At 42.7% G+C, this 1125859-nt stretch overlaps 12 protein-coding genes, 3 long non-coding RNA genes, 3 other non-coding genes and 8 pseudogenes across 82 annotated transcripts; 13 read left to right on the top strand and 13 right to left on the bottom strand.

The window, feature by feature from the left end:
• Positions 1-21491: 21491 nt before the first annotated feature.
• On the bottom strand, positions 21492-22344 carry LOC143674803 (uncharacterized). The gene is made up of 3 exons (XR_013171218.1): positions 22256-22344; positions 21717-21844; positions 21492-21633 (listed from the first exon to the last, which is right to left on the bottom strand). It is a non-coding gene; the product is annotated as an uncharacterized LOC143674803 (long non-coding RNA).
• Positions 22345-35131: 12787 nt separating this feature from the next.
• On the top strand, positions 35132-36118 carry FAM43B (family with sequence similarity 43 member B). The gene has a single exon (XM_077137905.1). It carries the CDS (start codon positions 35132-35134, stop codon positions 36116-36118), a length of 987 nt encoding a protein of 328 aa, XP_076994020.1.
• A 34177-nt stretch (positions 36119-70295) lies between these two features.
• CDA (cytidine deaminase) lies at positions 70296-91936 on the top strand. Of its 2 annotated transcripts, none has more exons than XM_077151015.1 (4): positions 70296-70600; positions 80794-80905; positions 84504-84561; positions 89736-91936. In XM_077151015.1, the coding sequence occupies exons 1-4, from the start codon at positions 70447-70449 to the stop codon at positions 89973-89975; spliced, it is 564 nt and encodes a 187-aa protein (XP_077007130.1). In that variant the 5' UTR covers positions 70296-70446; the 3' UTR covers positions 89976-91936. The 2 variants fall into 2 exon arrangements, with proteins under 2 accessions (XP_077007130.1, XP_077007131.1); XM_077151016.1 differs by lacking the exon at positions 70296-70600 and adding an exon at positions 71151-71382.
• Positions 91937-108487: 16551 nt separating this feature from the next.
• Positions 108488-123803, top strand: PINK1 (PTEN induced kinase 1). Of its 2 annotated transcripts, none has more exons than XM_077151012.1 (9): positions 108488-108952; positions 113101-113388; positions 113983-114083; positions 115870-116052; positions 116616-116779; positions 117828-117955; positions 118328-118564; positions 119489-119751; positions 123782-123803. In XM_077151012.1, the coding sequence occupies exons 1-9, from the start codon at positions 108557-108559 to the stop codon at positions 123786-123788; spliced, it is 1767 nt and encodes a 588-aa protein (XP_077007127.1). In that variant the 5' UTR covers positions 108488-108556; the 3' UTR covers positions 123789-123803. The 2 variants fall into 2 exon arrangements, with proteins under 2 accessions (XP_077007127.1, XP_077007128.1); XM_077151013.1 differs by lacking the exon at positions 123782-123803 and adding an exon at positions 120301-120871.
• Positions 121760-131195, bottom strand: DDOST (dolichyl-diphosphooligosaccharide--protein glycosyltransferase non-catalytic subunit). The gene is made up of 11 exons (XM_077151014.1): positions 130973-131195; positions 130629-130739; positions 125854-125940; positions 124895-124998; positions 124654-124748; positions 124266-124359; positions 123832-123980; positions 123278-123425; positions 122499-122619; positions 122267-122373; positions 121760-122176 (listed from the first exon to the last, which is right to left on the bottom strand). Exons 1-11 carry the CDS (start codon positions 131124-131126, stop codon positions 122027-122029), a joined length of 1320 nt encoding a protein of 439 aa, XP_077007129.1. The 5' UTR covers positions 131127-131195; the 3' UTR covers positions 121760-122026.
• Positions 131196-133250: 2055 nt separating this feature from the next.
• Positions 133251-246687, bottom strand: KIF17 (kinesin family member 17). Of its 12 annotated transcripts, none has more exons than XM_077151001.1 (15): positions 246099-246685; positions 243001-243147; positions 241885-241986; positions 236447-236636; positions 235610-236062; positions 231190-231299; positions 225014-225161; positions 223473-224029; positions 222416-222496; positions 221064-221278; positions 218826-219093; positions 138213-138471; positions 136975-137045; positions 134994-135111; positions 133252-134143 (listed from the first exon to the last, which is right to left on the bottom strand). In XM_077151001.1, exons 1-15 carry the CDS (start codon positions 246327-246329, stop codon positions 133965-133967), a joined length of 3129 nt encoding a protein of 1042 aa, XP_077007116.1. In that variant the 5' UTR covers positions 246330-246685; the 3' UTR covers positions 133252-133964. The 12 variants fall into 12 exon arrangements, with proteins under 12 accessions (XP_077007123.1, XP_077007116.1, XP_077007113.1 ...); XM_077150998.1 differs by having other exon boundaries at positions 134994-135114; positions 246099-246684; XM_077151000.1 differs by having other exon boundaries at positions 134994-135114; positions 136975-137042; positions 246099-246684.
• On the top strand, positions 183591-184441 carry LOC143664228 (homeobox protein NANOG-like; annotated as a pseudogene).
• Positions 246688-246753: 66 nt separating the features above from the next.
• Positions 246754-248065, top strand: LOC143664222 (uncharacterized). The gene is made up of 2 exons (XR_013166383.1): positions 246754-247044; positions 247802-248065. It is a non-coding gene; the product is annotated as an uncharacterized LOC143664222 (long non-coding RNA).
• A 1878-nt stretch (positions 248066-249943) lies between these two features.
• Positions 249944-255903, bottom strand: SH2D5 (SH2 domain containing 5). Its single transcript, XM_077137879.1, has 9 exons — positions 255780-255903; positions 255362-255442; positions 254844-254918; positions 253720-253866; positions 252321-252569; positions 251963-252137; positions 251455-251563; positions 250712-250871; positions 249944-250168 (listed from the first exon to the last, which is right to left on the bottom strand). The coding sequence occupies exons 1-9, from the start codon at positions 255864-255866 to the stop codon at positions 249965-249967; spliced, it is 1287 nt and encodes a 428-aa protein (XP_076993994.1). The 5' UTR covers positions 255867-255903; the 3' UTR covers positions 249944-249964.
• Positions 255904-269426: 13523 nt separating this feature from the next.
• Positions 269427-321768, bottom strand: HP1BP3 (heterochromatin protein 1 binding protein 3). Of its 7 annotated transcripts, none has more exons than XM_077150991.1 (13): positions 321646-321768; positions 316357-316549; positions 315816-315915; positions 312853-313006; positions 311413-311572; positions 308917-309060; positions 307038-307118; positions 305560-305714; positions 300482-300572; positions 284768-284927; positions 282957-283068; positions 271719-271835; positions 269427-271230 (listed from the first exon to the last, which is right to left on the bottom strand). In XM_077150991.1, exons 2-13 carry the CDS (start codon positions 316450-316452, stop codon positions 270936-270938), a joined length of 1665 nt encoding a protein of 554 aa, XP_077007106.1. In that variant the 5' UTR covers positions 316453-316549; positions 321646-321768; the 3' UTR covers positions 269427-270935. The 7 variants fall into 7 exon arrangements, with proteins under 7 accessions (XP_077007106.1, XP_077007107.1, XP_077007108.1 ...); XM_077150992.1 differs by lacking the exon at positions 321646-321768 and adding an exon at positions 321094-321213; XM_077150993.1 differs by lacking the exon at positions 321646-321768 and adding an exon at positions 319519-320985.
• On the bottom strand, positions 278355-282950 carry LOC143674796 (coiled-coil domain-containing protein 90B, mitochondrial pseudogene; annotated as a pseudogene).
• On the top strand, positions 294230-295153 carry LOC143655066 (fasciculation and elongation protein zeta-2 pseudogene; annotated as a pseudogene).
• Positions 321769-339414: 17646 nt separating the features above from the next.
• Positions 339415-712668, bottom strand: EIF4G3 (eukaryotic translation initiation factor 4 gamma 3). Of its 18 annotated transcripts, none has more exons than XM_077150955.1 (36): positions 712555-712668; positions 669323-669398; positions 642594-642722; positions 572976-573071; positions 571539-571652; positions 568043-568075; positions 547328-547519; positions 546663-546777; positions 538782-538879; positions 538159-538281; positions 497025-497133; positions 491520-492356; positions 462815-462903; positions 458370-458616; positions 456108-456241; positions 445539-445658; positions 440135-440305; positions 420897-420965; positions 416475-416672; positions 405524-405670; positions 404871-405107; positions 403690-403794; positions 402191-402323; positions 399409-399503; positions 391030-391123; positions 389906-390023; positions 388327-388547; positions 387240-387358; positions 374127-374299; positions 368426-368551; positions 367102-367183; positions 365232-365330; positions 348112-348258; positions 344493-344574; positions 340365-340511; positions 339415-339951 (listed from the first exon to the last, which is right to left on the bottom strand). In XM_077150955.1, exons 4-36 carry the CDS (start codon positions 573003-573005, stop codon positions 339770-339772), a joined length of 4986 nt encoding a protein of 1661 aa, XP_077007070.1. In that variant the 5' UTR covers positions 573006-573071; positions 642594-642722; positions 669323-669398; positions 712555-712668; the 3' UTR covers positions 339415-339769. The 18 variants fall into 18 exon arrangements, with proteins under 18 accessions (XP_077007070.1, XP_077007072.1, XP_077007076.1 ...); XM_077150957.1 differs by having other exon boundaries at positions 387240-387355; XM_077150961.1 differs by having other exon boundaries at positions 389906-389966.
• LOC143655055 (DNA replication licensing factor MCM6 pseudogene) lies at positions 451733-455801 on the bottom strand (annotated as a pseudogene).
• On the top strand, positions 582650-582712 carry LOC143675347 (U7 small nuclear RNA). Its single transcript, XR_013171574.1, has one exon. It is a non-coding gene; the product is annotated as a U7 small nuclear RNA (small nuclear RNA).
• Positions 712669-713036: 368 nt separating the features above from the next.
• LOC143674792 (uncharacterized) lies at positions 713037-746292 on the top strand. Of its 16 annotated transcripts, none has more exons than XM_077150984.1 (6): positions 713037-713902; positions 714097-714238; positions 715911-715996; positions 717999-718091; positions 729252-729409; positions 729616-729770. In XM_077150984.1, exon 1 carries the CDS (start codon positions 713208-713210, stop codon positions 713598-713600), a length of 393 nt encoding a protein of 130 aa, XP_077007099.1. In that variant the 5' UTR covers positions 713037-713207; the 3' UTR covers positions 713601-713902; positions 714097-714238; positions 715911-715996; positions 717999-718091; positions 729252-729409; positions 729616-729770. The 16 variants fall into 16 exon arrangements, with proteins under 16 accessions (XP_077007099.1, XP_077007097.1, XP_077007093.1 ...); XM_077150982.1 differs by having other exon boundaries at positions 715906-715996; XM_077150978.1 differs by lacking the exons at positions 715911-715996; positions 729252-729409; positions 729616-729770 and adding exons at positions 741145-741261; positions 745453-746279.
• An 8256-nt stretch (positions 746293-754548) lies between these two features.
• On the bottom strand, positions 754549-870972 carry ECE1 (endothelin converting enzyme 1). Of its 6 annotated transcripts, none has more exons than XM_077150948.1 (19): positions 813413-813529; positions 813076-813162; positions 803737-803878; positions 797889-798101; positions 784471-784592; positions 781973-782119; positions 780869-780934; positions 779476-779667; positions 773444-773586; positions 771775-771889; positions 767865-767975; positions 766535-766633; positions 765981-766058; positions 764339-764442; positions 761510-761620; positions 760783-760850; positions 759881-760071; positions 757738-757833; positions 754549-757080 (listed from the first exon to the last, which is right to left on the bottom strand). In XM_077150948.1, the coding sequence occupies exons 1-19, from the start codon at positions 813464-813466 to the stop codon at positions 756904-756906; spliced, it is 2316 nt and encodes a 771-aa protein (XP_077007063.1). In that variant the 5' UTR covers positions 813467-813529; the 3' UTR covers positions 754549-756903. The 6 variants fall into 6 exon arrangements, with proteins under 6 accessions (XP_077007063.1, XP_077007069.1, XP_077007064.1 ...); XM_077150949.1 differs by lacking the exon at positions 813413-813529 and adding an exon at positions 870864-870972 and having other exon boundaries at positions 754550-757080; XM_077150952.1 differs by lacking the exon at positions 813413-813529 and adding an exon at positions 813841-813859 and having other exon boundaries at positions 754550-757080.
• On the bottom strand, positions 761754-761824 carry TRNAA-UGC (transfer RNA alanine (anticodon UGC)). The gene has a single exon. It is a non-coding gene; the product is annotated as a tRNA-Ala (tRNA).
• Positions 830344-830415, top strand: TRNAD-GUC (transfer RNA aspartic acid (anticodon GUC)). Its single transcript has one exon. It is a non-coding gene; the product is annotated as a tRNA-Asp (tRNA).
• Positions 870973-895590: 24618 nt separating the features above from the next.
• On the bottom strand, positions 895591-896646 carry LOC143664216 (transcription factor A, mitochondrial pseudogene; annotated as a pseudogene).
• A 57859-nt stretch (positions 896647-954505) lies between these two features.
• Positions 954506-955584, top strand: LOC143664211 (uncharacterized protein C16orf52 homolog B pseudogene; annotated as a pseudogene).
• Positions 955585-967712: 12128 nt separating this feature from the next.
• Positions 967713-968393, bottom strand: LOC143655044 (BCL2/adenovirus E1B 19 kDa protein-interacting protein 3-like pseudogene; annotated as a pseudogene).
• Positions 968394-972129: 3736 nt separating this feature from the next.
• LOC143664210 (small integral membrane protein 10-like protein 3 pseudogene) lies at positions 972130-972335 on the top strand (annotated as a pseudogene).
• An 18056-nt stretch (positions 972336-990391) lies between these two features.
• On the top strand, positions 990392-1036267 carry ALPL (alkaline phosphatase, biomineralization associated). 5 transcript variants are annotated; one of them, XM_077150943.1, is made up of 13 exons: positions 990392-990501; positions 998874-998935; positions 1017176-1017341; positions 1021761-1021880; positions 1022240-1022355; positions 1023644-1023818; positions 1024494-1024669; positions 1027700-1027843; positions 1029705-1029774; positions 1031890-1032024; positions 1033935-1034126; positions 1034526-1034645; positions 1035322-1036267. In XM_077150943.1, exons 3-13 carry the CDS (start codon positions 1017281-1017283, stop codon positions 1035588-1035590), a joined length of 1578 nt encoding a protein of 525 aa, XP_077007058.1. In that variant the 5' UTR covers positions 990392-990501; positions 998874-998935; positions 1017176-1017280; the 3' UTR covers positions 1035591-1036267. The 5 variants fall into 5 exon arrangements, with proteins under 5 accessions (XP_077007058.1, XP_077007060.1, XP_077007059.1 ...); XM_077150945.1 differs by lacking the exons at positions 990392-990501; positions 998874-998935 and adding an exon at positions 1013416-1013569; XM_077150944.1 differs by lacking the exons at positions 990392-990501; positions 998874-998935 and adding an exon at positions 1015543-1015651.
• Positions 1036268-1051121: 14854 nt separating this feature from the next.
• Positions 1051122-1102688, bottom strand: RAP1GAP (RAP1 GTPase activating protein). Of its 5 annotated transcripts, none has more exons than XR_013171214.1 (26): positions 1102618-1102688; positions 1100503-1100538; positions 1081734-1081827; positions 1073666-1073701; positions 1072606-1072653; positions 1071543-1071581; positions 1070942-1071127; positions 1067774-1067877; positions 1067451-1067529; positions 1066034-1066087; positions 1064865-1064948; positions 1064543-1064643; positions 1064285-1064414; positions 1063241-1063396; positions 1062642-1062713; positions 1061945-1062031; positions 1061422-1061559; positions 1059652-1059783; positions 1057664-1057741; positions 1056610-1056719; positions 1055378-1055491; positions 1053499-1053622; positions 1052385-1052487; positions 1051966-1052100; positions 1051694-1051739; positions 1051122-1051339 (listed from the first exon to the last, which is right to left on the bottom strand). XR_013171214.1 is itself a non-coding variant. In XM_077150940.1 (26 exons), exons 1-25 carry the CDS (start codon positions 1102659-1102661, stop codon positions 1051731-1051733), a joined length of 2262 nt encoding a protein of 753 aa, XP_077007055.1. In that variant the 5' UTR covers positions 1102662-1102688; the 3' UTR covers positions 1051122-1051339; positions 1051694-1051730. The 5 variants fall into 5 exon arrangements, 2 of the variants coding, with proteins under 2 accessions (XP_077007055.1, XP_077007057.1); XM_077150940.1 differs by having other exon boundaries at positions 1051966-1052069; XR_013171215.1 differs by lacking the exon at positions 1057664-1057741.
• LOC143674787 (uncharacterized) lies at positions 1088280-1089873 on the top strand. Its single transcript, XR_013171217.1, has 3 exons — positions 1088280-1088342; positions 1088774-1088835; positions 1089749-1089873. It is a non-coding gene; the product is annotated as an uncharacterized LOC143674787 (long non-coding RNA).
• Positions 1102689-1125859: the final 23171 nt, after the last annotated feature.

Raw genomic sequence — 1125859 nt, 5'->3', positions numbered from 1 at the left:
CACATGCTACCTGCAGTTATATATTTATGTGTATAATTATTTGCTTAAGGTTCATCTCCCCTTCTACATTCTAAATTGAATGAGCCCAGGAACTGTATCCATCTCAATAAATACCTCTGTATTATCTCAGTAACTGCTGTACTATCAGTGTTTAGCACAGTACCTGGTATACAGTTGGTGCCCAATAAATGTCTGTTAAATAAATTAAATTAACAACCCAGTCCAAACTTACTCCCAATAGAAGCCTTCCCACACTGACTCCGTGAGGGTCATCCAGCCTTTGCTGGAACACTTCCCTTGGTGGCGAACTCACTACCTCACCAGGCAGTCTACTGCCCACCATCTGGTACCCCTGTGCTTCACCTCCTTGCCTGGTTCTGCCATCCAGAGCCTTTGTCCAACCTGAGCAAAGGGCTGAATATTGAGCCCTGCAGGTCATTAGTAACTGATGACATAAAGAGAGAAAGACAGTGGTGCCTGGAAAAGTTGCAAGTCAAATGAAGAGCTCTTTCTCAAGATGGGAGGAAGCTATATATATGCTTGAAGCAGGCTGCACAGAACCAGAAGAGAAACCAGAGTGTATACGCTGGAAAGAAGGGATAAATATAGGACCCATTCTTCTTTCTAGGGGTTGGTTTAGGGATGGGCTTGTGGCCCACTTTTGAGCAATGAGATGGGAGGGAAGATCTGCTTAGGGGCTTTAGGGAAAGTTCTCCTTTTAAGAAGCACAGATGGGAAGAGGAAAAGGTCCCTTTTCTGCCTCCAGCCAATGTCTGGATGTGATGCAACTGATGAAGCCACATTGCTGCCACCTGAGGGACAAGACGGATCTGTGGAAAAAAGCAAAGCTAAGAGAATCAGAAAGAAACGCAGCCAGTATTTTGGTCAAACTGTGCCTGAAGGTGCTCCATCAATGACCTTGTTAGTGAGATGTTAGACTCTCCTATTGTGTAATCCCAGTGAATTTGCCTTTGGTCAGTACCAACAAGAATATCTTGGCAGATCCACACAGTTAAAGAACTAACTGCATTAACAAGGGCTCTTTCAGTGGCAAGCAAAGAAGCCCAATTTCATAAATTTGTATCAAATGCCTGCTCCAGAACTATGGAGTTTGGACCCTTTCCTAGCAAGAAGTTTTTGAGCAAGGGCATACCAGGGTAAGAGGAACGGCTCTGAGTAGCCTCCAGACCACCTGGCCATCAACTCTCAGGGTTGGCAGAGAGATAACCAGGCTCACCTGCAGCCCACGGCCAGAAGGCAATGGCAATCCCCTGATGCACACATCCTCCATGCCCTGCCCACTAGGCATCACTTGGGGCATGATGCCGAGAACTCCTCAGAGTCGTTCCTGACACACCCGGTCTTAGTTTCCTAGGGCTGCCATAGCAAATGACCACAAACTGGGTGGCTTAAAACAATACAAATGTATTCTTGCACAGTTCTGGAGGTACAAGTCTGAAATCAAGGTGTAAGAAAGACCATGCTGTCTCTGAAGCCTGTAGGAGATAATCCTTCCTTGCCTCTTCTAGCTTCTGGCGGTTGCCACAATCCTTGATGTTCCTTGGCTTTCAGCTGCATCACTCCAATCTGTCTCTTGTCACATGCCCTTCTTCCCTGTGTCTCTCTCTAAGTTTCTCTCTTCTTATTATTATTTAGGGCTCAGCTTAATCTAGTATTATCTCATTTGAACTTGATTTTATCTACAAAGACCCTTTTTCTAAATAAGTCACATCCATAGCTTCCAGGTGGACACTACTCAACCCAGTACATTCCCTCATCCTCAGATCAAATGAATCACAATTTTCTGTCTCACTATTCCAGCCTCCTTTCCATTTTTCCTTCCAGGCTCAGCCCAGATAGAATTCTCCAAGTGTGGACCATTGGAACAGTCTCTTAACCCATCTGCCTCCCACCAGCCACTCCCTGCTCCAATCTTTCTTCCCAAATCCTATCAAATTTATTCACCTTAAAATAGACCGGGTTGGGCTACGGTGGCTCAGCAGGCAAGAATGCTTGCCTGCCATGCCAGAGGACCCGGGATTGATTCCCGGTGCCTGCCCATGTTAAAAAAAAAAAAAAAAATAGACCTGGTCATATCACTCTACTCTTCAGAACTTTCCACTGCCTGTGGGAAGGAATCCAGCCTCCTTAGCACAATACCCTTGGCCTCTAGCCTGCATCTCCTGCCTCATCTGCTCTCTCCCCTCCAACCCAATGCTCTGACTCTGGCCAGCGTTCAACATGAGAGGTCCCTCTCCCTGGAATACTCAAATTCTCTTCCTCTCTTTCTTATCATATGGATTCTGCCCAAAAGTTGTCCCCTGCCCCCTCCTCCCCCAGCTATGTCTTTAGGTAGTAAACTGACGACTTCTCAGTCCATACATCTGGTCTACCCCTAAACTGTTGAATATCTCTGTTTTGTTGCCTAACAAGTCTGTAAACTTCTCAATAGCAAATAACTGTTTTCTATTTGCATTTGAAGCCCTAGAAACTAGCCAGGAGTATAGTAGATAAATAAATGTTTGATGCATGAATTAACAAAGGTAGCCCAAACTCTGTGGAGTGTGTACATTTCTTGTCTGGATGAGTGTAACGGTTCACCAAATGGCCTCCCTGCCTCTTTCCCACAAACAGCATGATCTTCTTACATATAAATAGGATCTTATCACATCCTTGCTTAAAAGCCTTTGGTAGCTTCCAGTTGCATTTGGAATAAAATCTGATCTTTTTACTGGGGCTGTGAAATGCAGCATGATCTGGCCCTGCTAAAAGAAAGAAAGGGAGGAAGAGAGAGAAAGAAAATGGAAGAAAGGAAAGAAAGAAGAAAGGAACAAAGAGGAAGGAAGGGAGAGAAGGAGGGAGGGAAGAAGGAAGAAAGAAAATAACCAGGGAGGGAGACTTCCTGGAAGATGGCGGCTTAGTAAGACGCGCGGATCTTAGTTTCTTCTCCAGGACACCTACTAGGGGAGTAGAAACGATACAGAAAGCGCCCAAAGCCACAACAGAGATAAAAAAGACAGCGTACCCCATCCTGGAACGGCTGGCTGAGAGAAGCAGCTCGGGTGAGATCGCCGAGGCGCGCGGGCCTTACCGGGCGGGGTGGCAAGCGGCCGGAGTTACTCCCTTCCCCCTTCCCGGGCCGGCTGGGAGAATTGGAGAGGCGGTCCCCTGAAACCAAGGCGGCTGGCGCCCACACCACGCGCAGCCCCTGGACCAACTGAGAGAATTGGATCGGAAACCCCCAGGCCGTGGAGAACGGTGACCCCGTGACTCCCGGGGAACGTGCACTCTCTCGGGCGGGCCGCTGCCGCTGGCGCCCTCCCGCCACGCGTGTTGCCCAGGGCCGACTAGGAAATTCGGACGGGCTCTTTCCCTGGCTGCGGCGACCAGCAACCCTCCCTGCGTTCGGACCCCGGGCCGGCTCCAGCCGCTTCGGCTAGCGAACCCCCAGGACGGCGAGAGTTTTCCAAAGTTTAAGGTCCCACAGCACCTTTTACTGGTGGGACCCGCAGACAAACGTGTGCCACGAGCGCCACCTACTGGGCAGGATAAGAAAAACAGAACCCAGAGATTTCACAGAAAAATATTACAACCTTGCTGGGTCCAACACCAAGAGAAATCTGAATAAATGCCCAGACGCCAGCAGCAGAAGATAACTGTCCACGCTCAAAAGATTGAGAATATGGCTCAGTCAAAGGAACAAACCAATAGCTCAAATGAGACACAAGAGCTGAGACAACTAATGCTGAATATACGAACAGAAATGGAAAACCTCTTCAAAAATGAAATCGATAAATTGAGGGAGGACATGAAGAGGACATGGGCTGAACATAAAGAAGAAATAGAAAAACTGAAAAAACAAATCGCAGAACTTATGGAAGTGAAGGATAAAGTAGCAAACATAGAAAAAATAATGGATAGCTACAATGATAGATTTAAAGAGACAGAAGATAGAATTAGTGATTTGGAGGATGGAACATCTGAATTCCAAAAAGAAACAGAAACTATAGGGAAAAGAATGGAAAAATTTGAACAGGGTATCAGGGAACTCAAGGACAATATGAACCGCACAAATATACGTGTTGTGGGTGTCCCAGAAGGAGAAGAGAAGGGAAAAGGAGGAGAAAAACTAATGGAAGAAATTATCACTGAAAATTTCCCAACTCTTATGAAAGACCTAAAATTACAGATCCAAGAAGTGCAGCGCACCCCAAAGAGATTAGACCCAAATAGGCGTTCTCCAAGACACTTACTAGTTAGAATGTCAGAGGTCAAAGAGAAAGAGAAGATCTTGAAAGCAGCAAGAGAAAAACAATCCATTACATACAAGGGAAACCCAATAAGACTTTGTGTAGATTTCTCAGCAGAAACCATGGAAGCTAGAAGACAGTGGGATGATATATTTAAATTACTAAAAGAGAAAAACTGCCAACCAAGACTCCTATATCCAGCAAAATTATCCTTCAAAAATGAGGGAGAAATTAAAACATTCTCAGACAAAAAGTCACTGAAAGAATTTGTGACCAAGAGACCAGCTCTGCAAGAAATACTAAAGGGAGCACTAGAGTCAGATACAAAAAGACAGAAGAGAGAGATATGGAAAAGAGTGTAGAAAGAAGGAAAATCAGATATGATATATATAATACAAAAGGCAAAATGTTAGAGGAAAATATTATCCAAACAGTAATAACACTAAATGTCAATGGACTGAATTCCCCAATCAAAAGACATAGATTGGCAGAATGGATTAAAAAACAGGATCCTTCTATATGCTGTCTACAGGAAACACATCTTAGACCCAAAGATAAACATAGGTTGAAAGTGAAAGGTTGGGAAAAGATATTTCATGCAAATAACAACCAGAAAAGAGCAGGAGTGGCTATACTAATATCCAACAAATTAGACTTCAAATGTAAAACAGTTAAAAGAGACAAAGAAGGACACTATATACTAATAAAAGGAACAATTAAACAAGAAGACATAACAATCATAAATATTTACGCACCGAATCAGAATGCCCCAAAATACGTGAGGAATATACTGCAAACACTGAAAAGGGAAATAGACTCATATACCATAATAGTTGGAGACTTCAACTCACCACTCTCATCAAGGGACAGAACATCTAGACAGAGGATCAACAAAGAAATAGAGAATCTGAATATTACTATAAATGAACTAGACTTAATAGACATTTATAGGACATTACATCCCACAACAGCAGGATACACCTTTTTCTCAAGTGCTCATGGATCATTCTCAAAGATAGACCATATGCTGGGTCACAAAGCAAGTCTTAACAAATTTAAAAAGATTGAAATCTTACACAACACTTTCTCGGACCATAAAGGAATGATGTTGGAAATCAATAATAGGCAGAGTGCCAGAAAATTCACAAATACGTGGAGGCTCAACAACACACTCCTAAACAACGACTGGGTCAAAGAAGAAATTGCAAGAGAAATTAGCAAATACCTCGAGGCGAATGAAAATGAAAACACAACATATCAAAACTTATGGGACGCAGCAAAGGCAGTGCTAAGAGGGAAATTTATTGCTCTAAATGCCTATATCAGAAAAGAAGAAAAGGCAAAAATTCAGGAATTAGCTATCCATTTGGAAGAACTGGAGAAAGAACAGCAAGCCAACCCCAAAGCAAGCAAAAGGAAAGAAATAACAAAGATTAGAGCAGAAATAAATGAAATTGAAAACATGAAAACAATAGAGAAAATCAATAAGGCCAGAAGTTGGTTCTATGAGAAAATCAATAAGATTGATGGGCCCTTAGCAAGATTGACAAAAAGAAGAAGAGAGAGGATGCAAATAAATAAGATCAGAAATGGAAGAGGAGACATAACTACTGACCTCACAGAAATAAAGGAGGTAATAACAGGATACTATGAACAACTTTACGCTAATAAATACAACAATTTAGAGGAAATGGACAGGTTCCTGGAAAGACATGAACAACCAACTTTGACTCAAGAAGACATAGATGACCTCAACAAACCAATCACAAGTAAAGAAATTGAATTAGTCATTCAAAAGCTTCCTAAAAAGAAAAGTCCAGGACCAGATGGCTTCACATGTGAATTCTACCAAACGTTCCAGAAAGAATTAGTACCAATTCTCTTCAAACTCTTCAAAAAAATCGAAGTGGAGGGAAAACTACCTAATTCATTCTATGAAGCCAACATCACCCTCATACCAAAACCAGGCAAAGATATTACAAAAAAAGAAAACTACAGACCAATCTCTCTGATGAATACGGATGCAAAAATCCTCAATAAAATTCTAGCAAATCGTATCCAACAACACATTAAAAGAATTATACATCATGACCAAGTAGGATTCATCCCAGGTATGCAAGGATGCTTCAACATAAGAAAATCAATTAATGTAATACACCATATCAACAAATCAAAGCAGAAAAATCACATGATCATCTCAATTGATGCAGAGAAGGCATTTGACAAGATTCAACATCCTTTCCTGTTGAAAACACTTCAAAAGATAGGAATACAAGGGAACTTCCTTAAAATGATAGAGGGAATATATGAAAAACCCACAGCTAATATCATCCTCAATGGGGAAAAATTGAAAACTTTCCCCCTAAGATCAGGAACAAGACAAGGATGTCCACTATCACCACTATTATTCAACATTGTGTTGGAGGTTCTAGCCAGAGCAATTAGACAAGAAAAAGAAATACAAGGCAACAAAATTGGAAAGGAAGAAGTAAAACTATCACTGTTTGCAGACGATATGATACTATACGTCGAAAACCCGGAAAAATCCACAACAAAACTACTAGAGCTAATAAATGAGTACAGCAAAGTAGCAGGTTACAAGATCAACATTCAAAAATCTGTAGCATTTCTATACACTAGTAATGAACAAGCTGAGGGGGAAATCAAGAAACGAATCCCATTTACAATTGCAACTAAAAGAATAAAATACCTAGGAATAAATTTAACTAAAGAGACAAAAAACCTATATAAAGAAAACTACAAAAAACTGCTAAAAGAAATCACAGAAGACCTAAATAGATGGAAGGGCATACCGTGTTCATGGATTGGAAGACTAAATATAGTTAAGATGTCAATCCTACCTAAGTTGATTTACAGATTCAATGCAATACCAATCAAAATCCCAACAACTTATTTTTCAGAAATAGAAAAACCAATAAGCAAATTTATCTGGAAGGGCAGGGTGCTCCGAATTGCTAAAAACATCTTGAGGAAAAAAAACGAAGCTGGAGGTCTCGCGCTGCCTGACTTTAAGGCATATTATGAAGCCACAGTGGTCAAAACAGCATGGTATTGGCATAAAGATAGATATATCGACCAATGGAATCGAATAGAGTGCTCAGATATAGACCCTCTCATCTATGGACATTTGATCTTTGATAAGGCAGTCAAGCCAACTCACCTGGGACAGAGCAGTCTCTTCAATAAATGGTGCCTAGAGAACTGGATATCCATATGCAAAAGAATGAAAGAAGACCCATCTCTCACACCCTATACAAAAGTTAACTCAAAATGGATCAAAGATCTAAACATTAGGTCTAAGACCATAAAACAGTTAGAGGAAAATGTTGGGAGATATCTTATGGATCTTACAACTGGAGGCGGTTTTATGGACCTTAAACCTAAAGCAAGAGCACTGAAGAAGGAAATAAATAAATGGGAACTCCTCAAAATTAAACACTTTTGTGCATCAAAGAACTTCATCAAGAAAGTAGAAAGACAGCCTTCACAATGGGAGACAATATTTGGAAATGATATATCAGATAAAGGTCTAGTATCCAGAATTTATAAAGAGATTGTTCATCTCAACAACAAAAAGACAGCCAACCCAATTACAAAATGGGAAAAAGACTTGAACAGACACCTCTCAGAAGAGGAAATACGGATGGCCAAGAGGCACATGAAGAGATGCTCAATGTCCCTGGCCATTAGAGAAATGCAAATCAAAACCACAATGAGATATCATCTCACACCCACCAGAATGGCCATTATCAACAAAACAGAAAATGACAAGTGCTGGAGAGGATGCGGAGAAAGAGGCACACTTATCCACTGTTGGTGGGAATGTCAAAGGGTGCAACCACTGTGGAAGGCAGTTTGGCGGTTCCTCAAAAAGCTGAATATAGAATTGCCATATGACCCAGCAATACCATTGCTAGGTATCTACTCAAAGGACTTAAGGGCAAAGACACAAACGGACATTTGCACACCAATGTTTATAGCAGCATTATTTACAATTGCAAAGAGATGGAAACAGCCAAAATCTCCATCAACAGAAGAGTGGCTAAACAAACTGTGGTATATACATACGATGGAATATTATGCAGCTTTAAGACAAGATAAACTTATGAACCATGTAATAACATGGATGGACCTAGAGAATATTATGCTGAGTGAATCCAGCCAAAAACTAAAGGACAAATACTGTATGGTCCCACTGATGTGAACGGACATTCGAGAATAAACTTGAAATATGTCATTGGTAACAGAGTTCAGCAGGAGTTAGAAACAGGGTAAGACAATGGGTAATTGAAGCTGAAGGGATACAGACTGTGCAACAGAACTAGATACAAAAACTCAAAAATGGACAGCACAATAATACCTAATTGTAAAGTAATCATGTTAAAACACTGAATGAAGCTGCATCTGAGCTATAGGTTTTTGTTTTGTTTTGTTTTGTTTTGTTTTGATTTTACTATTATTACTTTTATTTTTTTCTCTATATTAACATTCTATATCTTTTTCGGTTATGTTGCTAGTTCTTCTAAACCAATGCAAATGTACTAAGAAATGATGATCATGCATCTATGTGATGATGTTAAGAATTAATGATTGCATGTGTAGAATGGTATGATCTCTAAATGTTGGGTTAATTTCTTTTTTTCCGTTAATTAAAAAAAAAAAGAGAGAGAAGGGATAATTGGAGATGAAGGGATACAGACTGTACAACGGGACTGGATATAAAAACTCAGAAATGGACAGCACAATACTACCCAATTGTAATGCAATTATGTTAAAACACTGAATGAAGCTGCATGTGAGGTATAGGTTTTTTGTTTTTGTTTTTTTTTGCTTTTTTTTCTTTCTATTATTGTTTTAATTCTTATTCTGTTGTCTTTTTATTTCTTTTTCTAAATTGATGCAAATGTACTAAGAAATGATGAATATGCAACTATGTGATGTTATTAAGAATTACTGATTGTACATGTAGATTGGAATGATTTCTAATTGTTTTGTTAATTCTTTTTTTAATTAATAAAAAAAAAAAAAAAAAAAGAAAATAACCAGGGAGGGAGGGCAGTAAGAAGGGAGGGAGGAAGGAAGGAGGAAGAGAAGAGGAGGGAAGGCAGGAAGACAGGAGAGCAGAAAAGTGGGAAGACACACCCCCATCAAGATTCTCCTTCAAGCCTCATTTCACATTGAAGTTAAAATAAGTAGAGACAGAACATCAGACTAGGCTTTCCAGGGGGACAGTACCTTGGCATGGTCACCACATTCCAGCATCTTTTTAAGCTTCTGTGGTTCAGAATCTTAAACTCAGTGCACCAAGGGACTGATTCCCACCAACCTCCTCTCCAAGATGCTGCTTTAGACCAGAAAGGCAATTCACTAAGTTACAAGAAATCTACCTGTCATGGGAACCAGACCATGCCAAGTGATCACTTCTGTTGGGTTGTACAAACAGTTACTGGGCAAGGAGCCCAAAGTTGAGCAGAAAGAACAGAAACATGAACAAACAGAGCCCAGGCAGGAGCTCTTGGACTTGATCCTGTTGGCAGCCACTGGTGGTTTTTAAGGAAGAAGAAAAGATAGTTTTAAAAGAGCTTTAGGAAGGAGCGTGTGATGGTTAAATTCATGCGTCATCTTGGCCAGGTTATGGTACCCAATTGTTTGGTCAAGCAAACATTGACCTGATTGTTATTATGAGGGTATTTAGTGGACTTATCATCAGTAAATTGATTGCATCCATGACTGATTATATCTACAATCAACTGAGATTGCCTTCAACAATGAGAGAAATCTCAACCAACCAGTCGAAGGCTTTAAAAGGAGAAATGATGATTTCAACAGTCAGTTGGGAGAATTTCCATCTCTACTTCAGTCAGCCAGCTTTTCCTGGGAATTCATCAAAAACCTTCATCAGAGTTCCCAGCTTGTGGCCTTCCCTATGGTATCTGTGCTTGCCTATATCCACAGTCATGTGAGACAATTCTTATGAAAATCTCATAATATTTATGTATATCTCCTGTAGGTTCTGTTTCCCTATAGAACCCTGACTAATACAGCTTTGGTATTGGGGGTGGTTCTTGAGAAACAGAATCTTAAGGACGTGATTTCTAAATTGGTTCTGGGATTTTTGGAGTTGGTTCTCTAATCTGATTAGATTAAAAGGCATTAATGACTATTTCCAACAATCAAATTGGAACTGATACCCATGGCATGAGTTGGCAATGGAGACATGCAAAATATCACCAAAGGACATGGCTACTCAAGTGCTTATAAGAGGCAAGGCTCCGGGTTAGAGTGTTTTTGACACCTTAACAGAGTTTTGTAGAGTTAAAAGGTTTAATGATATTGGCTGGCTGTTCCTAAATATGCTGGATACAGCTGTAAAATAAAGGATGAACTCAGAGCTTCAAATTCTCAATTTAAGCACCGCATGAAAGACGTGAAAATTTCTATGTGTGCCCTGAACGAAGCTCTTATTTCATGTAGCCGCAAACTTGAGATTTCTGAAAACCAGACTGAGAATTTCATTGTGTAAGTGGATAAATTACAATGCAAACTAAATTCCCAACCTTGAAGGGTATCTGCTGTTAAAGTCAGGGCATTGATTGGAAAGGAATGGGATCCTGAAAATTGGAATGGGGACATAAGGGTTGACAGTGATGGTGGTGGGGACACTGAAACCCTAGATTCTGCCCAGTGTTTGCCAGGTAAACCTGTAACGGTCTGCCCTGAGGAATCATCCATCCAACCTCCACCTGCAGAGATTAACCCTGTTGTGCCTGATAAACCTGTAGCCACCTCCCCTAAGCAAACAGCTCTCACTCCACTGTCTGAGGAAATTAATCTTGTTTCACCAGATGAAATTGCAATGGAATGGCCTGAGGTAGTTGGCTTGCAAGACATTTCTAACACTTCTTGTGACCCACCCCCACCCACCCCTCTTTTCTTCCAGTCCTCTTATGAGACTGAAGTCCCAACAGGTCCCAAAAGATGATGTACAAAGTATGTCCCATGAAGAGGTGTGCTGTACTACAAAAGCATTTCATGTTTCCCCCAATTTATATAGACAGGAATCAGAGGAAGGATCCTGCTACAGTGCCAAAAATTTATACTGTCTATCTTCCTTCCAGCCTTTCCCAAAGAGATCTATGGGCTTTTACCGAGGTAGCCATGCATTGGGGAAAAAGAAATGATCTGACATTTCAGAGATTATTAGACACTGGCTCAGATGTAACATTAATTCCAGGAGATCCAAAAGGCCATTGTAGTCTACCAGTCAGAGGGTGGTGATCAATGGAGTTTTTACTCAGGCTCACAGTGGGCCCAGCGGGCACTAGAACTGCCCCTACCTAGCAAAACAGTAAATCAGAAGCAATGCAGGATTCCTGGGGGCTTTTCGGAAATCAGTGCCACCATCAAACTCTTGAAGGATGCATGGGTGGTGATTCCATCACATCCCCATTCAACACTCCTATTTGGCCTGTGCAGAAAACAGATGTGTCTTGGAGAATGACAGTGGATTATCGTAAACCTAACCAGGTGGTGACTCCAATTGCAGCTGCTGTTCCAGATGTTGCTTTAGCAAATCAACACATCCCCTGTGTATTAGTTTGCTAATGCTGCCGGAAAGCAATATGCCAGAAATGGAATGACTTTTAAAAAGTAAATTTAGTAAGTTACAAGTTTACAGTTCTAAGACCATAAATATATCCTAACTAAGGTATCCAGAGAAAGATAACTTGGCTCAAGGAGGGCTAATCTGGGAAGGCACATGGATGGCATCTGCTGGCCCTTATTCCCAGTTCTGTTGCCTCCAGCTTCTGAGGCAAGTGGTTTCCTCTCTAAGTGTCTGTGGGCCTTCACTTTGCTCCTTCAGGACACAACTTTGGGTTCTGGCTTGCTTAGCATCTCATGGGAAAGCAAATGGTGACGTCTGCTGGGCTCTGCCTGTGTCTAGGCATCTGCTCTCTTTGTCAGCGCTCCAAGCACCTCCAAACATTCGTGTCTCTGTCAGCTCTGAAGCAACTGTCCTCCAAGTATCTGCATCTGAAGTTTCTTAAAAATGTTTCCCTTTTTAAAGGACCCCAGCAAACTAATCAAGACCCACTTTGAATGGGTGGAGTCACATCTCTGTTTAACTAAAAGGCCACACCCACAGCTAGCAGTACTGAATCTCCATGGAGATAAGCTAATCAAAAGGGTTTCCGCCCTACAATATTGAATCAGGATTAAAGGACATGTCTTTTCTGGGGTACACAACTTTCAAACTACCACACCCTGGTACCTGGTGTGCAGCTATTGATCTGATAAATGCCTTTTTCTCAATTTCTGTTTATAGCAAGGACCACCAAAAACGGTTCGCTTTCAGTTGGCAAGTTCAGCAATACACCTTCATTGTCCTACCTCAGGGGTATATCAACTGTCCAGCCCTATGTCATAATCTAGTCCACAGGGACCTTGATCATTTCTCCCTCCCACAAGACATTACACTGGTTCATTATATTGATGATGTCATCTTCGTTGGACCTAGTGAGCAAGATGTAGCAATTGCTGTACACTACTTAATGGTAAGGTATATGCATGTCAGCAGGTGGAAGCTAGATCCCACAAAAATTCAGAGGTCTTCCACCTCAGTGAAATTTCTAGACATCCAGTGGTGTACGGCATATCAAGATATCCCATCTAGAGTAAAACATATGGATTAAAAATAAAAAAATAATGGGGGAATAAATGTTAAAATAAATTTAGTAGATTGAAATGCTAGTGATCAATGGAAAGGAGTGGTAAAGGGTATAGAAAAAAATAGGGGAAACAAAGACTAAAATATATTGGGTAGATGGAAATACGAGCAGTCAATGAGAGGGAGGGGTGAGGGTATAGTATGTATAAGGTTTTTCCTTTTTCTTTTCATTTCTTTTTCTGAACTGATGCAAATGTTCTAAGAAATGATCATGGTTACGATATTGTGAGTTTGATTATATACCAAGAATGAAATGACCCTATGGTAACAATGTTCGTGTTTGTATGTTGTTATGTTTAAAAAAAATTTTTAAAAAAAGGATATCCCATTTATGAATAAGCTGTTGCATGTGGCCCTTCCTACAACCAATATATATATAACACAAGGCCTAGTTAGCCTTTTTGGACTCTGGAGACAACATTTTCCTCATTTGGGTGTACTACTCTGGCCCATTTACTAAGTGACCCATAAAGTCACTAGCTCTAAGGGGATCAGAACAAGAGAAGACTCTACAACAGGTCCCAGACTACTGTGCAAACCGCACTGCCACTTGGGTCATATGATCCAGCAGATCCAATGGCTGGAAATGTCAGTTGCAAATAGAGATGCTGTCTGGAGCATTTCTCAGGCCCCTATAGGAGAATCTCAATGCCAACCCTCAGGATTTTGGAGTAAAGCCTTGCCATCCTCTTCAGATAACTTCTCCTTTTGGCCTGTGTGATAATTAGGTTCAGGTGTCAACTTGGCCAGGTGATGGGGTCTAGTTCTGTTGCTGTGGACTTGAATCATTAGCATGTGAAATTCATCTGTGGCTGATTACATCAGCAGCCAGCTAAGGGGAATGCTTTCCGCAATGAGTGATGTTTAATGTAATTAGCTAGAGGCTTAAAAGAGAGAGGTCAGAAGAGAGCTCAACACAGCATAGCCCAAGCAGCTCAGCATACCTCATCCCAGCACTTGCAATTCAGCCCAGACGTTTGGAGATGCAGAAAGGAATTGCCATAGGGAAGGCCGTTGGAACCCAGAAGCGGGGAGAAAAGACCAGCAGACATCACCTTGTGCCTTCCCACGTAACAGAGAAACTCAAATGAAACCTAGCTGCCTTTCCTCTGAAAAACTATAAGTCTTTAAGTAAGTAAATTCCCTTTATTAAAAGTCAATCTAGCTCTGGTGTGTTACATTCTGGCAGCTTTAGCAAACTAAATCAGCCTGCTACAGGGCCTCAGTGAAGATGGAATGCTTAACCATGACCCACCAAATCACCCTGAGATCTGAGTTACCTACCATGAGCTGGTATTCTCTGACCACCCCCAAGCCATAAAAAAAGGGCATGTACAGCAGCACTCCATCATAAAATGGAAATGGTATATATAAGATAGGGCTCGAGTGGGTCCTGATGGCATAAGTAAGTTACATAAGGAAGTGGCCCAAATGCCCATGGCTTGCACTCCTGCCACATTACCTTCTCTTTCCCAATCCACAGCTATGAACTTGTGCTGGTTTGAAACTGTTATGTACCCCAGAAAGCCTAATCCAATCTTGTGGGTGCAAACTTATTGTGGGTGGGACCTTTTGATTAGGTTGTTTCCATGGAGATGTGACTCACCCAATTCAAGGTGGGTCTTAATTATTTTACTGGAGTCCTCTATGAAGAGAATAAAAGGCAGAAAACATAGTGAGAGCTCAGAGCTGACAGATGAAACCAAGAAACAAATGTTTGGAAATGCAGAAGGAAAATGCCCCAGGAGATACCAGAAGCTGAGAGAGCCATCTGAAACCAGAATCTGGGAGAGAAGGACCACAGATGCCACCATAAGCCTTCCCATGTGACAGAGAAACCCAGATGCCAGCCGCTTTTCCTCCAATAAGGTATCCTCTTGTTGGTGCCTTAATTTGAGTGTTTTCACAGCCTTATAATAGTAACTAATAAATCCCCTTTATAAAAGCCAATCCATTTCTGCTATATTGAATTCTGGAAGCATTAGCAAACTGAAATATTCCCCTTGGGGGGTTCCTACAATCATTGACTGACTAAGGAAGAGAAAACTCAGGCTAGGTTTACAGATGGTTCTGCATGATATACAGGTACCATCCAAAAGTGGACAGCTGCAGCACTACAGCCCCTTCCTGGGACATCCTGAAGGACAGTGGTGAAGGGAGATCCTCCCAATGAGCAGAACTCCAAGAAGGGCACCTGGTTGTTCATTTTGCTTGGAAGGAGAAATGGCCAGAGTTGTGTTGTATAGCATTTATGGGTTGTGGCCAATGGTTTGGCTGGACGGTCAAGGACTTGAAAAGAATATGATTGGAATATTGATGACAAAGAGGTCTTGGGAAGGGGTAGTGGATAGAACTTTTTAAGTGAGCCAAAAACATGAAGATATTTGTGACCCACATGAATGCTCAATGGAGGGTAACTTCAGCAGAGGAAGATCCTAATAGTTAAGAGGATGAGATGACTCATTCTGTGGATACCAGTCATCCTCTTTCTCTAGCCACTCCTGTCATTTGCCCAACGGGCTCATGAACAAAGTGGCCATAGTGGTAAGGACAGAGGTTATACATAGGCTTAGCAATATGGACTTCCACTCACCAAGGTCATTGCTGAATGACCAATCTGCCTGCAGCAGGGACCAGCACTCTGTCCCTAACATGGCACTATTCCCCAGGGTGATTAGCCTGCTCCCTGGTGACAGGTTGATTACATTGGACCACTTCCATCATGGAAGGGGCAACATTTTGTTCCAACTAGAACAGATGCATCCTCCAGATATGTGTTTGCTTCTGCCAAAACCATCATCCATGGACTTACAGAATGCCTTATCCACCATCATGGTATTACACACAGCATTGTTTCTGGTCAATGAATCCAGTTAGCAGCAAATGAAGTATGAGAATGGGTCCATGCTCATGGAATTCTCTAGTTTTATCATGTTCCCCACAATCCTGAAGCAGCTGGATTGACAGAATGGTGGAATGGCCTTTTGAAGGCTCAGTTACAGCACCAACTAAGTGGAAATGTATTGAAGGGCTGGGGCAGTGTTCTCCAAGAGGCTGTGTATGCTCTGAATCAGCGTCCACTCTATGGGGCTGTTTCTCCCATAGCCAGTATTCATGGGTCCAGGAATCAAGGGGCAAATGGGAGCGACAGCACTCAATATCACCCCTGCTGATCCATTAGAAAATGTTTTGCTTCCTGTTCTTGGGACGTTAAGCTCTGCTGGTCTACAGGTCTCAGTTCCAAAAGGAGGAGTGCCTCCATCAGAAGACATAACAATGATTCCATTGAACTGGAGGTTAAGACTGCCACCTGGCCAGTTCGGGTTCCTCATGCCTCTGAATCAACAGGTAAGGAAGCAGATTCTCTAGGATATCTCTTAGTACTACCATGCCCTGTGATTAAAGTCAACGGAAAACTGCAACAATCCAACCCAGGCAAGACTACCAAGGGCCCAGAAACTTCAAGAATGAAGGTTTGGGTCACCCCACAGGCAAAGAACTACAGCTAGCTGAGGTGCCTGCTGAGGTTAAAGGGAATATATAATAGGTAGTGAAATAAGGTAATGACAAATATAAGCTATGACCATGTGACCAATTACAGAAATGAGGATGGTAATGATATATTTCTTCCTTGGTTTATTATAGTGTGTTTGGGCATGTGTGTATGTGTGTGTATATAGCAAATATCTTTATTTTCTTCCCTATCTTATCCCATTATCAAATTACATTATATTAACTTCACATCATGGTATTTAAATTATGGGATATCAAGTTTAAGAGTGAATATTGTCCAAGGACTTGCTCCCTATTCTCAGGAAAGGTAGTGTTTTTACAATTATATCAGGAGAATTGAGTACTGATAGGCAAAAATATGACTCTTACTGTTTTTATTTAGAGATTAAATATGATTTAAGATGTGTATGGTTAAATTTATATTTTGACTAGTGCATTTCCTAATATAACTTATGTAGATAGTTTGATTGAACACCATGAGTACTTGGAATCTCAGGTAGGACATGAGATTTTGTTGGTTTGTCCAGAGTGATGCCCCAATGAATCCCAGAGTGATTCGATCAGTGAGTGGAAAAGTATTTGCAAAGCCCCCTTGGGGGAATGGTGAGAACAGGGAGAAATTCAACTTCCCCAAGTTGAATTCTTGATATTCTCACAAGCAGTGTGGACAACCAAAGCTATAGGCTGAGCCCCCAGTCTTGGGGTTTGTTCATATGAAACTTAACCCCAAAAAGGATAGGTCAAGTCTACTTAAAATTTAGGCCTAGGAGTTACCCCCAAGAAGAGCCTCTTTTGTTGCTCAGATGTGGCCTCTCTCTCCAGCCAACACGACGAGCAGTCTCACCACCCTCCCCCTGTCTACATGGTACATGACTCCCAGGGGTGTGGACCTTCCTGGCAACGTGGGACAGAGATCCTGGAATGAGCTGAGACTCAGCATCAAGGGATTGAGAAAAACCCTAGAATGAGCTGAGAATTAACAGTAAGGGATTGAGAGAACCTTCTCTACCAAAAGGGGGAAGAGTGAAATGAGACAAAGTGTCAATGGCTGAGAGATTCCAAACAGAGTCGAGAGGTTATTCTTACGCATTAAGTAGATGTCACCTTGTTACCCAAGAGGAAATGGAGAGGCTGGAGGGAACTGCCTGAAAATGTAGAGCTGTGTTCCAGTAGCCATGTTTCTTGATGATGATTGAACAATGATATAGCTTTCACAATGTGACTCTGTGATTGTGAAAACCTTGTGTCTGATGCTCCTTTTATCTACCATATCAACAGACGAGGAGAATATATGGAATAAAAATAAATAATAGGGGGAACAAATGTTAAAATAAATTTAGTTTGAAATGATAGTGATAAATGAAAGCGAGGGGTAAGGGGTATGGTATGTATAATCTTTTTTTTTCTGTTATCGTTTTATTTCTTTTTCTGTTGTCTTTTTATTTCTTGTTCTAAATCAATGCAAATATTCTAAGAAATGATGAATATGCAACTATGTGATGATATTAAGAATTACTGATTATATATGTAGAATGGAATGATATGTTAATGTTTTTGTTTGTTGTTAATTTTTTTAATAAACAAATTTTTAAATTTATTTAAAAAATAAAATAAAATAAAAAAAGATGTATATGGTTGATAAGTTGACAAGGGGTGGACTGTGATAGTTAGGTTCATGTGTCAACTTGGCCAGGTTATGGTATCCAGTTGTTTGGTCAAGCAAACACTAGCCTGATTGTTACTATGAGGATATTTCATGGACTTAAATCACCAGTAAGTTGATTGCATCCATGGCTGATTACATTTACAGCCAACTAAGGAGACTGCCTTCAACAATGAGAGGAGTCTCATCCAACCAGTTGAAGGCTCTAAAAGGAGAAGTAATGATTTCAGCAGACAGAAGAGAGATTTTCCATCTCTACTTCAGCCAGCCTGCTTTTCATGGGAATGCATCAAAAACCTCCATCAGGGTTCCCAGCTTGTGGCCTGCCCTATGGAATTTGGACTTGCCCATCCTCTCAGTCATGTGAGATAGTTCTTATAACAATCTCATAATATTTACATATATCTCCTGTCAGCTCTGTTTCCCTAGAGAACCCTGACTAATATGGGGTGTGATGTAGAGAGGGCACTGAACTTGGAGGAAAGGTCATAAGTGCTTCAGGGCAGCTGAACGACCAGGGGTCACTCGGTCCAGCTGTGAGCATGTACTCTCCCCCTGCACCCCCCCACCCCCACCCCCACCCCCTGCAATCACCAAGACCTTATCCTGGAAAATGCGAATCTCCATGGTTAGGGCTCTGGCTCTGTGGCTTGTCTTTGCACACTGGATTTTGCATTTGGAACTAGCTCATGGCTGGTCCACGCTTTCCTGACTTGGCCACATTCCAGTCCTTGTTTCTTCTACCCTGTTCTTCACAGACCCATTGTCCACCCAGGCCCCACCTCAGGTTTACCAGTCCTAACTCTGCTCATTTCAAGGCAGACCCACCCTCACTCAAAGCCCACCTAAGTTCTACCATGTATTAGTCCTGTGGCCATAGGTCAGCCTCCATTACCCCATTCACTCAATGTTTACGCTGTACAAATAGCTCCCAAGTACCCACATATTGAGAAAAGTTTGCATCAAATATATAGCTAATATTCAGAGAAGCTTAGCCTACCTGTAAATATGCCTAAGAGTCACCTCTGGAGGACCTCTTTTGTTGCTCAGATGTAGCCTCATTCTCTCTAAGCCCAACTCTACAAGGGAAACCATTGCCCTCCCCCTTATGTGGGACATGACATCCAGGGATGAAAGTCTCCCTGGCACGTGGGAAATGACTCCCAGGGATGAGTCTGGCCCTGGCACCATGGGATCAACAATGCCATCTTGACCAAAAGGGGGAAAAGAAGTGTAACAAATGAGGTTTCAGTGGCTTAGAGAGTTCACATAGAGTCGAGAAGCTACACTGGAGGTCACTCTTAGCATGCTTCGGTTAGACATTGCTACCTCTCATAATTTGCCAAACCTTAACCCAAACCATTCCTGACAATCCTAAAGAATACCTAGGACATTATATAAGAGTCTACAAAGGTTCCATGCACTAAGGTAACTTTTCAAAATCTAACACCTCCAGATGGGTCCCTGGACCGGAGAAGTCCTGAAATTCAGAGGGGCTAGCTGTTCCAGAACATCAACTAGTTCCACCCCCCATCCCATATTATTGACAGCCCCTTCCAACATTTTAAAGTCAGAATGGGCATAACCCAAATATCCCTAAAGAATGGGAGAAAGATAAAAGGTGATGGTGGAATTATACAGAGAAGATCAGGTTTGACAAATGAATATGAATGCCGAATCATTACACTGGTATTTCTTTTAGCCTCCAGATCCTTAGAGCAGTTAGAAATAAAAACCTAAAATTGTGGAATTGTAACCCATACCAAACTATGAAATTTGTTCTGCAACTAATTGTTGTGATATACTTTGAAACTTATTGCTCTTATGTATATATGCTATTTAAAGAGAAGAAGGAGTATAACAGAGAAGGTAGGATTTAACAAATGAGTATCACTGCTGAGTCATTCTATTGATATATCTGTTGGTCTCCAATGTCTTGGAGCAGCTAGAAGAAAAAGGAAAAACTTGTGGGACTCTAACCCATATCAAACTTTAAAATCTGTTCTGTAACTACTTGTTAACATATGCACTTGGAAACTCATAGCTTTTTTGTATATATGTTATATTTCACAATAAAAAAACATTTAAAAATATAGCTAATATTTATTGAGTGCTTATTCTATAACAAATATAGAATTTGTTTGCATGCATCATCTAATCAAATCCTTGTGATAAGCTGTGGCAAAGACAGCTAACTGTACCCCAATATTTGCTCTGTTCATTCTTTTGTGGTAATAGGACCTCCAATTTTTGGCTGGGCATATGAAAAAGTACATTTCCCAGCCCTCCTTGCAAAGAGATATAACTATGTGACTATGTTCTGGCCAAAAGGATATAAGGCAAAGTGTTACATGGAACTTCTAGGAAATGTCCTTAAAGGGAAACAGGCACATCCTTCTACACGCCTCTCTTTCTTCCTGTTGGCTGGAACGAAATCAAGATAACTGGCGCTCCAGCAGCCATATTGAACCATAAAGTAAGAAGCCGGGTATTGAGGAAACAGAGCAAAATAAAAAGAACTTGGGTCCCCAGTGATTGTGAACTCACCCGGACTTCCTACATTTACAATAGAGAGAGGAATGACCTGTCCTTTTAAAGCCACTGTTGTGTTGGCTTTTAGGTTATTCTCAACTAAACCTAATTTCAACTGCTAATCTTAAGTCCCCTGCACTGGCTGTCCTTACCTGCTTTGCTGCTTTATTTTTCTCCCGACACTTATTACTATCTAATATAGTATATTTTAATATTTGGCATTTTTATCATCCATGTCTCCCCTATTAGGATGCTCATAAGGGCAGGGATTTTGTGTGTTTTATGCACTTTCTCATCTCCAGCTCTTTGGTAATGCCTAGCACATAGTAAATGCTCAATATGTGTTGAACGAGTGATCTGAAGGAAATCAACCCTAGAGGCAAGTAATATTACCATCTTATAGATGAGGATGATGAGGCTCAGGGACAGCCACATAGCCAGAAAGTAATGGAGACTGCATGTGAGCCCAGGCAGTCTGGCTCAAGAACTCACACTAGCCTGCCACCAAATGCAGAGAAACCCCTCAAAATCCTCTAACTGGAACCACGTCTTGTCTCTAGGAGGGAAAGCTGCACTTCCTCTGGTAGGAAACGCAGGCAGGTGTCCAAGGCCAAAGAGATTTTCTGATGTCTCAGGTTTGGTTATTAAATGAGTATCAGGAATAAAAAGTGGGGAAATTCCGTGTTTCCTTGATTCTAGACACCACTGCTTATAAGACAAAAACATCAATTTTATTGGAGGTGGGGAAAGAAGCACCTCATTAAATATATACATTCATCATAAGATATATCCTGATTTTAGAAACTTTTAATCAGGGGAAATGTGCACCTTCAACTGAGACAATGAAGTAGGCAGATGTCTTTGAGAAACTTGTTAGAGACCTTCTGAAGTCTTCCTTGAATGAATACAGTTTGGCTAATCTTTTCCTTTAAAAAAAAACAAAACAGGGCTGTGTTCTCTGACTTCCACACCGCCCCCCCACCTACACTCCTTCCTTCCTGCATCTTACGCAGTCGCCTCTTTCTTTCAAGCTGCAGTGTGATTTAAATGTTTACTTCTCTCCTCTCAAGACTGGGCTAGAGAACGAGGAGCACACCCGAATGCATCCTGTTTACCAGGGAGGCCTGAGCCCTAGGCCTGGCACATAAGAGACACTTAGTGACTGCTGAGCGAGGGAAGGCATGGGTGAATCAGAGGGAAGGCACGGATGGATGGATGTGTGGCGATGGCCACACCTGTCAGATCTGCAGCCAGCAATTGTATAGATCTGTGTGTTTGCGTGTGTTCCTGGTGGAACCCAAGCAAGTCTCCTAGGATTTGGCAGCATCAGAGAAGGTAAGGGCAAAAGACTGACCTCCTTCCAGGCCAAAAGGCAAAGGTACTTGACCTTGCTAAAAAAAAAAAAAAAAAAAGAAAGAAAAAGAGGGGCTTTTTCACTGGGGGAGGGGTCCAGCCTCTAACCTGGCTATTGCCAAAAAACCCAGGGTCTTATCAATTCAGAAAGGAAACCTGGTGCTGCTAACCTCCCCTTCCCCCTTCCCAACTCACAGGCAGGAGGAAGGCAAGACACATTTTCTCCCCAAAATATGCAGAATGGTGGTTGCCATGAACACCGGGATCTGCTCGTTCGTTACTTGACATGGTTTTTTTAGAAGTTCCGTTTCCATGGTAACAGAATGCTGTTTGTGAGACTGAAGATGAATCTCTGGTTCATATCTGAGGGAGACACAGCTCTTTCCAGACATCTCCTGGAGTGGTGGAGCGGGACTGAGCCTTCCACCTCCGGACTTAATACACATCCAGGAATTAACCAAATTGCACTGAAGCAGCTGATGAGAAATGGTGGATGAGAAGTGGTCGATGGAAGGGGAGTGCGGCTCCCAGCCAGCCTGCCCAGGTTGAGGGGTGCCCGGCACCCTCCCCGCAGTCACCGCACAAACACTGCCCACCAACTGCTGGCAGGTCCTTTTGAATGGCGCTTGCTGTTGTTGACAGCAAATATATCAAAATCAGGCAAACACAGACAAAGCCAAAAAAACAAAAACAAAAACAGATGTTCATTAAAAATATATATTTATTGAGCATCTGTGATTAGCCTGCATTGTTTTAGGCACTGGGGATGCAGACAAAATTCCTGCTTGAAGAGTCTAAATTCTGGCCTCAAAAATTCAGACGACTGACAAATAAAGAAGTAAAATATTTCTCAGAAGGTGTGGTGTGCAGAATAATAGCCCCCCAAACTATCCATGTCCTAAAGTCTGGAGGCTGGGAATATGTTCCCTTAGGTGATAAAAAGGACTTTGTAGGTATGATCAAGTTAAGGGTCCTGAGGTGGGGCTTAGCCCTGGATTATCCAGGGTCCTTAGGAGATGGAGGCAGGAGGTCGGAGAGAGATATTACACTGCTGGCTTTGAAAATGGAAGAAGGGGATACAGGGCAAGGGATAGGGGCAGCCCCTGGAAGCTGGAAGTCAAGGAAACAGATTCTTCCCTAGAGCCTCCAGGAGGAACAGAGTCCTGGGGACCCTTTAGACTTCTGACCTTCAGAATAGCAAGGGAATAAACGCGTGATCGTTTAAGCCCTTATGTCTGTGGTCACTTGTTACAGTAGCAATAAGAAACATCTAGCAACAATGGCTCTGCAGAACAATACAGCAGAGAATGCAGCAGGGGGTGCTGGTGCAGGGGTACAGAGATTGCAAATTTGAATGCAGTGGTCAGGAAGATGCTTCAAGTAGGTGGCATTTGTGACACTGGGGCTGGGGGTGGGGGTGTCTAAAGAACATTCCTGGCTGTAGGAATAGCCAGTGCAAAGGCCCCTAGATGGGAGTGTGCTTGGAGTGTTAGAGCGCCGGCAAGGAGGCCGGTGTGGAGCCATTGCTTTGTGGGGGACGAGAGTGAGGACTGGGTCAGAGACATTGCAGCAGGTGGAGGGAAGTGGCCCATGCAGAGCCTTGACCATGGAGAGCCAGATGAGAGGAAGGGAAACCAGTGAGGTAGTTACTGTGTGATACAAGTGAGAGGTGATGGTGGCTTGGGCCAGGCGGTGCGAAGCTTTGGAGGCAGAGCCAACACAAATGGGGAAAGCCAAGAGTCAAGACCGATGCTAAAGTTTTCGTCCTGGTCAACCGGGAGGGCGGCACTGCCATCTCTGGTTTTGGTCATTTTAATTTTGAGAAGTTAATTTGACCTCCGAGTGGAGGGCAGGAAAGAGTCCAACTCAGAGGCAAGGTCCAGGCCATGCATACGAATTTGGAGGTTGCTAACTTGTAAGAAGGTATTTAAGGCCAAGCTCCTGGACAAGATCACCAAGGGAGAGCAGGGGCAATCCAGCATTTAGAGGTCAAGGAGATGAGGCAAGATCAGAAAACAAGTGGGGAGGTAGAGATAGCACATTCAGGAGGAGGGAGCCGTCAGCCTGACAGATGCCTCGGGGGAGAGCTCCGGGAAGGTGAGGATATGGCAACAAGGGAGGTCGGCAGTGACTTTGAGAAGAGCCATGGAATCCACCAGAGTGAGGGAAAAGGATCCAACAAGCAGAAAGTGCTTGTTCAAGTTTTGCTATAAAGAAAGGCAGAGAACTAGGGCTTGGCAGGAGAGGGGTGTAAGGTCAAGAGAGGGTTTTATTTTGCGCATGTTTTGTATGATGGAAGAAATGACAGAGCATTTGCATGCTGCCAGAAAGTACGCGGTATCAAAGAACAGAGGCTCTCGGGGCGTCGCCCCTGCGGAGGCGAGCGGGGGTGGGGCCGGGCACGCGTGGAGGGGCCGCTGGAGGTCGGCGCCCGGGCAGGGAAGGCAGAGAGTCAGCGGCTCAGCGCAGATGCAGGTGGGCGGGGAGAGGCGGGCTCCGTCTGGGGAAGTTCTCAGATCGCTCCAATTTTCTCAGGGAAGGAGGAAGCAAGAGCATCCGCTGAGAGGAAGGACCGGGAAGGACGCGTGGGGGGTTTGAAGAGAGAAGCAAGGTGTGAAATCATTATCCAGGCAACAGGGAGAATGAATGAACTAGGGAAAGAGAGTAGAATTGCCTGGCAGTCCTAAGGTTTTAGAGTGAGTGGTGATTTCTTTCTCCAGCCCTTATTTGGCTGCTCGGGCACAGGTATGGAGTAGGGGGACGGTTGGATTAAAGGAGGTTTGGGATTTTGCTCAGGCTAGTAAAATAAACTGGGGTGGGGAGGGGTGAAGGCCCTTGAGGGGTTTATGGGAAGCAGAATAATTGTTCCCCCCTAAAGAAGCCCCCCAGTACCAATGACTATATTAAGTTACATGGAATGAGAATGAGGGTTGCAGAGGGACTTAAGGTTATCTTAAGGCTCCTGGTTCCTCTCCCGGTCAAGCCACCCAGTTTCAGTTGAAACGACCTCCTCAGGCAGGTTGCCCCTCTGGAGGTTTCTGGTCTCCCTGCATAATTATGTCATTCTTTGCATAATAGTTTGTTTACTGTACCTATTCCCACGACACAGAGCCCCCTCCCAAACCAAACTATAACTCCACGAGGGGAGGGATCACACACCCCAGGGCCTCACACACAGCCCGGCACACAGTAAGTGTGCAGAAATCACTGCAGGATTGGTCAAGTGAATTATCAGCGACCATCGGTGGTCAGATTAGGGGCCCAGGTGGAGGGGTTCTCTTTGAGACTGGTTTCAGCATGAATTGAACTCAACCTCAAAATCCCTCCCACTGGCGCCTTCCTTGACCCCACCAGTTCTGGCTCAGGGGCCTGGCCGGCTGCAGGTGTCTCCTCTAGCCTGCATTCCTAGATCCAACTGTATCAAATGTTGGCCTTTGTTTCGATTTTCTGTTATTTGTTATGCAAATGTGATTTTCCTTTGAACTGGACTGTAGTTGATGGATGCACCAATAGCTTATCTCAAGAGCACAGGTGTGCTGCAGTTAAGATCTTCATCCGTCAGCTTTGCTAACCTCCTGCATGCACACCACTCAGTATTTGGGCATTTGGTTGTAGACTAATGCTATCCTAAAGGCTACTTAATAGTTAAATTTCTTCGGAATGAAATGTGATTTTTATCACATTCCTCATTTCATTTGTTTTCTTAGTCACAAACACACACACAAAATTTTTCCAAAGATTAAGCACACACCAGATAGATTTTAGTTATATCTCTGCCACTTACTAGCTGTGTGAGCTTAGGCAAGTTACTTAACCTCTCTGTGCTTTAGTTCCCTCATCTGTAAAATGGAGATTATAATGGTTCCTACTTATAGGATTGGCTATGATACAGGAAAAGGTTTTGCACAATGCCTAGGACAGAATAAGACTTAAGTAAAATAGGTATGCTATTATTAGAAATGAATACCATTAATGAATTAGAAATGAATACAGGTCCAAACAAAGTCAAACAATTACTGCTTCCAGTAGGTCAGCAGCAAGAATTAGTATGTTCACAGGCATTCTACAGCAAACACAGACTCTTTAAAAAATTATATGCGTTGTTGCTCAGATGTGGCCTCACTCTCTAAGCCAACTTGACAGGTGAACTCACTGCCCTCCCCCCTACATGGGACATGACTCCTAGGGGTATAAATTGCCCTGGCACTGTAGGACATGACTCCTGGGGATGAACCTGGACCTGGCATCATGAGACTGAGAAAGCCTTCTTGACCAAAAAGGGGGGAGAGATATGAAACAAAATAAGGTTTCAGTGGCTGAGAGATTTCAAACAGAGTCAAGAGGTCATTCTGGAGGTTATACCTATGCATTATATAGATATCCCTTCTTAGCTTTTAGTGTATTAGAATAGCTAGAAGGAAATACCTGAAACTATTGAGCTGGATTCCAGTAGCCTTGATTCTTGAAGGTGATTGTGTAACTATACAGCTTTTACAGTGCAACCATGTGATTATGCAAACCTTGTAGCTGACACTTCTTTATCCTGTATATGGACAGATGAGTGAAAAAATGAGGACAATAAATAAGTAAATAATGGGAGGAGGGGTATGGGATGTTTTGGTTGTTCTTTTCATTTTTATTCTTATATATTTTTTGAGTAATGAAAATGTTCAAAAATTGATGGTGGTGATGAATGCACACTTATATGATGATACTGTGAACCACTGATCGTACACTTTGGATGATTACATGGTATGCAAATACATCCCAATAAAATTGCATTCAAAATGCAAATAAAAACAAAAAAAAACTATGCACACACAAATGTATGCCAATCTGGCCCCACAGACACACACATACGCACACAAACACTCACACGTTTATAACTGAGCTACATCCACACAGTAAATCATAGCTCATTTCTACTCATCACTTGTATAATCACTCACAACCACCTGGATGGATATTAAGAAAACTGTGCTTTGAGAGCACTGAAAAACCCTGCCAAAATCTCTCTAAAGGAAGCAGCTCCCAGCCTTCAAGAGAAGCGTGGTACTAATTGCTCCCTAACTTTCTCAGAGTAGAAAGGCAAGCTGCCCAAGGTCACAGAATGAGGCATTGTCGGAAGTGAAGTTTTTGTGTTTTTCTTTAATAAAAGTGTATGTGCAAAATGGCTACATAGCATTCTGTATTATGGCTGTACCATTATTTATTTAACTATTCCCCTATAAGATATTTCAATTTTAATTTTCCACTAATTAAAGGAAACTATTATGAATATCCTGTAAAAAAAAAAAATGCATGTGCTGTCCTTTAAGAATAATGTACTGATCTGCCATCATTTAAGGATTTGCTCTAAGCTGTTTTCCTCTAGTGGAGATGAAGAAAACTGAGTCAGATAGTGGGAGCAAATCTCATTCGGCTATTCAATCAATAGCTTTTGTGCACCTACTATGTTCCAGATGCTGTCAAGGGCACTGTAGCTTTAAGCAGCGTATAAGACAGATGCAGTCCCTGTCCTTGGAGTGTTTAGAGTCTAAAGAGTTGAGGGAACAGACATTAAATAAATGATTGTACAAACAATTAACTTCTGATAAATTCTTCAAAGCGTACCTAGAGGGGCAGGACCAAGGAAAGTCAGTAGGAGGCAGGGAACTATTTCCTAAAGCAGTGACATTTAAGCATAAACTTGAAAGACGGGTAGGCTAGAAGAAGACGAGATGGGGAGAAGGAAGTGGAGGCAAGAGGAAACAGCATGTGCAAAGTCCCTGAGGTTAGAAGCTGGGCTCAGTGGTGAGAGGGACTGGAAGGATGCTGGAATCATGGGGGCAAAGAGATGAAGGCAAAGCAGGGCTCAGAGGGAAGCTGATGGAGGTGGGGGCAATCACTCAGGGCTTTGGAGGCCAGTGTAAGATGCAAATTATCCCAGAGCTTAACGACTTAAGGCAACAATAAATATTTATTATCTCACAGTTTCTATGGTGCAGGAATTTGAGGCTTAGCTGGGTGGTTCTGGCTCAGGTTCTCTCCCAGGTTGCAGTCTGGATGTAAGCTGGGACTGCAGTCATCTGAAGGTTGGACTGGGGCTGGAGAGTCTTTTTCCAAGTAGGTGGACTCCTGTGGCTGGTGAATTTGTAGAGCCTCGGTTCCTTGCTGGCTGCTGGCAAAAGAGGACAGTTCCTTGCCATGTGGGCTTCTTGAGTATCCTCATGACATGGGAGATGGTTTCCATCATAGCGAGTTATCCAAGAGGGCACAAAGCGGAAGCCACAGTGGCCTTCATATCCGAGGCTCAGAAATCACACACTGTCATTTCCACAGCGTGACTGTTTGCTTAGGTCAGCCCTACGCAATGCGGGAGGCATGAATACTAGGCGGAAGTCATCACTGGGAGCCACCTTGAAGTTTGGCTACAACGTGGTGTCTTATAGATCTCTGTGTGCCCTAACAGTGTCTAGTTTTGAACACAGCACCCAGTTAGTAACGAAATCCCCCAAAGTGGTTGAATATCCAAACCAGAAGTGACGGTCAAAATTCATCCAACTTCCTCATTTAGCAGCAAAAATGGTTGCTGAATGGATAAATAAACAAATTTGAATTAATCAACTGATATGCACTGAGGCATTTTTACATTCCCAGGAAGAAATGATAATGAGATGAAGCAAATACATGACACAAGTCTGGAGTACAATTATGAACCATCAGAAAACAAGTGAGGAGAGAATTCCTGTTAGAGATGGCAGATTGAGATAAATCCTCCATTCCCTCCCCAAGCCCCACTAAAATGACAATAAAGGAATCAAAATGGCATAAACTGACAAGCAAAAAGACAGGAGAGGATATGGCAGCAGCCGAGAAATGCTAACACAATTTTGGAGAATGGAAGGCACGTGGACAAGGAGTAACAAGCTCAGCAGGGTAGAGAGAACTCTGAACTCCAATTTTTTACAGGGAAGGATGCAGGTAAGTCATGTCACGCTGCAGAACCATGGAAACCTGGGAATTCCAAGGACCAGATATCTCCAGGGATGGGGTGTAAGTTGGAAATAAAAACAGAGGATCAGTTGAAAGCCTGCAGGGAGAACCCCAGACACCCTCCCCTATCGGGTTCCCAGCCAACCCTCTCCTCCTGAAGATTTCTTCTCTGAGGAGAGTGAACCACAGAGACTCTGAACTGAGGGCACCAGGTACAGGTGAAGGTGAATGAGGCTCCTTGGTGAACACAGAGGATTAACTGGAAGTCTGCCTATTCGTCAGTGAGGTCTCCTGCCCCCCATCTCCATTCTACTCCCAGAATGCTGGCAACTGGGGGGTTTATGTACCTCTTCCCCACCGGCAAGAGATTCTAGGTGTTTTCTCTGCGGACACTGATCAGCCCAAAAGAAAAGACCTACAGACGTGAACATTTGGAAGTTCCCTTACAAAATGCATGGGCATCTGAGCAGATAATGAAGCCCACACGTGACAAATCCTGTTCATCCCACACGCACACCACGCACAAGACCTTCCAGTCAGCTTCAGTGCCTCTTAGACAGGGCTGGACAATTGTGGTCACCAGTCATTAGAGGGAAGCCACTACCATGAGAGTCAGAAATGTCATTTTTAATTCATTAAAAACAACAACAGGCAAAAACTCTGAGGGAGCAGAGCAATACATGGAACTGAGAAAGACTTTAAACAATAACTATATAATTAATATTCTTAGAGACATAGGAGATAATGTTATGTCCATGAAACAAGAATAGGATGCTATAAAAAAAGAGACAAAAGATTGCCTGTAGGAGTGAAAAAAATGAGAGAAGACCAAAAAAAAAAAAAAAAAAAGACTAATAAAAAGGTTGAAAGATAAAGTTGACATAAGGTCCCAGAAAGTAAAACAAACATTTAAAAAGGAAAAATTGAAAAGAATGTTTGAAAGAATCAGAGGATGACTCCAAGGGGTCCAAGGTCCAGTGAAAACAGATTCTGGAAGCCAAAAACAAAAATAGAGAAAACAGAATGGAGGAAATCAACACAAAGTAATTTCTCCCAAATTGAAGAGATTAATTTCCAGATGAAAAAGCTCATCAAGTGTTCCCAGCGAACATACAGCATTTTGAAATGTGAGACCTCTGGAAGATCCTAAAAAATTCCAGCAAAAAAATCAGGTCATACACACAGGATCAGGTAACAGAAAGTCATTTGACTTTTCAACAATGACTTTTCAAAATTCTGAGGACAATTAATTTCCAGTATAGAATTCTGCACCCAGACAAATTATCAGTCAAAGCTACTGGAGGTGTATGGACAGATGAGTAAGAAAAAAAAAGACAAAAATTAAATAAACAATGGGGGAGATGGGGGTTGTGGGATGTTTTGGATGTTCTTTTTTACCTTTATTTTTATTTTTGGAGTAAGGAAAATGTTCAAAAATAGATTGTGATGATGAATGCACAGTGATATGATGATACTGTGAATCACAGATTGTACACCTTGGAGGAGTACACGGTATGTGACTATATAATATATCTCAAGAAACAGGAGGGGCAAAAAAGCTGCTGGAGGACATTCTCTGTCAAAACAAAGAAATAAACCAAGATGGGGAAGAAAGCGAAGGATCCAGAATATAAGACCCAACACAAGAAAGAGGCAAAGAAATGCCCAGGATGATTGAAGGGCAAAGTCCCAGGACAATAGTCTTGTAGGTCAATATGGTGACCAGTTCAGACTGGAGCACGGGACAGTGCCTCTGGTAAGGGTGTTTCCATGAAACACATGGCATTGAAAGACAATTTGGTGTGTGCAATCTACTGAGAAGAGTTTTGCAGTTCTGTTGGAAAGTTTGGGGATGAACTAATGATAAGTGCATACAGAAATTTATTTTTTTTAATGAGGCAATAACTAACTTCTGGAAAAGCAAAAAGTTGTCCAATAAGGGAAATGGAATCATAGCACTCTTCAAGACACAGCTCTGAACAATATTTACATAGTCATAATTATTAAACAGCAAATACTGATGCAACAGTGATAAATTTTTAACTAAACCGGGAGACAAGGAGGGAGAAAAATGTGTGAGGCAGAAATAGATAAAAAAGCATTCAATCCTCACCTTCCATAGCAGGGAAGCATTAGATAATATTTAAAAGAACTAGAAAATCAGAATTAGATGTGCAATTTAGAAACACAGAAGTATATAACAGAAGTACCATCTAAAATGTGTAAAAGAGTTGTCTTAGGGAGTGAAAACTGAGACTGGGGAAGCGTATGGCAGGGGACTGATTTACTATTATTATTACTATTATTATTATTATTATTATTATTATTATTACAAGCCTACAATAGACCAGCTATTGATTTTTAAAACTAATATAGGTATTACTATTATAGAGGTAAAAATTAAATTTATATAACCTGGCAAGTGCATTTCTAGGTATATACCCCAAAGAACTGAAAACAGGGACTTGGAACAGATATTTGTACATCAGTGTTCATAGCAGTGTTTTTCACAATAGCCAAAAGGCGGAAGCAACCCAAGCATCCATCAAATGATGAATGGGTAAACAACATGTGATGTAGACATATAGTGAACTATTACTCAGCCATGAAAAGGAGCGAAGTTCTGATCCATGCTACAACATGGATGAACCTTATTCTATTGAGAGAAATAAGCCAGACATGAAAGGACAAGTATTGCAAATACTGTCAGATTCCATATAAAATATCTAGAATAAGCAAGTTCATAGAGACAGAGAGCAGATTAGAGGTGACCAAGGAACCCGGGGGCAGGGCAGGGATGGGCCATCACTGCTTCGTGGGCACAGAGTTTCTGTTTGGGGTCATGAAGACGTTTTGGTGATGGTAACGTAACACTGTGAGTATAATTCCCACCACTGAACTGTACACACAAGAGTGGGTAAAATGGAAAATTTTGTGCCTCATATAGGTTACCATAATTTAAAAGTTTTAAAAAATTAAATTGGAAAAGAAAAACAAGCCAACTGCCCACCAGCCCATGAAGGAGCCATGAGTGGTGTGAAGGGAGAGGCACTTACCAAGGATTGAGGGAGGGGGACTTAAGGAGAAGACCCCTTGCCTTCTGCCTTGATGAATGGGGCCAGGTGGGCTAGAGAGAAAGGATGGCAGGAGCTCCGAGGGCAGCTGAGTGCCCCGAAGGAATGGGTTAGAGGAAGAACAGAAGGCCTGGACCAAGCCTGGGGATGTCAGGAGGAGCCGCTGCAGGAGAGGGAGGAGTGGACAAGGAGGAGGAAGAGAAATCGGGGAAAAGCAGGCCAGGGAGGCCACAGCGAGCTGTTAAACACGGCAGGTCAACGACACCTGCCGAGGTCAAGGACTTATAAGAAGGCATTATTGAACACTGTGAGCCAGAGAGGGTTTTCAGAAAAACCACAGGAACAGAAGCCAGGCCACTCGGATTCGGGAAAATGAGCCTGCCTGGGAAGGGGGTGGAGGAATGAGGTGTGCACACACCCACCTGCCAATCTTTCCTCTCAAAGTTCTCAGGCTGGAGGCTTAGGGTTGTCAGATAAAATACGTGCACTATTTTGAACATGCTTGTACTAAAACTGTACTCGCTATTTCTCCGAAATTCAATGGGTGTCCTGTGTCTTTATTTTTTTAATCCAACAACCCTAAGGAAGCTCTGCCTTCAGACAGAAGCTGGGGTTATGTCAGCCTCACAAACTGAGACTTTGCCTCTGGCTGTTCCTGCCAGCCCCTGCCATTTGGAGGGAGGAGAACGACAGTACAGCAAGTCCCAGAGGGTGGACCTAAGAGAGACAAAAGGCAGAATTTTTAAAAGAGGTGCCCTTCAGGTCAAAACCATACAAAGTCCTTTCTCTAAAGGGATTTGGTTGAGTTCAGGTCTCCACTGACCCAAGAGGCCGATTGGTACCATGAGAAGTGCTAAAAGGATCACTTTGCTTCTCAGAGCCTGGTCTCTCCTCTGGAAATGAGGCCACCTCTAAGGGGTGGGGATAGTGGGAGACTTCTGTGTCCTTCTTGTGTGGATTTTTACTGTGTATTACCTTTTCCTAACAGGCAAAAGGCAATAAAGTCATTTCCGTTTTGAAAATCAAATGAAAGGGCTGTGGCCCAGGTGATGTGTGAAGCCCCTCCAAGGCTAAGATCCTGCAATTTTAAGTAATTTCCTGTTCTTTCTTTGTAAAGACTTCAGTGACACAGCTTTATTGAGGTTTGTTATTTTCCTTTTATTCCCCCGTAGATTCTGCACCCAGAATCTTCTGCACCCACTCACTACTCCTGCTGGCTGGTCCTGAATGTTTCCAAGCAGCTCTGGAGCACGCCCTCTTCCCGCTGCCCTCACTCCAGAAGGCCTTGTGGTTTGACTGGCCTGGCCTGGCCGAGCCCAGGCATCGGGTTCCAAATTCAACCACAGTCCAGACCGGGGCTTCTTCTCCCAGAAGGCGTGTTCTGAAGCCAAGGAAAGAGCTTGGGTGTTTGGCTCTATCAGAGCCCAAGGCGATGAGACTTGCCCACATCTGGGCAGCCCCAGGATTCTAGAGAGCTTGTGCTTTAACAAATCCTGAAAGGTGAAGAAGTAGCCCCATACCCAGGGACAACTGTCTCTCTCCCAGTACTGCAGCCCTTCCCCGAGAAAGGCCATGTTCCTCCCCATTTGGGCTCCCAGAAGAGAATGGAGAATGCCCCATTCATATAGGGCATAACGTGCTCATCGGGGACCCCGGGGTGGCTCACCATTCCCCCAGGCCTGTGTGGATCCCTAGTTTCACCTCCACAAGCCTGTGACCTTGAGCAAGTCACTTACCTGAGCCTGGGTCATCCTGAGGATTAAATGAGACAATGAATGCAAAACCTCTGGGGTGTGTGTCAGGAGCACAGGAGGAGCTCACAAACAGGAGTTTTATCTGTTGAATCCTCAGAGAGCCCAGAGGCCCCCCTTTGTCCAGAAGGAGCTTTACAACCCGCCATTGCCACAGTCCCAGGACTGCTCTGGAAGATTCTCCCACCCTCAGAGAGTACCAGGCTTCAGTCCAGGCAAAGGGCAGTGTCAGCCGCTGGAGCAGTGACCCGTCTCCCAGTTCAGCCACAGCTGCGGGGCCCACGACCTTGGAGGAACCTGGGCGGAAGCCTCACCAAGCGACAGTACTTTTCCACTCACTGCTCGGCCACCTCAGCTAGCTTTCTGCACACAGGAGGCAAAGCGTGCTAGGCCGGCCCCTAAAGCCTCTAACCTGCCCACCCCATAAGAAGCCTACCCCGTAAGAAACCCACTCCAAATCACTCCCAAAGATGGGGTAGGGGCAAGCTGTGGGTGAGGGGCGGCACGAGTCCTAGAAAGGAGGGGATCCCGAGTGTGCCAAGGGGAGCTCGGAGACCCCTAGTGAAGGCAGACGAATTTGCATTGCCAAGTCCTCCGGCGCATTTCGGGAGACTGGTACCCCTTAACCGCCTTTCCCCCCTACCCCTCCAATAAGAAAGATTAAACCCGTTCCACCGCGCCTGTGCTGGGTCCCGGGCGAGGAGCAGCGCTAGCCGGCGCGGGGGGAGGGGTGCGGAGAGGACGAGGGGAGGGGACAAGAGAGCTAGCGGTTCCGCCCGGTGATGTAGACAAGCCCCGGGAGGTGGAGCCGCGACGCCTGAAGGAGTCCCCGCCGCAGCCGCTGTCTCGGTCCACCCCACCGAGCACCACCAGCCCCGGCGCTCTCCCTGCCGCCGCAACCTGGGCGGCGGGGACTGCGTGATCCCCCCCTGTTCGGGCCTGGGGGACACCTCCTCTACACCAGCCCCTGCCCCTCCTTACTTCCCGGACGGCTGGAGCGACTCCCAGGGGAAGCTGTTCCCGGCCGCTCGGCCACCGCCCGGGCATCTCGGCTGCCAGCCTGGCCGGGCAGCGGGCTTCTGCGAAGTCAGCCCCGCCGGGCACTGGGCATCTGCAGGCACCGACTGTCTCCGGCGCCACCCAGCTTCTCGCGACCCCGGGGCCGCCGGCTTCTGCGCGCGCTCCCCTCCCCCGGCCCCCGGCCCCCGGCCCCCGGCCAGGACGCCCGTGAGCTCCCTGCGCCCCCATCCCCTTGGGCCGCCGGCGCCGCGATGCTGCCCTGGAGGCGTAACAAATTCGTGCTGGTCGAGGATGAGGCCAAGTGCAAGGGGAAGAGCCTGAGCCCCGGGCTCGCCTACACGTCGCTGCTCTCCAGCTTCCTGCGGTCTTGCCCGGACCTGCTGCCGGACTGGCCGCTGGAGCGCCTGGGCCGAGTGTTCCGTAGCCGGCGCCAGAAAGTGGAGCTCAACAAGGAGGACCCGACCTACACCGTGTGGTACCTGGGCAACGCTGTCACCCTGCACGCCAAGGGCGACGGCTGCACCGACGACGCCGTGGGCAAGATCTGGGCGCGCTGCGGGCCGGGAGGGGGCACCAAGATGAAGCTGACGCTGGGGCTACACGGCATCCGCATGCAGCCGTGCGAGCGCGGAGCCGCTGGAGGCTTGGGGGCCCGGAGGCCGGCGCACGCCTACCTGCTGCCGCGCATCACCTACTGCGCGGCGGACGGGCGCCACCCGCGCGTCTTCGCCTGGGTCTACCGCCACCAGGCGCGCCACAAGGCCGTGGTGCTGCGCTGCCATGCCGTGCTGCTGGCGCGGGCGCACAAGGCGCGCGCCCTGGCCCGCCTGCTCCGCCAGACCGCGCTGGCGGCCTTCGCTGACTTCAAGCGCCTACAGCGCCAGAGCGACGCGCGCCACGTGCGCCAGCAGCACCTCCGCGCCGGGGGTGCCGCCGCGTCGGTGCCCCGCGCCCCGCTGCGCCGCCTGCTCAACGCCAAGTGCGCCTACCGGCCGCCGCCGGCTGAACGAGGCCGCGGGGCGCCGCGCCTCAGCAGCATCCAGGAGGAGGACGAGGAGGAGGAAGAGGAGGCGGAGGAAAGGGAGGCGGGAGCCCCCCAGCACGAGCGGCCCGAGGTGCTCAGCCTGGCCCGGGAGCTGAGGACGTGCAGCCTGCGAGGCTCCCCGGCGCCTCCGCCACCCGCGCAGCCGCGCCGCTGGAAGGCCGGCCCCAGGGAGCGCGCGGGCCAGGCGCGCTGAGAACCGAGCGGGCGGGACTCGTGGCCCCAGAGCGGGCCGGCCAGACTTATGGTCTTCAATCCCTGTCCTGCCTGCTTTGTCTCCCCCCGGCCCCCTGCAGCCCTCGTCTCTCTCTCGTGGTCTCTGTTGTCCACCCCGCCCTGGGCTCCTGGCTGCCCCCCTTTATCCTGGTTCAGGGTGACACCTGAGAAGCCCTTCACTGCTGGGGAGGGGATGTGCAGCAATGTTCTCTACCCCCCTCCTGGGGGTGTAGCTTCTGGGTGCCCACCAATGTAGGACTGCCCCCCACGCTTTACACCAAGTCTTTTTGCCGGCAGGCCCCTTCTCCCTCCCTCTCCATCCTCAAGAGAAGGGATGAGAAGTTCCAGAAATCCAGGAAGGTGAGCTTGGACCCTGGCCAGGATCGAGGTGGTGGCTCTGCCCTTGGTTCTTCTACCCTACCTCCCTGGGATGAGAGTGACCCAGAAGAGGCATTTCATAGAAGAATCAAATGGCCTGGGAGAAATGAGGCCAGACGCAGGGTGGGAACTGTTTTGTCTGCCACCAGACTCTGTCTGCCACCAAACTGGGAAGAATCCTTGGGCCCTGAGTCCACAGGGCTGCCACGGAGGAGCACTGGGATGATGCTCTGATGGTGCTCCCAATAGTCAGAACAAGAGGTTAGGCCGGGTCCCAGCTCCCTGCACCAGGCAGCTATCCAAGCCTCTGCCCTCACAATTGGCACCTTGCATACAACCCCCCCACACACACACACACAGAGAACTCCTCACCCACCCCATCTCGCTGCAGATGTTTGTACGTGGTGCCCCATTAATACCCCCCCCCCAAACCAGGACCAAGATGTGGCTTCCAGAGGAAGTAGGGAGAACCTTTGGCAGGAGCTTGAGGCACTGACTACCCAGAACGTGGAGACAGCAGAGATACCCCCAAGTTGGAGCTTGTCAGAGCAAGAGGGTCCCAGCAGCTGGATTCCGATAGCAGGATGAGTATGAAGGATCCATTAACCTAACAGAGAGAGTGGGCCCCTGCCAGTTGTCTTCAGCAAGGCCACCAAAAAGCCCAAAGATCTGTGCTGTCACCAACCAATCCTTGTAAATAAAGTGGGCCTGCTTTTTCAGCCCTGCCACCACTCCTGTGTTGTGTTTGATGCCAGGCCAGAGCGGGCCTGGATGGGAAGCTAAACCTGCTGGGTGGGGAAAAGATTACTGTCGAAACCCTGAAGGGCAGGGGAAGACCCCAGAAAGTGACCCTGTTAGCAGGTGGAAGCCAACTGTCAGGATGGGGGTTGGGAGGTGTGCCAGAGCAGTTCCTTAAATGGAGGGGAGGAGGCAGTAACATTTCCCTTGTCTGAACATCACACAGCGCCAGGCCCTGGAGGGGTGTCAGCAGTCTGTCTCAGCCTCCCAGAATGTCTGCTCCTCTGATCACTCGGATGCAAGTGTTTCTAGGACAATTGGCAGAGAGGGGGTATTTGGCTGGAGGCCTCTTATTAGGCCATGTATCTTTGAATAGGTTCATCTGTCTGTCAAAGCATCTGTCTGTCAAAAACACCCCGGGGGCCTCCTCGGGGTGGGGGTGGGTGGGTGAGAGGGATGCAGGTTATAAAGGAAAGGACTCTTTCAAAGGAGCTGGAGAAATCTGCCCAGACCTTCATGACAGCCTGAGTCTTGAGCTGCGCTCTCCTTTTTATTCCTGTTTTGAGCTGGGCACTGAGCCCAGAGTTATCCAGAGCCCAGACAAGTAGCCTCTGCAGTCAGCAGCCATCAGAACTGCTGTTTCCCGGAGCTGCCAGAACAGAGGGCACCGCGGCCACCTCGCCCTGCAGGAACCCGGGCAGAGTCTGGGCTGTTGAAGGGTAAAGCGGGGGTTGACTCCACAGGTCGTGAGGGGTGACGAGGACCCCGCTGGGCCAGGATGTCCCTCATGTTCATTGCTTCCCAGTCACGCGCAACCAGGGGTTTTGTTGGTGTTGACCCTCATTTGCCGAAGGAGAAGAGGAAATGGTCAGAGCTGGGAGAGGCGAGTGGGCTACGAGGACGCCTTGCCGTGTTCGGCTGAGACAGCCCCACCCAGAACCAAAGTCACAAGCTCTGTCCTCTTTAATCAGATTCATGCAACAGATACTTGCCAAGTACCCACCCTACATGGGCCCTGAGGCGCCAGGGTCCCTCCCTCGGGGCTCTTACATCCTCAAGTGAGATGCCTATGATTATAGGAGCAGTTATTACCTGGTAATTCACAGGCGTACTCCCGGCCTCCACCGGCTTCTCCACTTTCCTCTGGCAGCACCCCAAGATGTAGACACACACACACTCATGGGAGTCTCTCTCCTCCACTCATTCACGCCCTCCTGCTCTCCATGTTGGGACACTCAGCCTCGGGAATATGGGGATAATAGCATCTATCTTGCAGGGTGGTTTTAAGAATTCAGTGAAACTGTGTTTGTGGAAAAGTGCTTTTAGGAATAATCAAATGCCCAGCACATGTGAGGGGCAGTCATCGTACCCATAGGGCCGTCCTAATGGGTGAGGATTTGGGTGGGCCTCCCACGCCTCCCCTCCGCCTGCCCCGGTGGGGCTGGCCCACCTTCTGATGCTGGCTGTGAGTTGTTTCACTGGCTCTATCTCCGTCTTCAATGCAAGCGATAGCAGGAGGACACAGCCCGGCTTCCCTCCTCGGGCGGGTTGAGGGTGAGATAAGCCACAGGCCAGCCGGCCCATTGCCAACCACCAGCAGGCCAGAGTGGGGTGTTTGGGGCTGACCCAGGCCCCAGGATCCGGTGGGCGTGAGGGAGGCATGTCCTGGGCGCCACGCCCACCTCCATCTATATATATACTTAGTGTGGCGTTTGCCTCTGACCTTAGGCCCCAGGTAGAGAAAAGAGACCCGAACCGGTGGCCAGACCACCTAGCAGGTCCTGCGTTTCCTCCAAGCCCTGGATTTCCCAGGGGTACCACAGGAGCTGCCGTGGCGAGTGATGGGGAGCTGAGGGCAGAAGCCCCACATCTACTTCAACCAGAATAGTTGATCTGTTTTTGATTTGAGGTCTCTATGAATCCAATTAATAATGTGATTCCAGAGAATTCTTTTTTTTAAGTTTAAGTCATGGACTGAGTTGTCCTTTAAAATCTCCTCCCAGCCCTGCTGTTTGTGTCTAAATTCTGTCTAGGCCTAAAGAGTAAAGTTGGAGAACGTGAGGCATTCTCAGGCATGGCAGTGGAGGGGTTTCCACGAGCTGCAGGCAGCCAGGGGCAGTGAGGGGAGCGTGTCCTCAGCTAGCCCAGCAACTCAAGAGTTTAGACCTTTCTGTGGCCCCAGTCCTGACCCCACCCCAGAAGGGCTGGGCTGAGACTGCCCTGATGTGTTGTGCACCTAGTTCGCAGAGGGAAGCCAGCTGGTCCAGGCCACCAGTGCCACCCTTTCCCCTCTGCTCATCCCCCACACTGCAACCCTGCCCCAAGTGTCACTCAGGGTTCCACCGCCAGGCGTCTGCCCGTGCTGGTCTCCCCACCCAAATGCCCTTCCCTGTGGCTACACAGTTTCAACTCCTACCCTTCCTTCAAGGTCCGGCTCAAACGCCACCTCCTTGAAGCTTTCCTTGGTGTACACCGCTCCCTGGTCCCCTTCTAAATCTGGGGGACAGTTCTCCCTGCTCAAACTCACACAGGACTTTGTGCTTCTCCTGCGGCCCTCACCATGCTACGCTTTGGCTTACTGTTTCTTATTGAATGTCTTGTTTCTCATATGGATCCATCATCACGTCCCAGCCCCCTTCGTGCCTTGTCCATGCAGGACAGTCAGTTAGTGCTTGACTATAATTTGTTGAATGAGTATGTGAATGAATGAGCCAGATGGAAAAGTCATCTGTGGAGCTAAACCAAATGGGTGGAGAAGCATCCCTCTGCCAAGCGTCTGCCTGCGATGCGGGAGGAGGAAGAGAAATGTCCTCAGGTGCCCTGTTCACAAGGATGGCTATTCTTGGGGAGAAAATCATCAGCCTAAGAGACAAAGCCAGGGCAGGAAACTGAAGGCTCTCTCCCTGGGAGCTGCTCTGAGTTCCAAAGCCCCAGGATAGAGCCCTCTCACTCTGTAGGTAGTCCATCCCCAGCATGGGGTGGATACTCAGTATATGGAGCAGTTTCTGGCAGTGCTCATCAAACTTCCAGCCGCAGTGGCTGGGATTTGCAGACGTGGGGTGGGCAGCCAAAGGACCATCTGGACCAAGGCTGTCTCTAATTTCACACACAGGTGAACCTGGGCTTTGGTGATGGGCAGCATTGAATGCCATTAATGGCTGCTTAACTTTGGGCAGGTTTCCGAAGGCTTTTGGAACCTTGGTTTTGCATTTGTGAAAAAGAGATATGGTGAGTTCAGACCTTAGATGATAGTTGTGAGAATGAAGAGAGACATTGCACCATGCCTAACACACTCAGTAAGCGTGGCTGCTGCTGTGTGTTTATGGTTATGGATTTATTTGGAGCGCTTCTGGCTGACAGCACTAGGATAAAGAGCTCAGAAGCCTGCTCCCTGATATACTAAATATGTTGTTTGTTCATGCCCCAGGGTGGCTTCCAGTCTGACGTCCCATTCATCTCTAAACCATGTAGAAAATTCAAATACAGCTTGTCTTATTTTATTCTCTAATTGTTCCAACTGCATAAGCCTGGTCATCTTAACACTGCATCAGAGCCAGTATCTTAACCTTCTTGTGTATCCCTTTCTTCTCTGTACCCACTGCCAGGCGTATAGTGAAAGGCAAACTCACCAAGAACAAGGCAAGAATGAAGGAGTTCAGGGAAAGGTTTTATTTCAGGAAGAGACTGAACCACCCGATCAGCACTCAGAGGAAGCAACTGCGCCAGAGCGGTGGGGGACAGGGTTTCTATGGCTTGGGTGCAAGGGAGTTGGTGCAAAAAAAACTTGGCAACGGCAGGCTGATGTTAAGTCTCTACTCTGCTCCGTGACATTGTTTCTAGGGCAGACTGACCATGTGTGGTCACAGAGGGTGGTCCTAGAACCATGGGTTTCCATTCTACATTGTTTTCAGGGTAAGCTGACTGGTTGTGGTTGCGGGGGTGGACCTAGGACAATGCGTTTCAGTCCTGCTCGGTTACGTGATCTTGGGAAGTAGAGGGAGGTTTTCTGTCCTCCAGGCCTAACACAGAGTGAGCACTCTGAATGAATGAATGATCAACGCGTGAGTGAGTGATCGGTTGCTGCCAGCAGCATTGCTGGAACACAACCTTCCCAGCTAAGGGTTTCAGAAAGCCGGGATGCCATTCTTTTCTGAATAATGGGCCAGCTTCCCTTCCTGGTCTCCATTGCCTTTAGCTAGCTAGCTATAGGCTAAGGAGAAGAAGAAGATGCTGGTTTAGGTTCCAATAGATCCCTAGGAAAGGACAGCTGAAAAGCCTTGAGGGAGCTAGGATACAGATCTGGGGAGTGTCTGAGGCTCAGCTGTCCTCTCTGGCCCTTTGCTGCACTACCTGCCTGTCCTGGGAGCTCGTACAGGCTCAGTGGCTGATGAAGAACCACTGAGCAGCAGCATCATTCAACTTAAGAGTCTGAAGGCTAGGCAGGCGTCAACTGGGAGGATAGGGCCAGTAGTCTCAACAAAAAAGGCTGAAAGATTTGGGCTATACTGGAAAGCTTGGGTCATGGCTGTCATGTTTGCCTGCCCAGCATCCATCCATTTCCTTTCTATGGTGAAGACTCCATCCTCTTCCTCCTGAAACTCTATCTTTCATTCTCCCTGCATCTGTGTGGTCATGTGACTGAGTTCTGGCCAATAGAATTGAGCTGTAGCAATATAAGCCATTCCAGAACTGGCCCATAAAAAAACATGACCTTTGCCTTAATCCCCTGCCTGCCTGCTGGATTCCAAGGGAGTCTTTGGAAGCTAAAGAGTCTCCACTGGCCAAGGTCCTTGAGTGCCCACATGAAGTAGAGTCTTGCCCCCACCTCCAATGGGTATAAGAAATAAAAGGTTATTGCATTAAGGCACTGACATGTAGGGGCTGTTCATTACAGCAGGTAGCTCACCTTAACATGTCTTCTCATAACCCAATACCTTGTTCCTTGTGAAACTACTCATTCCCCATTCTCAGTCTCTGGGGTTCTAGTGGAGTCAACTCCACTAGATGGGTTCCAGAGGATGACATGTGATTCAGACCTGATCAATCAGTCCATCCCATCTCCTTAGCCACAAGGATTGGTTCAAGGATGGGCTTGTGATATGATCAGAGCCAATAGAACTTAGTTTTAGGACTTTTGTTGAAAATAAAGGTGATCGCTCTCTGCTGTAGTTGCTGAGAGGATGTAGGATAGATCCAGTGCTGCAGGCAGCTATTTTGCCACCATGAGGAGAGAGCTTTCCTGAGAAGGAGAATAGTTCCATGAAAAGCAAATTGAAACAGAGAAAGTGAGACCAAGGTCCATGACATTGCTTGACTTCTAGATTCCACCAGATCTGTCTTAACAGTTTTCAGTTTCTTGAGCCAATCATGTTACCCGACAAAAGCCATGGATTCTTTTCCTTGACATACTTAATAACCAATTCCGGAGACACTGGGATTTCAAAGAGAGAAAGAGTTTATTACTAGGCACGTGGCAGGAGAGCAGATGACCTATTGGCCCAAAATCTGTCTCCCTGAGTTTAGGGGGTTCAAGGTTTTTATGGATTTTGGCAAGGGAAGATGAGGTCATTTCAATTTCAGATAGCAAGTTCTGAGCAGAAAAGTAGACAATACTGTCATTATATTTCAATAGGAGAATGTAATCAGAAAGGAAGGGAAGCAGAGTATCATTTCAATACTAAAGGTGTAAGCCAAAAGGAAGGGAGACAAGTTGTCTTTTCACTGCAGAGTCTAGCCAGCCTATAGGATTTAAAAATGTATGGAGGGGGTGCAGGGTGGCTCAGTGGTAGAATTCTTACCTGCCATGTGGGAGACCCTGGCTCCATTCCAGCCCATGCACTTCCCAAACAAACAAAGAAACCAACAAAAGCAAACAAATCAAAAAATTCAACAAATGGTGCTGCAATAACCGAATACATACATGGAAAAAGAATGTAACGTGACCCCACTGTACAGCATACAAAAGAAAAAAGTGTAAGAGGCCGAAACTAGTTAATGGCTGACTTCAAATTTTTCATTAACATTCCGGCCTTTGCCTTAAGAGAAAATGACCGGATAAAGGAAATAATAGCTCTTAAAATCACAAAGGTACAAGATAAGGGCTTGTACAACCATTTCAGATATCAGGGCAGCTGAATTATAGTTTAGGGATTTCAGGTATTCTCCTCTGTCTACTCCAATATACCAGAAAGCAAAAAAAGAATATCTATACAGTGATTCAGTAATCAAACTCATCCCTCAAATCCTGATTTCTCAGTTACAATAAACGGAATGTTTTGTTTGGGCCCATATTTTGGGCTTTCTGTCCCTTGCATCTGGAAGAGCTCTGGCTCTTTCATCGCTGTTCTCATCAGGTCCCCCAGTTCTGGAAAAGGGGGGTCATTGAAAGGTTTCAGGGCCAATTAATTAACCCCAACTGGGTTCGCAGGATCTGAAGGGGGCAAGGCCCACCTCTGCTTCATTGTCTTATCTTCCTGGCTGCTTCTCACGCCTCTGCCCAGCTTCCTTCCCTGTTCACAGCACCTGTCAATCGTCGATTTCAGCTGGCACGTGGTTCTGACCCCAGCTCCACGTGCCTCTTCAGTTCAGGCCAACCAAAGCCTTCGTTCATGTGCTAGAGGGAGAGGCTGCTGGGTGCAGCCCTGCTTCTGAACCATCACCCCCAAATCATGAGTGTACCACCCTGGTCGACTCAGCTGGGATTGAAGAGTAGGCTCACAGGGTGTGAATTTGGCCTGCTAGGAAGGGGCACGTCTGAGGATGGAGCATGGGCTGGGCAGGCTGACCATAGAGACAAAGGTCTGGGACTGCTTTTTATTCCTTCCGGGAACTGGAGCTACCTGCCCTGAGTCTCCGTTTTCTCACCTGTATTATGGAAGCAAAACCAGCGGCCGTTTCCATCTCAGAGGATGGATCTGAAGGGCCAACCAAAGGGGATGGGATGTGGGAAGGTTTTGAAAAGCATTGAGTACCATTCAAACATCAGGGGCACGGTGATCCTAAGAAAGCTGAAGGGCTCCTGTTCGGAAGATGGAGCTCACAGACTGCAAGGAGGTGCGCAAGGAGGGAGGTTTAGAATCAACATCAGCAGAGACTTCCTGAAGGGAAAAATGACATGACCAGGGAACAGCTTGCTGAGTTCAGACAGTAGACCCCTGCCGATGGGCTTGGGGGGAGGCAGAGGCACCACCCAGGAGGCCTCAGAAAGCAGTTACTGCCTGAGCTGCCTCCGAAACTCCAAAGCAGAACTAGGGAGAAGCAGACTACAGCATCTGCTTCCCCTGTGATAATCAGGCCTGAGATCTCATACCCCAAGGCCCTGGAGAGCTCTAGGGTATCTCCTGCCAAATGTGATCACCCAAAAGCCGCTGAAATAGGGGCCCAGAGGAGAGCAGGGACATTTCCATAAGATTGAAGTGGACACTACCAGCTCCTGCTCCTTTCCACCTTCCTGGATCCCCAAAGCACAGTGGACGCAGTGGTCTAACACATCATCAGTCCCTCCATCCAAATCCCATTGTTGTGTAAGCTCAGAGGGCAGCTGCAGGATGGGTCCTGGCAGAGCACCTGCTCTTCTTAGGGGAAGCACACGCTGAGATAGGAACCATGGGGCTAAGCAAACCCAAGGAGCAGCACGCTGTTAGTGGCAAGTAGATGTCTGCAAGGATGTGTTCCCCAGCAGCTGGCACCCTAGAGATGTGTTAAATTCCTCCAAGATTATAAAGGCAACAGGGTTTTACTTGAAACTGGTGAAACAGCAAAGATGTAAGAAACAATATTCTCCCCCCAGCCCCTCCCTATTTCCCTATCCTCCGCACACACACCCTCCTAGGTAACTAAGGTTACAGACTGATCCTTCTCCATCCTCATATGAACAGAAACAAACCCACAGGCACACAGAGAGGATTTGTTGTTTGCTTTCACAAAAATGGAATCATTCTCGAACAAGTTATTCTGCAACGAGCTCTCTTCTCACTTACAGCCTACACTTCCCTCCAGGTCAGTGGATTTAAATCGACCTCGTTCTTCTTTCGATAGCTGCAAAATTTATTCAGCCATCCCCTGTTAGTGTATGTTTGGGTCATCTCTCATTTTTATAAGCATCTAGTAAATACCTGGTGTGTGCAGAGCGTGAGAGTATGTGTTTTGCGAGAAGGAGCAGACATAGGCTGAGCGCACGTTATGGGCTAAAAAGAAACAGGCTCTAGAAGCGTTTAACTGAATTTCTGGTGCTGGGATGTCTCAGCCAGAAGGGCCCTTAGAATTCGTGGTGCAATCCCTACAGATGAGAAAAGGGACTTGTCCGAGGTCGTACAGCCTGCCCCTGGAAGAGCAGGGGAGAGAATTTAGGTCTCCTGCCTCCCAGACCAATGGCCTGTCTTCTGTACAAGAGGTGTTCAAACAGATGTAGAATTAGGCTTAAAAAAGGATTATTTTAACTCACAGATGCCCAAACTTGAGTGGTCCAATGAGTGGACGGGATGAACATTCCTACAGAAGGTTAATGGCAAGGGGAAGAGGCTTCCTTTTATGCCCTTCCACCTGCTACCCCCCCATCACATTTGCCCCAAGCACTCCAAGCTCGTTTGTCCCTCAGGGCCTTTGCATTTGCCATTCCTTCTGCCAGGGCCACATTTCCCTCAGATATTGGCAGGAATGCCTCCTTCTCACACATGACTCTCAGCTCAAACGTCACCTCCTCAGAGTCCTTTCCCCTATTTCCACTCTCTGCCACCACCAGCCCCAACCCCGACAAATATTGACCCATTCCAGCCATTGTCTAACCCGTTACCCTGTGTATTGTCCTCCCTGGATTTACCATCATCTGGAACGACCTCGATTATTTGTTTACTTTTCATTAGCAGTCAGCCCCAGCCCCCAGCCCCGTTAGAATGGAAGCTCTGGGCAGCAAATCCCTGCCCTGCTGGGCCGTGGCTGACCACACTGGAAAGGTTGGAACGGATAAGCCGGCGTCTCCTGACTGCTGGTCTATTGATCTTTCCTCCACGCCAGAGGTGTCTGCTCCACCAGAGCCGCAGAGGCTGGTGGCCCTCGTCCTGGAAAGGGCACTGGCTGCCGGCCTCCACGGACGTTTCATTTTGTTTTGTCTTGTTTGAAGGGGATGGAGGTGGCAGTCAGAACTGTAAGGGCTTGGATGTGGCCAATCAGAATGATGCTCATTCTTCACCCTGAAAGCCAGGACCAAAGTCCCTCCGAGTCCTCACCTGGACACTCGCAGGCCACCACCTTAACGCTACACCCACCTTCCTCTCCTTGTGGTCCCTGATCCCCGACTTATCGATTGAGTGCCTCCTCTACGTCAGGCACTCTCTTGGGTGCTGAGATGCTGGTGAACAAAACACACACAAAGCCTTGTCCTGTGGGTCCTGCTCCAAGTGGGGAAAGACCACCAACAAACAAATCACATAATAAAGTAGTAAATAATATGAGAAGGCGATGCACGCTATGGAAAAAAGAGTAAAATTACGGCAGCGTCAAGAAAGATGGTACGTCCTTGCTCTCCCAGTCCTGCGAGATGGAAAATCCCCAAATTATCCAACCTCTGGGGTAGAAAGGAGAGTTCTTGCAGAGACTTGCTAGATGCTCACCAAACCCATCACCACTTCTTCCGGAGCCATAGTTACACATTTCCCCACCTCCCTTGCTGCTGGGTGTGACCACATGACGAAGGTCCAGCCCATGGCATGTGAGCCACTTTCAGGCTCAGCCTTAAAAGCTTCCCTTGAGCAAACCTTGTCTTCTCCTATCTGCCAGCGGAATGTGGCAGGGGTCTGGATCTCTGAAAACTGAACAGAGGCAGCCTTCTACATACCCCCACTTGATCAGACTTCACATGAGCAGGACATCAACATTTTTACGTAATAAGCCACTGAGAGGTGGGGGTGTGTTTGTTACAGCAGCTAACATCACTCACCCTTAAGTCCACTGGTCTCCAGTCTGATGTGAGTACAATTGGGGACCACAGTGACAAGCAGGGCGCCCGAGTGGGTTTTACACGTCTTCACCTCAGCTAACTGTCAGACCAGCCCAGGAGGTGTCATTGCCTCCACTGGACAAATGAGAGATGACCAGTAACTTGCCCGCGGACAGATGCACAGTTGGAAAGGGGTGGAGCTGGGAGTGGAGCCCAAGAGTCTTGCTCCAGAGCCAGGCCTGTTAACACCACCCTGCGCTGCCCTGGGCACTTCTGTTGGTTCATCCTCCACCAGGTGAAGAAGTACCCCAGTTGACAGAGCCCTGCGCTGAAGCAGGGAGAGAAGAAAAGGAAACGCTAACAAATACTTGGGACAACATCCCAGTGAGAAGGGAGGGAGGAGAAAGAATGTTGGTTCCAGCCTTTGGGGAGCGCCTGCCCACCTCCTGACTGAGAACTAGTGCTGTTTCCTGAATAGCATTGTATTCTCCGTGGCCAACCCAGGGTGGGCATCAGTAAATGCTTGAATGAGTGAATGAGTAAGTGAATCAGAGAGTGAGTCACATCAATCCCTCCCCTAGATCTGACACCCCCTTTATGAATGCTGTAATCAAAGACACACACACACACACACACACACACACACACACACACACACACACACACACCATGCCTCCTTCCTGGATGTCCTGGGCATTAGCAAAACAGGGAAGGAGCTCAGAGGCCACAGCTAGTCCCCTCTGTAATGGCCCTCAACCTCTCTGCTCTGACACTGCAAAATACAGGATTCGCAGCGAGGGCAGTGCGATTAGAATAAGAATAATGGCTGGCAGGATGGTTCATACTGTTTCCACTTCTTGAGCGTCTATAGTGCTTGTGTGAGTGAGTTTGGTTGTTAGTATTAGTGTGATGATATATAACACTAGCATGCTGATTAGAAACACGATTATTAGTGTGTGGTCGTGGAAGTGGAGAAGTTCTTCTATGATGGGGGATGTGGCATCTTGAGATCCTAGCTGTAGTGGGTAGGCCATAGAGGAGTAAAGGGTTTGAGCCTATAATTTGACTGTGAGCTCACTCGCTCACAGAGCATTCCATCCTGGCTTGAACCATTCAGATAGTTAGAAAACTCTTCCTTAAGAGGATCCAAAACCTGCCTTCCTGTGGCTTCGACCCTCGAGCCTGGCTATGCCCTATGGGTTTGAATAGAACACAGCCTCTTCCCCCTCTCCCTGCCAGCCCTCCAGGGCCTAAAGTTAATCCCGATTAAAGATGTTTCTGGTTCTCTAACAGTCCTGTCTGCCTTCCAGATTGATCTGAAAAGATCGTGTTAGAACCACCTTATCCCTCCACTCCCCTTTCGAATGTCAAAGAACCAAGACAGAGATCAGTGGACCTGCTACCCTCCCATAAGCAGGGCACTACACCTCTAATAATGCAGCCTAAGAAGGCATTCATTTTCCTGGAGGTGCATTATATTCTTGGTCCAGATTGGGTTTGGAACCACCTAAAACTCCAGCTCCAAGGTTAATAAACTCCACCAAGCTACATTTATAGGAATTTGCTTTGTGCTAGACCCTGTCCTAAATGCTTCCATACCTGATCTCATTCGATCCTCACAACAAGACCATGAGGCAGGTACATCATCATCCCCATCTTGCAGAAGACACCGCGGATCAGAGAGGTAAGAAAATTGCCAAGACACCCTGCCAGGATGTGGCAGGGTCTGAGTTCAGTCCAGATCATTGTTTCTCTACCCACACAGAACACAACTGGCCAAAATGTGGCTTCTACAGGGTCACCTAGAAAATGAGGGGCAGCACCTTGGGCTCCTCTGGGGGTAGGGAAACTGGCCAGCCCTGTCTGTAGAGCCTCGTCCTTGGAAAGCTGGCTGGAGCCACGGACTGGATTCCCAAGTCTTTAAGGACAGTGGGTGGAGGGAGCTGCTCTTCGGTCCTTCCCTGTGGGGACACCCCTGTCAGAGGCAGCCAGACCTGCTTCAGGGCCCTGACAGGTGTGCTGTGTGAAGCAGACATGTGAGTCAAAACCCCACAAAAGCTCTCTTGGGACTTTTTTTGGCAAACAGTGGAGTTTGCAAAATTGTTGCCAAGACTCAGGGTTCATTAAATACAGAATAGACTAATGTCCACAGTTGTTTGTTCTGGAACTGTTCAAATAGAATCTGTTCCAGTTCGGGGTGGGGCGGGGTCTTCCAGTGGCCAAGGGTAATGGCAGTGAGAACGAGAACCCCTCTAGATCTGAAACTGGGGGTGCTGGGGCTGTTGGGGCACAGACAGGGAGTGGGGGACCATTGCAGCTCCCATTATTGAGCACTTGCTGGGTGTCAGGAAGTGACTGGATGCTCTCATGCATTAGTCCCTGAGCCCTCACGACAATCCTGAGGACAGTGTCATTAATATTCCCATTTTACAGATGAGGAAGCTGAGGCTTGGAGAGGTGAAGTGACTTGCCCAGGGTCACACTACTAGGAAGGGATGGTGTAGGGATTGCACATAACTCTGCAAACCCTGTCTCTATGGCAAGTCCCTGACTCCTGACATGGAGGAGACTGTCCCAGCCTAAGGGACTCCTAGGAGCAGAGAAGGTACATGGTGCAGCTCTGTGTTCTATCTAATCCAGTTGCCAGCTGGCTGGTCAGTTTCCCCCTCCGAGTCTGCTCTGCCCACTTCGAGGGCTGCTGCAAGAATCAAATCACTTAACAGAAGAAAAAGTCCTTTGCCAACTGGAGAAACTTCACAAGAGTGGGATGTCCCTCTCTCAGCCTCTGGGAAGATAGCAGCCTTCTCAGGGAAAGGTACGAAGTTTCTCACTGAGACCCCATCTCAGAAATTGCCTGCAGCAATTCTCCCAACCTCCCCAGCAGCAAAGCCTACAGCTCTGAGTCTCAGTCCTCTTCTCTGTAAAATAGGGAAAATAAGAGGTACCATTTTCAGGTGCTGACCCTGTGCCAGGCACTGTTTAGGCACTTTTCTCACACTAAGCTGTCTAATCTTCATGACCCTGGAGCCTGTCTGCCATGGTTCAAATTCCAGACCTGCCACTTGTCAGCTGTGTGACCTTGGACAAGTCACTTAACTGCTCTGTGTCTCAATTTCCTCCAAAGTAAAATGGGAATAACAGTCTGGTTGTGAGGACTCCGTGGGTTAGGATATGTGGGGTGTGATGTACAGTAACCTCTCAGTAATCAAGAGGTTTATCATCATGGACCCCTCCCCTACCCCACACAAGGATAAGAGTTTGTGGGCCCAGCTGTGGCTGTTGTAAGGAGAATGGGGTGGCAGGAAATTGGCAACACAAACAGGAAGACGGGACTAGACGCTCCAGCGGGAAGAGGAGGCCAGGGCAGGAGCCGAGGGTGCTGGGCATGAATCTCCCCTCGCGGGTTCTGTTGGGAGCTTGATTCTCCCCCATGCCACCTTGGCCTTGTGTGGACTTCAAACGAAGCCCCTTCCCTTTCTCCCCAGGTCCCTGAGTCTCTCCCAGTTGAGAGACTGTGGAATTGAGCAGAGCCCCAGGATTAGCCAGTTTGATTGGCAGGGCAGTCAAGGGAATGGTTGTGTCCACCAGATCAACACCCAGAGTAGCTGGGGCCACAGCGGCACAGCGCCTAAAGGAGGTTCTAGAACATGCCACTTTTCAGGGCCGTGGTACACCCCTCCATGCCCTCACAGCAGCTGTGAGGCGGGGCGCAGGAGGAATCCTTGTTAGACAGATGAGAAAACCGAGGCCCAGAGAAGGGAAGGGGAGTACCTGGCCCAGGAAGCTGAGCTGTGCAGTCAGTCAGTCCATCAACAAACACTATGCTCCCACATGGGCCAAGCTCTGTTCTAGGCACTGAGGTTACAGAACTAAGCAAGGCAGAGCCTCAGTCCTGGGGTGCTTCCTGCATTCTAGAAGGGGAGACAGATGGTGAACACAAGCAAGCACTATGATTTCCGAGAGCGATGGATGCCAGGAAGAGGATAAGAGGAGGGATGAGCATTACCAGGAAGTGTCGACTCTGAGAGGAGACGTTTGGGTCTGGGCCTGAATGGTAAGAGGAGGCAGCCACATGGAGAAGGACCAGCACCTGCAAAGGCCCTGAGGCTGCAAGGAGCTTGGCGGGTACAAGGAGCAGCAACAAGCCTGTGTGCCTGGAGCTGAGTGAGGTCCGGCGAGGGGATCGAGTCCAGGAGCCTGGAGTCCTTTCTGGGGATACAGGACAGTCTGATGTGCGCATTTAGACCAGCACTGGCTGGGAGCTTCCTAGGGGAACAAGTTCAAATTCTCAAAGGCACTTCTTTCTGTCCCTTTTTCTTCATCAGTTTTTTCCTCACTTTCTAGTCTGGAGCCCAAGAGAGAAAGAGGTGAAAAGACTAAACGTCCCTCCGCGCCAGCGGGGAGAGGCCCTTGGGCCCTGCGCCCTGCTCGTCAAGCCTGAGAGCCAGTGTGTGATGAGAAACCGCAAGTGTGAAGGCCCCAAAGCCCAGCCTGCACTGGCGGGTCTCATCCCCTGCTCCCTCACAGCTGCCCTTACTTCCCCAGAGGCATTGCCCTGAAGGCTTAGCCTGCATTTTGGATCATTCAGATTCCTGAAGTTCAGATTAGGAAAACTATTTTCATGGCCCCTCCGACCCGGTGTCCTGTTCCCCGGGGTTCAGCACGCAGGCAGGGGAGGGGGGCGGACTCAGCGCAGGGCTGGAAGCCAAGCGAGGGGCTGGCGCCCCACTTCAGGCAGAGAGGAGAAGCCAGGGGCTTTTAGCTTTTCCAAAGATCTCTCAAAACCGTGGCTCTATTCCTATCTTCTCCTACCTGTCCTACTCCTGATCCCCACTCATTCAACAACTATTTATTGAGCCCCTACTATATTCCAGGCACTGTTGTAGGCACTGGGGATAGAGCAGAAACAAAGCAGACAAATATCCCAGCCATCAAGGAGCTTCCATTCTATAGTAGAGTGAGAGCAGATAATAAACAGAATGATAAGAAAAGAGGGCACCATTATACACCCATTCTACAGATGAGGACTGCGAGGAGCAAAGAGGTTAAGTAATTTAAGCTAATTTAATTTGGACTGACTGTAATAAAAGAAATGCAGCCAGAAGCCTGTTACCACCGTCTTGGCATCTTGTTCTCTCACAAGATGGGGCATGGTTCCTCCAGGCAGGGACATAATCACCTTCGGAAGGCAGCGGAGATGCTGAGACTCTTGAGCCAAGGATTTGTGTTCTAATTCTACCTCTTCATAGCTGTGCAAACTGGGACATGTCTCTTGCCCTCTCTGATCCTCAGTTTCCTCATATGTAAAGCATAGATAAAATTGTACCAACCTCTTTGGGAGATTTTCAAAAATAACCCTCGATGGCGTGAATCTCCCTGGCAATGTGGGACGTGACTCCCAGGGATGAGCCTGGCCCTGACATTGCGAATTGAGAAAGACTTCTGGACCAAAAGGGGAAGAGAAATGAAACACAATAAAATTCCAGCGGCTGAGAGATTTCAGATAGAGTTGAGAGGTCATTCTGGAGGTTATTCTTACGCAGTATATAGATCTCACTTTCCAGATTTTGGTATATTGGAGCAGCTAGTGAGAGGTACCTGAAACTGTTGAACTGTGATCCAGTAGCTTTGATTCTTGAAAATGATTGAACAACTATAGAGCTTTTAAGGTGTGACTGTGTAATTATGAAAACCTTATGACTGGGCCACGGTGGCTCAGCAGGCAAGAATGCTTGCCTGCCATGCCAGAGGACCAGGGTTTGATTCCCGGTGCCTGCCCATGTAAAAACAACTTAAGAAAACCTTATGACTGACACTCCCTTTGTCCAGTCTATGGGTAGAGGACTAAGAAAAGAAAAAAAGGAGATGAATAATGGGGGGAGGGGAAGTGGGCATGTTTGGGGTGTTCTTTTTTACTTTTTTCTTTTTACTTTTATTCTTATTTTTATTATTCTGGAGTAATGAAAACATTCAAAAATCAATTGTGATAACAAATGCACAGCTATATGATGATACTGTGAACCACTGATTGTAAAATTTGGATGATTATATGGCATATGAATATATATCTCAATAAAATTGCATTAAAAAAAATGGCCCTTGATGAATGATTTCTCCCTGTCCCCACGTCCCCATGTTGCCTCCTCTCACATCGACTCTGGGCTTGGCTATGTGACTTCCTACGGTCAGTGGGACATCAGCAAATGATTCAAGAAAAGGCTTGAAAAATATTGCTCATCAGCACTTGTTCTCTTGGAACCTGGCCATTATGTGCAGGCAGCCCAGGCTGGCCTGTGGGTGACATGTGGCTCCGCTGACAGTGGGCACCAGCCCAGGACCTGCAGGTGAGGCCATCGCAGACCTCTCGGCTCCTCGGGCCATCAGATGACTTCACATCAGTGATTCCAGACAAGATTAGCCGACGAACCGCCCTGCTGAGTACAGCCCAAACTGCTGCCCCACAGAATTTCAAGCAAATTACATGCTTGTTCTTTTAAGCTGCCAAGTTTGTTACATAGAAATAAATAACTGATGCAACCTGGAGGGATGTTTTTGAGGAGTAAACATGGAAATAATTTAAAATCCTGTTAGGCACAAAATAATAGCTCAATAAAAGGTGGCTATTATTATTTTCTTATTATTTGGAGGCTCGTTTCTTTGTTTGGGGAACCCTCCATGATGGCTTCTACGGTTATCCAAATGTAAATTGAATTTGGTACTGGAAAATTCTGGAAGGGCTCCTTAAATCTGCCTGCTGTGGCTGCAGATTGGGAGGTTAAGGGTTCCCTTGGCTGGACTTTAGCCCGACAACCCTTGAGTGGGAGAAGAAAGGAATTTTAGACAAAGGCTGGGCTTCTGGTGACCTCAGCTAAGGGTTGCTTAAGATTAAGTAACCAGAATTGGAACGTTTGGTCTTTTCTGGGGTTGTGGAGTTTGCCCTGAACTGTACTTCGGGAGTTCCCTCCCTTCCTCATTCTGCCTTGGTTGTTTTAGCCTCTGTTGTATGCCAAGCTCTGTTCTATGTGCCCAGGACTCAGGAGAGTACAAGATAGACAGCCATGTATGTGGAGACTGCAGAAAGACAGAACTAATGTGCTGTCAGGTCATGATAAGCTCTCTGAAGAAAAGGAGAGATTGATAGAGTGGGGAATGGGCTGCAGTCAGCCAAGACTTCTCAGTGGAGGGGTCTCCCTGGGAAGAGTCATCCAGGAGGAGAGAACAGTCCGGGCAAAGGCCCTGTGGCAAGAGCCACCTGGGTATGGCTGAGACCACCTTGGGGCTGGATGTGGTTGGGGACGGTGAGAGATTAGCTAGAGATGAGGCCTGGGGCAGGTGGGGAGAAACCCCGTAGTGCCTCACAGGTCATGGTGAAGACTTTGAGTTCTGTTCTAAGTGGTGGGAAACCTTCAGGATATTGTGTGTTTCGGAAAGATCACCCAGGCCACCATTTAAAGGATGGACTTGGAAGCTGTGGTGGGTGGTGGGGTGGGGAGTGGGGGACAGTGGAAGAGGGGAATAAGAGAGAAAGCAGGAAAAGCAGGTAGCAGGCCACGTCAGGGGTCCAGGTGGACTAGGCATGTAGCAGCAAAGATGGTGAGAAGTGGTTGGATTCCAAACATTTTGAAGGTAGAACCAGCAGGGTGGGGTAAGGGACTAGACGTGGAGATGAAGGAAACCCATCTTCATCTTCACGGTCTCTGGACTGAATAACTGGGTCATACCTTTAACTGACACATATAGCTGGGTGGGAGAAGAAGTCAGGGGTTGGGTACGGAGAGAAACAGAAGTTCTGTGTAGATTTGCTGAGGTTAATATGCTAACCCCAGTGGGGAGGCCAAGGGGCAGTCAGATGCATAAGTGTGTGTTCAGGGGCTGTTTCAGTTTCCCAGCTGCTAAAACAAATGTCCTACAATGAGTTGGCTTAAACAATGAGAATTTATTAGCTCACAGTTTGGAGGCTAGGAGAAGTCCAAACTCAAGGGAAAGAGCAGAATGTGGGCTCTGGGGAAAGGTGACAGGACAGTGATGGTTTTGGAGTCATGTAGAGTGAAGGAAGATTCGAAAGAAGAGGAGGGAGGAAGCTTCCCCTGCTGCAGGGGGATTTTCATCTGTGGATCAGCCTCAGCCAGGTGATACACGGACTGTGCAGACTTGCATCTTTGAATCCTGCTTGCAGGATGGCGCTGTTGCCGGACCTCTTTCCCTGCTCCTGCTAGGAGCACCCACCCAGGGGTCCACTCACTGTCTCTTTCTCTTATTCCTTGGCTTCCCCTGGGGTCTCCCCAGACACAGATGCTGGAGGAGGTGGGCACAATGGGTCTTGGGTCCAAAAAGGTTCTGATCTGAATGCCTGACCCCATGGCTGGTGGGACACAGGGGCCCTCTGCACCCATCTGTAACCACTCCCCACTCCCCCATAGCAGGAAGCACCACTCTTGAAAGGACCAGTACTTGCTATGGGATGGCCCAGCCTCAGTAAGTTGCTCAGAAGGAAAAGGCCTATTTGTGTCATGTGCTTTGGGGCCCAAATATATCCTCTGTTGAGTCTGTGTTCTCTCTTTTAATGGGAAAGACACTGCTAGGGTCAAAGAAATCTGGAATCAAATCTTGATTCAGCCGCTCTTGCTTGCTGAGGATTTTGTGCGGGAGATTTCACCTCTTAGCACCTTGATTTCCTCATCTGTACAATGGGCAGCACACCGACCTTGCAGGATAGCTAGGAGGATGGCAGACAAGGTGTCACAGCTCCCAACTCAAGGCCTGACACTGGATGGGTACCTGTCTTACTCTGAAGGTCTCCTTTCCCTTCTTTTCATAGCTGCCCAACCCAGCCAATCAGTTGGGATGTCTTTTCCCTGGGACTGGCCATGGCCTGGGACAGCATCCCTTGACATTTTAGAAGTTTTACCATTAATCTTTCCAGGGAAACAGAAGAGTTGAGGAAGGGTAGAGTCCCTCTGAGCTATTGCTCAAGCTGTTCTATCTCCTTGGAATATCTTTCCTTGCTCAACTCATTGGTGAATTACTCATTCTTCAAGATTAGCTGCCATGTCGCTTTCCCTCTGTGACTTTTCCTCTGCCCTCTTCCCAGGTAGACAAAATTCCACTGTCCCTCCCTTGTCTCTTCCTTGGACCCATGACCAATGAGGGAAGAGGGGACACTACTGAGACAACTCCTAGCTCCCCTTGGTCAGAGGTACCCAAAGAGCAACCACAGAGGGAGCACCCTGGGTTCTGACCCCCCTGCTCCCTTCCCTCCAGGCCAGACTCCATCCCACTGGACCCCAGGGAGTGATCTCCGGGGTGGGAACTTTGCCCTTTGGATCCCCCTGGACCATGCTAAATATTAATCTACAAGTGCCTGGTTCTGCCCTGCTGGCCATTCTACAGAGAGTTCCAGAAGGAACTGTCCCTCTCTCACCAGTCCTGCCCTACTCCTCAGTCACTAGGCACTGAAAAGGGAAGGACTGGCCTGGGACTCTTGAATCTGGGGATGTTTGGATCATAGGGCTATTATCCTTGGGCTCAGGGCTTGGAAAGGGAGTAACTCAAGGAAAGTGTAGATGGGACAGGAAGATGGGACTTAGCCAAGCAGGTCTCAAAGCCCCAAAATGTATAATAATTACGTCATCATCAATAACAGTAACAACAAAAATGACAATAACAGTGAACATTTATTGAATGCTAACTAGGTGCTACTCCTATGCTAAGTCTCTCCCATGCCTTATTGCTGTGACCCCTACAACAACCCTGTAAAGGAGGGGCCTTTGTCACCCTGTTCAAGTTTGTTAGCTGCTGGAATGCAATATACCAGAAACAGAATGACTTTTAAAAGGGGGAATTTACTAAGTTGCAAGTTTACAGTTCTAAGGCTGTGAAAATGTCCCAATTAAAGCAAGTCTATAAAAATGTCCAAGCTAAGGTATCCAGGAACAAATACGTTGGTTCCAGAAGGCTGATGACGTTCAGTGTTTCTCTCTCAGCTGGGAAGGCACATGGCGAACATGGTTACATCTACAAGCTTCCTCTCCAGGCCTCTAACTACATGAAGCTCCTCCAGGGACGTTCTCCTTCTTAATTTCCAAAGGTCATTGGCTGGTGGACTCTGGCAGTTCTTGTAGCTATCTTATCGTTCTCAAGCTTTCTCCAAAGTGCTTCCTCCTTTAGAGAATTCCAGCAAAGTAATCAAGACCCACCTGGAATGGGTAGAGACACATCCCCATCTACCCACACTTGATTGAGTCACATCTCCGTGGAGATAACCTAATCAAGTTTCCAACCTATAGTACTGAATAGTGATTAGAAGAAATGGTTGCTCCCACAAGACATGTTAGGGTTAAAACATGGCTTTTCTAGGGTACACAAATCCTTTCAAGCTGGCACACACCCTGTGCTGGTTTAAAAGGAAATATGCCCCCTAGAAAAGCCATGTTTTAATCAAAATATCATTTCATAAAGGTAGAATAATCTATATTCAATACTGTATGTTTGAAACTGTAATCAGATCATCTCCCTGGAGTGGTGTTAAACTGGATTAAGGGATGACATGTCCATTTGGGTGGGTCTTGATTGGTTTATTGGAGTCCTATAAAAGAGGAAACGCTTTGGAGAATGGGAGATTCAGAGAGAGCAGAACGATGTAGCCATGAGATGCAGAGAGTCCACGAGCCAGCAATCTTTGGAGATGAAGAAGGAAAATGCCTTGCAGGGAGCTTCATGAAACCAGAAGCCAGGAGAGAAAACTAGCAGATGATGCCATGTTTACCATGTGCCCTTCCAGCCAAGAGAGAAGCCCTGACTGTGTTTGCCACATGCCTTCTCACTTGAGAGAGAGACCCTGAACTTCATCGGCCTTCTTGAATCAAGGTATCTTTCCCTGGTTGCCTGTGACTGGACATTTCTATAGACTTGCTGTAATTGGGGCATTTTCTCGGCCTTAGAACTGTAAACTAGCAACTCATTAAATTCTCCCTTTTAAAAGCCATTCTGTTTCTGGTATATTGCATTCCAGCAGCTAGCAAACTAGAACACTCCCCCATTTTATAAATAAGGAAAGTGAGGCTCAGAGGGAAATTAACCAAGTAGCTCAAGTTACACAGCTAGTCCACTGGTCCCCATGTGTTTCAGCAGTGAACCCTTTTTTCAAATAAAATAACCCTAACGCATAAAATTAAAAAAAGAAGTACTTTACCAGTGTGTAGCTTTGTTGGTTCATCAACCTTAAAAATTTATTTAATCTAAAATTAATGAGAACGATGATGTGATTAAACCAAAATTTGGTGTTGGCAGTCATGGCTGACATGTTCACTCTTACAACAGTTTTAGTACCCATTTGACACCTATGTTTTGTTACAAATAGGCAATATCAAGAAAATCTCATTCCCACAGATAAGCAGTTACAAAAGTAACAGTTTGTGAAGGGGGAAAAGCAGTGTAACTAATAAAGTATCAGTGGCAGAGAGAGTTCAGATAGAATCCAGAGGCAACTCTGGAGGTTGCTCTTAAGCAAGCTTCAGGTAGACCTTGCTATCTATCATGACCTGCCAACCCCCAGCCAGGACCATTCCAGCCAATCCTAAAGAACACCTAGGGCAACATATAAGATTCCACAAGGGTTCCAGGCACTAGAGTAACCTTCCAGAAACCTACAACCTCCAGATGGGTCTCTGGTCCAGATAAGTCCTGAAACCTCACCCAACCTCTCCAGAACATCAGATAGTTCCATCTCCCTACCCCATATTAGTGACAGACCCTTTCAATATGAAAAACTTAGAATTGCCAAAGCCCAAACACCCCTAAAGAGAGAGATGGAAAGATCAAAGGTGATGGTAGAGTTATACAGAGAAGAAAGGATTTAACAAATGAATGTGAATGCTGAATCATTAAATCGATACCTTTTTTAAGTCTCCAATATCTTAGAACAGCTAGAAGAAGAAACCTAAAATTGTGGAATTGCAATTCAATCCATGTCAAACTCTGAAATATGTTCTGCAACTGATTGTGGTGCTGGGCTTTGAAATTTATAGCTTTTTTTTGTATATATGTTATTTTTCACACAAAAAAGAAGGGAAAAATTGATTGTAATGATAAAAAAATATTTAAGCCCTCTAGGCTCCTATATTCTGGAGCAGCTAGAAGGAAAAATATGAGGGGATCATATAGTAGCCCATGACAAACTGTGGGATCAGTCCTGTAGTTACTTGTTGAAATGTGCTTTGAAAACTATTGCTTTGTGTATTTCTTTGCTTTGTACATACGATATACTATACAATAAAAAAAGTTCAAAATAAAAAAGTAATAGTTTATGAATAGTTTACCTGCAATATTTAATTCTTCTGACTCAGAAACTGAAAAGAGGTATAATAGGTACATTTTGTTTCAAATATGAATCAATGCTCTAAAAGCCATTCAAATTCCTAACAACCAAGAGCTATCCGAAGTGCACCACAGGCAGTAAAATGTACCTGATACAAAAGGTGACCCGTTGTAATTAAACTCTATTACCTGAAATTTAGTAAATAGAAACCTACCTAGGTATTTCAAGCAGAAAGGGATTTAATATAGGGAATTGGTACTTAGGAGATCATTGAGAGGGCTGGAGTAATAGAAGTCAGGGATCTCCTTGGTTTCAAGGTCATACCACATTAGATTCAAAGGTCACTGCTCCTTCCATTGTCTGCCACCCCTGAAGAGGGTGACTAGACTTCAGAACATGAGTCCAGCCATACCATCACAGTGGTCAGTATATCAGCTACCAGGGACATGCTTATCAGCTACCAGGGAGATGATTGCAATCTCAGTTCATTCATATGAGTGACTCTCATTGGCAGGAGCTACATTTTATCCAGAACCTCAGCTATAAAAGAGCCTAGAAAAGGTAGTTTTTAAATAATTTATCCACTGATGTCAAATGTCAGTCAATAATATCCAACCTACTGTGGTGCAGGGCACACCCTTTAAAGTGTAATGGCCAAGACTTGCCTGGTATTTAATTAGGCATGGCAAGTATCGGGTGCTAGAGTGTGTACTTGCTTGTATAATTTGATATGAGCAGAAAGTTGAGGGCCTGAATTCAAGAGAAAAAGAAGAATGTTTCTCAAATGCATCGTTAAAAGTTGACATGCACCGGGCATGCTCCAGGTTTTAGGACCCCTGCTGTAGCTCTTCTCTCTTTCTAGAACATGCTCCCTTAGACATCAGCTGGGCTTCCTCCTTCACCTCCTTCAGGTCTTTCCTTCTCAATAAAGCCCACCCTGGCCACCTGCTTCAATACCACAACCTGTCACTCCTTTCCCTTAGCATTTCCTGTCCCTTTAGCCTCCTCTACTTTTTCCATAGGACTTATCGCCTTCTAAAACTACATGCTATACTCATCTATTATAATCTTTGTTATTAACTTTCTATCCCCGCTTGGATGTAAGTCCCATAAGGGCAAGAATCTTTGTCTGCCTTGTTCAACAGCAGAAACAGTATTTGGCACATAGTAGTTATTCCAGAATGATTTGTTGAATCGTTGACTATACACATACAGAGAAGGCAGTAGAAATTTAATTTCAAGGCCTATAGAAAAACAAGTTAACCTCGCACCACTGTAGCATTAGTGTTCTCCAATGTGCCAGCATTCTTAAACAAAACATTTAGAAATTTGTTGTTCTTCAGCATTTTTTAAAGCGTTAAATACATCTGTTAGGAATGCTACACTTCCAGTTACTGATACAATGACAAAGGGACAAGACCTGTTTGCCTCCCACCTCAGATCTTGCCCTGGAGGCCCACAGAAAACCAACTTAGTAGTGGAGTGAGATGGACAGAAAGAGGTAAGAAAACACTGAAGTGCTGTCTTGTTGGGAAGGAAACTATGAATATTGATATACTTAAGAATTTAACAAAGGAATTGAACTAATGTAAGGGGAAATCCTAACATGTATGGGTAACCACTAAAAAAGAAAAGAAAATTAATAATGTTCAAACTAATAGAAGAAAAACTATTTATTTAATAAAAGGCTGAAAAAGAAAGGGGAAAAGAAGTAAATTAAAATACAAACAATAAAAATAAAACAAAATGCTAAGGTGCAAACCTAAGTGACTTTGGAACTGAACGGCGTCTGTAAGACTGAATGCAAAAGGAACTGTACACAAGCACTGTATTCTAGTTGATAAATTGGTTTCCCGTGGGGGTATGGGAAAATAAAATGAAATGAAATAAAATTTTAAAAAAGAAATGAAGTTATATAAAAATAAATAATAAAATATTTATATAAAAATAAATAATAAAAATAAAAATATATACAAATAAATAATAATAAAATTAAAATATAAAATTTTTATTATAATAATAAAAATAATAATAAATAAATAATAAAAGTAGAGAAAATACAGTGGATTGGTCAGAGCTCCATTGCAGACCACAGAGACCACCCAGCAGGTTTACACAGGGCAGGTTGACCCTGGTGAGGAGGCTGATCTCAGACTCATGAGAAGGGCTGAGGAGCAGACTCTAGGCTGAGGTTCCAGGAACAAACCCGAATTTCATTGCAAAACCAGCGTGACACAGGAGCTTCTGCCACCGCTGCCGCCACTGCTAGTGCAAAACCTTGCTGCCCGTGCTGCAGGTGAGAAAGGCGCCAAGTCAGAAGCTGCCAATGCTGCTGCTCAGCTTCAAGCAGCAGGAACTAACCTGACACTCGGACTTCTGCTGTGGCGGCCTCAGAAGATCCAAAAGCCTCTACAAGGTGCATCCAGAAGAGCCACAGGGCCACTACCTCCCAGGGTTCTCTTCTACCTTCCCCTTCTGGTTCATCTGCATCTTTGTATCAGACTTCAGGTGACACGTGGAAATCCTCACTGCAAGAAAGTCTGGGAATGTCATCTCTAGCCTTCCAGCCTCTATTGTACAAGCAGTCATAATGGAAGGAGGTTTGGAGGGGTGCTAAGTCAGTCCAGTCATTGTCACGGTCCACTCCTGTATTACCCAATGTCCGCTTCCATCCTACTTTCCATCTTAAACTTCCATCAACAAACCACAACATGCTACCACCCTAATGCAAATGTATCTCAGAAAAGAATATGCAATGACCCAGCAGTTACTGCATCCAGCTCCGGCTCCAGGGATGTCCGAATGACACTCACCTCTTCTCCAGTTTGGTCACAATCTCATCTTGATATTCTGTAACCTATGTAAGAAATTGTAAAGTTTACTACCAACAACCACCCACACAAAATGATAGAGGAAAGAATGATGGAAAATTAGCACCATAAATATGTGTGACATAGCAAGGAAAGAAGAAAATATGGATAATTACTATAAATATCCTTTCTACCACAGGTCATTTATAAGACCCTTCCTCTACTACCTATTCCATTCTCCCTTTACCGTTAGCAGACACTTCATGTGGTCAGAGGTTTTTACCTAGCGGCTCACCCAAATTTCATTCAGGAAGAAGCTAAGCCCATGCTCATTCTCCCTATCCCAGGTTGCTGTCATCTTCCGTTAACTGTTATGATCAAACATAGAATTAAAAGGCTCTCGAGAATTTCATGGGATCAAAAGATATGCTTATCCCCTGTGCTGGTCTGAATCTGTGGTGGACCCCAGAAAAGCCATGCCCTTTGATCCTCATTCAATATTGCTGGGTGGGAGCATTTTGATTGTTTCCATGAAGATGTGACCCACCTAATTGTGGGTGGTAACTTTTGATTAGATGATTTCCATGGAGGTGTGTCTCCACCTACTGAAGGTGGAGTTGCTTGTTGGAATTCTTTAAAAGAGGAAACATTTTGGAAAGAGCCCCTTTTGGTAGAACCACGTGAGAGCCAGCAAACGCCGCCATGTTTGCCATACGCCCTTCCAGCTGAGAGAGAAACATTGAATGTCGTTGGCCTTCTTGAACCAAGGTATCTTTCCCCGGATGCCTTAAATTGGACATTTCTATAGACTTATTTTAATTGGAATATTTTCTCAACCTTAGAACTGTAAACTAGCAATTTATTAAATTCCCTTTTTTAAAAGCCATTCCATTTCTGGTATATTGCATTCCAGCAGCTAGCAAACTAGAACATCCCTCTTCCTATTGTGCAATGGTAATTCCATTTCCCCTTGATAGACAGACTCAATCACTCCAGCCAACACAAAATCCTCCACCCCCTTCATTTTGCCTGTTTATGCAATGGCCTGAGAAGTCTGAAATGACCAGACGTTAGTCTCAACTTCCAAATCAGTGGAAACTCTGTAGTGCTATCTTCTGGAAACATTCTTCCTCTGGATATTCAGACCTCTAAGCTAGCAGAGCCCAAAGTCTTGGGGAAGGGGAGCAAAACCTTTGTTATAAGTTATCCAGCCAAGCTTACCAATCCATAGATTCTGGCAAATGGAGAAACATCACCTTATATTGAATCAGAGCATGTGTCAAATTCAGAGCATCTCCAATTCCTAGCTGGCACTTTAACCAATTCTTAATAGGCCATGTTACCACCCCACAGCACAGATGATGCTGATGATAGAGCATATGGCAACATCAGAGAATCCCATGCCCACCTGCCAATTTATTAACTGCTTTTGTTGAAAAAAAAAAGGTTTTCTGGACAGAATCAACATTGTTTGGACAATTAAGATTGTGAGTAAGACACTAAATCCACTAATGATGTTGCTGGCAGAGGCATGGCAGGCAGAGAATGCAAAACCACAGCTAGAATAAATGTCTGTTGTAGTGAGGGCAAATCTATGGTGTCTCCACAATGAAAGGAAACCAACATAACCACCTGCCACCAGATGGCAAGCTCGTCTTCTCAGGATCAGATACCATCTAGAAGGCTCAGAGCTGCTGCTGTTGGCAGTTGGGCACTCACCCATGATGGAGAAGCTGAAGCAGAGACTAATAATAGCTACCCAGTATTTGCATCCTCGTTTTCCTTAGTAACAGAACCTGGATTTTAGTCTTCAATTCAGGCCATTGATGTATCTAGCCAAAAGACATTTCTCAGTTTCCTTTGTCTAGCTTGAAATCTAAGTGGAGCTGCACTCTTTTTACCTTTCTGCTATTTTTCCTTCCCGCTGCTTGCAGTGAGGATGTGAAGACTAAAGCTCAAGAAGCCATCTTGGATCATGAGATGAACCCGAGGATGGAAGCTACAAGCTAGGAACATGGAAACAGGGTCTCTGATGACGGTGGTGCCACTATACCAGTCCTAAACTGAAAGAGAAGGAAAATTCTTATTTAAAGCACAATTATTTGAAATTTTCTATAATATACAGTTAAGCCTAATACTAGCTGATGCATATAGTAAATAAGATGGCAGGGAAGAAAGTCCAAACCTAGCAATAACAATAAGCATAAATGGGCTGAACTGTCTCATCAAGAAACAGATACTTTCAAAAGGGATTTTTAAGGCAAAAATATAAAGTGCCAAAAAAAGAATTTATAACAATAAAGGAAAATCAAAAGATTGAAATAAAGTAGAAGCTCTTAGCTTAGGGCCCATGGACTCCTAGTGAGTTCTTAAATAGAATTCAGGAAGTCCTTGAACTTAGAAGGAAAAAGTATGCCTTTATTTTCACGAACCTCTAGCTAAAGTTTAGCATCTCAGTCATTTATAAATACAAACCACAAGTCACAGTATTATTAAGAAGTGTTTGTGACTATCATAAATATAAATCATAAATATTTTCGCGTCACCTTACTGTATCTCAAAATATCTTTTACTCTTATCACTACTTCAAAATCACAGCACTTATTAGAATTTTGCTTAGATCTTGTTATTTAAAGCATTAATTTTTAAAGCATACATAATATCATACATATTTTAAATATTCTGATAACTACTTCAATTTCAATGCAATTGGTTTGCTTTATAATTCTATGCATTTTATTTTATGTATAGAAAACCATTACTTTGAAAAGAGGTTCATAAGATTCACCAGGCTGCAAAAAGGGATCACGGCATGATAAAAGCTAAAAACTCCTGAAATAAAGGGATTCCCAGGCTGTTAATATTAATATTAGAAAAAAAATAGGATATAATGTTTTTTTAAAAAAGCATGACAGACAAAGATCACATTATATATCATAAAAGGAACAGCAGATCAAGACACAATGATCACAAACATATATGTGCCTAATCATATAACTTCAAAAGATATAAAGCAACAACTGAAAGGAATATATGGAAAATATATAAATGAATAATTGTAGTCAGATTTTGACAAACCTCTCACAGAAACTGATAGATTAGACACAAGTAAGAAAAGTATAGTTTTGAAGCGCACAGTTAATTTCAAACATTATTAGAACTTTATACCCAACAAACCTAAAATATACAATTTTTCCTGTACCTAAGGAACATTCACAAAGATAAACCATGTACTAAGTCACAAAAACTGATAAATATTACAAGGTCATGTATAGATAGACTACCATGCATAACTTCATGACAATAATGTTGAAAATTTAGATGAAATGGAAAAATTTCTAAAAAAACAAACTGGTTTACCAAAACTCACTGAATAGCCCCATAATACTTAAAGAAAGTGATTGACAATTTGTTTTTTCTTAAAAGAAAACACCTTGCTTTGGAGAGTTTTACAGGAATATTATTCCAAAGCATCAAGAAAAGATCATTCCAACATTATACAAATTCATCCAAAGGCTGAATAAGAGGATTTTCAGAGGAACTTGAAAAGATGATGCTAAAATTCATAGAGAAAAGCAAAGGCCCAAGATTAGTCAAGACACTTCTGAGGAAGAAGAAAAAGGAGGACTATTTGGCCTCCAGAAATCAAAACTTCTTATGAATCTATAATAGTAAAGACAGATGTGGTAGGAGTACAGCAATGGGATAAATTTCAGCAATGGAATAGAGAATCCAAAAACCATTCCCACTCATATATAGAAACTTGAAATTTGAGATAGCAGGCTTTGCAGACCTCTGGGGAAAGGAGATTACCATTAGTGATGCTGGGACAGTTGGATATCCATATGGAAGAAATTAAATTGGATCCCTACCTCACACCAGACATAAAATTAATTCCAAATTAATGAAAGACTTAAAGGCAAGAAACAAAATTTTAAAACTTTTCAAAAAATATCTTCATACAAATCTCTTTAAGGATACATGTGAAAGTTTATTTTTTTACCTAGGGTTGGGATCACTGGATCTCAAAGTAAACACATACTGAATTTCACTAAATTTAGAAAGCTGTACCAGTTTGGAATCCTAGCAGCTATGCATGAGAGGTTCAGCCTTTATTTTTGCCAGCACTTAGCATTATACAACTTTTTTTTTTCTTTTTGCCATTCTCATGAGTACAAAGTGACATTTAATTGTTGACTTAGTTTCATTTCGGTAAATAGTAGAGAAGTTGAGCAAATACTTCCTGGCCACTTGAGTTTCCCCTTCAGTAAATTGCCTATTCATACTCTTTGTCCATTTCCCTCTGGGGTTTCCTGTCTTCCACTTGTTGATTTCCCAAGCATTCCTTACATAATCTTTATATTAATCATTTGCCATTGAAAATATCTTTTTCTGTTCATTCAGTTTTTCAACCTTCTGCTAGAAATACTCTCTATGAAGTCCTGAATTGAACAAAAATCCTCAATATTTATGCAATCAGATTGAAAGTTTATAGAGAAGTTCTTCCCATCCCCATTTCTTCTGTTGAATGCCTATTTAAATCATTTGCTTGCTTTTCTATCATGATGCTTGTCTTCATCTAACTGATGTGTAATAGTTTTTTATGTATTATGACTCCTAATTCCTCCAGGAGGTGTTAACCCCATGACATTTCTGTCCAAGCCTAGGCATGGACTAAGCACCTTCCTGAGCCCAGGGAATTCTTAAGGTAGGAGGTCAAGGGTACACTTGGGAACTAGTCACTAAAGCTGGAAGTGGTCTCTGAGGTGGCCAGGAGGTGTGGGTGAAGCACCAACAGTATCTGCTACACCCACCTTGTCCGCTATGAGCATCCATTTGTCATTTAAGACCCATCCTCTCAGCCTCCTGTCATCTGGGAAGCTTTCCCCAGCACACCTGCCTCATCTCTCCATGCAGACCGTTACTCAACACCATCTCCAGGAGCTGGTACCTAAGCAGGTGTTACTGTATTTTGTACCTGTCTGTTGACCTGTCTGCCTTCTTCACTGGATTGTGAGATCCTCAAAGGCAGAAACCCTCACCAGTCGATTATATTATCTCCCCATAGGTTTTGGGCATGGGCAGGAGCCCAGGATTCAGACACACGCAAACAAACTCGGGTTTGAGATCCAATTCTGAGACTCTAACCTCTATGAGCTTAAGGGTCCTGTTCAGTAAAAGATGGGCACTAACAGTATTCATCTTGCAGTGAGGTCTGGATAAAATAGTTCAAAGAATGCATCTCAGTGCCTGGAACACAGAAAGTATTAAATAACAGTTATTATTATGAGTAACCATTCCTTGAATGAATAAGTGAGTGGATGGTATCTGGACATCCAAAGTAGAAGCTGGTGAGGTCTATCAGAGGAAAGGTCCAGGAGGGAGAAGAGGGGAGCTTTGAGGGGGCTTTGGGCCCTTGATAATCAGCACCACCACTCATAATATTTTTTTAAAAGGTATGTGATTATTCTCTCTATAATTTCAACTTTTTATTATTTGAATATGGAACTACTATTCGGTAAGTTAAGCCTACAATTTTGCTAGCCCTCTTATAGTCTCATTTTTAAAAAAAACTTTTTACTATAGTAACAAATATACAACTCAAAATTGCCCATTTTTACTATTTTCGAGTGTACAACTCAGTAGTATTAATTACGATCACAATACTGTTCTCCTAACACCGTTATCTATTACCCTTACCTTTTGCCCCTTTAAACAGAAACTCTTTCCCCATTAAGCTATTACTCACTCTTCCTTCTACCTGCCCCCCTGGCCCCAGTAGTCTTCTTATTTTTTATTCTTTGTTGACATATATTATATATTCGCATACCATGTAATCATCCAAAGTGTACAGTCAGTGGTTCACAATATCATCATATAGCCGTGCATTTATCATCACAATCGACTTTCTTTCTCTTTTTTGTGAAAAATAACATATATACAAAACAAAATAAGTAAAACTCAAAGCACATCACAATGATGAGTTGTAGAACAGATTTCAGAGCTTGGAATGAGTTACAATTCTGCAACTTCAGATTTTTACTTCCAGCTGCTCTAAGATACTGGAGACTAGAAGAAATAACAAGATAATGGTTCAGCAACTCTTTGGATATTCTTATTCTTTAATCTGAGCAATTAACTTTTCCTGGTTTTATGTAAATTGGATCCGAAAATGCTGTTAATATGATTGATCTCTAACAGCTGTGAACAAGTCTCCAAGCCCATTCTCTCCTTCTACTCGATGACCACCCAAGCCTCTTCTAGAAGGAATTCTGGAGCCAACCCGGCTCCCAAGCTCCGTAGAGCTGGGTTTGCAGTGGCCACTGTCCCTGTTTATGGCCATCTGTGGTTAAAGAGCTTTGAAAGTGCTAAAGGCCGTAATTAGCTGGGAGGGTATCCAAGTTTACCTGGCACTGTGGAGTCAAGGTGTCCAGTCCTTGGCCTGGGCAGGGCAGGGGAGGGGAAGGCCACAGCAGGGCAGGGGACAGGAACAGGACTATTTATAAGGGCTTGGCAGGCCAGCAGGGCACCGTAAAACTCTTTTTCCAAGTTGCAGTTATACTCCTCCCCGCCCCCAAAGCTTTAGAATTAGTCCCCAAGTCGTGTAGGAACACACTGTCCCAGAATGTCCCTTGCCCTCACACCTTGAGGGAGCCTTTGGGATTCCCGGATGGTGTGGGTTGAAGGAGGATAGGGAACACTCCCATTGCTTACCCTGCCAGCCCCACCTCAGACCCAGGAAATCAAGTCTGGGAGGAAAATGCCCCTGGAGGGCGTGTGGGGCCCTCAACCCCAGCAAGCAGGAGGGAAGCTGCAGCTCCTCTAAAGATTGCGTGGGGAGGAAGGAGAAATCAGAGGGGAGGAAGGGAGGAGACAGGAAGAGGAAATGAGGCAAACAGGGGCCCAGCTGGCCAAGGGTTGCAAGACACAGAGTTGCCCCTTATTTCCTCCACCCTTCCCCTTGCAGCCCCCCAGGACCCCATCCTGCCTTCAGAGAAGCTGCTGATTCCCACTAGCCTGCTGTGGGGTCAGGCACATCTCGAAGCCTCTGGATGCTCTAGCTGTGATTCTGCACCTCCAATGTGACCTTGGCCAAGTCATTTAATGACAGTAGTCCCATCTGTGTGACATCAAAACGGACACTCACGGACTCACAACCAAGCTCACTCAACCCATATTGTCTCATTCAATCCTCACAACTCTGAGATACTGTTAACGCACCCATTTTATAGATAGGGAAACTGAGGCTGAGAATGGTAGTGTGAACTTTCCAAGACCACACGACTAATAAACGGCAAACCTGGGATTCAAACCAGGGTCTATTAAACTCCAAAGCTCAACCACTTTTATAATCCCAGGATGTGAAACAGGGATCATCAACATCCCTACTACGGAGCTATGAAAGTGATGCCTGAAACGTGGTACCACTGGAAAGCGGTGGAGCCCAGATGCAAACCCATTTCTTTTACCACCAGGCCCCCTTTGCGAAATGATCTGAAAGGTACCCTCCAGCTGGGATGCAATTTATCTCTTGGTTGGCAGGTGGGGGCATGGGCCACAAGTTGGAAGGAAATAAGTATAAAACAAAGAAGCCTTCTGTCTTATTGCTGCCCTACCCTGGTGCAAGAAGCTACTGCCGCTGCCTCAGCCCTGCCCTTTCAGCCTTATCCCTTCCCTGAGTGATGGAGAAAAAGTCATTCAAGAAACTGAGAGCAGTCAACCTTTGGAGTTTGTACCTGGGAGATCACACATGGATTCACCCAGCAGCCTCCTCCCTGCGGGATGTGTGTCCACAGCCACCCACAGTGGCACCCATCCCTTGACCTATTCATACTGGCCCAGGCCCTCGCCCATTCACCCATCAGCGTGTCAGCAGTGAGAGTGGTCCCTAAGCAAGAGGGTGACGCATACACAGTCACTTCCTTCCACACTGCCAGCCCAGCCTGACGCACCACCCACACCTCTGACCCCATATAACTGAGCACAGCTCTCGGTGCCCCGGTCCGGCCGGCATCCCCGCAGGCCATGCCTCTGGGATCCTAGCGGACCTCGGCGCGGGGACACACCCTGGGGGAGGAGCCGCCAAACCGGCCACCAGCTCCTGTTTCCGTTCCTCGGCCCAGGAGACCGACATGGCCCAGGAGCTCCCCGCCGGCGCCCCGGAGCCCGAGCACATCCAGCGGCTGCTGCTCTCCTGCCGGGAGGCCAAGAAGTTGGCTTACTGCCCCTACAGCCGCTTCCCGGTGGGGGCTGCTGTCCTCACCCGTGAGGGGAGGATCTTCTCAGGTGAGGGCGGGTGCTGCAGGCTGGGGCGGGACCAGGAGGGCACTGCAGAGATGAGGGAGGCTGCAGCTGGGAGAAGGGCCCAGCTCTGGCCACCTTTCCTGGGATCCCGGCTGTGTGCCTCTGACAACTGCCCCTGCCCTGCCTACTGCAGGGGACTTTCAATTCTTGGAGTATGGGAAACCCCAGGCAGGAGGAGGAAGTTTTGCAGGGGGAGGCAGGAAAGGCAGGCCATTAATTAAGCATCAGCAGTCCTGAAGTGCTAGGAGGGAGAGGGTTAATATTTTCTGTGCCCCCACCCCCCACTGTGTGCCTGACCCCCTGCTAAGTCTTCCACCAGCTATACCAGTAAGTTCTCACTGCACTTAGCTTGCCCAATGTCACATAGGGCACTAGTCGTGGACCCAGGGCTGGGTCCCCAAAACCCTGCTCTCTCCGCCCTACACCCCCTGTGCTGGAGGTGGGGGGAAGGGGAAGTCCAGGTTGGGGTGACTTAGTGGGGCGGGGATCTTGCAGTGAACCTTGAAGTAAAGTCAGGCAGGATTTGGGCGTCCAGCAGTGATGGGAGGTAGAGGTTAGGGAATCTGAGTCCACGCTAATCTGTGTCTAAGTTCCTTTTCTTTGGTTGGTTGGTTTTGTAGAAAACCTCACTTGGAAAAAAAATAAATTGACAATTGTTTTTGCTAAGTTCAGGGGCAGCCTCATGTTGGAGAGCAGGGACCCGGTGTGGAGGCAGTGGGGAAGCCATGCCCCCAAGCTGAGAAAAAATGGGCCCAGAAGGACAGGTGAGAATGCCCAGTCCAGCATTCTAGAATCTTCTTTCTACTTGGTGGCAGCAATTTAAAGGGCCTGGGGCTCATGCGTGTACATCTACTTGGAACTAACCCTCTAACCCAGGCTGTGAGGGCATGCAGCCCAAGCCTTCCCTTAGAGAGCCTCCACCTGGATATTCATTTTTTCTCTTGCTTATTGAGGTTCTGTTCAGTTTCATGAGTTACCTGAGTCTTGAGCATCTTTGAGCAGCAGAAGTGACATCGATTATGCGCTGGCCTGTGACTGTGACTAATGTCATGCATTGTGTTAGTTGCTAATGCTGCCAGAGAGCAATATACCAGAAATGGAACAGCTTTTAAAAAGGGAATTTAATAAGTTGCAAGTTTACAGTTCTAAGGCCATTCATATGTCCTAACTAGAGTACCCTGAGAAAGATACCTTGGCTCAAGGGAGGCTGAAGGCACATGGCTGGTATCTGCTGGTCCTTGTTTCTAGTTCTGTTGTTTCCAGCTTCTGATGCCAGTGGTTTCCTCTCTGAGCACCTGTGGGCCTTCACTTAGCTTATCTGGGATTCAATTCTGGGTTCTGGCTTGCTTAGCATCTCATGGGAAGGCATATGGCAGCATTTGCTGGGCTCTGCCCATGCCTAGACATCTGCTCTCTCTGTTGGTACTCCAGAGCATCTCCAAACATCTATGTCTGTCAGCTCTGAAGCAACTGTTCTCCAGGTTCCTACATCCGAGGTTTCTTCAAAATGTTTCTCCTTTTAGAGTCCAGAATAGAATGAGGGCCTTTAATCCTGTATAGCCTAATGTAATGCCTGGATACATCCTAGAATATATTAAGAAGATAATCAAAAAGTACTGGCAAAGTCCCTTGAGGGATGGGAGAAAATACATGGAACTATTAAACTTTACCACTGAGGGAAACCCCTGATATTGTGTCAAACATTAGGGACACCCAAATCAATAGGCCAAGCCCTTGATCGTGAGGCTTGCTCTTGTGAAGCTTATGTATATAGTGAAGAAGCTTAGCTTACCTATAGGTATGCCTATGAGTTACTTCTGGAAGACCTCTTTTGTTCCTCAGATGTGGCCTTATTCTCCCTAAGCCCAACTCGGCAAGTGAAATCATTGCTCTCCCTCCTATGTGGGACACGGTATCCAGGGGTGAATGTCTCCCTGGCAGTGTGGGAGATGACCCCAGGATGAGTCTGGGCCCTAGCACCCCAAGATCAACAAAGCCATCCTGACCAAAATGGGGATAAGAAGTATAACAAGTAAGGTATCAGTGGTTGAGAGAGTTCAAATAGAGTCATGAGGCTACTCTGGAGGTCACTCGTACACAAGTTTCAGTTAGACATTGCTACCTATCATAACTTGCCAAACCCAACCAAAACCATTCCAGCCAATCCTAAAGAACACCTAAGGCAGTATATAAGATTGGTCAAAGATTCCATGCATTAGGGTAACTTTCCAGAAAACTACAACCTCCAGATGGGTCCCTGGACAAGATAGTTTCTGAAATCTAGAGAGCCCAGTCTCTCCAGAACATCAGCTAGTTCCATGTCCCTACCTCATATTATTGACAGCCCTTCCAATATGAAAAAGTTAGAATGGGCATAGCCCAAATACCCTTAAAGAGTGGGAGAAAGATCAAAGGTGATGGTAGAGTTATACAGAGAAGATAGTGTTTAACAAACATGTATGATTGCTGAATCATTATATTGGTATTTCTTTTTTTTATTTTTATTTTATTTATTTACTTATTTTTGCATGGGCAGGCACTGGGAATCGAACCCGGGTCTCCGGCATGGCAGGCGAGAACTCTGCCTGCTGAGCCACCACGGCCCACCCCTGATGTTTCTTTTAGTCTCCAGTATCTTAGAGCAGCTGGAAGTAAAAACCTAAAATTGTGGAATTGTAACCCATACCAAACTCTGAAAGCTGTTCTACAACTAATGTGGGGATGTGCTTTGAAATTTATTGCTTTTTTGTATATACGTTATTTTTCACAAAAAAGAGAAAAAAGTCAATTGTGATGATAAAAAATGATTTATTCCTTCTAGCCTCCAATGTTCTGGAGCAGCTAGAAGGAAAACTCTGAGATGATGGAATGGTAGCCTGTGACAAACTCTGGGATCTGTCCTGTAACTACATGTTGAAGAGTTCTTTGAAAACTACTACTTTTTTCTTTCTTTGCTTTATATATATATATATATATTATGCAATAAAATTCTTCAAAAAAGTTTCCCTTTTTAAAGGACTCCAGTAAACTGATCAAAACCCACCCTGAATGGGTAGAGTCACATCTCCATCTAATCAAAATCACATCCACAATTGGGCGGGTCATAACTCCATGAAGATAACCTAATCTAAAATTTCCACCCTACGATATTAAATCAGGATTAAAAGAAACAGCTGCCCCCACACACTGGATCAGGATTAAAACATGGCATTTCTGAGGTGCATAATAGTTTCAAACCAGCATATGCATTTAACCCTTACAACCCTGCAAGGCAGTTTATTTTATTGCCACTTCAGAGAGGAGGAAACTGAGGCTCAGAGAAGTTAATGTCTGAGACCTACGTAGGTAGGATTTGAACCCAGAGTTGCCTTACTCCAAAGTCCACTGCTCTGTAAGAAGTTAAGTATCTCTGAGTGTCTCGCTGAAATTCTGGCCTGACCTGAGAATTAAACATTAACCACCACTGCAAATAATGTTGCAACCTACACAGCCCCATGGCTACCTAGAGGAATCAGCCATGAATTCTTTCAAAGCCCCCCACATCCCCTACAGATGACGTGCAGGCTTCCCCTATTTGCGGAAGGCACATGGCAGCATCTACGGGTCTCTCCGTTCTTTTCCGGGTTTTGCTGCTTTCAGCTTCTCGCTTCGTGGTTTTCTTTTCTCTTTGTCTGAGTTTCATTCTCTTATAAAGGACTCCCTAAGAGGATTAAGACCTACCCTGAATGAGGTAGGTGACATCGTAAGGTAAGATCCTGCTCACAAAAGAACCTGCTTACAATGGGCCCACATCCCCAGGAATGGACTGACTTTAAGAACACCCTTTTCTGGAGTCAATACAGCTTCAAACCATCACAGAACCCCTGGGCGAGACCCTTCACCCTGCTGCTGGCAGCTTACACATTTGTAAACTGGGGATCATAATGTCCCCCCAGTCCCTCCCCACCTTCAGATTTGCTGCGAACCAGGCGGCATTCAGCCGGTTTGCCTGGCACGGGGTGACTGCCTGTGCCCATGCTGGCTGGCCGGTGCCCGCGCTGTAGCAGCCATGGAATGTGTTGACTCTCGCCCCTGGCTGTGAGGCTTCCAATGAGCTAATGCCTGTAAAGTGTGTGCCGCAGGTCCTGGGCCACATGCGATGTTACAGACGGCAGCTGCTCCTCCTTCTCCTTCTCTTAATAATAATAATTATGAATTTTTGCAGACAGGCTGTGGAGGACTCTGGAAAGCCAAGCAGAGACATTGGGATTTGACAAGGTAGGAAGTAGGGAGTCAAGGCATGAGGTTGAGACCAAGGGTAACATAAAATTAGCATTTGAGGACAAATCTATCTGACCGATACCCAGGGAGGGCCAAGGACACAGTGTCAGGGGGATACTGTCTGTTGTTTATTGATGTGTCCTGCCTATGATAGGTCCTTGGTTAGGGTTTTTTGAATGCATGAGTGAATGGCTTGGACTGGGACTGGGACAGCTGGAATGCAAAGGAAGACCTGAGAGGTGTTGCATGGGACAAACGTACTGGGTCTGGGGTGAGCAGTGTTAGAAATGAAGGAAAGGAACGAGTCATGCATGGTTCTAGGGTCTCCAGCCAGGTGGGCCAGGGGATTGATGAGGCACAGCCAAGGTGAGAAGCTGAAGGCAGAGCTGGCTCGTGTAGCCAGGTGTCACCTGCATCCATCAAAGCCTTTTCAGTTGTAAATGATGGAAAACAACCAGAACCAGAATGGGTAAGGGTGGATCTTAGTTTAGGAATGGCTGGATCCAGGAACTCGAAAGTCACCACACCCTTTTCTAACCTTCTGGGCCCTGTTTCCCTCCTGTCTTGAAGGTGGGCTTTCTCCAGGTATCGGGAAACATGGGCACAGCCAGCCTCTGGTTGACATTCTTCTGGCCTCAAAACCAGAGAAGACAGAAGGCTTCTCCCTACAAGCTCCAGTTGGAAAATTCCAGGGAAGGTTTCTGATTGGTCCATCTCCAGTCACATGCCCATCCCTGGGCCAATCACTGCTGTCATGATAGGGTAGAGTGATTGGGCCAGTGGGTTCACAGATCATCCCTCCTTTATGGGGACTGGGTGGGCCAGTTACCTGAAGAAGGGAGATAGGGGTGCCAAGCAGAACAATCAATAGTCAATACACCCATGTTTTATAAATGCAGTAACAGAGACTCAGCTTTACCTGATTCCAAATCTGCTGTCCTCTGCTGTAGGGTGGGTAATGCAGAAGACGCACAAAGAGTTGTGTTGAAGAGAGGCAGACAAATGGAAGGCATTTGCCCAAATTCCTGGACCTCCTTATTAAAACAGGAAGTGAATCTAGGTGCAGGAAAAATGGGTAGATGGCACAAGGTGGGGCTGGGTGAGGAGAGTACAGTGAACAACCAGGGGCAACCTGGTAGGGCATCATGGGGTGAATTAAAGATCATTAGGAAGTAGAGAGGGTGCAGTTGAACAGACTCCAAATTTACAGCAGACAGGTCTGCCCGGTTCTGTGACTTTCCCCAGCAGCACAGGAGAACAGCCTCCACGGAGGCAGCTGCGGTCCCGTCCAATTCAGAAGCAAGTCTATTGTACACCCATCGGTGTACAGAGCAGCACTATTGAGAACAGCCGAAAAGTGAAAACAGCCCAAATGCCCATCCAAGGATAAATGGAAAAACAAAGTGTGATAGATCCATAGATTGGAATGTTATTCGGCCGCAAATAGAAATGAAGTTCTAATCCATGATACGATATGGCTGAACCCGGAAGATATTATATTGAGTAAAATAAGCAGGACATGGAAGGGCAAATATTGCATGATTTCGCTTATATGAAATATCTGGAACAAGCAAATTCATAGAGACAGGAAGTAAATTGGAGGGTACCAGGGACTGGGCTGGGGGAAGAGGAAATGAAGAGTTATTCTTTAATGGGTACAGAGTTTCTGTTTTGGGTAACGAAAAAGTTCTGGTAATCAATGGTGGTGATGGTAGCACAACATTGTGAGTGTAATTAATACCACTGAATTGTACAGGCACCCCTCAGGTTCAGTTCCAAATCACTGCAATAAAGCGAATATCGCAATAAAGCAGGTCACAAATTTTTTTGTTTCCCAGTGCATAGTAACAGCTATGTGTACATTATACTGTATTCTATTAAGTGTGCAATAACATTATGTCTTAAAAACACATGTGCATACCTTAATTTAAAAATACTTTATTGCTGAAAAAATGCTAACCATCATCTGAATCTTCAGCGAGTTGTAATCTTTTTGGTGGTGGAGGGTCTTGCCTTAATGTTGATGACACCCGACTAGTCAGGGTGGTAGTTACTGAAGGATGGGGTGGCTGTGGCAATTTCTTAAAAGAAGACAATGATGAAGTTTGCCACTTCCATTGACTCCTCCTTTCATGAGAGATTTCTCTAGCATCTGATGCTGTTTGATAACATTTTACCCACAGTAGAGCTTCTTGCAAAATCGGAGGCAATCCTTCCAAACCCTGCTGTATCAACTAAGTTGATATGATATTCTAGATCATTTGTTGTCATTTCAAGACTGTTCACAGCATCTTCACTGGGAGTAGATTCCACCTCAAGAAACCACTTTCTTTGCTCACCCATAGAAGCAACTCCTCATCTGCTAAAATGTTATCATGACATTGCAGCAATTCAGTCACCTCTTCAGGCACCACTTCTAATTCTAGCTCTTTTACTCTTTCCACCACATCTGCAGTTACTTTCTCCACTGAAGTCTTGAGCCCCTTAAAGTCAGCCATAAGGGTTGGAATCAGCTTCTTCCAAACTCCTGTTAGTGTTGATATTTTGACTTCCTCCCATGAATCACAAATGTTCTTAATGGCATCTAGAATGGTGAATCCTTTCCAGGAGGTTTTCAGTTGACTTTGCCCCGACTTATCAGAGGAATCAACTATTTATGGCAGCTGTAACCTTCTGAATTGTATTTCTCAAATAATAAGATCTGAAAGTCTAAATGACTCCTTGATCCATGGGCCAAAGAATGGAATGGATGTTGTGTGGATAGGCCTAAAAACAACATTAATCTCATGTACGTCTCCATCAGAGCTCTTGGGTGACCAGATACATTGTCAATGAGCAGTAATATTTTGAAAGGAATCTTTTTTTCTGAGCAGTAGGTCTCTACAGTAGGCATAAAATATTCAATAAACCATGTTATAGAGAGATGTGCTGTCATCCAGGCTTTGTTGTTCCATTTATAGAGCATGGGCTGAGTAGATTTAGCATCACTCTTAAGGGTCCCAGGGTTTTCAGAATAGTAAACGAGCACTGGCTTCCACCTAAAGTTACCAGCTGCATTAGCCCCTAACAAGGGAGTCTGGCTGTCCTTTGAGGTTTTGAAACCAGTCATTGACTTCTCCTCTCTAGCTAAGAAAGTCCTAGATGGCATCTTCTTCCAGTATAAGTATGCTTCATGTACATTGAAAATCTGTTATTTAGTGTAGCCACTTTCATCAATTATTTAACTAAATCTGGATAACTTGCCACATCTTCTACATCAGCACTTGCTGCTTCATGTTGTATTGTTGTGATATAGAGTCAGCTTCTTTCCTTAAACTCATAAGCCAACCTCTCCTAGCTTCACAGTTTTCTTCTGCAGCTTCCTCACATCTTTCAGCTTTTACAGAATTGAGAAGAGTTGGGATCTTGCTCTGGATTAGGCTTTGGCTTAAGGGAATGTTGTGGCTGGTTTGATCTTCTATCCAGACGTCTGCAACTTTCTCCATACCAGCAATAAGGCTATTCTGCTTTCTTGCCATTCATGTGTTCATTGGAATAACACTTGTAATTTCTTTCAGGTACCTTACCTTTGCACTCAGCACTTGGCTTACTGGTGCAAGAAGCCTAGCTTTTGGCCCATCTTGGCTTTGACAAGCTGAATCGTTTCTAGCTTTTTATTTAAAGTGAAATATATGTGACTCTTCCTTTCACTTGAACACTTAGAGGCCATTTTAGGATTATTAATTGGCCTAATTTCCATAGTGTTGAGTCTGAGGGCATAGGGAGGCCCAAGGAGATGGAGAGAGCCAGGGAATGGACAGTCAATGGAGCAGTCAGGACACACACAACATTTATTGATTAAGTTCACCATTTTGTATGAGCGTGGTTCATGGCACCCCAAAAACAATTACAATAGTAACATCAAAGATCACTAAAATCACCAAAACAGGTATAACAGTAATGAAAATTTTGAAATATTGCAAGAATTACCAAAATGTGACAGAGAGACGCAAGGTGAGCCCAAGCTTTTGGGGAAAAATGGCACTGATAGACTTGCTCAATGCAGCGTTGTCACAAAACTTCAATTTGTAAAAATCACAATATCCGCAAAGTGCAGTAAATGAAGCCTAATAAAACAAGGTATGTCTGTATTTCGTAAAATGCTATGAGGACGATTAAAGCAAGATGAATGGATAGAGAGGGTTGGAGGTGGTCGGGAAGAAGGCAGTTGAGATAGAGTGATCAGGGAAGGCTTCTTTGAGGAGGTGACATTTGAGCAAAAATCTGAGTAGGCTGTGTCATGTGCATGTGAAAGGAAGAGAATTCCAGGCAGTGGGAACAGCCAGTACAAAGGTCCTGTGGCAGGAGCCAGCTTGGCATATTTAGGGATTAGCTGGAAGGCCAACAGGCTTGGAGCGTGTTCTAGTTTGCTAGCTGCCAGAATGCAACACACCAGAAATGGATTGGCTTTTAATAAAAGGGGGTTTATTTTGTTAGTTCTTCAGAGGAAAGGCAGCTAACTTTCCACTGAGGTTCTTTCTTATGCGAGAAGGCACAGGATGGTTTCTTCTGGCCTCCTCTCCAGGCCTCTGGGTTCTGACAACTTTCCCCAGGGTGATTCCTTTCTGCACCTCCAAAGGCCTGGACTGAGCTGCAAGTGCTGAGATGAAGAATGCTGAGCTGCTTGGGCTGTGCTACGTTGAGTCTCTCATTTAAGCACCAGCCAATTAAGTCAAACATCGTTCATTGCAGCTGGCATGCCTCCTAGCCGACTGCAGATGTAAATCAGCAACAGATGAGGTTCACGTACCATTGGCTCATGGCCACAGCGACAGAACTAGGTGCCTTCACCTGGCCAAGTTGACACCTGAATCTAACTACCACAGAGAGCAAAAGGAGATGAGAATCAGATGAAAGCCCTGACGTTCATGCAATTAACAGCATTAATGGTAACAGCTACGGAATGCTTACTCTGGGCCGGGCATTGGGTTAAGTGTCCATCATGCATGATCTCAACTCATCCTCCTGGGAGTCCTATGGGAAAGGCACTATCATTATCAACCTTCCCCAAATTTTATAAGCCAGTGACGGCAAAATGGCACCTAAGGGTTTTCTTTCTACCAAGTGCTTTTTGAGCAGTGGGCATGTCAGTGTGCTCTCCTTACTAGGCATGTTGAAATAGTATATAGACAACAAGAGATGATTTTCTCTGTTTGAGGCTATTCTGAACTTCCAACACAGACACACGCAATTGTAATGAGAGCAAGGGCTTCTACAGGTGTGGCACATCAGCTAATCCCAGGATTTGGGTCAGTTATGGGAAAAGTGTCAGGCCTGAGTCAGGCATGGAGCAGGGCAGACTGGAAGGCCAGGACGGGGAAGTTTGCTAGTGGGGAGTAAGACGGACAGGATCGGTAATCCAGAAGAGACAGGAGTGAAGGGAAATGAGATCAGCAGAGGTGGGAGGGGTGGACAAGTATGGGCAGGAAAGGGCTGTGTTTAAAGGAAACCTTTAAACAGAAGGAACCAGGGACCAGGGCATGGAGAACAGGTACCAGAGAGACTCACTCATTATTTATTCAACGTGTGCTGATCTAGCAGAGAGACCAAGGGAAAAGGGGCTAGTTATCTCAGCACTCATAACTCACATTTTAATACTAACAATGCTTGGCAGGAGTAGGCATTAATGAATGTTGTCACTATTTTCTGGGTTGCAACTCTCTGATCTTTTCTTGCCCTGAATCCCAACAACTGATTTCCTCATTGGGCAGGGTGCTTGCAAAGGATAGAAATAAAATGTGAAATATTCTCCTTCTCCCCACCCCGTTCAGAGTAATGGGCCTCTCCCTGCACTGGAATGGGGTGAGCTTCTTACCCAGAACATGCAGCAGGAACTGGTTCTAAAGGACGTCCATTGGGCTCTCCTCTCTCCTCAGGGTGCAACGTAGAAAATGCCTGCTACCCACTGGGCATCTGTGCTGAAAGGACTGCGATCCAGAAGGCCGTCTCAGAGGGGTACAAGGATTTCAGGGCAATTGCTATTGCCAGGTGAGTGGAAAAGCCAGGCTGCAGTAATATGCATGCATCTATTCAGCCAACATCCACAACAAACCTATTATTCATTCATTCATTCCTTCACTCATCTGACATATGTTTAGTGTGCACTTTCTATGTTCCAGGCACTGTATGGGATTCTGGACTGAGGACTGAGAATAAGGAGATAAGTAAGTGAACTGTGCCCTCAGTGAGCCTACAGAGCAGCCAACCAGCCACGGCAATGCTAATACAGGGGCAGTTGTGTTCTTGCTCTACCAACAGTACAAAGTGCAGCAGAATCCCTACGAAATGCAGTAGAAAGGTGGTGTAGAACTCTAAAGCTGGTGGAACTAAAACCCAGCCTGCTATAGACTTTCCTGCCACAATCCCCATTTTACAGTTGAAGAGACTGAGGCCCAGAGGGGTTGAGCAACTTTCCCAGGAGTTAGTGGTAGAGCCCAGGTCTTCAGAGACCCACTTTGGATCTTGTCTCCCTGTGCCATGCTGTGCCAGGAAGTAAAATGCTTTTCCTGGTTTTCCTTGAGCCACGGCCTGGATCCGGGGTGAGCAGTGCAGCCTCGTGGACTCTGACATTTGCCAACACTACCGACCTAGTTTCCTGGGTCCAACGTGACCAAGTGCCACAAACTAGGTGGCTTAAGACAACAAAATCTAGTCTGTCACTGTTTTGGAGGCTAGAAGTCAGACCATGCTTCTCTGAAGTCGGCAGGGAAGATTCTGCTCCGTGCCTGTCTCCTGGCTTCTGGTGGTGCCATACCAGGGCGTTATCCCCTCTGTCCCTCTGTCCCCAGTTCTCCCCTTCTTGTAAGTGAGGTCCATTTCCAAGTGAGGTCACATTCACAGGGCCGGAAGTTAGGACTTGAACATGTCTTTCGGGGGGACACAATTCAATCCATAGTGCCCACCAGTGCCTCCATGTGCCAGGAGCCAGGATACCAAATCAACCAGGTGAATCCTGATTATACGTCACACTCCTCAGATTCCAGCCAAGTTTCCTGGCTGAACAAGAGCACCCGTCAACTCTCTCTGGGTGCCCCAAACGTAAAGTATCCTGGCACCCACACGCTCACCCTCTGAGTGCATGTGTCCAGGTCTCGCTGGCCCTGAGCGCAGACTCAGTGGCTTATGGGTTTGGTTTTCTTTTCCTATTAATTTGGACCCCTTATGCTTCTGATTTAAGAGATTCCTGCCATGTATACCTGCACATTGTCTACAAGAAAGGGTTTTCTTAGCGACTTAACGGTGCATGAAAAATGACACTGGAAATATTTACCCACATGGCCACCCCGGTGTCAGCCTTTGGGGATATCTGGCTGCACAGGTCACGCACTCTGAGCAAATTAGCTCTCACTGTGGCGGCACTGCAGGCCCCGCTGGTGGCAGAAATGCAGTGGTCAACATCGAGGCCAGTGGGAGCCAAGGGACAGCAGTGAGCCCACATTTCTTTGATAAAATCCTAAGCTTTGCCTTGGTGGGGCCCTGAGCTGGTCCAGTTTGTTGATGGCTGGTTTTTGAGTACTTGGAGCCAGGGGTGCACTGGTAGAGAAGGACCCCTGCCTCTGCGGCCTCCCTGGAAGCGAGGTCTGCCCTGGCTTCCCTCCAGCTTGGGGGGGAGTAAATGAGGCCGCGCTGGGAACATTTTGTGCAGATGAGCAGAGAGCAGGATGTGAATTATCCTTTATGAAAAGAGGAGAAAATAACTAAATTTCAAGCCTGATCCAAGAAAATAATGCTTTTGGGGGGAAAATGAGGCCAAAGTCAACAAAAGGGTAATGACACGGTGGCCTTGTCCTGTTTCGAATTTTCTGAATGAAAGGTTTTTTTCTCCTGGTCACTATCTACTCTTAAACCTAACTGGGTGCAATGAGGAGCAAATGTCTGTATTTACGCAAAACCTGCATTGTTCCAGCATCCACAGCTCTACTCTTGAGTATCCAACCTGCACCAGCAACCCTAAACCAGAAAAGCGGTCACTATTGCACTAATGATTTGTTAAATTGAAGGTGAGGGGCTGGATGGGAAATGCACCCTCCTTGTTAACATGGGATGGGTCTGAACAGGCTGATAGAGCCTATTCTCAGAGCTGTAAGGATGGAGTCTGCTCTCAGGATAGGCATGTGTATCTGCAGAGCCCAGGAGGGATTTTTGTAACCGAGATAAGCTTGCCCCTTTGGGATCACAGCTGTAGCCACCAAAGTTGATGAGTTTCCAGCCTGTCAAGGCTGAAGGCTGTGCTGACTGAGGTCAGCACAAACCAAAGAAACTTTACTCTCCAGCAAAAGGCAGGACAAAGTATAGGGCGAGGGAGAGAGAAAAAGTGGGAAGCCTCTAGGGCAAGTCCTGATGTGCCCAGAATGTCCCGGAATGCATTTTCCTCCCAGCTTTTCATTCGTACTTTTGGTAGGGGTATTGAGGAATGGTTAAGAGTCAAGGCTCCAAGGAAAGAACTGGTTTCAAATCCTGCCCCACTATTAACTTACCATGTGACCTCAGGCACATTGCTTAAACTGAGTCTGGTTTTTCACCTGTGCAATGGAAGAGAGCAGTACTACCCATGTGGGCTATGGTGAGGACCCACTGAAGTAATCTCTGCAACATTCTTGGCACAAAGGATGCAGTGCCTTAAAGCTATTGTCTTTTAAGTTACAATCGTTACTTCTGCAAGCCGCACAACAGTCAAAGGCAGAGTGGTCTGGGTTCAAATCCTGCCTCTCCACTTACTAGTGCTTCGGCAAGTCACCTGACCTCTTGGTGCTGTGTTTTCCTCATCCATGACATGTGGATAGTGAGAGTAGCTGCATCGTCCCTACCCCCCAGGAAGGGTTAGGGACTGAGATGGGTGAATGCACATAAGGCCTGGCACCCGGCAGTCCTATGTGAGTTTAAGCTATTAGGAGGTTGGGCTCCCTCCCAGTCCTTGGGCTGTGCTCTCTGGGTGCCCCAGATTGCGACCTTCACAACTGAACCCCAGGCCAAATCCGATTCCCAAGGATATGCGTGGCTGGCCCCCCTGAAACCCTAACACAGATCAACGCCTGCCACAAGAGTGGGAAAGTAAGTGGCGAGCTCTGCAGCGACCAAATCACACAGGATCTTATAGGCCCTCATGATTTCTTATTATATATTAACAAGAAGCATTATACTCCTTAATGTTTGCTCTGAAAAGCACTTTATTTGAATTACATCAGTTCAATCGACAGGTATTGTTGGATGCCTGCTGCATGCCAGGCAGTGTTGTTGGTGCTGGAGATAGGGCAGGAGCAAAACAGAAGAAAATCTTTGCACTTGGGAGTTTTTAGTCTAGACTGGGGAGCCAGAGATAAAATCCCCTTAACCTTTGTATCCCCAGGGTGTGGGTGACAGTAAGTGCTCACGGAAGGCTTATGGTTGAATGTGCTAATGAAAACAACGTTCGGCCTGGGGCCCTGCCTCGTGGACGTGAGGGAAGCACGGTGCCAACTTCCTCCCAGCCCCTAGGACATGTTACGACCTCATCTGGAGCGGGGCAGGGACTCAGGGCCTGAAATCTTAGCACTGTCCTTGTGCCCCCAGAAGGGACTGAACTGAGTTTGATTTTCTGCTTCCCTAGTGACTTGCAAGATGATTTTATCTCTCCATGTGGGGCCTGCAGGCAAGTCATGAGAGAGGTAAGCAGCTTCTCTTTCTTTCTGGAATATAATGGGAGCAATGCCAGGCTGCCAGCGAGGAGAAACAGCTAATATCCTGCTTGCTCAATTAGCCAGCTTCTAAGGTTTCCCAAACTTGCATCACTCATGACTAATGAGTGAGTGTCTACTCTGTGCTAGGCATTCAGCTGGTTCCAGGCATAGAGCGTTCCAGGCATAGAGCGGTGAAATGACAGGCCAGGCCCTTCCCTTGGGGAGCTCATAGTCTAGAGCAGGGGACAGACAATTAATAAGGAGGAAAATAAACTAGAGTTTCTGAGTGTGATGAGGGCTGTAGAGAGGAGAATGCAGGACAAGGAGTTCAGAGTGACTGAAGGAGTATTGGATGAAACTCCAGACTGAGGTTCAGCAAATCGTGGCTCTCAGGCCAAATCTAGTCTGCTGTTTGCTTTTGTAAATAAAGTTTTATTGGCGCACGGCCATCCGTCTTCATTTACATCCTCCCTTGGCTGCTTTTGCCCTACAATGGTAGAGTTGAACAGCTGTGACAGAGACCAGATGGCTGGCAAAGCCTAAAATAAGTACTGTTTGGCCCTTTACGGAAAAAGTTTGCCAACTTCTGCTTTAGATGGTCAGGAAGGGTTTCTCTTTGAGGATGGCATTTAAGAAGAGAAATAAGAAATGAGAAAGGGTGAGGTGGACAAAGGGCTAGAGAAGGAGGTTTCCAGGCAGTTCAGCAACTTTAATGCCTAGATGCTGTGTGAGTTTGATAAGTAGCAAAAAGTCCAAAAGGGCTAGAAAATGGTAAGTGAGGAACATGAAATCACAGGGCCTTGGAGGTCAAGGGACAAAGGGTCTATGTTTTTGTTGTTGTTTGTTTTTGTTTTGCTTCAATTTCAAGTATTTATTAAAATTCTGGCTACTCAACAGTCATACACCTGTTCTGATGCAAAGTCCCAGCTCTGTGTCCTTTCATGGGCTCAAACCAACTGTACATAAAAGGCTTCAATTGAGATAGAAGAAAAAGTATTTTAAGAGCAGGATCAGATCTCATGATCCCTTGATTCAGGGATTGAGTGAAGGATCAATGCAGAATTTTGATTCAGGTTCCATTTTTTTATTGTCATATATTAACATATTCACATACCATGTAATCATCCAAAGTGTATAATCAGTGGTTCACAACCTCATCATATAGCTGTGCATTTATCATCACAATTGACTTTTTATTTTCTTTTTTGTAAAAAATAACATATATACAAAAAAGCATTAAATTTCAAAGCACAGCACAATAATTAGTGATATAACAGATTTCAGAGTTTGGTATGAGTTACAATTCCACAATTTTAGATTTTTTTTGTCTAGCTGCTTTAAGATACTGGAGGCTAAAGGAAATTTCCATATAATGATTCAGCACTCATACTCATTTGTTAAACCCTACCTTCTCTGTATAACTCCACCATCACCTTTGATCTTTCCCCCACTCTTTTGGGCTATGCCCATTCTAAGTTTATCATGTTGGAAGGGGCTGTTGATAATATGGGACAGGGGGATGGAAGTAGCTGATGTTCTGGAGAGGCTGGGCCCTCTGCATTTCAGGACTTATCTGGCCCAGGGACCCATCTGGAGGTTGCAGGTTTCTGGAAAGTTACCATAGTGCACAGACCTGACAAAGGGTCTATTTTATTCCAAGAATAAAGGGCAGTCCTTAGATATTTTTAGAAGACCTGACCGACTTTTTACAAAGATCACATAATGATCTTTGATTTGCTCAACTCTTAAAAACAAAGGGGTGGATTAGATTATGATTCTTAATCTACAGTCAGTGGACATTTTTTGGGTGTCTCTGCACATTGGGTCGTGTTGATGGCTTTCATGGATTCTCAAAGTGGTCTGTGTCCTCCAGAGTCCCAAAAGATTAAAGCCACAAGCTTAGAGACTCCCACAGGCCCTTGAGCTCTGCCATGCCATCCTCAGGGCCTTTGCATTACAACGTCTCACTTACCCCCACCCCAAGCCTATGAGGAGAGGGTTACTGCTATCCCCATTTCCAAATGACGACCCTGGAACTCAGAGGCATGGACTGACTTACTACAGGGCACACAGTTAGGGACGGAGCTGACACGCATGCCCAGTTCAGGCTGCCTCCAAAGTTCACTGCTGCTCTGCCTCTATGATTCAATAAATTGGACAACATTCTTTTTAGCCATGGAGGGAACATAATGGTTCTTTGCAAAATGGAAGCTGCCTGCCCCATGGGGGCTTCTGTTTTGGGAGTTGTTTATATTTGGGGATGGGGTTCAGCTTTGTTTTTGTGCCTTGGGGTTGTAAAGCTTCTGCCTAGCATACAACCATCTCTAATTTCCCTCTGCCCCTTACCAGGACTGCGAAACAGACACAGTTAGCAGAGCTTATTTCCCAGATGCAGATGAAAATGCCACCACGAAGGCCCTGAATTTAAAATAGGGAATCGTTTCATCCTAGAGGGGCGGGAATACCCACACAGCAATGTGGCAGGTCTAAGGTCAGATAAGGAGGCCGTCTCAGCTGGCCAAGGCCCTGGCTCGCCAGGCCCCAGCTTGGTCCGTTTGCTCATTGCTGCTTTCTCTAAACAGATTAGATGTCGGCAAACGAGAGCAGGCGAGTGAGAAAGCTGAAGGCGGGAAGGCACAACAGAAACCAGGATGTGAATAAGGAGAGATGAGACTTGGGGGCCCGGGCTGAGGTGCTTCAGCTTGGCTCTGTTCAACCTCCATCCCTTGGGCAGAGCCTGCCATGCCAAAACAATTCCTTCCTTAAAACGTTAATTTAAAAAACACCACAAATCTACCTTAATGACAGATGAGTAAAACATATGGGTTAAAAATAATTAAATAATAGGGGGAACAAATGTTAAAATAAACTTAGTAGATTGAAACGCTAATGATCAATGAAAGGGATGGGTAAGAGGTATGACATGTATGAATTTTTTTTCTGTTTTCTTTTTATTTCTTTTTCTGAATTGATGCAGATGTTCTAAGAAATGATAAATGATGAATATACAACTATGTGATGAGGAAAAAAGAACGTTCATATTATATGTTGATTGGTTTTATTAATAAAATTAAAAAAAAAACAAAAAAACACCACAAGACTGATTGTGCCTGGTAATGACATGGCGAGTCAGACCTAAGCCTGGAGAGACAGCAGGCTGCAAATCCAAGCAGTCACAAGCCATCCACGTAATCGACAAAAATGGCTTCTTTTAACTGAGCACCTACTATATGCCGGGCACTGCAGGCAGGTACTTCCCACCCATCATCTCTAATTCTCACAACACACTCTGGCCAGGTAAAGCCTGTGTCTGTTGACTCCAACTCCAGGGCTCTTTCCATTATACCACACTGATCGAAGTTTCTGCCTACCTTCCCACGTGGGACAGTCTCCCATCTCTAAAGCCATTTCACAGAGCAAGATGCCAAGTCCCATATTATTTAACCACTTGTCCCTGGTAACACAGCCAATGAGTGGTGGCTCCTGGTGGTTTTCTCCAGGTTCAGGAGAAAGATGAGAAATGGATGTGGGCTAAAATTTCTCCCCCACTGGGCACAAATGAAATCAGAAAGAAAGATAGTCGATAAAGATTGAGATGGTATAATCTAGGAATGCCTAGAGTGTATAATGACAGTGACTAAATGTACAAATCTAAAAAATGTTTTTGCATGAGGAAGAACAAAGGAATGTCATTACTGCAGGGTGCTGAAAATAGATGGTAATTAATATTTAAAAATTTCAACTTATGTGTGAGACTAAAGCAAAAAATGTTTATTTGGTACAAAATTTATATTTTGACTAGTGCATTTCCTAATATAACTTATGTAGATAGTTGGTTGAACAACATAAGTACATGGAGACTTGGGTAGGACATGAGATTTTGTTGGTTTGTCCAGAGTGATGCCCCGATGAATCCCAGAGTGATTTGATCAGTGAGCAGAAAAGTATTTGCAAAGTCCCCTTCAGGGAATGGTGAGAACAGGGGAAAATTCAACCTCCCCAAGTTGAATTCTTGATATTCTCACAAGCAATGTGGACAACCAAGCTATAGGCTGAGCTCCCAGTTAACCCCACAAAGGATAGGTCAAGTCTACTTAAAATTAGGCCTAAGAGTCACCCCCAAGAGAACCTCTTTTGTTGCTCAGATGTGGCCTCTCTCTCTAACCAACACAACAAGCAAACTCACTACCCTCCCCCTATCTACGTGGGACAGGACTCCCAGGGGTGTGGACCTTCCTGGCAATGTGGGACAGAAATCCTAGAATGAGCTGAGAGTCAGCATCAAGGGATTGAGAAAACTCTCTGACCAAAAGGGGGAAGAGAGAAATGAGACAAAGTGTCAATGGCTGAGAGATTCCAAACAGAGTGGAGAGGTTATCCTGGAGGTTATTCTTACGCATTAAGTAGATGTCACCTTGTTACCCAAGAGGAAATGGAGAGGCTGGAGGGAACTGCCTGAAAATGTAGAGCTGTGTTCCAGTAGCCATGTTTCTTGAGGATGATTGTATAATGATATAGCTTTCACAATGTGACTGTGTGATTGTGAAAACCTTGTGTCTGATGTTCCTTTTATCTACCTTGTCAACAGATGAGTAGAACATATGGAATAAAAATAAACAATAGAACAAATATTGAAATAAAAAAAAAATAGTAAGGAAAAAAAGAAAAAAAAAATTTCTCCCCCACTGATTTCCCCCTGCTAAGCCTCAGTTTCCTCTAAGGTAATACGTGGATAATAATAGCACACACGTCTGGTGGATAAGGAAATAACTTATTTGCAATATCTGATGTGTAATATAGCAGGCATGCAACTTGTGGGAACGAGGAGTAAATGACATACCATAAAGGCAGCAGACGTTAGTTGTTATTTGTCCAGCAGGAGGCCTGGAGGCCTGTCCTCAGAAAGCCCTTTGTGCATCCGTGCGTCAAGGCACTAAACAGTTCCTGATGCGTTGCCAAGGTGCCGCGCTCAGGGCTGGTAACACGCATTCTCTCATAAAGCCCTATGAGCCTAGTGCAATTATCATCCCCATTTTACAGATGAGAAGACCAAGGTGCAGAGAGGGATGCTAGACAGGAAGTGGTAGAGCCGGCCTCAAACAGGCTAGACCCAACCCGTGGGCCGCCATGCCTCCCTCACGGTGCCTTTGCCTCTTTTCCAGTTTGGGACGGACTGGGCTGTGTACATGACCAAGCCGGACGGCACGTATATGGTCAGGACAGTCCGGGAGCTGCTGCCCTCCTCCTTCGGGCCTGAGGACCTGCAAAAGCCAGTGAAGGCCGGAGACCTCCGCACCCTCGGACAGCCTGGGTTCCCTCAGGCACTTCAGGAGTGGTCGCCAGGGGAACTTCATGAAGACATTTGCACAGGCCTGGGGACCACTTCTGTGTGGGCAGAATGACTTTTCCAAATAACATGCAAGCACCACAGTTTACTACTGAATAGATAAAGAGTCTTCACCCCAGCCTGGGCCAGAGCCACAGGCTACCCTCCACCCCAGCCACCCACCTGCCCTCCCTGAGCTCAGAGTGCCCCATCCCTTCCTTTCCTTCCTGTGGGTTCTTTTTAAAATTCCAGCCAAGTCTGGGCTGCTTCCCCATCAGCTTTCCCAAGGTCCCATCCTGTCCCGAGTGACTTTTCTAATTATAAACCTCACAGAACAGCCTGATTTGGAAGAGCGCGTTTCACTCTTTGTCTCTCATTGCTTGCAGCTCGTGGGAGGGACAGGGTGATTTGTCTTTGTACAGAGGCATGGACACTTTCCGCTGGGAGAGGAAATGGGTGTCTTGGAATTGTTCACCCTTGGGTGTGGAGAGCTGGCCCTGAGGCCTCTCATCCCTGCATTGTCCTCACGGACGGCCCCGGGCAGGCCTGGCTGCAGGAAACCATTTCTAGGCTGTTCTTGGGGTCAGTTCTAGACCCGGGTGCTGGATGCCATCCACGGCCACCCCACACCCCACCCCCGGTCATGGCTGAGAGAGGCTCAGTCTACAGGGATAGGCCTGGATTTTTCTGGACGGTGAAACAAAATGTTTCTCCACGGACCTACTGTGTATCAAATCTTTCATGTGTATTTTTTATTTAAAGTGCTCCACAACTCCAAACAGTGGCTCTCTCCTCATTCTTCAGAAGAGGGTGCCGGGTACGGGAGAGGCAGAGTAACTTGCTCCAGGACTTTGGCAAAGCTCAAACAGAAGCCAGGTCCCTTAACTGCACCATGGTCTGGAAACAGGGCCCTTTGCGAAGAGAAACATTCGCTTACCTGCTCTTTGCCAGGCACTGAGTTAAGGTGTTTGTCATCTATAAACCCATCTCGCTCTCATTTACCAAGCTGAAAGGGAAGTATTATTGCCTTTACTTTATTGATGGGCACATCGAAGCTCAGAAAGGTTAAGTCACTGACCCAAGATCACACAGCTAATAGGTGGTGGAGTTGGATCTCGAACCGGTCTGTCTGAGTCCAAGTATTTTCTCTGCTCTCCCACAGCAGATGTCTGGCTGCCTTTATTTACTGAGTATCTTTTATGTACCAAAAGCTGTCTCTATCCTTGAGGAGCTCACAGTCTGATGGGGATTGTGTGCGTGTGTGTGTGGTGAACACAGGCCCCATGGCAAAAATGCACAGTGTGATTGAGGATTGAGGTAGGTGTGGAGGGCGGGGCGGGCATAGTGGGTTGCGCTGCTCTCTGGGGTGCGAGGAGACGGGGCTGTGGGTACATGGGCTCCTCTCGCCCCACCCCCAGCACACACAAGGAGGAAGGTCAGTACTGAATAAAGGGAGGGGTCAAGGCCGGCCTGCTGCGGCGAGGGGGGGGGGGGGTGCCGACAGGGCAGGGTGGCCTGCCCGGGAGGACTTGGCCTTGGGGCTGGCCTCAGTGATTGTGGTAATGAGCGAGCGTTTTCCAAGGCAAGCAAGGGACCTGGGGGCACAGGAAGTGACAGGTAAATCGCCCTTCCCTGGAAGTGCTGTTTCCACCCCATCCGGATCTCCTGCTGGCATTGACGTCAGATAAAACTGGTTTTCCCACAACCCGCTCTGACCTACCTGCTGCCGCCTGGAGAGGCGGAAAGGTTATCCCAGCATCCCCGCAGGAGGCCCGAGGCTTCGCTGGCCCTTCCTTGCAAAGGACTTCTGGGCCCGTCAGCATGCTTTTCTGCATGTTCTCGGAAAAGGGGGAGAAGAAAGAATAAAGCAAGAAAGCTACAAGAAATATGCCAAGCTGCTAATGCCTGTTAAAATTCTGCTTGATGGGAATATGGACGGTTGATGTATTTTTTCTTTGACCATATCTGTATTTTTTTTAATTTCCAGAGCATTAAAAAGTTAACAATAAAAAATATAAAGAAAGAAAAGTGGTATAGCATAATGGTTAAAAGTTTGAACTTTGGGTAGGGACAGCCTCTAGACTGTGTGGCTTTGGGCAAGTTATTTTGTTTCTCTGAGCCTCAGTTTCCTCATCTGTGAAGTAGGGGTGAGAGTTCCCATTCCACAGCATTATATGGAGATTAAATGAAATAATATAAAATTGAGAGCCCAGTGTTTGAACCTCTAAGCTCTCGATAATTATCAACTGTGACCCTTACTAAGGGTGACAAATTTTAGTCCTTTATGGATGGATTTGATTTTTTTTTTGCAACCGAGCAAGTCATCGACAGCCCCTCTGTTCATTCCTGTAACTGTCATTTATCGAGCGCTCACTGTGTGCCGGGGCTGGGGCAGTCCTTGGGGACACAGTGCTGACTAAGTTTGACAATATCTCTACCCTCGAGAAGCTTTCAGTCCCTCTGGGGGGAAATGAGATCTAAATGATTAAAGTACTTCATGATGCTAATACCCAAGGCGAGTAAAGCATTCTGGGAGCAAATAGCAGGAGGGGCTGTGCTTGTTGAGGCTCGGCTCCGCCACCCCCAGGGAGGGATGCTTCAGCCAGGGGTGAGAAGGGCCGTCCACTTAGGGCATGGGATTTGGGGAAGGGTGAAAACTAACGACTGATGGATGATGAACGAAGCCCAGTGTTCTCATCCTCCCTGGAAATGAACTGAAAAGGCAATCCTCAAAGAATTCTGGGAAGGATTCAAACAAGGTCTGTTTGGAAGAACAACACTCATTCGGCTGTAGAGAGGCTGGGATGTTTGTTTAAAATACAACGCTGTCATTTTGCAACTCCACTGGCCTGAGGGTCTGTGATTTCAGAGCAGCACATTCTTGATTGTTCAGAGCTGTCTGTGGCTTTGGAAGCCCTAGGCAGAGTCCCAGATTCCCGTGGAAAGAAATAGAAATGCATATTTCTGTGGTTCTCACCAGCTGCTGTTAAGTTGCTTATGTAAACTGTGCAGTTCTTTAGGATTTCCTTTTGGCGAGGAGGAGGCCACATATAATTGACAGATACCAGGGGTACTTCAGGGGGTCTGTGTTAGAAATGACGCCAGAAAACACTGTTCAAGAATAAATAATGGAATGGCCTCATAAGTCCAATTCATGTTTAATATTTTGGTATGATTATATGGGCATAGAAACAAGTGTGGAGAAACATCCAGTTTGTGAACATGACTTTTGATGAATATGGGGACAGGGGAAGTGGAGCGGGGGGAGGAAGATTTTTTTAAATCCTGTGGCAGAAGGAAAAATCATCCTATGACTGAACAGAGGGTGGGAAATGATGTAACGTTTGTATCCGTCATCTATGGCTGTGTGTGCCAGTTTGAAGCTATGATGTACCCCAGAAAAGCCATGTCCTTTAATCCTCATTCAATATTGCTGCCTGGGAGCTTTATGATCGTTTCCATGGAGATGTGACCTACCCAATTGTGGATGGAAACTTTTGATTAGGTGGATTCCATGGAGATGTGTCTCCACCATGCAAGGTGGGGTTGCTTACCGGAGCCCTTTAAGAGGGAACCATTTTGGGAAAAGCTTTAGAGCCACCAGAACCGACAGAGCCCACAAGACCAGGGACCATTGAAGAAGCCTGGAGAGAAAGCTAGCAGTCATCACCATGTGCCTTTCCAGCTGAGAGAGAAGCCCCAAACATCACTGGCCTTCTTAAACCAAGGTGTCTTTCCCTGGATGCCTAAATTTGGACATTTTTATAAGCTTGCCTTAATTTGGACATTTTCACAGCCTTAGAACTGTAAATGTGCAACTTAATAAATTCCCCTTTTTAAAAGCTGTTCCATTTCTGATATATTGCTTTCCAGCAGCTTTTACAAACTAGAACACTGTGTAGCAAATTCTCTCCAAATCTGGCAGCTTAAGAGAGCAAACATTTATTATCTCAGTTTCTTACAGGTCAGGAATCTAGGCTGAGCTGGATTCTCTGACCCAAGGTCTCTTACAAAGCAGTAATTAAGGTGTTAGCCAGGGCTGTGGTTTTATCTGAAGGCTCAACTAGGGGAGGGGAATTCACTTCCAAGCTATTTCATGATTCAGTTCTTTAGGAGCTAGGCCTGTGGGTATTAAGGTTTTCTTGCTACGTGGTCTTCTCCATCGGGAAGTTTACAACAAACAAGCAAAAGAATAGGCGAGAGCAAGCAGGACTGATTCCAGAACCTTTAGGGACCTGACCACAGAATTGACATCCATTGCTTTTGTCACACTCCATTTGTAAGGAGTGAGTCATTAGGTCCAGCTCACTTTCAGGGAGAGAGGACACAAGTACATGAATTCCAAGACGTGGGCACTCTAAGAATGTGAAAATTGAAAAGGCAAATGGACGAAGAAAAGGAAGTGGAATAGTAGATAAGTGGGGGCAGGAAGGTCAGAGGAGCAGGCCTGCCCTTCTGGAGGAGGTTGGCGTTATTCCAAAAGGCCCCAGGCAGCCGTCGGTTTCAAGCAGGGAGTGACATGGTCAGCTCTGGGCCTTAGATCAGTCTGCTAAATCGATTAATATTGATTTCTTGATTGAAGGAAACTATCGGAAGAAATACCTAACAGAGAAAAGTATGGTTGCCCGGGGCTGGGGACTGAGTTTGGAGTTAGGACATCAGACTTCGCTTTTGGTTATAAACCCATCCATACATTATCCTGTGTTCTCATTTGCTAGCTGCCAGAATGCAATATACCAGAAATGGAATGGCTTTTAAAAGGGCAATTTAATAAATTGCTAGTGTACAGTTCTAAGGCTGAGAAAATGTCCCAATTAAACAAGTCTATAGAAATGTTCAATCACAGGCATCCAGGGAAAGATACCTTGATTCAAGAAGGCCGATGAAGTTCAGAGTTTCTGTCTCAAGTGGAAGGGCACATGGCGAACACGGCGTCATCTGCTAGCTTTCTCTCCTGGCTTTCTGTTTCATGAAGCTCCCTGGGAGGCATGTTCCTTCTTCATCTCCAAAGGTCGCTGCCTGATGGACTTTGCTTCTCGTGGCTATGTCATTCTCCACTCTCTCAGAATCTCTCTTTCTCCAAAATGTTTCCTCTTTTATAGGATTCCAGTAGACTAATCAAGACCCACCCAAATGGGTGGAGACATGCCTCTACCCAATCTAGTTTAACAAGCACTCTCCATTTAATCACATCTCCAAGGAGATGAGCTAATTACAGTTTCGAACATACAATGCTCGACAGGGATTAGAAGAAACAGCTGCCTTTACAAAATGGGATTAGGATTAAAATATGTCACATCCTGTTACTGTTTTTAAAACCATGTACACATATTATATGATTTAAAGGCATTTTGATTTTAAAACAGGGAACAAAAAGAAAGAAATCATGGAAAAGAAATTCATTTAGCAATAATGTATTATAAATTCTAGACAGCAAAGGCAGCAGTATGTTCTTTTGGTGGTGGAAGGTGAGTTATTCACCCTGTTTCCTCCCAGCCTCTCTCCACCCCTCCATCAATTCTCCCTGAAAGTAGGCATGGCTAACATGATTGGTGAGATTGAAAGTATAGCCCAGCTGCTTTGTGTCTCCTTCCCCTGGGAACAAGCCACTGAGGGCTTATGTTCCCAGGTGACTCTCTAAACAAGGGCTAAGGATCCAGCAGGCCCCATGCTAGGTGCTGGGGATACAAGGTTTAAAAACCATTGTCCTAAAAAAACACAAAACAAAACAAACCATAGCCCTTAGCCCTTCAGAACTCACAATTAAGAAGAGGAGACAGAGAAAGGACCTCTAACCAGTATAGAGAAGGTCAAGGAAGGCTTCCTGGAGGAGGTGACCTCAAGTACAAACAGGGATTCTTTAGTAAGGTAAAGCAAAACAGAAGGATCAGGGTGATGCTTGGGACAACTGCAAATAATTCAATATTGCTGGTCCACAAAGGGCAGGACAGGGGGACAGCAAGAAAAGAGGCTGACACCAAGTACTGAAGATACTTCTGTGCCAGGTTAAGACACTGCACTTTATTCTGGGGGCAATGAGCAAGGACCAAGAGGCTTTACAGGATTTTAAGCAGCAGGTAGCATGACCATGCTTATATTTGAAACAATCACTATAGTGCAGCAAACTTAAGGGACTGCATGAACCACAGAATACCTGAATTTCTCAACGGCACAGTACCTCCTTACTCCACGGCCACCACACTTCCCTCCATACTCCACGGCCACCACACTTTCATCCTTCTTGCCTAGGCATAATGGAGGCACTTCGTTGTCTGATTTTGACCTTCAAAAACTACAGCCCAGGAGTTTCAGCTAATAGAATTTTGACCTGACAACAGCTTTACTCTGTCAACAGTTTTAGCAAAGACTCCTTCCCTCTCTGCTGGCGGTTTGGAGATAGCATTTCTGAAATAGTCTATGGATAAAGGATGCTGCTGCCCTGGGAAAACGTGTCTGTCTCCTGCCTGCAGGAGACAAAGAGTGCTGTAACCGTGCCAGAGGACGCCGGCCAGAAGGAAAGGGCAAACAACCTGCAACGCTGCTCTTTTATTTGTCTTGCCTTTGTCCATTTTTACATTAGCATCAGCTTTTTTTTTTTTTTTTTGTCCTGTATCTTTTGGGGGAAGGTTAAATGGTGCTTCTTAGGAATATTAGGTATTTTGCCAAAACTACGCAGTCTTGCCTGCCCAGAGGGAAAAGAGTATAATGAAGACACAGGGTATGTACAAGAAAAGAATTCTATGGCTTCTCCACCAACTCTCCATCATACTCCTCAAATTCCTAGTACCTGAGCATTTCAAAGCCTGCCGGGTACCTGGTAGATGTTTAACAAATGCTCTAGGAATGAATGAGACTCTCATGCAGAATATTAAATGTGAAGTGTAAACACATATCTCAGCAGCAAACCCTATACCATCTCCCAAAATTCACCTCCTAGAGGTGAATTAGTCAGGGCTCTCTAGGGAAGCAGAACCAACAGGAGAGATCTGTAAATATTATAACATTTTATAATGGTGTCTCACCCAACTATGGGATGCACAAGTCCAAATTCCATAGGGCAGGCTGCAAGCTGGCAACTTCAATGAAGGTTGTTGTGTTGTTTTTAACTTTTTTTATTGTATAATATAACATATATACAAAGCAAAGAAAGAAAAAAGCAATAGTTTTCAAAGCACTCTTCAACAAGTAGTTACAGGAAAGATCCCAGAGTTTTTCATGGGCCACCATACCCTCATCTCAGATTTTTCCTTCTAGCTGCTCCATAATATAGGAGGCTAGAAGAATATATATATATATATTTTTTATCATCTCTTTTTTCTTTTTTTTGTGAAAAAATAACATATATACAAAAAGCAACAAATTTCAAAGCACAGCACAACAAATAGTTGTAGAACAGATTTCAGAGTTTGTATGGGTTACAGTTCCACAATTTTAGGTTTTTACTTCTAGCTGCTCTAAGATACTAGAGACTAAAAGAAATAGCAATATAATGATTCAGCACTCATACTCATTTGCTAAACCCTACCTTCTGGTGTTTAACTGGTGATGTTATCTGGACTATGTCCATTCTTCGATGAAGGTTTTTAATGAATTCCCCGGGAGAAGCTGGCTGACTGAAGTGGAGGTGAAAGTTCTCTCTTCTGACTACTGAAGTCATCATATTTCCTTTTTTAAAAAAATGGTTTTTTTAAATTGTGAAATATAGCATATATACAGAGCAAAGAAAGAAAAAGCAATAATTTTCAAATTGCACCTCAAAAAGCGGTTACAGAACAGATTTCAGAGTTTGTTATGAATTACCGTTCCACTATTTCAGATTTTTCCTTCTAGCTGATCCAAAATTCTGGAGGCTTTCATACTCATTTGTTAAATCATACTCATTTTGTTAAATCCCATTTCCTCTGTTTTATCTCCTCCTTCTCCTTTGAACCGTTTCCCAGTCTATAGGGATCTTCAGGCAATGTCCATTTTGACTTTTTCATGTTGAGAAGGTGTGTCAACACTAAAGGACGGGGAGATAGAATTAGTTGATAATCTTGGAGAGGTTGGATTTCAGGATTTATCTATCCTTGGAACCTCCGGGTTCCAGGAAAGCAAACCTAGTACTTGAAATTTTATAGCGTCTTAGTTCAAACCCTAGGTGTTCTTAAGAGTTTACAAGAATGATACTGGTTGGGGTTTAGAAAACCATATGCCATATTAACATTACGTTAACTGAAGCTTGCGTAAGAGTAGCCTCCAGAATAGCCTCTTGACTATATTTGATCTCTCTTAGCCACAGATGCCTTACTTTATTACACTTCTTTCTTCACTTTTGTTTCAGAAGGCATTATCGATCCTGCAGTGCCAGGGCCAGACTCATCTCCAGGAGTCATGCCCCACATTTGTCCCGTAAATTTTCACCCCTGTATGTCGCGTTCCACTAGTGGGGAGGGTAATGATTTTCCTTGCAGAGTTGGGCTTAGAGAGAGAGAGGCCACATCTGAGCAACAAAAGAGGTTTCCTGTAAGTAACTCTTAGGCTTTGTTATACATAGTCTTGGCTTCTCCACTACAGAAATAAGTTTCATAAGGTGGCAAGCCTCAAACTCAAGGGCTTGGCCTATTTTCTTGGGAGTCCCCAGTGACTGAGAGGGTACCTGGGGTTTCCCAGATGAGAAAGTTTAATAGATACATTTTTCCCTCTTCAAACCCTCAAGGGAATCTATCAACACTTATTAATTATCAGCCCACCATAGTCTGAGATGTATCCTGGTATTACATTAAACTATACAGAATTACAAGGCTTCATTTCCATTCTGGACTCCAGGAGTTTGGGTTGTTTAAACGAACTATCCAGACAGGTTGATATAAATTATGTGTTATATAAAAAAATTTAAGTTCTAGACTTTGGTCACATATAGTAGGTGAAGGTCTAGAGTACATAAACTATCATCTATTATTACCCTGTATTCTGAATTGACTTAGTTCCAGCCAGATTGGCTTTGTTTATAACTCTAATTGAGGCCTGATATTTTAGCTGTTATTATATATAGGTTTTTTGGTTATTTTAACTGTTATTATATATAACTATGTGTCATGGTTAGGCTCATGTGTCAACTTGGCCAAGTGGTGGTACCTGCTTGTCTGGTTGGGCAAGTGCTGTCCTGTCTGTTGCAACGAGGACATTTGATAGAATTAAATCATGAGCAGGTCAGCTGCATCTACAGCTGATTCTATCTGTAATCAGCCAAAGGGGAGTGTCTTCTGCAATGAGTGATGCTTAATCTAATCACGGCAAGCCTTTTAAGGAGGATTCAGAAGAGACAGGCTCTTCCTGCTTTGGCTGGCGAGCCTCTCCTGTGGAGTTCATCCAGACCCTCCATCACAGTCATTGGCTTCACAGCCTGCCCTGCGGATTTTGGACTCTGCGTTCCCGCGATCACGTGAGACACTTTTATAAAATTTATATTTGTGAGTGTTCCCTGTTGATTCTGTTTCTCTAGAGAATCCTAATACAGTGTGACTGCCACAAGGACTTATAGTCTAGGCTCCATTTTCTTATAAGTATTTTCTGAAAGAGACTTTAGCATATTTGTTCTTTTATTTCTGGTTCATTTAGCATAGCACATTGCCCCCCAGGTTTATTCAGTTTGTTGTGCGCCTTTCGAAATCCTTCCTTTTTGTGGCTGCACCATATTTCATCATGCAAATGTATCACAATTTGCCATTCTGCTTCTCAGTCATTGTACCCTTTGGCTCTCTCCATCTATTAGGCATTATGGAGAATTTTGTCCAAAATAAACAAACCATGTCTTACAGTGTCCTCACTTGGTTGTACAATCAGCAGCACTCTCAATTTTAGACGATTTTCATTGGTCCATAGAGACAAAGAAACAACAAATACAGCGTCATCAACTATCAAATCAAAACTACCCCGATCACTTGTTCCCCCACCCCAATTTGTTGCCCCTGGTAGTGCTGTGGTACAGATGATGTCTTCCTGTTGACTATTGGCCATAGCATGCAGTTTTCGTTTTTTCCCTATACCCCTCTTCTATTGACTCTTTGTCTACTACAAAACCTTTAAAACAGTTCATGCGAGAGCTTATTTATAATTGTAGATTTAATCAGTGGGATACATGGCAGTATACATCTGCTTCCAATCACATTCAGCTTCGGTATGGCAATGTTACTTATAACCCACTAATTAGTTGCCATCACTTCTATAATTTTCCTTGCATTTAGGTTCAACCTCATTAGGTAGCCTTTACCCCATCTCTAACTTCTGTATATTCTAGGTCTGCTATATTTTACAGTGTAACCTCCAAGATTACCTTTACCAGAATCATAATAGCCAGATAATACAATATGTCCTTTTGTGTCTTGATTTATTTCACTCAGTATTATGTCCTCAAGGCTCATCCATGTTGTCATATGCTTTAGGACCTCATTTTGTCTTACTGCTGTGTAATACTCGAACGTCTGTCTATGCCACATTTTATTTATCCACTCATTTGTTGATGGGCACTTGGATTGTTTCCATCTCTTGGCAATTGTGAATAATGCTACTATGAACAATTGGTGTGCAAATGTTGTTCATGTCACTGCTTTCAACTCTTCTGGGTACAAGTGAATCAATTTAAATATATATATATATTATTGACAAATATTCACATATATACAGTCCATACATGTTGTAAAATCAGTGGCTCATAATATCATCACATAGCTGTGTATTCATCACCATGATCATTTTTTGGAACATTTGCATCACACCAGAAAAAGAAATAAAAAGAAAAAACTCATACATCCCATACCCCATACGCTTCCCTCTTATTGACCACTAATATTTCAAAGAACCAGTTTTTAATTTTTCTTGATTCTTTCTATTAGTTTGTTGTTCCCCAGTTCATTTACTTCTATTTTAATCTTTGGTATTTCTCTTATTTGCTTAGGGGTTAGTTTGCTGCTCTTTCTCTAGTTTCTCTAGGTAGGCGGTTAAGTCCTTGATTTTTTGCCTGTTGTTTTTTGTTTTGTTTTGTTTTTTTGCACGGGCAGGCACTGGGAATCGAACCTGGGTCTCTGGCATGGCAGATGAGGACTCTGCCCGCTGAGCCACCATGGCCTGCACTTATTCTTGTTTTTCAATATAGGCATTTAGGACAATAAATTTCCTTCTCAGCACTGCTTTTGCTGCATCCCGTTAAGTTCTAATACGTTTTATAATCTCATTATCATTCATTTCCAGATATTTACTGATTTCTCTAGCAATTTCTTCTTTGACTCCCTGATTATTTAAGAGTGCTTTTATTTAATCTCCATATATTTGTGAAAGCTCTGATTCTTTGTGATTATTAATTTCCAGTTTCATTCCATTGTCAACAGAGAAAGTTCTTTGGAGAATTTCAATCTTACTAATTTATAAAGACTTATTTGTGTCCCAGCATATGGTCTTTCCTGGAGAACATTCCAGGTGCACTAGAGAAGAATGTATTTCCTGGTGTTTGGGGGTGTAATGACCTATATATGTCTATGAGGTCTAATTCATTTATCATATTGTTTAAATTCTCTATTTCCTTGTTGGTCCTCAGTTTGGTTGTTCTATCTGTAGCGGAGAGTGGCGTATTGAAGTCTTCCAGTATTATTATTGATATGTCTACACTTACCTTCAGTTTGACAAATGTTTGCTTCATACTTTGGAACTCCTTGATTGGGAGCATAAACATTTATGATTGTTATTTCCTCTTGGTGAATTGTCCCTTTTATTAATATGTAGTGTCCTTGTTTGTCTGTTATGATGCCTTTACATTTAAAGTCTATTTTGTCTGGTATCACTATAGCTACTCCTGCTTTCTTTTGGTTACAGCTTGCATGGAACATCGTTTTCCATCCTTTCACTTTCAATTTGTTTGTGTCCTTGGGTCTAAGATGCATCTCTTGTAAACAGCATATAGACGGATTATATTTTTTTAATCCATTCCGCCAATCTGTATGTTTTAATTGATGAGTTGAGTCCATTAGCATTCAGACTTATTACTGTAGAAGCAGTTCCTGAATCTACCATCGTATCCTTTAGTTTTTATTTGTCAGATTATATATTCTTTTCCCTCTCTATTTATCCTTTAAATCACTATTACTGGTACTCTGCCATTCTATGCCCTCTTTCAGACCACTCTCTCTTATTTTTTGGGTTTTTTTTGGTTATTTCTTTTTCAGCTGCCAGGACTCCTTCTAGTATTTCTTGTACAGCAGGTCTCTTGTTGACTAGTTTTCTCAGTCTTTCTTCGTCTTTGAAAAGTTTAACCTCTCCCTCAATAGTGAAGGACAACTAGGCTGGATAAAGAATTCTTGGTAGGAAGCCTTTCCCATTCAGGGTCTTAAATATATCACACCACTGCCCTCTCGCCCCCACGGTGCCTGCTGAGTAGTCCGAACTCAGTCTTGGCTATTTTTCCTTATTTGTAGTAGATCCCTTTTCTCATGCTGCTTCCAGGACTCTCTGCTTCTCCTCAACATTTGACAGTCTGATTAGTACGTGTCTAGGAGTAAGCCTATTTGGATTTATTATATTTGGAGTTCATTAAGCCCCTTTCACTTGTGTATTTATATCTTTCACAGAGTTGGGAAATTTTCCCCAAGTTTATCTTCAGCTAACCTTCCCAGCGCTTTACTCTTCTCTTCTCCTTCTAGGAAACCAGTAATTCTTATATTTGTGCACCTCTTGTTGCCCATCATTTCCCTAAGATCCAGTTCCATTTTTTCCATCTTTCATGCCATCTGTTCTTTTGTGCACTCTAGTTAAATTGTTTGTCTTCTAGCTCACTTATTCTTCCTTCTGCTTCTTCAAATGTGCTATCGTTTGTCTCTGGTATATTTCTAATTTGGTCTACTGTATCTTTCATCTCCGTGAGATAGGCCATTTCTCTATTTAATCTTTCAAATTCTTCTTTATGTTCTCTTAGTGTCTTCCTATTATCCTTTATTTCTTTATAAACATCTTTGAGTAGTTGTTCCATATTCTGTATCCCCTCCAGTGTTTAGATTTGATCATTTGGCTGAGACATTTCTGCTTGGATTTTCCCATGCTTTGTGGTTTTCTGTTGTGTTTGGGGCATTTGATTATCTTAATAACGTTATTTTGCAAGTTGGCTTCCTTCACTCATCTAAAATTTTGCATTTACTTGATTTTGCATTGAAGGGTCCCTTTTGAACTTGGTTTGCCAGTAATTCCCTGTCAAACCAAGGCCCAGATCTCATGTAGGGGGTACAGTTCTAGTTGAGGGTTTATTAAAAGCTAGGCAGGGGTGCACAAATAGCTCAGTGGCAGAATGCCCAACAACCACATGGGAGACCTGAGCTCGGTTCCCAGCCCTTATACCCCAAAATAATAATAATAAAATAGATATTTTTAAAAACACACCTCGATAGTAGTAGGGCCCAAAGTCAGAAGGAGACACCCCAAGATATACTGGGAATGAACTCAAGACTGGGGCCCGCAGAAACGAAAGAAAATAAATAAATAGAAATAAAATATTTTAAAAATAGAAATAAAATATTTTTTAAAACTATAATTATATAAATAAAATTTTTAAATCAAAATAAATAATACTATTAATACAAATATATAGAGAAAATATATTTAAAAACAAAACAGCTTGGCAGATGGTGAGTTTGGCAGCCTGCACTTACTGCTTCTTCCCAGAAGGTGGCACTTCTGAGGCACCGCCTCCCCTCAGGTCCACTCCTCCCCACCTGCCGCAACCAGCTGGAAGTGCTTGCAAAGGTGGGCAAGTCAGGGAGTCTACTCCCCGTTCCCAGAAAGGGGGCAGCTAGGCCCACTTCTGGGCTCCCCATGGGCATCACCAGCTGCAAGCCACTCAGGGAGGTCTCCCCAGCCAGCAGCTGGGGCAGGCTGGGGCAGAGGAACAGTCAGTTCCCTTGGATCTGCATTTCCCACGTGCTGCCATCTGCCCCTAGTGGGGCAGTCAGGCCCGCTGTGCTCTCACCATCCAAACCCTCCCACCTCTGTTCTCCCCAAGAATCACTGAACACCCTCTTCGATCACTCATCCGTCTGGGACCACAGTACCAGTCATTCTCTCCCTGCTCCATATCTTTTCCCATGGAGCAGGAGTAATTCAATCCACTCCTCTCTGCCATCTTCCTGGAAGCCTCCCATCATTTCCCCTTTTAAAGCCTTTCAACTGATTGGATGAAACTTTTCTCATTGCTCAAGACACTCTCCTTAGTTCTTAGTTGACTGTAGATGTAATCAGCCATAGATGCAATCAACTTACGAATGATTTAAGTCCATGAAACTTCCTTGCAGTAACACGTCAGTGCTTTCTTGAACAAGCAACCAAGTACCATCAGCTGGCCAAGTTGATACATGAACTCAACCATTACATGGGGAATCACTAAAGGGATGAAAAATGTTATGGGTCAACCTCAGGCTCTTCCCATGAGACTGGAGACCCTTGGTGCCACTGTGGAATGACCGTTCTATCTCAGAAGAACCAGTAAGGACAAATAGAATCAGGATCAGTGTCCCTAAGGAGGGATTCTCTGTGTCCCCCACCACAATAAGGCTGCCTCTTTGCCTTGAGAAAGGAGAACATGGAACCAGTGCAATCCCTGCTTTAAGCCTCTTTGTTTAGAAACCCACTTGCCTGACCTTTTAATATAGTTTTCTGCTGGAGAATAAAAAGTTTCATGCTGTGCTTGGTTCAGACCTGTCAGAAGCAATGTAGATTTTTCTGCAGATGAGAAATGAACCAGTCAAGCTTGGTTTGTGGATGAAGAGAAGCTGCCCAGCCGACAAGGGAGAGTTAATTGACCACAGTCTGGAGAATTCATTCCCAGCAGCTGGGTTAGGCATTGCTGGTTCAGGAACTCACATGCCATTTAGCGGGGGGGAGCCAACCCTAGGGCTCGCGATGAGCACACTCGTCAACTCAAGAGAACTGATGAACTGATGTGATATCCTATAGTGGACATGCCACACAAGCTGTGGCATCATCCTAAACCCTGTGGAAAAATATCACACCCTGGGAGATTAAAGAAAGCCTTGTAGTTACAACACTAAATATCTCAGAGAGTCTTTTGCTCCTTCTCAGTAAACATTAAAGAGAAGAACTGTAGTGACGATAATGAGACACCATGAGCAAAGCACATGAGTAGATTTAAACTGTAAATGAGCCCCCATCTAAGTTTCCACCAGTGGGTCTGTGGTGCCTAGAATGCAAAGTTTTCCAAACTTCTTCCTTATCTTTCTCCAAAGGACAATTTCAGCAGAGTATTTAAAATGGTAAGTCGAATGTCTGAAATTGATTAAAAATAAAGACAATAATCTCTGGCTTCCATGTGCCTCTATAAATAAATTAGAAAGAAACTCTATTTATGTTTCTCCCAAATAAATATGATGGGAAATCACAGTAACCCTGCTATTTCTCCTTTAAGGGAGGAAGAATCCACCCCATGGCCAAGTCAGCCTGGGGGCCAGAACTCTTAGACCATTAAAGAATCCCTTCCCTACCCCCGGCTACTACCTACATGTCCCTGGACAGCATATGAGGAGGAAGAAAGGGATGTGAAGCCTTTTGCTTGTTCTCTCTCTTGGTGTCCTGCCTTTTCCACTGAGCCATCATCAGAAGAATTTAAGTAAAAACTGGCTCAGAGAGAGGATGCCCCCCAATGTTGGCTGGCACTCAACAGTGGAAAGTAGCCTCCTCAATGTTTTAGAAATAGGCTGCTTGAGACATACAACACTGGAGAGCAAAGTACCATTCAAGCTTATAATGTAACAAAGTACCACATCAAGCTTAATTATTAAAATGTATTTAATGATAATTTCAATGATAATTAAGTAAACTTTGAACTTTAATGCACCATTCAAAAGTAAGTTCATTTAAAAAAATATCTGAGACTATAATTTAGACTGAATTTTTAAAATTTTTCATTATATTAAAAAGCTTTATTATGTAAAAATGCTTATTGAAATACAGCATACACACAGAAAAGTGCACAAATCAGAGTGCACAGCTAGATGAACCTTCGTGCTGTAAAAATATCCAGATCAAGAACAGAACATCCTCCAATCACTTCTCAGGCAAGCCCTGCCACCTGTCCAAAGCTTGGAATTGCCCCAGGGCCTGAGGCACCCAGGCTGAATGTGCAGGTCCCAGCTATGGGGAGAAGAGGCATTTAATGGACTTTGCCCTGTGGGTTTTCAAAACTGTATGGGTCTGGTGACCCCTGTTCCTTCCTCCCTGTGGAAATGGGTATACGTATCCTATGAATGTTCCTCCTTTGTATGTTGGCAGCAAATAACTTGTTTTGAGTTTTTACAGGTCCAGAGCCAGAGGAGAACTTTGCCTTAGAACAGACCATGCCTGTAACTAACTTTGATACAGTCTCTAACTTTGCATTTCATTTGAATTGCTACTGAAATGGTTGAAGGTCCTCCGATATTGTGAGGGAATTAATGTATTTTGTATATGGGAAAAATATGTCTTTTTTAGGGTCCAGAGGGTGAAATGTGCTGGTTTGAAAGGATATATGTCCCCTAGAAAAGTCATGTTTTAATCTAAATCCCATTTTGTAAAGGCAGAATAATCCCTATTCAATACTGTACGTTTGAATCTGTAATTAGATCATCTCCCTGGAGATGTGATTTAATCAAGAGTGGTTGTTAAACTGGACTAGGTGAAGGTGTGTTTCCACCCATTTGCATGGGTCTTGATAAGTTTCTGGAGTCCTATAAAAGAGGAAACATTTTGGAGAATGAAGGAGATTTGGAGAGAGCAGAGAATGGCACATCACCACGAAGCAGAGAGTCCATGAGCCAGCGACCTTTGGAGATGAAGAAGGAAAACGCCTCCCAGGGAGCTTCATGAAACTGGAAGCCAGGAGAGAAAGCTAGCAGATGACACTGTGTTCGCCATGTGCCCTTCCAGCTGAGAGAGAGAAACCCTGTGTTTGCCATGTGCCTTCTCACATGAGAGAGAAACCCTGAACTTCAACAGCCTTCTTGAACCAAAGTATCTTTCCCTGGATGGATGCCTTTGATTGGACATTTTTATAGACTTGTTTTAATTGGGACATTTTCTTGGCCTTAGAACTGTAAACTAACAACTCATTAAATTCTCCTTTTTAAAAGTCAAAAAAAAAAGAGAACGGAACATCAAGAAAGAGAACATCACCAGTTCTCCCCTAAGCCAGCTTGTGTCCCTTCTAGTAACTACCATCCCAAAGACAACCACTGTCCTGGCTTCCAACACCATAGATTTTGTCTACCACTGAACTTCATGTAATGGAATCGCACCATATTGACTTCTTTCTTTAGATAAATGGCCAAAAAGCACATGAAAAAAAAAAGCTCTATATCATCAGCTGCTAGGGAAATGCAAATCAAAACTACAACTAGATACCATTTCACAGCCACTAGAATGGCTATTATTTAAAAAGTGGAAAATTACAAGTGTTGGAGAGGGTGTGGAGAAACAGGAACATTCATTCAGTGCTGGTGGGAATGTAAAATGGTGAAGTCACTGTGAAAGACAGTTTGGTGGTTCCTCAGAAAGTTAAGTATGGAATTACCAGATGACCTGGCAATCTCATCCTAGGTATATACCCAAAAGAATTGAAATCAGGGCAGTGGACAGACATGTATAGGGTACCTTGATGGAAATGTTTTGGTAATGGATGGTGTCATAGTAACACAACACTGTGAACATAACAGCACTGAAATATATATTTACATAATTTGAAGGTGGTTAAAAGGGTAAATGTTAGGTTATATATGGTAACAGAATAAAATTATTTTAAAAATATAGGACTGTATCCACAGCGAACCCTATTGTAAATGATAGACTATAGTTAATAGCACAGTTACAAAAATGTTCTTTCTTGAATCATAACAAAGGTACCACAGTAACGCAAGGTGTTAATGATGAGAGGGGGGTGTAATATGGGAACTCTGCATTTTATGCCCGATTTTTCAACTTCTTTAATAAAAAAAACGCTCCAAAAATTAAAAGGAGTTCTTAACTCAGAGACAGATGCAGAAGTATTTACTAATGAAATAATATGATGTCTGGGACATGTTTTAAAATAATGGGGAGTAGTGGAGAAGTAGGGAGGCGTAGATGAAAAAGATAGGAGCTGTGCCTCTGTAGGAGCGGAAAAGCATTGGGGAAGGCAAGGACACAGGTCAGGCCAACATATATTATAGATGTATATGTATTTTCCCCCCACGTATATTTTAATCCCAACTCATGACCTCGAACGCCACTGCCCCTTCTATGGCTTAGTTCTCTTATCTATAAAATAAGGCTGGTGAAGGGAAGATTAAATAAATTAACATATGTAAAGGGCCTCGCACGATGGCTGGCAATAAATAATAAATATTCGTTTCCTTTCCCAATTTCTCGATTTGCCCAGGACCAGCGACGTTCACCGGGAGGTTGTGCCTGGACACACAACCAGCCCCTACCCTGGGCCTGGTCTGCCAAAGGCCGAGAAACACTGGCGGGCTGCTGCGCGCACAGCGCCCCCGCGCGCCGAGGCGGGGAACCGCCCCCCGCCCCAGCCGGCCCCACTCGCGCCTGCGCAGAGGGCCGTCCCGGGGGTTTGTTATTGTTGTGACCGGCATCCCGGGACGGGGTCGCGGCGCCGCCATGGCGGTGCGACAGGCGTTGGGACGGGGCCTTCAGCTGGGTCGAGCGCTGCTGCTGCGCTTCACGGCCAAGCCAGGCCCGGCCTACGGCTGGGGGCGAACCGAGCGGCCCGGCCCGGCGGCGGGCCGGGGCGGGCGAGAGCGCCGGGGCCGGACCGCTGGATCGGGCGCGGAGCCGCGCAGGCTCGGGCTCCGGCTCCCCGACCGCTACCGCTTCTTCCGCCAGTCGGTGGCCGGGCTGGCGGCGCGAGTGCAGCGGCAGCTCGTGCTGCGGGCTCGGGGTGGCGCGGGCCCTTGCGGCCGGGCCGTCTTCCTGGCCTTCGGGCTGGGGCTGGGCCTCATCGAGGAGAAGCAGGCGGAGAGCCGGAGGGCGGCTTCGGCCTGTCAGGAGATCCAGGTGAGCGTGGCCGCAGGCGGCGCCCGGAGCCACTCGGCCCTGCGGGTGGGGGCGTGGCTTGCGTGGGCGGGGTCAGGAAGGGGGTGGGGCCGGAGAGCCGGTCCCGAGCTGGAGCGGGAGGGGTCAGGGCGATCTGTCTTCTTTGGACCGAGGGCCTAGATCTACCATTATCCCAGCCGAAAATGCCTTGGAAATCACCAATTAAGTCTCATTTTCGCATTATTGATCAACTGATACGGATGGAGCCAGCAACTCACTTTTTTTTTTTAATTTATTTTAACATTTGTTCCCCCTATTATTTATTTTTAATCCATATGTTTTAGTCATCTGTCCATAAGGTAGATAAAAGAAGCATCGGACACAAGAGTTGCAAAAGCTATATCATTATACAATTATCTTCAAGAAGCATGGCTACTGGAACACAGCTTTCCAGTTTCAGGCAGTTCCCTCCAGCATCTGTTATACCTTAACTAAAAAGGTGATATCTATTTAATGCATAAGAATAACCTCCAGGATAACCTCTCGACTCTGTTTGAAATCTCTCAGCCATTGACACTTTATTTAGTCTCATTTCTCTCTTCCCCCTTTCAGTCGAGAAGGTTTTCTCAATCCCTTGATGCTGAGTCTCAGCTCATTCTAGGATTTCTGTCCCTCCTTGCCAGGAAGGTCCACACCCCTGGGAGTCCTGTCCCACATAGACAGGGGAGGGTGGTGAGTTTGCTTGTTGTGCTGGCTGGAGAGAGAGGCCACATCTGAGCAACAGAAGAGATTCTCTTGGGGGTGACTCTTAGGCCTAATTTTAAGTAGGCTTGACCTATGCTTGGTGGGATTAAGTTTCATATGAACAACCCCCAAGATTGGGGGCTCAGCCTATCAGCAACTCACTTTTATTTTACTGTTTTTCCCTTCTTCAAGCAATATGTATTCTAACATTTAATGACAACTAAATCTAACTCCCATCCCTTGAGGTAGTTGCCAGGCCCAATTTATGAATGAGGAGATGTATTCAGAGAGTGCAGTAACTTACTCATAGTCACCCAATTAATAAAGGGCTCAGAGTCAGATTCCAAAGCCTGTGCCCTTTACCACTGATCCAGGCTTCCACTGTCAGTGATAGCCTTGAAACCACCAATGAACAGCAGGAGGAAACATCAGACCTAAAGTTTTAGTTAACCTGTGTAGAGTTACTGTGGGTGATTGGATACACAGGGTTTTTCAGGCTTTTTAAATGCTTAAAATAGTCCAGAACCTCTGTTTTTACTGAATCTGCTTCCTGGGAGTTGGAGCCACTGACTGATTTAGTTCAGCCTGTGTTCACAGGTTAGGGCTGAGATGGGGGGAAGGTGACGTGACTTACCCAAGGACACAGAGCTGGCTAAGGACCTAGGGGTATTTCCCACGTTTCCTGGTTTCCAGTCCAGTTCTAATTTCTCACCACTAGATTGCCTCATGTTTGCGCTCTGGCCATTTTGGGTTGTCAGATGACATCTGGACTTGTCCCCTGTCCTTGCCTTCAACCAGGCTTAACTGGCAGAAGTCCTGCTTAAAACTAGAGGGGCTTTTTTTTTTAGATGACTCAGCACATGCCCTCTTCTCATACTTCACCCTCCTATGTCCTAAATTTTTAATTAGTTGCCAATTAATTTCACATTAAAAAAAAAGTGAGATGTTTGACTTCTGAAAAAAATCACAAGAGGTGGCACTCTAGTGTTTAAATCCATATAGTATCAGACTAGAGTAGAATAGTGGCTGCTCCGTTTAGATGAAGACATGCAAGAAAACTAACAATTCACTTATAAAATAGGCAAAAGACACGAAAGACATTTCACCAAGAAGAGATGCCAAATGAGCACATGAAAAGACATGCAAAATTGCTAGCCATTAAGGAAATGTAATTTAAAACCACAAGATATCACTTTATACTTATTAGAACAGCTAAAATTAAAAATAGTGATAATTCCAAATGCCAGGGAGGATGCAGAAAAACTGGATCCCTTACACGCTACTGTTGAGAATATAAAATGGTACAGCCACTCTGGAAAATAGTTTGGCAATTTCTTACAAAGCTAAACATATACTAACCATACAACCCAGTCGTTGCACTCTTGGGCATTTACCAAAAAACTTGTACAGGAATCTTCATAGCAGCGTAACTCATAATAGCAAAATAGAGGAAATAGCCAAATGTCCTTCAAAGGGAAAAAGCTAAACAAACTCAGGTGTATCCATACAATGGAATCCTACAGGACAATAATTTAAATGTGAAATTAATTGGCAACTAATTAAAAATTTAGGACATAGAGGGTGAAGTATGAGAAGTTATTGTCATATGGAGTCAACTACTGATATATGTCATAACTTACACAAACCTCAGCGACACTCATGTACTTTGAAAATAGCCCATCTTAAAAGGTTTCATGTTGTGTGATCTCATTTATATAATATTCATGAAATGATAAAACCATAGAGATGGAGAATGATGAGTGGTTGCTAGAGGACAGAGATGGGGGTAGCGAGCACTGTAATTGCAGGAGAGTTGCAGGGATGAAACAGTTCTGTATCTTGACCGTGGTTGTCATTACTTGAATATGTACATGGGATAAACCTGCACAGAGCTGCACACACCCAAATGAATCAATGTAGGTGAAAAAAAAGGTGACAACTGAATAAAGTTTCTAGTCAACAATAGTGTACCAAAGTCAGCTTCCTGGTTTTGCTATTGTACTACAGCTATATGAAATGGCACTGTTCAGAAAAGTTTCCACAGAACACTACTATTTTTTTGCAACTTCCCATGAGTCTATAATTATTTAAAAAAAAAAGTTAAAAAATATATATTAACTCTCAAAATCAAGGTTGATAAAGGATTATCTATAAAATGTTGCTTCCACTCCAGGGAGTGTATAAATTAGTTGACAAGGCAAGATAGACTTTCATTTTTTTGTAGAAGTTAGAAGTTATAACGCACTGTATATTAGTTTATAGCTACTAAGTACTTTAGGAAACCTCTTTCCCCAGAAGAAGAGGTTACTGTGGCCTTGGGTCGTGGGGGGCAGTTATGAGGGAGGAGGTCCTTGGGCTCGGACTCGGTGGATGAGTAGGGATGAGCCAGGCCGAGCAGTAGAGTAGAAATAGAAGGAAGGAGAAGAATGAACAAAGGGTCAGAGAGGCACAGGGAAGGTCAGTACACAGCACACAGACCAGTTGGGCGAAGCTATCTCCTTGTGGGAGAGTTGGCTAGGCTTTTGATCCGAAGCCTGTGGGAGCAGTGTGGTTTAAGCTGGTTCAGGCCAGAGAAGGAAGTTGGAGTTGGGGGGAGCCTAGAGATGGGTCCCGGTTAGATTGCTGCCCTTGGGGGTCTACAATGCTGTGATCCTGGAGCACGTGGGTGACAAGCCGTGGGATTGGAAAGAAAGGGATCAGCAGATCAGACAGGATTTGAGGAGCAAGGTGGAGCCTGGGTGACCGGAGAAATGCTGTTACCACTGCCGAAAGTAGGCAAGACCCTGTTTTCAGGCAGGCGGGCTCTTTCTCCCGGGCCCCCCAGCCCCACCATGCCTGCACTTCCAACCTGTTTTTGTCAGCACTCTGGTACTTTTGTTTCCTTTCCAAGCGGAGTGGGCCTATCAGCTTCCTGAGAGGAGAGACAAGACAGGACTTCATACATCTCTAGAGATGCTCCTGATTTCACCTCCTTGCGTGCAAAATCAACCTGAGGTCACTAACAAGTGAAGGGTTTGACCGTTTATCGTATGCTCCTGCCCAATCACAGCTCCTGGTAACTGTCTTTGCAGAGAGAGTTCTTGCTGTAATCAATCACCATAGTTGTGTGGGGAGAGAGACAGGCAGCAAAGGAATTTGGAAGTTCTGGTCTCTTAACTAATATGCAATGTTTAGTCTCTGATTGCAATGAAGTGACAGAGTTTGAGAAAAATTATTCTGAATAATCAAAGAAAGTCAGGAACCTTTTCTTTTCTTTTTCCTTCCTGAGCCCAGGAGGGGCAGTCAAACTCAATCTGGATGTTTTTTTATTGGGCTTGACCTTGGCAGTAAAGACTGCCTCGCCATACCTCTTTCTCATTTCCCTTTCTTTCCTTGAGCCTTACTATAGGCTCCCTGGCTCACTGTGCATTCTTTGTTCCTCACAGGCAATTTTTACCCAGAAAAATAAGCAGCTGCCTGACCCACTGGACTGTAGACACTGGCAGGGCTTCCGGCTGGAGGAGTATCTTATCGGGCAGTCCATTGGCAAGGGCTGCAGTGCTGCTGTGTATGAAGCTGCCATGCCCTCAGTGCCTCAGAACCTGGAGGTGGCAAAGAGCATCGGGCTCCTTACAGGGAGAGGCCAGGATAGCATTCCACAAGGGGAAAATGAAGCAAGAGCTCCACAGGCCTCTGCCTTTCCCTTTGCCATCAAGATGATGTGGAACATCTCGGTAAGGATGAGGCTTTCATCTTTAAAGTAGGCATTTCACAAAGTACCAATCTTAGTGGACCTGATGGGCTCTTCCTACTGAAAGATAGATAGGACAAAAGGTAGATAGGAAAAGACCCAAATTCTCCACAGCAGGGCATTTATAATTAGGTATATTTACCCTCTTAGCAAGAAAGTCTGTCACCTTGTGTCTCAGATTTTAACATGTCCGCGAATCACCTGGGGATCAGGCTAAAAGGCCGAGTCTGATTCAGTACGTCTAGGATGGGGCCTGGGAGTCAGCATTTCTAACAGGTTCCCAGGTGATCTGCTGCTCTGTGACCACACTTTGAGTAGCTCAGACCTAAACCATTGATTTCTAACCTGTCAGTCATGGCCAGTCAGTTCCTTCTAGGTCTGCAGTCGCCACCATCCCCTCTGCTTCATAAGACCTGCCTCACTGGAGAGGAGGAGCCATGCCCCTTTCCTCCAAACTCACCCTTCAGTCCCCCCTCCAGATCACAGGGATCCTAGTCACCTCCCTACTCTCATATCTTGGAACTTGCTCCCCTGCTTGGGTCTGCATAACTGTGGGCTCATTATACATCTGTTCCAGGCCGGCTCTTCCAGTGAGGCCATCTTTAATGCGATGAGTCAGGAGCTAGTTCCAGCCAGTCGAGTGGCCTTGGCTGGGGAGTATGGAGCAGTCACTTACAGGTAAGCTCCTCTGGTCCATCTGCCCACAGACTGACCATGACTTATTTGACAGCAAAATAGTTATCTGTGTCCTCGGCACAATGACTGACACACATAGAGATGTTTGCTGAATCACGCAGTTAATCGGGGATTGTCGGGTGGTGGGTTATCTAGCTTGAGAAAGACTGCAGATCACCTGACTCCATCTGATGATGCAGATGGTAGCTTCACATTGGAGTTGGGGAGAGAAGGCCATCTACAAATGCCCGATTCAGTATGTTGGAAAATTGACCTGATTTCTTTGCTCCTCATTGGAATGGTGAGGACTGAGTCACAGAGAACACACAGGTGGAGCACCACCTAGCGGTCCCACCTGAACTCTGCACGCCCCCCCAAGAAAGTGACATGCGTCCCACTAAAAGTTACAGTACACCTGCTGTGCCAAGCACTGATCTAAATGCTTGCAGCTTGTATTAGAGATGTTTTTTTTTAAAATGGTCTCTTCTCCAGAAGTTTCCCATATGGCAGAGCAGCCAGAAAGTCCAGAGCAGCACTGAGTGACAGCGGCTAGGACTGCATGAGCTCAGGGCACCGAGGAAGCCCAGGTTGTGGGTATGGGGGTCATTCAGAAAGGTGCTCAGTGGAAGGGGCAGTTTATGCTGCATTTGAAGGACGAATAGGCATTACCCAGGCAAAGGAGGGGGAGAAGAGGTATTCTTAGGAGGGGAAAGAGCAGGTGAGCAGCTCATGGCAGAAAGGCCACTTATGCTCACTTTAATACCTGTTGTATTATTTAGGGTTTTCTAGAGAAACAGAATCAACAGGATATATCCATAGGTAGAAAATTTATAAAAGTGTCTCATGTAACTGGGAATGTAGAGTCCAAAATCTGTAGGGCAGGCTGTGAAGCTGATGACCTCAGTGGAGGGTCTGGACGAACTCCACAGGAGAGGCGCGCTGGCCAAAGCAGGAAGAGAGCCTGTCTCTTCTGAATCCTCCTTGAAAGCCTTCCATTGATTAGATTAAATATTACTCATTGCAGAAGACACTCCCCTTGGCTGATTACAAATGGAATCAGCTGTGGATATAGCTGACATGATCATGATTTAATTCTATAAAATGTCCTCATCATAACAGGCAGGCCAGTACTTGCCCAACCAGACAAATGGGTACCACCGCCTGGCCAAGTTGACACATGAACCTGACAATGACAACCAGGAACTATAAGTATTTGATAAAGAAATGAGTGAATCAGTGAATGTCAGTGTTCTAGTTTGCTAGCTGCTGGAATGTAACACACCAGAGATGGACTGGCTTTCAATAAAAGGGAATTTATTTTAGTTAACGTACAGTTCTTCAGAGGAAAGGCAGCTAACTTTCAACTGAGGTTCTTTCTTACGTGGGAAGGCACAGGGCAATCTCTGCTGGCCTTCTCTCCAGGCCTCTGGGTTCCAACAACTTTCCCCGGGGTGATTCCTTTCTGCATCTCCAAAGGCCTGGGCTGAGCTGCAAGTGCTGAGCTGCTTTTGCTGTGCTACGTTGAGTCTCTCATTTAAGCACCATCTGATTAAATCAAACATCATTCATTGCAGCAGGCACGTCTCCTAGCCGATTGCAGGTGTAACGAGCAACAGATGAGGTTCACGTACCATTGGCTCATGGCCACAGCAATAGAACTAGGCATGTTCGCCTGGCCAAGTTGACACCTGAACCTACCATAGTCAGTTTTATTGTGGCTTTAGATTATCTATCCATCCATCTGTTGTATCTGATACTGAACTCATGTTTACCCCACTTGACTGAATAGAAAATCCAAGGGCAGTCTCAAGCAACTAGTCCCTCACCCCAACATCATCCGGGTTCTCCGTGCCTTCACCTCATCAGTGCCACTGCTGCCGGGTGCCCTCGCTGACTACCCTGATGTGCTGCCTCCACACCTCCACCCCACTGGCCTAGGCCATGGACGGACACTTTTCCTTGTTATGAAGAAGTAAGTGGTGGGGTTTGGCAGGGCACTGGAGCTGCTTCATCATTAGAGTGGGAGCTGGTTCCCCCACTCCCACCTCTCACATGGGTACCTTAGCATGGGGTTTCTGAGAAGACGCTCATCACACTCCGGGAAATAATACCACACAGTGGGAGTGCATCAGCCGTAGAGAGCATTTTCTCTTGAACATCATTTTTCTTGAAAACAAAATCTCATCTTCAGCCACAACATACAGTCCTTAATTTTACCCTAGTAATTTTGGCATATTTGACTATCACTCCTTCGCAATGACTTATCTATTTTCAACATACACGTGGTTTTCCTCCTCACCCTTAACATTATTGTAATGGATGTTTGAAAAAAATGGGTATTTGTACAGTTACTTCCAATATCTGGAGCCCAGCTCTTCTTAATTTCAGGATGGTGGGAGGGTAGGAAGAGAAAGGATGCTTTGGGGGAGAGGAGGAGCTCCAGGAAGAAGAGGAAAGGTCATCATCCTAGTAGGGAAAAAGGTGGCAGGATGGTTGATATGTGATAGCCAGAGGCCCTGTCCTCCTCTCCTGCAGCTATCCCTGTACCCTGCGCCAGTACCTTCACATGAAGACTCCAAGCCCCCACCTGGCCACCATGATGACCTTGCAGTTACTGGAAGGCGTGGATCATCTAGTTCAGCAGGGCATTGCCCACAGAGACTTAAAATCTGACAATATCCTCGTGGAGCTGGATGCAGGTGAGTGCCCTGCTGCAGCCTCAGAGCTATCCTGGGTGCAATAGAGTTTAGGTCTGGAAACATTTAGGACTCTTCAGGTCTTTTGTGGGCTTTACGTACTATTACAGGTCACTGCATCTTAATTTAGCTCTGGATGCAGTACATGAGCAACATCTTTCAAAATGGAAGCTTCCGTTCTCTCAGTCGGATTTGTGAGGTGATAGTTCACAGCTCTCAAATGGCTTTCTGTTGCCTACTTACAGAACAAAAATCTCAGTGGTGGAAGTTTTCTTTAATAAAGTAGAAAGGATGGTAAACTTTAGCTCATTTAAAGAATTTTCAAACAGTGAAAGCTGTCCAAGTGTAAAATCAGTTTTTGGAAACAAGGAGTTCTGCATCACTCTAAGCATTCAAGTAAAAGCTGTATGGCCATTTGGGGATATAGTAGATTCATCTGATAAAAATTGAACTAGAAGACTTAACATAATTAAGAATGCAATTAGTGCCTGTCACGGTGGCTTAGCAGGCAGAGTTCTCGCCTGCCATGCTGGAGACCCAGGTTTGAGTCCCAGTGCCTGCCTATGTAAAAAAAATTTTTAAAAAAAGAATGCAATTAAATTACTGGAGAAACTGATTTTTGAAAGGAACTGTGTGTGACTCCTTTTATAAGTAACTAATTCCCTGTGTATCTGTTTCTTAGGTTTGGAATTAGGGGTTTCAAGTTTGTATCAAAGACTTGTAGAGTGAAAGGGCTCTTAGAGGTCATTGAACCAAGCACCATCTGAGGAGCGCATCATGAGCAGATCCTTTGGTCTTGGGATGGCTCCAACTACCAGAAAATGATTTAAATTGAGCTAAATCTTTTATCAGTTTCTTGCCTGGGGGGCTTTGATTTCTTGGCGGCACTTCCATAGTCATGTAGCTGGCCCTCCTGGGCCAACACTGAATCCCTGATAGTCCTTTTCACCCATGTCTTGATGACAGATTTAATAGAGACATAGGAGGACCTCTAAGAGGGAAGGAGGTGGCAGGAGCATCAGTTGTTGATCTCTGCGGCTTCCTTTTCCAGATGGCTGCCCCTGGTTGGTGATCACAGACTTTGGCTGCTGCCTGGCTGATGAGAGCATTGGCCTGCAATTGCCCTTCACCAGCTGGTATGTAGATCTGGGTGGAAACAGCTGCCTGATGGCTCCTGAGGTGAGTCCCACTGAGTGTGTCATCCATCATCAGATGACATTTTTCCATGTGATTCTCATTACACGATAGAATGAAATGTGATACCTCATTACTTATTCAATACCTCCATCTTTTCTGACTCATAATCTGACACAGATCCCTTCCCTGCCACTTTGCTTTCATCTGGATCTCCCTAATGTTCCCAGGAGAGGCAAGTTTTGTGAGCATACACTAGGCAGCCTGAGCAGATTCTTCTGCATCTGAGCCATAACTAATTCACATTCTGGGCCCCTGAGGATGGAGTTCAGATGAGCACGTGAATCAGGTGATGTGCAAGATGGTGTTTAGATTAGAAATGCCGGCATGACTGACCTCCCATTGCTTTCTGAACAGGTATCCACAGCCTGTCCTGGCCCCAGGTCAGTGATTGACTACAGCAAAGCAGATGCCTGGGCAGTGGGAGCAATCGCGTATGAAATCTTTGGGCTCTCCAATCCCTTTTACGGCCAGGGCACAACCCACCTTGAAAGCCGTGGTTACCAAGAGGCCCAGCTGCCTACACTGCCTGACTCAGTGCCTTCAGATGCAAGACAGCTGGTGAGGTCACTGCTCCAGCGAGAAGCCAGCAAGGTGAGGCTGCTCTTCTAGCTGTCAGGTTCTGCAGGCGTTGTGTGGCTGGAAATCTCAGTTCATGTTCCAGGGGGAAGGTCAGGTTGGGACAAGCCTTTCAGTGACCTACAGAGCCTCTGGCTTAAAGGCCAATTTCAGTAGAACACATAATATATTTTAGTTTAAATAGGAGTAGGGGCTCTAGCCACTAAATCACTAGTCAGAATCCCAAAAATTCAACTCATCTTGGCTTTTTGGTTGCTTACAGTCAGAAGAAAAAGGATGTACTTTTGAAAAATGTTTAATGTAGATGTAGCTTGTGGAAACAGCTTAGATCTAGTCAGACAGACAGGAAAACATCTCCTGAGAGCAGATCTGGACATTTTTAAACTAATAAAAAGGAATTTAAAGGCTACTATATTTGAAACCATCATTGAAGTGGTGGTGGTCAAGTGCCAGTGGCCTGCTTAGTGGAAAAAGCACAGAGAGACCTGGGTTCAAATTACCGTTTTAGCACTCAGCACTTCCTTCTTACTGCACATAGCATGTTATCTTGATGCTGGTAGCTGTTGCATGAAAGTCTGTTAAAATAACCACTCCCAGTGAGTGAGGAATGAGAGACAACTACCTGACTTAGCATTAGGGGCCAGGCAGTGCACGTGCACAGGAGGCAAGTGAACCTACCATGATGAGCAAGGAAGTTCCAAATGATGCAGATGGCCCCCATGCAGATGGGTACATGAGAAAAGCCAGAGGTATGGGGAGAGAACAGCCAATATTTGTCAGTTTAGTGAAGGGTACCAGTAGGAGAGGTAAGTGTAAAGGAAGAATTTGATTGGGGTCAGATAATATGAGACCTTGCAATGACAGTCTGTTAACAGAATGGGTTGTGGGCATAGCCTTTATTATAGGTGTTTTCAGCTTCACCTTCCCTTCCTATTTCAGAGACCATCTGCCCGAGTAGCTGCCAATGTACTTCATTTAAGCCTCTGGGGTGAACATATTCTAGCCCTGAAGAATCTGAAATTAGACAAGATGATTGGCTGGCTCCTCCAACAATCAGCTGCCACTTTGTTGGCGGACAGACTTACACATAAGAGCTGCGTGGAAACAAAAATGAAGATGTTGTTTCTGGCTAACCTAGAGTGTGAAACCCTTTGCCAGGCAGCTCTTCTCCTCTACTCCTGGAGGGCAACCCCACTCTGCAAGTAGGTAGTGAATTACTAAAGGAACTTAAAAGCATTTGTGTCATGATGATATCTAAATGCAAAGGGAGGGAACTCTGAGGTGCAGGAAGGAGGGAGGCAGGAGAAAAGATGGCACAGGAAGGGCTGGTCAGCCAAAGAGAGGACTTCTGGCTTGGCAAGTGTGGAAGGAACATCTGGAGTCAAAGTTCACGGTCTATAGCTACTAATTCAAGCTGGGTGATTTTGGATGAATCATATAACTTCTGTGGACTAAAGTTCCTTTACCTGTAAAATCAAATTGGTCTAAATCAGTAGTTGGCAAACTTTATTCTGTAGAGGGCCAGGTAGTAAATTCTGCAGGCAGTCACAACTACTCAGCTCTTAATATAGCATAAAGGCAGCCTGAAACATGTAAATGAACTAGTGTAGTGTTCCAATAAAACTTCACTTACGGATACTGACATCTGAATTTAATGGGTCACAAATACTCTTTTGTTTGTTTGTTTGAACTATTTAAAACCATGAAAACCATGGTTTTAAAACTGGCTTGTTTGCCAACCCTTATTCTAGATGAATTCAGAAGATCTAACTCTGGGAAAAAAAAAGTGATCGGTATCTCTGTGGACAAATCCAAAGGAATGAGTTCTCTGTGCCAGGTGAGAAGATTTACTCAGGTGTAATTGCAGACCCAATTCTAAACCCCAGAGTTCCACAGAACTCTGGAAAGTTAACTGTAATGGCTGAGCCGCTCCATTAGAGAAGGTTGGGCAGAGGAGGGTGACTCTTGAGTCCCACATTTTGAGGATCCAGGCTGAGGTAGCGGCTGCTGGCAGAGTCTTACTGTGACATCAGCCCCAGCATGGATTGTCACTCACTTGAAAGGAGCAGCCCCCAGCTGCAGCAAACATCTAAGTATGGCCTGAGAAGTAGGGAGCCTCCCTTCACACTGAAGTTACACATTGGACGTGGGGGTGTTTTTGAGAAAGTATTTCTAAAGAGCGTCTCTGACTACTGAATTGAATCTAGCACAGTGATAATAATTGATGAAATAGAAGTCAACAGTGTGGTTTTAAGCTTGATCTTCCTTTTGACTAATATGTCTTATAGGAATTGTGAAGAATTAAATGCAAATTTACAACTGTGTGTGCCTTGAACTATCCTGTGTGCCTAGAACTGAATATGTGATTTTGGTTTTAGAAGTGATTCTTATTACACCCCAAAGACCAGAAGATTTCATGGGCACATGCCAACAGTGGGTACAGGATTTCACATACTTTTATGTTTTTAGTTTCCTAGGCAGCCCCTGCAAATACCATGAGATGAGCTGGCTTGAACAATGAGAATTTACTAGCTTAGTTTTAAGGCTGAGGAAATGTCCAAATCAAGGCCCTGTTTTCTTCCTAAAGACCAGCTGCCAGTGATCCTTGACTCCTGTCACATGGTAAAGCACATGGCCGCATCTGCTGGTCTCTCCCTTCTGTTCCAGGTTTCATTGCTTTCAGCTTCTTGCTTCTGTGTCTCAGTCTCTCTGTATTCATTCCATTTATAAAGGATTCCAGTAATAGGATTCATATCCATCCTGAATGAGGCAGGTCACACCTTAACTGAAGTGATCTCATCAAAACATCCTACTTACAATGGGTTCATACCCACGGGAATGGATTAAATTTAAGAACATATTTTTCTGGGGTACATACAGCTTCAAACCTCTACACTTACATGCTTTTCAGGGACAGAGTCATTGCCTAAAGTAAGGTGAACATATACTTAAGGTTATTTTCAAACAAATAATTCTATAATTTTATTATTAATTCAAGCACTGTGATCTTAGATCTACCATTTTAGCAGTGCCCCCACTTCGTGCATTATTAATCCTACTATATCCCTTAAGAAGCTAGGCTACTCTATCATTTCATAGCTAAAGAAAATAGAGTCCAGTCTTGGGCAAAATTAGAAGCCACTTACTATTTTGTATCCAGTCATTCCTGAACAGCATCCCCACCATTAGCAAAACACAACAGGAGCCAGATGAAGTTTGAGGGTGATGTTTCTCTTTATTTTAGAAATGAAGGTGACTATACACATGAAAAATGCCACACAGCAATTCAAAGGGGAAAAATTTACATAAGAATCCTTACCACCACCCCCACCCCCCCACCCCCCCCCACCCCGCCTTGGTACTCAATCCTACATCTCCCACTGAGGTAAGGCTGTGCCATTTTCCCACGGCTTTAAAAAAAACCCACCTACTAAAAACTCTCCTCCCATGCTAAAGGAGTCCTGGGGCCCCGGCCCCTCAGTCTGACTTCTCCTTCTCCTTCATGTGTAAGAAGACGAGGCTGAAGATGAAGAGCCCTGCCATCATGGAAAAGGCACTGGCATAGTAGGGGTAGGCTGAGGGGATGAAGCGCTCGTACTGTGTGTGCTGGAGAGGCCTCACCGACACCTGCAACAGGACAGAGGTGGCAGTCGGGTCACCGAGGAGTCCAGGCGGACAACCGTGGCTGGTGAAAGGGGACTGACCCCCTGTGCTTACCTGAGTAGAGGAGTACAAGTGCGTGTAGCCCAGCCGGTTGTAGTCCACTTTAAACTGGAACACACCGTACACATCAGGCAACTTGAACTGGACACTGTATTTGCCACCTGAGGAAGAACAAACACAGATGACTAGAAGGGGGTTCCCAGGGTGCCTTCCTGTTGGGCCTCGAGAGCAAGCAAAGAGATGAGACTGTCTTCCTGCAGCATCTTCTTGCAAGAATTACATTTACCTTTCTTCTTCAAGAAGGTCCTCACAAAAGGATCAATGCGGAAAAACTCCAGCTGAATGTCATCACCATCAAAAGGGACCCATCTGCCATCTGAGAGCTGTTCAATCACAATGCTGTATTCCTGAGATAACAGGGTGGCCAGAGACTGGATGAGTGCTTTCACCTCAGAGTGGCACTTAATTCCCACCCCAGGAAAACAGCAGGAACTCCCACGAGCTGTGGAAACCTGTGAGGACCCTACCACCTATCCCTGAACGGGAGCTGAGGATACTCCTTGGGAAGAGAAACTTACATAACTCAGCATCTATCTTTTTTCACAGGCCCAAACTCCTTAGCGTGGCCCATCAAAACCTGGACCCAAACCACTCCCCACTCCCAGAATATGCCGAGCACTTTCAAGCATCTCTGCTTCCATATATACAGCTCTCTTGCTTTTTCCCCACTTTCCTTGCCTGACAAATTCATCCTCAAGACCCAACTCAAATGCTGCTTCTCTTGTGACTCCAATATCTGGGCAGAGATCATTTCAGTGAAGCCCCACCCATGTCTGCACTCCTATGGCAACACCTATAGCTCTTCAAAAGAAGGTATCCTGTCAGAATATGGTTTGTGTGCCAGGCTCTGCATCTAAGCTAACTTTCTTAGGGGCAGAGGTGAACCCATTCATCCTTATTTATGCCCTTAAGCCCAACACAGAAGTGTTTAATAAATGCTCATTGGGCTCAGCTGAAGCAATTGAGCTGAAACTGCAGTGTCCTCCTACTCCAAAAAGCTCTTACCACTAGGTCGGTGACAGTGTAGGCATTGGGTGGAGCTGTCTCGCCCACCCGATGATGGGACACAGGCCCCACGCGGAGGACGCCCTCCTCCTTGAACACCCAACGAGACAGGGCCACAGCTAGCTCATAGTTGCCTGTCTGGGAATACCTGCAAAAGGGGAAAACGAGGGCCTGCAGCCCAGAACCAAATTCCCTCCCATAGTGTCTAATCAGCAAGACGACTCACTCACTGTCCCCCAGGATGAAATGCACTAAGCTCATCTCTGCCTTTAAGCCAAAGGGAACATGGAGGAAATGGGGGAAGTATGGGGTGGTGTTGCCCTGGTGTTACCATCACAATAAATATTCACATTTCTAAAAAGAATGACAGAATGGTATTCTTTACAAAGTTTGGAGGGCCAACATCAGCAATGGAGAAGCAAAGTAAAGTCTTCAAATAACTTTAAAGCACTTGAAGATACTTAGCCTCTGACACTGAGATAAAAGGCTCCTTCCTCCCCATAGGCACTGACCCCACCACCTGCACCACGTGCCCTGAAGCCTCCTTAATCTACCTCTGGGAGCCAGGTGTGGCCTTCTGCACTGCTGAGTTGAAGAAGGCATCACTAAAGAAGTCGAGGGAGCCGCTGAAGATGACCCGGGCGTTGTTCCTGGCCTGGAGCCCAGCAATGAGGAGGGTGTTCTTCCCCACTGCATGGGGATACTGGGAACAAAGTGAGGTTGTCATCCAAGGAGCACCAGCGTAAAGGAAAGCAACTGGCCTCTGAAGCAGGAGGACAGCAGGCCAGACCTAACCACCTTTACCTAAGCCCCGCCTAAGAGAGGAAAGAGGAAGTTGAGATGGCTCCTGCCTACTTCTTTTCCTACCAACTTTTCATTTCATCTGCTTCACCCAAGTGTGCTTTCCTGCTCTGCTCTCATTTTCAAATAAAGTAGTTTGCTACTGAGTCCAGGAGTTGGAGACTTAAAGGCTACAAAGGCCTCTCACCTGGGTGATTGGTTTATCCGGAAAAAAGGAATAGGAGGTGGAAGAGCCTGTCAGGATGTCCAGTACCAGAGGATTGTCAGGATCAGCCACCATCCTGTTAAAGGAGAAGAGAACAGCCCAAACTTGACCCCACAGCTTAGCCCAAAGGATATGGAGTCCCTGAAGGCCATTTCTTCCCAGGTTAAGCCCTGCTTTCTTAAGAACCAAGCACTGAGGCACTTTTCTTGCTGTAACAATGGAGTTTGACTCTTAATGTCATAAATTAATCTCATCCCCATCCTCTTGGGAAGGGAATGCTCCAAAATAATCACAGGTTTGGGAGGATTTCTTCAAGAAAGTAACCATTCTTCCCCTAGGTTTCTGCTGGCCTCTCTCCCTGGTCACTTACCCAACACCTCGGAAGAGGATGGGATTTAGAGATGATTTCCCCACAATGGTTGGAGCCTTCAGCAAGTTCTCTGTGTCCGCCACAATGAGTGTATGCTGCAAAGAGCAGAGGGAAAGACAGGTGGTCAAGAAAAGTTTCCCCTGAGCCAGGGAGTCCCTCTTGCTCTCTCTTGGTCTCTGGGATAAGTAGACCTCTGCTGCATGTGCCTGGCGCCAGAAAGTGAAAGAGTAGGCCTGATTACCTGGCCAAGGTCTGAAATGTCATAGTTGTGGTGGTCAATGACAGCCGTTTTCTCCTCATCAAACTCGATCCCGCACTCACTGCCCAGCTCTCGAAGAGGGTCACCTGTATAGACCCAAGAGATGTTTGGCTGAGCCCTTATGGGAGACCTGGACCAAGCAGGGTAACCTGATCTGGCATCCTTGAGTCTCACTCTAACCATCAATCCCAGAGCCCTGCAGCTCCGACAGGCTGGGCTCAGTCCCTGGCTCAGCCCCTGGACAGCAGCACAGTATTTCACTAACAAGGATTAGAATCTGAATTGACAAAATAAAAACAACAACCTGGCCCCCTCTCTCCACAAACACAAAATGACCCTTGTTCTACTACAAAAGCCCCTTCAAGCAAGGTCATTACCTCAGGAAGACTTGTCCCAGTAAGTCTGGACTTACAAGGTTTTTTCCTCCTCACTATCGCCCCAGCAAGAAACCCACCTCATTAGAAGGAATATGCTTTTAAAAATTGATATAAAATTGTCCAAGTGTGGCTAATTATCGAATGTGGTCCTTTAAGGGGCTGGGTAATAGGTCACAGGGGTTCAGTATGCTATTCTCCTACTTCTGAATATCTTGAAAATATCCAAAGTAAAAAGCAAAAGAAATAAATCTATCAAAGGCCTTGGGATCTGTCTAATTAGCCTCCCCCTACTTGCTGCCTTCTTGTAAGGGGAAGAGCCACCAAAACCCAAAACTAGACCAACCAACCAACCAACCAAGCAGAGATCCCAGCCCTTTACAGGACCACACCTCACTGCCTCCGGTTATGGGGAAGCACAAGAGGGACCAGCTGGCTTGGCAGCTCCCTGCCTGAGTCCCTCCAAGGCCTGCCTAGAGAGCACTAACTGCAGCTTCCATCTGTCAAGCTCTCCAAGTGCCCATGAGAAATGGTGGAAAACACCAGAACTTCCCACATCAGACTTACCAATGTCTGAGCTGGCAGCTACCAGGACACTGCCTCCACCGTCAATAAAGGCACTGATGGTTTCCACATTGATGTTGCCCCCAAAATCTGAAAGAAGGCACCAAACACAGTGACCCAGAAGGTGTCCTCACTGTTCCTGACATTTGAGGGAACTGCAGACCCACCACAAGCAACCACAGAATAGCGCCCTCCAGAGGCCCAAAACAAGAGCAACATTTACCATTACTTTGATAGCAATTAATGTAGATGAATTAGTCAAACATCTAATTATATTTATCAAATTAGTGATATAGATTATGTTCACTTAGAAATGCTGCACTGTCACACTGACATTTCATTAAACAATTTTATTCAAATTCACTGCTTGCATCTTTGACATCACTATTTTTGACACCACTAGCATCACCATTAGGTCACGTAACAGTTTTCCAGAGTTCATCAACTTCACTTCTAAGTTGTTTGAGAAAGAGCATTTCTGAGTCCGACATTCATAGAGTTGATTTTTCTATTAGTCCTATAGATTTATATCTATGATATCCATAACAGAACCACTTAGTATACTGCTTATTTTAAAGTGATAACCAAAAAGACTCATTAATTTCTAACATTTGTAGTCATGAGCTCATACTGGTCAATCGATTTCGTCAGGTGACTGCCATAAGCATCCCAAAAAACACCGTGGGATTTTTTCAGCTCAAGAGTCTTCCCCAGCATGTCCTCTAATGTTCAACATAAAGTAATGGGGGGAGTGCTCAGTAATTTATTAAATAACTAAATGAGTAATTATTTATTATGTGTTGAGAAGGTAAATAAATGGGACAATGGAGAGGGGTGTATTATACAAACGTTGGTCAGGGAAGGCTTCTGGTAAGTGACATCTGAGAAGGTGTGAGAGTGAGTCGGGCAGTATGTGGGGTAAGAGCATTCCTGGCATAGAGGATAGGTGCAAGTCCCCACAGGGGGTGAACATGCTGCCCAGCAAGAAGGCAAGTGGGGCTCAAGTGGAGAGAGAGAAGTGGCAAGTAGCAGTGTGTGAGGCCAGGGTTGAAGCAAGGAGGGACGTTCATGGAGGGCTTACTGGCCGTGATGAGCCACTGGGGGATTCTGAGCAGGACAGAGCCATGGTTTAATTTATATTTTACAAGGATGACTTTGGCCATTGGGTAGAGAGGGTGATGAGGGTAGAAGCAGAGTGAACAGTGGTTTAGAAAGCTACCATAATAATCCAGGCAGGAAACCATGGTGACTGGCCCTAAGCAGTAGCTGTGGAGGGGAGAAGGGGTGGAATTCTGGATATACCCGGAAGGGAAAGCTGGCAGGACTTGCTACCGGATTGGATGTGGAGTAAGAAAAAATGAAAGGCATCAAGGATGTCTGGCCTGAACAACAGGAAGAATGGGAGCGCCATTTACTGGGACTGGATGCAGAAACCTGCCGACTAGGCAGCTGGATATGAATCCACACTATGACTCTGTAAAGATCTGAAAATGAAAACAGCTCTCTTTCTGAGGAATAATTTTCAAGAAAAATAACCCCCCAGGAAATGCCTTACCATTATCATCAGACGTAGAACAACTTGCATCAGGGGTTCTTTATCTCACACCACATTTAGAAATCCACCTATCTACTCCCCTAAGAGATACCAGGTAGTCTTAGAAAACTCAAGAGTGGCTATCTGGTATAACGCAGGGTTCTCCATGAGAGGCATTCTGCCCCCCAGAGGACATTTGGTGGTGTATGGAGATATCTCTAGCTGTCACACTGTGGGGAGAGGGTGGCTATTGGCATCTAGTGGTTAGAGGCCAGGGATGCTGCTAACATCCTACAGTCCACAGGACAACCCCCACAACAGAAAATTATCTAGTCCAAAGTGTCCACAGTGCTGCTGTTGAGAAACCCTGGTACAACGGAAGGAACACAGGCTCTGAAATGAAGACAGCTGGGGTCTTTCTGAGTATGTTTCCTTTTCTCTAAAGCAGGGATCTGGTTTCTACCTTGTATAGAGATTGTGCTAATGGTCCTGTCTCGGCAGCCATTACTGCATACAACTTGGAGCCTCCTGGTCCTGAGACGGCAAGTGTGTCAGTTTGCCGCTATTATGTGCCCCAGAAAAGCCATGTCCTTTAATCCTCATTCAGTATTGCTGAGTGGGATCTTTTTTGTTTCCATGGAGATGTGACCCACCCAATTGTGGTTTACATGGAGATGGATCTCCAGCCATTCAAGGTGGGGTTGCTTTCTGGAGACTTTTCAAACGGAACCATTTTGGAAAAAACTTTAGAGCCACCAGAAACAAAAGAGCCTACAGAAACTTCAGAACAGAGCTGACTCAGATGCCAACACTTAGAGAACAGAGACACAGATGTCTGGAGATGCTTGGGGCCCAGCAGACGTCATCATGAGATATTAAGCAAGCCAGAACCTGGAGAGAGTCAATGGAAGCCAAGAGATGAAAGCCAGCTCTGGAGAAGCAAAATGAGGAACCCCTACAGGAACAGAGGCTAAAGGCAATGGCGCCCAGGAGCAAGGGATCAGCAGCTGCCAGCCACGTGACTTCCCAGCTGAAAGAGGTCTTCTAGACCCATCAGCCTTTCTTGCATGAAGGTAACCTCTTGTTGGTGCCTTAATTTGGATATTTTTATAGGCTTAGAACTTTAAATGTGTTATTAAAGTCACCTTTTTAAAAGCCATTCCAGTTCTGGTATATCACATTCTGATGGTTTTACAAACTAAAACAGCAAGGAATGTACGAACACATGGAGAGGGAAGCCAGCCAGCCTCCTCACACCTGAGAGGGTTAAAGGTAATCACGATGCCATGGAAGGGTGCTCAAAGCAGGGCCCAGACCTCTACCAGGGACTCTCAATAGATGAAAGCCTTCTTCCCAGGACTGCCCAAGAGAGGATTTCCTGCAAAAGGGTTTCCCAAGTCACTGGGGGCACAAAAAAGGACATTAGTAATATAGGAGCAGGGTTTTAAATAACACTGAATCTCTGGGAAAGTTATTGCATTCCCAATTATTTTTCAAGCTTTCTCCATCAAAGAAAATGTCTTAGTTTGACACTAGTTTCAGTACATCTCTAACACCTGCTGATCTCATATTTTGGGAGAAAGCCTCAGGCTCCAAGCCTTCAGCAGGCAACTGTATCTGTAGAATTTAACCACAGTATTTAGCTTTTATTTATTCTATCTATTTTCATATATTCTACTTCTATCAAGTGATACTGGGTTTCCATTTTCAGTGGCAATACTGGGTTCATTATTGATTTCCTTTTAAAATGTTTATTTTAATTTTTAAAAAGTCGATTTGAAGCAAAATATTATGTAATTATTAGAACAGGTGATATGGAATATGAAAAAATCAAAAAGGAGGTACAGAATTGACTAACATTTGGGAAACACTGTTTTAGGCTCTCTGAAATATCTCCCCACCAATAGCCTCTCTCAACCTTCTCCCAAACCATCTAACCCAGGGTTTCTTTCCTTCTCAGCAAGCTCCAGATCCATCTGCAAAAGCAAACTTCTCTATGTCTTGCACATCCCAACAAAGTATCTGGTAATTCATTTCGTGTCTTTATTTTTATTTCCGCAAAGACAAGACTACTCAAGGGCAGGCTCTCTGCCCTTAATGTCTCACCCAGTCCACTGTTCAGTACCTACCTGAGAACTCTAAACACAGCAGAAACTGGATAAACGCCCATTAATCAGCTGAAGGCTCCATTTCACCTACCCAGTACAATCTGGAATCACATCCACCCAACTACCCTTGCTGAATGCAGTCTCATATGAACTAAAAAGAATAAAGCAGCTACCAATGAAGCAAAAGATTTCTTAAGCATCAAGGACTGAAAGGAGATAGCGCTCCTGTTTTAACGCAGACAAGAACAGCTTAAATCCTTTGAGAAAAAGGTAAACTGAAGCAAATAAAAGGAATGACTAGGATGCTCACAAAAAAGCAGGACAAAAGAGAAATGGCCACAGGACCTGGGGCTATTTAGTCTGGAGTAAAAAATAACTGAATAGGCTATAATTACTTTGCAGGCTATGTTTCTAAACAAAATAAACATTAGACAATAAATCTAATTCACTCTTATTCTAATTATAGAATAATTCTTAGTCTAATAAGGCCCAGGGAAGTGAAATCCATTTCCTATTCACCCTTCTCCCAAAATAAAATAAAAAAATAGGAGACAACTTTCAGTAAACATAAGAAAGAACTTAATAGAATGGTGTTGAGGACGAAGTGGTGGAATGGAATGTCTCATAAGACAGTAAGCTGTCTAACACAGGAATATAGAAGCATAAATCCAATAATCTGAAGATGTTTATTCTGGTCAACAAATATCAAAGACTTATTAAATGTCAGCCCTGTGCTAGGAGCTGGACCTATCCCCACGCAGTGTTACAGGGGAGGCTGGACTGGATAATCGTTATGGTTATTTTTCAGCCTGGGACTACAAATCTATTTGAATTCTTAAGCTCAACTGCCACACTGCCTCTTTACAGCAATACGTATTTATAACATGCATTTTCTCTTTCTAAACAAGCAAATCCAACCAGGGAGGGCTCCATCTTTTCTATCGAGTCCTTCATGGAGAAAACTCCCAACAGAGCAAAGCAGCAGGGCACCAGGTTAAAAATGAACATTTTCCTTTTCCCTGCTAGCTGCAGTGCTCACGGCTGGTAACCCATTCTGGTTACCATGCCGCGGAACCGCAGAAAGGGGTCGAGAAGTCCCGGGCGTCGAATCCCGGACCTGGAGGCGCAGTCCTTACCTTCTACAGAGGGGGAAAAAATGATGAGATTGTCATAGAGGAACTCTCCGTACTTAATGAGGGACAGGCTGGGGTCATCAGCGGTCTTGAATGTGAGTTCAAAGCCCCGGCCTGGACGAGAAGAAAACAGGTGGCTGAGGCAGACGGGACGCAAAGAAAATTCCCGCTGAAGAGGTCACGACACGCCGCGCGCGCGCGCACTCACACACAGGCGGGAGGCCAGGCCAGGACGGCCCGCTCGCGGAAACCGACGGGGAGGAACCGTGGCCGATGCTCTTGGGCTCGGGAGCCTTTCCAACCCCAGACCCTCCCTCACACATCGCCCGCTCGGACCCGGGTCTCACTCTTCAGACTCCGGAAGAAAAGCGAATGCGTCTCCCGCACATTGAGGTTGTCCAGCAGCACTAAGGTGCGGGGGCCGCTGGCGCACACCGCGCCAATCAAGAGCAGAAGCAGCCACGAGCAGGACCATGAACGCGCCGCGGAGCCAGGCTCCATCTTCCTCTGTCCGGCACAACACCCAGTACCTGGAGACCGGAAATGCCCTCTCTCTGGCCGCCCAATCGTGTCTCGCGGTCGTGGAGTACAACCCGGAAGTGATCGTGATAGGTCGAGGCCTAGAGCCGCTGCTTTGGCAGTGAAGGGTAAGGAGCAACGCCGGAAGTGCCTAGTTGGAGGAAAAATCGCTGAACTTTATTGGCGGACAGGGAGTGAGGCTCCGCCTCTCCCACGGTAAAGACTCAATCCTAGCGAGACAGCTCTGCAACCGCGGCCAACCAACAAGACCGAGCGCCTTTGACCCCGCCCAGACGGGGTTCCCACCTTCTGGTCCGGAAGTGTCTTGCCGCAGTGACCAGAGATGTGTCCGGCTTCTCCGCTGCACCCGCTTTGGCCTTCCCGGGCTTGACTGGCGTGTCCCGGAAGGGATCTGGGGCGGTGTCGGCGGCCAATTCGGATCACGTCCTCTATCCTCACTGGCGATGTCCCATAACGAATCCCAGGACAGACTCGGGACTAGGAATCAGGGCTCCCCTCCACCATCTCCAGGGAGGAAGGGGCTGTAGGAATAGGATCAGGGACCGGGCGTTATGAACCTCATGGACCCGGGGTCTTGCGACAAGGCTGGTCTGGCCTGCCGGGTGGCCACGCTGGAGGCAGCGTAGACTAGCGGCAGGTCTAGCCGTGGAATCAGTTTCCAAGCCCCATCACTCACTAGTCCTGTTACCGGGCATTCCGCTTCTCTCCAGGCCAGATTCCTCATCAGGAAGTAGGGATAATAGCTCGGTCCAGCACTGTGTGTGCCTTTGGGATGGCCATTTAATTATCTCCTCTCTCGGCCCGTGTGAGGACTAAAGCAGGTTTTGACGCGTTAATGCCAAGTGAGACTAAGCATCCCCTCCATAAAATGCTGGCTCCCACCCCATCTAGGCTGACAAAGAGACCGCCCGGCTCACCTCACACAGGTCGAAGTAAAATCTACCATAAGCAGCTCCAAGACTTAAGCTGTTCTGTGGGTCCCAACTACAATCTAGGGGTGGATGGTGAATGTTATTGTGGCGAGAGAAAGTGGCAGTTTTCTGACCTGTTACACTTGTTCTGCAAGAGTCTCATTGTACTTCCTCCCTCCTCTCACTAGGTAACCCCAAAATAGGTCTCTCACCCCTAACTCCTGCACAGTTGCCAAGCTCTCCAACTCTTCTGCAGACGATCTAAGATCAATCCAACTCAAACTCAGCCCCTTGCTTAAGATCCTGCCAAAGCTCAGCGGCCCCCACAGGCTCTTCACTTTTACTCATCTTGATGAAGTGATGAGTTCCACACATCCGTGGAACAGGTATCCTCCAGCCTCCTCCCCACCTCCAAGCTTCTGCTCACACAGCTCTCACTACCAGAAGCACCCTCCCCACACTCCCACCCTGTATGGGAGCCCAGCCAATGCTGCTCCCTTCAGAAGCATACTCTTTTTTTTTTTTTTTTTTTTTTTTTTTTGGCATGGGCAGGCACTGGAAATCGAACCCAGGTCTCCAGCATGGCAGGCAAGCACTTTGCCTGCTAAGCCACTGTAGCCTGCCCCAGAAGCATACTTTTTATTCTCCATAAAGACCTGATACTGCCTTGGCCTGGCCCTTTGGCTCAAAGGAGGCTCTGCAGCCTGCCTCTAAGCACTTTCCACCCTAGCTTCTCCAGAGTGTGAGTGCACTGGTCCAGACGTGCCTTGTGGGGGCCTATCACAGTAATGGACCTAAAATAGGGAGAAGGAATGAGGGGAGCTAAAGTGGTGCACCTACTATGGGCCACAAGCTTTACCTACTCTTTTAACTCCCACAATAATTCTATGAGGTGAGTATAATCCGCATTTCACAGATGAGGCTCAGAGAGTAAAGTGAGGCTTCGGGTGGCACAAAAGCCCAGGCTTTTCCCTCTGATAGTGAGACAGCCCACTTAGCAGGCCTGGGATACACTGGGCAAGGAGAAGGGTGTGTCCTAGGCATCTGGGATGGCCTAGATTCGTTTCCGGTTGTAAGGACTGTCAACCCCTAGGCCTTTTCCTGGCCTTAGCAAGACATGGCCTCTATTTTCAAAAACAGGGTCTCTGCTTTTCCTGGGTCATGGGATCCTTTGAGAATCATCAAACAGAAGTTCATATGCTCTCCCCATAAAATATATACTTGTACTCGGTTTGCAAGTGCTTGCAGACCCACTGGAGCCCCTGTGTTCTAGAGGCTCCAGGGAGCTAAGAACCCCTGCTCCACACACAGCTTCCCCACAAAGGCCAGGCAGCCATGGCTGGGAGGGGCCTGTCAGAGGGTCAGGGAAGGGCAGTCGTCCTTAAAAGGCAGTTTATTGGGGCAGCTTAATGTGAAGTGGCCTTTGGCCGCAGACTAGCCAGCAGCAGGCAGAATGGATCAGTTGCTCCATGATTTCTGTTGGAAGTAACAATTCTCAATCGCCAAGATGTTCTGCTGCGTCAACACTGGAGGGGCCGCACGCTGTATGGGGCTGCCGGTGAAGGCCTGTGGTGGGCTCAGGTAGGGCCATGGTTTCTGAGCCCATCGAGGCAGAGATCAATACAGTGGCACAGACAGCAGGCTCGGCAGGTGGGCAGATGGAACACTGCTGTGGTGTGAAAGCCAGAGCAGGCCTCTCCAAGGGGGTTTCTGCAGAGGCTTAGCCCTGGGCGAGCTCTCTGGAGCACAGGGAAGGGAAAGTATCTTCCCAGGGCTGAGGGTTCCCCTCTGTGGTGGGCAGGTGTGGGGAGGCCTGGCTGGGGCTGCCCTGGGAGGGCCTAGCAGTCTCAAGGAAGCTCCAAGGCAGGGCAGCAGCGGGCAGCTGTGTTCACAGAGGCTCACTGCCAAAGTTGCTTTTGCTTTTTTTACGCTTGGCCTTGGTGAAGGGGATGTCGAGGGATTCGAGGCGGAAGGGCCGGGGCTGGGGCATCTCGGGAACCTGGGTGGGTGAGATGGCAGAACTGCTGCTGAGCGGGGAGCTGAGGCCTGGTGGCGAGTTGTGATGCACTGTGGAGAAGAGGGGCAGAAAGTGCCAGTAAACCAGGAGTGCAGGCAACAAAGACGAAACATTCCAGCCCCACCCAGCCAAGGGCCCCAGACCCTGCACTGCATCTGCAGCCAAGGAGCTGGGCTGGGAGTTTGACTCGTAATGCCTCAGCATAAGGCAGCCTGTAACCTAATGCCGTACAAGCCTAGGTTCAGAGCCCAGCTCCACCACTTCCCACAAGCATAACTGTAGGCAAGTTTGCTTCACTTCTGAGCCTGTGTCCTTGTCTGTAACATGGACCCAAAACCAGGCACTCAGAGGATGCCAGTTTCTTTCCCGTCCTGTTTTTCCCCCTTGTTCCCCAACTCCATCCACTCTGTCTCTTCAGTAAGCTCAACAGAGAACTAAGATTTGCCTTTTAAATGATATGTTGTTGGAAGTTCTGTGGTCTTTGGTTTTAATTTCAAAAGCAGAATAATGAAGTGATTTTCCATTCTTGCTTTTAAAACTCTGTTTTGCTTTTGTGGCCTTTTCATCCCCTCTTGGCTCAGTGGCCCGTGACAGAGGAAAGTGAACCTCCCTCAGGTGGAGAAGGCCAGCCCTGTGCTAGGGTCCTGAGCCATGTTTCGAGGGCCTGCTGTGTGCTAGGGACCCGGGCAAGGCTGGCACAGCGCTGCCTCACGGACAGGAAGGGGCAGAGGCAAGAGGAGAGTCTGCACCGAAGGCCTCGCTGGGCCAGCTCCCGGCCCCATCTCATCTAACCCTGGGGAGTCATCCAGCCCGTTGCTCCTCTCCTAGTGAGTGCAGGGCCGGTGGCCTGGTGCCAGGGAAGGGCTGGAGAAGAGGTACCTGTGGGCAGGGGACACTTACTGAGGCTCCTCATGGGGTCTGAGCTGAGGATTTGGCTGGCCCGCTTGGGTCGGAAGTAGTTGCTGGCAATATTTTCACTGTCGCTCCGACTGAGCATCAGCTTGTAGCGGTCTTCTTCCTGCTGAGGTTACAGAGCCTTGTGGGGAAAGGCCACCCGCCTGTGCAATCCTAATCTCAGCTCCTAACCTCAGGCTCAATAGTCTCTGGAAGCCCGGTGAGAGGAGGCTGCCCTGAGCCTCTCCTAGCCTGTGTCCCGGTGCTGGAGCAGTCACGGCCCTATCACCAACTCGAGGCTCCTCGGCTAGAGTCTCAGGCAGCCCAGGGCAGGGGACACACAGTATCCAGCCAAGCCTACGCCCCAGCTCCCAGTCCTTGGGATGGGAAGTGCCTTGTTTCCTGGTTGAGTCCTCTAAAGTGCAACCAAGAGCAAGGGTGACACTACACACCCCAAACCTATTTATAGAATAGGTAATGCAGTACTCAGCTCACAGGGACACTTAGCACCATTATAACTGGAGTCCCAACCTTTTTGTCACCAAGGATTCTTCTTTGCTGCTGTAGTGGAATTGTTTTCTTCAGCCTGTCTCTCTTCCTTTAGGGAACGACCCCTCTTGCACTTGACAAGCTTTAGGGAACTATCATTTACCCTCCCATCCCCCTTTGCTATGCAGGTGGGCATCTGACCCAGACAGACTGAGCTTACACAAAACTGAATCTTCCTGGACATGGTAACTGGTCCAAGAGGAGGCCCATGCCCAGCAGAGCCAATCAGTATCTTTACACACGCTCTGGTTTAAGGATGCTTTAAGGGGATGGATCTCTCTTCCTTTTGGCTCATGAACAGCTGGCAGCCACCGTTCCTGCCTCGTGGAGAAAGCCTGCAGGAGCTGAAGCTAGCATACCAAGGGAAGCAGAACCAAGAGGCAAGGAAAGTCATAGAACTCTGATGTTGCTTGAGCCCTTAGCCCAACCATTCCTGAAACTAGCCCAGTTAGATGAACTGCTGTGATGAACTGCTTAGATGAACCAACAAATTCCCTATTTTGCTCATGATGGTTTGCTTTGGGTATCTATCACTTGGAACTATAACTATTTTGAATACTATAACCTTTGTGGCCCCAGGTTATGACTTTTTTTCCAGCAACAACTTCTCCTTATTTATGAAGTTAAGCTATCAAAAGCAGCAATCAGAGCTTTAGACGAGCATGAGAAATTTCTTGTGGCCACCCTAAACTGAGATGCTTGGCTCAGGCAGAAATGCTCGGCTGGGATTCACTAACCTATGAATGGCCTTCTCATGACTGTAAATGTGCACTCTGTGGGGAACCATCTGGAATGGTGTAAGGCAGGGATTGGGAAATTACAGATCAAATCTGGCCAATAGCCTGTTTTGTGAATAAAGGTTTTTTGAAATACAGCCACACCTATTCATTTATGTAACAAATGTAACTGTATTTATGATATAAGTGTAGAGCTGAATACTTGTGACAGAGTATAGGGCCCACAAAACTGAAAATATTTACTGTCTGGCCCTTTATGGAAAATGTTTACCGAGTATGATTTAAATCATATTGGTTTAAGGACATATATTTCTTGTGTAATACAAAATATGGGAGCTATGAAAATAAAATGAAATGAAATGACTTGAGGATCCCAAATACTGCTTAAAGAACCCTTTGCAGACCTTCCTTGGTCTGAGGACACCAGAGGGACCCAAGGAACAAGGACATGCTGCTCGTCCTCTGGTTTAAAGTAGAAGCCACTGTCATTCAACAAGATGGACCACCTTGAACCATCGGCCTTCCCTCTGGTCTTTAGGCCCTTAAGTGCCCTAGAATGAGGGCCAGAGGGGAGTCAGGGTCTCAGTGCCAATGGGGTTACACAGAACAGGACCCAGGCCCATCCCCATGCTTTAAGCCTTCAGCGGGATAAAAGGAGAAGCCCAGTTCCCTTACCACTGGCCCACTGTACTGTGCCTTACCATGCCTGGTTCTCCGTTGTCTGCTGCAGAGGTTTTACGGACTGGCTTGTTCTGTGGCCCTGTTGAAACTGCTATGAGAAGATAAAAGCTGAAGTCACTGCCGCCAGGTGCCCGGGGCAGGATGGCAGGTTAAGGGGCAGGACTCTCCCCGAGGTGGAGGGTCAGGACTCTCCCCGAGGTGGAGGGTCAGGACTCTCCCCGAGGTGGAGGGTCAGGCCCCACTAAGCTTGGAGGCCAGTGGTGGACATATCCCCAGCCCACACCAAAGGATGACTTTGGGAAGCAGACCACAGCAGGGTGCAGGTGCCAAAGAAGCCGTTCCCTGCTTTCAGGCAGGACAGGAGGTTGGCAGGGGGCCATGGAAAGGTATGCGGCTACCCAGAGCTTATGGGCAACTGAGCTGTCTGGAGTCTCAGCAGGGATGGGTGTCAGTGGCTATCAATAAACATTAGAGATGTAGGACCAGATGAATCCTCTAAGCAGGGAGGACCGATGGGGACCCTGTGGGATGTAGGAGCCTGCCACTCCCTGATAGGGCAGAGCCAGATGTGTGGCTGGAGAAAGGGTCCCAGCAAGGTCTGCCATTACTCTCGAGACTCATCGGAGGCAGGGACCTTCAGTATCACTTTGTCCAATCCCTTCTTTGTAAAAATGGAGGGGATGAAGCTCAGAAAGGGACAAGGCCAAACAGGAGCTCAGTGGCAAAAGCAGAAGTTAAACCAAGCCTGGACCTCTGAACGGCTGGCTTCTACTCCCAGTTTACAATTCACTGCTGATTGGGACTCTGGATATGTCACTTAACTCTCTGAGATTCCATTTCCTCATACATAAAACAGGTATAATAATCTTTGTTCTCTGTCCCTTGTAGGATTCTTAGAGAATGAAATATAGACAATGATGATAATAATAAATGGCACTGAGCATTGACTCTGTGCCAGGCACTGCTCCAAGGGTTCCACATTTATACGTTAATCCTCCCAGCAATCTCCAGGGAACATCCTGCTATTAACCCCCAGTTCCGAGATGGAGAGTAAGCCCAAAGAAGTCAGGAGGGAGGGGTGGAGCCAGAATTACAGCCCACAGAACAACCATTCCCTCAGGTCTCCACCATCTCGGGTACCCAGGATCACGTGTCTGCTGCACCCACCACTGCAGGGAGGGCCTAGGGCTCCCTGTCGGTCTGCAGGATAGAGTGGGCGGGGGGACTTGAGGACTCTGGGGACGGCCAAGCTCCTGACCTACTGGGAGGCTGGTTTTTATGATGATGGGCTCAGGGATCTTCCAGAAGCCATTGTCCTCATCCCAGGAAGACTCGCGCCTAATCTTCTCCAGGTTGCTGTAGTTACAGTCACGGCGGATCAGGGGCTGCACCTGCTCCAGCAGCTGCTGGAAGAGCAGGAAGTCACGCTCCTGCCTGCGGATGGTGGCCAAGTAATCAATCTTCTCCAGCTCAAACTCTGACTGCAGATCTTTGATCTCCACCTCTGCTGCCCGAAGCTGAAAGCAAAGAATGGCGAACAGTGAGAAGGAAAAAGACACCTTGCCCAGCCATCTGACCATCCCATCCACTCACTGTTCTTCCAGCCGGCCACTCATCCTTCGTTCTCTAATCCACCCCTCCACCCGTTCTTCCCATCCATTCCTCCACCATCCTGTCCACCCACTGATCCCTCCATCCACTCACTCACCCTCCTTTCTCTCCACCCAGAACTTAGATGACCCCCTGTTGTGTCCATAGTTCTGCAAAAAGCCACCCCTCCATCACATTTGATTCAGGAGGCTTTTAGAAGTACCCCCAAAACACTGTAGCTACCACAGTCCTAAAAATCCCCATAGAGTTGCACAGATGGTTTTTCTAAGGGGAGGAACAGCCATAAACTCTCAAGACTCTATCGGTGTCCTGCCAGGTCTGCCAGACTGGCCCTCCATTCTCTCCTAGTCCCAGGGGACTGCCAGCTCCAACTGCAGCCATACCTTCCCGGAGCCCTAACAGCCCCAGGTACTCAGTCCATTTCCTCACAGAGCAGGTACAGTCAGATTAGTAAAGAAAGGTGCATTCAATTCTTGGGAATGATCATCACCAAACTGAGAATAGAGGATACTTGTTGGGGTACTGGGCGATGGTGGGGTAGGGGAGCCATCAGGGAGGGGCTTCAACTGAATCGAGATTGCTCCATTTCTTCAGGTGGGTTGTGGATACATGGTGTTCATGGTAAACATCTTTATGTAGTTTTGTATATCTGAAGTCTTCACAAAGATTTTTATAACAGCTTTATTGAGATACTATTCGCATATCATAAATGCACTCATTTAAAGTTTATGGTTCAATACTTTTAAGTATATTCAGAGTTGTGTAGCCATTACTACTTTACATTTTAGAACACTTTCATCACTTCCCCTCAAAAAAAAAAAAAACCCAATATCTGTGAGCAGTCCCTTCCCATTTCCTCTTCAACTCCCACTTTCTGCCTACTATATATCTACAACTAATCTACTTTTTGTCTCTATAGATTTGCCTATTCTGGCCATTTCATATAAAATGGAATCAGATACTGTGAAGTGTTTTGTCACTGGCTTCTTTCACTTAGCATAAAGTTTTCAAGGTTCATCCATTCAATGTGTGTCAGAACTTCATACCTTCTGTTCTAGTTTGCTAGCTGCCGGAATGCAATATACCAAAAACAGAATGGCTTTTAACAAGGGGAATTTAATAAGTTGCAAGTTTACAGTTCTAAGGCCGAGAAAATGTCCCAATTACAACAAGTCTAAAGAAATGTCCAATCTAAGACATCCATCCAGGGAAAGATACCTTGGTTCAAGAAGGCTGATACAGTTCAGGGTCTCTCCCTCAAGTGAGAAGGCACATGGTGAACACAGTCAGGTCCTCCCTCCCGGCTGGAAGGGCACATGGTGAAGACGGTGCCATCCGCTAGCCCTGTCTCCTGGCTTCCCCGGGAGGCGTCCTCCCCCGGGAGGCGTCCTTCCCCTTCATCTCCAAAGGTCGCTGGCCTGTGGACTCTCCGCTTCGTGGTGCTGTAGCATTCTCTGCTCTCTCTGAATCTCTCTGAATCTCTCATTCTCCAAAATGTTTCCTCCTTTACAGGACCCCAGAAACCAATCAAGACCCACCCAAATGGGCAGAGACATGTCATCCCTAATCCAGTTTAACAACCATTCTTAACCAAATCACATCAACCAGGGAGATGATCTCACCACAGCTGAAAACATACAGCATTGAATAGAGACCACTCTACCCCTAAGAAATAAGATCTATACCAAAACATGGCTCTTCTTAGGGGGCACACTTCCTTTCAAACCAGCACACCTTAAGTGCTAAATAGAATTCCACTGTATGGGTATGCCACATTTTATTTTTCCATTCATGAGTTTATTATTTCCACTTTTTGTCCATTATGATTAATGCTGCTATGAACATCTGTGTACAAGTTTTTGCGTGGACATGTTTGTTTTTCTCTTGGATATATACCTAGGAGTGAAATTGCCATGGTAACTTACAGTAACTCTCTGTTTAACCTTTGCCAGGCTGTTTTTCTCAGCAGCTGCATCATTTTACATACCCAGCAGAAATATATGAGGGTTCCAGTTTTTCCATATCCTCATCAACCTTTGTAAATATCTGTCATTTTGATTATGATCACCTCCTAGTGGATGTGAAGTGGTGTCTCATTGTGGGTTTGATTTTCATTTCCCTGGTGACTAACAATGTTGAGCATCTCTTCACCTGCTTATTGACCACTTGTACATTTTCTTGGAAAAATGTCTATTCAGATCCTTTGCCCATTTTTCAGCTGGGCTATCTGTCTTTTTATTATTGAGTTGTAAGAGCTCTTTATATGTTCTAGATCCAAGTCCCTTATCAGATATATGATTTGTGCATATTTTCTTTCATTGTGTGAGTTGTCTTCTCTTTCTTGATGGTATCGTTTGAAGTACAAACGTTTTTAATTTTGATGAAGTACCATTTACTTTTTCTTTTATTGCTTGTGCTTTTAGTATCACACCCAAGAGACCATTGCCAAGTTCAAGGTAATGAAGATTTACACCTATGTTTTCCTCTAAGAATTTTAACTCTTACATTTAGGTTTCTGGTCTATTTTGAGTTCATTATGTATATGATAGGTAAGGGGTCCAACATCATTCTTTTGCACCTAGAAATCCAGTCTTGTCCCAGAACCATTTATTGAATGTCGTGGCAACCTTATTGGAAATCAGTTGGCTGTAGATGAGAGGGTTCATTTCTGGACTCTCAATTCTATTCCACTGACTACATGTCTAACCTTATGCTAGTGCCACATTGTCTTGATTACTGTAGCTTTTTAGTAAGTTTTGAAGTCAGGAAGAGAGTCTTCCAACTTTGTTTGTATTTTACAATATTGTTCTGGCTATTTGGGGACCACTGCATTTTCATATGAATTTCAGGATCAACTTGTCAACTTCTACAAAGAAGCCAGCTGGAATTTTACTAGGAATTGCACTGAATCTATAGTTCAATTTGAGGAGTATTACCATCTTACCAATATTAAGTCTTCTAATCAATGAACAAGGGACATCTTTCCATATACTTAGGTCTTTAATTTCTTTCAACAAAATAAATTTTTATAGTTTTGGGAGGGTATGATTTACACTTCTTTTCTTAAATTTATTCCTAAGTCTTTTGAAAGTTTTATTGTGGGAACAGGTACTATACCAGTTTGAAAGGATTTATATACTTTAGAAAAGCCATGTTTTAATCCTAATCAATCTTGCAGGAGGAATGGATTCTTCTAATCCCTATTCAGTACTTGGAAACCTGATAAGGTTATCTCCATGGAGATTTGACTCAATCAACTGTGAGTATTAAACTTGATTAGATGGAGACGTGTCTCTACCTTTCTAAGTGGGTCTTGATTAGTTTACTGGGATCCTATAAAAGAGGGGACATTTTCAGAGAGAATGCCTTTGAGAATGACGAGAAAGCCACAGCAGAGCCAAGCAGAGCCACAGGTTCGAGAGAACCACAGAGCCCACCAGCCAGCGACCTTTGAGATTCTGAGAGCAGAGAATGACGACACAATGACGTAGCCACGAGAAGTAGAGAGTTCCTTTTGAGAACGAGGAGAATGCCACAGAACCATGAAGCAGAGAGTTCGCCAGCGAGTGACTTTTGGAGATGAAGAAGGAAAACACCTCCTGGGGAGCTTCATGAAACAAGAAGCCAGGAGAGATCGCTAGCAGACTTCACCATGTGCCCTTCCAGCTGAGAGAGAAACCCTTAATGTCATCAGCCATCTTCAAAGGTATGTTTCCCTGGATGCCTTAAATTGGACATTTCTATAGGTTTGTTTTAATTGGAACATATTCTCGGCCTTAGAACTGTAAACTAGCAACTTATTAAATTCCCCCTTTTTAAAAGCCATTCTGTTTCTGGTACATCATATCCCGGCAGCTAGCAAACTAGAATAAGTACAGAACATAAAATTTCCCATTTAGCCACTTTTAAACATACAAGTCAGTGGTATTAAATACATTCATATATTGTGCTACCATCACCACCATTCATTATCAAAATTTTCCATCACTCTCAAGAGAAACCTGTATCCATTAAACATTAGCTCTCCTTTCCTCTCCACCTCTACCCCTAGTAACCTGTAGTCTACTTTCTGACTCTATGGATTTGCATATTTTAGTTATTTAATAGAAGTGGAATCATACAATATCTCTGAACATTATGTCTTCAAGGTTCATCCATGTTGCAGCATGTATTAGAACTTCATTCCTTCTACAGTTCAAAATACTCCCCTTTTGGACACACCACATTTTGTTTATCCATTCATCTGGTGATGGGCACTTGATGGGGGAGGCTTCACCTTTTGGCTAATGTGAGAAATGCTGCCATGAACATTGGCAGGTATCTGTTTGAGTTCCTGCTTTCAATTTTGGGGGGTATATCCCAGAAGGGGGATTGTAAGGTGGTAGTTCTATACTTAGCTTTCTGAGGAACCGCTAAACTGCTTTTCACAGTGGCTGCACCATTTTACATTCCTACCAACAATGTACAGGATTCCTGTTTCTCCACATTCTCTCTAACACTTCCTACTTTCCATTTTGTTTTTTTAAACAGTAGCCATCCCGTGGGTGTGAGGTGGTATCTCATTGTGGTTTGATCTGCAGTTCCCTAGTGACTAGTAATGTTGAGCATCTTTTCATGTTTATTAGCTAATTGTATATTTTCTTTGGAGAAATGTCTTTCAAGTCCTTTACCCATTTTTAATTTGGGCTGTTTGTCTTTTTGTTGTTAAGTTGTAGTTCAAGGATATTAAATCCTTATCAGATATATGATTTCCAAATATTTTGTCCCATTATGCTGGCTGTCTTTTCACTTTCTTGATAATGCCCTTTGATGCACAAAGGCTTTTAATTTTTGATGAGAAAAATTAAGTCCATTTTATCTATTTCTTTTTCCTTTGTTGCTTGTGCTTTTTGTGCAAAGGCTAAGAATCCATTGCCTATAGAAGATCTTAATGATATTTCTCTATGTTTTCTTCTTTTTTCTAGTTTTGACTCCTTTTTTTAGGTCGTTGATCCATTTTGACTTTAATTTTTGTATATGGTGTGAGATAGATTCTTTTTGATGCTATTGTATAAAGAATTGTTTTCTTAAATTTATTTTCACATTGTTCAATGTACGTATATAGAAACACAATTGTTTTTTTTTTTTTTAGCTTGTGTCCTAGAACATTGCTGAACTTGTTTATTGGTTCTAATAGGTTTCAAAAAGTGGATTCCTTGGAATTTTCTATATGTAGAATCATGTCCCCTACAAATAGAGTTAGTTTTACTTCTTCCTTTCCAGTCTGAATGCTTTTTATTTCATTAACTTCTTAATTGCCCTGGCAAGAACGTTCCAGTTCAATGATGAACAGAAGTAGTGAGAGAAGACATCTGGTCTTGTTGCTGATCTTAGGGGAATGCATTCAGTTGTCCTTCGTTAAGTGTGATGCTAACTGTGGTTTAAATACCTTTATCAGGCTGAAGTTCCCTTCTATTCCTAGTTTTTGAGTGTACTGAATTTTGTCAAATGATTTTTTGTGCTTATTAAAATGATCATGTTTTTTATTCTATTTATTTGGTGTATTACAATAATTGATTTTTGGATGCTAAGCCAACCTTGCATTCCTGGTATAAAATCAATTTTATTGTGGTGTATAATCCTTTTAATATGTTGGATTTGTTTTCCTCATATTTTTGAGGATTTTTACATCTATTTTAATAAGAAATATTAGTCTGTAGATTTCTTTTTTTTGTAATGCCTTTGTTTTTGGTATCAGGGTAATAATAGCCTCATAGAATGAGTTTGTAAGTGCTCTCTCCTCTTCCATTTCACAATGATTTTTAATGATACCCTTGCAAATCAATACCCTTCATTTTACAAAAAAAATCCAGTTAGAAATTATAATGGAAGAGAACACCTATATGGGAAAGCCAATAAAATAAAATACCTAGGTGTAAAAATTAACAAGAAACGTCAAAATATCTATGAGGAAATTTATTAAGCACTTCTGAATAACATAAAAATTGCCCTTAACTAATAATAAAAATACCATGGTCCTGGGTAGGAAAATCCAATCTTATAGGGATCGATACTTTCAAGCTAATGTAAAAATATAAATTGATTGCCTCCAAATTTCATTATTCCTTTATTTTCTTTCGAACTAGCCCAACTTTTTATAAAGTTATTTTGGAGAAAAAAACAAAAAAGAATATCCAGAGAGGCTTGGAAAAGAAAAGCATGTGGGAGGATAGCCCTATGAGATCATGAAACATATTATAAAGTCTCTGTATTTTAAACAAAGTAGCTGGTATTGGTACATGTCTAGATAGAGCAAGAGAACTGAATTAAATATCCAGAAATGCATCTAAGTGCACTTAGAAATTTAGTATACAATAAAGGCAACATCTTAAGTCAGTGGGGGAAGAAAAAAGGACTTTTGGAAAAATGGTGTTGGGATAAATGGATAGCCATATGGACAAGATAACACTGAATCCGTTCCTCATATACACTGATCTTAGGGGAATGCACTCAGTTGTCCTTCCTTAATCCCGAATGGATAAGAGATTTAGATATAAAATACATACAAGTTCTAGAAAAAAATATGAGTGAACGTTCAACTCAAAATATATATTCAATAACGAAAAAAAGTTGATCAATTTAACAAATTTAACAAAATAAAAAATTTAAAATTGCATGACAAAAATACCATAAAGCATAGTAATGCTTTATGGTATGCTTTATTGATTTGTCAAGAAAGTAAAAAGACAGCCTACAAAATGGGAGACAATATTTGGAAATGACATATCAGGTAAGAGTCTAGTATCCAGAATATATAAAGAGATTATTCAACTCAACAACAAAAAGACAAAAAACCCAATTACAAAATAGGCAAAAGACATGAACAGGCACTTCTCAGAAGAGGAAATACAAATGGCTAAAAGGCACGTGAAAAGATGCTCCACTTAATTGGCTATTAGGGAAATGCAAATCAAAACCACAATGAGATATTATCTCACACCCACCAGAATGGCCATTATCAATAAAACAGAAAATGACAAGTGCTGGAGAGGATGTGGAGAAAAAGGCACACTGATCCACTGTGGGAATGTCAAATGGTACAACCACTGTGGAAGGCAGTTTGGTGGTTCCTCAGGAAGCTATGTATAGAACTGCCATATGACCCATCAATATCATTGCTAGGACATGAGGGCAAGGACAAAAATGGACATTTGCACAACAATGTTTATAGAATCATTATTTACAATTGCCAAGAGATGGAAACAGCCCAAATGCCCATCAACAGACAAGTGGCTAAACAAGCTGTGGTATATAAATACGATGGAATATTATGCAGCTGTAAGACAGAATAGAGTCATGAAGCATGTAACAACGTGGATGGACCTTAAGGACATTATGCTGAGTGAGATTAGCCAGAAACAAAAGGACAAACACTGTATGGTCTCACTGATATGAACTAACACTAAATGAATGAACTTGGAGACTTTCAATTAAGAATAGAGGCCACCAGGAAATAGAAATAGGGTAGATATTGGGTAATTGGAGCTGAAGGGATACAGATTTTGCAACAGGACTGATTATAAAAATTCAGAAATGGATAGCAAATACTACCTGATTGTAGCACAATAATGTAAGTACACTGAATGAAGCTGAATGCGAGAAGGATAGAGGGAGAAGGGCACATATGAAACCAGAAGGAAAGATAAACAATAAAGACTAAGATGGTATAATCAAGGAATGCCTAGAGTGTACAATGATAGTGACTAAATGTAACAAATTAAAAAATGTTTTTGCACAAGGAAGAACAAAAGAATGTCAATATTGCAGAGTGTTGAAAATAGATGGTCATTCATTATTTTAAAAGTTCAACTTCTGTGTGAGACTAAAGCAAAAAGTGTTTACTTGGTACAAAAATTATATTTTGACTAGTGCATTTCTAATATAACTTATATGGACAGGTTAATTGAACACCATAAGTACATGGAACCCTGAATAGGGTATGCAATTTTGTAGGTTTGTCCAGTATGAGGTCCCAATAAATCCCAGAGTAATTTGAACAGTGAATGAAGAAGTACTTACAAAGTCCCCTTGGAGGAATGGCAAGAAAGGGGGAAAATTCAACTTCCCCATTTGTAGAATTCCTGATATTCTCACAAGCAGTGGGGATACCCAAATCAATAGGCTGAGCCCTCAATCTTGGGGTTTGTTCATATGAAACTTATCCCTGCAAAGGATACGCTAAGCCTGAGAGGGCCAAGACGGTGGCTTAGCAACATGCGTGTTTTAGTTCATCTTCCAAAACAACTACTAAATAATCAGAAACCATACAGAACAGCTCCTGGGGCCACGTCAGTGACTGGACACACAGCGTACCCCAGTATGGACCAGCTGGACCGGCTGCGAGCCACCCCAGAACCATGAGTTCCCCAAGCTGCAGCAGCCGGCACCCCTCCCCAACTGGCTGCTTCCCAGAGGGGAAAGGAAAGGAACTTTACCAGCAGCAGAGGCTGAGCCCAACCAAACACCAATCGTGGAATTAATTAACAAATTCTGAGTACTAAAAATAGGCCCCCAGCTCAGCTGAACCTGGTCAAAGCGGAGGTCACTCATTTTTGCCCTAGCGCCAAGGCAGCATGGCTGACGGAAAAAGAAAAAAAAAGGAAACAGAGGTTTTGTGGCTGTGTTTCTAGAAAGGCTTGACTGCATTTGGATACAGAGGCAGGACTTCTCAGGCTGCAACTGCCCCAGGCATAGGCAGAAACAAGCTCCTTTGAGGGCTTGTCTGGAGCCTGTGCCTTCCCCAGGGGAGGGGTGAAGCCCAACTCAGGTGAAATCCCTCCCTTAAGGAATTCAGACACCAGGGCTTGGTAATTTGAAGCCATTAAAACCAGCCTACAACCTCTCCTCTGTCTCCACCACGCCCCCCCCCCCCCCCAGGGACAGTCTGCCAAAGTTAAAGGTACCGCATCATCTTATGCTGGTGGGACCTGCAGGCAGACAAGCACCACATACCAGGCAGGATAAGAAAAACAGAGTCCAGAGACTTCACAGGAAAGTCTTTCAACCTGCTGGGTCTCACCCTCAGGGAAAACTGATGCAGGTGACTCCTTCCTCCTGACAGGAGGCCAGTTTGACCTGGGAAAATCTGGCTGTGGTCTATAATACCTACATAGACCCTCCTAAGGCTGGGGGGACAAAGGCTCCATACAAGCACAGCAAGAAACAAGAAAACAAGAACTGAAAAATTCTCCTCTGTTAAACAAAATCTAAGCTAGAGGTCCAGAAAAAGCTGAAGTGAATGTCAAAGAACAGATAGACAACAAATTCATCCAGCAAGAAAACCCTAGGTAAAAGAAGTGAAAGAAATCTCCAGAATAAACTAGTTAAGGTAATTAAATGTCTAGACACCAGCAAAAAATAACAAATCACACCAGGAAAATTAAAGATATGGCCCAATCAAAGGAACAAACCAACAATTCAAATGAGATACAGGAGCTGAAACAATTAATTCAGAATATACGAACAGACATGGAAAACCTCATCAAAAATCAAATCAATGAATTGAGGGAGGATATAAAGAAGGCAAGGAATGAACAAAAAAATAGGAATGGAAAGCCTGAAAAAACAAATCACAGAACTTATGGAAATGAACGGCCCAGTAGAAGAGATGAAAAAAACAATGGAAACCTACAATGGTAGATTTCGAGAGGCAGAACATAGGATTAGTGAACTGGAGGCTGGAACATATGGAATCCAACAGGAAACAGAAACTATAGGGAAAAAATGGAAAAATATGAGCAGGGACTCAGGGAATTGAATGACAATGTGAAGCACACAAATATACGTGTTGTGGGTGTCCCAGAAGGAGAAGAGAAGGGAAAAGGAGGAGAAAAACTAATGGAGGAAATTATCACTGAAAATTTCCCAACTCTTATGAAACACTTAAAATTACAGATTCAAGAAGTGCAGTGTACCCCAAAGAGAATAGATCCAAATAGACGTACTCCAAGACACTTACTAATCACAATGCCAGAGGTCAAAGAGAAAGAATCTTAAAAGCAGCAAGAGGAAAGCAATCCACCACATACAAGGGAAATCCGGTAAGACTATGCATAGATTTCTCAGCAGAAATCATGGAGGCGAGAAGACAGTGGGATGATATATTTAAATTACTAAAAGAGAAAAACTGCCAACCAAGAATTCTATATCCAGCAAAATTGTCCTTCAAAAATGAGGGAGAAATTAAAACATTTTCAGACAAAAAATCACTGAGAGAATTTGTGACCAAGAGACCAGCTCTGCAGGAAATACTAAAGAGAGCACTAGAGACAGATACAAAAAGACAAAAGAATGAGGTGTGGAGAAGAGCGTAGAAAGGAAGACTATGAGTAAAGGTAAAAAGAAGGGAAATTAGATATGACATATAAAATCCAAAAGGCTAAATAGTAGAAGAAAGTACTACCAGTACAGTAATAGCACTAAATGTTAATGACATAAGGTCCCCAATCAAAAGACATGACTGGCAGAATGGATTAAAAAACAGGACTCATCTATATGCTGTCCACAGGAAACATATCTTAGACCCAAAGATAAACATGGGTTGAAAGTGAAAGGTTGGGAAAAGATATTTCATGCAAATAACAATCAGAAAAGAGCAGGAGTTGCTATACTAATATCCAACAAATTAGACTTCAAATGTAAAACAGTTAAAAGAGACAAAGAAGGACACTATGTATTAATAAAAGGAAGAATTCAACAAGAAGACATAACAATCATAAATATTTATGCACCAAGCCAGAATGCTCCAAAATACAGGAGGCAAACACAGAAAACACTGAAAAGAGAAATAGAGAGTTCCGGAGAAGATGGCGGCTTAGTAAGACGCGCGGGTCTTAGTTCCTCCTCCAGAACAGCTACTAGGGGAGTAGAAACGATACAGAACAGCTCCCGGAAGCACGACAAAGATCAAGAAGACAGCGTACCCCATTCTGGAAGGGCTGACTGGCTGGGAGAACCCGCTCTGGTGAGATCGCCGAGGGGCGCGGGCTTCCATGGGCGGGGCAGAAGGCGGCCGGACTCCCTCCCTCCCTCCTTCCCGGGCCGGCTGGGAGAATTGGACAGGCGGTCCTCTCAAGCCGCAGTGGCTGGCGCGCCCCTGCACAAGCGGCCCCCGGACCAGCTGGGAGAATTGGATCGGAGATCCCCAGGCCGTGGAGAACGGTGACCGGGATCCCTTCCAAACACGTGGCTTCCCGGTCCGGCTGGGAACAATGCACTCCCCGGGGCCACAGCGACTGGCACCCTCCCGCCACGCTTGGCGCCCCGGGCCGGCTAGGAGATTCGGACGGGCGCTCTCCCGGGCTGTGGCGGCTGGTGACTCTCCCCGCGTTCAGATCCCCGGGCCGGCTGGGAGATTCGGATTGGCACTCTTCCAAGCCGCTTCGGCTGGTGAACCTCCACCACGGCGAGAGTTTTCCAAAGTTAAAGGACCCACAGCACCTTTTACTGGTGGGACCCGCAGACAAACGAGTGCCAGGAGCGCCACCTACTGGGCAGGATAAGAAAAACAGAACCCAGAGATTTCACAGAAAAATCGTTCAACCTGTTGGGTCCAACACCCAGGGAAATCTGACTAAATGCCCAGACGCCAGCAGAAGATAATGGATCACACTCAGAAAATTTAAAATATGGCCCAGTCAAAGGAACAAACCAATAGTTCAAATGAGATACAGGAGCTGAGACAACTAATGCTGAATATACGAACAGAAATGGAAAAACTCTTCAAAAACCAAATCAATAAATTGAGGGAGGACATGAAGAAGACATGGGCTGAACAAAAAGAAGAAACAGAAAAACTGAAAAAACAAATCACAGCACTTATGGAAGTGAAGGACAAAGTAGAAAAGATGGAAAAACAATGGATACCTACAATGATAGATTTAAAGAGACAGAAGATAGAATTAGTGATTTGGAGGATGGAACATCTGAATTCCAAAAACAAACAGAAACTATAGGGAAAAGAATGGAAAAATTTGAACAGGGGATCAGGGAACTGAAGGACAATATGAAACGCACAAATATACGTGTTGTGGGTGTCCCAGAAGGAGAAGAGAAGGGAAAAGGAGGAGAAAAACTAATGGAAGAAATTATCACTGAAAATTTCCCAACTCTTATGAAAGAACTAAACTTACAGATCCAAGAAGTGCAGCGCACCCCAAAGAGATTAGACCCAAACAGGCGTTCTCTAAGACACTTACTAGTTAGAATGTCAGAGGTCAAAGAGAAAGAGAGGATCCTGAAAGCAGCAAGAGAAAAACAATCCATCACATACAAATGAAACCCAATAAGACTTTGTGTAGATTTCTCAACAGAAACCATGGAAGCTAGAACAGTGGGATGATATATTTAAATTACTAAAAGAGAAAAACTGCCAACCAAGACTTCTATATCCAGCAAAAGGGTCCTTCAAAAAATGAGGGAGAAATTAAAACATTCTCAGACAAAAAGTCACTGAGAGAATTTGTGACCAAGAGACCGGCTCTGCAAGAAATACTAAAGGGAGCACTAGAGTCAGATACGAAAAGACAGAAGAGAGAGGTATGGAGAAGAGTGTAGAAAGAAGGAAAATCAGATATGATATACATAATACAAAAGGCAAAATGGTAGAGGAAAATATTATCCAAACAGTAATAACACTAAATGTTAATGAACTGAATTCCCCAATCAAAAGACATAGACTGGCAGAATGGATTAAAAAACAGGATCCTTCTATATGCTGTCTACAGGAAACACATCTTAGAGCCAAAGATAAACATAGGTTGAAAGTGAAAGGTTGGGAAAAGATATTCCATGCAAATAACAACCAGAAAAGAGCAGGAGTAGCTATACTAATATCCAACAAATTAGACTTCAAATGTAAAACAGTTAAAAGAGACAAAGAAGGACACTATCTACTAATAAAAGGAACAATTAAACAAGAAGACATAACAATCATAAATATTTACGCACCGAACCGGAATGCCCCTAAGTACGTGAGGAATACACTGCAAACACTGAAAAGGGAAATAGACACAAATACCATAATAGTTGGAGACTTCAATTCCCCACTCTCATCAATGGACAGAACATCTAGACAGAGGATCAATAGAGAAATAGAGAATCTGAATATTACTATAAATGAGCTAGACTTAACAGACATTTATAGGACATTACATCCCACAACAGCAGGATACACCTTTTTCTCAAGTGCTCATGGATCATTCTCAAAGATAGGCCATATGCTGGGTCACAAAGCAAGTCTTAACAAATTTAAAAAGATTGAAATCATACACAACACTTTCTCGGAACATAAAGGAATGAAGTTGGAAATCAATAATAGGCGGAGTGCCAGAAAATTCACAAATACGTGGAGGCTCAACAACACACTCTTAAACAACGAGTGGGTCAAAGAAGAAATCGCAAGAGAAATTAGTAAATACCTAGAGGCGAATGAAAACAAAAACACAACATATCAAAACTTATGGGATGCTGCAAAGGCAGTGCTAAGAGGGAAATTTATTGCCCTAAATGCCTATATCAGAAAAGAAGAAAAGGCAAAAATTCAGGAATTAACTGTCCACTTGGAAGAACTGGAGAAAGAACAGCAAACTAATCCCAAAGCAAGCAAAAGGAAAGAAATAACAAAGATTAGAGCAGAAATAAATGAAATTGAAAACATGAAAATAATAGAGAAAATCAATAAGACCAGAAGTTGGTTCTATGAGAAAATCAAGAAGATTGATGGGCCCTTAGCAAGATTGACAAAAAGAAGAAGAGAGAGGATGCAAATAAATAAGATCAGAAGTGGAAGAGGAGACATAACTACTGACCTCACAGAAATAAAGGAGGTAATAACAGGATACTATGAACAACTTTATGCTAATAAATACAACAATTTAGATGAAATGGACAGGTTCCTGGAAAGACATGAAGACCAACTTTGACTCAAGAAGAAATAGATGACCTCAACAAACCAATCACAAGTAAAGAAATTGAATCAGTCATTCAAAAGCTTCCCAAAAAGAAAAGTCCAGGACCAGACGGATTCATATGTGAATTCTATCAAACATTCCAGAAAGAATTAGTACCAACTCTCCTCAAAATCTTAAAAAAAATCGAAGTGGAGGGAGAACTACCTAATTCATTCTATGAAGCCAACATCACCCTCATACCAAAACTAGGCAAAGATATTACAAAAAAAGAAAACTACAGACCAATCTCTCTAATGAATATAGATGCAAAAATCCTCAATAAAATTCTAGCAAATCGTATCCAACAACACATTAAAAGAATTATACATCATGACCAAGTAGGATTCATCCCAGGTATGCAAGGATGGTTCAACATAAGAAAATCAATTAATGTAATACACCATATCAACAAATCAAAGCAGAAAAATCACATGATCATCTCAATTGATGCAGAGAAGGCATTTGACAAGATTCAACATCCTTTCCTGTTGAAAACACTTCAAAAGATAGGAATACAAGGGAACTTCCTTAAAATGATAGAGGGAATATATGAAAAACCCACAGCTAATATCATCCTCAATGGGGAAAAATTGAAAACTTTCCCCCTAAGATCAGGAACAAGACAAGGATGTCCATTATCACCACTATCATTGAACATTGTGTTGGAGGTTCTAGCCAGAGCAATTAGACAAGAAAAAGAAATACAAGGCATCAAAATTGGAAAGGAAGAAGTAAAATTATCACTGTTTGCAGACGATATGATACTATACGTCGAAAACCCGGAAAAATCCACAACAAAACTACTAGAGCTAATAAATGAGTACAGCAAAGTAGCAGGTTACAAGATCAACATTCAAAAATCTGTAGCATTTCTATACACTAGTAATGAACAAGCTGAGGGGGAAATCAAGAAACGAATCCCATTTACAATCGCAACTAAAAGAATAAAATACCTAGGAATAAATTTGACTAAAGAGACAAAAAACCTATATAAAGAAAACTACAAAAAACTGTTTAAAGAAATCACAGAAGACCTAAATAGATGGAAGGGCATACCGTGTTCATGGACTGGAAGACTAAATATAGTTAAGATGTCAATCCTACCTAAATTGATTTACAGATTCAATGCAATACCAATCAAAATCCCAACAACTTATTTTTCAGAAATAGAAAAACCAATAAGCAAATTTATCTGGAAGGGCAGGGTGCCCCAAATTGCTAAAAACATCTTGAAGAAAAAAACGAAGCTGGAGGTCTCGCACTGCCTGACTTTAAGGCATATTATGAAGCCACAGTGGTCAAAACAGCATGGTATTGGCATAAAGATAGATATATCGACCAATGGAATCGAATAGAGTGCTCAGATATAGACCCTCTCATCTATGGACATTTGATCTTTGATAAGGCAGTCAAGCCAACTCACCTGGGACAGAACAGTCTCTTCAATAAATGGTGCCTAGAGAACTGGATATCCATATGCAAAAGAATGAAAGAAGACCCATGTCTCACACCCTATACAAAAATTAACTCAAAATGGATCAAAGATCTAAACATTAAGTCCAAGACCATAAAACAGTTAGAGGAAAATGTAGGGAGATATCTTATGAAACTTACAATTGGAGGCAGTTTTATGGACCTTAAACCTAAAGCAAGAGCACTGAAGAAGGAAATAAATAAATGGGAGCTCCTCAAAATTAAACACTTTCGTGCATCAAAGAACTTCATCAAGAAAGTAGAAAGACAGCCTACACAATGGGAGACAATATTTGGAAATGACATATCAGATAAAGGTCTAGTATCCAGAATTTATAAAGAGATTGTCCAACTCAACAACAAAAAGACAGCCAACCCAATTACAAAATGGGAAAAAGACTTGAACAGACACATCTCAGAAGAGGAAATACAAATGGCCAAAAGGCACATGAAGAGATGCTCAACTTCCCTGGCCATTAGAGAAATGCAAATCAAAACCACAATGAGATATCATCTCACACCCACCAGAATGGCCATTATCAACAAAACAGAAAATGACAAGTGCTGGAGAGGATGTGGAGAAAGAGGCACACTTATCCACTGTTGGTGGGAATGTCATATGGTGCAACCACTGTGGAAGGCAGTTTGGCGGTTCCTCAAAAAGCTGAATATAGAATTGCCATATGACCCAGCAATACCATTGCTAGGTATCTACTCAAAGGACTTAAGGGCAAAGACAGAAATGGACATTTGCACAGCAATGTTTATAGCAGCGTTATTTACAATTGCAAAGAGATGGAAACAGCCAAAATGTCCATCAACAGAAGAGTGGCTAAACAAACTGTGGTATATACATACGATGGAATATTATGCAGCTTTAAGACAGAATAAACTTATGAAGCATGTAATAACATGGATGGACCTAGAGAACATTATGCTGAGTGAGTCTAGACAAAAACTAAAAGACAAATACTGTATGGTCCCACTGATGTGAACCGACATTCGAGAATAAACTTGGAATATGTCATTGGTAACAGAGTCCAGCCGGAGTTAGAAACAGGGTAAGATAATGGGTAATTGGAGCTGAAGGGATACAGACTGTGCAACAGGACTAGATACAAAAACTCAAAAATGGACAGCATAATAATACCTAATTGTAAAGTAATCATGTTAAAACACTGAATGAAGCTGCATCTGAGCTACAGTTTTTTTTTTTGTCTCTCTGTTTGTTTGTCTTTTTTTATTATTATTATTATTTTTATTTTTCTCTATATTAACATTCTATATCTTTTTCTGTTGTTTTGCTAGTTCTTTTCCTAAATCGATGCAAATGTACTAAGAAATGATGATCATTCATCTATGTGATGATGTTAAGAATTACTGATTGCATATGTAGAATGGAATGATTTCTAAATGTTGTGTTAATTTCTTTTTTCTTTAATTAATTAAAAAAAGAGAGAGAGAAATAGACACATCTACCGTAATAGTTGGAGACTTCAATTCTCCACTCTCATCAATGGACAGAACATCTAGACAGAGGGTCAATAAAGAAACAGAGAATTTGAATATTACAATAAATGAGCTAGACTTAACAGACATTTATAGAACATTACACCACACAACAGCAGGATACACCTTTTTCACAAGTGCTCATGGATCATTCTCGGGGATAGAACATATGCTGGGTCACAAAGCAATTCTCAATAAATTTAAAAAGACTGAAATCATACAAAACACTTTCTCAGAACATAAAGGAATGAAGTTGGAAATCAATAATAGGCAGAGTGCCAGAAAATTCACAAATATGTGTAGGCTCAATAACACACTCTTAAACAACCAGTGGGTCAAAGAAGAAATTACAGGAGAAATCAGTAAATATCTCAAGGCAAATGAAAATGAAAACACAACATATCAAAACTTATGGGACGCAGCAAAGGCAGTGCTAAGAGGGACATTTATTGCCCTAAATGACTATTTCAAAAAAGAAGAAAGGGCAAAAATTGAGGAATTAACTGTCCACTTGGAAGAACTAGAGAAACAACAGCAAACTAACCCCAAAGCAAGCAAAAGGAAAGAAATAACAAAGATTAGAGCAGAAATAAATGAAATTGAGAACATGAAAACAATTGAGAAAATCAATAAAACCAGAGGCTGGTTCTATGAGAAAATCAATAAGATTGATGGACCCTTAGCAAAATTGACAAAAAGAAGAGAGAGGATGCAAATAAGTAAGATCAGAAATGGAAATGGAGACATAACCACTGACCCCACAGAAACAAAAGGAAGTAATGACAGGATACTATGAACAAATTTATACTAATAAATATCGCATTGTAGATGTAATGGATAACTTCCTAGAAATGCATGAACAACCAACTTTGACGTGAGAAGAAATAGATGACCTCAACAAACCAATCACAAGTAAAGAAATTGAATCAGTCATTAAGAAGCTCCCCAAAAGAAAAGTCCAGGTCCAGATGGCTTCACATGTGGATTCTACCAAACATTCCAGAAAGAATTACTTCCAATCCAGCTCAGGCTCTTTCAAAAAATTGAAGAGGAGGGAAAGCTACCTAATTCATTCTATGAAGCCAACATCACCCTCATACCAAAGCCAGACAAGATATTACAAAAAAAGAAAACTACAGACCAATCTTTCTAATGAATATAAATGCAAAAATCCTCAACAAAATTCTAGCAGATCGAATCTAACAACACATCAAAAGAAGTATACATCATGACCAAGTAGGAATCATCCCAGGTATGCAAGGATGGTTCAACACAAGAAAATCAATTAATGTAATATACCATATCAACCAATCAAAGCAGAAAAACCACATGATCATCTCGATTGATGCAGAAAAAGCATTTGACAAATTCAACATCCTTTCCTGTTGAAAACACTTCAAAGGATAGGAATAGAAGGGAATTTCCTTAAAATGATAAAGGGAATGTATGAAAAACCCACAACTAATATCATCCTCAATGGGGAAAAACTGAAAACATTCCCCCTAAGATCAGGAACAAGACAAGGATGTCCACTATCACCACTGTTATTCAACATTGTGTTGGAAGTTCTAGCCAGAGCAATTAGAGAAGAAAAAGAAATACAAGGCATCAAAACTGGAAAGGAAGAAGTAAAGCTCTCACTGTTTGCAGATGACACGATACCATATGTCGAAAACCCTGAAAAATCCACAGCAAAACTACTAGAGCTAATAAATGAGTACAGCAAAGTGGCAGGTTACAAGATCAACACTGAAAAATCTGTAGTGTTTCCGTACAGTAGTAATGAACAATCTGAGGGGGAAATCAAGAAACGAATTCCATTTACAATTGCAACCAAAAGAATAAAATATTTAGGAATAAATTTAACTAAAGAGACGAAAGACCTATACAAAGAAAACTACAAGAAATTGTTAAAAGAAATCACAGAAGACCTAAATAGATGGAAGGGCATACCATGTTCATGGATTGGAAGGCTGAATATAGTTAAGATAATACAAGTTAAGTTCTACCTAAATTGATTTACAGATTCAATGCAATACCAATCAAAATCGCAAAAACTTAATTTTCAGAAATAGAAAAACCAATAAGCAAATTTATCTGGAAGGGCAGGGTGCCCCGAATAGCTAAAAATGTCCTGAGGAAAAAAAATGAAGTTGGAGGTCTCATGCTGCCTGACTTTAAGGCACATTATGAAGCTATAGTGGTCAAAACCGCATGGTACTGGCATAAAGATAGATATATTGACCAATGGAATCGAATAGAGTGCTCAGATATAGATCCTCTCGTCTATGGACAATTGATCTTTGATAAGACAGTCAAGCCAACTCACCTGGGACAGAACAGTCTCTTCAATAAATGGTGCTAGAGAACTGGATATCCATATCCAAAAAACAAAGAGGACCCATATCTCACACCCTATACAACAGTTAACTTAAAATGGATCAAAGGTCTAAACATTAGGTCTAAGACCATAAAACACTTAGAAGAAAATGTAGGGAAATATCTTATAAATCTAATACTTGGAGGTGGTTTTATAGACCTAACACCCAAAGCAAGGGCACTGAAGACAGAAATAAATAAATAAATGAGAACTCCTCAAAATTAATACTTTTGTGCATCAAAGAACTTCATCAAGAAAATAAAAAGACAGCCTACACAATGGGAGACAATATTTGGAAACAACATATCAGATAAAGGTCTAGTATCCAGAATTTGTAAAGAGATTGTCCAACTCAACAACAAAAAGACAGCCAGTCCAATTACAAAATGGGAAAAAGACTTGAACAGACACATCTCAGAAGAGGAAATAAAAATGGCCAAAAGGTACATGAAGAGATGCTCAACTTCCCTGGCCATTAGAAAAATGAAAATCAAAACCACAATGAGATATCATCTCACACCCACCAGAATGGCCATTATCAACAAAACAGAAAATGACAAGTGCTGGAGAGGATGTGGAGAAAGAAGCACACTGATTCACTGTTGGTGGGAATGTCAAATGGTGCAACCACTGTGGAAGGCCGTTTGGCGGTTCCTCAAAAAGCTGAATACAGAACTGCCGTATGACCCGACAATACCATTGCTAGGTATCTACTCAAAGGACATAAGGGCAAAAACACAAACAGACATTTGCACACCAATGTTTATAGCAGCGTTATTTACAATTGCAAAGAGATGGAAACAGCCAAAATGTCCATCAACAGACGAGTGGCTAAACAAACTGTGGTATATACATACGATGGAATATTATGCAACTTTAAGACAGAATAAAGTTATGAAGTATGTAACAACATGGATGGACCTTGAGGACATTATGCTGAGTGAGATTAGCCAAAAACAAAAGGACAAATACTGTATGGTCTCACTGATATGAACTTACATTAGTGAATAAACTTGGAATATTTCGTTGGTAACAGAGACCACCAGGAGACAGAAATAGGGTAAGATGTTGGGTATCTGGAACTGAAGGAATACACAGTTTGTTTAGCAAGGTTGTGCAACAGGATTGAATATAAAAACTCAGAAATGAACAGCACGATACTACCTAACTGTAATACAATTATGTTAAGATACTGAATAAAGCTGCATGTGAGGATGATAGAGGGAGGAGGGCTGGAGGCATATATGAAATCAGAGAGAAAGATAGACATTAAAGATTGAGATGGTATAATCTAGGTATGCCTAGAGTGTATAATAATAGTGAAATAAATGTACAAATTTTAAAAATGTTTTTGCATGAGGAAGAACAAGGGAATGTCATTACTGCAGGGTGCTGAAAATAGATGGTAATTAATGTTTTAAAATCTCACTTTATGTGTGAGACTAAAGCAAAAAATGTTTATTTGGTACAAAATTTATATTTTGACTAGTGCATTTCCTAATATAACATGTAGATAGCTTGACTGAACACCATAAGTACTTGGAATCTCAGGTAGGACATGAGATTTTGTTGGTTTGTCCAGAGTGATGCCCCAGTGAATCCCAGAGTGATTTGATCAGTGAGTGGAAAAATATCTGCAAAGTCCCCTTCGGGCAATGGTGAGAATGGGGAGAAATTCAACTTCCCCAGGTTGAATTCTTTTTTTTTTTTTTTTATTAATCAAAAAAAAGAAAAGAAATTAACACAACATTTAGAAATCATTCCATTCTACACATGCACTCAGTAATTCTTAGTATCATCACATAGATGTATGATCATTATTTCTTAGTACATTTGCATCGATTTAGGAAAAGAACTAGCAAAACAGCAGAAAAAGATATAGAATGTTAATACAGAGAAGAGAATTAAAATAATAATACTAATAAAAAATATATATATATAAAAAAAGGAAAAAGAAAAAAACAAAAACAAAAGATACAAACAAACAAACAAACAAACAAAAAACCATATTTCAGGTGCAGCTTCATTCAGTGTTCCAACCTAGTTACATTACACTTAGGTATTATTGTGCTGTCCATTTTTGAGTTTTTGTATCCAGTCCTGTTGCACAGTCTGTATCCCTTCAGCTCCAATTACCCATTATCTTACCCTGTTTCTAACTCCTGCTGGTCTCTGTTACCAATGATATATTCCAAGCTGATTCTCAAATGTCGGTTCACATCAGTGGGACCATACAGTATTTGTCCTTTAGTTTTTGGCTAGACTCACTCAGCATAATGTTCTCTAGGTCCATCCATGTTATTACATGCTTCATAAGTTTAGTCTGTCTTAAAGCTGCATAATATTCCATCGTAGGTATACGCCACAGTTTGTTTAGCCACTCGTCTGTTGATGGGCATTTTGGCTGTTTCCATCTCTTTGCAATTGTAGATAATGCTGCTATAAACACTGGTGTGCAAATGTCCGTCTGTGTCTTTGCCCTTAAGTCCTTTGAGTAGATACCTAGCAGTTGTATTTCTGGGTCGTAATCCATTCTGCCATTCTATGTCTTTTGATTGGGAAATTCAGTCTATTAACTTTTAGTGTTATTACTGTTTGGATAATATTTTCCTCTACCATTTTGGCTTTTGTATTATATATCTCATATCTGATTTTCCTTCTTTCTACACTTTACTCCATACCTCTCTCTTCTGTCTTTTCGTATCTGACTGTAGTGCTCCCTTTAGTATTTCTTGCAGAGCTGGTCTCTTGGTCACAAATTCTCTCAGTGACTTTCTGTCTATAAATGTTTTAATTTCTCCTTCATTTTTGAAGGACAATTTTGCTGGATATAGAAGTCTTGGTTGGCAGTTTTTCTCTTTTAGTAATTTAAATATATCATCCCACTGTCTTCTAGCTTCCATGGTTTCTGCTGAGAAATCTACACATAGTCTTATTGGGTTTCCCTTGTATGTGACAGATTGTTTTTCTCTTGCTGCTTTCAAGATCCTCTCTTTCTCTTTGACCTCTGACATTCTAACTAGTAAGTGTTTTGGAGAACGCCTATTTGGGTCTATTCTCTTTGGGGTGCGCTGCACTTCTTGGATCTGTAAGTTTAGGTCTCTCATAAGAGTTGGGAAATTTTCAGTGATAATTTCTTCCATTAGTTTTTCTCCTCCTTTTCCCTTCTCTTCTCCTTCTGGGACACCCACAACACGTATATTTGTGCACTTCATATTGTCATTCAGTTCCCTGATCCCCTGCTCAAGTTTTTCCATTCTTTTCCCTATAGTTTCTGTTTCTTTTTGGAATTCAGATGTTCCATCCTCCAGTTCACTAATTGTAGCTTCTGTCTCTTTTGATCTACCATTGTAGGTATCCATTGTTTTTTCCATTTTTTCTTCTTTGTCCTTCACTCCCATAAGTTCTGTGATTTGTTTTTTTCAGATTTTATATTTCTTCTTTTTGTTCAGCCCATGTCTTCTTCATGTCCTCCCTCAATTTATTGATTTGGTTTTTGAAGAGTTTTTCCATTTCTGTTCGTATATTCAGCATTAGTTGTCTCAGCTCCTGTATCTCATTTGAACTACTGGTTTGTTCCTTTGACTGGGCCATATCTTCAATTTTCCGAGCGTCATCCGTTATTTTCTGCTGGTGTCTGGGCATTTGATCAGATTTCCCTGGGTGTGGGACCCAGCTGGTTGAAAGGTTTTTCTGTGAAATCTCTGGGCTCTGTTTTTCTTTTCCTGCCCAGTAGGTGGCGCTCATGGCGCTCGACTGTCTGCGGGGCCCACTAGTAAAAGATGCTGTGGCTCCTTTAACTTGCCAATCCGAATCTCGCAGTTGGCCCGGGAAACTGCGCGTGGGTGGGGGGGGTCACCGGCCGCCGCGGCTTGGGGGAGTGCCGGTCCAAATTGCCCAGCTGGCCGGAGACGCCAAGCGTGGCGGGAGGGCCCCGCTATCCAACGTTCCCAGTCAGACCGGGGAGCCACGTGCGTGGTGGGGACCCCAGTCGCCAGCCGCCCTGGCCGGGAAAATGCGCGCCCCTCGGGTATCTCACCGCAGCGGATTCTCCCTACCCATTCAGCCGTTCCAGAATGGGGTACACTGTCTTTTTGGTCTCTGTCGTGGCTCCGGGAGCTGTTTCGTATTGTTTCTGTTTCTTTAGTTGCTTTTCTGGAGGAGGAACTAAGACCCGCGCGTCTTATTAAGCCGCCATCTTCTCCGGAAGTCCCAGGTTGAATTCTTGATATTCTCACAAGCAGTGTGGACAACCAAAGCTATAGGCTGAGCCCCCAGTCTTGGGGTTTGTTCATATGAAACTTAACCCCACAAAGGATAGGTCAAGTCTACTTAAAATTTCGGCCTAAGAGTCACCCCCAAGAGAACCTTTTTTGTTGCTCAGATGTGGCCTCTCTCTCCAGCCAAGACAACAAGCAAGCTCACCACCCTCACCCTATCTACGTGGGACATGACTCCCAGGGGTGTGGACCTTCCTGGCAACGTGGGACAGAAATCCTAGAATGAGCTGAGGCTCAGCATCAAGGGATTGAGAAAACCTTCTCAACCAAAAGGGGGAAGAATGAAATGAGACAAAGTGTCAATGGCTGATAGATTCCAAACAAAGTCGAGAGGTTATCCTGGAGGTTATTCTTACGCATTGAGTAGATGTCACCTTGTTATTCAAGACGTAATGGAGAGGCTGGAGGGAACTACCTGAAAATGTAGAGCTATGTTCCAGTAACCATGTTTCTTGATGATGATTCATTTAATCAGTTGATTCACAAGCAATAATAAACACTGCATTTTTTACATTACAAGGAAAATCATTTTGTATGATAGCTACACGATATGCCAATTTTCTCAAAATCGCTTCTGTGATGGCATTTCATTAATGCTCTGGGGTCCATAGGTTGAATCAATGAAGTCAGAAAGATAGGCAGGAAGGGATTAGAAGAATCAAATATTTACTGACTACATACTAGGCACACTATACTAGGTTCTACACACTTAAATGTGAACATAAATTCTAGTTATCTATTAATAGAAAAACAATGTCGTCAGGTAAGATTGTGTTTTAAAGGCTTTCACTTTAAATACAAATTATGAACCTTTAGCAAAGATCTTTGACCAAAGAAGCATGTCAACATACACAAAAACATGTTTTGCATTTCCAAAGATTTTATGCAAGGTTGCAACATTAGCACTTGGGAACATTCAATCTATATTACTCAATTTAAATCTGGAGTTGTTTTATTCCCATTACTGGGTACCATTTGGCCAGCATCACAATTCCCTGGTTTATCAGCTCTATTAAATCTTTAGGTAGGAAACAGTGTTCATGGGGAAAAAACAGCAGACGATTTTTTTTTTTTTTACATAATAAATCTAAAGCTTTCAAAAGTAGGACCTAATTTTAAAGTACTAAAGCTGTCATTTAAAGAAGAAAATGGGCTGAGCGTGCCACGGTGGCTCAGCAGGCCACGATGGCTCAGCAGGCAAGAATGCTTCAATTCCCAGTGCCTGCCCATGTTTAAAAAAAAAAAAAAAGAAAATGTACTTGGCTTAACCAGCTCTAAAGTGAAGCTGTCATTGCCTTTTCGACAAGCCTTAAATCAAAGTGGATTATTTTCCAGAAAGCCAATTGATTCCCAGCGTGTACTGCCCAATTTTCAAAAGGGCATACTTCTACCTTCCCCAAATCTAAACTGACCCCTCACTCCTCCAACCAACGCTTAGTTTCTACGGGCCCATTATTTTCTTGCCAAGCTGTCTGCTCCCTGCTCTTTTTGCCACCTATTTTCTCCTTCTACCTCCCTCAATCTACACCTAGAAAAAAAGACATTTCTTTTCTGCATGGTCAAGTATTGACAATCACCACTAGAATGCTTTGAGTTTCAGATCCTATTAGTAAGACTGACCAACTGTCAGGTTTCTACTATTCATCCTCCCCAAAAGCACTAATGTGTCCTGATAATAATAATAAACGTATACCAAGAGTTCTCACAAACCTAGAAGGTACCTGGAGGAAAAGTCCTTAAATGTTGGAGCCGCCTAGCCGGACATTCTAACTCACAGGTGAGAATACTCAGGTGAAAGGACATGACAGGCCCAAGGCTAGGTGGCTAACTAGGGGCAGAAGCTAACCCTGTATTTCAAACTCTTTCCACTATACCACAACCACCACACACACACACACACACACACACACACACACACACACACACACACACACACACACACACACACACACACACACACACACACACACCCTAGGTTAAGGTAAGAAAGGCTAGGAAGTAAACCAAGATAAAAAACCCAGTACAAAGGAAAAATCTCTGGGGTCTCTCCACAGACTTTTACATAGCACAAAGTCAATTTGAACACCGAGAAATGCTGCTCCGTTCAGCACACAATACCGAGGACGCTTATTCTCAGTTCTGAAACGGAATCTGTGTCAATATTTGAGAACAGAAGGTCCCACCAGCTCCTTTCTTTTCAGTCTTCGGCCACAAGCTCACGCCTTACTCTCAGTGTCCAACAAGATAAATGAACTAAGTTGAATCAGGATCAAAGAAGCTCACTGAAGATAAACACAAGGGGAACTTTTTTTTTTATAAACTGGTCATCCCAGTTACCTTAAAAGATACACTTCAGATTAATTTACAGAACTGTGACAGAACCAATACGTTTTCAGTGGAAATCAACACAATAATTAGACATTAACAAAAGATCAGTTTGGAAATACTAAGCAAGTCAAGCATAAAAATTTCAGAGTATTAAACAGCAAGTTTCTGTTTCTTTCTTTGCTATCGCAGCCTGTTCTTAAAATTGCAGCAACTCTGTCTCTTGCAATACCCGATGGAAAGGGCCCCCACAGCCGCAGGGCAGTGGCGACTGCGGCGGCAGCAGCCCACTAAGGAGCCATCAAACCTCAAGGGGGACAGCGCTGCTCCTCCTGTTGACACCTAGGCCTGAGACTACAAAAATTTCATGCACTAGGTTTGCTTTCCTGAAACCTATATTCCAGAAGGGAGTTATAAATCCTAAAAACCCAGAGGGACCAGCCTCTCCAAGATCATCAACTAATTACATCCCCCTATGTTTTAGTGTGCACACCACCCCTTCTCAACATGAAAAAGTCAGAACAGGAATTGCCCAAAGATCCCTATAGTTTGGGAGAAGGATCAAAGGTCAAGAGGAGGAGATTTAACAGAGAAAATAGGATTTAACAAACGAGTATGACTGCTGACTCACTATATTAATATTTCTTCTAGCTGCCAATGATTTAGAGCAACTAGAAGGAAAAATCTGAGATGGTGGAATGGTAGCCCATGACAAACTCTGAAATCTGTTCTGTAACTACTTGTTGAAGCACTTGGAAAATTATTGCTTTTATTTCTTTGTTTTGTATATATTATATTTAACAATAAAAATGTTTAAAATGAACTAAAGATGTGTACATCATCCAGAGAAAAACTTGCAAATGTCCCTAAAATATATGAAAAAAAAAATGGGAAACTTCACTCATAATAAGAAAAATGCAAATTAAAACTATACTGAGGGTGGTGCACAGGCGGCTCAGGGCAGAATTCTCGCCTGCTGTGCTGGTGACCCGGGTTCGATTCCCTGAGCCTGCCCATGCAAAAAAAAACTATACTGAGATGTAATTTCTCATCTATCAGAATGGTAAAACTCCATGTGTTTTTCCCATATGCTTTGCTGGCAAAGCTATGGGAAATGCTCTCATATATGCTTGAGGAAATGCAAAGTGATACAATCCCAATGGAGGAGAATTTGATAAAATCTAGCAAAATCACATATGCATTTACTCTTTGTCCCAGCACTCCCTGTTGGTAGAATCTATTCCAAAGAAACCTATCCAAAAATCAAAATTAGTAATACTGGCTGTTCACTACAGGGCTCTCTATAATAATAGTAAACAACTGGAAACAACCCAAATATCCATAAAAAGAGGACTGATCAAACAGACAATAATACAACCTCAAAATGGAATACTATATAGTAGTGAAAGGGAAGAAGGTTTAACTGCTATGGAGAGATCTTAGGATGTAGCATAATGTAAAAGAAATCTAAATAAGGCAGTGCAATGGTGGCTTAATGGCAGAATTTTCACCTACCATGCTGGAGACCTGGGTTCGATTTTCAGAGCCTGCCCATGTCAAAAAAAAAGCCAAGTAGAGAAAAGTCTGTGATTTGGACCACCTTTATCTCAAAAAGGGGGAAGAGAGAGATAGATAATAGAGATAGACAGATAGGTAGGCTGACACACATACACACACAGACATATTTGCTTATATATATTTTAAAATACAGAGGGAGAGGCAGGGCCAGATGGTGATATAGGGATTTAGTTTGTCCTCTAGGAGAGCTAGCAAATAACCAGGAACTGTCAGAACAAATGTTCAGGGACTTCTGTGACCAGATGTACATCATACACCAGACTGGAATGGGTGAGAGGGCCGAGACAATGGCACAGAACAGTAAGTAAATTCTTCCACGCAGTGAAGGCTGGTGCCCCTCCCCACTGACAGGGCAGGCTGTCTTGGAGTCTCTCCCCAGTGGAAAACAGAAGCTCCCTCTACTAGGAGCAAGAGAAGGAGAGCTCAACCAAGCTCCAACTTTAGATACAATTAACAGAGTCAGACTGCTGAATTCAAGCTCCAAGCACAGATAAAACTATAAGGCAAACATGAAAGAAACTAGGAGGTCTCTCCCCAGCAGCAAAAAGGCAGGGCTGACATGAAAACACACGAGGCTTTTGGACCTGCGCTCAGCCAGAATACTGAAAAGGACTGTACCCCAAGAAAGGGACGCATAGAGTCGGGTACCAACTCTGGCTTTTGATTGGCAAACCCAGGAGGTTGGGGACTGACTCTGAAAAGGATTTTTATTTTCTTCCCTTCCCCTTACTTTTTAGCAGCCCATTAAAGAAAATAGCAGGCAGTTCCAGTTTTCAGCACTGCCCCAGGCAAGGGTAAAATTAAGGAATGACTGAGACAAAGTAAACAGGTGAAGGAGATAGTTCCCTAAAAGGCATATCTTCCACAATAAGAGGGGGGTGGGAAGGATGGGGAGGGAGGGGGTAGGGAGGGGGGAGGGGTGGGGAGGGGGAGGGTGAGGGGGGATGTGGCAGGCAGGGCCCAGCACAAGTGGCAGCTCTCATTCAGAAAATTTAGATCCCTGGGCCTGGGATATCAGCAGCAGTTTCAATCTACAAAAAGTGGAATCACACATATTCCTGGCAGGTGGGGAAAGGGGGACTGCTGGAGAGACCTCTAACTTTTCCAGCCTGCAGGGAACAGAGGACTGAAGAGCAGCTCCCAGCTCCACCCCCCAAAAAAGATGGGGGATAAGGCCCAGCATAGGCAGTGACTGTTTTTTAGAGAATTCAGACCCCAGGAACTGGAAAAGAGAAACAATCTAAGCCCACCTTCAACCTCAACCTCTGTCTCAAACCACATCCTGGAAGGGACAAGGTCTACTGAGAATTAGAGACATAGTGCCACTTTACACAGGTGGGGAGCAGTGGCCCGCAAGCACCGTCTCCTGGGCAGGACAGGAAAAGCACAGAACTAAAAGGCTTCACAGTAAAGACCGGCACATAGTCTGGATCTCATCCCCAGGGAGCCTTCATACTAATTACACCCTCTTTGTGAGTTCTGGGCCTGTCTTGTCTGGGAAAATCTGATTGAGGTCAATCCTATCTGGGGGGGACCTTCCTCCAGGAGCCAGACCTCCAGGTAGAAGTTGCTAGAGGTAATGAAAGGAGTGTTAAAAACATATGGGGAGACTTCCGGAGAAGATGGCGGCTTAGTAAGACGCGCGGATCTTAGTTTCTTCTCCAGGACAGCTACTAGGGGAGTAGAAACGATACAGAAAGCGCCCAAAGCCACAACAGAGATAAAAAAGACAGCGTACCCCATCCTGGAACGGCTGGCTGGCTGAGAGAAGCAGCTCAGGTGAGATCGCCGAGGGGCGTGGGCTTCACCGGGCGGGGCGGCAAGCGGCCGGAGTCACTCCCTTCTCCCTTCCCGGGCCGGCTGGGAGAATTGGAGAGGCAGTCCCCTGAAACTGCGGCAGCTGGCGCCCACACCACGCGCAGCCCCCTGGACCAACTGAGAGAATTGGATCGGAAATCCCCAGACACGGAGAACGGTGACGGGCGGGGGAGGCCCCTTCCAAACCCGTGACTCCCCGGGAATGTGCACTCTCCCGGGCGGGCTGCTGCCGCTGGCGCCCTCCCGCCACCCTTGTCGCCCCGGCCCGACTAGGAAATTCGGACGGGCTCTTTCCCGGGCTGCGGCGGCCAGCAGCCCTCCCTGCGTTCGGACCCCGGGCCGGCTCAAGCCGCTTCGGCTAGCGAACCTCCTGGACGGCGAGAGTTTTCCAAAGTTAAAGGTCCCACAGCACCTTTTACTGGGGGACCCGCAGACAAACGTGTGCCACGAGCACCACCTACTGGGCAGGATAAGAAAAACAGAACCCAGAGATTTCACAGAAAAATATTCCAAACTTTTCGATCCAATACCCAGGGAAATCTGTCTAAATGCGCAGACGCCAACAGACGATAACGGATCACGCTCAAATAATTGAAAATATGGCCCAGTCAAAGGAACAAACCAATAGTTCAAATGAGATACAGGAGCTGAGACAACTAATGCTGAATATACGAACAGAAATGGAAAACCTCTTCAAAAACGAAATCGATAAATTGAGGGAGGACATGAAGAAGACATGGGCTGAACATAAAGAAGAAATAGAAAAACTGAAAAAACAAATCACAGAACTTATGGAAGTGAAGGACAAAGTAGAAAAGATAGAAAAAACAATGGATACCTACAATGATAGATTCAAAGAGACAGAAGAGAGAATTAGTGATTTGGAGGATGGAACATCTGAATTCCAAAAACAAACAGAAACTATCGGGAAAAGAATGGAAAAATTTGAACAGGGTATCAGGGAACTCAAGGATAATATGAAGCGCACAAATATACGTGTTGTGGGTGTCCCAGAAGGAGAAGAGAAGGGAAAAGGAGGAGAAAAACTAATGGAAGAAATTATCACTGAAAATTTCCCAACTCTTATGAAAGACCTAAAATTACAGATCCAAGAAGTGCAGCGCACCCCAAAGAGATTAGACCCAAATAGACGTTCTACAAGACACTTACTAGTTAGAATGTCAGAGGTCAAAGAGAAAGAGAGGATCTTGAAAGCAGCAAGAGAAAAACAATTCATCACATACAAGGGAAACCCAATAAGACTATGTGTAGATTCCTCAGCAGAAACCATGGAAGCTAGAAGACAGTGGGATGATATATTTAAATTACTAAAAGAGAAAAACTGCCAACCAAGACTCCTATATCCAGCAAAATTGTCCTTCAAAAATGAGGGAGAAATTAAAACATTCTCAGACAAAAAGTCACTGAGAGAATTTGTGACCAAGAGACCAGCTCTGCAAGAAATACTAAAGGGAGCACTAGAGTCAGAACCGAAAAGAAGAGAGAGGTATGGAGAAGAGTGTAGAAAGAAGGAAAATCAAATATGATATATATAATACAAAAGGCAAAATGTTAGAGGAAAATATTATCCAAACAGTAATAACACTAAATGTCAATGGACTGAATTCCCCAATCAAAAGACACAGATTGGCAGAATGGATTAAAAAACAGAATCCTTCTATATGCTGTCTACAGGAAACACATCTTAGAGCCAAAGATAAACATAGGTTGAAAGTGAAAGGTTGGGAAAAGATATTTCATGCAAATAACAACCAGAAAAGAGCAGGAGTGGCTATACTAATATCCAACAAGTTAGACTTCAAATGTAAAACAGTTAAAAGAGACAAAGAAGGACACTATATACTAATAAAAGGAACAATTAAACAAGAAGACATAACAATCATAAATATTTACGCACCGAACCAGAATGCCCCAAAATACGTGAGGAATACACTGCAAACACTGAAAAGGGAAATAGACACAAATACCATAATAGTTGGAGACTTCAATTCCCCACTCTCATCAATGGACAGAACATCTAGACAGAGGATCAATAAAGAAATAGAGAATCTGAATATTACTATAAATGAGCTAGACTTAACAGACATTTGTAGGACATTAAATCCCACAACAGCAGGACACACCTTTTTCTCAAGTGCTCATGGAGCATTCTCAAAGATAGACCATATGCTGGGTCACAAAGCAAGTCTTAACAAATTTAAAAAGATTGAAATCATACACAACACTTTCTCGGATCATAAAGGAATGAAGTTGGAAATCAATAATAGGCGGAATGCCAGAAAATTCACAAATACCTGGAGGCTCAACAACACACTCTTAAACAACGAGTGGGTCAAAGAAGAAATTGCAGGAGAAATTAGTAAATACCTCGAGGCAAATGAAAACGAAAACACAACATATCAAAACTTATGGGATGCAGCAAAGGCAGTGCTAAGAGGGAAATTTATTGCCCTAAATGCCTATATCAGAAAAGAAGAAAAGGCAAAAATGCAGGAATTAACTGTTCAATGGGAAGAACTGGAGAAAGAACAGCAAACTAATCCCAAAGCAAGCAAAAGGAAAGAAATAACAAAGATCAGAGCAGAAATAAATGAAATTGAAAATATGAAAACAGAAGAGAAAATCAATAAGACCAGAAGTTGGTTCTATGAGAAAATCAATAAGATTGATGGGCCCTTATCAAGATTGACAAAAAGAAGAAGAGAGAGGATGCAAATAAATAAGATCAGAAATGGAAGAGGAGACATAACTACTGACCTCACAGAAATAAAGGAGGTAATAACAGGATACTATGAACAACTTTACGCTAATAAATACAACAATTGAGATGAAATGGACAGGTTCCTGGAAAGACATGAACAACCAACTTTGACTCAAGAAGAAATAGATGACCTCAACAAACCAATCACAAGTAAAGAAATTGAATTAGTCATTCAAAAGCTTCCTAAAAAGAAAAGTCCAGGACCAGATGGCTTCACATGTGAATTCTACCAAACATTCCAGAAAGAATTAGTACCTACTCTCCTCAAACTCTTCAAAAAAATCGAAGTGGAGGGAAAACTGCCTAATTCATTCTATGAAGCCAACATCACCCTCATACCAAAACCAGGCAAAGATATTACAAAAAAAGAAAACTACAGACCAATCTCTCTAATGAATATAGATGCAAAAATCCTCAACAAAATTCTAGCAAATCGTATCCAACAACACATTAAAAGAATTATACATCATGACCAAGTAGGATTCATCCCAGGTATGCAAGGATGGTTCAACATAAGAAAATCAATTAATGTAATACACCATATCAACAAATCAAAGCAGAAAAATCACATGATCATCTCAATTGATGCAGAGAAGGCATTTGACAAGATTCAACATCCTTTCCTGTTGAAAACACTTCAAAGGATAGGAATACAAGGGAACTTCCTTAAAATGATAGAGGGAATATATGAAAAACCCACAGCTAATATCATCCTCAATGGGGAAAAATTGAAAACTTTCCCCCTAAGATCAGGAACAAGACAAGGATGTCCACTATCACCACTATTATTCAACATTGTGTTGGAGGTTCTAGCCAGAGCAATTAGACAAGAAAAAGAAATACAAGGCATCAAAATTGGAAAGGAAGAAGTAAAATTATCACTGTTTGCAGACGATATGATACTATACGTCGAAAACCCGGAAAAATCCACAACAAAACTACTAGAGCTAATAAATGAGTACAGCAAAGTAGCAGGTTACAAGATCAACATTCAAAAATCTGTAGCATTTCTATACACTAGCAATGAACAAGCTGAGGGGGAAATTAAGAAACGAATCCCATTTGCAATTGCAACTAAAAGAATAAAATACCTAGGAATAAATTTAACTAAAGAGACAAAAAACCTATATAAAGAAAACTACAAAAAACTGCTAAAAGAAATCACAGAAGACCTAAATAGATGGAAGGGCATACCGTGTTCATGGATTGGAAGACTAAATATAGTTAAGATGTCAATCCTACCTAAATTGATTTACAGATTCAATGCAATACCAATCAAAATCCCAACAACTTATTTTTCAGAAATAGAAAAACCAATAAGCAAATTTATCTGGAAGGGCAGGGTGCTCCGAATTGCTAAAAACATCTTGAGGAAAAAAAACGAAGCTGGAGGTCTTGCCCTGCCTGACTTTAAGGCATATTATGAAGCCACAGTGGTCAAAACAGCATGGTATTGGCATAAAGATAGACAAATCGACCAATGGAATCAAATAGAGTGCTCAGATATAGACCCTCTCATCTATGGACATTTGATCTTTGATAAGGCAGTCAAGCCAACTCACCTGGGACAGAACAGTCTCTTCAATAAATGGTGCCTAGAGAACTGGATATCCATATGCAAAAGAATGAAAGAAGACCCATATCTCACACCCTACACAAAAGTTAACTCAAAGTGAATCAAAGATCTAAACATTAGGTCTAAGACCATAAAACAGTTAGAGGAAAATGTTGGGAGATATCTTATGAATCTTACAATTGGAGGCAGTTTTATGGACCTTAAACCTAAAGCAAGAGCACTGAAGAAGGAAATAAATAAATGGGAACTCCTCAAAATTAAACACTTTTGTGCATCAAAGGAGTTCATCAAGAAAGTAGAAAGACAGCCTACACAATGGGAATCAATATTTGGAAATGACATATCAGATAAAGGTCTAGTATCCAGAATTTATAATGAGATTGTTCAACTCAACAACAAAAAGACAGCCAACCCAATTACAAAATGGGAAAAAGACTTGAATAGACACCTCTCAGAGGAGGAAATACAAATGGCCAAAAGGCACATGAAGAGATGCTCAATGTCCCTGGCCATTAGAGAAATGCAAATCAAAACCACAATGAGATATCATCTCACACCCACCAGAATGGCCATCATCAACAAAACAGAAAATGACAAGTGCTGGGGAGGATGCGGTGAAAGAGGCACACTTATCCACTGTTGGTGGGAATGTCAAATGGTGCAACCACTGTGGAAGGCAGTTTGGTGGTTCTTCAAAAAGCTGAATATAGAATTGCCATACGACCCAGTAATACCATTGCTGGGAATCTACTCAAAGGAATTAAGGGCAAAAACTCAAACGGACATTTGCACACCAATGTTTATAGCAGCGTTATTTACAATTGCAAAGAGATGGAAACAGCCAAAATGTCCATCAACAGACGAGTGGCTAAACAAACTGTGGTATAGACATACGATGGAATATTATGCAGCTTTAAGGCAGGATAAACTTATGAAGCATGTAATAACATGGATGGACCTAGAGAACATTATGCTGAGTGAATCTAGCCAAAAACTAAAAGACAAATACTGTATGGTCCCAATGATGTGAATCGACACTCGAGAATAAACTTGGAATATGTCATTGGTAACAGAGTTCAGCAGGAGTTAGAAACAGGGTAAGATAATGGGTAATTGGAGCTGATGGGATACAGACTGTGCAATAGGACTAGATACAAAAACTCAAAAATGGACAGCACAATAATACCTAATTGTAAAGTAATCATGTTAAAACACTGAATGAAGCTGCATCCGAGCTATAGGTTTTTGTTTTGTTTTGTTTTGTTTTGATTTTACTATTATTACTTTTATTTTTTTCTCTATATTAACATTCTATATCTTTTTCGGTTATATTGCTAGTTCTTCTAAACCGATGCAAATGTACTAAGAAATGATGATCATGCATCTATGTGATGATGTTAAGAATTACTGATTGCATATGTAGAATGGTATGATTTCTAAAAAAAAAAAATGGACAGCACAATGCTACCTAATTGTAATGCAATTATGTTAAAACACTGAATGAAGCTGCATCTGAGCTATAGTTTTTTTTTCTTATATATTTTTGTATTTTTATTTTTATTTTTATTTTTTCTCTATATTATCATTTTATTTCTTTTTCTGTTGTCTTGCTATTTCTTTTTCTAAATCGATGCATATGTACTAAGAAATGATGATCATACATCTATGTGATGATATTAAGAATTACTGATTGCATATGTAGAATGGAATGATTTCTAAATGTTGTGTTAATTTTTTTTAATTAAAAAAAACATATGGGGGGGACAAACAAAAAGGGCAATCTCAAAAAACTTATGGATAGGCAAGGCAAGAACCAGAAAAACAAGAAAAATATTCTGAGCAGCTAAACAGAAGCTATGCTAGAGGTCTAGAATAAATCGAACCAAATGTCAAAGGACAGGTAAAGACCAAAGCCTACCAACAAAAAAACCCTAGTCAAAAGAGAGAAAATAACCTCCAGAATAAACTAATCATGAAAATCAGATGCCTAGATAAAATTACAAATCATACCAGGAAGCACAGAGGTATGACCCAGTAAAAGGAAAAAATTAATACTTCAAATGAAATACAGGAGTTGAAAAAATAAAAGATGTTCAAACAAATTTTCTAAATCAAATCAACAAGTTGAAGGGAAATGTGGCAAAAGAGAGGAGGATATAAAGAAGACACTGGGTGGCCATATAGAAAAACCCTAAAACTTGCAAATCAAATGTCAGAACTCATGGGAGTGAAAGGCACACTAGGAGAAATGAAAAACACAATAAAAACATACATTAGCAGATTTGAAGAGAAAGAAGAAAAGATTAGTGAACTAAAGCGCAGGACATCTGAAATCCTACATACAAAAGAACAGAAAGGGAAAAGAATGGAAAGATATGAGCAGGGTCTCAGGGAACTTAATGACAACATGAAGCGCACCAGTACACATGCTTTGGGTGTCCCAGAGGAGAAGAGAATGGAAAAGGGGTAGAAAGACCAATGGAAGAAATAATCACTGAAAATTCACCAACTCTTATGAAAGACATAAAATTATACACCAACCAGAATAGATCCTAATAGACCTCCTCCAAGATAATTACTAATCAGACTGTCAAATGTCAAAGGCAAAAAGAATTCTGAAAGGAGAAAGAGGAAAATGATCCATCACATAAAGGGGAAGCTCTATAAGACTAAGTGCAGATTTCTCAGCAGAAACCATGGAGGCAAGAAATCAGTGGTATGATATATTTAAAATACTGAAAGAAAAAAATTTCCAACCATGAATTCTATATCTGGCAAAAACATCCTTCAAAAATGAAGGAGAGGGTGGGCCATGGTGGCTCAGCAGGCAGAGTTCTTGCCTGCCAGGCTGGAGACTTGGGTTTGATTCCTGGTGCCCCATGGGAAAAAAAAAAATGAAGGCAGTGCGAGGGTAGTTCAGTAGTAGAATTCTCACTGCCATGTGGGAGACCTGGGTTCGATTCCCAGCCCATGTACTTTCCAAAAAGCAAACAAACAAAAATTCAACAAATGGTGCTGTAGTAAGGAGATACTCACATGGAAAAAGAATGAAATGTGACCCCTGCCATGCAGCATCAAAGAAAAATAAATGAACCAGAGTTTTAAATATTTTCAGACAAATAGACACTGAATTTTTGAACAGGACCTGCTCTACAAGAAATACTAAAGGGAGCACTACAGGCAGATAGGAAAAGACAGGAGAGAGAGGTTTGGAGAAGAGTGTAGAAATGAAGATTATCAGTGTGGCAGTTAGATTCAGTTGTCAACTTGGCAGGTGAAGGCACCTAGTTCTGTTGCTGTGGACATGAGCCAATGGTACGTGAACCTCATCTGTTGCTCATTACATTTGCAGTCAGCTAAGAGGCGTGCCTGCTGCAATGAATTATGTTTGATTTAATTGGCTGGTGTTCAAATGAGAGAGCACAACGTAGCACAGCCCAAGCAGCGCAGCATACCTCATTTCAGCACTCACAGCTCGGCCCAGGCCTTTAGAGATGCAGAAAGAAATCACCCTGGGGAAAGTTGTTGGAACCCAGAGGCCTGGAGAGAAGGCCAGCCCTGTGCTTTCCCACGTAAGAAAGAACCTCAGTTGAAAGTTAGCTGCCTTTCCTCTGAAGAAGTAATGAAATAAATCCCCTTTTATTAAAAGCCAATCTGTCTCTGGTGTGTTGCATTCTGGCAGCTAGCAAACTAGAACAATCAGTTAGGATAACTAAAAGGGTAAAGAAGAGAAAGAGAAAAAAAAAGATATGGTATATAAATCCAAAAGACAAAATGGTTGAGGAAAGTACTGCCTTTACAGTAATAACATTAAATGTTAATAGATTAAACTCCCCAATCAAAAGACACGAACTGACAGAATGGATTAAAAACAAACAAAGAACACCAGGATCCATCAATTTGCTGTCTATAGGAGACTCTCTTAAGACTAAGGACAAAAATAAGTTGAAAGTAAAAGGTTGGAAAAATATATTTCATGCAAACAATAATGAGAAAAGAGTAAGTAGCTATACTAATCAGAAAAATTAGACTTCAAATGTAAAATAATTAAAAGAGACAAAGTAGGACACTATGTATTAATAAAAGGGACAACTTATCAAGAAGACATAACAGTCATAAATATTTATGCATAGAGCCAGAGTGCCCTAAAATACATGAGGCAAACGCTGACAACACTGGAAGGAAGAAGTAGACACATCTACAATAATAGTTGGAGACTTCAACACAACACTCTCATCAATGGATCCAATATCTAGACAAAGAATCAATAAGGAAACAGAGATCTTGAATAATATGATAAATGAACTAGACTTAACAGACATTTACAGAACATTGAACCCCATAACAGTAAGATATACATTTTTCTTAAGTGTCCATGGATCATTCTCGAGGACAGACCACATGTTAGTTTACAAAGCAGGTGTCAATAAATTTTAAAAGATCAAAATTATACAAAACACTTACTCAGATCATAATGGAATGAAGTTGGAAATCAATAACAGACAGAAGCTGGAAAATTCACTAATATATGGAGGCTAAACCACACACACAAACAACCAGTGGATCAAGGAAGACATTACAAAAGAAATATTAAATATCTCAAGGTAAATGAAAATGAAACAAGCACATAAAAACTTAAGGGATGAAGCAAAGGCAGTGAGAGGGAAATTTATTGCCCTGAAAGCCTATGTTTAAAATGAAGAGCAAGAATTGAAAAATTAACCGCTTTCCTGGAGGAACTAGAGAAAAAACAACAAACCCCAAAGCAAACAGAAGGAAAGAAATAACATAGAGCAGAAATAAATGAAATTGAGGACATAAAAACAATAGAGAGAATCAACAAAACCACAAGTTGGTTGAGAAAATCAATAAAATTGATGGACCCTCAGCTAGGGTGACTAAGAAAAAAAGAGAGAGGATGCAAAGAAATAAAACCAGAAGTGTGAGGGTGGATGCAACTACTAACCCTGTGGAAATAATGGAGATAAAGAGATGATACTGTGAGCAACTGTATGCTAAGAAACTAGACAACTTAGACAAAATAGAAAACTTTCTAGAAAAGCATGAACAATAAACAATGACTGGAGAAGAAATAGAAGACCTCCGCAAACCAATCACATGAAAAGATTGAATCAGTCATCAAAAACCTCCTAAAAAAGAAAAGTCCAGTTCTTCTTGGAAGATGGCCAAATAGACTAGCTTGAGCTTAGCTCTGCTCCACGGAAAAGTTAGAAAAGGGACAGGAGGGCAATCAAGGTGGCGATTCGGGAGTGCAGCTGACCTGGGAGGGCCTTCGGCACCACAGGCAGCAGACCTGATTGCAGAGGCGGAGGAACTGAGAGGCAGAAAACAGGACCTGGCTCAGAGCTGAGGAGCCTGCAGGAGTGCACAGACGGGAGCCCAGGTCTAAGAAGTAAGCCAGACCACGTTCCTTGGGCGTGCTACCCTCATCAGCACAGTCCCATAACCAGTGACTCACCCCATACCCCATGCACCTGAACCCCGTCATCTGCTCACATTCCCCGCGCTCCAGGTGCCCCCCCCACCAGCCCCCAGTGCATGTATCTATCCCACACCCCCACCCCAAGTACAGCACAACCCACCTCTCTTGCACCCTTCCTGAGCATTACCTCCCCCTCCCTGTTCCCTGCAGGCTGTTGCCAAGCTCCATACCTAGGCTACCCCTGCTTTTCCCCTTCTCAAAGGGTTGCACAGCCTCACTCCATCCATGCCTGAGCTCTGCACATCCGTTTACGGCATTCCCAGGCCCATGCATGCGCATGGGCCCCCAATCACATCATTCAGCTCTGGGAACCGCACTTTACAATAGTCCAAGAATCACGCCTGCGCACGGCCCTCAGCCACACTTCCCAGCACTGAGAAAGTGATGAGCTGTACAGCCGGGTCATATCTGCCCCCAGTCCACAACGCTGACCTGCTGCCACAGCTCTATGCATGCACACAAAGGGCCCCATGCCTTAGACCAGCACACACCAGGGTTAGGCCCCCCAGACTGGTGCACCCACATAGCTACATCCTCCCTGGCCGCTGGGCACCCACATTCACAAGCATCAGCATAACATCCCCAACCTGCACCCATACCTGTCCTGAAACAAATCACTGTACTGAGTGCTCCACCCCTTGCCCTGCTCCCTGCTGTACAACCATTCCACAAACACAAGGCCTTAGACTACTGAAAGAAATCAACTCCCAAAGTAAATCAAGATATTTACATGCCACAAAGACAGCAGAAGATCACTAAGCATATCACAATGTAGACAGATATAGCCCTACCTAACGACCAAATTAAAACACCAGAGGAGACACAGATGCTAGAACAACTAATCAAAGATGTTCATACAACTCTACTTAATAAAATAAGTGGGATAGCAAATGACATATAGGAGATCAAGAAGACAGTAGAAGAGCATAAATAGAAATTTGAAAGAATAAATAGAAAAACAGTGGATATCACAGAGCTTAAAGACTCTGTTGACCAAATAAAAACATACTAGAGGCACACAACACCAGATTTGAAGAGACACAAGAAAGAATAAGTGATACAGAGAACAAGATAATTGATTTCAAAGACTCAAAACAGCAAATGGCAAAAAAAAAAAAATGGAAACAATTGAATGGGAACTCAGGGAAATGATAGACAAGACAAAGTGCACAAATAAAAGAATCATTGTTGTCCCAGAAGGAGAAGAGAGGAGTAAAGGGCTAGGAAGAGAACTTGAGGATATAATGGGGGAAAACTTTCCAACCCTCATAAAGGACATAAATATACAAGTCAAAGAAGCCCAAAGAACTCCAAACAGAATAAATCCAAACAGGTCTTCTCCAAGGCACATACTAATCAGTCTGTCAAATGTTGAAGAGAAGCAGAAAATCTTGAAAGCAGCAAGAGAAAAACAATCTACTACATACAAGGGAAAGCAAATAAGACTGAGTTCAGACTACTCAACCAGAACCCTGGAGGCGAGAAGGCAGTGGCATGATATATTCAAGATCCTGAAAGAGAAAGACTTCCAGCCAAGAATTCTGTACCCAGCCAAACTGTCCGTCATTATTGAGGGAGAGATTAAAGTTTTCACAGATTAAAGACAAAGAAGTACTGAAACAATTTGTCAACAAGAGACTGGCCCTACAAGAAATACTAAAAGGAGTTCTGCCAGGTGAAAAAAAAAAAAAGACAGGAGAGGGAGGTCTGGAGGAGGGCACAGAATTGAAGAGTACCACTAACAGTAATTTAAAGAATACAAAGAGAAAGAGAGAAAAGGATATATAGATCTGACAAATAAAATAAAAGAGATAAGATAGTGGAATCTTGAAATGCCTTTTCAGTAATAACTTTGAATGTTAATGGACTAAACTTACTGATTAAAAGATACAGATTGGCAGAATGGATTAAGAAACATAATCCAGCTATACGCTGCTTACAAGAGACTCATCTTAGACACAAGGATACAAATAGATTGAAAGTAAAAGGACGGAAAAAGATTTTCCACACAAGTTGTAACCAAAACAAAGCAGGAGTAGCTATATTAATATCAGTCAAAACAGACTTTAAATGTAAAGACATCATAAGAGACAAAGAAGGACACTACATACTAATTAAATGGTCAATTTACCAAGAAGATGTAACAATCATAAATGCTTATGCTTCCTATCAAGGAGCTCCAAAGTATATGAGACAGACCTTGGAAAAACTGAAGGGAGCAATAGATGTTTCAACAATAATAGGAGGAGACTTCAATACACCACTCTCCTCTATAGACAGAACCAGACAGAAGATCAACAAGGAAACAGAGAAGTTAAATAAATTGATAAATGAATTAGACCTAACAGACATATACATAGGTCATTGCACCTGTTCTAGTTTGCTAGCTGCTAGAATGCAACACACCAGAGACAGATTGGGTTTTAATAAAAGGGGATTTATTTTGTTAGTTCTTCAGAGGAAAGGCAGCTAACTTTCAACTGAGGTTCTTTCTTATGTGGGAAGGCTCAGGGTAATCTCTGCTGGTCTTCTCTCCAGGCCTCTAGGTTCCAACAACTTTCCCTGGGGTAATTCCTTTCTGCATCTCCAAAGGCCTGGGCTGAGCTGCAAGGGCTGAGATGAGGAATGCTGAGCTGCTTGGTCTGTGCTATGTTAAGCTCTCTCATTTAAGCACCAGCCAATTATGTCAAACATCATTCATTGCAGCAGGCACACCTCCTAGCCGAATGCAGATGTAATCAGCAACAGATGAGGTTCACGTACTATTGGCTCATGTCCACAGCAACAGAACTAGGTGCCTTCACCTGGCCAAGCTGACAACTGAATCTAACTACCACAGCACCCCAAAGCACAAGGACATACATTTTTCTCTAGTGCTCATGGAACATTCTCCATGATAGATCTTATGCTAGGGTACAAAACAGGTCCTTATAATTATATAATATTGAAATTATTCAAAGCACTTTGATCACAATGGGATGAAGCTGCATCTCAATAACCAGTAAAGAACGAGAACATTCACAAATATATGAAGATTAAATAACATACCCTTAAACAACCAGTGGGTTAAAGAATAATTGCTAGAGAAATCAGTAGCTATCTGGAGATGAATGAAAATGAGAATACAACTTATCAGAACTTATGGGATATGGCAAAGGCTATGCTGACAGGGAAATTTATTGCCCTAAATGCCTATATTAAAAAACAACCTACTTTGAAGATTTGGAAAAGCTAACTACCAAATTCATCTGGAAGGGAAAGAGACCCTGAATAGCAAAAAGCATCCTAAAAATGAAGAACAAAGTGGGAGGATTAACACTCCCTGACTTTAAAACCTATTATAAAGCCACAGTGGTCAAAACAGCATGGTACTGGCACAAAGACAGAAGCATTGACCAGTGGAATTGAATCAAGAGTGCAGAAACAGACCAGCAAATCTATGGTCAAATGATTTTTGACAAGGCCCCCAAATCCTCTGAACTGGGACAAAATGGACTTTTCAATAATTGGGCATGGAAGAACTGTATATCAATAGCCAAGAGAATGGAAGAGGACCCCTATCTTATACCCTACACAAAAATTAATTCAAAGTGGATCAAACACCTAAATATAAGAACTAGCACCATAAAGCTTCTAGAAGAAAATGTAGGGAAACATCTTCAGGACCTAGTAATAGGAGGTAGCTTCCTAAACTTTACACCTGAAGCACAAGCAACAAAAGAAAAAATAGATAAATGGGAACTCCTCAAAATCAAATGCTTCTGCACCTCAAAAGACTCTGTCAAAAAGGTGAAGAAGGAGCCAACTCAATGGGAGAAAATATGTGGAAATCACATATCAGACAAAGGTTTGATTTCCTGTATATACAAATAAACCATACAACTCAACAACAAAAGAACAAACAACCCAATTATAAAATGGGCTAAAGATATGAATAGGCATTTTTCTGAAGAGCAAATACAGATGGCTCAAAAGCGCATGAAGAGATGCTCATTTTCATTGGCTATGAGGGAAATGCAGATCAAGACTACAATGAGATACCACCTCACATCTGTAAGAACGGCTGCTATTAAACAAACAGGAAACTATAAATATTGGAGAGGATGTGGAGAAACTGGGATACTTATGCACTGCTGGTGGGAATGTATAATGGTACAGCCACTATGGAAGACTGTTTGGCGGTTCCTTAGGAAACTAAACATCGAGTTGCCCTATGACCCAGGAATAGCACTACTTGGTAAATACCCAGAAGAGCTGAAAGCAACAACACAAACAGACATTTGCACACGGATGTTCATAGCAGCATTATTTACAATCACCAAAAGATGGAAACAAACCAAATGCCCATCAATAGACGAGTGGATCAACAAAATGTGGTATATACATATGATGGAATATTATGCAGCTTTAAGAAAAAAATGACATCGTGAAGCACATGACAAGATGCATGAGCTTTGAGGACATAATGCTGAGTGAAATTAGCCAGACACAAAAGGATAGATACTGTATGAGTCCACTTTTATGACCAGCATAACGGTATAATCAGAGGCTTATAATACAGTATACAGGAGACTTAGAGATACATAGAAACTAGAAGTGGGTGAACCATTAGCTAATGAGGTTGAACTCCAATATAAGGGAATAGATAGGAGTGAAGGTGATTCTCTAGTGGGTCTAGAAGTAATATTACCATATTGAAGATGAACAAGAGTGAAAGGGGTTGTATAGACCTACGGGTCCCACTGACTCAAACTAGAAAAATGAATTAGTTCTCGTAAGAATTACTTTAAAGATATGATTCTCGTATAAAGAGTGTTTAAGTCCAGGGTACAGGGGAAAACTGCTATTGCATGCTGTGAGCTATGTTCAAAAGGAAACCATCAGCACTACCACAGCAACAGCAGAGGTAAGTAATGTGGTGAGGGACAAGAGTTAAGAGGAGGTTCAGATTTCCTATTTGACGAGGGTTTGTTTATTGGTTTTCTTTCTCTCAGGAAACAATGAAATTATCTAGAATTGAGAATGTTGATGCACTGTGGACTTTGGGCCCTCCACATCATGCATGATAAATGCAGGGACTGAAGGATGCACTGACGGAGAAGTAGATTGGTGAACAATGGTGTATACATATGAACGAAGGTTGTGCTGCTACAAAAAGGAACAAAGTCGTGAGGCATGCAACGATGTGAATGAACACGTGAGACATTCTGAGAGACAAGATCAGCCAGAAAGAAAAGGACAACAGCGGTATGGCCACCTTTAGAAAATGCTGATAAGAAAACAGGGGCCTAGATTGTAAGCTTTTAGAGCAGACACATTAAGTCCGGAATGGTGATTAATATTTCTGGATTTTGAGAGGCTGTTTTATATATATAACCTGATATTTAGAGAGAAGAATGAAGTTGAACAGGTTGGGGTTAAAGTAATTCAGAACACAGGGGTAAGGAAGACAGTGTCTATATTTAGAACCACACTTACTCTTTGAGACCATTGGAAGAAAGGTTTATTTGATCTGGAAGTGAAATGTTCTGTAGTGTATAATCTAATTCAACCTATCTGTATAGCTCATTTGAACAACTGAAATACAGGGAGCACAGAATAAGAAAGAGGTCCTATATAGCTCCTGCTGCATTGGACTCTTTGACTATTGGTATTGTGGAGGGGGTTCCCCTCGTCTCAGCCTTTTAATACTTTCTTCCCTATAGACCTTCAAGTTTTTCTAAGATCTTCCACCCAAATAGTCTTTTAAGCCTTTCTTGGCCGCTCTCACTATCTAAGTGTTTGAATTTTTTTTTCTCCTCCTACTCAACAATATGAGTGTAGATCTAGCTTTTCCCCAAAGCCTTCCCTTGCCCTGAAACAGATGGTTCTAGCAAGTCTTCACCAATGCCTGAGATTTATGAGCTGAAGAAAATTATGTGTGCCTGCAAATGTCATCTGCTGAGGTGCAACAGTCAGAGACAGTCTCTCCTCTTCCTTCCTCTATGGATCTGCTTATTCAGGATAGTCCCGACTCTTCCACCAGTCCCTACGTCAAACTACCTGCTTCTGAGAAGAGTCCAGGGAAGAAGGGTGAGGGCCAGGTCAAGAAACAGAAGATCAGAACCGTGTTCTCCCAGGCCCAGCTGAATATACTCAATGATAGATTTCAAAGACAGAAATACCTCAGCCTCCAGCAAATGCAAGAACTTTCCAACATTCTGGACCTCAGCTACAAACAGGTTAAGACTTGGTTCCAGAACCAGAGAATGAAATGTAAAAGGTGGCAGAAAAACACCAACTGGTCAAAGAATGGCAACAGTTTGGCCCAGGGCTCAGCACTTCTGGTAACCTTCCGATGTGGAGCAACCAGACCTGGAACAACCCGACCTGGAGCAGTCATTCCTGGAACAGCCAGATGTGGTACGCCCAAGCCTGGAATAATAACCAAGCCTGGGACAACCATGCCTGAAACAATCAGTTCCAGAACAGTGGAGAGGAATCCCTGCAGCCCCAGGTCCAATTCCAGCAAAATTCTCCCACCAGTGATTTGGAAGCCACCTTGGGAAGTGCTGGGGAAAGCCACAACGCAATACAGCAAACTGTTAAATATTTCAATACCCCACACGACATGGATTTGTTCCCACCAAATTACTCCATGAATGCCCAGCCTGAAGACGTATGAAGACAAGGGTGAAGATGGGTATATGATACAATCTCAATCTGGGCACAGGCTGCATTACATCCTTCCTTCCAGAACTGACTTGAGAGCTGTGTATCTTACTTTATCCTGGTTTTTCTTGGGTAACTGGGGGATGCTTGTAGGTGGTGTGAGTCTAACCATGTTTCAAAAACTCAGCAGCAGTCCAGATTGCTTTGACTGTTTTGAGCAACATCAAATATGAGTTGTCTGACTATAGAGAACTAGAATATAATAGTTTGGATATCTTTAGGATTTAGCCTCAAGGATAGGAAGAAAAATAAAATGTGTGCTGGAGTACTCATGGGATTTGGGAGGCTTCACTGAATTGTTCAGATGGAAGGGTTAAGCTATCACGTCCTGCTTCACTGATTCCCCTACACTACCTCTAATTTGTTCGTTACTATATTTGTTGATAAAAGTTTTGTTTTTGCATCATGGTAAGACAGCAGTTTGACTAGTTGATTTATACATTTTACAGGTAAATAAAATATATCTTTTACCTTTAGCTAAAAAAAGAAAGAAATAAAAAAAGAGGTCCTATAATCCTGTATAGACTATTGTAATGCCTGGAAACATCCTAGAGTATATTAAACAAATAATCAAAAAGTATTGGCAAAGTCTCCTGAGGGAGAGGAGAAAGAATATGGAAGTATTAAACCTTACCATCAGGGAATCCCCTGGCACTGTGTCAAACTTTAGGGACACCCAAAGCAATAGGCCATGCCCTCAATCATGAGGCTTACTCTTGTGAAGCTTATGTAGGTAGTGGAGAAGCTTAGACTACCTATAGGCATGCCTAAGAGTTACTTCTGGAGGACCTCTGCTGTTGCTCAGATGTGGTCTCATTCTCTTCAAGCCCAACTCTGCAAGTGAAATCACTGCCCTCCCCTCTACGTGTGACATGACTTCCAGGGGTGAAAGTCTCCCTGGCGACGTGGGAGATGACTCCCCAGAATGAATCCAGACTTGGCACCGTAGGATCAACAATTACATTTCCCCCGATGAAAGGGGGGGAAAGAAGTGTAATTAATAAAGTATCAGTGGCAGAGAGAGTTCAAATAGAGTCTAGAGGCTACTTTGGAAGTGGCTCTTACACAAGCTTCAGGTAGACCTTGCTACCTATCATAACCTGCCAACCCTAACCAGGACCATTCCAGCCAATCCTAAAGAACACCTAGGGCAATAGATAAGATTCCACAAGGTTTCCATGCACTAGAGTAACTTTCCAGAAACCTACAACCTCAAGATGGGTTCCTGGTCCAGATAAGTCCTGAAACCTAGCCCAGCCTCTCCAGAACATCAGATAGTTGCATCTCCCTACCCTATATTAGTGGCAGACCCTTCCAATATAAAAAATCTAGAATTGTCATAGCCCAAACAACTCTAAAGAGAGGTATGGAAAGAGCAAAAGTGATGGTGGAGTTATACACAGAAGATAGGATTTAACAAATGAATATAAATGCTGAATCATTAAACTGGTATCTCTTATAGTCTCCAGTAATTTTAGAGCAGCTAGAAGTAAAAACCTAAAATTGTGAAATGGTAACCCATGTTAAACTCTGAAATATGTTCTACAACTAATTGTGGTGCTATGCTTTGAAATTTATAGCTTTTTTGTATATATGCTATTTTTTCACAAAAAAAGAAGGAAAAAAAGTCGATTGTGATAATAAAAAAATATTTAAGCCCTCTAACCTCCTGTATTCTGGAGCAGCTAGAAGGAAAAATATGAGGCGATTGTATAGTAGTAGCCCCATGACAAATTCTGGGATCTGTCCTGTAAACACTTGTTGAAGAGTGCTTTGAAAACTACTGCTTTTTTATTTCCTTGCTTTGTATATATTATATTATACAATAAAAAAGTTAAAAAAAAAAAAAAAAAGAAAAAGAAAAGTCCAGGTCCAAATGGCTTTACATGTGAATTCTACCAAACATTCAAGATTATAATCAATCCTACTCAAATTTTTCAAAAAAACTTTGAAGCAGAGAGAAAACTACCTAACTCATTCTATGAAACCAACATCATCCTAATACCAAAGTCAGGCAAAGATACTACATGAAAATAACATTACAGACTAATCTCTTTAATGAATAGAGATGTAAAAATCCTCAACTAAACACTTACAAATTGAATCCAGCAGCACATTAAAAGAATTGCACACCATGACCAACTGGGTTTTATTCTAGGTATGGAAAGGTGGTTAGACACAAGAAAACCAATTTATGTAATACATCACATCAAAAAATCAAAGGAGACAAACCACATGATCATCTAAATTGATGCAGAAAATGCATCTGACAAAATTCAGCATCCCTTTTTTTTAGCAATTTTATTTAGATACATTATATATCCACATACCATACAATCATCCAAATTGAACAGTCAGTGGTTTACAGTATCATCATAAAGCTGTGCCTTCATTATCTCAATAGACTTTTGAACATTTTCATTATACCAAAAAAATAAAAATAAGAATAAACATAATAATAAAAGTAAAAATAATGGATATACTCTTCATCTTAATGCTGCCTCTTGAATGCCAGTGCTCCTTTTGCCCCTTTGAGGCTATTATTAACAGTGTTAAATAAACAAACATAACAATGAACTTAAGAGAAAGAAAGTGACTGTCTATAAGAGAAAAACTTAAAAACAAAATGTGTCTTTAATGTTAAAGGCTTGCATCAATTTTTTGGTGGTCTTTGGCTGTCCATTGTCAATTAAGAGTAAAGGACAACAGGTGATGATTGAAGCCTGTCGAATGGTAGGATTTCATTTAGGATTACTGGACTGGTGCCTAACCATTTTGTTGGAGTGAACCAATAACTGAAGGTCTCTTTTCTTGTGCCATGCTATTTCTCTTAGGAAGATCCTCTGACCTCCTACCTGAGAGTATAAATCTGGTCACTGGTGTCCCAAGTTCCAACAAGGGAAGTGGGCCAAGACTCTTTTCAGTGTTTGGGTTTTAAATTAGAATGCCCATTTTTTGTTCCTTGCCTTATCCTCATTCTTCACTGTGTCTGTTATTCCCAAGTGCAGAGCTTTTAGCTCAGCTGTGTTCGGCACCTCGTTTGCACCACTTTAAATCCTCTTTGCCTAACTAATGCCAGTCACTGCCGTGGTGACAAATTGCACCCTGATGGCAGCTCCTAGCCCTGCTCTAGAGCTTCTCTGGTGCCTTAGCATATAAACCCACTCAGAATTTACACATGTGCAACCCGGAAGGAAAGGGAAATTGATTCCACTGATCAGTGCTGGAGGGGAGGTGATGAAAAAATGCATCTCACTTTTCTTCCCCAGGGAAGATGGTTTTGAGACCCATTTCATAAGCCTTCTGAGAAGATCCTAAGGCACCCAGCAATCTGTCGCCCACAGCACTGACTAACATGATAACGATCCTGTGTTTGGTTTTCCCTCCTTCCCCTCTCTACTTCTACTGCCCCTTAACTCCTGCTTCTTTGGATCATATTCTCAAAGAAACCATTCATACATAAACTTCTGTCTCAGGTTCTGCCTTCCAGGGATCCCAGGCTTCTTGTCCTCCCAAAAGGTATGCATTTGTAGGTGGTGGTGGGGTGGTAGGGCAACTTGGCCAGCTGTCTGGGTGAAGGGGTAGGGGGTATCTGGGGTTCTAAATATTCCTCATACAAACTGATCCCACACTGTGTTTAGCCTACTTCTCAGCCCTATTTTCAGAGGTACCTGGAGTGTTCAATTCATGAGGCTTTTTCAGTTTAGAGATGTGAATCTGTGTTTTATTGCTTACTTTCTCCTCAGGAAATTAGGTTTCAGGCTTTTCCAACTCTGATATATTATTTACCACCCATGTATCTGCTTTGCTTTTTTCAAAATTTTGTTGACATCTCTCATCTGCTGCCATTTCAACTGTTCTCTCTCTTTTTTCTTTTCCCTTTTTTTTTAAAAAAAATATTTTTATTGAGAAATAGTCACACATGTACAGCCCAACCATATTATACAATCAGTGGCTCATGATATCTTCATATAGTTGTATATTCTTCACCATGATCACCTTTAGAACACTAACATCACTCCAGAAAAAGAAAAAAAAAAGAACTCACATATCCCATACCCTTCCCCCTCCCTCTCACTGACCCCCCATATTTCAATTTATAAAGATAAATTTTTACCCTTTATCTCCCCCTATTATTTATTTATCTTGTATTCTTCTTTTCTTTTTACTCCTCTGTCCATACCCTGGATAAAAAGAGCGTTAGACACATGGTTTTCATAATGACACAGTCACATGTAAAAGCTATATAGTTTTACAGTCATCTTCAAGAATCAAGGCTACTGGAACACAGTTCAACAGTTTCAGGTACTTCCCTCCAGCTACTCCAATACACCATAAACTAAAATGGGATTCTATATAATACATAAGAATAACCTCCAGCATAACCTCTCAGCTCTGTTCGAAATCTCTTAGCCACCGACACTTTATTTTGTCTCATTCCTCTCTTCCCCCTTATGGTCAGGAAGGCTTTCTCAGTCCCATGCTGCCGGGTCCCAGCTCATCCCCGGGAATCAGTCAGCATCTTTCTTGTTAGAAACACTTCAAAGGATAGGAATAGAAGGGAACTTCCTCAATATGATAAAGGGGATATATGAAAGACCCACAGCTAACAACATCATCCTCAACGGGGAAAGACTGGAAATTTTCCCTCCAAGATCAAGAAAAAGACAAGGATGCCCACTGTCACCACTGTATTCAATATTGTGCTAGAAGTTCTAGCTAGAGCAATTAGTCAAGAAAAGGAAATAAAAGGCATCCAAATTGGAAAGGAAGAAGTAAAACTTTCACTGTTTGCAGATGACTTGATCCTATATATAGAATATCCCAGAAAATCTACAGCAAACCTACCAAAGCTAATAAACAAGTACAGCAAAGTGGCAGGATACAAAATCAACACACAAAGATCAGTAGTGTTTCTAAACAGTAGTAATGAGCACTTTGAGGAGGAACTCAAGAAAAATAATCCATTTATAATACCAACCAAAAGAATGAAATATTTAGGAATATATTTAATCAAGGACATAAAAGACCTACACACAAAAAACTGCAAAACATTAGTAAAAGAGATCAAGGAAGACCTAAATAAATGGAAGGGCATGCTGTGTTCATGGACTGGAAGACTAAATATAGTTAAGATGTCAAGGCTACCCAAATTTATTTATAGATTTAATGCAATACCTTTTAAAATCCCAACTACTTACTTTGCAGAAATAGAAAACCCATAATCAAATTTATTTGGAAGGTCAGGGTAGACCAAATAGCTAAAGAGATACTTTAAGAGAGGAAAATGAAGTGAAAGGTCTCACACTACCTGACTTTAAAGCACATTACAAAGCTATAGTGTTCAAAATAGCATGGTACTGGCATAAAGATAGATATTCTGACCAATGGAATCAAACTGAGTGATTTGATTCCTCTCATCTACGGACAATTTTTTTTGATAATTTTATTGGCAAATCTTCACATGCATACATTCCATACATTGTGTACAATCACTCACAATATCATCACATAGTTGTTTATTTGTCACCAGGATCATTTTTAGAACACTTGCATTACTCCAGAAAAAGAAAAAAGAAAAAACTCATACACACCATACCCTTTACCCCTTCCTCTCATTGACCACTAGTCTTCCTATCTACCCAATTCACTTTACCCCTTATCCCCCTATTATTTACTTATTTATTATCCTTATTTTTTTACTAGTCTGTCCATACCCTGGATAAAAGGAGCATCAGACACAAGGTTTTCACAATCACACAGTCACACTGTAAAAATTATATCTTAATACAATCATTTTCAAGAATCAAGGCTACTGGAACACAGCTCAACAGTTTCAGGTATTTCCCTCCAGCTACTTCAATACCCCATAAACTAAAAAGGGGATATCTATATAATGTGTAAGAATAACCTCCAGGATAACCTCTCGACTCTGTTTGAAATCTCTCAGCCACTGAAACTTTATTTTGTCTCATTTCTCTTTTCCCTCTTTTGGTCAAGAAGAATTTCTCAATCCCTTGATGCCAGGTCCCAGCTCATCCCAGGAGTTTTATTCCATGTTGCCAGGAATATTTACACCCCTGAGAGTTATGTCCCATGTAGGGGGGAAGATAGTCAGTTTACCTGCCAAGTTGGCTTAAGAGAGATAGGCCACATCTGAGCCACAAAAGAGGTTCTCTAGGGGGTGATTCTTAGGCCTAATTTTAAGTAGGCTTAGCATAGCCTTTGCAGAAATAAGTTTCATAGGAGCAAATCCAAAGATAGAGGGATTGGCCTATGAATTTGGTTGTCCCCAGTGCCTGTGAGAATATCAGAAATTCTCCACATGGGGAGAATATTTCCTCCTTTCTCCCCAGTCACCCAAGGGGACTTTGCAAATACTTCTTTATTCACTGCCCAAATTACTCTGGGATATATCAGCGAATCACACTAACCCGGACAAACCAACGAAATCTCACACCCTGTTCAAGATTTCATGTACTTATGGTGTTCAACTAAACTGACCATACAAGTTAAATTAGGAAATGCATTACCCAAAATACAAATTTTGCAGCAAATAAACATCTCTCCCTTTGGTCTCATACAGAAGTCGAGGTTTTAAAATACAGATGATATCATCCTTTACTCTGTATTCGGCTCTACCTTAGTCCTATCCAGATCAGCTTCCTTCCTATCTCTACTCAAAGTCTGATCCTTTATTCAATTTTTTACACAGTTCCTGCATGGGATACTGCTGACATTCATAGCTTCAGAGCTCTAACTATGAGTCTCAGGCGCCACATAAATATTCAATTTCTGGGAACGACCAGGTTATAGATACAAACATCTTAGTATCTCAGAATTTAGAAATAACAGTTACAATTCGTAAATATATGTGACTGCTGTTAAGAGCTTACAATCTAGGACCCCTTACAATAGGCCCCAACCTGATAACCTATGTTCTTGACTTTAGTTCACTGAGTTTTTATATTATAGTTAGTTCATATGATTGAGGCATGATAATATTGGACAATTTTTTTTTTAATATTGGACAACTTGACTTTTGATAAGGCGGTTAAGTCGACTCAACTGGGACACAGCAACCTCTTAGACAAATGGTGCTTGGAGAACTGGATATCCATATCTTATACCTTATATAAAAATTAACTCAAAAGAGATAAAGACCTAAACATTAGCACTAAAACCATAAAACTTGTAAAAGAAAATGTAGGGAAATAATCTTTAAGATCTCGTGGTAAGAAGATGGTTTCCTAGACTTTACACCCAAAGTATGAGCAATGTAAGAATAAATAAATAATGGTATCTCCTCAACACTGAATACTTTTGGACAGCAAAGGACTTTGTCAGGAAAGTTAAAAGGCAGCCTACACAATGGGAGACAGTATTTGGAAACCACATATTAGGTATGAGTTTAATATCCAGAATATAAAAAGAGATCAACAACTCAATAACGAAGAAACAAACACCACAATTTAAAAATGGACAAAAGACATGGATAGGCATGTCTCCAAAAAGGAAATACAAATGGCTCAAAAGCATATGAAAAGTTACTCAACTTCACTACTTATTAGGGAAATGTTAACCAAAACCACAATGAGAGTTGGTAACAGAGACCATCAGGAGACAGAAATAGGGTAAGATATTGGGTAACTGGAGCTGAAGGGATACAGATTGTGCAACAGGACTGATTGTAAAAACTCAGAAATGGACAGCACAATACTACCTAACTGTGATACAATTATGTTAAAACACTGAATGAAGCTGAATGTGAGAATGGTAGAGGGAGGAGGGCTGGGGGCACAAATGAAATCAGAAAGAAAGATAGATGATAAAGACTGAGATGGTATAATCTAGGAATGCCTAGAGGGTGTAATGATAGTAACTAAAACAAAATGTACAATTTTAAAAATGTTTTTGCATGAGGGAGAACAAAGGAATGTCATTACTGCAGTGTGCTGAAAATAGATGGTAATTAATATTTTAAAATTTCAACTTATGTGTGAGACTAAAGCAAAAAATGTTTATTTGGTACAAAATTTATATTTGACTAATGCATTTCCTAATATAACTTATGTAGACAGCTTAATTGAACACCATAAGTACATGGAACCTTGGGTAGGACATGAGATTTTGTTGGTTTGTCCAGAGTGATGCCCTGATAAATCCCAGAGTGATTTGATCAGTGAATAAAAAGTATTTACAAAGTCTCCTTTGGGGAGTGGTGAGAACAGGGGAAAACTCAACTTCCTCAAGTTGAATTCTTGATATTCTCACAAGCAGTGTGGACAACCAAAGCTATAGGAAAAGCCCCCAGTCTTGGGGTTTGTTCATATGCAACTTAAACCCACAAAGGAAAGGTCAAGCCTACTTAAAATTAGGCCTAAGAGTCACTCCCAAGAGAACCTCTTTTGTTGCTCAGATGTGGCCTCTCTCTCCAGCCAACACAACAAATAAACTCACCACCCTACCCCTGTCTACATGGGACATGACTCCCAGGGGTGTGGACCTTCCTGGCAACGTGGGACAGAAATCCTAGAATGAGCTGAGACTCAGCATCAAGGGATTGAGAAAAACCCTAGAATGAGCTGAGACCCAGCATCAAGGAATTGAGAAAACCTTCTCGACCAAAAGGGGGAAGAGGGAAATGAGACAAAGTGTCAATGGCTGAGAGATTCCAAACAGAGTCAAGAGGTTATCCTGGAGGTTATTCTTACACATTAACTAAATATCACCTTGTTATTCAAGATGTAATGGAGAGCTGGAGGGAAGTTCCTGAAAATGCACAGCTGTGTTCCAGTAGCCATGTTTCTTGAAGATGATTGTATAATGATATAGGTTTCACAATGTGACTGGGTGATTGTGAAAACCTTGTGTCTGATGCTGCTTTTATCTAACTTGTCAACAGAAGAGTAGAACATATAGGATAAAAATAAGTAATAGGGGGAACAAATGTTAAAATAAATTTAGTTTGAAATGCTAGTGATCAATGAAAGGGAGGGATAAGCAGTATGGTATGTATAATTTTTTTTTCTGTTCTCATTTTATTTCTTTTTCTGAATAGATGCAAATGTTCCAAGAAATGATCATGATGATGAATATGCAACTATGTGATGACATTGTGAATTACTGATTATATATGTAGAACAGAAGATCAAAATAGGAATGTTTGAGTTTATTTGGTGGTTTTTTTAGGTATTAAAAAAAATAAAATAATTATGAAAAAAAACCACAACTAGATATCATCTCACTACTAGAATGGCCATTATCAAAAATAAAAATATAAAAACAGAAAACTACAAGTGCTGGAGAGGATATGGAGAAAGAGGCACACTTAGTCATAGTTAGTAGGAATGCAGAATGATGCAGCCGCTCTGGAAGGCAGTCTGGTGGTCCCTCAGGAAGCTAAATATAAAATTGCTATATGATCCAGCAATCCCATTACTAGTGAAATACTTGGAAGAACTGAAAGCAGGGGCACAAACAGACATTTGCAAATGAGTGTTAACAGCAGCATTATTCACAATTACCAAACATGAAAACAGCCCAAATGTTCATCAATGGATGAGTGGGTAAACAAACTGTAGTGTATGTATATATATATGATGGAATATTACACAGCTGGAAGATGGAATAAAATCATGACACATGCAACCACACGGACAAAGGGGACATTATGTTAAATGAAATAAGCCAGAAACGTAAGGATAAAGACTGCATGGTCTCACTGATAAGAGCAAACTCAGAGTTAAAGTTGACAACACAGATTATCAGGAGATAGAAAGAGGTCAGAGATTGAGAAATTTGATGCTGAAGGAATACAAAATGTTCAAGAAGAATGACTGTAAAGATTCAGAAATGGATAGTACAATATTGTGTGCTGGTAGCACTATATTGTAAGTATAATGAACAAGGCTGAATTTGAGTATAGTTAAAAGTGGAAAGCTAGGAGTATGTATGACACCAGAAGGAAAAACTTGTACTGTATAACTTAGCAAAACCTAGAGTAGACAATGATGGTGATTAAACATACAAATATGAGAAAGTTTTTACATGTGGGAGAATAAATGAATGTAGCCATTGCAAAGTGTTAAAAAATGGGATAGTATATGGAAAAAATATAATTAATGCAAACTAGGTTCTATGGTTAACAGTAACATTGAATTTTCCTTCACTAATTGTAACAAAGGCAATATACCAAAGTTAATTATCATTAGGAGGGGGTATAAGGGAGGGGTATGGGATTCTTGCTGTTGTTGTTTCTCCTTTTTTTTTTTTCCTTCTTCTTCTTTCTTTGTGGAAGAAATGGAAATGTTCCCATATAGACTGTGGTAGTGAATGAGTAACTGTGTGATTATACCAGGAGCCACTGATTGTACACTTAGGATGGATTATATGGTGTGTGAATAAAACTATTTAAAATAAACAGAAAGATACAAATGCTGGAGAAAATATGGAGAGAAAGATACACCTATTCATTGTTGGTAGGGAAATAGAATGGAGCAGCCCCTCTGGAGGGCAGTGTGTTGTTTCCACAGGAGGCTAAGTATAGGGTTGCCATATGATCCTTCAAACCTGTTATTAGGTATATACTTGAAAGAACTGAAAGGAGGGACACAGCAGACACTTGTACACTGGTGTTTATGGCTGCATTATTCATGATTTGCAATGGACAGAGGCAATCTAAGGGAACATTGACTGTTAAAAGGAAGAGCTGTGGTTACATACAATGGAATATTGAACGGATGCAGGAAGGAGTGATGTCATGAGGCATGCAACTAGGTGAATGAAACCTGAAGATATTATGTGGAGTGAAATAAGTCAGAAACAAAAGGCCAAATATTGTATAGTCTCACTATTATAAGCTAATAATAACGAGTAAACACTGAGAATTGAATTCGAAAGCATAGGTTATCAGGGGATAGAAAATGGGCACAGATAAGGCAATTAATGATTAAGGAGTACAGAATGTTCAATAAAGCTCATTGTAAGGGTTCCTGGATCACAAGCTTTTACAACAGTCACATCTATTCCTGAGTTTTAATTATTTATAAATTTTGAGATGCTGTGCTCTTTGTGTATAACCTGGTAGTTTCCTGGAACTTTGGGTATCTGTGTGACACCTAAGAATCAGAGTTAGAGTTCAGGAGCTCTGAAAGTCAGCATTACTCCATACAGCAACTGTTAAAGACGCTGAAAAAGAGATCAGACTTCAACCAGAGATATGAATGAAGACAATCTGGTTAGGACTAAGGTAAATCAGAATACAGGGTAAAAGATTATATTAAAACCTCGACTTCTGCATGAAACCAAAGGAAGAGATGTTTATCTTGTTCAAAATGTAAATTTCTGTAGCATACACTCTAATTTACGCTGCCTGGTCAGTTTATTTAGACAACCTCATTACATGGGACCTAGAATAGGAAATGAGATTGGGATAGGTTAACATAATACCTGGTACACTCCAGAGTATTGGGGGCAGAAAATTAAAAAGTATTTCCAAAGGCCCCTCGAGGGACTGGGAAGAATGTGAAGCTATTAAACTTTCCCACCTGGGGAATTCCTGATATTCGCTTAAGTATTAGGGACTCTCAATTTAATAAACCAAGACCTTAACTTGAAGTATACCCTTATGAAATTTATTTCTGCAATGGCAAAGCTAAGTCAACACATAATTATGCCTGAGTGTCATCCCCAGAGAACCTCTTGTTGCCCAGATGTGGCCTCTCTCTCTAAGCCAACTCTGCAAATAAATTCACAACCCTTCCCCCCTACATGGGGCATGACTCCCAGGGATGAACCTGGCCCTGGCATCACGGGATTGAGAATGCCTTCTGACCAAAAGGGGGAAGAGAAATGAAACAAAATTAAGTTGCAGTGGCTAAGAGATTTCAAATAGAGTCAAGATGTCATTCTGAAGGTTCTCTTATGCAAGCTTCAGCCAGACATTGCAAATTGCCACAGAAACCAAGTCCCAGCCAACAGTATTCCTGAAAACCCTAAAGAATTCCTTGAGCTCTATCTAAGATTCCATAAAAGCTTTTCTTAGTAACTTTTTCAGAAATTTAAGAACTCCAGATTGTTCGTATGCCAGATAAGTTTTGAAACCCAAAGATACCAGTCTCTCCAAGAGCATCGACCATTTTCATTCTTCTGCCCCATAAGGTCAAGACCCCTTTACAGCATAAGGAAATTAAAATGGTCATTGCCCAGATATTCCAGAATTCTGAAAGAATGATTAAATGAGAGGGAGGAGGTGTAACTGAGATATTAGGATTTAATAAATGATTATGACTACTGACTCATTATATAGATACTTTTTAGTTTCAAGTGTATTAGAATAGCTAAAAGGAAATACATGAAGTTTAATTGTAATCCAGTAGCTTTGATCTTTGATAATGACTGTATAACTATATAGATTTTATCACGTGACCATGTGATTGTAAAAATGTTGTGATTGACACTCCCTTTATCCAGTGTATGGGTACATGAGTAATAAAATAAAGACAAAAAATAATAGGGGGTGTGTTAATTTGCAAGCTAATAGAATGCAATATAACAGACTTGTAATGACTTTTATAAAAGGAATTTAATAATTTACAAGTTTACAGTACTATGCTCATAAAAATGTCCAAACTAAGGCATCCAGGGAAAGATACCTTAATTCAAGGAAGGCTGATGGGTCAGGAACACCTCTGTCAGCTGGCTGTCAGTCACCTCTGTCAGTCACGTGGATGGCATCTGCTGGTCTCTTGCTCCTGGGCTCCGCTGCTTTCAGCTTCTGTTCCTGTGGGGGTTCCTCACTTTGCTTCTCTGGGGCTGGCTTTCATCGCTTGGCTTCCCTTGGCTCTCTCCAGGTTCTGGCTTGCTTAACATCCCATGGCAACATCTGCTGGGCTCCAAGCATCTCCCACATCCATGTCTCTGTTCTCCAAGTGTTGGCATCTGTGTCAGCTCTACACTAAAGTTTCTGTCAGCTTTTTCTCTCTGTGGGCTCTGAGGTTTCTTCACAATATTTCCCCTTTTAAAGGACTCCAGTAAACTAATCAAGACCCACGTTGGATGGGCAGAGTCAAATCTCCGTCTAATCAAAAGGACACACCCACACCTGGGTGTGCTGCAGCTCTGTGGAGATGATCTAATCAAAGTTTCTGTCCCACAAGATTGAATCAGCATCAAAACATGGCTTTTCTGGGGCTACATAACACTTTCAAGCCAGCACATGGAGGATAAGGAGTATGGGGTGTCTTGGGTTTACTTTTTTCTTTTTGGAGTAATGAAATTGTTCTAAAATTGATTGTGATGATGAATGCACAACTTTTGATGATACTGTGAGCCACTAATTGTATACTTTGGATGGGTTATATGGTATGTGACTACATCTCAATTTAAAATTGCATTTTTTTAAAAAAGAGAGAGTTCTGGGTGTCTCAGGATAATGATACCCATCTAAATCTGAAGCTCTATACAGACAGCCTTAAATACATGCGCATACACAGAACAATAAGGAGAGAAAAAAGAAAATAAAACCATCTGTGCTGGTTTGAAAGGATGTATGTCTCCTAGAAAAGCCATATTTTAATCAAAATCCTATTTTGTAAAGGCAGAATAATCCCTATTCAATACTGTATGTTTGAAAGTGTAATTAGATCATCTCTGTGGAGATGTGATTTGATCAAGAGTGGTTGTTAAACTGGATTAGGTGATGACATGTTTCCACCCATTTGGGTGGGTCTTGGTAAGTTTCTGGATTCCTACAAAAGAGGAAACATTTTGGAGAAAAAGATACAGAGAGAGCAGAGCAGAATGACATAGCCACGAGAAGCAGAGTCCACCAGCCAGTGACCTTTGGAGATGAAGAAGGAAAATGCCTCCCAGGGAGCTTCATGAAACAAGAAGCCAGGAGAAGAAGCTAGCAGATGATGCCGTATTTGCCATGTGCCCTTCCACCTGAGAGAGAAACCCTGAACTCCACTGGCCTTCTTGAATCAAGGTATCTTTTCCTGATTGGACATTTCTATAGACTTGCTTTAACTGGGACATTTTCTCAGCCTTAGAATTGTAAACTAGCAACGAATTAAATTTGCCTTTTTAAAACCCATTCCGTTTCTGGTATATTGCATTCCAACAGCTAGCAAACTAGAACACCATCCTTAGTCCAAGTGTATAGCCTGACCACGCACAGAGAAACCAGAAGCTTCAAATAACAGATAAGGATTGAAATAAGCAGCCAAGTCCAGCAGAGGCAGCTCCTGAGCCCATGCCATGGGACAGAGAAGTGCAGAGCACACAAGGAAGTGTGTGGGGGGTGTGTGTGTGAAGAGAGGCAAGAATATGCGATGCAGATAAAATCACTCCCCAAAAGAGAAAGTCACAATCTCAGTGGGGAAACACTGAGCAGGCCTGAAACCTGATCCTGGGCAACTGAAAGGAAGAGACCTAGGTATGTAGCAGAGGGTTAGTATGTAGAAGGCCTTGCTTGGCACAGGCGGGGATGGGGGTGGAAGGAGGGCAGCATTTAGAAGTGGAGGTGAGAGGTAGAAATGAGAAGTTCTGCAGAAACAAGAAAAATCACAAAAGACACACTGACATTCCCACCAAAAAAAGGCTTGTGGTAGGCAGGATTTGGGCCCCATTTCCTTTGCTCCCAGTATTAGGCCCTTGAATATGTTACCTCACATGGCAAAAGGGTCTTCGCAAATGGAATAAAGGATGTTTATTAGTTGACCTTAAAATAAGAAATTATCCTGGACTATCCATGTGGGCCCACTGTGATGACCTGGTGTCATGGTCAGGTTCATGTGTCAATTTGGCAAAGTGGTGGTTGGGCAAGTGCTGGCTTCTCTGTTGCAATGAGGACATTTCATAGAATTAAATCATGATCATGTCAGCTGCATCCACAGCTGATTCCATTTGTAATCAGCCAAGGGGGTGTGTCTTCTGCAATGAGTGATGCTTAATCTAATCACTGAAGGCCTTATAAGGAGGATTCAGAAGAGACAGGCTCTTCCTGTTTCGGCCCGTGAGCCTCTCTTGTGGAGTTCATCCAGCCCCTCCACTGGAATCGTCGGCTTCACAGCCTACTCTACGGATTTTGGACTCTGCATTCCCGCGGTCACGTGAGACACCTTTATAAATTTTATATTTGTGAGTGTTCCCTGTTGATTCTGTTTCTCTAGAGAACCCTAACTAATACACCTGGTGATGACCTGGGGCCAGAAGACGAAGTTGGGGAGGCTCGCAGGAAAGTCATGGGAGAAGAGATGCTCAGAGAGAAGAGCAGAAGGAGCAGACTGAGCAGGAGGGGACTGCACCGCCCTGGCTGTCACTGAAAGGGGGCCTGAGCCAGCAACTGCAAGAAGCCTCTAGAGGCTGAGAATGATCTGGGGCCAATGCCAGCGGGGAAACCTCACTCCACCAACTACATGCAGCTGAGTTCTGCCAACAACCTGAGGGAGACCAGGCGGCGTCTCCCCGAGAGCCTCCAGAGAGGGAGGAGTCTGCCCGCATCTTGGCTCTGCCGGGAAGGTCTCTGCAGGGAAGCCGGCCAGCCTTGCTGCACCCGGACTCTGGCAGACAGAACTCTGAGGAACTAGATTTGTTCTGCTTTAAGCGACTAAATTTGTTACGAAGCAAAGGGAAACATATACACAGCTCTATTTAAAACTCTGCCCTTCCCAACAGAAGAGTGTTGTATTGAATGAAGAAAGCTGGAAAACAGGCTAAAACCCGTCACCTCTGCATGCAACTGTTATGGATAGTTCAGAAAAATAAGGTATTACAAAAGAAAAACAAAAGAGCAGATCATCCATCAAACCTACTGTAAGAAAGAAAATGAAAATCAAAGCATTTCAGTTGAAGAAAATTATCCCAAATGAAAAATGTAACACAACATCCCAACTTGAGACTCTGTCAGGCAAGACAGCAGCTTAGCGAGGTGTGGGATTTAGTTCATCCTCCAGAGCAGCTAGTAACAGCCAGAAACAATACAGAAAAACTTCTGGGGACACATCAGTGACCGGACACACAGTGTACCCATCTGGACCAGTTGGACTGGCTGCGAGCATCCCCAGAACCGTGAGTTCCCCAAGCCGTGGTGGCCGGTGCCCCTCCCCCACAGGCTACTTCCCAGGGGGGAAGGAAAGAGACTTTACCAGCAGCAGGGGCTGAGCCCAATCAAATGCCAATTGTGGAATTAATTAACAAATTCTGACTACTAAAAATACGCCCCCAGCTCAGCTGAACCTCAGGTCAAAGCAGAGGTTGCTGATTTTTGCCCCAGCACCGAGGTGGCAGGGCTGACGGAAAAAGAAAAAAAGAAACAGAGGTTTTTTGGATCAGATAGCATGTAGTACTTGAAAGGGTCTGGCCCTGAAGGAAAGGAGAGGCATATGGGATCTGAAGGTACACAAAGCAACATACCAACTTATGCTCTTGATTGGCAAACCCAAGGAACGGGGTCCTGCTCTGAGAAGGATTTTTCTCTCTTTTTTGTGCCTGTGTTTCTACAAAGGCTTGACTGCCTTTGGATACAGCAGCAGGACTCCTCAGGCTGCAAATGCCCCAGGCATAGGCAGAAACAAGCTTGTTTGAGGGCTTGTCTGGAGCCTGTGCCTTCCCCAAGGGAGGGGTGGGTCCCAACTCAGGTGGAATCCCTCCCTCAAGGAATTCAGACTCAGGATGTGGAAAATTGAAGTGATTAAAACCAGCCTACAACCTCTCCTCTGTCTCCACCACACCCCCAGCAGGGAGAGTCTGCTGAAGTTAAAGGTACCGCATCACCTAATGCTGGTGGGACCTGCAGGCAGAAAAGTGCCACATACTGGGTAGGATACGAAAAACGCAATGTCTAGAGACTTCACAGGAAAGTCTTTCAACCTGCTGGGTCTCACCCTCAGGGAAAACTGACCCAGGTGACTCTTTCCTACTGACAGGAGGCCAGTTTGGTCTGGGAAATCTGGTTGGGGTCTATAATACCTAAGTAGACCTTCCTAAGGGTGGGGGGCAGGAAAGGCACCATACAGGCAGGACAAGAAACAAGAAAACAAGAACTGAAAAATTCTGCTCTGTTAAGCAAAACCTAAGCTAGAGGTCCAGAATAAGCTGAACTGAATGTCAAAGAACAGATAGACAACAAAGTCATCCAGCAAGAAAATCCTAGGGAAAAGAAGTGAAAACAATCTCCAGAATACACTAATTAAGGTAATTAAATGCCTAGATGCCAGCAAAAAATAACGAATCACACTAGGAAAACTGAAGATATGGCCCAGTCAAAGGAACACACCAACAATTCAAATGAAATATAGGAGTTGAAACAATTAATTCAGAACGTTCAAACAGACATGGAAAACCTCATCAAAAATCAAATCACTGAATTGAGGGAGGATATAAAGAAGACAAGGAATGAACAAAAAGAAGAAATCGAAAGTCTGAAAAAACAAATCACAGAACTTAAGGGAATGAAAGGCACAGTAGAAGAGATGATGAAAAAAACAACAGAAACCTACAATGTCAGATTTCAAGAGGCAGAAGATAGGATTAGTGAACTGGAGGACAGAACATCTGGAACCCAACAAGCAACAGAAAATATAGGGAAAAGAATGGAAAATAATACGAGCAGGGACTCAGGGAATTGAATGACAACATGAAGCGCATGAATATACATGTTGTGAATGTACTAGAAGGAGAAAAAAAGGGAAAAGGAGGAGAAAAACTAATGGAGGAAACTATTACTGAAAATTTCCCAACTCTTATGAAAGACATAAAATTACAGATCCAAGAAGTGCAACATACCTCAAACAGAATAGATCCAAATAGACATATTCCAAGACACTTACTAATCAGAATGTCGGAAGTCAAAGAGAAAGAGAGAATCTTGAAAGCAGCAAGAGAAAAGTAACCCATCACATACAAGGGAAACCCAATAAGACTATAGGTAGATATCTCAGTAGAAACCATGGAGGCAAGAAGACAATGGAATGATATATTTAAATTACTACAAAGAGAAAAACTGCCAACCAAGAATTCTATATCCAGCAAAATTGTCCTTCAAAAATGAGTGGGAATTTAAAACATTTTCAGACAAAAAAATCACTGAGCGAATTTGTGACTAAGAGACCAGCTCTGCAAGAAATACTAAAGGGAGCACTAGAGGCAGGTACAAAAAGACAGGAGTGAGAGGTGTGGGGAAGAGTGTAGAAATGAAGACTATCAGTAAAGGTAAAAAGAAGAAAAAATAGATATGACATATAAAATCCAAAAGGCAAAATGGCAGCAGAAAGTACTACCCATACAGTAATAACACTAAATGTTAATGGATTAAAATCCTCAATCAAAAGATATCGACTGGCAGAATGGATTAAAAAACAGGATCCATCTATATGTTGTCTTCAAGAAACACATCTTAGACACAAGGATAAAGATAGGTTGAAAGTGAAAGGTTGGGAAAAGATATTTCATGAAAATAACAATCAGAAAAGAGCAGGAATAGCTATACTAATATCCAACAAATTAGACTTCAAATATAAAACAGTTAAAAGAGACAAAGAAGGACACTATGTATTAATAAAAGGAAGAATTCAACAAGAAGACATAACAATCATAAATATTTATGCACCGAGCCAGAATGCTCCAAAATACAGGAGGAAAACACAGAAAACACTGAAAAGAGAAATAGACACAAATACCATAATAGCTGGAGACTTCAATTCCCCACTCTCATCGATGGACAGAACATCTAGAGAGAGGATCAGTAAAGAAACAGAGAATTTGAATGATACAATAAATAAGCTAGACTTAACAGACATTTGTAGAACATTACACCCCACAACAGCAGGATACACCTTTTTCACAAGTGCTCATGGATCATTCTCAAGGATAGACCATATGCTGGGTCACAAAGTAAGTCTCAATAAATTTAAAAAGATTGAAATGATACAAAACATTTTCTCAGTTCATAAAGGAATGAAGTTGGAAATCAATAATAGGCAGAGTGCCAAAAATGCACAAATATGTGGAGGCTCAACAACAGACTTTTAAACAACCAGTGGGTCAAGGAAGAAATTACAATAGAAATCAGCGAATATCTCGAGGCAAATTAAAATGAAAACACAACATATCAAAATTTATGGGCTGCAGCAATGGCAGTGCTAAGAGGGAAATTTATTGCCCTAAATGCCTATATCAAAAAAGAAGAAAGGGCAAAAATCAAGGAATTAGCTGTTCATGTGGAACAACTAGAGAAAGAACAGCAAACTAACCCCAAAGTAAGCAAAAGGAAAGAAATAATGAAAACTAGAGCAGAAATAAATATAATTGAGAACATGAAAACAATTGAGAAAATCAACAAAGCCAGAAGTTGATTCTATGAGAAAATCAATAAGATAGATGGACCCTTAGCAAGATTGATAAAAAGAAGAAGAGAGAGGATGCAAATAAAATCAGAAATGGAAGAGGAGACATAACCACTGACACCATAGAAGTAAAGGAAGTAATAAGAGGATACTATGCACAGCTTTATGCTAATAAATACAGCAATGTAGATGAAATGGACAACTTTCTAGAAAGGCATGAACAACCAACATTGACTCGAGAAGAAATAGATGACCTCAACAAACCAATCACAAGTAAAGAAATTGAATCAGTCATTAAGAAGCTCCTCAGAAAGAAAAGTCCAGGACCAGATGGTTTCACATGTGAATTCTATCAAACATTCCAGAAAGAATTAGTACCAATCCTGCTGAAACTCTTCAAAAACATTGAAGAGGAGGGAAAGCTACCTAACTCATTCTACGAAGCCAAAGCCAGACAAAGATATTACAAGAAAAGAAAACTACAGACCAATCTCTCTAATGAATATAGATGCAAAAATCCTCAAAAAAAATTCTAGCAAATCAAATCCAGTAGCACATTAAAAGAATTATATACACCATGACCAAGTAGGATTCATCCCAGGTATGCAAAGATGGTTCAACATAAGAAAATGAATTAATGTAATACACCATAGCAACAAATCAAAGCAGAAAAAGCACATGATCATCTCGATTGATGCAGAAAAGGCATTTGACAAAATTCTACATCCTTTCCTGCTGAAAACACTTCAAAGCATAGGAATAGAAGGGAACTTCCTCAAAATGATAAAGGGAATATATGAAAAACCCACAGCTAACATCCTCAATGAGGAAAAGCTGAAAACTTTCCCCCTAAGGTCAGGAACAAGACAAGGATGTCCACTATCACCACTGTTATTCAACATTGTGTTGGAAGTTCTAGCTGGAGCAATTAGACAAGAAAAAGAAAAAGAAAAAAGAAAAAGTAAAACTCTCAATGTTTGCAGATGATATGTCGAAAACCCCGAAAAATCCAGAGCAAAACTATTAGAGCTAATAAATGGCTACAGCAAAGTGGCAGGTTACAAGATCAACACTCAAAAATCTGTAGTGTTTCTATACACTAGTAATGAACAATCTGATGGGGAAACCAAGAAAAGAATTCCATTTACAACTGCAATCAAAAGAATAAAATATTTAGGAATAAATTTAACTAAAGAGACAAAAGACCTATACAGAGAAAACTACAAGAAATTGTTAAAGAAATCACAGAGAGTCTATTCTCCTGCAACACATGTAGTAATAAACTCTTACTCTCTTGGAAACCCCGGTGTCTCAGGAATTGGTAATTGTGTACGTTGGGCAGAAAAACTGACAGTCTTTGTCTGGTAACAATTTGGTGACAGAGATGGAATGAACGCCTGAATCTCTGGAGCCCCAGCAAAGCAGCTCTGTGGTGGAATAAGAATACAGCTGTGGAGCGGCAGCTGCGGCGGCCGGAGCTACTCCCTCCCTCCTTCCCGGGCCGGCTGAGAGTCTCAGAGAGGCAAGTTTCCCAAGCCGAGGCGGCCGGCGCCCCTCTTTTGCGGGCGGCTTCGAGTCTCGGCTTCGAGTCCGTGGCTACGAGTCTCGGATCAGAGGGCTATCCAAGCCGCGGTGGCCCTCACCCCCCGCGGGCGGCCTCCTGGTCCGGTGGGGAATTCCCCAGGCCGTGGTGGCCGGTGACCGATGCCCCTCCCCCGCGGGCGACTTCCTGGTCCGGTGGCGAATTCCCCGGGCCCGCTGCGGCCGGCGACCAGCCACACGGTCCCCTCAAGCCTCGGCGGCTGACGCCCCCACCACACGCGGCCCCTGAACCAACAGAGAGAATTGGATCGGAAATCCCCAGGCCGCGGAGATCGGTGACCGGGGGGGATCCATTCCAAACACGTGAGACAAACGTGTGCCATGAGCGCCAACTACTGGGCAGGATAGGAAAAACAGAACCCAGAGATTTCACAGAAAAATCTTACAACCTTGTAGGGTCTGACACCCAGGGAAATCTGACTAAATGCCCAGATGCCAGCAGCAGAAGATAACGGTCCACGCTCAGAAGATTGAGAATATGGCCCAATCAAAGGAACAAACCAATAGTTCAAATGAGATACAAGAGCTGAGACAACTAATGCTGAATATACGAACAGAAATGGAAAACCTCTTCAAAAATGAAATCGATAAATTGAAGGAGGACATGAAGAGGACATGGGCTGAACATAAAGAAGAAATAGAAAAACTGAAAAAACAAATCACAGAACTTATGGAAGTGAAGGATAAAGTAGAAAAGATGGAAAAAACAATGGATACCTACAATGATAGATTTAAAGAGACAGAAGACAGAATTAGTGATTTGGAGGATGGAACATCTGAATTCCAAAAAAAAACAGAAACTATCGGGAAAAGAATGGAAAAATTTGAACAGGGTATCAGGGAACTCAAGGACAATATGAACCGCACAAATATACGTGTTGTGGGTGTCCCAGAAGGAGAAGAGAAGGGAAAAGGAGGAGAAAAACTAATGGAAGAGACTTCCGGAGAAGATGGCGGCTTAGTAAGACGCGCGGGTCTTAGTTCCTCCCCCAGAAAAGCAACTAAAGAAACAGAAACAATACGAAACAGCTCCCGGAGTCACGACAGAGACCGAAAAGACAGCGTACCCCATTCTGGAACAGCTGAACGGGCAGGGAGAATCTGCTGCGGTGAGAGACCCGAGGGGCGCGCGTTTTCCCGGCCGGGGCGGCTGGCGACTGGGGTCCCCTCCACGCACGTGGCTCCCCGGTCTGACTGGGAATGTTGGATAGCGGGGCCCTCCCGTCACGCTTGGCGTTTTGGGCCAGCTGGGCAATTAGGACCGGCACTCTCCCAAGCCGCCGCGGCCAGCGACCCCCGCCTCCACGCGCGGTTTCCCGGGCCAACTGCCGTGCAGACAGATGAGTGCCACGAGCGCCACCTACTGGGCAGGAAAAGAAAAACAGAGCCCAGAGATTTCACAGAAAAAGCTTTCAACCAGCTGGGTCCCACACCCAGGGAAATCTGATCAAATGCCCAGACACCAGCAGAAAATAATGGATGACGCTCGGAAAATTGAAGATATGGCCCAGTCAAAGGAACAAACCAATAGTTCAAATGAGATACAGGAGCTGAGACAACTAATGCTGAATATACGAACAGAAATGGAAAAACTCTTCAAAAACCAAATCAATAAATTGAGGGAGGACATGAAGAAGACATGGGCTGAACAAAAAGAAGAAATAGAAAATGTGAAAAACAAATCACAGAACTTATGGGAGTGAAGGACAAAGAAGAAAAAATGGAAAAAACAATGGATACCTACAATGGTAGATCTAAAGAGACAGAAGCTACAATTAGTGAACTGGAGGATGGAACATCTGAATTCCAAAAAGAAACAGAAACTATAGGGAAAAGAATGGAAAAACTTGAGCAGGGGATCAGGGAACTGAATGACAATATGAAGCGCACAAATATACGTGTTGTGGGTGTCCCAGAAGGAGAAGAGAAGGGAAAAGGAGGAGAAAAACTAATAGAAGAAATTATCACTGAAAATTTCCCAACTCTTATGAAAGACCTAAATTTGCAGATCCAAGAAGTGCAGCGCACCCCAAAGAGAATAGACCCAAATAGGCGTTCTCCAAGACACTTACTAGTTAGAATGTCAGAGGTCAAAGAGAAAGAGAGGATCTTGAAAGCAGCAAGAGAAAAACAATCTGTCACATACAAGGGAAACCCAATAAGACTATGTGTAGATTTCTCAGCAGAAACCATGGAAGCTAGAAGACAGTGGGATGATATATTTAAATTACTAAAAGAGAAAAACTGCCAACCAAGACTCCTATATCCAGCAAAATTGTCCTTCAAAAATGAAGGAGAAATTAAAACATTTATAGACAAAAAGTCACTGAGAGAATTTGTGACCAAGAGACCAGCTCTGCAAGAAATACTAAAGGGAGCACTAGAGTCAGATACAAAAAGACAGAAGAGAGAGGTATGGAGTAAAGTGTAGAAAGAAGGAAAATCAGATATGATATATATAATACAAAAGCCAAAATGGTAGAGGAAAATATTATCCAAACAGTAATAATACTAAAAGTTAATGGACTGAATTTCCCAATCAAAAGACATAGAATGGCAGAATGGATTACAACCCAGAAATACCACTGCTAGGTATCTACTCAAGGGACTTAAGGGCAAAGACACAGACGGACATTTGCACACCAGTGTTTATAGCAGCATTATCTACAATTGCAAAGAGATGGAAACAGCCAAAATGTTCATCAACAGACGACTGGCTAAACAAACTGTGGCGTATACCTACGATGGAATATTATGCAGCTTTAAGACAGACTAAACTTATGAAGCATGTAATAACATGGATGGACCTAGAGAACATTATGCTGAGTGAGTCTAGCCCAAAACTAAAGGACAAATACTGTAAGGTCCCACTGATGTGAACCGACATTCGAGAATCAGCTTGGAATATATCATTGGTAACAGAGACCAGCAGGAGTTAGAAACAGGGTAAGATAATGGGTAATTGGAGCTGAAGGGATACAGACTGTGCAACAGGACTAGATACAAAAACTCAAAAATGGACAGCACAATAATACCTAAGTGTAATGTAACTAGGTTGGAACACTGAATGAAGCTGCACCTGAAATATGGTTTTTTGTTTGTTTGTGTGTTTGTATCTTTTGTTTTTGTTTTTTTCTTTTTCCTTTTTATATATATATATTATTAGTATTATTATTTTAATTCTCTTCTCTATATTAACATTCTATATCTTTTCTGCTGTTTTGCTAGTTCTTTTCCTAAATCGATGCAAATGTACTAAGAAATGATGATCATACATCTATGTGATGATACTAAGAATTACTGAGTGCATTTGTAGAATGGAATGATTTCTAAATGTTGTGTTAATTTCTTTTCTTTTTTTTGATTAATAAAAAAATTAAAAAAAAAAAAACTAATGGAAGAAATTATCACTGAAAATTTCCCAACTCTTCTGAAAGACCTAAAATTACAGATCCAAGAAGTGCAGCGCACCCCAAAGAGATTAGACCCAAATAGGCGTTCTCCAAGACACTTACTAGTTAGAATGTCAGAGGTCAAAGAGAAAGAGAGGATCTTGAAAGCAGCAAGAGAAAAACAATCCATCACATACAAGGGAAACCCAATAAGACTATGTGTAGATTCCTCAGCAGAAACTATGGAAGCTAGAAGACAGTGGGATGATATATTTAAATTACTAAAAGAGAAAAACTGCCAACCAAGACTCCTATATCCAGCACAATTATCCTTCAAAAATGAGGGAGAAATTAAAACATTCTCAGACAAAAAATCACTGAGAGAATTTGTGACCAAGAGACCAGCTCTGCAAGAAATACTAAAGGGAGCACTAGAGTCAGATACAAAAAGACAGAAGACAGAGGTATGGAGAAGAGTGTAGAAAGAAGGAAAATCAGATATGATATACATAATACAAAAGGCAAAATGTTAGAGGAAAATATTATCCAAACAGTAATAACACTAAATGTCAATGGACTGAATTCCCCAATCAAAAGACATAGATTGGCAGAATGGATTAAAAAACAGGATCCTTCTATATGCTGTCTACAGGAAACACATCTTAGACCCAAAGATAAACATAGGTTGAAAGTGAAAGGTTGGGAAAAGATATTTCATGCAAATAACAACCAGAAAATAGCAGGAGTGGCTATACTAATATCCAACAAATTAGACTTTAAATGTAAAACAGTTAAAGAGACAAAGAAGGACACTATCTACTAATAAAAGGAACAATTAAACAAGAAGACATAACAATCATAAATATTTACGCACCGAACCAGAATGCCCCAAAATATGTGAGGAATACACTGCAAACACTGAAAAGGGAAATAGACTCATATACCATAATAGTTGGAGACTTCAATTCACCACTCTCATCAATGGACAGAACATCTAGACAGAGGATCAATAAAGAAATAGAGAATCTGAATATTACTATAAAGGAGCTAGACTTAACAGACATTTATAGGACATTACATCCCACAACAGCAGGATACACCTTTTTCACAAGTGCTCATGGATCATTCTCAAAGATAGACCATATGCTGGGTCACAAAGCAAGTCTTAACAAATTTAAAAAGATTGAAATCATACACAACACTTTCTCAGATCATAAAGGAATGAAGTTGGAAATCAATAATAGGCGGAGTGCCAGAAAATTCACAAATACGTGGAGGCTCAACAACACACTCCTAAACAACGAGTGGGTCAAAGAAGAAATTGCTAGAGAAATTAGCAAATACCTCGAGGCGAATGAAAATGAAAACACAACATATCAAAACCTATGGGACACAGCAAAGGCAGTGCTAAGAGGGAAATTTATTGCCCTAAATGCCTATATCAGAAAAGAAGAAAAGGCAAAAATGCAGGAATTAACTGTCCACTTGGAAGAACTGGAGAAAGAACAGCAAACTAATCCCAAAGCAAGCAAAAGGAAAGAAATAACAAAGATTAGAGCAGAAATAAATGAAATTGAAAACATGAAAACAATAGAGAAAATCAATGAGGCCAGAAGTTGGTTCTATGAGAAAATCAATAAGATTGATGGGCCCTTATCAAGATTGACAAAAAGAAGAAGAGAGAGGATGCAAATAAGTAAGATCAGAAATGGAAGAGGAGACATAACTACTGACCTCACAGAAATAAAGGAGGTAATAACAGGATACTATGAACAACTTTACGCTAATAAATACAATAATTTAGATGAAATGGACGGGTTCCTGGAAAGACATGAAGACCAACTTTGACTCAAGAAGACACAGATGACCTCAACAAACCAATCACAAGTAAAGAAATTGAATCAGTCATTCAAAAGCTTCCTAAAAAGAAAAGTCCAGGACCAGACGGCTTCACATGTGAATTCTATCAAACATTCCAGAAAGAATTAGTACCAACTCTCCTCAAACTCTTCAAAAAAATCAAAGTGGAGGGAAAACTACCTAATTCATTCTATGAAGCCAACATCACCCTCATACCAAAACCAGGCAAAGATATTACAAAAAAAGAAAACTACAGGCCAATCTCTCTAATGCATATAGATGCAAAAATCCTCAATAAAATTCTAGCAAATCGTATCCAACAACACATTAAAAGAATTATACATCATGACCAAGTAGGATTCATCCCAGGTATGCAAGGATGGTTCAACATAAGAAAATCAATTAATGTAATACACCATATCAACAAATCAAAGCAGAAAAATCAAATGATCATCTCAATTGATGCAGAGAAGGCATTTGACAAGATTCAACATCCTTTCCTGTTGAAAACACTTCAAAGGATAGGAATACAAGGGAACTTCCTTAAAATGATAGAGGGAATATATGAAAAACCCACAGCTAATATCGTCCTCGATGGGGAAAAATTGAAAACTTTCCCCCTAAGATCAGGAACAAGACAAGGATGTCCACTATCACCACTATTATTCAACATTGTGTTGGAGGTTCTAGCCAGAGCAATTAGACAAGAAAAAGAAACACAGGGCATCAAAATTGGAAAGGAAGAAGTAAAACTATCACTGTTTGCAGACAATATGATACTATACATCGAAAACCCGGAAAAATCCACAACAAAACTACTAGAGCTAATAAATGAGTACAGCAAAGTAGCAGGTTACAAGATCAACATTCAAAAATCTGTAGCATTTCTATACACAAGCAATGAACAAGCGGAGGGGGAAATCAAGAAACGAATCCCATTTACAATTGCAACTAAAAGAATAAAATACCGAGGAATAAATTTAACTAAAGAGACAAAAAACATATATAAAGAAAACTATAAAAAACTGCTAAAAGAAATCACAGAAGACCTAAATAGATGGAAGGGCATACCGTGTTCATGGATTGGAAGACTAAATATAGTTAAGATGTCAATCCTACCTAAATTGATTTACAGATTCAATGCAATACCAATCAAAATCCCAACAACTTATTTTTCAGAAATAGAAAAACCAATAAGCAAATTTATCTGGAAGGGCAGGGTGCCCCGAATTCCTAAAAACTCTTGTGGAAAAAAAGGAAGCTGGAGGTCTTGCACTGCCTGACTTTAAGGCATATTATGAAGCCACAGTGGTCAAAACAGCATGGTATTGGCATAAAGATAGATATATCGACCAATGGAATTGAATAGAGTGCTCAGATATAGACCCTCTCATCTATGGACATTTGATCTTTGATAAGGCAGTCAAGCCAACTCACCTGGGACAGAACAGTCTCTTCAATAAATGGTGCCTAGAGAACTGGATATCCATATGCAAAAGAATGAAAGAAGACCCATATCTCACACCCTACACAAAAGTTAACTCAAAGTGGATCAAAGATCTAAACATTAGGTCTAAGACCATAAAACAGTTAGAGGAAAATGTAGGGAGATATCTTATGAATCTTACAATTGGAGGCAGTTTTATGGACCTTAAACCTAAAGCAAGAGCACTGAAGAAGGAAATAAATAAATGGGAACTCCTCAAAATTAAACACTTTTGTGCATCAAAGAACTTCATCAAGAAAGTAGAAAGACAGCCTACACAATGGGAATCAATATTTGGAAACGACATATCAGATAAAGGTCTAGTATCCAGAATTTATAAAGAGATTGTTCAACTCAACAACAAAAAGACAGCCAACCCAATTACAAAATGGGGAAAAGACTTGAATAGACACCTCTCGGAGGAGGAAATACAAATGGCCAAAAGGCACATGAAGAGATGCTCAATGTCCCTGGCCATTAGAGAAATGCAAATCAAAACCACAATGAGATATCATCTCACACCCACCAGAATGGCCATTATCAACAAAACAGAAAATGACAAGTGCTGGAGAGGATGCGGAGAAAGAGGCACACTTATCCACTGTTGGTGGGAATGTCAAATGGTGCAACCACTGTGGAAGGCAGTTTGGCGGTTCCTCAAAAAGCTGAATATAGAATTGCCATACAACCCAGCAGTACCATTGCTGGGAATCTACTCAAAGGAATTAAGGGCAAAAACTCAAACGGACATTTGCACACCAATGTTTATAGCAGCGTTATTTACAATTGCAAAGAGATGGAAACAGCCAAAATGTCCATCAACAGAAGAGTGGCTAAACAAACTGTGGTATATACATACGATGGAATATTATGCAGCTTTAAGGCAGGATAAACTTATGAAGCATGTAATAACATGGATGGACCTAGAGAACATTATGCTGAGTGAGTCTAGCCAAAAACTAAAAGACAAATACTGTACGGTCCCAATGATGTGACTCGACACTCGAGAATAAACTAGGAATATGTCATTGGTAACAGAGTTCAGCAGGAGTTAGAAACAGGGTAAGATAATGGGTAATTGGAGCTGAAGGGATACAGACTGTGCAATAGGACTAGATAGAAAAACTCAAAAATGGACAGCACAATAATACCTAATTGTAAAGTAATCATGTTAAAACACTGAATGAAGCTGCATCCGAGCTATAGGTTTTTGTTTTGTTTTGTTTTTACTATTATTACTTTTATTTTTTTCTCTATATTAACATTCTATATCTATTTCGGTTTGTTGCTAGTTCTTCTAAACCGATGCAAATGTACTAAGAAACGATGATCATGCATCTATATGATGATGTTAAGAATTACTGATTGCATATGTAGAATGGTATGATTTCTAAAAAAAAAAAAAAAAAATGGACAGCACGATACTACCTAATTGTAATGTAATTATGTTAAAACACTGAATGAAGCTGCATCTGAGCTATAGTTTTTTTCTTATATATTTTTGTATTTTTTATTTTTTCTCTATATTATCATTTTATTTCTTTTTCTGTTGTCTTGCTATTTCTTTTTCTAAATCGATGCATATTTACTAAGAAATGATGATCATACATCTATGTGATGATATTAAGAATTACTGATTGCATATGTAGAATGGAATGATTTCTAAATGTTGTGTTAGCTAATTTTTTTTAATTAATTAAAAAAAAAGAATACAGCTGTGGCAGAAATCACTGATGTCAGAGGCTTCTCTGGATCTGCTTGGAAATATAGTTCAAGTAAGGATGTGCTGTTTTTTTCTGTGGACATGCTTTCAAACGTTTTGACTAAATTTCTAGAAGTGAAGGCTGTATTGTATGGTGATGCTGTTTTCTTTTGAAAAGAACTGCCCAATGTCTTTTAAAGGGGCTGTACCATATGTATCCCCAAGACCAGTTAATGTTATTTTCTGTTGTTCCACATATCCTGCAGTAATTAATATTGTCATTTGTTTTCAATTTTAGCTATTCTTAGGTGTATCCTTGTACCTCATCTTTCTTTTTAATTTGCTTTTTCTTAATGACAATTATACTATGCATCCTTTTGTATACTTCTTAGACATCCATATATCTTTGGAGACTTATCTGTTCATATGTGAAACATATTTTTAACAGAGTTATTTGTTTTCACATTAACTGTTATGAGTTCTTTCTACACTTTGTATACAAGTAATTCTAGACATGTGGTTTGCAAATATGACATCTTTACTTCTCTCAGTGCCTTTTCCTTGGCTATTCTTTTGGAAGATTTTAATGTCTATAGAGCAAGTTATAATTTGATCAGAACAGGGATTTACAAGTTGTAGAAGTATTAGCAAATTAAAAGATGCTGGAATTTTCCCTTACATGTGAAGCCTAGAGGAGGTGCAGTGTAGTCAAGGCATTTTCCATTCAATTAACATTTACTAAATGCTATTAAAATAATATCTAGTGCAGAAATATTCTGTACTGAAATGGAAAGCATCTCAATGCAAATGTTCTACAAATATTTATGCATGTAAACAATATGTGATAATATTGAGCCAAATGTAAGTATTAAATAAAGCTCTTCAATGACAATATGAAAAAAAAAAAAGAAAAGAAATCACAGAAGACCTAAATAATGGAAGGGCATACCTTGTTCATGGATTGGAAGACTAAATATAGTTAAGATGTCAATTCTACCTAAATTGATTTACAGATTCAATGAAATACCAAATAAAATTGTAAAAACTTACTTTTCAGAAATAGAAAAACCAATAACCAAATTTATCTGGAAGGGCAGGGTGCCCGAAATAGCTAAAAGTATTTTCTGAGAAAGAAAAGTGAAGTTGGAGGCCTCATGCTACCTGACTTTAAGGCGTATTATGAAGCTACAGTGGTCAAAACAGCATGCTTCTGGTATAAAGATAGATCTACTGACCAATGGAATAGAGTAAGTGTTCAGATATAGACCCTCTCATCTATGGACATTTGATCTTTGAAAGGGCAGTCAAGCCAACTGACCTGGGACAGAACAGTCTCTTCAATAAATGGTGCCTAGAGAACTGGATATCCATATGCAAAAGAATGAAAGAGGATCCATTTCTCACACCCTGTACAAAAATTAACTCAAAATGGATCAAAGACCCAAACATTAGATCTAAGACCATAAAACTGTAAGAAGAAAATGTAGGGAAATATCTTATAAATCTTATACCAGGAGGGGTTTCCTAGACTTTACACCCAAAGCAAGAGCATTGAAGAAAGAAAGAAATGGGAACTCCTCAAAATTAAACACTTTTGTGCATCAAAGAACTTCTTAAAGAAAATAAAAAGACAGCCTACACAATGGGAGACAATATTTGGGAATGATATATCAGATAAAAGTCTAGTGTCCAGAATATATAAAGAGATTGTTCAACTCAACCACAGAAAGACACACAACCCAATTACAAAATGGGCAAAAGACTTGAACAAACACTTCTCAGAAGAGGAAATACAAAAGGCACGTGAAAAGATGCTCAACTTCCCTGGCTATTAGGGAAATGCAAATGAAAACCACAATGAAAGATCATCTTACACCCACCAGAATGGCCATTATCAATAAAACAGAAAATGGCAAGTGCTGGACAGGATGTGGAGAAAGAGGCACACTTATTCACTGTTGGTGGGAATGTCAAATGGTACAACCGCTGTCAAAGGAAGTTTGGTTACCAGAAGAAGAAATATGGATGGCCAAGAGGCACATGAAGAGATGCTCAATGTCCCTGGCCATTAGAGAAATGCAAATCAAAACCACAATGAGATATCATCTCACACCCACCAGAATGGCCATTATCAACAAAACAGAAAATGACAAGTGCTGGAGAGGATGCGGAGAAAGAGGCACACTTATCCACTGTTGGTGGGAATGTCAAAGGGTGCAACCACTGTGGAAGGCAGTTTGGCGGTTCCTCAAAAAGCTGAATATAGAATTGCCATACGACCCAGCAATACCATTGCTAGGTATCTACTCAAAGGACTTAAGGGCAAAGACACAAACGGACATTTGCACACCAATGTTTATAGCAGCGTTATTTACAATTGCAAAGAGATGGAAACAGCCAAAATCTCCATCAACAGAAGAGTGGCTAAACAAACTGTGGTATATACATACGATGGAATATTATGCAGCTTTAAGACAAGATAAACTTATGAACCATGTAATAACATGGATGGACCTAGAGAATATTATGCTGAGTGAATCCAGCCAAAAACTAAAGGACAAATACTGTATGGTCCCACTGATGTGAACGGACATTCGAGAATAAACTTGAAATATGACATTGGTAACAGAGTTCAGCAGAAGTTAGAAACAGGGTAAGACAATGGGTAATTGAAGCTGAAGGGATACAGACTGTGCAACAGGACTAGATACAAAAACTCAAAAATGGACAGCACAATAATACCTAATTGTAAAGTAATCATGTTAAAACACTGAATGAAGCTGCATCTGAGCTATAGGGGTTTTTTTGTTTTTGTTTGCTTGTTGGTTTGTTTGTTGTTGTTGTTTTTTACTATTATTACTACTTTTATTTCTTTTCTTTATATTAACATTTTATATCTTTTTCTGTTGTGTTGCTAGTTCCTCTAAACCAATGCAAATGTACTAAGAAACAATGATCATGCATCTATGTGATGATGTTAAGAATTACTGAGTGCATATGTAGAACGGTATGATTTCTAAATGTTGTGTTAATTTTTTTTTTCTTTCCGTTAATAAAAAAAATAAAAATAATAAATAAAAAAAAAAAAAAAGGAAGTTTGGTGGTTCCTCAGGAAGTTAAGTATAGAATTGCCATATGACCTGGCAATACCATTCTTAGGTATCTACTCAGAGAACATGAGGGCAAGGACACAAATGGACATTTGCACACCAATGTTTATAGCAGTGTTGTTTACAATTGTGAAGAAATGGAAATAGCCAAAACGTTCATCAACAGACCAGTGGCTAAACAAACTGTGGTATGTACATACAATGGAATATTATGCAGCTGTAAGACAGAATAAAGTTATGAAGTATGTAACAACATGGATAGACCTTAAGGACATAATGCTGAGTGAGATTAGCCAGAAACAAAAGGACAAATACTGTATGGTCTCACTGATATGAACTGACATTAGTAAATAAACTTGGAGAATGTCATTGGTAACAGAGACCATCAGGAGATAGAAATAGGGTAAGATATTGGGTAATTGGAGCTGAAGGGATACAGATTGTGCAACAGGACTCAGAAATGGATAGCACAATACTACCTAACTATAAAACAATTGTTAGAACACTGAATGAAGATGAATATGAAAATGGTAGAGGGAGGAGGGCTGGGGGCACAAATGAAATCAGAAAGAAAGATAGATGATAAAGACTGAGATGGTATAATCTAGGAATGCCTAGAGTGTATAATGATAATGACTAAATGTACAAATTTAAAAATGTTTTTGCATGAGGAAGAACAAAGGAATGTCATTACTGCAGTGTGCTGAAAATAGATGGTAATTAATATTTTTAAATTTTAGCTTATGTGTGAAACTAAAGCAAAAAATATTTATTTGGTACAAAACTTGTATTTTGATTAGTGTAGTCCCTAATATAACTTATGTGCACAGCTTAACTGAACACCATAAGTATATGGAATCTTGAGTAGGGCATAAGATTCTGTATGTTTGTTCAGAGTGATGCCCCAGTAAATCCCAGAATGCTTTGAACAGTGAGTAAAGAAGTATTTGCAAAGTCCCCTTGGGGAAATGGTGAGAAAGGGGGAAAATTCAACTTCCCCAAATGGAGAATTCTTGATATTCTCACAAGCAATGTGGACAACCAAAGCTATAGGCTGAGCCCCCAATCTTGAGGTTTGTTCATATGAAACTTAACCCCACAACAGATAGGTCAAGCCTGTTTAAAATTAGGCCTAAGAGTCCCCCCCAAGGGAACCTCTTTTGTTGCTCAGATGTGAAACTGTCAAGGCCAGCATAATGCCATTCTCTTCCTCATCCTCACTCTACACTCAGGCCACATTTGCCTTCTTTCTAGAACATGCTACCTCATCCCTGTCTCGGGGTCCCCACACTGACTGTTCTCTCTGCCTGGAATGCTCTTCCCTCAGATCATCACATAGCTGCCTCTTTCTTATCTTCCAGGCTCCACTTTAAAAGTCACCGCCCTCATGAGAACTTCCCTGTGCCCCCATCTGCAGGAGCCCAGGTTCTATCTAGGGTTCTGTTAATGCTCAGTTTCTTGATCTGGGTGCTGGTTTCATGGGAGCGTCCACTTTGTGCAAATGCATCAAACTGGGCACTTATGATTTGTGTAAATACACTTCAATAAAAATGAAAAACTAAATTAGCCCCCCCTCAGTAGTCTCTAACACATCGCTAACTTTCTTCATGGTACTTACTGCTCAATGATAATTTCTTGCTTATTTCTCTGTTTTGTAATTGATCACACACACACACGCACACACATACATACACACACACACACTCACCCTCTGTCTCTCTCTCTCTCCCACACCAGAAAGTGACGCCACACCTGGCAGTGGGAAAGGGTCCGGCCCATCTCTGGACAGAGGGGACTGGGAGGTGGGGGTGGGGACGGCTAAGTCTGGGGCCTCACCTTCTTTTGCATCTTCTCCAGAAGCTTGCTCTTGGCCCTCACTTCCTCCTGGATGGAGTCGTAGACGTTTAGCAGCGCCCAGTCCCCGCCGTCCTCGTCTGAGTTCTGCAGGGCCGCCACCAGCTGCTTTCTGCGCTCGTCGGCATACCGCTTCCGCCGCCTGTGCTTTTCCTTCAGGTCCTTGTTCTTGGCCTGCTCCCCGCCCACCACCTGCTGCTCCAACAGCTGCAAACTGGCCACGTGGAGGAGAAAGGACACAAGACAGTATCTGCTGTTTGTTGAGCTTTCCAGCAGGCTTGGGGAAATTATCTCATTGAATGCTTCCAACGACCCCAGTTCACAGAGGCGTAAACAGAGACTCAGAGAGGCGAGGCCATTTGCTCAGGTCAGAACTGGGACTCCTACCGGTCCCCGACTCTAAGCTGACAGTAAAGATGAGAACCTTCCTGTGGCCCCAGAGCTAAGCCCTTGGCCCTAAATGCTCACGGGTACCCGCTCCCTGCGGCAGAGCAGGTGTGTGCGCCATTAGGATAACCCTGGGGTGTTAAAAGTGTCCAGTTACCTTCAGTGCACAGTGCTTAGGAAGGCAGGGACATGCAAGGCGCTTTTAAAATACTTTTGTCCAAAATGCTCACAAATATTTCAAGTTTGCCCTTTAAAGTTACAAGTTTTAAATAACTATGAAAAAAAAAAAGGCCCATGAGGACCTAAATGTCTAATATAGCATCAGAAAAACGTTTCATAACCTGCCTGTTTCCAAAGGGATGTAGGGGCCTCTAACCAAAGACAGTGCTAGGACTAACCAAAAACAGACCAGGCACCAGGGAAAGAACGGAGCTCTGTAAATGGAGCTTCCTGGCTCCGATTCGGCTTCAGACCTGGCTGTAGGCCCACCAGCAGCCAGGACAGAGGGGAACTGCGTCCAAGTCAGAACCCAGTTAAAATCCTCCCGAGGGTCCCCATCAAGATGAATCCTGACCACCCAAAAGGGGCACAAGTGGCCTCTTAACTTCATCTCCCTCAGCCCCAGCACACCTTGCACGAGCTCGCAGCTTGTACTTCCCCAAAGGTGGTCAATTTCCTGCCTCTGCACCTCTGCAGATGCTCTGCCCTTTTTCTAGATGGCCTCCCTGAGGCACCTGACTCGCAAACTTTATTCTTCATGAAGCCTTCCCTGACCATCACTCCACCTCGTGTAGCTAAAACAATCACAGCCTGTGCTGACATCTTCTGTGAGCCCAAAGCACACTGTCCCATCTAACGCTCGCCACAAGCTTCTCAGGCTAGAACTGTTAAAAGCACCCATTCTGCAGATGAAGAAGCTACATCACACAGAGAGCTTTAACACTTGCCCGGGGTGCTGGAGTGAGGGAGTGTGGGGCAGACGGGAACCCGGCAGCCTGATGCTTCTCCAACCACCACAGAACATGGCCCACCCCATGTCTCCAACACCATGGCATGTTCCTGTCCGACTGTACCACCACCACTTCTGGCCCAAGGGCCCCCTGAAGCTCAGCTTATTCCCTCGTTCATCTTGGTAGCCCTAGTGCCCAGCGCTTAGTAGCTGCTCAGTTAATGTTTGAACTATGGTTGTGGGACTGGGTTTCCCTCAAATGCCAGTCAGCCCCATGGCCAGGTGAGGAGGCTGAACCCCTGGTCTTGGGGCTGACTACCTCACAGAAGAGGGTGTGACGTCATTCTTATTGACAGAAGCGAGCTTCAAGGCTTAGGAAAGTGAAATGACTTATCCAAAACCACACAGCAAATGCAGCGAGTCCAGCTCCTTCTGTTCCTGGGGTAGCCTGTCTGGTGGGCAAGTCTTACATCAGGGAGAGCCCTGGGAGCCAGGAGGCTGGGGGAAACCCTGCATCATCCTGCCTGGAGATTCCTGAAACCTGAAGGTGAGACCCTGGGAAAGCCTGGCTGGAAGAAGTCCCTTCATTTCCTGCCTAGAGCCGCTGCTTCCAGGATCTAGTGGAATCACTGGGGGAGCAGCTTCCAGGGCAGAATCCTGCCTACACCTGCTAGGTGTAGCACCATCCCACCATGAAGCAGGGGCTGTGCCGATTGGGATTTGGGAGTGGGGCTCTGTTATGTTAGCAGGTAGATCGGGGTGAGGGGCTCAGTGGGGGTGGAGGAGAGTCTATCCACACATCCCCATCCCAGAGTTTGGGAGCTGGCTCCTGCCTGCCCTACCCGCCAGGGACCTGCAGCCCAAGGCCTGGTCCAGGTGCTTACCGGGCAAGCACCTGCTGCTGATCCACAACAGGCCGCAGGTCGTCAGTCAGCACTGCCACCTCCACGCCCAGGCCCGCGCTCTCCCTCCTCGTGCCTCCCAGGGGCTGCGGGAGCGGCAGCTGGGCCACCAAGGCTTCCTGGGCCTCAGCTTCGGCCTCCACACCAGGCTCTGCTGCCACCACCTCCTCGGCCACTTTCAGGACCAGGTCAGCCTCCTGAGCATGAAGGGAAATAAGATGGAGGTTTGGAGTGGGGAAGGCAGGCCCTGAGACAGCTGGCAGGAGGCTGCAACCCAAAGGGGCACCCAGTCCCCTCCGTAGGCTGGGATGGATCACATCTGGCTCAGAGGCACTCCAGCTATACTACAATACACTGTGACAGATTCTTACTGCTACCATTGCTGTTAGGAGCCCTGAAAGCGATTTCCCAGCTTCCTCTCTTGGAGACAATGCAGTCTCCACCCAGCAGCCAAGGCCATTTTCTTAGCACAGAAATTGATACATCCTTTGCCAGATTAGACACCGTGGTGTCTTTCCATTGTATCACAGCAAAATCCAATTTATTTTCATGGCCTGGAGGCCCTCTGTGCACTGGCTCCTGCCTCCCACTCTGACCTCGCCCCTGCCCGGTGCCCCTGTCTACCCCACAGCCACTCTGGCCTCGTTTCCTGTTTCAGAGAAAGTCAAGATCTTTTCAGCCACAGGACCTTTGCATTTGAACTTGAGATGCCATTTTCTCAGCAAGGGCGTCACTGGCCATTCCATCTCCATCTACTGAGAGCCTGTGGTGTGCCCAAGCCTCACTGCCCACCTGAGTGCTCAAGTCCAGGGACTGGGAGACTATTTTCTTTCCTCATGAGTGCAAGAAGATTTAAAGCATTCTCTGTCATGACCACCCTCTCAGTCCCTGTGGCCTGTTGTTCTTTCTTAAGCAGAAGAGAAAAGGGTGGGGATCTGGGAGTCATGGTGCTTGAACTGGGTTCCCAACCACAGCAGGGGCTCCCTGCCAGCGCCTCGAGGTCCACCATGCCCTGGCCTGCAGTCCTCATCTGTAACAAAGACTGGGACTCACCCCTTTACACAAAGGGTTCCAAGGCGAAGCAAAGTGAAATCACAACTGGCCTCTATTATTAACATCAATAATAATGAGTAAGACAGTTCCTCTGATTTGTATGTTCCTTTGCAGTGGCCTTCTGTTATGAGTTGGGATAGGCTGGTGGTGGTATTTCTGTTTCACGGATGAGGAAACTGAGGCCAAGAGGGAGGAGACGTGCTGGAGTCCACAGGGAGCCAAACAGAACCAGGTCCCTGGAGCCTCCCCCATGAAAGGGCCCAGCCCAGGGAGGCACTCACGCTCCTGGGAAGCAGGTCAACGGCTGCCTCGGCTTCGGGTCTGGGGCCACTCCGCTGCAGCAGATCCGTCAGGGAGGGGTGCTTGCGGGAGAATGGGGGTGGAGGGGGGAAGAAGGACGATGGTTCAGGGTATATTCATTCTCTTCTCCCCCACCCTGTCCTCCACTTCAATTCCCCAGGTTCCTCCTCAACCCTGCCTTCTCCCCTTGCCTGCCCTTGTTGAGGGAAGAGTTGCAGGAAAAGGGAGAGAAAAGGTGAGGGGAGAGAATAGAGGATAGGTGAGAGGAAAGAGAGGGAGAGAGAGAGAAGAGGCAGGGCCTGTCCTGAGCACTTGCTATGTTTCAGGAATGCTGGCTGACCTCGCTCCCGTGAAGCCCACATCATCATCCCCATTTTACAGAGGAGGAGAACGAGGCCCAGAAAGGGAAAGGCCCGAAGTCAGAAAACTAAGTAGCAGAGCTGGTCTGTCTGGCTCAAAGGTCTGTACTCTTTACATACATAGGACAGGACAGGAAAGGAAAGAGCAGATAAAGAGAGGGCATTTTTTTAAAGGGTTAAGAAGGGAGAAGACACTGGACAAAAAGGGGCAGAGCGAGGAAGCACAGCAGCCGAGGATCCCCGGGGGTCACTGACAGGGAGCTGGAGTCCCCCATGCCCCCACCCAATGCCCTGCCCTTAGCCTGAAAGTACATGGGGGTGGACCAAGGCCTCCCTCAGCTGTCCCAGGCCTCAAAGCGCAGGAGGACCTCCACCACTCAGCACCCTCCCCTATACACCCACCCAAAGGTGCCCCTCTGTCAGAAGAGGTGTCCAGCTGGAAACACCTTGCATCCCCATCCCAGCTTCCCCACTGACTCAAACAAGACTTCCCTATCCCAGACCCCTGATAACAGGGCCCTGAACCAGCCACTACCAGAACCAGAGTGGAGGGAGATGGCGGAGGTGGTGCTGCGCAGCAGGGTAAAATGTCCTGTGCGTGCCTGATGAACCACAAGTGTCCAGACCCCAGAGCTCTGCCCCCTGAGTTTTTGCATGAAACATGTCTGACATCAGCTACCTGTGAGGGGACCTTGGGTGTGTCCGCCTGGGGTACGTCTGCCCTGGCCACAGTGGAGGAGAGCCTGGCCAGCCTGGCTTCCACTTCGGCATACGGGTCCTGCAGGACTGGGAACAGCTGCACGGGCACCAGTTCGGGCTCCTCTTCCCCAAGGTAGGGGGCTTCTTCCTGCAGGGGCTTGGTGGCCTCCAGGCTGGGATACTCATCTGGGAAGTATTTGCTTTTAGTCTCTACCTCAGGCTCGGTGAACTCGAGGCTGGAAGGCTCACTGGGCCCAGGGAAGGCTTCAGGCATGAACGTTTCTTCTAATGTGGATGACTCATCAGACCCGAAAGAAATCTCAGACTTAGAGGTCTCTACCTTGGGCAGCTCATCACAGTTGGACAAAATCTCAGATTTGGACACATCAGGGCAGGACAGAATATCAGGCATGGAAAAGATCTCGGGTTTGAAGGCCTCTTCACACTGGAAAGCAGGGGTGCACGGAGACATGTTGGCGAACTCAGCCCTGGGCAGGCCTTCAGCCTTGTAAAGGAGTTCGGCCTTCAGGACAGCCTCTGGAAAATGGAGAACTGAGCTTCAGAGCTTCCTAAAGGTCTAGAATGAGGGGCTACAGGACCCAAGCAAGTCTACCAGACAGGCCTTTCTTTGGAAACTGGACCAAAGCATGTCATCTCCAAAAAATCAACTTAAGAATAAGAGCCTCTCAGGGACCCCAGAGTCTGGCTACAGTCTGTGCATTCCCACCTCGCCCCTATTTCCGTCTCTCCCATCAGAACTCAAGTCCTGCCTCCTTCCACCTCTTCCAGGACCAACACCATGATCTCTCCATTTTCTGACCTCCCTGCCAATAGGTACTGGGCTCTTACCCTGCCTTGGGACTGCTCTCTACATGTTAGCTAACTTCCCTGTGGCTCAGTATCCCCCTCTGTAATATGAGATTATGGGGAAGGCTGTAGAGGTGGTTCAGTGAAGACGTACAGATACTCATAATCATCCTCATTATGAGTTTGTATTTTAGAATATTTTCGTCCTAGGAGTACGAGGCTGTCTAGGCTGCCTGGCAGCCCACGCACGTGTATGATGCTGGTGAAACGGAACACCCTAGAATGTCAAAAAAGAGACAAAAACTTTCAGAAAGGTAAATATCCTTACTACTGATCAAATGCTTATTATGGAATGTTGGTTTGCTTTGGTAAGAGATGCGGTGTGCATATAGAAAATGCTCAGACTCATAACAGGAGCTCACCTGCAAATGTTTTACGTCAGCCTTGAGTTCAGGCCCAGCCTGTGGCTGAGGCTTCAGGCTGCAGTGTTGGAGGTAAAAGCATGGGCTCTGAGTTCGGATGGCTCCACTTTTACCAGCTGTGTGACCGTGGACAAGTTACTTACCCTCTCTATGCCTTGGTTTCCTCGTCTGTAAAAGTGCCTACCTCACTGCACTGAGTGCGGTGCAGAGAAAGTGCTGTATAAATATCAGTGCTAGAATGAGGAGGAAAGGAGGACAGCCTCTTTCCTGATGGCCAGGGCGGGGCACCCACCTGTCTCCTTCCGCAGGTTCTCCTCCAGCGTGGACAGCTTGACGTCGTAGGAGTTGCGCATGGCAGTGATATCCTCCTCCAGCCGGGCGCGAGACTCCTGCTCCGCCTCATAGTCGGCCTTCAGCCTGGCCAGGCGCTCCTCATACTCCTGGGGGCAGGGGTGGGGAGCATTCTGTCACCATTTCAGAATACAACTTGCTATCCCTTGATTCACACAATACATGCTCATTGCAGAAAAATCAGAAAATAAAAATAAGTCAAAAGAATAAGATTAAAATCATCCACACGGTGCTGTGACAGCTTCTTGCTGGTGCAGCCCTCCTGAACATTTCACTTGGCCTTTCTAGTTGGGTAATAATACGTGTATTTGTTTGTAATCTATTTTCTTCACACAACATATCATGAATGCCTTTCCACAAATATGTTTTTAGCACATCCCTCAATGCTGAGAAGTATTTTTATTCCTCTGCTTCTCTCCCCATCTTTGCTCTTGCCACTTACTCTTGTCCAAACAGTCTTTCCCCTGGGCTCCCACCTCTATTCTTGCTTCTACCACTGAAATATTCTCCACGCAGCGGTCAGCGTCCACTAATCATGTTTCTACGCTGCTAGCACCCTTCAACCGCTTCCCAGGTTCATGGCTCACATCCCAGCTCCTTGCCAAGACCTCAAGTCCCCACGGGACCTGGCCCCGCCCACCTCTCCAGCCACACCCCATTTGGGTTGCACTTTGGGCACCCAGGCCACTGCTGACCACACCCACTTCTTTCCTGCCCCAGGGCCTTTGCCCTCACTTCCCCAGGGCATTCTTTTCCTGGCTCTTCCCTTTAGGCCTCAGTTTAGGAACACCCCCTCCTCCAAGAAGCCTTCCCTGACCAACATTTTGGAAGAGCCCCCTCCTCTCCAGGTAATACCTGCCACTCCCCTACCTCTTCTCATCTGGTGTCACAAGCTTCCATTATTCTCTGTATTTATTGGATTAAGGGTTTATCATCTATATTCTGAAATGGTGATAAAATGCTCCCAGATTATGAGCTCCTAGAGAATAGGGACCATCCGTTCTTGTGGCCTCAGTGCCTGGCACAGAGTAGGGACTGAAGAACAGCTATTGGATCAGTCCGTGCAGTGAGCAGAACCGCGGGGCTGTAGGGTACACGAAACATTCATGCTTCTGATACCATCTCCCAAGAGGAGGGCAGGGTACGTGTGAATTAATGACAGACATGAGAGCCTCTGGGCTCTGGAGCCACTGCGGACTGTAGAGGGAGGCACTGCCCCTGCACGCAGCTATTCTGCTGAGGAAGTACAGACGGAGGGGGCGGGAGTCTGGTGGGCCGCTCCCTCCCACCTCACCAGACTCTCCAACAAGTAGAAATTCAGCTGAGAATTCTGCCACGGGTACCAGCATACTGACTTAGGCTTCCCAGAAGGGAGAAAAGGGGGCAGAGAATAATGAAAAGGTAATTCTGCATTAACTACAACCTCCAGATGGGTTCCTGGACCAGGTAAGTCCTGAAACCTAGAGGGCCCAGCCTCTCTAGAACATCAGCTAATTCCATCTCCCTACCCCATATTACTGACAGCCTCTTCCCATGTGAGAAAGTTAGAACGGCCATAGCCCAAATCCCCCTAAAGAGTGGAAGAAAGATCAAAGGTGACGGTGGAGTTATACAAAGAAGGTAGAGTTTAACAAATGAATACGATTGTGGAATCATTAAATAGATATTTTTTAGTTTCCAGTATCTTAAAGCAGCTAGAAGAACTGAAAATTTTGGAATTGTAACCCATACCAAACTCTGAAATCAGTTCTACAACTAATAGTTGTGCTTTGCTTTGAAATTTCTTGCTTTTTTGGGCATATGTTATTTATCACAAAAAAGAAAAAAAAAAGCCAATTGTAATGATACGAAATATTTATTCCTTCTAGCCTCCTATATTCTAGAGCAGCTAGAAGGAAAAATCTGAAAGGATGGTATGGCAGCCCATGACAAATGTGGTATCTGTCCTGTGACTTCTTGTTGAAGAATGCTCAAAAAAATATTGCTTTTTTCTTCCTTTGTGCTGTATATTTGTTATATTATACAATAAAAAAAGTTAATAAAAAAATCTCTGTGGAGATAATACAAAGGGAAAGATACTGGGAGGCAATGAGACCAGTTCATTCTTATGGGAATTTATAATAATCTAAGAAAGATTGAAGAAATGAAGAATTACGAGAGAACAGGAAAGATACGAGTTGGGAGACAGAATTATTAGTAGGACCTAATAATTGTACCCTTCCAATAACAGGTGGAAGTGTGAAGGGATTGGTTTGAATGAGGGAAGAATATAAGAAGGTTTTACTGATTTCTGTCTTGGTAGGTAAATCTACCATAGACTAAGATCTCGACTATCTAAGTCTGAGCAGACTGAAGAGGAAAACCGGATCGGCTAACTGAGGGACTCACCCAGCCATCCTACAGACTCTCCTGAGTACCTGTTCTGAGGCAGACCCTGCTGGCCGGCCCCAGTAAGAAAGGCCTGTTCAACAGAGGGAGGAGTGTCCCCAGCCATTCTGGTGCTTTCCACTCGTACCTGCTCTTGCGGTCCAGCTTCCCTTACAGAGCATGTAGAGGACTGCAGAGGGCCAAGGGCACTGGAAGAAAAATTCTAAAGAGGGTAGTTCCTTTCGGAAACAGGAACATTAACTGAATCAGGGCTGTATCCATCATCTCTGATGGAGATGAGCTCTTACTACTTTGAAAAATCCCCTGAACTCATGACATGCCTTCAACTATAGTTTCTTCCGGTTCACACAGCAGTCGGTCAGTCACCCCAGATTACAGTGATGCGTATGATGCCTTTCCTAATGCCAAAGGGTTTCTACCAATTCCTACCAACCTGCTGATAGATATATCTGGTTTCTAATATCATTTCCTGAAGATACGTTTAGCCGAAATCTTGAATTTTTAAATAATTGTTTTTATTAAAGAAGTGTGGGAGGGGGAGGTTAAAATAAATTGAGTAAATTGAAATATGAGTGGTCAGCGAGAGGGAGGGGTACTGGGTATGGCATGTATGAGTTTTTTCTTTTTTGCTTCTTTTGCTGGAGAGATGCAAATGTTAAAAAAACGATCATGGTGATCAACACACAACTATGTGGTGATATCGTGAGCCACTGATTGTACGCCATGTATGGAATGTTTGTATGTCAAGGATGTCTGTATGTTTTGTATGGAATGTTTGTATGTCAAGGATGTCTGTATGTTTGTTAAGTTTTTACAATAAAAATATTAAAATTAAATTAAAAAAAAGAAACCCTGCATTCTTCAACCCATTGTTAAATACAGTTGAGCGTCCAGGCAACACCTACAGGAGGACCGAGGGCCCAGGGGCTTCCATGCCTTGCCTGGACCCCGCAGCTCTCTGATGATCTCACCGAAAACTCCTCACCTCCAGCCCACTCACGGCTCCTTTGTCACCGCCCCTCCTGCTGCTGCTTCCTTGCCCAGGGAGATCTTTCCTTAGCAAAGAGCCCGGCCTCCCCCTGCCCCACAGTCCAGCATAACCCCGACCCCGGTTAAGCCCAGGCCCTGGCGCACCCACACCTGTGTCCTGAGCACAACCTGGATGGACACACACACACGCAGCATCAACTGTTCCCACTTTGAATGTGTGACCCCAAACCTCAGGGGGGCTCTGAGGGGCTCAGTGCACCTCCCCAGGGCTCTCTCCCCATCTCTGCAAATCTCCACTCTTCCCATATTGCCCGTCTCCTAAGGAAGTAGCAGAGGTGAACTCCCTCAACTTCCCAACCACATGTCTTCCCGTCCACCTGCAAGTCTGCCCACTGGCTGCGCCCCACCTTGGGACGGTGGGTGAGCCATCTGAAGCCAACCTCGCTCCACTCAAGGACTTGGCTCTTCCACTTGCCCCTCCCTCTATACCACGGACTTCTCCCTCAGTGCTAGATCATCATCCCCAACAGTCTGCAAAATGTACTCTTATTTCCAATAAAACTAATTGATTAATTAAACCTTTGCCCACATGCCCCTCCAGCTACAGGGCCCATACCTAGGAGAGGTTCAGAAAATGCTTGTTGACCATCACAAGGGTGGCTAGAGCGCAAACCCGTACCCCCGACTCCTGACTGGTACTCATTACATGAGCCAGCATGAGAAACCTAGCCCCCATTTCATCCTCTTTCAGTCTGTGTGAAGCAGACAGAAAAGGTGCTAAGGCAGCCATTGCACGGATGAGGAAGCAAAGGCTTGGAGAGCTCAAACAGACTGCTGGCCCATCGTAGAGCCCGTAAAAGATGAACTTGAGGAATACAAATCTAGGAAGCTGGAGGAACCCTAGAAGTCTTCTAGTCCCCCCTCCATCCCCCTTGCCCCCCCTGACCCATCCCTGTTCCGGCACACACTGGCTGATCTAATGCCTAGTCTGATACCATCTGCATCTTCCCTTTGCTGGCCCTGGAGTGGGAAGGGAAGCACAGCTCCAGGCACACAGTAGGTGCTCAATAAACATGAAGAAGAACAAATAGGATGGAGGGAGGACAGACGTCCTCAACTCTTCCCACAAGCTTGGCTCACGGATCAAACTCCAGGGTCGGAACAGAAATTGGCTGGTGCGGGCCTAGGTGGCGGCGCTCTGATGCAGTGTCCACCAGGCTGCCCCTGAGGAGGACGCAGGCGACCCCCTCCCCGGGGCAGAGGAACCCTGGGACCGCGGGCAGTTCAAATCGGCTAGCAGGGAACAGGCTCTTCTCCCAAATGACCACTAGGGGGTGGTGGCGCCCTCCCAACTAGACAACCAGGGTGCCTGTACAGGCCCGACCGTGCTTCCTTGTGGCAGAGTTTCCGTCCCCCCGGGACAACTCTCTTGTCCCCAGCTCGACTTGAGAACGAAGTCCACAGGTCACTACGTGATCCCATTCCCACTCTGAACCCCAAAAGCATGACTTCTCTCATTTCTGTGACCTTGTACTCAGCCATCCCCCACAGCCCCCTCCTTCCCAGCACCTCCCCAGAAGCCAGGCCCAGGACTCCAGAGCTGGACTGCCACCCAGACCCTGTCCTAGCAGAGTGAGCAGGTATAAGCCTCTAGAACCTGCACAGGGGCCAGGATGGTCTCCTCTCCGCCTGTCACCAGGCAGCACCTGGGAAGCTCCCAGCCCTCCAGCCCACAGCCTGCACCCCAGAGGCTGAGCCCCAAGTCCCTGCAGTCTTAGGTCATACTTCAGTGGCAGAGGCTAGTGGGGGACACGGCCAGGATCCTGCCCCTGCAAATACTGTCTCTGCCTGGCATTCCCTAAATCAAACATCAAACGCCACCACACTTTCCAGTTTCAGAATGTGGCCTTCAAATGGCAGGAAACTTCTGGAAGCAGGGACAGAGCCAAGCTGAGAGTTCAGGGGCTCTGACACATGACTGTAGGAGTCCCCAGTATGGGGATCAGCTCTGTACCCGTAAACTGGGTGGTACCTGCCCTGCAGTTCCCCAGGGATGTTGGGAGGCACACATGGGAGAGGGCCCAGGTGCCCAGGTGAAAGCTTTTATCTAGTGACCAACATCCCATTTCCCCACTTGTCCAAAGGGGGGCTCCTCACTGTCCAGAGAATTTGTGCTTCTGCCAAGAGACCAACTCCACTTTCTACTCTGACCTCGTCGCCTTGCACAGCCAGCCTCACTGCCAGGAATGCTTTCTCTACTTCCATCAGTCCCTTCCTTCGGTGTTGAGAAGAGGGAACAAACACACATATGAACATGCACATTTGCACACACACACACATACACGCAAAGGGCACAAGCATGGCAGGCCCTCAGAGCTTTAGATAGCACCAGTGCTTCTTGACTCTTTTCTTCATGAGGACAGCAGCCAGAGCCAGAAGCCTCCTGGAGATGTCCCACACCCTCCTTATTCTGCCCAGGCAGGCAGTGAGTAGGATGAATTGCACTCTGGCTCGGGAACCTGAGTTCAAATTCCAGTTCTTACTCTGTGATCTTGGCACCTATCTGAGCCTCAACTTTCTCAGCTGCAAGAGGGCGACTGTGGCACCAACTCAAGGGAGATGGTGAAGGTTATAGGATATTGTGCTGGAGTCGGGCCCTCTTTGGCCCAAAGCAGCTGTCCTTCCCCTCCTGGTGGGTCCCGCCTGCCCACTCCCTCTCCCATCTACTCAGGGTCTCACCTCCCGGATCAGCTGCTTCTCGGCCTCTGTGTCATGCTGGATCACTGGCGGGAGCAATGGCTTCTCCTCCACCTGGACTGGATCGAGAGATTCCTGGTTGGACAGCAGGGCTGGGAAGAGAACAGAGAGCAGGAGCTGTGACCAAGGTCACTGGGTTTGCGGGAACTAAGCAGAAATCAGTAAAAAGATGAGCCCATGCACTGTCATAAAAGAATTCAAACTAAGTTTGAAAACTTAATTTCAACATGTCTCTATGTAAAGTGCTAATTTATTCAGTCATTGAGCACACATTTATTGAGCATTGACCTATTCTAGGCACCAAGATGCAGCACTGAATGAAGCAGACAAAACTCCAGCCCACGTTGAGTTTTCAATTGGAGGAGAAAGGCAAGCAAAATAAATGAGTAAAATACACAGAATGTTACAAGGTGATATGTACTAAGAAGAAAAAGAAAACAGGGAGGATGCTCAGAAGTATGAACCAGGAGGAAGGTTTGCAATTTAAACAGGGTGGTCAGGGAAGACGTCTCTGAAAAGATGATCGGAAAGCAGGAACTGGAAGGAAATGAGGGAAGGAGGCAGGAAGAGACCTTGAGGAAAAGCTTTCCAGAGGCGAGTGGTGAGGGCAAAGGCCCTGAGGCAGGCTTAGGCTTGGACTGTTCCAGGAACCAGGAGGAGACCAGTGTGGCTGGAGTGGAGCGAGTCGGGGGAGAACAGGAGGACAGGGGTCCGAGAGGTAACAAACTAGATCATGAGGGCTTTGGGGACTGTTGTGGGGACTCTGGCTTTTATGCTGGGTTAAAAGGGGGCCACTGAGGTTTGAGCAGGGAAGTGACAGGACCTGACTTTCATTTTAACAGGATCTTTGTGGAGAACATATCGAAGTGGGGAAGAGCAGGAGCCAGGGGCCGGTTAGGGGCCCTCTGCAGTAATTCGGGCTTAGGCCAGAGTGGTGGCACTAGGGTGGGGACAAGGGACAGATTCTGGACCTGTTTCGAAGGCAAAAACAATAAGATTTACCTGATGGATTGGATGCGGGTTTGAGAGCAAGCAAGAAGCCAAGGATGACGCCAAGGTTTGTGGTTTGAACAGGCACCTGGAAGGTGTGTGGGGATGGCTGCAGGACAAGTAGGTTCAGGGGGAGACCAAGAGCTCAGCACTGCCCTCCCCACTACGTGGGACATGACTCCCCGGGGAGTAAATCTCCCTGGCTACAGGGGACAGGACTCCTGGGGATAAGCCTGGCCCTGGCATCATGGGATTGAGAAAGCCTTCTTGACCAAAATGGGGAAGAGAAATGAGACAAAATAGTTTCAGTGCCTGAGAGATTTCAGAGTCGAGAGGTCATTCTGGAGGTTCTTATGCAGAATGCAAATATCCTTTTTTTCAGCTTTTGATGTACTGGAGTAGCTAGAGGGAAATACCTGAAACTGTTGAACTGTGATCCTGTAACCTTGATTCTTGAAGATGACTGAATAACGCTAGAGCGTTTAAGGTGTGACCATGTGAGTGCGAAAACCTTGTGACTAACAGTCCCTTCATCCAGTGCATGGACAGATGAGTAAGAAAAAAAAAGACAAATAAATACATAATAAGAGGAAAGAGGGCATGGGATGTTCTGGGTGTTCTTTTTTACTTTTATTCTTATTTTTGTTGTTTTTGGAGTAATGAAAAATATGCAAAAATCTATTGTGATAACAAATGCACAGCTGTATGATGATACTGTGAACCACTAATTGTCAATTTGGATGATTATATGGCATGTGAATAAATAATATATCTCAATAAAATTGCATTTAAAAAAAAAGAGCTCAGCGCGGGCCATGTTAGGTTTGAAATGCTTATTAGACAGATGGGAGATGACATCAGACATTCAGAGCAGACCCCCAGGCTGGCGGTCCACACGCGAGGTCAGGAGCCTAGGGATGGCGCGTAAAGGTGTGAGAGCAGACGAGACCACCTCAGGAGTGGATGCGGGGTGTAGAGAGGATAGAGGACCAGCCCAGGATAGTCTGGAGTTAAAAGGATGGAAGAGGAGGAAGCTACATCCCAGGGACTGAGAAGGAGCAGCCGGAGAGGCAGGAGGAGAAGCAGAACGGAGCGGTGAACAGGAAGCACGGGTCTCAGGACAAGGGAGGGGACCAGCGGGGTCACCGGATGCTAGGAGGGCAAGTACCGTGAGGACAGACTGAGGACTGACCTGACAAGAGCAGATGCACTAGGATATGGGCATAAAAGCCTGCCTGGGTGAGGGGCAAGAGAAAGTAGGAGGAGAAGAATTGGAACTAGGGAAGGTGGACAGAGGTTTCAAGTCTCGTTAAAAGGGAAAGAGAAAAATATGCCAGCGGCAGGGAGGGACTAGGTCTGAGAGCTCTGCTGAACCCTAAGTAGGGTGTGGAGAACACGCACGGGGCTCCGAGGCAGACACTCCTGCTGCAAGGCAGACCATAAAATTAGAGCACCATCCACCGCCTCAAGCTGAGTCCACACGTGCATGATCTCAGGAGCTCTTCCAAACGCCTCACAATAATCAGGCAGTGCTGCTGTTCCCATTTTACAGGGGAGGAAATGGAAGCTTGGAGGAGCTAAGTAGCCTGCACAAGGAGCCAGGACAGGAACTGGTTATTAACTGTTCTGCTCTGTACTGGTTTAAATCTGCTGTGTACCCAGAAAAGCCAAGTTCTTCAAATCCTCATTTAGTACTGCTAGGTGGGAGCATTTCGATTGTATCCATAGAGAGGTGACCCACCTATTTAAGGTGAGGTTGCTTACTGGAGCTCTTTAAGAGACAATAATTTTGGAAAAATTTTAAGAGACATGAGAGCCCATGCATCCAGAGACCTTTGGAGTTGAAGAAGGAAAACACCACCTGGGGAGCTTCATGAGACAAGGAGCCTGGAGAGAAAGCTAGCAGATGTCGCCATGCTCACCATGTGCCTTTCCAGTTGAGAGAGAAATCCTGAACGTCAACTGCCTTCTTGAATCAAGGTATCTTTCCCTGGATGCCTTAGATTGGACATTTCTATAGACTTGTTTTAATTTGGATAGTTTCACAGCTTAGAACTGTAAACATGCAACTTAATAAATTTCCCCCTTTTAAAAGCTGTTCCATTTCTGGTGTTTTGCATTCTAGCAGTTTTCAAACTAGAACACACTCTCAGCTCTCTGTTCCACATGGGTCATTTCTGCTTGCTGAGCTTCACACTCCTAATCCAGGAAGAGCGGACACTAAAAGCCCCTCCCTGCCTTGTATGGCTGCTATGACAACCACTGAAAAGCTTTCCAAACCTGAGTTGCTGGGTTTGGGGGGTCACCATCAGAGCCGCCCTTACCCACTTCCTGTCTCTTACCATTCCTTCATCTAACTCCCCTTACGAGTCTTGGGGTGAGCAGGGTCAGGGATGGGGAGTAGGGCAAGAGGAGGAAGGCAGGTGGCCAATGTCGAATCTCTCAATGGGATGGCCAAGGCCTCTTCACTCCAGCTCCTGACACCTTCCGCATGGCCATCTCCCACACCATCCTCACCACGCAGCCAGCAGAAGCACGTGTAGTTCCCAAACACGACTTACAGCTTTGGGTGACTCTGAACACACTGGCCCCTCCCCATGCTATTCAGCAGGGAGACGTCTCATCTGCCCAAACTCTGCTCCATCACCCCCTCCTCTGTGAAGCCTTCCCTGACTGACTCCTGCCCAGGCACTTTTGGTCATGTACTCCTTTCTGCCCCACAATGCCCTGTGCAGCTGGCTCTCTGCCCTTGAACTGTCTTCCTGGGCTATGACTGTCATGGAGACCTGGGACTCCATGAGAGAAAGCAAGCCTGGGTCTAGTTTGTCTCTGTGTCCCAGTGCCCAGCACAGGCCCACCCACAGAGAAGGTGCTCAGTGAACTCCGGAGGGATGGATGGGTAAGTAGGCAGACAGGCAGACAAAAAGATGGATGACAGGCAGGAGTGAATGAGTGGATGTATAGTGGGGCGGGTGAACAGGTCTAGGTTCCGGGTGCAGACCTACCTGCCAGATGACAAACAAGTGCCTGGGCGGGAGCACAGCAGGGTGCCTCACTGGGAGTGGGGGTGGGTGGAGGACGAGTGAGTCAGCCAGCTGCCAAGTGGCACAGCTTCACGATGCTGCCACAGAGGCAGGGGGCACACAGGTGGGGTGACAGATATGCAGCCTGGAGGCAGAGAGCATGTGACAGAGCTGGGAGCTGATGGGACAGACAGATGGAGACTGGCCTCTTCCCCGGGCCATCGCCAAGCAGGCTCTTCCTGACTGCTCGAAAGCCATGCTCACATGAAGCTGAGAGGAGGTGAGGCACGTGCTTCCATCTTCTTCCAGACGGGAAGCACAAAGACAGAGGGAGAGACCCTTTCTCTTGGACCCCTGGCCCCGCCTGCCCTTGCCCCCCAGCTGCCCACCTGACAGGTTGCTGGGGCTCATCTGCTGAGCCAGAATGGCCTTGAGCTTCTTGATCTCCTCCTGGTACTCGCGCAGAAGGGCGTCCTTGGGGTCCTCGTTGATGCGCGGCTTGTTCTTGATGTTCTTGGCTCGGTTGGCATAGCGCAGCGTGCTCAGGGTCTCGTCATAGTTGTTGTCGGCAGGCGACAGGCAGGCCACCATCAGCGTCTTGGTGTTGCCGCCCAGGGAGTCCTGCAGCAGCCGCGTCAGCTTGGAGTCCCGGTAGGGAATGTGTTTGCAGCGTCCATCCACCAGGGCCGAGATGACATTGCCCAGCGCCGACAGCGACAGGTTGATCTTGGTGGCCTCCTTGAGTCGCTCCCCCGTGGCACCCGTCTTGGACTGCCGTTCGCTGCCTGCCAGGTCCACCAGGTTCAGCTTGCCTGCCCGAAGGTGGTCCTTCCCCCGTTCGTCTGCATACAGACCCAGGAGAGGGGCTAGGTGAGCTCCCACGGCAATGAGGACAGTTAAGACCAGGCACTGCATGCTCACTGCTCACCAAGGGGCTCATTTCAGCTACACAGCCACCCCATGGAGGAATGGCTATAACTGCCTATCTAACAGGTGAGCACACTGAGGCTCAGAGAGGGTATGCAAGTTGCCCGAGGTCACACAGCTGCTAAGTGGTGGGGCCAAGATCAGACGCTAAGTCTGTCTGTCCAAAGGCAGGCAGCTCCCACCATGCTGTACCCAACAGAGATTGGGCAGGGGCACCTTGGGGGCAGTGGCTGGGAGGGACACATTCCCCCCAGGAGGAGCTCATGGTGCCCTCCCTAACCCTGCCTGGTCCCACCTACCCACAGCATAGATCTCGATGCTGATGGTGAAGATGGAGTGGGAGCGCGAGGAGTCTTTGTTCATCAGGGTGTAGCCCACGGAGCGGTTCTTCCAGCCCGTCTCCATGATGCGCTCGCACTGGGCCACGCTGTGCACTGTGTGCATCGACAGCCCCTTCACGTACATGCCCTTCTCCGGGTGCTCCTTCAGCTGCAGGCGGGAGGAACAGAGGGGGCTGGGGTGGGGGGGTCTCCTGCCTCTGGGGTCCCCAAGGAATTCCAGGGAAGGGCCCAATCCAAACCACCTCTACCCTGCTGCATGCAGGCGGGTGCCTGAAATGCTCTATAGCTGGCAGAGGGATTGCTCTGGCCAGAGGTAGCCTCAAAGCCATCCTTGCTCCTGTTTGTAGTGGGACCTCAGGCTAGTCATTTGATCTTTCTGGGCCTCACCTTCCACATCTTTACATCTGTAAAATGGGTATATGACATACCTATGAATGTGGTGAGGATCCAGTAAAATAAGGCACTGAACATACTTGGCCTGGTGCCTGGTGCATGAGAAGTGCCAACCATGTCGTGGTTAGTACTGTTATTAAGAAGCTCCCCAAGCTCTGAGTGCTGCCTCCTTTGCCCTATCAATGTGACTGCTGCTTGCCTCTGCGGTAATAGGGGCCTGGGGATGGCCAGCTGCTGCCTGCTGCTCAGGTTGGCTCACAGCTCACACGGACCCACCCGGCCCTCAGTGCAATGGCAGAGTAAACTGATTTATCTGATTGCTCCCTGATCACTTTCCAGGCAGCAAAGCTGTTTTGTTGCTGACACAGAGATGTGAAACGCAATATTTTTCAAGAGTGAGAGGAAACAAAATCACTTTGGCAAGAGCCAGACGAATTAAGACAAAAGTCATTTGTCTGTCAAATGGCCCTGCTGGTCTGAGTCACAGAAGGCTCTGATGCTTTACCCTAGGCAGCTTCAGTCCCAGGAGGGGTCGGACTCCTGGGGTCAGGGGACAAGCGTAGGCTTGCCCTTTCTGCTATGGTGAGAAGTGCAGGGAACAGCCAGACCCGGACTCCAGGGTTGCCTGGGACTGGGCTTCACCAACCGCATAAGCATCTGAGGCACAGAAGGGTGAAGTGACAGTCTGAAGGTCCCATGGTCACTTGTAGCAGGGATTGCAGGCAATGAAGAGTCCAGAGGAGGCATGTAATGGACACTTGGGGAGAGGCTGGAGCGCCCTGCAGTAACTGAAGCCTGAAGGTACAAAGGGCAGGTATAGGAGGTGGCGGTGAGGACAGAGAACAAAGGACAGAAGCGAGAGACCCTGTGAAGACAGCATGGCTTGAAGCCAGCCCAGCATGCCTAGGTAGGCTGACCCGTGTGCCTGGACAGCTGTCCGTTTTGGTCACCGCCACACTCCCAGAGCCTAATACCTGCCTTGCCCAGACTGGGTGGGGCTGAATGAATGGTTGTGGCGGGCTTCACAAGGAATGCAGCTTCTCTCCCATTCAGTCACAGGAAGTGGGCCAGAAACCTGATTCTGCCGCGGGCTAGTGGATGTGACCTTGGGGAAGTCAGTTTTGCCTCTCTAAGCCTTGGATCCCTCAGCTGTAAAGTGAGGATAATAAACCCTATTTTTTTTTTTTTGTCAGTCAATAAGGATTAAGAAGAGAATGGATGTGAAAAATAGTTCTGCCGGCATGTCGGGGCGGCGGGACATAAAGAGGAGGAAGGCGGTGTCCCGGTCTGAACACCCACAGGCGTGATGCAGCCCTCATTCAGGGGGGTCTCTCAGACGTGCTATTTTAGGCCCAGGAAGACTGTCCCTACCCTACGCCCAGTGCTCCCATCAGCTAAGGCAGACCCCTTCGCGATGCCCCGCGGGGGTGTCCTCCTCCCCCACCCCCCCAGCACCCACCCCGGCAACCCAGGAGGCACTGAGTGATAGCCGCCAGCTGCGCGCGCACGCTCCCTGGCAACCGTGAGATGGAGCCTGCAAGCAACCCAGTTCGGCTGCCATAGCAACCAGAGGGAGGTAGCCCGGATGCCGCTGAGATGCTGCCCGGATGGGGTGGGAGAGCAGGCAGCGACTTGACCGCTGGCAGGGGCCAGGAATCACTCCCATGGTGGGGGAGGGGGGCTATCACTCTGCCCATACCTGGGGTAGAGCTAAGGGGGCCCTGAAGTCCCCCCTCCATCACCAACACTGGGTTGGGTTCCACGATGGTAGTGTGTGCTGGTGGAGGTGGTGGGGGTGGGGGGTGGAAGGGATGGGAAAGGAAGATAACTGAAGTTTTCATGCTTCCCCAAATCTCCTGCTGGCCTTAGCTGATCTAATAACCTTTAGTTACAAAAACCACCAGGCCCTGTGCTAAGCACATTATCTACCTGATTCCTGCCAGCAATCTTAGTGTGGCTGCTCATTTTATCCCCACTTTATGATAAGGAGAGTGAGACCCGGACATGAAGTGATTTGTCCAAGGTCACACAGTCAGAGCAATGCAGGCTGGGACCCAGGCCCAGGTTGCTGCTCTGGCCAGGTGAGGCCTGGTATCCTCCTGAGGCAGTCACATGGGAAGGCACCTTGGATTTTGCTTCTTTTGGAGGCTGCCTCTTGGCCAAGTGGATAAACTCCACAACTGAATCTCCTCTCCAGCTTTCCTTCGAGTCACCAAATATGACAGCTAGAACGGTCCTTAGAGATCTGAGCTTGCCCACCCTGTCCAGCTGGGTCAGAGATTCAGAGAAAACCAAGGAACTGAACAAAGTCATTTGGTGAGGCAGTTCTAGGATCCTGATTCCAGACTGCATTGGCCAACCCTCCACCAGGCAGCAGGTCAACGCCCAGTGCAGCCATGGGCTACTTTCACAGGAGTGCACCTGTCACTGGCAGCCCATGGAGGCAGCCTGAAGCCAGCAGGCCCAGCTGGGGCAGGTGACTATGACTGCCAGCCCTTGGCCCCAAGGGCCAGGTAGGGAGGAGGGGGAGCTCAGTATAAGTCAGCTAGAGTTTTCCAAGCGTGCAGGGAGCCCTGACCCGGAAGGCTGGCCTGGCAGGGCTGATGTGTGAAAGTACCTCCCTATGCCTTTCCTCCCCCTCTCCCCACTCCCTCTCTGGGGGCCAAGCTATGGCTCAGCCGCATCAGCTCCAGGATAGAGAAGACAGGAGAAAGACTCCTGTACAGAAAAAGCAAAGCACCACAGCATTTGCAATGGAGCCTGAGGAGGAGAGGGGCGGGGGCAGGTCCTGGCAGCCAACCTCCAGGTCTAAATGGAGACTGTTCACCCCAGTGTGGACCTGGTGCAACGTGTGGCCTGATGGCTGGCACCCACAAGGTCTTTCCAGCAGGGCTTTGTTGAATGGGCCCTTTCAACAAATGAATGAATCCACTAATGAAGGGCCCTCCCTTGCTTAGACCCATCTTACTGCCCCAAGGGTTTCCTATATTGCTGACCCTGAAAAACTCTGGAAGGAAAGAAACTGACCCTCAGATCCCACAAGCTCTGGTACCAACAGTGGTACTAGTAATTTGTTGTGTGACCTTGGCCAAGTCTCTTCCCCTTCCTGGGTTTCGGTTTCCTCATCTGTACGAGGAAGGAGTTGGACTAGAAGCTTTCTAAGGGTCTTTCAGCTCTAATTTTTAAGGATTTGTTCATGATACAAAAGAGAACAAAAGCTTTTCAAGACAGCCAGCTGCTCCCTAGGGCCTGATCAGTTTGATTTGGCTCCACAGGCTCCCGCCCTCCGCCAGATTCCCACTTGCCCTGGGTTCATTCGAGGGGTCACCTATCATAGAGGAATTTTCTGACCCCTCAAATGAACCCGGGGCAAGTGGGGATCTGGCGGAGGCCAGGAGCCTCTGGAGCACAGCCAGGAAACAGCTCTACCCCATTCAGTAGGGTTCTGCCCCACCTCCCATAGCTGGCCCGAGGCCTGCCCCAGGGAATTTAAAGCAGCTGGGGTCACGGAATGTCTCCAACCCTAAGTCTGCAGCTTCCTAGCTAAGTGGCCTCAGGCAGGTCACCTGCTCTTTCAAAGCCCAGTTTTCTCATCTATAGGATGGCAGTGTCCATATCAGTATCCTGGAGTTGATGTTCATTAGATGAATGATACTCCCCAGTTCTACGTACTTTGACACCAAAGGGGGTGGGCCGAACCCCCGTGCTAGCTGTGGACCTCTCAGTGGGGTGGGGGTGGATCTGCTTAGGGGGTCTGCTGGTTGCTGGATCAGATGAGAAGCACTGGAGTTGCCCACCAGCAACAAGCCTGGCCACAGGTCTCAGTCTGCATCACTCCCGCTGGCCTCTCCTTGAACCAGGTCAGGCCCACCCAGCATTTAAAGAGCCGCAGGTAGGAGACAGAACCAGTCCTCTCAATAAGGCGAAGGTGAAAGGGCCCTGAGGCTGGTCCAGCCCTGCCACTACATGCTGTGCAGTCCTTGGCAGGTCCCTTGACCTGGCTGGGCTCCCTATGGGTTAGCTTCATTCTGCTTATGTCAATGGAGCCCTGGAAGCATCTAACCGTGCTTCATCCTGCTACAAAATGAAGTTCTTTCATTCTGATCCCCTAGCTTTCCAGAAGGCTGAGGACAATTTATGAAACATGTACAACATTCAGTGACTAGCTGAGCCTGCCCTAACCTCTTCTGGCCTCAGCTAGTGGCCAACCTCAACTCCCCCTTCCAAGGGTACCACTTTGCAATCCTCTCTCATATTCACAGCCCTTTCTCTGAATCCTGATGGCATAAAGCACTCCCACATCGAACACCCACTATGTGCAAACACCTTGCTGGCAGGTCCACCCACATTATCCTTCTCAGTCCTCCCAATGACCTTATGAGGGCCATGGGAGCCCCAACACCAAATCCCTTTCAGAAGGGAACAAGGTCCTAGAATCTGAGCCCAGCAGCAGCAGCAAAATGGGATGGGCTGGTTGAGATCCAAGACCTGAAGTCAGACAGACCTGGGTTCACCTGCAGGCGTGGCCACTTACTGCTGGGTAAGCCTTGAGCGAGTTGATGACTGTCCCTGAGCCTCCCTTCCCTCCTCATGGGTGACTTGGGAAACCGTATTGACCTCATGAGTTTCCTGTGCATATTATATTGCTCAATTAACACTAGTCATTACCTTTTTAGCTTGAAGAGTCCTTATGGTTTTCAAAATAATTGCTCAGATGTGAACCCTGTTTTTCAAATGAAGTTGTATACAACTTCCATCTATTTCAAAAGATAACACTACCGCCCTGGGCTCCCCTCATGTGTGTAGTGGGATTGAAGAAGACCCACTGACTCCCTCCTCTGCTTTACGGAATCAGGATATTCCAACATTAAAGTTCAAAAGTCCCCACTCTGGTCTGAACTTCTGCCCACGCCCTCAGGACACCTTTCCCACATTTCTGAGGGAGCACCACCTGATGCCCACCTTCCCCAGGCCCCACCTGCCTGGGCCAGGGCTCCACCTACCTCCAGCTTCTGTTTGGTGTCAGCCCCCAGCAGGTCCCGGACGTCTTCATTGTAGATCTCCAGGTAGGAGGCCCGGACCAGGAACTTGGTATTCTCTGCACACTGCAGGGAAGAGCAGAGAGAATAAGGAGACCTCAATGCCAGCCCGCCTGCTGCCAGACCTGGCCCTGGGACCTGAGCTCTTTGTAATCGTGACCTGCTAAGGGCCTGCACTCCCAAAGACAGGCCATTACAAGAGGGATGTCAGGGCAAGAGGAGTCCCCAACCCCACTGGGACCCCTGCCCACCTGACCAGCTTCCCCCTCCTCTCCAGCTGGGCAGACCCTCAGACTTCTGAGCTGCATAACTCTCCTATTGCTATATGCTTGTTTAATGCTCACTCTGCAGAACCCCCCCGACCCCCACCCCCTCCACACCACATATTATTTAGGTTAAGACACCAAGGCCATGGTGAAACCTAGACCAAGGACTGGCCCCAGTAGCTACCCAGGCCCCTAGATCTCCTGTGGGCCACCAATATGAGTCCCAACAGTGGGGGCAGTGGGCTCTGGGGCTGACCAGGTCCCAGTCCCCTGCTCTGCCATTTCCCAGAGGCAGGACTCTCTGTGTGTGGCCATGAAGGTCCCCTGAGCAGTCCTGACTTGCAGCACGGACTTAGGACAAAATCCAGAGCCCATTAGGACTCCAAGTCTCGGCTTCCCTCTCTCAAAAACGAGAATCACAGTTACCTGCTGGGCCAGTGTGGGGTTTCAAGGAGCAAATCAGGCAAGGGCTACACCCGGGGCTAAGTCCAGGGCAATTTGCTCAACAGAAGGAGAAGCTTCGATCATCACAACTGCTTCCCAGGCTGCTGCTTGGGTCCACCCCGCCATGTGAGATGTTACACGAAAGGTTAAAATCTCACAATGGCAGGAAGAAAACACAGAACTGGATAGGATTTTCTCCATTTTAAGTTTTTCCCCCATCACCCTTGCAGAAGTAGGGCCCCCCTCCGCTGATCGAGGCCAAGTTAAGGTGGGTTCGGATTTCGACCCAGAGTCCGGCGACAGGTGAGAATGGCCCTGGGGACCATTCGTGGCCCACCCGGAGGGCCCTCTCCCTCCTCCAGGCCTATACCTGGACACTCTCAAAAATGTGCTCGAAGGCCCTGGGGATGATGCCTCTCTGGGCGGGGGTCTCCGCCAGGCCCTGCATGGTGAAGGACTTCCCGCTGCCCGTCTGGCCGTAGGCAAAGATGGTGCCGTTGTAGCCCTCCGTGACGCCCTGCGGGAGGAAGCCCAAAGGGGCTGCTCAGCTGAACCAGTGCACGGCAGCGCCACCGGCCCGCGGCCCCAACATACTGCGACCGACTAGGGCTCCACCTTCAAGGAGTTTGCTGCCTGGTGGGGTAGGAGATGCCACCACCCTGCACTGCTAATACCTGCAGCAGCTGTGGGGCCAGGTCACCGGGGGCTCATACCCATTCTCCACCCTTTACTGGCTGTGGACCTTGGGCTGGTCTGTCTTAGGCACACTGAGCCTGTTTTCTCACCTGTAATTGAGGAGGAGAACAACACCTCCTTGTAAGGTGGCTCTGAGTTTTACCAAGAATTATCACAAGCATTAGCCCATAAAGCACTTAGCACCGTTGCTGGCACACAAAGGCACTCACTAAATGTCTGCCTGGAATGTGACCCGGTGGGGGAGACCAACACGTACAAGGCAAGTAGGGGTGTGTCAGGACAGAAGTTCAGACAACGGGCAAGGAGAAAGAGAACAAAGGAGAAGGGGAAAACTGGAGGGGGCCGGAAGACCAGGTAAAGTTTCCCATGTAGAGTGCAGTGGACCTGGGGGAGGTGAAAGGGTGGCTGGGACATTGATGGCTCAAGAGGGGACAGCCTGGGCAAAGATGCACAGGTGAGACATTATGACCAGGTGGAGTTTGGGTGAGGGGGATGGGAGATGAGGCTGGGAAATAAGACAGGTGGCAAACTGGGTACTGTCTCTGTAGTTCTTCATTCATGCATGCATTCATTCACTCAACAGGCACTGAGCTCTGGTTGGGGACTGAACGGTGTACAAGGGAGACACGGGCCCTTCCCTCTCTGGTTCTATCCACTTGTACTGCTACTGACTAAACGTTTTTTATGACACCAACAAGTAATAAGCTCTTTTTAACTTAGTTTCATCCTCAGCAGTAATTCCCATGACACTGCATCACAGGTTTGATGCGCTACATAGTTATCCTACTTCACAGTAAAATAAATAGGTAAGCATTGATAATGAAATTAAAAGCATCATTCCTAAAGCTGATTCTAGACCTCAGCATTCAGAGGTGGGGTCAGGGATAATCCTGCATCAGAAGGGTACATCCAGAGAACTGCTCCCAGGCCTTGGTGCCACAAAGACCCACCCTGCAGGCAAGAACTGGGCTTGGCCTCCCCAGGAACTGCTGGTGAAGGCAGCCCGGAAGTCACAAGTCACAGCTCCTCTGAAGGACCAGGGCTCATTTTCCCCAGGCAGAAATACACAAGCACCTCTCCCTTAACAGGGGATCCCAAGGGAGCCTTGATGATGGGGCCTTGCTCAGGAGACCACTTCTAGGCTGAGTGGGGGACCAAGACCCCACCTCATGAGGAAGGCTGAGGGAGGCAAGAAAGCCAAGGAAGAACACAATTTTCAAATCTCCCAAGAGGCGACTCTGGACTGAGGGAGCAAAGGTGTTTGTTCTGTGGGGCCCAAGAACAGATCCAGGGCCAGTAGCTGAAAGCTTCAGGGAAGCTTCAACTGAACATGCAGAATGGCCTTTAGGAGTCACAAAGCAATGGTGGAATGAGCTGCTTTGGGAAGGCTGTGCTCCTGCCACTGGATACATGCAAGCAAGGGCTGGTCCTCCACTTGGTGGAAAGGATCAGATGATCCCTCAGCTTCCTGGGAGTTAAGAACAGGAGAACAACCTGGCCACCCCTGGAGACAGTTGCCCTTGTTCCCTGGCATCATCTCCAGTCAAGTCCTACCCTCTGAGGAGCTCTGGGCTTCAGAACACATCTACCCTCTCATGGGTTTCTACTGACCCAGCAGAAGAAGACAGGGCAGCCAAATAGGGGGTGTCCTCAGGGATAGAGACCGGTCTGCCAGCACAAAACAAAAAAGATTCCAAGCCAAATATGCTTTGGAAATGCTGGGTTAAATAAGTCAAATTGGTGTCTTTGCAGCAAGACTTCTCGGCACCTCATGTGTCCTAATGTATGCTGGGAGGCTTCAACAAGGGAGGGCAAGGGCCACATTTCCCAGATTTTTGGAAAGGATTATGGTTCCTTTTCTTCCTGGAACTCATGATAGTTTCCTGAACTAGTGATTTGCCAAGCAGCTGGAAAGATGCTGAGAGAAAGGAAAGAGCCCTTGGCCAGAAGGCAGGAGTTCTAGCCCTGCTTCTGCCAGCAACTCACTGTGGGAGCTTGAGTATGTTTTCTACCTCTGGGCCTCAGTCTCCCCAACTGTGACATGTGAGTGCCCCCCTTGTTATAAAGCTCAAATGAGCTGCCTAGTGTGAGAGCGCTCACGAAAGCAAAAGCCCTGCAAAGTGTGAGAAATTGTTTCCACCTTGTTCCTCAAACCCTGAGGAGGAAAGTGATGAGTTAATCCAAAGGTGGAAAGATTTCTGCTCCTCCCAGATGAAGGCTAGGCCAGCCATCCTCTCACTGAAGAAGGAGGGAACCTGGGTGATCTGCCCTCCCCCCCAAAAGACTTGCACGAGTCAGCACCTCTCAGGAAGCAGGAAGGAGGAGGGAGAGCTGGGGGAGAGGATTCCAAAGGCAGGGCTGCTTGGAGAAAGAAGAGGCCATGGCCTGGGAGGAGGAGCAGGAGAGCTGGGGAGGGAAGGCGGGGCCGGGGAAAGCCTGGGAGCTTTTAGAAACATCCTGAAGTTCCTGAGTGAGAGCAGATGGCAAGGGGATCTAGGGGCTGGGGTTCTTGAGGAAAGGGTGCTGGAAGGGATGGGGGATGGTGAGAACCAGTCTTGACGCTGGGGACAGGTGAGATATGGAACTGACATTGTAGACAGGTTCCAGCTGTCTCCAGTTTGGACAAAGGCCATTAGGCCAACCTGTGGGTCTCCACCTGCGCCAGTGCAGAAGGGCCTTCCCTCCCGCCTGGGAGCAGTGCGGTCCCTTCAGGACCCCTCACGGCGGCCCCAAGCCCTGCCCCAGCCTGTCCTGGAAGGCGGGCGCCCTCACCTCCACCAGCGGGTAGGCGATCTCGTTGTAGATCTGCTCGGTGACGTGGTCCATATAATAGGCGCCGTCGAAGGTGAACTGCTTGGGGGGCTCGTCGGCGGCGCCCGGGTTCTGGATGAAGCACTGGCCGCGCGCGCAGTCCACTGTCACCACGGGCTGGCAGTTCAGCTCCCGCTCCCGCTGGTTCATGGGGCGGCAGCGCACCACCACTTTCACTGACTCCGAGGCCATGGGGCCGCGGCCCGGGCCCCTGTGGCACGACCTGAGGTAGACGCCGGGGCCGGGGCAGACCACAGCCCCGCGGGACACACCTGGTGGCGGGGGCCCAAGGACGCGGCCAGCACCTGACACCGGAGGGGCCTCGCGGCGGGGGCGGGGCCGCGGCGGAGGGGCGGGACTCCTCGGGGGGCGCCCGCAGAGAAGGAGAGGGGCCGGGCTCGCGGAAGAGTCGCGGGACCCGAGCCGGTGCCGCCACCTACTCCTGCGCCCGGCCTCGCCCGTCCCTGAGGCCCGGCCCGGGCAAGTGGGGGATCCGCGCTGCAGGCGCCGCGGCAGGACCCGAGCCCCGGAGCTGCCCAGCCGCCTGCGCGCCCGCACGCCGGCACGTCGCCGCGGCGTTCGCGGTTGCTGGGCAACGACCGTGGCGTCACAGGCGGCGGCTCCCCGGCACTTGCGCGAGTTTTCCGCGTATTGCTGCAAGGAGCAGGGAGCATCCCCCAGCCAGAGGCGGACACGTGTGAGCAGCCTTCCTGAAGCGTGTGCTACACCGTGCCAGGCGCTTTCACATCCATTATCTTCTCTAATCCTCACGGCCCCAAAACAGAGAGGTTAAGCAACTTGCTGAGGTTCCTCACTCAAGACGGGAGCCCAGGTTTCACTCCACGTTGGAATCAGTGAGAGCGAAGAGGAAAAACCTAATGCGAGAATTAGAGACCTACCCAGAAAGGCAAGAACTCTGCTGTCCCTTTTCCGCATCGGTATTAACTCATGGGATGACTTTCCCAGAGCCCAAAGCACCCGGGACAAGGAGAAACTTTCTCTGGTGCTGCCTCTCATTTTTCTAAGAGGCAAGATTAAAAAGCAAAAATAAAATAGGACTTTAGAGCCAAAGTCCTCTGGCTGGAGAGACTATCCCACCTATCCTGTAGGGCTCAGTACAGCACCCCACTCCACCCTAACAAGAACGGCAGGTCTGTCACACCTCCTCTGTGCTCCCCTTGTGCATGTAAACATTTAGTGTCAGCTCTATGACAGGCACTGCGACAGGAGCTAGGGAGACAGCCCAATCCCTGCCCTTCTACAGCACATGGCCTAGTGGGGAAGACCCTAATGGAAAAAAAATCCCCCAAATGAAAGAGTAATTACACCCAAGAAGGGACCCTCTCCCAGCATAGGGGTAAGGAAAGGCTTGCTGAGGGTGACTGGAGCTGAGATGGGAAGGTTGAGTAGGAATTAACCAGATGAAGGGAGCAGAGGAGGATATGGAGACCTGTCCAGGCTGTGCAAAGGTCCTGTGACAAATTACAGGAGCAGAGGAAAGCCAGAGTTTCCAGTGTATAAGAACTGAGTTTTTTATCTATAGGAAATACCCATGGAAAGTTTTAAGCAGGAGACATGATTCGATTAAATCCAACTCCCCAAATCCTTCAGGAAATCTAACAGACTGGTCTCTGTCTTGTTCACCATTGTGTTTCCTGCACCAGCTGAAGTCAACAGACACCGACCAGGCAAACTGGACAAAGACCTCGCCTTTCAAAGGAAAAGTCTCTACTAGACAATCTAAAGAGATGCATTTTATTTGTTTCACATCCACACAGTAAGAAGAGATAGGCTGCCCAGGTGATGCTGGTTTGAACAAAGAGAAAACTGGCCTATAATTAAGACATTGAGGACTTCACACATGGGCCAAAGGATTCTGCCCTATTTGTAACACTTAATCAATAAATGCTGTTTGAAGAAATGTTAAAGTGCTTGGGGAAGGCTAGTCTCTTCAGCATGCTGAACGTTCCCCTGATGTTTTGTCCACTTGGACAATTAATGCAACAAAATTTGCCCCTCATTGAGATAAGCTTCGGCTCAAGCCCTGGTCTTCCTAAATGTCCATCTCCAGGGCTGTAATCCCAGGCACCAAATTAGAAAACCACTCTCCTCACCAGGGAAAAGTGAGGCTGGAGCCTTCCACCCAGAACCAGGGCTTTGCCCAGGGAAGAAATGGGTTCCAGCAGAGAGGGCTTGTAAAATGAGTTCCAGGTTCTCGTTCACATTCAGTATAAAATGAGTCCTGTGTTTCCAGTGAAAAGACAGCTCTCTCCTGTCTCTTGGGACAAGATGTCTCACTTGTCAACTTCTGTTCCCCAGCCAAGATCATACCCTGGGCAAGGGACTGCAATCTGGAACGGAACCTCCCAGGGTCCTGCCTTCCAGTTGCCAAGTCTGCCTTCCTTCTTCTATTCTGTTGGGGCTGCCCTCTTCCTTCCAGGAGTAAGAAATCTGTTACTTTCAAGGCACTGAATATTCACATCCCACTCCCCAGTGGGGGAGAGGATAACCCCTAGACTCAGGACTAGGCCTCTGTCTTAGGAATAGAAGTTCACCCAAAAGGAACTTGTTTCCTAAACTTAATAATTCGGTAGGCTCATATTTGTCATCAAGTTTACTTATCGGTGGTGCCTGGATCTGTTCAACACTGGCAGAGCTATTGCCAGAGACTAGAATCATTTCCCCAGATCCCTGACTGCCCAATAAGGCCAAGTCCCCCTCAGCCAGGGCCCACATCAGTTCTACTTTCAGATGGTTTTGCTCTGACCCCAACTCCATGGGAGGAAAAAAATGGGGCTAGCCTGGTAAGGTGGCCCCTCACCAGCCCCACCTTAAGGAAAACTCCAGCATTGGGCACCTTCCCAAGGCAGCCACCAAACCCCAAACTGTGGTCTGCAGGATGAGCTGGACAGAGGAGCTGGGCCCTGGTTAACCCTAGAAGCCTGAGGCTCATGGCTGGCCCTCCAAGTCAAATGGCCAAAGGAAATAAGCCTTGGGAGCAGGGGAGAAGGGGTTTGTGGTTCCTTGGAGTGTTGGAAAGAGGATGAGGGCTGGATCATCACTTCAGAGAAAGCAAGGACAGCAATCCTTTAGTTTTTGGTGTACACAAATCAGCCTTCCTAAGCAGTACACTCAAATTCTTTGCCCCACCTGCTAGTTCACGTCCTTTTCTGCACACAGGGGCCCACCTGAGCATGGGTGGCATGACTTTTGGCCCTTCCTGCACCTTCCTGACCCCCCGTTCCTCAAAACTCAATGTAAGACCTCTTCAACCTTTGGTGCACGTGAGAATCAGGCCAAGCTCTATCAGCCTGTTTGTAGCTTGACCCACCTCTATGCTCGCAAGCTCCACCAAGTCACTGATGCTTTCTCCCAGGGAGAGGGCGGCTCACCTGCAGGTCTTTGCTCCAAACTGAGAACTCACTCTGCCTCCCCAAACATCTCGCCCCTAACAACTCTTCAGTTAGGAGCTCTCTCGGGACTCCCAGCCAAGGACAAGGTCTGGCCTCCCTCAGAGGGCTACACCTTCATCATGAACAAACCTTCCCACCCACCTCGGCAAGCAAAGTGGAAGCCCAGAGATACGGAAGCCTGGAGCTCCGCCTGTCCCTCCTGGAAGCTCAGTGGTCACATAGCCTGAGAAGCCATTGGCTCTCCCAAATCTCAAGGCTCTCCTTCCCACAGGCAGTGAAGCAATGGAATACAAGCCTAAGGGGCAGGGCGACTAGATGGGACTGGTGACCATCAGGGTGGAAGAAGGGCAGAGCAGGCTGCAAAGGCCCAGGAGCTGGGGGGTCAGTGGGGCCTGTATGTGTGGGCCCAGCCACCTAGCCCAGGCCCTGCAGTTCTGCCTCTGACTTTGCATGGCCAAGGGGCCGGAGAACCCGGGGGGGCATGTCCTCTGGCCCACAGTCCTGCTCCTCATAGCAGGGGTTCAGGCGGCCCATGTCGAGGGAGCAGAAGAGGCTGCGCTCTGTCCCTGCGTGGTACTCCACCAGGGCCTCCAGGCTGGGGAACTCGGCGGGCAGGTGCTGGGGAGGGAGGGTTTCAGCTGTAGGTCCCCTTGCCCCATGGTTCATGCTGGGCACCAACCACCCCCTCACACGGGAACATGTCCCACTTTAGAGAGGGGGAGCTAGAGCTCAGACACCATTTCTTCTGTATCTCTCCTCCCGGCCCGGCCCCGGGGGGACTGAAGCTTTCAGCATGGAAGCAGGGGGCACATTTAAAAAGGCAGGCTGCCCATCCCAGTCCCAGATCGCGTCTGAAGCTGTGTGAGTTTTAGGCATGCCCCTCCTCTAAAACACAGGCCCGGGTCCCTATGGAAATGTAAGGTGTGACCCTGGCCCAAGTCCTTTCGGGGAGGAACATCCTCAGCGAGCAAGCACGTCCTATAGTGCTTAGCCTCAGGGTCTGGAAGGGCTAGAACCGAGGCCGGGCCGTGGGGGAGGGGACGGGAGTTAACTAAGGGGCAGGGGCAGGATGAGCCAATGGGGGACCTGGATGAGGGTGCAGTTGGCTCAAGAAGCCCTGGCGGGGGCGGGGCCATCAGCAGGGCGCGCCTGCGCTCTTACCTCCACGCAGTAGCGGCCCACATGGTTCCGGAAGACCAGGTGGGGCACCACGCCGCAGTGTGTCCGCACCGACAGGCACCACTGGCCGCTGGCACCCAGCTCGGGCCAGAGCAGGAAGGCGCCGAGGACGTCCCTCCGCAGCAGGTCGAGGGCACAGCGCCTGGACGGGCGGAGAGGAGGGGCTGAAGGCCGGACCCCAGGTCTGGCCCACCCTCGGGTTACTCCTCTGGACAGTGGGCCTAAGTGGCCCAAGGATGAAATGCCGCCGTTATGGGTTAAGTGCCTGGCCCAGAGTAGGCCCTCGATGAAAGGAAGCTTTCATTTTTTCATTGAAAAATTAAAAGCTTCAGTTGGGTGAGAGTTTTCAAAACCGTTTTACACTCTCGAGCCAGACGGTACCTGCTCAATGCTCTGGAGGCCGGAAGGGCCGAGAGCGCCGCCCCTGCGGCCTGGGGTCCAACCCCTCTTCTTTTAAGGAGCTGACATTTAGGGCCAGGCCAGGCGCTGGAGGCTTATTTGATCCTCTCCACAGCCTAGCCAGGAAGGTCCTTTTATTCTTGTCCCTATTTTACGCCTGAGGGAACTCGGATGGTAAAGTCCCTGGCCTTAGAGCCACCGAGGTCTGGAAGTGTTCTGTGCATGCTCGGGGTGTGCACATGTCAGGGCCCAGCGGGGAGGGCCCCCAGCCCTTATCTCTGCCCACCCCAAACGGCTGGTATCTGAGCCAGCCAGGTCCCTCCTACCTGGAGATGCCAGCACAGGCCCAGATGTTCTCCGTCAGGCTGCCCTCGCTCTCCACCAGGCAAGAGGGACCTCCGGGACCCCGGGGCCATGCCTCCCATGCGGCAGGGACTGTGAAGACCACCCAGGAAGAGGTCAGAGGGAGCGTGGCTCAGCCTCAGCTTGCCTCACCCCCACAGGCCCCTCACCTGCTGCTTGTCTCCCCACAATGCCTCTTCCTGTCCAGTGGGCACACATCCAGTCCTCCAACAGACACATCAAACACAGGCACAGCCCCACGCACACCCCCACTTGACAGCATGCACATGCACTGCTAGACAGCCACAGAGACCCGGATACACTCTCGTTCCCATGGACACCCACCCTGCGCACACATGCCCATGCACAGTCATCTCCTGGGAGGAGCATACAAAGCCTCGGAGGAACGGACACTCTGCCCACCCTCTGGCTGCACAGAAGCACAGGGGCCTGTGCTGGGCACACACAGGGCAGGCAGGCACCCACACTCACAGGCCTCCCGAGCTGACAACTGTAGCTGAGTCTCATAGGTGCAGCCGCGGTAGGCCCCTGAGCGGATGGCCTTGCTGCGGATCGCCTTCTTGCGCACCAGTGTGGGCGAGCAGTAGGGGTTCCCCAGGCGGGCGGAGCGGGTGCCTCCCCGGCCTTCCAACTCTGGCAGCTCCTTCTAGGGCACCAAGGAGCCCACAGGGTGGGCAACAGACTCAGGGCCAGCCAAGTCCGACCAGGCAAAGCCCCTTCCCACTGAAATTCAGCCCCACCCCACCCCCACTACATGCTCTCTGGGGACCCCAAACCCTTGCCCACTTTCCTTGTCCACTACCCACTCCCTGGTTGGGGTGCTACATACCCCACTGCCCGCTGGCCCCTCTGCTGGCAGCCGCCGGAAGGAAACCAACGCATGGACGTTCTGTGAGAGCTGATCTCGGCCAAAAGGCTCCCGCACCAGGCCAGAGGGACCTCCAGGGCTGGGCAGAGGCCTTAGGGGCACATCCCCTGCAGGTCCCAGGAAGGGCTCAGGCTGTGCCCGTTCCTCAGGGTGCTGCAAGAGGTAAGCGAGCTGGAAGGAACGGCAGAGTAGCAGGTGCAGGATTTGAACCTAGGGAGGGTGAGAAGGGTGGGAGAGTTGGGAGAGTTCTGTGAAACTTCACAAACCATGGGATGCTCTTTCCCCTGCTTCCTGAGAAAACTCCTACTTATCCCTCAAAGCCTCCCCTATCAATTTCCTTTATTCATTTAACAAAAAATTGAGCATCTACTTTGTATCAGGTGTTGTGCTTGGAACAGGGAATATAGCCATGAGCTAAATGCACTCCTACCCCAAGGAGTTCTTCCAGAGTTACTGCCCTCTTGGAGGAGTGGCTAAGAGCCCAGGTCCTGGAGTCACAGTGCCTGAGTTCTAAAACTGGCTCTACCACTTAGGAGCTGCTGTGTGACCCCTGGGTAAAGCATAGCACCTCGTTGTCCTCCTTTGAAGATCAATTAAGTGGAACATGGGAAAGCCTCAGCACAGGCCCAGCACTTGGCTGGAGCCAGCACATTCTACCCACCACACACCCCAGCAGCCCCAAGACATTGGAACTGAGACCTCTAAGGGGCCATATCTTAGCCACCTGTTACCCCAGTGGCTAGCACAGGCTTGCCATCCAGAGTTGATGGTGGATCCTTATTGGATGAAACCAAACGCAGCCTCTGCTTGCAAAACAACTGGCTGCCAAAGCTGGGTCATTCGCAACTGCCTGACTGCTGAGCTCTCCCCACCCACTCGCCCCTCACCCAACTGCACAGGGCCAGGCACTGGAAAGGTTAAAGACTCGGACCCAGGGTCTGCTCTCAAAAAACTCAAGTGCCTGTAATTAGGGACAGACTGCTGATGGAGTATGATTCATCCTGCAGAACCCCACAGGAAGAAGATCTAGGGGTCAAGGTGGGCTTTACACACACATGGGCTAAGCCCTGAAGGGCAAGTTGGAATTTGCCAGGATGAGGAGAAGGGCATTTCAGGCAGAGGGAACAGCAAGAGCAAAAGCCTGGAGGCAGGACCCTCCAGTCTCTACTGCGTGGCTGGACCCCCGGGAATGCCAAGGCCACTGACTCATGTTTGTGGCATCCTCAGTGGGCAGAGCCACAGAAGGAGCCCATATGGTGAGGGCTGCATGGCTAGAAGGAGTTCATGCCAGCCTCAGTCCCTGGATCCTGTCCTGCTGCCCGGCACCTACCCCCTGTCCCCGGCCTTGGGCCCCAGATACCTCTCCAGGCTGGCTGCCCACAAAGAGGTGGCAGAAGAGACTGCTGGCTGGGCTCCGTGGGTTTCGGGAGATGAAGGCAAACTGGCAGTTGGCGGGGCACCAGGTGGAGTAGAGAATGCGCCTCAGGGCGTGTGCCATCAGGAGTACCTGGGAGGCAGTGGGCGTGATCACCTCCATCAGCCCCGCCCCCTGGCCTGCAGCTGCCAGCCCAGTGTGTGCCAGCCCTGCTGGTCCCACACACCTGCTGGCCAGCCTCCCTGGGCCTGTTTTCCAGTCTGTGCCTGCTCAGGGCTCACTTAGCTCCTGGGGTGAGAAACTCCTCCCTCTTTCCCGGCCCTCATCCTTCACCTGGGCCTGGGCCCCTTGTTCCCTGCGGCCAACCTGCAGATGGGATCATGATGCCCATTTTACAGAACTGGAGGCGCAGAGCATTCACACCCGAGGGGTGGCAGAGAAAGGCCGCGGCAGCAGGCACAGTGGTCTTTGGAGTCAGATGACCGGGGTTTGAATCCTGATTCTGCCACCTGCTCTTGGTGCCACTGGGCAGGTGAGGGCACGTTTTGATATCTGTAAAGGGTAACTGTAGTGCCGCCCCTGACAGGGTACTGGCAGGAGTCAGTGAGACATCAGGTTCCTTAGCCCAGCAAAGACCGTTTGCTTCAGTCTTAGGTGAGGAAGGCCCCAGAGCGGTGGCAGGTGCAGTGGGTCAGTTAGTTGCTGGCTTGCCCCAGGAGGAGGAAGACAAGGAGGAAGGGCATCCCGAGAGTGGCCCTCCTTCCACCGCCATCAGAGGCAGCCCACCCGCCAATGTCCAGCAAAGAGGCCAGGTGGCCTGCGGAAGCGTGGCCAAGCATTGGCCACCTGGGGCTGCATGTTCTTGATCCACAGGCCAGGGAGACTGTGGAAGGCTGGGGTGGGGGTGGGGTGAGATGGAGGAGAAACGATTGTGTGAATTTGTCCTGGGGGTAGGGCCTTGGAGAGAGAATGGACAGATGCCCAGAGCAGGCTGGTGAGCCTGGGAGGCTCACAGGCAGGGGCCGGCACTGAGCTGAGCCAGGACCTGAGTGGAGCGAGGAGACACCTGTCCCAGCCCCCTCCTCACCTGTACCTACACAGGCTCCTACCTCACCCTCCCCGCTGTAGATCTTGAGGCCCTGAAGGCTGAATTTCAGGATGACAGCCCGGCGTCGGGGACAGTCCTGGGTGGGAAGAGAGTTGTTGGGGGGCAGGCATTACCTCCCAGGCCCTGCCCTGTCATGCCCAGGCTCAGGCCCATTCATCTGGGCCTGCTAAGCCAGCTCCACCCCACCTGCCAGGGGACAGAGCCCTGCACAGCGGCACCCGCAGGAGCCAGGGGGAGTGTGGAGGGCTCATGCAGTCACTCTTCAGCCAGGGCTATAGCTGGCCATGTTATGGCCATCTCCCACACTGCCCATTGGGGGCTTGCCTCTCTCATCAGGGACAGGGCTCCAGAAGCCCAGGTGTGGACCTGGTAGGACCCAGCTGTCAGAGCGGCACTGGTGCCTACCCTCCCTTGGCCTCAATCACTCCATCCGTACGATGGAGGTGGCAGTGGACCAGCTGGTCCCTAAGGGCCATCCTCCGGCTGGGATCTGCCCTCTCCAGTACCCCGGCCTCCTACCTTCAGTACCCACAGCTGCTGCTGCACCAGCCACACACTCTCCTGCATGTCCAGGTCATCCACGGGGAAGGAGCCCACGTACTGCTCAGGGTTGGGGGTGGGAGGAAGGCAGGGGAGTCAGGCCCAGGATCCTGACTCTGTCCTCCAGATTTCCCCCTAAGCATACACTCTGCTCTGCTGGTTTAGTGGCCAGTGATGGAGCACTGCACTCGGAGGCCAGGCTCTGCTACTTTCCCTGCAGAAAGTCAGCCAAAACTTCTGAGGCCCATTCTCTGTATCTGTGTACACGCACACTCCAAAGGGCAGGGAAGGAAGACACGGAAATAGGTCCTCCACCCACTGCTCCTCCCCACTCCCCCAGGGCCTCCACCCAATGACACCCACCAAAGCACGCCATGCTGGGGGTGAAGCCACCCACCTGGGCAAACTTGGTGATGCATCTGGGCCGGTAAGGGACAGGGCCACAGTCAGAGGCTCTCCGGCCTCCTGCCCCAGCCTTCTGCATGGCACCCAGGGTGCCCAGTTTCACGGCCTATAGGACAGAAGGCTGCAAACGGCAAGGAGAGAAGGGATCAGAGGTTGCTGCTGAGTTCCTTCATGCATTCACTTGACAGATCCTTACTGAACACCAGCTGTGTGCTGGGCACTGTCCTAGGCCTACCCTCACGGGGAGACACATCAAACTAAACAGTAAGCAAGCTGATAATATGTGCAATGGCGATAAAGCAGGAGAGGGATATGAAATGTCAGGCTGGGGGCTGAATTATAGCTAGGAAGGCCTCACTGAGAAGGTGAGCTTTGGGCAAAGTTCTGGAGCTGGTGGTCTGTGCCCTCCGTCCTTGGCTCATTCACTCAGCAAACACTGAGCACTGTTCTCTGGGCTGGGGCTGGAAGTGGGGGTTACTGACAAGTAACCAGATAATACAAAGTACAAGGCGGGGGGTGGGAGGGGGGGAGACAGCCTGGGAAGGCACCACAGAAGAGGAGAGGACAGGGCAAGCAGGAGTGTGGTATCAAGAACAACAGTGAGGGGCCACGGTGGCTCAGCAGGTAAGAATGCTTGCCTGCCAAGCCTGAGGACCCGGGTTTGATTTCCGGTGCCTGCCCATGTAAAAAAAAATAAATAAATAAGAACAACAGTGAGATCGGACTATGCAAAGACAAAGAGGATTGAAAGCAGCCATAGTCCTTAGGTAGATGTTAGAACAGCAGGTTGGAGCCAGGTTGGGATCAGTCTTAAATGCCAGACTCAGGAATCCCCTGTGGACAGTGGGGATCCACAGCAGGTTCCAGGGCAGGAGTTCTGTTCATCCATGGGGGGAGTGATGAGAAGACACCCCCCCCCCCCCCCGCCCCCAGCCCAACCAAGGGCAGGCTCTCACCCTTCCTGGGGCTCCTGTGCTTTCCACTTCCCAGATCCACTGCAGTGGAGCAGAGTGTAAACCTCCCTATGTGTGCCCAGGAACACAGCTAGCACTCAGTCAACGTGGAGTCAATGAATCAAAGGACAGATGATTACAAGAAGAATAGCTAGATGCCTCTGCCTAGGTCTCCCAAGGATTCAGCTCCCTCAGTCTTTCCTGGGGCCAACTTAGACCCCCTACCTCTGTCCCCCATCCTAGCTGGTTCTTTCCAGGTTACTTGTAATCACTTTGCTTGGGATCAAGAGCAACCTGGGTCCAAATCCTGAGTGACTTTGCGCAAGCCACCCCACCTCTCTGAGCCTCCATTTCCGCATCTTTAAACATGGGATCACGTAGAATCGATGAGAACTGAGGCAGGAGCAAGCACCCAACTCAGAGCAAGATGGCCTCATAGGACATGAGGGACCCCAAACCTGCTGGCCCAGGGGGAGTGGGAGGACAGGGAGGTTTGACCACTTTCAGGCCCCCTCTTGCACTGGGCTGCACTGCTGGAAGACCACCCGGTCTGGGAGGGCAAGGCAGGGGTGAGCCCTGCCTGGAGTCTTGGTTCTTGCTGGGAGAGAGCAGGTATGGGACACAGAGGCCTGCACAGGAAATAAGTGTGTCCCGGGTGTGCCTGGTGCACCTTCGGGAGGCCTCTAGGAGGAGGGTTTGGGTGCTTTGGAACTGATTCTCTTAGCTAAGGGATGCCATCCACAACCACGCCCTTCCTTTCTCCATCACAATCATTTTCCGCATCATGTCTGTCACCTAGTGCACATTTTATGTTTGCAAGATAATAAAGCAAAGTGAGATGTAGCCAGTACTAACACTGTGCCTTGTCCGTTTCAGGAAAGGTTTCCAGTGAACCCTTCACTGTAGACTGGGGGGTAGGAGAAGGCATAAAAACCCAAAAACAGACCAGAGGAATAAGGGGCCACAGGGACACACAGGCAGACTACACCAGTGGGGACGGAAGGGAAGAGCAGAAAGACAAAAGAACAGGAGATGCAGAGAAGGCAGGAGGGAGCCATCAGGAGCAAACTGTCCACAGTGCCCTGTGCTGACACAGCCCCTCAGTGTGCTAAGGGTGGAATAGGGAAGGAGCCACACTGGGCTGTCACACACTCACACATTCTCTCGCACACAGAGACAGCTGGGTCTAGGGCTGCAGACTGTCTCCCACTCCAAAACCAAAGCTGCAGCTTTTTGGGCCACCCCAGTGTCCTGGTTGTGGGGTGGAGGCAGGCAGGCCAGGTCAACAGCCCCCTCCCGCCCACACCCTATCCCACCCACCATCACCTGATCTTTCCCCACCCCTCTCTCCTTAGCCTCCTTGGAAACAGTTCTCCCTTCTTCTGCTTCCCTTCCAGGACAGAGGGGCACAGGATGGCTCAGCCTCAGGTCTGGAGTTAGAAAGGGGGTGCCCCAGGAAGCCAGAGAGGGCCCAGGGTTCACGCCTGCCCTGGAAACTACTTACCTGATCTAGGCACAAGCACCCTTTGGACTAAGCCTGTCTTCCTGAGGTTTTGCACAGGAGCCTGGCTGGGCTGGTACCTTCCTAAGAGGACACATTTGGAATAAGATTGGGGTTCTCCCTTGCTCTTCTGAGGTTTTTTTTTGTTTTGTTTTTTTGTTTTGTTTTGTGGCCCTGCTGAGAGGCAAGGAACTCCATGGGTTAACCTGCCTCACGGATGGAGGCCTGAGGCCCTCTGCTCTTCTGCACCACAGCTGAGCTGTGCCACCGGAAGCGTCCCACCTCCATAGTGTACCCCAAAGGGCGGCTCAGGGAAGCGAAGTTACTGCCCAAGGTCACTCATCCTAAGAGTGTGTGTGTGTGGGGGGGGGGGGCAGGAGGCAAAGCTGGGTCTCCGGGGCTCTTCCCCCAGGCCATGGCACTGCCCTGCTCAGGCCCACCTCCCACATCCCACCTGAGCAAGCAGGACTTCCACCTTTGGCAATTGGCGGGTCCCAGCCTGTCCAGGAGTGGAGGCGGAGAGGAGTGGCAGCAGAAACAGGAACACCTCAGGGCCTGGGTGCTGCTCTGAGCTGCAAAACAGCCGTTCCTGGCTCTGGCTGCCTCCTGGGCCAGCCTGTCTGTCCTCAGCTCAGCTGGCACTGGGGGAAGCCCGGCTGCCCCAGCTCACCTGACTATGTGGGCAGCACCCACGCTGGGGTGAGACGACTGGACCGGAAACAATACACACAGACGGGAGGGTGAAGTGATGTGCAGAAAAATAAAGTAGGGTGAGGAGGGTATGAAATGGGTGGTGGGGGGGGGGCGGTATTTAATACAGGGTGGTCGAGGACGGCCTCTCTACGCAGACGACGTTTGAGCGGAAAGTGTTTTCAGGGTTTAGTGGGACAGAAGCCCTTTAGAGGCCCACGCCGGGGCCGCGCAGAGCGCTCCACGCGGGGGCTGTTATTCCCGCGGCTGCCCCAGTCATTCCCGGCCAGCGCCGCCCGGGCTTTCGGATGGTGGACGCGCCTATGGAGGCGATGGTGACGGAGGGAGGATGCCCCCCACACTTCTCGAAACCCGCCCCCACCCCTCGCTGCACCCCTCCCGCCCCACTCCCGCAGATTCGCAGGGACGGCTGCCCGGGCCCCTGCCCAGCTCCCAGCCGCTCACTCACCGCGGCGGCAGCCTCTGGAGTCGCGTCTCTGCAGCTACCGGCCGGGCGAGCTCAGCGCAGCCTCGCGGACTACCGCGCCCCCGCGCCCGCGCGCCCCCGCGCCCCCGCGCCCCCGCGCCCCCAGCCCGGACGCCCCACGCGCCCCCCACGTGGCCTTGGCAAACACTCAGAATCACCTGGCGGCGGCGCCCCGCTCGCGCCCGCCAATCGGCGCCCTGTCCCCGCCCCCGCCCGCCCGCGCCCTCGCGCCCCGCCTTCCAGGGCCGGGGTCTGTTACCCGCCTGCCGAAAGCGTGTCTTCCTCGGCTGGGGGCGCTGATTCCCTCACATGTCACTTACTCCTCCTGGAGGGTTCCCCCACCCCCGCTAGCTCCTCCTTGTCATCCAGGCGGCGGCTGCGACAGCTCCTTCCTTCGACAAGCCTTGCCTGACCACCAGTGACCCTTCCCCATTCTCTGCAGAGTTCTCGCGCCTTTCTTTCTATCTTGTTAGCCTCCTCCTCTTTCTTAGAGAGCAGCTGGCTCTGGGAGGGAGGGCTCCATTCCCAGTGCGCCGGACAGAGCCTGGCTCTGAGAAGTCATTCAATGATTGCTTTTTGACGGCCTCTGTGGGTACCAGGCCAGCCCGAGCCTCCCGGGAAAGAGGGGAGCTCTTTACACTTGCCCTTCACGCCTGCACCGGGAAGCCTGGGAGTGAAGGCCGATCACCGCGCACCTCCACTCAGATGGGGAAAGCCGTTGAGCAAATCCAGCCAGACGTGTCAGCAGCAGAACGCTTTTGCTTCCATCAGGCCAGGTGCCCTAGAAAGCGCAAAATAAATAAATAAAAAATAGCGAATCTGGATTCAAGCCTTTGGTGTATATTAAATCTAAAACCTGCAAAGAGAAGTCACCAGAAATTGCTCATGTCCCACAACACAGAAAAGCCAGGGACCCAGGGGCTCAGGGACTGTCCCCAGTACCTCAACAGAGGTGGGCATAGCAGAAGGAAACTCACCTGGGCCCGAAGGCCTCAGGGAGGTTCCTGGAGGTTGCTGGTTTGAGCCACTAAGGCCATACTGGGCCTCCCCTTTCTCTCCAAGCATGTGGAAACACTTCCAGAGGCAGCAGTGAGGTGCGATTCCCAAACCTGGATACTTCCTCTTACTAGATGTGGGACCTTCCCTAGGCAAACACTAAATCACTTCAATCCTTGAGTGTGTCATCTGTAAAGAGTGTTACTAACACCAGACTCATAGTGATGTGAGGGTTTAAGTGAGTTAAATGTGAGCCTATGCTTAGTACAATGTCTGGCCCATAGTAAATGAAGCGCTCAATAAATATTAGCTGATATTAGACTTTGCTTTTATTCTTGAGTTTCTTTTGTATGTAATCAAATGGCAAGTGTTTACCGAGTTCCATGTGTCAAGTCCTCTGGGAAACGATTCACCACTGATCTGTAACAACCACCTAACAGCCTCCAGCCCAGTGATGAGAAGGAACAAGGTGATTTACAAGTTGGTACCACTTTCTGAAAATTCAGTTTATGAAACTTGAAGTTCATAAAAGATAAGGGGTTAAATCCTAATTTTCTAAAAAAGCATGTAAATTTTAAATAGAGGACTTGCTAATTTTTGAGAATATTCAGAGAAAACAACACAAGGGACACTCCTATTAAGTACTCACTTTTAATAAGTTTCTGATGTGTACAATTAGTTTTTAATTTTTATTCAAATCAGTAAGACCATACAAAATTTATCCTTTTGTCTGGCTTAGTTCACTCAATTTGATGTCTTCAAGGTTCATTCATGAATCAGGAGTTCCTTCCTTTTTATGGTTGAATTATATTCCATTGTAATGTATATACCACCATTTTATTTATCCAATCATCAGTTGATGGACACGTGGGTTGCCTTCAGCTTTTGGGAATTGTGAATAATGCCACTATGAACATCAGTGTGTAAATATCTGTTTGAGTTCCTGCTTTCAGTTCTTTTGGGTATATACCTAGTAGTGGGATTGCCAGGTCATATGGTAATTCTATACTTAGCTTTCTGAGGAACCTCCAAACTGTCTTCCACAGTGGCTACACCATTTTACACTGCCACTAGCAGTGAATGAGTGTTACTATTTCTCCACATCCTCTCCAACACTTATTTTCCATTTTTTAAATAGCAGCCATTCTAATGGGTGTGGAATGGTATCTCATTGTGGTTTTGATTTTCATTTCCATTTTCCTGATGGCTAATGATGTTCAGCATCCCTTCATGTGCTTTCCAGTCATTTGTGTATCTTCTTTGGAGAGATGTCTATTTAAGTATTTGCTGCCCCCCCCCCCCCTTTTTTTGGGTGCATGGTCCGGGAATTAAACCTGGTCTCCCGCATGAAAGGAGGCATTCTACCACTGAACCACCATGCGCCCTTTTGCCTATTTTAAAATTAGGTCATTTGTCTTTTGTTATAATGAAGGATTTCTTTATATATTCTGGATAATAAACCTTTATCAGATATGTGGTTTCCAATATTTCCTCCCATTGTGTAGTTGTCATTTTACTTTCATGATAAAGTTCTTTGAGGTACAAAAATTCTTTCTTTCAGCAATATTTTGTAGTTTTCTATGTAAAAGTCCTTTATCTCCTTAGTTAGATCTACTCCAAGATACTTGATTCTTTTAGTTGCTATTGTAAATCAATTTTAATTCCTTTAGATTATTACTAGTATATAGTAGCACCATTAATTTTTGTGTTGATCTTGTATCCCATTCCTTCATTTTAATTTATGTGTTGAAGATATATGACTGACCATCTAGCCTCTATTCTCCTGAGTTAATACAGTTGATTTATTTCCAGCTAAAATCACATAAACTCCAAGTTTTTGCCATATATGTACACTTACTAAGGATACATTAGGTGTACAAGCTCTGTGGTTTTCATCAAAGGAAGCAAACTTCAGTGGGTATCAACCTTCTCCTGGGGAAGCCCAACTGTTCCACTCGGGACTGCAGCTTGGGACGACCACCACTGTATCTACCGCATCTATCTAAACTTACACTCATGACACAACACAGCCTTGGGGGCCATCAGGAGTAGAACTTTAACCACTAGGAATGAATCACTTTTGCAGGAAGTCCAAAGGAGTTACATATATTAAACAGGGGGAGGCATGACAACGAAGGCAAGCAGGGGTGGGAACGGAGCAATATCTGAACATGTTGAGGAACACAACCATGTCATGGTATTTCCTGATGAGTCACTGACAATTACTAAATCACACAAGAGTGTGCTTGTTAATCACAATCTTCCCTTTCTCTAAAATCTAGGAGTCTGGTACTGGAATTGTCAACTGATGAATGTGAAAAGGAAGAAACACTACATCATCCCGAAAATGATTTCTGACAACGGGACTGGAAATTGGAATCAAAACGGCAGGCTTGGGACAGGCCTCAGGGCTATAACATCCCATCCACATCCGGTTTTTACAGTGTACGCTTCCACCTCAATTTCTTCCATAGCTCCTTCCCATAATGACTGACTTTCAACCCTGGGCACCGTAATTTTCTCTCAGGTGTAGATGTGTCTAATGGCTGTTCCTGCAACTTACCTTCAACACTGCTCTCCAAAATAAGTGACCGAGATCTGAGATTCTAAAAAAAATTCTATGATAATGATTAAAATAAGAGTTTTCTCCATTTATTCATTTATTATGTACTTATTTCTTGTTTAATTTTGGGTAAATTTACTGAATTTGCCTCTGAAAATTGGGATTAATTATACATATCCTTGAGAACGTATTTATGAGAATTTGATATAATACAACTAAAGCACCTAATAACAACATTCTTCTGCCTGATTCAGATCCCAGTATATTCTTCTGGCTGGCATAATGTGTAGAGTTTACAGGCTCAGAGAAATGTCAGAGGTAGAGACTAAAGCACCTAATAACAACATTCTTCTGCCTGATTCAGATCCCAGTATATTCTTCTGGCTGGCATAATGTGTAGAGTTTACAGGCTCAGAGAAATGTCAGAGGTAGAGACAGATTATCTAATCTAGTTCAGCTCTCTCATTTTTTCTAGCTGCGAACCAGCAAGTTAAGTGACTTGCTCAATGTGGCACAGAAAGTTGTTCCAAAATGAACACAGACTCTAGATGCCTTGACTTACCCTCTCAGACGGTCACAGTTAGGGCAGGGCCTCTTGCATCTTTCAAGGAATGAAGGTGTACTCTGGGGGTCAGACAGCAGAGCTGAAAGTGCCCTTGCTGCTTTCTTTCTAGGGAAACCTAATCTTATCTTCACTATTGTGGAACTTTGCACATCCATGTTTCAATATTACCATTAACTAATGGCATCCACTCCACCAAAATATCTTTGACTAAAACTGATGCCCCGGAAGAGGCACCATGTTTGTCTTGTTACCTATTCCCCATTTGAAAAGCAGGGAAATAAGGAATTGTTCCTAGTACTTTCCCAACTGAAAAGAACAGGTCTGGAAAAAGTACAGGTCTGACAAAAAACATTTGTTAGAAATTTCTTTGAAAGAATTAAAATAGGAAGCTCAGGGGTGCATTTCTGAAAGAAAAGGCAGATAATATCAAGTACTACCTAAAATAATGTGTATGTTTAAAAACTTAAGCTGATATTTAATTAAAGGGAAAACATTGCACATTGATCAGCTGCAGTTTTCTCTGTAGCCCTGCTCCTCTTTCACCCCGACAAGAGTGCCAGCTGATGCTGCCTAGACTTCTGGTGGCTGCAGCTGAGAAAGGAATCACTTCTCTTACCTGACCTTTCTTCTCTTCTGCTTTAGCTTTTGAAGCTCAAGGTATACATTTCTTTCTTCCTTCTTCTCCCCCACCCTCTTTCCCTCCTGTCTTCCCCCCTACACACATTTTTTTAAATTTTTTTTTTCTTTTTATGACATGGGAAGGCTCCGGGAATTGAACCCCAGTTCACTGGCATGGCAGGTGAGAACTCTCCCCACTGAACAATTGTGGCCTGCCCCCCACATTTTTAAACAAGTAACCTCCTAGCAGTTTAAAAAACTGCCTCTAAAATCTACTCACCATCTCCATTAACTTCATGGTATGATCTTCTTTAACTTGTTGCCAGGTGATTTGCTACCTGAATAGTATACAAAACTACTAAAAATGAGTGATGATGAGTCAATCAAACCTGGGTTTATGTACTTATTTCTTGTTTAATTTTGGGTAAATTTACTGAATTTGCCTCTGAAAATTGGGATTAATTATACATATCCTTGAGAACGTATTTATGAGAATTTGATATAATACAACTAAAGCACCTAATAACTATAAACACCAATGAATGGTAGTTTAAAGAAGATTGGACTCTTCGGAAAATGGATATTCTGGTTTTTGATAAAAATCAGTGCTTTCTAAAATTCTAAAATGCTTTATTTAGCAATGGTTGTGTATTGAACATAGCTCAATCTTTCTTTGATACTTGAGGGTCTCACATTGCCTCTGGGTATTCTAAAAATAAAAGATGTATTCCCTTTATTTTACAAATGAGGAAAGTAAGACTTAGGGAGATTAAGTGGCCTGCCCACACAGCTGGTTAGGTGGTAAGGGTCCCAGGGATCAGTGTGTAGGGTCACAGCCTATCACAGATATTAGGATACTGGGCCTGAGTGATATACTTATAACAGAAGTCAATCTCAATTTGGAACTGATGGAAATTTCTTATTCTATATAGCCACAAATTTGAGTTATACCAACAGGTAACACAAAGGATATAAGTTTGACATGGGAATTTTATAGAGCAAAAGTTCTTAAACTAAAAATGGATGACCAAATATACTGTGAAACTCCCTGGGTTTAGGGAAGAGAAGAACATCTATTGGTATTGGGCAAACAAATCTGACCAGTTAGCAAGACAGACTGGAGAGTAAGGTCTCTTTCAGAATCATGAGTATAAAGTCTAAGGATTTCTAACATTTCATCTCAAGATTACTAAGCAGATAACACGTCCAAAAAACTCAGTTGTTTTGAGAAAATTCAGTCGTTCCCCATTTTGGAATTTCTCTTGGTGGGCCTCATGAAATACAAGTTCACAGTTTAGGAAATAAGAAAGCTGCTCACTTAGCAACATGAAAGTTTTGATAGATACTGTGGCTCCTGGGGGGAAAAGTCTCACAGGTATCAGCATCCTGTGTACAGAAATAATGTGCCCATAATAAATAAATTGTGACAAAGTCAGAAAATGTCCAGTAGCTAGGATTTGAGAATGACCTGTACAGATTTTAAAAAAAGGAAAAACTTAGTGCAGCCAAGATAACATTTCTCAGTAATCCAAAGTCTGATTTTAACAGTTATCAAGTCTCTTTCTTAAAACAAGAGCTACACTGATCATTGGCAAAACTGATACTTTAATCTCATTTCTAAATCCTCTGAATTCTTAAAGAAGTCTTTTCTCTTTCAGTCCCTGGGCTGTATGTAAGACAAAGGGGAGAACTCAGAAGCTTGAAAAATTGCCAAGAGGCAATTGAGCATATAGCAGTTAGAGATGGTGCCCCATCACAGCACCTGGGTTTTAATTCTGGCTTTGACACTTAACATAACCTGAGGCACATTACTGAATCTCTCATCCTGCACCTCAGTTTACCATTTTTTAAAGTGGGGATTATAAACAGAGGTTGGCAAGTGGAAGAAACTCAATGTTAGCTATTATTGTCACCATTACTATTTATGGTAACAATAAGTCAAACTTATAACCACCCTTTATCAAACATACTCAGGCCACAGAGTAAGGTTTCTTTGCTAAGGTTTAATAATAGTAGTAGTGTTAATTATATATTCATATACAACTTTAAGAGAAAGAGGCTTTCAATTTTTAAAGAAAATGGCTTGGGAAGGTGCTTTTTAAGCCCCTGTGACATGTCAGTTATTGATAAAACAGCATTAGGAATAAATAAAACCCCAATTAAAATTAAGCCGATCAATTTAAAACAATCAGAGGTAGAAAATTTTCCATTAGAAAGGCCATTAAACTTAAAAACCTTGTGGAAAAATGAGTCAGAAAATAGGAAAGAATATAATACTAAAATGACAGATAAGTTTCTGTAAAATGGAAAACTCTGAGTGATATTGTTTAATGATCTGTACAATCTCTAAGTGGCTTCTAAGCCAAGAGTTCCAACAATTCTGTTTCTTTAGCTTTTGCTCTGCAGAAGTGAGTTACGGTCCCTCACCATGAAAATACAAAAGCAACTCTATGTGGTGGAATGCCAATCACAATCTTTCAGGGAATAGTTTATAACGGTCATTTTTCAATTTAAGAATAGAATTTATTTTGTCCAGAATCCTAAATTTTCTGTAGCACATAATCTAACTCAACCTGTCTGGATAGGTCATTTAAACAATCAAAACATGAGCCCAGAAGAATGAGAGCCTTTAATCCTGTATAGCTTAATGTAATGCTATACATCCCAGAGTATATTAAGTATAGTCAAAAACTACTGGCAAAGTCCCTTGAGGGATGGGAGAGAATATATGGAACTATTAAACTTTACCACTGGGGAAACCCCCGATACTGTGTCAAACATTAGGGACACCCAAATAAATAGGCCAAGCCCTTGATCTTGAGGCTTGCTCTTGTGAAGCTTATGTATGTAGTGGAGAAGCTTAGCCTACCTATAGGTGTGCCTAACAGCCATATCTGGAGGACCGCCTCTGTTGCTCAGATGTGGCCTCTAAGCCCAACTCTGCAAGTGAAACCATTGCCCTTCCCCCTATGTGGGACATGACATCCAGAGGTGAAAGTCTCCCTGGTGGTGTGGGAGAGGACTCCCAGGGGTGAGTCTGGCCCTGGCACTGTGGGATCAACAATGCCATCCTGACCAAAAGGGGGTAAAAGTGTAACAAATAAGATATCATTAGCTGAGAAAATTCAAATAGAACTGAGAGGCTACTCTGGAGGTCACTCTTATGCAAGCTTCAGTTAGACGTTGCTGTCTACCATAACTTGCCAAACCCCAACCAAAACCATTCCTGCCAACCCTAAAGAATACCAAGGGCATTATGTAAGATTCTACAAAGGTTCCATGTACTAGGGTAACTTTCCAGAAACATACAACCTCCAGATTGTATGTTTCTGGACCAGGTAAATCTTGAAATGCAGAGAGGCCAGCCTCACCAGAACATCAACTAGTTTCATCCCCCAACCCGTATTATCAACAGCCCATTCCAACACGAAGAATTTAGAATGGGCATAGCCCAAATACCCCTAAAGAGTGGGAGAAAGATCAAAGGTAAGGTTGGAGTTATACAGAGAAGGTAGGGCTTAACAAATGAGTATGATTGCTGAATCATTATACTGATACTACTTTTAGTTGCCAGTACCTTAAAGCAGCTAGAGGTAAAAACCTAAAATTGTGGAATTGTAACTCATACCAAACTCTGAAATCTGTTCTACAACTAATTGTTGCAATGTACTTTGAAATTTATTGCTGTTTGTATATATGTTACTTATCACAAAAAATAAAAAGTGGAGGAGTATAACAGAGAAGATAGGATTTAACAAATGAGTATGACTCCTGAATCATTATTTTAATATTTATTTTGGTCTCCAGTGTTTTGGAGGAGCTAGAAGAAAAAATGAAAAATCATGGAACTGTAACTCATAACAAACTTTAAAATCTGTTGTATAACTACTTGTTAAAATGTACTTGGAAATTTATTGCTTTTTTGTATATATGTTATATTTTACAATACAAAAAATAGAATTTCTCTTCTTTCACAGATAAAATTAGAATTTTTGCTTAATTCAAAACAAGATAAAGAATCTCATAGGGCTCTTTAAAATAAGTATAAAAAAGGTTAACAAATTTAGACTAAGGCTAACAAAATTTGGTAAAAGAGGAATAATGGAAAGAATATCAAAGATATGTAGCATATTGTTCAATTCTTACTTTCCTATTAATTATTCGCAATATATGTAATTAAAACATATGTTTTCTAAGATTAACACTGGGCCAGGCTGCCTTTCTTGAAGGCTGTGGATAGCTATGATCTGGTTATCTGGGTTGAATGCTTTTATCAACTAAGGAAAGATCTCCAGGTTTCTCTGCAAAGCTAAATTTTTTTTCAGTCTCTCTCCCAGCACTTTCGAAACTTCATTTATCAAAGGTAGCTTGTATGTAGTTTCAGAGACCACGTGAAACACTGAAATTGAGCTCACTGCACACTAACAATACCGGAACGATTGATCCATGCTAGAGACTGCTGGGATTACTTTTTGGGCTTGCCATTTCCCTTTTGGTAATATGGCAGTAAAAATTATAAATGTGGTTTAGTCCTTCAGAATGCCTGGAAAGGAAAAATCAAACATTCCTTTATCTCAATGTAAGAAAGATTAATTTCTTCGACAGCTGGGGTGGAAGACCATGGCCATCCTTTTTGCTTTACATTCAGTGAAGCAAGTAACTGTCCTTATGTGAACCTTGTGAAAATTAACAGAATGTCAGGGTTGGAAGGGATCTTAAATGATCAAGACTAAATTTCTCACCCTGTTTGAGTTCCTAATGCAACTGCTCAGTGAGTCTTTTTAAAAACAGTATTGCTAAAACAAAACAAAAACCAACCAATATCCTGCAACTTTGATTCCAAAGAGTAGAGAATTCTTAGCATAGGTACCTAACACCCACAATATTAACTGCCAAGTAGCAAGAGAAATTAAAATTACTTTCTAAAATTAGGTCCCTAGGAGTTATCTGTTATCTTTTGCAGCTCTGTATTTTCTTCTAGCCAAGGAATACCTGAATAATGAGAGCAAGAAAAACTGAGATCTATGATCTTGAAAATAATTCTTAAAATGCAAATTATTTTTTATATCTTTGAGTCATTAAATAAGAGCATTCATGTTAGAAACATTTAACTCCAATATAAAAGCAAATAAACTGGAGCTTGTATTTAAAAAGGAAAGTAGATGGTGTCTATTGCAAAGAGTAGAAAAAAACTCAAATTGAGGGCAACACAACTATTTCTGAAGATAAACTAGAAACTTTTAAATATAAGCTACAGTTCAGCAGCTTTTAAAATTCCATGTTTATTTATATTTTTCAAAATATATGTACATAAAAAAGGAAGATTTACAACAGGAAAGATTGCCTTACATGCAACACAAATTCCAATGAACTCATGATGGGATCACACATGATTATAGATAGAATTCAAGCCAATCTTCTCAAGATCATTTCCCAGCCATAGTTTAGGCTGCAGAAGGGATCCCAGAAGACAATGCAAGTGGAATGAATATGAAACAAACATCGTTAGCCTCTGGCAGCACTCAAAGAGCCAGAAGATATACACCAAAAAGCTTAAGACAATTAAAATGTCAAGTGCTACAGAGAAGATAAATGATAACCAGAAATTGATATTTCTCAAGTAGAAAGCTAGTACTATTTAACACAACTTCACAATACCAAAACAAATACAAATAAAGGGTAGGTAGTTGGGCTTTGTTTGCTTTTTTCCTTTTTTTTTAATATCCCAAAAAGGTAGCCATTTGTTGATATCAAAAGTGCTGTGGAAAGAAAGAAGGGGAAAAAACCCACAGACAAATCTGGAATCTAGTTTATTTTAGCAAATTGTATGTTTTTCCACTTAACATCTCTACATTAGCAATGATCTAACTCTCCAACACTTCCTTATAAAAAAGGCAAACAGGAAGCAACAACTCATGTTTCAAATATTAAAAAATATATTTAAACATTTCATCAAGAAGATTTTGTTTTGGTTTTTGGTAACATGTGGACACCAGAAATCATAGATTCAATATATTTCTACACTTTCCTTCGGTCAAGAAACAAATGGTGGAGAGAACTTGTGCTTGCTGTCAAGGGAATGCAAGGTGCTGGGCCAGTGAAAAATACCTGGAAATTTATCACTGTGAAAAATGGCCCAAAGTCATCCTGCATCTTTAGAATTAAGTGAAATCAAAATGTTTTTGGTTTATTCCCAAAGCTAAGAAGACATGTGTGTTTATAGTTGTAGAGAAAGGGTTAGTGGAGTAGTTTTATAAATAAGAATCATTACTACAGTTATTATTGAAGTCTCCTGGCAGGAGGCTTTACAATTCATCTAGTTCCGTACTGCCTCCTTTTGAATTTCCGGCACCTGACCAGCATCCTATTCTAGATGCTTTCCACAAATATAAAAATCTTTGCAATTATTTAGATAAAAGTGGAAAGAACAAAAAAAGCCAAAGCTGACCGTAAAAAAAAAGGAGGGGGGGATGGAATGGGCTGGGGGAGGGGGAAGGGAAGCAAAAGGACAAATACAGATTACATAGTTTAGGAAAGTCCAGGATTATTGTGGAAATTAAAAGGCCAGGGGTGGGGGGTGGGGGTGGGAGAGGCACCAAGAAAAGTGCCTAAAGCTAACAAATGCCTAAATTGGTTTATTTATATTCCCGCCTCACAATGTTCATAGGGGAGGAAAAAATGTAATTTCAAATGCATCAAAACTAAAACAAATGCACACTGACCTTAGAAAATAAGATTCTGAATTTTATCATGATACCCTCTTTTCCTATAAAATTTACTTTTTTGCTTTGAAAGACTTCTTCATGGTGGATTTGCCTTTGCCAGACAATTTTACTTCCTTTCTCACACTGGCTGCAGGCTTCTTTGAAGAGCCACCACTAGATTTCTTGATGACTGAGGATGTCGGTCTGGCTTTCTTGGCAGGAGTTTTGGCCTTGGGAGGGGCTTTCTTGGGCAGGGGCCTAGCTTTACCCCGCTGGGCAGCAGACACTTTAGGTGTGGGCTTGGACCCTCTCTGCTTCATGGATGCAGCCTTCCCCTGAGACTTGGCTGGGGTTTTTTTCTGCAATCTGTGAGAACCAAGAGCAAACGCAATCACTTAGTACACATGATAGATTCACTTTGCTAGGACAATCAAATAAATGCTCTGCCAAAAAAGAAATGGCACAGGTAGAAATCACCTATGTCAAGAATAGGAATGTGATTTATTATATTTTTACTACAGGCTTTACTAAAAAGGTATAAAAATGCAACAAATTCAAGGAAGTTGATTTATAATTTCTAAGAAAAAATGCAATTCTTTTTCTTTGAATATCCAAACTATGGATATAAATATATAGCTTGACCCAAGAGTAAATTAACTATCCACAATGCTTCATAAGTTCAGAGCTCCTGAATCTTCAAGGAAGAAGACAAGTTCAAATGTTAAAAAGGAAGGGGAGAAGGATCCTGAGTTGTTAACACACTCTTTTATCTTCAGGCTCTCCTAAGAGTATCATTTTCAAACCTAAAATACCTATTGCCCTCTGCCCAAGAAGGATTTTTCATACTTCCATACCTTTTCTTCGGAAGTGGCTCTTCATCTTCAGAGTCATCTTCTTCTGATGAGTCATCTTCATCTTCATCCTCATCTTTAGAATCACCTGGCTCTTTCTTTGGAAATAGAACTCCTGGGCTATGGAAAAAGAATAATCAGAATGAAACGGAAGCATCATGTAGAACGTGGAAAATTCTGTGAACCTAGATGTTCTTCTCTAGGTATTTTCCTCCAGGCTCCCCACCAAAAGTCATTAGGTTACTTTTTAGTGAGGTTACAAATTAACCAATTTTGAGTATACATACAAGTTATTTGTCATAAAAATCCTAGACTATATCTCATTTCCTCCCTCTCTCCACTTAACATAAGTGATCCTTAATCATTTATTTAGTAACATTTATTCAAGCTCTGATGTGTCTGGCACTGTATTAACCACTGATTATAGAGCAGTGAATGGTCTTTAAGGCAGTGAACATTCTGAACAGCATGATACTTGCAAAAAACCTCAAAGCATTATAAGGTCTGAATCTCTTCAAAGTTTTAGAAGGGGTTAGCAAGGATCCTTTAACTCCTCTTTGTTATCAATGGAAGAAAACCTGGTTTTTCTGATTAAAATCCTTAAATTATAACATTCATGTGTAACTTCTGAGAATTAAATTTAAGCCAATGTTTGAAAAATTTAAATAATATGCCTTCAACTAAGTAACACTTAGAACACAAAGAATATAATAAAGCTATGTTATGCTTTTAATAAATTGGGGTTTTAGTAGCTGCATGTTGCAGTGTTTTACAAGAGCTGAAAGTATTTTATAAGAAGGGTGCATCAATAATGCATAGAACAATAATTGGCCCATAGTATGTGCCTGGTATCTTTTTGTTTACCTTTCTTTTTTTTTTATTAATTAGAAAAGAAAAAAAAAGAAATTAACACAACATTTAGAAATCATTCCATTCTACACATGCAATCAGTAATTCTTAATATCATCACATAGATGTATGATCATCATTTCTTAGTACATTTGCATCAATTTAGGAAAAGAACTAGCAAAACAACAGAAAAAGATACAGAATGTTAATATAGAGAAAAAATAAAAATAATAATAATAAAAAATAAAAAATATATATATAAAAAAAGGAAAAAGAAAAAAACAAAAGACACAAACAAACAAACAAAACAAAACAAAACAAAAAAACTATAGCTCAGATGCAGCTTCATTCAGTGTTTTAACATGATTAGTTTACAATTAGGTATTATTATGCTGTCCATTTTTGAGTTTTTGTATCTAGTCCTGTTGCACAGTTCGTATCCTTTCAGTTTCAATTACCCATTATCTTACCCTGTTTCTAACTCCTGCTGGTCTCTGTTACCAATGACATATTCCAAGTTAATTCTCGAATGTCAGTTCACATCAGTGGGACCATACAGTATTTGTCCTTTAGTTTTTGGCTAGACTCACTCAGCATAATGTTCTCTAGGTCCATCCATGTTATTACATGCTTCATAAGTTTATTCTGTCTTAAAGCTGCATAATATTCCATCGTATGTACATACCACAGTTTGTTTAGCCACTCGTCTGTTGATGGACATTTTGGCTGTTTCCATCTCTCTGCAATTGTAAATAATGCTTCTATAAACATTGGTGTGCAAATGTCCGTTTGTGTCTTTGCCCTTAAGTCCTTTGAGTAGATACCTAGCAATGGTATTGCTGGGTCGTATGGCAATTCTATATTCAGTTTTTTGAGGAACCGACAAACTGCCTTCCACAGTGGTTGCACCATTTGACATTCCCACCAACAGTGGATAAGTGTGCCTCTTTCTCCGCATCCTCTCCAGCACTTGTCATTTTCTGTTTTGTTGATAATGGCCATTCTGGTGGGTGTGAGATGATATCTCATTGTGGTTTTGATTTGCATTTCTCTAATGGCCAGGGACATTGAGCATCTCTTCATGTGCCTTTTGGCCATTTGTATTTCCTCTTCTGAGAGGTGTCTGTTCAAGTCTTTTTCCCATTTTGTAATTGGGTTGGCTGTCTTTTTGTTGTTGAGTTGAACAATCTCTTTATAAATTCTGGATACTAGACCTTTATCTGATATGTCGTTTCCAAATATTGTCTCCCATTGTGTAGGCTGTCTTTCTACTTTCTTGATGAAGTTCTTTGATGCACAAAAGTGTTTAATTTTGAGGAGCTCCCATTTATTTATTTCTTTCTTCAGTGCTCTTGCTTTAGTTTTAAGGTCCATAAAACCGCCTCCAATTGTAAGTTTCATAAGATATCTCCCTACATTTTCCTCTAACTGTTTTATGGTCTTAGACCTAATGTTTAGATCTTTGATCCATTTTGAGTTAACTTTTGTATAGGGTGTGAGATATGGGTCCTCTTTCATGCTTTTGCATATGGATATCCAGTTCTCTAGGCACCATTTATTGAAGAGACTGTTCTGTCCCAGGTGAGTTGGCTTGACTGCCTTATCAAAGATCAAATGTCCATAGATGAGAGGGTCTATATCTGAGCACTCTATTCGATTCCATTGGTCGATATATCTATCTTTATGCCAATACCATGCTGTTTTGACCACTGTGGCTTCATAATATGCCTTAAAGTCAGGCAGTGCAAGACCTCCAGCTTCGTTTTTTTTCCTCAAGATGTTTTTAGCAATTCGGGGCACCCTGCCCTTCCAGATAAATTTGCTTATTGGTTTTTCTATTTCTGAAAAATAAGTTGTTGGGATTTTGATTGGTATTGCATTGAATCTGTAAATCAATTTAGGTAGGATTGACATCTTAACTATATTTAGTCTTCCAATCCATGAACACGGTATGCCCTTCCATCTGTTTAGGTCTTCTGTGATTTCTTTTAGCAGTTTTTTGTAGTTTTCTTTATATAGGTTTTTTGTCTCTTTAGTTAAATTTATTCCTAGGTATTTTATTCTTTTAGTTGCAATTGTAAATGGGATTTGTTTCTTGATTTCCCCCTCCGCTTGTTCATTGCTAGTGTATAGAAATGCTACAGATTTTTGAATGTTGATCTTGTAACCTGCTACTTTGCTGTACTCATTTATTAGCTCTAGTAGTTTTGTTGTGGATTTTTCCGGGTTTTCGATGTATAGTATCATATCATCTGCAAACAGTGATAGTTTTACTTCTTCCTTTCCTATTTTGATGCCTTGTATTTCTTTTTCTTGTCTAATTGCTCTGGCTAGAACCTCCAACACAATGTTGAATAATAGTGGTGATAGTGGACATCCTTGTCTTGTTCCTGATCTTAGGGGGAACGTTTTCAATTTTTCCCCATTAAGGATGATATTAGCTGTGGGTTTTTCATATATTCCCTCTATCATTTTAAGGAAGTTCCCTTGTATTCCTATCCTTTGAAGGGTTTTCAACAGGAAAGGATGTTGAATCTTGTCAAATGCCTTCTCTGCATCAATTGAGATGATCATGTGATTTTTCTGCTTTGATTTGTTGATATGGTGTATTACATTAATTGATTTTCTTATGTTGAACCATCCTTGCATACCTGGGATGAATCCTACTTGGTCATGATGAATAATTCTTTTAATGTGTTGTTGGATACGATTTGCTAGAATTTTATTGAGGATTTTTGCATCTATATTCATTAGAGAGATCGGCCTGTAGTTTTCTTTTCTTGTAATATCTTTGCCTGGTTTTGGTATGAGGGTAATGTTGGCTTCATAGAATGAATTAGGTAGTTTTCCCTCCGCTTCGATTTTTTTGAAGAGTTTGAGGAGAGTTGGTACTAATTCTTTCTGGAATGTTTGATAGAATTCACATGTGAAGCCGTCTGGTCCTGGACTTTTCTTTTTAGGAAGCTTCTGAATGACTGCTTCAATTTCTTTACTTGTGATTGGTTTGTTGAGGTCATCTATCTCTTCTTGAGTCAAAGTTGGTTGTGCATGCCTTTCCAGGAACCTGTCCATTTCATCTAAATTGTTGTATTTATTAGCGTAAAATTGTTCATAGTATCCTGTTATTACCTCCTTTATTTCTGTGACGTCAGTGGTTATGTCTCCTCTTCCATTTCTGATCTCATTTATCTGCGTCCTCTCTCTTCTTCTTTTTGTCAATCTTCTAAGGGCCCATCAATCTTATTGATTTTCTCATAGAACCAACTTCTGGTCTTATTGATTTTCTCTATTGTTTTCATGTTCTCAATTTCATTTATTTCTGCTCTAATCTTTGTTATTTCTTTCCTTTTGTTTGCTTTGGGGTTAGTTTGCTGTTCTTTCTCCAGTTCTTCCAAGTGGACAGTTAATTCCTGCATTTTTGCCTTTTCTTCTTTTCTGATATAGGCATTTAGGGCAATAAATTTCCCTCTTAGCACTGCCTTTGCTGTGTCCCATAGGTTTTGATATGTTGTGCTTTCGTTTTCATTCGCCTAGACATATTTACTAATTTCTCTTGCAATTTCTTCCTTGACCCACTCGTTGTTTAAGAGTGTGTTGTTGAGCCTCCACGTATTTGTGAATTTTCTGGCATTCCGCCTATTATTGATTTCCAACTTCATTCCTTTATGATCCGAGAAAGTGTTGTGTATGATTTCAATCTTTTTAAATTTGTTAAGACTTGCTTTGTGACCCAGCATATGGTCTATCTTTGAGAATGATCCATGAGCACTTGAGAAAAAGGTGTATCCTGCTGTTGTGGGATGTAATGTCCTATAAATGTCTGTTAAGTCTAGCTCATTTATTGTGATATTCAAATTCTCTATTTCTTTATTGATCCTCTGTCTAGATGTTCTGTCCACTGATGAGAGTGGTGAATTGAAGTCTCCAACTATTATGGTATATGTGTCTATTTCCCTTTTCAGTGTTTGCAGTGTATTCCTCACGTATTTTGGGGCATTCTGGTTCGGTGCATAAATATTTATGTTTGTTATGTCTTCTTGTTTAATTGTTTCTTTTATTAGTAGATAGTGTCCTTCTTTGTCTCTTTTAACTGTTTTACATTTGAAGTCTAATTTGTTGGATATTAATATAGCTACTCCTGCTCTTTTCTGGTTGTTATTTGCATGAAATATCTTTTCCCAACCTTTCACTTTCAACCTATGTTTATCTTTGGGTCTAAGATGTGTTTCCTGTAGACAGTATATAGAAGGATCCTGTTTTTGAATCCATTCTGCCAGTCTATGTCTTTTGATTGGGGAATCCAGTCCATTAACATTTAGTGTTATTACTGTTTGGATAATATTTTCCTCTACCATTTTGCCTTTTGTATTATGTACATCATATCTGACTTTCCTTCTTTCTACACTCTTCTCCATACCTCTCTCTTCTGTCTTTTTGTATCTGACTCTAGTGCTCCCTTTAGTATTTCTTGCAGAGCTGGTCTCTTGGTCACAAATTCTCTCAGTGACTTTTTGTCTGAGAATGTTTTAATTTCTCCCTCATTTTTGAAGGACACTTTTGCTGGATATAGAAGTCTTGGTTGGCAGTTTTTCTCTTTTAGTAATTTAAATATATCATCCCACTGTCTTCTAGCTTCCATGGTTTCTGCTGAGGAATCTACACATAGTCTTATTGGGTTTCCCTTGTATGTTACAGATTGTTTTTCTCTTGCTGCTTTCAAGATCCTCTCTCTTTGACCTTTTACATTCTAACTAGTAAGTGTCTTGGAGAACGCCTATTTGGGTCTATTCTCTTTGGGGTGCGCTGCACTTCTTGGATCTGTAATTTTAGGTCTTTCATAAGAGTTGGGAAATTTTCAGTGATAATTTCTTCCATTAGTTTTTCTCCTCCTTTTCCCTTCTCTTCTCCTTCTGGGACACCCACAATACGTATATTTTTGCGTTTCATATTGTCATTCAGTTCCCTGATCCCCTGCTCAAATTTTTCCATTCTTTTCCCTATAGTTTCTGTTTCTTTTTGGAATTCAGATGTTCCATCCTCCAGTTCACTAATTCTAGCTTCTGTCTCTTTAAATCTATCATTGTAGGTATCCATTGTTTTTTCCATCCATTCTACTTTGTCCTTCACTCCCATAAGTTCTGTGATTTGTTTTTTCAGATTTTCTATTTCTTCTTTTTGTTCAGCCCATGTCTTCTTCATGTCCTCCCTCAATTTATTGATTCGGTTTTTGAAGAGGTTTTCCATTTCTGTTCGTATATTCAGCATTATTTGTCTCAGCTCCTGTATCTCATTTGAACTATTGGTTTGTTCCTTTGATTGGGCCATATCTTCAATTTTCCGAGCGTGATCCGTTATTTTCTGCTGGCGTCTGGGCATTTAATCAGATTTCCGTGGATGTAGGACCCAGCAGGTTGAAAGATTTTTTTGTGAAATCTCTGGGCTCTGTTTTTATCATGCCCAGTAGGTGGTGCTCGTCTGTCTGCGGGTCCCACCAGTAAAAGATGCTGTGGCTCCTTTAACTTTGGAAAACTCTCGCTGTGGGGGAGGGTCACCAGCCGAAGCGGCTTGGGGGAGTGCCGATCTGAATCTCCCAGCCGGCCCGGGAATCCGCGCGTGGGTAGGGTCGCCGGCCTCCGTGGCTTGGGGGAGTGCCGGTCCTAATCTCCCAGCCGGCCCGGGACCTCAAGCATGGCGGGGGGGCGCCGGCCGCCGCAGCTTGGGGGAGTGCCTATCCAACCTTCCCAGCAGGACCGGAAAGCCACGTGTGTGGAAGGGACCCTGGTAGCCGGTCTCCGCGGCATGGGGGACCTCCGATCCAATTCTCCCAGCCGGTCCAGGGGGCTGTGCGTGGGGGGGAGCGCCAGCCGCCGTGGCTTGAGGAGACCACCTGTCCAATTCTCCCAGCCAGCCCGGGAAGAAGGGAGGGAGGGACTCCAGCCGCCAGCCACCCCGGCCCAGGGAAGCGTGCGCCCCTCGGTGATCTCACCGCTGAGGATTCTCCCTGTCGGTTCAGCCGTTCCAGAATGGGGTACGCTGTCTTTTTGGTTTCTGTCGTGGCTCCGGGAGCTGTTCTGTACCATTTCTATTTCTTTAGTAGCTGTTCTGGAGGAGGAACTAAGACCCGTGCGTCTTACTAAGCTGCCATCTTCTCCCCTGATATCTTTTTGATCAAATGAATAAGGTATGTATAATAGACAAACTTTAAAATAAATGTTCCCTTCTCTATAGTATGAAGAAGGCAGAATCAGGATTCTTAGAAGCAGCTGATGCTCTCCCTACCTAGTGCTAGACAATTAAAACTTATATATGCAATCCTCTAATAATCTTTCCGCCCTTATCATTTACTTCTTGAATAAACAATGAATATCAAAATGACTGACCAAGGATCTCAGTGAATCCAATACTTGAATTCAGGAACGAATAGCTAACAAACTCTAACGAGATACCCAAAGCTCCTTGATTTATTGAATTTTTAATTTTTCTGTTCGTTTTTTTTCCCCCACTTTTAAATAATCTTTTATTTTATATGAAAATGTAATCATGCAACAGTTATCAGAAAAGCTGAATAAATACAAGCCTTTGGAAGTAATTCTTAATTTGTTACCAATAAAGGAATCCTATATGATTTATACAGTTGTTCAAGCAAATGTAGTAAAACTCTGAATAAGTCTGTAAAAATTATGAAAAGATAAGGACAATATAGCCTTCTATCTCAAATTAATCAGGTTCTGAATGGCAGCTTTTAATACCACAAAATAAAGACAAACATCTTCTCATTGTAAAACACTTCTTTTTAGTCCATATGTGTTTCTGCAGTTGACAGTGTTCAAAGTAAATCTATTCTGGTGTAGTGTTCAAAAAGTCAGCAGCAGCAGAAGTGTAAAATAGTAGTTTGGTGCTATTTCCAGAATCTATAAAATCCCAATGCTATTGCCAGGCAGGTAAACACTGACGCTGCCAGATAACGAATTGTCTCAAGTCTGTTAGACTACATTAGTGTTTTTAAGGAAGCTCTTCAGTGTCAATTTTATGACTGGTTTCTGAAATAACACTTTTGGTTAGGGTATCTTTTTTTTGTAAACTCTGTGATTGTTTCCATAAGTTTCTTTTCTTGATCTGTAAACATATCTGTTACTCTGCTCCTCTCTACGTTGATATCCAATTTATTATCTGCTCTAATTCGACTGGTGTCATACATCAGCTGTTGTTAAATTTGGTCTAATTCAGCATTTTCTCATTCTCTGTGCTCAGATTTGCTTTCTCAAGGATGACCATATCTTTTCTGATGGAATCCAAATAAGCCATTAGCTGCTGTACTGTTCTTTCCTGTTAAGCTTGAGTGACCATGTCCTTATAAATAGTATCCAGGATGACATTTGAAAAAGTTGATAATGCTGATACACTAGTTTCTGCTTGTGCTTTGTCAAATTTATGAGTTTCTAGGTCCTGAACTAATGCATGGGTATCAAAAACTAATACCCTTTGCTCCATAGGAGTTATGTCCACTCACCTCACATTATATCCTTCCTTGGTTACAGTGGTTAAGAAGTCTCTCTTTAGGGCCGGCAAGAAATGCCGGGAAAGAAACCTGGCAGCCCCCATTGCCATCAAAGCGAAGGAGCTGCCAAGCCCAGGGACTGTTCCTTTATTCTCATAATGAATTTTTTTGCTTTAAAACAATACTGCTGGCTCAAGACAGTGGCATGAGTAGATTCAGGGCTGTGTCCCTTCAACAGAAAACTTTGAATAACCAAGAAATGGTAGAAACATCTTTCTGAAATCTCCAGAAAACAAAGGAGTGCAGTAACAGGGAAAGCGCAGAATCAAGAAAAAGTCAGCTTAAAAGGAGGAGGAAAAAAAAAAAAGCACTAGGACCTCAATGGTGCCCTAACTGGCCTCTCCCACATCCCCTTACCAGCTTGGGGCTAAACCAGCCTGTGCTCCCAGTGTACAAATCCCTGGTCCCGGTTCTGGAGAGGATAGATTAACATTCTTATGTACATACTGAGAACAGGTATGTCTGGCCCAATCTGTCAGGTGGTGGCCTGAGGGACTAGCTGCCCCACTGTGCAGAAGGCAGTTCACTAAGCTCGCCTACAGAACTCTGTGGGAGAGCATTTAAATAGCTGCCTGAAGGTAAGGAAACTGCTGGCTGTAGGATATGCAATGCCCAGGACCATAAGAAGTTTCTTAGGTAAGAGGGCATAGTTGTGTGCTTGTAAACTCGGAAATTCCCAGGGCCACATATGAATACCTAAAATGAGATGTATGGCAGAAACATCAGGGAGGTCCCTATACTCAGTCTCAAGCTATTCTCTAAACTCACCATGTGGATAAGCTCTGAAGAAAAGCACTCCTACAAGTAACCTAAGACTGGGAAAGGTGTTTTCCTTTATACTTTCAGTTTAGTTGTCGTTGTTAGCTCCTGGCATTCAAGAGAAAGCTGTGTCACAAAAATAACTGGATACAAGCTTAAAGAACAGAAGTCTCTGAGTTTAAATTCCAGTGATAACACATTAAGTAATCAAAATGTTTGGGTTTCAACAAAAGATTACAAAACATATAAAGTAAGAGGAAGCGATAGCCCAGGCAAGGGAGAAAATAAGGCATTAGAAACCATCAATGAGGAGAACCAGACCTAGGACATAACGAAGACTTTTAAAAAAAAAGGTCCCAAATATACTCAAAGAGCCAAAGGAAAACATGGATAAAAGAATTAAAGAAAGCCAGGAAAAATGACAGTTGAACAGATATCATCAATAGAGTGATGGGAATTCTGAAAAGGAACCAGATAGGCCTGAACATCAAGTAATAGAAATTAAACACTCTCTGGAAGGGTTCAATAGGAGATGGGAGCTGGCAAAAGAAAGAATCAGAGAACCTGAAGATAAGACAACTGAAATCATCCGGTCTGAAGAGCACAAAGAAAAAAAAAATGAAAAAAAGTGAACAGAGCTTGAGGGACCTGTGGGACAACATCAAGAGTACCAATATACCCATTGTGAGTGGGAGTCCCAGACAGAGAAGAGAGAGAGAAAAAGGGGAATAAAGGCTATTGCAAAAGAAATAATGGCTGAAACCTTTCCAAAGTTAATGAAAGACGACGAATGTACACAACCAAGATGGGGAAACTCTACACAGGATAAATGCAAATAGAACCACACCACTGCATATTATGAAACTGTCAAATACCAAAGATAATGAGAATTGAGAAAGCCACACAAGAGAGAAGCCCCATGTCATGTACAAGGAAGCCTCAAAAAGATCAAGAGTGGATTTCTCATGGGAAAACATGAAGTCAGTGGGAGAACATATTTAAAGCTGTTTACTTCCTGTAGGATGTAAAAGGCAAATGCATAAAATGTAATGATAAATCCATGGTTTGAATCTATGTCTAAAACATGCAGTCTGTGACAAGAACTACATAAAGGCAGAGAGATAGAGGGGTACAGGAACATAGCTTGTGTATACTATTGATGTTAAACTGGTATGTAAGCAAACTAGATTGTTACAGATTAGGATGTTAAATTGAAGCCCCATGATAACTACAAAGAAAATATTGTATTATGTAAGTTCGCAGAGATAGAAATTAGAATATAGGTTGCTAGGGGGAATGTATAACTTTTAAGGCTTCTGTTTGGGGAGATGGGAAAGATTTAGTAATAGAAGGTAGTAAGAGTACTATAATATTGCCAGTGTGAATAATCCAACTGAATTGTATGCTTGGGAGTAGTTGAGATGGGAAAGTTATGTTGTATATATGTCCCCACACCTAAAGAAAAGAAAGAACAATTAAATTGACAATGATAATTAAATTCAATATGTGTTGAAGGGATCTAGGAAGGGAGGAGAAAAGGCTCAAATGGACATTATTGGGACATATGAAAAAAACTGTAAGCTTCATATAAATATTAAATTTATTGAATTTGATAACTGTACTTAAGGTGGTTATATAAGTGAATATTCTTGTTCTTAGCAAATATACATGGCAGTATTAAGTGTTCAAGGAGGATGATATATACACCCTATACTTCAGTGTATAGAAAATAAACTGCTAAATATATAGAGAGATGTACAGATACACAGATAGACAGACTGATGGACAGATAGAATCTGGGTATCCGGAGTGATAGGGGTATTTAGAGTTTTCTCTTTGGGGTTTGTACTATTTGTGTAACTGCTATTATTTACATAATTCTGAAAGTATTTCAAAATACAAAGTTAAAAAAGGAAACAAAAATAAAATACTGTCTAAAGTAGCTTTTAATTTCAAACATACTCAATTTAATATAAGAGCAATAAGAGTAAAATTTAGTTCACATGCTTGATTTATCTTAAGTCAGGTTTTAACTTAAGACAACCAATACTTTACATTTCGGACTAAGTGCTTACCTGGGATAATAAGGAAAACAGAGCTGGAATGTGCCACTGAATCCTTTACCAGAAATCTGTTCCATCCACCCATTCTTTTCGCATTTCTGCAGAGTTTTCTTTAACAGATGCACTGAACAAAAAATTGAGGAAAGAAAAAATTTATCTAGTTATTCAGATTTGATCATTCTCACCATCACAATCAGATGCCTACTAATTACACTTACAATGTCCTGTCATATAGTTACTGACTGACATGTGCTAAATGAATCCTTGGTGATCAAAGGTATTATTTTGGGAATTAAATATTTATTAAACAACCATAAATATGGCAGGAATTAAATTATAATGAGAAGAAACTTCAAATAGCACTGAGTCAAATGATTTCATTTCACAGAAGGGAAATGGGAGCCCAGGGAGGTTAAGTGACTTGCCCCAAGGTTGCATGTAAATGGTTAACAGCAGATCTAGGACCAGAATTACTATTTATTATTTCCATTCATTCAAACACCTATAAAGTACCAATAGGTAATAGGTATCTGATAATCATGTAGCAGAATATATTTTAATATGAACATAACTGGGGAAGGTGCATGGGTGGTTCAGTGGCAAAATGCTAGCCTTCTATGTGGAAGACCTAGGTTCAATTCCCAGACCATGCAAAACCAAAAAAAGAGAACATAACCAATTCCTTATAAATCAGCAAATAATAACAAAATAAATACTGTGGCTCTTGAAGGACTCATCAATTCTCATTTTTCATAGAAAAGACATCAAAAATATATTTTATAGTGATTTAATTTCCAAAATTAGCTTCCAATTCAGTAAAGCTGTAGTGGTGAATAATCAAATTCATCCTATCTTAAAACACTTGGCCAACAGGATGTTCATGAAAGTCTATAACAGTCAATGTGTACAATTAAACAGCATATATCTTGAGTATCAAAAAATGAAAACAGTAATCCACAGCAATTTTCAAAGTAGATAAAAAAATAATTAGAAAGCATTTCTTCCTAATGTTAAAAAATATATACTGGGTGGTGCAACAATGGCTCAGTGGCAGAATTGTCACCTGCCATGCCAGAGACCCGGGTTTGTTCCCTGGTGCCTGCCCATGGGGGGGGGGGGGGGGAATATATATACATACACACTGCTTATATGCTAAAAGTCAATATTAAGACTTCAAAATTACCTCTTTATTTTTAAATAATATATCCTGGTTTGCATTTTCTGCTACTTAACTCCCATATTCCTCAGCCCCACCACTGGGCCCATTCTAGGACCTTACTGAGAAGTTACATAATCTAACCATTCTATACGTGACCATACTGCTAAAATAAGATGTCTAATCTCAAATCACCACCACACAGAGTATATACACATTTTTTTGAAATAAAATATTCAGCATACGACTTAAGTCACTAAGAAATAATCTAAGTATTAAGTATTCTTCAACACTGGCTTGGTTTCAAAGTGAAATTAGATGTTTTGGTAACAAATAAACATTCAGACGTAGGCAAAGAGGTACTATACTTGAGAGGTCTTAGACCTAGAGAGTGATTTAAATTACAAGAAGAACAGATTTCAGGAAAATCTTCATAGTTAGGTAAAATCAACTTCTGATCTTCAGTATTCACTATAAGTTAAGAACAAACCTTCACTATTTGTTTTTCTTTTCATAAATGATAAATCAAATTTGTATAGCTGTTCCCTATTGATTTTCACAAAACCAAGTTTCCACTTTAACCTTAGTTAGTCTAGCCTGATTGCTGGGATTTTTCATAAGAAACAGCCCTTATTCCTGGTTAAATACACACAATTCTGAGTCTTACTTTGATAGTTAGAATTGGTCCCTGGGTGGTTCTCCAGGACATACTTCTTCAGAGCAGTGGTAGAGCAGGTCTTCGGCTCATTCATGGCAGCAATGGCAGACAAGATTGCATATTCCATCAGGCTTCCACCAAGAAGGGGTTTCTCCCCTGATTTCTTCAGCTGTTTTCCAAGGAGGAAGAGAAAAGCATCAAGACAACACTCTCCCAAAGCAGGTCAAGATAAGACTCCTCTGCACCAGGTGGGTCGGAGTTCCTGCATTAGCACAGATATGTTTTACAATAAATTGTCAGGTTAGGGACTTTCTCTTCCCACTCATCAGGTATTCAATCTAACTGAGGAATTCCCAACCCTCCAATGGATATTTTCTCCTTCCTTCTACCCCTTCATCCAACCTAAAGCAGCAATTAGCCAACTTAATCCAAAGACTGACAGATTCACCACAACAAGCAGATTAACCCATTATTTCCCAATAAATTAAGAGACTTTTGATAATACTTTCTTATTCTGAACCTGACAAATTAAGTAGTTATAAAAAATAACAGCCTTTTTAATCCTTAAGGATAACAGCAAAGGAAAAGTATAATAATATTTAGGGGATCACACCAAAGAAAAGTACATAGAATATTTCAAAGCCGAAAGCTTGAAAAACAAGCAAAAAAGGGTAAACGGAAAAAAATCAAGTATGTTCTACAAAAGTGGTCCACAAAAAGTGTGGTCCACAAACACTTTTGGGTCCCAGAGCCCCTTTCAGGGGATCTGCAAGGACAAAACTATTTTCATAATAATACTAAGATGTGACTTGGCCTTTTCACTGTGTTGACTTTTAAATCGATGGTGCAAAAGTAATGGTAGGTAAAACTGCTGTTGCCTTTGCACAAGTGAAGGAAGTGAAACAAAAATGTATCAGTAGTTCTTATATTTTTCAGGTTATACATTTGCAGTAAAAAAAAAAAAAAAAAGCCAGCTTCAATTAGGAAATGTCTTTGATATAGTAAACTTTATGTCTCAACCAGTGAGTGCATGTCTTTTAAACGATTTTACAGGATGACGTGGGAAGAATGCATAAAGCACATTTGTTAAATATGGAGGCATGATGATTGTCTCAAGGAAAAGCGCCTATGTAAATGAGTTGTAAGCTGAACTAGCTGCATGTTCCACTGAAGGAACGATGTAAAATTGTTTTTTTTTTTTAATTTTTTATTAATTAAAAAAAATTACAAGAAACACAAACATTCCCAACACATACACTCAGCAATTCACAATATCATCACATAGTTGCAGATTCATCATCACGATCATTTCCCAGAACACTAGCATCAATTCAAAAAAAGAAAAAGACAACAGAAAAATATAACAAACGGAAAAAAAAAAAAATTTTACAGGCCATACCCCTTACTGATTCCTTTCATTGATCATTAGCACTTCAAACTAAATCTATTTTAACATTTGTTCCCCCTATTATTTATTTTTATTCCATATGTTCCTCTCATCTGTTGACAAGGCAGATAAAAGGAGCATCAGACACAAGGTTTTCACAATCAAATTGTTTTTTTTTAAGTCACAACTTTTTTCCACTTGACGAAACAACTAACAAACTATGGTTATTCAGACCTTGGGTATCAAGTAGATATTTTCTTGCAAATAAATTAAATGAGCCTGTCACTTCAAAACGTATTTACTGCCATTTCAAGTGTTTGTGGTGGGGTGATGTTTGGGAATCCTGTATTTCATGATTACTCTGTAAACCCACAACTTTTCTAATTGAAAAAAGAAAAAAAGAATACTTGTGGGCAATGATAAAATTCAAGCTTTCAAGAGTCAACTGAAACCATGGAAAACCTGTATCGACGATGGGCTTGATAACTTCCCAATATTTAATAATTTCTAATGAGATTAGTAGTTGTATTAATAAATATGATTTTGTAATTACATGATGAACTGTAACAATATATGGAAGATCTGCATAACTGAGTGGAGACATTAGTTTCCAAATGACAAAGGCACAATGTTGCAAAATTAGGCAGGTTAAAAAATTCATTCAACAAGCCACAGTGGTCAAAACAGCATGGTATTGGCATAAAGATAGATATACCGACCAATGGAATTGAATAGAGTGCTCAGATATAGACCCTCTCATCTATGGACATTTGATCTTTGATAAGGCAGTCAAGCCAACTCACCTGGGACAGAACAGTCTCTTCAATAAATGGTGCCTAGAGAACTGGATATCCATATGCAAAAGAATGAAAGAAGACCCGTATCTCACACCCTATACAAAAGTTAACTCAAAATGGATCAAAGATCTAAACATTAGGTCTAAGACCATAAAACAGTTAGAGGAAAATGTAGGGAGATATCTTATGAAACTTACAATTGGAGGCGGTTTTATGGATCTTAAACCTAAAGCAAGAGCACTGAAGAAAGAAATAAATAAATGGGAGCTCCTCAAAATTAAACACTTTTGTGCATCAAAGAACTTCATCAAGAAAGTAGAAAGACAGCCTACACGATGGGAGACAATATTTGGAAACGACATATCAGATAAAGGTCTAGTATCTAGAATTTATAAAGAGATTGTCCAACTCAACAACAAAAAGACAGCCAACCCAATTACAAAATGGGAAAAAGACTTGAAAAGACACCTCTCAGAAGAGGAAATACAGCTGGCCAAAAGGCACATGAAGAAATGCTCAATGCCCCTGGCCATTAGAGAAATGCAAATCAAAACCACAATGAGATATCATCTCACACCCACCAGAATGGCCATTATCAACAAAACAGAAAATGACAAGTGCTGGAGAGGATGCGGAGAAAGAGGCACACTTATTCACTGTTGGTGGGAACGTCAAATGGTGCAACCACTGTGGAAGGCAGTTTGTCGGTTCCTCAAAAAACTGAATATAGAATTGCCATACGACCCAGCAATACCATTGCTAGGTATCTACTCAAAGGACTTAAGGGCAAAGACACAAACGGACATTTGCACACCAATGTTTATATAGCAGCGTTATTTACAATTGCAAAGAGATGGAAACAGCCAAAATGTCCATCAACAGACGAGTGGCTAAACAAACTGTGGTATATACATACGATGGAATATTATGCAGCTTTAAGACAGAATAAACTTATGAAGCATGTAATAACATGGATGGACCTAGAGAACATTATGCTGAGTGAGTCTAGCCAAAAACTAAAGGACAAATACTGTATGGTTCCACTGATGTGAACCGACATTCGAGAATAAACTTGGAATATGTCATTGGTAACAGAGACCAGCAGGAGTTAGAAACAGGGTAAGATAATGGGTAATTGGAGCTGAAGGGATACAGACTGTGCAACAGGACTAGATACAAAAACTCAAAAATGGACAGCACAATAATACCTAATTGTAAAGTAATCATGTTAAAACACTGAATGAAGCTGCATCTGAGCTATAGGTTTTTGTTTTGTTTTGTTTTGTTTTGATTTTACTATTATTACTTTTATTTTTTTTCTCTATATTAACATTCTGTATCTTTTTCTGTTGTTTTGCTCGTTCTTTTCCTAAATAGATGCAAATGTACTAAGAAATGATGATCATGCATCTATGTGATGATGTTAAGAATTACTGATTGCATATGTAGAATGGAATGATTTCTAAATGTTGTGTTAATTTCTTTTTTTTCTTTAATTAACAAAAAAAATTCATTCAAAATGCAAGACAAACCAATGGATTTTAAGGTAACAGAGTATAAAAAATATGTGATAGGGCTTCAGATTTCAAATGGCAATTAACATTTAAGAAATTATGACAAAATCAATTAATGTAATAAACATTATTAACAGAAAAAAGGACAAAAACCTCATGATCATCTCAATAGATGCAGAAAAAGCATTTGATAAATCCCACACCCATTCAGGATAAAAACTCTTAAACTTGTAATCAACAGGCACTTTCTTGTGAATGAAAAAGGCATCTATGAAAAACCTACAAAAAAGTTAACATAGTTAATGGGGAAAGACTGAATGCTTAGGTTCAGGACAGAAGCAAAGATACCTACTCTCATTACTTCTATTCAACACTGTACTGTAGGCTTTAGCCACTGCATCCAGGCAAGAAAAAGTAGTAAAAGCCATCCAGATTGGAAAGTAAAATGATCCTGAATCTAGAGAATCCAAGAGAAGCCACAAAAAAAACACAAAAAAAACAAAAAAAACAAAAACTACCAGAGGGCGATGTGATGTTGGCTCAGTGGCAGAATGGCAGAAGTGCCATTCTGGAGACCCGGGTTCATTTCCCAGTGCCTGCCCATGTTAAAACAAACAAACAAAAAAACAAAAAAACCTACCAGAACTGATAAAAATGATCAGATAATTATTTAACTGATAAATTGATAAATTATCACAGGATAATAACATCAATATGCAAATCAACTGTATTTCTGTATACTAACAATGAATAATCTGAAAATTAAAATAAGAAAACAACTTCATTCATAATAGCATGTTAAAAGAATAAAATACTAAGGAATTTAACAAAAAGAATGTAAGAACTTGTACTGTGAGAACTACAAAACACTGCTGAAAGTGAATATCTAAACAAATGAAGAGGCATTCTATGTTCTTAGACTAGAAAACTCAGCAGTGCTAAGAGATTAATTCTCCCCAAATCGATCTACAGATTTAATGCAATTCTATTAATATCCCTGCTGTTTTTCTTTTTTGCAGAGATGAAAAACAGATCATAAAATTTATATGAAAGTGCATTAAGACCCAGAATAGCAAAAAAAAAATCCTGAAAAAGAATGAAGTTAAAGGACTTACGCTTCCCAACTTCAAAACTTTACTACAAAGCTAAAAACATACAATACTTACTTTATACTGGACAGATTACAGTTTGAAACTGACATAAATTTAACATAAGGGCCAATGGAAAAGAATTGAGAGTCCAGAAATAAATCCTTACATTTATGGTCAAGTGATTTTTTACAAAGGTACCAAGGCAATTCAATGGGGGAAAGGACAGCCTTTTCTCAATAGTGCCAGGGCAACTGGTTATCTACCTGTAAAAATATCAGTTTAGACCCTTACCACAAACCATAAATAAAACTTGACACAAAATTAATGGTAGACCTAAATGTGAAAGCAAAAACTATAAAACTCTTAAAAGCTAAAATTATAGTAGCTCCTCTGCAATGTTAAAATATTATGAGTAAATCATGACTTTAAGCTAGGCAAAGATTTCTACATTCAACATGAGCAACTAAAAAAAAAAAAAAAAGATAATCCAGACTTACCAAAATAAAAACTTCTGCACTTCAAAAGAACCATTAAGAAAGTGAAAACAAACCACAGAATAGGAGAAAAAGTTTGCAAATCATACATCTAATGAGGGACATAACCAGAATGTATAAAAGAACTCTTCCAACTCAATAAACAATTGAATTAGCCTAATTTAAAAATGGACAAAAAATTCGAAAAGACATTTCATCAGAAAAGATATACAAATGGACAAGCATATGAAAAGATGTATTAGGGAAATGCCAATCAAACCACACTAACATACCACTTCATACCCACTAGAATGGCTATAATAAAATTAAGAAGAAAAAACAAGTATTGGTGAATACATGGAGAAAATGGAATCTTTATACATTGCTAGTGGTAGTGTAAAATAACATAACTTTGGAAAACAGTTTAGCAGTTTCTTAAAAAGCAATCATTGGGCAGGCCATGGTGGCTTAGCAAGCAGAGTTCTTTCCTGCCTTGCTGGAGACCTGGGTTCGATTCCTGGTGAATGCCCGTGCAAAAAAAAAAGCTATTATTTTACCATATAACATAGCAATTCCACTCCTAGAAATATACCCAAGCAAAATGAAATTGGGTGATAATGTGTATAGCAGCATTATTCATCATAATATTCAAAAGTGGAAATAACCCAACTGTCCATCAGTTGGTAAACAGATAAGCAAAACATTATATTCATACAAAAGAATACTATTTGGCAATAAGAATAAATTAAGTACTAACACATGCTGCAAAATGGAAAAAAAACTAAAAAAAAAAGATGCTAAATAAAAGAGGTCAAACACAAAATGGTGGAGTAGGAAGTTTTATAAATTGCTCCCTCCATTAGGAAAATGAAAGAGCTAGAAAGAGACTGGAATGAACTAAGTAGCAATTCTGGAACCAGAACGAATGTTTAATACAACTATGGGAGTACCAAAGGAAGCTTCTTAAGGGAAAGCACGAACCAGTGACCAGCCCCATTGTTCAGTCCTGTAGTGGCAATGGAAATGGCTGCAATTGAGGCAACTTGTCCTGGATTATGGGAGTAGCCAGGTGAACCAAGGACTAGCAGAGGCAATCTAAAGGATAACGTTGAGGGTCAAAGGCAGTATAGGAGATCTGTGAGGGACCAACATGGAAGCTGGCCTCATTGTAGGTCCTCTGGACATAAAGAGCCAGTGCACTTCTTTGGCTGTTTTTTTTTTTTTTTTTATTGTAAGCTTTATGGGAGGGTCACAATTCATTCTTTTTCCATGTGAGCATCCTATTATTGCAGCACCATTTGTTGAAGCTTTTGTTGGTTTCTCTGCTTGTTTGGGAAGTGCATGTGCTGGGAAATGAACCCAGGTCTCCCACATGACAGGAAAGAGAAGTCTACCACTGAACTACCCTTGCACCCCTTTGGCTGTTTTCAATCCACTTCCTTCTGTATATGGGCATTTCTTGGTCTGCCAGATTCCTGAGGACACAGTATAGACTCTGGATTTGGTTGCAGCCCTCTCCCCAGCAGTGGCTTCTGGCCTCACACCAGCACCTACTAGGACTTAAAGACCCTGTACTTTTTCATTGGCTGAGTTTCTTCCTTTCTGGTGTTGTGTTGTTTAGTCTGGCAAATCCCTGAGAGCCCAGTGCAGACACTAGCCTTGGTTTCACAGAAGCACTGTCTAGTTTTATGCCAGCATCTACAAGGAAACAGAGTCCATGCACTTTTTTCTTTTGTTTTTTTGGTTGGTTGGGTTCCCCCCTCCCTGTTTTATTTTGGGGCCTGTTGATTCCTGAGGGATGAGCAAATATGCTGGCCTAGGTTTCAGACTCAAAAGCAGCAGCTATGGGCAATTCATTATTATTATTATTATTTTTTGGTGGGCATTTTATCTGTTAGGTTTTTTTTCCCTTCACTTTTTGTCCTCTCTCTCTCTCTCCTTTCTTTTCCCTTTCCCTCCTTTCACTTGTTCTTAGTCTGGCAGATTGGAGAGTATAACTAGAATTTCAGAGTGACCACAGCATAATACTCAGAAATGTCCAGGTCTCAACAAAAACTTACAAAAACATCTACAGAGACAGAAAGTTGGCTCAGTCATAGGAAAACAAGAATTCGATGGAAGATATTATGGAGGAAGCAGTCTCTGGAATTACTACTCAAAGATCTTAAAACAATTCTCATAAATAGAATCAATGAACCAAAGCAAAACACGCACAAAAAAACTATGAAAGAAATCAGGAGAAGAATATATGAGGAAAATAAGAATTTCAATGAGACTGAAATTATAAATAAGAACCAAATGCAAATTTTGAAACTCAGAAGTACAATAACTGAAGTGAAAAATTTAATAAAAGGATTGAAGAGCAGACTGGTGGAAGCAGAAGAAAGGATGAGTGAACTCAAAGAAAACAATTGAAATAATCCAAGTTGAGAAGTAGAAAGAAAAAATAATGGAAAAAAGAATGTACAGAGCCTGAGGAAACTGCGGGATACCATCAAACATACAAATATATATACTATACAAGTCCCCAGAAGTAGAAGAGAGAGATAAAGGGCCAGAAAAAAATATTTGAAGGAATAATGGTAGAAAACTTCCCAATCTGATAAAGATATGTACGTACCCAAACAGATCTACATCAAGACACATTATGAGCAAACTGTCCAATGCCAAGGACAAAGACAGGCTCTTTAAGACAAAACAGCAAGAAAGTTTGGTTCCTGGAGTCTGCCCATGCAAAAAACAGCGAGAGAAGCAATACATGTCACATATAAGGCATCCTTAATAGGATTAAAGTCCCAATTCTCAAATGAAACAATAGAGGACAGAACACAGTGGGAAGACATAAAGTACTGAAAGAAAACAAAAAACAAAAACCATTATCTGAGAATAATATATCCAGCAAAGCTGTCCTTCAAAAATGAGGGAGAAATTAAGACATTTCCAAATAAAAACTGTAGAAGTTTGTTAACTGCTAGACATGACTTAAAGAAAATGATAAAGGAAGTCCTCCATGTTGAAAGGAAAAGACTCTGGAGTATCTTGATGCTGGATGAAGAAATAAATCTCTTCAAATGTAAAAGTCAGTTTGATTTCATTTTTCATTTGTATTATTGTCATTTACTTCTTTAAGGCTTAAAATTCAAATGCATACAAAAAAATCAATCTGTGTTACTAGACAAATAATGCACAAAGATATAATCTGTGACAAGTAAAACAAACAGGAGGGATAGAGACTTATGGGTACTGTGTATGTGTAGGCTCTTTAAGTTGGACTCAAAAAACTAAACTGTAACAGATTTAGTATGCTAAACGTAATCCTGTTGGCAACTGTAGTAGATTTGAGGAATAAACCTCAGAAAAACAGACTGTTAAAAGTTAATCCATTCCTGTGGTGTGAACTTACTGTATGTAGGATTTTTCAATGAGGCTACTTCAGTTAAGGTGTGGCCCAACTCAATCAGGACAGGTCTTACTCGTATTACTGGAGCCCTTTATAAAAAGAATGAAATTCAGACAGATAGAGGGAAAGTCACAGAAAGAACAGCCAGAAACTGAAAGTCAATGGAACCCAGAAGAGAAAGGAGAGGTCAAGAGAGGCCTCCGTGTGCACCGCTATGTGACAGAGAAGTCAAGGATCAAGGATCACTGCAGCCAGTCCCAGAACACCAGTCTTCAGGAAGAAACCAATGCTTTGATGACATGTTAATTAGAACAGCCTCAAAACTGTGAGGTGATAAATTCCCATTGTTTAAGCCAACCAACCTACTGCATGGTCTTTATTTTAGCAACAAAGAAACTATACCAGTAACTATAAAAAAATTCTAAAAAGCTTACACTAAAGGAAAGGATAAGTGATTCAAAACGGTTCATTATAAAAGAGCAACTAAACAAAAAAGGAAGGCAGTAATGGAGGAAAGGAGGAACAAAAAAGCTGTTGTAGCATATATATATATTATTATATACTACAAAAGATAATTAGCATAATGGCAGAAGTTAATTTTGTCTTATAAGTAATTTCCTTAAATATAAACGTAAGGGTAAACTCTCTAGTCATAAGGGAGAGGGTGGTAGAACAGATAAAGAAACACGACCCACTATGCTGTTTAAACAGACCCATCTTAGAGCCATAGATACAAATTGAAAGTAAAAGCATGAAAAAAAATTCCATGTAAATAGTAATCTAAAGAGAGTAGGGGGCACTGGGTGTCAATGGTGGATTGGCAGGATTTCTATGAGTTCCAAGGGTTGGCCCACCTCTGGGACCAGGAGAACTGTAACACGAAGCCAGGGCAGCGGTGGGTGGGGAAGGTGGTGGCTTGCAGCTTGGTAAAGTTGAGCCTCTGTTTATGCCCCTCAGGTTTGGAGTGCAGCCTCTTGCAGGCGGATGAGATTTGGAATGCCGTGACAGGTAACTATGGAAATGTAATGCCTGTAGACTGGAAGTTATCCCAAATCAGAACCTTGCATTTGCTTGCTCTGAACCTCTCAGAAAAAGAGAAAGTGGCAGTTTGCTTTTCGATACATCAGATGCTAAAGACCTCAGGAGCAGCTGGACATACATTCAATTGTCTCCTGTATCAGCTACAAGCCCCTCTTCACTGCAAATGAGGTTACTGAAGAAATCAAAGAAATGATGCAGGAACCACTGAACTAAAACCCCCATACAATCAGATCAGCTTTCAATGCTTTTCCAGGAAATTCAAACCCTTAAGATATCTAGTAGAAGCAGTTACGAAGAAAGAGTAGAAAGGCTTTTAGTGTCTGAATTAAATGAACTCCCAGGAGAAACTGAGACTGACATTAAGAATTACTCTGAAGAGCTGATACAGCAGTTGGCCCTGGGAAATGAAATCGGTTTGAAAAGGAAGTGAAAACAACTTTATTTCCCTTCTGACTGAAGTTCCAAACAAACAGAAAGGGCAAAAAGAAACAGCCAAAAAGAAAAAGAAGCTCAAAAACTTCATCTCCCAGAATGGCAAGATCTGACAACAGTCATTCCTTAAGAGAAAAAAAAATGGACAGCCATCTGTTGAAGATCTTCAGATACCAAAAATTCGTGTCATGAAGGAGGATAGTGAAAAAGTTTCAAGCTTGTTAACTGATCATATACTGAAAGTTCTATGTCCTACGTAGAGTAGCCTCACTTCAGCAGCAGTTTTTATCTTTCGTGGACTATGAGCTAGATTTCCTATAGCATTATTCTGAAAGCTGGCTACCATTACTTTCCTGTTATTGGAAACTCAGCACACGTGAACTTGGGTTTGTGGTTCAGTATTAAGCAATCACGACTACACTAATGCTTTGTATCATAGAACCAAGATAAATATGGCATTATTTGAATTCTAGAGATGAATCTAGATTAAGTACAATGAAGTGTTAGATTAAAACACTGAGAGATTTATACTATAGCTATTCTTCAGTGGTGGCAAGAACCAACCCTGATTTTTTTCAGAAATTTTTTTTTTTTTGCTTGGGCAGCACCGGAAATTGAACCCAGGTCTCTGGAATGGCAGGCAAGAACTGTGTCGCTGACCCACTGTTGCACCACCCTCAACCCTGATTTTTATAAAAGGAATTGCCAGCTTAAGTACTATCTACCAGTATTTTCCAGAGAGACTGAAAGTTAAAAAATGTGGGCTGTTTTCGAAGTGAAACCAGAATATGCATTACTTAGGCTTATTATTTAGTGACCATCAAAACTGGTGGTGATGACTGTATAGCCTTTCAATTATCACCATTGTTCAAATTTTAATCATTAAGTTGCCATTCACTTTCAGAATCTTGGATTAACTTTAGATGTTGAAATGTGTTGTGTCGTGTCTGTGAAGAAGTGTGCTTTAAAAGGAGTTTGTATCCTATAAGGTGCTGAAGAAACTGTATGCTGCAACATTGTCCATTTCCCATCATTACTGTGATACATTTTATCCATGCCTGAGTAGTTTCCTAAGGTATTAATTCTAGAAACAGCTACCCATGTATGCATCACTAGTCACAAACTCTTATTGTTTCCAATCAATTCAATGTCATTTAATAAATGTAAAAAAGAGAGGGGGGGGGAATTGTTTATATTAGTAACGGGCAAAACAGACTTTAACCCAAAAACTGTTGCAAGAGAAAAAAGGACATTATAAACTGATAAAACGGTCAATTCAACAAGAAGATTTAAAAATTATTAACATATGCATCTAATAGCAGAGTGCCTAAATATATGAAGCAAACATCAACAGAATTAAGGAAGAAATAGAGAATTCTACTACAATAGCTGGAGATTTCAATACACCACTTTCAATCCTGGATCTTCAGAACTTTAACAGAAGATCAATAAGGAATTACGAATAAGGAACAACTATAATCAACTACATCTAACTGAAACATACAGAACATTTCAACCAACAGCAGCAGAATACACACTCTTTTCAAATGCACCTGGATCATTCTCTACAAGAGACTATAGGTTAAGCACAAGAGAAGTCTCAATAAATTTAGAAATACTGAAATCATAAAGGTTACCTCTCTGGCTAAAATAGATTAAAACTAGAAATCAATAACAGAAGGAAAATTGTACAAATATGTGGAAATTAAACAGCACACTCAAACAACCAATGGGTTATGCTAATAAGTACAAGAGAAATTAGAAAATACTTAGAGATAAATGAAAACAAAGACACAACATGCCAAAACTTATGGGATACAATGAAGGCAATGCTCAGATGGAAATTTACAGCTATGAATGACCATGTTAAAAGAAAGTTCTAAAATTAATAACCTAAATTTACAACTTGAGGAACAAAATAGCAGAAGAAAGGAAATACTTAAGATCAGAGCAGAGATAAATGAAATAGAGAATAGAAAAATAACTGCGAATAAATAAAATAAAAAGTCGGTTCTTTAAAAAAAAAATCAATAAATTTGACAAAACTTTAGCTAGACTGACAAAGAAAAAATGATACAAGAAACTTAAATCAGAAAGAAAAATAGTAATAGCACTACTGACCTTAAAGAAACGGAAAAACTCCTCAAAATACATCAATTACCCAAATTGACTCAAGACGAAGTTGAAAACACCAACAAACCTATAACAAGTACAGAGACTGAATCAATAATCAACAATCTGACAATGAAGAGAAGTCCAGGACCAAACTGCTTCACTGGTGAATTCTACCAAATATTTAAGGAAGAATTAATACCAGTCCTTCTCAATCCTCCAAAGAACTTAAGAGGAGGGAATACTTCCTATGAGGCCAACATTACTCTGATACCAAAGAAAAGAAAATTACAAACTAATTTCCCTTACGAATATGGAGACAAAAAATCCTCATTAAAATATCGTTAAACCAAATTTAATGGCATATTAAAGATTATACACCATGTCCTAGTGGGATTCATCCCATGAATGCCAAGGGTTGGGTTTAACATACAAAAATCAATCAACATAATATATTACATAAATAGAATGATGGAAATAACTATATTATTATCTAAATAAGATGCAGAAAGAGCATTTAATAAAATCCAGCACTACTTCTTAACAAAAACACTCAGAAAAGTAGGAAAAGGGAACTTTCTCAAGATGAAAAAGGCCATTTATGAAAAACCTAATGGTGAAAGACTTTAAGCATTTCCCCCTAAGATGAGGAATGAGAAGGATGCCTGTTTACACCACTATTTATTGAATATTGTACCTGAAATTCTTGCCAGAGCAATTAGGCAAGAAAAAGAGATAAAAGTTATCAAAGTGGAAGGGAAGAAGTAAAACAATTGTCTCAATTTATAAATGGCATAATCTTATATGTAGAAACCCCCAAAAGAATCCCACAAGAAAATTATAAGAGCTAATAAATGAATTCAGCAAAATGTCAGGGCACAAGAATTAACACACAAAATACAATTGTGCTCCTATACAATAGTAATGAACACTTCAAAGAGGAAATTAATAAAACAATTCCCTTATAACACAACTAAAGAAATCAAATATCTAGGAATAAATCTAAGTATACAAAATACTTATATACTGAAAACTACAAAATACTGCTAGTTCATATACTGGAAAAGTTAACATTGTTTGTATGTCAATATTACCCAAAGCAATATACAAATTCAGTACAATCCCTATTAAAATTCCAGCACCTTTTTTGCAGAGAAGGGAAAACTGATCTTCAAGTTTATACAGAACTGCAAAAGGACCTGAAGAGCCAAAATAATCTTGAAAAAGAACAGGGTTGGAGGATCCACACAACCTGATTTCAAACTGTATTACAAAGCAACAAAAATCAAAACAGTATGGTTTTGGCATAAATATAGACAAACAGATCAGTGGAAGAGAACTCAAAGTTCAGAAACAGACCCACACATTTATGGCCAACTGATTTTTTTTGTTGTTGTTAAGGCCAAGTGAATTTTTTTTCTTTTTTTTTTTTTGGCACGGGCAGGCTCCGGGAATCAAACCGGGTCTCCAGCATGGCAGGTGAGAATTCTGTCACTGAGCCACCACTGCATCACATAAGGCCAAATGATTTTTGACAAGGCTACTAAGTATATGCAGTGGGGAAAGAATAGTCTTTTCAACAAATGGTGTTGCTGGTAAACTGGATACTGACATGCAGAAGAATGAAGTTAGACTCCTACCTCACACCATATACAAAAATCAATTCAAGATGGGTCAAGAACCTTATTATAAGAGTAACACTATTGAACTCTTAGAAGATAACAAGAACAAATCATCATGATCTGAAATTTGGCAATGGATTCTTAGCTATGACACTGTAAACAGGAGCAACAAAAGAAACAATGGATAGATTTGAATTTAATCAGAATAAAAAACTTCCGTGCATCAAAGGCAATTATCTAGAAAGTGAAAAGTCAAAATACAGAATGGGAGAAAATAGCTTCAAACCATACACTGGATAAGGGTTTAACATTCATAACATATAAAGAACTTTTACAACGCAACAATAAAAAGACAACCCAATTAAAAAATGGGCAAAGGACTTGAACAGACATTTTTCCAAAGATATACAAATAGCCGGTAAACACAAGAAAAGATTTTCAACATCATCAGCTATTAGGGAAATCCAAATTAAAACCATAATGAGATACCCCTTCACATCTAGGATGGCTATTATTAAAAAAACAGAAAATACCAAGTATTGGGAAGGATATGGAGAACTTGGAACTCCACTGTACTGCTGGTAGGAATGAAAAATGGTGCAGCCACTGTGGAAAGAACTTTTTGGCAGTTCTTCAAAAAGTAAAATACAGAATTGCCACTTGACTCAATAATCCCACTTTCAGGTATTACTCAAAGCAAGAGAAAATAGGGTTACAAACAGATACTTGTACACCAATGCTTATCACAGCACTATTCACAAAAGGTGGAAACAATCCAAGAGTTCATCAACAAATGAATGGATAAGCAAAATGGGGTACATACACACAATGGGATATTTTTTGGATATATGAAAACATGAAGTTATGATACATGCTATAACATGGAAGAATCTTGAAAACATTACACTCAGTGAAATAAGACACACAAGGTCAAAAATTTTATGCTATCACTTATAAAAGATAACTAGAAATAGCAAATTTGCAGAGATAGAAAATGAATTAGAGGTTACTGGGGGTGGGGGGCAGTGTTTGTAAAAACAAACAAAAAAAAGTACGTACCAAACAAACAAAAAAAGAAGCCAGACACAAAATTCACATATTGGATGATTCCATTTACATGTACAGGAAACAGAAATCTATCTATAGAGTGGCTGCCTAGGGCTCCTTGTGGGAACAGGGAAGTGACTGTAAATTGATAGAAGGAATCTTTTTTGAATGACAGAAATGTTCTAAAATTGGATTGTGATGATAGTTGTACAACTGTAAAAATCTACTAAAAATGAGTGAATTGTAAATTGTAATTTAAAATGAATGAATTTTATGGTATGTAAATCATACCTCAATAAGGCTGTTCAAAAAAAAAAAGATTACCGTTTGCTGAATTTTCATGTTGTATCAAAAAAGAATATCCACAACTACTTGAAAATTATCTTAAAATATTCAATGCTCTTTCAAATATATTTCTGTGTGAGGGTAGATTTTCTTCACAGGCTTTTACCAATGTATCATATTGGAACAGATACCAGCTATCTTCTATATGGACCAGATTTGCAAAAATGTAAATAAACAAAGATAACCTTCTCACTAAAATTATTTGTTCTGGAAAATGTACTCATTTTTCATAAAAAATGTTTTATGTTAACACATAATGATTTGCTACTGCTATTTTTAAACAAATTAGTAAATATTTAACTTTTCTCAATTTTAATTTTTAATATGGCAAATATTGATAGATATAACACATATAAACGAAAAGCTATTTGGGGTCCTCATTAAATTTTTGGAGAACAAAGAAGACCTGAAACCAAAACATTTGAGAACTGCTTTTCTACAACCAAACCTTTGGCCTCTAACCTGGAATGTCCCCGAAGCACCTTTGCCTGTTATTTGTTCTAACTGTCCTCTCTCTACTGCTCTCTGTAGAGCATTCTTCAATAGCTGAGGCCTGCAGAGAAAAACAGAACACAGAGATAAATATATCAATGAAAAAGAAAAACTTGAATAAATAGATACTTATTTCCAGGTCCTAAATTCTGATTCCTATGTAGTATTTCATTGAAATGAACATTAAAATAATAATAAATTGCTGGCACCCTTAACAAGTAGCTTTTTTTTTCTTCAAGCAAAACTCAGTCATTACATGTATAATTCTAATCATACAAAACCAACTTCCAAATTGCCAGGACACTTCAAAAACCTATCATATTACCCACTAACCCCACAAAAATGACCAAACCGTGTAAATGCAAAGGATGGGTAATTTAGAAGCCCCATCCAACTCTGGAATTCTGAGGCAAAATTTCCAGACTTCTTTGTAAAATACACACATATTTAACAACAACAAAAAAAAACTAAATCGCCTCTTGGTAAACATTAAAGTCAGCCTAAGAAAATACAGTTCCCTGAAAAATAAAATAGGTTATACTGTTAATATAAAACCTTTGTCTTAAGAGGAATGTAGCTTTTTAAAAAATCTAAATTATCAAAACCAAATGGCAGGCAAGAAGTGAGTATTAAAATACAAGGACAAATAATAAATAATTACAAGTAGAGAGTGATATGGGCAGACTTCAAGCACGTGCACAGAACTTTCAGAAGACAGTTGAGGGAACTCAATGGTGTCAAATAATTTTTTTTAGTTACAAGTTATGCTGTTTATGGTCTGTTACAAAAAAAAGATGACATAACAAAACACTGAGGATGGCTTCAACTCTGAAAGGGTTGGGAAAGTCAAAGAGTTTTGAGCAGAAAGGTGCTATGATCTAACCAACATTTTCAAAAAGCTTCATTCTTACTGTTATGTTGAGAACAGACTACAGGGGAGCATGAGAGAAGCAGTTAAGAGGTAACTGCTCTAAAATAAGTGCGAGGCAATGATGGCTTGGAAGAGCTGTAAGAAAAGAGTAAGAAGTCATCTGCTTATGGATATATTTTAAAGACAGAGCCAAAGTAACTGCTCACAGGTTAATGCGGGTATGGGATAAAAAGAAAAGAAAAAAAAAAAAAGCACAAATTCAAGGTTTTTGGCTTTATCAATTTTTCAATTGCTAATGAGAAAAGATATGGAAGATGCAGGGACTTTCTCTGGTGGGGGTTGAGGATGGAGGTGAAATCAAGAGTTCAGTTTTGGACAAATTAAGTTAGACATCCAAATGGTGATGCTGAGTAGGCCCCTGGATATATGAAGGTATGGACCAGACTTATCCTTTTGTAAATAATATATAAATAGTATTAAAAAACTTTGAGAGTATAAGGAAGCACCAAGGGATGAGTATGGCTAGAGAAGCCAGGAGGCCCAAAGTCTAACCCCATGGGATTTTTACGCTAGGGGTTATTACATGGCAGAGGGAAAAATCAGAAAAGCAAAAGAAAGTGCTTCAAGCATGTGGGAGTCATCAATGGTGTCAGATGCTGCTGAAGGACCAGCAAGAAGTTAAGGGTTATAAACTGACCACTGAAATTTGCAATGTGGAGGACACTGATAACCCTGACAGGAGTATCTTTGTAAAGAGGTGGCTGAAGCGCAAATAAAATGGGTTTAAGAGAAAGTGGGAGGAGAGAAACTGTCGACAGCAAGTATAGACAACTCATACTTTTACAGTGCATTTTTCCCATTCTTTGTTTGGCCAAGTAAATATAGCTGAATTTTCATGTTAAATTTGTGTTTGACAAAACTTCACTATAGTTTGAAGCAGAGGTAATCAATACGGTTTCACAAAAGTTATAAGAAAATGAAACAATTATTTTTCGGTCTCACTAATATAAACTACTATAATGAGCAAACTCAGAATCAAATCCAAGAGCATAGATTATAAAGAGATAGTGAGTGGGCAGAGAGATTGGTCAATTGATGATTAAGGAGTACAGAATCTTCGGTAAGGTTCACTGTAAAGGTTCCTAGATTGCAAGTTCTTATAGCAGTCACATTTACTCTTGAGTTTTTTAACTGTTATTTCTAAATTCTGAGATGCTGTGCTCTTAATGTATAACCTGATAAGAGTTTCATGGGATCTGCACATCAGTGTGACACTTGAGACTCAGAGTTCTGCAGCTCTGAATGTCAGCATTACTCCATGTAGCAACTGTTAAAAAAGCTGTAAAAAGATATCAGACTTCAACTAGAGATAAGAATGAAACTGACTGGTTAGGACTAAGGTAAATCAGAATACAGGATAAAGGATGCTACTGTCTGTATTTCAAAAGTTCAACTTCTGTGTGAGACCAAAGGAAGAGATATTTGTTTTGCCCAAAATTTGAATTTTCTGTGGCACAACATCTGATTTAACCTGTCTGTTCAATTTATTTAAACATCCTAAGTGCATGGAACCTAGAATAAGGAATGAGATTTTGCTATTCCATACAGGCTATTCTAATATCCTGATATACTCCAGAGTATTTGGGGCAGAAAATAAAAAAGTATTTGCAAAGTCCCTTGAGGGACTGGAGAGAAAAACATGCAAGTATTAAACTCACCTACCTTGGGAATTAATGATATTCTCTCAAGCATTAGGGACTCTCAATTTAATAAGCAAAACCCTCAATCTTGAGGCTTGCCCTTATGAAATTTATTTCTGTAATGGTGAAGCTAAGCCTACTTTTAAACACAGCTAAGAGTTACCCTCAGAGAACCTCTTTCATTGCTCAGATGTGGCCTCTCTCTAAGCCCAACTCTGCAAATAAACTCACCCTCTCCAGTATGTAAGACATTGACTCACAGGGGTTTAAATCTCTCTGGTAACATGGGACATAACTCCTAGGGATAAGTCTGGCTCTGGCATCATGGGATCGACAAGGCCTTCCTGACCAAAAGGGATAAGAGAAACCAAACAAAGTTGCAGTGGCTAAGAGGTCATTCTAAAGGTTACTCTTATGTAAGTTTAGTCAGATAAAGCAAATTGCCATAATATGCCAAGCCCCGATCAACAGCATTCCTAAAAACACTAAAGAATACCCTGGGCTCTATCCAAGATTCTATAAAAGTTTTACTTATTAAGTTTATTTTTTCAGAATAAAAGCCTCCAAATGGCTCCTATGCCAAATAAGCCCTGAAACCCAGAGGTACTAGAGTCTTTCCAAGAACATCAACCAATTTCATTCTTCTATCACATAAAGTCAACACTCCTTCTAGCTTAAGGAAGTTAAAATGGTCATTGCCGAGATATTCCTGAAGAATGAATGATCAAATGGGAGGGAGGAGTTGTATCAGAGAAGTTAGGATTTAACAAATCATTATGAGTACTGACTCATCCTTATACAGATATTTCTTTTTAGTTTCTAGTGTATTAGAACAGCCAGAAGGAAATACATGAAATTGTTGAACTGTAACCCAGTAGCTTTAATCTTTGATAATGATTGTTAACTATATAGCCTTCATCTTGTGACCACGTGATTGTAAAAACCTTGTGACTGATAGCTCCTTTGTCCAGTGTATGAGTAGATGAGTAATAAAATAAAGACATGTATGAACAAAAGGCTGGGAATATGGGGGAAAAAAACCTATGTAAACTATTGACAATAGTTAATAGTACCACCTTAATAATTATACATCAATTGTAAGACATAATTATTGTTACAAAAAAATTCAAAAGAATTACAAAACATGCTAGTAAAAAAAAAAAAGAAAAAGGGGAAAAAAAAAGATTTTCAAAGAAAAAAGTTACTATTAACGTATTAATGAGATCAGTCCTTCAGGTTCATTAGTATCTTTGGGTTGACAACCAATCTATTATCAGGCCGATTGTGTTTCATCATTAGATAACCATGGGAAATATTTCACAAAACTACACAAGGAGTGAAGTTACACCAGTAACAACACTGTCTTAGGTAAGTTGAAGAGAAAATAAGGAAAGAAAAAAGCCAAGGAAGCATACAGAATCCAGTTAACAAAAAGTAGAGTAAAGGGACATAAAAGTGCAATGTCTTGGGCAGGCCACTGTGGTTCAGCAGGCAAGAATGCTTGCCTGCCATGCCAGAGGACCTGGGTTCGATTCCTGGTGCCTGCCCATGTTAAAAAAAAAAAAACCAATGTCTTTTCCTCCTTAAATGCATCATAATGCATTTTTGATCCACAGTTGCATCTGTGGCTTTTACCACCATATTCAGGGCATAACAAGCATGAAAATATCAGGATACGAATTTCAAATTTTTTGCATTTATGATTTCCTTTTCTTTTGCACTATTTCATTAACTCTTTAATTTGGTGCTTTTAAGACTGCAAGTGCTTTTTTGAAAATGAAGCACCTGGACTGAAATCTCAGCAATTCTAACAATATGCTTTAGTAATGCATGTAAAGACTAACACACTAAGCTGTATCAGAATAATGTTCATTCAGTATATTAATGGAATTAAACACTTTTCCAAAAGTCATCATAATGAAGAACTCAGAAAAACACTCAAAACACAAACTCAGTGGTTTGCTAATTTAAACAGTATGTTTGCATGGATCTGCAACTGAGCACATGTGGTAATCTAAATGATAAGTCATGATGATTTTTAAGCAGCCATTTATTAAGTGAATTACTATCAAACTTCTCAGGATTTTACATTATATGTTTAAATGATGCAGCTATTATGCTATTATTACAGAGAGGTTAAGTGTTACAGAAGCCTGATTCTCTTATGTTCTCAACCATAACTAAATAAAAAATAATGAACATTTGAGAGTTCAACATCAAATACTCTAACACCTGACAATATCAAGAGTTACTCTATTCAGGTCTTATTAAAGAACATGTAGTTTGGGTTTGAAAAAGAAACTACATATGGAAATTTGAAAAGAAAAACATAATTTTTTTCCTAGCTCAGCTAAAAGTAATCCCTCCTGAATATTAATCTTTCTAACATCTCAAGAGAAAAGGGCTCAATGAATGAGTTCTTCATGTCTAGTAAATAAAAGCCTGTGTGTTTTAAAATTTAGGCCAAAGGTGCATACCTGATGTCCACCCTAAGTTTAGGGTAATACTGAGACACATATTTCCTGATGAGACTATAGGAAGCTTCTTTAGGTTCGCAAAGGCGAGTAAAGGCCAGTGGGAGGATATCCTCCAATTTTACTTGAGGTTCTGGATCCAATGCAGAGCTACTCTTCTGAAATGAAATATCAAATAATTTATCATCATTATGGAATACAGCTGTCTGTTCCTACGCTCTATATACAACCCAAGGGTTTTACAAATCAGCATTTCAAGTTTCAAAAAGATCACATTTCATTTTCCTTTTCTAAAGTCTAATTGCCAAATAGACTAACTGACCAATAGAAAACTAATACTTCTTTCCATTATCCAAACAAATTATGCCAGGTTGTGTAATGTCACTTTTATTACAATTTCTTTGAAATAAAAACCTCAGATTGAGAGTTAAAAATAATATATAAAAATAAAAAGCTATGGTAGACTTTACACATAGTGAACAACCAATAAACGTTATAATTTTTAGTAGAAATAGTATATAGCACCAAGGGATCAACAATGCCATCCTGACCAAAAGGGGGAAAAGAAATGTAACAAATAAGGTATTAGTGGCTGAGAAGGTTCAAATAGAGTCAAGAGGCTACTCTGGAGGTCACTCTTAGGCAAGCTTCAGTTAGACATTGCTAGTATCATAACTTGCCAAACTCAAACCAAACCCATTCCTGTCAATTCTAAATAATATCTAGGGCATTATATAAGATTCCACAAAGGTTGCATGTACTAGGCTAACTTTCCAGAAACCTACAACCTCCAGACAAGTCTCTGGATCTGCTAAGTTTTGAAATGCACAGGACGCAGCCTTTCCAGAACATTAACTAGTTCCATCCCCCCTCCCATATTATCAACAGCTCCTTCCAACATGAAAAAGTTAGAATGGGTATAGCCCAAATATCCCTCCAGAGTGGGAGAAAGATCAAAAGTAAGGTTGGAATTATACAGAGAAGGTAGGGTTTAACAAATGAGTATGACTGCTGAATCATTATAATGATATTTCTTTTAGTTTCCAGTACCTCAGAGCAGCTAGAAATAGAAACCTAAAATTGTGGAACTGCAACCCAACAAACTCTGAAATCTGTTCTACAACTAATTGTTGCAATGTACTTTGAAATCTATTGCTTTTATGTATATATGCTATTTTTCACAAAAAAGAAGAAAGAGAAGGAAGAGTAAATAGAGAAGATAGGATTTAACAGATGAATACCACTGCTGAATCAATATATTGATTTTTTTTGATCTCCAGGGTCTTGGAGCAGCTAGAAGAAAAATGAAAAATCATGGAACTGTAAACCATACCAAACTTTAAAAGCTGTTGTATAAACTACCTGCTAAAATGTACTTGGAAATTTATTGCTTTTTTGAATATTTATTATTTTTCACAAAAAAAAGTTAAACAAAAAAGAAATAGAATTACAGTGTTCAAATTGTAGCATGGTCTTCTTACCTTTCTGTTTCTGGATTTCTGCGATGTTTTTCTTGCTTTCTGGACAACCACAAAACTCCCTGAAGCACCTTTTCCTTTCACCTACAGCAAATTAATTTTAGTTGCAAAAACTGGTATTTTCTTTTAAAATTATCTTGGTATTCAAATTTACAACTTTACACTAGACTAAGTGGGCATGGTGATGCAAAAGCTAATGTAAACTGCTGCTTAATTTTTCAGAAAAAAAAGAATAGTGGATGAGGAGTCAAAAGACTTGGACTGAATCCTGGGACTGAATCCTATTTATAGTACCATCTAGCTATTCAATACCGGACAACCTAGTTGACCTTCTGAAGCTTTTGCCTCCTTCTCTACAAAACTGATAATAAAAGCCATTGTGATTCCAGGTTAAACAGTCTACTACAAGTTTTCCAAAAGAAACACACTATGGAAGGAGGACATACAATCCAATAGGAAAAATGAGAAAATTCCTCACTGTCTTGGAAGGAAAGTAGATCCTTTGTAAAAAGTTTAAAGCATAGTGAGCTGAGGCCATACTGTTTCCCACTGTTTACCAATGACAATTTATTGTTGCTTATGGGAAAGGTTATATAATACTTTTTTTAGACAATACACATGATGATATTGAAGTCTTACTATATATTTCCCATTTACAAAGCACTTTCATAAAACTTTGACTCACAATATCCCCAGTCTTTCACATTTTAGCTTTATCAACACTGCTATGAATGTCACACTAAAGCTGAATTGCTTTCAGTTTATTAACTTTGCTTAAGAATCAAATGGAGGGTCAGTCTATAAGGCAAGAATAGGTCACAACTACATAAAGAAAAACGAAGCAAGCCTATTAGTAGAGCTGACATATATCATGTTATACGATGGGTCTTTGACTCAAGTAACTATATTGGCTAAGCAAAACCTTTAAATCAATGATAATTTTAAAGGCCTTTAAATAGTACTTTACAACACTCTAAAGAAGTTAGAATGCGAGCCCCAAATGGCAGGAATCTCTGTTTTATCAACTGAGGACCCCTCGGCTTCCCCACACCCTCCCAAGTTCCTGGCATACAGGAGACGTTGAAAATATATTTGTAGAACCAAGTATTTGTTGAAAGTTCCTAAGCAGAGTTTAAAAGTTTGAGTGGCACAAAATTCTATATTAATCCTATAGAAGAAAGGACTCTGGAGCGTAATGAACTAGGTTTTTAGAACCATTTTTGCCACAACCATGGAGCCCTTGTAGTTTTCCTCACTCTGAACCTCTGAAAAGGAGGATAAGATAAGGTCCATTCCAGCTGTAGACTTCTACGATTCTAAGGAATGCTTTGATGCACTATGCCAAATAACATGCATTGATGCCTGAAATCAATACTGGTTTTGGTATTAGTCTCAATTCATGCAGGCTTTTCTGATGTTTATAACAGGCTGAAATATTTTTAGAATCTAGTAGGTTACAGCGAATCTATTTACAAAGTTAATTTATAATGGTACCAAGTCTAATCACAAAAATTAGGCCTCAGATAACAAATCTAAGACATGAGCAATTATCCTCTTTATTGTTTCAATAGTACGATTCCTTAAACTCTACTTTTCATCTTCAGCACCCTATGCTTTCACACACAGTCCCAAAAGAGAATTCAATTAAGAGTTTAAAAAGCTAGAAAAAAATTACACTTTGTCCTATTGCTACTGACTTCTAGAAAAACAGTTAACTATGAAGGCAAATGGCACGAGTTTTTTAAAATCTACTCTCAGATAATCTAAGTTAAGCTTAACCATTTCATCATCACGTAACTTATTTTTAACAAACAAAAAAGACAAAAAGCTTGTAGCTAATATGTAACGAAATGACCCTTATTACCAAACGAATAACTGATACCTGTTTAATGACCCCTCTATTTAATTCTCTTTTCAGTGCTTGTTTAAGGAGATAGCCTCTTCTCTCCAGCTCTAGAGAAGGGTACTTATGGATGATATATTTTCGAATAGCGACCACTGATGCACCACTCTTCTGGAAGCATGCCTAGAAAACAGATTTATCAAATCATACACATTACTTAAACTAGTTGTTTCTTTGTTAGATTTAGAGTCTGACACATATATTTTCAAAATAAATTATTTCAGAAGTGAATTTGGTAGTGGATGAATTACCAATGGAAGGGTAAAGATACTGTATTTCTGGCAACTTCAGTTCACAATGGCAATGGAGAAATGCAGAATTACCAAATATTTCTGCAACAGTAGTTTCAAATTGCTCAAAACAGCTAAAGAAATCGTGCAACACATGAACAACATTCTGAGTTTTAATGAGGAACCTTTCCAATTTCAATTCTATTCTATATTTAGAGGACAGATCCTTATCAAAATGAGGAAAGCAGATGTTTCCATAGTTTGTAGGACTGCTGATTTGGCTCACTATGGCATGAGCTTTAGTGAGCCTCACTGCTGGTTTTGTGTAGATGTCATCAGTGAGAACAAGCAAATATAATCTGAATAAATGACAGAAAACTGGGTTTACAGATGGCAAAGTTTTAAGGGGAGTTTTGGGCAACAATGAAGGCATTCTATTGGAATTTAAAGTATTCTATTTTTCTGAACTCCACCTGACTAATGCCTTTGAAGACTTTAAGAGCTCATTCATGCCACAAGGCGGCAAATGTTTAATTTTTGTCAATAGTCTTAAATTTTGATGTACACAGAAGTAGCATCTGTTATTTTTCTAGAGTCCACCAATTTGGTATTGCCATTGAACATAGATATTCATTCTCATTGAATAAAGACTTGGTCAAATGTTATTTTATATACACTTGGTTAACAAAGAAAAATAACACATGCAAATGAACCAGAAAAGTTGAACAACACAAACAAGTCATGTTAACATGGGCCATTAAATTCAAGTATGTCTTTGAACTACTGGAGCCTACTGAAGCTTATCCCTGACTTGTAAGGAAACACAAAGCAAAAATCAAGCAGAAAGGAACTCTCCGATGCTAAAACAAACAATCCTTTGCTCCTCCAAACTGACAATAAGATGGTAGTAGACATCAGGATTTCTATCCAACACAGAATAGCAGAATAGGATATGGATAGTCTGAAGTCATGACTCGTTATACTGTACAGAAAATAATTTATACTGTTCTAATTTTTTGTTTCACTATTTCAAAATTTAATCCCTTCTCCCTCACTATGTTTCCCCAAATCTTAAGCCCAAATTAAGTTATCATGAGTAAAACCCTTGAAGAAAGGTTACACAACGAATAGAGATCTCTCTACACTCAAGCTATCTAGGCCAAGAAAGCCTTTTTAATGAGATAAGAGTAAAAATTTTGAAGGAGTAAAGGGAGAAGCCTGAAGACAAATCCTTTTCCAGTTTCTGGGTCAGTGTCGACTTTCTGAATACTGAGAATGACAACCAGTTATTTATTCCTATGTTTACCACCGTTGGTTAAATTGATCTATATATCCCTTTTCCCAATCTTGACTCAGACCCTAGTGACAGGGTAAATGAGAATGAGAGAGCGAGTCTGGCTTTTATTTCAACTCCTCTGGTTGCTATTTCATGTGATCAAATGAAATAAATAAGGAAAAATAAATCAGAAAAATGTACACAATAAAGGCAAGGTCAGATCAAAAAAATAAAATGAGAATGTTATATCTGATGATCATGTCAGCTAATGAATGTCATTTAATGGATTATAACAGTAATAAAGGTAAACAAAGAAGATCATTTCTGTATTTTGGAAATGACTAGGTGATGAAGCAAAGTAGTAAGGTTTATAAGGGTGTTTCTTGTAGTTCAGGTGTGACAGATAACCACTGTTAAATTAGACACTCAGATTTGAAAATGGACCTAATGATATTATTGTTCATAACAAAAATTCTTACTGTTATTCAATTACCCTGAGTCACAATCAGATTCCGAAAGGCAAGGACTTGCCTAATTCTATGCTATCACTAGTAGTGTTGCTTGGCACAGAGAATGTGATTTTTAAAATGACTGTTAAATGAATTAACATTTTCAGCCTTTAAATAAGGCCTACTAATAAAAGAACAGCCTCAAACTATAAAAATGTATGTACACAGAGAGGTACAATAACTATACTCAATGTCAAAATCTCTTACCTAATAGACTATGTATAAAAAAAAAAATTCTGAAGATAAGCTAAGAATATCTGCTGTAGTAAATCTGGGTATTTTAAAAAATCAACAGTGCTCATGAATAGAAAAACATGAATCTCACAATGATGGCCTTATATTAAATCTCTTTTAGGAAGCCAAACAAGATTTCTAACATGTGGACAGAGGAAAGCCATTTTCAAATAAGCAAAAGATGAGTAGAATAAATCTAAGATGAATTACTTGAAATAAAACTTGCCTTAATAGCCTCAGTTAGGATTGCATCCATCTTGGGACGTGGGGAGGAAGCCATCGGTGTTTGTTTCTGGGCCCTGGCTAGCTGGCTGGCAGAAAGGGTAGCCCAGGAAGGTATTGTTTTTTTCACTTTCTTCTCTTTTTCTTTAGACTGATCTTTCTCACTTTAAAATAAAGAACTGTTATTATTCAAGATAAACTCTCCAGAAAGAGTTATAACGTCAGAGGAGAAGACCAAGGAGGGACAAAAATCAGTATTTTAATTTATTTACACACTAAGGTGATACATAAAATAAGCCAAATTTAACAAAATAAGACAATTTTAAATAATTGGGTATTATAAATGAACCAAAAAGTGCTTTATTTTAGATACAGGAGAGAGGAGTCATATAAATCAGTACTGATAAGAAGACCCAGAATAGAAAAGAAATGAGAATTTAAAAGTTTTCTAATAACAACTACAACATATGCAACTTGGCATGGTGGGAAGAACTCAAGCTCTGAAGCCAGAAAACCTGGGTTTTAATTTTAGCTCCAACACTTACTAGCTATATGATCTTAGCAAGTGATCTGAATGTCATTCTCCTCAGCTGTACTAATACCAGCTACTTTGTAAGGTTGTTGCAAGAATTATGAGATTATGTTTATCAAAATAATTCTGTAAGCTATAAATCATCATACAAACTTTATTCTAAGGAATAATTACAGTATACCATGAAATCAACACTTAAAACCCTTAAAAATACAGGGTAACTTGCTAAAAAATTTCAGACCTTTCTTTATCTAAAAAGCTGAGATAAAGGATTTTCTTTACACTTAGAAGATATGATCATGACTAAGTTATTCTTTTATTTAAAATGCAATTCTTAGCTGTTCATAAGTGGAATGAATGCTACCAACTCTCCTGCAAAAACATTTTTTTTAATCAAAAGAACCTCCACCATCTTGTACAGATCATCAACAGCAAATTTTGCTTTCAGTGTCTCAAAGTCACCCTCTAATTGAGTAATTCATAAAATTATACAGAGTTTTAGGTTACTCTAGCAATGGTTTGATACAGAGTAATTCTTTCTAACATAAGTACATAAAGACGATTCACTCTCGGCACAAATGTAAGGAATAAAATGGTGAAGTGTCTCCAAGTCAGGTTTTTTATAGTCATGTTTCATTTCTTACTGAATTTCTGGTGACGCTTAAACTATCAGATACTCCCACAACAAATTCTAAGCAAAATCACATTCCAAAGCAAAAGAGAATGAGTTGTATATGTTCTGTTAACTATTGTAAATTCTAACATGCCATACAACTATGTAATACACTCATTTCAAAAGATAACGTCAAAAACTAAATCCAAATAGCAAATACCAAACTTCAAACCAACAGTTCTTTTACCCAGATGGAACAGCTGTTAAATTATAAATAGCAAGAAGGCAGAACTTCTTACTCCTTTTTGGTTTCCTCAGAAGACTTGTTTTCTACCTTCTCTTCATTCTCAGGTTCCCCCTTTGGCTGTTCTGCCTCACTAGATGTAGCAGGTGGAGTTTCATTCTCTTGTTCTTCTACAGTGGAGACAGATTCCTCTGAACTTACGTCTGGTTCTAGAAAATCAGGTAAGTAGAATTGCATCAAATAAACATATTAAAGCCTGAGTCAGTAAAAGGGCAGAAGCTTATCTTATTAAACAGACCAGCCAAAAGTTTCAATTAAGAAATGAATTCTAAAAAGAACAAATGACTTTCATTCTTTGTCACTTACTTGCCTATTCAGGGGATTGTTCATATGAACCATTATGGAATAAAAGGAGATGGACAAGGAAATACACAAAAAGGGAAATTCATTTTATCCCAAATCAAATCTCTTGATGATTCGGCTCTGCACTATTAATGAAGAAACTCAATTAAGAAACAAGGCATGCTATAAACAGTAACAGAAAACTGGCATGTATTTCCAGGTCGAATGGTTGGTTTAAGAGTAGAAATATGAGAGGGAGAATATCTAAGTCTGCTGTTGCTTGTCGGTGCCTTTTTTCCTCAGTATCTCTGTGGGCAGCTACTACAAAGCACAGAACCCCAGAAAACAGTTAAGCAAGGACTTCAAGGAAAAGGATCCCAGTATGTAAAAATTAGGCTAAAAATTAAAGTATATCTTTGAAAAGTTTGGTCATTTACATTATATGAACTAGTTATTGGGTTATTATATGAAAAAGTTATTGAAGACTTTTTGAGGTCTTCACATAAACAAACGTAAGAATACATTAAAAGAATACAATAAAATGTTACTTCCTTCTTATAATCAAATCATATAAATACAATTCCAAGGGAATTTCTAGTTTCTCAACAAATTAAAACTCTAAGCCATAAATTTCAGAATTGTCAACTGGCATTTGCAAATTCCTTTCAAGATTATGTTCTTCAACCAGACTTGCATTTAAGCCAAAACTCTTCCCAAAACTGTTGAGACAAAATCAAGGTATTAGAGCTAGATGCACCTGGATTCAAGTTCAGTCTTTACAACCTTCTAGCTTATCGATCTTAGGGCAAGTTCTCTGACATCTCCAAGACTTGGTATTTTTATCTCACAGAGTTATGATAAGGATTATATAAAATGCTCTAGGAGAAGCCTGCAGGCCAGCACTTATACTAAATGATTGATTTCCACTCTTCTTTGCCCACCTCTGCTTCTTCCAGAACTGTTTACCATATGCTTAGGATCACCAAGTATTAACAATGGAATCTGAGAATACAGATAATAACTGCATTTAGGTTTTCCACAGTAAGACATATTTTGTATCATGATGTTTCTCTTTTACTGTGTTGTTCCCCTTTGAACCCCCTACAATTTGACCTGCATTATAACCAAATTGGCTGCCTTACCATTAGTTAACTGCATGTTTATTTATACATTGCCTTAGCCCAAAAAGGATGAAACGCTAAGAACTGTTTATTGGCTTTTACCATAATAATGGAACTACATATTTAACTTCTCATTTTCTCTTCTCAAGAATAATGGCTTGAGTTTAAGTGTTGTTAAAGGTTCAGTCATTCAGATATTTATAGAGTAGGTAGTAAGTACAAGATACTGTTTCATTAAACTGTGTCTATCTCTGTGTAAAATGTAGGACTTACAAAGTTTAAAACAAGTGAAATCTAATTATTTCTATGTATAAAATACTATAACCTACTCTACCCTTAAACAATTAATGGAGCAGAAAAGATTTTATAAACTGAAATAAGTCACCTGTGAAGTGACTTACTGCTCTTATCTAGTGTATACCCTTCATATTTTCATAAATTCTGGGGTGATTTTTCTAACACCTTATACTTGTACCCTTCACCTGAACTTTGGCATGTATTCTGAAAACAAATTTCCTTTGTGATGCAGAGGCTTCCACTGGCTGCTCAATAAACATGGATTAAAATGGACCACCAAATGGCTTTTATCCCATTGCTGGACAAGATAATCAACCTTCAACAGCTTAGCAACTATTACTTCTTTATATGCTGTTTTTCCATGCCCCCTAATTACCACAGGCCAGGGGGCCCAAATTGCATATGCACTCAACTGTATTTTGAGACAGAATCCAGGTTCGTTTATATTTATATTGGCTAGTTAATGATGTCTGCCCTGGTGCAGCAAGGGATAAAGGTAACAAGGGCATGTACATATTTTTTCTACTCTTAATCTATACCAAGCAGCAACTATTTAGTGCTAACAGCCCTGACACAGAGAACGTGGTGTGCTCACCCCTGGTAAAACCTGAGATAAAAGATAAGGGAGAACAGGGAAAGGAAAAGGTTAAGGAGAGAAAGAAAAAGGTCATGAAAAGAAAAAGAAAGGAAAAACAAGTGGTTAGAGATGCCAGAAAAGAACACTAGTACTCCAAGCTGATTCATTATGTACTCGCCTTTGTATGGCCAATCTTCTCTCCACCAGTACCAAAGTTATAGACCAATGTTTTTGATCAACCATTAGTTTCCCTTAAGGCCTCCTGATGATTTCTGGGTGGAACTTCCACTGTCATCCTGAAAACCAAAGTCCATGAAGGAGTCTTCTCCAATGGTCCTGTCTTCCTTCTCCCATTCTTCCATAAAGACTTCATCCACAAGGTGTCCTATGCCCAGAATGCTACTGTTTTGACCATACTTGTCCTCCCCACCCTTTTTTTTTCCTGTTTTTAATTCAAAGAAGGAGAAATTTTCACCTTCTAAAAAATCTTTGGAGATGAGATAAAATCCTACTTTGTACACATATTTTGGCAATAACATACCAATAGCCACTACTTCTCTCTTAAGATATTCTCCCAATAAACTTAAGCACGAAAAAAGAAAATTAAGTTCAAGAAGATTTATGGGACACTCCAAATTTGAGTAGAAACTTTGCTCTTTTTAAGTTTTATCACTACTTTACCTGGCTTTTCTTCCTCCCCTTCAGCAAGTTTGCTTTTGGGAGGAGTTTCCCGGGTGGAATTCACAGCTCGACGAATCGGCATGGTGCTATCTTCTACCTTCTAAGAGAAGAGATGGCCATAATCAAACATGCATTAAAAAATTATCTTTTCTCTTTTTAAGGGGCCTAACTGGGTGTCAGAAGATGTAGGAGAATTCTTCAAGTCGACTCCAGGATCCGAGGCAATTTACTTTTCACTAGTGTTTTTTTTGTTTTAATGTGAAATATGATTTTTAAGAAATACTTTTCAAAATATTTTATTTTGACTAGAATTTCAAATGGAAAGAAATATACTTGTTTTGGAGTAACTTTAGAAGTCTGGAGGTTTTCCAGAATTTGAGGGGAAAGGGAAGATGAAGAGAATTTTAAATCTATTTGATTTTTCAGATTCACAACCCAGGCTCCCCAAAGTAGGGAAGGAACATGTACCAAGAAGGCCCCAGCAGGGCCTGAAGTCAGGGAATGATCCAAGAGTGAGCTTCAAGAATGCGTCAGCCCCTACCTCACCTAACTTGTCCGCGTGGATCAGCTGAGCTCCTACTATAAGTGGGAGTGCCTTAGGATGGACGAGTTCACCTTGAGACGTATCAGTCGCCATTTAAAATAATTTCTAGGCCCGAGTACAGGTTACACTCTGAAGCCTCTGCTGTTAACCACAAGGTTTTTTCCTAATGGTTTCAGTGTGAAGAGTCAACCTAAAGCACAGAAAAGACCTGGTGTGAAGATTACAGAAACAAAACTAAACTAAATGTCTAAATTAATATACATCCAAAGAGAAAAAAATATAACTATGAAACTTATAGTTTTTAAATGACTTGGTCAGTTATTATTCAGAAAGATAAAACCACTATCAATATATAGACTATGTAAAGCAGCAACTAAGACGAATGCACAAGCCACAGAAGCTGCTGCACCTTCAACAAGAACAATGGTAACAAGGACAAGAAAGCTCATAAGGAACCTAACCCCATCCCCTCCTGCTACCACCAGGAACTTAGAAAAGACAATTAAGGAGACAGGAACAGCGTACTAAAAATGTTTTTAGTCAAAGATCAGTTTACCAAGGAACAAAGGGGTTTATTACTGTTCTCAATGGGATCAAGAAAGTTAACTGTAATCTTGACTCCATTTCCATTTTTCTTCCTATTAAAGGAAAGTTCAAGGGTGAAAATACTGCTGAAGAACATGGCACTCTTAGAACTTCCAGACCCAGAGAAGCAAATCTAGACTGTCACCTAGGAGAATGGACGTAGGCTTCTATACCTCATTTGTCATGTTTTAAATACTGTAAAACTAGTTCAGAAGAAAGCACATATTTAAATATTCAAAGATAAAACCCATGTCTTCACTCAAATTATCTGATCATTAATATCCCCATCCCACCAAAAAGACCTCATCAGGGACTCAATGACATTTTATAATAAAAAGTTTTCAATATAAGAAAATGATTAAGTGTTTAGACCTCTGTGCTAATGAACACGTAACAAGAATCGGGGAATGACAGATAAGTCATTCAACTTCTACTAATCCAGGAATTTAAGGGCTTTCAACTTGTCAGGTGATAATAAGTCCCAAACTACAATAATCGGAGTAAATGCAAAAATTCAGACAGAGAATATTTTCACATCCACAGGGAAAATATTTTTATGGAAATACCAAGAGCACCTGTATCGTCAGTCAGCTAAAAGGAAAGGCAACCGAATGAATTCAAAAGATAGAAAAATGCACTAAAATGTATTAATAGTGCATTAGGACTGTCCATGAATATCAAAAAATATTAACTTTTGCAAGATGCTCAAAATGCTCAAGTAAAAAATGCTCAGCAGCATTAGCTTCAAGGAACTGTAAAATAAAGAAAAAAAAATCATTTTCTGATCTTTGAAAAGAGGGTGTTTGAAAAAAGGGTGAGGATGGGTTTAAGGCTATTATTAAGGTTTCTGGAATCTAAAAATCTATATTGGGATAATTTTAATAGAAAACCCACTGATTCATCCAACTAGCATTTATACACTAGTTCATTTTCCTTGATAATTTAAGTTCACAAAGTATCTTTAAAAAAATATTTTCCCTGTAAACAAAATATTGAGAAAGTATCAAAACCTTAAAAACTTTATATTCACTAATTACTCAAAATGAGAACAAATTTTTGGCTAAAAAAAAGGGGAGGAGAGACCACAGGAAGCTGCTGCTAATGTCAAAATGATAAAAATTGACTGAAGAAATTAAAACCAGGGCAACCATAAAGACATCACTAACCTAAAGACAAATTAAGTCTTAGCCCTTTGCTGTGCTTATGTTTCATTGGAAGACATGCATAACAAACAAGAAAATAAACATACACCCGGACTAATTTAAACATATCTGGGATAATACTAATTTAAATTAGCCCAGATAAGATGAATGCCCATATAGGAATAACCAAGAAATAAGTTGGTTTGCTGAAAGTCCTGAATGCATACAATTTATCAAAAAGATCCTGACATTCTCTTTCCTAAAACCGTCTAATTATGATCCCCTTTATCTCTCTCCCCATCACTCTATTCTCTTGACTCCAAACACAAAGATGTTCCCTTGGAATATACTCTGTTGATCATGCTTTAGGATCTTTGTACTTGCTGTTCTCAAACTTAAACCACTCTTTTCCTAGACTCCTCAGTAAGGTTTCTATTCAATATCATCCCTTAGAAAGGCCTTCCATGCTTCTTACTCTTTTTCTGTTTTTTAAAAATAGCATTTGGGCCAGCCTCGGTGGCTCAGCAGGCAGAGTTCTGGCCTGCCATGACGGAGACACAGGTTCGATTCTCGGTGCCTGCCCATGCAAAAAAAAAAAAAAAAAATATATATATATATATATATATATACATACATGAATATAAATAGCATTTAACATTACCTGAAATTACATATATGTTTACTTGTTTATTATGTATGTCTTCCAATGGAATGTAAGCACAACAAAGGGCTAAGACTTAAATTTGCAACAGTATTCCCTGTGCCTACATCAGTGTCCAACACACTGTGGATGCTCAGTAAATATTTATTGAAAAAAAAAAGATGAATGAACAATAACTGATATTACTTACTATCATATTCAGTATATGTGAAGAACACAAAAAATAAAATTCATAGCTTTTTTGGGATAAATCCTTAGAAATGTATGCCTTAGCTCTGAATTTCCTTAGTAAAAATCAAACAACCTATGGGTGTACAGGTGGTTCAGTGGTAGAATGCTCCCCTTCCATGTGGGAGGCCTGGGTTCAATTTCCAGACCATGTACCACCACTCCGCCCCCATCAAAAAAAAAATCATAGAACCTAAAGCTTCACTCAGTAGGTTAGCTAACAGGCTATTTAATAAGTTCACTATTCATTATAAAGCTAACAAAACTATATGGATGGTTAATTCACATTGCCTTATCATCATCATGTACCTAACACAAAACTTTTTGTTGCTGCACTTCAGAACTTTAGACTGCCAGGCTTGTTCCCCAGCAGAGATCTTATCTGGCTGGTCCACTGCTGCATCCGGAGTGCCTAGAACATAACTACCATACACTAGGTGCTCAACAAATATTTGTTAAATGAAAGAATGAATAAATGAATGAAATTTAACAAATTAGCTTTCCACCTGGGTTCTTCTAAGTGTTGAAATAATCTGAGTTTACCTGTGGTTTATGTGGTCTTCCTGTGGTCATTAGTTCTTCTTTTTCAAAATTTAATATTAGATTAACGCTACAACGATTTGCTTTTCTCAACAGCAAACGCTTAAATTGTTTTAATGCAGGCAATAAAGAAAGAATTGTAGTAGTAAAAAGTCCAAAATTTCAGTTTTAATTTACTTTCTACATATTAAAATAAGTCAGAATTTACCACTGCATTTCAGTTTACTGATATCCTCAAAATTATGCATTTTAGGAAATTGCTATTATTTCATATTTCACCATAAAATTTATGCAATTTACTATAATGTCTTATGTTATACAATACCTCAAATTGTTCCCTAAAGCCTTTCACTATATTCAGACTTAATGGATCACGTCACAAAAAGCATACCTGCAATATGTCTGCTAGCAATTTTTTTCCACTTTCACATTTCAATAAATTAACATGTACTTAAGTGTTTACCTTGGGTACAATAGTAAAGACACATGGTCCCTGCTCTCAAGATAATCACAATTTGCTAAAAAGTGAAGACCTCGGCTATATAGGAAGAGATCAAGATACTTCCTCCACCAACTGCCCTCCCACAAAACCCAAACTTTAAAATGTAACTTCTACTTTGAAACAAATTACACTAAAAAGAGCTATTAAAATTTTTAAAAGCTAATAATAGTTTTATGCCTATACCAGATTAAAAAATACTAAGGAATCTTTCAAAATGACATTAGTCATGTCAAATTTCACTCTAATACAAGACAGTCTGCACTTAAAGTCACTGGTGACTTCCCAGACGTAGTTCTTTTTGGATGCTTGGATACCTTTCAATGTAACGAAAACTTAGAAAACAAAATAAGTAACAGAGAATTTATACACAGAGAAGGGGCAGCGAAATTCGCCGTGTCCAATCCTCCGTGCAGGAGAGAATGACTCCTCTCAACAAGATTTAGTGACTCCCCTCGGTCACAGATAGTGGTCAATTAGGTATCAAAACTCGGATCCAGGGCTCTTACTTCATCACTCCTGTCTCCCTCTATAAACGCTCATAATGCAAAATTTTAACGTTATTAACTACCTATCGTAAACACTGTTCTAATTAAAAGCACATCATCTAAGGCATGGTGAGTAAAAGTTCTAGGTATGCCATACAGGAAAACGAAAGCTTAAGGCCGCCCGTCGCAGCAGCAGCAGCAACAACAGCTAAGCCTTTTCAGGAGTGGCAAAACAGCTCTGAAACATTCACCCACAGAACGCTAAAGAGGAATAAGGTAAAAAAAAGAACAGCAGAGAGACAAAGAGGCAGGGAAAGGCAGGGCTCCAGGGGCCAAATGTGAAGGCGCAGAACGCTGCAGGGAGAGAGCAGAGCGAAGATGAAGGCAGTGAAGGAAAATGAAGTAAAGGCTCAGCGACCGCGGACGCCGGAGTCATGGCGAGGCTCAGCGCGATGACAGCTCCGAGCTCACGCTCAGGAGCGGATGCAAAGCCCGGGACCCGGCGGGGACCGACGCGATGACCGGAGCAGCGCCCACCCCTGCGACACAAGCAGCTGAGAACCGCGGGCAACGAACGCTCCGTACACTCACCACTGGGAGCTCCGTAATGGCGGCGGCGGCGGGGGCGGAGAACCCCGGGGGGGGCGGGTCCGCCGCAGCCAGTCACCGCCGCCGGCATCTTTCGAACCGGCTCCGAAAACCTTTGAGGGATGGGGTGAGGGGGAGCGCGGGGGCGAAGAGGCCCGCTTCGGGCCTGGGAGCATGCGCAAGCCCTCGGCCAATCAGAACGCGGCGGGAAGAAGCTAGCGCAGGCGCGCTAGGTCTCAGGGTCCTAAGACGAGGGACGAATTCCCCCCTCCACCCCCAATTCCAAACAAAACAAGGGCGGGAGGGCACGCGCGCTAGAGGGCCCCGGAGGAGGTGTCAGCGAGAGGTGCGGGGGGTTAGGGCGCAGGGGGGAGGGGAAGGAGAGGCGGAGCGGCCGAGGAAAGCAGACAAAAGGCGCCACCTCCGGGGCCCCAAGCGCCCCGCCCCCTCCTCTGAGGGAGCGGCGTCTGCGTCCCAGACGGGCGGCCTGTCACTCGCATTCGAGGCTTAGCCAGCAAGCGCCTACCCCCGCCCGCCTTTCCCATCCTCAGTTACCTCTGCGCTCCCCCCCTTCCTGATGCCCGTGTCCCGCACGGTCTTTCGGCGCCGGTCCCGCACCGCTTGTCGCCTCTGCCTCCGCTGTCCTCCAGGCCCAGCCGCCGAGCTCTGCCGCCCCGCCCCCCTGCCCGCGGTCCCGCGCGTGCGCGCCCCCGCTCGGGCCCCGCCCCACCCCGCGCGCTGGCGGCCGCGCCCCCAGCCGGCGGGAAGGGAGGGGGCGCTCAAAGCTGCAATGAAGCGCCTCCCGGAGAGTGCCAGGGCCGGAGGACGCTGCGTCGGCCAGTGTTTCACCCGGCGTTATCCTGGTGCTGCTGTGTTAGAATGTGTGGTGAGGTTTCTGTTTCTCCGAGAAACACTCATTTTATTCCTTACCCTTTCCTATCGTTAGTTCAGTCCCTGGTCTTAGCCGGGTTTCCGCTTTGGCGATCCGTTTGCCTTTAGATGGGCTGGCATTTCCCCACTTCTCCGTTTAGTCCCAGCACGACAGGAAACTACCCTTCTCTCAAGATCGTGAAAGAATTCGAAAAGCAAATAGTGGAGTATCCAGTCTCTCACTTACGTCCCCATTAAGTATCCCTGCAGTTCAGGAGAGAGTAGTAACTCTATGAACTGGAAAAACTGCTTTTCCGATCGATGCACTAGCTCCTTAATCTGCATACACAGGATTCCCAAAAAGGAAATTCTGGGATTAGAGGAGAAGCGAGAGTTCCCTTTGAATTGTCATATTACGTTCGTAGCTCAATTAGTTAATGCACATGCGGTTGAAAAACGTAACTCTTGAAAGTCAGTTTTGAAAGAAATTAAAAGCGGCAGTTTTGTGTTTTGTTGTTTTTTTTTTTTTTTTTGGAGGGTCGGGGGGAAGGGTCGGGTGATGAATTTAGGGAAACATGGAATACTGAATTCCCCGAGGCTTACAGCATTATAACTAATACTCAAATACATGAGCCAGTCATCGGGAACTTACTTCGAAACCATTTAAACAATTACTAGCTCAATCCTCTCGCCCCGTTATTAGCGTTGTAACTCTCTCAACACCTTCCCCAGTTATGGCTATCCACGCCATCAGTTTCAAAGTTACTTACGTGTGTAAAATTTAACCGCTATCCCCCAAAATTCCTTACTGGGTGAACCTTATTATTAATGTCCTGATGGCATTAACTATTCCATGGCACTTGGGTGTCAGCTTCAACCTAGTCACAAGGGATTTTGGTCATTTTGTGCCATTTCTTCACACTACTCACTTCCTTTGTTCTTATCAATCCTATCCTTTCTCTCCCTTTTTTTTTTTTAACATTGTAGTCCGTTTTTATGTATTCGTATACTTAAAACAGCTTATCTTTTTTCTTATCCTAAAATACCTTTAGCACCATCTCACGCAAGAAGCTGACCCAGATAAGAGCGAACTGTGAAATTCCTCTTCCGCCAAAGAATTTTACTTAAAAAAGAAAACTTTATTCTGTTGTTCACCAAAGGGAAAAATCCTAAAACAAAATTTTTCCTCAATAGCATGGGCCCACACACCCATACACTAAGGGTACCATTTGCTGTGACTGACATAGAAATTAGCTTGAAGACTGAAGCTTTAAGTTACCTGCTTATAAAGGGATTTGAAATTTTTATTGTACATGTCTATTAGCCCAGACATTTGATCTTTGCTAAATGTAGTATCTGGCCAGTTTTTGTTTTTATCTCAGCTGTATTTGAATTACACTCCATGGGGCTATGGTTTCATATATAGTTATCTCATTTGGCTTTCTTTGTGCTATGCTGGTAAAAGTATCAATTGTGTGTATGTTAAAGAGTTACATGATGATTTTCATACCCCTTACTTAAGCAGTTAGGCTGTTTGACCTTCTGCACTGGTGGAAATACCCACCTTGGCAAGTTTAGGACAGGTCCACTCTTACTGTTGTATAGAGAGGGTGACTGTCAAAGAGTGAGCTTCCAGGCACCAGACTACTATTGCTCAAAAAGACTGCTGATATCAAAGTGCCTGAAGTTGAATTACTCTGAAGTAATTCAGAGATTAATTCCTTTTGTTTAAGTTTCACTCCATTCTAGATTACTTTTAATATCTTTTTTTGTGTTTGTGGGGGGTAGGGGGGTGGGTTATGGGCTGGGAAATGAACCTGGGTCTCCTGCATGGCAGGTAGCATTCGACCATTGAGCCACCCGTGCACCCTCTAGATCACTCAGGGTGACAAGAATAAGGAGAGCTACCATATAAGCTTCAAATTAACTGAGAATTCATTGTTTTAATCTCTAAACTTGAAATTTCAGTTTCCCCTTTGACAGACAAGGATCACAGAAGCAAGAACCTAGGGTGTCTGACTGAGACAGGAGCTTCCAGAATAGAGAAAAGGAATAAATGTGTTGCGGTCAGTGGTGACTTAAAAATTCTGCCCAGATCCTCCCATGTTACAGGAGTAACTTGGAGTCCCAGGAACATGAGAAACTTAGTGTTCTGTGAACCAGAAAAGCATTAAGTCCTCGCAATGTAACTGCAGTATCTCTAATTTTCAACAAAAGCACCCACTTCTTCAGAAGCCAGTTCCCTGTTGAAACTTCAGCATACAGTGAGTTTTGCAGATTTCCCAGCCTATTGTCAAGGCAATAGATATGTTTGTTTTTGTTTCTTGGCTAGCTCTCACATTTAAAACTAAATGATACCTGAGTCTGTTAGGCTAAAAGACCTTGTTTTTGTATAGAATAGCAAGGTGTGTTTGGTATCTGGAGTGTTTGGTATTAGGATGGAGAAAGTTGAAGCAATTAAAGATTTGTAACAGTGTTCTAGACCAGAGCTACAATATTGCAGCCACTGGGCTGAGCATGTAAAGATACATCTACCTATTTTATTCATATTCCAACTAGTATTTAACAAGGAGAGGTCTGAAGAATGACTCTTGACTGGCTAGGGGGAGAGAAGGTTTCTGTTTCCCAAAGGGCTGATGTTTATTATTCCCATGAATCATGGCAAAGGGATCAAGCTTTTACATAGAAGTAACTATCATCCAGGCCAGGGCTTGATCCCTTAGGAATGCATAGACCTGGCACGATTGGAGATTACTTGAATTTTCTAGTTTCCAGCCAGAAATATGGGAAATAGCTCTTAATTTAGCTGCAGCTTAGAATAGGATGGTGTGACGGTTGGGTTCTGGTCTCAACCTGGCCAAGTGATTATGCCCAGTTGTCTGGTCAGGCAAGCACTGGCCTGACATTTGCTGCAAAGATATTTCATGACTGGCTGGTAAACTGGAAGGCTGGTGTATTAAATCAGTCATTGATTGCATCTGTGGCTGATTACATCTGCATCAGCTAAGATGTGCCTCCCGTGAGATAACCCAATCAGTTGAAGGCTTTTAAGGCAGAAGAGAAACCTGTGTTCACTGTTTCTTTAGCCAGCTTTCTTCAGCAAGCCTCTCCTGTGGAGTTTTTCTAGACCCTTCATGGGAGCTGCCAGCTTCACAACCTGCCCTATGGATTTTGGACTCTTCCATGCCCATGGTTGCATGAGACACCTTTATAAATCTCAGATATCTCCTGTTGGTTCGTTTCTCTAGAGAACCCTGACTCATACAGATAGCAAAAGAAATAACAATTCATACTATTAGGCAAAAAAAAATGGAAGCTGATGAAGATTTAATATTACTGGTCCTGCCCCTCTTAATGGTTTTCTCACTTACTGGTTTTATGGTATCTGAGGCCAAGACCTAGGTTAAAAGATAACAATATTCTTGATTCTCTCTTGCCAGTGTTGCTCTATTCAATGGTGGCTATAGTTTTAATCCCATGCAGCCCAGCAGTCATCCAGCTTTACACTTTTTTCTAAGCTCTGAAAAATTCCTAACTCTGAAACACGTTTAGATAAAGGACCTTGGACCAAAAACAAATAAGTTTCACAAAATAGCACTTAATCAAATATGTATTCATATGCTCTGTCTTACTAATTAAAAAATGCCGGTTGCAGGCAGGCCACGGTGGCTTAGCAGGCAGAGTTCTCTCCTGCCATATCAGAGAAGTGGGTTCGATTCTCGATGCCTTCCCAGGAAAAAAAAAATAATAATAATAAATAAAATAAAAAACCAACAACCAAAAAAAAAAAAAAACAAAAAAAAAAACAGGTGGCCACGGTAACTCAGCAGGCAGAATTCTCACCTGCCATGCCACCATGCCAGAGAACGGGGTTCAATTCCCAGTGCCTGCCTATGCCAAAAAAAAAAAATTGCTGGTTGCACTCCATTAAGTAAATTTTGCCAACAACATTTTGAGAATCTGTCCTAGAAGTTAGAAGCCTTTTGGTGTTCAATGGGAGTCAACATTTCTAATCAAAACTCTTACTAGAGGAGTCTGAAAAAAGGGTTTAAAACGACAGTGGTAATTTGGATTGTAGCATTTGGCATATTGGGTAGAGTTACAGCTCAGCTCTCAAGGGAACAGTAACATTTGAGAACTTTTTTTTCAAAAAAACAAAACAAAACAAGAGAGGTGTCTTTTCAGTGGAGAATGGGATCTAGAATCAAGGTAATTAAGGTACTTAGTTCTGCCATCTCCAGGGAAAACAATAGGATTTGCTTTCAAGCCTATTTTCATGTCAGGGTCTGTGAATTGTATGTGTTGCTATGTCTTTTAATCATCAGAGGCAAGACACTGTGTTTTAGACAGACAAGATATGCCACTTGCCAGATTTACCAAAAAGCAAAACATCCAGTTTTGTTTTGACTGTGAAATATGAAGTTAGCTTGCCAACAGTACTTTTCCTCTCCTCCACTCCCGCTTCTTGGCTTTACAGGCAAACCTTTGCAGAGAAATGACTGCAGTGCAGGCAGGCCTGCTATGATGGTGAGGTGAGATCTAGTTGAGACCTAGTGCCAGCACAATGACACCCAGGGTGACCAACCATTTGAGTCTGCTTGAGGAGTTTGGGAGGTTAGTGGGAAGTGGGACTTTCAGGTTTAAAACCAGAAAAGTCTCAGCAAAACAGGTTGTCTTAAGACACCTTTCCTTAGTGAATATGAAGAAGTTTGATTAAGAAAGTTTCTTTATGGTTAAAAGGGAAGCTTTCTTCCCCAATAAAAACACAGCAATTTAAAAGAAAACATGCATCAAATTTGATTGGAAATGAAACAGAATTAAAAAAATCAGAATTATTAAACTGGATCCATTTATTAAAAGAAAACAGAAAAGAGTTCCAAAATGATTACTGGTGATGGAAAGGATCCATCCTTTTTTTTTTTTGCATGTGTAATGGCAGAATAACATTTTGTTATTTTTCTATGTGAGTATCCCATTATTACAACACCACTTGTTTAATTTTTTTTGTTGGGAAGTGCATGGACTGGGACTCAAACCTGGGTCTCCTGCATGACAGGCAAGAATTTTACCACTGACTACCCTTGCACCCCCAATCCTTTACTTTTATAAAATAACATGAAACTGATTGGTGATGAGAAAATGGAGTATTTTCAAAAGAGAAAAACAGAATTTTTTACTTTGAGTATTTGTGTTAGTTTGAAAGGATGTATGTACCCTAGAAAAGCCATGTTTTAATCCTAATCCCACTTTATAAAGGCAGCCATTTCTTCTAATCCCTATTAAGTACTGCCTGTTTGAAACTTTAATTAGATCATCTCCCTGGAGATGTGACTCAATCAAGAGTGGTTGTTAAACTAGATTAGGTGGAGACATGTCTCCACCCATTCCAGGTGGGTCTTGATTACTGGAATCCTATAAAAGAGGAAACATTTTCAAGAAAGGAGATTCGGAGAGAGCAGAGAAGAGCGACAGAACCATGAAGCAGGGTCCACCAATCAGCAACTTTTGGAGATGAAGGAAAATACCTCTCAGGGAGCTGGAAAGGAAGCTAACATGTGTTTGCCATGTGCCCTTCCAGCCTAGAGAGAAACCCTGACCATGTTCACCAAGTGCCTTTACACTTTAGAGAGAAACCTTGAACTTCATCGGCCTTCTTGAACCAAGGTATCTTTCCCTGTATGCCTTAGATTGGATATTTCTATAGACTTGTTTTAATTGGGACATTTTCTTGGCCTTAGAACTGTAAACTTGCAACTTATTAAATTCCCCTTTTTAAAAGCCATTCTGTTTCTGGTATATTGTATTCCAGCAGCTAGCAACTGAGAAAAGTATTCTTAAAAAATGCAAGACCATAAAGATTTCAACCATCAAGTTCAGAAAGAGAAGCATAATTCTTGAGAATCACATACATCAAGATTCAGGATTGTTGGTTCAACTTTTAAAAACCACATTTTGGTTTATCAGTGATACTTCTGCTCTTCCAACAGATTAAACATTTTAGCTCAAAAGGCCCTACATGATGATGTTCAAATTTAATGTAATTTTGTATCTCTGCCTTACATTTTGAGCCTATGATACATAATAAGAGAAAACTAGAATTTAGGCTAACCAACCAGCAAACCTGTTCTGTATAGCTGTCTCTATATCCAAAGTAGTTAACATTAAGAACAAAGTCAGAGCTGGATGTGCCAGAATATGCATTCTCCTAGTATTCTCAGGAGTTCATCATGGTTTTATAGTAAAAATTATGCCCTACCTAGAAATCTGTCTTTCTAGGTAGGGCATTGTGTAACCAGTGCAAAAAAAATTGTTTTTTGCAATGCCTGACTGAATTCTAGGAAAAATGGGAACCAGCCTCAAGGCTAAAAGTGTCTACTCTTCAGGTCTGTTAGTAATCAAAGTATACATGAGACATCATAGTATATATGCTAGGGAAACACTTGAACTATATAAAGAATATAAAGGAACATGGATAGGCAAATCATGACCTCCTATAGTTCTGAAGATGAAATCTAAATGTATATGGTTTAATATGACTAAGGTCACAGTGTGGTACAAAAATAACATTGTACACTGGCAGGAAATGCCTCAAGAATGCTGGGTGTGTTATCTGATCTCCTTTAATGTGATCCTCTCAACAATCCTATGAGGTGGATGATGTTATCCTTATTTTACAGATAAGGAAACTGAGGAACCACCCAGGTAGGGCTATGCAACAAAAGCTCTGGTTTTTCCAACACCAGTGCTCCAAAGTACACCTACTATACCACTTTTCTCAAAGTGTGGGATAAAGACTTCTGGTGGTGAGAGAGAGAATATTTCTTGGAAAACACTGCCTCCCAGAAAATGTAGTGCCACTTTCAGCTCTGATACTTGCTAGGTATGTGGCTTCTGTGGCACTCAGTTTCCCTATTTGGTAAAAGGCAGTACTACATTTTGGGCAAATAATAAAAATGTATTTGCAAAATCCTTTGAGGGACTGGGCAAAAAATATGGAACTATTAAATTTCCCCACCTGGGGAATTCCCGATACTTTATCAAGCATTGAGGACTCCCAATTTAATAAGCCAAGCCTTTGATCTTGAGGCCCTTATGAAACTTCTGCAATTGTAAAGCTAAGCCTAAAGTAACACACCTAATAGTTCCCCCAGAGAACGTCTTCTGTTGCTAAGATGTGGCCTCTCTAGACCAAACTCTGCAAATGAACTCATTACCCTCCCCTCATGTAGAATACGACTTTCAAGGATCTAAGTTTCCCTGGCAATGTGGGACATTACTCCCAGAATGAACTAGGCCCGGCATCATAGGATTAAGAATGCATTCTTAAAAGTCATGAAGCATGTAACAACATGGATGGACCTCAAGGATGTCATGCTGAGGGAGATTAGTCAGAAACGAAAGGACAAATACTATATGGCCTCACGGATATGAACTTGGAGAATTTCAGTTAAGAAGAGAGGTTATCAGGAAATAGAAATAGGGTAGAGATTGGGTAATTGGAGCTGAAGTGATACAGATTGTGCAATAGGACTGATTGTAAAAATTCAGAAATGGATAGCACAATACTACTTGATTGTAGCACAATAACGTAAGTACACTGAATGAAGCTGAATGTGAGAATGATAGAGGGAGAAGGGCTGGGGGCACATATGAAACCAGAAGGAAAGATAGACAATAAAAACTGAGATGGTATAATCTAGGAATGCCTAGAGTGTACAATGATAGTGACTATATGTACAAATAAAAAATGTTGTTGCATGAAGAACAAAGGAATGTCAATATTGCAAGGTGTTGAAAATAGACGGTCATTTATTTAAAACTTCAAATTCTGTGTGACACTAAAGACAGAAATCTTATTTGGTACAAAATTTTTATTTTGACTAGTGCATTTCCTAATTTAACATATATAGCTTAATTGAACACCATAAGTACATGGAACCTTGAATAGGGTGTGAGATTTTGTAGGTTTGTCCAGGTTAATGTGACCCCCTGATAAATCTCAGGGTGATTTGAACAGTGAATAAAGAAATATTTGCAAAGTCTCCTTGGGGAAATGGGAAGAAAGGAGGAAATATTTAATTTCTCCATTTGAAGAATTCCTGATATTCTCACAAGCAGTGAGGACAACCAAATCAATAGGCTGAGCCCTCAGTCTCGGGGTCTGCCCATATGAAATTTATTCCTGCAAAGGACAGGCTAAGCCTACTCAAAATTAGGCCTAAGAGTCACCCCCAGAGAACCTCTTTTGTTGCTCGGATGTGGGCTCTCACTCTCTAAGCTCACTCAACATGTGAACTTCACCCTATGTGGGACGTGACTCCTAGGGGTGTAAGTCTTCCTGGCAATGTGGGACAGAAAGCCTGGGATAAGCCAGGACCTGGCATTGAGAGACTGAGAAAGTCTTCTTGACCAAAAGGGATAAGACAGAATTGAGACAAAATAAAGTTTCAGTGGCTGAGAGATTTCAGAGTTAAGATATTATTCTGGAGGTTATTCTTATGCACTATATAGATATCCCTTTTTAGTTTGTGGTGTAATGGAGTGGCTAGAGGGAAGTACCTGAAACTGTTGAGCTGTGTTCCAGTAGCCTAGATTCCTTTTTTTTTTTTTTTTTTAAATAAAACCAATCAACATACAAAAACACGAACATTCTTAACTTATGAACATTCCATACTTGGTGTGCATCTCCCCCTTTCTACGTGGGACATGACTCCCAGGGGTGTAAACCTCCCTGCCAATGTGGGACAGAAATCCTAGAATGAGCTGGGACTCAGCATCAAGGGATTGAGAAAATTTTCTCGACTGAAAGGGGGAAGAGAGAAATGAGACAAAGTGTCAGTGACTGAGAAATTTCAAACAGAGTCAAGAGTTATCCTGGAGGTTATTCTTAGGCATTATATAGATAGCCCCTTTAGAGTTTAATGTGTATTAGAGAGACTAGAGGAAAGTGCCTGAAACTGTAGAGCTGTGTTCCAGTAACAATGTTTCTTTACGATGATTCTATAAAGATACAACGTTTACAATGCGACCTGTGATTGTGAGAATCTTGTGTTTGATGCTCCTTACTTCTAGGGTATAGACAGATGGGTAAAATATATGGATAAAAGTAAATAAATAATGGGGGGACAAAGGGTAAAATAAATTGAGTAAATGGAAACACTAGTGGTCAATGAGAGGGAGGGTGAGGGGTATGGTATGTATGAGTTTTTTCTTTTTACTTAGTATTTCTTTTGCTGGAGTGATGCATATGTTCTGAGAAATAGTCAAGGTAGTGAACATACAACTATGTGATGATATTGTGAGGCACTGATTGTACACAATGTATGGAATGTTTTCATGTCAAGAATATATGTTTGTATGTTATGTTTTTACAATTAAAAAAAAAAGAATACTTTCTTGACCAAAAGGGGGAAAAGAAATAACAAAATAACAAAAGTAACAAAAAAAGGTTTCAATGGCTGAGATTTCAAAGAGTCAAGAGGTCATTCTGGAGGTTACTCTTATGCAAGCTTCAGCCAAATATTACAAATTGCCATGGTATGCCAAGCAATTTGTAATATACCTGCACTATTCCTAGAAACCTAAGAAAACTTAGGGCTTTATTTAAGACTCTATAAAAGTTTTACCTATTGTTTATTTTTCAGAAACTCAAAACCTCCAGATTGTTCCTACGCCAGATAAGCCCTGAAACTCAGAGGTACCAGTCTCCTAGGACATCAATCAGTTGCATCCCCCTATTCTATAATATCTACATCCCTTTTCAACATGTTAGAATGGCGATTGCCCAAATATCCCTGAAGCTTCAGAGAATGATCAAGAGAGGGAGGAATTATGGCAGAGAAGTTAGAATTTAACAAAGGATTATGACTACTGAATCATCATAAAGGTATTTCTAGTTTCTAGTGTGTTAGAACAGCCAGAAGGAAGTACCTGCAATTGGGGAACTGTAACCCGTATTATAATTTGAAATTTGCTGTAACTACTCATTAAACTGTACTTTGAAATTTATCACTCTTCTGAATGATTAAAAAAAATGTTAAAAAGGGCACTACTACCACCTTATGTATGTCATAAGTTTGGTGTATATTAGATGCCATCCTCTGCTTCATAGCTAATTACATCTTACAACAGGTTTTGGCATATAGCATCAATACTGTGATGTAGGAAGGAATTATTGTTCCTATGTTATGGCTGAGAAAACAACAGCCTCAACATCTTGAAAAAGTTTTTGTTTCTAGTCAGCTTTTGTTGTTCCTGGATTCCTTCCGTTTCTAGGGATTCTGATTTAGTAGGGTGAGCCCATGAATTTACATTTCTAACATGCTCACAGATGATGTTGATGCTGCTGGTCCAAGTCTACAGTTGAATAACCTTGATTCAAAGCTTGTGGTTATTCCAGTCCAATAACTAAATTTGGAGTGGCTAAATTTGGGGATTAGAAATGGTTAAAAGCACGTCATTCCTCTAGCTGAAACATTTTTTTTTTTTAAAGAAAGACCAATTAAGGTTGGTGTCTAGTGAATTCTACTAAATAAATGGACAAGGTAACTTTCAAAGTTTTGACTCCCCTTGACCAGAAAAGGTTTACCTGGCTTAATTTGTCATAGGTTATGTTCAAGTTCTTTCACGTGTGAGAATGTTTCAGTGTACACTGATTCTCTAAATGGCAGCCAACCTGTCAATATTGGAGAAAATAGCACTGTTTTTTGTATATAACTCCTGAGTATCCCTAAAAAGTATTCCACAGCTTTACACTTTAGATGACCTGACTGTTGCAAGGACGAATCATTCCCATTACTTGAAGCTCTGATTTAAACATACATAAATTAGATCAGAGGACCAGATGGGTATGTGCCCATGACTGAACTCGCTTCCACCCTTTCTTCAGTCTTCATACATGCCCATTCATTCCCCCACCACAGCACTGAACTTGAACTCATATTCCCACCCCCTTAACTATTTAATTCTTCAGATTTCTCAGTTTAAAATTCTCTCCCTAAGGGAAGCATTCCCTAATTGTCCAGTTTAGAGTTCCAAATTATATGTTCTCAGAGCACTGTATTTTCATAACATGTGACATTTGTAATTCCATATTTGTGTGTCCAGTACCTTCCACAGTGTTTGGCACAATTTACAGTAAGAGATCAGACTTGAGGCACCTAGAAGTCATTTATTTTTAAGATATCTGAAAATAAAAATTGTTTTCTAAATCATTAGCTAAGTAAGGTTACTTTAAAACATTTTACAGTGGTCTCATCCTGGCTCCTATCAGGATAATCTAGGAAAGGTCAAAAAAGAAGTGCCCAGGTTTCAAGTTTTAAAATGATTGGTCTGGCTAAGGGCCCCTAGGTTTGTACTTTAAAAAGTTCTCCAGGTGATTCTGATGTGCAGCCAATGTTGAGCACCATTATTCTTACCAAGTCTAGGAAAAAGTTAAGGTAGGACAACTTTCTGAGCTTTGGAAAAAAGACAGCTTCATGGGACTTCATGCCAGGAAGCCAACAAAGGGGTAAACATTAGAAGAGTCAAAAGGGATACCACTGGTGCAGTGGTGGCTCAGTGGCAGAATTCTTGCCTGCCATGCCAGAGACCCACATTCAATTTCTGGAGCCTGCCCATGCCAAAAAAATAAAAAACAAACAAAAAAAGACATCACTGGTAGTACAAGTTCAACTGATGAATAGTGGTTTGTTTTGCACCTTTCTTGATATTCTTATTTGAAAAGTTTAATACCCTACCTTCTTACCTTACTTCGTTAGGCTCAGTAAGTAGTATTTGAAGTGATTCTGGATGTGCTCAATGTGGTTGGCATGAGTGAGCCTATTATAGAGATCAGGGAGGCCTATATGAGATGAGTGGCTGGTCACATAGCGGGTAAACAGCATAGTTAGCACTAGAACAGTTGTCCCTACTCCCACTGTAGATCTCTCCAGTACAGCATACAACCTCTTCCTGCAAACTCTTAATATCTACCCAGCTATCATTAATACTGCACTGTATGGTAGCTTAATATATTCCCTAAATATTTCTGGCCAAGAAAAAGGGAAATTAAAATAAATAATCATAGTGGGGAAAGAGAGGGAGAATAGTTCCTTTTTTCTTGCTGAGTAAATGATCAAAGCATGACTGAAATATCTATATGCTTGAGTCTTTTGGGTAGTATTTTCTAAAATTTATAGTGTTACTTGTGAAAGTGTCTTACTTACCTTGCAAGATCTCTTCTTCAATAAAAAATGGAGTTTAAAATATTAACAGACAGAGTAGAGATATCCCAGAAGCTAAGAGCTCACTCAATGCCCAGATCTTGGTTTCTAAATACCATTTTCCAGAAAAGGAACCAGGGCCCATTGGAGAAATGGCTGATTTTAGGGCCAGGGTAGGAAAAATACAAGCTACACATGTGGCATCTTGCAATGTCAGAAAGTAAGGAAGCATTCAAAAAACAAATGAATAAGGGCATGTCAGAGGGACAAAGGAGTTCCCAATGGCCAAAGCTGGTACAATTTGAGCAACAAAATAACATGCATTATAATACAAAGTATAAAATAGACGTGATACTACACTGACTTTATATATATATATATATATATATATATATATATATATATATAAACATGTAAATAAAATTACTGAATAAATAAATGGGGAGAAGAGACAAATCTTCTCTGCAGCCTTCCAGAATTCCAAATTTATGTAACTACTCCCCCCTCAAGGAGGTAGAGCTTAATTCTCTCCCACTCACCTCCCTTACCCACTGTGGGCTGGATTTGTGACAAGCTTTCAGAGTAGACAAGAGTAAGAAAGGGGGGAAAGAAAAGTGGAGACACCTGGCAAACACTATCTTAATCAATGATCAAGTTTAAAAATATCAATGATACCATGTGAATATCATGTCAGCCCTGTCCACTAACCCCATAAGATGAGAAGGGCATTTCACCTCTGTGCTATTTTTATCAAAATTCATACTCTAGTCTAATTGTGAGAAAACATCTGACACATCTAAATTGAGAGGCATTCTACAAAATATCTGACCAGTTTTCCTCAAAACTGTCAATGTCATGAAAAACATGGAAAGCCTGAAAAATTGCCAAACACAGTAAGACATTATAGATACACGATAACTACCCACAATGTGGTTACCTGGATTGCATTCTGGGACAGAAAGATGAATTAATGAAACCCAAATGAAGCCTGGAGTTTGGTTAATAGTACTGTACCAATGTTGGTTTCTTAATTTTGACAAATGGACCATTATAATGTAAGATGGTAACAATAGGGGACACTGGATGAGGGACACAAGGAATTCTCTGTACTATCTTTGCAACTTTTCTCTAAGTCTAAAATTACTTCAAGATAAAGGATTTATTAAGGAAAAAACATTGGCATATTATTCTCTGCAGCTTATTTTCTGATACGTTAATCATTTTGTGATTTGGGAATACAGAAAGATGTCAAATGTTTGGCTGGTTTTTGGTGGGCTCAAGATAACTTTTCTAATAGATTATCCTTTTTCCCCTTGAAGGACACAAGTGGTATTTGAAGCTCGTGAGCATGTAGTCAATCTCTCCTTAAACCACTGGAGAATATGGAGACCAGCAGGACAAGTTTATTGCATAGAAGAGGAGGTCTTCTATAAAATGAATGAACTGGGACTAACCAGTTGTAGAGGTTCTGCTTCAAGGCATGTTATTCCTTACTGGGCAATTTCAAGCTCATGGCAAGTAAGCAGCCCTAAGATCCTTAATAGTCATTATGCCCAACTATGTGTCAATGAAGAGGACAAAGCTTTAGACTTTAATGCACTAATTACAATAAAAACTAACCTATATTTAAATCCTAATTTTAAAACCAGAAACTAAAAATTAAACAAAACAGCTTATTCATATTCTGTTTGGGGACTTCAATTCCAACTCACTTTCCATTTTAACTTTTCTAGGGTACATTTTAGTAGTCTCTAATTCATGCAGGGATTTTGATCCCAAGGAAAACTACTCTAGCAAGAAGAAATAAGGGGTCAAAATGAGCAGACTGTAGTTGCCAGTGCTAGGATGGCAGACATCTCAGGTCATAAGTGTCAAGTCCATAGAGTGATAAAAGGAAATTCTTCTGTTCAGAACTTGTTCAGAACTAGCTGTTGGTTGTAAACATATTGCCAAGTTATGTCAATTAAAGAAAACTGAAACCAACGTCAGGTCTCTGATGTTGAAAGCAAACACTCATAAGACTTGACCATTTTCTAAATGTTGGACTGAAGGTCAAAACAAAACGTAAGGCAAATGCATAGAGACAGAAAGTAGATTAATGGTTGCCAGGAATTGGGGTCAAGGCAGAATGACTATTAATAGGTATGGGGCTTCTTTTTGGAGTGACAAAATTAGATGCTGGTAATGGTTACACAATTCTGTGAAAACTAAAAACCATTGACTTGTACACTCTAAAGGGGTGAAATTTATGATATGTCAATTTGATGTCAATGAAAAAAAAGCAATGCAAAAGTTACTTTATACAAAATGAGGAACATAGGAATGCATAAATGCCAATGGTATGGCCAAAACTGAAAAACTAGATCCATCCAGTTGTCTTTCAAGAACAAAACCTAAATAATAAAACAAAGAATCAAATGCAATAGCCTGTTTTTCTACCTTAGAGTCTTCTTGACTTGAATGGAACCATTTGAAACAAAATGATAGTAATATATCAAAACTCTCAGAATAAGAATTTTGAGAGTGGTTCTAGAACGGATAAAACTGTCTTGAGTTTAATTGCTGTAAATAATCTAGGATGCACGAGAAATATAAGAACAGGACAAAATTCAAATCAAAGATTTTCCAGGATAATGAAAAGCGGACACTTCTTAGTGGGACAGGGTGCTGAGATAACATGCTAACTGCTAGCCTTTTTTTTCCCCCATGAAGAGTATGAGCTCCATGAGAGCTGAGACTGTTTTATTCAGTCATACTTCTTGGACTTTAGTATATGGTAGATACTCAGTAAATATGTGTTGAATGAAGCAAGTTTACAATGCATCTGTGACTGAGTTGAGTTTATTTTTTAAACTGGCATCATGGATGCATGGGTGGTTCAGTGGTAGAATACTCGCCTTCCAGGCAGGAGACCTGGGTTTCATTCCCGGAATGTACAACCCCCCCCCCCCCCCTAAAAAAATTGGCATCAAGCACACTGAATTAATGAACTAAAAGAGGCATTGTAACTGTTTCTAAAGTCTGCTGAAATGGATAAAATAGCTTTTGCTACAGCTTGAAGGTACGCAGGCATGTCAATGCTGGCAATGTGGCTTATTACTTTAAAGCAAAAACACAAACACCTAAACCCAGCTTTCCCATAGGCAAACTGTGAAGATGTTAAGTTTCATGACTTTTTACATTTCATTAACTGTAATTTCATTACAGTTATTAGTTTGGATCAATTATTCCACTTTGCTCATATCTGCTATTAGGTAATCCCTCTAATCTTATGTAACATTCTGTGCACTAAACAATAAGGTACCCGAAAGGTTACTTTGTAGTTTCTTCATCACACTTCATGCTGTTGGTGAGATTTTTGTTCTCATACTAAAGCTGTTTATAGCTGAAGCTTTTTTCAACACTTTTATTTTCCTGCAAAAATGATCTCACTCTTTCTTCCATTCCTTGCACTTATCAATATGTAAAATATAGTTGACTAGGGCCATGTCTCCTACCTGACCAGACCCCTGCAAGCAACAGCCACCAATTCCCAAGAGGCAGTCACCACCCTGCTTTCACCAAACCTCCCACTCCTGCATATGCTGCTGAAACCTTCTAAAAATGTACATCACTTGGGGGAGATTCCTGGATTGAAATCTTCTGCATTTTGATTTTGGAGGCTGTTAAAATTCATCATATCAGGTTGCTTCCCCAACTGAGGGCTCCCAGGCAGAGCTTCAGTCAAACCCCAAACAACTTTTCAGGGCCCATCTTTTATGGCAGATGCTATCTCACCTGACATTCAGGGCTCTACCATTACAGAATGGGCTCTGCATGGGCTCAGTAGCTGGATCCTAAATGGTGTTCAGTCATATTGTGGAGAAAAGCTTTTTAATGCCTTGGAAAATTTTGTTCTTGAACACCACAAGTTTCGTCAAGTCTCTTAATGAGGATGTTTCTTCACAGAGGGAAGAATAAATCTCTGGTTAACCAGATAAAAAACACAAAGACTGTTTCTCTGGAAGCTGCCTGGTTTTCTTTATCTATATATTTTGTTGGGTGATAGGTCACAATTGAAATGGAAAATCATCTGTAGAGATTGCAACTTTATAAAAGAAAAGAAAAACCACAGCATTCCACTACCTGTGAAAGAACCAGAGACCCAAACCACACTTGACTTGACACTTATCGGAGTGACTCAAGTTGGAGTTGGGGAATAATGTGATTTTCACACATGGTATTGATTTGATTTTATACCCACCCCTTAATTTTTTAAAAGCACAATTTAGTTTTGGTTTCTTTCATTCCTTAGAAGACATTTTTAGGTTTCTTAAGCATTGTAGACAATTGAGACATGATTTTAAAATCAGTGGCAGTGGCTGGTAGACAAGGAGAAGAGATGTCAGGTTGTTGTTTTATATGTCTCAAATTGAATTAGTCTTCTGAGTCCTGATACATGTAGCAGAACACTTAATAATTTAAATTATTGCCTATAGATTTGCTCCCACCCTGAATACATTTTTGATCGGTGTTGGAGGTTTCCCTGGACTTCCAGAGGCGCTCTACCACCCAAGCACAAGTGCATCCCTTAACTACAATGTGGCTTAGCTTGCCTTTTCTGAATGCAGAAACCCAGACACACATAGACACACCCCAAGGGAGAGATTTGGATCAGACAACGAATAGCCAAATAGCATCTCCCAGAGACTTGGACACAACTGTCAAAAGGAGAAGTCGCGTTACTTTCTTTTAAACTTGCAATGCTTGTCTTTATTTTGTTCTTTATATTTTGAAAGTGAAAAGAAATAGTATTGAGTCAATTTCTTTTTGTTTTTTTTTTAAATATTTGTTCTATGTATTTACAAGTCTTAAATTTGCTCTAAAGATTTCAAAAGTATTAAGAGTACTTTTCCCAGGGTAGCACTTTTTTGTTTTAAACAATTCTTGGAGTTCTCTGGTCCACAGCATTTTCACAAATGTTTTTCCTTTTGTTTCAAGGTTATGTATGTTTTGATTACTATTGTGATTTTTATTTTCTGAAGCAAGCTAAAGGCAGGCAGAAAGATTTGATGCCAAAAAAAAAAAAGAAAACAGAAAGATCTTTCTTACCTTGCTCACCAAACCTTCTTAAATCTGGACTAACACTACTTGCTTTAAAACAAACGTGAGGTGCATTTGAAGGGGAGGGAAATTTATTTCTCTGCTTTTCTATTATACAAGTTGTTTACAGAAACTGCAAATTAAAAAATTACACTGGCATTTGCAGTCCTTAAAATAAATTAAAAGTTCTGAACTTTCTTTTTTTTTTTTTTTTGCTAAACAGATGTGTTTCTTTTAAAGTATGAGTCCTCATTTAAAAAGAAAAGATTAAAACAGAAAATATTTTCTATAAATAATACATGTATTTTGGTTTTAGTGCTCCCGCCCTCAGGTTTGAAGTTTACTTTTTTCCAGTACCTTTTTCCTCCATGATCACCTTTTTTTCTCTTTCCCCTCTCCCACTCGCGCACATGTGGGGGTTTCTGCGAGAATTGGCCTTGCTGCACTGTGATTGGCGAAGACGTGAAACTTTTTAAAAAAATACTTAAATTGTTTCTTTTGTTTCGGTTTGTGTATTTGAAGTTTTAGTTATCCTCAGATTCTTCTTCTGCTTCCCGCAGCCATGTGAAGAATGCTGTGACAGATTTCAAGGCCACACCCTTTCCATTCTGCTCTGCAGGGTCCTTGCTGCTTTCCCACTTGTAGAAGGCATCCTCAGATATCACCTCCTCATCATACAGACAATCAAAAAACATCCGTAGCAAATCTGCAAGGGGATGAAAAGAAACCCCTCAGTTTCAGGGCAGTTGCGAGGGAAAGCCTGTATCTGAAAGTAAATGCATGAATGCACATTAATTCCTTCAGTAACAATAACCTTATTTAAAATGCTCCAAAGCCACACATATTAGAGAGTACAGATACATGTCCATCAAAGCAAGAACTTTTATTACTCAGACCTGCTTAGAATGAGAAAGCTGCTAATATAAAATAGTTGTCATTTCTCCATTAGAGTCAAGTACATAAAAACTTCATATTTATTAAAGTTGATGGTTATCTGGGTTTTTGTTACTAGTGATTATTCTGTTATCCACTGTTCAAACCCCAAAACCATCCCTGAAATTTCAGCCTAGATAAATCTCACCCATTGGTGTTATTAAATGTAACATGAGGTGAACTTACTGGCAGGTTGATCAAGTTTTACTATTGATGCTTGTAGTGCATAAAGTGCTTGTAGTTCCTTCTCTGTATCTGAGTCTAGGTACTTGAGTAAGATCGGTACTCTGTGCTTGATAACAGCAGTGTCCACTCGGAAGGTAGAGCAGTCAGCTAGAGATGATAGAAGACTAGGTATTATATTTAAGGAGTTAACATACAGAGTCATTTTCAATTTTCTGAGTAGACAGGATACATATCACTTTGCAAGGAAAGAGAAATAAAGGAGGTCCAAGACAAAGATTTTGAAATTCAAGATGCTCAGAAATTTTTAATGGGAAATTCTCTCTGAAATAATAAATACATGGAGAAGGATAGATTTTGAGAACTGGATTTCCTTACGAGTAATACATCCAATTCTTTATCTTTAATTATAATGAAATAGTTACAGTGGTTTTATGACATTCCAAACTACAAAAGCAACAATAAAAAGGAAGTGACATCAACTTCTGTGTGAGACCAAAGAGAGAGATGTGTATTTGGTGCAAAATTTATATTTTGGGTAGTGCATTTCCTAATTTAACTTGTATGGTCAGATTAGTTGAACACTGTAAGTACATGGAATCTTGAATAGGGTGTGAGATTTTGTTGGTTTGTTCAGGTCAGTGTGATGCCCCAATATATCCCAGAATAATGTGGGCAGTGAATAAAGAAGTATTTGCAAGGTCCCCTTGGGCAACTGGGGATAAAAGAGAAAATATTCAACTTCCCCATTTGGAGAATTTCTAATATTCTTGCAAGCAGTGGGGACAACCAAATAAATAGGCGAAGCCCTTGATCATGGGTTTTGCCCCTGTGAAACTTATTCCTACAAAGGATAGGCTAAGCTTACTTAAAATTAGGTCTAAGAGCCATACCCAGAGAGCCTCTTTCATTGCTCAGATGTGGCCTCTAAGTCAGCTCAGCAGGTGAACTCATGTCCTTATGTGGGACATGACTCCCTGGGGTGTAAAAATCTTTCTGGCAATGTGGGACAGAAATCCCAGGATGAGCTGGGACCAGGCATCAAGGGGGTGAGAAAGCCTTCTTGACCAAAAGGGGGATAAGAGAAATGAGACAAAATAAAGCTTCAGTGGCTGAGAGATTTCAAAGAGTTGAGAGGTTATCCTGGAGGTTATTCTTATGCACTGTATGGATATCCCTTTTTAGCTTATTGTGTATTGGAGTGGCTGGAGGGAAGTTCTTGAAACTGTTGAGCTGTGTTCTAGTAGACTTGATTCTGGGAGATGATTGTTTATAAAGATAAAACTTTAACAATGTGACTGTGGGATTGTGAAAACCTTGTGTCTATTGCTCCTTTTATTCAGGGTATGGACAGATGAGTAAAAAACATGGAGAAAAAATAAATAATTTTTTTTTATTAGAGATATTAGTGGTCAATGAGAGGGAGGGGTAAGGGGTATGGTATATTTGAGTTTTTTCTTTCTTTTTCCCTTTTATTTCTTTTTCTGGAGGATGCAAATGTTCTAAAAAATGATCATGGTGATGAATACACAACTATGTGATGATATAACCACTGATTGTATACCATGTATGGAATGTATGTGTGTGAAGCTTTATCAATAAAAATATTTTTAAAAAAAGGAAGTGACAATTAGTACAAATCTCTTCAGAAAAGTAAAAGAACTGAAACTGTTTTATTATCACTTTGGAAGTCAAAGACTAATTGTGACAGTGGCAAATAAACCTAAGCTAACCCGGCAGTTCAAATCTAGGCTTTTTAGGGAAAGAGCATGGTAGAAGGGGCTGAGAAAAGCATCCTCAGTGCCCCAAAGCGTGGGATTTTACTTTCTTTGTAAGTTATCACTGGGGCACAATCTTGCTTTTAAAAGCAGCTTTTTATACTTTCCAACTTTGATTATGATACACTAAAGTCCTGTTTCCATAGAACTGGGGATAATTTAAAAGATTTTTAAAAATACTTTCTATGGGGGTCAGGCCAAGGTGGTTCAGAAGCAGGCAGAGTTCTCGCCTGCCATGTCAGAGACCCAGGTTTGATTCCCAGTGCCTGCCCTAAAAACAAGAAAAGTAAAAATCAAGGACTTAACTGCTCACCTGGAGAATTTAGAGAAAGAACAGCAAAATAACTTCAAAGCAAATAAAAGAAATAAAGATTAAAGCAGGAATAAATTGGAGAATAAAACAGTAGAATCAATAAAACCAAAAGTTGGTTCTCTGAGAAAATGAATAAAATTGATGGACCCCTAGGTAGACTAACAAAGGAAAAGAGAGGACACAAACAAAATCAGCAATAAGAGGGGTTCATTACCATGGATCCTCAGGAAATTTTTAAAAATCTTAAGAGAATGCTATGAACAACTATATGCCAACAAACTAGACAACCTAGATGAAATGGACAAATTCCTAGAAATACATGAACTACCTGTACTGACTCAAGAAGAAAAGGAAGAATGCAGCAAACCAGTTATAAGGAAAGAGATTCAAATAATCATCAAAAATCTTCCCACAGGGGAAGAGTGAAATGAGACAAAGTGTCAATGGCTGAGAGATTCCAGACAGAGTCGAGAGGTTATCCTGGAAGTTATTCTTAGGCATTAAGTAGATATCACCTTGTTATCCAAGAGGAAATGGAGAGGCTGGAGAGAAATGCCTGAAAATGTAGATCTGTGTTCCAGTAGCCATGTTTCTTGAAGATGATTGTATAATGATATAGCTTTCACAATGTGACTGTGTGATTGTGAAAACCTTGTGTCTGATGTTCCTTTTATCTACCTTGTCAACAGATGAGTAGAACATATGGAACAAAAATAAATAATAGGGGGAACAAATGTTAAAATAAATTTACTTTGAAATGCTAGTGATCAATGAAAGCAAGGGGTAAGGGGTATGGTATGTACAATTTTTTTTTTTCTGTTTTCATTTTATTTTTCTGGTGTCTTTTTATTTCTTTTTCTGAATTGATGCAAATGTTCTAAGAAATGATCATGATGAATATGCAACTATGCAATGATATTGTGAATTACTGATTATATATGTAGAATGGAATGATACATATTAAGAATGTTTGTGTTTCTTTCCTGTAATTTTTTAAAAAAAATTTAAAAATTAATAAAAAAAATTTTTAAAAGAAAAAAAAATCTTCCCACAAAGGCAGCTAGAAGGAAAAATCTGAGATGATGGTATGGTAGCCCACGACAGACTGGGCTATGTCCTCTACTTGTTGAAGAGTGCTTTGAAAACTAGTGCATTTTGCTTTTTTCTTCCTTTGCTTTGTATATGTGTTATATTATACAATAAAAAAAGTTAAAAAATAAAAAATAAAAAAGACTTTCTGTTTGATTCCCAGACTATGCACCCCACCCCACCCCACCCCACCCCAAAAAAAGACTCTCTACTTAGCTTGTTATTGATCCCACTAAAGAATAACACTGAAAACAAAATTGTCTGACAGAAACCCTTAATTTAAAATTTAAAATTCTGGAGCTAAATTAAGTGGCAGAAGGCTATCTTCTAAAATGAAAAAGACAGATGTGAAGTTCTGAGACATCTTTTGAGCTGATGGATTTTTTTTTCACTATAGTGAAAGAGATGTTAGACTAAGTGGAAGACCTTATTAAATACTGCTAAATACTACGATACCTAGAGTTTACCAATCACAATCCTATCCATCTACACAATTAGTAAAGTTTGATGAAACTGTCTATATAAAATAAAAGCCAACATAAAACAGGAGAAACAGTTGGTGCTTTCTTTTCCTCATGTGTATTTATATGAAGTAACTTTTCTGAGAATAATTTTCCACAGAGAAGAATATTCAACCCATTCTTTATAGCTCATGAATGAATGGAAGATGTTGGAGGTGAAAAGGTAAAAGAAAAGCCACATGTAACAATATAAAATAACACAAGTTGCATGCAGTAACTTTCAGGTGCTCTCTACAGACAGAGCAGATATTCACCCTTCTAGTTAAGACAAGCATTCATGGTACAGAAATGGCACCAATTGGTACAAAAATTGAATGATACAGGCCAAGTTTTAAAGATAATACAAATTCAGACCTATATAATCAGCAGTTAAGTACTGACCTATTAGAGATTTTAGATGTTAACAGTTGCCTTCAGAAATGTTACTTACCTATAATAGCTGCTTTACAAACGGCTGTCATTAAAGCTCTAAGGAATGTAGGTGAACTCATTTGGTTTTCATCTAGATTAGCCTGAAATTAAAAGTAAATGAAACAGTTAAAGATACTCTTGGCACACCACAGAAATTATTTCCCCCAAACCAGGGCTGAACTGGCACTAAGGGCACACAGAGTTACATTCAACTTTCTTGCAAAAATCAATCTACTGATTCACTAGAAAACAGTTTGGCTACCATTAATTCTTTTGGAAAACGTTATGAGTACCAGCATTTAGTTTTCAAGGAATTCACTCAACGCCTATACTCTGCTCAATCAATTTAAATGGCATAAACCATTTAAAGACATATTCTGTCTCCCAAAAGAAATTCATATTAAGATGATCTATCCAAGTCTATAAATTTAAAAAAAACAAGCAAATCACAACTGCAGTGTATTTTCTCACTGTGTACAACTCTTCTTAAATGTGCCAACATGCTTTTTCATCTTAATTTTAATATGAGTTAAAGATTAGTCTCGCACATTGTCTCAAACAAAAACTTCAGGTAGTGAGAAAACTTACTATTTTCTAAGGATGATAGGAGAAAATGTATTTAGAGATATTAAGTAGAGTAACTGGATCCCTAGATTTATTTTGTTTATTTCTCTTAAGAGCTTGCTTTTTGTTATTGAACATTGTACTAGACCAGATGAGGAAAAGATAAACAGAAGGAGACAATTTCTGAGCAGGTATGTGATATATTTTCCCAACATGGCTTATGAACAGAATATAGGCTTGTCTCAACTTCTTTTAATAGCACAGTTATGGTATTTTCCACTGAAAGAGTAAGCCTTAAAAGGATTGGCCAGGAAAAACTCAAGACGTCATTTTAAATTTTATGTTAGAAAGTGAAAAATTTCAAAAAGATCAATTTAATGTTTATGACTTTTAGAACTAAGGTAGACTGACTATCATGTTCTATTTGTTGAATACCTAACCTCAAATATCATGTGGGAGGAACTATTAGTTTCTTGACAGCTAAGAGTGGTTAACATGTTAGACTGTCAGCTCTGCGGGACAGGGCCATATTACAGTAAGGTTTTACCACCAGTCTTTTTCACAGAACAGAAACATTGGTGCCATTGCCAACAGTTAAGGTTTGGTGATGGGCAAGAGCCATAAATAACATTTCATGATGATTTATTTATGTATTGTAGCCAGTTGCTGCTTTATACCCCTTTTAGAATGAAACCCCACTGATCTAACCCCAAAGAAATTATTTCTGCAAAGTCTGTATGATTATTTTTGAAGAATAAGTAAGACTATAAAGACATACCCTTTTTGGTTCAACAATACTTTATGAATGGGGTGACAGAACAATTTCAAGTATTGAATATCACTTGAAATCTCCAAGGATTAGAGTTTTATCAAAGTCTGAGAAAAATTATCTAATTATAATTAGATAAATATCACTTCAAACCATTTGCTTCAAAAGAAACAAGCTGCATATTTATCTTACCAAATAGAACTAAATATTGCAATTCTAGCATTTAGGAGTGGAAAAGACCTGAAGAAAAGTGTCAAGAATGCTGAAGGATAGATTAAGCAAGGTTTTAACAAAAAAGGTAGGAATGAGAAGGAAGATGGGTCTGCTAGTGAGGACAGATCAGAGGTCGGCTACTATTATATTTTTGTCTTTTCTAATTTTTCTCAAGTCAATTTTACTAGGTATAGTTTACATTCAATAAAATTTACGCTTTATCTACTCCTTGAAAATAACTGTTGGCCTAGAGAAGGCAGAATAAACACAGATAGAAAAGAAGCGAAGGCCAAGATGGATGAAAAGGTAAAAACAGCATCATTCTGCAATAAATGAGAAAATATAAGACCAAATTGCTGAACTGATGGTGATATACAAAACGTTATGGAAAAAGAGAATAATTCTAAGTACACAAATGGTGAGCTAACTTCCAAATAGGAAAAGAATGTATGTAACTTACCAATAATATACCAGAAATCTTGATGATGATTCTATGCTAAGTTCTAGAAAAAACTGTCACTGAGTAGTTTAAAAGGCTTAGAGAGGAAAGGGACAGTTTCACTAAGAGACAACATAAATTCATGAAGAAGAGTCATGCTAAAATAACCTCATTTCCTTTTCTGATTTGATTATTATATTAGTATACAATAGTTCAAAAGAAATTAGATAGACATACTTCTCTAGATAATAGCAAGGTATCTGAAAATATTATATGATGATAGATATCCCTTTTTCGGCAAGATGACAAAGGTATGCTAGAGAGTAGAGTGATACGAAATAATAAACAGATTAACAACCTGAAGTGTCCACAAGGCGGTGTGGGGTCAGTCCTTGAAGGGTATGTTGCTGTTCTTGGTTCTACCCATTCAGATATTTTCCCCAAAACATGGATGAGGACACAGTTGGCATGTTAATGAAATCCATGGATAATGGTTTTGGCAAGCAAATTATGACAGTCAGAATCCTAACCATTCTGGGAGACTAAAAATTTGTCTAATTTAAGAAGATGAACAGAAATAAATTAAAAAATCCTCCATTTTAATTAAAAAACCAAATGTACAAGGTTAGGGTGGTAGAGATGGGTGAACAACAGAAGATAAAAGAATGGGCACAACATGATTGAAAGAGCAATTTAAGTTCAGTGTGATGAGGCTGTCAAAATCAGAGTCCAAAACCAGAAATGCCATATTACCATCCGACCTGGCATTAGTGGGTCACAACTGGCAATCATGCTCAGTTTGCACATCTCACTTTAAGAGGGATGGTGAAAATCCAAGCTGTGTGGATCAGAGTAACTAGACTGATAGAGGGTATGTATATCAACATTTCAAGAAAGGGTGAAAAGAACCTAGAGAGAACCTAGAGAAGGAGAGAAGGATAAAAAGATAGCTTATCCCAATTATTTAAAAAGTTTCCAACTAGACAGATATATAGGTTTATTTTCATGTATGTATAGGGGAAAAAATAGGTTAAAAACTCAAATTAGTAGATGCTTCACTTTTTTCAAGGCCTGGAAGTGGTTAAAAAACAACTGCCCATTAGAAGTGCTATAAAAGAGGATTTATATCATGATCCCATGAAAAATGTGCACAAATAAAGCACCTTGATAAACAAGAATTACTATTCAAAGGAATACATTTAACAGATTAAAAGACATGATCAATATAGACTCCTCAACACAAGATAACTAAGTTATAAAATTTTAATATAGCCTTTAATATGCAAATTTGTTAGCTCCTTTCATAATTACATACTCCTTACTAACTTTATTCATGATAGCATTTAAAATGTGAGGACATTCCAAAAGGAACGTAAATTTTGAAACAATAAAATATAAAGCATTTCTTACACTAATGTGAGACCTAGAGAATGGACTATGTTCTGATTATTTTTACTTGACTTTATAACAGACTATGAATCTTATAAAAACATAGAAAGTATTAAGAGAGTTTTAAATATACATGCAAAAATAAATGTTAACTTCCCTAGGATTAAAAACTCTCATGAGGTCAAAGGGTGGTATGTGGATTAAGGGGATGCCATGAGAATTTTTCATGCAAAGATATCAGGGAGGGTGACATAGTCTTTATACCTCCACCCAGTCAAAGATCTGTTCATCATTTGCTTTCTCCTCAATAATGAGTTTCTCGAGTCGCTTATATAGCTCTTCAGCAGAGAGTTCTTTCTTTGAAAGTGCTTCAGAGGAACAGGAACTGTCAGACTCTATAAAGTCCAACTTCTGAAAAAAAAATGTTAAGCATATTAATATAGTTCAATATTATCTTTAAGAGGAGTACAAAATCATGGGCTACATCTACTTTACATAGGATCAGAATGATCAACAGGAACCATTTTATATTCGTAGTTCTGAAAGACTCTTACTCCATTAGCTTTTTGAATATTTTTCCAACTTCTCTGATTTTCCTAAACAGTTTAACAAATCACCTTTAATTACCTCTCTGGCTATACTTACCTCTAAATCATTCTGAGCTTTAATCTTGCTCTTGGCCATGAAATAACTCTTTAAGGCAGGGCAGGAATACTAAACAAGGATACAATTTAGTTCCTTTTCTCTATGTAGTTTAGGGTTTAATATCACTACACCACAGGGCAGCTGCAAAACTCTACAGAGTTGCAACTACAGTTTGGATTTTGCAAATACCTCTTGACCATTCTGAATCCAAGTGTGAGATATGGTATTATAAGTGTTTAACCCTTAAATGGGTATTTAAAAAAAATCTATTATCAAATTTATTGGTAATTTTCAAGGGTATAAAGCAATGAGGCATATAGGTATGACTTGGTTTATGAAATTTCACTATGCAAAAACCATAAAACTAAAATATTGAAGATTGTTTTCCTAGAATACCTTTGAAGACCTCAGTATGTTCTTAAACACTACCCATTCTCCAACCGCATCCAAACAGAAGAAACCATTATCTTTTATCTTGATTTCTGTGTTTTTCATCCCCTAGTGGGTTTTTTTTGTTTATTTATCTATTTTTTGCATGGGCAGGCACTGAGAATTGAACCTGAGTCTCTGGCATGACAGGCGAGAACTCTACCTGCTGAGCCACCATGGCCCACCCGTGTTGATTATTTTTAAATGTGATAAAAATATATATAACCAAAAATATATATAACCGCATTAAGTGGACAATTATTTGACATTTAGTACATTTATAAAGTACCAGCACTTCAATTTTTATGGCTGCATTGTATTCCTTTGTATGGATATATCACATTTTGTTTATCAATTCATTGTTCATGGACATGAGTTGTTTCTACCTTTTGGCTACTGTGAATAATGCTGTGATGAGCACTGGTGTACAAATACCTTTCTGAGTCCCTGCTTCCAATTTTTTTTGGTCTATACCTTGAAGTGGAATAGGTGGGTCATATACCTAAATTTAGTTTTCTGAGAAATCATCAAACTGTTTTTCACAGTGGCTACATCATTTTACATCACCACCAACAATTGTACTAATTGGAGAAATTTCCTATTTCTCCACATCCTCACCAACACTAGTATATTATTTTCAGTTTTTAAAATAGTAGTCATTCCAGGCAAATAATAAGACAAAGCTCAGTAGCTTTCCCTAGGAGGACTGACTTTATTTGGAATAGAGAATTAGGAAATTCAAGCCTAAGGGCATTTTGTATAATTAAGAAGAGACCAGTATCTCCATGATAACAAGGAAAACTGTAGACCAGCTGAAAGGTTAATTATCTCAGAACCAATCAAAGAAACTGATAAAGAGGAGTCCTTGTGGGGTCAGAGCAATATACAAAGGATGATTGTAAAAAACTACAGGGTCTGCCTTTACGGATAAGTCTGTGGAGCAGATTAGGGTAGCTAGAATACAAAAGATGGACAATAATAAGTGTTGGTGAGGACTTGGAGAAATAGGAAGCCTCCTACATTGCTGATGGGACTGTAAAATGGTGCAATACACTTTGGAAACAGTTTGACAGCTTTTCAAGATAAATAACATATGCCCACTAAAAAGTTTGTACACAAATGTTCATAGCATTATTCATAATAGCCAAAAAAGTATAAACAATGCAAATATCTACCAATTGATGAATGGATAAATAAAATGTGATGTATCCATATAATGGAATATTAATAAACAATAAAAAGGAAAGATGTTTTGATACATACTACAAAATGGCTGGACCTTGACAACATTATACTTGGTGAAAGAAGCCAGTTACAAAAGACCACATATTGTTTAAATCCATTTTTAAGAATGTTGCGAAGAAGCAAATCCATGAGACAGGAAATATATTACTATTGGGTATATTATGGCTGGGGTAGGGGGAGGATAAAGGTAAAGAAGGGGAAGTGGTTGCTAATAGGTATGGGGTTTCCTTTTAGGGGAAGGAAAATGTTCTAAATTATAACTGCAGTACTGTGTACAATCCTGTGCATATACTAAAAACTATTGAATTGTACACTGTAAACAGGTAAACTGTATGGCATGCAAATTATATCTCAATAAAGCTTTTAAGAATAGTTTTGAAAAAAAAACCATTCTACTGGGTGTGAAGTAGTATCTTATAGTTTTTCTTTTTCTTTTATTTCTTTCATGGGCAGGCACTGGAAATTGAACCTGAGTCTCTGGCATGGCAGGCAAGAATTCTGCCATTGAGCTACTGTGCTGGTTTGAAAGGAAGTACGCCCCCTAGAAAATCCATGTTTTAATCAAAACCCCATTTGATAAAGGTAGAATAATCCTTATTCAATACTGTATGTTTGAAACTGAAATCAGATCATCTCCCTGGATGATGTGATTTAGTCAAGAGTGGTTGTAAAACTGGATTAGGTGAGGACATGTCTCCACCCATTTGGGTGGGTCTTGATTGGTTTACTGGAGTCCTATAAAAGAGGAAACATGTGGGAGAATGGGAGATTCAGAGAGAGCAGAGAAGAACGACATAGCCATGAGAAGCAGAGTTCCCCAGCCAGCAACCTCTGGAGATGAAGAAGGAAAATGCCTCCCGGGGAGCTTCATGAAACAGGAAGCCAGGAGAAGAAGCTAGCAGATGACACTGTGTGCCTTTCCACATGAGAGAGAAACTCAGACTGTGTTTGCCATGTGCCTTCTCAGCTGAGAGAGAAACCCTGAACTTCATTGGCCTTCCTGAACCAAGGTATCTTTCCCTAGATGCCTTTGATTGGACATTTCTATAGACTTGTTTTAATTGGACATTTTCTTGGCCTTAGAACAATTCTTTTCACATTGTTCATTAATGATGTATTAGAACACAACTGACTCCTGTTATTTGTCTTGTATCCTGCAACTTTGTTTGAATTCATTTATTAATTTTAGTTACTTTCTAGTGGAATATTTTGGAGTTTATATAGAATCATGTCATGCAGTAGGGGTAATCTGACTTAATTTCCAATTTGGATACTGTTATATTTCTTTCTCTTGCTTGATTAGTCTGGCTAGAACTTCCAGAACAATGCTGAGTAACAGTGATTACAATGGGTATCCCTGTATTGCTTTTGATTTTAGGGAGAAAGCATTCAATCTTTCTCCATTAAAGTATGATATCTGCTGTGGACTTTTCATAAATGCCTTCTATTATGTTGAGAAAGTTCCATTTTATTCCTAGTTTTCTGAGTGTTTTAATCAAGAAGGATGAAGGATCTGTCAAATGCCTTTTCTGCATTGAGACGATCATGTGCTTTTTTCCCTTCATTCTGTTAATGTGGAATATTATAATGATTGATTTCCTTATGGTCAACCATCATTGCATTCCTGGAATAAATTTCACTTGCTACAGTATATAATCCTTTTAATATACTAGTACATGTAATTTGCCTATATTTTGTTGAGGATTTTTGCATCTGTATTCATAGTAGATATCGGTGTGAAATTTTCTTTTCTTATCTGATTATATTAGGTATCAATGTTATGCTGGCCTCACAGGGTGAGTCAGGAAATAATCCCTTCTCTTCTATTTTTAAAAAAAGTTTGAGAAGGATTGGCATTAAATCTCTTTATATATTTGGAAGAATTCAGTAGTGAAACTATTTGATCCTGGACCTTTCTTTGTTGGGAGACTTGAGGCTACTGATTGAATCTCCTTCTTATTATATAGGTCTGTTGAGATTTTTTATCTTTTCTTGTGTCAGATGAAGTAATTTGTGTGTTTCTAGGAGTATGTTTATTTCATCTAGGCTTTCTACTTTGTTGGCATATAATTGTTCACAGTACTCCTTTATAAACTCTCTATTTCTGTAAGGTTAGTAGTAACATGCTCACCTTTATATCTGACTTTAGATATTTGTGTCCTCTCTCTTTTCCTTTGTCAGTATAGAAACCATCTAAAGTATACAATTACTGGTTCACAGTATCATCATATGTTGTGCATAAAGCTACATGATCAAATTTAGAACATTTTCATTACTCCAGAAAAGAAATAAAAAAAGAAAACCCTATTCTCCCACATTTTTTATCCTGCCATTATTGATCCAATGTTCCACTGGAGTGGTACATTGTTATTAAAGGGTATTAAAATATCACTGTTAACTATAGTCCATAGTTTATGATATGCACGCTTTTCTGTACACCCTCTATTATTAACTCCTTATAACAGTGTCATACATCTGCCCTAGTCCATGAAAGAACTTTTTTTTATTTGTACAGTTAATCATGGACATCACCTACCACAAGATTCACTGTGTTATGTATTCTCATGTTTTAACCTCCAGTTTTCCTCTTGGTGACATAAATGACTCTAAACTTTCCCTTTCCACCACAATTACACACCATTCAGTATGCTAATTATTCTCACAATAACATGCTACTGTCACCTCTGTCCATTCCTAAACACTTAGGTTCACCTTAAACATTCTCCATGTATTAAGCAATCGCTTCCCATTCTTTAGCCTCATTCTAGATCCCAGTAATCTACATTCTCTATATTTTGTCTGTGAGTTTCTAATTAGTTGATATCAGTGAGATCATAAAATATCTGTGCTTTTGTGTCTGACTTATTACACTTAATAATGTCCTCAAGGTTCATCCACATATTGCCTCACACTTCAGAATTTCCTTCATTCCTACTGCTCATCGTATGTATATACCAAATTTTCTTTATCCATTCTTCTGTTGAGAGACACTTGGGTTGTTTCCATCTTTTGGCAATTGTGAATAATGCCACTATGAACATCAGTGTGAAAATGTCTGTTTGCACCCCTGCTTTCAGATCTTCCAGATATATCTTGAATAGTGGGATTGCCAGGTCATAAGGCAACTCTATATTTAATTTCCTTAGGAATCACCAAACCATCCTCTACAGTAGCTGTGCCATTTTACATTCCCACCAGCAGTAAGTGTTCCAATTTTTCCACCTTCTCTCCAACATTTGTAGTTGCCTGTTTAATAGCAGCTATTCTAGTATGTGTAAGATGATATCTCATTGTGGTTTTGATTTGCAAAACTAATAGCTAGTGAAGCCGAGTATCTTTTCATATGCCTCTTAGCCATCTGTACTTCCCCCGTGGAGAAATGTCTATTCATATACTTTGCTCACTTTTTCAATTAGGTTGTCTTTTTACTGTTAAGTTGTAGAATTTCTTTATATATACTGGATATCAAACCCTTATCAGATATGTGGTCTCCAAATATTTTCTCCCTTTGGGTTGGTTGCTTTTTCACCCTTTTGATGAAGCACTCAAGTATTCGATTTTGAGGAGCTCCTATACATCTATTTTTTCTTTTGTGCTTGTGCTTTTGGTATAAAGTATAAGAAACTACTGCCTATCACTAGATCGTGAAGATGTTTCTGTACATTTTCTTCTAGTTTTTTGGTACGGGTTCTTATATATAGATCATTGATGCATTTTGAATTAATTTTTGTTTAGGGTGTAAGACAGGGGTCCTCCTTCATTCTTTTGGCTACGGATATCCACTTTTTAAAATACCACTTTCGAAAGGACTGTTCTGTCCCAGTTGAGTGAACTTGAGAGCCTTATTAAAAATCAATTGATCCTCAATGTGCAAAATTTCATGAAGTCATTGAGCAGATGGGACAAAAAAAAAAATTAAAAAAAAAAAAATCAATTGACCATAGACCTGAGGGTCTATTTCTGAGCTCTCAATTTGATTCCATAGATCAATATGTCTAACTTTATGCCAGAACCATGCTGTTTTGACCACTGTGGTATTTAATATGCTTTAAAATTTCAGCTTTCTTCTGGTTACTGTTTTCATGTACTATCACTTCTCACCCTTTTACTTTCAACCTCTTTGTGTCTTTGTACTTATAGCGATTCTTTTATAGAAGGCATAAAGATGGACCATGTATATTTTTTAATCCAATCTGCCTCCACTGCCTTTCAAAAAAGGAATTTAGACAGCTGACTTTTAAAAAAAAATATTTTAATTGAGAAATATCCACATATGTACAGTCCAACCATATCATACAATCAGTGGCTTACAATATCATCACATAGTTGTGTGTTCTTCACCATGATCATTTTAAAAACATTTGTATCACTCCAGAAAAAGAAATTAAAAGGAAAAAACGAACTCATCTATTTCATACCCCTTACCCCTCTTCTCTTATTGACACACATTATCTCAATCTGCCCAATTTTTATCCTTTATCTCCCCCTATTATTTTATTTTTTATCCTTAAAAAAAAATTCATCTCTCTATATCCTGGGTGAAAGGGACATCAAACACAAGGTTCTCATAATCACACAGTCACATTACAAAAGCTGTATGGTTATAAAGTCATCTTTAAGAATCAAGGCTACTGGAAAACAGTTCAACAGTTTCAGGTACTTCCCTTTAGACACTCCAATACACCATAAACTAAAAAGGGATATCTATATAATGCATAAGATTAACCTCCAGGATAAACTCTTGGCTCTGTAGGAAATCTCTCAGCCACTGAGACTTTATTTTGTCTCATTTCTTCCTTCCCTGTTTTGGTCAAGATGGGTTTCTCATTCCCACGATGCTGGGTCCAGGCTCATCCCTGGGAGTTAGGTCCCAAATTGCCAGGGAGATTTATGCTCCTGAGCATCATGTCCGTTGTAGGGGGGAGGATAGTGAGTTCAACTGCCAAGATGGCTTAGAGAGAGGTCACATCTGAGCAGAAAAAGAGGCTCTCTGGAGGTGACTCTTAGGCATAATTATCAGTAGGCTTAGCCTTCCCTTTGCAGGAATAACTTCATAGGGGCAAGCTCCAAGATCAAGGGCTCAGCCTATTGAATTATTTGTTCCCACTGCTTCAGATGGGGAAGTTGAATATTTCCTCCTTTCTCCCCAGTCCCCAAAAGGGACTCTGCAAATACCTTTTCATTCTTTGCCCCAATTACTCTGGGATATATTGCGGACCACAGACTTTTAAGGTAATTACTGACAAGAAGGAAATTATTTTTTTGTAATTGCTTGTTTTCAGTGTCTTATGTTTTTTGTTTCTCAATTACTCTATTTCTGCCTCATTTTTGTATTTAGTTGCTTTTTTGTAGTGTAAAATTTAAGTTATCATCTTCTTTCCTTTTCTATTTTTTCGTTATTTTCTTAGTGGCTACATTTGTAATGTCAATGAACATCTTAAACTAATAAAAATCTAGTATGCCCATTAACATAGCTTATAATGCTATTTCACACATTTGCCTGCTAAGTCATATGGGGAAGGGGGGGCAGCAGTTACAAATCCAAAGTATAATAACACAGGATTTTATATTTACCTATTAATTATCTTTACCAATGTTCTTTATTTCTTCTTATGGCTTCAAGTTATTCTCTAATGTCCTTTTGTTTCAGCCTTAAGGCCTTTTAGTTTTTCTTAAAGGGCAGGTCTTCTGGTAATGAACTCTTTCAGCTTTTATGTATTGGTAAATGTCTTAACTTCTCTGTTTTTCAAAATTGATTTTGCAGGGTAATTCTTGGGTGACTTTTTTTTTTCCCTTTCTAATTTTCTCTAGGGAATTTAAATATGCCATCCTAGTGTCTTTTGGCCCTCCATGGTTTCTGAAGAGAAATGCACTGTTAATCTTATTGGGGATCCTTTGTATGTGACAACTTGCTGCTTTCAAAAATCCCTTCTTTGTGTGACTTTTGATAATTTTGTATCCCAAAAACAACAGAATACACATTCATTTCAAGTGCACATGGACCATTCTTCAGTCTAGACCACACAGTAGGTCACAAAACAAGTCCCAATAAACTTACAGAGACTGGAAGTATAAAAAAGCATCTTCTCTGACGACAAAAGAATGAAGCTAGAAATCATTAACAGATGCAGAACTGGAAAATCCATAATTATGAGCATTTAGCATTGTGGGTGAATGAATAACTCACAGATATTGAAGTTTTGTTAACTTAATTGGATAAGAAAAGTTGGTGATTGGTGCATTTAAAATACATAATTTTATGTAGCTTAGAAAGTAACTCCCAAAATGCAAGGAAATAAAGTACAATTCCACAGACAAGTTTAGTGAGAATAATGAAGTCTTGGTTGGTGGGGGAGGGAACTAAGGTAGGGTGTTTTCTTTAATTTGACTTTGTTGTGGTGAGCATAAGAATATCAACAATTGCTGAGTCTAATCCATTAACCAGGCACACCAAAGTGCCTAATGGCTGTTGTTTAACACAAAGTGTTTCTGCTCCAAAGAAATTGCACTGTGCTCTCCAGAAAGTTGTAAATAGTATTATCCCATCACCTAGCAATCCCACTTCTTGGTATATGCCCAAGAAACTGAAACCAGGGAATCGAACATATTTGTACACCAGTGTTCACAGCAGCATTATTCACAATGGCCAAAAGGTGGCAGCAACCCAAGTGTCCAGCGACAGATAAATGGATAAATAAAATGTGGTATATACATACAACAGAATACTGTTCAGCTGTAAAAAGGAGTGAAGTTCTGAAGCATGCTACAACTTGAGCTTAAAGATATCATGTTGCGTGAAATAAACCAGAAAAAAAGAGACAAATATTGTATGATCTCACAGGAAATATCTAGAAGAGGCAAATTTCATTGATACAAACAGAGAGTAGATTATAGGTTGGGGGAGGAGTTACTATATAACGGGTAGAGAATTTCTGTTTGAGGTGATAAAGTTGCGGTAATGGACCTTGATGATGATGACAGTTCAATATTGTGAATGTAATTAATACTACTGAATTTTATATTTGAAAGTGGTTAAAATGGGAAATTTTGAGTTTTATACATGTTGCTATAATAAAAAGTTAAAAAGAAATAAAAAGAAAAAGAGCATCTTCTCTGACCATAACAGAATGAAGCTAGAAATCAATAACAGAGGGAGAACTGGAAAACCCATAAATATAGAGCAGTTAAGCACTATCAACAGTACTATCAACAATGGACTGGCAGTCTAATCAGAGCAATCAGGCAAAAAAGGAAATAAAAGACATCCGACATCAGAAAGGAAGAAGTAAAACTTTCCTTATTTGCAGATCTTATATACAGAAAATCCTTAAATATCCAAAACAAAGCTAGTAGAGGTAATAAACAAATTGAGCGAAGTGGCAGGGTACAAATCAACAGTTAAAAATCAGTGGTGTTTCTATATACCAGTAATCAACAATCAAGAGAGGAAATCAAGAAAAAAAATCCTTACAATAGCAAATAAAAAAAAATCTAGGAATAAATTTAACAAAGGATGTTGTTCTAGTTTGCTAGCTGCCGAATGCAACACACCAGAGATGGATTGGCTTTCAATAAAAGGGGATTTATTTAGTTAACTATACTTCTTCAGAGGAAAGGCAGCTGACTTTACACTGAGATTCTTTCTTACATGGGAAGGCACAGGGCAAGCTCTGCTGACCTTCCTTCCAGGCCTCTGGGTTCCAACAATTTTCCCCAGGGTTTTTCCTTTCTGCCTCTCCAAAAGCCTGGCTGAGCTGTGAGTGCTGAGATGAGGTATGCTGAGCTGCTTGGGCTGTGCTACGTTGAGCTGCCTCCTAGCCGAGTGCAGGTGTAATCAGCAAAAGATGAGCTTCACATGCCATTGGCTCATGTCCACAGCAATAGAAATAGGCACCTTCACTTGGCCAAGCTGACATCTAAACCTAACTATCACAGATGCGAAGGACTTATACATGGAAAACTACAAAACATTGCTAAAATAAATAAATGAAGGAAGACCTAAGGGAGGACATTCTGTGTTTGTGGATTGGAAGACTATTGTTGAGATGTCAATTCTACCCAAAGTGATTTACAGATTCAATGCCATCCCCCTTCTTCACAGAAATGGACAAACCAATCATCAAATTCATACAGAAGGGCAAGGGGCCCCAAGTAGCTAAAACTACCTTCAAAAATAAGAATTAGGTTGGAGGACTCACTGCTTTTAACACTTAGTACAAAGCAACAATAATCAAAACAACATGGTACAGGCACAAGATCAGACATATAGACCAATGGAATATAGCTCAAAGTTCAGAAATAAACTCTCACACCTGGACAACTGATTTTTGACAAGGGTGCTAAGTATACTCAGTGGGGGAAAGAACAGTCTCTTCAGTAAATCCAGTGGTGAGATTATTGAATAGCCACATGCAAAAGAATGAAAGTGGTCCCTCACCTTACATCACATATAAAAATTAACTCAAAATGGATCAAAGACCTAAATATAAGCAACCAAACTCTAAAACTCCTGAGAAGAAAAGAAAGGGAAACATTTTTGGGACCTTGGGTTAGGCAATGGTTTCTTGACTTTTGCACCAAAAGCAAGAGCAGCAAAAGAAAAAACAGAAAAATGGGGCCTCGTAAAAATTAAAAAACTTCTATGTCTCAAAAGACCTTATCAATGGGAGAAAATATTTGGAAACCTTATGTCTTGGTTTGAAGCTGTTATTATACCATAAAAAGTCATGTTCTCTTAATCCATCCTTGTGCAGGCAGACCTATTGTTGGGTAGGACATTTGCAGACCTATTGTTGGGTAGAACATTTAGATTAGGTTGTTTCCATGGAGATGTGACCCACCCCATTCAAGGTGGGTCTTAATCCCCTTGCTGGAGTCCTTTATGAGAGGATAAAAGACAAATGAAACTCAGAGAGCAGAGAGCAGCTAAGAGATGAACTCCAGAGAAAAACCTCCAGAGGACAGACAGAGCCACTGAAACCAATCTAGGAGAGGACTAGCAGATGTTGCTATGTGCCTTCCTATGTGACAGAGGAACCCTGGATGCCAACAGCCTTTCTTCCAAGTAGGTATCTTCTGCTTGATGCCTTAATTTGGCCATTTTCATGGCCGTAGAATTGTAAATTTCTAAACTAATAAATCCCCAATAAAAAAGCCAACCCATTTCTGGTACATTGCATTCCGCAGCATTAGCAAACACAAACACTATATATCTGGTAAGGGTTTAAAATGCAGAATATATAAAGTATACAACTCAACAACAAAAAGACAAACAACCCAATTAAAAAATGGGCAAAATACTGGAATACGGCAAAAAAAGCACATTAAAAGATATTCAATGTTATTAGCCATCAAAGAAATGACCTAATTGAAAACACAATGAGATACCATTCCATAACCACCTGTTTGGCTACTATTAAAAAAATGGAAAAAAAAAAGTGTTGGAGAGGATGTGGAGAAATAAGAACACTTGTACATAGTTGGCAGGAATGTAAAATGGTGCAACCACTATAGAAAGCATTTTGGTGATTCCTTAGAAAGCTAAGAATAGAGTTACCATATGAGCCAGCAATGCCACTTCTAGGTATATACCAAAAAGAACTGAAAGCAGGGACTCAAACAGATATTTATAACCTGATGTTCATAGCATCATTATTCATAAAAGCCAAAAGGTGAAAGTAACACAACTTTCCATCAACATATGAATGGATAAACACAAGGTGATGTATGTCTACACACACACACACACACACACACACACACACACACACACACACACACACAGGAATATTATTCAGCCATAAAAAGGAATGAAGTTCTGAAACATGCTACAATATAGATGAATCTTGAAAACATCATGTTGAGTGAAATAAGCCAGACACAAAAGAACAAATACTGTATGATTTCACTTACATGAAATAAGCACAATATACTATTTCATAAAATATGAACCTAGCATAGGGGTTGCCAGGGATCAGTGGGGGTGGGGAATGGGGAAATTAATGTTTAATTGTTATGGAGTTTCTGTTTGGGGTGATATAAAAGTATTGGCAATGGATGATAGTGATGAAGCAACAAGTTTGTGAATGTAATTAACACCACTTGTATATTTGAAAGGAATCTAAGAAGAAATTTTAGGTTGTTACCAGAAACAAAAATCCCTAGGAACATACTACACAAAGCGTGAACTCTAGTGTAAACTATGATTATAGTCTGTAGTATGATTATAATAATAGTGTTTCATCAGTTGTAACAAAGATACTGTACTATCACAAAACATTAATAGGGAAAGCTGCGTGTGTGCAAAGGGAGTTTATAAAACTCTACTTTTTGCATGATTCTTCTGTAAACCTAAAGTGCTTTAGAAAAAGAAAAGCTAAGGTCATTAAATTGAGAAATTTCTTGTTTTCTAAATGTAGGTGTTTAGTGCTAATAATTCACTCTAAGTATTTCTTTAGTTGCATTGCACAAATTTTGATATGTTGTTTTCTTGTTCATTGAATTCAAAATACTTTTTAATCTACAAATTACTCAGAAGTGTTTTACTGAGTGAGCTTTCAAATATTTGTTGCCCTTATTCTTAAAGGTAAGTTTAGTTAGACAGTTCTAGATTTAACTATGTTCTCACCACTTTGAGATGATTACAACATCTTCTGTCTTTCCGTTGTTGCTACTGCAAAACTAATGCTCTTTCCTTTCTTAGGAGTGCTAGTTTGAAAATGTCATGTCCCCCAGAAAAGGCCATGTTCTTTTTTATTTTGGGGGGGGCGTGCACAGTCCAGGAATCAAACCTAGGTTTCCTACATGGAAGGCGAGCATTCTACCACTGAACCACCTTGGCCGTGTTCTTTTCATCTATCTTGTGGAGGCAGACTTATTGTGGGTGGAATCTTTTGATTAGGTTGTTTTAACTGAGATATTACCAAGCCCATTCAAGGTGGGTCTTGGTTCTTTACTGGAACTCTTTATGAGAGGATGAAAGGCAGAAACACCAAGAGAGCCTGGAGAGAAAAAAACACTCAGAGATGCTGAGAGAACACATAGAAACTCAGAGAGGAGGCCCTGAAAACAGAAGCTGAAAGCAACAAGATATGGGAGCAAAGGACCAGCAGATGTCGGCCATGTGACTTATATGGCAAAGGGACCCTGGATGCCAGCAGTCTTTTTTCAGAGAAGGTATCTTCCTCTTCATGCCTTTGTGTGGATATTTTCATGGCCTGAGAACTGCACATTTATGAGCTAATAAACTCCCTTTGTTAAAAGCCAGTCCATTTCTGGTATATTGATTTTAGCAGCTTTAACAAACTGAAACAGATTTTGGAACCGGATAAGTGGGGTGCTGTGCTTTGCAAATACCAAAAATGCTGAAATGGCTTTATAAATGGATAAGGGGAAGATTCTGGAAGAACTGTGAGATGCTTAATAAAAAGGTCTAGATTGTTTTGAAGAACCTGTTGGCAGAAATATGGATGCCAAAGGTACTTCTGATGAGGACTTAGACAGAAATGATGAATGTGCTATTGCAAACTGGAAGCTGTTTTACAGTGGCAGAGAATTTGGCAAAATTGAGTACTGGTGTTGGATTGAAGGGACAATTTTAAAGTGATGAGCTTGGACATCTAGCTCAGGAAATTTCCAAACTATATATGGAAAATGCAGCCTGGCTTCTCCTTGAAATTTACAGTAAAATATGAGAGAAAAGGAATAAGTTGAGAACTGAACTCTTGGGTGCAAAGAAATCAAAATTTGATAGTTTGGAAAATTCTGGGCTTCCAGAAAGTGAGACACCAGAAGATAGTGTCCCATGTGAGGATTTAAACAAATATCAAACCAGTCAGCCATTTCAGAACAAATAGAGATGGAGTTATCCATAAAGGTTCTATGGAAAGTCCTACTGTCTTGACGATTGGGACCCCTGTGTGCTACTGCCTGCGAAACCAGCAAGTTTGTTGTGGGATCTGGATAAATAGAACCATTGCTAGTCTGGACTAAAAGGGACAAAACTGAAGGAAAAATTGACTTCAAAGGCAGAATCATGGAAGCTAGGGTTTGCAGCCAAGAAGCCTTGGGCCAGGAGAGCAGACCCACCTATGCATGTGGAAAGGGTGAGTCTGACCCAGAGTTTGCAGAGGGTGGACATTTTGCCCTATTGTTCAGGAACAGTGTCACCACCCCAGGGATCTCAGATGCCTGGGGAAATGAGAGGGGCTTGGCTACCTTGTTCAAGAAGAATGCTGCCACCCCAGGCCTTAGAATAGGATGGAGCATTCCCTGGGGAATAGGGAGAGCCTGGTTACCTTTCCACCTTTATAAAGGGTGTATCTTGAAAATGGCCAGGAGTCTGGCTGTCACCTAGATTCTTGAGGAGAGTGGAGCCAATAATGTCATGGTCTTTCCAATTCTTAGAGATATTGGAACCCTCACCACAGTGTTTGGAGAGTGTAGGGCTGCTGCAAAAGCCATTGGCAAGGGTGGAGCTGCCAGTCTCTCAAGCCCCGAGGAAAAAATGTTATTCTTTAGATGACTTTCAGAACTGGAAATCTATTGAAGTTTGCCCTGCAGGTTTTCAGAATGGTCTTGGACCTTTGATTTTTTTTCCATTTCTCATATGGTAATAGAGACATTTATCCTATGAATTTACCTCCTTTGTATATTGGGAACAGATAACTTGCTCTAAGTTTCACAGGTCTACAGCCAGAGGAGAATTTTGCCTTAGGACAGACCACAGCTGGAACTGATTTTGATGATACCTTATACTTACCAAAGTTGTACTTATCTCATTATTGTTACTGACATGATTTAAGATTTTTATGATACTGTAATGGAATGAATGTATTTTACATATGGAAAGAACATGTCTTTTTGGGGGGTTGAGATGGTGGAGTGTGCTGGTTTGAAGCTGTTATGTACCCCAGAAAAAGTAATGTTCTTTTAATCCATCCCTGCTGGGGCAGACCTATGATGGGTATGACCTTTTTTGACTGGGTCGTTTCAACTGAGATGTGACCCAGTGCAGTCAAGGTGGATCTTAATCCTTTACTGGAACCATTTATGGGAGGATAAAAGGCAAAAACACCAAGAGAGCTTGGAGAGAGAGAGAAACAACTCAGAAAATTAAGAGAATGCACAGATACTAAGAGAGGAGGCCCTGGAGGCAGAAGCTAAAGACAATGAGAATCAGGAGCAAAGAACCAGCAGATGCTGGTCATGTGCCTTTTCATATAACAGAGGAACTGTGGATGCCAGCAGTCTTTCTTCAGAGAAGATATCATCCTCCTGAGGCCTTAATTTGGACATTTCTATGGGCATAGAACTGTAAATTTATAAGCTAATAAATTCCCACGTTAAAAGCCAGTCCATTTCTGGCATATTGCATTTTGGCAGCTTGAGGAAACCGAAACTGTATGTACTGTAATTCTTTAAAGCTCCTTAAAATTTTCTCTTTGTCTTTGGAATTATACAGTTAATATGTAATCACCCTGTCTGGTAAACATGTGCTTCCTGTATCCATAGATTCACATTATTTTACCAGTTATGTAAAAGTCTCAACCGCAATCTCTTCAAATACTGCCTCATCCATTTAGTCTATTTTTCCTTCTGGGACTCCAATTAGACGTACTTACAGACTTTCTCATTATATCCTCCAAATCTTATAACATCTACATTCCTCAAAATTCTACCTAGTTTTTTTTTCTCCCAAATCTTCCCAGTCATTTTGATTAGTCTCTTCTTGTTTGCCCATTTTTAAATGACTTAATCATTTTTAGAAACACTTAAGAGAGTTTTTTTATATTCTGTGTGGGGTAATTCTATTATCTTAAATCTTTGGGGTCCAAATCTATCATTTGTTATCTGTTTCTCTACTCTTACTTATGGTTAATTATTTCATTAAATGTTAAATTTGTAGAAAATATGGGGGCCAAGTTGAGGATGATTTCCTCCAAAGAGTACTCGGATTTTGCCAGGGTGATACTGAACTGAGACCAATTCAACCTTCTCCCAAGATCTCTAGCGGGCCTAAGGAATGTGCAGTTAGGGCAATATGCCTTTCACATATGCTTACTGTTCAAAGTTCAGGTTTCATTATTGGCTTTTCTTATTCTTTCTGGACCCTTGGAAATTTCTTCCATTTTTTGAGTTCAGCAATGCAACAGAAATTATGCATTCTACCATTTTCTTTGTTATGACAGGAGTGCTCCCCAGTATGTATACATTGCAACCCAAAAGGAAGGTGAAGTCTATAGTAACTGAACATAATGTCTTCTCTCAGAACAATATACTTACTGTAAAGTTATTTTCAGATTATTCTAATATTTTCTTTTATTTAGAGTGACATTATCTCCTTACTTCTGATTTTGTTGGCTGTTTTAGGTTTAGTTTTCCTCAATGTGTTTTATAATTTTATTTTGCACGACCATTTTGAGAAGGAAGTTGTTTTCTCTATCAGTCTTCATGGCCTTCCTTGCCTCTACCTTACCCTCTACATTTCCTCATTTAGGACCAGATTATATTGGCAATGGGTGCTTCTGCTTTATAATATTGTAAATTTCTTGATCTAGCTGCCAAGTTAGTAGGCAGCCTAACTAAGGTTCTGGTTGCAAGACTGTGTCTACTTCCTTATACTTATTTGTATATGGAGTTTCACCTGGTTTCATGCAGTAAGCAACTCTCTAATCTTTTACCTTGGAAGAGGCATTCTAATACCCATTATCCCACAGAAATAACTTTCGGTTGCCTGTACCTGCTTTCAGACCCAGAGTACAGAAAGTCTGTAGATTCAGCTCTACTACTAATGTCTTATCTATTTCTTTCTGGCTTATGGAGACATGTAGCCTATTTTCTGAGTGTGGCTAGGTCTTTTAAATATTCCTTTATATTTTATCAATTATGTAGTTACTATGGATTGGGGTGACCTGAAAGCATGAATTTAACAATGCTGTCATTATCAAGATTTCTATTTTGATCTAATTTTAATGACTGAAATACTAAGAAAATTATCTTTATTTCCTCTGTGAAATAGAACAACTACTACCAAATAGGAAAACATAAGCATTGTTCTTACTCACTTGCTCCAACAGAAAATTATGTACATCTTCCCCTTCTGGTAAAAAGTCCTTCCAGCTGAGGTCAGCCTCCCTCCACAAGGCTCCCACTTTCTTATGGCTCTAAAACACACATAAATCCAATTCATTTACTTTCATATTGGAAGAAGGTAAAAAGGCATGCTTTAAGTCAAGAGTGCAGAACTCTAAAGACTAAGAAATCAAAATTGTCTTTTGTAAACATGCAGCCAATTTCGAGGACTCGGCTTTTGAACAGAGACATCTGAATGCATGTACATGCAATAGTAAGTAGCTGAAGTACAGTTGTTTAGGCGAATAATATACACGTTTAATGATTTGCTCAATTTACTTATCAAATGCCAAAAGTTGGCATTTGGATTTTAAGAATATAAGCACCTAAAAAGGGTCTAATACACAGGTTTGTAAATTCAACATTGTCTCTTGTCCTAGAGAGTGCTATTTGTATCTGCTATTAAAGTCATTCAGGAAGGCTCACTGGAATTACTCTTCAAACTAGATCATAATTATTGCCTGATTATGAAAATGCCTAATACAGTTTTGCTCCTAAACCAGGAATCAGCAGTGTTTCAAGGGTAAGCAAGAAGCACAAGGCTGAGTCCAAGAAATAACAGAGAAGAGCTGCTGTCACCTGGAAAATTGAGACAGCAGGTCTCCCTGTGGAGGTACAAGTTCACTGCCTGAATAAAATCACAGAGACAAAAAGAAATGTCAGGTTTTGAGGCTGTAGCTGTCATCTCAGAAGCATGTATTCATTATTTTATAAAATAACTTGTCCAAGGGACAGCTGATAACTTGATATAGCCAAGATTTGAACTCAGGTGGTCTGACTCCACAGCTTATGCATTATGAGAATCTGGTTTCTATTTCTACAAATAAAAGGTAATCAAGACTTTGAGTTTTGAATAAGGGCTAAAGTCAAGTAGGTAGGAGAGAAGGAGGGAGATTTGGAGATAACAAATTGGGGTTCAGTAAAAATTTCAGTGCCATCAAACAAAGACTGTAACAAATAGGTAATTAGCTAGATCTAGAGGCCAGACTATTTAGTACACCGATCTGAACAATTACACAAATGCAATACAGAGGAACTTCTGTAGATTCAGAAGGAGAAATGAAATGCTAACAATTATCTTTATCAAGGCCTATATAAAATAGTGAAATCTATCATATCAATGATCTCCGACTCAAGTCTGAATAAGTCAGAAATGTCTCAGATTTTCACGTGCAAGTTCTGTTTTGTTTTGACATTTCTCATCTTAGATGTTTTATCACCTTGTGATGCTACAAAACTTTTCCAAGCATTTCAGACCTCTCATAAAGCACTTTCAGTCTCTTTTGAAATTATCTGTTTAGACCTGCCTGCAGGAAGTATTTATTAACTAAAATAAAACAAACTTTGGGATAGAAATTCATAATCATGCAGAATCATCTTTACCTCCTATTTATAATCAGATTACCTAGCCAGTGATCCAGAAATGATAGAATTAATCATTTTATGAATCCTGTCTTTCTTTGAAAGTAGAGGAATTTTCATGGAAATCTCTTAAAAAGTATAAGTAACATAGCCATTTTGTTTTGAGTGGACAAAATTAATTGCAAATAAAATATATCTTGATTTTTTTAAAATTACACCCTATTTAGTTGCAATCAGACAAGTTTTTCCCTAGTTACAGTAAAAAGAGGGACAAATACACCTCGAGAATAAGCTAAGTTGAAGTAGAGACCTTACTCTTTTTTCAAATAGTAAAAGGAGATAGAATTACTTGCACACTGAAACCTAAGCTATTCACAAATCAATATCACTGTCCTTCTTAATATGTTATTGAATCTAACACTCAAAGAGTTTAACACTCACCATTTGTTTGCATAGAAGGTGCAATATTTCAGAGAGCAAGACCCCAGCTCTTCCAACAGGAAGTAAAGGTTTGCTAAATTCTCTGTAAAAGATGGGAGCAGTGATTAAGTAAATCTGAACAAATTCCCTGATCTAGAACAAGCCAGATACTATGCAACCAATTTTAAACAACACTGGGGAAGCAGAAGTTTCAGGGCATATTCTATGTAATTTTCAGCAGTAGTTGAGAGACTTTAAGTTCACCTTTTACTTCATGAAGAAGTTGAGAAGGGACTTTAGAATTCCTGGCCTTTGCCATTTTCCTTAACCATTTAAGTGTTGGAAGCAATACAAAGATCATTGTCCTTAGGAACCTGTTTTACTTAAGCTCTGCTTCAAGCTAAAAGAAGAGAAGTCCCCTAGGTACAGAGAGCTGTGAAGATTAGTTTATGAAGTGTTTTCCTTATAGAGTATGGATGAAACAGAAAGGTACCTTTTTTTATTTTTCATAGTCTAGATCAGTATTTTCAAACTGTTCCACAGGATATGAATGATAGCAATAATTATTCCTCCAAAAAGTATTCTACAGTCAAGAAAATGAGGCAATGCTGAATTAAGCAAAGCTAGTTCTTATTTGTTGTGTTTTGCTTTACTACAAGATTTCATAATCCTTAATGTATTTTTTTTTTTTTTACATGGGCAGGCACCAGGAAGCGAACCCAGGTCTCTGGAATGGCAGGCGAGAATTCTGCCACTGAGCCACCATTGCCTCTTAACGTATTTTAATCTCAAAGAAAAGAGACAAAATAGTATGCAAAGTTTGACTATATAAATAGTTTTGGGGGAAATAATACTGTTTTGAAGAACAGAACTGAGAACTGGTCTATGCTATGTAGCATTAATTCCCTACGCACAACCAAATCTAGGAATGCTTAAGCAGTTTCCTTTATTACAATCCCTAACATATATGCAAATGTCACAGTCTAAGAAGCTGTAATGTGGAAATATAATTTCTTCCAACACTGGAACAGTGATAAGATTAAAAAACCAAATTAAAGCTAAGCTTCCAGGAGCAATCATCTTCCAGTTATATGATTCTGAAGTCACACCTACAATTAATGCTACCCTCAATGAACCACAAGTTCATCATTTCCACATCAGATAACATATAAATGGAGTATGATGCAAAACTTAGAGCTCTTAAATTAGAAGTCTTACATAGTCACAGGTTGCATCCAAGAGAGCCTTCAAAGTTTTAAGGGAATAGCACTATGTCAGAGAGCCAATCAATGAATTTTATGTCAGTTCAACTTGATATATATCAAAAGAAACAAATATAACTTACACGATAAGTTCTCTCACGGAAATTCCGCCTTCTTTCAACATAGGGGTCACCAGTTCAGCAAGGTACAACCAAATATGGGGAATATCAATGGCCATGTCATCAGCCAGTTCCAAAGTTTCTGAAAAACTGAAAAAGAGCAGGAAAAAATTCACATGTAAATGCAATTCAAAAGTTAAACCGTTATTTTTAAGATACTCCAAATCAGCCAGTCAACAAATATGAATTAAGCACCTGCTACATATTAGGTACTAGTTCTAGGCACAAAGTTCCTACTTATATTAGGGTGGAGAGGAAGAGAATAATATAAACAAATGTATACTTTCTGAGAGGGATAACACTTTGAAGAACATGAACGAAGGTACTGGGACATCCTAATACAGAGAGTGAACAGAAAATAGCTCTCTGTGGAGGTGAAATTTGAAAGACTTAAAATAATGAAAAGAGGCAGCCACGTGAAGTTCAGGGTGGGGGTGGAGGAGTGGGGCACAGCTATCCAATTTAATCTTAAATTATAAACCAAAGTTGAAAATCATATCCTCAAAGTCAATCAGTAGCAATTAAAGTTACTATTGTAACACAAGAAAAAAGACAAAAATCCTTGCCTTTAAGAAGCTTAAAATAAGGGGAAAAAAATGGATAAATGAAAAAGGAATCGGACATCATTTAAATATAATCATCATTATTAAATATTACAAATTTTTGTACGTCTAAAGAAAAGCTAACCATTTTAGGCCTTTATGCTAAGAATTATATTTTTATAATTAAATATAAAACTTAGAAAATTCAAACACAAAATAACAGTATTACTTAGGCTGAAAGTCAGGGCTATTCATTTAGCAAACGTAAACAAACATAATTCAAGAGTTTAATTATTCCCATATACAGCATAAATGTTCAAAAAGAGTAGTGAATTTAACTATAGGAGACATATACAAAATTGTGAGTACTAAGGAAAGGGGGGAATAAATGAAGGGACAATGGGAAGATAATCCTTGTCTTCATGTCCTTTCAGATATCTGCATGCAGAAATCATGTGCTTTTTCACTGCAGTTCCAGTTTCCAGCCAAAGTATGCTACTCTTTTTACCTGCCTCAGGTCTACATGTCATTAATTTTTTTTTTCTTTTTACTTAGAAAGAGCTACTTCTACAAGGCAGGGTTACTGTTCTGAAGCTACTATTTCATAACAGTTTGCAATTCTGCCAATATTATCTAATTCTGTGCTTGATGAATCCTTAATGCCAACTTGCTGACCTCACAGCTCCCAATTATTTCACATCTATTTGCTATAAAACTTATATCCATCTTCTCTTTATGTGTACATTTTCAAATCAGTTAATGTGTCACTGATGGAACATAATTTGGCTGGATTCCAGGATTTCTGTTAATAACTCTATCCTACCAATTCATGTTCAATGGGTTAGTGGTATAGATAAGGCTATTTAATGAGCTCATGTTCAACTGTAGCCATCCCAGTCTTTCAGCAGTGTATCTGCTATTTTTATCACATATTACAACTAAAAGATATTTATGCTCTTGATTTGGTGTTCTACTTTCTGGGCAGTAGAATTGTCATGGGACAATTTGCATAACAGAATCAGTGCCAAATCCATACTTATTGATTTAGAAAATTTTGGATGAACATAGGATTTCTCTAAAATGTTTTTCAGGTTTACAGTTTCTGAATTCATTTGCATGATTTTAAAGGAAAAATCTTAGATGTGCAGAAGCTCCTGTGTAACTATTTTTCTTCGGACTACTACACAGCCAATAACAATGCCTTGTATGGTACTTTTTTTTTCCTTTTAAAAACTGGCTGAATGAATAAAACAGAACTCAGCATACCCTTGCTTCTTGGTATGCAGTGACCATTATACCTGCTGGACTGCACTTTGGTGAGGCCTATATAGGGTGTGCATCCTACCTCCCATTTCTACTACAGAAGTTCCACTTTTATTTACTTCATATATGTACTGGGTTCCTATATGGGATACAGGGTTATAAGTTATTTTCTTTAAAATCTAAATTCAGAAAAACTCTGATTATAAATATGCTAGAAGAGTAATATAATGTCACCAAAATTTAAAATGGTATCGACAAAAAAAATGGTATCATAAGCATCTGACACAATTTGTATTATAACTTAAAAATGTAAATATTGTTGTAGATAAACAAGAGATAGCAAAGACATCTATCTAAAAATCAAACTGATCAAGAATTATGATGATGATATAAGAGAATCTAACTACAGGTAGAAAGAAGAATAAATAAAAAACTAAAAGCTTATTTATAGTGAAGTATCATCTTCAAGGGTTAACTAGAAAAAAGAAGGCTACTTAAACCAGAACTTGGTTATGTGAACAAATAGGGGCTTCCCTATTAACCAGTATCTTTAAAGACATTTTGCATTTAAAAATAAGTATGCATGTCCTGTATAAACTCTGAATAATTTGTTTTTACCAAGGGAGAACTGCCATGAACAGTAATAAAAGCTTCAGAAAAGTAGCCAAAGAGGAGATGAAGATTTCTTCTTCAACGAAAATCTTCCAAAGTAAAATAAAATTAATATATCAAGCTTCCTACAGGGCACATATTTTGTGTCTATAAATTCCAACTTTTACCTACTGGTTTTCATTTGTATGTTACACTTACAAAGTTATTCCACTTCTGTGGCTGATCATGACTGCACTCAACTACCTTTACTGGACAGCTTTAAAAAAAAAAAGTTTTCTGAAATCTCATCTAAAATAACCAGCACAGGTTATTAAATTTTAAATGCATCTATATGCACAAAATTTACTTAATAAAGTATTTAGATTTAAGTCCTAAAATTCTAGGAGGATGACTTGATGTTGCTTTTGATCATGCTCACAGTTGACATAGCATCTTGTAAAGAAAGCTCTGAAGGATCTGAGCTTTATTTATAAACAACCTGACACAAAGAACCTATTTGAAATTTATTACTTACTACTCAGTAGCAAGTGCATGTCCTTGTACTTGCACACATGCAAGTGCATGTGTAAGGAGAAATAGCAGATTGAAAGTTGGCCAGTCACTGAACAGCAATCCAGGTGGACTTCTGCTGCTGCTTTCCATGTTTCCCAGTCATCCCTGGTTTGGGAAGCAAGGCAGAAACTGCTTCTACGACTGCTCAGAAGTTGGCAGCTAAGCAATAGCAGCATCCAAGGAAGCTGACCTCAGATGATCCCCCACAATACTATGGAAAAAGGGAGATCTATGGATGTTGGGATTAAAGAGAAAAAAACTTAGGGCATTTTCATGACTCTAATGATAGGGCTTCTCTAGACAGTATGGACTATCAATAAGTGATTAAGAAAATCTTAATCTACCTGCCACAAGGTTTTCGGAGACTGATTTGGGGCTACTGCTTTGTTTCCACCTTAGAAAAAGATGGATGCTGAATTGCCAGGCCTCTCCATTCAGGGAAGAATAGTACATCTCATAGGAATCTCAGTCTAAGAAAAGCCTGGTTAGACCTAACTAAGTATCAGAAACTAGGCTTTGAGCTGCTATATTACTGCTAGCTGCAGAGGAAAAAGGGATGGAGAAAGATGAAGTAGTCACTAAAATACAGAAGTGTTAATCTCATCTTCTGTCTAAATATATAAGGTTACATTATGACAGCTATTACTAGCTGCAGCAATATCATCACCACCAACAACAGCATGCTACCAAGTCTGGATATAATATTTATTTCCTTAGGAGATCCCACAAAATAAAATGCAAGTGTTTGAGATATCATAGAAACCAAGTTAGCACCTCACAAGTTCAATTAAATTTAATGAGGCTAGACTACACTTCTGTGGTCTTTCCACTATGAATCAACTTCTGAGGGTACTTTGAAGAAAGAAAATGGTAAATAGTAATTTAGCATTCTCATTCCCAGAATTAACTGGTGAATATATCATAATATCTGGATAAAAAGCAAATATTTATAAACTGATGTAATGGTTACTACTACAACTGTAGTTTCTGAACCTTGGTTCTCATTTAAATTGGCTGGGGGAAGACTTCATATTGTTTGTGAGGGTGTAGACATCTTCTTTGCTTTTACTCTCTGCACTGGCTGGTTATTAGCATGAACCATAGATTCTTCTTTTAAAACTAGGAAATTATCTGGACCTTAAAAGCCAATAGCCACAAAAACTTTTGCTAAAGATGGCCTTAACGTAGTCATTCAATGAATTCACAGAAATCCAGCTTATTGCTTCCTGGCACCTTGAGCCAATGTCATCATTCTTCACAAAATCAAATGAATAATTATTCCTAAGTATATTCAACCATTGCATTTAACCATTACACTATTCTAAGTGATTGGCCCATATTTGAAATGATCACAGGAAGAAATACAGTGGCATATTATGACATACACATTTAATTTAACAAAATATATTATGGACTTCGCAAAACAGAAAAATTTACAAAAGGAAAAATAACAATACAGAATTCTGACTACCACTCCATTCAATGAGTTTATGGGTCAAGTCAGTATGGGATGGGAAATGTGAACTTGCTGTTACCTCAGGAGGTTTTAGTTCCTATTCCCTCAGAGAGGGTGTCCAGTATGATTCTACATTTACATTTGGCACAAGATGGCCCCTTAAATGAAAACTTTTATCATATGCAATTTTCACCTTAAGCATTGATTTTAGAACCTAACCCCGGGTAAGACTCTGTGTCTGTACCACAAAAATTCTGATCTGTGTACTTGGATGATGATGTATCACAAAGATACCAAAACTTTAAAATGAGGACAGAATACTGAAGATAGCCAGACTTCATGAAACCAGTCTTTGGAATCGTACTGAAAGCAACCAGGAATAGATAAAAATCATTCAAAATTGGGAATTACATATCCTTCTGTGGGGCTACAGAGGACAGATGAGCACTTCTTGGGCAAAGGAACTATGATTTATTGAAAGGAGTTTTTTTAATGTCTAAGGCAATTTTCCAAAATTTTTTCCAAAGAAAAGCTTTTTTCTTCAAAATATACAGGGTTTGGGGTGATAAAAAAATTTTGGCAATGGATGAAGATGCTGGAAACACAACTTTATGAATGTAATAACACCAATGAACTGTATATTTGAAAAGGAATAAAAGAAAAGCAAATTTTAGCTTGTACATGTTACCAAAGAGAGAAAAATTATAGAACAGTACAACACAAACAGTGAACCCTAATGGAAAGAGTAGGCTAAAGTTACTAGCATAATAATAATATTGTTCTATCAATTTAAACAAAAGTACCACATTAATGCAAAATGCTAGCAACAGGGAAAACCACAGAATAGACCTTATGGTAACTTTACTTTCTACATGATTTTTCTGTATACCTACAACTGCTCTAATAAAAAAAACATTTTTAATTAAAAAAAAAAGGACATATAGGGGTTTACATGTAAATGAGCTGGTCTTAAAAAGTTTTCTTGAGGTTAAGGGGTCTCTGCTACCTTACTCACACTGTGGTACAGGTCTAACAATAAGATACAGGAAACCAAATGATAATCTTTGTCCCCTAGCACAGTCTACAAAATGCCATCATATCAACCAACATATTACATATTATCATTATATTACATATCAACATATTTCAGTGGACACAATTTTCATCTATAAATTCTTTAGAAAGATGAACTACTCCCCAAGAGCCTAGTACTTGAATAACACTTGCATAGGATACTAACCCTTTGAAAATATCCTGTTTGCTGAGTTTTTCTGACTGCACCAGCTGATATAGTAACTGGCCCATGTGATCCCTGGTGATTTGGCTCCTTTCCAGGGTGGACTCCACTCCCACTCTGACAAAAACATGTAGCAGGCCTTGGGCATTCAGCTCTTCCACACATTGCATGGCTTCCTATTCAAACAGCAAATAAAAGCTTATTCCAAAGTCTGGATAGCATCATTAGAAAGTCAGGATTAATTTTAAGATCTTTCATCTATGACAAAGTCAATTCAGGGCTTCACAAACAAGAGAGATTTCATATTTACATATTTTTAAAAACATTAATACAGCTCAGTAAAATGAAAGCTGAAATGGGTAATATTAATCATATTTTAATAAGTATATCTTCATAAAGCTGACCTGTTTAGGTTAGCAATTTTAATAAAGATGACTCAAAAGACCAGACAAAATGTATCTTTTTCTACATAATTTTAAAATCTTTTATTGTTCAATTAAAAAAATGGAAAAAAAATGGTACATTATGAGATAGAACTCAATGTCCTGATTCAAAGACTTTAATATGGCAACTGAAGTAATTTTGTTTAGAAAGTTTAATATTTACATAATCTTCAATGTTAAAGGTCTTCCTTCCCAGGAAAGTTACACATGGGAATATGATTAAGTCAAACACTAAAATCCTTTTAGGAAGTTCTTATGGTATGGAGTAGTGCTCCTTACTGGAGATGATCTGGCTAGGTCAGTTTTCTTGCTTGGAGGGTAAAAGACTGGCAGTCACGGTCCTGAGAGCTGAGCTGTAGAAAGGCTACTCAAAATTTAGACTTCCAATGTACACTGGATCACCAGTGGTATACCCTCTACCCTCAGCTATCTCAGCTTTGTCTGGTGCTTCTGAGTGCCTTCAGCTCTTCTGAGGGTAGGGAATCACCTGACTGAAGGGGAGAGGAAGGCATATCTAGTATCTCATTTTGTTTTTTTCCCCCCTACTTAAAATAATCTACCTCCCCTCCAATATTTTATTTTTAAAAATTTCCAACCTACAGAGAAATTATTATACAATGTACATCCATATATTCTCATTTACATTTAGATTCATCAATTTCTCATTTACCCTATATATTTTCTCTCTCTCTCTCTCCCCCCACAATTTCTGTCTCTGAACCATTTGAAAGTTGCAGACATTATCACACACACACTTCACTGAGAAAGAGTTTAAAACGTATCTTCTAAGAACAAAGACAGTAGCCTATAATATAACATCATTAGCACATTCAAGAAATTTAACATCAATAGAATAACATCACTGAAAATATTATCTGATGTCTGGAACATATTGAAATTCCCACAATTACCTTCAAACAACTAAAAGCTTTTTAGTCGTTGTTCTAGGATCCAGTCAAGAACCCTACACTAACCGTTATTTCCAAATTCTGAGATAATGAGCCATTTGAGTATAACCTGGCTGTTCCCTGAAACTTCGTGGCTTTATTTGACATCTGAGATTCAGAGTTCTGAGGCTATGAATGTCAGCATTACCCTATAGAGCAACTGTTAAAAAACTTGAAAAAGAGACCCAACTTCAACCGGAGAATGAAGCTAATATGACAGGACTAAAGTAAATCAGAATACAAGATAAAGAATAATATGGTCTATGTTTTAAAGCTTCAACTTCTGTGTCAGACCAAAGGAAGAGATGTTTATTTGGTGCAACATTTATATTTTGGGTAGTGCATTATCTAATATAATGTATATGGTCAGTTTATCTGAATAGCATAATCACATGGAATCTTGAGTAGGCATGAAATATCATTGGTGAGTACAGGTTAGTGTGATGCCCCTATATATCCCAGGGTAATTTGGGCAGAGAATAAAAAAGTATTTGCAAAGTCCCCTGGAGGGACTGGGGAGGAAGGAGGAAATATTCAACTTCCCCATCTGGGAAAATCCTGATATCCTTGCAAGCATTGAGGACAACTGATTGAATAGGCTAAGCGCTTGATCTTGGGGCTCACCCCTATGAAACTTATTACTGCAAAGGAGAAGCTAAGTCTCCTTATAATTATCCCTAACAGTTACCCCCAGAGAACCTCTTTTGTGGCTCAGATGGGCCTCTTTCTCAAAGCCAGCTTGGCAGGTGAACTCACTGCCCTCCCCCCAATGTTGGACGTGACTCCCTGGGGTGTAAATCTCCCTGGCAACATGGGACATGACTCCTGGGGATAAGTTGGGACCTGGTGTTATGGGATTGAGAAAACTTTCTTGGCCTAAAGGGGGAAGAAAGAAATGAGACAAAATTAAGTTTCAGTGGCTGAGAGGTTTCAAACACAGTCAAGAGGTTATCTAGGAGATTATTCTTATGCATCATACAGATATCCTTTTTTAGTTTATGGTATATTGGAGGGGCAAGAGGGAAATACCTGCAACTGTGAACTGTATTCCAGTAACCCTGATTATTAATTCTTGAAGACAATTGTGCAACTATATAGCTTTTACATGATATATAGCTTTCACCATGTGGGGGTGAAAACATTGTGTCTGATGCTCCCTTTAACCAGGTTATGGATAGACGAGTAAAAAATAAGGACAAAAAATAAAATAATGGGGGTGGGGATAATTGAAATACTAGTAGTCAATAAGGGAAAGTAAAGGGATATGGGATGCATGAAATTTTTTTCTATTTCTTTTTCTGGAGTGATGCAAATATTCTAAAATGATCATGGTGATGAATACACAACATGTGATGATACTGTGAGCCACTGATTGTATACTTTGGATGGAATGTATGTGCGTGACGATATCTCAGTAATATTTTAAAAAAAGAACTTTACATTACATTCAGCTGTCATGTCTGCTTAGATTCTTTAATCTAGAACAGTCCCCTCTCTCTCACGACAAAGACATTTTTTAAGTACTCAGACCAAACTCATCTTTTAAAACTTTCTTATACATATTTTTTTTCCATTTTCAGCCCGATCTGCACCCTAGGCACAATTTTAGTCTGCTAAGTAAACTATCACACTTCCTTCTAATTTCCAGCTTCAAAAATGTTGCTGTCTACTCCCTGCCTCTTTGTTCTTTTGAGTTTTCACCTCATTGTAAACCTGTCACAATCATTATAATGCCTTTTCTGGAGGGAGTAGAAATGAATACAAGTATTCAAACCTCAGATTTTAACCTGAAGTATATTACAATTAGAGTTCATTTACTGTATCTGCATAAAGATCAACTAAACAAATCATTTCTAATACCTCTAATATTTTAATACTTCTAATATTCTAATACTTCTGATATTGCAGCAGTTCATAACCTTGACCTTCTCCCTGATTTTTTCAAGATATGGTTTACGTTGTCTTTGAGCTTTTAACTGAATGACACTTCCTATAGTCTTTTTTTTTTTGACTTTTTTTTATTGTATAGTATAACATATATACAAAGCAAAAAAATAAAAAAGCAATAGTTTTCGAAGCACTCTTCAAAAAGTGGATACAGGATAGATCCCAGTATCAAACTAATTTTTAAACAGTCCCATTACTTCATCATTTCTCGATGCCATTTCTATCATATTTTAAATTCTCTTAAGTGTGTGAGTTTGTTTCTGGGTTCACTTCTGCTGCCTCAATACCACAGGAGTTTTATATTATTTGTAAATGATATCTGGTATTGTCTCTTGCTTTCCAACACCTACAATTTATATAACTGCATACTGGTTAAGTTCTCCAGATCTATGCTGATAGCAATGAAGATTGCAGACTATCTGTTTCTTGTCCCCAAATTTAGTGGAAATGCTTCTAAAGTTTTAGTATTACCTTTGGTGTTTGCTATAGGATTTTGTTGGTCACAGGCTTTTTATCATATGAATGTCCTTCTTGTCGGTATGTAATCTCTGGTATGCCATAAGTTTTTAGTTTTTCTTCCCTTATCCATGGTGCTCTGCTTTAGAACAGTTATTTTTTATTTTTTTTTGCATTTTTTTATTAATTAACGGAAAAAAAGAAATTAACCCAACATTTAGAAATCATACCATTCTACATATGCAATCAGTAATTCTTAACATCATCACATAGATGCATGATCATCGTTTCTTAGTACATTTGCATCGGTTTAGAAGAACTAGCAACACAACCGAAAAAGATAAAGAATGTTAATATAGAGAAAAAAAATAAAAGTAATAATAGTAAGAACAAAACAAAACAAAACAAAAACCTATAGCTCGGATGCAGCTTCATTCAGTGTTTTAACATGATTACTTTACAATTAGGTATTATTGTGCTGTCCATTTTTGAGTTTTTGTATCTAGTCCTGTTGCACAGTCTGTTTTTCTCTTTTAGTATTTTAAATATATCATCCCACTGTCTTCTAGCTTCCATGGTTTCTGCTGAGAAATCTACACATAGTCTTATTGGGTTTCCCTTGTATGTAATGGATTGTTTTTCTCTTGCTGCTTTCAAGATCTTCTCTTTCTCTTTGACCTCTGACATTCTAACTAGTAAGTGTCTTGGAGAACGCATATTTGGGTCTAATCTCTTTGGGGTGTGCTGCACTTCTTGGATCTGTAATTTTAGGTCTTTAATAAGAGTTGGGAAATTTTCAGTGATAATTTCTTCCATTAGTTTTTCTCCTCCTTTTCCCTTCTCTTCTCCTTCTGGGACACCCACAACACGTATATTTGTGCGGTTCATATTGTCCTTGAGTTCCCTGATACCCTGTTCAAATTTTTCCATTCTTTTCCCGACAGTTTCTGTTTCTTTTTGGAATTCAGATGTTCCATCCTCCAAATCACTAATTCTACCTTCTGTCTCTTTAAATCTATCATTGTAGGTATCCATTGTTTTTCCATCTTTTCTACTTTATCCTTCACTTCCATAAGTTCTGTGATTTGTTTTTTCAGTTTTTCTATTTCTTCTTCATGTTCAGCCCATGTCTTCTTCATGTCCTCCCTCAATTTATCGATTTCATTTTTGAAGAGGTTTTCCATTTCTGTTCGTATATTCAGCATTAGTTGTCTCAGCTCTTGTACCTCATTTGATCTATTGGTTTGTTCCTTTGACTGGGCCATATTCTCAATCTTCTGAGCGTGGACCGTTATCTTCTGCTGCCGGCGTCTGGGCATTTAGTCAGATTTCCCTGGGTGTCGGACCCAACAAGGTTGTAAGATTTTTCTGTGAAATCTCTGGGTTCTGTTTTTCTTATCCTGCCCAGTAAGTGGCACTCGTGGCACACGTTTGTCTCACGTGTTTGGAAGGGATCCCCCCAGTCACCGATCTCCGCGGCCTGGGGGATTTCCAATCCAATTCTCTCCGTTGGTTCGGGGGGCCGCGCGTGGTGGGGGCGTCAGCCGCCGCGGTGAGGGGACCCTGTGGCTGGTCGCCGGCCGCAGCAGGCCCGGGGAATTTGCCACTGGACCAGGAAGTCGCCTGCGGGGGAGGGGCGTCGGTCACCGGCCTCCGCAGCCTGGGGAATTCCCCACCGGACCAGGAAGCCGCCCGCGGGGGAGGGCCACCGCGGCTTGGGTAGCCCTCTGATCCGAGACTCGTAGCCGGACCAGGAAGCCGCCTGCAAAAGAGGGGTGCCGGCCGCCTCGCCTTGGGAAACTTGCCTCTCCGAGACTCTCAGCCGGCCCGGGAAGGAGGGAGGGAGGAGCTCCGGCCGCCACAGCTGCCGCTGCTCGGGAAATCGCGCACCGCTCAGGGATCTCACCGCAGCCGAGTCTCGCTGTCAGACTAGCCAGTCCAGACTGGGGTACGCTGTGTGTCTATTCCCTGCCGTAGCCCCAGGAGCTGTTCTGCTCTGTTTCAGTTCACCTAGTAGTTGCTTTGGAGGAGGAACTAAGACGCATGTACCTTACTAAGCCGCCATCTTGGCCCCGCCTCCCTATAGTCTTTTTTGACTGCCCATCATCTTACCTTATTTTACTTTTCCATAGAGATATTATTTTTATTTTTGTTGTGTTTTTAAAATTTATTACCTATCTTTAGAACCAACTTTACCTAGGTTCCCCACTAAAAAATAAGCTTCATAAAAGCAGGGTCTTGACTATGTTATTCACTAAATATACTGTAGTAACCACAGGTACTTTCTCCTAAAATGTGGCTGGCACATTTTAGGTACTTGCTAAATACACAGCACAGATACTGGCTTGAATCCTGGCTCTGTCATTTACTATTGATTTTGAGAGTATCATTTAACCTCTCACATTTGACTTCCTATCACTGAATTATTGTGGAGGTTAAAATGTCTGTAGAAGAACTTGGCACACTGCCAGTCACAAAACACCTGCTCAATCAACATTAAAGTGTTTTATTTTTAATAACAATAGTATTTATTAAGAATAAAACCTTTCTTAGGATGAGTTCTGTAAGCCTCTAGCATGACACACTAATACCTAAAGGTAATGAGATAAAATGTAGCATGTGTTCAAAGCCAAAGACTGGCTTTAATCTGGAATCTACCACTTAGTAGCAGTATGACCTTGAGCAAGCTACTTAATAGCTTGTATTGCTATTTTCTTATCTTTAAAGATGAGTATTAGAATACCAAACTCAGGAAGATATTATGAGGATTATGAACATTTAATGAACACACACAAAATATGTAGAACAGCACCTAGCACATCATAAGCCCTCAATAAATGTCAGAAATTATTACTAGTTCTTATCCCCTCTGTGCAGGCAGAGCTGCCTTATACATTGCACAGTGAAATTCCTGTTGGTGATTGACTCTGTTTCATCCACAGGTCTGATTTATGGCAAACGTGTCTCCAAAGGGTTCTTTTGTTGCAAATAAGGTCTTTTCCTCCTTATACCTTCAGTTCATTACAAGGATATATTTTTCCTTTTTAAAAGTGTTTGCTACTCACTGACTTTGTGGCTCCTTCAAATTATTTCTAAAGTCAGTCTTTTCTTCCACTGCTTTCTTCTTCATTGTCTCTGCTTGTTATCTTACTTAGCTTTTCAGTTTTCTTGTATAAAACTGTATTTCCCTATTTTCACGTAAGTAAGATAAAAGGTGTGCTCCCAGTTTATAAGAATAGTCCTCATTTCTCAGGAAGCTACACATAATAGAAAATTAGGTATACTCTTTGGCTCTTTCCTGCTAATGCTCCTTTTTTGTTGTTGTTGCATTTCTAAGGGCTTTTGCAAAGCACTCCACTCCACCTCACCCATCATCAAAACTTCTTCCTACTTCTTTTGAATTGGGGACAATTTCTGAGACTTGAGGGTCTCAGAAGTCTGAGCCATAGAGAACGAAGTACTTGCTGTGTATAGAAATCAGATAATGACTCACCAGAGGAATTTGAGAAAGGACAGCAAACTAACCCCAAAGCAAACAGAAGAAGAGAAATAAGATTAAAGCAGAGTTAAATGAGTGGGAAAACAAAAGAAAAATAGAAAGAATCAATAAAACCAAAAGTTGGTTCTTTGAGAAAATCAATAAAATCAATGGGCTACTAGCAAGGCTGACAAAGAAAAAAAGAAAAAGGATACAAATAAAATCAGAAATGAGAAGGAGTGCATTGCCACAGTACCTGAAGTAATAAAATAAGTCATAAGACAAAACTATGAACTATATGACAACAAACTAGAAAACTTAGATGAAAGGGATAAATTCCTGGAACAGACAAACAAGCTACACTGACTCAGGAAAAAAAGAAAAGATCTCAACAAACCAATCACAAGTAAAGAAATTCAATCAGTAATCAAAAATCTTTCTACAAAGAAAAGCCCAGGGCCAGATGGCTTCAGAGGGGAATTTTATCAAACATTCCAAAAAGCACTAACACCAATCCTGCTCAAACTTTTCCAAAAAAATGGAGGAAAAAGGAACACTGTCTAACTCATTTTATGAAGCTAACATCATTTTAATAACCAAACTGGGTAAAGATGCTATAAGAAAGGAAAATTACAGGCCAATCTCCCTACAAAGAACATAGATGCAAAAGTTCTCAACAAAATACTAGCAAATTGAATCCAACAATACATTAAAAGAATTATACACCAAAACCAAGTGGGGTTTATACCAGGAATGCAAGGATGGCTCAACACAAGAAAATCAATTAATGCAATACAGCACATTAACAAAACAAAAGGGAACACATGATCATCTTGACTGATGCTGAAAAAGCATTAAAAAAACATCCTTTTCTGATAAAAGCACTTGATGCTCTCTGTCACCACTATTATTCAACACTGTACTAGAAGATCTAACTAGAGCAATCAGGCAGGAAAAAGAAATAAAAGGCATCCAAATTGGAAAGGAGGAAGTAAAACTACCCATTATTTGCAAATGACACGATACTGTACTTGGAAAATCCTGAGAAATCTACAACAAAGTTACTTGATCTAATAACAAAATCAGCAAGGTGGCAGGCTATAAAATTAATGGGCAAAAATTAGCAAAGTTTCTAAGAAAAAATAAAGAAACAAAAAAATTAAGAAATTAGTAACATTTCTATACACAAGCAATGACCTAACTGAGGAGTCAGTTAAGGAAAAAATTCCATTTAAAATAGCAACTAAAGGAATTATGTACTAGGAGCAAACTTAACTAGGGACGTAAAGGACTTGTACATAGAAAATTAAATAACATTGCTAAAAGAGATCAAAGAAGATCCAAATAGATGGGAAGAAATTCCCTGCTCATGGATAGGAAGGTTAAATATAGTTAAGATGTCAATTCTACCCAAACTGATCTACAGATTCAATGAAGTACCAATCAATACTCCAACAACTTACTTTGAAGACTTGGAAAAGCTAGTTACCAAATTCGTCTTTCCCAAAGTCAAAAGGAAAACGACCCTGAATAGCTAAAAGCATCCTAAAAAAAGAAGAACGAAATGGAAGGATTATCACCTTCTGATTTTAAAACTCAGTGGTCAAAACAGCATGGTACTGGCACAAAGATAGAAGTATTGACCAATGGAATTGAATCAAGAGCATATAAACAGACTACCAAATCTATGGTCAACTGATTTTTGACAAGGTCCCCAAAACCACTGAACTGGGAAAAATAGTCTTTTTAATAAATGGGCATGGAAGAACTGCATATTAATAGTCAAAAGAATAAAAGAGGACCCTAAACTTAGATACTATACAAAAATTAACTCAAAGTGGATCAAACCACTAAATATAAGAACTAGCACCATAAAGCTCCTAGAAGAAAATGTAGGGAAACATCTTCAAGACCTGGTAATAGGAGGTAGCTTCCTAAACTTAACATTCAAAACACAAGCAACAAAAGAAAAAATAGATAAACGGGAATTCCTCAAAATCAAATGCTTCTGCATATCAAAAAGACTTCATCAAAAAAGTGAAAAGGCAGTCAACTCAATGCGAGAAAATATTTGGAAATCACACATTGGGCAAAGGTTTGTATCCTGAATACATAAAGAAATCATACAACTTAACCACAAAAGAGCAAACAACCCAATTATAAAATGCACTAAAGATAAGAATAGGCATTATTCTGAAGGACAAATACAGATGGCTTAAAAGCATATGAAGAAACGCTCATTTTCATTAGCTATAAGGGAAATGCAAATCAAGACTACAATGAGAAACCACCTCATCTATAAAAATGGCTGCTATTAAACAAACAAGAAACTACAAATGTTGGTGGATGTGGAGAAATTGGGACCTTATGCACTGCTGGTGGGAATGTATAATGGTACAGCCGCTATGGAAGACAGTTTGGCGGTTCCTTAGGAAATTAAACGTTTGAATTGCCCCATGACCCAGCAATAGCACTACTTGGTATATACCCAGAAGACGTGAAAGTGGTGACACAAACAGACATTTGCATACCGATGTTCATAGCAGCATTATTCACAACCGCCAAAAGATGGAAACAATCCAAATACTCATTAACAGACAAGTGGATTAACAAAATGTGGTATATATGTATGATGGAATATTATGCAGCAGTAAGACGAAATGATGTCCTGAAGTACATAACAAGATGGATGAGCCTTGAGGACCTAATGCTGAGTGAAATAAGCCAGACACAAAAGGATTGATATTGCATGACTCCACTTTTATGACCACAGTAAAACTAAAATTGGAGGCTTATAATACAGAATATAGGGGACTTAGAGATACATAGATGCTAGAGATGGGTGAACGGTTAGCTAATGAGGTTGAACTGAAATGTAAGGGAATAGATAAATGTGAAGGCAGTTCATTAGTGGGTCTATAAGTACTACTACCATATTGAAAGTGAACATGATTGAAAAGGGTTATACAGACCTATGTGTCCCACTGATTAACACTACAAATATAAATAAGATATTGCATGAACTACTTAAAAGGTATGATGATTGTACAAAGAGTGTTTGAGTTTAGGGTATAGGGGGAAAACTGCTACTGCATGCTATGGGCTATGATTCATAGGAAAACATCAGCAGTACCATAGTAAGACAAGGGTAAATAATGTCGGGAGGGACAAGAGTTAAGGGGAGTTTGGACTTCCTATTTGGTGAGAGTGTGTTGATTGGTTATCTGTCTCTTGGGAACAATGAAATTATCTCAAATTTAGAGTGTTGATGGACTGTGGACTTTGGGCATTATACATGATGCCTAACGAATGCAGGTGGCTGAAGGATGCACTGACTGAGATGAAGATTGGCGAATGATGGTGTATACATATGGTCGAATATTGTGCTTCTACAAAAAGGAATGAAGTTGTGAGATATGCTATGTGGTGAATGAACCTGTGGGACATTTCATGAGGCAAAATAAGCCAGAAACAAAAGCAATTATAGTATGGTCTCCTTTAGAAAATGCTTTTAAGAAAACAGGGACCTAGACTATAAGCTCCTATAGCAATCACATTTAGTCTGGAGTGGTAATTCTTACTTCTGGATTTTGGGAGGCTGTTTTATATTTATATAACCTGATATGTAGAGATAAGAATGAAGCTGATGAGGTTGCGATTGAGGTAATTCAGAACATAGGGTTAAGGACAACATTGTTCATATTTTAGAACCTCACCCACTCTTTGAGACTGAGGGAAAAAAGTTTTATTTTGTCCAGAACCTAAATTTTTTGTAGGACATAATCTAACCCAACCTGTCTGGACAGCTCATTGAAACAAGCAAAACACAGGGAGTCCAGAATAAGAATGAGGGCTTTTCATCCTGTAGCTTAATATAATACCTGGACACATCCTAGAATATATTAAGCAGATAATCAAAAAATACTGACAAAGTCCCTTGAGGGATGGGAGAAAAAATATGAACTATTAAACTTTACCACTGGGGAACCCCTGATATGATCTCAAACGTGAGGAACACCAAAATCAATAGTCTAAGCCCTTGATCTTGAGGCTTGATCTTGAGGCTTGCTCTTGTGAAGCTTATGTATGTAGCAGAGAAGCTTAGCCTACCTATAGGTATGCTTAAGAGTTACTTCTGGAGGACCTCTTTTGTTGTTCAGAAGTGACCTCACTCTCTCTAAGCCCAACTCTTGCAAGTGAAATCATTGCCCTCCCTGCTATGTGGGACATGACATTCAGGGTTGAAAGTCTTCCTGGCAGCGTGGGTGATGACTCCCAGGGATGAGTTTGGTCTTGGCACTGTGGGATCAACAATGGTATCCTAACCAAAAGGAGTAACAAATAAGGCATCAGTGGCTGAGAGAGGTTCAAATAGTTGAGAGGCTACTCTGGAGGTCACTCTTACGCAAGCTTCAGCTAGATACTGCTATCTATCATAACTTGTCAAACCCCAACCCAAACCATTCTGCCAATATTAAAGAGTACCTAGGGCAATATATAAGATTCTACAAAGGTTCACTGCATTAAGGTAACTTTGCAGAATCCTACAACCTCCAGATATGTCCCTGGATCAGATAAAAGTCTTGAAACCTAGAGGGGCCAGCCTCTCCAGAACATCAGCTAGTTCTAGCTCCCTATCCCATATTATTGACAGCCCTTTCCAACATGAAAAAGTCAGAATGGGCATAGCCCAAATACCTCAAAAGTGATGCTGGAGTTATATGGAGAAGGTAGGGTTTAACAAATGAGTATGGTTGCTAAATCATTATATTGATATTTCTTTTAGTCTCCAGTATCTTAGAGCAGCTAGAAGTAAAATACCTAAAATTGTAACCCATACCAAACTCTGAAATCTATTTGCAAATAATTGTTGTACTGTGCTTTGAAATGTATTGCTTTTTTGTATATATGCTATTTTTCACAAAAAAGAAAAAAAATCAATAGTGATGATGAAAAAAAATATTTATTCCTTCTAGGTTCTAATGTTCTAGGGCAGCTAGAAGGAAAAATCTGAGATGATGGTATCATACCCCATGACAAACTCTGGGATCTGTCCTGTAACTACTTGTTGAAGAGGGGTTTGAAAACTATTGCTTTTTTCTTTCTTTGCTTTGTATATAATGTTACATTATACAATTTAAAAAGTTAAAAAAACATAAGAAATCAGGTAATGACTAGATTGTCAAGAAAGAAGTAATCTTGAAAGAACTTTTCATAATATAATGTCAAAGCAAAAGTGGTTAATTTGGTTGACAGAAATACTTTTAACAGATAAACCTTTCCTGGCCCCAGGTACTAAAGTAGGTCCTATAACATGCTCTCTCTTAAGACCTTCCTGGTCTCCTAGTAAGTAGCAGTTACAACTACAATTTAAGTAACTATTTGTGGAGTTATCTATTTATGGTCTGTCTCTGTCACCAGACTGTAGCTCAAGGTCTTAAGCCAATAAATTTCTATTGTTTAAGCCAACCCACTGTATAGCACTGTTTAGCAATTGGAAACTAAGACATCAGTCACACTTCAAGGTTAGTAAGAGAATGACAATGGAATTACTATGAAGATCATAACAGGTATGTATGTGTATGTGTGTATATATATATTTTTATCATATGAAGATTATAACCGGTATATTATGCATGTATGTATGTGTGTGTGTGTGTATATATATATATATATATTTTTAAAGGGTATTTGGCTGAAATATATCCAGTTAACCAAATTGAAATGGGTAGGGCTTGTATTACTTCATCTAAGTCCTATCAGTTCATAATGACAACCAAGTCTTTCTGTATCATTGCTGGTACTTTCTTCTTTTTTTTTTTCTTTAAAAAAAAATCTCATTTACCTTAAAATCATTAATGTGTAGGAATTCATCAATGATAGATTTGGACTTCCTTTCCATCTCCTCTTCTGACAAGGCAGGCTTGTCAGAGGCTAAAGTTGCAGGAACTTCTGGTTTTGCTACTAGTGAGGTTAAAAAATGAGAAAGAAAAATTAATAATTACTGTTAATATGATGGGATTATGGTATGTATTGTTATACTATTTGTACACTAAAAGCATTAAAATAGATAGATGTTTGACAAAGCAAGACACCTAAAAGCAGAATATAGAAACTTCTATCTTCGAATAGATATGTACCAAGAATCTTCACAATCTGACAATTAAAAAAAATTGGGGGCTATGAGTAAATTTTATAATCACGTGTTTCACATATGTATACTCAGAGGAACTATTCAGACAATGTTCTAAAAACTACCTCATGCATTAACCTTTCCATGTTTCAGTTTCCTCGTGTGTTATGAATATTAATACATATAAATACTTAGAATAGAACCTGGTAAATAAAAAGTTTTCAAAAGGTTTTAGATGTTGTGATGATGATAACAGCCATGAAAATTAGGTTAAAGATATTTTTCAGCATCTTTCAAATCATAATCATGGAATATCAGAACGTTTATATAGCTTTCAAAAATTATTTTACTATTCAAACTGTTTCTCCTAACTGCATGCAAAACACATGCAAAACCCACAGAGATTACCAAGGAAAGTAAAGTCAACAAAAGACAACCTGATAGCTTTCTTTGGTTTGCCTTGTAGTAGCTTAATAATGTGAGGATTTTCATATAGTTGAAAGGTTCTACAAAGCATATGTGCTCTATGACCAATGTACAGTGGAGTATTATTGAGGGGACCTGTAGGAAATTCAGATTACTTTATATACAGCAAGAGGACCACATTACTCTAACATTTAGTATAGAAGGGGGAATTTTACAAATTGTTGAAGACTTGGGGAATGAGGGCTAAGCTACAAAAGTGAAGTGCTCTTTTACTTTTAAGGAACTGGTATGTGTGTTGCTAACATGTATAGATTCTGAAATCTACTCAAAGTTCCAAATCTTCATCTATATCTGTTCATATTAAGTCTCTCACCTGACTCCCTTGTTTTGTTTCGGTCTGCCTCAGTTGTGTTTCTCTCTACATCCATGCCTCCTGTTAGCTGTTTCACAGTCTCAAGCATCTCTCTTCGTTGTTCTTCTTGAGACTGATTATCTAACAGGTCTTTACTACTGCTGCCCCTCATGAAAGTGTTTGGACGAGCTGTTGCAGATGGAAGGGGCTTGTCATTCTTCTCCCTGCCCATGCTTCCACGACTTAAAAGACAAAACAATACTTTCAAAAGAAAGACCATCCCATCCCCTAAGTATTCAAATTACAAAATAATACTAACAATCTCTAAAAGCAGAGTAATTTTCCATAGATAATTTTGGGTGTTTAAGTCACCAATTATATTTCAAAGTATAATTATCCATCCATATATATATATATTCATACACACATACATATAAACACACATATATATGTGAAATCAGAGTGCTTCAAAAGGAGTATTTAAGATACATCTGAACTTTTTTCTTAAATGGTAAAAGAGATACTGGTAAAACTTTAAAAATATTTAAATTTAAATATTTAAATGGTAATTCCCTATTTTAGTTAAAAAAATATTTTGAAAGATATTTTAAGAATAAAGAAGACAGTGATGAAAGTATGAGCTAAATGAATGAAAGGCAAGCAGAATACCAAAGGAATATGGTATAGGAATGATACTGTAATACTTCATTCAGAAACTTCAAATATATGGGAAATATTTGAGAACCAGGTAGAGTCATATACTTTACTCTTCAGATCTTATTAACTCTTCTTTTAGACAATTCTAACTAGCAAGGCAAACCAGTTCTCTGGCCCATGGAAATGGAGCAGCAAATTAAAAGGGAGAGAAGGGGAGGGACTTAGAGGCAGCACAATGGTCTAACCAGTATGAAAACACATGCACAAAAACTCAATGGGCTTAAAGAAAGTAGTTATATCAAAAATTTACTCTCCATCACTGCTCTACAGGTTCTCATTCATTAGCAGTAAAAGTCAGCACAATGCTTGACTGTATCAATCCCACAAAAACCAAAGTAGGAAGACTGTAGAATACAGACAGTAATAAAAACTAAAAGATAATCTCAAATCTAACTTGAGTAGTGTGACAGAGAAGTGTGTGGCTGAGTTGTCGTGTCCTTTAATTCACATGCTTGAGATTGCTAGGTTATTCTAGAGCACCCTAGGGCACTAGTTCGGAGAGCCCTGTACATTCTTCCAGGGCTCTCTGAGTGGGCCCGGCTTTCTTAAGGAGAAAGCCATTAGACAAATTTATCAAATATTTGCCAGTTAACCTGCCCTTCCCTTCCACTTCTTCCACCCCATCCCAAATCTACCACTCAATTAAGTTACTAACTTGGAAATAACAGAATGTGAAGGATAAAGAAGAAAAAGCAAAAGGTAATCAACCTTCATAAGTAGAGAGGAAATAACTGAAGGAATATGACCACTAATGATTTCCATCCCCAGGATTATCATTACCATCTGTGAGGACATAGGTACGTAAGAACACAAAAGACAAAGAGAAAGACACACACTGACAAACAGGAGAGCCTTGAGTAAACATGGAGAGCAGGTGTCTCACCTGGTTAAGGTTCTTCGGGAATCATACTCCAAAGGTGTGGCTACTGTGGAACCTGAGGGTGCTGGAGGTTGCAGAGCAGAGAATCTATTTAAACTGGAAGCACTTGACCTTAAGGCATCTACAGGTTTTGAAGATTTAGAAAAAATTACAAATCACATGGCTAAAAGGAAGATTCCAATTCACCTGTCTCTCTGGGATAGGGTCCGAGAATGGCAGGTCTAACAATCTCCCAGGTGATGCCAATCAGCTGGACAACAGCCCACACTTTGAGAAGTGAGGTATTAGAAGGAATGTATATAAAACCTTCATTCATTTATCCTGGGTAGGGCATGGGGGTGGGAGTGAAAAATGGGAATTGGGGAGTAGGGAGGCAAGAAAAGATAAACAAACAAAAAATTGCACTAAAAAAAAAGCTAACTAACATAAATACTATGACTACATTTATGTAAAAGTATGCGTAGGGATAAATAAATAATTAAATTAAAAAAAATTTAAACAGCAGGGCAGGCTATGGTGGCTCAGCAGGCAGAGTTCTTGCCTGCCATGCCGGAAATCCGGGTTGGGTTCAATTTCTTGCTTGCCCATGCAAAAAAAAAAATTTTTTAAACAACAAAAAAAAAATGGGAAAAATTACTTAGTGGAAGAGAGACATGGCAAGGAAGTTCAAAGACCACTGAAGATTTTCTTCTTTCCATTGTGTTCTTTCAGCTAAAGACATATCAAAACATTTTCAGCCCTAAAGTCTTATCTTTCTTAAAATCTGACTTTTGATACAGATTTTGAAAAATGTTTAATCTATTATTTTACAACTCCCTGAAAATAAATACTTCTCCATATTAATATTTTTTCTCATTTCTCTAATTACACTGAATTTATTAACAACAAAAAAAGAACCTATAAGATTAAACTAAAAAAAGTATTTTAATATTTAAAGTATTTAAGGATCCTTCTTGAGGAAGAAACCTGCATGTGATTTTTTTACTTGTGTTAGAGAAGGGTAAGAACACCAATAAACTTATGGCTCCTTTTCACAAATTATTATTAAATGACTAGGAAATCACCTTGTAAGGTGAATACTAAAAGAACAACATCCAAATTACCAAGAATGGAAACTCCATACTTACCAGCCTCACTTGTCTTTGCCCCACCACTGCTGCCTTTTCCCCAGCTTCCCAGCTGTGCTTTAGGTACAAGCTGAATTTTCTCATCAATTGTGGGCTATAACATAAGTGATCACAAGTCAATTATAGGAAATGTTCTTTTAAAAAGTTTATCTTTCTTCTTTTCAATGCAGCAGAACCAAATTTAGCAACAAAATTTTGCCTGGAATGTCAGGTTAAAACTGTTCTTATTAAAGTGGGATTCTTGTGGCCTCTAAAGCAGTTTCTTGGAATCTAGCTTCCACAAAACAGTTTGAAAGCATGGAGAATGCATTCAGATCCTTCTATTTAAGATGGTGTGTCAGTATGCCAAACAGTAAGTTTAAATAAGCTCTCTTGTACAATAATGCCCAGTGATCAAAAAAAAAGAAAGCTTACACAAATACTAGGAAATGAACTCCTTAACCTCTTCATGTAAATTGTCAGCAATTAAGCAGGCAGAAAACAGCCAAAAGATGCAAAAATTTCACATTTTGGCAAAACCTAATATAGTGGGCAGTAGAATAGGAGGATTCAATATACTAAATGAAGAATGAGAAGAAAGAGAATGGAATGTTAGCCATCAAAGTGCAGAGAGTTAAGGTTACCATTATTTCTTGGCTTTAACCCCGTTTTAGTTTCCTTGGCTGCATAATGCATGCAATGGTTTGGCTTAAACAATGGGAATTTATTTGCTCACGGTTTTAAAGCTGAAAGAAAGCCTCAACCAAGGCATCAACAATGGTGGAGTTAAACCGAGAAGGTAGGGTTTAACAAATGAACATGAATGCTGAATCATTATATTGGTATTTCTTTTAGTCTCTAGTATCTTAAAGCAGCTAGTAGGCATCATCAAGGTGATGTTTTATCCCCGAATACTGTAGTGTTCCGAGGCTGGCTTGGGCCTTAGTTTGTCACATGGTAATGCACATGGTGTCCTCCTCCCTGTTCTCTTTCAGGGTTCATTTATTTCAGCTTCTAGCTTCCTATGACTTTTTCTCTGTCCAAATTTCTTTCTGCTTATTAAGGACTCCAATAATAGGATTAAGACCCATCCAGAATGGGCTAGGCTATACCCTAACTGAAGTACAACCTTATCAAAAGGTCCTGCTTATAATGGGTTCACACCCACAGAAATGGATTAGATTTAAGAACATGTTTTTCTGGGGTACAGTCATTTCAAACCATCACATTCCCCTAAGATACTTTTTTTTACAAGTGAATAAAATTGCACATTTAATGCATATCATCATCAAACATATCTCTCTGTAACAAAGATTTCTATGTTGTATATATTTTTTAAAGCATAACTATTCTGGTAAGAATCTTTAGAAATTTAAGCAACTATTTCAGTATTTAAAATTTTAACATGGTAAATATATACAACATAAAATTTGCTATTTTAATCATTTTTAGGTAATCAATTCAGTGGCATTAATTACTTTTATAATCAACACTATCTATATCCAAAATGTTTCATTACCCCAAACAGAAACGCTTTACCCATTAAGCAATAATTTCCCATTTTCCCCTCTCTCCAGTCCCTGGTAACCTCAAATCTTATTTCTGTCTCTATGAATTTGCCTATTCTAGATATTTCTTATGAATGGAATCATACAGTATTTGCCCTTTTGTGTCTGGCCTATTCAGTAATAAAATACTGTCAAGGTTCACCCATGTTATATCAGCACTTCATTTCTTTTTTACAGCTAAATAATATTTCACAGAATGGATATGCCATATTTTGTTTATCCATTCCCTGACACTTGGGTTGCTTCTACCTTTTGAATACTGTGAATAATGCTTTTGGTGGCAGAAGAAGCTATTGCCAAATCTAAAGTCATGCAGATTTACCACCTATAGTTTTCTTCTAGGAGTTTTATAGGTTTAGTGCCTATATTTATGTTTTTGATCCATTTTGCATTAATTTTTTTATATGGCAAGAGGTCCAACTTCACTCTTCTCCAAGACCGTTTGTTGAAGAGAGTATTCTTTCCCATCCAATGAACAGACTTATCACCCTTGTTAAAAGTCAACTGGCCATACATATATAGATATATTTCTGGATTTCTAATTCTATTCCAGTGGTCTATATATTTATTTTTATGCCAGTACCAAACTGTTTTGATCACTGTAGCTTTGTAGTAAGTTTTGGATTGGGAAATGTAAATATCCAACTTCGTTCTTTATTAAATTTGTTGTGGCTATTGTAGGCCCGTTTCAATTCCACATGAACGTGAGGATCAATTTTTCCATTTCTGTATACATTTTGATAGCTGACAACACACTGCCTTGCTATGTAACCTGCACTCACACTTACCTCTCACATTTCACAATGAACTTGTTTAATGGTTCTGAACTTTTTCAAAGATACTTATGTGGAGTATTCTAACTCTCAATTATATAATGGAATTCCTGCTCTGAGACATAAACAACTAGAAGCATGTACCAACATCTTGGTGGAGCACATCATCCTGACTAATTATGTCATCAAGAGAGATTCAGAGAGGGAATGTTTTATTCTAAGCAACACAATGCTCTAACAAAACAACGAAGATGCAAATGATACAGCCTACTCCTCTTTAATTTTCTTAAATGCTTTTCTTTTTGTCAGTTTTCTTCTTTCATTCGATGTTTTCATGTTAGCTTTAGATTACCTTTTGATGTTCTTATTCTACTGGCAGGTTACCAATTTTTAGAACTATGCAAAGTTTGTTACAAATAAGGCTTAAACTAGAGTTGCAAATGATTTAAAAATCCACTGGGCTGTAGAGTTTTCACTTTATAAAATTCAATTCAACTTTTTCTATATTCTCCAAAGTTTTTCACGCTAATCAAAGCCATCAAATTCTGTTGCTAAAAACATCTGCAAGGTGAAAATTCTTTTCTCTTACTGTCTAGATTTTTCAAGAGAGAGTAAAGTAGAATATATGAAATGTTTATCAAAGAATGATTTATAGTAGGTCCCCTGTGATTTCCACTAGGCCTTAGATATGGTAAGCAATTAATTTCTCTCATGGTTAGATCAAAGCAGGTAACTGCCTCTATTCCAAAGTTAAAGCTGAGTAAGGCTTCTGAAATATCTTTATCATCTCTCTTATGTTAAGCATCTCCTAATTCTAAGATGCCACTTCCTCTTAGTTAACCTTCGTAGAAATAAAAAGGACTAATGCTAAGACAAGTATGTAGAATACACTAATCATTACTGACCTGGAAAAGAGCATCTACATTAAAAAACCATCCACCCCATGAAACATGCAATATGGCTATTTTATATGAGTTAAAAGTAATTTTGAAACTCAGGCTTTGGGACTGTGATATATTGTCATTTCTTTTAAAAAACGTTTTGTTTCAAAATAAGTTCAAACTTAGAGGGTAGCTGCAAAAAAAATACAAAATCCACATATAAAACTCAAACATACTGTTCAAATCAAATACACAAATCCACCAACTTTTAACATTTTGCCACATTTGCTGTCTCATTCTATCCATCCATCTGGCTATCCATCCACCCATTTTCTAAACATTTGAGAGTATGCTGTATACATTACACTCTTGGAACACCAGAAAATTATATGTATGTTTCCTAACAAGGATAATAACTTATTGTGCGGGTCTGAATCTGTGGTGGACCCCAGAAAAGCCATGCCCTTTGATCCTCATTCAATATTGCTGGGTGGGAGCATTATGATTGGATGATTTCCATGGAGGTGTGTCTCCACCCACTGAAGGTAGAGTTGCCAGCTGGAGTTTTTTAAAAGAGGAAACATTTTGGAGAGAGTCCCTTTTGGTAGAGCCATGTGAAAGCCAGCAGACACTGCCATGTTCGCCATGTGCCCTTCCAGCTGAGAGAGAAACGTTGAATGTCGTTGGCCTTCTTGAACCAAGGTATCTTTCCCCGGATGCCTTAAATTGGACATTTCTATAGACTTGTTTTAATTGGGACGTTTTCTCAGCCTTAGAACTGTAAACTAGCAACTCATTAAATTCCCCTTTTTAAAAGCCATTCTGTTTCTGGTATATTGCATTCTGGCAGCTAGCAAACTAGAACCCTTATGTAAGCACTTTAAGTATAGTAATCAAGTTAAAGAATTTTAATATTGATGTCTATCTTACACTTTCATATATCCAATAATATTCTTCTGGATATTTTCCCTCCATTATTAGATCCAGCCCAGGATCATATATTGCATTTAACTGTTACTGTGTCTTTTGTATGTGTGTGTGTGTGTGTGTGTGCGCATGTGTGTGAAAAAAGCATTTATGGCAAACATATCTCAGAAAAACATGCCTGTTAATTTTTCAAAAGGATGTTAGTGAGCAAAAACTGTGACGAGGAAGCAAAGTTACTGAGATATGAAGTAATATTATAGCTATCTCTTTAATTATAACCCTGGTTATCTTGAAAAATATGTAAACCTCTGAGTTTATGATATGTTCACCTTTTATGTTTTATTTTTTTCAATAGTACATCTTTAGTGCCCTTTCTTAAAAAGGCTACATAGGTTCAGTTTAACACTGAATTTTCTCAATGCGCAAAAATCTAACTCTATTTTTTTAACTGAATAAAGGGAACACAAATATGGCACCATTTCAATAATCAATTGCCAAGAAAAATGGCAACAGTACAAAGATCTAGGCAAATCTAAAACATAGCAGATTTGTAATCAGAACACCATGTAATGATTTGTTTTCAGGACACCATGTAATGATTTGCTTTCAGGAAGAATAAAATGCTTAATAATGGGTAAAAAAAAAAAAAAACAACAAAATACCACATTATATTGTATGCTAAGTTAGGTAGCATTTATTTATCTTACAAATTCTTTCCTAACTACTTGCTTTTGAATAACTAAATTCAAGAGTAATTTTAAATTAAATGTCCATTCAACAGAACTAATAGGAACAAACATATTTATGAAAATTTATATTCCAGAATACCAGAGTGAACAGGAGACATCAGTCAAAGGAAAGTTCTATTTCTTTTCATCATCTGTGTGATCAGGTTACAAAGGGACATGCTTTTCTCCTTACTTTTCCTAAACCACTGCTTCCTGCCTCTTCAGAAACCCAATTCTCTTTTTTGGAGTCTTTAGGAGATACCCTGGAGAATTTTCTAATTTTTTTTTTTTTTTTGCATGGTCAGGCACTGGAAATCAAGCCCAGGTCTCCCGTATGGCAAGCGAGAATTGTATCTGCTGAGCCACCATTGCACCACCTGATTTCTTTTTGATGTTTGGAAGTTTGGCACACACAAATTGAAACTGCTCCTGCATATTTATTTGTGGCTTTCTGAGATGAAAGTGACATGGAATTAGTGGCAGAGGTGGAGGAACCAAGCACCTTCCTGGGATATCAAGAAGCCACCATTTTGGGGTAGGTGCCTGGGATAATACCTGCTTTAGTCTGCACCATATTCAGACTGGAACAACAAACTGATTTTCCAGCTGATGATATTTCACCATCAAGGACCCTGTCATTGTCTCTGGCTATGGGAACATATATATATATATATATCTTAAAATTTCCCATTTGAACCACTCCAAATATACAATTCAGTGGCATTAATCACACAATGTTGTGAGTGTGAGGGTGAACTCTCTTCATACTGCCACCTATTTATTATCAGAACTTTTCCATCATTCCAACCATAAACACTACACACATATGGATTAACTCCACATTCCCCCTCCCCCCTGACCCTGGTAAACTGTACTCTACGAATCTGCATATTCTAGTTATTTCATATAAGTGCAATCATATAATATCTGTTCCTTTGTGTCTAACTTATTTCACTCAACATGATGTCTTCAAGGTTCATTCATGTTGTAGCATGTTGTTCTAGTTTGCTAGCTATTGGAATGCAACACACCAGAGACGGGATTGGCTTTTAATAAAAGAGGATTTATTTTGTTAGTTCTTCAGAGGAAAGGAAGCTAACTTTCAACTGAGATTCTTGCTTACATGGGAAGGCACAAGGTGATCTCTGCTGGCCTTCTCTCCAGGCCTCTAGGTTCCAACAACCTTCCCCGGGGTGACTTCTTTCCGCATCTCCAAAGGCCTGGGCTGAGCTGTGAGTGCTGAGATGAGGTATGCTGAGCTGCTTGGGCTGTGCTATGTTGAGTCTCTCATTTAAGCACCAGCCAATTAAATCAAACCTCATTCACTGCAGCAGGCACGCCTCCTATCCGACTGCAGATGTAATGAGCAACAGATGAGGTTCATGTACCATTGGCTCATGTCCATAGCAACAGAACTAGGCACCTTCACCTGGCCAAGTTGACAACTGAATCTAAGTGCCACACATGTGTATATCACATTTCGTTTATTTCTATTGATGGACACATAGGTAGTTTCTGTTTTTTAGCTATTGTGAATAACGCTTCTACAAATATCTGTTTGAATCCCTCTTTTCAATTCTTTTGGCATATAGATATTTAGAAGTGAAATGGTTGGGTTACATAGTAGTTCTATGCTTATATTTCTGAGGAACAGTCAAACTGTTTTCCTCAGCAGCTGCACCATTTTACTTTCCTACCCAACAATGTACTAAGGTTCCTACTTCTCCAAACCCTCACAGCAATTGCTATTTTCTCTCTCTTTTTTTAATAACGGCCATTCTAGTGGGGTTGAAATGTTTTTTATTTGCATTTTTCTAATGGTTAATATTTGAGCATCTTTTCATGTACTTCTTGGCTACTTGTATGTTTTCTATGAAAATATGTCTATCTAGGGTTCCTAGCCCATTTTAAAATTGGGTTGTCTTTTTGTTGTGTTGTAGTTCTTTATACATTTTGTATTTTAAACACTTATAATTATATGGTTTCCAAATATTTTCTTCCATTCTGGCAGTAATTTCACTTTCTTGATAATGTCCTTTGATGTACAAAATTTTTTAATTTTAGAGCAGTGCAACAGAGGCTCTGTGGCAGAATTCTCACCTGCCATGCCAGAGACCCAGGTTTGAGTGCCAGAACCTGCCTATGCCAAAAAAAAGTTTTTAATTTTAATGAGGTTCAATTTATTTTTTTCTGTTGTTGTTTGTACTTTAGTACACTGTAAGATCTAAGAATCCACTGCATAATACAAGATCCTGAAGATATTTCCCTATATTTTCTTCTAAGAGTTTTATAGCTATAGCTCTTATATTTAGATTGCTGATCCATTTTGAGTTATCCTTGTATGGTGTGAGGCCGGGGTCCACTTTCATTCTTTTGCATATGGATAAGCACATTTGTTTTCCCAGCACCATTTGGTGAAGGGACGATTATTTCTCCACTGAGTGGACTCGACACTTGTAAAAATCACTTGGCCACAGATGTGTGAACTTATTTCTGCGTGCTCAATTTTATCCCATTGGTCGAGATGTTTGTCCTTGTTGTAAGTACCACAATGTTTCGATTATTGTAGCTCTGTAGTAACTTTTGAAATCGCGAACTCTGAGACCTTCAACCTATTCTTTTTCAAGATGGTTTTTGTATTTGGGGTTCCTTGTCCTTCCACATAAATTCGATGATTAGCTTTTCCATTTCTGTGAAGAAGGCTATTGGACTTTTGATTGGGATTGTGTTACGCCTTTAAATTGCTTCCAGTAGTTTTGACATTTTAACGAAATTAAGTCTTTTGATCCATGAGTAAGAATATCTTTCCATTTATTTAGGTCTTCTTTAATTTCTTTCAGTAATGATTTGTAGTTTTCTGTATACAAATCCTTCACATCCTTGGCTAAATTTAATTCTAGATATTTGATAATTTTATTTGTTACTGTATTCGTTTTTTTCCAAATTGTTCCTTGTCAGTATATAAAACACCACTGATTTTGTGTATTGATCTTTACCCTACCCCACTACTTGGCTGAATTCATTTATTAGCTCTAATAGGTTTCTTATAGATTCTTTGGGATTTTCTCTATATAGGATCATGTCATCTGTTACAGAGATAACTTTACTACTCCTTTCCAATTTGGATGGCTTTTATTTATTTATTTATTTAGTCTAATTGTCTGGCTAGAACTTCTAGTAAATGTTGAATAGGTATGGTGAAAACAGTCATCCTTGTCTTATTCCTGAACTTAGGGGAAAAGCTTTCAGTCTTTTGTTACGGAGTTTATTAGCTGTGGGTTCTTCATATGTGCCCTTTATCAAGTTGAGGAAGTTCTCTCTTATTCTTAGTTTTCTGTGTGTTTCTTCAAGACAGGATGCTGTATTTATAAAATGGATTTTCTGCATCAACTGAGATTTTCCTTACAATTCTATTAATGTGGTTTATAACACTGATTTCGTTATGTTCAACCACCTTGCATTCCTTAAACAAATCTTCTTGATCTTAGGTTGCTCTAAATAGTTTTTAAAACGCCACACTCACCTTAGTGATTTTCAGGAATTTTGAGGGGTCCAGTACCCGACTGTTCTTGGCCCCTTGCACAGTGTTCCACCCCCCTTCATCCACTCTCTGTACACCTGCAGCGAGAATAGAGTGAGCCACAGTCTTGCATCGTCTCAAGTCAGTTTGGCACTGAATGAGTGAGCAATATTTTCAACTCAGTCGCTCTATTCAAAACCAAGGAAAAAGACAAAAAAAGCATTAAAGTATCCCTGACAGATTCATGAATACCCACAGCTTGAGAACATCAAGCAGAAGCACTCTGCTTACACTGGATCTCCCGTGAAACATTACTGACCTATAAGGAATCAACTGACACAAATGAATATAAGATTTAGTGCTAGGCATGACGGGGCCAAATTTAGTATTTCTAGAGTTATTACTAGAAAACTGGTATTAAAGTCAGATGGAAACTATTTATTCCAAAGTTTATTTCATTTAATGGTATCAAATTGGCATAATATGTTTCAATCTTCCCCCAATGCCTATTTTTCCAACGTTTCAGTTGCTCAGGGTAAAAACTCTGACTCCTCTTTCTCTCACATTTCCCACCCAATTTGTTGGTAAATCTTGTCCAAATCTGACAATATACTCAGAATCTGGCCCCCTCTAACCACCACCAGTTTAAGTTAGGTCACTAGCATCACTTTCTTGGATTACTATAAAAACTTCTTTATTGGTCTCCCTGCTCAAGACTAATCTATTCTCAACATAGCAGCCAGTATGATTCTAGTAAATTCAGATTATGTCAATTCTCTGCTCAAAACACTTCTGACATCTGTCTCACTCAGAGATTCCATACTAATGGTCTACCAAGCTCTAAGTACTCTCATGTTATTCATGCTCAGATACCATCTTCTACCACTCCCCCTCATGCCCTTAGCTCCAGCCACACAGTCTTCCTTAATATTCCTTGGAAATGCTGCTTAAGGGTCTCTGCAATTACTATTTCCTTTGTCTAAAAGCCTCTTTCCCCAGATATCCATATGGTTTACTCTCTAATTTGCTTTAGGTTTTGGCTTAAAGAGATTTCCTAACCTCACTTATATAAAATTGCAAACCCTACCCACCTTGCTTTAATTTTCTCTAATAACACCTCTAGCTGAAAAAAATTTTACCCCCACAGTAAAATTAAGTTACATAAGGAAAGGGACCTTGTTTCTATTGTTAAGTAATAGCCATTCAATAAATTTTTTCTGAATGAATGAATGAAAGATCACCAAACTAATCTCACCTTTTCTAATCTTTATATATATACCCATTTTAATTTTCTCCATGTTCTACAGTATTATTATTAATCATGAACAGACTTGTTCCTTATTTCTACGATGCACATATGCTAGTTCTACTTTCTCTTCATTTGTTCTTTAATCCTATCACTTTTCCAAGAGTTCTTTTCTTCCTTTAGTCATTTGTGGACATCCTCCACAGATTAGCTTTTTCTTTCCTTTCTCAATCAATTCAACAATAAAAAAAAATCATTACCTGAAAGGCATTGTACTAGGTACTAGGTTAAGGAGGGTAAGTGTGGTGTCCCATGAAACCAAAAGTATATTTCCTTCCTTAGAGGATTTAATTCTCATAACATCTTCACATGAGCCCTTTTGAGTCTGTAATAAATAACAGCTAATGGCTATTGAGTATTTACTATGTATCAGATGCCATGTCGAATACTTTACATATATTACCTAATTTTATCCTCACACAAATTCTAAGTATTATCTATTACTAGTTCTATTTTATAGATTAAGTGAACTTTGTAAGGTCATACAGCTAGGAAGCGGGAAAGCTGAAAGTCAAACTCAGACAGTTTGGCACCAGAGTCTATTCAACCAACCACTATACTATATGGCCCAGTTAATAAAATTTCCATTGAATACCAGTCAATGGAATTTCTATTTTTTCATGTGTAAACTAATGCCTTTTATTTCATTCTCATAGTCCATCTGTTTCTTCCTTTCTATTTTTATTGCTACCTTACATATTGGATTTCAACAACATTGATTGCTATGTTCACTGTATCCCTTCAGTTCATCATGTGAAGAGCAACCAGACATTTTATTTATATACCTTGAGCATGATATTACTCCACTGCTCAAAAACTTAAGATGACTTCTTAATGACTGCCAAATGAAGTCAAAGTTCTTAATCTGACCCCAAACTTTGGCCATTCCTTCTAAACACTTAATATTTGCTCCAATTGGGCTTGTTTGTTCCTTTTCACAACGTATTGTGTTTTATTTCAGTTTCATAACTAAAATTCTTCCTCCCTTCCAAATATCAACCATCCTCCAAGACCAGATTCAATTAACCTTCCTTAAAATGTTTTCTTCCAGCTTTATATCACTCTTCTTCTTTGAATTTTAATAATTATTATGGAGAATACTGATAATGTCATCCATTTTGCTTGAGGAATGTTACCTGTATTATTGGTTTCACCTTCCCAGATAAATTGTAAACTTTTAGAAGGAAGGAACAATACCTTCCACTTCTGATATCCTTCACCAATACTGAGTGTACAGAAGATGCTCAATAAAATCTTGTTGATTAATGGCTCTGAAGTAGTCAAAGAATCATGTTTAGTTTCTGCATTCTCTGCTTCTACTGGATGACATGTCTCCATGTGAAACTATTTCACTTACCAATCATGACTCTTTTCTTTGGATTATTCTTTCTGATCCCCATTTCACATGTAAACAGAATTTTTAAATATCTTTCCTCCAAATTCCAAAGTCCCTAAAATCTGGTGGGCTCCACCCCTCACCTGGTCTTCTCTTCTCTTTGGTCATGAGCTGCTGGACCTTCCTTTGTTCCTCTTGTTCTTCTATTTTAGCCTCTTTATGAATCTGTTCAATAGTTTTAGGGCCTTGATCTGCTCTTCTAGACACCCAATTACACTACAAAAGTAGGAAATAAAGTCATTAGCAAGAATGCGACAACTAAAAGTAATTAAAAAAATCTATTTATACTTTTGGTACTATGGTAGTTTCTCATCTATCTTGTAAACAGCACCATGTAATTTGGGGATTAGGGCTAAAGAATTTAATTTTTCTCTATCAACCCTGAACTACTGTATACTGAGCATTCCAAAAGACAATGGATACAAAGAACAGAATAGAAGATAGCCCAAAGGTACTTAATTATTATTTTTTATATCTGAAAGGAGGAGAGAGGAAAGGAATAAGAAAGGATCATGATGCTTTGGCCTTGTTTTTAATCTGGGATATTGTTCCTCAGATCATACCATACTCATAGGAGATCTAAATTGACTAGCATTTTTCTTTTCCCTTATCATGGTTCTGGCACTTGACAGCAACTGCCACACCACTCTTCCCTATGGTAATCTTCTCTACAATAGACAAAACCAGTTATGTCTCATAATTATTCTTCTCCTTTCCCTTCCCAGCTATCATCCCAACTGTATATAAATGCATGTGGTTGAAGTCAGGAGTGGAGAAGTTTTTTCTTTTTATTTACCTTAGCTAGAGGAAAGAAAGGCAAATTGGTTTAAATTGGCATGCAAATTCTGATCAGCTGGTAGTGGCTCTGTTAATTAGAATACTGAGTCTTATTTGGGCTTAGCCAGAAGAAGAACCATCATCCATGCTCTCTGGCCTAGGTACAGTTCAGGGAAGAGGTGTACTCCCTGTGGGATATGGTATACAGATATAGTATACTTTCTGTGGGAGTTAGAAATGAAGAATAAAGAAAAGGTGGTAATGGTAACAAACTACACCAGGTATGAGAGAGGAGGAGGAAAAGAAGCAATAGAAAAAAGGACGGTCTATTGGAGATACAATAAGGAAGAAAACTTAACATCAACACATACGTGCTGGGCACCTAACGTAATTAGTCACTGAATTTTTAAATATCACTGAATGCTTCAAACAAACCTGCAAGGGAAGAAAAATCTCCATTTTAGAGATTAGAAAGGCTCCAGGAGGGTAAATGTATTCATTATGAAGGTGAGGATTTCTGAATGTATAGAGTTAGCTTGCGATGACTAAATTCAGTATGGATGATTTTTAAACTGCAGTTTGGTTCATAATTAAAATAGGGAAAAGAACATGTAGAAGAAGGGGAGGAAATAAGAGAAGAAGGAGATGAAGTTGTCTGCCCCTTACATAGCATTTGCCAATTCAAATTCTCAGAGACCTGAAGTAAAAGCGTTAAATTCTTATCTACGTAAATATTAGAATATCCTTACCCTCACTCCTTAGAAGAGACTGGAGCAGTAGGTTTATATTATTTTTTTCTACTTACCAGCCTTAGGTCTATCACATCCTGTAGCATGAATCGAATCCTAGATGAGGTTTTCCTTTCTTTCACAATTTTTTCCATCTGATTAAAATATTGGTCCATACGTGGCTACAAGAAACAAAATCATTAATATTCCAAGTTAAGGAATTCAAATATAATTTTGCTATGCAGAATTTTTAAATGGCCAAAGAATAAGAATTTATAGCCAAAAGGCAATGTGGTAGAATTTTAAATTAAGCATATGACCACCCAAAATAGTATTACATTTCCTGGGCTTCCTGATAGTTGCCTGTGGTCATTTGACAAATTTGTGACAACAGAATATAAGTGAAAATGTCCTATTGCAGCTACCTGGAACCTTCCTTAAAAGAGAGGTGGCTATGTCCTTTGCCCCTTTACCCCACCTTTTCTGCTGAGAATAATAAAGATAAGGGCTACACCCTAAGGGTGGTGGAACATTAAGTTGAAAGGATCTGGATTCTTCATTTTTTTTTTAGGATCTGGATTCTTGATGATCTCTGATCCACCAGATCAGCCTCAGAAGTCTTAGGTTTGAACTTTGTTTATATGGACAAGAAATAAACTTCAATCCTGTAAAGGCCACTGATATTTGGAGTTTTCTGTTATAGTCAAACATACAATCAGCTGATCCAGATGTTATGGAACACTTCTGACATTATTTTTTTGAAGCATTTCTAAGTTCCCCACCCTTTATGCACCATAATATGTTTGAAATATATTTGTAATGATTTCTTGTAATAGAGATAGCTATGTCATTAACTGGAGTATAAACTTCTTAGGAAAGCTATTGAGCCTTCTTAATTTCTCTATACCGTTGACAGGCCTGGCATGTCATGGCTTTTCTCCCCATATTTCCACTCACAATTCGCAACATATACAAATCATCTTAAAATGGCCATAAAAGAAAAAAAATAACAAGGGAAAAATAATCTAAACAATCTATAAATTGGTTTACATATAATTTGGGACCGTTACTCACCTCTGACTTTAACAGAAATACAATAAGTATTGTGGTCAAATAATGACAATGAGATGACAAAAATAATTAAATAAATAAGCTGCCTAGATTACTGGGGCAAGCAGAATTCATTTGGTGACAATCCTAGTTCTTTTGGAACTCACAAAGAGCCCTGCTAAAAGCTTCTGAGATTTTGGATTTTTACCTTTGCTTTCTCAAAGTCCAGGTCTTTGCCAATGGTAGTGAGTAGGCGACACAGGCACTCCAGGGATTCTTCATCATGGTTCTTAAGCAGCTTCACCACACAGTCGTGCATGATGGCTTCAGTCAGCATTTTGAGTTTAAAGAGTTCCCCAATAAATTTGATATTACCAATGGATCTCCGCCGGGCTTTGTCCTTGGCTTCTTCCAGTTCATCATGAAGCCTTGTCCTCTCCTCTGGCTGTTGTTTCAAGAAGGAATTGTATGATCATGAAAGCTATACTGTACAAGAGGTGCTAAGAACTACACTTAGATTTCATGGTCCTTGCCCTTTCTGGGGAACAGGACTCTGCTTTGAGAATTTGATAGAAATTATGGACTACAAATAATTGCATCATTTCAGATTTTAGAAACCGAGAGACCTGTCTGAAGTCTAGATTCCTAATCCCTGGTATAGAGGGTTGAGATTCTCTAAAATGTTACAGTAACCCTTTCTAAAAGGAATAAAGAATTCTCCTAAACATCAATACAGTATCTCTACACAAAAAAAGGCTACAGACCCCTCTTAGTTGTTTAAATATTTGTAGCTGGCTTCAGGAGATTTCTCCTTGACAACACTTAAGTGCACAAGCTCTGCCTTTCTGTGAAAATACTTACAGCACTGGCAGCCTCGAGTTCTTTCTGCTTCTTCTCAAAGACATCATCATCTGCTTTATCTTTTTCAAACTCTTTCTGGCAACGGTTCAGTAACAGCTTCCGGAAATTCACTGTGTTACCAGGCTTGTCTGCCATGGGTACTTTCAGCTGCATCCAGACAGGAAAATGCAAAAACAGCACAATTACCAAAAGACGTTCAATGATTTTCTCAACAAACTTATTTTCTTTATTGTGCACAATAATGCTGACTGAGCCATATGTAAGCATTCTACAAGAGGTATATAATTTAGTGCCAGGCATTTCATGATTCAACAATCTAAGTCTTAAATTTTACCCAGAAAAAATACACACCCCTTTCATAAAAATGCACTACATTTTTTAGCTGTGCCTCCAGATGACTTTGAAGTGACATTGCAACTATGATTCTGCACTTATCTAAACCATTTAACTCTGTTGGGTTATTTATCACCTTTATTATTATATTTTTTATTACCATTGTAAGTAGTTTAAAGAAACAAGTAGAAATGGCATAAGAAAAAGGCATGGTGATAGGAAAACTGTTCCAGGTGAGATTCTTATTCAAGGAAAAAGGCAGAGGGGAGACATCTGAGGATTTTTGAGATACCTTTTCCTCAAGGAAATGTCATAATGCCTTAATGCTAGTAATTATCTTGACAATCAATATACTGTGACTACTGATTATTTTCTTGTGTTCCAAAAGCAAATACTAGTTTTCCAAAAGTTCTATCTAACAAATGGCCACTTTGGGAACATTCTTTTGATACACAGAAAGACCCAGAGTATAGGGGAAGGGACTACTTGGAAACAAGATGCTTACACGGTTTCCACCCGGATCCAGTAATAATTACTTTCTGGTTATTGTATTAGCTCATATCTTCAAGGTTATTTGCAATCAAAGAGATGTTCTTATGGATGGGTTTTGGATATAAAGAAAGCAGACTACAGCAGTAACTCCATCTGAAAAATTCCCCCTGACAAAAACTTTGAACAGCTATTGCATAAGATGGCAAAATGGTTTTTCTGGAATCACAAAGTGTTTCCCAAAGTTCTGAAATTTATGCACGGTCTATTCTCTAAGTTAATGGGAGAACGTAGTGAAAAACAGGATGTATTGTATTTATGCTTACAAAAGCTAATGTTATCAATCAGAATAGATATGAGTAGCTGCTCATGAAGACTAAAGAAATTTCTTGAGAGCTGAAGATGATGCTTTATATGATATTATAATATATTTGTGCTAGAACAGATGGCACACTCCTCTATGATTTATAAAATTCCAACTAAGTTCACTTCTAATTTTGAAAAGCTAATATATCCTCATCTCCAAACTCAGCAGCACTAATACAAGACAATTTCAGTCAGAACCAAGTTGATGAATACACAAAGAGGGCCCAGGAGTTTAACACTCTTCAAAAAAAGAAATGCCATGCAAAAGCAAAAGTTTTCAAAAGCAAGAGCCAAAAGTAATATGCCAAAAGTATCCTCTGCTACATAGGACACAGAATATACAATAATGCACTAATTAAGAAATACAAAATAGAACCAAGAATTACATTAATGATATGGTATATAATAGAACACCAACATAGCATCAGCTTGCAAAACAAACTAAAGATTGTACACATCAGCAGTTATTACAAACTGTTGCTTTATAGCAACATGATCAGCCAAAAAGTAGCTTTTCAGCATATTCATCAGCATCATCTATGTTATAATAATAAGTAAATGACTGATAAGATTAAAATGGCCTGGGCCCTATCTATCAGCCCTAACAAGATAGTTCCTGCATTATGGATTTACTGTTTAAAAAATGGGAGTAATTTGGGCAACAGCATACAAATCAAAGCCCATGACATATGGTGAGAGTGAAAAAACCAAAAAACTCCAACCCCACAAAGACAACAACAACCAACCACCCACATACACTGAACCAAAAAACCCCAGAAAGATAGAACAAATATAACTTATGATTATAGGGCATAAATTTTTCACCTTTTGTCTAGGGGAGGCTGTGTTAAAAGAGCTGGGTTAAGGCTCATATTTGCTTACTTGTTACATAAACAAAGGTAATTCCTTTAACCCAAATTTCATTTTTAACATCAAAACAAGGGAGGCACAATACCTGTTTCTAAACTGAAGGGCAGCTTTGGGCATCCAATGAAATAACATTTGATAGAAGCACTTTATAACTTAAATCACAGACAAGTAAGATGTAACTGAGGAGTGCTGGAATACTGTAAGTGAAAGAGTATGGGAATCTGAATCACAAAATCAGGGTTTGAATCCCGGCTCTATAACTAATCTGCTATGTGAACTTGAGCAAATCAACTCCCTGAGCCTCAGTCCACTCATCTGCAAAAAGGAGACACTCCAAATGATTGTACTCTAAGGGACAATACAAAATAGCCATTGAAGCAGGTGCTTTTGGAGAATATGATTAATTCCATTTCTGCCATGTGACTTTGGTCAATTATTAGTTTCACTAAACCTTGTGTTTTTCTAAAATGGAGATGATCACATCTATCACTTAGGAGTTTGGAGGTAAAGCAAATAATAGTGGCTGGCACACAGTAAGGGCCCAATAATCGAACTAATATAGATATATTTAACATTGAGCTGTATTTAACATGGCTATGGTTAAACATTAGGAGTAACCTATATTGTAATAACATAGTTAACAAAGAAAGTATATAAGTGAAGCTAGGTCACTTAGTAATAGGAAGAGAACCACAACAAGCAAGAGAAATGAACACGCATTATCACAAAATGATGGAAAAGGAATATTTTACATATAGGGTATAAAGAATATATGTGTGTACAGCAACTTTTTAAAATGTAGTCACAGAAATATTAAAACTGAACAATCAGCAGAATGGCCACAGAATTGCACATATATTTCTAAATGAATGAATGCTTAGCTACACAGCCCCCTAAAGAGTTTTTTAGGAAGATAATTTTTTTTTCCTGTAGACATTTTGATTTATTTTCATTTTAAAGTCTTTATTGAAGTATAACATACAGAAAAGTGTACAAATTATAAATGCACAGCTTATAATGCATTTTTTCAACTGGGCAAGGTCATATTAACAGGGAAGTAATCCTAATGCTCTCTGGGGATAGGTGGCAGGGCTGTGGAAATGGCCAGTGAGAACATGAGAACATGATCATGAGAATTTGTTTATCCTTAAAGATAATGAATTCCAACAAGATTATGACATTATTAAAATCAGCATGTTATCCGCTGGACACTACTGGTCAGGAGACATGATGGAACTGGTTAGTTGGAACAGCATGAAGAATGGATAAGATAGATGCTTGCAAATGCGATCATGGATAAAAACAAGAATGAAAGGAGAAGTACAATGGTATTAAAAAGATAACAATAATTGTCATTTAATTGTAGTTCATGATCAAAACTATGATGTACCACTGTTTCAAACAGGTTGTTTGGGAGATGATTTCTTTTTCTCAGGGAGCATGGAAGTCAATAAGTGAGAATATTTTGGTAAGAATGTTTAAGTTGGATTCACTATAGAACACCTACCTTTTTATTTTCTCACAGTAGTAAACTAACAGTGTGACTTTAGTGTGATGAGACCTGTCCACACACAGGTCAGTCAGCAATACTGGATACGAATGTCTGCATTAAGAATAATTTTCTTCAAGCTACAGGACCTGTACTGCTGACATATTTGATAGTACTGAAGGTAGATAATTCTCATCCCCCAAAGGATCAAGCTCCTAGACACTCATCAAGGGTCGTCAGCTGTGTAGGTCATAAAGAACCCCTACCCATGGTAGTCAAATGGGAAGTTAGAAAATGGAAGGACAATCCCTGGCCTTAAGCATCATGCTCAAAATTCTCAATGCTGCTTCAAAACATGAAGATGTTAGTAGCATCATATAACCTAGTAACCATTTTGCTCCAGGAACCCCCTGTCTGAAGCAAACTATGTGGACTAACTAGTATGACACAAGCAAGTGGCACCTCCATGCAAACTCTAAAATCTTAGTTTCTTCAGGATAGTTTTTTTTATCTTTGTTCATTTTTCTTATGTTTTATTTTTTCCTTTTGGATAGTTTATTTTTAAATATGAAGTGAACAGCAATAAAGCAATTGCTCAAATATAACTCCTGGATCCACGGTGATATACTATCTTCTATCAGTGGTTATGTCCTGATCTTAATGAATCTGATGCTAAAAGTATATGACATACTCAGTATGTAGCATGAGTACATCTACAAAATGCATCTCTATTACTTATATCTGGAGAGTTACGTAGCTCTGTGTGATAGCTACAAGATTCAAAAGGGGGTCAAGCTCTGAAAGGGTAATCGTTACTCATCAATCTTCTAAATATTTCTTTTCTTCTCTCAGGCAAGTTGTACATCCCTTTCCCTCAAATGACTCCAGTCACTTTGCTGTTGCCCAAAACTGATTTTAAATGTCTGTGATTAACTTGAGGCTTTATTTCTGATACTTAATCGTGTTTTCCCCATTCTTTCAGGGACTCTTCCTATTTTCACTCTTGCCATTCTTTTCACATTTGCTTAAAGGCACTTAAAGTGACAACACTATAAATTTTGGATCTGGCATAATGGAACAAGAATGCTCAAATATTTACCTTTAGTGCCCTTCTTTATAGCCACCAAAGCAAAAATAAAAAGTAACAGGTACTTTGTACAAAGGTATGGTCTCAGAGCATAAAATAAAATCTGAATTTGATAGGATATACAATAAAATTTGCAGCCTTTCAAAATTGTCTTTAATTCAGCCTGATATTTCAAAGGTATCAAGATCAAAGTGAGAACTCTCCTGAAGAGATGGCAACCTAAAAGCAACTTTCAGGTTGGTTAGTTGTTCATTCATTCCTACAATTACCCACACCTCCAACATGTGTTTTATATTCTATTTATGTCCCAGGAACCATTTTAGGCACCAGGAATTTAGCAGTGAACAAAATAAAAAAAAGTCTCTGCCCTTAGGGAGCCTACATTCTTCGTGGGGTTATAAGATGGGACATTTTCATATAAATTATGATTAAAACAAAAGCACAGCAATTTAAATTGACCAATAATTCAATTTAAGATTTTATTTAAGTATCATTTAAGCACAGATTTAGATACAGAACAATATTTTTATCCACTCTTCTCCAAGTGCTACTGAATTCAGATATCTTCTTCCTAAGAAAATTCTAAATCTAATTTGCTATTTGCGAATGGGTCTTCAGGCCTCCAGGGTACCTGCTGAGTAGTCTGAATTCAGTCTTATGTGGATTTCCTTGTATGTAGTGAATTGCTTTTCTCTTGCTGCTTTCAGGACTTTCTGCTTCTCTTCAACATTTGACAATCTGATTAGTATATGTCGTGGAGTGGACCTGTTTGGATATTCTATTTGGGCTTTGTTGGGCTTCTTTGATTTTCATATTTGTGTCTTTAACAGTTGGTAAGTTTTTCCCCATTACCTCTTCAACCAACCTTCCTAGCCCTTAATTTTTTCTCCTTTGGGGACGTTGATGATTCTTATATTTGTACTCTTTATGTTGTCAATCATTTTCCTGAAATCCTGTTCCATTTTTTCCACCTTTCTTGCCATTCTTTTTTGTGCGTTTATGTTCAATTGTCCTATCTTCTAGCTCATTTATTCTTTCTTCCACTTCTTCAAATCTGCTGTTGTGTGTCTCTAGTACATTTTTAATTTGATCTATAGTATCTTTCTTCTCCGTGAGATCTGCTATTTTCTATTCTTTCAAATTCTTCTTTATGCTTTTCCAGTGTCTGCTTGATATCCTTTATATTCTTAGGAACATCCTTGATAAGTTTTTCCAAATTCCATGTCCCTTCCAGTGTTATAATTTGTTCATCTGGCTGGCCTGTAACTGCCTGAATCTGCACCTGCTTTGTGATTTTCTGTTGTAATCAGGACCTTTGATTATCTTAATAAGGCTGTTTTGCAAGTGGTTTCCTTTACTCATCTTTAAGGTTTTGGATTTGCTTAGGTTTGCACTGAAGGTCCCCTTTTGCACTTAGTGTATTAGTAATTCCCCGCCAAACAAAGGCCCAGATCTCATAGAGGTAATGCAATTCTACTTGATTTTGTGGAGGGATGCAATTCCTAACTGATGGTGCTCTTGAGCCTCCTCTTCCCCTCAGGCCTGTCTCTCCCAGACTGTGGCATCTGTCTGACCAAGATGGAGACCAGATGTAAAATTTTAGCCAGGACCACTGATCTTGGTGTGCGCTAAGAACCGACAACCCTGGGGCTGGGGGTTGAGCAGTGAGCACCTCAGTGGAGATTCCACTTATGGGCCCGATGGGTCTGGTGGCCCCCAGGGTCTCATTTGGGATATCCTGGGCTGTGGGGCTGGGTACTTCAGTTGGCCCTGCCCACAGCCAGTTTGGAAATGCCTGGTGGCTTGCCCTGGTGCCTGGTAGGACAACTGGTTACAGCAGGTGGCTGGGTTTGCTCCTGGATTCCCCACGGGGGGTTCCCAGCTGTGGAACTGCATGGGAAGATCTCCCAAATTAGCTGCGGGAGTAGACTGGAGTGGAGGGTCAGCATGCTTCTTTGGATTCACGCTGCCATTTATCCTAGCTGGGGTCATGCCCAAGTTCACTCACTCCATTCTCTCCGTTCTCAGTTTCTCCACTTTTTGTCCAGGACCTCCCTATATAATGTAGATCTTCTCTGGTCACTCGTACCCTGGAATTGCAGTCCTGGTCATTTTTCTGTCCCTTCTCTCATTGTCCCATGGAGCAGGGGTGAACTCAACCTATTCTATTCCTCCATCTTCCTATGCTTCATCCATCAATTTTTAAATTTCATTCACTGTAATATTTAGTTCTAGAATTTCTATTTGGTTTTATATTATACTTTCTAGTTCTTTGTTGAAATTTTCAATCTTGTCTTTATTGCCTTGAATATAAGTCATTTTATAATTAGTGCCCCATAAAACCACTTCTGGTGGTTTTTGTTGATGCTGTCTTTTTTTCTTCAGTGCTTGATAATTTCAAATTGTGTACTGGACACTTTATTTCACAAGTTGTTCATAGGGATAATTTGAAAAAATACTCACTAAAGAGGGTTTATGCTTGCTTCTTGCAGTTAATTCGGATGCATTAGAAATCTGAAATCACTACAAACCAAATTCAAGGACTGAGATTATTTGATGATATGCTCTGTGCAGTCCCTGTGAGACCAGGTCAATTTCAGGTTTGTCCTTTTTCCAAGCATACAGTCCTCTGGGATCCCATTCTAAAGTACAGAGGGGTTTACTATAGTCTCTTCATTTTTGACAGACCCTGGTCTCAACCTTGGTCCCCCAACTCCAGCAAGTCTATGAAAATAAGTTGTCGAAGACTTTTAGTTACCTCTTCTAGATTCAGCAACTGTCCACATGGGAAACATCACCAAATGTTTTATTCACTTCTTTGAATTTCCACCTTTTGAAGGCTCTTAGCCTAGTAATTCTTCATTGTCTTTTAGCTCTCTGATGCCTTCAAGATTTCAGTTCTTAATATTGTGGTCAGCTATTCTAATTGTTGCTGTGGAAGGGTGGTCAGAATTACCTGTCATGGCCAGAGCCCTATTACTTGTCCCTCTGTACTCTTCTTTAATACTGTTTCCTCCTATCTCTTACCTTGAATTTGATGTCTATTGTTTCCATACAAATTTGTATATTTTATTATATATGTATTCATTGAATAATACATTTTGCTTATTATAAAACTTTATTAAGGAGTTATCATTCAGGACTGTTTTTTGAGGTTGACCTATGCTGATACATTTAGCACTATTTTATTAATTTTAACTGCTTTGTATATATATTATTATTTAAAATCCACTGATCAAATAAATTGTAGTATATCCTTATTAATTGGTTATTCATCACTAAAACCGATACACAAATAGTCTTATATATGATTTCTTGAGCACATCTGAGAATTTCTTAGTATATTCGAAGAGGTAAAATTGCTGGGGACTAGTACATGAGCATCTTCAACATTATTGCCCATTTCTCTCTAAAGTGATTGTACTGATCTTTGCTAACACTTAAAAATGAATTCATTTTCTCTTAATATGTATGAATTGTACAGAATTGTGGTTTATCTTGTCATTTTAATAATGAATAATACTGAGTATCTTTCCATAGGTCAATCAGATGATGAATTTCTATGTCTATGAATTATCCATATGGGAATGTTCTTTTCTTATTGTTTGCTGGATTTATTTTTTTAATATTCTAGATTCTAATGCTTTGTCACTTATACGCATTCTAAATATATTCTCCCAGGCTGTGGCTTTATCTTTTTAAAAAATTATGTTATCCTTTGCTGCACTAAACACTGTAAATTTTAACAGTCAAATTTGATACCTTTTTCCTTTATGGATTGTTCATATTGAGTCTTTCTTCCCTACACTAAGTTTGTGAAGACAGTCTCCTTATTTTCTTCTAAAAATCTAGCTTTTCATATTTAGTGCTGCATTACCCATTGTGTTTGCTTGATTTTTGTGTTTAGTTTGTAGTAGGAAGCTAAGGCTGTGTTTCCAGCGCCATCATTTAATTTTAGGTTCTCAGTACCTCAAAAGTAAATTAGCTAAGGTGTAGAAGGTAAGACAGTGGTTACCTTAAAGGAAGAAGGCACGGTATACTTCCATTTCTTCACCTGGGGTGGAAGGTATGTTCATTTTGCTGAAATATATTGAACTGTACCCTTATGAGTTGTATACTTTTTCGTATGCATGTTGTGGTGGTGTGCTGAAGCCAGCTCATATTGGCTTGTGAGAGACAATTGTTAAATAAGCCAGGAATTTTGCAAGTCAGTTGTGAAATTGTTAGCAGTTTAAAATCAGCCATAACCTGAGTATATACATCATTAAATGCTACAAAATCAGGGATTTTTTCCCCCAGACAGCATGTATGTCTGCTATACTTCAATTAAAAGTTTAAAAGGTTAAAAACCTATACCTTTTGGTATATGATACAACTTTGGGGAATTTATGATAAAGAAATAAAAGCTTCAGTATATAAGGATAAATATAACACAGGATGTGTGACCACTAATGTGTCACCACAGGGTGTCATGGCAGCTACAGTGGAAACGAGGGGCATGAGATGGAGAATTTGTTTGCTTTAGATAATTATGGCACTTTAGAAGGTAAAATGGCATTGGGTAAAAGTACAAGTGATTGAGTTAAACAGTCCTGGAGTGTTATTTATTGCACTGCTACTTACTACTTATATGATCTTGAAAGTTATTCTTTCTAAGCCTCAGCTTCTGGTTCAATAAAATGGAGCTAAAAGTACTGATTTTTCAGGGTTATAATAATCATTAAAATAATGTATATAAAACATCTCTACAACTGCAACCCAGTAGGTGCTAAACAGATGGTTTCTGTTAATATCCTCATTCTATAGCCAGATTTAAAACCTACACATCTAACCCCTAGGTTCTTATTCTCCACCAACATGGTTATTTATGGCTTATTTAGGACTTCCTTAGGGCTTACTACAGGCCTAATATCAAGCTAGGAACTTTATGTGCACAATATCCTTATTTATTTATTTTTTTTGATTGCATGAGCCCAGGAATCAAACCCAGGTCCCATGCATGGCAAGCGAGCATTCTACCACTGAAGCACCCGTGCACCCACAACACACTTTGTGTGCATGTGTGTGTATTTGTGTATATATAATCTTTAAAGTGTGTGGATTAACTTTATCTTAAGGATTAAAAACTGGGGCTTAAAGAGGTTAAATAACTATTCTTAGGTTATAAAGTTAGCAAGTGGCAGACTATGAGACTCCAAAGTCAGTGTCGGTAACAATTAAGCCACATTTGCTGCCTTAGACTTGAATCTGCCTGGAAAGCCTGGAATACCATCTTCCTTATCTTGTACATGGTTTAATTCAAATTCTATTTGCTTCATAAAGGTGATTTCTTTTTCTATCACTTGATTTTTTTGGTTTAAACAATTTTTTTAGGTGTCAAGATATTGCAATCTCAAAGACACCTTATATGTGATTTTTTTCTTGTAAATTATGTATTTCTCAATATAGATTTTGAGTTCTTTAAAAAGAGAGGATGCAATTTTTTCAATCCTAAACAGATTTACCTACCTTTGACATAGGTACTCAACAAACACTGGTAGAATGACAGAATTTTGTGATTTCATTGCTTGTTTCTAAGAAATGAGGCACAATGACAATGAGTTGTGACAATTAAGAAAAACCTAAATTTTAAAGGGAAACACACATTTCAAACACAAGTACCTTGGTAACAATAACAGGAAGAGAAAATACAGATGGTACATGGCAGTTTCATGTCTGCAGAACAAAGGAGGACAATGTACACTAATCAGAAGTTCTTTGGCTTCCCATTTTGCCTTTGCCCTAATCTGATAGGCTGTAAAGATTAAATGGCTGTGGACAATGTAAAGAGAAAGAAATCTAATGGTTTCAAAGAGGTGAAATTATCAGTTTGAACTCTTTTTAACTACAAAACAATTATCCTTTTATTCACATAGAGGCTCAAATGAGAAGAAACATTTTTTGTTCAATTTTGAATATAATTAAATATGAAATTAAGCATTTGCCTTATCTGTGTAGGGTGACACACCAGGAAAATCTGGTTGCCCATGATAGCAATTTTACATTATTTAGACCTTACTCAATTTTTCTTACTTTTGATATAAGTGAACAGTATCATGCCTATTTCAGTTTATCTCCATACTCCCTCCAAAGGTGAGTACACATTTTAATAAAGCAAGATTCTTTTCAGACAATGAGGGTATTACATTAGTTAATAAGAACTAAAAAATATATTCTCCCCTTTACGTTGCCCCAATAACACTTCTGGGAAGAATGTGTAGTGAGGGGAGAATATACCTCTTGGAGATTTCTGGTTTTACTCCTTCCTCTCTTCTTACCGTTACTAGACATCGACACATGTTTGCGTAAGCCACAGAAAAACTGGGTTCGTCAATAGCCTTCTCAAAGACCAGGTCAATGACTCCTTTCAGCCGCTCCTCTGTGTCAACAGTAAGTCCTGACACTTGCTTCATCAGCTGGTTGAACATCTGTGGTGTCAATTTATTTAAGATGCTTCGAACTTTTCTAAAAAGTTCCTAGAAAGGCAACAAAAAAGACAGTACCATTATACCAATTGTAAAGGTTAGCATCTTATTATTTCTCAAATTAATTACAATGATTATGAACCAGTCACAGAAATAATTAAATCCATTTACTTGTTAAAATAGGGCAGGCCACGGTGGCTCAGCAGGCAGAGTTCTCACCTGCCATGCCGGACACCTGGGTTCAATTCCTGGTGTCTGCCCATGGAAAAAAAAAATTACACCCACTTCCTTCAAAATATTGACAAGAATCCTAGAACGTAGGTATTTTTATACTTCACTGGTGGGAAAATCATCTGATACATTTTTAAGGACAATTTGGCAATATATATCAAACATTTTAAAACCATGGATTGCCCTTTGCATCAGGAAGTAAACTTTTAAACATTTATTCATGATGATATTGTGAGCCATTGAGTGTATATTTTGGATGGATTATTTGGTGTATAAATATATCTCAATAAAATTGCATTAAAATTTTATTCATATTTTAGGACAGGTGAAAATATTTTAGTCATAATAACCCTCTTTACAATCTTTTATAGCAAATAACTTTAATGCCCAGAAGGGAACTTCCTCAATTAGAAAAAGGGCATCTACAAAACTCTACTTAGTGGTGAAAGATTGAATGCTTTCCGCCTAAGTTTGAGGGCAATTCATAAATGTTCACTCTCACCATTCCTAACTAAATCACATTGGAAGTCTTAGTCAGTAGAATAAACAAGAAAAAGAAATGAAAATCATGCAAATGGAAAGAAAGAAAACTCTGTTCACAATGATAAGGAAATCTATAAAAAAAAGCTACCACAAAAATCTATACCACAAAATCTATAAATCATAAGGAATCTATAAAAAAACCTACCACAATAAGTAAATCTCACAAGATTGTAGGATACAGTATCAATATTCAAAAACCAATGTATTTCCATATACTCCCAATGAACAACACAAAATTAAAATGTTTTTAAGTACCATTCATAATAGCACCCCCCCAAAAAAATCCACAGCAGGAAATATTTAGGTAAAAATGTAACAAAATGCTGTAAGATCCACATGTATAAACCACTTATAAAAGATCTCTAAAATCTAAATTTCAAAATCTAAAAAGAATCAAAATAAATGGAGATATATATATATATCATGCTCATGTCTTGAAGATTCAATATTGCTAAGATACTAGTTTTTCCCAAATGATCTATAGGCTTAATGCAATCCCAACAGAAATCCTGTACCTTTTCTTTAGACAGAAATGAAAAAGCTGATTCTAAAATTTATATGGAAAGGCAAAGAAACTAGAACAGCCAAAATTATTCTGAAAATGAAAAACAATTTGGAAAATTCAAACTACCTGATTTCAAGACTCAGAACAGAACCCACACTTATCTGATCAACTGATTTTCAACAAAAGTGCAAAGGAAATTCAATGGGGAAAGGATAATTTATTCAACAAATGCAGCAGGAATAACTGGATATTCATAAAAAAAAATCTTGATCCATACCCTGAATGATCTACAAAAATTAACTAACAATGGCTCATAGACATAAATATAAAACATAAAACTATAAACTTCTAGAAACCAACATAACAGAATAGCTTTGTGTTCTGAAGTTTTGCAAAAATTTCTTTATATATGACAGCAAAAGCACAATACATGAATGAAAATAAGTGATAAGCTGGGCACCATTAAAATTTTAAAATTCTGCTCTGCAAAAGTCACTATTAAGAGAATGAAAATTCAAACCACAGTTCAGAAGAAAATTTTTGTAAAGGACTTGTCTCTAGATCACATAAAAGTTTTTAAAACATAACAGTAGGAAAACAAATCACCCAATGAAATCAGAACAAAAGATATGTGATAAAAAACTTTACCAAAGAAGACATACAAATGGCAAATAAGGACATGAAAAGATGCTCAACAGTATTACTCATTTGGGAAACAAATCACAACCACAATGAGATACCACCATATAAGCATTAGGAATCACTAAAATTTAAAAAGCTGACAATATCAAGTGTTTATTAGATGGGGAGCAACTTAAATTCTCATATACTGCTTGTATAAATGCAAAATGGTACAGCTACGGGAAGGCAGTTTGGCATTCTCGAATAACGCTAACCATAAATTTACCATACAACCCACCTATCCCATAGCTAGGAATTTACCAAAAGAAATGAAAACTTATGTTTGTATGAAATCCTACAGGAATGTTCATAGCAACTTTATAATTACCAAAACCCAGAAACTAGATAAACAATGGTATGTTCCAACAATGGACACTACTAGGCAATAAAAAGGAACAAATTAATCACATATGCAATAACCTGTATGAATCTCAAATGCTAAGTGAAGGAAGTGACACTCAAAATGATTCCATACATATGACTGTGCTTGTTTGAAAGGATGTATGTACCTTTGAAAAGCCATGTTTTAAACAAAATCCCATTTCATAAAGGCAGAATAATCCCTATTCAATATTGTATGTAATTAGATCATTCCCTGGAGATGTAACACAATCAGGAGTGGTTGTTAAACTGGATTAGGGCAGATGTGTATCCACCCATTTGGGTGGGTCTTGATTGGTTTACTGGAGTCCTATAAAAGAGGAAACATTTTGGAGAATGAGAGTGATTCAGAGAGAGCAGAGCAGAACATAGCCACTAGAAGCAGAGTCCACCAGCTAGTAACCTTTGGAGATGAAGAAGGAAAATGCCTCCCAGGGAGCTTCATGAAACAGGAAGTCAGGAGAAGAAGCTAGCAAATGACGCTGTATTCGCCATGTGCCTTTCCAGATGAGAGAGGAACCATGACCATGTTCGAGTTTCTCACTTGGGAGAGAAACCCTGAACTTCACTGGCCTTCTTGAACCAAGGTATCTTTCCCTGGATGCCTTAGATCGGACTTGTTTTAATTGGGACATTTTCTCAGCCTTAGAATTGTAAACTAGCAACTTATTAAATTCCCCTTTTAAAAAGCCATTCCATTTCTGGTATACTGCATTCCGGCAGCTAGCAAACTAGAACAATGATATTCTGGAAAAGGCAAAACTAGAGGGACTGAGATCAATGATTGTGAGGGGCTGGGCATGGGGGGAGAGGAAGAGTACAAAGTTGCACAAAGGGGATTTTTTTGGGGTTATATAACTCTTCTATATCTTGACTGTAGTAACAATTACACGACTATATACATCTGAATAATTATACAATGGTATGCAAAAAAGTAAATTCGACATGAAATTTATGCCTCAATAAAAAAATGAAGTTGCAAATTATCCAAGACACAATGATATAACAAGCAAAAGAAAACCTATGAAATGTTATGTTTGATACTTTTCAAAAATTCATAGTTGAATATAAGGATTTAAAATATTTCTGCCAATATGTTAGCAATAGTTTTCTCTAGGCAGGAAAGATAATAAATAAATCTATTGGAATTTTAAAAAATTACTATTTCAGGTTTTTCTGCAATGAGACAGTATTGCTTTTATAAGAAAATAAAAAATAAAGCTTAAAAAAATTAAATAAAGCTTATTGGGAAAAGGGGGTAAGCCACTGCACCTCTTTCAATCACCTATATCAACTAAGACAGTTTTTTCAGGTTTAAAACTTTAAGCTATGTTTTGTATCAAGCAAAAACAAAACAAAACAAAAACCTTCAATTATCTCTACCTCCAAAAGATAGTTTAAGCCTAGAAAAACAGGATAATAAAAATGATAAATATTTATTAAAAGTCATTTATTCAGTGTAACTGAATTATCTACTTCATGTTATTCAGTGTAACTGAATTATCTACTTCATGCCCAGTCAATTCTATATTATGTACAGTCGAAGCTTAAAATACTGTTACTGTATTGTAGTCAATCAAAATTTAGCTGCAGGGATAACATAATTCCAAGTGAAGTGATAAAGCAAGCACTAGGTGGTTTAGACATCAGAGTAGGGAGTCGATTAGGTACAAGAAAGATCAAAGGCACTGATGATTAGGCAAGCAAACCCTTATGAAGAAATTGAGAATTGGGCCAAATTCTGAAAAAAAGAGTAAGTTGCCTAAGTGGAAAGAAAGGGGAAAAGACATTTTAGGAAAAGGAAAAAGATAGTAAACATAGTCTTGAGATTGCTACTGAGGATTTTCTATTTTGGGAACAGAGTGATTAATCGGGAAAGGTCAGAGAGCAATTATTCTTTAAGAGTATCAAGACCCATGATACTTGATACTCACATGTAGTGATTCACAGAGAGCAGAGCAGAACAACATAGCCACGAGAAGCAGAGTCCACCAGCTAGCAACCTTTGGAGATAGTAATTGTTTTACTGAAAAAAAATATTTTTTTACTGAAATAGTAATTTTTTAAATTCCAATAGATTTATTTATTACCTTTCCTGCCTAGAGAAAACTATTGCTAACATATTGGCAGATATTTTTTAAATCCTGATATTCAACTGAATTTTTTAAAAGAATCAAACATAACATTTCATAGGTTTTCTTGTGCTTGTTATATCATGGTGTCTTGGATACCATACTTGATACACTTCATTGGCCTTCTTGAACCAAGGATACATTAGATCGGAACTGGTTTGAAACTGTTATGTACCCCAGAAAAGTCATGTTCTTTATCCTACTCCAACCTTGTGGGGGCAGACTTATTATGGGTGGGATATTTTGACTAGACCATTTCCATGGAGGTGTGACCCCACCCATTCAAGGTGGGTCTTAATTAGCATACTGGAGTCTTAAGAAGGAAACATTTTTGGAGAGAGCTGACAGAGAGCAGAGACATGAAACCAAGACACAGACGTTTGGAGATGCCAAGCTAAGAGATGAAACCCCAGAGTCTGCCCTGAAGAAGTTAAGTGAGGAACCACAGACACTTAGAAAACCATTGGAAACAGAAGGTAAGAGAGCTGTTTGAAACCACAAACGGGAAGACAAGGACAGCAGATGTTGTCATATGCCTTCCCATGTGACAAAGAAACCCTGGATGCCATTAGCCTTTCTTCAGAGTCAAGGCATCTTTCTCTCCATGCCTTAATTCAGACATTTTCATGGCTTAAGACTTTAAATTTGAAACTTAATAAATATTCTTTGAAAAAGCCAATCCATTTCTGGTATATTGCATTCCGACAGCTCTAGCAAACTGAAACAAGTAGTAACAGAAAATGAGGTCTTGAATGCTAGGTTAAAAAGCCAGGACAGAGTAAAAAAGATAAAAACCAATGTTTCAGATAAATGATCAGGCATCAGCATTAAGACTGTTGTATCACTAAGGAGAAAGAAGAGAGATGAAGCAAGGGACCCCAGAAGTGGAACCACCATAGCAGAGATGTGGCAGGAACCCACACACATCATCAGGCAGTGATTTCCCAGAACTGCTTCAAGGAAGGTATGAACTTTTATGTTACAGGAAGAACAGAGTTATTGGTGGTCATTCATAAGTGTTTCTTCTTTTAAATTTTATTAGAGCAGTTGTAGGTTTATAGAAAATTCATGCAGAAAGTACAGAGTTCCCATTGTTCCCCCTGCCCCCATACACACAGTTTCCCTATTATTAACACTTTGCGTTAAGTGTGATACCTTTGTTACTAATTGAAGAAGCAATATTATACTTAATATTATTACATATAATATGTAATAATTACATATGAATGGAGGTAGTATGTCCCCGAAAAAGAAGGAATTGAGCAAACTATACTTAGAAGAAAAAGTGTCAAGAGAATGGAGGTAGTATGTCCCCGAAAAAGAAGTCTACTAATACTCCATTGGATCTGCTGTATCTGTTCACTAAAGAAACTTAATTAATGACACCTCAAGTCATCAGGGTTCACTCAGCATTGTATAATTCTATTCAACTTATTCCACACATTGCTGTTTTAAAATATCACAGTGGTAGCAGCAGCAGTCAGACTGAAAGAGTATTCTGGAAGAGGAGGCAACAATTAAACCACTATTTTAACAAAATGCACAGAAAAAGAACAGTGATTAGGAGGACAACACAGTATAACTATGCAAAGAAAAAACCAAAAAAAAGAGAAGGAATTGAGCAAACTATACTTAGAAGAAAAAGTGTCAAGAGAATGGAGGTAGTATGTCCCCGAAAAAGAAGTCTACTAATACTCCATTGGATCTGCTGTATCTGTTCACTAAAGAAACTTAATTAATGACACCTCAAGTCAATATAATTATTCTCATGTTTATGAAGTAGGAAGTATTCAATAATAGGAGTCCTCTGTTAAGAGGAAAGAGAGGCAGATTACAAGTCACAACAATCAAACTCAGACTATTTAACAAACATGACACCGTGAGTATTTAATCTCACTAAGCTTCGGTTTCTTCATATGGAAAAAAGGGAAGTGTATCTATTTCTTCTCCATAGGTGTTATAAGAATTTAATGAAATAACGCACTAATTTTTAAGTACCTTAAAAATACTAGAGCAAGGTCGGGGGCCAACATGGCAGCACAGTGAGGTGTGGGATTTAGTTTGTCCTCCAGAGCAGCTAGTAAATAGCCAGGAATAATAAAGAACAACTGCTGGGATCATGTCAGAGACTGGACACATGGCGTACCCCAGTTTGGGCAAGCTGGACTGGCTGTGATCCCCCTCAGAACCGTGAGTTCCCCAAACCGCAGTTGGTGCCCCTCCCCCACATGCTACTTCCCAGAGGGGAAAGGAAAGAGACTTTACCAGCAGCAGGGGCTGAGCAAAACTAAGCTACAATTGTGGAATTAATTAACAAATTCTGACTACTAAAAATAGGTCCCCAGCTCAGCTGAACCTCAAGTAAAAGCAGAGGTTGCTGGTTTTTGCCCCGGTGCAGAGGGGGAAGCAGCTAATGGAAAAAGAAAACAGGGAAAAAAAAAAAAACACAGGTCTTTTGGGATCAGACAGCACATAATATATGAAAGGGTCTGGGCCCTGAAGGAAAGGAAAGGAGGGGGCACGCAGGATCTGAAGATACACAAAGCAACATACCAACTTAAGCTCTTGATTGGCAAACCCGAGGAAGAGGGATCCTGCTTTGAAAAGGACTTTTCTTTTTTGTGGCTGTATTTCTATGGCTTGACTACTCTTTAGATACAGCTGCAGGGTTTCTCAGGCTCCAACTGCCCTAAGCATAGGCAGAATTAAGCTTGTCTGAGTGTCTGCCAGGAGCCTGTGCCTTTTCTTCGAGAGGGGTGGGGCCCAGCTCAGGTGGATTTCCTCCCCCAAGGAATTCAGACCACAGGGTCTGGAAAAGTGAAGCTATTAAAGACAGCTCACAACCTCCCCTCGGTCTCAACCATACGCCTAGCAGGGAAAGTCTGCTGAAGTTAAAGGTACCACATCACCTTATGCTGGTGGGACGCGCAGGCACAAAAGTACTACATACTGGGCAGGATAGGAAAAACGTAGTGTCCAGAGGCTTCATAGGAAAGCCTTTCAATCTGCTGAGTCTCACCTTCAGGAAAAAACTGATGCAGGTGACACCTTCCTCCTGAGAGGAGGCTGGTTTGGTCTGGGAAATCTAACTGGGTTCCATAATACCTAAATAGACCCTACTAAGGGAAAAAAGAAAGGCACCAACAGGCAGGGCAAGAAACAAGAAATATCCTTAGACCCAAGGATAAACATAGGTTGACAGTGAAAGGTTGAGAAAAGATATTTCATGCAAATAACAATCAGAAAAAGAGCAGGAGTAGCTATACTAATATTCAACAAATTAGACTTTAAATGTAAAACAGTTAAAAGAGACAAAGAAGGATACTATATACTAATAAAAGGAACAATTCAGCATGAAGATAGAACAATCATAAATATTTATGCACCGAGCCAGAATGCTCCAAAATACATGAGGCAAACACTGAAAAGAGAAATAGACTCATCTACAATAATAGCTGGAGACTTCAATTTCCCACTCTCATCAATGGACAGAACATCTAGACAGAGGATCAACAAATAAACAGAGAATTTGAATAACACAATAAACGAGTTAGACTTAACAGATATTTATAGAACATTATACCCCACAACAGCAGGAAACACCTTTTTCTCAAGTGCTCATGGATCATTCTCAAGAATCCATGACTTGCTGGGTCACAAAGCAAGTCTCAATAAACTTAAAAAGATTGAAATGACACAAAACACTTTCTCAAATTATGGAGGAATGAAGTTGCAAACCAATAATACACAGAGTGCCATAAAATTCACGAATATATGGAGGCTCAACAAAACACTGTTAAACAACCAGTGGGTCAAGGAACAAATTACAAGAGAAATCAGTAAGTATCACGAGGCAAATGAAAATGAAAACACAATATATCAAAATTTACAGGATGCAGCAAAGGCAGTGCGATGAGCGAAATTTATTGCCCTAAATGCCATATTAAAAAAGAAGGAGAAGCAAAAATCAAGGAATTAACTGTCCACTTGGAAGAACTAGAGAAAGAATAGCAAACTAACCCAAAAGCAAGCAAAAGGAAAGAAATAACAAAGATTAGAGCAGAAATAAATTAAATTGAGAATATGTAAACAATTGAGAAAATCAACAAAACCAGAAGTCGGTTTGTTCTAGTTTGCTAGCTGCCAGAATGCAATATACCAGAAATGGAATGGCTTTTAAAAAGGCAAATTTAATAAGTTGGTAGTTTACGATTCTAAGGCCAAGATAATGTCCCAATTAAAGCAAGTCTATAGAAATGTCCAATCAAAGGCATCCAGAGAAAGATACCTTGGTTCAAGAAGGCTGATGAAGTTCAGGGTTTCTCTCTCAAGTGAGAAGGCACATGGTGAAAATGGTTAGGGTTTCTCACTCATCTGGAAAGGCATGCGGCAAACATGACATCATCTGATAGCTTTCTCTCCTGGCGTCCCATCATGAAACATCCCAGGAGGCATTTTCCTTCTTCATTTCCAAATGTCAACCGCTGATGGACTCTCTGCTTCTCATAGCTATGTCATTCTGCTCTCTCTGAATCTCCCTTTCTCCAAAATGTTTCCTCTTTTATAGGATTCCAGTAAACTCATCAAGACCCACCCAAATGGGTGGTGACACATCTCCCCTAATCCAGCTTAACAAACCACTCTTGACTGGGTTACATCTCCAGGGAGATGATTTAATTACAGATTCAAACATACAGTATTGAATAATGATTATTCTGCCTTTATGAGATGGGATTTTGATTAAAACATGGCTTTTCTACAGGACATACATCCTTTCAAACCAGCACATGGTTCTATGAGAAAATCAGTAAGATTCATAGACCCTTAGCGAGATTGACAAAAAGAAGAGAGAGCATGCAAATAAAATCAGAAATGGAAGAGGAGACATAACCACTGACCCTGCAGAAGTAAAGGAGGTAGTGAGAGGATACTATGAAAACTTTATGCGAATAAACTAGACAATGTAGAAGAAATGGACAACTTCCTAGATAGGCATGAACAACCAACATTGACTCAGGAAGAAACAAACAACCTCAACAAACCAAACACAAGTAAAGAAATTGAATCAGTCATTAAGAAGCTCCCCCAAAAGAAAAGACCAAGACCAGATGGCTTCACATGTGAATTCTACCAAACATTCAAGAAAGTGTTAGTACCAATCCTGCTCAAACTCTTCAAAAAAAATTGAAGAGGAGGGAAGGCTACCTAACTCATTCTATGAAGCCAACATCACCCTCATACCAAAGTCAGACAAAGATATTACAAGAAAAGAAAACTACAGACCAATTTCTCTAATGAATACAGATGCAAAAATCCTCAACAAAATTCTTGCAAATCGAATCCAGCACCACATTAAAAGAATTATATACCACGACCAAGTAGGATTCATCCCAGGTATGCAAGAATGGTTCAACAGAGGAAAATCAATTAATGTAATTCACCATATCAACAAATCAAAACAGAAAACCCACATGATCATCTCCACTGAGACAGAAAAGGAATCTGACAAAATTTAACATCCTTTCTTGCTGAAAACACTTCAAAGGATAGGAATAGAAGGGAACTTCCTCACCATGAAAAAGGGAATATATGAAAAACCACAGTTAACATCATCCTTCATAGGGAAAAACTGAAAACTTTCCCCCTAAGATAAAGAACAAGACCAGGATGTCCACTGTTACCACTGTTACTCAACATTGTGTTGGAAAGTCACAATTAGACAAGAAAAACAAATACACAGCATGAAAATTGGAAAAGAAGAAGTAAAACTCTCACTGTTTGGAGATATGATACTATATGTCGAAAACCCAGAAAAATCCACAGCAAAACTACTAGAGCTAATAAATGAATACAGCAAAGTGGTAGGTTACAAGATCAACACTTAAAAATCTGTAGTGCTTCTATACACTAGTAATGAACAATCTGAGGGAGAAATCAAGAAAAAAATTCCATTTACAATTGCAACCAGAAGAATAAAATATTTAGGAAGAAATTTAACTAAAGAGACAAAAGACCTACACAAAGAAAATGACAATAAATTGTTAAAAGAAATCGCGCCCCCCGCCACGCACAGCTTCCCGGGCCGGCTGGGAGATTTGGATCGGCACTCCCCCAAGCCGCGGCAGCCGGCGCCCCCACACAACGCGCGGCTTCCCGGGCCGGCTGGGAGCTTTGGATCAGCACTAACCCAAGCCGCGATGGCTGGCGGCCCCCTCACACACAGCTTCCTGGGCAGGCTGGGAGATTTGGATCGGCACTCCCCCCCAACACGCGGTTTCCTGTGTGGGCTGGGAGATTTGGATTGGCACTCCCCGAAGCCGCGTCGGCTGGCGACCCTCCTCCACAGCAAGAGTCTTCCAAAGTTAAAGGAGCCACAGCATCTTTTACGGGTGGGACCCGCAGACAGACGAGCACCACATACTGGGCAGGATAAGAAAAACAGAGCCCAAAGACTTCACAGGAAAGCCTTTCAACCTTCTGGGTTCCACACCCAGGGAAATCTGATTAAATGCCCAGACGCCAGCAAAAAATAACGAATCACACCAGGAAAATTGAAGATATGGCCCAGTCAAAGGAACAAACGAATAGCTCAAATGAGATACAGGAGCTGAGACAACTAATTCTGAATATACGAACAGAAATGGAAAACCTCTTCAAAAACCAACAATAAATTCAGGGAGAACACGAAGAAGGCATGGGTTGAACAAAAAGAAGAAATGGAAAGTCTGAAAAAACAAATCACAGAACTTATGGGATTGAAAGACACAGTAGAAAAGATGGAAAAAACAATGGAAACCTACAATGGTAGATTTAAAGAGATAGAGGCTAGAATTAGTGAACTGGAGGATGGAACATCTGAATTCCAAAAAGAAACAGAAACTATAGGGAAAAGAAAGGAAAAATTTGAGCAGGGGATCAGGGAATTGAATGATAATATGAAGCGCACAAATATACATGTAGCGGGTGTCCCAGAAGGAGAAGAGAAGGGAAAAGGAGGAGAAAAACTAATGGAAGAAATTATCACTGAAAATTTCCCAACTCTTATGAAAGACCTAAAATTACAGATCCAAGAAGTGCAGTGCACCCCAAAGAGAATAGACCCAAATAGGCATTCTCCAAGACACTTACTAGTTAGAATGTCAGAGGTCAAAGAGAAAGAGAGGATCTTGAAAGCAGCAAGAGAAAAACAATCCATCACATACAAGGGAAACCCAATAAGATTATGCGTAGATTTCTCAGCAGAAACCATGGAAGCTAGAAGACAGTGGGATGATATATTTAAATTACTAAAAGAGAAAAACTGCTAACCAAGACTTCTATATCCAGCAAAATTGTCCTTCAAAAATGAGGGAAAAGTCAAAACATTTTCAGACAAAAAGTCACTGAGAGAATTTGTGACCAAGAGACCAGCTCTGCAAGAAATACTAAAGGGAGCACTAGAGTCAGAAACAAAAAGACAGAAGAGAGAGGTATGGAGAAGAGTGTAGAAAGAAGGAAAATCAGATATGATATATATAATACAAAAGGCAAAATGGTAGAGGAAAATATTATACAAACAGCAATAACACTAAATGTTAATGGACTGAATTCCCCAATCAAAAGACATAGACTGGCAGAATGGATTAAAAAACAGGATCCTTCTATATGCTGTCTACAGGAAACACATCTTAGACCCAAAGATAAACATAGGTTGAACAAGTGAAAGGTTGGGAAAAGATATTTCATGCAAATAACAACCAGAAAAGAGCAGGAGTGGCTATACCATTATCCAACAAATTAGATTTCAAATGTAAAACAGTTGAAAGAGACAAAGAAGGATACTATCTATAATAAAAGGAACAATTAAACAAGAAGACATAACAATCATAAATATTTATGCACCGAACCAGAATGCCCCAAAATACATGAGGAATACACTGCAATCACTGAAAAGGGAAATACACACATATACCGTAATAGTTGGAGAATTCAATTCGCCACTCTCATCAATGGACAGAACATCTAGACAGAAGATCAGTAAAGAAATAGAGAATTTGAATATTACAATAAATGAGCTAGACTTAACAGACATTTATAGGACATTACACCTCACAACAGCAGGATACAACTTTTTCTCAAGTGCTCATGGATCATTCTCAAAGATAGACCATATGCTGGGTCACAAAGCAAGTCTTAACAAATTTAAAAAGATTGAAATTATACACAACACTTTCTTGGATCATAAAGGAATGAAGTTGGAAATCAATAATAGGCGGAGTGCCAGAAAATTCACAAATACGTGGAGGCTCAACAACACACTCTTAAACAACAAGTGGGTCAAGGAAGAAATTGCAAGAGAAATTAGTAAATATCTCGAGGCGAATGAAGACGAAAACACAACATATCAAAACCTATGGGACGCAGCAAAGGCAGTGCTAAGAGGGAAATTTATTGCCCTAAAAGCCTATATCAGAAAAGAAGAAAAGGCAAAAATGCAGGAATTAACTGTCCACTTGGAAAAACTGGAGAAAGAACAGCAAACTAATCCCAAAGCAAGCAAAAGGAAAGAAATAACAAAGATTAGAGCAGAAATAAATGAAATTGAGAACATGAAAACAATAGAGAAAATCAATAAGACCAGAAGTTGGTTCTATGAGAAAATCAATAAGATTGATGGGCAATTAGAAAGATTAAAAAAAAGAAGAAGAGAGAGGACGCAAATAAATAAGATCAGAAATAGGAGAGGAGACATAACCACTGACCTCACAGAAATAAAGGAGGTAATAAAGGATACTATGAACAACTTTACACTAATAAATACAACAATTTAGATGAAATGGACAGGTTCCTGGAAAGACATGCACAACCAACTTTGACTCAAGAAGAAATAGATGACCTCAACAAACCAATCACAAGTAAAGAAATTGAATCAGTCATTCAAAAGCTTCCTAAAAAGAAAAGTCCAGGACCAGACGGCTTCACCTTCTAGAAAGAATTAGTACCAACTCTGCTCAAACTCTTCAAAAAAATCGAAGTGAAGGGAAAGCTACCTAATTCATTCTATGAAGCCAACATTACCCTCATACCAAAACCAGGCAAAGATATTACAAAAAAAGAAAACTACAGGCCAATCTCTCTAATGAATATAGATGCAAAAATCCTCAACAAAATTCTAGCAAATCGAATCCCGCAACACATTAAAAGAATCATACATCATGACCAAGTACGATTCACCCCAGGTATGCAAGGATGGTTCAACATAAGAAAATCAATTAATGTAATACACCATATCAACAAATCAAAGCAGAAAAATCACATGATCATCTCAATTGATGCAGAGAAGGCATTTGACAAGATTCAACATCCTTTCCTGTTGAAAACACTTCAAAAGATAGGAACACAAGGGAACTTCCTTAAAATGATAGAGGGAATATATGAAAAACCCACAGCTAATATCATCCTCAATGGGGAAAAATTGAAAACTTTCCCCCTAAGATCAGGAACAAGACAAGAATGTCCATTATCACCACTATTATTCAACATCGTGTTGGAGGTTCTAGCCAGAGCAACCAGACAAGAAAAAGAAATACAAGGCATCAAAATTGGAAAGGAAGAAGTAAAACTATCACTGTTTGCAGACGATATGATACTATACGTCGAAAACCCGGAAAAATCCACAACAAAACTACTAGAGCTAATAAATGAGTACAGCAAAGTAGCAGGTTACAAGATCAACATTCAAAAATCTGTAGCGTTTCTATACACTAGCAATGAACAAGCTGAGGGGGAAATCAAGAAACGAATCCCATTTACAATTGCAACTAAAAGAATAAAATACCTAGGAATAAATTTAACTAAAGAGACAAAAAACCTATACAAAGAAAACTACAAAAAACTGTTAAAAGAAATCACAGAAGACCTAAATAGATGGAAGGGCATACCGTGTTCATGGATTAGAAGACTAAATATAGTTAAGATGTCAATCCTACCTAAATTGATTTACAGATTCAATGCAATACCAATCAAATCCCAACAACTTATTTTTCAGAAATAGAAACACCAATAAGTAAATTTATCTGGAAGGGCAGGGTGCCCCGAATTGCTAAAAGTATCTTGAGGAAAAAAAACCAAGCTGGAGGTCTCACGCTGCCTGACTTTAAGGCATATTATGAAGCCACAGTGGTCAAAACAGCATGGTATTGGCATAAAGATAAATATATCGACCAATGGAATCGAATAAAGTGCTCAGATATAGACCCTCTCATCTATGGACATTTGATCTTTGATAAGGCAGTCAAGCCAACTCACCTGGGACAGAACAGTCTCTTCAATAAATGGTGCCTAGAGAACTGGATATCCATATGCAAAAGAATGAAAGAGGACCCGTATCTCACACCCTATACAAAAGTTAACTCAAAATGGATCAAAGATCTAAACATTAGGTCTAAGACCATAAAACAGTTAGAGGAAAATGTAGGGAGATATCTTATGAAACTTACAATTGGAGGCGGTTTTATGGACCTTAAACCTAAAGCAAGAGCACTGAAGAAAGAAATAAATAAATGGGAGCTCCTTAAATTAAACACTTTTGTGCATCAAAGAAGTTCATCAAGAAAGTAGAAAGACAGCCTACACAATGGGAATCAATATTTGGAAATGACATATCAGATAAAGGTCTAGTATCCAGAATTTATAAAGAGATTGTTCAATTCAACAACAAAAAGACAGCCAACCCAATTACAAAATGGGAAAAAGACTTGACAGGACACCTCTCAGAAGAGGAAATACAAATGGCCAAAAGGCACATGAAGAGATGCTCAATGTCCCTGGCCATTAGAGAAATGCAAATCAAAACCACAATGAGATATCATCTCATACCCACCAGAATGGCCATTATCAACAAAACAAAAAATGACAAGTGCTGGAGAGGATGCAGAGAAAGAGGCACACTTATCCACTGTTGGTGGAAATGTCAAATGATGCAACCACTGTGGAAGGCAGTTTGGCGGTTCCTCAAAAAACTGAATATAGAATTGCCATACGACCCAGCAATACCATTGCTAGGTATCTACTCAAAGGACTTATGGGCAAAGACACAAACGGACATTTGCACACCAATGTTTATAGCAGCGTTATTTACAATTGCAAAGAGATGGAAACAGCCAAAATGTCCATCAACAGAAGAGTGGCTAAACAAACTGTGGTATATACATACGATGGAATATTATGCAGCTTTAAGACAGAATAAACTTATGAAGCATGTAATAACATGGATGGACCTAGAGAACATTATGCTGAGTGAGACTAGCCAAAAAGTAAAGGACAAATACTGTATGGTCCCACTGATGTGAACGGACATTCGAGAATAAACTTGGAATATGTCATTGGTAACAGAAACCATCAGGAGTTAGAAACAGGGCAAGACAATGGGTAATTGGAGCTGAAGGGTTACAGACTGTGCAACAGAACTAGATACAAAAACTCAAAAATGGACAGCACAATACTATCTAATTGTAATGTAATTATGTTAAAACACTGAATGAAGCTGCATCTGAGCTATAGTTTTTTTGTGTTTGTTTGTGTTTTTTGTTTTTTTCCTTTTTTTATATATTTTTTTATTTTTATTATTTTTTTCTCTATATTATCATTCTCTATCTTTTTCTGTTGTTTTGCTAGTTCTTTTCCTAAATCGATGCAAATGTACTAAGAAATGATGATCACACATCTACGTGATGATATTAAGAATTACTGATTGCATATGTAGAATGGAATGATTTCTAAATGTTGTGTTAATTTCTTTTTTTAATTAATTAAAAAAATTCATTAAATAATATACCATAAAAAAAAAAAGAAATCACAGAAGACCTAAATAAATGTAAGGGCATACCTTGTTCATGAATTGGAAGACTAAAATATAGTTAAAATGTCAATTCTACCTAAATTGATTTCCAGATTCAATGCAATACCAATTAAAATCCTAAAAACTTTCTTTTCAAAAACAGGAAAACCAAACACCAAACTTATCTGGAAGGGCAGGATGCCCCGAATAGCTAAAAATATCCTGAGAAAGAAAACTGAAGTCAGAGGTCTCATCCTACCCGACTTTAAGGTGTATTACAAAGCTACACTGGTCAAAACAGCATGGTACTGGCATAAAGATAGATATACTGAACAATGGAATCGAATATACTGTTCAGATATAGATCCTCTCATCTATGGACAATTGATCTTTGATAAGGCAGTCAAGCCAACTCACCTGGGACAGAACAGTCTCTTCAATAAATGATGCCTATTCAGTAAATGGATATCTACATGCAAAAGAATGAAAGAGGATCCATATCTCACACCCTATACAAAAATTAACTCAGAAAGGATCAAAGACCTAAACATTAGATCTAAGACCATAAGACTGTTAGAAGAAAATGTAGGGAAATATCTTATAAATCTTATAATAGGAGGTGGTTTCCTAGACCTTACACCCAAAGCACAAGCACTGAAAAAATAAATAAATAAATAGGAACTCCTCAAAAATTAAACACTTTTAGGCACCAAAGAACTTCATCAAGAAAGTAAAAAGACAGTCTACACAATGGAAGGCGATATTTGGAAACAATATATCAGATAAAGGTCTAGTATCCAGGATATATAAAGAAACTGTTCAACTCAACAACAAAAAGACAGACAACCCAATTACGAAATGGGCAAAAGACATGAACGGACACTTGTCAGAAGAGGAACTACAAATGGCCAAAAGGCACATGAAAAGACGCTTAACTTCCTGGCTATTATGGAACTGCAAATCAAAACCACAATGAGATATCACCTCACACCCACCAGAATGGCCATTATCAATAAAACAGAAAATGACAAGTGCTGGAGGGGATGTGGAGAAAGAAGCACACATCCACTGTTGGTGGGAATGTCAAATGGTACAAAATGGTACAAAATGGTACACTGTGGAAGACAGTGTGGTGGTTCCTCAGGAAGTTAAGTACAGAATTGTCATATGACCCAGCCATACCATTGCTAGGTATCTACTCAGACGACATGAGGGAATGACACAGATGGACATGAGCATACCAATGTTTACAGCAGTATTATTTACAATTGTGAAGAGATGGAAACAGCCCAAATATCCATCAGCAGACGAGTGGCTAAACAAGCTGTGATATACACATATGATGGAATATTATGCAGCTATAATCAGAATAAAATTATGAAGTATATAACAACATGGATGGATCTTAAGAACATTATGCTGAGCGCGATTAGCAAGAAACAAAAGGACAAATACTGTATGGTCTCACTGATATGAACTGACATTAGTGAATGAACTTGGAGAATTTCAGTTGGTAACAGACTATTAGGGATAGAAATAGGGTAGATATTGGGTAATTGGAGCTGAAGGGATACAGATTGTGCAACAGGACTGATTGTAAAAGTTCAGAAATGGATAGCACAATAATACCTAATTGTAATACAATAATGTTAAAACGCTGAATGAAGCTGAACATGAGAATGATAGAGGGAGGAGGCCTGGGGGCACAAATGAAATCAGAAGGAAAGATAGACAATAAAGATTGAGATGGTATAATCTAGGAATGACTAGAGTGTATAATGATAGTGACTAAATGTACAAATTTAAAAATGTTTTTGCATGAGGAAGAACAAAGGAATGTCAATACTGCAGGGTGTTGAAAATTCATGGTAACTAATACTGCCAAACTTTAACTTATGTGTGAGACTAAAGCAAAAAATGTTTTTTTGGTACAAAATTTATACTTTGACTAGTGTATTTCCTAATATAACTTATGTGGACAGCTTAACTGAACATCATAGTACATGGAACCTTGAGTGGTGCATGAGATTTTGTAGGTTTGTCCAGAGTGATGCCCCGATAAATCCCAGAGTGATTTGAACAGTGAATTAAAAAAAGTCCCCTTAAGGGAATGGTGAGAAAGGGGGAAAATTCAAGTTCCCTAAGTGAAGAATTCTTGATATTCTCACAAGCAATGGTGGACAACCAAAGCAATAGGCTGAGCCCCCAATCTTGGGGTTTGTACATATGAAACTTAACCCCACAAAGGATAGGCTAAGGCTACTAAAAATTATGCTTAAGAGTCACTCCCAGAGAACCTCTTTTGTTGCTCAGATGTGGCCTCTCTCTCTCAGCTAACATGACAAGCATGGCTCTCCCCCTCTCTATGTGGAACATGACTCCCAGGGGTGTAAACCTTCCTGGCAACATGGGACAGAAATCCTAGAATGAGTGGGACTTTCTCAATCAAGGGATTGAGAAAACTTCCTCGACCAAAAGGGGGAAGAGCAAAATGAGACAAAATAACGTGTCAATGGCTGAGAGATTCCAAACAGAGTTGAGAGGTTATCCTGGAGGTCATTCCTATGCATTAAATAGATATCACCTTTTTAGTTAAGGTGTAATGGAGAAGCTGGAGGGAACTGCCTGAAAATGTAGAGCTGTGTTCCAGTAGCCATGTTTCTTGAAGATGATTGTATAAATGACAGAGGTTTCGCAATGTGACAGTGTGATTGTGAAAACCTTGTGTCTGATGCTCCTTTTATCTACCTTATGGACAGATGAGTAAAACATATGTATTAAAAATAAATTTAAAAATAAATAAAAATCCATGTTAGCTCTGGAGGCTACTCTTATGCAAGCTTCAGCTGGATATTGCTGTTTATCATGGTTTGCTAAACCCCAACCAAAACTATTTCTGCCAACCCCAAAGAACACCTTGGGCTTTATCAGAGATTATACAAAAGTTCTATGCACTATGATTACTGTTCAGAAACCTATAACCTCCAGATGAGTTCCTAGGCCAGATAAGTCCTGAAATCCAGAAGGACCGGCCTCTCCAGAACATCAACGAGTTCCATCCGCCTATCCCATACATATTAACAGCAGCACTTTCCAACCTGAAAAAGTTAGAATGGGCATAGCCCAAATACCCCTAAGGAATGGAAGAAAGATCAGAGAAGGTGGAGTTATGACAGAGAAGATAGGATTTAACAAATGAGTATGACTGCTGAATCACTATATTGATATTTCTTTTAGTCTCCAGTGTCTTGGAGCAGCTAGAAGCAAAAACCTAAGATTGTGGAGCTGTAACCCCTACCAAACTTTGAAATTTGAAATCTGTTCTATAGCTAATTGTTGTGGTATGCCTTGAAATTTATTGTTTTGTATATAGGTTAGTTTTCACAATTAAAAAAGGCATGATAATAAATGCAGTATTATATGAAAAAATAATAATAAAATAAATAAATAAATAATAGGGGGAACAAATGTTAAATTTAGTAGACTGAAATTCTAGTGATCAATGAAAGGGAGAGGTAAGGGGGATGGTATGTATGAATTTTTTTGTTTTCTTTTTATCTCTTTTTCTGAATTGATGCAAATGTTCTAAGTAATGATCGTGATGATGAATATACAACTATTTGGTGATATTGTGAGTAACTGATTATATATCAAGAGTGGAATGATCATATGGTAAGAATGTTGGTGTTTGTACGTTGTTATGTTTACTAAAGAAAGAAAGAAAAAAAATACTAGAACAAGTATCCTTATCTTGAAGTATGAAGATTCAGCAGGAATTTTTAACTATTGTAAAATTTTTAGGTTGATTATCTACCTTTATTTTTAATGGGATCTTGCTAGACGTATTTTTCTCTTATGTATTGTCATTAGTACCTCATGGTAACTGGTATGGTTGCATAGAACTCATACAATAAAATTCACCTACTTTAACTGTATAATTGAATGAATTTTGGTAATTGTATACAATGGTGTAACTACTAACACAATCAACAGTTGCCCCATCCTAAACAGTTCCTTTGAGCTCTTTCTCAAAGATCCTCTCTCCCTACTCCTGCCAGGGCTCCCCACTAATTTGTTTATCAGACTTGGTGTCATTTTGGCTAAGTATTATCCATGGGGAGGGTAATTTATTCAATCATTTTCTTCAGATAGGCATCTACTTGTTTTCAGGATTTTGCTACTCTGAGTAATGTTGTGATAAAACACTCTTGTCACATAATCCATATGTATGCAGAAGTGGGATTGCTGGGTTGAAGAGGCTATGGATTTAATTTTAGAATATGGTACAGACTGCTTTTGCAAAAATTCTAACACTCCTCATCGTCAACAATGAATGAGGATACCCTTTCCCTCATACCCTGGGGGCTGCTGGTAGCATAGTCTGCTTGGGACTATCCTGAGGTGTCTAATTAGTACTTTAATTTGCACTTCCCTGACCCCTTGATGAACTTTGAGCATATATCCATTTGCTTGTTGGCCATTTAGCTTTTCTAGGGAACTGCATTCTCCTGGTACAGCTTTATGTGTTTTAGGCATAGAAATTCCCATTCATCCAAAATGGGCAGGGAAGGGCGTGTTGGGATTAATGGAATGGTCTGGTTAATAGAAAGTGCCCTCATTTGTACACTCAATTCTGAACTTTCAAAACATGAGACCATAATCAGAAAAAAAAAAAAAAAAAGAGAGAGACCTTAATCAGAAATGTATAGCAAGAGGACTGTAACAAATATGAGAGGAACGTGAGGAACGGAAAGTGAGTGGGCTTTGGTCACTTACTATCTGTATGCTATTCATTAAGTCCCCAAACCTCTCTGAGTCTCACTTTGTTTACTGTGAAATACGGATGATTATGATTGTGCCACCTACCTCCTTATGGAAAGGGCCAGGGCATAGCAGATGGTCAATAAGCAGTAGTCAATTATGATAAAGATGGTTTAGGCTTTCCTTTAATGGTTAAATGGGCGTTTTAGAAGTCTGGGGTCAGCTGAAATATCAATTAACACTGCATGAGTTTGGGGAAAACTAGAAATATTTGAGTATCCTTTGGGCAGATTGATCAGAGTCATATAAAACAGGGTTTTGCAACCCACAATTCTTTTTTTGTAGGGGCTGTCCTGTGCATTGTAAGATGGTTAGAAGCATCCCTGGCCTCTATCGATTAAATATCAATAATCCCTTCTGGGAGTCATAGCCATCCAAAATGTCCCCAGACTTTGCAAATGTCTCCCAGTGGTGGGTGGGGGAGTGGGGAGAGGGAGGCAAAATTACCCTTGGTAGAAAACCACTGATACAAATCCTTTGGGAAAAGCTTTTAGTCAGTTCATGAAACAAGGAGAGAAGCTCCTCCCATGGCCCTGCACCTGCTCCATAAGGACTCTCTTCAGTTCCCAGTAGAATTCCCCTAGCAACATCAGCCAGGTCTGAGCAGGACACATCAAGATGGCAGGAGCAGAATGAGGTGGTATGTGGATTGGCTTCCCTATGGGTATCCTTGAAATGCCCACAGGCTGATTATTTTTAAGTATTTCTTGAGGGAATGGTAAAAAAGGACACAGAAGGTTAAAATTAAAAAAAGGTTGAGATGAAATGGAAGAAGATTAGGGACTTGATTTGGTGAATTTGGCAAAGGATACACTTAGGAACTTAGTGGCCAATGTTTAGGGCAATGCAAAGAAGAAAAAAAGGCAAGCGGTCAATTAAGGTTTGACAGCATGGCTTGTAATGGACGAGTTCATCCTGGTCTTTGCTTTGTGTGAACAAATTAGATGGTGGGCTGGTTTATTCAATTAACACATATTTTCTACATATGAGGTTCTATATTAGTGCTAAAATAAAATAAAGATTTATAAGGCTCATCTGTGTCCCCAGGAACATCAGTGTACTGAGCACTTATCTGGGCTCTAGGAACTATGTCAAGTACTCTATACCACTTCATTTAATTTTTACAATGACCCTATGAGGAAGGTGATATTAGTATCTCCATCTTACGACCAAGATTAAGAACTTGCCCAATAGAGCTATTGTTCAAACCTGGTTAGAGTTGGAGCTGTTACTGCTGCACTAAAACATTTGTGGCAAGAAGAAAGGTAAATTAGGAAATCAGACACCAACAAACTGGTATGTAATCTGTGATGTGTGACTCTGGTACAGGTGCAAAGTTATAAGAGTTCAAAAGCAGAGACAAGATTTTGGTGCCTAGAAGCAAAAACACCCAAAGGATACAGCAGAGGTAACCTAGGGATGGGAATTGGCACAGTGTATACCACAAAAAATGAATAACAGCTTAAATAATTTGAGACAAAAAATAATGATTTTGTGAGGATTAAGGATTCTATTTACCTAAAATGTTCTAAAGACAGGATATACACAAAGATGCAAAGAACTCAATGTTAGTCAAAAAACCCTCAAAAACAAGACAGGTTTCTAAATTCTAACTTATTAGAAATGAAGTCTTGACGAGGAGACATAAAGCTATATACCAACTAGACTAGCATAGGGTAAAGAGACTTGTTCAATGAGAAGCTAAAAATGATTTTTTAAAAATAAGCAAATATATTTAATACTATTATATGAAATTTTAAGACACAAAATAATAACTCTATATGGTTTATGGATATACACAAATGGAGTTGCAGTATTAAAAAATACTTAGGAATATACAAGGATTTGGCGAACTACAACTACCGGCCAAATTTGGCCTGCCATCTGTTTTTGTACAGCCTGTAAGCTAAGAACATAAAAATGCATTTTAAATATATATATATATATATATATATATATATATATATTTGAAAAGTCCAAAAACAAAGAAAAAACAAACAACAAATAACCAAATATTAAGCCTGAATGAAAAAAGAAGTCTATAACATATGGGAACTCCAGGAATGGTGTTGATTTTCAAAAAAGCACAGAAAGCAGTTTCAAAAGAAAATAGTGGTAGGAGCAGAAGTCAGACTGCTCTTAGATAATGCGTTCAACAGTATCACCACATGAACTTCTACTTATATCTGAAACTTTGATATGGTAGGCCAGACAAAACAATTTGTTAAGAAAATGTATCAAACCAAGTACTGTCTGATTTTCCTATTTGTAACAGGAAAAAAATTTCAAAAGGTCTTAAACTGATATATCTACCTATTTAATAGGGCAAAATGAAAGGTTCAAAGGAATCAAATCAATATGATCATACTGATACCCTGTTAAGATGTGCTTCTGTTCTCACCTGGGTTTTAATGTTTTCAGGATCCTCAGCTTGGCTGTCTCGTTTCTGGCTGGGTTTCCAAGCATTCTCGGCCTTTTTCAGGTGTACATCTTCTTTCACAGAAACCGTGATGATCTTCCTGGGCTCTCTCCTCTGACCGGGTTGAGATCTCCGTGACCCAACATTCAACAACTAGGACAAGAATATGCTTTATTATATCTACACAGAGTACTTACAATTTTTCTGTCTCTGCTGTGCTGCTCAAGTCAAGCCTGTTATCATACAAAACACTTCTGGATGCAAACACTAATATCAGGCATTCAAGTTAGATGTGATCTTTTTTGAAGAATAAAAATAATGTATCTGTTCAGCAAACCATCAAATTAATATCTTCTACCACCACAGTTACTTTTCCACCTCTACAACATTTGATCCTTATGGAAAATGATAAATGATAAAGCTGTTGCTCCTAACAAAAATGACTACCCCAATTGAAACTCTACTTTTTATTAGTTGTCTGACTTTGTATTGGTCATTTCCATAACTACTGAAATTCATAGGCAGTAATTATCAAAGTTACAAATTTATGTAAAACTTGGTTTCCACACTCCCAGAGAAAAATGCAAAAGCCTCATCACTAAACTCTGCACCAAAGACACCAGCCTTTCTATAGATCACTTAATGAATCATGATAACTGCCATGGCCAGAAATATAAAAATAAGTCTTTCTTACATCATCAATTAGAGTCAAAATAAATTGTTCCCTAAAAAAATTCTACTCTAATCATCAGTTCTCTATTCCTGCTACGCCTTCCCCATACTATTCTGTTACAAAGAATATATGTTGGCATGTAAAACTGGCCATCAAATTAAGTATTGTTACTATAAGAGATAATAGGGTAAGGTAAAAGTTACATTCTGTTTATTAAAATAGCCTTAATAATTATTTCTTTAAGTGCCTGAAAATAATTTTTCAAGATCAAATATTTGGGTTGATCTTCAGCTTTGTTACCTCCCAGACCAGTCACATGTTGACAGCCTTCACTTTTTCTAATACATCATTCTCACTTCATGTTCCCACACGGCCTTTCTGAATTCATATAAAGCTTCAGAAAAATAAGTGGAGATCTGAATGTCATGCTTTATAAAAGAAGACAGCTTCTTAAGAGAGACATGTTTGAGGCCCAAATTCATAAGCTTAAAATTAAAAGCCTTTACACACATCAATCACAGAATTATTCACCATCTGCCCTAATAAGAAATGGCGGTATCAAAGATGTCATCAGGATCAAAAGTTCAAACTCTTCACACCAGTCTTTTCAAATGCATCCACAGCTAAGGAAACAGTCCTGAAGATATGATCTCAGATTATTTGGTAAATATGAAAAAAATACTAAGGAGTTAAATAAGCCTGTAGGTATAGGAATGATATTACTCAAAGAACCAAAGAGATTCATCAGACAGGAAAAGTACCAGCAGGGTACAGTTGGTCAAACTAGACTGTACCACCACACCAACTTCTACTTATAACTGAAACTTTGATACGGTAGATTAGACAAAACAATTTGTGAAGAAAATGTATCAAGCCAAGTACTGTCTGATTTTTATAATTCAGGTTATATTATAGTGTTAACTCATGTGGGTATGTGAAAATCATATAAGAGCTGTAATATGCATAATTTGGGGATATAATCTTAATCTTATTTGGATAATGCCACAGCGAATGTTCATTTCCAAAAAGTACTGCGAACACCAATGAATGTGCCTTGAGATTTGAACTTGGAAAGTGACAGACAGGATTTATGCCACATATCTTTACCTGCCTCAAGACAAATATGTGTGACTTTCAAATGAACAGCATAGAGATGTGAGACATATAACTCAACAGATAACATTCAACAGGAAAAGTTTTGAAACCCTAATAGTTGAAATTATAATGTATGGAAGTTCTCAAGACACATTTATAAATTACATTTCTTTCTTTACATGTAAGATAAATATTGCTTAAAAAATATTATTTACTTAAGTCTACTGAGTTCCAAATAGATTTCTTATATTATTAATCATCAACATGCCTAATTAATCTCTAATATTCTCATGATTACACTTTCAGAATAATTCACTGCCTGGAACATCAATTCCTGGAAGGACTTGGTGCAGTAGGGAAAAGAGGCAGATTAAGAGACATAAGAACTGGGCTCCTGAATCCAACCCCAATACCTACAAACCAAATCACTGTGAACAAGTCTCTTAATTTTGCTGAGCTTAAGCTTTCTCATATATAAATGCCTGTTATCTACAAAATTATCATGAGAATCATAGGATAAAAGAAATGTTAAAAGGACTTTATTGAACTATGCGAGTCATCATAATCAATAACAAATAACCAAAAAAATAACTTTTTATACACGGATATATGGATTGATATAATTATCTTTAAGCATTATGTCTTTTTCTTTGGTGTGTGAAACAAAAATCTAAATAAAAATTTATAGTATCTTTCAAAGGTAGTACCAAATGATGAATGACCTTTTTATTAATAACAATATCTAGGATCCTGTGCTAAGAGTTATAGGCTGTACCTAAAGAAACAAAGTCTTGTCTCCTTGCTTATAAGATAATATTTCTGATTAATGGCTAGAAGACGATCATTACAGTATATTCAAAGTACACATATCAGAACTAAAATGAAGCATCAAAATTTAGGGTTAACTGGTAAGCTACAGTTTCATTTCAGGTGAGCTTAAAGTTTAAATTTTTTTACCCACTCCCATACATTTTTCTTAAATGTGTTAAATAAGAAATTACACCAATCTTTGTTTTGGGATCTGATATTCATTATTTCTATTTCCTTCAGAGACTGGATTATTTCCTTAAATTCCTCTGCTTATCTGGATAATCAAAGAAAACATGGCTAATATTCACCCTTACAATTTTAGAAGAGAGAAAAGCAAATGCTCCTTTAAGGACAGAAGAGAGGGATGACAGCCCAGGTAACCTCTTTTGCCCAAAGATTTTTTTAAGAGCCCTCTTCCTAGGACATTTATTTTGGAGCATTTTCTATGATGTCTACCAAGAGATCACCATTAAAATAACACCACTATTGCCCAAGTAATTTGATCTTTTTAAAACAAAAGAGATGATACTGCCTCAGGCACTTGCAATAGATATGCACTTTAATGTCTATCAAAAGACCTTTATGTTTGAAAATTGTACATAACTGCATTATGATATTTTAAAACATGTTTCTATGTATTAATAATATTTTGTAACAAGTCTGCTACGGAAAAGTTTATACTAGGAATCATAGCAACTAAATCATACTTTTGAAGCATACCTAGTAGATTTTAACACAATGGATGGTAATTATTTATAAGCCAATTTGAACAACTGATAAAACTGATAAGAAGTCTGGAGTCAGTAACTACTAAGGGTAGGGTTGTTGCCTTTTTCGAAACAGCATTACTGCTTCTTTACATGTTAGAAATGTATGTTCTCTGAGATTTCCATTTGTACCCAAACCAAAATACCAAGGGAAACTGGGCAAATTAAGGGGACAATGTTTATTAGCTATGAAAGAGACTGGAAGAATAATTATTTGCAATAAGGCTTAGCATAGCAATACTACTCTGATAGTGATAATTTCACTTAAAAACTAGTTTCTAGCTCACAGTTACTTAAAGAAAGTGAAGTAATTAAAGCTGACCTTTTTGGAAATACTAGTCATGTTACTTTTAATATATCACAATGACTTATTAATCTGATGTATGTAGGCATCTAATAAGTGGGCAAATATACATTCTGATAAAGTTACTTTTAATTTTCTGTTTCCGACATTTTAAAAGAAAAGCTTGCTCTGAACTCATATTTTCTGCTTACTGTAGCTAATTTTTAGCAGACAAGTAATAGAAAGCTTGTAATGAAAAGTTGATGGTACACATTGGAAGAAGCAATTCATACTCTCTGTGCGTGACATATGGACAAAACGAGCAATACGATAATCACAGAGGCTGTTAAGAGTATAATCAAAATGGCATCAACATTATTTCAAATCTGTGCAACACAAAGATTAAAATAATTCAAAACAAACAATTTTTAAACCACCAAAAAGGGAAATAATACTGAAAATAAGATGTAATGGTTTCTAGAAAGCTGCTTTCTGAGACTTTCTGGAATTACTGAGTTTTAGGAAACCTTTAATTTAGTATTTAGAGAAAATAAAGGTTAAATTTTAAATCTGTGTGAGAACAGAGTATCAGCACGCAGAGATCTTTAAGTTACTGATGCTCAATAAACAGTATGCTTCATATTAAGAAGGGTTTCTGCAATTTTGTGCCCCAATACATGTAGGCACCGAATCAGTATTTGGCTGCAGACAAATAACCAAATAATTCAATCATCTACAGAGTAACATTCCTTTTTCATACCATGTAGTCTTCTTTCAAAGCAGATTTCAAAAGCTGCCATTCCGGAAATAAAAAAGTGATGGGGAAATAAAAAGTGTCACCTTATATAAAAATATTTTAAAAGCATAAAGCAGTTTTAACAGGGTGATCTGCAAATGCACATCAAATCACAAGCTTCTCCAGAACTTTAAGTGCTCTCTATGCCATTTTAACTTGGGAAAAAGAGGTATTCACATCACTGCTAACTTTCCCCCATGCTTTCTGCACATGTACAAAGCACAGGGTAGGCAGAACCTACAGAATCCTGAACAGTGCAGTGCTTCAACATAACTCCATTGGTGATGCCACTCCCACTGCTGAAGAGCCTGCACTGGGGGTGTACTGGCAACCTGCAGTTTACCAATACTACATTCTTTTGTACGGTGATTTTTTATATTTTTACATCACCACCTATAGTAAATAAGAAGAACAAAACACCAAATATTCTAATACTATAGACTAAAAGAAAAAAGGATTCAGTGCACCCCTAGACGCAGGCTCTTCAGGGGTGGGTGCGACATCACCAGAGGAGTACATGTTGGGGCTTTGCCCTGTTCCAGGATTGGCAATCCATGCCTGCTCTGTACTTTGCAATCTGTAGAAACAAGGACAAGAGATGCCCATTAGCTGAATGTCATCAGAGATCTCCAGTATATCAGGACACCTAAAAATAAAACATGAATACTGTATCAAGGTTGGCTCTACTTTTACCCCATTTGCAGGTCATTTCAACGAAAAAATATGGGGGAAAAAAATCAAGACCAAATTAATCCAGACCAGCTTCTTTCAGGTAAAAACGACTCAAACGTCTTCTTTATTTGCTTTAATGTTAGTATGGAAAGGATAATCTTCACCTCTTCTATGTCTTCTTCTTGGTTAGAAGAATCAAGGAATAAAAGCTGCTCTCCTGCCATTAGACTAGATGTCATGGAGTTTATGACAGTTTCTAACTAATTGGGTTGTAGGGGACTTGCACTTACAGGTACACCTCTTCCACCAGGTGTTTGCCTTCCAAAATCTGCAAAGGCTGGAGTAAAGTCTGGTCCTCGAGGCAAAATCCGAGGATCCAGAGTTCTCATTGGCAATTTGGGTTGGTTGATCTGCATGAAGAAGGAAAGGAAAGCTTAAAGCAAGTTGCATTCAGTGCCACAGATAACAAAACCTAGATTGAAAAGACATGTCAGCTAAAATGGTGAATACTGGCTTCTGAACTAGTAACTACTGGAAATCCAATCTGAATCATGGTGTCTTCTCCTGGGCTACCTTTTGAGGCCTAAGGGCCCCATGATTTTCTGGTGCCCTAGGGCTGATGGGTCTCACATTCCCAAGGGAAGGCTACATATGCCAATGAATGGCTCCCTAGACACTTACAACTAGAGAAATGGTCAAGAAAAGCTATTTTGAAATCCTTCGAATTAGGGCCAAATTTCAGCATTTATTTTTCAGGAATACTAACCAGATCATCAGAATAATAATTGCCTATAAGAATCCTGATACTGCTCATTTCGGTTTTGATGCTGTTGACTTATGGTTAATAAGTATGTGTGCAATGTAAACAGTAAGTCTCAAAAGGAAATATCTGTTTCATGTGTAATGATCCATTTAAAATCTTTCTTTGCCTTGTTAGTTTGAGATATCTGGCATTGTATATAATGTGTGGCTATGGACCCAGCAGAGTTAAGTAGCTCAGTGAAAAATCAATAATGATTGGCCACAACAGAAGGAATATTTTCGAAGAGGGTAATTTAATTCAGCAAAAATAACACTTCCCCCCTCAAGTACTAAAGTAGCTTCAAATTAGCACTACCAATCATTCAACTGTCCTCACATAAATATCTGAGAAAGAAGACTAAGACATCAAGAAAATAAGAAGACCTGCTGCTATAAAAAAGTAAAACAATACAAATAAGGTCTGGATAAGTAAGTTGGTACTGGAAATCTCCATAACAGGTCGATCTCATTCCATAAGATAATTAACCTCTAACTTTAATTAACGACAAACATTTCCTCTTTAAAACAAAACTGCTACAAACTTACTTGCCAGCCCTGGTTCATCTTTGCTTTAAATGAAATTGCTTCGGCAGTTATACATCTCACTTTACTCCTTTTAATGTAATAAATAAAAAAGCACTGCCTATACTAAATTTCTGTCTGCACCATTAAGATTGAGTTAAAGAGAAAGGGTGTCCATTTGCACAAGACTGGAGATTTTAGGCACTGGAAGAAACCATTACGTATATTTTGAGATATACATTATTTGAATTATGTGACTCTCATTTAAATTTATTCTGCCAGATATCTTTCTAGGTTTTTGATCTGTCCTCAATGCCATTATAATTCCATATTGAATTTTTTTTTCATAGAACAAGTCATTTTATTGGGTAAGAGTAATGGTTATCAAATGAAAAAAGTAAGATACCGCATACCACAAAAAGAATACAGCTTTTCCTACACATGAAGACAAAGGTCTTAAGCTACCAAAACCACATATTAATTGGGTCCCAACATAATTTGGACAAGGAGCGCATTTAAAGATAAGTGCTGAAGCCTGTATTTGTATAAAAGCTTACGACAGAAATGTTACAAGTAGATCTTCAACTCAGTTTTGCTTATCAAAATAAAATCTTCCTGAATTCTCACTCCCAGAAAAATTTCTCTCACTACAGGGCACACACCAGGCTCCAGGCCAGGAGGTAGTGTCCTTTTGTTATTCACCACTCCCCAGTTTTTCAGCTTTGGTTAGTTACTTTCAATATCTCATTTTTAAATAAGAAGTTAGGGTTAACTACCAAGTAGAAATCTTCTTCATAGCTGTTACTTCTATCTGTGGAAACTTTTTTTTTTTTATTAATTAACAGAAAAAAAGAAATTAACCCAACATTTAGAAATCATACCGTTCTACATATGCAATCAGTAATTCTTAACATCATCGAATAGATGCATGATCATCGTTTCTTAGTACATTTGCATCGGTTTAGAAGAACTAGCAACACAACCGAAAAAGATATAGAATGTTAATATAGAGAAAAAAATAAAAGTAATAGTAGTGAAAACAAAACAAAACAAAAACCTATAGCTCGGATGCGGCTTCATTCAGTGTTTTAACATGATTACTTTACAATTAGGTATTATTGTGCTGTCCATTTTTGAGTTTTTGTATCTAGTCCTTTTGCACAGTCTGTATCCCTTCAGCTCCAATTACCCATTATCTTACCCTGTTTCTAACTCCTGCTGGACTCTGTTACCAATGACATATTCCAAGTTTATTCTCGAATGTCGATTCACATCATTGGGACCATACAGTATTTGTCTTAGTTTTTGGCTAGACTCACTCAGCATGATGTTCTCTAGGTCCATCCATGTTATTACATGCTTCATAAGTTTATCCTGTCTTAAAGCTGCATAATATTCCATCGTATGTATATACCACAGTTTGTTTAGCCACTCGTCTGTTGATGGACATTTTGGCTGTTTCCATCTCTTTGCAATTGTAAATAACGCTGCTATAAACATTGGTGTGCAAATGTCCGTTTCTGTCTTTGCTCTTAAGTCCTTTGAGTAGATTCCCAGCAATGGTATTGCTGGGTTGTATGGCAATTCTATATTCAACTTTTTGAGGAACCGTCAAACTGCCTTCCACAGTGGTTGCACCATTTGACATTCCCACCAACAGTGGATAAGTGTGCCTCTTTCATCGCACCCTCTCCAGCACTTGTCATTTTTTGTTTTGTTGATAATGGACATTGTGGTGGGTGTGAGATGATATCTCATTGTGGTTTTGATTTGCATTTCTCTAATGGCCAGGGACATTGAGCATCTCTTCCTGTGCTTTTTGGCCATTTGTATTTCCTCTTCTGAGAGGTGTCTGTTCAAGTCTTTTACCCATTTTGTAATTGGGTTGGCTGTCTTTTTGTTGTTGAATTGAACAATCTCTTTATAAATTCTGGATACTAGACCTTTATCTGATATGTCATTTCCAAATATTGTCTCCCATTGTGTAGGCTGTCTTTCTACTTTCTTGATGAAGTTCTTTGATGCACAAAAGTGTTTAATTTTGAGGAGTTCCCATTTATTTATTTTCTTCTTCAGTGCTCTTGCTTTAGGTTTAAGGTCCATAAAACCGCCTCCAATTGTAAGTTTCATAAGATATCTCCCTACATTTTCCTCTAACTGTTTTATGGTCTTAGACCTAATGTTTAGATCTTTGATCCATTTTGAGTTAACTTTTGTATAGGGTGTGAGATATGGGTCTTCTTTCATGCTTTTGCATATGGATATCCAGTTCTCTAGGCACCATTTATTGAAGAGACTGTTCTGTCCCAGGTGAGTTGGCTTGACTGCCTTATCAAAGATCAAATGTCCATAGATGAGAGGGTCTATATCTGAGCACTCTATTCGATTCCATTGGTCGGTATATCTATCTTTATGCCAATACCATGCTGTTTTGACCACTGTGGCTTCATAATATGCCTTAAAGTCAGGCAGCGCGAGACCTCCAGCTTCGTTTTTTTTCCTCAAGATGTTTTTAGCAATTCGGGGCACCCTGCCCTTCCAGATAAATTTGCTTATTGGTGTTTCTATTTCTGAAAAATAAGTTGTTGGGATTTGATTGGTATTGCATTGAATCTGTAAATCAATTTAGGTAGGATTGACATCTTAACTATATTTAGTCTTCCAATCCATGAACACGGTATCCCCTTCCATCTATTTAGGTCTTCTGTGATTTCTTTTAACAGTTTTTTGTAGTTTTCTTTATATATGTTTTTTGTCTCTTTAGTTAAATTTAATCCTAGGTATTTCATTCTTTTAGTTGCAATTGTAAATGGGATTTGTTTCTTGATTTCCCCCTCAGCTTGTTCATTACTAGTGTATAGAAATGCTACAGATTTTTGAATGTTGATCTTGTAACCTGCTACTTTGCTGTACTCATTTATTAGCTCTAGTAGTTTTGCTGTGGATTCTTCCGGGTTTTCGACGTATAGTATCATATCATCTGCAAACAGTGATAGTTTTACTTCTTCCTTTCCAATTTTGATGCCTTGTATTTTTTTTCCTTGTCTAATTGCTCTGGTTAGAACCTCCAACACAATGTTGAATAATAGTGGTGATAGTGGACATCCTTGTCTTGTTCCTGATCTTAGGGGGAAAGTTTTCAATTTTTCCCCATTGAGGATGATATTAGCTATGGGTTTTTCATATATTCCCTTTATCATTTTAAGGTAGTTCCCTTGTATTCCTATCTTTTGAAGTGTTTTCAACAGGAAAGGATGTTGAATCTTGTCAAATGCCTTCTCTGCATCAATTGAGATGATCATGTGATTTTTATGCTTTGATTTGTTGATATGGTGTATTACATTAATTGATTTTCTTATGTTGAACCATCCTTGCATACCTGGGATTAATCCTACTTGGTCATGATGTATAATTCTTTTAATGTGTTGTTGGACACGATTTGCTAGAATTTTATTGAGGATTTTTGCATCTATATTCATTAGAGAGATTGGCCTGTAGTTTTCTTTTTTTGTAATATCTTTGCCTGGCTTTGGTATGAGGGTGATGTTGGCTTCATAGAATGAATTAGGTAGTTTTACCTCCGCTTCGATTTTTTTGAAGAGTTTGAGGAGAGTTGGTACTAATTCTTTATGGAATGTTTGACAGAATTCACATGTGAAGCCGTCTGGTCCTGGACTTTTCTTTTTAGGGAGCTTTTGAATGACTGATTCAATTTCTTTACTTGTGATTGGTTTGTTGAGGTCATCTATTTCTTCTTGAGTCAAAGTTGGTTGTTCATGTCTTTCCAGGAACCCGTCCATTTCATCTAAATTGTTGTATTTATTAGCGTAAAGTTGTTCATAGTATCCTGTTATTACCTCCTTTATTTCTGTGAGGTCAGTAGTTATGTCTTCTCTTCCATTTCTGATCTTATTTATTTGCATCCTCTCTCTTCTTCTTTTTGTCAATCTTGCTAAGGACCCATCAATCTTACTGATTTTCTCATAGAACCAACTTCTGGCCTTATTGATTTTCTCTATTGTTTTCATGTTTTCAATTTCATTTATTTCTGCTCTAATCTTTGTTATTTCTTTCCTTTTGCTTGCTTTGGGATTAGTTTGCTGTTCTTTCTCCAGTTCTTCCAAGTGGACAGTTAATTCCTGCATTTTTGCCTTTTCTTCTTTTCTGATAAAGGCATTTAGGGCAATAAATTTCCCTCTTAGCACTGCCTTTGCTGCATCCCGTAAGTTTTGATATGTTGTGTTTTCGCTTTCATTCGCCTCGAGGTATTTGCTAATTTCTCTTGCAATTTCTTCTTTGACCCACTCGTTGTTTAAGAGTGTGTTGTTGAGCCTCCACGTATTTGTGAATTTTCTGGCACTCCGCCTATTATTCATTTCCAACTTCATTCCTTTATGATCCAAGAAAGTGTTGTGTATGATTTCAATCTTTTTAAATTTGTTAAGACTTGCTTTGTGACCCAGCATATGGTCTATCTTTGAGAATGATCCATGAGCACTTGAAAAAAAGGTGTATCCTGCTGTTGTGGGGTGTAATGTCCTATAAATGTCTGTTAAGTCTAGCTCATTTATAGTAATATTCAGATTCTCTATTTCTTTATTGATCCTCTGTCTAGATGTTCTGTCCATTGATGAGAGTGGTGAATTGAAGTCTCCAACTATTATGGTATATGAGTCTATTTCCCTTTTCAGTGTTTGCAGTGTATTCCTCATGTATTTTGGGGCATTCTGGTTCGGTGCGTAAATATTTATGATTGTTATGTCTTCTTGTTTAATTGTTCCTTTTATTAGTAGATAGTGTCCTTCTTTGTCTCTTTTAACTGTTTTACATTTGAAGTCTAATTTGTTGGATATTAGTATAGCCACTCCTGCTCTTTTCTGGTTTTTATTTGCAAGAAATATCTTTTCCCAACCTTTCACTTTCAACCTATGTTTATCTTTGGGTCTAAGATGTGTTTCCTGTAGACAGCATATAGAAGGATCCTGTTTTTGAATCCATTCTGCCAGTCTATGTCTTTTGATTGGGGAATTCAGTCCATTAACATTTAGAGTTATTACTGTTTGGATAATATTTTCCTCTAACATTTTGCCTTTTGTATTATATATATCATATCTGACTTTCCTTCTTTCTACACTTTTCTCCATGTCTCTCTCTTCTGTCTTTTCGTATTTGACTCTAGTGCTCCCTTTAGTATTTCTTGCAGAGCTGGTCTCTTGGTCACAAATTCTCTCAGTGACTTTTTGTCTGAGAATGTTTTAATTTCTCCCTCATTTTTGAAGGACAATTTTGCTGGTTATAGGAGTCTTGGTTGGCAGTTTTTCTCTTTTAGTAATTTAAATATATCATCCCACTGTCTTCTAGCTTCCATGGTTTCTGCTGAGATCTACACATAGTCTTATTGGGTTTCCCTTGTATGTGATGGATTGTTTTTCTCTTGCTGCTTTCAAGATCCTCTCTTTCTCTTTGACCTCTCACATTCTAACTAGTAAGTGTCTTGGAGAACGCCTATTTCGGTCTAATCTCTTTGGGGTGCGCTGCACTTCTTGGATCTGTAATTTTAGGTCTTTCATAAGAGTTGGGAAATTTCAGTGATAATTTCTTCCATTAGTTTTTCTCCTCCTTTTCCCTTCTCTTCTCCTTCTGGGACACCCACAACACGTATATTTGTGCGGTTCATATTGTCCTTGAGTTCCCTGATACCCTGTTCAAATTTTTCCATTCTTTTCCGGATAGTATCTGTTTCTTTTTGGAATTCAGATGTTCCATCCTCCAAATCACTAATTCTATCTTCTGTCTCTTTAAATCTATCATTGTAAGTATCCATTGTTTTTTCCATCTTTTCTACTTTATCCTTCACTTCCATAAGCTCTGTGATTTGTTTTTTCAGTTTTTCTATTTCTTCTTTTTGTTCAGCCCATGTCTTCTTAATGTCCTCCCTCAATTTATCGATTCGTTTTTGAAGAGGTTTTCCATTTCTGTTCGTATATTCAGCATTAATTGTTTCAGCTCCTGTATCTCATTTGAACTATTGGTTTGTTCCTTTGACTGGGCCATATTTTCAATTTTCTGAGCGTGATCCATTATCTTCTGCTGGCGTCTGGGCATTTAGTCAGATTTCCCTGGGTGTTGGACCCCACAGGTTGAAAGATTTTTCTGTGAAATCTCTGGGTTCTGTTTTTCTTATCCTGCCCAGTATGTGGCGCTCGTGGCACACGTTTTTCTGCGGGTTCCACCAGTAAAAGGTGCCGTGGGTCCTTTACCTTTGGAAAACTCTCGCCGTGGGGGAGGTTCGCCATCCGAAGCGGCTTGGAAGAGTGCCAGCCAGCCCGGGGGTCCGAACGCGGGGAGGGTTGCCGGCCGCCACAGCCCGTGAGAGCGCCCAACCGAATTTCCTAGTCGGCCCGGGGCGCCAAACGTGGCGGGAGGGTGCCAGCCGCCGCAGCCCGGGAGAATGCACCGTTCCCAGTTGGACCGGGGAATCACGTATTTGGAATGGACCCCCCCGGTCACCGTTCTCCGCGGTCTGGGGATTTCCGACCCAACTCTCTCAGTTGGTCCGGGGGGCCTCGCGTGGTGGGGGCGCCAGCCGCTGCGGCCCAAGGGGACCGCCTGCTCAATTCTGCCAGCTGGCCTGGGAAGGAGGAAGGGAGGGACTCCAGCCGCTTGCCGTCCCGCCCAGGAAAGCCCGCACCCCTCGGTGATCTCACCAGAGCTGGTTCTCCCAGACAGTCAGCCGTTCCAGGATGGGGTACGCCGTCCCTTTGATCTCTGTCGTGGCTCCGGGAGCTGCTCTGTATCGTCTCCACTCCCCCAGTAGCTGTTCTGGAGGAGGAAAGGTGAGGGTGGCAAGGCTGTCGAGGACGGTGGCGGAGGAGCCGGTGAAGGCGGAAGAGGGCACGGTGGTGGTTGCACAGCCGCCGGAGTAGGCGGAGAAAACAGCAATAGTTTTCAAAGCACTCTTCAACAAGTAGTTACAGGACAGATTCCAGAGTTTGTCATGGGCTTATACCATCATCTCAGATTTTTTCAGCTAGTTGCTCCAGAACATTGGAGACTATACAGAATAAATATTTTTATCATCACAATCGACCTTCTTTTTTTCTTTTATGTGAAAAATAATATATATACAAAAAAGCAATAAATTTCAAAGCACAGCACAACAATTAGTTGTAGAACAGATTTCAGACTTTGGTACGGGTTACAATTCCACAATTTTAGGTTCTTACTTCTCGCTGCTCTAAGATACTGGAGACTAAAAGAAATATCAATTTAATGATTCAACAATCATAATTGTTTGTTAAACCCTATTTTCTCTGTATAACTCCACTATCACCTTTGATCTTTCTATCTAATTTTACGGGTATTTGGGCTATGCCAGTTAATTTTTCATGTTGGAAAGGGCCATCCGTTAATATGGGGTAGGGAGATGGAACTAGCTGATGTTGTGGAGAGGCTGGCTCCTTCGTATTTCAAGACTTATCTGGTCCAGGGACCCATCTGGAGGTTGCAGGTTTCCAGAAAGTTACCCTAGTATATGGAGCCTTTGTAGAGTCTTATATATGCCCTAGGCATTCTTTAGGATGGGCTGGAATGGTTTTGGTTGGGGTTTCTCAAGTTATGATAGGTAGCGATGTTTAACTGCAGCTTGCGTAACAGTGACCTCCAGAGGAGCCTCTCGACTCTATGTCAACTCTCTTAGCCACTGACACCTTATTTGTTACCCTTCTCTTCCTCTTTTGGTCAGGATGGCATTGTTGATCCCATGGTACCAGGGCCGGACTCATCCCTGGGAGTCATTTCCCATGCCACCAGGGAGACTTTCACTCCTGGATGTCACATAGGAGGGAGGGCAACGATTTCACTTGCAGAGTTGCACTTAGAGAGAGTAAGGCCACACCTGAGCAACAAAAGAGGTCCTCCAGAAGTAACTCTTAGGCATACCTACAGGTAGGGTAAATTTCTCCACTACATACATTGGTTTCACACCAAGCCTCAAGATCAAGGGCTTGACTATTGATTTTGGTATCTTTAATGTTTGACATAGTATCAGGGGTTTCCCCAGTGGCAAAGTTTAATAGTTTCATATTTTTTCTCCAATCCCTCAAGGGACTTTGTCAATACTTTTTGATTACGTGCTTATCTTGATTCATTTCAAAACACTTTCTCCCATTCTTACACAGTCATTTGGCTCTTAAAGCTCTTAGCTGTCTGTTCCTCATCTCTGAGCTCTTTCCCTCCAAACCGTGGGTTGGTCGGTCCAACACAGCAAGCAAGAAAGATCAGCCTATAAGAAAGGTCTCTAAGACAAACGGCCCAGCGTCCTCGAATGTGCTCTGTCTTATATCTTATATCAACACAACTGACATAAGAATCAGTTTCTGCACGTGTTCCTGGTGTGCTAAGCTTGGAGACAACAGGTACAAAAATCAGCATCCCTGTAAAGTCATACTCGTCACCAGCTTGAGGTAATTCCACAGCTTCAGCCCTCAAGATCACTTCTAAACTGAAGGGGATACTCCCTCTAGGAAGCTCAGCTTCAGTCTCTTGAATACAAGCGTTCTCAAAATCAACAAATCGCAACTTGTTTGTATCCAGCAAGAAACTCCTCCTGTTGGTACAAACTAGATTTCAGCAGATGTTCAGCTGTGTATATTTAAACTGCTATTCTACAGGCTTGATCACTGTCTGGCAGGAAAGTTATACTCACAAGCTCTGGGTGGACTAGGTGAGTCTGTACCACCTGCCCACTGATGCAAGTGAACTACCCAATTCTGGATGGAGTTCTCGAATTTTGTGTCTGGTAGACAGGTCTTGGAATGCAATATAAAAATCCCTGGCAGGAGGCTTCTCTATGGTCTTTAATGAAGGTTTTCAAAGCCCAACAGAGGTAAGGGTAAACTCTACAGAATTCCTCTAGTATGGTGGTGGAAAGTTGCTGGTTAAATTGCTCCAGGTCCACAAAACTCAGAACCAATGTGCTTTTCTCAGGATGAATCAGCTCCTCTGCTAATTGTAAGTACTTTATTTATTCATCGCTGCTCTGGAACTCCTCCAGAAGTCCAGGAACAGTTTCTGGCACTCCTTGGCCACCTCGTCATGGACTTTCAGGTGCTGGGAGCGAGCACCTGGCTATGCAACCAACATGAAGTCCATCACTGCCCAGTTCTGAGGAGCCACCACTGCCACCACACTCAAATTGTCACCATATTGAATTTTGCAAGTTCTTCCATCTATACAGTTTAGATGGAAAGAGTTCCATATCACTTTAGCCATATGTTTCAACAGACACATAATTTTCACACATCACTAAGCACTAACCATAGCAAGCAGAGTAAGAAATTGTAAAAATTCACCACTCAAATATGGTAGGTCCCAAGATTACTGTAATATACAGTAAACTAAAAAACAGAACAGTGTTTAGGGAAACTCTAATTCTTAAACATTATGCATACTGTTAAAACTTCACATATTTGCACTGATAGTTAAAGTCAATTTCCACCAAAAGGACCCTATTTTCTCTGAGGGTATCCCCTTACCTTGTCAAGAACAACATCACTGATAGGAGGCAAGCCCTCTGGCTTCTGTATACAAGCTGGCATGAACTGGAAGTCTAGCAGAAACTCCCTGTCATACTGCTTCTTGCCTTCATTATCAGCAGGCTTCCAGGATTCTAGAAAGAGGGATATTGGCAGACAACCGTCTCTCTCTATATATACACATAACTCGAGTAAGAGTACAAACCAGATTTCAATATTTACTTTATCTAGTTTTTAAACATATAAAAGGAAATACTAAACTACAGCCAGAAAACGTGACAAAAACTGTTTAAACTATCATTTGTTTTTTCCTCTCTTCTGGATACCTCTGGATAGTAAAATAATCTGAAGGAATTTGCTATAGCAACTACTTCATATACACATTAAGCAGCTTTCGGCCAGTGACATGTAATAATCCTCACAAAAAAATGACCAGGCTTTTAAATACCTCAGAAATTACAAATTTAATAATTTTCTCATTTTCATGGAAAAGGATATTTCTTTGATTATTTACTTGGAAATGTCATTTTAGAGGAAAAAAACACAAAATTACAAAAACAAGTATAAACTTAAGATTCTGAAGTTTTAACAGCTAGATAGAGAATTTTCTTCCCCACATGAAGTATCTAAAGAAAAGAAAATGTCCTTCCTTGCTGAGCCAATTACATGGGGAATGCACATATCTTTCTTCAAAAATGATGCCATTAAACTTACTCTTTGCCAATATTTTTAAGATGCATAAAAAAAATTGCCAGCACACAGCTTATCAGTTTATTTGCAATGTCTTATACTTAAAAAATAAATGCATAAATAAGCCTAATAATCAAATTTCTTCGTCTGTAAAACAGGGACCCTCACATCTGTCCTCAGGGGACTGCTGATTAGTCCATGTACGTAAAGCATCTGGCAGAATTTTTGACATTTATAATACGGCCACTTAAGTAAATCAGAGTAAAACCAGATACCATTATTTTTGCTATAGCTATCACTACCATTATAGTAAATTGGAAAATTTCCGGAAACTTTCATCAGAAAATAGTCACAATTTTTTTTTCTTTACAAAAACTTTCATCAAAATCAGGCCCCAAATCACTTCACTATAGTAGACTGATCTTCCTTTCTATTAGTGGTTTTAAATGTATAGGGCATAGTCCCACTGATGATGGTCTTTCAGAATTCTGCAGAAGGTTTCAACCAAATCCTTACTGTCTTTTATATTTATTAAAAAGTAAACATCTTACTGGTAAACTTTTTTCCAAGATTGCTGGTAGGTTTCACAGGGAGAAGAGGCAGTTAGTTGGTCAATTTACTTGGGGTCTATAGTTACATACTTTTTCCTTGCCAAACTGAAAGATTAAAAGCTACACAGTCCTAAAAATTACAATGTTTCAGCTCCCTGACGAAAAGACTGCTGGTGGTTAAAGTGTTTGGTAAACTGGGATATATGCCTCTATCTTTAAAAGCAATTTCAGTACAAGTCCTGAGGTTAAAAAAAAAAAAATTTACAATAGGATAACTTCACATGTTTTTGTAATGCTCATTAGCAACAGTTTAATGGTAGTGAAAAGATCAGTATATTAAGGAGAGTAAGTAATGTTTTTAAGTCTGATGCTTTACATTCAAACTCTATCTCATGGAAAGGTACTCCAGACCTGGTAGACTTAAGAAAAACATTTTACCTACTCCAAACTTTATATCAAAGGAACCACTTCTCACATATTCAAACCAAATTTCCCCATAAATCTTAATCAGGGTTTGTATAGAATTGGCACAGGAACATATTTGATGGTGTATTAAAGATGTTTTATGGTATGTCACATACTTCAAAGGGTATTTCCCATATAAAAGGTGCTCTATAACTCAGGCATACTGCTTCTGACTATCAGAATAAACAGTAGTTTCTGTCAAAAGAATTCAAGCTTGAGAAATTGCAAGCATCACTTCATCAAAAGACAAGGTCATGAATTAAAATGAATAAATTTAATTTCTCTTTATCAAATTCTACCATCTGACTCTGATTGATTCCTTTGCCAGCTGTTCTTCTAATGACACTAAGAGCAGAATACTGGCAAGAGCTATCACTTTCACCAACACAGAACTCTCTGGATTCGCTGGGCACTTTAACTCATGCCTGCTGAGCTATTCTGTAAAGATCACACTATGGTATTTCTCCTCCATCCAGTGTCTCTCCATGAAAAGGCAACATTTCTCTAAGATTGCAACAAAATGAAGAGGTACACAGGAAAGAAGGGATAAACTTACCTGGCTTAAAGGGAAATGTGACCCCATCACCAGAACTATCGGTGGAGCCTGAGTTAGCATCTATTCCTTCACCCTCAGAGACACTGTCAGCACCATTACGCACAGGCTCAGCTTCTTCTCCATTTTCTTCCACAGCCTTCACTTTTTTTAGATTAGAGGGGTCTCTATCAGGATGAAACCCTTGGCTCATTTTATCCTGTTCAGACTCAAGTACTTTGTCACCTGAGAGCTCCTCTTCAGCTTTAGACTAAAGCACAAATGAACACAGAAGTTATATATATTTTTTACTATGTATAAATATGCACGAAGAACAATTAATTATCACCTCCAAAAAGCATAGAAAGCATGTCACTCAAGATAAAGGTGTCTGTGCTCAGCATATGGTACCAGAATGCTTGTTTATTTAAAACACTTTTCTAATCTCACCGCCTGGGATAGGTACACAATTCTAATGGCTACCGAAATACTTTAACATGACTAATGAAACCCAAAAATACCAAAGGCTAGAATGGAAAGAACTGCTAATCCTTGGAACCTGATGGACATGAAAGAGTCCTAGCTGGAAGTCTAAAACAAGCATTCCTACCCTTGCCACTAAAGCGCAGCAAATATAACAAGGAACACTTAGGGGGTATTTTATACTGTCCTCTGGCTGTGAAAAAGAAACGGTGAATTCCTTAAAATATCTCAGTCTTACATAACTATGATTATCTCTCATTTTATAAGGAGGCCATTTTCTAATTCAAATCTATTTTTTGTTTATTGATTCTTAGAATTCTGAGGCTGTGATATTATTTAAATCATATATAGAAAAAAGCTTTGAATATTCCTCTAGGGTGAAATCTAGATTTTGGTTCATTCATTATTACTATTATTTTTTTGGGGGGTGCATGGTCTAGGAATCAAACCTGGATCTCCTGTATCAAAGGTGAGCTTCTACCACTGAACCACCTGTGCACCCCATTATACCTATTTTTAAATGACAAAAAAGTATTGATGCTATTTACTAGATTATTTTTGACCGTCTCAGTTTCAAATACTAAACAAAAATAGATTTTTCAAGGGCCATATCAACCATTAAAACATGTTGATGTTTAAAAATTCTCTATGATTTAAAATTCTCCAGGACTTAAAATTCTCCATGAACTCTGAGTGACTCTTTTTTGATGATGAGTAAATGCACTGAAAACAATCCTTTGGAAGAAGTACTCAGATGAAAGAGGCATTCCAATCGATAAATTCACACTAGAGGAAGAGCCAAAAAGTGGGGCTGGTTCAACAGAGGACATATGAATCAGGAGTGGTTCAACTCAGTTGATAAATGAAATTGTTTTGAAAAAATATTTAGTGATAAGTTCTACTTTGTTCTACAGGTGAAGTATTAGATATAATACTAGAAAATTTTCTTCTATCATACATTAGAATATGGTTCTGGAAAAGACACTAAATTTTAAAATGCTATTAATAGAAACACGGTTTTTAGGATTGTTTCCAACAATGGAAATAAAAAGTTCATGGAAATATGCACAAACAACGCACACACACACACAGACACACACCCATGGGAAGAGACAGTGTATGAACATCAAAAGAAAGAAAGATAAAGTTTCAAGAAAATGGAGCCTGGAATTTATTTTTTATAAAACATGATAGAAAATTGACACCTTTTAAACTTTGACACAAAAATCAACCAAGTTTGAATCATGAATCAATGGCCTCACTTTTAATAGTCCATACTCTATTCTCTAAATTAATAATGACTTTGTAAATATCATCAAATAGTTAAAGAAACGGTGACTAAAAAAATCATTAGTAATTTGGGATATCTAAGAAATGGTACTTAAAACCAAACTTATTAACATAAAGAGGATCACCACATTATGTAATTATATAGTATTCTATCTCAGAACCTATTAATCATGAAAATTCTAATTGTAGAAAGGAAATATAGTGAATTCTATTCTTCACACCTAAAAATCAACAACAGACAATCCAATGCAAATAAGTAGAGGATGTATTACCTGGAAATTTAATTTCTAATGAAAAAAAGTATAAATAAACTTGTTCATGGATAACAAATCATAATTCAGGGAACCAAGAAAGACTGAGGTATCTGAGGCACACAGCTATGAGGACTACTTCAAGGAATCCATAAAAAGATCTGAAATCAATATTTATGACGAGTATTTGTCTTTCATCAGGATTCAACTAGTTTGAAAGTAATCTAGTAGTTCCTAAATTGTTTATTCAAAAAACCAGATTGAAGAAAGTACCGTATTGGTTGGACTTCAAGGTGAAAATTTTATAGGAATCTATCAAAAGAGTAATTTATTTGACAAAATTGCCTACTTATTAATATAGTGAATTTTTAAAGTACTAGAAAATAAAATGAACTATTATGTAAGCAATGATTGATGAAATGTAGTCATCCTAAAATTTTTAAACAAATTTTAAGATGCATTGATCAGAAATCTGAACATAAACCATTCTTCATGTAATCTTTCTAGGCACTAATGTAAAGAATTTTATAAAATAAATATTTTCAAAGATTTAACAACCCAGTATTATAACCCAAAATAGGCTGACACCTGAAAAACAGTACTTTAAAGGCTGAGAAAATTATCTACAGAAAGGGAGTAGTTTCATTGGTGGAAATGAAGACAATGGCATCCAATATTTACTAAACTACCCAAAATAACAAATGTTCAATTTTAGGAAAGGCAAGGAACTCAGATTTCTCAAAATAGTCTATGTAAAGGACCAAATACTTCTAAATTTTATTTTTAAATAATAAGGTTAAGAAGAAAGTAATTGGTACAAAATGAGTCAAAACATCTCTCATATTTGAGAATTAACAACCTAGAGCAGGTTTTATCAAACCAGGGTAAATCTGGCTCACCTCCTGTTTTGTACAGCCCACAAGGTAAGAATGGTTTTTACATTTGTGATGGTTGGAAAAAAATCAAAATAAGAATACTAGATGACACGTGAATATTACATAAATTTTTAAAGTTTCAGGGTCCATCAAAAGTTTTGTTGGAATACAGCCATACTCATTTGTTTATGTATTTTCAATGGCTGCTTTTCAGTTATAGCAGCAGAGTTGAAAAACTGTGCTCATATAACCCACAAAAGTGAAAATATTTACAATTTGCTCTTTAAAGAAAAAAGTTTGCTGACCCTTGACCTAAAGAATAGAATGGATATTTGAAGGGATACAATTTGGGGCTTACACATTTAAGATTCAATAATGCTTAAAAATCTAGCCATAGGGCAAAGGAGCACAAAGTATAACAGAAGAAAATGAAAACAAGGTATTTGATTCTAAAGAGAATTCAGCCTGTGAAGCTCTTAAAACCATACCAGGAATGTACGCGATTTCCCTGCCTCAGGAGGGTATTTTATTCTCTGTAGGAGCAACATTTTCTTGATCAGCTGCAAGAGGAATGCAGTAACTAGTTTCACCTCTGTAACTTACTGCCAATTCTTACCCCCTGATAATGACAATGAAATCAAACCCAAGCAACATTTGGTGGTTGCTATGGGATTAACTGTGACATCAACAGAGCATTATGTGAGAGCAGTGAAAAGACAGGGAGAAGTAATAAAGAGGTACTGTTAGCTGCCTGAAGAGGGTAAAAATTGTAACTAGGTAGAAAAATCTTATGAAGTAAATGCATTTAAAGTCCCATTAAGAATATTTCTATATTTTGAATTAGTATTTTAAATATTCAACAAAAATTATTTTAATAAAGTAGGTTTTGGAAGAGTTCAAAATGTAAAAAAGGTTAATATTGCTTATACTATTCTTCATTTATAAGCTTTAGTAACATTACACTAAGGAGGTTTGGATTACAGACTAGGATATTGTTAGAGCAATCCTCAGGACCAAATCTGCCCTTGTTTCTTCTTCACAATGTCTACTAGATCTGGTATGCTGTAATTTAAAATATAATGTTATTTTGTAACATTATTTCAGATAGACAAACCACATGAGAAAAAGTTGTTAATGGGACACTGAAAGATGATGTGAAATGACATTTTCCTAAAATGTATCTGTTCATTTCTACCACTGTTGCCAATGGAGATTTTTTTATAACGTTTCCATTATTGTTTACCAGATTAGTCTTTCCACCAAGTTAATACAAAAATAAGTGCAACTGGGGAGAGGGGGGAGGTTGACGAAAAGTTAAACAACCCACATTTTTGCCATTTCAAAAAAGATAATTTGAAAGAGACAAGAATCAAATGAAATTAGACATGGTGTTAAAAATCAGAATAAAATTCTGCTGTATAAGGACTTAAAAAAATCAGTCTCTGACTTTGATATATCAAATTTTGATTGGAAAACATTATCTTGAGAGAGTGGAACAAATCCACACCTTTTATGAAAATGGCACTACTGATCTGAAGATGAGCCACAGAGATTTACTGCCTTCCCTTACCTCCAATTCTGCCTCTAACACCTCTTCAGTGGTTCGGGTCCAATCTTTTGGTTTCTTCCACGTCTTTGGTGCAGTTATAGCTGTTTGAGCTGAAAAACAAGATCTATCCTGTTACTTGTCACAGCACAAGACATGTTGGGAAATATTAGCTCTAAACTATACCGGTAGTTAAATTCAGCAGAACAAAAAAGGTCTTCACTCATACCCAAGAGATAGCTGGATAATAAGGGGAATAATTATATAGATTATATAGCCCAGAGACAACAATGGCAAACATCTTAGGCACAAATTGTTCTCATCAGCTCATATAGCCTTCCAGCCAGACACCAGGATTCCTCTTATTTTATGGTAATACATATCTGGGCATATAATGGAGTATAAAATTCTGTAAATGGGCTTTAAAAAAAAATCAGTCTCTGAATTTGATATATCAAATTTTACAAAAGAAACTGTCCTGTGAGCCAATTCTAGACCTGGATCTGCTTCTATTAACTGATTGTGTGATCTTTAAAAAGTCACTTCTCAAGCCTCTGCAATCAACTACAAAGTGTAAGAGTGAGATTAGATGACATCTAAGTTTCCTTTAAGCTATAAACAAATTATTAAGTTTAGGATTCTGTTTTTGGAAAGTATTCTAGACAACAAAAGAACATAGATACGATTTCATCAGACAGGCAGCACTTTTAAACATTCAGCAGTCATCGCAAATCAATAGCAGTGGTCTAGCATTTCACACTGTAGGGGTGAAAATTTAAAAAGAAAATAGAGAAATTTTCATGAATTATACTCTGCATTTAATATTGAACACATAAAGGACTTTTAAAAAATTCATTTGGCTACAAATTCCACAGAATCACTTATTCACACATGGATGCACAATTTAAAGACAAATTAACCACAAAAAGTAAATAAAAGATATTAAAAGAATTCTACAGAAGGCAATGAGTCAACAGACAGGGTGACGTGTTACAGACAGATGGGCAAAGAAAGACCATTCAACGCAGACATCATCAAAAATAAGCAGGAAGGTAAAGTAATATCTGAACTGACTATGTGAATACAAGATTATTCACCGAGACTAATCCAAACAATCTGGTTCGATCTTAAATCTTTTTCAAAAGAACAATAGACTATGAACACGCAAAATTGTTCTTGGGAAGAAGGAAAAGGAAACATTTTAACACTTTTCTTCTCAAAATTACTGCAACAACAGAAATAAATGCCCTGTAAATCTCCTTTGTAAATTGTAAATCAATTCTTTATTCTTCCCTTAAGGGACCATAATAAATAAGAAAACATTATTAGACCAACTATTACTCTTCCTTTTTGGTCCATTTAAGGCAAACAATTTTTTAAAGTATAAAACAAGATTGTGGAAACTGTGGGTGGGTTTAACTTTAGACTGTCCAACAGACATACTGAATACGTATGCTACCTTTTCTATAGTTGCTTATTTTTTAATGCATCTTTTCATTTTATATAACCAATCTGTTTTATGTGCATCTCTCCACAATCCTAGGGATTTTAATTCTGCTTCCAAAGCAGAATCCTCTTAAGAATTACCGATTTTGGGAAACCTGTATATTTATTTTTAATTAGAGAACCTGTAGGTTTACAGAAAAATCATGCATAAAATACAGAGTTTCCATATACTACCATATTATTAACACTTTGCATTAATGTTCATGAAAGGACATTTTGATAATTATACTATTAACTATATTCCATCGTTTACAATAGGTTCGTTATTTGGACAGCCCATTTTTAAAAAATTTTTATTCTAGTAACATACAATCTAAAATTTAACAGTACTGTTAATTACATTAATATTGTTGTGCTACCCATCACCACCATCTATTACCAAAATTTTACAAAATACTCAAAAAGATACTCCAGAATTTAAGCATTAACTCCCCATTCCCTCCCCCTCCCCCACTCCTGGTAACCTATAATCTAAATCCTGACTTTGTGTTTGCTTATTCTAATTATTTCATATCAGTGCTATCATACAGTATTTGTCTTTTTTTTTTCAGTATTTGTCCTTTTGTGTCTAGCTTATTTCTCTCATTATGTATCAGAACCTCCTTCCTTTTCCTAGCTGAATAATATTCCACTGTATGTATATAGGACAAGAGGATCAGCCCAAGACAAATAGAAGTACAGGGTCCTTTCTTGTCGTATCTGAGCTGACATGGATCCAGAGCCTGGGCACCTGCTTTTTCTCCTGGTTTTGTGTCTGCTAGAGGTATTAGGAATTCCCAGTTTATAGTTCACAGGAGTTTGAGTGAAACCCCCCTCTATTTCCTTTGAAATAGACATCCCCATCCTAGGTACTCCTTTAAGTGACTTCAAGTAAGTCATCTTTTGTTGCAGGTCCTTTCAACTTAATTGTTTCTCACACTGTTCCAGTGTAAGCAAGTGCCTTCACTATCCTTGGGACAAACTCTGGGAAGGCCAGCAGGAGATATGTTCATTGGTATGGTCTCTCAGACCTCTACCTAATAGATTGGCATTGACATACATGTGCCTCGGTACCACAAAGGGGCCACTCTGCTCCCTCTGGAACAGGGCCAGAGATTCATAATGCGAGTGCAAGCTGGCTCCACCCTGTGTTGTGGAAGGGGTGGGGGAGAGGCTGGCAAAGGCATCAGGAGCTTCTTTGGCTTTTGTATTAGTTAGGGTTCTCTAGAGAAACAGAATCAACAGGGAACACTTGCAAATATAAAATTTATGAAAGTGTCTCACGTGACCGTAGGAATGCAGAGTCCAAAATTCACAGGGCAGGCTGCGAAGCCGATGACTCCAATGGATGGCCTGGATGAACTCCACAGGAGAGGCTCACCAGCCAAAGCAGGAATGGAACCTGTCTCCTCTGAGTCCTCCTTAAAAGGCTTCCCATGATTGGATTTAGCATCACTAATTGCAGAAGACACTTCCCTTTGGCTGATTACAAATGGAATCAGCTGTGGATGTAGCTGACGTGATCATGACCTAATCCTATGAAATGTCCTCATTGCAACAGACAGGCCAGCGCTTGCCCAATCAGATGAACAGGTACCACAACTTGGCCAAGTTGACACCTGTCCCTAACCATGACAGCTTTTAAAGTTGCTTTTTTTTTTTTTTTTTTAACTTTTTAAAGTGTATACTATAACTTCTATACAAAGCAAAGAAAGGAAAAAGCAATAGTTTTCAAAGCACTCTTCAACGAGTAGTTACAGGACAGATCCGAGAGTGTGGCATGGGCTATCATACTATCATCTCAGATTTTCCTTCTAGCTGCTCCAGATCATTGGAGGCTAGAAAGAATATACATATTTTTATCATCACTTTTTTTGCGTGTGAAAAATAATATATATACAAAAAAGCAATAAATTTCAAAGCATAGCACAATAAATCAGTTGTAGAACAGATTTCAGAGTTTGTATAGGTTACAATCCCATAATTTTATGGTTTTTACTCCTAGCTGCTCTAAGATATTGGAGGCTAGAAGGAATATACATTTTTTTCACCTTTTTTTTGTGAAAAATAATACATATATAAAAAAGCAATAAATTTCAAAGAATAGCAAAACAAGCAGTTGTAGAACAGATTTCAGAGTTTGTACAGGTTACAATTCCGTAATTTTAGGTTTTTACTCCTAGCTGCTCTAAGATATTGGAGACTAAAAGAAATAGCAATACAATGATTCAGTAATCATACTCATTTGTTAAACCAACCTTCTCTGTATAACTCCACCATCACCTTTGATCTTTCTCCCACTCTTCAGGGGTATTTGGTCTATGCCCATTCTACCTTTTTCATGTTGGAAGGGGCTGTCAATAATAAGGGGTTGGGAGATGCAACTAGTTGATGCTCTGGAAAGGTTGGTCCTCTACGTTTTAGGATTTATCTGGTCCAGAGACCCATCTGGAGATTGTAGTTTCTGAAAAGTGACCCTAGTATACGGAACTGCTGTAGAATCTTATATAACACCTTAGTTATTCTTTAGGATTGGCTGGAATGGTTTTGCTTGCGGTTTGGCAAATTATGATAGGTAGCAGTGTCTAACTGAAGTTTGCATAAGAGCAACCTCCAGAGTAGCCTATCAACTCTATTTGAATGCCCTCAGCCACTGATACCTTATTTGTTATAATTCTTTTCCCTCTTTTAGTCAGGATGGCATTGTTGATGCCACAGTGCCAGGGCCAGACTCATCCCTGGGAACCTTCTCCCTCACTGCCTGGCAGACTTTCACCCCTGGATGTCACGTTCCATGTAGGCAGGGAGGACAATGACTTTATCTGCAGAGTCGGACTTAGAGTGAGTGAAGCCACATCTGAGCAGCAAAAGAGGTCATCTGGAAGTGATTCTTAGGCAAACTATAGGTAGGCTAAGTAATAAGCTTCACAAGAGCAAACCTCAAAATCAAGGGCTTGGTCTATTGATTTGGGTGTCCCTAATGTTTAACACAGTATGAGGGGTTTCCCCGGTGGTAAAGTTTAATAGTACCATACTTTTTTCTCCATTCCCTCAAGGAACTTTGCCAATACTTTTTGATTAACTGCTTAATATATTCTAGGATGTACCCAGGTATTATATTAAGCTATACAGGATTAAAGGCCCTCATTCTTATTCTGGGCTCTCTGTGTTTCAGTTGTTCAAATGAGCTTATCCAGACAGGTTCTGGGCAAAATAAACCTTTCTTCCTTTGGTCTCAAAGGGCAGCTGTGTTTCTAAAGTAGAGACAATATCTTCCTTACTCCTGTGTTCTGAATTACCTTAATCCCAACCCGGTAGGCTTTGTTCTTATCTCCAAATATCAGGTTATACATATATAAAACAACTTCTCAAAATCCAGAAATAATAATTACCACTCTGGACTAAATGTGTCTGCTATACGTGAAGCTGTGTTTTCTTAATTCAGCACTTGCAGTTAACGTAGTCCTTTAACTGCTTTCTATAGTGTTGGGGAAGGTTACGTCTTTAAGATTTCTCTGTTGCCTTTGCCTCAAGTGCTGGAACACAGGCTGTTTCATGAGTAGACCCTCGGCTATGTTAAGTACCTGATGAAAGGTAGAGATCTGGGTTCAGACCACACATCCTCGGAATTTGGAGGACTAGTTCTTTATGTCCCACCATGGAAAGAGCAAGCAGAGCCAGGAGCCATAGCTCCAGTACCCACTGCTGCCCATCACAAAGGCTGGGGAAAGAGGTATCATACCCATAGCAGGGAGGGTGAAAATCACAGGTCTTTATCATAATTACCAGCCTCTTCTTCCTGTGCCTCCCTTTATGCTGACCAGTATTCCCCTAGACTTCAAAGTGGTTGATTCAGATAGCTTCTGCCAGTTCAATAGTTGTTTTGGCAGAAGGACTAGTTCCTGAAGCTTCTTACTCCATTATCTTCCCATAATTCCCCTACACGTTTTTTAAATTTTACTTATTTCACAAATGAGAATTGAACTCTAATTTTCAGTGATGAAAAGGGAAGAGGCATTTTTTTGAAGATTCTTTGGGATCGAATATAAATTTGGGGTATTTCCTCTAAACAAAAAAAAATCAAAGTAAGATGTAGGCAGACTTTTCTTTTCAAAAATGTATCAAATGTACACAATGCCAGAATATCAAACAAAACAAAACATTTCTTTGACAGATAACATTATATATTTAACATGTTTCTTTTTAAAGTGGCTACCTGTTCAAGTGGCTGTTTGAAATTTCAATTTAAAGCAGTAATTAATAAACAGGTAGAGAGAGGACATACCTCTTTAGGAGATACACGATCCTTTTAAAAACTGAACACACAGATTATACACAGACCCCTACTGAGATTGTGATATACAACCCCCTACCTGCCATTAATGGTAGGGAAGTGCAATAAAATTTGGATGTGCAAAAGTTGGGGGGTGGGGAGGAGAGCTAGAGAGAGCAGACAGAAAGGGGTAGAGAGGACAGAAAACTGACTCTCTGATTTACAGGACAATTAATACCAAATTAGGTTAAGGTAAAAAAAGGTGAGATGACAGTCTTGCCCCGTGTAAGACAATGAAGGTCTCCAACATGCCACAGAAGTTTGGAATCACTAGTAACAACTCTAGGCAGAAATATTTCTCAAACTTCTTGAAAACAATGAAAGGGTTGCAATAACAAGACAAGCGCAGAATCAGGAAAAAGGAAACTTAAAATCAGTAGGAAAGGGTGGGCCACAGTGGCTCAGCAGGCAGAGTTCTCGCCTGCCATGCCAGAGACCTGGGTTCGATTTCTGGTGCCTGCCCATGAAAAAAAAAAAATCAGTAGGACAACCTCATCATGCCCTTGCAGGCTAGTCCCCAAAATCCTCACCAACTTGGCGTGGCGTCAGCATGTGCTCCCAGTGAAGATCAATGGTCCAGGTACTGGAAGGGAGCAAACATACTAGGGTGCACATATGCCTGTGCACATCTATTTAGGAGCACCAGAAGGACTGAACCAGGATATGTATTGTAGGCTTGTAGTCAGAGAGATTGCCCCATGCCTAGAAGCAGCTCATGGATGAATTTTATAGAATGCTGTAGGAGGAAAGTAAAATAGCAAAGCCTAAAGGCAAATGAGTGCTAGATGTGGGAAATACAGTGAAGCACGATACTGAAAAAACACTGCATCCTAGGAAAATGAGGATATTTGTATTAATGTAAACAGGGAAATTCCTGGGGCTACACACACATTTGAAAGACAAGATGCATGTGCAGGAAAGACAGCTAAGGACTTTATGCTTTAGCCTTGGGCTTCTCTAAACTCATTATAAGGACAGTTAAGCTGTGAAGAATACTCTCACAAAAAAATCATCTGCAAAGACTGGTAATGGTTTATTTGTTCCTTTATTTATTTATTTATTTATTTATTTATTTTAGCTCCTGACATTCAAGGAAAGCTCTGTCAAAACACTAGCAGGATATATCCCTAAAAAAAAGATACCTCAGTGTCTAAATTCCAGAGGTAGCACATTAATATAACAAAATACACAGGTTGCAACAAAAGATTACAAAATATATAAAGAAACCAGAAGCTATAACCCATGAAAAAGGAGACAATACTTTAGAAACCATGAACGAGAGGATCAGATCAGGGAAGACCATGACAGACTTTTAAAAATGGTCCTAAACATGTTTAAGGAGCTAAAAGAAATCAGAAATATCATAGATGAACACAAAAAAATAAAGAGACAGAAATCATGGAAAGAAAATGAGAGCTGAAGAGCACAATAACAGAAATTAAATCTCCCTAAAGGGGTTTCAACAGAAGATTAGAGCTGGCAGTTGTAACTTCAGTGAATTTGAAGATAAGACAGTTAAAATCATTTAGTATGAGGAGGAGAAAGGAAGAAGTATGAAGAAAAGTGAAAAGAGCCTGAGAGGCTTGTAAAATACTATCAAGAATACCATATATACATTGTGGGAATCTTAGAAGGAGAAGAGAAAAGGGGCCAGGGAAAATAATTCCAAGAAATTAGTAAAAACTTCTCAAATTCAATGAGAGAAATGTAATTTCTGATTCTCCAGTTATTACTAATTTCCAGCTTCATTGCATTATGATTAGAGGAAGTGCTTTGCATAATTTCAATCTCTTTTTTTTTTTTTTTTTGCCTGGGCAGGCATAAGGAATTGAACCTGGGCCTCTGGAATGGCAGGCAAGAATTCTGCCACTGAGCCACCATCACACCACCCATTTTCTATCTTTTTAAAGTCATTAATACCTGTTTTGCACCCCTGTGTATGGTCTATTCTGGAGAATGTTCCATGAGCACTGGGGAAGAATGCATACCTGCTGTTTTGGGGTACAGTGCTCTATATGCATGTTAGTCTAATTTTTATCATATTATTTAGGCTCTCCATTTCCTTATTGTCCTCTTTTCAGATGTTCTAACTATTGAAGAGAATGATGTGTTGAAGCCTCCCACTATTATTGTAGAAAAACCTATTACTCCCTTCAGTTTTCCAGTGTTTGCCTCATGTACTTTGGGGCACCCTGATTAGGTGCACAAATATTTGTCATTTCTTCTTGGTGAACTGCCACTTTTATTATAATTATTTATTATTATGATAATCCAGGGTCCTTCTTTGCCTCATATCATTTTTGCATTTAAAGTCTACTTTTTTGATATTAGTGTACCTACCCACACATTGTTGTTACTGCTTATGTGGAATCTTTTTCCATCCTCTCGCTTTCAACATATTTGCATTTTTCAGTTTAAATGTCATGTAAACAGCATACAGATGGACCTTTTTAAAGTCCATTCTGCCAATCTGTACCTTTTGATGTAGAAAGTTTACTCCATTTACATTCAGTTTTACTATTATAAAGGCTTCAACCATTTGTATTCTTTGGCTTTTATTTGTCAGATCTATTTTTTCCTCTCTTTTTATCCTTTTAGTTACCCTTACTAATTCACTTCATTTCCTCCAGGCCCCTCTCTCCCATCTTTTCTTCTCAGCTAGCAGAACTCCCTTCAGTAGTTCCTGTCAGCCAGGTCTCTTATTAACAAACTCTGTCACCTTCTGTTTGTCTGTGAATATTTTAAATTCTCCCTCATTTTTGAAGGACAGCTTTGCTGGATAGACAATTCTCGGCTGGAAATTATTCTTCGGTATCTTAAATTTATTGTTTATCACTGCCTTCTCACCTCCATGGTGTCCGAATGAGAAATCAGCACTTAGTCATATTTGGCTTCCTTTGTATATGTAAATAGCGTTTCTCTTGATGCTTTCAGGATTTTCTCCTCTTTGGTATATGCCACTCTGATTAGTATGTGTGTTGTGTGGATCTATTAGGATTTATTCTGTTTGGAAAATGTTGGGCTTCTTGGATTTGCATATTTATGTATTTTAATGGCTGGTAGAATCTCAGCCATTATTTCCCTGAATATTCATCTTGGCCCCTTTCCCTTCTCCTCCCAGGGCACCCATGATGCCTATGTTTGTGCACTTTGTGTGGTCACTCATTTCCCAGAGATCCTACTCAAATGTATACGTTTTCTTCATTAGTTGTCTGAATTCGGTTGCTATGTCATGTAGCTCACTTATTTTCCTGCCTCAAATCTGCTGTTGTATGTCTCTAGTATATTTTTTATTTCATTTACAGTGTCTTCCAAGTCTATAATGAGTTATTTTTCCATGCATTCTCTTAAATTCTTTATGTTCTCTTACTGTCTTCTTAATATTCTTTTTCTGTATATTTTTCTTTATCTCCTTGAATTGATTTAGGAGATTTGTTCGAACATCCTTGATTAGTTGTTGCAAATTCTGTGTCTCCACCAACTTTTTAATTTGTTCCTTTGACTAGGCCATATCTTTCTGTATTTTATTATGCCTTGAGATTTTTTTGCTGAATCTGGTCATCTGATTATCCTGATGGGTCTATGTTGAAGGTCAGTTTCTCTCTCTTGTCTAAGATTTAAATGTTGCCTGGGTTGGTATTAGGGCACTGCTTTGACAGTTGGATTGTATTTCTCAGACAAAAAAGGGCTGACTATCCATGCAGGGGGTGTAGACCAGTTCTTATGGATCTGGTATAGGGTCTAGGGAGGCTCAAAAAGTCCTGCTTTTTCCCCCTGTACTTTGAAGCGTGCCCAGCAGATGGCACTCTTTGGTTACTTAGTCATTCTTTCAGAAGCTGTTTAATTGGTAGTGCTAGTTAGCATCTGACCAGGCAGAGCTGAAATTGTGGGCATCTTACTTCACCAGTCAACATCTGGCTGTGTTGAGCTGTGTCCCACTCTGCCCTTGGGGAGGAGGACTCCCAGAGCCACCCCAGTCTGCAGTCACCTTCCAGGAGAGGTTCAGGCCTCCCACTGCTGCTTCCTCAAGTGATGGGGGGATGGATGCCATGACAAGGCTAGAATTCCACACTCTGCCACATTTTCTGTCCCTTTGTTTTACACTGACCTGGCCCTTGAAATGTCCTCCCAGGTTCTCAAACAGTGGATTCAGATAGTTTCTGCCTGGCTACTTGCTGCTTTGGGGAAAAGTAGATTCAGCAATTCCCGCCCTAATCCTCCATTTTAGAAACTCCTCTTTGGTGCCCTTTTGCATTCCATACTCCCCAGCGGCTTGAGTCCTGCCATGGGTCCCTGGGGATTTGGGTCTCTGTGTTTGGATATATGTGGGGATCTGTTTCATTGCTGTGAGAGATTTTATAGTCCGTGTCCCTAGTGGGAGGTGGGAGAGATCTCAGCTGTTGCCTCTGGGCACTTATCATGCATGGGACCTAGTGAGGGGGAGGGAAGAGGACTGAGTGGTCCAGAGCAAAAGTTTCCTGATATTTTTTTTTCTTTGACCTGGTATTTGTAGGATATTTCTCCAATCCTAATCTCCCTCCAGAGTTCTGAGCAAGTGAGATTTGTCCTTTTTTTCCCCATTTATCTCTGGGAAGAGAAGTTCTCAGTAGATGTCTTACACGTCACCATGCTGATGATGTCCACCTACTGTTTTTTCTTTTTTTTTTTTTCACCTACCGTTTTTAAAGCTGCCTTTTCTTGATCTGACACTTTTGCAGCTAAATGTTTCTCGGAGTTTTGAAGAAGTCGGCTTTGTTAGATTTTGCTATTTGTTCAAAAGATTCCGTGGGAAACAACACCCTGGAGTGTTTTATGCTACAATCTTGGTTGAGTGCTCCCCCCACCCCCTGCCCCATTCAAGTTGAATGATCTGCTAAATAATCACATTTTAGGTTTTATTGATTTTTAATCTATTGTGTTTTTCCATTTTTTATTTCATGTACTTCCTCTCTTGTCTTTACTATTTCCTTTGGGCTTACTTTGCTTTTCTTTGAACAGTTTCTTTAGATGGAATCTGAGGTCATTAATTTGAGGCATTTTTCTAAAATACACCTTTAGTGGCATAAATTTACACATAAGTACTGCTTTAGTAGTGTGGTAGGCAGAATAATAGCCCTCCAAAGATGTCCATGTTCTAACCTTGAACACACAAATATATTACATACATGGTAAAAGTGACTATATATATATCTATGATTAAGCTAAGGATTTTGAGATGGAGAGATTATTATCCTGAATTATCTGGGTGGAACCAAAGTAATCAAACAGACCATTTCAAGTAAAACAGGGAGGCAAGAGAATCAGAGGTGTGAATAATCTATGCTGCTGGCTTTTGAAGCAGTCATGAGCCAACACAAGTAAGTTAGCCTCTTAAAGCTGGAACAGACAAGGGAAAAGATTTTCTCCTAGAGCCTCCAGAAGGAACACAGCTCTGCTGATTGCTGTTTTAGCCCAATGAGACACATTCCAGACTCCTTACCTCCAAAATTATAAGATGATAATTTTTTTAAGCCAGTAAATTTGTTTAATTTTTACAGCTGCAACAGGAAATTAATACAGCCATCATCCCACAAATCTTCATATGTTGCATTTTCATTTTCATTCAGTTCATAATACTTTAAAATTTTCCTTTTGACTTCTTCATTACATATGGGTTATTTAAGCAGATTGTTACTTTTCAAATATTTGGAAGGTTTTCTAAAGATATTTCTCTTTTTGAATTCCAATGTAATTGTTTAAGTGCATAGTATCATAGAGTACACTAGTTTTATGGCCCACAATATGGCCTATCTTGGAATTTTCCATGAATATTCGATAAATTTGTATTTGCTGTTATTACGTGTCAATACATGCCAATTAGGTGAAGCTGGTTTACTCTGCTGCTCAAATCGTCTATATCCTTACTGATTTCCTGCCTGCTGGTTCTATCATTTATGTGTTTTCCATTTATGTCAATTCTATGTCTCTATTGTTTTTAATTTAACAACTTCCAAAATTTACACCGTATATCCAGAAAGCAACAGTTCTAATTAAGTTTTTTTAAATATATGCAATATATCAGTAATAACCACACACTCAAAAAACAAAGATTTTGTCTGCTAATTCTAACAATCATGCCAGTTATGAGATAGTTTCAATTGATCTATTCTCTCTTCATTAAGGAAAATGCTTTTTTCTTGTTTCTTTATCGATTCACTGGTGAATTCTACCCAGCATTTGAGGAAAAAACAAAATCAATTCTATGCAAATTCTTCCAGAAAGTTGAAAAGGAAGGAATACTTTCCAACTCTGAAGTCAGCATCACCCAGGTATGTGTTAGGTCAAGGGAATAAGGGAGGGCTCATTGGCTGGAATCACGAAGTCACTTCAGAAGGAGAGGTGAGCCGCTACAATCAAGGTCTTTGCGCTGCCAACATCTATTCACGGACATCTAACCACCTGCTGCTCAACCTACTAGCATAATAATCCTTTGTTTAATGTGCTGCCCCTTTCATGTCACCCACCACCTAACTAACCCCTGCCCTTAAAAACTCCACTCGCCAAAGCCCGTGCACGAACTCACCTAACTCCCTCTTCGGTTTGGTGAGCTCTGCCCGGGAGGGCAGCCAATAAAGCACGCTCATTTACAATCCTTTCGTCTACTTTCCTTTCTCTTTAAATATTTCAAATCTTAAAACCTTTCAGTATGAAAATATGAAAAAAAAAATTTCCAGAAAATTACAGACCAATATCCCCCATGAACATAGATGAAAAGTCGAAATAAAATTTCAGCAAATCAAATGCAACAGTATATAATGATAGAAATACATCATGACCAAGTTTTAACTCAGAAGAGCAAAGCTGGCTTTAACGTCAAGTATTAATCAAATAATATCAGTTATTAAACTATAAAAGAAAACCGTATGAAAAAGCACTTGAAAAAATTCAATTATATTCTTGATTAAAAGAACTACTCTGAGCAAACTAGGAATAAAAAAGAACTAGATCTGGTATTGTAAAACCTACAGCTAGCATTATACTTAAAGGTTCCTGAGACCTGGACCAAGACAAGATTGTTTCCTCTCACCACTTCTATTCAACACTGTTCTGGAGCTTCTACTTAGTGCAATTAGTTAAGAAAAAGAAATAAAATGAACATTCAATTAAAAACAAAGTAAAATTGTCTTAGTTTGCCAATAGCATGACTATCTATAGAGAAAGTCCAATGGAATCTATAAAAAAAGCTATTAAAACTCACAAGTATATTTAACAAGGTTGCAGGATATAAGACTGATGTACACAAATTTATTGTATTTCATATACTAGAAATGAACTTCAAAAATTGAAATTAAAAATACCATCGTCCAATAGCATAAAAAATATGAACCTGACAAAAGATACAAAAGACATGTATGGTGAAAACTACAAAACATTGCTGAGACAATTAAATCAAACTTAGAAAATAGAGGGACATGCCATGTTCAGGGGTCAGAAGACTCAATATTTTAAGATGTAAATTCTCCCCAAGTAAATCTACAGATTAAATGCAAACCAATCACACTGCAGCAAGCTTATTTTTGTTGGTAGAAAAAAACTGCAGTAAAAGCTGATTATTCTAAATTAAATATAGAAAAGTAAAGGACCTAGAATGGTCAAATTAAATTTGAAAAAGGATAGAGCTAGACAGCTTGACACTACCTGATTTCAAGACTAATTATCAAGCCTCAATAATCATGAAAGTGTATTTGGTGGCAAGATAAATAGCTAGATCAATGGAACAAAACAGATAATCCAGAAATGGGCCTTTCTTTGAAAAAAGGTGCAAGGGAAATTCAATGGGAAAAGGACAGCCTAGAACTCTCATAGCTTGTTGATAGAAACGTAAAATACCAAAATCACTTGGAAAATGAAGTTTTGTTTTGTTTTTAATTAAACCTATACCTACATAGAAAGCAATCATTCTACGCTAGGTATTTACCCAGGAATAATGAAAGCATGTGCCAGAGAAAGACCTTACATGGCCATTCATAGCACCTTTATTAGTAATAGCCCCAAACTGGAAATGACCCAAATGTCCATCAATAAGTGAACAAATAAATAAATTACGGCATAGCCATACGGCATCAGCAATTAAAATAAATGCGCTAATGATATAAACAAAAACATGGATGAATTTCAAAATAATTACGCTGAGTGAGAGCAGCCAGACAAAAATAGTTTACTCTTTCTGATTTTATTTATACAACATTTGAGAAAATGCAAACTAATCTATAATGACAAAGCAGATCAGTGCTTACCTGGGGACAGTAATGGGAATAAGGCAAGAGGGAGAGATTATTATAACTATATATGAAGAAATGTTTTAGGATGATGAATATATTTATTACCTTGATTATGGTGATGGTTTCACCACTATATAGATATGTCAAAACTTATCAAATATTTAAAATATGTTTATGTTAACCTTATGCCAATTATACCTCATTAAAGGTATTAAAGTGATCTTGGGAGTTTGTATTTAAAGCATAAGCACATCCATATATTTATTATGCACCTGCTATAAAGCCATAATGAATATTCGCTGACATGAAAGCATCTCTATGACATATGAAGATTTAAAAAAAGGCTTTAAAATACCATGTATATTATTTTCCCAGTTATATCTATTTATAGGTACATCCAAGTAATGGAATTCCAAGGGATTTTTCTTTCTTGTAACTTAAGTTTTTTATCTTTTCCTTTTTTTAAAATGAAACTTTCAACTGAAACAAATATAAAGGCAATATCCTTCTCTCCAAACTAGCTAATTCTTCCTGCCTAGGGTAAATGACATTAACAGTCTTTGGTATGTATTATTTTGCACTTTTATGACTCATACAAATCATCACAACCAAGTATACAGAATCATTTCAAATAGAAAGATGGACTCATACTATATAACTTATTCAGCGAAATGCTTTATTTTTACTTAATTTATTATGAATATCCCTCTGGGTCATTACAAATCTATCTCATTCAGGTATCATCCACACAATATTCCATAGCATAGATGAACCATAATTCAAATAATCAGTACTCTTGAACGATATTACAAGAGTAATATCCCAAACAACTTTAAAAAACCAAACAACTTAAAATAGATCTTTATCTATTATGGCCTTTATTTCCAAAACTCTGATTACCAGGTTAAAATACACACATATGAACATAAACACACATATTTATTAATTTATTTAATAGATATTGCCAGATTTAGTTTCAAAAAGTTTAAAGTAATTCACACGCCCATTAGGAATATGAGTGCCAAAATTCCTTCATCCTCACCAAATTATTGGTTGCAAAATGGTATCGCCAAATTCATTAATGAGTAATGAGAATCAACATTTTTTGCTATTTGTTCTTTCTTTTTTTACCATCTTTCACCCAATCTTCTAATATAGTTTGCTTTTCTTTTTAAACTTTAGGCACACTCTTTATAAACAGGACAATATCATTTAACATATTTTTATGTTTTGATTTATTTAGCCAAGGAAAATTTCAAAATTTTATTTATTATTATAACTTTATGTTGCAATTTCTCTAATTAATATATGCTATCTTTGCAAACCACAAAAAAATGAAAGAAAAAATTCATTTTAATTAATTGGAAATTAAAGCAAGGATAACTTTTCTTTTTGATAATGTCTTAAATACTTATAAAAGTGCCATTTTAAAATCCAAACAATTAAAAATGGATTCACTTCCATGAGAACGAAACCACTACCATCCTTACAATCCACTTTTTTTTTTTAATACCGTGTGCTTCTCTGGTCTCTCAGGCACATCAAAGTTAGAAATTTAGCTTCTACTTTTTGGTCAATAGCAGGTCCATTTCCTGCCCACTCAGTGCTAAAAATTTTTACAAGTCAACCAACCAATTTAATGTACCCTCGATATTCTATACAATCAAAAATTTGGATACAAGATAAGAATACATTAGTATTAGAGCTCAGCCCTTTAAGGCTAGGAACTGGTATTGTTCTCCTCTATATGCCGAATATATACAGTGCTTAGGCCATAAATCGATGCTCACTGAAAAGCTGTTAATGAATAAATTACAATAAAAATAAAGTCTAAGGTTAATCTCTCTATATTATAACAAAAGCACTAATTATGTCTCTTGATGTTGGTGTTATTATATTATAGCTATTATATTGTAAGTGCTATTGTATTATTCCTGTTTCACAGATAAGGAAACTGATGTACAGAGAGTTTAAGTGAATTGCCCTGTGTTTCCAGAAGGAGTAAAGTTGGAGCTGGAGTTACAACTTCAAAGCCCTTTGCTTTCCAGTATGATAACCTGTCACACAACTTCACATGACCCTTCAATTTCTTGTCTGAATTCCAACTTCATCTGTATTTTATCTTGGTTAGGTTGTCTTTTGTTTTGTAGCAGGGGAGAATATGGAGTTAAGCAAGGAGGGTAGTGTGGAGAATGTAGTTTGTATGTTACCCCTATGGCAAAGCTTACAGTCATTAAGAAAATACAATGACTCTAAGTAGGTTTGTTCCAAAAATCTCAGCAGAGGACCACTCATCATGCTATTCTGTCAACAGTAAGAACAAAGAGAGATGTTACCAATGAGATTATTAGCATATTTTCTAGGCCTCTGTATTACATTTTTTTTTTTCATGGGCAGGCACGGAAAATTGAACCCGGGTCTCTGGCATGGCAGGTGAGAACTCTGCCTGCTAAGACACTGTGGGCCTCCCCTCTGCATTACATTTATTGCTCTTTCTAAGCCACTTAGGAATTTCTGCATTTTAGTACATGCTTTTGTGGCACTCCAAACACCATCAAAATAAACTGCAATTTAATTTAAGGTAAATCAAGTACAGATGTAGAAATATCAAGCACTACAGCATAATTTAATTAGAGAAAAGACTACAGAACAAGTCTTACCTTTCTGTCTACTCAATACTTTTCATTTCTAAACACAATGCTGGAGTTTGCTGCCTTTAATAGAAAATTTGGGTGAAGAAAACCTCCCATCTGATCATCAGTGAATCCCTATTTTGCCAGTGGTTTACAAAGCAGAGAAGAGTCTACTCTAATATTAATATGAGTGAATCATTATAAGTAATGAGACATACCCTTAAGAGTATCTTACTCTTTTACTTCCCTACTTGCTCCCTCATCTCTATCTATAACTTATGCATCCCTATAGGTATTTATACATCTGCATTTCTCTTCATAAGATCATCAAGTTCCCGGTAGATGTTGGAAAGGGACTTTGCCTCAGTCATCTCTAGTTTTAGTGGTCAGAAAAGGGCTATCCCATCATTAACATTACTTAACAAATGAAATCAATCTATTAATCAATTAAAGTTCAGATTTTCTGCCAAAAACAGTTAAATAAAGATTTACCAAATTCTCTCCTACTGCATTATAGAGATTCATAGTTAGGCCATCCATATTTCTTGATTTTTCCATGATGGCCCCAAATTTTAAAATTCTTCCCTTATGTCTCCCAAAATATGGATTGGAATATGCAGTCAAAAATGTTCTAAATTAGAATACATTTGGAAATATATTCAAATTATGAATTCCAGAATCTATTATTGAAAGATGAAGAAAAAGCCAGCATCTTTTTATTTCAAGTATAGCTGTGCAAATATTTGTTGAATTGAAGACAACAAAACCTCAAACCCAAACAAGGAGAATTTTTCTGAACTCTTAAGAAAAACTGACAAGTTACATACACTATTAGAAACTCATACAAAAAAATAAATTTCTGAGGGCGAGTTCACCCCTGCTCCAAGGAACAACCAGAGAAGGGACTGGAGGGCGACTCAGACAGCAATTCCAGGGTGTAAGTGACCTGGGAGAGTTTTCTGCAACACATAGGGAGACACTGACTGCAAAAGCTGAGGAACTGAGAAGCAGAGAACCAGAGACCGTTCAGCTGGTGCAAAACAGTCTAATGTGGGAGCCTGGAGCCCTCAGGAGTGCACGGATGGGGAGGTGGGGCCTAGGAAGTAATCCAAGCCACATTCCTTGAAGACGCTACCCTCACCGGCACAGCCCCATGACCTGCAACTCACCCCACACCCTACGCACCTGAACTCCGTTCACCCGCTACCCCACCCTGTGCTTCAAGTGCCCCCACCCCACCAAGCCCTGTGCACATACCTGCCCCACATCCCCACCCAAAGCTTGTGCACACCTGCCCCCAGCCCACCTTTTCTGCTTAAGCACAGCCTAGCCCCACACCTCCTGAGCCCAATCTCCCCTTTCCTGCCCCTTCCTGCCCCTTGAAGGCAGTCACCAGGGCAAAAAGGCTGCAGAAGCTTACTTCCAATCCCAGGCTACACCTGCCCCCAAACCAAACAGTCATGAAACAACCCCTGACCTGAACTCTGCATGTGTACAAGAGTTTACGGCCCTCCCAGATCTGCGCATGCAGATGGCCCACAGTCACGTCCCCCAGCTCTGGGCAAGCACTGACCTGTGTGGCTGGGCCACATCTGCACACAGCCCATGCAGACACAGTGCTGACCTGCTGCCATGAGCTCAGAGCATGTGCACAAAGGGCCCCGTGCCCTAGACCGGTGCACACCAGAGCAAGCCCCCCAGATTCATGTATCTGAACAGCCACATCCTCTCCGCCTCTGGGCACCCACGCTCACAGGCACCAGCAAAGCATATCCAACCTGCACCCAAATCTACGCTGTAATGCATCACCACATGGATGTGCCCTGTCTTGTGTCCTATATTCTGTTCCTCATCCATTCCACAAATACAAAACTTTAGACTACTGCAGGAAATCATTATTTCAGAATTATTTTTTAAATTAAATTTTCAGAAGGTTTTTTAAAGTGGCCTAGGTTGAGAAGATAGTATCAAGGAACCAGGGTGGGAATGAATTACTACACCACAAGTTATTGTGGGGACTGGCAAGCAAAAAGGCAAAGCAGGAAGAGACACATAATAACAGAGGATATTGACAGCTAACCTGGGTAACTGAATCTTGTACTCCTAGAAACAAACTGTCTCATTAGGTCTTGGACAGATGCATGACATGCAGAAACAGTATTTTCCCTAGAAGCAATGTTTTGGGAAATGTGCATTGAAAATACTATTCAAGGGAAGTCTCAAAGAAGAGTTGCAGTAGCTGAGGTGTAAGGTACTGTGAAATTAACTAGAGAGGGAAGGGGGTTGAACAGCCATAAATGGATGGATAAGAAAAGCATGGAAGGATCTTGGGTAGGAAATAGCTGAACAAGTACTTAGGGAGGATGGCTCCACAGAGGCAAAAATTTATAAGAGCAAAGTTACATATAAAGGAAATACAGAATCATTACTTCTAAACTGCAGACCACAAAGAACCACCCTGGTTTATCTGGCCCAGTCAGATGCTTCACATTTGTGATATTAAACAATGCCTCTAGAATGGCTGCTACAGGTGGGACAATCAATACCTAGCTGAGAAAACCTCTCAAACTCAGGTGAGATAATAATTGCTACTAAAATAAGACAGAGTTTCTGTTTGGAGTTACGCAAAAATCTTGATGATGGATGGTAGTGATGGTAGCACAACAATGTGTGTGCAATACCACTGAATTGTATAGATACATGAAAGTGATTAGAATGAGAAAATTTGTGTTGTAAACAAACATTTTTAAAAAAATAAGATTTATGTGAAAATAATACATAGTTATAGGCACAACATATGTCAAAAGAACATTAAGTTTTTTTTGGCTGCATCCCAACACATCTCTGTCTCTTTTACTAATAATAATGTGCTCTCATTGAAATGTACTTCTTGAATTTCTTTGCTATAGCTTCGTTAACATGATTCATTTCTATCTCAGGTTTAGGGTTGTTAGCACTAAGTTCTTAGGCAGATTTATCTGAATAAATCTTGTATGGTATATTCTATTTATATACCATAAAACTTATCCTTTTAAAGTATATAATTCAGTGAAGTATGTAGAATATTCATAAAGTTGTGCAAATATGATCACTATATTAAAACACTTCCATCACACTAAAAAGAAACTCTGTATCCATTAGCACTTCCCTCCCCCAACCCCTAGCAACCACTAATCTACTTTCTGTCTCTATAGATTTGCTATTCTAGATATATATTTCATATAAAAATGGAATCATAAGCTATGCGGTCTTTAGTGAAAGGCTTCTTTCACTGAGAATGTTTTCAGGTTCATCCAAGTTGTAGCATGTTTCAGTACTTCCTTTCCAAGGCTGCATAATTTTTCATTTTAAATTAATATACCATACATTTTGTTTATCCATTTTTCAGCTGGACATCTGGGTTTTTCCCACATTTTGCTACCCTATTCACTTATTTCCATGCTTCTGAATTTTCTCCTTGCCCTTTTCCCTTACTTTTACCTTCTGACCTAAACAGGAAGTAAGATAAATGTTATTATCATCTTCTTTTATAGGTGCCTTAAGGTTTCAATTGCATAAACTCTAAAATTCACTGTTTTAAGAGAATTTTCTCTTCCTCTCCCAGTGGCACAGAGATCACCTTGAGATATATACCACAGTGGAGATTAAATGGGATGATGGGTATAAAAGACTTTAACTTGTATAACATTACATGTATAGTGACTATCCCAAGGTATTTTCTACCATCTTGTGTCCTGGATTCAATCAAGAACTCTTCAGAAGGTATGATCTACTGTGAGCCTCTCTTCTTCGGAATATACATTCCTTAGGACATGATAACATAATATTAGTACTGTTCACAAGGTACATCTGGGCACTTAATACTAGCCAAAAATAGAAGTATTATTAATGATTTAACTTTTATAGAGTGCTTAGCATGTGTCAGACACTGTGCTAAATGTATTCCATATTTCACATTTCATCTTCACTGTAACTTTATGAGGTACACATTATCTTCATACTGTGGATGAGAAAATAGACTCAAAAACATTAGGAAACTTGCCCATGGTCACAGAGATAGAAAAGGGGAAAGGCTAAGACTCAGGTGTCTGACTCCATTGTTTTTATCCTATCCACTAAACTCTACTCGTAGTGTTTAGATTAACTAGATATGAAGAGTTACATTCTGATCCTGTGCATATACCCTCAGAAGATTGCTGCTAAAACTAATTATGGCCTTTTAAATGACCTCTAACCTTCTAGAATACTGATAAAAATCTGTAGAAAAAGGTAGATAGGTATAGAAGGAATGGGATGGCAGAATATCTGTTAGTAAATATTGAGAATCTTGGAGTTTATCTTGATGTTGAATGCACCCCAGTCTCACCCAACCACTCCGAAGGGCTTAAGAAGAAACGTGAAAGAGGAATGACAAGGTCAGATCTGTGTTTGAAAGAGATGACTCTGAATGCATAGTGGAGAATGAATTTGAAAGAGGATGAAACTAGAGCCAGGAAAATGAGAGGACAATCAATACTACTAAATATGGTAAAAAGGGCATTAAAAGAAGTTGAACTACCATGTTGGGAGCATAAACCAGGGTATGTTTAGTTTAACAGAAGCAGAAATGGTAGAATATTGTCAAGAAGTTTGAGTGAAAAGAGTAAGAATAAGTATACAGGTAGCTAAATGAACACTTAGGATTGAGGGAGTGTTTTTAATATTTTTATATTATATATCTTATATCTTATGGTGCTGGTTTGAATCTATTACGTGCCCCAGAAAAGCTATGTTTTAATCCTGACTCAATCTTGTAAGGGCAGTTGCTTCTTTTAATCCTGATTCAATATTGTAGGTTAGAAACTTTCGATTAGATTATCTCCATGGCAATGTGACACACCTAATTGTGGGTGTGATCTTTTGAATAGATGGAGATGTGACTCCATACATTCCAGGTGGGTCTTAATTAGTTTACTGGCATCCTTTAGAAGAGGAAACATTTGGAGAGAGTTAGAAATGATAGAGCTGAAAGAAACTTCAGAGCAGATCTGACACAGATGGAGAACAGAGACAACGGGTGTTCGGAGATGCTTGGGGCCCAGGAGACATCACCAAGAGATGTTAAGCAAGTCAGAACCTGTAGAGAGCCAAGGGAAATCAAGAGATGAAATCTAGCCCTGGGGAAACAAAGTGAGGAACCCACATAAGAACAGAGGCTGAAAGCAAAGGAGCCCAGGAAGAAGGGACCAGCATGCTTTCCCAGCTGACAGAGGTGTTCTAAACCATTGGCCTTTCTTGAATTAAGGTATCTTTGGATGCCTCAGTTTGGACATTTCTATAGGCTAAGAACAGTAAACTTGTAACTTATTAAATTCTCCTTTTAAAAAGCCATTCCAGTTCTGGTATATTGTATTGCGGCAGCTTACTAACATACATTTATCTGATAAAAGAGAGCATGATACAGACAACGAGAATGAAGCCAGTGGAGAGGGAGTGCATATATACAAGAGTGCAAGGGACAACTAAGAGCTTGAGGAAGGTTTGAATGTGGTCAGTTTTGCAGCTGCGGTACAGAAAGTTAAATAAGGCATGCACTGTGCCCTCAATTTTCTCAACAAAGAAAGAGGCAAGGTCATCTGCCAGGAGGGAGGAGGGTTGGGTTGAGTATAGGATTTTTATAACAGTGACAGCCATAAAAGGAATGGCAAGGGGTGTAGAACATGAATGTAGTGGCACTTAAATTCACAGTGGTGTTATCTTCTAACTGCTGAGTTTAAAAATGGAGAAGGAAGTATAGTGCTAATTTAGGTTAAGAGTTTTGCTAGCAGGTTTCTCAAAAGGAAACAAGGATGGGAAAATCAGATTTTGGTAACGGAGTAGCTCAGATAATCATCCTGCTTCATCTTTGCTCAAATTTTCTAGTGAGGTCTATGACTCTGACCATCCTATTTAAAAACTGCAATCTACTGCCCCTCTGGTATTCCCTATCTTTTTTATTGTGATCACTTTTATAGCACTTAAAACTTTCTAACATATTAAATCATTTACTTATGTTATTTTTCATTGCTTGTATTCCCCAACTAGAATGCAAACTCCACTAAGACAGGGTTATCCACTGATTAATATCAAGGGCCTAGAAAAATGACGACATATAGTAAGCTCTCATTAACTCATTCAACCATTATTTATGGCTGAAACAGGTGGACGGTCTCCCATTGTACCTGGGAAACATACATAAATGTATAATCACTAAATCCCAAGATATTTAAAGGAACTTTTTAACAATATAGAAATGATGTTTGAAGGAATAATAGGAAATATGAAGTAAGACAAGTTTAGGGAGTAATTATTCCTATGACACTGAGAAAGCTGGTTTTCTAATCCATAACTTATTTTTGTCATCATAACAGTAGGTATTAATTTTAACCCAATAGTTGTTGTTTAAATGACAAGAATAATGTTTGAGATATCGGAGAAAAGGCTTTGTAAACATAGCCTTTTTATTATGACCACAAAATTACCAAGTATAATTCATACAGTAATATTAGAGAAAAGACACATTGAAGGATGAATTTCTGTTTTTTTACATTAGCAGGAAAATTATCTTGTCAAAGAGCAAAAAACAGTCCTGAAGGCTACTATATACAAGGGAAAGAAGGATTTGGGGGAAAGAGAAAGTTAGAAAGGCTGAGTTTTCCTGTCCATGGCTGCCTTTTGCCTGAAAGGAGCATTTCCTTAGGCTATCTGGATTATCCAGAGGAAGCAGGTTTACAATGGTTCTTTTTGGAATAGGTTAATCACTAAGTCTGGGAAAAAATGGGCTAAGTTCTGAACAAAGAACCCATGTCTGTCCATGGATATGTATGACTAGGTTAACTAATAGAGAACTAAACTCCAAGGTTCACCTTGCAAAGAAACAAGCTAACATGAATAATGGGGAAGTATATACATACAAAGAGGACAAGTTCTTCCTGTACAGGCTCAGAGGTTTGGCATCTGAGTTTGTCACTAGGTCCCATCATCAGGTATCTGGGGCTCAAGGTGGAGCACATGAAGTACTGAACTTGACCAGGCACCAGTACACTCCAGGAATGTTCAAGATTTCAGCAAGAAGGGCCACAAGAAAGTGGGGTTGGCAAGACGGAAATGCACTTTTTAGGCAGCTCTGCTAGAAATATTTTTACAAATAAGTGGAGAAAACCAGTAATTTTACTATACTTATCTCTAAGAATGACTAAGACTCAAGCCTCTGAAAAAGTAAGTCATTGCTTTGAAAGGACTATGTCTTGGTAGATGATACTGAATCTGGAAGACGTGAAGAGTCCTGTTTCCAAGACTCCAGAAAGTATTTCTCCAAGGAGAGATCAAATTATAAGGGAGCAGATTAGTATAGGAAATAGGCTTGTGGGGCAACCAAAGCACTGGTAACCTATTGTTGGTTCCATCAATTAATCTTCCAGAGATATTTCAACTCCTTCTTAGAAGATATAAGTCTAGCAAAGTTAAGAAAAAATTTCAAATTTCCTATTCCTGCTGATTCCTATAACCTTCAGAGCACGGTTAACAAAATCAATCTTTAATATTATCCAAACTGATAGATTTTTATATGCCTGGTTTTATGCTTACAGTGTTTTTTTTTCAAGTACTTTCAATACTCACAGCTAACAATAAATCAAATTTTATTTTTTTCCTGCATTAAGATATGCTCCTTTTATATACAAGTAAATCTAACCCAACAGGGAGAGCAGCAACTAGATTGGCTGTATGGATCAGTATTTTATTAACATCTTCCAAAACATACAGTCATATCTCCCTTTAAGAAAGAAATCTATCTCACATCTTTAACAACTTGCAACCTATTAAACCTGGAAACCCTCCCCCATGTACAGCTGAGCTTACAGGAAAATATAAAAGAGATTCTTGGAAGCCATATAAACAGGAAAAGTTAGATGCTACTGCTGTCATAGCCCATATCCTACTGGGGGAGGGGATGCAATACCAGTCTTTATAGCCAAAAAGTTTAGATTTTAACACCCATACAGGGAGAGGAGATGAGATCTTGGATCCCTGCAAAGTGGGAGATATTCTTACATAAAGTCCCGAGACTCTTAATTAAGTCTAAGTTAGTTCCAGAGAGTGTTTCTCCAAGCTCTCTGATAAAGTAAATAGAATTCGCTTTAGAAAAGACTTGCCCACAATCTATACCCAGAGAAATTTGCTGAAGGTCATTTCACAAAACAAATGTATAAAATACACAAAGAAACAATATGCTATGACAAAGGGACAAAATAATTGGAGAGATGAGAACTATTTTTCTGCCCAAATAATTTCAAACAGATTTATATGAAAGATAATAAGAAATAAAATTAAAAAAAAAAAAACAAAGCATTGTGGTTTTCATATTTTTTGTTATTTTAAAGAGTGGAAAAATTCATGTTACATAACATGCATTCTTAAAATGGTACAAAATGAGTTTCTGGATAATGAATGGGATTTTGTGTAAGTTCTGAAATCCTTTCTTCCTAACCAAGTACACAGAAAACTATAAAAAAAGACTCCTAAGACTTCAGGGACTCATCCATTTAATATACAGTTTTTGCACAATTAATTATTGAAATGATTATGTGGAATAAGTCATCAAAAGTCTGGCTGATTCCTGAGGCTTTTTGGAGTACACTGAAGATATATATCACATTCTCATTTTACAGGGCTTGCTCTTTAACACTTAAGCATCCAGAATTACTGTATTTTGCTCCACTGAGGAGTATGATCTAGAATAGTTAGAAGAAATTATTTTCCAACAGAACTAAGGGAAGAGATTATATCCCTTATGTTTAACTTTTTTTTAATTTTTAGCAATTTTAATTCATTGCATGAAAAATTACGAATGACAAATGCACTCAGTGACAAAAAAGGGCAACTTTTTAGCTAAAACTACAAAATAAACTGGTTTTCTGAAAATATATAGGAAAACATTTCAAATCATTTTCAAAATATCTAAGTGGCACACTGATCTTCAGAAAAACTTAACTACTCTGCAAAAATTTATCTTGAAATAAAAATGAGGCAAAATTAGTGTTATAAAAGGGTTATTACATCTGTCCTTGGTGTCAGTGTAACAAGACTGTGATTATCTCATGAACCAAGGTGACACAGAAACAATTTGGAGAGCACATGGCCATGGAGACCATCCACATAACTGTCCATATCAGACTTTGCCATCAGATGACAGCTTGGACAAACAAGGTTCAGTATCAGAGGTCAAATGTTTTATCACAGTTTTTCAAATAAATTCCAAAAGTTGTTTTTCTGTACAGCCTACCTTGTGACTCATTTTGACTATCTTAGGTGGACTTTCATTTGTCTTGATTTTTTATCACTGTTTAAAAATCTTCAAAATAGATTAGTGAGGCCTATGACAGTGCCTATCACACACAGATATAGCCTATTACTGCCTCTGAAAACACTGTCACACCCTCCTTGACTGCCACTGTGTGGTCTTCATAAAGCATTTATTTGGGAGCTTACTCATAAAGTGTAGATCACTTCATGTATGACGTTAAGTTATACTTTAAACAAGTTTCACTACACCAACTACTGTATGTATGTGTGTATTTTATGCATCACTACTACCAAAAGCAGATAGTCTCTGAAGCCAGTTTTGAAGTTTTACATCCTTGGGCAGAGACAATGAGAACTATTCTCAAAGGCCAACACCAAAAGACTGATATCCAAATAAAACTGTTTTCTATAATTTATTAATATCTCAAAGTAAACACTGTAATCTTATAGTTCAGGTGCAAATAAGATTACAGTCATTAAAAATATAACTACTTTAAGCTGGATATATTTAAAGAGTCCAGGTAATTTTAATTTTCACTGTTAACCTTTGTGGCAACATAACATTAAAAATACCAGAAATGAAAGCATCAGGAATGCTTCATAATTTAAAAATGCTGGAGTCATATTAGTTAATAAGATTCATTTACTGATGGTTTTTGAAGAGTGAAAGACGTAAAGGGAAGTAACAGTACTTTTAGTGCCTTTAAAATACATTTACAGGTAAAAAATAATGGGATTAGAAAGATGCAAAGACACTTTATCTTCAACACCACCAACCTCTATCTCCTCCTCAATTATGTTTGGTACCTATATACCCTTTCTAGGTAGCCTCTGGTTTACTACTGAATAATCTATAATATTACTAAGTTGCTGGTGACATATTACTAATTCTAAGAGCAACTCTTTTTCAAAATATATACGATGGTATAGAGATTACTTAACCCAAAAGTACACATCTATCTGTAAATCTGTTGCTGGGCCACTATCTTGCAGAATCAGGCCGCTATGTAATAAACTACTCAAAGGTAAATGAATGTCAGGGATAAATGGAAGTACGATTTTGGTGCAGAGTTTTGTTAGTACTTATTTCAATTCTCAGGTACTAGCTTGGTATCTTTGACTTGCATGCCCTAGATTTGTAGTTTTTCTTTCTGTTATTTGTTTTTATATTTTTAAACATCTGTCTTCATTAGTTTCTCCTGTTTCTTGAAATACCACATCACTCATTGTTGAATGACAGCTGACAGATAAATGAGAGGAAGCAATGAAGAATCAAATAAATTACTGTTCTTCGATAGGTGTTCTTTGGGGGACATTCACCTATAATATCTTCAAAGCTAAGATTGTTTTTGTTTCAAAGGGTAACGGACAAAAAACCCCAGCTAATTCATCTCCCTGGGAGAAGATTCCTAAAACAGTGGTAGCACTATGAATACTGATGCCAATAGAAGACATCTATTTGAGGGAACAGGTGATTTACAAACATTTATGATAAATTTCCTCCTACCATAACATTCTCGCACTGTTTGCTTTTCTGCTCTGGTTCAATGTGTTGAAAAAGGTATGCTACCATTATAAGGGATCATCACACACAGCTCACAGACATTGATGACGAAAATGCTTCAAGAACTGAGCTGGGAAGGAAATCCATATCTTCAAAGTAGGGATCAGGTTTTTGAATGGAACTGTGTCAAGTTTCCATATCTATTACACAGTCCAAAACACGGATAAATACTGAGCCAATATATACTGAGGACCAGAACATATCCTGAAGGCACTCATTTATAAAACTGCCTGACTCACATAATCATTACTTAACCTGATGGGTATACAGAGAGCAAATAACACACAGCAGCTCAACATTAAAGAAGATAGGCTATGCTGACTAATCAAAAGCCAAAAAATTTCAGTATTCTTATGGGTTACTGACCCTAGAACAGTTGAATAGCTGAGAGGTCTCAGATAACTGTTGATTATAATTATAAAAACCAAATGGTCATTCCCTACGATCCCAGGTAATGACATTAAGAAGAATTAATTTTGGATTGGGAAGAACATAACACTTCAATCATATTAATGACCACATAATAATTTACAGGAAAAACGCAACTGCTCTAAAAGCAAAGTGAGAGAACATTAAACTTATCTGTGAGTTCATCAGAGAGAATCTTTGTATTTTAAAACTAGTCATAATATGTAAACCTCTGACATGCTAATTGCTATTTTCTTAAATCCAAGAGTAAAGAAGAGGTCTTACATAAAGGAGAGCCTTTAAGTTTAGGATTGACTGAGTTTTAAAATTCTGAGAAGACAGGACTGATTAATCAGCATAGATTATGCTGATTTTGCATAGACTATGCCAATTTTTATTGGTTTCCAGCCCCAAAGCAACAAAATTAACCACTAAGGAACTGATTTAGATGAATAAGGCAAAAAAGAACATGCATAGTGACATATACCTTGGAGACATTTGTATATTTGAAATTTTCACTTGCATTTTTAGACAATGGAGTTACTCTCTTGTAGGCTGCACTAAAACACAAACACACCATTGAAGAAACCACATTAGGAATTTCAGCATTCATTTGATGATTCTGGAATTCAAGGACAGCAGCTGATTAAAAACTATCTCAACCACTCTTCCTTCTTCACGTTCAATAAGGAAGCAAAATATTATTAATGGCAACAAAGCTTACCTGAGACAGTGCATTTTCTTGAATTTAAGTTCTGAGAATCCAGAATCTCTTCTGTCTGCCCATCTGCTTCTACTTCTATTTTGTTTTGAATCTCTTTTGCATCTTCACTAAGGCAAGTTCTTGTGCTCTCATCCTCCTTTAAGACTCCTTGGACTGTGGTGGGAGCATTAGGAATAACAATGCCAGTGGCAGCAGCAGGAACAATGACTGAACTGGAAGGAGGCGAAGCTGGAGGAGTTGGAGGAGATGGAGAAAAGGAAGGAATTGTGGAAGGGGTGATGGAAGCTGGAACACACTCCACTTTCATTTCTTCTGGTTTTTTTTCCAGAATCTCCAATTCAAGAGTCAATGGCAATACCTCCTGTTTTACTATTTCCACAATGCTCTCCGTGGCTTGTAATTTTTCACTAACTCCATTCATTTCATTAATTAGATTAGTACTAGAAATCTGTGGAATATCATTAGGTGCTACACTACAGGATTTCTTGCATATACCATCAATTTCATCTGTTGGTGAGGGGTCTGATGTTTCTGCACAAGATGTAGGGCTGCATATAGGAACTGTGTCCTCTTTTGGGGGTGAGAGTTCACATCTGTCATCTATAGACGTGGTGAATACTGGCTGGTTACTAAGAGTAGCAGAAGTGGGGGAAGTAATAGTACTACAAGCAATTGGAGAAACAGTGGTGGGTGACGGAGGCAGAGGAAGCTCTGGTGTGGATTCTACTGTAGTAGTCTCAGACGTCTGGCCTGCTTGTTCTTTCTTCTCCCCACCAAGGACTAGCCTAAGGACTGGGGAAGGAGACTTTAATACTGGATCTGGTTTTGGCTTCTCTTCTAGGGAAGAAAAAACAAGAGTTTTAAAAATAATTCTTGGACCATATTGATTAGTTCTTTTAATCTCTTACCCTAAAATCAAAGGCAGCAAAATAGAGGCCAAAATGTTAAGACTTATTCTACTACTCCGAAATACTGTCATTTTTTTTTCTAGTTATACTCACTATTACTTGATCTACTAACCTAAAATTTATTTTGGCGGAAGGGAAGGAATCAATTTACCAAACGACCATGCCAAGATTACAATGGAACTGCTCATCAAAACTGAAGCTAAATCATTTTCGGGATGGGAACAGGGTTTTTCTTTAAGATAGGGAAACCTTCTCTCTACCATATGTTGGTCCCTGTGGAAAATTTTTCTACCGGGGGTTGACTACAGTGGCAGGACACTACAAGGGCAAATAACCGGGGATTGAATTATAAAGAAATTGACCTCACTTTTTATTCTATATATTGCTGCATTGTTTGGAAATTTTAAAATGAGAATGTATTACTTGTATAATTTCTTGTTATGAGAAACTATCATAGTCTCATTTATTATCAGTAAAAATTTCAGGTTATTGAACATAAAAACTGAAGTGAGAAATTAAGATTTCATCCTAAAAAGTGGTATATAAATAGAAATGACATAACAGCTAAAAATGGAAAATTATTTTGTGCCTTCAAATGTAAATTAAAAAATTAAAGGGAAATCAGAGTTAATACGGAGATTTTAAAAATACTATTAAAAAAGGAACACACTATATACGTGTTTCAGAAATATTTGAGAATATATAAAATGTGCATGTATATGTGTGAAAAGAGAATGAGAGTAAGAGAGTACACAAGAAATTGAATACCATAATAAAGGTACCAGAAAAATATAAGAAACAAGGTAACAAAAATTTTCATATTTTTAAATTCCAGGTAAACTGGTATGTGATTCATCCCTGGGAGAATGAAACCAAAGATTTAGATTGGTTTTTGGCCTTCTGTTTCCTTAGCACAATAAACAGACTTCACTCTAAAAATAGAGACTTATATGAATAAGTTTACCAAATGCAAACAAAAATTATTAACAGTATTGAAAGATAATCTAAACTGCAAAGAACTCTATTTTCTCTCCCAGAACCTTTATCCATCATTGACAATGAGCCATTACAAGAAATTGTAGCTAAGTAAGTCTGTCAATGAGCATATGCTTTGTTAATCGGATAAATAGGTGGTAAATATTTCCATTAAACTGTTAAAGCTTTATTAATTTACTGCAACATGTTTCACTTACTGGCCCTAAAATTCACTTTCATTTGACTGTAGAATCCAGAGCTTCTAAAACTGGACTCTGCCTAACATTGACTGTAGTGGGTAAAATAAGAACAATAGGCTCTCACTGCCAAATCCCTCAAACTAATTATCTTTTTTATCTTTTGCCAGAGCAAAAGATAAAAATATTTTAAGTGAGGAAACATCTCATGAAAATAATTTCCAACTCAATAGAATAACTGCTACATGGCATCCCTAGATTACATACCATTAAGAAATCACAACAGAATAATCCTCTTATGACAATGATGACGCCTAGATATAGTAAATTTAAAAACAAAAAACTGAATGCCCCAAAAACCTTATTAGCATCAACAATCTAGTAAGAGTTTAGCACTCAGTGGTTAATTCTGGGAATCAAAATTTCTGATAGGAAAAATCAAAACAAAGCCGTATCTAGGACTGATAAAATTCTATATACTTTTGAGAAAAATCTAGTAATAATAATAAAAAATAGAAAGTGTTTTGACAGCTCTGCATTCTGAGATAAAAGTCCCTTAATCCACTCATGAAAGGATTACTACAGAAAGCTAGAAAACACAGTACAGTGGATCTTAATAATGAACATTAATGTCCGCTCGAGACGCTTTTACTCTAAAGGATAAGCACTGTAGATCCATGACAGCCTGAAATCTAATATATTACTTTAAAAATGCTTATATGCCAGATTATCTGTAAGAATTAGTGAGAATTCCAACTTAAAAAAGTTTTCCTAAAGAAATGATCATGAAAAAGAGAGCAAAGAATATATAAGGCAACATTATTTATAATAGCAATCAATCAATCAATCAATCAATAAAAGGAAAGAAAAGGAAAAGATCTAAATGACTAACAATAAGGGAATTTTCAAAGAAACAATGGCCTGGGTATATACAATGGGATTTTATGCAATCATTTCAAATAAGCTTTTAAATTAATATTTAATGACATAGAAAGTTGTTAATAATAAAAGACATGTTTTGTGGTTTGTTTTATTTTTTTGTTTAAAGCAGGACACAAAACTATATGGAGAACCTAAACTCAATTTGGTAACTTAAAAAAATACATCATATATATGCACAGAAGAGTCTGGGATTACATCGTTTTTAATAATGGCTTCATCATACAATAAGGTTATCAAATATTTTTCCTTTTTGCTTACCCATTCATATATTTATAATAAGGAAAATACTGCCTTCTTTTTTATGCTCATATAGTGGGGGAACCAACTGCCTACATGAGTGTTTTCTGGTTGTCACAATGACTGAGAGAGGCCAGGAATACTGAATGTCCTGCAATTTGAGGGACAGTTTCAATTGACAAATAATAGTACTATCCAAAATGCCAACAGAGCCCCAACTGAGCCACACTGCTAGGAATGGTTTAATAATAACACAGCTTGCTGAAAAGCTGCTATATGACAGGTGCTTTCAACTAGCACTCTCCTAAAGCACATAGCAAATTCTAACTTCTGTTTAATTATGTAAAACATTGTATCCTAAACACTTTGGACTGACTGCACTTTCTGACTCAGGCAACAGCAATCATTCAAACTGTCTACAAACTTTCGACACCAAACGAAGATGTTAATTCATTCAACAGTTTTTCTCTATATAAAACAAGCCAAAATCTCCACTGTGTCTTCATAAAGTACCGAACACAAGGGAAATGGTGCATTTGTTTGGAACCTCCTCTTCAAGGAAACATTCCACATGTTCACATAAAAAACTGTGAGAAGACCAGAAGTTTAATAATTGCAGCTAACATTTATTAAGCACTTATATGCCAGGACTTGGGTCTAATGTCATATATACTGATTACTTTAATTCTCACACCCACCATTGGAGTACGAACTATTATTTTCTTATTATACACATGGTGAAATTGAGGGTTAGACATTAGGTCACAGGACCAAGATCATATAAATAGGAAGGGCTGGAGCATGGACATGATTTCAAAGCTCACATTCTTTCAATTCCGGAAACAAAAGTGGGGTGGAAGGCTTATGGAAATGTAAGTATTTAGGAGAATCAAGCAGGTGGGAGACTTTGAAGCCACAATGAGATTCTTTCACCAGGGCAAACCCTCAAGTAATGACACTACCATTCAGGGAGAAATCTGATTGTTTCTGCTGGTTATATAATGATCTTTGAAAACAATACATTTTTGTACCCTACTTTATTTTCAAAAGGAATCTATAGTTAAGAAGGAAATTTAGAAATTTCTTAACTGTAAAGAAAAATCCATTTTCATAAAAGATGGAGAGTCCTTTCTAATGTTATTTGAATTAAACACATTTGACTAAAAAGAAAAAAAATACTCTGAAAACTACTGACAGGCTACGGGTAGAATTAGAATTACAGTGGAAATAACTCCAAAGAGTTACTTATGAGCTGTATGAAATATATTAAAATACAAGTTTTTCTTTTGTCAATGTAACCTGACACATTTTGCTATTTATCCATATCTATTTTCTACATCAATTTGAAATTCTGATTTTATTATTCAAATTTCCACTAAACAACAACAACAGAAAACCAAAAATTCCACGTACTTCCATCTGGAAATTTAGGGCTAAATATGACAAAATGCAAGGGTCTTATAATTAAAAAAATCTTAACATTGTCTTTTACAAAATAACTGCAAAAGAGATCATATTGTCCTTAGGCAGGTCAGAACTATCGTCATAGCATGCAATGAATTTTTATATCTTGGCTCAGCTTCAGATAAAGATTATAAACAAGCTTACAGAGAGGATATACATGTATATTTTAAACATTTTTTATTGTGAAATATATATACAAAAAGCAATAAATTTCAAAGTACATTTTAACAAGTAGTTATAGAACAAATTTCAAAATATGGTATGGGTTACAGTTTCACAAGTTCAGGTATTTTCTTCTGGATACCAGTATCTCCAAGGGCATCAACTAGTTACATCCCCCTACCCCATAATGTAAACACTCCTTTTCAAGAAGAAGTTAGAATGATCATTGCCCAAATATCTCTAAAGTTTGGGAAAAGAATCACAGGAGGAGTTGTAACAGAGAAGATAGGATCTAACAAATGAGTATGGACTACTGAATCATTATATTGATACTTCTCTTTAGTCTCCAATGTTTTTGAGCAGCTAGAAGGAAATACCTGAACTTGTAGAACTGTAATCCATACCACATTTTGAAATTTGTTCTATAACTAGTAGTTAAAACGTACACTGAAATTTATTGCTTTATAATATATATGCTATATTTCAAAATAAAAATGTTTATAATAAATAGTGAGTATCTAAATGATCCTCAGATGTTTTATTCTTATGCTTGAATGAAGGCAATGTAATTAATAAAAAAAAGAGTAAAAGTAAGAGGGACGTAAAAGTCATACACAAACCTTGCTTCTGGTTGCTAGCTGTAGTGACAGGAGTGCTGGCAGCAAGATGAATGCTCTCCACAGTCCCATAAACCACAGGGCTGTGCTCGGGAACTTGGCTGGGCAGCTGCTGCGATTTGAAGTACAAAAAAGGGTGATAATGAGCGTGCGAACATAAAAACTAGCAACATGGAACCCAAGCAAGTGAGGAAGACAAAGTGGGTCAAGATATTACAAAGTAAAAAAAACAAAGCAAGGGGAAATTATAGAGGCCAATTTAATAAATTCAAAGTACAAGGAAAGACAAAGAAGGGAGGGAAAGAAGCAGCAGGAAAGGGGAAGGAAAAGAAATGATTACTATTAAACATAGGAAGAGAAGAGAGCACAACAGTCATTAATAAAATTCATTCTTCAGTGTTTCTTCTAAGGACAATGAGACTTTTCAATCTAACAAGAGATCTAACAGCTGAGAGGGAATTTTTTTAACCTCCCAGTTAAAAAACTACCTCATTTTTAAGTGAAGTGGGCAACTTCACTTACAAACTATCTAGCAAAGTAGTTTTCCTGGCAAAAGCAGGTCAATCAGAAAATACGATGGGTTTGAAACCAGTTAATAATTTAAGAAGACAGTACTGAAGGATGTTTCCTGTTATTTGTACATATAATCACACAGGAGAAATGCGACTTGGAAAATATCTAGCAAGGCTTTCACCTTAAAATGTCTTGATGTTCTGGGTCAAACACGTTATCTTTTGAGAGATAGAAATTTGAGTTTAAAATCTGGCAATTCAGAGGTATGAGGAATCTCATTTTCAATCAGCCAGTATATTGGAAGCAAAAATGCCCGTCAAAATCACAGCAAAGCAGACTGAGAAAATTGCAGCTACTGTTCAACTTAGAGGGAACAAGACAATGACACTCATTCTACACCACATTCATTCAGGTTGAGGGGTACACAAAACAAAGCAGTCTCTTTCCTCAGAGGTCTAAGGTCATTTTTGGTAGCTATAATCTCCTACATTCAGTTCTGTCAGGCTACCAAAGCAGAGCTTCCTGTACAATTGTTTTTCTTTTCTTTATTATTTTTTTATGCAGGGGAGGAATGTAGAATATGGATGATTTTCAGTGGATGGGGCCAGTTAAAAGTGAGGATTAATAAAACGTATTTTCAAGTCAATGAACCTTACTTAAAGTCAGAATACAAAATGAAATATACCAGTTTGGATATGTATCATTCGTGATGATGGATGCCATATCAATGCTGTTCAGAATATACAATACGCAATTTATAACTGATTATTGATTGTACTGTGTAACAGAGAGGAACAGGGAAACAGTCATTTCAACTACTCATTAGACCATGTAAGTGCTCATATTTCACAATTCTAAATGAAGACTATTAAAATTTTATTTCCTTTTATAAAAGTGAAAAGAATTATTGTTTTCACTTTGAATCATGAACAAATAATTCAGCAGTACTGCCATGATTACTCTACCCTGAATCTTCAGTTACAATGAAAAGAAAAATCATTATCAGAATGGCTTCATAAGTATAATGAAAAATATTGACTCAATTCATTTTTACTGGCTGAAAATAGTTCTGGAACAAAGGAAACACGCCATACTATTTAATATTTAACAAACAATTTACTATCTCTAGGAAAGAGAGATTTGTTAACTGTGTCATTTACCAGAAAGGAGGAAATTTTACTATAATTGTCTAGTAAATTAATAATAAAAAAATGGGAAATTGCTAAAAGTAGGTCACCAAAATGACATCTATAAATAGGGGTGACACCTACAACAGTAAAAGGCTGTATTGTAGATCAGAAAGGTTTCAATCTAAGTTTAAAATGCCGTTAAATCTATTAAAGAGACATGCAAAAAATCAAATTTTTAAATTAAGGAAGAGGCATTAAAAATTTATATACAGCAATTCATAAGAAAGGAGTAATTTCTCAGGTTGGTTAAGTCATCATTTCAAATTCTAGTATCCAGGATACTCTAAAGATCTGCAAAATGCTGGGGAGATACTTTCTCAGTTTCCTCAGCTACAAAATGAAAAGGAACTGAAGATCCTACAGTTTCTTTCAGCTTTAACATTCTATAAGCCTCCAATAGTATCATGAAAATGATAACATATTAACACAGACTATAATTTAATGTCTTAATCTTGTTTTAGATTAATTAGGTTAATCTAACTCAAAATTTAGCCTAAACTTTAATTCCTTCTCTTCTAATGAAGTAACTCAACCATAAACAGTCCATTATAAAGGAGTTCCTTTTATTTACAAAGCACAAATAATGAAGCCTTATTTTATCTAACTGGTAAGTCAGAAAAATCAAGCAACACACTGAAAACTGTGACTCAAAAATCAATAAATGCTATATGCATACAAAGAAATGAAGCTTTTGAGTAGCTAGAGAATCTAAATATATGATCTCATTTACATTGCTGAAAACAAATTTAAAGGATTTCAAAATCACTGAACGTTAAAAAGATTCACTATTGGGAGGAATGAAATTTGATGAAATAACTCTGGAAGAGTGATCAGTGTAAAACTGTAATAGGATTCAATAAAGATGCTCAGAGGAAATTGGAGTGAAAGGTCAGGGTCTCTTTTCACAGTTACAACAGTTTATAATTACATCAATGTAAAATTTTCCCCAAAAAACTTTTTCCAAATCAAGGCTGTGATGGCAGAAGAAAATAAAAACAAACATTTTTAACTTTTAAACTAGAGTGATAAGGGAGTTTAAAGTATGGTACATATTAGACTACTGATAACGTCTAAGAAATGAATTTCCTTTATAAATTCTACTCGGGAATCTACTCTGAAAAGATTTATTTATTAAATTTGAAGTACTGGTCTCAAGGAATAATGGTAGACCTGGATTCAAATACTGGAGGAGTTAGTTCACCTTTTTCAAAAGAGGGCCTACCTGTTGGTGCCAGACTCTAGAATGCACAGGCAAAACAATCTGGAGTTGGCTATCCTTAAAACATGTCTTTCTGCAATTCTAAACTCATCTGTCTTTCTGCAATTCTAAATTCATGTCTCTTTACACAGATAACATTGGTTCTGCCTGGAAAGGCACCACCTTCCTTTGCTTTCTATTTTAAACTAGTGCATCAAGAATACATAAATATGGAGATAGTTTTAATAGTCAGCAAACTATGGCCCAGGGGTCAAAGAGAGCCCACCACTTGTTTCTGTACATCGCATGAGCTAAGATGTATTTACATTTTTAAATGGATAGAGAAAAAAATAAAAAGAACAATTTTTCTTAAAAACTGTAAGTATGAAAATCATATGAGATTCATATTTCACTGTCCATTATTTATGTTTTATTGAAACAATCATGCAGATTCAATTAGAAAGAAAGGTCAAGGTTAGGGTTACAAATTGTTCATGGCTGCTTTAGTGGAAACAAAAGGCACGGTTGAGTAGTGGCAAGAGACAACATAGGGCCTGCAAAGCCTAAAATATTTACTAACTGATCCTATGTAGAAAAAGTTTGTAACAGTGATATAAATCATTTGAGAGAAAGCCAGAAAATCTAAATGTAAGCACGAAGTTGATACAATTTTATATCACTTTAAGAGGAAATTTAAATGCTTCATATTTTATTATTCCAGGTCTCACTGGTTTTTTTTCAAAGTACCATCCAAAGACTTTAAAATAATCCTTGTAATAAATATATTGCACGTTTAACATATATAAACTCTCAGTATAAAATTACAGCCACCATGAGAAACATTATAGACATCAAGAAGCAAAATAACAACATACCTAAGGACACTAGGAGAAAGAACCAAAACTTGCCTCTTTCATATGTAGGAGAGAATTCTCCCATATTTATTCATTAGAAAGAAAGGCATTTGTGTATTTCATTGCCTTAGAGTCTATCAAGTACAAAACACTGAGAATCTACTAACACCTAAACAGACAACATCCTTAGAGTCATGGAACTTATATTCTATCAAGGGGAACATATTAAAGACCAAACTGAAAAGCTAACTGCTTAATTAGTATAGCTATAAATGTTATACTTGAGTATTAAGAGTACAGAGATCTAGGGTTCTGACTTTATATGTGTGTAAGGAGGATTTTCTGAGTAAGCAACATTTAAGGTGAGCTTCAAAGAACCAATGTGAATGTAGATATATGAGAAGGGGAATGTAGGAGGAAGCATTTCAGCCAGAAGGAACGGCATGTACTAAGGCTCTACAATGGCTTTAAAAGGAAAAGTAAGATGTGATCAGTCAGCTTGTGCAAGGGGAACACAGGTGCTAGAGGCCACGGTGTGAAATAAGTCAGGCAGGGGTCACACAAGGCAGGGCCTCATAGGCCATATCAAGCAGTCTAGTCTTTACTGTCACAGCAATGGAAGGCCACAAAAAGGCTTTAAGCAGCAATATGACATAGTCATATTTGTGTTTTAGGAAGATCCTTCTGACTACTGGAGTAAGGACCTGAAGAGAATATAAAGAGTAGAAACAAGGACACAACTTACAAGATTTGTAGAGTAATTCTAGGGAAATAATTTTGATGATAACAATGAATGGGTATGAATGGATTTAACTTATATATGGGAAGTAAACTGACAATAATAATTGATAAGATATGGTGGAGCAGGGCCAATGCGAAGGAGTGGGCTAAAAAGAAAGACATCAGATTTCTGACATATGAGATGGTAACAGCCACTGAGATAGGGAACACAGGAGGAGACATTCTGATTTGAGGGTCAGGGTTTGAGGCAGAGGAAGACCATGAATTCAAGTTGCAAATCTGAAGCTCTTGTAAGACACCTGAGTGTAGCAATCAAGTAGAAAGTAGGATATATAAGATGAATTTCAGCGAAGTTACTCATTACATAACAAGAAGATATGTGAAAAGAAATAAGTAAAACTACATCTGGACGGGTAGTGGTGGTGCAGTGGCACAGTTCTCGCCTGCCATGCCGGAGACCCGAGTTCGATTCCCAGTGCCTGCCCACGCCAAAAACAACAACAACAACAAAAAAACAACTACACCTATTCACAAGATTATATGACCTTATATATAAAAATCCTAAGGGATCTACTAAAAATTATTAGAACTAATAAACAAGTTCAGCAAACCCATAGGATTCAAGATCAATACACAAAAATTAACTGAATTTTTATACATTTGCAATGAATAATCCAAACATGAAATTAAGAAAAAAAATCCATTCACAATAGCATCAATAAGAATAAAATACTTATAATACTTAGGAATAAATTTGACAGAAGAAGCATAAATTTATATACTGAAATCTACAAAATACTGTTAATAACAGTTAAAGATACAAGCAAGTGGAAAAACACCCCATGGTCATGGATTTGAAGACTTAACATTGCAAAGATTGCAATACTTGCCCAACTGATCCATAGACTCAATGCACTCCCCATCAGAATCGCAGCTAATTTCTTTATAAAAAAAGACAACATGATTGTAAAATTCATATAGAATTACAAGGGACCCAGAATAGCCAAAACAACCCTGAAAAAAGAATAAAGTAAGGACTTATACTTCCTAATTTAAAAATTTACTTCATGGCGGGCCACGGTGGCTCAGCAGGTAAGAATGCTTGCCTGCCAAGCCCGAGGAAGGACCCGGGTTCGATTCCCGGTGCCTGCCCATGTAAAAAAAAAAAAAAAAAAAATTTACCTGAAAGTGATCACAATCAAGACAGTATAGTATAGGCACAAAGATGAAAATATTATAGGTGAAGGGAATAAAACTGAAGAGTTAAAAAATAAATCGATACATTTATGGGCCACTGATTTCTTTCAAATCTTTTTAATTCCTGAATAATATTTTAAAAACATTTTTTATTGAAAAACCTTCACACACACAGTCCATACACAGTATATAAGCAACGTCTCACAATATCTTTACATAGTTGTGTATTGATCACCATGATCATTTCTAGAACATTTGCATCACTCCAGAAAAAGAAACAAACAAAACCTCATACATCCCATACCCCTTACTCCTCCCTCTCACTGATCATTAGTATTTCAATCTACCCAACTTTTTTTACCCGTTACATCCCCCCCCATTATTTATTTATCTTCATCATTTTTTTTTTAACCCATCTGCCCATACCCTCAATAAAAAGAGCATCAGGCAAAAGGTTTTCACAATCACACAGTCACATTATGAAAGCTATATAGTTACACAGTCATCTACTCGAATCAAGCCTAGTGGAACACAGCTCAACAGTTTTAGGTACTTCCCTCCAGCCACTCCAACACATCATAAACTAAAAAGGGATATCTATATAAAACATAAGAATAATCTTCAGGATAACCTCTCGATTCTGTTTGAAATCTCTCAGCCACTGAAACTTTATTTTGTCTCATTTTTCTCTTTCCTCTTTTGGTCAAGAAGGCTTTCTGAATCCCATGATGCTGGTTCCTAGCTCATCCCAGAAGTCCTAATCAACCTATTTATACCCCTGGGATTCATGACCCATGTAGCAGGAAGGGTAGAGAGTTCACCCACCAAATTGGCTTAGAGAGGCAACATCTGAGCCACAAAAGGTTCTCTGTGGAGTGATTCTTGGGCATAATTTTAAGTAGGCTTAGCCTCTCCTTTGCAGGAATGTTTCATAGTGGCGAACCCCAAGATCAAGTACTCAGCTAATTGAATTGGTTGTCCCCACTGCCTGCAAGAATATCAGGAATTCCCCAGATACAGAAGTTAAATATTTCCTCCTTTCTCCCCAGTCCTCCAAGGGGACTTTACAAATACTTTTTTTTTATTCTCTGCCCAAATTACTCTAGGATATACCGGGGCATTACACTAATCTGTACAAACTAACAAGATCTCATGCCCTATTCAAGATTCCACCTGATTATGGTGTTTGAGTAAACTGATCATACATGTTAAATTAGATAATGCACTATCCAAAATATAAATTTTGTACCTCATGGTCCACTGATTCTTTTACTGCAGTGCTAAGACAATTCAATGTGGAAAGAAGAGTCTTTGCTAAAAATGGTGCTGGGACAACTGGATTTTTCCATTTGAAAGCTGGAACATTACCTTACATCATATTAAAAAAACTAACTCAAAATGAATCAAAGACCTAATAAATAAGAGCTAAAACTATAAAACTGGTAAAAGACAACATAGGTGTAAATCTTCATGATCTTGGATTAGCAAAGTATTCTTACATAAGACACCAAAATCACAAGGGACAAAAGAAACAAAAAAATAAGTTGGACTTCATCAAACTAAAAACATTTGCGCTTCAATGGGCACCAAGAACATGAAAACACAATGAAAAGAATGGGAAAATATATTGCAAAACATATATCTGATAAGGGACTTGTGTCTAGAATATAAACAAAACATTCACAATTCAAAAATAAAAAGACAATCCAATTAGTAAATAGGTAAAGGATCTGAATAGACATTTCTCCAAGGAATATATATACAAATGGCCAATAAGTACATGAAGAGAGATGTTCAACATCATTAGTCATCATGGAAATGTAAAACACAAACACAATGAGATACTATTTCACACCCACTAGAATGACTGGAATAAAAAAATTCAGAAAATAAGTTTTGGTGAAGATGGGAAGTAACAGGAATCTTCATACACTGTTTGTGGAAATGTAAACTGGTGCAACCACCAGGGAAAACAGGCTGGCAGCTTCTCAAACAATTAAACATAGAATCACCAACTAACCCAGTAATTCCAGACCTGGGGAGGTATCTGTAATCAAGAAAACTGAAAATATATATCCACACAAAAACTTACAAATGAAAGCCTGTAACTGTAATATTCATAACAGCCAAAAGGTGGAAACAACTCAGATGTTCATCAATTCATGAATGGAAAAATAAAAGGTGGTGTATTCATATGACAGAATATTACTTAGGCAAAAGAGGAATAAACTACTGAAAAATGCTACAACTTGGATGAAACTTGAAAACACTACACTAAGTGAAATAAGCCAATCACAAAAGTCTACACATTATGTGATTCAATTCATATACATGGCCATAATACAGTAATGTATAACAACAGAAAATATACCAGTTGGCTGCTTAGTTGGCTCATCACTACAGTATAAAGAGGGAGGGTAGTCATCAGGGAAATGTGCTGGGTCAACTGAATTTTCCCATTTGAAAGCTGGAAGGTTACCTCACAGCATATAAAAAAAGTTGGCTAAATGGCACAGTGTCTCTTTTTTTTTAACTTTTTAAATTGTATAATATAACATATATACAAAGCAAAGAAGGAAAAAAGCAATAGTTTTCAAAGGACTCTTCAACAAGTAGTTAAAGGACAGTTCCCAGAGTTTGTAATGGGGTACTATACCATTATTGCAGATTTTTTCTTCTAGCTGCACTCAGAATGCAGTAGGACCTGGTTTTCCAGTAGCTGTAAACAGTTTATTGTTTGGACTGTGCTTAGAGTAGGGACAATAAATATACCACCTGAATGGCTTTACCCTGCCTTTCTTTTGCCATGCCAGAAATGCTTACTTTATTGCAGTTTCACTGAGCCCATGTGCAGCCTCCTGTGTACCCCATGCTTTGGAAGGTGGAGGGGGTGGGATAATGGGGTGGTGGAACATATTTGCCTCCTCTACTCTACATGACATCATCTTGGGAAACAAGGAAGAGAAGGTGGTGAGTTGCTCTTTGTTTCCTTCTCCCAACTCCACCATCAACACTAATGTATTTCCCACTTTTGACTCATCTGTTCAAAATGACAGGAATAACCATTAAGTGATGGAGAAGACTGTGTATTACTTATCCATTTCTGAATAAACATGTGCTATTCTAGAAAGAAAAAGAAGACACTGGGTGAGCAGGAAGAATTTGAAAACATGCAAAGAAAAATAACAGAACTTTTGGAAATGAAAGGCACAATAGATTAGATTAAAAATTCATGAGATGCATACAACAGCAGATTTCTAGAAGCAGGAAAAAGGATGAGTAAGCTAGAAGACAGGACATACAAAATCTTACAGACAGAACAAGAGATACAGAAGAGAATGAAAATGTTTAGCATATACATCAAGGGTTACCTAGAAGAAGAGAAGGGAAAGGGGCAGAAAGAATGTTTGAAGAAATAATGGCTGAAAATTTCCCAACTCTTAGGGAAGATAAAAATCTATAGGTCCAAGGAGTGCAAAGTACTCCAAACAGAATAAATCCTAACAGGCCTAATCTGAGACACACACAAATTAGACTGTCAATGGCCAAAGACAAGCCAAGAATTCTGAATGCAGCAAGAAAAAAGTAATCCATCACATACAAGGGATGCTAAATAAGACTAAGTTCCACTTTATCATCAGAAACTATGGGGCAAGAAAGCAGAGGTGTGATATATTTAAGACACTAAAAGAGAAAAGTGCCAGCTAAGAATTTTTATTCAGCAAAACTGTCCTTGAAAACTGAGCAACACTACATGACTCATGACTTTCAGGGGTGTAAATCTCCCTGGTAATATAGGACTTAAATCTGGGGGATGAGCCTGGCCCTGGCACTGGGGGATTGAGAAAGACTTCTTGACCAAAAAGGGGAGAAGAAACTTCATGAAACATGAAGTTTCAGTTGCTGAGAAATTTCAAATAGCGTCAAGAGGTCATATTTATGCTTTTTTAGATATCCTTTTTCAGTTTTTGGTGTATTAGAGTAGCTAAATGCCTGAAACCACTGAACTATAATCCAGTAGCCTGGATTCTTGAAGATATAAAGCTTTTACAATGTGACTGTATGTGGTGGTTTGAAATTGTTATGTACATCAAAAAGACATGCTCTTTTAATTCAATTTTGTGGGTGCAGACAGATTATGTGGAGGACTTTTTGATTAGACTATGTCCATGGAGACATGACCTCACCTATTCAAGGTGGGTTTTAATTAAACTTAATGGAATCCTTTAAGAGGAGAACATTTTAGAAAAAACTCAAACACAGATGCTTGGAGATGCTGAGAAAGCTGTTTGAAATCAGAAGCCTGGACAGAAGGACAGATGACAACTAATGCCATGTGCCTTCCGATATGATGGAAAAACCCTGGAATCAACTGGCCTTTTTTGAGTGCAGATTGTATCCTCTTGTTAGGGCCTTAATTTGGACATTTTCATGGCTTTAGAATTGTAACCTGCAACTTAAAAAAATCTCCTTTGTGCCTATAGCCCCACATGAAAAAGTTAGAATGGCCATAGGCCAAATACCCCTAAAGAGAGGGATAAAAAGATCAATAGAAATGGTGGAGTTATACAGAGAGGATAGGATTTCACAAATGAATATGATTACTGAATCATTAAATTGATTTCTCTTTTAGTCTCCAGTATCTTAGAGCAGCTAGAAGTAAAATCTAAAATTGTGGAATTGTAAACCATGCCAAACTTTGAAATATGTTCTACAACTAATTGTTGTGCTGTGCTTTGAAATTTACTGCTTTTTTGTATATATGTTATTTTTCATGAGAAAGAAAAAAAAAGTCAGTTGTGATGATAAAAAAATATTTATGCCTTCTAGCCTGCCATATTTTGGAATAGTTAGAAGGAAAAATCTGAGAGGATCATATGGTAGCCCAGGACAAACTTTGGGATCTGTCCTGTAACTACTTGTTGAAGAGTGCTTTGAAAACTACTACTTTTTTCTTTCTTTGCCTTGTATATATGTTATATTATACAATAAAAAAAGTTAATAATATATGACACTGAGACCTGTTCTCTATATGTACTTGCTATTATTATTAAGCTTTTTGCAATATAGTTTGATATTGGGTTGAACGAAATGAAATGAAAAAACAAAAAAACCCTTTATAAAAGTCAATCCCTTTCTGGTAAACTGCATTGCTGTAATTTGAGCAAACCGAAATACTGTGTGATTGTGAAAACATTGTGACTGAACTTCCTTTACCCAATGTAGACAGATGAGTAAGAAGACAAAAAATAAATAATATGGGGAATGTGGTTTCTAAGATGTTTTGGGTGTTCTTTTTTAAGTTTACATTTATTTTTATTCATATTTATATTGTTTATGAACAATGAAAACGTTCACAAACTGATTATGATGATGAATGCATAACTATATGATGAAATACTGAACCACTGACTGTATACTTTAGATGATTATATGGTATGTGAATATATCTCAATAAACAACACTTTTAAAAAATGAGGGCAATTTAAAACTATCCATAGATAAAAGGTGAGAGAGTTGGTCAACAAGGGTCCTGCCCTACAGGAAATAATAAAGGGGAATTATGTAGGCTGAAAAGAAAAGTCAGAAGAGAATGTTTTGGAGGAAAATAGAAATGAAGATTAATAATAAGGATGACTAAAAGTTAAAAAGAGAGATAAAATTAAGATATGACATTTAAAAAACACAGGATAAAAAGACTGAATGAAGTACTGTCTTTAGAGTAATAACTTTGAATGTTAATGGATTAAACTTCCCAATCAAAAGACATGTATCGGCAGAATAAATAAAAAAGAATATGGTTCATCTCTATAGACTCTATAAGAGGCTCACCTTAAACCCAAGGATAAAATTACAGTGAAAATGAAAGGCTAGTAAAAGAAATTCCACCCAAGCAGTAATCAAAAAAAGAGCTAGGGCAGCAAAACTAATATTGGATTTTAAATGCATAGCTCTTATAAGAGACAAAGGACATCATATGTTAATAACAGGAGCAATATACCAAAAAGAAATAACAATCATAAATATTTCCTGATCTAATCAGGGTACTCCAAAATACATGAGGCAAATACTAGCAAAACTAAAGGGAGAAATACATGTCTCTATAATAATAGTTGGAGACCTCAACTTACCACTTTCATTAATATATAGAACATATAGAGACAAGATCAATAAGGTAACAGAGAACTTGAACAACATGATAAATGAACCAGAACTAAAGCAGACATATACAGAACACTGCACCCCAAACAGCAGGATATACATTCTTCTCAAGTGCTCATGATCATTCTCAAGAATACACCATATGTTTGGGCACATAACAGGTTTCAATAAATTAAAAAGACTAAAGTTATACAAAGAAATTTCACTGATGATAATGAAGCTGGAAATCAATAACAGGCAAAGAACTAGAAAATTCAAAACTACAATGGAAGTTAAACAACAGACTTTTAAACAATAGGCAGATGCAAGAAGAAACTTCAAGAGAAATCAGTAAATATTTCAAGACAAATAAAAATAAGAACAAAAAATACCAAAATTTATGGGATGCACTGAAGGCATACCAAGGGGGAAATTTATAGTCCACATTAAAAACGAACAAAAAGCTAAAATCAAAGACCAAACTGCACACCAAGAAGAACTAGAAAAAGAAACTAAACCCAGCCACGCAGAAAGAAAAAAATCATAAAGATTAGAACAGAAATAAATGAAATTGACAACAAGAAAACAATAGAGACAAAAAACAAAATAAAAAATTGGTTCTTTGAGAAGACCAATGAAATTGACAAACCCTTAGCTAGTCTGATGAGAAAAAAAATAAAGGGAAGATGCAAATAAATAAAACCAGAAAAGAGAAGGGGGACATTACTGACCACACAGAAATAAAAAAGATCATAAGGTTATATGTAACAGCTATATGTCAACAAATTAGACAACATAAATGAAGTGGATAATTTCCTAGAAACAAAAGAACAAACTACAATGACTCTAGAAGAAATAGAAAACCTCAACAAACCAATCACATGTAAAGAGACTGAATTAGAATTCAAAAACCTCCCAAGAAAAAACAATGAAAATAGCTAAAACTGAGAGTGTTGACATACTGTTGACTTTGGACATTATACATGAGTCCCAGTAGATGGAGATGGCTGAAAGATGCATTGACAGAGAAGTAGACTGATGAACAATGGTGTATACATATGACCGAACATTTTGCTGCTATAAAAACCAATGAAGTTGTGAGGCATGCAATGATGTGAATGAACCTGCGGGATATCTGTTGAGGCAAAATCAGCCAGAAACAAGAGAGCAAATATTGATGATCTTATTTAGAAAATATTTAAAAGAAAACTGAGGCCTAGATTGTAAGCCATTATAACAGTCACATTCAACCCGGAGCAGTAATTATTATTTCTGGATTTTGAGAGGCTGTTATATGTAGGTATAACCTGGTATTCACAGATAAGAATGAAGTTGACCAGGTTGGGATTAAGGTAATTCAGAAATCAGGGGTAATGAAGACATTGTCTGTATCTGAGAACATACTCATTGAGACCAAAGGAAGAAAGGTTCATTTCGTTCAGAACCTAAATTGTCTATAGCACATACACATAATCTAGCTCAACCTGTCTAGATAGATCATTTAAACAATCCAAACACAGGGAACCCAGAATAAGAATGAGAGCATTTAATCTTGCATAGTTTAAGTAATGTCTGGATACACCCCAGAGTATATAAAGCAGATAATCAAAAAGTATTGGTAAAGTCCCTTGAGGGATAGGAGAAAAAATAGGAAACTACTAAACTGTATCACTGGGGAAACCCCTGATACTGTATCAAACATCTGGGACAGTGAAACCAATAGGTCAAGCCCTTGATGTTGAGGCTTGCACTTGTTAAGCTTAGGTATATAGCTGAGAAGCTTAGCCTCCCTATAGGTATGCCTAAGACTCACCTCCAGAGGATCTCTTTTGCTGCTTAGACGTGGCTTCTGTCTTTCTACGCCCAACTCTGCAAGTGAAACCACTGCCTCCCCTGATACATGGGACATGACATCTAGGGTAAAGGTCTCCTTGGCAGCTTGGGAGGTGACTCCCAGAAATGAGCCTGGCCCTGGCAAAATGTTTCGGAATCAACAAAGCCAACCTGACCAAACGGGGGTAAAGAAGTGCAAAGGCTGAGAGTTCAAATAGAGTAGAGATTACTCCAGAGGTCATTCTTATGCATGCTTCAGTGAGACATTGCTACCTATCACAGCTTGCCGAACCTCAACCAAAACCATTACTGCTAATCCTAAAGAACACCTAGGGCATTATAGAAAATTCTACAAAGTTTCCATTAAATAGGAAACTTTCCAGAAATCTCTAACCTCCAGATGGGTCCCTGGACCAGTTGAGCCCTAAAATGCAGAGGGGCCAGCCTCTCCAGAACATCAACTAATTCCCATCCCACTATATCAACAACAGTCCCTTCCAACATGAAAAAGTTAAAATGGGCATAACCAAATACCCCTAAAGAGTGGGAGAAAGATCAAAGGTGATGGTGGTGTTATACAGAGAAGAGGGTTTAACAAATGAGTATGAGTGCTGAATGAGTACCCTGATATTGCTTTGTTTCCAGTGCCTTACAGCAGCTCAAAGGGAAAACCAGAAACTGTTGAATTGTAGACCATACCAAACTCCAAAATCTGTTCTACAACTAACTGTTATAATGGATGTCAAAATTTATTGCTTTTTTGTATATATGTTATTTTTAACAAAAAAGAAAAAACAGCAGGAAGAGTATAACAGAGAAAATGAGATTTAACAAATGAATATGCCTACTGAATTATTATATTGATATTTCTCTTGGTCGCCAATGTCTTGGAGCAGCTAGAAGAAAAAAAAATTGTGGAACTGTGACCCACACCAAACTTTAAAATCTGTTCTATAACTACTTGTTAAAACGTACCTGGAAATTTATTGCTTTTTGTATATATATTTCACAATAAAAAAAGGTTAAAAAAAAATCTCAAGAAAGAAAAGTCCAGAACCAGATGGTTTCATAGGTGAATTCTATTACTCATTCCAAGAATTAATACCAAACCCCTATGGACATTTGATCTTTGATAAGGCAGTCAAGCCAACTCACCTGGGACAGAACAGTCTCTTCAATAAATGGTGCCTAGAGAACTGGATATCCATATGCAAAAGAATGAAAAAAGACCCGTATCTCACACCCTACACAAAAGTTAACTCAAAATGGATCAAAGATCTAAACATTAGGTCTAAGACCATAGAACAGTTAGAGGAAAATGTAGGGAGATATCTTATGAATCTTACAATTGGAGGCGGTTTTATGGACCTTACACCTAAAGCAAGAGCACTGAAGAAGGAAATAAATAAAGGGGAACTCCTCAAAATTAAACACTTTTGTGCATCAAAGAACTTCATCAAGAAAGTAGAAAGACAGCCTACACAATGGGAATCAATATTTGGAAACGACATATCAGATAAAGGTCTAGTATCCAGAATTTATAATGAGATTGTTCAACTCAACAACAAAAAGATAGCCAACCCAATTACAAAATGGGAAAAAGACTTGAATAGACACTTCTCAGAGGAGGAAATACAAATGGCCAAAAAGCACATGAAGAGATGCTCAATGTCCCTGGCCATTAGAGAAATGCAAATCAAAACCACAATGAGATATCATCTCACACCCACCAGAATGGCCATTATCAACAAAACAGAAAATGACAAGTGCTGGAGAGGATGCGGTGAAAGAGGCACACTTATCCACTGTTGGTGGGAATGTCAGATGGTGTAACCACTGTGGAAGGCAGTTTGGCGGTTCCTCAAAAAGCTGAATATAGAACTGCCATACGACCCAGCAATACCATTGCTGGGAATCTACTCAAAGGAATTAAGGGCAAAAACTCAAACAGACATTTGCACACCAATGTTTATAGCAGCGTTATTTACAATTGCAAAGAGATGGAAACAGCCAAAATGTCCATCAACAGACGAGTGGCTAAACAAACTGTGGAATATACATACGATGGAATATTATGCAGCTTTAAGGCAGGATAAACTTATGAAGCATGTAATAACATGGATGGACCTAGAGAACATTATGCTGAGTGAGTCTAGCCAAAAACTAAAAGACAAATACTGTATGGTCCCAATGATGTGAATCGACACTCGAGAATAAACTTGGAATATGTCATTAGTAACAGAGTTCAGCAGGAGTTAGAAACAGGGTAAGATAATGGGTAATTGGAGCTGATGGAATACAGACTGTGCAATAGGACTAGATACAAAAACTCAAAAATGGACAGCACAATAATACTTAATTGTAAAGTAATCATGTTAAAATACTGAATGAAGCTGCATCCGAGCTATAGGTTTTTGTTTTGTTTTGTTTGTTTTGTTCTTATTATTATTACTTTTATTTTTTTTCTCTATATTAACATTCTATATCTTTTTCTGTTATACTGCTAGTTCTTCTAAACTGATGCAAATGTACTAAGAAACGATGATCATGCATCTATGTGATGACGTTAAGAATTACTGATTGCATATGTAGAATGGTATGATTTCTAAAAAAAAAAAAAAAAGGTCAGCACAATACTGCCTAATTGTAATGTAATTATGTTGGAACGCTGAATGAAGCTGCATCTGAGCTATAGTTTTTTTTTTGTTGTTTTGTTTTTCTCTTATATATTTTTCTACTTTTTATTTTTATTTGTTTTCTCTCTGTTATCACTTTATTTCTTTTTCTGTTGTCGTGCTATTTCTTTCTCTAAATCGATGCATATGTACTGAGAAATGATGACCATACACCTATGTGATGATATTAAGAATTACTGATTGCATATGTAGAATGGATTGATTTCTAATGTTGTGTTAGTAATTTTTTTAATTAATAAAAAAAAAAAAAGAAGAATAACATTTCGTGACTGGTAGCAGGAATCTCAATAAAAGATTGTTGAATAAATAAAGGAATATATCAAACCATGGAAAAAAAAAAATACCAAACCCTGCACAAACTCTTCCCAGAAAACTGAAGAGGAGGTAATGCTACATAATTCATTCTATGCAGTCACCATCACTCTAATACCAAAGACAGATAAAGATACTATAATAAGGGGAAAATCCATGTGATTAGGGCAAGATGGTGGAGTGGTGAGGTGTGGAATTTAGACTGTCCTCCAGGGCAGATAGTAAATAGCCAGGGACTGTATGGAACAATTGCTGGGGGGACATCAATGACTGGACACACACTGCACACCTCTCTGGAAGAGGTGGAAGGGCTGAGGTTCCACACAGAACCGTAAGTCAGACAAGCCATGGAGGCTGGCATCCCTTCCCTAAGGGCATTGGCAGGCTGGTTCCCTGATGGGAAAAAACTCAGAACATACTAGGAGCAAGGAAGGTAGCACAATCAAGCTCCAATCACAAAAGTAATTTACAAATTTGGAGCATTGAAGATAGGCCCTGAGCACAAATAAACCTGGAATAAGCACTACAGAAACCAGGAGTTTTAACTCAGCAGAAAGAGAGGGCAGGGCTAATGGAGAAAGCGGGGTGGGGGGGTATATTTTGAGTTGAACAGCACATAAACTGGCAGAATGGATTAAGAACAGGACTCATCCATATGCTGTCTACAAGAGATTTACTTTAGAACCAAGGACCAAAACAGACTGAAATTGAAAGACTGGAAAAAGATATTACAAGCAAACAACAACAGCAAAGAGCAGGGGTAGCTCTACTAGTATCTGACAAATACAAAACAATCGAAAGAAATAAAGGACAACTATGTATTAATAAAATGAACAATTCATCAAGAAGACATAGAAATCATCAATATTTATGCACCACACCAGAGTGCCCAAAATACATGAGGCAAATGCTGACAATATTGAAGGGAAAAGTAGACATATCTACAATAATAGTGGAGACTTCAATTCACCTCTCTCATCAATGGACAGTATATGTAGACAGAGGATCAATAAAGAAAGAAATCTGAATAAGACAATAAATGAACTAGACTTAGCAGACAGTTATAAAACATTACACTCCACAACTGCAGGATATACATTTTTCTCAAGTAGTCATGGATCATTCTCAAGGATAGAATATATGCTGGATCACAAAGCAAGTCTCAATACATTTAAAAAGACAGAAATTATACAAAATACTTTCTCGGATCGTAGTGGAAAGAAGGTGGAAATCAACAGCAGGCAGTGGCAAGAAAATACACAAGTATATGGAAGCTAAACAACACACTCTTTTTTAAAAAAATTTATTTTATTTATTAAACATATCAACATACAAACACATACATTCTTACCATATGATCATTCCATTCTACATATATAATCAGTAATTCACAATATCATCACATAGTTGCATATTCATCATCATGATCATTTCTTAGAATATTCGCATCAATTCAGAAGAAATAAAAATAAAACAGAAAAAAATCACACACACCATACCCCTTACCCCTCCCCTTTCATGGATCACTAGTATTTCAATCTATTAAATTTATTTTAACATTTGTTCCCCCTATTATTTATTTATTTTTAATCCATATGCTTTACTCGTCTGTCCATAAGGTAGATAAAAGGAGCATCAGACACAAGGTTTTCACAATCACACAGTCACATTGTGAAAGCTATATCATTATACAATCATCTTCAAGAAACATGGGTACTGGAACACAGCTCTACATTTTCAGGCACTTCCCTCCAACCTCTCCATTACACCTTAACTAAAAAGGTGATATCTATTTAATGCATAGGAATGCCCTCCAGGATAACCTCTCAACTCTGTTTGGAATCTCTCAGCCATTGACACTTTATTTTGTCTCATTTCGCTCTTCTCCCTTTTGGTCGAGAAGGTTTTCTCAATCCCTTGATGCTGAGTCCCAGCTCATTCTAGGATTTCTGTCCCACGTTGTCAGGAAGGTCCACACCCTTGGGAGTTATGTCCCACGTACAGAGGGTGAGGGCACTGAGTCTGCTTCTCATGTTGGCTGAGAGAGAGAGGCCACATCTAAGCAACAAAAAAGGTTCTCTTGGGGGTGACTCTTATGCCTAAATTTAACCTATTCTTTGTGGGGTTAAGTTTCATATGCACAAACCCCCAAGATTGTGGGCTCAGCCTATTGCTTTGGTTGTCCCCATCGCTTATGAGAATATCAAGAATTCTTCACTTGGGGAAGTTGAATTTTCCCCCTTTCTCACCATTCCCTCAAGGGGACTTTGCAAATATCTTTTCATTCACTGTTCAAATCACTCTGGGATTTATCGGGGCATCACTCTAGACAAACCTACAAAATCTCGTGCCCTACTCAAGGTTCCATGTACTTACAGTGTTCAAATAGGCTATCCACATGAGTTATATTAGCAAATGCCCTAGTCAAAATATAAATTTTGTACCAAATAAACATTTTTTGCTTTAGTCTCACATATAAGTTAAAGTTTTAAAATATTAATTACCATCAATTTTCAACACCCTGCAATACTGACATTCCTTTGTTCTTTCTCATGCAAAAACATTTTTAAATTTGTACATTTAGTCACTATCATTATACATTTCTAGGCATTCCTAGATTATACCATCTCAGTCTTTATTGTCTATCCTTTCTTTCTGATTTCATTTGTGCTCCCAGGCCTCCTCCCTCTATTATTCTCATATTCAGCTTAATTCAGTAAGCCACACACTCTTAAACAACCACCCGGTCAAGGAAGAAAGTACAAGTAAAATCAGTAATTATCTGGAGGCAAATGAAAATGAAAACACAAAATTTATGTGATGAAGCAAAGGTGGTGCAGAGAGGGAAATTAATTGCCCTAAATGCCTTTATTTAAAAAAGAGCAAAAATCAAAGAATTAACTGTTCACCTGGAACAACTAGAGAAAGGACAGAAAACTAACCCCAAAGCAAACAAAGGAAAAAAATAATGAAGATCAGAGCACAAGTAAATGAATTTGAGAATAGAGAAAATAATGGAGAATTAACAAAACCAGAAGTTGGTTCTTTGAGAAAATCTATAAAATATATAGGGTCTTAGCTAGGCTGACAAAATAAAGAGGATGCAAATAAATAAGGTAAAAAATGGGAGAGGGGACATAATCACTGACTCTGCAGAAAAAAAAGGAGGTAATAAGAGGATACTATGAGTAACTTACATGCTAATAAACTTGACAACGAAGATGAAATGGACAACTTCCTAGAAAAGGATGAACAGCCAACACTGACTTGAGAAGAAACAGAAGAACTGAACCAACCAATCACAAGAAAAGGGATTGAATCAGTTATCAATATGCTCCCAAAATAGAGAAGTCCAGGACCAGATAGCTTCACATGTGAATTCTATCAAGCATTCAAGAAAGAATCAGTATCAATCCTGCTCAAACTCTTCAAAAAAATTTGAAGAGGAAGGAAAACTACTTAACACATTCTATGAAGCCAATATTACCCTAATACCAAAGTCAGTCAAACATACCTTAAGAAAATAAAATTAGAGACCAATCTCTTTAATGAATATAGATGCAAAAATCCTCAACAAAATACTTGCAAATCAAATCCAGCAGTACATTAAAAGAATTATACATTATGCCAAAGTGGGATTTATTCCAGGTATGCAAGGCTGATGCAACACAAGAGAATTAGTTAATATAATATACCACATCAGTATATCAAAGGAGAAAACCACATGATCATCTTGATTGATGCAGAAAAGGCATTTGATAAAATTCAATAACCTTTCTTAGTGAAAACACTTCAAGGATAGGAACAGAAGGGAACTTCCTCAACATGACAGAGGGAATATACGAAAAATCCACAGCTAATCTTATATCAATGGGGAAAGACAGAAAGCTTTCCATCGAAGATCAGAAAGAAGACATGGGTGCCCACTGTCACCACTGTTATTCAACATTGTGCTAGGAGTTCTCGCCAGAGCACTTAGATAAGAAAAAGAAAAAAGGTATCCCAATTGGAAATGAAGAAGTAAAACTCTCACTGTTTGAAGATGATATGATACTATGTGTCCAAAATCCAGAAAAATCTACAGCAAAGCTACTAGAGATAATAAATGAGTATAGTAAAGTGGCAGGGTACAAGTTCAACACCCTCAAACCAGCAGTGTTTTTATACACTAGTAATAAGCAATCTGAGGGGAAAATTAAGAAAAAAATTCCATTTACCATAGCAACCAAAAGAATTATATATTTAGAAATCAATTTAATTAAGGACACAAAAGACCCATATATAGAAAACTATAAGAAATTGCTAAAAGAAATAATGGAAGACCTAAATAAGTGGAAGGACATACTGTGTTCATGGACTGGAAGGCTATAAATATAGTCAAGATATCAATTCTACCCAAATTGATTTGTAGATTCAATGCAATACCAATTAAAATCCCAACAACTTACTTTACAGGAACAGAAAAAGCAATAATCAAATTTATCTGGAACAGCAAGGTGCTCCAAACACTAAAAATATCCTGAGAAAGAAAAATGAAGTGGGAGGTCTTACAAAGCTACAGTGGTCAAAACAGCATTGTACAGGCATAAACTTAGATATACTGACCAAGGTAATCAAATTGAGTGTTCAGAAATAGACCCTCTCATCTATAGACAATTGGTCTTTGATAAGGTGGTGAAGCCAATCCAACTAGGACAGGGCAGCCTCTTCAATAAATGATGTTTGGAAAGCTGTGGATATCTATATGTAAATAACGGACCAGGACCCGCATCTCGCACCCTACAAAAATTAATGAAAATTAACTAAAAATAGATATAAAACCTAAACATTAGAACTAAGAGCATAGAACTTTCAGAAGAAAAATGTAGGAAAATAAATCTTGTGATAGGAGGTGGTTTTCTAGACCTTATATCCAAAGAAAAAGAAATAGATAAATGGAATCGTCTCAAAATTAAACATTTTTGCACATCAAAGAACTTTGTCAGGAAAGTAAAAAGGCAGCCTCCCAGCAATGGGAGACAATATTTGGAAACCATATATCACACAAGTGACTAATATCCACAATATATAAAAAGATTCTACAACTAAACAACAAAAAGAAAACAACCCAATTTAAAAATGGGCAAATACATGAACAGACACTTCTCAGAAGAGGAAATACAAATGGTTAAAAGGCATATGAAAAGATGTTCATCTTCACTGGTTCTTAGGGATATGCAAATTAAAACCAGAAGGAGATATCATCTCACACCCACTGGAATGGTTATTATTAAAAAAAAACAGAAAATGACTAGTGCTGGCGAGGATGTGGAGAAATAGGCATATTTATTCAGTGTTGGTGGGAATGCAGAACAGTACAACCGCTTTGGAAGGCAGTTTGGTGGTTCCACAGGAAGATAAGTATAGAATTGCCATTATGATCCACCAATCCCATTACTAGTTATTTACTCAGAAGAATTGAAGGCATGGACACAAATGGACATTTGCACACCAATGTTTAAGTGGCATTATCCACGACTGCCAAGAGATAGAAACAGTCCAAATGCCCATCAATAAACCAGTGACTACAAAAGCTGTGGTATATACATACAATAGAATATTATGTAGATGTAAGACAGAATAAAGTCTTGAAGCATGTAACAAAATGGATGCACCTTAAGGACATTATGCTGAGTGAAATTAGCCAGAAACAAATGGACAAATACTGTATGATCTCACTAATATGAACTAATAGTAATGAGTGAGCTTTCAGAGTGAAGGTTAAGAACCCAGGTTATCAAGAGAGAAAGGATAGAGAATGGGCATTCGGTGCAGAAGGAGTACAGAATGTGCAACAGGACTGACTGTAAAGATTCAGAAGTGGATAGCACAATAATATTTGATGGTAGCACAATACCGTATGTACACTGAATGAAGCTGAATGTGAATATGGTTGAGAGAGAAGGAATAGAGGCACCAGAACAAAAGCCAGAGATTAAAGATTGAGACAGTATAACTTAAGAATGCCTAGAGTGGACAATGATGGTGATCAAACATACAAACATAAGAATGTTTTTGTATGAGGGAGAATACAGGAATGTCAAGATTGGAAGGTGATGAAAATGCAATGGTAAATAGGAAAAAATACAATCAGGGCAATGTAGGGTCTACAGTTAACAGCAACACTGTAATATGCTTCCATTGAATGTAACAAAGGCAATATGACAAAACTAAATGTCAATAACTGGGGGATATGGGGGAATGGTATGGGATTCTTTGTGGAAAAAAAGGAAATGTCCTCTTATAGATTGGCAGAGAAGAAATGGCTATGTGATTATACTGGAACCACTGATTTTTTAATTTAGGTTGGATTGTACTATATGCAAGTAAAACTGTTCAAAAGAACAGAGATTCACACACAGAAATCAGTAGTGCTTCTATACGCTAGTAATAAGCATTTTCAGGAGGGGATCAAGAAAAAAATTGCAACAGTAAAATTACAGTATGTATCCGCTGAATGTTAACAAAGGCATTACGCCAAAACTAAATGTCAACAGGCAGGGGGAATGAAGCAGGGGTATGGATTCTTTGTGGAAGAAAAGGAAATGCTTTCAGATAGAGTGTGGAGGCAAACGCATGACTATACCCTTAGGATGGATTGTATGATGTGTGAATAAAACTATTTTAAAATGGTCAGAGAGAAACAAGTGCTAGAGAAAATGTAGAGAAGTGAAACTATTTAAAAATGAACAGGGAGAAGTGCACAAGCGTTTCAGGGTTAGAATGTTTGCCTTCTGTGTGGGAGAGCCAGGTTCAAGTTCCAGACCACGTACCAAAAACAACAACAACAACAAAAAAAAAACAGAGAGAAACAAGCGCTACAGAAAATGCAGAGAAAGAGATGTACCCATTCACAGTCAGTAGGAAAGCTGAGAAGTGTAGCCCCTTGGAGGGCAGTGTGGTGGTTCCACAGGAGGCTAAGGGTGAGGTTGCCACATGAGACTGAAACCCTGTTGTTCAGTATATACCTGGAGGAACTGAGTGTGGGGACCCGAATGGACACTTGCATACTGTTGTTTATAGCAGCAGTGTTTGTGATACACAATGGATGGAGGCGACCTAAGAGTACAACTGAGGAATGAAAGGGGGAACTATAGTGTATACATATAATGCACACTGAGCGGCCTCAAGAAGGAATGAAGTTGTGAGGCATGTGATTAGGTGTGTGAACTTTAAGAACTGTATGCTGAATGAAATGTCAGGAATAAAAAGACAAATATTATCATGCCTCAATCGTATGGACTAACTACAGTATAAGAACTCAGTGAAGTGAAGTTGAGAGCATGGCTTATCAGGTTGGGGCCTATTGTAAAGGGTCCTAGATTGCAAACTCTTACAGCAGTCACATATATTCAGGAGTTGTAACTGCTATTTCTAAATTATGAGATACTGAGCTGCTTGTATATAATCTGGTCATTTCCAGAAACTTCAAGTATTTATGTAACACCTGAGATTCAGAGTTAGAGCTCTGAAACTGCAAAAGGTACAGAACCCCATATAGGAACTCTTTAAAAAGTTGAAAAATGGGGCGGTGTGACGGTGGCTCAGTGGCAAAATTTTCATCTGCCATGCCGGAAGCCCGGGTTCGTTTCCTGATGCTTGCCCATGCTAAAAAAAAAAAAAAAGGATCAGACTTCGAGTAGAGATATGAAGGAAGCTGATCTAGATAGGACTAAGGTAGAGAAGAATACAGGATTAAGGATGATACTGCACATATTTTAAAACTTCACCTTCTGTGTGAGATCATGTTTATTTGGTGCAAAATTTCTATTTTGGATAGTGCATTATCTAATTTAAACTGCATGCTCAGTTTAGTTGAACCCCATACATATGTGGAATCTTGAATAGGGAGTGAGATATTGTTGGTCTGTCTAGGTTAGTGTGATGCCCTGATATATCTCAGAGTAATTTGGGCAGTGAATAAAGAAGTATTTGCAAGGTCCCCTTGGGGGACTGGCGAGAAAGGATGAAATATTCAACCTCCCCATCTGGAGACTTTCTGATATTCTTGCAAGCAGTGGGGACGACCAAATCAATAGGACGAGCCCTTGATCTTGGAGTCTGCTTCTATGAAACTTATTCCTAACAAAGGATAGGCAAGGCCTCCTTAAAATTAGGTCTAAGAGTTACCCCCAGAATATCTCTTTTGTTGCTCAGATATGGCTTCTCTCTCTATGCTAACTTGGCTGGTGAATTCACTGCCCTCTGAATGACACCCAGGGGTATAAATCTCCCTGGCAATGTAGGACAGAACTCCTGATACGAGCTAGGATCCAGCATCAAGGGATTAAGAAAGTCTTCTTGACCAAAAAGGGGGAAGAGAGAAATGAGACAAAATAAAATCTCAGTAGATGAAAGATTTCAAACAGAGTTGAGAGGTTATCCTAGAGGTTATTCTTATACATTATATAGACACCCCTTTTTAGTTTTTGGTATTCTGGAGTGGGTGGAGGGAAGTACCTAAAACTGTTGAGCTGTGTTCTAGTAGTCTTGATTCTTGAAGAGGATCGTATAAAGATATAACTTTAACAATGTGACTATGCGTTTGTGTAAACTTTGTATCTGATGTTCCTTTTATCCAGGGTATGGATAGATGAGTAAAAAAAAATGTTTAAAAAACAATACTTGGGATTAGGGGTAAAATAACTTGGGTAGATGGAAATACTAGTGGTCAATGAGAGAGAGGGGTAAGGGGCATGGTATGCATGAGTTTTTTCTTTTTATTTCTTTTCACGGAGTGATCATTCCACAAAATGATCATGATGATGAAAACAAAACTGTGTGATGACACTGTGAGCCATTGATTGTATACCGTATATGGAATATATGTGTGTAAAGATATGTCAATAAAAATATTTTTTAAAAAAGCCACATAAACAAATAAACATCTCCGGTAAGAGTAATGACAGGGGTAAATATAAATGCTAGTACTACTGTATTTTTGGTTTGTATCTCCACTGTTTACTTCCTAAATGTTCTAAAAGACAAATGAAAAAAATGTAATCAGAAATCAATGGTTTCGTACTCATAAGATATAAACATGTAGTCTGTGACAAGAACCATATACAGATAGGGGAATGGAGGGATACAGGAACGAAGTCTATATATACTATTGAAGTTTAAACTGGTATCTAAATCAACAAGTTTGTTATAGATTAGGATTTTAAAATTAAGCCTCATGGTAACTGTTAAGAAAATAACAGAGAATATGCAAGCTCATAGAGACAGAAATTACAGCATAAACTTCCAGGAGGAGAGGCAGGGAGCACAATGAGGTAATGCAAAATAGGTATAGGCTTCTGTTTGGGGAGATATTTTAGTAATGGAAGGTGGTGAGGGTAAAGCATAGGTTGAATATGATTAATCCCATTGAATGGTATCCTTGTGAATGGTTGAGATAGGAATGGTTGTGTTGTATATATTTTCCAACAATATAGAAAAAGAAAGGGCAACTAAAAAGACAATAACTATTGAAGGAATACCTGATCCTGTATGAGGTCTAGCAAAGTAAGATCAAAGACTCAAGAGACATTACTGGAATATGTGAAAAAACTGTAGTATAGAACACATAATCTTTTTATCAATGCTATATTAATTGAACTTGAAAACTGCACTTAAGATGATTTCATAAGTAAATATCCCTATTCTTAGGAAAAGTACTTGGCAGTATTAAGTGTTCAAAGAACATGATGTATATAATCTACACTGTGATAAAAAAACGGACAGCTAAATAGACAGACAGATATAAAGACATATAGATGAACTGACAGACTGATGAACAGATAGGAAGAACGATACAACAAACATGGCAAAATGTCAAACTTAGTGAATCTGCAGGTATCTGGGGTGATAGGGGTATGTGAGTTTTCTGTATGTGATCTGTATTATTTTTTGACTGTCCTGTTTGAAAATATTTCAAAATTAAAAGTTTATGATTAAAATAATAATATGATGATAATAGAACAGTGTGTCAAACTAGAGAATCTATGTTCAGAATAAAGGTACTCCTTGAAATAATTATGCTTTTCCTTTGAATGCTGAGGTGTGACAGAATAAAAATATATCTGCAATAGAGAAAACCTCTTGCTTAAAGGAAAGGAAAGGCTGCCAAGGTGTCAGGAATGATGAGAGAACCCAGACACAAAAGATAAAAGATGACAAGTTAAATCAGATGACTTAAAATTATTTGAAGGTTCCAATGGAGGTATAAAAAAAAACAAACACACACACAAGAATAGCTGGGGAAATGGACAACAGTAATACAGATGGAATTCTCTTTAAAATACTAAAATGGGCCAGAAAGTTGTAGCATTTAAGTCAGTACAGTAATGGTATTAAAAAGCACTTAATGGGACTTCCGGGCCAAGATGGCGGCTTAGCAATGTGCGCGTTTTAGTTCGTCCTTCAGAACAACTAGTAAATAACCAGAAACAATACAGAACAGCTCCTGGGGCCACATCAGTGAATGGACACACAGTGTACCCCAGTCTGGACCAGCTGGACCGGCTGCGAGTCCCCCCAGAACCGTGAGTTCCCCAAGCCGCTGCGGCCGGCGCCCCTCCCCCATAGGCTGGTTCCCAGAGGGGAAAGGAAAGAGACTTTACCAGCAGCAGGGACTGAGCCCAACCAAACACCAACTGTGGAATTAATTAACAAATTCTGACTACTAAAAATAGGCCCCCAGCTCAAGTGAACCTGGTGAAAGCAGAGGGCGCTCATTTTTGCTCCAGCACCAAGGGGGCAGGGCTGACGGAAAAAGGAAAAAAAAGAGAAGGAAACAGAGGTTTTTGTGGCTGTGTTTCTACAAAGGCTTGACTGCCTCTGGATACAGCGGCAGGGTTCCTCAGACTAAAACTGTCCAGGCATAGGCAGAAACAAACTCATTTTGAGGGCTTGCCTGGAACCAGTGCCTTCCCCAGGGGAGGGGTGAAGCCCAACTCAGGTGGAATCCCTCTCTCAAGGAATTCAGACCCCAGAGCTTGGTAATTTTAAGCCATTAAAACCAGCCTACAACCTCTCCTCTGTCTCCACCACGCCCCCAGCCAAAGTTAAAGGTACCGCATCATCTTATGCTGGTGGGACCTCCAGGCAGACAAGCACCATATACTGGGCAGGATAAGAAAAACAGAGTCCAGAGACTTCACAGGAAAGTCTGTCAACCTCCTGGGTCTCACCCTCAGGGAAAACCAACACAGGTGAATCTTTCTTCCTCATAGGAGGCCAGTTTGGTCTGGGAAACTGTTCTACTATGTAGACCCTCCTCAGGGTGGGGGGAAAAAAAAAGGTACCATACAAGCAGGGCAAGAAACAAGAACTGAAAAATTCTCCCATGTTAAACAAAACCTAAGCTAGAGGCCCAGAAAAAGCTGAACTGAATGTCAAAGAACAAATAGACAACAAATTCATCCAGCAAGAAAACCCTAGGTAAAAGAAGTGAAAGCAATCTCCAGAATAAACTAATTAAGGTAATTAAATGCCTAAACACCAGCAAAAAATAACAAATCACACTAGGAAAACTGAAGATATGGCCCAGTCAAAGGAACAATCCAACAATTCAAATGAGATACAGGAGTTGAAACATTTAATTCAGAATATATGAACAGACATGGAAAACCTCATCAAAAACCAAATCAATGCATTGAGGAAGGATATAAAGAAGGCAAGGAATGAAGAAAAAGAAGAAATAGAAAGTCTGAAAAAACAAATCACAGAACTTATAGGAATGAAAGGCACGGTAGAAGAGATGAAAAAAAACAACGGAAATCTACAATGGTAGATTTCAAGAGACAGAACATAGGATTTCCGAACTGGAGGATGGAACATTTGGCAAGAAAAAGAAAATATAGGGAAATAAATGGAAAAAAATGAGCAGGGACTCAGGGTACTGAAGGACAATATGAAGCACACGAATATACGTGTTTGGGTGTCCCAGAAGGAGAAGAGAAGGGAAAAGGAGGAGAAAAACTAACGGATGAAATTATCACTGAAAATTTCCCAACTCCTGTGAAGGACTTAAAATTTCAGATCCAAGAAGTGCAGCATACCCCAAAGAGAATAGATCCAAATAGATGTACTCCAAAGACATTTACTAATCAGAATGTCAGAGGTCAAAGAGAAAGAGAGAATCTTGAAAGCAGCAAGAGAAAAGCAATCAATCACATACAAGGGAAGCCCAATAAGAACATGTGTAGATTTCTCAACAGAAACCATGGAGGCAAGAAGACAGTGGGATGATACATTTAAATTATTAAAAGAGATAAACTGCCAACCAAGGATTCTATATCCAGTAAAATTTTCCGTCAAAAGTAAGGGAGAAATTAAAACATTTTCAGACAAAAAATCACTGAGAGAATGTGTGACCAAGAGACCAGCTCTGCAAGAAATACTAAAGGGAGCACTAGAGACAGATACGAAGGCAGAAGAGAGAGGTATGGAGAAGAGTGTAGAAAGGAAGACCACGAGTAAAAGTAAAAAGAAGGAAAATTAGAAGGACATATAAAAGCCAAAAGGCAAAAAGCCCGGGCAGTAAAAACACTGATGTTGATGGATTAAGTTTACCAATCGGGGGACATGTACTGGCAGAATGGATGGCAGAAAGGGAACGGGACCCATCTATATGCTGTTTCTACTCAAAGGACATGAGGGCAAGGACACAGGTAGACATTTGCACACCAATGTTTATAGCAGCATTATTTACAATTACCAAGAGATGGAAACAGCCAAAATGTCCATTAACAGATGGGTGGCTAAACAAACTGTGGTTTATACATACGATGGAATATTATGCAGCTGTAAGAAAGAATACAGTTATGAAGTATGTAACAACATGGATGGACCTTAAGGACATTATGCTGAGTGAGATTAGCCAGAAACAAAGAGACAAATACTGTATGGTCTCTCTGATATGAACTGACATTAGTGAATAAACTTTGAATATTTCCTTGGTAACAGAGACCATCAGGAGATAGAAATAGGGTGAGGTATTGGGTAATTGGAGCGGAAGGGATACAGATTGTGCAACAGGACTGAATGTAAAAACTCAGAAATGGACAGCACAATGCTACTTAAGTGTAATACAATTATGTTAAAACGCTGAATGAAGCTGAATGTGAGAATGATAGATGGAGGAGGGCTGGGGGCACAAATGAAATCAGAAAGAAAGATAGACAAAGATTGAGGTGATATAATCTAGGATTGCCTAGAGTGTATAATGACAGTGACTAAATGTACAAATTTAAAAAAAAAATGTTTTTCCATGAGGAAGGACAAAGGAATGTCATTACTGCAGGGTGCTGAAAATAGATGGTAATTAATATTTTAAAATTTAAACTTATGTGTGAGACTAAAGCAAAAAATGTTTTATTTGGTACAAAATTTATATTTTGACTAGTGCATTTCCTAAAATAACTTATGTAGATAGCTTGGTTGAACAACATAAGTACATGGAACCTTGGGTAAGACATGAGATTTTGTTGGTTTGTCCAGAGTGATGCCCCAATGAATCCCAGAGTGATTTGATCAATGAGCGGAAAAGTATTTGCAAAGTCCCCATTGGGGAATGGTGAGAACGGGGGAAAATTCAACCTCCCCAAGTTGAATTCTTTTTTTTTTTTTTTTAAATTTTTTTTATTAATCAAAAAAAAGAAAAGAAATTAACACAACATTTAGAAATCATTCCATTCTACAAATGCACTCAGTAATTCTTAGTATCATCACATAGATGTATGATCATCATTTCTTAGTACATTTGCATCGATTTAGGAAAAGAACTAGCAAAACAGCAGAAAAAGATATAGAATGTTAATATAGAGAAGAGAATTAAAATAATAATACTAATAATATATATATATATAAAGGAAAAAGAAAAAAAGCAAAAACAAAAGATACAAACACACAAACAAACAAACAAAAAACCATATTTCAGGTGCAGCTTCATTCAGTGTTCCAACCTAGTTACATTACACTTAGGTATTATTGTGCTGTCCATTTTTGAGTTTTTGTATCTAGTCCTGTTGCACAGTCTGTATCCCTTCAGCTCCAATTACCCATTATCTTACCCTGTTTCTAACTCCTGCTGGTCTCTGTTACCAATGATATATTCCAAGCTGATTCTCGAATGTCGGTTCACATCAGTGGGACCTTACAGTATTTGTCCTTTAGTTTTGGGCTAGACTCACTCAGCATAATGTTCTCTAGGTCCATCCATGTTATTACATGCTTCATAAGTTTAGTCTGTCTTAAAGCTGCATAATATTCCATCGTAGGTATACGCCACAGTTTGTTTAGCCACTCGTCTGTTGATGGACATTTTGGCTGTTTCCATCTCTTTGCAATTGTAGATAATGCTGCTATAAACACTGGTGTGCAAATGTCCGTCTGTGTCTTTGCCCTTAAGTCCTTTGAGTAGATACCTAGCAGTGGTATTGCTGGGTCGTAATCCATTCTGCCATTCTATGTCTTTTGATTGGGAAATTCAGTCCATTAACTTTTAGTATTATTACTGTTTGGATAATATTTTCCTCTACCATTTTGGCTTTTGTATTATATATATCATATCTGATTTTCCTTCTTTCTACACTTTACTCCATACCTCTCTCTTCTGTCTTTTCGTATCTGACTCTAGTGCTCCCTTTAGTATTTCTTGCAGAGCTGGTCTCTTGGTCACAAATTCTCTCAGTGACTTTTTGTCTATAAATGTTTTAATTTCTCCTTCATTTTTGAAGGACTATTTTGCTGGATATAGGAGTCTTGGTTGGCAGTTTTTCTCTTTTAGTAATTTAAATATATCATCCCACTGTCTTCTAGCTTCCATGGTTTCTGCTGAGAAATCTACACATAGTCTTATTGGGTTTCCCTTGTATGTGACAGATTGTTTTTCTCTTGCTGCTTTCAAGATCCTCTCTTTCTCTTTGACCTCTGACATTCTAACTAGTAAGTGTCTTGGAGAACGCCTATTTGGGTCTATTCTCTTTGGGGTGCGCTGCACTTCTTGGATCTGCAAATTTAGGTCTTTCATAAGAGTTGGGAAATTTTCAGTGATAATTTCTTCCATTAGTTTTTCTCCTCCTTTTCCCTTCTCTTCTCCTTCTGGGACACCCACAGCACGTATATTTGTGCGCTTCATATTGTCATTCAGTTCCCTGATCCCCTGCTCAAGTTTTTCCATTCTTTTCCCTATAGTTTCTGTTTCTTTTTGGAATTCAGATGTTCCATCCTCCAGTTCACTAATTGTAGCTTCTGTCTCTTTTGATCTACCATTGTAGGTATCCATTGTTTTTTCCATTTTTTCTTCTTTGTCCTTCACTCCCGTAAGTTCTGTGATTTGTTTTTTCAGATTTTCTATTTCTTCTTTTTGTTCAGCCCATGTCTTCTTCATGTCCTCCCTCAATTTATTGATTTGGTTTTTGAAGAGTTTTTCCATTTCTGTTCGTATATTCAGCATTAGTTGTCTCAGCTCCTGTATCTCATTTGAACTATTGGTTTGTTCCTTTGACTGGGCCATATCTTCAATTTTCCGAGCGTCATCCATTATTTTCTGCTGGTGTCTGGGCATTTGATCAGATTTCCCTGGGTGTGGGACCCAGCTGGTTGAAAGCTTTTTCTGTGAAATCTCTGGGCTCTGTTTTTCTTTTCCTGCCCAGTAAGTGGCGCTCGTCTGTCTGCACGGCAGTCGGCCCGGGAAACCGCGCGTGGAGGCGGGGGTCGCTGGCCGCCGTGGCTTGGGAGAGTGCCGGTCCTAATTGCCCAGCTGGCCCGAAACGCCAAGCGTGACGGGAGGGCCCCGCTATCCAACGTTCCCAGTCAGACCGGGGAGCCATGTGCGTGGAAGGGACCCCAGTCGCCAGCCGCCCCGGCCGGGAAAACGCGCACCCCTCGGGTATCTCACCGCAGCAGATTCTCCCTGCCCGTTCAGCTGTTCCAGAATGGGGTACGCTGTCTTTTTGGTCTCTGTCGTGACTCCGGGAGCTGTTTCGTATTGTTTCTGTTTCTTTAGTTGCTTTTCTGGAGGAGGAACTAAGACCCGTGCGTCTTACTAAGCCGCCATCTTCTCCAAGTTGAATTCTTGATATTCTCACAAGCAGTGTGGACAACCAAAGCTATAGGCTGAGCCCCCAGTCTTGGGGTTTGTTCATATGAAACTGAACCCCACAAAGGATTTTAAGTGGTCAAGCCTGTTTAAAATTAGGCCTAAGAGTCACCCCCCAAGAGAACCTCTTTTGTTGCTCAGATGTGGCCTCTCTCTCCAGCCAACACAACAAGCAAACTCACTACCCTTCCCCTGTCTACATGGGACATGACTCCCAGGGATGTGGACCTTTCTGGCAACGTGGAACAGAAATCTGAGAATGAACTCAGACTCAGCATCAAGGGATTGAGAAAAACCCTAGAATGAGCTGAGACCCAGCATCAAGGGATTGAGAAAATCCTCTCGACCAAAAGGGGGAAGAGTGAAAAGAGACAAAGTGTCAATGACTGAGAGATTCCAAACAGAGCTGAGAGATTATCCTGGAGGTTATTCTTACGCATTAAGTAGATATCACCTTGTTAGTCAAGATGTAATGGAGAGGCTGGAGGGAACTGCCTGAAAATGTAGAGCTGTGTTCCAGTTGCCATGTTTCTTGAGGATGATTGTATAATGGTGTAGCTTTCACAGTGTGACTGTGTGATTGTGAAAACCTTGTGTCTTATGCTCCTTTTATCTGCCTTGTCAACAGATGAGTAGAACATATGAAATAAAAATAAATAATAGGGGGAACAAATGTTAAAATAAATTTAGTGTGAAATGCTGGTGATCAATGAAAGGGAGGAGTAAGGGGTATGGTGTGCATGGTTTTTTTTTCTGTTTTCATTTTATTTTTTCTGTTGTCTTTTTGTTTCTTTTTCTGAATTGATGCGAATGTTCTAAGAAATGATGAGGATGATGAATCTTCAACTCTGTGATGATACTGTGAATTACTGATTATATATGTAGAATGGAATGATCACATATTGGGAATGTTTGTGTTTCTTTATGTAAATTTTTTTAATTAATAAAAAACTTTTTAAAAAAAGCACTTTTGGAATATAAAACTCCAGAATACACATAGGTTTATATTGTTAGTGCAGCAAAAATGAAAAACATTCTAACACAAGGAAGCAATGATAAAATATTCAACAAATAATAATGAAACAAAATTATTTATTTATGTAGGTATTTGGTTAAAAAAAGCAGGCTCCAATTCTCACTGTTTACATATAAAAATTCTGTATCAATCAAAGGTAAAGGTAAAATAACAAACCATAAGTACTAGGAAAAAAGCATACATGACTAGTTTCAGTATCTTGGATGGGAAAGCCTTTTTAACATAAGACCCAAATCAAAAATTATTTAGGAAAACAAAGAACTTTGTGGATATAAAATGACAGATAGTTTCATTAAATTTAAATTAAAATATAATCATCAAATATGAATTTTGGTTTAGGCTGACACAAATAGTTTGGAAATAGTGATGACATTTACACAGAATTGTCAAAGTAATTAATTTCGAAGAATTGCCCACTTAAAATTATTTTTGTGTCATGTAAATTTTATCATAATTAAAAATAAATTAAAAAAACACAATAATTAAAACTAGAAAAAAAATGTATATGTCAAAATATAAGGAGCTTTTATAATTAGAGAAAAACCATTACCCCAGAAGAAATGTGGCAAAAGACATGTACAGATGATTCATACACACAAGCCACACTGACTAAAGAATAAATAGATCTCAACAAACCAACCATAAGTAAAGAGAGTTAATTAACATAAAAAATCTTCCTACAAAGAAAAGCCCAGGACCAGATGGCATGACAGGGGAATTTTATCAGAAAGAACTAACACCAATCCTGCTCAAACTTTTCCAAAAATATGAGGAAAAAGGAACACTACCAAACTCATTTTATGAAGCTAACATCACTCTGATATGAAAATTGGGTAAAGATGCTATAAAGAAAGGAAAATTACAGGCCAATATTCCTAGTGAACATAGAGGTAAAAATTCTCAACAAAACACTAGCAAATCAAATCCAATGACACAGTAAATGAATTATACACCACAACCAAGTATGCAATGCAAGGATGGTTCAATGCAAGAAAATTAATTAATGTAATACAGCACATTAACAAACCAAAAGCAAAAAAACCACATGATCATCTCAACTGATGCTGAAAGAGCATTTGACAAAATTTAACAATCTTTTTTGATAAAAACATTTCAATGGATAGGAATCAAAGGTAATTTCTTCAGTATGGTAAAGGGCACATATGACATTCCCTGCTCACGGATAGGAAGGTTAAATGTAGTTAAGATATCAATTCTACCCAAAATCATCTACAGATTCAATGCAGTAGTGATCAAAATTTCAACAATCTACTTTGAAAACTTGGAAAAGTTAGTCACCCAATTCATCTGGAAAGGAAAGAGACCCTGAATAGATAAAATCATCCAAAAAAAAAAAAAAAGAGTGGATGGATTAACACTTCTTGATTTTAAAGCTTATTATAAAGCCACAGTGTGCTCAAAACATATAATAATATATAGTAACTTCAAAACTAGAAGTATTGATCAATGGAATCAAATCAAGAGTGCAAAAACAGACCACCAAATCTATGGTCAACTGATATTCAACAAGACCCCAAATACACTGAATTGGGACAAAATCATCTTTTCAATAAATAGGCATGTGAGATCAATACATCAAAAGAATGAAAGAGGACTCAAACCCTATACAAAAATTAACTCAAAGTAGATCAAATACCTAAATATAAGAACTAGTATCATAAAACTCCTAGAAAAAAATGTAGGGCAACATCTTCAAGACCTAGTAATAGGAGATAGCTTACTAAACTTAACACCCGAAGCACAAGCAACGAAAGAAAAATAGATAAATAGGAACTCCTCAAAATCAAATGCTTTTGTGCCTCAAAAGACTATGTCAAAAAAGTAAAGAGGCAGCCAACTCAACAGGAGAAAATATTTGGAAATCACATATCAGATAAAGGTTTGATATCCTGTCTATAATAAAGAAATCATACAACTAAACAACAAAAGAACAAAAACCCCAATTATAAAATGGGCTAAAGATATGAATAGGCATTCTTCTGAAGAGCAAACACAGATGGCTCAAAAGCACATGAAGACATGCTCATTTTCATTAGTTATAAGGGAAATGTAGATCAAGACTACAATGAGATACCACCTCACAACTATAAGAATGGCCGCTATTAAACAAATAGGAAACTGCAAATGTTGGAGAAGATGTGGAGAATATATAATGGTACAGCAGCTATGGAAGACAGTCTTCTGGTGGTTTCTCAGAAAACTAAATATCAAGTACCCTATAACCTGGAAATATTACTACTCAGTATATACCCAGGAGAGCTGAAAGCAGTGACACAAAAGACATTTGCATACCAATGTTCATAGCAGCATTATTCATAATCATCAAAAGATGGAAATGATCAATAGACAACTGGATTAACAAAATGTGGTATGTACATATGATGCAGCAGTAAGATGAAATGATAACCTGAAGCACATGACAAGATGGAAGAACCTTGAGGACATAATACTGAATGAAATAAGCCAGACATAAAAAGACAGATACTTAAAAAAAGAGAGAATAGATACTGTATAATTCCACTTTTAGGACCATGGTAAAGGTCCTAAAAAAGGTAAAGTCAGAGGCTTATAATACAGAATATAGGGGACTTAGAGATACTTGGAGGCTAGAGATGGTTGAACCGTTAACTAATGAGGTTGAACTTAAATGTAAGGGAATAGATAGGAGTGAAGGTGGGTCACTAGTGGGCCTGTAAGTAAGATTACCATATTGAAGGTGAACAAGATAGAAAGGGGTTGTACAGACCCATGCGTCCCACCGGTTAACACTACAAATATAAATAAATTCTTTCATGAACTACTTCAAAGGTATGAATCTTGTACAAAAAGTGTACAATTTGGGGGTATAAGGGGTAAACTGCTACTGCATGCTATGGGCTACATTTAACAGGAAAACATCAACATACCACAGCAATACTAGGGGTAAATAATGGGGGAAGGGACAAAAGTGAAGGGGAAGCTTGGATTTTCTATTGGGTGAGGGTGTGATTCTCTTGGGAACAATGAAATTACTTAAAATTGAGTGTTGATGGACTATTGACTTTGTACATAATACATGATGCCCAATGGATGGAAGTGGCTGAAGGATACAATGAAGGAGAATGGCAAACAATGGTATATATATATATGTACGATCGAATATTGTGCTCTTACAAAAAGGAAAGAAGTTGTGAGACATGTAACATTGTGAATGACTTGTAGGACATTTGGTGAGATAAAAGCCAGAAACAAAAGATCAAATATTGTATGGCCTCATTTAGAAAATTGGGACTTAGATTGTAAGGTCTTACAGCAGTCACATTTAGTCTGGAGTGGTAATTGTTATTTCTGAATTCTGAGAGGCTGGGTTATATATGTAAAATCTGGTATTAAGTGATAGTAACAAAAGCTAATCAGGTTGGTATGAGTGTAATTCAGAACACAGGGGTAAGGAAGACATTGTCTGTATTTTAGAACTTTACCTACTCTCTGAGACCAAAGGAAGAAAGGTTTATTTCATCCAGAATCTAAATTTTCTGTAGCACATAATCTAACTCAACCTGTCTGGATAGATCATTTAAATCCAAACACAGAGAACCCAGAAGAAGAATGCGGGCCTTTATTCCTATATAGCTTAATTTAATGCCTGCATACATCCCAGAATGTATAAAGCAGAAAATAAAAAAGTATTTGCAAAGTCCCTTGAGGGATGGGAGAAAACATATGGAAACCAATAAACTTTACCCATGGGGAAACCCCTGGTGCTGTTTCAAACATTATGGACACCCAAATTAATAGGTCAAGACCTTGATCTTGAGGCTTGCTGTTCTTTAGCTTATTTATGTAGTGAAGAAGCTTAGCCTACCTATAGGTATGCCTTAGAGTTACTTTTAGATGACCTTTTTCATTGTTCAGATGTGGCCACTTTCTCTCTAAGCCTGATTCTATAAATGAAACCAATGACCTCTCCCAAACATGGGACATGACATCCAGGGATGAAAGGCTCCCTGGAGGAATAGAAGATGACTCCTAGGGATGAGTCTGGCCCTGGCACTGTGGGATCAACAATGCCATCCTGACCAAAAGGGGGAAAAGAAGTATAACAAATAAGGCATCAATGGCTGAGAGTTCAAACAGAGTCGAGAGACTAACTCTAGAGGTCACTCTTAACACAGCTTCAGTTAGACATTGCTAATATCACAGTCTGCCAACCTCCAACCAAAAGCATTCCTGCCAATCCTAAAGAACACCTGGGGCATTATTATAAGATTTTACCAAGGTTCCATGTACTAGGGTTACTTTTCATAGGTCTACAACCTCCAGATGGGTCCCTGGACCAGATATGCCCTGAAATGCAGAGGGGCCGGCTTCTCCAGAACATCAACTAGTGCCATCCTCCTATCGTCTTCTTTCCATTTTATGTATACCAATTGGGGCACTCAGGTCAAATGACATTTGTTGAGAAGGCTTCCCAAACTCTTCCAATCATTCTCTGTGCCTACTGAAATAATAATTGTAATACAGCCAACATTTTAAAGTACCAGGCACTGAGTTTAAGCAAGTTTAAACATTTTACCTCATTTAGCCTTTATAATAATTCTATATGACAGGTTTAATTTTCCTCATTTTTTAAATCTGGCAAACTAAAGCTCAGTAAGAATAATTTGGCTAAATTTACAAATCTAAGTAGTCAAAAGTGGGACTTGAAATCAGGTATATCAGATTCTAAGCCAAATTTTTTATCTACTACACTATACATTCTCACCTGTACCACCATGAATATGTCTCAGTAACCCACCAATTTCACTCTACTGCTACAACTCTGCCTAGCCTGGTCACCCCTGTGCTTTCATAACTCTGTACACCCTTTAAGAAGGACTTGTCATGTATAGTAACTGGTCCAGAAGTGTCTGTTTCCCTTAAAGAGAACAGGACCACTTCAATGATAAGCAAAGGCTTTGCTATCCGCAGCACAGGCAATTTTGCCTGGCTCAAAGCAGGTACTCTGTAAGGCCAAAGTAACAAAGTATTTCATAATCAGTCCTCAGTTGGGGTATACAGAGTTGTCTCATTTTACTAACCAAAATGTGGTTCAGGATCTTCCTGGCATCAAGTCAAATGTATAAACTGGTAGCTCTTAGGCTAAATCTAATGGGTTTTCTTGGGCTAGCATAGTGCTATTTGTTAATGGAATTAGAGGTCAATATTTAAATTTGCAGATGTTTTAAATAGATAGATTTCTAGCTTCTTTTTAAACACTGGTCAAAATTTTTACATAATCATCAGGTAACAATGACTGCCTCCCTTAGGCAGCGGAAAAACTTTCCCACTGAACAGTCTGTACCACTCTGTGATTTCCCAGATAATGAGGCCTAGTATCAGTTAGCATGATCATGCTTGTAGTGTTACTTCTCACAGAAGGAAAATGAAAAATTTTTAGTACCTGCTTCATTCTTAAAAAGATATTTGTTCATTCCATAAATTTCATGCATTTGGAGAGACAACAGATTATAAGTGTGGGTTTAAAGGCAAATGAGAGAATAAAATAAATTTATCCTTCTCAGATAACATTACACCTCAAACAGAACTACCAACATAATTATGGACTGACGGCCTTTATCAATTGAAAGCGTACATTCAATGTGCTTTATGGTTTCAGAGACATACTCATAATCAGATCAATGGTTCTTGGGAAAGAGAGCAAAAGAATTTCTGTGGGATCAAGCTCTATAAGATTTAAGAAAAACAAACTCCATAAGATATTTAAATGCAAAAAGCCATATTGACACATTTTCAGTTGAGAATTTAAACAGAAATTGACAAAGGGTTATCAACTATATGGCTTGACAGTAACAAGATTTTAATTCATCTTCCAAAATACAGACCAAAATTTGACTACCTTGATCAACCAATCCCAAATTTTTGCTATAGTACACCTTCACCTAGCAGAGCACATAAGTAGCTAATTTAAATTAGCAAACTGTGCTTGTCTTATGCTCACTTTTAGGGAAGATACTAAATATAAATAGTCCTTAATCATTTGAGACTTGGATATACCTGTGGAAATAATGGGAAATGATGACAAGTTCTCTAACAAATCAATCATATGACCTTACACCTCAGATATCTAGATGGCTACATATTATACTCATCTGGATGACGGCAGAGTGAGATAACTGACAGCCACAGACTATCACTATTTCTAAGTGAAAACGCATCGTTACAACAAAGGACCAAATTTTAGGCTTAATCAAATTTCACAGATTTTCGAGGGTTTTTAAACTAAGCCACTCACTATTTGTGACCTCAACCTTTAAGAACATTTTAAAGATTTAAAAAATTTTTAATTTTTTTTAGCTATACCACTAAAATCAAGGCAATAGGTTACCATTCTGAAATGCTTATACTCATCAGACCTACCACCTGTTTGTAAGCTGGGCTCTTAAGAATCCCTCACTATCCAGCCACACAACAAAGGGAAGCAAGCAGCTCCCTATTCCTAAGTAACTTTGCTTTCATCTGTTTTAAACACTGGGTTCTCATTTTTAAAGGTTGAAAATCATTCATCACTTCTGAATCATTTTTCAAAATTTCAAATGACAAGGATGAAATAAAAATTCCAGCATTGCTTAGAATCAAAATTGGAGAATCTCATTCCCTATCAGTTTTTAAACACCAGTTCCTCCTGGAATATCCTGACTTCTAAAAACAGTAAACATGATAACCACCTTCCTCACAAGGAACAAAAAGGTAGCTAATTGATAGGATTTATCTACTAATAGCCATTGTAACTAATTAAAGGAGACATCTTCCACTCAAGAAACTCATTTGTGTAGTCCTAAAAGGAGAGTGGTATACCTGTAATACATACACATGTACTCTGAATAACACAGGCGATCACCTCAAGCTACACTACTCAGTAACAATGTTTAAATTCTTCATTTAATGTTTCCATTAATATAGTGTCCAGTACTTAATTCCTAAATTTCTATAGTGAAAATATGAAATTTAATGGTGAGATTTCCATAGAAATGCAAGTCCTTTTGGCATCATGCAACAGTTCATCAGGAAGAATAGCAGTAGCTTGCTCTGAAAGTCACTTTCAATTAAATTTTGGAAGTTTTAACAATTTGTAGAGAGAAAATGACATATCTGCCCAAATACCATTTAGATATTTGAGGCTATGAGACAACTGATGAGGAATGGAAAATACAGAAAGCAGCTATAAGAAATAGAAAAGTTCAGTAGAAGTTAGTAAACAAATACACACTATCATCCATCATGGCTCAATATGTCTTACCTGAGGAGGAGTAGGTGTGGATGTGGGTCTCCCTATGGGTGGAGTAGGATTTCTGCTGCCACCTCCAGACATAATCTCTTCTGTTATGTCTTTGCCTCCCTGATTTGGATCCCGAATCCTTATCTGTAAGGTTAAAATAAAATGGCATATGTACCAATGGGTTTGTTTAGCCATTCGTCTGTTGATGGACATTTTGGCTCTTTCCATCTCTTCGCAATTGTAAATAACGCTACTATAAACATTGGTGTGCAAATGTCCGTTTGTGTCTTTGCCCTCATGTCCTCTGAGTAGATACTTAACAATGGTATTGCTGGATCATATGGCAATTCTATATTTAAGGCACCAAACTTCTTGACCCTAATTAACTTTTATTAAATCAGAGTATATATACCACACCTAGTTCAGTGTATGTTGAAAGCTGATATTAAGCAAAAGATACTTGCAACTTCTAGTTATAGGCCCATACAAATCCTCTAGGTCTAGTGGTGGGGAGTTAAGGAAAGAATAAAAAATCGCACAATTGAGAACCGAGATGACCAATGATCACAGCAATGGGTAAATCTATTTGACAAGTGAACACACATTCAATTTCAAAATAAGAAAAACAGATAAAGTTCTCTTACTGTTTTTTTTTCTCTCTTAGCTGGAGGGGGCTGCTGCTGTGTAGGCACTATGATAGGTGCTGACTGATAGACTGGCTGACTTGGGTAAAAAGGCGTTCCTAAAGAATCAGAAAAGAATGAAAAGAAGCATTCAGTTATTTTGTCAACTGTTACAGGACTAGTAACAGTACTATGTCTCTGGACAATCCCTTAAAAAAAAAAAAAAGAAGAAAAACAAACAAGCATTCTTCCTTATTATCTCTTCCCACAAGCTCGACCACAGTTACTGAAGTAGTCAAGAAATAATGCCCCAAACAAATAATGTATTCAATTATTTGGGAGTGGTCTAATACCTCGTCCTACTTACAGAGAACTTCTGCCACAGGAAGTCACTATTAATGCTTGGGAAATATCCTGAGGTAGGGGTGAATAAAGCTGAGAACAAGCAGCCTTAAGATAAACTCCAGATACTAAGCATGGAAATCAAGATCTTTTACAATCTGGTTCCAGGTTTCTAGCTACATTTTCTATCATTCTTAACCCCCATACCTTTGTTTTAGCTATAACCTATTCCTAACTCCTATCCCCTGAGTGCAACAATCACTTTTACATCGTCCATTCTTTGACTATACTGTCATTGTGCCTGAAATATCTTCTTTCACCTAGTCCTTGTATTCCCTACAATTTTTAATTTTCAAAACTTAGACTGTCATAATTATTACTGAACTAGAGTGCTTATAGTAGAGGTGGTGAGAAGGGTTCAGACACTGGATATTTAGATAGTAGAGCCTACAGATTTGCTAATGGATTGGATGTGGGTGTGAGAGAAAGAGCAGTCAAAGAAAAAATTGTTTTTGTCTGAGCAAGTGGAAAAATGGAGACAGTATTGACTGAGATGAGAAGACTGGAGGAGAAGTAGAGCTTGGCACAGAAAAATTAAGAGTTTGATTTTGGACATGTAAAGTTTGTGATGCTTATTAGATTTTCAAATGGAGATATCAAGTAGGTAGAAAGAGAGAGAAGTCTAGAGTCAGACAAAGGTATGAGCTAGAGATATCCATCTTAGAACTGGCAGAACATAGACTACCTTTAAACCATAAGACTGCATAAAATAACTAGGAAAATGAGTACAGACAGAAAAGAAACCTAAGGACAAAATCTCAGGACACTGTTCGTTTAGAGGCCATAGATATGAGAGAACCAAGTAAAGGAGATGAAAAGTAGAGCCAAGGACAGTGCCTGAAATGAAGAAAGAATGGGGGTGGAAGTGTGTGTGTTGGGGGGCAGGGGAGGTAGTTAACCATGTCAAATGGTGATGTGAGGTCAAGTTAAATCTTATAGAATCAAGGAGAAGTCACTGGTGACTGTGACAAAAGTCGTTTGCATGGAAAGGTGGGGACAGAGAGTGTGCAGTCTGATTAAAGTAAATTCAATAATGAAAGAGATGGAAAAAAATAAAGGAGACAGTGAGTTCAGATAACCCTCATTCTGAAAAAGTTTTGCTTTAAAGGGAAACTGAAAAATGGGGTTATGGCAAGAATGTGGCATTAAAAATATTAAAAAAAAAAAAAAAAAAGATGGAACATGAAACAGTATGCCTGTTGATGGGACTAATCCAGCAAGAGGGAGGGAAAAAATGACAATATAGGAAAAAGAAAAGAGGATTGGTTGTGTGATATCCTTAAATGGGGGCAGGAAGGTTGGAGGGCACAAATGGAGGATGGGCCTTCAAGTAGGAAGAAGGACAGATTGTTCACCTATGGGAAAAAAGAAGGAAGGAAATATGCAGATAGTTAATACAATTTAAAATCCTTGGTACTTAGCAAACAGTCAAATAATGTTGGCTGCTATTATCGTCACCACTGATGTCATCAACAAACCCACCACCATCAAAAAAATCTTCAAGTGGAAATTTCTTGGATGCAGCATGAGTTGCAGTACCAAAATTCTGCCAAATGGTTTTGGGAATCAGATTTTACAAAGTCTAATTGAGGGCATGCCTAATATTTCAATGTAAAGAGACTGAAAAACCTTAGCTACCTCAGGCAGTAAATAAACTATTTTCAAAGCAGAGCTCAAATTGATTCTAAGCTACCCTATTAGGGCACTAGTTCTTTAACTCAGAAAATAAACTACTAAAATTGGTTTCAAATGCAGTTTACCTACTCATAGGCAACATAATCTGTTTACCTTGGTATATTTTTCCACTTAAGTAAAATAAGATCTAAAAGGTGAATCATCCCCCTCTTTTTAAAAATAAGATTATTCTGAAACAACATTTCTGAGTTAACATGACTGGGGCAGTGCCTGGCATATCATACACATCCAATAAACACCTGCTGAATAAACTTGGCAGAATGGAATAATCTCAATATTGTGGGATTAAGCACAACCAGTAAAATAACAACAAATTGTCTTGTTAATCATTGGGCCCAGATGAGGTAAGGCCCTTTGCCTTACCAAACAAAAGTCTTCTTTTATAAACTAATACATCTTTTTATATAATCAGGGACATTTAAAAACATTTTAAACTCTATTAAAAATCTGAATTATTTTTGCATACCATATCAATTAGGCCAATTACTTAACCTCTCTGTACCTCTGGTTTCTTAAGCATAGAATAAGGCATGTTGGTCTAGATCAGGTGTCTGCAAACTACAGCCCAATACCCAAATCTGGCCTAACACCTGTTTTGTAAATAAAGTCTTATTGGAAGACATTCACTAAACCACACACAGTAGTTCAACTCTCCTCTATGGCTCCTTTTGTACTACAATGGCAGAGTTAAATAATTACCCACAAAGCCTAAAATATTTATATCTGATCATTTACAGAAAAAGTTTGCTGAACCTTCATTGAGATTATAGTTCCCAAATCCCTGGTCTATTTAAAAGGTTCCACTGACGTATAGCAAAATTTATACAATAATAACCATGAAATACACACACACACAAATACAAGCCAAGTATAGTTTGACAACTTCACTCTTTTAAAAAGAATTTTTCCTATTTTGAAATTATTTCAGGTCTATTATTTTGTTGTTAAAAGAATCTTCCTAGTTTTTCAGGGAAATGTGAAATTGCACCAAGCAAGCAGCTGTAGTTGCCACAATTCTATCTAAACTTCGTTTCCCTTGCCCAAAAACACAGAGTTGTCTCAGAGTTTGAAGCAATTAGCAAACAATTTCAGGCAAAGCCACCAGACATGTGTATCTGATTTCCATGACAAACACGGTAATGCTGTATTAGCTAGCGGAGCCACTATTTTTGTGCATTGCTTTAGGATATATACAGCAATATAAATTGAAACTGAGTGGAATCTGTTTCATATTGGCAGAATCACCCCAAAGGAATGGAGAGATTAGTAATCATTCAGCTGGTGCAATACTAAATTGCTTCAAAACCAAATCATAATTTATACCAAGTAAAAGTATCATATACTCAGTAAAATATGGCATTATTGAAGAAATAAAGTACATTGAAACCTTAAAAAAATAGCCTTCCTATAGGAAACCATAATAACAATAAATGGCAGTTTTCTTTAAATGTTATATTTCTGTGAGGTTTCTTCCTTTATTTTATTCCATTTTTAATTTGATTCATCAATAATACTGAAAGTTCTGAGAACCACTGGTATAATTAATATTCAAATTTAATCTCATTACTAAAAATCCAAGCATAAACATCAAACAAACGCACAATAAGATCATAAAAGGTAGAAAGAGGACAGTAGCATCTCCATCTCACAAAATTCCTAGCACAATGTCTTACACACTATACATCTTCAAAAAAAGCTCAAAGCTTTGACCTTTCCATAGAACAATAATAAGACAGTGGTTAAATATCCAAGTCAGTACAGAAAAATCAATTTATCTCAGAACAATAGTAAGAACAGTATACAATCACATTACCAAACACAGTATTACCTCTCCAAATCAAATTCAATTTGGGGTGCCAAAAAGGTTCCCACCTCCATATACCACAGTGGAAACAATGACTCCCTGAACTCTCATGAGGTGAATGGGATGTCCAACCCCACGGAGACTCAGGAAAAGAGTGGAGAATGGTATGGTAGAATGACCAGAAAGGAGAGTATACTGGTTTGAAGCAAGCGGGACCTCGATCCCTACAAATTCTCAATTTTTTCTTTTCCTTTCATATACCATCCCACTACCAGTACTGGCCTGGAAATCAATTTGATCTACATCAGGTATTTTTTTTGGTAAAGAGAAACAATAACAGGTATCAAAACGTTTAAGAAAAATTAACTGAAGAAAAACTGAAACGCTTACCCTAAGACAATGTAACTCATGAGCATTTTCCCTCCAAACTGGGGAAAGACTGCTAGAATTACATTTTTACCAACAGAATCCCATGACCTTAAACTGCAGAACTTCAAGGTAGTTTAAAGTATTCTTTGAGAATACTGCTCAAGGGTAAAACTGAGCAGGAAAGTAAAATGGTAGCGTGTTGCCATGAACTGTAAAGGTAAGGATGAAAAGCTAAGAATGCTGAGGAAAAAGACCATCCAACTTACAAAGTCTAGCACAGGGCAAGAAGGAACATGTCTGGCGATTGATTACTTGCCACTACTACTAGAGAAAGATCCTCTGCCCTAGACAATAAGACCCTGCATCAGAACACCCACTTCTACCTTGCTCCAAAGGACAAAAGAGATAATAGAGGAAAGGGGAGACATCAGGATCAAAGAGAAAATGAAGACATGGGAGTGGAAAGGTAAGGGGTGAGGGTTACGTTCCAAGAAGACATATAGTCTATATATGTATAGAATAGGAAGAGGGATGTTTACTAGATCAGAAAAGTGGGGATCAGAATTGTGATAAAAGCCTATTAGCTAATGACAAAATGTAAAGCTATAATATCTGCCCATATGATAAAAATAACTTACATTTTTGCAACAGAAGACTAGATAAATTACGATTCATTCCTAAAATGGAATACTTTTTAGCTCTTGAGGGAAAGTCTATAGGTAACGAAATGGGAAGATGTCCATCAATAAATTATGAGATGAAAAAAACAGGAAGTGTTAGGACATTATGAACAGTATGTGCACACTTGTGTGAAAAAAAACTTGTTTATAAACTGAAAAAAAGGAATGTGTCAAACTTAAATAGTCATTTATTTAAGAAGCAGGTAGGGCAAGAAACTGGTTACTTCAACTTAATAAATTCTATATTATTTGACTATTTTATCATTAACTTGATTACTTATAAAATGAAATAAATAATTTTAAAAGTTTTTTCTATTATTTTGGAAACTAGGAAAACAGTGTTTTAATCTAAGTGATAAAAGACTGATGATTTATGGATTCTGCATAAGAATTTCCTGGGGACGAAAGAATAACTAAAAGTCAACAGACATCTCTAATACCTGAGATACAACTGCAACTCAACATAATGCTTTTTTTGTAAAAAGAATAAATACGGTCTCTCTATAACAGAAATAAATGAAGCAAAAATGTTACAATATTGTATATTAAATCTGCAAATGACTTTCCTATTTTTAAACTCATCTATACTGTTTCTATAAATAGAGAAACAGTTGCATTAGCAGCAATAGAGAGGGTGGACACAGACTTATAATAAGAATTTTAAATGATGAAATTTCCTGAGTCAAAAGTAATTTACATAATCTGCAAATATACAGACTAGAATTCAGTGAGACACCTATAAAAACTATTTTGTAAACTGGAAGACACAATTGTGTTCATTTTGTGAAAAGGAACTGAAAGAGAAATACGTTCATTTTTAGCACACTTATTCTGACTGATAACATATAATTTTATGATTCAATAAATTCTAGATAATAATCCCAACAGAAAATTTTACACTTAAAAATAAGTTTAATTGGATTTAGGATTTTTGAATAAGGACCTATATATATTAAGGCATTAGAACTTCATGAAAAGTGAACTGAAGCTAAGTTAAAGGATTAAAAAGGAACACTTCAATACTGGCAATATTCCATGTCAAAATCTGGATGATATGTATATTTATTTTTTTTTTTTACAATAACAGATTCATTTATTACTGACATGCTATTTGTTGATTTATAATTTTATAAAAGCTTGAGTATTGATTTCAATGGTCCATTATTGACTAGGTCCAAATCCCAAAATCATATTCCAAATAAAGTCAAGTTGAACTCTGTCAAGAAAGTAAAAGCCCTATATGTTACCCTTCTATTATCCCTTTGGCATGTCTTTTTTTTTTTTTTTAACTTTTTTATTGTATAATATAAAAAACATATATACAAAGCAAAGAAAGAAAACAGCAAAAGTTTTCAAGGCAATCTTCAACAAGTAGTTACAGGACAGATCCCAGAGTTTGGGCTACCATATGATCCTCTCAGATCTTTCCTTCTAGCTGCTCCAGAATATAGAAGGCTAGAAGGAATAAATAAATATATATATATATATATATATATATATATATTTTTTTTTTATCATTACATTTGACTTTTTTTTTCCTTTTTGTGAAAAACAACATATATACAAAAAAGCAATAAATTTCAAAGAACAGCATCACAATTAGTTGCAGAACATATTTCAGAGTTGGTATATATAATTTTACTTTAAAACTCACATACATACAACATATTGTCCTAAAAATATCAAATAATGGAAAGTAAAAATATATTTTAATAAAGCTGAGTTAAATAAACATATATTTTGAGATATTTAATGAAATTATAAAGTAAGTCATTTTGAAATGGCAGTTTCACAAGGCAATACTAACCAAGATACCAGTAAGCTTTTCTCTTCTCTAAAAGAATTTGTAAAACCAAGTAACAATTGGTTGCTTTGCCCATTTCTCAAAACTGAAGAAAATTTTTCTTGGGTGATTCTAATACCAGTCCAAATCTGCTATAAAGGTTCTTAACCGAGTCACTAAATCCCAATGCTAGAAAATGGGTTAATGGATACATGTTTATCTAAATTAGATTGCAATCTTCAAAGAACAAGCTAAAATTTTAATATGTCTTTGATGGTAGTGAAAGAGATCAATGCTTATTCAATCTTAAAGCTTAATTTTTCTAGTATTCCTTTACTCAATCGTAAAGCTTAATTTTTCTAATATTTGCTGATTTTATCAATTATAATTTGCTATCCATGGAATATAACAAGTGTAGTATGTGGTAGAAATTTATCTAATAAAATAATTTTCATCACTTCTTAGCCCAGTATTGACTCACACACCAAATATAACCTTGGCCCTTGTTTCTCTCTACATTAAAAACATTTAAAATTTTTAAGGCATCTTCATTTGAACTAATCTTCAAAATCTTTCCATGACTGAGATCTTATCACTGTTTTGTAGATAAGGAATTAAAGATTTACTGAGTTATATTTAATCATTCAGTATATATTCACCAAGTGCCTGCCAGTCAACATTCTAGTTGCTGGGGACATAGCAGGAAACAAAACAAATAAAAATCCCTGCCTTAGTACATATTATATGTGGGGAGGCAGGAAGGGAGAGACATTAACAAAAATAAGCAAAATCTCTAAGATATTAGATGGTGAATAAACGCTTGGCTAAATGAAATCATGAAAGGGAGATAACAAATTTATGTCATGAGCAAAAATGTAGTAAACATTTAGGTAGCAGTGAGCTGGTAGCAGATGTCTGAACTCAGACATGGGTTCTTTCCAACTGAATACTATCTTCTTAAGAAGATGTCATTATCTAAATACATTTCTTTCCTCACAAGCAACTTTTTTTAGAGATAGCAACTCTCTTTGCTTTTTAAGCAGATCAGAATTGCAACATTTTAAAAAATCCTTCCCACTTCTAAATAGCATTGTCCAAACTGACCCACCAAAAAAACAAAATGAAATCGATAAAACCATCCAGCAGATGGCTTGAATTTTTCTACTTACCATAAGCATTGGGGAAGTCTCCAGGTCCTGGTCCAGGATAAAAAGGACCTGGGCCTGGTGGCTGAACTGGATACTGTTGTGGAGGCCCAACATAAGGAGGGCCACTATGTCGATACTAGAAGAAAAAAAGTATAGGCATTTAATGAATAATATAGACATTTAAAGAGTAATAGGAATGCAGCTTAGTATGGCAAAATAAAGTTAAATGTGTATGAGAATCATGTAAAAGAAGTGAAACTACTTGGTTAAAGGCATTTAAAAATGCTTGCTTGCCATCAAGATGCAGTGAGGATGAAGAGAAAGGTGTGCCTTAGGAAAGCCATATAGCATATCAGTACACAGGCAAACACCAGTTCATTGTAAAGAGTTCAAACTGGTAGCTTCCAATGACATTAAATTATATCACAGGAATAGCATACAGATCCATTTCAAAGCAGTAGGTTGCCCGGGAGGGATGGGGAAAGTCTATAAGATAAAAACACTTTATCACTTCAGAAAATTCTAAGTAAAGAGAAGTAGAAACATCTCCTTAAAATATTATGGAAGTTGTTAAACTTAAAACCAACAAAAAAGTTCACAAACCATCAAAAACCAGTGCCATCACCCACCCTGCTCCTTCTACTGAGAATGGGTTGATTCTCACTCTTTTCCTGAGCCACACTTGCCTCATACTTTACCTGTGGAATACAGTACTGTGGACCCTGGGGCACTGGGTACGGCATGGGCAGATGGTTTACCATCATGATGTGCTGATTGGCCTGGTACACTGCTGTGGGTGTCTGTGCACCAGGACGAATGGAAGGAGTGCTGTTCGGGATGGTAGCTCTAGGAGGCTGTATTTGAGGCCTCTGGAAAAACTGGGAAGGGGGAGAAAAAATGTATTTATTTGTTTTTGCAAAGGGGAATATAAAATTTTACTTTCCTGAGCTTTCCTTTTTTTTCTACTAATAAAAATCTGATAAACTTGAATTAGAAATACAATATAAATGAAAAGAGATGCAAGTTCCTATGACTGGGTTCCACATTAGGTCAAATTTGATCAAGAGTAGTTAGTTTATTTTAAATTAAAGTCTTAGCAATTTTTAAAATAAAAATTACCATATCATTTTTAAAATGTATGATAAAATACAGTAAAAGGGGCACTGGTATCCCTCAAAGTTACTGTGTAATATAAAAGCATCAACTTTTTCATAAAGAATAGGTGGTTCATTATCAACTTATTAAAAATTAACAGTCCTCACTCAAAGCCAATCATTCAAGTCATTTATAAAATACTAAGGACAAGAAATCTCTCTGGACATAATTTTCATCCCAGCTCAACAAGGTCAAACTGAACTAAAACTATCTCTAGGATTGTCAGGTGCCTTCCTTTTCAAAAAAGTGGCTAACCTTTACTAAACTGAGGCCTATTTTCCTTTCTATAACAGTTTGCAATAAAAGTGGAAAATCTAGACAGGCCTAGGAATAGCCTGGAATGAGCAAAACTCAAAACTCAAAAGCCTAAGTAGAAGGCAACCAGCACCTGTGGTCATTAATGGTTCTCATTGCAGGCTTAAAAGCCTGGAAACAATATACCAATAGTGAATTTCAAATATGAATGTTATCTATTCAACAACAAACAATGAATTTCACTGTAATAATAATCAGGGATAGAGTAATAAAGAGGCCATGCAGAACCAGTAATTTATTACCTGGATGGGTCTGAATCCTCCCTTCAATTATGAAGCAAGAAAGCAGCAGGAAACAGAAAGAAAGCCAATGGAACAGCTTACAGATCAGTAGGAAGGGGTGGCACATAGCATGCAGCTCAACAATAGTATCTTACTAATTAGTAACATTAAGAGAAGCTAAAAAGAAGACTAGAAAATAAAAAATCAGAACGATAATCCTCCACTAGAGAGTTCAAGGATACGGAGAATCAAAGAATCAAACCACATTTAATTAAAAATAAATAAATCCATTGGCAAAAATCTTCTAATAGTAGCCACAAGTTATAACAGCTTGAAAGGAAGTGTCTGCTTGGTGGTTCAAATACAACTGGGACCACTGATTCCTATTCTTGGTTCTCATGCACACCCATTATGTAATTTGGTATTAGTTATTCAGATTCTCTGTGATCTACTCTTCATCTTGAATGCAGATAAGAGCTAATAATATAAGCGCCATTCGTCACTGTTAAGTTCACAAAAATTCTGAGAAGTAACTAAAAATTTTCAACTTATATTAAACTCTTTGTGATAGAAATGTGTTTTCAACGAACCAGGAATATAAGTCACTTAACGCTTTAAAATAAAAACCGTAAAAATGTGACCTAGCTCCAATCTCTCCCGAATTGTTTCACAACTCCACAAGAGTTGCTATTAGTCCAAATAAAAGCAAGGTTGAGTTCTGACCTTTGGGACCATCCAAGCTGTATCCTGTGCTACTCTTAAACATCAAATTACCCACAGGTGGTATAAGAAGTACTTTTTCATCACGGACTCAAGTGGAAGAACTGGGACCCAGTGCCCAAGGCTCATCTCCATTCAGCTTTCAGACCCCAGGACAAAGAAAGTCATAAAAGAGGTTGTCATAAAAAAGCAACAGACAGAAAGATATAGCAGGAGACTAGAGTGAATGGGGGGACCAGAAGGCCATAGAGAGTAGCTGACAGAGATGACAAGAAAGCACAGGAGACAAAGCTGGTAGCAAAGGAACTTGAGCTGAGATACGACTGCAGCAATAGTCTTCAAGTTATCTCCACTGACACAGTTTTGGTGACAGACCCAAGAATCTGTTGGCTGCAATCAGGAACACTTAACTAGTAAACTTTTCATTACCAGACTGCATTTCTCTTACTACACAGCAGAGAATATCTATTATAAATCAATGTATATGAGTTGTAAACACCTTTCAGGAATGAAGAGAAGCATTTTTTTTTCCTTGGTTAATATATTGGGAACCACAAAAATATTACAGAACAAGGAGAAGGCCATTCACCTGTTCAATTTATTTGGCACTACTAGGTGTCAGACACAAGTAGATAAGATTAATAGTATAGAATCTGTTTCCATCAACTCCAGAGGGCAACCAAGACAAGGAGCATATCAACTGGGCACAGGTGATGATCTACTATGGTTATATTATCATCAAATTAAGTCAAAAGATTTAAATATTGCCCACATACAATAAGAAAGGACCCTAAGCCATCAACTTACGCAGAGTAGGAAAACTATATAAGCTTTTATACAGGAAAGATGTCCCACAATTTAACAGTTTAAATACGTGAGTGCTTTTCTTACCACTTGCACCAGTTTGAAGCTATTATGTACCCTAGAAAAGCCATACCCCTTAATCTTCATTTAATATCACTGGGTGGGAGCTTTTTGATTGTTCCCATGGAAATGTGATCCACCTAATTGTGGGTGGTGACTTTTGATTAGATGATTTCCATGGAGATTTGTCTAGACCTATTCAAGGTAGGGTTGCCTACTAGACCCTTTAAGAGGGATCTATTTCAGAAAAAGCTTTACAGCTGAGAGAGCACAGTCAGCCAGAGATCTCTGGAGATGCAGAAGGAGAGCACCCACAGGGGAATCCTTATAAAATGAGAAGCCAGGAGATAAAGCTAGCTGACTTTCCACATTCCAACCAGCTGACAAAGGTTTCTGGACCCATCAGCCTTTCTTGAATCAAGGTATCTTTCCCTGGATGCTTTAGTATGGACATGTTGATGGCCTTAGAACTATAAACCTGCAACTTTTTAAAAGCCATTCCATTTCTGGTATATTGCATTCCAACAGCTTAAAAACGGAAACACCATTATTTTCCAACTGTTCTGCTGGGATTTTTAACCAGCCTGTATAGAAAAACTGAAGGTCTCTTATTCAAGGAGATTTCTAAGTATTATAAAACTGGTTGTCTTACTGGTGTTGAAACAGAAACAAACATTCACTGTTTTTAGTGAAGCAATAAAAGTTTGTGGTTATATTGGCATATGATATATTTTTTTAAACTAAGATTCAGCTTTGAAGCTCAGCAGAATGTATTTATATGAGTCCCTTAAGTAACGATATTGAAGACTTATATAGCACTTACTAGCGATCAGGTACAACTCTATATGTACTGACTCATCCTCATGACAAACTTTTGAAAACAGATACTATTTTTCATACAATTTAAAAGAATATTTTACTGAATTGTGGCATATAGGAAGAACGTATGGACAGAAATGTGCCATAGGGCCTTCACAATATTTCGTGATCTACTCAGAGGGTTGCGCATTTCACAAGTCGTAAGTGAAAAAATAATGGGAGTAGAGAAGATATTTATAAAAATATAAGATTGTAATTAAATAAAACTTGACTCATTTTTACTGAGTGATTAAACTATTCAAGACATTTGGCTAAGTAATAAAGGGGTCAGATTAAATGGTGAATAAGAGATACTTTATATCCTAGCTTAAAATCAAATCGAAGAAATGAGGAACTTATTTTTACAGTGTCCAAAAGAAAATAGAGAGACAATCTAAATGTCATAGTTATGCTTCCAAAAATAAGTTCTGAGATAGAAAAAAGATGGAAATAAATATTTTTCTTTTGAGGCAGGTACTATTATTAAAAACTTCATTTGTTATATGAAGAAATTAAAGGACAGAGATTAGGTAACTTACTCAAGCTCCATCATCTGTAAATTTAAACATAGTGAGGTTCTAGGTATGCACGCTTTATTTTCAAGCAAGTATCTATTAGTCAGAAGAAAACCTTTCTTTACAAAGGCTAAAGGAATTTGGTGAGACATTTATCCTACTGCCTAATAGTGGTATATCCCATAACCTCAAAACTGATTTCTGCTAAGAAAATGTCTCATCAATTAATTCACAAAATTCATAGTTATCACTTAGGAAAACAAATGTCTTCTACCTATATGACTACAAATCTCCATATCCCTTATACTAAATGAAACTTGTTCATGCTAATTTTATCATTGGAGCATCATTTTACACCCTACTTTTGTTCAACAGCACTGCAGTAAAATTTTTTAAGTACATGCAACTGGAGCTTATCTATCCCCTCAAAAGTACACCATCACACATGTACATAGTTATAGACATGTACAAACATGTACAGACTAACAACAATAGATGTCCTAACATCCACAGGACTAGTAAAGCTATAATAGGCTGCAATGCAAATAAATAAAGATATAAGTACTCTTTTTGCATGCCTTCATAACCATTCAATTGCAAATGCAGAATTTGCATTTAATATCAACATTTAATAGCAAGACAAGAAATTCTAATTCTCAGATGAGTGAACACTGCAGCAAACCACATGTTATTGAACAGAATGTGTGAATAGGCTTTCCAAAATGGCTTGCAATCCTTTTAAATTTCTTTTCTTCTCAGCTGATGATGAATAATCAATAAAAGAATCTAACTGTCTCCTGCATGAAAGAAAAATACAGGCCATTTACTCTAAACATTTAACTAAAGTTTGAATCACTTCTACAACATGCTCTTGTGGTTATGAAACTTCAACAACTCCAGACAGCTCTATTTTGCCATGGTCAGGGTCTTGTGTCAATTTGGCCAAGTGGTGGTACCATATGTCTGGTTGGGCAAGTGCTGGCCTGTCTGTTGCTATGAAGACATTTCATAGAATTAACTAATGATCACATTGGCTGCATCCACAGCTGATTTCATTTGTAATCACCCAAAGGGCATGTCTCCTGCAATGAGTGATGTTTAATCTAATCAGTGAAAGTCTTTAAAGGAGGATTCAGAAGAGACAGGCTCTCTTCCTAGTTCGGCCAATGAGCATGTGCTGTGGAGTTCATTCAGACACTCCACTGGAATCGTCAGCTTCACAGCCTGCCCTACAGATTTTGGACTCTACATTCCCATAGTTATGTGAGATATGTGAGATATTTTATGAATTTAATGTTTATGAATATTTCTTGTTGATTCTGTTTCTCAAGAGAACCCTAACTAATACAACTTGGTACCAGGAGTGGGGTCTTAAGAAACAGAATCTCAAAAATGGGTTTTTATGAATGGTTTTCTACTCTGACAGGACTCAAAGGCACTAAGGACTCTGATTCCCGTAATCAGAATGATACTGCCAATCCATGGAGTGAGTTGGCAAACGAGATAGTCAAATATCACCATCTGATTCTTCCAATGCTTCGCTTGTACAAAGGGATGATGTTACTGACAACTTTACATAGTTTTGTGGAAACAGGAGGAATAGAGATGTGGGCTGGTTGCTGTTAGAGACACTGGATACATTAATGAGTGAAAGTGATGGGCTTAAGGCTTCAAACAAGAAGCTAAAGCTCCATCTGACAGATGTAGAAGTTTCTATGAGTCTCCTGAAGGAACATCTTATTTCCTGTAGCTGTAGACTTGCAATCTCTGAAAATCAGACTCAGAATCTTACTGTTAGAATAGTAATTTACAACATAAATTGAAATTTCAACCTTGAATGCTGTCTGCCATTAAAGTGAGGGCATTGATTAGAAAGGAGTGGGACCCTGAAAAAATGGGATGGCAACATATGGATTTATAATGATGTCAGGGGCGAGGTTGAAACCCTAGGTTATACTGAGTCTTCTCAAGATAACCCTGTAACAGTCTGCCCTGAGGACATAGCTGCCCTACCTCTAGCCTGCCTTGAGGAGTTGACCACCTAACCTCCTCCTGAAGGGATTAGCCCTAGAGTGATTAATCCTGCTTCACCAGATGAAATTGCAAATGAATGCCCTGAAGCAAATGGCTTAGAAGATATTTCTAATTCTTTTCATGACATACCCCCACCACCCTTCATTTCTTTCAGACCTGTAACTAGACTAAAATCCCAAAAGACCCCTAAAGGTGGGGTACAAAGTATTACACGTAAGAAGGTATGTTATACTACAAAAGAACTGTGTGTTTTCCAATTTATATAGACAAAAATCAGGGGAATATGTGTGGCAACGGATGTTAAGGGTATGGGATAATAGTGGAAGGAATATAAGGCTGGATCTGGCTGAATTTACTGATATGGGCCAACTAAGCAGAGATTCTGCATTCAATGTTATAGCTTGAGGGGTTAGAAAAGGTATTAACAGTTTGTCTGGATGGTTGGTTGACACATGGATCAAAAGATGCTTGACATTAGCTGAGGTTGAAATGCCACAACTGTCCTGGTATAAAGTAGATGAGGGGATCCAGAGGCTTAGAGACTGGAAAATTAGAATGGATTTATCAGGCAAAGCCTGCTCTTACACCCCAGGAATGTTGGGAGGATGCATCTTTTACCAGAACAGAGAAATAAATTTGTGAGATTAGTGCCATCATCCCTGAAGAGCTCTGTAGTTTTACTTCTCTGTAGGTCAGATATTACTGTGGGAACTGCTGTCACTGAGCTGGAATCCTTAAACACAATGGGGATGACTGGATCCTGAGTTGGCAGAAGCACTTAATCGCTAAAGACAGGGTGGACATGGCTCTTATAATAGACAGCTAACTCAGAGCAGGAGTCAAAGTAATCTGACTCACAGAGATTTGTGGCACTGGCTACTAAATCGTCGGGGACCTAGAAATACAATAGATGGGCAGCCTACTAAATTCTTCCTTGAGCTGTATAAACAAAAGAGTTCTAGGTCAAGTGAAGAGCAGTCTAAACCAAATCACAAAAACAGGGTCATGGCCCCTTATTCAATTTCCAGACCTGAGACACTTTACAGTGAAAGGGAGGCCAGGTTCCTTTGGGGGAGAACCCTGTTACACTGCCAAAAATTTATACTGTTAATCTTCCTCCAAGCCTTCCCCAAGGAGACTGGCCACCTTTTAAAAGGGTAACTGTGCATTGGAGAAAAGCAAATGATCAGATATTTCAGGGATTATTAGACACTGGTTCAGAAGTGACATTAATTCCAGAGGACCCAAAACATCACTCTGGTCCACCAGTCAGAATGGGGGCTTATGGAGGCCAGGTGATCAATGGAGTTTTAGCTCAGTTCCATCTCACAGTGGGTCCAGTGGGCCCCTGAACCAATTCAGTAGTTTTTACCCCAGTTCCAGAATGGATGATTGAAATAGACATACTGAGCAACTGGCAAACTCCCCACACTGGCTCTCTAACTTGTGCAGTAAGGGCTATTATGGGGAGAAAGGCCAAGTGGAAGCCACTAGAACTGACCCTACATAGCAAAATAGCAAATCAGAAGCGAAACTGGATTCCTAGAGGGACTGCAGAGATTACTGCCACTCTTAAGGACTTGAAGGATATAGGGATGATGATTCCCACTTCATCCCCATTCAACTCTCCTATTTGGCCTTTCTGCAGAAAACAGATGGGTCTTGGAGAATGACAGTGGATTACTGTAAGCTCAACCAGGTGGTAACTCCAATTGCAGCTGCTGTTCCAGATGTGGTATCATTGCTTGAGCAAATCAATACATCCCCTGGTACCTGGTATGCAGCTACTGATCTGGCAAATGCTTTTTTCTTAATAACTATTAGTAAGGACCACCAGAAACAGTTTGCTTTCAGCTGGCAAGGTCAGTAATATACTTTCACTGTCCTACCTCAGGGGTTTATCAACTCTCCAGCCCTATGTCATAATCTTATCTGCAGGAAACTTGATCATTTCTCCCTCCCACAAGACATCACACTGGTCCATTATATTGATGATATCATGTTGATTGGACCTAGTGAGCAAGAAGTAGCAACTACTCTAGACTTACTGGTAAGGCATTTGCATGTCAGAGGATGGGAGAGAAATCCAACAAAAATTCAGGGGCCTTCCACACCTCAGTGAAATTTCTAGGTGTCCAGTGGGGTGGGGCATGTCGAGATATCCCTTCTAAGATGAAGGATAAGTTGCTGCATCTGGCCCCTCCTACAGCCAAAAAAGAGGCACAAAGCATAGTTGGTCTCTTTGGATTTTGGCGACAACATATTCCTCACTTGGGTGTGCAACTCCAGCCCATTTATCAAGTGACCAGAAAAGCTGCTAATTTTGGATGGCGACCTGAACAAGAGGAGGCTCTGCAATAGGTTGAGGCTGCTGTACAAACTACTCTACCACTTGGACCATATGATCCAACAGATTCAATGGTGCTGGAAGTGTCAGTGGCAAACAGAGATGCTGTCTGGAGCCTTTGTCAGGCCTGTACAGAAGAATCACTCCTATAGTGATTATATGGAGATTATATAGGAGATGCAGACCCTGAGGATTTTGGAGCACAGCCTTACCATCTGCTGCAGATAACTACTCTTCTTTTGAGAAACAGCATTTGGCCTGCTACTGGCCTTAGTTGAGACTGAATGCTGAACTTTGGGCCACCAAGTTACCATGAGACCTGAGTTGCCTATCATGAGCTGGGTGTTGTCTGACCCACCAAGCCATAAAGTTGGGTGTGTGCAGCAGCACTCTATCACAAAATGGAAATGGTATATACGAGATAGGGCCAGAGCAGGTCCTAAAGGCACAAGTAATGAGGAAGTGGCCCAAATGCCCATGGTCTCTACTCCTACCAAATTACCTTCTCTTTCCCAGATCAGAGCTATGGCCTCTTGGGAACTTCCTTACAGTAAAATGACTGAAAAAGAGAAAACTCAGGCCTGCTTTACAGATTCCACTGACCTGGAATCTAAGAGAAAACTCAGGCCTGGTTCAGCACGATATACAGGTACCATCCGAAAACGGACAGCTGCAGTACTACAACCCCTTTCTGGGGTGTCCTTGAAGGATGGTGGTGAGGGGAAATCCTCCCAGTGGGCAGAACTTCGAGCAGTGCACCTGGTTGTTCATTTTGCTTGGAAGGAGAACTGGCCAGAGGTGCATTTATATTCTGACTCATAGACTGTTACTAATGGTTTAGCTGGATGGCCAGGGACTTGGAAAGACCAAAATTGGAAAACTGGTGACAAAGAGGTCTGGGGAAGAGGTATTTGGATTAACCTTTCTGAATCGGATAAATACATGAACATATTTGTGTCCCATGTGAATGTGCACCAGAGGGTGACTTCAGCAGAAGGTTTTAATAATCAAGTGGATATGTGACCCATTGTGTGGACACCAGTCAGCCTCTTTCCCCAGCAACTCCTGTCATTGCCCAATGGCTCATGAACAAAGTGGATGGAGGTTATGCATGGGCTCAGCAACATGGACTTTCACTCAGCAACAGCCACTGCTAAGTGCCCGATTTGCCAGCAGCAGAGACCCACACACAGCTCCTGATATGGCACCATGCCCCGAGGTGACCAGCTGGCTACATGGGGGCAGGTTGATTACACTGGACTACTCTCTTCATGGAAGGGGCAGTGATTTGTTCTAACTGGAAAAGACACATACTCTGGATATGGGTTTGCTTTCCCTGCATGCGATGCTTCTGCCAAAACTATCATCTGTGGGCTTACAGAATGCCTTATCCATCATCATGGTATTCCACACAGCATTGCTTCTGATCAAGGAACACACTTCACAGCAAATGAAATGCAGGAATGGGCATATGCTTGTGGAATTCTCTGGTCTTACCATGTTCCCCATCAACCAGAAGCAGCTGTATTGACAAAGCAGTGGAATGGCCTTTTGAAAACTCAATTATGGTGCCAACTAGGTGGCAATAACTTTAAGGGCTGGGATAATGTTCTCCAGGAAGCTGTATATGCTCTGAATCAGTGTCCACTGTATGGTGCTATTTCTCCCATAGCCAGGATCCATGGGTCCAGGAACCAAGAGGTGGAAATGGGAGTCGCACCACTCGCTATTACTCCTGGTGATTCACTATGAAAATGTTTGCTCCCTGTCCCTGCGACCCTGAGTTCTGCTAGTCTATAGGCTTTAGCTTCAAAACAAGGAGTGCTTTCACCAGGAGAAACAACAATGACTCTACTGAACTTGAATCTAAGGATGCCACCTGGTCACTTTGGGCTACTCATGCCCTTGGATCAACAAGTCAAGAAAGGGATTACATTATTGGCTGGGGTGACTGACCCTGATAATCAGGGGGAAATAGGACTGCAACTACACAATGGAGGTAAAGAAGAGTTTTCCTGGAATACAGGAGATCCCCTAGAGCATCTTTTAGTACTACCATGTCCTGTGATTAAAATCAATAGAAAACTGCAACAACCCAATCCAGGCAAAACTACCAATGGCTCTGAAACTTCAGGAATGAAGGTTTGGGTCACCCCACGTACTGGTTTGAAAGGATGTATGTCCCCTAGAAAAGCCATGTTTTAATCTAAATCCCATTTCATAAAGGCAGAATAATCCCTATTCAATACTGTTTGTTTGATACTGTAATCAGATCATCTCCCAGGAGACGTGATTTAATCAAGAGTGGCTGTTAAACAGGATTAGGTAATGACATATCTCCACCCATTTGGGTGGGTCTTGATAAGTTTCTGGAATCCTATAAAAGAAGAAACATTTTGGAGAATAAGAGATTCAGAGAGAGCAGCGCAGAATGACATAGCCACGAGAAGCAGAGTCCACCAGCCAGTGACCTTTGGACATGAAGAAGGAACATGCCTCCTGGGGAGCTTCATGAAACAGGAAGACAGAAGAAGAAGCTAGCAGATGATGCCATGTTTGCCATGTGCCCTTCCAGATGAGAGGGAAACCCTGACCATGTTCACCATGTGCCTTTCCAGATGAGAGGGAAACTCTGACTGTGTTTGCCATGTGCCCTTTTACCTGAGAAAGAAACCCAGAACATCATCGGCCTTCTTGAACCAAGGTATCTTTCCCTGGATGCCTTTGATTGGACATTTCTATAGATTTTTTAACCGGGACATTTTCTTGGCCTTAGAAGTGTGAACAGCAACTTATTAAATTCCTCTTTTTAAAAGCCATTCTGTTTCTGGTATATTGCATTCAGGTGGCTATCAAACTAGAACACCCCACCAGGCAAATATCCACAGCCAGGTGAATTGCTTGCTGAGGGTAAAGGGAATATGGAATGGGTAGTGGAAGAAGGTAGTGATAAATATGAACTATGACCACATGATCCGTTACAGAAATGAGGACTATAACGCTGTTTTGTTGATGTTATACCATTTAAGTTGTAAGATAACAAGTTTAGGAATAACTATTACCCAAGGACTTACACCCTATTCTGAAGAGATTTAATGTGTTTCCAGTTATATGCAGGACAGCTGAGTATTGTTAGGTGAAAGAAAAAATGTGTGCTTTTTGTTTTTTTTTTATCTAGAAATTAGGTATGGTTTAAGGTGAAGTGTATAGCTGCCAAGTTGATAAGGGGTAGATTTCCTGGTCAGGTTCAAGTGTCAACTTGGCTAAGTGGTGGGACCTGTTTGTCTGTTTGGGCAAGTGCTGGCCTGTCTGTTGCTATGAGGACATTTCATAGAATTAACTCATGATCATGTCGGCTACATCCACAGTTGATTCCATTTGTAATCAGCCAAGGGGAGTGTCTTCTGCAACGTGTGATACTTAATCTAATCACCGGAAGCTTTTATGGAGGATTCAGAAGACACAAGCTCTCTTTCCAGCTTCAGCTGGTGAGACTCTCCTGTGGAGTTTGTCCAGACCCTCCATTGGAATCGTCAGCTTCACAGTCTGCCCCACAGATCTTGGACTCTACATTCCCATGGTTGCATGAGACACTTTCATAAATTTTATATTGTGAATATTTCCTGTTGATTCTGTTTCTCTACAGAATCCTAACTAATATAATTTATAGCTAAACAAAGTTCTGACACTATAAAAGCTTTCCTAGGCATTGTGTAGAGCCATGAATCCCACCGATTAGCACAAATATAAATAAGTTATTGCATGAACTTCCTCAAAGATATGAGTCTTGTACAAAGTGTCAATAAGAGATGGTATCAGGGGGAGGGGACTAGTATTGCATGCTATGGTCTATAGTTAAGAAGAAGACATCAACAGTACCACAGAAATACCAAGGGGAAATAATTGGGAGGGAAGGACAAGTGTTTACTGGTTATTTTTCTCTTTGGAGCAATGAAAATTGTTCAAAACTGAGAGTTTTTATGTGGGAAAAAAACTGAGAGTTGATGCTTGTACAACTAAGTGAGGATAATGTGAGACATAGACTGTTTACTTTGGACATTATCCTTGATGTCCAATGGATGGAAGTGGCTGGGATACATTGAGAAGCAGAATGGCAAACTGATGTTTACATATGATGGAATATTGTGCGCTACATAAAGGATCGATGCATGCAACAAGGCGAATGAACCTTAGGGACATTATATGGCACAAAATAAGCCAGAAACAAAAGAACAAATATTGCATGGTCTCTTTTAGAAAATACTTATAAGAAAATTTGGGCCTAGACTGTAAGCTCTTGTAGCAGACACATTTAGTCCAGAGCTATAAATGTTACTTTTAGATTTTGACATGCTGTGCTATACATGTATAACTTGGTATTTCCCTGGAACTTTTGGTACCTGTGAGACACCTAAGACTAAGAGTCAGAGTTCTACAGCTCTCAAAGTCAGCACTGCTACATAAAATTACTGTTAAAGAAACCTCAAAAGAGATCAGACTTCAATTGGAGATAAGAATGAAGCTGATCTGATAGAGACTAATACAGGTAAAGGATGATAATGTCTGTATTTTAGAATTTGACCTACTGTAAGACTCCAAAGGAAGAGAGATTTTGTCCAATAACTAAATTTTCTGCATTATATCATCTAACTCAACCTGTTCATAGCTCATTTAAACACCCTAGAAAGGAGCCCAGAATGGGAATGAGGGCTTGTAATTCTATATAGCTTAATCTAAAACCCAGATAAATCCCAGTGTAGGTTGGGCAGATAATTAAAAAGTATTGGCAAAGTCCCTTGATGGACTGGAAAGAAATAAATCAAACTATTAAACTTTTCAACCTAGGAATCCCCTGACACTCTCTCAAACATTAGGGACTCCAAAGTCAATAGGTCAAGCTCTTGAATTTGAGGCTTGCTCTTATGAAACTTGTTTCTGTAGCATAGGAGATAAGCTTACATATAGTTATACCTAAGAGTTACTTCCAGAAAACCTGTTTTATTGCTCACTTGTGGCCTCTCTCTCTCAAGGCCCAACTCCGCAATGAAATCGAAGGGTGAAAGAGTATGACATCCAAGGGATAAGCCTAGGGGCATCAACAATGCTTTCCTGACTAAAAGGGGGAAAAGAAATGAAACAAAATAAGGGATCCGTGGTTATAAGATAAGAGTTCAAATAAGAGTTGAGATGCTACTCTGAAGGCTACCCTTACCAAGCTTCAGCTAGATGTTACTAACTGCCATGGTTTGCCAAACCCCACCTAACACCATTTCTGTTAACCCTAAAGAACACTTAGGACTCTATCTGAGATTCTACAAAAGTTTCATGTACTGTGACTTTCCAGAAACCTACAATTTCCAGATGTTTCCTAGCCCAGATAAGTCCTGAAACCCAGAGGCGTCAGCCTTTCCAAGAACATCAACAAGTTCCAGTCCCCTAACCATACTGTTAATACCACTTTCCAACATGAGAAAGTTCGAATGGGCATAGTCCAGATACCCCTAAAGAGGAAGAAGGATCAAAGGGAAAGGAGGAGTTGTAACAGAGAAGACTGAATTTAAGAAATGGGTATGACTGCTGAGTCATTACATTGATTTTTTTTTTTTTTTTTAGTCTCTGGTGTCTCGGAGTAGCTAAAGGAAAAATCTAAAATTATAGAACAGCTACCCATAACAAACTTTGAAATCTGATCTATAATTTGAAATTTATTTGTTTTGTATAAAATGTTACATTTCACAATAAAATATGTTTTAAAAAAATTAGTCTTTCCTTTTAACAGTTCCAAATTTTATTGTGTGTCACCTATTCATTCCTATCCATGAAATGACTTCTGAGTTAAATTCTTCTCCCCAAGTGACAGACCTCTAAGTTATCTGAATACCACCATTACTGTCAATGTTGAAAACCACTGTTTATTTTTCATTTCATGTCAGTCACTACCATCTACCCCCTGTCTCTCCAGCTACAGATTTGAATTCCCTAACCAGTTTGCTCTTTTCTCTCAATCTGCTCTCACTGACTGCTCAAAATCAAGGACTGAACACAAATCCAGGAGGGGTCTGTCCAGAATGTACTCAGCAGTCACTTAGTATATATGTATGGATGAATGAAAGAATAATACATCTATCTTATTTTTGTCAACTACATTCAGTTAATGAAACCAGGAATCAAAGGGGCTCGTCTGTCAACCACATTCCAGCACCTGGTACTGAGTTTAAATCACTAATCCTTTAAAACCCTTAAATCTTCTTTATACCTGTCCATTTTAAAGCTGTCAATAAGCTATGCTCTTCAATTCTGTATGTACAATTAAAGTTGTATTTTGAAGTCTATATAGGTAATCTTGCATTTTGTTCCTTTGGAAATTTATCTGGCTAAATTCAACCCATGATTTCAGATTGTCCAGATACTTTTTGGCCTCTGGTTATATCATGCAATGTCAAAACCACATGACAATCAGGAAATTGAACAGATATATCATTTAGCCAGATCACTGATAAAATTGCTGAAAAGTCCTAGGTAGAAGAGAGAACCCTAGACAATGCAAGAATCATTTGCAAAACAATAGTAGAGGAAGATGACAGCCCTTATCTGAGGGTAGCTGTGAAGAGCAGCAATACATTTAAAAAGCAGAGGCTAAACTAGGGTACTCATGATTTCTAACCTTCTCAGAAACAGTTCCCAAGCTTGAAAGAAAATGCTTCCTCTTGGAAAAATCCTTCTGAAGATGAAGTACTTTGTACCATTAAACAGTTTCTTCCCTAATAATACTGGTAATAAATGCTTTTTGAAGATGGTACTAATTATAATATACCATTTTTCATGACTGCTCTCTAAAATCATCAAAAGATGACTAACAGAATTATTTCCTACAAATTACAAAATAATAAGAAATTCTTTGAAAATCATCTATTCATTTTCAGCAACTAAAAAATCCTATTCAATCACAGAAAGCTCTTCCATGTGGAAAAAACTACTGAATAATTAAGTTACAAAGCAATAAAAACAATACTTAAAATATGTTCCTAAAATACTTGGGAGAAAATTGGTGGTGTTATGATTATTTGACAAATTACAAAGGGACAAGGAGCAAACAGTCAACATAATGGGATATCACTCAGGTTTCAATCAGATATTCTGCTGACTCACAACAATTTATATTGACGGTTATTCTATTCTAAAACCTTTCTGTATTTCCCTGCATGTGGCCAATATCATATAATTTATATTTAGTTAAGTATCAGGAGATGTAAACCCTAAAACCGAGCAATCCAATTCAGTAGCAAGTAGCCTTATTTTGGCATTTAAATTAAGATGAGAAGTTCAGTTCCTCAGCTGCTCTTGCCATATTTTTTTTAAGTGCTCAATAGCCACACGTGGCTAGAGGCTACAGTACCCAACAGTGAAGATTTGGAACATTACCATCAGTACAGAAAGCTCTATTAGAAAGCGCTGCCATAGAGGACTGCGTTAGATGGGGGAAAGAAAGCTCTAAGGATTCTGTCAGGAGCAAGAAGATATTGTCAGATCATAATATAGAGCCCAGGAAATAAGTATCCTAGAAAACTTCAGTCAGAGATTAAAAAATAGCTTGGGAAAGAAGGTATGGCACATTGTCTTACTGCTAAAAGACCAATTATACGCCAGGCACTGTGATAGGCAGGTATCTTAATTCTCATAATACTCTTAGGAAATAGGTATGTTGTTATAATATCCCAATATTATATTATTTATGAGCATATTTTATCCATTTTACAGATAAGAAAGCTAAAGCCAAGGTTAGTATGCAGTGAAGCTGCCCAATTATGTAGATTCCCAACCTATACTTTCTTTACTATTTATGCTGCCCCTCAACAACTCCTTGTGGATAAGACGCCAGAAAAAACTGCCGGCATCAACTTACATCAATAAATCCAAGAGTTCTGGTAACAGGACTACAAACATGCTTGATCTGGTTTATTATTTTTATATATTAAACTCTGATGTATCAAGTCTGGCTCCAGAAGTAAGTTTAAAACCTTTATTTCCTTTACTTTTCAAATGTAAGATACTGCCTACAAAAATACAAATAAATTTAAATCAAATATTTAGACTTGACTTCAAATATGCAGTACGAACTTGAACAGAGAAACCTTTAGGGGACATAATGAAAAGCAACATGACATAAAACAGCTGTTAGTTTTTCATTTTTAATCATTTTGAAAATCAGACCAAAATACAACAGGAAAACATGCATATGCTTAATACCTGCCAGCAGATTATATGTTCCTTGATGTCAAATACTGTTAAGTTTTATGAAGTTTAATGTTTGTTTCTAATTAATCAATTGCTTTGATTATGGCATATTATCCAGCATTTGTGAACACTATGTGAACTAAAGTCATTTCAACAAATTCGCAAAATGTTTTGTCATAAACATTTTTAAATACTAATTCTCTGATCTTTCTCATGATGAAAAGCCACTGCCTATAACCAATACTTGATCTCAATTGTGAAACCAAAAGGTAAAATAAGGACAGGAAAATAAGTAACTTTAAAACCTCAACCAGGGGTGGGTGGGTGCAAGGATAGTTCAGTGACAGAATTCTCGCCTGCCATGTGGGAGACCCGGGTTTGATTGCTGGTCCATGCACTTAACAAAACAAACAAAAATTCAACAAATAGAGCTGCAATAACAGGATATTCACATGGAAAAATAATGAAATGTGACCCAGCCATACAGCATACCAAAAAAAAAAAACCCAACCATGGTACATGGTACTTCAGTGGTAGATTTCTTAGCTGCTACTTGGGAAACCCAGGTTTGATTCCTGGCCCATGCGCACCAGAACAAAACAAAAAAAAGACAAAAACGTAAACAAACAAAAACATTCAATAAATGGTGCTGCAATAACAGGATATTCATATGGAAAAGAATGAAATGTGACTTCCACTGTACAACATACAAAAAACAAAACAAAACAAAAAACCCAAGTATACAAATTTCAATGATCAAAGACACAAAATTACTAGCCCACAGAAGAATCTTAAATTATATACCAAATGACTTGCTTTAATTCTGAATGTAATTTCTGTTCTTTTCATTTCTAATTACTTTGGGATTTCCAAACATCACTGAAAAATAGTTGATGGATTTCTAAAGCCAAGACTATTTCACATACAAAATTACATAAGACTTTTCATTTTATCTTTGAAGAAAACTGTTCCTCAGAAAGTTCTCTTTAGATTATCAAACTCAGAAAGAATATAATACCCTTAGTAATCTAAAAAATCCTGTACAAAGGCAAAAACTAATAATACCAGAAGAAGATGAGGCTAACATAATCCTAATCAAACTTGCAAGGACACAAAAAGAGCCCTAGATAGTTACACATAAAGATCTTCTAAACAAAAAGTACCTCCAGGAAACATTCTGTAGAAGTTTCTTGATTCTACAAAGTACAAAGAAAATATTTACCATCTAAAAAAGTTCATTATTTGCTTTACTTCATTTTATCTACAATATTGTATAGGTTCTAGATTACTAAACTGGATGACAATGTTTTCTTTTCACAAGCAATTACCATTACATAAATATCATAATAGTTTTTTCTTTGCGATGTTTATGGAACCTTGTTACAAAGCATTCACAAACAGCTATATATGTGCTACTGGACTTAAGAAACAATAATCATAGGAAACATCATCCAAAGCTTTTGGAATTCTTTGAGAAAGAGAGAGTTATCAAAGCGGAAGAACACAATAAAGAAGTGAGAAATCTACTCATCACGGTTAATTATAACCCTTGATTTAATTCTATCTGGCCAAAGCAAATAGCCATAGGTGAAATAAACATGTGTGCCTTCAATTCAACTAAGCTTAAGGACAAAAGAAAAAAAAAAAAAAAAACTCAGGATATAGATGTTTTTTCCTTAAAAAGTATATTCTCTGTATACTACTAGTGTTTGATTTTCACTAGGCAAATCTCTCTGTTTTGTTTAGCATTATGAGGTTCTCTTTCTCCATGAATCTTTTAGGGTTTAAATCTCTACCTGCTTTTATATCTGAGGAGATTTCAGTGTGGGGTTCTGAAATGGGAAATGGTATCATCTATATAAGATCTTTGGAAAAAGTGTAGAAGTGTTATGTATTGTTTTCATTTATTTGTTTTTTGTCACTGGAGGAATTCTACTGGCATTTAGAGTCTAAAGATTGCTAAATGAACTACAATTTACACAGCACAAAGATTTATGAAATCACAAAGATTTATGAAATTTTCCATGACTGTTGGAATTTAGGAAAGACAAGATGTATCACATGTCTTTAAAGCTCAGAAGAAAGCTAAGAAAACAAAATTTCACCAAAGCTATTTATAGATGCTTAAATACAACATTCTTATTTGAGGTCCACTGCTACTGAAACAAGCTGTAGAAGAAAACATTTAGCCTTTAAGCTTCTTCTATATTCATCAAGAACTTTTAAAAAATCTCAAATTAACAGTGTTAAGAGTCTGGCTACTCTTAATAGGAGGGACCTGGGCTATTTAGCAATACGTTCTAGTCTCAATATTTACCCATCATTCCAGCAATCTACACCACAGACAATCCTTCAAAGTAATTGCAGCCAAAGGTCACGTTAATTCCTTCTGCTAATAGTCTACCATAAACTGTCTGAAATTATTTCTGAAATCTAACAAACACATAAACATGAGAACAAACGGTTTTTTATATATCAAGCAGCACAGAAAACGTTTCTTCCTAATTTTCTGTTTCCAATTAAAAATCACATAAAGATAATTTCTTTACACTCTGCTTCTTGAGCAGAGATCTTCAGGTTTATCTGTCAGGAGTTTCTGGCTTGAACCCTAACTAAAATTTAAGCCTGGCCTCTATGACCCACAACTAAAATTTTTTCAATTTATAATTAACCCTATAGGCCACCTTTTTATATTAAGCAATCATATTTTCTGGATTCTTACTATGCGCCACACATTCTGCTAATTACTTTATACACATTATCTCATTTACTCCAAGATATGAGATGGGTTTATTACTCTCTCAATTTTACAGTGAGAAAACAGGTTGGGAGCAGTAAATAACTTGTCCAAGAATACCCAGTTTATAAGGAAGATTCAAACCTAGGTTTATAGTTGATGCCAAAGTCCAAGTTCTTAAAGCCCTCTGAAATACTCTCTCTCAATATTACAAAATATTCCTCATTTTTACTCCTTGATTAACACCAAAGAATAACTATTCACTTCAATATACTTTTCTCTCCAGTGTCCCTGCAAAGTGCCTTTAACATCTCACAATTTGTTTAACACCCTCCAAACATTTTGAGAAATAGTCTTGTATTAAATCACTCTAATACAAATTAAGCCTACAATTAAAGAAGATCCATTTACCCAGTAAGAAGACTTTTAAATTTAATACAAAAGGTAAACACTGTTAACATTTCTCTCATTTTATTATACTGTACTATACTGCACAATAATGTTAAAAACAGCTATCTCATATTGACTGTTTACTTTGTATCAGATGCCTTACATATATTATCTCTAATGTAGAGGGTATTTATCCCCATTTTTCAAATGAGGAAAGTAAGGCTCCAAAAAAAAGGCTTGTTGAAGCAACCTAGCTGGTTATAGAGTATAACTGATAATATGAACTCAAGTCTGTAAGTCTGAGAACCTAGCTCTTTCTACTAAAGCACAAAAAAGTGATACAAACAGTCTATAAACAGTTATTTGGGGATAGGGAATGTAAGTCTTTTTGTTCACCTACTTGGTCCCTTCTTGTAGATTCTTGCTAAATAACCTAATATTAGCACTCACATTTTGAAATTTTACTTTTTACAATTACTTCATCTAAAAAAACATCAATAAACTAATATTTTCTAGGTATCCTAAGAATAAAGATTATTCTATTTAGCAAATGAAAGCATATTACTGTTAACCAATTTCAATTAGGTCTAAATTAGTAACTGAGATTCAGTGGTTTTAGAAATATTAATGATATTTTACATAGATCAATACAAGTTATATCCAGAATGTTAGCAGAAAACCCTTAGAATGTTGCCTGTTTGAAAATCTGTGAAAACTCAATATATCTATAATTTTTCAAGGTTCTCTAAATTCAAACCAATTTTACTTAGAAAGGAAAAACTACAATTGTTATTTTTAAATTCTGCCATAAATAAAAGTGAATGGGTTTGTTAATTTAAAAATGCAGTGAAATTAGTGGACAAAAATTACTGAATAATATCAGACTGAAGCTTCTCCTAAAGAGAATGAATTTAATTGTCCCATGGGATGGCAGCATTCTAAGAGTTAGTAGCTACTAAAGCCCCCACCTATTAGTTAAGGATGATAGGGAAGGGGCAAGGGTACAGTACCTGATGATGGGCAGGTCGAGGCCCCGCTGCAAACTGAGAAAGGAGGGAAAACAAACACAAAAGGAAAGGCACAAAGAGTCAGAAACACCACAACAAAAACCAAAATGTCACACAATATGCCAAAAGAAAAAACCCACAAGAAAAAACAAAACAAAACAAAAAACACAAACAATCAAAGCTTTGCTGCAGGACAGTGACAGACAGGTACTAAAATTCAACAGGTTAACACCACTACTAGGAATAGTTTATCATTTATTACTGGGAGAGAAAGAACTAACTTATTAGGTATACCAAGATACTCTCTGATAGGGGGATTAGAATAAAATAAAATAGGGCAAAAGAAATTTTGAAACACTAAGTGGTTATATTAAGTGAGCATCTGAAAATCAAATCTTCTGTATGTAACTGATATAGCTAGGAGGAATAAGAAATGCTTTTACATTGTAAGAAATAGCCAAGAGATAATCAAAATGTCCAAATGGAAATGTAAAAGGACTGAATTCAAATTTTCTTACACAAAGCATCTCATACATGAAATGCAAGTTTTAATATCTTCCCTTTTTTCCCTTGGAGTTAAAGAAATAAATTTTTATTATATATTTCCATATAAATACAATTAACTAGTAAAGTTTAATTCCAGGCATTTCAAGGCAAATAGCTGGTAAAAGAATACTACTCTCTAACATGACTAAGTAAGCTGCTACTGTTTCAAGCCCAAGAAAAAAAGAGTAAAGAAGTCAAATTTCTCAAATATTACTTACAGACAACAGCCAAACACTGTACATATGTACCTATTACTATCTGACACTGAGAACAAAAGCAAAAGAAAACTTAACTCCTCAGAAGAATCAGAGAACTTGAAAGTGGATAATTTATATTCTAACTCTTATTTCCACTAATTTAGAATAGAAGAAAAAAGTTTTTCACCCATCAATTTTTCATACTCTAAGTCTAAAATCAAATTCTTCTTCATCAGAGGAAAATCTGGTTTCAAATGCATTTTTTTAAAAAAGTACAGGGAAAAATATTAAAGTATATAAAGTCATATCCTGGCCACTAATACATTAACAATACTCAAACCATCTTTTTTAACAGTGAAAGGAAAATATTTGGAAATCAGCTTTCAATGCAAATTATACAGGGTTGTTATTTAATACATTTAAAGAGTTAAACATGTTTCCTCAGTTGTTTTATTTCCTATGGAGTCTTCTGTCAGCTCATCACTATAGTTAGATCAGACTGAATTCTAATTAAACAATTCCTCCTACTCAGAATTTAAGTTATGTGCTATAGTAATTTGTAAGAGATTTGGAATTATTTCCCTGACATTATTCTACAAAAAAACTTTACAACAAAATTGCAGTAGGGCACTTGCCAAAATGTATGAGATAGCTGAAGACAGTTCTACTAAGAATCCACTTAAGGAGCTAAAATATCACCTATTGCTCAAGTTGTGAAAAATGCCTGAACATATTTTGAAGTTATCTGGCATAACTTAATGAGCTCACAGTGACTTATATGCTTCAAGTGCACTAGGTCGGCCACTGTATTTGGTTAACCATGATAACTGAGTGTGCAGAATGATGACAATGGTAGCTACTGTTCTTGAAGAAAATTTTCTCTTCAAAGAAATAGAGGTCCTATATCTCCAGCTTCCTAATTGTGAAAAGAAAACAGATCATATCCCTACTACAGACATCATGTTTTAAGAATAGGCAATACCCATATGGCATAAAAGTGAGGGCAGGGTATGGAAATGAGATATTTTTTCATGACATTTTTTAAGAAAATGAGAGAAGGGCCATGTTAAAAAAATTAACCTGAATATAGCAGTACCTGTCTTATCACTGTTCCACAGAAAGGTACCATTTCTAAGACTCTAAATAAAAGTTGAAACCTCATATATTTGTAATGTACCAGTCAAAAGGGAACTTTCTCTGAGCAAGAGGAGAACCTTATAAAATTACACATATTTTAAAAAAATAAACCAACATAAAATTAAGTTAGTCGAAAAGTACTCTGGGAAAGTACCCTAGTCTATTTTGCACTAGTCACCATTGGCTATTGAATTTTTCATTTGGAATGACAATTGTCTTAATCCTATGGGTAGGTGTAAGCAACAGAACAAACTGTAGTCGCTGCTGGCTCATATTAAAAAAACAAACTTTTCTTTCTTTCTTTTTTTTTAATAAAGTGTTTTAAGATGATGAGGATTACAGATTTAAAGGAAAGCGGCCTTCTGTGAACCTGGATCCAATGTTAATGCCACCCACCCACTCACTCATACACCTTCTGGGTACAGTCGGTAACTGGGCATGGCCAGTGTATCACTGATGTAACTCTGGCACTTTGCACCACAAAATATAAAAATAATCAATGGTTACGGGTTACTGAAAAAGTGAAACTGTCCACTTCTCCCAATTAAGCACTCAATAGCTTCACTATTTTAGAAAGGCTATTTAAAAATAATCTATCATTTAAGAGTTCTAGGACAACAAAGAAAATGGAACAGATAGGTAAATTTTACCAAAGCTTTTCAGTACTTTTTATTTTTAAACAGGATTTCCCACAATATGAATTTAACTAATGTACCAAGTATCAGATAGAAATACAGACACAAAGATGATCTTGAGGGTTGGAGGGGCGGGGGGCATTTGAAGCCAGTTGGATTGCAAAGGCAGCTGTCCAGGGAAGAACAGAAAAGCCTAAACTGTGCAATTGCCAATGGCCCATTAATGCAGAAATAGAATGGAGTAAGCTTAAGCTATTCAATAAAGCCACAGGAAGGGTCCCCTCCTTAGTGCAACAGCTTACCTCTCCTCACCAGTTGGGATAGCTGTGAGATGGATGGGACCAGACTATGGCAACTTGGAATGTAAAAAGATAATGCAATCCTGCCAAATTTCATACCCCAACTTCACCCTCCCAGCACCATCACAAATGAAGTAAAGAAAATCAAACCCAAAACAAAAAGCAAGAGCAGTAGGGCTCTGCTAGTCTTGCACTTGTTTTGGGGTATGGAATGGAATGTTATATGTGTAGGTTTTAGTAATGGGAGTGATAATGGTCACTAACAGAGCAGATGGCAAAAATTGCAGAGAGGATAGTATTTGAAGAGTTTATGACCACAGAAAAATGGCTGACAACTGCAATTTCCCCTTCATAATCAATTAAAAAACGCAAAGGGGGGAAAAGTAGTTTTGAAATGTATCTTTTCAAGTAAAATTTATCTAAAAGGATATTCCACTTCAAGTTTAGATTAAGAAAAATCTAAACCCCAAATTACCCTGTCTAATACCCAATACATAAGATCCACCCAATTTGTTATTCTCTTCCCCATTATGCTTGGCACAGAAACTGTCATGCTATGACAGACTTTCAGAGAAGAAGCAAGCAATGCATTTCTGTTCATCAGCCAATAAACGGATGTGGTCAAAAATAATGAGTGCCAGAGGCACCACTGCCTGCAAGAAGTACAGTTTGTTATATTGCTTACAATGCAGTATTTTATCCAGCCTCTTCCAGCCAAGGACCTGTAAACAGGAGTCTGTTCCAAAACCTTCCTCCTCTTCCAGTTGTCTGTGCAATGTATTGGCACTGTTCTGCTGGGCTGTCAAAAAAACTGGTTTAGAGATGCAGCTCTTCAGTCAGGTTTTGCGCCAGTTCTAACCATGTAAATTTACTTCTTTTTTTCCCCCAATAATTTATAAAAGAGACAGAGGGGAAAAAAAGGAAAACTCTTTACAATAAGAGCTTACCATCATGTTCCATGATCAGTGATTAGAATTGGGGCCTATCTAAATTGAACTGTGAGATCTCAGACCACTTCCAAGTAGTCAAGCATCAATATTTCCCAAACAACGCTCAAAATAAAATTTCCATCTGACACCTTGTTGACCATTTCTGCAAAAAAAGCAGTCAAGCAAATAGACAACTGGGACCACCTCACTGTTTAGAAAGGCTGCTCTACCTTCTAGGGAGAACCAGGATATGAGAACAGATATTAGAGAAGAGGGCAACAGGGAAAAGCAAAACAGAAAGAAGGTAAGAAAAGGATTACATCTTGGTACAGTATATACTCTCCTAGCTCTATGAGCAATTCTTCGGTACATTTCAACCAGCATAAAATTAATGGAATAGTAGCTAATGCAACGAAGGATTCTTGTTCTAAAGGCAAAAAAAGAACAAAGTAGGGAACAAAAACATTCCTATATTCTGAGTAAATCCCAGAGCTCAAGTAGAAAGAGGGATGTGAAGTACGGTGTGAGACGTTACAAAAGCAACTTCTAGCCAAACCTAATCATGCAGAGCAGGAAACAAGACTTTATAAGGAATGGACAAAATGACTGCACTGTAAAATAGAAAGATGAACCCTGAGTAAATTCTCAGTCTTGGCAATCCATGTAAAAGACGAGCAAAGAAAATGATAGCATTTACATTTGTATGACATTTTATATACCATCTGAAGAAATGAATATACCCACTGGTGTAAGACATGCCTATGTCCAAAAGATTGGAACTGATTAAGTGACACTGATTCAGAAGTCTTACTTCCTAAACAACTGGAAATTGTGCCTAATTAATGAAACTAATTTACTTTAAAAATCATTGTTTTATGCTGTTCTCCTGAATTCTGAACAAAAGTACTTATTAACAGTAAAGAGGTGAAATGCAGTGACCTTGAATTCAACCAGGCTTTTAAAAAATAATCATGCCACAGAAAAGTTTTAAATAATAAAAATATCCTTTTTGTTTTCATAAATTTAAATTATTCATATATAGAGACATATGGAAATACAATGTAAGCCAATAATAATAATAAATCTTCAGAAAAAACTTCCAGAACCCAGTAAAAGTATTAGGCAAAGGAACTCAGATTACATACAAAAATGTAGGTGAAGAATATTATCTAGACCAAGCTTCTGTTACTTACCGGAGAACGGGTTTGAGGTTGTGAATTCATTGTCTGAGGGGCTTGGGGATACACCAACGTAGTTGGACCTGCATTCTGTCCAGAGGGATAAGGGGTCTGTCAGAGAATAGCAAGAAGACATTATATTTAAAAACATCAACAAAGGCAGATAAAAAATAAAAAAGCTTATATAAGTGCCTATTAATATAGTTTACAGTAATACTTTAAAAAAAATTTATTGAGAAAACAACACGCCAACGCAAATATTCTGAACAAACATTCCATACATGGTATACAATCAACAGCTCACAATATCATCATACAGTTGTATATTCATCACCATGATCATTTTTATAACATTTGCATCACTCCAGAAAAAAAAATAAAAAAAGAAACCTCATACATACCATATCCCTTACCCCTCCCTCTCATTGACCAATAATAGTATTTCGAGCTACCCAATATATTTTAACCTTTGTTTTCCCTATTATTTACTTTTTAACCATATTTTATTCTCATCTGTCCATATCCTAGATAAAGGAACCATTAGTTTCACAATCACATAGTCATACTGTAAATGTTATATTTTCATATAATCATCTTTAAGAAACAAGGTTACTGGAACACAGCTCTACAGCTTCAGGTTCTTCCCTTTAGCCACTCAAATACACCATAAACTGAAAAGGGATGTCTCTATAATGCATAAGAATAACCTCCAGGATAACCTCTTGACTCAATTTGAAATCTCTCAGCCATTGAAATAAGTTTCATAGAGCTGAACCCCAAGATCGAGGGCTTGGCCTACTGATTTGGTTGTCCCCACTGCTTGCAGAGTATCAGAAAATCTCCAAATGGGGAAGTTGAATCTTTCCCCTTTTCTCCCCATTCCCCTAAAGGGACCTTGCAAATACTTCTTTATTCACTGTCCAAATCACTCTGGGATTAACAACACAACACAATAACCTGGACAAACCAACAAAATCTCATGCCCTATTCAAGATTCCCTGTACTTATGGTGTCCAACTAAACTGACCATACAAGTTGAATTAGGAAATGCACTACCCAAAATATAAATTTTGCACCAAATAAACACCTCTCCCTTTAGTTTCATATAGAAGTTGAAGTTTTAAGATAGAGATGATATCATTCTTTACTCAGTCTTCTGATATACCTTAGTCCTATCCAGATCAGCTTCATTCACCTCTACTCGATGTCTGATCACTTTTTCAACTTTTTAAACAGTTCCTAGGTGGGGTACTGCTGACTTTCATAGCTTCAGAGCTCTGACTCTGGGTCTCAGGTGTCACATAAATACCCGAAGTTTCTGGAAACGATCAGGCTATATACAAGCAGCTCACAAAGTTAAGACAAAAGAAATGAGGGGCAGAAAGAAAAATAAGTAGAAGAAATAGAATGTAAGAGACCTGTGGGTCACCATCAAGTGGACCGATATACTCAACATGGAAACTTCAGAAGGAGAATATAGAGAAAGAGGAAAAGGAATAAAAAAATAAAATTAAAAAAGTAATGGCAAAAAACATCACAAATTTAATGTGAAGGACATGAATATGTGCATTCAAGAAAGGCAACAACCGCCAAAGAGGGGAAAAATTCAAAGAGAACAACATATAGACATGTAGTAATCAGATTGTTCAGTGCAAACAAGGAGAAAGTTCTGAAAGCTGCAAGAGATAAACAACAAATTACGTACAAGAATTTTATATCTGGCCAGACTTTCAAAAATGAGGGAGAGAATAAAACAGTTCTAGATAAAAACTAAGGAAATTCATTACCAGTAGACCAGCCCTACAACAATGCTAAACGAGTTCTTCAGACTGAAAGGAAAGGACACTAGACAGTGGAGCAAACTGGTAAAAGGAAATAAAGACCACTGGTACAGGTAACCATACAGAGTAATTATAAATGCCAGTGCTATTGTACTGTATTTCTTGGCATGCAACTCTACTGCAAACTTCCTACAGGTGCTAAAATGAAAATTCATAAAAAGTATGATCAACTGTCACTGTATGAAGATACAAACTATAAAATGTACAAAAAAAAAGGTGCAGGCACTTAGGGGTTTAGGAAAAGTGTATGTGTATGCGACTGAAGATAGACTGGAATCAAATAAAATATGATTGTTACAGATTTAGGATGTTAAATTTAAATACATGATAAATATATTCAGAAAAAAATGAGAAAGGACTCAAAATGGTACAATACAAAAAATCAAATAAATATGAAAACAGGCATTGAAGAAAAACTGAAGGTCAGTAAAAGGTATAAGACTTAAGACAAAATAGCAAAATGGTAGAAGAAAGTGTTACATAATCAGTAGTGACTTTAAGTGTGAATGGATTTAACTCTCCAAAAATCAGAGAATGGCTGAATGGATGAAAAAGCACAACGCATCGTATTCTATTTTTAAAAGACTCATCAACTCATCTTAAATTAAAATCACAAATAGGTTGAACGTGAAAGGACAGATAAAGTATATACGATGCTAGTATCACCAAGAGAGAACTGTGGTAGCTATAGTAATAGCAGAAAAAATAGACTTTAAGTCAAAATCTGGCACAAGGGACAAAAAAGTCCCTATAACTGATATAGGAGTCAATTAAAAAAGAAGACTTTATAAGTATATAAGTAACTGAAGAGGTAAAAAAATATATATGAATCAAATGTAAACAGATTTGAAAGGAAAAGCAGCTGGTTCTACATTAATTAGTAGTAGATTTCAATACACAACTCTCAAAAATGGACAGAGATCATGGTGATGAATATACAATTATGTGATGATATTGTGAGCCACTGATTATACAACATATATGGACCATATGTATGTGAAGATTTATCAATAAAAAATTATTTTTTTAAAAATGGATAGAACATCCAAATGGAAGATCAATAAGGAAATCGAAGACTTGAACAATATAAGCCAGGTAGATATAATACATATATAGAACATGTCATCCAACAGCTGCAGAATACCTATTCTTTTCTAGTCCATGGATCATTATCTAGGAAAGACCAGATATTAGGTCACAAAACAGGGCTCAATAAATTTTAAAATATCGAAATCATACGTCTTCTCCAAGAACAATCACCAAAGCTATAAATCAGTAACAGAGGGGGAAGTGGAAAAATCACAGATATGCAGAAATTAAGCAACTTACTCTTTTTTTTATTAATTAAAAAAAATTAACAAACAAAACATTTAGAAATCATTCCATTCTACATATATAATCAGTAATTCTTAATATCATCACATAGTTGCATATTCATCATTTCTTAGTACATTTGCATCGATTTAGAAAAAGAAATAAAAAGACAACGGAAAAAGAAATAAAATGATAATAGAGAAAAAAAAACTATACATACCATACCCCTTACCCCTCGTTTTCATTTACCACTATTTCAAACAGAATTTATTTTAACATTTGTTCCCCCTTTTATTTATTTTTATTCCATATGTTCTACTCTTCTGTTGATATAGTAGCTAAAAGGAGCATCAGACATAAGGTTTTCACATTCACAGAGTCTCATTGTGAAAGCTATATCATTGTTCAATCATCATCAAGAAACATGGCTACTGGAACACAGCTCTACATTTTCAGGCAGTTTCCTCCAGCCTCTCTGCTACATCTTGAACAACAAGGTGATATCTACTCAATGCGTAAGAATAACCTCCAGGATAACCTCGCGACTCTGTTTGGAATCTCTCAGCCATTGACACTTTGCCTCATTTTACTCTTCCCCCTTTTGGTCAAGAAGGTTCTCTCAGTCTCTTGATGTTAATTCTCAGCTCATTCTAGGGTTTTTCTCAGTCCTTTGATGCTGAGTCTCAGCTCATTCCAGGATCTTTGTCCCAAGTTGCCAGGAAGGTCCACACCCCTGGGAGTCATGTCCCACGCAGAGAGGGGGAGGGTGGTGAGACTGCTCATCATATTGGCTGGAGAGAGAGGCCACATCTGAGCAACAAAAGAGACTCTCTTGGGGGTGACTCTTAGGGCTAAATTTTAAGTAGACTGGACCTATCTTTTGTGGGGTTAAGTTTCATGTGAACAAACCCCAAGACTGGGGACTCATAAGCAACTTACTATTAAACAACTAAGGCATCAAAGAAGAAATCCCAAGGAAAATTAAGAAATATCTTGAGGCAAATGAAGAGGAAAATACAAGATACCAAAACTAATGGGATGCAGCAAAGACAATGCTGAAAGGAAAATTAATACTTCTAAATGTTTACATTAAATAAGAAAGATCTCAAATGAGTGCTCTAACCTCACAGTTGGAGGAACTAAAGAACAATCTACTGAGCAAGAAAGAAGGAAATAAATAATAGAGCAAAGATCAATGAAAGCAAGAAAAGAAAAACAAAGCAGAGAATCAATTAGTTAAAAAATTGGTTCTTTGAAAAGTATAAGAAAATTGACAAATATTTAGCTAGACCTACAAAAAAGGGAAAGTACGCAAATAACTAAAATCAGAAATGGAAGGGGGAATATTACTACCAACCCCACAGAAGTAAAAAGTATTATGAAAGGATATTATGAACAACTGTATGCCAACAAATTAGATAACTTAAAGAAAACAGAGAAATTCCTAGAAACAGATAAACTACCCACAATGATAAAAGAAAAAATATACTTATAAATTTTTATTCCACAATTCCATTTTTAGACATTTATCCTGTGGGTGTACTTACAGTAGCAAAAAAAAAAAGGGGGGGGGAGGGGGGAGAGGGTAGACAGTCTAAAATGCCTTAAATAAGGGTCAGATGAAATAAACCTGTATTCAATCAATAGGAACACAAAGTATAATCTTAAAAATACTGAAGTCAGTCTACAAACACTATTATGGAAAGATATTTATATGAGAACATGATTTAACAATAATATCTACATGTTTAATTTTAATTTATCCTATATAAATTATAATATAATAGAGCACTAAATGATTTGAAGAATAAAAGGATCTTAACTTTTATACAGTATACAAGTCTATACACATAAACATATAAAGAGATCAAATGTCTTAGGAACTTAACACTGGCCGTCTCAGAGGAGTGGTATGATGGAAGGAGGGGTATAGGATACAACTTCTAAGTTACAGAATATAACATCTTTATTGCTTGTTTTTCCTTTTCCATAGCAAGAATTGATTACTTTTATAGTAAGAAGATAATATCTGTCCTTTACCTCCCTCTTCAAGTGATACAAAAAAAGCAAAGCAAATGAGAAAATTTTCTAGGAGCTCTGCTTTTTTAAAAAATATATATTTTTTGACAAATCTTCACATACATACAGTCCATAGATGGCGTACAATCTATGGCTCACATAGTGTATTCATCATCATGATCATTTTTAGAACATTTCCATCACTCCAGAAAAAAGACAAAACTCATATATCCCATACTCCTTAACCCTCCCTCTCACTGACCACTAGTATTTCAATCTACCCAATTTATTTTACCCTTTATCCTCCCTAATATTACTTATTTTTTATCTATATTTTATTTTACTCATGTGTCCATACCCTGGTTAAAGGGGGCATCAGACACAAGGTTTTCACAATCACATAGTCACATTATAAAAGCTATATAGTTAAACAGTTGTCTTCAAAGTTGGAATACAACAGTTTTAGGTACTTCCCTTCCAGCCACTCCAATATACCATAAACTAAAAAGGGGTATCTATTTAATGCATAAGAACAACCTCCAGGATAACCTCTTGACTCTAAAATCTCTCAGCCACTGAGACTTTGTCTCATTTCTTTCTTCCCCTTTTTGGTCAAGAAGGCTATTTCAATCCTATGAGGCCAATTCCCAGATCTTCCTGGGAGTTCTGTTCTATGTTCCCAGGGAGATATACACCCCTGGGAGTCATGTCCCACACAGAGGGGAAGGTAGTAAGTTCACTTGTAGAACTAGCTTAGAAAGAGGTTCTGCCAGCTTTTCTTTTTTGCTAAAAGGGTAAGGAGCTCCAAATAGTGAAAGCCATCTTGAAAAAGAAAAGTGAAGTTGGAGGACTCATAATCCACAATCTTAAAACTTATTACAAAGCCACAATAATCAAAACAGGATGGTGCTGACACAAGGACAGACACCTACACCAATGGAATTGAATTGAGAGCTCAGAAATCAACCCTCACATTCTTGGCTGAATGATTTTTGACGAAGGGACAAAGACCATTCAATTAGGAAAGAATAGTGTCTCTTCAACAAACGATGCTTAGAAAACTGTATCTTCATTTGCAAAAAAAAAAAAGAGGATCCCTGCTCACACCTTATAAAAAAATAAACTCAAAATGGATTAAAGACCTAAAAATAAGAGCCACGGGCAGGCTGCCGTGGCTCAGCAGGCAGAGCTCTCGCCTACCATACTGGAGGTCTGAAGTTCGATTCCTGGTGCCTCCTGCCCACATGTAAATAATAAAAAAAAAAAAAATTAAATAAGAGCCACTACTATCAAACTGCTAGAAGAAAATAAGGAAGCACTTTCAGTATCTTATCTTAGAAAATGGTTTTTTAGATTTCATAACCAAAACATAACCAACAAAAGAAAAAATAGATAAAATAAGACCATAAAAATTTAAAACTTTTGTGCATCAGTGGGCTTTATCATGAAAATAAAATGACAACTTACACAATGGGTGAAAATACTTGGAAATCATATATCTGATAAAGGTTTAATATTCAGAATATATAAATAAATTCTTCAGCTTAACAGCAAACAGACAAACAACCCAATTTAAAAATGAGCAAAAGGCTTGAAAAGACATCACAAGAAGATATACAAATGGCCAAAAACCACAAGAAAAGATGCTCAACGCCATTAGCCATCATGGAAATGCAAATTCAAACCACAAAGAAATACCATTTCATACCCATTAGAATGGCTATTAAAAAAATAAAATTACAAGTGTAGGAGAGGATGCAGGGAAACAGGAATGCTCATTCGTTGCTTGTGGCAATATAAAATGGTGCAGCTGCTGTGGAAGACAATTTGAATGTTCCTAAAAAGCTAAGTATAGAATTATCATATGATATGGAAATCTCACTATTTGAGTTATACCTGAAGAACTCAAAGCAGGGACTCATGGTAATTTGCGTACTGATGTACACAGTGCATTATTCACAACTGCCAAAAGAAGGAAGAAACACAAATTGTACATCAATCAATGAAAGGATAAATGAAATGTGGCATATGCATGCAATAGAAAATTATTCAGCCAAAAAAAAGAATGAAGTCCTGATACATGAAACATCATGGATGAACCCTGAAGACATCATGTTGAGTGAAATAAACCAGACACAAAAGGACAAATATATGATGTTACTGATTTGAAACTATTAGAATAACAAAACTCATAAGGTCAGAATCTAGAACATACATTATCAGGGGGTAGGGTTGAGACACGGAATGGGAAGTTAAGGTTTAAACTGTGCAGGGTTCCTATTTGGAATGATGGAAATGTTGGGTAATGGAGGGTGGTGATGGTAATACAACATTATGAATATAATTAACAGCACAGAACTATACAATTGAATGTGAATAAAAATTTCTTTTTTTTTAATCTGCGGAGCTACCTTACACAGTGAACCCTATGGACTACAGTTACTAGTACAATTATAAAAATGTGCTTTCAGACTTCCGGGTCAAGATGGCAGCTTAACAATGTACACGTTTTACTTCGTCTTCCAAAACAACTACTAAATAACCAGAAACAGTACAGAACAGCTCCTGGGACCACGTCAGTGACCAGACACACAGCGTACCCAGTCTAGACCAGCTGGACCAGCTGCAAGAACCCCCCAGAACCGTGAGTTCCCAAAGCTACGGCTGCCAGCGCCCCTCCCCCACAGGCCGCTTCCCAGAGGGGAAAGGAAAGGACTTTACCAGCAGCAGGGACTGGGCACAATCAAATGCCAATTCTGGAACTAATTAACAAATTCTGACTACTAAAAATAGGCCCCCAGCTCAGGTGAACCTGATCTTAGCAGAGGTTGCTCATTTTTGCCCCGGTGCCAAGGGGGCAGGACTGACAGAAAAAGGGGGGAAAAAAAAGGAAGAAACAGAGGTTTTTGTGGCTGTGTATCTACAAAGGCTTGACTGCCTCTGGATACAACGGCAGGACTTTTCAGGCTGCAACTGCCCCAGGCATAGGCAGAAGTGAGCTCTTTTGGGGGCTTGTCTAGAGCCTGTACCTTCCCCAAGGGAGGGGTGAAGCCCAACTCAGGTGGGATCCCTCCATCAAGGAATTCAGACCCCAGGGCTTGGTAATTTGAAGCCTTATCAACAGATTATTAAAACATATGGAATAAAGATGAATAATAGGGGGAACAAATCTTAAAATAAGTTTAGATTGAAATGCTAATGATCGGTGAGGGGGAGGGGAGGAGTGGGGGTATGGTATGTATGATTTTTTTTCTGTTTACTTTTTATTTCTTTTTCTGAATAGATGCAAATGTTCCAAGAAATGGAAAAAAGAAAGCTTTTTTTGGCCCCTGGTTGTCTTGCCAATTAATTTAACCCCGGAATGAAATTATCAACCACACCAGCACATTTGCTTTCAATTTAGCAATGGTATAGTTAATCGGTTACTTTGCATATGCTTAGTTTTTGTTTTGAAGTACAGCAAACCATCTCTTTCAGGTTGGTTCCAAGAATAACCTGTTCCTGGAGTCTCCTTTTGCTTAGCTGTGACTGACAGAAGTCTGTTCACTTTCACTACTTGGATAAGAAGTGCAGTGCTTTTATTAAAAGGTTAAATATCTTCTATGTGGCTCTATTTTTCAAATGATAGCAACGAAATTGTGTCCTAATGTTTTCACTGTTCTGGGTATGTATATATCTTTGTGGGGTGTGTGTGTATATATATATATTTTAATGTAAGGGAGGATACCCCTAATTTCTTAACACTGGAAATATCATTCTCAGTGATGTAGAAAATGGTTATAACTTGAATAATTTCATGGAACCGTTTCCACCTGCTTCATTTGTCCCCAATGATGTCTGTACATGTGGTCACAAACCTGTGCATGTGTACACCAGGAGGAAGCAGGTGGAAAGTCTGTCTCTTGTCATGGAGTGTTGGAGTTGGAAGGAATCTTCTTGTTCATCTAGTCCAGCCCTCTAGATGACAGAGTGTCTAGTAGAGTCTGTTAATGATTTGCAAGGTATTCTGGGTGTTCTTTTCTTTTTTCTTTTTTACAGTTTATGGGTTGGTTTGACTTCTATACATGCAGTTTGTTTCCCTCAGATTTTTGAAAATAAAGAAAAATTGATATTAAAAAACCATTTAGGCTAACATAGACAGCATTTTATGAAAATAACTATTTTCCAACAAATATCTGATGTAGAAAGCGCTATTGCTATATAGTTTTATAAATCTCTTAAATATCTGGCTTAATAGATGCCTGCTGGAGTCTCCTATCTGCTTCTGCTTTTAGCATATTGCAGTATGCTGTTTCAGTTGAGGTATATGAAGAAAATAGACTGTTAACACAGGTATGTAATTGGGAAAGGAAAGAGTATTTTATAAGCCTTTTCAAAAACATGTGGCTATTCTTCTTTGATATTACAACAGACTCAATGCCTGGTATTTCCTTAATTTTCTTAATATTTAGTTGCAGTGTAGAATCTGAAATCGTATCAGTGAACTCTTTATACTCTGTTACATTAAAATCCAGTAAGTGTTAAATAGCTCTTTCAAATTTGCCTAGTAGGTTTTCTTGCTTTAACTGGAAAACCCTCAGGGGAAAAAAAAGTCCAGTGATCTGTCTTGCTCTTGAATGTTTTTTTTGTTTCTTTTTACTATGCATGATTTTGATTTTGTAACTTCATGGCTTGGTCATTTGGAAACATGGCTTTACTGAGTTATGCAGATCTTTCAAATTTTAATACTTTTATAAAACAATATAAAAAACCTATTCTCATCAGAAAAGTCTTTACATATTGGGAAGCTGCCAAGTCAATGTGGCAGGTACAAGTTTTCTAAAATTCTAATTTTCACTTAAAACCTTAAGTGTTACCATGGGTAACAAACAGAATCACTTTTTCTAGAAGTGACAGTATCACTTCCAAGAAAATGTCTGCCATATACCCAAGTATAGACAACCATGGTTAATCTGTACAGATAACTATGGTTAATCTGAAGTTGTAGGTTTAAAGGAAATACAGGGTTAGGGTTTAAATAAAATATAGGATCTCCATATCCCATCCTATTATTAATACCTTGCCTGTGGAATATTTATTAACACTGATGAAAGCACATTTTTTAAAACTTTTTTTATTAATTAAAAAAATTAACAAACAAAACATTAAGATATCATTCCATTCTACATATACACTCAGTAATTCTTAATATCATCACATAGTTGCATATTCATCATTTCTTAGAACATTTGCATCGATTTAGAAAAAGAAATAAAAAGACAACAGAAAAAGAAAGAAAACGATAACAGAGAAAAAAAAAGATTATACATACCATACCCCTTACCCCTTGCTTTCATTTACCACTAGCATTTCAAACTAAATTTATTTTAACATTTGTTCCCCTATTATTTATTTGTATTCCATATGTTCTACTCTTCTGTTGATATAGTAGCTAAAAGGAGCATCAGACACAAGGTTTTCACATTCACAGGGTCTCATTTTGAAAGCTATATCATTGTTCAATCATCATCAAGAAACATGGCTACCGGAACACAGCTCTACATTTTCAGGCAGTTTTCTCCAGCCTCTCTACTACATCTTGACTAACAAGGTGATATCTATTTAATGTTTAAGAATAACCTTCAGGATAACCTCTTGACTCTGTTTGGAATCTCTCAGCCATTGACACTTTGTCTCATTTTCCTCTTCCCCCTTTTGATCTAGAAGGTTCTCTCAATCCCTTGATGTTAATTCTCAGCTCATTCTAGCGGTTTTCTCAATCCCTTGATGCTGAGTCTCAGCTCATTCCAGGATCTTTGTCCCAAGTTGCCAGGAAGGTCCACACCCCTGGGAGTCATGTCCCACGCAGACAGGGGGAGGGTGGTGAGTTTGCTTGTTGTGTTGGCTGGAGAGAGAGGTCACATCTGAGTAACAAGAGATTCTCCTGGGGGTGACTCTTAGGCCTAATCTGCACTACTAGCAAGGAAGTATTTAGGACAATGTACTCCAAAATAGGGTTATTTTTATTTGAAAATAAATTAATAGTCTTCAATTTCTCAGTTTTAATTTCTAATACAGTAAATATCAACAGACATAACCTACATAAAAAAATACTGAGGACCCCAAAAAGTTCAAGAGTATAATGGGGTCCATAAACTAAAGAATCTGAGAACACTGGCCTGGATTAATACCAGAGCTGAAAGTGATCTTCCTTCACTCTCTCAAATTTCCACAGATATAGCACACTGTTTTTGTGACTCTAAAATAACTTTCCATCCACACTACTTCCAGGCACCTTCAATCTCTAGAGAACTGCCTTCCTGAGCTCTACAGAGCCAGTGTAAATTTCAAACCCTTACTGCAATAAAATGCTAGATATAAGAGCAAAATAAAGATTACATTAAAGTTTATCAGTTTCAAAAAATATTCAATACAACATTGCTCTTTAACTTCATCAAATAGCTGTCAGACTAATATATATTTATGGGTATATTTGTATATACACTTCTATTTTGTCGATTTTAAGCTGTCTATACACTGAAAACTTGAGATGAAATTCATAAATGGTAGAACGGCTATCTAACAATTATCCAATCCAGATTTTAAAACCATCATTTGGTAGACAGTACAAAACATAAGGCTTTTTATATACTTCAGTGAAGAGAAAACCAAGTTTTTATCTTTTATTTAAATGGAAGAAGAGAGAAAGGAATAAAGAACCAGATCCAAGAATAACAAAAATTTTTCCTTCTGAAAAAGGAAGAAGAAATATTTAAAAATAAAAATAAACAACAACAAAAACCACAAGCCAAGCCAAAACCTGGACATCAAAGAAATTACAAATGATCAGAGAAAGCAGGGAAATAATACCTCCATTATTGAGGAAAATATCGTGCCTGCATGTCAAAGGAAGTTCACTAAGCTATCTGTTGCAACTTGCAATGCACCCAAATTGCAAAACCACTTTCTCTTTGCCAAAATTGAATTCATCCCACGGAAAAAGCTGTGTCCACTTGAAACCATTTCATTCACTCTTCGGACTCTGCAAAAGCAGTATGGGTAAACTTAGGTTTCCATGCCCAGATACTTTTAACATTCAGAAATGAGTAATTAGTTATTTATATCGGGATAAGGGAAGGTACTGGACAACATATGGCCATTGCTAATGTTGTTATCCCTTCTAATGATGTTCAAATCAGGTCATGTTTATATGTAGTGAATTAGACGGTATACACTTTAATATTCCATTCTAAGTTCACACAAACTCCTAACTTCTGTACCAGTTAAAAAGGTAATGAAATAAAATCCCATTAAATACTCTAAAACCAGTGTGATGTGCAAAATGAAATGCTTAATCAGAAAACTGCTTAATTTTTTTTCAAAACGGAATGAAACAAGTTAACAAAATGCAGTAATTGTTTAATGCACAGTATTTTTTCACCAACCATAATATGGTATGTACTTTCAACTTCATATACATATAACATCAAACACTTGAAGTAATACAATTCTATAGTCTGCTAGACTGATCACATATGCTTGCTCAATTAAACATTATTGTAAGCTAAATGCTGGCATTTATTTCTTCTTAATGAACCCAGTTTCCCTTTTCCTTTAGAAATAACCTCAGACACAAATTCCTAAAATGCATATGCTATACCTCTAAGAGCAGGAACACTTCAAACATCAAGAATAAATCATGACTCACTGCTTCACAGAAAAAAATATATATATAATCATTACATATTATGTACATTCAGCTTCCAAATGCTCTCTCCATGAAAGCCAAATATATAAATAAATACATAAGTAATTATAATTATATTTTGACATAAGGAAAGAGTCAATTATATTACATGGTGGTAGAAATCTTGGGTATAAGGTGAATAAATCAAGAAAACTGAAGGTGAAACTACTTACTATAATAATTTAATATTAACTTCGTATCCAGGAAATGCACAGCACTGACATTTCCATTTCAAAAAGATTGGGTAAAAATTTTAAAAGCGAAAAAAAAAAAAAAACATTTGCAGTAACCTCACAAAGAGGGGAAAAAATGTAAAATGTTCCTATATAAAAATTTTATCACGTAAATAGCAGAATGCTTATCTGTATATCCGTCCAGAATACAAGATAAAATGTAATGGTGCAAAACAATTTCTCAGGATATTCAAAAGTCTATATTTTCTTTTCCTAATCTTTTGTTTAAATACCAAAGCTGTCACCTTTACATTTGAAAGAAGTACCATATAGCAAATTATATACACAAAGTTTTCTACAAGAGAAAGCCCTTGATGATGAGACGCCATTATAATCTTTCATTCATCCTATGATGCTGAACATACTTGGAAAACAAAAATCCCCTAAGAATTATTTTTAGATCATCACTGAGCTGGTGAAATAAACAATATGCCTGATGTATAAGGTGAGTCCCTGAGTACTTATTCTGCCGAGAATAAGTAGACATCGTGTACACTCAGTCTCATGAGACAGGTTCAGAAAACAGCTGAGTCACCCACCAACAGCTCTTTCACTTCCCCTTCCAACTACCTCAGTGGAAATTTCTGTCTCATCACAACACTTGGCTCCTTCTCCACTCCCAACAGTAAGTTATAATTCCCTGAAAGCTTTCCCTTAATAATAGCAACCAATTTATGAGGAAGCTAAATTTAGCTTTAGTTTTTAGTAAAAATACATGGTTTTACTGCTGCCCCACCAACAAACCAAGTTCCTGACAATGCAAAAAAAGGGCAAGCAAAAACAGGAGGCTAGTTAGGCTCTACATCTCAATTAGGTCAGGTCCACTTTGGAGAAAAAAATAACTATCCAGCTGACGTGGAAGTGTATGTAGTATCACTGCACCATCCATTTAGCTTGTGCTTTATGAACAGTTTCAAATACATCCCACGTGTTTTTCTTTTAAAGCTTCTATGAATGGCAAAGTCTATGCTTTTGGTTGTTAGGAATAGTGACAAATAATCAAGCCCTCAGAGCAAAACTGCTTTTAGCTTTCTTTCCTTGAGAATGTTAATTAGTAGTGTCATCACAGAAAAAAGGTTTTTACTCATTTGAATAAAATAAACCTATAAAATATACTTCACTGAAAATATAGCAATGCAACAAGTTTGGTTTTCGGGTGGGAAGTACCATTACGAGTCCTGAAAATAAACCTGAAAACACGAGTTCCTCTGGCTCAAGAGATTTATAATTAACATCTCAATTGTAACAAAACAGAGAAACATTAAAAGTAAGGAGTGCAAATAACATGTTAAAAAGCACAAAGGAGGCCTTTCAAGATGGCTCCAACCCTCCCATAGAAGTTTCTAAACACAACTGGCAAGAAACAGCAGAAATGTGTCAATCAACAATCCAGAAAGCAGTTCAAATAATACATTAACTAAGCAAGCACCAAGAAAAAGCCTACTTAAAAGTGGTAGGCTCTCACAGTGCCCTGGCTGTACCCTTTTCTCCACTCCTCATAGACTTGGCACAGAGTTAGCCCAGACTCCAGTGCAGATCTCTGGTCCTAGTTCTGGAGGGAGCAGAGTAAACCAGTGCATATAACGGGAGTAGGTATGTCTGGCCCAACCTGTCTGATGGTGGTTTGTGGGACTCACTGTCCCAGAACTTGCCCTGCATGAAAAGACAGTTCACTGAGCTCTCCTAAAGAACAAATAGGAGCACAGTCAAGTGGTTGCCTGGGCCAAGAGGTTGTTGACTTACGAGCATGCAGTGCTCAGGACCATGAGGAAATGTTACCTAGGGAAAAATGAACTTTCATACATATGTAAATGGGGGAATTCCCAGGCCATATGTGAATACGCGAGACAAAATGTTTGCCCAGAAAGGACCAAGAAGACTCCTACCATCAGCCTTGACTTATTCTCTAAACTCATACTATGGATAAGTTATAAAAGAGAATAGTTGCAAAAGTCAATATGCAAAGACAATTTTTTTTTCCTTTTAAAAAAATTGTAGCTGTTGTTTGCTCCTGTTATTCAAGCTAAGTTTTGTCACAACGGCAGCTGGATATAATCATAAGGAACACCCACCTCAAAGTATAAGCTGCAGAGATAACACATTAAAATATCAACACGTCTAGGCTACAGCAAATAATTACAAAACATATAAAGATATAGGAAGTGGTAGCCTATACAAAGGAGAAAATTAAAGCATTAGAGACCATCAACAAGGAGAAGCAAACCCGGGAGGCACTGAAGATTTTCTTTTTTTTTTGAAGACCCTAAATATGTTCAAAGAGCTAATGGAAAACATGAACAAAGTACTAAAGGACATCAAGAAAATGATAGAAAAACACAAAGAGATTATCAATAGAGATGGAAATTATGAACATGAAACAAGCAGGTCTGAAGACCACAGTAACAGATATTAAAAATTCCCTAGAGGGGTTCACCAGTACATGGGAACTGGTGTAAAAGAAAAATCAGTTAACTTGAAGATAAAAATATTGAAATCATCCTGTCTGCTAAGCAGAAAGAAGAATGAAGAAAAGTGAACAGAGTCTGTTGAACCTGTGGGACACCATCAAGTATACCAACATATGCACTGTGGAAGTCCCAGAAGAAGAAAAACAGAAAGGGGTAGAGATAATAGTCAAAGAAATAATGGCTGAAAAGTCTCAATTTTAACAATAGACATAAACATACACATTGAAGATGATTAATGAAGACCAATTGGATAAATTCAAATAGACCCACACCACACCATGTTATAATCAAACTGTCAAATGCTAAGCATAAAGAGAGAGTTCTGAAAGATAAAAGAGATATGCAACATGTGACAGACAAGGTAGCCTCAAAAAGCTTAAGTGCCAACATCTCATTGGAAGCCATGGAGGAAAAAAGACAATAGGAGGATATATTTAAAGTGCTGGGGAAAAAAAATTGCCAATCAAGAATACTACATCTGACAAAACTAACTTTCAAAAATAAGAGAAATTAAGACATTGGCAGATAAACAAATGATGAGGGACTTTATCACTACTAGATAGTCCTATAAGAAATGCTAACGAGAGTTCTGCAGGTTGAAAGGAAAGGACACTAGACAATTGACTGGAGGCACTGAAGAAATAAAAATCTCCAGTAAAGTTAATGACATAGGTAAATATAAATACCAGTACTATTGTACTTTTTATTTGTAACTCCACTTTTTACTTGCTATAGGATCTAAAAGGCAAAGGCATAAAATATACTAAGAAATCGGTGGTTATGGACTCAAAACATATAAACAAGTAATTCGTGAAAGAACATAAAGGTAGGGGGATGGAAGGATACAGGAAAACAATTTACGGATGCTATTGAAGTTAAGGTGGTATGAAGCCAAATGAGACTGTAAGAGATTTAGGATATTAAATTTAATTTGGTTCCTGGAGCCTGCCGATGTCAAAAAAAAAAAAAAAACATATTAAATTTAAGACCCAAGGTAACCACAAAGAAAATATTAGAGAATGAGCAAACTCAGAGAAGAAAGTAGAGTACAGGTTACCTGGTGTCAAAGGGTAGGAACAAAGGGGAGTAATAGAAAGTATAGGGTTTCTACTAGGAGTGAAGGGAAAGTTCCACTAAAGGATGATGGTAAAGGCACTGCAACTTTGTGAATGGGACTAATCCCACTGAATGGTAAACTTTGGAGGGTTTGGGATGGGAAGATGTATGCTGTATACAGGTTTCCATAATTTTAAGCTAAAGAGATAATGGCAATTAAATGCTATACTGAATGGGATCTAAAATGGAGGAGGAAACACTCAAAAGGACATTTTGGAACGAAGTCGTGAAGCATGCAACATCATGAATGAATTTGTGGGACATTATGTGATGTAATATAAGCCAGAAATAAAAGAGCTAATATCATATGGTCTCATTTAGAAAATATGTGCAAGAAGGCGCCTACACTGTAAAGGTTTTATAGCAGTCACATTAAGTCTGGAGCTTTAATTATTGTTTCCAGATTTTGAAATGCTGTGCTAAATATGTATAACCTAGCATTCCCTGGAACTTTGGGTACCTGTGTGTCACCAAAGCTTGAGAGCAGGAGTTCTGCAGTTCTGAAGGTCAGCATTGCCATATATAACCATTGCTGAAAAAAGAGATCAGGCTTCAATTAGAAATAAGAATGAAGCCGATCTGGTAAGGACTAAGGTAAATCAGAATACAGGATTAAGGAAGACATTGTCTATATTTTAGAACTTCACTTACTCTATGAGACCGAAAGAAGAGAGGTTTATTTTGGACAAAACCTAAATTTTCTGTAGCACATACCTAACTCAAGAAGTCTTTATAGATCATTTGAACAATCCTAACACAGGATGCCCATAATGAGATTGAGGGTTTGTAATTCTGTATACCTCAATGTAATGCCCAGATAAATCTCAGAGTACATTAAGCAGATAATTAAAAAGTACTGGCAAAGTCCCTTGAGGGATGGGAGAAAAAATAGGGAACTAATACATTTTCCTTAATAGGAAGATCCCTGATACTGTCTCAAACATTAGAGACTCCCAAGTCTATAGGCCAAGCCCATAATACTAAGGCGTGCTCTTCTGAAGCTTGTTGATGAAGCAGAGAAGCTAAGCCTACCTATAGTTATGGCTAAGAGTAATTTCCAGAGGACCTCTTTTGTTGCTCAGATGTGGCCTCTCTCTCTCTCTCTAAGCTCAATTCTATAAGGAAAATCATTACCCTTTCCCCTATGTGGGACATGACATCCAGGGGTTAAAGTCTCCCTGGCAACATGGGTATGACTTTCAGGGATGAGCCTGATTCTGGCACAGTGGGATCAACAATGCCATCCTGACCAAAAGGGGGAAAAGAACTTTTACAAATAAGGTTTCAGTGGCTGAAAAAGATCAAATAGAGTCAAGAGGCTACTCTGGAGGCTACTCTTACACACAAGCTTCAGCCAGATATTGCTATTAATCATGGTTTGCCAAACCCCAATCAAAGTCATTCCTGCCAACCCTAAAGAACACCCAGGGCTTTATCTAAGATTCTACCAAGGTTCCATGCATTAGGGTACTTTCCAGAAACCTACAAGCTCCAGATGGGTTCCTAGGCCAGATAAGTCCTGGAATACAGAGAAATCAGCCTCTCCAGAACATTTAGTAGTTTCATAACCCTATGCCATGTTATCATTCCAAAATGAAAAAGTTAGAATGGGCATAGCGGAAATATTTCTAAAGACTGGGAGAAAATTCAAAAGAGAAGATAGGATTTAACAAATGAGTATGACTGTTTAATCATTACACCAATATTTCTTTTAGTCTCTAGTGTCTTAGAGCAGCCAGAAGGAAACTATAATCCATACCAAACTCTGAAATCTATTCTATAGCTAATTGTTGTGGTATATTTTGAAATGTATTGCTTTTTTGTATATATGTTATTTACCACAATAAAAAAAGGACATTACTGGGACATTAGAAAAAACTGGAATACAGAACATAAGCTTTATATCAATGTTAAACTTCTTGAACGTGATACCTGCACTTAAAGTGGTTACATAAAAGAATATTCTCGTTTGTAGGAAATGGACATGGAAGTATTATGTGTTCAAGGACTATGATGTGTGCAATCTTCTCTCAAATGTTCAGAAAATAGTTGATTGATAGAAATCTAGGTACATGACAGAATGATATAGGAAAGGTAGCAAAATGTTAACATTGGTGAGTCTGGTTTTCTAGGAATTTAGGATATGTTAATCTGGGAATTTAAGGTATGTTGGAGTTCTCCGTATGGGGTTTGTATTATTTTTTCACTATCTTATAGGTTTGAGATTATTTCAAAATAAAAAACCAAACAGAAAAAAAGTACAAAGGAAAGGTTGATTAGTTCTTTTCTGGAAAAAGGATATTTCCAGTGAGCCTCCAGAGGTGACAGTTCAACAAGGAACGAACAGTGAGCCTACAGTCTGCCATGACAGGAGAGGGACATCATGGGCATGTCAAACACTGATTATAAACACAAGCACAAAGACCGGTAACGCCATAGCAAAGAGATGGATGAGAGAGAGTGAGGGGAGGTAAGACCAGATAATTGATAAGGGCTACACTAAAAAGATATGTCAAGTGTGGTGGACTGAATTGTGTACCCAAATTGGACATGTTCTTGGTTTTGGTCTCTATTCTGGTAGGTGTGGACACATTGTAAATAAGACTTCCTTAAGATATTATTTCAGTTATGGTGTGGCCTAACTGAATAAGTATGAGCTTTAATCCAGATTATTAGAGTTCTTTATAAACAGAGTGAAAGTCAGTCCAAAATGAAGCCACCAGGAGCAGCCAGAGGGGGAAGTCAATGGAAACTGAAAGAGAAAGAAGAAGCTACCAAGGTTATTGTTGTTTTACAGAAAAGTCAAGGACCAAGAATGACCAGCAGCCAGACCAAGAATGCCACAGTCTTTTGGGAGAAAGCATTACCTTGCTAAGGTCTCTGTTTTGGATATCTCCTTGCCTCAAAGTCATGAGTCAAAAAATCCCCATTGTTTAAGCGAACCATAATGTGGTATTTATTTTAGCAGTTAAAAAACTTAAATACAAGTTAAGTAAGGACTTTACCTTGAAGGGAAGCCTAGGAGATGCTGAACAGGGCAATAATATTATAAGATTCGTTTAATAAAGACAACTCTTACAACAAAATGGAGTCCTGGAGAAAAGATTGGCATCAGGGATACTATTTCTGTAGTTATTGCCATAATTCATTGTTCGTGATAAAGGGCTGGTCAATCTCAGTGAATCTGGACAGAAGAAGAGAGCCCTAAGAGATAATGAGTATACTGAAAAAGCAGGACTTACTGCGCAATAAGACATAAGGAATAAGAAAACTGATACTCAAAAGTTTGAAGCTTGAGTGGCTAGGAATGCTTATAAGAGCTCAAAATGATTTGGTCCCTGGCCACCTCTCTGACATCACCTCATATACAATTACCCTTCAATCACACTGGCTTTCTTTAGTTCCCTCAAACATACCAAATTTGTCTTCTCTTACAGCCTTTGCATTAGTTGTTCTTTTGCTTTGGATGAAAATGTTATGAACTCATTCATATTAAGTCAAGTTTGAAGTGCCAAAGAAATCCTCAGACAAAACCTAAGGGACAATTAAACATGTACAAAGCAGAGTCAACCACTGAGAACAATCTAGAAATCAGCAGTAAAGATCCTTCCCACAATAATCCTTCCCACAAGAGTAAACGAGATTGTCTAAAATACAAGATCAGAGAAGGTTCTGTATGAAATGACAGAAAATTATTTGCAAAAACATTCTTGAAACAGAAGAAAATCAATCTGTAAAGGAGAAAGAAGGAGCATTTCTGAAAAGTGGGACATACATTCTCTTTATTGAGAATCTATTTACTGCCAGGCAGTAATATCTCCTTTATACAAAACCTCAGTGCGGTGAAAGATTTTTAAAAGAAAAACTAAGGTAAGTTGCCCATAAAATTCACACAGACAATACATACCTAAATCACCATGTGAACCAGATGTACTGAAATCGACTACAACAATGAGAGTAAAGGGAAACAAATACAAGAGGAAAAACTCTAAGAAAAGTAAAATATCAACATAAAAATACAGGGAGAAGATAAAAGGTTTCAGATAAAGGAGCAGAGGGGTTTCAAAGATACTGGTACTAGATTTCTTAAGGACTTGTGGATAGTGCATGATGTGTTTTATTATTCTTTAAACTGATTATGGTATAATGTATACTTTTATATGATATCATAATTTTTAAAACAGTAGGTTCTTCATAAAAAAGTAAGAAGGACTAGAAAGAGTGAAGCAGGACTATCATGATGCACAACTTCAGGAACTGTACAATAACCTGTCAGCAATTAGTGACCATCCTGTGCAGCAGAAACACAGTACGGGATGACCAGAAGTTACTTAGTGATAAATAAAAGACTACATATTGGTCCTTTTTTCCTTCAAGCATTTTGCAGTGAGCCTCTTTTATATATATATAGCAAACAATTCAAAAGAGTACAAAAAAAAATATGTGAAGTTCAATTTAAAAATTACAATATAGCGCTGGCACAGTACACAAAGACTTTGATAAAAAGAAACAATAATAAAAGATCTCTATTTTAAAAATCATTCGTATATACCTTGTGGATGAGAGCTATATACTTTTACACACTGTTTTAGAAGAATAAATTAATGAATTACAGGGGAAAAAAAAAAAGACTACACATTGGAGGTGCAATACTCTTGCCTACCAACAGCAGACCTGGGTTCCATTTCTGGACCATGCATTCCCTCCCCTCACCCCGCAAAAAAAAAACTCAACAAATAGTACTGCAATAATGGGATAGTCACATGGAAAAAGAATGAACTGTGACTGCCACTACACAGAAAAAAAAAAAAGACTACATATATTGTTAAGAAGTCAATTTTACCAAAAGCAATTTGCATATTCAATGCAATCCCAATCAAAATTCTAACAGCCTTCTTTGCTTGAAGAGCCAATCATCAAATTTATATGGAAGAGTAAGAGGCCCTGAACAGCCACAGCCTTCTTGAAAATGAACAAAGTTGTAAGACGCACATTTTTCAATTTTTAAACTTAAACAACATGGTACTGGCATAAGAATGGACATATAAGTCAGACCATTTCTGGAGAGTTCAGAAATAAAGCATCATATCTTTAACTAATTGATTTTTGACAAGGGTGCCAAGTCCACTACATTGAAAAAGAATAGTTTCTTCAACAAATGGTGATAGGAAAACTGGAAGTCCATATGCAAAAGAATGAAAGGGAACCCTAAACTCAATCATATAAAAAAAATTAATCTCAAAATGGATCAAAGACCTAAATATAAGAGGCAGAGCAAAAAACTCCTAATTGAAAATATAGGGAAGCATCTTCAAGACCATATGTTAGGGTAATGGTTTCAAAGACTTTGTACCCAAAGCATGAACACAAAAGAAAAAATAGATAAATGGGACACAGCATCAAAATTTAAAACTTTTAGGCATCAAAGGACTTTAATACAACAGCAAAAAGACAACTTATACAAGTGGAGAAAATATTTGGAAACCACATATTGAATAAGCTTAATATCCGGAATATATAACTATAGAAATCCTACAGCTCAACAGCAAAAAGACAAACCAATTTTTAAAATGGGCAAAACACTTGAATGTACATTTCTCCAAAGAAGATACACAAATGGCTAATTTTAGCTTGTGCAAAGATGCTCAACACCTTTCTAAAAGAATCTTGCTAATTCAAGTAGACTGTCTTAATAGTAAAATATGGTAAGCAGGAAGAAGTATATTTAATATAAACAGCTCTAAAAATAGGTTGAAAAGAAATGCACGCACATAAATCCTATTTATCAACAAAGATATGTGGGCTCCTATATCTCATTCAAGTCACTTTCCACTTTTTCTACAGGTAATGTGCATATAGGGGTCTCATTGTAGAACATTTAATTTCTCATAATTCCTTCTTCTTATAAAAATCAACAAAATGATACATATGAAAGATAAAAAACAATTTCTCTACAGACAGATTCTCATTAGGTTTGTTTCATTACTAGTTATTGAGAGAACTGTTCATTTCTGCTGATATGTCTCATTTAATAAATAAAAATATGCACATTATAAATCTAAGGCTATATAAATCCCAATTATGGCTCTAATGGATGACTTGGGATAAATCTAAATCAAGTATCAGCTAAAACAAAATACAATTAATCTAACCAAATAGAAATAGAAAGTGAATGTCCTCTCCAACCCCTTCTCCCATTCCTGTTCTCAGGCAGGACAATGCTTGCATTATTTCACTGAGTTAGGGAAAAACGTTTCCTCTATTTAAAAAGAAAAGTTTTATGATACAGATTTAGAATAAGACAGGGGCAAAAATAAAACATTATTTCACACGTGATTTTCAAACTTCACCTAGAGTTCTATAAAAAGAGTTACTAACAAACTGTTACCATCAATGAATCAGATACTACCTTTAATTTCTGTCACCCAGACTTCTATAAAGCTAATGAGCAAATGGAAAAAAAGGATAATGAAAAGATGACAGAGAAGAGCCAGTGAGAGGCCATAAGACACCTTACAAAATAAAGGACGGCATAAATAACCAGAAACTAGTTACCTATTTTTAATACTTGGACTATTTTCAAATAAGTCATATTAAACACAGTGAGAATTGCTTTTTGAATAATCAAATAACAGATGTGCCTTTAGAATTCTCTAAAAAATGCTCTAGACTTAATTTTTGCTTTCCATATGCTATAATGTTTACTTGAAAGTTAATATAGATGATAATTTTTTTAAAAGTTCACAAGTTAACTTCAGGAGTTTCTAGATGACATCAAGGCCAGTGCCATGACTTTCTGAATGGTTAACTTCGAATTTCTAAATCTTTCTATATCAGCTTTGCCCGAATGTGACTTGTTCTGAAACAAATTTATAGGGTAAATAAATCAGATATAATACAGTGACAATCAAAACTAATTAAACCTTTAACAATATTAGGCAATAATAATTACTAGTATCAATGCCTATGTAGTAAGGTTTGGTTTGCAGTAATGATGAGTGAAATAATATGAATTATTATTAAACAGTCTAGGAAACACCCCAGAAACACAATACTTAAAATTAATGCCATAGTACACAATTAATACCTGAATTCCAAAATTAAAAATAATTAAATACTTCAAAGCCAAAAGGAATGCAATGAACATTTATTAAGGACCGACCCAGCATTTGCTAGGGTCTTTGCATGTTATCTGATTTAATTTTAACACCATCCTATAATACAGGTATTATTATTTCAATTTAACAAATGGCAAAACTTTTAGTTGGAGAGAGATTTAATTTATCTAAGAACTCATTAATTAATAAGTGGTAGAACTAGGATTCACAACCAGGTCTCTATATTTAAAAAGAAACTGCTTTCTGTAATGTAGGAAATAGAGAATACTTTCCACAGCTTATAGTCTGATGTGGGGATAGGGCTCAATATCTCAGAAAAAATCTGGGAAGACTGTGTGATCAATTTCTTTTGTAGTTAGTTTGATAGAAAAATTTTCTGGGATGTCATCACAGTTCAATTGTTGGGCTCTACTTGAGGCTTCTTCAAGAAGTGCTCCAATAGAGAGGTTACTCATTTCTAAATAGAATCTCTTTTCAACATCAGGGACATTACTGCTAGAAAAATAAAAAGTCTATATTTTAAATGTTATCTACCACAAATACTGCTTACTTAATTGTGGCTTTTGGAAAATTTTAAATGAATGTTTTAGGCAATTCAACCATTCATTAAGTCATAATGTGTTTTATTCTATAAAAGGACTATGCAATTACTCTAACCTCAAAATAAATATTTAAAGAGCATTACCCTACACAAATTAAAGCATACATTAATGTAATTCATCACCCATCTCAAAAGCTATATTTATCATGTGACTCTTATTATCAACTCTAAAAATATTTATCATATAAAACGGAAGTCTAGGTGAGACAATTTTTAAAAGTAAACTGATTTCACATCATACTCCATTAACTAAAATGCTAATTTAGTGCCAAAAAATTATGAATCTTAATCCCTATTATTTCTTTTTAAATTCTAACATGTAAAATCACTAACTCAGAGACAATATTTATTTGTGCTTGTGCTGGTTTGAAAGGATGTATGTCTCCTAGAAAAGCCATGTTTTAATCTAAATCCCATTTCATAAAAGCAGAATAATCTCTATTCAATACTGTATGTTACAAACTGCAATCAGATCATCTCCCTGAAGATGTGAGATAATCAAGGGTGGTTGTTAAAGTGAATTAGGTGACGACATATCTCCACCCATTTGGGTGGGTCTTAATAAGTTTCTGAAGTCCTATAAAAGAGGAAACATTTTGGAGAATGGAGATTCAGAGAGAGCAGAGAATGCTGCAGCACCACAAAGCAGAGTCCATGAGTCAGCGACCTCTGGAAATGAAGAAGGAAAATGCCTTCTGGGGAGCTTCATGAAACCAGAAGCCAGGAGAAGAAGCTAGCAGATGATGCCGTGTTCACCGTGTGCGGTTCCAGATGAGAGAGAAACTGTGACTGTACTCGCCATGTGCCTTCTCACTTGAGAGAGAAACCCTGAACTTCATTGGCCTTCTTGAACCAAGGTATCTCTCCCTGGATGTCTTTGATTGGACATTTCTATAGACTTGCTGTAATTGGGAAATTTTCTCGGCCTTAGAACTGTAAACTAGCAACTTATTAAACCCCCCTTTTTAAAAGCCATTCTGTTTCTGGTATATTGCATTCTGGCAGCTAGCAAACTAGAACAGTGCCTAACTACCACTATGTCTCTATTTAAAGACTTTTTTGTGGTTTATATCCCTGAAATATTCAGGACAAAATATGAGATCAGCTGCTCAGAAAAGGTAATATACTCTCTATTCAATACAGTACTAAAATGGATTAAAAAAAAATTATTTCCCTGGTATAGCATCCTGACAAAACTTTTTCAGATTAGGACCTCAAGTATTGTTTGACTCACGAAAACAGAAGAGATGAAATATTGAAGAAAGATTCCCAGACACTAATTCTTCCTCAGAATAAGCTCTGTATGAGAGTAGAATTTTGTTTTTTTTTTAAGTTTGTACCTGTGAAATAAACATTTTTTAACTGCACAAAAAAATTAACAGTAGTAATCAGAAAAAAATTCTCTGCTTAGCCAAATAAAACCCACACTGCAAACAATCAGAAAGTGACATGTTTCAAAATGTTCATTTAGAACTTTTTCCATCTATCAAAGATTTAAGGACCTCCTATGGGTCAGGCATTATTCTTGTCATATGGGGGGGGGGGAGGCAGAGGCTTCAAAACTTTTTAAAAGCATTATACTACAGCTTTAAATCCAGGATGATTTGATTATAAGGTACTGTAAAGCTAAAATATTTCCAACCAACATGTTCTTATTCTGCTTACATTAGAAGGATCAATTATCTAGCACCTGTTGGATACAATCTTGAAAAACAATAAAACTATGAGTATTGGCTGTGACACAAAGTAAATTATCTAAAAAATGTTCTAACAGTTTTCTAAAGATACCATACAAATGGCTCTTAATCATCAAAGCCACTTCTCCTAATTAAGAAATGGCCCAATTCATTATATTTGCTGTACTCTAAAAACAGGGCAAGTTCTGCTCCTTTCTCTAAAAACTACTCCCAGTAAAGAAGGGCCAAGATCTCTCACGTAGACAGTGGGCATCAAAAAGCACTACACCACAGGTTTGCTATCAACCTGGCTATAAGATAGAATTATACGGGTCCCATTCCAAGCAATTAAATGAGAATGTCTGGAGAATGGGGTTCAGGAATCAGAAGATTCTAGTGTGCAGCCAGGATTGCTATTTATGCCTTCCTCATATCTGAGCAATGACATTATACGGAACAGAGAAACACTGTACTGAATTTACCATCATTTCTATACTATTTATAATTACATCATCATTTAAATGTTGTAGGTTTTACCTTTCACTAGACAACAATGGACTTATATAATAGCATGGTTTTCACAATACAACTAGATTTGACAGGGTAATTGTTTTCCCACAGTAGTAACTAAACTATTCAAAGTTCAGCTTTTCCTTACATAATATGTAAACCAATTATCCTCCCCCAATCCCAAGACCAGATACCCCAGACTGTAGGGCTAAAAGTACTGTCTGCCTTCAGCCTAGAAAATAAAGGCTTCAGACAGGGAGAATGTTGCTGTCTCACTGCATCCCCAGGCAGCAAAGGTATTCTATAACCTGTGCACTGCTGGCTCTCTGTATCCAACCCCAGTGCCTGCTACTCATCATATCTCCTGTACCTTCTACTCACAGCCATCCCAGATCATCTCTACTACGTTCATTCCCCCATCCCCACCTTTTTTAGCGTCTGTTTTCTTGTTAATTTATCCTCCTCCCTCTCATGTAAACATGGCAGGCAGATTCCCCTTTCATTCATTTGCCACAAAGGAATCATCTTCACTCTTTTCAGTACTGCTGCTCCCCTTTTAAGACAACCTACTCCTTACCTACATTCTTAAATTCCAGATTTAGAAGTGTAGCTCTATGTTTAAGAACCAGAAATTTGAATACTAAATAGCTGAATTTTTATAAAGTCCCATTTATGTTTCCCATGTTGTTTTGGGTTGATCTTTGAAAAGTTGAAGCACACTAATTCATAAAAACAATGTCATGAATGGTGGTTATATTCCTAGAATGAATTATGAAAACCTAGTTTGTTTAAAATGAACCTGAAATATGGTAAATTATGAGGAAGCAAAGAATGGAATCTAGAATTGGGCCTGCATCTGGACTCAGTCCCATACCAATGGTGCTAAAACATTAGCAAGTCATCTTACTTTTCAGACTCAACCTTCCCAATCTATGAAACAGGGATAATCATATCTATTTCACAGGAATATTGTGATGATAAAACAAAATTGCTAAGGTGAAGTAACTGAGAAATACTGTGAAAACTAGAATCTAAGATAATCTAACACTAAAACATTATCCTTAAATACAGTGATCTGATAATAGAAATGTACAATAAACACAAGTTCATATTGTTATATTCCTAAAATAGGAAGGGCAGTTTTCATTTAAAATTATTTTCAATTTTTTTTCACAGTCAGATCTTTCTACTATTGTTTCTCATCTGCTCCAGAGTTGGTATTTTTGAGGAGGACTTGTCCCTGTGAAATGTACCTTTAGAGCCTACTAAAATATCCCCTTAGAGCCTGCTATAGCAATAGCATTTTATGTAACATATTTTTTCCCAAAGACTGGATGGATGGTCACTGTGCTGCTTAGAAAGTGTTGTGTACCCCAGAAAAGCCATGTCCTTCAGTCCTTATTCTATATTGTATGGTGGGGCTTTCTTTCTCCGCCGGCCCGCTGCGCGGCGCCCACGCCCCGCAGCAGCCAAGCCGCCCGACCTCCTTCTCCCCTCTCCTCCCCCTCCTGCTCCGGCTGCTCTCCAACCACCACGGAGCCCTCTTCCCCCGCCTTCACCGTGCTCCTCCGCCACCAGCCTCGACAGCCTTGCCACCCTCACCTTTCCTCCTCCAGAACAGCTACTGGGGGAGTGGAGATAATACAGAGCAGCTCCCAGAGCCACGAGGGAGATCAAAGGGACAGCGTACCCCATCCTGGAACGGCTGACTATCTGGGAGAACCAGCTCCGGTGAGATCACCAAGGGGCACGGGCTTTCCTGGGTGGGACGGCAAGCAACCGGAGTCCCTCCCTTCCACCTTCCCAGGCCAGCTGGTAGAATTGGACAGGCGGTCCCCTTAGGCCGCTGCGGCTGATGCCCCCACCACACGAGGCCCCCCGGAACAACTGAGATAGTTGGGTCGGAAATCCCCAGACTGCGGAGAACAGTGACCGGGGGATCCCTTCCAAACACGTGACTCCCCCGTCGGCTGGGAACAGTGCACTCTCCCGGGCTGCGACAGCTGGCGCCCTCCCGCCACGCTTGGTGCCCCGGGCCGACTAGCTAATTTGGCCGGACGCTCTCCTGTGCTGCGACGGCCGGCGACCTTCCCCGCATTCGGAACCCCAGGCCGGCTGGCATTCTTCCAAGACGCTTCGGCTGCCGAACCTCCCCTACGGCAAGAATTTTCCAGAGTTAAAGGACCTACAGCAACTTTCACTGGTGGAACCCACAGACAAACGTGTGCCACGAGCGCCACCTACTGGGCAGGATAAGAAAAACAGAACCAAGAGATTGCACAGAAAAATCTTTCAACCTGTGGGGTCGAACACCCGGGGAAATCTGACTAAATGCCCAGACGCCAGCAGAAGATAACGGACCACACTCAGAAAATTGAACATATGGCCCAGTCAAACGAAGAAACCAATAGTTCAAATGAGATACAGGAGCTGAAACAACTAATGCTGAATATACGAACAGAAATGGAAAACCTCTTCAAAAACGAAATCGATAAATTGAGGGAGGACATGAAGAAGACATGGGCTGAACATAAAGAAGAAATAGAAAAACTGAAAAAACAAATCACAGAACTTATGGAAGTGAAAGATAAAGTAGAAAAGATGGAAAAAACAATGGATACCTACAATGACAGATTTAAAGAAACAGAAGATAGAATTAGTGATTTGGAGGATGAAACATCTGAATTCCAAAAAGAAACAGAAACTATCCGGAAAAGAATGGAAAAATTTGAACAAGGTATCAGGGAACTCAAGGACAATGTGAACTGTACAAATATACGTGTAGTGGGTATCCCAGAAGGAGAAGAGAAGGGAAAAGGAGGAGAAAAACTAATGGAAGAAATTATCACTGAAAATTTCCCAACTCTTATGAAAGACCTAAAATTACAGATCCAAGAAGTGCAGCGCACCCCAAAGAGATTAAACACAAATAGGCGTTCCCCAAGACACTTACTAGTTAGAATGTCAGAGGTCAAAGAGAAAGAGAGGATCTTGAAGGCAGCGAGAGAAAAACAATCCGTCACATACAAGGGAAACACAATAAGACTATGTGTAGATTTCTCAGCAGAAACCATGGAAGCTAGAAGACAGTGGGATGATATATTTAAGTTACTAAAAGAGAAAAACTGCCAGCCAAGACTCCTATATCCAGCAAAATTGTCCTTCAAAAATGAGGGAGAAATTAAAACATTCTCAGACAAAAAGTCACTAAGAGAATTTGTGACCAAGAGACCAGCTCTGCAAGAAATACTAAAGGAAGCACTAGAGTCAGATACAAAAAGTCAGAAGAGAGAGACATGGAGAAAAGTGTAGAAAGAAGGAAAGTCAGATATGATATATATAATACAAAAGGCAAAATGGTAGAGGAAAATATTATCCAAACAGTAATAACTCTAAATGTCAATGGACTGAATTCCCCAATTAAAAGATATATTGTATGGTGGGAACCTTTGATTAGACTGTTTCCATGGTGATATAATCTATGCAATTATAGGTGTGACTTTTTGATTAGATGGCACTACGGCACCGCCCATTTAAGGTGTGTCTTGATTAGTTTACTGGAGTCCTTCAAAAGGGGAAACATTTTGGAGAAATCTCAGAGCCTACAGAGACACCGACATTTGGGGATACAGAAACCCCAGGAGATGTCAGGAGTTAAGAGAGTCAGAAGAGCCAAAAGAGAGCAAACACAAGACCCAGACCATTGGAGATGTAGAAAGAAAATGCTCCTGAGGAAGCTGTTTGAAACCAGAAGCCAAAAATCCCAGCAGATATCAGCCATGTGCCTTCCTAGCTGAAAGATGTATTCCAGACACATTGGCCTTTCTTGAGTCAAAGTATCTTTCTCTGGATGTCTTAGTTTGGATATTTTTATGGACTTACAACCATAACTTGCAACTCAATAAATTCCCTCTTAAAAAGCCACTCCATGTCTGGTATAGTGCATTCCAGCAGTATTTAACAAACCAATACAGCCACTCTTCAAGAAATTTGTATTCTTTAAAGATTTCAGAATGAGTCTTCCTAAGCAAAAGACAAAGATTTGGAGAAGGTTGTTTTTGTTTTTGTTTTCCACAGGCAGGCACTGGAAATCGAACCCAGGTCTCTGGCATGGCAGGCAAGAAGTCTGCCTGTTTGAGCCACCGTGGCCTGTCCGAAGGTTGCATTTTATAAAAAGCTTTATTTATTACTCAATTCTAACCTTCTTGATGTTAAAGTTAGAAGACAATCACTCTCAAAGCCAAAGAGGAGATAGGAGAGGACAGCCTTTTTGGTCTCTGACACTTACTTTGCTTGGCCAGACTCCAGTCTTTTTGTTACTTCCCTCCTTTCTTAAATATTGCCAAATGGTGATGTAAATAAGACAGCTGGTTTCTGAGAAATAGTTTCTGCAAACTACTTCTCTAACACTCAGTTTTAAGTTTGACATACTCTATGAAACCTCAACAGTTCTGAGGAATTTTTCAGTGACTTTATGAGCATGTCAGCTGAATTTTTAGTGATTCTTCTCACACTAATGGTGGTGTTATTGGTAGCTGTTGCTCACATACTGAGAAGTATTTCTACAGTTCCTTCTAAAAATGTCTACCCTTTGGTATCCCAAAATATTTTTCTCTAAACCTGCTACCATTTTAATTCTAAGAGAAAGTTTCCATATGGGTAAAATGTAAAATACTAAGAAGAAATAAAAAGACTACATTAAGATAGTTTGATTGAATGTCATAAGTACTTGGAATCTCAGGTAGGACATGAGATTTTGTTCGTTTGTCCAGAGTGATACCCCGATGAATCCCAGGGTGATTTGATCTGTGAATGGAAAAGTATTTGCAAGCCCCCTTCGGGGAATGGTGAGAGCGGGGAGAAATTCAACTGCCCCAAGTTGAATTCTTGATATTCTCACAAGCAGTGTGGACAACCAAAGCTATAGGCTAAGCCCCTAGTCTTGGGGTTTGTTCATAGGAAACTTAACCCCACAAAGGATAGGTCAAGTCTACTTAAAATCTAGACCTAAGAGTCACCCCTAAGAGAGCCTCTTTTGTTGCTCAGATGTGGCCTCTCCCTCCAGCCAACACGACGAGCAGTCTCACCACCCTCCCCCTTGCTGCGTGGGACATGACTCCCAGGGATGTGGACCTTCCTGGTAACGTGGGTCAGAGATCCTAGAATGAGCTGAGACTCAGCAACAAGGGACTGAGAAAAACCCTAGAATGAGCTGAGAATTAATGTCAAGGGATTGAGAGAACCTTCTTGACCAAAAGGGGGAAGAATGAAATGAGACTAAGTGTCAATGGCTGAGAGATTCCAATGGCTGAGAGATTCCAAACAGAGTCGAGAGGTTATCCTGGAGGTTATTCTTATGCATTAAGTAGATATCACCTTGTTGTTCAAGATATAACGGAGAGGCTGGAGAGAAATGCCTGAAAACGTAGAGCTGTGTTCCAGTAGCCATGTTTCTTGAGGATGACTGAACAATGAAACAGCTTTCACAATGTAACTCAGTGAATGTGAAAACCTTGTGTCTGATGCTCCTTTTATCTACCATATCAACAGAAGAGTAGAACATACGGAATAAAAATAAATAATAGAGGAAACAAATGTTAAAATAAATTTAGTTTGAAATGCTAGTGGTAAATGAAAGCGATGGGTAAACGGTATGGTACGTATAATCTTTTTTTCCTCTGTTATCGTTGTTTTTATTTCTGTTGTCTCTTTATTTCTTTTTCTAAATCGATGCAAATGTTCTAAGAAATGATGAATATCCAACTATGTGATGATATTAAGAATTACTGATTATATATGTAGAATGGAATGATATCTTAATGTTTTATATGTTGTTAATTTTTTTTAATTAATAAAAAAAGACTACATTACATTCAATACAAAAAACTCTGTAATTGCTTTGAACAATTACAGTTACTCTGACTCCTGTGCTGGTTTAAAAGGATTTGTACCCTAGAAAAGCTATATTTTGATCCTGATCCATTTTGTGGAGGTAGCCATTTCTTTCGATCCCTACCCAGCAATGTAGGTCGGAACTTGATTAGATTATCTCCATGGAGATGTGCCACACCCAATTGTGGGTGTTAACCTTCAACTTGACCCATTCTAGGTGGGTCTTGATTAGTTTATTGGAATCCTTTGATAGAGGAAAGATTTAGGAAATGAGCTACAAGAACCACGATAGGCCACACAGCTAGAGTTCTTTGGAGATGAAGAAGGAAAATGCACCTGGGAGAGCTTCACGAAACAAGAAACCTGGAGAGAAAGCTAGCAGATGTAGCCATTTTCGCCATGTGCCTTTTCAGTTAAGAGAGAAACCCTGAATGTCATTGGCCTTCTTGAACCAAGGTATCTTTCTCTGGATGCTTTAGATTGGAAATTTCTATAGACTTGCTTTAATTTGGACATTTTCACAGCTTTAGAACTATAAATTTGCAACTTAATAAATCCCCCCTTCTAAAAGCTGTTCTGTTTCTGATATATCACATTCTGACAGCAAACTAGAATACTCGTGAAGAACAGAGAAAAATCAATCCCAAAAAATACCTAGGAACTTGGGGTATGCAGACTACATAGCATGTCACAAATCAAACTAATGTAACTCCAAGACTAACAGAAAAAGAACATCAGAAAAAATAAAAAAGATATTTTGTAATTTTACAAAGCACATATGCCATATAGAGGAATAATCTAGAATTCTGGTCACTGTGAATCAGACAAATTCTTTTCACACTTGGATTTGCAAATAAAAAGAAACATTTCCCATGTAGAATATTTAGGAGGTTTTACAAATGACTCTAAACATCATATTTAATCTTGTGGAACAAGATTTTTTTTTTTTTAATCTGGCATGTGTTTTAAGGCAACCTCATCAAAGCTAACTAAAGAACACATTTTTTAATTCTTCCAGAATGCTTATTTCTAAAAGCCAACCTAAACAAACGTATAAAATTTCTGTGTTCTTTCTCTTATATCTAATTAGCTAGGACTTTCAAACTAGATTTTTAAAGTCTTACCAAGTCATTAATTATAATTTTCCCAGTCTTTTAGAGGTATCTACTTTCAAAGTTCTTAATCTTCACCTTAATCTCACTCTCAAGTGATGACACTTTCTTTACCTACTAAGAAACAAAATGTTATGCCATTTATGATAGACATATCTCTTTTTAAAATATATGGAAGGATTTTTAAAGAAATCGGCAGTAAACACCATATTTTACTGGTGTAACGAAAGTTGAACAGCTTAAAGAATTTTTGCTTTGGAGTAGCTTTGCTAGTTCATTAAAATATGATATGAAAAAGTAGGAGAGGAAGGAATAGAATGAGGGAGGGAAAAAGAAAGAAAGGAAGAGGGAAAGGCAGAGAAGAAAGAGGGAGGGAAAGAATTGGATTAAAAAAGGGAACAGAAAAGCTTTCTGACACTTAATAGTTCATCTAGTCTCACAAAGCAAGCTTCCAGGTCAAGGTTCACTGCATTTTGTTGATTTAGAACCATGAGGGAGAGCAAACACTTCCATGGTTAGCCACAACTCAACAGAACAGAAATTCTCAAAGGATGATAAGGACAGTAGTGGAATGGAAAGGGAGTTTCACGGAGGAAAGAAAATGCATGTAACTGATTCTGATATGCCCTGGATTCTGTAATGCTCTATTCTAGAAAATCTTGCAAATGGACAAATCATCCAAAACTTTTCTTGACACAAAGTATTTTCAACAGTTGCCCATTTTTAAATTAAATTTTCTTCCTTTTAATTCTTTGTAATGGGGTCGTGCGATAGTGACTCAGTGGCAGAATTCTCACCTGCCATGCCAGAGACCTGGGTTTGATTCTCAGTGCTTTCCTATGCAAAAGAATAAAAAAGATAATAACGAAGAATGTCCTTCTATAATTTACTCTTATTATATCAGGGAGAAGATTTCAAATAGGTATAATAAACATTAACACTTCTATTTAATGCCTGCTAACATCAACATATCAGAGCTAAGACTGCTGTACTCTGCATGCCGGCAGAAATGGAAAATAAGAGGCAGAAATCGGAAGGAATGACAATGTAAAAGAAGACAAATTACGAATCCAAAATTCATAATAACAGAAGGTTTCCTATATCTAAAGGAGTCCTCTAAAGTGAAACTGTCTAAATCCCTTTTGGCTTAATTTTCATTTTATCATTTCTCCCCAACCCCCCCACTCCCACCCCACTTCCCTTCTCTCATAGAGCTACATGGGCTTGTGTAGGAAGGGCAATATTACAATGCAGAAGCTAAACCCTAAATTTCAAGTTAATCAATCAAAATACATTTTCCAGATTAAATCCTTCAACACAATAAGAATACTGAAGTTATCAAGAAAAACATTTTTTCTTATTTGCCTTAACATGTCGGTATCTAAGGCCAGTGACTAACAACATGCCTAACTCTACTCTCATAGTACTATAAAGATACAGAAAGTAAAAATTGAAATCTGAAGTACTTCTCATGGATGAGATAAATAGTCAAAAAGGAAAAAAAAAAAATCTTTGAGAGCGCTGCTAGAAAGTACTCAGGTATATTGCATCAGGCCCATTAGTATGGCTGCACATTCCTCTGATCTTGAAGTATGTTAAAAAAAAAAAAAACCGCATATAAGAAAATAAGCAATCTGTATAAAGCCAACAATATGAACAAGAAGTTTCAAAGTTCTGTATTCAAGTGTTGCCCTATATACTACCCTGTGACACTTAATAATGAGCTACTCATGTAAATTTCATTTAAAAGATACTAACTGGCCTCTACAATAGTGTAAAGACAAAAATTAAAATGAGTATTAATTTTATAAGTATTATTTTACTATATTCTACAATTAGCTTATTTTTCTTCAGCTATTTCATGATTAAATACATGACCTAAACATGTAAAATATTTCATTTCATCTCTATCAGTGACTTTTTTTAACTTTTCTATCAGTGACTTTCTAAACACATTTTTAAATTATTTATACTAAAATTATTACTCTAAAGAAATTAAAACAATGAAAGGTAGAGTCTACTGTCCTTCACTTCCCAATAAAGAGCCAGTTTCATTGGTAATCTTCTACATAAACTTTCTATGCATTGCAGACATATATGAAGCATTCAGATATATGTTTTTATACTGTAACGACCAAAACATATAAATTATTTTGCATGTGTTTTTTTCACACTGAACATAACCTTGAGCTAACACCAGAATCTACTCAGCTGAGCAGCAAGTGGACAGAGCTTGGCACCTATACCTCTGTATTAGCCATAGTAGCTCCAATTTTATTTGTTTAATATACTGAACTGTCATATAAGATTTAGTTGGGGAAACATTGGATTCTGCTACCTGAAAAATGTTTTAAGATGTACCTTTAACATATGCTATTTTCCTCCACTTTTCTTTCAGTGGTAATGGAATATCACAATGGTCAGGGCTCCCATTCTTATTTTTAGCCAAATGTAACAGTTCATACATAACAAAATACAACCCAATCTTGCTGGTGCACAGCAACAAACAAGGGCAGGGAATTTTATCTGATTTATTTCCCTGATATATCCTAACCACACAGAAACTGATGGTAGAAAGCAGACAATTAACATTTACTGAATGGATGAATTATGGAAATGAGGTACACATATTCATTCAGAATCTGCTTTGGTTTGCTAAAGTTGCCAGAATGCAATATACAAGGAATGGAATAGCTTTTAAAAAGGGAATCTATTAAATTGCAAGTTTAAAGTCCTAAGGCATAAAAATTTCCAAACTATGGCATCCAGAGAAAGAAACCTTGACTCAAGAAAGGCCAAAGTCTGTCATATGGGAAGGCATGTAGGGGATATCTGCTGATCATTGTTCCTGTTTCCAGCTTCTGATTCCAATGGATTCCTCTCTAAACATTTGTGGGCCTGTACTTAGCACCTCCAAGGCAAAACCCTGGGTTCCGGTCTGGCTTGCTTAGCCTCTCATGAAAAGGCACATGGTGATGTCTGCTGGGCTCTACATTTCCAAACACCCATGTCTAGATGTCTGCTCTCTCTGTTAGCACTCCACGCATCTCCAAATGTCTGTGTCTCCATCAGTTCTCAAGCAACTGTTCTCCAAGTGTCTGTATCTGAGGTGTCTCCAAAATGTTTCCCCTTTTAAAGGACTCTAATAAGCTAATCAAGACCCACACTGAATGGGCGGAGTCACATCTCCATATAATCAAAAGGTCACACCCATAATTGAGTAGGTCAATCTCCAAGGAAACAATCTAACCAAAGGTTTCCATCTTACAATATTAAATCAGGATTAAAGGACATGGCATTTCTGGGATATACAACACTTTCAAACCACTACAGAATACATGTATCACTTCTGACTGACATGAGCATTTTGCTCCAAGGTTTCAGGATAAAATGTTTAGTATTAAAATAAATATGGGGGGGTTCAGTTCCTGGTGTCTGCACATGCAAAAAAGAAATATACATATATATATATATATACTGTGCTAACAGAGAGCAGCTAGATAGACACGGGCGTTTGGAGATGCAGAGCCCAGCAGACATTACCATGTGCCTTCCCATGAGAGGTTATGCAAGCCAGAACCCAGGGTTTTGCCTTGGAGGTGCTAAGTAAAGTATGGATATAGGACGATGCAATGGTGGCTCAATGGCAGAATTCTCACCTGCCATGCCAGAGTACCAGGTTTGATTCTCGGAACCTGCCCATGCCAAAATTAAATAACTAAATAAATAGATAAAGATATATTATCAAATACAATGAAAGTCTTGTGAAGTTTTAAGGTAAATCATGAGATTTCTGAGAAATCTCAAGCTTTTAATGGGCTTTTTCAGGTAGTGTGCTCCATCTCCTGAACGTACAACTGCTATAACCACTTAAGTGGAGAAGTTAGAGATGCTTTGTAATAAATGAGAAACACAAATTATAAAGCAATATGCACATACATACTTACATATGCTAACATATGGAAACAATCAAGAAAGATTAGCATAACATGAAGCTATATAGATGATTGTTCTAGTTTGTTAGCTGCCAGAATGCAACACACCAGAGACAGATTGGTTTTTAATAAAGGGGGATTTATAATAGTTCTTCAGAAGAAAGGCAGCTAAGTTTCAACTAAGGTTCTTGCTTACATGGGAAGACACAGGGTGATCTCTGCTGGCCTTATCTCCAGGCCTCTGGGTTCCAACTTTTCCCGGGGTGATTTCTTTCTGTATCACCAAAGGCCTGGGATGAGCTGTGAGTGCTGAGATGAGGTATGCTGAGCTGCTTGGGCTGTGCTACATTGAGTCTCTCATTTAAGCACCAGCTAATTAAATCAAACATCATTCATTGCAGCAGGCACGCCTCCTAGCCAACTGCAGATGTAATCAACAACAGATGAGGTTCACATGTCACTGGCTCATGTCCACAGCAGTAGAACTAAGTACCTTCACCTGTCCAAGTTGACAACTGAATCTAACTACCACAATGATCAAATTGATTATTTTTGTTTGTATTTTCCAAATTATCTATAATGAACATATATGACTTATCAGAAGGAAAAACATTCAATAAATTACATGGAAAATGCTGCTCCAATACTGCTCAAATAAATAAAGAACTGTCCCTCTAAAAATGAGCAAAAATTTATACCTTGAACTCTCATATGTTTACTTTAGTAAACAAATATTCATATGGAAAAATAAGAAGACAAAGTGGTATCACTGCTCTGCCATGCAATAGCAAGAAGTCCTTGATTAAGTTCCATAAAATCTTGCTCTAATCCCCCAATCTTAAAATTACATATGATATCTCTTTTATGTGGCTGTATTAATTAGTAAATAAAATTATTCCTGGGCACAAACTGGTTTTCAATAAATATCAGCCATTTTCACATCATCATTACACAGGTAATGGAAAATTCAAAAACCCTGAATAAATCAATTCCTATCTCATTACCATGGGACAAAGAATGTTTCCATGGACTGGTCCTAATCAGGCTTTTGAGTCCAGAACAAGGTTAAATTGTCTTAGTTGCATTCCAGTTTAAAAACAATGCCCTAAACAAATGTTAAAATAAATTTAGTAAATTGAAATACTAGTGATCAACGAAAGGGAGGGGTAAAGGGTACGGTATGTATGAATTTTTTGTTTTCTTTTTATTTCTTTTTCTGAATTGATGCAAATGTTCTAAGAAATGATCATGATGATGAATTTACAACTATGTGACAATACTGAGAATTACTGATTATATATGTAGAATGGAATGAGCATATGGTAAGAATGCTTGTGCTTGTATGTTAGTACATTTATTAAATAAAATATATTTAAAAAAACAAAAACAAAAACAGTGCCCTAGTAGCTCCTACACACATGAACTAAGCCCTAGGGAAATGTCTTACAAATATAATGGCATAAATTTTTCTTCATTGCGATGAATTCTCATACTTAGTGATGTTTATGAAGCTATCAGTAACTGCTTCTCCCTAAGAAATCATACCCAGTACTTCTACAATCATTCTATGTAGGAGGGAGCTATGAGGTACCACATCAAAACAAATATTTATACAGAATTTTTCTCTAATAAAAATAATACATTAAAAATATGAGGTTAACTGCTTGAAAATTGGTATACACAACCTAAAAATCAACTTTCACATAAAGAGATCCACTGCTAACATTTTAAGGGAGTATGTGCAAAATGTGTTCAATGGTATACTTGTAAATGGTTAATCAGCTCTCCCAGGAGGGCAGAAAAGGCATTTGCTGATTTCCATGGTATAAATACACCCACCACAGCCAATTTCAAGTTACTAAGGTGACATCATTGAATATTTACTTGAGAAAATATGCACACCTCTGGCTCTTGTGAGTCAGTATGAGCCAGCTCCAGTTGGCTCCGAGTATCTCTATGTATTGATCATGGGGAAAAATTGAAACTCTGTTGGGTACTTAATATTTTGACTTAACATTGCACACAATTACAATTTTCCCTTATTAATAAATTTTCTTGAGAAACACCATTTTCAAGATTTTACATATTAAAATTTTAGAAATTCTAACCAACAAAGGTTGGTATATTCTTATTTCCACTAAGAAAGAAAAAAACCCAGAGTATTTATTCACTAGGAATAAGCTTAACAGCTGCAAATAACAGAAGTACATATCAAGTTGGCTTAAATAAGCAGACGTTTATTTTTCTCAGACAAAAATTCTGGAGATGAGAGACTGCAGGCACAGTTTTAGCAGCTAAAAAGGGGATTCAAAGATTCAAGTTCTTACAACCCTGTGACTACCACATTCTTCACATACCAAACAGAAAACAAAGGGAAGGGAAAAAAAGACTTTCTCCTCTGAAACTCTTGATAAATATAATCAAGCAATTGATATTTCTTAATAAACTTTCTCTTATATATCATTGACTAGAATTGCATCACAAGTTCACTTCTAGACTAATCACTGGAAAAGAGAAATGAGATCATCATGACTGACAGACTAAAAATGATTCATCTACCGTGGCAAGATGAGGCCCATATTCCTAGGACAAGGAATCTCTCTATTCACTACCAAACAAGGAAGAACAGAAAGAACAGCTGTTAGGGTAGACAGTGAACAGTGTCTGACCAGAATTTTCTTAATAGTTTTCCTATAGAAAGACAAAACAAGTTCACTGCTAATACCAGGCCCTTATGCACTATCACAGAACCTGCCATTAAGATCTTCTTTCACACACACTTTCAAACAAAGAACATATGAGAAGACTCCACTGAAGTAGGCAGGCTTGCAAACCAAAGTGGCTGAAGTAGTGTATAATGTCATCTGGTACCTATGGGATATGTTAATTTTTGTCAAGCAAAGAAATTAGTATAGGGCCTCTAAGTGTGGGTATATGAAAAGATAAAACACAGACATGAAATTTCTATACCACCATCAAGTTTGTTATTATCAAAAGAAACATATTCTGAAAGATAGAAAGCATGACAGTCAGGCACTTAAAAGCTGAAAATATTACAAAGGGAGTTAGGCATTTTACAGGTAGTGTTTACAATCACCACCACTAGAACAGGAAATAGGCTAGGTAAGGGTATGACAAAGAAAACCTATAATCCTTAAATTAAAATGAGACAATCCTCCATTCAGATCATTAGTTCATTTATATTCAATATTTATATTATACTATATCTTTAAAGCCACACGTTTTCCTCCAACAATTTAAATACATCACACAAATTCTGATACATAGTACTACTGTCATTTATTTCTAAAGAGTACTTACTTTAACATTTGTATGTTTTGTAGGTGCTCTTTATCATTATTTCTTAATTTTTTTTAACTAGAAAAGTTGTTGGCTTGATGCGTCTACAAATCTTACAGAAAAGTCATGAAATAATACAACGTTCCCATATACCTCTCTAATGTTGATACTTCGCATTATTTTGGTACCTTTGTTGAAACTGATGAAAGAATATTGAAATACCAACACCTAACTATACTCCACAATTTACATTAAGTGTATTTCCCTCCAAATACCATCGTGCTATTAACACCTTTTATTAGTATTATATAATCTTTATAATTCATAAAAGAACATTCTTATACTTGCACTAATAACAACAGTACATCATACACAACAGGGTCTGCTGTGTTATTCAGTCCCACGTTTTATCTTTAACTTTCATTCTTGAACATGAACATTCCATTTAAACCACATTCACATAAATAGTTCAACACTGTTAATTACAATCACAATAATCTACCACCATCACCGCCATCATTTCCAAACCTTTACACTCAACCTAAATAGAAATTCTGCAAATATTAAGCATCAGCTATTCATTCTTAATGCTAATCTATCCCCAGGTAACCTATATTCTAGAATCTAACTCTGTAAGTTTGCATGTTACAATTATTTCATGAGTGAGATCATACAATATTTGTCTTTTTGAGCAGGGATTATTGCACTCAGCCTAATGTCCTCAAGGCTCATCCATACTGCCATATGCAACTGAACATCATTCCTTTTTACAGCTGAATAATATTTACTATATAGAATATACACACACACACCAAATTTTCTTTGTCCGTCAGTTGATGGACTCTTTATCTCTGTTGGCTACCATAAATAATGCTGCTATGAGAATAGGTATGCAAATATCTGTTCAAGTCCATGCCTTCCATTCTTCTGGGTATATAACTAGTAGAGGGGTGGCTGAATTATAAGGTAATTCTATACTTAGCTTCATGAGGAACTGCAAACTGTCTTCCACAGTGCCTGATGACAAATTGGTACTTACATTTTATCAAGGATCCATTGTATGTGACAAATTACTTTTCTCTTGCTGCTTTCAGAATTCTCTATCATTGGCATTTGATATTCTAATTAGTGTACATTTTGGTGTAGTTCTATTAGGATTTATTCTGTTTGGAGCATGTCGAGCTTGGACATCATATTTATGTCTTTCATAAGAGTAGGGAAGTTTGGGGCCATTATTTGCTCAAATGTTCTTACTGCCCCTTTTCCCTTCTGTTCTCTTTCTGGAAAAGCTATGAAACATTTTTTTGCATTTCATTCTGCCACTCAAATCCCTAAGATACAGTTCTATCTGTGCTTTTGACTGTTTGATTTCAACTGTCCCATCTTCTGAATCAGAAATTCTTTATTTTGCCTGTTCAAATCTGCCATTGTATGCACTCTTCTACTTAATTTTTAATCTTCACTACTGTGCCTTTCATCCTCATTTCGCTTGTTATTTTTACACCTTAAACCTTCTTAATGCTTATACATTGTCTGCAAAACAACCTTGATCTATTTATGCATATTTTCCTAAATCATTGAATTGATTTAGGAAACTTGTTTGAACATCTATAATTAGCTGTTCTAACTTCTGAGTCTCCTCTGAAGTTTTAATTTGTTCCCCTAGCTGAGGCATATTCTTTTGTTTGTTAGTAAGGCTTGTAATTTTTTGCTGATGTCTAGGCATCTAATTACCTTGATGAGTTAATTGCTGAATAGACATTTCTCCCACTTATCTAGGGTTTCTTTGTTGATTGCCTTTGAGTTAAGGCTCTTCTCTGATACTTGGTCTAACCTACTCTAGAGTTTAGACTAGCCCATTTGTTCAGCTTTTCTCCATTCTTCATCTAATTCCTGCCCTAGATATGTGGTACAATTTTTAAGATTATAATTTTCCTGTAATTGTTTCATCTCCTTATGAGAGCTTCCTTTCCTCTCCTCCTTCTCTTGGAATTTTAACCTGTTCTGTTTGTTGCTGTGCTGACTCCTCTCCTGAGCTCCTATGACTTCTTTAAATTCACTCCCTCATTCAGTAACCTATTTTCCTTACTCCTTAATGTCTTGGGAATCATCTCATCTTACAGCAGTTCAGTTTACCTCTACCTTTTTTTTTTTTTTCTGTGAGGATTTCTGCCTCTGGTTTCATCTCTATTAGGGATAGAGATGAAAAGCCAGATGGGGTCAATCCAGAAAGATGTATCACTTCAGTAAAGTCAGTGTTTCAAACAGAGTCTCTGTGGACTCAGGTCACTGTGCCAGGATATGCCTGGAGTTTTAACTTGATGCTACTATGAGTCTACAGTCAGAGTCTATGGTGGGAGGGAGTTTTTTGTGCTGCCTTTGTGTGATTATCAAGCTGGCAGGACCGAACTGGGGATGGGGGTGGGGGGACAGGAGAATCAGTGACTAGGATAGAATTCTCCTGAGATTTTTCTGTTTCTTCAATTAAGCATTTATGCAGTCCTTCTCCAGTCTCTACCATCTTCTAAGCAAGTAGAGTGTGTCCTTTTATTCACTAAATGTCTAGGGTATTTTTCACAATGGATGTCACCATGGTGATGATGGCACCACTGCTTTCCTTACTTTAACTTTTGATTTTTATCTTTGTGCCAGTTGGAAACTATTATGTACCTGAGAAAAGTCTTTCTTTTTTCCTGATCCAATCTTGCGGCACAGCCATGTTGCTTTTAATCTTGATTCAGTATTGTGAGGGGAAACTATGTATTGTTTCCATAGAGATGTGATATACTCAATTGTGGGTCTGACGTTTTGAAGTGATGGAGATGTGACTCTGACAATTCAAGGTGGGCCATGATTAGTTTACTGGAATTCATCTTAGATGCTTGGAAAACACTTGCTTCAGAAAGGACAGAGACGCAGACATTTGTAGATGTTTGGAGGGCCAAAAGAGAGAGAGCAGACACCTACGTAGCTATGTTTGGATATGCAGAACCCTTCAGACATCACCACGTACCTTCCCATGAGATGTTAAACAAGCCAGAACTCAGAGCTTTACGCTGGAGGAGTTAAGTGAAGGCTTACAGACACTTAGCGAGGAAACCCCTGGCATCAGAAGCTGGAAGCAACAGAAACAGGAACAATGACCAGCAGATACCAGCCACATGCCTTCCCATGTGACAGACATTGACTTTCCTGAGTCAAGGTATCTATCTCTGGATGTCTTTTTTTTTTTTTCCTTTAGGACATTTTTATGGGCCAGGAACTATAATCTTGTAACTTACAAAATTCCCTTTCTAAAAGCCATTGCTTTTCTGATATATTATATTCTGGCAGCATTTAGCAAACCAAAGTAATCTTTTTTAAGTTAAAGTAATTTTTAATTTCCAAACAGATTTTGTAATTCTGTTGTTGTTAGCATCTAATGTAGAACTCCATTCAGAGAATATAAATATGATTGCAATTAAGATAGATGTTCTCTCGAGTCTAACACATTATCAAATTCCTAAATGTTCCATGAGGTTTTCTTTTTGCAGTTTTACTGAGGTATAACCACACACCATACAATTCATCCAAAAATATACAATCAACAGCTCATAGCATCATCACACAGTTGTACATTCATCAAGACAATGAAATTTAGAACACTTTCATTATAAAAAAAAAAATCCCATACCACTTTTATCCCCACCTATTACTAGTCCCTAGCATTGGTGTGATACATTTGTTATTATTGATGAAAGAATATTAAACTAGTACTGTTAACTATTATATTCCATAGTTTGCAACACGTGATTTTTTTTAATCACTATTGAAAGGACAATATGACAATCAGAGAAAGAAAACTATAAAAAAGAATAAAATTTACAAAAAACCAGAATGCAACGTTTCACCACACAAAACCTTCCTATTACTCTGCATCCTCACCAACACTTGCTATTGTCCGTTTTTTAAATAATAGGCATTTCTAGTGGATAGGAGGTGGTACATGTACTGTGCATTTCCCAAATGCGTAAAGATATTGGCTATTTCACATGTTTATTGGCCATTTGTATATCTCCTTTGGAGAAATGTCTATTAAGTTCTTTGTCAAATTTTAAATTAGGCTGTTTGTCTTTTAATTCTTTAGTTGTTGGAGTTCTTTATATATTCTACACATTACACCATTATCAGTTAATGATTTTGAAATAATGTCTCCCATTCTGTAGGTTGCCTTTTCAAATTCTTGATAATTTTACATTTGAAGAAGTTTAATATATGTCTTTTCTTTTTTTTTTTTTTAAATTTTTTTATTAATCAAAAAAAAGAAAAGAAATTAACACAACATTTAGAAATCATTCCATTCTACAAATGCACTCAGTAATTCTTAGTATTATCACATAGATGTATGATCATCATTTCTTAGTACATTTGCATCGATTTAGGAAAAGAACTAGCAAAAGAGCAGAAAAAAATATAGAATGTTAATATAGAGAAGAGAATTAAAATAATAATACTAATTATATATATATATATATATATATAAAGGAAAAAGAAAAAAAACAAAAACAAAAGATACAAACACACAAACAAACAAACAAAAAACCATATTTCAGGTGCAGCTTCATTCAGTGTTCCAACATAGTTACATTACACTTAGGTATTATTGTGCTGTCCATTTTTGAGTTTTTGTATCTAGTCCTGTTGCACAGTCTGTATCCCTTCAGCTCCAATTACCCATTATCTTACCCTGTTTCTAACTCCTGCTGGTCTCTGTTACCAGTGATATATTCCAAGCTGATTCTCGAATGTCGGTTCACATCAGTGGGACCTTACAGTATTTGTCCTTTAGTTTTGGGCTAGACTCACTCAGCATAATGTTCTCTAGGTCCATCCATGTTATTACATGCTTCATAAGTTTAGTCTGTCTTAAAGCTGCATAATATTCCATCGTAGGTATACGCCACAGTTTGTTTAGCCACTCGTCTGTTGATGGACATTTTGGCTGTTTCCATCTCTTTGCAATTGTAGATAATGCTGCTATAAACACTGGTGTGCAAATGTCCGTCTGTGTCTTTGCCCTTAAGTCCCTTGAGTAGATACTTAGCAGTGGTATTGCTGGGTCGTAATCCATTCTGCCATTCTATGTCTTTTGATTGGGAAATTCAGTTCATTAACTTTTAGTATTATTACTGTTTGGATAATATTTTCCTCTACCATTTTGGCTTTTGTATTATATATATCATATCTGATTTTCCTTCTTTCTACACTTTACTCCATACCTCTCTCTTCTGTCTTTTCGTATCTGACTCTAGTGCTCCCTTTAGTATTTCTTGCAGAGCTGGTCTCTTGGTCACAAATTCTCTCAGTGACTTTTTGTCTATAAATGTTTTAATTTCTCCTTCATTTTTGAAGGACAATTTTGCTGGATATAGGAGTCTTGGTTGGCAGTTTTTCTCTTTTAGTAATTTAAATATATCATCCCACTGTCTTCTAGCTTCCATGGTTTCTGCTGAGAAATCTACACATAGTCTTATTGGGTTTCCCTTGTATGTGACAGATTGTTTTTCTCTTGCTGCTTTCAAGATCCTCTCTTTCTCTTTGACCTCTGACATTCTAACTAGTAAGTGTCTTGGAGAACGCCTATTGGGGTCTATTCTCTTTGGGGTGCGCTGCACTTCTTGGATCTGCAAATTTAGGTCTTTCATAAGAGTTGGGAAATTTTCAGTGATAATTTCTTCCATTAGTTTTTCTCCTCCTTTTCCCTTCTCTTCTCCTTCTGGGACACCGACAACACGTATATTTGTGCGCTTCATATTGTCATTCAGTTCCCTGATCCCCTGCTCAAGTTTTTCCATTCTTTTCCCTATAGTTTCTGTTTCTTTTTGGAATTCAGATGTTCCATCCTCCAGTTCACTAATTGTAGCTTCTGCCTCTTTAGATCTACCATTGTAGGTATCCATTGTTTTTTCCATTTTTTCTTCTTTGTCCTTCACTCCCATAAGTTCTGTGATTTGTTTTTTCAGATTTTCTATTTCTTCTTTTTGTTCAGCCCATGTCTTCTTCATGTCCTCCCTCAATTTACTGATTTGGTTTTTGAAGAATTTTTCCATTTCTGTTCGTATATTCAGCATTAGTTGTCTCAGCTCCTGTATCTCATTTGAACTATTGGTTTGTTTCTTTGACTGGGCCATATCTTCAATTTTCCGAGCGTCATCCATTATTTTCTGCTGGTGTCTGGGCATTTGATCAGATTTCCCTGGGTGTGTTACGCAGCTGGTTGAAAGCTTTTTCTGTGAAATCTCTGGGCTCTGTTTTTCTTTTCCTGCCCAGTAGGTGGCGCTCGTGGCGCTCGTCTGTCTGCACCGCAGTTGGCCCGGGAAACCGCGCGTGGAGGTGGGGGTCGCTGGCCGCCGCGGCTTGGGAGAGTGCCGGTCCTAATTGCCCAGCTGGCCCGAAATGCCAAGCGTGACGGGAGGGCCCCGCTATCCAACGTTCCCAGTCAGGCCGGTGAGCCACGTGCGTGGAGGGGACCCCAGTCGCCAGCCGCCCCGGCCGGGAAAACGCGCGCCCCTCGGGTAGCTCACCGCAGCAGATTCTCCCTGCCCGTTCAGCTGTTCCAGAATGGGGTACGCTGTCTTTTTGGTCTCTGTCGTGACTCCGGGAGCTGTTTCGTATTGTTTCTGTTTCTTTAGTTGCTTTTCTGGAGGAGGAACTAAGACCCGCGCGTCTTACTAAGCCGCCATCTTCTCCGGAAGTTGTCTTTTCTTTTGATGCTCATACTTAAAGTATAAACTCAAAGAATCCATTGCCTAATACAAGGTCTTGAAGACATATCCCTATATGTTCCTCTAACAGTTTTCTAGTTTTAGCTCTTATAGTTAGATCATTGATCCATTTTGAATTAACGAGGTAGGGTCTATTTTCATCCTTTGTGTGGAGATTAAGTTTTCCCAATACCATTTCTTGGAAAGACCATTTTTAAATGAATGGACTTGGCATTCTTGTCTAAAATAAATTTGGTACTGTTCTAGTTTGCTAGCTGCCAGAATGCATCTCACCAGAGACGGATTGCCTTTTAATAAAAGGGGATTTATTTTGTTAGTTCTTCAGAGGAAAGGCAGCTGACTTTCAACTGAGGTTCTTGCTTACATGGGAAGACATAGGGTGATCTCTGCTGGCATTCTCTCCAGGCCTCCGGGTTCCAACAACTTTTCCCGGGGTGATTTCTTTCTGCATCGCCAAAGGCCTGGGATGAGCTGTGAGTGCCAAGATGAGGTATGCTGAGCTGCTTGGGCTGTGCTACAATGAGTCTCTCATTTAAGCACCAGCCAATTAAATCAAACATCATTCATTGCAGCAGGCACGCCTCCTAGCTGACTGCAGATGTAATCAGCAACAGATGAGGTTCATGTACCATTGGTTCATGTCCATAGCAACAGAACTAGGCACCTCCACCTGGCCAAGTTGACAAATGAATCTAACTACCACAGGTATAGATGTTCGGGTTTACTTCTAAATTCTCAATTCTGGTCCACTGATCTATTCCATGAGAACTTGAAAATAAAATATAGTCCTACTTGAATGAGAAAAAAGTTATTAAAACAAATTTATTAAATATGACATCAAATCATCCATGGCAATAATTCCTATCTTTTATCTTGGTTGAATGCATAATAAGTTCACTATATAAAGAGAGTCTGCTTATTAAGGTATCTTAATCATCAGTACCTTCAATTTACTTTCATAAAATACAAGTCATTTATTTATATATTTTTTTAACCTCTTATGCAATGAATTCATAGGTAATATATTCCAGTAGCTCAGGTGACTTCCCCTTGGTTCTCAAAGAGTGTGCTCCTTTGGGTGGAGTAGGTTGTACTTCAGCTGAACCTTCAGCTGGCTTCTTAATTTATCTGAGCATTTTCCTGAAACATGCTCTCTCAGCTCTTAGACTGCTTAATATGCTCATTTCATACATAATTAGCTGGCAGGAATCTTGGCCTTAATCTGCTTGTGTACAACAACACCAACAGTATGCTGTAGAGTCTTCCAGCTTTGCCATGGTAACATCTGTGGGGTGTTTCTTTTTGAATATTGCCTATTACTTTGTCGTCAACTATTTCACTTAAAATAGTTAAAGTTTTATTTTTTCTTTTCCAATTTGGGTGCCTTTTATTTCTTTTTCCTGCCTAATTGCTTTAGCTAGAACTTCTAGTATGATTTTTGAATAACAGTTAGTGCCAGAGCGCATCCCTGTCTTATTCCCAGTCTTACGGGGAAGGCTTTCAGTCTCTAATCATTGAGTACAATGCTGGCTATGGGCTTTTTGAATATACTCTTTTATCATACTGAGGAAGTTTCCTTCAATTCATACCTCTTGAAGTGTTTTATCAGAGAAGGATACTGAATTTTTTTCAGTACTTTTTAGCATGTGGTGTCAAAGAAACAACTCCATATTTCCTAAAAAGCCTAGAAAACAGAGTAGGTGCTTCTCTTCTTTCCCTTTGTTTCCATTATTTTGGCAAATTACTACAAGATGGCAGTTCTGGCCAAAAGGCTCAAATATTTTTTATCTTGGTTGAATGGGCCCCAAATTTATATTTCATATTTATATATGCCATTGAGCCTATATATATATATACACACACACATAAATAAATAAATATAGCAAGTTAATTATTTGTGCTATTTATCTACATCAGAAGGGGTAGATATGGCCCTTGGCACTTGTTTTAATAGAACCAGCCTATTATTAGCCTATTTAATTAATTTAAAAATTTAATTAATTTTTTAATTAAATAAAAATTATTTAAAGAGTTGTTTAAAAAATCAAAGAAGGATATACAAAAGACCATGTGGCCCAGAAAATATTTATTATTTGGCCCAATACAGTTAAAATTTGTTGGTCGAAAGCCAGAATAGCTATACTAATATCAGACAAATTATACATTAAATATAAAGATGTCATAAGAGACAAGGAAAGACACTATATATTAATTAAAAGGACAATTCACCAAGAAGAAAATACAATTATAAATGTTTAGGCTCCTAATCAAGGAGCTCCAAAGTACATAACACAAACATTGGTAAAACTGAAAGGAGCAACAGACGTTTCAACAAGAATAGTGCGAGACTTCAATACACCACTCTCCTCTACAGATAGAACAACCAGACAGAGGATCAACAAGAAAACAGAGAACTTAAATAGTTTGATAAATGAATTAGGCCTGAAAGACATATATAGAGGGTTACACACCAAAACACCAGGATATACATTCTTTTCTAGTGCTCATGGAATATTCTTCAGGACAGACAATATGCTGGGGCACAAAACAAATATTTACAAATTTAAAACAATAAAAATCATTCAAAGCACTTTCTCTGATCACAATGGAATGAAGCTGGAAATCAATAATCACGAAAGAACCAGAACTTTCACAAATATTTGGAGATTAAATAGTGTACCCTTAAACAATCAGTGGGTCAAAAAACAAACTGCTAAAGGAAAATATCTGTAAACAAATGAAAATGAGAATACATGTGAGAATTTATGGAAAGGGACAAAGGCAGGGCTAAAAGGAAATTTATTGCCCTAAAAAAAGGCCTATACTAAAAAAGAAGAAAAAGTAAAAATTGATGTTTTAACTGCTCACCTACAGGAACTAGAGAAAGAACAAAAAACTATCCCCAAAGCAAATAGAAGAAGAGTAATAACAAAGATTAAAGCAGAAATAAATGGAGGGAAAAAAAAAAAACAGAGTCAACAAAATCAAAAATTGGTTCTTTGAGAAAATCAATAAAATTAACTAACCCCTAGCTATGCTGACAAAGAAAAGAGGAGGCTGCAAATAAAATCAGAAATCAGAGGGGATTTAGTAGGTACCACAGAAGCTGAAGAAATTTTAAAAACCATAAAAGGATACCATGAACAAGTGTACACCACCAAACTAGACAACTTAGAAGAAATGGATGAATACCTAGAAACACATGACCAACCAATCATGACTCGAGAAGAAAAGGAGATCTCAACAAATCAATCACAAGTAAAGAGATCCAATCTTCCTACAAAGAAAAGCCCAGGACCAGATGGCTTCATAGAGGTATTTTATCAAACACTCAAAATAGAATTAAAACCAATCTTGCTTAAAGTCTTCCAAGAAATTGAAGAAAAAGGAACACTACCTAACTCATTTTATGAACCTAATATCACTCTAATCCCAAAACCAGGTAAAGATGCTACAAGAAAGGAAAACTACAGGCCAACCTACCTAACAAATATGGATGCAAAAATTCTCAGCAAAATGCTAGCAAATCTAATCCAAAGACATATTAAAAAAAATTATACACCACAACCAAGTGGAGTTTATACCAGGAATGTAAAAGGGTGGTTCAACACAAGAAAATCAATCAATATAATACAGCACATTAATAAACCGAACAGGGAAAAGCACAGAATCACCTCATTTGATGCTGAAAAAGCACTGAAAAAAATTCAATATCCTTTTCTGATAACACACTTCAAGAGGTATGAATTGAAGGAAACGTCCTGAATATGATAAAGAGTATATTCAAAAAGCCCATAGCCAGCGTTGTACTCAATGGCTGGAGACCGAAAGTCTTCCCCCTAAGACTGGGAAAAAGACAGGGATGCCCTCTGGCACTACTGTTGTTCAAAAATCATACTAGAAGTTCTAGCTAAAGCAATTAGGCAGGAAAAAGAAATAAAAGGCACTCAAATTGGAAAAGAAAAAATAAAACTTTAACTATTTTAAGATGACATGATACTATATTGGAAAATGCTGAGAAATCTATGACAATACAATTGGGCTAATAAATTCATCAAAGTGGTGGGATACAAGATGAACATGCAAAATCAGTAATGCTTCTATACATAAGCAATGGCCTAAGTGAAGAGACAATTGAGGAAAAAAATCCATTTAAAACAGCATCTAAAAGAATCAAGTAACTAGGAATAAACTTAACAAGGAATGTCAAGGACTTGTACACAGAAAACTACAAAACACTGATAAAAGAAATCAAGAAAGATCTAAATAAGTGGAAAAACATTCCCTATGCATTGATAGTAAGGTCAAATGTAGTTAAGATGTCAATCTTACCCAAATTAACTTACAGATTCAATTCAAGATTAATCAAAATCCCAACAACCTACTTTGAAGACTTAGAAAAGCGAGTCATCAAATTTATGTGGAAGGGAAAGAGACCTTAAATAGCTAAAAATATCCTAAAAAAGAAGAACAAAGTGGGAGGACTTACCCTTCCTGATTTTAAAGCTTGTTATTAAGCCACAGTGTTCAAACAGCATGGCACTGGCACAAAGAGAGAAGTATTGACCAATGGAATTGAATTGAGAGTGCAGAAATAGACCGCCAAATCGAAGGTCAACTGATCTTCACAAGGCACCCAAAACAACTGAGCCTTAAAGGGCATTGTGAAAAAGGTGAAAAGGCAGTCAACAAAAGGTGAAGAGGTAGCCAACCCAATGGGAGAAAATATTTGGAATTCACATACCAGATAAAAGTTTGATATGTATACATGAGAAAATCATACAACTCAACAGCAAAAGCCCAATTATAAAATGGGCTGAAGATATGAACAGACATTTTTCCAAATAGAAAATATAGATGGCTAAAACCCACGAGGAAATGCTCATTTTCATTAGCTAAAAGGGAAATACAAATCAAAGCTACAATAAGATATCACTCCACACCTATAAGAATGGCTGCTATTAAAAAAAACAGGAAACTATAAATGGTGGAGAGAATGTGGAGAACTAGAACACTCATGCACTGCTGATGGGAACCCACTTTGGAATACAGTTTGGCAGTTCCTTAGAAAATTAGATATCAAGTTCTCTTATGACCTGGCAATACCACTACTCAGTATATACCCAGAATACCTGAAAGCAGTGACACAAATGGACATTTGCACACCGATGTTCAAAGCAGCATTATTCACAACTGCCAAAAGATGGAACAATCCAAAAGCCCATCAAGAGACAAGTGGATAAACAAAACGTGGCATATACATACAATGGAATATTATGCAGCAATAAGACCAAATGAGGTCCTGAAGCATATGACAGCATGGATGAAACTTTAGGACATAATGCTGAGTGAAATAAACCAGGCACAAAAAGACAGATATTGTATGATTTTGCTATTATGACCCTGTTAATATATTATCAAAGTATTCTCAGAAGCAATGTGGACAACCAAAGCTATAGGCTGAGCCCCCAGTCTTGAGGTTTGTTCATATGAAACTTAACCCCACTAAGGATAGGTCAAGCCTACTTAAAATTAGGCCTAAGAGTCACCCCCAAGAAAACCTCTTTTGTTGCTCAGATGTGGCCTCTCTCTCCAGTCAACACAGCAAGCAAACTCACCACCTTCCCCCTGTCTACACGGGACATGACTCACAGGGGTGTGGACCTTCTTGGCAATGTGGGACAGAAATCCTATAATGAGCTGAGACTCAGCATCAAGGGATAGAGAAAAACCCTAGAATGAGCTGAGACTCAGCATCAAGGGATTGAGAAAACCTTTTCGACCAAAAGGGGGAAGAGTGAAACGAGACAAAGTATCAATGGCTGAGAGATTCCAAACAGAGTTGAGAGGTTATCCTGGAGGTTATTCTTACGCATTAAGTACATATCACCTTGTTATCGAAGATGTAATGGAGAGGCTGGAGGGAACTGCCTGAAAATGTACAGCTGTGTTTCAGTAGCATGTTTCTTGATGATGATTGTATAATGATATAGCTTTCACAATGTGACTGTGTGATTGTGAAACCCTTGTGTCTTATGCTCCTTTTATCTACCTTGTCAACAGATGAGTAGAACATATGGAATAAAAATAAATAATAGGGGGAGTGTCATGGTTAGGGACAGGTGTCAACTTGGCCATGTTGTGGTACCTGTTCGTCTGATTGGGTAAGCACTGGCCTGTCTGTTGCAATGAGGACATTTCATAGGATTAGGTTATGATCACGTTAGCTACATCCACAGCTGATTCCATTTGTGATCAGCCAAAGGGGAGTGTCTTCTGCAATTAGTGATGCTAAATGCAATCATGGGAAGTCTTTTAAGGAGGACTCAGAGGAGATAAGTTGCATTCCTGCTTTGGCTGGCGAGCCTCTCCTGTGGAGTTCATCCAGGCCATCCATTGGAGTCATCAGCTTCGCAGCCTGCCCTGTGGATTTTGGACTCTGCGTTCCTACGGTCACGTGAGACACTTTTATAAATTTTATATTTGCAAGTGTTCCCTGTTGATTCTGTTTCTCTAGAGAACCCTAACTAATACATCTTGGTACCAGGAGTGGTTCTTAAGGAACAGAATCTTAAAAATGGGTTTTTATGAATGGTTTTCTACTCTGACTGGGCTCAGAGACACTAAGGACTCTGATTCCCATAATCAGAATGACACTCCCAATCCATGGACTGAGTTGGCAAAGGAGATAGTCAAAATATCATCATTCGATTCTCCTAATGCTTCACTTGTACGAAGCCAGACTCTGGGGGATAATGTTCTTGACACCTTTACAGAGTTTTGTAGAAATAAGAGTTATAGAGATGTTGGTTGGTTGTTGTTAGATACACTGTCTGCATTAAAGGGTGAAAGGGATGGGCTTAAGGCTTCAAACAAGAAGCTTAAGTGCCGTCTGAAAGATGTAGAGGTTTCTATGAGTATCCTCAAGGAAAATTTTATTTCCTGTAGCCGTAGACTTGAGATCTCTGAAAATCAGACTCAGAATCTTATTGTTAGAGTAGCAACTTTACAACGTAAACTGAAATCTCAGTCTTGCATGGTGTCTGCCGTTAAAGTGAGGGCATTGATTGGAAAGGAGTGGGACCCTGAAAAATGGGATGGTGACATATGGATTGATAATGATGTTGGGGGTGAGGTTGAAACCCTAGACCATGCTGAGCCTTCTTTAGATAACCCTGTAATAGTCTGCCCTGAGGACATAGCCGCCCCACCTTCAGCCTGCCTTGAGGAATTGGCCACCCAACCTCCTCCTGAAGGGATTAGCCCTAGAGTTATTAATCCTGTTTCACCAGATGAAACTGCAAATGAAAGCCCTGAAGCAAATGGCTTGGAAGATATTTCTAATTCTTTTCATGACCCACCCCCACCACCCCTCATTTCTTCTAGACCTATAACTAGACTAAAGTCCCAACAGGCCCCTAAAGGTGAGGTACAAAGTATCACACATGAGGAGGTACGTTATACTCCAAAAGAACTGTGTGAGTTTTCCAATTTATATAGACAGAAATCAGGGGAATATGTGTGGCAATGGATTTTAAGAGTGTGGGATAATGGTGGGAGGAATATAAGGCTGGATCAGGCTGAATTTATTGATATGGGCCCACTAAGCAGAGATTCTGCATTCAATGTTATAGCTAGAGCAGTTAGAAAAGGTGTTAACAGCTTGTTTGGGTGGTTGGTTGAAACATGGATCAAAAGGTGGCCAACATTACCTGAGGTTGAAATGCCAGAACTGCCCTGGTATAATGTAGATGAGGGGATCCAGAGGCTTAGAGAGATTGGGATGTTAGAGTGGATTTATCATGCAAAGCCTGCTCTTACACCCCAGGAATGTCCAGAAGATGCACCTTTTACCAGAACAGTGAGAAATAAGTTTGTGAGACTAGCACCATCATCCCTCAAGAGCTCTGTGGTTGCAATTCTCTGTAGGTCAGATATTACTGTAGGAACTGCTGTCACTGAGCTGGAATCCTTAAACACAATGGGGATGACAGGATCCCGAGTTGGCAGAAGCCAGGTGGCAGCACTTAATCACCAAAGACAGGGTAGACGTGGGTATTATAATAGACAACAAACTCAAAGGAGGCATCAAAATTATATGACACGCAGAGATTTGTGGCATTGGCTAGTAAATCATGGGGTGCCTAGAAATACAATAGAAGGGCAGTCTACTAAATTCTTGTTGGAGCTGTATAAACAAAAGAGTTCTAGGTCAAGGGAACAGAAGTCTAACCTGAATTACAAAAACACAGAATCACGGCCCCTTAATCAATTTCCAGACTTGAAACAGTTTACAGACCCTGAGCCCCTTGAATGAAGGGGAGGCCAGGTCCCTATGGGGAAGAAACCTGTTACACTGCCACAAATTTATACTGTTGACCTTCCTCTAAGTCTTCCTCAAGGAGACCGACGGCCTTTTACCAGGGTAACTGTGCATTGGGGAAAAGGAAATGATCAGATATTTCGGGGATTATTAGACACTGGTTCAGAAGTGACATTAATTCCAGGGGACCCAAAACGTCACTCTGGACCACCAGTCAGAGTGGGGGCTTATGGAGGCCAGGTGATCAATGGAGTTTTAGCTCAGGTCCGTCTCACAGTGGGTCCAGTGGGCCCCCGGACCCATCCTGTAGTTATTTCCCCAGTTCCGGAATGTATAATTGGCATAGACATACTGAGCAACTGGCAGAATCCCCACGTTGGTTCTCTAACTCATGCAGTGAGGGCTATTATGGTGGGAAAGGCCAAGTGGAAGCCACTAGAACTGCCCCTACCAAGCAAAATAGTAAATCAAAAGCAATACCGTATTCCTGGAGGGATTGCAGAGATTACTGCCACTCTTAAGGACTTGAAAGATGCAGGGGTGGTGATTCCCACCACATCCCCATTCAACTCTCCTATTTGGCCTGTGCAGAAAACAGATGGGTCTTGGAGAATGACAGTGGATTATCGTAAACTCAACCAGGTGGTAACTCCAATTGCAGCTGCTGTTCCAGATGTAGTATCATTGCTTGAGCAAATCAATACATCCCCTGGTACCTGGTATGCAGCTATTGATCTGGCAAATGCTTTTTTCTCAATAGCTATTAGTAAGGACCACCAGAAACAGTTTGCTTTCAGCTGGCAAGGTCAGCAATATACTTTCACTGTCCTACCTCAGGGGTATATCAACTCTCCAGCCCTATGTCATAATCTTGTTCGCAGAGACCTTGATCGTTTCTGCCTCCCACAAGACATCACACTGGTCCATTATATTGATGATATCATGTTGATTGGACCTAGTGAACAAGAAGTAGCAACTACTCTAGATTTACTGGTAAGGCATTTGCGTGTCAGAGGATGGGAGATAAATCCAACAAAAATACAGGGGCCTTCCACCTCAGTAAAATTTCTAGGTGTCCAGTGGTGTGGGGCTTGTCGAGATATCCCTTCTAAGGTGAAGGATAAATTGCTGCATCTGGCCCCTCCCACAACCAAAAAAGAGGCACAACGCCTAGTTGGTCTTTTTGGATTTTGGCGACAACATATTCCTCATTTGGGTGTGCTACTCCGGCCCATTTATCGAGTGACCAGAAAAGCTGCCAATTTTGAGTGGGGACCTGAACAAGAGGAGGCTCTGCGACAGGTCCAGGCTGCTGTGCAAGCTGCTCTGCCACTTGGGCCATATGATCCAGCAGATCCAATGGTGCTGGAAGTGTCAGTGGCAAATAGAGATGCTGTCTGGAGCCTTTGGCAGGCCCCAGTAGGAGAATCACAACGCAGACCCTTAGGATTTTGGAGCAAAGCCTTACCATCTGCTGCAGATAACTACTCTCCTTTTGAGAAACAGCTTTTGGCCTGCTACTGGGCCTTAGTAGAGACTGAACGCTTAACCATGGGCCACCAAGTTACCATGAGACCTGAGTTGCCTATCATGAGTTGGGTGTTGTCTGACCCACCAAGCCATAAAGTTGGGCGTGCACAGCAGCACTCTATTGTAAAGTGGAAATGGTATATACGAGATAGAGCCAGAGCAGGTCCTGAAGGCACAAGTAAGTTACATGAAGAAGTGGCACAGATGCCCATGGTTTCCACTCCTGCTGCCACATTACCTTCTCTTTCCCAGACCAGAGCTATGGCCTCTTGGGGAGTTCCTTACAGTGAATTGACTGAGGAAGAGAAAACTCGGGCCTGGTTTACAGATGGTTCAGCACGATATGCAGGTACCACCCGAAAGTGGACAGCTGCAGCATTACAACCCCTTTCTGGGGTGTCTTTAAAGGACAGTGGTGAGGGGAAATCCTCCCAGTGGGCAGAACTTCGAGCAGTGCACCTGGTTGTTCATTTTGCTTGGAAGGAAAACTGGCCAGAGGTGCGTTTGTATACTGACTCATGGGCTGTTGCTAATGGTTTGGCTGGATGGTCAGGGACTTGGAAAGACCATAATTGGAAAATTGGTGACAAAGAGGTCTGGGGAAGAAGTATGTGGATAGACCTTTCTGAGTGGGCTAAAAACATGAAGATATTCATGTCCCATGTGAATGCACACCAGAGGGTGACTTCAGCAGAGGAAGATTTTAATAATCAAGTGGATAAGATGACCCGTTCTATGGATACCAGTCAGCCTGTTTCCCCAGCAACTCCTGTTATTGCCCAATGGGCTCATGAACAAAGTGGTCATGGTGGTAGGGATGGAGGTTATGCATGGGCTCAGCAGCATGGACTTCCACTCACCAAGGCTGACCTGGCTACAGCCACTGCTGAGTGCCCAATCTGCCAGCAGCAGAGACCCACACTCAGCCCCCGATATGGCACCATTCCCCGAGGTGACCAGCCAGCTACATGGTGGCAGGTTGATTACATTGGACCACTCCCTTCATGGAAGGGGCAGCGATTTGTTCTAACTGGAATAGACACATACTCTGGATATGGGTTTGCTTTCCCTGCACGCAATGCTTCTGCCAAAACTACTATCCGTGGGCTTACAGAATGCCTTATCCATCGCCATGGTATTCCACATAGCATTGCTTCGGATCAAGGAACACACTTCACAGCAAATGAAGTGCGGGAATGGGCACATGCTCATGGAATTCTCTGGTCTTACCATGTTCCCCATCATCCAGAAGCAGCTGGATTGATAGAACGGTGGAATGGCCTTTTGAAAACTCAATTACGGTGCCAACTAGGTGGAAAAAACTTGAAAGGCTGGGGTAATGTTCTCCAGGAAGCTGTGTATGCTCTGAATCAGCGTCCACTGTATGGTGCTGTTTCTCCCATAGCCAGGATCCATGGGTCCAGGAACCAAGGGGTGGAAATGGGTGTGGTGCCACTCACTATTACTCCTAGTGATCCACTGGGAAAATTTTTGCTTCCTGTCCCTGCTACCCTGAGTTCTGCTGGTCTACAGGTTTTAGTTCCAAAACGGGGTGTGCTTTCTCCAGGAGAAACAACAGTGATACCACTGAACTGGAAGTTAAGATTGCCACCTGGCCACTTTGGGCTACTTATGCCTCTGGATCAACACACCAAGAAGGGAATTACATTATTGTCTGGGGTAATTGACCCTGACTATCAGAAGGAAGTAGGACTGCAACTACATAATGGAGGTAAAGAAGAGTTTTCTTGGAATATAGGAGATCCCCTGGGGCGTCTATTAGTACTACCATGCCCTGTGATTAAAATCAATGGGAAACTGCAACAACACAATCCAGGCAGGACCACTAATGGCTCTGAGACTTCAGGAATGAAGGTTTGGGTCACCCCACCAGGCAAAGAACCACGGCCAGCTGAAGTGCTTGCTGAGGGGAAAGGGAACATGGAATGGGTAGTGGAAGAAGGTAGTGATAAATATGAACTTCGACCACGTGATCAGTTACAGAAACGAGGACTGTAATGCTGTTTTGTTTGTGTTATACTATTTAAGTTGTAAGATATCAAGTTTAAGAATGAATGTTGTCCAAGGATTTGCACCCTATTCTGGAGAGATTTAATGTGTTTCCAGTTATATGCAGGACAGTTGAGTATTGTCAGGTAAAAGAAAAAATGTGTGCTTATTTTTGTTTTCATTTGGAAATCTAAGGTATAGGTGCCAAGTTGACAAGGGGTGGACTGTCATGGTTAGGGACAGGTGTCAACTTGGCCATGTTGTGGTACCTGTTCGTCTGATTGGGTAAGCACTGGCCTGTCTGTTGCAATGAGGACATTTCATAGGATTAGGTTATGATCACGTTAGCTACATCCACAGCTGATTCCATTTGTGATCAGCCAAAGGGGAGTGTCTTCTGCAATTAGTGATGCTAAATGCAATCATGGGAAGTCTTTTAAGGAGGACTCAGAGGAGATAAGTTGCATTCCTGCTTTGGCTGGCGAGCCTCTCCTGTGGAGTTCATCCAGGCCATCCATTGGAGTCATCAGCTTCGCAGCCTGCCCTGTGGATTTTGGACTCTGCGTTCCTACGGTCACGTGAGACACTTTTATAAATTTTATATTTGCAAGTGTTCCCTGTTGATTCTGTTTCTCTAGAGAACCCTAACTAATACAGGGAGCAAACGTTGAAATAAATTTAGTTTGAAATGCTAGTGATCAATGAAAGGGAGGGGTAAGGTGTATGGTATGTAAAATTTTTTTTTCTGTTTTTGTTTTATTTTTCTGTTGTCTTTTTATTTCTTTTTCTGAATTGATGCAAACGTTCTGGGAAATGATCATGATGATGATATGCAACTATGTGATGATATTGTGAATTGCTGAGTGTATGTGTTGGGAATGTTTGTTTTTCTTTCTTGTAATCTTTTTTAAATTAATAAAAAATTTAAAAAAATAAGTTATCAGTGGCTATACATATGAGTTCAAATAAGAGTTGAGTGGCTATTCTGGAAGCTGCTCTTATGCAAGCTTTAGCTAGATGCTGCTAATTACCACACTTTGCTGAACCCCAACCAAAATCATTCTTGGTAACCTTAAGAAAACCTAGGGCTCTATCTGAGATTCTAAAAAGTTTCAAGCACTAAGATTACTTCCCAGAAACCTACAAACTCCAGATGGGTTCTTAGGTCACATAAGTCCTGAAACCCAGATGGACTAGCCTCTCCAAGAACTTCAAGTAGTTCCATTCCCCACCCCATATTACTGACACCCATTTCCAACATGAAAAAGTTAGAAAGGGCACAGCCCAAATACTACTAAAGATTGGGAGAAGGATCAAAAGAGAAAGAAAAGTTATAACAGAGAAGATAGGATGTAATAAGCACCTATGACTGTTAAATCATTATATTAATATTTCTTTTAGTCTCCAGTGTTCTGGAACAGCTAGAAGGAAACACCTAAAACTGTGTAACAGTTACACATACCAAACTCTGAAATCTGTTCTATAATTAATTGTTATGTTGTGCTTTGAAATTTACTGCTTTTTCGTATATATATTTCATAATAAAAACTGTTTAAAAAAATAAATTAAAAAAGCAAAGAAGTGATTACTACAAAATGAAAATGTGGTTACTCTTAAGGATGAAAGAGGGGTCATGTTTAGGATGGATGTTTTTCAACACTCTATTTATCTCTTGACCAAAGCAGTAGTTTAAAGACTGTTTATAATATTTAATATGCCATGAATTTGTTTTTTGTTTTTTTTCTCAGTTTTCCGTATCTATGTTATATTTCATCATAAAAGAAGGTTAAAAAATAAAAAAAATTGTTGATATATAGGTCAGGGATTGGCCATTCTGTTTTTGTAAAGGGCCAGGCAGTAAATATTTTAGGCTTTCTGAGCCATACAGTATTTGTCTCAACTATTTATTTCTGGTGTTGCAGTGAAAAACCAGAACTCATAAACAAATGAGCATGGTTGTGCTCCAGTAAAACTTTATTTACAACAGGCAAGGAGCCAGATTTGGCCCTTATGCCATAGTTTGTCAACCCCTGACCTATATGATCTGTCCACTTCTCAGAGATGCCAGCTTCCCTCATTAATTATGGATTTTTTATTTATAATTTTGTTCACATTTTCCTTTATATATATTTCTAAACCAACTATTAGGTAAATAAAGGGTTTATAACTGCTGTAACTCCTAGACTCATGTCTTTTTATTGTAGGAATTACTCCTCTCCCATAGTTTGAGTTTTGTCTTGAATTTTTGTGACCTCTAAAGACTGTATAAATCTGCTTTAATTATTAGCATTTTCAGTTGCCTTTTTTTGCCACACATTTGTTTTCATGTTTAAATGCATACATCTAGATTTTTGGTTTTTAACCAATTTGAGTTCCTATTTCGTAGGTGAATTTAACTTACTTATTATTATGGTTACCAACACGTTTCACAATCCTGTCATTTTATCAGATTTGCTTTCTGTCTTCCCCTTTCATGCCTTTTGTAACATTCACTGGAGTTCACAATTTTATTCTTTGTTAGGAAGTTATATCCGTTCATTATTATTTGTGCCAATTACCCAACTACTATCTTGCAGCTCTAATCAATCCTGTAAGTATGAGAAAGGACTTCCTTCCTGCTCCCACAACGTCAGCATGGCTATAGTGGCAGTGCAAAGCTATGGCTCCAGACTCCAGCTCCATTCAGACTTTCCATCACTAGCCTCTCAAGGCTATTTGGATGTGCCAGCAGCAGCACGCAAACATGAATGCTTGATATTTCAAGTTATCAGCCTGATTCCCTCACACACTGAGTCGTAATCCATTTCTCAAGACCAACGTGTAGTAACTCGTTTCTCACAGTTCTGATCAAGTGTCCTAGTTTGCCAGTGCTGTTTTAAAATATACCACAAACTGGTTGGCCTATACAACAGGAATTAATCATATTTCAGTTTGGAGGCTAAAAGTCCAAAATCACGTCGCCAGCAGGGTCATGCTTTCTATAATGTCTGCAGTATACTGGAGGCTTGCTGGCAATCCATAACTCAATCTCTACCTCTGTCACATGGCTATCTGTCTCTTACCCTGACTCTCTCCAAATTTTCTCTGCTCATAAGGACTTCAGTCATATCAGCTTAATAAGGCCCACTCTGATTCGGTTTGGTTTCAATTTAACTAATAACATCTTCAAAGATCCTATTTAGAAATGAGTTCATATCCAAAGGATTAGGGGTTAAGAACATGTCTTTGTGGGGAACATGACTCAATACATAACACTAACAGTCCTAAAGGAACTCTCCTCTCACCATAGATTCTAATGAGACAAGCAATCGTTTTTCATTCCCACAGCTCTTAGGGATGTTAGCTGCTTCCAGAATTTATTAATCTCTGGATTAACTCAGAATCCCCTTTTTTAGCCATTTAGCCAATACAACAAATTTATGTATTAAATCTCCTGTTTGAAATACTTAGTACGGTTTCTTTTTTCTCAAGGCTTCCAACTAGTACTGCTAAACTTTTTAATTTAAACCTTTTTTTTTATACAACTCAAGTTATTAGTTATCTTCCCTTTGCATTTCTCTGCAAACAGAAAAATCTTAAGATTTCACTTTCTTCCATCCGCATCTTGACCTTTTATATTAAAACCATCTAACATTCTGTTTCCAGATTGTTAAACATTTTTATGTTATACATTTGTAATTTAATGAGCAATTCTAATCATCCTATTTTATAACCTGATTTTGACCCTCAAAAAACTTAATAACTAAAATATAATTTTGTAACTATTGAAATGAGGTCAATATAACATTTGGGGAAATGAGAAGATGTTTTCAATATACTTTTACAAAATAGTATATTTATCTTGACACCATTTTTGTAAAAACACACACCTTTCAAAAGTCAATTCAAAAATCATACAAAAGAAAAAAATCAGTACCATCAGCCAAATAAATATAACATAATTTCTTATCAAATCTCTCTAAATTGCTACATAGGAACTCTAGAATTGAAATTTCTATAGAACCCATCTCCTAGAATATAAATGTAAGTTTAAGGAAAATAAAATAAAACTAAGGAAAACTATAATTCCATTTCTAATTAGAGACGTTAGCATGCTGTTTAATTTCCAAACAAGAAAAATGAAGGTGGGAAGCATTTACTCTTTCACCACTACTAAGTATGACGTTAGTTTTTATAGATGCCCTTATTTCTTTTATTTGTCAATTTTTGCTTGTTTTTTAAACAATACCTCTATTGTTAGTTATATAGATGTTTAGGATGATTGTGGGTCATGGTAAATTGACCGCTTTGTCACTACAAAGCTTCTCTGAATCCTCAGTAATATCCCCCCATAAAGTCTATTTTGAATGTTATTAATATAGCCACTCCAGATTTTATAAGATTTGCAAAGTATATTTTTTTCGTATTCTTTTATTTTTAACCCATCTTGTGCAGTCATATTTGAAGTACACTGCTGATAGATTGCCTTCCTTGTTCACCCAACTGACAATCTGTCTCATGATTGGTATGGTTAGTCCATTTACATGTAGTGTAATTAATGTAATGGATGAGTTCAAGTCCACTGTTTTGGTATTTGTTTTCTGTAGGCCTCAACTATTCTTTGTTCCTTCTTCCCTCTTTCCTTGTCTACTTCTGAGTATTTTTTAAGGATTACATTTTATCTCCACTATTAACTTATTTTAGACACATAGGCACACACACACACAACATACACACATGCACATAAGAAATATATCTCTTTTTTTCAGGATTGCTCTAAGGTTTAGAAAATACATCTCTAGTCATCACAGAATGCCTTTAAACAATATTATCACTTGATATATAAGAGCTTTAATACTGTATACTTCCATTTCCTACCTCCCCACGTTGCGATATTGTAGTCCCATACTTTACTTTTACCAATTGTTCTCCATGACAGTATGTTGTAGACGCTTTTTAACGCCTGAGACTGAATAAGATAACTGAATGAAGAAAAAAAAAAGTCCACAGACTGAGCACTGGGAACCCCTGTAACTCCCCAAATACACTGATTTTTATTTTGCTTTGTACACTTAATTATTTGTATAAAATTTTTTAATGAGGGAAAATATCTTTTATATTTAGACACATATTTGCCATTTCCAGCACAATCTTTCTCCAACTGAGTAGATCCAATTTTAACTCTGACATCATGTTCCTACCCCCTAACATTTGCTACCAGTGCAGCTTTGCTGGCAATGTATTTTTTTTACCTTCTGTTTGTCTTCTTTTTTTGCTGTATGTAGTATGTGTTTCTGTCTTTCTTTTTGATTGGTTTTCAGCAGTTTGATTAAGATGTACCCACATGTGATTTTCTACATCTTTATCCCTGTTTGAGGTTTATGGAACTTCTTGGGTTTATGAGTTCATATTTTTCAACAATTTAGAAAATTTCAACCATTATTTTTTCAAAAATGCCCCTTCCTATTCCTCAACAGCTGGGATTTCAATTACATGTATGTTAGGCCATTTCATCTTTTCTACATTACCCTATAAGTAACTATTTTTTCTAACCCGAACTCCAGAATCTTCTCTCCCTTTACTTCAATTTGAGCAGCTTCTATTCACCTGTTGTGGTGACTTGGAACTATGTAACCCAGAAAAACATGTTCTTAAACTTAATCCATTACCGTGGGTGTGGTCCCACTGTAAATAAGATCTCTTCAAGATGTTACTTCAGTTAAATTGTGAACAAAAATAAATCATTTTAGGCTTTAATCTGGATTACTGGAGTCCTTTCCAAGCATAATGAAAGAAAAAAAAGCCACAGGGAGCAGTCAGAAGCTGGAAGTAAACAAGACTTGGAAAAGAAGCCAGGAGAGGTCGCAATGTACATTGTCATGTAACAGAAATACCAAGGACGAAGGATGGCAAACAGCCAGCCCCAGAATACCAAAGTCTTCTGGGCGAAAGCATCATTCTGATGAAACCCTGATTTTGGACCTCTCCTAGCCTCAAAACTGTGAGCCAATAAATTTCCATTTTTTAACCCAGCCTATTGCATGATATTCCATTTAGCAGTCAGGAAACAAAAATACTTATTTTTAAGTTAAGTGAGCTTTTCCTCTATAGTGTCTAAGATTCTATTAAGCTCATAAAATGAATTTTTCAATTCAGATAACAAATTTTTAGTTCTAGAAGTTCTATTTGGTTTTCTCCCCCCCACACACAATTTTCATTTCTTTTTTATTATGCTCCCAGATTCCCTAATTCCATCATCCCTGTCATTACGAGTGTTTCTATAGATTGACTTTTCTTCCAGTTATACATCATATTTTCCTTCTTCTTCTCATATCATTTTTATTTTTAATTGGATGCTAGCCATTTTGAATGTTATATTATGGAGTATCTGGATGGTCTTGTCTTCCTTTAAAGAATACTGAATTTTATTCCACCAAACATTAATTAATTTGCTTGTAGATCAGCTGGATCTTTACAAGGTTAGTTTCAAAGCTTTGTTAAGTGGGTCTTTACTCTAGGATTAGTTCACCATACTTGTAAAACATAATTGTTCAAAAAATCTCTACTGGAATCCGCTCAGTTTTCAATGAAGCATACCCAGGAGCTAAGATAATTAACTGTTTGGTTCATAACTCCCTGGACAGTTGTTGTTTAACAGGCATCTTGCGGGGTCTCATCATATCCATGAATAGCTTAGTGTTTAGCTAGAACTCAAGGCAACTACTACAGTTATTTCTAAAGCTCTTTCTGTACTGCTTCCTCTCTTTTGGTATCCTGCCCCATGGATTGCAGCTGTCTCACCCTGTATGAACTCTGATCTCTATCTTCTCAGCTCAGTGATCCATCTTACCATGCTTCACTTGGGACTTTCCCTCCTTGCACAAAAATCCAGAAAGTGCTTTTATCAGAAAGTCAAAAGAATTATATATAGAACAATGTTTATTCCATTTCTGTCAGATTTCAATCCTAAACTGGCTTACCAGTCAATATCTTAAAACAACTATTTCATATATGTTGGCAAGTTTCTAGTATTTATAGCTTATAGTTTACAACTATTAATGTGTTAGTTTACTATTAGTTACACCATCATGTTCCAGAAGTGGAAGCCCTAGTTACTAGCCCTAGTTATCTGCAATTTTTTAATTCAGTAGAGACAATTATTAGGCTGTAATGCTATCTACTGAATTAAAAAGGCAGATAAAAATTTTGGAATTGAACTTTAAAAGAAGGTGAGCATTTTTAATGGTCTTCAAGAATAATCTAATTCGGAATAATACATAGTCTTAAATAATATATTTTAGTATCTTAAAAAAATGAATTATCAACACTAGGCAATAGAAAAGGGGATTTATTTTACCTATGAAGCATAGCAAAATGCTGCCAACATAATTTCTTTTAATTTTCACTTCCCAAGGTACCTACAGAATGAATTACTGAGTAGAAAGAAAAGATATCACATAAGAGAGAGAGATTTTGATAGCTTGAGAACCTATGATTTCTCGTAGAAAACAGAAAAATAAGGGCCCATCAACTGAGGAAAGTATGGAAATCAATTTTAGCTCTTCCTTGCTATGTAATTATCAGCAGACTGGACACGTGAGAAAAAAAGAACAGTAAATAAATACTTGCATTCAGAAACTAAAACTAGGTTTTTCAGTTTGGAAAAAATACAATATTTTTATTTTTCTAACAGTCTATATATTACATATATGTAAATATAGTTTATATTTAAATAATTTCTTGCTTTAAATATAACTAAATTAAATGCTTCACTACTCATTATCAGAATTTTGAATTACCATTTATCTATAGTGAGGTGTATAATGTTTTCATTGAGTACTGAGTCACTGAAATTCAGAATTCTTAGCTCTATAAAGACAGCTACCTTTTGTATACTACACTTTGTGGTGAGCAAAACACTTTCAAATATACTTTATAATGTAATCCGTTATAAAAAAAAAAGTACTGTATTAAGTTTGTTCTTTCCCATCCTCCACACATTTGCAAACAGCCTTAACCCAATTAATCTAGACAGGCATATATTTCCATGTGCATGATCAAACTCAGGAGAATATTCTACATGTCCAAGGTACTTACCCCCTCCTCTGCTGGCCTTTCCCCCATAGTCTTGTCTGCCCACTTCCCCATAACTCTCTGCATCACCTAAAGGAAATGTATATTTCTACAGGATATATAATGAGTACTTTGCATAGTCAAACTGTCCTGATTCATAATTTTCTTTAGGAGTTATGCATTCTATTTTCCATCCCTAAATTTAATGGCACATGCTAAATAATTCTGAAATAACTGAAGAAGCAATTTTCAGAACCCCTAAGCATAAAAATCTACCAAATCTACAAGTCACAGCCAGGGCAAAAATAGATTAGTAGCACTGTAGTAAGTCTCCCTTCTAAATCTATGGGAATTAACTGCAGTATAAAATTCAGAATACGTAACCTTTAAGGGAAGAGGTTTTTAAAGACCTATTAAAACAGATGAGTAGTAGTCAGAGAAATCAAGAAGAGTGTCTCACAACATGTACAGAAGGGGGAGAAATAAAAGTTCTTTAAATATGCAAGAAACAAAATCCTAAACCTTTTACCTCTGACAGAATTTAGATGAAAATGACAATAACCCCCTCAACCAATTCTGCCCCCCCCGTTCCCCCCACCACCAGAAAAAAAAAACAACTGAGCTTGCATCACTGCATCAATGAGAACACAAAAAGTGTTTGGAAATCACACAAACTGCTTCTTACAAAATCCTTTAGTTTTCTAAAACAATGTTGTATTAATGCAGGCTTAAATTTTAAGCTTTCAGTCTTTAATTATACTTATATATGTCAAATATGGAGTCTTGTCTTCTGGATATACAAAAAAGAACCTAAAACTTGATGTTTATGGTAAGGAATATCCAAATAACAATTCCACTTAACTATTATTCTTACAGGAACACTTCAAAAACAACCTCAGAAAGTCTGAGAGAAACTCAGTGGGATTGTTTTCTAGCTAGGTGCAAAGAAAACCATAATCAAACAGGCATATAAATATTACTTTAGGCACTTTTCAAAATAAATTACAAGACTTCTGGGTCAAGATGGCGGCTTAACAACGTGCGCATTTTAGCTCGTCCTCCAGAACAACTACTAAATAACCAGAAACAGTACAGAACAGCTCCTGGGGCCACGTCAGTGACCAGACACACAGCATATCCCAGTCTGGACCAGCTGGACCCACTGTGAGCACCCCCCAGAACCGTGAGTTCCCAAAGCTGCGATGGCCAGCGCCCCTCCCCCACAGGCCGCTTCCCAGAGGGGAAAGGAAAGGACTTTACCAGCAGCAGGGACTGGGCACAATCAAACGCCAATTGTGGAACTAATTAACAAATTCTGACTACTAAAAATAGGCCCCCAGCTTAAGTGAACCTGATCAAAGCAGAGGTTGCTAATTTTTGAAAAAATCCTTTACTTAGCATTTCAAGAGACAATAAACAATCTAGAAGCACCATCAGTTCACTATTATACAATACCCACTTTCTCAGCAAAATAGAGGAATCACATAAAATATCCAGGAACAGTAGGCAGACAACACGTATCACAGCACTTCTTTGGCATTATTCTGAATATGTCTTCTCACTCTTAAAAAGCTTAGGTGTTTAGAAAGTGATACAGAGAGAAAGAAGAAAAGACTTACATGTTGAACCTTTTATCCAGTGCCAGTTAAGTTTGTTTTCCAATTAAGTTCAATTTTGTGAAAACTAAGTTAATGTAAGCCTGTGACGTCAATTAAGCAGTAAGAAAGTAGAAAACACTTTCATTTTTACTTGCCAAATTATTCAAAATAATTCCAATAACAAATACTGATTTCTTTTTAAATGGGTACAAGATGGAAAACAACGTAAAGTCTGACTAATTTTAAATCTAAAATAAAAAAGAATCCAAAGTTTTCATAATAACTACTGACGACTTTGAGGCCAGTTTCCAAAAATCTTAAAAGAGAATGTGGATCTGATCAGGTACAAACACAAGCTCTCATTTGCAAGAGGAAAACTGGGCATTAATAGGAACTTCCACAAAGTACAATCCTGAGATAGATACTTAAATTCTGCTTTAGAAAAAATCAGAAAACCAGAATGACTTTTTCACAAAGACATTTCTTCTTTGTTACCTGAGAGAGTCCAGGGGACGATGCATGTCCCGGGGGCGTTGTCGCAAGATTTGGATGCCCCTTGTTTATTTCATGTGCTGAATAAGGGGAAGGAGTTGGGGGTCCCGGCTGTCTTGCTACTTGCGTTACCTGTGATGAAATCAATATGTGGTAAAAGCATTATATTGGTGACTCAATTTTAATAAATATATCTGAACTACTAACTAATTTTATAAAACTTGAATTCTGTGTCTCACAATTTAAAATGAAATAAGTATGAGACTGATTAAAACCTTAAATTTTCACAAATGAAACAATGAAATTGTTAGAAGAATACACATGAATAATTTATTAATTTTATAAAAGAATTTCTATGGCCGATCCCAAAGCCAGAAACATTAAAAGGAGAAAACATACTAAAGGAAAAAAACCAGACTCTTAATTATATACCATGTGATTCTTATTTATATAACATTGTGTAAAAGGGACAGAAAAGAGATCAATCGGTTACCAGGGAAAGGGACTGACTGCTAAATGACAGGCACGAGGAGATTTTTAGAGGTGATACAACTGTTCTGTATCTTGATTACTGATAGAGGGGATTACATGACTCCATGCTTTTATCAAAACTCTTATAACTATACAATAAAAAGAGTAGATTTTATTGTAGTAAATTATAACTCACTAAACTGGAACCAAAAAAAAGGCAAGTTAATTGTGGAGAAGAGTCTCATTTTTGTTTTTAAAAAAGTACAAGTAACCATGTTTATGTGCACGACTGTATGTATTTATATACATATCTATGTCTACATAAGTATATATACACACACACACACATACACCCATACACATGCAATATTTAAAGGATCTGAGATAGAACAAAACAGAAAGCATTACACATATTTCATTTTTCTCTTATTTTTATTTTCTAATATAATATAATGGTCATAAACATATAAAACTGAAAAACAATTAGCATGCATTTTTATATGAACACAAATTAAATTTATTCAATTTTTTGCTGGCCCTAAACTGACTGTCATTCCATGATCAATATGAAACCAATTCACTCGGGTCCCTTTCCAGAGTCCAGCAATCGACACAAACTGGCTCCTCCTTTTTACATAATATAGCACAAACCAGAACAAGTGTAGAAAATCACTTTGAATTGAGACAATTCTGCATTTTCCCTAATATGAAAGGATCCATTCTCCCTACATGAGGAAGTCATGAACAACTGTGCACTCTAGTGAAAACTACAGACCTCTTAGAATCATTTATTAAAAATTAATAAAAAAAACTTGGACTAGGATAAAAAGCAATTATAACGGAATAAAAGTACAAAATATAAAAACACATTTGTGTTATACTAGTATCTATATTCTATATTAATGCATTAAAAATAAGAACCACACCCCAATAACTATGATATTTCTGAAGTTGTGATAAGAATAAGCCATATGTCAATATAGCTACAACACCAATAATACGATACTGCTAAAATCATAGGGTTTGTTATCTACACTCATAATTCAAAGAAATGCTTAAGCTTGATTAGATATGCTTTCCATCAAAATTAAGAGATTCCATAAACTCTATCAAAAAGTTAAAAACCTCCATTCAGGGAAAGAAGAAAGTAATCTCTCTGTAAACAGAATTACATTTTCCTGGAATTTACTGAATCTGTCAGAAAATCCACACCATGATATTCTAATACTGAGAGCTAAATAAACAAACAAAAACTCCTAAAGACTCAGCAATCTAATCCTAATTCTGAAATAAAAGGTACTCACAGAGAACTAGAGTCAAAAGCTTACAGGTTATAAGCTTACAGGTAAAAAGTGCTACATTCATAGCAGCACTGTTCACAATAGTTAAAAGATGGCATCAAACCAAATGTCCATTGAGTGATAAACATACAAAATGTGATACAAATATATAATGGAATATTATACAGCTGCAAAAAGGAATGAAGTTCTGACACATGCTACTTTCACGGATAAATTCTGAAGGCATCTTTCAGGACAAATATCATCATTTCATTCATATGAAATAAATAGTCTTTACAAATCCACAGAGACGCACTCTAGATTAGAGGGTACCAGGAGCTGGGAAAGAAAGGGGGAGGTGGGAGAGAGACTGCATAATGGCTAGAGATTCTCTTTGGGTGAGGAAAAAGGTTTGGCAATACATGGCGGTGATGGTAGCACAATATTGTAAATGAAATTAATATTACTGTATTGTACACACAAAAGAGGTTAAAATGGGATATTCTGAGCTGCATATGAATTACCATAATAAAACAACTTTTAAAAAGCAGAGGTACAGGTGATCCTAAAATGTGACCCATCAAGTTTCATCCCATTTTTAAAGGGCAAAAGATTTACCATGAAATGCTGATCATCAGATCAATTTTTTTAAGGAGAAAAATTAGATTGCTATTTAAACATCTAATTTAGAAAACTGATAACCAGAAATGAAGACTTCTTATAAACAAATTTCTCAACAATAAGGCTTAGAAACAATCGATTTCAAATGCTTTAGAATAAATTATTTTCATATTCCACTGAAGAAAAACATTCAAATGGATACATTTTTCCCAATTTTTTAAAGTAAAGAAGTTGTACATTTACAGAAAACTCATGCAAAAACTACAAGGTTCCCATATAGCTCCCCCCACATACACACCAGTTTCCTCCATTATTAATATTTTACATTAGTGTGGCAACTTTGTTACAATTGATGAAAGACCATTATCATAATTTTACTATTAACTATAGGTCACAGGCCTATACATTAGGTTACTCTGTGTTGTATAGTTCTATGTTTGGCTCTTCAAATTTTTATTCTGTTTATATAAATATATAAAACCTAAACGTCCCCACTTTAACCTCTCTCACAATATTCAATTCAATGGTGTTAATTAACTTCACAATGTTGCTACCTAAAATTAAAATCTCTGAGATTAATGTGCTCTACTCATTAAAAATAAAGTTTCTATTATCCCTGAGGCACTGCATTAGGCACATGTTTGCTATCAAACATTTTTTTCTTTGTCATAGAAAAAGGCACACAGATATCAACTAAAAATTATACAAATAATAATTAACATTAATAAAGACTTCTCCCAAAGAAATGGCACAAGTGCTAATGAACCACTTGGGGATAAAAAAAAATGAAAGTTACCTCAAACATTAAACATCTTTTTTCCAAAATACTTCCAAGTTAATGTTTATTGAATCTTCAAATCTCTGGCTAAGGTTCTGTTTCCTGTCACCTATTCCACTCAGCCACGCTATCTTAATCCACCACCTTCACAGTTGGTGACGAGACTTTTTCACAAAAAGTAAACAAGTGCTTTCGAAGATATTGCTACCATTTCAATAATGAAGGTAGAAAGCAATATAAAAAATAGGTAATTATGACAACTATTTAAACACTTCCAAAGTTAAAAGATTCTGTTTTCTAATGTAATATTAATTCAAAGCAAAATTAATCAACCATTTATTGGAGTGCCATGTGTGTATTGTATTTAAATTTAAAAGATAATATGACATACCCCCAAGCTTATAATTCAATTAGTTAATCATGTGATTAGGTGATTTCCATGGTGACATGTTTCCACTTATTCAAGGTGGGTCTTAATCTGCTTACTGGAGTACTCTAAGAGGGAATCATTTTGAAAAAAGCTTCAGAACCGACACAGAGAGACGTTTGGAGATGCAGAAAAAAAAGTCCCAGAGAAGCTGTTTGAAACCAGAAGTCATAGGACCAGCAGATGTCAGCCACGTGCCTTACCAGTTGAAAGAGGTGTTTTCATCGACTTTTCTTGAATCAAGGTATCTTGCTCTAGATGCCTTAGTTTGATGGCATTAGAAACTGATCAACTTGTAACTTCATAAATCCCTGTTATAAAAGCCAACCCATTTCTGGTATATTGCATCTGGCAGTATCAGCAAATTAAAAACAATATGTATACACTAGGGACCAACTATTCCACTCCAAGATATACATTCACAAGAAATTAGTGGAAATATGCACCAGGGTAACATGTACAAGAACTTTCACAGGTATATTGTGATTTTTTTTTATTTTAATTTTTATTAATAAAACCAACCAACATACAATATGAACATTCCTTTTTTTCCATCACGTAGATGTAATTCATCATCATCATTTCTTAGAACATTTGCATCAATTCAGAAAAAGAAATAAAAAGACAGAAAAAAATTCATACATATCATCCCCCTTATCCCTCCCTTTCATTGATCACTAGCATTTCAGCCTATTAAATTTATTTTAACATTTGTTCCCCCTATTATTTATTTTTAATCCATATGTTTGACTCATCTGTCCATAGGTAGATAAAAGAAGCATCAGAAACAAGGTTTTCACAATCACACAGTCACACTACGAAAACCATATCATTATACAAGGATCTTCAAGAAACATGGCTACTGGAACACAGCTCTACATTTTCAGGCAGTTCCCTCCAGCCTCTCTGTTACGCCTTAACTAAAAAGTTGATACCTATTTAATGCATAAGAATAACCTCTCGACTCTGTTTGGAATCTCTCAGCCACTGACACTTTATTTCGTCTCTCTCATTTCCCTCTTTCACCTTTCGGTCAAGAAGATTTTCTCAATCCTTTGATGCTCAGTCCCAGCTCATTCTAGGATTTCTTCTGCCAGGACGGTCCATACCCCTGGGAGTTATGTCCCATGTACAGAGGGGGAGGTTAGTGGGTTTGCTTGTTGTATTGGCTGAGAGAGAGGCCACATCTGATCAACAAAAGAGGTTCTCGGGGAGGTGACTCTTCGGCCTAATTTTAAGCATGCTTAGCCTATCCTTTGCAGGATTAAGTTTCATAAGAACCAACCCCAAGATCAGGGGCTCAGCCTATTGATTTGGTTGTCCCCACTGCTTGTGAGAATATCAAGAATTTTCCACTTGAGGAAGTTGAATTTTCCCCCTTTCTCACCATTCCCCCAAGGGGACTTTGCAAATACTTTTTACTCACTGTTCAAAATCTTTCTGGGATTTATGGAGGCATCACTCCGCACAAACCTACAAAAGCTCATGCCCTACTCAAGGTTTCATGTACTTATGGTCTTGAATTAAGCTGTCCACATAACTTATTTCAGGAAATGCACTAGTCAAAACACAAATTTTGCACCAAATAAATATTTTTTGCTTTAGTCTCACACCTAAGCTAAAGTTTTCAAATATTAATTACCATCTGTTTTTAACACCCTGCACTATTAACATTCCTTTGTTCTTCCTCATGCAAAACATTTTTAAATTTGTAAATTTAATCACTATCATTACGGTATATTGCTCTTAATAATCAAAAACTGGAAACAACCCAACTGTCCCACACAGGAGAAAAGGTATGAAATACTCTTCTAAAAGAAATGGAAAGGAAAACTAGAGCAATATACCACACCTCGGATAAATCTTATCAAACATAGTGTGCTAAAGATGACAGAATATATATAGTATGATTGCATTTAGAAAAAGTTTCAGAAGAAATAAAATTAACTAAATCTTCTGTTTAGAGATGCATACAGGGGTAGTAACACTGTAAATAAAAAAGGGGATGGGCGGGCCGCGGTGGCTCAGCGGGCAAAGTGCTTGCCTGCTATGCCGGAGGACCTCGGTTCGATTCCCGGCCCCAGCCCATGTAACGAAAACGGAGAAACAAAATACAATAAAACAAGAAAATGTTTAAAAGATGTTTCCCTTTCTTCCTCTCTTCCTTCCTTCTATCCTTCCTTCCTTCTCTCTGTCTTTCCTTTAAAAAAAAAAAAAAAAAAAAAAAAAAAAGGGGGAATTTAAAAAAATGGCAAACAATATTACCTTATGAGAAAGGGGGAGTTTTGTATAGGAATGGCCACATGACTTTTTTTTTTGACTTGGGAGGTGATACAATATATTTTCAATTTATAAATATTTATTAAACCTTTCTTTTATGTTTTATATACTTCTATGTCTTTATATTATTATTATACTGTCCCACTACTCTCCAAAAAGACTAATGATCAAACAAACTACTGAACACATGGGGTAAAATATCAGATATTGTTACACAGTTGTCCTACAGAGTAGTAAGAATATAAAAAGGAAAATATGCAGCAGTATTTTTTATGAAACTCTAAAATATTGACAGTGAAAACTTCAGCTAGCTAGTGAATTTTCATTCAAGATTTCTATCTAAAGACAAATTATCTTCCAGAAAACACATCATCAATTCCCGTATACATCTTATATTTCACAATAAAAAATCTTTTAAAAACTCAAGCCATCTGGTATAGGATATAACATTTACATATTTAGCACCAAACTGTGTGGTTAAATATACTCTCTAATTAAGAGCTATCAAACATCAACTTCAATTTCCAAATAACAAAAATTAAAATATATAAATTACAGTTTCCTGAACATAATCTTTCTTTGATGACTGCAGATGAACATGTTGAAAACACCAGGTAGAAAATATGGAGAAATGGTAAGAATACCCCCTCCTTTCCAACTGGGCAGTAGATACTCAACTACTCAATAGGAACCTATTACTGCCATGCTTCCAATGTTCAAAAGAAAACAAAAATTTGAATTATTATATAAAATTTTCCTGATCTGCAAAACACTATTCAAGCCAAAAGATACACATCTGTTGATTAGGCAGAGTCAACCAATGTGTGAATCCAGCCCTAAGGGTACCCTTGTGATTCAATATAAACTTTCTATTTTAAGAAAGCTCTCATATGCAGACTTGTGGTTGTTAAAATATTAAACAAATAGGAATAAGTAAATGTAGATAAAATTCAAACATTTTACATAAATGTATATATATAAAGCACTGTTCTACTGTTTTTGCTAAACTGAATTTTATACATAATTACATGTAGTATAAATAACATATACAATAAAACTGCTTTTCAAAAGCAAGTAAATCATTGCTAAAAGGTATCATGATAAAAGAAGGCACCAGAATCCCTATCAAGTAATGTTAATTATTTTAGAATAATTCATATAAAGGCAAATGGCACTGGTTTATGTTGAGAAGCCACTCAATTTTTTATTTCAAGATAAAGTTTATTTAGTAAGGACACTGAAAAGCACCCCAACAGCTGCAACTCCACATAGGAATGCCCAAGTACAATTTGGAGTAGCTTGGAAAGATCCCAAAGATTTTTTTACTTAGCTAATTTCAATACCTGACATTCCTCAGGCACCAGAACGGAAAAGTAAAGTTTTCCTTCCTCACTGATTTTTCATATCATTCTGTTCCACCTACACATAATGTATATAGTATCTGCACTACAATGTATGCTAAAATTTTACTCAGTATCTCTCCAGCACTGTTACTGCCTAACCCAAACTACCATTAACAAGGAGGGTAAGAGGTTCCGGGGAGATGGCCAAATACGATAGATAGAGTTCACCCTGCTCCAAGGAAAAGTCAGAGAAGGGACCGGAGGGCAACTGAGATGGCAATTCAAGGGTGCAACTGACTGGAGAGCCTTCTGCACCACACAGGGAGAATCTTCTGCACCCTGGTTCAAAAAGCTGAGGAACGGAGAAGTAGAGAACTGGAGCCTAACACAGAAGCCTGGAGTCCATAAGAGTGCACAGACAAGGAGATGGGGACTAAGAAGTAAGCTAAGCTGTGTATTTTGAAGCGGCTACCCTCATCAGCGCATCCTCATGACTGACAACTCACTCCATGCACATGAACCACGTCACCCGCTACCACTCCCTGCACTCCAAGTGCCCCAGCCCCACCAACCCCAACTGGGTGGACCTGCCCCACCCCCCAACCCCAAGTGCAACCCAACTCACCTTTCCTGCACTGTCTCCAGTTCATCAAGGCTGTGGGCACAAACATCTATACCCAGGCTACACTAGCCCCCAGCCTACAGTGTTACACAGCATCCCACACCTCGCACCTGCGCCCTCAGCTCTGCGCATCCGTTTACAGCACTCCAATACCCGCACATGCGCATGATTATCAGTCACACTTCGCAGCTCTGAGAAAGCAATGACCCATGCAGCTGTGTCACATCTGCCCCCAGCCCATGAAGACGAAACACCAACCGACTAACATAGCTCTGCACATACCCACAAAGTGCCCTGCACCCTAGTTCAGTGTAAACCAAGGTTACGCGCACACACACACACACACCCGCCCCACCCCGACCAGTATACTGGTACAGCTACATACTCCCTAGCCACGGGGCACCCACGTTTACAAACACCAGCATAACATACCCTACCTGCACCTATACCGGTGCTGCTACTCATCACTGCACTGCTGTGCCCTGCCCTGTACCCTGCCTGCATCCTGCTACACATCCACCCGCAAACACAAAGCCTTAGACTACTGAAGGCAATCAACTCCCAAAGTAAATTAGTCAAGATATTTACATATGATGAAAACAACAGAAGATCACTAAGCATATCACAATGCAGACAGATACATGTCAGTCTAATGATCAAATTAAAACAGAGAAGACACCGACTTTGAAACAATTAATGAAAGATGTTCATATAACACTACTTAATAAAATAAGGAGGATGAGTAATGACATAAAGGAGATCAAGAAGACACTAAAAGAGCATAAAGAGGAAACTGAAAGAATAAATAGAAAAATAGCAGATATCACAGAGATTAAATACTCTGTTGAAAAATAAAAAACATACTAGAACACCACATAGCAGATTGAAGACACCCAAAAAAGAATAAACAAACCAGATGACAGGATAACTGATTTTGAACATTTAAAAGAGAAAATGGCATAAAAGATACAAAAATCTGTACTGGATCGCAGGAAAATGATACATACACAAAACAAAGCACACAAATATAAGAATCATTGGTCTCCCAGAAGGAGAAGAAAAGAATAAAGGGCTAGTTGAGGATATAATGGGGAAAAAGTTCCCAACCCTTATAAAGGACATAAATATACAAATCAAAGAAGCCCCATGAACTCCAAACAGAATAAATTCAAATAGGTCTTCCCCAAGACACATACTGATCAATCTGTCAAATGTTGAAGATAGCACACAATTTTCAAAGTGGGCAGGGAAGAGAAAAACAATCTACTACACACAAGGGAAACCACATAAGACTCAGTTCAGACTACTCACACACAATAGTCTGGCACAATAGAGGCGAGAAGGCAGTAGTATGATAGACTTAAGATCCAGAAAGAGATAGACTTGCAGTCAAGAATTCTGTACCCAGTCAAATCGTCCTTAAAAACTGAGGGAGAAGAGGAGCAAGATGGCAGCCTAGCGAGGTGTGGGATTTACTTCATTCTCCTGAGCAGCTAATAAATAGCCAGGAACAGTACAGAATAACTGCTGTGGCCACATCAGTGACTAGACACACAGTGCACGCCAGTCTGGACCAGCTGGACTGGCTGCGAGCCCACCCAGAACCGAAAGTTCCCCAAGCAACAGCGGCCGGTGCCCCACCCCACCAGCAGCAGGGGCTGAGCGCAACTTCAATTGCGGAATTAATTAACAAATTCTGACTACTAAAAAAAACAGGCCCCCAGCTCAGCTGAAACTTGAGTAAAAGCAGAGGGTGCTGATTTTTGCCCAGGTGCATAGGGGGTAGGGCTGATGGAAAAAGGAAAAAAAAAAACAGAGGTTTTTTGGATTTGAAAAGGTTTGGGCCCTGAAGGAAAGGAGGGGGCATAAAGAACCTGGAGATAACAGAGCAACATACGCACTTAACTGCTTGATTGGCAAACCAAGAATCAGGGGTCCAACTCTGAAAAGGATTTTTCTCTTTCGTTTTGGTGGCTGTGTTTCTAAACGCTTGATTGCTCTTTGGATATAGCTGTAAAGCTTCTCAGGCTCCACTATCCCAGGCATAAGTAGAATTAAGCTTCTGTGAGTATTTCTTTGGAGCCTGTACCTTCCCCTGGAGAGAGGTGGGGCCCAGCTCCGGTGGGATCATCCCTCAAGGAGTTCAGACCCCAGGGTCTGGAAAACTGAAGTGATTAAAACCAAATTAACAACCTCTCCTCTGTCCCCACCATGCCCCCCGCAGGGAGAGTCTGCTCAAGTTAAAGGTACTGCATCACCTTATGCTGATGGGACCGGCAGGCAGACAAGCATCACATACCGGGCAGGGTAGGAAAACAGAGAGCCCAGAGGTTCACAGGAAAGTCTTTCAATCTGCAGGGTCACATCCTCACGGAAAAATGACACAGGTGACTCTCTCTTCCTGACAGAAGGCCAGTTGTTCTGGAAAAACCTGGCTGGGGTCTATAATACCTAAGTAGACCCTTCTTGGTGGGGGGGGGGGGGAGGAGGAAGGTACCATACAGACAGGGGAAGAATAGAAAAAAAAAACTGAAAAATTCTGACCTGTGAAACAAAACCTAAGAGTTCCAAAATACGGTGAACCAAATATCAAAGAACATATCGACAACAATGTCTTCAGCAAGAAAATCCTAAGTTAAAAAAAGTGAAAACATTCTTCAAAATAAACTGCTTAAGGTAATTAATTGCCTAGATGCCAGCAAAAAAAAAAAAAAAAAAAAAGAATCATACTGAAGATATGGTCCAGTCAAAGGAACAAACCAACAATTCAAATGAAATACAGGAGTTGAAACAATTAATTCAGAATGTTCGAACAGACATGGAAAACCTCATCAAAAACCAAATCAGTGAACTGAGGGAACATATAAAGAAGGCAAAGAATGCACAAAAAGAAGAAATTGAAAGTCTGAAAAAACAAATAACAGACCTATGGGAATGAAAGGCACAGTAGAAGAGATGAAAAAAACAATGGAAACCTACAATGTCAGATTTCAAGAGACAGAAGATAGGATTAGTGAACTGGAGAATGGACATCTAAATCCAAAAAGCAGAAGAAAATATAGGGAAAAGAATGGAAAAATATGAGCAGGGACTCAGGGAATTGAATGACAACATGAAGCGCATGAATATACGTGTTGTGGGTGTCCCAGAAGGAGAAGAAAAGGGAAAAGGAAGAGAAAAACTAATGCAGGAAATTATCACTGAAAATTTCCCAACTCTTATGAAAGACTTAAAATTACGGATTTAAGAAGTGCAGCGTACCCCAAACAGAACAGATCTAAATAGACGTACTCCAAGACACATATTAATCACAATGTCAGATGTCAAAGAGAAAGACATAACCTCGAAAGCAGCAAGAGAAAAGCAATTCATCATATCCAAGGGAACCTCAATAAGACTATGTGTAGATTTCCCTCCAAAAAAAAAGTCCAGGAATAGACAGCTTCACATGTGAATTCTATCAAACATTCAAGAAAGAATTAATAACAATCATGCTCAAACTCTTCAAAAATATTGAAGAGGAGGGAAAGTTAACTGACACATTTAATGACGCCAACATCACCCTCATACCAAAATCAGAGAAAGATATTGCAAAAAAAGAAAACTACAGACCAATCTCTCTTATGAATATAGATGTAAAAACCTTCAACAAAATTCTTACAAATCGAATTCAACAGCATATTAAAAGAATTATACACCATGACCAAGTAGGTTTTATCTCAGGTATGCAAGCATGGTTCAACACAAGAAAATCAATTACTATAATACACCATAGCAACAAATCAAAGCAGAAAAACATCATGATCATCTCAATTGATGCAGAAAAGGTATCTGACAAAATTCAACAACCTTTTCTGTTGAAAACACTTCAAAGGATGGGAATAGAAGGGAACTCCCTGAACACAGTAAGGAAATATGAAAAACCCACAGCTAACATCATCCTCAATGGGTAAAAACTAAAAACTTTCGCCTTAAGATCAGGAACAAGACAAGGACATCCACTATCACCACTGTTATTCAACATTGTTGGAAGTTCTAGCCAGAGCAATTAGACAAGAAAAAGAAATACAAGGCATCCAAAATTGGAAAGGAAGAAGTAAAATTCTCACTGTTTACAGATGATATGATACTATATGTCGAGAACCCAAAAAAATCCTTAGAAAAACTACTAGAGATAATAAATGAAAACAGGAAAGTGGCAGTTTACAAGCTCAACACTCAAAAATCTGTAGTGTTTCTATTCACTAGCAGCAAACAATCTCAGAGGGAAATCATGACAAAAATTCCATTTACAATTGCAACCAAAAGAATAAAATACTTAGGAAAAAATTTAACTAAAGAGACAAAAGACATATACAGAGAAAATTGTACAAAATTGTTAAAAGAAATCACAGAAGACCTAAATAAATGGTAGGGCATATCATGTTCATGGATTGGAAGACTATAGTTAAGATGTCAAATCTACCTAAACTGATATACAGATTCAAAGCAATGCTAATTAAAATCCCAAAAACTTACTTTTCAGAAATAGAAAAACAAATAACCAAATTTATCTGGAAGGGCAGGGTGCCCCGAATGGCTAAAAATATCCTGAGAAAGAAAAATGAAGTCGGTAGTCTCACACTACCTGACTTTAAGGCATATTACAAAGCTACAGTGGTCAAAACAGCGTGGCACTGGCATAAAGACAGATATACTGACCAATGGAATCGAATGGAGTACTCAGATATAGACCCCTTCATCTATGGACAAGTGATCTTTGATAATGCAGCCAAGCCAACTCACCTGGGACAGAACAGTCTCTTCGATAAATGGAGCTAGAGAACTGGATATCCACATTCAAAAGAATGAAAGAGGATTCATATCTCATACCTTATACAAAAAGGATCAAAGACCTAACATTACATCTAAGACCACAAAACTGTTAGAAGAAAATATAGGGAAATATCTTACAAAAAATATAATAGGAGGAGGTTTCCTAGACCTTACACCCAAAGCATGAGCACTGAAGAAAGAAAGAAATGGGAACTCTTCAAAATTAAACACTTTTGTGCATCAAAGAACTTTGTAAAGAAAGTAAAGACAGCCTACACAGTGGAAAAAAATACTTGGAAACATTATATCAGATGAAGGTCTAGTATCCAGAATATATACAGAGATTGTTCAACTCAACAACAAAAAGACAAACAACCCAATTACAAAATGAGCAAAGGACTTGAACAGACACTTCTCAGAAGATGAACTACAAATGGCCAAAAGGCATATGAAAAGATGCTCAACTTCCCTGCCTATTAGGGAAATGAATATCAAAACCACAATGAGAGATGATATCACACCCACCAGAATGGCCAATATCAACAAAACAGAAAACAACAAGTGCTGGAGAGGATGTGGAGAAAGAGGCACACTTATCCACTGTTGGTGGGAATGTCAAATGGTACAACCACTGTGAAGGCAGTTTAGTGGTTCCTGAGGAAGTTAAGTACAGAATTGCCATATGAACTGGCAATACCATTGCCAGGTATCTACTCAGAAGACATGAGGGCAAAGACACAAACGGACATTTGCACACCAATCTTTACAGCAGCATTATTTAAAATTGCCAAGAGATGGAAACAGCCAAATTTCCATCAACAGACGAGTAGCTAAACAAGCTGTGGTATATACATACGATGCAATACTATGCAGCTGTAAAACAGAATAAGGTTACGAAGTATGTAACTATACGGATGGACCTTAAGGTCATTATGCTGAGTGAGATTAGCCAGAAACAAAAGGACAAATACTTTATGGTCTCGCTGATATGAACTAACATTAATGAATGAACTTGGAGAATTTCACTTAAGAACAGAGATCATGAGGAGATAGAAATAGGATAGATATTGGGTAATTGGAATTGAAGAAATACAGATTGTGCATTCCTTCACAGGGACTGATTGTAAAAATTCAGAAATGGATAGCAAATACTACCTAACTTTAATACAACAACATCAAAATACTGAATGAAGCTAAATGTGAGAATGATAGAGGGAGGAGGGTTGGGAAGACAAATGAAATCAGAAGGAAAGATATACAATAAAGACTGAGATGGTATAATCTAGGAATGCCTAGAGTATATAATGATAGTGACTAAATGTGTAAATTTAAAACTGTTTTGCATGAGGAAGAACAAAGGAATGTCAATAATGTAGGGTGTTAAAAACAGATGGTAATTAATATTTGAAAACTTTAACTTAGTGTGAAACTAAAGCAAAAAATGTTTATTTAGTACAAAATTTATATTTCAACTAGTGCATTTCCTAATACAATTAATGTGAACAGCTTAATTGAAGAGCATAAGTACATGGAACCTTGAGTAGGGCATGAGATTTTGTAGGTTTGTCCAGAGTGATGCCTCGAAAAATCCAGAAGGATCTGAACAGTGAATAAAAAAGCATTTGCAAAGCCCCCTTGGAGTAATGATGAGAAGGGGAAAATTCAATCTCCTCAAGTGCAGAATTCTTGCTATTCTCACAAGCAGTGGGGACAGTCAAAGCAATAGGCTGAGCTCCTAATACTGGGGTTTGTTCTTTTTTTTTTTTTTTACATGGGCAGGCACCAGGAATCAAACCCGGGTCCTCTGGCATGGCAGGCAAGCATTCTTGCCTGCTGAGCCACCATGGCCCGCCTAGGGTTTGTTCTTATGAACTTAACCCCGCAAAGGATAGGCTAAGCCTACTTAAAATTAGGCCTAAGGGTCACCCCCAAGAGAACCTCTTGGATTGCTCGATGTGGCCCCCTTCTCTCAGCCAAAACAACAAGAAAACTCACTGCCCTCCCCCCTCTCTACCTGAGACATGACTCCCAGGGATATGGACTTTCCTGGCAATGTAGGACAGAAAATCTAGAATGAGCTGGAACTCAGCACTAAGGGATTGAGAAAACCTTCTCGACCGAAAGGGGGGAAAAAGAAATGAGACAAAATAAATTGTCAATGGCTGAGAGATTCCAGAATCGAGAGGTCAACCTGGAGGTTATTCTTATGCACTAAATAGAAATCGCCTTTTTAGTTAAGGCGTAACAGAGAGGCTAGAGGGAACTGCCTGAAAATGTAGAGCTGTGTTCCAGTAGCCATGTTTCTTGAAGATCACTGTACAATGATATAACTTTCACATTGTGACTGTGTGATTGTGAAAACCTTGTGCCTGATGCTTCTTTTATCCACCTTATGGAGAGATGAATAAAACATATGGATTAAAAATAAGTAGGCAGTCCGGAGAAGATGGCGACTTAGTAAGGCGTGTGGGTCTTAGTTCCTCCTCCAGAACAACTAGTAAAGAACTAGAAACAGTACAGAACAGCTCCCGGAGCCACAACAGAGACCAGAAAAACAGCATACCCCATTCTGGACCGGCTGGACCGGCTAAGAGTCTCCGCTGCGATGAGGTCCCCGAGAGGCGCGCGCTTCCCCGGGCCGCAGCGGCTGGCGGCCGGAGCTCCCTCCCTCCTTTCCGGGATGGCTGGGAGCTCTGGATCGGGTTCCGTAAACCACGGTGGCTGGCGCCCCTCCCCATGCACGGCTTCCCGGGCCAGCTGGGAGCCTCGGAGCGGCAATCCCCCAACCCGCGGTGGCCGGCGACCGGAGCCCCTTCCACACACGTGGCTTCCCGGGCTGGCTGGGAGATTTGGATCCGCGGTTCCCCAAGCCGCGGCGGCCGGGGCCCCTCCCCCATGTGCGGCTTCCCGGGCCGGCTGGGAGCCTCGGAAAAGCGGTCCCCCAAGCCGCGGTGGCTGGCGACTGCAGCCACTTCCACACATGAAGCTTCCCGGCTGGGAGCATCCGAACACGGGATCCCCAAGGCGCAGTGGCTGGCACCCCTCCCCGACAGACGACTTCCCGGAGGGAAAGGAAAGAGTCTCCAACAGTAGTAGAGACTGAGCCCAACCTAACACCAATAGTGGCATTAATGAACAACTTCTGACTACTAAAAATACGCCCTCAGCTCAGGCGAAACTGATCGAGGTGGAAATCGCTGATTGGGCTAACTGAAAAAGAGGAAAGGGGGCGAAACAGAGCCTTCTGCGGCTGTTTCTACGGAGGCTTCATTGCCTCTGGGCTCAGTGCTGGGATTACACAGGTTACAACTGCCCCGAACGCAGAAACAGACTGCTTTCAGGACTCTCTACCACCTGAATCTTCCCCGCGGGAGGGGTGAAACACAACTCAGGTGGATTCCCTCTCTCAAGGAACTCAGATCCCAGGACTTCACAATTTGAAGCCATTAAAACCAACCTACAACCTTTTCTCTGTCTCCACCACACACCCAGCAGCGAGAGTCTTCCAAAGTTAAAGGAGCCACAACATCTTTTGCTGGTGGGACCCGCAGACAGACAAGCACCACATACTGGGCAGGATAAGAAAAACAGAGCCCAGAGACTTCACAGGAAAGCCTATAACCTGCTGGGTCCCACACCCAGGGAAATTTGATTAAATGCCCAGACGCCAGCAAAAAATAACGAATCACACCAGGAAAATTGAAGATATGGCCCAGTCAAAGGAACAAACCAATAGCTCAAATGAGATACAGGAGCTGAGACAATTAATGCTGAATATACGAACAGAAATGGAAAACCTCTTCAAAAACCAAATCAATAAATTGAGGGAGGACATGAAGAAGGTATGGGATCGACAAAAAGAAGAAATGGAAAGTCTGAAAAAACAAATCACAGAACTTATGGGATTGAAAGACACAGTAGAAGAGATGAAAAAAACAATGGAAACCCACAATGGTAGATTTAAAGAGACAGAGGATAGAATTAGTGAACTGGAGAATGGAACATCTGAAATCCAAAAAGAAACAGAAACTATAGGGAAAAGAATGGAAAAACTTGAGCAGGGGATCAGGGAATTGAATGATTATATGAAGCGCACAAATATACGTGTTGTGGGTGTCCCAGAAGGAGAAGAGAAGGGAAAAGGAGAAAAACTAATGGAAGAAATTATCACTGAAAATTTCCCAACTCTTATGAAAGAACTAAAATTACAGATCCAAGAAGTGCAGCACACCCCAAAGAGAATAGACCCAAATAGGCGTTCTCCAAGACACTTACTAGTTAGAATGTCAGAGGTCAAACAGAAAGAGAGGATCTTGAAAGCAGCAAGAGAAAAACAATCCGTCACATACAAGGGAAATCCAATAAGACTATGTGTAGATTTCTCAGCAGAAACCATGGAAGCTAGAAGACAGTGGGATGATATATTTAAATTACTAAAAGAGAAAAACTGCCAACCAAGACTCCTATATCCAGCAAAATTGTCCTTCAAAAATGAGGGAGAAATTAAAACATTTTCAGACAAAAAGTCACTGAAAGAATTTGTGACCAAGAGACCAGCTCTGCAAGAAATACTAAAGGGAGCACTAGAGTCAGATACGAAAAGACAGAAGAGAGAGGTATGGAGAAGAGTATAGAAAGAAGGAAAATCAGATATGATATATATAATACAAAAGGCAAAATGGTAGAGGAACGTATTACCCAAACAGTAACAAGTGGTTATTAAAAGAATTTAAATACATACAATCTTCTTATAACCAAATGCCTATTCCACAACAAACAAAAGAATTTCATATTTTTTCCATAACTGTGATGTTTAACTCCCTGTGTCAACTTGGCTAGGTTTTAGTGTCCAGTTGTTTGGTCAAGTAAGCAATGGCCCAATTGTTACTGTAAGGGTATTTCAAATATTTAAATCATTAGCCACTGACTGCATTCAAGGCTACTCACCAATAATCAAGAAAGGCAATTGCCTTCAACAATGAGAGAAGTCACAGCCCATCAGATGATGGGAGAACTGATTTCAGCAGTCAGAAAGAAGAATTTCTAGCACTGCTGTAGTCAGCCAGAAAGTTGCTCTTCATGAATTAAAAAAACACCTTCATCAGAGTTACCAACCTGTGATCTGTACTATAGAATTGTACTTGCCAATCCTTACAGTTGCATATGTAAATTCTTATAATAAATCTTTAATATTTACTTATATACATACATAAATATACACGCATACACATGTACATATATATCGTCAGTTCTATTTCTGTGGAGAACCTTGCTTAAAATTCAATAATTCAAAAATATAAAATGAGAAAAAAGATTAAAATGATAGGAAGTCTTTAAAAAATCCTAATTATTCATTTCCCTACATAACAAGAAACGAGTACTTAAACTTTTGCTAATTTTATAAATGAAACATGGCATCATTATTTTATCAATGTCAAGCATTCTTCCACTTTCTTCTGCTAATTTCCTCTTCTGTAAATTGAGAAATATCAGTTCTGACCTATCAGATCAGCAATATATATTTTTTGAATTAGCAATATTTTAAAATGAGAAAACTTGAAACTGTCAAGATATAACGAAATGGACATACTCCTATAGTGGTAGCAGCAATGTACCGCTACAAATTATATAGTCTGTGAAAAATATTAAATACCAAAATATATTTTAACCCAAAATGCTTCTTTTGGGATTCTTAGCCAAATAATCCCTAATAGAGAAAAAAAAAATGCACACACATATTAAAACATATACAAATATGCATGTCCTGAAACCTAGAGGACCCAGCCTCTCCAGAACTTCAGCTAGTTCTATCTCCCTACCCCATATTATTGACAGCCCCTTCCAACATAAAAAAGTTAGAATGGCCATAGCCCAAATATCCCTAAAAGAATGGGATAGAAAGATCAAAGGTTATGATGGCGTTATACAGAGAAAGTAGGGTTTAACTAACAAATATGATTGGTGAATCATTAAATTGATATTTCTTTTAGTCTCCAATATCTTAGAGCAGCTAGAAGAACCTAAAATTGTGAAATTGTAACCCATACCACACTCTGAAATCTGTTCTACAACTAATTATTGTGCTATGCTTTGAAATTTATTGCTTTTTTGTATATATGTTATTTTTCAAAAAAAGTAGATTGTGATGATGAAAAATATTTATTTCTTCTAGCCACCTATATTCCGGAGCAGCTAGAAGGGAAAATTTAAGAGGATGGTATGGTAGCCCGTGACAAACTCTGGGATCTGTCCTGCAACTACCTGTTGAAGAGTGCTTTGAAAACTATTGCTTTTTTCTTTCTTTGCTTTGTTCATGTTATATTATACAATAAAAAAGTAAAAAAGAATTTATTTAAAATAGAAAATAAAGAAGTGGTTGTTAAGCAAAACAGGGGACTAGTTATGCAAAAGTTATACCCCATTGAGGAGCTACTTAAAATGTTAAAATTATGTTCATGACTGTTATAATTAATATGGAAAATTATTTATAAAATGAGGTTTAAAAAGAAACTTTGAAATTTATTGCTTTTTTTGTAAATACGTTACTTCACACAAAAATATAAATTACTAATAGGAGAAAAATATAACGAAAAAATATAAACCAAAAAAATAAAAAGAGGCTATCAACAACCAACATCACTCCTTTTAACTCTAAAGAGCACCCAGGGCTCTATCTGAGATTCTACAAGTTTCAAGCCCTAAGTTTATATATCAGAAACCTAAAACTTTCAAAGGTTCCTAGACCAAATAAGTCCTGAATCCCAGAGGTGCCAGTCTCTCCAAAAACATCAACTAGTTCCATCCCCCTATCTGATATTATTGATTACTTTTCCAGCATGAAAAGTTAGAATGGGCACAGCCAAAATATCCCTAAAGATTGGGAAATGGAGCAAAGGAGAAGGAGGAATAACAGAGAAGTTAGGATTTAACAAATAATTATGACTACTGAATCATTATATGGATATTTCATTTTAGTCTACAGTGTCTTGGAGCAGTCAGAAGAAAAAACCTGAAATTTTGGAACTGTAACCCATGTGAAACTTTGAAATCTGCTCTATAATTACTTATTAAAATGTACTTTAAAATTGATTACTTTCTGTTGTATGTATGTTATATCTCACAATAAAGAGATGTCAAAAAAATATTAAACTGCATAATCATTATGATTTAAATAATGGTTAATAAGACGTTATTAGGGGGAAAATACAGTATGAAACATGAGATTATACTAGCCTTAAGGGTTAACTTATCTTTTCTTACAGGAACAAACTACTGATACCCAAAAGAACAGGGATGAATCTCAAAGTAATTATGCTGAGTGAAAAAAGCCAAAATAAATAAATAATAACAAAGAGCACATAATTGCATGATTCAATTCATGTAGTAATCCATAGTGACAAAACCAGATCAACAATAGGGAAAACAGGAAGGAGTGATTACAAAGGGGCACAAAGAAACTTTGGGGAGTGACGGACATATTCATTTTCTTGATTGTGGTGATGGTTTTCATGGGAATATACATATGTCAAAACTTACCAAACTGTACACTTTAAATAAGTCCATTTACTATTTATCAATTTTATCCCAATAAACCATTATTGAAAATGAAATATAAAGTCAGTTCAACTAGTATATTTACCATAAGCAAAATGGATGGATTTTATTCTGTTCTGGATTATGGGACAATTAAATGGATTGACATCTTGCTGAACATTACTGTCTAAGTGGTACTAATAAACTCAGGCTGAATTTTGTTTCCTGTGGAGAAGTCTCTGCTGGCATGTAGGCCCAATCAATATCTTGGGAAAAAATATAAAAGCATGATTTTCTAATTAGATAACATAGGGCTACAGGGGGTCAAAATCAGGACTTTATAAATAAAGTATAAACTGGCCTAATAGGATTACATAATATTATAGGATTCAGGAACAATTTATCCAAATTAAATATTTTTTTCAAATTAAAATATTTATAGGAATATTTCATAAGCAGATAAGACAACCCTTCTACTTTCCCTGAAAATGGACTGCTACTTCTTGTAGTATGCTCATTTTCCCAGAGAAATGCTCTAATGACAAATTTGCATAAATAAAATAACCAGACTAAAATGTGACATGAAAGTATTACAAAAGTTGAGTCCAATATGGGATGTCTCTTTGATATCAACAGAGAACTTGCATCAAATGGCTGACATCAGTGCATAAAGCTTAATACCAGATATAAAAAAGTGAAATATTTAATTGTATATATATTTTTAAGAATGGTCAGTAGTCTTTTTGCCTTTCAAGGAATTCAACCAACTCAGTGAAAGAACAAATTAGCACCACATGAGGTAATAGGAGGTGAACTGGGAGTTATCCTTCATCTTATGATGCAAAAGTGATGCTAATGAACCTAGACACCAGAGGAATAATGAACAATATATAATCCTGGGGTTGAGGAAAAGGGAGACCAAGGACTTCAAAGCTCCTGGTCCACTACCTCCTACCAATTCAGTTAATAAAGTGTACAGCAATGTAGTAAAAGTGGAACAAAGACTTAAATTACTAAGAAGGGAAGCAATTTATCAAACAATGGAGACTATAATTTAAAAAAATATATTTTTGCTGAAATATCTTCACAACACATACAGTCCATCCAAAGCATTTAATCAATGGCTCACAATATAATCACACACTTGTGTATTCATCATCATGATCATTATTAGGACATTTGCAATACTCTAGAAAAAGAAACTAAAAGAAAAAAACTCATATATCCCCCTTTCACTGACCACTAGTATTTCAAGCTACCCTTTTGTTCTTTACCCCTTATGCCCCCTATTATTTATTTATTTTATCCTTATTTTTTAACTCATCTGTCCATACTATGGATAAAAGGAGCATCAGAACAAGGTTTACACAATCACACATCACACCATAAAAGTTACATAGTTATACAATCTTCCACAAGAATCAAGGCTACTAGAACAGGGCTGAACAGCTTCAGGTACTCCCCTCTAGCCACTCCACCACAACATAAACTAACATTAAGGAATATCCCATGTTGCCAGGGAGATTTACACCCCTGGAAGTCATGTCCTCATTGCAGGGAGAGCAGTGAGTTCACCTGCCAAATTGGCTTAGAGAGAGAGGCCATATCTGAGCAACAAAGAGGTTCTCTGCAGGTGACTCTTAGGCATAATTATAAGTAGACTCAGCTTCTCCTTTGTAGGAAGTAAGTTTCATAGGGGCAAACCCTAAGATCAAGGGTTCAGGCTATTGAATTGGTGTCTCCCCACTGCTTGCGAGAATATCAGTAAGTCCCCAGATGGGGAAGTTTAATATTTCCTCCTTTCTCCCCAGAATGCTACACACAAACATCTTCTAAATTGACCAAAGAACTATACACATGGCTTTAAACAGTAAAAGTCAAATTTGAGCTAAATAAAAAAAATTATTCAAAACATTTCCTATGAACTCTGTAATGGGCACTGTGCTGTCAGTCAAAGATTTCTGATGCTCTCATCACCTAAGTATTAATTTTAAGTTACATGTCCTTATTTATGAGAAATCTTAATAGCATGCCTAGTCATTAATTCAGTAATTCCACTTCTGGAAAGTTATTCTATAAAAATAATCAAAAATACAAAAGAAGACTTTAATTTAAAAGTTGTTATTTATGTTAATTTCTTTTTTTTTCTTTCCGTTAATAAAAAAATAAAAAATAAAAAAAAATAAAAAAAGTTGTTATTTATAATTTAAAAATTACAAACAACCTAAATGCTTAAAAAAAAAAAACCAATTAGAGTGGCTAGAGGGAAGTACCTGAAATTGTAGAGCTGTGTTCCAGTAACCATGTTTCTTGAAGATGACTGTATAATGATAAAGCTTTTGCAATATGACTGTGTGACTGTGAAAACCTTGTGTCTGATGCTCCCTTTATCTATGGTATGGACAGATGAGTAAAAAATATAGATAAAAAGTAAACAAATGGGAGAACAAAGGTTAAAATAAATTTAGCGGATTGAAATACTAGTGGTCAATGACAGAGAGGAGTAAGGGGCATGGCATGTATGAGTTTTTTCTTTTTTATTTCTTTTGCTGGATAGATGCACATGTTAAAAAAATTATCATGGTGATGAATACACAACTATGTGATATTATCATGAGCCACTGAATGTACACCATGTATAGAATGTTTGTATGTCAAGAATGTTTGTATGTTTGCTGTGTACAATATTAAAAAAACACCAAAAAATATTCAAATATATTCATTTTTCTCAGCAAAACCCTTGTTCCTCACCCAGTATTCATCACCAGAAAGAGCACCATGTTCACTCAGGTGCTGAAGTCAAGATCCAGGACATCACCCTTTACTATTTCTCACACATTCCATATCAAGTTTTCATTATACCCTATTGACTCTACTTCTGAGATACCAACCAAATCCCACTACATGTCTTTTATCACTATGCACTTTGATGAAGTTAGCCTCACCATTTGCCTCTTAACTGGTTTCAATGCTTCTACTTCACTAACTGTTCACTCACCTGTCCCCATCACGTCTACTCACCATATAGTGAGTAAAGTAATCTTTTAAAAGGAAAATCAGATCTACTGTTCTTGATCTCCCAATGGCTTTCCATCATATTTTAGATTAAAATTCAAAGTTAATCATATTAATCAGAGGCCTCATATGTTTCTCTGAATTCAGTCTCCTATGTCTCTACTTCTACTTCTCTTCACTATAACCACATTGGCTTCCTTTGCAGTTCTAAGACCAAATTAAGGAAGTTCTTCTCTCTGGGCCCTTGCATTTCTGTTCTTTCTACTGGAAATGTTCTTCCCCTAGAATTCTTCAAGACTTGCTACCTCACTTCATTTCAGTTTCTGCTTAAATACCACCTTTTGAAAGTGGACTTCCCTTGGGGCACGAGATATAGTAAGCTCTCCAGTCATTTACTATCTCTTCAACCTGCCTCAGTTTGCATCTGGGCACTTATTATCACCCAAGTGTATAGCATAGGTGTTTACTATTGTTCTATTCCATGAAAATGTAAATTCTGAAAGAGCTGGGTTTGTTTTGCTCACGATAATATCCCCAACACCCTGACACACAATATGTCTTTACTATGGCTGACACACAAAATAAGACTAATAAATATCTGTCAAATAGTGAGTGTGATGGTTAGGTTCATGTGTCAGTTTAGCCCAGGTGAAGCAAGCACTGGCAGGGTTGCTACTGTGAGGACATTTCATGGGCTTCAATTATCAGTAAATTGATTGCATCTATGGCTGATTACATTTAAAATCAGCTGAGGAGATTGCCTTCAACAATAAGAGACATCTCATCCAATCAGTTGAAGGCTTTAAAACGAGAAGTAATATTTCATCAGTCAGAAGAGAGAATATTCATCTTTATTTCAGCCTGCCAGCTCTAGGGGATTCATTTAAAACCTTCACTGGAGTTCCCAACTTGCAGTCTGGCCTACAGAATTTGGTCTTCTGCAACCCCAGCAACATGAGACAATTTTTATAAAAATTTCATAATATTTACAGATATCTCCCGTTGGTTCTGTTTCCCTAGAGAGCCCTGACTAATAAATACAGTGAGTGAATATGAAATCCTTATAATGAAACAAGACACAATAATTTATTGCTGAAGAAATATTTCAAATGACAAAGGAAAAACTAAAAAAGTAAAAAATTAGGATAAAACATCTTACAACAGGCAAAAGACAAAGGAAACTATATTAACAATGGCAATAGTCTCTAGAAATCACTCTGAATTACTAAAATTTTCCTTCTCTTCTTTTACTTATTTTAATTACTGAAAATAATTCAATGGTGAAGGTGCACTTTTATATTTAGAAAAAATATATTTTTTTTCTTTTTAAGAGTTATGCCTGATAAAAATCATATTACCTTCGTGCCCAGTAAAATCTATGGCCTAAAGGAATTTAGTGCCAGAAAAAATAAATGTTATATTTCAATGTGAATAGAAGTTTCACAATTACTAGGATAACCAGATAATTTATCATCCAAACTGGGTCAATTTTCAGAGTGAAAGAAGATAGAAAAAAATACTTGACAAGCGTTTAACTTACCTACAACGGTATGAACTGAGACGAGTCTCAGGCAAACCCAAATAACTGGTCACTGTACCCATTCCTTGTATGATATAGTTCTAACTCTTTAGGACCACCCTCAAAGTGCTGAAACCCACCTATCTGCAATCTACTGCTGTTCAGTGAACCCCATGCCACAACAAACTAATGACCATTCCACTAATCACTGTCTGGCACAGATGAGATTGAGGTCACATGCCCGCTGCAGAGATACAGCAAAGCTGTCTCTGTGGGAATAGGTACTTGATGTCCTGAAAAGATTGAAGTGTTGCAAAGCTGCTTGAGTCTGGGGCAGAAGGAGGCCTTGGGAAAAGCATTAACTTTTGACTTTTGACTCATCTTGGCACAGGGAAGCAGATGGTTGAGCCCCTGCTTTCTCTTTCCCCATTCTTTAGTTAGACTTTTGTTACTTTCTTTACCTCGTAACACTATAAAATAAACAGTGCTGAACCTCTTGGGGTCTTTGAGTCTTCATCAGAGCTCAGAGTCTTACCTGGTCCCAGCTTTAACCACAACTTTGTCTCTTGTCTTTCTTTCTTAATTCCCTGTCGCCTCCCTTCAGCTCCTCAGTCCTGACACTGAGCCATGCTGGTCGTTGACAAACCGTATTTCTGAATCTTTACATTCTAGAGAGGACTTTCCTTCCCTTCCCTGCCTAGAAGTCCTAAATCTTCAAGCATAAGTGAAACTTCTTCACTGAAACGTCTTCTTTCTTCACATATAGAAGCAAGCTCATCTCTCTAATCAAGGGTTCTTTTTATTTTTTAATTTTTAATTTTTTAACGAACATATACTCACTTCCAAAATAACTGCTAATCTAGTTTCTTCCTCTATGAATCTGCTAATTCTGGTCACCTCTTTTAAGTAACATCACGCAATTTTGGTCCTTAAGAGCGAGCTTACTTTACTGAGCATAATAATTTTAAGATACTTCCATGTTATAGCATGTGTCACAACTGCATTTTTTCTTATGACTGAATAATATTCCACTGTCTCTATATACCACATTTTGTTCATCCATTTATTTGGTGATGGACACTTGGGTTGGCTTCAGCTTGAGCTCTGTGAATAATGCTACTGTAAACATTGGTGGAAAGTATCTGTTGGAAACCTTGTTTTCACTCTCTTTGGGTATTTACCTAGAAGTGGGATTACTGGGTCAAATGATACCATCAAAGGTTCTTAACCTGGATCTATGGATAACTGATGGACATTTGTGAAACTCTGAAATTCAATGCAAAACCTAAGTGTGAGTTTTTTTGTTTTGAGGAGCAATCCTGCAACTGTTTTTAAATTCCAAAAACGACTTTATAAGGGTAAGAACCACTGCTCTATCATATCACTGCATGTTACAATCATTTATTTACTCATCTTCCTCACTAGACTGTGAGCTTCTTTAAAACATCATGTCTGTATTTCTAGGGACTCAATGGTATATTGAACTGAAAAGATAGGTTTGACTACCCAACTCCCTTACATTTACTTAGGCTCACTTAAGGTACCTGAAATTTTCCACGAATTTTACTAGCCTCATTCTCTTTTAAATTTCACTTCACTTATGAATTTGAATCAATCATTTAATCTAAAAAGTTAAATCTCCCATTAAAACCAATTTTCTCTTTTCTAAACTTTCTGCCTTTTTTATATGAACATGTAATCAATAGGGGGAATAAAAGTATTAAAAAAATACAAAAGAAAAATCTCAGTATCCTAAAAGAATTATAAGGCAGAAAAAAAGCAAAAAACAAAAACAAGACAGGTGTACAGGCCAATCTGTTTCACCTACAACTTTTTGGATTAAGATGATGAGTAAAAAGAACTATTCTTATTTGAATTGCATTCTATGTGTCTAGTTCTATTCTAGATATTACTGAACTTTTCACCAAAGACCTTTCATATGCCAATCAGACAAACATTGCCTATAATATTAAGGGCTCATAAGCAAAAGCAGATACACAGTGTAACAAACAACCTTAAGACACCTACCGTGCTGTATACTGCCGAGACCGTAGGAGTGAAGATTCGATCCTCAAGAGGCTGCTGCACAGGTCCTCTAGGAATTATAGAAGAGTGAGTTAAGGATAAGAGAACTCAAAAATGATTTGCTTTAGCTGTAAGAGAAAATCACCACCATGAAATTCTATCAATGCCCCAAGTTTCTGTGCCCAATAGTGGAGTTGAACAGTTATTTCAAATTTTCTAATGTTATTAAATCAATCCCACTAAAATTGATTCCCATGATAAACATTCCATGTAAACTCAAAACAAACAGCAATTCTATAATAAGCCTACAAACAAGTTACGAGATGAGAATGTCCTACCTTTACTTTCTACGGAAGGAGACTAAGGAACCACAAACAGGTTGCTTAGAAAGATAATCTAATTCATCAACATACAAATTGTCAACAAAACATCAGTTTGTTCTGCAAACTACATCTCAGATTATGGTGGGCTGATAATTTAAAAGTATTGGGACAGTCCCTGGAGGAGCCGATATATATATGTATCTGCAAAAAAATATGGAACAATTCAACTTTACCACTGGGGAAATCTCTGATACTGGGCCAAACATTAGGGACACCCAAATCACTAGGCAAAGCCCTTGATCCTGAGGCTCACTCTTATGAAGCTTATGTATGTAGCAGAGAAGCTTAGCCTACCTATAGGCATGCCTAAGAGTTACTACTCCTGGAAGACATCTTTTGTTGCTCATGTGTGCCCTCTCTATCTCTAAGTGCAATTTTCAAGTGAAAATCATTGCCCTTTCCATTACGTGGGACATGACATCCAAGGGTAATGGGAAATGACTCCCAGGGATGAGGCTGGCCCTGGTATTGTGGGATCAACAATGCCATCCTGACCGAAAAGGGGGAAAGAAGTGTAACTAATAAAGTATCAGTGGCTGAGAGAGTTCAAATACACTTGAGAGGCTACTCTGGAGGTCACTCTTACGCAAGCTTCAGTTAAACATTCCCACCTATCCTAACCTAAACCAAAACCATTCCTGCCAATCCTAAAAAAAACCTAGGGCGTTATATAAAAATTCTACCAAGGTTCCATGCACTAGGGTAACTTTACAGAAACCTACAACCACGACACCAGTTCCTGGACCAGGTAAGTCCTGAAATGGAGAGAGGCCAGCCTCTCCAGAAATTCAACTAGTCTCATCCCCTTACCGCATATTATCTATCATCAGCCCCTTTCAACATGAAAAAGTCAGAATGGGCATAGGCCAATACTCTTTAAAGAGCAAGAGAAAGATCAAAGGAGATGGTGGAGTTTTACAGAGAAGGTAGGGTTTACCAAATGAGTGTGATTGCTAATCATTACGCTGATATTTCTTTCAGTCTCCAGAGCAGCTAGAAGTAAAAACTTAACCCTGTGGAATTCTAACCCATAACAAACTCTGAAATCTGTTCTACAACTAACTTGTTGGGATATGCTTTGAAATTTATTACTTTTTGCATATATGTTATTTTTCACCAAAAAAGAAAAAAAAAGTCAATTGTGATAAATGTACAACTATAAGATGATACTGTGAACCACTGACTGTACACCTTTGATGATTACATGGTATGTGAATATAATACGTATCAATTTAAAAAATAGTTAAACAACAACAACAAAAAAAACCTCTCCTAAATGGGAAACCCCAGGTATTCTCTCAACCACTGGTGACTCCCAAGAAAATAAGCCAAGCCCTGGATTTTCAGGTTTGCCCTTATGAAACTTATTTCTCTATGGAAGAAGGTAAGACTACCCAGAGCAAGGTCTGAGTTGCTACCAGGAAGACTCTTTGTGGCTGAGATGTGGTCTCTCCCTCGCTAAGCCCAACTCTGCAAGGAAAATCACTGTCCTTCCTCCTAAGTAGTAGAAGCCATTCAGGGATGAAAATCTCTCTGATAACGTGGGCCATGACTCCCAGGGATGAGTCTGACCCTGGCCCCATGGGACTGACAAAAGCCTTCCTGAGCAAAAGGGGAAAAAGAAGTGTAATAAAATAAGGCATATGGACCAAGAGAGATCAAACAGAGTCAAGAGGCTGTTCTGGAGGCTGCTCTCATGCAAGCTTCAGTTAGATAGCGCTAATTGCCATGGTTGCTTAAACCCCAATAAACATCACTCTTATTGACTTACATGTAGTGCTCAAACTGAGACTCTATAAAGGTTTCTTGAGCTAGGTTTGCCTTCCTGAAATATGTAATTCCTGGAGGATTCCTAGATCAGATAAATCCTGAAACCCAGAGGGATCAGCCTCTCCAAGATTATCAATTAATTATATCCCTTGTTCTTTATGTGGACACCCCTTTTCAAATTGAAAAACTCAGAAAAGGCATTACTCAAAGATCCCTATAGACTGGGAGAAGGATTAAAAGAGAAGGAGGAGTTATGACAGAGAAAACGGGATCTAACAAACTAGTATGGCTGCTGAACCACTATACTAATATTCCTTCTAGCCTCCAGTGTTTTGGAGCAGCTAGAAGAAAAATGTGAGATGATGGAATGGTAGCCCATGACAAATTCTGGAATCTGTTCTGTAACTACCTACTGAAGTATGCTTTGAAAATTGCCTTTTTTTCCTTTGCTTTATATATATATTTTAAAATTAAAAAAATGTTTAAAAGAATATTGATTTCCTTTATTTCACTCCCTACAAACTACAACCTAATATTAAGGACTGAAAAAAAATTGTTATAAAAGGCCTTTTGGATAAAAAATAATTTTTTACAACAAAAACAATTCTATAAAAAGAAAACTGACATTGGAAGCCAGGAAATCTGAATCCAAGGCCTGGCTGTAAGCCTAACCAACTGCATTGTCTTCAGTGAACCAATGAAAACTATTTCCTGTAAACTGAGGCTCAAGAAGATAAAGTAACTTGACAAAGTTATAAAGGCTAAGTTAAGTAGCCAGGTCTCATCATACATTAAAGACTGTGATCTTCCTACTACATCAATCTGTATGAGGGCAGAACACTGTATATAACGGTAAGAAAAATACCACAACACAGTCAAATCATAGTTGCCCCAGTCTACATGACAGAACTTAATTATTAGTTCATCCCATTATGAAGTCAATGCAATGTCAGTCCAAAACATCTAAAAAGTCCTGAATTCTTAGCCCAAGCTGAATCAAGTGGTATTGGTTGCACAACTATGTAAATATACTAAAAATCAGTGCATTATATACTTTAAAAGGGTGAGTTCTATGGCATGTGAATTATATCTCGGTGAAAAATTAATTCAGTAATTTAGTAATTTGTAATTAGGCTGTTTAACATCCCCCCCCCGCCCCCATACCCCTAAAGCAAGCCTAGATAAATCAGTATGAGACGGGCATTGCTGGGCATTTTCTCCAGAAACAGGTGATTTTAAAGAAAGCTCTTAATTACAGTATGACAAATACATAGAATTACAAAATACAAAGCTTCATCTCTTCAGCATGAATCACTGGCTGCTTCTTTCCCTCTGAGCTCAAGGTAAGAAGCAAATAGCTTTTCAAGTTTTCAAACCACTTAAAATGCCAATTCTATCAATAAGCAGTGAAATATGCATGTGCAATGCCACAAAACATGTCATTTTTATTTTTTAAATCCCAGACTGAAATATAGTAGACATATCCACTTGAAACTTCCCAAATTAAAACTGTTGATTTTTATTATATCATTAGGAAACACAAGCAAAATCATTACCAGGACTATACAGATGAGTAAAAACGGAATTAATTAAGGCTCTAAGTAGAAATATAAATGCGAAAATATTAAAATTCCCTCTTTTTTTCTAATACATAATCAGTAAAAGCCAAATTTCAAAAATGAGTAAAATTTGAACATCAGAGTATTAAAGCACATAATGTCAGAATTGATGTTACATTAAAGTATATACTCACTATATATTCTCAAAATTAAATGGCATTTAGACAGATAAGGGCCAAATTTCAGAGAAAATAAGGATCTATGAGTAGACTAAAGATAATCTGAAAGTTTCCTACTCCTATCATGAAGGAAAGAGAGGACCAATAATTTTTTTTTAACATAAATGTTTGAAGAAATTTTACAAAGGATGAACTCTTTCCTCAGAATGAAGCTTTTTGCCCTATGGCAACCTTTCTGGCAAGAGGCATGATGACTCTTTGTCAATACCTTCTCTCAAAAGATGAATGCTGACACATCAGAAAACAAGTAGTGAAAGTTAACAAAAATTTTCCTTTGGTTTGCTGAACACTATTTGTAATTACTGGCTGAATGTTCCTAAACCTAGCCTTTTTTACAATAAAAGAAAAACATCTACTCAAATGCCCAGCAGAAGTAATATTCTTAAAGTGAGAGCCTCAAGTTATCATTTCCTCATTGAAAGAGAGATCAAGGGTACAAATACTGTCACATGAAAGTTGCTTTATAGCTGATGCAAGCAACCAACTTCAGGAGAGGTAAATAAATAAATGTACAAGATCTTTTTTTTTTTAATTTCTTATTTAGGCTCTAGGATAGCATGGTAATGTCAGTCAGTTTATGCTTTCTCTACTTTCTCCTTATTTCTACATAGTTTTAAGATTGAGAAAGGAAGTTAACTTGTGTAACATAAGAATAGGACAAAATTTTTAAACCATACCCTATTTCACACACATGCTACACATGAATTTTAAAAGAAGCACTTTTTAGAATACAGTAACTTTGCAATTAACAGCTATATTCCTTTCAACATTAGTCCTAACTCATAAGGGCTTTGCAGTACATACACACAATAAAATATTAAGCCATAGAAAGCAATGACGTTAAGAAACATGCTACAACATGGATGAATCATGGAAATATTATGTCGAGTGAAATAAGGCAAAATTAAAAGGCAAAATATATATAATTTCACATACATTGAAATATCTAGAATAAACAAATTCACAGAGACAGAAAATAGATGGGAGGGGAGAACTCAGGGGGAGGGGGGAATAAGAGAAATAAAAGTAAAGAAATCCTAAAACAAAAAACAAAAATTAAATCCAGTTTAAATAAACCAGAATATTTAGAAAATAACCTTCAGAGAGAAAATTTAGTCAAATTTAAAAAAAGAATGCCACACATTTACGGCTGATTTTCGATAAAAGTGGCAAATCCGCTCAAGGAAAGAACAGTCTCTTCAATTGGTGCTAAGAAAGCTGGATATACATATAAAAAAATGAAATTAGACCCCTTTCTCACACCATGTATAAAAATTCACTCAAAAGAAATCACTGGTAAATGTGTACTATGTGATTATACTGGGAACCACTGATTGTTTACTTAGGATAGATGGTATGGTGTGTGAATAATACTGTTTAAAAATAAACAGAAAGATGCAAGTGTTGGAGAAAATATGGAAAAAGAGATGTACCTATTCACTGTTGGTATGGAAGTAGAGCCGTGCAGTCTCTCTAGAGGGCAGTGTGGTGGTTCCACAGAAGGATGCACGTTACTAGTTATATTCTTAGAAGAAGTGAAAGGGACACAAATAGACATCAGCACACTGGTGTTTATAGTGGCAGTAGTCACAATTTGCAATGGATGGAAGTGGCCTAAGGGTACATCAACTAATGAAAAGAAAGACTACCGGTTGTGTATACATACAATAGAATACTGCAGCTGCAATAAGGAATGAAGTTGTGAGGCGTGTAACTAGTTGAATGAACTTTGAGGGCAGTATGTTGAGTAAAATAAGCCAAGAAATAAAAGACAGATAGTATAATGCCTTATTAATATGGACTTGAACTACAATGTGCAAACTCTGAGAACTGAATTCAAGAGCATAGGTTATCAGGGGGAGGACTATTACAAAGGTTCCTAGATTGTAATCTGTCACAGCAGTCACATCTATTCCTGAATTGTAACTGCTGTTTTTAATTCTGAGATGCTGAGCTTTTTATGTATAACCCGGTTATTACTTGGAACTTTGACACCTGAGACTAAGAGCTACAGTTCTGCAGCTATGAAAATCAGCATTACCCGTGACAGCATCTGCTCAAAAGCTAAAAAAGAGATCAAATTTCAATTAGAGATATGAATGAAGCTGATCTAGTTAGGACTAACGTAAATCAGACTAAAGGGTAAAGGATGTTAAAGACCGTATTTTGAAAGTTCAACTTCTGGGTGAGATCAAAGGAAGAGGTGTTTATTTGGTGCAAATTTATATTTTCTGTAGCACAATGTCTAATTTATCTTACATGGTCATTTTCTTCAAACACCATAATTACATGGAACCAAGAATAGGGAGTGAAATCTTGTTGGATTGTACAGGTTAGTATGATGTCCTAATACATCCCAGAGTAATCTAGGCAGAAGAAACACTATATTTGCAAAGTCCCCTTGAGGGACTAGGGAAAAATGTGGAAATATTTAACTTTCCCACCTGGAGAAAAGCTAATATTCTCACAAGGATTGGGGTCCATCAATTTAATGGGCCAAGCCCTTAATCGTGGGCTTGCCCTTATGACACTTATTCTTACAAAGGAGAAGCTAAGGCTACTTATAATTATGCCTAAGAGTCACTCCCCAGAGAACCTCTTTCATTGCTCAGATGTGGCCTCTCTCTCTAAGCCAACCCCACAGGCAAGTCCCACTATGTGGACTATGACTCCCAGGGGTGTAAATCTCCCTGGGAATGTGGGACCTGACTCCTGGGGATGACCCTGGCCCAGGTATCAAGGGATTGAAAAAGACTACCTGACAAAACAGAGGAAGAGAAATAAAACAAAATAAAGTTTCAGTGGCTGAGTGATTTCAAATAGAACTGAGAGAATAATTCTAGAGGTTATTCTTATGTATTATATAGATATCCCTTTTCAGTTTTTAGTGTACTGGAGTAGCTAGAGGGAAATACTTGAAACTGTTGAACTGCAATCCAAAATACTTAATTCGTAAGGATGTTTGTATAACTATATAGCTTTTGCAGTGCGACCATGAGATTGTGTAAATCTTGTAACTGACATGCCCTTTATCCAGCGTATGGACAGATGAGTAAGAAAATAAGAAAAACAAAATAAATAAATAATAGGGGGTAATAAGGAGTATAGGATGTTTTAGGTATTCCTTGTTTTACTTTTATTTTTATTCTTATTTTTATTGTTTATGGAGCAATGCAAATGTTTAAAAATCAATTGTGATGATGAACGTACAACTATAATACTGTGAACCAGTGGTTGTGCACTGTGGAAGGTTATATGGTATATGGCTATATTTTAATAAAATTGCACTAAAAAAAGGGCCTGTAAAACTTCTGTAATAATGTAAAAAAAAAAAATAATCACTGACTTAAATGCTAAGAAGTAATATGATAAAACCCTTAGGAGAAAACATAAGGGAGGGCAGGCCATGGTGGCTCAGCAGGCAGAGTTCTCACCTGCCATGCTGGAGACCCGGGTTCACTTCCTGGTATTTGCGGATCCACAAAAATAAAAAACATACGGGAAAAACTTCAGGACTGGAATTATACAGTGGATTTTTACACATTGTAGCAAAAACCCAAGCTACAAAAGAAATAGCTAAATGAACTTCCCCCAAATTAAAACATTTTATGGATCCAAGGACATAATCAAGAAAGTAAAAAGACGGCCTACAGAATGGGAGAAAATATTTGTAAACCCAATATCTGGTAAGGGCTTAATATGCAAAATATATTTTTAAATTCCTATAATCAACAACAAAACAATGAATAAAAAGGGCAAAGTTCTTGAATAGACATTTCTCCAAAGATATACAATGATCAAAAGCATTGATGAGTAAGACTCTCAACATCATTAGTCATTAGGGAAATACAAATCAAAAATACAATGAGAAAGACTTCCAGGCCAAAATGGTGGCTTAGCAATGTGTGCATTTTAGTTTGTCCTCCAGAACAAGGACTAAATAACAATAAACAGTACGGAACAGCTCCTGGGGCCACGTCAGTGACCAGACACACAGTGTACCCCAGTCTAGACCAGTTGGACCGGCTGCGAGCCCCCAAGAACCATGAGTTCCCCAAGCCGAGGCGGCTGCTGTCCCTCCCCCACAGTCTGCTTCCCAGAGGGGAAAGGAAAGAGATTTACCAGCAGCAGGGGCAGAGCCCAACCAAAGGCCAATTGTAGAATTATTTAACAAATTCTGATGACTAAAAATAGACCCCCAGCTCAGGTAAACCTGGGCAAAGCAGAGGGCACTCATTTTTGCCCAGGTGCCAAGGGGGCATGGCTGATGGAAAAAGAAGAAAAAAAAGGAAACAGGTTTTTGTGGCTGTGTTTCTACAAAGGCTTGAATACCTTTGGATAGAGCAACAGGGCTTCTCAGGCAGTAACTGCCACAGGCACAGGCAGAACAGCCTTGCTTGAGAGGCTGTCTGGAGTCTGCACCTTCCCCAGGGGAGGGGTGGGGCCCAGCTCAGATGGAATCCCTCCCTCAAGGAATTCAGACACCAGGGCTTGGTAATTTGAAGCCATTAAAAACAGCCTACAACCTCTCCTCTGTCTCCACCACACCCCCAGCAGGAACAGTCTGCCAAAGTTAAAGGTACTGCATCATCTTATGGTGGAGGGACCTGCAGACAGACAAGCACCACATACTGGGCAGGAAAAGAAAAACAGAGCCCAGAGACTTCACAGGAAAGTCTTTCAACCTGCTGGGTCTCACACTCAGGGGAAACCGATGCAGGTGACTCTTTCCCCCTGATAGGAGGCCAGTTTGGTCGGGGAAAATCCAGCTGTGGTCTATAATACCTATGTAGACCCTAAGGGTGGGGGGAAAAGGCACCATACAAGCACGGCAAGAAAAAAGAAAACAAGAACTGAAAAATTCTCCTCTATTAAAAAAAACCTAACCTAGAGGTCCAAATAAAGCTTAACTGAATGTCAAAGAACAGATAGACAACAAATTTATACAGCAAGAAAACCCTCGGTAAAAGAAGTGAAAACAATCTCCAGAATAAACTAAGGTAATTAAATGCCTAGACGCCAGTAAAAAATAATAAATCACACTAGAAAAATTGAAGATATGACCCAGTCAAAGGAACAAACCAACAATTCAAATGAGATACAGGAGCCGAAACAATTAATTCAGAATATACAAACAGACATGGAAAACCTCATCAAAAACCAAATCAATGAATTGAGGGAGGATATGAAGAAAGCAAGGAATGAACAAAAAGAAGAAATCGAAAGTCTTAAAAAACAAATCACAGAACTTATGGGAATGAAAGGCACAGTAGAAGAGAGGAAAAAAAAACAATGGAAATTTACAATGGTAGATTTCGAGAGGCAGAACATAGGATTAGTGGACTGGTGGACGGAACATGTAAAATCTGACAAGAAAAAGACAATATAGGGAAAAAAATTGAAAAATATGCGCAGAGACTCAGGGAATTGAATGACGATATGAAGCGCACAAATATACGTGTTGTGGGTGATTCAGAAGGAGAAGAGAAGGGAAAAGGAGGACAAACACTAACAGTGGAAATTATCACTGAAAATTTCCCAAGTCTTATGAAAGACTTAAAATTACAGATCCAAGAAGGGCAGCATACCCCAAAGAGAATAGATCTAAATAGACGTACTCCAAGACATTTATTAATCAGAATGTCAGAGGTCAAAGAGAAAGACAGAATCTTGAAAGCAGCAAGAGAAAAGCAATCCATCACATACAAGGGAAGCCCAATAAGATTATGCGCAGATCTCTCAGCAGAAACCATGGAGGCGAGAAGACAGTGGGATGATATATTTAAATTACTAAAAGAGAAAAACTGCCAACCAAGAATTCTATATCCAGCAAAATCGTCCTTCAACAATGAGGAAGAAATTAAAACATGTTCAGACAAAAAATGACTGAGAGAATTTGTGACCAAGAGACCAGCTCTGGCTCTTCCCTCTTTGTCCGCCAGCCCGGCGCGCGGCGCCCACGCCCCACAGCAGCCAGCCCTCCCGCCCTCCTCTCTCCTCTTTGTCCGTCCCCTCTTCCCCCTCCTGCTCCGGTGGCTCTCCAACCACCACCATGCCCTCTTCCGCCTTCGCCGGCTCCTCCGCCACCGGCCTCGACAGCCTTGCCACCCTCACCTTTCCTCCTCCAGAACAGCTACTGGGGGAGTGGAGACAATACAGAGCAGCTCCCGGAGCAACGACGGAGATCAAAGAGACGGCGTACCCCATCCTGGAACGGCTAACTGTCTGACAGAACCAGCTTCAGTGAGATAACCGAGGGGCACGGGCTTTCCCGGGCGGGACAGCAAGTGGCCAGAGTCCCTACCTTCCTCCTTCCCAGGCCAGCTGGCAGAATTGGGCAGGCGGTCCCCTTGGGCCGCGGCGGCTGGCACCCCCACCACGCGAGGCCCCCGGACCAACTGAGAGAGTTGGGTCGGAAATCTCCAGACTGCAGAGAACGGTGACCGGGGGTCCCTTCCAAACACATGACTCCCCGGTCCGGCTGGGAACAGTGCACTCTCCCGGGCTGGGACAGCTGGTACCCTCCCGCCACGCTTGGCGCCCCAGGCCGACTAGGAAATTCGGTCGGCGCTCTCCCGTGCTGCGGAGGCCGGCGACCCTCCCCGCATTCAGAGCCCCGGGCCGGCTGGCACTCTTCCAAGACGCTTCGGCTGCCGAACCTCCCCTACGGCGAGAGTTTTCCAGAGTTAAAGGACCCACAGCAACTTTGACTGGTGGAACCCGTAGACAAACGTGTGCCACGAGCGCCACCTACGGGGCAGGATAAGAAAAACAGAACCCAGAGATTTCACAGAAAAATCTTTCAACCCCTTGGGTCCAACACCCAGGGAAATCTGACTAAATGCCCAAAAGCCAGCAGAAGATAACGGATCACGCTCAGAAAATTGAAAATATGGCCCAGTCAAAGGAGCAAACCAATAGTTCAAATGAGATACAGGAGCTGAGACAACTAATGCTGAATATACGAACAGAAATGGAAAAACTCTGCAAAAACCAAATCAATAAATTGAGGGAGGACATGAAGAAGACATGGGCTGAACAAAAAGAAGAAATAGAAAATCTGAAAAAACAAATCACAGAACTTACGGGAGTGAAGGACAAAGAAGAAAAAATGGAAAAAACAATGGATACCTACAATGGTAGATCAAAAGAGACAGAAGCTACAATTAGTGAACTGGAGGATGGAACATCTGAATTCCAAAAAGAAACAGAAACTATAGGGAAAAGAATGGAAAAACTTGAGCAGGGGATCAGGGAACTGAATGACAATATGAAGCGCACAAATATACGTGCTGTGGGTGTCCCAGAAGGAGAAGAGAAGGGAAAAGGAGGAGAAAAACTAATGGAAGAAATTATCACTGAAAATTTCCCAACTCTTATGAAAGACCTAAATTTGCAGATCCAAGAAGTGCAGCGCACCCCAAAGAGAATAGACCCAAATAGGCGTTCTCCAAGACACTTACTAGTTAGAATGTCAGAGGTCAAAGAGAAAGAGAGGATCTTGAAAGCAGCAAGAGAAAAACAATCTGTCACATACAAGGGAAACCCAATAAGACTATGTGTAGATTTCTCAGCAGAAACCATGGAAGCTAGAAGACAGTGGGATGATATATTTAAATTACTAAAAGAGAAAAACTGCCAACCAAGACTCCTATATCCAGCAAAATTGTCCTTCAAAAATGAGGGAGAAATTAAAACATTCTCAGACAAAAAGTCACTGAGAGAATTTGTGACCAAGAGACCAGCTCTGCAAGAAATACTAAAGGGAGCACTAGAGTCAGATACGAAAAGACAGAAGAGAGAGGTATGGAGTAAAGTGTAGAAAGAAGGAAAATCAGATATGATATATATAATACAAAAGCCAAAATGGTAGAGGAAAATATTATCCAAACAGTAATAACACTAAAAGTTAATAGACTGAATTTCCCAATCAAAAGACATAGAATGGCAGAATGGATTACGACCCAGCAATACCACTGCTAGGTATCTACTCAAAGGACTTAAGGGCAAAGACACAGACGGACATTTGCACACCAGTGTTTATAGTAGCATTATCTACAATTGCAAAGAGATGGAAACAGCCAAAATGTCCATCAACAGACGAGTGGCTAAACAAACTGTGGCGTATACCTACGATGGAATATTATGCAGCTTTAAGACAGACTAAACTTATGAAGCATGTAATAACATGGATGGACCTAGAGAACATTATGCTGAGTGAGTCTAGCCCAAAACTAAAGGACAAATACTGTAAGGTCCCACTGATGTGAACAGACATTCGAGAATCAGCTTGGAATATATCATTGGTAACAGAGACCAGCAGGAGTTAGAAACAGGGTAAGATAATGGGTAATTGGAGCTGAAGGGATACAGACTGTGCAACAGGACTAGATACAAAAACTCAAAAATGGACAGCACAATAATACCTAAGTGTAATGTAACTAGGTTGGAACACTGAATGAAGCTGCACCTGAAATATGTTTTTTTGTTTGTTTGTTTGTTTGTGTGTTTGTATCTTTTGTTTTTGTTTTTTTCTTTTTCCTTTTTATATATATATATTATTAGTATTATTATTTTAATTCTCTTCTCTATATTAACATTCTATATCTTTTTCTGCTGTTTTGCTAGTTCTTTTCCTAAATCGATGCAAATGTACTAAGAAATGATGATCATACATCTATGTGATGATACTAAGAATTACTGAGTGCATTTGTAGAATGGAATGATTTCTAAATGTTGTGTTAATTTCTTTTCTTTTTTTTGATTAATAAAAAAAATTAAGTTTAAAAAAAAAAAAAAGAAGAAGACACCTGCCCTACAAGAAATACTAAGGAGAGTTCTGATGACTGGAAAGAAGACAGGAGGGAGCTCTGGAGGAGGGCACTGAATTAAAGAGTACCAGTAAGAGTAATTTAAAGTATAAAAAGAGAGAGAAATAGAAGAATACATATCTGACAAATAAAAACCGAAGGATAAGATGGTAGATTAAAGAAATGCCTTCACAGTAATAAATTTAATATTAATGGACTAAACTCACCAATCAAAAAGTAAAGACTGGCAGCATGGATTAAGAAATATGATATCTATCTACTGCTCTGAAGACACTCATCTTAGACCCAAGGACATAAACAGATTGAAAGTGAAAAATGGAAAAAGACACAAAACAGATATGAAGAGGCAGAAGAAAAGCTGAGCGAACTACAAGGCAGGACAACTGAATTCAATGCACAAAAGAACAAGCTGTATGCAAGCTGTAACCAAAATCACACAGAACTAGCTACAATATCATACAAAATAGACTTTAAATGTAAAGACATCAAGAGAGATAAGGAAGAACACTACATATTAATAAAAGGGACAACTCACCAAAAAGAAATAACAATCATAAATGTTTATGCTTCTAAACAAGGAACTCCAAAGTACATGAGGCAAACACTGGCAAAACTGAAGGGAGCAACAGATGTTTCAACAATAAGTGCACCTTCTCTTCTGCTCCCAATATGGAGCATATACAAGTAGTTGCCAATGAAGCAGGCTTTGTCAGATTATATGATACAGAATCACAAACTTGCAAAGAGAAGTGCTAAAAATGGATGGCTCACTGGAATGCTACCTTTTGACCTAGCCTGGGTCTCTAGAGAACTTAATCTTGTTACAGTAGCAAGTGATCAAACAGACAATCTACTATATACAAGGGAAAGCAAATAAAACAGTTCAGACTACTCAACTAGCACTCTGGAGGCAAGAAGGCAGTGGTATGAAATATTCAAGATTCTGAAAGATAAAGATTTCTAGCCAAGAATTCTGTACCCAGACAAATTGTCCTTCAAAACTGAGGGAGAGATTAAGGTTTTCACAGACAAAGAAGTCCTGAAAGAATCTGTCAACAAGAGACCAGCCCTACAAGAAACACTTAAAAGGAATTCTGTCAGCTGAAAAAAAGGGACAGGAGAGGGAGGTTTGGAAGAGGGCACAGACCTAAGGGTAATTTAAAGAATAAAAAGAGAAAAAAGGAAAAGAATATATAGATCTGACAAATAAAATTAAAAAGATATGATGGTAGATTCAAGAAATACCTTTTCAGTAATAACTCTGAATGTTCACAGACTAAATTTACCAATTACAAGATAGAGACTGGCAGAATGGATTAAGAAACATACTACAGCTATATGCTGCTTACAAGAGACTCATCTTAGACACAAGGATACAAACAGACTGAAAGTAAAAGGATGGAAAAAGATTTTCCAGGCAAGCTGTAACCAAAAGAAAGCAGGAGTAGCTATATTAGTATCAAACAAAATATAATTTAAATGTAAAGACATCATAAGAGACAAGAAGGACACTACATATTAATTAAAGGGTCAATTCACCAAGAAGATACATCAATCATAAATGTTTATGCTCCCAGTCAAGGAGCTCCAAAGTACATGAGACAAACACTGGCAAAACTGAAGGGGGTAATAGATGTTTCAACAATAACAGTATATTTCAATACACCACTCTCCTCTATAGATAGAACAATGAGACAGAAGATCAACAAGAATATAGAGAACTTAAATAACTTGATAAATGAATTATAACTAACAGACGTATATAGGTCATTGCACCCCCCAAAACAAGGATATTAATTCTTCTCTAATGCTCATGGAACATTCTCTAGGATAGATCATATGCTGGGGCACAAAACATGTCTTTATAAACTTAAAAACATTTAAATTATTCAACGTACTTTCTCTTATCACAATGCGATGAAGGTGAATCTCAATAACCACCAAAGAATGAGAACAGTCACAAATATATGGAGATTAAGTAACACACTCTTGAACAACAAGTGGGTCAAATAAGAAATTACTAGAAAAATCAGTAGCTATCTGAAGTTGAATGAAAATGAGAATACAACTTATCAGAACTTATGAAATACAGCAAAGGCTGTGCTGAGAAGGAAATTTACTGCCCTAAATGCCTATCTTAAAAAACAAGAAAGAGCAAAAATCAAGGACTTAACAGCACACCTGGGGGAACTTGAGAGAGAACAGTAAACTAACCCCAAAGCAAACAGAAGAAGAGAAATAACAAAGATTAAAGCAAAGATAAATGAATGGGAGAACAAAAGAACAACAGAAAGAATCAACAAAACCAAATGTTAGTTCTTTGAGAAAATCAACAAAATTGATGGACCACTAGCAAGACTGACAAAGGAAAAAAAGAGAGAGGATGCAAACAAACAAAATCAGAAATGAGACAGGGTGTAGTACCACATCTGAAGAAATAAAATAAATCATAAGAGATATTATGAACAACTATACACCAACAAACCGGATAACTTAGATGAAACGGACAAATTCGTAGAGACACACGAACAAGCTACACTGACTCAGGAAGAAATAGAAGGTCTCAACAAACCAATAACAAGTAAAGAGATTCAATCAGTCATCAAAACTCTTCCTACAAAGAAAAGGCCAGGGCCAGATGGCTTCACAGGGGAATTTCATCAAACATTCCAAAAAGAACTAATACCAAACCTGCTCAAATTTTTCAAAAAACTTGAGGAAAAAGGAACTCTACCTAACTCGGTTTATGAAGCTAATATCATTTTAATACCAAAACCAGCTAAAGATGCCATAAGAAAGGAAAACTACAGGCCAATCTCCCTAAAGAACATAGATGCAAAAATTCTCAATAAAATATTAGCAAACTGAATCCAACAACACATTAAAAGAATTATACACCATAATCAAGTGGGGTTTATACCAGGAATGCAAGGATGGTTCGACACAAGAAAATCAATTAATGTAATACATCACATTAACATATTGAAAAGGGAAAAATCACATGATCATCTCAATTGATACCGAAAAAATATTAGACAAAATTCAGCATTGTTTTCTGGAAAAAAAAAAAAACACTCCAAAAGATAGGAATCAAAGGTAATTGCCTTAATACGATAACTGGAATACATGGAAAGCCAATAGCCAGCATCATACTCAATGGAGAGAGACCGAAAACTTTCCCCTTAAGATGAAGTACAAAAAAGGATGCCCACTGTCACCACTATTATTCAACGTTGTGCTAGTTCTATTTAGAGCAATCAGGCAAGACAAAGAAATAAAGGCATCCAAATTAGAAAGGAAGAAGTAAAACCCTCATTATTTGCAGTAGATATGATACTATCCTTAGAAGATCCTGAGAAATCTACAGCAAAGTTACTTGACCTAATAAATTCAGTGAGGTGGCAGGATATAAAATTAATGTGCAAAAATCAGTAACATTGTTATACACAAGCAATGACCTAGCTGAAGAGACAGTTAAGGGAAAAATTCTATTCAAATTAGCAACTAAAAGAAGTACTTAGGAATGAACTTAACTATGGATGAAAAGGACTCATACAAAGAAAACTACCTAGCATTGCTAAAAGAAATCAAAGGAGATCTAAACAGGTTGAAAGACATTCCCTGTTCATGGATAGGAAGGCTAAATATAGTTAAGATGTCAATTCTCCCCAAATTCATCTACAGATTCAACCCAGTACCAATCAAAATTCCAACAACCTACTTTGAAGATTTGGAAAAGCTAACTATCAAATTCATCTGGAAGGTAAAGAGACCCCAAATAGCTAAAAGCATCCTAAAAAAAGAAGAACAAAGTGGGAGGATTAACATTCCCTGACTTTAAAACCTATTTAAAGCCACAGTGGTCAAAACAGCACAGTACTGGCACAAGAACAGAAGCACTGACCAATGGAATTGAATCGAGAGTACAGAAAGAGACCACCAAATCTATGGTCAACTGATTTTTGACAAGGCCCCCAAATCCTCTGTACAGGGACAAAATAGTCTTTTCAATAACTGGGCATGGAAAACTGGATATCAATAGCCAAAGAATGAAAGAGGACTCTTATATTACACTCTACACAAAAATTAATTCAAAGTGGATCAAACACCTAAATATAAGAACTACCACCATAAAGCTTCTAGAAGAAAATGTAGGGAAACATCTTCGGGACCTAGTAATAGGAAGTAGCTTCCTGAACTTTACACCCAAAGCACAAGCAATACAAAAAACAGATAAATGGAAACTCCTCAAAATCAAATGCTTTTGCGCCTCAAAAGACTTTGTCAAATAGGTGAAGAGGCAGCCAAAGCAATGCGAGAAAATATGTGGAAATCACATATTGGACAAAGGTTTCATTTCCTGTATATACAAAGAAATTATACAACTCAATAACAAAAGAACAAGCAACCCAATTATAAAATGGACTAAAGATATGAATAGGCATTTTTCTGAAGAGCAAGTACAGATGGCCTAAAAGCACATGAAGACATGCTCATTTTCATTAGCTGTAAGGGAAATGCAGACCAAGACTACAATGAGATACCATCTCACACCTGTAAGAATGGCTGCCATTAAACAAACAGGAAACTATAAATGTTGGAGAGGATGTGGAGAAACTGGGACACTTATGCACTGTTGGTGGGAATGTATAATGGTGCAGCCACTATGAAAGACTGTTTGGCGTTTCCTAAGGAAATTAAATACCAAGTTGCCTTATGACCCAGCAATAGCACTATTTGGTATATACTCAGAAGAGCCGAAAGCAACGACACAAACATACATCTGCACACTGATGTTCATAGCAGCATTATTCACAATCTCCAAAAGATGGAAATAAACCAAATGCCCATGAACAGACGAGTGGATCAACAAAATGTAGTCTATACATATGATGAAATATTACGCAGCAGTAAGACAAAATGATGAACTAAAGAACATGACAAGTTAGACGAGCCTTCAGGACATGATATTGAACGCAATCAGCCAGATACAAAAGGATAGATACTGTATGATTCCACTTTTATGACCAGAATAAAGGTAGAAGCAGAGGCTCATTAATACAGACTATAGGGGACTTACGAGATACACAGAAGCTAGAGATGGGTGAACTGTTAGCTAATGAGACTGAACTCCAATGTAAGGGAATAGATAGGAGTGAAGGTGGTTCTCTCTGGGTCTGTAAGTAATGTTACCACATTGAAGATGAGCAAGATTGAAACAGGTTTTATAGACCTATGAGTCCCACTGATTAACATTAGAAATATGAATTAGTTCTCACAAGAACAACTTCAAAAATATGATTCATATACAAAGAGTGTTTAAGTCTAGGGTACACGGGGAAAACTGCTATTGCATGCTAAGAGCTCCATCTCCCTACCCCCTATTAGTGAGAGACCCTTCCAATATGAAAAATTTAGAATTGCATAGCCCAACGACCCCTAAAGAGAGGGATGGAAAGATCAAAGGTGATGGTGGAGTTATACACAGAAGATAGGATTTAAGAAATGAATATGAATGCTGAATCATTAAATTGTCATCTCTTTCAGTCTCTAGTATTTTAGAGCAGTTTAGAAGTAAAAACCTAAAATTGTGGAACTGCAACCCATGTCAAACTCAGAAATAGGTTCTACAACTAATGGTGATGCTGTATTTTGAAATTTTTAGGTTTTTTTGTATGTATGTCATTTTTCACAAAAAAAGAAGGAAAAAAGTCAATCGTGATGATAAAAATATATTTAAGCCCTCTAGCCTCCTATATTCTGGAGCAGCTAGAAGAAAAATATGAGGATTTTTGGTAGCCCATGACAAACACTGAGCTGGGATCTGTCCTGTAACTAACTGTTAAAGAGTGCTTTGAGAACTATTGCTTTATTTCTTTGCTTTGTTTATATGTTACACTATACAAAAAAAAAGTTAAAAATCAAAAAAAAAAAAAAGTGTACATTGAAAAGACCAGAACTAACTTTATACTTAATGGTGAAAGAGTGAATGCTTTCCCTCTAAAAAACACAAGGATGCTCACTGTCACCACTTCTAACACTGGAAGTTCTTGCCAGAACAACTAGGCAAAAAAGAGAAATAAAAGGCATCTAAATTATAAAGGAAGAAGTAAAACATTTCCTATTTGCAAATGATATGATTCTATATACAGAAAATCCTGAAAAATCTGTAGCAAAGCTGCTAGAGCTAAGAAATGAATTCAGTAAAGTGGCAGGGTATAAATGTGCACCCAAAAATCAGTAGTATTTCTATACACACGCAATAAACAACTGGATGAAGAAATCAAGTAAAATGTTCTATTTACAATAGACAACTAAAAGAATCAAATATCTAGGAATAAACCTAGCCAAGAATGTAAAGTACTTATTCAGAGAAAATCACAAAACATTGCTAAAAGAAAGCAAAGACAACCTAAAATAAATGGAAAAACATTCCATGGTCGAGGACTGGAAGAATAAATATCGTTGCAATAGCAATCCTATCTATTCCAAAGCAATTTATGGATTCAATGCAAACTTTCAACAACCTTCTTCGCAGAAATGAAAAACTCAAACATCAAAATTTATATGGAAGAGTAGGACCCCAAAATAGCTAAAGCCATCTTGAAAAAGTAAAATGAAGTTGGAGGGCTCATACTTCCTGAACTTAAAACTGATTTCAAAGCCACAGTAATCAAAACAGATGGTATGGACACAAAGACAGACATACAAACCAATGGAATTGAACTGAGAGCTCAGAAATCAACTCACATTTTATGGCCAATTGATTTTGGCAAGGTGGCAAAGACGACTAAATTGGGAAAGCATAGTGTCTCTTCCACAAACAGCGAAAACTGAATGTGCATTTGCAAAAAGAAAAGGAGGATCCCTATTCTCAAATCATATACAAAAATCAACTTAAATGGAGCAATGACCTAAACATAAAGAGCAAGAATTATCAAATTTCTAGAAGAAAATGTAGAAAAGCATCTTCAGAACCTTTTGTTAAGGGAATGGTTTCTTAATTTCACATCAAAAGCACAAGCAAAAATATACAGATAGATAAATAGAACATCATCAAAATTTAAAACTTTAATGCATCAAAGGACTTTATCATGAAAGTAAAATGACAACCTACACAATGGGAGAAAACATTTAGAATCCACATTATAGATAAAGGATTAATATCCAGAATATATAAAGAAATCCTTAAAACTTAACAACAAAAAGACAAAATCCAATTTTAAAACGGGCAAAAGAATTGAATAGACATCACTACAAAGAACATGTACCAATGAGCAGCAAGCACATGAAAAGAAACTCAACATCATTAGCCATCAGGGAGGTGAAAATCAAAACCACAATGAAATACCATTTCATATCCAATAGGATGGCTGCTATTAAATAACAATTGTTGGTGAAGATACAAAGAAATAGAAACACTGCTGGTGGGAATGTAAAATGGTGTAGCCACTGTGAAAGACAGTTTTGCAGTTTCTCAGAAAGCTAAGTACAGAACTAACATATGGCCCAGTAATTTCCCTGCTAGGTATGTAACCAAAAGAACTGAAAGCACATGCATGTTCATAGCAGCATAATTCACAACTGCCAAAAGATGGAAGCAACCCAAAGGCCCATCAATCGGTGAACAGACCAATAAAATGTAATATAGATAGATAGATAGAGAGACATACATACACAATAGAATATCCAGCTGTAAAAAGGAATGAGTCCTGATACATGCAACAACATGAATGAACCTTGAAGCCATCATAACGAGTGAAATAAGCCATACACAAAAGGACAAAAATTATCTTATTGATTTGAAACTATTAGAATAAGTAAACTCACAGACAGAATCTAGGAAATAGGTTCATTCATGTGAATGTTCTCAAAAACATGAATACAGCATTACTCTTAAGGACCCAAAAGTTAAAACAATCCAAGTGTTCATCAACTGATGGATGAATAAAATGTTGTACATGGAATGTTATTTGCCAATAAAATTAAAAGTGGATCAATGTGGTGCAATGAGACACTTCAGGGCTCTGTTCCCCATAGAGGATTTGAACAGCCAGCAAGAACTAGCAGAAACATCTTTCTCAAAGATCCAGACAAGTTAAAGGATTGCAGTAACAGGGCAAGCAAAAAATTTTAAAAAGGCCACTTAAAAGCAGTCCAAGACACTCAAAAAAAATTCCAAATGGGATAAATTCAAACAGACCCACTCCATGACATATCACCATCAAACCATCCAATGCTAAAGATAAAGAATTCTGAAAGCCACCTGAGAGAAGCAGTATGTCACACAAGGGAGCCTCAGTAAGATTAACTGCCAATTTCTTATCAGAAACCATGGGGACAAGAAGGCAACGATATGACAAATTTAAAGAGCTGGAAGCAAACAACTGCCAACAAAGAATCCTATATCCAGCAAAACTATCTTTCAAAAATGAGGACAAGATTACAACATTCCCAGATAAAATCTAACAGAATTAATCATCACAACACCGGCCTACAAGAGATACTAAAGAGAGTTCTGTAGTTTGAAAGGAATGGACAGTAGATAATAGAGCAAAGCTGCATGGAGAAATAACGCACTCTGATAAGGGTGAAAATAAGTATAAAATGTAAGGACAAGTCACTAGTTTTGGATTCAAGGCACAAACATGATTTGTGATAAGAACTACCAAAGGTGGGAGACAGAGGGGTACAGGAACATAGTTTGCATATACCATTGAAGTTAACTTGCTATCTCAACTAGAATGTTACAAATTTAGGATGTTACATTTCATCTCTGTGGTAGATACAATGGAAATATCTGAGAAAATGCAAGCTCACAGAAACAAAAAAGAGAGTACAGGTTCCTAGGGGTGGGGAAGCAGAGGGAATGGCGAGTGAATGCCTAACGGGCATACGGTTTCTATTTGAGGAGATGGGAAAGTTTTAGTAATACAAGCATTACACAACATTGTGAATATGAGTAATCCCTTTTGCATGGTATGCTTGGGAGTGGCAGGAATGGTAAAGTTTGTTACATATATGAAAGTTTATGTTTCATATATGTATGTTACATATATGTTCCTCTTTTTTTTTTTTTTTTAAAGAGAAATTGCAGCACCAAGAGACTGAGAAAACCTTCTCAACTGAAAGGGGGGGAAGAGAGAAATGAGATGAAATAAAGTGTCAATGGCTGAGATTCCAAACAGAGTCAAGAGGTTATCCTGGAGGTTATTCTTACGCATTAAATAGATACCACCTTTTTAGCTTAGGTGTAATGGAGAGGCTAGAGGGATCCGCCCAAAAATGTAGAGCTGTGTTCAAGTAGCCATGTTTCTTAAAGATGACTGTATAATGATATAGCTTACGCAGTGTGACTGTGTGATTGTGAAAACCTTGTGTCTGATGCTCCTTTTATCTACCTTATGGACAGATGAGTAAAACACACGGATTAGAAATAAATAAATAATGGGGAAACAAACGTTAAAATAAATTTAATAGATTGAAATGCTAGTGATCAATGAAAGGGAGGCGTAATGGGTACGGTATGTACGAACTTTTTTCTGTTTTCTTTTTATTTCTTTTTCTAAGAAATAAAATATTTTTTTTTATTTTTTTATTTGATGCAAATGTTCTAAGAAATGATCGTGATGATGAATATACAAAAAAAGTTCATGTTATATATTGTTTTGGTTTGATTAAAAAATAAATTTAAAAAAAGCAGTTGAAGAGACAATGACAATTAATTAAATAGATGCACCTGGATTGGATTTAATACTGGAAGAGTAGAAAAGGCCTCAAAGGACATTATGGAAAATATGAAAAATTGGATATAGACTGTAAGTTCTATTATTGTTAAATTTCTTGAACTTAATAACTACATTTGAAGTTGATATTGATAAGTGAATATCCTTATCCTAAAGTTGATATTCACATGAATGAATATCCTTGGTCTTAGGAAATGTACATGGCAATATTAAGTGTTCAAGGAGCCTGATGTATACAACCTACTCAAGTGTTCAGCAAATGTGGTGATAGGTAGATGGATAGATAGCTGGATAGACAGATGGAATGACAGGTTAATGAACAGACAGAATGCTGTGGTAAATGAGGTAAAAATGTCAAAATTGTTTGACACTGATCTGATTATCGGGGGGAATAGGAATATGTTGGAGTTCTCTGAATGAGGCCTGTACTATTATTTTTTTTTAACTGCTCTGTAAGTCTGAAAGTATTTCAAAATAAAAAGTTTTTTAAAAAAGAAAAAACTGAAGTGACTTGTATATATGCTAGGATATGGATGAATCTTGAAAACCAGTCTGTGGCGTAACTGAAAGCCAGTCACAGAAGACTACATCCATTTAAGTGAAATGTCCAGTGCAGGTCAATTACAGACACAGACAATAGCTTAGTGGTTACTTAGGGCAAAGAGAATTGGGTGAAAGAGGCGAGTGCTAAACAAGTTTCTTTTGGGGGTGAGAAAATTGTTCTAAAATCTACTGTAGTGATGGTTGCACAATTCTGTGAATATACTTAAAACCATTAAATGGTACACTCTAAATGATGAATAGTAACATGTGAATTATATCTCAATAAAGCTATTTAAAAATAGTAATGGCTTTACATAAATGGAGTCCAACCTCCTCTTCTTATATTCATTCAGACCTCTAGAACCCGCATGTTATTATCTCTAGTAATTTACCACATAAATTTACCTGCATAAATTATCTCTAGTAATTTACCACAAGAATCCTCCATTTCAAGCACACAGATCAGATCCTTGGAACCAGAACACACCACACTTATCTTCAAGCCCAAATCTCTATCCAGACCAGGCCCTTACCCAACACAGAAGACATCCAAACCATAACCATAACCATTATTTTAAACTTTTTATTTTCACTTTTCAGTTCAAATCCTATTTCTTTCTTATCCTATTTTTCTAAGGCTCAGAAAAAGGGTCAGGTGTCATCTTACTCATCCTTTTGCTCAAAATTGGCTGTTATTCAATTTCTATTTCCATTTACTTTTTCCTCCTTATCATTCCAAAATTGTTTTAAAAATTTAACCATTTTGTTAGTCCACCTGTCCACATATCCTTACTTGATATAGTACACTAAGAGGGAGGATGGGACTTCCGGGTCAAGACGGCAGCTTAACAATGTGCGCGTTTTAGTTCGTCCTCCAGAACAACTACCAAATAACCAGAAACAGTACAGAACAGCTCCTGGGGCCACGTAAGTGACCAGACACACAGCGTACCCCAGTCTAGACCAGTTGGAGCGACTGCAAGCACCCCCCAGAACCGTGAGTTGCCAAAGCTAGGGCAGCCAGTGCTCCTCCCCCACAAGCCACTTCCCAGAGGGGAAAGGAAAGGACTTTGCCAGCAGCAGGGACTGGGCACAATCAAACGTCAATTGTGGAACTAATTAACAAATTGTGACTACTAAAAATAGGCCCCCAGCTTAGGTGAACCTGATCAAAGCAGAGGTTGCTCATTTTTGCCCCAGCACCAAGGGGGCAGGACTGACAGAAAAAGGGGGAAAAAAAAAAAGAAGGAAACAGAGGTTTTTGTGGCTGTGTATCTACAAAGGCTTGACTGCCTCTGGATACAGCAGCAGGACTTTTCAGGCTGCAACTGCCCCAGGCATAGGCAGAAGTGAGCTCTTTGGGGTGCTTGTCTGGCCTTCCACAGGGGAGGGGTGAAGCCCAACTCAGGTGGGATCCTTCCCTCAAGAAATTCAGACCCCAGGGCTTGGTAATTTGAAGACATTAAAACCAGCCTACAACCTCTCCTCTGTCTCCACCACGCCCCCAACAGGGAGAGTCTGCCAAAGTTAAAGGTACCGCATCATCTTATGCTGGTGGGACCTGCAGTCAGAAAAGCACCACACACAGGACAGGATAAGAAAAACAGAGTCCAGAGACTTCACAGGAAAGTCTTTCAATCTGCTGGGTCTCACCCTCAGGGAAAACCAACGCAGGTGATTCTTTCCTCCTGATAGTAGGTCAGTTTGGTCTGGGAAAATCTGGCTGGGGTCTATAATATCTAAGTAGACCCTCCTAAGTGTGTGTGTGGGGGGGGAAGCACCACACAAGCAGGGCAAGAAACAAGAAAACAAGAACTGAAAAATTCTCCTCTGTTAAACAAAACTTAAGCTGAAGGTCCAGATAAAGTTGAACGGAACATCAAAGAACAGATAGACAACAAATTCATACAGCAAGAAAACCCTAGATAAAAGAAGTGAAAGCAATCTCCAGAACAAACTAATTAAGGAAATTAAATGCCTAGACACCAGCAAAAAATAACAAATCACACTAGGAAAATTGAAGATATGGCCCAGTCAAAGGAACAAACCAACAATTAAAATGACATACAGGAGCTGAAACAATTTTAATTGAGAATGTACGAACAGACATGGAAAAACTCATCAAAAACCAAAATCAATGAACTGAGGGAAGATATAAAGAAGGCAAGGAAAGAACAAAAAGAAGAAACTGAAAGTCTGAAAAAACAAATCGCAGAACTTATGGGAATGAAAGACATAGTAGAAGAGATGAAAAAAACAATGGAAATCTACAATGGTAGATTTCGAGAGGCAGAACACAGGATTTCTAAACTGGAAGACGGAACATCTGAAATCTGACAAGAAACAGAAACCATAGGAAAAAAAATGGAAAAATATGAGCAGGGACTCAGGGACTTGAAAGACAATATGAAGCACATGAATATACGTGTTGTGGGTGTCCCAGAAGGAGAAGAGAAGGGAAAGGAGGAGAAAAACTAATGGAGGAAATTATCACTGAAAATTTCCCAAATCTTATGAAAGACTTAAAATTACAGATCCAAGAAGTGCAGCATACCCCAAAGAGAATAGATCCAAATAGACGTACTCCAAGACATTTAATAAGCAGAATGTCAGAGGTCAAAGAGAAAGAGAGGATCTTGAAAGCAGCAAGAGAAAAGCAATCCATCAAATACAAGGGAAGCCCAATAAGACTATGCGCAGATCTCTCAGCAGAAACCATGGAGGCGAGAAGACAGTGGGATAATATATATAATTATTAAGAGAAAAACTGCCAACCAAGAATTCAATATCCAGCAAAATTGTCCTTCAAAAATGAGAGAGAAATTAAAACATTTTCAGACAAAAAATCACTGAGAAAATTTGTGACCAAGAGACCAGCTCTGCAAGAAATAATAAAGGGAGCACTAGAGACAGATACGAAGACAGAAGAGAGAAGTGTGGAGAAGAGTGTAGAAAGGAAGAGTGTAAAAAGAAGGAAAATTAGATATTACACATAAAATCCAGAAGGCAAAATAGTAGAAGAAAGTACTACCCATGCAGTAATAACCCTGAATTTTAACGGATTAAACTCTCCAATCAAAAGACATAGCCTGGCAGAATGGATTAAAAAACAGGACCCATCTATATGCTGTCTCTACTCAAAGGACACGAAGCCAAGGACACAAATGGACATTTACACACCAATGTTTATAGCAGCATTATTAACAATTACCAAGACATGGAAACAGCCAAAATGTCCATCAACAGACAGTTGGCTAAACAAACTGTGACATTTACATAAGATGGAATATTATGCAGCTGTAAGACAGAATAAAGTTATGAAATATGTAACAACATGAATGGACCTTAAGGACATTATGCTGAGTGTGATTAGCCAGAAACAAAAAGACAAATACTGTATGGTCTCACTGATATAAACTGACATTAGTGAATAAACTTGGAATATTTCCTTGGTAACAGAGACCATCAGGAGATAGAAATAGGGTAAGATATCAAGTAATTGGAGCTGAAGGGATACAGATTGTGCAACAGGACTGAATATAAAAACTCAGAAATGGACAGCACAATATTACCTAACTGTAATACAATTATGTTAAAACACTGAATGAAACTGCATATGAGAATGATAGAGGAAGGAGGGCTGGGGCATAAATGAAATCACAAAAAAAGATAGACGATAAAGATTGAGATGGTGTAATCTAGGAAAGCCTACACTGTATAATGATAGTGACTGTACAAATTTAAAAATGTTTTTGCATGAGGAAGAACAAAGAAATGTCATTACTGCAGTGTGTTGAAAATAGATGGTAATTAATATTTTAAAATTTCAACTAATGTGTGAGACTAAAGCAAAATATGTTTATTTGGTACAAATCTATACTTTGACTAGTGCATCTCCTAATATAACTTATGTAGATAGTTGACTGAACACCTTAAGTACATGGAACTCTGTACAGCACATGAGATTTTGTTGGTTTGTCCAGGTGATGGCCTGATGAATCCCAGAGTGATTTGATCGGTGAGTGGGAAAGTATTTGCAAAGTCCCCTTCGGGGAATGGTGAGAACGGGGGAAACTCAACTTTCCCAAGTTGAATTCTTGATATTCTCACAAGCAGTGTGGACAACCAAAGCTATAGGCTGAGCCCCCAGTCTTGGGGTTTGTTCATATGAAACCTAACCCCACAGGGGATAGGTCAAGCCTACTTAAAATTAAGCCTAAGAGTCACCCCCCAAGAGAACCTTTTTTGTTGCTCAGATGTGGCCTCTCTCTCCAGCCAACACAGCTAGCAGACTCGCAACCCTCCCCCTGTCTACGTGGGACATGACTACCAGGGGTTTGGATCTTCCTGGCAGCGTGGGACAGAAATCCCAGAATAAGCTGAGATTCAGCATCAAGGGATTGAGCAAAAATCTAGAATGAGCTGAGACCCAGCATCAAGGGATTGAGAAAACCTTCTGGACCAAAAGGGGGAAGAGTGAAATGAGACAAAGTGTCAATGGCTGAGAGACTCCAAACAGAGTCGAGAGGTTATCCTGGAGGTTATTCTTACGCATTAAGTACATATCACCTTGTTATCCAAGATGTAATGGAGAGGCTGGAGGGAACTGCCTGAAAATGTACAGCTGTGTTCCAGTTAGCCATGTTTCTTGATGATGATTATATAATGATATAGCTTTCACAATGTGACTGTGTGATTGTGAAACCCTTGTGTCTTATGCTCCTTTTATCTACCTTGTCAACAGATGAGAGGAACATATGGAATAAAAATAAATAATAGAGGGAACAAATGTTAAAATAGATTTAGTTTGAAATGCTAGTGATCAATGCAAGGGATCAGTAAGGGGTATGGCCTGTAAAAAATTTTTTTTGTTTGTTATATTTTTCTGTTGTCTTTTTATTTCTTTTTCTGAATTGATGCTAATGTTCTGGGAAATGATCATGATGATGAATATGCAACTATGTGATGATACTGTGAATTGCTGAGTGTATGTGTTTGGAATGTTTGTGTTTCTTGTAATTTTTTTTAATTAATAAAAAATTTTAAAAAATAAATTTAAAAAAAGGGGGGAGGATGAGACTGGCAAAAAAGTCAGGGTAGTCTAACAACATTTAAATTTAGTATTTTCAAACTTCAATTTTGCATCCCTACCCCCACCCCACACACACACACATGAATCCCCTATGGTCTCTTCTTTTTTCCTCCTACCAGACCTTATAATACTAATAATTCCTGAAAACCAATTAGTGGAAATTAAGGAGCTATTACACACATATACAAGGCTATCAGCTAGCCACCAGCTTCTCTTTTTAAATGTAATATATTTGAACATATACATGAAGATAGATTTTAATGGATAACTCTTAAATGGAAAAAATCTCTGAAGTCATATGACTTCTAAAGTTTAATACAAAGTATCATAGGTACAATAACTCAAAGATGTTTGACTTATTAAGTTCAAACTCTTCTTTTCCTTCTGGGCAGTCTAACTTCTGAACTACAAGCCAAAAGTGATAGAATCTCCTCAAAGAAATAAAAATAATTTCTTTACATTCTAAATTAATATTAAACAAAACTACTCAAAAGTGACCTTAGATGCTGACAGATAGATAAGTAACAAAATAAACAAGATACAAGACTATATACATGACAGTCAGGAAGACAGCAGAACAGGATAGGTCAAATTCACCCCTGTTCAAAGGAACAGCTAGAGAAGTGATGGGAAGGCAACCGGGACTGCGATTCCAGGATATAAGTGACCTGGGGAGGGTCTTCTACACCACCAGGGAGGCCCAGGTTGCACAACCTGAAGAACTGAGAAGCAGAGAATTAGAGACAATCCAGCTAGTTCAAAAAGCCTAACTAACGTGCCTCTTTCCAAACAAAGGCCTGGAGCCCTCAGGAATTGACAGACAGGGAGAAGGGACTAGGAAGTAAGCCAAGTCACATTCCTTGAACGAGCTGCCACCACCCAATAACCTGTGACTCTTCTCATGCCCCATGCACCTGAACCAATTCACCCGTGTTTCCCACCAGGCTACCCAAGCATCCCTACCCCACATTCCCGCCCTGCTCACATGCATACACGGGCCTCAGCCCAACCCACCTCTTCTACAAAAACACACAATCTCGCCCCACCCTTCTGAGACCTGCACACCCCCGCCCAACCCCTTGACCCACACCTCCCCCTCCCTGCCTCCTGCAGGAAGTCACCTGCACATCCACACTGCAGGCGCTTACCTTCATACCAAGGCCACACCTGCCCCCAGCTCATATAGTAGAGCAACCCTACCCAACCCCCACGCCCTGCAGCTCTGTGCCTCACACATCAGCCTCCAGGCCTCCCGCCCCAGGCCCACACATTACCACCCCTGACATGCCTTCCAAGCTCTGGGCAAGCTATGACCTGTGCATCCAGGCCACCCCCACCCCCAAGCCCCCATCTGCCTCACATCCTGCCCTACCTCTACCCCCAAAGCCACACCCTGCTCCTGTGCTCCCTCCATGGCCCCCGCATTGCACCTCCACAACCCAGCACCCACATCCCACGCTCACAGGCACCAGTGAAGCACCCCGACCTGTGCCCATACCTGCGCAGCAACCCATTACTGCACTGTTACATTCCGCCTCACACATCAAACCCGCAAATACAAAGTTTTAGACTACTTGAAGGAAATTCACTTTCAAAGTAATCCTATCAAGTTATTTACATGCTCAAAGGCAAAAGAAGATCACTAAGCATATGGAGATGTAGACAGGTGTAGCCCAGACTAATTGACCAAATTAAAACATCGGAGAAGACATAGACTTTGGAACAACTAATCAAAGATGTTCATACCACTCTACTGAATAAAACCAACGGGATATAATGACATAAAGGAGATCAAGAAGACATTAGGAGAGCATAAAGAGGAATCATAATAGAAAAATATCAGATATTACAGGGATTAAAGATGCTGTAGACCAAATTAAAATATACTAGAGACGCACAACAGCAGATCTGAAGAGACAGAAGAAAGATTATGGGAACTAGCAGACAGGACAACCAATTTCAATTGCATAAAAGAACAAAAAAGATGGAAAAATCTGAACTGGATCTCAAGGAAATGATGGACAAAACAAAATGCACAAATGTAAGAATCAGCAGTGTCCCAGAAGGAGAAGAGAATAGTAAAGGGCTAGGAAGATTAATTGAGATATAATGGGGGAAACTTCCATACCCTTGTGAAAGACATACATATGCAAATCAAAGAAGCTCAATGAACTCCAAAGAGAATATATCCAAAAAGGCACACCCTAAGATACTTACTATTCAGTCTATCAACTGTTGAAGAGAAGCAGAAAATCTTGAAAGCAGCAAGAGAAAAACAATATGTTACATACAAGGGAAACCACATAAATCTGAGTTTGGATTACTCAACTGGCAAATAAAGGAAGAGAAATAAGAGATTAAAGTAGAAATAAATAAACTGGTAAACAATAAAACAACAGATAAAATCAATAATCCAAAAGTAGGTTCTTTGAGAAAATCAATAAAATTGATGGATTACTAGCTAGACTAAAAAAGAAAAAAAGAGGATGTAAATAAACAAAATCAGAAATGAGAGGGGGGCCATTACCATGGACCCTGAAGAAATAAAAAAAAATTAAGAGGAATATGAACAACTACAGGCCAACAAACTAGACAAGTTAGATGAAAGGGACAAATTTCTGGAACACACGAACAAGCTACATGGACTCAGCCATAAAAATCTTTCTACAAACAAAAGCCCAGGGCCAGATGGCTTCACAGGGGAATTTTATCAAGCATTCCAAAAAGAACTAACACCAATCCTGCTCAAACTCTTCTAAAAAATGGAGGATAAAGGCAAACTACCTAACTTAATAGACAAAGCTAACATCACTTCAATACCAAAACCAGTAAAGATGCCATAAGAAAGGAAAACTACAGGCCAATCTCCCTAATGAACTTAGATGAAAAACTTCTCAACAAAGCCTTAGCAAATCGAATCCAACAACACATTAAAAGAATTAGACACCATGACTAAGTGGGGTTTATACCAGGAATGCAAAGATGGTTCAACACACAAAAAATCAATCAATAAAATATAGCACTTAAAAAATCAAAAGAGGAAAATCACATGATCATCTCCATTGATGCTAAAAAAGCATTTGACAAAATTTAACACCCTTTTCTGATAAAAACAATTCAAAGGTAGGCTAAAAGGTAACTTCCTCAACATGATAAAGGGCATATATGAAAAACCCATAGCCACTATCATACTCAATGGTGAGAGACTGAAAGCTTTCCCCCTAATATCAGAAATGAGACAAGGATGCCCTCTGACACCAATGTTATTCAACATTGCTAGCAAGAGCAATCAGGGAGAAAATGAAATAAAAGCCATACAAATTGGAAAGGAAGAAATAAAACTTTTGTTATTTGCAGATGACACGATACTATACTTGGAAAACCCTGAGAAACTTACAACAGCGTTACTTGAGCTAATAAATTCAGCAAGGTGGCAGGATATAAAATTAATGTGCAAAAATCAGCAATGTTTTTATACACAAGCAATGACCTAACTGGGGCGTCAATTAAGGAAAATAACCCATTCAAAACAGCAATTAACAGAATCAAGTATCAAGGAATGAACTTAGCTAGAGTTGTAAAGGTCTTGTACACAGAAAACTATGGAACATTACTAAAAGAAATCAAAGAAGATCTAAATAGATGGAGAGACATTCCCTACTCATGTATAGGCAGGTGAAATGTAGTTAAAATGTCAATTCTACCCAAACTGATCTACAGATTCAACACAGTACCAATCAAAATTCCAATAACCTACTTTGAAGTCTTTGAAAAGATAGCTACCTGATTCATGTGGAAAGGAAGGAGACCCCAAATAGTTAAATACACCCTAAAAAAGAAGAACAAAGTGGAAGGATTAACATTTCCTAATTTTAAAACTTATTATAAAGCCAGTGGTCAAAATAGCATGGTTCTGGCACAAAAATAGAAGTATTGACCAATGGAATCAAATGGAGAGTGCAGAAATAGACCACCAAATCTATGGTCAACTGATCTTTGACAAGGCCCCCAAAACCACTGAACTGGTACAAAAGTCTTTTCAATAAATGAGCATGGAAGAACTGGATGTCAATAGCCAAAAGAACAAAAGAGGATCCTTACCACACACCCTATACAAAAATTAACTCAAAGTGGATTGAACACCTAAACATAAGAACTAGTACCATAAAACTCCTAGAAAAAAATGTAGGGAGGCATCCTCAAGACCTAGTAATTGGAGGTACCTACCTAAACTTTACACCCAAACCCACCAACTAAAGAAAAAATATGATAAATGGGAACTCCTCAAAATCAAATGCTTTTGTGCCTCAAAAGACTTTGTCAAAAAGGTGAAAAAGCAGCCAACTCAATGGGAGAAAATATTTGGAAATCACAATCAGAAAGAGTTTGATATCCTGTATACATAAAGAAATCATACAACTCAACAACAAAAGAACAAACAACCCAATTATAAAATGGGCTAAAGATATGAATAGAACAAATACAGATGGTTCAAAAGCACATGAAGAGATGCTCATTTTCACTGGCTATAGGGAAATGCAAATAAAAACTACAATGAGATACCACCTCACACCTGTAAGAATGGCTGCTATTAACAAAACAGGAAACGACAAATGTTGGAGAGAATATGGAGAAACTGGGACACTTACGCACCGCAGGTGGGAATGTATAATGGTACAGCCACAGACAGTTAAGCAACTGTCCTAGGAAACTAAATATGGAGTTGCCCTACGACCTGGCGATACCACTATTTAGTATATACTCAGAAGAGCTGAAAGCAGTGACACAAACAGAAATTTGAACACCGATGTTCATAGCAGTATTACTGAGTCACCAAAAGATGGAAACAATCCAAGTGCCCATCAACAGACAAGTGGATTAAGAAAATGTGGTAATGCATACAATGGAATATTATGTACCAGTAAGATGAAATGATTACCTGAAGCATATGACAAAATGAATGAGGTTTGAGGATATAATGTTGAGTGAAATAAGCCAAACCCAAAAGGATAGATACAACTCCACTTTTATGACCATGGTGAAGGTAAAATCAGAGGCTTATAATATAAAGTATAGGGGATCTAGAGACACTAGAAGCTAGAGATGGGTGAACAGTTAGCTAATGAGGTTGAACTTAAATGTAAGGGAGCAGATAGATGTGAAGGCAGTTCACTAGTGAGTGAATAAGTAATATTACCGTACAGAAGGTGAAAGTGATTGAAAGGGGTTGTATAGACCCATGTGTCCCACCAATTAACACTATAAATAAGTTCTAACATAAACTACTCTAAAGGTATGAACCCTGTACAAAGAGTGCATAAGTTCAGGGTATGGGGGAAAACTGCTATTGCATGCCATGCGCTACGTTTAACAGGAACACATTAACAGTACCACAGCAACACCAGGGGTAAATAACGGGGGGAGGGACAAGAGTTAAGGGGAGGTTTGGACTTTCTATTTGGTGAGGGTGTGATTCTCTTAGGAACAATGAAATTATCTAAAATTTAGAGTGTTAATGGACAGTTGACTTTGGACATTATACATGATGCCCAATGGATGGAAGTGGCTAAGGATAGATTGGCGAATGATAGTATCTACATATGAATGAATATTGTGCTGCTACAAGAAGGAACAAAGTTGTGAGGCATGCAACACTGTGAATGAATCTGTGGGATATTTGGTAAGCAAAATAAACCAGAAACAAAAGTACAAATATTATATGGTCTCATTTAGAAAATACTTAAAATAACGGCCTAAGCTCTTTCGCAGTCACATTTAGTCTGGAGCAGTAATTGTTATTTCTGGATTTTGAGAGACTGTTTTATATATGTATAACCTGGTATTCAGAGATAAGAACAAAGCTGATCAGGTTGGGATCGAGGTAATTCAGAATACGGGAGTAAGGAAGACATTGTCTGTATTTTAGATCCTCATCTACTCTTTCAGACCAAAGGAAAAAAGGTTTATTTTGTCCGGAACCTAAATCTTCTGTAGCATATAATCTAACTCAACCTGTCTGGATAGATCTCTTAAACAACCCAAACACAGGAAGCCCAGAGTAAGAACAAGGGCCTTTAATTTTGTATAGCTTAATGTAATGTCTGCATACATCCCAGAGTATATTAAGCAGATAAGCAAAAAGCATTGGCAGGGTGGGCCACAGTGGCTCAGTGGCAGAATTCTCGCCTGCTATGCCAGAGACCTACGTTCAATTCCCAGTTGCCTGCCCTTACAAAAAAATAAATATGCATTGGCAAAGTCCCTTGAGGGATGGGAGAAAAAAATATGGAACTATTAAACTTCACCAGCAGGGAAATCTTCTGATATTGTGTCAAACATCAGGGATACCCAAATCAATTGGCCAAGCCCTTGATCTTGAGCCTTGCTCTTTTGAAACTTACTCGGTAGTGGAGAAGCTTAGCCTACCTATAGGTATGCCTAAGAGTTACTTCTGGAGGATCTCTTTTATTGCTCAGATGTGGCCTCTCTCTAAGCCCAACTCTGCAAGTGAAATCATTGCCCTCCCCACTATGTGGGACACGACATCCAGGGGTGAGTCTCCCTGACAGCTTGGGAGATGACTCCCAGGGATGAGCCTGGCCCTGGGACCGTTCAATTCGACAGTGCCATCCTGACCAAAACGGGGAAAACAAATATAACAAATAAGGTGGCTGAGAGAGTTCAAACAGAGTAGAGAGGCTACTCTGGAGGTCACTCTTACACAAGCTTCAGTTAGATATTGCTACCTATCATAGCTTGCCAAACCCCAACCAAAACCATTCCTGCCAATCCTAAAGAACACCTAGAATGTTATATAAGATTCTACAAAGGGTCCAAACACTAGGATAACTTTTCAGAAACCTACAACCTCCAGATGAGTCCCTAGCCAGATAAGCCCTGAAATACAGAGGGGCCAACCTCTCCAGAACATCAACTATTTCCATCCCCCGTCCCATATTATGGACAGTCCTCTTCAATATGAAAAAGTTACATGGGCATAGCCCAAATACCCCTAAAGAGTGGGAAAAAGATCAAAGGTGATGGTGGAGTTATACAGAGAAGGTAACGTTTAACAAATAAGTATGACTGCTGAATCATTATATTGATATCTCTTTTAGGGTCCAGTTATCTTAGAGCAGATAGTAGTAAAAGCCTAAAACTGCAGAATTGTAACCCATACCAAACTCTGAAATTTGTTCTACAACTAATTGTTACAATGTGCTTTGAAATTTATTGCTTTCTTATATATATGTTATTTTTCACAAAAAAGAAAAAAAAAGTTGATTCTGATGATAAATGCACAGCTATATGATGATATGGTGAACCACTGGATGATTACATTTTATGTGAATATATAATATACATCAATGAAAAAAGATTAGAGCAATTGATTGTATTCTGCATAAGGAATAAGGGGGAAATAAGAATAACATTTTCAAAGGTGGAGGAAAAAACAGAGACAAAATGGTGGAAAATTAGGTGAGAACAGAATGAAGGAAAATTTACTTTATTGTCTATTTCTAATTTGGGGGTTCCTAACATGAGTTCTAAGGTATATTCATCGTATTATGTGTCAGCACAGAAACAATATAAACATATTTCATTTTGAGGTTTCCTCTCCAAAAATTGCACATACCTTTATCATCACTGCTTAAGGTGATTTGCTGTAGCCTATATGTTAAAAAGCTTTCTCTTCAATTATTCTCTTTTAAATCTAGAGAATCTTAGAACAGCTATACATTAACATTGACTGCTGTTTATACAATCATAAACATAATCATGTATTCATTCATAATTTTAACATATAAACTTAAAATGTAAATAATTATCTTTTATCTTAATAAAGCAGAAGCATCTGATCAAAGTGTGGTTGGTAAGACAGGTCAATAATATTTCATGCTGTTTTTCATAAATGGAAGGATATATTTTCAATAAGTACAGTTTGCTCAAAGCAAAAATATTATTTACCAACTATTTTTCAATGATGTGTTTAGAATTTTAGGATTAAGATTCCTAGTAGGTATTTAAATCCTCATGGCAAGAATAAAAAAATAGGTAAATGTATCTCAAGTTCCCTTATAAGTTTCTGATTCATTGTTTCAGTGTATTAAGAAAATAATCTGATGGAATTATGGATTTAAGTACAGGATCATTTAGGTTTATCATATATGGGGGCCCAGATCCCCACAACACTACTTGATGCATGCACAGTAATCTCTAGTGAGTGGAAAAATAATTAGCCATATTATGTAAGTATATCCAATACTTATGGAATATTTCACATGGTGCAGTATTGAATTTCTTGATCTGTAAATTGGGAAAAATATTGCACTAATTAAAAACAGCAATTACACTCTTCTTAATGTTGAGGTTATCATCACAGTGTACCAATGTGATCATTAATTGATAAAGTATAATGCACTGTAAACCTAAGAAAAAACTATATATGTAATCTGATCTTAGTTATGTTACAAAAAGGACAGAATTTAAGTCCACTAAAATTAAAGTCCATGGACAAAAGGACAAAAAGGAAATGCAGCAAAATGTTAAGCTATTGCTATGTCATAAGATTATAGGTGATTTTTCACTTCCTTTTCTATATATTTTACATTCCCTGATTTGATTATGTTACTTTCTTCTAATCACAGAACAAATTTTTAAATAATAACATTTGACTGCAGACGTTTTTCATCTTTGGCCTTTATATTAGCCCTATCCTCGGTTTCTACACTTCAAATTTAACTCAGTCACTTTAGTTTTGTAAACTGGGTCATTGCTATTTCATCTCAAAGGAAATTATGGAACTATCTGCAATTCAATTACACCTCAGTGCAGCACTATTTTAGAGCAGTCTTGAGTACTAAAAGTGAGTTGCGAAGCCCATCTATTTTACTCCTAAACTGATCTTACAAAAACTCCCAGCCTCTCACTTACTTAGTCAACAATTCAACAAATATTTATCGATTGTCTATTATCTTCCAAACACTGCCTTAGGTGCTGGCAATACATCAGTGAAAACAACAGCCAAAAACTCTACCTTCATGGAGCTTACCGTCTATCAATAATGTTTTGTTAAGAGTCAGACAACACAAAGGCTCAAAGAAGTATAAAACAACTATTAGCTATTAAAGGTTATGAAGACTGACCAATTTCAAATGCACTTAAAATAGTTTAAACTATCTCAAATTTCAGCTGAGGTTACAGGAGAAAGGAAAAACCATTTCTGGTTGGCAATAAGCCAAAGAACTAGAAGTCATTTGAGAGCTCAGGAGCAGCATGAGATTCTGCAACTTGTCACTGATATAAATCTCAGCAGTAGTTAACAAATTGCTTGAAGTCATTGTGCCTGGCTAATAATAAAAAATAGTTTCCTATTTATTAGCTCAAAATATTCCTAAAGTAAAATTAGGAATGTGTCTCCTTACAGGATTTTAGTTAGAACTTACTTTTCTCCATACTTCACAAAGAACTTGTACCATCGCCCACAGCAAGCCAGCATCTGACCACAGCAACCTTTTTTTAAGGTCTCGAACCACCCCACTAACATCTATACAGTCTTTACTCCTAAAATCACAGAGGTGTTTCAGTCTACTTGGCTAAAGCTAGCATTAATAAGCCCAAAACAAGAGACTTCTTTCTCATATGAATAAGTTGCCTCCCCTCTGTTCCATGTTAGCATGCTCCTAGCACGAACAAGCTACCACAGAAATATGTCACTAACCATCAAACAAACAGAGTAAAAACAACAACAATAATAGTTCTCTGTAAAACCTTCACCTCTACTGGCAAGAACACCACAAACTTCGAAGTTCTGGTGATCAGAAGATGCTTTAGAATCATAAACCATTTTAATTCAAGAGGGTCAGAGAATAAGTAAATCCAACCCCTTCATTTTAGAAAAGGGGATTTATGAACAGAGCAGTTATGTAACCAGTACAAGATGTACACATCTATTAAAATGGAAGAGGCCAAACTCATATCCAGATTGTACGACTCTAAATCAAGTGTATTTCTCAACACTCCAAACTAAACCTATTTATATTTTAAGAATGGTGATAATGGCTAGCAGGTACTATCTCCAATCCAAAGACTAATATCAAAAAGGCAGAGGTATTATGAGATAAAGCTGAAAGACCAGGAAAGGATACACTACGAAGACAGATATGTCTCTCATTCTCACATACTAATTTTTTAGATTATGATGCAGAAGATACCACCAATTCATAACAATTGTGCTTTGATAGCCACTTTCTCTGTTACTTTAGCTTTTCTGCTCCTGAAATATAACTGAAACGCATTTATTAAAAGTTCTAAGCAGTAGCTACACCAATGGAATTGGGAAAAGTTGCTGGCAAAAGAAAGCAATGTAAACCTGGGTTAATTCTTACTCATCCTTGTAACTTAGTTCAGATGTCAAACAAAGAAGTCCTAATTCCTCCTTCCCACAGGACCGAGCTCTTATAGCAGAGCTATCATTGCATTTAACTCACCATAATCTGTTTATTCTTCTGGATCAAGTTCTCTGAAAGTAAAGATTATATCGTAGCTTTTCAACTCTAGACCTAGCACTGGCTTCGGCACACAGCAGGTGCTGAATAAATGAACAAATGAAAAAACATCACGTATGCTGAAACCCCAAGAAATGGCTAAAAGTGGAACTCCTTTCCATTATGGTTTAAAATTGGTTTCTAAACATTTTTAGTAGTAGACCTTTATTAAAATCTTATCTGAAACCATACTGTAGAAAAACACAACCTATCAGTCCTCAGCAAGTTTAAATTCTCACAGCTTGACAGAAAATCCCTCACTCTGAAACTCAAAAACCTAGACCCTCATATTTAACACTTTTTTGATGGTGGGACTTAGGAGAAAAGACTGCTGTAACTATTTGATCTATAGAATTCTAGTTGCTAGTTATAATGCTATTTTGCTGGAAACCTTTCTAACTTCTGAGCAAGCAGAATCACGTATGGAATCAACTGTGGCAGGCCTATTCCAATGCTTTAAGGCTCAATGAGGTAAAGATAATCTACTTGCCTAGCAGAATGTCACTATGAACTAATTTAGACAAAGTACAGTATATCACTGTGTTCTAGATTACTCCAGAGGACTTCTTCATTGAATTCAGACCTTCACACAGCTATCAAACATTTCTCCCCACTCCAACAAGATTCAGTATGCAGACCTGGTGAAAAGTAGCTTGTCATAGAAGAAAGGGCATTCATGGGCTTTGGAGCCAGTCACAGCTTCACCACTAGGTAGATGGAAAACCTTGGAAACATTACTTAACTATTCTGCACTTCAGTTTCCTCATCTGTAAAACAGAGACAATACCTATCTCATTAGGGTTCTTGTGAAAATTAAATAAAAGCATGCATGCATGGCTCCTAAACCAGTAGGCACTCAATAAATAGATACCATTAGTAATAATATTCAAATTTTGTTTTGGTAAAGAGGGAAAAAAGAAAAAAGCAAAGAGAGAAAAAGAGACATTATTGACTTTAACCCAACCCATAAGATAAAACTGAAAATCCACATAAAAAAACAAAAATGAAAGAAAATTTCAATACCAAAAAAGCAATAGAATATTGGCTTTTAATATGTGTTTGTCACTTATCCATGACAAAATAGCTAGCTGGGGACACAGGCCATTTTCTGGTTGCCATAGGCTTTTACCAAATTTAGCTCCTGCAAAGCATTCACTGCCCTGACTTTCTCAACCAAAGTGGTTGCCCCAAAGTATCAGCAACCCTGAGAGAAATCACACTCTGAAGTTTCTGCATATAAATAGAGAGAACACAGTGTATTCTTAACAGACTGCAAAATTATTCTGTTTAAGTCAGAACTGTTTGGGCACTTCAGCTCAAACCTGAATTATCTGAAGGGAGAGCAATTTCTATCTGAAAGGCTCGTGTTTTTAATAGGGGCCCCAGAGAGCCCCTGAAAATATGAGCAAGATTTTCTGTATATGGACAGTATTCTGTGGAATCTAAACAACTTTCATCAAAATGTCAAAGTTATTAGTTACCCAGAAAAGGTTAAGAATTACTGTTAAGATTTTCAACAGAGCATCTTGGAGCCTCAACATAGAGACTGGGATGAACATTTCTCAAGGCAAGTATTTTGAAGAGCCATAAACTATAAGTTTCAAGTTGGATTATTATGCAAAACTTATGCGTATTTTTTCTTGCCTTTAGCATTTCTTATATCAGGGTATATCTTCTTCTTCCAGCATCCCTGCTCCCTACCTTCCCAGGACACAAGTATTGCCTCTAGAGTCAAAGGCCTCTACTTAAACAGGCCTTTTGGGCCCTGGAGTGCAATACTGAAGCCTACTTAGCAGGTTTGTTTATATTCATATCCTCTAATGCTAACATTTCCCTTCATTTCTTATTTGTCATTTGACACTAAGTACAAATAAAGAACACCTGACATGCAAACTGTTACAAATTTAAAATCCTGCATGAATTTACTAATTCAAACACAACTATACCCATATATCTAGGGAACTGAGGGAATGAATACTTGTTCAAATCAAGGAAACAATTTCAGCCATACCCTCAACCTCAATGCTTCAATGTTATCAATTTATCTTGTGATAACCATTTGCATCAAATACAAATTCCTACCCCCCCAACCCTGGGGAGAGAAAAGCAGAAACCTTGCATAAACACAAAGTACTGTCATTTGTTAGATTTTTTCACCCAATTTAGTTGCTATGAAAAAAAATACAATGTATTGGTTCCTAAGATGTAAAGTGATTGTAACTGAACTTGATCACTCTACAGAATTGCTTTATTCGATAAATTTTTAATCAATCCCCCATTACCAGTATAAACACTTTACCACTGTCATATTATAATGAAATCTGTAGCCCATACTTCATTTACTTAAGCTTTTAAATTTAAGCAATTGTAACATTTCAGTGTATAAAGCAAAGAGAAGATAACCATTGTGAAGTACATCAAGAGAAAAATTAATTTTAGCTTCTAAGTTGTATAAGGCAAAACACAATCTTAAAACCACAGAAAAACTAAGTATCCTATATTACCACGATGTTTAAAAATATCTCCATCAGAAATGTCTTAAATTTATTCCCTTTAACATTTGCTTTCTTTATTCTAAAGAAAATTAAGTTGCAGCTATAGTAACTACTTTTTTGTTGCAATCAACTCAGAACTTTTAAAGTTCTGAGAACTGAGAAAAAGCACACTTGAAATACTTAAGTCATAATCCTTTGTGTCCAAAGAGCACACCAAATCCACTAAGCACTGTCATATTCAGCACCGTGGTCTTATTACTTCGTACATCAAGAGCTCACACTACGTGATTCTCTACATTTGTTTAACTACCAAAATAGTTCAAAAATCAATTAATGAATAATTTGCTTGGTGGCACAGTACAGAAACTTACAACCCTAAGTACGGACAATAGGAAAAAAAAATGAAAAGAATTTAAATTCACAAAGTATTAAATGAAGATATGTGAGATCCAGCACTTGAAACCTGGCCTTGAAGTAGGCAAACAAGCCAACCTCTTCCCTCACAGTAAAGCAACGAGGGACATTGATCAAAACTAACCAGGTTTCCACTAGCAACACTAAAGCATCACTACCTTTCTTAGAGGGAAAAAAAAACACATTAGTGAACAATTCTTAATTGAACAGAATCATGCAGGGTAAAAACATTATGAAATCAGTAAACACATCACACTGGAATAGAGTTTATCTTTATACCCTGTGCCACACTGCCTGTATTGAAAAATGTAAACTAACAATATGTAAAACACAGAAAATGACACTTGACAAAAAGCAAAACAATGACCCGAAATGACTCAAAAGGGTGGATGCCTCTCCCTTCTCAATGTAATCAATACTGACAAGAATCAAACTAGACTGTGAAATAATCTGTGGGCCTCACAGCGGTTGGTTTCTTAATTGCTCAAACACCCTCCTCTCTCTGAAAGTCAAACACACAATGACACAAACACAAAACACAACACATCTAACATCCAATGATTATTTATTGATTTACACAAATACAACAGATGGGGACGGAGTGCATGATGAAATAGTCTCAGGTAGGTAATACCTTTCTAAATCTCCGTGGACTTCATGAATTCAACGTTTTACCTTCACCGGCTAGTTTTTGACTAAAATAACTTGCCACCAAATCTTTTCAATCAAAGCTGTCCAAAAATTCTACAATCGAGTAAATAACATGAAATTAGACACATTCAATACTAGACTTTTCTTCATGAGCCCCGGTACCCTCTAGACCATAAGCCTCTGAAAAGCCCTTTAAAAATGTTCAACATTAACACAAGCCTTCCAAGAAGTGAGACTTTGGGGTTGGTGGGTAATGTCAGTTAACTTCCTCTTCCTTTAAAAAGGTCAAAGACAGGGAAGTGTCCGGTGTAACATTTCCTCTTTAGGTCGCATTTCACCGCAAACCATATCGCAACGTTCCCAAATCGCTAAAAAACACTGGCCAAGGGCGAGTTTTCTGTAAATGTTCACAGTAGATTTAAAACCCGACTTACCTCGGCAACGAGCTGTTTAGTTTCAAATAAATTTACCAATAAAGTTTATTATGTATTAATAATAATAATAATTAGGGGAGCCCACTAAACCCCGCTGCAGGGGGAGCTGAAAGGAGGTGAAGAGGGTGTAGGAGGAGGGTGTAGTCCTCACAACAATCATAGAAAATCCTTCCCTGCAGTGTTGGTCCCAGGCTACCAGGAAATTCTGCCTAATTAAAGGGGGGGTGGGGGTTAAGGAAGGAGGAGGAGAGAAGGGAGAAGGGTCCCCCAGCTCTCGGAGGAAAGGACGGCAGAAAAGCATGGCCTGGTGGAGCTAGTTTTCACAGTATTGCAGAGGGTCCGGTGGTCCCCCGCAGTGCTGCTGTCCGGGCACCCCAAAAGCTCCGGCCAAGCCCGGTACGGGGGCCTGAAAGGCAGCCCCTTTCCTGGCTGCGCTGTGGCGGCAGGCAGGGCGGTCCCCAGAGGGGGCCACAACCCCCTTGGTTTACAGCGAAGCGAGTCGAAGGGGTGGCAGGAAGGTGAAAAGGATACTGTTGGGGCGCCTGGGTCTGGAGGGCCCTGATGTTCGGGTGAGGGGCCGCTGCTGCTGCCGCTGCTGCCGCTGCTGCCGCCGCCGCCGCCGCTGCTGCTGCCGGGTGAGGAGGCGGTACCGGTACCGCTGCTGCTGCTGCTACCGCCGCCGCCGCCGCCGCCGCTCCGGTGCCGGGTCCGGTTCCTGCTGCAGCCGCTGAGCCTGATTTCAGAGCCGGTTTCTGCGGTAAACTCATGGCAAAGCGAAGCCACCAACCCCCCCAGAGCGGGACCGGGCGCGCCGGGGTGCAGGGGCCGGGGGCAGCGGGGGGGCGGGATGGGGGCAGACCCGGGGAGGCGGCGGGAGCGGGGGTTCGGGGAAAGGCTGGGAGAAGGAAGAGGAGGGGGCCGGGGCCGGTCACACACGCCCGCCGCCGCCGCCGACGCCGCCGACGCCGCCGCCGCCGCCGGCAGCAGCAGCCGCCCCGCGGGCCAGCACCACCGGCTGCCGGTCTCCGTGACAACGCGACCCCAGGGGGGGGGGCCGGACCCGGCGGGGACAGGAGGCGGAGAGACCGGACCTTTCACGGCAATATCCTCATTGGTCGGCGGCGGGGGTCTTTATCCCCCTCCCCAGGGGAAGCGGCGCCCTTCTCGGTTACGGGGCTCAGGCGATGCCGGCGGATTTTCTTCACTCAACGAGCAGAGCATCCAACATGGCGCTGCGGCCGCCTCCAGCAGTCCGGCAGGACGGCCGCTCGGAAAACTTCGGGTCTTTTCGGAGTGGCTCGGAAGACCGAGGATGGGAAGCCTCTTCGGCTGTTTTCGGAAACCACGAGCGGTCGGGACTCTTCGGAAACCCTCGAGTACGTCTTCGGCCGCCGTTCGGGGGCGTTCTGGGGCTGGCTCGTTTCCTCGGGATAGATCGACGCAGGGAGCTCTGGGCGGGAGGAGAGACCAAAAGCGAAATCTGGCCTGCTGGGGCCCTCCTTGCGGCCGAGCGTCTAAGAACAATGGTGTCGGCCCTAGAGCTTGTGGTCTGCAGAGCCCTGCCCGCAGGGGCGTAGAGGCGGTGAGGCGAGAAACCTCGGTTACTGGGGAATGAACCGCTTAAACAGAATGAAACCCGTTGGACTGGAACCCGCTGCGTTGGAATTATTAGCATAACAAATGCCATTCGCCAGCCCTTAACAACGTATTTCCCATCCATTATGTCGACATTTCATCCTCATACACTCTGAGAGGTAAACGGAATAAGGCGCACCATTTCCTGAAGGCCCTGAGACTCAGAGTAAAAATGACTGGCCCAAGGTCACCCGACCGGGAAAGAACAGAGCCAGGCCTGGAACTAAATTCCTCCTTCATCTGGGTGAGCCATGCCGCCTCCCAGATTGGTTGGGGGCATGATCTGAGTGTTCTGTGAATCTCCTTCCCAAGATCTACCCCAGGACTGAAGGCCCTTTGGCCATCAGTCAGTCATCACCTCCCCTAGTGTCTTATGCGGGGATAACACTTGTTGATAACCTTGGTAACTTGCCATCAAATAATTCCTTTTCTCCATAGGTGAACTGACTTAGCATCCCCCCTTCTCCACATGCCCTAACCTCCACTCCGCACCGGCTCCCACTCCACCACAAGCAGGGCCTTTTCCTAGAGACAGTGACACTGAGTGGAAAGGAATAGCAGGGATCTCCAAGCAATCCAGGTAATAATGATTACCAGGCATGGCACTGAGTGCTTCATGTATTATCTCATGGAGTCTTGTGAAATAGATACTACCCATTTTACAAATGAAGAAACAGGCATAGGAAGGCACAATACCTTCACACAACACATTATTTAAGAGCTGGGAAAATTGTGTCCTACATGGACAAGAGACTTACCCAAGGTCACATGAAGAGTGTACGTGACAGAGCCACAGTCATCCAGAGCCCAGACTGGATCTCACTGCATAGTGAGAGAGAAGGATGGCAGTATTCTGGAGCAGGCATTGGTTGTCCCCAGAGGAGCATTGTATGGTTGTCCAGGCATCCAGTATTCCCAGAGCCCACCACGCTGCCTCTGGCAGAGACCTGTATTCCCCCAAGAATAAACATACCTCTCCATCTTCATCTGAAGAGCTGGAAGACAGCCTGAGACTTGGTTTATACATTCCTCATGGGTGGGTGATGGTATTTTACTTATTCATGAGCATATTGGACCAGGGTTCTGTCTCTCTTAGTGAACCAGGGATTGGGCTCAGAAAGAATCCCTTCATTTCTGAATTGACGTTTGTGTGACTTGGTTTACAGCATCCTGGTGACATAATCTTTACAAACCAGGTGACCTGGTAATCTCAACTTTCCACTACTTAAAGCTCACAAGAAAACTTAAAAAGTGCTATGGCAAGCAGGGTTTTCTAGCCCCTTCAGTCCTCCTGTTGGAGAGAACTAGCCTGTTAGCATAAAAACAAGTCACCTTATGCAAAGAGAAGCCATCCTTATTAATCACAGTGGGGTTGGTTTGTCATTAGTTGCTCCACTAAAACATGTAAACATTGGCCCACAGAGGGTAGAGCTGAGCATGGACCTTGGAGACCCAAGATCTAGACCCTAGACAATTAAGTAGAGATGGGAGGCCAAGAGGTTAAAAAAAAAAAAAAAAGAAAGACCAAGATGGGAGAGACTGCAAGATACCCATCTAATGTGTGGGTATAGAGAAGGCCCCATGGGAAAAGTAGAGAAATGTTTTTGCCCCATCCCTGTAACTACAAGCATGTTCATGATAGGCCACAAATTTTCTTCAAGTAAAGAACTAAACAAGCAGGCCCTTCCAGACACCGCAGGGCCCACTGGTGGAAAGGCATGTGAGGGTGCTTGTTCCTTTCAAAGGGCCCAAGGTCACCCAGCCAGAAAAGGACAGAGTCACGCCTGAAACTAAATTCCACATTCATCTAGATGAGCCACGCTGTCTCCCAGATTGGTTGGGCGCATGACCTGGATTCTAATCTTACGGACAAGCGGTACAACCTTAAGCTTAAGCATGTTTCCTACCTTATCGAGACCATTTGCAGAATGAGCACTGGTCTGTCTCTAAAGGATGAAAGCAAGGATTAAAGGAGTTTGTAGAAAATAGCAGCAGGGCCTGAGGTATGGTAGGCCTCAAAAAACCTTAGGTCCTTCCCTATTCCCTCCAGGGCAAAGTCTCAGCTTCTTTGATTTGCTGCTGTCTCAGTTTTCCTGGGGCCAAACTGCCCTGCCCCTTTGCCCAAAATTTCCAGCTTTCCTGGAAATTGGGCTAAGGAAGTAAGGGGAAGAACAAAGTATCATCATAGAGTCAATTCAAGGCAAAAACACTCTTCAGAATTACCTTGCCTAGTTTCCTGATTTTAAGGATAGGACCCAAAGAAGGGAAGAAATTTTCTCAAGATCATATACAAGTGAGTGGCAGCTCCAGGACTGAAACTAATGATGTCTCTTCACTGGTAGGTCAAAATGTTTCTCATTATCTGTTCTATCTACTGGTTAAGAGGTGGGTTTGCCCCTCTGGGCTTTTCCCATTTCAAGCATTGGCCATTTCTCCCTTCCATGCCTCTAGAGATAGTCCTTAAAATTCATTTAACAGGTATTTATTGAATGACGGCTATGTGCTAGGTGCTGTGCTAGGCCCACAGAGAAGAATATGAGGCTACATCTAATTGGAAAGAGAGAAAGGTAGCCCAATAATTACTGTACATACCTGTAAGTTAAATTGTAGCCCCATAGTTACTTATATTAAAAGCTAAATCAGGGTGGTGCAACGGTGGCTCAGTGGCAGAATTCCTGCCTGCCATGAGGGAGGCCTGGTTTCGTTTCCCGGTGCCTGCCCATGTTAAAAAAAAAAAAAAAAGGAAAGTCAAGCTCTCTGCTCCTCACCGTTTGACCAATAGCCACATCTGCCTGTGCAGTGCCTGCAACATCCCTGAGACATGATGGTAAAGGTCAGGGTAAATGGATTTGGCTTCACAAAGTGAAGATTGTGCCATCAGAGACTCCTTCATTGACCTCAACAACGTGGTCCACATATTCCAGTGTAATTCCACCCATGACAAGTTCAAAAGCATGATCAAGGCTGAGAACAGGACACTTGTTGTTAATGGGAAGCCCAAGACTAGATTTTGGAAGTGAGAGCCTATCAATATCAAATGGGGTGGTGCTGGTGCTGAGTATGTTGTAGAGTCTACTGGTATCTTCACTACCTTGGAAAAAGTTGGTGAAAGAAAAGGCTTATTTGGTTGTTGAGTTGTAGGAGTTCTTTGTGTACTCTGGATATTGAATCCTTTCAGATATGTGATTTCCAAAAATTTTCTCCCATTCTGTTGGTTTTCTTTTCTCTTTCTTGATAATGCCCTTTGAAACACAGAAGTTTTAAATTTTGGCAAAGCCCAATTTATGTTTTCTTTTGTTGCATGTGCTTTCAGTATAAGTCTAAGAATCCATTTCCTAATACAGAACTATAAGATATTTTCCTATGTTTTATGTTTTTATATATGTATATATTTGTACTTCCCTAATGAGTGAAGTTTTAACTCTTATATTTAGGGCATTAATCCATTTTGAGTTATTTTTTATATGATCTGAGGTAGGGGTCCACTTTCACTCTTCTGCATGTGGATAACCAGTTATCCCAGCACCATTTAGTTCTTTCCGCATTGAATAGATTTGGCACCCTTGTCAAAAATCAATTGTCCAACAACCTTCAGAAGGGGTGAAAATATTTGGAAACCCTGTGTCTGATAAAAGTTTAATATCTTTAATATATAAAGTACTCCTACCACCCAATAACAAAAGACAAAACAACCCAATTAAGAGATGGGCAAATGACTTAAATAAACATTTCTCCAAAGAGGTATACATATGGCCAATAAGCATAAGAAAAGCTGCTCAATATACTCACTCATTAGGGAAGTACAAATTAAATTCCACAATGTGATACCTTCACACCCACAGGGTTGGCTATTTTTTTAAACACTGAAAATAACAGGTATTGGTGAGGATGCTGAGAATAGGAACCTTAGTACATTATTGGTATGGGAATGGAAAACTGTTTGGCTGTTCCTCAAAAAGTTAAACAGAATTACCATATGACGTGGCAAGTTCACTCCTAGGTATATACTCAAAAGAATTGAAAGCAGGGACTCGGACAGATATTTGTACACCAATGTTCACTGCAACTTTATTCATAATAGCCAAAAGGTACAAGCTACCCAAGTGTCCATCATCTGATGAATGGATAAATAAAATGTGGCATATCCATTCAATGGAATATTATTCTGTCATGGAAAGAAATGAAGTGCTGCTGTACATGGTACAATAAGCATGAATCTTGAAGATATCATGTTGACTGAAACCAGACACAAAAGGACAAATGTATGATTTCTCTTATATGAAATAAAGTTATCCTTTCCACATAGCAACTTTCCCCATCACAGTTTTGATATATTGCAGGTCAACATTAGAAATTAAATGGGAATGTTTTTAGAGTTTTGTGGTAGCCAAGAAGACACACAAAGGCCAGCAGAGATGTACCACCAGCTAACCGTGAGTGCCAGAAGGGAATTTCAAGTTAGTCTTTTTTAAATGTTATACATGCAGTATATTCAGTATTATTCTCCTCAAATTTGTTTCATTTTATTTTTAATGTTTATATTTATTTCCTATTTAAAAATTTTTTTTCATACAGTATTTTTACTTACCATCGGCCCTCATTTAGCCTGTTACCCAAATACATAACAATTTGACAATTTTCTTTTTCTCCATAAAAGAAAAAGAAAAAACTCAGACCTCTTCTCTGGTATGAAGGGAGGGCTAAAAAATTTTATGTGAGTTTTCCTGATTGCGGGGGCACTGCACCTCTAATCCCCACAATGTGGAAGGGATAACTGTACTTAGAATGAACAATTTCGTGGAGACAGAAAGCAGAATAGTGGTTACCAGGGGTGGGAGGAGAGAAGAATAAGTTATTGATAAATGAGTATGAGTTTTGGTTTAGGATGATGAAAATAGTGTAGAAATAGATGGTCATGAAAGTTACACAGTATTGTCAATGTACTTAATGTCAAAGAATTGTCCACTTAGAAGGATTGTTATGTATGTATATTTTACCATAATTTTTTAAATTAATTAATTTTTAAAAACTCAATCGGCCATAGATGTATAGATTTATTTCTGAACTCTCAATTCTATTCCATTGGTAAACTTGTCTGTCCTTGGGCCAATACCACATTGTTTTTTTTTTTTCTACGTGGGCAGGCACCGGGAATCGAACCCAGATCCTCTGGCATGGCAGGCGAGCATTCTTGCCTGCTGAGCCACCATGGCCCACCCAATACCACATTGTTTTGATTCTTGTAGTCTTGTAACAAGTTCTGAAGTCAGAAAGTCTGAGTTCTCCAACTTTGTTCTTTTTCCTCAAGATAGTTTTGGCTATCCAGAGCCCCTTGCTCTTCCACATGAGTTTTTTTTTTAACTTTTTTTATTGTATACTATAACATATATATAAAGCAAAGAAAGAAAAAACAATAGTTTTCGAAGCACTCTTCAACAAGTTGTTACAGAAAAGATTCCAGAGTTTGTCATGGGCTACCACACCATTCAGCTCTAGAATATAGGAGGCTAGAATATAGGAGGCTAGAAGGAATAAGTATTATTTTATCATCACAATTGACTTTTTTTTTCCTTTTTTGTGAAAAATACCACATATACAAAAAGCAATAAATTTCAAAGTACAGCACAGCAATTAGTTGTAGAACAGATTTCAGAGTTTGGTATGGATTACAGTTCTACATTTTAGGTTTTTACTTCTAGCTGCTCTTAGATACTGGAGACTAAAAGAAATATCAGTTTAATGATTCAGCAATCATATTTGTTTGTTAAACCCTACCTTCTCTGTATAATTCTACCATTACCTTTGATCTTTCTATCCTACTCTTTAGGGGTAGTTAGGGGTATTTGGGCTATGGCCATTCTAACTTTTTCCTGTTGGAAGGTGCTGTCAATAATATGGGGTAGGGAAATAGAACTAGCTGATGTTCTGGAAACTGACCCCTCTGCATTTAAGGACTTATCTGCTCCAGGGAACCATCTGGAGGTTGTAGGTTCTGGAAAGTTACCCTAGTCAAGGAACCTTTGTAAAATCTTGTATATTCCCCTAAGCGTTCTTTAGGATTGACTGGAATGGACCTGGTTGGGGTTTGGCAGGTTATGATAGATAGCAATGTCTAACTGAAGCTTGTGTAAGAGCAACCTCCAGAGTAGCCTCTCAACTCTATTTGAACTCTCTTGGCCACTGATACTTTATTAGTTACACTTCTTTCCCCCCTTTTGGTCAGAATGGAATTGTTGATCCCATGGTGCCAGGGCCAGACTCATCCTGGGAGTCATCTCCCACGCCACCAGGGAGACTTTCACCTCTGCATGACATGTCCCACATAGGACGGAGGGCAATGATTTCACTTCCATATGAATTTGGTGATTGGCTTTTTCATTTTGCAAAGAAGGCTCTTGGAACTTTGGGATTGTGTCAAATCTGTAAATTGCTTTGAGAAATACTAACATCTCAATGATATTAAGTCTTCTGACCCATGAACATGGGCTTTCTAGTTATTTAGGTCATTAATTTCTTTCAGCAATAATTTGTGGTTTGCTGTGTCCTAGTTCTTGTTTCCTTTTCAGAATGCTAATTTCTTGTGTATAGAAACACCATTGATTTTTGCTCGTTGATCGTGTGTCCTGCCACTTTGCTGAATTCGTTTTAGTAGCTTTCTTGTAGATTCTTCAGAATTTTCGATATATAGGATCATGTCGTCTTCAAATAGAGATAGTTTTGCTTTTTCCTTTCCCATTTGGATGCCTTTTATTTCTTTTTCTTGCCCAATTGCTGTGGCTAGAACTTCCCATTCAATGTCAACTACCAGTGGTAAAAGTAGGTATCATTGTATTGTTCCTAGACTTAGGGGTAATACTCCCTGTCTTTCACCATTGATTGTGACATTATTTGTGAGTTTTTCAAAAATACTCTTGGGGCGGGCCGCGGTGGCTCAGCGGGCAAGAGTGCTTGCCTGCCATGCCGGAGGACCCCGGTTCGATTCCCGGCCCCAGCCCATGTAAAAAACAAACAAACAAACAAAATATAATAAAACAAGAAAATGTTTAAAAAAAAAAAAAAAATACTCTTTATTATGTTGATGTTCCCTTCTATTCCTTGTTTTCTGAGTGATTTCAATAAGGAGTGCTTGATTGCGGCAAATGCCTCTTCTACATCAATTGATATGACCATGTATTTTTTTCCCTTCATTCTGTTAATGTGGTAGATTATATTAATTGACTTTCTTATGTGGACCCATCCTTGCATTCCTGGGGTAAATCCCACTTGGTCATGGTGTATAATTCTTTTATTGTGCTGTTGGATTTGATTTGCTCAATGTCTTGTTGAGAATTTTTGTAACTATATTCATTAGGGTTATTGGTTTGTAATTTTCTTTTCTGGTGTTACTATTAGGATGATCAAGGCCTCATAGAATGAATTAGGAAGTATTCTCTCCTCTTCAACTTTTTGGAAGAATTTGAGAAGGAATGGTGTTATTATTATTTTTTTTTAATCTGGTTCTGGACTTCTTTGTTGGGAGTTTTTTTTTTATGACTGATGTAATCTCTGTATTTATTATTGGTCTGTTGAGATCTTCTATTTCTTCTTGAGTCGGTGTAGGCAATATGTGTGTTTTTGAGTCGGTGTAGGCAATATGTGTGTTTCTAGGAATTTTTCCATTTCGTCTAGGTTGGCATCCAGCTCTATTACTATTAACTGTGTATCCTTCAATGAGTTACATAACCCTGCTGTGTGTCCATTTTCTCAGCTGTGAAAAACAATTCTTTTCATTATTAATTCCTACTTCCCAGGACTGTTTTCAGGATTAAATAAGTTAGCAAGTTGAAACCAACTGCTACTGTTCCTAGCTAATAAAAACAACAAAACTCACACTTACTGAGAGCTTACTATAAGCCAGGCAGGGTGAAGTTCTTTACATGTATTAACTTATTTAAACCTCACAACACCCTAAAGGTTTTGAGTACTAATGTTCCTTCCGTTTAGGTCACCCTGCAACCCCACTGTGCCTGGCCCAGTAAAAGGTCTTTAACATCCTCCTCACAGGCCTCCAGCACTCTCTGAGACAAAGGATTCTACAGAACCACCTGCACATACTATCTTGGATCTGGAAACCAAATCCATCTACCTTGTGTGGCCCAGCCTTCCTCTGGCTCTTCTTAAGCCTCATGCCGTTTAATCATCCTTCCAAGCTTGCTGCCTTGGGAAAATCCTGGACTCTGATTTCCCTCCTATTTAATGACCAGGAGAGAAAGCTGGATTTCCAGATACCCATAGTAGGTGCCAAGCACCAGACTAGCTCCAAAGATCTCCATGGGACCCAGCCTGTTAGGCTGGCCTGGCCTGGCCTGCTGGCGCTCCTGGCACCTGGATAGAGGCTGAGGTACATTGTTATGCTCTGCTTTTTCCACCAGCATGAGAATGAAAATAGCAGCTATTAGAATTAATTCTGCAGATGAACATTTTTCAATTTCCCAAATTTGGCAATCATGCTTTCTTTTATTTCCACCCTCATTGTTTGCCATTTCTTCCACTTAAATAAATAAATTGAAAAAGTTGCTTTGTTCTCCCTTTTATGGAGGCTAAGTGAGTATTTAATAGAGTCCATATTCCTCAGCCAGGCACCTGAGACCTTATCAGGTCTTGATTCTTGCCAGTCTCTGAGGCCTCAGCTCCCTTTGCCACTTCCCTGCTGGTATGTGTCCTAAACAGCCATGCATTTTCATGTCTCCAAGTCTTTCCCTATACTATTGCCATATACTGTTCCATTGCCTACAAGCTCCTACTTATCTTTCAAAACCCATCTCTGGTGTCATCTTACAGGACAAATTGTCCTTGATTCCCCCAGACAGATTTAATCACTCCCTCCCTTTCACTTTTGTCCTAGGACATTATGTTCTTGTCATTCTATCACACTTTTAATAAAGGGCTTACTTGGCCTAGTACCTGGCATTTAGTAAGTATTCAATAAGCATTAGCTGATTTATCTCCTCTATGAAATTGGGAATGGCCTGGGGGGCAAGAATCATGACTTGCTTTTTGAACATAAAGAAAATAGAAACCTCTTGCATTTCATTTCATAGCACGGCGAGATTTCAGCTTTGGCCAGGAGCTCTAAGTTACATTCTTGGCCTTCTCAAGGCAAAGTGTCAGGAAGGCTCACAGCTAAATGAAAAATAAATAAATAAAAAGTTAAAAAAAAAAAAAAGTATCAGGAAGGCTCATTATTAACCCAAACCCAATAATCTCTATTATTTACTCCCACAACTCCCTTCACTTCTCACACTTACAATTACTTATATCATGCTTGTTTCCTTCTAGATCTTAAGCTTCTGATGGCAGACACCATAACTTTCACGTTCATTGTTATATACCAGCACAGAGCCTAGCACATGGAATATTCCATAAATAGTTTAGGGATAGAGGTTCATTGAGTTCTTGAGTGTATCTCTACCCTGGCAGATTTGGGGGAGCACCTCTTTTGGGGGCAGTTAAGGTCCTCTGCCATACTGTTTCTGGAGTAGCCTTCCCTGCACTTGGAGAACACATGGCACCATAACAGAAATATGAGAGATGAAGGGACTAAGGCAGTGCTGCCCTACCTCTGTGGCTTAGAGTTTGGGATTTAGAAGGTGGTAGACCTTGGCTCAAGTCCCAGTTCTGGGAGCTTAGTTAAATCTCTTCATTCTTCCAGGCCTTAGTTTCTCTCTTCTAAATGAATGGGATTATAGCAGTTGCAGTGTTCTAACAAATCGTGAGGTGGAAAGACCTAGGACCATACCGGACATGTAGGACATCTTCAATAAATGTGGATCCTCTTCCTTCTCCCTTCCTTTCTTATCTCTCATACATCTGAATTCCTGGGGGAGAAGAAATTCCATGTGACTTGATGTAAAACTACATATAGCTTTAATTCAAAAGCACAGTGGTTAAAAGTTCATGTTCTCACCAATTTTAACAAATGTTCCACACCGCTACAAGATGTTGGTGGTGGAGTGGTATATAGGAATCCTGTCTTTTATGCATGATTGTTCTGGTAAACCCACAACTTATTTGGTAAGGGGGAACAAAAAGCCCACGTTCTGAAGACAGACTTCAAATCTCAGTTCATTAGCTGTGTGATCTTTCTTTTTCGTATGGGCAGGCACCAGGAATCAAACCTGGGTGTCCGGCATGGCAGGCGAGAACTCTGCCTTCTGAGCCAGTGTGGCCCACCCTAGCTGTGTGATCTTGGGCTAGATCAGTGTCTTTATCTGTAAATTGATAATTATAAAAATAGCATCAATCTCATATGACTTTATAATAAGTAAGTGAAGTAATAATGAAAGCGTGCCCAGTACATAGTAAGCCCTCACAAAACTGAAACATGAGCTGGTTCTTGCATTCAAGGGGAATGTAATATCTTGCATAGATTTGTTTTGGTCATGCTTTTAGCCACTCATGACTCTGAATCTGTCACAGCAACTTGGGCTTCGTGAAGACTTGACTCCCTGGACTGCATTCCTTGCAGCCTCTCTCCCAGCCCCTGTCCTCGAAGCAAGGGAGGACCTGGCTGCAGAAAGTTGTCCAGTGGCATAATGAAGTCGGCAAAGCACAGGCTCTGGAGTTGGGCTCAACCTGAGTTAGAATCTCAGCTTTGCCACTTCCTCACTGGAACTCTTTTCCTCTCCGGATCCCAGTTTCCTGCTAAGAACAACAATGCCTGTTTTACAGAGTTGATTTGTGGATTACAGGAGATAACATATGCAAAGCACCCAGGAAGGAGGCCAGGCTCAGAGTAGCTGCTCCGTGAATAGCAGTTCCCTTCCTTGACCTCTTGCTGGCACTCTGCCCTCTCCCAGCTCTGGCACTGCCCACAAAGTTCAAAAGTGGCTATTGCAGCTGTCGTTTCTGAAAATACACATTCTCTGGCTGCTTTTGTCTCTTCATCCAAGTCTTCCCCAAACACTTAAACATTCCCAAATCAAGGATTTAAAAAGACAAAACCCAAGCTGACCTATCCATGACACTATGTTGGCAAAAGTCCTAGAGGATCTTGCTCCTCTGTCACTCTGCTTGACATTCAGTTCCCTCTGTCAAATTCACTCATATCTGACAAGATCAATGAGAAAAATAGGCAGCGATGATCAAAAGGGCCGACAAAGGCTCTTGGGGTAACTCTCCCAGCAGGTTTTCACGCCACACAAAAGTGCATGCAGGGGGTGTTCCAGAAAAGCTCCTCCACACATCGGCATCCCTCATGCCCAGAGACACCAAAAAAATGGTTCCCATGACAACGCTGCTGCAAATGTTATATATAAATGTGTGTGCGTGCGCCTGTGTGTGTACATAGCCACACAGAGATGCTCAGAAATAAACTCTTGGCACAATTTTTCCCTGTTCCAAATACAAAATAACCTGCAAGGATTGAATGCTGGAGAAGAGGACAAAGGTTTTGAACAAACATGCTTCTAAAGGATTGGCTCCCAGTCATAAAAACCTGTTTTGATATGAGTCTGTTTTGTTTCCTGTATCTGGACATATAGATATGCAATAAATAATTGTGGAATGAATAAATGGTGGATGAATGAATGAAAGGGAGGGAGGAGGGACAGAGGAAGGTGGAAGAATTCTGGAATGTCAAGGCTGGAAGGACTCCTACTGAGTATTTAATCTGATTTAACCCACTTTTTCTGTTAAAAACTGAGGCTCAGAAAAGGAAAGGGTTCTTGCTGAAAGCCACAACAGGAATTAATAGCAGAGCCCCAGTTTTGGACATTTCATTAAATAGGCATTTAGTGAATGTGACCCAGATTTCTGTTTGAATAAAAAATAATATATCAAGGCATGTGCGAACAACTGTACTAAGTATTTAGAGACATCTCATTTAAAATGTGCAATGTGTATTAGGATTCCCATTTAACAGTCATGGAAGCTGGGGCGCTGGGAGACAAAATCGCTTGACTGAAGTCATAACACTAATTAGTGGTGGAAATGAAGAGTCTTACCAGGTTGGTCTTGCTCAGACACTAGGTTCTCAGCCACTACATTACACTACATTACTCTCTCTGAAAAGTGGGCCAGGGGCCCAGCCCAGAAGGCAGAGCGAATGGGGAAACAATGACAGCAATATCAGGGGCCCAAAGAGGTAAAATAACTTGCCCAAGTCAGGGAACTATGGGGCAGAGACTAGAATTCACCTTTTCAGTTTCCCAGAATTCCTTCAGTTTACTCACAACCCCCAACAAAACACTGGAGGAATGGAAAGCTGGCCCCCATCATCTCCAGGCCCAGCCCTCTGAGCTGGGCAGGGGAAGGGGGCCCCCTTAGGCTATCCTGGAATCCTGGGACAATTCTTGCTATATCCACATGGCTAGTTCCAAGTGTCTTCCAGGGTTTTTGCGCCCTCCGCTGGTGATACATTAAAACTGCAGCAAGAAACAGGTCCCTTGAAGTCGCCAGGCAAACTTAAACCGAAATTACGTGGCACACTCTTGTCTAGAACCAGGTATTTGCCCTTGCCCCTCTGGGAAGAAATGGAGATAGTAAGTGAAGGTCCAGGTTCAGGCTCCCTTCTGCCCTGGATGTGCCATGCTTCATTTTTTTTCTCTGCTCCCTAACCGGTGTCTTTGCTTCCTCTTCTGGCCCTCCTCCAATGCATTCTGTGCACAGCCTGCAGAGCAGCTTTACAAAACCCAAAGCTAAACATGTCACTCCTCTGCTTATGCTCTCCAATACCTCCTGTTGCTTTTAGCATGGCCGCTGCCTCTCTCTCCCTCTGCCCTCCTCTTCCCGATCTCCTGCCTCACTAGCCCTCCTTCAGTTGCCTGCATGTTGTCAAGCTTATTCCTAATTCAGCCTTTGCACATGCTGTTCGTTTTGCCTGGCACACTCTTCCCCATGCTTCACCATCCCTGCTTGTTCTCCAAGTCTCAGTTCAAAGGTCATTTTCTCAAAAATACACTTTCATATTTCCATGCACTTCCAGTTGTAGAATGCTCTTTAGAATTGCAATTACTTGTAGCTAACAAGAACCCTATCTTGTTCACCACTATATTCCCAGCACCTGGCACAATTCTTAGCACATAGTATGTTCTCAAGGAATATTTGTTGAATGAATAAGTGAATGAAGGAATGAATAAACTGAACAAAAATTCCTCATATTCATTAAACACAATATGCCAAGCACTAGTCTAAACTCTTAATAACTGAATTTTCACGAATCTTAAAACCCATCTCGAAACAGGAAACTCTCCCACATAAGATCTGCCAAAGACACCAGGCAGAGTTATGCTGTCCTACCAAGAACCAGGCACACAGGGTTTGCCTAAGACTGAGGCTAGACCAGGACAGCAGACACTTCCCCCACTCCCCAGTCAGAGTAGCAAGCACTAGATAATTAGTAGCAATATAACTGAGGAGTGGAAAGCTGATGGGAGGAACAGTGAGAAAATCTCTCCAGCAACCCAGCCTCCATCCTACTCTTGAGGTATTGATAGAGGAATTGGATGCCATTGATGCAAAGAAAGTAACCATAGCAACAACAAAACCCAGCCCAACCCCTGACTAGATTGACACAGCTCCCCACTAATGGTCATTTCCAGGAATGAATATTATTGAAATTAGTCTCTTCTGTCTTACACACAATGTTAGACAAGTGATCAAATATTATAAAACACTAAATAGCAAGAAAAGAATAAAGAAAAAAAAACACTGTTAAGAAACAAATCAATCAGCCAAGCCAGACTCAGAAATGATGTAGTTGTTGAAACTATGATCCAGGGAAACTAGCCATGATTTTATATGTTAAGGGGGCTAGTAGAAAAGAAACCATGCATGAAAAGATGGGAAGTTTCAGCAGAAATGGAAACTATAAAAGTCAAATGGAAAATCTAGAATTTTTTTTTAAATCACAGTGACATATTGTAAACTGTGGACTTTAGTTAACAGTAATATCTTAATATTCTTTCATGAAAAGTAACAAATATACCACTCCAGTACTAGGAGTCAATAATAAGGAAGAATGAGCATATGGGATGTTTTGGGTTTCTGTTTTTATTTTTCTTTCTTTTTCTGGAGTAATGAAAATGTTTTGAAATTGATTATGGTGGTGAATGTATAACTATGTGATGATACTGCGAGCCATTGATCGTATACTTTGGATGGATTGTACTGTGTGTGAACATATCTCAATAAAATTGCATTGAAAATAAAGGGAATGAAAGTGAAAAAAATACAGAGATGAAGGTTGCTTTCTATGGACTCATTAGTAGATCAACAAAATGAGGAAAGAATCCATAAACTTGAAAATAGGTCAATGGAATTACTCAAATGAAAGATAAAAATAAATGGGGGAGGGGGTGCAAAGGTAGCCGAGTGGTAGAATTCTTGCCTGCCATTCAGGAGACCTGGGTTTGATTCCTGGCCCATGTACTTCCCCAAAAATAAGCAAACAAACAAACAAACAACAACAAAAGTTTTTTAAATGTTGCTGCAATAATGGGATAGTTACGTGGAAAAATAATGAAATGTGACCCTGCCATACAGCATAAAAAACAAAGTGTGGGAAAGAACTACAAATGAAACAGAAGAGAGCATCACAGCTCTTCTGCAATTCTGGAATTGTAAAAGGAAGAGAAAGGAAGTAGGGTAGAAGAAGTATTTAAAGAGATAAAGGCTGAGAATTTTCCAGAACAATAAAAAGCATCAAACGGTAGATCCACGTTTCAGAGAGAATACCAAGCAGGATAAATATCACCCCCCATATCACACAAACACACGCACGCGCACACCACACAAGACACAGCTAGATATACCCTATTCAGACTGCTAAAAAACAAAGATAAAACGAAAATCCGGTAGGCAGTCTGAGAAAAAAGATACTTTATCAAATACAAAGGACAAAGATAAGACTTTAAGCAAACTTCTAGTAAAAAACTATGCAAGCAGAAGACAATGAAGTGACAACTTCAAAGTGTTGAAAAAATAGTCAACTCAGAAGTCTATATACAACAATATCATTCAGAAATGAAGGTGCTAGTTGCATGAATCCATACTTGGTATGAAATTGCATGGAACTGCACACACACACCCATACATGCAAAAATGAGGGCATGCAAAAACTGGTGAAATCTGAATAAAGTCAATAGTCTGCCTGAGAGTCTTATACTACTGTCAGTTTCTTGAATTTACAATATCAGGTTTGATATTCTACTGTAGTTATGTAAGGTGTTACCACCGGAATGGGTGAAGGATATACGGGACTCTCTATACTACGTTATGCATCTTCCTGTGAGTCTGTAATTATTTCAAAATGGGAAGTTAAAAAAAAAGATGAAATCATTATTGTGGTGGTTTCATGACTCTGTGCACATCTTTTTTGTTAATTAAAAAAAATTTTATTATAATGTTTAAAAATTTATGTTTTGGGCAAAGTTCTCACCTGCCATGCCGGAGATCCTGGGTTCGATTCCCAATGCCTGTCCATGCAAAAAAAAGATGTTTTGTGTATGTCTTATACACAAAACATATGTGTAAAACTCTGTGCACATCTTAAAACTCACAGAACTACATGCAAAAAAGTAATTTTACTGCGTATACATTTTTTTAAAATGGAGGTGAAATAAAGACTTCTTCAGATAAAAGCTGAGAGAATCCATTAGCAGCAGACCTGCTGTATAAGAAATGTTAAAGGAAGTTCTTCAGATGAAAGAATATATCAGACAAGAACTTTGAGCTACACAAAGAAATCAAGTTCTCCAGAAATGGCTAAAATGCAAGTAAAGATGATACTGGAATATTCCCTGTGCCCTCACACTTCACATTCTTATTTCCTTGTTGTCTTTTCCCTCTGAGCAATGTAACTGCTTACCACATAGAAAATCCCTGTCAAATGATAGAAGACAGGGCAGTGTCATTTTCAGACTGACATCCTGCTTTCAAGATTAAATCTTTCTTTCTTTTTGTTCCTTTTTATTTCAGGATGCTTTGAATTGTTCAATAAATAGTTCTTGGTTAAAAAAAAAAATGAAAGTACGAAGACATTTGAAAATTGTTTTTAATCACCCTAAAAGATAATTGGCAACAACTGTTAAAGAGATTGAAAGAGATCAGGCTTCACTTATAAGACAAGAGTGAAGCCAGGACTTCCGGAGAAGATGGTGGCTTAGTAAGACACGCGGGTCTTAGTTCCTCCTTCAGAAAAGCAACTAAAGAAACAGAAACAATACGAAACAGCTCCCGGAGTCACGACAGAGACCAAAAAGACAGCATACCCCATTCTGGAACAGCTGAACGGGCAGGGAGAATCTGCTGCGGTGAGATACCCGAGGGGCGCGCGTTTTCCCGGCCGGGGCGGCTGGCGACTGGGGTCCCCTCCACGCACGTGGCTCCCGGGTCTGACTGGGAATGTTGGATAGCGGGGCCCTCCCATCACGCTTGGCGTCTGGGGCCAGCTGGGCAATTTGGACCGGCACTCCCCCAAGCCACGGCGGCCAGCGATCCCCGCCTCCACGCGCGGTTTCCCGGGCCGACTGCCCCACAGACAGACAAGCGCCATGAGCGCCACCTACTGGGCAGGAAAAGAAAACAGAGCCCAGAGATTTCACAGAAAAACCTTTCAACCAGCTGGGTCCCACACCCAGGGAAATCTGATCAAATGCCCAGACACCAGCAGAAAATAATGGATGACGCTCGGAAAATTGAAGATATGGCCCAGTCAAAGGAACAAACCAATAGTTCAAATGAGATACAGGAGCTGAGACAACTAATGCTGAATATACGAACAGAAATGGAAAAACTCTTCAAAAACCAAATCAATAAATTGAGGGAGGACATGAAGAAGACATGGGCTGAACAAAAAGAAGAAATAGAAAATCTGAAAAAACAAATCACAGAACTTACGGGAGTGAAGGACAAAGAAGAAAAAATGGAAAAAACAATGGATACCTACAATGGTAGATCAAAAGAGACAGAAGCTACAATTAGTGAACTGGAGGATGGAACATCTGAATTCCAAAAAGAAACAGAAACTATAGGGAAAAGAATGGAAAAACTTGAGCAGGGGATCAGGGAACTGAATGACGATATGAAGCACCCAAATATACGTGTTGTGGGTGTCCCAGAAGGAGAAGAGAAGGGAAAAGGAGGAGAAAAACTAATGGAAGAAATTATCACTGAAAATTTCCCAACTCTTATGAAAGACCTAAATTTGCAGATCCAAGAAGTGCAGCGCACCCCAAAGAGAATAGACCCAAATAGGCGTTCTCCAAGACATTTACTAGTTAGAATGTCAGAGGTCAAAGAGAAAGAGAGGATCTTGAAAGCAGCAAGAGAAAAACAATCTGTCACATACAAGGGAAACCCAATAAGACTATGTGTAGATTTCTCAGCAGAAACCATGGAAGCTAGAAGACAGTGGGATGATATATTTAAATTACTAAAAGAGAAAAACTGCCAACCAAGACTCCTATATCCAGCAAAATTGTCCTTCAAAAATGAAGGAGAAATTAAAACATTCTCAGACAAAAAGTCACTGAGAGAATTTGTGACCAAGAGACCAGCTCTGCAAGAAATACTAAAGGGAGCACTAGAGTCAGATACGAAAAGACAGAAGAGAGAGGTACGGAGTAAAGCGTAGAAAGAAGGAAAATCAGATATGATATATATAATACAAAAGCCAAAATGGTAGAGGAAAATATTATCCAAACAGTAATAACACTAAAAGTTAATGGACTGAATTTCCCAATCAAAAGACATAGAATGGCAGAATGGATTACGACCCAGCAATACCACTGCTAGGTATCTACTCAAAGGACTTAAGGGCAAAGACACAGACGGACATTTGCACACCAGTGTTTATAGCAGCATTATCTACAATTGCAAAGAGATGGAAACAGCCAAAATGTCCATCAACAGACGAGTGGCTAAACAAACTGTGGCGTATACCTACGATGGAATATTATGCAGCTTTAAGACAGACTAAACTTATGAAGCATGTAATAACATGGATGGACCTAGAGAACATTATGCTGAGTGAGTCTAGCCCAAAACTAAAGGACAAATACTGTAAGGTCCCACTGATGTGAACCGACATTCGAGAATCAGCTTGGAATATATCATTGGTAACAGAGACCAGCAGGAGTTAGAAACAGGGTAAGATAATGGGTAATTGGAGCTGAAGGGATACAGACTGTGCAACAGGACTAGATACAAAAACTCAAAAATGGACAGCACAATAATACCTAAGTGTAATGTAACTAGGTTGGAACACTGAATGAAGCTGCACCTGAAATATGTTTTTTTGTTTGTTTGTTTGTGTGTTTGTATCTTTCGTTTTTGTTTTTTTCTTTTTCCTTTTTGTATATATATATTTTTATTAGTATTATTATTTTAATTCTCTTCTCTATATTAACATTCTATATCTTTTTCTGCTGTTTTGCTAGTTCTTTTCCTAAATCGATGCAAATGTACTAAGAAATGATGATCATACATCTATGTGATGATACTAAGAATTACTGAGTGCATGTGTAGAATGGAATGATTTCTAAATGCTGTGTTAATTTCTTTTCTTTTTTTTGATTAATAAAAAAAATTAAAAAAAAAAAAAGAGTGAAGTCAATCGGGTCGGGACTAAGGTATGTCGGAATATAGGGGTAAGGAGGACATTATCTGTATTTTAGAACTTCACGTACTCTATGAGACCAAAGGAAGAAAGGTTTATTTTGTCCAGAACCTAAATTTTCTGTAGCACATAATCTAACTTGACCTGTCTGGATAGATCATTTAAACAAACCAGGAACAGGGAGCCTAGAATGGGAATAAGGGCTTATAATTCCGTATTGCTTAATGTAATGCCTGGATACATCCCAGAGAACCTTAGCCTACCTATAGTTACACCAAGAGTTACTTCCAGATGACCTGTTTTGTGGCTCAGATGGGGCCTTTCCCTCCCTAAGCCCAGCTCTGCAAGTGAAATCATTACCCTCCCCCACTACATAGGACATGACATCCACTGGTGAATGTCTCCCTGGCAAAATGGGACATGACTCCCAGGCATGAGCCTGGTCCTGGCACTGTGGTATGGGCAATGCCTTCCTGACCAAAAGGGGGAAAAGAATTGTAACAAAATAAGGTATCAGTGGCTGAGAGAGTTCAAATAGAGTCTAGAGTCTACTCCAGAGGCTACTTTTACACAGGCTTCAGCTAGACATTGCTACTTTTCATGGTTTGTTAACCACCCCCACAAAAAAAAAAAAAAAAAAAAAAATTCCTGCCAACCCTAAAGAACACCAAGGGCTTTATCTGAGATTCTTTTTTTTTTTTGACATCCTTTTTTTTTTTTATGTTTTATTAATAAAACCAATCTACATACAACACGAACATTCTTAACATATGAACATTCCATTCTTTGTATATAATCAATGATTCACAATATCATCACATAGTGTATATTCACCACTATGATCATTTCTCAGAACATTTACATCACTCTGGAAAAAGAAATAAGGAAAAAGAAAAAAATCGTACATACCATCCCTCTCATTGACCGCTAGTATTTTCTTCTACCCAATTTATTTTAACATTTGTTCCCCCATTATTTATTTATTTTTAATCTATATTTTTTACTCATCTTTCCAAACCATAGACAAAAGGAGCATCAGAACAAGGTTTTCACAATCACACAGTTACTTTGTGAAAGCTATATCATTATACAGTCATCTTCAAGTAACGTGGCTACTGGAACACAGCTCTACAATTTCAGGCACTTCCCCCAGCCTCTCTAATACACCTTAAACGAAAAAGGGGTTATCTGTATAACATGTAAGAATAACCTCCAGGATAACCTCTCAATTCTATTTGAAATCTCTCAGTCATTGACACTTTTGTCTCATTTCTCTCTTTCCCCTTTCAGTCGAGAAAGTTTTCTCAATCCCTCGATGCTGAGTCCCAGCTCATTCTAGGAGTTCTGTCCCATTTTGCCAGGAAGGTTTACACCCCTGGGAGTCATGTCCCACGTAGAGAGGGGAAGGGCTTGAGTTTGCTTGTCGTGCTGCCTGAGAGAGAGGCCACATTTGAACAACAAATGAGGTTCTCTGGGGGTGACTCTTAGGCCTAATTTTAAGTAGGCTTAGTCTATCCTTTGCGGGGATAAGTTTCATATAAACAAACCTCAAGACTGAGGGTTCGCCCTACTGATTTTGTTGTCTTCACTGCTTGTGAGACTATCAGGCCTTCTCCAAATGCGGAAGTTGAATTTTCGCTCTTTCTTACCATTCCCCCAACAGAACTTTGAAAATATTTTTTTAAGTCACTGTTCAAATCACTCTGGGATTTATCAGGGCATCACTTTGGATAAACCTACAAAACCTCATGCCCTATTCAAGGTTCCATGTACTTATGGTGTTCAGTTATATTCGGAGATGCACTAGCCAAAATATAAATTATATACCAAATAAACATTTTTTGCTTTAGTCTCACACATAAGTTTAAGTTTTAAAATATGAATTACCATTTATTTACAACACCCTGAAATATTGACATTCCCTCATTATTCCTCATACAAAAGCATTTTTTAATTTGATTTAGTCACTATCATTGTACACTCTAGGCATTCCTAGATTATACCATCTCAGTCTTTATCGTCTGTCTTTCCTTCTGATTTCATTTGTGCCCCCAGTCATTCTCCCTCTATCATTCTCACATTCAGCTTCATTTGGTATACTAACATTATTGTATTACAGTTAGGTAGTATTGTGCTATCCATTTCTGAACTTTTACAATCTGTGTCCTTTCAGCTCCAATTACCCAATATCTACCTTATTTCTATCTCCTGATGGTCTCTGTTCTTAACTGAAATTCTCCAAGTTCATTCATTAATGTTAGTTCATATCAATAAGACTATACAAGCATTTGTCCTTTTGTTTCTGGCTAATCTCACTCAGCATAATGTCCTCAAGGTCCATCCATGTTGTTAACATACTTCATAACTTTATTCTGTCTTACAGCTGCATAATATTCCATTGTATGTATATACCACAGTTTGTTTAGCCACTTCTCTGTTAATGGACATTTGGGCTGTTTCCATCTCTTGGCAATTCTAAACAAGGCTGCTATAAACATTGGTGTGCAAATGTCCGTTTGTGTCCTTGCCCTCATGTCCTCTGAGTTGATACCTAGCAATGGTATTGCCAGATCATATGGCAATTCTATACTTAGCTTCCTGAGGAACCGCCAAACTGCCTTCCACAGCAGTTGTACCATTTGACATTCCCGCCAACAGTAGATAAGTGTGCCTCTTTCTCCACATCCTCTCCAGCACTTGTCATTTTCTGTTTTATTGATAATGACCATTCTTGTGGGTGTGAGATGCTATCTTGTTGTGGTTTTGATTTGCATTTCCCTAATAGCCAGGGAAGTTGAGCATCTTTTCATGTGCCTTTTGGCCATTTGTATTTCCTCTTCTGAGAAGTGTCTGTTCATGTCTTTTGTAATTGGGTTGTTTGTCTTTTTGTTGTTGAGTTGAGCAATCTCTTTATATATTCTGGATACTAGACCTTTATCTGATATATCGTTTCCAAATATTGTCTCCCATTGTGTAGGCTGTCTTTTTACTTTCTTGACAAAGTTCTTTGATGCACAAAAGTGATTAATTTTAAGGAGTTCCCATTTATTTATTTTTTTCTTCAGTGCTCATGCTTTGGGTGTAAGATCTAGGAAACTGCTTCCAGTTATACGATTTATAAGATATTTCCTTACAGTTTCTTCTAAAAGTTTTATGGTCTTAGATCTAATGTTTAGGTCTTTGATCCATTTTGAGGTAATTTTTGTATAGGGTGTGAGATATGGATCCTCTTTCATTCGTTTGCATGTGGATATCCAGTTCTCTAGGCGCCATTTATTGAAGAGCCTCTTCTATCCCAGGTGAGTTGGCTTGACTGCCTTATCAAAGATCAATTGTCCATAGATGAGAAGGTCTATATCTGAACACTCTATTCAATTCCATTGGTCAGTATATCTATCTTTATGCCAGTACCATGCTTTTTTGACCACTGTAGTTTCATAATATGCTTTAAAGTCAGGTAGTACCTCTGACTTCATTTTTCTTTCTCAGGATATTTTTAGCTATTCAGGGCACCCTGCCCTTACAGATAAGTTTGGTTATTGTTTTTTCTATTTCTGAGAAGTAAGTTTGGGGGATTTTAATTGGTGTTGCATTGAATCTGTAAATCAATTTAGGAAAATTGATGTCTTACCTATATTTATTCTTCCAATCCATGAACACAGTAAACCCTTCCAGTTATTTAGGTCTTCTGTGATTTCTTTTAGCAATTTCTTGTAGTTTTCTTTGTATAGGTCTTTTGTATCCTTAGTTAAATTTATTCTTAAATGTTTGATTCTTTTGGTTGCAATTATAAATGGAATTTTTTTCATGATTTCCCCCTCAGATCGTTCATTACTAGTATATACAAACACTACAGATTTTTGAGTGTTGATCTTGTAACCTGCTACTTTGGTGTACTCATTTATTAGCTTTAGTAGTTTTGCTGTGGATATTTTGGGGTTTTCAGTATATAGGATCATATCATCTGCAAACAGTGAGAGTTTTACTTCTTCTTTTCCAATTTTGGTACCTTGTATTTCTTTATCTTGTCTAATTGCTCTGGCTTGAACTTCCAACACAATGTTGAATAACGATGGTGATAGTGGACATCCTTCTCTTATTCTTAATCTTAGGGGGAAATTTTTCCGTTTTCTCATTGAGGATGATGTTAGCTGGGTTTTTCATATATTCCCTTTATCATGTTGAGGAAGTTCCCTTTTATTCCTATCCTTGGAGGTGTTTTCAACAAGAGAGGATGTTGGATTTTGTCAAATGCGTTTTCTGTATCAATTGAGATGATCATGTGGTTTTTCTGCTTTGATTTGTTGATATGGTGCATTACATTAATTGATTTTCTTATGTTGAACCATCTTTGCATACCTGGGATGACTCCTACTTGGTCATGGTGTATAATTCTTTCAATGTGGTGCTGGATTCAATTTGCAAGAATCTTGTTGAGGATTTTTGCATCTATATTCATTAGAGAGATTGGTCTTTAGTTTTCTTTTTTTGTAATATCTTTGTCTGGCTTTGGTATGAGGGTGATGTTGGCTTCATAGAATGAGTTAGGTAGCCTTCCCTCATCTTCAGTTTTTTTGAAGAGTCTTAGCTAGGTTGGTACTAATTCTTTCTTGAATGTTTGGTAGAATTCACATGTGAAGCCATCTGGTCTTGGACTTTTCTTTTTGGGGGGGATCTTCTTAATGATTAATTCAATTTCTTTATTTGTGATTAGTTTAAGGTCGTCTATTTCTTCTCGAGTCAATGATGCTTGTTCATGCCTTTCTAGGAAGTTGTCCATTTCATCTACATCATCTAATTTATTAGCATAGAGTTGTTCATAGTATCCTCTCATTACCTCCTTTATTTCTGCAGGGTCAGTGGTTATGTCTCTTCTTCCATTTCTGATCTTATTTATTTGCATCCTCTTTCTTCTTCTTTTTGTCAACCTCACTAAGGGTCCATCAATCTTATTGATTTTCTCATAGAACCAACTCCTGGTTGTGTTGATTTTCTTGATTGTTTTCATGTTCCCAATTTCATTTATTTCTGCTCTAATCTTCCTTATTTCTTTCTTTTTGCTTACTTTGGGGTTGGTTTGCTGTTTTTTCTCTAGTACATCCAAGTAAACAGTTAATTCCTCGATTTTTGCTCTTCTTTTTGATATAGGCATTTAAGGCACTAAATTTCCCTTTTAGCACTGCGTTTGCTGCATCCCATAAATTTTGATATGTTGTGTTTTCATTTTCATTTGCCTTGACATGTTTACTGATTTCTCTTGTAACTTCTTCCTTGACCCACTGGTTGTTTAAGAGTGTGTTGTTGAGCCTCCATATGTTTGTGAATTTTCTGGGCCTCTTCCTATTATTGATTTCCAACCTCATTCCTTTATGATTTGAGAAAGTGTTTTGTATGATTTAAATTTTCTTGAATTTATTGAGACTTGCTTTGTGACCCAGCTATCCTTGAGAATGATCCACGAGCACTTGAGAAAAAGGTGTATCATGCTGTTGTGGGTGGAATATTCTATAAATGTCTGTTAAGTCTAGTTTGTTTATTGTATTATTCAAATTCTCTGTTTCTTTATTGATCCTCTGTCTAGATGTTCTGTCCATTGATGAGAGCAGGAAATTAAAGTCTCCAGCTATTGTGATAGATGTGTCTATTTCTCTTTTCAGTGTTTAGGTCATGTATTTTGGAGCACTCTGGCTTGGTGTATAAATATTTATGATTATTATGTCTACTTGTTGAATTGTTCCTTTTATTACTACATAATGTACTTCTTTGTCTCTTTTAATTGGTTTATATTTGAAGTCTAATTTGTTGGATATGAGTATAGCTACTCCTGCTGTTTTCTGATTGTTGTTTGCATGAAATATCTTTTCCCAACCTTTTACTCTGAACCTGTGTTTATCCTAGGATCCAAAATGTGTCTCCTGTAGATAGCATATAGATGGGACCTGTTTTTTAATCCATTCTACCTGTCTGTGTCTTTGATTAGGGAGTTTAATCCATTAACATTTAGTGTTATTACTGTATGGGCAGTACTTTCTTCTACCATTTTGCCTTTTGGATTTTATATGTCATATCTACTTTTTCTTCTTTTTACCTTTACTGATAATCTTCATTTCTGCACTCTTCTCCACACCTCTCTCTCCTGTCTTTTCCTGTCTGTCTCTAGTGTTCCCTTTAATGTTTCTTGCAGAGCTGGTCTCTGGGTCAGATTCTCTCAGTGATTTTTTTGTCTGAAAATGTTTTAATTTTCTCTCATTTTTGAAGGACAATTTTGCTGGATATAGAATTCATGGTTGGCAGTTTTTCTCTTTTGGTATCTTAAATATATCATCCCATTGTCTTTTCGCCTCCATGGTTTCTGCTGAGAAATCTATGCATAGTCTTACTGAACTTCCCTTGCATGTGATGGATTGCTTTTCTCTTGCTACTTTCAAGATTCTCTCTTTCTCTTTGACATCTGACATTCTGATTAGTAAGTGTCTTGGGGTACATCTATTAGAATCTATTCTGTTTGGGGTATGCTGCACTTCTTGGATCTGTAATTTTAAGTCTTTCATGAGAGTTGGGAAATTTTCAGTAATAATTTTCTCCATTAGTTTTTCTCCTTCCTTTTCCCTTCTCTTCTCCTTCTGGGACACCCACAACATGTATATTCATGTGCTTCGTGTTGTCATTCAATTACCAGAGTCCCCGTTCATATTTTTCCATTCTTTTCCATGTATTTTCTTTCACTGTCAATTTTCAGATGTCACATCCTCCAGCTCACTAATCCTATCTTCTGCCTCTTGAAATCTAACATTTTAGGTTCCCATTGTTTTTTTCATCTCTCCTACTGTGCCTTTCATTCCCATAAGTTCTGCGATTTGCTTTTTCAGACTTTTGATTTCTTCTTTTTGTTCATCCCTTGCCTTCTTTATATCCTCCCTCAATTCATTGATTTGATTTTTGATGAGGGTTTCCACGTCTGTTTAAACATTCTGAATTAATTGTTTCAAACCCTGTATCTCATTTGAATTGTTTGTTTGTTCCTTTGTCTGGGCCATATTTTCAGTTTTCCTAGTATGATTAGTTATTTTTTGCTGGCGTCTAGGCTTTTAATTTCCTTAATTAGTTTATTCTGGAGAGTGTTTTCACTTTTTTTACCTAGGATTTTCTTGCTGGATTACTTTATTGTCTGTCTGTTCTTTGACATTCAGTTCAGCTTATTCTAGACCTTTAGCTTAGGTTTTGTTTAACAGATCAGAATTTTTCAGTACTTGTTTTCTTGTTTCTTGCTCTGCCTATATAGTACCTTGCTTTTTTCCCTTAGGAGGGTCTACATAGGTATTATAGACCCCAGTCAGATTTTCCCAGACCAAACTAGTCTCCTCTCAGGAGGAAATAGTCACCTGCATCAGTTTTCCCTGAGGGTGGGACCCAGCAGGTTGAAAGACTTTCCTATGATGCCTCTGGACACTGTGTTTTTCCTATCTTACCCAATATATGGTGCTTGTCTGCCTGCAGGTCCCACCAGCATAAGGTGATGTAGTACCTTTAACTTCAGCCAGCTCTCCCTGCTGGGGCATGGTTGAGACAGAGGAGAGGTTGTATGCTGGCTTTAATCGCTTCAGTTTTCCAGACCCTGGGGTCTGAATTCCTTGAGGGAGGGATTCCACCTGAGCGGGGCCTCACCCCTCTCCTGGGGAAGGCATCGCCTCCAGACAAGCTTAATTCTGCCCTTTCTGGGACTGCTGGAGCCTGAGAAGCCTTGTAGTTGTATGCAAAGAGCAGTCAAGCTATAGAAACACAGCCACAAAAAGGAAAAGGAAAATCCTTTTCAGAGCAGAATCCCCATTCCTCGGGTTTGCCAATCAAGAACTTAAGTTGGTACATTGCCCTATGTATCTCCAAGTCCAGTGTGCCCCATCCTTTCCTTCAGGGCTCAAACCTTTTCAAGTATTTTATGTTGTCTGATCCAAAAACAACCTGTTTGTTTTTCTTTTTCCATCAGCCTGCCCTCTCTGCACTGGGGCAAAAACCAGCAACCTAAGGTTCAGTTGAGCTGGGGGCCTATTTTTAGTAGTCACAATTTGTTAATTAATTCCACAGATTGGAGCTTGGTAGACCTCAGCCCCTTGCTGTTAGTAAATTCTCTTTCCTTTGCCCTCTGGGAAGCAGCCTGTAGGGGAGGGGCACCATCCACCATGGCTTGGGGGACTCAAAGTTCTGGGTGGGCTTGCAGCAGGTCCAGTTTGTCCAGACTGGTGTATATTGTGTGTCCAGTCACTGATGTGGCCCCAGCAGTTGTTCCGTATTGTTCCTGGCTATTTACTAGCTGCTCTGGAGGACGAACTAAATTCCATACCTCCTAAGCTGCCGTCTTGGCTCCCTCTCTTTTCTGAGATTCTACAAAAGTTCCATGCACTATGATTCCAGAAACCTACAACCTCCAAATGGGTTCCTAGGCCAGATAAGTCCTGAAACCCAGAGGGCCAGCCTCTCCAAGAACATCAACTAGTTCCATCCCCCTATCCCATAATGTTGATAGGCGTTTCCAACATGATAAAGTTAGTATGGGCATAGCCCAAATGCCCCTAAAGACTGGGAGAAAGATCAGAGGAGAAGGTGGAGTTATAACAGAGAAGATAGGATTTAACAAATAAGTATGATTACTGAATCTTTATATTGCTCCAGGACACTAGAAGTAAATAAAAAGCTAGAAGCAAAAGCTAAAATTGTGGAATTGTAACCCATACCAAGCTCTGAAATCTGTTCTACAACTAATTGTTGCAGTGTGCTTTGAAATTTATTGCTTTTTTGTATAGATGTTATTTTTCATAAGTAAATAAAAAGATAATTGAGAGATCCTTTCAAAATAGCAGTGTGAGATGCTTAAGGGCTCTGTCCACCCACAGGAGATTTGAACAACTAGCAAGAACTAGCAGAAACATCTTTCTCAAAGTCTCAGAAGACAGTTGATTGCAGCAACAAGGTTGATTGCTCCACATCAAGGAAAAGGCAACTTAAAAACAGTAGGATCTCCTGGTACCATTGTGCCCCCTTCCCATGCTCTCATCAGCTTGGGGCCAAGATATCCCATTCTCCCAGCCTAGGTTCCTGGTCTGGTCCTGAGGAAGCAGGGTAACCCTCATGCACATACTGGGAGCATGTATATCTGGTCCAGTCTGTCTGGTGGTGGTCTGAGGGACTGAGTCAGGACACTCGTTGCAGACTTGTCATCCCAGAACTTGCAGTTCACAGAACTTGCAGTTCCTGTGGAACGCTATGAGAGAACATGCAAGTTGTGGCTGTGTGGGGTAGGGAATTGCTGGCTATAGGACTTACACAGTGCGGTAACCTGGACCATGAGGATACTATTTCCCAAGGAAGAGGGGACACTCATTTCGGTGCAAGCAGGAGAATTCCTAGAGCCATGTGCATACCCAAAATAAGATGTATGCACAGAAAGAACCAGGGAGGCTCTTATGCTTTCATCTTGAGCTATACTCTAAACTCATTGTATGGATGAACTCTGAAGGAGAGCAGTCGCACAGGTCAACCTGCAAAGATTGGGAAAGGAGTTTTCTTTTTTTGGTTAGCTCTTGGTATTCAAGGAACGGTCTTTTATAATCCTTGCTGGATACAAGCTTAAGGAATAGACACCTCAGAATCTAAATTCCAACAATAATGCATTAAATATCAGAATGTCCAAGTTTCAACAAAAGACTACAAAACACACAAAGAAACAGTTTATAATGGCCCAGGCAAAGAAGAAATTTAAAATAGTAGAAACCATCAGTGAGGAAGAAAAGACCTGGGACAAAAGACTTAAAGAAAAGACTTTAAAAAAAGGCTCTAAGTATCCTCAAAGAACTAAAGAAGAACATGAGCAAAGAACTGTAGGGAATCAGCAAAAATGACAGATCAACACCAAGAAAATATCAATAGAGAGCTGGAAATTATGAAAACAAACCAAAAGGAGCTGAAGACGGCAGTAACAGATTAAAAATTCCTAGAGTGTTCAACAGCAGTATGGAGCCTTGCAGGAGGAAGAATCAGTGAACTTGAAGATAAGACAATTGAAATCATTCAGTCTGTGTGATTGTGAAAACCTTGTGTCTGATGCTCCTTTTATCTACGGTATGGACAGATGAGTAAAACATATGGATTAAAAATAAATAAATAATGGGGGTACAAATGTTAAAATAAATTTAGTAGATTGAAGTGCTAGTGATCAATGAAAGGGAGTGATTGGGGTAACAAAGGCTAAGATACACCGGGTAGATGGAAATACTAGCAGTCGATGAGAGGGAGGGGTAAGGGGTACGGTATGTATGAGTTTTTCTTTTTTCTTTTTATTTCTTTTTCTGAATTGATGCAAATGTTCTAAGAAATGATCATGGTGATGAATATACAACTATGTGATGATATTGTGAGTTATTATTATATACCAAGAATGGAATGATCATATGGTAAGAATGTTCGTGTTTATATGTTATGTTTAAAAAAAATTTTTTTTTAAATCGTTCAATCTAAGAAGTAGAAGGAAGAAAGAAGGAAATTAAGTAAACAGAGACTGAGGAACCTGTAAGACATATATACTTTTAAACCATGAATTTGTGACCTCCGATTCCAAATCAACAGCACACAGTTTGTTCTAGCCAGTAAATGTCCCCTTAAACTTTGTGTCCTAGGCACCTCACTTGCCTCACCTTAGTCCCAAACCTGATCCTAGCCTTCCCCCTTTCTTTATTTAAACTTTTTTCTCCTAGGGGTCCAAGGGTAGTTCCGTGGTAGAAATCTCACCTGCCAGGTGGGAGACCCAGGTTTGATTCCCGGCCCATGCACTTCCCAAAACACAAAGAGTCAAAAAACAAGCAAACAAAAATTCAACAAATGATGCTGCAATAATGGGATACTCACATGGAAAAATAATGAAATGTGACCCCACCATAAAGCATACAAAAAAAACCCAAAAACTCTTTTCTTCAATAGTGAGAAGTCTGGTTTTCATTATACAAAATATATTTATGTGTTTACTTAATTCTAGAATATAAATAAAGTAGTTTTGGAATTGTTCAACCACATTCCAGATAAAAATCAAACTTCCTACTTACAGTGCAAAATTTTTGTCCATTTTTTGGTTTGTTTTTTGTCTTAAGCATATAGTTAAAATACTGTTTTCCAGAGTAACTTAGGTTAGTTATTTGCTCCCTCCCCTTTGGAATGGTTATATCATTCATTGTGAAACAATTGGGTTCATTTATTTCTGTTTGCATTTAATTTTGGATACTCCCCAATTCTTGTTATTTTAATTAATTTTTGAATATGTAAAACCTTAACATGGTTCTAAAGGTCAGAACTAGACAAAAATATTTACTCAGAGAAGTCACTCCCTACATCCTTTCTACCTTATTCCCCCATTACTCCCTTTTTTCACTTCCTCCTCCCCCCTCTTGTAAATAACCAACCTCGTTTGTTTGTGGTTTATATTTACTGAGGGTCTTTTTGTACAAAGGGCAGGTGCATGTATATTTTCTTAATTCCTTCTTACAGGAAAGAGCATGTGATAGTTTTACCTGTCAACTTGATTAGGCTGCCATCCCCAGGTATTCAATCCAACAGTAATCTTAATGTTGCTGGGAAGGCATTCCATGGATATAACTGAAGCCTGGGTTGACTTTATGTAAGGGAGATTTACCCCACATTCTCTGGATGGGCCTGATTCAATCAGCTGAAAAGCCTAAGAGCAGAGTGGAGACTTCCCTGAAGAAAAAATTCTGCTTATGGTTATCAGCTTGTGATTGTGCCTGAGTGTTCCAGCCTGCTCTTCCTGGCAGCCTATCCCATAGAGTTCGGACTTGCCTCTAGCAAGCCCTCACTGGCATACAAGTCAATTCCTTACAATAAATCTCTTAATACGTATCTCCTACTTGTTCTGTTTCTCTAGTTAAAACCTGACCGATACCGATTTTGATACTGGAAGTGATTCTAGAGAGACAGAACCTTAAGGATGAGTTTTCTCAATTGGTTCTTCCATCAATTAGATTTAGTCATTAAAGACTCTAATTTCCATCGATAAAGAGGGCACTGGGAGTCCACGGTGTGATGTGACAATAGAGTTACACAGATTTTGCCATTAAGTTTCTGGATAACCCTGTATCTGCTACCTTAGAACGTTTTAGTCAAACTAAAGAATACAACGGGAAAGACTGGTTGCTCCTAATTGTACTGGAGATAGAGGGGAAAGAAGAGGATGACCTCAGGACTTTGAATTCCCAGCTCAAACTCATATAGAAGAAAACTTCTATATCTGCCCTGAAAGAAATCCTTCTTTTCTGTCATGGCAGGGTCAAGTTTTCTGAAAACCAAACTGTAGTTTCTTCATGCAGGTGACTGAGTCACAATGCAAATGGAATTCCCAGCCTAGTAGATTTTCTTCTGTTGAAATGAGGGTATTGATTGGGAAGGAATGGAATACTGAAAATTGGAATGGGCAGATCCCAGTGAAGCTGAGGACATTGAACCCCTAAATCCTACAAGTCTTCTTTGCCAGAAGAAGTAGTCCTTCCACCCCTGCCTGAGGAGGTCAGCCCTCCTTTACTGTAATGGCGTCCCCTGAGGAAGTGGCTTTTCAAGGCACTGCTGTCTCACCTCAAGATATACCCCACCACTCCTCTTGGATTCTCAACCTATAACTAGACTCACATCCCAGCAATCCCCAAAGGGAGAGGTACAAAGTGTGACCCATGAGGAGATGTGTACACATCAGAAGAACTACATGGTTTTTCCAATTTATAGGGCAGAAATCTGAGGAATATGTGTGAGCATGATATGAAATATGCAGGATCAGAGTGGAAGGATTATAAAGTTGGATAAGGCTGAATTTATTGACATGGACCCACTAAGAAGAGGTCCCAGATCCAGTATTTTTTAGCCCAAGGGGTTAGAAAGGGCTCTAAGAGTTTATTTGGTTAGTTGACTGAAACATGAACCCAAAGGTGGCCTACACTAAATGCAGTTGAAATGTCATAACTGCCTTAGTATATTGTAGAGGAAAGTATCCAAAGACTTAGGGAGATTGGAGTATCAAAGTTGATTTATCAGGTATGCCCTGATTACCCACCCTGGTCCAGTAGACACAGCTTTTGACACTGTGACAAATAAATGTGTCGGTGGGGTTTCAGTATCCTTGAAGAACTCTTGGCCTCTCTTCTTCCTAGGTCAGACATGACATTGGGAACTGCCACCATTGAACCAGGACCTCTAATCATAATGAGGATAATGAGATCCTGAGGATGCAGGGGCCAAGTGGAAGCACTTAATTGACAAGATACACATGGACAGCTGTGCTGAGCAGAAATTGGAATAGCGTGACTTGCAGAGATATATGGCATTAGCTAGTTGATCTTGGAGTTCCTTAAAAAGAAATGGACGTTGCGATTACATGTTGAAGGTAAGGAAGAGGATCTGTGGAATATAGGAGATCCCTTAGGGTATCTCTCAGTACCACCACATTGTGTGACTAAACTCAATGGAAAACTGTGACAACTCAATTTGGGCAGGACTGCTAACGGCCCACACCCTTCAGGAAGGAAGGTGTGGGTTACACCGCCAGGCAAAGCACCGCGACCGGTTGAGTTTCTTGCTGAGGGCAAAGGGAGTGTGGAAAGGGTCATGGAAGAAGGACCATGTGGTCAGCTGCAGAAATGAGGACTGAATAGTAATGAGTATTTCTTCTTTATGGTGTTATGAATATGTTTGCATATATATTACCTAAATATTTTTATTTACTTTCCTTTCTTATTCCCTTATCATCTCACATCAGATGTATTAATATTAGTTAACTTTATTATCACAGTATTTGAGTGGTAAATTGGCCTGTACTTTTCTTTTTTTGCATGTATTATTATTATCAGATTTAATATTTAATGTTATATTTGCTGCATAAAAAGACCTTGAATTTTTTTTTCATTTTCACTACTCTGAAACTATTCATGTAGTGTCAGGACTACCTGACTATTAAAGGTTTGGCAGAATTCTCTAAATTAAATCATCAGGGTTTCGTGATTTTTTGTGGGGCAGTTCATCAATAATTTTTTCTATTTCTTCTATAGAAATTGATCTATTTAAGTTTTTTTTAAAAGTCTCTATTGGAGGTCAATTTTGGTAAATTATTATTTTTCTATGAAATTCTAATTTCTAATAAAGTTTATTTGCTTATAGTTATGTAGTCTATTGTGACTTTTTAAAAATGCCCTCTGTGTCAATAGTTGTTTTCCCCTTGTCATTTCTTAGTTTCCATATTTGTGCTTTCTCATTTTTTTCTTGTTTTAATTAACTAGAATTTTGTCTATTCATAGCATAGCAAAATGCCCTCCTTTGTCTCATTTAATTTTTTGTTTATTAATATTTTATTTTGGTTGAATTCTGGTATCAGGGTTGCAGATTCTACTTTCTTATATTTCCATTTACTTCATAAATCTGTGTCTATGTCTGTATTTTTTCACCTTTTTTAGATGTGTTTCTTCTATACAGCATAGAATTGGGTTTTTGTTTCATGAGCCAATTTTTTTGTAATTCTGATTTTTTTTTAACATTTTTTATTGTGAAATATAACATATGCAGAAAAGTGATAAATATCCAAGTACTGTTTAACTAGTAGTGACAGAGCAAACTTTAAGGTATGGTATGAGTTACAGTTCCACAATTTCAGGTTTTTCCTTCTAACTGTTCTAATACACTAGAGGCTAACAGGAAATGTAAATATAGTGACTTCAGTAGTCAGTCATTTGTTAAATCCTATCTTCTCTGTTACAGCTCCTGCCTCTCATTTTATCCTTCTCCCAATCTTCAGGTATATTTGGGCAATGACCATTCTAATTTCTATAGGTTGTAAAGGGGGTTGACATTATGGGATGGGGGATGCAACTGGTTGATGTTTTTGGAGAGACTGGATTTCAGGGCTTACCTGGTATAGGGACAATCTGCAAGTTTTAAGTCTCTGAAAATAAACTTAGTGAATGAAACTTTTATAGATTATAAGCCTCAGTTAGAACCCTGGGTATTTTTTAGGGTTTTCAGGAATTCTGTTGGTCAGGGCTTGGTATAACGTAATGAGCCCTTTTTTTTTTTTTTTTAATTTCAAAGTACATTTTAACAAGTAGTTGTGGAACAGATTTCAAAGTTTGGAATGGGTTACAGTTCCACAATTTAAAGTTTTTCCTCCTAGCTGCTCCAAGACACTGGAGACTAAAAACAAGTATCAATATAATAATTCAGCAGTCATACTCATTTGTTAAATCCTATCTTCTCTGTAATAACTCCGCCTCCTCCTTTGATCCTGCTCCGAATCTATAGGGATATTTGGGCTATGCCCATTCTTTCGTTTTTCATGTTGAAAAGGGTGTTGACAATATGGGATAGGGAGATGGAACTGGTCAATGTTCTTGGAGAGACTGTTACCTCTTGATTTCAGGACTTATCTGGCCTAGGAACCATCTGAAGGTTTTAGGTTTCCAAAAAGTAAACTTAGTGTGTGCAACTTTTGTGGAATCTCAGATGGAGCCCTGGGTGTTCTTTAGAGTAACCAGGAATGGTGTTGGTTGGGGTTTGGCAAGCTGTGGCAATTAGCAATGTCTAGCTGAAGCTTGCATAAGAGTAGCCTCTAGAATAGCTTCTCAATCCTAATTGAAATCTCTTAGCCACTGATACCTTATTTTGTTACAATTCTTTTTCTCCCTTTTGGTTAGGAAGGCATTGTTGATCTCATGGGGCCAGGGCCAGGCTCATACCTGACAGTCATGTCCCACGTTGCCATGGAGACTCCCACCCCTGGACGTCATGTCCCATGCAGTGGGGGGCGAAATGATTTTCCTTGCAGAATTGGGCTTAGAGAGAGAGAGAGAGGCCACATCTGAGCAACGAAAGAGGCTCTCTGGAAGTAACTCTTAAGCATAATTATAGGTAGGCTTAGCTTCTTCACTAAAGAAATAAATTGCGTAAGAGCAAGCCTCAAGATCAAGGGCTTGGCCTGTTAACGTGGGAGTCCCTGATGTTTGAGATAATAAAAGGGCCTTCCCCTTTTATTGGTAAAGCTTAATAGTTCCATATTTTTACTTTAGTCCTTCAAAGGACCTTGACGATACTTTTTACTCATCTGCCTAACATACTCTGGGATGTGTCTGGGTATTACATTAAGCCCTCTTTCCCATTCTGGGCTCCAGGTGTTTGTGTTGTTTAAATGAGCTATCTAGTCAGGTTGAATTAGATTATTGCAGCACCGATTGTTGAATTTTTTTGTTTGTTTTGGAAAGTGCACGGGCTGGCACTCGGGCCGGGGATTGAACCTGAGTCTCCTGCATAGCAGGCAAGAAGTCTCCCCCTGAACTGAACTATCCTTGCACCCCCTACTTTGTGTTATTTTTAAGACATCTGATATCAGTCTAATTCCCTTGATTTTGTAAGTTATTTCATATTTTTGACAGGGGGCCCTGAGTATGTTCTATTTTAAAGTCCAACAGACACTGGGATATGTCTTGGAGTTGCTTACTCAGTGTCAATCTTATATAGTACCCAGTGGACTCTTTCAACACATAATCCAGGGCTTCTCTTTTATTTAATGAAATATTTTATTATAAACGAAGAGGCAACAAAGATTGGATAGATTTTATCCGTTTACATATCATAAACATGAATATTATGAATCTGTGAGAGAAGAGAAGTTTTCTTTTTTTTCTGGAAAGGTTTCTTGGATTACAATTTTTTTTGTTCATATGCTGTTTGGTGGGGGTCATAATTCATCTTTTTCCATGTGACTATCCCGTTAGTGTGGCACATTTGTTTAAATTTTGTTTTTTGGAGGGGGAGCGGAGTGCACAGGCCAAGACGCGAACCCGGGTCTCCTGCATAGCAGGTAAGAATTCTACCACTGAACTACCCTTGCATCCCCAGATAACAGTTCTAAATATTAATTATTTGCCTGTCTTCCATTTCAACCACTTTCTCTCTGATATTTTTTACTTCTATATCTAATTTTTATTCTTTTGGTTGTTTTCCTCCTTTTCTTCAATATCATTTATTAAGTTTTCATTTGAATCTGTTCTCCCTTGGACACCTTTTAGTTTCTTCTTCATTTCTGATATGATTTTTTTATGTTCTACTATTTCTTTCTTGAGATCAATTCTAATTTTATCCCTCCTCCCTCCTTTTTTTTTTGGTCCTTTTCTATAATTAGTATAGAAAATTTTTGTATTTCTGATTTAAGATGTTTTTCTGAGGGTTTTTAATTCAGTTCAGGATACTGTATTACATTTTTCTTCACCTCCATTATGCTTGATTTTGGGAGGAGAATTTTCATAAACTAAAATGCTTTGACTTTGCCTTTTTAAAAAATGTACAGTTGTGAATGCCCAGGATGGGCATTTTTCTAATCTTAGTCCATTCACGGACAAGATTCCTATCTCAGGCACGCCCTCTGCTGTCAGATCTGCTTCTGTGCAGTTTCCTTTTTGAATGGAGCGCGGTGGTGGCAGTGGTGGGGTGACCGGGAAGGTTGACCTTTCTTCTCTTTCCGCAGGATTCCCTTCTAAATTCCTTCTTTCCTTTTACTATAACGTCTCCGAGAGGAATCCTCTTTCTTTCTTTATTTGATTCGCTCCAAGACGTGCTGCCGCTGGGAGACTAGCCTCCCACTCTTTCCAGACGCTTCCCTGCAGCTGGCGCTGTGAGCTACCACGCCCCACCCTGTGGTCGGTATTCTGGCATTTGGTACCGTACTTTCGGAGAATGATTGTGTCGGTGCCTCATCTAAGGCCGCCAGGCCCGTCCACTGTATTTCACAGCGTCCTGTAAACCTCTTTTCCCTGCTGTCTGCACCCGCAGGCTCGAGCTGCAGGTGGTGAGAGTTCTGTTGGAATTTGGCTTGTTTCTGTACTTCAGGTGATTTGAAGGACATTGGGGGTTTTATGTGCTCTCTTGGTTGATGTGTGTCTTTTGGGGTAAGTGGGGAGATTCAAAATCAGATAGCCACCATTATCTTCCAACCCTGGAAGTCCTGGTAAATGCACTTTAAATTGAATGAGCACGGGCAAATTGACCTTCAAAATAATTTTTAACAATTTACACTCTCATTTGTAGTGGATGACGGTGCCCTATTCCCTACATCTTCACCAGTAGTTAGTATCCCACTATCATTTCTATCAATCTGATGGGTGAAAAATGTTACCTCATTATTGGATTTAAATGTATTTCTCACATTGTTAGTGGGATTAAACAATTAAAAATTTTTTTGCAAAAAAAACATATGGAATACAAATAAATAAAAGGGGGAACAAATGTTAAAATAAACTTAGATTGAAATGCTAGTGATCAATGAAAGGGAGGGGTAAGGTGTGCATTCATATGGTGTGTATGAATTTTTTCGTTGTCTTTTTCTTTTTCTGATTTGATGCAAATGTTCCAAGAAATGATCATGATAATGAATATGCAACTATGTGATGATATTGTGAATTACTGAATATATATGTAGAACAGAATGATCATATGTTAAGAATGTTTGTGTTTCTTTTTTGTCATTTTTTTAAAAATTTAAAAATTAATAAAATTTTTTAAAAATATTTTGCTTTTTGTATTTTTCATTCTCTAAATTGTCCATTTACATCTTTTACTCTCTTTTTCATGTGGTGAGGATTTTTGATCTTATAAGAGTGATGTATGCTGCAAATATTTTCTCTCAAACTGTCACTTGCCTTTTACTTGTTGTATTTTGTTTTATAAAAGTTTCAAATTTGATATTGCCATGTGTATTAGTCTTTTCTCCTTTTTTTTGCATTTGTGTCTTTTGAAGATGACCTGACTAACCAAAGTCATAAACCTATTCCACTATATTTTATCTAATACTTTCATAGTTTTTAGTGTTTAAATTGCTAGTACATATATGTTCACTTATGAATAGTATGGGGGAGGCAGGGATCTAAATTCATTTTTTTCTCCCAAGAGGGTGCCCCAACACCATTTATTGAATGATTTACCACTTCTCAATTGATTTAAAGGGTTCTAGATTCTCTATTCCTCCACCAGCACCACATTATATTATTTACTATTGTATTTATAACATATTTTGATAGAGTCAGCTATCTCATTTTTCTAGATTTTCAAAATTGTCTTGGCTATTGTGCATTTTCTCTTCCATATGAATTTTAGGATCAGCTTATCAAGTTCCATGAAAAATTATCTTTAAATTTTGGTTGAGATTACAGTGAAGTTATAGATTAGTTAAGGGAGAATTGCCTTTTTTTGTAATATAGAAGCTTTCCATCCATGACCAGATAATTTATCAGCATTTATTCAGGTCTTCCTTTATGTTCGTCAGTAAAGTTTTATAGTTTTCTTTGTGAGTGTCTTGCTCATTTCTCCTTTGAGTCATTATTATACAAGAGTCTTTAAAATTTAGAGTTGTCTCTAATCCCTCCCCAGCCCCTTCTGCAGTTCCCCCCTAACAGAAAGCCTGCTGGATTTTTTTGCCTACACAATTCATTATTATTATCATAGGTTGCAGACATTTTCCCGTTGTACTCAAGTTGCATCTTGCATGCGCTTCCATCTCCTCAACTGTAGGATAAACCCCTCAAGGGCTAGGCTGGATTTTTTCAATTCCTGTTGCAGGAAGGGGCATGCCTTGAGTGTGGTGTGTTTGGGGAGGGGAGGGTCTATCAGGAGCAAAGACGGGTGTAGGTGGAGGGGTGGGCGAGGGGCCCCAGGGCTTAGAACAGGGAAGAGGAGTGAACCTGCTCTGTCTCTGGGAAAGGGGTGTGTGGGGAGGGCAAGGATAGGGGGTGAGTGGGGTGAGAGGCTGGCAGGAAAAAATGGTGTGTTTCTTCCTGGGAAAGGGGGTGGGACTCAGCAAGGGCCTGCAGCCTGTGTGGTGGTGGTGGTGGGGTGGGGGGACTGAGGTCTGCGGCGATCACTGTTCCTAAGCAGCCTCTCACATTTCCCCAAGCAGCTCCTCACTAGCTGCCTGGACTCAGCCCAGCTCTGCCATTTACTTTCTTCTGACCTAACCTCTCTGAACCTGAGATTTCACATCTGCATAAAAGGGATTATAAAAACGGCCAAGAACATTCCAGGAAAGGATGTGTATAAAGCCTGCAGCACAGACCTGACTCACAGCAGGCACACAATACCAGGAAGCTGTTTTGTTTGTTTTAAATAACCATCCATATTTTCATTCATTCATTTGCAAAGGAGAGTGTGTTTAGAGAACATTCCAACGTGAAGGAAGGGCAGGGCAAAGGGCCTGAGGCAGGACAGAACTGGGTCTGTCTACAGTGCCAGCTGGTGTGGCCAGCCGTGGGGAGTCCAGGTAAGAGGTGGGAACTTCAGTGGGCAGGTTCGGCCGGCCCAGCCCCAGAGGACAGTTAGATACAGTGGGGAGCCAGCAAAAGCGCAGCGGGGGGAGTGGCACAACCTTTAAACAGGCTACTGCTCTGTGAGGACAGTGGTTGGAGGGATGAGACTGTTGCCACCATCCAGGTGAGACACTGGGGGCCGTGGCTTATGCACACCTGCGGGCAGACACACATTGGATGGACCTTCTGAGATGCTCAAAATGCATCACTGGGTGCATGGGTAGTTCAGTGGTAGAGTTCTCACCTGCTATGCGGGGGACCCCAGTTCAATTCCCAGCCCATGCACTCCAAAAAAAAAAAAGAAGAAGAAAAATGTGCTGCAATGATGGAATAATTGCATGGAAAAGAATGAAAGGTGACCCCCCCCACACACACACACAGCCTAAAAAAAAAACATCGCTGTATCATGCATCCTTACGATCTCTCCAACATTCATAACAGAGGAGAGAGAACTATCTAATAACTACAGACACTGAGGCCAACAGCAGAGAAATGACTTACTCTTTTTAAAGCAAGGTGGGAGCAGAGTCTGGTGACGAGTCCCTTGGAGGAGATGCCCGCGCGTGTCATCACCTGGTTCTCTCTGGGGTCTGAATCCCGTTCTTCCCCCTTCATCGGGACTCTTCTTCCATGGGCTTGTTCCTTCTCCAGCATTGGTGAAACATTTTGGGACGGTCTCCTCAATCACATATTACCTATAGCTATCTGCCCATCCATTTATCCATCCATCCACCCATTAATCTATCTGGCCAGCCACCTACCCATCTGTCTCTCCGTCTGCCCATCCACCCATCCATTTATCTACCTATCTATTCACCCACCCATTTGTCCACCCATTCATCCATGCATCCGTCCATCTGTCCATCAATTTATTCGGTAGTCACTGAGCCCTTGTGCCTGATCCTGTGTCATGCACTGGGCTGCTGGAGATAGTGCAAGAACTTTTGTAACCTAGAGAAGTGGGACCTCTGGTAGAAGAAAAGACAGGGATACAAATAACCAAAAATATAAGAGAAAATGTGATGAATGCCACAAGATAGGCCAAGAAAACCCAGTGGGAATCTGGACAGTATGGGAGGCACTTTGCGCTGAAGGGTGCAAAAGGTTTCTTGAGGGAGGTGGCATTTAAGGCTGGGGCAAAGGAAAGAAGATGGGTGTTCCAGGGGTGGAAAACATATGAACTAAGACATGGGAGCAGGAAAGTGGTCCAATCTGGGTAGAGCACACGTGTGTGTGAGGGCTCGCACCTGTGATAGAGTCATTCCATACATGCTGCACAAATGCTCTGGAGCTGGGCCTGGCACTGGGGACACAGAGGAATATAACCCTGGCCCTCCACTCAAGCTCACAGCCAAGTGAAGGGAGACACCAAGTCAGAGTGGTGTGTACCACGAGAGAGGGAAGCCTGTGTGAGTCCAGTTGATTTGGGCTGGGAGGACAGGAAGGGTTTCCTGGAAGAGGTGATGCTGCACCGGGCACTGGAGGTTGGGTAGGAGTTTATTGGGCAGAGAAGAGCATTCCAGGTAAAAGGAAAACTATGGAAAATGAACGTAAGAAATTCTTCCTCAAAACTTCTTTGAAATCTCTTCCTCCATCCCTGCCCAAGCATCTGAGGCCTTCTGGAAACCCACTGCCAACATCCTTTGTTCCAAAGATAATGGAAAAATTATTTTTACCAGGAGGCTCCTTGGGCCCAGGTAATCCCATGCATCATTTTGACCAGCAGGGGGTGCTCCAGGGATCACACCAATGAGAGAAGAGCAGACAGGTGGGAACAGGAATTGTGTGACCTCTGGCGTTTGTGAAGGTCCAAGGCCTGTGCTCGGGAGAGGAGGCACAGCCAGCCCGGTGAGGTAGGGTGCGCAGCTCGGTGCTTGCAGGGTGGCCTCGCACAGCCCCACTGCCCTGGGAGGACACACTCAGACACATGGCCCTAGGTACAAGTACTTTATTTCAATTACAATAGTGCCACACAAATCTACAGTAGCACAAAACGTAATACAAAAAATAGATTCCCAGCTCCGAACCTCATGTCCATGTACCTGCAGAGCAGCCAGGCCCCTCACACCTCAGTCTTTTTCGAAGCTTGGGAGGGTGGGGAGTGGTAATGGGGGTGTTTCATTTGCTTCCATCCCTGCTGGGGCTGACCCCCCCCCCTCCCCCAGGCCTGAGCAACCCTGAAACAGTGAGTGCTGTCCGGCAGGGCCTCTGGCTGGAGGTCAGATTGTCCATGGTGCTGACCCCTGAGGACAGGGAAGGCAGGAAGGCCAGAGGGTGGGGGGAGAGGAGACACAGAGAGGATGTCAGGGCTGGCAAGGCACGTGTGGCCAGAGCCCAGCTCTAGCCCCTTCTCTGGCTCCTGCCCCATCCTTCCTCTGCGGAGCTACCAGGCCTGCTGTTTGGACAAAGGCCTTGCCTGGGACTCATTTCAAACATCCCTACCCCAGCTCTGGGCTGGTGTAAGTGGGCAGGATAGTAACAGAGCTGTCTGCTCCTTGGGCAAGGAGGACTCTGGTTTCCTGGAGTAGGGGCTGTGCACTGTGGGAGAGGAAGCTTGACCAGGCAGTCCAGGATGCTGGGAGATGGGAGAGCCGTGGTGGGCACTGGCTGTCTCGCCTCAGCCACAGGTGCTTCCCCGGAGGCCCCCAGCGGTGGCCACAAATAGCTCCACCTGTGCAGCCCCAGAGTCTGCTGTTGGGGGAAGCTGTGAGCTGGGGGGTGGGTGGGGGTACATTGCTGGCCTCCTGACACCATGGGCCAGACTGGGATGGAGGAACCCTTCCCTCACAGCCAGCCTCCCACGGCTAAAATCATCCCCCAAAGAAGAGGAGTCTGTGTAGCTGCAAATCTTGTCTTGATTCCACCCAAGGGGCTGAGGCTGGCATGGAAGCCTTAGACCTCTGGTCTCTGAGCTGCTGACCCACAGGCCCGAGCCCCCTGGCTGGCATAAGGTGGCGGGAGCTGCAGGCACTGGGAGCAGAGGGCATGGCCTGTGTTCCAGTCTGGACACTTAGGGGCTTCACCCACGGGCCAAGGGGCTCTGAGGGTGGGAGGCTGCTTCCCTGGGGTGGGGCCCAGGAATGACAACCTCATATAAGGCACTAGAACATGGAGGGCTCGGCCAGCTGAGGTCCTGGGAACCAGGCCCAGGTTGGGGGGTAGGCGAGAGCTCAGAGGAAGGATGTAAGCTCTTGGGTAGACCAGAGCCATTTTCTCTTTTCTCCATCCCCCAGGGAGATGGGATAGGCAAGGCAGACCCCAAAGCAGCTAGGAAGAGGGGAACTGCTGCAGAGAGGCTGCAGGCCCCGGGACAGAGGTGGGTGGCCATGGAGGATGATCAGGAAGAGGACATCTAGAGCAGTGCAGATGTGCAGGGGAGTGCAGCCTCCCAGGGCTCCGGTGGTCCAGGCCTGGGTGCTTGGGTGTCCCTAGCCTGGGTCTGAGGGCCCTGACCTGGCCTCACTCTCCTCAGCCATCCCACCTGTGGCTTTGGGGATCAGAGCATCTTTGCTGGGGTTCCCACTGTCAAACCCTGGGGCTGATGGCAGGCAAGCTGAGGGGGGTGGTGCCAATGAGCTGGGCCTCCTGAGGGCTGCTGCCCGCCTCGCCTCACCCCTCCTCTCTGCCCAGGGGGCTGAAATCACACATCCTGGGACTGATGCGGCTCTCAGACTCGGGGACCTGCCAGTGGCCTGGGAATGGCTGTCTCAGCCAAGCCTGGCAGTGGACAGAAGACAGAGCAGGGGCTTCTCTGTCTACAGGGTCTTCCGTGGTCCACAGGCTATTTAGAAAAATGAACATAATAAATATACTAATCCTTTCCATAAAAAAAAAGTGTTTGAAATGCATTTTTTCCCTGAAGACTTCCAGTGTATTCCACAATGTTTAAAAAATAGTTTCCCCAAAAATATATCTTTAAAGCATTTGACACAGTGGTGTTTGTGGTGTTTCTGCGTGGGATGTGGGCTGGGGCCCAGGCCTGGCGAGCAACCAGCCTGACACCCAAATGCCCGCCAGTCGGCACACGTGTGCCTGGGATGACAGGGTTTTCACGGGGGACCAAACCTCGGATCACACTGAGAACCCACAGCGCAGGCTCGGTTCTGGTAGAAAACCCTCCGGTGCAGGGAAGGGTGCCCGGGGCGGCCAAGGGGGCTGGGCGATGTCCTGGACGCTGGGCGGAGGGGGCAGACTTCCTGGCCCCAGCCTGGGAGCTCGTCCTCGGCCCCTTCGCCTCCTCCTTCTCGGCTCCTGGCGCTCCGCCCCTTACCAGACTTCACACTTGTGCCGGGGGTTCATGGGCGAGCCGGGCGGGCAGTGGAAGTGCTCCGAGAACTCCTTGGAGTTGGAGATGGAGCCGATGACCCGGAAGCGCGAGGGGCTGTGAGGATCCGTGATGAGGCCTTCGTGGGAGCTCTCGGGCGTGCGGACGGAACACCAGACCTTCGCGCGGGGCAACAAGGGAGAGCTGTGGTGACTGTGGGCCACCGAGGCCGCCAGGCTGCCCCGGGACACCTGGTGCCGAGACCCCAGGGGTCAGGAGGGCCCTCCAAGCGGGTGAGGAAGAGAGCGTGGGCTGGTGCGCCCCCCCTCCCAGCCTCCGCCAAGGCCACTGTTTCCAAACGGCATCCCTTCAGCCGCAGCAGCATCTCTGCCTGTCTGAAGGATTCAATTTTGCCTGGAAAAGGGCTTCTGCTCCAAAAGCAGTTGGCAAACCCTGGATTGAATCCTGACCTTTGTCCCCTGGGCAGAGCAAACTGTCTAATGGCCTAGTAGTGCTGGGAGCTATAAACTGGATGCCCAAATCAAGGGACAATGTGGAGCATTTAGACTTGAAGAAATTTCTACCACCCCAGGTCCATCCCCTCATCCCCCCATCTACCCAATGCAGGAATCTTCTTCATAGCATTTCTGGCCCTTCTTTGAATCTCCCCAATGACAAGGAGCTCACCTCCTTACAGGGAAGCCATCCTGTGGACAGCCCAAAGGGTCAGGAAGTTCTTTATTTGAGAGGGAACGGGCCTTTTGACAATCAGAGCTCCCAGAAAGTCAAGATGGCAGAACGTGCCTGTGTCTGGCAATTGTTCCTCGTGAACTCACCTGTGCAAATCCCAGGAAGAAGAGCTGGTCATTGGTGAGACCCAGGGTGGGCAGCGTCTGCTCGGGCCCATTCTTCTTCACCCAGTTCTGGTAAGCCTGGGAGGAGCGAAAACCCAAACTCAGGGGTTCCCGAGAAACAGCAGCAGCCAGGATGTGGCCAGGGCAGCCACGCGGGGATCTCGGGCAGCTCCACCCTGTCGGGGCAGGGTCTGGCTCCTGGGTCTGGCCTCAGCCTAGAGGAGCCTGTCGCCCTTTCACACTCATTTGGAAGGCACCTGTGTGCGGGCTGACGGCTCCCAATGCCATCAGTGTACTCACAGCTCTCAAGTGTGTTTACACCTTCTGCTCCAGCCTCTGCCTGATCTGTGTATTTAATCACCCTGGCTGGTTCTCCATGAGGCACAGCAGACTTAACATGGCCCAAATGGAATGCAGAATGATACCTATCACACACACACGCACACACCAAGTGTCTCCTGTCCTTGTAAATGGCACCACCAACTAACTACCCAGTGGCTTAGGCCAAGAAACCAGAACTTTTCACTTTTTTCTTTCAAGCAAACCAAACACCCCAAACGTGATCACCTCTCCCTCTTCTCATTACTATACTCCATCTCTTGCCTGAACCATTGCAACAACTCTCTCCCTAAACTCCTTGACTCAAACTGATCCAGCCCCAGTTCCCTCTCCACATAGCAATTTCAGTGATTCTTCTGAAGCAGGGGTCAGCAAACTTCTTCCGTAAAGGCCCAGTCAGCCTCTGCTGCAACTATTCAGCTCTGCCGTGTGGGGTAAAAGCGGCTGCAGGCAACATGTGAACAAATGGGCTTTTCTGTGTCCAAGAAAACATCCTTTACAAAGAACCAGGTGGCAGGTGGGATTTGACCTACAGGCTGTGCATACGCTGACTCATTTTAAAGGATAAATTAGATCATGTCATCCCTCTATTTAAAAACCCCAAAAAGCCTTTGGGCTCCCTCTGCATCCCAGATACAACCTCACCTGCAGCCCTGCATCCCCTCCAATCAGCCCCCTGACCCCTCTTCCTGTCCTTGAACGTGCTGGACCTGTGCCCATCTGTTGGCCACTGCAGTTTCTTTTGCCGAGACTTTCCCTGCCAATTCCCCATCGTTTAGGACTCAATTTAAATGTCCCTTCCAGAAGGCTTACCTGATCACTCCCTTCCCCGTTATTCTTTATTACTTTACCCTACTTTATAGTCTTTACCCTATCAACACCTGCCATTACTGATTTATTTAGGTCTTTATTGCCAAAGAACAGTAAAGTTCAGTACAGTACAGTCTTTTTTTTTTTTTTGCATGGGCAGGCTCCAGGAGTTGAACCCAGGTCTCTGGCATGGCAGGCAAGAACTCGGCCTGCTCAGCCACCGCCCTGCCCTGCAGTACAGTTTTATTGACTGATGGGCTAAATTTAGGTAAGTTGCCTGATATCTCTGGGCTCAGTTTCCTCATCGGTAACATGGGGACTGTGAGGCCTAATTGTAAAGTGTGGGAGGGACTATGGCACAGGATCTGGCCTATGGTCAGGCTCTTGGTGTTGCAGCTCTTCCCGTCAGGGTCAGGAGGAACCCTGGCACTGCTCTCCTAGCAGACACCTCCTCCTTCTGTCCGTCCATCCCTCCCACCAGCCAGCACTTCTGAGTGCCTCCTGGGCTAAGCTCTTCCGCACGTGTTATCTTGTTTCATCTCCCTAACCACCCAGTGCTGCGGGAATGGTCTTCAAGCCAAGCAAACTGGGGCTCAAGGAGTTAACGGAACTAACTACCGAACAGGATTTGAACCCAGGGCTGGCCCCATGTGCAACAACCCCGGCCCCTGGGCCTCACTTCTCCTTCGGTGTCCCCTGTGGAGCCCCCGAGCCCACCCCATCTGACTCAGTGGTGCCCTTCCCTGCACGACGGGGTCTGCAGGCGGCTCCAGCCCAAGCAGACTCAAGAGTGGAAAGATCCTGGGTGCTAAGCTCTGGGCCGGGTCCTTTCACGGGCACCATCAATGGGTCCTCCTCCCCACCGGCCTCACAGACAAGGCCTCTGAGGCTCCAGGGCCTTTCCTGACGAGGGGTGGGACAGACCCAGACCCGGGGCCCGGCGGGGGGCGGGGGCGGGGGGGGGCCAGGCTCCTACCCGATAGGCTGCCTTGAGGCCCCCGTTATCGGCGATGTTCTCCCCGAGGGTGTGCCGCCCGTTCACCGGCTCCCCATTCACGCTGTAGTTGCTGTACTGCTCCACCATGCACTCGGTCTGCTGCTTGAAAGCCTCCACGGACGAGTTCTTCCACCAGGGCCGCAGGTTCCCGTCCTTGTCGTACTCCCGTCCTGCACGGGCAGAGGGCGGCCCGGGTCAAGGAGGAGGGGTGGCAGGGCGAGCTGAGAAATGGGCTCAGCCGGCTGTCCACCAGCACAGGGAGATGATGCCTGACCGAATTTCAAAGGAGAAGGATGGATGAGCCAGTCAGAGGCAGCCAGAGGATGGAGAGAAGTGAGCCTGGCAAAGCATGTTCGAAGTTTCAATGGGCCTGGCTTTATTTTCAAGACTGGCTGAGGCCTCTGACCCCACGTGAGGGATGCCCAGGACGTGGTTGATGCAGTTCGCAGCAGCCGGGTCACAGACAGTGCCTGACCACTGAGGTCTCTGCCTCTTCCGGCTTGGCTCAGAGGTCCCAGTGGCAGAAGGCAATGAGGAGGACTGTGGACGTCAGCTAGTGAGGAGGGCAGGTAGACCGGGGGAATCCCTGGAGCAGTGGAGAAACGCAGGCTCCCTATGGGCTGCTAACACGCACCGTCACGTCAGCACGGTCCACGGGCAGGGGCTTCCCCACCCTACTACCGCATCAGGACAAGGCCACGGAGGCCTGAACACGTGGCAGGACCTGCTAACGTTCAGGCAACTGACAGGTGGCAGAGCCAGCACTTGAGTCCAGATGCCTCTGCCCCCAAAGCTAAGACCCTTAGCTGTGAAGGGAGCAGAAAGCAGAGGCAATGGGGCTGGATGGGCCTCGGGTGAAGGAGACCCCAAGGAGCCTGTACCTTGATCGTCAAAAGCATGGGTCAGCTCGTGCCCCACGACGACGCCAATGCCACCGAAGTTCAAGGCCCTGGAGGAGGGGGACACAGAGAAGAGGGTGATGGCGTGAGGGGAGGGCCTCTCATTCTTGCCCAATTACCTGACCCTCCCTTCCTGCCCGGGGAGCAGCCCCTGGGAGGCTGGGCAGGGTCTGCTGTGGTTGGCTGGTCACTGCTGGGTGCCGAGCACCGTGCTGGGGCTTGACATGACTGCACCGTCCTCTTCTGTCACCTCAGAGGAGTTTGGCATCATTAACCAACTCCCCAGTGAGAAAAACCGTGGTTTGGTTTTCATGTTGTCCAAGGGCCACGTGTTCAGGTTCAAACCCAAAACTGTGTGGATTTCATTTCTGAGAGGTAGCTTCACTCTTCCCAACTCTAGCTATGGCTATGTTAAAACATTTCTGCTACGCAGGGCCCTGACTCCATACCATGCCCCCAAGATCTCACTGTGGGGAGATCCAAAATTGTCCCAGATCCCAAACCCCTGGAGGAAAGCGAAGGGAGCAGGATGCTGTTTTCTCTGCCACTTCTCTGAAAATCCCATGTTATTTGGACCACTGGGACAAGGATCGGTCAGTGAGACAGACTTTGTCGTGTGGCTAGCTGCGGGCCACGGGGTTAGACGGGGCCAGGGGTCTGCTGAGGGGCAGGGGAAGGAGGTGGGGCGGGAGCAGCAGAGGCATCCTACTTGGGTGAGGAGCGGGTGTAGAACGGCGCCTGCAGGATCCCGGCTGGAAACACGATCTCGTTCTTGGTGGGAGAGTAGTAAGCGTTCACCATGGGGGGCGTCATGCTCCACCTGCAAGGGGCATGTAAGGTCAGCTCTCAGGCATGGCCGGAGGGGCTGGGGCAGCGGGGCAGCCGACTAGAGGGGCCAGGTGCACACATCTGCGAGGACATCCACGCAGGGGTGATTTGTTTTTTCGGGGGAGTGCACGGTCCGGGAATTGAACCCGGGTCTCCTGCATGCAAGGCGAGCTTTCTACCACTGAACCACCCGTGCCCTCAGCAGACCACACTTTCAGGGATCATTTCTATAGTCTAGAGCGCTATTTTTGAGAGGAGAAAACTTGAAAACACCCAAATGTCTGAAACATGGGATGGATAAAATAAGTGCTATCACGCTGACACAGTGGAATGCTGAGCCTCTTGACAAAGAGCTTTAGGTATTGAAAAGTCACCTTTGTCATCGTCTAGGCTCAAACTGTATCTCTCAGCAGTTCTCAAAGGGTGGCTGTGGGTCTCTGGGAAGGGTGGGGGGGCAAGATCCTTTCAGAGGTCTGCAAGGTCAAAATTATTTTCATAATATTAAGATGTCATTGCCTTTTCCACTGTGTTGACATTTACAATGATGCAAATGGCAGGTATAAGTGCTGGTGCCTTAGAAAAAATCAATGCAGGTGTTCCAGCAGTCACCGTGTTGGGGAGCAGTAGGTAATCAAGGTGAAGCAAAAACAGCACCATTTTTAATTAAGAATTTCCTGGGTGAAAAACATAATTACTAATTTCATTAAATCTAGACCTTTACATATTTTAATATTCTATGTAACCAAATGGGAAGCAGACATAAAGCACTTCTGTTTTGTCATGGAACACCAATTTTATACGCGAGGACTGATAAACTATGGAAATTCAGACTTGGGTGTTTGGCAACTGATACTATGAGTTGCCAATGACAAATTCAAGGTTTCAAGCAAAAATTTTATCAGTTACTATACACTTGCCAGCTTCCCAAAACTCAGAAGACTTTTCTCATGATATCAGTAGTAACATTTTTAAAAGATCACTTTTTTTTTCATTTTGCAAAATGAAAGCATCAACCCTTGAAAGACCTATAACATCAGTGAACCACTGTTTTCCAAATGACTAACACATGATGTTACAAAATCATGCATGGGTAAAAAGATGTATTCAAAGTGAAAAACGTGCCAATGGATTTTAATGTAAAAGAAACCGAAATGTTTACAGAAATGGTTTCAGACTCTACAAGGCAACTATCTTTGAGAAACTACTACTGTCGAGCCAGAGAAGAATAGGTACAAGAACCATCCCTTTCCAACTATTTATCTATGTGAAGCTAGATTTTTAAAATATGTCTTAAAATAACGTAATGCAAAGGACTGAATGCAAAGACAGATGAGACTCCTGCCATCTTCTATCAAGCCGGACATTAAAGAGATTTGTGAAAAAAGTAAAACAATACCTCTCTTCTCACTTATTTGGGTTTTCATTTTATTTTTCATAAAATAAAATTTTCACAAAAATTGATGTAACCCACACAAACAAAAGCTCTTTGAGGTCCGGTAATTTTTAGGAGTGCAGACGGGTCCTGAGACCAAAAGTCTGACAGTGATAATCTATCATAATGAAATATTTGAACTCTCAATTCCCTGGTGTAGAGGGGCCAGGGAGAAGCGGAGTGAGACAGAAGGGACGTTCTCCCCAAGAGCCCACACGGGTGCCCTTCTCCTCTGGGAGACCCCACAGAGTTATGCTAAGGGGTGCCTGAAGCCATGGAAGCATACTGAAAAATTTGCAACACCTTATTTATATTCAAATGATCATGGATACATTAATAGGTAGGAGACAACATTTACATGAATTTACGAACTAAATGAAAAGACTTCGGATAAATTCCCAACCTTGTCACTGTGCCTGTGCCAAATTCGGGAGGTAAAAGCCCAGCGTCTTGCTCCACTTGGGGACACCCAGGTTGAATTTGGGGAACGTGAAGGAAGCAGGATGTGCGAACCCATGTGGCCACAAGAGGGCATCAGAGGAAAAAGAATTTGCTTTGCTCTTTTAGTAAGAATTATTCCACAAAATGTTTTAGGAATTTAGTGAGCATAGTCTCAGGACCAATGCTGGACTGACTACGTCTTTTCTGAGGAGACTATTGAAAAGAAAAAAAGATTCCCAGGTCTCACTGAGATTATTCTGATTTAAGGTCTGGGGGAGGGACCAGGAAGCTGTATTTTTGAAGAGTTCCAGGGCCTGTCTAGAAACTTCCCTGTGTTTCTGCCTATGGGGAACTGTCCCGGAGAAACCACCACTCCCTTTGGTAAGGAGTTACAGGAAACCAGCCCTTGCCGAGGGCCTTCTCTGTGCCCGACACTCTCTAGGAGTCCTCACATTTATTGTCGCAACAACCTAAGAGCCAGCTACGCCCGTCCCGTTTCACAGATAAGTGAAGGCTCCGAAGGTGGAGGTGGCCGGGCTGGGCCGCGCTGCCAGGACTGCTCACTCCGCCAGCAGGCTGGGCAGGAACAGACAGACCCGGCCCCCCACCCCGCCCCGCCCTGCCCCAGCACCTGGCTGGCCCACACCTCTGTGTTCTTTCTTTCCTCATCTGAAAAGTGGGGATAAAAGAGTCTTCACTCTTCAGAGGGCCCTCACGGCAGTGAAGCAATGCAAGGCTGAATAAATGTGAGCTCAGCCCAGGGCAACCCCAGCTCCCAGAAGCCAGCGCCTTCCCAGGGAGAACCGGGGATGGGGGTCCCGGCGGGTGAGGACTCACTGATCTCGGTTGGGAGCTTTCCTGAGCTGGTCGGCAGTGACCCGCCATGAGAAGTTGAAAAATCGCATGGCATTCTCGAAGTAGAGGTCTGGAACTGCAGTATACTGGAAAGAGAAAGCGGTCACAGGATCAGACAGCACCCAGGCCAGGGGCCCTCAAATCCTCCAGTGCAAACCCCTCGGAGAACAGAGGGAAGTGAGACCCAAAGAGGTTACAGGATTGGCCTGCAAGCTGGAGACCGGAACAGCGGGCTTGGGGCTGCGGGCTCGGCCCCTTTGCTTGGCCCTCACCCTAACGGAGCCTAGCACCAATTCTCCCCCTTAAGGACACACTGTGACCTTCAGCCAGGGGCCAGCCAGCAGTGTCCTGGGGCTGCAGGATGCCCCACAGAGCGCCTGGGCCTTAGGCAAGAAATATCTCCAGCATTGTCCAAGTGAATTTCTGGTAACGATGGAGAAATTCCATGTCTGTGCTGTCCAATGTGACAGACGCTAGCTGCAGGTGGCCCCTGAGCATTTCTAATGTGGCCAGTGCTACTGAGAAACTGAATTTTAAATTTTACCTAATTTTAATTTATGTAAACACAAATTAATTAAATGGCCGTATGTGCTTTATAGCTACCATCCTAGACAGCCCAGATCTAATAAATCCAGCCCGGATCTCTTTCCTCCGAAATGTCCTGGGACAGGCATGATTCCACACCCTCCTCATCACCCAGCCCAGCCGTTTAGCTACTGACAGTTGCAAAGTCCTCCCTTAGATCCACTCTAGATCTTTCTAGCTTTACATCAGGGCTTTGGTAAACCTGGGGTACTCAGGGGCAGGGCTCTGATCCTGGGCTGTTCCCAGGATGATATCTGCAGTTATTCTCCAGGAAAAGGTTGGAGGATGAGTTCCATAGTCTCAAAAGTAATTCTAGCATTCTTAGGTTTTACCTATAACCATGACAAACGGTTATTATAATTTCAAAAAAGCTTCAAATGACAAATTTCAATCATAGGAAGACACAAAACTATCTTTCGAGAAGGAAGCACCATCTATTTAAAGGGATGAACTGCCGGGAGTTCTAACCAGCAGGGATATATCAACAACCCTTGTTGCCTAAATTAAGCTAAAAAATGCTCTGGGATTTATGCTTTCTCTTTCCCCAAAGCATTTCAAGGTCAAAATCAGAGGTCCAAGTTACTTTGGAGAGTTGAGGGAGGACCCCATGGATATAAGACAATTCTGAGGGGTGGGGAAGGAGGAGGGAATGTGAGGGGCCCCATTCTTTGCCCCATCATCTGCTGTTTCAGGGGTGCCTTTGATCTGTAGGTCCTAAGATCTGTGCTCGTCCCCTGCATTGTTTCCTCCTTCTCATATGGGGCTGACATTGCCACACGGCACTTGGCATGGGATCTGGCCTTGACTGCTGGGCAGCAGCCAGTGGTGGGTCCAGAGGCAGGGGCCTCCCGCTGGCCCAGGACAGGAAGGAGCAGGGAACGGTCCCCTCATGCCTGATCCACCTCCAAACCCTACACCACAATCATCTCTGGATGTCTCAACAGCCACGGTGTCTGCAGCACCCCATCCAGACCTCTTTCTAAGCAGGGACGCCCAGGGGCCGGGAGAAAATGCAAGGGGGTGGGTGGAGGCCACTCACATCGTTGAACACTTTGTCCAGCTCCTTGGGGTCCATGATGAAGTTGGGGTAGCCGATCATGTTGTAGATTGCGTCCGCCTGGACGGGAAAGACACGGAGGACAGTGAGCGCCAAGCTGCACTGGCCAGGCTGGCCCCCAGGTCTGCGGGCACCCAGCTCGGAGTCTGGGTCCAGGGAAGTAGGCCAGGCTCCTCGGCCTCAGGGCTCCCCCATTTCTCCCTCAGGAGACCCCGCTCTTGGCTAACTTCTCTTCATCCTTTGGGTCTCTGCTTGAACATCACCTCCTAAGGGAGCCTTCTCTAAGCCCTACACCTCTGGAAACCACCGGCTCCCTTGCTCTCGGTCAGGCAGGTCACATCTTGCATTTTTTTTCCTTGCACACCTTTGGTTTTTTTTTACACAGTCATTTGTGCAATCACGTGTTGAAGGCCATCCCTCCATCCTGCCGGACTGGGTGTTGCCTGGAGGCAGGGAGAGTGTCCATGCTCTGCTCTCCTGATGTCCCTCCTCCACCCGCCCTCTGGGGAGCCCAAGTGACCCCATGCTAGAGCCACCTTTTCCTTGGCAGACTTCCGAGTGTCTTCATCCATCCACTTCAAGGTGCTCAGGCTTTCCTCAAATGCCTTCTTGATCTCCAAGATTATCTCGCTGGCCTAGGAGACAGATGCTATACCAGTCAGGCCTGGGCACTGGACTTGCCTAAATGTAACAGGCACCCTGTGCACAGGGATTTCGCTGAGACAGTGACTAAACACAGGGCTTGGCTGAAAGCCTCAGGCTCCTAGGTCCTGGGCCAAGGAGAGCCATAGCCATTGCTCTCCAAACTGTTCCCTGGAACACTACTGTCCTGCACGACCATAATGGATTTCCATACATAGGGTTCCATGGTCAAAGAGGCTTGGGACAAGCTTCAGGAAAGTGAGAAAAGTCTCTTCGCTGCAGGACTTCTCAGAGCCTTTAGCGTGCTTATATGCACTATGATTCTTTTGGAGAGGGTTCACATACGTAGGCTTTCCTAAACGTAGTAGACCACAGAGCTCCTTTTTTGGATGGAATGGGCTTTAAAATCTAGAGAACCAGTGTTCTGAGGCACAGTTTCAGAAATGTCAAGCTCAGGTTGGAGACGAAGAGCTCACAGGGAGACCCAAAGGCAGAAAAGAGAAGTTCAAAGATTCTAGGGAAGGCAGGGTCATGCAGCAGAGAGAACAGAGGGACTGACATCCACAGACCTCGACTCAGCTTCTGCCTCAGCCACCTAAATAAGTCTCAGTTTGCTAGCCTTTACCTGCAGGTAACATCTACATTACTAATAACAGCAGCTACAACTACAATGATAATATATGGCGGTTATTTATTGGGCCCTTATTTTGGACCAAGTGCTACCTTTTGCTTGTAACATCTCATTTAAATGCCCCTGTGGGATGGGCCTCCCACCTCCATGTCACGAATGAGGTGAGAATACTGTCTCAAGTCAACCAGCCAGCTGTGGTGGAGGAGGAGGTGAGCTCAGGCGTGGCTGTTTGCATGGCACTTAACCTGGAAGTTCCTCTGCCTCTCTAGAACAAACCTGCTACCTGTAGAGTAAGAAAAATGTCACGCCCCTGGGCTGGAGCTGCTCTGCCCACATGATCTCAGCCCCTGAAGGTGGAGATGCCTACAATGACCCTGAAGGGTTGAATGAGATAATCAAGTGCCTGCCGCTCAGCCAGCAATAACCGCATTATTCAAGTCTTAGAAACACAGCCTTTGGATTAAGGCTGGAGCCTTGGCATTCTCTGCAGGGGAGAAGGAGAGGTCCAGCGAGGACCAGAGAGCGGTCAAGTCCTCGAGGGGCTGTGGTAGGCACACTGTGTCACTGCCCATGTCCACAGAGGAGGCACTTACTATGTTCTTGCTGTCCTCGGCAAAAGTTGCTTTGACAAACATGGGTCCCAGGGCAAAGCCGAGGTTGTTTTCTGTGTCACTCACACAAAACTTCCAGCGAGGAAGACAGGTCTGGAAAACACAAAGGTAAGGAGTTCCTTGGCTCTAGTTCTTTTTCCCAAATGCTTTCTATCCGGGAGGCAGTACCATCTGGGGCCTGCGCTTCCTCCCAGAACTTTAGGGAGACCCTTTCTCACCCAGTGGAAGTTATTTTAGGCACTGGACCAAGAGGTCATGGAAAATCCCTCAGCACCACCATCTACCACTTCCTGAAAGCCAGGCTCTGTGATCAGTAGTACTTCACCATCGATATCTCACCGAGCCATCAAAATGTCATGAGAGGCAGCCCTGCCAGGCTGCTCGGCAGAGGAAAGAACAAAAACAAGAAAGAGGAAGTTACTGGTCCAGGGCCCCAAGGCGAGTGAGGGCTGTGGCTGGGACCAGAGTTCAACCTGTCTGATCCCAAACCCCAGTGCTCTTGTCCCTACACTGTCCTGCCTTCATGGAGGACACAAAGAACCTTGGGAAGTTACTGTATCCAGCCCCGAGAACAGGAAACCTTTCAGAAGGCCAGGACCCCAACTGCATTTTAAAGCCTCTTAGAGAAAGGACAGTCTCAGCAGCATTCATTAACTCACATATCCAGCGTTGTCCAAGCAGTTCCTGTGTGCCCTGACTACGCTGGGTCTTTGGAATCTGGAGATGAACTGGCCATGGGTCTCGCCCTCAAAGGTCTCCTAACGGCACATCCCGTGGGAGAACAACCCGTGGAAGCAATGACACCAGCAGCAAAGGTGGCCAATGTTTACTGCCTGCTGGGCCCCTCCCATGTGTCTGCATGCACGTTCCCACATATCCTCATCATAACCCTACAGCACAGTTATGATCATAGCACCCTCTACAGATAAGGAAACTGAGGCACAGAGAGGTTAAATCACCAAGTGGGTGAGGTGGGATCTGAACCCAGGCAGTGTGGTGGTTCCAGGGTCTTCCCTCAGAGAGGCCACATTCACTGCCTACAGATCATGAAACACAGGGGAGTGCTAAAGGATGATGAGGAAAGTCTGCAAAGGAGCCAAGGGTCGGGTCAGCCTGACGGTCAGCCAGCGTTCTTCTCCACACTGACCCTTGAGCTGAGTCTGGGAAGATAAGAAGCTGGCAGCCAGCCAGCCTCTCTGCCTGGATTGCCTGTCTTTCCACTTCTTTGTAACACAAGGAGCACTGAGCAAGGGGAAGGGGGGGGGGCATGGTTAACCATGGGGGTGCCTGCCTCCTTGCTGGAACTTTCACTTCATAAAGCAATGATAACTGAAGATGAACAGCCGGTGCACACTGCTGCAGCCTTTAGGAGACTTTCCTTGGATGGCTTTGTGGAATGTGAGCCAACCCTGGGGTAAGCAGGGCAGCAGCTATTTACCCCTTTTAAAGATGAGAAAACTGACCTCCTTCCTCTCCCCTGCTACCCAAAAGTGAGGGCCGAGTTTGTGTGGTTAGAAAAGCGTACCTCAAACCCTGATTCCCTGGCCCGCAGCTCCCTGCCATTCCTGATGCCACACTCCCTCCCTACATGACATCCACGATCCAGTGCTTTCCCAAACAGAGGTCATTCCCCAGGGCCCTGTGAGGTGAGACCAGGGATTATCCCAAATTACAGATGAGCAAGTAGAGACTCAGGGAGGTACAAGGATCAGCCCGAGCGCACACTGCCAGGATGTGGCTTTGAGATCTCTGGACATGAGCAGGATGGAACTGGTCTGGGAGGAATGAGGGGACAACTGGAGCACTGCCCATCACTGGGGGCAGGGCATCTGTGACCCCTGGCTCAGAGCTTCCTGCTCTGTGGTCTCCCACCTGCCCTGCCTCCCGTGGGGCCTCCCTGTGCCCCACCCACTCTGAGCTCCAAGCAACTCACAATAGCACCCCTTCCTTTGAACCTGGCCCAGCGAGGCTCATTTTTAATTTTCATCTTCTGCAGAGCAGAGGCTGGGTAGCACAGCACTTAGGAGCATGTACCGTGGAACCAGATGTGCCAGGGACCGAGAGCCAGCTCTCTCCACTTTGGAGCTACATGACTCTACACAAGTCCCTTCACTTCATCATGGGCCTCATCTGTAAAATGGGATAATGAAAACAGTTCCTAACACAGAACTATTGTAGGAATCCTCTGAGATAACACCTATAAAGGGGAAACATCCTTGTAGGAATCTGCTAAAAAAAAATACCTCCAAAGGGTAAATTTCTAATGACAGTATCTTTTATTATTATTGTCGTCATTATTAGTGAGTAGCTGAAAGTGGGTAAAAGTTGAAGACATACAGACTTACAGACAGACATACTTCTTTGCTAGGCTTGGGAAAGTCCCTTTTCCTCCCTGAGCCTCGGTTTCCTCATCTGTACCCTGGGAAGGTTGGCGCTGATACAGGCAGAGCTCTGGGCACACACTGACCCTCCACCCATAAAGCCATCTCTTGAGCTGTTATCCTGGGTCCCAATTAGACTCTTTCTAGGGGACCAGGTTTCAGATGACAGAACCCAGGTCATGTCTAGGACCCAAAGAGCCCCTTAGGGCTGGTCCCAGGTAGGTGCCGGTGGAGCAGGAAGGCGGGTCAGCCAGGCAGGGCCGTCAACCCCCCACTGCCCCTTGTCCTTTTCCACAAGACCAGGGTAGCTGTTGTGGCCAAGACTCAGGGTGCCCCCGAAGTCCCTCTTCTCAAGAGCAGCTCCCACCACCCTCCCCTTCATTCTCAATGTCCCTGCAGTCCCATTCATGCTAGAGGTGGGTATATGAGGGGACGGGAGAAGAAAGAGGACTTTTCCCAGGCTGCATTCCAGGACCCGAGGCAGCCTGCATTCTGCCACTCTCTGCCAGCCCTCAGCTGGCTCTGCACTGAGAGAGGCTCTGGCAGCCTGGCCCTCTGGGAAGGGCCTGCTGAGGCCTTACTAGCTGCTGTGGGGGAGGAAAGAGGCCACTGTCCTGGGTAGTTTGGGCTGTGCTGGGTAGACTGGACACCTCCAGCCCCTACTGCCCTGTAGCTGGGGCCCCTTTCAGCTGCCCTCGGGGGCCCCTGGCTTGGGGTACCCACCATTACATGAAGACTGATCAGTTATAACCGCCTCCCTCAGCAGGGGAGAGCTCAGTATCCCCACACTAAGCTCACACAGGTGTGAGATGAATGATCCTTCACTGGCCAAGGGCGTGAGAGGGAGGGGGACGTGGCCACAGAGCTTTTGTACAGGGTTCCGGGGGCCTTGGAAGAAGGGTGGAGGCAGCTGACGGTGGAATGGGGTCCACTTAGTCTGGGATCTGGGAGTGCCGCAACCCCAGAAAGCCTGGGGCTGGCTCTGGATGGGGGGTTCGCCAGACTACGTCCTGGGAGGAGGATAATAGTATTGATAACGATAAATAATAGCAGCACACACTTATGTAGTGCTCACCACAAGCCAGGTATTAGTCTAAGTGCTCTATGTCTGTGGGAAAGACGTAGTATCACGAGGGGTCCATCTGCAAAATGGGGATAAAATAGTAACCACTTTACTGGGGTTGTGAGATTAAATGAGTTACACAAGGGAAGTGTTTATCATCACCATCATCGTTGCTGTCAGGGAGAGAAGAGAGACTACCTTTTGCTACCAATTAAGTTACTAATACTTCTTTACCCTTCAAGAGTATAATCACCTCTTCCAGGAAGCCTTCAGCCCTGGGGCTGGCTTAGGTCCCCTCTGGGCTCCTGTGGACCCCTAGGTGGACCCTTCCATGGCCCTCTTTATTCTCTTCCAGGCAAGGGGGTGGGCACTGGGACGCCACTAGCCCGAGGCCAGGTGTGTCACCGGGTCTCTCCACATGTACGGGAACACACGGTGGCAGGCTCACCTTCTTGCTTCCGTACATGACTTCCATGAACTTCTCGTCGGCATCCTGAAAGCGCTGATCGAGGAAGGAACTGGTTTTCCTCACCAGGTTCCAGATCATGTAGTTGTTGAGCAGGCTGCATGGGGAGAGGGACCAGAGAGACGCAGAAGCTTCCCCACTGGCCCCTAGGGCTCTCCAACCCAACCTTCTGATCCCAGGCTCCCCACCCCGCCAGTTTGGCTGCTCACTGCTCTTCCTAAGCACATGGAAAGCAATTTCTTCAAGGTCAGAGCCTGGCTCTTCTGCTGTTGAAAACTCCTCAGTGTCTAGTGCACTGACCTGTATACTGCAGGTGCTCAGTAAATGCTTGTTGCTTAGTTGCTTCTGTCTGAAGTTTTGAAGCAAGTGGAACCTCACCCTGAGTGGTATGTGCTACAGGACAGGACTGGTAAGAGGCTGCTTTTGCCAGAGAGCAGAAAGGGGGTTTAGGAATAGTGGGGCAAGAGGGGGGGAGGGGGCTGGGGGCTGGGCCCGGGGAGCAACTGCTTAATGGGTACAGTTTCCATTTGAGGTGCTGAAAAAGTTTTGGAAATGCATAGTGGCAATGGCTGCAAAAGGCTGTGAACATAATTAATGCCACTCATTTGTATACATTTGAACCACTTTAGAAAATGGTCAAAGTGACAAATTTTATGTCATAAATATTTTACCAAAATAAAATGAAGAAAAACAAGAATAGGAGGGGCAGGAAAGGAAGCTCTGGCTGGTCAGGCCAGGTATTCACAAATGACAGTCCCCAGCTCAGGCAACCTCTCTGCAGCTGTGGCCATCCCTGCAAAGATGTCGCCTTAGCACAAAGGTGGGTCCCCGTAGCAAATACCTAGCTTCAAATGGAAACCACTCTAAAGGCTTGACAACAGGGGAAGGAGTGAGTGAATAATAGTATTTCTATGATGGATACCATGTCGCCATGAAAAATGACGTTTGCATGTAACAATGTTTATACTATAGGTTGAGGGATGAGCAGGCTGTATGTCTAACTATCATGATGGGAAAAAACAGAACCTTGTATAAAGAAACCCGTCTCTCTCTGCCACAGGTGTTCTTTCTCTCCACAAATGCACTCACACAAACCTACACACATCCCTAAAGAGCAACTGTAATTTTTCTGGTAGCTTTAGTTTTTTTTCCTAATTTCTCTATGGTTTTCAAAATTTCTTTACAATTGAAAAAGTACCATAAATATGAGCTAATTGAAAATAATAGTTATTGTTATATATGATACTATTCAAACATATTATATATACTACAATACAGTTTATTACGGTCCCAGAATGTATTGGGTACTGTACTAAAACTCTTCCCCTGGATTCTTTCATTTAACCCTTACCACAGCCCTCCACGGTAGGAGCTCTCTGTCTCCCTGCTGTATGGATGAGGAAACTGAGCCTGAGGAAAGGTTAGAAAGCTAGCCCAAGGCTACAAAGCTGGCAGCAGAGGAGCTGGGATTCAAACCAGCACTGGTAACCGCAATGCCGCTCATGGCAGCCACCCTCGTTCCCTTTTCCTGAGTCAGTTTTTCACAGCCCCGTCCCCTGCCCCATCCATCCTACCTAAGAAGTGGGCGGCAGCTGTGCGGCCCCAGTGGCTGCCCGTGAGAGGCCATCCCAGACCTCTGAGGACCCCTTACCATTTGTCGGTGGTGTTGATGAGGGTGGAGACCTGCCTGAGGTACTCTTTGTCGTAGATCACGATAGGCTCAGAGTCATTGATCTCCACGGGGTAGAAGATGGTGTTGAGAAAGGGCAGCCAGTTGATGGCGGGTGCCAAGGTCTGGAAGGAGAAAGGACAGCATGACTCTGGCTGGGATTCTCCCTCCTCCTAACCCAGACTTCCAGCACATTCTTCTGAAGAATAGAGACTGGTTGACTTTTGGAGACATAATTCTAAAGGAACCAAAACCCCAGATTGAACTGGAACTGGAACAAAGATGGAATAAGAGGAGACCTAAGCACACAGCCACAGCAGCTACCCCAAGCCCTTCCTGCGTATTAGGCCCTATTTCCAACAATTCACACCTGTTCTCTCACCTGGTCCTCACTGCTGCCTCAGCCCCAGGGCCCATCCCCCTCCACGGCTGATGAGAAGACTGAGCTTCAGGCTGCTCTGGAATGGGTACGCTGGTAGAGTCTGGAGTCAAACGGCCTAGGTTTGTTTCCAGTTCTCCTGCTTACTAGCATGTGACCTTGAGTAAGCCAACGAACCCACTGTGCCTGCACATCTTACCTGTAAAATGGGCATCATCATTATCGTAACAGAACCCGCCTATGGTGGCTTGGTGTCCTGGATCCCAGAAAAACTTGTTCTTAAAGTTAATTCATTCCTGTGGGTGTGAACCCATAGTAAAGAGAATCTTTTGATGAGATTACTACCGTTAAGGTTGGTCCAACTAAATCAGGATGGGTCTTAATCCTATAACTGGAGTGTTTTATAAGCACCAAGAAATTCACACACACAGTAAGAAAGCCATGCGAAGAAGCTGGAAGTCAGTGAAACCCAGCGATGGCAGGAGAGAACGCCATACACTGCCACGTGACAGTAAACCAAGGACCAAGGGCAGCCGGCAGCCAGCCCCAGAGTGCCCCAGTCTCGGAAGAAAGCGTCATCTTGATGCCTTCATTCTGAACTTCTCCTAGCCTCAAAGCCGTGAGCCAATACATTCCCACTGTGTAAGTCAACCCATTGCATGGTATTCGTTTTAGCACCTGGGAAACTTAAACACCACCTCATAGGGCTATTGTGAAGGACAAATGCGTTAATCCTGTCTGTTCCACCCTACAAGGACTTCTGTAACATCAAGAAGCTCATATATGACGGATGAGACAACAATGTAAGCAACATATTAAAAGTTTACATACTGCATGATTCCACTTATAGGACAGTTTTAAAAAGTCAAAAATACGGGGATGGAAAACAGATCAGGGGTTGCCAGGATATGAAGAAGGTGGGGGAGAGGCTGGCTACAAAGGGACTGGAAATGTCCTTCATCTGAATTATACTGTTGCTTATATAACTGTATATATTTGACAAAACTCATTGAAGTTTACATTAAAGAGTCTTAATTTAATATATGGAAACTAAACCTCAATAAATCTGACTTAAAAAAAAAAAAGATAGCACAGTGCATAAACTGCATTAGTCTATAGGTGATTTTTCCCAAGCAAAGGGGTCTTTGCTTTGCTGAATAAAGCTCAGCAAGAAATGAAAAGCTCCCAGCTCAGCTGATGCACAAACAGGAGCCCTGTCAGCTCTATTTTAAGAAAATGTAAAATGAACATCTGCACCCAGTGCTCCCTCCCCACACACTCTCCCAGCTTTGCAGAACTCTCAGCTTATAGCAGGCTGCACTCCCTCCTCAGCCCACCATTAAAGGCAGCCCATTGCTCAGATCTCCACTTCTCTCTGCAGGATCTCAGTGCCCACCAGCCAGCCTCAGGCAGCCCCCAGCCATGCTGAGTTGTCTCCCACGTTGCAATTATCGTTTCATTAGTGCCCTGATTACAGAGTCGCATGGCTTTTGAATGATCTGCTCTAAGCCCCATTTCTCCCATGCGTCCTGTTAATTTTACCATACAGTTTTAAAGAATGCAAGGTTTTTCAGAACTATAGCAAAAATACCTGTACATGTCAATCACTTAGAACCGTATCTGATGTTCATTAAGCACTCAGTCAAGGTTAGCTATTGCAATTATTGCTCCAGGTTTCCCAAGGGTGGCCCTGGGCCTGTCGGATTCCAAGTTCTGTTCCCGTGAAAAAGACATCCAAGGAATATAACTTAGCTTGTGCTCACATGGTCCAGAATTTTAAAAAACTGCATAAAAGAAAGTGCCTTAAGAAAGGGCAAAATGTAAGACAAGGAAGTGGCCTTCATACAGAAAGATCAACTATAACAGAAGATCAATCAATAACCCATGGGCACAACCTATGATGCCCTCCGTGAGACAGGAAGCCACAAATGTCCCCACTTAACAGATGTAAGCTGGCAGGTAAGCAAAGGTGAGTGCCCTGAGGTCACTCAGTGTCCTGAGTTAACTAGTGTCAGTTTAAAAGAGCAGTTCAGCTGCTGGGGAACATGGACCTCAGAGGACAAGATGAGCCTGTGCAGAGGGCAACTCCCGTAGGCAGTGGGGTGCCAGGAATCTCTGATTTGTAGCATCTGTGGTTGATTGCAAACTACTCATGTGATGTCTCTGAACACGGAGTTGGGAAGGGATGTGCACAGTGCACCTGGAAACTGGTGGGTTCCAGCATACCCCTGCCAGATGGGAGGCTCAACCAACGTGCTGGGGAGAGCCCTGGCTCTCAAGTGCAAAGACCTGGACCAGATTCCCCACCAAGAATCAACTCTGGGACACTGAGCCACGTTTTATGCTCTCTCTAAGATGAGGACCACAACACCCCAGCCCCCAACCCATACCCCAGACTTGGCTGTTCTCTGTGCCTTGCATGGGGACAGCTTGCTCAATAAAGCTGACTGTCCTTTCTCCCCATCTTGTCCTCTCCAGCTCTTCTTGGCAGGACGCCCTCAGACAGGTCATCTCTGGGACTGTTCCTTAACATTCCAGTGGCTGCAGAACTGGGAGATGAGTACTTTATAAATGGGGCTCCACTATTGGAGCTACAGGATTTGCTGATGAAAATCCTTGGAAAATCGATATGTTTATAAAATGTCATTGTTCACACAATTAATAAGAGCTTTATAAACTGCAGGTGGCTGGAACACCCTGATCAAGGTCCAGTCATCAGACACCGACAAGTCCCGATGTATTGAATACACGTATTTTCCCTTGGGGAGAGCAGGTGTCCTGTGCAGATAAACCTCCACAACTCTTGAGATAAGGAGCGGTGCACTGAGCACCAGGATTTCCATGCTTTCAGTCTTAATTGCTTTAGTGAACTCCTGGTTTAAAAACATGTACCCAGGTCCCTCTCCATGAGCAATGGGGAGACTGCTGGTTTCAGCTGACTAGAACATTCCACCGGTGACTCAAACCCTCAGGGACACACCAATAAGCTCCATTTTCCATATCCACAGCCAAAGAGCACTGCTGATCACTGAGCAACCAACTCGAGCAGGCTTGAAAGTCTAAGGCTTGAAGTGGGAAAAAATAAGGGCTTTATCTCAGGTGGAGAAACGGGGGCAAAGGATGAGGCTTATTCCCAAACAGCTTGGTGTGGAGGGTCCTAGAAAGGAACCGGTCCTCAGGCTCTAGAGAAACAACAGAGTGATGTGTGATTCATGACTTTGAATTTAGCCCTGCCAGGGGCTAGCCTAGAACCACTCTGTACTCCGGCAGGGCTAACCTGGGACCACACCGTGAAGGCCAGAGCCTTGAGTCACTTGGAATAGAGGGAAAAAAACGAACTTCCAGGTACTAGGGAATAATTAGGCATTTTCTGTCCCATGGTAAATTGATTCAAATCAATTTAGTGCCAGGGACCTGGGCTGACATTGCCAATAGCAAAGAGATAATAATAATTGCAATAGCATGTTATGTTTGTTTTGTACATTTCAGTTTACAAAACAGAATCTTACCTTTGCCTCATCTTATCCTCTTGTAACCCTATGGACAGGCCAAGACCCCAGGACTTCCTTAAACATGAGGCATATTTTTTTCTACTTGCATGTGCCCATTTCTTCTGGGAGATGTACCATAGTTTTCAACTTGTTCTCAAAGGACTCTGGACTTAACAAAAGTTAAGAACCACTGCCCCTTTGGAGGGCAGGGGCCATATCTCATTTGTCATTGTGTCCTGCCACAGAGTGGATGTTTATTAAGTGAATGAATGAGCAAAGCACCATTCTTCAAGGAAGAAAACCAAGGGCCAGAGGCAGGTTACATGACTTGCTCAAGGTAACACAATTTGTGGTGGAGCTGGGCTGGAACAGATTTTTGACTCCCAAGTCCAGTGCTCGTACACCTCCAGGCTGCTGCCTCTGCAAACAGCCTCCCACTTTTCTGGCTGTGCAGCCGGGAGGGAGCAAAGGCCTTTCCTTTCTTGCATGGAAGAACTGAGTAAGAACAGCGGTGACAGGACACGTGGGGGTAGAACCTGGTGGCCACGTTGGGCCAATGTGCTCAACATAACATGCTATTACAATTATTATTATCTCTTTGCTATTGGCAATGTCACCCCAAGTCCCTGGCACTAAATTTATTTGCCCTCTTGGGATAAACAGACAGCATCATGGCCCCTGCGGGCAGCTGAGGAGCTTCTAGGGCCCTGCTTGCGCTGAGAAGTAGACAGCTGGAGCAAACCAAATGACTGCTGCACAAATGGCATCTCCCTCAACCTCCTGGCCTCAGAGCGGAAAAACAATGCCAGATGGTACCCAACACAGGCTGTATCTCCATAACAACCCACACAGCACCACTCACCCCGAGGATCACTTCTCTGGGGGCCCAAAGGACAACAGCAAGAAGCCAGGTTCTCTTGCTCTCATGCCAGACCTCTGCAAGGGCTGTACCTCCTGCTCCTGGGCTACCCTGTCAGCCTGGATAAATGCCCACCCATCCATTAGGCTCACCTTCCAAGGCTCCTTCCCACTGCTGCCCTGCTTCTTTTTCTCAAAGCACTTAGCAGGGAGATGGGATCGTTTCCTACTAGGTGTTCCCCGCTAGCCTGGAAGCACATCAAGACAGGGTCTGGGTCTTTCAACCGTATCCCCTGAAGGGGCCCCATGTACATTTGCCAGACAGAGAAATGGGGGTAGGGAAAAGGGCTGGGATCTCCCTGAAAGAGGCAGAAGATGAGTGACATTCTAATGGATGGGCAGAACTGGCTGGTCATAAAGCAGAGAAGAACGAAGAGCCAGCACAGAAATGGCCCAGACCTCCTCCCCACAAGGCCTGGCCAAGCATTTCTGTGCGATGGTGGGAGACAGGAAGGTTCCAGATGGCATGGCCACTCCTGCTAATTCCTCTGGGACTCCTGGGATTCAAGCTAAGGCCGGCCACTAACACGTGAGGTAGAAGGAACTTGCAGGCAATCAACTCATGTCCCTCAAATCCCAGGCAGCTACCAGGGGCAGCTGCTGGCAGACAGCGACCTCAGAGGGACACAAGCTACTCAGAGAGCTGAACCCACTCGCTGCCTTGGGTGGAGAGAGGCCAGACATGGATTAATCCAAGTTAGAGAAACCACCGCAGTTCTGACTGCCGGCTACACCTCCAGGACAGTGCCAAGGGAGGTGGTTCAGAGCACAGACCTCAGTGAGCAGAGCCCGAGTCTAGTTCCCAATTTCTCTGCCACTTTGGAAGCTTGAGGTCTTGACACGTCACTTACCCTGCTGGCGTAGAAAAGGGAGGTGATGATAGAATCCACACCTCACATTTATTAAGTGTTTGCTTAATAAACAGGGTTCATATGCTTGGTGCTCAAAAGACTGGAAATGAATGAGAGCTGCTGTTGTGACCATAAAGTCTTCCTAGGGACACACTAGGCTACAGAAAAGCGGCTTAGGGTAGGGCAAGAGATTAGCTTCGGAGTCACGGACTAGCTGTGCCATCTTTGGCAGGTAACTACCTCTCTGCGTCTCAGATGCAGCATCTGTGAACTGGGGATAAGAGCCGTCCCTGCTTTATGGGATGGTGGCCAGCACCCCATGTCCTGGGACCCCATGGCCACTGCAGCTTCTGGGCCAGTCAGAGCTCAAGTTACCTGCAGCTCAGCCGCCGTCACCTTGTGGTAGATGAGCTCCTCGTCCCTGCGCTTCTCCAGGGGGATGGTGATGTTGGCCAGAGCCGTCTCAAAATCCAGGATCTGCTGCATCTGGGGCCGGACGGCGTCCTCATCGCCCCCACCCAGCAGCTTCCCTAGCTGGACCATGTAGTTCAGGTATCCAGTCAGCACCTGGGGGACCCGGCACCCCCAAACTGTCAGTAGCTGCCACCTGCTGCCCACTGGTTCAGGGGGAGGGCAGGGTGGGGCAGGGCCAGCTGCCACCAGGCAGGGAGGGAGTGGGTGCTGGGTGCTCCACCGAAGAAGCCCACCTAGAAATGCAGCTCAGAGAATGCTGATGGCGCTACACCTCTTCACGGGATCCCCACAGCCCTCAGGATAAAGACCAAATGGTCTCCACGTGGGCTGGTCTCTGCTCCTGGCTTGCACTTGTCACATGACAGCCACCAACTGGGCCATCTTTTAGTTCCCGGAAGGTACCTTCCTGACCCCCCCTCCATATCATGTCTCTGGCACTGAATTAGGTTTCATGGTTGAACTTTCTCAGATCACCCTTCGCTTATCATACCCTGTAACTATACATTTAATTTGGTGACTAGTTAATTAATATCTGTCTCCCCTTCCAGACTTTCCTGATCCCACGGGGTCTTGCTCCCCACCACCTCTCCGGCATCAGGCATTTAGTAGATGCTGGAGTGGTACAAGTGGGTAGAATAACAAAGGCAGAGCTAAGCGAGCCTCTGGCCAAGTCTCCCTGAAGCTATCCTGAGAGGCAGGCAGGGGAGGGTGAGCCCTGCCCAGGAATCGGGGGTCTGGATTTGGACCCCAGCCCCGTTTGCATGCCCCTGACCAGGTCCTTGAGCCATGTTCCCTCCTCGTAAAAGGAAAGATAAAAATAACATCCATTGGGCGGGCCACGGTGGCTCAGCAGGTAAGAGTGCTTGCCTGCCATGCCCGAGGACCCGGGTTCGATTCCCGGTGCCTGCCCATGTGAAAAAAAATAATAATAACATCTATTTGACAGGTGAGGTGAATGAAGCCCAGAGAAGTGCCCTGCCTGCAGGGTTACCAGGAGGGTGAGAGGTGATGCAAATAAAAGGCTTAGAGCAGCCATCATCACCTCTCTCTAAAAGAGGGACAAAAGACTTGTTGTCTGTTCTTGCCAGGACGCCTGAATGTGACACCGCCAGCCTGGGGGTCCCTCCCCTGCCAGGGGTTGCCTGCCACCCTCCAGGAATGCATCACCTCTGTGGTTCTCTAGCAGCAAGGATCCTCTTGGGTATGGAGGGGCTGGACACTGAGGGGGTGAAACCTCATGGGGTGGGGTGGGGTGGGTGGGGGTCAGGAGTCACTCTCTGAGAGGCACACCCACCTTCTCATTTTCAGTTTTGTTCAGGTAAAAGTCTCTGGAAGGTAAGCCCAAGCCGGACTGGTCCACCTGGAGAGAAAGGCAGGAGTGAGAGGGGATCCTGGGAGCACACACACCGCACAGCCTCTGTCTGCCCCGGGGACCAGCTGGCACCAGAAGATGAGCCCAGGCTCCAGGAGGGGCACGCGCCCATCGGGGATGGGACATTTGGGGCTGCATTCCTGCTGTAGGGATTATGGGCCCTTCTGAAGGGCTGGACAGAGGTACCCTCCTGCTCCGTTACTTCATTAAACATTCCCTGGATGGCGCGACAGGTAGGAGCCATTCATAAGCTGAGTAACCTTGGTCAGGCGACAACCTCTTGGATTCTCGGGTCCCTCATTGGACAACTGGGGAAATAAAACCTGACTCTTAGGGCTGGAATGATGATCCAAGTGATCACTTGTGAGTGCTGGGGGACAGGGTGGTGGTGTCAGTTCTGGTAGCTACTATTTGAGCCTTATGCTACTGTAGCTCAGAGAGGTCATTGGCACTTGCCAAGGTCACACAGTGAGTGGGAGAGATGCACCTGGAGCTCAGCCGTCATGACACCTAGCCCGGGTTTTGAGCGCCTGCACCTAAGGGTGGGACAGACCCGTGCTGAGCTCCCCTGGGCGTGCTGATCCTCAGTCTAGAGCAACCTCCAGCAGGGAGAGATGGACTCAAAACCATGCCAAGCAGAGCCACAAAGACCAGAGGCTGAGATGAGAGAACCAGGGGGTGCCTCCAGTCATGCCCAAGGTTTGATGTCACCCCTGGGGTCCACACCTGAACCCCTGAAGATTCGTCTGCTGCTAGCATCATCCCATTCACTCTGGGACAGCAGCCTGACCTCAATATTGTCCACTTGTGGCTTCATTTATTATCTTGGCTGTGAAAATTTCATATCTGGGGGCCTCCAGAAACAACCCAGGCCCAGAAACCCAGAAGCCTGATGCCCGGGGCCAGCATCTCTTGACCTGTGTTTGCTAAACTCAAAACAAGTCATGGTTAAAAAAAAAAAAAGGCAAAAGAAACAAGCAAGCTGCTGTGGGGTCACGCCCTTCATGAAGCTTCAGGCCAGCTCACCTGGATCACGTTGCTGTTGGAGTTCTTGGAGTCAGCACTAACATAGACGGAAAAGAAGGGCGAGGTGCGGTAGTGGGAGGTGACCACCTGCAGCGTGTCCTGGAAATTGTCCTTGTCCCAGGGACCTGTGATGTTCCAGCCCCCAAGCTGTGAGGAGGGAGAGGTAATGGGGAGGTGATGAGCTGGTGGGGAGGCCTTGGAAAAATCACCCTGGAGACCTAAGTGCAAATTCCAATTCTGCAGCTGATATGCTCTGTGACCCTGGACCAGTCACTTGACCTCTCTGGATTTTAGGAATCTCAAGAGTAAACGGTCTTCATTAGGGGCTTCTGGCCATGAGCCAGAGATCCACGGATGGAGAGCAGAGCCTTATCCTGGACAAGAGAGCCAGGAATCCATGTGTTGGCTGCTCCCTGGGTGGCTGAGGACAGAGATTGGGTACGAGACATTTCCCTGTATACTGGTTACTTTTTGAATACTGAACCACATGAATGTAATGCCGATTAAAACATAAAATTCAGGGAAATGAAAATCAAAGCCACAGTGAGATACCACTTCACACCCACTAGGATGGTTATTATTTAAAAAAGGAGAAGATAAGAGCTGGTGAAGATGCAGAGAAATTTGAGCTGCTGTGCACGGCTGCAAGGAATATAAAATGGTGCAGATGATGTGGAAAACACTTTGGCAGATCCTCAAAAAATTAAACATAGAATTACCAAAGGCTGGTGGGAATGTAAAATGGTGTAGATGATGCAGAAAACACTTTGGCAGTTCCTCAAAAAATTAAACATAGAATTATCAAACGACCTAGCAATTCCACTCTTAGGTACATACCCCCCAAAATTGAAGGCAGGGACCCCAACAGGTACTTTGCACACCAAAGTTCTTAGCATCATCACTCACAATAGCCAAAAGGTGGAAACAACGCAGGTGTACATCAACAGATGAATGGATAAACAAAATGTGGTGTGTCCAAACAATGGGCTATTATTCAGCAATAAAAAGGAATGATCCACGTGACAACATGAATGAACCATGTAAATAATACACAGAGTGAAATAAGCACGACACAAAAGGATAAATTTTGCATGAGTCACTTAGATGAAATATCTAGAAAAAGCAAATTCATAGAGATAAAAAGATTAGAGGTTAGCAGGGTTAGGGGCTGAACAGGGGAACGGGGAGCTATTACTGAATGGATAAAGAGTGTCTACTTTGGGTGATGGAAAATTTTAGAAATGGTGATAGCAGCATAACATTGTGAAAGGAAGTAATGCTTCTCTGAAGTATACTGAGAAATGGTTAAAATGGCATTTTATATAATATATTATATATATATTACCACAATAAAAAATGTACTAACAGGGTAATATAAAAATCGAAAAGATCTATTGTTTACTGGTTGCTTAGACTGGGGGTTCCTGGTGGGGCAGGGAGTGGTAGGTAAAAGGTACAGGGTTTCTTTTTGGAGTGATGAAGATGCTGTAAAGTTGACTGTGGTGATGGTTGCACAAATCTGTGAATACAATAAAGACCACTGGATTGTACATTTTAAATGGGTAAACTGTATAATATGTGAATTAGATCTCAATAAAGCTGTTAAAAAACATAAATTCAATTGTGCCTCTGGAAAAAAAAGTCTCCATATTTCAAATATCAGATCAACAAGCTATCGTCTATCCTGTTTCTCTGAGATCTGGGATTTTAGTCTTCTCGGCCCTCCCTCTGCCTTGGCACACACCATCAATCCTCTGCCAGGCTGGCACCTGGGCTCTGGGTCAGAGAAGAAGGACTGGTAAAGTCCCTGGCGCCGTCAGCTGCCGACCCCTGCTGCAGGCTCTTCCCCAAGCCAGGTGAGGACACTGGGGAGCCAGGAAACATCCATGGCTAGGCACCCCCTCTGTCTATAGAGGCCACGCCCCTGGCGTCCACCCCAGTCCAACCGAGAGGGACCACGGAGGAGAGACTCCTTCCCCCGCCCAGGAGGAAGGGCAGGCCCCCGGGTCGCAAGGGTTCCCCAATGGGGAGAGCTCTGGCCCAAGACTCCCTGTCCTTCTAGAACATGTGCACACACCCCTCCACATTCACAGACATACCCTAAGGAAAAGGAAACAGCAACGCAGGGAAACATTTTCCTCATGTATATGGCCCCCATCCCAGACACAGATGCATGGACAGACACACAGGCATAGGACGGACACCCACAAAAGATGCTGGCACACATGTCTCACACAAATACACACACAGCCATCTGCACCCACACAGAGACAGGCAAACATAAGCACACACACAGACACACACTCAGGCATGCGTGTGCACAAATAACCCAACACACATATCAGCAGACAGTCGGACCCTGCAGCCCAGCTGGGCACAGTGGCTGGAGGTGTGAAGTGCTTGGGTTCTGGTGGTACCTGGGAGCTGGGGTGGGCACTGAAGTTGCAGGCAGGTGGCCTGGGCTGCAGAAGGCTGTCAGCTGGCCCAGGGGGACTCACCTTCTCAATCAGCTCCATCAGAGGCTTGGCCTTGAGCTCCTCAATTCTGGTCTCGTTCATACACGCATGGTAGTACACCTGAGCCTTCTTCTCTGCCTCACTCGCGCTGGCCGTGGAGTTCTCTGGAAAGATAAGAGGAAGCAGGGTTTGCAGCGCTCCCCTATTTGCTCACCAGGAGGCCCTGGGTGAGTCCTTCTTCTCAAAGCTTTGATTTTCTCAGCTGCAAAACAGAGTTATGGCCCCTGCTTGCGGGCAGTGGAAAGGAACCCAGGCACAGCAGGGACACGAATGTTCCCAGACTGAGCCCAGCGAACCCAAGGCGCTCCCTAATTTTAGCTCACTGCACCTAAGAAGAGCACACCATGTCTCAGGCAGGTCTGCAGGTGTGTCCCAGGGCTGGCAGCCTGGGGCTGGAGGACAGTCGGCTTCCTGTGCCAGTTAATATGCAGCCCTAACACCCCTGCTTGGTGCATGGAAAGAGACCATCTTGGTTTTCAGATCCCAGATGACCTTCCTTTGATAAAGACTGGAGTTGGAAGGAAGATTTAAAGGCCTCATTCATTATGAATTTCCTTTCTTCTTTCTCCTCAGAGGAACTGACCACGTTTACAGGACTTGCAGTAGACTCACAGGGCCATTTTCCATTTCCCTTCCCAACCCTGGCAAGTAGCATCTCAATCCTTACAGCCTCTCAGACCTCACAGCTGGACACCCAGCAAGTTTTGCTCCCTTCTCCCTGGCCTCCAGGCCCTGGTCTGGATACTACCTGCTGAAGGCAATGTACTTCTATATGCACAGGTGCGGGAGGAACCTGTCTGCACCCAATGAAGGCAACCACTTCCCGCACTTCTCATCTTCAAACGATCTACTATGCACCAGGGCTCCTGTGTCTGAGCTGTCTCAGAGCCAGCCCGAGATCATGCCAGGCTCCCTGACCTCTTCCGTTTTGTCTTACTCCCTCCCTCCATGGGGAATGTCTCGCTGCTTCAGCTACTTTTTCTCACTTCACCTTTATTTCTCCCAGACCCTGAACCTCCTTCCTTTGCTTCCTTCAAAGACTCCTCCAAACCCCACCTCCTCCACAAAGACTTTTCTAGCAAAACGTTACCCATTTACCCACAAAGAGATACTGGAGGCTTACTCGGTGCCAGGGACTGTGCAAGTACCAAGGATGCAAAAGACAATATCCTGGTCCCCACGGAGCTGCCCCTTCAGTGTGAACATACAGATAAAAAACAAATAAATACATCAAGATGAGAAACCTCACCAACTTCCCCAAATTGAATTCTTGATATTCTCACAAGCAGTGTGGACAATCAAAGCTATAGGCTGAGCCCCCGATCTTGGAGTTTGTTCATATGAAACTTAACCCCACAATGGATAGGTCAAGCCTACTTAAAATTATGCCTAAGAGACACCCCCAAAAGAATCTCTTTTGTTGCTCAGATGTGGCCTCTTTTTCCAGCCAACACAACAAGTAAACTCATTGCCCTCCCCCTGTCTATGTGGGACATGATTCCCAGGGGTGTGGACCTTCCTGGCAACGTGGACAGAAATCCTGGAATGAGCTGAGACTCAGCATTAAGGGATTGAGAAAAACCCTAGAATGAGCTGAGATGCAGCATTAGGGGATTGAGAAAACCTTCTTGACAAAAAGGAGGAAGAATGAAATGAGACAAAATAAAGTGTCAATGGTTGAGAGATTCCAAACAGAGTTGAGAGGTTATCCTGGAGGTTATTCTTACGCATTAAATAGATATCACCTTGTTAGTCAAGATGTAATGGAGAGGCTGGAGGGAACTGCCTGAAAATGTGGAGCTGTCTTCCAGTAGCCATGTTTCTTGAAGATGATTGTATAATGATATGGCTTTTACAGTGTGAAAACCTTATGTCTGATGCTCCTTTTGTCTACATTATCAACAGATGAGTAAAACATATGGAATAAAGATGAATAATAGGGGGAACAAATGTTAAAATAAATTTAGAGTGAAATTCTGGTGATTGGTGAGGGTGAGGGGTGGGGGGTATGGAATGTATGAATTTTTTTCTGTTTTCTGTTTATTTCTTTTTCTGAATAGATGCAAATGTTCCAAGAAATGATCATGATGATGAGTATGCAATTATGTGATGATATTGGGAATTACTGATTATACATGTAGAATGGAATGATCAAAAGTTATGAATGTTTGCGTTTGTTTGGTGTGTTTTGGTATTAAAAAAAGAGAGAGAGAGAAACCTTACCCCTAGCCCTTCTGCAAGGAACACTATGAAAATCCTACTCAGCCTCCAAGGCCTCTCTCAGAGATAGTCTTTTCCATGAGGCCTCTCTGATGCTCTGGGCAAGATGCTGATTCATGAAGACCCTTCACACTTCCTGAGTACCTACTAAGTGCTGGGTACTGGGCCGAATATACATTTTACAGACGTAAAGCAGACCACCCTCATCCCCCAGGAGCTCGGGCCTCATGGTGGGCACAGACAAGCAAATAAATGACTGTATGGTGTAAAAGGGCTTTTTTATTTCATCATAGTTGTATATTCATCATGATGACCATTTCTTGGAACATTCATATCAATTCAGAAAAAGAAATAAAAAGAAAACAGAAAAAAATTCATACATCCATACCCTTACCCCTCCCTTTCACTGAGCACTAGCATTTCAATCTATTAAATTTATTTTAACATTTGTTCCTTGTAATAATTTATTTTGAATCCATATATTTTACTCATCTGTTGATAAGGTAGATAAAAGGAGCATCAGACACAAGGTTTTCACAATCACACAGTTACATTGCGAAAGCTATATCATTATACAATCATTTTCAAGAAACATGGCTACTGGAACACAGCTCTATATTTTCAGGCAGTTCTCTACAGTCTCTCCATTACACCTTAACTAAAAAGGTGATATCTATTTAATGCGTAAGAATAACCTCCAGGATAACCTCTCGACTCTGTTTGGAACCTCTCAGCCATTGACACTTTATTTCATCTCATTTCTCTCTTCCTCCTTTCAGTTGAGAAGTTTTCTCAATCCCTTGATGCTAAGTCTCACCTCATTCTAGGATTTCTGTCCCATGTTGCCAGGAAGGTCCACACTTCTGGGAGTCATGTCCCATGCAGACAGGGGGAGGGTGGTGAGTTTGCTTGTTGTGTTGGCTGGAGAGAGAGGCCACTTCTGAGCAACAAAAGAGGTTTTCTTGGGGGTGACTCTTAGGTCTAATTTTAAGTAGGCTTAGCCTATCCTTTGCAGGGATAAGTTCCATATGAATAAACCCCTAGATTGGGGGCTCAGCCTATTACTTTGGTTGTTCCCACTGCTTGTGAGAATATCAAGAATTCTTCACTTGGGGAAGTTGAATTTTCCTCCTTTCTCACCATTTCCCCAAGGGAACTTTGCAAATACTTTTTTTATTCACTGTTCAAATCACTCTGGGATTTATCGGGGCATCACTCTGGACAAACCTATAAAATCTCATGCCCTACTCAAGGTTCCATGTATATTGGTGCTCAATTAGGCTGTCCATATAAGTTATATTAGGAAAAGCACTAGTCAAAATATAATATTTGTACCAAATGAACATTTTTTTTAGTCTCACACATAACATTTTAAAATAAGAATTACCATCTATTTTCAACACCCTGCAAACTGACATTACTTTGTCCTTCCTCATGCAAAAAAATTTTTAAATTTGTACCTTTCGTCACTATCAATGTACACTCTAGGCATTCCTAGATTATATCATCTCAGTCTTTATCGTCTTTGTGAAAGGGCTTTCTCTGATTAATGAAAATGACTCAAGTCCAGAGAAAAGTCACTGCCTCTGGAGGAGCGGGGAGAAGACGCTTTATTTGAGCTGGTTCTTCAAGTTGAAAAGTTGTTCACAGGATAGAAATGAGGAGTGGGGGAGGGGTGGGACAATAGGGAGAAAATCAAGGAAGCATGAAAGGCTGTTCAGAGAAAAGAAATACACTTAGTGTAGTCACTGGGTACAAAGGGTCCAAGGCTTTCCCTGACCAGTCTTCAGTCGGCCCTCCCAGCTGTGGCTCAAGCGCCCCCAGCTCTCATCCCAAATGGCTCACAGTTCTCACTGGCCAGAGAACACCAACCCAGCTCTGGCTGAAGGGGGGTCGCTTCCCCGAAGAGGGCCGGGTCAGCCTGGGGCTACTATGAAGGGAGGAAGGGAGAGAAGAGACAAACAGGGTGCAGGGTCCTGGGTGACAACGGGACACTCAGAGCTGGAGGCTGAGCCCCAGAGACCTCGGTGTGTCCTCAGGCCCCATCTGGGCAGTAAGAGAAAAGGCCCTGTTGGGCTTCTCGCCGCTCCTGAGGCTAAGGAGAAAAGACACAATTCCCTGCCTAGGATGGGAGAACCACATCCCCAAAACCACACACACAGGGCTTCACGGCCTCCCAGCCCAGGCTCCTGGAAGGACAAGCTCGGAAGTCAGGCTGGCCAGGCCCCAGGAGCAGCATCTCCCGGTCCACAGCTGGGTCTGGCCACAACCTTGAAATACCAGGACCAGTGCCTGGAGAGGCGCAATCTGCTCCAGCCCATGAGAGGACCTGGCCTCGCCTTCCTCGAGGGCCAAAGGCCACCAAGATAAGAGATCCAAAGAAACGTCTCCTGGGGAACAGCCTGGCTGTGCCAATTCCAAGGCCCAGCCACAGCGTCCCCTTTTCCCGACACCTGCAAACAAGCACTGCACTGAGAGAAGGAACGCATCCTCCCTTTCAGGCTGGGTTTCCCTCTTGCCTGCACTGGCAGAGCTCAAACTTCCTTCACCTGAGTTCCAACAACCCAAGTTTCATGTTCACCTGTTTCCCAGAAAAAGTTTATTAGGTGGCGGCTACTGGGTTGGCTGTGGAGGATGCAATCGGCAAGACAAACGGGCCCTGCCTTCACAAGGCTTGCAGCCTAGCGGGCTGGGCAGACAGCGACTCAACAGTCACAAGAGCATCCAATTCCATACTGGGTGAAAGCTATGAAGCCCAAGTCCAGAAGCCCAGAGAGAGGATGAGGGACCCATTCTGCAGGGAAGCCAGGGAAGCCCACTCCGAGGGAGCCACGAGTGAGGATCGGGCTGAAGGATGCAGTCCCCGTGGAGGCCATCTGGGGCCAGGGCCCCCTGCCCACTATTCCGTGTCCTGGTGGTCCCGGTGTCAGCAGGGGCAGGCCCACAGGAGGGCCCTAAAGTCCACTCTGGATGGGGAAAGACATGAAGGGGTGACGGGCCAGGTGCCTGCAGGACACTCACACAGGGAGGACATGGGGCAGGTCGGGCAGGAAGGGAGAGGGGTAAGGGCCCACTTGCCCTCTGCACGTGTCTCGCTGGGCTCCTGCTGCTGAGGCTGGGTGGACGGTCACGCCCCCGCCCCCATCGGTTCGCAGTCTCGGGGACCACCACAGTGCATCCTCCCACCTTCTCTGCTTCCTCAATCGGGGGGCACCGACTGCATCCGGCTCCAGGGGGACAAGCATGGAAAGAGTCGGCCAGGGGTAGGGACAGGGGACTGCAGCAGACCAGGAGAGCGAGGGCGGGGGCCAGGCCGGGAGTGGCAGCCCAGGAGGAGGCAGGACGCGCCTGGAGAGTGAGAGAGGACACCACGTTTCCTGGGCCAGAGCGAGGGGTTGCTGCTTGCTGGCTGAGATGTGGAAGGCAGGTGTGGGGAGCAGGGTGAGGGGCTTGGTTTTAGGCAGTTTAAGTTGGTGATTCCAGGAGACATCCAAGAAGAACTCAGGCCTCAGGTGTTTAACGAGTCGTTGCCTTGAACTGTTTTCCATTCAGAGACGCAGGAGATTCCTTAAAATTGCCAATCTGGTCCTGTATCACTATTCCCAGGAGGAGCAATCTTGCCCCCAAGCAGGAGGAGATCAATTCTTGGGGAGGTTGGGGGTGGGGTTAAACATCTTTCTTTTTGGGCGGGCCACGGTGGCTCAGTGGCAGAGTTCTCGCCTGCCACGCAGGAGACCTGGGTTTGATTTCCGGTGCCTGCCCATGCCCCCCCCCCAAAAAAAGTTTCCTCTTTGTATGTACTAAGCACAGATAGATTTACAGTACATAGAGAGACATGCAATATTTCTCTGACTTTAAATTTTATGGGGGGGGTTACAATTCAGGGGGAAAGAAAGCCTCCTTGTTGTGAGACTGACAAAAGGTTGAGAGATGTGCCCTGGGCGTCCCCGAGCCTGCCCCAGGGCCCCCGTGCTTACAGGCCCCCTGCCGGGGATTCTCCTCCCCTCACACCCTCGCGGTCTGTTCTCACTTAATTCCAGTTTCTGCTCAAATGTCGCCTCCCGGGAGCCGCCCCTCCCTGACAGCTCAGCCCCACGCCTCTGGACTTTCTTCCGAGACCCCACTCGGAAGGAAAGCTCCGCACGGGGACAGCCGAATTCCTCACACAGTCCCGGCACGGGCGGGGTCTGCCACTCAACAACTGTATGACTGTCAAGTGAATAAATGAATGACGAGTGAATGAAGGAATGTTCTGGGAGCTCCAGAGAGGAAGATACAATCACTGCAGCCTTGCTCCTCCAAGACACTGGGAGAGGGTTCGGTGGAGCGGGCAAGGAGGAAGCCAGTGGCACCCCAGACCAGCCAGCAGGGCTCCCAACTTCTGGGTGCTGCCTTCTAGAGCCCCCACGTTCCAGGAATTTCTTCAGTCACTTGCCCAAAGTCTCAAGAGAGGAAAGAGGGCAGCATGACATCGGCCCGCTGCCTGTCCTGGGAGTTTCCACTGGAACGCCCCGTCCCACATCACTCCTCGGGGAGGACGCCAGCGCCCCACAGATCGAGACGGGACAAAGCCCGCTGCAGGGTGGGGCTCCTGGAACTCTGCACCCCACACCCCCTTGGCTGCAAGGGGCCCAAACCCCACACATGGGTGGGGCCAGTGTTTGTTTTAGATAAAACACAGGCTCAGTTCAGACATTCACAGGCCTCCGCAGCCCCATCCTGTAGGAGGAGAAGGGGGGGCCCATAAGGGAGGCGCCTCTTTCTGCAGAAGGACAAAAGTAATGACGATACTGTTCCAGTTACTGGCGCTGAAGGCAGGCCAGGCCCTGTGCTGAGCTGCTCCAACAGCACAGCACAGCTCTTGTCCCATTTTATGGAGAAGGGAAAGGAGACCCAGGGAGCTGGAGCTGACCTGCTAACCAGTGGGCAGCTGGAATTTGACCCTTGGCCATTCTTAGCCTCCTGGAGAGAACCAGCTGCTTCCTCAGAGTGTGGGTGTGTGGCTGTGTGCTCATCTTTCCTAACAACCCCCACACGGGGCTGTTATCAGTTTCCACCCAATTTATACAGGCAAGAAGTCAGGTCACTGGTCCAGAGTCACACGAGGAAGCGGCAGAGGCCGGGACCTGAGCCTAAGCTCTTTCTGGAAGGTTGGCTTGGGACCCCCCATGGCGAGCCCACTCAATCGTGCAGCTCCCTAAGGAGTGCGGACACCTCCTCCCACCCTTGACTCAGTCAGTCGATTCACTTCCCCAGTGAGAACCCCTGCACGGAGACGCCAGCCTTGACAGGAAGTGTTTAAGAGGCAGGCGCTGTGCATAGAGGGTTTCCAGACTGCACCAGGAACATGAAACAGATACAATTAGACAGTAAAGACGAGCAAAACAGATCAAAATAAAAATACAAGTGATGTCACAGGCTGACACAATTAATTGCCAACTCACTGCCATGGGCAGATTTAATGCTCTTGGAATGATTTTCTTCTGTTTTTCTCAGGAGACTGGTGTCAGGGTATAGAAGCCCATTAGTCTTTCCTTTATGGAACCTGTGTTGCTTGCATCGTTATAGCAAACTTGTACTTATCGTAGAATGTAAAATAGAGTAAATTTGACAGGCACACAGAATGTCATTGTAGCTCAAGCCCAGAGAGACCCATTGGCAGTCATGGAAGGCACAAGGGAGGAAGCAGGTTTGAGCTAAGTCTGCAAGGCCTGGGAGGGGTTGGGTGGACTCCAGATGGCAGAACATCTGCGCTGAAAGCACAGCAGTGGGACAGCCGAAGGCCAGGTCAAGTCTAAGGGCTGATGGGTCTGGCTGCAGTTGCAGGGCCCCTTCTCCTGACGAAGGGAGGCTCAGTCTGGTCTCCCTAAAGCCTCGGAGGATTGCCCTAGGAGGAGAGTGTGGGGATGAGGGGCTGTGTAGACCACAGCTGAGGTCACCCACCTCACTGGCTACAAGGCCATGCCCTGGAGGCACCAGGCCCGGTTCAGTCCACCTGCTTACAGATCTGCCTGGGTTTCCTCTGAGGGGGATAGGGTGAGTGGGGTCACAGTCCACAGGCAGAAGCAGCTTGCCCCAGAGCTACCCAAACAGCTGTCCTTCCTGGCCAGCAGACATTTCTTCTCCTGCAGACTGAATGACCCTTCTCCTCTGTCCTCCTGTAGTTGTGTACTGCCCTGATTGTCCCAGGCCGCTCAGCTCCTGCTTCCTCTGAGACCTGCTGGCTGACCCCTTTGTCTTAGGGAAGCTGAAGCCAGCCTGGCTTTAGGCCCAAGAACACACTGGCCCACACTCCAGCCTTCTGTCTCCCACTCACCTGTCTCCTGCCCCTTCAGGGGTTTCCGGTATCAAAACAACAGGGCATGCAAATGAGGGGCCATTTCCAGACTAGTTCCCAAGATGAGCCTGGGGCCAGGGACCCTGGGATGGGCCTTCCAGGGAAGCTCCGGGGCAGTGGGTCGTGAGGGTAGCCCAGCTATTGTGCTCATCAGGCCTGGGGATCAGCTCTCCTTGGACCAACCTGGAGAGCCCTGCCAAGCAGCCACTGGGCAAGGAGGCTGACGAACTGTGTTTCTCTGTCCACCTGTGGGCTCTACTCAATCAGTCTGCTCAGTGGAGTCAAGAGAGAAAAAAGAGTGCAGGTTTTGAGGCCCTGCAGCCCTGGGTACAAATCCCAGCTCCACCATTTCCTAGCGTGGTGACCTGGGGCTAGTGGCTGTGCGTTTGAGTCTCATCTGTAAGGTGGGCACCCACAGCCTACTCCGTGGGTTTACCACGAGGATCATATGAAACCCAGCATGCCATAAATAGTCCCTGGACCTCCTTCCCCGATCACTGCGCCCACATAGGTGTTTCTATCACAAATGAAATAGTCATAATAAACAATGATTACTCTTCTCATTTACCACCCAATCAATCCTTAGACCATCCCAATTAATGTGCTGAGTGAGATCCCTTTAGATGTGAAGAGTGGTGGTCTCCCTGCAGCCGCACAGTCTGTTTGGGGAGGGGATCTGGACTGGAGCTCACCTACCCCCACCAGGAAAGGCAGACCCGATTTACTGAGCACTCCTGCGGGCCAGGTTCTGTGAAGCCCTCTGAGCTGCCACAAGTGATTGGATACTTGCAGAAACCTTAGATAGGTGGCATTGCTATCCCCATTTTACAGATAATGACACTAACCTGGAGAGAAGCCAGGTCACTTGTCCAAGGCCATCTAGCTGAGAAGCAGCCGAGCTAGCAGGCCAGGACTTCCTGAAAGCATCAGACTTTGGCTCCAGGTCAGGGACTTGAACATGTGTGTGCTGGTTTCAAACTATTATGTACCCCAGAAAAGCCATATTTTAATCCTGATCCAATCTTCCGAGTGCAGCTGTTTCCTTTAATCCTGATTCAATATTGTAGGGTGGAAACTTTTGATTAAATTATCTCCAGGGAGATGTGGCACCTTCAATTGTGAATGTGGCCTTTTGATGAGATGGAGATGTGACTCCACCCATTCAAGGTGGGTCTGGATTGGTTTACGAGAGCCCTTTAAAAAGGGACACACTTTGGAGAAACCTCAGATGCAGACACTTGGAGAACAGTTGCTTCAGAGCCAACTTAAGACCCAAATATTTGGAGATGCAGAACCCAGATGACATCGCCATGTGCCTTTGCATGATATGCTAAACAAGCCAGAACCAAGAGTCGTGGCCAAGAGGAGCTAGGCGAAGGCCCACAGATGCTTAGAGAGGAAACCACTGGAAACAGGCTGAAAGCAACAGAACCCAGGAGCAAGGGATAAGCAAATGCTACCAGGTACCTTCCCAACTGACAGAGGTGTTCCAGACGGCATCAGCCTTTTTTGAGTGAAGGTAACCTCTTGTTAGTCCCTCAATTTGGACATTTTCATGTGTAATAGAACTGTAAATGTTAACTTATTAAATTTCCTTTTTAAAAGCTGTTCCATTTCTACTATACTGCTTTCGAGCAGCTTAATAAACTAATGCAATGTGGTTCTGGCTGTTCCATGCCCAGTTCAGTGCAGCTCCCTGCACAACCTGGTCCTCAGAGACAGGGTGAAATGCAAAGCCAGGGCCCAGGCCTGATGTCCATCCCGGTGAGCCCTGCCACCTTGGGGACGGGGGAAGTCAACTCAGTCCCAGCCCCACCCCAAGGTCCTCTGAATAAGAACCAGTCCCAGAACCGGCAGGGTCAGAGCTCATGAATCCATTCCCAACACAGAAGGGCCAGCTCCAGGCCTGACTGAGAAGGGAAAGGCTCATAGTTCACTGTTCCCTTTCTTTCCTGTTTCCTCTCAGGAGTGAGTTCTTCCAGGGGCTTAAGACCCCTTCTCTACTCCAAATGGTAGGGTGTCCTTGGCAAAGTTCCTTAACTTCTCTGAACCTCAGTTTCTTCATCTATTAAGTGGGGACAACAATTCCTAGGCCCTGGGCTTGTGGTGGGAAACAGGGAAGCCCTGGGTACAAAGTGCCTGGTACCATGCAGGCAACCAGCAGGCAGTCAACCAGTGTTGGTCTCTTTCCTCTTTCCTTCAGGCCTTAGTGCTCCCTGCTCTCTCCCAGGCTATCTCCAGCAGGGTGGGAAGAGAGCCACCTCGGGCCCTTGGACCTGCAGGAGGGGCTGCTGGGACAGGGGGAAGGACAAGGGCAGGAATCAGGCCAGTCTCGGCTCTGCCACCCACTAGCCTAGTTGTGACAGATCTCTAACTTATCTGGACCTCGGTTTTCTCATCTAGCAAATGCGGTGAACAGTACCTTCCCTACAGGAGCAAATGGGATGACATCTGCAAAAAGCTCTCCAAACTAAACTGCTGTGCAAAATGCAGGATTGCACAACGAAAGTAACAACATAAGCAACAGCCACCATGATCTGCTAGGCCTGCACAAAACACTTTAAATTTATTTTCTCATGTAATTCTCCTAACTCTAAGGAGGAAGCATGGTTACCATTTTACTGAAGGGAAAAACCAAGCCCAGAGAGGTTATGTAATTGACTCAAGATCACACAGTCAGTAATTGACAGAGTCAAGATTTAAACTCAGGACCTGGTGACTCTGAAGTAAGGGCTCTAAACCATCTTGTTATGTTATTGGACTATTCCCTGCTTCAGCTGATAGGTCCTGCAAAGCCCCCAGCTTTGTCTTTGCCTGGTGGGCAAGGGACATCTTGAGTTCCAATCTTATAACCACAGAAATATTTTCCTTCTAAGTTTCCAGTTCTGAAATGAAAGGCTGTGAGTCCCCTTATCAAATGCACCTTTGCCAGCTTAAAGCATGTATGGAGACATCTCGAGCCGGGGCTTTACTATTTCTGATACAGAGTTCCTTCCATCCCAGCCCCATGCACCATCCTGCTTGGATCCTCTGGGAGATAGGTGAAGATGTTGCTGCTTTGGCTGCCTCTACAGGCCCTCACCCAGGAGCTGCTGGGATCAAGGATAATGGTGGGGGCACGTCACCCAGCAGCAACACACCCCCTGGGGTTGGGGTGGAAAAGAAGGGAAAGGTCTCCTTTACTTTTCATCTAAAGTTAGTCTTCCACTGTCATCTAAAAAAACAAAGTTGCCTTAAATTCTTAACTGTCAGATTATCTTTTCCTATTTCATAGGAAGGTTTATGCCCCTTTGAAAAGATCTGTCCCCTTTGACGTGTCTTCCGTTTTGCCTACTTTTGAATGTTTTGTAAAAACTCAATTTAACAAGTATTTGTTAAATCTAAGTTATATCACTGGTAGATTAACTGACTGGCTTTTTTTTTTTCTTCCTCATGCAAAAGCATTTTAAAATTTGTACATTTAGTCACTATCACTGTACACTTTAGGCATTCCTAGATTATACCATCTCAGTCTTTATCGTCTATCTTTCCTTCTGATTTTATTTGAATCCCCAGCCCTCCTCCCTCTATAATTTTCACATTCAGTTTCATTCAGTGTGCTAACATTATTGTGCTACAATCAGGTAGTATTGTACTATCTGTTTCTGAATTTTTACAATCAGCCCCATTGCACAAGCTGTATCCTTTCAGCTCCAATTACCCAATATCTACTCTATTTCTATCTCCTGATGGTCTCTGTTCTTAACTGAAATTTTCCAAGTTCATTCATTAATACTAGTTCACATCAGTGAGACTATACAGGATTTGTCCTTTCGTGTCTGGCTAATCTCACTTAGCATAATGAACTGACTGGCTTTTTTTTTTCCTTCTTCTTTTTTTAACATGGGCAGGCAACAGGAATCGTACCTGGGTCTCCAGTATGACAGGCGCGAACTTTGCCTACTGAGCCACCCCAGCCTGCCCTGAAGTAATTGGCTTTGGATCCAGTCAGTCCCAGGATGGGGCGGGGGCCACGGGGAGTGGGAGAGGGCAAAGGTCCCAGCTGCCAAGGGGTTCAAGTCAGGGCTGAGCAGCACATCCAAGCTCGCCCTGATTCAACAAACATAAATTATGGGCAAAGCTGCAAACGAGACAGACGTGGGATGCTAATCTGAGGATAAAACCATCAATGGGGTGGGCCACGGTGGCTCAGCAGGCAAGAATGCTCGCCTGCCATGCCAGAGGACCCGGGTTCGATTTCCAGTGCCTGCCCATGTAAAAAAAAAATCAATGCTGAAATCAACTAGAGCTACCAAAGGTCTAAAAAGCTGCAAAGAGAAAAGCTTTGCATAGATAGCTTATCATACAAGCCTTCACGCCACAAGGCCAATGCCCAGCTCACTGCCTTTGCGGACTAGCTCTCCAGGAGCTGTTGTCAAACTTTTACTGGATCACAACCTTAAAATCTGACCCATGGCGCCCAGCCACGATTCTTTTGGCTTACAACTCTCAAAACTCAGTCAGTGCTCAGCTGCAGCTTGAATTCACGAAAGCAATGACCACAGCTACCGGCTGTTATACACCTACCATGTGCCACACACCACACTAATGTTTCACATGCGTGGCCTCCGGTCTCAACACTCTGCAGTCTGGGTGTAATTAGTTCCATTTCACAGATGAAGAAACTGAGTCTCTTTACCCAGGATCACACAAGGACAAGGCAGAAATTCGAAGCCAGATCCATCTAGTCCAAAGCTCAGCTTTCCCACTCTGCTAAACTCCTTCCTTCACTGGGCCTGGCTGGGTGGGCTCTGGCTGACAGCCCCCCTCTACGGATGTCATCAGCCCCCTGCCCCGTGCTTACCGAGGAGGTACTTGATGATGGCCTGGTTGTGTTCCCAGAGGTTGCTGAAGGTCCCCCAGCGTGAGTGGCCATCGGGCACGGGGTTGGCCTTGATCCAACCGCCACAGGCATAGGTGAAGAAGTCCTGGCAGGGGTCAGCTGTGGGGTCCATTGAGTTCAGGATGGAGCTGGTCACGGAGACGCAGGCCTCGCTCAGGCAGACCGGGGGGGCTCCTGCAGGGGCAGGAACAAGAGCCCGTGAGGAGAGGCAGGGGGAGGCTGGGGGAGCGCAGTGTGGCAGGCCTGCAGCCTGGGATGACAACCCCTCCTCCAGGACTGACTAGCCAGATCTGGAACTGGAGGGTCAGTGGACCCCTACAGAGAAATGATTTCAGCAGATCTATGATCTCCTGGCTTGTAAAAGAAGACTTCTGCTCAGTTGCCTTAAAATCCTTTCTATGGCTTTAAAAGGGATCCCCAACCCAAAGCGTTTCTTCCACAGATATTCACCAATTTATTTCTAATGCCTCTGGTGCTCCAAAAATTTATTCACTCATTTGTGCATTCATTTACTCAACAAAATAACTGAGTGTCTTCAGGTTCTTTGCTAAGTTGTGTGTGTGTGTGTGTGGTGTGATGTGTGGAGGATATAAAAGGCATAGTCCTTTCTTTCAAGAGCTAATAATTTAGTTGGGGACACAAACCTCATATAAGAAGGTTAAAGGACAACAGTATGAGAACGCTCCTCGTTCCACAAATAGAAGCGGACTTTTTCCTACATGCCTAGTGGAGGATACAGACAATACAGTGCCAGGATTTAGGAAAAAGGAAAGACTATTAGGAAAAGGAGAACAGAATTATAAAAAATTATTCCCTTTGCATGAAAAGGCCAGGAGTTACTTCACACAGAACCCTCAAAAAAAAAAAAAAAAAAAAAAAAAAAACCACCCTAAGAAATTGTTTTTGTTTAAGGTGATTTTTATATACGAGGAAACTGAGGCATAGTGGGGCTAAGTAACTTGTTCAATGTCTAATCTGGTATTTGAATACCATCCTTTTTCCACTCACCATCTCCCTTTCCCTAGGGACTGCCCAGAGTATTTTTTGAGTGCTGTCATGGGCCTGGAAGCATCTCTCTCATGCTGACTGGGCCAGCCCTAAGGTGGGTATTGGGGAGGGCTGTCAAATCCTACAAGTGGCTCCCAAACGCTGATGGGCACAGAATGCAGCTTCCTTTGAGGGGTTCTTATAGGACATGGGGCAGGAGCGGCGAGGGATGTCCAAAGGCCAAGGGAAGGGGCCAAACCTCTGCCTCCAGGTGCACCCAGGACCCCTGGTCAGGGGGTTCGAGCGAAGGAACCCAACACAGGCAGCTCTGCAGCCCAGGCAGAGGCGGCAAGGTGAATCTGACCCCGTGGGAGATGGAAGCTGAAGCTCCAGGACTAGAGCTAATGACACAGACCCACCTAATCAACAGCTCTTCAACTGTTGACACAGGCCATGCCAGGACAGTGCAGTCTCTTTACTCAACACCACTGTGCCACGCATGTTACACACATTTGTGATCCCATTAAGTCAGGCATCACATACAGGTATGCTAGGCACATTTATAGAAAAGGAAGCTGAGGCTTGAGAGAGTAAACGGAATAAAGTCTCACTGAATAAACAGTGAACCGGATAAAGTCTGAGTGGGAGACTGTCAGCTTCAAAGCTGCGTGCTTTCTGCTTTACCCCATTTCTTCTTTGCTGGCCAAGCCAAGGGCTGGCGTGTCCCAACAGGCGAGCTTGGTTTCCCTACTGCACAGGAAGGCGGTGAGGCTGGGGAGGCTGGGGAGGCACTAGAGGCAGTTAGACCTGGGTTTGAATCACAGCTCTCTGCCTCCTGGCGTGGGGCCGTGTGCACGCGACTCATCTCTTTGTGTCTCAGTTTCCCTGTCTAGAAATTAGGACAAATGATAGAACCAACTTTACAGGGCTGCTGGGATGAGACGAGAGCTGAGGCTCAGTAAATGGTGGCCAGCCCGTTCCTACCCAGCGACCTGCACCTTTAGCTCTTTATGTCCTCTGTGGACAGAGATCTGGGGATCCAAGCAGATGTGACCTGAGGAACGCTGGGGGCTGGGGCAGATGTGCCCAGCCCCTTCCCTCCCACATGCTGGCTCTCTTGCCCTGGTCTGGAGAGGCCAGTGGCTGGGGATGGGGGCTCAACTGCCTGGAGTCTTAGAAGGCTCTCAAGTCAATCTTTAGATGCAGAAAAGATTGCCTGATGGGCAGGGGCAGTCTGGACCTCACTTGGAAGCCACAATGCCAGCCGGGACTGGGATGGCCTTGTGTGCTTCACCTGTGGGCTTATTAACACCTGATGACAAACAAAAAGTCCTTCAGCTGAGGGCTCAGAGGAAAATCAGGGTGACTTTCTCTTGAGGGAATTGTATGTTTTGAGATAATAACACCACACTTAGAAAAAAATTGCTCCGATGGCCATGAAAACAGAGAGAGGAAATGGCGGGAGATATGGTGCCATTTAAAATATCTTTAGATGAGATCATCCTTATCAGAACTACAAGGAGGGGGGTGTACCGGAATCTCTATGCAGGGGAGGGGCTGAGGAGGAAAAGAATTTCTGAGTAGTTTGAGGGAAAAAAAACCACCTCTTTACAATTATGATATAATTTCATATTTGGAAAAGGAAAATAATACCTATTGTTTTAATACAACAAGTTACAGGAAAAAGAGCCCGGCAAAACCTTAGCTGGCGGTAATAAACTGACGACAGACCATAAGAGTGCTTCAAGGAGTGGGCATGGGGGGGCGGGTGGGCAGAAGGAGGAGAGAGAGAGATTGATTAAGGCTTTCATTCATGGTCACGAAGGGACTTGGGTCAAAATTAAGAAACCTGTCCAAGGAATCAGCCTCACAGGTTAGAGTTCTGTACTGAGCACCTACTCTGCCAGGCACAGGCAAGGTCCCTAGGAAGTTGCTTAAGAAATAACTGCTTGATTATTTAACTAGCTGACTATTTAATTGTTTGCAGATCCTCTACTAAATGTGGCTGGCCCAGGAGGTGCTTAATGAATATTTGATTGATTAATTAATTAATTGTTTCTAGGCCCTCCTCAACTAACATCTAGGAATACACCCCTAAAACTAGGTTCAGTTTCTGTCTTCCTAAGGAATCCTTTCCAGACCCTCAGACCGGAGCTAACTGTCCCTCTTTTGTGCCCCTTGGCTACTAGAGGTCTGCCATCCTAGCACAGATGCTGCTGCACTGTCATGCTGTCACCTTGTCTACCTCCCCCACTAGACTTTGTGCCAGTATCTTGCTTGCTTGAATATTCCTTTTGCCCAGCATCATACTTGGCACTAAGCAGCTATTCAATACATGCTATTTGAATGAATGAATGATTGAAAGAATGAGCGAGTGAATGAAAGAGCTTTGTCCGCACTTGGTCCCCACCTGTGGAGGAAGAAAATATTTCTTTCCTCGAGGACATGCATGATCAGTTGGGAAGGCAGGCACACGGCTCAGATTTAATTCTCAGATACTTGTCTGGACAATGCCAGGCCTCACTGCTCTATAAGACACTGCTGTATAATATCTCCCAGGGATATATTCTGGGAGAATTTATTTGTTTTGCTTGCTCTTTGCAAAGCATCTGAAGTTTCTGGAAAGGAGGGTGCAGCAGGAAGGTAGATAAATCTATACATCAGTGCCCAGGCATAATTTACAGGTGGGTCTTTCAAAACCATCTGAGGATTTGCTTTGACCTGCCTGATGTGCTGAGGTTACTACTGATATTGGGGTGGATACTGTTTTCCTCGCCAAGGCAAGTGATGGAACACCTGATATCCAATCTGGCTCGATCCTGGTGAAGAGGGACCATCCTCTCACCCAAGTTGAGGTCTGGGGAAAACCCTTTTGCATTCATAAGAGGACTGGGACAGTGGCAAAGCCAAGATCCTCCCATGTGGGCCCCACCTGGGAATAACAGCAGAAGCATTTCCTGACCAATCACTAGCAGCTGACCCTTGGGGACTCCCTGCTGGTTTCTGGCATAGAAATATTTTGAGAGCTCCTGGGAGCAGTCTCATGGCTGCTGGAGTCTGGCCTGTTCCCATGCACAGGGCTAACAGCTGGGCAGAAGAGACTGGCCAGGGTCCAAACTGACCGGTAGGGTGCTCTGAGCTGAAGCTGATTTAGAACAAGGCAAGAGGGCAGCTGCTGGATGATGGTCATCAGTAAAGAAAGGCTGCCCCAGGCCCAGTCCTCCTCCTTGTTCCTTCATCCATTCAATTTTTCATCCATTCACTCTGCAAACTCTTGCACACCTACAGCATGGAGCTTTATGCTACCCACATATGGTTAAGGGCAGGGAAAGCATTAATGAAATAATTAAATATGCAATAAGCATCTAATGGCCCAGGCACAGTACTAGGCACATCTGGTAAACAACCTACAAGCCATTAAATAGTTAGTTGAATAAGCAAGTAGTTATTTCTTAAATCATCTTGGTACTTACTAGCCTGGTATTTGGCACAGAACAAGCACTCATGAGAAGTTTGTGGAATGAATGAATGAATGACTACGTGCTCGATCCAGGGGGATGCAAGGACAATTCAGATGAAATCCTACCCCCTGACCAGGCCTCCAAGGCCCCTCCCCATCTCTGTTCAGCACAGCTGCCCACACAGGCTAGCAGCTACACCTGGGGGTAAGGGCACACCCAGCCTGGGGCACATGTCCCCTGATCCTGTGAATGTTCACGGTCTCTCTGACGGAGCGAGTGGCCAAATCAGTACAATGGGACCCTGAATAAAACCCAAGAAGCTCTTCAATTAGGTGGACCATCTGCAGTCAAAAAGCTAGATGTTGGGGCACAGGGGAGTGAGAGAGACCCTGGAATTGGCTGGATTCTGCATTTTCCTTTTAAACTTGGACCTGCCCCTTTCAGTTTTGAGCATTGACTTGGAGAGGCATCTGGCTAGAGCCACAGAGAACCAACTTCAGATCTTACAGCAGGGTCAGAGAGGAGTCCCATATGAGTACTGGTATCGCAAAACACAGGGTAGGACAGATCCACGTGTTACAGAGGTGCATAAATGGTGCTCAGACCAAGAAGGAGAGCTTTCCAAAAGATGGGGCTGTTTTAGAGCCTGAAAGGCCACTTCTGGGGGCACCAGTACATGCCTGGACACACTGCAATTACAAAGGGAGGCACAGCCTGGGCTCAAGGACTCGACAGTTTATGCTTGAATTCCAGCTTTCCTATCCACTCCCTTGCCAGCCAAGTAACCATGGGAAGTCATTTAGTCTCAGTGCCTCCATTCCCTCATATGGAAAGTGGGGCCAAAAGTCACCAAACCTTATAAGGTTGCTGTGAGGAGGAAATGAGATTACACATATTAAGTAGCAGTGTAGGGTTTGCTCCGTGCAACAGTATTCCGAGAATGGAAGCCATTACCTCCATTTTATTGGAATTTAGGATGGGAAATGGTGTGTCTAACCAGCCCACATCCTAATGACAATAGTGCCTACAGCTAAGGTTAAGTAAGTCCCACTAGGCATGAGGTATTTTACAGACATTATCTTTGATCCTAAAACCATCCTAAAACTGGGCAGAGCTGCTCCATTTAAAGTAGACAAGACATGGGCTCTGGGAGTTTAAGTGACTTGTCCAAGTACACACAGCCAATAAGTTTTAAGTCAGCTCCTCCTGACTCGAAAACCTTTCACTACTGTACAATGCCCACCGCACCCCACTCCCGGCCTGGCTCCCCTCCTCGAGCTTCGAGGCTGGCCCCAGCTTGTACAAGGGGAGAGAACTGGGGGCGGAAGTGAGCCAAGCCCATGACACAAAGACACACTTACTTGTCCGGTACTGGATGCCCATCACTGTCAAGCAGGCCACCAGCCCTGCCACCAGGAGTGTCACCAGCACCAAAAGCCGCTTCTCCACCTGGGTCCGTGTGGCCCAGCACCTCTGGCCACTCCGAGAGCTGCGGAAGTTCACCTGCATGGAAGGAGGCAGGAGGGACAGGGAGCACATGAGCCCTGGGCTCCCCCAACCCAGGAGGAAGGGCCTCTGCAATGGGTCCAGGCGCCGGGGAGACATCAGGGCCATCCTCTCGTCTCAGAGGTGGTCCAGTTCCCACGGGATCAGCCCTAATCCAGGAAAGAAAATGCCACCCTCCTCACAGCTCAGATTTGCTCCCAAACATCAGAGTCAAGCAGCTAACCCAGCCGGGATTGTATTTTTAGTGTCACCTGATATGGGTGGAAGGGAGAAAAAAAAAGAAAAAAGCTTTTTCCTATTTCGCCACTAAGGAATTCAAAACAGAACAGGATGTTTGGACTTGCAGGCATCCAGCAAGCACCCAGCTGAGCTCTCCTCAGAGTCCCCACCAATGGGGCTGGGGACAGGAGCGACACAACCACAGCTGACATGTTCCAGAAGCACAAGCATCCTCAGCTCATTAAATCCTCACAAACCCACGAGGGCTGCATTATTAATTCTCTTTTTATAGATGAGGAAACTGAGGGCCAGAGTTGACACCCTCACCCCTTGTCATGCGGCTTAATGTGGTAGAGCAGGGATTCAAGCCCAAGTTTGTCAACTCCAGGGCCCACGGGTGGGTCAGAGACCTGGGCTTGGGGAGGTGTTGGGGGATTCGCAAGGAGAAACGGCTCCATTCAGGCATTTTCCCCAGAAGGAGGAAAAACGTTCCCGGCCTCCCAGTCTGGCTAAACAGGAAAGGAGGCACAATGAAAGGAAGTGAAGGGCGTGGCAGGGCCCTGGGGCTGCAGGAGGACGCCAGCCAGCACTTGGAGTCCTCGGCTCAGGCCCCTCACGTCCGAGGCCAGCTCGGGGTTCCCCTCTATTCCAAGGGTTGCCTCCTGGAAAAGCGAGGACCACAGGACAAGAAGGGGCTTCCGGAAGAGGGGGCTCGATTCAGTGAACGTGTGGGCAAACAGCTGAACACCAACTCAGGCCCATGCGGGCAATACAGAGGGGAAGATGGACTCTCTGGCTTTCAGCTGCTCACAGCCCAGCAGGGAGGCAGATAAAGCAGACTGGGGTGGAAACAGGTTCAGTCAGGGAAGACTTCCTGGAGGGGGTGATGCATGAGCTGGATCATAGAGAATAAGCAGGAGCTGTCCAAGTGAATGAGGGAAGAGGGTAAGGTCTAGATCCTGGGAGGCCCTGTAAGAATAGGTTCTAGAGTTTGGCGTTTTTCCTGCTAGATGTCATGATTAGATTTGCCTTTTGGAAGGGCCAAGGAGGGAACAGGGCCTGGAGTGGGCGGGTAGGTGAGCAGGGAGACTCCCAAGGAGGCTGTCACAGCCTGCCAAGGAGCAGGGACACTGGGGAGCCTATCAGGGAAGCTGGGGAAACCCAGACCCTGACCTGTCAGGGGACCCACAACCAGCCCAGGCAGTGGCCGCTCTCAGAGGTTGGGCCACAGCCCTGAGGGAGACTCCACTGGTACCTCAGGGAAGGGCACCAAGAGGCGGTGTGGTTATCACTGGGATGTTTCCTGGGCAGGAAATGACTAGGAATTGCTGCACGAGAGAAAGGGGAACACAAGAACTTTTCATGGAAGGAAAACTGGGTCCTAAAACCAAGAAGAGGAACCTGAAGCTGGTGACATCTCTGCAGAGGTTCAGCGGGCCGATCCCTGCTCCCCGGTCCCTCTGCGGTCCAGGAGGCTCAGACACTGAGACAGAAAACTGGGTCTCATAGAGAGAGGGATGCTGACTCCTGAAATCCCTTAAGAATCTTTTTTAAAATGTGAGAAGTGACGATATCTGACCCTGCTCTTCTCATTAGTTCAGACTTTGAGTGGTGAGGGCCTGGTGCAGAGACAGCCTGGGATGATGCTAATGTGTGCATAACTCTCAAAAGCTTATAAACTTCAGAATGATGGAAAATCTTTGGTTACGGATGGTGGTGATGGTGGCACAACATTATCAATGTAATTAATGGTACCAAATTATATATTTGAATGTGGTTAAAAGGGGAAACTTTAGGTTGTATATGTTAGCAGAATACAATAAAACAAAACACAGGACTGTACAACACAACAGGGAACCCTAATGTAAACCATGGGCTATAGTTAAAGTACAATTATAATAGCATTTTTTTTTATCAACTGTAACAAATGTAACCACACAAATAAAAGGTATTAGTGGGGGGCACAGGGGAACTGTATATTCTGTTATGACTTTTCTGTAAACCTACAACTTCTTTAATAAAAAATTTATAAACTGTGTCTTCAAAGACATCAATTTATGGTGTAGCAGCTTGAATCTACTATGTACCCCAGAAAAGCCATGTTTTAATCCTGATTGAATACTGTAGGTAGATATTTTTGATTATATTATCTCCATGGCAATACAGCTCACCCAAATGCGGGTGTGACCTTTGATTAGATAGAGATGTGACATGAGATGAATCTTGATTAGTTTACTGGAACCTTTTAAAAGGGGAAACATTTTGGAGGGAGCCAGAAACGAAAGAGGTGACAGAAATTTCAGAGAGCAGAGCTGATGCCGACATTTGGAGAACTGAGACACAGATATACGGCGATGCCTAGAGCCTAGTCAGAGAACACCATGAGATGTTAAGCAAGCCAGAACCTGGAGAGAGCCAAGGGAAGCCAAGAGATGAAAGCCAGCCCTGGAGAAGCAAAGTGAGGGAGCCTGACAGGAACAGCGGCTGAAAGCAATGGAGCCCAGGAGCAAGGGATCAGCAGATGCCAGCCATGTGACTTCCCAGATGACAGAGGTGTTCCTGACATATCAGCCTCCCTTGAATTAAGGTATCTTTCCCTGGATGCCTTAGTTTGGACATTTTTATAGGCTTAGAATGATACATTTGTAACTTATTAAATTCCCCTATTTAAAAGCTGTTCCATTTCTGGTATACCATACCACATTCTGCAGCTTACAAATGAAAACACTCGGGCACCGGTAAGCAAAGGGGTCCCGAAGGATCTGAAACAAAGGCCCCCTCACCTGGGGATGTGAACATCTACTCTCACTGTTCCTAGCTGTCCTTCTGTTCCTGGACCAGTCTCACCCTTCCTCCCTCCTCTTTAGATCTCTCAGTACCTCCACTATCATGGCCCAGCTCATGGGGTGGAGATAGGGACAAAGTGACAAAAGGCAAAGAGGCAGTGAGACCTTGGAGGGGAGGCACCACTCTGAATGGGGCTGGCTCTAGGAAGCCAGAGAAGCCTTGGGCAGACAGGAAATCCTCACCCTATCTGGACACAGAAACACCAGCATCACAGAGTAGAGAGCAAGGAGACAGCCCTGAGCAAGGATAGAAAGGAGCTATCAGAGAGGTGAAAGAGAGAGACAAAGGAAGGGAGAAGATGAAAGGAATGGGGGAAGGGGCTAATAATGGCAGCTATGAGCAAAGTAATAGGCTAATTCTACTTTTTGCTAGTTTATTCCCTTCAAAAACTCCCTAGGAGTACAAACACAGGAAGTGGTGGGTAGGGGGCAGGGGAGGAAGAAGAGGGAAGAACAAAAAGACAACCCATCTCTCCAGGACATGCAGCTTATCCCAATCAAGCTGTGCAAGCCCCGAGAGAACAAAAAGTTAAGCCGAGCCTGCCTGATGTCAAGCAAAGTGCTGAGTCTAAACAGATGGTATTCACTGTAAAATTAAATTAGAATTAAGTCAGAATTAAATTTAAAAATTCACAGTTCCAGGGCGGGCCGCGGTGGCTCAGCGGGCAAAGTGCTTGCCTGCTATGCCGGAGGACCTCGGTTCGATTCCCGGCCCCAGCCCATGTAACAAAAAACGGAGAAACAAAATACAATAAAACAAGAAAATGTTTAAAAGATGTTTCCCTTTCTTCCTCCTTTCCTTCCTTCTATCCTTCCTTCCTTCTCTCTGTCTTTCCTTTAAAAAAAAAAAAAAAAAAAAAAAAAAAAAAAAAATTCACAGTTCCAGAAGAAATGACGCGTGGAATTTGAAAAGAGGGTTTTTAACTTTTGCAGTGTTCTTCACTCAACTTGTCCTGCCTCTAGGGGCCTCTTGGTTCCTGGACCTCTGTCTCTGAGGGCAGAACGAATCCAGAGGGAGCCTCCTGGGGCAGGAGAAATAGGGGAGAAGTCAGTGGGAGGCACTGTACCAGCAAACAAGGGGCCCCTCAAGGGGTGCTGCCCAATTTCTGGGTGCACGGGGAAGGGCTGGAGCTGTGAGTCAGCATCGCCCTGCTCCCTACAGGCTCCCTGACCTGGCCAAGACCCTTCGTTGAGCCCCACTCAGCAGACCTGCCATCCTCCTTCTTAGCACCAGGGAGAGGGTTCAGGGAAATGAGCTCCCAGCAAGGGGAGGATGTTTAGAGTTTCTCACTTTCCTTTTGGAAACCATGAGAAACTGGTCTGCACTGATTTGGAGGGTAAGCCGGATTAGTGGCAAGTGGCCCAGTCCATCTCGGGAGAGGTGACAGGGAAGTGGCCATCAGCCAAGGAACAGAGGTGATGTAGTGATGAGAATAACTCAGACGCTTGGCTCACTGGCAGGTGCGAGTTCCTACGTATGGCTGGGTGAGGCAGAGAGAGAATGAGACAGAGAAAGGAAAGTCCTCAAAAGACAGAAGTAGAGAGAGACAGAGAAGGAGCGCTAGAGAAACAGAGAGAGAGACAGAGCAAAAGAGGGAGGCGGAGGGACGTCGTCCAGCCCAGGAGTTCCCAGGGTTTTCACAGCCAAGGGAACAAAGTCCTAACGCAGGATAAATATTCAGTTACAGAAGTGAGAGTGCTTGGCTCACCTAGGTCTACAGCAAGAACAAGTTCTGCAGGTGGAGACAGGGCATACCCGCCTGGGGGCCAGGAGACAAGCTGGATGCAGGGGGGTGGGGAGCAATCACGGTGGGGGTCGGGGAGGGAAAGCAGAAGCCATCCCAGAGGCTACTGCTCCTGAGCCTCAGCCAGGACCCCCAGTGACCTGGGGAGCACTGAACAGCAAACAGGAGTCGTCTGGCCCAGGACTGGTCGGGAGCCCACCCACTGCAGCCCAGAAGCCTGGCCACCCAGAGGGCTGGAGGGGGACCAAGCCGCCCGCCTAGGGTTAGTTTCCAAAGCAGACCAACCGTGGCAGCTTGGCTCCGCAAGCACTCTGCCTCCACGAGGGTGTCAGTTCGGGGAAGTTTTGTCCTGTAAAATTTCCATAAAGTGAACTTCTGGCTGAAGTCACAGGAGCCAGACCAGAGCAAAACTATAACGTCTTCTTGTCCTTCCACCCTCTATCCAGAGCCCTACCTGCCCCCCATGCCTGATTCTCCTCCAAGGACTGGGAACAGCTTCAAGTATTACCCATTACAGGGAAGGGGGCTCCTTGCAGCTTAGCAGGAAGCAAAGACGAGTATTTAGAAGAAACACTTTCCATGTCTCTGCTTCGCAGCTCTCAGTGGTATGGGAGAAAGAGCACAAACTCGAGAAGTCAAAGGCCTGGGTTTTAACCTCGACTTGATCAAACCCCACCGTGTGTTACTGTGAGTTGCTGGGCAGACAGCCACCGCCCCCTCAACTCTGGGCCTCTGTCTCCCATCTCTAAAATGAGGAAGCTGGATGAGGTCCCAGGTGTGACCATCTCAGATTCTAAAACAACCTTAAGGCAGGAATGTAACGCTCTAACAGGTGGATGGAGCTGAAAGTATCTTCCAGTAAGAGAGTCCTTTTTAAAGTACTGAGTGGGACTGACCCCGAAACCACTCTCAAAAAACAGCAGCCCTGGGCAACGGTGGTGGCTCAGTGGCAGAGTTCTTGCCTGCCATGCCAGAGACCCGGGTTCGGTTCCCGGTGCCTGCCTATGTAAAATAATAAAAATAACAAAATTAAAAAAAGACAAACAAAACAGCAGCCCTGTGCAAGGCAGAAAAAAGAAAAAAGAAAAGAAAACCACCACCATGAATCAAATACCAGAGCCTTCGTTTTTCTTTAAAAAACTGATTTTTAGGAGTAACTGGGTAAGTTCAAAGGCTTTATAGTAAACAGCGATGGCTTAGGCTGCAGGTGTAACTCTGGCAATTTCCCTTCAAGCCATTGAAAGGTAATATACTATGAGAGGGAGATGGGGAGGCAATTTTTGGCAGAATAAGGAGCTTTGGAGGAGAAAGCTATCATTTAAGCTACCACTGAGAAAGCACACCTGGTAAGTTTCAATAATAATCCTAACAAGAAAATCCATTTTCTGAGCACTACGCAAAATGCTTTCACTTACTTTGTCTCATTTGAACCTTTGCAACAGCTCTGAGAGGAGGGGTAATAATAACATTGACCCCTCTTTACAAAGAAAACTGTTTTAGTGAGTTGCTTTAGGACTCATAGCCCACGAGAGACTGAGCTGGGGCTCCAAGTCAGTATCATCTGGCTTTGAATTCTGCGCTTTGTGCACAAGTGACTAATTTTAGTGGATCACAAGTAATTTGTGCCTAAAAAAATGTGATAAAGAAAAAGGAGAAAAACATTTTCAGGTGAGATACAGGTAGAACATTGCTCTAGTTAAATTCAACTCTGCCAGCACAGCCAGTAAAAAAAAAGTGGCAAGTCTGGCTGAAAAATTCATTTTCATTTGACAGGTTATTATATTGGTAACTCTGAAATTCCTAGAATTGATGAGCTTCAAAATCTTGAAAAATCAAATAGCTTAGTTTCATGGCTGCCTGTCAAGAGAGAGAGATTTGGGGTGTGCTGCCAAATTTTCAAAGTCTAATTTAAGAGTTGCAGTTGTGTTTCCAGCACCAATCTGCAAGGAGCCATCTGAAAAGCTCAGATGGTCACCCAAGTATTAGAACAATTGCACCTAAATGTCCAACTACAGTGGACTGAGTAAATAAATGCCTTTTTACATATTGACACCACGAGGTATAATGACTTTGTTTAAGAGTTTATTTAGGTGTTTTTCTTTAGGTGATTTTTTTTTATAATCATTCTCTTCTTTAGGTGATTTTTAATGGCAGCATATTTCGTAAGTTTTTAACATAAAAAAATGTTTATGAAGTGGTGCTAGGTGAAAAAAGGATACAGCATCATGTACTAGAGTGTATTAAGGGAGCTCAACTACACTAAAAAAAATATATGCATGTGTGAAACACCAGACTATACCAAAAATGCTAAAAAGGCTATCACTGAGTGGTGGGATTACTGCTTTATAAAAAAAAATCCTTTTTTATATATATTATCCATAAATAAGCAGGTAAAGCTTTTACATTGAGAACAAAAAAGTCTAATTCTTAAAAACATAAGGCTACTAAAAAGCTCTGCTTTGCCAGGTGAGGTGGATGGGTTCTTGACTGTGGTCAAGAGCAAGCACTGGTTAGTTCAAGTTTGCTCTGGGGAAGTCACAGAGGGTCAGGGCAGGCTAGGCTGGGTACCATGGAAAGGTCCCAAATCCCTGAGCCAACTTTTCTGGCTTTCCCTGCATGAAAAGCTGAAGATGTGCCCAGTTCTGCCACTTGGTGCAGAAGGACCCACAGTGAACTCCAACCCACACGGTATCTGTGTGCCCACCAGAAGGTCCCCTTCTCTGACACAGAAGATGGGGGCAGCAAATTTTACCTCACTGGGCACAAAAACAGTAACAATGACCCTAGCAGGCCCAATGCTGTGTGCTTTCCATGCACTTTCTCTAGCTCGCATTTTACAAATGAGAAAATTATGGCTTACAGAGATTAGGCGTCTTGACCAAGGTCATGAGTGAAGTCAAGAGTGCAGACCCAGACTCCTGGCTTCAGAGACTGGGCTCCTTCCCCTGCACTAAGCAGCCCCACATGCATGGGAGGTACTCCGTGATCTGCAAAAGGCTAAACCCATGTGGGCTGCTGCCGTAGTGACAACACAGCATATTATTTTGTTGCGAATTCCAAAATGCTTTTGTGTTGATATATTTAGAACCTTCTGTGAAAGATGAGACTGAAAAAGATTGCTGATTCGATTCTGTTTTGACTTGTGAGGGGAAATTGCATGTGACAGGCATCTAATTTCCTGCTGGATTTAGCCTCTTAAGAAGGGTCCACAGGGAAGAGTCCTAGACAGACCTAGGTCTGATTTTTTGCTCACGATTTTCTAGCTCTTGCCTTGACCGAAGGCAAGACATTTCCCGTCTCAGAGCTTCAATTTCCATATCTGTAAGTAGGAAAAGTAATCCCTACAGTTTCTGGGGATAAAGCTTCCATACCCAGTGGATAGAGCACTTGGGCTCCTGAGTTCAGATCTCCATGGGCCTATTCAACTAATCTGGAGGAGGGACTCAATCAGTGCTATTTCCCTTTATTCGCATTATCACTCCGGCTTCTAAGAGGCGTACTTGAGTAGGACTAGACCTGCCCCCTAACTTTACACCCACTAAACCTGCCCTCAAGATGAGCTGTGATTTGATGTGAGTTCACTGGGGGCGGGGGGGGGGGGGGCTAATACGTCTCCTCTGTGTCTCCCTTCCCAACCTGGCAGAAGCCTCCTGTCTACACTGGTTTCTCAAGAGCCCCACTAAGGATCCTGGGTGTCTCCACATATCCAACTCGCCGTGGCCCACCCCCCTGGATTCAAACCCCACCAGGTGGAGGCCCTCGCCAGGAATGCTCCTGGCAGCCCCACCAGGAAGCGACAGTTCTCTCAGATTTCAGGGGGCAGACCCTGGGGAAGGGAGGAATTGGGCTTCTCAGGTAAGCTGAAAAGGGGGAGGGACAGAGAGAACAGAGGATGGGCTGGGTGCCCCCACACACTGGAAATTCAGGTATTTGGGGATAAAGAAGAATGAGGTAATGCCAACCATATAGGGTGACCAACTATCATGGTTTGTCAGAAACTGAGGGGTTCCCCAGGATGCAGGACTTTCAGTGAGAAAACTCACTGATGAGTCCCTGGGCCAGGCTGGGGCTGCCTCCTCTGTGCAAAGGGAACTGGACCAGTTCAGGTCTGACTGTGTTCCAACTCTGCTACCTGGGCTAGCAGCAGAAGCAGGGGCTCCAGAGGATTTGTCAGCTGGTTAGGGGAGGCTGGCGGGAGGCGGGGGCAACACCTCAGAGACCCTCTCACCCGGGAAGGATTCTTGCCCAGGCTGGAACGCCCCCCTTCCGGGTGGCAGGACAGGGCGGGAGTGGAGGGAGGGCAGTGCCAGGACACATGCCCAGGCCTAGGGCACCTGGAGCCCCGGGATGGGGGGGGGGGGCGGCAGAGGGAGAGGACGCCTACCTGGAGTCCGTTGGGGTACACGTCGCCTTCAGAAAGCGAGTCCACCAGGTCCTCCTCGTCCAGCGTGGCCCGCTTATAGGTCGACATCTGCAAGGCCAAGTGCAGCACGGACTCCCTCAGCGCCTCCATGGCTCTCGTACCCGAATGGGGACGCGGCCCCGGCGCCGCCACCACCGCGCCGCGCCCCGCCCCGGCCCGGCCCGGACACCCGAGACCGGCCCACGGACCGGCCCGCGGCAGGGAAGGGGGTGTCCCCGCCCCCTCCGCCCCCCCATCGCCGTCCCCCTCCGCCCCCCCATCGCCGCCCCCTCCGCGCTTACGCAACGCGGGGCCTCACCCCCAGCGCCGACAGCGCGGTGGCCACCGGGTGTTGGGGCCACACGCCCCGCATGCTGAGCCCCGTGGCGCCAGAGTTGCACTCGCCGCCGCCGCCGCAGCCACCGCCACCGCCACCGCCGCGCGCCGGGCGGGCCGGGCCGGGCCGGGCCGGGGCGGGGCGGGCCTGGCATTGAGCCGCCTCCGCGGGCGGGGTCTGCTGGGCGCGCGGCGCGGGGGTCCCACCCTGGGCTCCCGGGAGACCCCCGCGGCCCGAGAGTTCCCGGGGAGTGAGGGACCGCTGTCCTCCCTTGAGGTCAGCAGAGGAGTCCCCACGGCCAGCCCCCAGCAGCCAGGAAGGGGCCTCGCTGCGATCGCTCTAAGAAACTCTGAATTCTTCACTAGGAGAAGACCCCAATGGCAGATCAGAAGTATTAGGAAGGTACCCACCCACCAGAGTCAGAACCGTCCAGCAAGAGGTTTCCCTCACCATCAGCCCTGGGGGGGGGGGGGGGGGGGGGCGCCCCCCCCCCCCCCCCCCCCCGCCGCCAATCTGAGCCAGAAAGATTAGAAGGGGGTGGGGGCGGGGGAAAAGGTGCAATAAAAAAGAAAGGTGTTCCCTCCATTCATTTCTTCCTTCCTCTGGCTCAGGGATCTTTAAGCCAGAGCTTATGAAGAAGTTTAGGAAGTCCCAGAGAACTCCCTGGACACAACGAAAATGCTGTGTGTCTGCACCTGGGTGGGGTCATCCAATGCTTGCCTCCAAGTTCAAGGGTGTGACCCTCCCCCAAAACACTAAGAACCACTGCTACGGGGTAAGTCAGAAACCAGGAAGCGTCCCTTCCCTCCCCCCTTCCCTCCTCCAGCAGATGTCCTGCCCGGCTCAGGAGCCCCTGTGACCCTAGGGAGGAATTGGGCTTTCTCAGATGTCAGATGCTCAGGTAGGGCCTCCAGGCACTCTCCTTTCCACCCCAGACCCAGGAAAGCTCCAATCCAGAACAATTTCCTGAAGAAATTTGCTTTTACTGAGACTTGGAATCCCCTGAACTTATGCACACTTTTTGCCTTTCCCAAGTGCGCTTCTGTTCATTCCCAGAATTGATTCTCACGATCACACAAATGTGTGAGGAAAAAGGCTAAGAGAGGTGAGGTGTCTGCCCAAGGTCACATCGACAGTGACAACAGTGGCTTCTGACCCATCTCTCAGCCTCTACTCTCCCCCGTTTGGACAGCCCAACTTAGCAGCCTTTGAGCCTTTAAAAATGAAATTCAGATCTCGCCACTCCTTTGCTTAAAACCCCTCCACTGTCCAGTCCCTGTCCACCTCTGCCCCTCATCTTGTCTTCTACACCTCACTCAGGCCTCACTTTTTTAGTCTTCAGACAATTTCTCAAATTTTTCAAGTTTCTCCATCCCCCAAGACCTTTAGACCTGCCGTTCCCTCTATCTGGAACATTCTTTCCTCATCTCTGCTCCTCCCATGGCTGGCTCCTGCTTCACATCTTAGCTTAAATGTCACTTCCTCGAATGTGCTGACCACCTTATCTAAGTAACTTCCCAAATTCTCTATTACAGCACTTAAAAAAAAACCCTTTTTAGCATTTATTGTAGACTTATTTTTGTTTGTTTTGAGTTTTTTATTATCCATCTCTCTCCATCTTCCCACAACGTCCGCTTTATGAGGGCTGGGACCTTGTCTGTCATGTCCAACAGAGAATCCCAGGCAGCAGAACCAGATTACGTGCTCAATAAACAATTGTTAAAATGAATGGAGGAAATGGAAGGGAAGTGAAAATTACTCTGGGGCATTGCCTTTCAATCCTTACACGTCCAAGGAAGAGGAAACACATCTCAGGAGCACATGCCCTGGAAGCCCTGGGGGAGGCAGGGTGTCAGGGAAGAATTTTATTCTGAAATCTTGGACCTCACTCCCACTGTATGAAGAGTTCCCATTACCCACCAAAGAAAGAGAAAGGACTCCAAGGCTTCTTCACTTAACGTTGGGTTACAGTTGAGTTTTCTGAAACCAGGACACTTAGGCTCAGGTCACGGTTTGGGAATACAATCTCACCCCTGAGATATTCAACCTGGACCCAGAAACTGGGGACGTGCACTGTACAATGAAGGGAGAGGGCTTTGGAGCCAGGCGCACCTGGGTTTGAATCCCATACCATCCTTTTCATGCTGTGCAAACTTAACCCCTATGAGCCTCTGTGTTTTCACATCTAAAATAGGGCCATAGTAAAACTGCATTACAGCATTTTTGGGAGGACAGGTGAGTTGAAGTATGTAAAGTATATAGCTCAAAGCCTGACACATAGTAAGCACTCAACAAATGACAGTTTCCTGTGGCATTATTAACTAAATGGACCCCCAACTGTGATTACACACCCCCAGTGACAGGAAGCTTTAAGGCAAGTCTTTCTGTCTAGACTGTCAAATAAAGCATCTCTTTATAGATTGACAGCCTGGATTATTCTGATGAGAAAAAAAAAATCCACCTGGAGTCAGAATCTAAGAATATCAGATGTGGTTGGGATACCGCAATTGAATAATCCAACCTCCTCTTTTTACATGGGATTGAGAGGAGGTGGTAGCTAATTCTCTGAGAGGGGTAGGGATATCCCTAAAGTCATACAGCAAATTAGTGGCAGAATGGGAACTCAGTACCATTTCTCCTAGTTCCAGCCCATTTCTTTCCCCATAGTAACAGCCGTTTTCAGACTAGGTTCTATGCAGCTCTGGAGGTTGGCAGAGGTACCTCAGAGTAATTTCTATCTGGGCTTCTGTGGGGGTAAAGTTCTTTTGCTATAAAACAAAATGGTGTGAAGAGAACACTGCACAGTATCTGCCCCTTGGTATGGTCTCAATGAGCTGCAAACACGGCCCCAATTCACCAGAGAGTTCTCCCCATCACCATGGCCCTCCACTGGCTTCCCTGCATAGACCGGCCCAGAGGGTCTCCCCAAGTCCTTGAGAATCCCTTAAGTCCTGCACTTCCATCCCATAACCTCCCCACTGCCCAGAGTCTGCAGGGCAAAGGTGCTACCTGAGGCCTCCACCTGAAATGGAGACTGAAGCCCTACCTGGAAACAAGGAGGAAACCGAGCAGGGAATGGAGCCCAGGGTGGGAGTGCTAAAGGCCCCAGGAAGGGGAGGCGGGGGAAGGCAGAGAGCAGGGCCCCAGGGCCCCTCGGTTGAGAAGGTGTGGCCCCTGCGAACCTGGCCCCCAGCAGGCTTGGCCAGACACTCCCTCAGGGCAGGGGCCTTAGGTGGCCCCCACTGTCTGAGGAGGGCCCGGGTCTCCAGAGGAGTAGGGGCTGAGGAGGCAGGCAGGCCTGGTTCTGATTGCAGCAGCCTAGCTGAAATGCTGTGTGCCTTGGACAAATGGCAAATTTCTCTGAGCCTCAACTTTTGCATCCTTGCGAGGGGAAGATACATGAAGTGTCAGGCAAGGGGGCCAATCACCTGATGAAAAAAGCCCTTGAAAAAGAAACCTGATTCACCAAACATCTCTCCAGCCAAGCATAACCGCTCCTATTTTCAGGGCACCTGGTGGGTGCGAGGTGTTTGCTAGTTCCTGCACACCCGTCACCCAATCTAAGCCTCCCCCTGCCCTCGGAGGCCCCTTGGCTGAGAAGGTGCAGCCCCTGCAAACCTGGCCCTGAGCAGGCTTCTTTTACAGAGAACCAAAGTGAGGCTCAGGGATGTGACCTGCCGAGATGCACTTAAGCAGGGTCTCCCCCTCTTCCCATCTCATTTCAGGGGTCACCCTGCTGGGAAGCAATCCTGACCACCCTCTCCCCCTTTGCCAGGGTTCAGTCCCCTTCTCTGTGTTCCCACACAATCCCTCTCCCACCCCCACCCCACCCCCAGCACAGAGGCTGGGTCAGATTGGGCCTGGTCTGAGGCTGGGGCTTCCAGGGCTGTTTGAGTGAGGGTGGGAGGCAAGGGAGGGAGGCTGGAAACCCATCCCAGGGGCTGACGGCTGGGCTGTCCTGCCAAGGAGAAGACAGCTGAGATGGGGTGCTTTTCTTTTTCAGCTGACAGAGGATGAGGGGCCCTTCCTGAAAGCCTGCCTCGGGGCCTGGAAGTGAAACTGCACTACCCCAGGTGTGGCTCAGCCGACTCTGCTCCAATGGGAGGGCCGGAGGCCCCAGGGGGCCAGCCACATTCCGACCTCAGTGGCAGCTCTGTCCTGGCAGTGGGGGCCTTGGCCATGGCAGGTCTCATTCCACTTTATAGAGAACGGAGGGGCTGTGAGAAGGGGCATACCGAACCCCCACTAGGTGGCTTTGACCTCGAACCCCAAGACAGCCGTGAGCTGAGAAGCATCACCTGTGCTCTACAGATGAGAAGACCGAGGTTCAGTTAGCAAGGAAGAGTAGCTAGCTAGCGAGAGAGGAGGGGGCCAAGGCCGGGACTCCAAGGCCACACCTGGGTCCCCGACTCCTGCCTCAGTGCTCTTTGGGGAAGGGGGAACCGCTGCTCCAGGAGGGGTGCCCTGGGCAGACACAGGGCTGGACAAGCAGCCAAGCACCCGTTCTCCTTAACTGCCTCATTTGTGGTTGAGGGTGCCACGCCTTGCCCCATGAGAACAACTGTGGCTTTGTGGAGAGTCCCTGCCTAGGTCTGCTCAGTTCCTCTCCCAGCCCCGGAGGAGAAGTCTGGGTTCAGTCCGGGCCGGGTGCTGGGGAGGAGGGCCTGGTGCAGCCCGAGAGTGGGGGAGAGGCCACCGCGGCCCCCGCGGGCTGCCCACCCCAGGCCCTGCTCCCCGGTTCCACAGACAACGCGACGAAAGCCAGACGAGGATGCGAGCGCTGCCCAGCCCTGGAAACCCCACCCTGTGGGACTCTGGGGCCGGGGCGAGCGGAGGTGGGAAGGATTACAGACGTACGCATGTTTCTGACAAAGGCCTCAGTGGCACCTGGCATGAGCCCATCAGCCCTGACCACGTCAGTCATCCAGATGGCTCTTGTGGTTGGTTTGCCAAAGGCGGAGATCTTCAAAGACTCTCTCGGAGCATGTCAGAGACAAGACGGAGCAGCCTTGTGAGTGAAATTCTGAGGTCTGGGGCTTAGCGGCCGCACCCTCTGGCTGTTTTCACATTCTATTTCTAAGCCTCAGCTCCTTAGGTATGCTGCCCTTTGTAACCAAAGGCCCCAGCAACTCCTGCCTCTTGTGCCGGTAATTGGCTGGGGTCAGTTAACTCCTTGTACCATATCTAAGACCCACTTATGTTATATGATAGCTAAATATTTATATTTAACTGGCACAATAATATCACAATGGACCCAAATCTCAGTTCAGACTCCTGTTCTGCTACATGCCAGCTGTGTGACCTTGGGCTAATGACTCAGACTCTCTGTGCCTCAGGGGGCTCATCAGTAAAATGAGGATGATAATAATAGTACCTCCCTCGTACAGCAACTGCAATACTTATATGAGTTAATATAGGTGAAGAATTAGAACAGTGCTGGGCACAAAGCAAGTGCCCACAAAATGTTAGGTGTTATTTGTATTATTATTACTTAAACAACACAAGGCCTTTATTAGATCCCCACCACCTAAAGGACAAAATTCAAACTCCTTAGCTTAGCATTCAAAGACTCCCTATTCTGGCCAAAAACTACCTCTCCAGGTTCATTCCCCACCTACCCCCTCACCCTGACCCCTCACCTATGCCTACACATGTTAAGCACCCCACAGGAATTCATCAAGGCAGGTGCTTGTCAGGTCCTGGGCTGCAAACTGAGGGAGTGGCCCTGGTTCCCACTCTCCAGGGGCCTGCAGACGGATATTCCCCTTCCCAAGACTGTGCCCCTCTATCCCAGGCCTGCCTCCTCCTCCGTGAAGCCCTCCCTGCTCCTTGGTCAGGGGGAATCATGTCTTTCCCTCCCATGTGCCTCTGGAAGGGCACCTGCATTACAGGCAGGTTATCTGTCCAGGTGTCCTGTTTCTAGGGCACGTGGAGCAGGGGGTCATCATCTTATTACCCTCCATCTTCAGTGCCAAGCACAGAACCTGGTACACAGATAACTAGGTAATTTGTATCCCAAATTTTCACTAGGACATAAGCATCTGCGACGTCTACAAAAAAAGAAACCATAAGAGTTTAGTTGCTTGATGACAACCAAGTAAAATTCAAATAGGATAAGTTTGGGCAAGGGGCCAGATAGTTAAAATGGGCCATTCCTCTGGAAGTGACAGCTATTACTGCTATTATATTATCCATTACACTTCTCAGTGCCATATATATATATATATATGTCATTTTAACTATTTTTAAGTAAAGTCAGAGGCATTAACTACATTCACAATGTTGCACAACCATTACTACTATTTTCAAAAATTTCCATTACCCCAAACATAAACTCTATACACATTAAACAGTAACTCTCCAATTCCCTCCCTTCCCCCAGCCCCTCGTAACCTCTAATCTACTTTTTGTCTCTATGAATTTGCATATTCTAGATATTGCCTATAAGGGGCATCAGATAATATTCATCCTTTTGTGTCTGGCTTATTTTACTCAGCATAATATTTTCAGTGTTATAGCATGTTATCGTAACTTCATTCCTTTTTATGAGGAAATAATATCCCATTATATGTTTAACCATACCTTTGTTGATGGATATTTGGGTTGTTTCTACCTTTCAGCTATTGTGAATAATGCTGCTATTAATATTGGCATACAAGTATCTATTTGAGTTCTTAGTTTTGATTCTTTGGGGTATATACCTAGGAGTGGAACTGTTAAGTTATATGATTCTATGTTAACCTTTTTTTAAGGAACCTTCTTAGTCTCTTTTACATGAGAAATTTCCATGTGGTCAATTTCTTTTTAAACGTACCATAAAGTTCCTAAAGAAGTAAACTGCTTCTTTGCTTTCTGATAATAAGAATCATAGAAACCAGCCTGTATCCCTTTTTTCCTTGGCTACCAGGAAGCTCATAGCAAATCAGAAACTATGGGAGTTTCCCTGGCCTTTTGTGTTCAGCTTTTTCCTGGGCCACATTTCCCTCAATACTTTCCCTGATCCTGGTCTTCCATTTCTACTGCAAATTGTTTTACTGACCGTGTTTTAGTCATGACCATCAAGAATTCTTTGCAGAATAAAGTGAGTTAGAAACAACCTGTATCAGGAACACACCTTCCCTAACCCTCTCTCCTGGGAAAGCAACTTCAAGGTATTAATTCAAGAATGGGAAGACTGAGGCAGTAAAGACAAACCTGGGCCTAATCCCAGGTCACGTGGCTCATGTGATCTTGGCTTGTCATTTCCCTACTCAGGGTCCGTTTCCTCATCTGTATAAAGCATTGTGAAGATTCAATGAGCTGAAATCTGAACTGCTTGGCACTCAGCAGCCACCTGAGGGACACACTGCACCACCCACTCCTGTTTCTCTCTTTCCTTCCATCACCCTTCTCATTGGCTTCTGCCCTCATCCATGTTCCCTGGCCTTGGCCTTAGTTCAGCCATCGCCTTGCCCTGCTACTGTACTCAGGGCAAAATAAATGGCTGGCAGACAACCAAGGTTAATATCAACAGTGCTAAGTCATTTTGATAGTATCTCTGTGGTCTTCCCCCCAAGAATGTATTACCCCAGTCTAATCATGAGAAAAACATCAGACAAAACCCAACCAGAGGACATTCTTCAAAATACCTGGCCAGAAAACCTCAAAACTGTCAAGGTCATCAAAAACAAGGAATGTCTGAGAAACTGCTGCAGCCAAGAGGAATCTAAGGAGACAGGACGACTCAATGTAATATGGAATCCTGGATGGGATCCTAGAGCAGAAAGGACACTAGGGAAAAATTAAGAAAATCCAAGTTAAGTATGGACTTTAGTTAAAAATAATGTATCCATACTGATTCATAAATTGTGATAAGTGAAAGATATGCTGTAAGATGTTAATAATGGGGGAAACTGGGTGTGGGTTATAAGTGAACTCTGTACTATCTTTGCAAAAATGCTGCAAATCTAAAATTTTCTATAACAAAAGATTATTATTTTTTATAATAATAAAAAATAGTCCAGAAACTAAATTTTCTGTAGCACATAATCTAACTCAACCTGTCTGGATAGATCATTTAAACAATCCAAACACAGGGAGCCCAGAATAAGAATGAGGGCCTTTAATCCTGTATAGCTTAATGTAATGCCTGGATACATCCCAGAGAATATTAAATAGATAATCAAAAAGTATTGGCAACAGTGAATAGGGAAGTATTTGCAGAGTCCCCTAGGGGGAATGGTGAGAAAGGGGGAAAATTCAATTTCCCCAAGTGAAGAATTCTTGATACTCTCACAAGCAATGGGGACAGCCAAAGCAATAGCTGAGCCTTCAATCTTGGGATTTGTTCATATGAAACTTAATCCCGCAAAGGATAGGCTAAGCCTACTTAAAATTAGGCCTAAGAATCACCCCCAGGAGAACCTCTTCTGTTGCTCAGATGTGGCCTCTCTCTCTCGGCCGACACAGCAAGCAAACTCACTGTTCTCCCCCTCTCTACATGGGACATGACTCCCAGGGGTGTGGACTTTCCTGGCAACATGGGACAGGAATCCTAGAATGAGCTGGAACTCAGCATCAAGGGATTGAGAAAATCTTCTCGACCAAAAGGGGGGACAGAAAAATGAGGAAAAATAAAGTGTCAGTGGCTGAGAGATTCCAGAGTCGAGAGGTTATTTTGGAGGTTATTCTTACGCATTAAATACATGTCTCCTTGTTAGTCAAGATGCAATGGAGAGGCTGGAGGGAACTGCCTGAAAATGTGGAGCTGTGCTCCGGTGGCCATGTTACTAGAAGATAATTGTAGGATTATATGGTTATTGCAGTGTGACTGTGTGGTTGTGAGAGCCTTGTGTCTGATGCTCCTTTTGTCTACCTTATTGACGGACAAGTAAAACATATGGATTAAAAATAAATAAATAATAGGGGGAACAAATGTTAAAACAAATTTAGTAGATTGAAATGCTGGTGATCAGTGAAGGGGAAGGGTAAGGGGTATGGTATGTATGAATTTTTTTCTGTTTTCTTTTTATTCCTTTTTCTGAATTGATGCAGATGTTCTAAGAAATTATCATGATGATGAATATACAACTATGTGATGATAGTGAGTTATTGATTATATAACAAGAATGGAATGATCATATGATAAGAATGTTTGTGTTTGTATGTGGTTATGTATCATAAATAAAAAATAATTAATTAAAAAAAAAGTATCGGCAAAGTCCCTTGAGGGATGGGAGAAAAATTATGGAACTATTAAACTTTACAACCAGGGAAACCAGACACTGTGCCAAACATTAGGGACACCCAAATCAAGAGGCCAAACCCTTGAACTTGAGGCTTGCTTTTATGAAGGTTATGTATGTAGCAGAGAAGCTTAGCTTAACTATAGTATGCCTATGAGTCACCTCCAGAGGAGGTGTTGCTCGGATGTGGCCTTTCTCTCTCTAAACCCAACTCTGTAAATGAAACCACTGCCCTCCCCCCTACGTGGGACATGACATCCAGGGATGAGTCCAGTCCTGGCACTGTGAGATCAACAATGCCATCCTGACAAAAAGGGGGAAAAGAAGTGGAACAAATAAGGTGCCAGTGGCAGAGAGCATTCAAATAGAGTCGAGAGGCTACTCTGGAGGTCACTTTTACCCAAGCTTCTGTTAGACATTGCTACCTATCATAGCTTATTAAACCCCAACCCAAACCATTCCAGCCAGTCCTAAAGAACACCTTGCACAATATATAAGATTCTACAAGGGTTCCATGTGCTAGGGTAACTCTCCAAAATCTGCAACCTCTAGATGGGTCCCTGGACCAGAGAAGTCCTAAAATGCAGAGGGGCAGCCCTTCCAGAGCATCAACTAGTTCCATTCCCCATCCTATATTAATGACAGCCCCTTCCAACACAAAAAAGTTAGAATGGGCATAGCCCAAACACCCTTAAAGAGTGAGAAAAAGATCAAAGCTGATGGTGGAGCTACACAGAGAAGGTCGGGCTTAACAAATGAATATGAATGCTGAATCATTATACTGATATTTCTTTTAGCCTCCAGCACCTTAGAGCAGCTAGAAATAAAAACCTAAAATTGTGGAATTGTAACCCATACCAAACTCTGAAATCTGTTCTACAACTAACTGTGGTGAGGTACCTTGACACTTACTGCTTTTATGCATATATGTTATTTAAAGAGAAGGAGGAGTATAACAGAGAGATAGGATTTAACAAATGAGTATGACTGCTGAATCATTATTTTGATATTTCTGTTAGTTCCCAGTGTCTTGGTGCAGCTAGAAGAAAAAAACGAAAAATTGTGTAACTGTAACCCACACCAAACTTTAAAATCTGTTGAACAACTACCTGTTCAAATGTACTTGGAAATTTATTGCTTTTTTGTATATATGTTATATTTCACAATTAAAAAAAAAGTTTAAAAAATAATCTGCCTGCCCCATCAAATAGAAAATAGAGTCATCGGCCCCTGACATGAGCACAGTCTTGCCCAGTTCCCAACGAGGAATAAGCCTGGGATCCCAATTCACAGATGCAGAGAATGAGGCTCAGAGAAAGGAGGCAGCTTGCCAGTTTATGGTAGAGCCAGAATTCGCACCCAGATCTTTCTGGCCCAGGCCCCTGGCTCCTCCCCCTTTTCCTGTGCTTCCTCCCTGGGGCCTGGCTCTCCAGGAGGCTACAGGGTATCCCATCCTGGAATATGGGAAATAAGGATGTAACTGGGTGGGGAGGGAGACACTGCTTCCCAGAGGTCCTGGATTGAGATTCATGGAGTGGGAGCCCTCAATACCAAAAGGGGGAAGGTAAGCATGACGTGTGGGGCAGGGCGGCCTAAGGATGAGACTCAGGGAGATACTCAAAGGCCAAAGATGCAGAGCATATGTGGGAGGTTAGGCTGGTCCTGGCCTCTCCTGAGAAGACCCGGCCAGCCAGTGAGTGAGTCACCTTGGTCTGGACCCAGGTCCAAGGGCTGGGCTTCCCATGAGGCGGGCAGTGGGAGACTTGCCCACACACGCTGGGAGCTGAACACACTCAACCTCTGGCCTGGTGCTGACTCACCCACCTGAGGGCCCCTGGAGGCATTGAGAACCTCACCTAGTGCTGCCAACCCATTGCCACCCCAAGCCCCAGACCTGGCCAGCAGCCTCTTCATTACTCCCGGACCCAGGCCTCCCATGCCCAGCCTCTATCAGCCACATCTGCCCTGCTGCCCAGTCTACTTGGCCCCAGCAACCCTGCTAGAAGCCTTGCTGGTCAGTTCCCTGACCACCCTGTGATCTCCAGTTGTAACTTCCTCTAATCCCTCATTTCCCAGCTCCAGAGAACTTTCCAAATGAAATGATACAGGCCAGTCACTCTCCTGTTTCCCAGGTCGATTCCCTGGAGCTGGCAAAATACAGACCACGAGCCTTGGCCCGGCTTCCAATCCCCTCCAATGCCCTCTTCACTCCTGCATCTGGTTCCTGGATGCTCTCCAGCCTCATCTCTCATCATTCTTCCCCCACCTGATTGGAACCACAATAAAATATGTACAATTGGTTCCCCTAAACACACCATGTTTCTGCTTCCAGGACTTTGCACAGCCACTGCCCTTCTGCTCACAATGCCTCTCCTTCTTCCCCTGGCTAACCGCTCAGCTCAGACGCATCTTCCTCCACGCATCCTCCTCCTTTCCTGACTGCTCAGCACAGCTTTCCAGCAACTCATCTCAACACAGTAGCCGACAGCAAAGTACAGTCGTGTGACCTTGGCAAATCTCCTCACTTCATTCCTATGCGTCATTTTCTCATCTATCAAATGATGATAATAGGGCAGGGTATATGATGTATTGAACAAAACAAAGCACAGAACGTCCAAGGCCTGGCAGAGAAGAAGCACTTGGTCAATGTCAGCATGTGTGGCTGCAGAGTTCAGAAAGGGCCAGCTCTTCCAGCCATACTAGGGATGGTGGGAGAAGAGAAGGCAAGAAATGTGGGCCCTGGGACTGGGACATGTTGGGACATACTATCTCCTTGACTCTATCCATTGCATAGCGTAAAAAAATAAGGTGCAGGGAGGGTCAGAAACTTGCCCAAAGCCACACTTCTGGTAAATAACAAAGCCTGGCTAAGTTGATGTAAGTTTAACAAAGCTTGTGGGTTTGCCATTACAACAAATAAGATGGTAGCCACCACCTCCTTCCCCCCTTACCTTCTTGTCCCCCTGCTCGGTCTTTACTGCTTCATCACCTTCTGGATAGATTCAGAGACTAAGTTGTCCACTCTAATCTTCTCAAGGCCCTGAGTTTTGAGACAGACCAGAAACCTGCAGATGACCCCCAGTCTGGGGGGGCCCCATGCCTTCTCACGTCCCAGCACCCCTTGTGGGATTTTGTGAGCTGTGCAGAATGAGTAGGCTGGGTGAGTCCAAAAGTGGAGAGACTAAGTGTGTCCAAACATTTTGCTGAGCTCATACGTATAACTTAGGACAAAGTTAATCTGTCTCGTATGATGATGTTTTTAATAGTGATGCCTGAGTTGCCCAGTAATTAGGCTCAACCAGGAAGCAGCTCACATATATGGCTGTAATTAGTATTTACATTATACAGGTAGGCAAAAGAGGGAGGAGGAAGTAGATGGAACAAGAAACTTTTGGGGACTCCTTGGATCCATAAACTGAGGGTACCTAGGGCCCTCACAGCTTCTACCAGGACCAGTATTGATGATCATATTTAACTTTCACGATAACCCCATGATGTGGGCACCTTTTATACAGGTGAGGAAACAGGCTCAGAGAGGTTCATTCACTTGCCCAAGGCCACACAGCCTGTGAGTGGTAGAGCCAGGGTTCACATAGGCCTGCCCATCTCCCTTCCCAGCCCAAGTGATGCTTAGGCCAAGAGGAGTGGTTAGTGCATGAGTTGGAAGGTAGGGCACCCAAATTCTGGTTCCAGTTCTGACACTGCCTTACCCTGAACCTCAGCAAGTAACTTCCCCGTTCCAGAATATAAGGAGAAGCCAGGTCTTTCGGGCTGGGAGTACCTGAGAGTGTACACGGGGAGCTCGGCTCCTTGATTCTAATCCTTGGGCAAGCTGTGTCGCCATCTGAGCATCAGTTTCCTCATCTATAAAGTGGATTTAACAACAGGTCTCCCTCATAGGTTTGCAAAGATTAAATGAGTACAAAAAAACTTAGAATAATGCCAGAAGTGTATTATCATTCATGTAAAATACATGGACTTTAGAATCAGTTTTTCCATCTGTAAAATGGGCAGGTAGTTGCTGGATTAGGACAGTGATTCTGAATCTAATATATATATTTTAATCCTGTAATTTAAAAACCTCAACTTGGCACCCCAAAGTTCAAAAGAGCTGTAAATGGAGCTTATGAGTGGTGGTGGGACAAAGCCTGGAACCCTGAGCACTAGATGTCCCATATCCCAACTCTGAACCTGGCTTCCCCAGGGATTCCAAGAAACAGAGTTTGAAAATCACTTGACTACATGTCTCTCTGAGTCCCAGTGGTGCGAAGGCTCTGAGATCACAGGTTGGGTAGATGGCGGAACCGTGGCATGGGCTCAGGTTGGGGTTCACCATCGGGGTGGGCCCACGTGCCTGTGGCAGAACTCACTGAGGCCTCCTGGACGCTGCCATTTAAGCTGGACAACTGGCTTCCCCAGGGGCAGCTGGGCAACAGGGGCAGAGCACTGAGCAGGAGGTGGGGGAATGGAGCACACAGTCCAGCCCAGCCATGTGGCCTGGGGCAGGTCGTGTCACTGGTGTGGGCCTTGCCTGCCTCAACTATGAAACCAGGACGATGACATCACTCTTCTTTGGGTGTTCTCAGGACGGAAGAAAATCAGTGCCAGCAAAGGCTTTGCAGCTGTGAAAACTGCACAAAACTAATACTACTTCTCTCTCATTTCTAGTAGATTATTATTTTCCCTTTATGAGAGCAAAGACTTTGGAGCCAGACCACCTAGGTTTCAAATCTCAACTCTCCCACTCAATAGCTGGGAATCCAGGGTCTAAACACTTGCTGTCACTGAGCCTCCATTTCCTCCTGTGTCAAATGACGTAAAGGGATTAGCACAGGGCCTGGCACACAGTGAGCGCTCAGCAACTGTCTGCTGTTGGGGAACAAAAAAGAATGGTAAACTTGCTCCTCTGTGTCCCCACTCAGAGGAGAGAGAGCTGAAGAGGAGTGAGGATTCACCCTGACCCTCTAAAAAGCATGCAGTTTCAAAAGCAGTAGTTGGACTTTTAGATTCTGAGCTGTTTAAGTGGCTCAAGCTTTCCTGGACTGGGCGTGTCTGTCCTCTGCCCTTACAGGGCTGATTCAATTCCCCTGCCATTTTTTGGAGGTTCTGGGTGCCTGTTACTGAGCTCCCATCGTAGGCCAGGCCCTTACCACAACCCTGCATGTTAGGTAGCATCGGACAGACAAGGAAACCAAGGCTCAGAGACGTGACATAACCAGCCCAAGCCCAGGCGGGCCCTCTCTCTATATTGCACAGGTTCTCCCCAGGTGTGGAGGGCCCTCGGGGATGAGCTCAAGTTGCTGCTGCTGTCCTCAGAATGAGGAGATCCAACTGGCATGAGGTCTTACCCAGCCTTGGGCCCTGCGGAACTAGCAACCTAAGAGGCTGAGCCCCCCAAAAGTCCAGCCCTATGTCACCTCCTCCAGGGGGCCTTCCTTGACCAGTCCTGCTCCAGCCCACACCCTCGATCATGAGCCCTGTGCTGTGCACCCGCCCCGTGCTAAGCACTCTACACACATCACTCATTTGATTCTGGCAAAAACTTTATGGCTGTGTGATTGGGCAATCTCCACTGCTCTGAACCTTGGCTTCTCATTGGTAAAATGGGTGAAATAATAGCACCTATCTTGCAGGTGGGTGTGAGGATCAGCTTGAAAAAACAACGCTAATAATGGCAAACACGCATTTAGCACCTACCCAGCTCAGTGATTTGCACGTGATAAGCACAAGAGGGGAAGATATGGACTAGTCTATGGGCCCCTCTGTGTCAACGCCCTTAGGCTCCTGGTACCCCTTCCTGTTGGTGACCGTGTATCTCTTTTCTCCCAACTGGAGGTCTTGAAGGATGTGGCCAGGTGGAGCCAAAAAAAACACTGGAGAGGGAGTCAGAAGTTCTGGGTTGAATGGCACTCCCCTGCCCCACCTCACTCCCTGCCACCCTGCACAGGTGAGAGGGGATGATGGAAGCAGCATTGTTTTTCCTGATGATCCTTATCCTCCCCTCTCTAATCTTCCCCAGGTAATGGACATGTCTGGACAAAGCAGCAGGGGTGGGGGTGGGGGATAGAGGTGAGGAGGAGGGAGGATTGGTAGGGATGCCCCAGCTGCCAGCTTTCCCACTGGCAGCAGTTGCCTGGCCTGGCCTGGGCCCAAGCTGGTGGATTTTTCTGTCATCATTTCTCCTCTCCCTGCCACTCTCAGGAGCCTGAACTCTCCTTCTATCAGGTTCCTACTACTTCTGCCCCTACTTGCCCAGCTTCTCCTGGATGCCTCTGAAGGCTCCTCATCAAGCATTCACCAGGCCTCCATCCTTCCCAACCCCACCACTGGCTGTTCCCCAGCACTTCCTAATATTGGGCTCCATCGACTGACAACAAAAGGGCCTGGGCATGCAAAAGGGCCTGGGCATGGTCCATGTCAGGGAAGTGCCAGCAGGGCACTGCTCCTTCAGGGAGGTAGCACCCTCGGTGACCAGCAAAGCTGCACCCCAAATGGCATAACCATCGCCACGGCCTCCCCCTTCCATGTGTAGCGGCATGGACCCTGGAACCAGTCAGTCAGGGTGCAAATGCCAGCTCTGCCCAGCACTCTTCTCTCTAACCTTGCCCAAATCTCTTAATCCCCCTCTATGGCTCGGTTTATTCATCTGTAAAATGTATTTATTAATAGGTCATTAGGAGGATTAAATGACTTAGTAAGAGGGCAATTAGAACAGGACCTGAAACAAAGAAACCACTCAACAAATAACAGCTAATATAATTATTCACATTCTCATTAGCCTAAGGCAGAATTTGCAAACTAGCAGGTCAAATCGGCCCAAAAGAACTGAATTTATTTGGCCTACAGTGTTGTAAATTTTTTTGAAATGGTGACATTTAGAAATCAGGAGACTTTACATGAAAAAAATCAGTATTTTCAGCTTTTCTTAAAAAAAAAAAAAACAACAACCTTGGCAATGCTGCGCCCACATTCTCATGTAGCCACGGCCAGCTGGAGCTGAGGAGTGACTGCCCCTCCGGACAGGCCACCAGCTCCCCCCTTCCTGTTTCCTCCTCCCTGTGGCATGGGGGCAACTGCCACTTTTCATCGTGCTGGCTGTCTCTTGTAGTAAAGAGAAAAGTGAAATATTTCTTGTACCTGTCTCAGTCCAAAGTGAGAAAATGATTTATGGGAAGCTTTAAAACAGGCAAAACTAATCCATGGGGACAGATATCAGAACAGTGGCTGCCTCTAAATGCAGGACTTACTGGAAAGGAGCATGAGGGAATTTTCTAGGGTAGGAAAGTTTCTTTAATTGCAATGCAGAAACACAGGTGTCTATGTTTGTCAAGATTCATCGAATTGTTTACTTGTGATCTGTGTTTCACTCTAAGTTACACCTCAGTAAGGAAAAAAAGAGGAAAAATGAAAGATGAATCAGCAGAGTCTCATGTTTCAAGGAAAACAGAGACTGGTTTCTTCGTGGATGTCAAGAAAACACATGTAAGTTTAATATACTGAGAACTGTGAAAGAAGACACAATTTAAAATGCCTCAGAAAGATCAACCCAGTATCCCTTCTTGGCTCCTGTTTACATCTGAGTTTGGGACTTACAGTCTTAGGCGCTGAATGATTGATCTTCAAAGAACTGTATAGAACCATGTTGTTCAATGGCCACATGTGGCCATTTAAATTAAATTAAAACTGGGTGCACGGGTAGTTCAGTGGTTAGAATGCCCGCCTGTCATACGGGAGACCTGGGTTCGATTCCCGGACCATGCACCCCTCCAAAAATAAATAAATAATAAATTAAATTAAAACCGAATGAAATAAAAATTCCGTTCCTCTCACTGCCTCCCCCCTGACATGACTCCGAGGGGTGTAAATCTCCCTGGCAATGTGGGACAGTAAGCCTGGGATAAGCCAGGACCTGGAATCAAGAGATCAAGAAAGTCTTCTTGACCAAAAGGGAGAAGAGAGAAATGAGACAAAATAAACTTTCAGAGGTTGAGAGATTGCAAACAGAGTCAAGGGGTTATCCTGGAGGTTATTCTTATGCACTACACAGATACCCCTTTTTAGTTTATGGTGTATTGGAGTGGCTAGAGGGAAGTACCTGAAACTGTTGAGCTGTTTCTTGAAGACAACTGTATAAAGATACAACGTTTACAATGTGACTGTGTGATTGTGAGAACCTTGTGTCTGATGCTCCTTATATCTAAGGTATGGGAAGATGAGTAAAATATATGGATAAAGATAAATAAATATAATGGGGGGACAAAAGGTAAAATAAATTGTGTAGATGGAAACACGAGTGGTCAATGAGAGAGAAGGGTGTGGGGTATGGTATGCATGAGTTTTTTCTTTTTTCTTTCTATTTCTTTTGTGAAGTAATGCAAATGTTCAAAAAATGATCACGGTGATGAATATACAACCACATGATGATATTGTGAGCCATTGACTGTATACCATGTATGGAATGTTTTTATGTCAAGAATAAATGTTTGTATGTTAAGTTTTTACAATAAAAATATTAAAATCTAAAAAAAATTCAGTTCCTCATTCATACTAGATACATTTAAAGTACTCAATAGCCAGACAAGGGTAATGGACAGCAAGGATATATCCTTGCCATCATCATAGAAAGTTCTGTTGGACAATGCTGGCTTACATGCTGGCTACCAAGCTGGGCTAACTTCTGCTCTGAATTGCCATCTGGGTCCCCACCAGGGGAGGTGTTATGATCACTATGGCACAGTGCCATAGCGATCACAGTGACTCAGAGCAAATATGAGAGCTGAATGAATGTATAAGAGGCGAACAGTGAGACCTGGGTTTGAACTTTGACTCTGGCCCACGCCAAGTGTGGGGCCTTCAGCAAGCCTCCCCTCTGAGCCTGCTGTCCTCAGCATGGGTGATGGTGTACAATATTCCCCTCCCTCATAGGAACCAGCATCTCTCAAGGGTGCTCAGAGCACCAGGGTCTAAGAGGCCTGCAGGAGAACAATGCGTCAGCAGTCCCACCTGAAATTCTAGAACAGGAGGGAGGCATGGGGAAAGGTGTGAGGGATTGTCAGGGGTATTTCTGTTTGTGAAAGCAGCCTTTGAAAATGGGCAGCGGTGGGCAGAGATAAAATAGGCCCAGCTCTGCGGGTTCAGGAGGGAGGGCTGCTGAGCATGGGAAAAATCTATGTTAGCCCCCGTGTCCGGCGGTGTCAGATACCCACAGACACTGCTGTAGTCAAAGTGCAGAGGGACAGGAAGCCTCCTTGATCCCCAGAGAGGCCCCTCTGCTCTGCAGTGCATGGACCCTCACTAGAGCAGGCCAGCACAGGGCCCACCACGGAGACAGCTGGGGGCAGAGAGAGCTGGCTGGGCCCCGAGCAAGGGGCTGACTCAGGTCTGTCTTCCCAGCGTCGATTTTTCTCTATATCTAGCCATACAGAGCCCCTTAAAGGCCAAGAGTGTCAGCACTCACCTGTTCATTCATTTGTTCACCTATTGATTAATAAACAGGTATGAGGTCCCTAATAAGAAATTAGCTCCGTGCTAGGAATACATTACTGAGCAAGACAAAGTCCCTGCTCTCAAGGAACTTTAATTTTAATAGGGGAGAAAGACAATAAACAACATTCACGAGGGCCTATATGAGCCAAGCTCTAAGTGTTTTTAAATGGATTATCTCACTTAACCCTTAGGAAAATAATAAAACGGGTTATTAACTGACTCCATCTTATAGGTGAAGAAACTATGATAAAATGAGAAACTATTAAACTGAGGCACAGAGAGTTTAAGCCCAAGATCACTCAGTTATCAGTGATGGAATTTGGGATTTCAACCTAGGCAATGTGACTCGGAAGTCCCTGCACCTACCCAGTACACTAACTGCCTCCCTGCAGAAAATGATCAATGTTCTAAAAGAACGAACGGCAGGGCAAGGGGGTCAAGAGTACCTGGGGAGGAGTCAAGAAGGCCCCTGTGAGTAGCTGCCATGTGAACAGGAGAGCAGAATGACGTCAACCACGGCTGTTCTCTTTGCCGTCTCTCTAGGCAAAGAGAACAGCAAGAGCAGAGCCCAAAAGTAGGACCAAGTGTAGTGTTTAAGGAGCAGAAGGCGAGTGTGGCTGGGGGGAAGTAATCCCTGTCTGATCCCCCACCCCATCCCATTCCACAGATGGATTAACTGAGGCCAAAAAGGAAACCACTGAGCTAACTGAATCGGGGCTCAGCCAGGACAAGAAGCCTGGCTTCTGGACTCTCAGCCCAGTGCTCCTTCTGAAGCCCTGCACCTGTGCCTTGAATGCTCAGGATTTGGCAGAAAGGACTGAGCTCACTCTTGGGCTTAGGATGACTGAGGTGGCCAAGGGGTCCCTTGCCTCCTTGCACCCACATCCTCCTCATCCTTCTGGGTCCAGGGTACCTCCCAGTTCCCACGTTGTTCCTTGCTCAGAACTCCTGTCCACGTTACCCCAGCCAGGGCCACACAAAACTGGGCTCCTCGCTTTATCATTTCCAGTGTGGGTTCACTCCCTTGAATTTGCTTTTGTTTCGCACAGCAACTCTGAGGGGTCAGAGTTAGGATGTGAGAGTAAGGTGATGAAATCAAAGTTTGGCTTAGCTGTGCAGTAGCTGGGTGACTTTTAGTGAGTTGCATTGCCTCTTTGTGCCTCCTTTTCCTCCCTCTTTACAATGAGGGTAGGAGTTGCTTCCTTGCAGGGCTGCCAAATGTTAAGTGAGACGCTGTACAGTGCAAAGCATGGTGTCTGACATATAGTAAGCGTGCCATAAAAAGCTGGTTTTAGACATTAGTATTTCAGTCATGGTGAGGCTGTCAGGAGCATGGGGAACCCAGGAGATGCTTCCTTTCACTGCACGGCCATTCCAGTCATCTGTCCCAGCCAGGGCAGGGGCTCTGGTTCTAGTGCAGAGAGTTTGGGATTCTTTGCACCTCTGAGGAAAACAAGGGAGGGCTGGAAGTGGAATTTCCACCTCACAGCCAAGAGACCAGACCTGCTGCGACTGCCGGGCCATGCCCCTGCGGGGGCTGCTCCAGGGCCTCAGCTCCTGGCAGGAAGTGGGAAGGGGCAGATAAGCATTTGGGGAAGGCAGCCAGGTGCAGGGGAGAGGCAACACCCACTTGAAAGCCTGGCCCTGCCCTGAACATCCTTGGCGGGGCAGATGAGATCTGGGGCAGCACAGGAGGGGTGTGGGGAGGGCCTGGTTCACTGTTTCCCTGCACCCCAGTGGGTCACATGCCTTCTGGATCCCCCGGAGGTCTAAAAGGGGACCATCTCTAGAAAACTGCCTGCCCCACCCTTGACATGGAACCAAAGCCACGCACACCCCCATACATCCCCTACACACCAAGCACACCTGGTACTTTTCTACCTATAGACCTGCTTATGCCCTTTTCTTTCCCTGGAAGGTCTTGCCCCCCCGCACTACCCATTGATAAGAGCTAACTGAAGCTATTTCTTTCACGAAGTCTTCCTTAATACATCTACCCCTTTCCCCATGAGCTGGCATTAACTGCACCTTCTTCAGTGCTTTAGTTTATCAAAGTATTTTTTGAGGTCCTCAAGACTGGCTGGCCTCCTCTCTCACATACCCTACCAGGGCCCAGCCCTAGCAGATGGCCGAAGGCCTTGGTCCCCAGTCCCTGCCCCAGATGCCACTCCCATAGGACTCCCAGGGCCTGCTGGGTCCCTTTCCACAAATGCAAAGGCAGTCTCTCATTGGGAAAAGTCCCTTTTCTGGAGTTGGGGGTAAGGAAGGGAAGAGCATGCTGTGGGAGGGACCAGGAGGGAGCTCATGCAGGTGCTCCAGGGGTCCCCACAGTCCTTAGATCGGGGGGCCGGGTCTCAAAGGCAGAAGTGAGGCTGTCCAGAGCTCTGGGTGTGGACTCAGCAAGCTGGCTGTGTGACCCTGGGCAAGTCGTTTATCCTTGCTAAGTCTCAACATCCTTACTTGTAAAACAGGGCTAATAACCCCTACTTCTGTAAATACAAAGGTGAAAATCCTTGGCTCACAGAGGTGTTTAAACCCTGGAGATTGAGGGGCAAGCCGGACAGGAGACTAATGCTCCATTCTCAAAGCAACTCAGGGCACGCCTGTCCCTCCTGCTGCCCCAGGGCCTTCCCTGCCAGAGCGATTTGAAAACTCCCCAGTACTTGGGCTAGAAGCCAGAGCTTCCTAATGCTACTGAACACCCGCCGAGGGCTTAGCCGGACCAGCCAGACCCCATCATTCACTGCTGCTGTAGATTATCAGAGCTCACAGAAACGGCAGGGTGCCTGGCAGGAACCTGGCACGAGCTCGCTAGCTTGGGCTGGAACTGGGCCAGGATAGCACCCTCCTTCCTTGGAGAGACTTCATGAGGTCCTTCCTTCATCCCCCATCCCTAGCCTGGCCACAGCTGGGGGTCCAGGGCTCTGAGGTCACATTCTACACATGGGCACTGTCATCAGGGGATGATCACTCATCCTCTGTGCTTAAGAACATAACCTCTGGAGCCAGACTGCCTGAAATCCTGGCTCTGTCAGTTACCAGCTGTATGACCTTGAGCAAACTGCTTAACCTCTCTGTGCCTCCATTTTCTCATCTGCAAGGTAGTGAGCTGGTAGTACTGACCTCCCTGGGTTGGAAAGGGGATAAAATGAGTTCTTGATAAAGTTTTAGAATAGTGAGTGCTGTATACAGTGAGTGCTGCATTGATTGGCTGAGTAAATGGATGGTTGAATGGATCAATGCATCTGGGCTCTGCTTCATGACACACGAGGCCCTTTAGGACCTGCCCCTAAGTACCCAGACATCATCACCATCACCCCCATTCCCCCCAGGCTGGCCTCAGTCATGTTCTTCCACCAGCTCCCTCTGCCTGGCACAACCTCACCAACGCTGCACGTCCCATGAACACCTTCAAAACAGCGTCCAAATGCCACGTCCTCTGCAAAGCATCCTCTGTCAGGACCCAGAGGGTTGGAAGCCACAGAAACAGCTCTAACTGGATTTGGCAACAAAGAAAATATCTTGGCTTGCACTGCCTGAGAAGCGGGGAGGGAGAGCAGGCCTCAGACAGGAGAAGATTCAGAAGCTCAGATGGTGCTGTTGGCTTTCTCTCCCCTCCCACTGACCCCATCCCTTGCCTGTTCTCTGTGTGTTATCCTTGTTCTCATTTCCTGAGATTAGATGTCCTTCCTGCCCAGAGAGTCAGGCCAGGCTTACCTCATGCCAGCTGAGAGCCCCAGAGAAAAGGAACCTTCCAGCTCCCTGGGTTGAATTATAAATCCCAGGGGAGAATTCTGATTGGCCAGGCCTGGTTCACCCGCCCTCTGTACGAAACAGTGGTGGTGGACACAGCGCTGTGATTGGCAGCCCAAAGTACTGGTGGAGGCAGGCAGAGCTGGTCCCCAAAGGCAGGGGGGGGAGCGTGGCATGGCAGGCAGAACCAATCTGTGTCCAGGTGTCCCAAGACCTGTATGTTCTCCTTGCTCTGTGTTCCCACAGCATGCTGCACAGCCCTCCAACGGGTTCCACAGTGCTGCTGGGATCCTTGGGTACCTGGCTGTCTCTCCCACCAGACCATGAAGTCTTCAAACGCCAAGACCTCAGTTATCTCCACTCCCCAGCTTTGCTTGGATCATAAATCGCAGTTGCCAAATGTGGAAAACAAAGGTTCAAGAAGTGGAGGGGGTAGTCCCAGGGGGCAAAGAGAATGAAAATATTAGTCCAGGCTCTTCTGAACTCACGCTACAGTCTCTTTCTCTACCCACAATCATCCAATTGGCTCCAGAGAAAACAACATAGACAAGAAGACTGTAACCTACCCTGCAGGAAGCAGGAGATGGGCCCCAGACTAATGCCCAGGGGAAAGAGCACTGGCTTTGCAGTCAGTTGGACCTGGGTTCAAAACCAGCTACTTTCAAAGACACACTTTACCATCTTGAGCAACCGGGCTGGTTGTGGGGTTGAATAAGAGAATGCAAACCAAGGCGAAATGTGTGGCACACAGTAGGGGCTATTGTTTTCAGAGTGGGGCTCCTTGTCCTCTCAGGCCAGCAGCCAGGTCACAACCCACAGCTTTCCCTTGCCCAACGTGCAAGGATGTTCATAAGCCCATCCACTTCACCATCCACTCCTCCACCTATCCATTTATAAACCCAGCAGGCCCATCCCACATGCCATCAGCAGCACAGGCTTCTGGGTCAGCCAAGCAAAAAACCTGCAGCCACCCCAGCTCACACAGCACATCACACACATGGCTGGGGGGCAGGACAGAGTGCTGGGGATGTCAGACCCAGGCAGCCTGGGTTCAAATCCCAGCTCTGCCTCCTAGTAGCTGTCTGACCTTGGGCAACTAACATGACCTTTCTGTGCCTCAACTTCTTCGCCAGTAAAATGGGGATAATAATAGACCCACCTCCCTGGAATGGCTATGAGAATTAAATGAGTTAAAATATCATAGGCATTTTGAACCGTGGTACTGTTTTTATTTGCTTTTTTCACACATCTGTGAGGCGAGTACTCTTGTTTCTCCCATTTTGTGGAAGAGAAAACCACAACTCTGAGAGGGACAGTGACTTTCCTGGATTACGGAGCTGAAAAAGCAATGGCGCCAGGACTGGAAAGCAGATCTGTCTGACTCTTAATTGCCTGCTCTTTCAATCTGCCCCTCTGCTCCCCATTTTGCCCTCCTGGGTTCTGAAATCCTGTTCCAGCAGGAAGCGCTCGCCCCACCTGCCACACTGCGTGGGAGGGACTCCCCGGGGCCAGTCCAGCCAATCAGGACGGCCCACAGGCAAACCAGATGCCAGGGAGCCGGCGTTGCCTCGGTGACCAGGAATGTCGAATGGAGCCCACCCCAGGCTGAGCTTCCCGTCTGGTCCCCATTACCCACCCACCCAGACATGTGTCCAGCTTGCCTGGGGGCGGGCAGGGATGGGGGGGAAGGCCTGGTGGGGAGAGGCGGCCCGAATCTTCTGACCATAGGAGAGCAATAACTGTACTGGCTCAAGAGGACATCAAACTGCCCCATTTGCAGTCCTGGCCTTAAGCCAATATCCCAGGCAGAGGGCAGAGCCAAGAGGGCGGAGAACCTAGGAACACAGCAAAGAGGGAATAAGGGGGCAACTGCAGGGAAGGAGAGGGCTGTGCCGTGAGAATAAGCTGCTCCTCCCTCCTGGAGTGGAAAGAGCAAAGGTTTCTGAGCAGATAGGTCTGGGTTTGATCCCTATAATTTACTGCTGTGTGACCCTGGGCAAGTTGCCTCACTCCTCTGAGCACATTTCCTCATCTATAAAATGGGGTCGTGTGAACCTACTTCGTATGGTCATGGTGAGATAAGGATGACAATCCATGGAAGAGTACACAGGAAATTCAAGTGCTTCCTCCTCCTAAGATAGACACTGCTGAGGCACTGGCTGGGAGGCCAGACACTAACATGATGGCAGGAATGCCTCGGCTCAGGAAGAAATGACATGGGCAGCTGGAAGACCCAGACTTCAACCAGAGCAATAGTGTGGCCTGGATTGTGGAGGGAGTGGCTACAATGACGACAAATAATAACAACAACAACAACTACAATTGCTGACAGTAACAACAACTTTTATGTATGCAATTACTATGTTCCAGGTCCTGTGTATAAGTACTTTTGATGTGTTTTCTGAGTTAACCATCACAGCCACCCCTTGTGACGGATATGGAAGCAGAGGAACAGAGATGTCAAGTAACCAGTTCAGGTTTGCACAGCTGTTGAGAAGATGCACCTGATTCTAATCTAGGTCTCTCTGACTCTTAGGCACATCAGAATCCTTCAGAATGGAGTGGAGTTCTGGGCAAGGGAGCCTGGCTAGGCCAGGTGGGTGTCCCTGCCTGGGATACTCACACAGCGACATTTTAAAACCCCCTCCTAGGTGCCCCAAGCCCTGGTTCTATAGCCAGCCAGCCCTGGGAGTCCTCCTCCTTCTTCCAGGGCTTGGCTCCTGCTCAGCCCAGCTCAGGAGCCAACTCCCAATTGCACAATTAACAATTAGGAACAACTTTTCTTCTCTTCCAAGAGAGGGAAGAGCACAGACCCTGGGTAACAGGGACACAGCCGAGCTTTTGAGGTCTGTCCATGAGGTCTATCCCCAGTCCCTTACCAAACTGGGAAGGTCCCTTCCCTGACCCAGCCCAGCCAGGAAACCAAGAACCAGGAGCCTCATTTTCCTTTCTCATCTGAATCCTACCCCTCCTCCAGGAAGGCTTCCTGACCACCCCAGCCCACAGTTCTCATGCATTCCTCTGACTGACTCTCTGTCTACCCAGTGGGTGCCTGGCCCTCAACATCTCCACAGGATTGTGGATCTCCATCTCACTGTAAACAATTTGCAGACAGGGTGTGCACCTGTTGTGAGACTCAGCACAAAGCAGTTGTTTGATCTATGGTCTACTCAGCTTGGAGAACTTCTATTCACCTTCAAAACCCAGTTCAAATGTCATCTCCCCATGAAGTCCTCCTCCATGTCCTAAACTACCCCTATCTGTGTGTACCTGTAGAGCTTTTCCTGTACCTCTAGTAGAACATGCTCCATTTGCATATAATTAATTACTGCTGCGAGGCCTGCGATATGCCAGGCACTGTGCTAAGATTGTTACACTCATTAATTCTAACAGATGGGGATGACAACACTCAGAGATGTTAGTAAACGCCAGGGCTAGAATTTCAACTCAGATGGGCTCATTTCCCGAGCCTATGATTGTTGTATCAGGCTGCCTCCTTCATGATTTCTCTCTCCCACCTGGCTACACCTGAATCCATCATTCAGTCAACAGGTATTTACTGAGCATCTACTATGCGTCCAATATTCTTCTTGATACTGTTCAAAGCAGCAAACAAAACACACCAACATTCCCATCATTAGGGGTTTTTAATCCTTGGAGTGGGAATCCCCTAAGTCGTTGGCCAATTCTCTCATTCAGGAGTCATGTGATGCTGCAGGTAAACCAGATTCCACTCTCCAGCAAATACACGTACCTTGGAAACTCTCTCCCATGGTCACCTGGTGACATGGACGAGGAAGCCTCTGCAAGCATAGTTTGTAACAGTGAACTACGAGAAACAACTTAAATACCCATCTCTAGCAAAATGGATAGACCATGGTGGATCTATAGGATGCAATACTCTATAACACTGCAGAGAACTGGCCACATCTCAAACACAATGTAAAGCAAGAAAAGCGAACTGCAGAATGAAGCACGTAGCACTGTGAACAATATTATCTATTATTCGGGGAGGCAGAAACATCTAATAAAAGCATACACCAGGCATTCAAGAAAGTGGGTTCTTCTAGAAGAGGGAATGAGATGGGGGACGCCTGAGGAGGGATTCACCTGTATTTGAAATATTTTAATTTTTAAGTTGGATCGTTGGTTCACCAATGTCTGTTTTTACTGAGCACTATGCTTTTTGTATGTCTGGAATATTTTGCTATGCACCAAAAAAGGCACGGGCTGTAGAGTCAGGCAGACCTGGATTTCAAGCCAAGCTGTGCTTTGCTGCTATGGGACCTCAGATGTCTCCTCTGTGAAGGGGGGCTCACAACACCCACCCCTCGAGCTCCCAGGACTCTTTTGAGAATGAAATAAAATCAGGTTTGCAAGGGGCCTGGAGCATAGTAGGTGCTCAACACACAGCAGCTGCTTTTGTTACTGCCGCTGTGAGGAGTCTCCAAAATGAATGGAAAGAGGACGCGGCCCCAATCCACAGGCCTGAGACTAACGGGGGAAAAAAGGGGTTACTCATCCCCAGGAAAAGGGCCAAGCTGGCCCGCGGCGACTCATAGCTGGTGACGCATCTGGGGCTCTGGGGGTTGGGCAATCTTGGTTCCTTGACTGGGATAAATAAAGTCATGGGCCTGCGTTGGCTGGACTCCCTCCACCACCCGCTCCCCCTCTCAAAGCCGTTCTGTTCCTGGCCTTCTCAGGACCCCTCCCAGACCAGCGGCCATGCCAGGCCCCGCTCTGAGCTGGTCAGGAAAGCCAGGCTCCCTGCGTGCCCAACTCTCCTGGGCCTTTCGCAAAAGCACAGTTCCACATTCTCAAAGTAGAGTCTTTGGGTATCCACCAGGTACACAAATAAATCCACTGGAGTGACTCCTGCAGGGCCCTGGCTTCAGCAGCTGTGGCCGAGAGGGCAGGGCCCCGGCATCAGTCTCCTGGTCCAGATGCAGACTCGGGGTGTGACCCCAGCACCCCCAGCCCCAAGGTGGAGCTGACCTGTGAAGAACGCAGACCCCAGACCGCACCTCAAAGGCACTGGGCGGCACGTTCTAGGTGCCAGTCACGGCCACCATTACATTTTAACAATTCCTCCCAGCTTTGAGACAACCCTAATGGACTCAAGGATGAGCACGGGTGAGGGGAAATGCGGGGAGAGGCCAGGACAAGACCTGGGGCAGGAAGTGGGGAGCAGGGGGCCCTCCATGGACTCTGTCACCCGAACCCAATCAAAGAACTGCCCTGATGTCACATGCACAAGAATTTGTTCCAACTTCCCAAGAGCCCAAGGGCATTTCTGGGGGCACAGTCCCCAGAGGGCAGCCACAGGGAATGAGGGTGGCTGAGGGAACAAACGTACCCCATCCCTGCCTTTCCCCACTCTGCTCCACCCCCATTAATGAAGAACATCTTGGGCCCTGAAGTCCATGCTGGTGTGTCTTCTCCAGGGACCTGGGCTCCACATCTGCCTCCGCCACTCACTGAGGGTCTTTCAGGAGCATATCCCTTTTCCAGGCTTCGGTTTCCCCATCTATAAAATGGATGGATGATAGCTAAGGTCTTATCAACTCCTACTATCCCATTTTTTGTAGGACTTTGAACTAGATTTTGCCTGTCTCAGGCCCAACCTCACAGCCTAAGTAATCATAGCCAGCAAAATCCCCTTCCCCAGATGAGAAAGGGGCAACCCCCCTGAGCTCAGTCAGCTTGGCCCTGCAAGAGGGCCAGCCAGATCTGACTCTCAGCCTGGCCAGACCCCACAAGGCCACATGCCAAAAGGTAGCCAAGGGAGGTCATTTACTGCAAGACTACTGGGTGGATGAATCTCAGCGGGAGGGACACTGAACTGGGGTCAGAAGGAAGTTTGCACGGAAATACGGAATCAGCAGAGGGCAAGTTATATCCAAGTTATGCATTCATAAACTTTCCCTTGCAGCGAATTAAATTTTGTGGGCTTTCAATGGAGCTGAGTCCCTGTACAATTCCCAGGGCTGTTTCCTCATTAGCCTAGTAAAAAGAATGAAACAGACCAGGCAGGCATGTTATAAAAAAGAGATAAGATGTGTTAAATGGTCTGGCATATACTTTTTGTGCTGAATGCCGGCTCCAGGCCATCACCAGCCCCTCGTGCCCCTGGCACCGGCTAGGCCCCTGGAGGCACTGGCTGCTGGCTCCCTCCAGCTTGCCTCAGCCCCCCCACTGGGCCAGTGTGCAATCCGGATGTTTACACTGGCAGGTCAGGGCCCCCCTGCCTGCCCCGGCAGGCTGAGTAAACACACACGTTCACACAGCGCCTGCCTTCAGCTTCCGCAGACCCCTCGCCTCCCAGGCTGGCCGTCATTCCGCGGGCGCCTTCAGCCTACTGCAGAGCCTCTGTTTACTAACTCTCCCATGGTTTACACTGGAGGTGTGCTGCGTCCAGCTGACACCTGGCGAGACACCCTGACCCATGACCCTCTCCAGATGACGGGCAGGAGGAGGCAGGGGCAGGCTCTGGCGGTCACGGGCTGCGTGAACTTGGGCAGGTCACCCAATTTTTCGGTGGCTCAATCTCCTGTCTATAAAATGGGGATGACAACAGGCCTACCCCACAGGGGATGGTGATGGTTAAATGAGGGAAAGTGATGACAATGCCGAGCATGGTGCCTGGCTCATGGAAGGTACTGGAGAAAGAAGTTCTAAAAAGCTTCCATAGATATTGCTATTTATTATGGTTTGTCAACCCCCTATCAAAACCATTCCTGCCAACCTTAAAACTTCAGGGCTTTAGTGGAGATTCTACAAAGGTTCTAAGCATTATGATTACTTTCCAGAAACCTACAACCACCAGATGGGTTCCTAGGCCAGAAAAGTCCTGAAATGCGGAGGGGCCAGCCTCTCTAGAACATTAACTAGCTCCATCCCCCTCTCCCGTAGTATCAATAGCCTTTTCCAATGTGAAAAAGTTAGAATGGGTACTGTCCAAATACCTCTAAAGACTAGGAGAAAGATCAACGGAAAAAGGGGAGATATAACAGAGAAGATAGCATTTAACAAATGAGTATGGCTGTTGAATCGTTATGCTGATATTTCTTTTAGTCTGCAGTGTCTTGGAGTAGCCAGAAGGAAAAACCTAATATTGTGGAATTCTAATTCATACCAAACTCTGAAATCTGTTCTATAACTAATGTTGCAGAATTATTAGTTCTATAACTAATTGTTGCAGTTATAAAACTTAGTGTTTTTGTACTGTTATTTTTCACAATAAAAAATAATAAAAATAAAAATAAACCTTTCATTACTGTTTTATGGGTCACTGTGGAGAGTCCGGCCCCAAGAGCACATCCTAAAAATAAATCATAAGAAATTCTTGGCCAGACAGTGCCAAGTACTTTGCATGTATTATCTTAGATATGGTTCATCATTGCCCCGTTTCATATGACGGAAACTGAGGCTCAGAGAGGTCAAGCTGCTTGTATGGGATTACACAGCCCCATTATGTGGAAAAATGAGTGTTTGATCCAGAGTCCCACACTCTTAGCCGCCACACACTTGCCCGCATCCCCATAGGGGCCTCATGTCTTTATCTTCCCTCCCACCTGCCCTCCTTCTGCAGAGGCTTCCTGAGAGGTCCCAGTTGCCCACCCCCAGGGCTGTGCAGGTTCTCGGAGCTGCCAGGAGCCCGGGCATGGCTGAGCACCAGCCTGACCATCGCCTGGGTGGTGACTTGAATGCCACGTCCTTCGCCCACCCTGGGTCAGAGCCTGTAGGAGCCCACAGCTGCTGCGGGGCTTCTGGTGTGGAAAAGGCAGAAGGAAGCAAGTGTGGATTGATATACTCCATGCCAGGCACTGCATGGACATTTCCTCCCAAAATACAATGTGCTATAGGCATTATTACCCCTGTTCTCGAGAGGAGGAAACAGGTTCCCAGAGGTGCGGTCACATGCCCTGGGTCCCCCCCCCAGGGAGTGGCAGAGCTGGGGCCTCAAGCCAAGGCTGCCCTGACTTGAAGGTCACAATCCTGGTGCTGGTCAGGCTGTCGCCGTCTCGAGGAGGAGATAAGACGTGGACACAAACAACCCTAACATAAACCAGAAAGTGATAAGGACCTTCAAGGCAGGCCAGATAATGGACTGGGGACATTTATGGAGGGTTCAGCCTTCCTCGGGAAGTCTTTGTTCGAACAGCACAAAGAGGACTTCCCTCCAGGAGAGTGAGTTCTGGCGACTCCCAGCAGCCAGGCCTAGGAAGGGCCTGCAAGAGCCACAGCCTGGGCGGGCAGGGCTGGCACCGAAAATGCCCTCCCCTGTGTAGCGGCCAGCCTGGGCCTTGGGGTTCAAGTTAGCACCCTTCAACGGGCACCTTCTGGGCCAGTGCCAGGCTTGGCAAGCCACACATTCTATGATTCCATTTTCCTAGCAGTCCTGCCATGCAGGAACTGTTTTCAATGTAGAGCAGGGGAAACTGAGGCTTTGAGAGGAAAGAGGGCTTCCTCAAGATCACACTGCTTGGAAGGGGCAGCTGTGTGGGATCCCTAAGTGTGAATGAAACAGTGCTGTGTCCCTGGCCCCCACCCCTCTGATCTGGTCTGGCCTCCCCCCTCCACTCCATGCTCCTTGACTGCTGCCCCCATGCCCCTACATGGTTCCCATGGGCAGAGGAGGGAACTAAGGCACAGAGGTGCAGGGGTGGGGGTAGAGGATGAGACCAGGAGACATCAGCTCCCACCTAAGCCCGAAGAGCTGCTTCCCTCACTAGGCATTGGGGACAGGTCAGTGCTACCTAACTCTGGCCTCCTAACTGATGCTTCTCCTCCCACGACTCTGGGCACCCTGTGGGGAACCTGACAACCTTTCTCCCAGCAGAAGCCTAGGGACGCTGCATGGTTGCCATGGAAACACCAGAGGATGTTGTAAGGGCAAGAGACTGTGGTCAGCCCTTCTCACCTGGCCAGTGCAAAGAGCAGGCTGGGGGCACAAGTCAGGCTGCACCAGGGCCCTTCTTCCCATGGGCCCCGCCCCCAGGCTGTAGGCAGTGCCACTGCTGGCATCGGGCACGGTATGCCAGGGAGGTGGTATTATTTGCACCCCAGGAGTTGGAAGTTGGCCTAAATGCCTAGCCAGGTAAGGAGAAAGACCCAGAGACAAGAAAGAAGAGTCAGAGTAAAGACAGTCAGAAGGACAGCAAGAGAACAGAGTTGGAAGGATAAGGGGTTCAGATTTAGAAAACATTACCTGAGTCTGGCATCAGGCTTATACATTTTTCCCACGAGTTTTACACCTGATCCTCTAAACTGCTCTGACCCACAAAAGATAAATGTAATTCCAATCTGGAAGAGAAACTGAGGCTGGGGGTAGGGAGTGATGGGACCAGCCCAAGGGCACAAAGTCAGGAGTGATGGAGGGAGAGAAAAGAGGTCAGGGACAGGGAATCCAGACAGACACGACAAAGGGGTCTGGGAGAAGGGACGGTGCCAGACCCAAGTCAAGGCTCCCAGGGCCCTGAGTCACCTCCCTACCTTCAACCACAGGTTAGTGGCTCCTTTGCCACCCCCCAGTCAATGGGGCTCATCCCCGTCCTTTCAACCATCATGCAGGGTAAGAAGAGCACTGCTCTGAGAGTCCCAAGTTCACGTTCCTTCCCAATGCTCACGTGCTGGGTTACCTTGGGCAAGGTGTTTAATCTCTCCGACCATCGACTTCTCATCTGTAAAATGGTCTAATGATAGTACCTGTATCTGATAGGGTTAGAGATTATTTAGGTAAAGTACTTAGCCTACACTGGGTCCTTGACAATATTAGCTGGTATTAACGTTAATTTATTCATATTTTTATAATCAGAGGGTCTCAGTCAGGAGCAGTTCTGCTCCCTATGATGTTTTTGTATATATGTGGAAGCATTTTTGGTAGTCAAGTGACCGGGCAGTACCAGCATGTAGTCCTGGGACCATAGCTGTTCACTTACTACAATGGTGGGTCAAGCCTGTAAAACATAAAAATGGTCTCTCAAAATGTCAACAGCACCTGCATTAAGAAGGTCAAAAGATCCTCCAAGGGTCCTTGACCTCCAAGTTCAACAAGAGAGTGTTGTGAGGTGGGTCTCCAGGTCAGTAAGACTTGCTTTCAATCCATCTCTGCCACCAACAAGCTATGGGACCTTGGGGTCATCACGTCACCTTCCTGGGCCTCAGTTTCTTCATCTGTATAAAGGGAGTACTGATTCGTGCCCCACATTGTTTGAATGTGTGATGAATTCAGAGCATTCAAGCAGGACACTCAGCGGCATCGGCCATCGCCATCACAGAGCAGGACTAATGGTGCTCCAAGGGTAAGAGGGCCGGCGGGCGGGGCTCCTGAGTTAGCAGAACAGCCCTTCTACACCAGGACCCATTAAGGCCTGGCGTGGGCCAAGGCAAGCAGCTGCATTCCTGTGGCTCCCTGCTCCCTGCTGAGCTCAGGGCCCTAGCCATTGGGGCCCTCGCAGCTGGCAGGTCAGAGCATGGGCAGGTGTGGAGGACAGGTCTGCGTTGGGAGAGACAGCTGGGCACTGCCCTTCCTCCCAGGGCAAGGGCCAGCGGTGGCCAGCAGGGACCCAGTCTGGGTTTCTGAGGTGGGAGGGAAGAGAAGGACCATCAACCAGAGGCTGAACCTGGCAGCTGGGGCTTGTTCTCTCTCTGCTAGCTTGCAGCTGAGGAAGGGTGGCGTCAGAGGGAAAGAGGAAATGCATCATTAATCAGGCATCTCACTACAAACCCATAATGCTTAAGGTGCTTTACTCCCCTTATTTTATTTTCTCCATACAACTGAGCAAGGTAGGTGGTCCTGTCCCCATTTTACAGATGAGATTGACCCTCAGGCAGGTTAAGTGACTTGTCCAAGATCACTCAGGTAGGAAATGATGAAGACTCTCTCTGAACTATTTTCTCTCCTTCCTTTCCTCACCCCCCTAGTCCACATTTTTTCTAAATTAAAAAAAAAAAAATTTATTAATAAAATCAATCAACATACAAATGAACATTCTTTTTTCTTTTTTCATCACGTAGTTGTATATTCATCATCATGATCATTTCTTAGAACATTTGCATCAATTCAGAAAGAGAAATAAAAAGAAAACAAAAAAATTCATACATACCATACCCCTTACCCCACCCTTCCATTGATCACTAGCATTTCAATCTACTAAATTTATTTTAACATTTGTTCCCCCTATTATTTATTTATTTTTAATCCATGTTTTACTTGCCTGTTGATAAGGTAGATAAAAGGAGCATCAGACACCAGGTTTTCACAATCACACAGTCACACGGCAAAAGCTATATTGTTATACAATCATCTTTAAGAAACATCCTAGCCCCCGTTTTTAAACCCCGTTCAATAACCTTCTATTACTCCAGGAAAAAGATAAAACTCTTGACTGGGTCTACAGGGCCCTGGGATCTGGCTCTGCTTCCCTATCTGACCTCATTTCACAACATGCCCCCCCTCCCTCCCCACCCACTCGCTCCAGCAACTGCTTTTCTTTTATTCCTTTGCCTTCCCTTGCACAACCAGGGCTTCTGCACGAGCTGTTTTCTGTGCCTAGGACACTCTTCACTTTCCACCTATTTCTACCTAGCTGGCAATGCCTCTCTTTCAGATCCCAGCTGGTGTCATATCCTCAGGACAGTTTTCTCTCTGGCCTGGCTAGGCCTAATCCCCCATTACAGGCACTAGACTTTTGTCACTGCTGCAATCTCACGTTTGTTTGTGATTATTTGATAAAGAGCCTTCTTACCGCCATATCCCCCTCCCACTGATTAACTGGTATTGATAAAGCTGACACTAAGTGCCAGGCACTGTCCAAGGTACTGCAGAGGCAGTGGAGAACAAACCAGATAAGGTCTCAACTCTCACGGAGTTTGTGTTCTGATGGCAGGAAAACAAAAAGGGCACAGCACCTTCCAAGGGCTGGAGGTGGGAGGTGAGAGTAAGCAGCACTAGAGGAAATGTCGTTCTGCTTGGCTGAATCAGGGAGGACAGCGGAGAATGGCTAGAGATGAAGTTGGACAAATAGGCAAGGTCTAGACCACGAAACACCTTAGAATTCAAATGGAGGAGGTTAACTTGATCCCCAGGTAATGGGAGCCATGGGAAGGTTTTAAAGAGTGGCATGACGAGACATGTGCTTCAGAGAGATGGCTGAGGCTGCAGCAAGGAGGGAAAGCTGGAGGGGCAAGGCTGGAGGTGGGGAGGCTGGGGGCAGAGCAGGCCTTGCCTGAACCCAGGCCAGAGGGATGGCCTGATCAAGGCCAGCAGGGTGCGGGTGGAAAGAAGTGAAAGGATTTAAGTTTGGGAGCAGGCAGCAAAATCAACAGAACTTGGTGCAGGACTTGGAGGGGTGGGGAGTCGTTCAGGTGATGCCCCAATTTCTATTTGGGCAACTGTGTCCAGTGATGCAGGGTGGGCAGGTGTGTGAGGTGGAGGGGTGGGTCCAGAAGTGCCCTGCACCAAGGTATGGTAGCAGCAGGGGAAAGAGGGGGACAGACTGAGTCCAGGGCAAAGAAAGCGAGATGAGCAAAACCAGTTTAAAGGACAGTCTACAAATGACCTGTCAGAACTCCTCAAAACTGCCAAGGTGCTGAAAAGTAAGGAACATCTGAGAAACCGTCATAGACCAGGGGGGATTAAAGAAACATAATGACCTCATGCATTGTGAAGCCTGGATGGGATCCTGGGACAGAGAAAGGACATTAGTGGAGATACTGGTGAAATCCAACTAGTCTGGAGTTTAGATTATAGTAATGTACGGATGCTGACTCTTTAGTTTTGATAAACATGTCATGGCCTACGGGAACCAGGAGAGGGATATAAGGGAACCCTGTGTCATCTCTGCAACTTTTCTGTAAACTTAAAGTTATTCCAAAATTAAATGTTTATCTAAAAGGAAACAACCCATGTTGCAGGACTCCCAGTCCCAGCGGCCAATTCTCCTGAGAAACAGAAAAGGGGAGGTCAGGAAGAGGCGGCAATGTGCATGGACCTAGGACAGAGTGGAAAGCAGGCATGTTTGCTGAAATCCCCAGGTCTTGGGGCTCAAAGTTTGGGTCATTTCAGAAAATACTGCTGCTCACACTTTTCCCCAGCACCTCGAGGGCAGAGGAGAGAGACCCCCTGCGAGGTTTGAGGACACAGCTAAAAGCCTTTCCTGAAGTCTCATTTTTCCAATTTTAACCATTCATGCCAATTCTGCATTCTGCTCTGAAATAGTATCTTTTTGTTTTATGATAATGTAGCCCACGGTGTTCCCCAGAGCATGTTCCTGCAATGGTTTGAAAAGACCAAATATAAAAATTAAGCATGAAATCTCAATAGTGGACAAGCTGACCCCAGGAGAGTGGGGACAAGAAAGGACAGAGACCTACAGGAATAGCACAGTTGGAGAGAAAGAGAGGAAGCAGGGAAGGGAACCAAGAGGTGCATGGCTCCTACAAGGAGCCGACACTGTGCTAGGTGCTTGCATTCATTCATTCATTCATTCATTTTTATTCATTCCTTTTACAAATATTTGTGTGCCTGCTCTTGCCAGCACTTTTGCACGTGGATATAACAGGAAATAAAACAGCCAAAAATTGGGTGCACTGGTGGTTCAGTGGTTAGAATGCCTGCCTATCATGCAAGAGACCTGTGTTTGATTCCCAGACCATGCACCCCACCCTACCCCCCCCAAAAAAAAACAGCCCCAAATCATTGCCTTTACTGAACTTAAATGCAAAAGGGCAGGGAAAATAAGTAAAATAAATAAAGTAAAACATAGAATATATCAAGTTAGATTGTGGTAAGTGCTAAGGAGAAAAACCAAGCAGAGAAGGGGGACAGAATATGGGAGGGGGATACAATTTGAAATAGGGTGGCCAGGGAAAGCCTGCTTGAGAAGGTGTCATTGAGCCAAGACAAAGGAAATGAGGCTGCTCTGCAGATGTTTTCTTGTTTATTTTTCACAACTGTGGGTGGTAATAATTCCCCCCACCCTGTTTCATTTGTTTTACAGAGGGGGAATATGAGTCTCAAAGGGGTAAAAGGGTTTGCTTAAGGTCACCCAGAAAATAACTGGAAGGAGAGCATAAGACCAAACTCTGGCCCACCAGCTCCTCTCCAGACCAGATAATTAGGAGCCTCCCTAACAATCCTTCCCAGGCCCCAACAGACATCACTAAGCGATCACACCTCTCTCCCTTGTTCAAGTCCAGTCACCAAATCCTCAGAACTGACAGAACTAATCAAGAGGGTTTGGTACAAGCTCATTGGAAGTGGTTGAAAAGAAGACAGTGGGGTACTTAGGAGAAGAAGATGGGGGGGTGGGGCATTTTGAAGTAATGAAGAGTTCTTTGGTACCTGCTCCTCTGTATATACCTTCTTAACTTGATCAGGTAGGTGATCAGGTTTAAGAGAGATACGGGGTAGAATGGATTGTCCTGAGGGCAGAGGGCAGGGGCAGGGGCAGTGTTGGTTGTGGACAGTCCCCAAGGGAAGAGAGCATCCATCAGTGGGGGATTGATGGCCACCCCCTCCACACCCCCAGTACAGATCTGTCCAGGTGGACCCCAAATGCTGTTAGAGCTGTGGTTTATTGATTTAAAGGGGTCTGGCTGCCATAGCCAACAGTCTCCCTAGAATGCACCCCTCTGTGGCTGGAGTGTTCCTTATAGCTGAGAAGCAAGTTTGGAGGAGGCCCCTCGAGAGGGGATCTTCCCACCTCCGCCTCTTCCCCTCTTCTTCCCCCATAAAGAGAAACACAGCAGGGATGAAGAAATGACACTTTCCCCAGAGAGGGCCAGGACTGTACTGAGTCAGGCCAGAGAAGCCCGCAGGTCGCTAATCTGTCTCCCTGCTCGGCTGAGATGGCGCTGGGCACCCGGAAGGCAGAGGACAAATGGAGGCGGGGCAGCGGGGGCGGTGGAGGCGCGCACCCAACGCAATGCCAACCTCATATGCGTCACTGGGTGTCACCCAGCTCTGTTCAAATGGAATCTGATGGAGAAGAAAAGTTCCCCTGGACTTTCCCGAATGAGCTTTGTTGTTGAGTCACTGTCACCTGGGGACAGCAAGAAAATGCATAAATCACCGAAGAAGAAAAGAATGGTCCCCAGGCAACAATCCCTTCGGGGGAGGGCCCCAGGATCACCAATGGAAATGTGCTCCTAGTCACTTTGTTCTGGCTTTGCTCTCTAAAGAAGCACAGTGCCAGACAGGGCGCTAGCACCGGCTGCAAAGCACAAGTTTGTATATTCAATTTTGTTTCTCCATTGAGTGACGTTAAACATGCAAAGGATGTGTGCCGAGTGGCAATATGAACAGTTAACTGGCCCCAGGAATGTCAACCTGGGACATGAGGCGTCTTCTCCTTCCCACCCCTGTTTCTATTTCAGACCTGGGGGTATACTCCCTCCCTCCATTCATCTTTCCCTGAGCAACTGTGAGGGCAGGGATACCCAGGGGAGGGAAACAGTCCCAATTAAAAGGTTTGTATGCCAAAAAAAAATAATAATAAAAATTTAAAACAAAAATAAAAAAGGTTTGCATGCCTGGAGGACAGAAAAGTACCAACTCCTCGTTTAGCTGGGCACTTGCTTCCAGCTCCCTGGTACCTCCCAAAGGGTACCACCTCCTTCCCCTCCAGAGAGAGACTCCCAGGTGGGCCTCCAACCTCCTTCTTAGCCTCCTTTACTGGCCTCTCTTTTTCTGCAGCCTAGGGCCTTTCGGAGCCATAAGTACTTCTACTCTCAATCCTGAACTTGGATGTTCCACACGGGTCTGCAAAAAAGTGAAGACTCTGGAGCCAGCCAGCATCCTGGCTCTGCTGCTTCCAAGCTGGGTGGCCCTGGCCGAGTCACCCCACCTCGCCAAGCCTGAGCCTCCTCATCTGCCAAATGGAGAGACAATGGACTTGTCTCTTCAGAGCTGATTCAGGGTGAAATGAGTCAATGCACATATGTTGCCTAGCACAGGTCCTGGATCAAAGTTAATTCTCAATAAATTGTGTCTCCTACCTCCTGCTTGATGGAGCAGACACGTAACTGGTAAGAAAGCAACGAGAACAGGTGACATGAGGAGCTATACAAAATTAGGGGCCCTGGGCACTGTCTCCAAGGAGATGTTGACCTCTATGAAGCCGCTATTGGCTTTTTCACCAACCTACCTCTTCCTTCCAAGCATGCTTTTCCCACCAGTGCCACAAGCTCCCTACTGTGGGGAGGGGACCTTCTTGACCTGCCTGAACTTGCCTCACTCTGTCACAACAGGATATCAGGACCAGGGGGCTGAGATCACAGCTTTGAGTGTTTTTCCTGCCCCCTCTCAGCTTTGTCCTTCTTCCATCCAATGTTCTGAGCCAAAATCGCTGCTTCCCAGGCTTGGATGCCACACAGCAAGCTGCTTCCGAGCAAAAATATCCATGTGGGGGAGGGTGGGGCAGGGCCACAAAACAGGGGCGGGGGTGGGGAGGCTGAGGCAGGAGAAAGAGAACACATTTCTTGAGCAATTATTATGTGGCCACGTGAGAAGAGCCCAGTCCGGGGGGGGGGGGGGGGGTGGATAGAGAACCCTGGGAGATGGTGTGTGTGTGGTGGGGCAAGGGGTGGTGGTGGCTGGGTGGGGACCAAGCCCCCAGAGAGAGATCAGACCCACACTCAGGGTTCAGTGGCAATTCCTAGGGAGAAGAAGGGGCCTAAGGAGAGAATGAGCCCCAGAACCTGATAGAAAAAAGGTGACCTGAACCCCAAAGAGAGACCCAAGGGCTAAGGAAAATGGGTGCTCAGATGCAGTGGGGATGAGATACACACTGGGAAGAGGGGTACAGCTGTCCTAGATCCTAGGAGGGGGTGCTTTAGACCAGGGTGGGGAGATGGGGAGAGGCCTGCAGAGCTTAGAATTCATTAATTGAATATCTCAGAGGCCTTATTTGCTGGGCAGGGTTAAGTGAGGAAGAAACAGGAAATCTTAAAATGGCAGCCAACAATTTCCAGTTCAAGAGGTTTGGAGGAGAGTCTCTCCCTACTTCTGGGGAGGCTGTCCACTGGGCAGAGACCAGGCTCAGGCTTTGGCCCCCATGTCTCCTTTCCAGAGAGCTGCTCAAACAGGAACCTTTGCCCAGGCAGGGGGCGTCTCCCCAGACCCTTTGAAGACCTCCCCCACTCGGGGACTGTCTGTGCACAGGGGCTCAAGTCCCTGCCCCCTGCCCCTCTCTCCCCGCCAGCCCAGTTTCTGTGGAACTTGGTCAGGGTTCCGTGGGGCAGGGCTCTTGGTGCAGAGGTCACAGGGAAAGAATCTGGAGGTCAGAGAGCCACCCCTCCCCCTTAGATGCTTCAAAGACAGAACTTCTGCAAAGCATCCCTCTCCCCTAGAGCTGCCAGACCGTGGTGGGGGATGGAGAACAATTGGGGGGGTGGGGGTGGAGCGGCGCAACAACCAGAAAACCTGGAAGAGGGAGTCTGCAAAGCAGCTGCCAGGAATCGGGGGGGCCACACGTCAGAGTTTTCCCTGGAAGGCACCGGGACGGGAGGCTCCTGGCCTGGCGTCTGGGCCTTGCTGCCGACAAGCTGTGTGTCACCGGCAGCCCATGCCACCCTCCTGGGCCTCTGGGTTCTCATTGGCCCAGGAAATGGGCTGAATACCCCCCACCCCCCACCAATCATGGAGTCCTGTCAACTCCGTCCCCCGAATGTCTCTGTCCGCCTCTCCCTTGTCCCCACCCCCCACCCCCCACCACCTCTGCCTTGGTTCTGGTCCCCAACCCCAAGTCCATCTCCATTCACCAGCCAGAGTGAGTGTATTAAAAGGCAAACGGGATCCTGTTACTTCCTGCTGACATCTCTTCCAGGGCCGGGTGAACCCTCCACCCTGCCAGGTATAAATTTTTGCCTTTCCTTCCTTTGTGGGCTTGATTAAATGGGGTGTGTTCTAGTTTGCTAGCTGCCGGAAAGCAATATACCAGAAACGGAATGGCTTTTTAAAAGGGGAATTTAATACGTTGCTAGTTTACAGTTCTAAGACCGAGAAAATGGCTCAGTTAAAGCAAGTCTATAGCAACGTCCAATCTAAGCCATCCAGGGAAAGATACCTTGGTTCAAGAAGGCCGATGAAGTTCAGGGTTTCTCCCTCAAGTGAGAAGGCACATGGTGAACAGGGTCAGGGTTTCTCTCTCATCTATAAAGGCGTGTGGTGAACACAGCATCATCTGTTAGCTTTCTCTCTTGGCTTCCTGTTTCATGAAGCTCCCAGGAGGCGTTTTCCTTCTTCATCTCCAAAGCGCTGGCTGATGGACTCTCTGCTTCGTGGTGCTGCAGCATTCTCTACTCTTTCTGAGTCTCTCGTTCTCCAAAATGTTTCCTCTTTTATAGGATTCCAGTAAACCAATAGACCCACCCAAATGTGTGGAGACACATCTCCCCTGATCCATCTTAACAACCACTCTTGATTGGGTTACATCTCCAGGGAGATGATCTAATTACATACAGTATTGAATAGAGATTATTCTGCCTTTATGAAATGGGATTTTGATTAAAACATGACTTTTCAAGGATACATACATCCTTTCAAACCACCCAGGGTGTTTGTTGTAGAAGTAAATAAAGCCTAAAGTTTATTGATTTGAAAACACGGACACACACACACATATACACTCTCTCTCCCTGTCTCTTTCTCGTGTGGCTTCCCAGTGCTCTTGCACTGAAGTCTGAATCTCTTGCCGCGGTTTCCCTGGCCCTGAGGTGTCCGGCCCCTAGTCACCCCTCTAGGCTCACCTTGGGTCACTTTGTCCCCTACTCTCTCCTGCAGCCAAACTGAACATACTATAGGTCACCTGCCTCAGGGCCTTTGCACATGCTGCTCCATTGGCCTAGACTCTTTGGCCAAGGACACTTAACCCATCCGTGAGGTCTCTGTTCAAATGCTACTTCCTCAGGGACACTTTCCTTGTCCTTGCTCTCCCTCCAGCTCCTGCCTGGGGTGGGCTGCTCTGACATAAGCTTACAGAGCAACCTGCTCACGATCAGAGATTGGTGCAATTGCCCAAGACCACATCTGTTGGTTCACCATTCTATAACTCATGCCTGGCATGGAGTGGGTGCTCAATAAATGCTAATGATCATGAATTGTCCCGTATTTACCTGCAGCAGTGGCTGGCAGAGCAAGATTCCATGCTTCTGGGAATATGTGTGTGGGGGTGGCACTAAGGAAGCAGTATGGCAAAGTGGGAAGAACACAGGCCATGGGAGCTAACCCTGGATCTGCCACTTTGGCTTTGGGCAAATTACCTAACCTCTTTCTGAGCCTCCGTTGCCTCATTCAGTTGATTTAAAGATTAAATTAATGCTTTAGATATGCTGGTTAAAAATCTCTTCACTACGGCTGACAGAAATCTCTTTCAAGATTCTCTACCTTCCTTTGCATTGATTTTTCCCACCAAGTGACTTCCTGGTTGCTGAAATTACAAAATAAAAAGCCAGGGACAGTGCTGGACCCAGAGCAGATATGCAATGAATCAGGATTTCCAGAATGTGCTCTGCAGTCCACCCCAGAAAGCTTATTGGCAATGTAGGTTCCTGAACATCATCCTGGGCTTACTGAATTAGAATCTCTGGATTGGGGCAGTGAAATCTGCATTTGGAACCAGCATCCCTGGTGATTCTTACACCCACACTCAATTTTAAGAAATGCTGTAATCTTCACGGTCTTGCTGTTGTTAACACTACCTATTGTTGTTTCCTGGGTGCCCTGAGGACAAGTGCTGGAGTTTCCCAGACCAGGGGTGTCTTAGTTTGCCAGGGCTGCTATGACAGATACCACACAGGGGCTGGATTGAACAACAGGAACGCATTGTCTATATTTTGGAAGGTAGAAGTCCAATGTCAAGGATTCAACAGGGCTTGTTTTCTCCCAGAGTCTGCAGGGTCTGGCACATGGCTACCCTCTGTCACATGCCTTGCTCTCTCTCCTGCTGTCTGCTCCTCTGGTTTCTGCCAACTTCTGATTGCACATCAATTTCCTCTGCTTGTAAGCACTTCAGTCACACAGATTAAGACCCATCCTGGTCCAATCTGGCCATCCCAACAGGATCGTTCATGATCCTACTCACAATGAGTCCACATCTTTACTAGTAACGACATCTTCCAAGGTCCTGTTTACAAACAGGTTCATGCCCATCAGATCAGGGGTTAGGATGTGAAGATGCCTTTTTGGGGGACATGATTCAAATCCTCAACAAGGGGTAACAGCACCTGTCACCAGAAAGGCACATCATGCCTATAACCAACAGTATTTTTGCCAATGCCTTAAAAAGAAGAGTTGGGCCTTGAAGTCAGACAGATCGAAGTATGCATTCCAGACCCTCTACTCACTCACTTGCTTAGCTGTGTGTTACCTTGAACACGTGGCTCAACTTCTCTGAGTCTGCTTCCTCATACGTAAATGGCAACAGTAACTATCTGCTGTGTCTGTTGGGATCCTTTGAGGAAGTGTCTTATGAAATGCAACAGGCATGTGGTCTGACAATTTTTATGTGCTCAAGGAAAACAGGTGAAAAACCAAACAGGAAACCACTTGTCTCCTCCACGGTGCCTCTTCTGCTGTCACAGGTGCGCTGAGGGTGGGGTGGGGCGGGGGGGGGAATCTGATCGTTCTTCTCAGGACACCATAAGTCCTGGCCATATAGAGAGGGTGAAGATACCCCCTGCAGGGTTGGTCAATCAAAACACTCTTACGGAAGGGGCAGAGTGCAGGGTTTACATGGAACAGAAATAGGGACTAGGTGGGATATGGCTGGACAGGTGCCCAGGGCTTGCACCAAGTGACTTAAGACCCTGAGAACAGTGTTTTCCACAGCTAGGCCATGCAAAGCGGCAGAGCTAAGCACATCACGGTGGTTGGAAACACAGATTTTGGAGACAGACTGTGCAGGTTTAAGTCTTAGTTCTGCCATGACTTGGTTCTGACTGGTGGGCAAACACCTATTCATCCTTTAAGACCCAAATCAAATTATCAACTCCACAGACCAAATTAATCACTCCTTCCTCTGTGGCTTCAAAGGCCCCTGCCCACACACTTAAAATACTATTTGGCAATTTCTCTGCTAACCAGTCTACCTCTCCCACAGCTCTTGGGAATTCTTGAGGACAGAGACACACTCTTATGTGGCAGAGAAGACACACTCATCAATTCGAAGTCCAAGTTTTTCAGTCTTCTGACTTTCCATCCTCTCCCTGCCAAATGCCTGCTATTCTCATCCCTGTTTCTCTTGCTGATACAGGCTCTTTATTTTCTAGGGTTTGGACTTTCAGACTCTCTTTCCTGAAGGTTTCCATCTGCTCATCCCAGAGTTGATGCTTAAAGAAGCTGCACAGAAAAAAATGACTACTCCCCTCTTCTAGCTGCAAAGGACTCCCAGGGACAGTGAAGTGCTCAGAGTCCATAAGATTGCCTGGTGAAAGGATCATGGGGAAGGGTCAATTATACAGAAAGCACTACTGCATAGCAGTCAAGAATTTGGAGTCAGGAGGCAGACTGCCCAGGTTCAAATCTCGCTCAGCCACTTATGGCTGATTGACATCTGTCAAGATAGAAATCTTACCTCTCTGTACCCTTACCATCTTCACGGTCTTTCTGTTGTTAACACTACCTACTGTTGTTTCCTGGGAGCCCTGATTACAAGTGCTGGGGTTTTCTGGACCAGGGGTGTCTTAGTTTGCCAAGGCTGCTATGACAGATGCCACACAATGGGCTGGATTGAACTCTGTACCTCAGTTTCACGACCTATAAAATGGGGATAATGATAATAAATGCCTCATAGAGCTGACATGAGGATTAAGGAAATACGTGACACAGAACATCTGGCACTGTGCCTGGCACACAGCCACAAATGCGACCATTATTGTTACATTGTAGCTGAGACTGGTACACACCACCCGCAGGAAAGAAAACAAGGATCACCGAAGAAAGCCCGGATGTAGCCAGAAGTTACTATGACATCACCCTCAAGGAATTTCAAGTTCCAGCCCCCTGCCGATCCCTTTCTCATTGTATCAGAGTGACGTCCCCGCCTCATTTCCCCTGCGGACTGGGAGCTTGCTCAGGGCAGCCCTGTTTTGGCACCCCCCTCCCCACCCCACTCGCAGCACAGCACCACGATGCACAGTAGGGCCAAGGGAAATACCTGCCCAATAAACAAGCCCACACTGTGGCCTCAGACCTTGACCAAGGCCTGAGCGGTGGCCATGAGAAGGTGAGAAGCTGCTGAAAATTAGGATCAGCACAGCAAGACTGCGCCTGCAAGATCAACAAGTCAGGTACTGCGCTCCACCCCCCACGCCTCGGTCCACCTGAAATCACCCTCTGCTGATGAGGACAGGCTAGCCAGCAAAGCTGACGGGGAAGCCAGGATCCAGCGGGGGCGAAGCAGGGACATGGCCCTGCCGCCTACCAGTAAATGATTTCAGTTACCCGGGGACGGTAACTGCAGTTCAGTTTGCATCTTACAGAAAAGTGACAGAAGAGATTCAGCCCCACTCCCCTGACTCCTCAGACTGTGCTCGGTGCCGGGAAACAGGGGGAACAAGGCGACAGAGCAGACATGGGTGCTGCTCTTGCGGAGCCTAGAGTCAAGTTCTCCAGCTGCAGGAATGAGCCACAGGGACATCAGAGGGATTTTTATAGACAAGAAAAAGGAGAAAAGGTGCAGGAAAGACCCTCCTATCCCAGCCTGTTAACAAACAATGTGCAGCCACTCACTGCTCTGTTGCAGCCCCATCTTGGTCTGATTGCTCCACAGTTAGAGTAAGGTCTGGGCTGGCAGTCAGGGGGGGCTTCAAGTCAGGCCTTGCTATTTCCTTCCGTCAAAGGAGTACATTAGCCTATACTGATCGATGAGGTTCTTTTTAGCTTCTCGGTCCTATGATCCTGTTGGAAATCATACTTCCATCCTTGGAAATAGGCAAGAACGCTAGGCAAGGTTTGCCCTGATGGCCTCGCTCTCCATTCAACAGGCCACTTTCCCTTCAGTCCGCTTCGTTTCAGGGCACAGGCTGACAGGCTGGGTCTTCCCGGGGAAGCCCGTCTCCTTGGTGAAGGAACTCTGCACAGCAAATCCCCGGAGACTCCAGAACTCTTCCAATTCCACCCCTACCAGGAGAGCAAACGTTTGACACTTGAAGGCACAAGGGCCTTGCTGGGTACAGGGAATACAGAGATGAAAAGTCAGGGGCTCTGCTAGTAATTAAAAAGCTGGCATTTATTAGGTGCTTACTGGATGGCAGTGTATTCGTCTACTAATGCCGTCAGAAAGTAATATACCAGAAATGGAACGACTTTTAAAAAGGGAATTTAATAAGTTACAAGTTTACAGTTCTAGTGTCGAGAAAATGTCCAAACTAAGGCACCAACAAGAGGCTTCCTTCACTCAAGAAAGGCTGATGCTGTCTGGACCACCTCTGTCAGCTGGAAAGGTATGTGGCTGGCATCTGCTGGTCCCTTGCTCCTGGGTTCCACTGCTTTCAGCTTTTGTTTCCTGTGTGGGTTCCTCACTTGGCATCTGTGGGCCTTCACTTCACAACTCTGAGACACAGCTATGGGTTCTGGCTTCTTCAGGATCTCATGGACAGGCACATGGCGATGACTGTGAGCTCTGCATCTCCAGACGCCTGGGTCTCACGCTGGCTCTGTCAGCTCTGAAGCAACTGTTCTCCAAGCACCTGTATCTCTTCTGCGCTTTCTCCAAAAATGTTTCCTCTTTTAAAGGACTCCAGTATAAGCGAATCAAGACCCACCTGAGTGGGTGGGGTCGCATTTTCATCTAACCAAAAGGCCATACCCCCAATTAGGTGTGCCACATCTTCAAGGAGATAATCACATCTAAAAGTCACACCCACAACTGGGAGCGCTACATCTCTGTAGAGATAATCTAATCAAAAGGGTTTCCACCCTAGAATACTGAGTCAGGATTAAAGGACATGGCTTCAATGCAGAGATCCCCAACAATGAACACCTGGCAGATACGGGATTCAAACTCAAGTTGACTCCATGGCCCATGCTCTTACCCTCTGCACACTATGCGTGGGCTCATGGTAGGATCCCCTGCAGAGTGGGGAGTTTTCCATCTTGGCCTCTCCCTTCCCCCTGCCCCCCAAGGGTCTTCTCAGGTTTTAAGGGCTGGTTAAAAGGCCTCCCTACCATAATGGAGAAGTAAAAATGAGGTGGTCCACCAGAAATTTCATCATCTCCTCAGCTGAGGTGCATTCATCAGAACAGGAAACAGGATAATGACAGCTGGCACCCAGCCATTCTTTCCAGCTTTTTACAGGCTTTGAATGACAGAATCAGAGGAATAGTAACGTGAATCATAACGGCTCCCATTTGTAGGGCACCTGTTCTGTGCACTGTCCTAGCTTTACAGGAATCATCTCATCAGTCTTCACCACAACACTGTGAAGTACGTGTTACCATCACCCCATTCCACAGAGGAGAAAACCAAGGCTCAGAGAAGGGAAGGCACTTCCCTCGAGGTCACACACACAAAGGACGAAGTGGCAGAGCTGGGACTAGAGCCCTTGTCTGTCTGGCTCTAAACCCCATGCCTTAACCAGGGAAAGAGTACTGGATGAAGACTCTGGAGTTTGGGGTCTATGCCCTGCCTCTAACATGCTGTGTGACCTCAGGCAAATCTCTTTCCCTTTCTGAGCCTTTGTCTTCACACTAGGGAGTTGGTCTGGATGACTCCAAGTCCCTCTTCCACCCCCACTGTGTGGCTCTGTGAACTCCCGTGCTCTCCCTTCCCTCCCCGGCCTGAATGTGGAATAACCACCCACTCACCTCATGGGCAGGCAAAGACGCAGCGCCACCTTCCTGTAGCCACCTCCTGCCCCAGACCAGCTGAGGACACCCAGGAACCACAAGGTCACAGGATTTCCTCGAGCCTGGCTGTGGGAGAGGAACCCAGAAGCTAGTCCCAGGGCAGAGGGCGGGGGCACGCCCCTGCAGCCATCACTTCCTCCACCCTCCCTTCTCGGCAGGGTGTGTGGAAGCAGGGAAGGCAGTCTTGGGCTGGGTGCCCTCCTGGCACTCTTTCCTGGTACCCTGGTTTTGGAGTGGTAGGAAGTGGTCACTTCGGGAGAATCCCAAGCTCACCCTGGAAAGATGAGCTCAAGCAGACATTTCAAAGACAGATCTGTCTGGCAGAAAAGGCAACTGTTACCCATGAAACTCTGCTGCCGTGGTCATTTCACGGCATCTAGGATGCCCCGTCTACTGTCTCCTCCATCCTCTGAAGTAGCTCCTAAAATCCTGTACAAACCCTGTGGAAACATAAGCCTCCTCACCCGCAGGAGCGGGTGACTGTCCTGAACGTACCTCTTACCTGACACCAGCAACCTCCTCTGAACTGGCCTCCCTGCCTCACTTCTGCCCCCTTCAGCCCATGCTCCACATAGCAGCCAGGACCTTTCTAAACAAACGAGATGGAGGCATTGCCTTACGTGGGTGCTCCCAGGACTTTGCAGCACTCAGAATAAAATGCAAACCTCCCTCCATGCCCGAGAAGGCCGCCATGACCTGGCCCCTCTGTGCGCCCACTTTTCTGGCTTCTTCCTACTCCTCTCCCCTTGCTCCTTCTGCCCCAACACACAGGTCTTCTTGCCATCCTCCACATGCCAAACTCCCCATCTCTGTCTCAGGCCTGCCACACTTGCTGTTCCTTCTGCTTGGAACTCCTTTTGCCCATATCTTTGCCCAGCTGCCACTCCATGTCTGTCAGGTCAGGTCAGGTGTCACCTCCTTCTCTGGCCACCCACCTAGAGCAGCACCACATGACCCTTTTTCTTTCTTCTCTCCGAAATGGATCTCTCTGTTTGGTCTGTCAGAGTATTTAGTCTCTGTCTCTCTTCCCTAGAATGTAGCTCCTTACAGGCAGGTTCATTTCTGTTCCTGCAATAAGAGAGGACCTCATTTGGTCCTTCCAACCCTGCAGATGAAATGCTGGAGCTCAGAGACACGGAGTGACCTGCCCAAGGCGCAGAGACAGGAAGGAGAAAGAGTCAGACCCAGGTCTGCCAGATCCAAGGCTACATCCACCAACTGTCCGTTGGTGAGGCTCTGGGGGTCTTGCCCAGGGAGAAGCAACTCACAACAAGGCCCTATAGGGAGGATATGAAGAACTAAGCGGCTACCTGCTTCTTGAATGGTTCTTCCATGGAGCTATGGGGCAGCTGGGACCTGCCAGTGGGGCAGACAAGACTGCTCCAGATTGGTGGTGGAGTAGTCTCACAGCCAACAGGAACAAGTGGCTCTCAATTTGAGGACAGCACCAGAAACTGATGAACTGGGGGAACCCAGTGTTTTGTAGAAGAGGAAACTGAGGGTCAGGGAGGAGAAGGGACTCTCCTGAAGCCACACAGCCAATCACGAGATAGAGCCCCGTGGCCTGAGGTCTCCATGGCCAAGACCCCTGCCCTCGTCCTGAGGACACTAGGTGGGGTCCAAAGCCCAGGGTCTTGGCAGAGTGCCAGTCCCAAACTGCCAGGCCCTGGGGGCAAGGGCAGGGCCAACAGAGCAGACGTGAAGCATTAAGGCAAAGAAAGGGCTCAAATTTCTTCCTTCTCTCAAAAAACATTCACGGAGAGTCCACTCCATGACAGGCTTTGGGCACATCAGCAAAGGGGTGAACCATACACTCTAAAAATGGAACCACCACCATGGAGAACGGTGAGGCAGTGTCTGTGAAAGGTAAACACACAGTGACTCTCTAACACAGCAATTCCTCTCCTGGGTGCATGCCCAAGAGAAATGAGCGCTTCAGGCCACAAAGACACGTGCACGAGAATGTCACAGCAGCTCCGACTGACCAAAGCCCCAAGTGGGAATCAACCCAAACGTCCATCCACAGGCTTCTACATGCACATCCCTACAATGGAATACATTATTCAACCTAAAAAGAGGCCTATACTGATACAGGCAACACTGTGGATGAACCTCAAACACTGTCAATGCTGACTGAAGGGAACCAGACCGAAAAGACTGTGACTCCAACACCAGGCAAAACCAGAGCGAAAGCATGTCAGTGATCACTTATGCAGGGGGCTGGTGGAAGGGAACCTATGGAGCTTTCTGGGGAGGTGGAAACCTCTGTTTTCAGCTGGGTGGTGGTTACACAAGTATGTATGCTTGTAAAAACTGAGCTCCACCAGGTGTGTGCATCACCACAATTTTTTTTAAATTATTTTATTTTTTTAAATACCAAAAAACACCAAACAAACGCAAACATTCCTATTTTTATCATTCCGTTCTACATATATAATCAGTAACTCACAATATCATCACACAGTCGCATATTCATCGTCATGATCATTTCTTGGAACATTTGCTCTATTCAGAAAAAGAAATAAAATGAAAACAGAAAAAAAATTTATACATACCATACCTCTTACCCCTCCCTTTCATTGATCACTAGCATTTCAAACTAAATCTATTTTAACATTTGTTCCCTCTATTATTTATTTTTATTCCATATGTTCTACTCGTCTGTTGACAAGGTAGATAAAAGGAGCATCAGACACAAGGTTTTCACAATCACACAGTCACATTGTGAAAGCTATATCATTACACAATCATCTTCAAGAAACATGGCTACTGGAACACAGCTCTACATTTTCAGGCAGTTCCCTCCAGCCTCTCCATTACATCTTGAATAACAAAGTGATATCTACTTAATGCATAAGAATAACCTCCAAGAGAACCTCTCAACTCTGGAATCTCCCAGTCATTGACACTTTGTCTCATTTCACTCTTCCCCTTTTTGGTCGAGAAGGTTTTCTCAATCCTTTGATGCTGAGTCTCAGCTCATTCTAGGATTTCTGTCCCACGTTGCCAGGAAGGTCCACACCCCTGGGAGTCATGTCCCACACAGACAGGGGAAGGGTGGTGAATTTGCTTGTTGTATCACCACAATTTTTAAAAATGCACAATCTCTGTTCCTCGGATGCCAGGACTAGCAGTACCAGGACTGGCATCCAAGTGGCATTACAATAACAGTCATGACAACAATGGCAGCTGATTTCAATTGAGCCCCAACATGTGCCAGTACTGAGCAGGATTCTTTCATAACAGCACTTGATTGAATCCTTCCAGCTACTGTACAAAATAAGCCCCCATATCTCTATATCAGAGATGCGGGAAATACAGCTCAGAGAGGTGACATGAGTGCCCAAAGTAGCACAGCATAAAGTGACCAAGACAGGATTTAACCTCAGCCCATCAGTCTCCAAGGTTGACTTCTGCCGCACCGGCAGCTCCTGTCCCCCTGCCGACCCCCCAACACTGCCTGCAAGGGCTTGGCATCTCACGATTGCTAGTCTCTATTCCACAGCCCCTCCTCTCCAGGGCTGGAAGGACACCTCATGTGCGTACTGAGCTTGGAGCTTCTGCGAAAGAGTTGCTTAGGAAATGCGTCCTTCCTCTGCCTCCTGCCCCTCCGCCCTCCCTCTGCCCTCTCACTGCCACACATCTCTGAGGTCATTTTGGCCCTGGGCCTCCGCCCAATAAAAAGGAACTCCAAAAGCCTGGGCAGCTATAAGGGGAGGGGGGTTGTGTTGTTAACTAAGGGGCTTTCTCAACCCCCAGGCTCCACCAACCTGGCCTGTGGCCCCAGAGTCCTAGGACGACTCGAGGTTAGAGTCCCCACCCTTGGCTCCAGTTCCCTGGTGATGCAACCCAGTATCTGAATTCAGAGAATCATAAAATGGTTAGCTGGAATAACAACCGTCACCACCACCATTTATTACGTTCTCGCCCCATGCCAAGAGCCATGCCAAGTGCATTGCAGGCATCACCGCATTAATCCTCACCAAAGACCCTCCAAAGCAGGTACCACCATGATCCCCGTTGCCATGACAAAGAACGCAGCTCACAGTGGCTCTCACCGCAAGGAAGTGGTGGAGCTGGGATTCTAACCTGGGTTTGCCCGACTTCGGGTCCATGCCCTGGACCCCGGGCTCATGCATGCAATCCTTCACGGCATTGTAGAAAACGGCCCCTGAGTCAGGCTGTTCCAGCTATGTCATTTCACAGATGGGAAAACTGAGGCACCAGGAAGGAAGAGTGTCTTATTCAGGGTCACATGAGAAGTTAGTGGCAGAGGCCATGTGTTGGACTGGTTCCCACACTTGGCCTTGCCCTCGATGACCGGTCACAGATGCAGAGCAGGCCACGTGCCTCAGGACAGGCAACTCGAAGGCGACAGGCTGGGAGCTGGGAGGTTCTGGTTGCAGGCAGAGGTAAATATTGACATGACTATGTTTACACTGTAACCCTACTCCGCCTGCCTGCCACCTTTCCCAGCCAAGGAGGCAAAGGAATGCGTGGGAGGAGGATGGTGGAGAGGAGGCTTCTGGGCCAGGGCATTTGGTCAGAAGCCTGAAACAACTCCAGTTTGAGGGCCACTGTAGCCCTGGCCTGGGTCCCCCAGGAAATGTGAAGCAGGGAGGGGCTAGCACCTATGCCAGGGACGCCGAGTCTGGGCTGGGAGTCACAGACCCGGTTTCAAATCCCAGCTTGGCCACTAGCTAGCAGCAGAACCCAAGAACAGTCAATGAAAGGGAAGAAAGAGCTTTACCAACTGTAAAGTACTCTGAGGGTATGATGGCAAAGTCCATTTCCAGTCAGCTCCCAACGCCTCTGGCCACTGCCTAACAGAACCAGCCCCAGCTCCGGGGGTTTCCCCAGGAAGGCAGAGTCTCTGCTAAATCCAAGTAGCAGCTTGGGACCTGAGGCCAGAGGTCAGGAGGCCACTGCTCAGATCCAGCCCTTAATTCCCCAAGTGACCTTTGAGCCTCAGCTTTCTCAACTCTAAGATGGGGATAACTCTACTGCCTGGAGTAGGTGTGACTACCAACATTTCAGGGCCAGGCCTATGGAGAGGCTCATGAAAGCTTCCTTTTGCCCCTGAGCCTTCCTGCCTGTAGAACAGGGGAGTAGAATTAGATGGTTCCTAATCCCCTTTTAACCCAAGTACTCTGTGGTCTTAAGAAGACCCAATAGCCAGGCCCAGCTCCCTGGCTCCAGGCCCCGAAGAGACCAGGTCCCTCATTCGATTTCCTGAATGTGCTCCAGAAACTTGCTCTTCTGTTTACACCTGGAGCCTTTAGGGGAGGGATGGGGCACCCTGAGGCCTGTCAGAGGCTAAGACAGGCCTGTGGGTTTCCTGGCCACTCCTACCCTCCGGGCACTATACCTAACTCCCAGCACCACCGAGAGCAGGGATCAGATTAATTGTTCATTGAATTGTGCTCCCCAAACTGCAAGCTCTTTAAGGTCCAGGAGAGTATTTAGTCCTTTTTCTCTCTCTAAAGCGTGGCACCTAGGAAGCACTCAACTAACTGTTGCCACAAGAGTTCAAACACCACGTCTTCTGGGGAAGCCTTCCCCAGGTTGACTCTTGAGCAGGCACCCCAGGCCAATACTTATCATCTTCTACCTCCTTTCTGAGCCTACTGGGAAATTGTCCTTTCTTCTCTATTAGATCAAAATTCCTTGAGGGCAGGAAGGTCAAAGTGTCAGGTCTGCATCCTGCAGGGAAGGGGCGCTGTGGAACCTCTGGGGCCCACAGCCTCCTCTTCTCATCATTGCCCACTCCAGGTGGTGGGACGGGGGCGTGGGGGAGGAGAGGGGGGCAGTGAACAGTGTCCAGACCACTAATGTCTCTCACTGGTCCACACCAATAACCTCCTGTTTTGTGGCCTTGTCTCACCCCTCTGACCCATTTTCCACAAAGCAGCCTGTGTGATCATTTCAAAACACAAATCCAGCCGTGTCACTCCTCCACTCTAAACTCCTGAGTGGCTCCCCACTGCCCTTAGGATCAAGTCCCAAATCCTTAACATGACCCCACCATGTGTGGACCCACCCCTGCCCACAGCCCAAGCATCATCCTCTGCACCTCCAGATGAACTAACTCGAACGCAGCCTGTCCTCTCCTGTCTTGCACATCCTGCTCCCTCTGCCCAGAATGCCCCTCCCTGTCCCATACATTCTTCAGGCTTCAGTTTTAATGTCACGTCCCCAGGGAGCCTTTTCCGATCTCCAGGTGAGGCGCTTCTATCTGTTCCCACAGCACCCTGCGTGTCTCCTTGGTGACAGTAACTGCAATCACAATTTCCTGCTCTGCGTCTGCCTGCCTGACTGAGGAAGGGGAACTGTCGGTTTCATTCATGCAGACAAAGTCCCATCATCTCGCACTGTACCAGACAGACTTGCCTGGTGAATGAAGGAATGAATGAAGCACTATGACCACAGCAGGTGCTTACCTAATCAACTGAAAAGAAAAAAATGAGCAGAAACACAAAACATTGCAGACCTTTGCTAATGGTCCCTTTCTCACTCTAGACATCAAGGTGTGGACTTTAGACTCTCAGGTTATGTCTTAACTAATGCCCAAGACCTTTTGCTGAGCCACCCTGCAGCCTCTAACTCCTCAAACCCCAGCCCTACCCTGCCAGGGCCTGGTCTCAGGGATTCTGTCTAGGAAACAATGTGTTCATGCTTTACCAAAAGGCAGCAACGTCCCTATTTACCAAAAACCCTAGCAGTGAAAGGAAACGTGAGTAACCCGGTTACCAGCAGGGCCACTGGCTGCCCAGGGAGAGTGCGCTGTGCTCGGGAACGCCAGACAGGCCGGCCCAGGAGGCACCCAGGCTGGCCTCTCATCATCAAACCATAACGCGCTCCCTCCCGCTATTAATAGCTTGCAAGGCATTTCTATATCCACTGTATTCTCACGGAATCCTGAGAAACGAGGCAAATCTGCCCGGTTTGGTAGGAAAGGAGATGCAGAGACGGGGTGTGGTTGAAGCCACGTCAAACAACAAGTTGTTGGCACATCAGGGATTGAAGCGTAGCCCTGAACTCTGTCCCCAGCTCGACCACTGTACAGGAAAGACGATTCCCAGCCCATGGCCGTGGTCTTCAGCTCAGTCTCTAGTTTAGAATGTAAAGGAACATTCTCAAGGCACCACAGGAGCAGACTGGGAATGCTGGCTTGGCCATTCCTCACCTCCCCACCTACACCTGTCAGCGTGGTTAACCTTCCAAACACCCAGGAGGGTTGTGCCTGTGCTGGCACTGCCTTGCTGTGTGACTACCTTTACCTCTCTGTGCTGCTGCTGGGTGGTTTGAGGATAACCAGAGACAGGAGGTACAAAAAGCCTCCCCTCAGAACCGTCATCCCATAGGCTGTGCAGGGGCCCCACCTGCAGCCTTTAGAACAGCTCTGACTCCCTGCCAAGGGGTTAGAGACCTGCGTGGGGGAGCTGGGACCACTGGGGAGAATCAGAGGCGACAATAGGAAACAGCCCAAATGTTCTCCAAAGAAGCCCAGTTAGGAACCCAGGGGACAGGAGAAACTTGGCCTAGCTAGGAGAGAATGCATGTTTTGTTAAAACCCACGGACCAAGCAATGCGAGGAATGAACACTTTAGCAGTCCTGAATCACCTTCTCAGGAATAACAGCACAGGAATGAGTGTTTAGGGGAAACCAAAATGACAGAGGCACAGGAGGCCGGGCGCCAGCCTTCACCCCACCCACGCGTGGTGGTTCAACAGTCAACAGTGGATTTCCCAACTCCTCGGCCCACGTTAAGCCTTTGATTAATTTGGCCCAGCCACTTCCCTTGCCTCCTCTCCTTCTTCCCAGCTCTCTCATTCCCCACTGTGGCCTCTCGAAGATCATTTCCTGTGCTCTCCCACCTCTGGTCCTCTGCTCAAATGGGTCCCTCCACCTGGAATGTTCCTTCAAATTCTGATGCCACTGGCCCAACGAAGCCTGCACATGGCATGATATCTCTAGCTCCCCCAAGGACGTGCCACGTAGCCTGAGAATCAGTGTAGATATTTATGGACTGGTGGGCATTCCCTTAACACTGAGTTTATGTTGGTTTCATCTTTTCTTTCCTAGCATAGGCTTGGCATATATTAAGTGTTCAGTAAATCTCTGTTGGGTGATGAACAAATTAATGGTTCTCTAAGTATAACCGTCCCCATCCTCTCCTTACAACATGATAAACTTTAATCCTTCTTTCAGACTAGCAGTAAGTTAGAGGTCAGGGAGAACTTCCTGACTTGAGTAAAAGAAGAGAAACTAAGCTATATTCGAGCAAAGCATCCTCACTTGTGTTATCTCACTGAATCTACACGACGTAGGGACTATAATCTCATTTACAGATGAGGAAACTGACACTCGGAGGTGACGGTGCACCTTGACCAAAGTCCCTGTAGGCAAGTGGCAGAGCTGCGATTGAAATCCAAAAGTGCTTGATGCCAAAGCCTGGGGTTTGCCTGTCAGGCTGGGGGCTTCTCGGTTTGAAAGGCTCTGAAAAGTATCACCAAGGCTGGGTAGTCACCTCTCCCTCTCTTTGGTGGTTTTTAAGAAGAAAAACTGAGCAACCTAGTTTAGGGTGGGCTTGGGAGAAGAGTAGCAAATGACGTGACCTCAAATTCTTACCCTCTTTTATTGCTAATAATCTGGGACCTTAAACCAAGTGGCAGTCCACAGGTAGTAAGCTACCTGCCACTGAAACTGTCAAGCAGAACATTCCAGAGAAGATTCCTGCCTGAGGAGATAGATTGGATATAAAATCGTCTCTAAGCACCTTCAGTATAGAACTAAGCCATAATTCCAGTACCACTGACTCTGGTGAGGTAAAGGGTAGGTTAACAAAGGAGGCAGATACTTGTGGGTTGAAAAGAAGTAAGGGACCCAGAAGAGGAAAAGGATGTTGTCAGAGGACCCCAGCTCTGGGCAGAGCAGGAGATGGCTCTGGGGAGTCACTGGGGAACTCTTCAGGTCTACAGAGGATCTCCTCCTTCCCCTACCTGGAACCCCTGAGGTTTCGGAGCGTCGTCACAGAGAAGAGGAAGTGGCTGTGAGCCTGAGAGCAGCAGCCACCATCACTGCCTTCCTGGTTATACCCTCTTGAGGCTCTACAGGACATACTGTTAGCATCTCACAGGGCACAGAGCAGGACTAGAAGAGAGAATCTGAGGGGCTTGTCCATGAAGAAGGAAGCCAAAGAGAACTAGGTGTCCGCTGCCCCCATGATGGAGATGTGATCACCAAGGCCTGGAGAGGTGACTGAAGGGCCCGAGCTCTCCAGCTCCAGAGACACCCCCCACACCCTCCCCGGGGCAGCCCTCAGCAAGCCCATCTTGAACTGTATGGATTTCTTTACTGGGATACCAGCTCAGAGACCAACCCCAACCCCCCACCCCATGAAATCGCTCTTTCAGGCAACCTTCTCCCAGTGTACCTGCCCATTCCAAACAGCATTCAGTCTCCTTGACCCCTTTCTCTAAGGACCCTATATCATTACTGGGAGATGCTGGGAAGCCAGAGTGGCCCCTGGGCTCCCATCCGGCTGCCCAACGACCCCTTCCCCCCAATCCCTTTAGGACACACAGAGAACAGCAGTCCCGGAGTGCACATCCTAAAGGCACTCTAAATGCACTCAGCCCGGCCACCCACGAAGCCGCTAGCCGGTCCTCAGCCTCACACCAACCTCAGCATCCCGGGACGCTCAGGTCCGACTGGATCCAGCCGCTTGGGAATCGAGCCCCAATTCCGATCTGGACGCAGCCCGATTGCCCAGTATTCTCAAACGCGGTCGGGTGCAGGGACTTCCGAACACCCCAAATAAGGCACACCAATTGCCCCCAAAAGAGCCCTCCCCAGCCGTCCAAACCTGCTGGGTCTAGCTGCCCAGAACCCAGCTGGGCGCAGCAGCCCCGGACGGAATCGAGCGCCGCGCCGCGCCGCCCCGCGAGCCGAGCCCCCGCCCGCCGCCCCCCGACTCCACGCCTTCCGAGACCCCGTGGGGCCGCCTCTGCTGCCGGGGCCCAGCCCCCTGCGAGCCGCGTGGGCCCGGGTCCCGCCCGCGGGGCCGCTGCCCGGGACTGTTGCGGCTGGAGCTGACCCGACCGCGGCACTCACCATGGCGCCCGTGCTCCACTCCGCACCAGCCGGAGCCCCGACCGCGGGTCTCGGCTCCCGAGCGCGCTCCTCGCCGGGCGCGCCTGGCTGGTCCCGGCGGCGCGCTCGGCTCCCCGCGGGCAAGCGCGCGGCTCCAGCGCCGAATCCAGGGAGGGTGGGGTGGGAGGCGGGATTCACCAAAGAGCCAATGACAGGGCCCGAGAGCCCGGGCTGGGGTCGCGCAGCCAATCAGACCCGGAGACCGGACTTCCCCCGCCCTGCGGGTTCCTTAACTCTAAGCGCGCCGGAAGCTAGAGGTCCCGGCTATGTGGGGACCTACCTCAGAGAGCCCGCGGGGGCTGGGACCTTTTGCGGGGTCCAGACCTCTCAGGACCGGCAGAAGCCGGGAGAGCAGCTCTGCTGTGACCGGTGCGGGACCCTGAAAGCCTCGGCGACTTCTGTCTCCTGCCAGGCTCCTGCACCGAGTGTGTATGTGTGTGTGTGTGTGTGTGTGCGCGCGCGCGTGTGTGTAGGTGGGGAAGGAGAGGGGGAGACAGAAAGGCGGGGCGGGGGTGGATTCCGAGCGCCTGTGCGTTTCTGTTTGAAGGAAAAACAAATTGACTATATTTGGGGTTTGATACTGCACGCGTCCGTGTGTGTGTGTAAAAGAGGGAGAGGAGCGAGAGGAGGGGGTGGGAGGGAAGCAGAGAAGGAATGGTGACTCTCGGTGCCTGTGTGTTTGTATATCCAGGAGAGATGGTCTCTACTTCTGTGTTATGTAAGTGCATGAATGAGGGAGGAAGGAACGCAAAAAGTGTGTGTCTGATCTGTCCTGCTGTGCTTGCATGCTAACCTAGTACGAAGAGACTTTTTGTCCCTGCTGTAAACACGTAGATACTAAATCCCTGTGGTTTTTGAGTTGTAGTGTATGTGTATGCACAGACCTGTCTGTGATTTGGTAAAAAAATGTGTGTTTGTACACTCCACCCAGTTTGTGAGAAGAGAGATGGGAGAAACACTGTGTATGAGGTGAAAGTGTGTTTTGGTTGTGTGATTCTGTAATCATCTATGTTTGTTTTGTGTTGAGAAAGAGAAACTGTAATTGGTAGGGTGATGGTTGTATGTTCAGGAAAGACAAAGACATCGTGGAGGAGGTAGAGTTTGGGCTTTGAAGAGGCCAGAAGGAAAGACCTGGGAATCTAATTGCCTGACAGCCTTGAGAGGTGGGGGGTGGTGGGAGAACTGGCTGGGGACAAGGTGGCTTCTGGGGCACCTACTGCCAGGAGAGGGAATGGGAGCAGCTGAGCAACCCCTGTTCAGGAGCTGGATGAGAGTAACTGGACATGCTGGGGAGAGAGATCTCGGGGCACAGAGCCGGATTCCAAGTGGGCAGGTCTGAGAAGGCAGAGAGAGGGGTCTGTGGAAATAACCCTCCCCCCTCCATTCAGCGGCACACTGAATTCCTCAGTGTGGAGGGAAGGACACAGGAAGGAGGGTCACTTGCCCAAAGTCACATAGTTGGGAAGCAGGGTGGACAGAGGGAGGCTGGACCGTGGCCTAAAGGTAAAGCCTTAATCCACACCTGCTCTCTGGAGGATGGGTGGCATACCGTCAGCTGCCACCAGCCTGGCCTGCTTTCAGATTCCTGAAATATCTTCCTGGGAATACTACCCTCATTCCTGGAGGGATATTCTGAGATCCAGGCAGACAAGGAAATGGAACCCCGTGGTCCTGGCTCTCCACTTACCACCATGTGATTGGGGAAAGGAAGGGCTCCCTTCCCCTCTCTAAACCTCAGTTTTTGCCTCTATAATACAAGGTTCATAATTCCAGTCCACCTCATCCTATTGATGAGTTAAGGTACATGCAGACACCTTGTGAGCCACAAACCACAATGAAAACATTATCACTCCACTTATATAAAGCTAAAAAATAAGCAAAACTAATCTGTGCTGTTAAAGTCAGGCAAGTGTTGGGTGAGCCACAGTGGCTTAGCAGGCAGAGTTCTCGCCTCCATGCTGGAGACCCGGGTTCGATTCCCAGTGCAAAAAAAAAAAAAGGCAGGCAGGTGTTACCTTTGCAGAGGGAAGAGGGTACCAGAGGGGCTTCTGGATGCTGGTAAGGCTGTATCTTGAAAGGGCTGAGAACAGGGGTGTGTTCAGTTTGTGAAAAATTGTCAAACAGTCTCCTTAAGGCTCTGTGTTTTCATGTATATGTTATACTCCAACAATAAGTTCTGAAAGGAAAAAAGAAAGTTTAGGTATCATAATCACATTTTATTCACTCCCACAGTGAGCATTCTGGAAGGCTCTATCAGCAAGGCAGGAGCTGAGCTGGGTGTTGGTGATACGTCGGTGAATAAGATGTGGTCCTTGCTGTAGGATGAAAAAGGAGAAGAATGGTTGTGTCTTTCTCACCTTTGAAAGGGGGGTGCTGGGAAGGAGAGGAGCTTGTCCAAAGCCACTCACTGGGCTGGCAGCACCACCAAGACTAGAACCTAGGTTTCCCAACTTTGTGGCTGAGTCTTTCCATTGCACCAGGCTGCCCCTGGAGAGGAAGCTTCTTTGGGACCCTGAGAGCTCACCTCCTTCAAACAGCGTCTGGGAACAACCGAAGTTTGCTGAGCAGAGACCATACTTAGTTCACAACTACACCCCACAGAGACCCTTGGTATATGGTAATGGTTAGTACTAGGATAGGTCTTCCTCTGTCATCATCTTGCACAGAATAGATGCTTGGGCAGGTCTGGTACATAGGCAGTACCCAATGGATCCTTATTTTTTGGGTGATATTTTTGGACAAAGATACTGATGCCACATGCCAGGCCACATAGAGGCTGGAGAATCTGGGCAGTCCACAAGCATACAAACTGCATAAAGAATGGGACTTATTTTAAATGAGTTTTTAAATTTTGTTGTCTTCCATAACAGAACTGGAACTAGTCTAGAATTCCTGGCAAGGTCGCCAAGCTTTCAGACTGTTCAGTCCCCATCCCCCACCACAGGCACTTGTCCAAGAGGATTTAGTCATGAAGGCACCAGAAGTCCATTAGGAGGCTGGGGGGCAGGCAAGGGCAGGGTACTCCAGGCTCAGACCCTGCAGGCCATGGTAGAGCAGGTTTCGAGCAGAGCTTGTCCAACCCAGTTAGACTATTTCTTGGAATCATCCAATCCTGGGGAGGGCTCGCCAGAAATCTCCCCTTCTCTCCCCTGCCCTAGGCTCCTGGTGTGGGCTAGGGATTTGGATACCCTAGTCCAATCCCTCAGCTTCTCCTTGGGCCACCAGCTACTCCGAATCAATTGGGCAGTTTGCATTTCTGTGAGGAATGGAGATCCATTAAGTCCTGACCTATTTATCTAGCACCTACTATGTGCCAGGCACCACACCCAGTGCTTTGTATGATTTAAATAAATAAAAGAACAAGGAAATATATTTTGTATACTCATCACTGCTTTTGCCTCACTCTTTTTTCTTCACAATTTTCTCTTTGCCTTGTTTTCCTTACTTAATAAAACATTAATTAAATCTCTCTTTTTCCTGATTTCAAATGTAAGACATTTGAGATCTGTTCATTGTAGAATAAACTTACACAGTGTAGAACTGAATGCAATAGGAGGAAATGGCCCCCGTAATCCTACTCTCCAGATATAACCACTACAAAATCTGATTCTGCATTTAGCTGTATTACCATGTGTTCATTTTTTTAGAGGAAAAAAAATATTGACCTGTTCATAGCCTCCCTTACTCCCTGTCTTCTTTAAGAAAGGGAATTTTGGGGTGGGCCATGGTGGCTCAACAGGTAGTGTTCTCGCCTGCCATGCCAGAGACCCAGGTTCGATTCCTGGTGCCTGCTCATGCAAAGAAAAAAAAAGAGAAAAGAAATTTTGTAGCTCAGGTAGCTTCAGCAGGGTCTTTGTGTGGATCTGAATAAAGGACAGAGGTAGAGTAGATGGAAGAAACGTGCTACAAGAGAAGGTCAAAAGTTATAGGCTAAAAAAGATGGGAAGAGGCTGGAGCAGGAGCTTTGAGAGGGAGCTTGAAACAACCAGATATTTTGGTTTGCTAAAGCTGACAAAATTCAATATACCAGAAATGGACTGGCTTTTAACTATGGAGATTTATTAGCTTACAAATTTACAGTTCTAAGGCCATGAAAAATGTCCAATTTAAGGCATCAACAGCATGTTACCTGGTCTCTGAAGACTGGTTACCAGCAAGCTGGCCTCTTCTATCAAATAACAAGGCACACGGTGACATCTGCTGGTCCTTCTCTCCTGGGTTTCATTGCTTCTAGTTTCTGGCTTCGGTGGTTTCGTTTCTCAGCTTCTCTGGGTTTCTCTTTGCTTCTCTGTCTCTTAGTTTCTCTGTTTCCTTCTGTAGGGCTTTTATCTGTCTTTTAGGTTTTTATAAAGGACTTGGTAAAAGGATTAAGACCCACCTTGAATGAAATAACCTAATCAAAAGGTCCCACCTACAATCGTTCTACATCACAGGAATGGATTAAAAGAACATGATCTTCTCTGGAGTACATAGAGCTTCAAACCATCGCACCATAAAACAGATCGGAGCAGCTGTTGCACTCTGTGAGATCTGAATAGAGAGAGGGAGAAAAAGAGGGAGGAAGGGAAAGAAGGAGCAAGAGAGAAGGAAGGATGGGGAATTTCAGGAAGGTTTTTCGAGAATAGGAACGAAATCCTTTTAACATTTTCAAAAGAATTGGATTCATATTTAAATTGCTTTTCAATACTTTTATAAAACTTTTATTTTGTGATCATTTCAAACTTACAGGACAGTTGCAAAATAATACAAACATAAAAGAGAGGCCTCTTTTGCCTTTTTATTTCTTTGCTCTGTATATATGTTATACTATACAATAAAAAAGTTACAAAAAATATACATAAAGAACAAAAGATAGACATATAGACCAAAGAAGATTTGTGAATGGCCAAAAAGTGCATTTAAAGATATGCAATATCATTAGTCATCAGTGAAATGTACATTAAAATTACAATGAGATACCACTACATACCCACTAAAATAGCTAAATTTTTTTCATTCTTTTTTTTTATTTTTTATTTTTTTATTAACGGAAAGAAAAAAAAAAAGAAATTAACACAACATTTAGAAATCATTCTACATATGCACTCAGTAATTCTTAACATCATCACATAGATGCATGATCATTGTTTCTTAGTACATTTGTATCGGTTTAGAGGAACTAGCAACACAACAGAAAAAAGATATAAAATGTTAATATAAAGAAAAGAAATAAAAGTAGTAGTAATAGTAAAAAACAACAACAACAAACAAACCAACAAGCAAACAAAAACAAAAAAAACCCTATAGCTCAGATGCAGCTTCATTCAGTATTTTAACATGATTACTTTACAATTAGGTATTATTGTGCTGTCCATTTTTGAGTTTTTGTATCTAGTCCTGTTGCACAGTCTGTATCCCTTCACCTTCAATTACCCATTGTCTTACCCTGTTTCTAACTCCTGCTGAACTCTGTTACCAATGACCTATTTCAAGTTTATTCTCGAATGTCCGTTCACATCAGTGGGACCATACAGTATTTGTCCTTTAGTTTTTGGCTGGATTCACTCAGCATAATATTCTCTAGGTCCATCCATGTTATTACATGGTTCATAAGTTTATCCTGTCTTAAAGCTGCATAATATTCCATCGTATGTATATACCACAGTTTGTTTAGCCACTCTTCTGTTGATGGAGATTTTGGCTGTTTCCATCTCTTTGCAATTGTAAATAACGCTGCTATAAACATTGGTGTGCAAATGTCCGTTTGAGTCTTTGCCCTTAAGTCCTTTGAGTAGATACCTAGCAATGGTATTGCTGGGTCGTATGGCAATTTTATATTCAGCTTTTTGAGGAACCGCCAAACTGCCTTCCACAGTGGTTGCACCCTTTGACATTCCCACCAACAGTGGATAAGTGTGCCTCTTTCTCCGCATCCTCTCCAGCACTTGTCATTTTCTGTTTTGTTGATAATGGCCATTCTGGTGGGTGTGAGATGATATCTCATTGTGGTTTTGATTTGCATTTCTCTAATGGCCAGGGACATTGAGCATCTCTTCATGTGCCTCTTGGCCATCCGTATTTCTTCTTCTGGTAGGTGTCTGTTTAAGTCTTTTTCCCATTTTGTAATTGGGTTGGCTGTCTTTTTGTTGTTGAGTTGAATAATCTCTTTATAAATTCTGGATACTAGACCTTTATCTGATATGTCGTTTCCAAATATTGTCTCCCATTGTGTAGGCTGTCTTTCTACTTTCTTGATGAAGTTCTCTGATGCACAAAAGTGTTTAATTTTGAGGAGCTCCCATTTATTTATTTCCTTCTTCAGTGTTCTTGCTTTAGGTTTAAGGTCCATAAAACCACCTCCAGTTGTAAGATCCATAAGATATCTCCCAACATTTTCCTCTATCTGTTTTATGGTCTTAGACCTAATGTTTAGATCTTTGATCCATTTTGAGTTAACTTTTGTATAGGGTGTGAGAGATGGGTCTTTTTTCATTCTTTTGCATATGGATATCCAGTTCTCTAGGCACCGTTTATTGAAGAGGCTGCTCTGTCCCAGGTGAGTTGGCTTGACTGCCTTATCAAAGATCAAATGTCCATAGATGAGAGGGTCTATATCTGAGCACTCTATTCGATTCCATTGGTCGATATATCTATCTTTATGCCAATACCATGCTGTTTTGACCACTGTGGCTTCATAATATGCCTTAAAGTCAGGCAGCACGAGACCTCCAGCTTCGTTTTTTTTCCTCAAGATGTTTTTAGCAATTCGGGGCACCCTGCCCTTCCAGATAAATTTGCTTATTGGTTTTTCTATTTCTGAAAAATAAGTTGTTGGGATTTTGATTGGTATTGCATTGAATCTGTAAATCAATTTAGGTAGGATTGACATCTTAACTATATTTAGTCTTCCAATCCATGAACACGGTATGCCCTTCCATCTATTTAGGTCTTCTGTGATTTCTTTTAACAGTTTTTTGTAGTTTTCTTTATATAGGTTTTTTGTCTCTTTGGTTAAATTTATTCCTAGGTATTTTATTCTTTTAGTTGCAATTGTAAATGGGATTCGTTTCTTGATTTCCGCCTCAGCTTGTTCATTACTAGTGTATAGAAAAGCTACCGATTTTTGAATGTTGATCTTGTAGCCTGCTACTTTGCTGTACTCATTTATTAGCTCTAGTAATTTTGTTGTGGATTTTTCTGGGTTTTCTACATATAGTATCATATCGTCTGCAAACAGTGATAGTTTTACTTCTTCCTTTCCAATTTTGATGCCTTGTATTTCTTTTTCTTGCCTAATTGCTCTGGCTAGAACTTCCAACACAATGTTGAATAATAGTGGTGATAGTGGACATCCTTGTCTTGTTCCTGATCTTAGGGGGAAAGTTTTCAATTTTTCCCCATTGAGGATGATATTAGCTGTGGGTTTTTCATATATTCCCTCTATCATTTTAAGGAAGTTCCCTTGTATTCCTATCTTTTGAAGTGTTTTCAGCAGGAAAGGATGTTGAATCTTGTCGAATGCCTTCTCTGCATCAATTGAGATGATCATGTGATTTTTCTGCTTTGATTTGTTGATATGGTGTATTACATTAATTGATTTTCTTATGTTGAACCATCCTTGCATACCTGGGATGAATCCTACTTGGTCATGATGTATAATTCTTTTAATGTGTTGTTGGATACGATTTGCTAGAATTTTATTGAGGATTTTTGCATCTGTATTCATTAGAGAGATTGGTCTGTAGTTTTCTTTTTTTGTAATATCTTTGCCTGGTTTTGGTATGAGGGTGATGTTGGCTTCATAGAATGAATTAGGTAGTTTTCCCTCCACTTCGATTATGTTGAAGAGTTTGAGGAGAGTTGGTACTAATTCTTTCTGGAATGTTTGATAGAATTCACATGTGAAGCCGTCTGGTCCTGGATTTTCTTTTTAGGGAGCTTTTGAATAACTAATTCAATCTCTTTACTTGTGATTGGTTTGTTGAGGTCGTCTATTTCTTCTTGAGTCAAAGTTGGTTGTTCATGTCTTTCCAGGAACCTGTCCATTTCTTCTAAATTGTTGTATTTATTAGCGTAAAGTTGTTCATAGTATCCTGTTATTACCTCCTTTATTTCTGTGAGGTCAGTAGTTATGTCTCCTCTTTCATTTCTAATCTTATTTATTTGCATCCTCTCTCTTCTTCTTTTTGTCAATCTTGCTAAGGGCCCATCAATCTTGTTGATTTTCTCATAGAACCAACTTCTGGTCTTATTGATTTTCTCTATTGTTTTCATGTTTTCAATTTCATTTATTTCTGCTCTAATCTTTGTTATTTCTTTCCTTTTGCTTGCTTTGGGATTAGTTTGCTGTTCTTTCTCCAGTTCTTCCAAGTGGACAGTTAATTCCTGCATTTTTGCCTTTTCTTCTTTTCTGATAAAGGCATTTAGGGCAATAAATTTCCCTCTTAGCACTGCCTTTGCTGCGTCCCATAAGTTTTGATATGTTGTGTCTTCATTTTCATTTGCCTCTAGGTATTTACTAATTTCTCTTGCAATTTCTTCTTTGACCCACTTGTTGTTTAAGAGTGTGTTGTTGAGCCTCCATGTATTTATGAATTTTCTGGCCCTCCACCTATTATTGATTTCCAACTTCATTCCTTTATGATCCGAGAAAGTGTTGTGTATGATTTCAATATTTTAAAATTTGTTAAGACTTGCTTTGTGACCCAGCATATGGTCTATCTTTGAGAATGATCCATGAGCACTTGAAAAAAAGGTGTATCCTGCTGTTGTGGGATGTAATGTCCTATAAATGTCTGTTAAGTCAAGTTCATTTATAGTAATATTCAGGTTTTCTATTTCTTTATTGATCCTCTGTGTAGATGTTCTGTCCATTGATGAGAGTGGTGAATTGAAGTCTCCAACTATTATGGTATATGTGTCTATTTCCCTCTTCAGTGTTTGCAGTGTATTCCTCACGTATTTTGGGGCATTCTGGTTCGGTGCGTAAATATTTATGATTGTTATGTCTTCTTGCTTAATTGTTCCTTTTAATAGTATATAGTGTCCTTCTTTGTCTCTTTTAACTGTTTTACATTTGAAGTCTAATTTGTTGGATATTAGTATAGCCACTCCTGCTCTTTTCTGGTTGTTGTTTGCATGAAATATCTTTTCCCAACCTTTCACTTTCAACCTATATTTATCTTTGGGTCTAAGATGTGTTTCCTGTAGACAGCATATAGAAGGATCCTGTTTTTTAATCCATTCTGCCAGTCTATGTCTTTTAATTGGGGAATTCAGTCCATTGACATTTAGAGTTATTACTGTTTGGATAATATTTTCCTCTACCATTTTGCCTTTTGTATTATATATATCATATCTGACTTTCCTTCTTTCTACACTTTTCTCCATGTCTCTCTCTTCTGTCTTTTTGTATCCGACTCTAGTGCTTCCTTTAGTATTTCTTGCAGAGCTGGTCTCTTGGTCACAAATTCTCTTAGTGACTTTTTGTCTGAGAATGTTTTAATTTCTCCCTCATTTTTGAAGGACAATTTTGCTGGATATAGGAGTCTTGGCTGGCAGTTTTTCTCTTTTAGTAACTTAAATATATCATCCCACTGTCTTCTAGTTTCCATGGTTTCTGCTGAGAAATCTACACATAGTCTTATTGGATTTCCTTTGTATGTGACAGATTGTTTTTCTCTCGCTGCCTTCAAGATCCTCTCTTTCTCTTTGACCTCTGACATTCTAACTAGTAAGTGTCTTGGGGAACGCCTATTTGTGTCTAATCTCTTTGGGGTGCGCTGCACTTCTTGGATCTGTAATTTTAGGTCTTTCATAAGAGTTGGGAAATTTTCAGTGATAATTTCTTCCATTAGTTTTTCTCCTCCTTTTCCCTTCTCTTCTCCTTCTGGGATACCCACTACACGTATATTTGTACGGTTCACATTGTCCTTGAGTTCCCTGATACCTTGTTCAAATTTTTCCATTCTTTTCCGGATAGTTTCTGTTTCTTTTTGGAATTCAGATGTTTCATCCTCCAAATCACTAATTCTATCTTCTGTTTCTTTAAATCTGTCATTGTAGGTATCCATTGTTTTTTCCATCTTTTCTACTTTATCTTTCACTTCCATAAGTTCTGTGATTTGTTTTTTCAGTTTTTCTATTTCTTCTTTATGTTCAGCCCATGTCTTCTTCATGTCCTCCCTCAATTTATCGATTTCGTTTTTGAAGAGGTTTTCCATTTCTGTTCGTATATTCAGCATTAGTTGTTTCAGCTCCTGTATTTCATTTGAACTATTGGTTTCTTCGTTTGACTGTGCCATATGTTCAATTTTCTGAGCGTGATCCGTTATCTTCTGCTGGTGTCTGGGCATTTAGTCAGATTTCCCCGGGTGTTCGACCCCACAGGTTGAAAGATTTTTCTGTGCAATCTCTGGGTTCTGTTCTTCCTATCCTGCCCAGTAGGTGGCGCTCGTGGCACACGCCTGTCTGTGGGTTCTACCAGCGAAAGTTGCTGTGGGTCCCTCAACTCTGGAAAACTCTCGCCATAGGGGAGGTTCGGCAACCGAAGCGTCTTGGAAGAATGCCAGCCGGCCCGGGGTTCCAAACGCGGGGAGGGTCGCCGGCCGTCGCAGCACAGGAGAGCGTCCGGCCAAATTAGCCAGTCGGCCCGGGGCACCAAGCGTGGCGGGAGGGCGCCAGCTGTCGCAGCCCGGGAGAGTACACTGTTCCCAGCCGACGGGGGAGTCACGTGTTTGGAAGGGATCCCCCGGTCACTGTTCTCCACAGTCTGGGGATTTCCGACCCAACTATCTCAGTTGTTCCGGGGGGCCTCGTGTGGTGGGGGCACCAGCCGCCGCGGCCTAAGGGGACCGCCTGTCCAATTCTACCAGCTGGCCCAGGAAGGTGGAAGGGAGGGACTCCGGTCGCTTGCCGTCCCACCCAGGAAAGCCCGTGCCCCTTGGTGATCTCACCGGAGCTGGTTCTCCCAGGTAGTCAGCCGTTCCAGGATGGGGTACGCTGTCCCTTTGATCTCCCTCGTGGCTCTGGGAGCTGCTCTGTATTATCTCCACTCCCCCAGTAGCTGTTCTGGAGGAGGAAAGGTGAGGGCGGCAAGGCTGTCGAGGCTGGTGGCGGAGGAGCACGGTGAAGGCGGGGGAAGAGGGCACCGTGGTGGTTGGAGAGCAGCCGGAGCAGGAGGGGGAGGAGAGGGGAGAAGGAGGTCGGGCGGCTCGGCTGCTGCGGGGCGTGGGCGCCGCGCGGCGGGCCGGCGGAGGAAGAGAGGGGAGAAGGAGGGCGGGCGGCTCGGCTGCTGCGGGGCGTGGGCGCCGCGCGGCGGGCCGGCGGAGGAAGAGAGGGGAGAAGGAGGGCGGGCGGCTCGGCTGCTGCGGGGCGTGGGCGCCGCGCGGCGGGCCGGCGGAGGAAGAGAGGGGAGAAGGAGGGCGGGCGGCTCGGCTGCTGCGGGGTGTGGGCGCCGCCAATTTTTTTCATTCTTAAACTTTTTATTTATTTATTTATTTATTTAAAAAATTTAGCAAACGAAATAGAACATTAACATATGTAATCAGTAATTCACAATATCATCACTTAGTTGCATATTCATCATTTCTTAGAACATTTGCATCTATTCAGAAAAAGAAATAAAAAGACAATAGAAAAAGAGATAATACGAAAACAGAAAAAAAAAAGATTATACCTACCATACCTCTTACCCCTAGCTTTCATTGATCACTAGCATTTCAAACTAAATTTATTTTAACATTTATTCCCCCTATTATTTATTTTTATTCCATATTGAACTTACCAACTTTTAACATCAGCCACATTTGTTATATCATCCTATCTATCCATCTATCTATCTATCTATCTATTTGTCAGCTTTCTATCAGCTCTCAATCAGCTATCTATACCTATCTATCTATCATCTATTCTCTAAACAATTGAGAGTAGTTTGCATACCTCATGCTCCTTTACCATTCAATACTCCCATGCATTTTTCTGAAAACAAGGATATTCACTTATGCAACCACATTGTCATGGTCAGGTTCATGTGTCAACTTGGCCAGGTGGTGGTACCTGTTTGTCTGGTTGGGCAAGTGCTGGCCTGTCTGTTGCGATGAGGACATTTCATGGAATTAAATCTTGATCATGTCCGCTGCATCCACAGCTGATTCCATTTGTAATCAACCAAAGGGGAGGGTCTTCTGCAATGAGTGATGCTCAGTCTAATCACTGGAAGCCCTTTTAAAGAGGATTCAGAAGAGACAGTCTCTCTTCCTGCTTCGGCTGGCGAGCCTATCCTGTGGAGTTTGTCCAGACCCTCCATCAGAATCGTCGGCTTCACAGCCTGCCCTGCGGATTTTGGACTCTGCGTTCCCACGGTCACGTAAGACACTTTCGTAAATTTTATATTTGCGAGTGTTCCCTGTTGATTCTGTTTCTCTAGAGAACCCTAACTAATACATCTTGGTATCAGAGGTGGTTCTTAAGAAACAGAATCTTAAAAATGGGTTTTTATGAATGATTTTCTACTCTGACTGTACACAAAGGCACTAAGGACTCTGATTCCCATAATCAGAATGACACTCCCAATCCATGGAGTTAGCTGGTGAAAGAGATAGTCAAAATATCACCATTCGAGTCTCCTAATGCTTCGCTTGAACAAAGCCAGGCTCTGGGGGATAATGTTTTTGAGATCTTTACAGAGTTTTGTGAAAATAAGAGGTATAGAGATGTTGGCTGGTTGTTGTTAGATACACTGGCTACATTAAGGAGTGAAAGGGATGGGCTTAAGGTTTCAAATGAGAAGCTTAAGCGCCATCTGACAGATGTAGACGTTTCTATGAGTATCCTGAAGGAAAATCTTATTTCCTGTAGCTGTAGACTTGAGATCTCTGAAAATCAGACTCAGAATCTTATTGTTAGAGTAGCAACTTTACAACATAAACTGAACTCTCAATGTTGCATGGTGTCTGCCGTTAAAGTGAGGGCATTGATTGGAAAGGAGTGGGACCCTGAAAAATGGGATGGTGACATATGGATTGATAATGATGTCGGGGGTTAGGTTGAAACCCTAGGTCATGCTGAGTCTCCTCTAGATAAACCTGTAATAGTCTTCCCTGAGGACACAGCCACCCCACCTCCAGCCTGCCTTGAGGAATTGGCCACCCAACCTTCTCCTGAAGGGATTAGCCCTAGAGTGATTAATCCTGTTTCACCAGATGAAACTGCAAATGAAGGCCCTGAAGCAAATGGCTTGGAAGATATTTCTAATTCTTTTCATGACCCACCCCCACCACCCCTCATTTCCTCCAGACCTATAACTAGACTAAAATCCCAATAGGCCCCTAAAGGTGAGGTACAAAGTATCACACATGAAGAGGTACGTTATACTCCAAAAGAATTGTGTGAGTTTTCCAACTTATATAGACAGAAATCAGGGGAATATGTGTGGCAATGGATTTTAAGGGTGTGGGATAATGGTGGGAGGAATATAAGGCTGGATCAGGCTGAATTTATTGATATGGGCCCACTAAGCAGAGATTCTGCATTCAATGTTATAGCTCAAGGGGTTAGAAAAGGTATTAACAGTTCATTTGGATGGTTGGTTGAAACATGGATCAAACGGTGGCCAACATTACCTGAGTTTGAAATGCCAGAACTGCCCTGGTATAATGTAGATGAGGGGATCCAGAGGCTTGGAGAGATTGGAATGTTTGAGTGGGTTTATCATGCAAAGCCTGCTCTCACACCCCAGAAATGTCCGGAGGATGCAACTTTTACCAGAACAGTGAGAAATAAATTTGTGAGACTAGCATCATCATCCCTGAAGAGCTCTGTGGTTGCACTTCTCTGTAGGTCAGATATTACTGTAGGAACTGCTGTCACTGAGCTGGAATCCTTACACACAATGGGGATGACGGGATTGCGAGTTGGCAGAGGCCAGGTGGCAGTACTTAATCGCCAAAGACAGGGTAGATGTGGCTATTATAATAGACAGCAAACTCAAAGGAGGCATCAAAATTATATGACTCACAGAGATTTGTGGCATTGGCTAGTAAATCATGGGGTACCTAGAAATACAATAGAAGGGCAGTCTACTGAATTCTTGTTCGAGCTGTATAAACAAAAGAGTTCTAGGTCAAGTGAACAGAAGTCTAACCTGAATTACAAAAACACAGAGTCACGGCCCCTTAATCAATTTCCAGACTTGAAACAGTTTACAGACCCAGAGCCTCTTGAATGAAGGGGAGGCCAGGTCCCTTTTGGGGGGAGAATCCTGTTACACTGCCACAAATTTATACTATTAATCTTCTTCTAAGACTTCCACAAGGAGACCGATGGCTTTTTACCAGGGTAACTGTGCATTGGGGAAAAGGAAATGACCAGATATTTTGGGGATTATTAGACACTGGTTCAGAAGTGACATTAATTCCAGGAGGCCCAAAACGTCACTCTCATCCACCAGTCAGAGTGGGGGCTTATGGAGGCCAGGTGATCAGTGGAGTTTTAGCTCAGATCCGTCTCACAGTGGGTCCAGACCCAATCTTTAGTTATTTCCCCAGTTCCAGAATGTATGATTGGTATAGACATACTGAGCAACTGGCAGAATCCCCACATTGGCTCTCTAACTCGTGCAGTGAGGGCTATTATGGTGGGAAAGGCCAAGTGGAAGCACTCCCCCTTTTGGAACTAAAACCTGAAGACCAGCAGAGATCAGGGTCGCAGGGGCGAGAAACAAAAAGTTTCCTAGTGGATCACTAGGGGTAGTATGAGTGGTGCCACTCCCATTTCCACCTCTTGGTTCCTGGACCCATGGATCCTGGCTATGGGAGAAACAGCACCATACAGCGGACGCTGATTCAGAGCATACACAGCTTCCTGGAGAACATTACCCCAGCCTTTCAAGGTATTGCCACTTAGTTGACACCGTAATTGAGTTTTCAAAAGGCCATTCCACCGTTCTATCAATCCAGCTGCTTCTGAATGATGGGGAACATGGTAAGATCAGAGAATTCCATGAGCATGTGCCCATTCCCACACTTCATTTGCTGTGAAGTGTGTTTCTTGATCAGAAGCAATGATATGTGGTATACCATGACGATGGATAAGGCATTCTGTAAGCCCACGGATGGTAATTTTGGCAGAAGCATTGCGTGCAGGGAAAGCAAACCCATATGCAGAGTATGTGTCTATTCCAGTTAGAACAAATCGCTGCCCCTTCCATGAAGGGAGTGGTCCAATGTAATCACCCTGCCACCATGTAGCTGGTTGGTCACCCTGGGGAATGGTACTATACTGGGGGCTGAGTGTAGGTCTCTGCTGCTGGCAGATTGGGCACTCAGCAGTGGCTGTAGCCAGGTCAGCCTTGGTGAGTGGAAGTCCATGTTGCTGAGCCCATGCATAACCTCCATCCCTACCGCCATGACCACTTTGTTCATGAGCCCATTGGGCAATGACAGGAGTTGCTGGGGAAAGAGGCCGACTGGTATCCACAGAACGGGTCATCTTATCCACTTGATTATTAAAACCTTCCTCTGCAGAAGTCACCCTCTGATGCGCATTCACATGGGATACAAGTATGTTCATGTTTTTAGCCCACTCAGAAAGGTCTATCCACATACTTCTTCCCCAGACCTCTTTGTCACCAATTTTCCGATTATGGTCTTTCTAAGTCCCTGGCCATCCAGCCAAACCATTAGCAACAGCCCATGAGTCAGTATACAAACGCACCCCTGGCCAATTTTTCTTTTAAGCAAAATGAACAACCAGGTGTACTGTTAGAAGTTCTGCCCACTGGGAGGATTTCCCCTCACCACTGTCCTTCAAGGACACCCCAGAAAGGGGTTGTAATGCTGCAGCTGTCCACTTTCGGGTGGTACCTGCATATCGGGCTGAACCATCTGTAACCAGGCCCAAGTTTTCTCTTCCTCAGTCAATTCATTGTAAAGAACTCCCCAAGAGGTCATAGCTCTGGCCCTATCTCGTATATACCATTTCCATTTTACAATAGAGTGTTGCTGCACATGCCCAACTTTATGGCTTGGTGGGTCAGACCACACCCAGCTCATGATAGGCAACTCAGGTCTCACGGTAACTTGGTGGCCCAAGGTTAAGTGTTCAGTCTCTACTAAGGCCCAGTAGCAGGCCAAAAGCTGTTTCTCAAAAGGAGAGTAGTTATCTGCAGCAGATGGTAAGGCTTTGCTCCAAAATCCTAAGGGTCTGGATTGTGATTCTCCTGGAGCCTGCCAGAGGCTCCAGACAGCATCTCTATTTGCTGCTGACACTTCCAGCACCATTGGATCTGCTGGATCATATGGCCCAAGTGGCAGAGCAGCTTGTACAGCAGCCTGGACCTGTCTCAGAGCCTCCTCTTGTTCAGGTCCCCACTCAAATTTAGCAGCTTTTCTGGTCACTCAATAAATGGGCCGGAGTAGCACACCCAAATGAGGAATATGTTGTCACCAAAATCCAAAAAAGACCAACTAGATGTTGTGCCTCTTTTTTGGTCATAGGAGGGGCCAGATGCAGCAACTTGTCCTTCACCTTAGAAGGGATATCTCGACATGCCCCACACCACTGGACACCTAGAAATTTCAGTGAGGTGGAAGGCCCCTGTATTTTTGTTAGATTTATCTCCCATGGTCTCCAAGTTCAAGAAATTTAACATTGATATAGACCATACAGGCAACATTCCAATTTGTTCATATGTCCCAATAATGTCCATTGGGGCTTCTTCAGGTGTTTTCTTTGTAATAACAATGGGGCATAAATTTAACATCCTAAATCTATACTAATCTTGCTTAATTTGATACCAACTTAGTTTCAATAGTATACACAGCTATGTTCCCATACTCCTCTTCCCACTACCTTTATGTGCTTGTCACAAATTACATCATTATTAACCTTTTGTGGTGATTTGAAGCTGTTATGTACCCCAGGAAAGGTCGTGTTATTTTGGTCCTTCCTGTGGGTACAGACCTTCTGTAGGTGGGACCTTTCAATTGATATGTGACTTACCCCATTCAAAGTGGGTCTTAATCCTCTTACTGTAGTCCTTTTTGAGAAGTTAAAGGACAGAAGAAGCCCATAAAACTCAGAGAAGCTGAAAGAGATGAAATTAAGAGAAGCTCATAGAGAAAAGCCCCAGAGAAGCTGAGAGGACCCACAGAGGCTTCAGAAAGGAAGCCCCTGAAGCCAGAAGTGAAAGCAGTGAAACTCAGGAGGTACGGACCAGCCGATGGTGGTCATGTGCCTTCCCATGTGACAGAGGCATTCCCTGTCCCAGCAGCTTGTCTTCAGAGTCCAGGTATCATCCTGTTGATGCTGTGAGTTGGACATTTTCACAGCCTAAGAACTGCAAATCAACATTGTAATAGCCAGTCCAGTTCTGGTATATTGCATTCTGGCAGCTTTAGCAAACTGAAACACTTATATGAGCAAAACATAGATTTATCATTACTTTTTATGCATTTGTAGTTTAGCACTATTTGTTGAAGAGACTGTTCTTTCCCAATTGAATGATCTTTGTCCCCTGGTCAAAAATCAGTTGGCCATAAATATGAGTGTTGCTTTCTGAGCCCTCATTGGTCTATGTCTGTCCTTGTGCCAGTACCATGCTGTTTTGATTACTGTGGCTTTGTAATATGGTTTTTTTGTGTTTTTTGTTTGTTTTGAGCAGGCACCGGGAATCGAACCTTGGTCTCTGGCATGGCAGGCTAGAATTCTGCCTGCTGAGCCACCATGGCCCGCCCTGTAATAAGTTTTAAGAATGGGAAGTGGGAATCTTCCAACGTCATTCTTCTTTTTCAAGATGGCTTTGGCTATTCAGGGCCCTTTATCCTCCATATAAATTCAAGGATTGTTTTTTCCATTTCTACAAAGATTGTTGGAATTTTGATTGGGATTGTGTTGAATATGAAAATCACTTCAGGTAGAATTGAATCTTAATGATCCATGAATATGGAATGTCCTTCCATTTATTTAGATCTTCTTTGATTCATTTTAGCAATGTTTTGTAGTTTTCTGGGTACAGGTCCTTTACATCCTTGATTAGATTTATTTCTAGATATTTTATTCTTTTAGTTGCTATTGTAAATAAATTTTTCTTGATTTCCTCTTCCAATTACTTATTGCTTGTGTATAGGAACACTACTCATTTTGGGGTGTTGATTTTGCATCTCACTATTTTGCTGAATTCATTTATTAGCTCTGGGAACTTTGTTGTGGATTTTTCAGGATTTTCTGTATATAAGATCATGTCACTGCAAATAGAGAAAGTTTTACTTCTTCCTTTCCAATTTGGAGGCCTTTTATTTCTTTTTCTTGCCTAATTGCTCTGGTTATAATTTCCAGTACAATGTTGAAAAACAGTGGTGACTGGACATCCTTGTCTTGTTCCGGGTCAATACTTTACCATTAAGTACAATGTTAGTTATTCCCTTTGCCCTTTGTCAAGTTGATGCCATTTCCTTTGAAAACTAGTTTCCTAGGTGTTTTTATCAAGAAGGGGTGCTGAATTTGTCAAATGCCTTTTCTGCATCAGTTGAGATGATCATGGTTTTCTGGTTTTTTTTCCTTCATTCTTCTAATGTGATGTATTACAGGAATTGATTTTCTTATGTTGAACCACCTGTGATGGTTTGGGACTGTATGTACCCAGAAAATCATGTTCTTAAAGCTAATCTATTCCTGTGGGTATAAACTTAGGGTAAGTAGGACCTTTCGATGAGGTTACTTCAGTTCAGGTGTGGCCCAGGGTAGGTCTTAATCCTCTTACTGAAGTAATTTATAAGCAGGATGAATACAGAGAAAAAGAAAGTCATAGAAGCAAGAAGCTGAAAACAAAAACAAAAACAAAAAACCCTGAAGGGAGGGGAGAGAACAGCAGATGCCACATGTGCCTTCCATGTGGCAGAGGACCCAAGGATTGCCAGCAGCTTGTCTTCGGGAAGAAAGGATTGCCTTGATGCCTTGATTTGGATATTTTCACAGCCTCAAAACTGTACGCTTGTAAGCTAATAAATTCCCATTGTTTAAGCTGAAACCATCTTATGGTATCTGCTTTGAGCAGCTTAGCAAGGTAATACACCACCCTTGTATACCTGGATAAATCCCCCTTGATCATGGTATACAATTCTTTTAATCTTCTATTGAATTTAATTTGCTAGTACTTTGTTGAGGATTTTTGTATCGATGTTCATAAGAGATATTGATCTGTAAATTTTTTTTGTGGTATCTTTATCTGTCTTTGATAAGAGGGTGATTTGAGGAATGTTCCTCTTCAATTTTTTGGAAGAGTTTGAGTAGGATTGGTCACGATTCTTCTTGAAATGTTCAGTAAAATCTCCCTGTGAAGCCATCTGATCCTAGCCATTTCTTTTTGGAAAGTTTTCCATTACTGATTCATTCTCTTTACTAGTTGTTGATTTCTTGAGATCTTTTGTTCCTTCCCAAGTCACTGTAGATAGTTTGTGTTTCTAGGAATTTGCTCATTTCATCTAGGTCATTGAAGTTGTTGCTCTCTTTGGGTTTAGTTTGTTCTTTTTCTAGTTCTTCCACTTTCAAAGTTGGGTCTCCAAGTTGAAACCTTTCTTATATATTTTTTTCTTTTTTGCATGGGCAGGCACCAGGAATTGAACTCAGGTCTCTGGCATGACAGGCGAGAACTCTGCCTGCTGAGCCACCACGGCCCATCCCTTTCTTCTATTTTAATGTAGGCAGTTAGAGTTATAAATTTCTCTCTCAGCACTTTGCTGCATCTCATAAGTTTAGGCATATTGTTATTTTCATTTTCATTGACTTCAAGATACTTCCTAATTTCCCTTGTGATTTCCTCTCTAATCTATTAGTTGCTTAAGAGTGTATTGTTAAATTTCCACAAATTTGTGAATTTTCCATTTCTCCCTGTTGTTGAATTCTAGCTTCATTCCACTGTGGTCGGAGAAGATACATTGTATGATTTCAATATTTTTTAATTTGTTGAGACTTGTTTTGTGACCTAAGATTTAGTCTATCCTGGAGAGTGGTCCATGTGCCCTCTAAAAGAACGTGTAGTCTATTGTTATTGGGTGATGTATCCTATATATGTCTGTTAGGTCTAGTTGGTTTAGAGTGTACTCAAGTTTTGTATTTCCCTTTTTATTTTCCTTAGCATTGAAGTCCAGTAACTTTATTGGGACATGTCTTTTTTTTTTTTTGCGTAGTATAACATATATACAAAGCAAAGAAATAAAAAAGCAATAGTTTTCAAAGCACTCTTCAACAAGTGGTTGCAGGATAGATTCCAGACTTTGTCATGGGCCTTCTATCTGCTCCAGAATAAAGGAGGCTAGAGGGCTTAGATACTTTTTTTTATCATCACAATTGACATTTTTCCTTCTTTTTTTGTGAACAATAACATATATATATAAAAGCTATAAATTTCAAAGCACAGCACCACAATTAGTTGTAGAACATATTTCAGACTTTGATAAGGGTTACAGTTTGACAATTTTAGGTTTTCACTTCTAGCTGCTTTAAAGTACTGGAGACTAAAAGAGATATCAATTTAATGATTCAGCATTCATATTCATTTAAGTCCTATATTCTAAGTATAATTCCACCATCACCTTTGATCTTTCCATACTCTCTTTGGGTTGGTTGGGCTATGGAAATTCTAAATTTTTGATATTGGAAGGGTCTGTCACTAATATGGGATAGGGAGATGGAACTATCTGATGTTCTGGAGAGGCTGGACTAGGTTTCAGGACTTATTTGGACCATGGACCCATCTGGAGGTCATAGGTTTCTGGAAAGTTACTCTACGGCCTGGAACCCTGTGGTATCTTATATATTGCCCTAGGTGTCTTTAGGATTGGCTGGAATGGTCCCGGTTGGGGGTTGGCAGGTTATATAGGTAGCAAGGTCCACCTGAAGCTTGTGTAAGAGCAACCTCTAGAGTAGCCTCTTGACTCTGTTTGAATTCTCTCTGCCACTGATACTTTATTAATTACACGTCTTTTCCCCTATTTGGTCAGGATGTAATTGTTGATCCCACAGTGCCAGGTCTGGATTCATCCCTGGGAGTCATCTCCCACATCACCAGGGAGACTTTCACCCCTGGAAGTCATGTCCCACGTAGGGGGGAGGGCAATGATTTCACTTGCAGAGTTGGGCTTAGAGAGACTGAGGCCACATTTAAGTAACAACAGAGGTCCTCCAGAAGTAACTCTCAGGCATGCCTATAGGTAGTCTGAGCTTCTCTGCTACCTACATAAGCTTCACAAGAATAAGACTCATGATGGAGGGCATGGCCTATTGATTTGGGTATCCCGAAAGTTTGACACAGTATCAGAAGATTCCCTGATGGTAAGGTTTAATAGTTTCATATTCTTTCTCCCCTGACTCAGGGGACTTTGCCAATACTTTTTGATTATCTGCTTAATATACTCTCGGATGTTTCCAGGCATTACAATAATCTACACAGGATTAAAGGACCTCTTTCTTATTCTGTGCTTCCTGTGTTTTCAGTTGTTCAAATGAGCTATACAGATAGGTTGAATTAGATTATGCACTACAGAAAACTTCAGTTCCAGATCAAATAAACCTTTCTTCCATTGGTCTCAAAGAGTATGTGTGGCTCTAAAATATAGACACTGTCTTCCTTACCCCTATGTTCTGAATTACTTTAACCCCAACCTGTTTGGCTTCATTATTTCTAAATACCAGATTATATTATAAAACAGACTCTCAAAATCCAAAAATAATAATCACCATTCCGGATTTACTGTGTCTGCTTTAAAATTTACAATTTGGTTCCTGCTTTCCTGTAAGCATTTTCTAAAAGTGACTGTACCATTGTTGTTCTTTTGTTTCTGGCTTATTTTGCCTCACCAAATGTCCCACATGTTCATTCACATCGTTACATGTCTCACGACATTGTTTCTTTTTGTAGTAGCAAACCTTTGTTCACAAATGTACTCCATCGTTCACCAATCTACTCCGTCAGTGCATCCTTCAGCCACCTGCATTCATCGGGCATCATGTAGAGGGCCCAAAGTCCGCAGTCCAACCACATTCTCAATTTTAGATAATTTCATTGTTCCCAAGAGACAGAAAACCAGTAGACACACCCTTGCCAAATAGGAAATCTAAACCTCCTCTTAACTCTTGTCCCTCACCACATTATTTACCTCTGCTGTTGCTGTGGTAGCGCTGATGGTTTCCTTTTGAACATAGCTCATAGCACGCAATAGCAGTTTCCCCCTGTACCCTGGACTTAAGCACTCTTTATACAAGAATCATATCTTTGAAGTAATTCTTACGAGAACTCATTCGTATTTCTAGTGTGAGTCAGTGGGACACGTAGGTCTATACAACCCCTTACAATCCTGTTCATCTTTAATATGGTAATATTACTTCTAGACCCACTAGAGAATCACCTTCACTGCTATCTATTCCCTTACACTGAAGTTCAATCTCATTAGCTAAGGGTTTACCCATCTCTAGCTTCTATGTATCTCTAACTCCCCTATCTTCTGTATTATAAGCCTCTGATTATACCTTTTTGGTGGTCATAAAAGTGGACTCATACAGTACCTATCCTTTTGAAGTCCGGCTAACTTCACTCAGCATTTGTATTTCCTACTATTATTGTAGAACCATTAATTTCTCCCTTCAAATTCTGTCAGTATTTGCTGCAAATAGTTTGGGACTCTACTGTTAGGTGCATATGTATTTATAATTGTTATGTCTTCTTATTGAATTGACCCCTTTATACATGTATACTGACAGTCTTTGTCCCTCCTAACTATTTTGACTTTAAGTCCAGTTTATCTGATATTAGCATAGTTAATCCCAGCTCTCTTTTGGTTATTACTTGCATGGTATATATTTTTCCCATTCTTTCACTTTCTACCTATTTCTGTCTTTGAATGTAAGGTGAGTCTCTTGAAGACAGCATATATTTGGGTCATGCTTTTTTATATTTTTTTAAATTTTATTTTTATACATTGTATGTCCAAAACCATAGATTTAGCATTAATTTTTATGCATTTGCATTTTAGTGCCTGTAGGAAGTAAGAAGTAGAGTTACATACCAAAAAAATACACTACAATGATACTGGCTTTTATAATTACCCAAATGGTTACGTTTACTGGAGGTGTTTATTCCTTTAAGTCCCTTTGATCCACGGTCTAGTGGCCTGTCCTTTCAGTGTGAAGAACTCCTTTTAACACTGGTCTGTAGGGCAGGGGTGATGAGCTGCCTCAGTTTTCGTTTATCTGGGAATGCCTTAATGTTTCCCTCATTTTTTGAAAGAAAGTCTCACCAGATAAAAAAAATTATTGATTGGCAGTTGTTTTCTTTCAGCACTTTAAGTATTTCAACCCACTGCCTTCCTTCCTCCATGGTTTCTGATGGAAAGTCAGCAGTTACTCTAATCAGGCCTCCCTTGCAGCTTTCAGAACTCTCTCCTTGTCCTTTGCATTCAACAGTTTGATCTATATGTGACGGGGCATGTTTTTCTTCAAGTTTGTCCTACCTGGTGTTCTCTGGGATTCTTGAATGTGTATATTCACATGTTTTGCTAAGTTTGGAAAGTTTTCTGTCATTATTTCTTTGAGTATTCCTTCTGACTCTTTCTCTCTTTTTTCTCCTTCTGGGACCCCCATAATGCATATTTTGGTATGCTTGATGGCATCCTAGAAGCCTCTTAAGCTATTTTTGCTTTGTATAATTCCTTTTCCTTTCTGCTCCCCACCTTGATTCATTTCCATTTTCTTGTCTTCTATTTCATTGATTCTTTCATCTGCCAGCTCTAATCTATTGTTGAAACCCTCCTGGGAATTTTTTGTTTCCATTGTCATCTTCAATTCATTATTTTTTTTTTGTCTTTCAATAAAACTTTATTTATGAACCCTGAAATTTGAATGTAATATTAATTTTCATGTGTCATGAATTTTTTTTTTTAGCCATTTAAAAATGTAAACACAACTGAGGCCATATAAAGCAGGCAGTGGGCTGGATTTGACCCAAAGACCAGATTTGGCACGTGGGCTGTAGTTGGCTGTCTCCTTATATAAGGCCTTCAGATGCTTTGCAAAATAACATTTGAATCTGTTTAGAAATAATAGATTCAAAATCTAGAGACTTTTGCTTTTAAATCTCTCATTTTAAAACATAGACAAGGTCTCTCTTTCTGGATAAATATGCTCGCCCACCGGAGAGACAATAATTCAGAAAAAAAGGTTCCACAGTTAAAAAAGGAAAAAAAAAAAGGCATTATAAAACCAATGTTTCATTTTAAAACACATAATTTGGAAACATGTAAAATTAAACAAAGATGAAATTTTTAAATTCCATGCAATATAACACAAAATGCATAGATTTGGTACATAATTTTTTAGTTTTTACTTTAAGGAAAAAAAACTTTTCCCAAAGAGGGGAAAGTTTATAAATCTCTCAGTCCCTTTTATGAATTATATGTAGGAACTGGAATTTTACCTACATGAGTTCTGACTGTTTTTTAAAAATATGCAATTATATCATACAACACTGGCTTCTACAATTTGGGACAATTCTGAAACGCAAACTCCTACATCCACAACATAAGGAAACATGAATCATCTTTTCATAGTTGTCATCCAGTCTAAAAAAGTTCACAGTCTAATTTACCTTTATCAAAGGGTAAAATGATTCACTGTTACATTTGTATACATTATTTTGATCCTCAGTAGTTTCTAAACACAATAATTTAGCCTGAACTTATATCTGCTTGGGTTTTCTAAGGCAAAGATATTAATACATAATATATTAAATTGGCAGAAGTCTGTGGGATAAAGAAAAAAGAATATAAAATGTTCCCAATTTTATCCTTTGCAATTTCACAAGCTTCAGGTATTGACACCTAATCGGTTTCTTGAACCTATCCATTATGAACTCAATCTTATATTTTAACAAGTCTCAGTGCCATCTTTTGTTTGGTACTTCATTTTGCGACGTATAAGATCATTTCGTCCAACTTCAATCATTTGTTCTTCCCATGATTTCATTTCATTATCATAACGAATTTTATCATCTTTAGCAAGCTGAATATATACTTGCTTTTGAGATGCAGATAGATTTTTCCAGTTTTCATTTACAGTCTTCATTTTTGCCTGTGATGATCCTTTCTAGCTTCTTGGAAGCTTTCAGATATAAAAATGTTATAAGCTGATCGAGGTCTTTTTGGTTTTCCAAGCATTGTTAACTCTCTCTTTTTAATTAATGCTTTCTTTCTTAAACGTTTTTGCGTGATTTCTTTTTCTAAAGACATGATCTGCTTTGGAGTTAGCTGTTCTTGAATTCTGTTTATCTCTTCTTGGTATGCCTGCCAGTCTGCCCTGTAAGCGTCTTCATATATTTTCTTCTCTGAATCAGGAAGTCCCCTCCACAGCTGAGCGATTTTCTTAATTAGTTCTGAACTTTTTACATCGGGGTTCTGAGCTTTAACCATGGGTAGCTGTTCTTTAGAAAAGCGAACATATGAAGTCAAAGGCTTCTTTGGATAAGCACCCACGGTGGATGAAAACCATCTCGGTGTACACGCAAAACTGAGAGAAAAGCGCAATCGATTTCCACAACCCGAGCAGAGCTCCGCTCCCGACTTTCCCAGAGAACTCAACAAGCCCCAAAAGCCCCGGAGAAGCGCCATCGCACCTGCAGACAACACAGTGACAGGGCTCCAATGTCATAAAGTCTCCTGGCTCGATAAAACTGCAACAATGACAACCTGAGCCTCCTTGCAACACTTGAGAAATTGTTATCATGCCCGCCACTCGCAAGGTACTCTTTCAATTCATTATTTCTGTTTGGTTCCTTTTAAAGTTTCTGTCTCTTCATCTACCCAATGAGACCAAAGGAAGAGAGGTTTATTTTGCCCAAAACGTAAATATTCTGTAGCACATAATCTAACACAATCTATCTGTCTGGGTAGATCGTTTAAACAGCCCAAACACATGGAGCCCAGAATGTGAATGAGGACTTATAATTCTGTATAGCTTCATGTAATGCCCGGATATATCCCAGAGTATGTTGAACAGATTATTAAAAAGTATTGGCAAAGTCCCTTGAGGGATGGGAGAAAAAATATGGAACTATTAAGCTTTACCATTGGAGAAACCTCTGATACTGTCTCAAAAAACCTTAAGGACTCCAAAGTCAATAGGTCAAGCCCTTGTGTTAAGGCTTGCTCTTATGAAGCTTATTTCTGTAGTGGAGAAGCTAAGCCTATGCATGGTTATGCCTAAGAGTTACTTCCAGAAAACCTCTTTTGTTGCTCAGGTGTGGCCTCTCTCTAAGCCCAACTCTGCAAGGAAAATCACTACCCTCCCCCTCCCGCCTACATGGGACATGACATACAGGGGTGAAAGTCTCCCTGCCAATGTGGGATATGAATCCAGGGATGAGCCTGGCACTGATGCCATGGGATTGACAATGCCTTCCTGACCAAAAAGAGAAAGAATTATAACAAAATTAGGTATCAGTGGCTGAGAACATTCAAATTGAATTGAGAAGCTGTTTGGGAGACTATTCTTAACCAAGCTTCAGCTAGATATTACAATTTACCATGGTTTGCCAAACCCCAGCAAAAGCCATTCCTGCCAACCCTAAAGAACACCTAGGGCTCTATCTGAGATTCTACAAAAGTTCCAAGCACTGTGATTACTTACCAGAAACCTGCACCCTCCAGATGGGTTCCTAGGCCAGATAAGTTCTGAAATGCAGAGGGTCCAGCCTCTTCAGAATATCAGCTAGTTCCATCCCTCATCCCATATTATCGACAGCCCCTTCCAACATGCAAAAGTTAGAATGCGTATAGTTCAAATACTCATAAAGATTGGGAGAAAGATCAAAGGAGAAGGAGGAGTTATATCAAAGAAGATAGGATTTAACAAATGAATATGACTCCTGAATCATGATACTGATATTTCTTTTAGTCTCCAGTGTCTTGGAGCAGCTAGAAGAAAAACCTAAAACTGTGAAACTGTAACCCATACCAAACTCTGAAATCTATTCTATAACTACTTGTTCCAGTGTACTTTGACATTTATTGCTTTTTTTGTATATATGCTGCATTTCACAATAAAAAAAAAACTTAACCAGCTTTGACCATAAGAAATAAAATTCCTTTTCCATGAAAGAAAAAAAAGTTTCTGTCTCTTTATTGGGATTCTCATATTGTTCAGCGTTTCCTGATATCCTTTAGCTCTTATTTCTTTGTATTTTCCTTCATCTCCTTGAAAATATTGAAAATCATTTTTCTTCTTGATGCTTTCTGTTTTTTTTATCCACTTCCTTCGAATGAGCCATCATTTCCAGTTCCTTTGTTTCTCTTATAATCTTTTGTTGCCCACTCTATATCTTAAGATTTTAAAATGCTAACTTTAGGATTTATTCCTTGATATGTCTGTTTCTTGTACTTATAACCAGCTGGTGATATGTTCTTGAGTGTCAACCCACCCAGCAAGAAGATACCACCAAGGCGAATGCGAAGTGCAGGGTCCTCCCTCTCTTTTCTGGACCAGCGTCTTATCCTGGGCTCTTACTAGGAGACCCCTGTTTACAGGAGTTTCAGCACTTTCTCTATTTCCCGTGAGCTAGAACTTCTCCCTCTCCCGAGTGGAACTGTGGAACTTAAAGCAGGTGAGCCTCTGCCCCAGGCCATCCACCTCCATTGTATCTTATGTTACTTTCCCTACTTTCATTGTCTCTGATACTTTTGCCTGGAGGGCAAATTCTCAGGGTGTGGGTGGGCTGCTCACCAGACAGGAGTTTCCCAGATCAGCCCTCCCCAACCAGAACAAGGTCAGGGACCCACAAAGGGAGCACCAGCTGTCTCCAAACTGTCCTGGATTGGGGATAAGGGAAGATCCAGGAAGGGAACCAGGAGCCTCTTACATGGCTCCCCAAAGCAAATGCAGCCGTTCAGCTGTTCTCTGCACCTCTGGGGAAGCATGCCATTTTAACGTCTCCTCCTCCACGTTTGTCCAGGATGGTTTGGAACAATGGCTACCCTCACTCGCAGAGCTGGGCCCCCAGTGATCCAAAGTTGCTAATCAAATGCCATATTTGATTAGCAACTCCGATGCCCTCCCCGGATCCTGGGGAAGTGGATTTTATGTCCCTTTCTAATACCAGCAAGCTGTGCCACAGGTCGGACTCCGCTGCTGCCTGCTGCAGGAGTGAGAATAGGTGCCAGCAACCACCATCAAGAGAAAGCAATTTATTGTTATTTACTGTAATTTTCTACCCCTTTCCTCCCATCCTTCCCTGGATGCTGTACAATATTCTACTAGACCCTGGAGTTTCCAAATAGTTGATTCCAACAGTTCTGGCCTGTTTAATGGTTTTTTGGTGTGTGAAGGAATTGATTCCTGGAGCTGCCTACTCTGTCATCTTCCCACAATCCTCCCAGTTTGGCTACTTTTTATGATTTCTGTCTCTTTATGGAAATTTTCTTTTTGTTCGTCTGTTGTTTTCCTGACTTCCTTTAGTTATTTTTTGTTGTTGTTTTGTTTGTCTCAATTGGCCATTGCAGTTGTTTTTGTTTTTTAATTTTTTTTGATTATGTAGTATAACATATATACAAAGCAAAGAAATAAAAAAGGAATAGTTTTCAAGGCACGCCTCAAGAAGTGGTTACATGACAGATCCCAGAGCCTGTCATGGGCGACCATACGATCCTCTCAGATTTTTCCTTCTCGCTGCTCCAGAATATAGGAGGCTAGAGGGCTTAAATACTTTATCATCACAATCGACTTTTTTTCCAACTTTCTTTTTGTGAAAAATAACATATATACAAAAAAGCTATAAATCTCAAAGCACAGCACCACAATTAGTTGTAGAACATATTTCAGACTTTGACATGAGTTACAATTTCACAATTTTAGGTTTTTACTTCTAGCCGCTCTAAAACACTGAAGACTAAAAGAGATATCAATTTAATGATTCAGCATTCATAGTCATTTGTTAAGTCCTATCTTCTATGGATAATTCCACCATCACCTTTGATCTTTCCATACCTCTCTCTGGGGTTGTTTGGGCTGTGGCACTTTAGTTATTTGTCTGTGTTTTCCTTTATCTCTTTAAGCCTATTTAAGGCAATTTTAAAAAAGTCTTTGTCTGGTATTCCAAAATCTGATCTTCCTCATTTATGGCTTCAAATGTTTTCTCTTGTCCTTAGCATGGGTCACTGTTTCCTGTTTCTTTGCATACCTTGTAAATATTTTGTTGCATGCTGGACATTTTAATGTGTTTTCTCTATAATATAGTCACTGAGGTGTCTGTTCCTTCAGTTTGTATCCAGATAGTGTTATGACCAAGATCTCCTTGAATGCCAGGAACTAACAACCCCATGGAACAATTCTCCCAATCTTCACACATGAGCCTGTGCAAGTGTTCTCCTCCAGAGTTTTAGCCAACCCAAAAGAATAGCTCAAGATGAAAGTATTTGGTCCTTCTTGTCTTTTCTGAGCATGTATCTAGTCCTGGGCATGCATCCATGGCCTTAGAAGTATCCCAATTTATAGATCCAAATGTTCCTTCCACCCTAGCAAAGTCACCCTTCCCAGTTGTGGGTGCTATGTTGCATGTCTTAAAGACAGTAATCCTTTGTCCCAGGCAGCTGTGATTTATTTTCTTAAAGCATATTAGCTGCCTGTGAGTCACTTCTATGTGATGGCAAGCCTGCAATGAGCATCCTGATTCAGTCCTTTAGGCTGCCACTACATAGATTGGTACAGATATGCATGCACCATAGTATTGCGTAAGGTTTACTCTGCTTCCTCCAGAACTGGGACCAGGGACCTTCACTGTGAGCACTGGCCAATTCTGTACCAGGATGGAGATGTGGTGGGGGAAGGGCCAGGATTGACACCATAAGGTTTTCCTACCATTTGCCTTTCCTTTGATTTTGCATTCACCCAGTTATTGTTAGCCTTCCACTGTATTCTAGAGTTCTGAGAAAGATGATTCTGCCTGTTTTTGCTTGTTGTTTAGAAGCCCTGTGGGAGAATGGAACACTGGTGTGCCTCACTTTTCCATCTTTGTAATATCACTCCTGGTTCAATGCTTTTTGAGCCAGTAGCCCTCCCAACTGAGGGAATAAGGATGTTTATTTTTTCTGGAACCCAAACAACCTACAACCAGACTACTATAACCCAGTATATTTCCCCCTTTTGCCTAGGCTGCTAAGAAGCTCTTAGATAAATAACATATTCAACCTCAAAAAATAATTCAGTGCACATGCCTGATAGATTTCACCCTATTTCTTTCTAATGGTTGCCCAATCTCTCTTTTTAGATTGATATTTTATAATGTTTGCCTCAGCATTTTTGTAAATGGAGATGTTCATTGTAAATAAAAGCATCTTGTTATAGGAATTTATTAGTTGATAGCTGGTGTGTTAGTTAGATTCAGTTGTCAACTTGGCCAAGTGAGCATACCTAATCTTGTTGCTGCGGACATAAGCCAACGGTACGTGAACCTCATCTGTTGCAATTACATCTGCAGTGAGCTAGGAGGCGTGTCTGCTGCAATGAGTGACGTTTGACTTAATTGGCTGGTGCTTAAATGAGAGATCGCAATGTAGCACAGCCTAGTAGCTTGGCATTCCTCATCTCAGCACTTGCAGCTCAGCCCAGGCCCTTGGAGATGGAGAAAGAAATCACCCCAGGGAAAGTTGTTGGAACCCAGGGACCTGGAGAGAAGACCAGCAGAGACCATCCTGTGCCTTCCACGTAAGAAAGAACCTCAGTGGAAAGTTAGCTGCCTTTCCTCTGAAGAACCAACAAAATAAATCCCCTTTTATTAAAAGCCAATCCATCTCTGGTGTGTTGCATTCCGGCAGCTAGCAAACTAGAACAGCTGGGGAGAGCCAGATCATAGGAGAATGGGATAGGGCAGGGGACTGGGCCAACTGGGGGAGGTGAGGTAAGTAGGAGAGAGGAGATCAAAACTAATTTTGCAATGGTGATAGGTCATGTGGGGAAGAGGTGTTTGGTGCTGGAGATCTTCAACATGGTAGGGAGGTCAGGGGACCTGAAGAGGGGATAGCTGAGTGCTGAAGGTTGAAGGAGGTTTATAACTTAAGAGGGTAAGATAGAGTGCTCCAGGCAGAGGGAACAACCTGTGCAAAGACCTGGATGTGGGAAAGGAATATAGAGAGATAAAGGAAGAAGGTTCCAGGGGCTGGAATGCCCAGGGCAGTGTGGCCCACAGAGGGGCTGAGTCTGGAGAGTTGTAGAATCAGGACAGAATTTGCCACTCAGGTAAGAGCTGGCTTTTTTTTTTTTGGTGCGTGGGCCGGCACCGGGAATTGAACCCGGGTCTCCGGCATGGCAAGCGAGAACTCTGCCTGCTGAACCACCATGGCCCATCCAAGAGCTTGGCTTTTAACCAAAGCCTGAAGATTCATGTTCTCAGGAGCCTCCCTAAGGAACTGGACTGGCAATTCTAGGCTACTTTCTACTCCTGGGTGTTTTTGAGGCAACGACAACCTTTGGACTGGGGGGTATAAGGTGGGATTGGGAGAAAGGCATTGAGTTCATTTGAAGTAGAATCAGGCTGTTCAGTTCCACTGACTCTCGGGTTTGGAATGACAGGAGCACCCTTCCCCCCTTCCCAGGGACTACCCAGCCAGCCAGAGCCAAGGATGAAAACTCAAGGCTTTGACCAGCCAGTAGATGGGTTGGACCTGCCAAAGGCCCCATCCCACTAGGGCCGGGGAATAGGGGCAAGTAGCAGAGCCACGGGAAGAGCAGCTGCCCTGGAGTCAGACACGATGATGCGATGTTGAGCTCGTCTCTGCTCAGCTGTGTGACCCTGGGCAAGTCTCTCTACCTCTCTGAACTCCATCTCTAAAATGGGAGTGATATTGCCTACCCTGAAGGGTTATTTTGAAGATTAGATGAGTTTGATGCAAAAGAGTTAGCATAGAGTATTGTTATTCAATAAATTCCCATTCTCTAAATCCATGTCAATAGGAAAGAGGCCCTTGATGCAGCCACCCTCGTACCCCGGACCCCTGCCACATTTCAGGGCTGCAGGTCAAGGCTCAGAAGGCAAGATTGGCCAGATGTTCTCCAAGCTTTCATTTCTAGCCTCAAAACCTTTGCTTAAGCTGTCCCCCAACTTGAGTTCCCTCACCTCTTCTCCTACCTAACTCATTGGTTAAGATTCAATCCAGACCATCACCTCCTCCGAGAAGTCTTCCCTGATCTCCCCAGTCTGATTAGGACCCCCACACCTGTGCTTGCACAACCTTCTGTCTTATTGCTAATGTAATTCCCCTCAGTCCATCTTGGCTTGTCTGTGTACTTGATTGGTCTTCCCTGCCTGACCCCAGCACTATAGCCCCAGCTCCAAAAAGAGGGACCAGCATGTAATTGGTGCTCAATAAATGTATATCAAATTGTAATGGAAGTCTCTTCCAGGGGATAGATAGTGTTTAATGAGCACCTATTCTCTGTATACACTCTCTCATTTAGCCCTCACACAACTCCTGTTTTAACAGATGGAGAGGGTCAGAGAGCTGAAGTGATTTGCCTCAGGTCACAGAGACAGTAGGTGGCAACCCAGTATTTGAACCCACTTCAGAATGATTTCAAAGCTCTGGCTTTTCAGTGTCCTCGATATGTCCTCATGACAGTGGGGGAATTCTCCCACACAGTGGGAAGAGTTCAGAGACTCCAGTTCCAGCTGCAAATGGCTGGAAGCCTGGGAGACGGGACCATCCACTCAGAATCCCTGGGCTCTGCTTCTCCACTGTAAAATGAATGGTTGGATTTGAAGCATCTCGGAACTTTTAAAAGGTTCTGATGCCTGGTCTGGGACCCACCTCAGGTCGATAAAATACAAATCTCTAAGGGTAGATTCCACAGTTTATAAAAGCTTCCAGGTGCTCTGGTGCATGGAGGGGGTGAGAACACTGGATTAGCCCCTCAGGGAGAGCCGGTGGCAAGAAACCACACTACCTGGCATGCTGGAAAGGCCGTGGGCTTCACAGCCAAGCAGGAGGTGGGTTCGAATCCCACATCCCCTCTTTTCTATACTTCAACGTCCTCATTCAGCCGACGAGGAGAGTGGGGCTCAGTGAAGTCCGAGGTCACACAGGTAGGATGTGCCACAGAGGGAGTGTGAACCCAGGTGTGCCCTCAGGAGCTGCAGCCATCAGGAGAGGGCCCTGGACAGGGAGGAGGCACAGGTGGGCTGCCACTTGGAACCCATATTAGTCAGGGTTCTCTAGGGAAACAGAATCGGCCTGTATGCATATGTAATGTAAAATTAGGAGGTTTCTTATAGAAATTGGCTCATGTAACTGTGGGGATGGGCAAGTCCAAATTCCATGGGGAAGGCCACAAGCTGGGCACTCTGATGAAGACTTTCAACGAATTCCCCAGGAGAAGCTGCCTAGCTGAAGCAGAGATGGAAATTCTATCTTCTGACTGCTGCGATCATCACTTCTTTTAAAGCCTTCAGCTGATTTGATTAAATGTCTCATTATTGAAAGCAGTCTCCTCAGTTGATGGTAGATGTCATCAGCTGTAGATCAATTAACTTACTGATGGTTTAAGTCCATGAATTGTCCTCACAGTAACAATCAGGCTAGAGCTTGCCTGACCAAACAACGGACACTATCACCCCGGCCAGGTTGACTCAAGAACCTAACCATTGAGAGCCTGTATCTTCCCAGACATTCTGGGCTGTCCAAGCCTGAGGCCTGGGTGACACCATCACCGAGAGCCCATGACCGTCCTTGCCCTGGGACTTACACTGTTTGGGCTGCAGCTGTTGGGGCAGGAATGGGTCACCCACACCTCGGCTGCCTCCTTGCCTACACGTGCCAAGGCACCTCCACTACCCATAGGGAGGGAGAAGGCACAATCCGATTGAGACAATTCATACTCAGGAGACTCCATGCACCCAGTGGCTTCTTTCCTCTTGATTGGACATTAAACCAGCACAACACTTTAAACCCAAGCTACGTTGTTGGGACTCCTCCCCCCCAGGAAGATGATTACTGAATGAGGTCTTAAGAGTACGCCCTTGGCTCTCCTAGAAGGTGACAGAGGAATTAACCCTATGTGGAGTGGAGCACTTCTGCATTGTCTGTTAGAAAGATATTGTCCAAAAATGCAGGTTCACATATAGACCCCTAAGTAACAAATCTCTCTGTACTGAGGTACCAGGGTAAAGGCTTCCTAGCTGAAATTTCTGTATCATGAGCCTGAGACATTATATCACATTTCCCTCTTTGCCTTGGCTGAGTGGAAGCTCAGAGCAACATTCAGTTGACCATGAACTCCTGGAGGCAGGGACTAGGGCCTGCTCACCTCTGTTCCCAAGCACAGCACAGCTCCTATCCTAGAGAGCTTTCTCCACAAAAGTCAGATGGGTGGAATGAAATAGAACTACAATAACTTCATTGACTCAGAATATTTTTATAAAATATTTTCGAGTGCTCTGTATAGCAGTTAACAGTCTCTATGTGTAGTTTACTGTGGATGCTATAAATGTCGCTTGGGAATGTATCAATTATGAATGAATGACTGAAGAAAATGGAGTTCCTGATATCAAAGCATTTACTTCTGGAGGAAAAGAAAAAGCACACATGTATGAAATGGCTTTAGAGTAAATGAAAGGTCATAGTCACTACACAAGAGTTACTAACACCTGCAGGAGTCCACAGCCCAGAGTTGAGCTGAGGGGAGCAGGAGGAGGGGCAGAAGTAAGTGTAAAAAGAACAGGTAAGATTTCCAGAGTCAGGTGCTTATATGGAGGCAAATGAACCAGAGTTGGGGGTAGAAGGAGCAGTTGGGTCATGAGTTCTTAGTTCATGGTCTTAGAAACATGTGTCCCTTCTGATCCAGATGTCCCACCTTTAGGAATTTCTCCTATAGAAATAATTAGGGGCATGCACAAAAGTATGGCACCAAAGATATTCCCCCACAGTGTAGATTTAAGCAGAAAAATAGAAGTAAACCATTTTATTCCTGACCCCTCACAGGGAATTCGTTGAGAGATTTTTGGCCAAATCTCTCTGGCCATTATAAAAGCTTATTGATACAGTACATTTATTGAAATGGAAAAATGTCCATGGTTTATGGTCGAATTAAATGAAAGGAAGATTATGATATTGCATGGACCATAAACTCAGCAATTCTACTTTAGGTATTTATCCCCCCCCCAAATTCATGTTCCCGTACACAAGAAGACTTGTACTAGAATGTTCTCCAGCACTGTTTGCAAAAACAAAGTGTTGGAAACGCCATAAGCGCCCCCTCATCAGGGAATGGGTGAAGAAACCTTGATTTAATTCACTCCACAGAGTCTTGTCTGGCAATACAAATGGACAAATCAGAGCCCCATGGATCAGCATGAACACGCCATAGAACTCAGCGTCAAACCAGAAAAACGGGTTGCAGGATAGATGTAGCACACTGCCATTCATTTGAAATTTAACAATAGACAAAGCAGGAAGGGAAATGGTAACCCCCAAATCCATGAGTGAGATTGACTGCGGGGCGGGGGAAGTCACAGGGGAAGGATTGTGATGGGGGCACCCAGGCGGCTTCCGCCATATCCTTTAGGCTTTATTTGAAAAGAAAGTACGAGCTGAAGCAAATACGGCAGAAATGGTACGATTTGTTAAAACTCAGATGTAGGTACGGATGTATGTTACAGTCTTCTCTACGTGTTCCTGTTTTCTTATAATTACTTTGCTTGGAAAATAGCATTCGTCACATTGGGTCCCTATAAATGTCTGCACCGGGAAAACCGTCGTTTAAAAGTACACAGCAGGGCGGGCCACGGTGGCTCAGCAAGCAAGAATGCTTGCCTGCCATGACCCGGGTTCGATTCCCGCCGCCTGCCCATTAAAAAAACAACAACTAGACAGCCGGCGGCGAAGTCCGCGAGTCCGGTGGGCGAAGTCCGCGAGTCCGGTGGGCGTCGGGCGGCAGCGGCTGGGCCTCCGCCCCTCTGCGGGCCCCGGGAAGCGGCGAGCGCGGGAGCAGCCGCGGTCCGGGCTCCGGCTCGGCCCCGGGAGGTGGGGGGTGGCTGGGTGGGGGTGCCTGCCTGGGAGCGGGGTCTGCTGCCCGGGAATGGGGATTCTTTTCACCAGGGTATGGAGACTGTTCCATCACCAGGACCCCAAAGTTATCATTGTTGGGCTGGATAATGCAGGGATAATGCTGCCATCCTTGACCAGTTTTCTGTGAGTGGCGCTGACCGTAGTAGATCCTCTGCCACAGGAAGTGATGTAGAAGAGACGGTCATTCATCACACGCTTTCCTAACGTGTGGGATATCGGTGGCCAGGAATCTCTTCGTTCTTCCTGGAACACTTACTAGACCAACACTGAGTTGGGAATAGTTGACGCGGATGGTAACAGAGAAAGGATTTCTGTAACCGGAGAAGTGTATAAAATGTTGGCGCATGAGGACCTAAGAAAAAGCGGCATTGCTTTTCTAATTTTGCTAATAAGCAAGATGTTAAAGAATGTCTGACTGTGGCAGAAATCTCCCAGTGTTTGAAAGTCCTAGTAAAGACCACTAGCGGCTTATCGGGGACTGTGCCGGGGACTTGAATGGATGGTTTCACGATTTAAGATTAGAAGATCCCTGCTGACTTCTTCTCACAGGCTTTTTTTCCCTTTTTTTTTGTTCATTGATTTTTTTTCTTTTCATAGACTTCGTATAAACAAAGTGCAGGATGTTTCCTGAAAGCTGCAAAACTTAATGGCTTAGTATTTTTATAATAAACTGATTTAAACTTTTTCTATAAGAAGACACTTATTAAAACCACTTATTTCAAAACAAAGACGGAGTCTCACCTTCCAGTTTGCTTTCTCATTAGTTCGTTCCGAAGTAAGGGCTTAAGGCTGAGACTGACATTTTCCTTATAATGAGCCCTCTCAGGACGTCGTGCAGCCTGTGGTAAGTATAAAGGGAGAGGGAGACTCTGTCAACTTTAAGAGCTTTCTTATCGGCACAAACCTCCCTAGTTGAATGTTGTTCTTTTCTTGTTCTATTAAGTCAATACAAATCTGCACAGATATTCTTTCCAATATTTTAATATATAGTGTAACTTATGAGAAGTATTTTGTATAAGGTTGTGTATGTATTGTGTATATAACTCAAATTCAAGTTAATGGTTCTGATTTATGTTCTAAGGAAAAGTGAGTAGCACAAAAATGAATTTATCCTTAGTTGTAACCATATGGAATTAATATTGGCATTGGTGTTATGTGCCATTTTGTAGTTCTCCCTTAAGTTCTCTGTATTGTACTGACCAATTCCCAATTCACTGAGCTGCTCTAAAAAAAAAAAAAGAAAGAAAAAGGGAAAAAAAAGTACATAGCAAATAATCAATTAACCATTATTTGTTATACACTTTAGCCATTAAATGATAACCGTTAACGATGATCTGCATGATGAGATTACCGGTTATTTCTATTTTCCTAATTTTGCATGTCTGTGTTCTCTGATTTTCCTATAGTGAGCGTGTGTTATCTGCGCAATGTTTTAAAACCTAAAAAATAAAAAAAGAGTCTAAAAAAATTGTTAGGAGGGCATTCCAGGCAGAGACATCACCAGGGAAAAGGCCTGCTGTGGAGAAGCTTCCGGCACATTTGGGTACCCGGCTGGGATAGGGGTGGGGGTGGGGTGGAAAGGCGAGGGAAGAAAACCTCCTAACGGGGTTAAGGCAACCTACAGGCCACAGGACTGCGACCTGACCTTACGCGCCTCAAGTTGGTCCCTGGACTCTGGGGAGCTTCAGGCGTGTTCCCAGGAGTCTGGTTCTGCTAGTGTCATAATTTGCGCTTCCATTTTAGTGATAACCTAAAAGCAATGGATATGAGCGCATTCTGCTGCCTGTGAATGACCCGGGCCTCCTAACCCGAGCCTCCAACCTTATTTCAGTGTCATGTTGGTCTGCGCGTGGGGTCAGGGGGTGCCGCTGCCCCGGCTGTCACTGTGTTGGAGTGATGAGGAAAGAAAGCAGCGGACCTCAGCGCCGCCCGGGCTGTGTTCCAGGTGCCCTTAGCTCAGCGCTAGGACCTGGGAGCCCTCCAGGGTCTACAAGATATTTCAGACCTGAAGAGAATTTTAATGACTCGAAAATAGCAACTACCACCACCAAATTAACACACAAACACACAAATACACCCTTGTTAACTGAAATAATAATTTCAACAGCAAAATTATAAAAATAATTTTCTTTTATAGCAAAAAGATTATATTTGATTATTTGATTTCGGGTGAAGGTGCACTTTTATTCATGGGGTGAAATATTTTATTTATTTTTAAATTACATTAAATTAAATGTTTTTGTATTCTATATGGCAGGGTCATATTTCATTATTTTTCCACGCAAGTGTCCTGTTAGTGCGGCACCATTTGTTGACTTTTTTTGTTTGTTTCACTTGTTTGTTTGTTTTGGGGAAGTGCATGGCCCGGGAATTGAACCTGGGTCTCCCTCATGGCAGGAGGAAATTCTACCACTGAACTATCCTTGCACCCCTGAAGTATTTTATTTTATTAAATACATAACATATATTTTATTTTCTTGAGCTCTAGTTCTTAATGTCAAATATTTTTTTAAATAAAGGAGAAAGAGTTAAAAAATAAAGTTTAAGGGAAGCAACTGGAAGGAGGTAGTAAGTTTTAAAATAATGTTTTAAATTAATTTTTTTATATTAGAGAAGTAGGTTTACAGAAATATCATGCATACAATACAGAATTCTCATATACCACCCTTTTTAAAACCTTACATTAGCATAGTACATTTTTTATAATCCACAAGAGAACAGTTTTATAGTTGTACTATTAATTATAGTCCATCATTTATGGTAGGGTTCACTGTGCTGTGCGGTCCCATGTTTTTTTATTTTTATTCCAGTAACATGTATACAATCTCGAATCCCAAACCTTTATAATCAACCCAAATAGAAACTCTGCACAATGTAAGCATTAACTTCTCATTTCCTACCCCCAACCCAGACCCTGCTAATCTATATTCCATATTCTGACTTACTATATTTGCTTATTCTAAGTATTTCATATCAGTGAGATCATATATTCGTCCTTTTGTGTTTGGCGTTTTTCATGCAACATGGTCTTCAAGACTCATTCATGCTGTCGCATGTATTAGTTCTTCATTCCTTTTTACAGCTGAATAATATTCCACTGAGTATATATACATTTTATTTATCTGTCCATCGGTTTACAGTCACTTGTGTTTCTTCCATCTTTTGGCTATTGTGAACATTGGTGTGCAAATACCTGCTTTCAAGTCTTTTAGGTACGTACCTACAAGTACGATGGCTGAAACATACAGCAGCTCTGTCCTTAGCTTTCTGAGGAACCACTAAGCTGTCTTCCCCAGCAGCTGCGCCATTTGACCTTCTGAGTGTGGGTTCATTTCAATGTGTTTGACGAAGAATGACGTGGCTCCTCAAAGGTGAGAATGCTGGAGAAGGGGCTCGTGAGCCCTGGGCTTAGAACACAGAGGGATGGATACGCCAAAGCAAGGGCGGGCCAAACCATGAGGTGGAGTGCTCACTTTGTAGGCAGTTTCTCCTACTTAAGTGGGAAGAGAGGTTGGAAAATTGAGTCAGGATGTATAGGGGCTCTAAAGTAAAAAAAAAAAAAAACCCAAAAAATCAACCCACTGGCACAGCTAGTTAGATTCTCCATATTCAAAGGGAGAGATTTTGATTCTGCAAAATGATATCACCCAGCACATTAAGTGAATGTTGTCTGATTGTTACTGGGTTTATATTTAGTTTGTAACTTGGCTTTATGGTTGTATAGGAGCCCAAGGAGTTGATGCCTAGCTTTGTGTTTCAAGGAACAGTATAATAAAAGAATAACTTCAATCAGCACTGTCCAGATGGAGGAGTGTCCTTCCTTTCAGAGGACCTGTGTGTCTATTACTCAAGTTTAGCAGGCATGGGGACCTGCTAAAGGGCTCTGAACGGGGTGGCATGGTGGGAGCACGGTTTGCAGGGGATGATTTGGGCAGCTTGTTCTGAATGACCAGCAGTGCTCAGAGCCAGGCTGGCATGAGGCCTGAACTCCCTCGGGTCAGGGACTTGAAAGACAATACGAAGCACATGAATATACGTGTTGTGGGTGTCCCAGAAGGAGAAGAGAAGGGAAAAGGAAGAGAAAAACTAATGGAGGAAATTATCACTGAAAATTTCCCAACTCTTATGAAAGACTTAAAATTACAGATCCAAGAAGTGCAGCGCACCCCAAAGAGAATAGACCCAAATAGACATACTCCAAGACACTTACTAATCACAATGTCAGAGGTCAAAGAGAAAGAATCTTAAAAGCAGCAAGAGGAAAGCAATCCACCACATACAAGGGAAGCCCAATAAGACTATACGCAGATCTCTCAGCAGAAACCATGGAGGCGAGAAGACAGTGGGATAATATATTTAAATTATTAAAAGAGAAAAACTGCCAACCAAGAATTCTATATCCAGCAAAATTGTCCTTCAAAAATGAAGGAGAATTAAGAATTACTGATTGCATATGTAGAGTGGAATGATTTCTAAATGTTGTGTTAGTTAATTTTTTTAATTAAAAAAAAAGAAAAAAAAGGCAGAGTAGGCACAGTCCTACCCATTCTCCCTGGATAAGTTCCAGAACATTCTGTATATCCTAATCCTTTCCCTTTCTCTCCCAGCCCCAACTCTCAATCCCTTTCAAACTCTGATACTCTGTAAATGCCTTTGGACATTTAATCTCATTACAAAGTGGAAGTATATTCACCAATGTATTAAAACAAGGAAAGTGTTAAGTATATATAAAATATGAATATGGATGAATGTATTTTACAGCTAAAACCCTGGTGCTTCTAATATGTATGAAAAGTAAGAAAATTGGAATATTCATGAATAGTCATTTTATTTATACTGGATCTGTCGATACTAATGGGTTGTTAATAAACCCCTAGTATACCCACTTTTAAAAAAAAAAAATGAGGGAGAAATTAAAACATTTTCAGACAAAAAATCACTGAGAAAATTTGTGACCAAGAGACCAGCTCTGCAAGAAATACTAAAGGGAACACTAGAGACAGATCCGAAGACAGAAGAGAGAGGTGTAGAGAAGAGTGTAGAAAGGAAGACTATGAGTAAAGGTAAAAAGAAGGAAAATTAGATATGACATATAAAATCCAAAAGGCAAAATAGTAGAAGAAAGTACTACCCATGCAGTAATAACCCTCAATGTTAATGGATTAAACTCTCCAATCAAAAGACATAGTCTGGCAGAATGGATTAAAAAACAGGACCCATCTATATAAAATTGTAAGTTCTTCAAAAAGTAAAATACAGAATTTTATATGACCCAGCAAATCCACTCCTGGACATTTGCCCAAGACAAATGAAGATATGTTAATATCCCAAAACTTATACCTGCTTCAACATCCCACTTTCAATAATTGACAGAACAAAACAGAATTCTGCAAAGAAATAGAAGACAAGCAATATAACCCAACTAGACCTAATACTCCACTCAACAACAGCAGAATACATGTTTCTCCTCAAGTGCACATGAAACATTCCCTAGGATAGAGCATATGTTAGGCCATAAAACAAGTCTCAATACATTTCACAGACTTGAAACAATACAAATTATGTCTCTGGCCACAATACAATAAAGTTAGAAATCAATAATTGAAAGATATTTAGATCTGGGGATTAAACAACACACTTCTAAATAACCAATGGGTCAAAGAAGAAATCACAAGAGAAGTTAGAAAATATTTTGGTATGAATGAAAATGGAAGCACAGCATACCAAAACTTCTGGGCTGCAGAAAAGCAATGCAAAGAAGGAAATTTATAGCTATAAATGCTTATATTAAAAAAGAAGAACGATCTTAAATCAATAACCTAATTTTTTACCTCAAGAAACTAGAAAAAGACTAGGAAACTAAACCAAAAGCAAGCAGAAGGAAGGAAATAATAAAGATCAGAGTGGAAATAAATGAGGTGAAGAATAGAAAACCAATAGAGAAACCAAAAGTAGGTTTTTTGAAGAGATCAATGAAATTGACAAACTTTCAGCTTGAATGACCCAGAAACAAGAGAAGACTCAAACTACTAAAATCAAGACTAAAGAAGTGACATTACTACCAACCTTACAGAAATAAAAGGATTATAAGGGAATACTACTGTATGGCAACAAATTTGATAACCTAAATTAAATGGACAAATCCCTAGAAAGACAGAAACTACAAAAACTGACTCAGAAGAAATAGAAATAGAAATACGCCTATAACAAGTAAAGAATGTTCCAATAATGTGTGAAGTATGGGAAGGAACTCAACTCATGGGGAATTCCTGGGAGGCAAGAGCTGGCAGACTCAGGAGAGAGGGACATGACTAAGGTGAGATGAAAGAGGGGGCCAGGGGCCAGATGACTTGGAACCTTGTGGACCACCTTTAAGATTGGGATTTTGTCCCGGGTTCAATAGGAAGTCATCAAAGGGTCCTAAACTGGGTTGAGACTTGAGCCCATTCTGGCTGCTGCAAAGAGAATGGCTTGTCTAGGGCCGGGTGGAAGCTAGAAGACTACTGCAGCAGCCCAGACAAGAGATGAGGACAGCTTAGACCGGGGCGATGAGGGCACAGAGTTGCTGATGATTTCAAATGTTTACCTCTAGCCCAGGGTGTCTCAAATAGGGGGTGGTTCTGAGCACCAGCCACCCACCCACCTATACACAAGGGACATTTGTCATGTCTGAGGGCATTTTTGGTTGTTACTTCTGGCGTCTGGTAGGGAGAGACCAGAGATGCTGCTAAACAACCTACAGTGCACAGAACAGCCCCACAGCAAAAATGTTCCTGCCAAAATGCTCAGTTGTGCTGAGGTTGAGACCCTGTCTTCTACCCTAACCTCTCCTCTGGACCCCATGTTGGTACACTCAGCCACTTGTCCCACATCTCCACAGAGGGTCTCAACCACACCTCACTCACTATGTTCCAAGTCAAATGGTCACCTCCCACGCGATCCTCTCACAGTCTTCCCCACCTCACTGCACCCTGTGGCATGAGCCACAAACCTGGGAGTCATCCCTGAAGGCTCCCTCTCCCTCCCCCCCACATCCAATCCATCCCTGGGTCCTGCCTGTTTTATCTCCTCAGCATCTCTCCAGCTTCTTCCTCTATGGAGCTGTCACCTCTGCCTAGACTTTTATAAAAGCCTCTGTCTCCTCTCCCGGCACATCATGGGGAGCCCTGCCGAACTGTTCACCATGCAGCAGCCAGAGTGATCCATGTCAAAACACAGGTTCGATGACTTCCTGTGGCCCTTTGGATCAAAACACAATTCCTTGCCGAAGCCTGCAGGGCCCACGAGCTCTCACCTCTCAGTCCTCTCCCCGCCACTGCCCTCCCTACGGCTGAGATTTAGGCTTTAACTCAGCCCCAAGCCATGCGGATGGGTGCCCCCACCTGCCATGGGGCATGCCTGCCCCCTGGTGGCAGTCTAGAGTGAAGCACTTGGGACTGTAGCCATGTGCACTTGGCCTTAAGGAGCTGGAGAGGCCCTGGCGAAGGGCTGGAGGCAGCAGGATCTTCCAGATGCTGGGAGGTAGGGGCATGCCAGGGTGGAGCCCAGGGGTCCTTTGCTAGGTTTCTGAAGTTAAAATATCAGAAGTCATATTTATGACTGTGCTTGTTTCTGTTTTTGTTTTCTGCCTCCTCCCACAGTGAGTTGTGCTCTGGGAGGGCAGGATTGGGTCTGCTAGTTCATTCTGCTTTCCCACATCCAGGACAGGGCCGGTACTTGGCAGAAGCTCAATACAAGCATGCGGATGGTAGTTTGTTGCAATAGAAGGAATGGGGAGAGAAGCCTGGGCTCAAATCCAGTCTCTACTTTGCAAATCCAATGACTCTGGGCAAGTCATGCAACTTGGGTGAGCATTTGCATACTTATCTGTGAAATGAGGAGACTATCTCCTTACACTCAGAGTTATGGTGAGTTTAAGTGCTCTAATATGTGAAAGCACCCAGGCAGCAGGGATTAGTGGAAAGCACGTCATCTGAGGTCTGCGGGCCTGGTGGGGACTGGGAGATATCCCAGCAACTCCAGTGACCTGCTGGGTGCTAGCTGCCCGGGCCCTTTGGGCTTTGGGCCTCTATTTTCTCGTTGTTAAAACAGGGACAATAATACCTTTGCCTCTATTCCTTTACCCATTTAATGTACCAGGCACTGCTGGTGCAGGGCTCACAGTGATAGAACAGCCACGTCCCTACTTTTGGGAGCCTCTGTTCCCGTGAATGAGGCTGACAAAGCAAATGATCACACACAAACCTACAATTATAATTGGAGGCTGAGGGTTTCAAAGAAGCCCAGGCAACTGTGAGAAGGATGAAGGGGGTTCCAACTAGATTAGGTCAGAGAAATCCTTTCTGGAAAAGAGCATTCAAGGTGAGAACCAAGGGAAGGTGCAGTTTGGTGAGAAGAATGTTCCAGAGATGTGTGAAGTGTCGGAAGGAGCTCAACCCATGGGGAATCACTGGGAGGCCAGGGCTGCAGACCTAAGAGAGAAGGCATGTGGCTCGAGGTAAGGTGGAAGAGGGTGACAGGGGCCAGATCACATGGGGCCTTGTGGACCACCTTTAAGATTGGGATTTCATCCCAAGTTCAGTAAGAAGAGTCACGGTGATAGAACAGCCGCGTCCATACTTTTGGGAGTGTCAAAGGGTCCTGAGCAGGGTTGAGACTGGTCTAACTCAAGTTAGAACTTTAGGGCTGCTGTGAGAACAATGACTTGTTTGGGGCATGAGTGGAAGCTGGGAGACTACTGCAGCAGTCCAGGCAAGAGATGAAGGATGCTTAGACTAGGGTGACAATGGTGGGGATGGAGACAGGTGAATCAACCCAAAATGTAGTCTGTAGGTGGAATCTGCAGGACTTGGAAAGTGTTTCAGTTTGCTAAACTGCCAGAATACAATATACCAGAAATGGATTGGCTTTTATTCAAAGGATTTATTAAGTTACAAGTTACAATTCTGAATCCAGGAAAATGTCCAAATTAAGGCACTAACAAGAGGATACCTTCCTGGAGAAAAGGCAGCTGGCATCCAGCTTCCTCTGTCACATGCGAAGGCACATGACAATGTCTGCTGTCCTCTCTTGGCTTCTGGTTTCAAACGGCTCTCTCAGCTTCTGGCGTCTCCTGAGGCATTTTCCTTCTGCATCTCAGGATGTCTGTGTGTGAGCTTTCTTCAACGTTTCCCTTATAAAGGACTCCAGTAAACTGAACGAGACCCACCTTGAATGGGTGGGGCCACATCTTATTGGAAACAACCTAACCAAAAGGTCCCACCCAGCAATAGGTCTGCCCCCACAAGATTGGAGTAGAAGAACATGGCTTTTCAGGGGGACATAATAGTTCCAAATCTGCACAGGGAGGATGGACTTGGGAGGCAATAGAGAGGGTGCTGAGGGCTGCCTGATTCTATCCCAAGCAGCTGGATGAATGGAGGTGCTATTTACTGAGCTGGGCAAGGTAGGGGGAGCAGGTTTGTGAGGAGAGACTGAGAGTTTCACTATGATAATTTTCACATGCATGTTAATTTTGGGATGTATGTTCACCAACCAAGCGGGAACGTCAAGAAGGCAGCTGGATAGCAGGGTCTGGGGTTCAGAAAAAGAAATATGGGCTGGGCACGCACTTGCTTTTTTGAAAATACATATCCTATTAGTGGTTCTTTTTTAATAGCAAAAGTAATTCATACCACTTATTACAAAAGCAAACAATTCAAAAGATCATAAAGTAAAAATATGGAGACCATGCCCCTCTACTCACTGCCCCATGTCTCCTTAGAAGCAACGACTGCTGGTAGAGTCTCCTCTCAGACTGAGTCAATGTTGGTTTACTTAGGAGAAGGGAGACAGTGAGGGAAGGGGGATTGAAAACTCACAGCGCCCCTTTGGCTTAACAAGGGCCAAGGCCAGCCCTGGGACTCACCATTCTGAAATAATTGAGGACATTTGCTGGGGTAGGTGTAAGGATTCGCATTTGTGGCACAATTTGAAAAAGTAACATGTTGGACACTACCTTTGTGGTTAAATGAGAGACTTCCAATCCTGATGCCCGGCAGAACCCCCAGGGGAAATTTAAGAGGTAGCTCTACCTGGGAGCCACCCAAGCCTTGCCAAATCAGAACCTCCTGGGGTGGGGCTGGAGAATCCACATTGTAAAAATCTTCCCAGGTGATTCTGATGCAACAGATCCATTGAGAATCCCCTGGGTTAAAGAAAGAAATCACAGTGGGACATCACACATGAAATACAATGTTGCAGAAATGTGGCTATGGATATGTATCTATATCTATCGTTCATGCTATTCTGCTCAGGATAGAAAAAAGTATTGCAGTAGGATTATATTTTCCTCCTTTTGCTTGCCTGTGTTTTTCTTTGTAGAAAATGAGCATGGATGCTTTTATAATAAGGAAGGAATGGAAGAAATACCCTTCAGAGGGCAGAGGAAGGAGAGGGGATAATAATTCGGATGCTTTTCTTTCTCTTTTTCTTTTTTTGGCACAATTCTCTGTGTGCCGGCTGGAAAGGTCAGATTTCACTCACGCCATCCTTCAATGATTGACTTGAGCCTTCTCCGCGTGCCCGGCCTGGGAGGTGAACAAGCACAGATGTCATTTGTCCCTGCCTAGTGGGGCACATTGCCAAGTGTGGGAAACAGACATGAATCAAATCAGCACGTGGATGACTGGGAAATTACAACCAAAGTTCATAGCAGGGGAGAAACATGGCCTTTTATCTTTTAAAAAATTATTTATTCTTTATTGGTATAAGTTATATATTCACATACCATGTAATCATCCAAAGTCTACAACTAATGGTTCACATTATCATCATATAGCTTGCATTTATCATCACAATCAACTTTTTCTCTCTTTTTTGTGAACAATGATATATATACAAAACAACAATAAATTTCAAAGCACATCGCTCAGTTGTAGAACAGATTTCACAGTTTGGTATGGGCTACAATTCCACAATTTTAGGTTTTTACTTCTAGCTGCTCTAAGGTACTGGAGACTAAAAGAAATCTCAATATAATGATTCAGTAATCATGCCAATTTGTTAAACCCTACCTTCTCTGTATACTCCACCATCACCTTTGATCTTCCCCCACTCTTTAGGTATATTTTAGACTTTTCCCCTTCTGACTTTTTCATGTTGGAAGGCGCTGTCAGTAATATGGGATGGGGGATGGAACTAGATGATGTTCTGGAGAAGCTGGCCCCTCTGCATTTCAGGACTTATCTGGTCAGGGACCTATCTGGAGGTTGTAGGTTTCTGGAAAGTTACCCTAGTGCATAGAACCTTCATAGAATATTATATGATGTCCTAGGGTTTTTTTTTTTAATGGATTTTTATCTGTAAAGGGTGTAGCACAGAATGTGACCTGGACTCTGGGGTCATGAGTCCCTAAGGAGGTAACCTCCGAGGTGAGATCTAAAGGATGAAGAGGAGTTAACTAGAGAAAGGGGAAAGGGGAGAGAAGGACAGTGATCCAGGCAGGGGGAACAGCATATGCAAAGACTCTGAAGACTTGAAGAACTAAAAAGTAGGGCCACGATGGCTGGAGTCTGGAGAGGGAGTGGGCAGAAGCTCCAAGCAGGGCTGAAGAATAGCCAGGGGCCAGAGCATGTGGGCCCTGCAGGCTGTGGTAAGGATTTTGGGTCTGATCCTAACTGCCAGGGGAAGTCATCGGACATGCATTTTGACATGAACTGCTCTGGCTGCTGCGTGGTGAACAGATCTGCAGGGCTCCCTGTGATGATGCCAGGAGAGGAGACAGAGGCTTTTATAAAAGTCTGGGCCAAGGTGATGGCTCCATAGAGGAAGGAGCTGGAGAGATGCTGAGGAGATCAAACGGGCAGGACACAGGGATGGATTGGATGCCGGGGGGAGGGAGAGGGAGCCTTCAGGGATGACTCCCAGGTTTGTGACTCATGCCACAGGGTGCAGTGAGGTGGGGAAGACTGTGAAGGGATCGGGTGGGAGGTGACCGTTTGGCTTGGACACACAGTGAGTGAGGTGTGTTTGAGAACCTCCGTGGAGATGTGGGACAGGTGGCTGAGTGTACCAGCCTAGGGTCCAGAGGAGAGGTTAGGGTGGAAGAGAGGCCGCCTCAGCACTACCGAGCATTTTGGCAGGAACATTTTTGCTGTGGGGCTGTCCTGTGCACTGTATGATGGTTAGCAGCATCTCTGGCCTCTCCCTATCAGACGCCAATACAACCTGTCCCCAGTTATGACAACCAAAAATGTCTCCAGACGTGTCATGTGTCCTCTGTGTGTGTGTGTGTGGGGGGGGGTTATGGGTTGAGAATCAGCCCCCATTTGAGACCCCCTGGGCTAGAGGCGTCCATTTGGGGGTTCTCAGCATCTTGAAGCTGTGGGTGTAGATGGGATTATCCAGGGAGAGAGAGTAGGTTGAAGGGAGAAGAGGATGTAGGACTAGTGTTGGGACGTGCAATAACTAATGGCCAGATAAATGGCAATGGGCCGTCAAAGGAGCCCAAGAAGGAGATGCCCAAGAGGTAGGAAGAGAAGGAAGAGCCAAGTGGAGGCCATGTTTCCAAGGGCACATGCGACGGCGTCAGACGATGCGGAGCGAGAAATCGCATGTCGCAAAACCTGAACAGCGTCCACTGGGGTGGAGGATATGGGGTGACTGGTGACCTTGGGATGCTTTGCTGCAGAAATGGGCCAAACCCCCAAAATACGATGAGTGCAGACACCTCTTCTGAGAGCTTTTGCTGTGAAGAGAAATAAGAGGGTAACTAGAGGGGGGGTGGGGAGGTGGGGGGAGGTTTGCGCTTGTTTATTTTTTTTACCATGAGAAAGACGCATTTTAAATGACTGTGGGAAAGATCTGGTTGGAGGATGAAGTGGAGTGTTCTAGAGGGAGAGGATAATTAGGGGGAGACGGGGAGGAAGAGGATCCAGAGGACTGGAACAAACTGGCATTGGGAGGGGGGCCAGTACCTGTCTCGTGGAGAGAAGTCCAGGCAGTTTGGGGGTCCCCAGCCGGGGGTGAGGCAGCTGTGCCGGTTGTGGTTTGGATGGAGCACCGGGGGTGTGGGAGCGGAGGACGTCTGATACCAGGCTGTGGCAGATGGGGGAGAAGGTTTAAGGAGAAGACGATTGAGCAAGTCTAGTGCCCTTCTGCAGCCCTATTGAGAGGTTGGTTAATGTCGGCTGTTTTCATTTTTATTACTAGTTGTATTTGGTAGGTCACTTACCATCTCATTGCCTGAGTTTCTGACTGTGAAGTGGTAATAACGACAGGATCTACCCCATGCAATTGCTGTGAATATTCAATTAGGTGAAACATGTTAAGTGTTTACAACTTGGGGTGAGAAGCAATAAATGGTAGCTTAGTTCACATCCTGGACCTGGAAGTCCCTGCAGGTTTTGTAACAATGTGGCCAGCAGGGGGCAGCAGATGTCCATCAGGGGAGGGTCTTGGTGCAAGCCTTCTGGTACCTAAGGAGGCAATGATAGGGTGGAGGGACCAGAAAGGAAGCCTGGCTGGGTGGGGTGGGCGAGGGTGCCCCCGCTCAAGTAGGGTGGGCAGCAGCCAGGTGAGGCGCAAGGCATGCCTTTGGGAATAGCCAGGAGCAGCTTCACGGGCACAGAGTTGCAGCAGCCTCAAATGGTGTTTAGAACCAAGAGAGCGGGTGCACGGGTGGTTCAGTGGTAGAATGCTTGCTTTCCATGCCGGAGACCTGGGTTCGAGTCCCGGACCATGCACTTTTCCAAAAAAATAAAAATGAAAATAAAAATCTAGAACCAAGAGGGAAACAGACACTAGCTATTTCCCCAGGCCCAGAGCAGGCCCCATCTGGGTGATCTGGAAAGGTCTGGGTACAGGGGTTGGGGGATGAAAAACCTGGTCCAGCTTGAGACTGAGCCTTCCTTGGGTTAGAAGGGGGCTGGGGAGGGGAGAGAGTTGTGTGTTGGAATTGAAAGGGCCAAGTTGAGGCTGGAGTTGAGAGAACAGAATAGGTTGGGCGGGGCTTTGTGTGCTGGGAGTTACAAAGCAGTGTTGACAGCAGGAAGCTGGGGCAGGGAAGCCGGTGGGGGGCCTGAGAGAAGGGAAGGGGGTGGTCAGACAAGCCTTCAGGAAAGCCGTCATCTCAGAGGCAGCAGCCAGACCCACGCTGAGCTGGCCCTGCCTGGCCTTTGAGTCTCTTTTTCTGACTCCGCCTCCTTCTCCCAGGCCCCTGTACTCCCTCCCCTGCCTGTTGTCTCAGTGGACACCCCCTCGCCTCCCCACCTCCCAGCTCTTTCTTTCAGACGTGGAGATCTGCACAAGGCTGTAAGCCCAGCCAACCTGGGAATTACAAACCCCGTGGCCAAGGCACCTATGTCCAAACACGCCTACCAGGGGTTTCCCTTCTTCATCTCATCGGCACCTCTGGAGCATGACCTAAAACCCCAGGAGGGGTCTCAATTGTTAGGGCTAGAATGGTCCTCAGGGTTCCCTGATCCCACAGCTTGTTTTATTGTGGAGGAAACCAAGGCACAAGATCTAGAGACAAAGTCCCATGACAAAGTGAGGATTCAAACCCAAGACCCCGTATCTCTTCCCCCTGATTGGCAGAGCCGGGGCACGCATACCTGACCAAGGGGCCCAGGGCTTGATGGGGCTTCTCAGGACACAACATGTCACTAAGGCACTCTGTGATCTTTGTCAAGTCCATCCGTCTCTAGGAATCAACAGTCTCAACTCTAGAGTAGAAAGATCAGGAAAGGAAGGAAGGTTGGCCAGCTCATGAGGTGGTGCAACCTTACTTTCAAAACTGGAAAAAAACAAAACAAGAAAAGAAAATTACAGGTTTATTTTACCTATAAACATGAAGATGAAAATCCTAAATAAAATGTTGGCTACGGCTGTACAGCAGTAGCTCAGTGGCAGAATTCTTGCCTACCATGCCAGAGACCCTGGTTTCGATTCCTGGAGCCTGCCCATGCCACCGCTCCCCCCAACCCTCCAAAATATGCATATATATTGGCTAACTGAATCCTACATTGTTGTTGTTGTTTTTAAGTTTTTGACAAGAGCTATTTATTCTCTGAAACAATGCAAGTGGTTATAAATCCCCACCTACTGTTTAGTTAAGTGCAATAGAATACAATCATGTATAATTTCTGTGCTGGTAGTGTATATAGCCTTTTGGCTTTAGTTATCGCTCAAAATTAAACCATAAAGACCAGTGAAAAAGACATGGACTCTAAGAGACAAAGAAGTTGACATAATGAGAAATTAAAGCAGTACATGGAGGCTGAACTGTTCAAATAACTTAAGTCAAATGTTTTCATGGTGCAATTAAAATAATCCAATAAGGGGTCAAAGCTTTTTTTCTCAATCTATTGATTTCTTTAGCATCATATTCAGGCAAGGTGGTGTTTAAAAAAAAAACACCATTAGCTTTGTCCACAGGTATACATTATCAAAAGTTATTCAAGGTAATTTTGATGTCATATGCCGTTTTGAACAATAAAAATTTGCATGAACATTATTTCTCAAAGAAAATATACAATTGGAGGGAGCCCCCAAACTTGTATACCAAACATTCTGACACAAATGCAAAAAATAAAGTTGACAACATTAAGAAAAGGTCACATGTTAAATTTGAAATGTGTATTGTTTGAGAATCCCATGAGGTTTTGCCTGTTTTTAAATCATGGCTAAGTGATTTATGATTGTGGCAGCTATGAAAAGAGAACTAGCCACCAGAAATTTTCATCCATGAAATTTGTACGTTAATAGACTGAAAAGGAAAAAATTCACGTGATTATGTCAATGTAGGCACACACAAAAAGGCTTTTGATAAAATTCAGCAATCCACTCAAAAAAAATCTTAACAAACTAAGACAAGGAAGGAACTTGAAAAAGATCATATGCCACAAATTTAGAAATTTGTCCTTTAAATTTTTTTTAATGTATTGTGGTTATATATTTCAACATACTATTTCCCATTTTAACCACAATACAATGCAGAGGCGTTAAATACGTTCATAATGTTATGCCACCATCACCACCATCCAGTAACAAAAACTTTTCCAAACAGAAACTCTGCCCATTGGGCATTAACTCCCCATTCCCCATTCTGCACCCAGTGTCCTGTAATCTGTTATCTGCTCTATGAATTTGCATGTTCTAGTTATTTCATATAACTTATGTTTCATACAAATGAGATCATCCAGCATTTACCCTTTTGTGTCTGGCTTATTTTATTCAATATGATGTCTTCAAGTTTCATCCATGTAGCATGTATCAAACTACATTCTACTTTATGGCTGCGTGATATTCCATTGTATGAATATACTACATTTTATTTATCCATTCACCTCTCGAAGGACTCTTGGGTTGCTTCTACCTTTCGGCAATAGTGAATAATGCTGCTATGAATATTAGTGCGCAAATATCTATTCAAGTCCCTGCTTTCAATTCTTTTGGATATAAATACCAAGAAGTGGGATTGCTGGATTATATGGTAATTCAACTCTTAACTTTCTGAAGAACCACGCACTGCTTTCTACAGTGGCTGTGCTATTTTATAGTCCCACCAGCAATGTATGAGGGTCACTGATTCTCCATATCCTCATCAAGACCTGTTATTTTATGATTTTTAATAATAGTCATTCTAGTGGGTGTGAGGTGGTATCTTATTGTGGTTTGATTTGCATTTCCCTAGTGGCTAACAATGTTGAGCATCTTTTCATGTGCTTTTTGACCATTTGTATATCTTCTTTGGAGAAATATCTGTTCAAGTCTTTGGGTCATTAAAAAATTTTTTTTCTTTGGCCCATTTTTAAACTGGATTGTTTTTTGTTGTTGAGTTATAGGAATTCTTTAATATATTTTGTATGGTATATCCTCATCAGATATAAGGTTTCCAAACATTTTCTACCATTATATAGGTTGTCCTTTCACTTTCCTGGTAATGTCCTTTTGTTCTAGTTTGCTAGCTGCTGGAATGCAACACACCAGAGACAGATTGGCTTTTAATAAAAGGGGATTTATTTTGTTGGTTCTTCAGAGGAAAGGCAGCTAACTTTCCACTGAGGTTCTTTCTTACATGGAAGGCACAGGATGGTCTCTGCTGGTCTTCTCTCCAGGCCCCTGGGTTCCAACAACTTTCCCCGGGGTGACTTCTTTCTGCATCTCCAAAGGCCTGGGCTGAGCTGCGCGTGCTGAGATGAGGCATGCCGAGCTGCTAGGCTATGCTACATTGCGTTCTCTCATTTAAGTACCAGCCGATTAAGTCAAACGTCACTCATTGCAGCAGACACGCCTCCTAGCCGACTGCAGATGTAATTAGCAACAGATGAGGTTCACATACCATTGGCTTATGTCCGCAGCAACAAGACTAGGTATGCTCACCTGGCCAAGTTGACAACTGAATCTAACATACCTTTGATGCACAAAAGTTTGTCATTTTGATGAGATCCAATTTACCTGTTTTTACTTTTGATGTATGTGCATTCAGTATTAAGTCTAAGAATCCATTGTCCAACATAAGTTCCTGAAGATATTCCCCTATGTTTTTTTCTAGGAGTTTTACAATTTTAGTTATTGTATTTTGGTCTTTGATCTATTTTGATTTAATTTTTGTATATGATTTGAAGTAGGGGTCCATTTTCATTCTTTTGCATGTGGATATCCAATAATCCCACCACCATTTTGTTGAAGAGACTTTTTTTTCTCCACGGAGTAGACTTGACATCTTTGTCACAATCAATTAGCCATAGATTTGAGGGCTTATTTCTGGACTTTTAATTCTATTCCATTGTCCTTCAGGACTATCCTTGTGCCTGTACCAAACTGTTTTGGTTACTGTAGCTTTGCAATAAGTTTTGAAATTGGGAAGTGTGAGTCCTCCAATTTTGTTCTTATTTTACGAAAGGGTTTTTAGCTACATGGGGCCCCTTACCTTCCATGTGAATTTGCAAATATATTCTTTTTCCATTGACAAATCTTCACATACATACAATCTGTACATGGTAAACAATCAATGGCTCACAATATCACCACATAGTTTTGTATTCGTCACCATCATCATTAGTGCAAATATATATATTTTTACTTTTTTATTGTGAAAAATAACATATATACAAAAAAGCAATAATTTTCCAAGTACATTTTAACAGATAGTTACAGAACAGATTTTAAAGTTTGGGGTATGGGTTACAGTTCCATGATTTTTCATTTTTTCATCTAGCTGCTCAAAGACACGGAGACCAACAGAAATATCAGTATAATGATTCAGCAGTCATACTCATTTATTAAATCTTATATTCTCTGTTATACTCCTCCTTCTCTTTAACGTATATACATAAAAGCAATAAATGTCAAGGTATATCGCAACAATTAATTGTAGAACAGATTTCAGAGTTTAGTAAGGGTTACAAGTCCATGATTTTAGGTTTTTACTTCTAGTTGCTCTAAGGTACTGGAAACTAAAAGAAATACCAGTATAATGATTCAGCAGTCATACTAATTTGTTAAACCCTACCTTCTCTGTATAAGTCCACCATCGGCTTTGATCTTTCTCCCACTCTTTAGAGGTGTTTGGGCTATGCCCATTCTAACTTTTTCGTGTTGGAAGAGGCTGTCAATAGTATGGGATAGGAGGATGAAACTAGCTGATGCTCTGGAAAGGCTGGCCTCTCTAGATTTCAGGACTTATCTGGTCTAAGGACCCATCTGGAGATTGTAGGTTTGGAAGAGTAACCGTAGTGCATTAACTTTAGTAGAATCTCATATAAAACCTCGTTGTTCTTTAGGATCGGCTGGAATTGTTTTGGTTGGGGGTTGGCAAGTTATGATAGGTAGCAATATCTCATTCCACTCAAAAACAGTGGAATCATTACCAGAAAAAAGGCCTACCTATAAAAAACTAATAGTACTTTTTCCATCCCAGCAGTAACTAACTGGAAAAATATAAAGAAAAAAAAATACTAAAGAATCTAGAAATTAGCTTCTTCTTCCTTTTCCTTCTTTTCTGAAAAATTCAGTCCTAAAGCCTTGAGATGGGGACAACAAGATGGACATCTGTGCAAAGGAGTAGCCTGTGTGGGGTGTTGGAGCCCAAGTGGGGAAGAGGGTCAATACAAATTCCCCGGCTGTGTCCCTCGAGAGCCCCTGGGAGCAGTGATACCCCAATAGCCACGAGCACACCTAGAACTCAGAGCTTGGCTTCTAAATACCGTTCTCCACTGAAAGAAAGCAGATTTTCTTGTATAAGTGGCTGATTCCCAGGTTTGGGCAGGGAAAATAGAAGATGAGTCTGGGATCCTTGTGTAAGAAAGTAAGGAAGTGCTCAAAGAATGATCAGGGTAAGTTAAAAGGACATGTCCAATTTGAAAGGGCTCCCACTGGCCAAATATGGGGCAATTTTGTTATCGACATAAATAATGAAAGTAATGGGTTATAACCCATTGAATAAAATCATAAGTCCATGTTGTTACAAATAAATGCATGAATAAAGTGAAAGTGATGAAAATGGAATATTTACATGGTTTTAAAGCACCTCCCCCTAAAATATTTTTAATTACAAAAAGGAAAAAATAGTTCTGCAGTGGTGAAACCTGGCACACTTCACCTTAATCAAGAACCAAAGTAAATACCGTCAACAGTGGGACAAATGGAAACTGTGCCTTTTGATAGGAAGCAACAAGAAGAAAGTGGCGTCACACCTGTAATATTCCTGGCAAAGACACATAACGTGATTCTAATCATTAAGAAACATCTTCAGATGGTTCCTAAATTGGAGGACATTCTATAAAATGATCTGCCTATAATCTTCAAAAGTGCCAAGCTCATGTAAGTCAAAGAAAGACTGAAGAACTGTTCCAAACCAAGGAGATTCAAGAGATACAAAAGTCAAATGCAATGTGGGATTCTGAATGCGGGGTCCTTTCTGCCATAATGAACATTATTGGGACAACTGGTGAAACTTGAATTGGGTCTGAGAATTTGATGGCAGTGCTGTATCACTGTTAATTTTCCAGTTTTGATGGCTGTATTGTGGCTATATAAGAGACTATCCTTGCTTGTACAGATAAATATGTGGAAATATGCTTGTGCCCAATAATATGCTTGTACCCAATAAATATGTGGAAATGATGAGCCATTAGGTTAGCAAATAATCTCAAATGGTTTAGGAAAACAATAATTTTTTTTGTTTTTGCAAATTTTCTTTAAGTTTGAGATTAAATGGTAGAAAAGATCCTTAGGTGAAACCGTTTAAATTCTATTAAAGGACATAAAAGAAGACATAAATAGGTTCCTAATCCAATTTCATGGTTATGGCAATGCACCTTAATAAAACTACTGATTCTTCTCAAATTAGTCTACAAATTCAGTGCAATTCAAAACAGAATTCGAGTTGGATTTTATTTTGGAGAAACTCCACAAGCTTGTTCTAAAATGTATGTGGAAGAATAAAAGTCCACAAAGATCTAGGTCAACTTCAGAAAAGAACCAAGTGGGGGAATTTGTCAAGTATTAAAACATATTACAAAGCCACATTAACTAAATCAGCTGGTCACTGGACCATTAGCTGACACGTGGAATAGAAGAACAGAACTGCGAGTGTGTGAGTGTGTGTGTGTGTATTTGGTAAATATTATATATATGTGTATACATACATATACATATATTACATATATATTGCACATATATATATACCCACATGCATATATGACTCAAAAATGCCCTAGTAATTAATGAGAAGGAAGGAATAGATTTTTTAGTAGATGACTTTGGGAAAATTGTCTCATTATGTGGGAGTAGGGTGGGAAATCTGGGTTGCTACCTTGTACTACCACCAAAGTAGATTCCAAATGTATGAGCAATCTAAATATGAAAGGTAAAACTGTAGAACTAATAGAAGAAAAAATAGGAGAATATCTTTGTGTTGTAGAGATGGGGAAATACCTCTTAAAGTAGGCCTAAAAAAGCATGAACTATGAGGCAAGAAATGTTGGGTTTGATTCTACTAAAGATTTCTGCTCAGTGAAGGACCTCATAGACAAAACAGTTGGAAAACTCATTTGTAAAAGATATACCCAATATCTAAAGCTGGCAAAGGATTAACACATAGAATATACATGGAACTCCTGCAAAGCAACTAAAAAAGGAAGAGAAAAACATGGAGGAAAATGGATCAAGTATATGGACAGGCCATTCACAGAAGGGAAATCCAAAGGACTAATGATGTGAAGAGGTTCTCAGTCACATGGGTAAGCAGAAACACACAAAGTAAAACAACTGGGAGGTGCCCTTTTACATCATCAGCCCAGTAAAAATGAGTGAGCTAGATGATGCTGAGCAATGGTGAAAATTTAGAAAAACACCAACCCTTTTGAGTTGCCAGTGGGAATGTAGGCTTATGCAACCATTCAAGAATGATCTGGCAGTATATTTAAGTGAAATTTATCATGCATGTACTTTATGACCCAGAAAGCCCTATACTGAATTAATGCCTGTGTAGATTGACTATTGATCCCAATTTTTGTCACCCCATATCTTTACCATTGCCTCGTGGTGGGCAAAGAGAACTTCCCCACCCCTAGTCTTTAGGCTTGGCTTGCTTTGACCGACAGTGTGTTAAATGGTAAGATACACAGAAATCTGAAGAGTATTGGGCAGTTGGGCCTGCTCTTTTGCACTTTTGCCTCATCATGGAGCACAGCCCAAAGATAGACCACTGCCCCTTCAGCCTAAGCCTCAAAATAAAATATGTGGGAGCAGATCTGCAGACACTTGAGTGATACATGCTCAATGCTGCATGCCATTGTTTTGGTTTGCTAAAGGTGACAAAATGCAATATAGCAGAAATGGGTTGGCTTCTAACAATAGGGATTTATTAACTTACACATTTGCAATTAATTCTAAGGCCATGAAAATGTCCAAATTAAGACATCAACATGACAATACCCTCTCTGCGAAAAAAGGCTGCTGGCAATCCAGACTCCTTCGTCGCATGGCCAGGCACATGGTGAAGTACGCTGGTCTGGTCCTTTTCTCCAGGGTTTCGTTGCTTCCAGCTTCTGGTTTCAGTAGCCTCTTCTCAGCTTCTCTAAGGCTTTTTCTGTGTGCTTCTCTTAAAATAATCTCTTTTAGCTTCTGTGTGTGTTTTGTCCTCTTATAAAAGACTCCAGCAAGAGGATCAAGACCCACCTTGAATTGGGTGGGCCACATCTCAATTGAAATAACTCAATCAGAAGGTCCCACCCACGACCTTCTACAGAAGGTCTGCACCCACAGAATGCAGAAAACACAGAGCTTCCATATAACACCCTCCATCATTAACTCCTTGCGTTAGTGTGGTACCTGTGTTACAATTGATGAAAGACTATTACTAAAATTGTACTATTAACTATAGTCCATAGTTTACATTAGGGCTCACTGTTTGTGTTGTACAGTCCCATGGGTTTAAACATTTTTTTATTCTAGTAGCGTATACTCCACCTAAAATTTCCCCTTTTAACCACATTCAATGATATCGTTTAGTGTTGTTAATTATGTTCAAAATTTTGTGCTGCCATCACCACCATCCACTAACAAAACTTTTCCATCACCCCAAAGAGAAATACTGTACTAATTAAGCATTAACTCCTCATTCCCCATCCCCAGCCCCTGGTAACCTGTATTCTAGTTTCTGACTCTATGAATTTGCTTGTTCTAATTATTTCACTGCCACTAAGTTTTGAGGTGATTTGTTACGCAGCATTGTGGCAATAGCTGACTGATACAATGTTTCAGAGAAATTCTCACACACGTCCACAAGGAATAGGTATGAGGAGGAACAACATGATGTTTTTCGTGGTAATGAGGGAGTTGGAAGTAATTTGGGTATGTATCACTGAGGGAACAGAACTAAATTGTGGAGGATGCATATTATAGAATAAATACTGTGCATCAGGAAGAAGCAACACTTTATATGTATGCAACACAGCAACACTGATAGATCTTAAAAACATAGTGCTCAATGAAAAAAGTAAGAAAACAAGGTTTATAATGCAGCACTACTTATGTAAATCAAAAACACTCAAAACTTTAACAATAATGCTGATTTTATGAAGAGACGTTCCATTTCAAAGATTCAAATCAAGCACAAAATTGTTTCTTTGACTCATCTGGGGACAGAACATTTGGAACTCAGGGTTTTCTCTGAGCAAAACACCATGGAATATTGAGTACATACTTCAAATTACTCACCCAGTAATTTTGGGTTCATTTGGACTTTCTCCTTTATGTAGACACGTGAAAAGCTTAAGGAAAATCCAGAAGAATGTCTGGATACCTTCCTGAATGTATTCCTCTTTTTTCTTTTTCCCACCCTGGGAACCAGGAAAGATGAATGCTGTTCATCAGTAGGTTAGGAAAATAGGAAAATGATCTTGTGGAAGACTTTCATTTTGTTAATGAGGAACTTAAGCCCCAGAGAGGGGAAGGAACTTGCATGTCAGTGATTGAATGCTTTTGCGGAGTCTCTAATGTTGGCACATAGCAGATGCCCCATGCATTTAGACTGAAAGGGCATTTGGGAAAATGAATTGGAGGCAGGTATGGAGGACGTGGGATGCATAGGCTCTCCTCCAAGACCGGCAGTGCTCCCCCCTGCTCCAGTTGCCGTGGTCATCCAGGATTCCTGCCTGCCCAGATCCACCCCCTCTCCTTCTGCGGGAGCATCCTGTTTTTTCCCTTCTCACTTTGAGTCTAGGTGGTTCCAACATCTGGTGGTGGGCATGGCACTCAAGCTTGCCAACCAGAGCTAATTCTGGAGACACTGAGAAAGAGACTCTCTCTTCCATGGTTGCTGATAGACCTCTTGGTCTCCACTTAGAGAATTAAGTGAAATCAGAAAGAAGAGAAGAAGAAAAAAAAAAAAAGCATGGAGAACCATTCCTGGCAACACCATTTGTATGCTTCGAGCCAACTGTGCCCAATACCAGAATCCCCCCAGACTTTTCAGTTACGCACACTGACAAAGTCCCTTATTTGCTTAAACCAGTTTGAGTTGGACTTCTGTGAGTTACAACACAGTCCCAAATAATTTATCTCCCTTACAGTAATTCTCAACACCAACCTAACTGTATCTCTTAAATGGGCAGTTACTTCTGCACTTGGCTTTTTAAAAAAAATTATTAGAGAAGTTGTGGGTTTACAGAACAATCATGCATGAAATACAGAATTCCCATGTATCACCCCACCACTGACACATGCATTGATATGGAAAAATTGTTACAATTGATGATGACACTTTTTTTGTAATTCTACTATTTTTAACAGTAGTTACATTTGTTAGAATTGATAAAAGATTATTAAAGTAGTACTGTAATTATTGTCCATATTTAATGTAGGGGATTTCCCCCCCCATATTCCTGACCTATTTTTTTCATGCATGTCTTTATGTTTTTACTCATTTGCCCATACACTGGGTAAACAGAGTGCCAGCTTTTATAATCACGTGGTTACATCATAAAAGCTGTATAGTCAGACAATCATCAAAGATCACCTCCTCCCTTTCATTTGATCATCCTCTCCATCCTCGGGGATCTCTGGATTGCCTGTTTTAGCTTCTTCATGCTGGAAAGGAGTAGAGGAATGAAACTGGTTAGCGTTCTTGGGGAGACTGGTACTTCTGGGCTTCAGGGCTTATCTGGCATAGGAACAATCTGGAGACCTTGAGTTTCTGAAAGAAATAAACCTACTAGGTAAACATTTATAGTGTCTTAGAGCCCAGGGTATTCTTTGGATTATCAGGAATACTGTTGGTTGGGGGTTGGTGTACTGTGCAATTTGCAATATCTGGCTGAAGCTTGAATACAAGTAACCTCCAGAATGATCTTTTGACTCTATTTGAAATCTCCTAGCCACTGAAACTTTATTTTGTTTCATTTCTCTTCCCCCTTTTGGTCAAGAAGAGTTTCTCAATCCACATTGCCAGGGAGATTTACACCCCTGGGAGTCGTGTTCAGGTGGGGGAGGGGGAGTGAGTTTATATGCAGAGTTGGCTTAGAGAGAGAGAGGCCACATCTGAGCAACCAACGAGGTTCTCTGGGGGTGACTTTAAGGCATAATTATGAGTAGGCTTAGCTTTTCCTTTGCAGGAATAAGTTTCACATGGGCAAGCCTCAAGATCAAGGATGTGGTTTATTAAATTGGGAGTCCCTAATGCTTGAGAGAATATCAGCAATTCCCCAGGTGTGGAACTTTAATAGTTCCACATTTTTTTCTCCAGTCCTTCAAGGGGACTTTGCAAATACTTTATTATTCTGCCCAAATGCTCAGGAATGTATCAGGGTATTACATTAACTTGTACGGAATAAGGAGATCTCATTCCCTATTCTAGGTTTCATGTAATTAGGTTGTTTAAATACACTCATCAGGGAGGTTAAATTAGATTGTGTGCTACAGAAAATTTAAACTTTGAACAAAATAAATATCTCTTCCTTTGGTCTCACACAGAAATTTGAGTTTTAAAATAGACAATATCATCCTTTACCCTATATTCTGATTTACCTTAGTCCTAACCAGATCTGCTTCATTCATAGCTCTAACTGAAGTCTGATCTCTTTTTCAGCTTCTTTATACTGAAAAAAAATACTTGTTTTTTATTAATCCTTTTGTGAGTGAATACCACATAGAAGGTGGTAAGAACAGGGGCTATCTGGCACATATGCTGTCACTCCCCCATTACTTTTCCTTATAGCAGATATCACTTATTCAGTTTTATTCATCTACAGAGAACCAACTTTTTAGCATTCCTGGTTTTCATTTCTGCTCTGATCTTTGTTATTGCCATCCTCCTTTTCTCTTTGTGTTTTATTTGTTTTTCTCTTTCTAGTTTCTTTTTTATTAATTAATTAATTTTTTATTTATGATACATAACCACATACAAACACAAACATTCTTATCATATGATCATTCCATTCTTGTTATATGATCAATAACTCACACTATCATCACATAGTTGTGTATTCATCACCATGATCATTTCTTAGAACATCTGCATCAATTCAGAAAAAGCAATAAAAAGAAAACAGAAAAAATTCGTACATACCATACCCTTTACCCCTCCCCTTCACCGATCACCAGTATTTCAATCTACTAAATTTAACATTTGTTCCCCCTATTATTTGTTTATCTTTAATTCGTATGTTTTACTCGTCTGTCAATAAGGTAGACAAAAGGAGCATCAGACACAAGGCTCTCACAACCACACAGTCACATTGCAACAGCCATATCATCATACAATTATCTTCAAGAAACATGGCCACCGGAGCACAGCGCCACATTTTCAGGCAGTTCCCTCCAGCCTCTCCATTACATCTTAACTAAAAAAGTGATACCTATTTAATGCATAAGAATAACCTCCAGGATAACCTCTCGACTCTGTTTGGAATCTCTCAGCCACTGACACTTTATTGTGTCTCATTTCGCTCTTCCCCCTTTTGGTCGAGAAGATTTTCTCAATACCTTGATGCTGAGTTCCAGCTCATTCTAGGGTTTCTCTCCCACATTGCCAGGAAGGTCCACACTCCTGGGAGTCATGTCCCACATAGAAAGGGGGAGGGCAGTGAATTTACTCGCTGTGTCGGCCGAGAGAGAGAGGCCACATCTGAGCAATAGAAGAGGTTCTCTTGGGGGTGACTCTTAGGCCTAATTTTAAGTAGGCTTAGCCTATCCTTTGCAGGGTTAAGTTTCACATGAACAAACCCCAAGATTGGAGGCCTCGGCCTATTGCTTTGGCTGTCCCCACTGCCTGTGAGAATATCAAGAATTCTCCACTCGGGCGGGCCGCGGTGGCTCAGCGGGCAAAGTGCTTGCCTGCTATGCCGGAGGACCTCGGTTCGATTCCCGGCCCCAGCCCATGTAACAAAAACGGAGAAACAGAATACAATAAAACAAGAAAATGTTTAAAGATGTTTCCCTTTCTTCCTTCCTTCCTTCCTTCTATCCTTCCTTCCTTCTCTCTGTCTTTCCTTTAAAAAAAAAAAAAAAAAAGAATTCTCCACTTGAGTAAGTTGAATTTTCCCCCTTTCTCACCATTCCCCCTAGGGGACTCTGCAAATACTTCCCTATTCACCGGTTCAAATCGCTCTGGGATTTATCTGGGCATCACTCTGGACAAACCTACAAAATCTCATGCCCTACGCAAGGTTCCAAGTACTATGGTGTTCGATTAAGTTGTCCACATAAGTTATATTAGGACATGCACTAGTCAAAATATAAATTTTGTACCAAATAAACATTTTTTGCTTGTCTCACACATATGTTAAAGTTTTAAAATATTAATTACCATCTATTTTCAACACCCTGCAGTATTGACATTCCTTTGTTCTTCCTCATGCAGAAACATTTTTAAATTTGCACATTTAGTCACTATCATTATACACTCTAGGCATTTCTAGATTATACCATCTCAGTATTTATTGTCTATCTTTCCTTCTGATTTCATTTGTGTCCCCCAGGCCTCCTCCCTCTATCATTCTCACATTCAGCTTCATTCAGTGTTCTAACAGTATTGTATTACAGTTAGGTAGCATTGTGCTATCCATTTCTGAATTTTTACAATTAGTCTTGTTGCACAATCTGTATCCCTTCAGCTCCAATTACCCAATATCTTACCCTATTTCTATCTCCTGATGGTCTCTGTTACCAATGAAATTCTCCCAAGTTCATTCGCTAATGTCAGTTCATATCAGTGAGACCCTACAGTATTTGTCCTTTTGTTTCTGGCTAATCACACTCAGCATAATGTCCTTAAAGTCCATTCATGTTGTTACATGCTTCATGACTTTATTCTGTCTTACAGCTGCATAATTTCCATCGTATGTATTTATCAAAGCTTGCTTAGCCACTCACTCGTCTGTTGATGGACATTTTGGCTTTTTCCATCTCTTGGCAATTGTAAATAATGCTGCTATAAACATTGCTGTGCAAATGTCCGTTTGTGTCCTTGCCCTCATGTCCTCTGAGTAGACACCTAGCAATGGTATTGCCAGATCATATGGCAATTCTATACTTAGCTTCCTGAGGAACTGCCACACTGTCTCCCGCAGAGCTTGTACCATTTGACATTCCCACCAACAGTGGATAAGTGTGCCTCTTTCTCCACATCCTCTCTAGCACTTATCATTTTCTGTTTTATTGATAATGGCCATTCTGGTGGGTGTGAGATGATCTCTCATTGTGATTTGATTTACACTTCCCTAATAGCCAGGGAAGTTGAGCATCTCTTCATGTGCCTTTTGGCCATTTGTATTTCCTCTTCTGAGAAGTGCCTGTTCAAGTCTTTTGCCCATTTTGTAATTGGGTTGTCTGTCTTTTTATGTTGTGTTGAGCAATCTCTTCATATATTCTGGATACTAGACCTTTATCTTATATATCGTCTCCAAATATTGTCTCCCATTGTGTAGGTTGTCTTTTTACTTTCTTGACAAAGTTCTTTGATACACAAAAGTCTTTAATTTTGAGGAGTTTCTATTTCTTTCTTTCTTTCTTTCTTCAATGCTCATGCTTTGGGTGCAAGGTCTAGGAAACTGCCTCCTATTATAAAATTGATAAAATATTTCCCTATATTTTCTTCTAACAGTTCTATGGTCTTAGATCTGATGTTTAGGTCTTTGAACCTAAACATTTTTTGAATAGGGTGTGAGATACGGATCCTCTTTCATTCTTTTGCATGTGGATATCCAGTTCTCTAGGCACCATTTATTGTAGAGACTGTTCTGTCCCAGGTGAGTTGGCTTGACTGCCTTATCAAAGATCAATTGTCCACAGATGAGAGGTCTATACTGAACACTCTATTCGATTCCATTGGTCAGTGTATCTATCTTTATGCCAGTACCATGCTGTTTTGACCACTGTAGCTTCATAATATGCCTTACAGTCAGGTAGCATGAGACCTCTGACTTCATTTTTCTTTCTCAGCATACTTTTAGCTATTCGGAACACCCTGCCCTTCCAGATAAATTTGGTTATTGTTTTTCTATTTCTGCAAAGTAAGTTTTTGGAATTTTAATTGGTATTGCATTGAATCTGTAAAACAATTTAGGTAGAATTGGCATCTTAACTATATTTAGTCTTCCAATCCATGAACACGGTATGCCCTTCCATCTATTTAGGTCTTCTGTGATTTTTTTTTTTTTTTTTAACAATTTCTGGTAGTTTTCTTTGTATAGGTCTTTCATCTCTTTAGTTAAATTTATTCCTAAATATTTTATTCTTTTGGTTGCAATTGTAAATGGAATTTTTTTCTTGATTTCCACCAGATTGTTCATTACTAGTGTATAGAAACACTACAGATTTTTAGTGTTGCTCTTGTAACCATCACTTTGCTGTGCTCATTTATTAGCTCTAGTAGTTTTGCTGTGGGTTTTTCAGGGTTTTCGACATATAGTATCATATCATCTGTAAACAGTGAGAATTTTACTTCTTCCTTTCCAGTTTTTATGCCTTGTATTTCTTTTTCTTGTCTAATTGCTCTGGCTAGAACTTCCAACACAATGTTGAATAACAGTGGTGATAGTGGACATCCTTGTCTTGTTCCTAATCTTAGGGGGAAAGATTTCAGTTTTTCCCCATTGAGGGTGATGCAGGCTGTGGGTTTTTCATATATTCCCTTTATCATTTTGAGGAAGTTCCCTTGTATTCCTATCCTTTGAAGTGTTTTCAACAGGAAAGGATGTTGAATTTTGTTAGATGCCTTTTCTGCATCAATCAAGATGATCATGTGGTTTTTCTGCTTTGATTGGTTGATATGGTGTATTACATTAATTGATTTTCTCTTGTTGAACCATCCTTGCAGACCTGGGATGAATCCTACTTGGTCATGGTGTATAATTCTTTTAATGTGCTGCTGGTTTCGATTTGCTAGAATTTTGTTGAGGATTTTTGCATCTATATTTATTAGAGAGATTGGTTTGTAGTTTTCTTTTTTGTAATATCTTTGTCTGGCTTTGGTATGAGGGTGATGTTGGCTTCATAGAATTAATTAGGTAGCTTTCCCTCCTCTTCAATTTTTTTGAAGAGTTTGAGCAGGATTGGTAGTAATTCTTTCTGGAATGTTCAGTAGAATTCACATGTGAACTTTTGCTGGAGAGATGCAGATGTTTGAAAAAATGGTCATAGTGAGGAGTACACAACTATGTGATGACACTGTGAGCTACTGATTGCAAACATGTCAAGAATATTTGTATGTTTGTTTATAATAAAAATTTTTTAAAAATCAAAAAAAAAAAGAATTCACATGTGAAGCCATGTGGTCCTATAATTTTCTTTTGGGGGAGCTTCTTAATGACTGATTCAATTTCTTTACTTGTGGTTGGTTTGTTGAGGTCGTCTATGTCTTCTCGAGTCAATGTTGGTTGTTCATGTCTTCCTAGAAAGTTGTCCACTTCATCTACATTGTTGAATTTATTAGCATAAAGTTGTTCATGTATCCGCTCATTACTTCCTTTATTTCTGTGGGGTCAGTGGTTATATCTCCTCTTCCAGTTCTGATTTTATTTATTTGCATCCTCTCTCTTCTTTTTGTCAACCTCGTTAAGGGTCCATCAATCTTATTGATTTTCTCATAGAACCAACTTCTGGTTTTGTTGATTTTCTCAATTGTTTTCATGTTCTCAATATCATTTATTTCTGCTCTAATCTTCATTATTTCTTTCCTTTTGCTTGCTTTGGGGTTAGTTTGCTGTTCTTTCTCTAGTTTTTCCGTGTGGACAGTTAATTCTTTGATTTTTGCCCTTTCTTCTTTTTTGATATAGGCATTTAGGGCAATAAATTTCCCTCTTAGCACTGCCTTTGCTGCATCCCATAAATTTTGATATGTTGTATTTTCATTTTCATTTGCCTCGAGATATTTACTGATTTCTCTTGTAATTTCTTCCTTGACCCACTGGTTGTTTAAGAGTGTGTTATTGAGCCTCCAAATATTTGTGAATTTTCTGGCACTCTGCCTATTACTGATTTCCAACTTCATTCCTTTATGATCTGAGAAAGTGTTTCAATCTTTTTAAATTAATTGAGACTTGCTTTGTGACCAGCATATCATCTATCCTTGAGAATGATCCATGAGCACTTGAGAGAAAGGTATATCCTGCTGTTGTGGGGTGTAATGTTCTATAAATGTCTGTTAAGTCAAGCTCATTTATTGTAATATTCAAATTCTCTGTTTCTTTATTGATCCTCTGTCAAGATGTTCTGTCCATTGATGAGAGTGGGGAATTGAAGTCTCCAACTATTATGGTAGATGGGTCTGTTTCTCTTTTCAGTGTTTTCTGTGTTTGCCTCATGTATTTTGAAGCATTCTGGCTCGGTGCATAAATATTTATGATTGTTATGTCTTCTTGTTGAATTCTTCCTTTTATTAATGCATAGTGTCCTTCTTTGTCTCTTTCAACTGTTTTACATTTTAAGTCTAATTCGTTGGATATTAGTATAGCTACTCCTGCTCTTTTCTGATTGTTATTTTCATGAAATATCTTTTCCCAACCTTTACTTTCAAACTATGTTTATCCTTGAGTCTAAGATATGTTTCCTGTAGACAGCATATAGATGGGTCCTGTTTTTTAATCCATTCCACCATTCTATGTGTTTTGATTGGGGAGTTTAATCCATTAACATTTAGTGCTATTACTGTATGGGCAGTACTTTCTTCTACCATTTTGCCTTTTGGATTTTATATGTCACATCTAATTTTTCTTCCTTTTACCTTGACTGATAGTCTTCCTTTCCACACTCTTCTCTGCACCTCTCTCTCCTGTCTTTTTGTATTTGCCTCTAGTGCTCCCTTTAGTATTTCTTGCAGAGCTGGTCTCTTGATCACAAATACTCTCAGTGCTTTTTTGTCTGAAAATGTTTTATTTTCCCCTCATTTCTGAAGGACAGTTTTGCTGGATATAGAATTCTTGGTTGGCAGTTTTTCTCTTTTAGTATCTTAAATATCATCCCACTGTCTTCTCACCACCATGGTTTCTGCTGAGAAATCTACACATAGTCTTATCAGGCTTTCCTTGTATGTGATGGGTTGCTTTTCTCTTGCTGCTTTCAAGATTCTTGCTTTCTCTTTGACATTTGACATTCTGATCAGTAAGTGTCTTGGGGTACATCTATTAGAATCTATTCTGTTTGGGGTATGCTGCACTTCTTGGAGCTGTAATTTTAAGTCTCTCATAAGAGTTGGGAAATTTTCAGTGATAATTTCCTCCATTAGTTTTTCTCCTTCCTTTTCCCTTCTCTTCTCCTTCTGGGACACCCACAACACGTATATTCATGCGCTTCGTGTTGTCATTCAATTACCAGAGTCCCTGCTCATATTTTTCCATTCTTTTCCCTGTATTTTCTTTCACTGTCAGACTTCAGATGTCACATCCTCCAGTTCACTAATCCTATCTCCTGCCTCTTGAAATTTAACATTGTAGGTTCCCATTGTTTTTTCATCTCTTCTACTGTGCCTTTCATTCCCATAAGTTCTGTGATTTGTTTTTTCAGACTTTCAATTTCTTCTTTTTGTTCATTCCTTGCCTTCTTTATAGCCTCCCTCAATTCATCGATTTGATTTTTGATGAGGTTTTCCATGTCTGTTCAAATATTCTGAATTAATTGTTTCAACTCCTGTATCTCATTTGAATTGTTGGTTTGTTCCTTTGATTGGGCCATTTCTTCAATTTTCCTAGTGTGATTCATTTTTTTTTTGCTGACTTCTAGGCATTTAATTACCTTAATTAGTTTATTCTGGATATTGTTTGCACTTCTCTTACCTAGGATTTTCTTGCTGGGTGACTTTGTTGTCTATCTGTTCTTTGACATTCAGTTCAGCTTATTCTGGACCACTAGCTTAGGCTTTGTTTAACAGAGCAGAAATGTTCAGTTCTGGTTTTCCTGTTTCTTGCCCTGCCTTTATGGTGCCTTTCCACCACCCCTTAGGAGGGTCTACTTAGGTATTATAGACCCCAGCCAGATTTTCCCAGACCAAACTGGCCCCCTGTCAGGAGGAAAGAGTCACCTGCGTCGGTTTTCCCTGAGGGTGAGACCCAGCAGGTTAAAAGAATTTCCTGTGAAGTCTCTGGACTTTGTGTTTTTCTTATCCTGCCAAGTATGTGGTGCTTTTCAGCCTGCAGGTCCCACCAGCATAAGGTGATGCGATAACTTTAACTTTTGCAGTCTCTCCCTGATGGGGTGTGGTGGAGACAGGGAGAGGTTGTCGGCTGGCTTTAATCCTTCAAATTTCCAAACTGTGGGGTCTAAATTCCTTGAGGGAGGGAATCCACCTGAGCTGGGCCCCACCCCTCCCCTGGGGAAGGCACAGGCTCCAGACAGGCTATCAAGCAAGCTTGTTCTGCCTATGCCTGGGGCAGTTGCAGCCTGAGAAGCCCTCCGCTGTATCCAAAGACAGTCAAGCCTTTGTAGAAACAGCCACAAAAAGAAAGAGCAAGAGAAATCCTTCTCAAAGCAGGACCCCTGTTCCTCGGTTTTGCCAATCAAGAGCATAAGTAGGTATGTTGCTTTGATTACCTTCAGATCCTATGTCTCCCCTCCTTTCCTTCAGGGCCCAGATCCTTTCAAGTATTTTGTGCTATCCAATCTCAAAAAACCTCTGTTTCTTTTTTGTTTTCCTGCCATCCCTGCCCTCTTGGTGCCAGGGCAAAAATCAGCAACCTCCGCTATGACCAGGTTCAGCTGAGCTGGGGGCCTATTTTTAGTAGTCAGAATTTGTGAATTAATTCCACAATTGAAGCTTAGTTGCACTCAGCCCCTGCTGCTGGTAAAGTCCCTTTCCTTTCCCCTCTGGGAAGCAGCCTGTGGGGGAGGGGTGCCGGCCACCGCGGTTTGGGGAACTCATGGTTCTGGGGGGGCTTGCAGCCAGTCCAGCTGGTCCACACTGGGGTAAGCTGTGTGTCCAGTCACTGATGTGGCCCCAGCAGTTGTTCTGTACTGTTCCTGGCTATTTAGTAGATGTTGTGGAGGACAAACTAAATACCACACCTTGCTATGCCTCCATCTTGGCACTCTCTCCCTCCCCCTCATTTTTGAAGGACAATTTTGCTAGATATAGAATTCTTGGTTGGCAGTTTTTCTCTTTTAGCATCTTAAATATATCATCCCACTGTCTTCTCACCACCATGGTTTCTGCTGAGAAATCTACACATAGTCTTATCAGGCTTCCCTTGTACGTGATGGATTGCTTTTCTCTTGCTGCTTTCAAGATTCTTGCTTTCTCTTTGACATCTGACATTCTGATTAGTAAGTGTCTTGGAGTATGCCTATTTGGGTCTATTCTCTTTGGGGTATGCTGCACTTCTTGGGTCTGTAATTTTAAATCTCTCATAAGAGTTGGGAAATTTTCAGTGATAATTTCCTCCATTAGTTTTTCTCCTTCCTTTTCCCTTCTCTTCTCCTTCTGGGACACCCACAACACGTATATTCATGTGCTTCGTGTTGTCATTCAATTACCAGAGTCCCTGCTCATATTTTTCCATTCTTTTCCCTGTATTTTCTTTCACTGTCAGATTTCAGATGTCACATCCTCCAGTTCACTAATCCTATCTCCTGCCTCTTGAAATTTAACATTGTAGGTTCCCATTGTTTTTTTCATCTCTTCTACTGTGCCTTTCATTCCCATAAGTTCTGTGATTTGTTTTTTCAGACTTTCAATTTCTTCTTTTTGTTCATTCCTTGCCTTCTTTATAACCTCCCTCAATTCATCGATTTGATTTTTGATGAGGTTTTCCATGTCTGTTCAAATATTCTGAATTAATTGTTTCAACTCCTGTATCTCATTTGAATTGTTGGTTTGTTCCTTTGATTGGGCCATTTCTTCAATTTTCCTAGTGTGATTCATTATTTTTTGCTGACTTCTAGGCATTTAATTACCTTAATTAGTTTATTTTGGAGATTGTTTGCACTTTTCTTACCTAGGATTTTCTTGCTGGATGACTTTGTTGTCTATCTGTTCTTTGACATTCAGTTCAGCTTATTCTGGACCACTAGCTTAGGCTTTGTTTAACAGAGCAGAAATGTTCAGTTCTGGTTTTCCTGTTTCTTGCCCTGCCTGTGTGGTGCCTTTCCCCCACCCCTTAAGAGGGTCTACTTAGGTATTATAGACCCCAGTCAGATTTTCCCAGATCACACTGATCTCTCTGAAGGAAAGAGTCACCTGCATCAGGTTTCCCTGAAGGTGAGACCCAGCAGATTAAAAGGCTTTCCTATGAAGTTCTGGACTTTGAATTTTCCCTATCCTGCCCAGTATGTGGTGCGTGTCTGCCTGCAGGTCCCACCAGCATAAGGTGATGTGGTACCTTTAACTTCAGCAGACTCTCCCTGCTGGGGGCATGGTGGAGGCAGAAGAGAAGTTGTAGGCTGGCTTTAATTGCTTCACTTTTCCAGACCCTGGGGTCTGAATTCCTTGAGGAAGGGTTCCATGTGAGCTGGGCCCCACCCTTCCTCTGGGGAAGGCACAGACTCCAGACGAGCTCTCAAAGAAGCTCAATTCCGTCTATGCCTGGGGCAGTGGAGCCCGAGAAGCCTTGCAGATATATTCAAAGAGTAATCAGCCATAGAAAAACAGCCACAAAAGAGAAAGAAAAATCCTTTTCATAGCAGGACCCCATTCCTCAGGTTTGCCTATTAAGAGTTTAAATTGGTACATTGCTCTGTGTATCTCCAGGTCCTATGTGCCTCCTTTTTCCCTGCAGGGCCCAGACCTTTTCAGCTCCCAAAGAATCTCTGTTTGTTTGTTTGTTTGTTTTCTTTTTCTGTCAGCTCTGCCCTCTCTATGCCGGGGCAAAAACTAGTGACCTCTGCTTTTACTGGAGGTTCAGCTAAGCTGGGGGCCTATTTTTAGTAGTCCGAATTTGTTAATTAATTCCACAATTGGAATTTTGTAGCACTCAGCCCCTGCTAGTAGTAAAGTCCCTCTCTTTTCCCCTCTGGGAAGCAGCCTGTGGGGGAGGGGTGCTGGCCGCCATGGCTTGGGGAACTCACAGTTCTGGGGGAGCTCGCAGCTGGTCCAGCTGGTCCATACTGGGGTACGCTGTGTTTCCAATCACTGACATGGCCCCAGAAGTTGTTCTGTACTGTTCCTGGCTATTTACTAGCTGCTCTGGAGGACGAACTAAATCCCACACCTTGCTAAGCAGCCATCTTGCCCCCCTCTTTCTAGTTTCTTGAGATGGAAGTTTTAGTTTTTGATTTTCAAGTCTTTCTCTTTTTCAACTATATACATTTTAAGGCTATGAATTTTCCTCTACACACTGCTTTAGCTGCATCCCACAAGTTTTCGTATGTCATATCTTCATAATCATTCAGTTCAAAATGCTGTGCAATTTCCATTTTGATTTTTTATTTGATCCATGGACTATTTAGCCATGCAATGGTTAACTTCTAGGCATTGGGGATTTTCTGTTTATTTATTTTTTATTATTGATTTCTAGTTTACTTCTTTTGTGGTCAGAAAACATAGTCTGATTTCAGTCTTTTGAAATGTGTTGAGTCATCTTTTTATAGGCTAGCATAGGGTCAATTTCATATATTTTGTGGGTGTACATGAAAAGAATGCAAAATCTGAATTCTCAGGTCCAGTTTGTTAAGGAGACATCACTAATTGATCACAGCTCATCTTACATATTATGTCTCAGAGAAAACCTTAGAATCCTTCACAACACAGGGCTCCAAGCAGGTACTATCAAATGATAGACGTACACACTCAGTATAGAACCTATTTCCTACATACTGTAGGGGTTATGACCAGGAGTCAGACTGCCTGCATTCATCTCCCCACTTATGCACTGTCTAGCTTTATTATCTTGGGCAGCTTTACCTAATCTCTGTGATCCTCAGTTTCTTTGTCTGAAAACTGCTGTTAATAAGAGCTCCCCTACTGCCTGTGGTTGCCACAAGGATTAAATGAGAATAAAGTGCTTAGCTCGGTGACTGACATCTAGTATGTGCCCTCTAGCCAGGCATGTTGGCCCTTGACCTAATCTGGATTTCTTCACCCTTTGTCATCCCTTCCAGCCTAAGTCTGAGAATCCTTTAAGGCCCTGGTGGACTCACTCAACTAGGAAGCCCATGGTGCTAAACCTTTTCCTGTTTTTGTTGGTTTGGGCTGCCCAACATCTGTACCCCCTTTTCTATTTTAGGGGGCCACTGCTTCAGAAGTCAGAGCGGAGACATGGCCACATTGCTTCTGCCAATCGGATGCTCCCACTCCAGACTGGATGTGAAGCAGAGACAGTGCCCAGGCGGTGGCCCCAGTGGCCTCTATGTCTGGTGCCAATTGTGGGTCAGAATTGGCAGTGCAGGCTAGGGCTTTGGGTCTCACTGTCCCCACCCAACCAGTTCTGTGAGTGATTTTGGAGGCTTCTCGGCCCTGGGGCCTCTGAGTCTTGTTCTTCTGCCCTCCCAGCCATTTCCAAAACTAACCATACCTTTCCAACAAGTTCCCTTGTTGCTTAAATCAATCAATGTCGGTTTTTTATGCTAAGCAAGTTTCTGCTCCAGGACGTCTGCCTTGGCCTTGGCTTTCTCTCTCACCTGCAGCACCAATGGTCTCTCCGGTCCCCACACCCAGCATGCCCTGGCCTGGACACGGCCATGTGCTGTTCTTTCATATCTTCCTCTGCTACAGGTTCACAGTCCCCTACCCAATATTCCAGGGGCCAGAGATGATTCAGGATTTAGGATTCTTCATACGTTAGGAAGGTGATTTCGTGCGTGTTCTAGGGCCACATCCAGCAATCAACTACATTAACGTGTTCACAATCAGTGGGTAAATTAAGACTATAAATAGCTTGGCATCAATTCAGGTCTGGTTTTGCCACCAAATGAATTTTGATGCCAAACTTCGTAAACATTTTCAGTTTTCAGAGCCTTTTAGATTTCAGATTGCAGATAGGGATTGTAGATCTGTTTTTTTAAAAAAGCTAATGGCCAATATTAACTAGCATTTATTGAGCACTTACTACATTCCAAGAACTGTGTAAAGTGCTAATCCTCACATCCATGCCATGATCTAGGAATAATTTTTATGTTCATTTTACTGCTAAGGAAATTGAGCTTTAAAATTGAGTGTAAGGGCAAAAACTATCTGACACTGGGAAGAGACTTATTCTAACGTATGAGAAAATGAATGCTCAGAGAGGTAAAGTGCCTTGCCCTGGATCACACTGCATGAAAGTAACAGGATAGGACCTGAGCTATCACACAGTCTCCCTTTAAAAGAGGGCAGCTCAGTCACCCTGGCTCCAGCCTACCCTACTCTTGCCCAAACTTGCCACCCTCCTGCCATCATATCACCTCTACTTTTCTCTGCCCAAATCTGGGTTACAAGGAGCGGGCAAACACAGGATGGAAACACCAGCCCCAGAGAATCAATTGCACAAGTAAATGAGCATAAGATGATGCAAATTATCCCTCAGGAAGTCAGGCAAATGTACACTGCCTACACTGGCCAGATATATACATGCAAATGCCAGATGAATTTAATTTTTTGCCTCCTGGGCTCACTTCTCTTTCGTCATTTCATCCTGTCTTCAAGAGTCTCATGATTGCAGTGGTTCCCAGATTTTGGGTTTTGCAAACCTGCAGTTTAAAAAGAAAAGATACAAGGATGAATATGGGTTGCCATATAGGCACATTTTAAAAGCACCACTTCTGTCTACCTACCTCCATCTTTTCTTGAAATTATGGGCATTTAAATGCCAGAATAGGGACACATTTGGCTTTATTAGCCACAATACTTGTTCTTTTTTGTTTGTTTGTTTGCTGACAATTTAAGCCCTCAGTTGCCAGCCACCACTAACTTGGTCCCCCAGCAAGTAACTGACCTCTGTGTTATACTGGAAACTCTTTGAGGTCAGAAGCCAAGCCAGCTTAACCTGCAGTCTCTACTAATCAAAAGTTCTCCTTTTGCTCCACCTTTCTCCCTGCTGAGAACAATCCTAGCTGCCTCTATAACCCCTGCCTCATGCTAAGACCAGACTAAGTGCCTGCCATAACCCTGGAAGGCAGATACTCTTCTCACCTCACTTTGCAGGTGAGAGACCCATGGCTCAAAGGTGAAGTAGCATGGCCAAGGCACATGGCCAACTAAGTGGGAGAGCAGGAATTTAAACTTGAGTCTGTCTAGCTCCAAGGCCATTGCTCTGGAATGCCTCTCCAAGAAAGGTGGAAGAGACAGGAGGACAAAGGGCAGGGCATAACATGTGCAGACTTTAGCAGGGGAAAGGATCCCGGAACAGTGTGTTTGTTGAACAAGCAAAACAAACTGTTGGGACAAGAATCTGGAAGTTTCAAAAGAACACAGTGCTTGCTTCCGAGAAATGAACATTCAGAATTCTCTATCATGTGTTTCCTGTCCCTCAGATTTTCATGACAAGCCCATGGGCCAGTTTTAATGTGCTGAGGTGCCAGGTGTGGAATGGAGGCTAAAGGACACAAAAAGGTACTAGAGGGGGTGTGACGCTGAGGCTGATGGCCCTGCTGGTGATAAGGGGGGTGGTAAGGGTGAAAGCCACATAGTGAGGGACACTGTCTGGAAAAAGAAGGACCCAGGGTACATCCCTCATTTCCTTCTCTGTGACCCTGGACAAGTGGTTTCACTTCTCTGAATTTTGATTTCCTCATCAGTAAAGTAAGGATATTGGCACTTATGTTTTTGGTTTCTGGAAAGGTGGAATAAATAAAACACTTGATGCAGTGCTTGGCACATAGCAAGAGTCTGATATTGATTAATTTCTCCCTGTTCCCTGCCCCCAGCTTTTTCTATTAATTGAGGTCAAATGCACTTAACATAAAATTAACCATTTAAAATGAACAATCCAGTGGTATTTAGTGCATTCACAATGTTGTGCAACCACCTCCATCTTCTAGTTTCAAAACATCTTTATCACTCCAAAAGGAAACCCCGTGTGCTTTAAGAAATAACTCTCCATTGGCCCCTCCCCAGCCTCTAGCAACCGCTAATCTACTTTCTCTTTCTATGGATTTACCTATTCTGGATATTTCACATAAATGGAATCGTACACTAAGTGACCTTTTGTGTCGGCTTCTTTCACTAACATAATGTTTCCAAGGTTCAGCCATATTGTAGCAGGTATCAGTGCTTCACTCCTTTTAATGGAAATGACCTAAATGTCCATCGATGGATGAATGCATAAACAAAACGTGGCGCATCCATACCATGGAATATTATTCACTTACAAAAAGGAATGAAGTTCTCATACATGCTATGATGTAGATGAACCTTAAAAACATTATGTGATGAGATGTTATAGGTTTGTCCAGGTTAGTATGATGCCCTGATAAATCTCAGAGTGATTTGAACAGTGAATAAAGAAGTATTTGCAAAGTCTTCTTGGGGGAATGGGGAGAAAGGAGGAAAATTCAACTTTCCTATTTGGAGAATCCTTGATATTCTCACAAGCAGTGGGGACAACCAAATCAATAGGATGAGCCATCTATCTTGGGGTTTGTTCATATAAAGCTTATCCCCGCCAAGGATAGGCTAGGCCTACTTTTAAAATTAGGTCTAAGAGAACTTCTTTTGTCGCTCACATGTGGCCCCTCTCTCAGCCAACATGGCAAACAAACTCACTGCTTCCCCCTCTCTACGTGGGACATGACTCCCAGGGGTGTAAACCTCCCTGGCAATGTGGGACAGAAATCCTAGAATGAGCTGGGACTCAGCATCAAGACATTGAGGAAACCTTCTTGACTGAAAGAGAAAAGAAAGAAATGAGACAAAATAAAGTGTCAGTGGCTGAGAGATTTCAAACTGAGTTGAGGGGTTATCCTGGAGGTTATTCTTACACATTATATAGATATCCCCTTTTTAGTTTAAGGTGTATTAGACTGGCTAGGGGAAAGTGCCTGAAACTGTAGAACTGTGCTCCAGTAGCCATGTTTCTTGAAGATGATTGTATAATGATATAGCTTTCGCAGTGTGACTGTAAATGATTGTGAAAACCTTGTGTCTGATGCTCCTTTTATCTAAAGTATGGACAGACAAGAAAAAAATATGGATAAAAAAACAAATAATAGGGGAATAAATGTTAAAATGAATTGAGTAGATTGAAATACTAGTGATCAATGAAAGGGAGTAGATTGAAATACTAATGATCAATGAAAGGGAGTGGTAAGGAGTATAGAGAAAAATAGGGGGAACAAAGATTAAAATATATTTGGTAGATGGAAATACTAGTGGACAATGAGAGGGAGGGGTGAGGGGTATGGTATGTATGAGTTTTTTTCTTTTTATTTCTTTTTCTGGAGTGATGCAAGTATTCTAAAAATGATTATGGTAATGAATATACAACTATGTGATGATATTGTGAGCCATTGATTGTATACCAAGTATGGAATGTTCGTATGTTAAGAATGTTTGTTTTTGTGGGTGGGCCACGGTGGCTCAGCAGGTAGAGTACATGCCTGCCATGCCGGAGACCCGGGTTCGATTCCTGGTGCCTACCCATGCAAAAAAAAAAAAAAAAAAAAAAAGAGAATGTTTGTTTTTGTATGTTATTTTGTCAATAAAAATATTCACAAAAGCATTATGCTAAGTGAAATAATCCAGACACATGCACACACAAATAATTTATGAGTCCTCTTACATGAAATCTCTAGAATAGATAAATTCATAGAGACAGAAAGTAGATTAGAGGTTACCAGGAATGGGGGGAAGGAGGTAAAGGGGAGTTATGGCTTAATGGGTACAGAATTTCTTTTTGGGGCAATGAAAATTTTTTAGAAATAGATAGTGGTGATGATTGCACAACATTTTGTGAATATATTTAATGCCACTGAGTTATACAATTAAAAATGGTTTAAAATGACAAATGTTTTCTAATACATATTTTACCACAATAAAATTGAAGAGAAACTAGCCACAGTGCCTGCTTGCATGAAGGGGAAAGATGGATGGTAATCAAATAACCACACTGCATTTAAGACATTCAGAGAGAAAATGAGTTTTCTCTGGGTTCATGGAAACTGCCAACTTATTATAGAAGGTTTCCACTCAACTAGAGACATCTCTGAGAGAGGAACTTTATGCATATGTTGCCAAGCATAACACCCTAGAAAATAATTTGCCACAATAGCTGGTGCAAAATGCGGTACATGGATGTATACAAACAATTATGACTCTGAACTGCTGTTCAAAGTTCCTGATTCCTAATAGGACATTTATAGAAAGTCAGGTCCTCTGCAGAGTTACGAAATTTTGTAAAAACCAAGCTCCTTCTTGTTTGGCTTGTTCTCTAGATGATTACGGGCAGAAAGATGTCACCAATTTGTAGGAATCTTGAATAACTTAGAATTTTTGTCTACTGTCTAAAAAGTCCCCAGAGGGAAAAAGAGGTGATTTTTTTTCTCTTTTGGATTTTCTCTGATCTAAGAACTCAAACCAGTGCCAATTACAATTTGGTAAATGAAGTTGCATTAGTTTCCTTCTTTAGGATGGTGGTGGAAATTATAGAATACTAAATCTCAGAAGCATAAAAATTCAGATGGGCTTCTTTCTACATTTTTGGGGGAGTGGAACTTAAAGCTATAGATGATTCATGTTATCTATTAATTGTGCTAAATAACTAAAATACATTATTTAGAATACCTCACTTTTTAAAGTGTACTTAAGACTGTTAGGTGAAATGGCCATCAAAATTCCTTCACTCTTCAATGCATGTCAACTGAGAGGAAAATGTAGCAAAAGAGGACATGCTTTTCACAAATATTTATGTTAAGAATTAAATATCTTTCAAGTTCAACCTAGAATAAGTGACTTGAAGCTTCCTCCTTTAAAATAAATAAATAAAACAGCCATACTGTGATAAAGGTTAATAAAAGTGCGTTATACTCTTAGAGGGAGATCAGGGAGGGCATCTGGGAGGAGGTGACCTCTGAGCTGAAAGCTGGTTGAATAGGCCTAAATGAAGCAAGAATTTTAGTGGGTAGAAGGGGGCTTTCCAGGAGGAAAAGATAGCACATGCAAATGTCCTGTGGCAGGAGAGATTATGGCGCCTTTGAGGACTGAAAAAGGCCCAAGTGGGTGGAGCAAGTGATGCTGCTAAAGATGCTGCTGAAGAAGGCAGGAGCCAGACCTTGCAGGCCCAGTTGACCATAGTTAGAAATCAGGTTTTTAGCACAGGAGCAAGGAGGGAGCCAGTGGCAGCTCTTCAGCAGGGGTGGCAGGGAAAGACATGACATGATCAAATCTGCTTTTTGAAGAGAGAGTACAGCATGATATGCTGAAGTCATGGGGAATTATCCCAGAGAGAAATTATGGGTGCTTGGATCAAGATGGCGGTGGTAGATACAGAGAGAAGGAATTGGAATTTGGAAATATTTAGCGCTTTATAATGAAACTAGAGGGAGGGGCAAGGTGGATCCCTGGGTTTCTGGTGTGAGCCATGGCTGGAAGGTGGTACAGTGGGATAGGGACTCCAAGAGGAGACCAGAACTGAGGGATTGGGGAGGAGTTGGGTGCTATTATCCCCATTCTGAGTTGAAGAAGCCAAGGTTCTGTGAGGTAAAGGGACCAGATAAAACCAGGCAGCAAGCAGTGGGGACAACCAGTTTGATAAGCTGAGCCCTTGGTCTTGGGGTTTGACCCTATGAAACTTATTCTCACAGAGAGGCTAAGTCAATTTATAATTAGGCCTAAGAGTCACCCCTAGAGAATCTCTTTTGTTGCCTCTCTCTCTAAGCCAACTCGGCAGGTGCACTCACGGACCTACCCCCTGTATGAGACATGACTCCCAGGAGTATAAAATCTCCCTGGCAACGTGGGACAGGACTTCCAGGATGAGCTGGGACCTGGCACCATGGGATTGAGAAAAACTTCTTGACCAAAAGGGGGAAGAGAGAAAAGAGACAAAATAAAATTGCAGTGGCTGAGAGATTTCAAACAGAGTCTAGAGTCTGGAAGTTATTCTTGTGCATTATACAGATATCCATTTTTAGTTTATGGCGCATTGGAGTGGCTAGAGGGAAGTAACAGACACTTGAACTGCGTTCCAATAGCCTTGATTCTTGAAGACGATTGTATAACTATGTAGCTTTTACAATGTGACTGTATTGTGAAAACTTTGTGTCTGGTGCTCCTTTTATTCAGATGAGTAAAAAAAATAAGGATAAATAAATAATAGGATGATAAGGGTAAAAAAAATTGGTGGATTACAATACTAGTGGTCAATGAGAAAGAGGGGTGAGGGGTATGAGTTTTTTTCTTTTTCTTTATTTTTCTGTAGTAATGCAAATGTTCTAAAAATGATCATGGTGTTGAATACGCAACTATGTGATTTGTGAGCCACTGACTGTTTACTGTGGATGGACTCTATATATGTGAAGATTTTTCAATAAAAATATTTTTAAAATGAATAAATAAAAGGTGGGCAGCTCGATGCGGGAATGGCGATATGGTTCTGGACGTGGGCTGCTCCTCAGACAACATCCAGCGGGTGGGGCATTGGAGGGCAAGGTGTTGATTAAAATACTCCATTGCTTAAGGCCTGGGGGCATCTGGGCATTCTAGAAACAACTTCGCATGCACCCCAGAAAGAAAAAATAGAGCCAGCAAGAGAAGCCAGGAAAGCCAGGAAACTTGCCTGAGAGCATAAAAATATCCTCAGCAGCAGCACCCTGCTGTCGGGGTTCCATGCCTGGCACCCAGTGGGTGCTCAGTAAACATGGGCACTCTGCTGAGGCCGCCCCCCCACCCCGGCTCCTGAAGGTTGGGCCTGGAGGCAGGTGCTCTGCCCACCCGCTCTCACTCACCTCGTGGCCATCTGAGGTTCAGGTGTCAGTTTGGGAATGGTAACCCCTTCCCCTCCCCAGGACGTCCAGGGTGGGGTGAAAAGGAAAAGGAAGGTGAACTCTTCTTTAAGGACGTGCCTACTACGTGCCAGGCACTGTGTTAGGCCTTTAACCTACTGTGGGGATTTAACTATTAGATTAGTTTGAAGAGCAAAAGAATTCCCGTTTTTTTAAGAACTTTTTTTATTGTTAAGTATAACATACATACAAAGAAAAGAAAGAAAAAGCAATGATTTTCAAAGTACACTTCAATGAGTAGTTACAGATTTCAGAGTTTGTTATGGGTTAATCATTCCACTAATTCAGATTTTTCCTTCTAGCTGCTCCGAAACACTGGAGGCTAGAAGAAATATTTGCTTTTCTTTCTTTGCGAAAGATACCATATATACAAAAGAGCAATACATTTCAAAGCACATTGCAACAACTGGTTGTAGAACAGATTTCAGAGTTTGGTGTGGGTTAGAATTCCACAATTTTAGGTTTTTACTTCTTGCTGCTCTAAGATACTGGAGACTAAAATAACTATCAATATAGTGATTCAGCAACCACACTTGTTTGTTAAGCCCTACCTTCTCTGTATAACTCCACCGTCACCTTGGATCTTTCTCCCACCCTTTAGGGGTATTTGGGCTATGGCCATTCTAACTTTTTCAGGTTGGAAGGGAGTCAATAATATGGTGTATGGGAATGGAACTAATTGGTGTTCTGGAGAGGCTGGGCCCTCTGCATTTCAGAACTCATCTGGTCCAGGGACCCATCTGAGGTTGTAGGTTTCTGGAATGCTACCCTATTACAAGGAACCTTTGAAAAATCTTGTATAACACCCTAGATGTTCTTTAGGATTGGCAGGAATGGTTTTGGTGGTTGCGGTTTGGCAAGTTATGCTAGGTAGCAATGTATAACTGAAACTTATGTAAGAACAACCTCCAGAGTAGCCTCTCGACTCTATTTGAATTCTCTCAGCCACTGAGACCTTATTTGTTACACTTTTTTTCCTCCTTTTTAGTTGGGATGGAATTGTTGAGCCCATAGTGCCAGGGCCAGACTCATCCCTGGGAGTCACCTCCCATGCCGCCAGGGAGACTTTCAGCCCTGGATGTCATGTCCCACGTAGGGGGGTGGGCAATGATTTCACTTGCAGAGTTGGGCTTAGAGAGGCCATATCTGAGCAACAAAAGAGGTTCTCCAGAAGTGACTCTTACGCAAACCAATAGGTAGGCTAGGCTTCTCTGCTATATCCATAAGCTTCACAAGAACAAGACTCAAAATCAAGGGCTAGACCTATTGATTTGGGTGTCACTAATGTTTGACATAATATCCGGGGTTTCCCCCATGGTAAAGTTGAATAGTTCCATATTTTTTCTCCCATCCCTCAAGGGTTGCCAGTAGTTTTTGGTTATCTGCTTAATATACTATGGGATGTAACCAGGCATCACATTAAGCTATACAGGATTAAAGTCCCTCATTTTTATTCTGGGCACCCTGTGTTTGGATTGTTTAAAAGATCTAGCCAGACAGGTTGAGTTAGATTATGTGCTACAGAAAATTTAGGTTCTAGACAAAATAAAACTTTCTCCCTCTGGTCTCAAAGAGTAGATGTGGTTCTGAAATATAAACACTGTCTTCCTTACCCCTGTGTTCTGAATTTCTTTAATCCCAACATCATTCTTAACTCTAAATACCTGGTTATACATAAATAAAATAGCCTCTCAAAATCCAGAAATAACAATTACCACTCCGGATTAAATGTGACTTCTATAAAAGCTTATAATCTAGGCCCCTATTTTTTTTTTAAATTCTCTGTAACTTTATTTGTATTATATTTATCACAGAGTCATACATGCTCATTGTAAACAAATGCAAACGTTACAGAACAGCGTGATTTACGAAGTGAGAGGCCGGTAATCCCAGTCCCAGAGGAGCATAGTTTGGTAATCCTCTGGTGTCACTTCCAGGTTCCTTTTTTATTTTTATTTTTTTTATTAATTAAAAAAAATTAACTAACACAACGTTTAGAAATCATTCCATTCTACATATGCAATCAGTAATTCTTAATATCATCACATAGATGTATGATCATCATTTCTTAGTACATTTGCATCGATTTAGAAAAAGAAATAGCAAGACAACAGAAAAAGAAATAAAATGATAATATAGAGAAAAAAATAAAAATAAAAAATACAAAAATATATATATAAAAAACAAACAAACAAAACAAAAAGAAACTATAGCTCAGATGCAGCTTCATTCAGTGTTTTAACATAATTACATTACAATTAGGTAGTATTGTGCTGCCCATTTTTGAGTTTTTGTATCTAGTCCTGTTGCACAGTCTGTATCCCTTCAGCTCCAATTACCCATTATCTTACCCTGTTTCTAACTCCTGATGGTCTCTGTTACCAATGACATATTCCAAGTTTATTCTCGAATGTCGGTTCACATCAGTGGGACCATACAGTATTTGTCCTTTAGTTTTTGGCTAGTCTCACTCAGCATAATGTTCTCTAGGTCCATCCATGTTATTACATGCTTCATAAGTTTATTCTGTCTTAAAGCTGCATAAGGCTGGTCCCGGCTCGCGGAGGGCGCGGGCGGCGCGTGGGGGCCGAGGGGACGCGAGGCGCGGCGCGGAGACTCCGGCCCAGCGGCGGCCCATGGGGCGGGTGGCGTGAGGCCGCGGCCTGCCCGGGGCTCGGGGGGTGGGGGGAGCGGGGCGGGGAGATGGATAAACTGACCATCATCTCAGGATGTCTCTTTCTGGCCGCCGATATCTTCGCCATCACCAGCATCGCCAACCCGGACTGGATCAACACCGGGGAGTCCGCGGGAGCACTCACTGTGGGCCTTGTGCGACAATGTCAAACTATCCATGGACGAGACCGGACATGCATCCTTCCCCGGCTTCCCCCAGAGTGGGTTACCACACTGTTTTTTATCATCATGGGTATCATTTCATTGACTGTCACATGTGGTTTGCTAGTGGCTTCCCACTGGCGAGGAGAAGCTACGCTGGATGGATAGCATTCACTGGGGTGATCCTTTTCTGTATGGCTGCCCTAATATTTCCAATAGGATTTTACATCAATGAAGTCGGAGGTCAGCCTTATAAATTACCCAACAACACAGTAGTTGGGTCATCATATGTACTTTTTGTCTTATCAATTTTCTTTACAATAGTAGGACTTCTATTTGCTGGCAAAGTTTGTTTACCAGGCTGATGAATGTCTAAATTGCTTGACTCTGCTTTTATTTTTTTAATTAAAAAAAATTTTTTTGGAGGGTTGGAGGACAAAGGCAAGGCATCTGAGCAATCCTCTCATAGAAGATGCTTAGATGAAAGTGATGTTGAAAAGAAAATTGCTTTGAGTTGTTCTCACTATGCACTTTGGATTTAAAAAAAAAAAATGAGGAGAGCCTTTTCCTTAACCAAATACAGACAATATTGACTAAATCTCCTGAGCATATTCAGGCAGTCAGGTCTGCACTGTGATAGCAACCTAGTGAAGGAGAATGCTTTATACTGAAAAGCATGTGGCCCTTTGTGACTCTGTAGTTGCGTTTTTAACGTCTAATGATTCATTTGAGGAAAAAAAAAGTCTTAAGTATTTATGAATCTTGGTGGACCAGAGGGATGCAAGAGAAGTTCAAGTGGGGCTGGCCTCACCTCCTAAGAAATTAGTGTTCATAACTCCCTGGTAATGGCACCAGAACAGATTGCCATTGCATTACTGCACCAAGAAGCCAATTGATCAAAACTTGTTTGCTAAAGTGTATGTAAAAATTCTGAAATTCCCTCTTCTCTGTGTACAAGAAAAAAAATCAAACACTAAGAAGCGTTGTTTGTGGTGGGTGGGTGGGGGAAATCTTCCTTATATTTATATAAATATATAATATATATATTTTGCTGATGCAGTATACAGTGTGTATATATGTGTGTGCGAGTGTGTGTGTGTGTGTGTGTGTAAATTTATATACGCACACATGCAAACAGTTCCTGGAAGAGAACTCTGAATGCTTTGCTAGCAAAACACTGTGGTGTGCAAACCTAGAACTCAATAGAAAAAAAAGCCATTTCTCTGAAGGCTGCATAGTGGAGAGAGTCTTCAGTTTACCTCATTCTTTGTAGCAGCCCTTGATTTTAACAGGTTTTTGTAATAGGTACAAATAATACCATACCTGTCTAGGTGCAATTTTAAGTTAAGCTCAAAATTCTTTGTAGGGTTAATTTATTTGTATACGTAATAGAAAGTGAGATCATGTCATAACTTTAAAGTTCAAACCTTTTAATTTGGGAAATCTGACAGTATTTAAATTATTAGCAACTGTTGTCTATTGTACAGAGATTCTCAGTCTGTTACATTATGCATTTTGTATGTTTAAGCACACAAAACACAGATACAGAGTTCACTAGTAAATATCAATTCACAATATTTTGGCTATTTATAACACTAATTTTATCCTGCCATAAGAATTCAGTCATATGTTCTTTTCATCTATAAGCATTAAAAACACATCCCCTTTACCAAAAACCTGAGCAATACACTATTTTCTTCATACGCTATAAGGCCTCTTTGCTATAAGCTAACGTGTTTGCATTTACTTTAAAGGGCTGTAGTAAACCCCACAGCTTTAAGGTTTTTTTCCTTAAAAAAGCATTGCAATTAACTCTTGAACCCAGAAATAGTTTTAAAATACAGTATTTCTCTTCTCCACATTTCCATGCCTCCATGTTGATGCTTAGTTGTTTTTCCAAATGAAAACTATAGATAATCTCCTGTCTGAAAAGGGGGTCAGGAGCATCTTTTGTGGCAATGGAGTTAAGTTTTCCTTCTTTATAGTGAAGTGGCAACCCAAATGTCCCTATCAGCAGAGTCCAGTATAGCCCATACTGCACACAAGCAGAAATAAATGGACTGGTTTTTAAGAAGCCAGATGATAAATTATAGAATGATTACTACAGTGATGGGGCTACCTCCTCAGATGTGAAGCAGAGCAGCCTGAAGTGTTTGGCCCAGGTCTGTATGACATTGAGCAGTATTTTATGATGAAAGAAAACCCCAGTGTTTCAGCTCACTTAGGCCGTCAAGGGTAAGAGGTGGACCAGCACTGTGGTGCATTCCTTGAGTGTCTGGGGGAATGTCACACTTTCCTTTCCCAGGAAAAATTGTAACCTTTAGGGGATATCTGAAGGAGACTGTTTTTTCCCCAAGTATTATGCTGTCTCGTCAGTTCTAAGAATACCACTGAACATATTTTCTGTACATTTGGAACTACAGTTCCTATTGTGATTTGATTGGTCCTCAAATTAATGGATCACTTTGAAGGAAAGCTTTAGTTGTCACCATTATACCACTGAGATAAAGTGTTAGCAAAGTATGATTCAAATTAATGATATGACCAGGAGCTTTTCTCTTCCAAAAGATGAATTTTATTGTAAATAGTTTCTCAAAATATTTTTAACTGGATCATGAGCATGGGGAGAGAGAGTTTCTCAGCTGCTAAGAATTTCCCCACTGTTTACTTCTTTTCACTTATGGTGGTATTGCATAGAAGATTGCAAAATTTGAGGTTTTGTTTCTATCAATTACCGAAACCTAAATTGTCCTTAATTTCATCATTGTCTGGGGAAGTGAATGGCTGATAGGGGAAAACTCCCTCTAGCCAGTCAGCGTTCTAACCCAAGATTAAAACCGTCCCATCAAGTGGTTATGTGAAGTCAAATCTTTGTATTCTTCCAGACCAAACATTGAAATGGACTCATTCATATAAAAGTCTATAAATCCTGTATGTGAAAAAATAGACAACTGTCATCAGTTGCTTTTAAAAAGGTCACTATATTAAGTACTATATAGTGCAGTATTAATTTATAGCAGAAAATCATATGTTGTAAACTGTATATAAAACACTGTTTTATGGTGCAATCATTTGTCAAACTTTTGTCTGTTACATTGTTTTTCGAGTGTGTGCATTCTTCTCATACCTAAGAACATCACTGTAAAATCTGCTGAAAACTATTTATAGGTTTTATTTGCACAAGATTTAATTAGTTTGAAATTTTTGGAAGCTCCTATTGAACATGCCTAAATACCTGCAACGTGAAAAATTCTTCAATTCACTAAAAGTAAACATTTCAGTATGATTCTTTCCAAAGGTAATCCATGTTCTATGTTGTTAATGTGTGTATGTAATTTTTCTGACTCTTCCACCTCTTATAGACCTATTTTGTTTCATTTGTTTTGTTTTTGAAGAACAACTCTTTTTTTTTTTCATGTTCTAGATGACCAAAACACTTAATTGGTTTTTATCCTTTTGCCTAAAGCTTTGATATCCCTACTTGATGTTCTGTGAATTCACTGTATAATCTCTTAACTTTAATAATAATAAATAGTCCTGGTGACAAACAATCTACTGATTTAGAAGAAAGACCCTGAAAAAATATTGGACACTAACTTTGGATATCCTCTTAGCTATTATTTTGCATTGTGGACTTCCTGGGAAGAACACGTTGCATTTATTTTGTCTTTATTAAAAGACTATTAGTCTTGAGTTACTCTGATTGTAGTAACAGTTTTATCAACCCACTTTGATCTCCTTTAAAAAATTAAATTTACATTCACAATTCAAAACAGTATGCTATCTTTCAGAAAATTTTTGAAGGATAAAAATATGAAGGAAAAAAATGATCTGTGTGGGTAGGATTCCCTCCCAACACAGGACTTACTCATTTCACTTCAAGAGATTTTAAAGTTTGTGATCAAGGTCTGTATATTATCCCCAACTTTATTAAGAATTGTTTTCTAATTGGTTATAACATTTTTTCAATTAATAGTTTCAAAACAAATTGTTAATACAAGCTGTATAAATGAACATAATTTTCTTCACTTGTATTTTTGTTATTGAGCAAGTTTATCAAAATAAATTGTCTACTAAAGAAAAAAAAAGCTGCATAATATTCCATCATATGTATATACCACAGTTTGTTTAGCCACTCATCTGTTGATGGACATTTTGGCTGTTTCCATCTCTTTGCAATTGTAAATAATGCTGCTATAAACATTGGTGTGCAAATGTCCGTTTGTGTCTTTGCCCTTAAGTCCTTTGAGTAGATACCTAGCAATGGTATTGCTGGGTCGTATGGCAATTCTATATTCAGTTTTTTGAGGAACCGCCAAACTGCCTTCCACAGTGGTTGCACCATTTGACATTCCCACCAACAGTGGATAAGTGTGCCTCTTTCTCCACATCCTCTCCAGCACTTGTCATTTTTTGTTTTGTTGATAATGGCCATTCTGGTGGGTGTGAGATGATATCTCATTGTGGTTTTTTTTTTTTTTTTTTTTTCCATTTTAAATAATTTTATTACTTCTGTGTTCCTTTAACAATGCATGTTTTTTTAAATTTTTTTTTATTAATTAAAAAAAGAATTAACAAAACAATTAGAAATCATTCCAATCTACATGTACAATCAGTAATTCTTAATAACATCACATAGTTGCATATTCATCATTTCTTAGTACATTTCATTGTGGTTTTGATTTGCATTTCTCTAATGGCCAGGAACATTGAGCATCTCTTCATGTGCTTTTTGGCCATTTGTATTTTCTCTTCTGAGAGGTGTCTGTTCAAGTCTTTTTCCCATTTTGTAATTGGGTTGGCTGTCTTTTTGTTGTTGAGTTGAACAATCTCTTTATAAATTCTGGATACTAGACCTTTATCTGATATGTCGTTTCCAAATATTGTCTCCCATTGTGTAGGCTGTCTTTCTACTTTCTTGATGAAGTTCTTTGATGCACAAAAGTGTTTAATTTTGAGGAGTTCCCATTTATTTATTTCTTTCTTCAGTGCTCTTGCTTTAGGTTTAAGGTCCATAAAACCGCCTCCAATTGTAAGTTTCATAAGATATCTCCCTACATTTTCCTCTAACTGTTTTATGGTCTTAGATCTAATGTTTAGATCTTTGATCCATTTTGAGTTAACTTTTGTATAGGGTGTGAGATACGGGTCCTCTTTCATTCTTTTGCATATGGATATCCAGTTCTCTAGGCACCATTTATTGAAGAGACTGTTCTGTCCCAGGTGAGTTGGCTTGACTGCCTTATCAAAGATCAAATGTCCATAGATGAGAGGGTCTATATCTGAGCACTCCATTCGATTCCATTGGTCGATATATCTATCTTTATGCCAATACCATGCTGTTTTGACCACTGTGGCTTCATAATATGCCTTAAAGTCCGGCAGCTTGAGACTAGGCCCCTATTTTCTTATAAGTACTTTCTAAATGAGAATATACATAAATGTTCTTTTGTGTCTGGCTAATTTTGCCTCACGAAATGTCCCACAATGTTCATTCACAATGTTGCATGCCTCACAACTTCATTCCTTTTTGTCGCAGCACAATATTCAATCATCGTTTGCCAATCTACTTCTCAGTCAGTGCATCCTTCAGCCATCTGCATTCAATAAGCATCACGTATAATGTCCAAAGTCAACAGTCCATCAACACTCTCAATTTTAGTTATTTTCATTGTTTCCAAGAGAAAGATAACCAGTAAACACACCCTCACCAAATAGAAAATCCAAACCTCCTCTTATCTCTTGTCCCTGCCCCCATTATTTACCCCTGGCATGGCTGTGGTACTGTTGATGTGTTCCTGTTAAACACAGTCCACAGCATGCAACAGCAGTTTTCCCCTGTACCCTGAATTTATGCACTCTTTGTACAAGATTCATACCTTTGAAGTAGTTTATACAGAAACTTATTTATATTTGTAGTGTTAATCGGTGGAACTCGTAGGTCAATACAACTTCTTTTCAATCGTGTTCACCTGCAAAATGGTAATATTACTTATAGATGCACTAGTGAACTGCCTTCACGTCTGTCTATTCCCTTACATTTGAATTCAACCTCATTAGCTAACTGTTCACCCATCTCTAGCTTCCACGTATCTCTAGGTTCCCTATATTCTGTATTATGAGCCTCTGATTTTAAGCTTACCGTGGTCATAAAAGTGGAATCATACAGTATCTATCTTTTTGTGTTTGGCTTATTTCCCTCAGCATTATGTCCTCAAGGCTCATCCATCTTGTCATGTGCTTCGCGATGTCATTTCATCTTACTGCTGCATAATATTCCATCGTATGTGTATACCACATTTTGTTGATCTGCTTATTTGCTGATGGGCATTTGGATCATTTCCATCTTTTGGCCATTGTGAATAATGCTGCTATGACTATCAGTGTGCAAATGTCTACTCGTGTCACTGCTTTCAGCTCTACTAGTTATATACTGAGTAGTGATATTGCCACTCAATATTTAGTTTCCTAAGGAACTTGCTATTTAGTTTCCTAAGGAACCACCAAACTGTCCTCCATAGTGCTTGCACCATTATACATTCCCACCTGCAGTGCGTAAGTGTCCCAATTTCTCCAAATCCTCTCCAGCATGTGTAGTTTCCTGTTTGCTTACTAGCAACTATTCATTTTGTGTGTGTGAGAGAGAGCTTTAATGGCACAAAATGTTTATAACTACAAGTTATGCATGTATTATAAACTGTGTATAATGATACAAAGTGCTAACTAAATAGATGAAGAATGCATAGTCACTTTGTCTCAGTTAATTCCAATAATTTCAACAACTGGTCCATTTAAAAAATCATCTGAGTGTAGGTGATAAAGACTGAGATGGTATAGTCTAGGAATGTCTAGAGTGTATAATGATAGCGACTAAATGTACAAATTTAAAAATGTTTTTGCATGAGGAAGAACAAAGAAATGTCAATACTGCAGGGTGTTGAAAATAGATGATAATTCATATTTTAAAACTTTAACTTATGTGTGAGACTAAAGCAAAAAATGTTCATTTGATACGAAATTTATATTGTGACTAGTGCATTTCCTAATATAACTTATGTGGACAGTTTAATTGAACACCATAAGTACATGGAACCTTGAGTAGGGCATGAGATCTTGTAGGTTTGTCCAGAGTGATGTCCCAATAAATCCCAGAATGATTTGAACAGTGAATAAAAAAGTATTTGCAAAGTCCCCTTGGGGAAATGGTGAGAAAGGGGGAAAATTCAACTTTCCTAAGTGAAGAACTCCTGATATTCTCGCAAGCAGTGGGGACAATCAAAGCAATAGCCGAGCCCTCAATCCTGGAGTTTGTTTATATGAAACTCATCCCTGCAAAGGATAGGCTAAGCCTACTTAAAATTAGGCCTAAGAGTCACCCCAGAGAACCTCTTTTGTTGCTCAGATGTGGCCTCTTTGTCTCAGCCAACACAACAAGCAAACTCACTGGCCTCCCCCTCTCTATGTGGTACATGACTCCCCGGGGTGTAAACCTTCCTGGCAATGTAGGACAGAAATCCTAGAATGAGCTGGGACTCAGCATCCACTAATTGAGAAAACCTTCTCGACCAAAAGGGGGAGGAGAGAAATGAGATGAAATAAAATGTTAATGGCGGGGAGATTTCAAACAGAGTCGAGAGGTTATCCTGGAGGTTATTCTTACACATAATATAGATGTCACCTTTTTAGTTAAGAATTAATGGAGAGGCTGGAGGGAACTGCCTGAAAATGTAGAGCTGTGTTTCTGTAGCCATATTTCTTGAAGATAATTGTATAATGATACAGCTTTCGCAGTGTGATTGTGTGATCGTGTGATTGTGAAAACCTTGTGTCTGATGGTCCTTTTATCTACCTTATCAACAGACGAGTAAAACATATGGATTAAAAATAAATAAATAATAGAGGCAACAAATGTTAAAATAAATTTAGTTGATTGAAATGCTGTGATCAATGAAAGGGAGGGGTAAAGGGTAGGCATGAATTATTTTCTTTTTTCTTTTTATTTCTTTTTCTGAATTGATGCAAATGTTCTAAGAAATTATCATGACAATGAATATGCAACTATGTGATGATATTGTGAGTTATTGATTATAAATCAAGAATGGTATGATCATATGGCAACGGTGTTTGTGTTTGTATGTTCTTATGTTCAAAAAATAAATCAATTAATTAAAAAATCATCTGACTGGCTAAGTCAATTTTCATTTTTTAGAATAGTAAATTATTTTACTGCCATTAGGGTAACTTGTTGCATTTTCATTGTGCAAGTCTTTGCATATATGCTCTTGATCTTGATACTTTTTACAGATATTTTAAGCCAGTTTTCTTCAAACATAAATACAAAGCCTACCTTTTGTCCCCAAACTGTAAACAGGTAGAAAGCTTTTAAAATATTAATCTTAAAAAAAAAATTAAACTGTTAATTGTTAACTTCTCCTTTCCAATCATACAATCTGTTTCTGTTCAATGCAAATCTGGGTAGAAACCAAAAACATTCAACCCATATGTTGGAGCTATCAGTCAATACCGCATTTCATCTTATAAGTTCTACTGTGATCATGTATTCATGTTTTAAGCAATATTCCATAATTTCACAGATACTCTAGGAGAAAGAGAAGAATTAAATTTATTTTTAATATTGAAAATTAGTAAATATACTCAAGCTCTGATCACACTACTGATAGAATCATTACTGATTTGGAAAGAGGACAAAGTGATATCTGTAAAAAGTTCCTATTTCCCGTTAAGTATAATTTTGTTTTTCCCTCCCATAATGCCAATTACAATACAAAATAAGGTGTATAGTTATGTAGTTCTCTTAGCTTTACCAGCTTTTTCAATTTTGTTCAAGCTTTCAAAATCAGAGGGCATCATCAAAGGAATAGTGGAGTTATACAGAAAAGACAGGATTTAATAAATGAATGTGAATGCTGAATCATTAAATTGATATCTCTTTTAGTCTCGAGTATTTTAGAGAAGCTAGAAGAAAAAACCTAAAATTGTGAAATTGTAACCCATGCCAAAGTCGGAAATATGTTCTACAACTAATTGTGGTGCTGTGCTTTGAAATTTATAGCTTTTTTTGTATATATGTTATTTTTCACAAAAAAAAAGAAGGAAAAAGTCGATTGTGTTGATAAAAAAGTATTTAAGCCCTATAGCCTCCTATATTCTGGAGCAGCTAGAAGGAAAAATATGAGAGGATCATATGATAGCCCATGACAAACTCTGGGATCTATCCTGTAACTACTTGTTGAAGCGTGCTCTGAAAACTAGTGTTTTTTATTTATTTGCTTTGTATATATACTATACTATATAATTAAAATAGTTAAAAAAAATCAGAGGGCATCAGATTTAATTTCTTTCAAAAAAAATTCAAATACAAACACTAAAAATAAATAGGTTATAGAAGACAAATCAAGTGTTACCAGGTTTAAGATTAAGATAGAAACAAAGTATAATAATAATATGACTAAACTTATTTAGAGGTCAAATGCTAAAAAGAAAAAATAGAAGACAACTAATTTGGAAAACAGTTTTGGAAATGTCATCTTTCTTAAAAATATCCAGCTATGGCCTTGAAAAGAGAATCAGAAATTAATTTTTATTTAATCTGTATGTTATTTTCTGCTATAACATCCATTTTATAAAATTTGATATGAGAGAGAAAGCAGGTAGTTTCTGCAAACTGACAAACCGGTTGTCATAGTGTTGTTGTTTTTTTGCATGCGCAGCCTCCGGGAATCGAACCCGGGTCTCCGGCATGGCAGGCGAGAACTCTGCCACTGAGCCAACGTTGCATCGCCCAGCATGGTGCTTTTTTGTTGTTGTTTAATTTTTTTTATAGCATAGTGTTTTTATTCAAGTCAACCTGGTGCGTTTTACTTAACGAAAGACTGCTGGTTTTCAAATTAACAATGGTTCTCTAGTCGATAGTAATGTCTATATCATAAAGAATAATTATTTAAGTATAAAACATATAGAACCCCCAGCCTTAGTCCCGCTCTTTGGGTCTGCGTTGCCGTGTGCTGCAGTCCATCATCAGATGCTCAGCAGCCAACACGGTGCAGCAGATCTGCAGCCAGGAAGATTTTTTTTTGCAGTCTTGAAAGCAGCTGGAGTTTAACTTGTAGCAGTTGATTTCTCAGCCACGTGGTGTGGGCCCTGTGACATGATAAAAAGCCTTTCTCCCATGCCCTCTCCAAAAAATATAATGACCTGACGTTCCTTGAAGCAGATGTGGGTGGCTGTCAGGATGCTGCTGAACCGTGTGAAGTCAAACGCATGCCAACATTTCAGTTTTATAAAAACGGACAAAAGGTGGGTGAATTTTCTGGCTCTAATAAGGAAAAGCTTGAAGCCACCATTCATGAATTAAGCGAATCATGTTTTCTGGAAGCACAACCAGCCGTCAGCTGTTTAAAACTTAACTTGTAATTTTTTTTATTCACAAAAAAGAAAGCTCATAGATGAAGACTGTGCTGGTTTGAAAGGATGTATGTCTCCTAGAAAAGCCGTGTTTTAATCTAAATCCCATTTCGTAAAGGCAGAATAATCCCTGTTCAATACTGTTCGTTTGACTCTGTAATCAGATCATCTCCGTGGAGATGTGATTTAATCAAGAATGGTTGTTAAACTGGGATTAGGTGACGACATGTCTCCACCCATTTGGTTGGGTCTTGACAAGTTTCTGGAGTCCTGTAAAAGAGGAAACATTTTGGAGAATGAAAGTGATTTAGAGAGAGCAGAGCAGAATGACATAGCCACGAGAAGCAGAGTCCACCAGCCAGCAATCTTTGGAGATGAGGAAGGAAAATGACTCCCGGGGAGCTTCATGAAACAGGAAGCCAGGTGAAGACGCTAGCAGATGATGCCATGTTCACCATGTGCCCTTCCACTTGAGAGAGAAACCTTGAACTTCATCAGCCTTCTTAAATCAAGGCATCTTTCCCTGGATGCCTTAGATTGGACATTTCTATAGACTTGCTTTAACTGGGACATTTTCTCAGCTTTAGGGCTGTAAACTAGCAACCTATTAAATTCCCCTTTTTAAAAGCCATTCCATTTCTGGTATATTGCATTCTGGCAGCTAGCAAACTAGAACAAAGACTATATACCCAACTGCCATCTGACTATAAATGACAATAAAATATTAATTCTACCCTTTAAAAAAAAAACATATTGAAGTATCCTTTAGAGTCATGCTATGTGTTCTGAAATCCAACCAAATCTACTTGAAATAACTGGTGATCCCAAAACTTACTAACAATTTGGTCCTAATGCTTCACACTTTAGAAGAAAAAAAGTGTGTCAATGAAGGAAGAACTTGTTGAGTACTTTGGAACGTCAGCAGCATAAAATAACTGAAAAGATGGCTAAATGAGAAAATCAACAGAGTCTACAGATTCATAGGAATTACCTCAGTAAGACTGTACAGTCAACGTCAGTAAGTGAGAGATCAAAAGGAAACAAATGGCATCTTTTGAGAACTTTGTCAACTGTTCCCACAACCCAAATCTGTTTTTCAAAGTTGGCAAGTCCTTGGAATAACTCTGAAACAATTATCTGCAGTTTAAAAAGCTTCAGAGTATAAATGGTGCTTCCTAAAACAAAAAGCCTGTATTTACACCACAAATTTGAACTCATTCCAAAGCTTTAGAGAAAATAAAAAAGAAGAAATAAATAAATTTAAAGAAAGCCGTGGCAAATTCACATGCAGCTAAAAAACACAAAAATCCCAAAAGCAAGTTCATACAGTTCCAGGCCTGAGACATTCCTTACCAGAAATAAAAATTTTACACCATAGAAAAGACAGCTTTACAACATATAGTATTAAAATCTGCTGATAATTTTAGTTCTTACTCTATTTCATATCTATCATTTGTACAGCCTGCCTCCTACAAATTAAAAGGTGCTGCTGGGAGAGATTTCAAACAGTTGAGAGGTTATCCTGGAGGTTATTCCTATGCATTGTATAGATATCCCTTTTCAGTTTATGGTGTATTTGAGCAGCTAAAGGGAAGTACCTGAAACTGTAGCGCTGTGTTCCAGTATCCTTGTTTCTCGAAGATGATTGTACAATGATATAGCTTTTACAATGTGACTGTGTGACTAAAAAAAACCTTGTGTTTGATGCTCCCTTTATCTAGGGTATGGACAGATGAGAAAAAATATGGATTAAAAAATAAACAAATAATAGGGGTAAAAAGGTTAAAATAAATTGGGGAGATGGAAATACTAGTTGGTCAATGAGGGGGCGGTAAGGGGCATGGTACATATGAGTTTTTCTTTTTACTTTTTATTTCTTTTTCTGGAGTGATGCAAATGTTCTAAAAATGATCGTGGTGATGAATACACAACAATGTGATGATATTATGAGCCACTGATTGTACACCATGTATGGAATGTTTGTATGTCAAGAATGTTTGTGTTTGTGTGTTGTTTTATCAATAAAAAATTGATACATACATACATACATATAAGGTGCTACTAGGAGACTCAGACAGAAAGTGGCTCCAAAGCTGGTTTAAAATAATATTTTATTGCCCAGTATATATTTTTTTCCCTGAGTCTTGTATTTTTTTCGTTTGTTTGTCTGTGTGTGTGTGTGTTCTTTCTTAATAACTGCTAAATTCAAGCTAAGAGAAGCGTCTGTTTTCTTAACAAAAAAACAAAGACAGAGCTTTTGAATCATTCGCTAACCTTATCTCATTTTAAGGAAGGGATGAAAGTTCTCTTGCAAGAGTAAAATTTTATACCACGAATGATGCAGGTTCAGACCTAGTGGTACTGAATGGAGACTAAAGCATTGCTGCCAAAATTCTAATCTGCTGGTAGCATTTGAGGAAAAGAAGCCCTTGCAAATTTCTAAACAACATTAAACTCTTAGGAAATTCTAAAATGTCTTACAGGCTAAAAAAGGGAATGAGGTTAGTAAAATGCCTCAACAGAGTTTGAATAAAATAATGGATTTCGAGAGTTAGTGGACCTTGGCTGTGTAAAAATAGGGCAGTAGATTGGGTCATGCTTACAATGGCCTCAAGTTCAAACAAACTAATTTGACAATAACACTACTTCACAGGTCATGCACATTTCCAGGGGCTTTCCCTTGGTGGGTGCTGGCAGGTGTGCTTAGTCGTTTTCCAATAGAGATGCCCGGTCCCAAAGCCAAGGCATGAGAAATGAAGAGAGATGGAATAAACACCTTAAGAAATTCTGCAGAGAAAATACCTCCTCTCTTCATGGTTGCACTTTTTCTCATGCTTAAAGAAGCAGAACATTTATGCCTGAAGCGGAACTCCTTAGGTGGGATGTTTTCAGGTCTACTGGACCACTTGGATACCCAGTCTGCATGTTTCTTCAAACCCTCAACATCTTTCTCTCCTTCTCCAACTTCTTCTGAGAGCTATGGTCCCAGCTGGTGCGCATTTCCACATCAGACATCATCTGTCCATCTTCTTGTGGGGAAGGGCTGTCACAATGAGAGCTAACTGGCCTTTGAACTACTCTGTCCTGATTCCTGTTGTGCATCCAGAAGAATCTTCTCCATGTGTTCACTGTGGATAGAGGATGAGGAAGGCACATGTTCAAGTCCCCCATTTTTCCCATCGCCATTTTCATTACCATCGCTGCTGTTCATCGGAAGCTCCACCCAGGAATTGTTGAGGCTGGCTGGCCGTGGCAAAGCTTGTCGATCTTCAGCACAGTTGTTGTTGTCATATAGGGGTGGCGGCTGCTCAACCAAATGAGACGACATTGTGGGACGCCTGTAAGACGTCGCAGCAGGACCCTCTCTGGTTCTCAGGCAGTGTGTTAGTTAGATTCAGTTGTCAACTTGGCCAGGTGAGCATACCTAATCTTGTTGCTGCGGACATAAGCCAACGGTACGTGAACCTCATCTGTTGCCAATTACATCTGCAGTCGGCTAGGAGGCGTGTCTGCTGCAATGAGTGACGTTTGACTTAATTGGCTGGTGCTTAAATGAGAGATCTCAAGGTAGCACAGCCTAGCAGCTTGGCATTCCTCATCTCAGCACTTGCAGCTCAGCCCAGGCCTTTGGAGAAGTCACCCCGGGGAAAGTTGTTGGAACCCAGGGGCCTGGAGAGAAGACCAGCAGAGACCATCCTGTGCCTTCCACGTAAGAAAAGAGCCTCAGTGGAAAGTTAGCTGCCTTTCCTCTGAAGAACCAACAAAATAAATCCCCTTTTATTAAAAGCTGATCCATCTCTGGTGTGTTGCATTCCGGCAGCTAGCAAACTAGAACAGGCAGCAACACCAATAGCAGCCATTCTTATAAGTGTGAAGCGGTATCTCATTGTAGTCTTGATCTGCATTTCCCTTATAGCTAATGAAAATGAGCATCTCTTCATGTGCTTTTGAGCCATCTGTAATTACTCTTCAGAAAATTGTCTATTCATATCTTTAGCTCATTTTATAATCGGGTTGCTTGTTCTTTTGTTGTGTTGAGTTGTATGATTTAAGTATACAGGATATCAAAACTTTTATTTGATGTGTGATTTCCAATATTTTCTCCCATTGAGTTGGCTGTCTCTTCACTTTTTTGACGAAGACTTTTGAGGCACAAAAGTTTTTGATATTGAGGTGTTCCCATTTATCTATTTTTTTTTCTTTTGTTGCTTGTGCTTTGGGTGTAAAGTTTAGGAAGCTACCTCCTATTACTAGGTCTTGAAGCTGTTTCCCTACATATTCTTTTAGGAGCTTTATGGTACTGGTTCTTATATTTAGGTCTTTGATCCATTTTTGAGTTAATTTTTGTATAGTGTGGAAGGAAAGGGTCCTCTTTCATTCTTTTGGCTATTGATCTCCCATTCTCCCATGCCCATTTATTGAGAAGACTATTTTGTCCCAGTTCAGTGGATCTGGAGGCTTTGTTAAAGATCAGTTAACCATAGATTTGGTGGTCTATTTTTGCATTCTCGATTTGATTCCATTGGTCAAAACTTCTATTTTTCTGCCAGTACCATGCTGTCTTGACCACTGTAGCTTTATGGTAAGTTTTAAAATCCGAAAGTGTTAATCCTCCAACTTCATTCTTCTTTTTAGGATGCTTTTAGCTATTCAGGGTCGCTTTCCCTTCCAGATGAATTTGGTAACTAGCTTTTCCAAATCTTCAAAGTAGGTGGTTGGAATTTTGATTGGTACTGCATTGAATCTGTAAGTCAATTTGGGTAGAATTGACATCGTAACTATATTTAGCCTTCCTATCCATGAGCAGGGAATGTCTTTCTACCTATTTAGATCTTCTTTGGTTTCTTTTAGCAATGTTATGTAGTTTTTTTGTGTGTACAAGTCCTTTACATCCCTAGTTAAGTTCATTCCTAGATACTTGATTCTTTCAGTTGCTATTTTGAATGGAATTTTTTCCTTAATTGACTCCTCAGGTTATTGCTTCTGTATAGAAACATTACTGATTATTGCACATTAATTTTATATCCTGCCACCTTGCTGAATTTGTTTATTAGCTCAAATAACTCTGGTGTGGATTTCTCAGGGTGTTTCAAGTATAGTATGTCATTTGCAAATAATGAACGTTTTACTTCTTTCTTTCCAATTTGGATGTCTTTTGTTTCTTTTTCCTGCTTGATTGCTCTAGCTAGAACTTCTAGTACATGTTGAATAATAGTGGTAACAGAGGCATCCTTGTCTCATTCCCAATCTTAGGGGGAAGGCTTTCTGTCTCTCTCCATTGAGTACGATGCTGGCTATGGGTTTGTCATATATGCTTTTTATCATGTTGAGGAAGTTACCTTTGATTGCTACCTTTTGAAGTGTCTTATCAGAAAAAGGATGTTGAATTTTCTTGAATGCTTTTTCACCAACAGTCGAGATGATCACTGATTTTTTCCTTTCATTTTTTAATGTGCTTGTTGAACCATTCTTGCATTCCTGGTATAAATCCCAAACCCCACTTGGTCATGATGTATAAATCTTTTAATGTGTTGTTGGATTTGATTTGATAGCATTTTGTTGAGAATTTTTGCATCTATTTTCATTAGGGAGATTGGCTTGTAGTTTTCCTTTCTTATAGCATCTTTACCCAGTTTTGGTATTGAAGTGGAGTTAGCTTCATGAAATGAGTTAGGTAGTATTCCTTTTTCCTCAATTTTTTGAGAAACTTACAGGATTGGTGTTAGTTCTTTTTGGATTGTTTGGAAAAATTCCCCTGTGAAGCTGTCTGGCCCAGGGCTCTTCTTTTTAGGAAGATTTTTAATGACTGATTGAATCTCTTTACTTGTGATTGGTTTGTTGAGATCTTCTATTTCTTCTTGAGTCAGTGTAGCTTGTTCATGTATTTCCAGGAATTTGTTCATTTCATCTAAATTGTCCAGTTTGTTGGTGTATAGTTGTTCACAGTATCCTCTTATTATTATTTTTTATTTCTTCACTGTCTGTGGTAATGACCTCCCTCTCATTTCTGATGTTGATGATCTGCATCATTTCTCTTTTTTATTTGTCAGCCCTTACTAGTGGTCCATTGATTTTATTGATTTTCTCAAAGAACCAAATTTTGGTTTTATTGATTCTTTCTATTGTTCTTTTGTTCTCCCATTCATTTAACTCTGCTTTAATCTTTATTTCCCTCTTCTACTTGTTTTGGGATTAGTTTGCTGTTCTTTCTCAAATTCCTCCAGGTAAGCAGTTATGTCCTCGAATTTTGCTCTTTCTTCTTTTTTAATATAAGCATTTAAAGCAATAAATTTTCCTCTTAGCACAGCCTTTGCCACATCTCATAAGTTCTGATATACTGTATTCTCATTTTCATTCATCTCTAGATTTCTCCAACAATTTCTCTACTAACTTCTCTAGTAATTTCTTCTTCAACTCAGTGGTTGGTTAAGAGTGTGTTATTTAATCTCCACGCAATTTTGAAAGTTCTCATTCTTTGGTGGTTATTGATTTCCAGTTTCATTCCACTGTGCTGAGAGAAAGTGCTTTGAATAATTTCAATGTTTTTAAATTTATAAAGACCTGTTTTGTTCTGCAGCATATTTTCAATCCTGGCAAATGTTTCATGAACACTAGAGAAGAATGTATATCCTGATGTTTTGGGATGTAATGACCTATATATGTCTGTTAGGTCTAATTCATTTATCAAATTGTTTAAGTTCTCTATTTCCTTGCTGATCCTCTGTCTGGTCATTCTATATAGAAAAGAATGGTATATTGAAGTCTCCCACTATTATTGTTGAAACAGCTATCACTTCCTTCAGTTTTGCCAATGTTTGTCTCAACCTTGGAGCTCCTTGATTGAGAGCATAAACATTTATGATTGAGCTTGTGTCGGTGCCAAGATGCTTCTCGAGTGTGACACGCAGAGCTACCCAGCCAGGGGCCTGCCTGCCAGCCTCGCTGCCACTCCCTGGCTCTCTAGGTGTGGGCCAGTGGCCCGGGTGATGCCACATGCAGAGGGCTGCCAGAGGCGGGCAGTGGGAGCGCCCGGTGGGTGGGCGGGCAGCAGGGCTGGTCTCTACATGGTGGTGGCTCTGTTGGGCCTAGATGTCAGGCTCTCATGCTTGGCCACCACCGTTCCTATGGGGTCTTCTGCAAGGGGCTGACCCACTCACTGCTCATCCTCTCCGATCTGTCTTGGAGGCTGTGAAGCCACTTCCCCTACTTCTGTATTGGGGCTTCCGTGATGCTCCGCATCTGCCTGCAGGTCCACATTGAGAGCCACTGAATATCTTCCTCTGGCTGTGACAGAGGTGTGGCCTCAGGCTCCCTGCATCAAAGGATACAAACAATGAGGGATGGAGGAGGGGACCCAGGCAGCCTCCTGGTCACAGTGAAGATGTGGGGAGGAAATGACTCGGACACATTCTTTCTTGGGTTTAATCACAACACGAAAGGGGAGCCCTTCGGATATGCCTTTCTGGGCGAATGAAGCTGCGGTGGATGAAAATAGAAATTCACAAAAAGAGTTATCACTGGAAATGACAAATGTATTGCATGAGATTGAAATCTTGCTTCTTAATGGCAACAAAATGCTGCCGTCTTTTGGAGGATCACTAAGAAAAAATTCAATGTCACGAGCTGCTCAGAGCACAGCTGCAAGTCTGTCCTGTGCTCCTATGGAAGAGAGCTTTGCTGAGGTGTTCCTGTAGGCCACCGCCCCAGAGACGGTGCCCCGGCTGTCACAGCTACAAAGCCATCAAAACCCGACTCCACTGCAGTTAGAAATGGGAATTTTTTTTTTCTCTTTTTTTACATGGGCAGGCACCGGGAATCGAACCCGGGTTCTCGGGCACGGCAGGCAAGCGTTCTTGCCTGCTGAGCCACCGTGGCGCACAGAAATGGGAATTTTTGTGGATGAACTGCCAAGTGTTTCCTACCAGGGGAGGGCTCTGAATTGGAGCTGTCTGGCCTGCATTCCATCGTTTCTGGTACACTGTCCATGTGTCCTGCGGAACTCCTGAATGATGAGACAAAATATGTTTTCGTTGACTCTTTAAGGCCCAGGTTTTCAGAGCAAACAATAGAGAACTAGAAAATGTCTTCAAGTGTAAAAAGTGCGTCCGATGATCTGCAGATGACACTGGGATTACTGGCTCCGTGAGCTCCTGGGTTAGCGAATCTGTTATGCTATAGTTAGAACTCAGGCAGAACAATGAAAACAGTGAGATTAATTTTATAAATTGTCGTAGAAGGATTTCTTTCACACTAAATCTAAATGCAAACAGTGTGGTCATTAAATTCCTGTTTCGGTTTGTAGGACTCGACAGATTTAAAGTAAAGGCAATTTAAACTCTTGACATGCTGGATGAAGGGTATTTTTGAGACACAACTCAAGTGTTTACATTGCAGAGAGTTCCCAGTTTCTAGGGATTTGGAGGTATCTTTTACACTAAGGTCACTTTTGCAGTAACTCCCCTTGTCCTTTGTTGATAACTGATAAAGATCAGTTAAGAGTCATCCTTGTGTGTAAGTTTTTAAGGAGTTCCAAAATGAGACTTAAAATAAGCATTTGGAAACAAAAATAAGCATTTGGGTGTTCACTGATTACACATGTCAGTTTATATTATGTGCTTAATGACTATGCTGTGGGCTACTCTAGTGCTTCGGGAAGATGAAACATAAAATCTGCTCTTCAGCTAAAAAAAAAATTTATGATTGTTATTTCTTCTTGGTGAATTGTTCCTTTTATTAATATATAGTGTCCTTCTTGATCTCTTATGATGTCTTTACATTTAAAATCTACTTTGTCTGGTATTAGTATCGCGTCTCCTGCTTTCTTTTGGTTACAGCTTGCACGGAACACCTTTTTCCATCCTTTCACTTTCAATCTATTCGCATCTCTGTGTCTAAGTTGAGTCCCTTGTAAACAGTGTATAGCTGGATTGTATCTCTTAATCCATTCTGCCAATCTGTATCTTTTAATTGGTAAATTTAGTCCATAAACATTCAAAGTTATTACTTTAAAGGCATTTCTTGAATCCACCATCTTATCCTTTGGATTTTATTAGTCAGATCTATATATTCTTTTCCCTCTATCTCTTTTTATCGTTTAATTATCCTTCCTGGTACTCTTCAATTCTGTGTCCTCCTCCAGACCTCCCTCTCCTATCTTTTTTTTTTTTTTTCAGCCAGCAGAACTCCCTTCAGTATTTCTTGTAGGGCCAATCTCTTGTTGACAAATTCTTTCAGCATTTATTTACCTGTGAAAACTTTAATTTCTCCCTCAGTTTTTTTGGATATGCTGTATGGTAGGGTCATATGTCATTCTTTTTCCATGTGAGTATCCCGTTATTGCAGCACCACTTGTTGAATTTGTTTGTTTGTTTTTGATGGTTTAATTTTTGTTTGGGGGAAGTGCATGGGCTGGGAATCGAACCTGGCTCTCACGCATGGCAGGCGAGAATTCTACCACTGAACTACTCTCACACCCGCTCTCCCTCAGTTTTCAAGGACTGGGTACAGAATTCTTGGCTGGAAGTCCTTCTCATTCAGGATCTTAAATAAATTGTACCACTGACTTCTCACTCCTTAGCACCAGTTGAGTAGTCCAAACTCAGACTTACATGATTTCCCTTGTGTGTAGTAGATTACTTTTTCTCTTGCCACTTTCAGGATTTTCAGCTTCTCTTCCACATTTGACAGACTGATTAGCACGTGTCTTCGTGAAGGCCTATTTGTTATTTATTCCATTTGGAGTTCATTGGACTTCTTCGATTTGTATATTTATGTCCTTTATAAGGGTTGGGAAGTTTTCCCCCCGTTATATCCTCAACTATTCTTCCTAGCCCTTTACTCTTCTCTTCTCCTTCTGGGACACAAATGATTCTTTTTTTAAAATAATTTTTTATTAATTAAAAAAATTACAAGAAAGAAACGCAAACATCCTTAATATATATGCTCATTCCATTCTACATATACAATCACCAATGATTCTTATATTTGTGCGCTTTGTTTTGTCTATCATTTCCCTGAGATCCAATTCAAATTTTTCCAACTTTTTTTTTGCATTTGTTCTTTTGTGGTTCAAAATCAGTCGCCCTGTCCTCTAGTTTGCTTATTCTTCTGCCTCTTCAAATCTGCTGTTGTGTGTTTCTAGTGTGTATATATATATATATATATATATATTTATATATATATAAATATATGTATATAAATAAATAAATAGTAAGGAGACAAAGGGTAAAATAAATTGGGTAGATAGAAACACTAGTGTTCAGTTAATTTTAATCAATAAAATTAAAATTATTAATTTTAATCAATAAAATTAAATACATATATATATTTAATTTTATCGAGAAATCTTCACATACAGACTTTCTATACATAGTGCACAATCAGTGGCTCCCAATACCATCACATAGTTGCGTATTCATCACCATGATCATTTTTTCAGAATATTTGCATCACTCTAGAGAAAGAAATAAAAAGGAAAAAGAAAAAACCTCATACATACCATACCCCGCACCCCTCCCTCTCATTGAACACAAGTGTTTCTATCTATCCAATTTATTTTACCCTTTGTCTCCTTATTATTTATTTATTTATTATATCCATAGTTTTTACTCATCTGTCTATACTGTGGCTATAAGACACACCAGACACAAGATGCTCACAATCACATAGTCACATTGTAAACTCTGTATCTTTATACAATCGTCTTCAAGAATCAGGGTTGCTGAAACACAGCTCAACAGTTTCGGATGCTTCCCTCCAGTGTCTCCAATGCACCATAAACTAATTTAGTATATTTTTTATTTGGTCTATAGCATCTTTAATCTCTGTGATATGTATTTTTCTATTTATTCTCTCAAACTCCTCTTTATGCTCTTCTAGTGTCTTTGTTTTATGTCCTTTTTCCATTTATTTTATTTAGTAGAGTTATATGAATATCTTTGATTAGTTATTCCAAAGTCTGTGTCTCCTCGATGTTTTAATTTGGTCATTAGGCTGGGATGTATCTGTCTGCATCTTCATATGCTTAGCGATCGTCTGTTGTCTTCGAGGCATGTAAATATCTTGATAGGGTCACCTTGGAAGTCGCTTTCCTTCAGTAGTCTAAAGCTCTGTATTTGCGGGATGAGTGTGAGCAGGATGCGGGGCCCAACAGTGTGGTGAGGGGATGCAGTGTAGGTACAGGCATGGGTGGGGGACACTACACTAGTCGCTGTGAGCCTGGGGTGTGGGGTGCGGGGTTGTGGAGGTGGTGCAGGGGCCGTGGGGGTGGGGAGCAAGTCAGGCAGGCCTTGGTGTGTGGGAGCATGGTGCAGCGTGGGAGACAGAGGTTGGCTGCGGTGGGAGGTGGACGAGGGGACTTGAGCAGATGCACGGGGTTGGAGTGCAGGCAGGATGTGGGTGGGCACGTGGAGTGTGGGGGTCATGGGTATCAGGGTGTGGGGTAAGTGGCACAGAGGGCAGGGCATAGGGAGGGCAGGGCATAGGGAGGGCAGGATTTAGGTTTGTCCTTGGGCAGGGGGAGGGGTCCCGGAGGCCCAGGATGCAGATGTGTGAATATGTAGGGATAGTGTACAGGTCTTGGTGGTTGTGGGACGTGGGTCAGGGGTGGGTGACATCAGGTGGGTGGAGCTATGGTGCGGGTACACAGGTGCGGGGGGGTTAGGGCAGGGTTGCATGCGTGTGCAGGGGGCGGGCTATGTAGCACAGATGTGCATGTGACCACCTGCCAGGTTTAGGAGCAGGGTGCTAGTACAGGGGTGGGGCCAGGGTGTGCATGTATGCAGGGCAGGGGGTTGGGGTGCAGGGGTCAAGAGGTCAGTGCACAGATGGACGGGCGCCTGGTGAGAAGGATGTGGCTGTGGGCCTGCGCAGGTCCATGGGGCGGGGTCCTGATGTGTGCAGTTCTAGGGGGCGAGGTCCTGATGTGGGTGTGCCCAGGGCTCAGGGGCAGAGGGCCAGGGTTGCATCTGCCTGGGCTGGGGGCAGATGTGGCCCGGATGTACAGGTCAATGCATGCCCAAAGCTGGGGGGCCTGGCGGGGGTGCACGGATCTGGGAGGGCCCTACGCTGATGTATACTTGTGCAGATTGGGGGGCAGGGCCGGGTTGTGGACTGGATGGGCTGTGGACGGGTGTAGCCTGGGTGTGAAGGTGAGGGCAGGGACGCCTGCGGGGGACAGGGAGGGGAAGGGAGGGGTTGCCTCGGGAAGGGGGGTAGAGACTGTGCACTTGTGAGGAGAGGTGGGTCAGGCTAGGGCAGGTGTGTGTGTGGGGGGGGGGGGAACGTGGGGTGGGGGAGGGCCAGGCAGGGGGAGCTTGGAGCAGGGGGTGGGTGGGTGACAGGGTTCAGGTGCATGGGGTGTGGGGGAAGTCGCGGGGTGGGGGGGTGGTGCGTTCAAGGACTGCGTCTTGGCTTACTTCCTAGTCCCTGTCTCCCTGTCCGTCCGCTCCTGAGGGCTCCAGGCCTCCATTTGGAAAGGGGCGCGTTAGACTGTTTGTACTGGCTGGACGGTCTCTAGTTCTCTGCATCTCAATTCTTCAGCTGGTGCAACCAGGGCCTCCCCATGTGGTGTGGAAAACCCTCCCAGATCACTTACACCCTGGAATCACTGACCCGTCTCCTTCCCGTCCCGTATCTAGCTGTTCTTTGGAGCAGGGGTGAACTCAGCCTATCCTATTCTGCCATCTTTCTGGAACCTCGAATTCCCACTTTTATACATGAAGAAATTGAGGCTCAGAGAGGGAAGTACATTTTGCTCAAGATAGCAAGTGGTAGAACTGAGGTTCCAGCTTTGGTCTGTCCAACAAGACAGGAACCAGGCATAGGAAGAAGAGGTCAAGTTTGCTTCTGAAGCACCCCAGGGTTCAGGAATTTGAAAAAGTGAAATTGTCCGGGATATAATTGGCAAAGTTGAATTTCAATTTCAGAAGTGCCTCCCTCTCCACCTCCAAGGGATAGGGAGGGGATAAGAGTCCCAAGCCAGGGGACATAATTTACATCCCATTCAAACTCTTGGCAAAGGGCCGGCAAAGGGTAATTAGCACTGAATGCGGAAAGTAACAGAGAAAGCAAAAGCAGGCTGGGGGCGTGGGAGAAAGTGGCCACAAACTATTGTTCTTTGAGAACTACAAATATCAACAAGCCAGTTCAAGGATTGTCTCTGTGAGTTGTCCTCTGCCTCACCCCTCTCTCCAGAGCCCTTGGGTGAGACTCGGTTGAGGCAACCAAGACACTTGGCCTGAGTCTTGTCCCCAGGACCCAGTGAGGCAGCAGCCCTCCCCATCCCCCACCCCCTTTCCCATTAGAAGTCTGAGGGAGGCTGCTATCCCTGGGTGGGTCTGTCCCTGGCCTGGCAGGGTGCCATTGTGCATGCAGGAAATATTTACTGAGCACTCAATATGCGCCAGGCATTCGTTAGGTGCTTTGGAGGTGGGGGAGTGAAGGGCATTGGCCCGTCTCTCCCTGCCAGGGAGCTCAGGGCCTCATAGAACCGCCTATTGCCCAGGGTAGGGAACAATATGGGGTGGTGTCCAGGGGTGGTCTTAGTTAACATCAGTCGCATGACGAAGGTTATTTATTTTTCAGGTTTATTTCAATCTATTTGGGCCAATCTATCTTCAACCTCTCTCCTCCACTTGCTAAAAGCCTTTGGCAGGCAACTAAATTCAAATTTAGTGACACATTTTGTCTCCATCGAATCTATGGTATGGTCCCCGTCTATTTACGGCAAATGAGATTGGTTTTCCATTTACATAATCCTAAAATAAATATGTTGATGTTGAAAAAGAAAGGGGGCATCCACTTGAAGATGCAAATTGACCAAGTGATAGTCCAGGTGGTGGCAATGGACAGGCCAGCGACTGAGGCAGAGGTGAACAACTGTCTAGAGAGTGAGAGAACTCTCCCAAAGAAGAAATACCCTGGCTTCTGCTTGGCGGCATGGACTTGCAACTGTCCTGTGGTGTCCCTGTCCTATCTGTTTCCAAATGCCCCAGAGATTAGAGGGTTTTCCTTTTGGCCCTGGAGCAATTGGGAAAGTTCTGTTTAAAATTAAAAACAACAATTAGCTACCTTGGTATGGTTTCCTTCCCTCCCATTGCAACCACTGGGGAAAAGCTAATATAAATATAAATAAAATAAATGAAAACACTTGAACTGGGTTAACACTGGGTGAACTGAATGTTGTGCAACTAAAAGCTTATATTCAAGCGGACAGTTACAAGAAGACAGAGCTTTGTGTTCTGCGGTGTTCCCAGGGTGAAGGGAAATGTGTGGGTCCCAGCCCCATTGTTGGGTACCCCAGGGCCTAAGTTTGATGTTTAGATGCCCTGGGAACCATGGTGTTCCTTACCAGCCCCTTCCTATGTAATTCGAAATGCGAATCACATTAAACCACAGACATAGACACTGATATGGGTGCCAAAATTAAAACTAGCTTGTATTTCAGGATTTTTTATTTACTGATTGAGAAATTCTGGAAGAGCTTATTGAAGTGAATTCCAGTTCTTGGCTATGTTTGAATTTGGGGGGTTTCTTGCTTTCCTGATGCCCTGGGCCCATGTTTCAACCTAACTACTGTTGCTGAGGAAGGGGAGGGGGCCCAGTGACCCTGTCAGCCTGGACACTGCTGCTGCACCCGCCAATGGGAGGCTCAGAAGATCGAAGTGGCCCCCTGTTGGGGTCACTCTAAACTGACGATCCCCTGCCAACCTTTCAGCCCGATGGTCAGGACACCTGTCCTTTCTCCCCGGCACCATCTGGGTCCTCGGACAAGCAATTATCAAAGTTTACTCCGCCCAGAGCCCCTGCACTGGGGATATGGGGAGGTCAAAAACACACAGAACCTGCCTTCACAGGTGTAGAAAATGGCATGAGAATAAGGAATAAAGCAGTCTACCACCCATTGTCACAGTACGCGGCGGCTGTGAAACCGCTCATCCCCAGACCATCCCAGCAGGGAGGGCCCCAGACCGTATCTTGTCATTTAAAAAATGAGGAAACAAGAAAGAGCTCAGTGTTCCTGCTGGTTCCCGTGTGTGTGTGTGTGTGTGTGTGTGTGTGCGTGTGTGTGCGTGTGTGTGTGTGTGTGTGTGTGTGTAGGCGCGTGTTGGCAGGTCCAACACGGAGCAGGTGTTAAACAATCATCAAATCAGAATAAATCCTTTGCTGAAGATTTGCTGGAGGAGAGAAGAGATTGGAGCCAGGTGGCTGCTGAGCTGTTGGTGGTGGTAGAGAGAGACGGTGGGGGTGGGTGGAAGCAGGCTGTGTGGGTGGCACCCATGCAGGACTCTCACCCACCTCCCTCCCCACGCTCAGCTGCCTGGCCCCTGAGCAGCATCTCCTGTGCAGAAGTACCAAATTTGGTGCTTTGGAAGAAATATCTCCCCTGGAAGTCCTGTGTGACCCTTCTTTGACCTGTCATGACAAGCCCTTGGGCCTGGAGAAGCACCCCTGCCCTTCTGGGGACCCACCCCTGCTGCCCTCAGTGACGCTGAGCCCACGCCCTCAGATTGCCGGAAGAGTTGTTTTTCCAGGCCATTTTGGGCAAGTTGCTTTCTGTCTCTTTCCGCCTGGGGGAGGTCAGGTGATAGAGGGCCAAGGAGGGTATTGTGTGACCGGGCATCCGCGGTGTCCTTAAATGGGTGTAATTCTGGAACGCGCTCTGGACTTGCACACAGGCACATGCCCCCACACACCCACAGGCCTCTGGGCAGGAGAAATGAGGTGGGCTGCTTGTGTCCCCTCTGCCTGGAGAAATAAGGAAGCTGGATTATTTGTGGCTCATTTTCAGGAGAAATAAGGAAGTGAATTTTTCCGGAAAGGGCGTTTTTGGTGACACAAAAGATAAAAATTTGGGTGGGAGAGATTGTGAAGCTATAACTGGAAATTCCAGGGATTTCCGTGGACCTGGGAAAGATAAGCCCAGCTAGTCTTTTGGTACTGGAAGTTGGGAACTGGAAAATAAGAGATTAAAGCTCCTCGCTCGGTGTCTTGAGCTGCTCTTACTTCAGTTTCTCTCTGGACAATTGCCACCTTCTGCCACCACCACCCCCATCTCAGCTGGTGGGCTGCACATCCTCAGATTACACAGGGCTCAGCATGGCTCCCGGCACCCAGCACCTAGGAGATGTGCCTTTTCACCTCCCAGCCATGGCCCTCCCCATTGGGCTTCTTAGTGCAGCCTCTCCAGGGTGCAACGGACTCACCCAGTGCCTCTCTGTTTTGGGGCAGAGACAAATTTAGGGATTGACTCTCTCCAGTCCGATCAACCGTGGCCAGAAGCCAGCGTGTCCAGGGAGCAGATAAGAGGGGTGTCATGTGACAGCTGCTTGGAGTCACGGAGTAGCGGGGTTGGAGGGGTGGGGGGCTTCCCCCAGGTGAGGGAAGCTGAGAGCAAGCCCTCCAGGTAAGTCTGGTAGAGTGGGGATAGGGTGGGTCCTTGCGGCTGGAGAACCCAGGAAGAAAAGAAGTCTGCGCTGGAAGGAAGCAGGATGATCGAATCTCATCACCGGGGGTGTCTCCTCCCACCCACAGGCCTCTTTGAGGACTGCCATGTTGGCACTGCGTGATCCCCACCTCCACCCCTGTGCTATATTGGATCAGAAGCAGACACCTGACCAGGCTGAGTCAGTCCAATGCGTTCTCCTGGGCTATGCTGTAACTTGCTTGGTGAGCCCTGGGAAGAGGAGAACATGGGTCTGCAGAGAGAAGAATGAAGCAGGTGCAAAGAGAGGAAAATTGGAGACAGGAAATAGTCTGCGCTGGTGACAGATCAAATCCTTGCTTCTGTATAATAAGGAAGGAATGAAGTTCTGATACATGTGACAACATGAATGAAACTTGAAGACGTCACGTTGAGTGAAATAAGCCAGGTACAAAGGGACAAATTTTGTATGATCTCACTGATAGGAAATGATTAGAATAAACAAGCTCATAGAGTTAGAATCCAGCATACAGGTTGCCAGGAGATGGGGTAAGATAGAGAATAGGAGTTTAGGCTTAAAATGTATAAAGTTTCTATTTGGGATGATGAAAATGTTTTGGTAATAGATGGTATAGTGATGGTAGCATAACATTGCGAAATATAATTAACAGCACTGAAACATATATCTAAATGTAAATAAAAGGGGAAATGTTAGGGATATACAAGGTACTAGAATAAAAAATTTTTAAAAAGCCATGGAACTGCACAACACAAACAGTATACCCAAGTTAAACCGTGGACTAGAGTTAATAATACAATTATAAAAGGTGCTTTCATCTATTGCAACAAATGTACCACACCAATGTAGGGTGTTAATAATAGGCAGTATATGGATATCCTGTATTTTATGCATGATTGTTCTGTAAACCCACAACTTCTCTAATAAAAATAAAAAAGAACTGGAAAAAAATTCCCTGCTTCTAGTCTCTTCTGGAGGCCTGGTGGTCGCTGTCCTTGGCTGTTATGACACACCCCTTTCAAATAAATTCTTTTCTGTTAATCCAGCAAGAGTGGTTTTCTAGTACCTCCTACTAGAATCCTCATGAATACAGAAGGCTAATAAAATAATAATAGCATTAGCTGATGTTATTGAATGCTGAATATGTCATATAATCCTCAAAAGGGTTTATATGGGCTATCTTATTTAAACCACTCAACAACTCTATGCAGTAGAAATTATTATTCCCTTTTCACAGATGAAGAAACTGAGGCCCAGAAGGGCCCACTTCCTCAAGGCCACACAGCTAGTAAGTGAAAGAGCCAGATTTGAGTCCAGGCAGGCTCTGAAGAGCCATGGCCATGGTCTGTCAGTACAGACTCTGCAGGAAGGGAGCACTTCTGAAGGGACACGGGAGGACAGTGTGCCCCGTTCCGGGCATGCTCCAGTCCTGCACCCACCCAGAAAACTTGAGCTCGAGTTGCTGGTGGCTGCAGTGATCGATGCCTTCGCCCTCTGCCCTGACCACTCCCACCCCCTGAAGTAGAGGAAGAGTCCAGAGTCCTTGAGGTTTCCAGGACTCTGCACTTTGGAGTGGTAAACATTAAACCCACTGGCCTTCCTCTGAGTGCTCAGAGGTGTCTGGGACCACATAGGAGGAGGCTGGAGAGGGAGCTGGACCGTCCTGGGGGAGCCGGACACGGTCAGTCTCACCTCCAGAAGTGCTTGCTGCTGGATGAGCGCGGCGCAGCTTCTTCCTACCTGCTGCTCCGCCCGTATCTAGAGATGATGGGGCAGCATGGTTAGGGACCTGGGCTGGGAACCACTTTCTGGCCAGCTGATCTTGACCAGTCTCTAAGTCTGTGTGCCATCATCTGTAGAATGAGATCATCATAACCCCTACCAGGAGGAAGGAATGAGCTAAGGCATCCAAATGACTTAAAAATCTGAATGGGATTGAAATAGTGTTGATGTATTAAGTTGAGAAAAGCAGGAAGGGAATGCTTAACATTTATCCTATAACCCTATCCTTTTAAAGCTTTTGTTGTTGTTGTTAAATTCTGGAAAGATAAACATCAAGGTGTCAAATGAGTTATCTGCCTATGATAAGATTATAGAATATTCTAATATACTTCTTTTTTTATGTTCCTTTTTTTAAGGCATTAAACTTTTAATACACTTCTTTTTGCATTTACACTTTCTCTGAAGAACATAGATGATTTATGTATATTAAAACATAGACATTGCATATATAAAGTATTTTTAGGACTATTTATTTCAAAATGCTTTGGCAAGGAAAAGTCCCTCCGCAAATGCAAGGAAGAATGAGTATCTGTCTGAGTCCTAAAGCCATTGTGTAGGCGGTATTTGTGAATTGCCTCCCCTGAACCCACTTCCCTCTTCTCCCATTTGGCAGGTTGTATGGTTTGGACCCCACACCATTCCCAGGAGTGGGTACTGGTTGGTTTAAGTCAGTCATTATGTTGACTGCGTTAGGAATCCCATAATGGACGTTGGGTCCCTGAAACCCAATTCTAACACTGTAGTTTGGTTGGCTGTTTGGAGATAGATTTTCACTTTTTTGCTCTACTAAAGGTGACCTCCATATGCCACCCAGGAACCTCCACCTGGGTGAGAATGGAAAGAAGCGGAGGAGAGAGATGGACAGAGAGAGAAACCAGCTCCTGAGCACATCCTTGAGCCATGGAGAAAAGTCTCTTTAAATTTAGATTTTTTTTTAAAAACAGTTTGAGAAGTGGAGTTTTCTGTTGCTTACAACTTCCAAACTGCCAAAGAAACAGGGACCATTTGCAGTGGGATGTTGCAAATAATAGGCCTTGCAATGTAGAACTTGGTGAGCTGACGAGTTAAGGTACAGAGAGGTGGCTCGTGGCTGAGAAGGTGGCAATTCTAAAACAGCCAGAGGTAAAAGAGTTGGTAATAGCATAACCTGTAGAATCTTGAGATACAAACCATGTACCTATAAAGCTGCTCTTTTAGGAGGATTTTAGAAAATTTTCAGGATTTTGGAAAGGTTGGACATTTCTTATAGTCATTAGTAAATTCCTAAAGGAAAGAGACATGCTTACTGTGAAATAGGTCTGTTTGAAAGGAGAGAAGGAAGAATTAACGTTTTGCTAAGATGGTCCTTTATACCTGTTTTAGTTTCCTGGCTGCTAAAACAAATACCATACGATCGGTTGGCTAAACCACAGGAATTTATTGGCTCACGGTTTCTGAGACATCTTGCTTCCTCCTGGGTCCTTATCTCCTGGATGGTGGCAATCTTTGGGGTTCCTTGGCTTTTCTGTCATATGGCAAAGCACATGGCAATGTCTTCTCCTCGCTCCCCTGGGTTCTGTTGAGTTCCAGCTTCTGGCTGCTCCCCGTGGCTTCTCTCTCCATCTGACCTTCACTGTGCTTATAAAGGACTTCAGTCATCTGGATTAAAGCCCACACCTTAACTGAAATAACATCTTGCAGAGATCTTGTTTACAGTGGGCCCACACCCACTGACCAAGACCAAGAACGAGAGCGTGCCCAGACTTGGGCGCACCATTCGATCCCCCACAATACCCGAGGTCTGCAATGCTAGTTAACTGTGAGTCTAGCATTCCAGCCGAAGAGTTGAATCCCCTATCCAAATTTATATTTAGAGTTATCAGAAGCCTAGAGGTGGGAGATTTAACTAGCGATAAAGTTAAAGACCTCCTCCCAAACCTGCCCAACCCAATCCATCCAAGCATTCTTTGTCTGACAAGGAGACCCAACTCCTGCTCTCAAACTCCTGGGATGCAGACTATGGCGAGACGCCAATGAGTGCTACCTCTCCACTCCTGCCAAGGTGAAGTTCATTCATTAAACCAAGGGCTGGGGGAGCAAAGAGCCCAAGGACAGTGGTCAGGAGATAGATATTCCCAGGTCATATTCTGGACTCAGACATAGCAAGATATCTGGTTTGGGTTAGGCTTGGATTGCTAGTCCATGTGGATACCTACTAAACTTTTCAGAATACTGCTAAAGAAATCCTCAATCTGGCCATTATCAGCTTGCCTGTGCCCAAGCCCTAAAGCATCCCCAGGCTGCTGAACTTGCATCCAACAGGAAGTGGGCTGCTAGAGTGGTATAGCTCCCAGAGGCGGCATCCTCCATGGTCCACGTCGGATGTGTCCATTTGTCCATGGAAACCAGGTAGATGGACAGACAGGCCAACGAATGGGCATGAGGTGATGAAAGCCCTGAGGGTAGGGATAGAGGAGATCTTTTCTCTGTCATCCTGGGTATAGCCAAGCTCTTCTGCTTATTAGGAATGCTTTTTTCCTGTCTTCATTCTGGAACATTCCATGTGACTGTTAAAGGGTGGGCGGCTGGGCCTGCCTGAATCTGCCCCTGCCTCTGGAATCCATCCCCGGCAGAAAGACTTGACCCTTCCTTTTGGCCTGCAGCCTTTTCCACAGCTGAGAATAGGAAGCAACATGCTTCCTCTCAGAGCTTGGAGTCTGCTCACAACTCCCTTTAGAAATAAAGGACAAAATGGGGACATTGTTCCCTGGACAATGGAGTTTTCTCAGAGGGCAGGCTCCCCAGGCCTTTGTAAAGAGGGCTTCCTTTAAGGGCAACCAGGGCTGAAGGACAACCTCTGCGCCAAGTTCTGGCTGGGTTTTAGGGTACTGAGAATAAACCTGACTCTGGGAGGGGTCTGGGGGGTGGGGTTGGAGCTGGAGCTGTGAAAGGACACCTCAGGCAGGTAGTGGCTCTGAGAGAGGAAGGGACTAAGATAAAGGGACTAAGATAGACAAGATTAGAGCTGGGACAAGAGCTACATAGAGATGCGATTAGGGTGGGGTGGGTCAGGATTAAGGGGTTAGATTTGAGATTTAGGCTGAGGCCAGGGCTGGATGAGGCTTGGGGGTTAGGGCTGGTCACCCACTGCTCAGGCATCCAGGGGTTGGCCATGCCATCTGGCCTCAAACCCGGGCTCTTCCTTACTATCTGGATGATCTCCAGCAGGCTCCGTCACCCCCTCAGGGCTTCACTCCCATCCCACCTGCTCACCTCCTGGGACGCCCTATTTAATACCACAATCTGGCTCCTCCCACACACCTGGTCCTCCTTCTCTGCCCTTGCTCTTTGTCTACACCCTTATCGTCTTCTAATTTACTATCCGATTTACTTATTTATCATGTTTGTCTTCCCCTGCTAGGATATCAGTCCCTAGGATGGTACCTGGTGAATAGCAGGTATCCAATAAATATTGATTGAACAAATGAATGAACTTATTAAACCTTCCTGAGCTGAGAAGTTCCTCACTTGAAAAGCGAGGCTGATAATCAGGATGACTGCCTCGTGGTGTGGGGAGGGTCAAAGGAGACCTCATCTGTAAAAAGCTTGGCACCAGGCTCATGACACAAAGGAAGTACCCGGCAAATGACAGCGTGTCCGTGCCTCAGTTTCCTCATCTGTAAGGTGGGAATCAACGTGCCCATTCTGTAGTGCTGTTAGGAGGTAATGGGACAGAGCACTTAGAACGAGGCTTTGCAGGCAGTACAGGCTTAAGAATGTCACCGATCCTCCTTAGTTTAATCGTACGCTCAGCTTTGTTGGTTCTTTCCATCTGATGCCTTTTGGGTTCGTCATTTTATTGAATTGAAGGCAGCACTAAGGTCCAAATGGCTGGACTTGAGAAAAAATGATCCCTCAAGTCCAAGGCTCAAATGGACAGATGGTTTCCAGTACCCTCCCCTTTAAATATAACACCTGCCTAGATTTCAGGCAGCCTTTCCCCCAGTCCCCAGGCCAGAGCTGACCCCTTGCTGTCCCTGCCACTCACTACCACTCAGAGTCTTGGCTCTCCTCTCTCTCCATCCCTGACCACTGGAGTCCTGAGGCCCCCACCCACCCAGTGCTCTCTACCACAGCATGTTCTCACTGCAGGAGGCTCCCCAGGGGTCAGAGAAGTTACGATTAAAACTCCTGACCTCCCCAGCATCTAATGACTGAAGAACTTCATGTCTGTTTCAAGGAAGGGGTTCATGGCATATGCTTAATAAATATGGAATAGATGAAGGAGTAGTAAAAGCCCAGGAATGGGAGTCAGCAGACCTGGCTTCCAAACCCTTTGGGTAACTAGCCTCTCTGCCTTCAGTTTCCTCATGTCTAATGGCGATTTTAAATGCCTTCCCTGCCCACCTTACAAATTTGCTATAAGGCTCAAAGGAGATCATCAGTTCTCAGAGCCAAGGGAGCTTGGAGGTCAACCAAGTCCCATCTGCTTATTTTTTTCAACAAGGAAATTGGACCCCTGAGACAATGTACTTGTTGAGAGAGATAAACCTAATGTACTGCACACTTTCTACCAACCGAATGGTCCTAGAACCTGGGCTGAATTTAGAGACTGCTCCAGGTCAACCAGCCAGGGGACACCTGAGCCCAGAGAGGAAAAGTAACTTGCTCAGCTCACCCAGCAAGCCAGAGCAGAACGAGGAGGTAGGCCTGGGTCTCCTGGCTCCTGGTCCAGGTCTCTGTCCTGCTGTGTTGACAGCACCAGGGGGGGTGGCACCCAGGAAGCAAAGAAGGTGATGGCTGCTGGAAACCCCCCCCCCACTCCATCTTAGTTGAATTATCCTTGGGGGGCAGGGCCCAGAAGCAGGCAGAGGGTTTGAGGGAGGAAAGTGGCAGGATGGACCCAGCAGCACTCCCTTTTGCAGATAACCAATTCCTGGACTGCCAAAGTGGGGGATACTTAGAGGAAAATCCCCTGGGTATAGGAGGCCCAATGCTGACCACGTGGCCACCCAGAAAAGCCCATCTCACACGACTTTGGGTAGATCAGAAGTCAGGGGCAGGTGCTGGGGTCTCATGATAGGTGGGATAAGGTGCCCCCAACTCCCTCCTGAGGCAGGCACACTTTCCACAACCAGGGGCGTGTTCCGGCTCACTGATGATGACACCATTTTAGGCTTCCATATCCCTGAAACCCTTCCTTTGACTTTTGTAAAGATTTATGGAACCCCTCCCATATTTTGGGTGCAGGCTGAGGGCTTCTGCACCCAATTTCTTATGGTTGAGTGCTGTATTTCCTGAACTTCATTAATTTACCACCTCCCATGATTTTTGCCATAATCATCAAACACATGAAATTCATAGTGTTTACTTAACAGTTTGCACTCACTTTTAATAACCATAAACTTAATTCAAAAAGGAAACGATATCACTCAGGTAAATAGAGAAACAGTATCAATTGCCAAAAAAGAACAAGAAATAAAAATAAATACAAAGACATTCTTGGCTTCTGGCACTGAGCTCCAGTTCTGGCTCCAACCCCACTGATAAGTCAGGTGCCCTTTCTGGGCCTCAGTTTTGTCTTCTGTAAAATGGGGTTGTTGGGAAGTAACATCTGCAAGATGCCTAGCCCGGAGTCTGACATGGAGTGGGTAAAAGGGAGGAGAGTTCTGGGCTGGGACTGGGTCTGTTGACACTGACATCTTCTCTCCTCTGCTCTGGCTTCCGTCCCTCCTCACCACCTCTGGAAAAAGGTGGCTGCAGAAAGAGGTGGAACTGGGCGGGCCATGGTGGTTCAGCAGGCAAGAATGCTTGCCTGCCATGCCAGAAGGACCCGGGCTTGATTCCTGGTGCCTGCCCATGTTAAAAAAAAAAAAAAAAAAAAAGTAAAAAGAGGTGGAACTGGGCTTAGATTCAGAGAAAGGGAAGGCTGGCCATCGTGGGTTAGAGGCAAAAACTATTCTAAGCAAGCCCAATAAACTCTAAGAAAACCTTCCTCTTGGGAGATGGCGTGTTCTCTGTCACTGGAAGCACTCAAACAGAGATAAGGGACTTCTTGGTATTTAACTCATTTTGGATTTAAACTCAGTCTGGTTTTAGGGTGTGCTCAGGGGAAAGGGGGCAGAGGTCCCATCAGGGGTTGGTCCCTAGGAAGTGCGATTGGGGACCTGTAATACCGGGCATCTTCTCTCTCCCCTCTCCCCCTTATCTAGAATTTTAGAATTTCCTGTCAGTTTGCAACCACTCTCTCACAGGACTCTAGCTTCTAGCAGTGAGGGAAGTCAGGATGAGTGTCTGGGGGCAGGAAGAATCCACGGGGGTCAAGTGACATGCCCAAGGTCACTCAGACTGGGGTTTTGAACCCGGACTATCCCACTGTACAGCCTGGGAACTGTCTGTTTCCTCCTCTGACACCCAAGAAGCATGTCCTGGGGACCTGGCTGTGACACAGGTCAGCACACGCCCCAGGACGGCCCCTGCCCTTACTGAAGCCCTCATCCCACCCCGTCCACGTCTTCCTCCGCTTCTTCTCCCAGGAGGCAGCCAAAGGGAAGGGAAGAAAGGAAGGCGAGGCGCCTCTGGCATGGAGGGGAGGGAGGGAGGGAGAGACACGGGTGGACAGAGACAAGGGAGAAGGGACTCATGGGCAGAGAATGCTAGGGACACAGAGAGACCCAAAGAGAGACAGACCCGTAGGCGGACACCTACTGGGCAAGAGGCAAAGGCACCCACAAAAAGACCCAGAACAGAGATGGAGCCAAAAAGGAAGACAAACAGGAGACGCGCACAGAGACCGGAATCAGAGTTCTAAGTCGCCAAGAAAGAACGGGCCGGGCCGAGGAAGCCCGGAGGGAGAGACACGCAGAGCCCCGTCGGCGAGCCAGAGGTGACGACCTCCCACCCTCCGGGGAGCCACGACCGAGCGGAGCCGAGGGGCGCGCGTCCCGCTTCCCGGCAGGGGGCGCCCTGGCCGCGTGGCCGGACTTGCCAGCGGCGCTCCGGGCAGGGGGCGGAGCGGGGGCGGGGGAGGGCTCGGGCGCGGGGGCGAGGGCGGGGGCGGGGGAGGGGGAGGGGGAGGGGGAGGGCTGCCGGGTCCGCGCTCAGGCCCCGGGGCCGCCTTTATAAGCTGGCCGGGGCAGCGTCGCGCTCCCGCCACTTCGCGCTCTCTGTCCCCGCGCGCCCACCTCGCGCCGTTCGTGCCGGGACGGACCCTCGCCAGCGAACTCTGCGCAGGTATGCACTCGGCGCGGCGCCCCGCCACCCGGCCCCTTCCTCATTTTCGCGCCCCGGGTGGCGCCGAGGTTGGGTATAAATTGCAGGGCAGGGGCCTCCGCGCCCCGGGTCCCCGCAGCCCGCTCCCGACTCCAGCCACATGTGCAGCTCCGCCGCTCGCGCTCATCCGAGACTCCCGGCGGGCGCGCGGGGCCCTGGGGCTTAGGCTGGACGTGGAGCCCGCGGGACCCGCGAGCTAAGGGGACAGAGCTTGGGACCGCCGCTGCAGACCTAGGGTCCCCTCCTCGGTCTAGGCGGCGCCGCCCCCCTGGCACCCCCGCGGTCGCAGAGCGAGCGATTCAAGCTGCCAAACCCCAGCCCCAAAGCCCGGTGCCCTCCGGTAGCCCCCACCCTGCGGCGTCCAGGTCTCGCCCCCGCCGCCAGGGGAGGGGGCGGGTGGGTAGGTGTGGACAGTAAGGTGAGCCCGAGCTGGGGGGAGGAGAGGGAGACAGGAGCTCGGATCCCGGAGCCTTAGCAGGAGCAGGAAGAGGTGAGAACCGACGGGTCCATGTGCGTTTGACTTGGGGTCACCACAGCCGTGGGGCAAAGCGGTGGCGCGCGGGAAGTCGAGGGACGAGGCTGGAGGAGCGACCTTGGGACCCTGTTGAGGGTGGGCAGTGGGGCTTCGCTCCACCGCGACCCCCACTCCGGGTGTGCCCAGGTGAGGTCTGATGCCTACAGCCCGTTCCCGCCCACCCCCAGCCTTGAGAGGGTTAAATGTATGCACACCGGGATGGGGCGGGAAGCCCAAGAAAGCCCCTTCCTTCCACTCCCCCCCCCCGCCTTTTCTGGCCCCTTTTTCAAAGCATAACGGGGGGAGGAGGGGTCCACAGTACAAAGGCCTCTGGGTGGAGGGAGAAAAACACTTGAGATCAAAAGAAGGGGCGATTCTCAGGCCAGAAACCGCCTTTGGGTCCTGGGAACCGCGGTTCCAGGTTTGGGTCCGCGGCCACCCCCCCGCTCTGGGCCTGGCCTCTTGGGGAGGCGCGTTGGCGTTCTCACGTCGGTGCGGATCACAGCCTGTTGACGCCTCCTGCGTGTTCCGGCACTTCACTTGGGCCACCTCTCTTAGGGATGGGAAACCTGGGCGAGTCGGGCAGCCAGAATTTGAACCCAGGCTCCAAACCCTGCAACTTTAGCCTTCTCCTGCTTCCCCAGAGATGAGGGGCTGAGCTGGGCAGCTAGAGAGCCTGGCAGCCTGCTGTCTTACACCCCGCCCTGCGGTTTCCTTGTAGCTTCGGGGCATTCATATTCTGATGAGCTTGTGGGGCTCAGCCCCGCAGCCTCCCATCTTCCAGACCCGCCCTCCAAATCCTTAGCCCACCCCACAAGTGGCTGTCTCCACCCAGCCCTGCCCTACCCCTCTACCCCCCCACCCCCCCACCCTCGCACGCCCATCTGTCTCTCTGTGTCCTCTCTTCTTCCTGTGCTCCCACCCCTCTGAGTTCCCTACACAAAAGAGCCCCAGAGCCCCCCCGGACGCAGCATCTCAATGCCTGGCTCTCTTCTGGCCCTTCTGTGTACCGCCCCATCTGTCAGATGGGGAGCATGCCTCTCCCGCAGGAGAGGGAGGAGTAAAACTCATCCGAGGCCAGAAAAAAAAAATGACATCTTCATTCAGCAAATATTTATTAAGCATTAACTTTGTGCCAAGCCCTGTACTAAGTGCAGGGAATGTAGTAGCAAACCAAACATGCAAATGCTCTTTTCGTGGAGCCAACACTCTTCTAACCAACTTTTTTCAGGCTCTGAAATGGGCCACCAAATGGACAGTTTAGAGTTGTAATCAAGCATTTCACAAGGAAGGAGATTAAAATGCAACATGGCTTTTAGAGCAGCTGGAAGTAAAAACCTAAAATTGTGAAACTGTAATCCATGTCAAAGCCTGAAATACGTTCTACAACTAATTCTGGTGCTGCGCTTGGAAATTTATAGCTTTTTTGTATAAATGTTATTGTTCACAAAAAAAGAAGGGAAAAAAAGTTGATTGGGATGATAAAAAAGTATTTAAACCCTCTAGCCTCCTCTATTCTGGAGCAGCTAGAAGGAAAAATGTGAGAGGATCGTATGGTAGCCCATGACAAACTCTGGGATCTATCCTGTAACCACTTTTTGAAGAGTGCTTTGAAAACCATTGCTTTTTTATTTCTTTGCTTTGTATATATGTTATTCTATACAATAAAAAAAGCTTTTAAAAAATCAGATGAAAATAAATAAATCTGTTATACTATTGAATAGTATATATTTTAAAAAGTGCAATATGGCATGTAAAATTGACTGGCCAACGTTTGGTCCTCACTAATAGAGAGAAGACAGCATAGCTGTGTGAGCATGGGTGAGTTTTTGCTTTCTCTGTCTGGTGCCTCAGTCTCCTCAAATTTTTCTTTCTTTTTTTTTTTCTTGGCATGGGCAGGTCCAGGAATTGAACCCAAGTTTTTGGCATGGCAGGCAAGAATTCTGCCCTGCCACTGAGCCTTTGCACTGCCTGGTCTCCTCAACTTTTAAGCTGTGAATATCGGTGGTGAGGTCTAGATAGATTTCATGCATCCAAAGTGTTTAGCTCAATGCCTGTGCTTTAAATATTGGCTATCATTGGCTCTAATCTCAGTGGAAAATGCAATGCTAAGACTGGGTGTTGCTCTATATCACTATAAGCTTCTGGAAACCCATCACCCCCCTTTGTCCAGGCTGTGACCATTTCTCCCAGTGCTGAGCATAGGAGAGCATTGCCCTCCTGTCCTCAGTCAGTTGCCGCCTCCTACCGTCCACAACCTGGACTGGGAGCCTGGAGCTCCTGGCCTGGAACAGACCTGCCTCTGCAGTCCCTCTTGCCCTCTGTCGATGTCCCAGCTTGGATATGGTACAGATCCAGGCCCTGCCATGCCCCTGTCCTGTGGCTTACACCCCCATTATCCCCTGTTAGCTAAATAGGACCCTCATTTTACACATAAAGAAACCCATCTTGGGGGCGGGCCGCGGTGGCTCAGCGGGCAAAGTGCTTGCCTGCTATGCCGGAGGACCTCGGTTCGATTCCCGGCCCCAGCCCATGTAACAAAAACGGAGAAACAGAATACAATAAAACAAGAAAATGTTTAAAAATGTTTCCCTTTCTTCCTTCCTTCCTTCCTTCTCTCTGTCTTTCCTTTAAAAAAAAAAAAAAAGAAACCCATCTTGGAGGTTTACCCAAGGCCACCCGGATGCTACCTGGGGTGACGGGGCTGGAACCACCTCTAGAATTCCAATTCCAGTGATCATCCTTTGGTACCCATCTCTGGACGTAAGGCCTCTTAATTCAAGAGATAGTACCCAGTGGCATAGCGTGGATGCCTCACCTTGAAATAGGTCCAGCTAGAGGGTGTTCATATAAAAAACCCAGACTCAAAGACAGTGTTGCAGGGAGAGTGAGCAAGCTGGGCTGGGAAACAGCGCTCAGAAATCTCCACGTGGCCACAGGAATGCTGAGTCAGCTTCCCGGCTCACTTGCTCGTTGTCCTCGGCAGGCTAGAGCTGGGATGTGCGGCCTTTTTTTTTTTTTTTTTAGCTGCCCTCACTTTTAGAGGGCAGCTGGGGGCAGTAGACTTCCATACCCAGCACTGCTGTGTGACTCCAGACCAGTCATCTTCCCTCTCTGAGCCTCAGTTTCCTCATCTGTGACATGGATTAATTACATGTGTTTTGCAGGACTGTTAGGAGGGGATCATAAGATAATTACATGTGTTTTGCAGGACTGTTAGGAGGGGATCATAAGATCATAAAGGGGTTTCCAGCTGAACCAGTGCTGGTGAATGTAATTGAGAAGTTAATACTCCCTGTGGGGCAGTTTCTGCAGTTTCCTTCACCACTGCCAGCTGCTCCAGAAAAACTAAAGGGAAGACCCTGTTTCGGATACAGAGGCCTAGATAGCAAGGCTTTGGGGTCAGCATCTTGAGTTCTGACCCCTCACAATGTGACCTGAGACAAGTCACTTTACTTTACTTCTGAGCCTCCCTGGAAGGGAAATAACAATACATCTCTGACCGATCTGTGCACATAACTTTTACGTGACGCTCTGTGTCTAAAGAACATTCATGAACAGTTTCCACATTTGTCTGCCTCCCCATACCACCCCCCAACATTTCCTAATTGCTCCCAGAAAAACTCCATGCTTAAAGTTTTCCATGCTTTAATTTTCAACCTCACTGTGGCATGAAATCAATTGTTTGCATTTAATTTGACTTCTCAAATTGAGGGGTAAAATTTGAGATGAGGGGTAGGGGGTGGGGTGAGGAGATGAGGAAGACGAAGTTAAACCAGATGTGTTTTTGTTTAACTGTAGGATGGTGGTTAAACTGCCCGAGCATTACTGCTGTTCTCTCTGAATTCCAGAAACGAGGGGTCAGGTTTCACTAAAAATTGTAGTGTTCCTTCCCCACTGGTGTGACTGGCCCACCCCCTTATTATTATTATAACTATTTTATATTCATCTGAGGCCACAAAGTACTGGCCAGAGAGGAGACCTCGGAGATATCTAGAATTGCAGAGCTGGAGACTGAGGCTCAGAGAGGGGAAGTAGCTTGTCCAGAATTGCCCAGCTGTGTTTGGTAGAACTGGGCTAGGAATTCAGTCTCTGGTCTCTGGATTCTGTGACCTTCCCAGAGATAATCTCTCTCCCAAATTTGGTATATGCATCATTTCCACATGTTTCTTTGGTTTATCTAATTTTTGAAACAATAAACAATTTTTTTTCAAGGGAGGAGGCAGGCCGTGTTAGTTAGTGGCAAAAGATCTGACACTCAGGAGAGTGGAGCTGAGGTCCGTGAGCTCTTGATAAACTACCTGTGGGACCTCGGGCCGGTCACTTCCCCTTTCTGGGATTCAGTTTTCCCATCTGTAAACCAAGATGCCTGAGGAGCAGGAGTGGGGAGATGGGCCATCCCTAAGATATGGGATGAGTATGATTTAATAATCAGTTGGCTGGCAAATATTCACGGACTGACCGTGCTAGGTTAGGGCAGGACATGAACTGCCAGCCAACAGCGGGCCTGCAGTGGGAGATCCTTGACTCCAGCAGTGTTTTCAAAACTTTTGATTTAGTTGGTTTTGTTGTTTAAACCAAGCAGTTTCATTTTACACAAAAACACGGGTTTCTGGCTTCTCTTGAAAGATCAGATGTGGCCACACTGGGCATCCCTGCTGGGCCCCAGGAGCTGGAGCTGATTAGCAGTGGCCTCTCCACAGCCCTCACAGGCCCCCCCCCCCCCCCACTCTCCCATCCAGCCCACTGGCTTTGTCAGCTGTTACCTGCCTGGCTCTGGTGACTTTTGAGTTTGCAGATTCTGGGCTTGATTCTGTGGGGCCTGGGCAGTCACCTAATGCTCCTAATTAGGCACCTAATGCACACCCGCCCTGTGCATCGGCGTTAACCCACTTCACAGATAGGAAAACACCACCTTGGGCTCTCTGTCCTACGCTCTCTACCGAGGAGCTAAAACCCGGTGGCGGCAGAGGCCCCTGGCCACGGCGCAGTGGACCGTGCCTGGCTGGAGGGCTGCGGGAGAGACCACGGCGCCTGCTTGTTACATCCGGGGGCTCTGCAGGCGGCAGGGTGAATGTGGGACACGTGGACACCTGCCCCTTTTTCTCTGGCCTGCCATGGTCTCCGGCACGTGTTGGCCGGGTGGGAGGAGCGTCCTGGCTTTGGTCTTCAGGTAGAGAAGTCTGAGGGCTCCAGAGGCATGGAAGAGGATGGGGAGTGATGGAGCTTCCACCTATGGGGCTCAGGGGGCCGCACCCAGGGCCATCCTCCCCAGGGAGCAGTGGTCCTGAGTGCTTCATTCTAGAGAAGGTGCAGTGTGTCTAGTTTGCTAGCCACTGGAATGCGATATACCAGAACTAGATGGGCTTTAAAAAGGGGAATTTAATAAGTCGCAAGTTTACAGTTCTAAGGCCAAGAAAATGTCCCAATTAAAGCAAGTCTATAAAAATGTCCAAATTAAGGCACCAATGTGAGATTACCTTCCCTCAAGAAAGGCCAATGAAGATCAGGGTTTCTCAACTGAAAAGGCACGTGGCAGATGTGGTGACGTCCTCTGGCTTCCTCTCCATGCCTCTTACTTCATGAAACTCCCCGGGGGGTGCTGTCCTTCATCTCCAAAGGTCGCTGGCGGGTGGAGTCTGTAGTTCTCGTGTCTCTGCTGCTCGAGCTTTCTCCAAAATGCTTCCTCTTTTAAGGGATTCCAGTAAAGTAATCAAGTCGCATCTGGAATGGGTGGAGACACGTCTTCCTCAATTCAAAAGTTAATACCCACATGGGTGAGTCACATCTCCATGGAGATAACCTAATCAAGCTTCCAACCTGTAGTACTGAATAGGGATTAGAAGAAACAGTTGCTTTCATAAGATTAATTAGAAGTAAAACATGGCTTTTCCAGGGCACACGCAGCTTCTTGGGGAAGGGACTGCCTTGACACCTGCCACCTCACCTAATGCCCCACCCGCCCTGTGCATCGGCGTTAACCCACTTCACAGATAGGAAAACACCACCTTGGGCTCTCTGTCCTGCCCCCTCTACCGAGGGACTAAAGCCCGGTGGTGGCGGAGGCCCCTGGCCACGGCGCAGTGGACCATGCCCGGCTGGATGGCTGAGGGAGAGGCCCCGGCACCTGCTCGTTACATCCGGGGGCTCTGCAGGCGGCTACCGCAGCGATGGCACCAACACATGCAATTTAGATGGTCTCCCCTCTACAAGACAGACCTGGGAGTGCCTTGGCTCCTGATCATGACCACAGGTCCCCCTCTGGGCCTCAGGGTTGCCGAGGAGTCAGAAACGGGCCCGGTGGTGCAAAGGAGCTTTTTTTTTTTAACTCTTTTTTTATTGTATCGTATAACATACAAACAAAGCAAAGAAAAAAGCAATCATTTTCAAAGCATTCTTCAACAAGTGGTTACAGGACAGATCCCAGACTTTGTCATGGGCTACCATATGATCCTCCCAGGTTTTTCGCGAAGGAGCATTTTGGAGCCCCAGCTGGGTACCAGGCGCCTACAAACATTAGCTGCCATTTGGCAGTTGAAGCCTGAGGCTCAGAGGGACTATGCCTTGGGTTCCATACCCTCCCCTAGGTGGCTCTGCCACCCCGCTCTGCCCTAGGGAGGAGAAAATGGGCGATTATTCCTGAGGATAAAATCTAGGGGGCAGAGTGAGGGGCAAGGCCTCTTGAATCCCTTTACTGAGGCCCGACTCCCAATTCCTGGGTTTGCTCTAGAGAAGCTTCTCTGTCTTCCTAGCTACCACCGTGGGCTGCTGGGTCTCCAGGATACCCCACCATCGTCCTCCACGGGTGAGCTTTGCCAGGCCAGGTCTGCAAGCTGCTGGGGTGTAGGTCAGCAAACAGTTTTGATTTTAGGTGACCAAAGCACATGGCTTTTATTTAAACAGACAGCACAAGGCTCTACCATGGGACATCTTGTTTTGGGGTAAATCTCTTGCCTTTTCAGATTTTCATTTTACTTTGCCTTTAGGACAGGAGCAGGGGGGTGTCGGGGGTCATGGGGTGGCTTCCAGACCTCAGCTGAGCATTTTCAGGCCTCCTTCCTATAATTCTCTAGGCCCCAAGGCTTGGCCTCCCTGTGGCGTTTGTCTCTTCCCCACCTCCACCTGTCTCCTGCCTGCTAACATACAGGAGTTAATAACTTATTCCTCGGCCACCATTGCCTGTGTCTTAGCTGATTCCAGAGCTGCTGCGTCCTCACTCCTTCTCAGACACTAAACCTCTAACAGCGGGGGCAGAGGGCTCAGGGCCTCGCCTGGAATGCTCATTTAGTCCTACAGCATTCCTACACGCAGGTGCTGTGCTTATGCCCACATTGCAAGTGAGGAAACTGAGGCACAATGTCACCCACTGGGAAGTGGGCTATGTCCATGTTTGGAGGACAAAGCATCCACCATGGCTGCTTCCTTTCCCGGAATGTGAATGACGTAATACGTCTTCCTAGAAGAGTCCAGTTCCTTATTTACTTTGATGTCATCAAATACGGTAATTCCTCTCTTTGCTTCATTTAGCCTATCAGAATATCAAAGATAAATGGATTTACTCTCAGTATCTTCTCCAAGACCTTGTATTTATCAACATTGGATTCATTTTTGTGGAAATGCTGCTCTTTGTGTTCCCCTTGATCTAATCTTTATAATTAACATTTAAAGGGCCCACTCTAGCTGGAACTGGGCTTACCACTTTAAATGACCTTATCATATTTAACTTGTATTAAAAGTTATATATGACCTTATCATATTTAACTTGTATTAAAAGTTATATATGACCTTATCATATTTAACTTGTATCTTCATTTTACAGAAAAGGAGACCGAAGCTCAGAGAAGTTGGGTAACTTCCTGAAGTCACAGAGGGAAAGTGGAGGTAAGACCGAAATCTAGGTAATTGTGCCTTCTGCCCAGCCAGATTAAATCTGGATTCACATTTTTGTCTGGATGCCAGCCCTCAGGGGGCCTTGCTGAGTACAGTACAAACTCAGCACTGGCTGGGTTTGCAGAGTAGCAGGGGAGGACCAAGGACAAGTGATCCTGGCTGGAGCAGCATCTGTTCTCCCAGATGCTGGGGTCTCAACCTGCACACCCCCTCTTCTAGTCAAGAAAAAGGAAATGATAGAATCCCAGTGGGAAGAAACCCAGAGGTTTCTGGGTTTGAATCCCAGCCCTGGGACCTTGGGCAAGTCTTGGCTTCCAGTTACTCTGCCTGGCCCCCCCCCCACAGCTTGTATGAGTGAGGCAAGACCAAAGAATTCATCTGGCCCACAGATGACAAACAGCTGGCTGTGTGCTGCCACTCCTGGGCCCCACACCTATACCAGACGAAGCAGTTCACCACCACTCACTTTCCTTCCCAAACCTCAAGTTTCTTCTCTATACAGTTCTTCAGGGAGCCATTCATTATCTACCAATTCAAGTTAGCACACCAGATGAAAGGGCATTACAGAACCAAATTAGATTTAGTTTTGTGCGGATGGGGCAGGGAAGGGATGGGCCCCTCCTGGTGGCACCTGGTTCAGGGTCAAGGAGCTCTCTGGTCTTCTCTCCTTTTGTCTGGGAAGGCAGGAGGAACTCTGAACCAGACTTTGCCAGAAGTTACCCTGTGATGTGGGGTAGGGACCTTTAGTGGGGCACACAAGCTGTACCCATGTTGACTCTTCAAGGGGGAAGCTGGTTTCTGGGTCTGGAGGCCACCAAAGCTTAAAGTAAGGAAGGAAGAAGCTGGATTCAGAGCATCTTGTGCTCAGTCTCACCCCCGCCCCCACCCTCTATAATAATATTAATAGTAATAAGAGTTATTAGCATTTACTGAATATATATTATGCACAGAACTACTCTGCTAAATGCTTTATATGCATTCATGCATTAGTTCTTACATGCAAAAAACCATTTATCAAATAAAGAAAATCACTTAGAGGTGAAATGATTTACCCCAGTTCCCCAGCTGACAAGTGGAGGGGCTGAGTTTTGAATTCATACCTGTGCAGCTCCGAAGCCTGGCTCTCCTGGCTCAGCCTGAGGACTGCTAGACTCCGCGGTTGCCCTCACTCAATACCATTGTCATTTATCATTAGTGACCAAGACACTCCTTTGCCTGTGGGAAAGGCTTGCCATGCACACACCCTGAGCACGAGCAGCATAGCGAGAGGCACCTCCATTTTTGCAGATTAGGAAATCGAGGCTCAGAGAGGGAGGGTAGTGGGCTGAAGGTCGCACAGTGAGTAAATGGTCAACGCCATTCTGGGGATTGTTTCCTACTGTTGGGCCTTGCTGAATAGGTTGCCAAGGGGAGTCTGGGATGTGATGGGGTGGGGGTGAAAGTTCTAAAGTGCCGACTCAGATGATGTGGGGCTGGGCCTGCCACACCCCAGTCCACATGGACCAATCCCAGTTTCTGTTTGAATCAGCCTTGCAACCCTGGGCAAATCCTTGTAATTCTCCCAGTCTCAGTTTCCCAGCTGCTATCATATTTTAAAGGCCTTTCTTATTTATGAACTCACTGAATCCTTAAAACAACCTGATAAGGTATGATGTTCATTCTGCAAAATGGGAGACAATGGCAACTTGTCCAAGGTCAAAATGATGGCACAACCAGCCCTCAAACTCGGGTCCGAATCCCAGACTAAATGTCTTTCCCCGAATATGTCCCTCAACCTCTCGCTTCTTTGCTGGACACCTGCTGCCCTTCCCCTGCAGGGCCCTCTCCCTGCCATGGCTACCAGTTGGCATCATGGCAGCTTTTGTCTAGTTCTTACTGGGAAGTCCTGGGTCCTTCTGTATTCTCACTCTTTGCATTGTGTCTGTCTCTGGTTATACATTCGTGGAGGGCAGAAATCCCATCTGAACCATTAGTGAAACCAGCTGGATACCCAGGAAATGCTGGATGACTTTTTACATTGACGGGGGGCTGCCAACCTGGCATGGTTATATGGGGAAACCGGTGCAGGATGTCCCACTGGCTTTGCCTCCTGAGCTGCCCCAGGCTGAGCACCGGCTGTTCTTCCCAGATCTGGTGTCTTCATCTCTCCACCAGTGACAGCTGCCCTCAGATGGTGTGTACTGATTGGCAGCAGAACAAGCCAGTTTCCCAGGGTGACAGTTTCCCCGGCACAGGCAGTCAGGGAGTGAGTCTCCTCAGTGTCACACCTCTGTCAGCTCCTTTTTTGTTCATTTAGTTCACAGATGTACCCCCAAGCCCAAGCACTCTTTATTTCCTTAATAATAACAGTAACAGCCATCATTCACTCTATCAATACTTGCCATGCTGTCTAACACACAGGAGGCATTCAATACTTGCAGGGAATAGCATCCACAGTGACTTAAGAGTTGTGTGTCTCAGTTTCCTCATGTGTCAACTCCATGAGAGATATTCTAAGTAGTGATTAATAGATATATGGATATGTAAGTTTTAAGAATATTATGAACCAGCCTCTGTTGTAAGTGCTTTGCGTATGTATTCACTGATCTCACCCTGGGGACCTAGAGAGGTTAAGAAAATGACCCCTCAATGATGACTTTGAGAAGAATACATATGTACCCCCTGATATTCCTGATTCACCCACAATAACCTTTATCACGATAATAATTACATGTACTGACCACATGTGCCGTGCGGCCTGCTTAGCAAGTGTTTCTCATACCCTCTTGTTTGGTGCTCTTGACTGCCCCTCAAGTTTGGAACTCGAACTCTTGTTTTTACAGGTGATGAATGTAGACCCGAGAAGGGCAAGGGACTCACCCAAGGTCACACAGCCCGGAAGTGGGGTTACATTAGAACAGGAACCCAGGTAGCTTGGCTCCAGAGTCTGGGCCTGTTATCACTTGGACACTAGATAAATCTCTGCAGGCCAGATGTGTAAACTTTTCTTGAACTTTGTTTTTCCGGAGCCAGGTGTGGGGAGGGGTGTGAGGCAGGGGGTGGGCACGTGGGGGGCGTTGACTCCTGACACTCAAGGGAAGTTACTGAGAGTGAATCACTGACCCCTGACCTCTGAGCTGAGGAGTACAGAGTTTATCGGCCTATGTGATTCCTGAGGGAAAGGAAGGGGGTGCTGAGGGGGGGACACAGTAGGGTGGCTCTAGCGTCTCCATACCCTGGGTCAGCAGGAGGCTGGAGCCATGGGTATGGCGGAGCCATGAGTGTGGCTGAGCCACTGATAGCTTAGAGACCACAGTGGGGATTGGCCCCAGCCTCTGGCCTTGGACCTGACCCTCCTGGGCTTCTATCTTAGGCTTCCGGAGGCTTCCTGAGGTGAGGCATCTTGGCACTGGATTGTATGAGAACTTTGCTCTGAAATTTCCTCCTTCGACACCCAAATGTCCAGGCTGGGCTGCCTGGCTTGCTTGCCCCCTCCTGGAGGAAGCAGATCCTTTCCTTTTGGGTGGTTACATGACTCGAATCGTCGAGTGTTTCCCGACTGGCCCCTGGCCAGGCAGAGCTCAGCTGTGAGGAGGCCGCTAGGCAGGACTCTGAGGCAGGCCTGCTAGCCTCGCTCCAGCCAGCCAGGGGGAAATTGGGAAAACGTCCATCCCAGTGGCTTTGCCAGGCCAGGTCCCTGGCGATTCCCATGCCAGGCTGTGCATGCAATGGGCTTGGTCCCCGCCCTGCCTGGAGCAGTTCCAGGTGGGGAATAGGCTGGAAATTCCTGCTGGGGTGGCCTTTCTTGTCACCTCACCTGGGTGCTGACTTCTTGGCAGCTGTCAGGGTGGAGAAAGAAGGAGGCAAAGCCAGGGAGGGGGAAAGAAGGATGCAGGGGAATATTCATTTATTTATTCAGCAAGCATTGCTTAAGTCCAGCTGCCTGCTGGCTGGGCTAGGTGCTGGAATTTATAGACCAATCCCCCTGCCGTCCTTGTCTTCCAAGGGCTTGCAGCGTGTGAGAAGATGGTCATATAACCCGACCCGTAAAGAGTCCTAGGTGGGAGGACACAGGAGAGCAGAGGAGACCTCTGTCCGAGCTTGGGGCAGCATGGCCACGAGGCAATCCTAGAGGAGGAGGCATTCATTCATTCATTCATTTTTTTCTAACTAATATTTCTGAGCATTTTCTACAGGCAGGTATTGTTCTAGATGCTGAGGATACAGCACACAGTCCTTGTCTTCTTAGACTCTGTGGTCCTGGGAAAGATAAACGTGAGGGTACTGAAGTTCATTCCCGGCAGTGACATACTGCAGTGAAGGAACTAATCAGTGTTGTGAAATAACGAAGGACTGGGGAGAGGTGGGGTTCCTTTACTGGAATGGGCAGGGAGGACTCTGAGGAGGTGATACTTGAACCAAAGAAGAAGGAGTGAGCAAGCAAAGGCCTGGAGGAAGTGTTCCAGGTGGGGAAATAGCAAATGCAAAACGCTGAGGGGGAGACGGAGAAACCAAAGGAAAGTGTAGTGTCAGGAGATGAGGAGGCGAAGGGGCGAGTGCCGGGACAGGTGGGCAGGTCCTCGACTTGTGGACATCAGCCCTGGGTCTCTCTTCTGCCAGGAGAAGTCAGGGGCTGGGCAATTTCCCATTTGTTCGGAGGCCCCATAAAAACAGTTTGAACAGATTGAGACTCAGGCTATTCTAACCCTCAGATGAGACATCCAAGGACCAGAGAGGGAAAGGGACCCTCCCAAGGCCACAAAGGAAGGCTTTGGGACCCAACCACCAGCAGTCCAGTGCATTCCAACACACCTACACCATGCCTGTGGGTTAAGGAGTAAAGTAGGCATTTAGTAAGCACTTACTGTTTGCCCAAGAAAGTAACATGCTTTGTCTAATTTGTTGGGAGATGAGGCTTGGAGAGGTATGGTGGCCTGGTTGAGTCATTCAGACATGAGTTTTTGTGATTGACTCTGGCCAAGTAATTGACCCTCAGTTTATACATAAAGTGGGGATAGAAAGTGCTTTCTGGCTCATGAGACTGCTGAGAATGCTATGAGATAGGATGCATGTCAGGGCTTCCTACAGTGTTTGGCACAATGTGGATGTTTAATGAACATGTTTTTAAGTCAGTTTATAGACCCTTGGGTCTATAAATGGATTGGATTAATTGTGATCCTTGCTTCAACATACTCTTTGGCATTGGTCCATAAATAACCTCCTTTACCTATTTTATTTCTAAAAATAAGCCTAAAAATAACCATGAACCCATAGTCAATTCCAGGACTAGAGTAGTGAGAGTCATTTGCATCCTCTGGGCTACTTCATCCCTGTCCCTCCCCACCTCCCTTCATTGTCCTGAACCTTCGCTTTTAGATTAATGTTTAAAATCCTATGTGCATGAGTAGTTCAGTGGTCAGAATGCCTGCCTTTCATGCAGGAGACCCGGGTTCGATTCCCAGACCACGTACCAAAAAAAAAAAAAAAAAAACCTATGTGCATGTGTAGTGACTGAAAGGGTATCATGTTTTAATGTAATCTTCAGAGATTTGCTTTTTTCACTAAATCTCATATTGCTAAGATTTCGTCTATACTGTTGCATGTAGCTGTAGTTTATTTTTAACTGCTGTATAATCTTCCACAGTCTTATGTATTCATTTCTTGTTGCTGGCATTGGGTTGTTTACAGGGTTTTGCTGGAAAAACTCCAGCTCATCCTTCAAGATTTCTTCTCTGATGGTCCCTCGAGGCAGTGTGTTACGCAGTGATTGCATGGTATCCCGGCGTCAGGAAACCAGGATACTTTCCTAATTCTTCAACTAACTGACTGTACGGCTTCGGACAGGTCACGCCCCCAAAATGAGGGTGTTGGGCTAGATTATTCCTAGAGGCCGTTTCAGCTCCGGCATGCTTGGGCCGTGGTTCAGAGTGCAGGCTCTGGAATGAGGCTACCTGCGATCCCTCTTCCTGCCTCAGCACCTGTGTCACTGAGCAGTCATTTCAACTCACAAAACCTCTGAGTATGCAACCTAGCATGATTGTAAGAGTTTATGCTTTGGAGCTGAACGATCTGGGTTCTAGTCCCAAGTCTGCCACTTGCCTGCTGTCTGACTTCAGACCAATTAACCTCTCTGCGTTTTTCTCCTTCTGTGAAATGGGGGTGATAATGAGAGTATTCTGGGGTTGCATGGGTGGTTCAGCGATAGAATGCTTGCCTGCCATGCAAGAGACCTGGGTTTGATTCCTTGCCCATGCACCATATCCACCCTCCCAAAAAAAACTATTCTTATCTCAGAATATAGAAGCACAGCAAATGCAGCTATTGGTGATCATGGTGGTTTCACCATTACACAGATTTTCCATTCAGTTCAACAAATCCTTGCGCTTTGTCTTCCAGACTCTGCTAAGCTCTTCACAAATACACTTAACAGATACGCTCCATTGCATCTTCTCTCTTTAACAATCATGTGCTATAGACATGATTAACCCTATTCTACAGATATGGAACCACAGCTAACAATGTAAACTCAAGGCTCAGATGGCCAAGACTTGGCTCCAGGTCCACCTTCTCCAAACTCAAACTTTCCACCATGTCACAAAGGTCAAAAGGATTGGGCTGGTATTTTTGAATTACCAAACATAGCCAGATGGGAAACTGTAGTGAGAAGCAGAGGAGCTCTCTGCTTCCTCACCCCCTTACATGTGTTTTCCAGCTGTCCACCCTTGGCCAGACCTGAGATGCCTTTCAGAGATTTCGTGCAAATGTGGGTTTAGTGATGGGCCAAAATTAAATGAAGATGCAGAAGATGGGTGGGATGCACAATTTGGGACACATGATCTGGAGTGGCGATCCAGAGCGGTTCTATGAAAGGGAAAAGGGCTTCCAAAGGATCAGGGATCAGCAGAGGAGGTTTGAGTTTCCTGTTTCCTCTTCCACGACTTGGAAATCACACATCTGCTGTGGGGCATTATTGGGAGGCTACCAGAGAGCCATTCCTTGGTGACACTGTCTCCACCTCTCTGTTTAAAACTGCAAATGACACCTGCCTTCCCTCCCCGCTTCTTTACCTCCCTAGTACTCACCACCATCTGACATCATCTTGATTTTCCTTCCTTCCTTCTTTTGTTTTCTGTCTCACTCCACCAGCAGGAATCTGGGCTTTATTCAGCACTTAGAACAGCCCTAGGCATAGAATATGTGCTCAATAAACAGTGGTTGAATGAGTGTTGGTTGAGGATATTGACTAATGTCAACTGAACCTTAGAGATGAAGGGCAGAGGAGTGTGGGAGGCTGGGACAGCCTGCTTGGGTGCCAGGGACTGCCCATGAAAGGATTGGGAGCCTGGATTTCAGGGTGGTGCCTCCTTCCTCTCTGCCCTGTGAGGAATGAGCCCTGTAGGAGAGTAAAGCTGGATAGTTTGGGGTGCTGGGGCTTTTCAAGGAGCTGAGACTGTTGGGACAAGCAGGAAGCCCCTGAGACTTTTCCTTACAATTTTATTTTGCTCTTTAAATCCCTCTGACTTCCCCCAAGTGGAACAAACCGCCTCAAAGAAATGAGAGCTCCAGCCCTACCCCACCACCCCGAGGCCTGTTTCCTCCTCTGTGAAATGGGCAGCGCAGCATCCCCCTCCCCCTTGGGGCCCCCTTCCTCTGACCTCCCAGGGCTTCCGTGAAGCACCATTGAAATGTAAATTTTGACTAAGCCTCACTAGACTGAGGACCTAGAAAGTAGGGATTGTACTCAAAGTTGCCTGCATAGAACCAGGGATATGGGGTTAAACCAGAGTTGTTAAACTGGACCTACGACAACCTGTCAGAAGGTAAGGACCTGAGTCCTGCATGCAGCAGGGCTTTTTAGGCAAATCACACCCAAGTGCCCCCCTCAATTCTGAAAGTTCACACATTTCAAGAAGGAAACCATGCTTGTATTAAATCAGACTTATTTCATTCTTTACCGGAAATGTGTTGACACACCTTTAGTTTGTTCTCAAGATTTTTCCTTGGGGAAAAAGAGCTGGCTGAGTGTGACCTGACCTGGGTGCTTATAATGGAAGGGGTTGAGAAAAACTGGCTGAGCTAAAATGCTCAGGTGAGATGCTGTGACATTTGTTACTATATGTCTAAGTAACAAAAATCCAAGTTAAGCAATAAGGGGGATTCATTGGTTTGTGTAACTGAAGTGTACTGAAGTGTTCAGAAGTGTGCTAGCTAGCTTCAGGCATGGCTGCATCCAGGCACTCAAGCCAGAGACTCATGTCCTCTGCTGCCCTCTGCTCCGCCTTCTGAGGTGTGGCTTCACCTTCACTACACACCTTACTGCCTCATACCCTCACCCCCCCATCATTCAGGCAGAGTCTTCCAGGTTAAAACTGTCAGGGCCCCAGGGAGCTGGGGGTAAAGCCCCATGACTGAAAGAGGGCGGGTGACTTCCCAAGGAAACTTTGTGGTATTAGGAACAGAGAAAAGATTCTGGGTGGCCAAAAAGTGCAGCAAATAATGCACCACAATCCTCAGAGGGGAAACAGTGGAAAGCCACAGCATTTTACAGTTTAGTACTTCACAGTTTGCAAAGTTCCTTTCCTACTAAGAAGCTGATATGGGAGACCGAATGGAGTTAATTATCTCCAGGGAAGGAAACAGCCCTTGAGTCATCATCCAGGACCCTGCCTTTTAACGCTGGGCTTCCCCCATGGATTGTGGCCTCACTGTGCAGAGGGGCTGACCAGGGAGGGAGGGGGCCGGTGCACCTGAACCCCTCCCTCTATGGAGGGAGCATGCTGTCTAGGTAGGAGAGGTCCCCAGGAGGCTGCAGTCATGCAAAAGTCCTGGAAGAGCTAGTCCGGAGCCAAGGGAGCAGTCTGGCATGAGGACCAGTTACAGAACCACAGCCCGGCACACCAGCCATGGAAATCTTGCTGCTCTAATTGCCCAGGTCTCTCCTGCACACATGTGCATGCATGCTCACACGCTGATAGGTGGAGTGAGGTTATGCAGCTGTGCTAACACGGGGCTACTAGTGCCTGAGGTGGCCCAAGCATCAGATCTGCCTGTTGAAGATGGAGGTTGTCCTGGCATGTGACTGGAAGGGAGGTGGCAAGCAGCAGCAGACTTGGAGCCAGCCATGCCTGGCCTAAGTCCCAGTGCTTCCATGTGGTCATTTGGGATCTTGAGCTTCTCTTCCCTTCCTAAGCTTCAGTTTTCGCTTCTGAGCAGAGCTGATAGTTCCCACCTCACTGCATTCTTGGGGGGCTGGGTGTAAATCTCCCAGTACATAAAAGGTGCTCCATTAGACATTTCTCCCCTTCCTTTCTTGCAGTGTCCTGCTAATAGCTGGGTGATCTTGGCCACGTTACTTAACTTCTCTGTGCCTCTGTACAACGATAGTGCCTACCTCCTAGTGTTGTGAGGATTAAAGGAAGTAATGCATGCAAAGCATTTTGAATGGTGCCTGGCACACTACCTGCCACACTATTAACGTGTCACGCCATTTGACACGTAAGGAAACTGAGGCACAGAAAGGTGAGTTGATGTGTCCAAGTTCACACTTCTGCTAAGCTGTGTGGCCTTGGATAGTCCCTCCCCCACCTGGGCCTTGTTTTCCTGTCTGTGAATCAGGAGTCACCCCTGCCCTGCTACTTCCGGATTGTAGGGAGGGCCAGAGAGGCTCTGCCAGGGAGAGAAGTTTTGGGGAATGTGAAGAACACTGTTATCTTGAGCCAGCTGCAGAGGACATGATCTCTAGGGACATCTGTGCACTCCCTGCTCTGACGGAAGCAGGATGACGAGAGCCCCCTGCACAAGCCACCCAGGGATTTTGCTTGTGTTGGCCACAGCCCAGCAGGCTACAAGTTCACGTTCAATACCCTGAGTCAGAGCTGCCTCAGCCTCCTTATGGGGCCCATGTGGAGCCACCTGGAGAGGACATATCCCTTCCTAGGGGAAGGCTGCCAGGACGTCGGGGGTGGGGAGAGGCGTCGGCAATGTCCTACTTGAGGATGAGTTGATGAAAAGAGGGAGAAGAGGGGCGTGTCCAGGGATGGAGCCAGGTCTTGCACCTGGGACCCTGACTGCAAGTCCCGTGCTTTCCCCTGCAGCTGGCTCGTCTGGAAGGTAGGATTGTTAATCACTGTAGGGCACGCTGGGCAGGCCACAGGGACTGTGCAGAAAGCGGGGGCTTGGACTCACGTCAGTCCTGGAGGTGATTCTCAGCCATTTGACTTACCTCGGACAAGTCACTTCATCGCCCTTTTAAGTGGAGCCGATGGTAAGCCCTGGTTCAGGGCTGTGATGCAGATACAATGGAATAACATTTGGGAAGTGTGTAGCAAGTCTGAGTCAAATAGTAGCTGCATATAATCTGTTCAATACAAACATAAGATAAATGAGTACAGTGTACACATGGAACAAATGGTGGTTCATTTCCAGCCTTGTTTACTGTTTTAGCCATTGACACTTGATCCTGGAGACAGACACCTCCACAAGCAGGACCAGATTCTGGCGTGGCCACTTACTGGCTGTGTGACTTTGGATAAGTTACTTAACCTCTCTGTGCTTCAGTTTATCATCTGTAAAATGAAGGAAATGATAGCACCTACCTCAGAGTTTGTCATGGGAATTAAATGGGGTTAATATAGGTAAAGCACCTAGAACAGTGCCTGACACATAGTAAGGGCTGAAGAAATGTTTGCTGTTGTTATTTCTATTAAGAATACAATGACAAAATGTGTGAAATAAGGATTGTTCTAGAATAGTCTCAGTTTGAAATGTTCTTTAAATTTGGCACACATCGTTAATATCTAGCATTCCAAGGTGTTTCCAACCAAGCTACAACTTGCAGGCTGCCTTGTGCATCCGGAAACACCAATCCCTCCCACCCCCCCAAATCCTAGCCGGTTAGTGGGGACACCCATCCCTTGACTGCTGTGTGACCCTGGAGAGGTCATGTACCTTCTCTGTGCCTTCCTTTTCTTAATGCCAACTAGGACAGCAAGGATGGAAACACAACATAGGATGCTGGGGGTGCTCCTGCAGCAGAGTGAAGTCTCTGGGGTGGAGGGGCAGCCTGGCTCTCCCTTCCCAGGGACATGCAGCACAGGCTTGGTCCAGAATGTGGCAGCTTGGGCCGCCTGTGTGGGATGGTGGAAGCCCATGTACCTGCAAAGCAGCCACCGTGACCCTCCTCTGCCCTTCTCTGGGGCCCTGCTGGCTCCTCCCCCATCTCCCTGCAGCCCTCTCTCCATCTGCCAGTTGCACCTTGACTCCTTCGGGCCTCTGCCCGCAGGGCCAGTTTGTGGCATCAAGACCACCCTGGTATCCCAGGGAGCTCCAGGGAGGCTTTGGCTCTGGAACCCAGAGCCCCAGACCTCTGCTCACAGCTCTGCTGTGGGCCTTGGGCCAGTGGCAGACCACCTGGGTCTCAACATCCTCACCTGATGGCCCTGGCGATGGAGCAGTAAGTGACCAGTCCCAGCGCAGGGCGCTCGGCCCTCTGTGCTCATCACCACAGTCTGCTCTTGCCTGTCTCCCTGACCCCTACACAATCTTGCTTCTTTCCCTTTGCACATTCAGATTCTCCTGTCCAGAGTGCTCTCTCTCTCTCTCTGTCTCTCCCTCTGTCTCTCCTTTCCATCCTGCCATTCTTCCCATCTGGCTTTCATCCCACCCACTCACCCTCAACCCTCCCTCCTCAAGGAACTTTCCTGGCCGAGCCCTGTCCTGAATACTCTTGGAGGGGCCGAGGGGACCAAAGCACCAGGTTTGCATTGATTGACGGGTGGGGTCACGTTCCCCAAGCTGCCCTGCTAGTGGGAAGCAGGGACAGGACTGAACCCAGGCCGCCCGGCTCCAGAGCCCGCACTTACGCGGCTGCTCTGCCTCTCAGCCACCCGGCCCCTTGACCCCGCCATGCTTCCAGCCGCCCACCAACACCCCCTGCTGCGCTGCCGCCATCAGCATGGCGCCGTACCTACACTCAGGGAGCTCACGCCAGGGGGAGGAGACGATGACCAATGGCTTTCTAAAATAATGCAACCAAGGCCTAATGGGCTCAGGATTCTGAGAGCTTGGGGAGGAGCTGTAACCACTGCCTGGGCCAAAGAGGGGGTGCAGGGCAGCCTGGCAGAGCTGAGGCGAGGTGGGAGGAGGACGGGAGGAATTCGTCGGGTGGACAGTGAGGGCATTCTAGCCTGGGGGACGCAGTGTGCAGTGATGCTGAGGTTAGGGGGTGCTGCTGGCCTCCTGTCGGAGCCCTAAGAAGCAGTGGGTTGACAGCAGGCTGAGCTAACACCATAACACTACCCAGCCTCTCTGGACTTTGCCACATCTGTTGGGGTTGGGAGCTGTCAGCAGCTGGAGAGTTCTCAGCTCTGCCCCATCCCCAGAACTCTGCTCACTGTCCTCTGGGGAAGTCCCTCCTTGAATCTGACCTGCAACCCACTCTGGCTACCAGGCATTCCACCCTGAGCACTTCACCCAGAGGCTGTTTCATGGCAGCCGAGAATAACTTCCATCAGTGAATGAAAGAGGCTTACCAGAGATGTGGGGCTTGGCTGAGGGAGGAATTCCGTGTCCTTTCCCTCTGAGCCTGCCGCTGAAGAATTTCTGGGCTGGTTTTCAGTAGGGCTCCCTCTTTGGGCACTTGCAGCCCAAGTTGGTGTTGCAGAGGCCCACTAAGAGGGAGCACAGGGTAGCTCAGCCCCTTTCTCTACCCACAGCTCCTCGAGAGCCAAGGATGACAACCCAGGGATGTTGCTTATCACTGCGGCTGTCCCAGGCCCACATGGGGTCACAGGCTGTAGAGGCTGCAGAACTATGTTCAAATCCCAACTCCACCATTGCAGGTGGTGTCATCTCTGAGCCTCCTTTTTATCTGTAAAATGGGGATACCAGGAGGTACCTAGTTCAAGAGGGCCCTGGCACATAGTAGGTGCTCAGTAGGGGCAGCTGGACCTGTAGTTGGTAGAGCAGCAGCTGCTGTTTGGGAAGAATGAAGCCTATGGTGGCCAAGCCGGGGGTTCCTTTCCTTCTGGGTTTTTATCCCACAACGTGCCCTAGTAGCACATAGTAGGTGCTTTGTCTGCACTGGTTGGTCAGTAATCTCCCAGAGGACAGGGACTGTGTCCATACTGCCCCTCACTGCTTTCTTAGTACCTAGAACAGAGCTGGATACAGAGTAGGTGCTCAGTAAACATGTGGGGCCGAATGAACAAGTGAGTGTGGGAGGTGGGTAAGGACTGGGCTGGGGGAGGGGTGCGTCATGGGCTGCCCCTCCCCCTCCCATCTCATCTCTTGGGCTAATCCCTGCAGATTTACCCGGGGGGGGGAACCAGGGCACTCCCACTGACCCCGGGCTTCACAGGAGTCAGCGGCCAAGGCTAGTTGTGCCAAGCTTCATAACCGAGGGGTCCACATGTGGCCGCTGCTCCTAAGGACCCTCTTTGTCCCAAGATGGCCCTGCTGTCCCCTACCCTGAACATGGACCTTGTGGCAGGCCTCCGCCTCCTCCTAGCACTGGCCCTGCTTCTTACATGCCGCCTGGCCAGGCCACTTAGGTAGGCGAACTCGCCCTGGCCCTGCTCCCTCACTTGCCAAGTCTCCTGCCCTGACTGCCCACAATTGAACTTTACTTGAGGACAGAGAAAGGGCAGGCACTAGTTTCTTTCCCTCCCTGCGGAGGGGTGGACAGAAGCCCAAAGAGACTGAGGCCTGGGTTTGAATCATGGATTACCTGAGGCCCTCTGCAGCACAGTTTCCTAAATTGTAGAATAGGGGCTGTGATGAGGGTTAAGTGAGATCGTGGATGTAAAACTGCACAGGGCTGGGTACCACATGCCCAGTAAATGGTAATGATGCTTAGGTGTTATTCTGTCATTTGTCCTGGATCTTTGAGACTCAGCCCATGGCTGGCTTTTTGCCCAACTCCAAGGGGCTCCTGTGCCCTCAGCCCTGGGACGCTGAGTCAGTCCTCTGGCCAGAAGGCCCAGCCTCTCTTCCGTGCCCTGGCCTGCCAAGTAGCTGCTCCTCCTGGGGCCGGAGCCCAGCCAGGGTTTCTGCACACTTGTCATAAATAATCGGGGCACGTCGCCAGGATCCCGGCAGAGGAGGTCTGGCTGGGAGGTGGGGGAGGGGTGCGGTGGGGTTGGCGCACACCCGGGGGCTCCATTCCAGGCTGGTGGCGCTTTGGCGGAGGGTGGTGGGCGGCTGGGGTCCCTGCAGCCCCAGTCTGGGCCCCACAGAGCCCATCGCCCAGGGCTGCCAGACAGCGGTCCCGGTGCCTCTGGGCGCGCTCAGCGGGGGTGAGCTCCCAGAGGCAGAGCCAGCAGGAGAGGCTGTAGCTTTTAAAGGGTTTCCCAGTTCTGCACCCTGTCTTGGCCCAGAGGCGATGGGAGAAGGCACCTGTCTGCAGGACAGAACCATCTCACTGCCAGTTCCCTGGGGCCAAAATTAGAATGTCCCTGGCTCAAACCATGGGGCTTCATTAAGTTAACATTTACTTTTGATCTACGTGCATGGTTTGGGGACACAAGAAAGGGTAAGAAGCGTAGTCTTCACTCTCACAGAGGAACCAATAACATACTTTCGTCTATCCTATGGTTTGTGTTTTTTTCGGTATGCTGTATGGCGGGTCACATTTCATCTTTTTTCCATGTGAGTATCCTGTTATTGCAGCACCATTTGCTGAATGTTTGTTTGTTTGCTTGTTCGTTGGTTTTTTGGGGGAAGTACATGGACCAGGAATCAAACCCGGGTCTCCGCATGGCAGGCGAGACTTCTACCTCTGAGCTATGCTGCACCACCACCCCCGCCCCCCCCCCCACCAGTCTATCCTGTTTTTAAGCTCCACCCACACTACCATTTTGACAACCAGTCCATTAATTTCCACTGTGGGGTATTACCTCTACCAGCCTTTACTAATTCATTCCCTCAGTTATGGTCAGAGAGTTGCCCCCCAATTCCTTATAAGCACAAACCAGCATTAAAGGAAATACGGCATTTCTCCAGTTAGGTATAATTTTTTGTTGTTGTTGTTAATACAGCTCTTATCAAGTTAAGGAAGTTGTTTTTTAATTCCTGATTTTCTCGGGGCTTTTATCAAATAGTTGGCTATGTCCCCATTCTCTCTTAGATGATTTCATTGAAGAGTTTAATGCTACCTCTGTGCCCATACAAAACGCTAATGGAAACCAAAGAACTGAATGAAAGAAGAGACCTGCTGTGCTCATGATTGAAGACTTAATATTGCAACGCTGTAAACTCTTCCCAAATTGATCCATGGATTTAATGCAATTCCAATCAAAATTACAGTGATGGAGAGCAGATCAGGGGCTGCAGGTTTTAGGGATGGGATAATATGTGCCAACGAAAGGGCAGTACAAGGGAGCTTGCTGGGGTAGTAGACCCCGTCTGCATTCTGATCGTGGTGGTAATGCGGGAACCTTTACATGTCTTATAATTCAGAGCCTTTATTTTTTTTTTTTTTTTTTTTTTTTTTAAAGGAAAGACAGAGAGAAGGAAGGAAGGAAGGAGGAAAGGGAAACATTTTTAAACATTTTCTTGTTTTATTGTATTCTGTTTCTCCGTTTTTGTTACATGGGGTGGGGCCGGGAATCGAACCGAGGTCCTCCGGCATAGCAGGCAAGCACTTTGCCCGCTGAGCCACCGCGGCCCGCCCCAGAGCCTTTATTTTATGGGTAGGGAAGTGGATAGCTCCCCCAGGGTGGGGGTTGTGGGTGGGGGTGGCCGGGTGGAGAGATCACCAGATCACCAGTGGTAATCTCATTGCTATTTCTGCATTCAGAGCCCTGTGGCCCGAGTTCTGCTCGTGTGTGACCTTGGGCAAGTCCTTTCACCTCTCAGAGCCTGTCTCTGTCTGCTACATAGAATATGAGTGAGATATGATCGTGAAAGTCTTATAAACTGTGAAAGGTGATGCAGAGATCTGTCTTCATTTTGTCTGTGTCCTTTATAGGTTGTTTACATAACCGCCAAGAGAGCATTTTTTGAAAAATATGTACAGAAACGTGCCCATATAATATACTGATGACTTGTTGGATTTTCAAACTGAGGCCACCCATGTTTACCACCACCCCAGAAACCCCCCAAACATAGCTTTGTCCTGGCTCCTCCCTCCCTGGGGTTGGAGTTTATTCTTTATGTCATCAGAATCACACCACGGGTTCTCTTGGGTCTGGCTGCCTTCGCTCACAGAGTTGCACATTATTCATTTGCATCACTGCATGGATTTCCATGTTGTGAAGACACACAAGGTATTTACGAAAGGGCTGACGGGAACACTCTTGCACACATCTTTTGGTGAACATCCGTTTGCATTTCTGTTGGAGCGGTAAGTCATGGGACAGGTGAATGAGGTTGAGCTTTGCCAAGCAGGTTTCCTAAGTAGCTGTCCTCATCTCCGTCCCCCCAGCTCCACGTCCTCAGTGCTTGCACTTTTTCACGCACAGAGGAAATAGGGATTTCTGAATGATTCTTCCCTTCCCCTCCCTCCTTCGAATGCTGGCTTTCAACTGATGTAAATATTTACAGTCTAAGCACAAGGAGTACCGAGACAAACAAGGTAAAGTCCATGCTCTTAGATGCTCCCAGTGTGGTAGAAGAGGCAGAGAAAGAGATGTTTCAAAACAGGGAAGTTCCTGCAAGGAAGGAAGGCAATATGAAGTTCAGGGGATGTCTGTTGAGATGAGTGACCACCTTGGGGTCTTCCTGAAACAGGTAACTTCAGTTTAAAAAGTATTTTGAGTGATCTAATTTATTAGGATTGAGATCAATCCAATACTTTTGATTTGTTATTTTTCCCTTGGTTTTAGGGTTTACGATAGAAAAATTTGGAAACTAATGAAAAGTAGAATTAAAAAAAATTGAAATTCCACCACTCAGAGTTAAGTGCTATTAGATGTAGCATAGTTCCTTTCAATCTCCACCTCCACCCCCAAGCTGGGTTTTTAGGGAGCCAGGTGGATGAGGAAGGGGCTGCAGAAGCAAAGGGGTATGCAGTTGGATGGCACATTAGGTGCATGTTTCTAAGACTGAATCAAGATCCCCTTTTGGGGGGGGGGGGGAGATGTGTGTGCATGGCCCAGGAATTGAACCCAGGGCTCCCGCATGGAAGGCGAGCACTGAACCACAAAATTCCTTTTTCTAGTGGTAGAGTGGTTTCTTTTCTTTCTGGTTACAGCATGCACTATTAAAGGGAATCAAAGCTGCATCACTGCACAACAAATGGGATAATCATTTTTATCTTTGTTTTGGTCATAGCAGTTACATTGTTTGCCAGTGAAATTGTCAGTTGAAAATTTTCATCTTCCAGTAACACTCAGATGCAAACAGGCTTAGTACATTTCTCTGCTGTGCTAACTCAACCCCAATGAGGCTATCCCTTGTGATCCTAATAGATTAGCACAATTTACAGATATTCCCATGCAATTAATGCATGTTCATTTCAGGCAAATTTGGAAAATTCAGGGAAATAAAAAGAAGAGAAAATAATTGGTCACAGTCCTACCACCTGGAGAAAACTTTTGGTGTATTCTCTTCTAGTCCTGCTTTTTAAAAATTGTAAAGGTAACGTCAAAGCTGAAGCAAATTTGGGAAATTCAAAAGACAAAAAAAAAGTCTATCATATCACTGCCCAGAAATGGCCATACGTAACCATTTAATCTGTACTTCACTCCTGAAATTTTTTTTACACCTCTCATCATAAATGACAAGCTCCAGGAGAGAATATTTGTGAGCAAATGTAGGTGTCCCCTTAAGAAAGAGTGGGCTCTTTATTTTGTCCTTGATATGCACAGGTAACATAAAAGGCTCAAGATTTTTCTAGAACCAGGCTTTTCCAGAAGCCGTCCACAGATCAGAAGCATCAGCATCATCTGGGAGCTGGTTAGAAATGCAGTCTTTGGGGCTTAGGTCCCAGGAATCTGTTTAACAAGCTCCTCAGGTGGTTTGATGCCCACCAATGTTTGAGAAGCACTGCAGAGAAGACTGGGGCTCCAGGAGGTTCTGGGCTTTCAGATGGAATGCAAGTTCATCGGGAGATGTGATGGGACTACACTGGATTATATGGCTCCTTTGCACTTCACCACTGTTTGTCTGAGTAGCTTCCTTTTCATTCCCAAACACCTGGCCCCATGCCTGGCCTGAAATACGTACTGCCCAGATACTTGTGGAATGGATCAAGGAATGAACGTACAAATGAGCTCTGGAACTGCAGCCCATGTCTTTTCTTTTAATTTCTAGGATCAGAACATCAGTTAGCGGCTGACCACTGCCAGCCCGTTTCTTCCCACCCGCATCGATAGCATCCCCTGGGCTCCAGAGAAGAAGAAGTTCTCGGCGTGGACCATGATTTCACCGTTCTTAGTATTGGCCATCGGTGTCTGCCTTGCCACCTCCTTAGTGCCAGGTAGGCTTGAGGGGCACAAGTGGAGGGATGGGACGATGTGGGGCAGGTGCGGTAGTTATGGACTATAGTGTCCATACTCAGGGTCACAACCATCCATAATATTTGAGACTGGAAAACCGTTTTAAGCAGGACATTCCAGCTCTGCCACTGTGAATGTTAGAATTAGGTGGGTCAGTTGCCCTCATTTTCCCTTCATGTTGTATTATTCTTTCATTGGGGTTTCTATTTTGTCCTTATCTCTTTAATAAACTGAAATAGAACTGAATTCTATAGACGTTTCCAAATTTCCACTGGTTTTGTTGGCCTACCCTCCCTCATGCTAATGCATATGTCCTTGTGTACTTTGTCATTCTTGCTTGTAAATCCATCTTCAACAGTTTTGTTTTGTTTTTTCTTTTGGAGATTCACGTGGAAGTCTTTTTCCAGAGTGGTTTTGTGGTTGATTTTTTTTTAAGCGTCCTGGGAGTTCAACTAATTCTAGACAAGCTTTTATGTTAATTTCTCAGTTTGTGATTCTTATGCTATAAATTCAGGTCCCCACTTAGACTTGGCAAACATCAGAGTTCACACTTCTCTTGAATGGCTTTCTTTTTCTAACCCCTTCATAGCTCCAAAGCAAACGTGCACATTGTAATAGCTGCCAATCTAGACCTGTATCTGGTCTGGAATCCTGAAAATCCTCCTCATCAGCTTCTCTTTACCCCCTTGGTATTTGAGTTCCCTCTTAAACTCTGCCTCCCTACTCCCTTTCTTTTCTTTCAAGCTATGTACTTAAATCATTTTAACGTATGATACAAAAGTAGTTAAAAATTTCCTGTGTTAAATTGCTTTCCTGTCTACAGTTCAGTGATGTCAATTGCATCCATAATATTGTGCTACCATCACCAAAATGTTTCATCACCTGCGATAGAAACTCTGTACCCATTAGCAGTAACTCCCCATTTTACCCACCCACTAACCAGCCTGGGCCCTGGTAAGATATAATCTGCTTTCCGTCTCTATGAATTTACTTATTGTAGCATTTCACGTACATGAACTCATACAATATTTGTTCTTTTGTGTCTAGTTTATTTCACTCAACATGATCTTTTCAAAGTTCATCCGGGTTGTAGCATGTATTAAATTTCATTCCTTTCTATGGCCAAATAACATTTCTTTGTATATACCATAATTTGTTTATCCAGTCATATGTTCTTGGAACTATATGCTGGTTTTGATTGTTTATTTTGTTCAACATTTCTGTACCTGTAGATGGAGATGGGAGCACTCTTTAGTGCTGGCCATTATATGGCTAAGCCTCAGTTTCTCCATCTGTCCAGTGGAGATGATAATTCTTCCTCTCTAGCAGCATGGGATAGCCACAGTTTCTTGCATTGTAATGGATGCACAATGAATGTTGGTCTCTTCTCTTAGGAAGAATTCATTTCAACAGGTGAAGAAATTGGGGTGGAGGCAGGGAACAGACCTTCCCCATGTCCCATGGCAAGATTGGGGCAGAGCTGGGCACAGAACTTAAACTGCCAGATTCCCAGGCCACTGCTTCTGCGGTCCTATGGTACCTTTCCATGTGCAGCCTTGGGGGTCTCAGGTCACTCTGGGATGGGGTCCCTGCCTTCTCAGCACTCACAGCCTGTTTGGATGAACCATAAGCAGATGGATGAAAATTGAAAAGGTGAAGAAGACAAAATGAAAGATCTTCAACCATCCAGCAATTCCATTTTTTTTCTGTTTCATTTCAGCCATTCTGATGGGTAGTAGTGATATTGACATTATGTTTTCTTTCTTTTTTAAAGTGTATAAATTTAAAATGTACAGCATAATGGATTTTTACATGCATTTGCACTCGTGTCACTGCCATTCAGCTCATTCCCTGTGTCCCTTCCAACCCATACCCTTGCCCCCAGCCAAAGGAAATTACTAGGCTTGGTCCTGCCACCATAGGCTAGTTTTGCCTGCTTTGACCATCATATGAAGGTAGTGTATACTGACAGCTTTATGGCCTGAGCATTTTCTCATGTCATTTAATCTTCTCCAAAAACAAACGGCCTCCCAGTTCTCATTTGTCCAAACGAGCCATCGTTGCATAAACCAGTCCTTCGGCGTGAAGTCAGTTTGACATCTGCTAAACTCCTCTCGAGGGGTCCTCTCCTCACCAGACCCCCAGTCTAGCAGGGAGCTAACCCAGCTGTGAGCCAGGCAAACCGGAGTCAGAGGCTGTGCAGAGGTACAGAGATTGGCCCTGGCAAATCCACCGAGCTTCCGGAGGAGCCACGGAGAATGAGAAAGTCCTTGCTGCCCAAATGGCATTTGAGGCAGAGGTCAAGCTCCTTGACCAAAGACCTAGCTTGGTGGTGTGCATGGCAGGAAAGCAGGGAGGAGATCAGAGCCGGCCTTGAGCCAGTGTGATCTCTGATGAAAACCGCAGGCCCAGGACTTATCACATTTAGTCCTTGAACTCTTTTCTTCAAAGCTCCCTTGGTAGCTACCTTTTCCCCCATTTTCCTGGAGCAGAAACGCTAGGGGAAGGAGCTTGCCTAGAGGCACAGAGCTGGAGGTTGGGACTCTGCCTGTGAGGTCTGCAACTGACCTCAGCAGACACTTGCAAAACAGAGGGTTAAACTGGGATCTGGAATTTGGGGTGAGATAAGAGGATTCTTTTCATCACTCGGCTGTGAAGGATAGGGGAAGGAAGCCCTGTAGGGAAGGATGGGTCCAGGCTTGAGGCAGGGAACAGCTTCTTCTGCTGCCTACCACGCAGTGGTCACAGAGACACGTGGGTGTGGGACCTTCCTGTGCCACTTCAGTCTCGGGACGCTCCGTCTCTTCATAGTGTGGAGAGAACAATGGTCCCCACGCTCCGAGGCCGGGGGGAGGACCATGGGGGTGCTGCTGTGTGCAGAGCGCTGGGCACACTGCCCGGACGCTGGGAGTGTGTGAGAAAGGAGGGCTGTTCCCCTGCAGCTGTCCTGCAAGGCAAGGGCGAGCCCGAGCTGCTGGAGCAGCGAGGCCCCTGGGCTCGGAGAAGAGCCTCCCGCCTCTCCCGGCCTCAACCTTCCTCGGATGCAATCCCTAAGGAGCTTCCCAGCTCCAGGATTCTGGATTCCAGCAGACGGCCAGGCAGATGGGTTCTGTAACCGCCACGGGCAGGGGTCTGGGGCCTCTGGTTGGAGGGAAACAGATTTCAAACCCTGGAGGTGGAACCATGAGGACAGGGGGCGGGGGCAACGGGGAGCTGCCAACTTTTTGTTGCTGTTGTTAGAGTGGTTGTAGGTTTTCAGAAAAATCATACAGAAAGCGTAGAGTTCCCATATATCCTCCCACATTGTTAACATTTTGCGTGAGTGTGGGAGCTTTGTTACAACTGATGAAACATTGGTATTTTATTAACTGTAGTCCGTGGTTTGCGTTAGGGCTCAGTCTTGTGCTGTGCAGTTCTATTCTACCAACTTTTGGTTGCCTCCGTGAGCCAGGCGTGTCACTTGCCTTATCTAATCAGGTCCTCACGATGACCCTGAGAGGAAGAGACAAGCAACCTTATTTGACAGGGGTGGAAACTGAGGCTCAGGGAAGCGACTTGCCCAGGGTCTCATGGCTGGTAGTTGGTGCTGTTGGGATTTGCACTGAGGTCTGTCGGGTACTAAACCTGTATTTTTTCCACTGGAGGGCTGATGGCTGGACACACACATGGAGCAGAAGAGAGCATTTTCTTCTCTGTAATGAAACTGTAAGCTGCTACTTTAATTAAGTTTTTTTTTTTAAACATGGGCAGGCACCGGGAATCGAACCCCGGTCCTCTGGCACGGCAGGCGAACATTCTTGCCTGCTGAACCACCGTGGCCCGCCCGTGCTGCTGCTTTAAATTTGATACATTAAATGAAGCGCAAATCTTGTCTTCCCAGCACTGCTTTGAATACTCTGGCTAAGAGGGATTCCCGCTGAACCTGCTTTAATGAATAAGCCAAGCAGAGTTTATAATTGATGGCTGGATACATCTGGGGACTCCTGCAGTTGGAAGTAGTTTGTTCTCTTGAATAGGTTAAATATTACCTTTCTAATTGCGCAAGCACAATTCATTTCATGCCTTAGCAGAACCTGTCTCTTCTGGGTGGAACGAAAGAGCTTGGGTTTTGGAGGGAAGCCCGGCTCTTCTAGTGTCTGGCAGTGCTGTGTGGTCTTGGGTGAAGTGCTTGGTGTCTCTGAGCCCTGGTTTCTTTCTGTAATTGGAGAGAAGACTCCAAGGTTCCCAGGCTTGTTCGGAGGAATTCACTGGAGTAATGATTGCCAACCACAAGGTGTGTTTGACATGGACAGTGCTGCCTCTTCCAGCCTCAGCCAGGACATGGGAAGTGTCTCTAAAGTATGGCAATGGGAAGCTGCCCCCACCTTCTACCAAATAACTCTGCCATCCTCTCTGTACAGAGAAAGAGAAAGACCCCAATTACTGGCGAAACCAAGCTCAGCACACCTTGAAAAATGCCCTGGGGCTCCAGAACCTCAACACGAAAGTGGCTAAGAATGTCATCATGTTCCTGGGAGATGGTGAGGCCTGGGGGCCTGAGGGAGGGGCGGGGTGATGACACCAGGGTTGGGCCCCAGGGCGCCAGACTGAGGTGAAGGGAGCTGAGCTGAGGAGCCTGGGGGCCCAGTGAGGGGGGAGGGAGGCATGTTTAAGAGGATGGGGGGGCAGGCTGTGGACCAAGAGATCTGCTCTGCCAGAAGGTCCCCTGAGGGTCTGGGGAGGAAGGGAAGAGAGGAACTGCCCAGTCACATTTACAGGGCCACCTGTTGGTGCCTACTGCCCACGCCCACCTCGGCTCTTGAGAGGTAGGGGTGCCCGAGAAGGCTGCTTGGAGAGGCAGGGAACCCAACAGACTGAGGCCTCCCCCACTGTGCCACAGGGATGGGTGTCTCCACGGTGACGGCTGCCCGCATCCTCAAGGGTCAGCTCCACCATAGCCCTGGGGAGGAGACCAGGCTGGAGATGGACAAGTTCCCCTTCGTGGCCCTTTCCAAGGTGAGCCCCGGCCCCAGCCCACCTGGTCCAAACCTCCCACTTCTCAACTTGGCAGCATGGAGGAGAGGGCAGGAGAGCTGGCGTCTGCTAGACCTGAGCTCCAGCCTGCTGCAGCCCGTGACAAGGCACATCCACCCTCCTGGGTCTCAGTAGCTCCACAGTGAAAGGAGAAAGGCAGTAGCTACCTCCCAAAACTTTGTAAAAGGCTTTAGCCCAGGGTGCATGGGTGGTTCAGTGGTAGAAGGCTTGCCTTCCATGCAGGAGACCTGGGTTTGATTCCTGGACCATGCACCTAAAAAAAAAATGGTTTTTATAAGTATAATATGCATAGAAACTGTGTACAGCAAACTGAACATGCCTGTATAACTAGCATCTGGGTCAAGCGATTGAACATGACTGCAGCCAGGGGTGCCCTTGAGCCCTCTCCAGCCACTAGCCCTACCCTGCCCGAGTTAGCCTCCACCCTGAACACCATCAGCTGTGCCTGCTTTTGTAATTTAGGCAAATGGGATTGTATAGTAGAGACTCTTTGGTGTTTGGCTTCTTACACTTAGGTTAATCTATATTGTTGTGGGTAGTTTTATTCCATTTATTTTCTCCAAAGACAGTGCAGGAAATTAATTAGATAACTGATGTAAAATGTTCTGTGCACTAGAGGGCAGCTGTTACTGGTGGTAGTACGTAGTGAACCTATTCCGGACACTCTGGGTGAGGCCCCAGGCCTCCCTTCTGGGGATCTAATGTGTTCTGTGCCTGCAGATTGCTCACAGGCCACTGGGGTAGGGAAACAGATAGTTCCAGAGTCTCTTTAAGGGAGGTGTGGGTGGCACGGTGGCTGTTAGGAGGAGGGGGTGCAGAGACATTAGCACCAACCCCATTTATTCTCACTCCCCCCTTGGCCATCTCCCCAATCTACATCCTGTTTCCCCCCCACTTTCCCCCATTTCCCCACTCCTTCAAGAACCCTTCTCTTTCCTCTCTGGAACTCGCCTGCCCCTTCCCCCTCCCGGGGTCCTGCCGCCAGCCCTAGACCCAGCAAGAAGCGTCGGCTGACCCAGCCAGACCCCCAACTCCTCTGCCAGACATTTCTCTCCCAGTGTTGGAGGGCTGGGTTCTGGTCCCTTCTCGCTGCCTGCGGTTGCCAGGGGCAGGAAGCTGGGGCGGGAAGCTGGGAGAACTGAGCAGGGCTCAGCCAAGGCTACAGGGGCTCTACCGTCCCCACGCCCCAGTGCCCGTGAGCATGCATGGGGGCGAGTGGCAGCTCCTGACCCCCTTTTCCTACCGGTAGACGTACAACACCAACGCCCAGGTCCCTGACAGCGCGGGCACTGCCACCGCCTACCTGTGTGGGGTGAAGGCCAACGAGGGCACCGTGGGGGTGAGCGCAGCGACCGAGCGCTCTCAGTGCAACACCACGAAGGGCAACGAGGTCACCTCCATCCTGCGCTGGGCCAAGGACGCTGGTGAGGGGCGGGGGCGGCGAGCAGTGGGGCCTGCATCCTCCCAGCCAGGCCATGGGGAGCAGGTAGGGCAAGAGGCTCTCCGGGCCTCTTCCGGCTCTGGTGTGGGAGTCCGAAACACCCATGGAATCCCTGGCACGATAGGGAAGGTGAGTGGCTTCCAGACCCATTGAAAATGTAGCCCCCTCCTAGGGAATAAGATGATGCTTCTAAAGGACCTAGCCCAGTGCCACTCCCAAGGGACTTCCGTGAATGTCTCCTCCTCCTTCCTTGGAATTGGAAGGACATATCCCCTGGAATCTGGGGACGAGGCAGATTGTCCCAAGTGCCAGAACTACACCGGACCTGAGTCCCTGGAGAGGGGTCCTGTGGGTGAAGATCTTGAAGGGCTTCCTGGAGGAGTGGTTCTTTGGGGTCCTTGAAGGCGACTAGGGGATTCCAGCCTAGGTGTTCACAGCTCAAGGGCAATGGAGGAGGGGAGGGTTACAAGGCAGAGTGTCTGATCTGCCAGGATACTTAGAGGCCCATCCCTCCCCCACACCCTCACCCGAAGGAAAACTGAGGCCCCGGAGGTCTGCAGACCTGGAGGGAGGTCAGTCGTTAGCTGGGAGGGGGCGGCAAAGGCAGTGTGGACACCCCACCTCCAGATGATGCCGACCTCTCCTTCCTGTACCCCAGGCAAATCCGTGGGCATCGTGACAACCACGCGCGTGAACCACGCCACGCCCAGCGCGGCCTACGCCCACTCTGCCGACCGGGACTGGTACTCGGACAACGAGATGCCCCCAGAGGCTCTGAGCCAGGGCTGCAAGGATATTGCCTACCAGCTCGTGCACAACATCAGGGACATCGAGGTGAGTGCAGGGCAGGTGGGGCCTCCAATGGGTGAGAGGCCGTGGGCCAGGGGTGACCCCAGAAAAGTAGCTTGGCCCAACTCGCTGCACACCCAGGAGGGCTCCCAGCCTACTAGGGGATCTGTGGTCAGGGAGAGAAAGCACTGGAGAATTTTGCTGATGTGGCCACCACCACACTCCAAGAATCCAGCGCCCAGGGATTATGCCCTAAATTGGGACCTGGTGCTACCCTCCCTTCAACATGGGAGGTAGGGTGGCACAGTGGCAGTCTGAGGGGAGTTCCTGCCCCCAACACTCAGACCGACACACTTGCTAGAGTCCCACACACTTGCTGGCAGGTGGACATGTGCAACCCAGAGGCTGTGTTTGCAGTGGCTAGTGCAACCTCCCATCTGCAACTCCCTAGCTAGCTCTGCGACCTTGGGTCAGTTACCTAACCTCTCTGAGCCTCCATTGCCCCTCTGTGAAGTGCACCCAGCTTATAAGCCCTTGTAAAAGCCGCACACAATGAGCCCTGCAGAGCGGAGCATGGGTCCTGACACCTAGTGGCAGCATTTATAGATGAGCCCCATGCCCCCCTCAAAGTTCACATGCACATGCTGTTTGGTCCCGTGCAGGCAAGTAACACACCTGCCCCCTGGCCCTGCACCCCAAAAGCGCCATACATCCAATTGCCCAGGTGGGTCCCTACTCTGTTCTTAAATGAGAACTCCTGTTTTCAAACACTTGTGACCCACTGTAGGTGGGGGATGAAGAAGGAAAGGGACCCCCAAAGTCTGGAAAAGGGGGTTCAGTGAGACAAAGGAAGAGCCCTCAGGTCCCAGGTACCCCTCACCCCTCACCTCTGTTTCTCCCCACAACCAGGCAGTTCGCTGGCTCCCAGGCTTGCGCTTGACCACCCTCCCCTGTATCCCCCACCCAATTTCTGAGTGCCACCAGGTCCTTCTCCTGGCCTGTGTTTTTCTCTTCTGTGTGGGGGATCAAGTACCCCCTTTCAGAGCAAAGAGTCCCGTTGGCCCCTCTCAGTGAGTGGACATTTAAGGCAAAACCACCCCATCCTGGTGGCATCCACCCGACACGTGACCAGAGCGAGTCTTTGCCTCTTGGAGCCTCAGTTTCCCCACCTGTGCAACAAAAACAGAGAGCCCCACCTGCCTCCTCCTGGGGCTGTTGGAGGCCGAGATGAGGTCATGGGTGTGAGAACATTTGTGGTACAAGCACAGATAATTATGGGGCTGCTCTTTACAGAGATTTGGCAGAAACAGCCCGGGATGGGGTCGGGAGCTTGAGGGAAAGCCGAGGAGGAGGAGGGGCAGGAATTCCCAACTGAGGATCAGGGGTGGTCCTCAGGGGCTGCTGGGGGGCGTGCTCTCTGCACAGGGGTGAGTGGCAGCAGGGCACACGTGTGAGCACTCCTCTCCCTCCTGCCTCTCCTCTCTCTTCCTCCTTTCTGTCCTGGTCCCATGGCCCCTTTGTGCCCCACTACCCCTAAAGCCCCTGAGTCCCCAGGCCATACATGAAACAAAAATCCTGGTATCCGCCCTGAAAATAAATATCTTCTGCTAAAAAAAAAAAGAAAAAGAAAGAAAGACACAAACCCAAACCCCAAAGCCAAACAGCAAGTCTGTTATTTGGGAGTTTAATGAGCGCGTGTGAAGTCCCTGCCGGGCTGGAAATGATGAGGCTCCAGGCGAGAACATTGGGGCTTCGTTTTCCACTCTGAGACAGAGCCAGGGGGCCAGGTTCTGCGGGACAGCAGGGGAGGGGCAGGACCAGTGACCCTGCCTAGCTGGGAGTGAGAAGCCTGCCTCCCTGGAAACAGTTTTACTTCTCTTACTTCTGGAAGTGGAAATACCCACCATTAGGACACAGCCCATGGGTGCTGGAGCCCACACTGGGTTATTAGGTTCCTTCTTTGGCCAGTACCATTAGTCCATTTTGTAGGTAAAGAAACCAAAGCTCAGGAAGATGAAGTGACAGGCCCCGGGCGGCAGGATTCAAACCCAGGCCCTGCATCCCTGACTGTCCAGCGCCCTGTGAAGGGGCTGTCCTGGGGTGTCGTCCCCACGTCCAGCCTCAGCCCAGGCTCCGGGCTCCCTCTGCACCCTGGGTTCTGACGAGGGAAACAGAGTGGAAGGTCGAGAAGGGGCCTATAGGATACCAAGCCTGGGGGCAGTGGGCCCAGGGCCTGGGCCAGAGCCCGCGGTGACAGGAGGACACCGGTGTGGTAGCCACGGCGGGCTGCGGCTGTTTTGCTCTTGGCCTCTGTTTTAAAAATAGTCAGGACTTCAAACATGGACTCCCAAGGAAAACAAACAGCCCTGCGTCGTCCGCCCGCGCATGCCAGCCGGGGTGGGTAAAATTAGCCTGGCAGTGATGGCACAGACAGCGAGTCCCGGCCCCACTGTTTGTCCAGGCTGCAGTGGGCTGGCTCCCAGCGGGGCTGCCCTGGCCTCTGGGTATCCCGCTGCTCACTGGGGGAGAGGAGGCTCCTGGATGCACTGTCCTTGGCTCTGCGGACACAGCAGAGGCCTGGCCCTGGAGTCAGAGAAGACCTGGGTTCAAATCCTGGGTTCTGTCATTTACTGGCTGTGTGACCTGGAGGGAAAGAAATCACCTTTCTGTGCCATTTCTTTATTTGGGAAATGAAACGACACCGATTCCGTCGCAGGCTTGGTGTAAAGCTGGATAATGTTTCCTAAGTGCTTGACATGGCAGTGAGTGCTCAAAAAATGATCTTATTCTTATAAAAGAGGGAGTTATGTGTCAGGTTTCTGGAAAGCTAGTTAAGGTGGGTCATCATGAGCTCCAATATTTCACCCCAGAAGCCCCTGAAAACATTCAAAAGACCCATGATTCTGTCTTCATGATGAGAAGGAAGTTAGTTTTTCTTCTCAGAGCTGGGAAAGTAGAGCATCAGGGCAGAGAGCTTTGAACCTAGCACAGGCGTCCAGCTCTCCAGGCGGAGGCCACTGGGCTTCTGGGGGTCCTGGGACCCCAAGGTGCACTGATGGCCTCTGTCTTGTTTAGGTGATCATGGGCGGCGGCCGAAAGTACATGCTCCCCAAGAACAGAACGGACGTGGAGTATGAGATGGATGAGAAGGCTCGCGGCACGAGGCTGGATGGCCTCAATCTCATCGATATCTGGAAGAACTTCAAACCGAGACACAAGGTAGCCGGGCCCAGCCCAGGTGGCTGCAGAGCAGCCTGCAGCAGGGCGGTGGGGGGCTGGGGCCGGGTGACCCCTCTGTGGCTTTGTAATTCTTACCTCGAAGTGTTTTCGTAGGACCAAAATGGGCTAACAGAGAGAGAAATGGCTCATAGAAGGTGATCAGTCAGTTCTCCTGTAGGAATTGGGCACTAGAGTAATGAGGCGGGAAAACCTGAGCTCCTACTGTGTGGGGGGCCCTTGGTGGGGCACGGAGGGCAAAAGATGAATCAGATGGTCAAGAAAAATCAGAATGGAATGCTGCGTGCTAGATGGGGGCGAAGCCCCAGAACTATACAAGGGAGGGGCTGAGACGCCTGAGCAAGCAAGAAGATGGGGCAAGAGTTGCTGGAGAGGCAGGATGGATGGAGGACTTCACAGGCAGAGGAGGCGCGGAGGAGGGCGCAGCTGGCTGGGGAGTGTGCAAGCACTGGCCCGCGGGGCAGCTCTCCGCAATGGGTTCCCTTTGACCGGGCGAGGGATGGGCTGGGGAAGGGAGGCTGGAGCCGTGGGAATGGGCCCTGACTCTGACTCCTTGGAGAGGCTTCTGGCCCTTTCAATCTGCGGCTGCGGGACCTGGGGCAGCTGGCGTCTGGAAATGACTGTGGTCAGGGCTGAAGGCTGTGGAGAGCAGCCTGGCAGCCACTTTGATGTCATTCTGTGTTTGGGTTTCTGAGGTTCCAGGACTCGGCCCTACCCGCCCCCCCCCCCCCCCCCAAAGGAGGCCTCGTGGGATGGGGCTGGACCAAAGTTTCATGGGGGGGGGCAGGGAGGTGGCCCCCCGAGGCAGAGGGTGACTGTGCTACTTTGACTCTTTCCCATTCCTCCTGAGTTGTCTCAGGCTGGGCCAGAGCCCCACCCCACCCTCAGACTCAGTTTCTGTATGTGGGGAAAATGGGGCTAGAGCTTAATCCTTCTTGCTCAGGCAAGGTGCTGTCCCTGGAGCTCAGTCTAGATGCTATGAGGGAGAGACAGGACCCACACCCCTGCCTGGGCCTGGGCCCAACAGGGTGTGACTGCAGGGTCCTGGGTAGGCCATGCAGTCCTAGAAAATCGTGGGTTCTCGATTCCATCCACCTTTACCATTGAGTAGCTACATCATCTCTGTGCCTCAGTGTCCTCATCTGTAAAATGGGAATAACAGTAGTTACTCATTGGGCTGGACTGAGGGTTAGGTGAGATAACACAGGAAGGAGAGCCGCCTTGGTGAAGCAGGGGTGGAGACCAAAGCCCTACTTTCTCAGCCTCTCTCCCCTTTCCCCACAGCAGCCCCTGAAGCTCTTCCAAGGAAAAAGTTTGAAAACCACTGAGCCCAATGGCATGGCCCAGAGGAGGCAAGGGAGTCTCCTAAGGACACACAGCTGATTCTTGGCAGCTGCAGAACTCCCAAGCCTGGCCGGCCACTTCCTGTGGTCTCTTTGCCCTGGGGAGGCAGCACTTCCTTTAGGTTCCCCACTAAGAGAGTCCCCAGAACGAACAGCCCATTTCCCCAGTGGGCACTTGAAACCCCTGGTGGCCCACACCTCCCTCTTCCTTTGCCCCATGATCCTTCGTTTAGAACACTCCCCCTTGACTCTACTTGTCCTCCAAGTCCCCATTAGAATAGGCTAAGTCCCCATTAGCCCTCCCTGGTTCCTGCCTCTGGGCTGTTGTAGCCCCCTTGGTATTCCCTGCATTACACTTGCCTATTTATTTGTGATTTTCTTCAGGGAAGCACAGTAGGACTTAAAGGAGGGATTGTTAACTGCCTAAAAGAGCAGATAAATAAATGCCTTCCTTCCACTGCCCGAAGCCTCCCTTGTGCTAACGCGGCCCTTCCTCCTAGCACTCCCACTACGTCTGGAACCGCACTGAACTCCTGACCCTCGACCCCCGCAAGGTGGACTACCTCTTGGGTAAGTGGAGGGGGATGGAGTGGAGGACCCCCAGCCGGGCATCCCGTGGCCGGGATTGTGAGTCCAGCAGCTGGGGCCAAAGCCGCAGTCTGGCTCCCCCACCCCCATGTAGGGGCCTTTGTCCTCAGCCTCCAGGACCCAGGAGGGGTAAAGAAGGGAGTTCTGGTTCATGGAATTAGGCCTGGAATCTGCTGGCTGTGCAGGGTGACGAGCCCAACAGGCAGAAGGGCAAACAAGCTCAGAGAGGGCGAGCAGCGTGTGACGTGCCACGCAGCTGATTGGAATTATGTCCCAGGCAAATGGGAGCCCTGGTTGGGAGCTGGAACCTGGACAGGTCCTGGGCTGGGGGGCAGGGGGACCTGGAGCCAGTTCTCCTGGGTGGCCGAGGGGAGGAGCCAGCCATGCAGGTCTCTGCTGGTCCTACTGGGGATTGCCCTCCCTCCCCGGAGGACGGGGAACAGGCAAGGAGCCGAGGGCAGCACCAAGCTTGTTGGAACACGGTCCCGAAGCTAGGGGTCGAGCAGGTTGGGGGCCCTGGAACCACCAAGCACACATCCGGGTCCTCCCTCCCACTGAGCATGTGGGAGCAAAATCTCCAGCAAACATTTCCCAAGGAGCATAGTTCCCGGCCCTGGGCAAGTCATGGGAGATGATGGGCTCCAAGCTGGGTACCTGGAGGGTCCCCCAGCCATACACCCGGCCCTCTGTCCGGCCACACAGCACCCTCTCACACACCTGACCCGGGCTGTATAGAGGGACGCATGTACCCATGTGTGTAGTTTTAACAGTTCCACTCGTGGACCTTAGAGCCAGAGTGAGTTCAAATCCCAGCTCACCACCTGTGAGCTCTGTGGCCTTGGGCAAGGGATTTCTATCAAGTGTGGATAATAACAGGGCCTCCTGGGGCCACCATGAAGATTACATGAGCCCTGGCCTTGAATGCATTATCTGATGCTGGGTGACAAATTCCCCCATGCTTAGAGTAAACATCTGTTACCTCACACAGTTTCTTTGGGCAGGAATTTGGGGGCAGCTTAGCTGGGCAGTTCTGACTTGGTCTTTCCCATGGCCGTGGCCCCCTGGAGCCTTCCTTGTCTGGGGCTGGGAATCCCTCATGTGACCCAGCAAGCAGGAGGGCTCTGGTCCCCGCCAGGTGGAACTGTCCCCAGAATGCCTGAGTGGCCTCCTAGCATGGTGACCGCCTTTCCCCAGAGATGCAGCAGTATGCAAGGTGGAAGCCAGCTGCCCTGCACCCCGGCCTTGGAAGACACACCCTGTCATTCCCACAGTATTCTATTGGTTATAAGGTTAGCTTTTGGAGAGGCTACACATGTGGAACCTGTGACATGGGCAAGGAATGGATCACTCTCCTTATTTCAAGCTCAGTGAGTGGAAGGGACGGAGATCCCAAACCCTCTGCTGATTCACTGCACAGGCCACTGTGCCCATCAGACCTGGTGTGTAAACAGGTGCCCACACAGGATGCCCCACCGAGGCCATGGTGCCAGGAAGGCCCTCCAGGCTGGGGAGACGCCAATGGGTTTGTTCCCAGATCTTCCACTTACCAGCTAAAAATAGCAGCTTCCTGGAGCCCCAAGCTTCAGTCTCCTCCTCTATAAAATGGACGTGGTGTTGTCACCTAAGCAGCAGTCATGTGATTTGAAGGAGGCAGCATTTCCTAAGCAACTGGCATAATCCTAGGCCTTCAAGGGCCATCCAGATAAGGTTCCTTCCCTCTTATCACACCTGTGTTCCGTGTGACACCTCAGTTTCCTTGGGGGTTGTTTTGGTTTGGTAAAGCTGACAAAATGCAATAAACCAGGCATGGACTGGTTTTTAACAATGGAGATTTATTAGCCTACAACTATACAGTTCTAAGGCCGTGAAAATGTCCAAATAAAGGCATCATCAGGACAGTTCCTTCTCCAAAGACTGGTTACTGGCAAGCTTGGGCTCCTCTGTCAGGTGGTAAGGCACGAGGTGACATCTGCTGGTCCTTCTCTCCCGGGTTTCGTTCTTCCAGCTTCTGGCTTCAGTGGCTCCTTCAGGCTACTACAGGGGTCCCCTACCAGTGTCCTGGTTCTCACCAGCCATGCCTCCTTGTGTTCTCCTCAGGTCTCTTTGAGCCAGTGGACCTGCAGTACGAGCTGAACAGGAACAATGTGACTGACCCGTCACTCTCTGAGATGGTGGCAGTGGCTCTCAAGATCCTGAAGAAGAACCCCAAAGGCTTCTTCTTATTGGTGGAAGGTAGGAGCCTGGGGGCAGAGCTGCTTATCAGGCTGGATATGGAGAGGGCATGTCAGTCTTAAAAATCCAGGATGGCTTCCTGAAAGAGGAAGCAAGTTGCTTCCTTTTTTTTTTTGGTGGGGTTGGGGGGCCCTACCCAAGGCCTATCGCTAGAGGAGTGTACAGTTCTCTCCAAATCCACAGGCCTTGGCTTTCCAGTGCTGGGTGCCACACCCAACATTTACAGGGTTCCCTGCCGCTGTCGCAGGCCCTGGAGTCCCACGTGAGTGCTGCCATGCTCTGGCTGTGGGACCCTCCCGTGCACATTTCTGTAAAATGAGGATAAAAACTGAATGCCTTGGGTGGTGCGACGGTGGCTCAGTGGCAGAATTCTCGCCTGCCATGCTGGAGGCCTGGGTTTCCTGGTGCCTGCCCATGTGAAAAAAAAAACAAACAAAAAAATCTGTATGCCTTGTAGAGGGGCTGTGAGCATCATTGCATTCAGAGACATAAAGTACTTGGAACAGGCCCAGCAGAAAACAGATGCTCAGTGTTTCTATTATCCTCCTCATCATTATTACTGTACAATAATACAATTGTATTAATCATTATATAATAGCTAAGTTAGTAACAATAGGAAGTATAAAGAAGTGATAAAGATATCAGAATCTGCCAAAGTCCTAACAGCTCTTGTTCTCCGGGTTCCTAATTTTGCCTCGCCGGGATGCACACGTAGCATATGCTCTCATCAGCACACACTCAGACACATTTGGACAAACTTGCACACGCACTCTCTCACCACATGTAGACACACAGGTCCCTCTGCCCTCCAGAGGTCGGTGACCACCAGCCTGGCTTGGCTGCTTTCTTGCCAACCCCCAGGGTTCCCATTCAAGCATGGAGGTCTTGGCCTGGCCCCGAACAGGCCTCGTGACGCCAAGGAACCAGCCAGGGGCCAGTGGTGGTGAGCAGGGCTCCCCGGGGAATGGTCGTCTTTGTGAGCCGCGCCAGGGCTGGGCCAGTTGCTCACAAAGCCACAACAAAGGGAGGACCCACCCTGCCAGCCCGCCAGGCCAAGAGTGGTGGAGGCCCAGGCCGCTGGGAAGAGCGGGCGCCCAGGCTCAGACCCTCAGAGCCGGGAGTGTCCACCCAGGCAGCATCGGGCCACACGGCACTCAGCCGCAGGGCCAGGCACAAAGCCAGGCCTCCTGTGCACGCCTGGGGGAAGCGGGCGGGGGGCAGGTTCAGCAAGCCCTGTGGAGCCTCCCATTGGCACTGCCCGGGCACAGGGGTCTTCACCACCCTTTTGGCCTGAGAAGCTGCCATGCTTTGCTGTTACAGATGGGGTCCTCATGGCGGGAAGAAGAAAACAAAGGCTCTATTAGAGTGTCACACTTGAATTCAAACCCTAGTAAATTCTACCTTTTGGCACTTGATTTCCCCACTCCAGACCTCAATATTTCCATCAGTAAAGTAGGGCTGATCATACCCATCTCTGCCCAGGGTATTGTGAAGGGGAATGAAATACCAGCTTATGTGCCTGGTTCACAGCAGGTACTCAGGCATGCTCGCCCCACCCCACCCACCACCCTACCCCTGGGAAGTTCTTAAGTCTCACGCAGTGGAAGAAATGGTGCTGGAAGCAGCGTGGGGTGGAGGAAAGAGCACAAACTTTTCATTTAATGGAGCTGCTTAAAAGCAGATCTTGGCTTTGTGGTTTCCTTTATGTGTGACTTTAATCAAGGGACTGTCCCTCTCTGAGTCTCTGAGGGTTGAATGGCTGCCTAACAGCAAATAGTAGGTTCTGGGCAAAGGTTACAGCCCTTCCCTATCAAAAGAAGGGTTAATCCGGCAGTCGTGGAGGGGGCGCTTGGGTGCAGGTCTTTCTCCCCCTCCCCCCTCACTCGAAGCCTTTGCCTTGGCGTCTCAAGGAGGCAGGATTGACCATGGGCACCATGAGGGCAAAGCCCAGCAGGCACTGCATGAGGCCGTGGAGATGGACCAGGCCATAGGGCTGGCAGGCACCATGACCTCTCTGGAAGACACACTGACCGTGGTCACTGCCGACCACTCCCACGTCTTTACGTTCGGTGGATACACCCCTCGTGGCAACTCTATCTTTGGTAGGTGGGCACTCTCAGGGTCTCCTGTCTGCCCCCCGGGAGCAGGCGTGGCCTGGGGGAAAGCCAGCAAGCTCTGGGCCTGGCACCTGGTGGGGACTCAGTGAGAACTGGGTAGGGAACAGACAGGATGAGGGATGGAGTGGATAGACAGACAAGCGGATGGGACAGAGGGTGGGTGGACGGACGGACTGACAGGCGGGAGGGAGGGTGGATGTGGGCATCATGAGAGCTGGAGGACGGTTGGTTACAAGTAGGTAAGTGTTTGGAAGGTGACTTCATCGGTGGTTTGGGGCCCTTCAAAGGGGTTCCCGGGGGGTTGCGGACCACTGGGGAGCCCCAGCTGGGGACTGGACACCTGGTGCCCCAACGTGACCCCAGGGCCGCCCCCTCCCTATGCAGGCCTGGCCCCCGCGGTGAGCGACGTGGACAAGAAGCCCTTCACCTCCATCCTGTACGGCAACGGGCCTGGCTACAGGCTGGTGGGCGGCGAGCGGGAGAACATCTCCACGGTGGACTTCGGTGAGGCTGCCAAGCCCCAGGCCCGGGGGGACGCGGCGGGGCATAGGGGGCCCAGGGTCCTGCTCCGGGACAGGCTTGGGCGCAGAGCCTAGGCTCGTGGTCAAGGTTAGCGACCTCGGAATAGCCAGGACGTGGGTGAGAGCAATCCCAATTTAAATCCCAGGGTGACATTGGGCACGTAGCTTCACCCTTCCCAGCCTCTCCCCAGGTTGTCAGGAGGAATAAATGGATGTGGTGAATTCAGGGTCGGGCCAGGCACGTGCTTGTTTCATCTTTACTGGCTGTTTAATATTCCAATATAGGAAACTCCCCCACTTTTTCCTCCAATTCCATATTGTTCAATGTTCATTATTGTTCTTGATTCCTCATTTGTTCCTGTGGACCCAACCAATGGTAAGATGCAAACCCCACTCCCTGGGTTCACTCTTCCCTGCTAATGTAGACAGCCTGGATGGGTTATTTTCTTCCAGGGATCGAGATTACAGGCTCTTATGTCAGAACAGCTTCGGGTTAGAATCTTGTCATCTTGGGCACTATGACTTCCCCATCCTGACCCTCCATATCGTCTTCTCTAAAATGGGGGCGGTCAAACCAGTCGGGCAGGGGCGCCGCGGTGCCGCCCGCCCGGTGCCCGGTGCCCGGCAGGCTCTCAGCGAGGGTCTCCTCCGGCCCCCAGCTCACAACAACTACCAGGCCCAGGCGGCCGTGCCCCTGCGCTACGAGACCCACGGCGGGGAGGACGTGGCGGTCTTCGCCAAGGGCCCCATGGCTCACCTGCTGCACGGCGTCCACGAGCAGAACTACATCCCCCACGTGATGGCCTACGCGGCCTGCATCGGCGCCAACCGCGACCACTGCGCCTCGGCCGGCTCCGCAGGCGGCCCCGCGCCGGGGTCACCACTGCTGCTGCTGCTGCTGCTGCTGCCCCTGCACGGCCTGTTCTGAGGGGCCGGGGCTCAGGCACCCACGAGCCCGCGACATGGTCGGCGCGGCCCGCCTGCCCGGGCAGCCCCCACCTCGGGGGCGGGAGGCAGAGCCCTCCACGGCCTCCACAGCGGCCAGAAAGAGACCCAGGAAACCAAAGTCTGCCACCCGCCGGGCTCCACGCTGGAATCCTCCCCTGAGGTCCAGACCAGTTCCTGGCTTCCGTCCTCCGCTCCTGCCCTACTGCCCCTTTGGCCAGGGTAGGTTTCTCCTGGGCAGGCCGAGGACACAGACTGCAGAAATTCTCAAAGCCACCCATCTTATTTTTCTAGCAAACCTACTTCCCCAGAGCTCTAGAGGCCCTGGAGACTCCATGGAACATTCCCACCCTCACCTCCTTCCTTCTGGAACCCACCACGCCCCACCCCAAGCCCAGGGCTGCCTGCAGAGGACACCTCTGCTCGGGATGGGGCTTGGCTCACTCGCTCATTCCAAGGCTGCCTGGGGTCCCCCAGGAAGTCCCCTCCTGGGAACGGCCGCCCGGTCCCAGCGAGACCTGTGAGGCCCACATTTTCCAGCTCCGAACGTGCACGCCAGCTCCGCCCTAAGCAATTCCTGTTTGGAATGGCAAAAATTGTCTTTTTTTGGTCTTGGTTAAAAGGGAACACAAAACATTTAAATAAAACTTGCCAAATATTTCTGAGGACAGAGCTGAGTCTTTGTGGTCAGTGAAGAAGAGACCGGAATGAACTAATTTCTCAGGGAATACTGAGTAGTGCTAAGCATAGAGTTAGGTCTTAAGAGTTTAATGGTGAACAGGACACATAGTTCCTTGTCCTTTCAGCCTGGCTTGAGATTGTGTTTTCTTTCCATTCTTGATCGTCACAAATGGGTGCTGGGGTCAGGATGGTACCTGACACTGGGGGTATACAGAGTCCCCAGGCTTGCTCCTCTTGTCGTGTTGGAGTGAAAGTTCCCATAATGGTAGGTATTGCAGCAACTGACACTGGTTATGCCAAGCTCTATGCTTGAGGATTTATATGGATTCCTTTCATTTAATCCCCACTGGGGAGTAGATCCTCGTCATCCATGTTTATAGATGACAAAATCAAAGACGTGGGAAGTTATGTGACTGCCCAAGTTCCCCCAGATTTATAAATTGTGGCATTGGGATTTGAATACAGGTCTGTCTTATTCCAAGGCTCATGCATTTAACACCATGGTTTTTAATGTGTTTCCAATCTGCCAACCGTATTCCGAGACAGGCAATACTGACTCAAACCAGAGACCAGTTCAATGTGAAAGATTAGAAACCATTTGTCAGAAGTGGGAGATCCTTCAGGAATGAAAATACAACTGAGCTGAACATTTCTCTCTGAGCTTCCTAGCAGTCCTGACAAAAAAAGGGAAGCATGGCCAAGCTAGTACAGGGATTAAAAGATGACTGCGCATGCACACATCCTGGTTAGAACAAAGAGCCTCCCCATCTTGGACTATGTACTGTACAGTTTCCCAGATGTGATGTTCAAACCACCTTCACAATTTTTGCCATATCCCTGTACCATAATTTCCTAAACATTTTTCTTTAAATTCACATCTTTAAGCAACCAACTTTGAAAAGCTCATCAATACTTCCTGACTCAACTTACACGTCTTAGGGGTGGGCAAAGCATACTTTGTGTCACAGGTTAGATTTCCCCAGAGGCAGACCACAAGGCATTGACTTAAGAGCAAGTAGTTTTATTGATGAGACGATTCCAGAAAGCACAAGTGGGGAAAGATAATGAAACTGATAAACGGTGTGATGTTAAAGTAGGCTGCCGATGGTGGCTGGGGGGTGGGATGCCTGGGTCAGGAATCAAACCCAGGTCTCTGCATGGCAGGCAAACATTCTACCACTGAACCACCCATGCACCCCTAAAGGCTGCTCTTAGGGAAATTGAAACCTTGGGGGCTTTCACTCTGTCTCCCAGGCATGTACTAGAACAGCAAATACTCAGAGGACACAAATCAGGCACCAAGTGCAGCTGCTAAACTCTGGGTACACTGATGGGGTTAAAAGCGGTCAGAGACTCAGGTGTTCAAATTTCTGCTCCATCACTTTCTTGGTTCTATGAACCACTGAGCAAGTAATTGAACTCTCTGAGCCTCCTCTGACCATGTAAGCGACCCAACACAGTGTCAAGCACGTAGTGAGGACTTTGGGTCCCATTAAGAACAAAGAGCTTGTCTGGCCAGATTCCAGGCCTTGGGGCATGTGTCCTCCGTGAGCTAGCACCCACTGCTCCAGACAGTCTAACCCGCGCCTCCCTTACCCAGGCTGGGCTCCCTGCTGCTGCTCCCTCCAGCTCACACAGCAACTGGTCGTGGGTTCTGAATCCTAATCCAAGCCAGAGATCAAGGTAGAGGTCCCTGCTCCATGCCTGTGCACCCTGGCTGCGGAGCTAGAGGCCAAGGATGGACAGTTGTACCCCTAGCACCCGAAACCCTTGTCAGGGAGGAGGGACAAGGGTGAGCTGACAAATGCTCTTCCATTCACTGAGACAACCCCGTCTACTATTACAGATAAATCCAGAAATCTCAGTAACAAAGTACAATAGAAGTTTATTTCTATCTCCAGTGGTGGTACTTCTGGTCATGTGATGTGGGAACCCTGTGGCTCTGCCCCCTCCCCTGAGCTCTGGATGTCCTTTCTATCTGGCCAGCACATCAATGAGGGTTGTGGGGAGGGGAAGCAGGAGAAGCAGTGGAGGAGGCACCCCTACTTTTTAACCAATTCTTCCTGAAAGTGACCGTGACTTCTACTCACATTCCATTGGTGAGAACTAGTCACATGACCCCATTTAGCTGCAAAGGAAGCTGGGAATTGTAGTCTTCAGTTGGCAGCTGTTTCCCACCAACTCTAAGCAGAACTTCTCAACCTTGGGGGCTACTGACAGTTTGGACTGGATAATTCTCTAGTGAGGTGCTGTCCTGTACATTGTAGGACATTCAGCAGCATCCCTGGCCTGTCCCCACTAGATGTCAGCAGCTCCCTACCCCCACACAGTTGTGACAATCAAAAATGTTTCCAAATATTCCCTCAGGGGTGAAATCACACCATCCTCCAACTGGCTGAGAACCTCTGCTCTGTAGTAAGCAAGGGGCATAGGAAGCTTGCGTGGTGGCATGGCCAACAGCTTTGCTAGCGCTCAGGAAGCCCTCACTCCCAGACATCACGAGTACTTTCAACAGTGCTTTTTCTGTTTTTGTTTTGTTTTTTTTTTCTTTTTAAATTTCACATAAGATCTGGATTTGGGCATTTTTGAAAAACTCGAAGATATGACTGGCAGTGGATCTGCAGTGTAATGGTCCTTTTGAGCAGAGAGCTGGCTGCCCTTCTGGGGCTCCCCTGCTTGCCACGGTCCTAGCACTCTCTATAGTCTTACATGAAGCCCCTTCAGACATATTTGTTACCTGTCTGGTCATGGTGGAGAGTGAGCTGTGGCCCCCTGTGCCACTCCCTGTGCCAGGTTTGGGGGATGGATCAGTGACCAAGCCAGAGGAGCGCCCATTCTGGAGCAGAGACCACTACTGCAACGGGGAAGCAGGGAGCTGTGGGGGCGGGGCAGGGGCACTTAACCCAGCTGGGGACACAAGTGGGGTGTGCAGAGGTGGAGAAGCCATGAATGAGCTGACGCATAACAGTGGGAAGTAGATTTACAGAGGGTACAAGGATACAGAGGGGGAATTCAGAAGGAACTACTGTGGGGAGAAATGAACTTGAAGCAGTGGACAGAGGGGTCCTGGAGGCCAATCCAAGAAGTTGGGAGATTACCATGAAGATCCTAGGTTGCCATGGGCGGTTCTGGAGCCTGGCAGTGAGCCTCACTTTTGAAAGATCATGTTAGTAACCATTTTCAAGGGCGGCTGCAAGAAGAGGAACTGAGGCTGGGAGACCAGTGAAGAGGCTCCTGCAATGGACCAGGCAGGAAAGCGGGAGAGAGGGGGAGAAGGGGAACAAACCCCAAACGTGTGGAGAAGAAAGCTGGATCAGCACATGAATGGACAGCACTTCAGCAAAGAGACTGTTCTGAGATTCAGGGCAGAAGCGAATAGGATACCTGCTATGTTGATACACCCTACTAAGCACAGGAGACATGGCAGTGAACATGCCACCTTGGGGGTGTGGGGGGGCATTCTTTTGCTCTGCCTCTCTGCACCCTCCCCCCATCCTGCCAGGTGGGCGGCACCAACCCAGCTTAGAGATGGGAAAGTTAAGGCTCAGCTGGACACAGCGACGTGCTCCAGGTCTCAGGGCTGGCAAGTGACAACTGGATTTTGAACCCGAGTTCTCCCCCACTACGTCCCCGGAGCTAATCTCTCCAAGGAAAACAACCCATGCCCCATCGGCCACAGAACCGCAGGGTTCCTCGCTCCCCCCCACCACCCTAAGCCCTACGGTGGGGGTGGTGATGGCCCCGAGACAGCGGCGTTTATAAATAGGCCTGGTGGCTAAGCCGAAGACCTCCCACCGAGATCTAGCACCGGCGACCGGCGACCGATGTAGGGGAACTGGGGATTAAGTTCTCGGCAGAGGATCTGGGCTCACCGGTTCCCGCGCTGCCTCCTCCGGGCCTCGTGGCGACGCTGCCTTGACCACGGGGCCACGCCCCTCATCCGGCTGTGCCCAACCCCGGGGGGTGGCCGGGCCGGGCTCCCCGGCCCCCGCGCCCCCTCCCTGCTGACCATGGGAGCCGAGGCTGGGCGCTCACGCGGGCGGTGGACAGGCTCGCGGCAGTCACGGTGGCAAACGTGGCTCTCGCGCCCCCCTGCATCATCACGCACATCGGCTCGTGTAGCCTCCCAGCTGCACCCCAGCGCGCAGGGACTATGGTCACCCCTATTTTGCCGATGAAGGAGGGGGAGCAGGGAGAAACCCGCTGCCTTCGAGGCCGGGCAGCGTGGCTCCGCCGGGACGCCGCGTGGTGACCGCCACATGGTCTGCGGCCGCGCGGGGGGCGCTCGTGCTCGTCCCCGCCGCTCCGCCCTCCGCGTGGCTTCCCCTCCCCCAGCCCCAGTTTTCTGCGGGTGAGCGAGGGCGCCGGCGCTGCGGGAGGCGGGGTGGGGATGGGGGCGGGGCGGGGGTGGGGGCCCGGTGTCTGCTGGTGGCTCCGTACCCGCCCACCCTTCGTCCTGGTTTCGGGTCCGGGTTCTGGACTCGAGGAGCCCCGGCTACTCACTCCCAGCGGAGGCCGCTGCCCCAGTCAGTGGGCAGGCTCCTCCATCTGGAAGCCACGGCTCCTTTTGTGCGCTGGGGGCTGGGGCTGGGGCTGGGGCTGGGGCTGGGGCTGGGGCTGGGGCTGGGACTGGGACGGAAAGAGCAGGAAAGGGAAATCGGGAATTAAATTCTGCAAAAGTGAAACGTGAGGGTGGAAGGAGCCAACGGCTGGAGCTCCTGCTTTCTTGGCCTAGAATTGGGGGAGGGGGTCCCTGGCTGTGCCTTGTCCTAGTGGGAGTTTCTAGCGGCTTCTGCCCGTCTCCTCCAGGGTGGTTCCAGGGGCCCAGGGTCTCCTGGTCAGCCTGGGGTTGAACTCTCTGGCTGAGGGTCCTGTAACCAGCCTCCTGCATACCCAGGCCCCCTGGTTTAGGGAAAATGGCAGCTAGGAGGCTATGCCCTGAGGACATCAGGCTGGGTCAGGGTGAGGGGGTAGCTGGGGCAGAATGGGGGTGTTGGGCAGTTGAGATGTGATCTTTCACCCCCGTTCCTGAACAAGGATGCTCTTTCCTGAGCCCTCCTGGCTAGATTAGGTGCTGGACAGGGCCATTGTCTGCTCTGAGCCCTCTACTCCTGAGGGCCCTTTCGGGGTCTCTTTCCACAGTCTCCCAGACAAAGACAAAGCCTGGAGTGGCCTTTTGGAGGCCAGGGGAGGAAGGCAGCTCAGAGAGGGTCAGACACCAAGTTCAAATCACACAGTAAAATGGGGCAGAGGAGTCCAGCTTCCACCCCTAGCAAAGGGTTCTCACAACCTCCTGACCCTGGGTCCCACCAACTCAGGGTCACCTGTACCTGGGGATTGTGCAGGCTGTGGGAAGGAAGGACTCCCAACTATCCAGTCCTTGCCTCATGCTGGGCACCTGCTGTCCTCTCCCCCCACTTTGTCTTTCACCCTCCTGTCAACAATGGAGGTAGGGCACTGGTGCTGGCCCCACATTACAATTTGGAAAGCCAAGGTCTAGAGAGAGCCTGGGGGCACTGCTGTAGCTGGTGATCAGGGAAGGCCTGATTGAGGAGGTGACATTTGAGTTGAAACCCAGTTGGTAAGATAGCGACCTTGCAACAATGTGGAGAAGAGATTGTTCAAAGCAGAGAATAAAGGGAATGCAAAGGCCCTGAGGTGGCAATAAGCTTAAGTCTGAGGGACAGAAAGAAGGTTGTATGGCTGGAGCCCAGAGGAGGGGGGACAGTGGGCAGGAACTGCCCAAGTAGGGCATAGTAGGGCCCTGGGGGCTGCCATGAGGGGCCTGCATTTCCTTCTGGTTGTAAGGGAAGCCGCTGGAAGGTTAGAAGCAGGGGAGAGGCACAATCTGGTTTATTCTTTGGAAAGATCTCTTTGGTTCCTGTACAGAGAAGGCCTGGGAATGCCAGGAGCAGCTGCCGGAAAGCAGTTTGGAGCCTTGTGCTGTTGTCCTGTTTGGAGGTGATGGTGGCTTGGACCAGGCTAGCGCAGTGGTGGGAGCGGGAAGGAGTTGGATCCCAGATATGTTTTGGAGTTAAAGCCAGCACTTTGGTAATGGATAGAGCGGGGAGAGTGGAGGAAATAGCAGAGTCAGGGACATCCCTCACATTTATGGCCCGAGCCCATGGATGGATGGAGGTGTCATTTATGGATATGGGGGCCAGGTTTGGGGAGAAAATAGAGTTGGGTTTGCATCATGTTACTGGAGATGCTCTTTGGTCATCAAGTGGAGAAGTCGGGTTGGTAGTTGGGGACCAAAAGAGTCTGGAGTTCAGGAGAGGAGCTGAGGCTGGAGGTGAAAAGATAAGGATCAGGATGGTATTTTAAATCTCTGGGGCAGAGAGAAGAAGCAACTTGCCAGAAAGCCAGTGGGCAAGATTTGAACTGGGGTCTGTCAGACTCCAAAACACTGTTTGGAGCGCTGTTCATTCCAGCAGGTAGCCACCTCGGGAGGCTGGGAACAGAGAGGGCTTTGCCGGACCAGTAGGGAGGGGTCATGAGGCTCTAGGGTAGGCGAGGAGAAGCCCCTGAGAATGAATTTGGAAACAACTGAGATTTCCAGTCTGGGCTTCCCACCCCCAACTACAGCCTGGCCAGCTGCAAGAGTCCTTGTCGTCCTGGCCCCTATCTGTTGCACAATTGGAGAAACTGAGGTCCAGAGGAGGGCAGGGCTGGGATCTAGGTTTCCTATCAGCCAACCTTGACCTTTCCTCCAGACTTTAAGGTGAATTCCTGTCTGAGCCAACTCAATGGTTGGGTTGAGTCCATCCAACAGTGACATTTCTGGAGTAGTAGCGTCTCTTGCAGCCCTGTGATGGAACTGGGGCCTGGAACCTGTCTTCCTGAGCTCCTGCAAAGGGAATGTGTGCCAGATACCTGCCTCTGCCCTTTGCTGGGCCCATCCCCGGCCTTCAGGACCCCTTGTGGTTCCTGGCAGAGTGGCCTTGAGCCTGGCTCTGGTTGTGGCTCCTGCCGCCCCGTGGCCAGAATCAAGACTCCCCTTGGCCCCTGCCCAGACCACCCAGCGCCAGGGCCTGGCGGAGCCCGGCGGGGCTGGTGGGCAGTGCTCCCAGCCCAGCCAGCCGCGGTCTGGCTCCGCCTGAGGGGCTGCAGCCTGGGAACCACTAGCTGTCTCCTTGGGGAAGTAGCTAGGAGCTCCAGAATAAACAGGGCAACCGCAGGCCTCACCGGCCCAAGGAGTACAGCTGCCTCTGGTCACATTTGCCAACACCCCTGTTCCCGGCCTCGCCCTACACTTATGAGGGGCTGGAAGAGGACGCCAGTGAGCAGGCACACAGCTCTTAGTTGGGGGAAGGTGGCTTGTGGAGCAGAAAGACTGGAGGGCAGGAGGGTCTTGACGATCCGTTGGGAGGGGTGAAACCTCTGTGGCCACATGTGGGTGGCTCCTCTGAGCCCCCCAGGAGGGAAGTTTTGGCTGGACCAGAGTAGGGTGCTTCCCCTTGGCCTCAGGATGAGAACAAAGCTCCGAATCAGACCTGGATCCAAATCCAGATTCTGCCTCATCCCAGCTGAGTGGCCATGGGCAAGTGATGTTACCCTCCTGTGCCTCAGTTTCCCCTTTAAAAATCGGCCCCACCAGCCCCTGCTCCCAGAGAGCCGTGGCGAGATGATGCAGAGTGGAAGGTGTCCAGCATAGAGCATGGAGTGTGGATGGGCCTCAGCGACATCAGTGCCTGACCCCTCACTGTCTCAGTGGGGAGCAGAACCCCCCAGGGGATTTCTGGGCCTTGGCAGGGCAAGCTGGGACAGCCTTGCTGATTCAGGCCAACTGGGGGATGGGGAGGCATCTGACTCCATGAAAAGCCACAATTAGAGCCCAATTTAAAGAAATGCTGTGTTAGTCCTTCCCTGGGAAGATGTGATTATAGGCTCAAAGCTAAACCATTACTAACAGAATGACACACAGGGAGGCCTCTTCCCATCCCGGGCATCGCCAGATGTCCAGCCCAGCCCCCTTGCTGTACAACTGGGGAAACTGAGGCCCAGAGCAGGAAGAAACAGGTTCCAGCTCCCACTGCAGGTTAAGGGGGAACCAGGTCCAAACCCAGCCTCCCAATAGCCACTCCAGGTGCCATCCTCATCTCTTGCTTTTCTCTGAAGGATTTATGGCTGCATCTACAAGCCAAAGGCTCTGGAAGAAGTTGACATTCCTTGAAAAGGAGGGGTGGGGGTTGACATGGCTGAAGCCCCAAGAGGAAGTGGGACCTGCCTGGAATGGCCTCAGTATAAGCACTGGCCATGGGGCCCAGGCCTACAGCCAGCTCATGCCCTGAGGGACCTTGAAATAATAATAACAGCTCCACCTTATGAGATGAGGCAGACATCACCTCACCCTCAAGTTGCCCTAAGAGGGAGCTTCTTGGGTTATCCCCATTTTAGAAATGAGGAAACTGAGGTTCTTAGTGTTCAGATGACTTGCCCACAATCATCCGGGAGCCAGTGCCAGTGGCAATGCTGGACTTGGAACAGGTGCACGCCTGCTAAGATCTTTTAGCACAAGGCTAGGTGGCATGAATAGTGGACAGTGAGTGAGTGCATCAGCAATTGAATGAATGAATGACTCTGCCCTTGGGAAGATACAGGAGGGCCACAGTCCTCTCCTTAGATGCCTCCTCCTGGGAGACCCCAGAGACTAATGTGCCACCGGGAAAGGCCCAAATCTTTTCTCCCCCAAATGTGAATGCCCAGCTTTCCAGGTCTAGGAATCCCCTTAGCAGGTCCAAACGCTCTCCTAAGGGAGCATTAAGGAAGCACCTCCTTGGCCTGCCCCAACATTAGTCCCATCTCCCCACACTCCCTGCACCCATGCCCTGGCTTTGAGGAGGGGATAGGATAGGGGAGGAGCTGGGCCCTTCTACCCATGCCCTCTTCCCCACCCCCATCTCCGAGCTCACTCTAGGGGTCAGGGCCCCAGTGTGGTTCAAATGGCCCCAAGGAGCTCGAGAGGCAGAGAGCTGGAGACCCCTGCTGGCCAGCGCCCCTGAGCAGGGCTGCAACGCACTGGAGCATTCTTCATTCATTCCACATGTGCTTATGAACCCCTACTGTGTGCCAGGCCCTGTGTCAGGCAGCAGAGGACACACACACACCCTCCCTCCACAGTCTCTGGTTCCACTGAAGAGACTAGTGTCTGTGCATCTGCCATAAGTCCCTTCCCCCTTGTTCCAGAGAACTGTCCCCCAAAATTAGGAGCTCACTGTGGGCAGGGGCTGTGCCTCCCTCATCAGACGGGAATTTCCCCAGAACACAGCAGTGCCACCTCCATCAGACTGGAAAGACCCATGGTCTATAAACCTGCTCCTGAAAACCCTCTCCACACCCTCTCAGGGCTGCCCGCCACCACCGCGTCCCCATAGGGTTGCCAGATAAAATACAGAATGCCGGGCGGGCCACAGTGGCTCAGCAGGCAGAGGTCTCACCTGCCATGCTGGACACCTGGGTTCGATTCCTGTTGTCCGCCTGTGCAAAAAAAAAAAAAATTGCAGAATGCCCAGTTAAAAATTGAGTTTCAAGTAAACAACGAATGCATTATTAGTATAAGTATGCCCCAAATATTGCATGGGATATACTTACAGTAAAGAAGTATTTGTTGTCTATCTGAAATTCAAACTTCACTGGGCACCCTGTTTCTTTTTGCTAAATCTGACAACCCTGCCCCTGGAGTGCTTTCCTGTTGCAGGCACCTGGCCTGGCCAGATGGTCTAGTTCGTGCCTGGACTCAGCCCCTGCCTGCCCAGTTAGAGCTCCTGTTGGCTCCCAGAGCTGCTGCCCTCCCTCCATTGACTCCACCTGCAAGCCCAGCTCCCAGGTTGTCCATCCCCCACCACCTGGCCTGCAAGGCCCAGCCTGTGGCTGTCAGGAATTCTGTGTTCAGCCCTGGCCTGATGGATCCAGAGAGAAAGGGACAGAGGCCCATTTGCAGACTGGGCCAGAGGGAGGCAGAGACACAGTTAAAGGGACCCAGGACCAAGTAGATGGAGGCAGAGGGGGAGAGGCTGAGACTGAGAGTGACCAAGGGCCTAAGGCCCCCTGCCCAGAATTGCCTTGGGGAGGGGCCTGGTGGAGGGGTAGGGGGTGCTGAGAGCTCACCAGTGTTCGCCATGAGTGGATCCGGGCAGAGGGGGAGCTGGCCTCCTGAACCCTGGGCTGGGCCAGGGTCTCAGGGCTCCAGATGGGCAGACCCTGGGGAGCCATCGGGGGCCCCCCTCATTGGCAGCTGGGGTGAGAGCCCACTGTGAATCCATCCCTGGCCCCTGCAGCTCTCCCCTCACCCTGCCCCACAGGGGCGAACACAGGGACATTCATGGCTTCCCAGAAGGGCCTATGGGACAGCCAGAGCGGCTTTTAAAATTAGCCTTGCTAACCAGATCTGGCTATTTCAGGAGGCTCGTCCCGGGCTGTCCCCTTGGCAGGGCGGGCGCAGGGAGGGAGGGACTGCCACATTCCAGGGTCCCTGGCTGTGCACCCCCTGTGGCCTGAGCAGCAGAAAACATCCAGGTTCCAGCCCCTGGCACTGGGCAGGCCTGGGCCTGCTGCCATCCCGTTGGCAAAGGTCTCATGCGGATAACCCAGGTATGGGGGGAGGCAGGGGCCCCTCATATTGGGCCTGGCTTCTGTGCCAGGCACCACGCAAGGCACCTTAGAGGCCATGCCGGCCTCTCATAGCTCCAGGAGGGGCGTCATCCCCAATGTGCTGGTGAGGAGACTGAGACGCAGAGAGGCAGGGGGTACTGGGCCATGAAGCAGGGGCGCTGGGGAGACACGGGATGTGGTGGCCCCAGGACTGCTGGGTACCCACATCCCTCCCCGGGAGGGCTCCTCCCTCGGACTCTGGGGAAACCCCTGGCTGTCTTCTCCACCACCAGAGTTATTTCTACGCTAAGTCCGGCCCTTCCCGGAGCTCCGAGCCCCCTGCCCTGGCCCGAATTCCAGCCTCGGTCAGAGTGCCCTGGGGTGCCCTCCCCAGCTCAGAGCCCGGGGCCACCACGGCTGGCGCAGGCACAAGAGAAACAGGGCTGGACACTTAGATCCCAGAGCCCAGATTTGTCCTCGGCCTCCCGGGCCCCACCTTGGCTCTGGGAGGGGGGAGGGGGTGGGGGTGGGGGTGGGGGGCCGGGCCTGGGCCGAAAACCCAGCCCAGAGGTCTCCCCTCCCCGCAGATGGGGTCTGGCACCACCTGGGCAGGGCAAGGGGGCAAAGGCAAGTTTTTCTTGCCAAGCTGCCTGATGTGCCTCCGCCACCACATCCCCGGGCGCCTCCGTCCTCAGCTACAGCACAGGGCCGCGGCATGAAGGGGTGCAGCGAAGAGTAAAGGGATGCGGGTGGCAGGGGGCCGGGCCCTTTTTTATTTAAGAAAACAAACAACATACTTAGAACCACCAAAAATGGATACCTTAGCTTAACCATAGGCATATTTAAATAAAGTATCCATATAATCATTGTAAAACCTGTGTTTGCACAGTAAGTTTCATAAAAGGGCAAGGCTCTTTTTTTGGGGGTGGAGGGGGGATGTGCATGAGAAGCGAACATTCTGCCAGGGAACCAACCGTGCACTCTGGGGGCCGGGCTCTTTTTAGAAAGGATCCTCGCCCCCAGGAAAGCCTGGGAAGCCAAGGCTCAGGGGCTCTTCCCGAAGCCTCATTTCTGGACTCTGGACCAGACTGGGCTGCAGTCTCTGGGCCTTGTGCGCACTGAGCTGACCCCCTCTGAGGGTTCACTGTAGGACCCTCAGGAATGGCAGATCGTCCCCCCACCACCACTGGTTTTTGAGGCCCCCACGAGCTAGGGCTTCACCAAGACCTTCAGGGGTAACAACTCACTGAATCCTTGCATCGGGGTGCCAGTGACGTCAGGACTCTTAGCACCCACAGTGTCCAGATAGGGAAACTGAGGTGCAGAGAGCCAACATCCTGTGCCTGACATCACAGAGCTAGGAAGTGAACGAGAGCTCAGAGGTGTCCCCAGAGCTAAGCTCTTAACCTTGGTGCTGAACTGTGGCCGCTGGCCCTTTAGTGGGGATGGGAGGAAATGGGAGTGAAAGACTGAGCCAGGACCCAAGAGCTGGAGGCTGGGAGGGGGCACTGTACAAAGCCCTGTGTGCAGCCTAGAGCCAAACCCCAGAGGGTGGGGGGTGTGGGTGAGTCACAGTCCCTGGGTGGCCTGAGGCAGCTGAGGCCCATACGAGGGCCCTGTCAGGAAGAGCACGGCACTCCCCGACAGCCCTTGGGGTGCACTCTGCATCATCCTCTGGGTTGGGGTTGGGGGTACAGGCTGCAGACCGTTGGGGAGGCCAAGTCATGGCTGGTCCCCCTGGGGCCCAATTCTGTGGCCTGCCCCAAGCACAATGCCTCCTGCTCCAGGCCTCTCTGATCCTTCCTCAGAGAAGACTTCCCCCTAATTCATCCATCACCCAGATGGGATCCCTGGAAACTTCTCCGTCTCCTCCCTCACTCCCATACCTCATCAGCTCTTTCCTCCAGGTGCCTGTGCCTCCCAAGATCTCCCAGGCTTGCCCACTGTCCACTTGGCCACACTCTGTCCTACAGCCCCCCAGACACCCTCCCTCTGCTGACCCCCACCCAGCCAGTCTCCACCAATGACCACAGGCTCTCCTTGTTTCAAATCTTCCAAAGCTGCCCACTGCCCTCAGCATAAAGCCCTAGCCCCTTGGTCTGGCATTCAAAGCTTGTGGCTTCCTGGCTTCCTCTCTGCCCATCTTCCCATCCCCTCCATCACTACCCTCCTGCCATTCAGAACTGGCTGCCACCCTTCCAATTCCAGTGCTGGGCGCTGCTCCCTTCTTTGCACATTTGCACCTGCAGGTCCCTCCTCCCACACTCACTGCTTTTGGCCCTTCCAGAAGAACACACCTCATGTGTTTTCACAATTAAATCAAAAAAAAAAAAAAAAAGCAACTAGAGAGACGATGGCAATTCAGTGCAATACATGATCCTGGGCTGGATATAATAACAGAGGAGAAAAGGCCCCAAAGGACATCGCTGGGGCATCTGAAAAAAACTGGAATACTGACTGTAGGCTTTATATCAATGTTAAAGTTCTTGAACTTGATAACTGCACTTCAGGTGGTTACGTAAGTGAACATCCTCTTGTTCTTAGGAAATGTACATGGAAATTTCATGTGTTCACGGAGCATAATGTATACAAGCTACTTGCAAAGGTTTAGAAAATAGATAAATGGGCACATGGATAAACAGAATTATAAGGCAAATGTGGAGATAAGTTAAAAACGGTGGATCTGGCTATCTGGAGGGGAGGGATATTTGGGAGCTCTCTATATGGGTTTTGCATTATTTTAGCAACTTCATGGTAAGTTTGCAATTATTTTAAAATAAAATCTAAGGAAAAAAACATCAGAAGCAGGAGGCAGCGCTGCTCAGGCAGTTCAGGGCCCCTGCACCAGGCTGGGCCCCATCCGTGCGCAGACTCCTGGGTCATTCACCACCATCTACTGTGGCTGCAGGAACCCTGACTGACTCTTTTGCCCCTCCCTGCCCACCCCCAGGCATACCACCTACCCCAACCCACAAATGCAAGGTGAAGGCATGGAGCCCTGGAGTGATCTCTTGGTGCCCCCTGGTGGAAGTTCGTGGGACCCATCGTGGTCCATAGCGCAAGAGAAGGCGGGGAAGAGAGCAGTAACAGAGCACTACTAGGCCCCGGCCCCAGCTCCTTGAATCCTCATACACTCTTTGGAGAGGTTCCCATTTTACAGATGTGGAACCTGAGGTTCAGAGAGGTGAATTAAGCTGCCGAATGCCACCCAGCTAGTAGGAGATGACAGCAAGACTCTTCCTATGGGTGAGGGGGAACGGCAGGGAGGAAGCTATGGCTGGTGGCGACACAGTCCATGGCGTGGCCTGGCCTTAGTGCCCCTGGACCCAGGAGCTCTGACAGCATCAGCTCTGCCCTCCCACCCGCGGAGCTCACCTTGAGCATCTGCCTGGGTCACACAAAGTCAGGCTCAACTTGGGATACAATAGCGATAAATAGAATTTATTTTGTACACCTGTTACTGACATACACACGGCCACAGGGGGCTTCCAAATCAGGGTGTTCGGGCCAGAAGGCTGGCCGTTGGCGTGGCGCCTAAAAAGTGTGGACAGACACACGCAGGGATGTGGACTCATAGTGGCTGTACCTGGCTGTCCCCTCCAGGGTGGAGGTGACGGGGGCAGAGGTGAGGCCTGTGACTATGCCAGCTGAGATCCCTCGGCCTGGAGTGGCCAGAAGCATGGGATGGCAGGGGTTAAGATGGGTGCTGGCTGAAGAGCCGTTAGGTTCCCCTTCCCCCACAAGGGGGGAACTTGTCCGTCATGTGTAGGCAGTGGACAGGGTATCGGCAGACCTGTGTTAGAACTCAAGGGTCCAGGAGGGGCAATGGATGTAGTCAGTTCCCTGCCCCCCAGCCCACCTGGGGCCCCAGGGACTCCAAGAAGTGGGGTAGGGTGATGGGAGACTTCTGGGAGGGCAACCCCCCTTTTGGGGCAGAGGCATGGAATCACAGTCTTCAGGGACCTCTGCAATAATCTTGTCCATCGGTAGAAGAGGCGCCCAGAGAGGGAGAGTGACATGCTGAGTCACACAGTAAAACCCAAATCAGTACCCAGGACTCAGGACATCCAGCCCAGTGTTGTTTCCATCCCCCTTCATACCCTGCTGCCTCCGTGGTAGTCTCTGTGCACTGAAGATATGGCAATACCCCTTCCGTCATGTTCCCCGAAGGTTGATGGAGGGCCCAGGACAAGGCAAGCCAGGCCTGGAGTCCTGCTTCAACTGCCCACTCGCTGCCCCAGCCCAGATCCCAGCCTGGGGGGTGGGGATGATGCCAGCAGTGTCCCCGCTCCCAGGTCTGGATGGCTCTGCCCTGCAGAGACAGCTCAGGCTGGTGGGCCAAGGGGAGGTTTGGGGAGGCAGGGGGCCAGCCCATGGGCTGGGGCTGGCCTTTGGGGCAGAGGCCCCATCTTCCTGGCCTTGACATGGTGTCTCCACTTTGTGCTTCTGCGGCCTTATCTGTAAAGCAAAGGGAGATGGGAGATACCATGGAGCAAGGGGAAAGGAGGCTGGGAGCCCCCCTCCCTTGCCCCTGCTTCCAGAATTCCAGGCTCTAGGTTCCTTCCAGACTTTCTCCCCCAGCAATTCCCAATCTCTTCCAGGCTCTCATCAGTTCCTCCCAGCAACTCAGGGGCAGAGGAGTGGCAACATTTATTAGCCCCAGAAAGGGGCCACGACCTGCCCAAGTCACCCAGCAACTGAGTGGCAGGAACTCAACCCAGATAAACGGCTCTTCCCCCAGAGAAGTTAACCCGCCCCCAATCGCTCCCTGCCCTCCCCCTACCCAGCAAGAAACGAGGGGCTGGGTCTGACCTGCTTGTTTTCATCTTCAGAGGGAGCTGTCTACAGGCTAACAGCCCTACACAGAGAAAGCGGTGAGGCAGGTGGCAGGACCAGTGATGACGTGGGGTAGCAAACAGGCAAACGGAAGTCGCCAGCTGCCCCTACTGGACCAGTCCTGTCCCTCCCACCCCCGCCCTTCCTCGTGGTCCCCTGCATGCCTCTGCCCTCCCAGGCGGGCCTTTCTCACAGGGCCAGCCCCAGCAGTCCACCCCATCCTGGCCAGGCCCCGGTGCTGTACCTACCAGCTGGGGCATGTGCTGCTCAGATGCTTCCAGCTGGATCTTGATCTCGGGACACGCAGGGTCCCCCGATTTGCCGGTGTCTGGGTGGGGTGACTGCGAGGGGCCTGGGGAGGGGGGCAGGAGGGAGCCACCTCACTGGCCGCGGGGAGGCACCAAGGAGACGGGGGCGTGGGTGGGCAGTCGACACCGGTGCTTCCCAAACCCACCAAGACCTTCCCTCAGGGACCCCCGCCCTTAACTCCACTCTCCCCCCATCATTCTCCAAGACCCTCCCAGTGGTCACCAGTCCTCCAATCGACTCGAGGACACTGGGCTGGGTGATGACCTTACTGTCAGGGGCAGGCCACCTGGGCACGAGAGCGCCTCTGTACCCAGCCCTGCCCCCCTCTCCCATAAGGCTGGCCCTGCTGGTCTGGTACCTGGTGAGCTGCCCCCACTCGTGGTGCTGACACTGTCCTCCAGCCAGGTGCTGTAGATGAAGGAGTCCCGCTTGTGCGGCGTCCCCGAGGATGAGACGCTCTCCTGGGGAGGGCGGAGGAGAGGGAAGAGAAGGAGAGAGGTTGGCCCCTGTTCATGGGCCCTCGCTTGGCTCTTCCCTCCCTGCTCCCCAACCTGCCAACCCCCTCTTCCCTGCCTCACTGCAGGGAGGCTGAGCCCAGCAATGCCTGGCCCAGGGAACCCACAGAGGGAGGCTGGAGGCAGGCCCAGGCCCAGGCCCACACCACCCACTCCCATTTCCACATTCACTGATGCTCTCCTGCGCGAAGCCCCCAAGATAAATCAGGCATGGCCTCCCAGGGAGCTTGAGGACCAGGAGGAGAACCAGGCAGTGAAGGGACCATTACAATTCTAGAATCTAAGCCCTGCCAGGAGGCCTTGGTCTGCAGTGCTACCTGCTGTACCTACAGCAACTGCAACAGTGCCTGGCAAAGATTAGGTGCCCAGTAAATGTTTGTTGAAGAATAACAAGAGGGTGCTAAGGGCAAAGCCCAGGAGTCTATGAGAGCCTGGGTGGGTGGGTGTAGGGGTGGTGGAGAGGGTCCTAACCTACTCTGGGCTGGGAAATCAGAGAAGGCTTTCAGGAGGAGGTGATGTGAGGATGAGTCAAGAAGGATAAGAAGTCAGCCAGGCAAAGGGGGAAGGAGAAGGCAGGAAGAGTGTTTCAGAGTAAAGGAATGGCATATGCAAAGGCCTAGGGGTGGGAGGAAGTCTGGAATGTCTGGGAGACTGCAAAGGAGTACAAAACAGTCAAGGTAGAAAGAGATGAGGATGGAGGCAGAGGGTGGGGTGGGAGGAACGGCCAATCTTCAATGGTCTCAGGGACTGGGCTCCCTATGAAAGGCACTGGGGAGCCATGCAAGGCTTCAGAGCAGGGGAGGGTCAGTCTGCCTTGATCCTTCAGGCCAAGTCTCCAGATCACATCTCTGACACGTTCAGGCTCATTCTTCTTCTTGGGCACCTCCAGGGACCCAAGAGGCCCTTACCCAGGCTGCTGTGGAGCTGCGTCCCCCCAACCCCCACCGAGCCTCTTACCAGGCCTGTGTCATCCCCATCCATGCCCTCTGTCTCTTCCACCACACTGGCGAAGCTGCTGGCACTGGACGAGGAGCGGGAGAAGTCCTTTAGCACTTCTGTCCTCTGGGCCGCTGTCTCTGCCCTGCCACAGACAGCACCCTGTCAGCCAGTACTCACCCTGGACACCGCCTGGGTCACCCTCCCACTCCCGTGCCCTCCTGGCCCAGCCAAGTACCTCTGTGCTCCTGCTACCACTTCTTGGATTTCCCTGGTCTCCCACTGCAGCCTTTCCCTCCCACTGTCTTCCTAATGTATGTATCAGACCTTGTCTCTCCCTTGCTCAAATACCTCTCATGGCTCCCCATTGCCCCCAGAAAAAGGTCAATCTCCTTGGCCTGGTGTTCAATCATAACCACTTTTACTAACAATGCTGTCATCTAGTGCATGTTTACTCTGTGTCTGGCACTGTTCTAAGCGTTTTGCATCAATTACTCACTGTAATCATTACTAGACCCCTTCAGAGATGAGGAGGCACCAAGGCCCACCCAGGATGAGTGTGCAGTCCAAGGACACCCGGCCAGAGGTAGGGACCCAGGTTTCCGACTCCAGAATCCACTCCCGCAACCCCCTCACAATTCCGTCCCATGTTCAGGGACTTTGTGTCTCCTGCCTGGAGTCTCACCTCTTCCCTCAAATCCCAAAAACCAAATTCTTCTTCCAAAACTTGGCCAAGGGCGCCCTCCTCCAGGAGGGCCTCACTGATTCCTCCTCCAATGTGGCAGCGACTGTTCTGCTCTGGGCCCTGCAGGTGTCTCTCCAGGTCCTCGTGACCCTTCACTGCCCCACCGTCCACCCGCCTGACTCTGCAGCCCATGGGGCCCTCCCGACCTCCTCAGTGCCCAGTACTGGGCCAGGCACAGAGGGGGCTTGGCCAAGGGGTGCCGACTGGTGGTCTAGAGGAGGGAGAGTGAGTCTCAAAGGGTGGCTGCCCCAGGGCTGGCTGTGGCACCAATGCTTCTGGGGACCCTACCACGCTCCTGGGCCGGTCAGCTCCACCTCCAAATACACCCCCAACCTATGCACTCCTCCTCTCCAACGGCCACCTGGCCCGAGCCACCATCGTCTCTCACCTGGACACCTGCCATGGCCTCTGCACTGGTTTCCCTACATCAGCCCCTTCTCTATACAGTGGCCACCCTGACCTTTTTAAACCATCACTCCCTTAATTAAAATCTTCCAACAGCTCCTTGTCATGCTTAGGTAAAATTCAAAGCTCTCACGGGGCCTCCAGAGCTGTGCCCTAACCTGCCCACCTCTCCAACCTCAGTCCCACCCTCGCTGCATGCAAGGCCCGCCCAGGCCCAGCCCACACCACCGGGCTTCAGCAGCACCGCCTTCTTTCTGTCGTGCCAGCACGCCAAGCTCTGTCCTGCCTCGGGAAAGAGGCACTAACAGGCTTTCCCAGGACCTCTTCCCTCTGCATGGCTGACCCCTCCTTACCCAGATCAGTTCAAATGTCACCCTTCAGAGGTCTTCGCTGAGCACCCATCCAAACAGCCTGTCACCCCCAGTGCCTTTCTCTGCTCTATCCCCCTCCTCTCATCACTCCGGAAATAGCTTATTTGGCGATGCTTCCCGGGCATCGGCTCCATGGTGCGGGTGGGTAGACACGCCCAGCTCTCCACTGCATTCTGGAGCTTGCCTTAGGGCCTGGCACCGCCAAAGTGCTCAGTGGGGGGTGGGCTGAAGGAGGACCCAAATGAGCACCCAGGCCTCCCTGACAGGCTGGCATTGGGGTCTCTGTGTCCCACGGCAGCCTTTGGGGACCCTGAGCCTGGGCTGGGGCCGGGGAGGCTGAGATCTCTGCACCCAAGCCCCCGGCTCTGCGAGCCCCAACCTGTTCTTGGTGGTGGGCATCTCCGGGGAGCTCTGGGTGGATGAGTTCTCCGACTTGGGCTCCTGTGACACGTGCCCACTGTCTGGGGTCTTCTGGCCAGCTGGGGGGCTCTCCCTGTGGGGCACACGGGAGCAGCAGGAGATTCAGCACTGGGCCTGGCAGCAGGGGTACAGTGAGGCTCATGCCGTGAGTGGGGGTCCCAGACACCTCCTACCTCGTACCCGAAGAGGCCCAGTGCAGGGGCTGACCCCAGAGCAGTCCTGGTGGGCTCCTTAACTGGCCTGCCCAAAGTGGGGGCAGGCACTAATGGAGCCCCTACTATGACAGGACACCTCTGAACGCCCGACCTTGGGGTGTCCCCTGGTATGGATAAGGTAACTAGTGTTCAGAGATGGGGAGGAGGCTGCCCAGGGATGCACAGCTAGTACATAGCCAAGTCAAGATTGGAACCCAGGGAAAAGAATTTCAAGCTCTAGTAATAGTGAGGACAGTGCCAGCTCCATTCCAGAGCATTCTCAGTGTATCTGACACTCTGCCAAGAGTTTCATGCTCATCACAGAGAATCCTTGCGGTAAGCCCCAGGCCATTGGTTCTGTTCTTATCCCCATTTTCCAGATTGGGACAGTGAGGCTCAGAGAGGTACAGTGACTTGTCTAAGGGCAGACAGCCCATTTGAGGTAGAGCAGAACTATCCTCTGCTTTATAGGGACTGCCCTGCACTAACACAGGTTTGCTGCCCATTCCCTGCCCGCATACAAATATTCACAGCCCCCACCCTACCCTGTGGCCTGCCCTGAAACCAGGACCGCAGCCCTGGACTCTCCTGCATGTACTGGGGCAGTGGGAAGAGCCTGGGCTCAGGCCCCGGACCAATCAGGGCTCAAATCTCAGCTCTGTCCCTCTCTGCTGTGTGACCTGGGCAAGCCCCTCAACCCCTCTAACCTCTAGTTTCTTCATCTGCAAAGCAAGGATCCCACTAGCGGGCCAGTGGAACTGCCGTGTGGAGGGAAAGGTTTCATATTATGTGACCTGAGGCCCCGGGGCCAGAGGCAAAGCAGGGGCCTGGGTGTGCCGCTGCCACTGACAGGGACTTTGAGGCAAAGGGTGGGACAGTCCCCACTGCCTGCTTTACTTGCCACTGAGTGGGGGTCAGGAGAGAGGCCTAGGGGAGACAGGGAAGAGGCCAGAGGGGACCCAGGATCCTGCCCTCCCGACACCATCCCCCGGCTTACTTTTTTTCCTGCACCTCCTGTATGTTCTCAATGCCGATGGCACTGCTGCGGCGGGAGCCAAACGGGCCCGACTTCTTCCTTGTGGGGCTCTTCCCCGGGACAATCAGTGACTGCAGGGAGAGGCTCCAACTCAGTGCCCACCTGCCCTAAAGCCCCAGTGCCCCCCGCATACTACCCCGGGGCCCTGCTTCCCCAAGCCTTGAAGCAGGGGCAATGAGCAAAAAAATAAACAAGAGAAAATGTCCATCTCCAGAGACAGCTGCCTAGGCCACAGATAGGGAGAGTGAGGCCCAGTGAGGGCAAGGGCCTGTCCTGACATCACACAGCAGGGCAGGGCCTGGGATCTTAGGGAGGAGGAAAAGGAGAGGGGCCCAACACAGGCATAGTAGGGCAAATTCTCAGAATGGCCACCTCCTCCCTGATGACACCCCCCTGCCCCCAGCGCTCTGTGGGACCTTCAGCCTAAGTGTGGGTGGTGGGACAGTGGGCACAGCAACCTAAGACCCTGCCCCATGCCTGCCCTGCCCTTCTTTGAATCCTCCAAATTGACTAGAGGAGCCCCTGGTCCAGCAACCCAAAGACAGGTCCCCCCAGTTTCCACATACTGAGGTGGGGTATCCAGGCATCAGAAGCATGCCTCCAGCCTCTCTGGGGACTCAGGAAGGGGGGCCCCAGGGAGGCTTGGGAGGGCAGAAGCCTCCAGGTGAGCTGTTGGTGGGGAGGGAGGCAGGGCAGAGGACAGGGGATGGCACTCCATGCAGAACCAGCGATATTGGGGGACGTGCAGCTGGGCACAGGGTCTCTGGGAGATATTGGGCCAGGGTTCTGGGGGCCAGGGTAGGGCCAGCAGCTCCTGGTGAGGACACAGATACCAGGCCCCAAAGCAGGTGCTGAGTGTCCACAGGGCTGCCAGCACTCTGCCCTGCATGCCCCTGGGCCTGCCCCAAAGAGAAGTGGGGGGGGCAACATCCCCAATATGGCCTCCGTCCTGAGAGTGAGCAGAGAGCAGCGCGTGCAGGCAGCCTCCAGAGCCGGCGGCCCCGCGGACGGCAACCTCTTCCACGGTTCCTATGCCTATGGCACTGCCCCGGCGTCCGAATCTACTCGCACTTTTCCCAGGAATAAGCAATGACTGGCAAGCAGCAGAAGGCGGGGCAGAGAGAGACAGAGGGAGAGAGAGAGAGGGAGATGGTGGGAGGGTGAGCAGAAGGCGAGACAGGAGACAGAGGACAAGAGGATGGGGAGAGAGAAACAGGGCAGGGGAAGGGAAGGAGAGAGGAAGTATGAAGCGGAAACCAAGAGGACAGAGGAAACAGAAAAAGAGATAGGCAAATAGTTATAAACACGGAGACAGAAACAGTTGTGAGGTGGGGGGGACAGTGAAATACAGAGACGGACACACAAACACACAGAGTGAGACAGACAGAAACAGAGAGAAAGGGGAGGGATACAAGGGGGAAAGCACGGGAGAGAAGAGTGGAAAGGGAAGGAGAGGAAGCCAAAGGACAGGTGTGAGTGAAGAAACGTGTGAGAAGACAAAGAGGTTGGAGAGAGGAGAGGGGAGAGAGAAAGGGAAGGATGAACGAGAAGAGAAGAGAGCAGATGAAGGAAGCAACATGAAGAGAGGGGAGAGTTGTACAAAAACAAAAACAGAAATGGGTCTGGTTACTGCCATGATGAGAGCCTGCTGGCCTGGCCCTGTCCCGGGACCCCTCTCTGACCACCCTGCTGGAGGCTGCGGTGGGGGAGGAAGGGGGTGGTTGGTAAATCTCGGAGTGGGGGGATTGGGCCTGCTCCTCTGATGACAGTGGGCTTGGGACACAGTTGGACAGCAGCGGACCCACCTTACACCCCTAGCTGGGCCAGACCACGGGGTGGGGGATGAGGGATTCCCTCTTGCCATGTGGCACAGCCTCACAGCACTGAGCACAGGGCCTGGCATGCAGTAGACAATGAACGAATGAATGAATGAGTGAGTGAGTGAATGATGGATGGATGGAGGATGGATAGGGAGTGGGATGCTGAGCAGGAGGTGCAGTGCCTGGGGTGGCCACTAGATGGCAGGAAGCAACTAGGCCTGTGATTGAAGGCCTGTCCCCAGCACACCCAGAGTGTTAGCAGAATCCCACAGAGCCTGGAAGACAGTAAGTAATCACACAGTAGGTGCTCACTCAGGAAATGCGCACACAGAAGCCCAGTCCCTGACACACATAAGGTAGCCACATTATAGCCACAGAGGCCCTGGCGCACAGTAGGTGCTCACAGAGACGAGGGCCAGGCACACAGTAAGTGCTTACAGAGTAGATGCCAAGACAGCAGCTCATTTTCTGACATATGGTAGGTGTTCTCTGAGATCCAGGGCTTAGCATACATTATGTGTTCATACAGCAGTCTATTTCCTGACACACAGTAGGCTCTCACACAGTAGCCTAGTGCTAGACACACAAAAGGGGTTCACATAGTTGACATCCACACAGCAGCCCAGGGTCTGACACACAGTAGGTACTCACAGAAGCCAAGGATCAAGGCCATAATAGGTGTTCACAAAATACATATCCATCCAGCAACTGAGATCCTGACACACAGTAGGTGCTCACACAGCAGCCCAAGTCCTCACACACAATAGTTGCTCTAGTATAGCTGCCCACCAAGCATCCCAGAGCCAGGCACAGAGTAGGTGCTCTCAGAAACCCAAGACTTGACAACAGTGCTCACACAGCAGCCCAGTTCCCAGAGAGTAGGTGCTCAAGAAGGAATGTGACACAGAGGCTGTCCCAGAGCTGACCCACATAAAGTCCACCCTAAGTGAGGGGCCCGGAAGAGGGGAGGGCTGAGGAGCTGGGAAGGGTGCTGGCGGTTCTCAGCATTCAGAGTCCCAGCTGGGACCCCAGACCCCATGGAGAACAGTAGCCGAACTGAATTCAGAGCCCTGGACGGACAACTTGTCAGCAGGGCAACAGAGGGAAGGGGTCAGGCTTCAGGAGGCAGGGGGAAGCTAAGGGCTTCTGGGGGTGGGGAGAGGGGATGAGTTGGGGGACTCACTATTCCAGCTGCCTTGGCCAGGTCGGGGTTGTTGGGTGCAAAGCCCCCACTGTGGCTGGTGGACACAGTGTTGGGCTTCTTGTTGCTTAGCCCCATGGCATCCATGGACTGGCTGCGACTCCGGATGACCCGCTGTGGGGGCAAGGAAGAGGCAAGCAGAGGCTTCATAAGTCCCTACACCCTCAGGGAAACCCCAGAGCCCTGGGTAGCTCCAGGAGCCAGGATCTGGTCCCTCTCCACCACTGCCATGCTGTAGAACCCTGACAAGCCCATTTTCCTGGGAGCCTTCAGTTTGCCTATCTGTCACATGAGGGATAAGCACATGGTGTCCAAGATTAACTTGGGCCTTGGCTTTATCATCCACGACCTCTCTGAGCCTCAGTTTCCACCTCACGTGGCTGTTGTAAAGTCCAAAGAAGATGGTGGATCATGACCGAAGTGTGCAAAGAACCCTCCAGAAACCTCAGCTTTCTTTTCTTCTTTTTAACCTTCCCTTCCATCTATCTTTCCTTTTTCTCAGTGAATGTTTACTGATATTAGGCGAAGTACTTGACATTTGCTCTCTCATCTACTCTACCCATCAACTCTAGAAGGTGGGATCCATTACCATGCCATTAACCCAGATGCCAAATCCCATGCTGCTGCCTCTGTGAAATCCTTTCACCTAATCCAGGCTTACCATCTGGCACCTGCCAGATGTGGGGCCACTGGAGCACTTCCTCAAAGAAGTGAGCCCCTCCAGACCCAAGCTCACCCCACCATTCCCTGTCTCTCCAACAGGAGAGACAGGGCCCTACCAGGTTTCTTTCTCAGGATTTGGTCTGTTCACCTTGGCTCCAGGGCAGGCCTGAGCAGCTGGGCTAAGCCCCATATGCATGTGGGCAGCTTCGTGGCCTGCCCTGGGTGAAGGTGGGGGTGAGGCCAGCAGAGGGTGCTCAGCCGTCTTCCAGTGGGTGAAGAGACAGCAGAGAAAAGACACGGCACTGGGGGGGGGGGGGGGGCTATCCTGGGTGAGTCCCGGCCCTGCCCAATGGAAAGAAACACTCCCTCCTCCCTTGTTTCTCACTTTGGCAGTTGCCAAGTTGCTGAGGCAGACAGGGCAGAGTTTACACTTTGGTTTTTAACTTACACTACACTAGTCTAATTGCTTTACAAATAAAAACAACCATTGATGAGGTAAGGTGCTATTAACCTCATTCAAAAGATGAAGAGACTGAGGTTCCGAGAAAGTGGCAGAGCTGGGATATGAACCCAAGGACTCTGTGCTCTTGTCTCCTTCCCTCTTCTCCACCTGCTGACCTGGTAGCCAAAACCCTCGGCACCAGCGGCATCCCCTCACCACCCAGAGGGCCCCAACCTTCAGCAGATAGACTCTGCCCCCAAGACTAAGCCCCGCCTCCAAGTCATTGACCCCCCCTCCCCAAGCTAGAGCCACACCTTAGACGCTAAGTCGAACCGCAAGTTTTACCCCAGATGCAGACCACAGCCCCAAGTCTGAGCCCACCCTATCCCCCAAAGCCAAGTCCAGCCGAGTCCAGACTTGGCCCCCAGACGCAAGCCGGCCAATAGCCAGCCCTGCCCCAGAATCCCTTAGCCACTCCCCCGGAATCCACCGAGCCACGCCCCCACTCAGACCCCGCCCCCAAACGCGAGCCCGCCTCTAGCCTCAACCCCACCGGGCCCTTTACCCTCAGCCCCACCCCCCACCCCCGGCTCTACCTGGCCACACCCCGGACCCACCCCCGCCCAGGTAAACCCAGGGCCCTTCACCTTGAAAGATTCGAAAAAGCCGCCGCTGCCGCTGCCATTCTCCATCTTGTCCTCGTCGCCGCCCAGGCCCATCATGGACTGGCTGTGGATGTGCAGTTCCTCATAGAGCGTCTCCAGGAGGGCGGCCCGTGTCCGCTCCTGCGGGCCAGGCCGCGGCCGTCAGGGGAGACCCCGGGGCCAGCCCCTGTCCCGCGGTTCCAGTCCCGGCCACCTCCCACGAGCAAGCCCCTCTGCAGCCCGAGCAGCACCCGCTGACCCCCGCAGGCCCCGCGCGGACGGCCCGCGTCCAGGCCCCTCCTGCCCACTCCTTCCATTTCCCTAGAAATGACCTCCAACCTCCTCTCCCAGCCCCGCGCACCCTCAGGTCCTCCGTCCCCCGGCCTCTCTCCCACTGTGCCCAGGCCCTCACTCCCCATCTCCCAAGGTGTGAACGTGGCTTTCCCTTCCCCAGGGGCAGGGCTGGAATTCTGGTTTAGAAGGGGGTGGGGGTGGGGGCTGGGCAGCAGGAGACCCACATCCTCACCTCCAACTTGGCAAACTTCTCTGCCTTGTAGCAGGCATATTCAGCATTGATCAGTTTTGTCAGCAAAAATTCCTGGAACTCGGGGCCCTGGGAGCCCCCGTTGTGAGGGGAGAGGAGAGGGGGGATCAAGTCAGAAACCAGATGCTGAAGCTTCTGAGCCTCCGTGCTGGGGCCTGGGGTTGCCCACCCTCACCCCACTCGGGTGCATCCTTGGGCTCAGCCCAGGCATCCAGCAGTGCCCCCAGGCCTTCATGCCTGCCTACCCCTTGGGGGAACAGACCCTCCCAAAGGCAATGGTCTGGGTTGGGGTGTCCTCCTGCCTCAATCTGGGGCAGCAGGCATGCGGGGAGGGGACGGGGCCAAGGCCTCAAGGGTGGCTTCTGAGGTGGGGGGACCTGTGTCCCTCTCCCCAAACATCTTGGAGGAAAGAAGACTGTGCCGCCAAGAAAAGGCCAGAGTCTTCTATGAAAAATGTAAAACGATACAGTTACTTGTCTTGTGACTTTGTTAAAAAAGAAAAAACAAAACAGTTTTTCTCAAAATGGAAGAGAAAAGGCAGTTGTGTGGCAGGGGTGCCCAGCCTCCCGGCACACACTGGGCTGCAGAACTGTGCAAGGCAGAGCGTGTGCTCCCTCTGCACCCCCCCTCCCCAATCTAGCCCAGCTCTGCCCGTGGCTGGGAGTGGGGCTGCCCTCACCTTCCTGAACACAGCGGGGTCCGGGAGGGGGGGCCCAAAGAAGGGCACGTCGTCCCTTGCGGTGACGGAGACCTGGAAGGGAGGGCAGCCATCCCTGTGGCATCAGGGGCCTGCTCTGTCTGGCCTCCTCTGTCCCATGCCAGCCAGAGGCCCCTACATCACCTCCCTCTGCCTCCCCACAGTATGCTCCGGGCCTGCCCCTCAGGAGATGCAGTGACGGCCAACGGGGTCCAAGGATGTCAGCTTCTAGAGTCTTTGCACTGAACTGCAGGGGTGGAGAGGGGTGGGATGGGGGCTTCAGGAGTCATGAGGGATGGGCTGAAGGAGGAAGAGGAAGGTGATTCTAGGCCTGGGGCAATGGAAGGTAACTGGCTCCTTTGAGGGGGTGAACTTTGGGGAAGCAGAGAGGGTATGATGGGAATCCTGTGTCATCATATGAGCAGGAAGGGAGCTTGGAGGCTCCAGACAAAGCCCCTGTTTATAGGTGGGAAAACTGAGGCTCAGGTAGGCCCTGCAGTGGGGGAGGCAGGGCTGGGGCTGGGACCATGGCCGATGGCTGAGGCGTGGGCCGGCCGGTGGGAGGCTCTGCAACCACCCACCTTGTAGAGGGGGCCGCCAGGCCCGCCACCCTCGGCCTGCACCACCACGTAAGCGTGCAGGAAGTTGGACGCGATCATGTCGGGCACGAAGGGCGTGTTCTCGTCCTGGAAGACCACGGCGACGATGTCATTGCCGATGTGCCGCTTCCGCTGCAGCTGTGCACAGGGCCACGGGCCTGTCACGCCTGGCCAGAAGGGTCCACGGGGAGGGGCGGGGGGAGCAGGGTGCTATGGGGGTGGGGGGAGGGCTTGGGACAGGCAGAGAGGAGTTACTTCCCCCCAGAGTATGTGGTGAAAACTTTGTCTTAAAGTTATTCTAGTTTTCTCGGAATCCAGTGACATGAGGAAACTGAGGCCAAGTGGGAAATGACTTGCCCAGGGTCCTACAGTGAATGCAGGTCTCCTGCTCCCTAAGCCCCACCTCTCAGCCATTCTCCTATCTAAGAACCCCAAACATAATAAGGAAAAAATATTTCCACTTTTCTCATGTTACCCTTTTACCTCCCCAGGATAGGGAGACACTAGTGCAGGAAGCCTAGGACAAGGTGACAAATTTCTGAGTTCAACTCCTGGACGTGCCTCCAGGCCTTCGTATAAACTGTTTTCTCTACCTGGAACATCCCTGGCCCCCACCTTCTTCTCCCAACTCTAAAAGTCACTTTATCTTGGGAGCTTTTCAGATTCCCACCTCTACCAAGTATAAATGCCCCCATGTGACCCCCACAATGTCCTCCACTCTTCCTAAAACTATTAGCTCACACTGTACCTGGCTTTGTTCTTCCCACACTATGTGTAACCCCTCGACACTCATCTGTGAGGTCAGTGCCATACTATCCCCATTTCACAGATGTGGAGACTGAGGCTTCCACAGCATTATAGGAGCCTGTCTCCATTCCCCCAACTAGACTGAGAACCCCTAACAGGGGAGTTGGATCATTTCTATCTCTATCCCAGGGCCCAACAATGAGCCTGGTGTGATGGACACTGAAGGGACAGGTAAATGGGTGGACAGAAGGGAAGCGAGTGGGTGGGTGCCCAGGCTACCTGCTGGGCGTCCCCTTCTGTGTAGGGCAGCTTGGTGGACACGTGGAACATGATCTCCTTGTTGCGGAAGTTGCAGTACACAGATTCGGTCCCCGTCTGCCCGTGAGTCACGTCCAGGCCTCCTCGGAACCTGCCCCCGGGCCCCCCAGGCCATAGCTCAGTCTCCAGCCCTGTCCAGGCCTCCATGGGGCCAAGACAGGGGCCTCCTCCCTGCCCGGGGACAGAGGATAAAGGTGCTTATCCCACCCTAATGCTTACCCCTTAAAGTCCTGCAGTTTGACCTTCTGACCAAGAAATTCGAGGAACTCCACAAAAGCTGGGCTTTCCTCATTGGTGCTAAAGAGTTCTTCTTCGGAAGTCTGGGGACCACACAGAGGGGCCAAGGTCATCGGGCCAGAGTGCCCTGGCAGCCCCTGCCCCCATCCCCATCTGCACCCAGAGAAGGCCAGGGGGAGGACCTCCGGGCTCCTGGGACACTGAGTCCCTTGGCGGGGGCTCTTCCCTAACAAAGGGCTGAGGTCCCAGATCCAGGGTGAAGTGGGATGGGGAGCGGGGAGCAGGGATGAGGTGGTGAGCATACCTGTCCGAGCTTCTGATAAATGACTCCAAACTTGAAGTTATTGCTGATAACATGTTCGTCAAAGGTGACGATGAGACGGGAAGCCTGGGGAGAGAGGAAAAGGTGAAAGGAGGCTGCTTTTTTATGTTGCCCTTTATTAGGTTCTTACTGAATGCCAAGCCCTATGCCAGGCACTCGACATGCATCACCTTGTTTAATTCTCAAATCAAGCCTCCTTCTGTGTCCATTTTATGGATGAAGAAACCATGGTCAGAGAGCTTAACTAACTTGCCTCAGTTTAACTAACTTGCCTCAAGTTTGCAAGTGGCAGAGCTGAGACTTCAATCCAAGTCTACAGGATTCCAAAGCTTAAGTTAGGCTCAATCTCTTGAGTTTTGCCATGAACCCCCCTCCTGCCCTGGCCAGGCCCACCTCCACTTCCCTCTGTGATGCCCAACTCTGTAAACGCACCTCATCCTTTGAGAACAAGACAAGCCCCACCAGCTTGCTGAGGGGCTCTGAGTAAGCGCCTCTCTTCCTCAAGTCTCAGTTTCCTCTTCTGAAGCCATAAGGCGGGACCTGATTTCTGAGGATCTTTTTTAGGGGACCCTCCCGGACCATACCACCCCCCAAGGATCCCATCTCTGCTCTAGAATTCCTCAGAACCACAAGGAATTGTCTTCAGAGCCTGTCTCTTCCATGAAGTTCTCCTGGCCCTGTCCTACACTGCTATAGCACCTTGAACCCAGCGCCAGAGCCAGAAGAAATATAGGTGCTGTGTGTAGGCAGTGCTTATGGGGGTTCCTGTGTTAGTCTCTCTTCTAGGTACTCTCTGGGGTCAAAGGGCAAGGTCAGTGGAGAAGGGAAGTCCTGAAGTCCTATGGCTCAGAGGGGGCAATTGGGAGGAGTCCCAAGCAGCACTGGCAGTCACTGATGTACATAAGGCCTGACACCACAACCAACAGACAGATAAGCCTAGGTTCAAATGCCCTCCTTGGCTGCTGTGCATCCTTAGATAAGGCACAGAACCTTTCTGGGCTTCTGGTTCCTCTTCTGCAAACTGTGGGCTTGACATGGTTATTGTGAGGATGATATGAGAGAATTCAGGAAAATCCACTCTGCCTACTGCGGGCGCTCAGCCCCCTACTGCCCACCCAGCCTCGGTGCGTGGGGCCCAGATCCAGCCATACCTTGGGGTACAGCACAGGGTAGAACCGATCCACGTTCACATCCTCACACACCAGCTGCAGGAAGAGATAAGGGAGGGGTCTGAGGCGTGGAGCAGGGCTGGAGGAGTGGGACTTCTGGGCCCATCAGCCAAGGTCTGGGGAGGACAGCCGCAGAGAGGAAGATCGAGGGGCCACGATGGAAACAAAAGCAGGACTAAGGGGCTGACTGTTGCTTAGAGTGGGGTACAGAGAACTAGGGATGCTCTAAAAAGTACCAAAAGCAGGCAGAGGTAACTCTGCAAGGAAAATCATTACACTCCCCCCTACGTGGGACATGCTAGTCAGTGGTGCAAATCTCCCTGACAATGTGGGGCATGACTTCCGGGGATGAGTTTGGCCCTGGCACTGTGGGATCAACGCCTTCTGGACCAAAAGGGAGAAAAGAAGTGTAATAAAATAAGGCATCAGTGACCAAGAGAGATCAGATGGAGTCAAGAGGCTATTCTGAGGTTGCTCTCATACAAGTTTCGGTTAGACAGTGCTAATTAACATGGTTTGCTAAATCCAACCAACATCACTGCTGTTGACTTTTAAGAACATCTAGGGCTTGTACTGCTTCTGGATGTGAAGCTATGTAATTATTTCTGCTATCAAGTGCCATAATTTTAATAAAGCAAAATGTATATACAAAAAAAAAAACAAAACAAACATCTAGGGTTTGAACTGAGACTCTATAAAGATTTCATGCACAAAGTTTGTTTTCTTGGAATCTGTAATTCCAGGAGGGGTCCTAGGTCAGATAAATCCTGAACCCCAGAGTAACTAGCTTCTCCAAGATTATCAATGGATTACCTCCTCCTATCTTTTAGTGTGGACACCCCTTTTCAACATGAAAAAGTCAGAATGATTTTGCCTCAAGATCCCCATAGATTAGAAGTATAAGAGGAGAAGGAAGAGGTATAACAGAGAAAACAGGATTTAGTAAATAAGTATGACTGCTGAATCACTCCCCTAATATTCCTTCTAACCTCCAGTGATCTGGAACAGCTAGAAGGAAAAATCTGAGATGGTGCAATGGTAGCCCATGACAAACTCTGAGATCTATTCTGTAGCTACTTGTTAAATTGTGCTTTGGAAATTGTTGCTTTTTCTTTCCTTTGTTAATTAAATTTAAAAAGAATTAAAAAAAAAAAAAAAAAAAGAAAAGCAGGCAGACAGGGACGGGAGCCCAGGAGAACACATGGCAGCATGCAGGCGGAGTGAGAAGCCGTGAGAGGCAGGACTGAAGACGAGTGCTGATGCGGGGCGAGGGCTGGGAGGGGATGATGGTGTGCTAAGGCAAAGCTGAAGCCCAGCCACGTGCCTTCCTGGGTGCCTGAGGGGGGCTCAGGATGTGGGGGTCCTGACAGTGAGAAGCTTGGGGGAGCAGAGGCCTCACCTTTGCCATCTGGACGACGTTGGGGAACTCAGTGAGGCAGGAGATGGGGATGACGTCATGGTATGTCCGGCACTTGGTCCTGGGAGGAGGAAGCTATATAGTGAGGTCTGGGCAGTGGGAAGGAAGATGGGGGTTTCCCCACACAAAGACGAGGGGGGCAGACCACAAGGAGGACCAGAGGTAACGACAGGGCTAGGCAGCGTGACCTGAGGCAAATCCGTGCCTCTCTTGATTTCAACTGGGTGAGCAGGTTAAATGAAATGGGCTCTCAGATTATAAGACCTGGGACCTCCCTGCTGTCTCAGGGTCTCCTCCACCCTCACCTGAGCAGCAGCCGCAGGTGCTCTTGGTCTCCAATGACATCATACTTGAGTGAGAAGACAAGGTGGCCAAGGGCGGCGTCCAGTGAGTAGTAATTGAAATGCTCCTGGATGGGGTGTGGGGGGGAGGGGGGCCAAGGGGAGAGAGTGAGGCTGAGCTTGGGGCTTCTGGTAAACCCCATCAAGAAAGCCCAGATGGGAGTCCATCAAACAGCAGGCATCACAGCTAAAAACACAGACTCTGCATCAGATAGACCTGCATCCAAATCCCAGCCCTTTCACTTGCCACCTGGGTAGACTGAAAAGGCCATTTCATTATTATTTTTTTTGGGGGGGGGGGCACAGGCAGGCTCTGGGAATCAACCTGAGTCTCTGGCATGGCAGGTAAGAATTCTACCGCTGAGCCACTGTGGCACCGCCCACTTCACTTTCCTGGTCTATAAAATGGGGTTGAGGCCATCTACCTCAGGGGATGGTGGCAGGGTCTGGAAGAGATAAAATGCTTGGCCAGAGCAGGTGCTCAATGGATGTTTGCAGCAACCTTGGCTCTCGGGGTCCTCATCAAAGCCAGGGGCCACGTTTGTACCTTTATACCTGTCCTCCCAGCCCCACCCTTCTCAGGACTGGGCACCAGCAGGTGCTCAATAAAGATATGCTGACTGCTGAACTGGTATCTCTGTGGCCCCTGAAGCCAGGGCCTGTGAGAAACAGGAAGTGAAACATCTAATAAATATACAGAGCAGCTGACCAGGCAGGTTCCCACCCTCCTGCCTCAACCAGAGAAGAGGCTGCAGGGTTAGGAAGAAATACCCCAGAGGGCATAAAGGGTGGCTGGGGCGGGAATGGCACCCCCAGAGAGAAGCCCAGGGGCTGGCCCCTCCTGGTAGGGAAGCCCCAAAGCCAAGGGCCATGCCAGCCGGGAGACACCACCCCAGCCTGGCCCTGGGCTCCTGCTGCCAAGCGCCAGCCTTAGGAGTGGAGCCGGCTCCCAAGCCACACCCTCTCCAGGAATCATCCTGGGAGTCCTGTTCAAACACGAACCTTTGTGCTCACAGGGCAGGAGAGAAAGAGGCTAGGGCCAGGGATGTACCCCAAAAATCTACAGTTTAGAGGCATTCCAAGTGGAAGTGGAGCTAGAGAGCCCCCAGCCTTGCCTGTGCACAGCAGTGGAAATCCCCAGATGCTTGGTGCCATCCATAGATGAGGAGTGGCAGGTACTTGGCAAGGAAAGATGCACCTAAAACCTCACCGCAGCAATGACTAGGGGTGGGAGTTTCCCCTAAACCTACCCCACTCTCTAGGCCAGAAGATACCAAGGGTCAAGATGGGAGGGTGGGCTCAGGAGGAAGTCAATGCCCAGTCACTCTGTTCTCTTTACTCTTTAAACGGCCCTGTGCTCCAGCACCTGACTTCTTCCGGCTGCATTCCACCTGGAGTCAGGAAATGGCCCTATCTCCCCACTAGTATGCAGGGCTCCCTGGGATCTCCTCCCCTTATTACACCACTTCCATGAAGTCCTCCCTGATCACCCAAACCAATCCAAATCCACAAAACACACATGCTTCTACCTTGTGCTAGATGCTGGGGATCCCAGACCAGGCCCTGCCCTGAAAATGGGAGTGATGAACCCCAATCTGTACCTTTTCAAATCCTTCTGTGCTCAAGGCCACCTCCTCCATTCTATCACTCAGCACTCCCTCAGCTAAGTTTTCTGAGTGCCAGCTATGTGCCAGGCCTGGACAGTCCCCTGGACCCCAGCCCCTCTTGGACCCAGCTGAGAGCCTCTGGGTGCCTTGGATGCAAGTGTCTCTCTCCACTCACAGGACTCAGACCGGAGTTGAGATCTCATCCCGCTCTCAGTTTGTCACAGGCAGTGGCTCCTGAACCTGGGCCTGCTGGTTTAGTCACAGTCACACTGGATGCCCCCGTTTGCACCAATGCTCCAAGGATCAGACCAATGTTTTGGGCCCAGACCGAGAGTACCCAGCTTCCTAATCCTGCAAGGAGGGGCCCCTTTCCCTCAACACACACACACACACACACACACACACACACAGAGGGCTAGGAGCACGACCCCCACCCTCACCCCTCCGCATAGCACATCTTAATGGAAGGTCAGCTGTCAGGCCTGGGTCCAAATCCTAGCTCAGTAACTGTGCAACCTGGGCCCAGTTGCTGTACCTCTCTGAGCCTCAGTTTCCTTGTCTGTAAACACAGGAAAATAATCTGACCTCACAGGGTAATTACGCAGATTTAATGATAATGGCTAACATTTATTGGGTGAGTACAGTGTGCCAAGCGTGGTTCTATGTATTTGACATGAACTTTTATTATCTCCATTTTCACAGTTTAGGAAACAGACTCAGGGAGGTTAAATAACTTGTCCAAGTTTAGACTATCAAGAAACAGAAGAGCCAAGGTTTGCACCCAGGTCCTGATATTCTGCAGCTCAAGCTACACTTCCTCACACTGACGGTGCACTGACATAGAGACAGTGCCTGGGAAGGAGCCTGGAATAGACAAGCTCCCAGAAGGTGCCCTCCCTCTGGCCCTACCACCCTATGCCATAAGCTGGCCCAGTCACTCTTGCCTGGAACACCCAGGGGCGACACCCTGATGGCTTTATGGTTCCTTCACTGGGGCTGGTGGTGGGACAGGGGTTGTAAACCCAGGCCAAGCCACGACTTCCCTTTATCTTCCTAGCCCCCAGCCTCAGCTGCCCAAGGGTAAGGCTGGGGTCTCTCTTGTTTGCAGCTGTACACCTGGTGCCTAGAACAGAGCCAGGCACACAGCTGGCACTCATTATTAGCTAACATTGATTGAGCACACACTTTATGCCAGACCATTCTATAATGCCTTACCAGCTTCTCACAGCCTCACAACAACCTCATGAATTGGGTACCATTAACATCTCTATTTTTACAGGGGAAGAAACTAAGACACAGAGAGGGTAGGAGATTTTCTGATGCCCCAGGTAGGAAATGGCAGAGCCAGGATTCAAACCCTGGCAGAGTCCCTGCTATTAAACGCTATGCTATAATACTACCTTTTGCAATAAATGCTGAATCAATGGATGAACGGATGAACGAACCTACCATGCATGGTTCCTGAAACTGGGCCGTGGCTCACTCCCTCCCTAGCTCAGCCTCCCAACACCAGCCAATAACCCACCTTGCCAAGAAAATGCTTCCTGTAGATGCGAGCCGTGGGGTTGCATTCGAGCTTCACCTTGGTTGTGGGTGACTGGAGCTGCTCAGTCTCTGGATTGCTGGTGATTTCGTGGTTGGTGCCTTCAATCCAGTAGCCCCCAAACTGGGGTAGCAGGATGAGGGGGAAGGGCCCCTCTCGTCCCAGGACCTGAAGGGGAACCTGGCTGAGCACCACCCTACACTGCAGTCTACTCTGGGCCCCAGGCCACCCCCAAGCAGACCTGGAGCCACTGCCGCCATGGCTAAGGGGTCCCAGGGGAAAACAGGAACTCTGAGGACCCAGGGCTTGCACCCAGCCCCTGCAGGGTACCTGCCCCTGCCCCATTCCTCCCACTGCAGGCACAGACCCAGACAGCACCATGCCACGTCCCAGTCTGGAAGGACAGAGCTGGGCGCATGACCTCAGCTGAGGCAGGTTCAGCTGAGCTCTGAAGTCGTGGGCCTGTAAGCTGGGTCCCCACCAGTCCCTACGGCAAGGCCAGGCTCCTGAGTGGGAAGAGGACCCCAGGGTCCAGACTCCCTGCGTGAGGGCTCAGGGAGAGGATGGGGGTCCAGCCTGTTACCTCGTGGACGCTCGGGTAGGGAATGTAGTCCTCCTCCGTCTGCAAAACACAAGCGGGGGCCTCACCCTTTAGATCGTCCGGTCTCCCTTGAATGACTCCGTCCATACAGTGGCCACCTGGGCTGGCTGTGTGGATGTGGGGGGCATGTCTTCATCTTTCCAGCTTACTGATGGGGCATCGGCTAGCCTTTGGTGACCCCACAAGGCAGGGGCTGAGGCAGGCTTAGGGCACTGAGTCCTGGCATCTTCTGGGTCTCTTTCTGCCTAGGGAAGAGGAGGCTTACTGCCTTCCGGAGGTGGGGCCCGAGATTTCGCCTTTCCAACCATCTCCCAGGCAATGCTGATGTTGTCGGGCGGGGGGGGGGGGGGGTGTGGTCCCCACTGTGCTTATGCCCATGAACCCTCCTTTGCCTCGGACCCCTGCAGACCCCGGGGCCAGCCACCAGCTTTCCAGGGTTACTGGACAGCAACCATGTGTCTGGAGGGGCTGTGCAGCTCCCCCCAAGAAAATTCTAAATAAAAAACAAGCGCTTCCCCTCATTTCCTCCATCCCTAGGTTCCTCACAGGGGTCTGAGGGACAGCCAGCCCCCTGCCCCCCACCCTGGCAGTACATGAAGCAGGAGCTCGAAGGTCTCCACGGTTCTGGGTGTGACTCTTTCTGCATCTGCTGATCATAACTGGTCAGAGGGAAGGTATTTGGTGGCAGGGTGCTTTCAGGGGAGGGGGCTACCACTTTGTGATGGGATGCCTGGAAAGGCGGGGTGAGTTTACAGCAAAGATGGGTGGGGAGGAGTTGGAATGAAGGCCCAGCCCAACTGCAAGGGGGGGGGTTACCCTGTGTGTCTCAGATCTTCCATGGCCCCAGAACCTGGCACCCAGCAGTGACAAGGTGAATTCTCCTGGGCTAGCCCACCCAACCCTCCCCACCCCACCAGGTAGGGAGTCTGCATCCCCTCCCCATGCCCCCTCCAGGTCTCCAAGCCCGGTGGAAGGCTCTGCTCAGGAAGCAGATGGAACAGTGCCTGGCCTGTGGAGAGCAGGGTGGGCTGTGGCTCAGACCTACTTTGAGGGGTGGTGGGAAGGAGCATCGCTGTTCATCCATCCGACTTCCCTGCAAAGAGAAGTCAGCACAGCCTGTCACACCTCCCGGGCCTGTTGCCAGGCGCTGCTTCCCACTGGGGGCTCGGGCCTCCCCTATGGGGAAGGGGAAAGGCCTCAGAGTTGCCCCGTGGAAGCGTGGGTGCTCCCCAGGGCAGGGCAGGACTCTGGCCTGCTGGGCTACCCAGGCCTTCCTGCCCTAGCAGTGACCTGGACTGGTGGAGGCTGCAGCAGGGAGGGGGTTGGGGGCTCTGTGCGGGAATGCACATGCCGCTGGGAGTGGGGGCAGGGGCATGTCTGTGTATAAGTGAGGGTGGGGGGACTGCATCTCCACAGATATGCCAGGAGAGGGAGAGAGAGAGAAGTTGGAAGAGATGGAAAGACAGAGAGGCAAAGAAACAGGAAGCACAGGAAAGCAGCAGGGCATTAGGAGGGGGAGCTGACATCAGGGAAAGGTCCTGAGGTTTGCTCAAGTCACCCCCACCCCCTGCTCTTTACCAACCCCCAACCCCACCGTTCCCCTCCTGGAATGGAGAATGGGCAGGAGTCAGGCAGGGGGGCAGTGACTGTACTCCAGCAGCAGCACAGCCTCTGGCTAACAGGGTGCCCTGTTACCTGCCCCTCCTCCATTCTGCATGGGGTCCTGCAAGTGGGGCCTCTTGTGGGGAAGGAGTGGGAGCTGGGCAGGTGAACAAGTTCAAGAGTTGATACTCTCAATCCTCCAGGGCCATGGTATACGTATAGTGGGGGAACCGACCCCACCCTTGCTGGGGACCTACACAGGGATGGGAGATTGGCAGGCACCGGCCAGGCCTGGGCATCTGGCTCTGATAGAGAGCTGGGCCCTGCCCTGTCCCCAGACAGAGGACTCTGGATACCATGCTGCCACCATCTCCTCCCAGCATGGTCTGATGATGCTTCTGGCCACTCCTCAGAGATGTAGGGCTGGAGATACCACAAGGCAACCCCTCTCCCAGCCAGGTCGCCTCTGGTCCCCCCTGTACAGGCTACAGAGCCAGTCTCACCTGCATCTTTTCAATCATCTCAAACAGATCTGTGTTCTGCAACAGAGATGAGGGGAGAACAAGGTCATTCCCAGGGAGGCTCTTTGACACTTCTTAGCTCCCCTGGGGAGTCTCTAACCACCCCAGCCCTCCAATCTCCCCGGACCCTGATCAACCACTGTCATTGTGCAGTTGATCTGCAGATAAAACAACTGCCAAGCGAAGTTAGCCCAGAGCCCAGGACCCTCCCCAGCAACCCACCGTGCTCCATCCCTTTCCCCTAGGGAGGAGGCAGTGACCTCAGACAGAGGGGACATGACCCTTGGGGAGAGACAAATCTCCCCTATGCCATTGCAAGATTGTCAGCCCCAGGGTGGGTTCATGGACCCCTTACAAGAGCTGGGAAGCCAGCCCCAGGTCCCAGCCCCAGAGGTGAGCCCAGCCAGGGGCAGCACTCTGGAGACCTGGGGGCTCCACCAGTCTTTTTGCAGGATTCCTTTGGTCCCCTGAAAGGGGATGAGGTTTCAGTGAATCCAGACCATAAGGCACTGGCCAGACCTGGGCACCTGGCTCTGATAAAGAGCTGGGTCCTGCCCTGTCCCCAGACAGAGGACTCTTGATACCATTGTCTGCCACTCTTCAGACAATGCTCCCCTGACCCTTACCCTCCCTGCCAAGCAGCGTGGACTGGGGTTCATTCCGGAAGAGGATGCTGAGATACCCTACTGGCAAGAACACCTGCATGTGGGCTCACACACACTCTCTCCCGCACCCAGGAGCCTGTCCAGAGGCAAGCCAGGCACATGCAGGGTTAATCCAGCATCTGCCAGCTGCGCTTGGCAGCATCTGCGTCTCCAACGCCAACTCCCTACAAGCCTTCCTGGAAGGCGGCATCCTTGCCGGCTGGTGAGGCTGCGGGCTGGGCCTGGGAAGCCCCCAGAGTCTCCAGAGTGCTGCCCCTCCCCCAGCCCCTCCAAGGCCTGGGCTGGAGGCTCCTGTTGCCCAGTGGGGACACTGGTAGAGCTCACACATTTGTGCTATGGGATTGTGCATGAGGAAACACACACTTATTATCTCTCCTGCTCTCTCACATACAGAAGCCTGCACACCAATATTTAAACACCAGGCCTCTGCCACATGCATACAAGTTGTGTACTAAGAAAGCAACACACAAACCCATGGGATCATGCATACCGATACTTATACTCAGAGCTATGCTAACACACAAATACACATATCTGTGTCCTAAGATATGCAACAATACACACACAGGTATGCACAGTAAGCCTTAAAAGCTACACTCATATACACACGGGTCCATGTACATACACAAATGCAAACTCACACCTGTGCAAGTCTGCATACCAATAAGCACACCTAAAACTACGTTAACACCACGAAACCACTTAGGTCTGCAAACCATGAGACACAATTACATGGACTCGCAGATATAGGCAGGTGCATGAGTGGAAATTTAGAGACAGATCCCCACTCACATAGACAAGTTCCCCCTTCACCACCAGTGTCACACCCTGTAAGACAGACCTGAGCCGGCAACATTAAACAAGAGTTTTGAGAAAAGGTAAAAGGATCCAATAGCTGCAGGTATGGTGAATCACCTTGTGTGTGTAGGGACCCAGGTCTACACACACAAGGGGGCACACACCAGCCATCACACACGCGTGTGCACACACACACACAGAACCCTGTTAAAGGTCACACTCTGAAGTCTATCCACGGAGAAGAAACACACCCTGTAAAATCCATAACAAGGATCCAGAGAAGACTCTGATCTCTGACCACCTATGGCCACACCCCACACCTCTAAGGGAAGAGACAAGACCACAGGCAATTACAGCAGAAACCACAGGCACACACCTGATATCCAGGCAGGCAAATGCTGTCAACCCCACACACTGCTACACCAATATCAGCCTCAGGCAAAGACAGCCCTGCACAGCCCTAGCCAGACAGTGATGGGGGGCCTGTTAACACCCCCCAAGGCATCCCACTTCGGTTGAATGAACACAGCCAGGTACAACGTTACACGCCTTGTTGCACCGGGAGTCACAGTCACGTAAACAGTGACACATGGTCCTTCCACCCAGAGTGTACACACAGCAACAAGTAACACCCACTGTTACAGCCTAACCAGGCACAGTAGACGCCCTGACACATGGCAAAGGTTGTGAACGATGTGGCCGGGAAGGGGACACCGCCACCATGCCAAGCCCCATCAGAGTTACACGGTAACCCTCTCAAAGGGCAAAGGGGTAAAGTGGTCCACGGAGCAGTGTCACACACATACACACACGCACACACGCAGTTTGTTACTGTAGCCCAGAGGCACGGTGTTCCGGCAGCTATAGAAGGAGCACTGAGGCACGGGACGCCAAGGGAAGGGGTGTGCTCTGTGGCCACGGTGGCCGTGTGTCAGCCCAGAAGCTAACACACCCACAGTGATCCGACCAGCCCCGCACACCCGCCCTGGGTCGCACAGCCTGCGGGGCTCTGAGAAAGTGGTGGAGACACGGCCCCCGAGACCCCTGGACCAGGCCGCCCCCTTCCCGGCCCTCACCTGCCAGCTGGCCCCAGCGGGCAGCGAGCCCCTCCGCGGACGGCCGGGGGCCGCGGGGGGCCGCGGCTGCGCCATCCCGAGCCCGGCCCGGCCCCCGCCCCGGCGGCGCTTCACCTGGCCCGGCCGGCTCCGGCTCGCGCGCGCCAGGGCCCGGGCCCCGCAGCGCCGAGCTCCGACCTCCCGGCTCCCGGCTCCCGGCGGCGGCGCTGCGGGCGCTGGGCTCGCCCAGCTATGGGCCCGGAGGGGCGGGGCGCCAGGTACAGGCTGCGCGGGGGCCGGGGCGGGGACAGACAAGCCCCGCCCCCCGTGCATCCCGCCCCCAGCCCGCGGTTCCCCGGGCACTGCGCCTGCGCGCATTTCCTCAGGCGCTGGAAGCTTTCGGCGCGTCGGGTCCCTAGGACCCTCGGGTTTCTCCGAGGCTCCGTGTCTCTCCCCCACCCCCCGGTCGTATTCTCTATCCTCCAGGTCCTAGGTACCCCTTCCCTTTAAGGGCCTCGAGGCTGGGGTTCTTGGGACGAGTTGGGAAGCCGGGAAGGAAGAGCAGGGAGTTATCTTGGAGGCACAGAGCTTAATGCAGGGACCTTTGCATGTTCCTCTCCGGAAACCCCAGGAGGTACGAGGATCACCTCCGTTTTACAGAAGAGAAAACTGATTCTAAGAGGCCTACTGTCTTTCCCAAACTCGGGACACAGCTAGAAAAAGGTAGAGCCAGGAGTCCAAAAAAAAGTCCTGAAGCTGCTCTTTGGCCCCTTCCTCCTCTTCAGCAGGCCCCTAATGTCCCCAGAGCCTGACAGAGGCTGCCCTCCCCCATGTCCAATGGGAGGTGACAGGTGTCCCCAGCCCTGCAGAAAATGGCCTGGGGAGGGGGCTGCCAAGGCCCCAAGGTAGGGAGGAAGGAGTTCAAAACCTGATGTCATGCAGCAGTACCTCATTACTTTAATTTGTGACAGTATTTTTTTTTAATCTTGTATCCTCAACATTAAGCATAATAGCTCTCAAGAAGTAAGCAGTTCTTGGGTTTGCCCCTATGAAACTTACTCCTGCAAAGAAGAAGCTACACGTACTTATAATTATGCCTGGGAGTTATATCCAGAGACCCTCTTGGGTTGCTCAGATGTGGCCTCTCTATCTAGGCCAGCTCGTGTCCCCCTGCATGGGACATGACTTCCAGGAGTGTGAATCTCCCTGGCAACGTGGGGCAGGACTCCTGGGATAAGGCGGAACCGGTATATTCGGATTGGGAGGGCCTTTCAGACCAAGGGGGGAGAGAGAGAAATGAGACAAAGTTGAGTTTCAGTGACTGAGAGATTTGGAGCAGAACTGAGAGGTTATCCTGGAGGTAATTTTTATGCATTGCATGGATATCTCTTTTTTGGTTTGTGGTGTATTTGAGCGGCTGGAGGGAAGTACCTGAAACTGTTGAGCTGTATTCCAGTGGCCTTGATTCTTGAAGATGATTGCATAACTATGTAGCTTTTGCAGTGTGACCATGTGATTGGAAAAAAAAGCTGATGTCGGATGATGGGCTATTGTGCAGCTGCAGGAAGGAATGAAGTGGTGATGCACACAACAACATGAGTGAATCTTGAGAACATTATGCTGAGTGAAATAAGTCAAAAACAAAAGGAGAAATGTTATATGGTCTCATTAATATGAACTAATTATAGTGAGCAAACTCTGAAGGTTAAATTCAAGATTATAGGTTATTAGAAATTAGAAAGGGAGTGGAGATTGGGGAATTGATGCTTAAGGAGAACACCATCTTCAATATGGTTGATTGTAAATGTTCAGAAATGGATAGCACAATACTTTGTGATGGTGGCTGTAGGCGTAGTTAAGGAAGCTGAGTGTGCGTATGGTTGAAAGAGGAAGGCTAGGGTCATGCGTGTTACTAGAAGGAAAACTAGAGGATAACCTGGGACTGTATAACTTAATGAGACATAGAGTGGACAATGATAATGGTTAATTGTACAAATATAAGAGAATTCTTACATGAACTAGAGCAAATGTACGTCAATATTACAAGGTGTTACTCACAGGGTGGTATATGGGAAAAATACAATTAATGCAAATCAAGGTCTATAGTTAACAGTGACATTGTAATAGTCTTTCATTAATTATAACAAAGGCACTATACCAAAGCTAAATGTCAATAATAGGGAGATATAAGGGGTATGGGATTTATTTTGGGAAGAAATGAGAATAATTTCATATTGACAGTGATGCTGAATGCATAAGTATGTGATTATACCAAGAACCATTGACTGTACACTTAGGATGGATTGTATGATGTGTGAATAAAACTGTTAAAAAAAAAAGAATGGGGGGGACGGGGTATGGGATGTTTTGGGTTTTCTTTGGTTTGGAGTACTTCTTTTTCTGGAGTAATAAAAATGTTCTAAAATTGATCATGGTGATGAATGCACAACTGTGTGATGACATTGTGAGCCACTGATTGTATACTTCAGATAGATTGTATGGTGTTTGAATATATCTAAATAAAACTGCATTTTAATAAAAGCTGACGTCAGGACATGTGGGCTCTAGTGTTAGCCTTGCTACAACTTGATGAGTGACCTTGAGTGAGTCCCTGACCTCACGCTGGGCCTCAGTTTCCCCATCTGTAAAATGCAAGGCCTTTGTAGTCCCTTCCAGTTGACCCTGCATTATATCTCTGGCCTAGAATAGCCACGGTACAGGGGACAAGGCCTTGCCATCCCCTCCCCCAGACAAATGCTAGGAAAGGAGCTAGTGCTTCCTGAGCTGTGACTAAGTCAACACCTGTTGCTTTGAACCCTGCAGGGATAAGGCCACCCAGCAGCTCAGTGCCAAACCTTTCACCACCTTCCCAAAGGAGCTGCCAGCAGCTCCCCAGCACCCTCCACCCCCAGGGCCAAGACCTTCTGGAAGTAAGGCACTGTGCCTCCCTTCCCCCCCCAGACCTAGCCCTGGGTCAGGTTTGAGCCCAGGGAGCTGGCAGGAACTCTGGAGATGTACGTTCCAGACACGGTGTAGCTTTGGTTTTAATAATTAACAGCAGTAAATATTGATTTACGCAGCCACTTCCAGGCTTGAGCGCTTCCGAGCACCCGTTGAAATGCAGGCAGAGAAACATCCATTCCCACACTGCTCCTGGGGGAGGTGAGACCTGCTCGCTCTGCCACAGATGTCTCTGTGCCATATCTCTGAGGAAAGGAGAGGGGTGTCCATGTGTGCACACAGTATATGTGTGTGTGTGTGCGGCCCTGAGATTGTGGAGAAGCCTGTGTGTGCATGGACATCTCATGTCCCTGTGTACGGGAAAGCCTGGATGTGGGTATTTGTGTATTTATATGCGTGTGTCTGTATATACATATGTGTATACACGTGCAGCTCTCTGAAATGTCTGTGTGTCTTGTGTCTATGAAAGTGTCCATGTGCACAGGTGAGGGCTGGCTGGGTGTATACATAAATGACTGCAGATTTCTGACTCCTTGAGTAGAGAAACACCAGGGTAGCTCAGTGTGTGCATGCATGAGGCTTCCCAGGGAGAAGGGAATGTCTCTTCTGGGTGCTTTGTTCAGCCCTGGGAATTTAATGATGCTAATAACAGTTTAACTTCCTAAATTCTGCTTTCCAAAGTATTTTCACAGTCATCACCCAATTGCAAGCTGGTGAGGTGGGTAGAGAAGGAAGGATCACCCCTATTTTACAGATGAGGAAACTGAGGCCCACACAAGGGCAGGGATTTGCCCATCGGCACAGGGAATTGGTAGCTGAGTCACCTGCCTCTCAGCCTGGTTCCATCTACATTATAAATGTACACAGAGTTGGGGGTGGTAGGGAAGGGAGGTGGAGATACACCACAGGCCCCAGCCCACCACTGGCCTGGCTGGGAGATCCCAGACAAGCCATTCAATCTCTCTGGGCCCCAGTTTCCTCCTCGGTCAAAGGAAGATTAACCGCAGGCTGTGTCTTGATTCTGGGATGGGGGTGGGCTGTTGGGATGGGGTGGGTTGGCGCCTGCTGTCTGGGCTGTGCTGGCACAAAGGAGGCTTCTACGCCAGACTGGGCAGAAGCCAGGGAACCCGAGGTGAAGTGGCTCAGCACTGGTTTGAGACAGCCAGTTCCAGGCTGTCTAAGACGGTAGAACCCAGGAGAGGGGCTGCTCCAACCCTCATTTTCCTGAAGGGACACCTGAGACCCAGGGAGGGGTAGCCTAAAGGCACGTGGCCCTTGGCAAAATCCCAGGCCTCCTCCACGATGTTCAGGGGGAAGGGACTGGAAGCCTCGCTTGTGAACCCAGCCGCTCAAGCAAGAGACTGCCATTGATTCTCTCCATTCCTGCCAAGTCCCAAGGATCCACATGGCCCAGTCTTGGGCTTTTGCCCAAGCAAGGAGAGCAGAAGAGGGACCTCCATTTGGGACCCTCTTGGAGATGGTGGTTCCCCACATGCTTAGCCAAGGAGAGATGCCTGGCCTTTGCTCCAGGCCAGAGTGCTAGGGAAGGAGCCCAAGAGATCCTGCCTCTGCTATACCCTGGCTGTGTGACTTTAGGAACACCAAGTCACTTCTCTGACCATCTGGATCCTCATCTATAGCGTGCCTGCCACCCAGAGTTTAAAGGAAGGACTAAGAGATGTAATGTCTGTGGATACACTTTAGAAACTGTAAAGCATACTTTAAAGGTAAGGGCTTTCTACCCGCCACAGTGGAGAGGCAGCAATGCCAGACACACAATCACACCATCACACCCTACCTGCCTGACTTTGGGCATGGAAATTAACCCCTCTGAACCTCAGTTTTCTCATCAGCAAAGTGGGATGAACAATAATAACTACCACAGAGTACTTAATAGTTTGAAGATGAAATGAGATAGTGCATGTAAAGTGTTAAGCGGCACATTGGAAATGCTCCATAAAAGCTAGCAGTTACTGCTGGTGCTGGACCCGCCATAGAAGTTGTTTAGGTATTTGTCTCTTAACTGGACTGTAGCGCCCTGAGGCCAGGGACAGTGTCTGATTGATTTCTGCTCCTCAGCGTCCAGCACAAAGTTTGGCACAAAGCAGGTACTGGCTGTACATGTGATTCTGATGATAACCACAATAGCCTCATTTATAGGGCTCTGACCCCATGCCAGGGGCACTTTTTCATTTAATCTTCACAAGGGCCCTATGAAGTGTCTACTATCATTATATAAACCCGATATTCAGGGGAGGAAATGGACGGTGATGTTGATAATGAAAACAATGAAGAAAAGCTAGCCAGCCGGTTTACTCAAAGAGCTGTTGTGTTCAGATTAGGCCTCGGCCTCCCTCCCTGCCATAAGTAGTTCTACAGGCCCTGATTCCACCTGGGAGACTGTACCAGGCCCACCCGGGGTCAGGACAGGTATCCTTTTGGGGAGTTGAACTCCAGGCAGCCTCTGCCTGAACATTCCACTGCTGCCCACTACAGACTCCAACGTATCTTCCATTCCTGGGGTGGGGGTAGGAGATCCTAGATTAGGGGTAAAGGGAAGGGGACACTCACCTTAGTGTTGAGTGAAGCAGTGTATGAGGGAGCAAAGTCCACTCGAGGCAGATCTAGTGCCTGAGGGAAGCGCTGGTTCTGCCCATCACTCCTCCTGGAAGAGAAAAGGATACTGGGGTCAGGGAGAGCGCCAAGCCAGGAGATTTGAGGACTTTAGGGAAACGAGTCACTCTCAGAGCTGGGGGGAAGGAGGGGGGACACGGTTCATGGAGGAGGGGGTCCTAGGTTCCCCAGAAGGAGGAAAGGGAGGGGCTTTCCAAGCAAGGCTGCCAAACAAGCCCTCCCTTCCCAAAGAATCAAATGGGGGGTTCTCTCTCCAAGCTCTCCCCTGGGGCTCCCTAATGCACACTCGAGCCAAATGGATGTCCATTCTGAAGAGGAGTAGACTGAGGCAGGCTGCAGTGAGATTGCTGCAGAGGGCTGAGCCCTGACCTCCGGACTGAGCTGGATATCTGGCCTCCACGGCCCACTCCTGCACTTGCAGGGAGGCAGCAGGCTTGGGGCTAAGAGGCCACTGCACTGTCGCTATTATCAACAGTAACAATAATGACACTCATTGGGCACCTACTATGTGCCAAGGCCTCCTGCTAGGCCTGAGGGCACAGGCTCTCACCACACTGGCACGCCCGCTCAGATGCACACGGGTCACGTGGCTGCCCAGTGGCAGAGCCAGCATGCGAGCGAGGCCCAGCTGACTCCCAGCCCGGACCGTGCCCACACCCATGCCCCGCCCTGAGGAAGGGAAGCAGGTCTGGCGAGGGTGAAGTCAGCGCCCGCCGCCCTAGAAAGCCTGCTGAGGAGGTTACGTCTAGGGTCAGGGAGAGGAAGTGCCCCGTGGTTCCTGGGGACCCAGGAAGCCCGGGGCCGGGTGAGCAGGCCCCACTTCCGCCCGCCGCCTAGGGCCGGCCTGACGCGGCGGCACCCTCGTCGGGTCCCGGTGAGTGCAGCTGGTCCTGCGACTGTGAGTCACTCGCAAGATGATTCTCAGAGGCCCACAGCAGGCTTGAGTCGGGTGGAGCTGGTAGTGCCACACCCTGGGGAGGGGAAGGGCTGGTGGAGACCCGGCCCAGGCAGGAGACCCCGAGGAAGCTCTGACCCCTCTGCTGAGTGCCCTTGGCCCATATACTCTGGTAGGGGACATGGCCCAGAGGGACCAATCCATGTGCTGTAGGGCCCAGGAGCCTCCCACATTTCATGGCATCTTAAAAGGGGGGTCTGTACTGGGCAGAGCTAAATCCAGAAGGATGGGTGTGGTGGCAATGGCATTTCAAGCCTGTGGTATCTGTATAGGGAAGAAATTCCCAAGTGATTACCAGCTGTGTGACCCTGAGTCAGTAGCATAGCCCCTCTTGGCCTCGGTTTCCAAAAAATTCCACCACAGAGAAAAGTATTTGCAAAGCCCCCTTTGGGGAATGGTGAGAACGGGGAGAAATTCAACTTCTCCAAGTTGAATTCTTGATATTCTCACAAGCAGTGTGGACAACCAAAGCTATAGGCTGAGCCCCCAGTCTTGGGGTTTGTTCATATGAAACTTAATCCCAAAAAGGATAGGTCAAGTCTACTTAAAATTTAGGCCTAAGAGTCACCCCCAAGAGAGCCTCTTTTGTTGCTCAGATGTGGCCTCTCTCTCCAGCCAACACAACAAGCAATCTCACTACCCTCCCCCTGTCTACATGGGACATGACTCCCAGGGGTGTGGACCTTCCTGACAACGTGGGACAGAGATCCTAGAGTGAGCTGAGACTCAGCATCAAGGGATTGAGAAAAACTCTAGAATGAGCTGAGACTTAGAATCAAGGGATTGAGAAAACCTTCTTGATCAAAAGGGGGAAGATTGAAATGAGACAAAGTGTCAATGGCTGAGAGATTCCAAACCGAGTCGAGAGGTTATCCTGGAGGTTATTCTTGTGCATTAAGTAGATATCATCTTATTATTCAAGATGTAATGGAGAGGCTGGAGGGAACTGCCTGAAAATGTAGAGCTGTGTTCCAGTAGCCATGTTTCCTGAGGATGATTGAATAATGATATAGCTTTCACAGTGTGACTGTGTGATTGTGAAAACCTTGCGTCTGATGCTCCTTTTATCTACCTTGTCAACAAGCGAGTAGAACATACAGAATAAAAATAAATAATAGGGGGAAAAAAAATTCCACCACAGAGACTGGGCAGCTAGTAGGCAGTCACGCAGCAAATACCTTGCTATCCATTCACTTGTGGTAAACTCTGGCTCCCCAAGTAGAGTCTCATTAAGTGTTTGTTGTATGACGGATGGATGGAAGAAAGGGAGGGAGGAGGGAGGAAGCCTGGCAGTGGTGAGTTGTTGAAGGTTTGTGAATAAAGGCATGGCTTAACCCCAGGTTCCCGCAGATTGCAAGAAGCATTGATATGGAAGATGGGGGACTAGAAGCCCATAGGAATAGTCCAGGAAAATTCCATTAAGGCTTCCATGGAGACTCTTTGTTGAGACCTACCTGGAACTGTGACAAACCTCCTCCATACACCTCACTATAGTGCTGGGAGATGGGTATTAGTTATGTCCATTTTTACAGGTGGAGAAGCTGAGACCCAGAGAGGTGAAAACACTTCCCCTAATAAGTGGGTGACAGAGCTGGAGTGTAAAGCTTATGCCCTTGACCTAGCAGGCACTGTGCCAGTGGGATGGAGAGTAGGGGCTGCCAAGGAGCCAGGAAGTCCTGGGGTTAAAGCCCAGGTGACACTGGGGTGCCCTTGGTGGCAGGGTCTGCCCTATTGGTGTGGCTACCGAATGGAGGCTTTTGGACATGACTGAGCTATCTGGGTGGTGCTCTCCAGCCTGCCACCTCCCACCTCCTCAGGCTGGAACAGTAGCCACTGCAGATCACCTGGGCAGCAGCTCCCTAACAGGTGTCCCTTCTAGAACTCTCTCAGCCTCAGTTTCCCTGTGTCCAGGTGCCAATCTCACTCAGGGCTGCTGATGGCGGCTCAGGTCTAGAGAGGTCCCTTGAGGCAAAAACCCCAACTGGGCTGGGAGTAGGGGGCCTGGCTTCTACCTGGGATCCTGACCTCAGCTAACAGACCAGAGACATTGACCAGAGTCCTGCCCCTTCCAGACAATGCCTAGCCTCCTCCCCCCAGGCAACTCTGCTGAAAAGAAGCCATTGCAGAGTTCCAGGTCTGATCTGCTCTGTCCACCTATCGCCTCAAAGTATGGAATGTCAGTAACAACAAAAGCCGTGGCTTATCCTGTGCCTTGAGCCATCTGATTTAATCCTCACATTGAGGTATGTGCTCATAAACTGCCCATTTTACAGATGAGGAAACTGAGGCTCTGAAAGGTGTGTTAACTTGCCAAAGGTCACACACAGGTAATGAGGCAGAGCAGGTATTTGAACTCAGGTTTGCTGACTCCAGAGCCCAAGATCTTAACTTCATAATAAGGGAGGCCAACAGAATGGACCTAGCCATAGAGAGCTGTCCCGCCCACCCCCCAGGAACACAGTCCTGCCTGGAGGAGACGTGGCAATCGCGAAACAACAGCCACCTCTGCCAATGCTGGTATCACTTACACTTACTATGTGCAGGCTCTGCACTAACTGCTTTCCTTGTATCGACTCTTAATCTTCATTTTTTCAGATGAGGGAACTAAGACACAGAAAGGTTAAGCAACTTGTCCAAGGTCACACAGACAGTAAGTGAAAGACAGGATTTGAAATCCCAACCATCTGGATTTAGATGTTGTGCCCTTAATGCTAGTGCTTTTTTTCCTTTTTTTTTTTTTTTTTAACATGGGCAGGCACCGGGAATCGAACCTGGGTCCTCTGGCATGGCAGGCAAGCATTCTTGCCTGCTGAGCCACCGTGGCCCGCCCAATGCTTGTGCTTTTGAAGAAATGAATGCATTCAGCCTCTCGCCTCCCTCTCCACCCCTGTGTCTTCCTCCTCCTCCTCCTCCTCCCAGGGTCTCATTCTTCCCCACCTCTCACCCATCTCTTCCCCATTTTTCTAGCGCACCCCTCCCTAATCCTCCCCACTCCTCTGCCACTTCAGACCTCCCTCAACTTGATCATTTTCCTTCCTCTCCATGCACCTGAACCTCTGTCCCTCACCTCTCTCTCCTATCTCAACCTAGGCTCCACCATTCCATCCATTAGGCAACCCCAAGTCTCTGCCCTCTCTGAAAGCCTTCTGGATGCTACCACCAGACTGCATAAAATACTTTGCATTCTTACTACAGATGCAGCAGTCAAAAGGTGCCCGGAGCATGCACAGGGAACTGTCCCCTTTACCCCCTGCCTGCCAAGACTGTAATCATTATCTGAACAGCACTTTACAGATTACAAAGGCATCGTCTCATTTGATCACCTTGGCCAGCTTTATGAAGTTGGATATTACCAACCTTTTTTTGTATGAGATGAGAAATCTGAGGCTCAGAGAGGTTAAATGACAAGCCCAAGGAAGCACTCCAGGGAAAGGGCAGCACTGAGGTTTGAATTCCAGCCCAGGGCTCTCTCCATTACATGCACCACAGCTGCCCACAACTCAGACCTTCTGTCCCATGGCCTAGCCTCCTGCCCCTAGCTGCCTCCCCATCACAGCCCTGGCTCCTGCAGCTACCCCACAGCTCCTTCTCAGGTCCAGCTCTAATCGTGCCCTGTGTGGCCTGGATGCCTGCCCGCTGCCTCCTTTGACATGAAAAGGTGGCAGCCAGAGAGAAGCTGACTTGGCCAAGGTCACATGGGGAGCGGGAGCCAACCTGGGGTCTGGGCCAGGCACATTCTGGGGTCACCTTCAGCCCCCGTGGGTAGGTGGCCACCAGCCAGCTGGCCTCAGCTCCTGCCCTCTGGGAGCACCCATGTCTCCAAGGAAAGGATGAGGTAAGGGCGTGGGGGATGGGGGCTGCGTGGGATGGGCCAGGCCGGAAGCCGCTGCTGACAGCGCCTGGGTTCCTTGGCAACTGTCAGTGCGCCTCCTCCTCCTCCCTTATCAAGGTAACAATACTAATCTCGCTGTCGTGAGTGCAGTTCTTTGTACTTTTCAAAAGCCCTCTTTATCGGTTCTCTCCTGGGACTCTCACCGGAACTGGAGCAGGAGATAAGGCAGTGGCTAGAATCCCCAATTCCCAGAAGGGCAAACTGAGGCTTGGAGAGGTTAAACCACCACCTCAAGGTCACCTCCTAGCAAGGTGGGAGTAGGTCAGGGACTAGAACCCAGGCCTCCACCAGCCCAGGGTTCCATATGCCACACCCAGGGTGGGGACATCTCAGGGGGGCTCCACACTCTACAGAACAGCAGGGCTAGCCCCAGGCATGGTGGGAGACAGGACATCAAGGACAGGGGCCAGGTGCTGGCCTGGGTTGCTTCCCACATGTTCACCAGCTGGAGGGTGAGGGGTCTTTCTCTCGCCTGCACCCCCCTATAGAATTGCTGTCACTTTGGCCCTCCAGAGCTGCCTTGGATGGCGGACCCAGGTGGGTCTGGCTCCTGCTGACTCTCCCAGTCTCATCTCCACATATCCCCTCTTTCTGTCTTGCCCTAGCCCCTTGTCCTAGCCTTGCCACGTTGCACACAGTTTCCTAAACAAGCCATGTTGCTTTCCACTGCTGAGCCTTTGCCCAGCCGTTCCCTCTGCCAGGGCTTCTGCTTCCTTCCTTTCTGCCTAGAGAACCACTGATGCTTTAAAATTCAGCTTAAACAGTGAAACTCTGGGGCTCAGAGCAGATGACTATGCCCACGGGTGCAGGAAGACTGGCCGGGAGCAGGTGAGATGGGCAGGTGCAGGACACTGGAGCACCAGCCAGAGCGGAAGGAGGAACCCATCCTAAGGGGTACAACCCCGCCCCCACCCAAGTTGAGGAAGCCAGTCTGGTTCGTGGGGAGGTACCCCATGAGCCTAGGGAAATAGAGCCGAGAAGTATCCAAGGAGGGGTAAGTGTACCGGGTGCCAGAGGTCAGAGGGGGGGCAGGTCTGGGTTCACTCTCCCAGGTCTCCATGAGCTCAACTGCTTCTCCTAACCTGTAATTCATGTGGGGCTGGGGGGAGGGGACATAGGCATCAAAGTGAGGAGGCAAGGTTGCAGAGGGTTATTTCTGACCTCAGGAGTTAGGGGTGGGGGGTGGAGGGTAGGCCACCAGAGCCCGGGTCTCCTACACACAGGGATCAGGGGTTCTAATTCCCAGAAACCAGAGCCCAGCAGCCACCCCGGAACTGGCCCTTCTCCTGGGGGCCACAGTGGCCCATTGTCTCCAAACCCCAACGACTAGGCACTGCCCTTGTTTGCCGCTGCCCCTGCCAAGGTGCCAGGGAAGGTGGCAGGGGCAGCTGGGTGAGCAGGTTTCCCAAGCTGGGTCCCAGGACTAGCCCCCATCCCCATATCTGCCGGAGGTCCAGCAGACCAGACAGGTGCAGGGAGCCCACTTCTGGTGCTCCTCTCCCCAGGTACATTTGACCTCTGCCAGGACTCTAGAGGGAATGCAGGGGGTGGAGGGGGTGACTGCTGAGCTAAACACTGTGATGTCACTTAATCCTTATGACAACAACCCACCCCAAGAGACAGCTGCTGTTATCACCCCATCTCAGAAATAAGGAAGCAGAGGCTCAGAGAGGGTTCGAGATGGGCCAGGGTCTCGCAGGTAGCAAACGGTTGAACTGGCAGGGTCCCCGGGGTGGGAGGCACGGGCTCCAGGCTGGGAGGTGACCCATGGGGACCCCGCCCTCGCCCTGTGCTGGCTGGGTGCCGAGACACCCGGATCCCGGAGCTGGGCCAGGCAGCGGCCTCCTGAGCAAACAACAAGTTGGCAGCTCCGAGACGAGGTCACAGGACTGGCCCCCACCCAGGGTGCAGCACTGGGGCCTGGGCCTCCCATCTACCTGCTGCCTGCCCAGCACCCCCCTGCCCAGTTGGCTCTCACCTTGCTGTGGCCTAATCCCAGTCCTCCCCACCTCCCTGAGGACGTCAAGGTGGGCTGCCTCCTACCTGCCTGGGGGTGGGGCAGGGGGAATGACACTGAGATGACCTAGCCAGGGCCTCTTCCTGCTCCAATAATAACATCTGCTTACCCAGCTGGGCACTTAATACTACAAACAGCCTTCACCATGGACCTTGTCAACACCAGCACAAGGGAGGTAAGGCAGGTCTTTTATAGGGAGAAACTGGAGTCTGGACAGAGGTGTGACTTGCCCACGGTTCTATCCCCGAGGCACAAACCCAGCTGCTCCCCTCCCTGCCCCCAGGGGTGCAGGACACGCTCCCCCAGACAGGCCTGGCACAGCTACTGAAGCCTTTGGGGCTGGAGAGCCTGTGCCTAGAGACCTTCCCAGCACCCATGTGCCACTGGCCGGGGCCTGATGCCCACTCACAGCACCACAGCCTCCGTCTGTCTTGCCCCCGCCTCCATCAACCTATTGCCCTTGCCGGGCCTACTGCAGGCCTTCTCTGAACTCTGTGCATTCCTCTGCCACTCCCTCATTTGCCCTTCATTCCTACACTTAATCATTTATTCAGGACACATGTTCTGGTGCCTGCTCAGGGCCATACAATGGTGCTGGGTGTTGGCATCAGAGCCAGGCCCCTCTACCCCCAAACAAAGCCCCAGTGATACTGGCCGGCTGTTCTCTAATTTTCCAGGGGCTCCTCTGGCCTCCCCACCCAGACGCCAACGCCTTCAGTGCTGAGGCCTTGTTTTATCCCTCCCCGTCTGCACCAGCCTCCGCCTAATAGGGGTCTGGCAATGAGCAGAAGTCCTTGCCCCTGTGATCCCTTGGATGGGATGGCCACCCAGACCAAGGCAATAGCTCCATGGAAAGGGATGAGCTTAAATCCCGGCTCTGCCACTTAACAGCTGTGTGATCTTGGACAAGTTATTTAACCTCTCTGAGCCAGTTTCCTCATCTGTAAAATGGAGATAACAGAGCCAGCCTTCGAGGGTTGTGAGAATTAAATGGGTCATACATGCAAAGTGCTTGCTAAACATTAACTATGAGCATTTCCTTGCCTTCTCTTCTGTCTCCTTTCCTGTCTTCATTCTTTCCTTTGTAGGCTCCTGAGGGCTGAGGAGGGACTCACAGGTGAAAGTTGTGAGAAGGTAGACTAGAGCTCAACGCAGTGTGATAAACACAGCTGCCCAACAAAACAGCCCAGCTTTTTTGTTGTAAGGTCCTGAGCTCCCTATCAAGAGGAAGGCGGGATATGGGGTGGTGGTACTGAGGTGTGGGAAATGTGGGGAAAAGGGAGGCTGGACTAGATAACCGCCAAAGAAGACCTCCCACGTTCAGGACTCTATGCCTCTTGATGACTCTAGAATCCCTGTGGCCAAGGGCAGAGGCAGTGAATGAATCTCTATTACTATGAGAAAATATTCTTTCACAGATCTGCTGAGGGCATGTAGATTGCTACCTTTTCTCTGCAGGGCTGTTGGCCCATTCCTATGAAAGGTTAAAATGTGTTGGCATTTATCCCTCAGAAATTCACAAATGCCCAGAGATTTATGGCAGGGCGTGTAACTGCTAAAAAAGGAAAGCCATTCTTTGTATCTTACTATGGCATGAAGCATAGCTGTCTTTGAAAGTATATATGATACAAACTCTGCAAAGTTATATGCCTATATGTTAAAAGCAGTTACTTCTAAGGAGGGGATTTGGGGGTTACATTTTCTCTTTTGCTTATCTGTATAAATATATGTATATACCAATTTTCCTAAAATAAACTATTAAGGATGCAAAAAAACAAAACAGCAACAACATAAAACAAAACCTGGAAGCCACCCCAACGTCCGTTACAAGGAGGGAGGATGGCTAAATACAAAGTGCATGCAAACCATGGAATATTATGCAGCAATGACAAAGATGCTCTCTGGTCCTGATGGGAAATATGTTTGAAGAATATCATTAAGTGAGAAAAGCAAGTTGCCAAACAATATAAAATTTACATATAAAAGTTCACGTGGGTTATCGCTGGGAGGCAGGACCACTGGAAACTTCTACCTTCTATGGCATATAGTTCTGCATATGTTTGGATATTTACAATGAGCATTTCTTTTTTTAAAACAGAAAAAAAGTTAAAGATTTAGAAGTTTTTAAGATCAAAAAACTGAGCTCTACTACAAGTCAGTGTTCTCTTCTACAAGCACACCACTCCTTTACTTTTCTCAACCATCTTGAGAGGGAGGTATTTATTATTTATTCCCAGGGGGAGAAGCTGACCCTGAGGGAGGTTTGGCTCCCATGGCCAGGGTCCCCCAGTCGGAAGGCAGCAGATCTGGGCAGAAACCAGGTTCCCACTGACTGCAAAGCCCACACTCTCTCCCTTACATCAGGCGTCAGGCAACCTGCTGAAGGTCAGGAAAGAATGAAGACAGGACAGAAGCCACCCAGGCAGCATGTCACATCCTGGGAGCCAGGCCAGCAGGGGTCAGCCTGTGGGGGACAGGGCTGACCACCTCATTTGCAAATGCAAACGCTGGCTCTGCTCTCTATCCAGCTCCATGCCCTGAGCTGCCCTAGGCTGGCAGGTGGCCAACCCCACCCCTGGCACTAACCCCCAAAGCTGCAGGGTCACCAGGCAAGTGGGCATGCGCTAGCACAGGCTCTTTCCTGGGGCTCTAAATAACTTTTCAGGTTGATCAACCTGTTTCTGGAAGAATTTGGTGTTGAAGGTCACATGTCAGCTTCTCAGTGCGAGCCTGGAAAGGTGACCAGCACGCCTGCATGTGCCTGAGCCTGGGCGGGCTATAGAGGGAGAAAGAACACAGACCCCCATGTGAGGCAGACCTGAGTTCAAATTCTAGCTACACCAAGCATTTGCTTTGGGACCTGGGCGAGTCAATTCACCTCTCTGAGCCTCAGTTTCCTTAGCTGTAAAACGGTGTTGACAATTCCTCCCTGCAGGGTGGCTACGAGAATTCAACTAAGTAATGCATGTGAAAGGGCTTCCTAAGCTGGAGGCCACCTTCCCCATGTAATGAGCCTGCATCTGTGTGCATGGCCACGTGCGCCGAGGCAAACATGGAGCGAGCAAGGTCAACCCGCTAGAAGCTGGGCTGGGCAAACAGCCCCTCACCGGAAGGCCCGCCCAGAAAATCAGCAGGTGGGAGGGGCGGATGTCTGCCACTTTCCTTGGGGGCCTGGCTGGGATTTTCCGCAGCTCTGTCTGGGGGGTGCAGGTGGGTGGGTGTGATTTTGTGGGTGAGAATGTCGATGGGAAGGGCCTGGCAGATCATGAAATGTACGCAGGAGCGACAGCGCTCGTGTCTGGGGCGCGTGTGGGTTGGTGTGCGAGCGTGTTTGTATCTGATCACACCACCCGCCTGGCTGAGGGCCCCAGCGGCTTCCAGTGCTTGTGAGATGCACGCGCACCTGCCTCACGTGGCCCGCAAGACCCGGCCTGTCTGCCCACCCCCCACCCCACCCCCGTCTCTCCGACCGACCGCATCTCGGGCTCTTTTCTCCTTGCTCCAGCCTTCTTTGGGCTCTGCCCACCTGTCATATTCTTTCCCAAGCTCACCCCTGTCCTCTCCACCACCTGGTAAATGCCTATTCCTTTTTTCCAGAGCCCCCTCCTCAGACTGGGTCAGGCCACCCCCACCCTGACAAGCTTCCCTAGCAGATTTCTCAGTTTGGTCGGCACATTTCATGGTGTGATTATGAGATTACTCTCAGTCTCTCCCACCAGAAATGGAACTTCTTTGGGTCAGGACTAGGTCTGCTTTTCACCTGGCACATAGCCCGTGTGATCGGAGGCATGAATGAATATGTCTGTTGTCTGTATATAACTTTATGTTTGTGGCAGAGATGTGTTTATAAGGGTCAAGTTCATGAGCGTGGCTAGAGAAGTACACATGCGTGAGTGCGTGAGGGTCATCTCAAGGAACCTCCAGCTCCGTGGAAGAGCCGGCGCTGGGGTGATAAGGAAAGCATGCATAAGTTCCCCTGTCCCCCACCAGCTCCCTCTCACACCCCAAGCCTCTGTGCCAGATCTTAAGCCACCTCTGGGTGGTGCCTTGCAGTGGGCTCCACCCCTGTTTGCTTCTACAACTCAGGGACCTGGCCTTCTGCCTGCACGTCCCATCTTGTCAGAGGCCCAAGCAGAGCCTCCTCCCACATGCCAGCCCACAATGCCTGGCCCCAGCCCCCTCCTCCTGGTCCAGCCTTGTGGGCAGGTGTTCTTGACCTGAGAGAAGGTAGGCTTCCAAAGCCACTTCATCTGCAGCCAGAAGATGACACAACGTTCCAGATTTGGGGTGGAGGAAGGGAGTCCCAGCTGCTAGCCCAATTCCTTGGCACCTGACTAGGTTGACATCTTCCTATCTTCCAAGATCTGCCATGATTGCGCCCCTGCCTACCTCCAGCCACTGTGGCCCCCCTCTGGGCCTTGATCCCTCCAGGCCAGTTCCTGCCTCAAGGCCTTTACACTTGCTCTGCCCTCTGCCTGGACCTCTCTCCCAGGGCCACTCCTCCCCGATACCCCTAGAGAAGGTGGGCCCCTCCCCACCCACTCAGTCCCTCATTACCCATTACCCCTCCAAGTTGACCTCATCTGTCTGTTAGTTTGTTCTGTGTCTGTCTTGCACAATGGAATATCAGCTAATGGACCAGGTACTGTGTTCCCCAGGCTCACTGCTGCATGCCCAGTTCTAGGCCAGTACCTGGCACATGGGAGGCATTCAGTGAGTATTTGGTGAATGCGTGAATGGCTAATGGAAGTCTTACAAGAATCCCGTGAGGTGAAACTTGCTGTCCCTATTTAAAGCATGGAAACTGAGGCTCGTAAGGGTTAAGTCTCTAGCCCAAGGTCACACAGCAAACAGACCAAGTCAAAGGTAGGGATATGTGATTTCACTAGAACCCCAGCACATCAGAGCATATTGAAGCTCATCTTCCCACTTTATAGGTAGGAAATGAGCCTCAGAAAGGGAGAATGGTTTCTCTGGGGTCACCTGGGTCCAAAATGTTCCCCCACTCCTGCAGCATGTGGTCTGGAGCAGCTGTACTGTTCTGCCGGCCGGCCCTTTAGAAGCACCTCCTCATTGCCTCCCCCTGAGGTAAGGGCTACTAATATCCCCTCTGCACAAAGAAGGAAACTGAGGCCAGTGCAGTAAGTGACTTCCTGAGGGCACCCAGGCAGGCCCCAACGCCAGGCCTGTCTGACTCCTAAGTCAGTGTTCTCAGGCCAGTGTCAAAGCCAGAGCCCAGGCTGGGAGGGATGCTCACGAGTCAGCAGGTCTCACCCCAGAGGTGAGTGTCCAGAGGGCCGAGTCCACATGCTGAGTGAATCTGCCCCCTCTGCAGGGCCCTAATTCTGGGCCAGGTGCTGGTTTTAGGCAGGGAAACAAAGACGCCCGAGAAATGAACTAACTTGCCCAAATTGCCCAACCAGCTGGTGGCCGAGGCAGTATTCACGGGCCAGGCCCAATCACCCAGGCCCTGAGCAGACCTAGTGGCACTGCATGGGGACTCAGTAAACACTCATGGGCTGACTCAACAGCCCCGAGCAGGTTCCCAGAGTGGGAAGGGTGTGTGGGCAATAGGGGGCCTGGCAGGCCACTGGCCATGGGAGTTTGGGGCTTCAGAGCACTTCCAGGGCACCCTTCAGGAAGTCCTATGGAGGCTTGCAGGGACAAGACCCTATAGTTGCCTCACCCACCATTACCTGCCAAGCCCAACTCTGCCCTGTGTCCATGTACCACCATGTGCTTTTCTCCTCTATGCTGCTAACTTGCCACCTCCTCCTCCTGGAATATTCTCGCAGCCCTGCCCTTCCACTCTCCTGTCCCATCCATACACAAGAGACATGATCCTCCCTTGTCTTCTTTTTGGGTTTCAATTTTCAAGTCACCTCCTCCAGGAAGCCTCCCTGATTCCCAGGAGTGGGAGAAGAGTCCTTTCTGTGAGTTCTCAGGCACCTCCCACATCTCCCCAATCAGCACTTATCACCCCTGATTAGAACCACCTCTTTTCTTATTTCCCCCTCCGAACTGCAAACCTCATAAGAGAGTGGCCCAGTCTGCAAGCTTCACTGCATGTCCCAGTACCCAGCTGGCTTAGCCCTCAGAGGGCATTCCTACACTAAATATTTATTGAATTAATTTGCTGAATGGCCACTTTGAGGATGGGAGGCCTTAGAGGGTACAACAAGGTTTAAGTATCTGGTTCTAAGTAAGGAAAAGCTTTTTATACCCATCAGAGCTGTCCTACAATGGAATGGGCTACTTCAAAGGTAGGGACCCTCCTGTCATTGGCAATGTGCAAAGAAGGGCTAGTCAAGCAGTTTCCAAGAGGCCGTGGTGGGCTCAAGCTGGGGACAGCTGGGTTTTAAGTGGTCCATGAAGTCACTGAAAATAAAGGTGTATTTTCTTCAGGGGCCTCCAAAGATTTCTTCTTATATGCAAAGGGGTCATGAGCCAAAGTCAGGGGTTCCTTGTTGAGTGGGATGCCACAGGAGGGTGGTATGTAGTTAGTATGGAGTCTTGCTTTAAAATTCATAGCAACCATCATGGTTTATTTTATTGTCTATTTATAATCAGTCTCTTCCATTCACTATTTTACAGATGAGAAAATTGAGGCTCAGAGAGGTAAAGTACTGGCCAAATCAGGGACCCCAAGGGTGGGGACTGACCTGTCTCTGTTCAGTACCAAGAACCATGCCTGGCATGCAGCAGGTGCTCCAGTTACTGCTGCTGAGCTGATGAATGATCAATACAGGACCACAGTGTTCTGGGCAGCCAGGAGCCTATGCATCTAACATTCCATCTCAGCCAGCCCCTCCCCCTCTAACTCAAATGATGCCCAGCTTAACTGAGGGCCTAGCCTCCCCCAGAAAGGGCTACTGGGATGGGCCTGCTAATGAGCTGGGGACCCATGCCTGGGTTCCCAGTGGACCCCCTCACCCTGGCTGGGCTGGGGGAATGAGGCAGGGGCTGCCGAGGCATTCGCTCCAGGGCATCCTGGCTCAGAGGTATGGGGGCAGGTATGGACTCAGGAAGCAGCTGCCAGCCCCCCTGTCCTGTGCTCTGCCAGCTGCCTGCTGGGGGCCTATCTACCAGATGCATAATAAATGAACAGGCCCAGTGGGCTGTGCCTGCTTGGCTTTTCAGATCCACTAATGAGGCCAGCCTAGTGCTTCCTGTGGTAGCACACAGGTGTCCAGGGTCTCTGGGTCAGTGATAGCACTGAGGACAGGGGCCACCCACCTGACCCACTGCTTGGCACAAGCAGCAGCCAGGGAAGTGAGAGCTAAAGGCCTGGGCTCAGGCGTCAGACTGACTGCACAGCCTATCCTGGCTCACCACTCGCTGACCACCTGCCCCTTCCCCAGTCTGAGCCTCAGTCTCCTCATCTGTAAGGTAAGGATGGATAGAAAGAGTCTCCACTTTGTCAGGCTGGTGTAAGGACAGAACGAGATAATTCAGGTGAAGTGCTCGGATCATCCACAGAAAGTGCTCCACCCACATTACCACTGAAAGGAATGACATCTCAGCCACCAAGTGGGCTCTCCCAAAAGGACACAGGGGGCTGAAGTGACCCCATCTGGGGACATTCAGGGCCATCTCAGTCATCTACCATCCTCCCATAACCGAGACTCCCCTCATTTCTATGGCTACTTATCCCAGACAAGGTCATTTCCTCAGCAGGAGAAAGAGCTGGATTCAGATCCAACCTTTGCCAGCTGTGTGACCTTGGGATGGAGCCTTTGCCTCTCTCTCTGCCTTGGTTTGGCCTCTGTCAAATGGAAACACTACAGCCCCCTTTCCAGGACTATTGCCATAATTAAAAAAAACTTTTTATTTTGAAATAATGTCAAACTTACAGGACAGTTGCAAAAATAATATAAAACCCAAACAGGGAACTCTAACATACTACCCTCTCAGATACACAGAATCAACTTTTAACATTTTGCTACATTTGTCATTTCATTCTTTCTTTCTATCTATGGGTCTAACAATTTTCTAAACATTTGAGAGTTGCTTGAATATATCATTCTCCTTGAAGACTTGGTAGTTTCAGGTACATTTCCTAAGAACAAGGATATTCAGCTATGTAACCACCTTAAGGACAGTTATCAAATTTAAGAACTCTGACATTGATATAAAACTTAGTCCATATTCCAATTTTTCCATATGTCCCAATAATGTCCTTTGTGTCTTTTTTCCTCCATTATGAGATCCAGCCCAAGACATGTATTACATTTAATTATCATTGTCTCTTGAGTTGTCCTTTTTTTTTGGCATGGGCAGCAGGCCCTGGGAATTGAATGCAGGTCTCTGGCATGACAGGCGAGACCTGTCACCATGGCCTGCCCTTGAGTTGTGCTTTTTTTAAACTGTGGAAACATATATATATATATGTTTATATATATATGTGTGTGTATATATATATATATATAAAACAGAAAATTTCCCATCTGAACCACTCCCAAGCACACCATTCAGTGGGATTAATCACATCCACACTGAGCTAATCTCACCACCACCCACTACCAGAACTTTCCCATCACCTTACACAGAAACCCTGCACCCACTAACTCCCCATGCCTCCTCCCCTGTTAACCTGTATTCTACCTTCTGTCTCTATAAATTTGCATATTCTAGTTAATTCATATAAGTTGAATCATACAATATCTGTCCCTTTATGCCTGACTTATTTTACTCAACACACCGTCTTCAAGGATCATCTGTGTTGTAGCATGGATCAGAACTTCATTCCTTTTTATAGCTGAATAATATTCTATTATATGGATATACCACATTTTGTTTATTCATTCATCTGTCAATGAACACTTGGGTTGCGTCCATCTTTCGACTATTGTGAATAATGCTGCTATGAACATTAGGGTTCAGCCATCCATCAAGGTTCCACTTCAGTTCTTTGAGGTATACCTCCAGAAGTGGGGTTGCCAGGTCATATGGCAATTCTATACTTAAATTTCTGAGGAACTGCCATACTGTTTCTCCCTGTGGTTGCACCATTTTACATTCCCACCATGTAGTCATGATTTAATGAGCACCATGGTAAAATGCCCAGGGTATTTCCAAACACTGTACTCAAGTCCACCCAGCCATTCCCCAAACCTGACACCTCCCACTTGGCCCCCCCCACTTGAATCCATATTAAATGTCCAGCTCCTACCCCAGGATCTGGGGTCTTTTAGGGCTGCAAAACCAGAGTCACCCTGTTCCACTGGTGCCAAACACTCTCACTGGACCTCACTTCTTACATTTTCCCACTTGCTCTGAGATACTCCACTGCAGACAACTTGCTGATGGGGGGCAGGGGGTAGGATACCCAGCCATGATCTTATCTGGCCTCTACCAGACACCTCACTGCTTCCCTTATCCAAGCAACCCCTTAATTTTAAAAAGAGGTGGAGGGAAATCATGCCTACCCCAAAAGCCCTCCCACCTTACTTGACATAGTTCTAATAGTTTCACTCTCTGGGCACAGTCAAGTCATTTCTACAAATATTCATTAAGTACTTACTGGGTACAAGTAGCTGTGCAAGACTAAATGGGGGCAGAGATGAGAAGACTGCAGACTGGCTTTCATGAGACTCAGACTGAAGAGTGGAGCTAAGCCAAGTAAAAAGTTAACTTAAGCAACCCCTATTTTCAAGGATTTCAGAGCTAGCATCATGGCACAATATTAGGAGGACGCAATCAATTCATCTGAAGTCAACTTGCTGACATATCCAATTCAACAAATACCTATTGAGCATCAACTGGGGCTCAGAGAGGGCAAGTGACCTGCCTGAGATCGCATAACTTGTAGGTGACAGATCTAAATTGTCAGATTCCAAAGGCCATGCTCTTTCCACCACCCCATGAATAAGTGCAAATACTTGCTCTCCAGGCATTATAAGTGGGGGAGACATTCTAAGTAGAGAGAGATGGAATGTGGGGATCAGGAAAGAAAACACTCTGCAAATGGTGATAAAGGTGGGCTAGCGGCATGGGGAGATCTTATGGACTTGAAAAGGAAGGATATATCAAGGTGAGCCGAAGCAGAGACATAGGGGTGGCAGGGGCCAAATTCCTGTTGATGAGAAATAGAGGGCACAGAGAAGGAGGAGACCCAGGCTGGAAAAAGAGGGGGATACAGTCCCTGAATGCCAGGAAATCACAATTAATTGTAACAATGATCACTATTTACAATAAAAACGATACACCACTTATGCCAGCCACAGGCTGAGGCTAAGCAATTGGCTTCTTAGATTCAGGAAGGGCAGGCCTACGGGTTAGCACCTTGGACAGCAGCCCCGACAAAGAGGACTCAGGGCAAGGCACTATGAGTAAAAAGCATGTCCTGGGGATTCCTTTCTTTACTGATGTGTCATCTGAAGTCAGACAGGGGAAGGGACTTGCCCAACGTCATGCAGGTGATCAATTACTATCAGTCCTGGACGTTTATCTCTGACTGTTGGTCCAGGGCTCCCAAAAGTGGGCCTTCTGGGTCACCCCTCTGTCTCCAAGTCTTCCCTCAAATGCATCCCTTGCTTAGACTCTCCCTATGGCCTGGACACCGTGGAACAGAATGAGCGAGACTCTGGGCTCTGTGTCTCTTTGTTCTCAGCTGTAATTCGAGATAACAGTCCCTAACTCAGGGATACGGGAAAGATTATATAGATGATGAGGGTCAAGCACCGAGAGCACCCAGCTTATAGCAGGTATTTGAAATGGTACGTGATGAACTTCTTTAAGGGAAGAACTGTGCCTTCCTCCCCCTGTCCATGTCTCCCTTCACTCCCCTTGCTCTGGGTGTATGCACCTTTCTGCACGTAGTAGAAGTTCACCAGAAATGTCAACAGATTGACTGGACACAGCAGGAGAAAAAAACCCAGAGAGGGAGAGTAACTGAACCTAGACTGCACAGACAGCATCAAAAGAAAATCAAAAGGTCAGCAGCCCTGGAGCTCATCCTTGGCACCCCATGTGCTCCTTCCCAGGCACGGCTTCCCAAGAGGGCTCTAGTAGCAGCTGGGGCATTGGTGTTAGACGGGAGTCATCTAACAGCCAGGGGGCTTTGCTGGACCCTAGGAAGCCCTCAGCAGAGGCAGGAAGCAGGACCAAGAGCTGTTGGGGGGCTCCCTACTGGAGTTGAAGTGGCAGCAGGAAAAGCCAGCCCTTGTGACACTGGTGTCAGGGAAGCCAGGAGGTGCCCACATGCTGGGGCATCAGGGAGTGCCATGAATCCCGAGGTGAGGCAGCACCTCCACCCACTGCCTCCTCGGTGTTGTGGAAGCTGCAGGCACAGCTGCCTCCCTCCTTTCTCCTCTAAGCAGAGGGCAGCATCAGGCAAAGGAAATGGAAGTGGGGCTTCTGAGGGCCGTGTACGAAGTGGGACTGGAGGGTTGGGGAGTCTGTGCAAAAGCTAAGGGCAGCCTCCAATCGAGCCAGAAGCCACCATAAGGTGGGAAGGAATGGAGAAGAGAAAAGGGAAGGAAAATCACATTTAGCGAGGACCTGCAATATGTTAGGCCCTGTTTTGTTTACGAGTTTGCTCTCTAGATTGGGTATTTTAATCCCAATTTTATAGATGAGAAAACTGAGGTTAAGAGAGATTAGCTGAATTACTCAAAGTCACACGGGCAGTGGCAGAACTGAGATTTGCACCTGATTTGCCTGACTCCCAGGCTGAACTCTAGAAGGGACTGCGGGAAGAATGTGTGGGGCAGAATTGATAAGAGGATCTTGCCTACCCCATACCCCAGAAAGGATGTCTGGAGGGTTGGAGGGGTCTGACCTGGCATTGTAGGGGTCAGCCAAGCCAGCCCAGCTTTTCTTGAGAGTTCCCAGGACTTACCACACAGTCCGGCGAGGGGTGAAGGATTTGTCCACCCTGAAACATAGCAAAAGGGACGGTAGGTGAGGGGCAGGCTCTTCCCACACACTCATAGCCCCCCGCCGCTTGCCCAGCTCATCAGGCCAACCCCTACTCCATCCCCTGTCCTCCCAGAGGGGCCTGCAGGAGGTACTGTTTCTAAGGATGCAGTGTTACCATCTCCTTTAGGATGCTGGGGGCCCTCACCCCAGCCTACCCAGCTTTAAGAGCAGGCAGATTTGTTGGGGGAGGTACAGGAGATCAGAGAAATGGAAAGTGGTGGTGGTGGTGGGATTGGGGGTACAGGGATAGAGGAGCAGGATCTTAGGATCAGAAGGGGTAAGGGCTAATGGGGGGAGGAGGGGCAGTGTCTTGGGATAATGACTACAGCAGTGGGACCATAGTAGGGATGTAGACGGGTCCTCAGGGGACAGTTTAGAGCATCTCCAGCCAGGATTGGGGGGTGTTCTGAATGTCTACGATGTGGGCAAGAGGAACCCCACCCCCAGCCCCAGCTCCAGCAGCCTGCCTCGGGTCCTAAGCTGGAGCTCATCTGTGTCCCTCCAGGGGACAAATGCTCGGGCATGCAGGAGCAGGAGAGCCACACAGAGCTTCCTCTCGTACCCACACTTCAATGAAACACTCACTTGTCCCCCAAAATAGAGCCTAAGGCAGATCTCAAGCCCCCAGAGTTCAAGGGGCAGCCCCAGGCTTTACTCCCCTAAATCCCTCCAGGTACAGCCTCAAGGAGAGTATATTGGCAGTGCTCCCTCCCAGATTCTCATCCCCATTGCCCTTTGAAGGCACCTTGAGGTTGGGGAGGGTTGGGCCGGAAGACTGGGGGAGGGGAATGGGGGGGCTGGGGGGTTGGAGAGGGTTGGCTTGGGCTCTGTCCTCCTGCCTAGCTTGGGGCTGAGGGGTTCAGGCAACTGTTGGGACAACAAACAACTCTTGCCTCCTGCATTGCGGCTGTAGGGGCACAGAGTAGGTGCAGAAACCAGCCTCCACCAGTGAGAGGGTGTCTTCTTGGGAGGCAGGGCTGGGAGCTCCGGGGGTTACCTAATACTTAGGTTGACTTTGCAGACTGCAAAATGAAGCCAGAGAAGCTGGGACTTGCCCAAGGTCACACAACAGAACTCTGCCCCACCCACCCGGGGTGCCCCTTGGTGTCAGCTGGCCAGGAAACTCAGAGGCCCCAAGTCAGGTTCCCCTCATCATGGGATGAACGGCTAGCAGGGAACCCGGATAGAGAGGGCAGTCCTTTCACCTCTCACCACATCCCACCCCTACGCCAGGGTCCTCTCAGAGGTCCAGTGTCCAAGAGAGGGGAAGTACCGCAATCTCCGTCGGTCAATGAGCACCTACTAAGTGCCAGCTGCTTTAAACACCCAATCGCTTCCACACCCACACCGTGTGTCCTCCTGACCACCAGAGCCTGTGGGGAGGAGGCAGTGGCCTGCTTAAGGTCACGCAGCTGCCTGGGTGAAGGGGACACTGGGACTGGCGGGTCTATCCGCCCTCCTTCCACTTGGCCAAATCTCTGCCTTAGGCAGGAATACCCCCCGCTCCGCCTCTGCACCCCGCTTAGGTGGGCACTTGAGATCAGGAAGGACAGTGACCCCAAGGGCCAGCCACACCTGGGAGGAGGGGGTAACCCAGAGCCAGATGGCATGGGCAGGGGCTCCTGCCATCAACACCCCACTGCTGAGGCCCGGGAGAGCCTCCCCCAACCTTCTCCTCCCTCCCACATTCCGACACATCTAGGCACACAGGCAAACGCACATTCACACACACAGCCAGACACACAGAGGCCCAGCCTGTCTGTCCACACACCAGTCACATGCATAAGCGCTGTCACCGCGGGGATGCCCACGGAAATGCCCACCGGTGCAGTCACGACCCCCGGCGGACCGGCCCACCCGAGCCGCACAAACCCACCAAGGCTGGCGACAAGCCAGGTCCCACACAAACGCGCCCAGCCCCAGCCCCAGCCCCACAACCTGCCGTGCACTCACACAAAGCCGCTCCCCTCACACAGAGCCCGAATTCACAACTCCGGAAGCCCCCAGACCCCAGGCCGGCCCCGGGCGCACCTACCCTCCGTAGGCCCCGAAGGTGAAGCTGCGCTTGCGGCCGCTCATGGTGCCGCCGCCGCCCGCCCCGCCGGCCCGCGCCGCCCCGGGGCCGCCCTGCCCGCGCTCGGGTCACCTTGGCAACCCGGGCCGCCCCGCCCCCGGCCACAAGCCCCGGGATTGTCCGCGCCCCCGCGGGCTGCCGTCCAGCTGCCGGGGGCAGCCGCGCGCCGAGCGGCCGCCGCGCACAGAAAGGGCCGCTTGTCCGCGCCGCCCTCGGCGCTTCGCTGGACTTTCCGAGCCGGGGCCCGGGGGAGGGCCGGGCGGGGCAGCGTGGGGGAGGGGGACGGGGGCGGGGAGGGAACCAGCTCTGCCGCCAGCACCCGACCCGCAGCGAGTTGGGACTGGGACACCGGGCTACAGAGCCTCCTTTGGGGGCGCACACCCTCCTCCAGCCCCCTCGGGCCACCAATCGGTTTGCTCAGGGCTGGCCCGGTTAAGAATTAGAAACCCAGGGTCAAAATGGTCTGTACGTCCCGACTCCTCCCTTACCTAGAGTTTCTCATCTGGAGGGACTAAACCCACCTGCCTCCTAGGGCCATGAGGTCACGTAATGAGTTCATGCATGTGAAGTCCTGGCACATTGTTAATGCCCAACAAATGCCAACTATAAGAGTTCTGTGTCCTGGGTCTGATGCTCTATTCCTCTGGCGAATGAATGAATGAACAGTCTCCAATGAATGAAGGAACCCTTCGCTCCAGTCTCATGCTTCTCCCTGGGGAGCACCCACGGCCCACAGCCCTGGTGAGGAGGAGCAGGGATGCTCCACACCCTTCTTAAATCTCATCCAGCCCAGGTCCCTGACTCCACCACCTTCTGGGGGTGCTGAGACCCATAGCCTCAACCTCACACATTCACTCACCGCTCCCCACCCTCTCCTCTGCACCCAGAACTCGCCATCGGGTGCTGGCTGGCCAGTAGGCTGCCTCCCCAGTCTCACGTGGCGATGTGTCAGGGGACAACAGAATACTAGCCCTGCCCCAGGACTCCTCCACACCCTCCCCACCCCACCGGCAATGCCCACTCTTCCCCCAAGAAGGGAAGGATTATTCCCCCACCCCCTGTGCCCCAGAAGACCCCCAGCATCTTGAGGTTTTTCTATGGGATATTCTCTTCAAAGAACACAGGGAGCAGGTGCAGTGGAGGGATGGGGGTTGGGGAGGACAAGAGGGCACAATGTCAGGGAGGCAGGAATTCTTCCAAAACCTTCAGGAACTGTTCCCCCTGGGCTCCAGGCCAGGGCTTGGTTAGTTCTGTCCTCCCCTGGGAAATGACTGGCCCACATGCAGGATTCCACAGTATACAATGGGCCCTCATCCAGGCGGGGTAGGATTACCCAGCAAAGGGTCTCCCCACTTCTGCATATAGAAACTGAGATCTTTGCTCACAGCACTTACTTTCTCTCGAGGGTCTGTCCTCAGCTGCCCTCTCTGCCTTTCTGACCCTTCTCCTCTCTGCACACTCCAGTAGGTAGAGAGAACCCCAGGGGCCCCATCAAGAGTGCAGAGCCCACGTGGGGCAAGTATCATTCCTTCATCCTTATAACTGACCCCACTTGGTTTTCAGCCCTCAGGGAATGGTCCCCCTCTCCTGGGCAGGATGCTCTGGAGTCAAGGGTGGGCCCTTCCTCTCTAGGCTGGGCTGTTTGGGTCAGCCCAGGGCAGTGAGAAACCCGCCTCTCACGGGAAGGTCCAGCTGGGCTCCTGAGGGGTGGGTCTGGGGGCACTGAGGTGGCCTGAGGAGGGAAAGAGCCCTTCCTTCCTTCCTAAGCTGCAGCAGCACAGGGGCTCCCAGGGCGCTGAGGGGAGGGAGGGTGAAGGGGCCGGAGCTGGGCCTGGGTCATGGGGGAGGGGTGTACAGTGCTGGGGCCAGGGCTCAGGGCTCCAGCCCCATCCAGGCTGCTGCCCCCCCTTGGACATTGTCCACAGCCTCACTTGTCCATCTTTTCAGTGGGAATGATTCTTGAGTGGGCTCCACATGCCCACTTGGCAGGGTGGCCAAGAGGCCTCTGATGTGCCAAGTTCCTGAGCCGGGCCTGGCCCCTGGGAGGCCCCACCGGTGCTTGGACAGTGAGCCCTTGAGAGGGGCCATGGGGGCTGCAGGGTTCCCACCAAAGACAAAGAGCCCAGTGTAGGCTCCGGCCTCTCTAGCTCTGACCAGCTGCAGCTGCCTTGTTGGCAGGAGCTGGGGTGGGGGTGGGGGTGGGAGGGTCACGTTCCCTCAGCCAGGGATGCAGCAGGACACTCCCAGCTCCCTACACAGCCCCTGATCCCTCAAACAACATCAGAATTTAAGTGTACCTTCTTACCCTGCAAGTCCACTTCCTCCACATCACAGCACGTGAGCCTGCAGATGAACTGTCAAGAACAAGGGACAGAGAGGCTCACGCGTATAGCCCCAGCCATAATCACAGCCTCGGCCATGTGATCTGGGCAAGTTATTTTGTCTTTTTGTACTTGTTTCTTCACTTGCAAAATGGGGATGATAACAGTATGTACTTCAAACCGGTGTGCTAAGGATTAAATAAGCAGATATTTATAAAGCTTTTAGAACTGTATTTTGCACATAGCATGTATTTGTCAAATAAGTAAAACAGTTGCTGCAGCGTCATTTGTATCAGGCTTAACTACATCAAATTGACATTTCTATAGGGTTAGCAAAGATTTAGCAGCAAGATTTCCAAAACAAACTAAAAGCCCGTCAAGAGGGAAACAGATAAATTATAGTCCATTCATGTCATGCGGTACCATACAGCTGTTGGAAAGAATGAGGCAAACTTGTGGGGCTGTGGAACAACCTCCAAGACAGACAGACAGACAGACAGACAGACAGATAGACAGACATGCCAGGGGCAGTAGAGTCTAGCGGTTAGAGGTGTGGGACCAGGACCAGGTCTCCCAGGTTCAAGTTCCAACTGTGGTGCTTCCGCGCTGGGTGACCTTGAACAACATTATTTAATACCCCCCAGACATCCATCCTCCGCCGTCCCATTGTGAGGAGAGACCTCACTGATCCCAAGTCAGCACACAGCAGGTGGTCCCCACTGGCTCTGGGAATATCATCGTCATCTTTGGGATGGGGTTAGGCCCTCTTCTTCCTTTGTCCGCAGCCTTTCACCTAGAGACCAGAGCCTGGCTGCCCTGTAGGGTTCAGGACCTCCCAATGGGAATAAGGCTCCCCTTCAGGGCCTCCTCGAGTTTCACTCAAGTCTTTCAAACAGTTGCCAGGCTGTGCAGAAGAAGAGGGAAGGGTGCGGGGGTGGAAGGTTGCAGAGTTCCCTTTCCAAGATGACATCAGGTTGAACTCTGGGAGTCCCACCCACCTGCCTTCAGCAACTCCTGAGCGGGGGCAGAGTCAGATATCAGAAGTGGGTTCTACTGGGAGCTGGTGGGGGTCAACCCTTGCCAGGGTCCCTTGAGTCATCCCCACTCATGATATATGTTCCTGGGGCTTCCAGGTTTGGCCCTCAGCAAGAAGCCCAGGATCAAGCAGCCTCCTGTTTGGTTTTGTACTGATCAGTTTTCCTCCCTGGACCTCTGATTGCTCATCTTTTAAACACCTATTCTCCCCACCTTGTTGGATTAGAGACTAAACAATGGAAAAAATGTAATTGCCTTAAGAGAATTCCTTATGCTCACAGACTCAGGAGCATCATTATTCTTAGCCTGTGGTCTTTCTAGGCTAGCCACACCCACACAATCCCAAGAAGCTGCTAACCCTAAAATCTTGAAGAGGGGGTCTCCAAGACATGGAAGGGAGGGAAGAGAGGAGTGTTGAGGTTTGGCTCACATCTCCTCCTAAGCAGCTGCCTTCAGTGAGGTTACCAACTCAGCCATTCCCTGCCCTGGCTCTGAGACTCCCTACTCTACTCGATGAGTTCCTGAAATCTCTACCCACTCAAGGTGCCCCATCAGGGGCCAGGACAATCCAGCCTGGCCAGACTAGCCAGAGTAAATGCTCGCCTCAGGACCCTACCCCTGAGGATTTCTCCAAGCGAAGCACATGCCTCGAGGGTCCCTGGGAGCAAACGAGCAAGTGTGCTTCTGGAGCCATGAGTACACTTGTATGCATTCATTCCCTTTTTCCTTCCTTCAGTCATCCACAAATATGCACCTACTGTGTGCCTGACACTGTGGAAATACTGGTGACGGTGTGAATGAGGCAGATAAGATCTCTGGTGGAGCACTTGCACGCAAACCTCCCCAGGAAAGACAAGCACTTGTCCTTGGACTGTGCACATGCACTGTTTCTACAGTCAAGATCAAATGCATGTATACATGCTCACATGAACGTCAGCCCCTACACTGCCAACCCACATGTGCACACGCATACAAAGGTCAAATCAAGCTCATACCTGCAGATCCCAAATCACTGTATGAACACAACTGATGACAATTGGGTTTGTACATACCTGTGAACATACACTAATGACATCAGATCCATGCACCAAAATCACACACAGGTCAACTGCCTTTACTCAAACCGCATGCTCACCTTTATACACACACACACACACATGCACAGTGTACCTAGCTAACTATTCAGAAGAAACAAAGGTAGGAGAGAGGACGCCGGCTCTTTGGAGATTAGAGAGGTATGCAATAGCTGTAGCCCCAAGGAGAGCGAAGAGGGAGGCCAAGGTCCTTCTTACACATTACAGGCTGGAATCCAGCCAGCCTCCCCCTTCTACCTCCTTTGCTAAGCGTACAGCCACCTTCCCAGTCCACCTTCAAGGGCAGTTGGGCTGAACTGAGAGGGAAACTGCTTGATGCCCAGAGCTTCACCCAGGGCTCCTGGCTCTACTAGCCACTTGCTGTTTCCTAGCACAAGCCCCTTTCCCTTTTTGACTTCTACAAATCCATCTGTAAGATGGGGGATGGGATGCCCTGACAGTCCCTTAAGGGGTCACCCTCCCACTCAGCCAGCCCACCAGGCCGGGACTCTCAGCATCTCTTCACTTCCCAAAGACCCCCACCTCAGCAGTGGTTCTCAACAGGGGTGGGTCCGCCCCCTAATGGCCCTTAGAGACATTCATGGGGGTGGTTTTGGTCCTCAGCAATTATTGGGGGTCATTACTGTCATTCAGTAGGTGGGGACCAGGAAAGCTATATCTGAGAACGTCCCAACCGAGCAAGACTTGTGCATCAAATAATCCCCAGACATTCATGTAGGTGGAAAGCCTGATATTGCATTCTAGAACCTGAGACTATTTGGGGGAGCTTTAATACATACAGAATTTTCTAGAGATGCAACTACTTAAGTCATTCTGAGCTGGAAGTCAGGTACAGCGAGATGATTCTCTGCCTTTAAATCTAAACATATATGTTTTTACAAATAGGTGCAAATGTGTGGTTACTTTATTAGGCCCTGTGGTGTGGCCATGCCAGAACATGCATATAAGCAAGTAGAGGGCTTTTTACTTTTATTGGGGAAGCATACTGAGTAGTTTTTGAAATTGGATGTGTAAATAAGTTTATTATCCTAGGAATTTCATTTCAGGGTAATAAAGCAGGCGTTTGAAAAACATGGTCTAAAACGGAGCTAGGAGCCCGCCGTGGTCGGGGACGCCCTCTAACGGCCGCCGTTAGAACTGGAGGCAGAGAACCGGGCGGTCTCCAGGACCAGGGACAGCGCCCCAGGCGCCTCTTCCGGGGAGGGTGGGGATCTGGAGGCCGCCGGGGGTAAGCGCCCCGCCTTCCCGGAAACACGCTCGCCGTCCCTGCACCCACTCTCCGGCCCTGGCGCGGAGGCGGCCCCCAGAGCCTGCTCTTTCCTTTCTCGCCTGGAGAACCGTCGCGCCTCTCCCGGCCAACAAAGACACACCTGCGCGCTATTGTGGCGCACCTGTGCCGCCGCCCACTGTGTTCCCAACGCCTCCTCTCCCCCGGGATCCGTTCACTCCGAGGGCAGATCACCGAGCGGCACCTACGCGCCCTGGGACCCCTGTGATCTCCGCACAGCCCCGTGAGGCAGATCGTGCAAGTGTAATAACCATGACTGATGGGGGAAACAGGCTTGTCTGCAGAGCAGATCAGGCTCTTCTGACGCCCCCTCTAGCCCTTCGCCCCCACCACACACCACAGCTCAGTGACAATAGCAGCTACTAGCACCCGAGGCCCTGTGCCAAGCACTCTGGTTCTGTACTCATGACCATCCAGTAAATTAGGTGCTATCAACATCTCCATTTCACAGACCAGGAAACTGAGGCCTCAAGGGCTTGAGTAGCTCACCTAAGGGTTGCAGCAGGCTCCCAGGACCCTGTATACATTTAGGTGCTTAATAAATACTTCCTGCTTGGCTGGAGCCCTGTCCTACAGGAACCAGCATTCTCAACGTAGAACCACACAGCCTGAGCTGCTGGATAAAGGTACAGGCATGAGAGCTGAAGAAAGCCTAATTCCAGCCCATTCCTGCGCGGGATGACTCGAAGCCTCAGTTTCCCCATCTGGAAAACGGAGCTAATACTAGCTCATAGCGCACAGGCTGATGGCGCGCATTAGACAAGATGGTGTGTGCAGAGATCTCAGCACAAGTGCCTGAGAGGGTCCCACATGCTGGGGGTAGCTAATACTATTGTCAGTAGGTTCTTCTTTGGTACATACAAAGCCCACTGAGTCATGCCTCCATTTCCCACGAGGGTAGGCAGAGAAACCTTGCAGATGCACAGCCCCTGGCTGGGCTGGGGATAGAAGGAGCAGGGAGGGACAGCCCTCCTTGGTGGGGGAAGAGTTCAGGAGTGCCAGGAGACTCTGAATCTCACTGTCTTATCTCTGACTCTTCAGGCCCATCTCTTTACCTCTCTGAGCCTAAGTTTCCTGGGCTGCAAAATGGGGAGGAGAACAAAAAGCCCCACGTGAGTCTAAGGGCTCTGGCATGCATCAGAGGCAGCCCCAGATGCAAAAGGCTTTTGTGAATTGCTCTGACTCCCCAGACCAGCTCCCTGGCCTCCTCAGTTGATAGATACTCCATAAATGTTCAATGAATAATTAAATGAGCAAATGATGTCCCTAGTTCACAAAAAAGAAAGCTTAAAGGAATTTTATTTCTATCATAATACATATAAGGGTTGGCATCAACATGGGTTTGGAGTCAGACAGACCTATTTTCATATCTCTGTGCTACCACCTCCTGCTTTGCCTTGAGCTATTTTCATAACCGTTTAAGCCTCAGTGTCTTCATCTGGAAAAGGGGAGGGTAGTGATAATAACAGTACTTATCCCATAGGGCTGTGCTGAGGACTCGGTGTAAAGTGTTCACGCCGGCACACAGCAAGCACTCAATAAATGGGAACTGTCTTTGGTGTGGGAGGACAGAGCCACGTGTTGAGTCAGGAGACAGGGTTCTAGGCCCAGCTCTGCCATTGGCTTGAGATGTGACTGCGGGCGGGTCCCTAACCTGCTGTGGGCCAAGTTTCCTTCTCTGTATGAGTGGTCTCCAAGGGGAATTCTCACTCTGCTTTTCTGGAGCATCCTGGTGCCCCATGGGCATAGAGCTGGGGAGAGGGGCTCCTGGGGACAGCTCTGTCAGTCTATCATTGCCAGCACGGAGAAGGGGGTGGCATCACTGGAATCCTAGAGCCTCACCTGATACATGCCCTGTCCCCACAGAGACCTCTAAGAATCAGCCCCCTTAGACACCCTCTCCAACTCCCCTGCACTGCTCCTGATACAGGGTGCAGCCCTAGAGCATAGCACTGGGCTCTGAGCCTTAGGCAGCTGGAGGGGTGGGACCAGCTCAGGGAGAAGAGTCCAGTCCCCTGGTCAGCTGTGTGCCCCAAGGCCCAACTCTACACCTCTGAGCCTCAGTTCCTTGGGCCACGAAATGGGGAAGAGAATTAAAAAATCCACCTGAGTCCTGCCCGCCCCAAGGGCTCTGGCATGTATCAGAGGCAACCCAGATGCGAAAGGCCTTTGCGAATTGCTACCATCAGTCGTACTCATAATAATTATTATCTGTAAAATGAGGGGGTTGGACCAGCTGATCTCCACGGGCTCCTCTCCAGCTCTGATGCCTGAGGATTTCTCGGGTTTCCGAGCTGGGACTTCATGCCGATGAAGGGAACCGGCAGAAGAGAGGCTCTGCATGTCCATGGGAACCTCTGCCAAATCTGCATTCATCCTCATCCCGGGACCCAGCTCAGGGTGCTGAGCCCCAGGGATAGGTCAGAGAGAAGGAGGAAAGGAGGGAGGGCCAGCTGGGAGGGGCAGGCCCAGATGAGCCCAGGTTCTGCAGGTGTGAACACAGTCCCCCAAATTTGCCATTTCATGGGGTACAGTACATCCCTCTGTATTGCGCAACCCTCCCCCCGTCTCATTCTGCATGCCTTGCACCCAAGTGGTTATAAGTGGAGTCAGCTAAGCTCTTAACTCAAATCTCAGCCCCCGCCCCGCACCAGCTGGGTGACCTTAGCAGGCTCTTTAACCTCTCTGAGCCTCAGTGGGCTGAATAATGGCTGCTTCACCAAATTGCTCTGGGGATAAAATGAGATCGAATCCTGAAAAACGTCAATGCCCCCACCTGCATTCTATCGCTCAGCTCCCCCGCCCCAACCCCATCCCTTCATTTCCCTTGCCCCAGATTGCTCCAGAATCCCTGAGCCAGCTGTCCAGTTCTCACCCTGACTGGCACAGGCAGGGCCCATGAGTGTAGGGTGGGGGCAGTGGGCAGGTCCCAGGCTATCTGACCCTCAAAGCCCACGGCCACAAGTCCTCAGTCAGGGAGGGCCATGGGCCTGGTGACCTGGACAGGAGAGGGCCCTGCCCAGTCCTGGCATTGGGAGCTTGAAGCCCTGGGGAGGGGCTGGGAGGGAGCCCCTATGCACCTCAGCTGAAAGGCAAGCGATGAATGGGGTAGAGGTGGAGCCCACCTTCCCAGAGCCCTTGGCCCTGGGCCAGCACGGGCTGGCAGGGAGGCACCGCAGCGGGTGGCTGGGGAGTAGGTGGCCTCTCTCCACCTCTGAGGTCGGGGCAGAGGCGGCAGGGTGGGAGGCTCGCCCACTGTCAGTCTCGGCCTCAGCCCAGCAGCCCTCACGGGTCAGTGACGGCTCCCGTTTTTGAAAACTGAGAGTCAGGGCCACTCCAGAGATCTGGGCACTAGGCTCAGAGGCAGAGAGAGGTTCTCAAGGTCACCCTCCGGCAGCCACTTCCACCCCACCTCACAAGCCGTCCCCTCCGCTGGGGCTGGGGGAGGGGTCTTTCCGTGGCGCTGAGGGCTCAGGGGCAGAGCAGGGGCTGGGCCTCTCCCTCTGCTCCCATACCAGCCTGGTGTAGCAGGCCCGTGGTTCTTGTGGCCTTGAGAAGGTCACAGCCTCCCCCTCTGATCCTCACCAACTGCCCCCCCCATGTTCTCCCCCCTACCTGCACAGCCCCAAATTCTCGGGGGGGCCCGTGGAACAGGTGTTGGCAAGAAACAGCACGAGGCCCCCAGAGGAAGGACACGCCTGAGCCCCAGGCAGCATGGACCAGCTCGGTCTCATTGGAGCCTCACTGCAGAGGCAGAGGCAGCATCCACCTGTTCCACAGACGGAAATGGAGGCTCAAAGAGGCTGACTGGCTTGCTCAGAGCCACCCAGCTAAGTGGGGTGGCACTGAAGGGGGGGAACCTGAGTCTCCTGACTTCCAGTGCAGATGGCTGGCCCTTGCTCCCTCTGCTCCTACAGCCTCCCAGCTCCCTGATGGCTGGTTGGTGTCTTGGTCCTCTCACCCTGTCCCTGGGATGGGAGATGCTGGAGCCCTCTCCTCTGCACACATGAAAAACACAGGCAGTGGAGCCAACTTGACACAGCAGGGGCAAGGCAGAGAACTGGGCCAGGGTTTGCATTCCTGACGAGGGGGCCTGGCCAGGTACCCAAGGTCTGAGGGCAGAAGGCTCAGCCGGTCTCTCTGATGGTTCCTGCAGGGGGATGTCAGCTCCCTAGCCTAGGATTCAAGCCCCTAATAAGGTGACTCCAACTCACTCCCGCGCACACCTTTCACGGAAGCCAAACCCATGCCCTGATTCCACCTCTGCCCACGCTGTACCTAGTCATGTCACCAGAAACATCTCACCCCTCCTTCCACCCTGCAACTCCTAATTCTACGAACAACCACCATTACCATTTCATGAAAACTGCTATGTGCTAGGCGCTGACTCCCCGGGAGGAAGCTGCCCAGCTCATGTGATGAGAGCAATGCCACCTTTCCTATGAAGGTAAAGGTAGGGGGGACATTCCCACTACCCGCAAACATAGAGGGAAAACATTTGAAACTAAAAAAAAAACAAAACAGACTTTTCTCCAAATTTTTCTGGTGCTTGTTTTCCTTCTGCGCGTTCACATCTCTGAGTGTGGCACAATGTTTTTCAAAGCAGCCACTCGGCCTTTATGTCTGATCCTCACAAACAACACTCCCAGGTAGGCAGGCAAACAAGAGCTCATCACCCACTCCTGTTTTCCAGAGAAGGAAATGAGGCACAGAGAGGTTAAGTGATTTGTCCAAAAACATACAGCAAGTAGCAGTAGAGACTGGACTTGGATTCCTGACTGTAGTCCAAATCCTTTTAGATCCAGAAAAAATGCCCATAAAGAGCTGGGCACTGCCCTAGGCGTTTTGCCTACAGTAGCTTTCTTGACCCCCGAAACAACCTCATCAGGGAGGTACTGTGATCCCACTTTACAGATGAGGAAACAGAGGCTCAGAGAAAAGGAGAGTAACTTGCCCCAAGTTGTGCAGCTGGTCAATGGCAAAGCCAGAATTTGAACTCAGGTTGCTTCCTCCAAAAGGGGGTTTGAGGGAGGGGTCCCCATGTTGGCAGAGGTATTGGCTGGCAGAGTGGGCAAGTCTCACCTACTCATCTAAGACGTGACCACACGGACAGGGACAGAGGCTGCCACTCCCAGCCCATCTCTGGGTCTCGAGTGCCTGTCACAGTACCTGGTGCATGCTACATGCTCAAAAAATGCTTGGTGAGTAAGCACACTAGGTCCCCAGCATGGGGCCAGCACACGGCAGGAGGATCATATGTTCTGTTTCCTTTCTTCCAGGGGGAAGTCTGGTATCCTAGTGGGACCCCTCTGTCTTGGGGCACCTCTTGCCTCTTCTTCCCTTCTCTTTGAGTCACTGCATGCAAGTGCCAGTCCTTAGCCCTAAAAATACAGCACATTTGGGGGACATAAATACCGAAGATGTAACCCTCTGTGCTGACCTCAGGATGGCCTCCCCAGGAAGCAGAACAGACCTGGGTCCCCTGGCCTGAACTACAGTCTGAAACACGAAACAGTTTCCAAGCTGAGGGAAGTTCCCAGCCAGGGGCCCCTTTTGCCCCATGTCGCCCAGCAGTGCCAAGCTTCCTCTCCTCCTTGGCACAGGGCTGCCACCTCACACCTCTGACTTTCCTCCCTCACCAGCCAGGCTGAGCTGCCTCCAGAGCTGGAGAAGGGCCCAGAGTGGGGAAATGATGTGCCCAGGTCACAAGGCAGTGAGAGGGCAGGCCAGGCTTGGACTTGGGACCAGCACCCTGCCAAGTATGGGGTGAGCACCTGAGCCACTCGCTGCCCCCCACCTAGCACTGTTCAACCCTAGAGGCCCTGGGCTTCTTCTGCGTGTACAGAACCACTTCTCAGCAGCTATTTCCTATCTACCTCTAGGGGGCCAGGCCAAGGTGCCAGGCCCCAGCCTTCCCTTCACACCAGCTGGCCCCCAGCCTTGCGTGGAAGGCAAAGCAGAACCAGGACTTGGCCAAGACTCCTGGCAGAAGTGGCAGAGGAAAAGGAACCCCAGGACGGCTTGAAGCCTGGGCTGATGGATGTCCTGTCTTAGGACGGGCTGTGGAGTGACACCATCTGGGGCAGAAAAAGAACAGCCCAGGGAAGAGGCTCCCCTGGAAACCTGGTGGGGGTGGAGACAGGGGACAGGAGAGAAGAGTCCATTGAGGGAGAAATCAGGATTTTTAGGGGCAGCCAAGCTGGGTTCCCAAGAAGGTAGAAAGGAGGGAAGGTGAGGTTTTGTTGGGGTGGTCGGATGGGCCTCTGTCACCCCTCTAGGGATGATGGGGAGTTCACATACCACACACAGGAAGCTGATGTCAGGCCCATGTGCAAACACCCATGGTGGCCTGGGTGTGGGTGGGTGCATGTGCATATTTGCTGGGCTCATTTGTAAGGGCGCCAGGCTCCCTCATGCTCTCCTGTGTGTGCCGTGTGGGCGCACCCTGGTGGAGATAATGGGAGCAGAGAGCCCACCGAGGGCTTCCAAGGAGGCCCGTCCTCTTGCTGACAACAGCCCTCCATCTCTGCCACTGGCCTGCGTGTGCACACATGGCCTGGTGTCAGGGTGGTGTGTCTCCCAGTGTTTGTGGGACCGCTCAGAGTTGGGGGTGGTCTCAGCCTGGGTGTGCCTGTGTGTTCCTGTGTCTGGGTCTCAGGGTGTTTGTGAGTCTCAGGTGTCCATGCTTGCATCTGCATCTGTCTGTGCACAGGTCTTGGTTGTTTGCGCAGCATACGTGGCTGCTCGGCAGCCTCTGACAGCCAGGACAAAGGCCTCTGCAGTCAGGTGGCATGGAAGACACACCTGCCCCAGAAGTCCTCAGAGGGCCTCTGGGCTCTGAAACATAACAGCTGGGCAGGGAGGTGGGGCCGGGGAGAGGGAGGCAGAGAGCAGGATCTCACGGTTCCCTAACCCTGGGTCCATGGAGCATTGCTGGGGGCCTGAGGCTGGAGCAGCAGTGATCCCAAGCCATAAAGGGGACCCACTGTACTCCAAAAGGCCCTTGTCTCCTAAGGAGAGGGTGGTCAGAGCCAGGAGAAGGGTCTCCTGAGACACCTGCCAGGCAGACTCCATGGGGAAGAGAGGAGAGGGCTTCACCCAAGGACACGCAGTGAGCTGGGAAGGTCCCGAGGTGGGAGCACCAAAATGGCCCTGGTAAGAGGTGGTAAAATGAGGACAGGGCTCTGAGGGAGAAGGCCTAAGCTCAGGACCCTGAAGAAGGTAGAGGAATTCTCCTTAACTTAGACCCAGCCTCTCCAGCTCCATTATGATGCACCCCCACCCCCTAAGCAGCCAAGGGGAACAGGTCAACCGTGGACTCCTCTACCCCATCACTGACCCTTCCTCCCCACCTCCATACCGCCCCCCCCCCCACTATCTTGTGGAAAGAGCCCTGCATCAGGAGTCAGAGAGCTGATTCTAGTCTCTGCCAAAGGCGACTCTGACCTTGGGCAGTTTATTTTTAGCCTCTCTGAGCCTCAGTTTTCTCATCTGTCAAATAGAAAACTCAGTGCCCACTGGGAAGTATTGTTGGGAATGGGAATGGTGCTCACGGCACCTGAGCACTAGCTGTTACCTTGGAAGACTCCCCAAGGCCATTAAGGCACCCCCACCCCTTACCCAGACCCTGCAACTACCAGGGTGGCCTCAGCTGGGGGCTGAGCTCTGGATGCCACCTGTGCCTGACCAACCCCCTCCCACTCACTGAGGCCCTCCGGGCAGTGCCAGGCCCAGGCACCCTTTCAGGGACACCTTCATACCCTCTGCCCTCTCATTAGGCATCTGCCAACATCTTCCCCCAAACACCCTCAGGGAGGAGGAGGCACTGCCCTGGCAAGTATAGCAGGCTGAGGAGCCTTAGACCCAGCCTCCTTTTGGAAGGAAATACCACCTTACCTAAAGGCCCCTCTGCCTTTCTCTCCTGCCTGGGTCCTGACCCAGCTTTTCTCAGTGCCCCCATCCCCACCCCCTCCTGCTGCAGAAACGTCTTGTTGGCCATTATGGGCCTGACTCTTTGACTTTTGGTGAGGGAGAGGATGGAGTACAGGAACAGATGCCAATGTGCCTATGTGTGTAGGCATGGGGGGTGCTGTCCTTCTGATTCCACCCCCCAGGTCTCCAGTATGACCCCAACAAAGACTCAGGGATCACGCACTGGTCGGGGTGCAGCCACGAGTGGGGGACACTCACCTCCTGCGCAGGTATCTTTATATATGTGAGCGCATACAAGGTTTCTCCCCCAAGCCCGGGCACCCCACAGCTGACATCAAAGCGCCCAGAGGGTGCAGGACCGCCGGCTGAATTCCCACCGAGTCCTCAGATCCTGCCCAGTAGGGAGGAAAGGAGGGGGCGCCCGACTACGTGACGCGTGTACCTTGCTCCGCGGAGGGTCAGGGACAGCGGGGCGGAGGCAGTGCGCTCTGTCCCGGGGGATGCAAGGACATCTCAGCCCGGTCAGTGACATGAGGATCTGAGGAACCCCAATTCCTCCTCCGAGGACCTGAGAGCCTCCTGCTAGGGGTGTCGGGGCCGGGGCCCCTCCCCAAAGATCAAGAAAACGCGTCCACTTCCCGGTGTCCTTCTCTAAACCCAAGGCGTCCCTCTTCGGGGGTGATCCGACACTGGACTCCCCCACCCACGTAGGGGGTGGGACTCGAGCGCCCTCCAACGCTGCGGCCTGGACCAACCCCCGTAAGCTGGGGGTCCAGCTGGTTCAGCCCAGGCCTGCCCCCCCCTCCGCCCCAACCCCTCCCGCCTCTGGCCGCTGCCAATCTCAGGCCGCGCGTGCCCAGCTGCGCCCCCTCCCCGCCGACCCTTGGGACCCGGTACCCGTCGGCTCGCCATCCCCCCGTCCTGCCCGTCGCGCTGGGATCTCGGATGCTGGCCGCACCTCCGTCCCCTTCCCCTGCCCGGCGCCTTACTCCGGGCGAGGTCAACTCACCCGCGGGCCTGGGCGGGGGGCGTCTTGGGCTCGGCGCTCCGGACCCTGCGGCGGCCGCTGCAGCTCTGCTGGACGCGGCTCAGCGCTCGCGGCCGCCGCTGCAGTTCGGGGAGGGGTGGCGTCACGTGACCGCGGAGCTCTCCTTCCCCGGCACCGCCCCCCCCCCGCCCTCCCCATCTCACTGCGGAGCCTGAGCCGCGCGAGCGTGTGGCGGGGGGCCCCCACTCTGTCGCTCTACCTTCGCCCCTCACAACAGGTCCTGGAGGCGGGAGCCCTGTTCCCCCATTTTACAGGTAGGGAAACTGAGGACCAAAGAAGGAAAAGGATTGGCCCGAGATTACGCCGCTAAACAGGGGCAGGGCCTGGGCGAGCACCCAGCAGCTTAGCTGACAGCCAAGTCTCCAAGGCGATGGGAACGACCTCTAGGGCAAGTGGGGGCGACGGGAGAGGTGGAGCACAGGCCCAAGGCTCCCGTGGGCCCCGCCTGCCCGCAGGGACCCGCCTGCCAGCAGGGACCTGGGGGAAGGAAAAAGCGCGCTGGCTCAATTCGGTGAGGAGGCTGTGTCTGAACGCACGTCTTCAGCACAGCGGCGCTTGGTGCGCGCGGTTTTGCAGGGGCCCCGCAGCGACCCTAGCCAGCCAATTAGCGGCTCTGACATTCTCCCTGCACCCGGCAGCTCGGGCCGCCCCTCCTCCCCACCGCACAAGTTCTAACGGAGCAGTGGAGATAAGGCCGCAGGAGGAGGGCAGGTTAGAACAAGAGTTGGAAATCCAAGTAGGAAAAGGCCGCAAAAATCACCTTAGTTTGCCCTGAGGCCCAGAGAGGGGAAGAGACTTGCCCAAGGTTGCCCAGCAAGGGAGCAGTAGCACCAACACTTGGGTCTGACCGCTGGACTTCCCGCTTTAATGACTGGCAGCCCGAGGCAACCCTTACACCTGGCTCTAGAGAACCTGAGATCATCAGGTACTTTTCAGTCCTACAGGGGCTGGGGACCAGGGCTGTTTTCTAGCCAAGACTCTCACCCAAGGGAGAAGAGATTAAAGGGAAATTAGCAGGAAACACTTCACCCACCCTCACCCACCCTTAACCTCCCTCCAACACCCCCCAAATGTGAGCAGAGGGTGAGCGGAGACTGGGAACTAGTTCTTTCTAGCCCTTCTGTGTCAAATTCTCTTCTACAAACTCCAGTTATGGATGGAAGAGGCCCTAGCCCAGGGCTTCTTAAACTTCTAAAAGCAGAGGAGTGGCCTGTGGGTACAAACTCTGGGACAGTAAATCTTGGACCTAAGCTGCTGCAGTTCTAGTAAGTTTTGCAGTGTTGCTGGTACAACCTTTTGAGAAGCACTGGTGAAAGAAAGCAGACTGTCAAGAGCTGAGGTCAGGGCAAGAGGAAGAAACTGCTGAGACTCTGAGGACAGATCCTCAAACATCACCTGCTCACTCTGGGCTCACCCCCACCCTGGCATCAGGCCTGGGTTTCTTCTCAGGGTACACCAGGGCTATAGAGCTGGTCCAAAGCTGTATCCAGAGGGAAGAAGTTGGAAGAGGTTGGCCAAGGCACTTCTGGGGATGGTGTGGAAGGGATTGCATGTCAGTATGATTGCTCCAGATAGGGATTTGCCAGTAAATATTCTGCAGGTCACTGCTCCTGAGAGGCACTTGGTGGAATAAAACCATACTTGGGAAATGCTGGTAGAGTCCCTACAGATCTTAGAGGGCAACAGACAGTGAGCTGGTATGTCTACAGCATGGGCTGACTGCACAGATCTCAGGGAATGTGCAAATTCCAGAGTTCTCTTTAAACACCACATCCCCACCCATCCTTTGGCTTTTTTTGTAGATGGCGCCAGACCTCGCCTTGAATTCAATTCCTACCACAATCCACTGCCAATTGCTGCCCCCCTCTTTTCCCCAAAACAGGTCTCTCCTCCTTTGGTCTGTGAGACAGAGACCAGCTCTAGACCACGAAGGCACTACTAATGGCACCGTTCCAGGCTGCCGAGTAGAGATAAAGTTTCCCACCTGAGCTGGAGTTACAGCGCAGATGGAAGCGGTGGAGGCATGTTTGCACTAAGGAGTTACCAGTGTAACCTCTCCCATGACCCATTATCCTTTTTGGGTCTGGACCAATAGGCCCCATGGTCCCCAAGGTCCCAAGAGTCTGTTATACCACAGGACTGAATGTGCCTGATGCTGACTGAGTAGAAAGAATGAAGGCTCTTCTGTGCTTCTATTTCTTTATGATCAAGGAATTTGTCACAGCATATTCTTATTTACAGAAAACCTTCCTCAATAAAAGGTTTATAATCTCTAATGTCTTGGGGGGGGGGCAGGGAGCACAACTCTGAAACTATCAGGCCCTAGGAAGGGGTAATATCGGTCAGTAGAGCTAGCATGAAGTCCAGCACAGCCTGGGCAACAACAGACAGACGGGACAAGGCCCTGAATCTTTGATCCCTCTGCTGTTTCAATCCAAACCACTCAGGACCGCTCACTCATGCATGGCAGCTTCTGGGTACAAGCCTTTTCTTATGTTATTTAATACACAGTGCCACTTGGCCACCACCCCTACCCTCCAATCAGTGAGAAAAAAACTGGACATCTAAGAAAGCTGGACATCTCTTAGGATCTTGGAGAATGAAAATATGGGCAGCACAAATCAACTCTGAATAGTGCACAAGAATTTAGAGGAGAAAGGGGGTATGATGCCTTTTGGAAATAACTTTCTGTCCACCCACCCCTCCTAGCCAGATCAAAGGGAGAGAGATGGGGATGGGAACTGCCTGCCAGAAAAGGGAGGAGAAAACTCAAAAGTGGAGGTCCTGGGCAGGCCACGGTGGCTCAGTGACAGAGTTCTTGCCTGCCATGCCGGAGACCCGGGTTCAGTTCCCGGTGCTTGCCCATGTTTTTTTTTTTTTTTTTAAAAAAAGGAGGTGAACTTAAGGTGAACTGTCCATGAAGGTCTAGGAGGGTTTGGACTGCAGGGTGGTCCCAGAAGAGAGGCTGGTTCCACTCCAGTCAGAACAAGATGGGATGAGGCGTACCCTTGGGCGGGAGTCAGTGTGAAAGCACATGCCAGGGAGGGCAGGCCACAGTGGCTTCAGCAGGCAGAGTTCTTGCATGATACGCTGGAGACCCAGGTTTGATTTCTGGTGCCTGCCCATGCAAAGAAAAAAGGGGGGGGGTGAGGAGGAAGGCACATCCCAGGGAAAGACCGGAGGTCTCAGTGTTTGGGTGGGAGGTGCCCAAGCTGATGCAGAAGGGAGACATGGAAGAGAGGATGTGGGCTAGGGGTTTTTGGATCATGAGTTTCAGTGAACACAGCTAGGAAGTATCAGTTTTGAGGACAAAGAGGAAAAGCCCAAAGGTGGGATATTCCTGGTCAAACAAAAGTAATAGAAAACTCTTCCAGTGGGCTTGCTGTCACAGAAGAGCTTCTAATGGATCAAGTGTCCCTTCATTTTTCTTTACAGAGAACATATTTGCAGCACATTGTGGGAATACTGTGGTAAGACAACCAGGGCCCTTGCCCCTAGGGAGCTATGAACAATCTGGTATTAACTAGGTTGATTCATTTTCTGGGATGGAGTGATTTTAGGTGCAGACATAAAATGCAGCCCAGCCTTAACTCTGGCTCCCAGTAGACAAAAATAAACAATGTACTCTAGTTCCAGGATCCCAGGCAGTCTAGCAGGATTTAGAACCTCTTTCATTCATAAAACCAGTGATGTGCTGCTGATGGGAGAGGAAATGCTACAGAAACTCCAGGCTTAAACCATCCAAAGAGGCAACTCACATACTAGTAAGTCTTCAGAGGCAGTCCAGTTTGGAGATTTTCCAAATGCTTCCTCAATGGAGAGGGTGGGTGTGGGAGGAGTAGCGCTGAAGAGGCGAGTCCCAGTCTCCTTCCATTTATTTCAGGACTGACCATTTCTACACATCCAACTTCCTTTTAGAGAGAACACTGAGACCCACAGAACAGGCTTATCTAAGAGGAGCTGATAACAGTTGAATGTCAGTTACAAACATCACATAAAATATGGGGAAAGAAAATTGAAACCAATGTGCCAGCCAGCAATAATTCAACTCATAAAGTAGCTGTCAAGGCCTCCTGGCTTCTCTGGACAGAGCTCCTCACTTGAGATGGCCCAGGCCTGGCTTGCCAGGCAGCACTAACACAGACCTGGAATTCAAGCAGCTATTCCAGCAGCTGTTACAAGCCTGGCTCCCTCTCTCTCTCTCTCCAAGAACAATTTCACTTCAAAGGCCCCAGCTTATGCAGCCTCAGCTAAGTCCTTGAAAACAGGGTTGCCTCCCCTTTCCTTTTTAAATCATACTGAGTGGGGGTGGGGTGGGGAGGGAGAACCAGTAGGTGAAATCAATACAGTGACTATATTAGAAAAGCTCTTAAAGCTACTTTCAGGAGAATTCAGACAGTCTCCTGAATGAGAAAGTGGGAACACACTGTCTGACAGCCATCATGGGATGGAATCCATGTGGCAGTAGGATCCATTTTTTCCTGTGGACAGAGACCCTTGGTTTTGCCTCTGCTGAGTGGGACATAGCAAAGGCTCACTCCAAGTATGAGCAGGTACAGACCCCAATTCTAAAGCCAGACCAGTATCACCTAGAAGCCATACAATCCCTGCCAAGTCTTGAGATGAGTTCTGAAAACTCTTAACTCTGGTGAGGCTCAGAAAAAAAACTTAAACTTTACCCCACAAAGGTCTCCAATGCATTTGCAATGTATGTGTTAAAAAAGGTGATGTGATACAGTTAGCAGTATGATGTATTAACTTGATAAAACTAGTTCTATGGTTTGTTTGGTGGGAAAAAGACAAGAAATACCTGTTTCATGTACTCTGCTCTTGAACACTAGTCATTAAGTCTCAACAGCAAATAAAAACACATAAAATCCTCAAACCAGAAAGTAGTCCCCAAGTACTGGCCACAGCCTTCTGCATGGCTCTGCGCTGACGGGTGCCCATGCAGCCCTGCCTCTGCTGGTCATGGCACCTGTTCCTGCTGTTCTTAGCAATGACAATGCAAATACTGGAAGCCGCTCCTCTGGGGCAAGAACTGCCAATCAAAAAGACATAAATCTGCAACATGCATTCCAAACGTGTTTCAAATACCTTTCAACATGACCCTGCAAATAAAAACAGAATCAAGAAGGCTTACTGTTTGGCTGTGAGCTTCATTCTCCTTATAGGTCAATAGGAAAGATTTCTGTAGCAGGATGAATGAGTGCCTGTCGGGCCATCATTTAGCCTTAAGGGCTTCCAGCAAGAGGTATGTTCTAAAGTTTTCAGAGAAAAGACTCCAAAGAGCTTGGCTGTGTACTTATAAATTTCCTTTCCTGACTGCTTATCCTACCTAGATTTTCAGGTGCCATAGATGAAGAGAGTTGAGAGGCCAAGTCCAAAGGGAATTTAAAGGCCAGAGCAACTAAGGGGCTAGCCCTGCAGCTGGGGCCATCAGGATGTTAGGACCACAATTTTCATTTCAAATTGACAAAGACATTCTCTTAGAAGATATGCAGAAAAGAAGATCCCATAGTAATTCCCCCCAAAGTCTAAAGACTTCCCAACAACAAAGAATAATACAAGGCACTTACCCCAGCAGTATTTACTATTGCTTCAACCTCAGTGTGCCAGGGTAAACACGGCAGCAATACTGGCCTGTTTTTAGACGTGATGAAACCTGAGCAAAGCAAGGCTAAGGAACTTTCCTTAATTACAAGGTAAGTGCTGAAATTATCTGGAATACATGTGACTCACCTTCTTAAACTTACCCTTTTAACACTACCACTCATCTATACATGTATGTGCTATCCAAATAGCTAAAAGACTCTTTAGTCCAATGAACCCAACAACCAGACTCGCTAAAACCGTAAAAGATATTAGTCTGGGATAGGGAGGCAGTTTTCTGTCTCCCTACTAAATTGTTTTCTTGGCAACTACTATAGGATTTTGGCACCTGGCAGTTGCTCAGCTCAGTGAAGTATTTGTCAAAGCAACACCATTTTACGACTGCTTATAATTTGTATCTTAATAAAAACAAAGGATTCCAATAATGTTGATAAACAGATCCCCAGGTAATACTGCTGCCCATACAACGTCTGGGGATGGCAGGAAACAGCAGGTCTTCAGAATCAGAAACAGCCATTCCAAACCCTGCATCTTTCAAGGGAGGGGAGGAAGGCTGGACAAAGCACAGGAGAATCTTCTTAAAATGAGAATGCTGGCTTCTCATCTGACTGAACTCTGCTCACAGTTCCCTGTTAACACTGAACAAGCTGAACATTAAAATGTCAAGGAGAAAGGATGTGAGACTCCTCTGTGATTCGGTAACAGGAAAGACAGGCTTTAATACTCATTTCACTTCAGCAGTTTGCTTAGACAGAGATAAATCATCCCTTGGGTATTTAAAACAGGTTATTCAATACCAGCATTATCTCCAAATATTAACCAGGGTTTGATCAAGTCTGTGGCCACACAGACCAAACCACTGGACGTTAAAAAAAAAGAAAGCTCACTCTCGATTATGATTTGGCAGAAATAAAGGACCACTTATTTCTTTTTAATTTGGTAAAAAAGGTAACAGTAATTCTAAACAACAAAATTCATTAATACACAGAGAGATACTTATTCCCCCATGAACAAAAAGAGAAAACAAAACAAAAAACCAAAACAAATGGCAACAATTGATACCAGCATAGTATATTGAATGCATTATTGGGTATTAAAGAATGATCAGAAATAAAAGGTAGGGAAAACTCACCCTTCATGATACCTCCTATAGGAGACTGAGCTGACACACAAAAAAGTACACATGCACTACATTAAAAATCAGATTGAGCCTGCACTTTAATGTGGTCAGATACCAGAAGATACTGGAATCCATCTCTTTGCTATAACAGACAAAACAAGTATCGGGCTTTGGATGACACCTTGTCCCCATTTTCCCTGTACAAGGGAGTAAAGTTGGCAATGCATTAAATACACAAATACATTCTTTGCAGCTCTGCCTACTGCGCGTGTGAGAGGCCCTAACCTAGGGCTTCTCAAAGTTTTCAGAGCAGAAGAATAGCCTGTGAGTGCAGATTCTGATTCAGTGGGTCTGGGGCGTGAGCGTCTGCATTTTTATTAAGACTGTGAAGTGCTGCTGGTCCTGCTGCTCCCGCTGGCCCACGGACAGTATTCTGAGTAGTGCTGGTAGAACAGGCTTAAGTTGTCAACAGTCGTGGTCTGGGCAGGAGGAGAAAAGCACTGAAGCTTTGAGGACAGACACCTTGAACATCTGCTCACTCCCACCGCTGGGCTAACTCTGCCCAGTTAAAATAAAGGATCCCGTACTAGTACTGAGACTGTGTATCAGCCTCAAACACTTAAAAGAGGCTGTTTTGTACACTACATAAGGAAAAAAGACTCAAGTAACAAATTTTAAAACTGCTAACAGCAGCAAAATGAGAAAAATAGATTTCTGGGGGCTACTGATATGTGTAGGTCAATCCCAGAAGGAACTCCCTCTGGCCAACAAGCTTATTTGTATGGAAAAGGGAGCTGCTTCATCAAGCACCAAGTGAACTTTTCTGCAAGTCTTTACCTTGGAAAAGGGTAAGTTGTTTTGTGTGTTATTACTTTTATGCTTCATTTCTCTAGAACTAAATAAGAGCTTGAAATCTAAAAAATCAGGATTTATAATCATAATTTCAATTTTGAGCACTTCTCCTGTGCCAGCCTCAAGGCCAGAACAGTTGGTTCCTCTGTTGCATCTCACAGAATGTTTTTCAAGACCTTTGTGCAGCCCCCACTATCCCACACAGGCTAATTATATATTCCTCTGCCTCTTCAGAGGGCACAGACCGAATACATTACAAACGGAGAGGGAAAACACAAATAAAAAGTTATAATTTACCAAAAGCCACAATTATTCTAATAAAAGAGCTGTTCAAAAGGGATACTGCCAAGGTTACTGGTCCTCATATTGAATCTGGCCCCCACTTCCATCCTCCATTATGAGTTTAGTTATTCCAGAAGAGGGGAGGGGGAAACCCCAGCACAAACCCAAAGCCAAAAAATGTTAACAAGAGAAATGCCTGTGTCAGTATCTCTGTCACAAACATATACATATAAACTCAATAGAGAAAACATTAAAAAAAAAACTCATCAAGTTCCATTTAAACATCCTTCAATAGTCTTAAGAATGCTGCTTCAGTTATTTGTTGCTAATGACAACATCCTGAAATAGACAAAATAGCAGATCCCATCCACTCCCCCCTCCCTTTTTTATTTTTTTTTAACAAAGTGATCTAAACAGTAGATCCTTTCTGGGCATTTCTGAAGAATGCTTTGAAACAAAGTGAGATCCAAGAGAGTGGATTTGGAGGTTGGGAGGAAGAGATTTTATGAAAAACGTGTGGTATCCAAATTCTTCAGTCCGATTTATTCTTCTGTAAGGGTGATCAGCTTTTCCAAATGTGCAAGGTATATCTGATTTCCCATTTGTGATTAATGGCAA

Source organism: Tamandua tetradactyla, chromosome 2 (genome assembly GCF_023851605.1).
Source record: "Tamandua tetradactyla isolate mTamTet1 chromosome 2, mTamTet1.pri, whole genome shotgun sequence".
In the NCBI taxonomy this organism is placed as follows: domain Eukaryota; kingdom Metazoa; phylum Chordata; class Mammalia; order Pilosa; family Myrmecophagidae; genus Tamandua; species Tamandua tetradactyla.
Note: the sequence above shows the minus strand (reverse complement) of the source record. Positions and strands in the feature narration are given on the sequence as shown.

Excerpts from the sequence above, each read along its gene's own strand:
- FAM43B (XM_077137905.1), top strand. The coding sequence starts at position 35,132 with ATGCTGCCCTGGAGGCGTAACAAATTCGTGCTGGTCGAGGATGAGGCC.
- CDA (XM_077151015.1), top strand. The coding sequence starts at position 70,447 with ATGGCCCAGGAGCTCCCCGCCGGCGCCCCGGAGCCCGAGCACATCCAG. Across the intron at positions 80,906-84,503 it reads AGGGCAATTGCTATTGCCAG|TGACTTGCAAGATGATTTTA; the intron begins GTGAGTGGAAAA and ends CTGCTTCCCTAG. Across the intron at positions 84,562-89,735 it reads GCAGGCAAGTCATGAGAGAG|TTTGGGACGGACTGGGCTGT; the intron begins GTAAGCAGCTTC and ends CCTCTTTTCCAG.
- PINK1 (XM_077151012.1), top strand. The coding sequence starts at position 108,557 with ATGGCGGTGCGACAGGCGTTGGGACGGGGCCTTCAGCTGGGTCGAGCG. Across the intron at positions 108,953-113,100 it reads CGGCCTGTCAGGAGATCCAG|GCAATTTTTACCCAGAAAAA; the intron begins GTGAGCGTGGCC and ends TGTTCCTCACAG. Across the intron at positions 114,084-115,869 it reads TATGGAGCAGTCACTTACAG|AAAATCCAAGGGCAGTCTCA; the intron begins GTAAGCTCCTCT and ends TTGACTGAATAG.
- DDOST (XM_077151014.1), bottom strand. The coding sequence starts at position 131,126 with ATGGAGCCTGGCTCCGCGGCGCGTTCATGGTCCTGCTCGTGGCTGCTT. Across the intron at positions 122,620-123,277 it reads ACACTGTCACCGACCTAGTG|GAATACAGCATTGTGATTGA; the intron begins GTAAGAGCTTTT and ends CTGTTATCTCAG. Across the intron at positions 122,374-122,498 it reads GACCTTCTTGAAGAAGAAAG|GTGGCAAATACAGTGTCCAG; the intron begins GTAAATGTAATT and ends GTTCTTCCTCAG.
- KIF17 (XM_077150998.1), bottom strand. The coding sequence starts at position 246,329 with ATGGCCTCGGAGTCAGTGAAAGTGGTGGTGCGCTGCCGCCCCATGAAC. Across the intron at positions 236,063-236,446 it reads CATCGAGATCTATGCTGTGG|ACGAACGGGGGAAGGACCAC; the intron begins GTAGGTGGGACC and ends GTCTGTATGCAG. Across the intron at positions 222,497-223,472 it reads CACCCAAGGTCCCCTCACAG|CACCCCTCCCTGACGGATCT; the intron begins GTAGCTGATGTC and ends TTCTCCCGCAAG.
- SH2D5 (XM_077137879.1), bottom strand. The coding sequence starts at position 255,866 with ATGCAGAAGGCTGGGGCAGGAGGCCGGAGAGCCTCTGACTGTGGCCCT. Across the intron at positions 253,867-254,843 it reads TCTACAGCGGGGAGGGTGAG|GTACTCCTGATGGCACACGC; the intron begins GTAGGAGCCTGT and ends ACTGCCTCCCAG. Across the intron at positions 250,169-250,711 it reads TGGGCCGCTACTGCGTGGAG|CACCTGCCCGCCGAGTTCCC; the intron begins GTAAGAGCGCAG and ends CTCCCTCCCCAG.
- HP1BP3 (XM_077150991.1), bottom strand. The coding sequence starts at position 316,452 with ATGGCGACTGATACGTCTCAAGGTGAACTCGTCCATCCTAAGGCACTC. Across the intron at positions 313,007-315,815 it reads AGGGGAGGAAGAAAAGCCAG|AACCAGACGTAAGTTCAGAG; the intron begins GTAAAGTAGTGA and ends CTGATTTTCTAG. Across the intron at positions 305,715-307,037 it reads AGAAATCCAGAAACAGAAAG|AAGAGTAGCTCTGCATTGGA; the intron begins GTAAGAAGACCA and ends ATTTCATTTCAG.
- EIF4G3 (XM_077150973.1), bottom strand. The coding sequence starts at position 573,005 with ATGAATTCACAACCTCAAACCCGTTCTCCG. Across the intron at positions 492,357-497,024 it reads AGCTAGCAACCAGAAGCAAG|AAGAGAAGCCAAAACCAGAT; the intron begins GTTTGTGTATGA and ends TTTCTTCCCTAG. Across the intron at positions 339,952-340,364 it reads AAAACTTGATCAACCTGCCA|ATTTGCTACGGATGTTTTTT; the intron begins GTAAGTTCACCT and ends ATCCCCTTGCAG.
- LOC143674792 (XM_077150989.1), top strand. The coding sequence starts at position 713,208 with ATGCCGGCGGATTTTCTTCACTCAACGAGCAGAGCATCCAACATGGCG.
- ECE1 (XM_077150948.1), bottom strand. The coding sequence starts at position 813,466 with ATGCGGGGCGTGTGGCCCCAACACCCGGTGGCCACCGCGCTGTCGGCG. Across the intron at positions 798,102-803,736 it reads GGGCATCCAGTACCGGACAA|GAGCCCCCCCGGTCTGCCTG; the intron begins GTAAGTGTGTCT and ends CTGCCCCTGCAG. Across the intron at positions 757,834-759,880 it reads GCCTCAAGGCAGCCTATCGG|GCTTACCAGAACTGGGTGAA; the intron begins GTAGGAGCCTGG and ends CGCTCCTCCCAG.
- ALPL (XM_077150943.1), top strand. The coding sequence starts at position 1,017,281 with ATGATTTCACCGTTCTTAGTATTGGCCATCGGTGTCTGCCTTGCCACC. Across the intron at positions 1,029,775-1,031,889 it reads CAAGGTGGACTACCTCTTGG|GTCTCTTTGAGCCAGTGGAC; the intron begins GTAAGTGGAGGG and ends TGTTCTCCTCAG. Across the intron at positions 1,032,025-1,033,934 it reads CTTCTTCTTATTGGTGGAAG|GAGGCAGGATTGACCATGGG; the intron begins GTAGGAGCCTGG and ends TGGCGTCTCAAG.
- RAP1GAP (XM_077150940.1), bottom strand. The coding sequence starts at position 1,102,661 with ATGAGCGGCCGCAAGCGCAGCTTCACCTTCGGGGCCTACGGAGG. Across the intron at positions 1,057,742-1,059,651 it reads TGGCCAAGGCAGCTGGAATA|TCATTGCTTATTCCTGGGAA; the intron begins GTGAGTCCCCCA and ends GCTGCTTGCCAG. Across the intron at positions 1,052,488-1,053,498 it reads ATGGGGATGACACAGGCCTG|GAGAGCGTCTCATCCTCGGG; the intron begins GTAAGAGGCTCG and ends CGCCCTCCCCAG.